The 1153433-nt window shown below is 37.7% G+C and overlaps 6 protein-coding genes across 12 annotated transcripts; 3 read left to right on the top strand and 3 right to left on the bottom strand.

Moving 5' to 3' along the window:
* The first annotated feature begins 50797 nt into the window (after positions 1-50797).
* Positions 50798-54905, top strand: hand2.L (heart and neural crest derivatives expressed 2 L homeolog). Its single transcript, NM_001085639.1, is given in 2 exon segments — positions 50798-51855; positions 54126-54905. Coding segments are annotated over 2 exon segments (633 nt in total). The 5' UTR covers positions 50798-51321; the 3' UTR covers positions 54225-54905.
* Positions 54906-135844: 80939 nt separating this feature from the next.
* On the top strand, positions 135845-153793 carry scrg1.L (stimulator of chondrogenesis 1 L homeolog). Its single transcript, XM_018230786.2, has 4 exons — positions 135845-135932; positions 141776-142040; positions 151394-151503; positions 153536-153793. Exons 2-3 carry the CDS (start codon positions 141808-141810, stop codon positions 151446-151448), a joined length of 288 nt encoding a protein of 95 aa, XP_018086275.1. The 5' UTR covers positions 135845-135932; positions 141776-141807; the 3' UTR covers positions 151449-151503; positions 153536-153793.
* Positions 153794-158852: 5059 nt separating this feature from the next.
* Positions 158853-173893, bottom strand: sap30.L (Sin3A associated protein 30kDa L homeolog). The gene is made up of 4 exons (XM_018230797.2): positions 173414-173893; positions 167689-167814; positions 163694-163792; positions 158853-163191 (listed from the first exon to the last, which is right to left on the bottom strand). Exons 1-4 carry the CDS (start codon positions 173651-173653, stop codon positions 163069-163071), a joined length of 588 nt encoding a protein of 195 aa, XP_018086286.1. The 5' UTR covers positions 173654-173893; the 3' UTR covers positions 158853-163068.
* Positions 173894-212135: 38242 nt separating this feature from the next.
* Positions 212136-215787, top strand: hmgb2.L (high mobility group box 2 L homeolog; the record flags this gene model as incomplete). Its single annotated transcript, NM_001086107.1, is given in 5 exon segments — positions 212136-212199; positions 212838-212992; positions 214319-214467; positions 215014-215188; positions 215290-215787. Coding segments are annotated over 4 exon segments (639 nt in total). The 3' UTR covers positions 215455-215787.
* A 7837-nt stretch (positions 215788-223624) lies between these two features.
* Positions 223625-306118, bottom strand: galnt7.L (polypeptide N-acetylgalactosaminyltransferase 7 L homeolog). Of its 7 annotated transcripts, none has more exons than XM_018244216.2 (13): positions 306096-306118; positions 302416-302539; positions 271800-272254; positions 248988-249154; positions 243771-243901; positions 242419-242498; positions 238274-238456; positions 235929-236046; positions 234750-234872; positions 230281-230499; positions 229922-230020; positions 226711-226839; positions 223625-225006 (listed from the first exon to the last, which is right to left on the bottom strand). In XM_018244216.2, exons 1-13 carry the CDS (start codon positions 306101-306103, stop codon positions 224869-224871), a joined length of 1974 nt encoding a protein of 657 aa, XP_018099705.1. In that variant the 5' UTR covers positions 306104-306118; the 3' UTR covers positions 223625-224868. The 7 variants fall into 7 exon arrangements, with proteins under 7 accessions (XP_018099705.1, XP_041445099.1, XP_041445108.1 ...); XM_041589165.1 differs by having other exon boundaries at positions 306024-306118; XM_041589174.1 differs by lacking the exon at positions 238274-238456 and adding an exon at positions 238624-238806 and having other exon boundaries at positions 306024-306118.
* An 81494-nt stretch (positions 306119-387612) lies between these two features.
* LOC108698938 (polypeptide N-acetylgalactosaminyltransferase-like 6) lies at positions 387613-934892 on the bottom strand. The gene is made up of 12 exons (XM_041589177.1): positions 934352-934892; positions 781046-781154; positions 743651-743789; positions 721880-722046; positions 529097-529282; positions 526011-526194; positions 458595-458712; positions 443659-443766; positions 424504-424725; positions 416672-416788; positions 407308-407457; positions 387613-388497 (listed from the first exon to the last, which is right to left on the bottom strand). The coding sequence occupies exons 1-12, from the start codon at positions 934484-934486 to the stop codon at positions 388330-388332; spliced, it is 1803 nt and encodes a 600-aa protein (XP_041445111.1). The 5' UTR covers positions 934487-934892; the 3' UTR covers positions 387613-388329.
* Between the last annotated feature and the right edge of the window lie 218541 nt (positions 934893-1153433).

The following is a 1153433-nucleotide window of genomic DNA, read 5'->3' on the forward strand; positions in this document are numbered from 1 at the left end:
AGTGATTTTCAGGAAGTTAAACCTGGGTTGAAAGACAGAAAGAAGATACTGTCTCTACTGAGATGAACTAAGACTTCAAGAGACATTGTTTAAGGGGATCCTTACTAAATAACAGGCAACTTAATGTCCAGTCCAGAACTTTTATCGCCTGTAATCAGTTTCAGAATGGAATAAGGCATAATGCAATATCTCAAGACAATTCGGAAGGTCAAGAATGCCATAAAGTGAATCAGCAATGTTTGTTGGTAATAAATCCATACATAATTTATTGTTAAAGTAGAGAAAAGAGATTTATTTCCTGAAACAGTTGACCACTAAAAACATTTTGTTAAAATAAATCAAAAGTTAAAAAAAAACCTAACTTTATGAAGATAGATTAAAGCATGAACCCCAGTAAAGTTGTAGGAGTCGGTAATAGTTCAGTGCACCTTTTTAATCATCACAGTAAAAGTGGTATGTCAGATAACTGGCAAAATATAGCAGCTCATAAAATCCTGCCTAGTGCCCACCTCGGATTTTTATACATTCTGCCAACGGCAACCTTCTGGATTTTAATTTGATGTATCTTTAATTATATTTAAAATGACAAAGTGTAAATCTCTATTAAATTAAAGAAAGTTACATGCAATGTATATACTCTGTTATGTCTTAAAGACAAGCCTATTGAGTCTGCTATGGTATATCTTCCGTTTATAGTAACAAAAATATAGTAAATTTTGTAAGGATAATATACAGTGTACGTCAATGTAAAGCTCCTGCTTAAAGCAATGGAAATATTCATTCTTCTGTTAGAGAACATATGGACTGACCCAAATTTATTATCCTATATTTCTTGTAACTATTTGTTATGATAGAGTAAAGGAGAAGATAAAATCAATTCATAAATAGGACTCTGGAGAACTAAAATTGCTGATTCAGTGATTCATTTATTCAAAAGGTGCACTTTTTGAATAAATGAATCACTGAATCAGCAATTTTGGTTCTCCAGAGTCCTATTTATGAATATTGAAAGTCTGAAGGTTTGGCGGTGCCTAAACTCTGAAGGTGAACCGTATATAATAACGAAAGGATTACATCATCCATAAGAATATATCTTAGAAGATAAAATCACTTGTATTAGTCTGTCAGCTGGTGCACCAAAAACCTCTTCAGTAAACACTGGGTTTTGAAGTCACTCATTAACTAAATCCAGTAGGGTTAAATGTAATTTAGGGATGCACCAAATCCACTATTTGGGATTCGGCTGAATTCCTGAATCCTTTGTGAAAGATTTGACCGAATCAAATCCGAATCCTAATTTGTATATGCAAATTAGGGGAAGGAAAGGAAAAAGTGGAAGATGTTTTTACTTCCTTGTTTTGTGACAAAAAGTTACGTGATTTTCCTTCCCACCCCTAATTTACATATTCAAATTAGGATTCAGTTTGGCGAGGCACAAGGATTCTGAAGCCTGAAGAACTAAAGCCTGGATTCAGTGCATCCCTGGTATAATTAATCAGAAACAATTATATGGGCACAGAAATAATAAATTGAGAGGAAAAAACTAGAATACTGAAAATACTTAATGGATTGTAGGGACCCATACAGTTAATGTGCCCCTATGCTTTTTTTTGGGCACAAGAGGTGCTTTGGCGCATTTGGAGAAAGGTGGGTCCTGATGTTTGTCATCACTGCCATTTTGCGGGAAAGTCTAGTGGAGTTGGACGCATACAATGCTGTGCCTGCTTCAGATGTGCGTGTACCTTCAGTGGTTGCTAAGAAGTGAGTGTAGCACAGTTTTTTTTCATGTGTCACACACTACTGGGTTTCGGCTGTGCCCAGATCAACCTGTGTGGATGGCAGTTTTACCCCGTGGCTGCAGATGCAAGAGACTTTCTTTTCAGTCACGTGGGAGACAATGCCCATTTCCAAGATGAAGGATGTCGGTGGGGTGGATGACCAGATCTGGAGGTCCCGGAGGGGACAGCTCCATGTTAGTGTGCTCCCAGTACTGGATCTGATGAATGAGAGGTACCAGTGGAGCTGGAATACGTGGACACTAGGGCCAAGTTTGGTTCACAGCGGTGAAGCCCCAGGAAGAGGGAACCTAGTGTGCCAGCAAGTGGAATTCAAATCCTGGAGAGTAAAGGACTGGTCAGTTCTGGCTGAAATCTGAACTTGCTCGTGAAGTGTGGAGTGGTCTTGTACAGACACTCAGGAGAGTTGTAATAAAGTTTGAGTAAAATTTGAGTAATTGCAACTGCTTAATTTTGCACTTGAAAATGTTTTTCTGATACAGTATTGTATATGCTGTTTTTCCTTTGCAGTGACCATTGTTCCGTGGTATGCCTCAGGAGAGGGTACCAGAAGAGGATCTGATGGTACTGTGTATATTGCACTATGGTGTTTGATATGGTGTGGGGGGTGTTTTATACCATTGTCGGGAAGTAATGGATTTTTTCCCTGGGTGTATGTAGGGATCCATACAGTTAATGTGCTCCTATGGCTTTAATTCCCTACACTTCCTGATCTCCCTAGTTGCTGGGCAGATTCCCATGTAGCTAGATATAATTTGCATAGTTGTGCCATTGGCCAGAAGGCGCTGTGACCACATCCTGTCACACTTTGGTATAGTGAGAGAGAAGGGGTGGATCCTCCTCTTTGGCTTCTGGTTGCTCACCCAGCTGGATGTTCCAGGGAGCCTGAGTACAACAAGGCCCAGTAAGCCATGTGCCCTAGAGGGACCAGTATCTCTAGAGGGTTAAGTCGGGGAGTAGGGACCCCGTGAATGAGGCCAGCTAGAGACAGGATACTACCTGTAATAGTACTCTCTAGGAGAGAGATAGGCAGGTTGAGTAGAAAGAGCAGCTTGGCTCCAACTAGGAGAGATAGCAAGGAGGTAGCTCTCTCCTCAGGCAATACAAGCCTATAGTATAGGGACACAGCCTAATAGGGAATTAGGGTAGTGACTCCCTGATCCAACGTATGGGATCCAGGTCACGGTACTGAGATCCTGAGGGTGTATCTATCCTGGTGTGAAGCCATGTCATGATTATCTGCTGGGGCCTCTCTGGCTTTGTAAGTATAATTACATTTTTTTATTCCTCTAAAATTTGAGATTTGTTAAGTGTAAAAACCACAAAATAAAACTCTAATACAAAACTTTTCTAAGTAAAAGCAGTCGAGGTCCTATAGAAGTCAATAAGAGCTGCGCTGATTCTATTTTTTTAACCATTCAGATTTTTTCGCTAGTAATTGTCTAAGAAAATTTTTTCGAGGGTTTAGTGATATTCGTATTTTTTAAATCCATTGTTCAGTGTTTTTTCTGTTCATACTTTTTATTTTCAAATCATTGAATAGCCTTCATAGCATTCATAGTTTTAGAGTTTAATCATGCTTTCAAAAAGCTCTAGTACCACTAAAGTTTGACCTTTAATAAATCGGCATCTATAAGAGCTAAGTTTATAGCCTGCATCCTACACTGTCATTTTCCTGCCAGCTGAATTTTGCCCCTAGACGTAAATGGATTGTGCCATGCCTACGGTAGTGTAAAATAATAATGACTATTGTAAAATGAGGCAAGAGAAAGGGAAATGCATATCTTAATCAATACCATGATCAATTCTTTTTAATAGATGATTGGCGGGATTGTAATGTGACACAGCTTTATGAATTGATTTTATACCACTTATTACAGAGGTTTTCTACATCTTCATAAGCAGACCCCATAGCGTGCAATAAAAACTCAAATTCTGGAAAAATAAATCCTTGCACCCTACATTGTATTAAATCAAAGCCTTGGGTCCATTAGAAGCGAAGACTAAAAACTAAAACCTGGTCCTTTTTGGTCTGGATCGTTTTTCAGTCAAGAGAAGCAATTCTAGCCGTAGCTGAATGCAAATTGGTTACAATTATAATCAATGAATTTAAATTATAGGCTCTGCTGGGACCCGGTTTATTTTATACCAATCTCTATTGATTAATATATGTGTGTAGCAGTATATAATATACAACATAAGTCATGCTGTTGGCCCTGTTACCAATTTTAACTTGAAATTTTAGTAAAATATCTACTTCAAGCTTTCTCACTTTCACACTGAATAAATTCTCCTAAAAGCCCCGTTATTATTATTTCCTGTGCTATTATTAACTGTTGGAATGTTTCCTGCCAAGTCTAAACGTAGTATTTTAAATAAAGGATTAACAAGATGTATTTTTAAAACCTACCCAGGATTTTTGTTGGTAGGGAACATTTTTAGTTTAGTCTAAACCTTTTGCTAATTACATAAAGTACTGAATGTGGTATGTGTCCATAACTGTAGGGTAAAATGCAAGTAAAGTAAATTTGGACAGCCAGAGCGTACTGGAGTTCTTACAATTGTTAGCACCAGTGTTAATATGGGGTTGTTTTATTGAAGCTTAAGGAAAGAAAATAACTGATTGCATCTTTCAAGTGCACTCTCAAGTGAAGTATTGTGGCTGGAAAAGTCATGCAGAAAGGCAATTGCATTCGGTGAGATAAACGTGGTCAGCAAGGTATCAGGAATAGTTTCATATGCACAGTATCTCTCTTTGCCTTCATTCTTGACAGATATGTACATGTCAGATATCTAGAATTACAAAAGCCAAAGTTGGGAAAATGTTCAAGATTTGGAAATATGTGTTTGCTTCATATATTCTTTTAACTATTTGACTAATTTTCCCCTGTTTGTAAAGAACTTCACCACTCTCTTCAACCAAAATGGCCCAACTAATAAGCTTTGGGAAATCCTATTGTTTGCTTTTATGTGTTTTTTTTGTTATTATTATAAAGAGATAATTATAATGAGAAAGATCACTGTTATTTCCAATATATGTATTGAAACACTAAGGGGCCCATTTACTTAGTTCGAGTGAAGGAATAGAGGAAAAAAGAAATCCTATTGTTTGCTTTTATGTGTTTTTTTTGTTATTATTATAAAGAGATAATTATAATGAGAAAGATCACTGTTATTTCCAATATATGTATTGAAACACTAAGGGGCCCATTTACTTAGTTCGAGTGAAGGAATAGAGGAAAAAAAGTTCGAATTTCGAATGGTCGAATATGGCTACTTCGACCATCGATTGGGCTACTTCGACCTTTGACTACGACCTTCGACTTAGAATCGAACGAATCAAACTAAAAATCGTTCAACTATTTGACCATTCGATAGTCGAAGTACTGTCTCTTTAAAAAATTATTCGACCCCCTAGTTCGCCACCTAAAACCTACCGAGGCCAATGTTAGCCTATGGGGAAGGTCCCCATAGGCTTGCTAACAATTTCCTGATCAAAGGAATATCCTTCGATCGATGTATTAAAATCCTTCGAATCATTCGATCGAACGTTTATTCCTTCGATCGGTTGATCGTATGAATAGCGGTAAATCCGATATTCGAAGTCAAAGGATTTTACTTCGACGGTCGAATATCGAGGGTTAACCCTCGATATTCGAACCCTAGGTAAATGTGCCCCTAATAAAATAATGTGAGTACAGGTATGGGACCTGTAATCCAGAATGCTCAGGATAACGGATATTTACGTACTTTGGATCTTCATACCTTAAGTCTACTAAGGTAGACCTCAAGACTTAGGGGCCGATTCACAAAGGGTCGAATTGCGCTCTCTGCACTAGAAGAGCTGGATTTCCGGGTTGAAAACTGGAAATTCGGCTCTTAGTTATAAGGAGTTGCATTTTTGCCACCCCTGGCAACCAGGGCGGCACTGCCACCTGAGGCGAGTAGCTCAAATTGCCTCGTTGGTGGAGCACCCCTGAGTCTATGGGAGACAGCCATCCCTTAATTCTGAGCTTTCTGGATAACGGGTTTCCTGAAGACATTTTTATGATCTTGATGTGAAGGGCCTGTATGTTGGAGTTGTTTTATCTGGACAAAAGGCACTTGAGAAGGCACATGTTTACTTTTTACAAGTATATTTGAGGACATTATAGATATAGACTAGAGGAACAGAATTTTCAATTAAAGCAGTGCAGGTAGTTCTTCACAGTGAGGGCAGTGAGGTTGTACAATGCACTGCCGGCTGAGGTTGTGATGACTGATTATATTAATACCTTTATCAAAGGCTATTGTGATTGTAAGACGTATAGTTTATAATAGGTATGTGAGTGCATAGATGGGTCTGTATAGGTACAGTATGTGTATATATGTGCACTGAGGGGTTGAACTTGATGGACATTTGTCTTTTATTAAAATCACATTAACTATGTAACTATGTTGTTGTACCAGTGTTGGACCATTGTATACTGTATATCCATATTAAAAATAACCAAGCACATCTGTACTGATTTCTGCTAAGCGTTATGATTGCTTCTTGTAATTTTTCAAAACGGTCCTCTCTTATTGAGCTTTCATTCCATCACTTTTCTGAACATAGGGTTCTTCAATAAACTGTATAAATTTTCATTTTTGGGAAGAGCCGAAATCATTTACTGACTTGCCTGTGATGATTATAAAGGGTTCTGTCATATAAGAATAATCTCCATGTTAGCAATAGTTTACTTTAGTCAAGATCCATCGTTTGTTTCCCTTTGCTGGGCTATGAGCTTTGTTTAACCACTGAATTCCTGGGTAGATACAATCTTACAGTTAAACGAGTCCCACAGTCTTTTTATAAATATAAAGATGGTTTCTCCCATGCTTCTCCAGCTTTGGACTATCCCTCCTAAAAAGGCTAGAAACATATTAAGGAATTGCTCAGATATTGTAACCCCCCACCCCCACACACACACACACATTGTATTTAGCAATACATACTTATTCATTTGTGATTGATCAAGAGTATATTGTTTGCTTCTAAGATTTCCACAATATGCAAGCATGCCTGTACCATCATTGTAATACCATTGTAGAGTCACACAGGCTGACTTTTTCCATTGCATTTATAAAGATGGAAGCAATGGTTAAGAGATCAAAACTAATTTCAAACATCATAATATTTCATTTATAGAGAATTCGGAATGTATCTGGAATTAGTGGGTAGTCGTATTTGGTTTTAATGCAACAATTGGCAGGATCTTGGTTGATGTGACCTTTAGTATGAACACATTTTTTGGTATTTTATTTTGATATATAAAAGGTCATTTACAACCCACAAGTGCAGTGTGGAAAGTACAATTTTGGGGGCAATCTCCTTGTTTTTATCAATAATCCAGTACATTTCCCATAGTTCCAGAATGATTGCAGTTGTCAGTGAGCATTGTCCTAACCAATAACTGCCTTAAAGCAGGTTGATGCAACAAAATTCACACAGTTTTGCTTGATTTTGAATTGGAAAATGTTCCTGTTGACATCATGTTCGTTGCTCAACGCCAAAATGATGTATGCGCTACAAGTGCATTGTAATGATTAGCACAGACCACTGCGAGAACCATAGAACTAACCTCGCCTTCAGAAGTGGATGTAGCTAGGTCTCCTTTATCAGTTGGCGAAATGCGATCAGTTTGGAATTGGGAGCAGGACAGACAGAGCAACACCAAGCGCAACTCTACGGAAGTGCAAACGAGCACCTTTTGACACAAATACAAGTAATGAATAAGTTTTGTTTATGTAACATTTACTGGGAAATGTGGTGCAACACAGCATACTTTTTAGTTTTAGATTACACAGTATTGAACCATGTATCTATCTATATATCTATCCTCTATCTATTTATTTATTTATCTATCTATCTATCATATATCTACCTATCTTGTAACTATTGAGTATCTATCTACCTATCTATCTATCTATCTATCTATCTTGTATCTATCAATTATCTATCTACCTTCTATCTATCTATCTATCTATCTATCTATCTCTATCCATCTATCTATCTATCTATCTATCTATCTATCTTGTATCTATCTATATATCTATCTATCTTGTATTTATTGATTATCTATCTATCTATCTATCTATCTATCTATCTATCTATCTATCTATCTATCTGGAATATATTGATTATTTATCTATCTATCTATCTATCCATCTATCTATCTATCTATCTATCTCTCTCTATCCATCTATCTATTATCTATCTATCTATCTATCTATCTATCTATCTATCTATCTATCTATCTATCTATCTTGTATCTATCAATTATCTATCTACCTTCTATCTATCTATCTATCTATCTCTATCCATCTATCTATCTATCTATCTATCTATCTATCTATCTATCTATCTATCTATCTATCTATCTATCTTGTATCTATCAATTATCTATCTACCTTCTATCTATCTATCTATCTATCTATCTATCTATCTATCTATCTCTATCCATCTATCTATCTATCTATCTTGTATCTATCTATATATCTATCTATCTTGTATTTATTGATTATCTATCTATCAATTATCTATCTACCTTCTATCTATCTATCTATCTATCTATCTATCTCTATCCATCTATCTATCTATCTATCTATCTATCTATCTTGTATCTATCTATATATCTATCTATCTTGTATTTATTGATTATCTATCTATCTATCTATCTATCTATCTATCTATCTATCTATCTGGAATATATTGATTATTTATCTATCTATCTATCTATCCATCTATCTATCTATCTATCTATCTCTCTCTATCCATCTATCTATTATCTATCTATCTATCTATCTATCTATCTATCTATCTATCTATCTTGTATCTATCAATTATCTATCTACCTTCTATCTATCTATCTATCTATCTCTATCCATCTATCTATCTATCTATCTATCTATCTATCTATCTATCTATCTATCTATCTATCTATCTATCTTGTATCTATCAATTATCTATCTACCTTCTATCTATCTATCTATCTATCTATCTATCTATCTATCTATCTATCTCTATCCATCTATCTATCTATCTATCTTGTATCTATCTATATATCTATCTATCTTGTATTTATTGATTATCTATCTATCTATCTATCTATCTATCTATCTATCTATCTATCTGGAATATATTGATTATCTATCTATCTATCTATCTATCTATCAATCTATCTATCTATCTATCTATCTCTCTCTATCCATCTATCTATTATCTATCTATCTATCTCTATCCATCTATCTATTATCTATCTATCTATCTATCTATCTATCTATCTATCTATCTATCTATCTATCTTGTATCTATCAATTATCTATCTACCTTCTATCTATCTATCTATCTATCTATCTATCTTGTATCTATCTATATATCTATCTATCTTGTATTTATTGATTATTTATCTATCTATCTGGAATATATTGATTATTTATCTATCTATCTATCTATCTATCTATCTATCAATTATCTATCTACCATCTATCTATCTATCTATCTTGTATCTATCTATCTATCTATCTATCTATCTATCTATCTATCTATCTATCTATCTATCTATCTATCTTGTATCTATCAATTATCTATCTACCATCTATCTATCTATCTTGTATCTATCTATATATCTATCTATCTTGTATTTATCGATTATCTATCTATCTATCTATCTATCTATCTATCTTGTATCTATCTATATATCTATCTATCTTGTATTTATTGATTATCTATCTATCTATCTATCTAACTATCTATCTATCTATCTATCTATCTGGAATATATTGATTATTTATCTATCTATCTATCTATCAATTATCTATCTACCATCTATCTATCTATCTATCTTGTATCTATCTATCTATCTATCTATCTATCTATCTATCTATCTATCTATCTATCTATCTATCTATCTTGTATATATCTATCTATCTATCTATCTTGTATCTATCAATTATCTATCTACCATCTATCTATCTAGTATCTATCTATATGTCTATCTATCTTGTATTTATCGATTATCTATCTATCTATTTATCTATCTATCTATCTATCTATCTATCTATCTATCTATCTATCTATCTATCTTGTATCTATTGATTATCTATCTATCTATCTATCTATCTATCTATCTATCTATCTATCTATCTATCTATCTATCTATCTGGAATATATTGATTATCTATCTATCTATCAATTATCTATCTATCTATCTATCTATCTATCTATCTATCTATCTATCTATCAATTATCTATCTACCATCTATCTATCTATCTTGTATCTATCTATCTATCTATCTATCTATATTGTATCTATTGATTATCTATCAATCTATGTATCTATCTATCTTGTATCTATCGATTATCTATGTATCTATCTATCTATCTGTAATCTATCAATTATCTATCTATCTATCTATCTATCTATCTATCTATCATCTTGTATCTATCTATTATCTAGCCATCATATTTAAAATGTTTTTCTTCTTATGGGACATTTTAAAAGAACAAGAAAAACATTTTAAGAAAAAGAGAGTAGCAGGACTGAAAGCCTGTATATATTTGCAGGAGACTTCTGTTTTTCTTCTTGCTGACCTGTATTCATATTTACAAACTAATACATGTTTCACAGATGTACCTACATTATTGACTGCTCACTTTCACTTGCCTTATATAGTGGAGGTCCGTTCCCTTGGATAAAATCAGACCTTCTCATAAAATTTGCCAGATTTAAGTTTGAAACACTGTCATCGTGGTTGATATGATCACCTCATTATGGAGTTTTAGACACGTATAGCTTCTCATTGTTATTGCCACAAAATAACTCTCATGACAGCTTCAGGGTTTCCGACAGTAAAACAACCCCACTGAAGCCTTTCTCAGGCGCTGTGTGCAACATATACAAATAGGAACACTGAAACACCTGCATGATAAATATGATGCTTTTAGCAGATGTTAATCCTGGAACATCTGACAATGGGGTTCATTGCAACAAAGCCATAAAGATTCCTTTGGAAAATGCCCAGTCATCTGATTACATTTGGTTTAATACACAACATTTTGGAGATTTATGCGATGTGCTTATAATGAGGTTTCCCATTTGCTACAAAAAAAAATAATAAAGTCATTTTGGCCATCTCTCCAGCTGAACAACAGCACATCACTCAGGGAATGTTTATGGAAAAAGGGAATTACTGTAAATAGACATGAAACAATGGGTAGATTTTATTAGGCTCATAATTAACTAGTTTTATACTCTGCTACAAATTCTATATTTCAGCATTTTATATTGCCACACTATGGCACATATCCATCATACACACATATACATTAATCATACTAGAGGAAAGGCCAGGGTGCCCGGGGAGTTGTGGAGCCCCCCTAATTGGCCCTGGGAAAGGCAATATAGTAGGAATACTACTGACATTTAGGGAGCCACTATAACTATTTAGCCATGGGCAAACAAAACAAACAGATATTCCCCATTACAAACTTGTGGGCAAAAACATTTCCTGTTTTTAATTTTGTATTTTTTAGATGGTAGGGGGTCAACAAATTATTTCTAGGCTTTGGCAGCTCAAGATTTATACAAAAACAGTATATGATTACAGTTTCTTGGATATGATTGAATGATAAAGTATAACAAATTATTGTTGTCACAAAACAACATATTTTGTCATTACTTACAATGAGGGAAAATTAAACTATGAAAATAATTGATGTTTACAGTTTAACTCTTTAAAGGGGAACTATTGCAAATATGAAAGTTTAATGCAATCTTTACATTGCCACAATGTGTGTTATTAGCCTCTCTTTGAGTTGACTGGCAGCTGAAACATAGAAACAGTTATTTCTAATATAGCCTTGGGGGGCTCATTTTTAGTGATGGGCGAATTTGCGCCGTTTCGCTTTGCCGAAAAATTTGCGAAATCGCGCCGGCATCTCGTTTTTGACGCCGGTGCCCGTTTTTGACGCCAGCGCCCATTTTTTCGAAAAAAAAATTTTTGACGCCGGCGAATTTTCGCGGGCATTTCGCGAATTTATTCGCTGGCGGCGAATCGCCCAAATTCACCGCGAATTCGCGCCTGGCGAATAAATTCACCCATCACTACTCATTTTGCCTAGAAGGTATATTAGAGCTCACTCTTTTAAAATCACCAGACATCCTGTCTCTCTACATGCAGGATTTGTGCCAAAGTCCGTTATTTTATTTTTGCTGGAATCAGTTATTTTAGTTTGTTCTAATACAACTTGATTGTTTCAAAAATTGTACAGAATTTTAAGCTGATTGTATTTAGAAAATGTCTTATTTCATTATAATGAAGCTTAAGTTAAAGCTTCTGTGACACTTAAGGGGTTATTTTCTAAACTCCGAATGACAAAAAATTGTGGTTTTTTTTGTATAAAATCAGAATTTTTAGTGGAAAAAAAACATGAACTTTATACCCTGAGGATGGAAAAAGTCTGAATCCAAAAATCTGGCATCTCAGACCTGCCAAGGTTGCAAATAAGTCAATAGGGAGAAGTCCCAAAGATTTTTTGATCTGCACTGGGTTTCGTGCAATAACTCGAAGATTTTGGGGTTTTTGGGCAAAAATCCTAGTTTTCGAAGGGGAAAAGCCAAAAAATGCATAGGATTGATTTTTTTTCATGTTTTTTTCCCGCAAAAAAATTCCCATAAAAGTGTATTAATAAATAAGGTGAAAAAAACCCATGCAGATTTGATCCGAGTTTTTTTCTGAAAAACTTGAGATAAATTCGGACTTTGATAAATAACCACCTTAAAACATTCAACAATCGGGAGTCTACATCGGAATTCTGTAAATCCCCAATTAAGCCGAAGGACACCTATGAGACACCTATGATTAAGCACCGGAGGGTGTGAAACGCGTAAGGTGGGCCATGTGGGATTATTATGTATCTGATTTTTAAAGTGAATATAAATAAAAAAAAATTTTACTAAAAGAAAAAGGCCTTGGGACAGAAATCTTTTTGATATAAAAAATTTTTTTGTAAATAACCACCTTAGCCTTCGAGCTGAATCCTGCCAAGCAATATAAAACTGCTAATATCTCAGAAACTATAAAACTGCAAAATTTATGTAAATTGCAAATGTGCTCAATAAGCTAATTATTAATTTTTTTTAATTTAGATCCCCTTTAAAAGTGTGTTATACACAATTAAAATCTGCAATGTAAAAAATACACATTTCCCCATAGTGTTCCCCTGCAGGTGCTTTTCAAGCTGCAGCAAAACACTGGTAACCCCCTCCTGTGCCCAATTTCATTGACATGAGTAGAAACCTTAAGTTAATGTGTATTTTAGGCCTGCAATTTTGAGCATTTTTCTGCAAAAAGATGCCAGCAGAGAAACGCTACAGGTTCCATAATTAGTAAATTAAAGCAGATATAACGAGGCATAAAAGATAAATTAGCTAGAGGTCTAGTGATAATAGCAACCAATCAGACGGTAAAAACTATCAGAATATGGGGAAAAGCTCTTGGAAAGGGGAAATATAAACTTTTACCAGGAGAAAGAAACCAGCCTTATATAAATGTGCCCCTATACTGTATGTCTTGGCGTAACAAGATATTACAGGGCACAACAGCAAATTATTTTTTAGACACCCAAAATGTCTAGCAATTGACCTGTTTTACCAATATTTATTTAAATCATATAGGAATTAGGGCCTCGTGGGGCCCCTGTACCTTCAGGGCTCCCCGGCAGTCGCAGGGTCTGCTTCCTCTGTAGTTACGCCCCTGCTTGAATACATTTATGACCAGACAGTGTTGTAAAACTTACTGGAATAAAATACAAATTGTTGTATTGATTGGTACACAAAGTTTAAATATAGCGGCTTACATCGCGTACAGACACCATCCTTCTGTGCAACTGTGGTGTAAGCTTCCAGTGGATTAGTAAACAGCCTGAAATAACATATTTGCCAGACTCACATAAATCATGCAATAAAATGTTTGTTGCTGAAACTGTCCAGATTGATGAAGTGACCAATCCTCTGTAAGTAAATCATTTCTGCAGAAGGCAGCACTTCAGAGTATGTGTAGCTCTCTCGCCATGATACAAGAAGACTTGTTCTTTATCACAGGCTGTTTACCCTTTACTGTCCTGGCAAAACAAACTTTCAAGATTCATTGGCTTTCAAGACACACTGAGAATCAGAAAGGAATGTAGCTTGCAATAATTTACGTTCATCCCCTCCCTGGTGTGTGTATGTTTAGTTCATTAAATAATATTTATAATCCTTCTTAGTAAGGTCAGTAAGTGTCCATGGAAAGCAAAAAGCATTTAAGAAATCTTGCTGTACACCTGTGCTAGGCGGAATTTACAGGAGTAGCTACCTATCTTCACATGGAAACACATACTTATGTAACTCTATCTTGCCTAAAACAGGCTATATTTGGCTACGGAGGTTGCATTGGACCATCTTTCCACAGGATGGGCCTTCGCAAAGTGGACGGGTGAAGGTAAGGGTTTTGTTTTACTACAACTCTCTTGTGCTGTGTGTAAAATAAAGGTATAGGATGCCAGATGGTTCTTGCAAAAGAGGTAACAAAAGACTTTATTGTGTAAAGTGCCACAGGGCTAAAACAACACTTGAGATAGTATTGTAAAGTGTCAGTACAAAAGTAGAGCCAGATTCTGCAACACCACTGTGGAGACAGCTTTGGGATTCTAATGTTCAACCTTTTAGGGTTTCTAGTGATTTCCTTGCAGTAGAAATGGATCAGGAAGAAGGATATAGTCTGAATTCCTTGTACGTATTTGGTCCATTCACTGGGTTAGCAGAGTCTAGGGGAAAGCTACTACTTCTATTTTCCTGTTTGGAGCAAAGGCTGATCTTTCTAGATAAATCTGTCTGTCTCACATATCTTAGAACATGCTATAACAGTAGCTAGTCCTGTAAATTGGTCCCTGTTCCCTGACTTTCAGTTCAGGAGTTGTCCCTCTAGGGCAGCTGTACTGGGCCTTTTTGATCCCAGGCTCCCTGGAAAATCCACTCAGATCAACAGATGACAACCGAAGAGAAAAACCAACCCTTTCTAAACACTATGGGGGTTATTTATCAAAATCAGAATTGATCTGATTATTTAAAATAAAAATGTCTGACCAAACTAGAATCCACAATTTGACCTTATTTATTAATAAATATTATTTGATAAAATAGAGTGAAACCCTGTATCGTACGAGTTTTTTTTCCCCAAATTGTTTGATTTTTTTTTTGCCTCTTCCTGAAAATCCAGAATTTTTATGATTTTTGCCCGAAAAAAACTGAAATGGTCGGATTTTCAGACTAATTCCAGCGCAGACTACAGAAACCTCCTAATTGAATAGCGACCTCTCCTATTGACTTATTTTTCGAGTTTTTGGCATTTGGACTTTAATAAATAACCCCTATATGTCTGATGGGAAGTGGTCATCAACCTATGGTCTATCAAGATATGCTAATAAACATGCTAATATGCCCAGTAACTAAGAATATAGGAAGCACAGGAATTTAGAGCTAAAGGGGCTACCAACACTTAACTGCTAAGATTTAATTGATGTAAATTACAAGCAAAACCAGTGCACAAAGGGAGCCTTGTATTTTACCCCTGATAAGTGATTGGCTAAGGGCTAGTCCACACGGGGAGATAGCGACGCGTTTGCGGTCGCGGCGACAAAGCGCCGCGACAGTCGCCGTGACCGGCGCAGGCGACAGTTTTGTATGGGCGCCTATGTAAAAACGCCTGTGCTAACCACACGAGGCGATGCGCTTTTCAACAGTCGCCTGAAAAAGCCTGGCGAGGCATTTTCAGGCGACTGTTGAAAAGCGCATCGCCTCGTGTGGTTAGCACAGGCGTTTTTACATAGGCGCCCATACAAAACTGTCGCCTGCGCCGGTCGCGGCGACTGTCGCGGCGCTTTGTCGCCGCGACCGCAAACGCGTCGCTATCTCCCCGTGTGGAATAGCCCTTAATATAAAGGGCTCCCTTGAACCATGCAACAAATTAATAGATGCCACATGGATATTGGCACAGGCACAAACCTATACATAACCAATCAATGTTGCCATTTTAGCAGTCATCTTTCTGGTATCATTCCTGATTTACCCCTTTTCTGATTATGTCCAAATTCCTTTATCTTTAAAGGGATACTGTCATGGGGAAAAAAAAAATTTCAAAATGAATCAGTTAATAGTGCTGCTCCAGCAGAATTCTGCACTGAAATCCATTTTTTAAAAGAGCAAACAGATTGTTTTTATATTCAATTTTGAAATCTGACATGGGGCTAGACCCAGCTGCCCCAAGTCATGTGACTTGTGCTCTGGTAAACTTCAATCACTCTTCACTGCTGTACTGCAAGTTGGAGTGATATCACCCCCCTCCCTTCCCCCCCAACAGCCAAACAAAAGAACAATGGGAAGATAACCAGATAGCAGCTCCCTAACACAAGATAACAGCTGCCTGGTAGATCTAAGAACAACACTCAGTAGTAAAAACCCATGTCCCACTGAGACACATTCAGTTACATTGAGAAGGAAAAACAGCAGCCTGCCAGAAAGCATTTCTCTCCTAAAGTGCAGGCACAAGTCACATGACCAGGGGAAGCTGGGAAATTGACAAAATGTCTAGCCCCATGTCAGATTTCAAAATTGAATATTAAAAAAATCTGTTTGCTCTTTTGAGAAATGGATTTCAGTGCAGAATTCTGGTGGAGTAGCACTATTAAATGATGCGTTTTGAAAAAAACATGTTTTCCGATGACAGGATCACTAAATCACATGTTTGGTTTTTTTTTGTTTTTTTTTTCACAAATGTTTTTATTGGTTTTCAATATGTATGAAGAATTTTTACAGTAAACAAAAGAAAGAAAAGGAAATTAAAATAAGGCAAACAAACAATGTCAAGTACAGATTCAAATACAATAAAGCAGGGTTGACAAAGATAGGCTAGAATAGCGTCAAGTGATCGCAGAAAAAGAAATCAGGTAAGCATACCCCTAACTGTAGAAATTGAAAATTACTCACGATAGTACTGTTTGTAGACAATGGGTTAGCACGTGGGAGGATTATAATCGTGATACAGTGGAAGTAAACAGCTGGTTAAGATGATGACTCCTGGGGGTTCCCGTCGTGGCTGATTGTTGCGAATTACCCACGGATCGCAACAGGTGATCCGCCTCACAGACAGGATCGGCCCCCAACAGCAGCTCCCTTTCGTACCACGTGGTGTTTTGAAAAATTTGAAGAGTGAGTGATCTTGTAAGTGGTGTGAAGGTGTTTATGTAAGACATCCAGGTGTCAAAAAATTGTTCAGTGTTTTTTTCTTTGTTTGTTAGGGTCTCTATCCAGTCTAAGTGGAAGAGGTATTGCAGTTTCTGTCGCACCAAAGAGATTGGCGGAGGAAGTCGGGACAGCCAGGTATGTAAAATAGTCTTTCTAGCTGCCGCCGCAAGTCGTTCCGCCAGGGCCCTCTCCGGCTTGGAGATATGTGGGGTAGAGTGAAATTTGCTAAATATAGCCCAAGTGGCGTTAATGGTTATAGATTTCCCAGATAGGGTTTCCCAATAGCTGGCGACCTCCTTCCAAAACTGTTGTATGAGTGGGCAGGACCATAGACAATGTATCATATCAGCTCTAGGAGTTTCGCATTTCAGACAGCTGTCTGAGTGTGTTGTACCTATATGAAATCCTTTCAAAGGCGTCAGGTAAGTGTGGTGCAATAATTGCAGGGACATTTCCTGGTAAGTGCTAGCAGGCAAAATTTGCATCAGGCGCGTGTGGTATCGGAGAACATCCACATTCTTGGCTTGTGGGATGATTGATTTCCATTTTGTAAAGGCCATAGTAGTGGTATCAGGATCGATATTAGTCCTAATCTGTTTGTAGATGTGTGCGGTGGATTTAATAGTATCACGTTTCGGCCAAATTGAATCAATTGGATTGTTTTTATCTCTGTCCGTGAGTTTGGCCAGTTGTTGTGTAGCAAAATGTAAGAGTTGGATCAGGGAAAACTGATGGAGCTGCGAAAAAGGGTTTTTTTGGAGCAAGGCCGAAATGGGTTAGATTATGGTAGTAGGGGTGACCACGTCTTTAATGTTTTGTAAGCCTTTGGTATGCCAATCTTTGAAAATCAGGCTATTCAAGCCCGGAGAAAAGGCTTTGTTATTGAACCAGGTAAGGTTGATCGAATTAAAAGGAGATACGGCCGTTTTTTTCCGAATGGAGTGCCAGGTTTTATAGGCGTGGATAAATAGGGGATTTTCCTGCATGTTCTTGGGGATTTCCTGTAATGGCGTATGTAGTAGTGAGTTAAGTGACATCCCTTCCGACAGGGAGGCATCTAAAGATATTGTAGTGTAAATATTCCTATGATGGAGCCAATCACCTACATATCTAAGAAGGGCAGCATCATTATATTCCATTACATTTGGGAGATTGAGTCCACCGTCTTGTTTTTGGTGTTGAAGCGTGGCAAGTTTTATTCGCGGACGTTTCTTATGCCATATAAAGGTCCTAAAAATGTGTTGAAGTCTTTTGTTATCAGTGGTAGAGATGCGGTAAGGAAGCATCTGCATTTTATAAAGTAGTTTAGGGAATAACGTCATTTTAATCAAATGGATTCTTCCTGAGAACGTTAGGTTCATGTTCATCCATTTCTGAGTGTCTTGCTCAATTTGATCTATGACACGTCTGATGTTCGATTTATATATGTCCTTGTGGTGTTGCGTCAGATGGATTCCCAGGAATTTTATGTGAGTTTTGGCTTTTTTAAACGGGAATGGATTGGTCCAGTCTGACGGGGTGGTATGTTGTAGGCGTAAGGCTTCGGATTTCCCCATATTGATTTTAAATCCAGCTATAGTGCCAAATGCGGCAATCTTTTGCAGGATTACAGGCAGCTCCATACTAGGCTTGTCTAAGAAAAGGAGAATATCGTCTGCATATGCTATCAGTTTAATCTGTTGTGAGGCTACTTTAATACCTTGAAAGGTGGTGTCATTAAGTAAATGTCGCAGTAAAGGGTCCAAAGCTAAGTTAAAGAGTAATGGCGAGAGGGGACAGCCCTGCCTGGTACCTCTCCGTATTAGAAATCTGGGCGAGTTCTGTCCATTCGCCGTGATGTGAGTATATGAGTGGGAATATAATGTCCGAAATAAGTTGAGCATATGGATACCAAAGTGTTGGAATTTAAGCAATCGTTTAATGTGGGTGTGCGTGATTCTATCGAAGGCTTTATCAGCGTCTAAATTAATTAATATGCCGTGTGCTCTCTTTTCTAGGTTACACTGATAAATAGCAGCCAGTGCTGTCCGCAGGTCTTGGACTGGGTATTGCCCCTTAAGGAATCCTACTTGATGATTGGTAAGTATGTGTGGAAGGATGAGTTGCAACCTATCCGCCATGATTTTAGTCAGGATTTTTAAGTCCTGATTCAACAGAGAGATGGGTCTATAGGAGGATGGGAGGGTAGGGTCCTTGCCTTCTTTTGGGATTAATATGATCCGTGCCTCATTAGCTTCATTCCATAGGGGACAGCCTTGTAGAATATCATTAAAAAGCGTGGTAAGCAGCGGGGTAAGTTCTAGAAGGAGGATTTTATAGTATTCTGCACTAAGACCATCAGGGCCTGGGGATTTTCCATTTTTTAGAAGTTTTATTGTTGACATAATTTCTTGTTCTGTGATAGGTGCATCAAGAATTTCCCTATCCTGCACTGAGAGCTTGGAAAGTTGAGCATCCCGTAGGAAGGAAAGACCCTCCTCCGGATGATCCTGGTTCTCTTCGTAAAATTGTTTAAAGTAAGATTCGAGTTCCGCCATAATGGCTTCAGTGTCTCTAGCCCAGGGATCCCCAACCTTTTGAACCCATGAGCAACATTCATAAGTAAAAGGAGTTGGGGAGCAACACTAGCATGAAAAATGTTCTTGTGGTGCCAAATAAGTGCTGTGATTGGCCATTTGGCAGCCCCTATGTGGATTGTCAGCCTACATTGAGGCTCTATTTGGCAGTACACTGGTTTTTTTTACAACCAATACTTGCCTCCAAGCCTAGAATTTAAAAATAAGCACCTGCTTTGAGGCCACTCGGAGCAACATCAAAGGGGTTGGAAAGCAACATGTTGCTCACGAGCTACTGGTTGGGGATCACTGCTCTAGCCCAACCCTCCTTTGTTTTAAGTTTCTTAATAAAGTGGGAAGTATTGTTGAGTTTAGTTAATCGAGCTAAGAGCCTACCCGGTTTATTTCCCCATCTAAAAAACCTGTTTTTTGTGTGAGAGATTTTGTAGTGTGCACTGTCATGTAATAAAGTGTTAAATAAAGCTTTTGTGTCCATGTATTTTTTCCTGTCCACTTCAGAGAGTGTACGCTTGAAGGTTTTGTAATGTGTCGTGAGTTCCTTTTGTAAAAGCGTGTACCTGTCTTTGAAGCTTTTTCTCTGTTTTATTAAGTACGCCGTAATATGGCCTCTCAGAACAGGTTTGGAGGCAGCCCACAGTAGGTTGTGATCGTCCCAGTGTTGTATATTATCGTCCAGGTAATTCGCCCAGTGTTGTTTAAGGTGAGTTTGAAAATCGGTATTTTCAGTCAGATAGGAAGGAAATCGCCAGTTAAATGATGATGCTTTGGAAACAATATGTTTCAAAGTTAAAGTAACTGGGGCATGATCAGTTAAAGCTATGTTGCCAATTGTGGAGGCTAAGATGTTGGAAATTTGGGATTCAGCTAGAAAAAAGTAATCAAGCCTGGAATGCGTACCATGAGCTCCAGAGTAAAATGTGTAATCCTTAGTGTCCGGATAAGTAAGTCTATATGTATCATGTATTTGTAAAAACTCACACATTGTGCGTAGAGGTGCGATCCTTCTAATTGGGTAGCTGGAGGTGGCATCCGACCTGTCCATGAAGCGGTCCCATACTGTATTCATATCGCCACCTATTAGGTGGTATTATCAGGTTAGTGGGTCCCCAGGAGTCAACTCTTTGCATCAATTCTGAAAAGAAAAAATTGTTTTCAACATTCGGAGCATAAACATTGACTATAGTGTATGTCGTTGCTGGTGTTTCAATATCCACAATCAGATAGCGCCATTTTTATCTTTGTACGTTTTAGTCACTGAACCATTTAATGATTTACTTAGTAAAATTACCACACCCCTGGATTTAGTAGTAAATGATGCCGCTACTTGCTCCTGTATCCAGGAGTCCCTCAAGATTGTTTTGTCTGTGTTTTTCCAATGCGTCTCTTGTAAAAGGGTAATATGGGCTTTTTCCCGTTTTAGGAAGTCTAAGACTTTCCGTCGTTTTATCGGGGTGTTTAAGCCGTCTACCTTCCACGAGAGTAACTTAAGGTGCCTAAGAGGGTCAGCCTGAGGTAAATAAGGCGTAGGTTCACCCATTGTAGCGATATTAACCAATACCCCTTTTAGGGGTCAGTTGGGCGATTCGTCTTAATTTGGGGGTAGGCATTCTGTCCCAGCGAGCAGAAGCCATCCCAGGATAACCATTGTGATAGAGGTAAGAGGGGTGCATACGTAAATCTGTACTAATCACTTGACAAAATAAAAACAAAATAACTATGTACAATGGAAAAAGAGAATATTCTGATTTGGTCATAATAACCGGTAAGTTACCAATACAACCTCACTGGTAAAAGAAAACAGATTAGATATGTCAGTATTGACTGAAGAGTTCAATTAAGAAATTTGGCAGTATTGCAATAAGCAAAATACGAAGTAAGAGAGAAGAAAAGAAGGCAGTGAGATATGCAAAAGGACAATGAAAAACAGTATCTTCTACTTAATATGTAAAAACATGCAAGAACGTCATTGAATAACAAAGAACGAGTACTGTGAAAGGTTCATCATGGCACAATATCCAGTCCAACCGTGGTAAATCACATGATAAATAAGAGGAGGAGTTGGCCTGAGAGTTTGATGCGGGATCTCATGTTAGAGACCCTGGTTCAATTTCATGTGGCAACTCCTTTGACCCTGGACAATTCACTTAATCTTCTGGTGTCCCAATATACTTGGTGCACCCAAAATGGCTGCCTTGCTTACTTTAAAAAAATGGCTTTGAGTTCCATGGGAGAAAAGCGCTATATAAATAATTCTTTCCTTTAAATAATATTGTGTAATATTGTGCTGGAAGCTGTGGGGAGACCTCCTGAGACTATTTTGCTTTAACAAAATTCGCAGACCAGTCAAAGCTTTGCTTAGATCCTTGTCTTCATCACCATAGAATGTTCCTAAATAAAAAGGTAGCCACTTTTACTTGTTAAGGAATTTCCCCTTACAACATATACATACGTTTGAGGCTGGAGAAAAACGGCCAAGATAAACATGGGATCATTCAAGAGGAGCTTGCCAAGTTTATCAAGAAATTTCAAAAGTTATCTGAATGTTATCTTTCCCCCATGCTTCATAAAGAGACATTCATACAAATTGCTTAACCGGCGGTCGTTCAGACGTTCGCACACAATTTCCTTGCACAGAAAAGGGGCCACAGCGCTTTGTCCATTTGCAGATAATTGTATTATCCTGACTATGCAGAGCAGAATTTGTTTAACTGTAAAAGTGTAAACACTGTATTACACTAAATGAACACTGAAATCATAAAAGCTGCTTAAGTCGTCTTCATTTTCACATCTTGTTATAATCTCGTCTATTCAAGTTCTTGAATTAAAATAAAAGGAAGAATGTTAACGGTACAAAAGATTTACTATTTGCTGTGTTTGAAATAAATTCCCTTAACACCTCCGGGCCCTAGTTTTACAACAGTATACACATAAGGATATAAATCTAGTTGGAAGAGAACTGCAAAGATAACTCTGTGCTTCCACATTTCCTACAAGGAAAGGAGTAGGTGGGGCATAGTAACAATGATTTACTCGGCTTCTTCTTTAAATTTAAATGATAATACATCTTGTTGGTTATTACACACAGTGGAAAATTGTATTGATAACTGGGCTAATGTCTTTTACTTTGTGGTTAAATTTATGCTGCGTCAGGAAAGAAATAGGAGCAGTAACCGAGTTCATCTCCAGCCATTTGCACGAAGGTCATTATCTAGTCTTTAAAAATTCTTCACATTTAATTTTATTATGATTCATCGAAGGAACAGGCGATGCTAAAACCTTGTATGGTATAAATGATCTGTGTTTACAGTTTCTCTTCTTTTGCTAAATTGGCCGTAGCAAATTGTCCTTAAAAATAGTTTAGTACTTGTTTTTTTTTTTTTATTATTCACTCACACGCTTTCGGCTGGTAGTATTCAATTTCAATTATTGTTAGAATTTAGAAGATTGCTGAGATTAAACAGTTTATAAACAAAAACTTATATAACTGGATACAACCCCCTATGGCGCCCAAAAATACTGCATTATACATGAAGTATGCTAAAGTTTATGTTCTTAAAGGGATCCTGTCATCTGAAAACATGTTTTTTTCAAAACGCATCAGTTAATAGTGCTACTCTAGCAGACTTCTGCACTGAAATCCATTTCTCAAAAGAGAAAACAGATTTTTGTATATTCAATTTTGAAAATCTGACATGGGGCTAGACATTTTGTCAATTTCCCAGCTGCCCCGGTCATGTGACTTGTGCCTGCACTTTAGGAGAGAAATGCTTTCTGGCAGGCTGCTGTTTTTCCTTTTCAATGTAACTGAATGTGTCTCAGTGGGACATGGGTTTTTACTATTGAGTGTTGTTCTTAGATCTACCAGGCAGCTGTTATCTTGTGTTAGGGAGCTGTTATCTGGTTACCTTACCATTGTTCTTTTGTTTGGCTGCTGGGGGGGGGAAAGGGAGGGGGTGATATCACTCCAACTTGCAGTAAAGAGTGATTGAAGTTTATCAGAGCACAAGTCATATGACTTGGGGCAGCTGGGAAATTGACAATATGTCTAGCCCCATGTTAGATTTCAAAATTGAATATAAAAAAATCTGTTTGCTCTTTTGAGAAATGGATTTCAGTGCAGAATTCTGCTGGAGCAGCACTATTAACTGATTCATTTTGGAAAAAAACATTTTCTCATGACAGTATCCCTTTAAAAAGTCATTGGTTAGTTGTATTGCAGCATGTTTTGGCATCGGTCGGTAGAAAGTATCAACTAATTATAAGTGCTCCTTAAAGGGCAACAGTCACTCTAGGTTACACTCACCATTGGAGCTCCCGGTGTGGGCTGCCATCTTACATAGCACGCATGTGCTGTGTCACACGCTCATTAAGCACACGCATGTGCCTCAACATGGCCCACACAAGAGCTCCCTCCTGGTGCAGGCAGCCTGGTGCCAGCGGGGACAATTTTTTAAAAAAAGACTATTGAATCCCTGAACCGGAGTGTGGGCTCTTTTAGCCTGCACCTCTGTCAAGGTAAAACAAAAAGGTGACCAGTGCCCTTTAAATATTATAACTAACAATAAAGTTTGGTAGGTACGAAACCTGTTAGCCAAAAAGCTCAAAATTACACTTCTATAAACTCCATTTTAATTAAATCAAATTTTTAAAAATGGATTTTTCTCTGTAATAATAAAACAGTGCCTTTTGCCTTTTACATCTCATGTGTATATGTGTATTGCCACCAAGCCCTGGTCCTTGGACACGTTAAATCAAATTTTTAAAAATTATTTTTATTATTTTTCTCTGTAATAATAAAACAGTGCCTTTTACCTGACCCCAACTAAGATTGTTTACTGGAGGCAAAACAATCCAATTGGGTTTAATTAATGTTTATATGTTTTTTTTTAGTAGACTATGAGAGATCCAAAGAACGGAAAGACCCCTTATATGAAACGTTCCGGATCCCAAGCATTCTGGAAGATAGATTGCATACCAGTATAATCTATGAGAGGTTAATGTAGCCAACATACCAGCCTGGAGAAAAGAAGAACTAAAGCCTAACAAATATAATTAAAAAAAAAAGAGCAAAGCAGAAAAAGAAACTACATAAATCTAATACCATGAGATGAATACATGGATTATAGTTGTTTTTTGATTCTATTAGACGGTTTCAAAAAGTTTCATTGATTTATTGAATGTGCATATTCATTAGTTTTTTTGCTGGATACAAACCACTGAGATGGTAATAAACACATCTCTAGTTACAGGGCTATGTGTTGCTTATTCCACCCATCTGCTGCTAATCTACCTGGCAATGGCAATTGGCAGTTAGGTGTACGCCAAGCAACAGCAAGTTTCTTACAGCCTACAGAATTCACCAGCAAGTTTCTCAGACAGTTCTCCCCAGCATGACTACAAACAAACTGCAATAACAGTGGGCCCTGATAAGCATTGTGGCAAACTTCATTCAGTATTTTCAGCCCATGATGAGTACCTCTTTTGTCTGGTCCCATCCTTGGAAACTTCTAATAATAGCCTTATTCTAATGTAAGTTCTGTTTTTAGATAGGCAGGGCTTCCAACTTCACTTAGTTTATCTCTGCAGGATGTTGCGTGCTGCTATACAAATAAGTTAAATCTACTGGAAAATGTAGTGACAGTAAATCATCACCTTTTTTGGTGAAACATTTTAATTTTTTAGCTTAAACTAATGCACAGCCAATCTGTCCCCTGAAAAAAAAAAATCTAAACGACTAAAGGGCAGATTCACTAAGCTCGAGTGAATAGTGAATGCAAAAGTATTCGAATTTCAAAGTATTTTTTGGGCACTTCGACCATCGAATAGGTAAAATTCGATCAAATTCGATCGAAACGAATGATTCGAAGTAAAAATCGTTCGACCATTCGACCATTCGATAATTGAAGTACTGTCTCTTTAAAAAAACCTTCGACTCAATACTTCGCCAAATAAAAGCTACCGAGTTAAATGTTAGCCTATGGGGACACTTTTTATGATCAAATAAAAATCATTCGATCGATGGTTTAAAATCGTTAAAATCAATTGCTTAAAATCGCTTAAAAACGATTTTTATTCGAACCTTTTGGGCTAAAATCCTTCAAATTCGATATGCAAATTCAAAGCATTTTACTTTTTAACCCTCAAAATTTGACTCTTGGGGGCAGATGTATTAAGGGTCGAATATCGAGGGTTAATTAACCCTCGATATTCGACTGGGGAATGAAAATCCTTTGACTTCGAATATCGAAGGATTTTGCGCAAATACTTTGATCGAACGATCGAAGGAATAATCGTTCGATTGAACGATTAAATCCTTCGAATCGAAATATTCGAAGAATTTTAATCCAACGATCGAAGGATTATCCTTCGACCAAAAAAACTTAGCCAAGCCTATGGGGACCTTCCCCATAGGCTAACATTGACTTCAGTAGCTTTTAGGTGGCGAACTAGGGGGTCAAAATTTTTTCTTAAAGAGACTTCGACTATCGAATGGTCAAATAGTCGAACGATTTTTAGTTCGAATCGTTCGATTCGAAGGTCGAAGTAGCCCATTCGATGGTCAAAGTAGCCAAAAAAACACTTCGAAATTCGAAGTATTTTTTCTTCTATTCCTTCACTCGAACTTAATGAATGGGCCCCTTGATAAATCTGCCCCTGTCTGTTCCAGTTGGTCCCTGTAGCTTGAAATTCGAAATTCAACCCTTGATAACTGTGCCTCCCTGTTCACAGCTAATGATAAACCTGCCCAAGTTGATTACATCTCATGTGTGTATGTGTATTGCCACCAAGCCCTGGTCCTTGGACAAGTTATTATCTTAAAGGATCATGGTAGCTAAACATTACTTCTTTAATAGTATCTTGTCACACTGTTGCTCTGGCAAAAAAATCCAGGTTGGAGAAATATGAACAAAATAGCAACTTAAATGTTACTTTGGTTGTTCCAAAGAAAGAGTGGGAGGGTTCAGTACCCGTACCGTATCCATGGTACCCAGGCAGGATACATGTGACCTGCCGGCACAGCCAGGAAATTGGGAACTTTTTGCCTGAAACCCGAACATTTTGCGTGAATAGGGAGAAAAAGATTTGTCGCACTGAAATAAATTGACCATGCCTGTTTTATGGCCACACCCCCCTAAATACCACATTCATTTTACAAAATTTGGCAGGTTATGGAAAGTTTAAACACATTTCTGGGGGTTTTAGGGTCATGGTTTATATGTAATTACAGTTTTGCCAATTAAGGTGAATTGCCCTCTAAGCTGTCACAGTTTCCCCAAGAGACTTGGTTTTCTTAAATAGTTACAATTTTATCTTTGCTTATCTTAAATTGTTACAAATGTATTTAAGTGCAGCTGCTGAGTATTCTGAGCTCTCTGCCAAAAGCCTCTTATTTAATTACATTTTAGAAACTTTGTATCTTTTTCTGGCTGTTCAGTGCAGGAGATCAAAGAGAAACTACAGTAACAATCTGGGACTGCAGACTAAGTTGTCAAAATCATGACTGTCCTGCAAAAAACGTGACAGTTGGGTTGTATGGTTATTCCACCTGTACCCACAGGGACCCGGTGCAGCACTATAGTGTGAGACTGCCCCTCCAAAACATTTTTTCACTCTGGCAAAAACTAGCTGATCAAGTTCAATGGATAAACCATTATAAGCAGCTATTGATGAGTGCTTGTGCCTCATTCCAGTATTTTACACACTGTGGGGGTTATTTATCAAGCTCCGACTTTATCTGAGTATTTCTAATATCCAACTCCGAGCAACTCCGAATTCCCAAATGGACCTTATTTATATAAAAAAAAAAGGGCCAAAAAAAAATAGGGTCTGGCAAACTCCGGAGTTTTCTGCACGATTTCGTCTGAGTTTTCGGAATTTTTTTGTGCCGAAACACCAAAATCATCGGATATCAGTACGGACATCAGCACAGACACTGAGACCTTCCCCATTGACTTATACAGAACCTCCAGAGCTTTTAGATCCCGGGGTTTTGGATTCAGAGTTTTAAGACCATCGAACTTCGAAATCTTAGGTTTTTTTTGCTCTGAAAACTATGAATTATTCGAGGTTCAGATAAGCTGAAGCTTGATATGTAACCCCCTGTATGTGATGCAGCACTTGAGAATCTACGGTACATTAAAGTGCAAGGTGTGCCCCCAATGTACAGTTTACCCAGTGAATATCTCTACTGGCAGTCACAGCAATACCCAGGCATTTACCATACAGCAATATGTTCTCTCCATGAAAAGTGGGGCTCGTTCTTTGCTTCTTTGTATGACGATATTGCTTTTCTTTTTTTTTTCTTTGCTACTGAAATGTATGATTGCAACCACTTCTTGGAAAAGGAGGCAATCCATTCTCTGAAGACATTCACACACTGATAAATAATATTCTGTCAGCCATTATGACTGTACAGGGCAGCTGAGAGTATACATGTAAAATTATATGATTTGACGTTTTGGCAATACAAGATACAAGTAATTTTAGATCTAGATTCCTTGTGCATTAGAGGCTTCAGAAATCCCACTGTTGAGTAACTATGTGGTTAGTCTGTGTGCAAGCAAACATAGTTTATGGTACGTGGCAAAATATCTTTGTCAGCTTTCTTAAAGAGTCATCAACTATTTTCTTCTGGTACTCTCAAAAAAATTCACCAAAATAGTAAAGAAAATAATACACCATATAAAAAAATAAAATAAAATGCTTCTCTGAATAATGCAAATTTACTTGTAAATTATATTGTATTATTATTATCACATGTTTATAGTGCCAATATTTTTCGCAGTGCAATACAATAATGGGCACATACATTGAACATGTAGGGGGTTATTTATCAAAGTCCGAATTTATCTCAGTATTTCTAATATCAAACTTTGAGCAACTCCGAATTTCCAAATGGACCTTATTTATGAAGAAAAAAGACAGAAAAAATATGGTCGGGCAACTTTGGAGCTTTCCCCGAAAACCAGGGCCGGGCCAAGGTAGTTTGGCACCCTAGGCAAGGGCTTCAAATCAATGCCCCCCCCCCCGGATTACCTTTTCCCACCTTACAATTATGTTCTTTTTAATAAAGAAGGCGTACAACACATTCATGATTGAAACTTGCCCTTTATATAAATATGTAATGTTAACAAACAAAAATAAGTTACACTAAACAAGTGGACATAGGTCCCAAATTTGTACCTGTGCCCCGCAAATCTGTGCCAACAACAGCCAAAATATTGCCCCCAAATCTGTACTTGTGCCAGCCCGCAGCCAAAATATTGGCCAACAAATTAGTCTCTGTGCCAGCCAACAGCCAAAATATTGCCCCTAAAGCTGTGCCAACAGCAGCCAAAATATTGCCCCCAAATCTATGCCTGTGCCAGCAGTAGTCAAAATATTGCCCCCAAATCTGTATCTGTGCCAACTAGCAGTCAAAATATTGCCCCCAAATCTATGTGCCAGTGCAGCAGCCAAAACATTGCCCCCAATCTGTACCTGTGCCAGCAGCAGTCATAATATTGCCCCCCAAATCTGTACCTGTGCCAACAGCAACCAAAATATTGCCACCCCAGTCTGTACCTGTGCCAACAGCAGCAGCCAAAATATTGCCATCCAAGTCTGTACCTGTGCCAGCCAACAGCTAAATATTGACCCAAATTAGTATCTGTGCCAGCCAGCAAAAAATTTGCCCCTCAAATATGTGCCAGGCCAGAAGCCAGCAGCAGATTATTGCCCCAGACGATCTGTACCTGTGCCAGGAGTCAGCAGAAAATAAGCCCCGCTGTCATCTAGACCTAGCTCTCTTTAACCCGGGCCAGGCGACACACAGCGCACCGCATCAGCCCAACTTTCTGCCTCTTTCTGGGGCCCAATGTGGTGTGACGCGGATGTTTGCGTGCCGCTTCCTACAGCGTTGGCAACACAGCGCATTAGGAAGAAGAAGCGCAGCAGCCAGCAGGAGACGCCGTTGTCAGGAAGTAGGGAGGGAGGTGGGGACTCGGGATCGCTGCCACTACCGCTTTACTAGAGGGATCGCATACCGCCAGGGGGTGTAATAAATACTAACAATTAGATAAAAAATTAAGTTGTAAAAGTTGTAAAAAAAAAAAATGTTCCCCTTAAAAGTGCGCCCCCTATGATTGCGCCCTAGGCAGGCGCCTACTCTGCCTACCCCTAGTTCTGGCCCTGCCGAAAATCCTGAATTGTTCAGGAGTTTTTTCCCCCGAAACCCCGTAATCATCGGATAACGGTACGGACATCAGCGCAGACACTGGGACCTTCCCCACTGACTTATACAGGACCTCGAGAGCTTTTAGATGACGTGGTTTCGGATTCGTAGTTTTTAGACAATAAGACTTTAATATATATCGAAAAATTCAGGGTTTTTTTGCCCCGAAAACTACGAATTATTCGATGTTCAGCTATTCGGACCTTGATAAATAACCCCTGTAAACTACATATTAATCTGAACAATAGAGCTTTGTGTAGCAGAGTTAGATGACAATTATTTAATGATTAATTGCCTACAATGTAATTTAATTTTATTTAGGTAATTTGCAAATTTAATTTTGTTACGTAAGGGAGAATTTAATTTAAACAAGTGCAGAGGCAGGTGGTAAGTACAGAGCTTCCTTCTTTGTGCATCATGTAAAAAAGTAGAAAAAACCGTCACTAGTATAAATGAGTGCAATTAAGCACTTTTCCACAAATGGAATAAAAGGCACTATGTTTGCCCAGGAGCAGTAACCCATAGCTACCAATAAGATGTTTGCTTTTAAACAGGTGACCGCTAACTTCTACCTGCTGATTGGTTGCTATGGGTTTTTTGTTCCTGGGCAAACTTAATAATGTAACCCCCTTTGGTATAGCTTTGAATTTGCAGAATTCTGTGATGATTTTTTGCTCCTAACTCTGCTGCATTTGTAAATTGGTCTCAAATGTCTCTTACCAATATCACTAGTAGTGATGGGCGAATAAATTCGCCTGGCACAAATTTGCGGCAAATTTCTGCGTTTCGCCGGCGGCGAATAAATTTGTGAATTTCCCGCAAAAATTTCCACCGGCGTCAATTTCCGATTTTCCAGTTTTTTCGTGAAAATGTCAGATTTTCACAATTTTTAGTGAAAACCTTCAAATTTCACGATTTTTGTTGTGAAACCGTTCGAATTTCACTATTTTTTGTGAAAACTTTACAATTTCGAGATGCGAAACGGGAGAAATTTGCCCATCACTAATCACTAGTGTGTCATATCTAGTTTCCTCTCATCTTTGCGAACATGTAGCAGGAATATACCCCAATGAAATGAATATTAACAAGGAACAGACAAGGTTAATTAAATCCGAAAAATGGCCAAAACGAGACCAAATATGACCAATGGTAATTGGATAAATTATTTAAAAAAAAAAAACATATGTATAATGTAGCTATTTCATGAGCAACATCTAACAATATGTGGATGAGTATCTTTCAACCCAGCTACTAAAACTGAGTAAAAGGAACATACCAAACTAAAGGTATTTCTGGGGTTGGAATTTATTTGAGATACAGATAAATATTACTTATGGATATACAGCTATATACAGTATGTTACTTATAAGGAGTCAATTGAGACAGCAAGTGCAGTGAGCAAAGTGCAATGCAGAGTGAAGTTCTTTCTTCAAAAACTGCAGTCACCATTGCAGTCAACAGCATTTCAATGTGAAATGGATGCAGTTGTGCAGCTTGTGCTGAAATATTTCTGTCTGGTTGGTGTCATTTCTGCCATTTAGCGTGCAATTGACATGTTTGCTCTATTGTTTAGCTGCAACTGCGCTTGGCGATTGATGTAGGGCATTATGGGAACCCTGCATCTTGGAGGTGACAGTATTAGGAGGAATAAAAGCAACTGCTCTCAATTCAGAACAGGAGGTAAGAAGGACTGAGCAGTGTTTAGTGCAACTATATGGAAGAACGTTTGATGAATGGGATTTTTCGTGAAATTGACTGTGGGGAAATTTGTGTGACCACAACTGCATTGGGACTTGTAAATAGCCCCTAAAATATTTACTAAACTCAGTTGTTAATCTTGCATTCTGCCACTCTTGACCCCAAAATGTGTTTGCAGATTATACTGTATGTTTAGTAGCCTAATTATGTGCCATGGGGGGTGCTGATCTGCAACGTAACAATGAATTGTACAGGTAACATATCTTTGTGCCCAACTTTCCCTTGCACAAAGCCTGGAGGTTCTACACAAAGCATATCCTAACCTGTACAAAATGTGACATAAGCTATTTTCTCCCTTAACTCGCATGGCTAAAGATGATATCATTCCATGGGAATGTCCAGCCACATATCATTTTTATGAAATCATGTTTTTTCCTTAACTTCCACTATCAATTATTTATCCACATAAGTGTCATCGTAGCCCCAAGGTTGAAGTCCGTGCAATAAAAAATGTTTAGATTTTGCCCGTGTTTCATTTTCATTTAAACATCTTTACTGCTATTTACATAGTTGACTGGAATGGTATTTGCATCACGGAACGTAGTGCTATTCATATATAAATATTTATGCTAGTGAACTTCAAGTTCAATTTACTTGTCAAAGAGCAGCTCGGGATAAAATATGTTGTGATTTAAAGTTAATAAAAAAACAGATAATGTTCTACTTACTGTAGTAGCATACTAGTGTTGTGAACAGATCCTGAGCTATATAAGACCATTTCTAACCCAATAAAAGGTGTGTCATTTATTTGCCTTTTCTAGTAAATGGCCCCCATCTTTAATTTGGTAGGGCTGTGTAGAAACCTGTAATCAGTAAGGGGGTTATTTATCAAAGTCCGGTTTTATCTCAATATTTTCTGCTGCAAACTCTGATCAAATCCGTTTGGGTTTTTTACGCTTATTTATTATTACATTTTCCCTAAAATTTGCTTTGCTGGAAAAAAATAGATTTTTAAGTTTTTTTCTGATTTTTTCATCCGAAAACTCAGATGTCTTCTGGTTTTTTTCGGGAAAACTTTGGGGTATTGCACAAAACCCAGTGCACATCAAAAAATCATTAGGATTTCTCCCATTGACTTATATGCAACCTCGACAGGTCTGAGATGCCAGATTTTCTGATTCGGAATTTTCCATCTTTGGGGTTTAATAAATTCCGAAAAAATTCGTGATTTTTTAAAAGTCCAATTTTAGAAAAAAAAATCACAAATTTTTCAGACTTTATTAAAGTTTCAAGTGTAGGATTATGTGCGTGTGAAGGGGTAAGTGTTTTCCAGTAAGATAAGTGAATACGGGTGCATCTGAGTATGGCGAGTGAGTGTGCGTGAATGTAGGACCGACAATGCATGATCGACAATTACCTCATTGCAGTGTGAGAGCATATGAGTGTGGCTGTGATTGTAGATATGTGGGTGAGTGAGTGGGTGAGTGACTGAGGGTGTGTTATTGTATTGTCAAGATGTATGAGTGTGATAGTGAGCTCTGTACGTGAATAGAATATACAAGTAAGCATGGGTGAGTGCAACTGTTACAAAATGAAGGAATGGGTATTATTGAGTGTAAGTCAGTGTATGCTGTGAGTACATGTAATTTGGCTGTGAATTTGTGGATATGTTAATATGTTAGTGTAATTATATCATTGTGAGTATAAGTAGTGTTCAAATGAGTGCATGTTATAGTGTGAGCATTTGGGAGGCTTTTAGTGTAAGTCAGTGGATTGTGCGTCAGTCCCTAAGCTCAGTAAGTGACAGCAGCACAGAGCATGTGCAGTGAATCAGCAGAAAAGAAGATGGGGAGCTACTGGGGCATCTTTGGAGATACAGATCTTTACTGCTAAAGGGCTGTGGTTGCCTTGGGCTGGTACAGAAGCACAAAACATAATGTACAACATTTCTACCTGCTTCTTTAGTTAAGCTTTAGTTCTAGTGATGGGCAAATCTGTCTCGCTTTTCGTCTCGCCGGAAAATTAGTGAAAATGAGAAAAAAAATAACAAAATGGCAAAAAATTTGTGAAACGTATTGAAGTCTATGGGCTTTTCTACACTTGTAAATTTTTATGCACACAACTATTTTTCTCGCTCCAAATTGATTAAAGTCAATAAGCGTTTTTTCTTATGATGACTTTTTTGTTCTAATGCAAAGTCAATGGGTGTTTTTTCCTATGGAGGACTTTTGTCATAATGCATTAAAGCCAATGGACATTTTTTCTTATAAAATGCATTAAAGTCAATGGGCGTTTGTTCTTATGGGCGTTTTTTTCTCAGTGAATTTTTCTGCAACAAATTTGTGGCGCTGTCTGCGAAAAAGTTTGCATGTGAAGGAACTTCGTCTTGAATCCATGGCTGGCGAATAAATTCGCTTATCACTATTTAGTTCTTCTTTAATCCATTTAGATGAACTTTCAGGAAAAACCTGGAGAGGAAAACATTTAAGTTGTATGTAAAAGGCATATAGCAAATACAATGTGCTGTGCTTATATGTCAATAGCAGGTGATTATCCCATCAAATCCCAGTGGAAATGCAAAACTCAAAAAACCAAAAAGTGCCATTAACCACCAAAGGAGCAGACTCTTCAGACTAAAAGTTTGTTTGCCTTCTGTTACCAATATTTAATAGTGCAGAAAGGCATTCATTCCAGGTTCTTTTGAAGTCCAATATCTTGCTCAGATCGGTAGATACATAAGTCCAAGTAATATGTTATCCTATTATCCTATGATTAATGTTTTGAAAACATAATTTATAACATAATATTGCTGTACAGTATAATTAAAATTCACATTATCACAAATTGTAATCTCTGTTTAAGGTCACTGATTTCCCTTTACTGCTAGAGAATTAAAAGTTAGGAGAATTGCAAGCATTCAAGTTCTGAGCACAGTACTATTCTCATCTTTATCTAATAGTTACAACTCAGTATTAGATAAAGGCCACGGATTTGCTCAAAGGCTGCATTCCATTTCTCAGAGGCTGGCATGCCTCTAAGCACATTTCCTAAAAAAAACACAATAATCGCTCAAAACCTCCAGAAAATAGAATATTAAGATATATTTATATATTTATCTTGTACAAAATATTTTAAGGAAGTTTTATAAATGCATAATTATAATAGCACAGGAATATGTTCCTTCCCTGCCCCTCGTGAATACTGTGCTGCTGAATGCAGGCAGTGCTGTGTTCTTTGGGGAAGCCAATTCTGGGGTACAAATACCTGCAGGCATAGTGCAAGGTGGTGCAAAAATGTGCATATACCTTCTTGTTAAAGGAGAAGGAAAGACTTGATGCACTTGGAGGTGCCAAATGTTAGGTACCCCCAAGTTATTGTATTGACTTACCTGAAACTTACCTGAAACTTACCTGAAACTCCGGGCCGGTGCTCCTATCAGCAGAAATCTGCACCGGCCCGGGGTTATATCAGTGAGCACCAGGAAGCAATCCTCTTCCGGCTTCCGGCTTCTTTTTTCTTCAAATTTCCCAGGGCAAACGCATGCACAGTTGAAAGAAATAGCCGACTTTTTAATTATATCTAATGCCCATGCAGAGCCGCACAAAGGAAAGAGGAAGAAGGAAGAGGATTGATCCATGGTGCTCGCTGGAATAACCCCAGTTTTCTGCTGATAGGAGCACCGGCCCGGGGTTTCAGGTAAGTCAATACAATCACTTGGGGGTGCCTAACATTTGGCACCCACATGTGCACAAAGTCTTTCCTTCTCCTTTAAGTCACCTTGGATTTGTTTAATTCTGGCTCCAGTATTGCATGACATTGAATTAAGCTTAATAATTGTATCAATAATTATGTAATAACTATGGTACCACAAACATTTTAAATTATTTTGTTTCTGTGTTTGCATGCTAGATCATATGCTCTTATATATTCTCTATTAGCAGCATTCATCTAGAGCAGTGATCCCCAATCAGTAGCTCCTGAGCAACATGTTGCTCTCCTACCCCTTGGATGTTTCTCCCAGAGGCCTCAAAGCAGGTGATTATTTTTGAATTCTTGGCTTGGAGGCAAGTTTTGGTTTCATAAAAACCAGACGTACTGCCAAACAGAGCCTCCTGTAGTCTGTTAATCCATATCAGACTACCAAATGACCAATCACAGTCCTTATTTAGCACCCCCCTGGAACTATTTTCATGTTTGTGTTGCTCGTTGATTTAATTTTGCATATGATTCATTGGTAAAAAAAAAAGTTTGGGGGTCCCCGATCTAGACAATACAATAATCTAGGGCTCACTTCCTATGTCGGGCAAGGTTTGCCCATATTTGCACCTCACTCTGTATGCAGCACTGTCTGCACTTGGGAACACTAATATGTCTGGGGCAAGATGTGGACAGAATGTGGTTGCACGTCGGAATTTAGATGTGTGAGCTAGATAGCACTGGGCAATGCAAAGCAATAGGAAGACCTGTATTTGGCATTGTTGTACCCTATGCAATATCTAAGAAATCTTCCAACTAAGAAACTAATCTCCCAAGCTTCAAATGATCACTTTAAACTGACTATATAGTTTAATCCTGCTTCATGCCTAAAAAATATTGTAAAATTTATATATGGTTTGTCAAATTATTTCAAAATGATCCTAAATCCACTGTATTATTTTACCAACTTGTGCTAGATCTTTAATATGGTGCATGGTGCAGATAACAGATTGTACCAACCAATTCTACCTCAGCAAGTGCTCCTTGTATTGTTCCAAATGGTTAATGACACCCTATCAAATAATTTTCTTGTATCCTGTGTGATCAAGCAGTTCTTTTTCATTGATGGTATTAGGAATAATAGACAAATCCATCTCCCACATTTTGCTTTCTTATTATTCTCTTCTTATAGGGGAACTATTGCAAAAATTTTAATTTAATAGAAGATTCAGCATACTGAAATAAGAAACTTTCTTTTTATCTTCACTGTTTCTCTTCATTCTGTCTTCATGCAGGGGTTGAGTGTCAGATAATCATTGACAGTTAGATTCAATATATCTTATAAGGGGGCTCCTTTTGCCTAGAAGATGTATTAGAGCTCACTCTAGTAAAATCAACCAGAAATCCTGTCTCTCTAGATGCAGAATTTGCGCAAAAGGCAGTTATTTTGTTAGATTGTCTTTGTACTGGAATCCATTATTTGAGTGAGCTCTAATACATCTGCTAGGAAAGGAAGCCCCCTATAAGATATATTAAATCTAAAGGTGGCCATACACGGAGTGATCCGCTCGTTTGGCGATGTCGAATAACGAGCGGATCTCTCTCCGATATGCCCACCTTGAGGGCCCTATGATCGGATCCTAACGAACGGGAATGGGCGGTCGGATCGCGGGACCGCATCAACGAACAGATGCGGCCGCGATCCGACAGGATTTTTAGTCCCATTGGATCGAGATCTGGCCGACTTTCGGCCAGATCTCGATCGGGGAAGCCCATCGGGGGGCCCCATACACGGGCCAATAAGCTGCCGTCTCGGTCTGTCTGCAGCTTTTATCGGCCCGTGTATGGCCACCTTAACCGTCAATGACTATCGGACACCCAACTGTTGCATGAAGACAGAATGAAGAGAAACAGATGCTACAGAGAGGGATAGTGAAGATAAACTGGATTATTTCAGAAACAATGCAGAATATTTAACTGATGAATTGATGTTACATTTTAGCGATAGTTCCCCTTTAAAAAACACTGGTAGTTTTTTTTTTCAAGAAATATAAAGTCTACTAAAAAAAATATGCATTGAATATAACAACAATCAATATTGCGTTTATTTCAACATGACTAGACATAGAAAGAGCTTTCCATTTTGTTATACAGAGGGGCTTTCTTCTTAATCTAAAACATCCCTAACCTTCTTAAATATAAGTAGCTTCTTTTGAAAAGCAAAGATCTGGTATGCACCAAGGCTGGACAATTTAGCAGGATAGAAAGTAATTCCATTGGATATCCTGGTATTGATAGGAACAGTCACCTCTAAATTCACTAATTCACTACATGTGAAGAATACTGAATGTTACTGAGGGGTATTAGGAAAGAGCTCACAGCTGAAAGCATTTATCCAATCCTAATTATTATTCGGTAAGGTAAGCATTAATAGCTGGGTTATTTTTTTAGCTGCTACTGTTTCCAATAATGGCCAAACGTCGGAGAGAAAATGCATTGAAAGAGAAGTAAAGTTATTTATAAGAGTAACAATTACGTGTTTCTCATTATTAGTAGAAACGTCTAAGGAATAAATACAGAATATGTGGTTTCTGGGAATTTCATAAAAGATATAAATATCTAATGCCAAAGTTTGAATATTCATGGAAAACAGTGTCTAGTACATGTAGTTTTTCTTTTTTGGTTCATTTTGTAAATCAATTTGTTTTATAAGGGAGATTTTTTGGAAATAATATATCCATATGCCTTTTGTCTGGATTTTATGAAGCATGGAAAATGATACAATAGCTTTGAAAATGTTTCTCAAGGTTTCACCATTGGGGTCAATGGAATTTTAATGAGAAAAACATGAGAATGTGCCCATTATTCTGTAAATATTATATAATATCATTCTATTCAACATACATCATTAGAAAATGGGTATATCAGTAATAAAGTTACAGGGAGGGAATAGTCCAGATTATGCAGTATGTGTATATAGTATGTACTCTGCTGCGGAGGTGGTGGGCTTCCATGGCTGGAGTGGTGGACCCTTGGGTGATGGAGATCGTTGGAGTTGTTATTTATAAACAGAGATGCTTTTGTTGAAAAAGTTATATCATGTCAACTTCAGCTATCTGCAGGGAAACCAAGACTCTTTCTATTACAGCCCTATGGGAAAAAATGTCCTTTGACTGAATGTGGCAACCAAGGCTTACATTCTTTTAACCTATTGTGCATAGGGTTGCCACCTTTTCTGGAAAAAAAATACCGGCCTTACTATATTCTTGCCATTTTTTCCTATTAACAACATTGGCATCAAGCATCATTTTTACCAGGCCGGTAAAATACCGGCTAGGTGGCAACCCTTATTGTGCACTAAAGTCTGTTTGCAATAACACCCACAGATGGCCTGATTATAAAGACAGAGCAGCCACCTTTGGATGTCATTACCTACATCATATCCTCCATGCCAGGGTCAGATGGGCCAGCGGGACACTAGGAAAAAACCCGGAGGGCCTAGACCCAAACCCGCTGGCACTACCCCAGGCCACTGATCTCTCTCTTAAAGGACCAGTAACATCAATTTTTTTTTTCAAATTTGTTAGTATACACAAAATGAAGCTTTGAAATAACTAACTCTTTATTAACAAATAACTTACCAAAACTCCGCTTCCTCTCCTCTTCAGAAAAGGCGATCCGGCGATCCATAGTGCGGCGCTCAATTTCTCCTCCCTGGCTATCTCCTATAATGAAGGCAGGGAGGAGAAATCGAGGTCCACACGATGGATTGCCTTTTATGAAGAGGAGCGCCAGCGGAGTTTTGGTGAGTTATTTCTTAATAGTTATTTAAGTTATTAAGAGTTATTTCTTAAGACTTAGCGATTTCAAAGTTTCATTTGTCTTTGTGGTTTTTTTTTTTGTATACTAGTGAATTAAAAAAAACAGGGATGTTATTAAAGGAAAAGTCCCAATGTAGAAACCTAAAAAGGTTATGTCACCAGTAATATGTGGGGCCTGGGTGCTCAATTTGTTTCCAGAAAAGTTGGCAACCCTAGCCCCAGACCTACAGCTCAAGGTGGAGGTATCCAACCAAAGGAGAAAACGGCAGGCCCCCACAGATCCCACAAACAGGCTTGTAAAAGAACTGAGAACTTTATTTAGGTCATATAAATGCATAGCTTTACGTGTTTCGTGCCAATAGGCACTTAATCATAGTTTGTACAAAAGAAAACACACAGGTATACCAGATATATACCCCAATCTCCCCAATCTCTCTCCCCCGATGTGTGTTAGGGAAGGGCGCCTGTGGGGGGTATGGGGGCATTGTGGGGGTGCGGGGGCCCCTAGGGTGGTAGCCACAGTGGGCCCTGCACTCACCAGTCCGACCCTGCTCCATGCTTAAATCTCTTTATGGTATAAAGTCTCCAGCATTGTATGGGGAAAATACAGAATATTTATGATTGCTAAATTTCCGTACACCTTGTGTGATATCCTTACTTTCCGCTGATTGTTCTCCTGTTAATAAATATTGCAGGTGTTACAAAATATGAATAGATGTGAGGTACAGTTGCACTGGATATATTCCACTAAATGTGACATACAAGGGTATTTATTTAAAGGGATGCTTCACTATGTCCTCATGTGATTAACTGATACTAACAATAACACCCTTACCAAACATCCAACCATCTGAATGAGCTAGTAAGTGAATCTGAGCAGCCGTCACACGTTTTTCTGAGTTGCTGAATTTATTTTTCTTCCTTTAACAGCTTTAAAGTGGCTTTAAGTAAGAGTGAGTGAGAAAAATGCAGCTGTGGAAAATCTAACAAATCATAGTGGTACTTACAGAGCCCTAGAAACCTGTTGCTGTAGTTGGACCTAATCACGGATGCAGTTAAGCTAATGATGAAGCCTGGGTTCACTGTGCTGCAGGAAAGCCTTTGGCCGAAGCTGTTTGCTTGGATCAGGTAAATTAGAAACACTAATGATGTGGAAACCCTCAGAAATGCCTTCATAATACATATTGCAATCTCAAGCCTGAATATTTCCCCCAGAATAAACCATCGATTGACCGGAGAGCGAATGAGCTTAGACAGTGAATAAGGTAAGGTCTGCCCCATGGCTCTCCAGCCACAAGCCAACGGGTAATTACAAAGCAAACAAGGATGAAATATTGGATTGGTTTCACTAGTGACAAGATCTACGCTTTTTTGCCGCCAATGTGTTTGTGCAGCTATATTTAAGAGCACTTGATTGAGGAAATGTTGAAAATAGCAGTTAGGGTTTCCCTAATGAGACCTCTAGAGGAAAGTAAGAAACATTCAGGGAAGGACAAAGAGGCAGAGGAGGAGGTATTAACCCTTTCCTGCCCTCCTGGAGCTAAGGAAGAGGAACTGCTGTTAGTAATTTTTGACCCTTTTGGCAGTAATGTACTAATATTTTCTCAATTACAACAGAAGTGGAAATGCTCAGCACAGGGTATTAAAATAATAATGTCCTAATGCAAAACAGGCTGTAAGTGAGTGCAATGTACTAATTGTACCCCATTTGTGCACTGCTGCAGTTTCCTGTACTTGTGACATATTTTTTGCAAAGTATATGTGTAAATAAAGATAAAAAGAATAAACCACTGGGTCGAGCATTGTTTGTTACCTATTATTACTTAGGTGCAGATCAGAACAGAAACTGGTACAAAATGGGCCAACTCTTGCATAATGTGCCCACATTTTGTGACTTTTCCATATAAATGATCGGGGGAAAGTGAGTATATAAAGGGGTTGCTGGTCTGATATTATATATTCTTAATGCTTTTAACATTTTCAAAAAGGGACCCATGCAATGCTGGGGGTCCACTATAAATGCACACTCTGATCTACCTTATATACAGCCCTGAAGAAATCATACTGAGAATTAAACTGATCCAACAGGTCATTATTTCGCCTTCAATTTTTACCCTTCCCATCAAAACTAAACTTCCATCAGTATAATATGCGGAGGAGTGTCCCCCATTTGGTGTTTGTATATGTGATGATCAGCCAATATCCCATTCAGAAACAACACACATACACCTAATAGCATCTGTTCTATCAGAATAAACAACCAATGTGGCCAGTGTTAGACATCAGTGGCATCAACAGAGGTTTGGTGCCCTGCAGCAAAATATTCTCACACAAACCTTGTCCTGATACATTGTACAAGCTGGACTGGATCTGCTGCTGCTCTTTTTCCCACTCACTTTGTGCGAGGCCATTCTGCTCTTTTAACCTTTCCCACTGCTAGAGCAAGGCTTGGGACCAAACTTCAACCATCATAACTCACTATAGGGCTAGACCCTTGCTCCTCCAATCATTCTTCTAATCTAAATCTCATTCGTGAGCGATGGGTGGTGGGCCTTTCATTGGCTGGATAGTGGGCCCTTGAGTCAGGTACCCAGTGGGCCCCGGATACAGGCCTGGACTGGCAATCTGTGGGTTGGTTGGGCATCTGTGTACTTGGAATGCCAGGGCTTATTTTGTGTCTCAGTCCAGGCCTGCCTGGGTACCCCAGTCTGACTCTGAACTTCTGAATAGGCCCTGAGCTTTTCTCAGTTCGGTCCTGTACCCTCATTGGGGGAATCTCAACCCCCTTGTGCACTTCATCCAGTTGCCCTGTAGGCAAGACAACATGTGAGTGCTCTAATGGGATTTCCCAGGCTTATAATGTATTCTACAATGAAACCAGACCAAGCCTAGTATACTTGTATATAGTATAAATGTCTACATGATTGCCCACTAGATATTATGAAAACCTCTCAGTGACATCCAAGATGATGATGTCATTTTAACTTAGAGGAGATATAATTGTGATGGTTCTGCTCTGCAGGCCTAACTGTCTCCTTCTCCTTCGTGTCTTGTATCTGAGCCAGGACAGCACCCAACCCCTGTAGGCTGCCATCTGAACCAAAAAGGCAAATCCTAGCCCATGTTGATCAACACTGATGCCATCATTAGACCAAAAAATCTAAAGTCCAGACCCAATGCATCATGTGTGGCTCTCTGCCTTTTCCTACTGAGCGGCCCTCCAAAAGTTGGTGCTGTGAGGCAGCAATGCCAGTAATATCTTTAAAATAGCAGCAATAGTACCCAATAACACCCAAAACAGGAGTGGTTGACTGTGCAATGACTTGTGCAATGCTCTACCACTTTCTCACCAAGCAAGCCAACTGTGACTGAGCCAGGCAGCACTTGGTGGTTTCATTAATGTCCAAGGGCACTATACAATAAAATAAACAGAATTAAAAATGTGGGTGGGTATGAGAAATAAGTTGTCTATAGTCCACACAAATTCATAATGACCCATCTTTCATTGTACGCTAGAACTATAGAGGCAGCCCATGGACTTTGACTCTCCCTGATAACATCACCATCGATCATATTTCTCAAAAATTCTCTTACAGTGCTGGGGGCAGGTTTCAATCAACACTAGGTTTGATGTGTGTTACTGCCATTGCCAGAGTGTTCCCTGTATACAGTATCTATAGAAGACAGTGGCAGGCATATAGGGTTATTGTAACCTCTGTTAATTCTACTAGAACAGAGAGGTTGTGAAAACGCCCTGTGTACCATTCGATTTATATCTGATCAACATATGCAAAGCAGTATATTGGACTACAAAGAAAAGGATACATTTCTCCTGCCCAGTATCATAAAGGGCTGTCTTGGAAAGAGAGGGGAAGGAAACAAGAGAGAGAGAAATTATTTGCAAATTGCACTGGATATTGGATATTGCTCAATGGATATCGCAAACAGTTTGTTTTATATTTTCTGTATTTAAAATATAGACATATATATCCTCTTCACTCATCCATGTCATAGAAAATTAAGTTGAAAAAGATACATGCCCATCTAAATAATATGAATTTATTAAAGGACATTTTGTGCACTTTAAATCAAATAGGGGAGTTGTTATGCATATATTGCAATATATTTCAACAGGACAACTCCATCAAAGTCAACCCTGATCTGGCCAGTCCTAAATTCACTTTCATTTGTTTATCTAAAAATCAGAAAATTAATATGTTGATATATTTAAATATACAGGTATTGGATTTGTTATTCTGAAATCCATCCATAAAGTTCTCCCATAGACCCCATTTTATCAAAATGATTAAATTTTTTAAAAAGTATTGCCTTTTTCTCTGTAATAATCAAATGGAGATGTAGATTTAGATTTGAATATATAATTAATCCTTATTTGAGAGAAAACAAGCCTATTTGGGTTTATTTAATGTTTAAATGATTTTATTGTAGATTTAAGGTATGGTGATCCAAATGACAGAAAGATCCGTTATGTGGAAAACTCCAGGTCCTGAGCATTCTGGATAACAGGTCCCATGCCTGATATATACTGTATATATATGAAAAAGGTCCCCAGGTGGGACCGAAACGTCGGATAAAAATGTGTTTTGTATTAAATAAACACTATTGCTTCACCAAATAACAGTGTGTGCTGATCCATCGTGTTATATACATGCCTGCCTTTGATCGTGCACTACTGGCAACATCGGTTTGAGTGCTGGTACTGTGGGACTCCATATATATATATATATATATATATTCGGTAAGGACCAGCACTCCAGTTTTTCTTCAAATAATGTGATTTATTTCAACATGCTGTATGCAACGTTTCGGTCCCCATCGGTACCTTTATCAAGGATAAAGTGCATATTCTGTGAACAGTATTTATACCTTCACATTACTCTGTGAAAGTTAACCAATCAGTGCAGTTTAACCATTACATCATTAATCAATTATGCAAAACAGTAGTGAATAAGAAAACATATAGGGTGCATTCTGTAGTGTAACTTGCTCACCACTGCTGTCAATAAAGTACATCCCCAGTGCAAGTGCTGATGACATGTAGTTCCATTCAGTTCAAAAACCATTTTGTATACTTTGTCTCTGAAGCGATCGATACACTAAACAATCCATCTTGTTAGGTAAAAAATGTTTAAAAAAAATGTAGCTTGTTACAACTTTGTCCACATCCCCTGATGTGTCAATATGTTAATATAAACATCATCAATTGGATAGATCTGGGAGAATTCTTTTTAGCCTAGGAAACAATTTAACACAAGTTGTCCATTCAGGCCCCTGAAATTGTTTCCTAGGCTAAAAAGAATTCTCCCAGTCCAACACTTGGACTAAATATACCCCAAATCCCTCTTAGGGAATTTAATCTTAAGTATTGAAATTTAATAAAGGTTAAGGCAGAACAAAGTTCCTCTAACGAGCTGAAAATCTGTACTGAAAATATAAAATGTCAATCTTTACAGAAACTCACAAGTAACTACAGTAAAAAAAAAAAAACAGTACCTGGAATTAGATAATCTGGCAGTTCTTGAAAAGAGACTTTGCCTAATTTTGGATTTCTTTTTCCTTTTTATTTGATATAATTCAATGGAGACGTATGTTTCTGCTTTATGTAACATGAGATGAAAATGTTCTCTGAGTTCCTAATGTTCCCAGTGTGAAACGTGCAGGCTAATGCTTCCTATGGGTAGTTCTGTGTACTGCAGGGATGCCTTCCTCCTCCTGGTACTGTGTACTACAGACTGCTGCACAAACAGTCCCCTCTGTAAGTCTGTCCCATGAAAATGAATACAATGCCACAAGTAAGTAATGATCCACTTCTAAAAGGAAGGTACTGGGAATGATTATGCATGAACTCTCTTTCATGAACAATTCTTTCATTATTTATTATTGTTATTTATAATACTAGCACTTATTATTATAGTATCATTAATTCATTAAAAAAAACACATATTTGAAAGCTCTGGACAATAGGCAATTTTTTTTTGTAGAGCTTGCAATCTTTTCTGCTTGTAGAACAAAGAGTTACACTCATCTACCTTAACATCAGAAGTCTTAAATATTAGTTATTTCTCTAATTTTCCAAAATAATCACTGTGTGGAGAAATTCAAGACAAGAATTTGTGATCTGCCTATATTAATAGCAGGCAAAATAAATGAATGTACAAATGCTGCAGAATATGACTAGTACATGCCCAGTTGATGTGCTGCTATATTCTGACAAACCAATTTTTAGAATTCAATTAAAAATGACTTGGAATAAAAATGATTTAGTAAATACACAGCCAGATCAAATCCGATCCCTTGTTGGTTTAATCTGCTGCAAGAAAGTGAATTTGCTTCTCCAGTAAGTGATATGTGAGCTGTGTTTATTTTATAATAGTTCTGGTTCCAGTTGTTTTGTTGCAATTTGTGGCATTTAACACAGCCCAGATATTCCTTGTTTAGTACACAGGGCCTTCCTCCTGATAAGATGCATGTTTCAAAGAACTTTGGTCATTTATAACATTCTGAGTTGTGAGTGGAGCTGCCCCATTACTTTTCTCAGCGAGGAACTTAGCCCTGTGTTACTTTATGTATGTGGCTGAAATTCAGCTTGAAGGGAGATCAGAGAGTGCAGGAGGGCCATGTAACAAGAGAGTGACCAAATGACCTGTTGGCTGATTAGATGTCATTAACTGGAGACTCTACCTATCTAAATTACCGAAGGGACCTCACTCAGCCAGGTCAATTATCCTTACATACATTTAGCACAGTTACTACTGCTAAAAATACTGTGCATTGCCGGTTCTACCGTGTGCCACAAATAGCCTTTCTCTCAATTGTTTGTTTATGGGAATTAAAATAAAGCTCACACATTCAAGGGTCTGTTGTTGACTCCAGGCACCAACTCGCTGTCATTAGTAGGACAAAGCTTTGCTTGCTCACAATTAGGTGGCACATTCAGCAGATCTGCAGCAAAATAATGTTGTAATGTTGGGGTGTTAGTGTGACAGAGCGATGCAATGTTGTATTATTTTATATTACGTTATTTACATAATTAACACCTTCATCAGTCTCTCTCTCTTCTCTCTTCTTCCTCTCTCACTTTAATTGTTTCTTTACCCCCTAACAACTTTCTTGCTATTTCTCCTGCTCTCCGTCGTTCTTTCTCTGATTCTAAATTTGCTGACTTCTCTTTAAATCACTGCTCCTTCAATTGCTCTGTGTGACTTTTGTGTTGCTCTGTATTTCTGTGATATTTGATTTACCCCTCTACCCCATTCCCCCGACCATCTTTTATATCTGGGATTTTTTTTTAATCTGCCCCCTCCCCATTCTTTCGCTGTCCCTTTCATCTGAATCTTTGTGATATTCTTTCTTTCCTATTTCTCCCTTTTATCTGTCCCCTTCCTCCATGATTTTGTGATATTCTCTCTGCCCCTCTTTCCCCTGTCCAGCCAGCCTGGCATTTATCACAGCGCTTGTGGTTCAATGAAAGCCGTTTATTGATGCAAATGTACTGCATTTTACTATTTACAGTTTAGTAATTCCTTTGACAAACAAATCAGTGTGTATGTGGCAGCGCAAAACTCTGTTGAGATGGATCATGTATTTGTAGGCTTTTGTGACGTATCATATGTGCAATATATCATGTATTCGTCATATATTCATAACAAGCGCTTCTTCTATTGCTGCTTTGGAAGAGCTAAGATCTAATAGTATCTGATTAAAAGAATACATTATAACTTCAGGTTGATTGACAGAAAATATGTTATAAATTTGGGTAGAAATGTATAATGCAGATACATTTTATTACTGTCTCTATAGAAATAAGTCAAATTAACTGGACTTGCAGTGTTTTTCTTAAAAACACAGCAAGTCCAGTTGATTTGACTTAATCCTATAGATATACCATGACCTGGATGAATAAGAACTTTCACAAACATTTTATTACTGTATTGCTGCTCATATATATTTATAGATGATAGATGATGAAAGATAGATAGATAGATAGATAGATAGATAGATAGATAGATAGATAGATAGATAGATAGATAGATAGATAGATAGATAGATAATAGATAGATAGATAGATAGATAGATAGATAGATAGATAGATAGATAGATAGATAGATAGATAGATAGATAAAGAAAGAAAGAAATAGATGATAGAAAGAAAGAAAGAAATATAAAGAGAGAGAGAGAGAGAGAGAGAGAGAGAGAGAGAGAGAGAGAGAGAGAGAGAGAGAGAATGGATAGATGATAGATGATAGATAGATAGATAGATAGATAGATAGATAGATAGATAGATAGATAGATAGATAGATAGATAGATAGATAGATTGATAGATGAACAGATGGATAGATGAGAGAGAGAAATTTTATATGTATGTATAAATATTGAACATCAGACACCAGTTAAATCTGGGTAATGCTGCTGACTCATGAACTGAAGCAGGGAGTACCTGATATTACTTATAAAGACCTAGGTAAGTAATGGCTTTAGATCGATTTTGGGAGATTTAGTTTAGAGTAAGAGTCCGGGTAAAAATGCTAAGAAGGTTCGTTATTATAGAATGACTGCATTAGAACATTATAAAAGCCTGAACAGATAAGTGGTGATAGGATCAGTTCATATATAAATGAATGAGGTGAGTTAGTAAATAACTGCAATATAAATATAAATATATAAAACTGCAATATAAATATATAAAAGCCTGGACAGATAAGTGGGGTCATATGATTAGTTCATATATAAATTAATGGGGTAAGTTAGTAAATAACTGAAATATAAATATATAAAACCTTGGGCCGATAAGTGTGGTGTTAAGATTAGTTCATATATAAATGAATGAGGTGAGTTAGTAAATAACTGCAATATAAATATATAAAAGCCTGGGTAAATTAGCAAAGTGTGCTGGGTATTTGGTATATTAAGGTCTGGACAAATAAACTATTTAAGCTTTGTAAGCCTGTGTATACATGTGCGTGGATTAGGACGGTGTATAAAAGACAAGGGAATGTACCCAGGTGATGGGTTTCGTTTCTTAATATAACCCTGTGTATGACAGCCAATACATTGGATTTAGATACATATGCAGCCTATACAAATGAATCAAGGGCTGGGAAATAGTGATTTATAAAAGTCAAAGGGTAAACTGGCAACATATGTGTTTTAGTTCACTTATAAAGGATCAGGATAGCTAACCACTTGATGGGTATTGTTTCATATATATATATATATATATATATATATATATATATATATATATATATATAGGTACATTAGCCATGTTACATGACAAATTCGTGAATCAAAGCTCGATTACTTTACCACGATTATTTTAGCCGAGATAAAGTGTGACTGTAAATATACAGTGTGCGTCTTAAAACGTTATAGGGAAGAATTAAAGTGCTGATGAGTTTATTTATCTAAACCTCTCGAAGTTAGCCAGATTAGTAGGACTGGTTAATTTAGCCAATTTGAGAAGATTTGGAATAACCTTGTCTATAAAGTCTAGGACCAGGGACAGGGACAGCGCCATCAATAGCAACTAATAATAATCCAAAATATCAGGGAAGCGCCACTGAGAAAAAAAAAAGGTATCGTTTCTCTGAAATAAATGACCAGTGTTTATTGGCCTCACTGTGTGTATACCAGTCTGTAATGTTCCCAGTATAAGAGGTAGTTACATTCAATGCCCTGCTAATTGCTATATATGAATCGCACTCATCCACTGTAATAACAGCCATTCATTACACTTACTTTTGTGAGTCTACACAACATTTTTCACATTTATGCACAGTGCTGCAGACCAGATTAGTGATTTGATGCTGTCCTCTAGAAGTCACATTGTCGCACTAAAGACCGACCTGTCGCATTATACTATTACTAATAGAAGTCTGATTACTTCCTACCGTGCAATCTCTACCCTGGCACTGCTGTGGTGATACCCATGCCCCAAAGGATGACACTCTGTCTGACCTGCCTTCGAGAAAAGCGACAAAGAAAGAGAAAATGACAGTCCCAAATATTAAAAAAAGCAAAATCTCTTCTGCACACCACTTACTTCATTCACTAGGGCGCATTCACTTTCTTGGCTGCTCCAAAGCCAAATCCTACCCAGCGACTTTGTATAGAAGAAGTACCTATACACGGGCAGTTGCCTTTTTAGTCCATTTATTGCAGCAAAAAAATAGCACAAGCTTTTGGGGAGTGAACCCTTCCTCGGGCGCAATCCTAAAGGGGGCACTTTCTTTTGCTGTAATAAATGGACTAAAAAGGCAACTGCCGGTGTATGGGTGTACGTCTTCTATACAAAGCCCCCAAATATTAAATACATTCGGGTATAAGAGAGCCCAACTACCCAATGAACTTTCCTTTAGTCGATCTGGCAGGGAATCATAGATGGAATATCCCTCTGCAGGGAATATGTTTACTATTTTGTCTATATTGGCATTCCCATATAATTGATATTTCCTTAGTAGCCATCCTAATAGATAACCAGCGCTGCGCAATATGTTAGCGCTCTAAAAAAAAAATACTATAAATAATAATAAACTGCATGAATACTCCTGAATGCCACACATGGCATATACTGTATAAGTAATACAGTGAGTTATTTGTGCTTATACAATGGCCAGGACATTAATCTGTATAACTAGTGTATTTAATACATATATAGAGGTCCATGATGTGACCTTGTAACTATGTATCAAGCCCATATCCCTATATCAATATATTTATTCATATGGACAAGCTTTTGGGCGTTATTTTGAAAGAGGGAACAAACACTCTCAATATAGTTCTAAGTAAATCGCGCACAACCCCTACAGAAGTCCTTGGGGAGATTTCAGTAAAGAATGTTCCCTTCTACCTATTTACACACATATATATATATATATATATATATATATATATATATATATATATATATATATATATATATATATATATATATATATATATATTCATTCATTAGACGTATCGGTCACATGTATCTTATGTGATGCAGCAGGCTCGGCTCGTTCCAACAAGGCGCAATGTAACAATGTAAAACATAAAAAGGTACCTATAAAAGTGGAGGTTTATTGGTGGTAAATACCCTTAGCTTTTTTAGCTATAATAATAATATAATATATCTATATATCTATATATATATATATATATATATATATATATATATATATATATATATCTATATCTATATCTATATCTATATCTATATCTATATCTATATCTATATCTATATCTATATCTATATATATATATATATATATATATATATATTAGAAAAAGAAAGATTTAGCAATAGTCCCAATGTATCTCCCGGTGGATTACTGCGGTATATATTTATTCCAATGGGGTGCGTAGAATACAGTACCTGAGCTGAGGGCATCCACCTTATTTGCTTTGGTGCACACAGATGATCTATAACAAGCAATACGGTAATCTGTTCCACACTCTCATACGCGTTTCCCCCCCCCCCAGATTCTAATGTTATTATGGTTGCGCGGAGGCAGCCAATCTCCGCAGAGCAACGCTGCAATTAGCAATGTGAACATCAAACGGGTTTATGGCCCCTCCCCTTTCTTTCGTTGATTGGCTGAAACGCGCTCTGACGACATATATTAACCCAAGCGTTCCTAAAGATGTAGCTGTACATAGAGATTGTGCCAGTGCAGAGCGTTGCGTGCAGGTCTATGGGGTACGTGGAGGACACTGGGAGGCATCACTAATGTCCATGCCGACAAAGAGAGCCGACAAGACACCCCAGCAGCAGGCACTCCCACCTTTTGTGTCTGTGGGTGAATTGGGAGCGTGTGAGGTGCAGGGAATGGGAACCAGTTCGCACTGAAACCTGATCACAAAGCCTTTACTGCAGGGACATCCCATTGAGGACTATGGAGCTGGTGTAAGTAACAGATCGCTCCTCCATGCAGCTGTTCTATGGGCACAATCGCACTGGAGCCGACTGCACCCATGAAAGCTTGCCTCAGTTTACTTGAAATCGCAACGTTTTGCTGCTTCTCACACGCGGGCGTTTTTGCTCTGTCCAGAAAACTTTCGGTAATAAGAGTGAGAGACTGACTGTGGATTTATTTATGGAGAGCCAGTGATAACCTATTGAACACACGACACCAGCACTGTCTGTTTATACATAGATTGTCAGCAGGAGGACAAGAAGCGCCCAGACAAGACTATAGACAAGTGTAGCTGAGATGAGTCTGGTTGGGGGGTTTCCACACCACCCAGTGGTTCACCATGACGGTTATCCCTTTGCAGCTGCGGCAGCTGCAGCCGCCAGTCGCTGCCATGAAGAGAACCCTTATTTTCACGGCTGGCTAATTAGCCACCCCGAAATGTCTCCCCCCGATTACAGCATGGCACCGTCCTACAGCCCGGAGTATGCCAATGGCGCGGCCGGACTGGACCACTCCCATTACGGGGGTGTCCCGGGAAGCGGGGCAGGAGGCTTGATGCAACGGCCTGTAAAGCGAAGGGGAACCGCTAACCGCAAGGAAAGGCGCAGGACTATAAGCATCAACAGCGCCTTCGCAGAGCTGAGGGAGTGTATCCCCAATGTGCCCGCGGATACCAAGCTCTCAAAGATCAAAACTCTGCGGCTGGCCACCAGCTATATAGCCTACCTCATGGACCTGCTGGCCAAAGACGACCAGAATGGCGAGACAGAGGCCTTTAAGGCAGAGATCAAAAAGACAGATGTGAAGGAGGAGAAGAGGAAGAAAGAACTGGTTAGTACTGCGCATTGTGAAATTGGAGCCGCTGCATATGCGACAATGCATTTAATATTCTACATGTGTGTCTATGTACATAGAATAGAAATATATATATATATATATTACATAGGGGTCAGTTTGCACAGTTGACATATACTATGAGCAATGTCCCTTCTTATCATGCATTATCTATCTGCATATCAGTATCACCTTCAGGCTTGGAAATCCTGGACTTCTTTCCAGGCCACATGCTACAACCAGTATTAGGGCATTATTATTATATATCTGCACTATATCCATATTTCATTTTTTACAGAATATATTTTAGGCCTCAGAAACAATTATTCTCCATCTTTACATTAGCACTGCCTGTATTGGATTCCCACCCCAATGCCTTTTTATGCGCAACGAAAGAGAATATAATTCCAAACAACATTCTCGGTGCTTTGAAAGTGTTTTTGTAAATATAAAATAGCATTTCCCCCCCCCCCTTTCTGTGGGACTTTTAAAACAATGATGTCAGTTTTCCTACAGGTCAGTTAATCAGCTGACTTCTGCTGCATTGTTTCCGGAGTCAGAACCAGCATTGCAGAAAACATAAACTGTCAGAGAGAGATTCTGCTGTCAACGACAGATGCATTTACAGATGATTATAAAATTATTGAGCATTTTAGTTTACGCATGTGGGGAGGTTGCTTAGAGTTAAATCATTTATTATGATTGGGTGGACATCACATTTAATAATTGTAAAACGAGTAAACACAATCAAGTATATAGAGACATAGAGAGATGGAAGTGCCTGTCCCACAGAGCTTGCACTCTAAGTAAAATGCCTATTTATATTGTGCAGCTATGCATAGTGGTTGGGCCGTAAACGCCAAGGTTCCCTACCATTCGAATATTTTACTATTTATAACCAGTTTCGGTGCTTCATAGTAAATATACGGCTTAGAGCAACAGAGAAACCTGGTTTAATAAATTAGAAATATAAATTGTACTGGAAATGAGCAGGAATGTTAATGTTTGCAGCAAGGCCATCCATAACTCCTTCCCCCCTCCCAGCAGTGTTTATGTGGCTTGGCGAGATAATTCAGCCACATTTTCAGCAGAGAGATTCCAGCAAAGTGCCCCGGCCGAGGAGCACAGACAAAATTTCCCACTGCAAACCCGATATATCCCCACACGGTCCCATCGATCGCTTGTGAATATAGTCTTGTGTTTATCGTGCAGCGCCAATCAATCTTCCCCTGAAATGTTTTCAGTTCATCTGTTGCCAGTGCAGATCACTCCAAAATATTCCCTCTCCGCCTTCCCAGTGAAACCCAGGCTGTATATGGCCATGAAGTCAACTTTAGCATTTATCTTGTATGAATCACTAATTCGTGGGGAAATCGAAAGACCTGAACGGAATTCTATAATAAATATTTGTATTTAGCCAATTGCAGAACAATATCTTTCGTAATGTCATGGGACACTTTTCCATATTTATTCATAACACAAACATATAAAATATTTCAAGATTCTGTGCTTTTTTTTTGTGAAGTTCACCTAAAAATATTATGCACAAAAATACACACATATATATATATATATATATATATATATATATATATATATATATATATATATATATATATATATATATATATATATATATCTCTGAATCAAGAAAATAAATATCAGTGTTCTCAGGATGGCAAATATTTTAATCAGAGCCTTGGCCTTTTAATTTCACTTTTATTTATATTATTGTCAGAATTATAGCAATTATCACAATTCTCATTAGTGTATCTAGTCTACTGTTTGCTTTGATTCTTATGGTAAGAAAGATTAGCTATCGCTTGATATCAATAAATGCAGGCATTTTTTTTAATACATAAGAGACATTTTAGGGAAATAAGACCCTAATAGATGCGCCGTTGATATAGTTTTTTTGATAATCATATTTTATTTTCTTAATTGATTCCAACTAACAATGTTTATCAAAGGAATTTGTTAGTATGATTTATTCACAATCAGGGCTTTATAGTTACAGGATTTTTTTTTGTTAACAAAAAAAAAAAAAGAATATTTGGTTTATAGGGAAGATTTGACTTGGAGTATAAATCCCCAGACTGGGCCTATATACTCAGCAGATATCACAAAGCCAGGACTTGTTCCCATTAGCAGATTTTACTGAGATCATTCATGTCTCCTGCTGCTGATTGTGTCAAGGAATCAGCCACTCCACTAACTAATATTTCCTCCTGTTTTCTTTTCTCTCTCCTTTTATCATTTCCTACCAGAATGAACTATTGAAAAGCACAGTTTGCAGTAACGATAAGAAAACCAAAGGCAGGACTGGTTGGCCGCAACATGTCTGGGCTCTGGAGCTAAAACAGTGACCCTGGGGGACTGGAGTCGAGAAGACCCTTTATGTATCTGTGTCCTAAAATAATAACTCTGTATTTGGAATGGTCCATTTTTATTTATGTGCAATTTCCCCAATGACCCCCCCTACCCAACCCCCAATGTGGATCTCCGAAGAGAAACATTCCAGAAAGTGTAGAGGAGTCTGCAGGTTGGTACAGGGGCTGTGTGTCTGTTTGTCGCAGTTTGTGATTGTTACAGTATTTCTGTCGCAAAACAAAGACTCCCTGGCATTACTGTGTATGTGAAGTGTATCTCTCTTTCTCTCTCTCTTTCTCTTACAAAAAAAAAATAATAAACAAAGTGGCCTCTTTTGGTTAGAAAAAAAAAATCTTCCTCGGATGTGACAAAGTCAATTCCTACAGAAACAGCTGCGACTTTGTGTCGGTTTGCGGTGTTAACCCTTTCCGTTCCACGGGCAGAAATGCGCACTTTTTCCCCTTTGTTTTTATTTTATTTTTGCGTCGTCCCCCCGTGACAAGAGGAAGGGTTTCATGTTGTCAGATCATTTGGTGACACTAAAAACATTTTGAAGGTGTTTTCATCGCATTGTTTTGTGCTCTTATCTGTCCAGATATGTGGAGTTTAAATATTTGAAGGTGTAAAAAAATGTTGTAAGTGATCAATAAACCACTGAGTGTTTTTTTTTTAAAAAAAATGTTTGTTTATTTAAATGTGTACTGCTGACTATGTGTGTGTGTGTGGTTTAAATACCATGTGTGTGTGCCATAAATACTAGATTCAAATAAACCAGCATTAAACTCTGCAAGAAAAATATATATTTTTATTGAAGGTTATGCCTGGGTTACAGGATAAGTGGCAATCGAAACTGATCAGTAGAGTAATATGTATAGTATTTAGCCCTGCTAAATGTATAGAATTATATTAAAAAAAAATAAGAAAATTAATTCTATATTTTATATACAGTTTTTATCTTGATTCTGGTTAGCAGAAGGCAGGGCAAAAAATGATAAACACTGATTATTATGGCATTAATAGGCTGCATGCGAGGGAACATGAATTAATAATAATGTCTAAGGTAAGATAAGAGCTGTCTCTCTCTCCAGGACTCATGTGTAGGGTTAGGGGTTAAACTAACTGGAGCAAAGCGATGGGCCCTTCCCTGCCAGGGGTCAGAGATCTATAGCTGTGGACTTGTGCCCTGACACTTGTTTTTGTTTACAAATGTTCCCAATCCCTGCTGCATTCCTTTTGTGGGTCTATTTGGTAAGTGACCAGGGATTGCTAAACCTCACAATGTGCCAATATATTTGCCTTGGAACCATTGTACCTGCCTTTTTATACAAACTAAATAAATCCTCACACTTTATACTCCTGCATTTATACAAAGGCGCACGCACACATTACACATTATTAATTCATTAGCAGAATAAGTGTTTATTGTGCTTCCATTACAGACACATATTTTTATGGTGCTCGATCTGCAATTGTTAGGGGTTGAATAAAGCACATATTGTACATAAATATATATATATAGAACAGAGTTTGGGGTTTATATTGGGCACATGTAATGGCAAAGAGGACCCCTGCTGAAAATCCAAATTAAAAGCTCACCTTTAAACATTTCTGGGTTTTTGTTTTTTTTGTTTAGGAGCTGCAATGTTGTTGCCAGCTAAGGAAATCTCTTTAATTACTCAGTAATGTGGATGTTGCCGTTTTCTAGAGAGTAATCACTCTCCCGGCAAAAAAAAAAAATCTCAAGAGCCCAGACAGGCCGGAGCCAACAAAAATGTAGCTTTTGACGTTAAAAGCTGAATGGTGTAGCAGGGCTGTAGGGAAATGGATTGGTAGAGTGGGATGTCAAGATGTTGGTCTGTGCTCTGTTATAGCAGAACTTGCCCATAGGAAGATAACGCTGGCAAGGCCTCAATGCTAATCCCATCTGCCTGAGCTCCATAGGAATGTGCACCCTGCAAAATTATATTTATATATGTGTATAATAAGTATTATCTACCCATTTTTATTTCTAATGCACCAATATATTACATAAAAATATGGATCTTTCTATTTAGATTGGACCTTTCTGTGGGATATATTTTGATACTTTTTAAAGCTCCCAATATAACAATAGTAAACCTAAATGTACTAAATTGTGGTTTGTAAAGGGAAGCCCTCCATATGTGGAAACTACCACTCCCAGCATCCCTCCCAAGTGATGTAGATAAACCCAGAGAACAGTGGTCTTTGTTAAAAAAAACAAAATCCTATGTTAACTCTTTTAGTGCTGGTCATCTCCCCAAGTTCAACAGCAAAGGGGATGCAGGAAAGTGCCTCCTAGGTTGCATGCATTTGCTGCTGTTTAATGTCCTGTTTTATACAAGGAACTGATTCCACTCATCTAAATAAATCTAAATATCTCCCACTCCTAGTGTGCGCCTTAGCGCAAATGTACACGCAGATGTGCTGAATATACAGTTAGGAAAAGGTGCTGCATGGTGTGTACCCTTATAGCATCATGAGCTGTTTTTCTATTTTAAGACATAGAACAGGGAGTAGTGCTAATGGGGACCCATGAAATGAGGCGGTATCTATTTGCAAGAGACTGTCAAGAATTGGAAATTCGGCAAAAAAAAGAGGAAAATAAAAGAAAGCAGTGTGTTTTTTTTTTTAAATATATGAATTTGTTTAATACATTGGAAGTAAAGAGAGTACCCAGGGGGGCATAGCCTATTCACAAAAGTAACTGTTGTGTTGCTGTTAGCCCCAATATAAAGGAATGGACTGATTCATTCTCTTTTGAGATTTGAGATTAAACGCAGGCTTAAGAGCTAGCAATTTATTTACCATGTGATATACACACAAACTCTGTCTCTGCTACCTTAAAAAAAAAGAAGTACAGCATATGCACTTATAGGGGTTGGATTTAAAAGAGGACGCAGATGGGTCCAGCCTTTATTACCCCAGGAAATAACAAATACAGCTAAACTAGGACACGTTTCCATAATGTCCCTAATGAGTGCATGAGTTCATTGGTTTATTCTGAGCTCATAAACAGCCCCGGGGGCTCTGTGGGCCCCAGTAAGTGTGTGAGGTGCCATTAGTAAGGTCCTGCCAGAGAAGCATCAGGGGCTTTCCAGTAGTAGGCAGGTTGTTTCTTCTGCCCCCAGCCTGGCTTCTGCATCTGGTATACACAGGGTTAAACAGAAGTATTTGTCCCTTTCTCTAGAGTCGAGAGTGAAGGGAACCGGTTTGTACATCGTGTTACTTGTGCAAAATGCCCCCTCGAGTGGCTAATTAGGCGGATGATTTGTTTTCTGTGTCAAGAGATCCAACCAGAGATAGTGTAGGAGGTGCAGTCCCAGACAAGTGAAAAGTCTATAGAAATGATTAGGAATTCTCTATGCATCAGGTATTTGCTTTGATATTAACAGTAGAGCGCGTTACAAACAGATGTGGCCGCGCAGGGGGGACACGTGCACTTTGGTGACTGAGGAGCTGACAGTTTCCAAGAGCAGCAGTTACCCGCAATGCACTGCGAGCAATAGGAGCCACACGTTTAACCCCTTTGCTTCCATCCAATCAGAGGACTTGGCTCTCCTCCCAATTGTGCATCAGATGTTTTTCTTTACTATGAAATAAGTTTCCTTCCATATTTCCAAGAGCTTACTTGGCTTTGATGAGTGCGCCGTGTTGCTGTGCCTTCATTCCTGGGCAATCTACAAGTCGTTCCATGTGCGATTGTTGGGACATCTGGGAGTGATTAGGGGCCAAATCCCTCCCCCAGTGCTGCTGCTGCCGCTGCCCGTGTCTTTGCTCAGAGCCCATAGACAAGCTGACGTCAGATCAGACGGCGAGGAGCCATCCTGCTCTTGGCTTGGGTGTAATCAGCTCCCTGCACTCCAGCTCCAGCCTCAGCTCCAGTCTATTCCCGCAGCTGGAATGCGGATGCTACAGGCCAGAGATCCTGGCAGGGGCTGATAGCAGTGAGCTCTCCAGGCCAGAGATACAGAGGGTCCCTATCACAGTCTCCATCCCATGAGAATCAATAATGGAAATGTGTGGAGCAGGGTCAGCCTCTCTCTCTCTCTCTCTCTGTCCATAGCCGAGCGGGTGGCTCTCTCCCAAAGTACACAAGCAGCTTTATAATGGCCAAGAGCAAACTATTAAACAAACTGTGAACGTTTTATGATAATTCCTGTTTGGGGAAGATGTGTTTCCAATCATCACAAACTGGTCTCATCTGCTTATTATTCTCCATACTGTGCGCCCTGCGCTCTGCACCTGCTGCTCAACTCCAACAATTCCTTGAAATTAATCAGGGGTCTGTTTGCGTGGCAAATACATGTCACAATCAGGCAGAGGCATAACTACAGATAAAGCAGACCCTGAGGCTGCAGGGGGGCCAGGAGGTATAGGGGCCTCAGGAAGCCCTAATTCAGTGATCCCCGACCAGTAGCTCCTGAGCAACATGTTGCTCTCCAACCCTTTGCTCTCAGTGTCTTCAAAGCAGGTGTTTCTTTTTGAATTCCAGGCTTGGAAGCACGTTTTAATTGCATAAAAACGAAGTATAGTGTCAAGTAGGCTGCCAGTCCACATAGAGGCTACCAAATAACCAATTGCAGCCCTTATTTGGCACCCAAGGGACATTTTTCATGCTTGTGTTGCTCCCCAACTCTTTTTACATTTGTGGCTCACGGGTAGAAAAGGTTAGGGACCCCTGCCCTAATTCATATACGGTTTCAATCAATATTGGTAAAAAAAAAGGTCAACTTCTAGACATTAGCCATTATTTTTATTTTTTTTGGGAGCCTGAAAAATTATTTGCTGTGGGGCCATTAATTTGTAGTAACACCACTGCAACCAGGCTATGGCTCTATCATCATAGTAAAATTGTAAGTTCGGTTGAAAAAAAGACACACATCTATCAAGTTCAACCTTTTAACTCTATTTTAACCCGCCTAACTGCTAGTTTATCCAGAGGGAGGGGGAAAAACTCCATTTGAAGCCTTACCAATCTGCCTCAGAGGGGGATAAAGATTCCTTCCTGACTCCAAAATCAGAAGAGGTAAGTGTTAACCAGGTAGATGCTTCCAAAGGGTGAAACACAACAAATGCAGCCCCAATGCTGGGGTTAAAGTTCCTCCTTGAAACCCAACTTATATCTAAGAACCCAAGTACTCAGTTTTTATCCCATTCTTACGATCCAAGGACATACAGGAAGGTTCAGTGGCTCCTGGGAAATGTGTCCCCAGTGTGTGTGTGAATCTGATAGGGACCCAGAAGCCTGTGAAACCCATTGATTTGAATAATATATCATCTCTGTAAAATTTTGAGTAATATGTTTAGGGATGTATAAAGAATAATTAAGTTTAAAATAAATGACAATAGTTCCCATATACAGGGCAGCAAGTAAGTGCCCAGTACCCTTGATAAAGAGGTGCAGTTCACCCAATTAAGTTTTAGTATAATGTAGATATCACTACACAGGACAATTTGCAAATGGTCTTCCTGAATGTTTTTTTTTTTTCATTTAATATTTACAATTTTGTTCTGCGGCTCTCAGGCTTGGAATTTCAACTGCTATCTTAATTACTGTTGCATCCAGGCAGCAAATTTGGAATTCAGAAGGTTAGATAAATAGATGAGAGTGTTAAACAATTACAAATAAGAAAAATACAATTGAATCATCACAATCTGTTTTTTTTGTTTTTGGTTAGTGGATATCAGTGACTCTTGACACCCACATAGAATTTTTAGCTGCAGGCTGAAATAGGCAGAGTAGAAACTCCAGTAATTAAAAAATAGAAAATAAATTATGAAGGCCAGTTGAAAAAAAAATGTTCAAAATGTGCCCACCTCTAGCATACTAACAAGGTGAAGTCCCCAAATGATACAAAGATTTGCCTTCAAGCTAGGCCCCTACCCACCAGGTTCAGAACTTGATACTCTGGTATCTGCATCTGTGGAGACAGTTCAATTAGAAGAATCATTGAAGGGAAGTTCATGGTTCACTTACAGCTAAATATTGTTTTCCAGGCCATAATTCATTGCCAGAATCCCAATAAAATAAATAAATATTGCCTTACTTTAGAAGACTTGAAGCTTTGAATAACATATAGGATATTTGCCCCATCCTGTAACCCATGGCAACTCATTATATTCCTGTTTTTATAATTCTGGCTGCAGAAACTCAATAAAAGCTAACTACTAATTGGTTGCTCTTGGTTTTGGGAATAGATTAAACAGCCTCTGTTATTTCTTGGGCACTGGGACATTCTCCCAATGACAAGAATGTGTTTGGATTTGGGTTACAATTCTGCTTGGGAGATAAACACAAAGCTATAAACAGTTAGCAGTTATATTGGTATCAGGAGCAATCTCACATAACAAAAAAAAAAAAAAAAAAGCAATGAGTCTTGTTAGCTAAAAGGCAGTTCCTACTGTTTGTTTTAATATGCCATTGTTACAGGCCAGTGCATTGAATTGAAATCTGTTACTCAGTAAACATATCCTCTCCTCTTTGTGCAGCAATAACCCAGATTCAGAAGTGCTGTGCTGGGGATTCCATTTGCCATAAAGTCTCCCCCATTGCAGGGCGAGTCACTCAGAGACTGTATATTACTTTCACTATCCACAGATTTATTGAGTGCATAAGAAATCCTAATCTGAGAAGAGTTCTCTTATTAGAGCCCCCTTTGCCAAAGCAAGATTTTCCCCATCAGATTTATATCTCGTAAAACGAGATTTGCCAGTATTAAACCTACCGAGCCCAGGCGAATTAAATGATCAGTTGCAGTTCTGTGATCTTTGCAGTTCTGGCTCTTTAAAAAGACATTCATAAGAAATGTAAGTAAAGCAGGATATATATATATATATATATATATATATATATATATATATATATATATATATATATATATATATATATATATATATACACACATATCACAAGCTTTTACCCCCCCTCCCGTTTATTTACCCCGACCCCCTGAGAGGAATATACACTCCTGGCTTATTATGGCTGTGAGGGGGTGTAAGTGCGATTGTGCAGGCCACAGTCTGTGCGATTAAACAGGGCAGAGTTGCTGGAGCTGTGCTTGGTGTTGTGCTGAAGATCTGGAGCTGTGCTTGGTGTTGTGCTGAAGATCTGTCTGTGCCCTTTGGTGCTGTCAGAAGTGACAGATACCAGATGGAGCAGCTACTGTATGTGAGATTGAGTTTCTCAGCAGAAAACCCTTTGCCTCCACTCTAAGCGTCTCCAAAAAGCTTCGCTAGACACTGCTGATCACTACTGTGTGCCACTCTCTCCCTCCTCCAAGCCTGGCGACTTCTTGCTCTGCCCGACCCACTGGTACCGCGCACTCAACGTCTCCTCTCGGGATAATGGGCTCATCAGCAGCAGCAGGTTCCTGTGAAAGAGCAGTCAGGTCTGATACACTGGAGCCCTGAGCACTGGTAAGTGAGCTGCGACTGTGTGCCAGGGGTTACATTGGATCTTATAGTATAGAGCGGGTGTTGGCTAGCTATAGAGGCACTAAATGTGCTCATATATATATATATATATGTTATTGACTGGTTACATCAGTGCATGTATATATATATATATATATATATATATATATATATATATATATATATATATATATATATATATATATATATATATATATATACACTGATGTAACCAGTCAATAACATGGCACAATCAGTGTGTTTTAAGGTCGACACTAGATCATTTATTTGTATTTGCTCCCCACCTCCATGTCCAAAAATACATAGACGAACTATAACTTTCTAGAATGAACGAGAGAATATACAAAGCTGTAACTGACACCAGGGAAATAACTGTCTTAGGTCAGTGCAGCCCTAGCAAAGCTCCCATGGATATAAGTTGTACTTTAATTTGCTTCTTGCAATAGTTTAGCTGGGGGCACTGAAGCTAATAATCACTAATCAATCAGCAACTAAGAATAATGTGTGTGTACATCTATATAAGTGTGTGTTAGTGTGTGTATGTGTACACACAAGTGTATGTATGTATATATATATATATATATGTATATATATATATATATATATATATATATATATATATATAAAATAGATATATATAATAGTAAAGAAGATAAGCACTCCAATATTTCTTATTAGTGAAGATTTATTCCACTGTGCATATCATCAACGTTTCGGTCTTTTGGACCTTTATCAAGGACTATATATATATATATATATATATATATATATATATATATATATATATATATATATATATATATATATATATGAGAGAGAGAGAGAGAGAGAGAGAGAGAGAGAGAGAGAGAGAGAAGAATAAACCCTTTATTCTTTTTTGTTTATATTGTCATATAACCATCACCCAGGCAGTTGATTATTTGATTCACCAAGGATATATATATATATATATATATATATATATATATATATATATATATATATATATATATATATATATATATATATATATATATATATATATATATAATATGTAACTTTATTTGTGTAGGCAGCACTATACATCTAATTCATTCGTGTCAGTCCCTGTCCTTATGAAGCTCACAGTCTAATTTCCTAATATATGTGTGTTAGTTTATGCATGGTGTGTGGGTGTGTACTAGAAATATAGAGACATACACTTTATAGATTATGTACACGTGCTAATAATAATAATAATAATAATAATATATTAGTATGGACCTGGAATGATACAGTAAGTAACATGTAAGTACTAAATAAATAAAATAAAATATATGTATATCTGTAAGCGTGCACAGCTAGGCTTGGGGTCTCCCAATCGATCAATATGATCGAATTGTTCATCACCGGTCAGTTTTATAAGTGGTCAAGTGGAAATATACAGAACTATCTCCTTACACAAACACAGGCACACAGGGCCGGCCTTAGGCCAATTGGACCAATTGGGCCCAATTGGGCCCCGCACCTCTGGGGGCCCCGCAACTGCCCCTTTCCTTTCTATTTTGTGCCTGTATGCCCTTATTTTCCTAAATACTTGCTGTGTCAGTAGCCAGCAACACTTTGTCTAGGGGCCCCGCCAACATGGTCCCAATTGGGCCCCACATTTGATAGGACCAGCCCTGCAGGCACACACTCATATATATATATATATATATATATATATATATATATATATATATATATATATATATATATATATATATATATATATATATATATATATATATATACAGATATATATATATATACATGTAATTCTATGATCTGGAGATTTGGGGATTTGCTAGAGCTGTCTTCAGCTGGAAGGTGATGTTTTGCAGCTTTATAAATAGCATAAATTCACATTTCCTTTTTAAATCAAAATGTTGTTTTCAAAAGAAACCACCTTAAAATCCGTGTGTATTAGTAGCACAGACAGAGGCAGGGATCTGAGCAGATGTAGAAATGCTTTGCTCATTAATAACAATGAATTTTGGCAGCCCCCAGACCCCAGTGTAGGAGACGGCGTTATAGTGCCAGCTGTCCCAGGGCATACTGGACAGAGGGGCTAAAGTAGTGCCCATGCTTGAGTCGTGCCATAGGGATAAATAGATGATTTTTTTGCTGTCATTAGCTTTCTGCACTCAGCTGCATCTCACACACATGCTTGTTCCTAACCCCAGCGCACACAAAGAACCACTTGCCCTGCATCAAATTAAATCACAGCCTGTGCTAGAGGCATAATTATGAGGCCGTGCGCTCCACAAAGCCTCCTGCAGGGAAGTGCGAGCTGCGGGTACACTGGGGGGAAGGACCTCCCAAGTGGCAATGGCCTGACACAAACAAGCAGCGACTCTGCTCTGTGTCGACTCCATGTGCTGCTGCTTCTCCCTGGGATCCTCTATGGGCACATGCTGTGCCAACCTTACATCCCAAGGTGCCCTTGCTCTATATGCACACATCATCTATATTTCTTATTATAATCCATATACCACACAGACCCTCTGCATTCTATATACTTGATTTACAGCTTAAATAAACACTTCATTGTTACCTACAGCTAAAATAGAAGCATTCTTCCAAACCTATCCAATATAAAGACTGAAATAACCTAGTGTCCATTAGTTCACTGTAGCCAACATAGTACTTTCTATTCATATATTATTTGACACCCCCCAAACACACACACATAAATAAATAATGAGAATCAGAACCTGCATTAACGACTGATGTTAGTTTCTTGTTTTTAGAAGTTTGATACACCCCTCCCCTTTCGCTATACAAAGGGAATAAACTCTATGATCAGCTCAAGCATAAAGAAAAAAAAAAGAAATCAGACACAAAAACAAAACGAATTTTCAGCAATGGAGAACATAGAATTCGTAACCGGTTTATTTTGTTACTAATTAACTTATATTAATTCATCCGATTAGTAATACCCTTCTAATAATGGCTGATGACCCTGGGATATTGGTACTAGAATCTAGCGCCTCCCCAAGGTCAACTCTTGATTGTAGAATATTCTTTGTCTTGTTTATCTTTATGTAAGCATAAAGCAGTCCCTTTAATAATGATATTAAAACACTGGATTTTTGATAATATTCAGCGAATAGTTTGATTGAGTGAGATAAAAACAGCATGGGAATATTACCCCAGTAAGTATATACCTAAGTAAGAAAGAAAAAAAAGTAAGAATTTCCCCCCAAACCTAGGAATTTTGCTTAATAAATTTGTTATTGATATTATTTATCCTTTATAAATATACACTGGATAAAGAACATGAACGAAGTGCTGTGGCCTGTCAAAGACATCCGTGCTGCTAATATATTTTCGATAGAATTAACCTTAATACAAGTTATTATCAAGGCACACAATCCAATCCGATATGAAAGATTTAGAAGAGGGCACACTGGCTCCAGGTAATAGCTATAATGGGCTGTTATTTCTACAAACCGTTTAGAAGTGACATTGAGTGACCTCTGACTCAATTAAAATCATTTCTGTGCCATCCGTGGGATAGAGGATAAATGAGCCCGTGTGGAGCTGGCTGAGCCGGCGTCACTGCGAGTCTGAGCAACTTTAACTAGACAGGCCAGTCTGCTGCAAACAGGCGACTCTCGGAGGAGGCAGAGAGAAATCAGGCAGCGACTAAATGATTTTATTTGCATGCACGAGGTTCATCTTATCTGCGGCTGACTATAGACAACTGGTACCGTTATTTCAATTATGTCATTACAGTTGCTGGCGCAGCGCTGATTAACCCAAGGCAACATTTCAAGTGGTTTCTCATGTAACTGCTGTTCATTTCTTCTCTTCTCCATATCATAAATATCCTTTAATCCCGGTACCTCTCAGCGAACATAATGAGCCGTCTCCCATCTAACACAGGCACAGAAATAAATACAGGAACAATTCTGTACCCCCTCCCAACATCTGCCCAATTCCTCTGGATCAATGGTTCTTCAACAGAGACCCTAAAATCACTGTAGAGACTGCCAACCCATTGACTTATTCGCTGATGCCCTCACAAAGGAATAAATGTAACTTTAATGTTTTTAAAAGCATTACAATCATTTTATTATTGATACGACCAAATCGCATAGGAACATAGAAATAAATCCAAGGAATAGGCAACGTGCGTAAATCAAGAAATAAATCCAAGGAATAGGCACCATGCGTAAATCAATCCCTGGCACTGCACATCTTATTCCAAATATTGTTTTAGGGGTTTAATATAGTTATCAATATTATTATCAGCTTAATGTTATAATTACTACTCAGAATATCAAATATATGATTATTTACAGCTTGGAGTTTTTAATATATTATCAGTATAGTTTAACTGTTATCATTCCTGCTTGGAGTATCAGTATTATTATTGGCATCATGTTAAAATGATTATTGCGGCTTGGAATAAAAATGTTTTTAGCAGTATATTGTTACTGTGTGTATATATATATATATATATATATATATATATATATATATATATATATATATATATATATATACACACAAATACAAGAGGTCCTCTGCACTCAACCCATTATCAATATATTTAAGACAGAGACATTTTGTGCATACTGCTACTGAAAACAACTTTCCCTTGTTTGTTTTATGTATATATATATATATATATATATATATATATATATATATATATATATATATATATATATATATATATAGTGTAAAAATGATGGCACTCGCAGGATTTGAACAACAACAAGACAAAAAGTGTAAAAAATAAAGATGTATATATATATATTCAGCCTACCAAGTCCCTATGCAAATAATAATAAAAAATAAAGAAGCAGTCAGGGTAGTGACTTTGGTGGTTTCTATAGGATTGTAGGAATGGCTATGGGCAGACAATATTCCATATATAGGCCTATGTCTTTTTGAGGGAAAGCCTTTACTGGCGATAACCTTGGTCGTTGCTGCACAATTTAATACTCAATATACAGGTTACATGTTTTAAATACAGAAATGGAGAACTATGTTTTTGCAGTGCTTTGCTACCGATGGTAACCAAAATTTGGAGCGGTCAGACAGAGGGCTCTGCAAAATAAATCTCTGTTAATTCATTAAATATAACAGATTGGTGTAAACGTTAAATTGGGTAACACCAACACCCCTGTCCCACAGACAGCATGAGGCGATTCTCTCTGATAAGTAAATATATTGGAGATATTGGATTTCAGGGCCATTGATTATTCGCGCAAAAAGCTTTCTTCTCCGACTTTCTTAGAATGGGCAGTGGCGCAAAGTCACCGCAGCAAATGATTTATATGGAGACAATCCTTGTGTATTAGGCATCAGGCAGTCTTGGGGGTATTGATCAAAGGGAGAAACAGTTTTCACTGATCTCCGAAAAAATACTCTTATATTTATATCCTACTGTTTGAATGAGATTTTGACAAATGTACCCCATTGGGAGTTAAATTCCATTATATATATATATATATAGTGTGCCCCACATTAATTGTGTTCAATGGCAATATCAATATATTATAAAATATCAATATCATTCAATGATAGCTCGGCTTTCTGAGTCATTAGACCAGACACCCCAAGAGGTTCTTCAGCTGCCCGGGGTACAGAGTAGTGTCAGATACAGGTCAGTCCTTAGAAATGCCAGAGGTCTAATTTGACTCGTAATGTAAAGAGCTGACATTTCTCATCTCTCTGCACTGTTTTAGTTTTCAGCATTATTATTTTAACTTATAAATACATTGAAAATTTTTTTATAAAAATGTGCAAGCTTGGGCCACAGAAGTATCGTTTAATCGTGTGTTCGTTCATAAAGTTCTAACAACTATATGAAACCTATGATTATGTTAAGCCTTTAGGACAAAGCGAATTTAGTGCTACTTTCTGTTCTCTGTTCACTTGGCTGCACTGTCGCGCTGTACTTTAGCATTTTCTCTCCAACTTTGTAGGCTTTGATAGATTTATTCTTAACACCCAATGCTGGGATTTGGTCTGCGAGAAGGGACCATTCCACCCATTTATACCAGTAAGAAGACACACCAGAAGTCTGTATTGGTCATTACAGTTTGTATTGGTCATACCATTATTTACTCCATAATTCTGATCTTCTCCCAAATGCACAGGCTGATTATATTGGGGTTCCAGGGTGGGGATACCTATTTTACAGAGCTGGGTCAAAGGAAGTAGAAGTCATAATCTGTCTCCATTGTGGTCTGTTTTGTACAATATGCTAAATATTTTCTGAAAGTCTGACACCTGCAGAAAGTTGGAGCTGCCCTGCTCAGGGAAAGCAACATAGGGGCACCCTGTCATTGGGACTTCAGACCTGAGTTTGGAATAAACATGACCAACTGCCCTTCTATAAGTCATAATGTGCAAGAGGTGACAACTGGAGGATTCATCAGTTTACCCTGATTTCACTGCAAGATACTGAAATTGATTAAGGGAAAGAATCATTGGGGTGGGGGGAGTTACTTTGTCACCCTGACAGAACTAAATACACCCGCTAAATGTGCAGCTTTGTAGTTGCCCCAATATGTGTTCTATTCTTCCAGTAGAACAGGAGCACTGAGGTCAAACTGCATCACAAGATCTGTGGGCAAATGAAGTGCACTCTGGCGCCACCTACCGTCGGTTTTGAAAGCAGCGCCGCCAGCCAGTCATTGGTTACAGTGTTCGACAATTATTCTTTATGAAAGACACAAATAAACTCTAAAATATTTAACTTGTAATCGGTTGCTAGTGATACTACCTATAGTGTTAGTTCAATTAGATGGTATTAAATCTTAGCAGCTATTAAAAAATAATGTAGCTCCTATTGCAAAATAGTAACAGTAATAGTAGTAATACTATGCTTTGCTCAGCATCAACTTATTTAAGGAACACTCTAGGAACATGTGTATCATTCGGCCCCCTGTACCAATGGAGCTAACAATCTAGGATTCCTATCACACTCACTATATTAGAGTATATTTTATCGATTTTCATTTTTTTTATTAGCATTTTATTATTGGTTGCCAATTAGCTTGTTTATATGTGTTGGAAGTCTTGAAAGAAGAAACCCACCCAAGGCAGGGAAAAAAATACTCCTTGATTATAGTGCCCAGGTCCCAATGGGATTTAGAATTCCAAAAATTGAGGATATTAAAATTGACTTTAGAGTTCCATGATCTATACTTATTATATTTTGTATTAGGTGGCATATTAGTATAATTATTAATACCCCATAGCCTGGCTGCTCTCTGGAACTCATGTGATTGCTGCTCCCTGATCATTACATTATATAGATTTATTAGCAGGCGCTATATTTTTCCTGATTTAGTTGGCAGATGTTTGGACAAAACTGTATTCTTTAAAACTAAATATTCCAAACAAATATGCTCGATTGGCACATGTTTTACACGTTGAGTAGATTTATACTGACTACCCTGCTGCTATTTAGTATATTTTTCTGTGATATTGCTGATTTTTTCTATGATGTTGCTGACTTCTATATTAAATTATAATGAGCGACCAGTTTCCCTTGATTCCCTGTGGATCTAAGCAGAAGCAGTGACTGGTAGGAAAGGGAGTGTATATACCTGACAACCCCTGGCACCTTTTTAAAATTCAATGGGCACCCCCTGCCCCCCTTGATCAATTGCACAACAGGAGCCTTCAGTTTGATTTGTAACAGGGATGCGCTTGTCTAGGTACAATAATTAGGTCAACAGTAGCTTTATTTGTGGGCTACCATTATCATTATGTTCCTTACTAGTAATTATTTTCTGCTACTCTTTACCTGTCGCTGAATCCCCACCCCATTTTTGGTAATATAAAGTATATAATGCAGCTGACAATGTAACAGCGAAGTACAAGTTTGGCATCCAACAGAACACAATTGCGACAAATGTTTATAAACAACTACATCTAAAGAACAACAATATTCACTTGTTTTTAAGCAAAGAGAGTGCTCCATTTTTTTTTTTGCTCAGCCCTTAATGAGGCTTTTTCGTGTTATCTATCAATAATATTATTCTAGAGATAATTCTCAGGGCTTTTCAGACTCCCATCGTCGAGGAATTCTGTTTTATTCAAATATACATTCCATGCCATCACTGCACTTTCCCCTTTTCACAATGAACCTGATATGAATGTAACTAATTCTAGTCCTGATACCTGATGTACAAGGAGTATTATCCGTAGTGTTTCCATATCTGTTGCTTTTTCTTGTTTTGCAAGTTTATTAATTCATTCTTCTTTGTTATGTGGCTGAAAGTCCTTCAATAAGATTTTGGCTTCAATAATCTGGCTGCTCCAGTTTAGCCCCCCTCAACAAGACTGTCTGTTGTTGATCTATAAGAATGTGCCTTAAAATAAACCCCAATCCGTGCCTGCCAATTAGCAGTTATGCGCCTGGGTTTATTATAATTAGAAACAAGCGCACAAATAGCGTCTGATGCTTCTAGAAACCGCTGTGCGTCGGGACTGCGAAAATCTGTTCAAATTCGTTTCGAGACTTTCTGCTGTGTATAAATATAATTTAATTATGGAGGAAGCTGCCTAATAATGACAAGGTGGTGGGACAAATCTTTGTACAGTTGTTTTATTGTATCGGTCCAAGTAATTCCCCCCCCCCCCCATAATGATTTTTTCGAAATCTAAGGATTTATCATTGCCATATTTCAGCAATATAAAAATTCCGGTAACAATCACAAAAAGTTTCGATTAACGAAAGATTCTTTTAATAATCTGTGTAAGCTTGGCATTGATACTTTCAAATTATCCTCCCAATATTATATATTTTATATTCCTGAATGAAATGAATATAAATGGAATTATTACTGATGCAATGGCCACTCGCAAGAGCAAATGTTTTAATCACAAACACATAGAATCCGTTTCTTTCTGCTCACTCCTTTTTTTGGTTTTGGAGAGACTGAGGGTGAATTCGATTTACTGTAGATTTTATTGAAATGTCCTGTTATTCTGATTAAATACTGTGAAAGACAAAGCCTGCGCTAACTGCAGGGATACTGGGCGCTAATTCTGCTAAATAATCCACTGACCGGCTAAACTGGGAGATCAAATGTACTTTTGATGCAGCCCAAATATACACAAATTCTAATATTAATAGTAGCTATATAGGAAGTTTGCTGATGTCAGTGGCAGTAACATACAGTGCACTGAATTAAGTGCCAGCTATTCAATAGTAGAAACTTATTCTAATTCAAGTCCCTACAATGCTGCTTCCTTCCTACAATTACTCTGCCCATGAGTCTTATTTTGACCCCAGGAAGGGTTCCCCTGTTTCACCCCTGCAGAATCCCAGCTCCACTTAATGCAGACACTCTCTGACAAGCACATCCATGTCTGTGTCAACAGGGCGAGACACTTGTTCTTGTGTCAGGATGGGGTTTATTAGCTGAAAAGGTAAAGAGTAGAGGGTCCCATTCATAATTAGGGGCTGAAGAAGAGCCCTTAAGGTACTGCAAACAATGCACTCACATTCCCACAAGCACCACTTATGTCTGGCTGCACACAGTAACCCAATTAGTTCCACCTTGTGATCATAGATGGGAGTCAACCTGCTGCTTTTTCTCAAGGAGATTACAAAACAGACATAAGCACTTTAATACCAGGTAGAAAGGGAGGCAATTGGCTACTGCTTCCTCCCTAATACCCAGGCACAAACCCAACAACTGAGAGCAGTACTTCATCATGCAGAGAGGCCAGTCAACTCCTATACATGACTGCCCAACTCACTGGGGTATATTGGAATGTAAGCCATGTAGACAAGGCATCTACATAGAAAGGGTATATTTACATTTGAACAGTGACAGATCTATGCATGCAGTTGTTTTTCCTGCTCCCTCAAACATTTCTTACAGTTACCTGCCATCTGACCTACTCCCATGTTCTGCCTCAGAGAAGGCTGCAGTGTTCTACACATTATAGGGAGAAAAACAAGTGTCAGTTGAATTTCTTCAGCAAGTAACAAAGCCAGTGACCGTTGCCTACTTCCTAACAAATATAAATAGCTCTTGTTTGAAAGGACTACTTGTAACAGGCATGTCCTACAGCAGCCTCCTCTGCCAATAGTGGAGTAGGGAGTGCTGTCTCTGGGGTGATATTGTTTCCTGCAAATTGGCAATGTCACTTATTACTGGAAATGCTGGCAAGTGCAGAGGCTACAGTCCTTCTTTTAGAGCAGTATCTAAATCGTACCATTGTGTGAGTCATAAGGAGAAAAGCATAATGTGTCTCTTGGTCTCTATATGTATGGAGCCTGCAGGAATGCAGCAAAAGCTCTGAATAATTATATTATTATTAGTACCTGTAACAGTATTAGTACTCTTTCTCATCTTTGTTCAGCTATTGCCATACTGCACATATCTGTACAAAAGAAAAGCCATCCAAACACTGATAGAATTTCATTGGTACATACTATATGGAGAGTCTGCTTCCATGAGTTCACAGTATAAAAGGAAAATAGAGAGGTATAGAGCAGTGAAAATAAAAATATTCAAAAGTAAAACCCATTATATCTATCAGTTAATTCGATTAACTATATTTAATGAAATAATGGTATGTGTTAAAAACATTATAATAAAAAATATATATATACTGTGTGTGTGTGTATATATCTATATATATATCTATATCTATCTATATATATATATATATATATATATATATATATATATATATATATATATATCTATATATATATATATATATCGTTTGAAGAGGACCAGCACTCCGTTTTTCAAAAATCACAAAATTTATTATTACATCACAGTGGCCTTTCCATAATATACTAATGTAGTTAAATAAATAAATATATATATATTTATTTAACTACATTTGTATATTACAGGAAGGCCATCTCCCATAGACTCTATTTTATCCAAATAATCAAATTTTAAAAAAATTATTTCATTTTTCTCTGTAATAATAAAACCTTGTACTTTTCCAAACTAAGATATATTTAATCCTTGCTGGAGGCAAAATCAGCCAATTTGGATTATTTAATGTTTACATGATTTTCTAGTAGATGAAAGTATGAAGATCCAAATCACGGAAAGACCCCTTGTCTGGAAAACCCCAGGTCCCGAGCATTCTGCATAACTGGTCCCATACCTGTAGTACATTATTGCCTTCAATAAATTCCGCCAATAAATTTGGATTATTTGGATAAAATGGAGTCTATGGGAAACGACCTTTCCATAATTTGGAGCTTTCTGGATAACGGGTTTCCGGATAACGGCTCCAATACCTTTATATTAATATATTATAGACCATTCACTGACAATGGCTCAGCAATAAGTCGCTTGGGGCTGCCAGAAGTATTAAAAATGTGAAAAATAGTGGAAGCAAAATCCAGAAAGCTCAGAATTATGGGAGAGCCTTCTCTATTTTAATTAAAAAAATAATCAAATTTTTAAAAATGATTTCCTTTTTCTCTGTAATACTAAAACAGTACCTTGTACATGATCCCAACTAAGATAACATTTATCCTTATTAGAGGCAAAAAGTCCTTTTTGAGCTTAATTAATGTTTAAATTGTATTTTAATAGACTTAAGGTATAAAGATCCAAATTACAGAAAGACCTTTTATCTGGAAAGACCCAGGTCCCAAGTATTCTGTTTAACAGGTCCTATACCTGTATAACAAATGTTGGGAAAAGCTTTATAAACACAGACTTACCGAGCTAGGACCACAAATAATGGCGTGTTGGGGGAGGGATTGCATATGCAGATATACTGTAAATGTAAATCTATTCCCCTACTGTACATGGCTTGAATATAACAAAGCAGGAGTACAGGAAGATACAGTGATTTACACAGTGACACAATGGTGTAATTGCCTGTCTGGTTTACTGTAACTCACTGGTCATTAGAGAACCAGTAGGATCTGCAACTGATTTTATGGTGTTCAAATAGTTAATATTTGTCATTGTCCTGAGACCAAAGTTTTCACCTCAAGAAAAAAAAACACCTCCCTAATCCAAATGGTTCCCTTTGTGTAACTCCCCCTACACACACACACGCACAGACACCTTTTTTCTGTCTGCAGAATGTTGCAGGTGCCTGGAGTTGGGTGATAATAATTTAAGAAACATTTATTTATTCTGCAAAACTAAAGCTGTTATTTTATGGTTCTATAAGGACATGGTGTATGCGAATGCTCCGCAGAAACTGGCTGGAGTCGATCAGCGCATTGCTTGTGTTTCCCAGCAGTTATATGGATCAGGTTTCCTATAATCCCTTTTGGTTCTGCTAGCTGGGGTGGGGTGGGGGGTGGAGGGGGTGTTAGTGTGCCAGTCCATTCTGATTATACCTGAGAGGCAGGGAGACGGGGGCTGGCAAGGCCGCAAATGATTTCATTGTATGAACAGTCTGTACAGCTACTCATCCATATTTCATTAGTTTTAGTTTGTACAAGTATGGGACCTGTTATCTTTCCGTAATTTGGATCTTCATACCTAGAAAATCCTTTAAACATTAAATAAACCCAGTAGGCTGGTTTTACTTTCAATAAGGATCTTAGTTTTTATTATTCCACATGAAAAGGAATTCATTTTTCAAAATTTGGATAATTCGATTATCATCGAGTCTATAGAAGACGCCCTTCCCATAATTGGCGCTTTCTGGATAACGGGTTTCTGGATAACGGATCCCATACCTGTAGTAATGTAATGGCTGTTGCACCTTATGAACAGCAGCCCTGTGTAGATTTAACTTCATCCCATGTACCTTCTGACTTCCCCTGGTGTGGATTGAGTCCAGGAGGTGACGGTACAACATCCTTAATTAATGCAACAAAATGATGGACAATTGTTAGGCCATTAGTTAGTATTCATAGTAGGAATGGTGCAAAGGGTAGAAGGAGGCTAAGAGACTGGAAATAAGTGATTACTAACTCAACACTATCTTGGAGAAACTTTTTATACGATATAGTTGTGCCATCTTTATGTATATCCACTGGTATTGCAGTGTTTGTTACTAGCATGTGTAAATCATGTGTACATTGTATAGATATAACACAATATATAACACAATATATGTTGATTGGCAATGCTGATTTCTAGCAGTCACACACAGAGGCACAATTTTAATAAATCAAAACTCACCCTAATTCTATTCATTCCTATAGGATTTTTAGAAGGATATTTATCAATGGGTGAAAATGAGAACTCGCCATTTGATAAACATGTCAAAAATCCCATAGGAATGAATAGAACGTGGGTAAGTTTTTATTTATTAAAATCTCATTTTGATAAATCTGCCCGTTAATGTGTAACACAGGTCATTTTGCCCCGTGTATTTATCAGTGGGCGAAAGTTGTAACTGTAAAAATGGTTCTAAAAATCTCATAGGAATGAATAGAACATGGGTGAGTTTTTATTTATTAAGCTCTAAACTCACAGTTTGATAAATTTGCCCCCTACAGTTCTATAACTGTCGGGGGCATAAGCACATATTTCTTACTCTTTTACCATCACGCATTCACACTCATATATTCTCCCTCTCATAGGCACATACACTTTTATAGCCATTTTACCTTCATGATAGTGTCACACACAAAAAAAAACAGTAATCCATTATCTTCTGTCCCATCATCAATATCTGCCTCTCGGTGCATGCACAGGTTGGATTTCAGTAGAAGAATGAAAACATATGCAGAGGGCAGCAGATTGGCATTCTGTCTGTTTTTCATTTTTATGCTGGTGGAGAAAATGTCTCAGGACAGTCACCAGAAGCCCGCTTGACCCTAAGACATAGGTTGTCAAAATTTTGGATTGAAAACATGAAAACAGGCAGTCTGAAGGAGTGAATGAAGGTTCTCAGACTGAAGGTCATTTAGGGTAAATGTTTGTTTTCTATTCTATCAAAAACCCAGACAATTTCAAGTGAAAACTTCTAGGAATTCCTGAAACTATAACTTTATGACCAAAATAACCGTGTGACACATATCTGTTTTTTTTAGCTAAGGGGGAGTGTGACCAAATGTATGACCACATATTGGAGCCAAAACTCAAAAATGCTTATTTACAGCACAAGCTCAAGAGGAAAGTTCAAAGTTAAACTTTGTTTATAAAGGTAGTTGCATTTATACGTTTCATTCAGTCTGTGCTTAGTGCCAACTAGTGAGCGGAGTCTGCTTTGATGCATTGAGCCCAGTTGAGCATAAGGAGCAAATTCCAGGGCCCATGGAAGCCATTGACGCCGCGAGGAGGTGTCATTTACATGTTCCCTTATTGAAAACCCTGTGCTGGAAATACTGTATGTGTACAATTTACTAATTAAATAATTATGCTGGAATACATTTTTGTACCTAGTGCTTTGCACTTCCATTTTTCTATGGACCCTAAAATGTCTCAAAAGGGTTTCTCATTGGGCAGCCTCTAAGTGAGCAGCTCCAAATAAACTGAAGAGCCACTGGAATGATGGGAATAGGTACAATTCAATACTCTGTACAATCATCTGTCCTGGTCCTGGCTCTCTCTTTATCTCTCTCTCACACTTACACACACACACACACACACACACACACACACACACACACACACACACACATCCAGCAGTACACACAGTAGCACACACACACACACACTTCCAGCAGTACACACAAAATAGTACATACACAGCAGCAAACACACTCTTCCAGCAATACACACACAGCAGCACACACACACATTTCCAGCAGTGCATACACAGCACTTTTAGCAGTACACACACAGCAGTACACACACACACACTTCCAGCAGTACACACACAGCAGTACACACTGTTCCAGCAGTACACATGCAGCAGTATACACACACAGACAGCCTTACATCAATATATATTAAAATTACCCATAGTAATGGATGTGATAAAACTGTAGATAGTAAACACTTTTCTTTCTCATACATACTAGCACTTATACGCTTTCTTTTGCACTCATAAACACACACAGGCACAGTGCAGATATATTGTTATTCTTTGCTTCATATACACACAAATTCACCCTCATTATATATTTCGCTATCTCTCTTTCTTGCTTTATCTTTCACAAATACACACACAGCCACATATTCTTACTCTCTCTCTCTCTATTGCACCCACAACACACACAAATATTCCCTCTCCGTCCCTCTCCCACTTACATGCAGCAAACACACATAATAACATTCCTGCAGGGTGGGTGAATATTTGTCTTGCACATTAGCATTGCTCTTTAAATAATGTGCAAATATCTAGAGAAAATTTATTCTGCTTCCTGTAACACGTCCAGGTAATATGGTATGTTCATTTTATGTGGCCAGAGTGTTGATGAAACATTAAACGCAGTGTAGTATGGAAGTAAAATTGCTCAATCCGTGTAAAAGTGCAGTTTATTTGGCTATATAATCTCCTTTTTGGCAGCCATACATCTCAGCCCAGGCTTTAGATCACATACATTAAAGAACATCAAAACCTGAAATGGTCCCAAAAACTACAGCTGTGAAAATTATACCCCTAAAACTGTTCACATAGGCAGTCAGCAGCCAAGGCCCTTAATGCTGCGTGGGACAAATGACCATTTAGTAATTAACAGACCTGATCTGTTCTGGGCAATATAATCCTTAGTGATCCATTAATAACGGCACTCCCAGCACACCCTGTGGATGCCAGCTTCACACCATGCTTTTATTAAATAGAAGACTCCCTTCCGTACATTATTCATCATACACACAGTTTACTTTCATTTATTTTTCTATGGGTTTTACTAGTTTGCTTAATTTGTCAAGTCGAGGCTGTTATGTTTTCTGGGTCTGTAAAAGAGAAATTCAGAGGAAATTCGCGAAAAATCAATAAAAATTTCTACCTAGTGATATATTTTCTACTGTGTTCGAAGTACATAAAGTCCTACGGCTAGCCAATGAAACAGCAGATAGACGGTAAATTTGGCTTTGTATCTTCAAGCAGTTCCCCTTGTACTAAGCCACATGTTTTTATGGTGAGTAGTAATATGGCAGCTCTTTTTCATATTCAGAAATGCAATGGCCTGCACATACAGTAGAGATTACAAGTTTACTATATGGAAGACGTTAAAGAAGGTGCTAAATGAAAACATGTTTATAAGTCAGAAAATCACAATGGGATCCAACACAAGTCCTATTAATATACTTTGGTCATATTTGGCATATACTCTGTCTTGTAAGTAGATAACTTCTGCTACCTCTACTGAATGTTTCTAGGCTTATGTAAGAAAGGTGCAAAAACATTACAAAAATAAATATATATATACTGTATTTATTATTTGTACCCATGCTCAGTTCAGCAGATTGAAAGTAAACCATGATACTCTGATGACCCATTTCCCAACATCCCCTAGGCTCACAAACCCTCTCTCCCTTATTCCATTGTGAAGAAATGGATTCTGGGACTTGAAGTCCTTCTAGAACTAGTACTAGCAGTAAAATATAATGCAACTGGAGTAATGCATTTAGCACAATGTTGACACAATACTTAGTTTTGATATTCTATTCAGAAATGCCATTTTTCTTTCTGCACCAAATTGGAGACATCAGATCAGCTAGAAACTAAGTAGGACTCATTGATTCAAGTCATGTGTTTTTGTAATTTTTTCTATAGTTTCCTTCCTTCCTTCCACCTTCCTTCTTCCAGTCTCTGCTCTATTAATGGCACTTTTTTTCATTGCTGTTTTAGGTACAAATGAACACTGGATGTAAATTCTGACGAAGACGTCTTGAGGACTGCAAGCCTTGAGGACCTTGTTGTTTAGTTCTTTAAACTGTATAAAGTAACAGTATTCTTTGCACTCACGCCAATAACTTGTTTAGTAGGACATTTGGATTATTGTTGATAAATTAAATATAAATCCAGAGGCGTAAGCACACTGCTACAGTATAAGACACTCTATATCCACCTGCTGAACATTATCCAAAACTGAGAGCAAATAGGCAAAACGATTTAATGCTTGGCCAAAGTCTAAATAGAAAATCTGGCATTTTATACTATGGGCTGATCTGAAATAACGATTAAACAGTATAACAGGCTTGACTACTTAACTAAAATATTAAAAAAATCTGAGAACTAAAAATAAAAATGTTCAGACAGTTATGCAGTTATTCATGTTTGAAGTAGACTTTCCGAGCTCTACTAAGGACAGTAATCTGAGAGTTTACTGCTAGAATTAATTATTTCCAAATATATCATTTGTTTAGCTCACTACAGGCATGACTGGTTTCATTGTATCTCTGTTTTAGAGTGTAATGCAAAAACATACAGGCAGGTTAATTTACCCCTTATTAATTAATCAATCCCTAATCTGTGTGAATGTGAGACTTTAGAATGTAAGCTCCACTGGGGCAGGGACTGATGTTTATATGTGTTGGTGCTATATAAATAAAAATAATGCGATGGGCTTGAATAAAAAAAATATCAGTTTTGTATTTTGTACTCTTTATAATATATCAGATTGCTCATGGCAGTGTTTGTGGATAGAGAGTAACTAAATATTAATCTATAAATTTGTAACACCTCACTAACAATGCAATGGTGGTGATAGCTGATCCTGCTATATATCACAGATAATTATTTAACATGGGGGTCAGTGGACCCTGCCACTGCTAAGTAAGAAAATAGGGATCAGTGGGGACTGATTGATAAACAGTTTCAATATATTGTAACTATAATATATATAGTGAATAAAGTACCTCCTCTTGTAAAATATAAGGATATTATAAGTTACCGAGGAGTTTCATGACCATATAAAAACACGAGGCCGAAGGCCGAGTGTTTTTATACAGGTCATGGAACTCCGAGTTAACTTCTAATATCCTCATATTTTGCAACTGGGGGTACTTTATTTATTATAATACACATGTTTTGGGTAGTCATGTGACAGAAATGACACCAGAACTCACCGTTTATAACTGATGACATCAGAACTCACCGTTTATAAGGATATAATTTACAAGATATTAATGGCTTTTGTGTATTATATCTATATTTAAATATTATATTCCCAAGTGGACCCTAAACGTAGCTTCTAGTTACACCACTTATTATTGGGCACCATCAGAACTACAACAGAAACAAATCTATAAAAATACTAGGCTTACGCCAAGTTTTTTTTTTATTACATCAAATGTGTATGTTACAAATCCTACAGGCCCATCAGGATCTAATCCCATCACTATAGTATGGAATCCATTATCCAGAAGCCCGCTATCTAGAAAGCTCAGAATTACGGAAAGGCATCTCCCACAGACTCCATTTTATCCAAAATAATCCAAATTTCCTTTTTCTCTGTAATAATAAAACAGTACCTTGTACTTGATCCAAACTAAGATATCATTTTTAGTTTGGAAACAAACCCAGGCTATTGGGGTTATAATTAATGTTTACATGATTTTCTAGTAGACTTAAGGTATGAAGATCCAAATTACGGAAAGATCCGTCATCTGGATAACAGGTCCCATACCTATATGTGACTTTTTATGGACACATTGCTACAATTGTCAGAGTAGGGAAAATATGAACCTAACTGTGTGAAAATAATAGAGACCTCAAGTCTTACAACAATAATCAAAAACAGATATATCATTATTATATTGTGTTGATCTGGGGAAGGATTGTCCATCAGGAAGATTGGGGCAGATGCAAAAAAGAACAAAAATGTTTATTGGCCTCAGCTTACTAATTAGTACAAATTATTTTCATCTATGATTTTATTGAAACATTTCCCATTACCATGTGTATAACAGATCTGGGCTGTCCCAAAACGAAACTGGATTTAGCCCTGGAAATGTTTGTTATTTGTGGCCTACAGCCTGAATAAGAGCTCTACAGATTTGTTTGAATTACATCATCATCTTTAAAAAATTGGACTTGCAAATATGTGAATTATCATAGAAAATGTGTATACCTCAACAAAAATGTCTCCAGATGGGCCAGGATGCGGGGTATGTGACCAGTCACTCCCAGGGACAATTGACCTGATAGTTCTGGTCATAAATGCTAGTGATCCCCCATTGATCAGATCAGTTAGTGGGCATGAGGGAAATTGTTCATCTGTGTTTTAGGGTTAGTCCAGCTTTCTAAGTTGACCAATTAACATTGGAGCATCATTGGGTAATCAGTCAAATAAATGATATATGATCAGACATTGATTTCAGTCATAAATGGAATGTATGAACGTTCTGTTCAAAGCCTCCCTTCTATCTGCAGCCTGTGTGACCATTCCCAAACCTGCAGGACAGGAGGGGGCTCAACAGCAGTGCTGAGGGGGGACATCAAAAAACTGTTTTGTAAACTGTATTTTGCAGGAGGACTAGAAAAGGCACGTTACTCCAATGAACCATAAGCTCAAGTAACTGACAGCAGCCCAGAACATGTGATGTCAACCAAAAGAAAGAAGATGTGGATCCAAATGATTTTTACTAGTGGAAGCAATGGATATTCAATATAAAGACTTTCACCATTAGGCCTCTGGAATGCTCTCAGACAGATAACAGCAAAAGACCAAACATCTCCCACCACCAGTTGCTGCTCCTTACTGCTTGTCATACTAAAGCAGAGACAGGCGGTCCTTGGCACCACAATGCTAGCTATGTTTCTTCTTTAAATCTTTCTTTACCACTCTCATAAAGTTATGGTCATTAAAGCATAAGAAAAAGGATTGGGTAGAATTGGAACAAACATTTCTAGATATGCCTATGATAAATTATCTTTGGACAAAACCAATGTTTCTACCAAATGCTGCATGGGAACATCCTTTAATAGGTCATACATAGACAAGATGAATCTGACAAAGGTTCCTTATATATTAAACCTCTTGTGGCTAATCCCTTGTTTAACCCAAGTCTAGAACCGGGTACCTTTAATAAATGGCAATATCTAAATGGAAGACTGACAAGAATTAGGAACTTTATCACTTATACTAGAATAATATCTCTAGTAGACATACAAGAGAAATGGGGATGTCATCCCAGGGATATGTGGAAGTATCACCAGTTACACCACTATATTCACAGAAATAGGATAATAGATTGGAATAGACCATCTACAACATGGGAAAATGTACTGGAAAGAGAAGAGAACATAAACATAAAGCATATCGATATTTTACAAACGATTACTGTCCAATATTTCTCTCCCCAAATACGTAGCACACAAAGAATGGCAAAGAGATCTGAATATCACAATTCCACTTTTAACATGGGATAAGATTTTAGCTACAACACATAAATCATCTAGGGCAGCAAGAGTAAGAGAGATGAATTATAAAGTAGCTACTAGATGGCATCATACCCCAGCTAAACTCAAGAAAAAACATTCCCAAAGAGTTTAGATAGATGTTGGAGATGCAATCAAGACACAGGTACATATGCCCATATTTGGTAAAAATGTGTCATTCTGAATGATTATTGGGGTAAAATATTACATGGTATAGCAGAAATCACCCATGTAGTAATTAAGGAGAATGATATACCACTAATTCTGTTGAATATACGAACAGGAAAAAACAGTGTACTCGCTGATACACTTACTTTGCACCTGCTAAATGCAGCAAGATCTCTAATCCTGAGACACCGGAAGACAGTAACTCCCCCATCAAACAAGGAGCGGCAACATTTAGTAGAAGAAACTTGGAAAATGTAGGAGATAACACACATACTACATAACTCAAGTAAATGTATTGGAAAATTTGGGAGTCTTGGCTACCTTTTCTTAAGAAATAACTATACTGAGACAAGAATATTACACTATGAGGAGTACTTTAGATGGGGCAACCAAAGAGACATTTGAAACAAGATAGAAAGAGTATTAAAGGAACAGTTCAGTGTGAAAATAAAAACAGTGTAAATAGATAGGCTGTGCAAAATAAAAAATGTTTCTAATATAGTTAGTATATGTAACTAGTATAGTTAGTAATATGTAATATATAAAGGCTGGAGTGAACAGATGTCTAATAAAACAGCCAGAATCCAACTTCCTGCTTTTCAGCTCTATAACTCTGAGTTAGTCAGCGACTTGAAGGGGGGCCACATGGGACATTTCTCTTCAGTGAGTTTGTAATTGATCCTCAGCATTCAGCTCAGATTCAAAAGCAACAGATATGACCCATGTGGCCCCCCTCAAGTCTCTGATTGGTTACTGCCTGGTAGCCAGGGTAACCAGTCAGTGTAAACCAAGAGAGCTGAAAAGCAGGAAGTAGTGATCTGTCTGACATCAAATCACTCCAGCCTTTATAAATTACATTTTTGGCTAACTAACTACATTAGAAACATTTTTTATTTTGCACAGCCTATCTATTTACCCAGTTTTTATTTTTACACTGAACAATTCCTTTAATGTTTAATGGTTTATGATTAAAATGTGATGTCATATATGGATAGTTACTGCCTATTATTCATCAGGAAATGTAATTTTTAAAAAATATTTTCATCTTTCCCTTCTCTTCCCTTTTTTTTCTTTTTTGTACCCCTTCCTCTAAAAATGTTTTGAAAAAAATAAAAAGAATAAAAAAATCTTTACCACTCTCATCGAAGAAATTTCTCTTAAATACAAGAAATTCTCCTAAAACTGTAATTTGTCATGAGGATAGAAACACATGTCAACATAATATTATTTTTGTTCAGCAGAATACCAAAGTTTGATAAAAACATAACAGAATGAGAATGCCAATAAAATTTTGTTAAGAGGAACTGTCAAAAAAGTAAATATGGTATTAGTAAAATATAAGCTTTTTTCAGCAAAAATCTTTGTTTTTATGTGATCAATCGAGTCAGGTCATGGTAGTAGGCTGAACTGAATATAGAAATTAATCCCTTGGATTTAGTAAAATTCCACATCACCCTCTCTCAAGCAAGATCTCAAGAAGCCATGTTGTTTGTCGGTTCTTTTGAAGTCTATGCAATACTGTAAATGAACTGTTTTGTCATAATTATATTTTTTGCTAATCAGTTTCTTGACATGATGTTAGGTTTATGCTTACAGAATTATTCAGTCTGAAACCCAGAACTCATATTTGCAAATTGATATGACATCTGCTTCCCGATAATTTTACTTAAACAGAAAATAAGGTCTATAATGGTTTATGGATGAATGCCTATTAGCCCAGGCACTTTGCTCACATTTATCTGGTTTAAATATTCTGTTTTTAGCGAGTTCAAAGACTCATTTGGAATTATTCTGCACAATTACTATGCAAAGACTTCTTGGCGGCTCTGCTGTATATACAAAGGAAAATAAACCATTTAGAACAGTTACCTTCCAGGTTCTCAGCACGCAAGTCCCATAGAATCATTACTAAGGAGAATGCCCTACAGATTATTAATTTTCATTATTTTGTAGAAATGTAGAGAAGTTGCAAATTCAGTTTGTAATTATGTACAGGGAAAGGAAAGTCAGATAATTTAGTGCAAATGAAATAAAATACAAATTACATTGTCATGGATTTTCTCTTTCAAGGACAACTACTGTAGGTGTGTGGATTTTAAACAGCTTTCCAGATATTTTTTTAATGGTTCCCTGTCTGTATAAGAGCTCCACAGAATTTGAATGAAGTCACAGAATGGATGCTTAGGCATTTGTAAACTCACTCTTTTAATACTACTGTTTGTTTCTATTTGGAATCAGATGTTAGATGATCTAACAAAAAATTAAAATATATGTTCAAAGTTTCACGATCTGGGCATTTATGGTTTCCCACCAATCTCAAATGATATCCATGTTCAATACATATACGTTAGTTCAAGGATCAGGCAGGCATGAAAATGTCATCTGACAATGCACCATTTTGGCCAGTTCATGGCTGCAGCTCCTCATCCTCACTTCCTGCTGTTCATACCATGTCTGGCCCATCATACGCTCTCCATATTTTCAGTCCATGGGGTGATTGGTTGGAAAGCGTTCCAGATCCAGTGTTGGACTGGCTTACCAGACTACCAGGAAACGTGTTTCTTTATGTGAACAAAGAGGTGTAATTGAGGATGGGATAGATGAAAATACATAAAGTAAAGAGAAATTACAATTAATTGGTGAGTACTCCTGTGGGCTATGGTTTTCTAGTGGACCCCTGGCACCTCTGTCCTACACAAACAACATCATCCCATGTATGGCCACCTTTAATTTGGGGGTCACAAGATAATCCTGCTTTCATGTACTACAGGTATGGGGTCCATTATCCAGAACTTGTTATTCAGAAAGCTCCAAATTACAGGAAGGCAAAATCGTTCTAATGTGTTTAATGATTGTTTAAGTAATTTTTTGTTAGACTTACAGCCAAATTACAGAAAGATCCCTTATCCGGAAAATCCTAGGTCCAAAGCATTCTGGATAACAGGTCCTATATCTGTATTTGGAGTAAGCTCTTATCATAGGGAGTATTAAAGGGTTCCTAAATCGAAAAATAAATAAATAATGCCATCTAAATAGTTCCTAACATAAAGAGATTCTATCACAAGAAAACATGTTTTTTTTCAAAACACCTCAGTTAATAATGCATCTCCAGCAGAATTCTGCACTGAAATATGTTTGTCAAAAGAGTTATATTTAATTTTGAAATCTGACATGGGGCTAGACATGTCAGTTTCCCAGGTGCCCCCAGTCATGTGACTTGTGCTCTGATAAACTTCAGTCACTCTTTACTGCTGCACTGCATGTTGGGAGTGATATCACCCCTTCCCATTCCCCCCCAGCAGCCCGTCAGCAGAATAATGGGAAGGTAAGCAGATAACAGCTCCCTGGTACATATAAGAAAAGCACTCAATAGCAAAAATCCAAGTCCCACTGTGACTCCTTCAGTTACATTGAATAGAAGAAACAATAGCTTAACGGAAATCAGTTCCATCATGAAGTGCTGGCTCTTTCTGAAAGCACAGAATCAGGCAAATGCACTGATATGGCTGCCTACAAACCAATATTACAACTAAAAAGATATACTTGTTTCAAGAATAACATTTTATATGGTAAAGTGAATTATTTGCAGTGTAAACAATGTAATTAAGAAATAAAAAGTACACCATAAATATCATATAAGAATCCCTTTGGGGACACCAAACCATATAAATAAAGGGTAATGACATTATTCAGTCTTTGAAGGAAACAAAACTACAAGAATCTATATCCCACGCAAAACCCTTAGCCCTGTGTACATAAACCAAGCTGTGGTATACAGAAGAAAAACTGGTGGCCAGTGTGAAATATAAATATGTTATCATTTAAAAAATGACTTGTTTTAAGCATATTAAACATTGCTTTATTGTGGTGCAACACGATTACTGCTTTGATGGCTGAGCCCAATGCATTGTATACATTAAGAAGATCAATGCATTCCATTGTTTCTACAAGATCAGAAACTCATATGTGACGCATTTTCATTTCTTCAACTCCAAGGAGCGTTAACCAAGGAACGATCGTTAATTTCTAAATCCAACTGCATAACATGTGCTGTGATGGACAGGCCAAATCTGTTCTCATATTTAAAGAGGATGTTCACAGACTAACAGTTTTTTTGAAAATGTTTTTAATGAAATGTAAGGCTAAGCATCTTTCTAATTAACATTCACAAAAAAATCGAAGGGATTTAAAGTCATTTGTAAATGTAATTGCTGTTGAAAGCAATATGTATCTAGGTACAGATATGGGATCTATTATCCAGAATGCTCGGGACCTGGGGGTTTCTGGATAACAGATCTTTCCATAATTTGGATCTTCGCAGCTTAAGTCTACTAGAAAATCATGTAAACATTAAATAAACCCAATAGGCTGGTTTTGCTTCCAATAAGGATTAATTATAACTTAGTTGGGATCAAGTACAAACTACTGTTTTATTATTACAGATAAAAAGGATAAAGGATAAAAAGCTGCTCAGAGCCCAATGAGCATGTGCGTGTCAATGACACTCCTAGTAAAATCCAAGATGGGAAACTCCCGTTACCAGGGCCGGAACTAGGGGTAAGCAGGGTTGAGGCAAATTGAGGCTGTCGCCTCAGGCTGCAGCGCCCCACTATGTACCAAGGGCGGCAAAAATGCTGCTCCTAGTACTTTAAGAGTGGAATTTCTGGTTTTCAAACTGGAAATTCGGCTCTTCTAGCACAAAGAGCGCAGTTAGGCTCTCTGCGCTATCGTCCTGGCCCTCTCTGCTGTCCTCGTGGACCCCCTCAGGCGCAAAAAGGTAAGCGCACGGGGGGGGGGGGCGGCAGCAACTGCTGCTGCCTCAGGCGGCAGAGGGTCCAGGATCGCCCCTGGGGGTAGGCAGAAGAGGCATGTGCATAGGGCGCAAAGGCAGAGGGGCGCCAGGTACGTACCTCTTACGCCTTCCCCTAGTTCGGACCATTTTGTGCTGAACTTGCGCAATCCCTTCACTCGGCATCAGCGCACTCTTTGGCACATGCACACTCTGGCTTCATTGTCTCTTGCGCGGGCTCGCCGCTCTTCTGCGCATGCGCACTCACGCTTCCTCCTTCTGCGCTCTAACGCTCCCTCTTTCTGCGCAGGCGCGAGGGGGGCAACGTAATCGGCTGGGTTACCTAGGGCACCCAGTCAACTTGGCCCGGCACTGCCTGTTACAACTCTGAAGACCGATAGAGATGCTGATTATATTAGGCTTATATTATCAGTGCACACTGGACAAAAACACTGGAGCACTGGTGATTGTAAAATGGACTACACAGACCTCCTGCTAGATTAGTTGGCCTGCTGTATGTCCCGCTAGTGTGAAATAATGTCTTTATGAGTCTTTCGGGGGATTGTAATAAAAGTCGCAAAGAGAAAAACTATTTGCACCAATAAAAATAAAAATTCACATCTCACATAATATTAGTAATATTCTTCCTTAAACTGTTATTGCATTGCAAATGTTAATTGCACATTGCAAATTTTAATTGCGTACTTTTAAGAAAAGCTTGAAACAACTTTTCCAGTAAGAAGTTTTATTACATTCCCTGTGCATTGGCGCAAACTATAACATTTGCAAACGGTCTTCCACTGTCGGAAGTGGTCGTTAAACAGTTTCCGGGTTCGCAAAAGCTATACTAAATTTGCGCAAAGCAAAATTTGTTCACCCAAAGGCATAACTTTTCGAATTCAAATAGGTTTTCCATTACCGACTTTTATTACATTTGCCCATTTATGAGTTTACTATGGCCCTGTATGCAAGTACTAGAGCAATAAAAGCATGCCCCATAGTGCTCATATAGAAAGCACTGTAGTACGAGGTCAGGCTGTGCTCTGCACCCAGCACCAGATTGGAAATCCAGCACTAGTTGCAGAGTACAATGACGGTGGGCCCAAGGCAACCTCCTTAGAGTCCATCATAGTGCTTTGTTGCAGCCTGTGTCCATTGGAGCTCCCTAATGTACAAATCTTGAAGACCCCACCTGCCCCTCATAAATATTGTGTTACTGCTTACCTTCCAACATTTTGGAAATAAAAAGAGGGATAAAAAAAAGTTGGCATGCGTTTCATGGCAATTTTTTGACCACGCCCATTTGTGTGGCCACACACCCCTAATTACCATGTTCATTTTACAAAATTTGGCAGGTTAAGAAAGTTTAACATATTTCTTAGATTCTTTTCAGTTATTACAGTTTTGCTAATGAAGGTGAATTGCCCTTTAAGCTGTGAGTCTAACTTTTCCCAAAGGACCTGTTATATCTTATATTGTTACGATTACTTATTTGCTTATCTTGAATTGTTACAAACAGCTGTGGCTTTTCTGGCCTCTCTGCCAAAAGCCAATTAAGTTAGAAACGTTGTTTCTTTTTCTGGCTGTTCAGTGCAGAGAAAAACGGGACTTTCCAGTACAAACGAGGGACTGCGGGTTAAACTGTCAAAAGAGGGACTGTCCCTCTAAAAACAGGACAATTGGGAGGTATGCTACTGAATGCAGGAAGCTCTGTATTCATGGGATATGTGCAGGACTTTGGGACAATTAAGAAAATTGCAGGGCAGGGCGCAAGTTTACAAAGAACACTTTGTGCCCATTTTTTGCACTTTGTCCACTGACATTCACTTTGTAAATGACCCCCATTTGTTTCCAAATATGTGGACAGCAAAATAATGAGGAGGTGATAGAATATCATGATGGAATATGGAGCAATACAGAGAAGTACCAACTTAAGGAGACACAAGCAGCGCATGAAATTACAAAGGCCATTAGTGAAAGTGACAGAAGAACCAGACGCAACGAGTTCCCCAAAGGACATTGCCCAATGCACGAGAACTTGATAAAGAGCAGCACTGCCTTTCCCTTGAAAGTACAGATATACATGTAAATAAACCCAAATGAGGAACACATTTTCCTTCATGAAAAGAATTAAGTTAAACAGCCAAACGAAGAAAAAAAAATATGTGGTTTAAAAATGAATAATTGTATATTCCTCCAACAACTATGCCTTTTTTCTGTAAAAAAAAACCCACTCATTTTTCATTGTTACCCTGTCACAGATTTACATTATATTATAAGATTTATTACATTAGATGTAAAAGTTTGAAAACATTAGGAAACAACAGTTTATGTATGTTCAAAAGCTGTTTAGAAAAGAATATATTATTGGATAAGAGATTAGAAAGTACTAAGAGGGAATGCTTTTTTAACCAGAAATTTGGGGAGGGGGAATGAAGAAATGAAATATAAATAGTTGGAGACTCATGCTTTACATAAATATTTAGCAGTTTTCTAAATAGTTCTCCAGCAAAGTTGAGCATAAAAGTTATTACATAAAAAATAAAGGACAGGATATAACCTAATTTGTTCTTCATCGGATCACCATTTTTAAAATAGTTATTACCATGTGGGATAAAAACTGTGTACAAAAGCCAAAAATGACTTGTTTCTTTTTCTGAAATAGAAACATAATAAACTGGTGACTGCTAGAAAATCTGGCAAAGAGAGCAAAGCAGATACATGAAATTACAATTCTAAATTTAACAGCATAGTCATGCAGTGGTTAGCTTTGCAGCCTTGCAGAGCTGGAGACTTAGGTTCGACTCCTGCCAGGACACTAGAAAATTCTAAGTTGCCAGTCTGTTTTTAAAAGGACTGATCAAGAAAAAAGTCATCATACACTAATTTAAAGAGACAATTTTCCTTTCATAAACTGAAATTGGACAGTTGGGTCAGGGATTTTATTTAACATAAATGCCTCTTAGTACACCTATATTAAATGCATTTTAAATCTATCAGTGTGAAGTTCCTAGTGGTCCCTAGAAACCACTGCCCCAACCCCCAACTGCACACTAACCCACTGTGTGCACACCTCACCCACTCGCACCCTCCCTGACACACTCTCAAGCACCCTGTCCTGTTTGCACCCTCCTACACACACCATGACCTGTTCGAACCAAACTACCTCCCTACCCACTCACACCTTCCCGTGCACACCCTCCTGCAAACACCATGACCCGCTTGCACCCTCCTGCACACACCATGACCCGCCTGCACCCAACGATCCTGCTCGTACGCACACCCAGACCCACTCGCACACATGTCTCCTGTCCTCGCACAGCCCCATGTGTTTGCACTTCTAGTACCTTGTTCCCTGCTGCTGCTCCAAAGTCCCCAATTAAAATGCAGTTAGTGGATGGCATGGTCCCCAGATCCTTGTTGCCATAGGCCTGGGCCTTTGTGGCCTGCCCAAAAATTCAGGCCTGGTAACAGGAGTCAGTTCTCCTCCAGATCTGTTGGCTTGCAATATTGTTTCAGGAGTCACAGCAAGGCATGCAGAGAATGTAAACAATGAGACAGACACTGCTTTCAGTAGCAATTGCATTTGCAAATAGCTTTAAAACCAATTAAATAGTTTTTTAATATACTTAATTAGAAGTAAATTTTTGTTTAATAAACAAAATAAACATACAAACTACAGAGCTAAGCGTCACTTTTGGTGTAAAACAGACGATGTTTCTGTCACCATCACAAGGGGGTGATCCTGCAATTGTTGTGTTATCTTTCCTGCCTGGCTCCAGCCCTGAGCTGCTAAGTTCTAGCAGAAAATGTGTTGAGAATGTGGGCTGCCTATTGATCTTGACTTACTTGTAGCTCTATCCCATCTGGCACTTGTCAGAGACATGTTCACATTTCAATAAAAAGAATACATAAAAGATAAAATAGAAGCAAATTAAGTAATTCCTAACCATTTTCCTTCCTTTCTCCATATGACCCCTGGAAAGGTGGGTGACAGGAGATACAGTCACAGAACAAAATTTAACAGAATAATTACATTCCTCATGCAAAGTAAATATTCCCATTATTATCAGCTAAGGTTGCTTAATCACTAGATGCATGGTGACTTGTAGCCATTTGAACAGCATAATTAACGGAACTTTTGCATATAAATATATATGGTAGGAGAATCTTCTGCTAACTCTTTGAGTGTTATAGCTTTGATGCTCAAAACAGACATTCATTAATAAGGATATGTTTTTAAGATCTTATACACTGCGAAGGACACCTATAGAAGGACACTAAGGTTTATTATCTGAATAGAATAAGAAATCATGAAATTTCTTATTTCAATTAAAGTTCCTTATCCTTGGCAACCACCTACAAAAATTGTTTTTACAAACGGTCTTCAGCTTTGCAGGACCCTGAGGAAAATTACCTACTTGCCCAACTAGTATCATTATTATGACCTTCAGGTCTTGTAACACCCTGTCATACTGTAGATGTGACCATTGCTTTGCAAAAAAAGGGGGACGGGTGGAGAATAGGTACACACATTGTAGATCCAGTCCATGGAATCTGTACAGGAGCCCTGTGATCTGTGGAGATAGGTGCTGTAGTAGTTGTAGTTTTGTAAGGATGGGATGTTTAATCCAACTCTGAGAGGGAATGTCCGAAGCTTGTGAGTACTGGACAGAATCTTTTCTAAAGTTGTCTTTTCCCTTGTGCTAAACTATAATCAGTGGCAGTCAAACTAACTGCAGCTGGTGTAAAACAGACTCACTTACAAATGTTCTTCCTTGTGCCAAACATCTAACCCAGCCCGAAGAGATCTTCATTCATAAATGTTGCTACAGTTGGTAAATAAATGTATGTGATATCAGTCTGGTGTCATGTCAAGAGCTAAAGTGCTATATTTTGTATATTCTTCCCTTTTTTACATTTACTCATTGCCTTTGTGAAAAATGCCTAAATCCTTTAATAAGTAACGTGATGATGGGGCTTTTCCAATGACCTTGCATTAACAAATCAGCATCTGAAAATATCTGAATGCCAACACTGATAGATGTATATTTCTGTGAAGAGTGACACCATCATATAATCATATCTTTCCATAGTTTGGATCTTCATACGTTAAGTCTACAAAAAAATTTAAACATTGACTAAACTCAATAGATTGTTTCTCCTACAATAAGGATTAATTATATCTTAGTTGGGATCAAGTACAAAGTACAGGTATGCGATCTGTTATCCGGGAACCCGTTATCCAGAAAGCTCCGAAATATGGCATGGCTGTCTCACATAGACTCCATTTTATCCAGATAATCCAAATCTTTAAAAATGATTTCCTTTTGCTCTGTAATAATAAAACAGTACCTTGTACTGGATGCAAACTAATATATAATTAATCCTTATAGGAAGCAAAACCAGCCTATTGGGTTTAATTAATGTTAAAATGATTTCTAGTAGACTTAAGGTATGAAGACCCAAATTACAGAAAGATCCGTTATCCAGAATACCCCAGGTCCCAAGCATTCTGGATAACAAGTCCCTTACCTGTCCAGTTTTATGATTACAGAGAAAAGAAAGGGTTTTTATTTTAAAAAATTTAAAAAATTTAAAAGTTTGATTAAAATGGGGTCTATGGGAGATGACCTTTCTGTAATTAGAAGCTTTCTGGATAACAGGTTTCCAGATAATGGATACCATACCTGTATATATCATTCATACACAACATATTCATATACAACAATACAAAAATACATACATCTTGATTAAGCAGGATAAGTGAAAGGGTTTATTCAACAGTTAGTCCAGAATGCATAATAAATCAAGAACAGTCATCAAATCTCAGTGTGATATAGGGAGTTGTAGGCCACAAAAGTTTGAAATACACAGAGAAAATACCTTTCCGCAAGTCAATCAACTGAACTGCACCAGCAGAAAAGAGCCTTCCTTCTCCATCATTCCTAGCTTCTTTTCTATTTGTATGTGTGTGTGTCTTGGGGTTTGTTGGAGATGCTCAGTGGAGAAACCAGAGAAGTAGGTTCTCTTTAGGATGCACTAATGGTGGACAATGGACAAAGGTCAACCTTTAAATCCCAGTCTACTTTTCAGTCAATTATAATAGGAGCATTAAAGGAAAAGACAAAGGCTACAATCACTAGGGGTGCCAAAAGTTAGGCACAATACATTATTTCTCTTAGAGTGCATTTTTAGTTGGTTTTATGTTGTTTCCTTACAGAAAGGCAATAGAAGACAATATCAATACAATTGGACTACTCATTGCTGTCTTAGGGTCATGGCACACAGGCAGATTCAGGGAAATTAGTCAGCCAGCTACAAATCTCCTCTTCCATGGGGTGACTCCCACCGGCGATTTACATTTTAGCCGGCGGGAAGGCAGGGGAGATTAGTCGCCCCGAAGAAAAGGAGATTTGTCGCTGCGCGACTAATATCCCCAAATCTGCCTGTGTGCCCTGACCCTAATTGGATACTTTGGTACACAACCACAATCAAGGCTTTAATTTTAATCTCTTGTCTGGTTTTATGTGCCCAGTTTGCATGTACTCTGACAACCTTTTGGATGGAACTCTATATGAATGGGGTGAGTGTGTGTATGATGGTGGGGGTTGACGAGAAGGATGGTAGATTGAACTAGACATTCTATTCTACACAACAGTGCAGGAAATCAAACAACTAGCCTATGCATTCAATGCCAAGCAGTTTTTAGGCTATAGTGACCCTTAATTTTGTTATAAGGCTCCCATTGGTTGAACCGTACCATCCCATCAGATTGCAGCAGAGAAAAAAACAAACTCTACAATGTAATGTAAGCAGTTTAGTAATGAACACCTTTATCTGAACAATTTCCCAAATTATTTTAACTGAATTGTTTTAATACCAACAAAACCAAACACAGTCTTTAAATACATACTTTTACCTTTGAATATCAATGAACTTGTGAAACAGTACTTGTGCAAAATCAAGCAGGAGAGCAAATGTCAGGTTCCCTGAAGAAGAAGATGAATGCTACGGTTCTAAAAGTCTTTCTGGAGTCGTTTAGTGAGGGAAACTTTGTAAAATATTTACTTGATCCGATTCTTCAAGAAGTCATACAAAATAAAAAAAATCAATCTTGAGGGTTTCCATGAAGGAAACTATAAAGGCCTGCAGACAGAAGCTGTCATATCATCTAAGGTAATCAAGGGATTTATTTCCTTCAAGCCTGACATACGGTGTGACTCCAGTCCTTAACAAAGAGATATTTTCTGAGCATCGCAAATGGATAGGATCATGGCAATGCATTCCGACAGGATATATATTAACTCCACATTCTTTAACCATTTCAGAAAATTATACTTGTATAAGAAAGCACATATTCATACACCGCAAGTGGAAATTCAACGGAACACTGGCCAGTAGATCATTTCCATATACAGAACATCAAAAATGGAACCTCGCACAGTGGTAATGAAAGGAAAGCATCATTGCTCAAGATGAAAATATGAATCTAGTTGAGCTGATATTCGTGCACTTATATAATCTATTCACAGTGCATTTGTGTAAAGGCCTGTGGTTCCTTTTGGTCCTCTAATGGGAATGACCATGGATGTTATGCTTCATAGCCATAAGTGGTAAGGACAGGCAGCACAAATTAGGCCTCTTAGTAAACTCATGGATTCCCAAGCAGTGGCTATATTTTTAAACCTCTACACAATTTTAGATCGGTACAGAGAAAAGAAGAGGGCTGGCATTAAATATATTGGACCTCACACACCAAAGTTCATGCCCAGGGAATATCATCATCAATGATTTTGGTATTATCAGAAACCACTTGTTGAATAAAATAATACTCCCAAATCTGTTGCACAGGGATCAGCATGATAGTCACTTTGTATTTCCTGCTGGTTATGATCACATGTAGCAATAATCAGGTCCTCTCCAGTCAAGACTCCATTTTCCAAAACTGACATATAAAGCAGAGAAGTCACAGGGCCTAGACTAAAGAAGAGACAATGACAACAACATTGCTATACGTCCATTCCAATTCTGCCCTGAACACTCTTTCAGTTAGATCCATGGTTTTCAAAATTCACGGTTTAAATATGTTTTTTTTTCAAGTCCCCCTTTCTAACTGGCCTTAATTCCCCCCCTCTTCCAGCCAAATATCAAAAGGCCCTTTGGGGTCCAGCATCCCCGTATAAAAACCAATGACAGCTAATTGTCTCCATTTACTCAACTAAAACAAGGCAAAACGTAGAGAACAAGTATAATTAAAAATAGGCCCAGCAATGATCTCTTTAGGAACTCTGTATTTCTTAGGGCAGCACAAATTGTTTATGCCAGAAAATTGATGGCTAATTTTGTTTTTAAGTTGGTGAATCATTTTATTCCTTACGCATCTTTCATCCGAGCTAGAACAGCACCACTGACACATTCCGAGAATTAGTTGTCAGAGAAATTTATGGTTGAAGCACATTGTTTTTCCTAGGTTATTTACATTTGCTTTTTAAAAGGCAATGTGAAAATGTAATGACAGACTCTCATACCACAGTGTTTTATATTGTTACATTCATTCTTACAAAAAGCCATGATTCATTTGAGAACATTGTGCTTGATCTTACGTTGTCTGCTTGCAATGTGCAACCTGCCTAAAAGGAGACATCTGGCGATACGGCATGGTTAAAGCCTCAAATAATTCAGAAGTCAACTTGTGAAGTGTGCCATCGTGGGTTTAGTTGCGCCTGTTCTGCCAGTTTACTGAAGTTTGACAATTTTTTTAATCCACAACTGTTTTTTTTTTTTTAAATAAAAATCTTTCAACTTCAAACCTATCTACAGATCATTCTGTGGTATAATTTATGGCAGGTTTAGGGTAATTCAGATTCAGATAAAATGCAGTGGCGGATACACAGTTTTTGCCTGAAAAATATCCCATCCCTTAAAGGTACTTGCGTCTTAAAGGAACTAAACCCTAAAAATGAATGTATGTAAAGCCTGAATTATAGCCATGCGCTAAAGAAATAACCATAGCTGGCACTGGTGAGGGTGTAGAAGGTGTAGAATCCCTCTGGGTAGAGATTTTGACTGGGCAAAAGGTTACAAAGAGAATTATCATTGGCGTATGCTATAAACCACCTCGTATAAGTGTCGAGTATGAAGCCCAGCTACTCTTGCAGATACAAGCTGCTTTGCAGCTGGGTCAAGTTGTTGCTATGGGTGACTTCAATTATCCAGACAATGACTGGGGTAATGGGGTTGCTAAGACAGAAAAAGCTAGTAGGTTTGTAAAAATGCTGAATGACAACTTTTTATTCCAGCTCGTTCAAGAACCTATTAGGAATAACTCTCTTTTGGACCTTGTAATAACTAATAATACTGAACTCATCTCTATCATTTGTGTGGGTGAGCATTTAGGGAATAGTGATCATAACATGGTCTCCTTTGAGATTCTGTTGCAGAAGCAATTCTATAAGGGAGTAACTAAAACACTAAATTTCAGACATGCAAACTTTGACAGTATAAGGGCATCTCTGCAACATATTAAGTGGGAAATGCTTTTCACAGGGTTAAACACAGAACAAAAATGGTAAGTCTTTAAAATGCTGCTTAATAAATATACATGTCAGTATATTCCCCTTGTAAGCAAGGAACGTCGTTGCAAAGCAAAACCTTTTTGGTTCAATAGAAGCGTTGGTGTTGAATTGGGTAAAAGACGTGCTTTTAAGGCTTTCAAGTTAGCTGGGACAGCCAAATTATTTATAAGGTACAAGGAGGCCAATAAATCATGCAAAGAATCTATAAGGCAAGCTAAAATTAATGTAGAAAAGGATATTGCGCAAAGCAGTAAGAAAAATCCAAAATTATTTTTTAAATATGTTAATAGTAAAAAAATGAGGGGGGTCAGTTGGTTGATGAAAACAAAATAAAAGCTCAGATTCTGAACTCATATTTTTCATCTATCTACACAAATGAGGAACCAGTGAAGGTTTCCTTCTTAATAGTCCCAATTCTAGTAATACAACTAATGATGCATGGTTCACACATGAGGAAATTCAAAAGTGACTAGAACATGTTAAGATTAACAAAGGTCCAGGGCCAGATGGTATTCATCCCAGGGTGTTTAGCGCTGTGATTGCCAAACCTCTTTACTTAATTTTTCAGGATTCATTGAGATCTGGCATAGTGTCGAGAGACTGGAGAATTGCTAATATGGTGCCTCTATTCAAAAAAGGATCTCGTTCTTATCCTCAAAACTATATAGGCCAGTTAGTCTGACGTCAGTGCTAGAAAAACTTTTCAAAGGGTTAATAAAGGAAAAGATACTGGACTTTATAGCAAATCATAATACTATGAGTTTGTGCCAGAATGGTTTTATGCATAATAGATCTTGCCAGACTAACTTAATTTCTTTTTATGAGAAGGTAAGTAGTATGAATGCACCGAATCCACTTTTTTGTGGCCCAACCCCCAAATCCTTCGCGAAAGATTCGGTCGAATACCGAACCGAATCCGAACCATAATTTGCATATGCAAATTAGGATTCGGATTCGGTTCGGCCGGGCAGAAGGATTCGGCCTAATCCGAATCCTGCTGAAAAAGGCCGAATCCTGGCCGAATCCCGAAGCGAATCCTGATTCGATGCATCCCTAGTAAGTAGAGACCTCGATTCTGGGATGGCAGTGGATGTGATTTACTTAGCTTTGCTAAAGCCTTTGATACAGTGCCACACAAAAGGTTACTGGTTATATTAAGGGATGTTGGCCTCGAACATAGTATTTGTACCTGGATAGAGAACTGGCTAAAAGATAGACTACAAAGAGTGGTGGTAAATGGAACATTTTCTAATTGGACCAGTGTTGTTAGTGAAGTACCGCAGGGCTCTGTACTAGGTCCCTTGCTTTTCAACTTGTTTATTAATGACCTGGAGGTGGGCATTGAAAGTACTGTTTCTATTTTAGCAGATGATACTAAATTGTGCAGAACTATAGGTTCCCTGCAGGATGCTGCCACTTTGCAGAGTGATTTGTCTAAACTGGAAAACTGGGCAGCAAACTGGAAAATGAGGTTCAATGTTGATAAATGCAAGGTTATGCACTTTGGCAAAAATAATATAAATGCAAGTTATACACTAAATGGCAGTGTGTTGGGAGTTTCCTTAAATGAGAAGGATCTAGGGGTCTTTGTAGATAACAAGTTGTCTAATTCTGGGCAGTGTCATTCTGTGGCTACTAAAGCAAATAAAGTCCTGTCTTGCATAAAAAAGGGCATTAACTCAAGGGATGAAAACATAATTATGCCTCTCTATAGGTCCCTGGTAAGGCCTCATCTGGAGTATGCAGTGCAGTTTTGGACTCAAGTCCTTAAGAGGGGTCCTTAAGAGGGATATAAATGAGCTGGAGAGAGTGCAGAGACGTGCAACTAAACTGGTTAGAGGGACGGAAGACTTAAATTATGAGGGTAGACTGTCAAGGTTGGGGTTGTTTTCTCTGGAAAAAAGGCTCTTGCGAGGGGACATGATTACACTTTACAAGTACATTAGAGGACATTATAGACAAATGGCAGGGGACCTTTTAACCCATAAAGTGGATCACCGTACCAGAGGCCACCCCTTTAGACTAGAAGAAAAGAACTTTCATTTGAAGAAAGGTAGGGGGTTCTTCACAGTCAGGACAGTGAGGTTGTGGAATGCACTGCCGGGTGATGTTGTGATGGCTGATTCAGTTAATGCCTTTAAGAATGGCTTGGATGATTTTTTGGACAGACATAATATCAAAGGCTATTGTGATACTAAGCTCTATAGTTAGTATAGGTATGGGTATATAGATGTGTATGGATGCTGGGTTTTCATTTGGAGGGGTTGAACTTGATGAACTTGATGAACTTGATGGACTTTGTCTTTTTTCAACCCAATTTAACTATGTAACTATGTAAAAACGCCATGTTTTATATACAGAACTTATTGCATCAGCCTAAAGTTTCAGCATCTCAATAGCAGCAATGATCCAGGACTTCAAACTTGTCACAGGGGGTCACCATACAAAAATCAAGGGGGGTTGGTGGATGCACTCTTAAGGCTAAAACAAAATATATCCAACACTCACATGCTCAGTGGGCTCTGAGCAGTTGTTGAAAAGCTACGCTTAGGGGTCATCGCAAATTATCAAGCAGAAAATGAGGTTTGTCTGTAATATAAGCTGATGATACAGGGCTGATTATTACATTCTGATGCTAATTGCACTGGTTTCTGTGCTGCCATGTAGTAATTATCAATATTAATTACTAATCAGCCTAATACTGTGACACAAGTGTACGGTATATTGTGAGTGGGTCCCTAAGCTCAGTAGCTGACAGCAGCACCGAGCATGTGCAGTGAATCAGCAGAAAAAAAGATGGGGAGCTATTGGGGCATCTTTGGAGACACAGTTCTTTACTGCTAAAGGGCTGTGGTTGCCTTGGACTGGTACAGAAGCCCAAAACATAATGTACAACATTTCTAGCTACTTCTTTAGTTTAACTTTCCTTGTCCTTTAATGTGCTCTTGGTATTCCACTTAGTTACACTTGGTAATGCTTGGTCTGTGCCGCTCCATCTTGAAAATTGTGCACAGAGCATCTACTGACTCTTTGAATGTGGCGGTAGCTCCAGGGTTCCCATAGTGCGTTAATAAACATAATGTACTAGCATCTACATCATAAAGAATATGGCACAAAAAAAATAAAATGCTCAATCGTGTGAGCGGGTTAGGCCTGAATGTGTAGTTAATTAACCACAAGGACTTGCCTATGTTGACCCAGTACAGAGCACTTTAATTTCTGTTGTGTAAGTATTGTTGGGTTTAAGTGGTCACCAGGGGGTGCTGTTAGGTAAGAGGAAATCCCCAGGCAGAAGTTATATAAAGGAGAGATTAGAAGATAATGTCCTCTTTGGCTGTGAAGGAGAAAAAAAATCATGATTCTGAGGAGGCTGAAACCTGACAACTCAGCCAGGTACCAAATAGGAGTAGTAGATAGGGTAGTGAGAGACAGGTTAGGGTAGTGGAGCTCACTGTACTCGTGAAAGTTAGTGGTAGGTTAGTGAGAGGAGCAGCTGAGGACGGGACCAGTGTCCTGAAGATATGTCGCACAGATATGGACCCAGTGGAAGAGGGACAAGGCTATGTAGGCCTTGAACACAAGCCTGACCTCTGTGCTGAAAGTATAAGTGCTGATTACATTGTTCATTGGGGAATTTGAGTGGCAAAGGTTATTTGAGATATATTGCGTAATGAAGAGTGTAAATAAAGTTTTCTTGAGCTCATTCCCAACATTGTGTGGACCTCTGTTTATTCAATACTAAGGTATTACAAGTTCCCCAGTGTGTGATTGTGGTATAAGTACTAATTGGTCAACAGGGTCCATGAGGCAAGGTGAGAACCGTACAATTCTTTTTTTTTTTCTCGATTTTTTTTTTCTTTTTTTCTCGCGAACAAAATTTTCGGGAGAGTGAATTAATAAATAAGAAGAAAAAACCTGTGCGAATTTGATTAGAGTTGTTTTCAGAAAAAAATTGGGACTTTGATAAATGGGCCTCCTTGTGTCTTTTGCATTGACTTTTTTAAGTTCCATGGGCAGAGGATAAAATGCATGAAATTGCTCCTATTCATTTGCCAATGGGTACACTGGTGCTTTCAGGCAATTGCTGCTAAAAGGGAATGGTGGGAGATTTTTGGGTTTTTGTCTATTTGTGATGTGATGTCTCATAGTCACATGTCTTTAGAAGTGAGCATAGGAAAAGCACACTCGATATTCATTTTTGCCAGTTAGTCAATTCAGTCCCAACATGCTCGAGCTCTAATTCAGGCAAGGCTCCACCACACCAGAGCTCATTTACTGTATAAAGAACAACATCTTCTTTCCTTTTTGTGGTGACTGGATCATTGTGGTTCATTAAGACAATCCCCAACCAGTGTTACAGAAATAGGATAAATAATTACTTTGCTTTGTTTCAAAGTCACTTATGTTCTAGAACAGAACCAAATCATTAATCTAAACATTTCCAAGAAGCAACCATCTCTGTGTGATGCACCAGCTGTTGCTACAACAACAGGAGGCAAAGAAGCATATCGTTTGCACAGGGGTCCCAGAAGCAAAATACATTTACACCGAAACAAAACTAGATTTACATACGGAAATTAATTTAGTACAGTTGACCTTGATGTCCTTTATATAACAGGCTCTAGGACAGAAAGTCTCAGCCTATGGCTGAACAGCTCTCTTGAACTTTCATGATTCTGAAGGTAATTTACTAAAATGGCTATTTAGGGATTTGCTTGCAGGGTAGCAACCTGAGCTTTATTGTCACCCCTGTATGTTTTATTAGCTCATTAGCAGCACAAACCTAGTGTGTGTAGAAATGTGAGGGTTATAGATACCTGTATATCTCAGTTGTGCCTGGCAATGTATGATATTTGACATCGGCTCGTTGGCATTAGTCATTCTTTACATCAGTGCATTCACATGGGTTACACCAGTAAAAATGCTCCTGGAAGCAGAAAGGCAATAACCTGTCTAGGGCTGATTCATATTCCCCTGTAAAACAAGACAGTGAGAACGTGTTGACTCAAAAGCATTTGAGTTTTTTATGTTGTGTCAAGAGAAAAAACAAATCCAGTACCTCGGTAAAAAGTCTAGGATGTTTTTGATTTAGCAGCAGAGCTGGAGACAGGAGAGGAGAAATGAAACTTCCTCATGACATTAAGTTATAAGAAATAACAGCCCAAGCAAGAGGAAATGTCGTTAGTAAAATAATAATAAAATGTAAACATTTTAAGCAGCAATATAATTTATGTCCAACATAAGGTTGAGTTATAGCCACTAAGTGTTTTTCCTCCTTCATTATATCCATTAAAGAGGCAACTGTTTTCCCTGGGAAAGATGGAAATCTTTGATGCCATGTACCTCAAGCACATAACCTTAATGACCATGATAAATTATTCCCAAGGGGACCATTTCCTTGCCCGCCCAAGCAGAGGTATGGTATAACGTTAATTCTGCAGAATGGAACCAGCAAAGGTATATCAAGCTGCACTGGTTGGGCTTCATGACAATATGTCTAAATTGCATCTGCTGAAAGATATCTTCATCCATTATTAATGCCAGAACGTAACATAGTGCCCTGCACTGCAGTCATTTTATGAAATATGAGCAAAATGCTAAATAATAGGCTTTATAAAAAAGTATGGTTCTGCTACTTATATGCCTGCTACAAGTTCATGGGCACTAAGTTGGGTGAAATGCATCCAACTTAGTTCACAGACAATGGCTTTGGAAGTATTCCTGGACCCATGCACTGATTCCCACCACAGAATTGTGTCTGTTTTTGATGCTGTTCCGTCCAAGGGCCCAAAGGTCACAGTGACCAAATACAGAGATTTTTCTTTTAATGATAATATGTACTGTAGGTGATGAAATCACCAAATTCTTTGCAATTTCTATGTTATGGAACTTAAATCATTGCAATATTTGCTGCTCAATGTTTCACAGATTTATGTATCCCTTCCCATCTTTACTTCTGAGAGACCCTGCCTCTCTAGATCCACTCTTTGTTTACCCAATCAGGCTACTAACCTATTGCCAATTGGTGAGATGTTCCACCAGGTTTGTTTTGTAGCGTTACGCAACTTTTCCACTCTTTTGTCATCCTTTTTGTGGTTTGTTGCTGGCATCAAATTAAGCTAAACAAACATTTTTTTAAAAAAACAATACAATCTCTCAGTGTCAAAATGTGATATGTTGCCTTTGTACTATTTGCAAATCAATGTAATAAAATCATTGCATTCTCTTTTCATTTCTTTTTTACACAGTGTCCCAACTTCTTTGAAAATGGGCTTGTGTAATAAATATATATATATATACAGTATATATATATATATATATATATATATATATATATATATATATATATATATATATATATATATTTAAACAGGGGGGTTGTGGGAGCACTCTAAAGGCTTTAAAGTATATATATAAGTATAATAAATGCTATTGCATATGTACCCAAAACAGGGGTTATTTTGTTACAAAGTTATGATCATAAAATTGATAAGCCACCATACCACGTCAAGGTAAACCCCGAATGGCGGTCCCTAACTTGTTTTATATTTTATGTGCATTTTAGCATTACCTGTAATCAATGTCCATTGAACGCTGTTTTTTCACTGAGGGCTAGTGGTGATCCTATGCTTTTAAAATTGGGCGTTTGTTTTGGGAATATCTCTCCTTTAAAAGCCTGATTGCTGGCTGGGGAGGATTTAGCCCTTAGTGAAAAAACAGCGTTCAACGGACATTGATTACAGGTAATGCTAAAATGCACATAAAATATAAAACAAGTTAGGGACCGCCATTCGGGGTTTACCTTGACGTGGTATGGTGGCTTATCAATTTTATGATCATAACTTTGTAACAAAATAACCCCTGTTTTGGGTACATATGCAATAGCATTTATTATACTTATATATACTTTAAAGCCTTTAGAGTGCTCCCACAACCCCCCTGTTTTGATATTATATATATATTTATATATATACACATAATGTAGATGTGTGAGTGTGTCATTGTGTACGTACAGTATATGAATGTTAGAAGGAATGCATAGGATAATTATGCTAATACAGGTATGGGATCCGTTATCCAGAAACCCGTTATCCAGTAAATTTCGAATTACGGAAAGGATGTCCTAATTTTTAAAAATTATTTTCTTTTTAGTAACCAAGTACATTTAGTGCACGAGATATAATTATTCCTTATTGGATGCAAAACCAGCCTGTTGGGTTTATGATTTTGAGGTGTGATGATCCAAATTATGGAAAGATCCATTATCTGGAAAACCCCAGGTTCCAAGCATTCTGGATAGTAGGTACCATACCTGTATAGTGTCGCTAGGAAATCTATGGCATGTAATTCTTTGTCAGGGCTCAAGCCCCATATCATTCTCAGCTCTCATAATGCCTCTCGGACAACTTCCCAGATAACTCAACCTAAATCCCAGTTTAAATTCCTGAGCACTATAAGTTATTATGTCCGTTTCCTTTTCATTACTGTAGGTGAATATCAGCTTTTATCATGAGTTCAGAGGGGTTTCCTGTAGATTGCTTTGTGTACAGTAGCAATTATACATTCCGACGTCTCTTTGGACTGCTTCCATATTGATCAGGCTCTTTAGATGAGAACTTTTGATTTATAACTCTGAGATTCCTACAGTGTATACAGAATATAAACTCAGTTTTAAAGTCAGTGCAAAGAGGGAGCCCCATTGGCCATTCCTTATAGTTGAGTCATTCAGTATTGCCAGGTCTTAGTTGTTTTAATAAGCTGCAGTGTTACTAAGGGTGCAGTTAGCTGGATCCCTTCTATGGATCGCATAGTTTCTTTATTTACCTTTCTAATGCTACATTCTACTCTCTGGGGTAAAAATACCAGATCAATACTTTACTGGCTGCTATTCAACCCCCCCCCCCCCTCTGATCTGCTGTTATGCAGCTGGGTTGTATTGCATTTGTTAAAGGGTAAGTCAACCCAAAAATAAAAATTTGTCTTTAAAAAGAAAACATAATTCTAAGCAACTTTGCAATATACATTTATTACACATGTATGTGGGTATTAAGTTATTTGTATGTGTTCTGCTACTGAAAGCAGTGATTGTCTGCCCCTGTCTATTCTCTGCCCTGGTGGCTCAGACTGTTGATACAATGTATGACAAGGCAGATGATTAACAGACCTGACTTTGGGGAATTAAGACTTTTGCAACAGTGTTTAAAAAGTAACAACCAAGAGTTAAGCAAATGCTGCTTTTAATAGCAATTGTTTTTACAAATAACTTTAAAAGAAATGAAAATGTTTAATAAATGTATTTCGGAAAGTTGCTTAGAATTACGTTTTCTTTTATTAGGCATGATTTTATCTTGGGGTTGACTTGCCCTTGAAAGATAACTAAATAGTGATCACACACACAGTATTACTCTATACCTCATACACAACCTAACAGTCTAGTTTTATAAACCCCAGAAAACGTTCTAGTTTTATAAACCCCAGTAGACAGCAGAGAGATATAGTTGCAACTGTGAAGTGTGGTGGTAGTGGCATAGTACACCCTTCAAGGAAAACTATACCCCCAAAATGAATATTTAAGCAACAGATAGTTAATATAAAAAAGTGACATATTAAAGAATCGTATCAAACTGGAATATATATTTAAGTAAATATTGCCCCTTTACATCTCTTGCCTTGAACCACCATTTTGTGATGGTCTGTGTGCTGCCTCAGGGATCACCTGACCAGAAATACTACAACTCTAACTGTAACAGGAAGAAGTGTGGAAGCAAAAGACACAACTCTGTCTGTTAATTGGCTCATGTGACCTAACATGTATAGTTTTTTTGGTTTGTTTGTGAGCACAGTGAATCACACGATCCCAGGGGGCGGCCCTTATTTTTTAAAATGGCAATTTTCTATTTATAATTACCCAATGGCACATGCTAGTAAAAAAGGATATTATTATGAAAATGGTTTATTTACATTAAGTAGGAGTTTACACATGAGTTGTTTTATGCAATATCTTTTTATAAAGACCTACATTGTTCGGTTGGTGTGTTTTTCCTTTAAGCGAGTTTCAAGGGTGCCTTAGCTGTGTCTATGTGACCATCTGTATGACTGATTAATACATGTTTAATACATTTTTATATATAGAGTTTTTTGGACCTGTTATCCAGAATGCTTGGGACCTGGGGTTTTCCTGATAGTAGATCTTTCCGTTATTTGGATCTTCATACCTTAAATCTTCTAGGAAATCATTAAAATATTAAATGAACCCAATATGCTGGTTTTACTTCCAATAAGGATTAATTATATCTTAGATTGGACTGAATCTTGGATTCGGTGCATCCCTGATATATATATATATATATAACCCAATCGGATTTCCAATTGGGTTAAAATGAGTTTTAACCTTCAAGCTGGGCTTTCAGGTGTACCTAGGAGGACAGCAACTACACATTCACCCCAAATACCACCCTAACTGTCCTTCAAACCAAGCCCTCCCTGCCACTACTTCAAGACCTTCAGGGGGGAGAAGCCCTTTGTTTGGGAACCACTGCCATATAATGTCATAGCCCCATCCTGATTGCAACCCATACTTTGATTAGTGTAGCTGAATAGTACAAAGTACAAAACAACCATGTCAAGAAACACTGGTACTGCTGTTAAACCTTTCTTGATCAAAATAGAGGATTTCCCATCAGGGTGCCGAGTAAGAAAAATTTCAGTATTATGTAGCATCATAAAAGCTGCTCAATTAAAATTAAATTTACTCTTACCATGTAGTAGAATCATATTCATTGTTTTCATTATCATAGAGCAGCTAATACTATATTCCAATGTTCATTTGGCTTTAACAGACGGAAGAAACGAATAAGGTCAGAGAGTTGAAAACAGTCCAGAACCAGTGTAAGTATGAATAGAACTTTATACCCCCCCATTAGTGATAGCATTCCAGTACAGGTATAGGACCTGATAACAAAAATAGGGTTCAGGGTTTTTCAGGATAAAAGATCTTTTCATTGTTTGGATTACAATACTTTAAGGGGCATATTTATTATGCTGCTTAAAACAAAAAGCTGTATAAAATAAATGGAAGGTGTGTGGAATTTTACATCATCTGAACGCCAGATTTGCCGCCTTTATTTTACATTGCATCCGAGGAAAAACCCGTAAAAATTTTCGCCATTTTTTATACAGGCGAAAGACTGGCACTGTGTGGTGTATTATCCTGCTATTTTTTATGGCCCATAGTCTACAAAAAATAATTAAACATTAAGGGGTTATTTATTAAAGGTCAAGTTATGTTTTTATGTTTTTGTTCGAGGGTAGTTTCACTAAAAACCTCAAATTTTTCTAGATAAAATAAAACTCAAATACAAAAACTCTAAAAGCCCAAATCTACCGGTCAGGTAGATATTTTTTGACGTCATGGCGTCAGCTTTTTTAAGGTGGTTTGCGCTTGAAAACTTGATAAATTCGAGGTATTTCAGTTTCCCCCCAATAGCATTCAATCAAGTTTTTTACATTTGGGTTGTTTCATAAATAAACAAACATTTGAGTTGTGAGTCTATTCCAGGTAGAAACCTGACCTTTCATAAATAACCCCCTAAATAAACCCAACAGAATTGTTTGCCACTAATAAGGATTTATTTATCTTAGTTGGGATCATGAACAATATACTTTTTTAAAATTATTATTATTATTAGGAAAAGGGAAATTATATATTTTTTTAATTATTTAGCTAAAAAGCTATGGGATATTGTCTTCCTGTAATTCAGAGCTTTCCGGATAACAGGTTCTGGATAAGGGATCCCATACTTGTATAAAAAAGGAAACTGTACTTTATCAACCTGCATTTGCCTATAGACATTCAACCTGAGGCCCACCAGCTGTTGTTGAAATAGTCAAGTATCAATGAGTCAAACACTAGGAAACACTGCAGAAACCACACATCTGTGTATTCCACAAATCAAAGTTACATAGTTACATAGTTACATAGTTAAATCGGGTTGAAAAAAGACAAAGTCCATCAAGTTGAACCACTCCAAGTGAAAACCCAGCATCCATACACACCCCTCCCTACTTTCACATAAATTCTATATACCCATACCTATACTAACTATAGAGCTTAGTATCACAATAGCCTTTGATATTATGTCTGTCCAAGAAATCATCCAAGCCACTCTTAAAGGCATTAACTGAATCAGCCATCACAACATCACCCGGCAGTGCATTCCACAACCTCACTGTCCTGACTGTGAAGAACCCCCTACGTTGATTCAAATGAAAGTTCTTTTCTTCTAGTCTAAAGGTGCAGTGATCCACTTTATGGGTAAAAAGGTCCCCTGCCATTTGTCTATAATGTCCTCTAATGTACTTGTAAAGTGTAATCATGTCCCCTCGCAAGCGCCTTTTTTCCAGAGAAAACAACCCCAACCTTGACAGTCTACCCTCATAATTTAAGTCTTCCGTCCCTCTAACCAATTTAGTTGCACGTCTCTGCACTCTCTCCAGCTCATTTATATCCCTCTTTAGGGCTGGAGTCCAAAACTGCACTGCATACTCCAGACGAGGCCTTACCAGGGACCTATAAAGGTTCAGTTCAGATTAAATATCAGACTGCATATTCACATGGGGGTCCATAGCTATATCAGACCTGGGGGATTTTAATTGTAATTAAATAGAACAGTGGGGTGTAGGCAATGGCTGTTTCAACATATTAAGACTTCTATTTATTACTCAGGGTTCCGCAGCCAAATCTTCATGTTTAATTTTTTTTCATGTTAAGGAAGTTGCCTATACAATACAATAAAAGAAAAAAAGCTGATGAAAACAAAACTACAAACTCGTTAGACCTTACAGGATTATTATCTTGTCTGTTGGCAAGGACTACCCATTCTCAGGCATAAACCAGTAAAGCAATTGCTTAGAGCTCACCAAATAGTAATTGTGCCAACAGGGTATTTTTTCACCTGGAAATAATGAAAAAAGATCAAATAAATTGAAACCGCATTTGAAATTGCAGAATACAATAAATAAATCAAAATGAACCCAAAAAATACCAACTTAATACATTTTTATTAGAGTGTGCTACATGAGTTTCAGTGCCCATCCTGCCCTGTTTTGCATCAAATAACATACTTATTAGAGCAGAAATATTTTAACTTTCAAATGGAACCTCCCAGTTTCACAGTGACATAGTTAAGTTGGGTTGAAAAAAGTTCAAAAGTTCAACCCCTAGAATCAGTACAAGTTACTGTGTTGATATTACAGAGAAACAGGGAAATCAATTTTAAAAATTGGAATTATTTGATTAAAATATGGTCTATGGGAGATGGCCTTCCCATAGTTTGGAGCTTTCCCATACACATACCATAAATGATTTAATGTGGACCACAAATATCCATATTAAGGTGTCATACAAGAAGGTTGTTTGGTGCTAAACTGTTGATAGGATTTTGCATTTTAAAAGGGGAATGAAAATTTAATATAAGTTTCTTTCATACTGAAAGAAACTTTCTAAATACAATCAATTAAAAATTCTGTAGCGTTTCTAAAATAATCAAGTTTATGTTCACTATTCCTCTCTCAGTATCTGTTTCTCTTCATTCTCTCTTCATTCAGGAGTTGGGTGTCAGATATTCATTGACAGTTAGATCCAATGTATCTTATAGGGGGGCTCCCTTTGCCTACATGATGTATTATAGCTCATTCTATTAAAGCAAAAGGCAGTTATTTTGTAAGATTTCGTTTGTACTGGAATAAGTTATTTGAGTGAGCTTTAATTCATCTGCTAGGAAAGGAAACTCCCTTATTAGACATATTGGATCTAACTGTCAATGAATATCTGACACCCAACCCCTGCATGAAGACAGAACGAAGAGAAACAGATGCTGAGAGCAGAATGAAATTGATTGTATTACTTCAGTATGAACAAGCTTATATTAAATTTTCATTTTCGCGCTTGTTCCCTTCAACGGCTCCAAATGTTAATGTTAAATGCTGCCAAGCAACCGATGGCTAGCAACTAAAGATATGAAAACCATGCGAAAAAATGTGCAAACATGTTCTCACTGTCTTCAGTTATCATTGCCATATTAGTGGCTGTCCACCCCTGAAATATGAATTTCATTCCTTCCAAGCCTTGAACTGATTCCTTGCAAGTTGCACACTGTTTATTTCTTTTTCATAGGTCAGAAAATTCTCTGCACCCTGCACGAATGACTGGGCTTAAAGCAAGTTAAATAATAAACATATCATATATAATATATAATATAAGCCCTATTCATTTGTTATGTATGTCATTTGTGTCGCCCTAGGCCCAAGCCTTTGTGGCCTTTCCACAAATCTGGGCCTGATCTTTGTACAAAGGATCATCACAACTTTGTAAATAACATTGTTAGAAATGCTCCAGCTGGGAAATGAATCCAAAATTCAGTTCTAGGTTTGGCTATATCCTAACACTTTAGCTGGATTTGGTTGAATCTTAAATTGTATTGTGGATTCAGTGCATCACAAGACGTTTCCATGCCAGGGTCTTGCTTTTTACTGTAGTGGAACAATTCTGGATGCTCTTGTGTCTTCTTTCTTTTAATTCATTACCATTTTAGAAGGCATAGATTAATAATATAATAAAATAAATCCATATGATTAACTACTCAGACTATTTATTATTGGTTTTTTTTCCATAAACACAGCCTCATACAATCTATCACTGGTACAGCTGTATCATAGAACTGATAGAAAGAAGTGCCTCCAAGCTGTAGTAAGGTCCTACAGACATCACCTGTGCTTTCACGTAATGTATGTAATAATCTCCTCTACCAAACCCAGGTTTATGTTTGAGATTCAACCAGATCACAGCAGGTTTTGTAGGAATTCGGTTTGGTACTTTTATAGGATCTCTTAACATGTAGAATCTAGTCAAATGTATCGGTTTGGCACATCTTTTTTCATTTCAAGGATGCTTGACTACCATGATCCTATGGCTTATTTAGCTTGCAGAAATCTGGCAAGAGATTAAAAGGCCTTAAACATTTCAGATGTTCTTATTTAGGAGGGTCTCAATGGGATTTCCCCCAATGGAGTATAAATCTGACACAATCATGCCACATACCAAAGGGAAAAAATGAACATCCCAAGAAAAGACCCACCACAAGCAGAACAAGGAAGCAGTCGCTGGTGGGAGCACAGAGGGCTGCAAACATGAAGGTTAAATCCATAATAAAATGAGAAATAATATTATGATACATTCCCTTTAATTAGAAGGCAAAACATTAAATAAATACATGTAAATAACACACGGCAAAATAAATATTAAATGTTAAAAGAGTGAATGAAATAAAAACTTTAAACAGTTGCCAAAATCCATATTAAAAAGTAACCTACAAAGTTCTGTAAACCATATAACAACATTAAGAAGTCCAAATATATTGGAGCTTAAAGCTGAGCAAAAGCCAAAGGGAAAAAGCCCAGTGAATATAAAAAATGCTGCCTAACTAATCACTGCCCATATAAACACTACAAATCTTATTTGGCACAAATGGAAACAAATTTTATATTTGAATAGGTGAAATGGCCGTACATTTCAAAATCAAAAAGGGGTATATTAAAGCAGGGTAAAAGTGTGTGTTTACAAATGACATCAGCGCACTAAACCATGACACAGAATAAAATCAAGTGTATTTATCAAGCTGGGTAATGATTTTATCCAGAGTAGCCCAAGGATATTCTGGTGTAAAAAAGCCACATAAATCCCATGTGCCCACTGCATTTTACACCAAATTTCACACCCAAAATTCATAGAATTTGTCCCGTTGGTTTCAATAATTTACAACAGGTCTACAATGGTGTAAAATGACATTATTTATAAATACTCACTGAAACAGATTATTTATATGATGGAGATGCATGGTGCTAATTTGTAACGGGGCCACACCATGGCAGGTAAACTCCCATCACTAGACAGGTCTAGACTGTAAGAAGCAGACACTTGTGCAAACAGGGATATATTTATATACAGGCACCCAAGGCCCTGTGCCTAGGGCAGCAGTCTAGGGCGCAGGACTTCCCTTGCTGACCAACCTAACTACCTTTCACCTCTGAGGTTGAGCTAGTACCAAATATCTCCTTACTCATCCTAACAAGACACAGCCTCCCACCTGCTCTGGCTCTGAAGTCTGTCCTGCCTTAGATGTTATCAGGCCAAAGAGGAAGTTCCTGGCCCCTGCACCTCCTTATATAGGCTCCTGCAAGGGAATTCCTCTAAGGGCCAACCTTAAAGGAGAACTAAACCCCCAAGATTTAACAACCCCTCAACTTCCCTCGATCCCCCTTTACCTCTCCCTCCCCGCACAGTGTATTACCTATATTAGTTCTCCTATTTGGAATCCTGAGCACAAGAAGCAGAGCAGAAGAGTGGAGTCTCTCAACTCTATCTTCTGTCCATTCATATCCTCTTCGGGTTTGTTCGCTAAGAAGGAGCCTGCACTATCCCCAACTGTGCATGCACCTGCAGGCTCCATGTTGGAGAACAGACCCAAAGAAGATACGAATTGACAGAAGATAGCACAAAGGGACTCCACCGTGCTGCTCTGCTTCTTGCACTCAGGATTCTAAATAGGAGCCCTATATAGATAATACACTGAGGTAAAGGGGTCAGAATGAGGGCAGTTGAGGGGCTGTTATATCTTGGGGGGGTTAGTTCTCCTTTAAAGTGATTCTGTCATGGAAAAACTTTTTTTTTTGTTACCAAAAGTGTCAGTTAATATCGCTCCTTCAGCAGAATCTTGCATTGCAAATGAGCAAAGAGATTTTTTTTATATTTAATGTTGAAATGGTGTTAGACATGTTGGTTTCCCAGGTGTCCTCAGCCATGTGACCCCCCCTCCATTTTCCTCCAGCAGCCTATCAACGGAACAATGGGAAGGTAACAAGATAACAGCTCCATGACACCTAAATTGCTAAAAATGCTCCCATGCCCCACCTAGCGGTAAATATGAGAACAGCACTCAACAATAAAAATCCAAGTCTGGCTAACCCGAGTCACGACTTCCTCAGTTACATTAAGTTAAAAAACAAGTGCTTATCCGGAAGCAGTTCCATCATGAAGTGCTGACTTTTTTTGAAAGCATAGGATCAGGTACAGTGACCTGAGCTGACTGCCTACATACCAATATTTCACCTAAAAAATATGTTTTTGGTGCCACCTGCTGGCCAAACTATATACTGCCTAATGATTCACAGTTAAAAATACTATAGTTATATTTCACTACCTTACAAATTCACACTTCAGGACAACAACTGAGCTTTAAAAATACACAATTTTTGACACCAATTAGTACTAATGCTACTTTAAAGTTATAAACAATAACATGGGTAAACTCAGGACTGTATTTAGGTCCGATACTGTCATAGGCACTGGACCTAAACATGCCCCCTACATGACGTGCGTGATGTCAGCGCGTCATGCCTGTGACATCACATGCACAGACTTCACTTCCGCCAACCAGTCCGGCCCCATACCCCTCACCCCCCCCCAGCTAGGCACAGGACCTTGGGTGCCTTAATATAAATACGCCCCGGGATAACTATGTCTATTTGTATGCGGGCATCTTTTCTGGATATAGTAAGAGTAATCTCGTATCAGTTATCAGTTGGATTTTTTAATGTAAATTTGTATGTTCAATGTATACACCCATTTATTGTACAAGATTTACTTGAACACAGGCAATATTCTGAAATCATTAGGCTTTTATCACTTCTGCCTAAATAATGGCTGTGTAGTGTATTTATTTCTGAATCGAGCAGAGGACGAGGCCAAGCTTACTGGTGAGGCCTGGGTAAACTGCTAGCTCCCCAATATACTGCATGGCTTCTGAGCATCCAAGTGGTATTCCCTTTACTAAATGCAACTAGTGTGCAACTATAGCATAAGCAAAGATGTAGATAATATTTCAGGTAAAAGAAATTTTAGTTGTAACATTTCAAATGAATATAAGTTTGAGAGACTTAAGTTTAGTTTAAAGGTTTAAGAAAACTTGGTTGAACATGTTTCTACCCAACCTTTGCCTATATCTCTCTGCTACCTTTCATCTCTAAACTACTTGAGTGCCTAGTCTACAATCGACTAACCTCATTCCTCTCTGACAATAACCTGCTGGACCCCCTATAATCTGGTTTCAGGGCCGGACTGGGAGTAAAAAGCAGCCCTGGCAAAAAAAATAAAAGCAGCCCACACGTAAATGCGTGATAGTCTTTTATTTATACACATGAATATTTTATATATATATATATATATATATATATATATATATATATATATATATATATCTCCCCACACATACATTGGGTTAAAACTGCAATAAATTATATGGTCAAAAAACAACCCCTCAGTGACTAATATCATTATAATTTATAGTAGGGGGTACATTATTCCTTATAATACATGAGTGATACTCAGAGTTCCCTGTATAACTCAGCCTGCAGCCTTGTGTCTTTATATGGTCACAGAACAACCCCTCAGTGACTTCTAATATCCTTATCATTTACAGTAGGGGGTACATTATCCCTTATAATACATGAGTGATACTCAGAGTTCCCTGTATAACTCAGCCTGCAGCCTTGTGCCTTTATATGGTCACAGAACAACCCCTCAGTGACTTCTAATATCCTTATCATTTACAGTAGGGGGTACATTATCCCTTATAATACATGAGGGATACTCAGAGTTCCCTGTATAACTCAGCCTGCAGCCTTGTGCCTTTATATGGTCACAGAACAACCCCTCAGTGACTTCTAATATCCTTATCATTTACAGTAGGGGGTACATTATCCCTTATAATACATGAGGGATACTCAGAGTTCCCTGTATAACTCAGCCTGCAGCCTTGTGCCTTTATATGGTCACAGAACAACCCCTCAGTGACTTCTAATATCCTTATCATGTAGGGGTACATTATCCCTTATAATACAAGAGTTCCATGTTCCAGGCCAACATCCTTAACTTAATTAGTAACCTTCTGTGTGGCACTGTATCAAATGCTTTGGCAAAGTCTAAGTAGATCACATTCACTGCTATCCCAGAATTGAGGTCCCTGCTCTGTGCTGCACTTAACTACACTATCCCCCTGTACCCTGATATATACCTCCCATCCCCCCATATACACTCTGTGCAGAACTTACCTACACTATCCCTCCTTTCCTTAGTGCTGCAAATCCATTTTCCCCAAGATGCATTGCTTTTACACCCCAATAAACTGAGCACTGTGTTACCCTGGTGTATCCTGCTTACATGCTCCCTCCTTAATAGAAAGCAGTGAGAAAGGTGGAAGCTGCATGAGCTTAATTCCAGAGAGTGGGGGAGGATTCAAACACAGAGGGATGACAAGACTATGTGGAAAACGAGCATTTTAAGACAGCATCAGGAGTAGTATGCAGGCAGGCTCTCAGCATGTGATACTCACATATCGGAAGAGGCTGCATTCAGATCTCCGTGATACATGCAAAACTTCTTTCAGTCTCAGCCCTCGTCGCTCAGTCCCCACCCCCGGTCTGCCTCTTCAGCCCTCCCTCCTCCCACTGTCCTTACATACTTGCCGTATACATAAAGCAGACGGCATGTCACGGATTCTGAAACATAAGCTAATTAGGTGGCATAGCAGACAAGAGTAGTGCCGCATCTAATAAGGCAGCGGGCGGCCCACTTGAACACAGAATAGAGCGGCCCCTCGGGCATTTGCCCGAAAGGGTTAATTACCAGTCCGGGCCTGTCTGGTTTTAAGCAACAGCACTCCACTGAAACTGCCCTAACCCAACTAACTAATGACCTTTTTTTTCTCATCAATATTTTTATTGTTTTACAAACAAATGCAATATATACGTATCAAGAGTTTGACAGGTTATCATAGGCAGTGCAGACGGATGAAAGTAAACATAAGTAAGTTACCAGTTCACATCAATACAACTTATAATGTCAACATTGAATAGGCAAAATAAAATCGTTACAAATTATCATGAGACAGTGTGAGTCTGTTGAATTGCAGTAAGTATCAAACTTTTATCTTTTTGCAACTATTAAACAGTGAAATCAAAGAGCCACCTATACAGTCGGGATTCCCGTTTTTATCAGAATGCGAGTGAAGGACTGATGAATTGCGGAATAAGTCACAGGAATTTAATATACCTCAAAAGTAAGATTTAACTAATGACCTTTTAACAGCTAAAGCCAACAATCACTTCTCACTATGAATACTGCTTGGTCTCTCCATTGCATTTAGTAATGCTTTGAGTAAACATATCACAAAAATACTTAGATGTCATTGGTCACTGATAAAGGATAAACTACCTCATATTAGGACTTTTTATAGACCCCCAGTGATTGCATACAAAAAAGGAAAGACCCTAGGTTAAACTTTGGTGAAAACGGATATAGGGACAAAAAGTGTGGAAGTGAGGGATAGGGATAAAAATGCTGTTCTAATGTCCAGAAAGGAGAATTTAAATTTCCTCCCAGGAAGGGAACTCCGATACGAATTTCCGGGTTGGTTCTCTTGTAATTCCACATATGCAGTGTATGTCATCAAGTGTCCTTGTGGGCTAGCATATGTGGGACAAACTACAAGGACCGTCCGGGAACTATCCGGGAACATTTTATTAAAAAAGGCCGTAATGTTAAACAACTAAGATTTCAGGTCATTGATATAATTCAGCCAAAACGTCGAGTAAGAAATAAATTAAATGCTTTACTATATAGGGAGGCTCACTGGATAAGGAGATTGGAGACACTTACTCCATTTGGCATGAATAAAGAATATGACCTTAAACCGATTATACTGTTTTTATTCTGGATCTTTTACAGATCTGTTTTTTATGAATATGATTCACCTGCACTGTTGGAATCACTTTGGATGGATATCTGTTGAAAATTGTAACACTGTTTAAATATATGAAATGACATGTATCACATGATTGTAATTTGTTACTAATTATCCACTAGATGGCACACAAGGGTTTAAAAGGCTGTGTTTGGATTGTCAGTTTAGCTTGATAATAGGCCATTTAAGGCCTGAAATGTTGCTGTGATTCGCAGAAGTCTGCAATAAAGGCAATTTTAATAAAAAAAAGATTGAGTAGTGCTGTTCAATCACAATCGCCTCTCCACTTTATTTGACACTGTGGACCATCCTCTTCTTCTCCAGTCCCTCCATTCACTTGGCCTTTGTGACATGCCCTGTTCTGGTTCCCTTCTTACCTCACTAATCGTTCCTTCAGTGTCTCCTACAATGGAGTAGCATCTTCTCCCCTTCCTCTTTCTGTTGGGGTTCCTCAATGCTCTGTGATGGGCCCCATATTATCCTCCCTCTATACTTCCTCCCTTGGCAAACTAATCAACTCGTATGGTTTCCACTACCACCTCTATGCTGATGACACTCAGATCTATCTCTCCTCTCCTGATCTCAACCCAGAACTCCTACCTCGGGTCTCCTCCTGCCTGTCCGCTATCTCTACCTGGATGTCACAACGCTACCTTAAATTAAACCTCTCTAAAACAGAAATGGTTCTCTTCCCTCCAACTAACACCATTAACATCCCGGAAGTATCCATCATAGTTAACAATTCCACTATCACCCCATCTCCCCAGGCCCGGTGACTTGGGGTTATCCTAGATTTTGCCCTGCCCTTCACTCCTCATATCCAGTCACTTATTAAATCATGTCACTTCCACCTAAGGAACATATCCAAAATACGATAATTTATTACCCAAGATGCTGTGAAAATTCTTATTCACTCTCTCGTCATATCATGTCTAGACTACTTTAACCCTCTTTTAACTGGTCTTCCCCTCCAGAGACTGTCACCTCTTCAGTCCATAATGAACACTGCCGCGAGGCTTGTAAACCTCAACAACCGCTCATCCTCTGCCATGCCACTTTGCCAATCCCTGCACTGGCTTCCACTACCTTTCAGAATAAAATTCAAATTAATGACCCTGACATTCAAAGCACTCTGCCCCACCCGACATCTCTAATCTCATCTCAATATACTCACCCAACTGCTTGCTACGCTCCTCTACTGACCTGCTACTCAACTCCTCTCTCATTACTTTCTCACACGCTCGCATTCAAAACTTTGCAAGGGCTGCACCCCTCCTCTGGGATTCTCTCCCACGGTCTGTCGGACTTTCTCCCAACCTTTCTAGTTTCAAAAGATCTTTTAAAACGCACTTCTTTAGAGAAGCCTACTCTCACTCTGCTTAACTACCAAATGCAATACCACATACAATACCACATCTCTCAACCATTCAATTCTGATCTTGCCCACTCCGACACCTTGTGTCTTATTCCCTTCCCTTTAGATTGTAAGCCCTTTTGCACAGGGCCTTGTCACCTTTGTACTGGTATTGGTTGTGATGTATGAACTCCAAATGTTCTATGTATGTAATTAATGTGATTTAGTTGTATAAACACATTTACTTTACAGCGCTGCAAAATATGCTGGCGCTATATAAATAAATGTTAATAAATAATATTAAGTATACTGTTAGTTGGACTTCTGGCGCTGCTATCATTTGAAGGTACCCTGAGGAGGTGAGTGTAAGCTGATCTGATGATCGGTGGTAAAACTAGATATTACTGGGCACCACAGCAAATTATTTTTCAGGCCCATAACATGTTTTGAGGTTGACTAGTTTTACCAATGTTTATTGAAATCGAATATGAATTAGGGCCTCATGGGGCCCCATATACCTCCTGGGCCTCCCAGAGTCTCAGTGTTTTCTTCATCTATAGTTACGCCCTGCTGATGATATGCCCTCTAGCTGTTCTATAGGCTATATGTTCTTTAATTTTGTTCATCTTGAAGAGTTACTTATCTTCATGTGTCTATTATAAGTTGGTGCAGGGCAGCCTATTCCTAAGTAATAGCCTAAGAAGGAAGAGGAAGGACAGAGAATGTGCAATACAAGCAATTCGGGAACCCAGGTAAAGGGGTCTGGAGGAGTTTTGGCTTTAAAGTGAGCCTGGTAGCTCCCAGCAATGAATCGTATGATGGGTTTCCCACAGTACTTCAATAAATGCTTTCTGCTGGTTTGCTGCTATCTAACAATCATCAATTTGATGCAGAAGTTTAGAAAATGAAATAAATAGTTGCTTCCCAAATTTCAGGCTAACTGCAAACTTTTTTTTATCAATCAAGGAGCAGTCACACGGAACAGTCACAAGTGACAGCTCACTGACAGGGATAGACCCACGCTTACCATTGAAAAATTGGGCTCAAATATTTCCTGAAAGCTAAATCAACATCTATGTGGCTGGAATGTGGGGAGAGGTGAAGCTGCCTTTAAGAAACTGTATCCAAGGTCAACTTGGAGTAAGAAGTAAAAAAAAAACCTCGGTGTTATGAGCTATCTTTAAAGGGCATCCAAGTCCAAACCACTTATGTCATTCTAAGCAAAGTTACAATAGATATTTATTAACAATGTTCAATGGGTTTAAAGTTATTTGCTGTTGAAAGCAGTGTTTGTCCCTTCACTCTATTGAACTATCGTATTGATGGGCCATCCAAAAATAATTGTGCAATATTGCTTTTGTACACCAGGTGGAGACAAACTTCATGTTACCGGCTTGAACACAGTGAAACTGTAACAATTTGGCATCAGTTCAAATACATTTGACAGTCTTTTCAAGGCATTTTCTGGAAATAGGTATTCCTGTAGGATTTAATGGGGGGGATTTAGGGATGAGTCCTTTATTTATTAGTCTAGTGCAGGTAGCACATATTCCTTAGCAGTAAAGGGGGTCAAACCCATCTGGAACATCCGCTTATAATAAATATTATTATTAGTATTATACACACTTTGTGCAGTGAACTATACATGTAACCTTTATTGCAACATTTCTTCATAGTCCTGGAGCACTGGCACAGGAATACAGCTGTAATGAATAAAATATATTTCCCTTACCTGTGCCCAGCTCATACTGGCACCACCCAGCTCTAGGTTCCCAGGATTAACTTGCCCTGTAACTCTATCTGGTGCTGCCCCCATTACTCTCCACACTGGGGTCACAGCTGTCCCTGTTTTCTAATTCACCAGCTTTCAGCTATAGCAGAACTGGCCTGCCCCACTAGCCTTACTAGTCTGCACCAACCAGACCTTTCCAGGGAAAGCTCTTTGCTTACAGGCTCTTGGTTTTCCATCCAGGTCTTGTCAATCCAAAGAGACCTTTGCTCTGTACCTATTCCTTTGTTAAAGACTCTTAAGCTGGTCATAGACACAAAGAGATAGCTGTCTGAAAAGAAGATTTTGACTATTTTCATACCATGTGGACATTTTTTCGTACCATGGTGATTGGATAGGTTAGGTTAGAAGATTTCAGTCGGCTAACAATATCTCTGCCTACTATGTATTGCCTATTATCTGATGATATCAATGGGTGACTGTCACTACTGTTTGTCAGATATAACTTTCACACATTTGGTTGGGGGAGTGGTAGCCTGAAGGCAATATAAAATTAGGTTTAGGGAGGTCTGTCTATTTTTTCTCCTTGATACTTCTGAAAGCCCAGCCTGTATGTCAGTTATAGTGAGAATAGTGGTGAATACTCATTTCTTGCCCTGGACATTGCACTGGGGGGTCCGAGCACCCAGATCTGCCGCATCAGGGGCCTGGGCCCCCCTCTCCTACTTGCCTTACCACCACGGGCCCCCCACCCCAGCCTCATCCCCCCCCCTCCATCTGCACTTTCCCCAGGCCAGCACGTACCTTCCTATCTCTTTATGTGCGTAATCTTTATGAGCACATGTTGTTTTGAGCGAAGCGGCCCAGACCAATTGTTGAATATCAAAGGGGGTCTTATTGGAAAAAGTCAGAAAATCAATGATCTGCATTATGTCTCCATTTGCTTCCCATAAGCTTATCTCCAGCCACTGTTCTGCAATAGCTGGCTACCTGCTTTTGTCAGTACCATTCATGGGCTCCTAGGTTTTGAGAAATGGGCTCCTAGGTTTGAGAAATATCACACATATCCATAGTTTTAGTTGTATCTAGCTTTGATTTCTACTGTGCTCAGCCATTTGGGGTGATTTTAACAGGAAAAATATGATAACCCAGAGTCCGAGCCACAATTTATATTCATTTTATTTTGATAAGCTCATGGAACTTTTATACCAACGGTATGTTTGTGAATGTCCCTAGCGGCTCTTCAGTTTTTGGCAATTTGTTTTTTTTTTTAAATTTTAGTGTTCCCTTAAGAGAATTCCCCAATAAAAGATGATTTCTGTTGGCTGCAGAACAATTATGAGCAACATAACTCTTCTTGAAGAAAGTTCTTGTAAAGGGGATGCATTGCGAGCTCTTTTCCCTTCCTATGAATTGTTAACTCAGTGGAACCTCGTAATCTCTTTTAATGGTCTGTGAAATCCATTGGCCTGAGCTTTTGTAATGTAAAGAAACAATAATGTCTGTGTGCCATTTAGATCATAACTTTTTAAACTCCATGGATAAACTAGCTGCCAGTTCTGCAAAGAATAGTAATCTCTTTTGTAAGGAAACTAAATTGAGTGTAAATTCTCATCAGAGCAGTATGTGGTCAGTAGAAAGCTGCCTTTGGCATCATTGGGAAGCTCGGCAGCTGGAATGTAGAATAGGAGTGTGCTTAGTGCAACTGGGTTTCAGGTTCTCTCTCTTTGCATTCAAGGGCAAATCTACTGAGTGTTCTTCATAGAACTAGTGGGACTTATAAGTGTTTCAATCCTGTTCCAAGACTTGGGATCACTCGGGGCTGCCATATAACAGAATCAGGTAGCTAGAAGGGTCAGTTTCATAAGTTTCATAAACACGCCAATTGGGATTGTAAATTAGAACATTTTTAGACAATCGCAAGCTCTGTTGCCCACTCTCAACCAGTTTCTTGGCATTTGAATCGGGAAATGAAAATCTGTTGAACAAAGGAAAATTTAGCATGTGCAATGCGCAACACTCCAGCTACTGTTAGAATAGCATCAACAGGGTCTTAGTGGTTACTTCGAGTTCTTGTTTAATTGCTGATGGGTGACATGTTGGATATCCCTGTATATATATATATATATATATACATACATACATATATATCCATCCAAAGAAGATCAGCACTCTCAGGGCTTAAAAATATGAAAAAGGTTTTATTGAAAATAACACAGCATAGGACTAACGTTTTGGCCCAGTCCAGGGCCTTTCACAAAGTGCTGAATCTATCAATGTACATGCCTTATAACTACTAACTGGTGGGTAAAACAACAGCTGTAGTGGTATCACTTGATTAGCATCTGAGCCAAGTCTGTTGCTGAACTACTCAAATTACATTCTACTTTACAAATTACACTAAGATCTTTATGCTATACTAAAATCCTTTTCATGTTCTACACAATATAAGTACAACAGTGTTAACTTCAACAAAATAGATAATGAAAACAGCTTGCATTGTTGATATAGCAAGTAAACTTTGTATCAAATTATACACAAATTAGTTAAAAGAAACACTTGGTTCATGCGGTTACTAATGTGTCAATCTCTGAATGGTGTTGAGGGACTAACATATGATCTATCTCCTCTATTACTGAATCAATTAATAAGTACTATATAATGTACTCATGGCCCCTAGCTCACATTTAATACTGCAGAAAAAATACATAGAAAACCACAACCTCCATGTTCAAATCCCATAGGTTTTGTTAATGGTTACTGATTACTCCCCTATCCAGGTAAGTGGAACATGCATATGCCATCCAATCATGTGTCAAACCCCATCCTAGCCCAGGAGTACATGTACAGAGAAATATGTGAGATAATGTTGAAATGTATACATATACAAAATTTATTGTGGTGATATAATTAAAAACAATAACATGTGTAACACCTAGGACCGCCATCAGAAATGGCAGGGCCCCATACGACAAAATTTCCTGGGCCCCCTGGGCTGCACCCACCGCAAGCCCCACCAACAGGTCTGCCCTCGCCACCCCCACAGGTCCACCCCCCACCACACAGTAAAAAAACAAAAAAAAAATATTGGTGGCTAGGGTTCCCACATGTTATTAAAAAATAAAAAGATATTGGTGGTCAGGGCCCCCCATAAAAAAGCATTTGTGGCCAGGGCCCCCCATTAAAAAATATTGGTGGCTAGGACCCCACATGAGAAAAAAATAATTGGTGGCCAAAATTGGTAGACAGCCCCCCCCCCACATTATGAGAAAATTGGTGTCCAGGGCCCCTTAAACGTCCATGCCTTCCCGAAGTCAGCAGCTCTCAGAAAGATGGGGGGTCCGGCTAATCAAGTAAGTGTGGCGTGGCCGAGCCCCCCCTTACCCTCGGGGCCCCCTACAACTCTCCCCCCTGTCCCCCCCTGATGGCTGCCCTGGTAACACCAATATTAGTGTACATGATATCTTATATGTACCATGTGAACCCTCCCTCAGTTCATCAATATATCAAAATATGAAGTGTACCACCCCTAAAGCTGGCCATAGACGCAAAGATCTGATCGTACGAATCGAGGATTTGTATGATTTTCGAACCGTGTGTGGAGAGTCCCGACATTTTTCGTCCGGCAGAGATCGGTCGTTTGGTCGATCGGACAGGTTAGAAAATTTCTGTCGGCTGCCGATAATATCTCTGCGTGTATTGCCGATCGTACGATTTTCAGTGGGAGACTGTCACTAGCTTTGGTTGGACATAGATATCGTACGATTGCTGTCAGGGGCAGAACATTGCTGATCTGTTCTTTAACTAATCTGACTGGTAAGACTTTGATCTGAATGGTTAGTGGCAGGTCGGGAGATGGGAAAGTCTGATCGTACGATGATTCGTACGATCGGATCTTTGCATCTATGGCCAGTTTAAGGCATATATCAACCCCCTTGTTTTAATGCAATACTGAAATAGACAATCAAATAATATAGAGAAAAAAAACGGAAAAAAGACAATATAAAATAGACAATAAAAGTACATCATGTAAAAAATAAAGTAAAGAGTCTCTATCCACGTTGTGTAGCCTTAGTACAATGTATCATTGTGTATAGTGTGTCCCACATTTGTGCCCATTGCCATGCCCTTAGGGCACACCGACACTGCTCACTTCATCTTCACAAGCTCCTGTGTACGGAAACTGTACGGTGGTTTACATCTGGTTGGATTCACCTACCCGTCCGCGGTATAGCAAGTGCTGCACTCGATCCCGTACATCTACAGCCAAGTTGTAAGCCGACCAAGTCACCCGGCCCGGCCCAGCCACCGCCAGGAGCAGAAATTCCTCACCTGCGGACAGCAGCTAGCCCGGAGCCAAACCATACACCGGTGCACATGTAGCCACTCCTCCCCTCTCTATGGGTACACATCCAAAGTTCAGCTTACCCCTGAAGCGTGGATTTGAGGCTGGCGGGCGGTGATCAGCATTGCCCCACCCTAAAGCCAGCCCTGCAATTTATAAAATTAGCAAAAGAGCCATATTTTAAGGTAAAGGAAAAGGAGCAAAAACAGAAGACATTAACTGGGAGAGATAGGACATATGGACTTTGTGATGAGCATTCAGAGTTTTGTATTATATGCACTTATCAGGGTGTGTTAAATGATTATAGATATACTACACTATATGTTTATTAATTGTTGTCTCTCCAGTTGCCCTTTATACTCTGCTAGCTGGGGGGGGACTACTGAAGGTAAATGCACTATAGATGTGCAGTGTGGTACTAACAGCATATTTTTGTATCAGCATGTACTCACAAGGAATAAATGTGTGTGTTGGCAATCATTTTATATCACTTCGGGCATATATGCCTAGAACCCCTACAGTTTATGGCTATACTGTAGCACTGCTGAACACAGTCAGCATTGTATTCAAGGTCTAGATTTAATAATAGCAATGTTTAAAGTTCAAAAGGGTGCACAACTTTTCAGCAATATCAGACATTAAACATACTTTCCATATATAACTACACAAATGGCCCAAGGATTCGACCTTTTCCTTAGGACAAGTTTCACAGAATGCTTTTCTTCATGGCTGGCAATGTCATATCACTCATATGGAATACTAGTATAGATCAGTAACTGTGGGGCCATCAACCCTAGCAGGCCTTGGGAGTATCTGTATGCCTGAATGTGAAGCATCGTCTTAACCACACCATAACAGAATCAATCCAGTATGAATTAATCATAAGGCAATGCTAAAATTAGAATTGTACTTCTTGTGGGAAAATGATATATCTATATCTTGTACCTTCTATTAACCACTAAGTTGGCTCGTCATCACCTGCAAAGTTAAAACTAACTTATATGTAAGTTTGTTTGCCTGTTTCCTGGTATACAGAGGCCTGACTACTTTATCCCAACAATGTGATTCTCACCAGGGCAACAAATCATCCATAACAGCTGCACCCCCTATACCCCCTGACTCCCATAGTTTTTCTGCAAATGAGAAAACCACAAGTACAACATAAAATATGCTTTTTGCTGATGTTAAAGGAGCCTTTTCTTATTGTCTGTTGCTGTTCGACCTTCATTTCACTCTCCTGTAGAAATAGATAGACCACTGCAATATGTCTTACAGTAATGAGTACATAAAGATTTTCTTCAATTCTTCAGTTATAAATCCTACTGTATTGTTCTAATATGTTCATTGTGACATCTTGTCTTGGACAAAAACGCTTGAATTCCCTTTGTGTCAATAAATCTGTACTCACCTCTTTGCGTTCTCCATTGACTTAATCCCACTTCCCGGTACTTGATTGAAAGAAAGCTCAGGTATATGGGTCCCTTATTTAATCCAGTGACCACCCAAGAGGTTTCCTAATGTTTCTCCTGCTATAAATTTCTAATTTCATGCAAGTGCTCATTGACAGTACCATTACAGGGGCACATTGGGGTTCCCTCATTGAAGGTCCTAAATATCAGGAGTTTCCCAAATTACCTTTATAACTAAAGACCTTTACACTTCTTCTTCATCTCTTATAAGAGATCTTATATGCAACAAGATATTTTTTAAAGTTCTTCGGACGTTATCAGTTCATGGAACACCTTAATGCTCTATTGTTCACAAATGAATTATGAGCTGAAGGCTTTTCCACCCCAGGCAGAAAACCTTTCCCTGGGACTAGTAATGTCAGAGAACTAACAACACACCTAAGAGATGAAAGCCAAATGGCAAGCTTGCTTTGGAAATGACAGGGATGACCTACTGAGCTCCACTCATTAAAACAGGAGGCACATAGCAATAAAATTCATATTTTTTTGTGGACTACTGTGTTCTTCACTATCCGTGAAATAGCCAGTACTCAAAAACTCACAAAGCATTCAAGGTCAGCAATATAATCAGAGATATTGCTGGATCAGTGTACAAGGCAGCCTAACAAAATTGTGTTGATGGCACAGCATGAAGTAGTAACCTACTGAGCTCTGTTATTGCAATTTGGAATATCATTGTATTTATTGCAGAAATATATTCCTTGAAGCTTTAGGACCTGAATGAACCAGGGACAAAGGGTTTTTATATTGAATCGTGTTAGATCAAGGTGATTTCACATGTGACTTCAGTACGGGTGTGTGACCCTATATCCGGAAACCCGTTATACAGAAATTTCCGAATTACAGAAAGGCCATCTCCCATAGACTCCATTTTATCCAAATAATCAAAATTTTTAAAAATGATTTCCTTTTTCTCTGTAATAATAAAACAGTACCTTGTACTTGATCCAAACTAAGAATATTGAGTTTATTTAATGTTTACATGATTTTCTAATAGACTTAAGGTATAAAGATGCAAATTACAGAAACATCTGTTATCCTGAAAACACCAGGTCCCGAGCATTCTGGATAACAGGTCCCATATCTATATTTAGTAGAAATGCTTTCTGTCTCTATAAAACAAAAGGCCTGTGCACCATAGCCCTGGTTTGCAATCCCTGAAAGCTAATAAGGCGAATTAAAAAATGAAAGCTTGTAACTGTAAAAAAATTTTTTTTATGTAAAGTAATGTAGTTAATGAAATAATTTGCAACATATATTGGCTGGAGAAAGAGAACTGCAAACTCCAATTTCTATTGTAAGAGAACGCCTGGGCAGATAGTTGATGGTGTATATATATCATCAAGGTTGACTGGTTACATGCACTAGCTCCAGGGAAAATGTGTGACATTGTGACATTGAAGCAAGTAAATGCTACATACTTTTTTTCCAGCTTAAGAAAGCTGGATAATGGAACCAAGGAGTGAATGGAGGGAGAGTAGGATGGGTCCTCCATTCCAAATCCCATCCAGAGTTTAAAGCAGATCAGCCCAGTAGCTACTTGGCTAGTATGCAACTGTGCAGGAGAGGCCTGAGCCTTGGTAAATAGGGCTTCAATAATCTGCCTGTGCCTGGGGAGGCAGGAGCTGCAAGCAAGTGAGAGAACCTGCTCAACTGCTAAATTCTGTGAGTTTTTCCTAAAAACTGTGTTTGCAGGGGCTGGGCACTAGGCCTCACCCTTCACAGAGAGGGCTGTTTCTCCCTGTATTAGGTTTTGTTATTTTGTGGGTTTTTCTTTGTAATAAAACTGACTGTGGGCCAATTGTACCCTCTTTTGGGACTCATGAGTGTCATTTTGTGGGTGTCTGTGCCTGGTCTGCCCAAGGAGACCAACATCCCACTATGTGTAATACACTGTTATTCCAATTCTGTTTTGTTTACATCTTACCACTATGCTTGATATGCTACATATATATTTATTGTTCATCATTTTTGTGGATAGGCAAGTGTCCATCATAAATGCCCTCTATACAACAGATGCTCTCGGGTTAGGTATACACAAAGGTGAGCACATTATTTTACTTGATAGGGCTCATTCACATCCAATTCTGCAGTTAAATTTGCACAAATTTTCCCCGAAGTCAGTTGCGTGTAAAACCCCATTCCTAAAAGGTACTTACATCAAAGGGCCCTATTAGCACTTCCATATAGTTGCACTCGGTGTCACTCAGTCCTTCCTACCTTCCATTCTGAATCAAGTGCAGTAACACCTATTGACACAGGGGAGCAATGGAACTACCACCACCTATGGGCCAGGCAGTAGCTCCAGGGTGCCCTCAGGCCCTGCATCAATAGGTGCAGCACAGTTGCATAGAAAGAATCAGGCCCATGTGTGAACACTAAAAATAACACCAAACGGATCTGGAAAGCTTTCAGCATAATTGTATCTGATTTACAGCAATGTGCAAGCGCAAAGGTTTCAATTTTGATGCATTGATGTCACAACTGTTTCAGGTGTAGTGACCACAACAATACTGGAAACCTGGGAAACTGCAAACTCAGTCACTCCCTGAACTTATGGTCACAAATGAGCATTATGGCATCGGCCCATACAAATAAATTTCCACTGGTAGTAATGTAATTATTTAGCCAAATCTCTTTCTGATTTCTTGTAAGCATTTGTTATGGTGTTGGTAAGGGTTTGGGACAAACATACTAATGCAGAAGATTTTATCCAGCTCAGTTTCACTTTTTTTTTTAAATGTTGAATTGTTTCACACACAAAAATACATTTGTTCATGTTTTTGAGTTTAGAATTTTCACCCTATTTGCTAAAGCAGATATCCAAAGTTGCTGTTCTTTAAAGTGACAACATTTTTGAGCAGTTCTGAGAAGGAAAGGATGGCTACGACTTATGGGCAAAACCATTCAAAGTTTCAAATAAATTCTCTCATTTTCTGGCACTGATTTGTTTTTTTTTTGCCAGTAATAGTAAATGGTGAAAGAATGAATAAATGTTCGGATCATGAGTAAATCTGGCCTTCTATAACAAAGACACCTGAAGTCAATCTCCAACCAGACCTGGACTGGGAATTGAAATAGGCCCTGACCTTTCAAGTACACAGAGGCCCAAACAGCCCCAGCAGCCCAACAAATATTGACTATCTATGGCAGCTTTCAGTAGCCCCTCCTGTATTTGCCAGAACCCACAGATTTCCAGTACTGGCCTGCCTCCAACTTTCAAAGTGCATAACTGGCATCCATTATAATAAAACAATAGTGGTAAAGACAATGGGGGTCATTTATCAACACTGGGCAAATTTGCCCATGGCAACCAATTAAATTATTGCATTCATTTTTCAACTTGCAGCTGACTTTAAAAGCTAATCAGTGATTGGTTGCTAAGGGTAACTGCCCATGGGCAAATTTGCCCAGTATTGATAAATAAGGCCCAATGGCTCAAATTTCCGGGACTATTTACAATAAAGGTGATAAACAAAATGGGAATAAAATAAAAATTAATATGTAATATGATCAATTCTGGCTTCACAAGGTTGTCAATCAAGGGTGCGCGTGGTCCTAATCCTAAATGTATACCTCTACTGGGCTCCGACAGGAAACAGCAGAACCGCACTTTCAACAACAGTTTCAGGTTATGTTATATGCAAAAACCATCACAAGGAAGAGGGGTTATCCAAACCCATAAGAGTATGATTTATTTAGGGTTACCCAGAGAGCCCCAGGGACCATCCAATGCCAGGGGGAAGCAGGTGGAACAAGTGCAGGGGTCATTCCTTGAAAAAGTTTTGCCTGCTGCATATTGTTTTCTGTTGAAACAGGTATTTAGGCAACAGAAGATAACCTCCATCTGGGTTTGCCGTTTTTAACAGGCCTATATATTGTAACTGGGAGATTTAGACTTTATAGCCTTTCTCCTGCTATCTGGCAGAACATCTTACTGCATATGTTTTTAATCAGCCAGCAACTATATTTTTGGCAGGCACCTCGTTTAAATCAAACAATAGGTAAGAAATAGCATGTGCGCTCAATAGACTTGCAAGGCCCAGATAAAAAGTTTGACAAATGCTCTGGCTTTCTGCCAGCCTCAGATAGACTTGTTGCGCAGAATGGATGGAAGTTATTTGCATTCCTGCCAAGATTGTAATAGGAGTAAACCTGTAATTTAAACATCAGCAGTCCCTTTAATTTATGGCTTAGTGAGTAAAGAACCAGCGGCCCATAATCACATCAGACATGTTTCACACTTCCTAATAATTACTGTGATCCTCAAGAATTACCAGCACAAGCGTATGTAAATTTAAATTTAAAAATGAAGTTAATTGCCTTACTATATATATTCACTAGGTATATGAAATCTGAGGTGCTATGTTGATAAACTTTAAGTCCCTATATCTGCTAAGCATTTATGTTTTAAAAAGTCTAATATGTCATGCTAATTTTTCTCATGTTTGGAGAGTTTTGTATGACTAGTGAAGAGTAGTGATGCCTCAGGGAAATGTAACTTCTTTTGAAGTTATAAGTCAGTGCAGGTACACACTGTGATTTAAAATAGCATGTAAAGTACACAGAGGTACAGACAACCCTTTCCACAAGCCCAATAAATAGTGAATGTCTATGGCATCTTACAGCAGCCCCTCTGGAATTTGTCCGACTCTATAAATTGGCAATCCGGGCATGGACAAAGGGTAAAATCAGATAGTTGAGAATAAAGAAATACAGCAAGGTTTTTGAGCAATGAATTAGGAGACGGGGCAGAGCTGGTGGCAAAAACAGAGGACTTCTGCTATAGCCCAAGTCTCAGGAACAGACTGGTACCTTGCAATACAATATTCAATTGACTTAATGCCATTGAGAATTAGTACTAGTGAGCACACAACTCTCTGTAACTGAAAGTAAAAACACAAAATAAGAGACCGCTCAAGCTCACCGCTCGTTCCTCCCCCTGCAAGGTGCTCAGTCTCCAGCGTCCCCACTGTATCCAATGACAAAAAACTCAAAATAGACGGCACTTCTGGACAGTTTAATAAAGCAGGTTGCTGGAAAAACCTAACGCATTTCAGGATCAAATCCCTTAATCATAGTTTACCATATGATTATGATTAGGGGTTTGATCCCGAAACGTGTTAGGTTTTTCCAGCAACCTGCTTTATTAAACTGTCCAGAAGTGCCGTCTATTTTGAGTTTTTTGTCACTGTAACTGAACACAAAGCAAATGAAGACACACTATACACAATCTTTGAGAGCTCTGTATTTTCCACCCCAGAATGAATTGTATGAAAAATCCTAAATAAACTCTTCTGCCTTCAGTCCAGCCTTGGCCAATACTTTCACCCTTTCCCTTAAAGGGATGTTGTCATGGGGTAACATTTTTTTTTTTCAAAACAGTTAACATTGCTGCTCCAACAGAATTCTGCACTGAAATCTGTTTTTCAAAAGAGCAAACAGATTTTTTTATATTTAATTTTGAAATCTGACATGGGGCTAGCAGGGCTGGAACTAGGGGTAGGCAGAAGAGGCATCTGCATAGGGCGCAAAGATATGGGGCGCTGGGCAGGAACGCATTCAAAAGTTTTTTGCCTATCCCTAGTCCGGGTGGCTCGCTTCCCAAGTGGCTCACTCCCCTGTTGCTCTCCTCCCCTGTAGCACTCTTTCCTCCCTCTATCACTCCCCCCTACCTCCTTCCCTCCCTCCCCTGCCCTTCCCCTTCATTACTCTCCCTTGTATTCTTATAGCATGCAGTCGTGAGCACGCGTGAGTGTGCACACTCGGGGGGAGGGGCAGGGACAGCCCACCGGGTGCCTAGGGCACCCTGTCGGCTTGGCCTGGCCCTGGGGGCTAGACATATTGTCAGTTTCCCAGCTGCCCCCAGTCATGTAACTTGAGCTCACATAAACCTCAGTCACTCTTTACTGCTGTACTGCAAGTTGGGGTGATTTCACCCCACTCCCCTTCCCCCCAGCAGAACAATGGGAAGGTAACCAGATAGTAGCTACCTGACACAAGATAAAAGCTCCCTGGTAGATCTACAGAACAGCACTCAATAGTAAAAATCCAAGTCCCACTGAGACACATTCAGTTACACTGAGTTGGAGAAACAAAAGCCTGCCAGAAAGCAGTTCCATCCTAAAGTGCTGGCTCTTTCTGAAAGCACCCTGCCTTCCACTCTGTTTGAATTGCCACAGGCCTCTTTTTCAGAGCTCTGAGACCTGCAGCAACCCCATGAATACATTGTTGGCTGTGTTCTGCAGCACTGTATTCATGAGGGGTGGGACATAAGTCAGGGAGTGGTGAAGGACACAATGAGGTTAAGTAATAGTCGTCAGGCGACGAGAACAGGGCTGGACTGAGCCCACCTAGTTTGTCGGGAAGCACTCTTGCCCCCTTAGTGTTGTTGCACTCCTGCTCAGGGTCATAGTAAATGATCCCTAATTTCTTTTTCTATATAACATAAATATATTTAGTTTCCTTGCTGTTTAACTGATATATTTATTGGATACATTTAGTACTATAGTCATGTTTATTTTTTACTCTTGACTATCACACATTTCACTGCCTTTGTTCTTTGTACACATCAGGGTTTTTTAAGACTATGCCGCGGGGTCTTTCCAAAACATTTTGTGCACAAAACTGGTAACAAAATCTCTAAAAATACCTCTGCATGTCTAGCATTTGCATTACTGAAAGAGCAAAATGAAGTATTTCCTGCCATGTAAGGAATCATACTAGCACAGATCCAGTGATTCAAATGTCAGTCTATATAAATGTATTTTTAGGGGGGTTGTCATCCACGGGGAGCATAATTTCACATGGATGACAAAACACATTCTAGATTCTACAGTTTGGTACAAAAGCTTCATCGGTTTGGGTAATTAAAGGTAACCCGGCACATTCTTGCAAACAGCTAAACAGAAAGTGCTTTCTGCCGATAGTCCTAGTAATCAAGGATTACTTGAACAGTTACCCAAGAGCAGCATAAAGGAGTATGGAGCAGTCAATGGCCTTCTCCAGGGCCCCAGTGCTATCACATGCTGTTAGTGCAAATGGAATCAAACCATGTGAGTTTTATTACAATACCCCCAAAGTGTACAAAAAAATCTGTATCTGAGATTTGTGTTGCCCTGCAGTGCACTGGAAAATATCTACAACGTTGCCCACTGTGTGCCATTGCAGCCTAATGTACAGTAACAGTGGAGCACTGTCTTTTTATGTAACGTTCAATTCATAGCACTTTTTAGACCTGCTAGGACCTCAACTTGTGGCTTTATATCTCTCTTCCTATCCCAACATCTGCTCTATAATACAGTGCACAGCACTTGCTTTCTCCATACAATTCTTCCTTTTTTTTTTTTCATTCCAACAATCCAAAAGAAACACCAACCTAAAGCAAATCGTTAATAAGCACCAGGAGCATACAGCACTATGCAAATAATGTGACTCAAAACCAAACATGAAGACTGCTTTCTGTCTGATGAAAGATGTGCGCAATTATGTGGGTTCCCACTTTTTAATATTTTCCCTCTGATTTTAGTTTTGTTCCTGTATATTTCAGATGGTGCTTTTTAGTAATGTACATGAGCTGTTAATGTAACACTCCATTTCCTGAAATACTGTATAAAAGCATTTGAAATGTCTTGTCCAAACATATCATACTGCATATACATAGGTACTTATACCCTGATAGCTCAGTGGCAGCACGCTTATTCGTTTTTCCATTCCGTTTTTAAAAATATGTTTAGGTATTTGCTTTATGCCCCTCATAATTATTTTTTTCAATTTCTGTTCTGACCTGATTATCTTGAAGTTGATCGAATTGTATGTACGGTAGATACTCAGTGATGCTTCTTTTGTCTTTTCTAATTTGAATAATGGATATGCTTGCTTTCCTCTGTTGATTTCTTCTTGTGCTGCCTTTTGAGAAACTTTGGTTTCAATGAACTTGTATTTTTGTTACTGAGAGAAATATAAGCATATTAGTGTCTATTTAACGTCCTTTCAACACTGCCTGCTTTGCCTCTGTATTTATGTATTAGAACATGCTGTCCTAGCATTAATTTTTTAAATCTTTCATGCGCCACATTAGACTTGAAAGACTTGAAATTAGACTTGAAATTCATTCTTATAAATCCCATACAAACAGGATATTTTTACGTTTTCAAGACACAACCCCAAACCCTACAACCTTTGGGGCTACTGTACTGATAGGGTTGCCACCTTTTCTGGAAAAAAATACCGGCCTTTCTATATTCTTGCAGTTTTTTCCTATTAATAACATGGCATCAAGCATCATTTTACCGGCCGGTAAAATATTGGCCAGGTGGCAACCCTATGTACTAACCTTCTTCCCCTTTAATATGCAATCAAACTGTTTAGCCTATAAGCTAACTATAAATGTTCAGGCTTGCCTTCCATATATGTGGCCAACTCAACATCATTTGTATGGTCTACAGCTCAAGTAATAGTATTTCACAGGAATAATCCTGTTTGCCGCCAGCTTTAGATGCACAGGGTGGTAGGCCATAGTGTGTGGCATTAAACCCTCAAAAATTCCAGTTTCAAGGGGAGATGTAACAGAGTAAGGCTATTCCCTCCTTATATATTTTTCTATTATCCACTTAGGACAACATGGGATGACATATCACAACTATTTCTCACAATATGAATTTGGGGCCTCTTTATAGGTCCCTGGTGAGGCCTTATCTGGAGTATGCAGTGCAGTTTTGGGCTCCAGTCCTTAAGAAGGATATAAATGAGCTGGAGATAATGCAGAGATGTGCAACTAAACTGGTAAACCCCATGAAAGAATTTAACTATGAGGGCAGATTGTCATGGTTGGGGTTGTTTTCTCTGGAGAAAGGGAACTTGCAAGGGCCCATGATTACTCTTTACAAGTACATTCGAGGACATTATAGATAAATTGTGGGGGATCTTTTTACAGATAAAACGGATCAAGACACCAGAGGCCACCCCTTTAGACTAGAAGAAAAGAACTTTAATTTGAAGCAGTGGGGTTGTGGAATGCACTGCCGGGTGACGTGATGGCTGATTCAGTTAATGCTTTTAAGAGCGGCTTGGATGATTTTTTGGAACAAACATAATATCCAAGGCTATACTACAGCTTAGTATAGGTAGTGGTAGGTTTACTGTTTCTATACTGTATGTGCGTGTATAGATAGGTCTATATATGTACAGTATGTGAAATGTGCACTGGGGATCATTTAGAAGGGTTTAACATAAAGGAGAACTAAACCCCCCTTGCTAATAAAAACCCCTGCTCCCTACCCTCCGTAGTCCTCCCTCCCTGCTCCTCCCTGCACAGGTGTTAACACCAGTAAATGCCCCTAAGCCTGTAATTACCCCTCGTTGCAGAGTCAGCGCAGCGGAGCACACAGGCGACATCTTCCGGCGCTTCGTTAATCTTCTCTTCTTCTTTCAGAGCTTCGGTAATTTTTGTCACTTTCGGCACATGCACAGTTATCCTGAAGTGGAAGACTGCTCCAACTGCGCATGAGCCGTCACTTAACGAAGCTTACCAAAGCACTGAAGATGGCCCCCGTGAGCTCCGCTGTGCTGACTCTGCAACGAGGGGTAATTACAGGCTTAGGGGCTTTTACTGCTGTTAACACCTGTGCGGGGGGAGGGGAGCAGGGAGGGGGGACTATGGAGGGTAGGAGTTTTTATTAGCAGGGGGTTTAGTTCTCATTTAATGGACGTTTGCCTTTTTTCAACCCAAATTTACTATATAAGCTGTAAAAGGTTCCAACTTTTCCCTTCTACTCCACCCCATTTTTCATACCTCTTTTGGAGTATCCATTCTATTATAATTCAGATTTTTAAAGGTTAATAATAGTAAGAAAGTCATGTATCATACCCAAGCTTTGTAGTTAGTGAGCCCCAAAGAAAAGGTCAAGAATGATCATTTCAACTGTGGGCAGATGACTTGTTCATCCATGACTATTGGTTTAAGTACAGGTATAGGATCTGTTATCCAGAATGCTTCAGATCTGGGTTTTTCCTGATAACAGACCTATAGATAATTTGGATCTTCATACCTTAAGTCTACAAGAAAATCATTAGCCGATAGGCAGGTTTTGCTTCCAAAATGAATTAATTATATCTTCGTTTGGATCAGGTACAAGGCACTATTTTATTATTAAAAAAATAGGAATTAATTGTTAAACATTTTGAGCTTTCTGGATAATAAGTTTCCTGATAACCGATCCCGTACTCGTACTTTTTAAATGTTTGCTTTTTTCATTTGTATAAAAAAATCTATTTTAAAAGATACTATGCATTAACCAAAAGTGCCTTTTCATATCTGTAGTTTCTCATTATATTAAGCACATGAATTCCCAATGATACTTTCTTAACCTCCATAAATTAAAAAAAAGTAGTGTGACATAATGTTTGCCTGAGGCTCATATACCTTCACTACAGACTAAGAACTATCTGTTTTGCTCCTGGAAATGAAATGATCATAGATGTCCTGGGATTTGCGCATGGTTGAAGCAGCCAGTTATTCTCAGACACCTCTGGCCCATGCTGGCTGCGAGGGAGAAGTTGGCCTTGCTAAGGAAACAAAGCTTCATTTATGCCGTACTCCTTCTGCCAAACCAGACCACTCCCCCCTAATCCAATCCATCTATCTGCCCCTTCACTAGTACTGTACTTTATTCTATGCTCATTACAAGAAACAACACCCAGATAGTCCAAGAGCTCTCGTACACTTTCAGAGACATTTGTGCATCTGATACAGGTAGGATTTGAACTATACTTGCTCTAAAGATTGTGTCTTCTTCTTAGGTATAAAGAGGAATTGCTGGGCTGTACATTGCAATATACTGTATTGATAAGAGAGAGAGAGAGTTGGGGTTTGGAATACATTATCAGAGGTTCCTATTCTACCAATTTAAATGCACTTCATATCAATGGCCCACTAAATCAGCTGACATATTTAAGGTAAGTGAAAAACCTAAATATCAGTGCCGTTATCCAGAAACCACAATGCTCCGAATTACGGAATGCCCATCTCCCATAGACTCCATTTTATCCAAACAATCCAAATTTTTAAAAATGATTTCCTTTTTCTCTGTAATAATAAAACAGTAGCTTGTCCTTGATCCAAACTAAGATATAATTAATCCTTATTGGAAGCAAAACCGGCCTGTTGGGTTTATTTAATGTTTACATGATTTTCTAGTAGACGTAAGATATGATGATCCTAATTATGGAAAGATCTGTTATCCGGAAACCCCCAGGTCCCAAGCATTGTGGATAACAGGTCCCATACCTGTACCGTGGTGCTAGCCACCCAGAGATAAGCTGGAGAAGAACTGGAAGTGAGGTTCTTGTTCCTCTATCAAGAAGTTGCATTTTTCTTTGCTTGCCAATTTTGTTTATCCTTATATAAATATTCTCTCTGGAATAGTGCAGCCTAAAATCATAGACGTTTTCCTAAAGTGTTTCTTCCAAGAATAGTACAAATGAGAATTGTTCCAATACCTGGCAATGAGTCTTATATAGCAGTCAAACCAAATACCGTACATAGTGGCTATCTCTTGACTGTCCAAGGCGTTATGCCTATACAAAGAGAAAATATGATTCTATGGTTAATATCAGCTATATTCCTGGAAGAAATATATGTATGAATTAAGCGTTATTGCTGGAAGAGAAATGTTCCATTGATGGGCTCCACAAAGCTGTAATTCAGCAACAGTTTTCCTTTGGGCTCGGCCATATGGAGTTTCACACACGCACATGGCATGCACATTGGGAACCAAGCGCTTTCTTGAAGTGCACTCAAATTTCTATTTAAGGTTAAATAAAAATTTACTGTATAATATATGACAGGTAAAAGAGAGGCTTGTGTAAACCAAGCACTGATATAATCTATGCAGGTCTAAAACATACTGTAGCTTTAAATTCGTTGCTTGTTGTGGCAGGGCTTGTATGCTTGACCCAACCTAACACCTAGGGGGAATTTTTTTATAAAAATGCTTTGTTTACATAAAAAGAGGGGGAAATGTGTGTCATTTAAACTGCATCTTTATAAAGTTATGTATTTAAAATGAAACCCGCCCCCTCAGTCTGCACCAGCATAAATGAGTTATTTGCAACAGGAAAAAAATGTTAGGCCTAAGAATTCAATGTTGCTGTTGGTCTTTTTTTTCAGACTCAGTGACTACAACATTATGTATGTCACATAGAAAATATTCAATATCTGCAAAACCTTTAGAGGTTTACTTTTACCTTTACTTAGCTCTCTGCTTGGTGTACAAAGTGTAGTACAGCAGGCAGCAATTTATAACATGGTCCTCAATGTCAGTCAGATTACTGATCTAAATGCCACCTGTCACTGTTTTACAGATTAAAGAGAAACTTTACCGCTGAAAATTGAAGGTCTCTATAAAAACACCTCACATAAAACAGGCGATATGTAAAATGCTGCTTCACCTAAATAAACCATTTTTATAACAACATACTTTACTAGTAGCCATTGGATAATCCACCTCCTGGCCCATACAAGTCACTGCTCTCACACACAAGTCAAGGGCACACTTACATGCTAGGTTACATCAACCAATGAATGTCCAGAGATCTGTCTTTTACTGTGCGGTATTTTTAATGCAAATATGGTGGGATTCTTTACTAGGTCACTTGTTATACTGTAAATTATCTGTTGGTTAAGCATTCATTCTAAAGGTGTAGATTAGATTCATGGGGGATCCAGAAGGATCAGTTTTATGATTTATCAAAACTTTTGTGACTGTCAGTAAAGTTTTTCATTAACTGGCACATTAAGGGCAGAGACACATGCTCAGATTGGGGGAGATTTAGTCACTTCTTTTTCGGGGGCGACGAATCTCCCCGAACTGCCTCCCGCTGGCTAGAATGTAAATCGTTGGCAGGATGGCACTCGGAGCGCTTCGTTTTCTAAGGTCGCCCAAAGTTTCCTCGTGAGACAACTCACCTCCAGTATGGGGGCGCACCACAACTAAGGATGAGGTGCACCCCCATCCTGCCCCAGCCCAACTTCAGTCCTGCCTCCCACTGACAATTGGCCTGATAGCACATATCATAATCTTAATCTGCATGTAGTCAGGCCCGGATTTGCGGCAAGGCCGCATAGGCCCGGGCCTAGGGCGGCAAAAAAATAGGGGCGGCATGCCGCCCAGCCGCCGTTCACCTACACCAGCTGCGCCGGCGTTTTTTCGCCAGCGCGCTGGGAAGGCGGGTGCTAGGACCGCGCGGCCGCCTGGTCGGACCGTGCGGCCTAGGGGCGCCCAGAAATGAAATCTGGCGCTGCATGTAGTTATCTAACTACATGCAGAGTAAGATAATTAAATGCAGAGACCCTGATTCAAATTCCAGGGCTGTTTTTATAGAGACATGCAATGTTCTGAGATATAGTTTCCCTTTATTAAAGTGCATCCTCTAAAGGCCATGGATAAATAAAGCCCCTCTATATATTTCATGCATTTCCAAACTTCATTTATAACAACTAGCATCTTTTATATATTTAATCATGCATTCACATTGCACAGGAAAGCCATAGTTATGCTCTGTCAATGTTTAAATGAAAGTGCAGTTCAGACTGACATCGTTATAAGTTACAACTGCAATTATCTATGTTTAGTTGACATTGGCCCAGTATAGCAGTGCTTCTCTGCAGTAATCGCTCAGTGGTTACATCTTACAGTGCAAGAAAAAACAACATGGCGCCAAGTTTTTTGGCATTTTGTTGCAAAGCCAAAAGAGTATCAAGCCTCCTGTTTTCCCCAGGGCTTAGCAGAAACAAGGGAAGCTGTATTACAACGAGAGAAGCCAAAAGTCTTATTTGTAGTCCGTGTAGACCTTAATGTTAGTTTTTGGGGTTTTAAGCAAATCTATAATTGAATGAATAATTTTAACTGGCTCCTTGAAAGTCTGAACATGTGGAGAAGGAATAGATATACTTTTTGTGCTGAACCTCAAAAAAGGTACATAAATGTGGCCAAACTGTGTTTGAAAAGCGATGTGGTCAAATGTCAGGATTTCTGTGTTCAATATTCTAACAATTAAATGGGGCAACACATGGCACAGTTCTGGTTCAACAGATATAAAGTTAATATTGTTAAAATACAGATTCTATAAATTTCTTATAATAAATAAATATAATATGTTGCACAAAAAAAACAGTGGCCTTTATAATGTTTAGGTTCTATGCTCCCCTGGCAAAGAATGAAACAACGGCTTAAACCAATAAAAACAGTAGGGGGCTACTTTGTTTGGCCATTTTAGTACAGAGAAAATGTTGACAAGTATGGAGAGATATGATTTCCTTCAATGTCTTCCATTAATAATCGTGGGGCCCCAAGTAAGCAGGCCCCTCCCCACAGGAGCACCCAGTTATTAGCTCATCTGTCACCTTGGCCCCCTTGGTAGAATGAAGCCCCAATGAAAAAAAAATATTTCTGTGCAGGCAAATGTTATAGTTCACACCAGCCTCAGTGTATGTAATAAAACTTCCTATTGAAATTTTTTTATTTGTGTTAAAAGGATACAGCAAAAGCAGGCCTTTAAAAAATGCTGTATTCAATTCACAATGCTATAGCTCTTTAATGAAAAATATTGCAATTCAAAATTGTAATTTCTTTGCTTTAAATTTTTTTTCTCTGTTAATGACTTTTATTACATTTCACCCCATGACAAGATTGCAAGATATGAGGCTGGGGCCTTCTTTGTGTACACGTAATACCCACTTGTGTCTAATTTTAACACCTCCGTTCATCCATATCAGTCAACCAATGCACCAGCAATAAGCAGGTAGGGTTTGTTTTTACTTTTTGGGAAGAATTATTTGGACTGTAGGATTTAATCCAATCCCAGGGCAGTTAGCGTTGCAACTTCTGCACCCCTATAGATAGAAACATGAATACGATTATGTTTTTAGGAGATGTTACTTCCAGTTGACATATGATTTCACTCGCGGAAAATGTTCAGGTGGTGTCACATACAATCAGACAGTGGCTCCTGAGATCTGTCAGTTATGAACTGATTGAGATTGAGTAAGACTATATCCACCTATCTATAACAAATCAGTTTTTGAAAGTGCTTATTAAAAATCCTTCTCCAAGGCCTAAAAGCTGTATCCCCTGGTCAAAATTATGCAATTCACAAGATTTCACAATACAATCATGAACAGAACTACAATGGTACAAAATTGGCTGATTGATATTCAAGTCTTGAAAAGTAAATTCTCTGCACACTGTTTCTGAAAAAATTGGGAACAATGTCATTATTTTTTGCCACTCAGACTCCAAATCCAAAAAATACAATATCCTTTTTGCCAAACTCAATAGTGAAATGCAAAATAAATTCATTCACATTTAGTCAACAAATGTAATAAAATCACTTTGGTTGCCTTGCTACTAAACTTTTATAGAGTTTGATAGCCTTTGTCCCATATATCTCTCCTCCAAAGATGTCTGTCTCCCCCCGCCATGTCATGTAAAAGCCACTTATCCGGAGTAGATGGGCACCAACCTCTCACTTGACCCTTGGCCATGAAGCTTTGCTGCCTGTCTTGACCCTTTGGTTTGTTGCACAGACGCTGACATTTGCTGCCTGACCTCAATCTGGGACAGTTTCTACTCTTCTTGCCTGCTCAAAATATTATTAGACTTATATGGTATCCCCAGTGGGGTTCTATGATTGCAGATGTTATTGCACAAAGCCTGGAGCCCCAATTGGGTTTTAGCAAACACAATAACCTGTTGCGCTCCCTTAGAACCAGACAGACCACTATTGGCCTCTTCGCTGGTTCCACACAAAATCAAATCAAAACATTTTAAAGAACATTTTATCAAGATGCACCAGTTGAAGCACTTTGCCTAAGCAGTCATTATTTTTCCATCGCCCACTCTGGTTTTAGATTTTTGTTTCAAGGAAATATGGTATTCCTTTCCCTCAGCTTTTATACCTCCTGCTGATTCCACATGGACTTGTGATACTACCCATGGGCGTGCATATGCAGCTGTGCTTCCTAGAGTAATGATCATTCCAGCTAATTAACTGTATGCTCACATAATACTTTTACTGCAAAAAAATGTAAATACATTTCTTTAAATACAGTTTTTATATCACACACCATACAGGACACATCTGTATCTCGCCTAATTAAGCTGTACTATTTATGGCCATGATTCACAATTGTGTTCATGATCGTAAGTTAGCATTTAAACCCCCAATATGTAATAAAAAGTACAAGGTTTGCCCAGGTACAGTATCCAATAGCCAGAGCAACTATAACTATAGCGCTAGCAAGCAGGCCGTGTGGCTGCAGGAAGGCCATTGGGCATTGAAGTGCAAGATTGTGCTATGTGAGTAGCTTACTGAGGCCATAGTAGGTTAGGTGATCAAACTCAGAAACAGGCCAGTAGCTGGTGTATGAAATAACATTCCCATGTAATAATAATACATATGGGGACCCACCTGGGAATATGGGACACTTAGTTTGTGTAACATGTCTAGGTGGTTTGTGCTAACCATACAATTGCCATGAAACCTTTTTATCAAAGTTTACTGAAGAACAGATGTCCTCATATGTTTCATCCACAGGTTTTTAAAAATTGCAAAGAGAGAGGTTAAATATGAAGGTTCAACTGCTTGTTTTGCTGATCACCCTCGCTGGAATCAGTGCCACTCCAACCAGCAGACTCTCATGCTACAAGAAGATTTTAAGGGACCGAAACTGCCATAATATCCCCGAGGGGGTGGACGGTCTTACACCCCTACATGGAGATCTTCAGGACCACTTCTGGGAGGGAAATGGATGTGAGATGGTCTGTTACTGCAACTTTAATGAGCTTTTCTGTTGTCCAAAGTAAGATTAGACTCTTTCATTATGTAGATAATAAATAATAATAATGCTTATCATGATATTATAAATATTGCAAAGATTTTCATATACTTATTTGTATATGTAGTACGCATTTGTTTTCTGACAAGCTTGCCCCCCAATGAATGCTTTTATTGATGCATTATTCCAGAGTTGAAAGATGCTATACACACATACAAACATATACAGTACATATATAAGGTATTATATATATATATATATAAAGACCAGTATTATACAGCATATGAATATTAGCAGCCACACAGGCAAGAAACTGCAGGTTTTTTTAACAGGTCAAAGAATCCAAGATGGCTTCAAACATCATCCTATATTAACAGAGTAAAATCAAGTGCAATACACAAGTTCTAGTGAGCCATGTGACACACTAAGGGGGTTGTTTACTAAACTCCAAATGCAAAAACCCCAAAAAATGTGTTTATAAATTTGGACTTTTAAAAAATCACAAATTTTTCAGAATTTATTAAACCCAGAGGATGGAAAAGTCAGAATCAGAAAATACGGCATCTCAGACCTGTCAAGTCAACGGCAGGAGTCCCAATGATTTTTTGATGTGCGCTGGGTTTCGGGCACAAAGCATAAGAAATCTGAGTTTTCAGGTGAAAAAATTGGGAAAATCTGATTTTTCCCGCAAAGCAAATTTTTGGGAAAATGTACTAATAAATAAGCTTAAAAAACCCGAGTGGATTTGATTGGAGTTTGCAGCAGAAAATGTTGAGATAAAATCGGAATTTGATAAATAACCCCCTAAATATCGATAATTTAATAATAATAATAACAATATCAAACACTAAATATCAATGCTTATATCTGATGGTATTAACAGATTAATAAAAAGGCAGATAGATTGCAAGCATTTCCATTTTCCTGCTAATGTGACCACTAGAGGGTACTATTTCTTTACATGTGGTGAACTTGTGTGATCACCATTGGTTTCTGCCACTTTATTTGCATGGATAGCAGCAACAATTTACCCATCTTTTTAAAATATTATTATAACAAATAAAGCACCATTTCCTCCTCCATAGTCCATCCCTCCCCAGGGCATAATCAGGGATGCGGGCAGCATAGCATTTAAAGGGATAAGAATCAGAAGAAACAGATACTGTAACTAAGTTATGAAGAGGAGGCTTTTGTTGATTATGTAATGCAATAAATAACTTGAGACAGTATCTAAAACATAAGTGCACTTTATGAGTATAAACAGTATATATGGGCTTATTTTTGGAGTTTGCATCTGATCCACAGTAGGGCTGAATGATTACATAGTCACTGATTTCGCTATCCACATGAGGTGGCATAAACGCTTCCATGAAGGACATTGCAGGCCACATTTTCTGTCCAAGGACTCAAGGAAATTTTGTTGAAGCTTTCACCTTGGGCCCTGTACATGCTGCCCAAACTGCACACCTTGGTTACCTTAAAGGGATTCTGACATGATTTTTATGATATAGTTTTTATTAGGGATGCACCAAATCCACTATTTTGGATTCAGCCGAACCCCAGAATCATTTGTGAAAGATTTGGGCGAATACTGAACTGAATCAGAACCCTAATTAGCATATGCAAATTAGGGGTGGGAAGGGGAAAAACATTTTACTTCCTTGTTTTGTGACAAAAAGTCACGTGATTTCTCTCCACACCCCTATGCAAATTAGCATTCGGATTCGGTTCGGCCGGACAGAAGGATTCGGCCGAATCCAGAATCCTGACCCGAATCCTAGATTCGGTGCATCCCTAGTTTTTATTTCTAAATTACACTGTTTACATTGCAAATAATTCACTCTACAAAATGAAATTTCATTCCTAAACCAGCAAGTGTATTTTTTGTTTTAGTTGTAATATTGGTCTGTAGTCAGTAGGGATGCACCGAATCCACTTTTTTGGATTCGGAAAACATTTTTTACTTCCTAGTTTTGTGACAAAAAGTCATGTGATTTCCCTCCCCGTCCCTAATTTACATATGCAAATTAGGATTTGGATTCGGGTCGGCCAGGCAGAAAGATTCGGATGAATCCAAATTCTGCTTAAAAAGGCCAAATCCTGGCCGAATCCCGAACCGAATCCTGGATTTGGTGCATCCCTAGTAGGCAGCCATCTCAGGTCATTTTGGCTGGTCATGTGCTTTCAGAAAGAGCCGGCACTTTAGGATGGAACTGCTTTCTGGCAGGCTGTTGTTTCTCCTACTCAATGTAACTGACTGTGTTGCAGAGGGGCCTGGATTTTACTATTGAGTGCTGTTCTTAGATCTACCAGGCAGCTGTTATCTTGCATTAGGGAACTGTTCATTTGTTAATCTGCTGGGGGGGGGGGTGGTATGACTCCAACTTGCAGTACAGCAGTACAGAGTGGCTGACGTTTATCAGAGCACAAGTCACATGACTAGCCCTATGTCAGATTTCAAAATTAAATATAAAAAAAATCTGTTTACTCTTTTGAGAAAAGGATTCAGTGCAAAATTCTGCTGGATCAGCATTACTAACTAAAAAAAAAAAAACATTATATCCCATGACAGTATCCCTTTAAGACATGGTTCCAGAGAGAAATGGCACTTTTCTAAAGAGGAATCTTAAGAGGATTGTCTCACCATGGAGTAACTAATAGAAAGTTCATTCAAAATACATCAGTCAACTACAGACTATTAGCAAGTACTTGAGTTACAATACAAATATTTTCCTTCACCCTTCCTTATCTGTTTATCCTTCATCTGTTCCATGTAATTGTATCATATTGACCTATTATTCCTTTCCCATTATTTAGTTATATTTATCTTTATCCACCAAAGTCATCTCTCTTATTTTACGCACAGTTGCTACTGTCTGCTTCACAGTTCCTGTCTGTCTCTGCTCTTGCTGAAAGGCAGCAGAAACAGTGGGATTTCAGTAGCATATGCTGCTTATTACACAAACAATATCTTTGGGGAGCGGACCTGTAGCAGGACTCTAAAGTTCAGTTACAATGATTTTAGCACCCTCACTAGCCTGTGCAGTTCTGTGTTGGTTGCATATGGGCCAGGAACATTATGTGATCCAACAGAGAACTTTGTTTTTTAAGCAGCAGCCCAGGAGCTACAGAAAATGCTAAAAATTCAAAAACAATAAAAAAATATGAAGACCGAATTCGAATTGTCTTCGAATACTACTCTGTATAGTAATAGTTGATTTTAAGATGGCAGGCCCTATGTACCAATGTGGTAGGTTATTCCATTTCTGTTAGGCACATATTTTATTTCTAACAAACCTCTGCTGCTATAAACTGAACTAGTAAGTGGAATATATAAATTTCCCTGAATTCTAAGGGCTTATAGCACATGGGGCATTTTGTCCACCACTGCCATCTGGTGGAAAACATTGGCAGATAAAGTATCTTTCTGAATCCAACATTGCTCTTAATACATAAAAAGCTCCAGATTGGATACACACGGAGCAACAACAGAAGGCCAACTACACCTAAAATGCTCAAGCGCCCAATAACATTAGGACCCATAACCACAGCCCTTAAACATATTCTACTACTATTTACAAATGTGTTATCTTGAGTTTGAGTGAAGACTAATGTTTTAAGCAAGTTAAACAATTCAACAACTTAAAAAATCAGTGAACTTGAAAACAACCTTTTTGAATGGTGATAGTAGGATTCAAAGACAAAATGCATTATTTCTGTATTGCAAAAAATAGGAAGAAAAAGAGGAAGCCTAGAAACTAAAAAAATGAAGACCAAATTAAAAAAGTTGTTTATAATATGCCTGTTTAACCTAAAAACTGAAATTCTGACTAGAGCAAAGCCATATACTTTTTTTGTAACAGAGGTGGCAGTTGCCTTTGGTCCTGCATATAGCAAGGCCACATGGAACAATATTTGGAAGTAAGGGCAGTAGTGCCTTTTATATTGCCCTATTTACTCACATGGTAACGGTGATAACTGGGGGGGTTGCCATAAGAAAAAACACCCATTGACTTTAATGCAGTAGGACAAAAAAGTCGCCATAAGAAAAAACGCTCATTGACATTAATGCATTAGAGGAGAAGGAAACCTAGTTGGCGCAAAAACCCTCCCCCCCTCCCATGTGTTGCCCACCCTCCCTCCTCCCCCCTGGCCTACCTGTCCCACTGGGCAAATGCCCCTAACTTGTTACTTAACCTTCTGCGCAGGCCCAGTCCACGGAGTTCACAGGCACCATCTTCTTCCATGCGATCTTCTTCCAAATGGTTCCGACTCGAAAATTCGAATCATATTAGATTCGTATTTGATTCGTACTAATCAGATTTTTCTCCCAAAAACAAAAAACTCGAATGTCAGGAAGGCTATTAACATCTCCAAATGGCGCAACAGACCTCTGCTCGGCAGGTTTTGGGTGGAGAATATTCGAATTAGAACTGTTTCCATGGACGAGGTATAATAAAATTCAAATTTACGTTCGAATAGTGGGATTAAAATTCGAATGTGGGAATTTTGAAACTCGAAAATTCGTACTTGAATTTACTATTCAACCCTTGATAATATCTCCCAATGCTTTTATATACCAGTTTCACAGTTTTTTCTTTCTTCTATAAGTCTGCCTTTGACTGTTTGCAGACTCTGCTGTACTTACAAGAGACATTACTCTTTCTTCATCCTTATCCCGTTCTGATACCTCTGCTGACTGAGTGGGCTTCTCTGTACATTGGGGAATGTACAGAGAAGAAAGACAAATCTACTTGAGTTTGCGCATAATTTGAATGACAATGTCTTCAAATAACACACAAGCCTATCTCTGTACTAGGCACGATTTAATAAAACAAAAAAATTGAGGTTAGACTGCCTTTCATTTAACACTGGCAGTAAGCAATGCACTTAAAGGATCAGTAAAATTCCCTTTAGATGTACGTTGTGAGGCCCTGGCTTCCCCGATGCCAATAGCCTGTGCCAAGCAGTTTGGCAGAGAGAGCAGTTCTGGAGGGCCATTATGCTCTTACAATAACACTCTTGTTCTGACTTCATCCACTGTTGCCTTTTGAACATGTTAAGAAGTAGGCAAGCTGTAATAGCATGTTTTCTCTTGTATAATGCAAAAACAATGCATGCATTTAGTCTAACCTTATGCTTTGTTGCAGCTACCTTATGGGGACACTGCCCCCATTTTTGCTCTTTATTAAAGCATTGTCTTTTTTTTTCACTGTATAAGTGCTGTTTTATAAAAAAAAAAATGCCCTTAACAAAATCTAGTTTGGGAAAGATCACTCTTTTAGGCTGAAACACTGAAAACTGTTTGTTAGGGCCAGTCTGCAGGCAAAGGCATGAGTAATATTGGAGACACTTACTAGTATATGCTCTAAGTATAATTCCTCCAGTAAAACTCATTTGTCATGGGGTGGCATTGCTGGACATAAATTAGACATAGGCCCATGTCATATGGGCCTATGTTGGTTACCGTGGTGCTCTAAGCAAAAACCACAACAATCTCAGGTCGTTGCTGCTTCTAAATTCTCTTACATGAGAAAGAGAAAACACATTTATAGTTATTATAAATTCATCTCCTACTATCTGTCTCACATAACCATAATACTCAGAGAGGTAGAATAGATGAAGGTGGATTAGGACAAGGAAGCTTCTAGGACCCTACAATGATGTCCTTACACCTAGAAATCAAGCCTGTAGTGTCGAAGGAAAGTATGAAGCTGTGCCTGAATATTCCCAAATTGAAGTTTAAGTGAGGAAAATAGACTGAGACAGAAAAATCCATCTTGAAAATATTGGCTTGAAAAATCTTGTGGATCCCGAGAAGAAAACTTTGATTTTGACTTTCCAAAGGACACGACTGATGAGAGCAGAATGCAAATAAGCATCTCTTGTTATCTAAAGCTTGAAGATCTTTTTATTTTGGGAAGAAAGGATTTTTACACAGGGTAGTGTCGACTTTCAGCATGATAAAGGGTGGCAAATAGCAGAATAGCTTAATTGTCCAGTAATTTCCAATTTGGCTCTCCAATATGGCAGAAAGGGTCTGTAGTGCCTTCACTTGCTGGACAGTTGTAATGGGGACCAGAAAACAGCCTTAGTAGTTAGGAGCTCCATCTTTCCTCCAGAAGGCCAGAGGTGCTACTTGACCTCAAAGGAAAACTATACCCCCAAAATGAATACTTAAGCAACAGATAGTTTATATCAAATTGAATGACATATTAAAGAATCTTACCAAACTGGAATATATATTTACATAAATATTGCCCTTTTACATCTCTTGCCATGAACCACCATTTCGTGACTCTATCTGTGCTGCCTCAGAGATCACCTGACCAGAAATACTACAACACTAACTGTAACAGGAAGAAGTGAGGAAGCAAAAGGCAGAACTCTGTCTGTTAATTGGCTCATGTGACCTTACATGTGGTTTGTATGTGTGCACAGTGAATCTTACGATCTCAGGGGGCGGCCCTTATTTTTTAAAATGGCAATTTTCTATTTATGATTACCCAATGGCACATACTACTAAAAAAGTATATTATTATGATAATGGTTCATTTACATGAAGCAGGGTTTTACACATGAGCTGTTTTACTCAGTATCTTTTAATAGAGACCTACATTGTTTGGGGGTATAGTTTTCCTTTAAGAGAAGCACAAGTTAGCCTCTTCAGAAAATGGTCAGCATAAAGAAAAAACATAAACAAGACTGAATTTCCGAGAAAGCCATCACATGTATTTCCAGATCACCTTTCTTGAAAGAGGAAGACTGAAGCTGGAAATTTAGACTTGGGGCCATTAGACCTACTTCATGGTATAAAAGATTGAATACTTATGAGATTAAGCCCGAAACATTGCCTGATTTTCTGACTTAATAAACACATTTTTTGACTTTTGCAGCAATATTTCTGCTAGTGTATGATTTTGCCCCTGGCAAGGGCTTCTGGACTGCATTGCACCCTGTCCGTAAGGGTTCTGAGAGGTGGTTGAAGCACACACAGTTTACATTACTTGAAGAACCTTCCTCTGACTTGGCATCATAGTTAGAACAAAGTAATTCCCGTTTTATGCTCTTAGTATTTTCCTGCTCTTTGTCACCATCTCTTGACACATATTGTTGGTTAGACATAATACAGAAGGAAGGAAGGAAACAAAAAAATACAGAGGGAAGGAACATTTACTTGGTACTGGAAAGTATCTCCAAATCAGACTATAAAGGGACACTCCTATCATATAAATTCACAGTTGGAGAAAGCAGTCTTCCCCAAGGGCCAGCCCCACTCTAGACCTAGTAACATTAAGGTGAGCTCAGTAGAGACATCCACTGCTGACCAAATCCCATCCCCAGACAAACCTACTATTGTGCTAGAAATGCTTGCTAAATGAGCTGGAAGTGACAGCCCCCACTGACCAAAAACCTTTCAGAGACCAGACAGCAGTCCACACCTCCCAGCTCAGGAAACTGCATGAAATAGGACATACCCAGCAAATAGCTCCTCAAGTTAATAGGGGAAGATGTATTCCTAATTGAGCTAATCAAAGGCGGAGTCACCCAATCACCATTGCAAGGACACACCAGTTCCCCTTGATACACTTTAGCATAATTGTAGAATAATAGACTTAAAGAGTCTCCTCTGTAACTTATACTATACTTACAATACACAAGAACCATAATTATCCTGTAAATGATATCCTTATAAACAATGCTTAGTCATGTCGTCGGTTATAATCAGAGCTTAGTGATGTCATTTCTGTCACATGACTCACTGAAACTTGTGTATTAGAATAAATAAAGTACTCCCTGTTGCAAAATATGAGGATATTAGACATCACATCGGAGTTCCATGACCTGTATAAAAATAGTCGGCCTTCAGCCTTGTGCTTTTATATGGTCATGCACTCCTCTGTAACTTATAATTCTCTTATATTTTACAAGAGGGGGTACTTTATTCACTATATATTTTACAATAAGGGGTACAGTATTCATTATATAATTCTCAAGGGGAAAGCCTTCTATTAGAAGCCAACCCAAACTAAACTTTCTCCCTCCACCCCTGGTCCCTACTGGTCCCTTGCAAATAGAGGTCTGGTAAGAGGCATTTTACACTGTAGTTTTTTGGATGGGTGGGACATCTCTGAGTACTTTGCTTATGTGAGACAGACAAAGGAGTGTGTCTTAATTATTTAGTTCTTCCTGACAGAGCAGGTAGTTCTGATCAAAAATGTCTGTGTGCCATTGAAGTAAAACTGGGCTCTCTCTGCCCTTATTATACGGCTGTTCATCAAAGTTCTCTATATTGCATGGGAAATCATAAATATATTTTATTTTACATAATTGAGCTTTGTTATCTACTTGTGAGTTTTACGCTACAGTGGCTAGTCCAGCCCATTGCTGAATGGCTAATTACCAATTAGCTACATGGAAACCAGTTATACTCTGAAGCATGCATTTAAAAGGAATACCAATTAGCCATATATTTGTACTTTATGTACAGGGTTTTAAAGGGGACAGGAAGTATTACTGGGTGGACATTAATTGCTTTAAAGGACCAGTAACATCAAAAAATGAAATTGTTTTAAAGTAATAAAAATATAATGCAGTGTTGCCCTGCACTAGTAAAAGTGTTGTGTTTGTTTAAGAAACACTACAATTGATTATACAAATATGCTGTTGTGTAGCAATGGGGGCAGCCATTCGAAGGAGAAAAGTAACACAGCAGATAACAGATAAGTTCTGTAAAGCATAATGTTATCTGTTATCCACTATTTATCCTGTGCCATATAGCCTTTTTTCAATGTCCACCAGTGCTACACAGCAACTTGTTTATATGAACTATAGTAGTGTTTCTGAAGCAAACAGATCAGTTTTACCAGTGCAGGGAAACACTACATGATATTTTCATTTTTTTTTAAAAAAACACTTTCTTTTTTTGGTGTTACTGTTCCTTTAAGCTTGAGTCTTTGTCTTTCTGTGATCTCATGCCAGTGACATGGGCAAGATAAACTGAAATTCGACAAGTGTAGAAGTAGATGGATCAGGAGTAGATTCTAAAAAAAAAAAAAAACTATTTTAAATGAGATGTATAAAATGTTAATACTATATATTTAACAAATGCATATCTTCTATACTAGTCTGTTCCATTTATTTTTAGAATATACTAAGAAATACACTTCTATAAACTAGCAGAAAAATACATTTCTTATCCAAAAGCTAACCCTTTTTTATAACAATATCCTACTTTGTCAATAAAACAGATTATTTTCAAGTGCAAGTAAAAAAAAATGTATGTGCTAGTGATCCTCGAAAAATAACAAAATTCCAAAATCAGCTGATACATTCAAATACATTCAAATCTTTTATTTTGTGTGTGTTCTTTTTAGGGATATATTCTTTGGACCAAAAATATCCTTTGTGATTCCCTGCAACAAGCCGTGAAATATCAGGCCACCATCTGAAGAAAAAACTGTTAGCAAAGGTTATGTGATGCTCTGTAAGATACCTCTTCATTCATTGCTATTTTTCAGTGTAACAGTGGATTTGTGCCATGCCCTTGTTTGCGTACAAATCCTTCTGATGTATCACACTAAACATCTTGCACGCAGTTCCATATGTTCTATCATACCGCTAATGTAGAGATTTTATGTATGTATATATTTATAGACACACACACAGTAGGGTCATTTCCATATCCTTATAAGCAGCACATTTTAAATCAGAATGTGCCATTTATTTATTAAAGGAACAGGCACTAAGCCCTTCTTTGGGTCCTCATGTTGCAAATAATATAGGTGCAATTTCTGACTAACAGCCATAGCAACACTGAGAAATGCCAAGTGAAGCACCAAATCCTGTTATCCTGCCAGTCAGAGATGCTGTGGGAACTAACATAGATACACTGTGAGACCGGCATCCATGGTAATGGCCAATAGCAGCACTGCCAGTCACTTTCATGGACTTGCAGCAAATTATGCAGGATATTACACTTCCTTATTTTGGAGTTAATTACAAAAGTGGGTACATCTATCATCTATCTATCTATATGTCTATTTATTTATCCACCCACCTCTCTCTCTCTCTCTCTCTCTCTCTCTCTCTCTCTCTCTCTCTCTCTCTCATTTATCTGTCTATCCATCCATTCATCCATCCATCCATCATCTTTCTATCATCTATCTATCATCTAATCTATCCTAATCTATACTTATTTTGGAGTTAATTACAGAAGTGGGTACATCTATCATCTATCTATCTATCTATCTATCTATCTATCTATCTATCTATCTATCTATCTATCTATCTATCTATCTATCTATCTATCCATCTAATCTAATCTATCTGTCTACTTATTTATCCACCCACCTCTCTCTCTCTCTCTCTCTCTCTCTCTCTCTCTCTCTCTCTATCCATCCATGATCCATCCATGATCCATCCATGATCCATCCATGATCCATCCATGATCCATCCATCCATCATCTATCTATCATCTAATCTATCCATCTATCTATCTATCTATCTATCTATCTATCTATCTACAAACCAAATCATTATAGAAGTGCCTTACTACAGCTACCAATATCCAAAAACCTCTTTATAGCAAGACGATGGATATCAATTCATATTGCATATCCTATATTCTTAGATATTATTCTAAATGTAAAAATACATGTATTTCTATGAATATTGCAACATGGAGGTATAATATGTATTTTAGTATTGTTTAAATACTGGGGGGCCGATTCATGAAGCTCGAGTGAAGGATTCAAATTAAAAAAACTTCGAATTTCGAAGTGTTTTTTGGGCTACTTCGACCATCGAATGGGCTACTTCGACCTTCGACTACGAATCGAACGATTCGAACTAAAAATCGTTCGACTATTCGACCATTCGATAGTCGAAGTACCGTCTCTTTAAAAAAAACTTCGACCCCCTACTTCGGCAGCTAAAAGCTACCGAAGTCAATGTTAGCCTATGGGGAAGGTCCCCATAGGCTTGCCTGAGTTTTTTTGATCGAAGGATATTCCTTGTATTAAAATCCTTCGAATCGTTCGATTCGAAGGATTTAATCGTTCGATCGAAGGAATAATCCTTCGATCATTCGATCGTAGGATTTGCGCTAAATCCTTCGACTTCGATATTCGAAGTCGAAGGATTTTAGTTCCTAGTCGAATATCGAGGGTTAATTAACCCTCGATATTCGACCCTTCATACATCTGCCCCTTAATATCAGCTTATAATAATCAGCTTATAATTATCACCTTTATTGGCACATGAATTAATTCCTCTTGAGAAGGAGCAGTATTAAAATCAACCATGTTTCATATATATATATATATCTATCCCTGCATATTTTGTTTTGCTAAGCCGTAGCTCATTTTCATAATAGTGTCGACCTCTGCATCAATAAACAACTGTGAACTAATTAGGGTCCCCACCTTTTCTGGAAAAAAAATCATGCTCATCTCCCTTGTGATTCTTTCCTGTTAATTAAATTGCCATTGTGAATTCTTTTTTTTTATAAATTACAGAAGGGGAAGTGTAGAGAAGACTTGATGCTGACCTGGTTGCAGCTTTCCTCTCTAAAAGAACCCCCTGTTGGTGACCTGTAATTACCAATGGGATTCCATGCTGCCTGTGTTGTTTGCTGTTAGCATAACATTTTCTTTGTGTGAATAATTTGCTCCTGATATCTGAATCCCTCTGTATAATATAGTTTTATTCATCTTAAGCAACTGTTACTATAAAGGATTACCATTTTAATGTATCCAATAAAGTCTTGATGTGTATCTGTTCTATTTGTTATACACCTCACTATAGATGTTATGATCCAGCGAGCTAAGAAGAATGCCTGTCTCTAAAAGAACAGCCACATAAATGAGGGCTCATTGACAGGCTAAGGGCAAAAACTGTGATAAGCCATTTGTTTACCATCTTGCACCTGTCGTTTCTACAGAATGTTTCATGACTTGTAGAAAACCCCTCTTCCCCAGAATTACCCCAACACTGCACAATAACATTCTCTTAATATATGGTGGAGAGGTAGTTCTATGGGATCCAAGAAGAATCCCACACAAGAAGGGCCAAAGAGATACATGGGATTAATTTATACCTATCTCATTTACTCTTACTTTTTACCCTTTTTTTTTAAAGAAGTGGTGCACTGGCATGGGGTGAAGTGTTCAGGGTTTTTAGTGACTGAGGGGTACTGACCAACTGGGACCCCCCAAATGTTTTCAGTTTTGTTCTCCTTTAATATAAGCGTAGGAAATATATATACTGTTACCTGCCTTGTAGGTTAAAGATCATGTTGGGGCGATCCAGGGACTAGTTCCCTAGACTCGATTTTGGAGTCGGGAAGGATTTTTTCCCCCTCTGAGGCAAATTGGAGAGACTTCAAATGGGGTTTATTGCCTTCCTCTGGATCAACTAGCAGTTAGGCAGGTTAAAAGGTTAAACTTGATGGGCCTGTGTCTTTTTCCGACCTAACTTACAATGTAGCTATGTGGGCTGTCACTTATAAAACAAAAAATTACTAATTTTTCAGGTTCATACCAGGTCACTAAATGACTAAAAGCCATATCACTTAAAATATTTGGAATTTACATGACAATCCTCTTGGCCTAGCCCAGTGAAATTCTCAACAAGGCTACTTCTTGCCCTCAAAATTCCCTATAGAATTGCCTTAGTACTTAATCTGAAATTATTGTCATCACTGAAAAGCTTAGTTGAACCCCATTTAACTGGCCACACCCAGAGCATTTGCTAGCCCCCTCACATTTGAGCTCTTGTTGGGACAGGACAGCTATGGAAAATAACTTTACTTTAGCATGCATTCCAAAACAGAGCATTGCATGTCTCCAAGTGACATGTAGCAAGTGGTTCGGGCTTACCATGTCCTTGATGGGGCTGATATGCTTAAATACTCTATACTGTATGGTAAATGGATGCTTCAGCTCATAGGAAAAACATACTGATATGTGATCCCTGTACATCTAGGGTTTAACAGTCAGTCAGTGTATTATTTATAGGGACAGCAATATTTCTAAATACCTTCTGTAGTATTCAAATTCACTTAAAGTATAGATTATACATGGATAACTTTTATTTGACTCCCCTGAACAAGATTTATATGCAGAACTGTGTGAAGATACAGAAACACCACGTCCTTCATGTCTGTGCACCTTCCCATAAACCAAATATGTTCAAATATAGAAACCTGAAATACTTTTAAGGTCATGTCAATAATAAAAGACAACCTCATGCTAAACAACTTTGCAATATAGATTCATTACAATTTGGAATGTGTTTTAAGTTATTAGTACAGGTATGAGATCTGTTATCCGGAAACCCATTTTCCAGGAAGATCCGAATTATGGAAAGTCCGACTCCATTTTATCCAAATAATCCACATTTTTAAAAATGATTTTCTTTTTCTTTGTAATAATAAAACAGTAGCTTGTACTTGTTTCAAGCTAAGATAGAATTAATCCTTATTGGAAGCAAAACCAGCCTATTGGGTTTATTAAATGTTTAAATGATTTTCTAGTAGACTTAAGTATGAAGATCCAAATTACGACAGATCTGTTATCCGGAAAACCCGATATACCAGGCATTCTGCATAATAGGTCCAATACCTGTATATAATACACAAAAGCCATGAATATCTTGTAAATTATATCCTTATAAACGGTGAGTTCTGATGTCATCAGTTATAAACGGTGAGTTCTGATGTCATTTCTGTCACATGACTCACTGAAATTAGTGTATTATAATAAATAAAGTACCCCCAGTTGTAAAATATGAGGATATTAGAAGTTACCTCGGAGTTCCATGACCTGTATAAAAACACTCGGCCTTCGGCCTCTTGTTTTTATATGGTCATGAAACTCCACGGTAACTTATAATATCCTTATATTTTACAAGAGGGGGTACTTTATTCACTATATACGGTATATTATTCTAATTAAAAGCAGTGTCTGTCTGTCCTTTTCTAGTCTCTGTCCTGGTGGCTCTAACTTTTGAAACAATGTAACAAAAGCCAATAGGCTCGCCTTGATGGAGGAGACTGGCTTAAACATTGTCTAAAAAGGAGTTAAGCAAATGCTGCTTTCAATAGCAATTACATTTACAAATCACTTTTAAAACATTTTTGAATCAACTCATATTGGAAAGTTGCTTAGAACTGTGCTTTCTATTATTAGGCAAAAAAATATTTTTTGGGTTGGCATGTCCATACATGCAGTGCAGTAAAAAAGGCAGCCAAGCAATAGGACAACTATAACCAGCAGCAGCAAATCAAATTGTTGCTTTATATCAATTGCATGAACGTTATTGGAATGTATATATATTACATATATGCAAATATTTTTGTTTTGCAGAAGGCTTTTACTATACTCATGATAAAGGCGACCCCACACCCTAGTTGTTACAACTGAATGCTAAAATCGTTTTATGAGTCACCAGTTGACAAATTTAACTCAACTGAAAAAATGGTTATTCTCACAAATAATGACATGTTACCAAAAACCCCTTATCATGGTCTTTGTTTAAGTAATGAGATGATTAGAGATTCAATGTTTTGTATTGGTCAACTTGTATTATACAGTATGCTCTCCTCCCAGTACCAACCACTGCACTATATCCTGAAGAAGATCTGTATTGAACTAATTTTCCAGTTTTTCATGCTGCACCCCAAACATCCACCTCATTTCCCCATTCTCTACTGGTGTCCTTCAAGTCTCTGTCTTAGGCCCCTTGCTCTTTATACTACTGTACATCTGTAGGAAAACAAAGTGTTGGAAGGGATACTGTCATGGGAAAACATGTTTTTTTCAAAAGGCATCAGTTAATAGTGCTCCTCCAGCAGACTTCTGCAGTGAAATCCAATTCTCAAAAGCGCAAACAGATTTTTTTATATTTAATTTTGAAACCTGACATGGGGCTAAACATACTGTATTGTCAGTTTCCCAGCTGCCCCAGCTTTAGGAGAGAAATGCTTTCTGGTAGGCTGTTATTTCTCCTACTTAAAGGGATACTGTCATGGGAAAAAAAAAAAATTCAAAATGAATCAGTTAATAGTGCTGCTCCAGCAGAATTCTGCACTGTAATCCATTTCTCAAAAGAGCAAACAGATTTTTTTATATTCAATTTTGAAATCTGACATGGGGCTAGACATTTTGTCAATTTCCCAGCTGCCCCTGGTCATGTGACTTGTGCCTGCACGTTAGGAGAGAAATGCTTTCTGGCAGGCTGCTGTTTTTCCTTCTCAATGTAACTGAATGTGTCTCAGTGGGACATGGGTTTTTACTATTGAGTGTTGTTCTTAGATCTACCAGGCAGCTGTTATCTTGTGTTAGGGAGCTGCTATCTGGTTACCTTCCCATTGTTCTTTTGTTTGGCTGCTGGGGGACAAAAGGGAGGGGGGTGATATCACTCCAACTTGCAGTACAGCAGTAAAGAGTGATTGAAGTTTATCAGAGCACAAGTCACATGACTTGGGGCAGCTGGGAAATTGACAATATGTCTAGCCCCATGTCAGATTTCAAAATTGAATATAAAAAAATCTGTTTGCTCTTTTGAGAAATGGATTTCAGTGCAGAATTCTGCTGGAGCAACACTATTAACTGATTCATTTTGAAAAAAAATTTTTGTCCCATGACAGTATCCCTTTAATGTAACTGCATCAGTCTCAGTGGGACTTGGCTTTTACTATTGAGTGTTGTTTTTAGATCTACCAGGCAGTTGTTATCTATTTCAGTGCAGAATTCTGCTGGAGCAGCACTATTAACCGATGTGTTTTGAAAAAAACATGTTTTCCCATGACAGTATTCCTTTAAGCAGTACAAAAATGGAAATATTTTTTTTAAATGGCTAATGATGCAACATTATATTAAATGATATTAAAATGAAAATGTTTAATTTTTAGTTTTCATCTATTGATCCCCTTCGAAAAGAAATAAAGGTTAGTTTGTGCTAACTGTTCAGATGGGCAGAATTCTTGCTTATAAATGATGCTGCAATTAAATAGGCCAAACTGCAATGCACTATGGGAAATCAGCTGGGCACTAGCAAGTTTTCCATGACAGAAAGTGATGATTGGGCCTCTGCATAGATAATTCCATTGGGGTGATAAAGATGAAGAAAGAAAACATGTCGGCAACAGCAGAACAATCCCTGTGGGTGTAGTGATTTCATCAAATACCCAGCGGAGGTTAAAGGTGTATCCTGTTGTGTTTTTTTACTAAATGTGCCATCTCTGAGAGTCTGGAAAACAGCTTCTATGATTATGCTTATTAAAGGAGAAGGAAAGGCTAAAATTAAGTAAGCTTTATCAGAAAGGTCCATATTTAATAAACCAGTGCTGCTCTAAATCCTCTGTCAAAAGAAACACAGTATTTATTTCCTTGTATTGTGTACACATGGACTTCTGTATCAGACTTCCTGTTTTCAGCTTAAACCTCCAGGGCTAGGGCTTGAGCATGCTCAGTTTGCGCTCCTCCTCCCTGCTGTAATCTGAGCCCAGAGCTATGAGTGTGCAGGGAGAGACTCAGGCTGGAAGTGATATCACAACAAGCTAATATGGCAGCTGCTATCCTAAACAAACAGAGAACTTCTTGAGCTGTTTACTCAGGTATGGTAAAGTATTCTGCAGAATAAATATAGTGTTATAGTTTGCACTGTTGTGGCCAGTCTATTGGCAATAAACTGTTCGGTAGCTTTCCTTCTCCTTTAAGAGCTAAACAGGATTAATAAATAGCTTGTTACTTCTGACCTTGATTTGTTCTGCTCTTCTTTACAAAATTTACAACCTTTTCTACATTAACAGATACAAAACAATGCACACAATCAGTGTCGGATCATTTTTAATTAAAGCCATCACATTAATTTACACGTAGGCGAGACCAGAGATTCCATTGTGTAATGTATACATGCCAACAAATAGTTACAATGTGGGAATTCAGAAAATAAAAAAAATCAGTAAGTGCAACTTGTGGAGGATAGAATACATCATGTGGGCCAGTGTGGCAATGCTATACCAGTGATCTATATATATATTGCTATACCAGGCTTAGCCCTGGGATCTCATTAAAATCAAACACTTAAGCATTTCACAGAGGTTTAGCATAGCGTAGTGACCCTGTAGGCTTTTCATCCACACAGGGAACAGCAGGTTTAAAGGGAAGCTACAGCTACACGGTGCTCCTGTCAGAATGAGACGTTTTCAATATCTCAAATTCTCAAAGAAAATTATCTGTCCCCTGTGCAATTTAAAGAACTGGAAATATCAAAGAATGATAGTGCTCCATTTAAATGAATACAGATTATACACAAAGAATGTGGGCTATTGAAAGTATAATAGTTTTCTTGAGAGGGGTTGTTCACCTTCCAAACACTTTTTTCAGTTCTGTTGTTTTCAGATTGTTCTCCAGAAATAAAGACTTTTTTCAATTACTTTCCATTATTTATTTTTTATTTCTTCCAAAATCTAAGTTTAAAGTTGAATGTCTCTGGTATTTGAGTCTGGCAGCTCAGTAATTCCAGCACAGACGCTAAACTGTTCCAATTTTGCAACATTTAGTTGATACATTTCTAAACAGCATCTCTGGAGTATTAGCAAATATTCTAACAGCTGCCTTTGAAATGAAACTCAGGGATTCTGCTCAGCAGGGACAAAAATAAGAAATGTATCAACTAAATGTATCAGTTTAGAACAGTTTACAGGGTCGGCGACCCCCCCTCCCAGAGCTGCTTTAGAAGGTGAAAAATGACACTTTACACTTCAATATTAGAAAAACGGTGACACATAGAAAATAGAAAGTAACAACTAGTTGTTTGAAGGTGAACAATACCCTTTAAGTACACGGTTGTGAAATTGTGCTGTGGGAGCTTATTATGTTGGAATGTAGAATGTAAGCAGTTAATGAGGGAAATTGTTCCATGTGGGCCTCAGCTGTGACAATGACTCCTAAATTTGACTACTAGTCCTGCTGGAGAATATCAGCATCACCCATAGCAGGCCTGAGCTAGAAAACTGTGCTGAGGACAGAGAAATGGCATAACGTGAAACACAGTAGTACTAAATAATGCTGACCATACACTGACCAACCCTATACAGATTCTGACTGATTAATAGATACTGTACAGTTGGCTATATATATGTAAGGCCACAATTCATTCAGACCAACAGCCCAAATGATCCTAACTGCAAGATGTGATAATGAATCATGTGCCTATCCAGAGGGGTAACAAGGGAACTCAGGCCCTGCATTGGGGGGCGAGCCCGGTATGGCCCTCACCAAAAACATGAACACTTCAGGATAACAGAAAAAAAGTTGTCTGCAGAGCCAGTAACCCACAGAAATCAATTGGGGGATTCCTTTAAACAGAAGGTCCAAAAAAAATAAAATAAAAAAAGACCACTAGAATTGGGCCACGTTTGTCACTTGTTTTTACAATGATTCCACTGTGACGGAGGAGGAATGGAAAAGGAATTACTTTAAGGATGAATCTAGGTTACCCCATTCATTTTAATGAAAAAGTGCATGATTGTGAGAGAGAGAGAGAGAGAGAGAGAGAGAGAGAGAGAGAGAGAGAGAGAGAGAGAGAGAGAGAGAGAGAGAGAGAGAGAGAGAGAGAGAGAGAGAGAGAGAGAGAGAGAGAGAGAGAGAGAGACACAAAACACTAAAATACAGGAGATGAAATTGTGCCTATAGCTTCCCTTTAAAATTATCTTTATTGACTATACCTTTTATAATGGTTTGCTTATTAAGCTTTAAAAAGAAAAAACTAAAACCCCTTCTAATTTATCCTACAAAGTAATGGTCAAGATATGTAGTAGCCGGGTTAGACCAAATCTGGTGCAAATTGATTGTCCCATATGTATATAGGAAATAGAATTAGTGGAATGGGTAAATATTAGAATGACTTAACACCACTATTACTCTTTCCCCACTTTACAGTCCTGCCAAGTGAAGCCAATAGTTGAACTTGCCTTCAGGGATTCAGACATTTCAGAATAAAGCTACGCACACCTTTATCTAAAAAATTAAAGGGATACTCTGATGGTTAATAAGATAGTGCCCTCCTATAAAGGAAGGTCCCAACATGAAGAAATCAGGGATATGGAGCCCATGTTGTTAGATCCTGGCAGTTATAATTCAGCAAAGGCTGGATGGCTGACAACTGGATATCCCTGATGTATATATTATAAATGTATATATATATATATATATATTAAAAATATCTAATATCTACATTCTGCAATGCAGGCATGGGATCTGTTATACAGAATGCTCCCTGAACTGACGGCAAGTGGTATAGGGTCTAGACAATTCTGTATTCTGCTGTTCCTCTGTAAAAAGGCAATGCCTTGTTGTTCAGGTTTATTTACGTGCAGATGACACTGAAATCTTTTTTTAGACAAACTAGCACAAACCCCTAAGCCAGAATTCTGGATTACTGATCACATACCAGTAATATGTGACTTGCACTGGTACTGGCAATATACAGGGAGTAAGGTTAATTGTCAGAATGGTAGGCTTTTTCTCCATCAGTGGGAAAACACCAAACACCTCCTGTGACCATTGAATTCAGTAGCATGAAGCACAAGTTGGTATTTGGCATTTTTCTACAGAATACAGTATATGAGCCTGAGGATACAGAGCAAATGCCTCTCTGCCCTAATTATTATCTCTATTTTTAATAAATCCACATTAAAGTGTAACTGGCTAATGTATGGTTTTAGGAAAGGCCACAAGTATGCCCTTTAACATCAGTGGGATATCTTACCCAGAGAACCCTATGGGCAAATCACTTTGGGGTATATTTATCAAAAGTGAAGTTAGAGATCGCCACAGTCCTCAAATTCCGCCACTCTCCATTCATTTCTATTGTATCTTTAAAGTATTTTCACTCTAGATGTGGCGATCTCTAAATTCACTCTTTGATAAATATTGCCCTTTGTGTTCCAGAAGTTTCTATAGCTCAGGAGGAGTGTCCAACATGTCTTCAAAATTATATATGTGCACAAGTATCATACTGTGAAACAAGCCAAATCACTAAAAGAACTGCTTTCTCTGTACAGTGCAAGTGCAATCTAGGGAACCTATTTCTTTGGTGCACTGCATTGGGACCATAGCCTATACCATGCTTATAAACATGCTCTACTTTTAGCAAGTGCTATAGAAAATGATGCTAAATTCCATTTATCTTTCCCTATAAACTAGCCTTCCAAGGCCCAAGGATAATAAAGGTAGTGACAGGTTATAAAGATTCCCACACATATACCTTTTTACAACAGCAGCCAAAATCTGAAAGTCATTCTATTTGGACAAATAACACCCTTTATGATAAAGTAATCTAGCTAGGACAATTGCCTGGCAATGCATCAGGATGCTCCCTACAAACCTTGCCTAAATGTATAAGTCTCTTCATCTCTTTTGTGGATCAGAAATTGATTGGTTCATCACAATTCACATCATAGCAGCCAATCATTATAATCCTTCATGGACTATTTTATGTCCTAGCAGCATGTTTCTTGCTGCCATCTCCTCACCTTTTCTGAAACCTTTTCTGAAACCTGCTGCAAATTTTAAACATTACCTTCACTATTTTTTTTACCCCAAAAACAATTTATGGTCACCCTCTGGCAGATGTAATTTAATGTGTGACTAACCCTAATCCTTTCTGCCATTGCAGATTTGTGGCTATGCCGGTTTACCTTAGTAAATTGGGTCCTACATTAAATGCAACTTTCAGCATGTTGAAGAGTAGTGGCACAACATATAGTACTGCATGGCAAAGAGTTAATTGTGAGTGAAATTATTGCACTAGATACAGACACATCATCCACTTTGTACTTCTATTGTCCTTTAACAGTCACATGCACACTTTAGATATCCTTCCATTCTTTTTTTAAGAAATACATTTCAATCTTTGAGATTGCAACATATACAGCTTCCACAATAAGCCCTAGAATAAACTATTTTATTTACAGACGTTATTCCGTAGCAGAGCTTGTGTCTCCAGCAGGTCTAAGTGTCCATAAAACCTTTTGTGTGTTCTAATGGAGACCACCGTCAGACTTGTGGTCCAATTTGTTCTTTTCATTCTTCACTGAGCAGATAAAATATGTTAATGTGTCCTTTTCATTTACAGGGAGTGTCCTGAAATGGCATCCAATTATCTAAAGGAGAAAACAACACGCAAAATGACTTCCATAGAACAGTAACGTTTATTGTGCCATCACTAGGTCAACTTCTACTAGGGTCCATAGCACAGGGGCACCAAATTACACTACAGTCCCTGCACTGGTAAGAGGTTTATGTGTTTCCCAATTTAAATTGTGATTTAATTTGACAGTTTGAAATTTCAGTGTCCCCAAACCATTGGAATATGATTTTGTTGTTTTACAGACACCTATTGAAATTATACATCAGAACATTACCTATTTTTGTGGATCAGTTCTGTATTATCCACTTTCAATTTGCTATGGTAACCATCCCTGCATGCTCACTAAAGTTAATGACCCTACAAAGCAGTAAACATGCTTAAAATACAAGTAAATCATTACTAAAGTGCAATAAATAAAAATGAAGAAATAACTGATGAGTTGATAACAATACCCATAGAGTTACTGTGATGTTGTTAATATTGGATATTATTAATCTTTAACCTTTTGCACTTACTTCCACCAACTGAGCTTTATTTAGCCCTGGTCTTGCTTGAAGTTTGAAATGTCGCTTATATCTTCTCAGTGTGTTTACTTGCAACTGAAACAAATCCACCTGCAATGAACAAAATCTTGTTTGAGTTTTTTTTTTATGGCCACTTGTACAATGAATGCAACTGCAAGTAGACTGCTTTTTATTTCCCTCTCAATACCATTAAAAGCTCCTAAATGTAAAAGTCACCTTCAAAGCAGTATTTTGCAAAGCAGTAACATGTAATGGCCTTTTTCTTTAGCACAGCCACTTTAGTGACATTATCATAAATTGCAAATTATTTTGGCTGAGTTTTATAGTTTAGTCTGGATTAAAGATTAGGATAATGTAAAATGGTTTTAGCTATATATGGATATTAATTGAAAATGTTATGCATTGCTAGCTGCTTATTGCACATGTGACATTTTCTCTGCTGGGAGGGCACACACACACACACACACACACACAAACACACACACACTGATTGAGGTCCCCCACATGCCCACGACACAACTCTCCCTGAACATAGCTTGATTTTTTCTGTTTGTGGCCACATTTGGGGGAGGCCAGGAGGGAGCACCTTTAGTCACAGATGAGGAGCGGGTGTGGGTTGAGGGGCCCACTGGGTTTTTTTCCCGGTGTCCCGGGTCCCAGTCCAACCATGCACTTACCCTGTCAATTGTTTTAACTGCAAGCACCAGCCAAGTGTGTATTTTTTTTTTGGGGTGGTTACAAATAAAGCAAATAACTAGCTGCTGTGTTTTAGGTTCCTCTCCCACATGTACTATAAGTCTTAAAGAGATACTGTCATGGGAAAACATGTTGTTTTTCAAAATGCATCAGTTAATGGTGCTACTCCAGTTTCTCAAAAGAGCAAACTGATTTAATTAATTTTGAAATCTGACATGGGGCTAGACATATTGTCAGTTTCCCAGCTGCCTCCAGTCATGCGACACATTTAGTTACACTGAGTAGAAGAAACAACAGAAAGCAGTTTCATCCTAAAGTGCTGGCTCTTTCTGAAAGCACATGACCAGGCAAAATGATCTGAGATGACTGCCTACACACCAATATTACAACTAAAAACAAATACACTTGCTGGTTCAGGAATGAAATTTTATATTGTAGAGTAACAGTTCCAATGATCATAACAGAGCCCTATGCAGGCCCATCGGGAGTGGACCACATCAACGCACCAATGTGGTTCGTTTCGGGATTTTTAAACTAGTCAGAAATCTATGTGGAATGCCATTGGAAAGAGCTCACATATGGGCAGAGAAGTTGCTGACTTAGTCTAATGGGGCCAAATCAGCAGCTTAAATCTGCCTATGTATGGCGAGTTTAAGAGCTAAACTACACAGGAGATTTTGAGGGTCAGATTTTATCTGATGTTGCCACAGCACAAGATTTTGTTGCAACCTACAAAATCTGATCCGAATAGCTGTAATGTAAACTCGCATCAGACAAAGGGCCAGATTCAATTCAGTGAAAAATCGCTTGGTTTATCATGTGATAACTCACGGACAAGATTCAATTTGAGGAGAAACATTTCTCCTAATTCAGTTCCAGTTTTTTCCCATAGACTTTGATAGAATTTTAACATGATAAACTGAGAGATATGTATTTCTGAATTGAATTGCATCTCGTCCATGACTTTTCACGTGATAAATCTTTTACTCACTGAATTGAATGTGGGCCAAAGTTTAATGGTGTGTTTTGTTTATGTATCTACATCCGACAGCCAGTGTATTTCAATAAGAAAAAATATAGAAAAGATATTCCCCGACTGCATTAATCTGTGTGTGTGCGGATCCGTTTATTTTACATTGTTTGGTTGAAGACACAGCATGCAAGTCAGATGGCAAGTCTTCCATGTAGTTTACATCCAATTTTATTTTGACCCATGTAACTTGTAGGATGAATTCTGTCTGGAGGGGAGCAGGAATCCGGGGGATTACCATTCAAGACAACGGAGGGCAATTCTGGGTGCCATTGCTCTTAGAGGCAGAATGAGGCCAACAGGGTGTTTTAAAGAAGCAGACACACCAGCAAGATATCACTACTGTTCTCTAGATAGATCCAGCTGCAGTTCAACATATTACAAGCAGTTTAACACTTTGTCTAACTGGGTGACTTTCACTATTATTATAAGTCTTTATTTATAAAGAGACAACACAATACAAAATCCCTAAAGAGATGATACATTATTCACATTAGTTTACAGTCTAAGGTCTATATCACAATTAGACACACACTAGGGTCAATTTTATCAGAAGTCGATTAACCTGCATGTATGTAACTGGAGAATGGTAGGAAAACGGAATACACAGAGAAAACCCATGCAAGCATGGGGCAGATATAAATTTCTTGCACTATCGGGCATTGAACCTAGGTCAAATTGGGGTTTGTAGTTTGAATACAAAATATTCTACCAGCACCAGACCACAGTGCATTTCACAATGAAACATTTGCCATTAAATTAAGCATCATGTTTTTTAATACCTGTTTAAAAGTGGCAGATACTTTTGGTTCACTAAAATCTATTCTAAAAATACATGCAAAAAGTGTTTTTTTATATAGAAAAAGTTCACACTGTGCCTATCACTTCTATTATTATATTTCCCCCATAACGTGCTTCGAGTTCAGTAAACAGAGATCTTTTATCTTAAATGAAAACTAAACCCTGTTTACTAAACCCTTGTACCAGCCTAAAGTTTCAGCTTCTTATCCACTTATCCACTGAGGATGGGAGCGCAAGGCTCCTGAAACGTTTGGTTATATTCCACACATTAAAGCCTTGGAGGTACTTTAAGTACACCACCCCGCATTGGCATTACGTCTTCATTATTTTTGTTCTACTATTAAAGTTTCAGCTTCTCAATAGCAGCAATGATCCAGGACTTCAAACTTGTCACAGGGGCTCACCATCTTGAAAAGTGTCTGTGACACTCACATGCTCAGTGGGCTCTGAGCAGCTGTTGAGAAGCTAAGACTAGGGGTTGTTGCAAATTATCAAGCAGAAAATTAGGTTTATCTGTAATATAAACTGATGCTACAGGGCTGATTATTAAATTCTGATGTTACTTGCACTGGTTTCTGTGCTGTCATGTAGTGATTATCTGTATTAATTACTAATCAGGCTTATATCAGGACATGTATATTCTATGTGTGTTGTACATTGTGAGTGGGTCCCTAAGCTCAGTAAGTGACAGCAGCACAGAGCATGCCAGGGAATCAGCAGAAAAGAAGATGGGGAGCTACTGGGACATCTTTGGACAGATTTTTTCTGCTAAAGGCTTGTGGTTACTTTGGGCTGGTACAGAAGCCCAAAACATCATGTACAATATTTCTATCCTATTTCTTTAGTTAAGCTTTAGTTCTCCTTTAAAGAGGAAGTAAAGTCCATACTTATATATAATAATTATTAGAGGACTGTATATTTTATATGAGAACAGGGACGTAAGGGAAAGGTGGTTTCCCCATTAAACCTCTCAATGCCTTGGATATTTGATAAAGGTTGGATGCAGCCCTACAAGATATTCTTACTACCCACTACCTGTCAACGTGTTCTATAAACACCATAATTTTGATATAATACAGTGCTCATATAAGTAGTACGTCGGCTAATAAGCTAATATGGGAAGAGTTGGGCAAAGATCAAGGAATATCTGATACAAAAACATCTACATAAAACTATCACAGCCTCAGAGTTACCCCTGAACAAACCCTAAGCATACTAGAGCATGTGTTCCTCAAATAATTCAATAAATGAATAAAGCTATTACATATTTATTGTACTGTAATATACAGTGAGCTTTGTTTACAATAGCAATGCATTGTTTCTTTTTCGCAAACTGCTGCAAGACAACAATGTTACAATGAAGTTGCTTCTATAGCTTTCTTAGAAACTAAACAATATTAGGGCTGAAAGTTACATTAGGTCGATGTACAATGTATACAGTGTAGGAAAACATAAATACCTCAGGAGTATCCGTGTCATGAACAGGGGAATCACCTTCGTCATCATCGCTGCCTTTCCTTTTCCTTCTATTTCTGACACTCTGAATTAAGCTCTTGTGAAAGTCGCAAATATAGAGGTGTCTTGCCTAAATAAAGATCACAGACAAATGTTTTCAAATATATCCCCGAGAGAAAATAATCAGAAACAGGACATGCATAGGCAACTCTTACTACCTGGAAGAGCTTACTAAATACCGGAAACTGGCAAAATGATAGTAAAAGCCAAGTAGATCAGCTGCTACTGGCACCAGAAATTAAACATTTTTTTTCATCTATCTTCATAACATGATTGTGGCATGCTAATTATAATTTTGCCATAAACGTATTTGCCCAATGCTTTCACATTGCCCATCTGATCGCCCATGGCCCCTTATCTGAGGGCTGCCCTATTTGTGCAGCAGTAGCCCTTCAGGGTTAGTTCACACGAGGAGATTCGGGGAGATTTAGTCGCCTGGCAACTGATTGCCTCTTCTTCTGTGCGACAATCTCCCAAAACTGCCTTTGCGTGTCTTCCCATCCGCTATTATGAAAAGTCGCCTGCACTAAAGCACATGCGGCGCTTCGTTTTCCGAAGTCGCCCGAAGTTTCCTCGTGAGAAACTCTTAACTGACAGGTTGAGACGGGACAGTCAGCTTGATAAAAGTCATGTGGGGTATTAGCAACTATTCTGTCTCTCCTAGGAGACCGCTCAGCCTCCCCCTCCTATGGCAGCTCCAACCCCTCTTCAGGGGTGCTCTGTCCGCAGCGTCCCCACCGCTTTACTCGATCTGTGCCAAAGGAATGGACGGCACTCCACTTGAAGAGGGAAAAAAAGTCTTTATTGCAAGCACATGCAGGGATCAAATGGCCCTACGCGTTTCGGGATACAATCCTTTATGATTAAGGGATTGTATCCAGAAACGCGTAGGGCCGTTTGATCCCTGCATGTGCTTGCAATAAAGACTTTTTTTCCCTCTTCAAGTGGAGTGCCGTCCATTCCTTTGGCACAGTATTAGCAACTATTGTATCAATTGCAACAACTTTAATGAAACTCAAGTATTCTGCTCAGCAGGGGCAAAGATAAGAAATGTATCAAGTAATTGAAAAGGTCTTTATTTCTGGTGAACTATCTGGAAACAACTGAACTTAAAAAAAGTGTTAGAAGGTGAACAACCCCTTTAATGTTTGTTGTTCTTTTCTCTAGAGTGTCCGTCTGGCTGTTCAGTTTTGCCAGGTGTAACAAAAATGTTTATACAAACTTTAATCATATCGTAAGTAAGTAATCGTAAGATGAACATTACTGAAAACTGACTGGAACTGTGCAAATACATAGCCCATAAGGACTGCTGTAAGCTGCCATTGACTGTTGCTTTATATCGGGCCTGTGTGTGGCAGTTTTGGAATTTTTGCACCTGAAATACTGGAGCCTACTTTAAAATGTAGCATGTGCCATTTGCCTTAAAGGCGAACTGCTATGGCCATATACATGCAACCAAAGTCTAATTCGTGTTTACATATTTCCAAATATGCTGTATTTGATATAGCAAATGATTTCAAAAAGTGCATATGCATAACCAGCATGTCACTGATTTTACTCCAGACTAATTGCAGTATATTTCACCACCTCAGAGCTAGAGTAACCCAATAAAGTCAATGGGACAAATCACATGGCAAAGAAAGGGTGGAAAACGCTGTGCAAAAAGTGGTGACAATTGGCCCATCTGTCAAAACAGCTTTTTTTGAATATTCGTGTATTTATGCATACCCACTGCTCTGCTTCCGAAAGGACTTTTTTTTTTTTTTTAAAAGGGTGGTTCACCTTTAAATTAACTTTTAGTATTGGTATTTTGTATTGGTATTAGTATTAGTATTTTAGTATTAGTATTTTCAATTGGTCTTTGTTAGTGATTTTTTTATATAGTTTTTGAATTATTTGCCTTCTTCTGACTCTTTCCAGCTTTCAAATGAGGGTCACTGACCCTGTCTAAAAAGCAAATGGCCTGTAAAGCTACACTGCCACTTTTTATGTATTGTTATTGCTACTTTTTATTACTCATCTTTCTATTCAGGCCTCTCATGTTCATATTCCAGTCTCATATTCAAATCAGTGATTGGTTGTTATGGTCATTCGGACCTACCCTAGCAACCAGATTGCTGAAATTACAAACTTGAGAGCAGCTGAAAATAAAGCCATATAACTAAAGAACACAAATAATAAAAACTGAAAAGCAATTGCAAATTGTCTCAGAATATCATCCTCTATCATACTAAAAGTTAATTTAAAGGTGACCAACCCCTTTAAGAATGCGGCATACAATTAGAAGGATTGTCGCTAATGTAACATATATTATAAAGTGGAAACATATTCAGCATCACTGTATAATAGATGGGCGCACACATGGAGCATACAGATTACATACACAAATACAAGATGTAAAGAGGTCCAAATATTCCTGAAATATGATTCATTTACACTAAGAGCCCTCTCATGCAGTTTCTGGACATGAAAAATCAGCTACGAAAAGTGATGTGAGAATTTGAAAACAAACAAAAAAAAATAAAATAATGGTGTTATGCAACTTTTCAATTGGTCTTCATTATTTATTTTTTATAGTTTTTTTTAATTATTTGCCTTTTTTCTTCTGACTCTTTCCAGCTTTCAAATGGGGGTCACCGACCCCTTCCAAAAAAAACAAATACTCTCTAAGGCTACAAATATATGGTTACTGATTCTTTTATTACTCCTCTTTCTATTCATGATTCTCCTATCCATATTCCAGTCTCTTGCTTAAATCGATGCATGGTTGCTATGGTAATTTGGACCCTAGCAACCAAATTGCTGAAACCTCAAAGTGGAGTGCTGCTGAATAAAAAGACAAATTACTCAAAAACCACAAATAATGAAAAATGAAACCCAATAGTAAATTATTTCAGAATATCACTCTATAGATCATACTAAAAGTTAGCTCAAAGGTGAACAACCCCTTTAAAGGGATGCTGTCATGGGAAAACATGTTTTTTTCAAAACACATCAGTTAATAGTGCTGCTCCAGCAGACTTCTGCACTGAAATCCAATTCTCAAAAGAGCAAACAGATTTTTTTTTTTATTCACATGGGGCTAGACATTTTGTCAGTTTCCCAGCTGCCCCCAGTCATGTGACTTGTGCTTTTGGATGGAATTACTTTCTGGCAGGCTATTTATCCTACTTAATGTAACTGGATCAGTCTCAGTGGGATTTGGCTTTTACTATTGAGTACTGTTCTTAGATCTACCAGGGAGCTGTTATCTTGTGTTAAGGTGGCCATAGACTGAGAGCGGATCTCTCCCCGATATGCCCACCTTGAGGTGGGCAATATCGGGCTGATCCAATTGTGGGCCCTAGGGCCCAACGATCGGATCCTAACGATGGGTAACTGGCAGTCGGGTTGCTGGACTGCATCAAGAAACAGATGCGGCCGCGATCCAATGGGATTTTTAGTCCCGTCCGATCGACATCTGCCCGACTTTCGGCCAGATATTGATTGGGGAAGCCCGTCAGAGGACCCCATACACGGGCCAATAAGCTGCCGACTTGGTCTGTCAGCAGCTTTTATCGGCCGGTGTATGGCCACCTTTAGGCTAAGGGCACACTAGGCGATAGCGCCGCGATTTGACTCGCGGCGACTTTTCGCCGCGACTTTTAATCCGCAATCGCTGTGGAAACTTTTGCGCTGGCGTCTATGGGGAATCGCGAGCGTAAAAACACACGCGGCGATCTTTTTTCTATTGTCGCTCGAAATCGCCTCGCTAGGCGATTTCGAGCGACAATAGAAAAAAGATCGCCGCGTGTGTTTTTACGCTGGCGATTTGACGCGATTCCCCATAGACGCCAGCGCAAAAGTTTCCACAGCGATTGCGGATTAAAAGTCGCGGCGAAAAGTCGCCGCGAGTCAAATCGCGGCGCTATCGCCTAGTGTGCCATTAGCCTTAGGGAGCTGTTATCTGGTTACCTTCCCATTGTTCTGTTGTTAGGCAGCTGGGAGAGGGGGTGGGTGGGTGATATCTTGCAACCTGCAGTACAGCAGTAAAGAGTGACTGAAGTTAATCAGAGCACAAGTCACATGACTGGGGCAGCTGGAAAACTGACAATATGTCTAGCCCCCATGCCAGAGTTCAAAATTAAATATAAAAAGATCTGTTTTAATCTTTTGAAAAATGGATTTCAATGCAAAATTCTGCTGAAGCAGCACTTTTAACTGATGCGTTTAGAAAAAAAAAAAAAAAAAACATGTTTTCCCATGACAGTATCCCTTTAAGGACTGCTGCAGCTGTCAGATAACAAAGGACTACAAATCCCTTGATGCTTTGCGGAAGAGAAATACAACAGATCAGGTACTCTGCAGAGAAGCCAGTAGTACTATATACGGTTTTTTTACAGGCTATATGGCAGCATCAAGTGTCAGCTTACAAAGCAGTCGACATGAAAGGTGGAGAGAGCCTGGCTGGGAGGGAGACAAGTATTTACAGAGGCTACAAATGAGACTTGAGTAGCAGCCGCCGCCAAGCAACTAATCCCTCACTAGCTGAGCCGTGTGCACTCGAATTCTGGGGGCGGGGCTAGATACGGGCGAGAGGAGAAAACAGTCCTTTCCATGTGACATGGGGCTGTTTGTAAGAGCCTGGAAACGCGACCATATTGTCTGCTCTTCAACTAGGCTTCCTCGTTCAGCCAAGGCTGGGGAGGTGCAGTTTAGTTTCTGCTGCAAATCCCTGTCACAGAGGAGGCGCAATGTAAACAGCAGTGTGGGAAGGAGCGATTGAGACACAGCAGCGCTTCCGCCCGAACTCCCCACAGTGAAACTTGCCAGCAGCAGCAGGCTGAGAGAGAATCGAGTGATACACTGAATAAGCACAGTGAGCCCGGCAGCTGTCTGACACAAGTACATAGTTTAATAAGGGTCTCTAGTGAATAAAACACACTTTGCTTCATGGCTTTGGTGGCAGCTGCGTTACTTGTTGCCACACGGTATAGAGACCATGCTCCCCCAGAGATAAAACACAAAAGCAGCAGCAGCGCACGCGGAGTATTTGTTTCACTGCAGAAAGTGCACTGCGGCTGCAGCTCATTCCGATTCTGCCGCACCGGCGCTTGTTATTCTGGGTTTATGTGCCGAGCCCTGGGGGATTAGAGTAAAGGCTGGATATGCGCGCGCAGCTCCTGTGTCAGTGAAATCTCCAAAACCACAACAAAGGGGAGAATAGCAACAGACAGCGGCTAAGTAGCGAACGCTCCTCTGCATGACAACCACGGGGCAGTCCATATTCTCATTTTCTATGGAACAGTTGCAGTGCTTTCCCGCCTGCGGCTCTGCAACCTGTGTTGGACTACAATTCCCAGCATTCCCGGGCAGACTGGGAGCTGATAGCACACAACAGCTGCGGAGACGCAGACGGCGGACAGTTTTATAAACAGGAAAAGTTGTTTTCATCCCTGGCAGCGATTCTATGAACTTTCTACCAGTGAATGTAGTTTCTCCACTGCAGTGAGCAGCAGCCGCACAATGACAAGCCCTCACAGCAGAAGGCAACATGGTGCAGCTGCTATGAGAGAAAACAATGCACTTGCCGTACTGCAGTGAACACGCTCCTCTCAATCACTCACGGACTCTTTGGACTCACTCACTGAGCTTGCACTGGAGGGGGGGACACACTCAAAGCTACTCACTGTTTTGTCCAAGTCAATCTTGACTTTCTTCTGAGAAATGCTCTTCTGGATGCGCTTGCTGAAGCTGGCGTTCCCCGCAGGCCGGTTGCAGCGCTCCCCCTCTTCCCGCAGGCAACACACCTGCCCATTGAAGGGACCCACAGCCGCGGCCCCTATTGTTGGGGAGATGGAAGCGGCCGGGGAGCTGATCTCTGCGGGGGTCTCACGGCGGATCTCCTCGGGCGGGTAGCCGTTCATCATTGTGTTAGAAATGAAATAAAACAAACAAGTCCTTGTCTTTTGTGTGTTTGGTGAGTAGCGCCCTGGTCTAGTGCAGGAATACAGGGAGTTGCTGCATTCGAGATGTCAGCTGGGCTAAAGAACAACAACAAGTCCCCAGCAGCAAACATACGCTGAGCCTCCCAGGCATGTGCTTAAAGTGTCTGGCTTTCAAAGCAACACATTCCCAGCAAGGTTAGTCTGAGCCCGCCCATGCTCCGCCCCCTATGACGTGCCTCTATAAATGTGCAATAGAGCCGGCACTTCTTCCAAACAAACTTCCTGCACTCTGTGCCTGAGTCCCGCTACAAAACGCGCCCTCTCTTTCTCCTGACACACTTTCCGTAGGACTTTCTGCTCTCTGCGAATACTTCCCTGCGCTTCACAGTCTCTTGAAAAATCTTCCTAAACCCGCCAGGCTCCACTTAGGGTTTCACTGCCATATTTCCTGACTTGTGTAGCTTTCATTTTCTCTCTCACTTCTCTGTATAGAAAAAGGTTCTGCACGGCAAAGGCAGAAACTGACAGTTTAAAGGGGAACTATTGCCTAACTTTAAAGGGATACTGTCATTGGAAAATATGTTTTTTTCCCAAAACGCATCAGTTAATAGTGCTGCTCCAGCAGAATTCTGCACTGAAATCCATTTCTCAAAAGAGCAAACAGATTTTGTTCAGTTTTGAAATCTGACATGGGGCTAGGCATTTTGTCAATTTCCCAGCTGCCCCAGGTCATGTGACTTGTGTTCTGATAAACTTCAGTCACTCTTTACTGCTGTACTGCAAGTTGGAGTGATATCACCCCCCCAGCAGCCTAACAACAGAACAATGGGAAGGTAACCAGATAGCAGCTCCCTAACACAAGACTCCTTGGTAGATCTAACAACAGCACTTAAAGGAACAGTAACATCAAATAAAATTTTTAAAAAATTTGTTAGAATAACAACAACAAAAAAAACCAAGACAAATTAAAATTTAAAATTGCAAAGCCTTTATTAAGAAATAACTTACCGAAACTCGACTTCCGCTCCTCCTCAGAAAAGGCGACATGGTGACCATCCATAGTGCGGCGCTGGATTTCTCCTCCCTGGCTATCTCTCCTATTGTACTGACAGCAGGAAAATGTCGGACGGACCAGCTGGATGAAGAGATGAAGTGCCCAGTGTGTGGCTCCTTCTACAGGGAGCCCATTATCCTCCCCTGCTCCCACAGCCTGGAAGTCGGTGAAGCAATGAACTGGCCAAAGTAATTCCATCCTAAAGAGCTGGCACAAGTCACATGACTGGGGGCAGCTGGGAAACTGACAATATGTCTAGCCCCATGTCAGATTTCAAAATTGAATATAAAAAAATCTGTTTGCTCTTTTGAGAAATTGATTTCAGTGCAGAATTCTGCTGGAGTAGCACTATTAACTGATGCGTTTTGAAAAAAAATATGTTTTTCCATGACAGTATCCCTTTAATATAAGCTTCCTCATACTAAATTAAGAAATGGTCAGTTAAATATTCTGCATCGTTTCTGAAATAATCAAGTTTATATTCACGATTCTTCTCTCTTCATTCTGTCTTCATGCAGCAGTTGGGTGTCAAATGAATGATCCAATATACCTTATAGGGGGGGGGGTTGCTTCCTTTCCTATGAGATGTATTAGAGCTCACTCAAATAACTGATTCCAGTACAAACAAAATCTAACAAAATAACTGCCTTTTGCACAAATCCTGCATGTAGAGAGACAGGATTTCTGGTGAGCTCTAATTCATCTTCTAGGCAAAAGGAGCCCCCTTATAAGGTATATTGGATCAATCATCTGACAACTAACTCAGCAGTTGGGCCCCCTCCTGGATTCCCTCTGCACTCCGCCGCGTACGGTGGTGCGCCAGGATAAACGTCGGCACGCACTAGCAGCATGACTGGAACTAGGGGTAGGCAGAAGAGGGATAGGCACAACGAAGAGGGGGTGCCAAGCTTATACCTCTTCTTTAGCCTATCCCTGAGCTGGAACCTTGATCCCCCCTGGCATCTCTGGTCACTCTCCTAACCCCCCCCCCCAGTGCATCATCACATCACGGTCAAGCGTGCGACATCGCACACACACCGTGAAGGGGGCGAAGCAGCTGGCTGGGTTGCCTAGAGCCCCCGGCAGACTTGGCCCTGGCCTGAAAAGCAGCAATAGAAATAAATGGGTAGCCTTACAGAGCATTTGTTTTTTAGATGGGATCAGCGACCCCCCATTTAAAAGCTGGAAAGAGTCAGAATGTATAGGCAGATAATTAAAAAAAATATATAAAATAGAAAAAATGAAGGCAGATGAAAAGTTGCTTAGAATTAGTCATTCTACAAAATACTAAACGTTATCATAAAAGTGAACCAGCCCTATAATAAGAGCATAAGGGCAGGACGATTCCGCTGAAATCCAACGATCTGCGCAAAAACGCAGGCGTCGCAACGGAAATAAGGTAAGTAATGCTATTGTCAGATCGTGTCGCATTGCTGACACAACACGACTGTCGGATGGAGATGCAGCGTGCACCGTCTGCATCCGACAGTCGTGTCGCGCCGCATCAACGCTGCGACACAATCAGACAACAGAATTTCTTAAATTATTACGGATCGTGGCAGAATCGTCTGTGGAGTCCTGCCCTTAGTGTCCAAGTCAGAGACTAAAAGATTAAAGCAGCGTGTAGGGGGCGGAATTACTGTTATGAACAGCAGCAATGTGAGATGAGTTTACATCCATTTGAACTTAGTTCTTGTGCTTGTAAATGAGGCTTAAAGGGGTAGTTCACCTTCAATGTACAAATCTTATGAAACCACTAACAATGCTCTAAATGTGTTAGAAACCCCATTTTCCATAACAAAAAGTAAAAATGCCATTGTAAAAGCTATTTTTTATACCTATTAACCTTCTGTCTCTCTGACCAGTTTTCTGAAGTGATGGGAGTGGCCTATTCTGAACCTGACACACCTAGAACTTCCTATATGACGACATAATCATGCCCAGGCTTTGCCCTTACTTGTTTCCTATTGGATGTTGATACTGCCCTCCTAGTAATTCATTGGTTCCTTGTGAACTGTAACCAGTCACATAATTTGAATGGTCATTGGTTGACAGTAGTGCTGCCACCTCACCCCTTTAAACCCAAACATACATGGAATCCACAGTTTGCATGGCTAATTAACAACTCAGTTAGATGCATGCTGCAGACTGAACTGATTTATGTGCAGCCATGTATCATGCATCTAAATGAATTGCTAATTAGCCATGCAGGCTGTGGATTTCATATTTGTTTGGTTTTAAAGGGGTGAGGTGGCAGCCCTAAGTGACAGGCAGAGCAGGGTGATAAGGGCAGGTACGTTTTTTTGATCATTTTGTTCTCTCTCCAGGGGGGAGGTAATTTACCTAGGAAAACAAAACTTTTTTTTTAGGAGAACCTGAGTGTTTAAGTGTTCCACTTCTGGAACAAGATTTAGAGCTCTAAATACCAAAAAAAGTTAAAAAAAATATTTTTCATGAAATAGGGATTTATACCAGAAAAATATTTTACTTTATGCACAAAAATTCAACTCATTTGGAAAGCCTCAAGCTCATACAAATAGTCCCGGAAGTCACGTCAGCTGCCGAATAATGATTTTTTTATGGGGTAAATACACAAAATAATAAATTGACCCCCCCCCCAAATAATATATTTCTGGAACGTACAAGTGCCATCTCCCATAGTATCCATTATAATCCAATTATTCAAATTTTTAAAAATGATTTCCTTTTTTTCTCTATAATAATAAAACAGTGGATCAGTATTTTGGCTCATGCGCAGTTGGAGCAGTTTGCTGGTTTGCAAAAATTGCACATGTGCGGAGTTACACGGAAATCGCTGATCTTCCAGTCGGTTTACCGAGGAGCCGGAAGATGGATGCGTGGAACTCCGATCAGAATCTGTACCGAGGGGTAAGTATAAAGTATGGGGCATTTCCCGGGGGGGGGGCAGTTGCCTGGGGGAAGGAGGCATGGAGGGAGGTCTACCTGAGGTGGGGTACTCGGTTTTTTACAAATTGGTTGATTTCTCCTTTAAAAGGATTAACTGCCTACTTCTCCCCTTAGAAGTCCTGAGAATTTCCTGTGAGAAGCTGATGACAACGAGGATGGAGGATTAGCCTTGTCCAACTTTCATCTGTATTATCAGCTCAAATGTACTACCTACACTGGTGGTACCATCCTGACCCATACAACCCTAATATGGTACTGCAAGCCACCATGTGGGTAACCTCCCATCCACAATTTCCACACCTCATAGAACCTGGACTCAAATGCTGAAGATTCTCTAACAAAGGCACCATCCGTCTTACTCCTATTTTACCATTGTAGGGTAATTGCAATCTCCCACATATTTTCGTAACCTGAGAACTTTATTTTGGCCGAAACAGGGAATTAAATACCTAGGGGACCTCCTGCAGAGCAATATGTTCCTCACATACGAGGAACTTCAATCCAAATGTTCTTCGCAGAATTTACCACTATTTAGGTGTTTCCAGATCCGTCACATATTTAAGTCTTAATTCAGGACACTCTCCTGCCCTAACTACATTGACAGTGGAAGAAACTCTAGGCTTAGGTTCCGTACTTTACTGTTTAATGCTAAATAATCTATTATAATGTGCTGGATGGGACCCACATGGGATTCCTGGGATTATCTAGTAAATTCAGTAATACCCAAGATTAAACCCACATATAAAACTAGAGGTAACATCAATAACTTTGACAAAGTATGGAGTGGTGGGAATCAAGCCCAGGAGCGCACCCTAGTGATGACAATGTTACTGAATGATGTATCTTCTACTCTATAACACCTATTGTAATCTGTTAAACTATGAATGTTACTGAGATTCTATGGAGTAAACCCAAACAAAACCAGTGACAAGTGTTGACGCAACAGATATGCACCATCAGAGAGCAGAAGATAAAGGGATGGTTTAACGTTACATTCACTTTTAGCAACATTGCAATTGGTCTTTATTATTTATTTTTTGTAGTTTTTGAGTTATTTGCCTTTTTCTTAGACCTCTCTCCAGCTCTCAAATTGGGGTCACTCACCACAATAGGCAAAAAACTATTGTTCTTTGACTCTACAATGTTATTGTTACTTTTTAACATATCCTCCAATTCAGTGTCCTCCTATGCTTATTCCAGTCTCTCATTCAAACCATTGCTTGGTTGCTAGGAGAAATAAGACCCTTTCCAGCAAACTGGAAAGCTGCAAGCAGCATAATGGAAAAAAATACAAAAAATAACGACTAATTGCAATGTGTCTCAGAATGTCACTGTCTACATCATGCTAAAAGGTGAATTGCCCCTATAAGGAGGGCAGATTAGAACCATATATCTGTTCTATTATGGCCCATCCTAAACACCACCCAATATAAGATTCAGGTTAGATGCTAATGTGCTATTAATATGTTACCTTGGTAATCTTGGGGGCCTAGGAAAATGTCGAACTGCAGGAAGACACTTAGGGACAGATTTATCAAGGGTCAAAGTAAAAATTTGAAGTATAAAAAAATGTGAATTTCGAGCTATTTTAGTGTACGACTATTCAAATATCGAAATGTATTGTGTACTGTCTCTTTAAAACTTCGACTTCAACCATTCGCCATCTAAAACCTGCTGAATTGCTGTTTTAGCCTATGGGGGACCCCCTAGAATCTATTTGGAGTCAATTGGTGGTCAAATCGAAGTCTCTTTTTGAAAATACTTCAAATGGAATTAGACCGAATATGATCTTACTTCGATTCGAAATATTCGAATACAGCCTATTCACCCGCAGAAAAAAAACTTTGATTTTTTTAATAAATTTTGGTTGGTCTTTTTTTTTTTCTTTGAATTTGAAGTTATGGAATTTAAAAAAAACTCCCATTACTTTGAAATTCAACCCTTGATAAATCTGCTCCTTAGGTGCAGATTTATCAAGGGTCAAAGTAACAATTCGGAGTAACAAAAATTTTATGGAATTTAAAAGAAAACTCCCATAACTTTGAAATTCGACCCTTACTTTGATTCGAACAATTCGAATACAGCCTATTCATCCCCAGAAAAATGTAGATTAGTTTACACAGTTTCCAGGAGCACAGGAATAGACGCATTCAGTTTTTTTCAATGAGATTGTATTCACACAGGCGCATGTAGGCGCCGAACGCAGGTTGAGACGCAACATGCTGCATTTTTCCTGCGTTCTGCGCCTACATGCGCCTGTGTGAGTACAGCCCCATTGAAAAAAACTGAATGCGTCTACTCCTGCGCTCCCCTGCGGCTGAACGCATAAAAACGGAACGCAGGGGAGCGCAGCTTCAAACGCTCGTCTGTAAGAGCCCTTATGGTGTGAAAGCAATAGTCAACCAGTTAAATCACAGATTCTTCAAAGATCAATCTACTTGACATACAAACACATTGCAAAGTCAGTAGAAACTTCACATTATCATTTTTAAAACCCAGGGGTAACCTCCACTGCAATCACTATCGACTAGGTTTGCTATAGACCTGTATTGCTGATAAATATGCTTATGAATAGTCAACAAAGTGATTATCTATCAAACTTGTTATATGATTATTGACTGAGATTCATGCGTTTTCATTGCTTTATTATGTATTCTCTTGTCAGCATTTTGTATGTTGCTGTTCATTAGTTCCTATGAGCCTTGCTAACCGAGTAATATTTATTTTGCTTAGCTATCCCATAAGAAAGACTGTTGGAATCTTTAGGGTTCAGATTTGGGCAGAATTTTTAGGGGTATATTTACTAAACTTTGAAATCACTTTTTTTCCTTTAATCGAGAATCAAATTATCAAGATGCACCACTCTATATACTCTTGAAAATTCAAATAAAACCATTCGGCAGATAAAGCCTGTTGAATTTCTATAGAAGTCAAAGAGAGGTGAATTTTCACCATTCGAGTTATTTTATTTCTCAAGAGTTTTCAAAATGCTGTTTTATTTTGCAACCTTTTTTTGTAACTTATTGCAATTGAGGTTTTCTGATTATAGTTTTTCCATAAAAATGCTAGCGACCCAGAAAAAAGAGTAAGGGGCATATTTATCAAGGGTCGAATTTCGAATTGAAAAAACTTGGAAATTGTAATTTAAAAAAAAACAACTGAAATTAGGTCAAAGTTTTTTTTTGGTTGAATTGGTCCATTTTCAATCGAATTGGGCCATATTCGGCTGAATTAGAATTGTACGAATCGAAGGTAACCTTGATTTTTCAAAGTCCACCATTGACTCCAAATGGGTTCTAGGGGGTCCCCCATAGGCTAAAACAGCAATTCGGCAGGTTTTAGATGGCGAATGGTCGAAGTCAAATTTTTAAAGAGAATTTTTCAAATTCGAATCGAATTCGGACTATTCCCTAGTCGAAGAACACAAAAAATAGCTTGAAATCCACCTCGATTTTTGGTAAATCTGCCCCTTAGGGGCAAATTTACTTATGGTTGAATATCGAGGGTTAATTAATCCTCGATATTCGACTGTCGAAGTTAAATCCTTCGACTTCGAATATCGAAGTCGAAGGATTTACCGCAATTCGTTCGATCGAATGATCGAAAGAAAAATCTTTTTTAATCCATCGATCGAACGATTTTTCTTCAACCAAAAAAAGATTGCAAAGCCTATGGGGTCCTTCCCCATAGGCTAACATTGACTCCGGTAGGTTTTTAGGTGGCGAACTAGGGGGTCGAAGTTTTTTTTAAAGTGACAGTACTTCGACTATCGAATGGTCGAATAGTCAAACGATTTTTAGTTTGATTTGTTCGTTTTGAAGTCAAAGTTGTAGTCAATGGTCGAAGTAGCCAAAAAAAACATTCGAAATTCGAAGTTTTTTTTATTCTATTCCTTCACTCGAGCTAAGTAAATGGGCCCCTTAGTATCATTAGTCACAAGTGACTTTTTAAAACATTTGGATTACGATGTACAGTGTATAAGCAATAATGCAACCTCAAATGTAAAATCTAAGGATATTAGAAGTCAGTTAGGCTTTCCATGACCATATAAAATCACAGATCCTCAATCTAAGTGCTTTTATAGAAGTCATAGGACTTAAAGAGCTTGCTCACCTTTAAATTTACTTTTAGTGATATGTAGAGAGTGCTTTTCTGAGACAATTTGCAATTGGTTTTCATTTATTATTATTTTTTTTAGTTATTTAGCTTTTTATTCAGCAGCTCTCCAGTTTGCATTTTCACAATCTGGTTACTAGGGTCCATGTTTTATATATTGATATGTTTTTTTTACCCTTTCCTCCCCTCTGAATGGTAGTTTCCCTTTCTGGAAGCCCCTGATTTCCAGTAGAGATTAGACCCTATAAGTGGAAGCAGGAAGTACAAGAATAGCAAATGAGTCTGTGGTTGGTAGCAGCACTAATCCAGGGTCTGTATTTATTACAGACAGAAAATTAATTTGTCATGGTCTCCAGGGCAGAAACTTAACTGGTACGTTTTATAAAAGGCCTAGCATTGCTCATCTGTCCCATGTGTGCAGCATTTTAACACATTCACAATGCATTTTTTCATAGGTGTTCCAAGTAACAGCATTAAAGGGGCTTAGTATGATTTAGAGAATGCTATTCTGAGACATTTTGCAATTGGTTTTCATTTTTTTTTATTTGTATTTTTTTTTTAGTTATTTAGCTTTTTATTCAGCAGCTTTGCATTTCACAGTGTGGTGACTAGGGTCCAAATGACCCAAGTAATCATGCATTGATTTGAAAAGAAGACTGGAATATGAACAGTAGAGGGCCTGAATAGAAAGACGAGTAATAAAAAGGTGCAATAACAATAACTTTGTAGCCTTACAGAGCATATGTTTTTTAGATGGGGTCAGTGAACCCCATTTGAAAGAAGGCTAATAATACATAAACTAAGAAAAAATAAAAAATCAAGGCCAACTGAAAAGTTGCTTAGAATTAGCCGTTCTATAACATAGGGGTACATTATTCCCTATTTAGGACTGTCACCAGTATGACTATGTGCAGTTTAATTGGGATCAAGTACAAGGTACTGTTTTATTACTACAAAGATAAAGAAAGTTGTTATTAAAAAAATAGAATTATTTGCTTATAATGGATTGTGTAAGTGATGATCTTTTTGTAATTCGAAGCCTTCTGTATAATGGATTTCCAGATAATCATGTATAAGGAATTTAGATTTCACCATGGATTTTCAATACAGGTTTGCTCTTGTCCTGTGGCCTTACGGTAGAAATCCACAGGTGATTTTAAGTGTGATACCGTCCGTTCTGACGTGCTGAGATAAATTGCAGGGGTCATGAATCTAAGATTAGTAAAAGGAATGTCGGACAGTGTCGCTGCATGCATCCGCCATGACACGACTGTAAGATGAACACGCAACATGGAGCGTTCGCATCCTACAGTTGTGTCATGTCGGATACACGCAGCGACAACTCTCAACATTCCTATTAGTTACTTTAGCTTTGGCACATCCGATGCGACACCTGCGATTCATCTCATTGCTTCGGAACAGACGGTATTGCACTTAAAATCGCCCGTGGAGTTCTACCCTTATGTCGTAATATGAGCATAGCGCCCACCACTACGGTTGCACCCTCCCCCCATCAGCTAAAGGCTCGCCCAGGCCCGGACTGGCAATCTGTGGGTTCTGGCAAGTGCTGTGAGTTGCCAAAACTTTCCATAGACAGTCGCTATTTATTGGGCTGGTGTTTATTGGGCTGGAGGGGGGCTATTTTGATTCTCAATCCAGACCTGGGCTCGCAGCTCCATCACCCTGACCCCAATGATTTCTGCTGCCACCAGCACAGATAATTGCACAGATAATTGCCTCAGTAGATAGTTAAAAAAAGTACTGTATGTCGTGGGCTTTGGTGCAGTTGTGACCCAAGCACTCCATCCATGTAGATATACTGTACAGACTTGCAGGGAAGGGCAGCATGATGACTATGCTTTGCAGCACTGGGCTTCTGAGTTTGATTCTGACTTGGGTGCTATCTCCAAGAAGTTTGTATTTTCTCCATGTGTTTCCTCCCACAGGTCTGCATTCTAGTCTCTTGAATATGAATTTACATCAACTTATTACAGGCACATCGTTTTCCTATATGTTCTGATCATATATGATCTCTTAATTACCATCAGTGTTTTTGTTCCCCTGTGTGACCTATAGCCACCTATGGTCTGGGGCATGTGCTTGGGGTAGTTAATGCTCTTTGTAAAGCTTCAACATTGCTGTGCTCTCCTACAAACTTCATCAGCTTCTAATGAAACATAACTAGAATACAAACAACTATATTTACTACTGCACTTAGGCTAATGCCACACATGGGGGCAAATTTAATACAGGGCGAAGTGACTACCGCCGGCAAAAATTCACCAGCGGGACGTCATTTCGGTACTTCGCCGGTTTACTAACGGTAACTGGCGTAACTTCGCTAGAGAAGGAGATAGACTCTATCAGTACTTCGCTCCCTAATGCCAGGCAAATTTGCACTCTGGCGAATGGATGTAACTACGCAAATTCAAGATGTGGATTTTACTGAACGTTACCTCTTGCGCCAGACTTGCCTTCACCACCTCAGACCAGACGAAGTGCAATAGAGTAGATAGGACTTCCTTAAAATTTAGTTAAAATTTTTTCCCAAAGTCCCAAAAAACGCCATTGTATATTTTTGAGCAGATTTAAGCTGATTTCAGTAGGCTTTCCCATATTCGATTGCAATTATCACTAACTGCTCATGCCCCACGATACCATGATTTTGTCAGTGTGTTGTGTACTGTAAATACATAAACATATTAACACAGTGCACCACTAATGACAAGGTACCATGCTCTGCACAGTGACACAGGGGCAGATTCACTAAGCGACGAATTTGCGCTCACATCGCAACACTTCGCCAGGCGTACATTTGCCAGGACATCGCTAATTCACTAAAATCTGAAGTTGTGCCCAGGGCGCCGAACACTGTCGAATTTGCGCTAGCGTTACAGCGGCAAGCAAAATGTATGTATTTGTTGCAGTCAATACATTACATTACACAAGCCCGTGAAACCTTAATCAAATAAAATAGAGTTGTTATATTGCCCTACACATGAGCCCAGTGTATAGTTTAGGTGCCATATGTTAGGAAATGTAAGAGGAAAATGGGTGCCCCAGAAAAAAATGTATGATCTTTTGCAGCCTATCACCCTGATAAATGAAAATTCGCTAGCGTTTTTTGGGACTTAGAAAAATGTTCAACTATTTTTTGAGGAAATCCTTTATATTCTATTGCACTTTGCCTGGTCTGAGGTGGCGAAGGCAAGTCTGGTGCAAGAGGTAACGTTCAGTAAAATCCACATTTTAGTGAATTTGCGTAGTTACGTCCCTTCGTCACAGCGCAACTTCACCAGGCGTAAGGGAGCGAATTACCGGTAGAGTCTGTCTCCTTCGCTAACGAAGTTCTCTAACGTCACTTCGCCCTTTAGTAAATCTGCCCCCACAGTCTCTTCAAAATTGCTGATGCTGTCTTAAACCACAGCCATGCTTTGGAACCACAGCCATGCATTGCAATCAATAGCCATGGAAAGTTAATAGCATTTCTCAGCCAACACCAAAAGATGCATGTTTTTGCCTTTTTATGTCCATCAGAAATGCATGTGTTTGCCAATTCTCGGTGTAATTGCATTATTGCCATGATTATGTAGCCACTGGAATTTTTTAAAATGTATAAAGAACACATGTGGCATCAGCTATAATGCACAGGTGACAATTATATGATTTCTGCTTATCAGATAGGAACTCATATTTCCCTTTGGGTCTTAGGAAGTGCAAGCCAGATATGCAATACACAAAGAACATTGTCTCACAAGCACTTAGCATGCTAAATAAACTGCCTGGCATGCTGCTGATGGATGGAGCATTTAGCATTCCATTTGTGATTTTCAGCCTCTGCACTTAACTTAAGATGGATAATTCCCAATCAGAATGGGCTTGTATGTTTAAGTCACCCCTTATCTGCCTTGTGGTATATGAATGTGCAAGGCAGATGGGAACATTTTTGAACTGATATCTGTGAGATCATTTAAAAACAATCAAGCACTGTTCTACCATTTTTATGATAAGGTGGCCTAACTAAAACCTCTCCATGAGATGTATGTGCCCCCCATCACAGCAACCAATACATCATTATAAATAAAATTATTCACATATATAGAGCTTTCTGTGCAGAATGTTGTACGGCCATATGTACTGAACATTTATAAATAATATAGAGAATACCATATAGATTTTTAATTTATAGAATCATATAGAGAACATCAAATAAGAAAACCAATGAACAAGAAAATGAATGAAAGTATGCCTGCCACTAAGAAACAATTTAGCGTACAGTCTAATGTGACTTGTTAAAAAAATCTGGGCCGATATGAAAAGTACTAAAACCCTGTCTAAAGTAATACAAAAACCCTAGCTAATGTTGCATACATAGTTGCATAGTTAATTTGAGTTGGAAATATACAGCTGTCCATCAGGTTTGGCCCTTCAGTGTATCCTCCAGCATTAAAGATCTGCAGGTTTGGTAGGTAGAGGTTAGAATGTATGTAGCAAAATACAACGAAATCCTAGAAAATTACCCGATGCAGTCTGCAAGAAACCTGAGCCTTGGTAGAAGATCTGTCTTTCATCAAGACAATTACCCCAAGCATAAATCCAAAACTACATAAGAATGCCTTTATGTCCTGGAATGACCAAGTCCACACTTCACTCCAATAGAGAATTTGTGGATGGATTTTAAAAAAAGGCTGTCCCCTCATTATATCATCCCTGATACCGCGTATACTTATAACTTATTGAATTGGATCTATTAAAAAGGAAGCGTTCATTAGATCAAAATTAAATCTCTGCTTTCTCCCTGTCTCCATCAACCAATTTACCTGCCTCCAATACAACATTTTTTTTTACAGCTACCTGCTTTTTTGCTATTTATATATTAAAACATAATTTTGAATTTGTTTTTCTGTTTCCAGCAATTACCTTTTCATTTTTGCTTGCCTGGTTGCTTTTTTGTATGCTTGAATGGCTTCATTGTACTTGATCCAAATTTCAGATGATCCAGCTAACTTGAATGACTTAAATGCATGTTTTTTCTTGTCAGTCACAACACTAACCTTTGTATTGAACTGTAGGTTATTAAAGCTTTTTCTTTGTTTCATTTTGTTTCTAATTAGTATAGAGAGATATTTGTTAAGAATTTTAAAAAGCATTTGTGGTCTTTGTTAAACACCTTGAAAAGCCCACCAGTTGAAATGCTGCAGAGGTGACCTTATACTGCTTAATTGAAACGTCTGACAGTTTCCCAGCTGCCCCCAGTCATGTGACTTGTGTTCTGATAAACTTCAGTCACTCTTTAATGCTGTACTGCAAGTTCGAATGATGTCACTCTTCTTTTCCACCCAGTGTCGGACTGGGATGCTTGGGGCCCACCAGAAAATCTTAGACAGTGGGCCCACCAGAAAACCTTAGACCAAGGGCCCACCGGAAAACCTTAGACAGTGAGTCCACTTTCCAAACTATTATTCCTCCTTTCCTTTCTCAGCCTCTTTATTCTTCTACTTTTTATATCTATTTTTCCATTATTAAGCATTGCTCCCCATAAAGGAATAGGTAAGGATCATGAAATATGCTAAATGGTTAGAAGCAAGAGGCCCACTGACACCTGGGCCCACTGGGAGTTTTCCTGGTATCCCGGTGGGCCAGTCCAACACTGTTTCCACCACCAGCAGCCTAACAAAAGAACTGGGGCAGCTGGGAAATTGACAAAATGTCTAGCCCCATGTCTGATTTCAAAATTGAATATAAAACAATCTGTTTGCTCTTTTGAGAAATGGATTTCAGTGCAGAATTCTGCTGGAGCAGTGTTATTAAATGATGCATTTTGAATAACATGTATTCCCATGACAGCATCCCTTTAAGCATAGTTGAGGGTACAGCAATTGTCCATGTTAGACAAGAAGAAACAAATTGTATTAATCATAGAGGGAAAATAATGTTGCTCAGTGTTAAAAAGTGTTATAAAGCTGAGATGTTTCTACTTATGCTGAGCTTTCCTTTTTGCTATAAATATCTATGTAAACTGGGTGTACTATGTATATAAGGGCATGTGCCAGAGTTACTCCAAAAGTATACACTTAAATGAGCTTGGCAAAGTCTATCAAAGTTTATGGGAACAAACTGTCACATCTGGTAAAGCTGCATAGAAACCTGCATATTTACATTTATTAATGGAGAACAAATCCACCCTCCAAGCCCACGCCCCCCCTGCAGTGGCCTCCCTTCAATTCAAAGGAAAAGTAACACCAAAACGTGAAAGCATTTTAAAACAATGATAATATAATGTACTGTTGCCCTGCTCTGGTAAAACTGGTGTGTTTGTGTTAGAAACTCTACTATAGTTTATATACATAAGCTGCTGTGTAGCTATGGGTCAGCCATTCAATGCTGGAAAAGGAGAAAAGGCACAGGATACACAGAAGATAGATAAGTTCTGAAGAATCTTGTAGTATGCTACAGAGCTTATCTGTTATCTGCTGTGTAACCGGAGCCTTTTCTCCTTTGAATGACTGCCCCCATGGCTACACAGCAGCTTGTTTATAATAATTATAGTAGAGTTTCCAAAGCAAACACACTAGTTTTACCAATGCAGATCAACTGTACAGTAGATACTCATTACTTTAAAACACTTTCATTTTTTGCTGTCATTGTTCCTTTAAGGGAAATGCTAAAGAAGGCTGTCTATAAAAGGGTGTGTCTGCTAGAACATCCACATATGATATATATGCTATCACAGCCCACCTATAAGGGACATCAAAATGTGGCAACAGTTGTAAGAGAGAGTAGTGGTCATTTACTGATGGTCATTTTCACACTTAGCACCCTGCCCTACCTTTTATTTTATTAAAGAGGAACTCCACAAAAACATAACTTAAGCAACTTTGCAATATACATCAGTAAAAAATATGCAGACTTTTCATGATTTTTAATGGTTTCTGACAGTTCCCTAAGCCTAGCCCCCTGCTCTCCTGCTGATCTGTCTGACTACTTTGCTGAGCTGACTGACTACTGTTACTTTGTATCAACAGCCATCTGTTCTCAGGCTGCATCCTCCAGATCCCACAATTCCCTTCCCATGTGATTTCAATAAGGAAAGGAACATCACAGTGCAATGCATTGTGGGTTATGTAGTTCCTGCATGCTGTCTGTAAGCTGTGGAGAAGTTGTTACAATTTGTAACATCAGTGTTTAGTCCCTCCTTCCCTGCCAGGATTTCAAATGATGCAGAAAGAGAAGAACTGTTAAAGCATAGATAATAAATGACATTTATTCATACTTCTCGAATAAACAGGTAACTATGATGGGGATATTAGGGGTTTCTGTATTATGTGGGCCTCTTTATCAAATTCAAAGGAGAGTTCCCCTTTAAGCAAAAGCATGACCTAATTAAGTGGTGTAGCTTATTTACCGTAATGGAACACAGGGCATACTATTCATTTTACTTCACATTAAGATTTTTATTGCATTAAGGGTAGGGACACACTGGGCGATTTGGGGAGATTTAGTCGCCTGGCGACTAATCGCCGCGACTTTCCACGACCAATCTTCCCCGAATGCCTCCCCTCACTCTGCGCCTGGATAAAATGAAAAATCGCCTGCGCTAATCACACGCGGCGATTTGTTTTCCGAAGTCGCCCGAAGTTTCCTCGTGAGGCAACTTCGGGCGATTTCGGAAAACGAATCGCCGTGTGTGATTAGCGCCGGCGACTTTTCATTTTATCCAGGCGCAGAGTGAGGGGAGGCATTCGGGGAGAAAAGTCGCTGCAATTAGTCGCCAGGCGACTAAATCTCCCCAAATCGCCCAGTGTGTCCCTACCCTAAATCTTCATTCAAAAACTTCATAAAGACTTCCGAAGTTGGACAGAAGAAACACACTGGTAGAATAAGTCCAACTTGGCTTATGTTACATGTACGGTTCGGTAGTAAAAAAAAACAATAGCGATGAGCGGTTCCCATCACAGATTTTTGTTTATGAACCTTTATTTATATAGAGTGGACACATTTAAGCAGTGATTTACATGGATTGCTCATCGTTCTCATCAATTTCATCCTCAGTGGAATTTACCATTTATCTTCTTACCACACTAGGGCCAGTTTCATTAGAAGCCAATTAAGCTGCCTGTACCTTTTGGAGTCTAGAAGGCCAATACAGATGGAACATATATCTACTTGCATATGGTGCCAATTTTAGAACCGAACTCAGGAGCCCTGCTCTGCAATGCCTCAATAATAATCACTGGGCTACTAGCTACATACCCTGTGGTATGGTTCTGGGGAAATAGGCATGAAGCCATCGCTAGACGCATATCAAAGAGCATTTCAATTTAATGAACAATGTCCAAAAGGTGCAGAAGTAGAAAACTTGCCTAGAAGCTGTTTTATGACTAAACCCCCCCCTTTCATGAAGGTGGTTTATTTTATTTTGGTATTTGCATTGATATATGAAAATTCACTAAGCAGCGAAAATGCGCTAGCGATGCCTTCGCCTCACTTCGCCAGGCGAATTTTCGCCAGGGCGCCGCTAATTCACTAAAATCCGAAGTTGCGCTCAGGGAATTTGCGCAAGTGTTAATTCGTCAAGCAAAGCGAAGTTACGCTAGCGAGGTCTAATTTGCATACGGTGCCAAGTTAAAGTTGAATGGATGGATATGTAGCAGCAAATACATTACATTACACAAGCCTTGGAAACCTTCATAAAATAAAATAGAGTTGTTATATTGCCCTACACATGAGCCCAGTGTATAGTTTATGTGCCATATGTTAGGAAATGTAGGGGGGAAGGAGGGTACCCCCAAAAAAATTTACGATCTTTTTCAGCCTATCACCCTTAAAAAAGGAAAAAAACGCCTATCTACTCTATTGCACTTCGCCTGGTCTGAGGTGGCAAAGGCAAGTCTGGCGCAAGAGGTAATGTTCGGTAAAATGCGCGAGTTAGTGAATTAGCGTAGTTACATCCCATTCGACATAGCGCCTGGCGTAAAGGTGCGAAGTAGCGCTAGAGTAGGTCTACTTCGCTAGCGAATTTACGCCAGCGCCCGTTAGTGAATTGGCGAGGTTACGAAATTACGTCACGCTGGCGAATTTGCGCCAGCGTTAGTCACTTCACCCTTTAGTGAATCTGCCCCATAGACCCTTATTGAGGGCTGCTATGATTGTATCTAGAGTGTTATGGAAATTTTGACCTTATGTAGTACCTGAAGCACTGTAAAGGCATTTAAAGGTGGCCATAGATGTAACAATTACGATCTTTCTTGGAAAAGATCTTTCCAAGAAAGCTTGTTCATTTCAATACACACATGTAGACCTGAATCATCTGATATACAGGAAGAAACAATAGAATTATACCTGTATCTGAAGATTCAGCATTAACAATGGCCGATGTTTGGGTGCCTTCAAAATTTTCCATCCAGCACCAATCGATGACCCGACCGATATCCAAGTCTTCTGCCGATTTCGCCCGGCTCTTTTCCCACCATACACGCACCAAATTATCTGTACATCTATGGCCACCTTAACTCTGTGAAATAATTGTGTTCTTACATGAGCCTTTACATGAAATTGTGCTGAGAGTTGTAGTTTAGCTACAGCAGTCCGATCAGCAAAGGAGCAGTCACTTCAATGAAAATGTCAACCCACAAACCACTCAAAAACCATGTTGTGCCAGTACCATATTACACCATTAAACCTGGAGGAGAAATGACTTCTGCTACAATTTTGTCAGCCTGACAAGCTGTGGGTTCTGCCAAATGCCAGAGGGGCTGCTGTAAGATGCCATATAAAGTCACTATTTAGTGGGCTGGTGGGGGCTGTTTGGGCCTCTATTAACTTGGAATGCCAGGGCCTGCTTTGAATCCCAGCCCAGACCTGGTCAGAAGCAAAGACAAGAAAAGGATAAACAAATACTTCTGTCAACTGCAATTACATTTACAAATAACTGCTGAAAAGGTTGAATGTATATTGGAAAGATTAGCATTACATTCTCTTTTATTGTGCAAAAATGTTTTTTTGGGCGGAGGTTCCCTTCAGTTACAGTTCCAAAAGACCAATTTGTGGAATACTAAACAGTTACGTTTCAGTGTGGTGACTAGACATAGGGGTATATTTATCAAAAAGTGAAGTTAAAAATCGCCACAGTCCTCTAGAGTGAAATCCCGCCACTCTCCATTCATTTCTATGGGATTTTTAAAAGAGTATTTATCAACTGAAAATTCACCCTTTGATAAATATGCCTTTCAAAATCCCATAGAAATGAAAGGAGAGTGGTGGAATTTCACTCTAGAGGACTGTGGCGATTTTTAACTTCACTTTTTGATAAATATACCCCATAGGGGGAAATTTACTAAAGGGCGAATTGGCTAACGCTGGCGAAAATTCGCTAGCGTGTCGTCATTTCGGCACTTTGCCAATTAACTAAAGGTAGCTGGCGTAATAGACTCTGGCAACTTCACACTCTAACGCCAGGCGAATTTTCGGTCTGGCGAAAGAGCGTTACTATGCAAATTCACAAAGTTTTTGATTTTACTGAACGTTAGCTCTATTGCCAGACTTGCCTTCACCACCTCAGACCAGGCAAAGTGCAATAGAGTAGATAGGACTTCCTCAAAAAAAAGTAGAACATTTTTCTAAGTCCCAAAAAACACTGGTGTTTTTTCCTATTTAAAGGGTGATAGACTGAAAAAAATGTAAATCGTAAATGTTTTTTTGGGGTACCCTCCTTCCCCCCTACATTTGCTAACATATGGCACCTAAACTATACTGTGGGCTCATGTGTAGGGCATTATAACAACTTTATATAATTTTATTAAGGTTCCCTGGTCTTGTGTAGTGTAATATATTTGCTGAAGCATATACGGCCATTGTACTTTAACTATACGCCGTATGCTAATTAGCCAACGCTAGCGTAACTTCGAACTGCTGAGAGTAATCTCGCTGGTTTAATTTTGCCAGCGTTCGGTACCCTGTGCACAACTTCGGATTTTCGAGAATTAGCGTTGTCCAGGCAAATTTACGCCTGGCGAAGTGTTGCGATGTGCGCGAAGCCAGCGCTGGCAAATTTTCGCCGGTTAGTGAATTTGCCCCAAAGAGTCATCTGCCTGTAAGGAGAGTAGGGTTGCCAACAGAAATTTTTTTTCTATTAGGACCCCACAGAACTGCAACATTTTGGATTCCCTGTGTCCAGCATCCCATTACTGTCTAAGGTCCGTACCCTTTTCAAACACAAACGCATGCTCACACACACAAATTAATCTCACTGGGGTACATGTATTGAGAGCAATTCACATTTTTGTGGCAAAAATATCATATTCTACTTATCTAGAACTTCTATTTTTTAACAACAATTTTGGAGATTTATTAGAAATAAAGTACTTGAAAAATGTAATATACAAATTTGGTATCTAGAAGCCAATAGGAGTTTAGTGAAATGCAAGCTGTTATTCAGAGCAAATGATGAGTAGAATGTGATCTGTGCTTTTTTTCACGTTTTTGGACAATAAAGTTTTTGAGATTTTCATGTCTTTGGAATTAGAACAACTCAAAAATTTCGATTTTTTTTTTTTTAAATATAAATGTGGCACTAGGGGGCCTATTTATATGAATTCAAATTTGTTAACTTTTTATTTTTTTGTAAATTAAAAAAAAGCTTGAAAAACTCACCCAACTCGATTGTGCGTTTATGTAATTAAAAACTTGTATTTCAAAAACTTGAAAAACGTGAAAAGAAACTTGAACACAGCACAAACGCATTCTACTCATACTGTATCTTTCAATGAATCTTCGAATTGAAAAAATGGCTTACATTTTTCCAGGATTCCTTTTAATGACTTCTCCAGTTTGCAATTTCAGTAATTTCGTTGTCCAATTTACCCTAGCAACCATTCATTGATTTGAATAAGAGACTGAAATGTAAATAGGGGAAGGTCTGAAAAGAAAGATGAGTAATAAAAATAAGCAATAACAATACATTTTGCAACCTTACCGAACATATGTTCTTTAGATGGATCAGTGACCCCCATTTGAAAGCTAGAAAGAGTCAGAAGAAGGCAATTCAAAAACTATAAAAAAGTATAAAATGAAGACCAGTTGAAAAGTTGCTTAGAATTAGGCATTCTAGCTGATTTCTAGGGTCCAAATTACCCTAGCAACCATGCATTGATCTGAATAAGAGACTGGAATATGAATAGGAGAGGCCTGAATAGAAAGATGAGTAATAAAAAGTGGCAATGGCAACACATTTGTAGCGTAATAGATGATTTGCTTTTTAGATGGGTGACCCCATTTGAAAGCTGAAAAGAGTCAGAAGAAAAAGCTATAAAAAATAAATAATGAAGACCAATTGAAAAGTTGCTTAGAATTGCTTTCAGAAAGAGCCAGCACTTTAGCATGTAACTGCTTTCTGGCAGGTCTCCTACTCAATGTAACTGAATGTGTCCCAGTGGGACCTGGATTTTTACTATTGAAGGTTGTTCTTAGATCTGTTAGGGAGCTGTTATTTTGTCTTAGGGAGCTACTATACGTTTACCTTCCAATTGTTCTGTTGTTAGGCTGCTGGGGGGGGGGTGATATCACTTCAACTTGCAGTACAGCAGTAAAGAGTGGCTGAAGTTTATCAAAGCACAAGTCACATGACTGGGGCCTCCTGGGAAACTGACAATATGTCTAGCACCACAACAGCTTTCAAAATAAAATATAAAAAAATCAGTTTGCTCTCTTGTAAAATGGATTTCAGTGCAGAATTCTGCTGGAGCAGCACTATTAACTGATGCGTTTGGAAAAATATGACAGTATCCCTTTAAAGGTGAACCACCCCTTTACATAAATCAAAAGACATCTCTTTACATCTAAAAATGCAATTCTCTTTCCTCGTTTGTCCCTTTTGACAAAAGGAGGCTGAAGACAATTCAGTGTCCCTGTGAAAATCTGCGTTCACTTTTGGTGAAAAAGACGGATTTGGTCTCAGAGTGATTTCATTCGGCAGAATTTAGAAATAAGGTTCTTTGCAGGATAAGACCTATAGTTCTCCAATATGCCTGGCTACAGTTATTAAAGTTATTATTAGAGTATATTACAGTTATTAAAAAAAGTTGTTTTTATTGATAGATAAGAGAGGTAGTGTTCAATGGTTCAAAGGGTGGAAGGGCTAGGGCCTTTAGGGATGGTATCAAATTCAATCTAGGAGCACAGATATGGGGGCAGATTTACCTAGGATCGAATATTGAGGGTTACTTAACCCTCGATATTCGACTGCCGAATTGAAATCCTTCGACTTTAAATATCGAAGTCGAAGTATTTAGCGCTATTCCTACGATTGAACGATAGATTTTAGGAGCTGATGTCTGTGTGGTCTTTTAACTGTGATGTGGAGTGGGCGGGATATGGGGGGCGCTTGGGCGTGAGGGTGGGCGGGGCCCAGGGGCCCCCAAAAAATGTTGTTGTACGGGGCCCCGTGATTTCTACTGGCGGCCCTGCCCAGGATCTTGTTTTCTGATACATGTTTTTTTTCCCCCAAGACTCCTTGCCAAGCTGGTCCTAGAAATGTAGGAATAAGTACTGCTGAATATAAGGTGTTTCATTGAAAAAAAATGCCATCACAAGGAAATTGTATATATAGCTGTCCTATGGCATTTTATTGCAGCAGAAGTCACTTTAAGAGTTTAACGACCTAGTACATAATCCTTGTATGCCTTCTACTATGCCATTCTATATGGTAAGAAAATTCCTCAGTAATGCACAAATCCTTGTATTTTACATCGAATATGTATGGAGGTTCTTCAGTGGAAACCTAACAGAAATTTTCTGGACAGAAACTCAGAGTGGATATTGGCTTCGTGTCTTATCTTCACAAACAGAAATGATATCTGGGATGTACCGAATCCAGGATTCAGTTTGGGATTCGCCCATGATTCAGCTTTTTCAGCAGGATTCGGCCGAATCCAAGTGCCTGGCCGAATCCGTGATTTTTTGTCACACAAACAAGGAAGTAAAGTTTTTTAACCCATGCACTCTTTCCCTCTTTTTTCCCTAATTTATAAATGCAAATTAGGCAGGGCCGGAACTAGGGGTAGGCAGAGTAGGCATGTGCCTAGGGCGCAAAGCTGGGGGGGGGGCTCCAGGCACATAACTGCTCTGACGCCTACCCCATTGTCCAGTCCCGTCTCTCCCCAACTGGCACGGATATTTTTTTGTAATTGCACTTCTGTGCATGTGCGCACGCAGTTCCGCACATGCGCGCTCGAGCGCACTTTCGTGCATGCGCACCAGAGCACGCACTTATCCGGCGCCGTGCCCGGTCAGGTTGCCTAGGGCGCCTGGCTGGGTTGGCCCGGCTCTGAAATTAGGGTTCGCATTCGGTTTGGTATTCGGCCGAATCTTTCCAAAAGGATTTGGGCAAATCTGACTACAGTCTAGTAAGAACATGTTATCTTTATTGCAGGCTCACAGTTACCACACTTTACACATTTGTATTTCACCAGCCCGGTATCAGAGCACATTAGGGTTTCATCACTGCACTTAAAGGGGTGGTTCACCTTCAAACAACTAGTTGTTTTCAGATAGATCACCAGAAATAACGACTTTTTCCAATGATTTTCTATTTTCTATTTGTGACTGTTTTTCTAATATTGAAGTGTAAAGTGTCATTTTTCACCTTCTGAAGCAGCCCTGGGAGGGGGGGTCGCCGACCCTGTAAACTGTTCTAAATGGATACATTTAGTTGATACATTTCTTATCTTTGTCCCTGCTGAGCAGAATCTCTGGGTTTCATTACAGGCAGCTGTTAGAATTGATACAATAGTTGCTAATACTCCAGAGATGTTGTTGAGAAATGTATCAACTAAATGTTGCAAAACTGTAACAGTTTAGAGTCTGCGCCTGAATTACTGAGCTGCCAGACTCAAACACCTGAGACAGGGGCCCTTACAATTTAAACTTAGATTTTGGAAAAACAGTAAAAAAAAAATAATGCAAATTAATTGAAAAAAGTATTTATTTCTGGGGAACAATCTAAAAACAACTGAATTGTTATGTTATGGCTTACAGTGACCAAAATATATCATATGCCCTTAGAATCTCACAAAATGTAATCTTGAAGCATTTCAAGGATAGGGCTCCATTCAGTGTCATTTACACGGATAATTTTGAAACCTATAAAAAAGAAGAAGCTAAGATTATATTATGACCAGTGCTTATTCCTATCACTGCTCACAATGTCCATGAACCAAATGCATGCAAACTGAATTTACCATTTTATTATCACTGGAAAAATGTCAATGACATTGGAATAGGCCTGTCACAGCTAAATGTATATAATGTACCCAACAAAAGAACAATTGTGCTTTATAACGACGAGTCAAAATAATAAATATAGCGGAAAGGTAGAAGTAATCCGTCATCTGCTACTATACAAGTTAATCTACTGATGGAAAATGCTGGAATATGAGCTGCACTCATTTCAGTTCATGCATTATGCAACCGTGTTTCATTCAGTGTCTCCCCGAATAAGTTAATTTTGAAAAATAAATGTAAAAGCCATGTGCCGGTCTTGCTGCTAGGATACTATGCTGTATACGAAAGGTTTCATTACCCTGCACTCGACCTCAGAAAGAGATACCACTCACAGCCTTGTGCTTTCAACTGAGCATACAACAGGAATACTTTGCTAAACCATTACATTACTAGGGACCTTATTTATAGAAACTGCTGAACTACACCTTTCAGTATTGGAAATACCTATTTATACTTTTCAGAAGGTCTCCTCAAAGTCTCTCTTGATTTAGTTATGAACATTGTTACTGATATTCCATTCTTTAAACAGCATTTCAACTAATTTACCAAAATGATTGACAGTTAGTAATATATAAATGGTTTCTTCTCTCATTTTGCCCAAACCAACCAGTCACATGAAGTTTTAGTATTTATACAAAAATAGCCAATAACTGTGTTTTAATACTTTTATAGAAGCTAGACTTCAATCACCTTTGCAGCTGCTCTGGTGCTTGTTCTCAAGCTTAAAGGAGAACTAAACCCTAAAAATGAGGCTAATAATTTCATATTTTATATTTTGAATTTACTGCACCAGCTTCTCAATAGCAGCAATGATCCAGGACTGCACACTTGTCACAGGGGGTCACCATCTTGGAAAGTCTCTGCGACACGTAGGGGCAGATTTACTAAGGGTCGAATATCGAGGGTTAATTAACCCTCGATATTCGACTAGGAACTAAAATCGTTCGACTTCGAATATCGAAGTCGAACGATTTAGCGCTAATCATACGATCGAACGATCGAAGTATTATTCGTTCGAACGAACGATTCGAAGGATTTTAATACAATGATCGAAGGAATATCCTTCGATCAAAAAAACGCTGGCAAGCCTATGGGGACCTTCCCCATAGGCTAACATTGACTTCGGTAGCTTTTAGCTGCCGAAGTAGGGGGTCGAAGTTTTTCTTAAAGAGACAGTACTTTGATTATCGAATGGTCGAATAGTCGAACGATTTTTAGTTTGAATCGTTCGATTCGAAGTCGAAGTAGTAGTCGAAGGTCGAAGTAGCCCATTCGATGGTCGAAGTAGCCAAAAAAACACTTCGAAATTCGAAGTTTTTTTAATTAGAATCCTTCACTCGAGCTTTGTAAATGGGCCCCGTAGTGTGCTTTGAACAGCTGTTGAGAAGCTAAGCTTAGGGGTCGTCGCAAATTATCAAGCAGAAAATGAGGTTGACCTGTAATGTCAGCTAATGCTACAGGGCTGATTATTAAATTATAATGCTAATTGCACTGGTTTCTGTGCTGCCATGTAGTAATTTGTATTACTAATCAGCCTTATATTGTGACATTTCTATTCTATGTGTACTGTATATTGTGAGTCTGTCCCTAAGCTCAGTAAATGACAGCAGCACAGAGCATGTGCAGTGAATCAGCAGGAAAGAAGATGGGGAGCTACTGGGGCATCTTTGTAGACACAGATCTTTACTGCTAAAGAGCTGTGGTTGCCTTGGGCTGGTACAGAAGCCAAAAAACATAATGTACAACATTTCTAGTCTACTTCTTTAGTTAAGCTTTTGTTCTCCTTCACCTACAAGGTAACTTTTATTATGTTATAGAATGGCCAAATCTAAGCAACTTTTCAATTCGTCTTCATTATTTATTTTATATATATATACAGTATATATATAATTTGTATTGCCTTCTTCTTCTGACTCTTTCCAGCTTTCAAATGGGGGTCACTAACCCCATCTAAAGAACAAATGATCTGTTAGGCTACACATTTATTATTAATGCTACTTTTTATTACTCATCTTTCTTTTCAGACCCTCTCCTATTTACATTCCAGTTACTTGTTCAAATCAATGCATGGTTGCTAGGGTAATTTAATTTTAGGAATGCACCGAATCCAGGATTCGATTCGGCCTTTTTCAGCAGGATTCGGCCGAATCCTTCTGCCTGGCCGAACCCTAATTTGCATATGCAAATTAAGGCCAAGTGGGAGATTGCGTGACTTTTTGTCACAAAACAAGGAAGTAAAAAAAACGTTTTCCCCTTCACATCCCTGATTTACATATGCAAATTAGGATTCAGATTCGGTTCGGTATTCGGCCGAATCTTTCATGAAGGATTCGGGGGTTTGGCCGAATCCAAAATAGTGGATTCGGTGCATCCCTATTTAATTTAAACCCTAGCAACCAGATAGCTGAAATTGCAAACTAAAGAGCTGCTGAATAAACCACTAAATAACTCCAAAGCCACAAATAATAAAAAATGAAAATCAATTGCAAATTGTTTCAGAATATCAATCCCTAGATTATACTAAAAGTTAATTTAAAGATGAACAGCCCCTTTAATGCTGTTACTTGGAACCCCTATGAAAATACATAGTGCATGTGTTAAAATGTGGGACAGATGAGCAACGCTAGGCCCTTTATAAAACCTTCCAGACAAGTTTCTGCCCTGGAGACCATGACAATTTTTTTTTCTGTCCTTAATTAATACAGACCCTGGATTAGTGCTGCTACCAACCACAGACTCATTTGCTATGTTTGTACTTCCTGCTTCCACTTATAGGGTCTAATCTCTATTGGAAATCAGGGGCTTCCAGAAAGGGAAACTACCATTCAGAGGGCAGGAAGGGGTAAAAATAAAAAAAAAAAACATGAAATTTGGAGCTTTTCAACCTTGAAAGGATTACTCAATAATCCAATAAATAGAATGTTTGGATTTTGTTTTGTTTGACCGTTGAAGGGGCTCTTTACCCAAAAACGCCTTTTTGCACAGTGAAAGAATTTTAGATTGTAATCTCTTGTGAGTAGGGACCTCTGATCCCAATTTTATTCTGTAACCCTTATTTTTTAAATTGTTCTAGATTAATATAAAGCTCTGCTTAACTTACTAGTGCTATACAGAAAAAATAATGATGATTATGAAAGTAAATGTTACTGTAAGGGGCTGGTTTACTAATCCGTGATTTTTTTGGGTCCAGTTTTTTGTCGTCAAAAATATGAAAAAGTTGCTGAAAAAAAAAAGTGTGCCTTTTCAGGGATTCATTAAGCAACAATTCCAAATCCGAAAATACTTCATCTAAAACCTGTTGAAATTATGTAGAATTCAATGGTACATGTCCCTTCTAAAACTAGACAATCTTTCTTTGCTTAGTGCTTTTTGATGCTGCTTTTGTGCGACAATTCTGAAAAGTTGTAGCTATTGAAAAAGTTGCGTTTTCATGACTTCCCGTTCACGCTTTTTTAGTTGTTTTTTTTATAAATGACTAAGATTCGTGGAAATGAGTTTATTCTTGGTTTCGAAAAGGTCTAATACCACTAAAATTCAACATTTAATAAATAGACCTCAACACAACTTTCCAATATACATTCATTAAAGGAGAAGGACAGTCACAATCACTTAGGGTGCCAAAAGGTAGGCACCCCCAAGTTATTGTAATGACTTACCGGATACTGGGTTCCAACGGAGCGATCCACTTCCTTTTTCTTCAACATTCGGGGGGGGGGAGGTGCTGTATGAGCAGTAGTGTGAAAAAGTGGGTTTTTCGGGTTTTTTTTGGTTAAAATTCAGGTTTTAACTCTTCTACAAACATGTGTGAAGAAAGAATACGTTGGAAGACGATAATTCCACGGTGCTGGCTGGAAGAATGTTTGACCAGGGCAGTTCAGGTAAGTGAATGCATTCACTGGGTGGGGTGCCCAACTTTTGGCACCCCCCGTGATTGTTGTCTGTCCTTCTCCTTTAAACATTATGATGATATTAAAGTACTGTTTAAATTCTCTGCACTAGTTAAGGGTCAGGGCACACGCTCAGACTCGGGGAGATTAGTCGCCCGGCGATAAATTACCTCTTCTTCTGGGCGACTAATCTCCCCAAACTGCCTTCCGCCAGCTATAATGTAAATCGCCGGCAGGATGGCACCTAGAGCCCTTCGTTTTCCGAAGTCGCCGAAGTTTCCTCGCGAGGCAGTTCGGGGAGATTAGTCACCCCGAGGAAGAGGAGATTTGTCGCCAGGCGACTAAACTCCCTGAATCTGAGCGTGTGCCCTGACCCCAAAGGGATTGTTCATCTTTAAGTTAATACTTTTTATATTATGTACAGATTGATAGTCTGAGACAATTTGCAATTGGCTTTCATTTTCTATTATTTGTGGCTTTTGAGTTATTTAGTTTTTTATTCAGCATCTCTCCAGTATGGAATATGAATATGAGAGGACCTGACTAGAAAGGCGAGTAATAAAAAGTAGCAATAATAATACATGTGTAGCCTTACAGAGCATTTTGTTTTTAGATGGGGTCAGTGACCCTCATTTGAAAGCTGGAAAGAGTCAGAAGAAAAAGGCAAATACTTAAAAACACTATAAAAAAATAATGAAGACCAATTGAAAAGTTGCTTAGAATAATCCATTCTATAAATTAATAAAAATTAACTTAAAGGGCATGTAAAGGCAAAAAAATGAAATCTCATTTTTACTTTCTTTAATGAAAAATAAACCTATCTACAATATACTTTAATTAAAAAATGTGTACCGTTTTTATAAGAAACCTGACTGTATGCAGTGAAATTCTCCCTTCATTTACTGCTGTGGATAGGAATTGTCAGATGGTCCCTAACTGCTGAGCAGGGAAACAATCATACTTATGAACAGCAGGGGGAGCCCCCGCCTTACTTCCCAGCCATGCAGAACTCAAGCAGCTTTGTTTATGATAATCCCTAAGCAGCCCAGACCACACTGAGCATGTGCACAGTCTTAGTCTTGCAAAGATGTTTAACAAAGTTACAAGATGGTGACCCCCTGTAGCCAACTTTGAAAGCATAAATTATTTGTTTGATTAGGTTTGTGGTGCAGTAAGTTCATGTTTATATTTAGTATACAAAATAAAGCATTTCTAGCCTTATTCTATTTTAGATTTTACATGCCTTTTAAAGGTGAACCACATCATTAAAAGACCTAGAGGCAAACTGAATCTGTTTTGAGTCAGACCGAGAGAACAGTTAGGGATAAACAAATACTGCTCTTTTGGGCAGGGCCCTCTTTACCTCTTGCAACAGTTATAGGTTGTTTTTGTATGTGCATCTGTATAAATTGATTTATACAGCACTGTGGAATATGTTGGGGGTTTATAAACATGTTATAATCATAATAATTGCAGTTACAATTACAAATAATTTTCAAACCTTTTAAAATCTTTGATAAATGTATATTGGAAATTTGCTGGAAGACCCCTTTTAAGGTTCATGTGAGGAACGAATGTTCAGGTTTGAATGAATTTGATTCTAAGAGAATATAAAGTGGCAGAAATGCTTTTGCTTCACATTGCCTGTGGCCATACGCATGAGAGGAAATCAGCAAGGTTTCAGTTTACATAATTGCGAGGGAATAAAGAACAGGGAACACAGGCATGTGGGAGGAGTAAGGAAACAAAGAAACAGGAAAAGCAGCTGTGAGCTTCAACAGTACAAGAGCTTCCTAGAAGTTTGTTCAAAGTGGCTGTGGAGTCATAGCAAAAAGCTGTAAATGCACGAAAAGGGGAATTTCTATTGCTAAACTGTCATTTCAATGTGCTTATTATGCCAACTACCAGAGCACACTGGCAGTGAAAGAAAGTTCTATATTCAAGAGTATAAAATATCAGCAAACTATCAGAAAAATGTGAAAATAGAAATGATTTCTCCCACTGGACGGTCATTTTCTCAACTCTAGACACAACCCCATGTACCAGTGTAAATATGTCGCTCAGGCTGGATTCATTTCCTAGTGTCGGATGCAGTTGTCTTGCAAAGATTTGGATTTGGCAGTGCTTTTCTAGATTTACAGCATCTGCAGGCAACATAGTCTAGGCAAGCAGTCCTTATTTTTCTGGTAGTAATTGTAATCAACACAGTTCCATTCATTCAACAGGAAAAAAGGAGATGAATGGTGTGTCTCTGCCCCTTAGGGCTAAAATGTCATTAATCTTGCCTTCCTTCTTTTCTCTGTGCAGCAGCTGTAGCCTAGAGTGAAAACTATACTATAAAGCACATTATTAGGATTAATAAAGAATAGCCTTAAACGGATTGTTCACCTTCCAACACTTTTATAGTTCACCAGTAATACTTTTTCCAATGACTTTCTATTTTCTGTGTGTGACAGTTTTTTCTAATATTGAATTGTAAAGTCTCATTTTTCTCCTTTCTAGAGCAGCTCGGGGGGGGGGGCAAAATCTAAATTTTCAGTGCGCAAAATCTAAATTTTCATTTTGCAGCGACCCCTGACAAAGAGGGGTCGCGCGCCACTGGGAAGCGGATCACCTTTAAGCGTCTGCATCCAACATTCGTGTCGCGTCGGATCTTCGCTGCAACTTCATCCAACATTTCTATCTCTTACCTTATTTCCATAGCATGCGCTTTGTCAGAGCGCATCGCGCTGAAAAGGACAGGAACAGGGTCAGACTGGGGGCTTGGGGCCCACCGGGGCAACTGGCCCCCCTGCAGCACCCCCTGGCGCTCCAGTGCCAAGTAACGATAGTGCGCACACGTGAAATTTTAATTTTGCCGCGACCCCCGTCAAAGAGGGGTCGCGTGCCACTGGGAAGCAGATCTGGGCTGGCGGGGCCCACCGGGTTTTTTCCCGGTGTCCCGGCGGCCCAGTCCGACACTGGATAGGAACATTAAACTTAGATTTTGGAAAAACAGTAAAGAATAAAAAATGGAAAGCAATTGGAAAAAAAAGTATTTCTGGAGAACAATCTGAAAAGACGGGAAAAAGTGTGTGGAAGGTGGACAACCCGTTTAAGATGGTGGCAATACCCTGGCCTATACCAAATACAACTGGCATGCAATCTCACCATATTTCATGAACTGCTAAACTGCAGTGATATGATTGGCTCACAAGAAATGAACTGGATCCCACTAGATCCTTGTTCCGGACAGACAATTAGACTATTTTCTTTAACAATCAAGGCAAATGGTCAGCCAAATGTTTTAACAGTTACAACAAGACAATTCGATCCAAGATGATCCATGTATAGAGCTAGAACAGAGCTAACCGTAATATTAAATAGGCTCTCAATGGCATCAGAGATGAAAAAAAGACCTAATGTCCCATGATGCATTGTGAGATCTCTGAATAAATAAGGGCAGCCATTTTATGTAAAACTTGCAGTAAGTTCTTGCAGTGATCAGTCAGGCTGCTCAGTTTTGGATTCAGTATTGAAAAAGCGACTTGGAGAAACACTACAACCCCTGCTGGACTGATTGGTCTTTGCCAAGCTTGAGACTTAGCTCTTGCTGATAACTCAAATTGCAGTGTTTTATTATGTATTTTAGACTGTAAGCTCTTTTGAACAGGTTTCTCTTTACCTCTTGTATCAATTATTGGTTGTGTTTGTCATTAATTACAATGTAATATTGTATGCTCAGTGTATACACTCATTTATTGTACAGTGAAGCGGAATATGTTGGCACGTTACAAATACACGATTATAATACGTTTTTTAGAATGGGACATTTGCAAAGACTACGAAGGTCTACTGTGATATCTAGTCTCACGAGTGCAGCCCTTTAATAGGCATATAAATATTTATGCTGTAGCAATGATATCCTTGCCAGATAAAGGGATGGTTCACCTTTAAGTCAACTCTAAGCGTGTTGCGTCGGATCATCGCTTCAACTTCATCCGACATCTCTTACCTTATTCCCGTCGCATGCGATTTGTCGCAGCGCATCACTCCGAAAACGTCCATGTAGTAAGACTACAAACTTATTGTTATTGCTAATTTGCATTTCTCATCTTTTAAATAAGGTCCTCTCCTACTCATAGTCCAGTCTCTTATTCAAATCATGGTTGCTAGAGTTAATATGGATCCTACCAGCCAGATGGCTGACATTGCAAACTGGAGAGCGACTGAATAAAAAGCTAAATAACTCAAAAACCACAAATAGTGAAAAATGAAAATCAACTGCAAATTGTCTCTGAATATCATTCTCTACATCATACTTAAAGTTAACTCAAAGGTGAACAACCCCTTTAAGTACTCTATAGGGCTATGGTTCAAGGTTCTATCCATCAAGGCTTACTTCCTATTGAAATTAATGAGAAGCACAAGGAGTCACTCCACATGGTGGTCACAGAAAATGCAGTGGAAACCTGTATCCAGCTTGTGTCAGTATGAGGATGAAGTCAGTTTGCAGTTGGACACATCCTTTTAATTGCAGCTCCAAATTTCACGTGGAAGCACGAAGTATGTAGAACTTGGTTTTTATGTAAAAAAGGGGGGGGGGGGCAAAAGTACATTGAAGTACATTGAATTCAGTCTGATTGCAAAAAAAAAAAAAAGTGTTGTTGCCTTCCCCAGGGATCACTTGTGGCTGCTCTGTGCACAGCAAAGTAAAAACAGCACCTGGGCCTTGCTGAGGATAGGAAACAAGATGGTACATTTGCACTCAGTAGAATGCTACCCGGGTCTAGTGCATTCTTCAGCAAAGAGGAGGGAGTGAGTTTAGAAATTATAATCACTAAGAAGTGTCTAACAAATTAACACGCCCTGGTGATTTATCACTCCTTGCCTTTTAATGCATGTGGCTCCAAATTGCAGTAAGATCCCTTATCTGCTAAACCCCAGCAATGTTCACGAATTTAGAGACCAGGGCACAAATCTTGCACCAGGCCAGACTATGGAGAATGTGAGCAGCACTGTGGCAACACACTGCAAAGTTATAAGTGAAAACACCAAGGGGCAGATTTATTAAGTGTTGAATTGAAAATTCTTGTTTTAGCACACATAGCTTTCAAACAATCCTTACAGACAAAAAAATTAGAGCATACAATGAACCTCAGGCACCTAAAACCCTAGAAAATACATCTTACAGGCAAACTGCGTAGAAAAGTAATAATCCCACAGACTCTATCTTTTGGTTAAACCATGTATAACCAAGGAATATAGAATGTTGCTCTGTACATACAGTACTTAAACATTTACTCCTTAGAAAAACAGGAAAGGCAGGTGTTTCCCTTTGGTGCATGAACAACTTGCAGCCGTTAGCCGGTTTCTACTTTGTAGCTGCAGCCATAAAAAGCCAGAATATGATGATCGATGGATGGTTTACTGCCTTTAGCCATACATAGGGCATTAAAACTGGCAACTCAACCTCTCCTGACTAAGGCGGGTCAATGTTTGGTCCACTATATACAGAGCAGGAGAGGAAATCCATTCAGATGAAAACCACATTGGTGTATTGATGGGGAGGCAAATATTTCAGGAGAGGACCCCATCATCTAAGTGTAGGCCTGGGGGGGGGGGCAAATGATTGAATTATATCAACTTGGCATAGTCCACAGTTGGCCAAATATTTCATTTGGTGTCCTTCCCAAGCAAGTGGATCTTATATTAGAGTCCTGTGTGGAACCAAATTCTAAGACCCGGACCGACCCTGTGACGCAAATCTCCACTCGCATATTTACCCACTAATATCCGCTACCCAACCCGGACCTGCAACTGCCTTATCCGCAACCCGTTGACCACCATCAAACAGGAAGTATGTTGCTGCAAACCGGAAGTGACGTCGTCAAAAGTGAGCTGGACAGAAAAAAAGTTTTGTAAAATTTTAAAAGGACTAAAATATAGACAATGTAAGAGAAAATATTTAGATGAGACCCGCAACCCAGCATCTGAAAATCTTACCCTCATTCCGAAGGGTACCCGCTTTTTTTTTTGCGGGTAACCAACATGCAGCAGGACTCTATATATGCCCAAGATTTCCAGCTTGATACATTAGCATTCACACTGCCCAATAACAGATGCTCTCCAAGCTTTACTACTGTCTTTGACAAAGCAACAGATACATTAGTTGCAGAATTGCCAACAGCTAAAATAGCAATTTTACAGCTTACATACATATTAAAAATATTAAAACAAAACACTAGGCAGCCACTCCAGTTTAATGATTATTTTATTTTTCTACTGCTGCTTAGAAAGCTTGTAGGCCCAGCTCAGTTTATTTATACACTACTCCAAAGGCTGATGGATGTCCTGTTGGAAGTTGCAAGTCGTCATCAACACAAAAATAGCTGCGTGAACCTCTGACAGTGAAGCAGATGAGTGAATGCATTTATATTATAGGGATGCTTTCATTTCAAGACAATATGATATTCAATCGAACACTGCTTTGTGAATTATATATACACATCAAACACCACGAACTTTCCAAAACTATCATGAAAAAGAAAAAATGACCTCCATTTCTTTTGTCACGGCCCATGGAAACCTTATGCAGTATAATCGCATATCATTACCAAGAAGTGCATGGTAAATACATCTGCTTCAGCTATTAAAAATCACATTTTATAGTTAGCCCATTCCTGTACAAGTATATTTGCACACAGTTGCATTGTTATAATGAAGAAATGATGCAGTCTTAGGAACACATTGCTTACAGCTAGAACATGCCGCTTCACTATAAGTTTGACATGTTTTATTGTTAAACCAATCAGGTCTGAAAGTCTCGTTCAGTGGTGGACTTGCAAAACTGCACTTGTGCATGAGGTTAGAAAGACTCACATTTCTAGAAAACCGCAAAGTCTGTGAAGAAATGTTCAATTTCTAGGAGGGGATAAGGAATGGCAAATGGATACAAATAGGATTTCCTGTTAAAGGGAAATTCTTCACACAACTTAGAGCAGGGGTGTCCAAACTTTTTGCGAGTGTCAGATGAGGTGAGGTGAAAATGTGTGGGGGCCGACCATTCATTAAACTCATTTAAACAAGGAATTGCGTAGCCATAGCAATAATATTTGGGCACATTAGTGAAATGATCAGCCACATCGGTCTATACTGCTGCCTTTGTTGCTGAAGGTGTTAGTAATAGACACGTACTGGCACGTAGTGAAGGACTGCTCTCGCATACTTCTTTACTTTACTGTACTGTCACGTCAGTACGTCTATTGCACCTTTAGCCCTGAAGAAGTATGTGAGAGTGGTGTGTCACTATGCATTATTATTCATTTCATGATGGAGGCCGAGGGCCGGAGTAAATTTGAAAATGGGCCGCATTTGGCGCTGGTTCATCTTTAAGGTAACTTTTAGTATGTTATAGAATGGCCAATGCAAAGCAACTTTTCAATTGGTCTTCATTATTTATTTTTTTATAGTTTTTGAATAATTTGCCTTTTTCTTCTGACTCTTTACAGCTTTTCATATGGGCATCGCTGACCCCATCTAATGAATGCTCAGTAAGGCTACAAATGTATTGTTATTGCTACTTTTTATTACTCATCTTTCTATTCAGGCCTCTCCTATTCATATTCCAAAATCTTATTCAAATCAATGCATGGTTGCTAGGGTAATTAGGACCGTAGCTACCAGATTGCTTAAAGGGGTGGTTCACCTTTGAGATAACTTTTAGTATGATGTAGAGAGTGATTGTAGAGATCTGCAATTGGTTTTCACTTTTTATTTGTGGTTTTTGATAGGGATGTGCCGAACCCCTGAATCATTTGCTAAAGATTTGGCCGAATACCAAACTTGGTGGGAAGGGGAAAACATGTTTTACTTGTTTTGTGACAAAAAAAGTCATGAAATTTCCCTCCCATTCCCTAATTTGCAATTGCAAATTAGGATTCGATTCAGTCGAATCCCGAACCAAATCCTGGATTTGGTGCATCCCTAGTTTTTTAATTATTTAGCTTTTTATTCAGCAGCTCTTCAGTTTGCAGTGTCAGCAATCTGGTTGCTAGGGTCCAAAATACTCTAGCAACCATGCACTGATTTGAATAAGAGACTGGAATATTTATAGAAGAGGCGCTGAATAGAAAGATCAGGAATATCCAGTAGCAATAGATTTGTAGCCTTACAGAGCATTTGCTTTGTGAGAAGGGAGTCAGCGATGCCCATTTGAAAGCTGCAAAGAGTCAGAAGAAAGAGACAAATAACTATAAGGGCTCTTACACACGGGCGTTTTTTCCTGCGTTACGCTTTCGTCCGTTCAGCTGCAGGGGAGCGCAAGAGTAGACAAACGTAATTATTGTGAAGGGCGCTGTACTCACACAGACGCATGTATGCTCTGAACGCAGGTGATATGCAACATGCTGCGTCCCACCTGCATTTGCCACTTACATGTGTCGGTGTGAGTACAGCCCCCTTCACAATAATCAAGTGTGTCTACTCTTGCGCTCCCCTGCACCTGGCCGGAAGAAAGCACAGCGCAGGGGAGCGGAGAAAGAAATGGCCGTGTGTAAGAGCCCGAAAATTATAAAAAAATAAATAATGAAAACCAATTGAAAAGTTGCTTAGCATTGGCCATTCTATAACATACTAAAAGTTGCCTTAAAGGTGAACCACCCCTTTAAAATGCAAATGAAGTGCTGCTGAATAAAAAGCTAAAAACTCAAAAACTTTAAATAATAAAAACTTAAAACGAATTGCAAATTGTTGCAGAATATCACCCTATCTACATCATACTAAAAGTTCTCTCAATGGTGAACAACCCCTTTAAGCAGACTGGGGATATCAGTGTGAGGTTTATAGTAGCAAAGAACCAAAGTAGAATAAATAGATCATGCTCTTATGCTTAGAGGTTACAAATCCGAAATGCAAAGAGGTGTAAAGAAAGCAAAAGATCCCCATTGTTTCCCAGGGGAGGGAGAGGTCAGGGACTTGTGGCTATTCTGAATAAGGTGTCCCATAACAACATAGGGGGATGGAGAGGGTTCCTAGACAAGCATGGCTTATTGTAACCCTGCAAGCAAGCAAAATATGTACAAAACAGGAACGTATCGGCATTCCATTTTTCAACAACTGCTGATGGTTCTTGCACAGAACGGTCATATTTCCATTATTGCTGATGAATAAATATACCTTATAGCTATATTCAAGAATATTGCTGTTCCTTTAATGGGGGGTAGTAGCCAAATAGGAACAGTATACGAATCTGAATTTTATCTATCTATCTATATATCTCTCTCAAGGGACGACTTTGTACAAAAATATGCTTGAACAAAGTGATGGTTTATTTGAACCCTCACTTTATTCAAGCATATTTTTGTACAAAGTCATCCTTGGTGTGCTGTTGACTTCCCTCGATATCTAGCATTTTTAGACTGGCACCCAGGCTGTCATTTTTGGCAAATGGTACAACGTTGAAAACTGGCATACTCATAAAAATCTTCACTTAAAACATCATATTTGAATCCAACGTTTCGGTCCTTATTAGGACCTTTTTCCACGGTTATATGGCATCTCAACAAACTTTAAATACAAGTGGATTCATAGCAAATATAACCGTGCACCCTAATTATACATTAATTGTGCATTGGAGTGCAGATACTTATTGGACTGATAGATAGATAGATAGATAGATAGATAGATAGATAGATAGAGCAAAGAAACTCATAGGTCTTTTGTAGAGAAAAAAATAGGTTTATTCAACGTTTCGGCTCTTAGACTCGAGCCATCATCTATCTATCTAGATAGAGATATATAGATATATGGGACTATATAGCTTAAAAACAGAGATGCCCGCCAAAAGCCTGCTGACAAAAACAATATAAAAGGCGCAGTAGGCGGTGTCCAATCCTTAATTATAGGAGAAACTGCCCAAACACAAGTTGAGGCTGCTGAACGCATTCAACTGGAGACTATTAATGTATATTATTAATGTGCCCTGGCTTTCAATTCGAAAGGGAAAAGTAAGGACGTTTCGGGTCCGGCTCCATCTCGCGTTGTTGTGCAACTACAACCCTCCAAGCGACAGCGATATCGGCGCAAACGCCTTCTCCTCCGTCTACACTGAAACTGGCCCTGAAGGCAGAGAAAATAAAGCTTCTCTGTCTTGTCTGCCAGGCGGAAAGTGAAGCTGATTTCCTGCTCCGCAAACATGAAAATAGGCGGGAAATGCGCCGAGCTGAGGAAACCGATTCCTTTCTCTCAGTAAAAAATAATAACAATGAGCTTTCCTAAACAGACAACGTCTCTGGCCGCACTGCCCCCGCCTCGCGCAGATCACAGGCCGTGCTTTACGGCACTAATGGCAGGAAGGCGCCGCGCTAGGAATATTGTGTGAGATTGTGGGAAATGCGTGTGAAAGCGCCGCACATTACTATTGAGGCTGCGTCAAACAGTCAGCGAGCCCGAGCGGCCTTTATTTAATGCACAGAGGAACATCTGCGGGAATGAGATGAACTCCTCGCAGTTGTAAAGCGGAATGGAGCAATGGCGTCACTGTGTGCATTGCAAACAAAACACGATTTCAATCCGCAGCGAGTTCATGTACCTCTCGCTACCCCTAGAATAAACTGGGGCTGTAATTGTAACACATATGATTGCATTAATATTCCCCAGACTCTACTGTTACTATGATAATCCTAAACCAGTATAAATAAAACGTGAGCGGTCATTCCAGAACGCCTCAAAGGCATGATCTATTATTACCCTCCCGCTTTTGTTTTCAACTTCTTATTACTTTGTCGTTTTTCAAATAGCGCGGGTTATTCCGCTTCCACCCAATCCGCGATCACCTCTTCACAGCGGCCCAATCATTACGCCCCCCGCGAATTTTTTAAATCGCCGAAGGTAGCCAATTGGGGTGAAGCACCCGCCCCTGCTCCCTTTAACCGGTTCGAACTAGAGGAGTCAGTGACCGTTTTCACTCCTCCCTCGTTTTCACTGTGCTTAGGGGCGGGGAAGGCCTAACTAACTTGCTAGCCGTCTAGATTCCGCCCATTTGCTGGCGTAAGCTTGGTCACAGTAACCAATAAAAGGCAAGGGGCGGCGCTTTAGATCCCGAAGTGCTTAGCCGGGCCAATAAGGGTAGAGGGGAGTGCTACTTGTAACTTGGTATCAAGCTACTGTGAGCGGCTTTACTGTGGAAAACAAGAGGCTGTATTGCGTCTGCAATAAACCATTTCGCTGCGGGAGAACATACAGAACGGTCAGCAGTTAGCGTTGAATTGTATCCTTTCATTAAGGTGAGTTAATGCGCTTTTTTCTCTCTTGATCCTTATCGGTACCCTTACAACTAGCTGATTTTGTATGCTATTTTGCTGCTTTTATTTTCACCTTTTCTTAATATACTTATTGCCGCAAATAATCGTGTGTTATTTTCCTTGTACTTCTGTTCGTAGCTGGGTTAGTAAGTTGCTTTTGTGTGTGGGCGCACAGGGTGGTGTCTGGGCCTTACTATTAGAATGTCCTTGTCGGGTTACGGTCACTGGGCGGGAAGCTGCTGGGCACGTACTCTGGGATGATTTTCTAGGGAATGTGCGGTTATATAAGACTGACTTGCTTTACTACAATATAGTACTATATAGGGGCGATTAAGGGTCCGGGGATCACATGGTGGGGGAGGCGCTTCAGCTGTCTGTAACCCTGCTAGTGCCGGAGGAGCGAGGCTGCGGCCTGATTTCCCCGCGCCTGTCTCGAGTGAAGAGGCTGCTATCGCTTTATTTTGGGCGGGAAGCCAGGCATCGTGGGCGGAGCTTCTGGGAAAGACTAGTAGCGGGGGAGGGGGATGACTTGCGCGTTCACTTCCGCATGTTCCACCCTGGCCCCGCCTCTCGCACTCAACCCTCTGTGTGACCGAGTTGTTGCGTGTTTATCTTGGCAGACATAATGGGCAAGGGAGATCCTAACAAGCCTCGGGGGAAGATGTCCTCCTACGCCTATTTCGTGCAGACCTGCAGGGAGGAGCACAAGAAGAAGCACCCGGACACCTCCGTCAACTTCTCCGAGTTCTCCAAGAAATGCTCCGAGAGATGGAAGGTGAGTGCGAGGCTGCGGCCTCCGTTAAAGGAACAGTAACGCTATAAATGTATTTCACAATCATCATTGAACAGCTTATGTCCCATCTGGCACCCTTTAAAGTCACTCCGTTAAGGGAGCTGAAAAGCAGGAAGTAGTGTTCAGGCTATTGTATTAGACATCCAGTCACTCCAGCCATTATACATTACATTTTTGTCTACCTATATTATATATTTTTTTATTTTGCACAGTTTATCTATTTAGTTTTATTTTTATACTGAACTGTTCTTTTAAAGTAATGAAAATATAATGCAGTGTTGCCCTGCACTGGTAAAACTGATGCGTTTGCTTCAGAAACACTACTATTGTTTATATAAATAAGCTGCTGTGTAGCAATGGGGGATATTGAAAAAAGCCTATGGTTAAAGATAAATAGTGGATAACACCATTATATTCTACAGAGCTTATCTGCTGTGTAACCTGAGCCTTTTCTCCTTTGAATGGCTGCCCCCATTCCTACACAGCAGATTATTTATATAAACAATAGTAGTGTTTCTGAAGCAAACACAGCAGTTTTACCAGTACAGGGCAGCACTGCATTATATTTTTATTACTTTAAAACATGTATTTTTGATGTTACTGTTCCATTAATACAAGCAGGCTTCTGCTGGATGAAGTATACAAACACTAAACTTTACCTATGATAGACAGTGGCAGAGAAATCCAATCATACGTTTCAATGCCTGTTCACTGGTTTGAATGTTAGTAAATGAAATTGCTGCTAAAAGCTTTTTTTTTTTTTTATCCCTTTCTTTGGCTTTGACTCTTCGAAGTCTTCTCTACTGGGGTCTTATTCGGCTGGTTTCTGCTTTCAGATTATTAATGGCTAGGCAAAATGCATTGTTTGTGCAAAACCCTGGTTTTTGAGCGTTTACATTAAAGGGCAAAGTTACCAGTTATCGTTCAAATTGCAATAGCTTCAAGTGTTCCACTAAACTAAAGATTATTTGCACAGTTTGCATTAATTTGCTGTGGCTTTTTTTGAAAAAAAAATGTCCTGAATAAAAACTTAGTTTGCATCTAAACTTTCTGACTTAAAGTCTGGCAGCATTGATTTAACTGGTTAACATAAAACTTTACTCCCTTTAACAAATGCATGAGGGGAAACCAAGCCCCAAGTGGAATAGTCTCTCCTAAAGGGTCATAGTAAAGTAACCAGAGCCGAAACATTGACTTCTGACCTAGAAATTGACGCCATGCACAAAATCTTCTTTAAGGGGCTAAATGTCTTTATCCATGGCTTGTAGCGATGACAATTTAATTTTGAATCTTCTCTTCCCACCCAAGAGCATGTCTGCAAAGGAAAAGGGAAAGTTCGAGGATTTGGCAAAGGGTGATAAAGCACGGTATGAACGTGAGATGAAGACCTATATACCACCAAAAGGAGAGACAAAGGGAAAGAGAAAGAAGGATCCAAATGCACCAAAGAGGCCACCGTAAGTAGCTGAAACAATTTGTGTTTTTTTTTATGTGCAATATCAAATATTGTCTGCTCCCCTTTATGCCTTAGGCATAGAGGCAGGGCAGATAATTACAATAACTTTCCATTCAGCACTTCCTAGATGTCATTGCTCTCCCCACATTCCCCAGTTCTCTTTACCATTTAATTGTGTAGCCAGGTCGTGGGGATGGATATCAGGTCCCCCATTCTGGTGCACAAACAAGATTCTGAGATGATACAAGGCTTGTCTTAATGACAAAGTCTACAAAATGGCTCCTGCCTGCTTGCTATAATTATGAATTCCCAGACTGAAGGAAACTAGATTCCAATTTATACAGTAAAGTTCATTTTGCTTGACTTAATGTGATAAAATAGGATTTTGAATAATTGTTTTGGGCGACTAGTCCCTTTAACTGGTTATGTTGTTGCAATTTTAAGCGTAAGGCCTGTTCACACTGATTTCTGGGTTGTTTGGTGTGCTTGCAACTTGTTCTGTATTTCAGTAATTCTTTATACTAACTTTATTCCTTTCTGTACACAGATCTGCCTTTTTCATCTTCTGTTCTGAACACCGTCCCCAGATAAAGAGTGAGACTCCTGGTCTTTCCATTGGTGACACCGCTAAGAAACTAGGGGAGTTGTGGGCAGAACAAACTCCCAAGGATAAACTGCCACATGAGCAAAAAGCTGCCAAGCTAAAGGAGAAATATGAGAAAGTAGGTACCAGAAACACGTGGCAAAGTGAAATAGAAACTTGGCTAGTGCAAGCTTTTCTCACGTGTTTATATTGGCCACTAATTCTGACTTGTGTTTGTAGGATGTTGCTGCATACCGGGCTAAGGGCAAGAGTGATGTTGGCAAAAAAGTTCCAGGGAGGGCGACAGGTTCTAAAAAGAAGGTTGAACCAGAGGAGGATGATGATGAAGAAGACGAGGACGAAGAGGATGAGGAGGATGAAGATGATGACGACGATGATGAATAAATGCTTTGTCTGCTGTATAAATTGTGCTGAAGCCCATTGTTTTTTGCTAAGAATGTGAACTCGAGTGCAGCTCATTTTGTTAGCTTGGCTATAAAAACTGTACAGAATTGTGTATAGGTAATGTGATTTGTTAGGGGGAAAACCTATATTTTTAATAGTGTACGGGCTGTTAGTGTAAGAGCTTCTGATGTGGGATTATTCTGCATATTTAATTCAAAAGTAGCAAAGTGTTAGTAACAAGACCCATTTATTCTTTAGACCTATAGACCTGGTGCATTGTACTTTTTCTAACTTTTTTTTAGCTGTTTTTGTAATAAAATCTATATATATCAAGCCTTTTTTTTTTTTTTTTGTTTTTACTAAATGGTGTCCAACAACTGAAGGTTGTAATTTGTTCTCTGATCCTAAAGACTTGACTGAGCACTAAACACTGCTAAGCAGCCTGCAACATTGTTCTGATCAGATGGTGGTTCAGTTGGAATGTTGCATAATTCTATTCTTTACTAAGGGGAAATGGCAGTATGATGCAGCAATGAATCTGGTGTTTTAAGTCTATGTATATTCAAGTAAAAAGGCAAGGCAAACTTTCCATTGTCTTAACTTTTTTTTTTTTTTTTAAGTTACGTTTAAGATTGCTATTAAAAGCAAGATCCGCCTATACTTTGCCATTTTCTTCAGTCTGCCTAACTTGCTAAATTCTTAATTAACCCTTGATATTCGACTAGGAACTAAAATCCTTCGAATATCTAAATTGAAGGATTTAGCGCAAATCCTATGATCGAAGGATTATTCGATCTAACGATTAAATCCTTCGAATCGAAGGATTTTAATCCAACGATCGAAGGAATATCCTTCGATCAAAAAAAACTTAGGCAAGCCTATGGGGACCTTCCCCATAGGCTAACATTGAGTTCGGTAGCTTTTAGCTGCCGAACTAGGGGGTCGAAATTTTTTTTTAAAGAGACAGTACTTCGACTATCGAATAGTCGAACGATTTTTAGTTCAAGTCGAAGTAGCCCAAAAAACACTTCGAAATTCGAAGTTTTTTTTAATTCGAATCCTTCACTCGAGCTTCATGAATCGGCCCCCTAGTCTGTTCAGGTGTTACATAAGAAATAGATGGTTATAGCAATAGACATTTTCCCATTAATCATTTAAGTAAAATTTATCGGACAGAATGATTTAGGGATGTAGCTAAGAATGGGACATCACTAAAAGTAGACATCACATTAGTAAAGTATGGGCACTCCTGTTCTACAGCCTCTACTTCAGGGGTGCCCAAAAGTTAGATTGGGATCTACCAGTAGACTTTTAGCCGGTGATCAGTAGATCTCGACACTGACTGACTTTGTAAATCAGGGGTCTCCAATCTTTGCTGCCCGTGAGCCACATTCAAAAATGAGAGCTGGGGTGCAACACAGGCATGCAAAAACTTCCTGGTGAGCCAAATGCAACCAAAACTTGCCTCCAAGCAAGGAATTCAAAAAGAGGCCACTGGGATCAACATCCAAGGGGTGTGTGAGTAAAATGTTTCATGCTTTCCATTCAGATATCTGGTTACATAAGAAATAGTTGATTAAATATAGCAATATATATTTTATCATAAATTAATATTTGAGTAATAAAGTACTATTTTCCACAAAAGTGCTAAAATGCTTTGATGGGTGTAGATCATCATGGGACACAGTAGACCCCACATTAGTAAAGTATGGGCACTCTCTATTCTATTTCTCACAATGCCACCTCCTTGGGTATGTTTGAACAGGTCAGGTGTGTTGGGTAGAGACAAGCACAGGACATATCAGTGTACAGGCTTATTTCTACAGCCTTTGCTACATGTTTTAGCACTTTAGCTACTGCTGAACATACAGTTTATGGGGGAAATTTACTAAAGGGTGAAGTGGCTAACGCTGGTGAAAATTTGCCAGCTTGATGTCATTTTGCCAATTTACGAACAGTTCCTGGCGTAAATTCGCTAGCGAAGTAGAACGACTCAAGCGGTACTTCACACCCTTACGCCAGGCGAAGGGACATAACTACACTAATTCACTAAGTTGTGGATTTTACTGTACGTTCCCTCTTGCGCCAGACTTTACTTAGCCAGCTCAGACCAGGCAATAAAGTAGATAGGAGTTTCTCTAAAAATAGTTTTTTACTGGGTGATAGACTGAAAAAGATTGAAAATGTTTTTTGGGGTACCCTCCTTCCCCCTTACATTTGGCACCTAAACTTTACAGTGGGCACATGTGTAGGGCAATATAAGACTTCTAATTTTATTGTTTCCCTGGCCTTGTGTAGTGGTTGATGTTTTTCATATACACTGATTTTCTCAGACAGTTCCTTTTGCCAATATTCCTAGTAACGGGCATGCAGCATTTCATTAGTCCATCACAGTCCTCTCTCGTGATCACTTGTCCGTTTCCAGGATCACACAAATACAAATAAGTGCGTGCAAGAAGAGACAAACGAGCAATTAAAATATTTATTACCGCATCTAGAAAAACAAGCAACCCCCAAATTAACATTGGAATTCCCAAATATATCCCTAATAAAATTTTCTGCATTTGTACAGTTTCTACAGAAACATACAGTGTATCAAAATCTGCATAAATCAAACATAAAAAAAATATGAGTAGAAATGCATAGTGATGTTCTGGATTTACAAAGCAAAAAAAAAACCAAAAAGATGAGATTTGTTCCAGAGAAGAGTTAAGGAAAAACCTTTACATACAGTACCCACTCACAACAGACGATTTGCTGTAGGAATATACACAATGGAATTCACAAGATCGCTTTCATTGCACAAAAATACCCATCTTAACATACATCAACTGCACATTGTGGTTCACCTGACGTGAACGCATAGTGCATGATACAATGGAATAACCTAGGCAAAAATATTATGTTTCCTTCAAACCCATGATTAATATTTTATCTACATACAGTAAAGACAAAGTGGAATAAAGTTTTCCTATGTGCTAGACGGTCTTCGTTGTCCGTCTAGATAGGTTTGTTCTTAACGCCTTTGCTACCAGAGAACAGAAGATGATCCCGTTGTTGTAACATCTCCCAGAACTCCTATATGAACCTCTTTGGTTTTGTCCATTTTATTTATGGTACGGTAAAAGTATTGCTTTCGGTCAGTGCACGTCCCTCCCGTTAAGATGCTTTGTGGTTTCTCCGCCTCTCCTAGCAGCTAAGGAGTTAAGGTTGCAGTCCCATGTAATTAGTCTTTAAATTAGAATTACAAAATAACTTAATCATAAAACAAAAATAAATCCTGACATTCAACATTAAATCCCTATTTCCGAAATCTAAAAGAAAAAGGATGAACGGATCGGAGCAAAGGTTTCCGAGTGAGGAACACATCTGGCAATACTACGCGTGGAGGAAACGGCTTCTTCTCTCCCACATGGTGGGCATCCCTTAATGTGGCATCCCATGCCTTCTTTGCCAGCTGGAGTACATAAAAAAAAGCATGGAGCAGAGGATGGGATTTACCACGGATTCCTCCTACTGCAGTCTATGTAGTCAGTGTTCCATCCATCTACAAGATGTCGAGTCTCACAACTAAGGGCGTTATTTACTAAAGTCTGGATGCAAAAATCTGCGATTATTTTTTATAAAATCAGACTTTTAAAAAAATCATAAGTCTTTCGGAATTTACTAAACACAGAGGATGGAAAAGTCCGAATCTGAAAATCCGGCATCTCAGACCTGTCGAGGTTGCATATAAGTCAATGGGAGAAGTCCCAATGATTTTTTGATGTGCACTGGGTTTCGTGCAATACCCCCGAAGTTTTCAGGTGAAAATTAAAAAAAAAAAAATGGATGGAAAAAATAGTGAAAATCAGATTTTTTCCCACTAAGCAAATTCTCAGGAAAATTGAATAATAAATAAGCGTTTAAAAACCCGAGCGGATTTGATCAGAGTTTGCGGCAGAAAATATTGAGATAAATTTCGGACTTTGACTCAGAACATCCACTAGACCCAAAAAGAACATATTTGGCAACTAAGTTCCCATTTAACATTTCCCTTAAACACTGTTAGAATATTAACCATTAAGAAGCAAAACTATGCTTTGTATCTTAATAGTAGGAGTGGTGTAGAAGGAGTGATATAAACCTAAAAAAAAGATCATTACCAGACAGGGGGTAAATTCCCCAATTCATTGATTATGGCTAATCTGCTTACAAAAGTCACAAATCCCGATGACACTGATATGTGAATTTAAGGAATCTGTACAATTATTGTTTAAAAAATATTTTTACACATTGAGGCCACGTAGATTTTTTGGAAAAGCTGCTACAGAATATCGTGAGTCTGAGCATTCAATGTGCTGCGAGATGTTCAGTCTTTTACGAAAAACTAAATTGTTACTTGTTCCCTTAAATGTGCAACAGACTTGTCCCAAAATATAAAAGTGCAATGTAAAGAGGACGGAAACGGAACTGGCTCAATAAATTGGATTATATCTGCCTGAAGAAGAGCTGCATGGAAAATATTGTAGTACGATTATTAGGCTCAAGCACTTGGGTTGGTTTCAAAAACACATATATTTGTATCCCTTAAGGGGAAATATGCCCAGTGATTTAACAGTGTAAAATTACTCTTCTGACTACTTTTTCACTTTTTTTTTTTAAACCTGATATTAGAACAGCAAACGCTTATTTTACTGAAACAAAGAGAATTTCTTGAAGCTAATCTGCTCAGTTCTACCACCACTCAGTATGGCAGGAGTAATAGAACTAAGCTAGGAAGTATCAGGAGATGCTTTGTGTTTCAGTAAACTAAGCTGTTGCCTTTCTGCCCGGCCCTCAACCTCACTTAGGTTACACTTCATAACATGAACAGTGTAAAAACAACTAAAACCATAAAAAAAATATATATATATAATGTAAATTGGAAAAATAACCAGCAAATTAATTCAATTGCATTTGGCATGTGCCGTGGTTTGGTGCATGATTCCATGGGTGCTTTTGCTAATGCTGGCCATTTATTCTACAAGAAGAAGGTAAATACATTGTTTGTATCAGACCTGAAATTGCCAATATAATGATATATAAGCCTCAACCACGGCCTAGTAGCTGCTTGCTGCTTTGGGTTTAATTACAACTGGACTGTATAACTGACTTTATTTACTGTTGAATTCTTAAAGGGATTCTATCATGATTTGTATGGTGTGGTTTTTACACTGCAAATAATTCACACTACAATATAACATTTTATTCCTGAACCAGCAAGTGTATTTTATTTAGTTGTAATATTGGTGTGTAGGCAGTCATCTCAGGTTATTTTGCCTGAAAGAGCCAGTACTTCATGATGGAACTGCTTTCAGTTAAGCTATTGTTTCTCCTACTCAATGTAACTGAGTCGTAGTGGGACTTGTATTATTACTATTGAGTGCTATTCTCATATCTACTAGTGAGCTGGTTATTCTGTTAGGCTGCTGGGGGAAAAGGGAGATGCAGTACAGCAGTAAAGAGTGACTGAAGTTTATCAGAGCACAAATTACATGACTGAGGGCACCTATGAAACTAACATGTCTAGTCCCATGTCAGATTTCAAAATGAAATATAAAAAAATCTGTTTGCTCTTTTGAAAAACAGAATTCAGTGCAGAATTCTGCTGGAGCAGCACTATTAACTGATTTGTTTTGAAAAAAATTTCCTATGACAGAATCAACGATAAATTCAGCGAGACAACTGCAGTGTAACACTAGCAAGAGAGCAGCAGGCTGACATTTTCTGCCTTAAATACAGAAAATACCGAGACTGACGGTTGTTTCGATTTAGTTACATGGCTATTATAAATGCATCTACTGTGGGAAATACACATTAAAAAAAAGAGTTCAAATTGCATAAAAGAGAAAAGCAAGAGAACGGACATGAGATCATGAGATCACTATTTTACCTACTCATGAAACCATTTGGTCCTTTTACAGAGTGAGAACACATTGATTCTAATAGTAATAAAACTACCTGCAGTATTTTTTATTGTGCATGTGATGGTTGTGTAGGATGCATTGCCTTAGCTTTAATACAATAACCATCATTTGTGGTTTCTCCACCTCTCTTAGCAGCTAGGATAATGTTGGCTTGGTTTGCCTGGGAGAAGCAGATCTCAAGATCCCATTATACATACATTGCAGTTGGCTAGAAATACTCATTCACTGTCCTACATTGGTAGGGATAACAACACTCCTACTCTTTATTGATATGTTCTATTTGTTTTCTGGGTGGAGGGGTATATATATATATGTATATATATATATATATATATATATATATATATATATATATATATATATATATATATATATATATATATATATATATATATATATATATATATCTTTTCTGGTTCATATTTCTTGGTATTTGCCTTTAAAGCTTAGGGGCAGAAAGTAATACAGGTATGGGACCTGGTATCTAGAATGCCTGGGACCTGGGGTTTTCCGGATAAGGGATCTTTCCGTAATTTGGATCTTCATACGTTAAGTCTGCTAAACATCATTTAGCAGCCTTTCTGGATAATGGGTTCCGGATAGTGGATCCTATGCCTGTACAGTCACTTCATCTTCTGGCACGGTAGGGGGTGATGCCACCAGGCCTTTTCACATTTTGCTTATTTCCAAAACTGCAAGTTTAACATTTTGCCCTTTTTTTAAAAAAGCCATTCAACGTCAACTTCAGCCAAAATATTCCTGAATTGTATTTCCCAAATACCATTTAATACCATTAAAGGATTAAGAAGTCCCATTTGGCAAGGCGAGGGGGAAACCTCATTCTCATTTTACCCCCTGAGGATAATCTGGATAAGGTTGTTGGATAATATTAACATAATGGGATTTCAATGCCATGATGGAACTTCACTTTCCTGAAAACAATGGAAACCATAGACGTTTGCAGGGAAATAGTAACGATAAGACTGCCTCATTGGCCCTTACTGATGAACATCTTATAGACAAATCTCAGATCAGTGAGTAATAACTGTATGCAGCAGCAGCAGCATCAGTTTCAGCTAAGGAAGGCAATTATGATATTTCTGTTGCTGTTCATGTGGCATCAGTAGAAACCCTGGTACCCCCTTTTCACTTTCATGAAGCTTTGTGCTCTGTGTTGAGGAGACACATTCCTGCTTCAGGAGTCTATAAGGGTCTGGCCACACGGGCAGATTCGAGGAGATTAGTCGCCAGGCGACATATCTCGTCTTCTTCGCAGCAACTAATCTCCCCGATCTGCCTTCCACCGGCTAAAATGTACATCGCCTGGGTGCAGGCACACAGAACGCTTCATTTTCCGAAGTCGCCCGTAATTGCCTCACAAGGAAACTTTGGGCGACTTTGGAAAACGAAGCGTTCTGTGTGCCTGCACCCAAGCGATGTACATTTTAGCCGGTGGAAGGCAGATCGGGGAGATTAGTTGCTGCGAAGAAGAGGAGGAGATTTGTTGTCTGGTCGACTAATCTTCCCCCGAATCTGCCTGTTTGGCCAGACCCCAAGGGGCATATGTATTGAGGGTCGAATTTCAAACTAACAAAACTTCGAAATTCGAATTCAAAAAGACCAACCGAAATTAAGTATCCGGCCAATTTCGAATCGTACGAATCAAAAGAATAGCTCATTCGATCGAACTCGATTCAAAGTTTTTCCCCAAAAAAACTTTGATTTTTCAAAGTCCTCCAATTGATTCCAAATTGGTTCTAGGAGGTCCCCCATAGGCTAAAACAGCAATTTGGCGAATGGTCAAAGTCAAATTTTTAAAAAGACATTACATGATAAATTTCAATATTTACATTTTTTTCCAATTCAAATCGAATTTGGACTATTCCCTAGTCGAAGTTCACAAAAAATAGCTCGAAATTTGAATTTTTTGCATTCGAGAATTCACCTCGACCTTTGATAAATCTGCCCCTAAATGTAAAGGGACAATAGCAACAAGATAAAATGGTTCTTGTGGTTGAAAATTGGATGCAATGTTGAATAAATACTACCAGGAAAAAAGGTAAATGAAACCTATTATTCCTTTCTGCTTGATGGGAATGTAGTCTGGCCCAAGAGAACTGGATTATTTTCATAAAGGGAAAAGCTAAATGCACAATAATCAAGTCCACGACAAAAAGCAAAATAAGTAACACAACAACCAAATGATCACTGAAACAAATCCATTAGATAAAAATAATTTGCCTTTAAAAACCAGGATTTGTAAGGAGCAGTGAATGAGGGTTGATGGTGTTCCTCCAAGAAAAGAACAAAAAAAAACAAGTTTATCGTTAATGTTTAAGAACGGACACAAACATGCACGGCCAGGCACAATCATTGTACAGCCTGCCATTGTTCAGTGGTCTACATTTAGCACAGAAAACAGGGATCGCTCTCCAGCACGATGCATTTCAATGAACGGAGTGAGTCAAATGTGCACTTTTAAAGCTTAGAATGAATTGTAGTATAACCTACAACACATTCGGAGACGTTGAACTGAGCGGTCACATTTTAGATCGTTGTACGAAAAAAAGTTAAGTGAGCTTTAACAGCGTAGGATGCATGTCTTGAAACGGTTTTGGTTAAAGGCTAGCAATAGGAGATGCCCTTTAGCTAAAGCTTTCCTTTCCAATGCTTTGTTGCCCAGCTCTGTGTTAATAAATGCTCTACAATCAGAAGGAGGAATGCAGGTCTGATTCAGACCTATCAATAGATAGATATTGATAGATAGTTACTCATATATTAGAGCAGATTATTCAGCAGTCGTGCTGCCGGTTTACCTGCCCATTCATTGTTCCCAAATGAAGCGGCAATCTGGATACTTTTCACATATAGGCGACGATGGGCTACAACAGAATAATGGCGTTCCTTTCAGGCTTCACTCTTTTAAACATGGTTACCATAGATATTTAGGGAAACGGTAGAGGCACTAAGATTTTTCCAATTAGCCCATTCAAAAACAAAAACAAAAAAACAGCAGCACAGACAAAAGGCCACCATAGCTCAAAGAAACTGTGGCAGTGCTTTGAATAAAAGAAACAAAATAAGAAAAACCCGAGATCAACGCAACCACCAAAAATAACACGGATGTCCAGCTAACCAAATCATTTTTCAAGTCTGAGATAAAATCTACCTTTCAGCCCCTGAGAAGAATCCCAAAAAATAATTGTCTTCAGCTCTGTTCCTATAAACAAAGCTAAAAGCACTTTGACTATCATTTATCTTGAAACAAGATGATGTAAACATCTAAAAAGATTTAAGGTAAAAGCAGTCTTGTAAACATTAACTGCAGGGTGACACTATCATAATCTTCTAGGTGTCCGAGTTCCTTCATTGAAGTGAGAAGACTGCAAACTGTACATAGTTCTTCATTGCAGCAGGTTTCAGGTCGTGTTCAGATATATCTGATTCTGGCTGACAGTGGCAAGACCTATACGCCAAGGATGTTATTCATTTCCCATTTCTGAGTCGTTTTGTTGGAGTCGCAGTCTGATAGGAACACTTGGTGGAGAACCTCTGAACGGTCTAAGCATTTTCCTGACGGAATGTAGAGGAGTCGGTGCATGTTCTAGAGACAAATTTATATTGAAATGTTAGTGTTTATATGGTAAAAACATTTCAGATGCCACAAACTTAAAGGGATTCGGTCATGATTTTTATGGTGTAGTTTTTATTTCTAAATTACACTGTTTACATTGCAAATGATTCACTCTACAATATACATTTTCATTCCTGAACCAGAAAATGTATTTTTTAGTTGTATTATTGGTGTGTAGGCAGCCATCTCAAGTCATTTTACCTGGTCATGTGCTTTCAGAAAGAGCCAGCACTTTAGGATGGAACTGCTTTCTGGCAGGCTGTTGTTTCTCCTACTCAATGTAACTGAATGTGTCTCAGTGGGACCTGGATTTTACTATTGAGTGCTGTTCTTAGATCTACCAGGCAGCTGTTATCTTGTGTTAGGGAGCGGTTATTGGTTACCATCCCATTGTTCTGTTGTTAGGCTGCTGAGGGGAAAGCGAGGGGGGTGATATCACTCCAACTTGCAGTACAGCAGTAAAGAGTGACTGAAATGTATTAGAGCACAAGTCACATGACTGGGGGCAGCTGGAAAAAATACAATATGTCTAGCCCCATGTCAGATTTCAAAATTAAATATAAAAAAATCAGTTTGCTCTTTTATGAAACAGATTTCAGTGCAGAATTCTGCTGGGGCAGCACTATTAACTGATTCATTTTTTAGCATTTTGCCGCTGGTGCGACTTCTAGGCTGTGGGCAGAAAACAATGGAAGACACCTTTCCATAGACAGGGATGCCCAAGTTATTTTTTACCCATGAGCCACATTCAAATGTAAAAAAGTTAGAGAGCAACACAAGCATACAAGAAGTTCCTGGTGTGCCAATTATGGACTGTGATTGACTATTGGTATACTATTGGACTTGCAGGCTACAGGAGGCTCTGTTTGGCAGTGCACCAGTTTTTTATGCAACCAAAACTTGCCTCCAAGCCTGGAATTCAAAAATAAGCACCTGCTTTGAGGCCACTGGGAGCAACATCCAAGGAGTCGTGAGAAACATGTTCCTCATGAGCCACTGGTTGGGGACCACTACCATAGAGTATCATGGGGATTGTGTTGACCTGATAGGATCAGTGCAATCATCATATTAGTCTGTGGAAGAATATTTCCTAGTGCTTTTGAACAGTGTAGCAAAATGCACCGTGCACCATTACCCTAAAGTAGTGGTTTCCAAATTGAGGAGCTGACTCCCATAGGGAAGCTTGTAGTAGTGACATCGGGGGCTCAGGCTAAAGGCTGGTATGGGTGAAAATGGACATTTGCTCTCATAAATACACCAGAATGACTGAAATTCAGTTAGGATGAGATTTGGGGTAAATATGTGTTTCATGTCCTAGATATTGTTAATATAGTGACCAAAAGACTCAAACATGGATATTTTCCTATATCTGTACACATTTCATAAGTTATAGGTAAGGTTAGAGCTTGAAGGGGTGCCTTGCCCAAAGGTTGGACCTTCAAGTGGGATTTGTAATGAAAATGTTTGTCAAGCACTACCCCAAAGCTTTAAACTGATTTGAATATCAGCTTTAGCTCTGCAGAATCCACTACACAATGTCTCAATGAAATCGACTTAAATTATAATTAAATTCCCTACTAAGAAACCCTCTATTTTAATGTAGGGGCAATAGCGCTTTTGTACAGACATAAGATAATCAGATAATCAGATAATCAGTAAAGACACAGAACCTACCTTAAAGTACTGCCATTCCTTATATTCATTTAAATTACAGTGCGTTAGTATAACCTTTGAGCCATCCGTCCCCTTAGTGAGACACTGATCATACTGCATCAACTGATTTGCTTCATTTATACGGAAAAGCTAAAATAAAAAAAAACATTTAAATTAAAGAAATGAAACAGACCATGCATTGATAGTGAAGGCGTAGAATAGCATGAAAGGGGCTACATACCCCTTTGTTCAACAAGAAAACGGCGTGTACTGAAAATGTCAGCATTTTCCTTTCTTTTCACTTATTTATTATAAAGTACTAATGGATCATTATTTTGATATCACTCTCGGTACCACCCTCCTCCCACTCTTGGAATCAGAAGAGTTAACATTTTCAAGGATCAGCAACACCAAAATATGAAAGGGTTGTCTATGCATTTACGGTTACGGTGTAAAAATGGGTTTGCTTTAGAAGTACTAGTACAGTACATATGGACAATGATTTATGGTGCATGTAGATCAAGCCCAATTCATTAAAATGCAGTGTGTGTTTTAATGTCTATTAATAGGAAAGGTTGATTTTCTGTTTCTCAAACTAAATTTTTTCCTGCTGCAAACAACACACATACAATGGATTGGTCTTGAAAAAAAATGTTATGATGAAGGAGCTTACTAATAGAACATTAAGATCTCTCAAAGGCAAAGTTGGCCACCCCCATGTCTGGCTTTGTAAATGGCAGTCCCTGGTGCTGATCACTGATCTGAAAACTGGAAGCCAGGACCAGACTGCACTCCAATGCCCATACTCCAGTGCAGGGATCCACAACCTTTTGAACCCATTCAGAAGTAAAAGGAGTTTGGGAGCAACACAAGCATGAAAAATGTTCTTGGGCTGCTAAATAAGTGCTGTGATTGGCCATTTTGCAGCCCCTATGTGGATTGTCAACCTACATTGAGGCTCTGTTTGGCAGTACATCTGGTTTTTATGAAACCAAAACTTGTCTCCAAGCCTGGAATTCAAAAATAAGCACCTGCTTTGAGGCCACTGAGAGCAACATCCAAGTGGTTGGAGAGCAACATGTTACTCATGAGCTACTGGTTGGGGATCACTGCTCTAGAGCAACATTCAGACCCATGGACAAGAAGTTACACGGCGAGATATAGCAGCCACAAACCCTGTTGCCCTGCCCTTTCCTCATTGGGTATGGGAAAGCAAGCCATCTTTGAGAATGTGGCTGCAGGAGAGAATTTGTTGTGGCCCTACAATGCATAAATGTTTTAGTTCTCCTTTAAGTGGATGGCTTGCTAGCGGTCTTGCTATGAAGAACCTATAAGCCATTCATTGTTGTACAGTTGTTGTTCTGGGATCCTGACAAATGGTCACAAAAGAAGAGGCTGCTGTAACATTTAGCCCTACAAAATAAATTAGCTGCTTATAAAATTATAGATATCACTTCTCATGTGATGAACACCTGTCCTACAGTGTTTCCATTATTGCCTTAGAACAACTGTTAAACTTGTACTGGCTGGAAGTGACCACTCATACAAACAATGTTTTCGCACTTTACTGAAATGGTCTTAGGGGGAAATAGACAAACCACTGTTCAAACTGCAGTGTCTGACATTGATTATCCATATGGATTTTTATTTATAGGGATATTAGTTTAGGCACAGTTCCCTCTTCTTTAGTTTCTACACAGAGAGAAGAAATAAACGAATACCTTGCAAAGGCATGTCTATTATATACAGTGGATTTAGGCAAATCTATGCTGCTGTAAGTGATCCTTTAGCAGGACTATCCTCATCTATGACAAATATAAATAGTAACAACTGCTTGAGCCCTAAGCTTAGGATTCCCTTCATTAGTTTAATTGAGGGGTTCTTCACCTTTTAGTATGATGTAGTGAGTAATATTCTGAGACAACCTGCAATTGGTTTTAATTTTTTATTATTTGTGATTTTTTTTTTAGTTATTTGGCTTTTTATTTGGCAGCACTCCAGTTTGCAATTTCAGCAATCTGGTTGCTAGGGTACAAATTACCCTAGCAACCATGCATTGATTTGAATAAGAGACTGGAATATGAATGGGAGAGGCCTGAATAGAAATATAAGTAATAAAAAGTAGCAATAACAAAAATGTGTAGTTTTACAGAACATGTTTTAGATGGGTTCAGTGACCCCCATTTGAATGCTGGAAAGAGTCAGAAGAAAAAGGAAAATAGTGAAAAACTATAAAAAACTAGATAATGAAGACCAATTGAAGAGTTGCTTAGAATTTGTCATTCGATAACATACTAAACGTTAACTTAAAGTGGTGGTTCACCTTAAGTTAAACGAACGTTCTCACAGCATCAGCAATGTTCGATTTGAACACAAAAATCACAGTTTTTGCTGCCTCTATATAAAAAAGAGAATTGTATGATCGTACTCTAAGGGGCTGATTTATTAAGTTAATAATTCAAAGTCGAATTTTCACATTTTTTATGGTCCAAAATGTCAAATTCGACTAGGGAATTATCCAAACTCGATTCAAGTTGTTTTAAAAAAAAATTCCAATTAGATTTTCAAGATTTATCATTCTCTGGCCCTTTAAGAATTAGAATTCGACTATTCGCCACCTAAAACCTGCCGAATTACTGTTTAGGTCAATGGGAAAGGTCCAGGGATCAATTTGGAGATGTTTGCTGCCTTCCTGACATTCGAATTTTTTTTCAGAGAAAAAAAAGCATCGAATCGAGTTGGATCGAATTAGAATCAAATTCAATTCGAGTTTTCGGGCCGTTAAAATTAGTTTGAGTTTTAATCATTCGATTTTATTAATAGATTTCGTCAGATTTGAATTTAAAATTCATTCGAATTTAAGGGATTTAAAAAAAAAAAAACTCACATGAATTCTAAAGTCAACCCATGATAAATGTGCCTCCCAAAGTTGTCTGGAGTCTATTTGTAGTAGATCAAAAGACAATACTGGAGTGAGGTGCCCATTTTGCCATAAAAAATATTTATTTTTTTTTGCTTGGAAGAATGTAAGCCTACCTGGTAATAACTGTATATAGGGTCTGATAAGTAATAGTAATAATACAACATAATTATATCTGGGGTTTAAATAATTAATAAGGACAACTGCTCAAGGTTTTATGGATTTATCTTGAAACCCTGTGTATAAATAATATAATGACTCGTTTCAGTAATGGGAGTCATGCAGACAAGAGTCATTAAAGATGTAACTTACTTGATTTCCTCCCATTCTATGGCATCCCCCTAGTTCCGCAAGCCCTCCATTTGTATGTCCCATACTGTCAATGCAGTAGCCACTCTCAAAGCCTCTTATCTGGTGGAAGAATAAGAGAGTTATTAACACAGCAGACAGTCAATAATATTTTCAGCAACTCATATAACAGTAATATCACATTCTATATCATGTGACATGTTACATAAGCATTGCCTTATTACAACAGTCTGGGCTTTATTGTAAGGGCGAAAAAGTGATTTTACAGTAAAAAAAAGAAAGTAGTGTGAAAGAACATCTGACTTTTAAGGAAGAATTCCCTTTTTTTTGCAACATTACCAAAAACTCAAAGCAGAACTCACCTCTCCCCAATCAACATTTCTAGGTGGAAGCGGATAGTAATTTGGGATGTCATACGCAATTTCCTCCATAAACCATTTAAAGCTTTTACAGTTGTGATCCTCGCGGAACTTCTTCAGTGCACTAATGTCCCCGTAGGCGAGAGCTTTGGTCTCTGGGCGACTGGCATAGAAATAATCTCTGTATTCATCCCACCAGACCTCCACCACTCGAACATAATTCTGTAAAATAAACAGATTTCGGTTTAGATGAATCAGTATTTTCAGTCGTCGGATACTTTGAAGGCATGAGATGTATTTCCAGCGGAAACAGGCGACCTTCAGCTCTAAAGAGGGCTGTCCTTATGGTAAGTGTTGTGTTTTTCAACAGGACTATGAAGCAAGTCCTTTTATTAATAAACCATGTCAAAGCTAGATACAATCTACTGTTCTGTACATACTGAGAGGTTGTCATGGATTATTTGTGTTTTGTTTTTTTTAAAAGGATGATGGCAAGTCTAGTGCCCAAAAGCTGGACAAAAAGCCAAAGAAATGACACCACTACAGCTGTTAAACTGGGAAATGCTACAAGTTCAAAGGAAAAAAGGCAATGGCACACCAGGCACGATCAAGCAGGGAAAACCCTTGCAGAAGTTTATTTGCACACGATGCAACGTTGAAACGTTGCATCGTGTGCAAATAAACTTCTGCAAGGGTTTTCCCTGCTTGATCGTGCCTGGTGTGCCATTGCCTTTTTTCCTTTGATTATTGCTCTAGGGGGGTGCCGATCCCCCCAGGTATTTGAGCACCCGGCAGAGTTCCTGAAGGCCAGGGTGTGCGAGGTGAACCCCTCTTTTTTTCTAAATGCTACAAATTGCCTATCAATGACTCTAGCACAAATGCACAGCCCCAGGTTGAGGCAAATTATATATGGAATCGCAGGAATGTTTTTACAGACAGGGAATGTAGTATGCAGTATTCATACTATTAAAAAGCAGCAGGCACTAGATAGCCAGTATGTGTGTCCTTTAGCTTTTATGCCTTATATTTTTTTAGAAATGATTCTATAAAAGACACCAACTCGCCTGCATGAAGAATATTCCATGTATTTTTTGATCAGCCTGCAAATAATGGTCTCTTTATGCTTTTTTTTTCCCCACCAGGCTTCATACAATGTCCTCTGCTTCTCACCTCTACACACACAGACAATCCATCACTCCTTTTCCACTGATATAAAGAAATTTATGTTTAATTCATAGAACCCATATTTAGAACCTACAGCATCTTAAAGCCCATCTGATAATGTATCATGTCTTAGTATTTAAGGTGTATAAGAAGATAAAATGGCTTATTAATGAGATGCTGGACTACAATAACAGCAGGATGCATATGCAAATCATTCAGTGAGCAGATTAAGCCAATAAACACATAGGTAATAACACACATGAGCACTTCTGCTGATTTAGGGGCTTTGCTGAGGCCACAGAGAAGCTCTTTTGCTGTAGCAATGCAGTAGAGCTCCAAGCACATACCAGCTAATAACTGGGAGCATTTCCAACTGGCTGCAGGGGTTATCCCTGGACTGCAATAACTGGGCCCTTCTCATCCTCTTCCTTTAACTCCTTCTACATATTGTGGTGCTGCTCTGTGTCAAAGGAGAGTGGAATATCCTTTCATCAAGCTCTTCCAGTAGGCAGCTGTGCAGGAGGCAATCTATGTTCACAGCTTTTAACCCAATGATGGAGAAATCATAAATATCACTTGATGCTGTACAAACACAGATTTGAATCTTTGGTTCTAAGCAACAAAATCATACGAATCCTCGATTCGTACGATTTTCAGACCGTCTGTGGAGAGTCCCGACATTTTTTGTCCCATGGAGATCGTTTATTTGGTCGATCGGCCAGGTTAAAAGATTTCTTCGGATATTTGCGTATTAGGCCAGCTGAGAACAGGAGTGGTGAAGATTGCCATTTGGTTACACTGGGTGGAATAGTTTTATGGGGTTCCCCTCTCCCCTGACACTGTATATCCTGCATCTGTCTAATACAAATGATTGGATCTTTGTACAGGATCCTGCCTAGTTTCCTGTCAACAGAACTAAAATAGGGAGAGGTTTCCCTTTAAAGCAACATTTACAGTATCATGACAATATCGGTCGTGTTTTCGTAAGAAAAGCTTGTTGTGCAAGATACATCCATGTAACAAGGCTATGGGAATATATTTCAATGAATGACAGGGAAGGATGAAGTGTCACAAACAGGTTGGGTTGCACTCGTGTATATATGTTTTGCACCAGTGTTATAGGCTGAACGCCGACTGCTTTTCTCTCAGTCTGCGGCCAGGGTGCAGGCAGTGTTGGCTTATGGCAGCTAAACTAGAACTAGTGTGTTATACATTTTTTTTGGCAAATGTATTAGTTTACAAAATGCTTAAAATTTAAAATGTTCTTTGTTTATTAGGCCTCTTTAAGGCAATTTAAAACATGTAAAAAGAAATCCAGTAGAATTGTTTTTCCTTAAATTAGAATGCTCAGGTACAAGGCACAGTTATTACAGAGAAAAAAAACCAATAGACAAAAGTAAAGAATTATGTGCTTAAATAGGACTCCTATGACACATGGCAGGATAAAGGGGTTCCAAATAATAATCCCTTTACCATCCATTTAATAAATGTATTTTTCAAGGGAAGTATGTACTTCACTGGGGAATGTGATAAACAACTTAGAAAGAAGAAAAACAGTACAGCTCTAATTCTGCCATTTATTTTCCTTACAGACAAGAAAATGTGTCTATAAACTGGATGTGCCCACAATGTAGATCATGATCTACTAGTAGATCCTAAACTGGAGATCAATTGATCACAACAGCCTGGCACTGACCAAAATCTTGCTATTCAATATTCCTTTTGAATACTTTATTATTCAGATTTGAAATGAAATGTCTCATGGTAACACCACACAATTTTTTTTGTTGAGCAACAGCAATCAAAACATACTTTGAGCCATAACCATTAGCAGAGGTTCCCAAACTGTAGGCTCCAAAGTAGTGGCTGGAGGCCTAGGGGGCAAAATTCGCCAGCGTGACGTCATTTGGGTACTTTGCCAATTTACTAATGGACGCAGGTGTAACTTCGCTTGCGAAAGAGACTGACGCTGGCGCTCAATCGCACTCATTCGCCAGGCAAATTTGCGCTCTGGCGAAGGGACCTTACTGCGTAAATTCACTAAGAAAAGGATTTTACTGAACGTAACTCTTGCGCTAGACTTGCCTTCGCCACCTCAGACCAGGCGAAGTGCAATAGAGTAGATAGGACTTCCAAAAATTTAGTTGAAAATTTTTCTAAGTCCCAAAAAAGGCTGGCGTCTTTTCTTTTTTTAAGGGTGATAGGCTGCAAAATAGCATACATTTTTTTGGGGTAACTGGCTTCCCCCCTACATTTCCTAACATATGGCACATAAACTATACACTGGGCTATCTAGTATAGGTCAATCTAAAAACAACTGGACTTGCTGAGTAATCAATGAAGACGTTTCACTACTCATCCGAGCAGTTTCTTCAGTTCAACTGACTGGTGTGGGAAGTTTTCGGCATATAAACTCTTCCACTAATCCATTTACAATGGCCCATTGTAACTCTTCAAAGAGGTGACATCTGAAGAAATTCACAGAGGTGTTGATTCTGTGTAGTTGTGATAGGATTATCCAATGTGTCATGCAACTCCTAGATACAGGTGTTACTTATGAGAGTTGCATGAATGGACGTGTGAAGTGTTCTGAATCCGCTGGGGTACAGATGTTAGAACAGCATTGTATGTAGCAGACAGGTGGTGTCGAAGGCCCCCGCCTCTGTTCAGAGATGGTCTCTCCACCTTGACATGAATCGCCTCTTTCACGCCTCGTTCAAACCAGTGGTCTTCTTTATCCAAGATTTGGACCTTGCTGTCTTCAAAGGAGTGTCCCTTGTCTTACACTGGGCTCATGTGTAGGGCAATATAACAACTCTGTCTTATTTTATTAAGGTTCCCTGGACTTGTGTAGTGTAATGTATTTGCTGCAACATATGTCAATTCAACTTTAACTTCCTGCCGTATGCAAATTAACCAATGCTAGCGCAACTTTGCCGAATTAACGCTAGCACAGCGTTTGGCGCCCTGGATGCAACTTTGCATTATAGTGAATTAGCGTTGTCTGAGTGAATTTTTGCCTTTTTTGCCAAAGTGTTGCGCTGCCTGCGAACCCGTCGCTGCCGAATTTTCGCAGCTTAGTAAATTTGCCCCCTAGCATGAAGGCCAGCGATAGTGAGATTTAGGGAAAATGATTTCTTCTCTTATATTCTGTAAATATATATGAGACTTGTGTCCCAGCAATAGCAGTACCATGATTTGTATGATAATAGTTTCATATATTTATCATGTATTGAACCACAAAAATTATACCAAAATATTAAAGCCTTAGGGACCTGATGGATCATTAGTATTTCACTGTAACTTACCTTCAGTGTTGGAGAAGATCCAACATGTGCAGGTGTGGGGTTTCCTTGCCATCCATGTAGACGGTAAATGTGTCCTACACGAGAACAGGGAGTAAACAACAATTTTCCTCCACACTGCCATATCTGAAATAGCAACAGTAGAACTTGGTCATTTACTTTAAATAAATGAACATATATTTGCAAAAACTTGATATTTTGAAATAAATGAATAATCAGAAAACAATACAAAAAAAAATCCTTATCCTTGTAATTATGTATATAAAAAATATATTTTTAGAGGGCAGGCAGTATTTACCCCCTTGTTCAACATTACTTTAATAAATAGGGCTTGGGTTGAAAATTACAATGGTTTTTGTTATTTTTTGAGTTAAACATGTTAAATAAAGTTACTCCATGTTTGGTCCTTGTGAGGTATATAATTAGAATCCCAGTGCACAGATAATCCCCCTGCATAATGAAATTCTGTTTATTGGCCAGCCAAATACAACAAAAAATTAGGTGAAGGAGAAGGGTTGTTTATACAGAGCTCAGTATCTCTAGTTAAACGAACTCTGTTAAATAATAGTTAGATAGCAAGTAATAATATAACAATGCTTTATAGCAAAAATAACTAACGAAATGGAAATGAAAAATAAGCACAATGTATATTCAGCATAAGGTTTATTTTAGCTGGAGTTGCAAAAAGGTATCCTTTTTTTTGTATGTTTAATGCGTGCAAGGTGGACCTTGCTTGCAGCAGTTCTGTGTGCCAATGGATTTCTTTTCTACTAGATGTGACCTGAGGTTGCCGAAGCTCTACCACTGTGCACCAGATATTTCTTTTTAAAGGAGGCAAGGGTGTGCGAGAGCCAGTTGTGTTCCATCCTCCTTTTTTGTATACCACCCCTTTAATGGAATGAAGGCTGGAATGCAGTAATGCATTGTTTCACTACCATATTTCAGAGCTGTGTAAGTCAGCTTGATGAACGTACAAGATCCATGATCACAATATATATATGTAATTATATTTATATTTATATATATATATATATATATATATATATATATATATATATATGTGTGTGTGTGTAATTATGCAATATAGAATGTCTAACAATGCATCAACATTAGAATGATTAAATCTGAAGCTAAATGGCCGATCTCATATAGAAGAAGATATAAATCTTTTGCGCGACTTGCCTTGTAGGAAATTTCGAAATTTTCACCGCCCCAGATCTGCAAGCCTGGATCATAAAGACCTAGTTCGAAAAAATACTCTCGCTCAATGGCAAACAGGCCTCCAGCCATTGCAGGGGACCTAAGAGGGGCCAATGTGATAATTTCATGGATTAAACACAGCAAATCAAGCACTGACCTTAAACAAACCATTACAATATTGAAACGCCTAACAAAGCCCATTGTCTCCCCGTGATCTTTTGATTTGATGCCATCCTTGCTGTGATTATCTATTGGGCATCATGTCCTCATCATCGTATTGTAAAATGGTTGCAAATAACATCTGCACTATATGGCCAAAAGTCTGTGGGCAACTGTCTGTCCTACATCTTATTCCAGTGCCAATTGTATTAATCCATCTTCCCTTTGCAGCTAAAACTGCATTTACCCTTTATGCTTCTGGGAAAGCTTTCCAACATTGTTGGTGGGATCTGCTTCCATTCATACGTAACAGGTTAGGCACCTATGTTGATCATTCAGGCCTGGCTCATGGAAGTTCCAATTTGCCCTCAGGTGTTCAGTTTGTTTAAAGTCGGGGCTCTGTGCTGGCCAGTCAAGTTCTTCCATTCACCCAATGCTGTATGGTGCTTACTTTGAGCATGAGGTTATTATCCTTTCCACTAAGAAGGAAGCACAGAGTTGGGAACTGTCACTCTATTATGGCACCTGGGTGGGCAATGATGATGGGTGTGGATAAAATAGCCAGTTCCAATAATTCGATGAGGTGTCCACATACATTTGGCCATATAGTGCATGTTGTAGGTGGGGAGCAGGGAGCTCATGCATTAGCTGTGAAAATCACATTCAGAAATATCCGAAGGAATCTGTCTGATTTATTCAAGTTTATAAATAATGCCGAGAGACCCACACTAAAATGGCGCACCAGTTTACTAGTCATAGGAATATGTCGCCGTAATAATACTTGCCAATGTACCTTTAAATTAGTATTCACCATTAAAGGGGTAGTTCACTGTACAGTTGAATATTAGATGTAGACCACAATCTTCGAAAACCTGTCTACATTTTTTAAACTTTTTAGTTTTGGCTGCTTGGGCTTATCTTCCCTAGCAACCAGGTATAGGTTTGGAAGTCATACTATAAGATGAATAAGAAAGAGACCTACCATAAAGAGAAGAAGCATTACAAAGAAAAACAAGTGGAAGAAACTTATAATAAAAAGACAAATTATTAAGAAAAAAAAGCACATAAAAAGTCATAAAAATGAAGACCAGCTGAAAATGTTATTGATAGGCCAATCTTTGGAAAGTAAAAGTTTGTGTATATGTGAATTCCCCTTTAATATAATTGATGATGATGAAAATGACAAAAACTTGCAAGTTGTAATAAAAAAAGACAGATGAGCATTCTGTAAAATAATTCTGATGGTAACAACAAGCAGAACCACAGCTAAGAACATGTTCTGTTATTATAATGCATTATTATATCATTCATTAGAATGAAATTATTGGCCTCATATAGTTTGGGAATAGTCCTGCACAGATTCTAACTTTAGATACAGCACTTTGGGACTTGAGTAATGTATGCTATGCATGCTACACTGCAGGCTACACAGTAATGTTACACATGGCAGGAGACAAGAGAGGGGTTAGCAAACACTCCAGCCATAACTCTTTACTATACACCCTGCCTATGCTGTTACATTCTCTTGTTATTTGGACAGCTGGGATTACACAATAATATGCATTTGCTTTATGACACACAAATTAAAAATAATTGTTAGGAATATACTAGACTGATAGAAACTGATATATAAAGACAGTAATTTGCAGGTAGAGGTGTAGAAAACAAAAATCACATTTAGCTAACATTATGGAGTTTTGGAAATAACGTTGTTAAACACAAGTGGTTTTATTTTGGTCCCTAAAGTAAACTGCATAAATGTTTATATTATTTTAGTTTGTAATAGAAAAAAAATCAATACTAAAACATTGGGCAGAGTATGTGCCATTTACAAATCCCGCCCTATGGGAGACTGGAAGTGAGTGGGCTCTATAGGATAAGCATCTGCTAAAATTACACTGCACTGCTAATATGGCTCCAGAAACTCTCATCATGGTCAGCCTAATTAATGATCTCTAGAACTGATGCTAAGTGGACTGCACAGATAGTGTAAGGCTAATGTCACACAAGACCTCATTTTTCGTCATTGGAGCCAATGGGAAACGTGCCATGAGCAGGTGGAGAATCCACTTTGTGTGACAATAGCCAAAGAAAGCCGGATGGATGCATGTAAGTTTAGTTTATCAGTAGGCAAATGGTAAAGAACCTGTAAATTGTTTAATGATTACCGATATGGCTCAGTTTTTGTTTTTCTTTGCTCCTTCTCTTTGCTGGTGAGTGGCACCCGCTTCCAAAGCATACTCCAATCCCATGCTCCTCTAGCAAACCCATCTTCATCACCTCCCGCTTGTGGTATTAACTCATAAGTGTTACCTTCTATGACATCTATCAGGGGCACAGTGCATGTGGTTCTGCGCAGTTGTGGTAATACAGGATGAAGCGAGCGATATGGATGAAGTGAGCGATATGGAGGGCAAACACATGACAGGGGGAGAATATGAAAAAGAAAAAGGGGAGGGGAACAAACAAAAAATATATTTAGACAAACATGAAATTTAACGTAAACTACATCCTTTACCAATATGGCTCAGTTTTATGCTTTCTTTTGATCTTTTCTCTCTCGGATAATGGAATACGCTTCCACAACATGCTCCAGTCCCAGGCCCCACGAGCAAAACCATCTTCATCCCCACCTTGCTGCGGCTCAATGGTATAAAGATTGCCATCAATGTAATCTATTAGAGGAACAGTGCAAGCAGTTCTGCCACGGCCCAGGACAGAAAGAGTAGAAAAACATCAAATAAAAAGAAAGAAGAAGAAAGAAAGAAAAATAGATATTAAATAGTGGAAATTGCCCCAAAACCACAAGAAAGGAAAGCTACAGACAGCAGAGACCGAATCGAGAGAACCCTCATCCCTTTTGAAAAAGTAGCCAGAGGGCTACGAAACGCGTCAATGGTTCTCTATACATATGGCGTTCTTTTGTATTGAATTTTAAAATGGATTAAATAAATACTGGATTTTATATAAAATACTCTACGTGGTGCTCCATGCTTTACAGATGCAACTTTAGGCATAAATGGTGTTTTTAGCCATAAGTCCAAGAGTGGACAGCTGTGATATACTGCACAAATTTATTTTTGCCAGTTTCATATTATAACATTGATTAAAAGGAAGCAACTTGATGGAGAGAGAGGTTTCTTGTGCTAGTATAGAGTTAGAAATGGATTGCTTTTGCACATGGGCTAATATATTTGAATGGCCTAAAGACTATATAGCACTCTGTACACAAAGGGACAACCCGACTGATTATCAGTTTCCTTCTTTCTCCCTTCTCTTGAGGGGCTCACATGAAAAACAATAGAAAGGTGAAGGAATACATACAGAAAAAAGGATTAGTGATTGAGAAAAAGTAAAGTAATTAGTGCAATTGCAAGCTCATATACATAAAGGCCAGTGCTCTCCTCAGTATAAAACTAAGCCTGATTTGACCATTACTTCAGATTATAATGAAATTTATTCCCAGTTTTCTCTTCAGAGATACTGGTTAGCCTCTCAAAGAAATAAAGAAAGAACTAACATACATTTATTTAGTGTCTGAAGTCAAGCAGCTGCTTCTTAAAGGAGAAGGAAAGTCGTCTTCCACTTGGGGGTGCCAAATGTTAGGCAACCCCAAGTGATTGTATTGACTTACCTGAAACACCGGGCCGGTGCTCCTATCAGCAGAAAACTGCACCAGGCCGGGGTTATACCAGTGAGCACCACAGAGCGATCCTCTTCCGGATTCTTTTTCTTCAAATTTCCCGGGCAGACACATGCGCAGTAGTACAAAATAGTCGACTTTCTAGTTAAAGTTCGGCTTTTCGCTCTACTGCTCAAGTGCTGCTGTGAAAAGTAAGAAGACTCCAGAAGAGGATTGCTCTGTGGTGCTCACTGGTATAACCACAATTTTCTGCTGATAGGAGCACCGCCCCGGGGTTTCAAGTAAGTCAATACAATCACTTGGGGGTGCCTAACATTTGGCATCCCCAAGTGGATGAAGACTTTCCTTCTCCTGTAAAGGTTTAGCCCAATATTCTTTTTATGTATAATTAACAGTCGCAGTATTCTGTGGAATAGGAACTCATTACATAAAATGCATTAACCCTTTTTTCTGGGATATACACACATACATTATGTATCATATACTCTATAGTAAAAAAAGAAGACTTTTTGCCCAAAAAACATTTATTAGGTTTATGTTCTACATAAGTGTATATTGCCATTTAAAGGGAAATAATACTGCAGAACACTGTAGTTCCCTATAACAATAGATTGCATATAAAAGTCCTTCTTTAACACACATTCATATAAATAAAGCCTTTTCATGAAAGAATGTTATTAGTAGTTGTGCCACTGCCATTGTGGGCATGTGGCTTATTTGGGGCACTGTGCTTAGACACAAACTAAGGGCACACGTACATGCTAGGTTACATCAGCCAATGAATGGATAGAGCTGTGTCTTTTACTTCTTCCTGTTTCAGTTAGAACCTGTATCACTTCCTGTCAGGTGTTCATCACACAAACCATCACAATGAGGTGGTTCAATGTAAAAGACATACAAGGATGGGATTTGTGATGCCCACATACGGATTCCTCTTGGCTGCAGTGCTCAAACAGTAATAGCACCAGCGTCCCCAAATTGTGCCACCTTTTATAATTTTTTTTACCGGCTTGAGGGGGCGGGGCCTCAAAAGGGGCGGGTGTGACGTCAAAGGGTTGGGGCGTGACGTCAAAAGGGGCGGGCGGGGCTACGCGACGTAGACCCGCGGACGCTAGAAGAGGCAATGAAAAAGGTAAATTGCAGGGGATTGGGGGCAGGCCGAGGGCTCCTTTTGATCGTATTACAAATTTACCGGCAGCTACATTGCCGGTAAATTTGTAATCCCGGCCTTGGCAGGTATTTTACCGGCTAGGCCGGTAAAATACCGGCCGGGTGGCAACCCTATCTCACAGCAGCAATATGCAGGGTATGAAGCCCTCAGATACTTCACTTTGGCAACATACAATGTTGGCTCAAATACAAAGAGACAGAAATATCTTAACTACAGCTCTTATGTGTGACTGTTACTAGTGCCATACTGAGACAGACAGAGCACTTGTACTACCACAAGGGTTAAGAGGACTGATTTCTGCTTAGTACAGGAATGGTTAATAAGAAGGTCCGGTTTCTAGTGGAGTGACCACAAGCCACTGAGTTGTGGGGTTGGTGCTTGTAACCGAGACAAAAGGAATCATGGCAGAAAGGTATATGCCCACTGACATGCTCCAGTCTAAACTTTATTAGCTCGTATACTTCTTGAGGCACAAGTGGGTCTTTTGTGCATAGGGTTGCCAACTGTCCGGTTTTGACCCGGTCAAAACTTCCTGCCCGGTTAAAGAAGAAAGAAAATTGGGCAGGATTCCCTATGACTGATACGGCCCACATCACGGTCTCGCCCCTCCGTGCCGTGGCCCCGCCCCCTGTCCAGTCTCCACCGGGTGTAAAGGTGGCAACCCTATATTGTGCATGAAAAACAAAACAGGACTCACTGCAAAAGTTATTTTGCAGGTAAAGTACATAGAAGTACATAGTGAGATGCATATAGAACACCCTTAACACATGCACTTGTCCCATAAGCAACAATGGAGGATAACCCCAGCATTTCAAGTTCACTGAGGCCCATTAAAGTGCCAATCTAAAATCCTATATCAACCCCTCCGGCATTTGCCAGGCTATCTTGTCCAGGTCTGTGTTTAAGGATTAGTAAATTAAAATGTAGCTACAAGTTAACTTGGTAGAATTTGTGATTTACTCTATGAACACTATCTTTAAAGTATGGGTCGGATACTCATTATTCAGAAAGCTCTGAAATATTGGAAGGTCATACAGCCCATTTTAAGCAAACTATTGTTTTTAAATGATTTACCTTTTATCTGTACTAAGAGAACAACACTTTATATTTGATGGAAACAAACCTGCATAAATACATGTTGGTGACAAAAGATTCCTATTGTGTTTTTATATGCTTATGGTTTGGTGAAAGAACCCTTATCTTGAAAATACCAGGTGCCAAGCACTCTGCATCATAGGCAGAACCAGGGAGTCCATGGGCCCCCAGAATCTTTATCTCCAGTTCCAAATTTTTATGGTGGGACGCAGGAAACATTTTAATTCCCCTCCCCCGTGGAACAACATGTGGAAGTGACAAATGCACCATCTGTTCTCAGCAATCCTTAAGAGATGACTATGCTGTAATGAAGAGATTTGCTAAACCTTTAAATAGCAATATACACCATACATCTGATAAAGCATATTTAAACATGACTTAATGACTGCAATGTTATACTTTACCTGTCTTTGGCTATGGGGGCAATTAATGGTGCATACCAGTTAATTCCCACCTCGCAATGCGCATCTAGATAAATCAAAACCTAAAAGATAAGCGTGAAATATAATCAAAGAAAGTTCAGGAGCTGCAGAAGGACGACGTATGTTATTACTGCATTATTACTTCATTGTTGGATTACTGCATGCTGTCATATGTGTATGGATTGCTGGTGAATTGCTGAAGAAGTTCAAAATCTGTGATATTTATATTTTAAATGGGCAAAAACAAAAAAAGGACAATTAATGTAATCATTTAACATTTTTATAGCAAAACAGTAGGACCCTTTTTATTTCAGTCACCTAAGGGCAGAGACACACGGTCAGATTCGAGGAGATTAGTTGCCTGGCGACAAATCTCCTCTTCTTTGGGGCGACTAATCTCCCCAAACTGCCCTCCCCTGCCTTCCCACCAGAATGTAAATCGCTGGTGGGATGGCACTCGGAGCGTTTCGTTTTCCGAAGTCGCCCCAAAGTTGCCTCGTGAGGTGATTGCCAGAATATTTCCACTTTCATGATTTCCAGCTTGGTGGGCAGCAGAACTGAAGCAACTGCCCCACTGATATCATTCACGGTAGAATTATACATTTGGAACTAGAGGACAAACACAGGTATACTGCTGAAAGGGAAATTTTACTGCAATCCACACAACATTTCAGGCATCACAGGCCATTTCTCAAGTATCAAAAGTATTACCAGCAGCACTCTGTGTGAGTTGTATTCAGCCCAAAAACATACAAAGCAAGGCAAAGTTTCGGGCCTACAAGACCCTTTATCAAGGCTGCTGGTAATTCCTTTGATACAAAGTATGGATATGGTCCTGTGGCAGGCATGGGTCAACCTATACAGCACCTGACACCAAAATATGTGTTTTTGGAGGTTCTGAGCTCTCCACAACAGTGGATTTCTAGGCCCTTTTTCAAGTGTCACAAACGTAAAAAAAGGACCTGTGATGCCTGAAGCCTGATGTGTGAATTGCAATAAAATTGCACTTTCAGCAATAAGCCTTTATTTGTTCTCTAGTTGCTTATTATCTGCCCCTTCATTGACCTAAGATGTGCACTTGTAGGCCAGACGATTATTGTTCAGCTATACTTCAGTAAGCATTTCTGAGTGATAATCACCTGATCTGTGACTGCACTTGCAGGATAAGTGGAGGGAAATTTTATTGTGCAACGAACATGAAATGAAGTTGTGTGGGTGGTAACATCTTGGAAATTGTCCTGAGGCTGAATCCACCCCATTCACACGGAGACTGCAGTCATTCCTGTCCCACAGGAAAGGGGGTATGTATGCGAGACGGTTTCTTTTCTCCTTACCTGTCCAAGTTTTGCTTTCTCGGCTCCGATGCTTCTGGCCTGGATCAACCCTTCTCTCCGCTCATTTCTGAAAACCTTTACAAGGCCATTCCATTGCTTAATGTATTCATCCAACCTCTCTTTTAGATGTTCTGCAAACAGATACAATCACATGCTATTATAGCAAAAGCTCTAGCTCACACTGCAGTGCTCATATGGAACAAGCTGGCTGCAAAAACAAGCGCTTCCAAAGGCATTTGCAAATGTATGGCACAGTGAGCACTCATTTCTGATTCAATTCTGCTTCATGAAAGATCACAGCAGTGCCATTTGCACTAAAAGAGGACAAGGAAGAAGTGCAGCTGATGGTCTATTCACAGTTGCTTTGCTGATTTCCATAAGCCTGGCATGCTTTAATAGCAAGAGACAAGTCCATTGATGGTGTAAGTGATATGCAAAGTGGAGTCTGACCGGGAATTTAAAAACAAGTCATCTACTGGCTCCGTTTCCAGAAAAAGAAATGCTAGCGGGGGTTGATTAGAATATGATTACGCTACTTAATTAAATCAACTTCAGACTACTTAAGAGTAACGACACACTGGGAATTTCGGGGGGTTTTGTCTCCCAGTCAATTCTCAGCTCAGAGGGCAATGAAATACTCATAATCAAACCCCCACCCCCTCAATTGCAATGATAATCTCTTGGACCCATGGGTGCAATCATAGCTCTAAAATACAGTCATCAGCTTTTCAGAGTGACAAGTTTATCTCTGGGTCTAGGCTACTGCCATTGAAAATAATGAGGGGAGATTCGGAGAAATTACAAATTGCTTGGTAGCCTCCCCGAACAAGATTTTACACTCTTCCCCTGGATTTGGCTATCAAAGAAACACGATCAAGACTGTAAATACAAGCCTCAGTGCAGTAGTCAGATGTATTACAATGTAGTAGACCAAAAGAGAGGCAACAGTATGGCAGACTGAAAGGCAGAGAGGGGGGGAAATGGGGAGTGAGAACAAAGGGGGTAAAAGGAGTATGATTGAGAGAAAAGGGAACCCCAGGAAGGAAGGAAAAGGGGAAAAGTGGAGAGAAGGGGAAAAAGTAGAAGAGGAATGGATTGTACAGCATTGTGGAATATGTTGGGGATTCATAAATATGTGCTAATAATAATTATTATTATTTGTTAGGCACCCCCTAGTGTCTTTAATCACTTACCTAATACTCCACTTTTTGTCCTTTAATTCCCTAGGATGGAGGCTTTTATAATAAAATTGCATGTTTTTTAACCACAATGGAGTTTCTAATCTCCCTTCTTGTTGTGCTTTACACGCTTACTCTATTTAGATCTAAAAAGCACATTCAGTCCTTTAGTTTCCAATCAGATATATTCTCTTTTGATGTATTTATACATCACTGTCATATACAGATGAACTGCTAATTCACAAGTTGAATGAGTAGAAGAAGAGGCCAATGGTACCTTACAAAATATTACACATTATTTTTATTGTCCTTCTAATAGTCCAGTATTCTATGTAATATTTTGTGTTACATCTCCCATAGTTAAGCATAGTTGAAGATAGAAAAGAGGCATGAAGACAAAGCCCCTTAATTGAGTGGATAATATACTGAAATAGGAGATACCTATCCATCAACTCTCCAGCTGAACTCTATGTATGATTTGTACTTTAGCCAGTAAGTTATGCTGGAGCGTTAAACCTGAACTGTTTCAGCTAAAATATATTATTATTATAATATAAAATTATAATTATATAAAGGAGCCATCTTCTGTGTGTAGGGTCATTACGCATTAAATAGCATTATGCACAAACATAGGCAAAGCTTGTGCTAAGCCTGTAATTGTAACAGGTTTTACAGGTGTGTTACCTTGCCTGTTTGTGTATAGCAATATAAGTACCTTGTCAGTGAGTTGTCTCTGTGGACAAAACACCTGAGAAATGGTGTGTGCACCATAGACCTAAAAGGAGAACTTAAGCTTAACTAAAGAAGTAGCTAGAAATGTTATACATTATGTTTTGGGCTTCTGTACCAGCCCAAGGCAACCACAGCCCTTTAGCAGTACAGATCTGTGTCTCCAAAGATGCCCCAGTAGCTCCCCATCTTCTTTTCTACTGATTCACTGCACATACTCTGTGCTGCTGTCACTTACTGAGCTTAGAGACCCACTCACAATATACAGTACACATAGAATATACAGTAAATGTCACAGAACAGTGCTGATTAGTAATTAATTACTACATGGCAGCATAGCAACCAGTGCAACTAGCATCATAATTTAATAATCAGCCCTGTAGCATAATCTTATATTACAGGCCAACCTAATTTTATGCTTGATAATTTGCAACGACCCCTAAGCTTAGCTTCTCAACAGCTGCTCAGAGCCCACTGAGCAGGTCTGGACTGGGAGTCAAAATAGGCCCTAGCATTTCAAGTTCAAAGAGGCCCAAACAGCCCCTGACCAGCCCAATAAATAGTAACTGTCTATGGTATCATTCAGCTGCCCCTCTAGCATTTGCCAGAACCTACTTATTGCCAGTCTGAGCCTGCCACTGAGCATGTGAGTGTCACAGACACTTTCCAAGATGGTGACCCCCTGTGACAAGTTTGAAGTCCTGGATCATTGCTGCTATTGACAAGCTGAAAATTTAGACTGTTGCTGTAAGTTCAGTATATAAAACATGGCATTTTTAGCCACATTATTTTTAGGGTTTAGTTCTCCTTTAAACATGCTGATAATTACCTTTAGTCTGTGAATAGAAGGGGAAACCTGTTTTTCTACTTGCTCACTGTTCAGGCTTGTTCATGCAAATATACCTGTAACTCATTGAAACAGTAAGCAGGTAACAATATAGTAAAACAGCTACACCCACAGGATCTTCTCAGTAGAGAGAAGTTCAGAGCCCTCATGGCCGAGGAACAGTTTTAACCTTTTTCTTACCAACTGGCGACAAACTGCCAATACATATCTTCTGTGTTTAAGGGAACACACATTTTCTACAGAGCTGCTAACCCACCCACAATTTTCACATAAAAAGGGTTAGTTCACCTTCCAACCCTTTTTTTCAGTTCAGTTGGTTTCAGATAGTTCACCAGAAATGAAGACTTTTTCCAATTACTTTCTATTTTGCATTTGTGACCATTTTTTTAACATTGAAGTGTAAAATTTTCACCTTATGTCTTTCTAAAGCAGCTCTGGGAGGGGCGTCGCTGACCCTGTAAACGGTTCTAAATTGATACATTTAGTTGATACATTTCTTATCTTTGTCCCTGCTGAGCAGAATCCCAGAGTTTCATTACAGGCAACTGTTAGAATTGATATAATAGTTGCTAATATCCCACAGATGCTGCTGAGAAATGTATCAACTAAATGTAGCAAATTGTAACAGCGCAGAATCTGCATCTGGATCACTGGACTGAATCACCGAAGACAGGAACATTAAACGTTAAACTTCAATTTTAGAAAAACTATAAAAATATAAAAGATGGAAAGCAATTGTAAAAGGCTTTATTTCTGGTGAACACAATCTGAAAATAATCAAACTGAAAAAAAGTGTTTGGAATGTGAACAACTCCTTTAAATAAATACAGGCATGGGGAACTGTTATCAAGAATGCTAAGGACCTGGAAGTTTCCAGCTAAGGGGTCCATAAATCCATAATCTAGATCACCATGCTGTAAGTCTACTTAAAATCATTCAAACATTAAATAAACCCAACAGGATTTGCCTTCAGTAAAGATTAATTATATCTTAGTTGGGGTCAAGTACAAGGTGCTGTTTTATTATTACAGAGAAAAAGGAAATCATTTTTAAAAATGTGAGTTATTTGATTAAAATGGACTTATTTCAGAGCATTCTGGATAGTGGGTTTCTGGATAACTGATCCCATACCTGTATTAATATCTGACAGGGTTAAAAGAGAAGGAAAGGCATAATTGGTTGTAATTGCTTGCTGATATTCTGGGCCATTGCTCCTGTTTGCTGAAAATCGAACTGGCCTGGGTTACTACTGTAAGAGCACCATGTCTCAGTCTCAATCCACAGAATTCTTGGATCCTCTCTGTGGCCCCAGGCCAAATGTACAGGCACAATAGAATGAAAAACATTGCTTTGAAGTGTTTATTCTTCTGTGCATGTGCTCTCGGACCAGGTTGTAGAGTCGATCCAGGAAGAAGAAAATGGCAACAGCGATCTGGAGTATTACCAAGGCTGGTTCAGCTTTCAGCAGCCAAGAGCACCGGCCCAGGGTCTCATAAAAAGATTTTAATTACTGGGGGTTGAATAACATTTTTGCACCCCAGCGTTTCCTTCTGTTTTAAATACTCCCTTATTCAGGAGCAATTTTTAAAGGGGGAGATGACCTTTAATGTCTACATCGAGGGGTCTATTTATTATGCTGTATAAAAACTGGAGTGAATCATTATCGGTGATGTTGCTCATAGCAACCAAACAGATCTATGCTTCGGTTTTCTAACTGTTGAAATCTAATTGCTGATTGGTTGCTATGGGCCAACATCACTGGTAATGCTTCACTTCACTTTTTAGCATGATAAATAGGCCCCTTAGTAGGAATGTCCTGTTCTTACCAACTTTTCATTCGGTCCTCATTTTTTATAGCTGTGAAATTATTTGTGCCTTCCTTCTCTTCACAGTTTTCAAACGGGGTCACTGACCCCAGCAGTCAAAAAAACTACTGTTCTGTGAGGTTTCAGTATTGGTTATTGTTAAGGTCCTCTCCTATTCATCCTCTACACTCAAACCAATGCCTGGTGGTAGGAGTAAATTGGATCCTAGCAATCATTATTTATTTGATTATTTAAAAAATTTCAGCTTGTGAACAAAAAGCTGAATAGTTCAAAAAAAAAAAAAAAAATCATCATTAGTGATGGGCGAATCTGTCCTGTTTCACTTCGCCGAAAAAATTTGCCAATGGGTGTCAAAATAATTTATACGCGCGACTATTTTGTCCAAATGCATTAAAATCAATGGGCGTCCGAATAATTTTGACGCAAATCGGTTTCACAAATCGATTGGTGGTGGCGAAACTCATAAATTCGCCACAAATCCATGCCTGGCGAATTAATTCGCCCCTCACTAATCATCATACTAACGCAGCAAATTACCCCTTTTAGTGAAACCTCCAGTTGTAATCAGTTGTGTTATAGCTGCCAAGTAAGGATATATATAATAGTATCAATAATAAATATAGAAGAAAGGACTTACCCTTGTTACTGAAATCATCAATCATGACAATCTCCGCCAGGTATTTTCTGGGTGTTCGTTTGATGACACTGTGAACAGTTCTCATTAGCGTAGACCAACCCTCATTGTGGAAGACAATTATAACGCTGGAGGTGAGCAGGTTCTCATCATAATTCCAGAACTTGCATCTGTAAATGAGAAGATATACTGGTTACATTTGCTGTGTGGGTTCATATATTAAAGGTGACATATAGGATAAGAGAAAACCCCTAATCTTGTAGGAAATAATGAATAACGTCTGGTGCTACTTTGGGCTAAAAGTTAATAGTACAGGTATGGGATCCGTTAAGCGGGAAACCCGTTATACAGAAAGCTCTGAATTACGGAAAGGTCTCCTATAGACTTCATTATATAAAAAATAATCAGAATTTTTAAAAATGATTTCCTTTTTCTCTGAAATAATAAAACAGTACCTTGTATTTGATCCAAACCAAGATATACAGTATTAATCCTTACTGGAGGCAAAACCAGCCTATTGGGTTTATTTAATGTTTATATGATTTTCTTGTAGACTTAAGGCATGAAGAACCAAATTACGGAAATATCCGTTATCTGGAAAACCCCAGGTCCAGAGCACTTTGGATAACAGTTCCTATACTTGTATCTTTATAAATGGCCCTTTTATTGAAGCTCCCTATAGATCTGTTACAGTCCTGGTTTCTAATGAGGGGTGAGTGTGTCCTAACAGTCCCTGCCAGAAGCACAATAGGAGGGGGGATAGCCCTGTAGTCACACAAGCACAGACAGGCTTCAGTTCCCTATCAGGTCCACATAGCTGCTGACCGGTCCCTATCCTACAGTGCAGTGCCACTGGCTTCTCTGATCCGTCTGGGAAAAAGGCAGCAGGATGGGGGGATTTTGCCGAAATTTTCAATAAATCAACCGTGAAACACTAATTTATGCCCCTTTCTTCTACACTTAAAAAGAGTATAATGCACTTGGCACATTCTGTTTTTCACACAATATGTTTGCTTTAAAAGAAATCATTTAAAAATAGTGTATATAACAGGGCACTAGTAATACCCTTATAAGGCATACTGTCATACCTATTGTAAAATATAAAGAGACGAGAAGTCATATTAAGGTACAGGAATAAAACACACTTGCAGGCTCCTCATTGGATGTATAAAAAGGTATTGGTATAAAGTATGGAAATAAAACAAATGAACCCAAGTACATACAGTACAATTCTATTAAGTCAACTTTTATTATATCACTCTCAACATCATACTAAAAGTTAAATTAAAAGTGAACAACCCTTTAAAGGGGAACTCCACAAAAACATAACATAAGCTTTTTGAAATGTAAACATAATTTCAAGCAACTTTGCAATATACATCAATTAAAAATATGCAGACTTTTCATGATTTTTAATGGTTTGGAACATTTCCTTAAGCCTAGCCTCCTGTTCTCCTGCTGATCTGTCTTGACTACTTTGCTAAACTGGCTGACTACTGTTACTTTGTATCAATAGCCGTCTGTCCTCAGCCTGCATCCTCCAAACCCCACAATTCCCTGCACACGTGATTTCAATAAGGAAAGGAACATCACAGTGCAATGCATTGTGGGTTATGTAGTTCCTGCATGCTGTCTGTAAGCTGTGGAGAAGTTGTTACAATTTGTAACATCAGTGTTTAGTCCCTCCTTCCCTGCCAGGATTTCAAATGATGCAGAAAGAGAAGAACTGTTTAAGGAAAACTATACCCCCAAAATGAATACTTGAGCAACAGATAGTTTACATCATATTAAGTAGCATATTAAAGAACCTTATCAAACTGGTATATATATTTAAGTAAATATTGCCCCTTTACATCTCTTGCTTTGAGCCACCATTTCGTGATGGTCTGTGTGCTGCCTCAGAGATCACCTGACCAGAAATACTACAACTCTAACTGTAACAGGAAGAAGTGTGGAAGCAAAAGACAGAACTCTGCCTGTTAATTGGCTCATGTGACCGAACATGTATGGTTTGTTTGTGTGCACCGTGAATCGTACAATCCGAGGGGACTGCCCTTATTTTTTAAAATGGCAATTTTCTATTTATGTTACCCAATGGCACATACTACTGAAAAAGTAAATTATTATGAAAAGTGTTTACTTACATGAAGCAGAGTTTTACAAATGAGCTGTTTTATGCAATATCTTTTTATAGACACCTACATAGTTTCTGGGGTATAGTTTTCCTTTAGACAGCTGGATTCCAGCATAGAAAATGACATTTATTTATACTTTTTGAAGAAACAGGTAATTGTGATGGGAATATTAGAGTTTCTGTGTTATGTGGGCCTCTTTATCAAATGTTGGTTTCGAAGCCGGAATTCCCCTTTAAATGTAAGGAATCACTATTTCATATACAAGAACTGTATGATTGTAAGGATGCCTTCAAGACATATTTTTTTATTCCCGTAAAACTCAGATCATTTTCTTTACATTATTTGTGTTTATTATTACAGTTGGGATTGTAGATCTTGATGGACCAATAAACTACAAGAGCAGCTGAATGTAAGCTCCTAAGTCAAATCGATTAACAAACATATATTCCTGGTGCACAAAGAGCTGCAGTTCAGCAGACAGGGTTGATGGATCATTGAGGCAATGTTTCCCACAGAAAAGAGCAAATGTTAACCGTGCCAGCAAGCAATATTGTAGAGCCAAGTCAGTGTGAGCTGACAATACAACAGACAAGAGAAAGAAGATATAGACATGCACAAATGTGTGATTCTTACAACAACTATAAAAGCCTGCTCTTGAGAATCAGTCTAGCAGAAAAGTCTGGCATTTGGAAGCATCTGCAAGCAATTTATTAGGCCCTTTTCCCGCTCGATGACTGTTGAGCCGGCCATTACTTGCTATATAATCTTAATGGGAGCTGTAAGTCAATCATACAATAAACCAAAAATACGTGTTACCATAAATTAGGTGCTTTACATGTTCTGAGGCCAGTTACGGGGACATAACGTTTATTCGGCTTTTAAAAGCTATAGTTTTTTTCTAACACAGTGAAATCCAACCTATTAGAAGGGAAAGTATAGACAAAATCAGCAAAGGTTCCTTTAAAAAAAAAAGTGAACATCCTAAATGCAACTGTTTCATGCAAACTATTATAACAAGTACATGACTTCTTGTCCCCCCAAGTTCCATCTCCTAGGGCTAGTCCACACGAGGAGATTCAGCGAGGCAACTTCGGGCGACTATAGAAAATTCATCACGCATGTGCATTAGCGCAGGCGACTTTTCATTCTAGCCTATGGGGAAAAACGCTGAGGCAGTTCGGGAAGATAGTCGCTCAAAAGACGAGGCGATTTGTCGCCAGGCGACAAAATCTTCCCGAATCTCCTCGTGGCCTTACCTTTACATAAATAAATAACCCCATGACTGTATAAAAATATTTTCTATGAAACCAGTTATCCAGAAACCAGCTAACCAGGAAGCATTTTGAATAACCAGTCCCATACCTGTATTTTATATTTAAAAACAAGGTGTTATTGAGTCAGTTAAAACCACTGACACAGTACAAAGTTTGATTTACTCCCTATACACTTGCAATATCAAAACAATGGGTATATTAAGAGCTATGAATATGTGTGGAATATGTGTGGAATATGTGCAGTATGGGTTAGACTGAGTGAGTTACCCAGCAATGAATGAAGCAGGACTTGATTGGATTCTAGCATGTGCTTCCACCTACTGGCAGTAATGGAGGAATGTAAAGGGCTGCGAAAGTCAGAGTGCAGCATAGATTATCATGGGCCAAGACAGGGGAAAATATAGTGTGGGAAAAGTCAAACATCAAGCCCCAACTAGGCTTTTACTAGAAGCGCAAGAATCTCATTGTACTATATAAATAAAGTACAATACTGATTCTGATAATAGTGAAGGAATGTAGCGTCTACATCCTCAAATGTCAAATGCACTCACAATCACTACAATAAAAAAAAAACCTCACAAATAATAAGAACCTAAAAGAAATGGAGAAAGTAGACGAAATGCTATAATATGACAGCATGCCTCAACCTGTAATAAAAATGCAAGTACTATTCCATGTAAATATATACAGTGCTTGTATTAATGGTCTTTGCCTCGTAATGCTCCTCACAAGGGGGAATTAATTAGTATTTAACATCTAAAATACCTTCACTGTAAATATTTAAACATGTAATGAGAGATGGGTAACCATTTTGCTGGGGTTGTTAATGAAAGAAATTCAGCACATCCCATAAGGAGTCAGGCTGCGATTTATCCACAAAGCTGGGGATAGATTTGCATTTAGTAAAAATATTATTAGTTTATCCTATTTTAGGCCCTTATTCCATATCTTGTTGTTGAGGCATTTTATAACCCAGTAATTAAGTTATACATTACTCCCTGGATCAGTTAGGCGTGAGTAACAAACCAGAATTACAGACAATAAATTATTTTTTGTGTTTCATCTGTACCCGAGAGGTTAAAAATCTCCTTCGTACATTAACTGAAATTCCTGGTTCCAGCATTAAGCCGATGCCATAAATCCGCACACCATGAATATTAAGTGTCATGTTATTTTATTGTGTAATGAAAGTGGATGAAGTAGTAAACTCGCAATATTCTTAACACATTTCAAATTAATGTCTGCAACCTTTCCTGCAGCCACAGTGAGTTAGTGTGTGGATACCAAAGGCAGCTACTCCATATATCTTTTTCTACTACTAGATTTGAGACAGCGATTGTCAGCTTCTGCTGCCCCATTCCAATCATTCTGCCTTGTTGCTGCCAGGGTCCCTCACCCTAGCAACCAGAGATAAAGGTGACCTTTCAATGGCTACTAAATACAGGTGCAAGACATAGACATTTATTAGAATACATAAAACACACTTATAAACAGCCAGCACAGGATTTCTTTGGAGAAAGATATAATTAAAAATACAGGTATGGGATCAGTTATCCGGAAACCCGTTATCCATAAATGGAATTAACTTGTCAGGTTTTAGGTGGTGAATATTCGAATTATGTCTGTTTTCATGGTCAGGGTGTGATAAATCTCACATTCAAATGTATATTCAAATTGGGGGATTAAAATTCGAATGTGTGAATTTTGACACAAATTCGAATTTACTATTCGACCCTTAATAAATTTGCCTCGTAAAGGAAAACTATACCCCTCAAGCAATGTAGGTCTCTATAAAAAAAAATTGCATAAAACAGCTCATATGTAAAACCCTGCTTCATGTAAATAAACCATTTTCATAATAATATACTTTTTTTAGTAGTATGTGCCATTGGGTAATCAGAAATAGAAAACTGCCATTTTAAAAAATAAGGACAGCCTCCTGGGATCATATGCTTCACGGTGCACACAAACATACCAAACAAACTATACGTGTTAGGTCACATGAGCCAATTAACAGACAGATTCTGTATTTTGCTTCCACACTTCTTCCTGTTACAGTTAGAGTTGCAGCATTTCTGGTCAGGTGATCTCTGAGGCAGCACACAGACCATCAAAAAGTGATGTAAAACGGCAATATTTACTTAAATATACAGTTTGGTAAGATTATTTAATATGCTACTTCATTTAATATAAACTATCTGTTGCTTAACTACTCATTTTGGGGGTATAGTTTTCCTTTAATGTTTACATGATTTTCTAGTAGACTTAAGGCATGAAGATCCAAATTATGGAAAGATCCACTATCCGGAAAGCCTCAAGTCCTGAGGATTCTGCATAACAGGTCCCATACCTGTATTAAAAATATAAATTTGCTTTGATAGCTTTAATCTGCAATACACTGAAAGGTGAACTTGCCCTTTAACTCGGCTTCTGCAGTTGCACCAAAGTTCTGTGTCTGTGAGTGGTAATATAGAGACACAGTAAATGTGACAGAAATGAACCCACCACAGGAAAATATCAGTATTTGGGTGCTTTAATATGGAGATCAATTTGTAACTGGGGTAACAGTTAGTGACAATATGGAAGCTGCACTTTAGTTTCTGTACGTGGGTGTCTGTGATTATTTCAGAATATCTCCCTCCTAATGACATTATCCCATCCCCTGCTGTCATATAACTGCTTCTTTAATTGGAGCTTCTATTTTGCAAGTAACACAATAATCTTCCTCATCCACAGGTTTAATGCTTCAGGATCAGGTACTTTATAGGACAGCTGTGTTTGTTTTATTACATTTAAAGCGCACAATAAGCCAACATTAAATGTTCTCTGCAGATAAAAAGCAATTTGATAGTTAGTCCAAAACACCTTAATAAGTACAGAACATTACAGCGAGAAGAACGGCAGTAAGGCATTGTTACATGGGCGGACTTCCCAGAATAAATGGCACATTATGGCAAGTCAGGCCAAAATCTCAGCAATGGAAACACAGCATTTGTCCCAGAAGCTAGCTGCAACATGCCGGAAATTTAGGAAATGCAGACATGGAGAGAATATACATACTCCTTGCAGATGGTGCCCTGGCTGGAATCAAACCAAGGACCCCAGCACTGCAAGGTAGCTGCCCTTATGGTAGTAAGCAGAGGACAGCATTTTACACTTGACCATGTGACATTAAAGGAGAACGAAAGCTACCGAAGCAGTTTATTGTCAGTAGATTAGCCACAATAGTGCAAACTATAACACTATTTATTCTGCAGAATGCTTTACCATACCTGAGTAAACAGCTCTAGAACCTCTCTGTTTGTTTAGGATAGCAGCTGCCATATTCACTTGGTGTGACATCACATCCGGCCTGAGTTTCCTTGCTCATTCATAGCTCTGGGCTCAGATTACAGCAGGGAGGGGAGGAGGGAGGGGGAGAGGAGCAAACTGAGCATGCTCAAGCCCTAGCCCTGGAGGTTTAAGATGAAAACAGGAAGTCTGATACAGAAGTCCATGTGTACACAATAGAAGGAAAGAAATGTTGTGTTTCTTTTGACAGAGGACTCAGGGAAGCATTACTTAAATGTAAATGTACTATTCTTACTGCCTCGTCAGCTCCCGCTGACTACAATGGAAAGTGACCGGCCAAGCTGGTAATGTCTTTTCATGCAGAGAACCAGCTCATCTAGCAGTGTCATTCATTTCCAAGTCAATAGGAGGTGGCAATGTTTAAACTGTTCACTGTTGGCTGAAATCCACGTGAAGAAAACACTCCTTTTGTCGTAGTCCTAGTCTCATTTCAGGACAGACATTACATTCATATCAACTGAATGAGACATGGTTTACAGTCTAGTAGCTACACCCTGTTGTACCCTAGATATTTCGCTACTATACAATAAATGACCAAGGTTTAGTTTAATCATCAAGTAAATGCTGAACTTCTTAAAGTAAAATGTGGACTTGTGTTTCTCCCCTGTGTCTGATAATATTGTACTAATACATCCTTCCCTGTAATGTCAGCTGCAGTTTTGAGACATCTCAGCAGAAATACTTTATTGCTATATTCTACCATCTAGTGGTCATATCTGTAATAGCAGCTATTACGATGAATCTTCATATCCCCAAATCTGCATGGATACCATGGGCTCTTCTTTGCCCAACTGCACTGCAGATACTAGAGAGGAAATTGTGAGACAGGCTTTGGGAATTTACTCTATGCTCAGTGGCACAGTCTGTCCATTTCTCTACCAACATCTCACCGATTAAATAAACCTGCTTGTTTGGGGAAAGTCCTCGGCGAGTAAAGACTAAAGAATTTGGGGGCATTATACATACAGACACAAAATCCATTTAAACCAGGAAAGAAACGAATGGATGCCACATTCACTTTTCTGCAATGTGAAGGTTCCTACAGAGAACCCTATAGGGGTGTGTGTGTGTATGTATGTATGTATGTATGTATGTATGTATGTATGTATATATATATATATATATATATATATATATATATATATATATATATATATATATATATATATATATATATATATATATATATTGACAAAAAATACCACACTAAAGAGTTAGAGTCTAACTGTAACTGAGCCTGTTGAGTGCGGTATTTATTTTTATTTTTAACACATTTTACCTGTACCCAGGCATGCTGTGTTTTTGTTTGGGAAGTGCTCCTCCATGTTTCATAAATATATATATATATATATATATATATATATATATATATATATATATATATATATATATATATATATATATATATATACGTAGAGACAATCGGCACTCACCATTCACTTAGTCAGTTGCTGGGTGCTAACCAATCAATACTTATTATTCACAGTCCATGAAAGCACTCACAGCAAACGCCATCCATCGTGTATCAAAACATTATTTATTGGTGCATGGTGTATCATCGCGTTTCGGCTCACCTGGAGCCGTCGTCAGGATAATGACAGGAAGTGTGGTACATCATTATATCATCTCCTCAACCAATCAAAATCAATCCCTCATTAAGAATTCACATATGTGTGAACCATTCATATATCCAAAAGTGCATCTTAAAGTGACAGTGCTTATCTCAAATATATACTATGATAATAATTTCTAGGCCTCTATCCAAAATCTGTGTGTTCAGCCATCAAGTGGGAATCTATAAATACATATAATAATACATATAAAAGATGTGTAAAAAATTTTTAAAAAAGATTTGATCTAGTGAACTTTTCTTAAAAACACACACATTGACATCCACAATGTCTCATAGAAATGTATCAAAAACTTATCTATTAAGCAATCAACATTGCCAGCAAAATCTTAGAGAATGTAACAAAATGCAACTCTTAATGTTACCATGTAAGTTAATATATCTAGACACACTGTAGAAAAGGAAGGGAAATAGGGGGAAAAAGGCCGCAAAGCTAAAAACCCTGGCAGGATTAAGAGAATCTCCATATAAACTGTGATAATCAATATATACCCATTAATAGCATTTACTACCACCCCATCAGAGGTATTGCCAATCCTACAGGGCTGAAAGGGCATTACAGCTTAACCATCCAATAGACCAGTAATTTACTGTAAATTACCGATTAAATAAAGCTTGCCAGAGAGTACATTTCATTCAGAACTCTTAGGGCCACTGTATCCAGAGTTCGCATCCACTTAGCTTCCTTCTGTAATAAAAGTTTGGACCTATCACCACCTCTCCGTAGTGGCGGAATATGGTCAATAAGTATCGCACGTAAGGAAGGCAGAGAATGTTTGCATGTCATAAAATGTCTAGCCAAGGGGGTATCAGCCTTCCCAGTGACCAGGGCTGCGCGTATGACAGAGCGATGGTTATTCATGCGCATACGAAATGTGGTTATACATTTTCCCTACATAATATATATATACATATATTTATAGTGGTTCCCCAAGATTGACACACTCCAGGGCTTCATAATGCAGTTAAGAAAAGAAAATTTATTGTCAACATTTCCGTCCCGTTCTGGGCCTTTCTCAAGACATTAAAGGCCCAGAACGGGGCCGAAACGTTGACAATAAATTTTTTTTTTCTAAACTGCATTATGAAGCCCTGGAGTGTGTCAATCTTGGGGAACTACTACAATACATTTGACAGCACCCAGGCATGAAGAGAACGCTTGACTGGAGTGCACCACAGCTGGAACTACATATATATATATATATATATGTATCTATATATATATATGGGCCGAAACGTTGGACACGAGAGTGATGTTTAAATAAACACGTTTGATTTGAAAATCTACTGGAGTGCTGGTCTATTGTGAAGGATACATACAATTATTGACCATAGCACCCACTCTGAACACAATATTATGTGTATTTCACCAGTGTTAGTAGTGTTAGTGAAATGACTGGTGAAATGAGAACTCCAGGGAAAGTCTGTGTTGCTGCAGCTAGTAAAGCTTTTTAATTGTGTACCGGCTTAGGAAAAGCTGGATAATGGGTCCCTAGAGTGAATGGAGGAGAGCAGGGTGGGCCAAGCTATAGGCAGTTGTGTAATTAGGCTGCAGATGGACTGCAGATGAGCTGCAGATAAAAGGAGGTGTGAGCTACACCTCAGAGCTTCCCCTTAGAGACCTCCTTTAGTGAAGGAGGGTGAGGGGCCACGTGAGAACCTCCTTGCGTGGAGGAAGGAGTTTGTGAGCAGCTAGGAAGAGTGTTATTCCCCCTTAGTTGGAGAGAGCTCCAAAAGGACTGCAGAGGAAAAGAGAAATCCCTCACAGGAGAGAAGAGTGTCTTGAGTGTGCCCCAGATAGGATTCTGGGAGTTGTTTCCAGTGAAAGCTGTAAGAGCTGAAAAATGTGAGTTATGTGAACACCAGTGCAGGTGTTGAATTGGGACTGGGATTTCCTTTGGGAATCAAGTGTGCTGAAGATTATTGTTCCAAATAAAAGCCAGCAAAGCTACATTTAAACGTAAAGGTGGTGTCAGTCTCCCTTTTCTGTGCTGATAACTGTGCCGTGGCTATGGGTTTTGCTGCCGGAAGCTCACTATATATATATATGAGATATGGGAATGGGAGTCACATTCTTTCCAATGCAGCCTATCAAAGGATACCTGGAATTAGACAGGATTAGTAGCAGCTACCATTAGTTCACTAGCAGCCAATTAAACTACCTGTATGCATTTGGAGGATTGGAGGAAACTGGAGTACCCAAAGGAAACCCAGGCAGACACATGGTGAACATACAAATGCTCAAGTAATGTCCTGGCTAGAATTGAACCTAAAACCTCAGTGCTACAAGGCCGCAATGCAACCCATCATGGGTAGCTGGTTTTGGAAAGTCAACTGTGTGACATTTGTATGATTCTCTATCTAGATAAGACTTCAACTGTTTACATAGGGGTAGCACAAAGAGAACAAGAGAGGGTGGGCAGATAGGGTACAGGACATCAGAATGATAAATGGGGAAAATATTGATCTACTGAGGAACCCTTTAATATTTTGTCACTTCAATATGTGATAAGGCAGGCCCAGGTGTGCGCATCAAGTCAAACCCTGAACTAATGAACACACACATTATATATATTTATAGACACGTAGCAGTGTTGTCAATGCCATGCAATTACTATAAGTGATCTTATTTAAGATCTTCATTAATAAAAGGTTCATTAGCTGTAGTCAAATGTAGGGATGGGGTGAGCATGTTGCGTCACTGTTAAGCTATTTTGGGCTCCAGAGAAATGGATATATGCAGAAAAACTTGTTAGACAAACTCTTCAGTGACAGAATGAATGTTTCTAATCATATAAGTACAGGGAGAGGCAGCCAAAATATTTATGTTTGACCTATAATACTTTTGCCTTCCTTGGTGGCACGCCTTAATACATTAAAATAATATTCTGCTTTCTAAAAATAAAAGACGATTATTATATGATCTAGGGCAAGGGAGATTATTCAGCACAAAACCCAGGCTGTGTTATCATGGTTTGGGTATACTCCTATCTAGAATTTAAAATAAAGGGTCATGTATTCATCTGATAAAGCCTTTATACCTTTATTTTGAAATATGGAACACAGCTATGTTGGCCCAGTGAGTTTTGAATCTATTGAGAATCTACAGGGTACCTAAGTTGGCACAACACGTTAATGGTTAGGTTGTTGTTAGTGATGTGTGGGCTGTCCCAAAACATGATGGACCCAAGGGGTTACCCGTGGGTCGGGCAGGTATGGGTTGACAGTGTTACTGCCACTATTTATAGGCGTGCGCCTATCCCACTCTCTCCCTTCCGTGACATCAGAGATAGGCGGGTCTATAAATAGAAGTGCCAGTTGGGTTCATGTTGGGTGTGGGTTGGGAGAGGGCACATCGCTAGTAGTTGTGATAAGGAGGTAGCATAAAGTTACCATTGTGACAACACAGAAATTTTAGTGTTCTGAATTTCTTGCTGATCTATGTTGTGCATTTGTTTATTGGCAACACAATGGGAAAAGATCAGAGAGAAGCAGCAAAGGTTAGTTACTATAGACAACTATTTATAAGTAACCAACATGTTCCAGAGCATTATTGGAAATGGCTAGGTTACACATCAAAACAAACAGAAAGGAAATGAATGCAAACAGAATGAAAAATGAAAATACACTAATTGCCAATGCAAGAGTTCAAAGTGGAAGTCATAAGCAGTGGAAGTCTAGAGAATGAGACACGCTATGTGGGTTTGTATTTAAAGTCAGTGGGAGATCATTGTCTCGTTTACAATGGCACTATGTGTGTGCTGGGTCCTCTTTCCAATTGCCCCAGATATGTATTTAAAGGATCATTATAAAATGGCAAAATCTACTTCATGGGGTGAATCTTACTATTTGAAATGGCTGTGGTTTTCGTAGCAGGTCCCCCATGCAAGGTTAAAACATCAGAGAGATGTAATGGGTGGGTTGAAATCTTCCCATAATATGTCTAAATATATATCCCCACACTCAGGAATCCATGACCCATTAGTGTATTTCTCTGTATCAGCCTAAGGTTCTGAATGGCAGAACCAGCAGACTCATTTCTCAGACCTCCCTACTGTGTATTCTTATTTATTCTAGTCAGTTAGTACCCAAAATTCCATTTCCCTTGTTTGGATTATACTGTTATGATTGCTGACACTATTCCACTTGTCATATGAAAATTGTCTTGGCATTTCTGTGACAGCCGTACCTGCAGATCTGATAGATCCTTCTCCCCTCGCTGCCAGAAAACTCACATACTGAAGTCGGATGTCTTACGGCAGCGAGATATTGACAACTGCCACGGAAATAAAAATAAAGCACATAGGCATCCCATTTTACTGAACTCAGATGCTGAGAATGATATCTTCAAAAGATGTATCCACCTATCTGATCTGTGTGTGTATATATATATATATATATATATATATATATATATATATATATATATATATATATATATATAGCCAGTTGCCTGTGATTCCGAGCATGTGCAACTGCAGGGAACAGATGAGGGAGAAGTATGGTTATACATCTTCAGTGGTTACAGGTCTCCTGTTTAACCTGCACTATAATGTACCGCAAAATAATGAGAGTGCCCCAGGAGAAGAGACAAAGGATGTGAATATTTATATCTGGCCATGTACTGCTCCCCAAAACCTCTCTGTATTTCTGTACAAAGGTAAGGAATCGATACACACCATTATCCATTGTTAAATAGGAAATCCCTGCAGGAATATGGATGGTTATGCTGGTAGGCAATAACAGGAGATCTGGGGAATTGAACAGGGACTGACCCGTAACAATTTCCCCCATTCTGACACAACAACTTTACGCAATAAAACCCAGAGCAACACCAGGGGTTAAATTTAATGTAAGCTTCAGCATACTGAAATATGATCAATTAAATATTCTGTACTGTTTCTGAAATAATCAAGTTTATTTTCACTATCCCTCTCTCAGCATCTGTTTCTCTTCATTCTCTTATCATGCAGCATTTGAGTGTCATATATTTATTGACAGTTAGATCCAATATATCTTATAGGGGGGCTCCTTTTGCCTAGAAGATGTATTAGAGCTCACTCTATTAAAATCACCAGACATCATGTCTCTCTACATGCAGGATTTGTGCAAAAGGCAGTGATTTTGTTTGTACTGTATCAGTTATTTGAGTGAGTTCTAAAACATCTGCTAGGAAAGGAGCCCCCCTATGAGATATATTGGATCTAACTGTCAATTGTATTTAGAAAGTTTCTTATTTCAGTATGATGAAGCTCATATTAAATTTTCATTTTCACGATAGTTCCCCTTTAAGGTTCCCTAATTATGTGAAATAGGGCTGGAGGGGGGAAGGGGGGAAGGGTTTTGCGCATTGCTTTCAATTTAAATGTAATCAATTTGCAATCTATAAGTGCCCCTGATATTGCAAATAATCTTGTGACCTCAACCAAAGTCCCATGTGCACCAGGAGCACAGAATGCTAGTGTGGAACACAGACATGGGAAATAAACTGCTTTCATTATCTTTGTAAAAACTGGTATTCTGTACTTCTGCTTCATGTGCCTGCAGCAACCTCACTGAACCCAACAACATAGATTAACCTTCTTCTAGGTTTGGCTCATTCATTTTACAATATAAAGAGCCCATGTGTGACACAAGAAAAGAGAAATGCTGCTTGGGAACCAAATTAGGACTCATTGACCAGAAGAAGAAATGCAAGAACACTAACGGGTGCAGGAGCGCACCCCTTAGATCTCATTTATAAAAAAAAATATGGGCCAAGGTGCAGAGTACAGTATGGGGGGGGGGTATAAATGGGAATAAGCCCCTTTATGGCCGCATCTTCTGGCACTCACTAACTTGCTCATTTGAATGATGTGATCTGAATGATATGCAAATTAGGGGACAATGGGGGGGGTGCTCTGCCCACAGCTCATGAATACACTCAAAATGCAGGCATCTCTGTATTCATGGGGGGGGTAGCCACAGGTCTCTGCACTCCGAAACGGAGAGCAAAGACCTATGGCAAATCTTTAATCAAGGAAGCATACAGGTATGGGACCAGTCATCCAGAATGCTTGGGACCTGGGGTTTTCCGGATAACGGATCTTTTTATAATTTGGATCTTCATACCTTACGTCCTACTAGAAACTACTACCAACTAAAAAACATATTAACATTAAATAAACCCAATAGGCTGGTTTTGTTTCAAAAAGGATTAATTATATCTTAGTCCGGATCAAGTACAAGGTAGAGTCCTGCACAGAACCAATTTGTTAAACCCGACCCGTGACCCGCATACATATGCGCTGCTAGACTCTCTCAACCCGACCCGCTGTAGGACTCTAGTACAAGGTATTGTTTTATTATTACAGAGAAAAAAAACAAAATAATTTTTAAAGGGGAATTATCGCGAAAATTTTAGTTTAATATAAGCTTCAGCATACTGAAATAAGAAACTTTCCAGATGCAATCAATTAAAAATTCTGTGCTGTTTCTGAAATAATCAAGTTTATCTTCACTATCCCTCTCTCAGAATCTGTTTCTCTTCATTCTGTCTTCATGCAGTAGTTGGGTGTCAGTTATTCATTGACGGTTAGATCCAATATTTCTTATAGGGGGGCTCCTTTTGCCTATAAGATGTATTAGAGCTCACTCTATAAAAATCACCAGACATCATGTCTCTCTACATGCAGAATTCATGCAAAAGGCAGTTATTTTGTTAGATTTTGTTTGTACTGTAATCAGTCATTTGAGGGAGCTCTAATACATCTGCTAGGAAAGGAAGGCCCCCTATAAGATATATTGGATCTAGGGATAGTGAATATAAACTTGATTACAGAAAGTATGCAGAATTTTTTTAATTGATTGTATTTAGAAAGTTTCTTATTTCAGTATCAGAAAGCTCATATAAATTTCCATTTTTGTGATAGTTCCACTTTTAACATTCTGATTAATTGAATAAAATGGAGACTATGGGAGATGGTCATTCCATAATTTGGAGCTTTCTAACCCTGTAAAAACATAGCCTGGCATGACACAGTTTGTAGTATCTATTAGAACTCATGCCAAAGGTCAAAACTTGTTACATTTATTAGTCTTTATTTATTTACACAGTACAGAGATTGCTCATCATTGACAACCGGTCTAGTGATTTGTGGGCCATCCCGAAAACTGCAGGGTCAGGTGGGTTTGGGTGCTTCAGTAGAAGACATCTGAGAATGGTGGGTCTGTTGTGGGTAGACTTTCTGTTGGCCAGCACATTATTAAACTAGTCCCTGCCCCAGACTAAAGTGCCTATCATGTTCACACCACACTCTAGGGTCCATTTATTGGGAAGCAATAAAACTGTCTGTATTAGAGGAACTAATAAAAAAGCCATAACAGCACAGTATAAAGGCAAATTGTAAGAGGCTACATAAATGATGGGGCAATAAGTTCACAAATATAAGTTTATTTTAAGACAACTATCCTAAAATATTTGTTCATACAGAATGAACTGTTTTAGCTTAGTCTGTAATACAATTGGCTGCACTTTACTAGAAGAGAACAGCAAACGCCAGACAAAGATCTTTTTGTAAAGATCCTAATCTAAGGTTTCAGATTAGATCCATCCGGCAGTAAACAGATACAAGGCAGCCCCTGCTCTGCGCTCTGTAGCTAATTTGACCGCACAGGGAATAAATAGAGAAAAACACATAATTCACAGGAAGGTCAAACAGGTCACTTTTCTTGCTGTAGCCATGTCACCATTAAGTTAGCCATACATGTGCTGACACTTACCCACAATATCAGAAAGAATTAGCATCTTACTGGCATGAGTATGAGACCAGAATGATATACATGCCAACACATATATGGTCAGGATGAGGAAAATTGATGAGGTCCTCTACTAGTATATATACCTCCAGTCATTGGTTCTGAGTTCAAATTATCTAAATCTGCCCAATCTGGCTACCCAGCTGGGTGGGGAAATCAGCCAAAGCTTAAAGATTTGCTCTATGGCCTGCATAAGTTTACCGTCTTTGGGGCCAGCATGATCAGTCATGTATCTTAGCCCCCTTAGGTAGCCAAGGCCTAATCCAGTAGCTAGATACGGTCACATATACAGAAGTGTAGCCTTTGAGAGAAAGCTCTTCTAATTTGCAACTCCCAGGATCTTTTTCAGCTGCTATGTGGATGCTGAGTCTAGGTTGTTGATATCACGGTTACAATAGGTTAAGTATATTTAAACACATCTAGTTGGCTTGATAAGAGTTGGCACAACTCAAGGCTTGTCAGCTCCAGATCCTTGACAAATGTTCAAATCCAGCTCAAGGCTCCTCCAGGAACCCTTGCACCAGTACCTTTTTCCTTTCAAGTAAAGGGAATGACTCTTGTCTACTAACGCAAATAGCAAATTCAGTGTTAGTAGACAAGCGAGCAAATGGAAATTAGCCATTTGAAATTATATACATAACCCCAGATCCCAGCTCTGTTCCATTCTGATATCCGTTCCACTCTGGTCTTGGACTGTCACCTAGATTCCAGTTCTAGAGCACAAATGAATTAACGCAGCACACTTGGTTCTATTTACGGAGTATGTTTCTTGTTCATGCTTCCTCTAGTTACCCTCCCTGAGGATACACCATAAACATGATTCAGTAAATACCCGAGTGTAGTGCTGACACGTCACTACAGTGAGTTGTACAAGTGTGAGCCACAGAACAATGCCCGTCTTTCAGCTCTTTCATCTCCTTGAACAAAGTGTTTCCTGGCAGAGTGTGTGTGTGTGGGGGGAGAGGCTGTTGGTGACACAAAGGAAGCTATAAATATGTGAGACGGCACACTACATTAAGTGCACTGCTGCCTCACATCAGCGACATGCAATCACAGCAGCCGGTGACAGAATGGAGGCTTGAAGGGCAGAGGATTCATGTAATGAACATCACATATTCTCAGCATTAAAGGGAAAGGCAACATGAGCTCCACTAGGAAACCAGAACTAAAAATCAATGAACGCTAACGTTTCAGAACTGCATTTGCACACAGTTCAACGTGTAGCCTTGCAAACCGATTGTGTACAGTGTCCTCTACCAAACCAGAAGGATGACACGAGTCGCCCATTTTCTGTTTGACCTAAAGGGGTTGGTCACCTTCCAAACACTTTTTTCAGTTCAGTTGTTTTCAGATTGTTCCCCAGAAATAAAGACCCTTTTCAATTACTTTCCATCATCTATTTTTTACTGTTTTTCCAAAATCTAAGTTTAAAGTTGAATGTATAAGCAATCTCGATTCGTACGATCAGATCTTTGCATCTATGGCCAGCTAAAGGCTACGAATTTATTGTTATTGTTCTCCTATTCATATTCCAGTCTCTTATTCAAATCAATTTATGGTTGCTATGGTAATTTGGACTGCTGAAGTTACAAACTATAGAGCATCTGAATAAAAAGCAAAATAACTCAAACTACAAATAATTAAAAAGAAAAACAATTGCAAATGGTGTCAGAATATCATTCTGTACATCAAACTAAACGTTAATTTAAAGATGAACAACTCCTTTAAAGGCATACGTGTTCTTTTTAGAACATACTTTTCTGTAGCTCAGTCTGTTTGGGCAGACAGCCGTGGAAGGATAAGATCAGCAGAAACCGAAGCTCCTCTTCGCTTCCTCACCTGCTAACGCACCACACACTAGCAGAGATTGCATTGGCAGATTACATTTTCCGACATGTCCGATGAACAAACCCACCAATATCCACAGATGTGAGATGAAGCCATTGGGCCATCATACAAATACTGAAACTTGTACAAAGCAATTTAATTGGGATGGCCATCAACTTTATTCACATAGAACACAACAGGAGAGCACAAGAAGGGCTGTAGTCCTCCATCAAAAGGCTTTTGGTAAAGTCCAAACTAACTGTACTAGGCAAGTAATGGGTTTCTGACATTCAATCCAACTGGGATTGATGCAGTCCTACATTGAAACTGCCCGTCTGTACAATTGTAACTCATCTTAAAAGCATATGGGAAGGCAATTATAAACATAATGTGAAGACTTTATTGTGAAGTTCCAAACACAATGAATCGCGGGCAGCATTGAAGTTTATCATCCTTCCCTGCACATTAAAAATCAACTCAAAACTCCCATTAGTCTGCAAGCCTATGAAAGAAGGGAAGACCCAAATGCTTAGTTGCCAAGAGCTCTAATACCAAGAGTAATTACTGGCAGCTTATTTCATTAAGGGCTATCAGACATGCAATTATTATAGTGATGTAATTAAACAACTCATCATATTCCTGCTGAAAGAACAAACTCTACGGCCGAGCTGTTCTGGGCAATCTTCTAAGCCAAAACATGATTGACTGGAATATTAAATATCTATTTAGAAGATAATCAATTCAATTCATGAGCTTTGTGAAACAAGTACCCGGTTCTGCTCGAACGGCTAAAGAAAAACTCAAATAATACAACCCATTCAAATAGTTCTTCCGCTTACCAAGCTTTCCACCCTATCCAATCAGATGTCCAGCATGGCCACTTCTCCTGCCACAGGTATGGAATCCATTATCCAGAAAGCTCCCTAGCATCTCCCATAGACTCAATTTTATCCAAATAATCCACATTTTTTAAGATTATTTCCCTTTTCTCTATAAATAATAAAACAGTACCTTGTACATGATTCCAGATAAGATACAATTAATCCTTAATGGAAGCAAAACCAGTCTATTGGCATTATTTAATGTTTCAGTGTTTTTGTAGTAGACTTAAGATATGAAGATCTAAATAATGGAAAGATCCATTATCTGGAAACCCCCAGGTCCCGAGCATTCTGGATAACAGGTCTCATACTTGTATATTGCTTTCACTCATTAAACTGCACTTTATCATTCATACATTTTTGAAACTCGGGTGAATAGGATCGACCCAAAAACTCTTATCGAATTTGAATATGAAAAACTTGATTCAAGTTTTTTCTCCGAAAAAAACTTGAATGTTGGGAAGGCTGTAAACAACTCCAAACTGATCCCTGGACGTCTACCATTGACTTAAACAGCAATTCAGCAGGTTTTAGTTTGCGAATAGTCGAATTTGAGTTTTTAAAGGGCCAGTGTATGATAAATCTTGAAAATCTAATTAGAATTGTTTGAAACACTCAAATCGAATTTGAATAACTCCCTAGTCGAAATTGACAGTTTTGACCATAAAAAAAAAAAACTCGAAAAAATTTGAATTTCAAATTCAAATTTTCAATTCGACCCTTGATAAATCTGCCCCTTAGTGTCACTACTGCACTATTATTATTATTATTATTATTATTAATAATGAATATTGCTAAAGCACCAACATGCAGAACTGTAGAATAGCTGTGTGACCACATCAGACATAATTATAACATAATTATGCTGGCCAATACAGGCAAGTAAAGAGGACTCTCCTCATTAGAGTTTACAATCTAAAATGATCCTAGCAGCCCTAGTTACACCACTGTGGCAATTGTAGTTCAGAAAGTGCTGGTGAGCCACAGTTTGAAGTAGGGATGAACTGAATCCACTATTTTTGATTCACCCGAATCCTTTGCATATGCAAATTAGGGATGGGAAGGGGAAAACATTTTTTACTTCCTTGTTTTGTGACAAAAATTCACGAGTTTTTCCTCCACGCCCCTAATTTGCATATGCAAATTAGGATTCGGATTAGGTTCAGCCGGACAGAAGGATCCGCCCGAATTCGAATCCTGCTGAAAAAGGCCGAATCCTGGTCGAATCCCGAACCGAATCCAGGATTCGGTGTATCCCTAGTTTGAAGTCTTTATCAAGCACTGAGGGAAAGTGCAGAGTTCAGTCAAAGCGAGAATTAGCAATACTTCTAGTCCCCAGTAACATTTAGGGGAAACAAGGAGAAGCCTTTGCTTTGGAGGAAAGCAGTCTGGTGGCATTCCTAGGCTTTCCCTTAGGACCTGGATGAGAAGAGAAAAAGGATCCGCTGTGTCAGTGTACATGAAAGAGGAGAGTCTGTCCTTGCACTCTGCCTCTGAACTCACCACACTCACAATAGAAACACACAAAACACAAATTTGGTGCAGAAAAGGAAAAAAGCCTTTCAAAAGAAGTTTTATCTGCTCGGCAGGTGGTGCTGGCTCAGGGTCAAGCAGCAGGGGCCAGAGCTTGAAAAATACCCAAAAGGCCACTTATCTGGGTGAAACCTGTGCTAGTCACTTTAATGCTATTCTGGGATTTTCCAACAAGCATTTAATATTTGAAGAGCGTAAAGGAGCAATCCATCCCTACTGCTAGGCGTAGCTGCAGCCAGATAACGTATTGATATAAAATGTCAGTAATGTGTAAGGCTGCGACATTTATTTGCTCATACATACAGATCAGAAGACACCCTATGAATTAAAGGCCTTTTAGTGGCTGCTGCTCTCACCAGGAGCTTAGATGTATCAGAGCACTGCCATGCCTACATTCATTATGTAAAGCATCAGGGGGCTAAGCACTGACTGCTGTTGTTCTCTAATGCAACTTACTGCACACCATATACATACAAGTGGCCAGTGTGTATTCTATTTAAACTGCACAGTGCTGTGTTTATACACTGTACTTTTATTTACCCCAGGTTATAAGTTATTGCATGCAAATGATGAGCTTTCTTTTGCTGTATTTGCATTTTTACTATAAGAGAGATAGATATGGCATACGACTTGCCTTTGTTGTGGCATTCTCTCCATCTTGTGCAGGCAAAATAATAATCATTTAATAGCACTGTGATGCTATGCTGCAGCTCTGACTCCCATTTATAAAGGCAAGTTTGCAAAAACACACACTTCATACAGGTATAGGATCCATTATCCGGAAACACATTATCCAAAGAGCTCCAAACTATGGGAGCCACCATTAACCAATGAGACTTCACCAATGGATTGATGGACTATGGGTCAGAGAGGCGGGGTTTGTGGCTTTAAAGGCGATTGTACACTTCATTCTGTATCTTGACGAAGGGAGGGTGTATACTCCCTAAAACGTTGATAAATTGGTGATCAACAAATGCATAATTAATAAGTGTGTGAGGCTCCATATATATTGCACAGTAATTAGGGGATCAAGCCAGGTCAACATACACAGTGCAGTAAAAGCAGGTGTGAGGTGGATCAATTACATCTAAACTACAGAAATGCCATCTCCCATAGACTCCATTTTAAACAAATAATTCAGATTTTTTTTAATATGATCATTATCTTTTACTCTGTAATAATGTACTTGTTCCTAACTAAGAGATAATTAATAATTATTAGAGTGCAAAACAATCTTATCAGGTTTATTTATTGCTTAAATTATTTCTTAGCAGATTTAAGGTATGGAGATCCAAATTACAGAAAGATCCCATATCCAGAAAACAGGTCCCATACCTGTGCATTACAATGCAGGTATGGGATAAGTTATCTGGAAACCCATTATCCAGAAAGCTCTGAATTACAGAAAGGCCATTTCCCATCTATTTTATCCAAATAATCCAAAATGATCCCCTTTTTCTCTGTAATAATAAAACAGTACAGGTATGGGATCTGTTATCCAGAAAGCCCGGGACCTGGGGTTTTCCGGATAACATATCTTTCCCTAATTTGGATCTTCATGGGAGACGGCCTTTCTGTAATTGGGAGCTTTCTGGATAACAGGTTTCCAGATAACAGATTCCATACCTGTACCTTGTACTTGATCCAAACTAAGATAGGATTAATCTCTTTTTAAAGCAAAATCAGCCTGGTGGGTTTAATGTTTACATGATTAACCTTCAGTCATGAAGATTCAAGTTACGATCTGTTATCTGGAAAACCCCAGATCCCCAGCATTCTGGATAACAGGCCCCATAGCTGTACCACAATAACAAACTGTAAAGTGTAAAGGACATTGATCACATGCTATTATGATTTATGGGACCTGCACACAGCTTCATGATATTCTACAACATTCAACCTACCCCAGTAGGCCTTGGGCCATTAGCCTGTATCACCTCCAAAAGAACTAATAGGAGATGGTCTCCCAAAGTGCCAAATAGTACATAAACAAATAAAGAAATAATCCTAGGAATGCCAATACCTGCATGCAACATGCAATCGGCAATAATTGTCTCATCACAAATTCAATAATGACACATCACTAGTATGACATGTGTTGTTAGAAATATATAAATGATATGACTATGGAACACTGCAATTAGAGGCATAACAAATTATGTCAAATTTTAAAAATAAATAAATAAACAACACTGGCTATTTTAAAATAATAAACATGAAATTTACCTCAAAATATAGTTATGCAATAATGATACCCTGAGTCTTCTACTGTTTCCTATGATACTAAACATCGTGGATCATAAAATATAGGTGTTTTGCAACTCTTTTTAAAGTGTCGCATGCTACTGTTAGTATTGTACATGAAAAGCAAAAAAAAGGTTCCTTACTCTTCATGACGCAGGTCGTTTATTGTCCGATCCAACGAGATCATATCACTCGCCACCATGTTGAATCCAAACTCTTTAATGGTGGCTTTGATCGCATCCTTGTAATCTGGTCCCAACATAAAATGCTTTCCTCCCTCTCCTGGGCCATCCACAACACCTTGGGGCTCTGGTTCTTTAGGTTCCATATTCCCCAGGATTCCAGGACGAAGCACCGGATCAGAATAAACATGTTTCTGAGGTTTGAACGTAAGATACTGTTTCTCCATGACATGCTCTTGGTTATTAACCTTTGCCTCCAAATGTTCTTGCTCCAATTTCTCTTTGTTTTTCTTACGGATAGAATCAAGGTTCACCTCTATTCCCTCCACGTGAGGCCATGGCACCACTGGGTGGAAATCATCTTTAGGTGCATTTACGTCCGGCTTGGCAGGCTGGGGAAGGTTGGGGTTTTCATCCTGTGGAAAAAAAAGATTTTTTTCAGTAAAGGAGATAATACAATTCAGGTCCCATCACATATGAATGTATATTTAAGCCAACATTAAGTGAAAACTTGGCTTTGAACAAAAACTATGTTAAATAAAACATTGGAAATAAATAAAGTCCTATATAGCGTGACATTGGCCACTATCGAAGGAAAGAGAAGCAGAGACTGGAAGGTCCAACTTGCAGGTTGTAAAGGAGCGGGGCCTGTGCATGGTATTTAGGTGCACTTTTTGTTATTAGGGCCCTATTCTGCTAGTTGGCAGGGTAATGACAGATGTAATAGATAAAGGTGTTTTAAGCAGGATCGCCACATGTAAAATGGCAAAATAAAAATAGCCTCACAATAAGTGCTGCGTTTCTGGCAGATTCACCCTCAAAAGACTTTCAGCTCCACCCTAACCATATTTAATCAAATGTAACATGGACTTATTAGTGAACATATGCCGAGAAAAGCATGCAGACCCACCTATGTCCCTGAAAACTTATTGTGAAATAAAATGAAAGCTGTGCCTATTAAAATAGGGTATAATTCCCCTTAACAGATCCACAAAGTGGAGGGTTCATTGCCGGTGAACAGCATAACACAGAGGAAGCAGAGCTCACTATAATGAATGAATTGAATAGAGAACATATGTCTAGGACTGGCACTTCACATCCCAAATGCTTTATTCATAGGTCATTCATGCATCCCGTGAGCAAAACAGATCCATTTAATACGGTGCCTGACTCAGAATGCTCTTTGCAAAATCGTTTCCTCTGGGAAATCCATGTCTGCTAAAGCTGGCCACAGACGCAAAGATCCGATTGTACGAATCAATGTACGATCGGACTTTCCCATCTCCCGACCTGCCACTAACCATTCAGATCAAAGTCTTACCATTCCGACCAAATAAAATAGTTAAAGAACAGATCAGCTGATGTTCTGCCCTGACAGCAATCGTAGGATAGACAAAGCTAGTGACAGTCTCCCACTGAAAATCGTACGATCGGCAATACACGCAGAGATATTATCGGCAGCCGACAGAAATTTTCTAACCTGTCCTAGCGACCAAACGACCGATCTCCGCTGGACGAAAACATTTCGGGACTCTCCACACACGGTCCGAAAATCGTACGAATCCTCGATTCGTACGATGAGATCATTGTGTCTATGACCAGCTTTAGACCTATTCCAGAAAAGGCAGTTTAGTTTAGGCCATCAACACTTGAAGCTATGAATGTTGCATGGCCCTCATTCCCCCGGCAAATAAAACACATTCACAGGATGATGTTGGTTTACATATGCCAGGGAATTGTGCCTTATATTAGTGCCCTTGTTATCAATTCAAGTGAGTCTATTGCTTTGTGCACTGCGCTCCTCTGATATCCACTTCAGCAGAGCAAAACGCCAAGAAACTTTGCTTGGGGATAGATAGGGATTCCCTTGCTGCTGTTTGATGGCTTTTTGATGACTACATAAGGTAGGTGCCCCTTGGACTTCACTGCAATCCGGATTTGAAATGAAGTTGCTTGGACAGGGTAGCACATGGCTTAAGAAAGCTGTCTGTACTACACAAGATATAACCAGTGAGTATGGTCATAATTATTATTAACGTGTATTTAAAAAGTGCCAACATATTCTGCAGCACTGTACAATAAATAGGTGTACAAAAACAACTACTAACCAGTACAATACGTTAAGAGAGTCCTGCTTAAAAGAGTTTACAATCTAAAAGATTATTGCTGTTTACCTCAAAAGGGGAAGTATACCCCTATATAGTTTTTAAATCAGTTGCCTTCTTCTTTCAATTCTTTCCAGCTTTCAAATGAGGGGTCACTAACCCCATTAAAAAGAAACAAAGGCTACACATTTATTGTTATTGGTACTTTTTATTACCCATCTTTCTATTCAAGCCCTCTCCTATTCGTAGTCCAAGTCTGTTATCTAAATAAGTCCATGGTTGCTAGGGTAATTTGGACCCTAGCAAACAGATTTCTGAAATTGCAAACTGGAGAGCTGCTGAATAAAAAGCTCAAAATTCATAAATCACAAATAAAAAAATGAAACCAATTGCAAATTGTCTCAGAATATGATTTTCTACATCATACTAAAAGTTAACTCGATTGTGAACAACCCCCTTATTACATAGTATGGTTAATTTCACTTCTGCAAAGAATATTTATACAACTTTGTGGGGTGTGCTAGATAGAAATGCAACAATATTACAATTGTATTGCAGCAATTATTATCAAATGTATAAAAAAAAGCTAATGTTTAGTTTTCTTTAGGACTTCCAAATATATTTTAATTACACATTTCAATGGTTTTAAAGTTATTTCTAAATGGACCTGCAACAGAAAGCAGGATCTGCCCTTTTTATTTTCGACTGATGGACAAGATCTGCCCTTTTTATTCTCGACCGATGGACAAAAGTGTTGGCTATTGGTTGTCTTGCCAATCGGAAAGGATGGAAAATTTTTACAGGTCGCCATTGAAGGCCCTTAATAGCGGCAAAACAATGCTGAATGGCCAGTCAATTATTTTGTTTCTACCTGCATATCTAATGGTTCAGCCGAGAAAGCAAACTATCTTTGGTCGCAGGAAAGATCATAATTGTAATTTGTATGGCCACCATTACATATATATGAAGTTCCATAAGCTATGACCCCAAAAACATATTCTAGCTTGTTTTCAGGGGATGTTCATGGGCTGGGGGCTATTTGTGGCACTTGCACTGTGGCTGTTAGTGGGGAATTTGCACACAACATTCCCAGTTCCTTTGAGGATCTACGTGTCACTTTGTGGAGTGGCTAGATTTTTGGCTTGGTCAGTAAGTAAGTATGCCGGCACACCCAGCTCGGCAATCACACAGCAATGTTTGAACAGCTCGAGTGGAGTTAAGCAGCAAGCAATTGATCAGAGTACCTTGTGAAAAGAGGAGAACAAAGTGCAATTATTCCCAGATAGTAGCAGCTCTCTGAAGTATACTCTCATCATACTGAAACACTGTTAAAAGCATGACAGCCAGCCTTGTTAATGCCATGTACCAGCTCCTTGGCACTTCTGAGATTTACCTACTCATACAATGTATTGCAATAGATAATGATGGCAGCACAGCGTTTACTAATCACTCCAAATCTAGGAGTCAAAGTAGAATAAAGTCTGAGCTTTTGTCTTTACCCCTGCACTAGAATTTTAATTGTGTCCTCTTAGAACAGGATTCCACATAAGAAGTTACACCCTAGATTGATTATTACTTCATTATTAAGGCGGCAATCATGCTGTGCAGCCGAAGGGTAGAACTCCACGGGCGATTTTAAGCTTCCGTTCCAATGCGATGAATCGCAGGCTTCACGTCAGATGCGTTGAATCCAAGGTAAGTAAAATTGGCCGCGGAGTTCTATCCTAAGTTAAGTAATAGGAATGTAGGACGTTGTCACTGTGTGCATCTGTCACAGCACGACTGTCGGATGCAAACACTGCATGTTGCCCCCTCATCCGTCATATCGGATGCACGCAGCGACATATCCGATATTCCTTTTACTTAACTTAGATTTGTGCACATCTGACTTGATGACTGCTATTCATCTCAGTGCATAGGAATGGAAGCTATCCTACTTAAAATCTCCCATTGAGTTGTAACCGAAGGTAAGTAATAAGAATGTCGGACGTCGTCACTTTGAGCATCGGACACCTTAGATTCGTCGCATTTGATGTGGCGCCTGCGATTCATCTCAGGGTTTTGGAACGGAAGGGTCTTGCCACACAAGCAGATTCTGGGAGATTGGTCGCCCCAGCGACAAATCTCTTCTTCGGGGGGACAACCTCCCCGAACTGCCTTCCCCCTGCCCACCACCGGCTAAAATGATAATCACTTGGGGGAAGGCATGCTTGGCGCTTCGTTTTCTGAAGCCGTCCGATGTTTCCTCATGTGGCAACTTCGGAAAATGAAGCACCGCGTGTGCCTTCCCCGAGTTGCTGGGGCGACTAATCTCCCCGAATCTGCTCGTGTGGCCAGACCCTTAAAATTGCCTGTGAAGTTCTACCCTAACACACAATTCTTATCCCTTGGTTCCCTACAATTGAAGAGGTTTTCAAGTCCCTGCCTAATGTGGTTTAATGCAGTAAATGTGAAAGCAGTGGGCAATAAAATGTATTTAAATGTATTTAAAATTCCCATTTATAAATTTCAAAGCTATTGTCTCAAGTAAATCTGAGTATGAAGCATAACAATAGCATACTAATTGATCAGATACTATTTGTAGCCAAAACACTTAATTCTTTATAAAATGAGGCGCACCCTGTTTAGCATTTTTTGTAAGACGCCCAGTTCTGCTCCCACCTATCTGTTGTGTCAATCTCCCACCCAAGCAGCCATAGGGGGTCCGAGCTGCCTCAATACACTGCGCTTTCCCATTAAAGAAACAGTAACACCAAAAAATTCTAATGTTTTAAAGTAATGAAAATAAAATTTACTGTTGCCCTGCACCATCGGAAATTGAAAAAAGGCTATATGGCACAGGTAAATAGTGGATAACAGATAACACAATTATGTTCTACAGAGCTTATCTGCTGTCTGCTGTGTAAACTGAGCATTTACTCCTTTGAATAGCTGCCCCATTGCTACACAGCAGCTTATTTGTATAAGGCACAGATCCTCAACCTTTTGAACCTGTGAGCAACATTCAGAAGTAAAAGGAGTTAGGGAGCAACACAAGCATGAAAAATGTTCTCGGGGTGCCATATAAGCGATGTGATCGGCCAATTTGTTGCCCCTATGTGGATTGTCAACCTACATTGAGACTCTGTTTTGGCAATACACCTGGTTTTTATGCAGCCAAAACTTGCCTCCAAGCCTGGAATTGAAAAATAAGCTCCTGCTTTGAGGCCACTAGGAGCAACATCCAAGGGGTTGGGGAGCAACATGTTGCTCACGAGCTACTGGTTGGGGATCACTGGTATAAGGTATAGTAGTGTTTCTGAAGCAAACACATCAATTTTACCAGTTCAGGGCAACATTGCATTATTTTTATTACTTTAAAACAATTTCATTTTTTGATGTTACTGTTCTTTTAAAGACACAGCACCACGCTGTAACCTTCCAACAGCATCGGGATCTTGTGTGATTAGCCATACATATACTCCAGCCCCACACACACACCCAGCTGAACAGTACCGGAACACTGAGTAAATAATTTTTAAGTGTATACATTTCCAAAAAACTAAGAATTTTAGTCTGATTTGATCTTAGGTCTTTGGGTAACTGCTATGCAGGCCATTGGTACAATGAGGGCCTCAATTCATGAGCAAAATCTAAATTTACTAGTCGAGTAGGTGCATTGGTAGGCCCCATACTCTGGTAGATAAACTGCCAACTCAGTAGCTTAAATCTGCCAGTGTATGCCATCTTAAAGGAGAAGCAAGCCCTAAAGTTAAAAAACCCTACCCCCCTACCCTACATAGACCCCCCTCCCCCCAACCTAAGTGTTATCCCAGGCAAATGCCATAAGTCTTTACTTACCCCTCCGTGCAGATTCTGTCTTGCAGAGTTCACGGGCGTCATCTTCTTCTCTTCGGTAATCTTCGGAACGAGACAGGCCTGGCTGCGCATGCGCAGTTGCACCAATTGTCTGTTTTCCGACAACTGCACAGAAACTGACAAAAATTGCAGAAGCGCCGGTCTCATTCCGAAGATTACCGAAGCGGCTGAAGATGACGCCCGTGAACTCCAATGCCTGAATCTGCGCCGATGGGTAAGTAAAACGTTAGGGGCATTTGCCCGGGGTAACAGACTGTGGGGAGAAGGGAGGGGGATCTATGTACGGTAGGGGATGTAGGTGTTTTTTAACTTTAGGGTTTGCTTTTCCTTTAAGTCACACCCCTCTATCTGTCTTTCCAATTAGGAGTCCAGAATGCAGGACTGTCATGTATTAATGGGGACCATTCTAAAGTACAGGTATGGGACCTAATATCCAGAACAGGCCTGGACTGGGAGTCAAAATAGACCCTGTCATTCCAAGTACACAGAGGCCCAAACAGCCTCCTACCAGCCCACTATATGGTAACTTTCTATGGTGCAGTACAGCAGCCCCTCTGGCATTTGCCAGAACCCACAGATTGCCAGTCTCAGGTTTTGCAGATAATGGCTCTTTCTTTAATTTGGATCGTCATACCTTAAGCTTTCTAAAAAAGAATTTAAACATTAATTAAAGACAATAGGCTTGTTTTGTTTCTAATAAGGATTAATGACATATCAATTGGGAAAGTATAAGGCACCTTTTTTATTATAACAGAGACAAGGAAAAATCATTTTTAAAAATGTAAATTATTTGGATAAAATGAAGACAGCCTTCCTGTATTTCAGAGCTTTCAGGATAACGTGTTTCCAGATAAAAGATCCCATACCTGTATATCAAAGTTTTGATCTTAAAAATTGTGCAGCTGCCATAGCACATCAAGACCAACCCAAAAAGACATTGCAAATCACCTCTGGTCCTACAGTATGTATCATAGGCTGACACCTCTATGACTGGCTGCATTCGTTTAGAAATGTCTCCTAAGCCTTGCATTGTTCAACCCTCAATATTGCAGGTTTGCTCTCAAGAAGCAAAATCTACATAGTGATTAAATCAGGGGGTTCTATATTTTATACTAATGAGGGTCACACCCAGAAATGTATTTTAAGACAGCAGACAGTAGAGATCCCCTTGAATTTATGGAGGGGGCACAATAACCCAAAATATTGGGTTTCTTTCTATGTATTGTTTTTAAGAACATTGTAAAATATAGGAGAAGGAAACTATAAAACTAAAAAGTACACTACGTACAAAATAGCTGGTCAAAAAATGTTTTAACTGTGCAGCAATTTGCAGTTAAGCTTTAAGAGAGCCGCCCAGAACAATTTTATGAGCACCCATGTGCACAAAAAGCCTCCATATATTTTCTATCTGCACTGCTCCATTTATAGATTGAACTGAAAGCATTTCATTGCACAGAATAATCAAGAGCAAGTGCGCTGAGCAGGAGGTCGCTATGATTCAGAGCACGGTACAGGTTATAGAACTCCTCTGAGGAATATTGCAAGGAAAAATTAAAACGAAGAAATGGATATTACAAAATAGCCTCAGATCTTCACTATGTTTACAAAAGGGATGTTGCAGGTTTAGCAGTAATTTACCCTAATTACACTTTATACTCCATATATATCTGTATGCCTTGCACAGCACATACTGTAAATGGTATGTCAAAAAAGCAGCCCTTCGTGTGTACTATACCTGTCAGCATCCTCTATGAGTAGGGTTGCCACCTGGCTGGTATTTTACTGGCCTGGCCACTAAAAATTATGGTTGATCCCTAAATTATTAATAGGGAAAAAAGATAAATATATAGGAAGGCCGTTTTTTTTTTTTTCAAGAAAAGGTGGCAACCCTATCTATGGGTTACCGAAACCACTACATTACATTTAATTGGACCTGTCCTGGAGTTTCTAGAAGAGCGAATAAGACATTGTCCAAATATCTCAAAGTGGCCTTCAGGATGAGTCCTCTTAAGGTTGCCCAAGCAAAGATCTGCATGTTTGGCAAAGTTGCAAAATGAGTTGCTCTCCCCAAAACATGCCCACCTTATCTGGCTGATCAGATCGTGGACCCTAGGGCCCAATGTCGGGAATACAGGTGTACCAAATTCAGTATAACGCTGGCCATAGATGCAAACTTCCCCATCTCCCGACCTGCCGCTAACCATTCAGATCAAATAAAGTAGTAAACAAACAGATCAGCCAATGTTCTGCCCCTGACAGCAATCGTACAAAAGTTATGTCCGACAAAGCTGGTGACAGTCTCCCACTGAAAATCGTCCGATTGGCAATACATGCAGAGATCGGCAGCTGACAGAAATCTTTTAACCTGTCCAATCGAACAAACGACCGATCTCTGTGGGACGAAAAACGTCCACACACAGTCTGAAAATTGTACAATCGGATCTTTGCGTCTATGGCCATCTTAAGGGGTTTTGTCTCACAACACACTTGACACTTCCTTGAATTTTTCCAGTTGACCAGTTAACTGGGGTAGGCTTGTTGAAGCCCCCAACCACTGTGAAAGAACAGTTCAGCTGTACCCACTGGGGGCAGGTAGTTAAACCCTATATGCTTGATTATTTATAGAAATGCAGTCCTCCTGATACTGTCTAAATTATTATTAACATGTACAGTATTTATAGCCAACATCCCAATATGCCTTTGCCAATCTCAGACAGAAGCACTTTGCGCTGCCATAATCCCTGCACCTAAAACACATTAAACACTTCCCAAAGGGATGAATATATATAATTAAAAAAATTCCATAGTGACTGAATTTTTTCACAGCTCCAGCAAAACCAGTACATTCGCTGCTAAATTTCAATGGTTTTGATTAAACGAGGTTCCACTCACTCGTCCAGAATCCAATAAGGGCTGTTTAGAAATGCATATAAAAGGCTGGAAATGCCAACACATGGTATGACATTGAAGCTAGGCCACGTCTTGAGCAGAAGCCAACTTATTCTTGCTAGTATTACAGCTTGCAATAAGATGAATCAGCACAGAGAAATAAAAGGAGATGTGGGAGGAACCTACTGACTTTCATTAGCAGTAAACTTGATCTTTGACTACATGCTAATTAGATGTTTATATTTTTATGTGACATAAATGTTGAAAGCACATATTTAATGGAAAGTGTTACCATTAAATATACTTATGTTAGCTTAATAAATATCTTTAAAGGCCACAGTAAGTTCTTTATTTCTGCATTTTGTCTTTTTTAACTTCAATTCAGGAAAACTATATGCATTTAACACTTCATTTTGTCTAATTAGCACCAAAGAGCAATACACAATATATTTTCTTGTTAATGGCCCCTGCTGGTTTCTTGTAGGTGAAGAATAATTCTACAGAATTATGGAATAAAGAAGGCTGTGATCAGCAGTATACAATGGAGGCTTGCAGGAAGCTGCCATTTAATATATATTTCCACGATCTAGGGAAAGAATGTGTGAATAACAATAAATTCAGTTCCTACAATTACTCCAGCATTCGAGATATAGTTGCACACAAGATTTTGGTGTACACTGAAATATGCATTTTGTGCCAAAATCTGCCTTGCACGTATACTCACAGGCAAACCGCTCGACTGGATTGGCTTTTCTCTATTGCCATATCTAGGCTGTGAAAACGACCCATGTGCCATTGGAAATAGATTTGTTTGTATTGATACCAATACCATCCTTTACGTGGATGACATCCGGATCTTTCCCTTCTGGAAGTCACAGTGCTAACCAAAACTCACAAAAATCATTTTTGATCATCTAGTTCACTAGATTACACTGACAGTTAACAATGTTACTTTTCATTTAAAGGGGAACTATCGCGAAAATGAAAATTACTAGCTTCATCATACTGGAATAAGAAACTTTCTAAATACAATCAATTAACAATTCTGTACCATTTCTGATATAATCAAGTTTATCTTCACTATCCCTCTCTCATCATCTGTTTCTCCTCATTCTGTTTTCGTTCAGGAGTTGGGTGTCAGATATTTATTGACAGTTAGATCCAATATATCTTATAGGGGGGCTCCTTTTGCCTAGAAGATGTATTAGAGCTCACTCTATTAAAATCACCAGACATCATGTCTCTCTACATGCAGGATTTGTGCAAAAGGCAGTTATTTTGTTAGAGTTTGTTTTTACTGGAATCAGTTATTTGAGTGAGCTCTAATACATCTGCTAGGAAAGGAAGCCCCCCAGAACATATATTGGATCATTCATCTGACACCCAACTGCTGCAAGAAGAATGAAGAGAAACAGATGCTGAGAGAGGAATAGTGAAGATAAACTTGATTATTTCAGAAACAATGCAGGATTTTTATTTGATTGTATTTAGAAAGTTTCTTACTTCAGTGTGAGGAAGCTTATATTAAATTTTCATTTTAGCAATAATTCCCCTTTAACCACACATGGCAGCTGCCTCGGAGTAGTTTTTGATCTTAATCTCTCTGTTACATCCCGCATCAAAACCTGTGCAAAATCATGTTGAGTTTGTGCAATATTTTGCATTTGTTTTCTCCTTTCCCTAGCATGAAAACTGCAGAAAGCTATCTTGTAATTTTGCAGGCTGAGAGAAGCAGATCTGCTCAGTGCCCCTGCTCCACTGATTTGAATCTGATCAGCCGGTGTGCAGTCACATACAGGCTGAGGTCAGAACTAATACACATCCCTCCACTGTCATTTTTCTGCTTGCAGAGAGGTGCCCGAATGTGCCACTGCAATATTTGAATGGGAAACAAAAGAATGGAAATTGCGCTTTTAGTCCCAGACAACTCACATGGACAACTGACCAGGACATATCTCTCAAAAACACATTTTACACCAATTAAAGATTGTATAAATACACCCTGCGTCATTTACGCACATGTTATACTGGGAATCACTGTGCTGGGGTCTGCATTTGCTTTATGTGGGTCAACATTAAGTTGTTTAAGTAGAACGACTATTTGTTCCCTTACATACTCCAGCCATGCTTAGGGTTATATCTAGTATCAACAAACTGGCTTTAGTAAAATGGATGACATTTTTACAAGCTTAGTTTGGGTCTGTGTTCCTAGGGTACCTGCTCATCTGAAAGACTGCTAAGGTTATGTTGGCATGAAAGACTGTGGAAAGGAAATTAACAGAAGGTAACTATGGGCAGATAAACTTATTCCACAGCCAAGACAATCTTGTATTAATTCAGGGGTTCTGAGTTTCATTGCAACCTTGGAACTCTATGCAAGAACATTGTATGATCTGGTTTTTACAGAGGTTTCCTCCAAGTAAAGGTATGGGACCTGTTCTCCAGAATGCTCGGAACCGGAGGTTTTCTGGATAAATGATGTTTCCGTAATTTAGATCTTAATTCCTTAAGTCTGCTAAAAAAATGTAAATAAACCCAATAGGCTGATTTTGCTTCCAATAAGGATTCATTGTATCTTAGTTGGGATCAAGTACATGGTATTTTTAAATGTTTGAATTATTTGGATAAAATGGAGTCTACGGGAAATGGTCTTTCCATAATTCAGAGATTCAAGATAACGGGTTTCCGGATAACAGATCCCATACCTGTACTATTAAGTCTATTGCACAATAGGGCATTACTATCCAGGACAGGTGGTGGCCTACTAATAGCCATGCAGTCAAACTGTCAGAACTTGTTTCCTATGCTGAAGGTGGCTTTGTTATAGTGTTAGGGTTAATCTTTCTGTTATTCCCACCAAATTACATAGAGGAACATAGCGGAACATAGCGGACAAACTCAAACTCTATTCTTCATCATGAATTGTGATTTACATTTAGAATTGAGGTAACTGATACTAACTTTAAGTTAATCAACATATTTTTTTTTTTAGAATTATACTAAAGTGCTATGGCAGCAACACAGAAACTGCAAAACATGAACAATAACCATGTATCGGCAACACTTTTGGATGACACTACGGGGCAAGGCACTGAGTGCCTCTCTGTCTCCCAGGATTATATAACATGAAACAATCAATTACTTTTTCCAATAAGGCTGTATTTGCAAGGAAAGCTTTAATGGAGCAGGGGAAAGCCCTGCAGAGGGAATATCACTTAACATTTCTCACTATTAAAACAAATGATTTAAACAAAGGGAGTTGATATAGCGTGCCTTCATATTAAAAGGATAACTTAAATGCAGGATTTACATTTATACTATATTATTCTGTAACATAAATTTGACTTATCTAGTTGTTTTTTTTTCTCTCTCTCTCTCTATCGGGCATTTTGGTTCTTCAAAATAATAAAGAATAGTCATGCAGCATTGCACCATGCAAAGCATTTATTGCTTGCATAATTGTTCAGTGTGATAATGTGCCATAAAGGACACATTTAAAGGGGAACTATTGTGAAAATGTAATATAAGCTTCATCATACTGAAATAATAAACTTTCTAAATACAACTAATTAAAAATTCTGCATAGATTCTGAAATAATCAAGTTTATCTTCACTATCTCTCTCTCAGCATCTGTTTCTCCTCATTCTGTCTTCATGCAGCAGTTGGGTGTCAGATGAATGATCGAATATATCTTATAGGGGGGCTCCTTTTGCCTAGAAGAGCTCACTCTATTTAAATCACCAGAAATCCTGTCTCTCTACATGCAGAATTTGTGCAAAAGGCAGTTTTTTTCTTAGATTTTGTTTGTACTGGAATCAGCTATTTGAGTGAGCTTGGATACATTTGCTAGGAAGGGGAGCCCCCTATAAGATATATTGGATCATTCACCTGACACCCAACTGCTGAATGAAGACAGAATGAAGATAAACAGATGCCGAGAGAGGGATAGTGAATATAAACTTTATTATTTCAGAAACAATGCAGAATTTTTAATTGATTGTATTTAGAAAATTTCTAAAGTCAGAATGAGGAGGCTTATATTAAATTTTCATTTTCGCAATAGTTCCCTTTTAAGAATGTTATAAAATACTGTGTCATAACAAGGTTATGGGGACCAGAGACTGCATTGCTTTACAATCAGCTAGAGAAGTTCTTGGAGAATTTACTGCCCACTGAGGATACAGAGGACTTTCCATCAGCAAATATAAGCTGCAAATTGCTGTTGTCAATGTCGCTATAAGAATATAAAAACTGAAGTGTAATTGCACTTCCCTAACTCAAACACTGTTGGTTTCCAGCCAGCCAGCTCAGATAATGGAAATTCTAGAATGCTTGATTAATAGATAGTAAGCAAAGAGTCCACTCTGACATGTGATCAGCTTGTAATAGCGGGAGCCCCATCATAAATCTAATTCAAACCCTACAACGTATGAGCAGATGAAGGGCAAACGAGGTTAAGAGCCTGATTTTCAATCTTCATGAAGTTCCATTATCACAGTTTCCGTGCTCAGACTTTCCCAAGATGCGAGAAACAGAATAGATAAAAACATTTAAAAAGAAAAAAAAGCAAATCCTGTTGTGCAAGACACATTTTTCATTCCCCAAAGAGAAGCAGCTTGCACAGTTCTGAGTTAAGATGCTTGCAGAGATGAAAGGATTAATATGACATTCATGAGGATTTCCTTGATTATCCTATATGGCACAGGCTCGAATGAAAGAGATCCACTAAATTCAGTTTAACAGCATGCTACTTCTAAAGAGCAACTCTAGTAAATATGTAGTAAGAGCAAAGGTGTCAATTTATTGGCTGTTTTCATTTCTTGATTTTCTTGCCAAATAAGGAGAGTATCTTCATAAAGCACTTGTTACCATCTACTGATGTCATATAGCATAGTGCAACAATTGTCTTTTCCTGCAGGGAAAAATGCCCTTTCTACCTTAAATTCCATGGGGGAAAAACTCTTCCTTTGACACAAATGGCTTTTGGAAGGCCTGAAAAAAAATCAGGCTTTCAGATGCTCCCCAAGAGAGACAAAATGATTCTTGAAGCAGACATGCCAAGCTTAGTGACAGCTCTCTCAGTCACTCACTAAGACAAATGTTAATCACCCATAGAAATACAAGCAGCTAAGTGTTGCCCTTATAACAAACACATTAAGTGCCATGACATGTCTTTCAGTTGACTCCTAGTAAAGTTGCATTCAACTCCCACTTTAATGTGAAAAAGCTGCCACTTTGCTTTATGGCATGCACAAAATTCAAAACGGTGACAGGGCAGAGTGGAGAAAAGTCCTATATATATATATATATATATATATATATATATATATATATATATATATATATATATATATATATATATATATATATATATATATATATATATATATATATATATATATATATCAATAAATAAAAGTGAAATTAAGCCCAAAGGCAGATGTGTACATTAGTCAAATACAAGAGTCCTCTGCACTCAACCCATTATCAATATATTTAAGACAGCGACATTTTGTGCATACTGCTACTAAAAAATGCCTTACCCTTTAAACAAAACAGGGATTGTTTGTCCATATATTGCAATATATTTAAGCTGGCCAACTACGTCAAAGTCATCCCATATCTGGCCAGTCCTATGCTCAATTTTATCTGATTCATTAAGAATTCTATTGCTTCATTATACATTTTACAAAGGGACTAGGTATTACCTGCAACTTAACTTGCTGCTTTCAAAGTAAACCTCCATACTTGGCTGCCCTTTTATTAGACACCAGTGGGATCACCTGACTATAGCTGGGAAGGGTGGGAGCTACAACATAGAGCTGGTCACTGCTCCTGTATAAACTATAACAAACAAGGGAAAGTTGTGCTCACCACTATTTTTTAAAACCATTAGGCGGGGGTGCAATGAGGCTGTGACCACAAAATACATATAGTCAAATACAAGAGTCCTCTGCACTCAACCCATTATCAATATATTTAAGACAGCGACATTTTGTGCATACTGCTACTAAAAAATGCCTTACCCTTTAAACAAAACAGGGATTGTTTGTCCATATATTGCAATATATTTAAGCTGGCCAACTACGTCAAAGTCATCCCATATCTGGCCAGTCCTATGCTCAATTTTATCTGATTCATTAAGAATTCTATTGCTTCATTATACATTTTACAAAGGGACTAGGTATTACCTGCAACTTAACTTGCTGCTTTCAAAGTAAACCTCCATACTTGGCTGCCCTTTTATTAGACACCAGTGGGATCACCTGACTATAGCTGGGAAGGGTGGGAGCTACAACATAGAGCTGGTCACTGCTCCTGTATAAACTATAACAAACAAGGGAAAGTTGTGCTCACCACTATTTTTTAAAACCATTAGGCGGGGGTGCAATGAGGCTGTGACCACAAAATACATATAGTCAAATACAAGAGTCCTCTGCACTCAACCCATTATCAATATATTTAAGACAGCGACATTTTGTGCATACTGCTACTAAAAAATGCCTTACCCTTTAAACAAAACAGGGATTGTTTGTTAAGTTAAGTTGCAGGTAATACCTAGTCCCTTTGTAAAATGTATAATGAAGCAATAGAATTCTTAATGAATCAGATAAAATTGAGCATAGGACTGGCCAGATATGGGATGACTTTGACGTAGTTGGCCAGCTTAAATATATTGCAATATATGGACAAACAATCCCTGTTTTGTTTAAAGGGTAAGGCATTTTTTAGTAGCAGTATGCACAAAATGTCGCTGTCTTAAATATATTGATAATGGGTTGAGTGCAGAGGACTCTTGTATTTGACTATATGTATTTTGTGGTCACAGCCTCATTGCACCCCCGCCTAATGGTTTTAAAAAATAGTGGTGAGCACAACTTTCCCTTGTTTGTTATAGTTTATACAGGAGCAGTGACCAGCTCTATGTTGTAGCTCCCACCCTTCCCAGCTATAGTCAGGTGATCCCACTGGTGTCTAATAAAAGGGCAGCCAAGTATGGAGGTTTACTTTGAAAGCAGCAAGTTAAGTTGCAGGTAATACCTAGTCCCTTTGTAAAATGTATAATGAAGCAATAGAATTCTTAATGAATCAGATAAAATTGAGCATAGGACTGGCCAGATATGGGATGACTTTGACGTAGTTGGCCAGCTTAAATATATTGCAATATATGGACAAACAATCCCTGTTTTGTTTAAAGGGTAAGGCATTTTTTAGTAGCAGTATGCACAAAATGTCGCTGTCTTAAATATATTGATAATGGGTTGAGTGCAGAGGACTCTTGTATTTGACTATATGTATTTTGTGGTCACAGCCTCATTGCACCCCCGCCTAATGGTTTTAAAAAATAGTGGTGAGCACAACTTTCCCTTGTTTGTTATAGATGTGTACATTATACATTCATATGTCATTGCCAATAGCTTGTCAAGAAACATAAGCCCTTGTTTAGATTTACACATCTGAATCAGACTGCCTAAGGTACAGCATCCCTAATCATTCCATCTGCCATTCCATCTATTACTCAGCATATTTATCTCTTGTAACATTCATGCAGCATAATGCCATAATAACTGACCTACATACCTTAATACCCTGTCATGAAAAAGCAATGACTTACTATGCGTCTCAAAGTTATTTAAAATTTTATGGATGGGATATCCCATGAGCCAAACAATGGCTCCTAATAGGTACAACTGTGTCTTGCTTCAAACTTTTTCCATTTTCTTTATGTAACATTAAACGCACAAACTTTTCTCCACCCTGAAATGGTGTGCGTTGCTTTACAGTAAACCTAGGCAACGAGCATCTTTCCCAACACAGTTGCCCTATGACTTTTCTTTGTATTTAACTTGAATACGTTGAAGCAAGACCTGTGCCTTTCAGAGTAAGGGCACACGCTAAGAATCAGGGAGATTTAGACACCCGGCGACAAATCACCTCTTCTTCGGACGACTATCTATTGCATTCACTTCCATCTCTGCTGTGGCCCTCTTCTCTGCACTTTTATTGGTAAATCTGCGATTGCATTCACTTCCATCTCTGCTGTGGCCCTGTTGTCTGCATTTTTGCACTTTTAAATCTGCTGTTGCATTGACATTTGCATTACACCCACCACTGTTTAAAATGTGCTATATTTTTGCATTGTTAATTGCCACTTCTAAACTAGTCACAAACAATTGATTTTAAGTTCTCCCTGTAGTCTTGTAACTTGTACATTGTATGACCCCCCTATAAACTCCTCTCCAAACAAACTTTGTAAGTCAGGATATCTCTGTATTCATCTTCAGTCTTGCTCTGCTCTCACTCTCTGTCACAGCTGGGTGATCAGTTTGTGTTTGATCAATTAGAATCAGTTGTGATTCCCCAGATTTGTGTGCAGCAGTTCCCAGCTTGAACTCTCCCTGTTTATTAAGACCTCTTTAAGGGAGAGCATTTGCTGGGGTGAGCATTTGCAAGGGTGATTCGTTACAAAGTGATTCATTTACAAGTGATCTGGAAGAGTTTAACAAGGAGTTAAACAAGGAGGACTACAAGGAGAGACAACACAGAGGGCTCTATTACATAGACTGAAGACTGTAAAGACATTGATTGTGAGCAACTACCTGCTGCAGTCGTACTCCATTGAGGACATAACTCTACAAGCTACAAGTTACCTGCTAAAAACTGCAATGGCAAAGCTAATCATATTTGCTCTGTTTGCATGCACTGTGCTCCCTAATGTACTTACTGCATCCAGGGCCGCTCCGGCCATGAGGCAAGGTGAGAATCTTGCCTCAGGCGGCACGGAGCGGCCAGTTACCAGGGGCGGCAAAAAGCCGCCTCTGGTAACTTTAAGAGCCGAATTTCCGTTTTTTAAAACGGAAATTCGGCTCTTCTAGCGCAGCGAGCGCAATAGCGCTCACTGCACTAGCGATGCGGCCCCTCCTCCACCCGCTCCGACGCTGGTAGTTAGAAGAGCGGAGCAGGAGGAGGGGCGGCATTGGGGCTGCTGCCTCAGGCGGCAGCAGCCCCTGAAACGTGCCTGACTGCATCCTATTGTATGTCAGTATTCTATTTACATATCTTCTTCCCTGCTCCCATCCACTCCAGCTCTTATACACTTTATAACTACTTGCAACACCATTGTCCTCCAGTTACTAACAAGACACGGATGTGTTGTCACTTCAAATCCTCTTTCCACATCTTCTCCGTCTTTTACCTACTTTTGCTGGCTGCAGGGGATATCTTTCCAAACCCTGGACATTGCTCCATAACTTATATTCGTCTTCGTTTTCCTGCCAACTTGCGCAAATCTTTTCGTTCCTCTACTTTCTCTAACCTTATTCCTTCTTGCTGTCTTCCCTTTTCTTGTGCCCTTCTTAACACCCACTCTTTACCTAACAAATCCACTTTAATCCATGAATTCACTTAGTCTTCTTGCTCTAACAGAAACCTTGCTCTCACAGGATGATACCGCCATGGAAGATGCATTTTCACATGGTGGTCTCTCTTTCTCTCACGCGCCTCAAACCATTGGACGTGGTGGGGGAGATGGAATTCTCCTCTCCTCTCGTGGGCAGTTCAAACCTATTCATATTCCTCCAGCCTTCACATTTAACTCTTTTGCCCTTCAGATTTTCTGTACGTGTAGCTGTCATTTACAGACCCCCTTCAGCCTCCTCCTCTGCTGCCTTCCTTTCTGACTTTGATACCTGGCTTTCTTTCTTCCTCTGCACAGGCAGCCCTGCAATCATCCTTGGGGATTTTAACTTCCACATCGATGATGCTTCACAACCCTGGCCCTCTAATTTTCGCTGCCTAATCTCCTCCTTTTAACTACAGCAGGGGACAAACACCCATACTCAAAACTCAGTGAAAACAGTGAACCCGTCCCCCTTTCAGATCACCATTTGGTTACATTTTCCATCTCTCACTCTCCGTGTCCACCTGGTTTTTCCATTACTGTCTTAGTTCGGGATATCGGTGATATTAACCTTAGCCTTAATATTAGCCTTAGCTCAGTCTTGATATTAGCCTTAGCTCAGTCTTTCAGGTCCAGTCTTACTTCATTTAAGGAGATATCTGATCCTTATACCCTGGTAAGTGAGTATAATCACATACTATCCTCAACCATTGGCTCATTTGCCCCTTTACAGGCTAAGCATACACGTGCTCAGAATCCACGCCCCTGGCTGAATTCACAAACAAGATGTTATGCTCCTGTACAAGATCAGCTGAACTTTTGTGGAAAAAATCCCATACGCAAGCAGACTTTATTCACTATAAATTTCTACTATCGTGCCCTAATTCTGCCTTGTTGAAGGCCAAGCAAGTACTACAGTACCCTTATAAACAATCACAAATCCAACCCACTAAGCCTGTTTTCTTTATTCAATACTCTTCTCCATCCCTCTTCAACAGTATCGGTCAACCAGACACACTCTCCACAGGACTTTACTGATTTCTTTAAAGACAAAGTAGAGTCCATCTACAATCAGATCCCTGTCTCTATTATTACAAACCAGCTCCTCCTTCCTATGCCCCTTGTGCATGTCTTAATTCCTTCCCTCCAGTAACAATGTCTGAAGTCTCCAAGCTTCTCTTATCCTCCCCACTCAGAACTTGCCCCCCTTGACCCTATGCCACCATTTACTCACATCTTCAATTCTTCTCTAGCTTCTGGAACCTTCCCTTCTCCTTTCAAATAGGCCTGTGTAAAAAGGCCACACTTGAACCATCCTATCTGTCAAATTACCGTCCTGTCTCACTTCTACCGCTTGCCTCTAAACTCCTAGAACGTATTGTGTTCTCCCATATTATGAACTGTCTACACACCCATGATCTGTCGCTTGGCATCCGTAACCAGGCTGCATCTTGGCTTTCTTCTTACCTTTCTAACCGAACATTCACTGTCTCTCTAACAAAACTTCATCTCCAGTTCCACTTAAAGTAGGGGTGCCACAAGGCTTTGTACTTTGTCCGTTGTTGTTGTGCCTGTACACTTTGGGAGATCTCATTCGATCATTTGGCTTTAATTATCATCTGTATGCTGATGATACCCAAATATATTTATCTACACCTTCAATAACAGCTGAAACAGAGGCTCAAATCTCTAACTGCCTCCTAGCTATCTCAAATTGGATGAACCAGCGCCACCTCAAACTCAACCTAACAAAAACTGAACTAATCATCTTCAGGGGTGATCCTGTACATTTTGCTGCCTCAGACGACCTTCATTTTGCAGCCCCCACCCCTCCACACAGCACTCACCTTTCAGCGCCAGTGGGCAATTGTGCTCTCTGCACTAGAAGAGCCGAATTTCCGGGTTGAAAAAAGGAAATTTGGCTCTTAGTTACCAGGAGCGGCATTTTTTGGCGCCACTGGCAACCAGGGGGGGAAATGCAGCCTGAGGCGAGTATCTCAACTCGCCTCATTGGTGGAGCGCCCCTGGTCATCTTTCCACCTAAGTCTGGTCCTACTCCCCTATTTACTATCTATATTGATGGCATGCTCATTAACCCTGTCAACTCGGAATCTTTGACTCCTCTCTCTCCTTCTCTGATCATATTAACACCACTATAAAACAAAGAATAATTTATAAACTCTTCCTCATAAGCTTCAAAGCCCTTCATTCCTCTGCAACTAAATACATTTCATCTCTTGTTTCTCTATATGTTCCTGGCAGAAACCTCTGCTCCAGAAACCGCTTGGTTGCACCCCCCACTACTTTTCACTACTGTTTCCCCTGTCAAACCCTTCTCTCTTGCAAATCCTTATATTTGGAATGCCATTCCTGAATGCCATTCCTGAATCTCTCCGGAGAGAGTCCTCCTTCAATGTTTTTAAATCGAAACGCAAAGACTAGCTCTGGGAGCACCTGGATAACACCTGAACTGGGAACTGGCACTTATATGACAGTGTCACCCACTGTAACCTGCAGCACTTTAATAACCATCCTAGTTGTGTCTGTAAGTTACCCTCCAATTTAGACTGTAAGCCCCATGGGGTAGGGTCTTCAATCCTTTTGTCTCCTTGACGTGAGCACTTAATCTGTATTTTAATTACATTTTATATTTATGTGACTTGTATTTCTAATAATGCACTTATTGATACTTATTAATGCAGTGAACCCTTGTTTGTTGCTACTAATTAATTGTTTTGCTATACAGTGCTTTGCCCTCAAGGAGCGCTATGCAAAAAAAAATATACATACATTTACAACCTTGGCATTTATATAAATAAACATGCATAAACATGCATACATACATTTTTGTGGCAAAACCAATTCCTAGAAATTCAGGCAGTGTGCCACTTGGCTAAGCACTGCGTATGAAGAACAATTAATCTGACAGCTCTGTGCACATAGTTGTGGGTGCAAAAGATATTTTGTGTGCACACAGCCTGCAATTAATTGGAGAGAACATTGCCCATAACCATAGGAGAGAATGAGTGTTGGCTAGAGGCAGTGCTTCTGATTTGTAAGATGAAGATAGGTACATAAAGTAATCATCAGCAAAATGCTATTCAGCAATGGGGCCAAGAAATGATGTGGCTGTAAACAAACTCTGTTTGTGTTACACGTGTACTACACTGACACAGCAGCTCAGACAGGTGCTGCATCCAGGTACAACTTTTTTTTTTTAACTCTTTCTATTTGAAGCACAGTAAGGAACAAGCTATTAAAGGAAAACTATACCCCTCAAACAATGTAGGTCTACATAAAAATATATTGCATAAAACAGCTTACATGTAAAACCCTGCTTCATGTAAATAAACCATTTTAATAATAATATATTTTTTTTGTAGTATACGCCATTAGGTAATCATAAATAGAAAACTGCCATTTTAAAAAAATAAGTGCAGTCCCCTTTTACCCATTCCATTAGGAACAAAATAAATATTTTTTTCTGGAAAAGAATAAATGGAGGTGGGCTGGTATGTATCCATGTTGTTTTTTGGCTATTACTAGCAAATGTTGAGTGGCATTGGGAGTATGAGTTAAATATTGCCCATTCAGGGGCCAGCGGCACATAGTTCACCAGGACAGATGTAGCCCAATCTCTAATTTGTATCCAGAGGCTTTTTATATGTGGGCAGTCCCATAGGCAATGAAACTTGTGGTGTCACACATTTTGGGCAGGCGGAGTCAATATAAGGATTTATGAGATGTCTATGGTGTGGGGATAGATAGGTCTCTATGAATTCTTTTCAGCATCATTTCAGTGTACCATGTACAACATTTAACAACCACATCACACATTAAGAAAGCAAAACACTTCTGATTTTGTAACAAAGCGCACAAAGCACCACAGAATAATACCTAAATGAGGGAGCTTCAGAGCTATACAGGTATGAGTTCCATAATTCCATATCTCCCAACTGTCCCGATTTTGACAGCTCAACCTGTTTTATTTGTGGGACAGTCCCGATTTTGACAGCTCAACCCACAGTCCTGGATTGTTTCGGAAATGTCTGGACTTTCTCTTTGATCTCCTGCACCGAACATCCAGAAAAATATACAAAGTTTCTAAAACTGAGTCTTTTGGCAGAAAGCCCAGAATGGCAGGTGCACATAAGATACATTTGTAACAATTTAAGACAAGCAAAGAAACAATTGTAACTATTTAAGAAAAGCAGGTCTCTGGGGAAAACTGTGACTTGCAGCTTAAAGGGCAATTCAAACTGTAATAACACACAAAAACCACAGAAATGTGTTCAAACTTTCATAAACTGGCCAATTTTGTAAAATGGTAATTAGGGGCGGTGGCCATAAAAAGAGCTAGGCCCAAAAATTACGCGGCCAAATGCTTTTGTCCCTCTATCTATTTTCCAAATGTTGGGAGGTATGATAATCTGGTATGCTCAAAGAGTTTTATTGGATAAGTGATCATTTAGTAACGTGGATCAGCATACCTGAAGGCTATTAAAATAAGATAATGATCGGACTGTTTATGATAGGTTAGTTATCATCATCAGGTACAAGGTACATTCTTATTATTTCAGGGATAGGTGAAGAATTCGTTGCTTATATAGGACACTATGGCAATGGCATCCCCTAATTTGGAAGCTTTCTGGAGAGCAGTTTTCCAGATAATGGATCCCATATCTGTACCTATAAATACAATTCACTTTTACTTTGATCTTGTGAATGTCATTTATATAAATTGCTTCTAATGTACCAGTAGAGGCTGTCAAGTAGAGCTGTAAGGGTCAAACTGCACAGCAAATAACAGCTGAACTATTACGTTGTAATACAAACACACGTCAGTCACGGCTCTCTACACCTCTTACACTAAGTACGACTGTCAAGTAATATAAAGCATAATGTATATTAACCCTTTGTGTGCTGTTCATTCAGGCATTAACTTCATGCAACCTGGAAACAGAATCTGCAGCATCGGCAGTCAGCACAGTGCTACTTGTGGCAGCTCTGTAGATTCTATGATCTATGATCTGTGATATTAAAGGGGTGGTTCCCATTTAAAGCAACTTTTATTAGTATGTGATAGAACTTTTCAATTGGTCTTAATTATTCATTTTCTATAATTTCTTCTATAATCTTCTTCTGCCCCTATCCAGCTTTGAAATGGGGGTCACTGACCCCGATCTAAAAAAATAAATGCACAGCAAGGCTACAAATGTACTGATATGGCTATATTCGATTATTCACTTTCCAGGTTCTCTGCTCTTCATATCCAGTCTCTTATTAGAATCAATGCATGTTGGCTAGGGTAATTTTGGTTAAATAACTCAAAAACCACTAATAATAAAAAATTTAAACCAATTGCAGATTGTCTCAGAATATCAATCTCTACGTCATACCAAAAGTTAACTCAAAGGCGGACAACCCTGTTAAATTTATTTTTTAAAAATTGTCACTTTAGATATATTTTATGCATGCTATGCTCAGTATACTGTTTTTCCACGTGGCTAAAAATCCACGTGTCACGAACAGCAAATACTCAAAACAAATGGGATCAAATGCTAATCAAATGCTAATCAAATGGAGCTGTTTGTTTAATGCTGGGCTGATAATATCTACTGGATACTATCTACTGACCACCAACTAAAGCCAACATTCTTGCAACTGAATCCAATTTCCCATGTCATGAGCACACATATATGTTGTATGGGTATGGGACCTGTTATTCAGACTGCTCTGGACCTGGCTTTTTCCGTATAATGGATCTTTCCATAATCTGGACCTTCGTACCTTAAGTCTACTAAAAAATCTTATAAATATTAAATAAACCCAATAGGCTGGTATTGCTTCCAATAAGGATTAATTATATCTTAGTTTGGATCAAATACAAGTTACTGTTTTATTATTACAGAGAAAAAGGAAATCATGTTTAAAACTTTGGATTATTTAGATAAAATGGAGTCTATGGGGCAAATTTACTAAGATGGCGCATAAGCCAGGCGCAACTTCGCTGCACTTCGCCAGGCGTAGTAACGCCAGCGCTTTGCAAATTCACTAAAATCCGAAGTTGCGCACAGGGGTAGCGTAAGGTTGCGGAGTTGCGCTAGCGTTGTTTCGCTATATAAAGCGAAGTTGCGCTAGTGAAGGCTAATTTGCATACGGCGCGAAATTCAAATTTCAATGGAGGAACACATATCTGCACTACAAATGCCTAGAAAACCTTCAAATCTGCAAATAAAAATTTTATTTTGCCCTACACATGTGCCCACTGTCTAGGTAAGTTGCCATGAGTCAGGAAATGTAGGGGGGAGGAAGGGGAGCCCCAAAAATTTTTCGATCTTTTTCAGCCTATCAGCCATCATGTAGAAAACACGCCGGCGTTTTTTGGGACTTAGAAAAAATTTTGACTTTTTTTGAAACAATCCCTATCTACTCTATTGCGCTTCGCCAGGTCTGAGGTGGCGAAGGAAGTCTAGCGTAAAAGGTAGCGTTCGCTACACTGCGCAAGTTAGTGAATTTGCGTAGTTTCGTCGCTAGCGAAGATTCGCCTGGCGTAAGGTTGCGAAGTAACACTAGCGAAACTACGCCAGTGTTCGTTAGTGAATTTGTGCAGCAGCGAAAATGCCAAACGCTAGCGAATTAACGCTAGCGTTCGGCGCTTGGCGCGTTAGTGAATTTGCCCGTATGAGAGAAGGCTATTCCGTAATTTGGAGCTTTCTGGATAACAGGTTTCCGGATAAAGGATCCCATACCTGTAATAATAACAGTACCTTGTACTTGATCCCAACTAATCTAACATGAATCTGTATTGGTGGAAAAATAATCCTATTGAGTTTATTTCAGGTTTCAATTCAATCATGTTTAACAGACTTATTATCCGGTGATCCAAATTACGGAAAGATCCCTTATCTGAAAAATCCCAGGCCCCAAGCATTGCAAAGTTTGCGTCTTTAAAAAGCCTAAAGATTTTTCAGTCATGATAACTTAACACTGTAGCTATACCATTCATTATGTACACAACTGGAACACACCAGAAAGCTTTCAACAGCACAGTAAACTAGAGATATTTATTCAGTCACAGCCAGTTAAGAACCATTTTTGCAAACAAAATCCAGAAAAACAGGATTTCAACCTTCAGTCAAGGTTAGAGGGAAGTTACTTCACAGTGGGAAGTGAAAAGAAATGTGAGCATTGAAGACTCAACTTTTTGTATAAGATACAGAACTTGGGATCTGTGGCTAGGGTTGCCACTTTTTCTGGAAAAAATACCGGCCTTCCTATATATTTATCTTTTTTCCCTATTAATAAAATTGGGATCAACAATCATTTTTACCGGCCAGGCGGGCAAAATACCGGCCAGGTGGCAACCCTATCTGTGACCCACAGATCTGTAGGCTACATTGCCTGCAATAGTGCTTAAAGGGGTTGTTTACCTTTGAATTTACCCTTAGTATGATGTGGAGAGTGATATTTGGAGACAATTTGCAATTGGTTTTCATTTTTTTTTTTATGATTTGTGGTTTTGAGTTATTTAGCTTTTTATTCAGCAGCTCTCCAGTTTGCAATTTCAGTAATCTGGTTGCAAGGGTCCAAATTACCAATTTGAATATGAAACTGGAGTATAAATAGGAGAGGCCCGAATAAGAAAGATGAGTAATATAAAGTAGCAATAACAATACATCTGTAGCCATATAGAGCATTTGATTTTTAGATGGGGCCAGTGACCCACATTTTGAAAGCTAAAAGTTAATGTAAAGATGCTTCTCAATGTCAATGCTTCCATCTATTTTCCTTGGGCCAAATGAAAACATTTATGAAATGTATGTTTATAATGGCCAATAACATTATTACGCATAGTGCATCAAGTCTTTACTAAGTCTGAGGTCTGATTAGAACAGGGTGCCCAAAAGGTAGATGTGATCTACCAGTACACCTAAAACTCCTCTTGTGCCATGTGTTGAAAGAAGTGTCCGAACACATCCACGTAGCATCTCGTTTATTTTAACCTATCAGGTTGCATGGTCATACTTGGGCACTTCTCTACAAAATTACCCATGTACCTTCAGCCTTAGCTGCATCAAAACCCTTCTGAGTACTTATTCAGAATTGTAAAACAATGGCGTTACAAAGGGGTGTTTACTTAAATACACAATTATTTGTTGTCTCTAAATGCAATGAATTTACATCTCTCATGACAGTGTCACGCTTGAGATGACAGACCTTCATACGATAACAAATATCGTAAGACTGCACATAAGTAAAGTCCGGGTGCACCTCGATTAAATTGTCACCACTGAATGCAGTGCTGTTAATATCATACCATGCCCTTTAAATGAATATGATTATTCCCTGGCTAAGGAATTCATCCAAGCATCTGAACTGATTTATGAACGTGCTGCAAGAGTTGTCACAGGCAAAGAAGGAGATTAGTGCAGGCAGCTATATTGACTTAGGTACTTGATCCTTTCATTTTAAAACAATTTAAACCAGGCCTACCATTTTTAGACTGATAGCACACAGGGGGCTCATTTATACTACGGTATGGGGTCTGTTATCCAGAATGCTCGGGACCTGCGTTTTTCCAGATAATGGATCTTTCAGTAGTTTGGATCTTCATGCCTTAAGTCTACCAGAAAATCATGAAATCATTAAATAAACCCAATAAGATGGTTTTGCCTCCAATAAGGATTCATTATATCTTAGTTGGGATCAAGTACAAGATGCTGTTTTTTTTATTACAGAAATAATTTTTAAATATTAGGATTATTTGGATAAAACAAAGTCTATGAGAGATGGCCTTTCCATAATTCGGAACTTTCTGGATACCGGCTTTCCAGACAACGAATCCCATACCTGTACTGGCCAGTACCCCATGGCAACCAATCCATTTTTAACTCTCAGTACTCTACCTGCAGCTGTTAAGTGTTTTTTGGTTGCTATAAATTACTAGTCAGGTGCAGATTTGCCTAGTGCTTAAAAATTAGCCCCACAAAGTTTTATCCACCGTATCAGTTCCAAACTACTGATTTGCTCTTTTATTTTCACAATGCTTGTGAGCTGCTCACGTTAGACACTTACCACTGATCGCTCGCACAGTTAACGTAATTAAACAAAAAACTTTTTCACAATCTTTTCATACCTGTTTGTAAAAAATAAATTGCTGTTTATGTTGCAGGCTTCCTTTTATAGTACATTATCAAAGCAGTTGTTGGATTCAGATGTAATGAGCACACAAGCAGCATGAAGAAAAATATTTTGCAGACAGCCAATCATAGTTTCTGGTCTATGGGGTGCCGCTCCAATTAGGAATTGATATGAGGTAGACTTTGAAGTGACGGTTACAATAGGGTTATTAAAGTGACTGTTACAGTAGTTGTGTAGTTATAACAATGACAGCACAGAAATGAGGATTCTTGCTGTGGAATTTAGCAATGATGAACCGAGTCTAATTCTATGCACAATTGTACGTGTCTATAATTGAAGATGAAGTATTCTTCATATATCGTACAGTACAGGTATGGGATCAGTTATCCGGAAACCAGAAAGCTCCAAATTATGTTTTAAATGTTTTAAAACAATTTCCTTTTTCTCTGTTATAATAAAACAGTAACTTATACGTGTTCCCAACTAAGATATAATCAGTCCTTATTGGAAGCAAAGCCAGCTATTGGGTTTATTTAATGCTTACATGATTATTTTTAGTAGATATAGAAAGATCCTTTATCCGGAAAACCTCAGGTTCAGGGCAAAGGTTTGTGAAACTGTCTCAAAGAACAAAGGAGATTTTTGAGAGTCTCTGAAAAAACATTACTGATGCTCACCAACACTGGTAAAGTCTATAAAATTACTTTTAAAGAGTTTGGACTCCACTCAGGGGCTCTGCTGCCATGAGTTGAGAAACTCATCTCAGGCAGCAGCCCTCAAGTTACCAGGAGCAACAAAAAGCAGTTCCTGGTAACTTTAAGACCCGAATTTCCAGTTACTAAACCGGAGGGAGGAGCACAACGGAGCATCACGGGAGCGCCAGGGACAGAGAATCGCAATACTTACTGTGTTAATGCCAAGGTTTAAGCATTGCAGCATCAATTTACACTATGGGGGCATATGCAAGGCCTCTCTGTCAGTCACATACACAACCTTAGTTGCCTCATGAGGCAACTTCGAGCTATTTCGGAAAACGAAGCGCCACGTGTGCTTTAGCGCAGGCGACTTTTTATAATAGCGGATGGGAAGACACGAGAAGGCAGTTCGGGGAGATTGTCGCCCAGAAGAAGAGGCAATTAGTCGCCAGGCGACTAAATCTCCCCGAATCTGCCTGTGTGTCACAAGCTTAAAGCAATAAGTGATTGCAGGACTGTATAAGGGGCAGACTAATTAGAACTGACCATTTACAGGCAAAACCATGGCAAAATATACATCTGGTTAGTATTTTAAACCTCTTTTTTTCACTAATAATCGCATTCATAGAGAAGAAAAAAAACTGTTTTTGCGTACATCAGGACAAAGTTTTGATGTAAAATCCGGGAAAACATTACTTAAAATCAGGGAAATGCACTATAAATTGGTGGGACCAATAAAATAAAAATGTAAATTGTTGGAAAACTTAAAATCAGGGTACGTAAAATCGAGGTTTCACTGTATAATTTATAGTTCAAAAGGGTTCACGAACCTTCATGCACCTTTGTACATACATATACAACATATGAAACCTTATCTGTGGACAAAAGGATGTGATTAAACGTTGGACAGCTAGGCAGCCTTAGCTCACAGAACTCTCACTGGGGCAAATTCATGAAAGGGCGAATTTTCTCCAGCGAACGATCCGCCACACTTCGCACCACTTTGACCAGATGAAAATTCACTACCACTACAATAATTAACTTAAATGCGATGTTGCGAAGTTGCGTCTGGGCAACTGAATGCTGGCGAAGTTTCGCTAGTGTTAATTCGTCGGAGCGAGCATTTCATAGCGATCTTTCGCTAGCGTTCATTTCTGCCGAGTGAAACTTTGTTAGTACTGTTATGCTTGGCTCAATTTGAATAGGGTGGGTACATATAGGTAAAATATATGTCTTTATTAGAGATGGTGCAAATGCTTAAAATGTCCAAAGAAGCTAAATAAAGACAAAAGAGATCCTCTAATGACCTAGACATAATCCCACCTTAAAACAAATGTGGCCTTCCCCTCAAATGGTTGGGAAAGAAATGTTAACACCAAATTCTTTAATAGTCAGGACATTTGAAAGCAATCCTGCTTTAAAATTTTTAAAAAAACTCTAGCATTTTTTACAACTTTTATGACTTTCCGGCATACAGGATATGATGTCACTGAAATAAGCTTGAGGAGGATGTAGCTTCATCTTATCAGTTTGCCAGGTCTAAGGTGGCGAAGGAAATTCTGGCAAAAGCGGTAACGTTCTATTAAATTCACACTTTAGTGAATTTGCAGAGTAACGATTGTCGATCAGGTACAAAACTGCACTAGCGATGGTCCCTTTTTCGCTAGTGACGGTCACTTTGCCCTTTAGTAAATCTGTCCCACTGTCTTTTAATTCAACGCTGTACAGCACCCTTAAGGGAAAAAACAGATTTAATTTCCTAAAAAGAGGGGAACTGAAAGAATGTGGCAATCCAACTCTAACAAATTCCTGTGCACCCTTGCAGTTATAGCGGCTATGTAGAAACATAAATATCCTTTATGTCATGCATAATGTATCATTTATTAATACAGATTGTTATATATAATTAAATTTTATATCATTATGTAACCAATTCTATTTCCAAGCGTTCTCCCTCAAACCATACCGGTAAAGCCTCAAATTCAACAGGAACCACAAATAGATACAATGCTAGTGCAAATCTATTGGGGGGATTATTTACCCAGAACCCCCCATGGGGCAGCCAATTATATAAGTGACTTGTTGTCAGAGGATTCATGTTTCAGGTACACATTATTGCCACCTTTGATTTAGGATTAAATATTGCACTGCAAAGGTGATTAATAATAAACCGTGATTAGCACAAGTACTCCCTTATACTTATAATAACTGGAGGGGCTACTGACATGCTTTAGGCCCTACTAGAAAAGATTAATGGGTGGGTATTTATTTTTAAGTAACATAATATCAGGCATAAGCATGAATAATAGAAACAAATCCATCAAAGGTTATCCCAGGCGAGTCTGTCCAATGTGCGGCTTTTCAGCTATTAGTGAACCACAGGTCCCATGACATTCTGCCAGAGCACACTGGTAGCGGCACAGCTGAAAGGCTGCAGGTTTGGCATCTCGCACAAAGGCAGGTTGTTGTGAAAGGGGGTACTCACCCGCTCTATCCGTGACTCTGTCCTCCCGGTGCTTGTAAAAGAGGTCCAGATGATGAGAAACATGAGGAAAGTAGCCAGCAGGAGCAGGCTGCGCAGGAGAAAGCCAGCCTTCAGCCTCATAATGCTGTGGAGAGAGGAAGAGGAGGGAGAGAAGCTGAGCAGAGTAGTTCACCGTCTTCTTTTTAGAACAGACCTGAATCCAGCACAGTGTAAGTAGCATATAGCACATTTACAGTACAGTCACCTCAGCAGATCTGCACTGCTCAGTGTAAGCAACCTATGCACAGCACAGATGAGAGGCAGGAACACATCCTATATGTACACAATATACACCCAGCTTTGACACACACGGTCATTCACTGACACCCTTCAATCCAGACTGCAGTGCCATACACACACCTTTAGTCACTGCCACACGCAGCAATAAAGTTCAGCTCACGCAATCCCTCTCCCTGCTGGCTCCCTAGCCCTGCACCCGGCACCTCCTATATATATATATGACACAGGTGTAAACTGCCTCTCCTTCTTCAAACTCCTCCCCTCTGCTGCCCCCTGCTTCACCCTGCCGCTCAGTCTCACGTATACCTTTTTTTTCTGTTGTCTATATGAGGTGTGACCGGCTGCAGTGATTTCTGGCACCTCTGTCACCGTCCCCACAAGTAGCAACAAACAGTGCCAGCAAGTCTGTTATTCGTCACCCAGCCTGTGCAGCTCAGTATGGATAGCTGGCTCTAGATCAGTGGCCAAAGTAGGGGTATTTACACCTCCAATAAGTTACTATGTAAATGTGCATATGATTTACATAAGATTAGTGACCTCCATTATGTGCCATTTGCTATTGCCATCAGACACCAGATCTGGAGCAGCTGCTATGAGCATTTGGATGTGTGCCAGACCTTGTTACTGGGGGTCGCGCACCCCAAAACAGCAGCCACTTGCATCAATAGGCCACTGGAGCCCCATGCACAATTTTATATGGTTACTGGACCTCAGATGATTGCCCCTATCCAGTCTATGCCCAATATATTGGCGCGCTATAAATACATGTAAATAATAATATAAGAGCACTGTTGCAGTAGCTACCCGCAGCTGGATATGTCTAGAGCACCCAGACTAGCAACCAGCACTGTATGTGAATCCAGAGCTCAGCTCAATGTCCCTTAACCACCCCCCAAAACCAACACACACTATTCACCAATTGATATGGCGATCAGATTCCAGAGCAGTGACACCTGCTATGTGCAACTGACCCTCCCACCACTAATCTCCTCTATAGGTAAATCCCAATGTATCAGAGCTCAGATCAATGCCCCCTAACCACCCGCTACCAACCAACACACAATATTCACAAAATGATATAGCAATAATATCCCAGATCAGTGACAGTGGCTATGTGCAACTGACTCCCCCACCACTGATCTCCTCTATAGGTAAATCCCAATGTAACAGAGCTCAGATCAGTGGCCCCGTGCCATTGGAACAGAGAAATGGCTATAAGAACCCCATATCCCAGGCACCCCAAATATGAGACCTCAGATGGTGAAAGTGATGGGATCAGTGCCAGACGGGGAGAAGGAGAGAAACAGCGGTGGCCACCAAACAAAAGTGCTGCACACAGACAAGCATAGACCCTGCTTGTTTGAAAGCTGCCAGCTAACTGAGTAAGGGAAGCAGCCAGTTCCTATCCTTTGGTAGGACCTTCATGACATCACGATCATGTGATCCAGCACAGTATAACTGGCATATATCACATATACAGTACAGTCACATCCGCAGCTCTGCACTGCTCAGCAACCTATGCACACTCCAGGTGAGAGGTGCACCTAGGCACTGCACACAGCCTAAACTGTATGTACACAATATACACACACTGTCATTCACTGACACCATTCAATCTAGACTGCCATACACACACCTTCAGTGACTGCCACATGCATTAAAGTTCAGCTCACGCACTCCCTCTCCCTGCTGGCTAACACCTCCAAAGCGCTGCACCCAGTACCTCCTATATATTATATATATATATATATATATATATATATATATATATATATATATATATATATATATATATATGACACAGGTGTAAGCTGCCTCTCCTCACAAGTCTCAGTTCCTTCTTCTTCCTCCTCCCTTCTGCTTTCCTCTCTGCCTCTGCTGCCCCACTGCTGCCCCCTGCTTTATCCCGCCTCTACGTCTCACAAAAAACTTTTTTTTCTGTTGTCGTTATGAGGTGTGACTGGCTGCAGTCATTTCTGGCACCTCTGTCACCGTCCCCACAACGTAGCAACAAAGTGCCAGCAAGTCTGATATCCGTCACCCAGTCTGTGCAGCTCAGTAGGGGTATTAAGCTAGCAGACCCCAAATATGGCAATCACACCTCCAATAAGTTACTATGGAAATGTGCATATAATTTACATAAGATTAGTGACCTCCATTATGGGCCATTTGCTATTGCCATCAGACACCAGATCTGGAGCAGATGCTATGAGCATTTGGATATGTGTGCCAGACCTTGTTTCTGGGGGTCCCGCATGCCAAAACAGCAGCCACTTGCATCAATAGGCCACTGGAGCCCCATGCACAATTTTATATGGTTACTGGACCTCAGATGATTGCCCCCATTATAAATAAGTGATATTAGAGCACAGATCTGTGGCAGTAGCTACCTGCAGCTGGATATATCTAGAGCACCCAGACTAGCAGCCAGCACTGTGTGTGAATTCAGAGCTCAGATCAATTCCCCCTAACAACCCCCAGCACACACTATTCACAATTTCATATAGCTATAATATCCCAGATCAGTGACAGCAGGTACTGTATGTGCAACTGACTCTCCCACCTCTGATCTCCTCTATAGGTAAATCTCAATGTATCAGAGCTCAGATCAATGTCCCCTAACCACCCCCACCAACCAACACACACACTATTCACAATTTGATATTGCTATAATATCCCAGATCAGTGACAGCAGCTATGTGCAACTGACTCTCCCACCTCTGAATTCCTCTATAGGTAAATCTTAATGTATCAGAGCTCAGATCAGTGGCCCCGTGCCATCGGAACAGAGAAATGACTATAAGAACCCCATATCCCAGGCACCCCAAATATCAGACTGCTATAATATCCCAGATCAGTGACAGCAGCTATGTGCAACTGACTCTCCCACCTCTGATTTCCTCTATAGGTAAATCTCAATGTATCAGAGCTCAGATCAGTGGCCCCGTGCCATCGGAACAGAGAAATGACTATAAGAATCCCATATCCCAGGCACCCCAAATATCAGACCTCAGATCAGCGAGGAACACGAGGTGAAAGTGATGGGATCAGCAACAGCCGAGGAGAAGGAGAGGAACAGCGGCGGCCACCAAACAAAAGTGCTGCACACAGACAAGCATAGACCCTGCTTCTTTGAAAGCTGCCAGCTAACTGAGTAAGGGAAGCGGCCAGTTCCTATCCTCCTGTAGGACCTTGATGACATCACGATCATGTGATCCAGCACAGTATAACATACAGCACATACACAGTACAATCACATTAGCAGCTCTGCACTGCTCAGTGTAAGCAACAAACAGCGGCAGTAATAAATGCTTGCAGGAATCTATGACCTGCAAACAACATTTGTTCTAGGGAAATGATTGCCGCCTAGCAACAGCTTGTGGGGGATGGTGGCAGCTAACCACAGCATCCAGTTTGGGGTCCTCCTCGCCTTCACTTCCTGGTATGGGCGGGAGCACACTAATGCTGCCTCCTGATTGGTAGATGCCTGCTATGACCATAATTAGGTCACATAAGGCAGGAAGGCGGGGAATCCGAACTGGATGTTAGATTTTTTTTTTTACCGGGAGCTTGTGCATGACAATCCTTTAGACAGTAAATAAATCAAGGTAAGAATATACTGTGCCCCCGAATATGAACAAGAAACTCCTTTATTGGAAAACTGTGTCCAGAAATGAGAACTAAGAAGGTGCTGAGTGTAATTCTTGTAACCAAAGGGTTATGTGTTTGCTGATAACTAAACTGTCCGAAAGAGAGAAAGCATTAATTCTCGTAGAGGTTCTGCGATGATGTATGGAATGCACTCGAAGCATCTGTTTCTTAAAGCGAAACTGAAAGCAAATAACTTTTTTTTTAACCTGGCAATGTGTTTTCATTGGTATTTGCTTTTATTTTAACGCATGTTTAATTATAAAGGCAATACCTTTATCATGGCATCCACCCTATACCCACAAGGCAGCAATGTTTGGCATTCTCTTCCTGGCTCTGTTATACCACCTCTGCTGGCCAACTTTTGGCCAGATATCAATCGGGGGAGCCCGTGGGAGGGTCCCATATAATGCACAATAAGCTGCCGACTTAATCTGTCTGAGAGGGGGAGGGGGGAGCTGGGAGAGCTCTTTGAAGCATGCAGAGGCAGGAGCAGAGAAATAACAAAAAAAAGGATCAGTTAAAAGACTGAAAAGAAAGATTGCAGCAATAAAAACTCAGAGCAGTCAGTGAGGCAGGGAAGCTCCTAAGGCAGAGGTCCCCATTCTTTTTTTACCCGTGAGCCACATTCAATTAATGTTAAAATAGTTGGAGAGCAACATACGCATAAAAAAAGTTCCTGAGAGTGCCAAATATGGGCTGAAATTGGCTATTGGTAGCCCCTATATGGTCTGGCAGCCTATAGAAGGCTAGGTTTGACAGTACACCTGGTTTATTATGCAACTAAAGCTTGCCAAGCTAGGAATTTAAAATGAAGCACCTACTCTGAGGCCACTGGGAGCAACATCCAAGGGGTCAGAGAGAAACATGTTGCTCACGAGCCACTGGTTGGGGATCACTGTCCTAAGGTAAAAAGCTGGAGTAAGGGAAAATTAAACTGGTGAAGTTAGCTTTTGAAAGACAGTTGCAGAATCTACAGTCAGGGTGCCAGACAGTCTGCATAAAGGTGGCCACAGACGCATTGATAATATCGTACTAAACTAATTTTAGTATGATATTCGGTGCGTGTATGGTGGGATATGAGACAAACGATATCGACAGAAGACTGTAATATCGGTCGGCTCATCGATCGTGCTGGCCAGAAAATTTTGATCGGGTGTCTTTGAAGGCACCCGAAAATTGCCTATTGTTAATGCATTGTCTCTTACTGTATATCTGATGATTCAGCTCTACACGTGTGTAATGAAACGAACGATCTTTCCTGTGAAGATCGTAATTGTTACATCTATGGCCACCTTTAGGATATTCAAAAGGATTTACTTAGAGACACCAGCCTTTCAGGAAAAAATGCCCAACATGACCTATAGGTAATTTTTCATGTACATTCATATTTTGAGTAGTATTTTGGGTGTCTGTATCACTTAATAATTGTTTTTTAGGCTGGTGAGTTGTCTTCTTCCTTGTGCGTTGATTGGAGCCTAAGAAGAAGCAAAATAATCACACATATAATAGCAACTAATAATAGGACTCCTCGCAGGAGTGAATACATGGGAGGGAAAGGAGGGTCGTTGTTGCTAGGTGGCAATCCACCTGTCACTGTTGGCTTCATTTGCGGGGTCCCTGCCCCCCGACTTATCACTAGAGGTACTGTTCCCTCTAGGGCAGATTGACTTTACTGTTCCTTGGTGTACCCATGCTCCCTGGAGCACATCCAGATGGGTCAGCAACCAGAAGCCAAAGAGGAAGATCCAACCCCTAACCACATACTATGTTAAAGTGTGGCAGGAAGTGGTCATAGGCCTGTAGGCCAATAGTACAATTAGGCAAATGATAAACTAGGCAAATTAGGCAAAATGACAATATGTCTAGCCCCATGTCAGATTTCAAAATTGAATATAAAAAAATCTGTTTGTTCTTTTGAGAAATGTATTTCAGTGCAGAATTCTGCTGGAGCAGCACTATTAACTGATTCATTTTGAAAAAAATGTTTTTTCTCATGACAGTATCCCTTTAAGTCCTACTCAATTGAGTAGATAGAGGTAGAAGGTTTGTGGTGGGGGCTCAGTAGTCTCTGTCTTACGAACCCAACTATATAAAAAGTTCCAGACAATATAAACAGCTCATGTTACTCTGTTTATTTAAATAGTCTAGTTAATGTGCTAACAAGTCAGTCAGTTCATTGGGGGACAGTAAAATTTACTTTAATTTTTTTAAATTCATTATGGAGTTTAACCCCTACACACCTGAATGTTACTCTGCCTTATCATTGCTTTTAGTCAAGTTACAAGTAAACAGTACGATAGTTACATACATTGCGTACGTTTTAACATCAGTTTATAAGTAAATTATGTAATTGACATAACATTGTGATATGCAGCCGGACTGTTTAGGAACAGAATTTCATAATAGTCTCCACTATCCTAATTGCTTGCAAAAGGCATGCCGAAAACTTAAGACAAACTGAACATCACAATCAGAGACAATGTAGGAGGGAATACAATGAAGGCAGAAAATCTTTTTTGACAAAAATATTTGCTAGAACAGGAGAAATGAAAGTCACTTTAGATCTACTGTATATGCAGCAACAAAAATTATAGTGATTTCCAAGAATTCAGCTAAATCCACAGTACAATCGATATCAATATCAGTCCAAGGTATTGAGAATGGGTAAAGGCTAAAGAAGACCACAAGGTAAGGGTCAAGGAATCTTCCTTTGATCACGTATCTTGCATGAAGAAACAAACTAGGAGACGTTATGAGCCAGAATAAGCTAACCATAATATCTTATAACAATGTCAATGGCCCTCCCAATAACAGAATAAGCAGCCAAACTGGATGAGTGAGCCCACTGCAAAATTTGAAAAACCATGTAGGAAGGAAAAATAATCTGCTCAACAGGACAATCCATAGAGGGTAGAGTGGACAAAGGTGGGTGTGTGTGGACATACAGACAAAAGTGCTACAATACATTTAAGAGATATAGTAGGGGTGGCAGGGTGCAGGTCTCTTCTGTGCAAAAGGATCTAGACAGACAATTAGCCTTGGTGTTCGTGGAACCCAAGTGATACAAGATGCAAAGAAATGTACTCTAAATTATGATGATCAGTAAGAACAGCAACATATTTTATTGATCACTCCAAAGATAATGCCACTCCCCCAAAGAGTTTATGTCTATGTCGTAATTTCTCTCTGCTGGAAAAAACTACCAAGATAAAAGAATGGGTAATATCAGGTTATCACTAGAGCCTCAGAGAGTGGGGGAAGATCTCTGAAAACTTGTCTTTAAGGGGTTCTTTAAAGCTTTGCCAGAATACTGCCACCAGGGGCTCACTGCTCCAAGAATCCTTAGCTTTCCCAGGAAACCTACTAGACATACTAATAGAGAATTGTGCTATGTGTAGGTCTGTAAATCTATGTCATAGCAATTGCCCCATTATAGGGCTAATTAATCTGGCCTCTCCATTTACCAAATGCAGGTTCATAAGCATCTTGCAAACCACTGAGGTGCATTGACAGGTAAAGTCTGAGAAAAATGCATCTGTTGATGTCCTGATTCTGAAGACGCTTGAGGAAGGCTTTAAGAATCACCAGTGGCAAGGTAGAAGAAGCAGCAGACTGAGAGGATTTTTTAAAATTACTTTTTGCAATATTAATTGTGGAAAAGTATAAATGGCCTCATTTCTTTGTATGAATTGTGGGGTCACACCATCCTTTCTGCAGTAGAGGAAGAAATACACTTGTGTGAACCCCAAGTCTAAATTTACTCTGATTCAGATTTAACTAAGCTGATCATTAGAATATTGTCATCAGACAAATGTTCATATGGCCAATCATTCTGTATATAGAAAAGTGACTTCTATCCTTCAAATATGGTCAGTTGTCAGACAGGCAGTGTTGCGGTGTGTCGTGTATAAATAATAAATTGGAGCCTCTAGATACCTGCAGGAAGTCAGATCCTATTGTTCATATTGAATGCCCAGTACAACTGAATGTAAGTAGGTATGTACAGCATTATAGCTTAACATTTTTGAAAGAAAAATATCCAAAGGTTGATCCCATTTCTTTGGAGACTTCCTAATTCTCTTAGCATATTCTAAATTATCTGTCACACCCTAGATCTGAGCCGTAGCATAATCAGGATGTAAACCAGGAAACGGCTAGTTACACGTGGCTACTACAGATCATTCTATATTTTCCACCTGTTTCTGCTCCACCCATTTATCTAAAAGGACAAATGCTTTAGATCACAATGTCTCTTTGTATTGCATTCCTGTGGTCTAACCTGGTTTACTCTTTTCCACTGATTAAGCATTCACTTTCATGTTCATAATGGCATCCAAGCAAACTTGTGTTTATTTACAAAGCTTCAAGCTTGATGTTTCATTGTGCATTCTTATGTTGTGAGCATGATCTGTAACCATTTCCAAAATAAAACTTGGGCAGTTGATAACTGGTATCAAATAAAATATAGTTATTTTTATTATGAAAGTAGTTAATAACACAGACAGGGCATGTTATTCTGGAAAGCTGCACTTTTGTGCACAGAACAATGTATTTCCTGTTAGTCATGTCAAAACCACAACATCTATATCATGCTTTTAAATCTGGAATGAAAGTAAGATTATCATCTCCTGACTCCCGATGGTTGTCATTGTTAACAATTTTAATGCTGTAATGTGAACATTAGGAGAGATAGGAAACCTTACTATGTGCAGAGCTAACGAGTCATTTAAGGGTAAGGCCGGCAACTTCGGGCGACCATAGAAAACGCATCGCCGCGTGCACTTTAGCGCAGGCGACTTTTCATTGTAGCCTATGGGAAAACACGCTGAGGCAGTTTGGGGAGATTGTCGCTCAGAAGACGAGGCGATTAGTCACCAGGCGACAAAATCTCCCCGAATCTCCTCGTGTGGACTAACCCTAAGAATATCACTGTTATGAAAAACATGTTATAGATAGGGATGTAGCGAACTGACGATTTGGTGTTCGCGAACGCCGTTCGCGAACACCGGCAAAAAATGCGAAGTTCGCGAACAGTTCGCGAACTTCGAACACCGCTAAAATCGTTCGATTCGAACGATCGAAGGATTTTAATCGTTCGATCGAAGGATTTTCATTCGAATCGAACGATCGAAGCCATTCGATCGAATGCTTTTCATTGAATCGAATGCTTACAATCGTTCGAACGAATGGAAATCGTTTGATTTTTAGCGGTCGAAGGAATTCGAATGGTCGAACGATCGAACGCGAACTCAAAATGCGAACGTTCCCAAACGTTCGCGAACATTCGGCGGACGCGAACGGTCGAAGTTCGCGCGAACTAGTTCGCGGGCGAACAGTTCGCTACATCCCTAGTTATAGAACAGTACCTGTGTAAAATTGAGTGGGGGTGGATGGGATAAAGAAGAATTTGATTGTCCTTTTTCATATTTTGTTTGCAACATTTTATTAACATGAGAATCGAATGCATTTGTAATGGCTATCCTTTACAGTGCATGTTGGCACCAGTTTTCCCCCCTCTTTAAATCAGACAGATCAGGTTAAACTGGACTGGTTGCATTCCTATATGACGAAGCTTTTTTGTAGTTTGTAAATGGCTTGGACATTCTAATGAGACATCTTTTGTTATATTTGAAATTGTAAATACACCCTTTTAATTATATGCAAACAAGACAGTATCCCTTATCAGCCAGAACCTATGGAAGATAATAAGGCTCAACAGCACTGTAAGCCTTTTAAACCAGGTTATCACATACTCCCTTCTAAAATCTATAATGCAACTCTTAAGCTGGCCATAGATACAAAGATCCGATCGTTCGAATCCTCAAACGATCAGACTTCCCCATCTCCCGACCTGCCACTAGCCATTCCGATCAAATAAAGTAGAAAAGAACAGATCAGCTGATGTTCTGCCCCTGACAGCAATCATATGAAAGTTATGTCGGCAAAAGTTAGTGACAGTCTCCCACTGAAAATCGTACGATCTGAAATACATGCAATGAAATTATCGGCAGCCACAGAAATCTTTTAACCTGTTCGATCGACCAAACAAACGATGTCCGCCCGACGAAAAATGTCGGGACTCTCCACACATGGTCCGAAAATCATACGAATCCTTGATTCGTACGATCGGATCTTTGCAGTATGGCCAGCTTTAATTACAGGTGTTGGATACATTTTCCAGAATGCTTGGAACCTAGGGTTTTCTAGATAAGGGGTCTTAATATAAGGGCAATGACACATTTAGTGACCCAATTCATCTCCTCCAGTAGAGGCAACCAAAAACTTTAAAAAATTACCTTTTCATTGAAGTTACTGTGAATTTCCAGCTGTAAAACATTTGAATTGCGTGACCACTAAATAATGCAGGAGAAGGAAAGAAGTTTCCATTGGTTTTATCAGTTTCATTAGAAATCACACTGACACTAATGAAAAGGTATCTTGGGATGTTTTGTTTCCCATGCCGGAGGAGATTAAACATGAATTAAGATGAAGTCCTAAACAAAAATGATCTTGCTCTCTTTGCATGCATGGCCTGACAGATATTTTATATTAATGATTATATCAGCTAGTAGTAGACTTTATTGTTAATGATTCATTGTTTTATGTATATAACGATTGATCTTATGACCATTCATCTGATATACGACAATATCTTGGCGTGTATGACCAGCTTAACATTTTTTCCTATGGCGAATGACTCAGCCATGCTGGTTGTTATTAGTGAATTGCAGATTGCAAACTCGGCCAGTTAGAGCAGGTGAAATCTGTCAGCAACTCTCAGCATGAACGTGTTGTTTGCAGCCAGGAAAAAATTCTATAATGTGAAAGCTGCAAATAAATTATTACATATATGTAAAACTGTATGAAAGAAATGTATAGACTGTTTATTAAGCATCCAGTCGGTTGTGGTTCACCTTTAATTAGCTTTTAGTATGTTACAGAATTGGCAATTCTAAGCAACTTTATAATTGGTCTTTATTATTTATTTTTTATATTTCTTTTATAATTTGCCTTTTTCTTCTGTCTCTTTTCCAAATGGGAGTCACTAACCCTATCTTAAAAAATAAACTATCTTTAAAGCTACAAATATATTGTTATTGCTACTTTTTATTAATCATATTTCTATTCAGATCCTCTCCTTTTCATATTCCAGTTTCTTAATCATATCAGTGCATGGTTGCTAGTGTAATTTGAACCCTTAGCAACCATATTGCTGAAATAGTCTGAAGGGTCGCTGAATAAAATGCTAAATAACTCTAAAACCACAAAAAATAAAAACTGAAAACCAATTTCAATTGGTTTTTTCAAAACGCATCAGTTAAAAGTGCTGCTCCAGCAGAATTCTGCACTGAAATCCTTTTCTCAAAAAAGCAAACAGATTTTTTTAAATTTAATTTTGAAATCTGACATGGGGCTAGACATAATTTTGAAATCTGACATGGGGCTAGACCTATTGTCAGTTTCCCAGCTGCCCTCAGTCATGTGACTTGTGCTCTGATAAACTTTCACTTTCCTGTTGTACTGCAATTTGGAGTGTATCACCCCCTCACTTTCCCCCCAGCAGCCTAACAACAGAACAATGTGAAGGTAACCAGACAGCAGCTCCCTAATACAAGATAACAGCTGCCTGGTATATCTAAGAACAGCAGTCAGTAGTAAAATCAATGTCCCACTGTGACCCCATTCAGTTACATTGAATAGAAGAAACAACAGCCTGCCAGAAAGCAGTTCCATTGGGCAGCACTGGCTGTTTGTGCACATGACCAGGAAAAATTATATCAGTATGCACGGGCACAACCCTATTAAAGGTGCGCGTGGCCTGCCACCTGCAGGCAGAAGATTGAAGACACGTCGAAGGAGGTGCTGCTGCTTCCTAGAGACAACGTTGCTGGGACCGGAACATGCTGCAAGAGAATTAGCCGCCACTGGAGGAGAAATTGCCACCAATGTAACCCCTGGCCACAAATGAAACCCCTGGCCACCAATGTAACCCCTGGACACCAATGTTACCCCTGGCTACCAATGAAACCCCTGGCCACAAATGTAACCCCTGGACACCAATGTTACCCCTGGCCACCAATGTAACCCCTGACCACAAATGAAACCATTGGCCACCAATGTAACCCCTGGACACCAATTTTACCCCTGGCTACCAATGAAACCCCTGGCCACAAATGAAACCCCTGGCCACCAATGAAACCCCTTGCCACTAATGAAACCCCTGGCCACCAAATAAACCCCTTTCCACAAATGAAACCCCTGGCCACCAACGAAATCCCTGGTCACCAAAGTAACCTCTGGCCACCAATGTAACCCCTGGTCGCAAATGTGTTTTTATAATTTAAGTAGGAGTTCCCTGGCCACCAATTATTTTTTATAAGTGGGACCATTTTTTTGTAAATTTAAAGGGGGCCATGGTCACTAGTATTTGAAGAACTTGTAGGGGGCCCTGGCCGCTCAGGTTTTTATGTTTTTCTTATTGATGGCCTATATGTTTCTTTACAAACAACCAAAAACTGCCAATGTACTTTATAATTCTCCAATGCTTAGTTTTCAGTCTTTTAATGTATAAATAAAATGCATTGTACAATGAATTTGTGTATACATTAGAAATGCAAGTTAGATGGGGAAGTTCTTTTTAGGTGCAGTGGTGCAGATTTCCAGCATTTTCAATATCCCATTGTCCTTATTAGGACTGTTTATTTTTTGACCAAGGGGTTTAACCAAATAGCTTTTATTTGTATATTATAAATGCAAAACAATTGTAAAACAAAGTGCAATTTAGGTTGGAGAAGGTACCTGGTTAAAGAGTCTTCACGTGATATGAGACAATTAACTGTTTAAATGCATGTGTGAAAAAATATATAATTTTAGTTGTACAGTACTTTGCCCTAAAAAAGTGTACCAGTTTCTGTAATTTAAAAAAAAAAATTCAGTCCTATGACAGTAGGTCAATAATTGCTGTTCCCTGCCCACGACACGCGTGTGGGGGGTCCAGTTGCTAATTTCCACACCGGGGCTCCTGGGTGTCTAGTTACCCCACTGAGTGTTATTTAAACTACAATCCTAGTTTCTTAATGGAAACGAGGCAGCACTAAGGCCTCAATTAGTTCATGCATCAAGATTAAAATCTCATTTACAAAGGTAACATGACACTAAAGAGACAAATCCCCATCTGGCTGGACTAACATGGTTTCACAGACCTGATCAAGCATATTTAGCAAAGTTGGCAGCGTATCTCCAAATGTAGGGAGCTGCTATGACTGCATACCTTGAAGAGGGCCCCTTTTGGAAGGTGGCAGTCAAAGGTGTGGTGGCATATCGTAAATTTGCAATAATTTAATCTATAATCCAATCAGTGGATTGAATTCCTGGGCAAGGTCTTTGATACAAAAAGCTTATAAAAAAGAAAGACTTATATATCCGTCACTACATAAAATACAATTATCTTCTTTGGAATGTATTCCTTTCTGGAATAAACACATTTGAGGGGCAGCCCCCTGATGCAGAATCATTAGAACACCAGATGATTTAGTAAAATCACATAAAAAATGTAGCCAACAATGGATAACTGCAAGTAAACTTCAGGGACCATACACAATCTACATAATTGTCCTCTTTGGTGATCCGCTTTACTGTAGTTTAAAAGACTTCTCCAATAACCAAAATTGTCAGCCACTCACCCTTTCTCAGCACTGGATATAACCTGCCACCTCCGTACCATCTTGTATATAGGTATCCAACACTTTGGGGCACATTTACTTAGTTCGAGTGAAGGAATAGAATAAAAAAATCTTCGAATTTCGAATGATCTTTTTGGCTACTTCGACCATCTATTGGCTACTTCGACCTTCGTCTACGACTTTGAATCGAACGATTCGAACTAAAAATCATTCGACTATCCGACCATTCGATAGTCGAAGTACTGTCTCTTTAAAAAAAACTTCGACCCCCTACTTCGGCAAGTAAAACCTACCGAGGTGCAATGTTAGCCTATGGGGAAGATCCCCATAGGCTTTCTAACAATTTTCTGGTAAAATCGTTCGATCGATGGATTAAAATCCTTCAAATCGTTCAATTTGAAGGATTTAAATGTTGCGGTAAATCCTTCGACTTCGATATTCGAAGTCGAAGGATTTAACTTCGACAGTCGAATATCGAGGGTTAATTAACCCTCGATATTCGACCCTAAGTAAATGTGCCCCTTTGTATTCAGATAGTTCATCACGTAAGGTGGTTTGGTTCACATCTCTATTTGTACTTGATAATGAATTTGGTTAAATAAGATCTCGTTAGAATGGATTGGATTCAGATTGATCTCCTATGAAAACCAGTTTGAATAAATGACTATGGGAAAAAAAGCAAAGATCAAATAAACTAAGAATCCTGCACACATACACTTTTAATTTTTAGATTTTTTTAAATATATTTCATATCTCTTATAACCCACTTGATGAGGGAAACAAAAAGACTGTAGACCTAATGCCTTGGCCTTGTATGAATTCAGTTATTTGTGTATGCCCCTTTTTATTGTTGGCAATAAAAGAAAGAAAACCCTGCTGTTAACTGAATTAATTAACCTTGTAACAACTGAGACATTTGCATAAAAATACATACAGTTTACCAAAACACTTGCAACTGTAAATTTCCATGGCATTTATTAATGGAAATCTGCATAACCCAAAATGAACGCTGCTTGATTTTAACTGATGCACCCATTCTTTTAAACACACCAGCCGTAATAAACCCAGTTTAAAGGAATGTCTCAGGAACATTTTTCATATAACTCTGTAGTAGTCCAGTGGTCAAATGACCAGACATTCATCAGTTTGTGTGCTGACAGGTGAGTGTTAAGGAGCATTAGAAAATGAGCTGTCAAATAATTTTGCTGATCTCACAGGCTTTTGAAAACAGGCAGAGAATTATTAAAGTGAAAACCGGTTAACCATCTCTTTGCAGGTTACTGTTGCCTGGAAAAAACAAGTGCTTGTCTGTTGATTTTTTGTTTACTTCTGTTAAGGTGCATTCTGGGCACTGGTTAAAGCAGTGATTCCCATCCCAACCAGTGGCTTTTGAGCAACATGTTGCTCATCGAGTCCTTGGATGTTGCTCTTAATGGTCTCAAAGCAGGTTCTTATTTTTGAATTCCAGACTTGGAGTCAAGTCTTGGTGTGTAAAAACCAGGTGTACTACCAAAAAGATCCTCCTGTAGGCTGCCAGTCCACATAGGGCTAGCAAATAGCCAATTACAGTCCTTATTTGCCATCACCAGGGACTTTTTTCATGTTTGTTTTGCTCCCCAACTCTGTTAACATTTGAATGTGGCTCATGGGTAATCAAGGTTGGGGACCCATGGATTAAAGTGTCCATGGTATCCCTGTGTGCTGTTACCAAACAAATAGGAATGAATAAGTGCTGCTGAACAATATGAGACAATTACATTATAAATGAATAAACAATAAATATATAACTAGATGTTATCAGTCCCCTTGTACAGAGTTTTGAATGTGAATATACTCAATGTGACTGGATAGGTTAATATCAAAATTTAAACTGTTACTAAAGTGGGGCATTCATTCTAAAATACTCCAGGTGGGATTTTGGGCTGTCCAGAATAGGTAACACTATCAGCAATATAAGCAGCGAATTGTCCCAAGCACCATAAATAAATAATGTAATAAATGTGATTGTCTTAGACTAAAGCCACACATGGTTCAGCCTCGGCTTCACTTTGTCTGTGTTTTCAAAGCATTTCGTCATATTTCTGGGGTGATATCAGACCGACACTGTGACTGTCAGTGCAGACACAAGGTATTGGATGGCAATGCTGAGAAACCACAGACTGACAGAATCCTCTTATCCTTAGTGTGTACTGAAATTTCGCAAAGTGATGTAGCAGGCCATACTCTTTGCATAAATCAGCAAAACAGCCTCAAACATCACAGGGAAGTCCCCATATGGTGAAAAGACTGATTTCTGGAAGAACAGCAGAGATTTTACTTTTTAAAAAACACTGAGTGAGTATGATTGATGTCCATGGGACATGCTGTTCAACAGAAAATTTGACCATATATATATCTTCAGAAAAACAAAAATACTGTATATTTAATTTATATAAACACTTATTTTTGTTGCTGTCCTTTCATTGGTAGTCAGCCCTTGACAATGACAGATGAAACATCACTTTCTGACATTGTTTTGATGATTTCTCATGACCATCAATAATAGAACACTTTGCAGACACAGCACTACTTGCATGTCAAAGATACGGCAATAAGATCATAGCAAAGGGAGCTGTTGTAGGCAACTTTCACCATTCAGTGTGAAGCAGGACTATCAGGCACATGTTTGCAGAGCTGTGTAGACTTCAATTATTTTGACCTTAGAATGTGTGTGAATTTAATAGGGACTTTAGAATGTAAGCCTCTCTGGTGCAGTGACTGAATGATGAATGGTGTATAATCTCCACAAAGGGCTGTAGCATGTGCATGAATGAGCAGAAGAGAAGATGAGGAACTACTAGTGGAGAATCATAAGGCACATATCTTCACCACAAAGGGCTGTGTTGGCCCTAGCTGCTAAATAGTTCAAGACATAGCATGTCTAGAATATTGTTTTCTATGTTGAGTTTTTTTTGTTTTTTTTTAAGGTAATGAGCTACAAGTGAAAATACAACGAATAGGACCTATTTTCTCTTTCAAAAATGTGAAATGCTTAATCAGCAAAGGATTCCAACATGGTAACAATAATCAGCAAGACTACATTATTAGACATTATTACATTATTAGTTCCTATAAAAGGATTACTAGACTTAATTCTCTCCCAGTCAAGCTGATTACTGCAAATCCAGCCCTGCCCATGCCATTGGCAACTAAAGACTTTATAAGATTGTTCTGTGGCTCCTCTCAAGAACTAGGAAAGTATTTATGTCACTACCAGTTATGCTTTAATATAGATGTTTAAGGGAACGTAACACTACAGAATAGCATTCACACTGCTAATTATACTTAAAGGGGAACTCAGGCTTCCAAACTAAAATTTGATAAAGACGCCCACATAACTCAGAAACCCCTAACCCCTAATATACCTATCACCGTTATTGGTTTCTTCAAAACGGATGAATAAATGCCATTTTCTATGCTGAAATTCAGCTGTTTAACAGTTCTTTTCTTTCTGAATCATTTGAAATCCTGGCAGGGAAGGAGGGACTAAAATTCAATTGATGTATATTGCAAAGTTGCTTGAAATTGTGTTTACTTTTCAAAAAGCTTAAGTTATGTTTTTGTGGAGTTCCCTTTTAAGAATTATACTTAGGGGCATATTTATCAAGGGTCGAAGTGAATTCGAGGGAATTTTCAAAGTAAAAAAATTCGAAATTCTAAGTAATTTTTTGGATACTTTGACTATCGAATAGTATACTACGATTCCGAATTTACTTCAACTTCGATTCGAAGTAAAAATCGTTCGCCTATTCGACCACTCGATAATCGAAGTACTGTCTCTTTAAAAAAAACTTCAACTTCAATACTTCGCCAACTTAAACCTGCCGAAGTGCTATGTTAGCCTATGGGGACCTGCCAGAGCATATTTCTAAGTTTTTGGGTTTCGAAGGAAAATCGTACGATCATATGATAAAATCGTTCGAATTGTACGATTGAAAGTACGATCGGAGTAGGATCGTACGATGAATAAAATCCTCCGACTTCGAATTCGAATGTCGGAGGATTTTATTCGATGGTCGAATTTCAAAGTATTTTCCACTTCGAAATTCGACCCTTGATCAATCTGCCCCTTAGTGATGTCCATTTAAATATAACCTAATAACATATTTCATTAGAGGTTTTTTAGGGAGTTTTAAAATTTATACATAGGCATTGTCTACCATTACCAAATCATGGCAGCATAGCTGATGTACATAGAACTACAATAATGTATTACACAACTGTATCGGTGCTTATTTATAATCCAAATAATTTCCCTGCCCATTTCAACTGATCTAACAAGCACATTCAAGAGCCTACTCTATACAGCACACCATCACCCTTGAAAAAGTCGGGACACGACAAAATGTGTTGGGAAACAGATTTAACAGACTTTCTTGATGAACAATCATTTTCTGCCGAAATTTTAAGTGCAATATATCTTTCTTTGATTAAAGGTGCTGATACAATTTTGCAGGATGGGAGTGCACCCCTTCTTTTATGTTTATTTATAATCCAAGTTAGTTGTTTATTTTGAAAATGTTTTATAATAGGGGTTCCTTCTCTCTGCACCCTGAGGCAAGTTGTTTTACCTGGCACAAGATGCAAAACACTGCACCAACCAAGGGCATGGGAGCAATTTTGCACATCTTAGTTCTTCTTTAATTTATTATATGTGATCATTGGTTTTTACTCCACTCACATATATAAAAAATGAGACGTGCTTGATCTTATACAGTAGGTTTGCTTAGACTAAGAGGGTTATTTGTTAACATTGGAGACATAAATCACCTGTGATATTGTCCATACCAGTCAATCGGCAATTAGATTTCAACAGTCCCCTACAAGTTAGAGTGCAAAATCAAAGATCTGATTGGTTGCTATGGGCAGCATCACCGGTGATGTCTGTCTCTAATGTTAATAAATATTAATGTAGACAGCCAGCATTTGAGCATCTGGTACAGAGTGATGCCAATTTCACAGCACTAACTTGGCTCATAAAAAGAAGGGTTTTCCTTAGAACTGGTTGTCAACTTGTGCTGTCACATAAATATATAGCCAACTATATTTACTCCTTTACAGGGAACTCACATTCAATAACACAGCTGTGACACCCTTAGATCAGGGCAATCTAACAATAATGAATCTAAAAGTGAATCTAAAAATATTTTTTGTAGAGGAGACTGGGAAAGGGAACACCTGCACTCAATGCCACATTATCACAGTTATTTTTTTAACTACTTATTGAGATTAGGAAGTCAGTATTAAAATCAGATACAAGGATGTTGGTGCAGTGACAAGGCTGCAATGCTGCACATGAATCTAAATGGACTATTGATCAATGTGGCTTAATCTCCTAAATACATATGCTTGTCGTGACTCACAGAATTACTTTAATGTGTGCTAGTAATATGGGGTACTGTGCGTATGCCCTTGAAACATAGTTAGCACATCAACTAGAAAGAGAATGTGTTTTGGCACATCCGTCCATGCTAACACCGTTAATTATCTCAAAAGATCACATGAAAATAAATCGTGGCCATTGTCCTTGCTACAGACATCATTAATCCGATTTAGAATTAATTGATAACTAATGTATTTTGCTTCCACTTTTTCCACCAAAAATGCATTACAAGCTTTAACTAGCTTCTCAAGTACACTGGATGCTATTTATGAAGTAGAAGATAAGGAAGCAGAGCTGTCCGGCACTCAAGCGGATCCACAGGACCAGAGATATTCAGTTAAAAGATATTTTTATTAGTAGAAAAACTAAAAATATATTTGCATCTCCATCCACCCTACACGTTTCACACCTTTTGGGGTGCTTAGTCATGGGCTTAGTCATGGGCATTTCAGCTGTTCAGGACTTTCGGCTTTGGCGCTGACAAGGGAGGTCTGGCTCTTTGGAAAGTGCAGCACTGCCGGGCCCCCCTTCAGGCCCGGGCCAGGGACACTTGTACCCCCTGTCCCCCCCTGATGGTGGCCCTGCTTCTGTTAATCCCCAAATATTTTTACATATAATTGTGGCTCACAGGTAGAAACGGTTGTGGACCCCTGTCTAGCATGTCCCATTTCGTGACAAATATTGGGTAAAGCTAGCACAGTCCAATTTCCTGTTTGTATAATTTATACATGTCCCATATATTTCTTCTATATTAAATACAACCATAGTCTATACAGTTTCTGTGTAGCTGGAGGGGTATACCTTATTTTCTTATCCAGCAGAGTTGTTAGGTAAACCAAGCATGGGGCAAAACAGCAGATTCTGTCTTTCTTGTTAAAGGACTGAAGGTTAGAACAAACTGGGAAGGAGGACCTCCTAATAATTTTTTTCATTAAGACAGCATTCTTTGGACCTCATTGGACCTCATTGAGCACTTAGTTCTTATTTACTTTACAGCCAACAGGGGGATTGTACAATATACTCTATACAACATCATACTCATATTGGCATATTGCACAAACTTGTGCATGACCTCTGTAGTGTGTATGAACCTTAAAGGAGAACTAAACCCCAAACAAATGAAAACCCCTACCCTCCACAGTCCCCCCTCCCTGTTCCCCCCCACACAGGTGTTAATACCTGTAAATGCCCCTAAGTCTTTAATTACACCTCTTCGGGAGTCTTCGGAAAGTAATCAGCGTATCCGAACAACTGTGCATGTGCCGCCAGCCACGGAAATTGCTGAAGGGACCCGGAGATTCCCAAAGCAGTGAAGATGGTGTTGTGAGCTCCCCTGCACTGACTCTGCATTGAGGGGTAATTAAAGACTTAGGGGCATTTACAGGTATTAACACCTGTGTGAGGGGGACTACGGAGTGTAGGGGTTTTCATTAGTTCTCCTTTAAATGTGGATCATGCTGGGAGAATGACACTGGAGAATGGAGGCATCTTCTCCTAAGCAATGGGTATGTTCAGCCCCAACTATGTACTTTACCTGCCTATTGTAGGTGATAAACAAACTCAGTACATGTATAACTATATGGGGAAAAACAGAAACACTTTTACAGGATAGTTTTTTTTTTTCTAAGAAAGGAAACGAATCCCATACCGTATCTTGCTTAAAAGGAAGTGTTGCAGAAATATAAAAACTACACCAATATTTCATGGATACATACATATTTGCTTTGGTGAAACTTAACAAGTGCAATGTGCTTGTTGTTGTGTGCCACCACTTGAAATACACCAGCAGGGACCATGAACTGCTCTCAGACTGACATCTTTATACCCTGCAACAGTTGATAGGCCTATCAGTAGATAGGTCAGCCGGAGAGAAAAAGCCTGCAGCAAAAGCCAATAAAACAGTGTAGGTAAGCCTGCATAGAGCTTCCTGTATCGCCTCTCTCAGAAAACAAACCAAGGTAGTAGTATAATATATTAAATATAGCCTTAAATCTGTATCAATTGGGGCATGAGTGCTGTTGAAGCTGTATTGCTGGATGACTAGCATTATCTTTCCAAACCAAGATTTGATAAAGAGGCCTCACGGTTACCTGTTTCTTCAAAAGTATGAATAAATGCCATTTTCTATGCTGAAATCATTTGAAATCCTGGCAAGGAAGGTGGGACTAAACATTGATGTTACAAATTGTAACAACTTCTCCACAGCTTACAGACAGCGTGCAGGAACTACATAACCCACAATGCATTGCACTGTGATGTTCCTTTCCTTATTGAAATCACATGTGCAGAGAATTGTGGGGGTTGAAGGATGCAGGCTTAGGACAGATGGCTGTTGCAAAGTAACAGTAGTCAGCCAGCTCAGCAAAGTAGTCAGAGAAATCAGCAGAAGAACAGGGGGCTAGGCTTAGGGAACTGTCAGAAACCATTGAAAATCATGAAAAGTCTGCATATTTTTTAATTGATGTATATTGTAAAGTTGCTTGAAATTATGTTTACTTTTCAAAAAAAAAAAAAAGCTCAAGTTATGGTTTTGTGGAGTTCCTCTTCAAATAATCACTAAAACAAAACCTTGTAAAACTTTCTGAATCAAGCCCTTTTCCTGTCCAGCATTACTCAATGGAACTGGTACTGTCCAATAGGGATTCACTGAATCCAAAAATGTATCCAAACTGAAACAAGTGGAAAAGAGAACTGTGCACATAGTTTTTTTTTTACTTCCTTGTTTGTGTGATGAAAAGTCAAGCGATTTTTTGCTTTCAGATTCAGTTCGGCCAGGCACTTGGATTCAGCCAAAACGGAATCCTTCTGAAAAAGGCTGAATCTTGGTCAAATCCTGAATCTAATTCTACTTTCACGGTTTTATTGGTTTTTGCTGCAAGTGTCTTCTCTTTGGCCTACAACCCATCAACTGCTGAAGGGTCTGTAGCATGGATGCAGTCTGAGCTGTCTGCTGGTTTATATCAAGTGGTGGCACACTACCCCTACGCCTTGAACTTTTGGGGTACTTCAGCAAGAATAAGTGCCTCCCTTTTGGGTCAAGGACTTGAATTGTGGCTGGATGGATTTGTGCTCTCTACAAAGGTCAGGAAAACATTAAAATGAGATTACCCTTTACAACTGTATCAAATATTGAGCACAAAGGCTGAGTTTCAATCAGTACAGAGTGGTCGGCTGATAAGCAAATATACTGTGTTTGCCAAATGCCTTTACATATACTTGTGTAGGGATAATAATGCTCTGGTAATAATGACAAATACATTCATACATATTTATGACAGCATGCAGTAAACAAAAAGAGAAGACTTAATGAAACAGTTTCATAAAGCCAATGGCAAGTACTTCCGAGTGATGCAGTGTTCTAGTCAATCTGGTCTGGGAGTAAGTGCAAGTTTTCCGATAGCCACTAACACTGATAAAGTACAACATTAACTTTACTTTTGTTCACATGAAATGGCTTGTTGCTTAGAAACCACATTCAGTTTTAAAGGGATGCTGACTCTATGTCTACTTTTTTTTAGGCTTCAAATCCTCTGCAATTTCCTTGAGTTTTATAAAAAAAAAAAATTAAAGTTAGAAACACTTTATGGCAGTCGGCTATTTGAGATAATTGTTTACAGCCTGTTGCTGGGAGAAGCCTGTTGATAGCCCTAAATATGTTTGTTCAGTAGATTCAGGCTGTAAAATGGTACAAAGTGCTAATCAGAGCTCGGCAGGTCTTCCATTATTTCCTACTTATTTATACACCTCATAGCCTTGTACCTCAGTTGTGTTCTGCTTCCTCATCATTTCTCTTCTTACTGTCTATTCAGATTATTACAACTTTTTTTTTATTCATCTTTAAATAAAATACTCCACAGTATTTTGTCTGTTTTGTATATTGTTGTATTAGACGGAAGTGAAAAGAGGGCAGCTGCTTTTGATCTTTGAAGATTGTGAATGTTGAACAATGTGATGGTTGGTGATTAAGCAATCCTACCACCACTGCATGAAAAACAAAAGTTCTAAAAGGGAAGCTGTTTCAACTGAAACACTTTTTGAAGCACACTGGCTACTTTGTAAAACAGAGGTGAACTAATCAAGACCTATTGCTATATATTTTTTTATATGCACTCCCCACAATTTGTTTTTATTGTAACACATCTTGATAAAAATGCCAATCATACAAGTATTAAGTTTATGTTGCTGTTATCCAAAGAGCTCCGAAATTTAAAGCAAATAATTCCAATTTTAAAAAATGATTTTCCCTGTAATAATAAAACAGTACATTACACTTTATCTAAACTAAGAAACAATCCTTATTGAAGACAAAACAATCCTATTGTTAGTTGACTTAAGGCACGGAGATCCAAATTACTGAAACTTCATGAAACAATGAAAATTTGTGAAACACACTGAAGTCAGCTGGAGTTTTTTTGCGGTAATTGTTTTTTTGTGCAAAATACATTGTCAACGGGCATTGCATTTTGTCCACCCAAACTACAAGTTTAAGGATATTAGAAGAGACAGAGGGGTTCCATGCTCATATAAAGCTAAACTACTACTTCTAATATCCTTATTTTTTGTTTTTTAAAAAGGTGGATATTTTATCTTAAAATATATGTTTCAGTAATACATGTGACCACTGCATTGCATATTTGTGTTTATATATAGGAAACATACTTGCTGTTGCATAATACAGGCATGCTAAAAGTCACCATGGAGTTCTATGATCATATTAAAGCTTAAGGACACAGCGTTCTTCATATCTTAAAGGGGTTACATTATTTGTATAACACAGAAATATTATATTAAGCACCATCTGTAAGTTTATATTTGATAGGTTATTCACATCTCCTGTGCATTATATTCTTTTAATACTCAAGGGGCCATGAATAACCTGTAAAATAAATCCCTATTAATGATGGCATCAATTATAATGTGGGTTTTGTGATGTCCCTTGTGTTACATGACTCACTGAAAGAAATAATGTACCCCCCTCCCCCGTTGGAATATATTCAAAATATTAGAAGTCACTGAGTTTTACAGCCCCACTACTTTGTACTTTTAAGTCTTTGTACTTTTAAATTCATATCATAGAGATGGGGCTACATATTTTGAGTATTGAATATTAATCAAATGAAATGGCCCAACATACAGTAGCTAAATTGTTCGAAATTGTGCACCCAAAAATATAACAGCACCCTTCCCTTTTGGTGTAGTTTGGTTGTGAATCTTGCGAAATACAGATAAAGTCATTCATTTATGCATTTAGATTATTCCACCTATTACCTATTAATTCCACATTATTCCACCCATTACCTCATGTTAATCTGAACTATTAATAAATCAAAGTATATTTACTAAGCAGTGCTTTTTGCTTCATAATGGGGAAAAAGTTTGTTCTAAGGCCTCTACAGACTATCCTCAGAAAACCTTATTTATTCAGAAATCTTTCATCTGACAATTTTTTTTTTTTGCCTTTGAAACAATTGTCATGCCCTAGTACTTATCTTCCCCTCTATAAATAGTGTAAAGATCCTTTTCTAGTGAGTCTTTCTGTGGATATAAAGTAGCTTGCAGCACAGTTACTAGGTCATGCTAAATAAGCTATGTACAATAATATCAAACAGATCAGAACTGAACAAAACCATGTTTGCTTTGCTTCTGCAGAAGAAATCTCTTGGCACATGGAATGTGAGATATCTTTTGACAGAAACATTTGCCTGACCTTAACTTTCCATTAGATTTTTATTCAAGCTGGAATCACCTCTATTAGCACGTAGCACAGAGAATGGTGACCATATAGCATTATTTTATATTGTTTTTTTTCCTTTAACAGTGATATTAATATGAATTAAACCCTTCTAAAACCCTTCATTGTCTTTTATGAAGGTATTTGTATCTGTGGTTTTATCATACCTTCATCTAGGTTTAAAGGTATAAAGAATAAATAAGTGGAGTTTTCACAGCCAACTGCAGTTACAACCCCTATAGCTTTATCCCTGTGTCCTTACTTTGTTCTTCCTCTCCATTCCTACTTCTCCCTTTACTTTCTCTAATAGGCAAATTCCTAATTATAGTTTTCCAGAGATCTGAAGCCATCTAATATTTTACTCAGTGTAGAGGCACATGTAAAAAAATCTGCGGCATGTCGCAGTAGATATGTTTGGATATAAAATGAAAAATGGGGAACCTACTACTTTATGGCTCCAATTTAAAAATTAAATTTTACTATTGTAGGGACCCATACAGTTAAATGTGCCCCTATGACTTTAATTCCTTTCACTTTCTCATTTCCCTAGTTGCTGGGCAGATTCCTATGTAGCTAGAGATATTTGCATAGTTATATTATTGGCCAGGAGGCGCTGTGACCACGTCCTATCACACTCTGGTTTAGTGAGTGAGAACGGGTGGATCTTCCTCTTTGGCTGCTGGATGCTGATCCAGTTGGGTTTGCCCATGGGAGCCTGGGTACAGCAAGGCCCAGAAAGCCATGTGCCTAGAGGGACCGGGTCCTCTAGTGTCTAAGTCGCGAAGCAGGGACCCCGTGAATGAGGCTAGTAAGTGGTAGGGATATATCTGTAATTGACACTTTAGGAGAGTGAGATAGAGAGTACAGATAGAAAGAGCAGCTTGGCTCCAACTAGGAGAGATAGCAAGGAGGTAGCTCTCCTATGAAGCAAGACTGGCCTGTAGTATAGAGACATAGCCAGGGGCGCTCCACCAATGAGGCAAGTTGAGGCACTTGCCTCAGACGGCAGTGCTCCCCTGGTTGCCAGGGGCAGCAAAAATGGTAACTAAAAGCTGAATTTCCGCTTTTCAACTCGGAAATTCGCTGTTCTAGTGCAGAGAGTGCAAATGCGCCCCCGACCCCTCCAGCATGACGTGGACCGACCCCCTCCGGTGCTGAAGAGGTGAGTGCCGTGGGGAGGGGTGGGGGCGGCTAAAGGAAGGTTACCTCAGGTGGCAAAATGGCCAGGATAGCCCCTGGACACAGCCTAATAGGGATTAGGTCTAGTGATTTCCCTGATCCCCTGTGTGAGGATCCAGGTCACTGTGCTGTCTCTGGAGGAAAGTCCCTGGCATCTACCTTGGACGCTCTGTGAGAGCAGGTGTGCCTGTATATTCTGCATCTACCTCTGTCAGCTCTATGTGAGTGAGGAATGCCTATAAACTGCCAAAGCCTCTGTACCACTGTAAGTAAACCTGTGGATCATTTGTCTTGGACAAATAAAAGTTATTTTGTTATATTGCAAGAACCTCCTGGTGCCCATTTTTCTTGTTTTGTTGCACAATAACATGGGAGTTGTAGTTGCACTACACCATTCCTGAAATCTTCCATTTAGCGAAGGCCCTAGCCTGCAGTTTTTGAGTCACATGTAACCCATGCTTAAGGAGGATGGAAGGAGGAAACTAGCCAGTCATCCAGTAGATGTTTTCAAGTTTCTTGTGGCATGAATCTATACATTTTTAATGTATATCTGCATGCATAGTTTCTTTGTTTGCCTACAGTTGTTATAGGGCATAGGAGTGTTGTCCTGTTTCCCATAGCCATTTATGTCAGTTTAGAGCCACCTGCCTTTTACATACCTTACATATCCTCTGCCCTAGCCTTCTGTCATGAAGTCTTCCAAGCCACTCTGTATGTCACTATGCCATGTTGCCGGTATGTTGTACTGACACAGCTGCTTAGGAACTAGAACATAAGCTCTGTAACCTAAAATCATAATTAGGTAATATTTATCCAACGCCCACTTCCTTTATTCTGTTATGAAATAACTTTCTCAATGCCACATGTAGAATAGCTTCACAGTAGTTTACATGGGTATAAAGTTAGTGGACTGTCGTCCATCTATTTATTTATTCATTTACATATTTCTTTTATTGGCCTATAGGGTTATGAGCACTTTCTGCCACACTTTAATATAGTGCTGTTGGTTAGGAGTAGATCTTTGTCTTTTGCCTTCAGTTGCTGACCCAGATGGATATGTTCCAGGGAGCCAGGGATCAAAAAGGCCCCAGTAAAGCTGTTCTGCCCTAAAGGGACAACATATTTAGTTAAATTGGGGAGCAGGGATCCTGTAAACACAAATTTATTCAGTGATAGTTTATTTCATGTAATAGCATTTTCAAGGAAAGTGCGATACATAGATCTAGATAGAAAGTGCAGCCGATGCTCCAGCAATAATTGTGAGCAGGAGTAGCTCTCCCCTAGTTTGTGCTTAAGTGAAGGGATTGCAGTACTGAATAGGGAATCAGGCTTACCGGTACATTATTCTTCCTGATAATTTCTGTTGTATGGAATCTGGACCACATGATGCATTGACATCCTAAAAGGAGAACCTTAATCTACCCTGTCTCCACATATGTCTGTTTGGGACTGTCCTGGCATTTACCATCTATTTCTTCATTTGACTCTTTGGATCTTTTGAGTATTACCTCTGTGGAATTTTCTTGGGCAATACATCCGTTCAACTGTTTGTTGCTAAGAACCTCCTGGCATCCTAATTTTCATTTTAAACACAGTAGCCGTGAGTTGTAGTTTCAGTACACCACCCTTCATTCCTTCCACACCATCCTTGTGTGTTAACAGTGTAACCCATGCTCTACGATGCCTTAGCTGGACATAACCTGACAGATAAATTAGGGTTACAGGTCTTTTCCAGACAAAAAAAAAGGCATTGGATGGGCAAACCTTCTAGCACAGCTAGAGATTTGGTATTTATGTATAGACATATTTAATAAATAATAACATAGTTGCAATCAATGCACATCAAATCCATATTGTAGGAATTACAAGATTAACAAAATGAATATAAATATTTGGATTGGAGGTAGAAAGTCAAATTTATTGACACAAGCTGCATAACATCTCCAGACCCCAGTACCAATGGTACAGCAATAAAGGGGTAATCTTCATTGCTTCACTTTGTCCTTGTTGGCAAAACAGTATTGACCAATAAACAGGGCCGGGACAAGGTATTTTGGCACCCTAGGCAAGGACTTCAATCAGTGCCCCCACCTGGTCCTAGATTACCATTTCCCACCTTACCATTCATATTGCACCCTGTACCAGTGCCAGCAGCCATTATGTCGCCCCATGTAGCTGTGCCAGCACCTATCATATTGCCCCATATGTACCTGTGCCAACGACAGTCAATCTCTCAGATTGCTCCCAAGCCCCCAATCTGTACCTGTGCCAGCATAAGACAAAACATCCATGATAGTGTTACCCCCAGTCTGTAATTATGCCAGCGGCAGCCAAAATAATCCATCATATTTCCCCTAATTTGTACCTGTGCCAGCAGGAGCCAAAAATCCATCATAATGCCCCAAACATCTGTGTACCTGTTGCAGCACCTATCATATTACCCCCATTTGTACCTGTGCCAGCAACAGCCAGAAAATCCACAATATTGCCCACAAATATGTACTTGTGCCAGCAGGAGCCAAAAATCCATCATATTGGCCACAAATATGTACTTGTGCCAGCAGGAGCCAAAAATCCATTATATTGCCCACAAACATGTAGTTGTGCCAGAAGGAGCCAAAAATCCATCATATTGCCCACAAATGTGTACCTGTGCCAGCAGCTGCCAAGAGGGAGGTGGGGAGTGCCAGCAATGCAAATCACAGGCAAGAGGCGTTGGAATAGGCGGTTTAAAAAATTGAAAAACTATTTAAGGCCAAGCAAACCAGGGTTTAAAAAAAAGAAAAGAAAACAAGAGCCCCTTAAAAGTGCGCCCCCCATCATGATTGTGCCCTAGGCAGGCGCCTACTCTGCCTACCACCAGTTCCGGCCCTGCCAATAAAGGAAAGCCTGAATCTGCAGGTGGACTCAGGCCTGCTGTACAAATGTAATAATTACGAAAATGATTATATATAGGTTTTTGTTACAAAGTATAAAGAGGAAATCCTCAAAACAAGGTATACTAGTTATCTTTACTAAGATTCAGGGATCCCCATCATTTCAGGATAAATGCTTTGTCAATTGGTCTTTTTCCAGCTGATTTTAAGGATGGGCTAACTGAAATTTGGGAACTAATATTCCACATCCCCTTTGTACAGTATACATTAGTAGTACGAATGATATCCAACTAATTTGTGCCATTGGAAAACAAACAGTGGACGGGGCTTTCTGCAATTTATGTATTGAGACATAAATACATTAGACTCAATTAGACTCTTTTCCAGGTGCACATGAGTGCCTATTAGTATACTATTTAATCCAAATCAGACCCATAATATCCTTTTGTAGAGTAAACTTTATTAGAAAATGTTAGTTCATAAAAATCACGGGGGGCAGTACAACAACATTTTTAGGGCCCCCTGGGCCCCACCAACCTGGCCCCCAAGCCCCACCCAAGATCCCATCCACATTACAGTTAAAAGACAACACAGACATCACAGCACTAAAAACAGTAAACCCCCCAATCACAAGTTATAAAAATCGATTGATGGTCAGGGACCCCTAAAAACTGTGGTCAAGGCCCCCCTACAAGTTAAAAAAAAACAATTGGTGACCAGGACCCCCTATAAGTTACAAAAAAAAACATTGGCACCAGGGCCCCCATAATTTTTTTTTAAAAATCATTGGTGGTCAGGGCCCACCATAAATTAAAAAAAAATGTCAAGGGGGGCCCCCCTTTAGGCCTGTTACAGGTGTACCCCCTGTTCCCCTGGATGGAGGCCCCGTACAGGCAAATTATAGTGGTTTGTATTTGAAAAAAAAAGGTAATTATGGCCCTAGTTCAGCTGTTTTACAAATTGCAAATACAAAAGTATTAATTTGATGGCATAAAGTGCACCATATATCTGCTAATATAGTTTATACAGTTGGCAGAACGTGCATTATTACACCTTATTCAATGCTGTATGCACACATAAAAGGTTACATTTATACATATACATTTTGGAAATATCCAGACTAGTCATAAAAGCAATTTCAACCTCAGCAAAAACACTGAATGTTGAAGGAAAGAAAAAAACCCTCTGCAAAATAGACAAATTGTACTCTGTTTTGTTCCATGGGGATTTGCAATGATTCACACAGTAATAGACAGAGATTTCCAAAGTTTAGCAGTCTGCAGGCAAACATCACATCGTTACTCACTAGAGAGCTGCTGCCAGTGACCTGCCTAGCAAAAAGCTAATGGGTGTGTATATTATTGTAACCATAAGCAAAGAAAAAAGGAGTTATTTACACCTCAAATAGCTCAATAAGAGAATGTTTCAACAGCCTATGATATACATAATATGCAAAATATCACAATAAACACAGGAAGACTGCATTATTTTTCTTAGAATTGTTTATTAAAGGCTACAATTCTGTATTTTATGAACACAAAAGGACTCATTTATGAGAGATGACGCATTGTGCAAAGTGCTAATTTCAGATGCAATCTCAATTGTTTTACCCACAATGCAGTATTTTTTCCCTCATTATTCCAGTGTAATTGTGGTCATGGGGAAGTAGTGCGCAATGCATGTTTACAGTTGCACTTGGATTTTGACACAAGTACTCTGTGTCTATTAATATAGCCCCCTCTGGGAACCCTGGAACTGCCACTACATTCGTAGTAGCAATAGTTCTAGGTCTCCTGCATAAATAGGTGCACTGCTCGCAATTTACAAGAGGAGGCAAGACGAGTCAAGTCACACCAAACTGCAAAGATTTGCTTTTTACATGAATAACTTTAATGAATGTGCTTTTTTTGGAAACTGAAATATGGCACACATGCATGACCGCAGCTGCATTCAGTATAAAGTATTGTAACAATGACTTCCTCATTCATCAGTTATATATGTTCTCTCGTTACATTGTAGACCCTCTATGCAAAGTTCATTTAGATCTCTACATGTATTTCTTGTGCCTATCGTGTCTATTTTTCTTAGACTGGTAATTTAAAAAGAAAATACCTTCTAAGGTGGCTGTTACATAGGGTTTATAGTATACACAACCTGTTAAAACTGTGACCTTGGTGCTCAAGCCCCTCTCTTTTAAGTTAGACAATTCCCATCAAACAATTGCTTCTTCAAGTCTGTTAAACAGGTCAAAAATCACCAAAGAATGTTGGTGGCCCATGGGCAGCAGCCCTGAATCCTTAAAGGGGATCCGTATTCAAAATCCATTAGTCAAGCAAAAGGAATGTTAATTACACTATACAAATTGTTTGAATCTTGTTTCCTTCAGTTTGGGAATTCATAATTATAGCAAACAGGCAGGAGCCATTTTGTGGACACTGTTATTAAGGCAAGTCTTGTATCATCTCAGAATCTCTTGTTTGTGCACCAGAATGGGGGACCTGATGTTCACCCCCATGCACTGGTTACACAATTAAATAGTTAAAAGAACTGGGGGAATGTGGGAAGAGCAATGACATCTAGGATGTGCTGAATGGAAAGTGAAAGTAATTGTCTGCCCCACCTCTGTGCCTAAGGCATACAGGAAGGGCAGGCAATATTTGATTAACAGCTGAGATTTTAAATGAGCTTATGATAGCTATGAATGCTTTAATAAAAAATAGAAATTGGACTTCATGTTTAATTTGAAAATACCTTTTATTATACAGCTTTTTGTGTCTGGGTGACATATAATCACTACATGGCTACACAGAAACTGGTGCAACTAGCATCAGAATTTAATAGTTAGCCCTGTAGCATCAGCTTATATTACAGACATACCTCACTTTCTGCTTGATAATTGCGACAACCCCTAAACTTAGCTTCTCAGCAGCTGCTCAGAGCCCACTGAGCATGTGAGTGTCGCAGACACTTTCCAAGATGGTGACCCCCTGTGACAAGTTTGAAGTCCTGGATCATTGCTGCTATTGACAAGCTGAAACTTTAGGCTGGTGCAATAAGTTCAGTATATAAAATATGGCATTTTTAGCACACATTCATTTTTAGGGTTTAGATCTCCTTTAAATGCATAAGCATTTGTATACTTTTAAAATAATGTTCCAATAATGAGCAGAGAGCAAACCTGCAAATCTTTGGTGTCCTAATTTAAAAAGGATCCAGAGATCATGAACAGGGGATATACAGCCTATGTTATATAGACTTTAGATTTCAGTAGGTGTTCTTGATTAAAAAAGCAAGATGGAGCAAATTGTCTCTACACATTTGATGCAGATGGGTTTCTACCCTTTGTTCACTGCTTTGTTTTCGAGTAATAATTACCTGATCCATACTGTAGGTCAGGGATCCCCAACCTTTTTCAACCGTGAGCAAGGTGATCTGACAGGTTCAGGGGGAGTACAGGTAATAAAGAAAATGTGTCCCATTGTATCCTCTAATTCTGGATGTGTTGTTGTGTCATGCTGTTTGCTGGTGGGTCAATATACCCAGGGGAGATAGCGGTTTATGCAATGATGTATACTTGTATGCATCTGCACTTGAATGTAGTCCAGTGTGGTATTTTGGTTAGGTAAAATGGGTTTATGGCTTTGTTTTGCCAAAATATCTTTATGATTAGTAGCTACAGCAACACGCCAAACTTGTAAACACGCCACTCTAATACAGTGCATGTTTTCTATAATACCCAGGTACTACTTTTTTTGCTAATGATATATTTATGTGGTTTTATACCGCTGGTGTTTGAACTTTGCCAGTTTTTAGAAATATTATTTCATATTGCAATTAACCATGTAAGTCTCAATAAGTCATGGCCACATGCATCATTTTCCAAGGAATTTATAAATCAACACTAAAAAATGGACTAATTGTGAATTTTGTAAATGTTCTCATTTTATAAAGAATTAATTTATACAAATAAACAACGGCGACAGGTGTTACTCTGCCTAATTCTTAAGAACTCTGTCATCCACTTCTACCAAAAGAGCACCGGAATAACACTGCCAGCTCAGACCTGGTGAAATCACATCATTTCCTGTGAGTGGAGGAGAAGCTTCTATTTGGCAAAGTAAAAGAAGATGTCATTGATATTCTACTGCACAATGATATCAACGTTTCCATAACTTCACTTTCCTCCGACTTTGCTGGAAACTTTGAAGCTTTATAAACCACCAACGTACAATGATGTAACAATTATATGTTGCTTTATGAAGAGGCTCCAACTTGCTTGCTCACATGATCAAACATATTGCACATTTAATAGACAATAGAGTGACCATCTGTAAAAAGCAATATTTGTGGATATATGTTTTTAGGCTGCAAAGGGATTAAAAAGTGAAAACGTTTAAAAATCAACAGAAACATGATTATTACAATGGAACACATTTTTTCAGGGGTGGTTTCTGGAAAGATTTTGTCCCTTTATTTGATATTGGCCCTTAGACCATCTGCACAAAGCACCGTGTTTTCAGTCTTGTTCTGTTCCCATCATGCAGCAGAGGATGAAAGTGCTATTTAATTACCTTTCTTTGGTAATTAAATTGATATATCCTGCTGTTCTTCCCTGTGTAAAACCTGTAAGATCTAGTACAGTAGTTTTTAGTACATCTAATAGTTTTTTTGTACCTCTAAAAACGGTAATTAACTTGCTTTTAACGCAAAATGGGTTTTTCTTCTCAAAATGCTATCATTAAGAAATTATTAGCATTATTCTGAATGTCTTTGCTGTACAAATAATAAGGGATCCTGGGAATGTCGTGAAGCAATTTGTCAGTATTTATTACTGTGTAGGTAACAAAGGTAGTTGTCTGAATGTGTAATGTATCCTAATGGTAGACATGCATAAAAGCAACTAATTACATTCTCATTTAAATTCAGAGATTAGGGGTTCTGCTGTAGACACACACATTTTTTAATTGCGAGTTGAAATAAACCAGCATGGGATCTCCATAAATCATTAGGAGTTAGTGCCAGACATAATGGCAAAAGTGAATTAACAATGCAGTTTTCATGCCATGCGAGCCACATATCAGAAAATCAGTGGGTTGAAGGTGCTACACTGAAATAAACATGTTATGTTGGTAACACTGATAATAGAGCTCTTCCTACAACTGCACTAAGAATCTGGATGAAGTTGTTGCTGCACTTCACTTTAGTTGTGGTCAGTGCTGGTGTGCACTAGTGATGTGCACGTCGACAAATATTGGTCCCTCACCCGACCTTAACCCAATTCTTTACTACCCGCACCCGACCTGGCCACCTGCTGTCCTTATACATCCACATTGCCTTGTCTCTGATGTCATGGATACGGTGGGGCCTGAATGAAAACAGATAAACAGATGCGGAAATAGGGCACAGTTAGCTCAAGGGTGGGAAGGCTGGCAAGGAAGTGCTGGGCCCAAACCTGCCCGCGACCTGAATTATTTGTGTGAGTGTCGGGCTGAACCTGCCAGACCTGCAGGCTTTGTGCTGGCCCACTCACTAGTGCGCATGTCCTGACACTTATTGACACAGGGAAACACAACTGTGCCAATTGGTCAAAAGCATCATGCACAGCCATCATTTTGATGCCAAGTGCTGAAACTGACACAATCCTGAAAACAAAAATGTACTGCATTTTGACACATCAATGACATTATGCTTGAATTCTAGGGTAAAAAATGCTGCCTTCTGGGTTAAAACACAGCAAATTGCGTATGACCCTCCATGTTGCGCACAGCACTTGCATTCATAATTTAGCCCTTGTGTGTGTGTGCATACCTCCCAACATTTTGGAAATAAAAAGAGGGACAATAAAGTTGCCTTGCATAGCGTGGTGAACATTTTTGACCACACCCATTTTTGTGGCCACACACCCCAATTACCATGTTCATTTTACAAAATTTGGCAGGTTATGAAAGTTTGAACATATTTCTGTGTTTTTTTTCAGTTATTACAGTTTTGCTAATGAAGGTGAATTACCCTTTAAGCTTTGAGTCTAACTTCTCCCAAGGGACCTGTTATCTTATATTATCTTATATTATTATCTGCTGATGTGGCTGTTCTGGGCTCTCTGCCAAAAGCCAATTAAGTTAGAAACTTTGTTTCTTTTTCTGGCTATTCAATGCAGAGAAAAACTGTACAAATGGGGGACTGCAGGTTGAGCTGGCAAAAGAGGGACTGTCCCTCTAAAAACAGGGCTGTTGGATGGCAATGGCACTTCGCCAATTAGGTGAGTTGAGGTTGTTGCCTCAGGCGGCAGTGCCCCACTAGGTACCAGGGGCAGCAAAAATGCTGCTCCTGGTACTTTAAGAGCGGAATTTCCAGTTTTCAAACCGGAAATGTGGCTCTTCTGCGCAAGCGCACTGGCCCTCTCTGCAGCCCTCTTGGATCCCCCTGGACCCCCTCAGGCGCAAAAAGGTAAACGCACGGGGGAGGGAAGGCGGCAGCAACTGCTGCTGCATCAGACGGCGGAGGGGCCAGGATCATCCCTGTTGGGAGCTATGTGTGTGCACAGTGGATATAACATGCGAGTATAAGTAGAAAAAAGGATTGAAATACAAAAGACATTTAAAGCAAAAAAGAGTGCTACAGTGTAACCAAATTTGGTTTTAGAGCAGCAGCAGCAACTAGTTTCAGGGTAAGTATTATTGAGTATGTTGGTGCCACTCAATGAGGCAAATTTACTAAAGGATTTTTATCTCGGAAGGCTTCCCCACACTTTGTGCAACTTCAGTCGTTAATTCGCAGATTACAGTATATGCTTATTTATCAAAATACGAAGTTACGAACATTTTCATCAGTATGAGCATTTCTAAGTGAACTTTCACTAATGTTACTTTTTTCCTAGAGAAACTTTGTTAATATACGCTTACATCAATTTAAATAGGGCGGGTACATATAGGTCATATATGTGTCTTTATTAGTTATGCTGGTGAAATTGCTTGAAGTGGCCACTTATTATTAAAAATATCCAAAGGAATCAAAATAAATACATAAGAGATTCTCTATTGTCCTAGACATGAGCCCACCCTAAAACAAACGTGGAATGAGCCACATTAAAATATCGATGAAGCGCAACTTCCCGCTGGAGCGTGTGCATGCATACGTGCACTCGCCCATACGTTTTCACATGATAAACCATACAATAACGTTTTCTCATGGAATTAATCCAACCCATTGTTGTGTATCTCATATATTATTAGGAGTGGGCCATGGCCTCTAAAATATTTAATTGTACTCTATATGACAAACCTCTTCCTGTTTCTTCAACCTCAATAGAAAATATCTCTTAGAAAACATACTCCTCCTTGTGTTCTAAAATTGCTCACTGAATAGACATAAACTATATCTGCTCTATTGGGACAGCTATTTGCTATTTACTCCCCTGACTATGGCTACATTCTGTGCCTGAGTCATTGGAGCCCTTTTATGTTCCATCCTCTTTCCAGGAGAACTCACTGTGCATTTTGTTTGATAATTCTGTTCATTTTATGTAGGAAAGTGCAATTGCTTGCACCATACAGGTATGGGATCTGTTATCCAAAAACCTGTTATCCAGAAAGCTCCGAATTACAGAATGACCAACTCCCATAGACTCCATTTAAATCAATTAATTCAGATGAATTTTTCTCTGTAATAATAAAACAAAACTCTGAACTTGATCCCAACTAAGATACATATAATTATTCCTTATCGAAGGGAAACAATTCTATTGGGTTTATTTAATGTTTAAAATATTTTTTAGTAGGCTAACCCCCATATGTAATAAAAGGAATTAAGTTTGCCCAGGAGCAGTAACCCATAGCAACCAATAAGTGATTTGCATTTAAAGAGGTGACTGGTAAATTCTACCTGCTAATTGGTTGCTATGGGTTACTGCTCCTGGGCAGTGCCTTTTATTACATAACCCCCTTAATGTATGAAGATCCAAATTATGGAAAGACCCCTTATCCAGAGAACCCCAAGTCCCCAAGCATTCTGGATAACCGGTCCAATACCTGTACTAGTATTTCTGCCCTGTCTTAGGGGCAAATTTACTAAAGGGCGAAGTGGCTAACGCTGGTGAAAATTTGCCACGTGACTCTGGTGCAACTTCACACTCTAACGCCAGGTGAATTTTCGCTCTGGCGAAAGAGCATTACTACACAAATTCACTAAGTTTTTATTTTACTGACCGTTACCTCTATCGCCAGACTTGCCTTCACCACCTCAGACCAGGCGAAGTGCAATAGAGTAGATAGGACTTACTTGAAATTTAGTTGAAAATTTTTCTAAGTCCCAAAAAACGCTGGCGTCTTTTCCTTTTTACAGGGTGGTAGGCTGAAAAAGATTTTTTCCCAAGTCACCCATGGCAGACAATTCACCAACATGGGTTAATCCCGCCTATCAGGTCACTGGACAGGAAAGAGTTAACGATCGGTATAAATACCTTGCTCCTCCCAGCAATCCTCTTCTTTTTTCCTGTCCAGGTCACGACAGGCTGCTACAGACTGCTACAGGCTGCTACAGATGGCTAAAAGGCTGCTAAGCTTACCATACCAGAGTGGGTCTCTCTCTCTCTCTCTCCCCTCTGATGCCTCCAAGTGCACCCTATACGGGTTGTGGTGAGAAGAACCCGTTGGGCAGGGTTGTGTGCTGGAGCTGCTGTAAGAATTCCCTCCTAAAGGTAGAGAGGAGGATGAAGCAGTCCAGAGGATCAGCCGTTTCAGATGGATTCGAGGCTGGGTAAAGTGTTTTGTTCCATGGAAGAGCACACGCGCCAATACTGACGCGGACGCGCGTCGAGTACGGACGCGGAAGCGCGTGTAAGACGCGCGCCTGAGTTGACGCGAACGGAGTGACGCGTGCCGGAAGTGACGCACGCGGAAGACGCGCGCTCAAAGAAGACGCGCGCCCGGAAATGGACGCGCGCGCCCGGAAGTGATGCGCGACCGGACTGACGCGCGGGAAAACGGCGTCAGGAAGTGACGCAATAAGAAGACGCTGGCAGTGTGTGCAAGGCTGGCGTTTTGGCTGGATGTGATAGTACACTTCGCCGGAAGTTGGAGAGCGTTGGTTCACTCGGCTACAGACTGTGAGTGCCTTTCCAGTGGAATCTTGCTTTTGTAATTGAATTTATGCTTATGGAATAATGTGTTACAGGTTACTATGGATCAGCCTGGCTCTGGAAAAGGATCTCAGCCCAAAGGTCCTAGGTAAGCTGGCTGTGGATATATGGATGTAATGAGAGAGAACGATAATTAGTGGCTGATGGTTGTCTTTTCCATTTTCAGCCTACATATGTCAACTGAATTGCAGAAAGGGGAGCCTACTCTCTCAAAGAAAGCGGCTTCAGCTACGGACCCAGTAGCGTCTGCAGACCCTCAGCCTTCAGGAGCCCCACAATTGGATGCTCTGGTCTCCATCATCAAGCAAGCTGTAGTACAAGGCATGCAAGAGGCTACTGCTTCTACCTCTGGGGTACAGAGGAAAGCTAAGAGGGTCAGAGATTTGCCATATGAGTCTCTATCGGATGTGTCAGATGAAGAATTGTATTCTCCAGGGGACGCACATTCAGAACTCTCAAAGGAGGGAGAAGTGTTTTCTGAGGAAGAGATTGCATTTGATCCTACAGCGATAGAGAATCTGGTAAAGGCAGTAAGGAAGACGCTATGTCTTTCGGAAGAGCTACCTAAGTCTAGTTCAGCAGATAATTCTTCCCATCGGTCAGGAAAAGACAGGTGACTTTCCCGGTGCATGATTCAATTAAGGAAATCATCAGCTCTGAATGGAAGAGAACAGAGAAAAAGTTTGTTATCCAGGGGAAGTTTGCAAAAAGTATCCGGTGGAGGAGTCTTTCTCTAAATTGTGGGACAATCCGCCTAAAGTCGACGCTGCGGTGGTAAGGTTGGCAAGAAAGACGACGCTGCCAGTGGATGATGCAGCAGCTTTCCGTGATCCAATGGAGAAACGGATCGAAACCAACCTCAAGAAGACGTTTATAGCAGCAGGAGCAACTTGTAGACCGGCAGTAGCTATGACCTCCACATCAAGAGCTATGAAGGTGTGGTTGAATAACCTGGAAGATGCCATTTCTTCTAATGTCAAAAGGTCTGGGTTACGTGAAATGTTGTCTGAATTGAAACTAGCGGTGGATTTCATGACAGATACCTCTCTAGATCTGGTACATCTAGCTTCAAGAACTATGGCACTTTCGGTGTCCTCAAGAAGGGCTTTGTGGTTGAAGCCATGGCTGGCGGATTCAGCCTCTAAGGGGAATTTATGTCAGTTGCCGTTTGAGGGAGAGATGCTCTTCGGTGAGAAACTCGATTCCATCATTAAGAAAGCTTCCGGGGGCAAGAGTGTATTTTTGCCGCAGGAGAAGAGATTCAGGCGTCAAGGGGGGAGGCCTAGTTCCCCCATTAACAGGTCCTTTCGGGGTTCAAGACAGCCTAGATATGGAAGGACTGCCGGAAGACAGACGAATTGGAAGCCCACAAGGGGGGAAAGTAGGCCTCCCAATAGGAGAAGTTCTACTTTCAGCTCAAGCCATACGGAGAAGAAGCAATGAGATCAGGCCGGCTCAGACCAGCAGAGTGGGGGCACGTCTAACATCCTTTTATGCGGTCTGGGCCTCAAAAATCAGAGACCAATGGGTCCTGAGGGTGATTCAGGAAGGATATCAGTTGGAGTTCCACAGGGTGCCGTCTCGCAATGTGTTCAAGATGTCTTCAGTCCCGCAGGTACCAGGTTCGGACCAAGTGTTACAGGAGTATGTAGATCAACTCCTGAACTCGGGGGCAGTGGAATGGGTTCCGAAGTCCCAACAGGGCTTAGGTTTCTATTCGAAGCTCTTTCTAGTCCGGAAGGCCTCGGGGGCATTCAGACCGGTACTGGATTTACGCCCTCTGAATCAGTTTGTCAACTGCAGGCGCTTCAAAATGGAATCACTGACGTCCATCCTACAAGCAGTTCCTCCACAATCATGGCTAATAAATCTGGACTTGAAGGACGCATATTTCCATGTACCAGTGCACAAGACACACCGGAAGTATCTTCGATTTGCTTTCAGAGGTCAACATGTCCAGTTTACCTGCCTTCCCTTTGGCCTCTCAACGTCCCCAAGAACGTTTACGAAAGTCCTGGTCACGGTCGTGGCTTTTCTAAGAGTAGAAGGTGTGCCTATATTTCATTACCTGGACGACATTCTGTTGGTGGCTTCATCAAGAGAGGAAGCTCTGAAATTCAGGGACAGAACAATCCTGGTACTCCAACAGTTCGGTTGGGTAATAAACTGGGAGAAGAGCAGCTTACTTCCGTCACAAAGGATGGTCTTCTTGGGTGCACACCTGGATACGCAGGAAGGAATAGTTTCACTTCCTCAAGAAAAGATACAGCATATATTGAGACAAATAAGACAGTTCAAAGAACAACAAAGAGTCTCAGTAAGATCATGCATGTCGGTCCTAGGTCTCATGGCATCTACGATCCAGATGGTGAAGTGGGCCAGGTGGCACATGAGGCCTCTCCAACAATTCTTCCTGAGGGAGAATGCTTCAAGACAGTTGAAACTAAATTCACGAATTGTAGTTTCAGAGGACGCCAAAGACAGTTTAAGTTGGTGGCTGGTTGTAGGAAATTTGACTCAGGGGATGGTCCTCGCAAACCCCCCGTATGTGGTGATCACGACAGACGCTTCAGAGAGAGGCTGGGGTGCAGTACTGGAAGGCCGCAGTGTTCAAGGTCATTGGAACCTGCAGGGTGTCTCCTCAAACATTCTGGAACTACGGGCCGTGAAAGAGGCATTGCTGGCCTTTTCAGAAAAGATTCTACATGCCTGGGTAAAGATTCAGTCAGACAATGTTACAACTGTGTCTTATGTGCAGAAGCAAGGTGGCACCAGAAGCGCCCGACTGCTAAAAGAACTGGCCCCAATAATGACGTGGGCAGAGGAAAATCTAGAAGGGCTGACAGCCTTACATATTCCAGGCAGTCAGAATACGGAGGCAGACTTTCTCAGTCGCAACACCTTGCAACCAGGAGAATGGAGTTTATGTCTGCTAACCTTTCAAGGCGTAGTACAGAGGTTCGGAAGGCCAGAAATCGATCTTATGGCCACGGACAAAAACCACAAGTGCAGCAGGTTCTTCTCCAGGGCACCATGTCCTCTGGCAGAAGCAGTGGATGCACTCCTCCAGGATTGGAGCAGGATATTTGGTTATGTTTTTCCGCCCTTTCCAATGATTTGGAGGGTGTTGAAAAAGGTGGATGTCGAAAAAGCCTTGGTCATAGCCATAATTCCGTATTGGCCGAGACGCCCTTGGTTTCCGCTCCTGCAGAGTTTGGCAGTGGAGCCACCTCTGAGACTGCCTCTTCAGCCGGATTTGTTATCCCAGGGCCCAGTGGTCTACGAGGGAGTGGATTCCCTGTCACTGACGGCATGGAAATTGAAAGGCAGAGGCTAGCAGAATATGGTTTCCAGGAAGATCTGGTGAATTTCTTATTGAAGGCTCGGAGGGCTTCTACCTCGGCTCAATATTACAGGGTCTGGAAGTGTTTCGCAGAATTTGCAGTACAACACAAGTTTGACCCAAAAGATCCTACTGTCCAACAGGTGATTCAGTTCCTGTTTGTGGGTTTCCAGAGAAAACTTAGCACAAGCACCCTGCGAGGTCAAGTCTCCGCATTATCTGCATTGTGTGGTCATTCCTGGGCGGAGGAGCCTCTGGTTAACCGGTTCTTCAACGCAATGAGAAGGGTGTGTCCTTTAAAGAAATCCAGAGTTCCACCTTGGGACCTTACGATTGTCTTACGAGCCTTAATGTCTTCACCTTTTGAGCCTTTGCGGAAAGCCTCGGACTGGCATGCGACGTTGAAAGTCCTGTTTCTGGTCGCTATTACCTCAGCTTGCAGGGTTGGTGAGATTTCTGCTTTGTCAGCAAAAGAGCCAGACACAGTTGTCTATCCGGACAAAGTGATTATGAGACCATCTTTTGAGTTTCTTCCAAAAGTAATCTCCCAATTTCATGCCGATTTGGAAATTACACTACCTTCTTTCTGCCCGTCTCCAAAGTCTAACAAGGAGCGAGAATGGCATACTTTGGACTTGGTGAGGGCCGTTTCGCATTATCTGACGCGAACGAAGGATTGGCGAAAATCTGACAAGTTATTCCTGATTCCGAGGGGCCCTAGAAAGGGTATGGCACCAGCTAAATCTACGATTGGCCGCTGGATTGTCTCCTGCATTGCTCTAGCTTATCGGTTGACAGGCAATGAGATTCCTAAGGACCTGAGGGCTCACTCTACAAGAGCCATGGCTACTTCCTGGGCGGTGGAAGCCAAGGCCCCGCCAGACCTCATCTGCAAGGCTGCGAGGTGGACATCTTCTTGTACCTTCATTCGTCATTACAGACTGAATGTGATGTTGTCTCAAGATGCAAAGTTTGGAAGAAAGATTTTGCAATCTGTTGTTCATGCTAAATAAAGTTTTTTGGTTGATCGATAATGGTCCCTCCCTTCTTTAAGCTTGGGGAAATCCCATGTTGGTGAATTGTCTGCCATGGGTGACTTGGGAAATATAGAAATTTTTTCATACTCACCGTAATTTCTATTTCCAAGTCACTTCCATGGCAGCATTCACCAACTTCCCTCCCTTCTTCTGGAGCTTGTTACTAGACGAGAATTGCTGGGAGGAGCAAGGTATTTATACCGATCGTTAACTCTTTCCTGTCCAGTGACCTGATAGGCGGGATTAACCCATGTTGGTGAATGCTGCCATGGAAGTGACTTGGAAATAGAAATTACGGTGAGTATGAAAAAATTTCTATATTTTTGGGGTACTCTCCTTCCCCCTACATTTGATAACATATGGCACCTAAACTATACTGTGGGCACATGTGTAGGGCATTATAACAACTCTATATAATTTTATTAAGGTTCCCTGGCCTTGTGTAGTGTAATGTATTTGCTGCAGCATATACGGCCATTGTACTTTAACTGCACGCCATATGCAAATTAGCCAAAGCTAGCATCACTTTGAACTGCTTATCTTATTTTCGCCAGCTAAACTTCCTATGTGTTCGGTACTCTGTGCGCAACTTCGATCTTTGTGAATTAGAGTTGTCCAGGCGAAATTACGACTGGCGAAGTGTTGCGATGTGCGTCACTTCGGATCTTCGTGGATTAGCATTGTCCAGGCGAATTTACGCCTGGCGAAGTGTTGCGATGTGCGCCATCGCTGCCAATTTTCACAGGTAAGTAAATTTGCCCCTTAGTGAGGAGAGATAAGTGCTGGGGTAGCATGGTATCATTTGGGTGCCAAAAAAAAACCAAGAAGCACCTGTCACTTGCCACAAACATATCAAGTCCAACCCAGGGAAAAATGTACAAAAATTGACCTAGAGATTTGTTCCTTTCTGATACTTGATCATCTAAAATGTATCTAAAATTTAAATACAACTCCTTTTGAGTAATATGTAACAGCCAAATGTTTCTCAGCTAAGTTTGTCCACATGGGGTGAGAAAGGACAGGACATCTGAAGGACCATTGCACAGTTAATTTCAGTCAATTACACTGTATTTGTTATAAAGAAAAGTAGAGATTTTGAGCTTTCTGCATTTTATTTTCTATTATGTTTGGTTACGGTGGGGAAAAATAACTTGTGAGAATGGAAATGTCAGATGGTCAATATTGTACATATTGATTTGTAAACAATATGAAAATGGTGCCGCTTACAGTATAGCAACTGTTCCTGATGCTTTGAAGGTCAGAAGAAAATTAATGCTTATATCTGAGAGAAAGTTAACCCATCCCTTACCTTTGGTAAATGTAATTTCTTACAACTTGAGAGTATTGTTATGTAGGGGACCACTGGGGATTGGGGTACTCAGGGTACAGTTTGAGGGCTTTGAAAGCCTGGTAGTTTAAAACATTTGTGTTTATAAAGTGTATTTTCCACTCTGCTATGGGGTGCTGCAGTGTAACCATTCACAATGGACCTACACATCTTGCTCAGAACGATCACAGGTAGGCTCTGAGGAAGAGAAGTTATAATTAATTATAATACCAGTACATGAAAAGATCGGCTGATATATTACAGGACGGCTGGGCTGCTGGGTGGTGGGGTTTGTACTAATTAATTACAAGGTTGCTGGGGGAGATATGATCCATTACTGGGGTTACAAAAACATGTATTGATAAATTAGCTACTTACAGTGATTGATGACTGGGAATTTAGGAGGCAAGGTTGTTCTGACCCAATAGTGTTTGGTGCTAGGAGCAGAACCCTTGCCTCTAGTGGTAAGAAGCAGTACTCATAGATTAAAATGGTTGGTGGGGAAGGGAGAAAGAACTGTAACAGAGGACCATTATATAAACTAAGTATTAGGGACAATTACTAGGCTGAAACAATACAAAAGAATGGAGAAGGAGATTTATTGATCCATTTCTTGAAGGATGGGATGCTTGAAGAAAGGATAACACTGTTATATACTGTATGTGTGTGGGTGTGACGACACAGTACAGGCAAAGTATGTCAGTTGCACTTTATCATATATTTGCTGTATTTTGCACATATTTGAATGAACATTATTAGGCTATCCAGTATGGTTTGTTTTGGCTCAATTACTATATGGGGTTCTAAGTTTTGCACAGTCGCTATTTGCTATCCTTGATAAAGGTCTTAATGAAGGCCAAACTGTTGGACACTAGTGGTATGTAATTGAATACAACGTAGGTTATTTATTCCCTTTACAAGTGTGCTGGCCACATTGATAAATATTTACATTATGCAGACACATATATATATATATATATATATATATATATATATATATATATATATATTTATATATATATATATATATCCTTTTCTTTGAGGCTGAAGGGCAGTGGGGTAACTACACGGGGGCTTGGGGTGAAGGGGTCCTAACAAAATGTGAAAGGGGTTGTTAACTTTTAGTATGTTATAGAATGCTCTATTATTATCAACTTTGCAATTGGTCTTCATTATTTATTGCTTATAGTTTTTTTTTTAATTATTTGCTTTCCTCTTCTGTTTCTTTTCAGCTTTCAAATGGGGCCACTGACCCCAGCAGCCTTTTATAGTTATTGTTGCCTTTCATTGCTTATCCATCTATCAGTCCTTCTACTGTCCATCTTCCAGTCTCTTGTTTAAACCACTGCCAGTTGCTAGAGTGTATAAGACCCTAACAAACAGCTGCAGAATTAACCAACTGAAGAGTTGCTGAACAGAAAGCTAAAAAACTGGAAAAAAAAATACAAAATGAAGACCAATTTTAAATTGTTCATTGTTCATTTAAAGTGTTTAAATCCTTTGTTCATTTAAAGTTGAACAGGCTCAGTCTGCATATTAGTCCCAAAAATTTATTTTTTGAGCTTTACTTTTTTAATCATATTTAATTTTGGACCAATAGGATTCTTATTTATCATATGGAGTTCTGTAATTTCATTGGATCCATGCACGCCAGATCTCATATACAGCAGATGTTTAAATCCTTTGTGTTTAAACACAAAGGATTTAAACATCTGCTGTATATGAGATCTGGCGTGCATGGATCCAATGAAATTACAGAACTCCATATGATAAATAAGAATCCTATTGGTCCAAAATTAAATATGATTAAAAAAGTAAAGCTCAAAAAATAAATTTTTGGGACTAATATGCAGACTGAGCCTGTTGCTGTAGAGGAGGATGATGTGACGTCATTTTTTCTTCATCTGATCACAAATATGTAAATATATTTAGTAATAATTGTAATAATTCCTGGAACACCGTCTGTAACACCTTGCATATGGTATTCCAGTAATTATGAAACTATGCCTGTCTGTGTTGTGAGAATTATTTTTACTTGCTTGTACAGAATCAGGTCGTGATTGGAATGAAATTGAACAGACTTGCACTGAGACACAGCAAAGGTTGTGCCGGGCTTGTCACTGCAGCAGACATGACTTGCATGCAAGTATGGCAGATTAAAATTCTCTCAATTAATATTTCTGGGCATGTGCACTGTGTCTTTACAAAACAGAACTGATTTTGGAAGATTAATGGATAAAACAGCTTATATGTTGCAAAAAGGTTTGGAATCAGAAGGTATTAACTAGACTCTGAGTAATTGCTTGGCTAGGTAATTATGCTTTGTTTACTCGCTTATGAATTCTACATTATCCAGGTATTTAATTGAGAAAAGTTAATGGGTAACAATTAAGGGAAAGTAAAACAAATAATGTTCAATTGCTCAGAGTACTGAGAACTTTTGCAATTCATATGAATGTTTTAGGTTTATTAATTTTTGTGATATTTCTGATTTCATGTGCTGTCAAACAGAATAATACCTTCCTGTTCCAAACCTTAGTCTTTTTTGAAGTACATACTTCCCATTTAAGGGCACACATAGCATATGTTTGTTTTATACCAAGAGGCAGATTTATCAAAACATTTGAAAAGGTTGTTTCTTACTTGACCTTGCAGACGAGAAATGCTGAATATGTTTTTTTTTTCAGTCTTGTGCATTTATTATTTCTCAGGTCAGTTTTCTTTGGCAAAGATTTTCTTCAAATTATATTTAATTATATGTAAAGCATTTACTAGGCTATTGGATGGAATGGTTCACATCACCTCTGAGCTCCCTTGATGTTTAGGTGAGAAATTAATTTACTGCAAATTCTTCCCTCTATTCATTTCTGTTTTGTATATGTATATTTATCAAATGGTGAACTCTCACTTTCACCCATTCAAAAGTAGGCACCAAAAAATCGAATTGAAATAAATAAATAAATAACAATTAATGAAATGAAAGTGGTGGAATTTCCCTGTGGAGAACTGTGGTGAGAGCCAAAGCAAGTAAGTTGCAGATAAACATTTAGTCCCTGTATAAAATGTGTAATAAACAATATAATTCGTAATGAATCAGATGACAGTAAGGGGGTTATTTACTAAAATCCGAGTTTATGTTATAATTTATTAAAAAAAAACACAACCAAACTCCCATGCCAGATTTTAGCATATTTATTACTAAACCCAGAATTGCTTCAATATTTCGGTTTTTATCCCAAAAGCTCTAATTTTTCGGACTTAACTCCTGAATCACTCCAGAAACCCTCCTAAACCCACGCAGACCACAAAAACTTCAGATTGATATAGGTGCCTCTCCCATTGACTTATACAGGACATTAACAGGTCTGAAATGGGCGATTTCTGGATTCTGGATTTTTGCAGCATCTGGGTATTATAAGTCTTAAAATTTTTTAGTTTTTTTTCTCTAAATATTTGCGTTTTCTAGTAAAAGGAACTAAAATTTTTCGAAAATGTAACATTTGGATTTTAATTAAAAAAAACCCTAACTGTGGGACTGGCCAGACCAGGGTTGACTTTGACGTAGTTGACCAGCTTGAATATATTGCATTATATGGACACACAATCCCTGTATTGTTTAAAGGGGAAGGCATTTTTAGTAGCTTAAGGCACAAAAAGTCTGAGTGTCCTTAATATATTGATAATGGGTTGAGTGCAGAGGACCTTTTACCTTTGTCTGTACTTCCATTCATCTCCTTGCACATTCGTTATGCCCTGCACATACAGTATCCTCTAACCATAGGAAGCAATAAAAATATAACCCTGTTTTAATGCTTAATGTCTGTCTGTATTGTAATTGGTTTGTCTTCCTACTCTAAATATACCATGTAACTGTTCCTACACTCTATGGGGCAAATTCAATATGCACCGAAAATTTACGATCTTTTTCAGCCTATCACCCAGTAAAAAGTAAAAAAACGCCAACTTTTTTTTGACAAAGTCCTATCTAGTCTATTGCACTTCGCCTGGTCTGAGCTGGTGAAGTAATGTCTGGCGCAAGAGGTAACGTTCAGTAAAATCTGAAAGTTATTGAATTAGCGTAGTTAGTCCCTTCGCCAGAGCGCAACTTCGCCTGGTGTAAGGGTGCGAAGTAGCGCTAGAGTAAGTCAACTTTGCTAGCGAATTTACACCAGCACCTGTTAGTGAATCGGCGAAGTGGCAAAATGACGTCACGCTGGCGAAGTTTTGCTTTGCCCTTTAGTAAATTTGCCCCAATATGCTCCATCACTGTGCCACTACAGTCACTACAGTTTCGCAACCTTTAGATATAATAACAAACATCACTTATAGCGAACTTCAAACTCTGAATGCAGTGGCAAGAAAGGCACAGGAGGATTGATGTCCTTAAAATACAGAATCAGCCTTGACCTATTCTTTGCCTATTTGTGTCCCAATAAAAGTTAATTTTAAGGTAAACATCAAAATTGAAGTCTCTTGATGAAAAGGAAATGCTGTATTTGTTATAAATTTTCTAGGCACAATTTACTTTTTCAAGTGATTATGTCGTTTTCTCTTAATGCTAAAAAGAATGGCACAGAATGTTGCTTTCCATAGTTCTTCTAGACTAAGATCTGTCCTTAAATTATGAAAATATTTTCTAAATGTCAAGTTATATAAACAGGTATAATGATAAGAATTCTACCTGAAATTCCAGTAAATTCTTGTTACATTTAGATAACCTTTGGAAAGGGCAACTATCAAACCTCTGGAACAAACACACACACATTTGCTATTTCCACTAGATATCAAATCAAGGGGACCTGAAAAATGTATATATTTATCTGTATGTCAGAAAAATGTGTCTTTGTTACTATGTATAACAGGACTGCCTAACTAATGGGTTTGGGGGTATATACAGTATGATACGGTATGTAATGCTGCATAAAGAATGGTTAAACTCTCAATATACAGTAAATCAGTTACACCAAATCATCATTTCTCCAGGGGTTCCTCTCTCATCCTCACACACACAGTGTTCCCTCTTCAGATTGATGCCACTGTCTTGTTGAAATGCACTTGCAAAGTGCCATTAGCTTTTTGAGGGGCCTCTTTCCCCTACTTCTCTGTTGATTCATGTTCACCATACAGTGTATGATTTTCTCCTGAGCTGTTTCACTACAGCTCCCATAGGTTCCCACTAACCTGCTCCCGTATGCCCCAATCCCTAACTGGTGTACAATTGCCCCAAACACTAATTCCTCAGCAGGGCTACAGGGTGCACTTACTGTAGTGTTTAGCAAATGTGACTCGTTTTGCTTCACCAAAAACTTGTGAAACAGCAAAAAAGTTGACAATACTGTGCAACATATCCATTATAGTTTATGGGTGTTTTTTCTTAGCAAAATATTTTACTCATCCCTACAACTAGTAGAGATAACTCTCACCTCTGAGGTGAGCCTGGTATTGACCTCCTAATTTGTCTAGGCCTAGCAGGGTGCAGCCTCCCACCTGGGAGTGGGAGTTTGTCTTTCCTTTGATGTTATCAGGCCAAAGAGGAAGTCCCTGACTTCTGCACTTCATTATATTAGGTTTTCCCCTACTTGCCAACCTTAAAGGGATCCTGTCATGGGAAAACATGTTTTTTTCAAAACACACCAGTTAATAATGCTACTACAGCAGAATTTTGCACTGAAATCAATTTCTCAAAAGAGCAAACATATTTTTTTATATTCAATTTTGAAATCTGACATGGGGCTAGACATTTTGTCAGATTTCGAAATTGAATATAAAAAAATCTGTTTGCTCTTTTGAGAAATGGATTTCAGTGCAGAGTTCTGCTGGAGTATCACTATTAACTGATTCATTTTGAAAATTTTTTTTTTTCCCATGACAGTATCCCTTTAAGGATCACTTACAGACGACCATATGGGGTCTACTTTGCCATGGTATGGTGTCTCAGCAATTTTAGGGAGCAACACCTTGTAACTAAAAAGCACAGTGCAACACGCACATGCAATACATTTTAAAAAAGTTGGGACAGTGGCATGTTTCCCACTGTGTTGCATCACCTCTTCTTTTAACAATAGTAACATAGTTAAATTGGGTTGAAAAAAGACAAAGTCCATCAAGTTCAGCCCCTCCAAATAAAAACCCAGCATCCATACACACACCCCTCCATACCTTCACCTAAATTCTATATACCCATATCTATACTAACTATAGAGTTTAGTATCACAATAGCTTTTGATATTATATCTGTCCAAGAAATCATCTGAGCCACCCATAAAGTCATTAACTGAATCAGCCATCACCCGGCAGTGCATTCCACAACCTCACTGTCCTGACTGTGAAGAACCCCCTACGTTGCTTGAAATGAAAGTTCTTTTCTTCTAGTCTAAAGGGGTGGCCTCTGGTAAGGTGATCCTCTTTATGGGTAAAAAGGTCCCCTGCTATTTGTCTATTATGTCCTCTAATGTACTTGTAAAGTGTAATCATGTCCCATCGCAAGCGCCTTTTTTCCAGAGAAAACAACCCCAACCTTGACAGTCTACCCTTATAATTTAAGTCTTCCATCCCTCTAACCAGTTTAGTTGCACGTCTCTGCACTCTCTCCAGCTCATTTATATCCCTCTTAAGGACTGGAGTCCAAAACTGCACTGCATACTCCAGATGAGGCCTTACCAGGGACCTATAAAGAGGCATAATTATGTTTTCATCCCTTGAGTTAATGCCCTTTTTTATGCAAGACAGAACTTTATTTGCTTTAGTAGCCACAGAATGACACTGCCCAGAATTAGACAACTTGTTATCTACAAAAACCCCTAGATTCTTCTCAGTTAAGGAAACTCCAAACACACTGCCATTTAGTGTATAACTTGCATTTATTTATTTTTTTGGTGCATAGCTTGCATTTATCAACATTGAACATCATTTTCTGCCCAGTTTTACAACTTAGTCAACTCACTCTGCAAAGTGGTATGGAACTTATAGTTCTGCACAATTTAGTATCATCTGCAAAAATAGAAACAGTACTTTCAATGCCCACCTCCAGGTCATTAATACAAGTTGAAAAGCAAAGGACCTAGTACAAAGCCCTGCGGTACTCCACTAACAACACTGGTCCAATTAGAAAATGTTCCATTTACCACCACTCTTTATAATCTATCTTTTAGCCAGTTCTCTATCCAGGTACAAATACTATGTTCCAGGCCAACATTCCTTAATTTAACCAGTAACCTTCTGTGTAGCACTGTATCAAATGCTTTAGCAAACTCTAAGTAAATCACATCCACTGCCATCCCAGAATCAAGATCCCTGCTTACCTTCTCATAAAAAGAAATTAAGTTAGTCTGGCAAGATCTATTACACATAAAACCATACTGGCACAAACTCATAGTGTTATTATTTGCTATGAAGTCCAGTATCTTATCCTTTATGAACCCTTCGAAAAGCTTTCCTACCACTGATGTCAGACTAACTGGCCTATAGTTGTGAGGCTGAGAACGGGATCCCTTTTTGAATAGCTGCACCACATTGGCAATGCGGCAGTCTCAGCAGTATGCCAGACCTCAATGAATCCTGAAAAATTAAGTAAAGAGGTTTGGCAATCCTGGGATGAATACCATCTGGCCCGTACCTTTGTTTATTTTAAATATTTGGGAACTGAGGAGACCAGTTGTTGTAGTTTTGAAAGTGAAATGTTGTCGCATTCTTGCCTGATTTCAGGATTTTCAGGTTTAGTGCCCCTTTAGTGCTGTTGTGTCATGTTGGAGCTTTCATTTAAAGGAGAAGGAAAAGTCTTTTAACTTGGGGTTGCCAAAAGTTAGGCACCCCCGCATGCGCAGTAGCGAGAAAAGCTGAAAAACAAAAAAGTCGGCTATTTTGTTCTACTGCGCATGTGTCTGCCCCGGAAAATTTGAAAATAGAAGAAGGCGGAAGACGATCGTTCCATGGTGCTTGCTGGAAGAATCCCGGGCTGGTGCAGTTTTCTCTTAATAGGTGCACCGGCCCGGGGTTTCAGGTCAGTACATGCGATCACTTGGGTGTGCCTAACTTTTGGCACCCCCAAGTTAAAAGACCTTTCATTCTCCTTTAAAAATGATTCTGTTGTTGTTGTTAACTTGCCAATACTGGGGCACACCATACACGTCTCTGTCTTTTATTTTGTGTGCCCAGTATAGTGGTATGATTATGTAAAGAGAGGTTTTTTTTGCCACTGCATCTGTTTTCTGCATACTGTATGCCAAATATGAGTACAGGTATGGCACCTGTTATCCAGAATGCTAATTACCTGGGGCTTTCCGGATAACAGATCTTTCCATAGTGTGGTCTACTAGAAAATCATGTAAACATTAAATAAACCCAATAGGCTGGTTCTGCTTTCAATAAGGATTATTACATTCCCCCATTAGGTAAGGATGCCACATCCTGGATGGAATTAATTAGGCTGGATAGGTTTGCACTTCGAAAGAGAACAAATGGTGGGGGGCTAATGAATAAGACTGGTACCTTCCTTCCAGTTTCCAATGAACAAAATACAAAAAGCTTTCATCCACTTGCCAAAAAAGTGAGCATTTATTTAATGTGATCAAAGTTTGACACCAATTCACACCACATACCAACGTTTTGGGGAGATTCCTTCATCAGGTGTAAATGACCTCAAGTATCCCTACATATTTATACAAAAGGTTATATGTGCCACCTAGTGTCCATCCAGAGGTAGTCCATATACTTAAGTCCAAGTGAATTAGTCCATAGATAGTCCATTAAGTTATATTTCATCTGTAGGCTAACAAAATCAGACCATGCACAATTCATATACCAAATAGCACACTGTAAATAGAAAAAAATGAATTACCTTAAGTCTTTCTCTATCTTGCTTAGCTATAGTAATGTTCTTCCTACCTTCTCTTTTTTTTCCTTTATGTGTGTTCTTTCCTGTATAAGGCTAAAAAACATCTTCTGTTTGGCTGAAAATGTAGCTCTCATTTTGGGAGAGGTAACGACCACATCAAAATACTATAGGTTAGAATGCTATAGGTTAGAAGTATAGTATACTACAGGTATGGGACCTGTTATCCAGAATGCTCGGGATCCGGGGTTTCCCGGATAACAGATCTTTGGATCTTCATACCTTAAGTCTACTAGAAAATCATGTAAACGCTAAATAAATAAACCCAATAGACTAGTTTTGCTTCCAATAACGATTAATTATATCTTAGTTTGAATCAAGTACAAGGTACTGTTTTATTATTACAAAGAAAAATACATTTTTAAAAATTTGGATTATTTGGATAAAATGGAGTCTTTGGGAGACCTTGCCTTTCCGTAATTCAGAGCTTTCATAAAAATAGTGCAAATAATGCCATTTTCCAATCTTGAATATGAAAAACCTTCAGATACCTTTTCCCACTATAGACGCCAAAGTGACAAGTCAGGACGCAAACTCTTTTTATGTAATGAATCAGGTTTCCATTTAGCCATCAGTACAATACCAAACAAGAAATTATGTTCTGGTAAACAAAGTTCTTTAATTATATGTAGGTGTATTGGATCAGACTCCAGGGCCTTGTTTTATTGTTTAAGTGCCATATCCTGTGTCAGCTTCTGACAAATTGCTTGGGCTAAGCCTTGTGAACTGCTACACTGTGAGTCCTGAAACTCTGACTCCTCTATATTGTGGTAAAGAAACCATTAAATGCTCTCCCCTATAAACAAAACACCTTTTTAATGGGTCTGCATTTTCTCTTTTTCTGTTCTCGATTGCAGTACTAATGTATATATAGGTCCAAATTGATATGTACAACTTAAATGAATTCTATTAACTTCCTTACATGTATGATATCAAGGTGACACTTCTTCCAGCTACATTACTAGTTGACTTATTAGAGTCTGTATCCTGCTTTTTATTTTTCTTGTTGCTCATAATTATAGCTTTCTGTGTTTTATAGCTCTTTTTATTTAAATCATTCGTTTAAGCTGGTACATATTATTATACTTTGTGGCATATTTCTGTTTGAGAAACCTTTGATTTCTATATTCAGTAACCATATGCTTTGAGTGAAAGCCATACAATTTGCCACTGTACAATGGTATCATTTTTAATTTTTCTCAGTAAAATGACATTTTTACAGTTATTCAAAGTCTGTAAAATGAGAGAGGAAGAATAGGTGATCATACAGATAAGTGCAGGAAATCTGTGGATTTTGAATGATAACTGGAGACTTTAACTATAAACCTGACAGTTTTAGAAGCCAGATGAAATTGATCAATATTTCTTATGAAGTTTTTGCAAAAGTCCAGCTTATTCATGCCTTGTGCACTCAGTTTGACAGTATAAATCTGATTAGCTGAAAGAACATTTCATTAGAATGTGAGCCTTGAAGCAGTTTAAATTAGATCTCCTTAGCAGTATGACAGTTACATATAACAAATTTTCTTGAGTCCCTAGCAAATTGTTTCTGCCTAGCTGTCATAAAGTAGTATGTTAAAAGGGCAGTTCTTAAAATTAACTTCTGTAGAACAAATGGCCTTCTTTTTTATTTTTTTTAAATTTTTGTTATTATGTTTTTTTTTTCGTTACAAAGAATACAAAGGCAAAACAGGGTTGGTACTAAAAGTATGTTATTTTTGAATTATTAAAACTTTTTTGGGCACTTCTCAGGCTTTAAATTTTAATTGATGTCTTGGGGGCAAATTTACTAAGCGCCGAAAATTTGCCAGAGACGGCTTCGCAGGCAGCGACACTTCGCCAGGCGAAAATTTGCTCAGACAACGCTAATTCACTAACATGCGAAGTTGCGTATAGGTCACCAAACGCTGGTGAAGTTGCTTAGAAAAATTTTCAAATCAATTTTGAGGAAGTCCTATCTACTGTATTGCACTACGCCTGGTCTGAGGTGGCGAAGGCAAGTCTGGCGCAAGAGGTAATGTTCAGTAAAATCTGCATCATAGAGAATTTGCGCAGTTATGTCCCTTCGCCAGAGCACAACTTCGCCTGGTGATTGAGTGCAACTGAGCGCAGGCATCAGTCTCTTTCGCTAGCGAAGTTATGCCTGCGCCCAATAGTAAATCGGCAAAGTACCGAAATGACGTCACGCTGGCGAATTTTCACCAGCGTTAGTCACTTCGCCCTTTAGTAAATTTGCCCCTTGGTGTTTGGATGCGATGAATTATTATAGCAACCAGGTAGCGTTTAGAAGTTGAAATGGAAGATGTATAGTTAAGAGTCTGAAGATAAACACAAGACTACAGATAAAATGAAAGACTCTGTATTTTGGTTGCTGTAGTCAGTGGCCTGAATAACCAGCTAGCAACTTCTGGTGCAGGCCAGATAGATGCAGTATGTAAAATGAAAAGTTTTCCTTACTGAGCATGTGCAGGGAATAGCTAAGATGAAATGGTGGCCCACCATGCTCAAAACTAACCTGGGCAAGTGTGTAGAAGAGGAGCAAAGGCCAGGGATAAGCAGTTGTTTTGATGTTTTTACCTTTACTCCCTAGGTATATCTCCCCTGCAATAAGAATAGTTTAAATGGAGGTAATGAGCATTGTATAAACAAACCCTTACCTACCCCAGATGCAGCAATTGCCAGAATCTAAGATAAAGATGAGCTCATTGTACTAAGGACATATCAGTGGACTGGTACTTTGAAACGTGTCCCATAGCTGCACACAAGAACCTAAGGAAATTGAAAAGAGAAAGAGGTCTCAGTTTCAATCTTTGGCCTATACAAAAAACATTTGGCAAATAGTATGTTCAGGGCAAGTACTATCCACTGAAGGTAAGTTCAGTCCACCAACAAGCACAAAAAAAAAATAGCAATCACTTTTAGGTCAATTTAGCACTGGATTTATAGCTAGTATTTGCTATTTTTAAGTCTTTTAAGTCAATTCAAGAGGGCTACCCCCCTCCGCAGGGCCAGATTTACATAGCACGGGCCCCTTGACCCGCTAACGTTTATCTCCCCTGTCCCTTCCCTTTGATTCACTCAAATTTTCATCATCAGGACCAGAGCAATGGGGGTTGGTGCACAGGAAATTTAAAAAACTATCATATCTTCTCCACATCCCCAGTGTTTCTGAACCTATATTGGTGTGGTTCGGCAGCATGCTACCCCCTAAAATCCTTCCACCCTAGGCCTGGGCTTTTGGGGCCTCTCCACAAATCCGGGCCTGCTTCTCCCATTTATTCAGCTCCACTATTGGAATTTGCAGCATATATCAGTTGGTGGACTGAGCTGAAAATTTTCAGAAATACTATTTTTTTCTATATAGGGAGCGTTAGGTTGGCCAGTGGCCACCCGAAGCTGCTGCCCTAGACAAAGGCCCTTGGATGCCTGCATTGAAAATACGACCCTGTGGTAACAGCACATGGGGTGTTTCATTGCATCAAAACATCCAAAAACTACTGCAAATATATTAGTAAAAGCATGTACACACATAAAAATGCAATGTTGAGTATTTTCACATTATAACGTGATTGTACCAATTACTATGCTTAACTATGGAATGTTTTTTTCAGCCATTTTCAATTCTGCTTTGTTTTGTATCAAGGTATCCTTTCGCTGCTCACATGTCTATGACTATATAGCATTTATTATCTGGAACCTGTTTTTTTTCTTAATAAGGGATCTTTCCATAATTTAGGTCTCCATGCCTAAAGTCTGCCAAAAATTATTTAAACATGAAATAAACCTTATGGGATTGTTTTATCACCAATATGGATTCATGCAGTTTAGTTAAAATCAAATACAAGGCACTGTTTTATTATTATAGAGAAAAATAAATCCTTTTAAAAGATATAATTATTTGCTAAAAATGCAACTCTTTTGAACAGCTGCAAATAAAGCCAGAATGAATGCAATCCATATTTCTCTGAAATTAAATATTTTGTATGGATGCTTGCAGATACGCATGCTTTTCCACTATTATCGTTTTTCATGCTGACTAGCTCATCTGTTTATCTTTAATGGCAACTCCGTATGCTGCAAATCCCTTTGCTGAGACAGCAGGAAACTCTGTTGGGGAATTTGTTAACAAAAGTGTTATCATATTTAGATTTAAGGAACCAAATCATTATAGAATACTTATACTATAAACCTTTAGATGGGAGTTTTTTGGTTATCTTACATTGATGGGTGTTCATGTGTGTAATGGAATTGACTTATATATAAGGACCTGCTTCCCATATTAAATAGTCATTTCTAAGCCATTATGAATGTAATAAAATATAAAATATGGTGGACAATATAATCAGGTGTTTAAATACAAGTAACTGGCACTGCAAGATTTTTCTCATGAAGTTCTACCAGCCTTACACGTATTCAGCAGTGAGCAAATGTACACATACCTTATTTAATAAAATGCACTAAGTTTGCCCAGAGGCAGTAACCCGTTGCAACCAGCAGGTAGCATTTACTGGTCATCTGTTTAAATGCAAACAACTTAATGGGTTTTGTGGGTTACTGCTCCTGGGCAAGCTTAGCACCTTATATTAAATATTTGGGTTTTGATAATTCTTCTCATTAGTGTTTGTTTCAGAAAATGTATGAAAGGAGTAGAAAAGGTAAAACCATTGAGAGCGGTTAAGTAGCTAATCATCCTCAGTGATTCTAATTGCTTACTTCCTACCCTTGTGTCTCAATCCCTTCCCCATTTAGATTGTAAGCTCTTTTACACAGGACCTTCCTCACTTTTTGTACCGGTACTTGTAACTCTGTATGTTCTATGTATGTAAATGTATGTGATTTCTTTGTATAAACACATTTATTTTACAGCGCTGCGCAATATGTTGGTGGTCTTAAAAGACATGATAATAATATCATTGTCTATGTTGATTTTTTTAGCAAACAAATTTATGAATAAAAAATATTTTAAGGGGCCCCTAATCCGAAAAATCTCAAAATTTGATTGTGCATTAATGTTAAATTGCCAATAAGAAATACCAGTAAGAAATACCCTGCCACAGACAATACAGAGAATTGCCTCTGCTAAAACACATGGATTGTCACTATTTGTAGCCATGAGAAGAAGCTGTTACTAGTAGCTCTGTGTTTCTTCACCTTTAAGGGCAGAGACACGCTTAGATACTGGGAGATTAGTCTCCCTGTGACAAATCTTCTCTTCTTCGGGGCAACTAATCTCCCCTAATTGCCTTCCCCTGCCTTCCCACTGTCTAGAATGTAAATCGCCGGCGGGATGGCACTCAGAGCACTTCGTTTTCTGAAGTCGCAGAATTTTCCTTGTGAGGCAACTGCAGGCGACTTTGGAAAACAAAGCGCTCTGAGTGCCATCCCGTCAGCGATTTCCATTCTAGCCAACGGGAAGGCAGTTTTGGGGAGATTAGTCACCGGACGACTAATCTCCCCGAATCTGACCACGTGCATCTGCCCTAACAGTGATTATCTGATTGTGCCATCCACTGAGCATCATTTCATGACAAAAAATGTTTTAACCTGCTTGATGGACTGTTGGGACGATGTTGACAAAATAAGCATTAATTTTGTGATTTTTTGCATCCCATAGTAAGGTTTATCCATCGTGCTAAAATCTGTTGTTTCACGTGACAAAATCTGCCTGTTTGAACACCTTTAGTTTATCTATGTTAATACAATGCTGATTTCACAGGGAGCTTGTTTATAAAAAAAGATGCAGAATGACAATTTACAGCAGGTTTCCTGTAAAAACTTATGTGCATGTACAGTAAATTACTGAAAAGACTGTAAAAATGGCACATACAGAATTTAATATTTCGATACAGAACATGCATTGTAGTTGCTGATTTATACACAGCAATTTTTAACAGTTTTCTGTAATGTCATTTCCATTGATTTCAAAAGACTTTGCAAGGCTTTACAAGTCCAAAGTGGCTTTAAATAAGGGTATAAGTACATGCCTAATTTTGGTGTACATATATAAAGTATATATGTCTTATAGGAATAGGAGTTTTATGTACAGAATTTATGTGCACAGGAAGCTCAGCAATTCTTGTTTTGTCAAGCTTTGTAGAAAGTGCTTCTTTATAAGTATTTTCATTTCTTAGCTGTTTTTTATGTATTTTTCTGCAGTTTTTCAGGTGTAAAATCATCACACTTTTATATATTAGGCTAATCAATGTCGTTTTTATTTTCTAGCTTGTAGTAGACTGTTCAAAACTACATGCTGATTGGCTACTATGGCTAACTGCATGTGTCATTTCGCACATCAGCTCTGTGTGTCACTAGTTCATGGAAATTAATCTTTCATACAATGAATCTTACATTTTAGCAATGCAGGGTGAATATATTTATAATAATCCCTGATACTCACATGATCGGGTGTATATATTATTACTGGTAGTAAATTATTAGAGTTAGACAATTTGTTAGGTGACAAATAAACTGCTTTTGTGTCTGTATTTTCCAATGATTTATTACAGCTCAATTATATTAAATACAAGTATCTCTGTGCTATCATAAATCCATTTATTACGATGTATATCAAAATAAAATAAATTACAAAGGATTGTACTGACCACAGTCTAAGTAGTAGTTACAAAAATAAAAATGGCGACTAAAAATAACAACAAATAGGAAAAACAGTTATTCAAACTGTCAGGCTAATGACTGCAGAAGCCAATTACCAGAGACGGATGTTCTAGAGATATTCATAGTCGCAAGCATGCTGGGAATGATGAATATCTGTATTTGGAAAACACTGCATAAACATTCAGCTATTATTTTGCAGCAAAGCAACCCAGGGATCAGGTACTCATTAACCAAAAGCAATTCGGGCATATGTCAAGCCTTGTGAACATTCAGCATATCAGAATCCTATCAAGTCCAAGCACTTTATAATTTATCTCTGGTGCCTGAGGCTGTAGGAGATTGTGAATTGTCCAAAGACATCAAGAGAAGCTGATAAAGGAATTTCAAGAGAGATAACCTGCTCCAAATGCAGTAATGTTATCTGTATTGTCTGTGGACTGTGTAAGAATTCAGCAGAACAGCACTTGAATATGTAGTGGGATGAAAAAGCACACTGATCTCTAGGCATATGATATGAAGGTTTTGCTATGTACAGAATCTGTACAGAAGGGAGGCAATGCATACATTTCGGGTTTGTTTATATTTTCTGTATGCTTAGTGTGTCTGGATTCATGGCCCTGCAATGGATCTGCATTGTCCATGTGTTCTCATAAGCATCCATCCCCATGCAAGTTGACATGCGCTGGGGGAATGGGGTACAAGAAACTGGGAAGCATACGACAGGTGTTAAATACGGGGCTCCCTTGTGCCAATTTTTTTGCAGAGTGCAGCTTTCATCTGCTAGTGTTATGGTCTTGTGCTCCCTTTAAGTGGTAAAATTATTCACCCACTTGAACTCTGCCACTTGATTTCATACTACTGGTTAATGAGTGCAAAGGTCTCTTAACTGCTGCTGTCTTCTCAGAAGAAACCAGTGCAGAAAATGACTGGCCACAAAGTGAATGGGGATACCATATGGCTAGGTACAACAGCTTTTGTATTACAAAAGGGTGCAAATGTTAGCATTCTGTCACCAAGTTTCAGAAAAAAGAAATCAGAAACTATGTTAATTTTTTGGCGCATGCGCAGTAGCTCCGTACCAGCAAATGTCTCCAACTAGGCATGCGCCCGAATATCACAAAGTTTTTGATTTCTTTTTTCGGAAAAGTCATGACTTTCAGCACATGCGCAGTAGATCTTTGCCGGTAAATGCCTCCTACTGTGCATGTGCCACCAAACGCCGCTGTATACAGGAAGAAGAGCGCTCGGAAGAAGATGGCTGCTGTTAACTCCGCTGGAGAGGACCTAGAAGGCGGGGTAAGTGGGGAGGTAGAAAGGTGGGGAGGAGGGAGAGGGGCCTACACAGGGGAGGGGGGAGGGATTTTTGCACCTAGGGGGTTGAATTCTCCTTTAAAGCCCAGTTAGCCCATAAAACAATGCCTGAGTGCAATTTCTGAAGTGGCTCTTTTTTCGTCTTCTTATTGGTTGCTGCCATTGGAATGTAAACCATTCAAATGTATTTGAAATCTGTAATATTTTTTTCTAGATCATTCATACAGTATATGTAATTGCTACATCTATTGCTTTAATATTTCATCACACACTGGTTCTCCTGAGTAAATCCAAAATCTTGTAATAGTTATTGCCATGCATTATACATATGGCATATAGAATGTCAGGCTCTGTGAATATGCTGGTTAATGTTTAATGACATTTAACACACAATATTCATTTTGTAGGCTTTAGTTCTTCTCTAATTCAGTACCATTGTAGTATTAGTTGTTAAAAGCTTCTTGTGAGCAAGATTCCCACTCTTTATTAGGAGCACAAGTGAAAATTTACTGTAGGTATAATGAAGATATTCAGATACATATGGGATACAGCTTCAAGGAGCTGAAACATTTAATTTCTGTCATTTCCTAGTAACAACTGTGTATAACATTGTGTAAATAAATAAATATATAAATACAGGCACAGTCATATACACTGAATAAATATTGCATGTTTCCATTATTGTATCATGCCTAAAAACTGTAACTATTATTAAAGGGATACTGTCATGGGAATTTTTTTTTCAAAATGCATCAGTTAATAGTGCTGCTCCAGCAGAATTCTGCACTGAAATTCATTTCTCAAAAGAGATTTTTTATATTTAATTTTAAAAACTGACCTGGGGCTAGACATATTGTCAGTTTCCCAGCTGCCCCCAGTCATGTGACTTGTGCTCAGATAAACTTCAGTCACTCCCCTCCCTTTCCTTCGCTGCAGCCGAACAACAGAACAATGGGAAGGTAACCAGATAGCAGCTCCCTAACACAAGATCACAACTGTCTGGTAGAGCTAAGAACAGCACTCAATAATAAAATCCAGGTCCCACTGTGACACATTCAGTTACATTGAGTATGAGAAAGAATAGCCTGCCAGAAAGCAGTTCCATCCTAAAGAGCTTGCTCTTTCTGAAATCACCTGACCAGGCAAAATTACCTGAGATGGCTGCCTACACACCAATATTACAACTAAAAAAAATACACTTGCTGGTTGAAAATTGAATTTTATATGGTAGAGTGACTTATTTGCAGTCTAAACAGTGTAATTTAGAAAATAAAAACTACATCATAAAAATCATGACAGAATCCCTTTAAAGACACTAAATTGTGGTCTCTAGACCAATCCTTGTTCTATTTAGAAGCATGTAAATTGTGTATTTTTTCCAGATACATAATTGGTCAGAATGCTGTCCCCTTAAATAGGTGACGGTGGTTTATAACATTCAGTGGTTGTAGCTATTTTGAAGTATCCAGCTTGGTGTAACCATATCAGTGTAACACTTGATATAAAGTGGAAAGCTGTGTCTCTGCAAAGGAAATGCGCTTCTAGTTGTGTAATTAGTACTTGACAAGCTGGAAATGAGAGTGTCCATCTGAGTGTCTATGAAATTAATTTACAAAAGTGACTTTGTATATCAAAGTACTCTGTAGCAATATGATAACATAATAAGCAGAATGGCAAAATGTAAGTCACTGAAGTTCATTATAAATTCAATATTTTCATTGTGTAGTGAATTTTCCAGCAATTATATATTTATTTGATTAAGTATTTCTACTGTTTAAACTACAAGAACATGATTCTGTGCTATGTTTTGTTCTGCTAGTCCTTCACAGCAGCTGAAGTATCAAGAGTAACTTCATTTTTTTTCTCACTGTGACTCTGCATCTGATGGTCATGTTCTTGAAAAGGGACAGTTTAATTCAGCACTCTATTTCTGCTGCCATGGCACAGGCTTTCCAAAATCAATGCAGAACAGTGTTCAGAATCAAATACATATTTCATCAGATTTTCCAGGATTTATTTCACTAGCTTATTCTCTCATGGAGCAAAGTCTACTTCGACATTTGGCTAAAATTACTTATCCTATGTATTGTTATTATTACCTCCTGCTAGTGATGGGCGAATTTCTCATGTTTTGCTTCACCGGAAAATGTGCGAATTTCCTGTGAAATTCACGTAATGCAAAAAATTTGTGAAACGCATTGAAGTCAATGGGCGTCAAAATTATTTTGATGTGCGTCAATTTCGACACCCACAACAATTTTTAAGCACACAACTATTCTGATGCGCGCCAAATTTTTTGTAATGCAACAGATTCTTCACTGGCGAATCTTTGCCGCAGTTTTGCAAATGTATCCACCGGTGGCAAAACGTGGAATTCACGCTTGCCGAATTTATTTGCCCATCACTGCCTGCTGCCACTAGATGCAGCTGTCCCTGTCACTAGGTCCCTTGTTGATAGAAAGGGAGGGAGAAGCTGCTACACCTCAATTCCAGTCTGTATTGGATGTGTGGTTGTTTTAAAGGCAACGGGGCAAATTTGCTAAAGGTCGAAGTGACTAACGGCGTAACTTCGCTAGCGAAGGCGATAGACTCTAGCGGTACTTCGCTCCCTAACGCTAGGCAAATTTGCGTTCTGGTGAATGGACGTAACTATGCAAATTCACTAAGATGTAGATTTTACTGAACGTTACCTCTTGCGCTAGACTTGCCTTCGCCACCTCAGACCAGGCGAAGTGCAATAGAGTTGATAGGAGTTCCTAAAAAAATAGTTGAAAAATTTCCAAAAAACGCTAGCGTCTTTTCCTTTTTCAGGGTGATAAGCTGAAAAAGAGCATACATTTTTTTTGGGGGTAACCGGCTTCCCCTCTACATTAACTATATATTGGGCTCATGTGTAGGGCAATATAACAACTTTATTTTCTTTTATTAAGGTTTACTGGGCTTGTGTAGTGTAATGTATTTGCTGCAACATATACATCCATTCAACAAATTACAATACAAATTAGCCAATGCTAGCGCAACTTCGCTTCGCTTGGCGCAGTAACGCTAGCGCAACTTCGCCAGCATTCGGCGCCCTGGATGCAACTTCGGATTTTAGTGAATTAGCGTTGTCCTGGCGAATCTACGCCTGGTGAAGTGTTGTGCTGTGAGCGAAGCCGTCGCTGGCGAATTTTCGGAGGTAAGTAAATTTGCCCCATAGAGTTTTTCTGTGTCCATGCTGTCTGGGCCCATTATGGCAGCATTGGATAGGGTCATCCTAGCTGGGGTGGGAAATGTTGTCTAAATGCTACAGCAGGTGCAGGTTTATCTCCCTCCAGGAGATAAAAAGATAGATGATAATACTAGACCAAGATCAGCAACAGATCCAGAGCAACAATTAAAGAAGATGCCGAATTCAGGAGGCTGATCAGCAGATTAAATTGGCAGATTAAAGCTGCTTGTGTATGACCACCTTTATAGGAGAAGAACATCTGGTAGAATGGCATATAATATCAATAATGCGGGGGATGGTCCAAAAATGGGTAACTCCTGAGAGATCTAGGTGAGTTGACAGGTCTGTATATCACTAATGATCCATAGATTTATTTGTTGATGTCTTTTATACAAGGTTATCTATCCAATTCCTTTATTCGGTAAATCTCTGGACTGTTTTATAAATAGATGGTAGTGTATGAGCGAAACACATATACTCCTCATAGCACACATGACATACCATATATTCAGAAGCTTCAAATAATGCGAGGACGAAGGAGTAAAACATATGGAAATGGTTAGCTTCCTAAACCATCTTTCAAATATTCATCTTACAAAGTCAATGACCACTGGGCATACTGTATGCTGTATTTTTGTTATTCCCAGTATCTTCGTACCATCTGTTTACCTGTTTATTTATATATTAATCTACAATTCTGCTTCTGTCCACTTTTTCTTGTTTCTCTTCATTTTAATTAGAGTATGTAGTGCATAGTCCAGGTCTCAGTGAGGATGTCTGAGGTAAAGGGTTGCCTGTGTTTTTTTTTAATCAGCCTTAAGCAATCTTGTAATTAGCCGTTCAATACTCCGCTCTGGAAAGATGGAAATATTGCCAATTTAACAGCCGGCCATATTAGCACCATAGCTGAAGAATTAATTATTTCTGAAATGAGGAGAAAGCTTGTCTAGCATCTGCTTCCAGTGTACACAGATCTAAAGAAGGATTGACTCATTAAGAGGGCTGCAGATAATTTGGTCATGTTTAATTTTAAGATGATAATATTGAATAGTAGGCAAAAATAAATTCTAAAGTGAGAGTCTAATGCAATATAAATGGCAATTCTAAATACTGTAAAGAGGAACTTGTTTTGCTGCCAGATGTGAATATGCCCATGAGTTTGTTTGTTAGTCCATAGTTGCTGCATTTTGGGGCTCATTTAAGAAAGCCAGCGCAAATACAGGTATGGGACCTGTTAACCAGAATACAGAATAAACCCAATAGGCTTGTTTTGACTCTTATAGGATTAATTAAATCTTAGTTTGGATCAAACAAAATGTACTGTTTTATTATTACATCTATTAGGGGCCTAAAATGGAGGCAAAATTATGCACACATCTTGGAATTATCTGGTGGTAAATTAAGGGTTTTGCTTAATTAGTGGCATCTACAGATGCAACTAACTCACCAAGGGGGTTAGTTATCAAAGGTCAAGCTTCAGAGGTTTGTGAGGTTTTTTATTATATTTTGAATGAACTCACAACTCTAATTTAAGAAAAAAACTCCATTGGAAAAAACTTGAATCAGCGAAACTTAATTGAGTTTTCCGCTGTAAAAAACTTGAATTGCTCGAATTCATTGAGTATTTGAGCAAAACCTACCGAAAAAAGACTGAGCATCATGAAGGCCATTAACATCTTCAAATGGTTCAAGGGACCTCTGCCATTGACTTCTACATGACCTTTCTTATCCTGTTGCATTGCCAGCTGTGTAGAGCTCACTCTCTCTGACTGATCCAACAACAACCCTCTCCCTTAATCTCCAACACCTGCCTGACTCCATGTCCATGCCTTTAAGAGGCAACGGACATATGGACTGCCCAAAGGAAGTCGTAAAGTGACGAAAGGCGAAGGCAGCTGACGTCATCCTCAAACGTTCCAGAAGTGTTACATGGTGTGTGGAGGCAATGCAGGTTGGAGCCAAGCCGCAATACCGTTTTTTAAATTGGAGATAACGCAGACATCCAAGGAAGGGAGGGGATTTGATGTGCCTGTTTTAAACTACACAAATGTGAGTATAATCGTAATGAGATTTTATATATATATATATAGATATATATAGATATATATATATATATATATATATATATATAGATATATATATATAGATATATATAGATATATATATAAAATAAAGGTTTTACACTATGGGGCACATTTACTTAGCTCGAGTGAAGGATTAGAATAAAAAATACTTCGAATTTCGAACTTTTTTTTGGCTACTTCGACCCTCGACTACAACTTTGAATCGAACGGTTCGAACTAAGAATTGTTAGACTATTCGACCATTCGATAGTCGAAGTACTACTCTTTAAAAAAAACTTCAACCCCCTTCTACGCCAACTAAAACCTACCGAGGTACAATATTAGCCTATGGGGAAGGTCCCGATAAGCTTTCTAACAATTTTCTGAAAATCCTTCGATCGATGGACTACATCTCTACTAGCACAAAGCAACAGTCCCATCTTGGTCTGGTTGATGAGTGCGTTTTTAAGATAAACGTTTGTAAGTACCCTTCTCGAATGCACACTCGTGGTAATTTGTAAAGAGTAATTTAACACCTTATGGTAAAACTGGGAAGGTGTGGAACTGTAACAATTGAAAATCTACTATACTTAGACTATGAAGATTTTCATTCATCCAGGTCATGGTATATCTAGTATAGGTAAATCTAAAAACAACTGGACTTGCTGAGTAATCATTGAAGACGTTTCATACACTTAGATTTCCCTTTTATGCTGCATTCTTATCCCTTGAGCTTTCTCTAGCGCTGACACCTACAGATTCTTGATACTTTCTACATGACAGGTTTTAGCTGGACTATTTTCGGATTCAAGCTAATTCCAGTTTCGGGGTATACTAAGGGGGGTTATTTACTAAAATCTGAATTTATCTCATTATTTAAATAAAAAAACACAACCAAACTCCCATACTCTATTTTAGCTTATTTATTTATAAAAAAAAAAAGCTTGATTTAATCGGTTTGGGTAAAAATCCGATAAAATCGATTAAGAATCTGAATTGTACGTCTTTTTAGGGTCTTTACCCGAATCGTCAAAGCCCAGAATTTTTGACCGAAAAGGCCAAAATGCTTGCATTTTTAGGCTAATTCCAGCGCAGACCACAGAACTTTCAGATAGGATAGGGACCTCTGCCATTGACTTATACACAACCTCAGCAGGTCTGAGATGTTGGATTTTCAGATTCGGGCATTTTGCAATATCGGGCTTTAATAAATTTAAAAACTCAAGTTTTGCTCCAAAATGCCCGACCAGATAAATTCGGAAGTTTAGTAAATAACCCAAAAATTTCAGTTTTAATAAAACCCCGAAAAATGTGAGTTTTTTTTAAACTGAAAATTTGATTTCTTGACTGAAAACTACCCTAAAAAACTCTAAAAATACAACTTGGCCTTTTTGATAAATAACCCCGCAAGTGAATTGGACATTAATGCTGTTGACACCATCCCTATTATGAAAACCTGCATCATATCTTGTGAATAATTCTTGAAATTGAGCCCTAAGATGTGCTCCAGAGTGCAATGGACACTACTGGCAGCAGCAACTGAATAAAATGCATTGTGGGGACAAAACATTGCATTCTGTGTCCGATTAGTGCCTTTTGTAGATGCTTTGTAATAGGGATGCACCAAATCCACTATTTTGAATTCGGCCGAACCCCCGAATCCTTTGTGAAAGATTCGGCCGAATACCGAATCCTAACCCTAATTTGCATATGCAAATTATCGGTGGGAAGGGGAAAAACATTTTACTTCCTTGTTTTGTGTCCAAAAGTAATGCAATTTCCCTCCCCACCCCTAATTTGCATATGCAAATTAGGATTCAGATTCGGTTCGGCCAGGCAGAAGGATTCGGCCGAATCCAAATCCTGCTGAAAAAGGCAGAATCTTGGCCGAATCCCAAACCGAATCATGTATTCAGTACTTTGTAAATACACACTATATCTGCAAATCTTAAAATAGCAAGGAGAGCAGCTGACCACCAAGGATTAGCCTATATCCGCATGTGTTCTGAGAGAATCTCAATGGCAATATTGATTTTGAAGCTTCTTTTGGAAACTCAAACCCAAACTAAAGAGATATTTTAATGAATATATTTTGTCTCTGTCAGAATGTTATGAGTACTGAGGGGTGGTTGGCAAGTAGTGGTTTGGCCTGTGGTCCTTTCTTTTCTTATTGATGGAACTAACTCTCATGCTTGACAAGAGGAAGATGCAAAGCTTGAAAGTCTTTAGCCTAATTCATGAAGCCTTTCTTTAAATTCAATTATGAGAACAGAAAGCATTAATCAGCGAGTTTTCGGTTTTAGTAAAATGTCTCATCCACAAATAGGTACATAAAGTCCTGTTCTAGGAACTATTTCACTCAGTATCTGAATCATAAAAATGGTAATATGCGAAAGATTACAACCTAGCCAGATGTCAGTAGCACAATTTATGCTGGCAGCATGTATTTACTGTAGAAAGCAGAATCATTTCTAAATGTCTCATCTGTCTATTCTTCCTGTATGAAAACCTTTTTTTTCTACTGTGGATGAAATAACATATTTCAAAAGCTGTGAAATAAAGGTAATACAAGTAATATATATGAATTTAGTGTCTCTGTGGAACAGGGGAAGTATTTTTGGATTCATTGTTACTTGGTTATTAGGATATACATGTGATTAGAGCGATGGGTCTAAGTCCCAGAGTACTGTAGATATACAACATAGCAGAAAATCACATGTTCCTCCATGGGCATCTTCATAGAATGGAAAAACCTGTGTGGTAAACTCCACATTTGTACGGGGGTCACTGAGCAAATCGAAACTGCATGAGCCAGATAGATGAGACAAGATGGCAACAGCCAGCTTTGCAGGAAAGTAGCATGGGCTAGTGTACATTTTAAAGAAGAACAGCGTCAGACAAGGTTCAATTAGTGTCACTGGGGTGCTTTACCAATTGAAACCCCTTTAATGATAGCTGTCTATGCAGAATTCTGAGTTTGATGCTGTTTCTGCATTGCAAGCTTTTTGTTTTTGCTTCACCATGGAACAGGGCAGGTCACCAGACACAAGTTATTTTTTTTACATTTACATATACATTTGTTTTATTCATATGAACTTTGAGATAGAAATTGTTTATTGTTGTTTCTTTATTTCCTTAGACCAGGGATCCCCAACTTTTTGAACCCCTGAGCAACATTCAGAAGTAAAAGGAGTTGGGGAGCAACACTAGCATGAGCAATGTTCTTGAGGTGCCAAATAAGTGCTGTGATTGGCCATTTGGTAGCCACTATGTGGATTGTCAACCTACATTGAGGCTCTGTTTAGCAGTACATCTGGTTTTTATGAAACCAAAACTTGCCTCCAAGCCTGGAACTCAGAAATAAGCACCTGCTTTGAGGCCACTGGGAGCAAAATCCATGGGGTTGAAGAGCAACATGTTGCTCACAAGCACCTGGTTCGGGATCACTGCCTTAGACTGATATTTTTCCTACTCTAAACATACTGTTTATCACTAATCCATTCCAAATCCATACATGGATCTGGGCCACCAAAGTAAAAAAAGAAGGTACCCAGGATTGTGGGGTGGAACTGCCAGATCAGAATTTGGGAAGGTGAATATTCTGTATAGGTTGGACTTTTAGATTAATAATCAAATCAAAAGGCATTCTTAAAAATTCCAGGTGTCCTCAGAGCATTGTAAAATATGTTGCAGGTTTTTTTTTTTTAGCAAATGTTGAATTCTAATATTTAAGACAAGATGAGCTGTTCCTTGTGTGGTTTGTGTAAAGATGGGTGTTACTTATGTTACAGCTGGAAAGCTGTAATTTGTGTCCTTCTTCTCTTTTATGTACCTTACATGCCCATCACAAACTGATGAGGGTCAGGTGTCTCTGGAGAGCAAATTAAGATGTATGTTACCTATGGTACAAATGATTAATGGTAACCCTGTATTAAGGTTTAATATTTAATAAAGATGTGCCTGACCCTTACCACTAAAATGAGAAATAGTGTTTTATCTCTTCTTCCATCATGTTGAATTCCAAGATCTATCAGCTGCTCACAGCAGGGATATCTCAGCTGCAGCCAGTAAAACATTGTTATCTTGGGAAACTCAAGCAAAGAAATGCTTGTATATTTAGACAGAAGGGAAAGGAACATCTGAGAAAATGTTATTTTATGGTATATCACATGAAAACTTATGGGTGAGATTTAATTTGAGGAGAACAACTATTCTCCTAATTATTTTCCAGTTTTTCCTATAGACATTCCTATCGTTTGTATGCAAGTGAGAAGTTTTTCTCATTGAATTGCATCTTGCTCTATGGGAAAATTTGGAATTGAATTAGCAAATGACAAGTTTTCCTCATCAAATTGAATCTGGATGTGTACCTTTAAATTCACTTTTGTATGATGTAGAGAGTGATATTCTGAGACAATCTCCAATTGGTTTTAATTTTTTAGTATTTGTGGTTTTTGAGTGCTTTAACTTTTTAACAGTTCTCCAGTCTGCAATTTCAGTAATCTGGTTGCTAGGGTCTAAATGGAGTAGGAGATGACCTGAATAGAAAGATGAGTAATGAAAAGTAGCAATAACAATAAATGTGTAGCTTTACAAAGCATTTGTTTTTAGATAGTGTTTAAAAGCTGGAAAGAGTCATAAGTAAAAGGAAAAGAATTCAAAGATTATAAAAAATAACCACCCTTTAAAAATTCTGTAAAAATCAAAGCATGCCCACCCCTATCCCCAACTGTTTGTCAGAAAGCCAAACCCCTTCCCCAGTCTCAACAGAACTCAACTGCCACCGATTGTGATTGTGTATCGACTATAATATGTATAACACTTATTTGGTTACTGTCTCTTTAAATAGCAATTTACCCTTGGCAATCCAGGGGCCCTGAGTCCCTTTTGCATATGAAAATTCCTGGGAACTGGGAATTACAGCACAGTGCCTCCACCTAGTGAACACTGAGGAACACACCTCAGGGGGGTTCCACTAGGAATAATAAAACACACAGTTTGCAATTGAACAAATATAAACTTTATATAAACAGTTTAACACTGGGGCAACTAATACACACTTCACTCCTACACTGGGGACGTGGGACACTACCTAAACCACTATTAGGTGCTTATGACAGTTCCAATCCTCCGGAAGGGGTTAATAACCACACAGTTCAAATGATTGTCCCTTCCCCAAAGCTCTTATTCCCCAGGTAGCGCTACCTTATTCCCCAAAAGTACCTCTCCCTTTTGAAGTTGACAGTAGCTCTCTCATAGCAGGTAAATGGTTAAAAGCTGTCTTCAGTATGGGGTCACACACTTGTATCCGTGCCAGTATCCTCCCTTGGGTGGCTCACTCACCGGGGTGCTCTCAGAGGAATTCACACTGGAGATCACACACAGCTCTGCAGCAGAATCAGTCTCACTAGTGGCACCTTTCTCCTTCTGAGTTTGCAGCAACTTGGCAGGCTGGGCTCAATCTCCCCAGATTCAGCAGCTTCTTCTCTGTACCTTATACTCACGCTGGCTCTCTCAGCTTTCTCTCTGGGAGACCCCGTGCATTTGGCTCCAAAGTCAGGCACACCCTTTCTCCCAAGGATGCACTGGGGTTCCCAGCCAATCGGGTCGCTATCCAGGATGCAACTGGGCTGGATGATGTCACAGGCAGCCAAACAGGGGAAGGATTTCTCATGTCCCCTACATATGCTTTACAATTGTTAAAACATTGTGTTAGAGTGCTGGATGCTCTAACACATACATATACAGTAAATTCAATGATGCATCCAGTACACAAAGCACACCATTAGTTTCAACAGGGAAAGGGTGTGGCTAGGTGTGCCCGGTGCCTTCATTGGCACAGTACATATAGGAATAGATAGAGGGGCTATAATACAGAATATAATGCTCCTAGAAACAGATGCATATTTAAGTAACTTCTTCTGAGAAACTTTGTCAAAAATAATGTTTCTCTATGAAAAGTAACATCAGTATTATCTAAAAGCAGATACGTCTAAGTCTTACCATCCTGATATTTCTCATTATACTTTACAGATCTTGAGAGACAACTATTAGTGTAACAATAGAAAATAGTCTCAGTGGCCATGTAAGACTACAATATACAAACGATTTCCTTTAACGCTGTGTATAAAACAAGGGCAGTAAATTAAGAAGCCTGTTCAAAAGCAACTCCCCATTATGGAATTGATTCATAAACAGAGGAAAGTTGAAAGGATAACAGAGCTTTCACTGGCTTTTCTAATATCTGTGCAGCTATTCCCAGGGCAAATGAGTTTTAAATTCAGCTTTAGCCGTGCCTGACACCTTATAATATATGCTTTGGAAACACATCCCGCAATGATTCCTGCCAGCCCTGTTGAATATTTTGAAAGTAAAAATCAATATGTGGAAGAACAACATGGGCAGCTGAATTGTTTTATTATAGGAATACAGCTATGGACTTGGGCTGTGGGTCAGACAGAGTTATAGAATAAAACTGGGCCAGCAAAGCCCTGGCAAACTCAATCACATTTTATCATGATCATCCCCTTACTGGCTACTAAACTGACCAACACAGACTATAAAACAGTGGAACAGAACTGGCATTTACAGTCTCTACCTTCACATTGGCAGAACGGCAAAAGGAGCTGCTCTTTCTCCACCTCCTGATATTCTCTTCTACAAGGAACTTAGAACATAAGCAATAAAGCAACACTTTTCTAAATTAGCTATTAATCTGCTCCATTACAGGAGCTCCCTGCAAATACTCGCAAGAGCACTGCACATTGTGGGGGCAATAATGAACTTTTTATAAATGGTGTTATTCCATAAGACTTAAGCAATAAACTAGACTCTAAACATTTGCAGATTTAAAGTGAACCAAGTGCCACACTGGACATCCCCATGATAGCAATGGCTTATGCAATGGTTTAATTACCCTACCATCCCTACAGCAACCTAGAAGCCAGAATATTATACAACATATGAATAATGAAGTGCCTGGATAGAAAGATTAATGATAAATAAGAACAATAAAACTGGGGTACCAGATGGTATTTTAAGTGAAAATAAACAGGGATGAAAAATAACCAACACACAAAACATTAAGTGGCAGATTTACCAAGGTTTTTAGAGTAGATTCTAAATTTTTAGTCGTTTTTTGGTCAAAACTCACAATTTAGAGTAAACCACCAACTCGAATTCTAATTAGAATCTGGGATTTATCATCCCCTACCCTGGAAGTAACTCAAATTCAATAAGTTGCCACCTAAAACCTGCCGAGTTCATGTAGAAGTCAGTGGCAGAGGTCCTCTGACCTATTTAAAGAAGTTAATAGCCTTCCTGACATTCAGTTTTTTTCAGATACAAACTTGATTCGAATTGAGTCGAGTTTTCGGGTCGGTAACATTCGTTCAAATATTAGACGTTCCAGTTTTTTCTGAAATAAGATACCATCGAATTTCGAGGTCATTCGACATAAAAAGTTTCTCGGAATTGGGCTATAATCCTCTAAAAGTTCATTAAAAAGTTCAACTTGTTCTGGTAATGGGAAACCAGAGAACCCTTTACTGTCACATCTGCCATTGACCAGACATTTAACTCAGGGATTTCTTTCTATGTTGCACCTTGTGTGCTTTCTGTGCACCTTCAAAGTGTAAGCAACAATGTCTATGCCTGCCTGTATGATGCCCATAATGATATTGGTGCACATTTACTGCCCATCTGCATACCTCCCAACTGTCCCGTTTTCAGAGGGACTTTTAACAGCTCAACTAGCAGTCCCTCGTTTGTACTGGAAAGTGCCGTTTTTCTCTGCACTGAACAGCTAGAAAAAGAAACAAAGTTTCTAACTTAATTGGCTTTTGGCAGAGAGCCCAGAACAGCCACAGCTGCATATAATATACTTTTGTAACAATTTCAAGATAATTAATTGTAAGAATATAAGATAACAGGTCCCTTGGGAGAAGTTAGACTCACAGCTTAAAGGGCAATTTATCTTCAGTAGCAAAACTGTAATAACTGAAAATAAAACATAGAAATATGTTCAAACATTCATAACCTGCCAAATTTGCAAATGGGCATGGTCAACTTTTTTGTCCCTTTTTTTATTTTCAAAATGTTGGGAGGTATGCATCTGTCTCCAACCCTGGTCTGCAGCATTAAAGGAAAACTATACCCCTTAAGCAATGTAGGCCTCTATAAAAAGATATTGCTTAAAACAGCTCATATGTAAAACCCTGCTTCATGTAAATAAACCATTTTCATAATTATATACTTTTCTAGTAGTATGTGCGATTGGGAAATCATAGATAGAAAATTGCCATTTTAAAAAATAAGTGCCGCCTCCTGGGATCGTATGATTCACTGTGCACACAAACAAACCAAACAAACTATACTTCTTAGGTCACATGAGCCAATTAACAGACAGAGTTCTGTCATTTGCTTCCACACTTCTTCCTGTTACAGTTAGAGTTGTAGTATTTCTGGTCAGGTGATCTCTGAGGCAGCACACAGACCATCACGAAATGGTGGTTCAAGGCAAGAAATGTAAAAGTTCAAAAGGTCAATATTTACTTAAATATTTATTCCAGTTTGGTAAGATTCTTTAATCTCTTGCCTTGAACCTAAATGGTGGTTCAAGGCAAGAGATGTAAGAGGTCAAAAGGTCAATATTTACTTAAATATTTATTCCAGTTTGGTAAGATTCTTTAATATGCCAGATAGTTTCTGATATAAACTATCTGTTGCTTAATTATTTATTTTGGGGGTATAGTTTTCCTTTAACATGGAGGGATGTACCAGTGACCGGAACTACTGGGGTGTGGGAGGAGAACTGCTCGTTCCATTATTAGGATGTGCAAAGGGTTATTTATAATTTTGTGTTGTTGTCTTATGATGCCATTGGCTATTTCACACCACTTCAGACCTTACATAACCCACTGAAGTCAATGTTGCACAACTATTTGCTTTTTGGCAAAGACATTCTGCCTTAAAAAGAGATTTTAATAGTAGTTAAAACTGTTTATACACGCACACACACACACACACACATACATATAAACACACTCGCATACATGCACACATACACATGTATGGGATCTGTTATCTGGAAACCTGTTTTACAGAAAACACGACTTATGGCAAAATAATAATAATAATGAAAATTAATTCATATTAAAATAAATGTCTTGGACTTGATCCTAACAAAAAAGTTTGTGTAGGGACCTAAAGGGTTAATTTCCCCTTCGGTCGGAACCTCATGGCTGAGAGTGGGGTTTCCTAGATTTTCATGGGGCAGAGCTCTTGGGTTGGTGCAGCATGGCTGATCCCAAAGTAATCCACAAGGTGTCTTCTGTGCACCAATATAAAAGGAGATTGCCATGTGCTCACACATACAACTTGATTTGGATCTTGATTTGGATGCAGGATGGAGTGATGGTCGGCTGGGGGTGCTGCAGTGGCAGACCTCAGGCTATGAAGACACACCATATGGCTGCTATGCCCTTTGTGGGCTCAGGGATAACTGGACCCTGATGTTCCGAAAGATTGATGCCAGACACTGGACATTAAAGGCTCATGCTATTGACAGTACTGGGAGCTACAGTTCAGCAAATGGATCAAGCAAGTGATGTGCTCAACTGGGAGAGTCTGGAGCCTATAAAGATTTCATCGATGTGGATGCCTGTCAGCTCTGCGTGAGATTACCCGTCTGTGTGGCTCCTTTGGGGTGAGTTACCTGAGAGAAGGGGTAGGAAAGGATGAGGATCCAGCGATCTCCGGTTTGGAGAAACAGGCTGTTTGTGTGCCTGCCATGTGGGAGCAAGTACTTTCCAGCGGGAAAGGTGTTTGGGCAGGTAGCGCTACCTAGGACTGGTGCTCTTTTGGGGACAAGGGATTGAGACTCTTGGGCTGCTGAAATGGAGTAGTGCAGGACTTTTCCTGGCAGGGAATTACCAGGACTGGACTGCTACAGGTTCCTAGGGTACTTCCCTTTTAACTTTGCATAAAAGTTATATTTGTTATATAATAAAGTGTGTGATTGATTTGTTGTCCTAATGGGGCCACCGCAGGTGTATTCCCCGATTCCATTAGGTGGAGGCACTGCCAGAGAAGCATTCCCAGTACCCTTTCACCTTGCAAAGGGGACTCCGGACTCGAGTTGGTAAGCAGGTACGACCTTGGCACCAGGGTGGTTAGCCAAGTGGGTGTTACATATGCTTATTACACATAAAATTATAGTATTGGGGTCATATAATGTTTATATGATTTTTTTATTTCTTTAAGGTGATCCAGATTACAGAAAGATCCCTTATCCAAAATAATCCCCAAATCGTGAGCATTCCAGATAACATGTCCCATACCTGTAAATATAGAGGATCACAACTGATGGGTTAGGATCAGACTTCTATTGCTTTAACGATGACATGTTGCGAAGTAATAAAGGTTGTTGTAAGGTAATAGGTACACTGTGGTTAATTAGGACTGCTGAGATAGAACTGTATTGTAATGACATTCAATGATATGATAAGGATCCGAAGAATCTCACAGACACCATGTTATTGCTTTTGTTGTTTATTTTTATTTTTAAAACTAAAATGCTTACATGATACAAATAGTATTGAACAAAAATTGTATCTATGACAGATGTGTTAACTGACTGTATATTTTGTTTCAATAAAAAGAATTGTTAAAAAAAAAAAAAATATAGAGGATCACATTCATCAGGTCTTAAGAAAGTGTAAACAATTTAAATCTCTACATTGATTATTCCCCAGCATCCAGACACTTGATAAATTTATATACAGGGCTGCCATCCGGGGGGCACAGGGAGTACTCTTGTATATATATATATATATATATATATATATATATATATATATATATATATATATATATATATCTCTATATATATATCTCTATATATATATATATATATATATATATATATATATATATATATATATATATATATATATATATATATATATATATATATATATATATATATAGCCAATGAGTCCACACATCTTACACATCTTCAGTTAGTAATATTGTTCATTTATAATGTGTAGGCTGACACCCATGTTCCATTAATCAAGATAAGACAAAGCCCCTATTGGAAAGGCTAGCGATTTCTGCTCTCCCCTGCATTAGCAAGTGACTGCCTTGAGAGGTGAACACATTCTAAAAAGCTGCCTGTGAAAATAAAGGAGTCTTTCCCAAACAAGTATGAACTATTGCTGTTCAAAGGGCAGGTGTTGTTGGAAGCCATAAATTTTAATGTATTTACAAAGCATAACAAATTATTACCTTCAGAGGCAGATTATGTTTTATTCCCTTCCAGTAAAACAGCCTGAATTAAGAAAATGCTGGAAGTAATAAAACTGGGGTCAACCAGCAGAGAAAAGAAATAACACAGCATTTATGATACAGTAAATGTATTGGCAAGCATAAGATGCAGGTGATACATCTGTAATTCCTACTTTAACAACATTCTTGTAATTACGAGGCTGCATCATTTTTTGTGGAAGTGTCCCATAAAACCTGTTCTCATATACACCTCTGAAATCAAACAATAGGTATGGGGCCTGTTATTCAGAATGCTCAGGACCAGGGGCTTTCTCGATAACAGATTTGGATCTTCACACCATAATTCTACTAGAAAATCATGTAAACATTAAATAAACCCAATGGGCTGGTTTTGCTCCCAATAAGGATTAAGTATATCTTAGTTTGAATCATGTGTTGTATAAGGTACTGTTTTAAACTTTAGAAAAAGGAAATCATTTAAAAAAAATTGGATTATTTGGATAAAATGGAGTCTATAGGAGACAGCCCTTCTTAATTCGGTACTTTTTGGATAAGGTGTTTCCGGATAACGGATCCCATACCTGTACTATATACAAACAGTAGTTTCATAATTACATGACACATACATACACAGTGGAAAGATATCACTCCATCTAGGCAGAGCACCTAAGAGAAGGAGGTTGGAATCTTTTTCCAGGTCTTAGGGGGGGTAAAATTTTTCCAGGAAAAAACCCTGATTTTTTCGAGATTTGTTATGCCCTGAAGCTGCAAAAAGTCAGAATCCAAAAATACTACAGCTAAAACCTGTCAAATTCATGTAAAAGTCAATGGCAGAGGCACCTGTTTTTTGCCTTTACAATTTTTGGGTATTTTATGGTGGTTTGTGCTCGAAAACTTGATAAATTCGAGGTATTTGAGGTTTTTCATCATATAAACTCAATAAATTTGAGTTTTTTTCCTCTAATGCATTCATTCAAGTTTGTTTAAATCTTCCCGACCCGCCCGCAACCTGACCTCCCACCACCCGCACCCACCCGAGCCCGACTTCTGTGTCTCTTTTACAGACCCTCGCTGACCCACCCTGCGATGACGTCACAAAAGGGACGGGGCGAGAGTTGCGTATCTATAAAAACTCACCCAGAAGTCGTAAGCCAGCATTTGGAAGGTTGCAGGAGGGGAGAGCAGTAAGAAGAGCTCAACCTGCACCCGCCCGCGACCCGGAAAAGAGCACGTGAGGTCGAACCCGACTGAACTTTGAGTAATCCAGTGGGTCCTGCAGGTATCGGGTCGGCCCAAACATCTCTAATAGGCAGGGTTAACAAAGTAGGTAACAAGACAGGCTACATTTAACTACTGGCACAAGCAGGGTTAACAGACATGTAAGGCAGAGAAAGTTAATCACACAAAGGGGTTAACAAGTCCCATGTCCAGGCAATAGTGAAGGCAGGTAGTGTCAGGACAGGCCACAGTCAATGTCAATACCAAGATAAGATAATTAATAACTCAGAAATAGCAGCAACTGGTGGCAGTTTTTTTTTCATTACCTGTTATTTACACAGTGCTTTACAGAGATTGTTCATCATTCAAATAAGTCTCTTACAATCTGAGGTCCCATTCATACACCATACTGCCCTTGTCAAGATTTTGTACCACTGGCCCAATGACATTTTATGTATGTAATATGGGATTAACCAGTGCATTGCCCTGGACAGCACATAGCAGAGTAACCCTACATTAATGGGGTTATTTACTAAACCTCATAGATTTTTATTGGACAAGGCTTTTTGGCCAAACACTTGAATTGTTAGAGGAAAAAAAACTCCTAAAATTTGTCAAGATTTATTATACCCCGATGTTGCAAAAAGCCAGAGTCTGAAAATCGGCCATCTCAGACCTGTCGAGGTCCTGTATAAGTCAATGGGAGAGGCCCCTATCCCTAAGTTATCATGGTCTGCACTGGGTTTAACCTGAAAATCCGACTGTTTTGGGGGTCTCTGGAAAAAAACAGTCGATTTGGGAAAAAGCCTGAACGATTTGAGTTTTTGCTTGATTCTATCGAGTCTTTTCCTCGACCTGACTGTTTCGAGTTACAGTATTTTGTTGTTAAATAAGATAAAAATCGTGGATGGGAGAAGGGCCGGAATTAGTAGTAGGCAGAAGAGGATATTTTCAGCCTACCCCTAGTTCGGGCTCTCTTGCCGTCTCCAAGTTTTCCCTCTCCCACCCCCCATCGGCAAGACAAGCTGGAGCTTCGCACATTCGTGGGTGCGACCTTCAGTTGGCTCGCGCAAGTGCACGCGGGTTGGCAGAGATTTGGCCGGCTGGGTTGCATAGGGTGCCTGGTCGGCTTGGCCCGGAGCTGGATGGGAGTTTGGTTTAATAGAGGTGAGATAAATTTGAGGTAAATTTGAGTTTTAGTAAGTAACCCCCTAAGTCTCCTCTGTATACTTTGTAGTGCGATTGGACCAGGCAACTTTCTTTGCCCAATTATACAGTGATTTTAATGTCAATCACATTCCCTAAAGTGACGTCAAGCATTCAAGCATTTTATCTGCAGAAAGTGTTTTTATTTTCATATTTTTTTTTCTTGTCATGGAACTTTTATTTTAAATCTATTATTTCGAAACCCCAGCAACTCTTAAACTTCCCCCAGTGAGCAAAAGCTGGTAAAACAAATCAGGCACCCAAGATAAACAATTCAGAAAAAGACAGAGAATTACAAAAGCTGAACTGCTTTACAATACACACTTCATGGCATTTTTTTGTGATTAGCATTTAAATGCGCATGAAAGCATCAATTTTAAGCACACATTGTCTTCATTGCATGAAAATTAGATGAAATGTTAATTGTTTTGTCATCTGCAATGAATGGCATATTGAGGCAGACAAGGTAAAATCTTATTTTCCAGATTTGTTCAGAAAATATTCCTTTGTCTTTGGTTTAAAGCTAAAAGTCCTTTACTTCTCCATATAAACCTTGCTTAAAACTTCATATCCCAATGACCCCAGGTTATCATAATTCAGTTTACTTTTTATGCAATATATTTTTATTTTAGGTCTTATTGGAGGTTTATATTTTATAAATTAATAATGTTCAGGACATTTATTTACTCTACTGCACCCATGCATTTTTTCTTATTTCAAGTGTTTACTGTAGGAGTGTAGTAAATGTTACAGGGCCTTTCAGATAAAGGGTATGAATTGAGGGATAGAGGCCTTCACACACGAGGTTACTGGTTAAATTAAGGAATGTTGGCCTGGAACACAGTATTTGTAGCTGGATAAAGAACTGGCTGAAAGATAGACTACAAAGAGTGGTGGTAAATGGAAAATTTTCTAATTGGACCAGTGTTGTTAGTGGAATACCGCAGGGCTCTGTACTAGGTCCCTTGTTTTTCAACTTGTTTATTAATGACCTGGAGGTGGGCATTGAATGTACTGTTTCTATTTTTGCAGATGATACTAAATTGTGCAGAACTATAGGTTCCATGCAGGATGCTGCCACTTTGCAGAGTGATTTGTCTAAACTGGAAAACTGGGCAGCAAACTGGAAAATGAGGTTCAATGTTGATAAATGCAAGGTTATGCACTTTGGTAAAAATAAATGCAAGTTATACACTAAATGGAAGTGTGTTGGGAGTTTCCTTTTTTAGATAACAAGTTGTCTAATTCTGGGCAGTGTCATTCTGTGGCTACTAAAGCAAATAAAGTTCTGTCTTGAATAACAAAGGGCATTAACTCAAGGGATGAAAACATAATTATGCCTCTTTATAGGTCCCTGGTGAGGCCTCATCTGGAGTATGCAGACTGTCAAAGTTGGGGTTGTTTTCTCTGGAAAAAAGGCGCTTGCGAGGGGACATGATTACACTTTACAAGTACATTAGAGGACATTATAGACAAATAGCAGGGGACCTTTTTAACCCATAAAGTGGATCACTGCACCAGAGGCCAATCCTTCAGACTAGAAGAAAAGAAAAGAAGCAATGTAGGTGGTTCTTCACAGTCAGGACAGTGCGGTTGTGGAATGCACTGCCGGGTGATGTTGTGATGGCTGATTCTGTTAATGCCTTTAAGAATGACTTGGATGATTTCTTGGACAGACATAATATCAAAGGCTATTGTGCTTCTAAATTCTATAGAATTTATTTGAGAGTATTTTATCTGAGAGTAGGGAGGGGTGTGTGTATGGATGCTGGGTTTTCACTTGGAGGGGTTGGACTTGATGGACTTGTAACTATAAAACCTACATTTCAAAGGGATCTCATTGCAACCCCTTACCATTCAAATGCTATCCATTAACAGGGACCACCTACAAAAGATTTATTTATTTATTTATTTTATGCATGATGTTTAGTCCCAGTCCTAGACCATCTAAAGAGGTGTTTTTACCATAACACAAGTACAGTAGCATTGCGGCCGAAGACATATTAACATAGTAACATAGTAAGTTATGTTGAAAAAATACACACGTCCATCAAGTTCAACCTTTTAACTTTTTTTTTAACCTGCCTAACTGCTAGTTGATCCAGAGGAAGGCAAAAAAACCCCATCTGAAGCCTCTTCAATTTGCCTCAGAGGGGGAAAAATTCCTTCCTGACTCCAAAATGGCAATCGCACTAGTCCCTGGATCAACTTGTACTATGAGCTATCTTCCATAACCCTGTATTGCCTCACTTACTAAAAAGCCATCCAACCCCTTCCTAACTATCCCTAAACTATCTAATGTATCAGCCAGTACAACTGATTCAGGGAGAGAATTCTACATCTTCACAGCTCTCACTGTAAAAAAACCCTTCCGAATATTTAGGCGGAACCTCTTTTTTTCTAATCGGAACCAGTGACCTTGTGTCAGCTGGAAATACCCACTGGTAAATATTTCTACATAGTTATCATATCACCCCTTAAAGGGCATGTAAAGTCTAAAATAGAATAAGGCTAGAAATGCTGTATTTTGTATACTAAATATAAACATGAACTTACTGCACCACAAGTCTAATCAAACAAATAATTTATGCTTTCCAAGTTGGCTACAGGGGGTCACCATCTTGTAACTTTGTTAAACATCTTTGCAAGACTAAGACTGTGCACATGCTCAGTGTGGTCTGGGCTGCTTAGGGATCGTCATAAACAAAGCTGCTTGAGTTCTGCATGGCTGGTAAGTAAGGCGGGGGCTCCCCCTGCTGTTCATAAGTCTGATTGTTTCCCTGCTCAGCAGTTAGGGACCGTCTGACAATTCCTATCCACAGCAGTAAATGAAGGGAGAATTTCACTGCATACAGTCAGGTTTCTTATAAAAATGGTGCACATTTTTTAATTAAAGTATATTGAAGATAGGTTTCTTTTTCATTAAAGAAAGTAAAAATGGGATTTTATTTTTTTGCCTTTACATGCCCTTTAAGCGCCTCTTCTCCAGCGTGATCATCCCCAATTTGGCTAGTCTTTCCTCATAGCTAAGATTTACCAACTTATTTGCCCTTCTCTGTACCCTCTCTAATACAAAAATGTCCTGTTTGAGCACTAGAGACTAAAACTGTACAAAATATGACATGAAAATGAAAATTATTTGTTTCAATTTCAGAGGTCTACATTATTGGTTGTATCTAGCAGCATCAATAACATTGTCAGCAGTGTTTGCATTGGTTTAGCACATAGACAATACAGCATAGTGGAGTCTTCGTTCAGCTGGTTTTACTCCTGCCACTGCACAGCTGTCCCAGCACGCTAATGATGAGCAGAGCTTGTCACTTCTGTCTAGGACATGATGGAACCTTAGCGCTGGAGGGGAGAAAAAATGATGAGTGAATCTTGACACATCATCCCATTACACTAGGGAAAGAGTAGCAGGGACTTAATCAAAGTTTCTTTACTGTGGCAGAGTTTGAAGCCAACATTAGAAATGCTGCGCAGTCAGTAGAAAAATGACTTGATGAGAACATTTAAGGCATTGTAAGAACTGCAGTGTTTGCTGGAGAAGAGCTGGCTTCTTCTACTCTGTTTCATGGGTCATAACCAGCAGTGCAGATAATGAACAGACAGGTAATGTTTTCAGTAGCATAGTAGTATTACATTTTCCTGTCGAACCTGTCGAACATTTGTAATGAATGCTTATTAAAAATTGCTTTAGGATTACATGGAGAGGCAGATTTATCAAGGGTCGAATTTCGAATTCATGTTTTCAAGTTTTTTTAAACTCTGAAAAAATTTAGATTTACCTCAAAATTCAATTGGGGGGTTATTTTATATATATATATATATATATATATATATATATATATATATATATATATATATATATATATATATATATATATATATATATAAAAAAAGAATATGTAAAACTCAAATTTTACTGACCCTAAAAATCGAAACGAATTCTATTAGAATTGGACCAAACTCGAATCGAGTTTTTTCTCCGAAAAAAACTTGAATGTCAGGAAGGCTATTAAAATCTTTAAATTGGTCACTGGACCTCTCCCATTGACTTATACATAAATTTGGCAGGTTTTAGGTGGCGAATAGTCGAATTCGAATTCTAAAGTGCCTAGAATTTGATAAATCTCAAACATCAAATTCAAATTTTTTTTAAATTTTGAATCGAGTTTTGATAATTCACTAGTCGAATATGACAGTTTAGACCATAAAAAAAACCTTGAGAATTCAAATTTGAATTTTCAATTCGACCCTTAATAAATCTGCCCCTAAAATTCTGTACCAGATATTGCTGGAACGACGATTTGGGTAGGTAGGTAAGTAAAGTGCCTGCAAAGTGGTGCAGCTTGCACCAGCAAGGGTAAGACAAACATAAAATTAGGGGCCAATTAAATCTCATTCTTTATTTTTTTTACTGATCAAGGATTTATTTGGTAAATAAATATAGAATACCAATTTAACAATTTAATGTCCAAATGGTCAATCTGTGTTTGTAATTTGCTTTGGGAATCATCTGGCAAAGGGGACTGCCCCTGAAATGTTACATCTTTTTGAAAATAAATATTTAATCGAGGATTGGTTGTAATCTCAACATTTGCTCTTTTTACAACATTTTGCGTAATCCATTTAAGTGGATTATGAATCAGGTTGGCACCTGGCCACTATTTCACTGGCCTAGTCAGTCAGAAATACAAAATAACAAGCAATGTACCTGCCTCACTCTATTCCCTCCACCTGTCTATCCTCCTATCCACCAGATCTATCCCTTTATGTCACCACTTTGCCCCTCATGGCCCCACAACACCAGGCCAGAATATTGTTATAATAACGATGGCAACCCTGATTATGAGGGGAAGGATTGAGTGGGTGGAGAGGGCTGGTGAGAGGTGAAGAAGCAGGTGGGGAGGCAGGTAGGGGTTGTGTTGTGCGCCAGGCCCCTCCAACATTCTTTTGCTCACTGTAGTTACACCACTTGTTATGGCAGGGTCTTGCATTTTAAAGGAGAAGGAAAGGCTAAAATGAAGTACGCTTTATCAGAAAGGTCTATATAAATATACCAGTAAACCCTTAAAGTAATGCTGCTCTGAGTCCTCTGTCAAAAGAAACATCACATTTCTTTCCTTTTTGTGTACACATGGACTTCTGTAGCAGACTTCCTGTTTTCAGCTTAAACCTCCAGGGCTAGGGCTTGAGCATGCTCAGTTTGCTCCTATCCCCCTCCCTGCTGTAATCTGAGTCCAGAGCTATGAGCGAGCAGGGAGAGACATCACACCAAGCCAATATGGCAGTTGTTATCCTAAACAAACAGAGAACACTTCAAGAGCTGTTAACTCAAGTATAATAAAGCATTCCGCAGAATAAATATACTGTTATAGCTTGCACTATTGTGGCTAATCTATTGGCAATAAACTGCTTCAGTAGCTTTCCTTCTCCTTTAAGGCTTATGTTCAGAAGATGAACTTTACCAAACGTTCATATTATGAGTAGCATTTAATTGCATGGACACACTTATTTCGTTTGAGCGATGCCTACTTGAATCTTACCTTCATCTTCCAGGGATACAGATTCCTTGTACTGGACAATCATTAAGCAGCCAGCTTATATAAGCACCCATATGCTGGATCCAAAAATATCCATGGGTATAATTCATGATAGGCGGTAAATTATTTCTTGTTTTCACAATTCAATTTGCAATGAAGAACAATACAGACTCCTTTAATCATAGAAGTTTTTATTCTATTTATTTCAATTAAAAAATGTTTCAAATATATAAGGAAGAAATGAAAATTCATGTCCATTCCATGTGCACCAAATATATCCTCCTTCCAGTGTGTAGATCAGAAATAAGTAACCATTGGCTTTCCAGCTATCGCTCCATTATATCTCTCAGCCTGAGAATTATATTTGAACAACAGTCGGAGTGTCACGGTTTATCTTGTACTTGGTGACTGATATAGTAGTTAAACCTGCTAACCTTATATGCTTCGGAATGGAAAATCAGCCCCATGTTTCATATTTGTCCTATCTCCCTAAGCTGTGCTAGTGTCTGCAGAGTATAAATGCAGCAGGATTTGACTCATGGTATTCATGCAGTCCATACCCAACCCCCACCCGGAAAAAAAAGGAAGAACATAATCCACTAGTTGCCATCCACAGCTACACACTACAGCAGGATATGTCCTGAGTAAGGTTTAAAATGCATTTTACCGTGGTAGCATAGAACATTGTTCCAAAAGTTTCATATCACCCTTGACCAGCAAGGAAATAGAGTTCTCAGCAGCTGCAATGATTCACATTTTTCCTCCAAGCTTGTTGGATATGACATCTTGTAACGCTCGCCTCTTCCACAGGCGTCTCTGCTAATCCTCAGGATGGGAGTCCCGGATCTCGGAAATCAAAATCGTGATCGTGGCACACTAAGCAACAGCCAAGTTGGGTTTCCTAGGAGTTATTATAGATGTTGAATTTCTGTAATATTGTCATGTTCACGTGCTCAAAAATCCACTGCTGGGTTTCAGAGAGAGGGTCGCATTTGTTCATGAAGAGTTTTTTTTCAGCAGGGTTGCAGTCAATGCAGCTGTTGGTGACAGGGTGAAATAAAGTTTTATCCTAGAGGAGAGAGAGAGAGAGATATTAAATCTGCATTAGATACACAAATGCCAACATGAAACTTTCATAGATATTTTGCCCATTAAGAGCAGAGACACACGTGGAGATTCAGGGAGATTAGTCGCCGGCTACAATCTTAATTGCTGGAGAGAAACGATTCTCTTTCCGAAAGTCGCCCGAAGTTTCCTCATGAGACAACTTCGGGCGACTTCGGAAAATGAAGCGCTCTGAGTGCTATCCTGCCGACTAAATCTCCCCGAACCTCTAATTCTAAGCAACTTTTCAATTAGCCTTCATTTATTAGATTTTTTCGTTTTTTTTTATTATATATATCTGCCTTTTCCTTCCAGCTTCCAAATGGGGGTCACTGACCCCATCTAAAAGCAAATTCTTTGTAAGGCTACAAATTTATTTTTATTGCTGCTTTTTATTATTCATCTTTCTATTTAGGCCCTCTCCTAAACATATTACAGTCTCTGAGTTAATTCGATGCATGGTTAGTAGGGTAATTTGCACCCTAGCTACCACATTGCTGAAATTGCAAACTGAAATGCTGTTGAATAAAACGCTAAATAACACAAAAACCCCAAGTAATAAAAAATGAAGACCAATTTCAAATTGTCTTAGAATATCACTCTCTTCATCATACTAAAAGGTAATTTAAAGGTGAACAACCCCAATTAACTTGGGCAGCTGTTCACGGAAGTGGGCCTGGGCCGCGCCCACCAGGTTTTTCCAGACTAGTTTCCATCCTGTATTCAACCATTCAACCTGTATTTTATTTAAGAAACGAACCTTCTTTTATAGAATTAATAATCAAATTCGATTTTGTGAATTGTGAGAAATAACAAAGGAGAGGATAACAAAGGCATTTTGTCAGTGGCTTAACTAGATATTACTGGGCCCCACAGCAAATTATTTTTCAGGCCCCCAAAATGTTTAGAGGTTGACTTGTTTCTCCAATATTTATTGAAATTGTATATGAATTAGGGCCTCAGGGGGCCCCTATACCTCCTGGGCCCCCCTGCAGCCGCAGGGTCTGCTTCCTCTATAGTTACGCCCCTGTATTTTGTTTAAATTTGACAATAAATAAAACTACCTGTTATATTTCTGACTCTTTAATAGAACTTTTGTAGGTTGCTGTCTGTACATATAAGTGGTTGTTGGTTTCAAGCACAGAACAGATTTTACATTCTATATACATAAACATCATGGCTAGGTTTTCCACTCGTCGTCTATAAGAACTTGTAATGTGCAGGTCACATTCAGCTGCATTTTCTAGCCCTGTAACCTCAGAGCTGCTTGGAGCAATATCAAATAGGAGAGTGGAAAATGATGGATGTATCTCTTTCAGGTGTTCTCTTTTGCTCTTCCGTTGAGCAAGGATCTTACTACTTAGCTAGTCCCTCGCTACTTCTCATCTTAATCTTTCAGTATAAATGAACATAATGACTAAAATCACCGGACTGAAAGCAGTAACTGCAAGTGAAGGTATTATTTGATTTTTATGCAAAATCTATTACATAATGCTGCCGCATATATTTTATGTTCATATTATGTGTATTTTTATGGTGAGACACAATGTGCTCTGCATCGTAACAAAATAAACATGTACTTAAGCATCAGAAATTGTATTCTAAGTGCCATAAACTGGAATAAAAAAAAGTGAAGTTTTGCTTGTTTTGCCAAGGAGCCTAAACTTCCACTTGTACAAATGTATCATTTATCAATGACTTCACTATTTAGCAATGATGATAATAATGCTTCCATAGCAAATAATACGTGCGATTTATAAATCCCGGGTACATCACGATGCTCAACTTTATAAACAGCAAAAGTTCATAATGAGTTGGAAACAGTTTCAGGCTTGCATGCCTATAAACAAGCCCTAACGGTTTATTTACTATTAGTGGGACAAGGTACAAAATGGAAAAACTGCCATAAATATTTTTTACCCCTTGCACTTTGCATCATGTATTGAGCCCTGAAGTGCAACTCTTTATGCTCCTAGAAACAAAAGTTGCACCTCCCTCTGTATGCAGTTATATGTATAAAAACAAGGTAGTAGGTGGGCACCATGTAAGTTATATGCACAATCTAGGGAGCACTAAGGATTGATGGCACTGGGGAAGCCCTGGACATACATTTGTATGGCAGGCAATGACATTAGGAACAGGGCACCAAGGGTGTATAGGGTTAAATGTAGTTCTTACATTAGCCAGAAGGTGTCATCATCTCAGGAATTTGTCTTGGTTAGGTCTTTCCCCTAGAAAACATCTAGAAATGTGGAGGATCCAAGGCTTAGAGCAGGGGCCCCTAACATTTTACGTGAGTCATATTCAAATGTATAAAGAGTTGGGGAGCAACACAAACATGAAAATAGTTCCTGGAGGTGCCAAATAGGGGCTGTGATTGGCTGTTTGGTTGCTGCTATGCGGACTGAAAGTCTGCAAGAGGCTCAATTTGGCAGAATACCTTTTTTTTATGCAACAGGACCCCACCAACCTTTTACTTGAGTCAGATTCCAATGTAAAAAGATTTGGGGAGCAAATAAGGGCTGTGATTGGCTATTTGGACTGAAAGTATACTGCTTCATTTGGCAGTATACCTGTTTTTTTATGCAATCAAAACTTGCCTCCAAGCCAATATCCAAGGAGTTGGTGAGCAACATGTTGCCCAAGAACCACTGGTTGGGGATTACAGGCTTAGAGTATATATAAGGGGCAGAGAAAGAGACTCGTTTGTCTATGTACCACTCCATGGTAAGTTCTACCATGTCAGGATAGAAGGAAGTGTATCTCACTATAGGAGTGAGAGTAAGCCAGTCTAGTGATTAGAGAAGTGAGTAGTTTTGAAGGGTTAGAGACCCTGTAGTGAAGCCACAGTTAGGAATAAAGTGAGTAGTAGCCAGGCTAGTGTGGAGAATCTGAGTTACTGAATGCAGTGTAGTCACCACCAGAAACGTTATGTGCTCCTCTCCCGCCCCCTAGTGGCTGCACATAAGAGGAACACGCATGTGCAGGAGGGAGCACAGGTGTGGCTTGGGTGGGGGCCCCTGAGGTGACAACCCAGTGGGCCCTGGCCACTCCAGTCTGACATTGAGTGTAGTGGTCCAGATGGGTGGCACACAATAGAGAGGAAGGTAGGGATTTTGTAATAGCAGAAAGGCACAACTTCTTGTTTTGTTACAATCTGCTTTGCTGTGACTCTGGATAGATTGGGCCACATCTGGTGGGACACTGCAGCTATATCAATATACCATGTGAAACATTGCTTCACTAAAAATAGTTTGATCTACTGCAAAATGCCTTTAGCTTATTCTGCAGAACATAAAGCTCTTATACATCAACAACATTCCTCACCAGCCATGGGTAACCCCTTTAATAAAGCATTGACTTAAGGATGAAAATCTATTCCCCTTAGCTCTCCCCAGAGCACGTGTACCTGCTGGGCATAAATGAGACCTTGTGTATCTCAGATCTCGTTGATAGAAACAAGAACTTTCAATATAAATTATATATTTAATGGTTAAAAAAAAACAAAATGAAGAAAGAGCAACAGATTTTCCTGTTCTTTTAACTCTTCTGTAGAAACAGAAAATGATTAAAGGCAAGAGAAGAAGAGAGAGAATACATGCAGAGTTTCAGCAACTACTAAATATATCATTCCTTTGAAGAAGGTAATAGAAGGTAATAGTACAACCTTTAATGTTTTGTTGTCTCTTTAAAAAAAACATTGAAATATACAATGTATAATGTAACCCAGACTAATTAATGTACTTCCAGCAACCATTCCAGACTATGTTCATATTATCTGCAGTTCTCAGAAATCCCTATGGGCTACCTGAAAAGAAAACATAGACATTTGTATTTAGACTTTCTTGTGCTTTCAGATAATTGCTGCTCCTGTACTTGCTCTGTCTATAGGCTGTAATAATTTATCCCAGAAATAACTATAGAAGCTCTCAGTCTGCAATTAGATACGATTATGCAGCTGTTAAACGTATGACAGTCTGATTGTGTGAATAAATGGCAGGGGCAAATCCATTCTTTCTGGCAGTCATGGCTTCTCTCTTGCAATGAGAGTATACAATATCAGAATGTAAATGCAGTGGCTTAGAATCAAGAACCAACAACATTTTTAAATGTTTCCTTTTTTCAATTTACAAAATAACTGCAAAAATGCTTTTTTAAATGTAATGTAAGTCGAGACTTGCAAATATTAATGATGTGCGGGTCAAGAAAAACTCGCACCCGTCACGGCCCACACATTTGTGCGGAAGTCGCCCGAACCCGCCTGACCCTTGGGTCGGCCCGCACAACTATATATTTATATATACGTGTATGGGATCTGATATTCAGATATATATCTATAAAGTCCCAAATTATGAAAAGACCATATCCCATAGGCTTCATTTTAATCAAATACAGGTATGTGATACGTTATCTGGAAACCCATTATAGTTCGAATATTCGAATATCTGATAATTGAAGTACTTTCTCTTTAAAAAAACTTCAATACTTCGCCAAATTAAACCTGCCGAAGTGCTATGTTAGCCTACCTTCTAGAGCAGTTTTCTAAGTTTTGGGAAGTCGAAGTAAAATCGTTTGACCGATCGCTGAAATTGAATGATTTTACTTTGACCACAGGATACCCAAATTCGCTGAAAAAACATTTGAATTCGATATTCGAATTCGAAGTATTTTAATTAGATGGTTGAATTTCGAAGTATTTTTATGTTCGAAATTCGACCCTTGATAAATCTGCCCCTTAAGGTATGAAGATCCAAATTACAGAAAGAGCCGTTATCTGGAAAACCCCAGGTCCTGAGCATTCTGGATAACAGGTCCCATACTGTAATTCAAATTAATTTCCCATAGTCTCCAATTTTAATCAAATAGTTACAATTTTTAAACATGGTTTCCATTTTCTCTGTAGTAATGAAACAGTACCTTGTACTTGATCCAAACTAAGATATAATTATTCCTTATTGTAGGCATAATAATCCTATTTGGTTTCATTAGTATTAACATGATTTTGTAATAGACTTAAGGTATAGAGATCCAAATTACTGAATGACCCCTTATCCAGAAACCCCCGGCCAGGTCCTGGGCATTGGGGATAACAGGTCCTGTCCCTTTGTGTATATTTAGAATGACCATATCTAAGCAAATAATGCATATTTAAAAAAATATATATTCTTTTACTCTGTAATAATAAAACAGTCATTTGAACTTGATTCCAGACCATTAATACTTGTTGGGGGCAACACTCCTATTCGGTTTATTTATGTCTAAAAGAGTTTGCTCACCTTCCAATGACTTTACTTTAAACAATTTACTAACAGTCGTAGAGGACAATTCGCTAGCAAACGAAACTGTTTCTATCGTATATTCACACCCTATCGCCAGGCAACTTTTTGCTCTGGTGAACGGTCGTTACTCCAAAAATTCACTAAGATGCAAATTTTACTAAACGTTACCTTTTTCGCCAGAGTTTCCTTCGCCACCTCAGACCAGACAAACTGATAAAATGATGCTACATCTTCCTCAATCTTATGTCAGTGACATCATATCCTGTATGTCGGAAATTCATTAAAGTTTTGAAAAATGCTGGTGACTTTTTTAAAGCAGAATTGCCTTCAAAAGTCCGTTCTGTGTTAACATTTTTTTCCAGACATTTGAGGATCATGGCACATTTTTTTTAGGGTGGGCTTATGTGTGGGGCATTAGATGATATCTTAAGGTTCCTCGGAAATTTTTAATAAAAAGTGGCCACTTCAAGCATTTGCACCATCTCAAATCAAGACGTCCATACGACCCGTCCTATTCATATTAACCTAAGGAGCACATTTACTTAGCTCGAGTGAAGGAATATAATAAAAAATACTTTGAATTTCGAAGTATTTTTTTGGCTACTTCGACCATCGAATTGGCTACTTCGACCTTCGACTACGACTTTGAATCGAATGAATTGAACTAAAAATATTTTGACTATTCGACCATTCTATAGTCTAAGTACTGTCTCTTTAAAAAAAACTTCAACCTCCTACTTCGCCACCTAAAACCTACTGAGCATCAATGTTAGCCTATGGGGAAGGTCCCCATAGGCTTTCTAGCCAATTTGTGATCGAAGGAAAATAGTTCGATCGATGGATTAAAATCCTTCGAAACGTTCGATTCGAAGGATTTAATCGTTCTATCGAATGATTATTCCTTCGATCATTCGATCAAACTAATAGAGCTAAATCCTTCTACTTCGATATTTGAAGTCGAAGGATTTAACTTTAAGGGTCGAATATCGAGGGTTAATTAACCCTCGATATTCGATCATTAGTAAATGTGCCCCTTTGTTTCGCTAGGCAGAAATGAACGCTATAAAAAAAGCGCAATGAAATTCTCAGACTGCCAAAGTAACGCTAGTGAAAATTGGCCAGCGTTTGGCTGCTGAGATGCAACTTCACATTTTAGTGAATTAGTATAATGGTAACAAATTTACTCTTCGTGAAGTAGCGCAAAGTAAGGCGAATCAGTGGCTATCGAAAATTTAGTGATTTACCCCATAGGACACAGAGAGTAGATTTGTCTGTTATATTTACTTAATAACGTATATTTTCTTCAATTTCCATCCTTACCATTTTTAATTCTGCACAATTCATGTGTCTCTTGCAGACTTTCAGTCCGCATAGGAGCAACCAAATAGCCAATCACAGCCCTTATTTGACATCTCCAGGAACTTATTTCATGTTTGTGTTGCTCCCCAAATCTTTTTACATTGGAATGTGACTCACGTAAAAGGTTGGTGGGGTCCTGTTGCATAAAAAAAAAAGGTATTCTGCCAAATTGAGCCTCTTGCAGACATTCAGTCCGCATAGCAGCAACCAAACAGCCAATCACAGCCCTTATTTGTCACCTCCAGGAACTATTTTCATGTTTGTGTTGCTCCCCAAATCTTTATACATTTGAATATGACTCATGTAAAAAGGTTAGGGGCCTGTACTCTAAGCCTTGGATCCTTCATGGCATTCATGGTTTTAGTGAAAGAGATTTTAGTTGTGGTTTCAAAAATCACTAAAATCAGTCTGTTTATAAATAAGCCTCTTAAAATCAGACTTTTAAAAAATCACGAATTTTTCGGAATTTATTAAACTCTGAGGATGGAAAAGTCTGAATCTGAAAACCCAGCATTTCAGACCTGTCGAGGTTGCATATAAGTCAAAGGGAGAAGTCCCAATGATTTTGTGATGTGCGCTGGGTTTCGTGCAAATTCCAAAAAAATCATGAAAATCAGATTTTTTACCGCAAAGCAAATTTTCGGGAAAAGTAATAATAAATAATTGTAAAAATCTAGAGTGGATTTAATCAGAGTTTGTAGCAGATATTGAGATAAATTCGGACTTTGATAAATAACCCTCTAAAACTATGAATAAAAAAGTATGAATGGAAAATGACATTGAACATTGCGCTAAAAAATATGAATACCTTGAAAGCCTCTAAAAATTTGAGACAATTTCTAGTAGAAAAAATCTAAAAACCTCTAAAAGTCCGAATTGATTTAGAGTGGTCCAGTAGGAGCAGCACAGCTCCCATTGACTTCTATAGGACCTTCTTAACTTTTACCTGGCAAAGTTTTGTATCAGAGGGTTTTTTTTCAATTTTTTTTTTAAAATGCTAAAACCATTCAATTGTTAGTAAATGACCCCTTATAAGTCAGAGATAATTGGGTTTGTAGCACTGGGTAGGGAGGAGAGATAGGAGGGTATTGTATTTTAAAACGATTTGTTTACTAATAGGGATAAGCCAGTATCACTTTAATGTAATCAAATTACTTCATCGCGATGTTGCAGTTTTACGCCGTCTTTAACATATTATTCATGTGGTTCTTCTCTAAAACGCATCATGCTGGTAGTTCATTGGCACTTTTGAAAGCAAAATATTATAAATTAAAAAGTTTATAAATGTGTAAAAATAAATATTGGACATTCTTTTTTTTTTAAGAAAACTGTATTTACTATATATATTATATATCATTTGATGTGTATAATATTAGTAATTTGAATATAATAAAAAAGCACAAAACAAAGCTAAAAAATCATTACCATTCCAGCAGGCAGTGTGACCTTTTCAGGCGCAGTCAGATGCTAACCACATGGCAAGCTGCCAAAATCATTTTCATTTAATTTATTTTCTGAGCAATGATTTTCTTCAGTAGTGAGTGTGTGTGTGTGTGTGAGTGTATGTGCATATCTGTCTCTATATACTAGAAGAAAATGCTTTAATGTTAGCAAAGACTCCAGAAATGAATTTCAAGCAGTCAGGCAAAATAACTACAGGAGAAAGACACAAAAAAGCTTTTTTACTGAATTATGGGAAACCTCTTTGACATGAATCATACAGAGGAAGGTTCAAAGCAGTGTAGGACCTCGCACACCCCGAAGAACGAAAGAGACGCCTGGTGCACAAGGGTAGAGGCTTGGCCACCTCAAGTGAAAAAACATGAAAAACATGAAAAAATCCGATGGCACACAGGACTGAAGGAATTCTTCCAAATTTTATTTCAACACGGAGTACAAATGCAACGTTTCGGGGGAATAAAACCCCTTTGTCAGGTTGAATTTGCGGTGAATTTCCACATTTCGCAAGCCGAAATTCACGAATCTCTCACGAAATTCGCCGGCGTCAAAGTTGCTTGGGTCAAAATTGGCGTGTGGCAACACTATTCGGATGCCCATTGACTTTAACGCCAGTGTCAGCTTGGATGTGGGCGTCAGTTTCCGATTTTCAAGATTTTTCGTGAAAATGTCCGAATTTCAATTTTTTTTCGTGAAACATTCCGGTTTCACAATTTTTCCGTGAATTTTTTGCCGTTTCGCGAATTTCGCAAATTTTCAGTGAAACAAAACGGGATAAATTCGTCCATCACTATTGGAATGTTCAGGTTCCTTCTGTTGGTATGGTACCCCATGAGTTCCTGCAATTCTACTTGATATTTTTCTTGCTAAACATTACTTTATATTCACAGGATATCTAAGGGGTATTTATATTCAAATTGGCATTGGAGAGTCCCAGCACGTGGCACATTACTAGATTTAACAGACTTTTGCGCTTTTATAAATTTAAAAGTTTGCAGCAGCGAAATCTAGTTCTTTTTAATGCAGTTGATTCCCTACTGATTCTGTCAAGCCTTGATAAAGGGCCCTGTGTGGCCCGAAACGTTGCCATGTTATGAAGTCTGCAATGAGCCAATACAAATCACTTTTTGCATCACCAAAACTGATTTGTGTGCTACAGCAACTTTGGACTTTCTTGTATTATTAAAGGAGAACGAAAGGCAAAAGTTATACACTAAGGGGCAGATTTACATAGGGTCGAATATCGAGGGTTAATTAACCCTTGATATTCGACTGTCGAAGTTAAATCCTTCGACTTCGAATATCGAAGTCAAAGGATTTAACGCAAATAGTTTGATCGAACGAAAAATTGATCGAACGATTCAAACCTTCGAATCATTCGATTCAAAGGATTTTAATTCATCGATCAAACGTTTTTTCTTCGACCAAAAAATACTTAGAAAGCCTTCCCCATAGGCTAACATTGACTTCGGTAGCTTTTAGGTGGCGAACTAGGGGGTCAAAGTTTTTTCTTAAAGAGACAGTACTTCGACTATAGAATGGTCGAACGGTTTATAGTTCGAATCGTTCGATTCGAAGGTTGAAGTAGCCCATTCGATGGTAGAAGTAGCCAAAAAAAACATTCGAAAATCAAAGTTTTTTTCCTCTATTCCTTCACTCGAGCTAAGTAAATAGGCCTTAAATCGCTATAAGTTTAGCTCACCAATGTGCATATTAAATTAGAGAACTGTCTTTAATGTTCCTAGGTCATTTGGAAGAATGCAGCCGCCATTTTAGGAAAGGAATATAGGCTTCTGCTTTCACTATTGCACATGAGCGAAAAATCACTCCCCTTGACCCAGGCGCGCATCATAGATATTCATGGCCAGAAAACATTAAAAACACTTTGTCACCTTTGCTGCGCACTTCTAGCGTTTGGCGCTGCCTAGAAGCTCCTGCCTGCATAAATGAGTTGAGTGTCTCCATGGAGATCTGCGTCATGCAAACTACAGGAGCGTGTTTACAGGGGGTGGGATTAGCTTAATTTGCATGCGCGTCATCGTAGATGTGAAAAAAACATGCGCAGTGGTATCTGTTTTTTCGGGCAGCCTGTAGGAAGCTTGCTGCGAAAACAGTGACGTCACTGGACTCCTTCACACTCATTCTCAACAGAGCGCATTTCCCGCTGCTAGACACCAGGGACAGCGGATTAACTCAGCCCTGTAAGTGCTTCTTCTAACAGCCTTATCAAACAGCTTTAGTTATTTTTTAGCTTTCGTTCTCCTTTAAGTCATGTTTATACGAACACATGTTGTTTAAACACTTGGGGGCCTATTTACTAATATTTGGATCTCCTTTTTTTCTCAAATCATATTTTATCTCCAAAAAATCATGTTTTCTTATTTCTCTAAAAGTCTCAAAATTAGAGATTTATTAAGGGGCATATACTGTATATCGAGGGTTGAATTTAGAGTTTAACTCGAAATTAGAAAAAAACCTACCTATCTTTTAAATTCAGGTGACTAGGATCGACCTGCATTCTCGAATAAATTTGAATCAAATTCAATTTGAGTTTTTTTCACCAAAAACAAAATAAAAAAAAATTGAATTTTTTTTTCAAAAGTCCACTAAAACTATTTGAAATTGATTGTAAAAGGTCCCCTATAGGCTAAAACGCCAATTCAGCAGTACATGATAAATTATTCCCAAGTCGAGTTACACAAAAATAAACTCAAAATTCAAATTTAAAAATTCTAATTTTCCCTAAGGGGCAGATTTATCAAAGGTTGAGGTGAATTTTCGAAGGAAAAAAATTCGAATTTCGAACTGTTTTTTGTGTAATTCGACTAGAGAAAAAAATTCGAAAATTAGAATATCAAAATTGTCTCTTTAAAAATTCGACTTTGACCATTCACCATCAAAAACCTGCCGAATTGCTGTTTTAGCCTATGGGGGACCTCCTTGAACCTATTTGGAGTCAATTGATGGACTGAAAAATCTAAGTTTTTTTGGGAAAAACTACGAAATCGGATTAGATCGACTGTGCTATTCCTTTGATTCGTACGATTCAAATTCGGCCGAATGTGGACCTATTAGATAGAAAACGGACCTATTCGACCAAAAAAAAAAAAACAGAGTTTTTTCAATTCAAAATTTTACCCATGATAAATATGCTCCCAAATGTAGACCTTTTATCCAAATCGCTCACAATTTACATATATGTATAAGTGTTCCACCTGCACCGGGAGCCTTTGTCCAATTGCCCTTATGGTCAGGGCTGTGGTGATGGCAAAGACGTGACAATGGTGTGCTCTGCTCAAATATACTGCCTAAACAATGGAACATTTTGTGCTTAGTTGGAGTTATGGTGACGATAAAGACAAGGTTAGAAAAAAAATCTAATTTATAATATTTTATATAACAATGTCTTTTTTATACTTGAAGGACACAAAACCTAATGTAAGCCTATCGAAGTATGCAGAAAATGGAATTTCTTGAAATTATTTAAATAGTGTCCTTCTGAGTACAAAAGGTGTCAATGTACCACCTTTAGTTTAAAATTCAAAGAAACTCATTTTGTTCATGAATAAGGAAGCCAGAACACATAAATGAAGCAAATATTAATGTAGTCCTAACCAAGATCCTGTAAGGTGTGTCTTTTGGTCCCCACTTGTCTAATATAATATACCGCTACATATAAAATCTAGTCATTTCCCTGCTTTGACTATTCTACTGCTCAAGAATTCAGCTATGGGTTACTGCAGTGGGTAAAATATTCACCTATGTTTATATACTATATCAAGGTAGTCATTTTTTTCTGTTAGCTTTTCTTTTCTGTGCCCTCCAGTGCTGCGTCTTGAATAAGCCTACAAACAACATATTGTGCTATGCATGAGTTAAAGGCTATTTGTGTAACTTTTACATACACTATGGTCAGTATTTTATTTGGACTTATGCAAATGCACTTGCCATTGTTTTATGGAAAATTTTTATTTGCAATTATTCAGTCTAAAATGTGGATTTAATGTTCGTGGCAGATTGAAGTCATCTGTGTGATAATCAATTGGAAAACTGGAACAGGCTATTTGTCGCCCAGCATCAGATCCAACAGAAACGCAGCCAAGTCGGCCGAGTGTAAGGGAATTAACTCACCGACGCCATTCCTCGATCCAGACTATGATCCAAGATCCAAGATGGTGGCGCCCTGTCCTCTCACATGGTTCTTCCTGGTCGCAGCACTGTGATGCCAGCTCCTTTTCGCCAGCCAATTGGACGTCAGCGCCGGTATTGACGCTAGCGTTTGAACGCCAGCATAAACACGCCAGCGTACACACGCCAGCGTCAAAGACATGACGTCATCATGTCCAATTTTGGCGCCAAAGCAGGCCTATTTAAAGGAGCCTGAAGACTGCAACATTGCCCAAATATAGGTTTTGCTTTGTGCATTCCTGGGTGTGATTCTAGTATTGTTATATTGATTCCTGTGTACCGACCTTTGCCTGTTTAACCGTTTTGACCCTATTCTGCCTGGATTGGCCTCTTTGCCTGGACTCTGACCATTCTATTGCCAAACCCTTTTGTACCTTGAACTTTGTTTGTTGAACTGCCTCCTCCTTGGTCCGCACTCCATACTGAGCCTTCGGGCCCAATACCCGAAATGTATTAATTATTAACAACTTGTATATAACATCCAGTTAATTTGGTAACACCTGGGGGTTGATTGTGGACTCTGCTCCTGTGGTCAGGAAGATTTTGGATATATCGGTCTGTTTCTTGTACAGGTATAGGATCCCTTATCTGGAAACCCGATATCCAGAAAGCTCCGAATTACGGAATGGCTGTCTCCCACAGACTTCATTTTATCCAGCTACGCAATATGTTGGCGCTATATAAATACATGTTAATAATAATAATAATAAAATCCAATTAATCCAAATTTTTAAAAATGATTTCCTTTTTCTCTGTAATAATAAAACAGTAGCTTGTACTTGATCCCAGCTAAGATATAATTAATACTCATTGGAAGCAAAACCAGCCTATTGTGTTTATTTAATGTTTTTAATGAATTTCTAGTAGATTTAAGGCATGAAGATCCAAATTACGGAAAGATCCGTGATCCGGAAAACCCCAGGTCCCGAGCATTCTGGATAACAGGTCCCATACCTGTATTATGATATTGTTGGATAATAATTCCGTGTATTACCACGTAGTGTGTCTGAATGCATAAATTGTGAGATGTCTTGATACATATAGGAAGTGAGAATATGTAACTCATCCATGTTAAGAATAACTTTTCTGTGTATTTTTCTTTGTGTGTACTGGATTCCAATAAATCCATGTGGAAAATGTGATGAAGTTTTTGTGTAACTAATGAGAGTGGGGGTGAAGATGAAGAAATCCAGTGGTGAAGAATGGTTTTCCTGGTCGCTGCCATTAATCTTTCTGCTAGATATTCGGAACGTTTTAGTTGTGGAGGAGGTATCCCAAAAATTGCCCACGTTAAAGTAAAAGCATTTGTCTGTTGTGTTAGAGACTTCCAGTATTCCTGAACTTCTCCCCAAAATTGTTGGATACAAAAAAAAAAAAACAGCATTACCATTTTGTTATATTTAATGTGATCCTAAGGTTAGTATTTTCACTTGCTCTTTGTTCATTGAAAAATTTGTGATTCCAAAAGGAATTCTAAAATGCCCTGTGGGTTCAACTTTAGATTGAAGTCTTCAGTGTGATAACAGAAAAATCAAAGGAGAATTTCGGTACCATTTCCTTTGAAGCAGGCGTTTGCCTTGGGACTACTTAATAGGCCAGCAGGAAACAGCTGTAGTAAATACAGAAAATATACTGATTTATCATAGCTATCCTGCAGTTGGGGCAGGGGGGATGGTAAGTTTTCAGAACAAAGACTTTTATGATATGCAAGAATATTACCACACATATGGAAATGACATTTTATACAAAATATTTATTAATATTAATGTTCTATTTCACTATTGGAGAGCATCTGACTTATAGCTGGTATAGCTGGTGGGATTGCACACATAGGGGCTCATTTTTTAGTTTAGTTTTAGTGGGAAAACTCAAATTATTTAGTTGAAAAACAAAAAACATAGTTTTCCGAGCGTCAATCATACAATACGAATTGATGCTCGATTCAGTCATAAAGTTTTGTCATTAAGATTTTTTTGAGAAAAATTATTGATAAATGAGGTTCAATTCTTCGAAGGGCGTTTGGTCAACTTTGTTTTCTTAAAAAACTGAGATTAATTCGAGTTTTAGTAAATCAGTCCCCTAAAGTAGAGTCAAAAGGCAGTGCTTAAGGAAAATTCTATAATGAATGTCTGTGAGTACACACCTTCACTCTATGAGATGCCTATAAATCATGTATGTAAGTTTTAAGGGATATCCCAGGTATGGGATCCATTATCCAGAAACCTGTTATCACAGAATAAATGAGAGGCCATCTCCCATAGACTCCATTTTATCCAATTAACCCAGATTTTTAAAAATGATTTCTTTTTTCTCTCTAATAATAAAATAGTATTTTGTACTTGATCCAAACTAAGATATTCTGGTCCCAAGCATTCTGGATTACAGGTCCCATACCTTTACTGGATTAAAGGTATTATACTTGGTGAAAGTAGAGAACATAGGGGTGCTGTGGAACATACATTTTGTCTCTAAACATGTGCCACTTAGGGACATATTTATCAAGGGTCGAATTTTGAATTGAAAAAAATTCGAAATTCGAATTCAAAAAGACCAACAGCAATTAAGTCGACGTTTTTTTGGTTGAATAGGTCCGTTTTCGATTGAATATGTCCGTATTCGGCTGAATTCGAATCGTATGAATTGAAGGAATAGCGCATTTGATTGAAAGATACACACACAAACATAACCAATTGCTAAAATGCCTGCAGTAGAACTGATTGAAAAATCAGTCGAATTGGAGAAAGTATAGCCAATAACTAGAAGTTGCCCAACATCCAAAGCATTTCATTTCCACTTAGAATACTCTTGGTTCTTTGGAAGTATTTTTTCTGGAAGTAGTCATAATGAATTCTATAACACTCAAACTTTAGGGGGCTGATTCACTAAGGGTCGAATATCGAGGGTTAATTAACCCTCGATATTTGACTGGGAATTGAAATCCTTCGACTTCGAATATCGAAGTCGAAGGATTTAGCACAAATAGTGCGATCGTACGATCGAAGGATTATTCCTTCGATCGAACGATTAAATCCGTCGAATTGAACGATTCGAAGGATTTAAATCCAACGAGCGAAGGAATATCCTTCGATCAAAAAAAGTTAGCCAAGCCTATGGGGACCTTCCCCATAGGCTAACATTGCGTTCGGTAGCTTTTAGATGGCGAACTAGTGGGTCAAAGTTTTTTTAAAGAGACAGTACTTCGACTATCGAATGGTCGAATAGTCGAACGATTTTTAGTTCGAATCCTTCGATTCGAAGTCGTAGTCGTAGTCGAAGGTCGAAGTAGCCCATTCGATGGTCGAAGTAGCCCAAAAAAACTTCGAAATTCGAAGTTTTTTTACTTCGAATCCTTCACTCGAAGTTAGTGAATCGGCCCCTAGGAGTATGTTAAAGTCTTCTGTGTATCAACGGATAATCAAAAAACGTTTTTTGCATCTTTTCCTTTGAAGCAGGTGTCTGCCTTGGGACTACGTGTTAGGCTGACAGTAAACAACAGCAAATAATTTCATTTGTAATAGCTATCCTGCATTAGGGAGAAGCACATCCCCAGAATATTGTAACAAATATAAGAAAACCATGCTAGCATAACATTATGGAGATTAGCAGAGTAGAACCACATATTTATAAAGTGAATATAAATTGTCTTTATACAAGTAACAAAATGAAACTTGTGCAAACTGTATTTATTTAATGCCTTACACTTTATTACAAATCCAACAGACCTCCTCTGTTATAAAGCTAAGCTATATACAATCGGACAACGCACACTTTAATTCTAAATGGCTCAATATGTCTGTCTATTTGATACTATCTACAGCATCTTATTTCCCACATAGGTAAAAAAAAAATCCCAATTTTTATGAAGGAGCATCTTGTCTGTATACTTATTTATACTGGTCAGTCTCTTGTTGGGGAGACTAAGGGGCAGATTTCTCAAGGGTCGAATTTCGAATTACAAAAAACTTTGAAATTTGACCATCGAATCGAAAAACTTCGAATATCGAATTCGAAGCTTTTTCACCGAATTTGGCAATCCTACAATTGAATAGAAATCGTTCGTATCGAACGATTCAAACGATTTTAGCGTACGATCCAAGGATTTTTATTCGATGTGTAAAGACTTAGAAAAAGTTTGCAGAAGGTCCCCATAGGCTAACATAGCAATTCAGCAGGTTTCATTTGGCGAAGTGTTGAAGTCAAAGTTTTTTTAAAGAGACAGTACCTCGATTATCGAATGGTCCAATGGTCGAATATTCGAACTATTTTTACTTCGAATCTAAGTAAATTCAAATCTTAGTATTCCTATTCGATGGTCGAAGTATCCAAAAAAATACTTTGAAATTTGAACTTTTTGTACTTCAAAAATTCACTCGAACCTCAGTAAATCTGCCCCTAAGGGGCGAATACACTTCGTGCCACGTCGTCAGATGCAAATTCACTATCACTGCGCACTGTGCTACAATGAGAAGTTGTGTCTCTGCAGCCGAAGGCTGGGGAAGTTTTGCTAGTGTTAATCTGTTAGTGTGAGCATTCCATAGCAAACTTTCGCTAGCGTTCATTTCTACCTAGTTTAGTACTCCTAGACTTAGGTCAATTTGAATAGGGCAGGTACATATAGGTCGTACAGACAAATGTCTAAGGAAGCAAAATAAAGACAAAAGAGATCCTCTAATGCCCTAGACATGAGCCCACCCTAAAACAAATGTGGCATGCACCTCAAATGGTTTAAAAGATGTTAAAACAAAAAAATTCAATAGTTAGAACTTTTGAAGGCAAAATATGAAAAACACCAAGGTTTTTTAGAACTTTATCGCATTTTAGTGAATTTGCAGAGTAACGAACATTCGCCTGGCGATTTGGCGTGGAACTACACTAGCAATGATCTCTTTCACTAGCGAATTGACCTCTACGCCTGTTAGTAATTTTGGAATGTTCCTGCGGATGGGATTTCTGGCAAATTTTCGCTAGTGACGACTGCTTTGCCCTTTATTTAATCTGCCCCATGACTCACTAAGCCATAATTCATTATTCTTTGCCCATGGCCAGGGTCTCCTGAGCAGTCTCCAAGATACATAGGATTCCAAACTATGCAGCATGATGAGACGGCTGACTAACAATGGCCCATTTTATTTTTCATGGCTGACACCTTGTATTTTGCAATTCGTTGTTTTTCAATATCTATTTCCCACAATAGAAGGGTGTTTAGATCTCTACAGCCATGACTTAATACTCTTAAAGAACCATTCAGTGTAAAAATGAAAACTGGGTAAATAGGCTGTGCGAAATAAAAAATATTTCTAATATAGTTAGTTAGCCAAAAATGTAATGTATAAAGGCTGGAGTGACTGGATATAGCCAGAGCACTATTTCCTGCTTTGCAGTTCTCTAACTCTGAGTTAGTCAGCGACTTTAAGGGAGGTCACATGGGAACATATCAGCTCAGATTCAAAAGCAAACAGTTATAACCCATGTGGCCCCCCCTAAAGTCACTGATTGACTACTGCCTGGTAACCAGTGGAAATCAAGAGAGCTGAAAAGTAGTGTTCTGGCTATTATGTGAGACATCCAGTCACTCCAGCCTTTATACATTACATTTTTGGCTAACTAATTATATTATTAACATTTTTTATTTTGCGCAGCCTATCTATGCCTTTATTTTGAACAATTCCTTTGATCAATTCTTCATAATTAATATCAGAAACATTTCCTTGAATTAATTAATTTTTAAAAACAGTTTGTGTTGCTTTGTGGCAGTCTTTACTACAACTAATAGTGCATTAGCATTTAAGCCAAAGTTTTGCTGAAAAAAAAATCTGATTGTGTTAAAACCACTGCAGTTTGTTCCGTTCTCGCTCTCAGCAGTACATCTGGGCTCTGTACCAACATTAATACGTGTGCTTTAAATAATTTATATTAATTTGCTTCAATTTAACAGTCATTAGGTATCTAGCTCTAAGTAATTCACATATAGAATGGGAATAACAGTTCAGTCATTTGTTTTGGTTAAATACACCATTTGGAGTGATGTTTCATTTGGAACTCTTCTATTTATATTGCAGGAAACCACAACAACGTAATTGGATGTATTTTTTTAAAAGGGCATGCGCATAGCCCACTGATAAATGGCAGACTCCTTATAACGCACCCTGCATCACAATTAGGTACAAAGCATTTGATCGGATACAGGAGATAACAGATACGGCACAAACTGCGGAACATCCGTAACCCAGGGATGATGCACTGAAATCAAAACTGTAATTCTACATCTCAACCACCTCACAAAAACTGGACTGGAAGAGAAGGTCTACCGTTCCTAGTAAATTAAAAGCACTGCCTTATCATGCCCTTTTTATGTTTTATAAAATATAAACATTTTTAAAACAACATTGTACTATGAATGAATCACAGTCTGCTACAGAGGCACAGGGATATCAGTATATCATTATTGTAGGATAGACAACCGCATTCCTTGCATTCCTAGCAAGCCCTACCTTTCTGTAGCTCCACTGCTGATTACCCTTCATGCCATGGCAATCATATAGTGTAATGGGGCTGCTGTGGGATATTGAATCAAAGCAGAATTTTCTTGTGTGAAGAGGTTCTCCAGGGCGTATGTCCTCTCTCCATCCAAAGGTAAAAAGCTAAACAACAGAAGGCACAATATGGAAAGCAAGGTTAATATGTCAAAGCAATGTGCATAGACTTCAAGGTCGGCATAAAGAATAACAACAACCCAAGAAAATGGTTTTACTACATCAACTTTTTTTCTTTCAAACCAATAATGATACTTTTGGAGTAATCCTGTTTGAGGTTTGTGGAACACAGTTGTTTTGGGTTAGGTAGTGTGGCTTCAGCTTTCCAGTTTGCATATTTTGTATGAAATAAATTCACTGAAACTCCACAATGCTGTCAGATCAGGAGCTGTGGTATCATTACATCCATTAAAACCTTCCATTCCTTCACACCTAGTAAGCCTTCTTCATCACTCACCTGACTGACACTTTTAACTACTACTTTCCATCTGGAAATAACCCCTGGAATTAACCATCTGGAATTAACCATGCACACAGGAGCTGAGTCTGGAGCGGCCAAAACCCCTCTTTTCTACTTTCCTTTAAATACTACCTGCTGATTGGTTACTATGGGTTACCAGACCCAGTGACTTTTAATACCTAACCTTTTATGTTTGTGTCCTATCAAAGAATATTTATATGAATCAAGGCAATTCAGAAGTCTTGAGGAATATGGACATGTCTGTGTGTTAATATGTTGCTGTTTTTTTCGCAAATTATTTTTAAGAATTATGTCTGTGAAGGTTCTCATTCATCCAGGTCCTGGTATATCTATAGCAGGGGTCCCCAACCTTTTTTTACTTGTGAGCCACATTCAAGTGTAAAATAATGTTGGAGAACAACAAAAGCATGAAAAAAGTTGACGGGGCTTACAAATAAGGGCTGTGATTGGGTACTGGTAGCTCCTATGTGGACTTAAAGCCAACATGAGTCTCTGTTTGGCAGTACATATGTTTTTATGCAATTAATGCTTGTCTTTAAGTCAGGAATTCAAAAAGTAGCACCTGCTTGGAGGCCACTGGGAGCATCATCCAAGGGGTCGGAGAGCAACATGTTGCAGGGATCACTGATCTATAGTAATAAGTCAAATCCACTGGACTTGCTGTTTATTTTTCCTCTTTTTCTCAATTCAGAATACAATCAACATCTTGCCTCCATGAGGTCTCTGACCCCATGCTAGTTACACTAAACAAATTATGCTGAACTAGAGCAAGATTCCAGGGTAGTAAAAAGTCTTCAAGAGAAAAAATACAATAAGTCCAGTTGAATTGACTTTTTAAGACATATTTCCCGAGATTTCTCATGCAGGGCCTTCACTGTTTGTCTCAACTAATGTTCCTGTACCGTAATTTATATATGCTTGTTTAATTCTCATCAGTAAAGAATAGAACATTATGATATTTATTATAAAGCACATACCTACTGACAAAATGCCTTCTCAAATATGCTTAATCAATGCAAAATGTATCCAGGTCCACATAGTTTTTATAATGTATTTTTCCTGTTGGCTTTATGTAGGAAGTATTGATTAATGAAACTGTTCAGTTATTTTAATACACCAATTCTAAACTGCATATAAGGGCATTACAAATATATGTGTTAAATAAGCCATTACCTAGCAAGTTATTGTACATGGCACTTGAACATTTCAAATTAAGCACTGGGTGTTAAATCACTGAGTGGTTTTATATACACTTCTAAGTAGGACTGAATTTATGTCATTTGAAAGCTATTTACACTCCTGCCCTCTAGCAGTGTGCATTGCTGTTTAATAACCGTGGTGAAATCCAGCTATGAATGTCCCTTTGAGGATAAAGGGGTTATTAGTATACTGTCACCTGCTAGCATGTTAATTGTACTTCTTAGATTCTCCTACGGTTATCCATTAATCACAATGGACTGTAGCATGCATTAGAGGTATTGGTTTTTCCGTTCAAACTGCGCGACCAATGGATCATAACATGCCTTAGATTTGTTTTAAAAATAGGAATAACTTTTCAGAAATACCACTTTGGGGTTTTACATTTCAACTCCAAAATGACAGAGACATTTCTACTATAAAATGACAGGGATTTATCGTGTGCTTATTAAGTAAATTATATCTAAACAATATTGAAAAAAAATGCCCTAGTAAAACTTTCTAGGAGAAGTTAAGGTCGAACTACCCCAATGAGATAATAAAAAGAGATACTGAGAGATACTGGAGCAAATCCCGCTAAATTCCATCTGCTCTCCAAATAAAACAGTGCTACATGTTGCTGACTCCCTCAGCTGGGCCCTAAAATTCCCTGACCCACACAACACTACTTTAGATAGTAAGGGAGGTTAATGTTTTCACAGAATCAAAAATACAGAATGGAATGACTTACAAAAAAGAAACTTTGAGCAAGAAATTCATGAAAACACATATCCAGAATGTAAAGGAACTCTGTATATATATCTGCTGTATACTATAAGCAGATCAAAAGCAAAGGATGTGCACCATGGAGTAATAGCATAGTACAGGTATGGGATCAGTTATCCAGGAACCCTGTTATGCAGAAAGCTCCAAATTACAGAAAGGCTGCTTCCCATAGACTCAATTTTATCCAAATACTTCAAATATATAAAAATTATCTTCTTTACCTTTGTACAGGGACCTGTTATCCAGAATGCTTGGGACCTGGGGTTTTGCGGATAACGGATCTCTCCGTAATTTGGGTCTTCATGCCTTAAGTCAACTAGAAATTAATTTAAACATTAAATAAACCCAATAGGCTCGTTTTGCTTCCAATAAGGATTAATTATATCTTAGTTGGGATCAAGTACAAGCTACTGTTTTATTATTAAAGAGAAAAAGGAAATCATTTTTAAAAATTTGGATTATTTAGATAACATGGAGTCTATGGCCATAATTCGGAGCTTTCTGGATATCGGATTTCCGGATAAGGGAGCATTAGTCATGTAATAAGAGTATCTATGTGATCCAAACTAAGATAAAATTAATCCTTATTGGAAGCAAAACCAGTCTATTGGATTTATTTAATGTTTACAAGATTTTCTTTTAGACAAAATATGAAGATCTAAACTACAGAAAGATTCATTATCCAGAAAACCCCAGGTCCCAAAAATTCTGGATAACAAGTCCCATACCAGTACTTACCAGATTATTTTGAAGATTGCCTGTAGACCTTATGACTAATGCTTCTAAGCTTGTATGTGTTGCAGATTCCAAAAAATAATGATGCATTTTAAGACTATTAGGGTTCTGCACATTTGTGTTTCTTCCTGCGTTCCCCTGTGGTGGATCAATCATGTGTCCCTGTATTTCTTTGTACTTTGTACTCAATGCACAGGCCAGAGCCAAACCCAGGTTTGTGTACCAGTGATGTCCAGGTTGCAGTAACTCCTGAGCTCCCATGCAGTGGAATGCTTGAAAGATCTAGCGCAGGGGATGTGAGCCCTTAAAGGGGACCCTTCACACTAAATTTTTTTTCTGAATCCTATTTAATCACGTAAATAAAAAAATATATATATAATTACATTATAATTTTTTTTTTAATTTTGTTCTCTTTGGTCTGGGAACTCATAATTATAGCAATCACACAGGAGCCATTTTATGGACACTGTTTTAAGGCAAGCCTTGCATCATCTCAAAATCTTGTTTGTGCACCAGAATGGGGGACCTGATGTCCATCCCCATGTACTGGTTACACAATGAAATGGTAAAGAGTGAGGGGGAATGTGGGGAGAGCAGTGACATCTAGGAAGTGCTGAATGGAAAATGAAACTAATTGCTTGCCCTGCCTCTATGCCTAGAGGCATAGAGGAGGGACAGGCAATATTTGATTGACAGCTGTTTATAACAGCTATGAACGCTTTAAAAAAAAAAAAAAGAATTTGGATTTCATGTTTAATTTAAAAAGGACTTTTATTATACAGCTTTTTATGTCTGGGTGACAGGTCCGCTTTAAGGCCTTGCATACCATTATAAAGCTGCATGTAAATTTCCAAAAATTGGTGGAAAACATCCTGTTGTTTGCACTTCGCACTCTGCCCCATAAGAAAAGAAGAAAAAAAATTCAAAGCAGGTTTCTTTCTTTCTCCTGAAAACTTCCTTGACTACTTGGTGGTCAGAATGGTGGGAAAATGACCAGCAGGTAGTGCTGTAGTAACACAATTAATTCATGTTTACAGTACATGTGGAAAATTTGAGGTGATTTTTGGAAATGTCACCAAAATTGCCAAATTTAGGAACGTTTTGCAGCTTGGTGCTTTGGAGTACAAAGACATGCATACCCAATTTAGATTTGTGGGAATGTGTACTTTCCGAAAATATATGGTTTTCTGGGGTGAACTTATTTTTCTACCTTTGCCCCCCCCTCAAAACGATGTAAATGTGTTGATTTTGCAGTATCTGAAATATCCTTTTGGGGCCCCTATATGCCACGTGCTTGGGTACACCTATACATATTGGGCATCAAACTGTTCAGAGGACCCTAGGCTTTCATATTTGGGGTGATTTCTCTTGATACCTAAAAGTATGTGGGAAATACGATGCTGCAGTGTGGAAAATTTACTCAAAAACTAACAAATAATAAAACCAATTGCAAATTGTCTCAGAATATCACTTACTGGGGCAAATTCACTAAGATTCGAAGTTGTGCCAGGCGCAACTTCGCCGCACTTCGCCGCACTTCGCCAGGCGTAGTTTCGCCAGCGCTCCGCAAATTCACTAAAATCCGAAGTTGCGCACAGGGGTAGCATAAGTTTGCGAAGTTGCGCTAGTGTTGCTTCGCCAAGCGAAGCGAAGTTTCGCTAGCGATGGTTCATTTGCATACGGCGCCAAATTCAAATTTCAATGGAGGAATACGTATCAGCACTAGAAATGCCTAGAAAACCTTCAAAACATCAAATAAAAATTTTATTTTGCCCTACACATGTGCCCACTGTATAGTTAAGTTGCCATGAGTCAGGAAATGTAGGGGGGAAGGAGGGGAGCCCCAAAAAATTTTTAGATCTTTTTCAGCCTATCACCCATAATGTAGAAAACGCGCCAGCGTTTTTTGGGACTTAGAAAAAGTTTTGACTTTTTTTGAAGCAATCCCTATCTACTCTATTGCGCTTCGCCTGGTCTGAGGTGGCAAAGGAAGTCTAGCGTAAAAGGTAGCGTTCAGTACACTGCGCGCGATAGTGAATTTGCATAGTTACGTCCGTAGCAAAAATTCGCCAGGCGTAAGGGTGCGAAGTAACACTAGCGAATCTACGCCAGCGTTCGTTAGTGAATTTGCGAAGTAAGGAAATTGCCCAACGCTAGCGAATTGACGCTAGCATTCGGCGCTTCGGCACTTAGTGAATTTGCCCCACTATGTCATTCTAAAAGTTGGTGTACAACCCCTTATAAGATATGTAAACCTTTAATATAAGTGATGAGGGTGCTATTCTGAGCACTACTGAAATGTATATTTATTATTTATTTTAATTCCAAGATATTAACCCTTACCCTGCCAGCCGTTTTGTCCTAGATGGGAACATCTACTGCCAAGCAGTTTTTAGACATTTTGTACTCTTTCACTTTAAGGGCCTTTCCTGGGTCGTTCTTTTAGTTTATCCAGTAAAACAATATATTGTTATTTAGTTTTTAATTCAACAGTTCTCCAGTTTGTGATTCAAGCAATTTGATTTCTAGGGTCCAAATTACTCTATTGATTTGAATAAGGGACTAGAATATGAATAGAAGAGGGCTGAATAGAAATATGAGTAATAAAAAGTAGCATTAACAATAAATGTGTAGCCTTACAGAGCAACTGGTTTTAGATGGGGTCAGTGACCCCTATTTGAAAGCTGGAAAGAGTCCGAAGAAAAAGTCAAACAATCAAAAAAACTATAAAAACCAAATAATGAAGACCAATTGAAAAGTTGCTTAGAATTGGCCATTCTATAACATATTACAATTTAATCCCTTTAAGCAATGTGTGTATTGCCGTTTCTAACAAATTGCTGCCAAGAATAACATGGCGGTGTAACTTCAGAAATAATCCTCAGCGTGTCAGTGTCAAGAAAGGACTGTGTTTAGGGCCTACCAGGCACATTCTTTTCTATGGACAAAGTTGTTAATTAGATATTCCCAGCAGTAGCAGATAGAAATTGAATCTGTTGTACTCGTCTAACTGTGAGGGTGTTAAGCTCCACTCTACATGATAACATCATTCCACCACTTCTGGCTTCCTTGGCTGGGAAGGACTTTTTCACCGGCTCGGTGCAGCTTTATTAGAGAAGAGGTTAATCATCTCTCTGCAGGTAACCACAGATGTATGAGTAAGGGCAAAGACACCAGCAGCAAATGTGATAATTACTGCTCAGTTTAAGTGTTTATCCATGTACTTCTCACCTTCTCTAACAAGGCTGGCATGCAGATATACTGCAAAACCTTCCCAGAAAGCAAGTTGCCAGTCATTAGTGGGACGCTTCAGAACGAGCACCGGTAATTGGCAGCCCCATTTACAGAGATGTGCGACAGCTTCCACAAAGGATACCGAATCCCTGGTTTTCAAGTACTGTATACAGGGCTTTGTTCTCATCTCTTCTATTCCACCTCTGCTGTTGATAAAGCTTGCCTATTTATTCATAAAGCTTTCTTGTGGGAATGTTGGAGTATAGACTTTGCTGCGGATTAAAGGATCTCACAATAATTGCAACATTCTAGAGCTATAAAGCCAGAGTATTCTCCATTGAGAATCCAACATACAGTGATACATCAGCTTTCTTTGTGATAAGTAACATAGGGAGATTACTGAGCAGTTTATTTTTGCTGATTTTACTCTGTAAAAAAGGAGCTACAAACCATATACCATATAACAAGGAACGGGGTGTTCAAATAACAGCTAGTAGTCTCATTGAAGACACCGGACTATAACATTTTATTAAGCAGTGTTGCTTTAAAAATCCAGCCCATTCAATGAATTCTACATTTAAATAATATTTTCATATTTCATCTATGGATATAAGTGTTTTAAGGTCTAATAATGCTATTATCTATATGTGAATTAAAGGGTTCCTATGGGTTCACTTTTAGTATGATGTAGAGAGTGATAGTCTGAGACAATTTGCCATTGGTTTTCATTTTTTATTATTTGTGGTTTTTGAGTTATTTAGCATTTTATTCAGCAGCTCTCTGGTTGCAATCTGGTTGCTAGGGTCCAAATTACCTTAGTAACCATGCATTGATTTGAATGAGAGACTGGAACATGAATAGGAGAGGCCTGAATAGAAAGATGAGAAATAAAAACTAGCAATAACAACAAATTTGTTGCCTTACAGAGCATTTGTTTTTAGATGGGCTCCGTGACCCCGATTTAAAAGCTAGAAAGTCAGAAGAAGAAGTCAAATAATTAAAAAACTATTAAAAATAAATAAGGAAGACCAACTGAAAACTTTCCTAGAATGAGCCATTCTATAACCCCTTTTACATCGATAGCAATTGTACTTTATCAGGAAACTAAATATGTTTTATTCCCACAAACCTTCCAGATTGATGGTTCACTTTTCAATCGCACAGCAACGTATAATTTACATTTAAGAAAGAGACTGTGAAATGTTTTGTAATTAAAATGTTACATTGTGTAAATGTCACTAAATATTGCGGTTTCAAAGCAAATTTTAGCTTCAGTGGAATAAAAGCTTTGTACGTAATTACGATTATAGGGTGAAATGTGCTGTTATCATTAAACACTTGGAATAAATATTAATCTTGAAAGAAGCATGTGCCATGGCTTACTACAGATTTCGGTCTTTTCTCTGTCTTTTGCTGCCCTCTAGTGAAAATATGATGAAATACAGTTCCATGTCTCTGTAAGCACCAAATTCGTTTATTTTCATAAGGGTCTACTTGATAAGCTTCAGTTATCCCTGACTAAGTAGCCGTAAATAAACCTATAAATTGTACATAAGCTAATCATGAATTAAAGCAGTGTTCATTTAACTCTGAGCTCAATAAATGACATTATTAAATGTTATGTGTTTAATGGCTAACTATACATATTAGAAAGCAGGCTGTTGGAACTCTGAAGTTACTCCTTCGTCTGATATTTTAAAATGTTATTTTTATAATATTGTTACTCATTTTTTTTATTTTTTTTTTGAAAAATCCTTATGCTTGATCATCCCCAGCCATCCTGTATAAATTGCTGCCAGACTCCCTTTTGCTTCCCCTTTGGCTCCTGCACTGTGTGAGTGGGCATCTTGCTAAACTGGGGGCAGTACAAGGATATAATGGGCTGGAGTGTGGATGTAACCAGTTTATAAAACCTGTGCTACCCTTGCACCTTTCCCAGCCAAAAACTCAGCATCTTCCAACTACCAAATTATGTTACTGGACAATTCAATTAAATAATGCATTCTGGATTCTTGCCTATATATGTACTTATACTACTGCATCCCTATTCTGCAATTGCAGGAAATCTAGCAATGATTTTCTTCTTTGTGGGGCTACAGGAGTCCTGTGTCTCCACTACAGGGGAGAGCAAGTACACTATGATTTGGCGTGCCTCCACCCAGGGTCAGAACGGACTGGGCTGTAATTCCTCTCCCTGGGAATTTCCCTAATCCACAACCACACACACACACACACACACACAATACATACAGCCTGCCAATACATACAGCCTGTTCTCCATAATATTTCAATTATTATCTTTGAGCTGCTGGGGGAATCCCCACTTATGTGGCAGATTCTTCAGAATCCTGAGAAGGACTCCCTTTGGCCTTATGTGACCTGAGAAGAGCACACTTTGATCCTGAGCTTGAGTTTGTGAGGTTTGTGAGGTTTTTTTATACCTCGAATAAACTCATACAAGGTAAAAAAAAAACTGGAATCAGTGTAATCAGGGGGGAAAAACCTCGAATACTCGAATTGATCGAGATTTCAGCAAGAAAAAAAAAACACCAATCGCTCAAATTGTATTTGAGCAAAAAACACCGAAAACTGAAACATCACAAAGGCTACAAACATGTTCAAATGGTTCCTGGGACCTCTGCCATTGACTTTTACATGACATTGACAGGTTTTAGGTGGAAAACGCAAAGTGGAAACACAATTTTTTCAGGGGAAAAACAACTCAACCTTTAAGAAATAACCCCCTCGATGTAATGATGAAAATAAGTCAAAAGACAAAGCAGTGAAATATGGAAGCAAATACATTTTTGGCATGCTTTGTATATGTACCAACATTCACAATATACACCTTTCAGAGTGTAACACATAACCTGTAATCCGACACAGATGGCTATAAAAATAAAGGGTTACCTGTTCATGTGACCAGGTCCTCTCCGATCCATCCTTCACACATGTGTCCACTCTAAGTTCTGTTCCCGTTGCACCATGTTTGCTGTCAATGCAGAGATTGGATCCCACGTTACGAATCTGGAAAAAAAACACGTCTATGGGAATGAGGTTACATGATTGCATGTTACCCGTTGTATTCATCTGTATTACTGAGAATTATCAAGATCTTCAGAATTTACTCTTACTACAGGCACCCAAGGTTTGTGAAAGAGTGTATCAGAAAAGTAGCAATAACAATATATTTATAACCTTACAGAGCATTTGTTTTTAGATGGGGTTAGCCCCTAGCCACACAGCCCCACAGCCCCACAGCCCCACAGCATGATGGAACCTCCACCAAATTTGACACTAGGTAGAAGGTATTTTTCTTGGAATGTGGTGTTCTTCTTCCGCAATGCAAATCGCTTTTGTTATGACCAAATAACTAATAAATTTTTGTCTCATCAATCCAAAGCACTTTGTTCCAAAATGACTTTGGCTTGTCTAAATGAGCTTTTGCATACAACAAGCGATGTCTTGGTTTTGACCCTAGCCTGGATTAGGACTTTGCTTTTATTTTTGCTGTTCCAACCATTGCCCAAATTGTTACATTTGACTCCCTCACTGGGATCTGCCATAACTGCTGCTGGATTTTCCACCAATTGAGGATTAGCAGCTCATAAGTGGCTAAAGGTCAAATCTTAGTAGTACAAGACGAAACAGCACCACCTTCTTTTTAAAAATTAAAATGCCTTTATTGGAACCCTTTAGGGCATTACAGCAACATTTCGGGTCACACCTGACCCTTTGTCAAGCTTACAAAGGGTCAGGTGTGACCCGAAAGGTTGCTGTAATGCCCTAAAGGGTTCCAATAAAGGCATTTTAATTTTTAAAAAGAAGGTGGTGCTGTTTCGTCTTGTACTACAAAGTGTATACCCGTGGAAAAGTGGCCACTGGATAACTTGCACCACAAGAAAGAAAAAGCCAGGAGGCTGTGCTGACTACCTTGTATATACCAAAGGTCAAATCTTAGCCCAGTGGAATCTCACTGTTTATTGCACAAGAACTCTAGTGATGTCTATGGAACTGAATTAAGAGAAACGTTTTTTGGCCTTGAGTTGAATCCAGCCTATAAGTTTTTACATGATAAACCATAAAAAAAAATGTTGTTATCGATCTGAATCTGGCCCAATATGAGATTGGACTAATTAAACATGTCCAACAGAGTTATGGACATTATTCATTGTCGTATCATTGTACTGTGTTGTGAGGAATACCACCCAGCTGGTATTTTGCCAGCCTAGCTAAAACACACACACAACTTTTCCGGGAATGTAGCTGCCGCTAAATGTTTAATACCCTAAGATAAGCCCTTGACCTGCCCCCAATCCACCCCAATGTTACCTTATTTGTTTGGGGGTTTGCTCCTAAACCCTCCCTCTGGCAGTCACTATTGTAACTCTGCCCCTTTAATCATAATCCCAACCCCCTTACATCCCACCCCTTTTGTGCACTTCCCTCATCTGCCAGTAAAGTATTTTCAGAGAGGTGGCAACCCTATGACAAACTATGATATGTCTTAAAGTGGAACCGTCACCCAGACACAAAAATCTGTATAATAAAAGTCCTTTTCAAATTAAACATGAAATCCATTTTCTATTTTTTATTAAAGCATTCATAGCTGTTGTAAACTCATTTAAAAATCTCAGCTGTCAATCAAATATGGTCTGCCCCGCCTCTATGCCTAGGCATAGAGGCGGGGCAGACAATTACTTTCACTTTCCATTCAGTACTTCCTAGATGTCACTGCTCTCCCCACATTCCCCCAGTTCTCTTCACCATTTAATTGTGTAGCCAGGGCATGGGAATGGACATCAGGTCCCCCATTCTGGTGCACAAACAAGATTCTGAGATGATACAAGGCTTGTCTTAATAACAGTGTCCACAAAATGGCTCCTGCCTGCTTGCTATAATTATGAATTCCCAGACTGATGGAAACAAGATTCAAATAAATTATATAGTGTAATTAAAGTTCATTTTGCTTGACTAATGTGATAAAATAAGATTTTGAATATTTGAAGATTTTTTCGGTGACGGGTCCACTTTAATTATAAACGGGAAAAATGTAGCAGGGGTAGGGAAATCCTGGGCCAAATGGTAAGGGAAAAGTTGCAAAGCCTGGGACCAAGAATATTCATGGTCCCAGGCCTCAGGGTGTAGCCTATTGTGATTGTAGAATAAAAGAGTTTGCATATTAGATTAAAAAATAAAAACTTATGAAGGAAATCAACTCGTAACTAACAACTAATGGTGCCTCCTTTAACGTCCCAAATGTCTTTGTCTTTATAATTAGCATTATTATATGAAGCACCTTTACGGTTATACAAGACTCTACAGTGCTTTGAATATTCCATTTCTTCTATAATACTGCCCTGCACAGCTAAGGTGTTTCTATTTTCTTGCACAGCTCAAGTGAGTCTGTTTTATTGCACATTATAAAGATTTACATTTTAATTGTAACAACCCTTGACTACAGGAACAAAATTTTGGTGCCAATTCTTAAAGAATATACATATATTTTATTTCCCAAAGATTTATATTTCCAGCATCAAAAACAGTTCCAAGTGCCAACTTATAGCTTTTAATTATTGCTATATGCTCTTACAGAGTAACTCATATTTTAGCATTAGCGTCCCTTTAAGCAAACGTTAGACTAATGGGCAATATAATTAATATAGAATAATTTACATTGCTCAGCATCCCAGCAGCTGCCAAGGGCATTATTTCTAATGAAGATAAAATCTGATTTCTATCCTAGGATAACAAAAGGTTTGTTCTAATTGAGGTTTAGGATATTAGTTTCTGCTCCACGTTTTGCCAGTGGTTGATTAGCAGAGTTTGCAAAGAGTTGGTGATGATAAATGGTAAAAGTCTGTAATTGCTAGGTACAATTATATGGATGTGAAAACTATAATCACCGCGTATTCCCAAGTTTTCAGATACTTTGCTGCTTTTGTTGTTCTAACGACGTGATTGTGATGTAGGCTACTATGTCTCTGTGAAGGACTGTAATTAATCACACCCAGTTGGTCCGTATAAAACATATTACACTTCTATTAAAAAGTAACGAGTCTAGGCGGAAAGCCAGAACCTAGAATTAAATAAACCATCTCCAGAATTGCTCAACCTCAGCATTTTGGGCAGTACAATAGTTTGTTCAAACCTGACCTTTCATTCAGTCACTTGGTAATAACTAGGAACTATGTATGGTGCAACTTCAGATTTTACTGGATTCCCAGCTAGGCACTTAAGTCTTTTTTATTGAATTTTTGGGGTTGATGGGTTAACAGCTGCCAAGGGTATACATCGAGCATTTTTCATCAAATTGCTACACTATTGATGAGCTAAGTTAATTTTCCTATTTTGCATTCCATGGGACTATGAGCTTGTCATTTCTGCTCATGAAAGACATATTTAAGAGATTCTATCATGGGAAAATCCATCAATATTTGTCTACATAACGACTGTTTAGTCAATATCTTTAAATCTTTTTAAACACGCTGTATAATATTATGACATGACATTAGGACTGTTTATCAGGTTTTCACATACATTTCCTGTTAGCTGCTTCTTGATATGTGTAGGAAAGACATGTCAGTTCTAAGTCATAGGGGTTAACCCTGTAGGTTAGAAGATGCATGCTCATAGGAACCACAAAAAGGTGGCTATATATATATATAAAATTGGGTGTTTGTTTTGGGAATATCTCTCCTTTAAAAGCCTGATTGCTGGCTGGGGAGGATTTAGCCCTTAGTGAAAAAACAGCGTTCAACGGACATTGATTACAGGTAATGCTAAAATGCACATAAAATATAAAACAAGTTAGGGACCGCCATTCGGGGTTTACCTTGACGTGGTATGGTGGCTTATCAATTTTATGATCATAACTTTGTAACAAAATAACCCCTGTTTTGGGTACATATGCAATAGCATTTATTATACTTATATATACTTTAAAGCCTTTAGAGTGCTCCCACAACCCCCCTGTTTTGATATTATATATATACCTGTATATATATATATATATATATATGTGTGGATATATATGTATATATATATATATATATATATATACTGTATATATATATATATATATACTGTATATATATATATATATATATATATATATATACTGTATATATATATATATATATATATATATATATATATATATATATATATATATATATATATATATATATATATATATATATATATATATATATATATATACACAAATACACTGTACAGTTTTGGGACCTATTATCCAGAATGTTTTGGACCTGTGGTTTTCTGGATAATGGGTTTCCATGTAACGGGTCCCATACCTGTTCTAATCCACACATTTATATACAATGTGTATTTGCTTTGGGAGGTCTAAAATTGTTTATACAAATGAGGTGCTTTAAAGGAGAACTATACCCCTGAACAATGGGAGTCTCTATAAATAATATGTAAATATGTAAAACCCTGCTTCATCTGAATAAACTATTTTCAAAAAAATATACTTTTTTAATAGTATGTGCTATTGGGTTATCCTTAAAAGAAAATTGCCATTTTAAATACTAAGGGCTGCCCCTGGGATCGGTGTAAACAAACAAAAGCAAGGGAACACATACATGTTAGGTCACATGAGCCAATTAATGGACAAAGTTTAATCTTTTACTCCCACACTTCTTCCTTTTACAGATAGAGCTGCAGTATTTCTAGTCAGGTGATACTTCTCCCTCTGCATAAATGCCTTTGTAGATTTCGAAGTGTGTTTAGGGTCATTGTCTTGTTGGAATATCCAACTCATGCGTAACTTCAACTTTGCGACTTATGCTTGAACATTATCCTGAAGAATTTGTTGATATTGGGTTGAATTCATCCGACCCTCGACTTTAACAAGGGCCCAGTCCCTGAACTAGCCACACAGCCCCACAGCATGATGGGACCTCCACCAAATTTGGCAGTAGGTAGCAGGTGTTTTTCTTGGAATGCGGTGTTCTTCTTCCACCATGCAAATCGCTTTTTGTTATGACCAAATAACAAAAATTTTGTCTCATCAGTCCAAAGCACTTTGTTCAAAAATGACTTGTGGCTTGTCTAAATGAGCTTTTGCATACAACAAGCGACTCTGTTTGTGGTGTGAGTGCAGAAGGGGCTTCTTTCTCATCATCCTGCCATACAGATGTTCTTTGTGCAATTTGCTGTGAATTGTAGAACAATGTACAGATACATCATCTGCAGCAAGATGTTCTTGCAGGTCAGGTTACCTTTGGGTTGTCTGTAACCATTCTCACAATCCTCCGCATACGCCGCTCCTGTATTTTTCTTGGCCTGCCAGACCTGGGTTTTACAGCAACTGTGCCTGTGGCCTTCCATTTCCTGATTCCATTCCTTACAGTTGAAACTGACAGTTTATACCTCTGAAATAGCTTTTTGTAACCTTCCCCTAAACCATTATACTGAACAATCTTTGTTTTCAGATCTTTTGAGAGTTGCTTTGAGGATCCCATGCTGTCACTCTTCAGAGGAGAGTCAAACAGAAGCACAACTTGCAATTGGCCATTTTAAATACCTTTTCTCATGATTGGACACACCTGCCTATGAAGTTCAAGGATTAACGAGCTAATCCAACTAATTTGGTATTGCCAGTAATCAGTGCTGAGCAGTTACATGCATTCAAATTAGCAAAATTATTTTTGCACAGCCAGTTTTTCAGATTTGATTTAATTTCATAAAACCGAATACTGCTTCACTAAAAATCTTTGTTCAGAAAACACCCCAGTACTCAGATGTTCCTGGGAAATGAAAGACATACCACCGTTATCTTTTTTGTTGAAACAGGAGTAAATTATTATGTAGGCTGCGAGGGGTTCTTAACCTTTTTATATGACTGTATATTTCAGTTTGGTAAGATTTTTTACTAGGCCTTTACTATGATATATATATATATATGTAAGTATTTATTCTGGGGTGTAGTTTTCCTTTAGGTAAATGGTAGATAATCGTTAAAGGGGCATTATACCCCCTTGTTTATTTTTTTATAAAGTATTAATAATTGACACATTTCACCTAGACCCCACTCTTAAAGCCATGAAGGAGAATTTGTTGGTGTGGGCTAACCTTCCCTTATTTATCTGGGGAAGAATTAAACATGCTAAACATGATATTTCTACCCAAATCTCTGTTTATCTTCTACAACTCACCAATCTTTATTTCACAGATATTCTTTACCTCCCTAGATAAAGCACCATCAGCCTTCCTGTGGGCCAATATACCCCCAGATTTGCTAGAGCCAAGCTTAGAGCATTGTTTAAAGAAGGTGGCCTAGGTCTCCCACACTGGCAATAATAGACGCATTTCTGTAAGATCCGTATGTATATTTACATTTTTGATCAAAGGCCATTACTAAGAACTTAGTTTTCCATGGTAAAAGGACATCATCTGGGCAGGCAGAGTACCAACATGCATACGATTTATCAATAAAGCTTAATGACCACAAGTTGAATGATGATCCATTTTTGTCTAAAGGTGGGGTTTAGAATTGAACTTGATGGCCTTCCCCTGCTTCCAAGTAAACAAGGCTTTGGTTATTCCAGCTTCTCAGTTGTATGCCATATTAAGGCCTGCTATTGACATACTTGGTATTATGAGCACTATTTTGTAGTCTGTGCTCAGTTTTTAGTGTTCAAGAAAAAAAATCAAATATGGAAACAGATGCTGGAATGTTTCGACCTCTCACTATTTAATCATAGGCTAAATTCCTATGGTATCCTACAGATAAGTGCCTGGCACCACAAAACACATATAGCTTTTTAAAGGCATGTAAATGATAATACAGATGCCTTGTGGGACATTCACTAAGAATCGTAGTTGCGCTGGCGTCCATTGCGCCGCACTTCGCCAGGCGTATTTTCGCCAGCGCAAATTCACTAAAATCCGAAGTTGCGCTCAGGGGTAGCGTAAGGTTTCGAAGTTGCGCTAGCGTTAATTCACCAAGCAAAGCGAAGTTACGGTAGTGATGATTAATTTGCATACGGCGCCAAAGTTACAATGGAGGTATTTGTAGCATCACTACACAAGCCTGGGAAACCTTCAAATCAGCAAATAAAATTTTTATTTTGCCCTACACATGTGCCCACTGTATAGTTAAATTGCCATGAGTTAGGAAATGTAGGGGGGAAGGAGGGGAGCCCCAACAAAAATTTTCGATCTTTTTCAGCCTATCACCCATAATAAAGTAAAAACACCAGCGTTTTTTGGGACTTTCTACTCTATTCTACTCTATTGCGTTTCGCCTGGTCTGAGGTGGCGATGGAAGTCTAGCATAAAAGGTAGAGTTCAGAACAATGCACGCGTTAGTGAATTTGTGTAGTTACGTCCGTTGCGCAAATTCGCCAGGCGTAAGGGTGCAAAGTAACACTAGCGAAGTTACGCCAGCATCCGTTAGTGAATTTGCGAAGTAACGAAAATGCCCAACGCTAGCGAATTCACGCGTTAGGCACTTCGGCGCTTAGTGAATAGGCCCCCTTGTTTTTTACTCTAATGGCTTGCTATGCTGGGATTTCATTGAAGTGCATGCTCACTGTCATACAATTTGGGATTTCTGCCCAGTGCTGATAAATAAGCCACAGTTTTTGTAGATGGTTCCATTTTCTTGTAGGTTTCTGCAGCAACAAAGTCACTTTTTACCATAAATAACTGTACATGTTGATTTTTCTAATAATACAAGTTATCAGATATGTATGAGGACAGTTTAGTTTTACCTCTCCCCAAGAAGCAGGTGGTGGCTCCACTGGTGGGTAGAACTTTGGTACATCCCATGCTACTTCAGACATGTACCATTTGAAATCCTTGCACTTGAGATGTTTACGGAGCTCCTTTTGGGATGATATGTCTCCAGTAGAAAGATGTCGGTACTCTGGTCTTCTCTGATAGATGTACTCTGCATACTCATCCATCCATGTCTCAGCCACTCGCTTCAAGTTCTAAGGATTAAGTAAAGAAACTGTAGCTGTAACTTAAGATATTGTAATATTTTATCAATATACAGAGAGTACATGGAAAACAAACAATTGCCTTGCAAATAGCTAATACAGCATTTTACACCAAATAATTATGACCTTTATGTTATAGAGTCAGATTAATGGCTCAATTAGTTTATTAAATGAAAAAGTACTGAAATGTAACTGCGCTGTTGGAATTAATGAAACCCAAATGAATCAAGAGCAGACAATAAGATTGCTTTTCTGTTAACCTTTTATTGTTTTCAGCGACAGCTAGGCTTTTCATAAAGTGGTTAATAAGCTGAAGGTTATGTTCTGTTTGGAGTTCGGTGTAATTAGAAATGAACTCTACAGAGAAACGTATCACTTTATATATTTGTAAATAAGGCAGTTTCTTCATAGAAGAATATTTAGAATATTTTGAGCAGTAATTTTGCAGTTTGAAGACTTGGGCAAAATAGTTGGTTCAAATGCAGACAAAGTAGAAGTGCCTCTGTTGTCAGAAAATCCTCTTTAAAAATGTGTCCTGGTTTTGCTGGAGATCCCTTTAGCAGCCCCTTAAGAAATGCTATGGGAAAAACTTTGTTCATCTATTCTGTTTATCCAGATTGACTTCAGACGGAACTTACTTGATGGTTGAATATTTCCCTTTAACTTTAGCAGATTACGTGAGATCTGAAGTGATGTCGTCAACGGCTGCATTCAAGCAGCATAAAATAAAACACGTCCCCTTTATTTTACACCGCTTTTACGCAGCTCTAAATTAGCTGTGAAGTAGTTCAATTATAGATGCTATGCAAACAGTTGTTGTGCAGTGTGTTATTACTGGTATAATATACCACAAGTACAGTAACAGAGCATATAAACCATCACACACAGAACCTGCTTCTCTTTAAACAAACACCAGGGATCATATGGAGGGTGGCAGCCTAGTTCTACTATTTCGTTTTGGGTTAAAACGTTCCCTGTGGTCGAACACGTGCTGTGCACTACACAAAGATATATATATATATATATATATATGTAATCAGTCTCACTCAAGCCTTTGAATGCTACAAGGAAGGAGCAAGTCGGATCACACATTATTTATGCACCGGTTCTCTTCACCGTTGTGGTTTTTCGTGTTCCACTTAGGAAAGGTTTTTTTTCCCCAAGAAAGAGGTTCACTGCTTACTCAAACACTTGGATATATTATTAACTCTACTTACAGAATAAAATCATATAACACACTAAAGTGATATCCTTCTCGCGATTCCAGTACACTTTTCCCCTTCTCTTTTTCAAATTTCAGCATAGATTCATCATGGGACATGGGTTGGTATGTTCAGTTTTGCAGAGTACTCTTCAAGTTTAACTCTCTGCCCTCCACTGGCTTGTAGAGGATGTTGGGAGCTGTAGTAACACTAGTTTGAGGGCTGTGTGTGGATTCTCATCCTAGGTGTATGACTTTAAGACTTAAACTGTGAAAGGAATTCTCAACTCAGGTAATAATTGCATGGGTATTATATTCAAATTCCAGTACCCAATTTAATGACAAAGAAATGCTAATTCATTGAGGGGGATGCCAAAATATAGGCACCTTCAAGTGAATTGCTTAGTTTTTTCCCAGGTCAGTGTTCCTTTTTGGAACAAAATTAACAGCCTAATTAATGAAGTACTGGGCCCCAAGCATAGCACTTTGTCTATTCCTGCTGTGCGTGACGCCATTTCCACCCAGAGACGCTACTAAGTGCAGCTATCTTTCACCCTCCCAGCTCCATTGCTGTATTGAAACAGTAAGTCTCTGGCAGTGACTGGGGAAATTTTTTTTTTTACACAAAAAGATTTAATTTATGATATAGGCACCAGAAGAGTGTGTGCCCTCCCCAAAGCTGCTGCCCTAGACACATCATTGGCTAGGCTTATTCTGGACATTGCCCTGAACAGAGTTACTATAATGTTTCTTGCAACACACTTACCTCGTCCTGTCTCATTAATAACATGGTTTGTCAATCAAGCAATCAAGGCCCTTTATAAGCCTGTGCCATCAAACTTCCTGTTGCTTGATCATCTGAGCCCGATCTAGTCTCCGACCTGCGTCTGCGTTATTCCTGATTCCTGTATCCCCTGCCTGGCTCCATGTCCGCTAGCTGTTTTCCTTGCTCCTACCTTCCTGTTCCCACCTGCTACCCGACTCCTGCTGTTGTAGATTTCCTTGGTTCTGACCTCTGGCCTGTTTCTCCACCTTGCTCTTCTGCTGCCTGCCATTGGTCCTAAGCCTGCGTTTGGGACTTTGCCTGCCTGCTGCCAGCCCGGGCCATTTTGCAGGTTTCTGGACTTGCCTCTCTCCACTACCAGCTTAATCACAGGCCTGTATTTTGTACTTCTGTATGTTATATTATTTTCTCATTTTGCTATTAAATCTCTTATTTTTGCTTTACCATGGCTTCTGCTAATTTTACATCCATTCAGGGGTATTTCTGGGATTACTTTGCAAAAAGGCTCCAGCACGGTGGTCACCCACCTGTGGCAAGACATGACACTCATAGCTAAGTCGGAACATCTGAGTTACAAACAAACCCTTAGGCTAACAACTGCAAGTTCAAATCCAAAACCTGTGATTATATATATATATATATATATATATATATATATATTTTTTTTTTTTTTTTTTTATCTTCTTTTCCTTTCAGCATTTTCCCTTCTTCACACCTTTCCTCTCCCTTCCTTGTTTGCCTCTGCAACTCTCTTTTTACATTCTGCTTCCTCTTCTTTTTACATTCCCTTCTCTTGTGCCTCAATTTCCTATCTTTTACAGTCAAACACAGAGGAATGTTTGTTGATGTTTTTGGGTTGCTTTGCTTCCCCTTCAACTGGCTGCCTGACGTCTGTGCATGGCATGAATGAATTCAGGAGATTATCAAGCCATTATGGAGCTAAAAAGTGAACCCAGTGGCAGAAAACTGGGCCTCTGTTGCAGATTATGGGGCTTTCAGCAGGATAATTATTAGAAATGCACATAGTAATGGTTAGACCAAAAAAATGGATCATTCTGTTCTGTGGCCAGCAATAACGTCCGCTCTAAGTCTCATCCAGTGTTGGACTGAGCTGGTTGGACACAGGGAAAAAACCCTGTGGTCCCCAGTCTTCATGTGTGGTGCTGACCCAGAACTGCTCCCCTGCTGCTCTCCTCTCTCATGGCCAGTCCCAATCACAGGGGAGGAGGGAAGTACACACCACCATCGGCCCTTTAGTTCACATGTAGAGCCCTGATAGTCGCAATCCTGATGGGCCCCAGATGCACTAGTCCGACCCTGGTCTACGCTAGCACTTGTGGAGAAATGTGAAAACTTAATTCGTTATAGGCTTTAATAGCGCATTTTAAAACACGAGCCATGAATATCCTGTAAATGATATCGTTAAAAAATGATGATTAGTGATTTCATTGGTTATATTTGAAGCTTAGTGATGTCATTTCTGTCACATGACTCACTGAAACTTGTGTATTATAATAAATAAAGTACTCCCTGTTGCAAAATATGAGAAGTCACCTTGGAGTTCCATGGCCTTTGGCCTCGTGCTTTTATATGGTCACGAAACTCCTCGGTAACTTATAATATACTTATATTTTACAAGAGGGGGTACTTTATTCACTATATAATCTACTTTTGCCTTTCTTTTCAGGTCTCCTCTTTCTTCATTGTTATATTTCCTTACCTTCTCTCTACTCCTTTCTACATATTAACTCCTTTCTCATTACTTTTTCTTCTTATCTCTCTGTCCTATATGGTCCCAAGTTATTTTCTATTATCACTTTTTATATCATGCTACTCTGATGGTCACATGCAGTTCTAACATCCTCATTTAATCTGCCTGTGTGGCTGCCCGGTCACAATAAATATTGTGTGAGTTAGTCAAACTAGGGCTGGATAGATTTTATTGTTTCATTTTTCAGATTTGACTCCCTGCTCTGGGGAAATTTTGATTAATATATGATTAATATAATAAAGAAGACCTTTGATGAGTAGACACACATGCACATATCACCAACCGCACCCCAGAAGGAAGGTCAATGGACCTCCTGACTGAGTGCTGTTCTTTCATCTTCTATGCCAACTTTGCCAGCCAATGCTGTAGTTTGTTAGCATGGATGTCCACAGCTGTCTTTGGCTAAGGGCAGCAGGTTTACCAACACAAGCACGACCATTCGCTGCCCTTCCAATGACTGAAATGATTTCAATCTCCATAAATCAGGGCTAAATAATTAATTCAGAGAGATTTTGGGGAATCTTACAGTACGTCCAAAACAATCTGAGCATCTCATCTCCATAATTAAATGATGATGATAATAAACAATATATTAGGATTCACACTGACTGATTTCTTTTGAAGTGGATAAGAACCCTTCCTATAAATGAGCTGAAATTCTTCAACATTGAATTGGTAGTTCACATAAAACTAGGTGTCGTGGCAGTCCTTTCTCATATCTTATTACAACAGAATTGAGAGGGTTTAAATTTATGTTTAGTTGTATTACTCAAGACCAGGGTAGCCTAACCCAGTTTTCAAGGTATCTAAATTAGGAGAATTCGAGGAATCACCTTTATGACCCTAAATTTGTCTATTCGGTTATGCCCTTCATTTTAATGACTATTTCTTATTGTCGGGTACATTTTCCCTTTGAAAAGGAATCATGGATATCCAATCCTAAATAGCACAGTGACCACTTTTTGAATCCTGATCCACATTTTGAAAATCCCTGCTCTAGACTGTATGTCTAGTATGTTTCCTACACTACCAGGAGGACATTGTGTATCTGTGATAATAGTTTTCTTTATGTCTATGCACAAACACAGGAGCAGATTGAGCAGATACAGACAACAGACGTTGCAGTTGCCTGAGAACAGGATATTGATTTACATGATGTGGCATTTTTCAAGTGTAAGAAGCCCAGGGAAGGGAATTCCCATATGGTTGTCTGTTCAGTACAGAACCCTATCAAATATACATAGCAATCTACTATTACTGGAGAAGACTCAAAGTATAATTTAATGAACCATGCCATCTGTGCTCAGGATAAAAGTGCTGCTTATTTATACAAACATTTCTGGTGCCAGCATCTCTTTTGTTCTGCATTTATTGGATATCAAGTACAATACAGCTTACATGCAACAGAAGGAAATATCAGAGTCATGGATCAGCTGAAAACAAGAAGCTACAGCAGATACAACTAAATTGGACCTGCCACCAGCCCATAATGTATTTCAAGTCAATATTGATAATAAATCAATAATGCATGGATCTCACATCAAAATCAGCAGCACAACTCTTTGTCTAAAAAAATTTGTTTGTGGGCTTGTTCACATTCAATATCATATTTGCATATTGTATAGTCTTCCAAAACAACGGTGGCAATAGTGTATGCAATGTATATAAGCCCTCCAGACAATTTTATAGTAAAGTGATATTGTGGTTTTTAGAGGGATGTGTCAGTATCACTTTATAAGCTGGTGCTCTTCCTGCTTTTTAAAACAAAACCAAACCCTTGTCTTGTCCTGGGCACCATTACATATCATCAGTTTTAGACACCAGCAAAGAGGTGATCTTTGGTTGAACCCCAAAGCAGGTGCCATGGGAAAAGAAATGCTGGAACAGGATATTAATAAGTAATGGGAGTGTGAAAGGCTTCCGGACTAGAGCAACCCTTGAGCTATGGAATAGTTTGAGGACCAATGGTTGGATATTTTTCAGAGAGGGCCATCTCCCTCCTAAACTGTATACCTAGATCCCTAAATGGTGATTATGTGATTTTGTTCCAATTACACTAAAATATCAGCCAGAGAAAAGAAACTGAGAGGAGCAGAATATTTACTGAATGGCTAATAACATGGGTCTGTGGATACAGCATATACCTAACAGCGTGACATTAACATTTTCTTTCTCTCTATAAATACGTATCATAGTGATCCCGTCTCTATAAAGCTGCGGCTTTTATTTGCCACCATGTGTTATGTTCTCATGTTAAGAACTTTTATTAGTCCTGCTGAGTTATTATTAAAATGCTTCATATCCCTAAGCAGCATGCTGGCTGGAAGAATTGCACTCTTATTATTTAATTTAAAACACCCAAGCATTGGGGATGGCAGTGTGGGATTCCTTCTAATTCAGTCTTAAACACATTCTTTGGAGCTCTCAGAGATCCAATGTAAATGTTAAAAAAATAAAGCAACCATATGGTTTAGCAGGCGCCTGACAGATCTGCATCTCCCTGGGAGTTTTTTGTATTTGCAGGGGAATTTCCAAAGAAATTACAGTTCTTAAATAGAGTTACCAACTTTTACTTACATTCAAGTCATTATTTTAAAAGATATTAAAACAGCAAAATAAAGCTTTAATTTAAAATAGAAGTGGTACTTTAGTGTTTTTTTTTCCTGTGGACACAAATCACTGCTGGTTGCACAGTCAACATTTCTAGGCTAATTATGTTGCTAATTCTAGTCTAATTCTAATTCTAGGCTAATTCTCTCCAGAATTAGTAATTACCAGCAGGTTCAGCCTTTGTTATAGCATTTCTGTATAGGAGTGAAGGTTCAACAACAATCATATTAAGTTAAAGAAGTCATCCCCTGAACTGCTCTTCATATCTATGCTATGTGATAAATGATGTCTGTGTTTGGCCAGCTCTCCCCTTAGTGGCTACATGGACCCAACCTACATAGTATGTTGTCTAGGCCCCAGTACACACAAGCTTACCTGGTTCTGTGATCCATACTTGTCCATACTGGCCAAACTAGCTCAGTTTGGTTTGACACCTTGAAGATTTGATAATGCCATATGGACTTCTAGTTATCTACAACTGTGGCCTTTTCCAAAAAAAAATCCAAATTATTTAAAAATTAACTGATCTACTTCAAAATAAGTTTGAAGCTGACAACACCAGGTTTCCACAATTCTTCGTTTCACTGTTAATATTACTGAAATGATGATGAAAACCCTATTTAGTACACAGCATTGAACCGTCAACATAATGGAGTGGAGTGCCAGTGGGCAGTAATCCTTGGCAACCAAAAACCCTTGGCATCAAATTCTTGCATGCATTGTTCTACCTGCAGCTGGCTGTTAAAAGCCAATCATCGATATGTGAGGGTGAACGCCATTACAGCACATTGCAGAGAGGTTGTATGGCCTGATAACCGGATGATCCCTCCACCTCCGTTCTGGCCGCGGACATACAAATTCAGAACAAACTTGATAGTGTGGATGACATCTCTGTATCAGGAATAGGGGAAAATAAACTTGAATAAAATGAATAAATCTTTATTGCTCCATGTTAAAACACAAAAGTATAAGCTCTGAATTTGTTAAAAGCCAATCACTGATTGGTTGCTATGGGTTACTGCTCACAGGCATATTTGCCCACAGTTCAAAAATGACCCCCTTGAGGCTCTTGCCATGGGTGCAGAGTGACCATTATATAGGGCTCGCTATTGGCAAGTTACCCCTGTAATAGTCGGCCTCAGCATGAAAGACAGTTAGAGCTAGTTAGCATGGGCAGCTGTCTACCCACCTAAAAAGGTTAGTGGGGGTACTGTCACTAGCAAATATGTTGTCAGTTTCTGAGAATTGTGAAGGCCTGAACTTTTGATAGACATGTGTCCTTTCAGTTCCAGGCTGCTTACAGTCCGCACCCCTTAATGCCCACTGGCCTGCTTCATTATCATCAGTGACTATACTATCATTTCAGTCCCTTGGCATTGTTTACTAAATATTAAGGTGAACGAAAACTCCTTTATTTCAACAGAATTGAAACTATTTCAACTACAGTGCTGCTAATTAGGGAATGGGATTACTTATGAATTCACTGTGGTTCTAATCAGGATGTCTAGCCAAAGGGATAGCCACTGCTATGTACAACAGTTAAAAGGATTTCGTAATGCCTCAGACATTATTAATGGAGAGACTAGACTTTTTTTGACTCTATCAAATTATAATTAATTAAAGTACAGTGGAAGATGTATTGAACACCATTATATTAAGACTTGCTGAGAAGTGAATATTTGATCAGCATTAGCATGCAGCAAATCATTGGATCTAATGAGCCTGATTAGTGGTAAAATAAATTGGCTGTATAACTGCTACTAGAAACCAGGCACACGTTTATTGGCGCTGCATATTCTTGTTGTCTGTGTTATCGCAGACACGTCAAGTCATCTGCATTTTTTGTACTCTGTAAATATTATGCACCCAAATGCATTTAAGTGGCAACCAAATCTACCGAAGCAGTTGAATCATGGAGGCTTGGCCTTGGCAAAACAGAGCATGGCTGGGGGCGGGTCATCATGACCAAAACTAACCTGGATCTGAAAGGATCCAGGTTGGTTTCACATACTTTATATGCCTAATCATTTTTGCCTTTTTTTCCCTCCATAACCTCCAATACAATACTTTTGCCGCATTCTGCTCTTGTTCTTTATATTTAAGCCTTCCCACAAATCTAAGCGGCTTTCATTAAGTCAACATTTTCAATGGTTTTAAATAACAATGCAACAAATCCACTATTTTGTGATTTGCCCAAATCCTGCGTATGCAAATTGAGGTACAGAAGGGACAAAAAGAACTGTGTGTGCAGCATGGCTGATAAAACACAATTTCCTTATTTGTGTGATAAAAAGTCACGCAATTTTATGGATTTGGATTCTGTTTGGCCAGGCTCTAGGATTCAACTAAATCCTGCTGAATAAGGCTGAATACTGGCCAAATCCTAGATTCAATGCATCCCTACTTTTAAACTTATTTGTAAATGTATTCATTATTGAAAGCAGCATTTTTCTGACTGTATATATTCTGTGTTGGTTCTGACTGCTAAAACAAAAAAGTAGAGGCTAGCTGATTAAAGGAACTGAAAGAGAACTAACCTCTGCCAAATTGTTTCAAGAGTCAGAACCACAGAACTTTCCTAGAGCATAACTATGGGGGCAGGGATATGCACACGTATACAGTTTACATACAAACTGTACCACCAACAGCTGTTTCACACCAAATGCTTCAGTTACACGCCAAATTCAGGCATGGGATCCATTATCTGGAAACCCGTTATCCGGAAAGCTATGAATTATGTAAAGGTTGTCTCCCATAAACTCGATTTTATCCAAATAATAGAGATTTTTAAAAATGATTCCCCTTTTCTCCATAGTAATTAAACAGTACCTTGTACTTGATCCAAACTAAGATATAAGTAATTAAGTGATGAGCAAATTTTTTTGGATTCACGTTGAAATGACGCACTTTGTCATCTGCAAATGTTTCGCGAAACGGCGGCAGAAATCCGCAGCAAAAAATTTTGCTGCAACAAAAACCACAGGTCCCTGGCATTCTGGATAACAGGTCCCCATGCCTGTATCACATTTACTGCAATGTAGACACTGTTTTTTTGTATGATTTATAGACTATAGAGCCAATGTTTGTTCTGCTGCTGTTGCTAAATTTGCTTCTATGCACTATCACTCTCTTCTTTGGACTGCTATTATATAACTAAGCTATATTTTCTTCATGGCACAATAGATGATATAATGTCATTTAACAGTGGATCGCTGCATATCCCGCTGGTGCTATATGAGTAAATGAATATGAACTATACAATGCTGACAACATTTTAATTGATAAATATAAACAGATTTATAAACCAATTTGCATTGTAGATGTAATGAACATACATTTCACTTACATGGTGAATGGGTTATTACATTGGTTTATATTGGTGAATGCTTAGTTTATTTAATATTTATTTTATGGTTTAATTAAAACAGATATTGCTCAATCATGCACCTTATTCAGAGTGAGTGTATATTGCCTTTATTTTAATAATAAAGTCAAGGCATTCAAGGCCATGTGAGAGTGTTTAGGGTTTGTTTCTACTTCCTTTTTGCATGTAAACAGTAATAATTCCCTGGGGGAGAAGTTGATACATAACACATCACAGGGGAGAAAGGAAACAGAGGGCTTGACTAATAGAAAATTAATATTCCAAATAGAAGCAATAATACAGCATCAATGATATACGTTGCTATGCATATGACTACTGATTTTCAGTTCAAAAAAAGCTTTATCTCTATTCTGTCATTTCAATCGAATGATCTTTATGTGATGCCTTGTCACATCCCTCACTAAGCAGATAAATTTACTGCTCCGAATTATGGGTCAACCGTCTCCGACAGACTCCATTTTAATCAAATAGTTACGCATTTTTAAAAATGATTTCCTTTTCTCTGTAATAATAAAATAGTACCTTGAACTTGATTCCAACTAAGATGAATCATTCTTGGAGGCAAAAGCTCATTGGATTTATTTAATGTTTGTTTTCTTAGTAGACTTAAGGTAAGGAGATCCAAATTACACAAAGACCCCTTATCTGGAAAACCCCAGGTCCCAAGCATTCTGGATAACAGGTCCCATACCTGTATATCAGATAATGTACATTAGTTAAAGATGAAGTAATCTCCTATTTATAGCAGATACAAGATGTAGGGTTGATGTATAGTTTCTTAAGACCAGCCTCTAAGGTCTCTATATTTAAGATTGCTTGGTCTGGACATTACTTTTCTTTTAATGCTGTATTATATTGCAACTGTATTATTTCATGACTTAATACACATTTATGGCAAATGATAGATTATTAAAGGAACAAGGTTCTCTTTACCTCCTGTATTAGTTAGTATTTATGTGGAATTGATGTATTAGATATATACACCCTTCTTTTGTACAGTGCTGTAGAATGCATATTACTAATACAGTAATAACACTCATTTTACAGGCATATCAAGTCAAATGTTGTTTTTTCATTCTGTGGCCGGTAAAGGAATGGACTACTGTGCACAAAACAGACTAAGGCAACCAACCATATAATGAACAGTTGTGCAGTGATCAGCATTTTATTCCAGCAAGGGCAGTATCTACAAGCAATGTGTATGTTCTGTGTCTTTGTTGGTTACATATATGCTTCAAATACATATAGGAAGGTTATCTGGCTCCTGCTTTAAAGGAACAGTAACACCAAAAAGTGAAAGTGTTTTAAAGTATTGAAAATATAATGTACTATTGTTCTGCACTGGTACAACTTAATTGTTTGCTTCAGAAACCCTAAAATAGCTAATATAAATAAGCTGCTGTGTAGCCATGGGGGCAGCCATTCAAAGCTGAAGAAGGAGAAAAGGCTCAGGATACACAGCAGAGAACAGATAAGCTTTGTAACCTACAATGGAATTCTTCAGAACATTTTTGTTATTTACTGTTTATCCTGTGCTTGAATGTCTGCCCCCATGGTTACAGAGCAGCTTGATATATAAACTATCGTTGTATTTCTATAACAAACACACCAGTTTTACTAATAGAGGGCAACAGTACACTTTATTGTTATTCCTGTAAAAACTTTTTTTTGTTACTGTTCCTTTAACTGATGATGGTGTGTGTGAATGTGATAAAGGCATTGGGGGCAGATTTACTCAAGGACGAAGTGGCTAATGCTAGCATCAATTCACTAGCGTTACCGACTGCAGGGACATGGGCACAGGCGTCACTTCAATAGCGAAAGAGACAGACGCTAGCGGTCATTTGTACTCTAGTGCCAAGCGAATTTTCACTCTGGTGAATGGACATAACTGCGCAAATTCACTAATATGTGGATTTTACTGAACGTTACCTCTTTCGCCAGACTTGCTTTCACCAGCTCAGGCAAGGTGAAGCCTGCTGGAGTGCATAGATCTTCCTCAATCTTCTGTGTGACAGCCTGCAAAAGTCCTGAAAATATTTTTGGGTAACCTGCTTCCCCCATACATTTTCTAGCATATAACTATACAGTGGGCTCATGTGTAGGGCATTATAACAACTCTATTTTCTCTATTAGGGTTCCCTGGACTTGTGTATTGTAATGTATTTGCTGCAACAAATACGTCCATTCAACTTTAAATTTTCTGCCGTATGCAAAGTAACCTGAGCGCAAGACCTCTAGCAAATTTGCGATAGGCAGGAATGAACACTAGCGCAACTTCACTTTCAATTGCTCGCATTGCCGAAGTAATGCTAGTAAAACGCCGCCATCGTTCGTCGCCCACAACAAAACTCTGCATTCCAGTGAATTAGCGTTGTCTAAATCTGCCCCTTATATTGTAAGCTCCACTGGAGCAGAAACTGATGTTTAATCTCTTTAAAGTTCCATATGATTTATTGGTGATATATATATATATAGAAAGTAACTCGATGACATGCAGCGTAGCATAGGGAAGTAGGGGCATGACAGAGCCGTAGGTAGCCAAGCACCTCCTAGTTGCAGGTGCGGGATTAAGTAGTTCAAAGAGAGGGTCCTGGTAAGTGACGTAGGCGGTCTTAAAAGAAGGGGTCTAGTAGGTTCCTGCTTTCCACTCCATTTAGCAGCACACTAAAACACCCACTCACCCTCCCCTTTAGGCCTATTGCATTTAGCGGAGTGGGGTGGTTGAGTACAGGAACCAATAGGTGTGTTAGTACGGGAGTTGCAGGGTTAATTGGGTCCATGGAAGGCCTGGCACCTCAGGGGTAACAAAACACCCCAGGAAGTGAATTTGGTTGGGTAGTAGGTGAGTTCCAGGCTAGTATGGCAGCTGGCAGTACTGTTGCGTTGTGCAGTTATAGGGTTGTTACAGGTTATTGTTGTTCAGGAGCAGGACCTGACTGGCAATCTGTTGGTTCTGGCAAATGCCAGAGGGGCTGCTATAAGGTCCCATTGAAAGTCACTATTTAGTGGACTGGTGGGGGCTGTTTGGGCCTCTATTTGGGCTGATTGGGCCTCTGTGTACCTGAAATGCCAGGGCCTATTTTAATTCTCAGTCTGGACCTGTTCAGGAGATAATTGTTTGTTATACAAAATTACTTGTTAAGATTTGCTATGTTTATGACATGATATTATTGTTCATAGTGTGTGAACACTAAAATGTCACTTGTTATAATAAAATGTTCTGTGGCCTTTTCATCCAAAGGCACAAGTGTTGTGTAGGTTATTAAGGGGTTTTGGAGGAGGGGCGGGGGTAGTTAATTAGCTAGGGCTGGGCAAATACCAAAGTTGTCTCTGTCATGATTACAACATGCATGTTTAAAAATGTGATCCAGAAATGCACATGATACCACCAACAATAAAGGGAAATATGAATTGTATTCCCAATCAGGGTCGGACTGGGCCGGTGGGACACCGGGAAAAAACCCGGTGGGCCCGTCTCTTGTGGGCCCTGCCAACCCAGAATCGCACCCCCATCCATAATACGAAGGCTTCTTAATGCCAGAAAAGCATTGCGTGGCAGCGCATGCGCACACACTCGAAGCGCCAGCGCATGCATACACACGAGCTGCGCTGGAGCAGCACGGGGGTCGGAGGGGGCCATGGGGCAGCAGCCCCGGTGGGCCCCGGGCCCCCCAGTCCGACCCTGTTCACAATAAAGTATACTTAAATTCAGGGTTACTTCTGAACCTGTGACTGTACTCGTATAGGCAAGATACATGGACATCAACCGTATAAAGGAAAACTGTCAATGGTCATACATACAGTTAAGAGGATTCCATCACTGTATGAAGCTTTCATGATACATAAAGCTGCAGCAGGTATAAGAATGCTTGAAAGACAAATACTGCTTTAGAGACAGATGGATTATCAGCATACAGAATGCTGAGGAGACAATCTAGTCAAGGAACAGATGGACTCCCTATGTTAGCTTCTAATCAGGACAATTCCATACATATCTTCTTATGTTCTTCTTCTGTTCTAGCATGAAGGTCGCAATGTTGGAAAGTCAGTATAGCTTGCAATGTTCATTCTTATTCTGTACATGATCTGAATAAAGTACATTGAAATACAGAATGTTTACTATTTGTAAAGCCAATAAGCAAAGGATGTAAGTAACAATGGATGGTCTGACATTTTACAATAGACAGCCATTCCCAAAGGTCATTATGGGGGCTAGTGCCAGAATATGGGTTCATGTTAGGAAAGGGAATGATCATAAGCAAAAATAGTCATTGGATTCTAGTACTAAATATACGTATTAAAGTGCTAAAATATATATACAGGTATGTGACCTGTTATCCAGAATTCTCGGGACCTGGGGTTTTCTGGATAATGGATCTTTCTGCAATTTGGAACTTCATGCCTTACTTATGCTAGAAAATCACATAAACATTAAATAAACTCAACAGATTGATTTTGCCTCCAATAAGGAATAGTTATATCTTAGTTTGGATCAAGCACATGGTATTGTTTTATTATTACAGAGAAAAAGAGAATCATTTTTAAAACTGTTGATTATTCAGATAAAATGGAGTCTATGGCAGACGGCCTTTCCGTAATACAGAGCTTTCTGGATAAAAGGTTTCCAAAGAACGGATCCCATATCTGTATATGTAAAAGTTTATCTGTATATATTGTTGAAGTGTTGGAGATACCCTCATACCATAGCATATCCCAAACTGTTTGCAAAACTTCAATAATATACACAGATAAAAGATATATTTTATGCACTTTAATACATATCCCAGATATCAAGATAGCCTCATATCAGCACCAGAAAGCAAGTGTACTACTGCTCTAGCTGATAAGAGTAATGTTTGCATACAGTATGTAAAATATATAATGCAAAGTTTTCTAAGTACAGTTGTTAGCAAGAGAAAATTTTCTTGTATACCTACTGTATATGAAATATCATTATATAGCATGTCATATGGCGAATGAAAATCAGGATATGTTAGGCTGAGCCTCCAGTCTATCTGATTCTGCCCAGCTTTATTGCAACATACAGATATCTGCCATTATGGACCATGGCTGGAAAAAGGGCTAGGCATCAGAGAAACCAGTATAGGATGGGCAACTTAAGAATCTGGTTATTATGGTTTATTGCCTGTTTATTGTCCAAATTCAGTGCTCACAATAAAAGCTCTGTGTCTTTTGTCTCCCTTCCACTGTAAACTGGTCAGTATCCTACACTAATTCTGTGCCTCCATCATGATACTGCAATGCCGTTATCACCCTTTAATTGGATGCTAAAGTCTTTGTTGATTTTGGTCGGTCCCCATTAAATGAAAAAAAAATGGACTGTATGTCATAAAAGTATAAAATATAGTTCATTTAATAATAAACATACATTTGAATAACTGGGTTTTAAAGGGATTGTGCACCATTGACTCAACTTTTATCATGATGTAGAGAGTGATATTCTGAGACAATTTGCAATTGGCTTTCACTTTTTATTATTTGTAGTTTTCGAGTTATTTTGCTTTTTATTGAGCAGCTCTCCAGTTTGCAATTTCAGCCATCTGGTTGCTAGGGTCCAAACTACTCCTAGCAACCATGTATTGATTTGAATAAGGGACTGGAATATGAATAGGAGAGGGCCTGAATGGAAAGGTGAGTAATAAAAAGTAGCAATAACAATAAAAGTGTAGCCTTATAGAGCCTTTGTTTTTAGATGGGGGTCAGTGACCCCATTTGAAAGCTGGAATGAGTCAGAATAAAAAGACAAAAAATAAAAAAAAACCTTTAAAAACCAAATAATGAAGACCAATTGAAAAGTTGCTTAGATTTGACCAATCTTTAACATACTTAAAGTTAATGTAAAGGTGAACCACCATTTAACAGCAACATTAAGGGGAAATGGCACACAGGTAGAATTTTGCATCTGTGTTGGTGCTTGCCAGGCAATTCTATTTTCAAATCCTTGTATGCAAATAGGGTTGAAACCTGGCCGGTATTTTACCGGCCTGGCCGGTACAAATGATGGTTGATCCTGATGTTATTAATAGGGAAAAAAGATAAATATATAGGGAGGCTGGTATTCTTTTCCAGAAAAGGTGGCAACCCTATATCCAAACAGTTATGTGCACTGTTTTTCCTATTAGCTTGACCCCTGCCACCCTTTAGAGAGTGATGTGCAGCCATTGCAGCTCCAGGTACCCAGCAAACCACGCAAGCATAATAGTGGGAATTATAGGACCAAGCCTGTCCATTTCCCTTAGGAGTATGGCCCATAATTGTTAATACATTCTACCCCCTCCCTGTTCCAAGCAGGATTCACATTCAATCATTTCTTGTCAAAAATTCTTTCTTCTTCTTTCCTCTTGTCTTGTTTGAAAACACAACATGTCAGTCAGCAATTAACTCAGGAAACATTCTGCCTCTCAGTTGTGCAAGGGAATTTGATTATCCTGCCGATCAATTTACTGTAATCTAGATAGAAGCTGAATGCTTCCCTGCCAGCTCTTCTGTCTTGGTGGGACACACAATGGAACTGTCCTTTTCCCAACACGTTTTCCTTTGTGGTTTCTTTAGTTCCTTCCCCGGTGGGTTTTAATGTTTGGCTGTGTATACTATAAAGCCCTGACATCATGAATTAAGTTTACAATCATGGTAATTGTAGTGGAGGTTTCTGCAGCTTCAGCAGCCCACAACACAATATGTTTCCCTGCGCAATTCAAAAAAGAAGTCACAAAACATTTCTATATTGCCGCTTATCATCCTGTTTATTCATGCAGACAATGTTTTCAATTTATGGGGATGATAATGAAAGACAGCATAGACAATTAAGCAGAAAACGCCAACACTAAATGACAAAGGCACATTCCAGATATAGCACGGGGGAAATTCAAATGCACTTTCTAAGAAGTTACATAAATTGAAATGATAAAAATGTTGAACTGCAATAATTCAAGTCTTGACAGAAACATGTTTCTTCAGCCAAACTGGATTGTTACATTTTATCTGAAACAAAAACTCAGCATGTGCCATGGATAGGGATGCTGAGTAATCAATGAGTTCCACCTGATACAGCAAACCTCATGGGTTATCGGCTACAATTTCCACTTTGAAAGGTGCTCTCAGGGGCCTCTCTGAAAGTATTGAATCATGCGTTCCCATAAATAAATATATAAAACACGCTGCGCTGTGCGAGTGAAGATATAATGTAGAGTCCAGAAAAAGACAATCATGATGGTAGGTATGGCAGAACTATTTAATGTGATCTTTAGAACTGTATTTTAATGGCGCTATTCTGCACTGTATGAAGTCCACATTATCTTAAATTATTATTTCATGTAGTTCCTTCCATGCAATCAACCCCATACATTTGCTTGCCGCATCTTCCAGCACATTTCAAGTTTATATCCAACCAATAGACAGAGTACGGTGCTGCCATTATATTAAAATAAAAATAAAATAATTCTACTATAAAAAATAATCCTATCCTATTTCAAGAAAGAGTTGATAAAAAGACTACCAAGGAAGGAGAGACATTTTGCAATCTAAGTGGGTAAGACAAATTAGTTAATAAGTGATCAGTCATTTAAAATAATTACAGCACTGTCTATAAGTGGCAAGTTAAACAAAATCTTCCTTTGACATGAGTGGGCAAGTACTGTACAGAGACGTATATTTTGTGCCACATATTTAAGAATAACTACTAACAAAGCCTTAGGTAACAGAAAAGATCATAGTTGTCAGGGAAATGACTGAGATGGTTTGCTCTACATGTCTAGCTTGCTTTTACTGGGACAGCAATCTATCCGCTGCTGACTGTGTTCTCTATATTTTCAGTCTACTGCTTTCACTGGTATCTCCTGTTTTCAAATCTTAGTTCCTACTAAGGGGTATACTGCCCCTTTAAAACTGTTGTAGGTGGTACAGTAAGTGGGCAGTTTTAGCAGGGTAACTTAAAGTATGACAATTGTATCAGTTGGTGCTGGTCCCCTGTAAAAAAAAAATCTTCAGGGCCTCAATAGCATTTGGGGGGCAAAAGTGTCTTAGAAGGGCCCATTTAAGATTGAATGTGCTTTTTTATTTAATGATACCCATGTGAGTTTACTAATCATGCAAATCTTGGTAATCTTTGTATGCAGGCGCGTAACTATAGAGGAAGCAGACCTGCAGCACTAAAACCCTCCCTCCAACACTCTCTTAAAAGAAAACTTTGCGTGCGTGCTGCATCAAGCGGACGCGCACGCTCAAGCAACAGGCAGGGGAGGACAGGGGGGCCAATATTTTCAACTGCTCACTATTCCCCTCCACCCCTTAACCACACAACAGACTCTACCTGAGCCTCCCTCTCCCCCAGGTCCTCTGCTGTATGAAATACAAGTTATACTACTGATGACACTTGTAATGCTGTGGCTCCCTGTTTCTTCAAGAACAACTATCATAATGGGAATCCTTTTCTTTGTAGCTCGCAGGCACATAAGAGAGGTAGAATCAAAGTGGTGACAAGTTAGTGACAACTCAAGGAGTCATGGTTGTGGTTCTCTTCTGAAAAACACACTGACATGACAGTATGTACAGATTTATCCACCAACAGCTGCTTCACCCAGTGCACCATTCTCATAGTAAGTATAATTAAAGGAAACACAATGTACTATAAAGGAGACACATTCTATGTGCATAACATTGCCTTAAACAAGGGGCTTTAACCCTCAGTCATAGAATTATGGGCAGAGCCATGCAAATTACCCATTTAACACAGAAAGTCACATTTTGCAGACTATTTAAGCATAAAAACGACATACTAACAGGCCTGAATTTGTGGAAAGGCCACCAAGGCCCAGGCCTTGGGCGGCAGGATTTTAGGGGGCGGCATGCTGCCCAACCACACCCTCATTGGTCCAGAAATACTGGGATGCGCAAGAGATACAATCGTTTTTTCCTGTGCGCCAATCCCCATTGCTCCAGTCCCAATGATGAAAATTAGTGCGAATAAAAGGGAGGGGATGGGGGCCTAGGGGTGCCCGCTATGTAGATCCGGGCCTGCATACTATAGGGTATACTTTCCCTTTAATTTCCTTGTCTGGTAATGCTTAAAGGCAAACTGTAACTTTTCTTGCAGTTTGACATGTTTCTATTATTCCAGTACAATGTCCTAAAAGTATTGTAATGATACTTACTCTTGCAAGACTTGTTCCTGTTGGCACTTTGTAAGGCACGTACTTCCGGTATATGTGACCTACTCTGGAACAAGGGACGTCATACATTTCTCCACCACACATCCATACCTATAGGCATAAAAAAAACAACTCATTAGCATATTCATAAAATAATCCATCTCTTTGCTTCTATCACTAGTTTATTTTTGTGTATCTCCACACTATGACCTTGTTTATATGTTTATATCATACCAGCATATTGTTAGAACTATATAGTTTTTAAATTAAAAAAAACGCTTTGAAAGAAAAGCAACTTCAACAATGATAAGGTTGCTCCTTATGTAAATGTATTAGTGTAGTGCAGATGGCCTTAGCTGTATTTTCATATGCTTGATTAGAGAAGCAAGTACTTTTGAACCCTTATTGGCTACATGAATAATGGTTTATTCTTCTGGTCACCATCCTGTAAACACAAAATATAAAACAAGAATTTACTTAATATTTTTTGAAAGCTTAAAAGGGTTAGTTATATTTGGGATACATTGATACTTAAATTTATTGAATGGTTCTTTACAGGCATACAAATCAAGCCTTGCTATTTACCTGTATTTTCTGTTTCTGCCACTATTTTTGATAAAATAAATCCAGTTGTTTTATAAAATGGCGGGAGTTGGAGTTTTAGAGCATATTTTGGAGTCAAAAATCTATTTACTAATTTTTAGTGATTTATTATACCCCGACCCTGGAAATAGCACAAATCCGAAAATACACCATCTAAAACCTGTCGAGGTAATGTAGAAGTCAATGGCAGAGGTCCTTTGAACCATTTGAAGATGTTAATAGCTTTCATGATGTTCGAGTTTTTTTCCGAGGGTTGCACTCTATCAATTTGAGCGATTCAAGTTTTTTCCTGCGGAAAACTCAATTGATTCGAGTTTTCAGGTTGTTAACCCTGAACTCGCTTATTCAAGTTTTTTCTTAAAGAGGAACTTTCTTGAAAATTAAATATAAGCTTCATCATACTGAAATAAGAAACGTTTTAAATACATTCAATTAAAAATTTTGCATTGTTTCTGAAATAATCAAGTTTATATTCACTATTCCTCTCTTTTCATTATGTCTTCTTGCAACAGTTGGGTGTCAGATATTCATCGACAGTTAGATCCAATATATCTTATAGGGGGTCTCCTTTTGCCTAGAAGATGTATTAGAGCTTACTCTATTAAAATGACCTAACATCATGTCTCTCTACATGCAGAATTTGTGCAAAAGTTATTTTATTAGATTTTGTTTGTACTGGAATTAGTTATTTGAGTGAGCTCTAATATATCTGCTAGGAATGGAAGCCCCTGTATAAGATATATTGGATCTAACTGTCAATGATTATCTGACACACAGAAACAGTACAGAATTTTTAATTGATTAAAAAATACTTAATTGAATAAAGTTTCTTATTTCAGTACGATGAAGCTTATATTAAATTTTCATTGTCATGATGGTTCCCCTTTAAATTAGAAACCATTCAAGTTGTGAGTTCATTTAAGTTCTTTTGAGGTCTAGTCTAAAAAAGCTCACATAACTAAAATTCAACCTTTGATTAATAACGTCCTTATTGTATTTTTGTACTGTTACAGGGTCTGGGGCAGCTTGATGTGAGCAACACTGGTCGAGGCACTAGAGAATTTACAATTTGTAACTATTTATGAATTTAAAAAAATAATACCTGTATCTTGTCGTAACCCTGCACTTTCACTCAGATCATCACGTTAGATCCCTAAGGAAGATGTTTTATATATTCATGGTGTATGCCATTCATTGGGACCAGTCAGATTGTATTTTTTCCCCATTTACCTTGTGTGCTATTCAGTGTTGTTCCATAAGCTTCTCAGAAGTCGGAATATATTGCGGTTGTTGTTTAATCAAATCTGTAGTTTGCATTATAAATGTGGTATTTGCGGAAATCTCTTCCATTTATATACTCTTCCCTGTGCTGTTGTCTGAAAGATATTGCCTGACCCTATGATTTAAATTATATCTATAAGGCTTTTTTTCTTGAAAACTGAAAAATGGATTTAATATAAGCCAACGGACATCATGATGTTTGTATTTGTAATCCTATTTTGATATTTATTCTGTTTATTCCGCAATATTTTTTGCAATAACTTTTATATTACTCTGTGTTTATAAGGTTTAATAATATCCTTTGCATCTTATTACTTTTTATTACTGTTTAAAGGTTGCTTGACTGCCTTCTAGGAATTCAATCTTGTTGGCAAAGTATCATCAAATCACTACCATCTTTCATGAAAAAGATTCATCATCTTACCGAAAACACTAAAGCCATATCCTCAGAAAACTATACTCTGTCATCCCTTAATACTATATTATGTGATAGATAATGTGAAATTTAGTTTGGGACTCAACCCCTTTGTTCTTTCTTGTTTTCTACCACTGAATCTTTGCAAAAATATGTATACTTTATTACAGGAATCCCCAAACATTTTGACCTGTGAGTCACATTCAAATGTAAATATAAGATGGAGAGCAACACAAGCTTGCAAAAAGTTCCTGGGGTGCCATTGTGATTGACTATTGGTAGCCCCTATCTGGACTGGCAGCCTACAAGAGGCTCTGCTATCGCCTGTTCAGGAAGTGCAGGTAGCTCCAGGGTTCCCCTGCGTCCATAGGAGCAGCAGCAGCCAATTCATAATGGAAAACAGAAAGGACTGAGCAGTGCCAAGCACAACTATAAGGAAGTACAAAGAGCACATTTGGATACTAGTATCTTTAGTGATTTTAGGTGCAACTCACTGTGGGGAAAAGCACTCATTGCTCACTATACTTGCATGTTGTTTTGCAACTTTTTCTATTGTACACAATATACCAAGAAATTTGGAACCTTCAACATTGGACAAACAATTGGAAAAGGTCAACCTATATCCTAGTACTAAAAGGGAAACATTAACGAGTGCCGTAATTACTGCACTCATCTTACATGCCAACAAGATACTGATTCAGAAATCTACTTATACTGATCCATCAGTATATGGACCAAGATGTACTGGGTGGTTTTAAAAGAGCTTAACTGACTATTTTAGACCATAAAAAACTTTTAGACCATAACAAACGTTGGTACAGGGACATCCTTTTTGAATCCTCAGGAATCTAATGCAGACCAAGAAGCAACAGTGATAATTCTATGTCAACTAGCCTTTTCAACACTAGTAAATAGTGTGGGAAAGAGGTAGAGGCAGTGAGAGATGTCATTTTATTTGGCTCAAAATCTCTGGAGATGATGATATGGCATGAAAATAAAATGCAATTGCTTCTTGGGAGGAAAGCTATGGTAAAACATGACAAAATATTTAAAAACAGAGATACCTTATTTACAGTGAAGGTTGATATTGTCAGAGAAATTGTCTTCCCACCAGTAATACAAGGCAGCAAGAGTTGGACTATCAGAAAGGTTATGCACAGGAAAGGGAACGTTTTGAACTGTGAAAAATGTTTGAGAAATATGTTGAGAGCTCCTTTGACTGTAAGAACTCAAGGAAATAAGATTCCTCACTGGAAGAACTGATCGTTTAACTAAAGCTCAGTTACTCTGGGCACATAATGTGAGGGGAGGACACATGGGATATGACTGATTCTGGGAAAGATCAAAGGCAAAAAGAGCACAGAAAAGGCTAAAATGGATAGACAGTATTACTGAAGTAATAATCTTGAACTTCCAGAAACGCAGTTGCTGACAGACAGACCTGCATGCTAAAATCCATGAGGTCACAAAGAGTTAGATTCGACTAAACAGACTGCAACATGGGACATTTCCATTTATACATTGTATTCCTGAGAGCTTGCAATATCTTTAAAATTTGGAAATGTCTTAAAATGGGAAGTGCACTAATATATCTAGACACCATCATGCTTTCATCAAGCAAAATAACTACAGTCTGCAGAAAACCATAATCCACTAGGGCATGTTTTATTTCTTCCAATCAATATGCCACACTTGATACTGTATTTGAAGTTACTGCTCTAATTACTAGCTCAGTTAAACAGCAGCTGTGGCCTACATAATATATCACACAGCAGTGTATAACAGGTCTGGCTGGCCACAAAGGGAGTAGCACAAACCAATTTAATTAAAACAGGAAAAACTTCAGAAGAAAGATATTAAATTAAAGCAGATCCAGATCTGCTTTAAACTGAAATACTAGCCTGCTAAAAACAAACTTACATGCAAATGATCACTACTCGGTAATGCATAGATTTAATGACAACATTTAACTCAATTTTTAAATAACTGTATTTAAATTGTTTTTTTTTTCTATAAAACAAGGCTTAGTTTGCACAAAAATATCAGCAGATGTTGGCAAACCAGTCATATGGCTGATTTCTTCATAGACACAGTATCATACTACAGGACATCTGAAGCCCCACAAGAACCTAGGCAATTAATTATGTACCTAATGAACAAGGCTGCTGTACCTCTAGGTCAGTAGAGTATGTGTAAATACTACAAAGTACAGTACACTATTGGGACATATTTATAAAGCTATGTAAAATTTGAGATCACATTTTTCTGTAATTTGAAAAAACACAGAGCAAAAAATTTTTCAAACTTGAATTTAGAATATGTATATATATATGTATATATGTATATATATATATATATATATATATATATATATATACAAAGTAGACAAGGAAAAAGGCAGCACTCGTTGTATAAAAAAGTGAAAAAAGTGTATTAAAGATCAGAGTTCATTACATAACCTGTTGGTGGCAGAACATCTCTCTGCCTGCGACGTTTCGGGCCTGCAGCGTGCCCTTTCTCAAGCATAACAGGATAATATCAGTAACACATGCCAAACATTTAAACATCTCAACAGGAAATGACATCAGGCTCATTAGCTGTCAGCATTTTTAACCCATTCTCTGCCATCCCTGTTGTTAAAGGAAAACTATACCCCTCAAACAATGTAGGTCTCTATTAAAAGATACTGAGTAAAACAGCTCATGTGTAAAACCCTGCTTCATGTAAATGAACCATTATCATAATAATATACTTTTTTAGTAGTATGTGCCATTGGGTAATCATAAATAGAAAATTGCCATTTTAAAAAATAAGGGCCGCCCCCTGAGATCGTAAGATTCACTGTGTACACATACAAACCACATGTAAGGTCACATGAGCCAATTAACAGACAGAGTTCTGCCTTTTGCTTCCTCACTTCTTCCTGTTACAGTTAGAGTTGTAGTATTTCTGGTCAGGTGATCTCTGAGGCAGCACACAGACCATCACTAAATGGTGGCTCAAGGAAAGAGATGTAAAAAGGCAATATTTATGTAAATATATATTCCAGTTTGGTAAGATTCTTTAATATGTCATTTAATTTGATATAAACAATCTGTTGCTTAAGTATTCATTTTGGGGGTATAGTTTTCCTTTAAGTAAAGTCATAAGCAATTCACCTTTGGGAATTCAAAAATCAAATCTAGCACACCTACTTTATGTCATGCTGTTACATTGTATCACAGAAATAAGTACAGATTATAGTCCCTATTTAACCCGGATGGTGCCAGTGTCTTCAACCTGTGAATCCACCACACCTCCCTTTATTTAATTTTATTATTATACTGTTTTTATATTATCCTGTTATGCTTGAGAAAGGGCACGCTGCAGGCCCAAAACGTCGCAGGCGGAGAGATGTTCTGCCACCAACAGGTTATGTAATGAACTCTGATCTTTAATACACTTTTTTCACTTTTTTATACAACGAGTGCTGCCTTTTTCCTTGTCTACTTTGTATATGTATGGGAAGCCCACGGAAGTTTCCCTAAAGGCGCTGCACCAACCACACCTGTTAAGCTGAGGATACAGTGAGTGCTGCTAAATACTTGTCTTTTATATATATATATATATATATATATATATATATATATATATATATATATATATATATATATATATATATATATATATATATATATATATATATATATATATATATATATATATATATATATATATATAATACACAAGAGCCATGAACATCCTATAAATGATATCCTTATAAATTGTTTAATGATGTCATCACTAGTTATAATCAGTGCTTACTGATGTCATTTCTGCCGCATCACTCACTCAAACTTGTGTATTATAATAATAATGGACCTCCTGTTTTAAAATATGAGGATATCAGAAGTCACTTCAGGGACCTTAAAAATACATTTTATATGGTCATGGAACTTCTCTGTGACTTATAATATCCTTATATTTTACAATAGGGAATATATATATATATATATATATATATATATATATATATATATATATATATATATATATATATATATATATATATATATATATATATATATATATATATATATAGCGTTTGACACATTTTTCACTTTGAGAAAGGCTGTCGTATCAGCCGAAACGTCAGCGATTGTCCACAATAAAAAGCTAATTACTACACTTAAGTCCTGCGAGTGCGATCTCCATTACTTCTATTGATTTTCCTGTACGACGACTGCACCCAGGCACGGATTACTTCAATATCGTGAGTGCCGGTTCCCTACTCTATATATATATATATATATATATATATATATATATATATATATATATATATATATATATATATATATATATACAGTATACTTACCAAATTTGAGTGCTACCACCTGTTTAGAGCTCTTGTTTACACCAGAAAATCTTGAATTTGACTAAAATATGCAAGGTGGTCTAATATAATGGTACAATTTCCAGTGTTAGTCTGGTTTAAAATAAATGATATGCTTTACACACACTGATCAGTTTTTTGTAATGGAACATGCCTTAAATTCTCATAATCCCTTGATTAAGGCTAGTGATTGGCGAATTTGCAGCGAATTCCCGCGTCTCGCCGCCGGCAAATAAATTCTCAAAACCACTAGCAAAAACAAGACGCCGTCGCCATTTCGCGAATTTCGCTGGAAATTGTGAATTTTTCGGGGAAGCGAAACGCCCCAAATTCGCCCATCACTAATTAAGGCAAAAAGATGTAAAATCACTGGAGGTGCCAACTAATACAGAAAAAGGAAGCTGCATGATGGGCTATAATTGGGATACTGGGAAGAAATACGTGTATAACAGGGACCGCTTTATTGGGTCTGCTAAGGCGGCAATGCTTTCATAATAACTGACATATGTTATTTCCATCAGGCATGTATACATTCAAATATATCATTTGCTTTTTCCTGTTTAAGATTCTGTACATGTTCCTGCCAAATTGCTTGAAATTATTGGGGAGTATGATTTGTTTAGCCAAGCTTTAGTTGTAACTACATTTCCTGTTTTGCTGTTTCCTATTGGATTTAGATAGGGGCTTTAAATATAAACTATCACAGGATGTACCTTGGCCAACAGACTGCAGTCACATTTGTTATATGCAGCAAACTGTAATTGAGATTATGCTCAATTATTTATGAGTTAACATATCATCTAAAACTATAGCTGGTACACCGACACAATCAACATAGTAAAAAAAACATAGTAACTCTCCTCTGGGTCTTATAAAATGCTGCTTGTTATTTGCACCAGAAATAGGAATTGATTTATCTGTCATTGCCCAAGAAGAAGAAGAAGAAAAAACGTTTCTTGTTTAAGAAGCCACTAAAGGTACACTTTGCTCATACAATTTCAGATCATTCAGTACAAATATATGTATAAAATTGAATGTATCATAATTATTTTGAGACATGTGGAATACAAATAGTGGAGCACTTCTGCTACAGAATACATCAGCAGAGAGACATTCAAATTTGCCAGATTCTAACTGTAGAATGGAGTATTTGTTTCTCCGTGAGCATATTGACTGATATCAGTCACCAGACAGTTCTATGTGCATATTTTAATGGTCTCTATATCAATATCATGGATGTTGCTCACCCACTATCACTACATTTGTACCACAAATAGCTGCAATATATGTATATATACCTTCCCCAATGCACAATCCTGCAGCTTTAAAATTGGATTGCAGGTCAGAACAAGACACCAGTTCCATGATTTAAGTTCAGCCTTAGTCCTACATTATACTGTATATTAAGTACCCATAATGTAGCTTTGAGCTTTGTCTCTAAAGCTTTCATTTTACCTCAGTAAAGACCACTGCTTATCAGGGATCTTCATCTCCTGTCCCTGCTAGAGAACTACAAATCCAACCATGTAAATATAAAAAGCATAACTGAGAAACATAGGCATTCAGTTATGAAACTCTAAAAAGAATGCATTGGAACCTATGCCTAACAAGAATGAGCTATATTTTCTAAAGGTTTCTATAAAACCTTTTAATTAATTTTAATTAATAATTCATTTTCAATTAAAATCATCAGATTTTACACCTATATTTTGTACCTGTCAAAAGAATTGCTTGTTAGGATCTATAATGTTATTTTAGGGACATAAAATAGATTAAAACACATAAGAGTTAACATGTAGATATGTGTCATAGTGTACATACTACTGCCTAAACCTTTTCATTAATACACAGAGGTATTGTACAGAATGTCAGAGTAAAATGGATTCCTTTGCTTCCTTATTTCCTTTGAGTACATGAAGTTAGATTGTAAGCTCCACTGGGCAAGGTCTTGTCTCTTTAACACCCAGAACTTAAACTTAAATGGAACTATATTTTGTATTTTTTTTGTATTGTATTTGTATCGACCCCTGTTTGTTCTATTAATGTATTGCTCTGTTGTACAGTGCTGTGTGAATAGGTAGCACTATATAAATACATTTATAAAAATAAATACGTAAAATATGTAAAATAAATATTTACATAAAAAACATTTTTAATTTTATATTAAGTAAATATAAAATGGTTGTTCTATTGCATGTAATTTATCTGACACCAGTCTTCACCCTGGCTTTTTGGAGAAAAATATTTTACAAACCTCTACACATATAAATGTATAACGTACAGTCGTTTTGGGGAAAGAGTTTGAAGCTCCATACTCGTGTCACTTCATCATTCTGAGCAAAATGAATTAGCAAAGAGAAGGATATAAGAAAGATACAGAGAGCAACAGGAAATAGATATTTAAAAATAAAAGGGGGATTTTGTAGGTTAATGTAACTCACATTCTACTGCATGCAAAATTGCAGTCCTCAGATCTCAATGTACTAATGGTCTTTCCTTTTAAGCACCACTACTGAATTGGGCCTGAGTGCAGCACTAGCAGGTGTAAGGACACTCTGTACTTAACATAGCCTAAGCACAGGGCCCAAAAAAATGGGACAGGGCAGTCACGTGTGAGGGGTGCAATGTCAGTTGCAAGGTGCTAGAGTTTGTCATGATGATGTCACATGAGTTGCAGCACCCGCTCATTATATGCATGTGTGTGCCTCAACATGGCCACCCACACTGAGAGCTCCCACCTGGTGCAGGCAGCCTAGCTGAAATGAGGGCAATTTTTTTGAAAAAGAACTACTGTATCCCCAACCGGAGTGCATCTCTGTGGGGTAAAAAAAACCAAGGGTTACAGGTGCCCTTTACGTAAAGAAAAGTAAAGGATATCAATGTAATATAAAACATGCTATTGCTTACTATAATATAGTAAAAATACTATTTTCAATAGTATAGGTATGGGACCGGTTATCCAGAATGTTTGGGGCCGGGGGTCTTCCAGATAATAGATCTTTCTAAAAACTCGGATCTTCATACCTTACGTCTACTACAAAATCATATAAATATTAAATAAATCCAGTAGGCTGATTTTGCTTCCAATAAGGATAATTTTTTTTATCTTAGTTGGGATCGAGTACAAGGTATTGTTTTATTATTACAGAGAAAAAAGAAATAATTTTTAAACATTTGGATTATTTTGATAAAATGGAGTCCATGGGAGTCTTCTGGATAATAGATTATTGGGTAAAAGATCCCATAATAGTAAAAGAGAATAATACGATTAATAATAAGAGAAAAATACTATTCTCCTGACTTTAGCAAATAACAGCTCTTCTCCAGACAGAACTCCAGTTCCCACAATGCCTCACATCCTTCCTCACAGATCTGTTAATTAGAGCACATTCAAGTCATTCTTCTTTAAGAATTTGTAACACCAATGATGCATCATGGGAAAGAGCTTTTCTGAATCATTACGCTCGTATTGACTCGTATTGTGGTTAACTGGGGCGTAATAATTTGTTTCATATTATAATAATATAATACAAGTTTACATAATCCCGTATATAATAAAAGTGTACAAAATCCTATATATAATAAAAGTTTACATAATCTCATATATAATAAAAGTGTACCTAATCCCATATATAATAAAAGTGTTAATTTGTTAAATATGCTTGGATCTGCTACACAGCCCCTTATACTGTATATATTTTGTCATTTGTTATCTCACTATCTATTTTGAAAACTAGAATATTAACACTCTGTTAATAGACAGACTGTTAAGCTCATGCAGCCTTGCAAATTTGTTGGTACAATAAATAAAGACATAAAAATGTTACAGCTTCAATTTGCAGACTGTGCTATGCTGAGCTTCAGTTTAAAAATCTTAATTTTTTTTTACAGTGTATACATTTTCTACTAAAATTGACTTTATATCACTTTTACAGTTGTTTTCAAAAATCATTGTTCGGTGCAAAAAAAGAGAAAACAGCTCTCCGAATACAGCCTGATAACCGCTATAAAATAGTCAGGATGTGAGTAGCTTTGCGGATAAATTCTCAGCTTAGAAAAGATGCATGCTTTGACTTAAAAATGGCTTGCGTTGAAAAAAAATATATATCCAAATTCCCAAATGCTTCATAAAGGATGCTCCACATTTTTCTGCATTTGGAAATTGTTGCCTTTTATCATTTGTTTCCAAGAGTTCTGTAGAGCAAAGCATTTAGCTTAAAATGGCGCTTTTTACACTTATATGCAGCTATTCATTCACAGAATTTTAATGTATGTGAAGTTACTGGGAAAAGTTGAAACTCAGCTGAAAAGTACTTCCAATTGTGAGTGTAAAAAAGAAGAAACTTTCTTTTGTGCTTCTGGGTGATCAGATACAAGGGAATCTGTGCTTCTTGCTGGAGGAGGTAATTACACTAACTGGGAGCAAAAACGGAGGCTTTTCAATAGAAGAATCTGTAGGTACAATGGGTTTTCCTGAATACTGTGCATTAAATAGTATTTCTTTGCTATGGATCTGCATGTTTTCAATTGTGTTTTACACAGAGTATATGGTAATGTAAACTTAATAAGGAACTGGTTGTCCAGGAAACTTAGATTTTAGGGGTTACTTATCAAAAATTGAGTTTTTTATATCTCAATGAATTCGAAACTGGAATGGTATCTTATTTAAGAAACAACTCGATTCTGAGAGTTTGAATCCCGAAACTGAAAACTCAAATTGAGTTTTCATGAAGTAAACTCGAATCATTCGAGTTTTCGGGCAAACCCTCCTGTAGGCTGTTAAAATCTTCATATGGAATCTAGGTTTATATGTTTTCGAAGACTGACAGAGATAAGTAAAAAAATGTGTATTATTATTATTTTTATCTTGGGATGAAGTGGCATCTGGTATTTGCTAGGAGTGATGAAGCAAACTTTGCCATGAAGCCAAACAGCTCATATTGTGCACATTGTACATCATGGGGTAAAAACTTGATATTTCATAGTAACATAAAGCCCATTCAGGCACAAATGCATAAGTCTTTGTTGAGATGCTTTAAAAACAAAAAAAACAAACAATCTTAACTTCCCCTAAACTGAAGGTCAGGGGCATGTGCTCCTGGACACCCATTGAGTGCTATTGGATTTTGTTTATGTTTAACATCATGGGGCACCTTGGTAGTACAGAGAGGTGAGCAAAACAGTTGTTGTGATGAAGTAAAGCATTATATTTGTTTCTATTAGACTGTTGCTGTGAGTGCCTTTTTTCTACAATAAATATGATTTCTGGTGAGCAGCCGGCTGATGCTTTTGAGGAGAGATGAGTGCCAGTATCAGGCATTTGTGTGTGTATATATATATATATATATATATATATATATATATATATATATATATATATATATATATATATATATATATATATATATATATATATATATATATACATATATATATAGACAAATACAAGAGTCCACTGCACTCAACCCATTATCAATATTTTAAGACATTGTGCATACTGCTACTGAAAAATGCCTTACCCTTTAATCAAAACAGGGATTGGCCAGTCCAGATTTTTCAGACAAACGTCTCTGTCTTAAATATATTGATAATGGGTTGAGTGCAGAGGACTCTTGTATTTGTCTATATGTATTTTGTGGTCACAGCCTCATTGCACCCCCCGCCTAATGGTTTTAAAAATTAGTGGTGAGCACAACTTTCCCTTGTTTGTTATTTATTTTTATATATATATATATATATATATATATATATATACACACACACACACACACACACACACACACACACACACACACACACACACACACATATATATATATATATATATATATATATATATATATATATATATATATTTGGTACATCTACTATAATGAAATTATACCATTCTGACTTGTCTCCATAGGCATTTTTAGTGTGGCAGAGAAGGTCCAGTGCAGTCTGCAACTAGTTGAATATAGTGACAGAATATTCACCACGTTTCCCTGCAAAATACGCCCATAGACACCAATATATTGTGAGCTGTAAGAGTGTGCTAGAAAAAGCTGCTGCAAAAAAAGTCTATTGCTTTCAATGTCTGTTGCATTTTTTTTTACAAAGTGAAATGATACAGATTGACCCTAAATTAGTTAAATAGAAGAGAAAAAGGGGGACCAGAAATGCCTTAAATATGTGTCTTCCAAGTAAATGACAGGCTGCACAGGCACACTAAGGGTATTAAGGTTCAAGTTGTGTTTTCCATATTAATTCAAGTTTTCCAAGTTTTTTTTTGTCAAAAATCGAATTATCCGATATTTATTATCCAAAATATCCCACCGCCCACCTATGCCACCCGCCCACCGTCCACCTATGCGGGTGGCATAGGTGGAAGGTGGGCGGATAGCTCCCACTTGCTCCCCACGTAGATAGGTAGGAACAATCTTTGGGGAATGGCTGGAAAGGAGGGTTCTGGAAATGCTATTAAGCACGACTTATGTTAAGAGACTATGGTGGTCAGGTTGTAAATGACAACGCCTATTATACTGACAGCCCACTAATCTATCCTATGCCTGGTTTTTAATGTGTGTTTTTAGGGACATGGTCCCGGACTTCATCACACTTATAATGAAGTCTTATTTGCCATTGTTCATGTGGGTGTGGGTGTGTGTTTTTAATCAACCTAGATTAAAAGTTATGTTTTATTTTATATATTACAATCAGAATCATATCTGAACTGGTTAGCTTGGAGTTAACAGGGTCTAAAAGTCTCTTACTTTCCCTGCTTTTCTTCGGTTGTTGTTTTGATTTTGTTGGTTCTTGAATGAACTCTAACCTGCAGATAATTAATGTTTGAAACAAGGTCACACTCATATTTGTTTAATTACAACAGTAAGCAACTCTAACACCACAAGCTGTATAGAAAGTATGCACAGTATAAGTCTTGAGCATAGTGACATCTATAGGCCATTTGTATAAACACCACACACATAAACAAACAAACCATACATGTTAGGTCACATGAGTTCTGTCTTTTTCTTCCACATGAAATGGTGGTTCAAAGCAAGAGATGTAAAAGGGCAATATTTACTTAAATATATACACCAGTTTGGTAAGATTCTTTAATATGAGTTAATTTGAAATGAACGTGATCTGTTGCTTAAGTATTCATTTTGGGGGTACAGTTTTCCTTTAATTATATTAGTTTGCATCAGACACAAAGTACATTACAAAGAAAAAGGAAATCATTTTTAAAAATTTGGATTATTTGGATAAAATGGGGTCCATGTGTTAAGGATTAGGTGGGGCACTGTGGAGGTTGATGAGGAAAGGGTGAGTCCTTGAGACTGGAGCTGTATGTGCCTAAGGTGTCACTGCAAGGAAAAGGCAGGAACAGGGTGATGAGGGCATAGAACAGGAGAAAGGAGCAGGCTAGACAGGAACAAAGACGGTGCAAGGAGTATATTGGAAGCTGGACTGAAAGGAGATGACAGGAGGACTGGATAGCAGAAAGACTGGATAGGGGTCATGCTAGGCAGACAATATACTGACAGGAGAAGGAAAGATAGGGCAAGGTGCAAGGTAAGGTTGAGGAAAGGTCAGGATTGGAGCGAGATTCAGGAAAGCAAGGAAGTCAAGGCAGGGCAAGGTCAAGGCAAGGTCAAAGCAAGGCAAGATAAAGATCAAAGCAGGACTGGAACCGAAGTAGGAACAGGCAAGGCAAGATTTAAAGCAGGACTGGAGTAGAACCGGGATGGGAAGACAAGACAGATCAAGGTAAGAACAAGGTAAGGGAAGCAAGGCAAGGTTCAGGCAGGACAAGGCAGATCAAGGCAAAACAAGGATGGGAGGCTAGAGCAGGAACCTTTAGCTAGGGGCAATGTCACAGTGCTAGTATAGGAACCAATGCTCAGGCAAGGAGTGTGAGGAGGGCTGGCCTTAATTGCCTGATTGGCTAACTCCAAACCACCAATCAGACTGGGCCACAATGAGAAACTGCACCATCAGGTCTTGGTGAAAAAAGTAAGGAGCCGAAACGTTAAATACATTTTTCCCTTTTTTCACCAAAACCTTATGGTGCGGTTTCTTATTGTGATAAATATGATTGTTTTTTAACCAGCACACAGGCATTGCAGTTAACGCCTACTGTGTGCACCATACTGGACTTTTGTGAGAATAGATAGATAGATAGATAGATAGATACCATTGATGGGATTAAATCTTGCAAGTAAAAACAAGTTTAAGTGTTTGTTATTTTAAATATGTATAACAATGTGTTCTTTTGCTTACCTTAAATGATAATTCATATTGTTCTCCTCCCCAGATTTCCAATCCAGGATCATAGCCACCAAGCTCCCAAAACCATTTCTGCTCAACGGCAAATAAACCTCCAGCCATTACAGGAGACCTAGAGAATGAGTTCATGTTAAGCCATTAAAGCAAGCAATCCATAAAAGTATGTACAGATACTGTATATATTAGATAATATTAGTGGTAAAGGACAAATAAAAATAAATATATAATATATAAATTGTGTGAAAGTGCCATTTACTCTAAACATACTCTACTACTCTTTGCAGTGGTCTACAGTGTATAGTAATAACCTTTCTGATAATGACAGAATGAATGCCATTAGATATTAACCATTACCTAGAATTGTCAGGCTTTGCATTTGCTCAACTACAAGATAATTTTCTCCCTTAAAAAAAAAATATGCTGTACGATGCTGTAATGGGAATTGCAACTAAGATAATCTTGTTTTCAACAGTACTTTTCAATTTCTGTGATGTGCAATTTAGCTAGAAAAGTGGCTTTTCCAGCATTTATCAAACATACAATGATGTGTTTCAAGCTGATACACATCGACAAAATAATTTCCCTCAAGGTTTGAGTGACCTATTAGAAAACCATTTAATTGTAGCACTTATGCCCTCCTCCAGTCTTTGTCTCTGTATGGCTTGCGGCTTTACTCTAGGGCCATAACGTGACTAAGAAGAATGCAGCATTTTTTTTTATGTGTCAAAATGACATATAAGTTAAAGGACAGTAGTGGGACATCAACATACCTCCCCCTGCCTGCCCCTCATGAATACAACACTGCTAAAAACAGACAGCATTGTATTCATTGGGCAAACCCAGGTCTGTACAGCTGTTGAGAAGCATAAGACTACAAGATTGGATTGGCAAGAGTACAAAAATGGATTTAACAACTAGGGGAATAAATAGTCTAATGGATTTACATCCATAGGGGCTGATAACCCTATAGGCTCCTAGATATCATACTGTTAAGACTGTCATTTTCTGGTTTATCTGATCATTTTATTAATAAAGCTTTGGCCTTTCACATCCAGAGGTAAGGTTAGGAGGAGCAGGTTTGGGTATGAACGACTGGCTTCTGTGACACTGCCTTGGTCAATATAATTTCAACTAAAACTGCCCTGAATGACTTATTGTAAGATGCAGTAAGTGTAATAGCTTCAGCCCTACCATTCAGCCCATATTCTTTGTTCTTTTCTTATAGCTGTTAATTTTACAGCTGTACCAGTTCTTGCAACAGCCAAGCACATGATCAATAAACTAGTAGGGCAGAAAATAATATATTCCGTTCCAGTGGCTTAGCGTTAGCTGCTCACCGGAACAGAGACTGCTGTGCACTCCTGTGCTACCTTGGCTCAGCTTTAAATGACAAAGGCACAGACATGGCAATCAGATTTTGATTACGCACTGATCTCACTGACACTCACTGTCAATTTTGCAATATTATTTGGAATAAAATTGACAGAGGAGAGTACAGAAATGACAAGAAAGGACAACAAGTCTGGCAGCCTTACAGAACGTCAAAAGGCTTTAAGCCATTTCTCTGACTCATTTTCTTTTGTCAGCATGTAGCAATTTTAATGTGCAATGGCACTATAGACCTCTAAAGCTGGACAGATGGCAAATTTAAGCACCTTGCTGGTATGTAGATCTGCACCATGTTTCCAGTCGGTAAAGTGGCAGAAAGGAAATATCTGTTTCTTGCTGTAAAATATACATTTTATTGTGGAAGGGCAGATGTTTCTTGCAATGATAAATTATCTGGAAAAGCCATAATTTGCAGGATAACATTTTTAAGCTTGTTCGGTTTTTATAATCTATATTAAAGAAAAGTAAATAATGATTTGCATAAATCGATTTGGGAACAGCCATGTGTGGAGTCCTTTCTATTAGATGTGCCCACCCACCTCTGCTACTTGGCATTTTAAACTAATATAAGAAATGAACGCTGATGCTTGACTATAAATACCTTATTTTTTTTTACATGTTTTAATTTTGGTATACATTTACATTTTTTCTTATCTTTTAGATTATAATTATACAGTTTATATCTAGAACATACTGTCTAGTTTGCCAACATAAATGTTATGTAACCTTTAAATTAGCTATTTTTGTGGGAGTTTTCTATTATTTCTGAGGGAGTTTGCAATTTGTTTCTCTTTTGTGTTTTTTTTTTTTTTAAATGATTTAGTTTGTTTGTTCAGCAGCTCTCCAGTTTAGACTTTCAATAGTTATCTAATTATTAGGGTGCAAATTACATAGTAACTAAAATACTGGAGGATGAATAGGAGAGGGCCTGAACAGAAAGATAAAAAAAGATAAGAATTTACTGTATTGTGTTTTGTATCTGGTGTAGGCTTGATTTCTTCTACGTCCCTCCATGTCAATATGCATGGACATTGCCCCTCCCAGACCTGGAGGTAGGACCTATAACATAGCCAATCAAAATTAATCATGAACTATAAGACCACATGACTTCCTCCTCACCACAGTTATTTTTTGTCCTACTGGACAGGGAGGTAGGATCTCCCTCCTCACTCTTTTTTATTTTTTGGTGAATTTTGAGAGAAATCAAACACAGTTTTTGTTTATTTTTTACATCTGTGTGGACACAGAGGGATGATTCCCAGGTAATGGAGAAGAATTTATCTGATGCCTCAAGACGCATTATCTGTAAATTATTGCATATTGGGAAGAAGTGCAGGTGTGGGCATACCCATGGTCCTAGCTCTGTGCTAAAATAGCCCCCTGCTATATTCCCAGCGAGGCACAAGATTCAATCTAGTGCTTTTTGGGAACAGACACAGGTGTGGGCTTCCCACATTGTTACCTGTGAGCCATGGGTATGCATATGGGCTAGTTAAAACAGCCTGGTGAGTATGATTCTTCAGTATCCACTGTGTTTTTTAAAATGCCCAGTGCACTGGGAAGTCTGCATGCTAATTAACTAATTATGTCCCTCAGCTAAGAGCTATCAGGGCTTTGGCTGGAGTTTCCATCCAGCTAATTAGTCACTATCTGATAAGGTGCAGGTGTGCTTTTCGGCCCCGTTGCTATTGCTGTTTAATATTTTAAGCTTTGTATGGGTAAACCTGCCATCTTCTGTGCAGACACAGAAGTTATATTGGCTCATGTTACTAAGGCACCTCCAGAAATGGCTAGAGGTTGCACTGCTCAAGCAGTATGGCACCTCCTTCCTTTCTTATGAGTCTGCTCTTAAAGAGGACCTGTCACCTTGAGACATAAGTAATATATATCTTTTCCCTCCTTAGTTTAACCCTTTAGTCAGCTGTTTTTGTCTATATCTGAAACGGATTAGAAAATCTCCTACATGTAAAAAGTGCTTCATAGGCGCTGCCATGTTGAAACAGGACCCCTTTGTTTTCTGTGTGTGGATTGTGCCAAACTGCCAAATCTCATGGATGCTTAGTGATAGAGTATACTCTGTGATAGACTGGCTCTGTACCACTCATGTCACACCAGGACTTGATATTCTATTAGGATTGTTTGAAACACATTGTTCTATTTAGATTGTGTGGGCTTTTACTAAAAAATCTCATAAACGCTAAAACCTGCTAAAACTGTGCAGTTCTTAGGGCTCATTCATAAACACTGGGAAAATCTGCACCTGGACAATAGCCAATTAAATGTTTGCTTTCAAAGTTCAACCTGCAGCTGCCTGTAAAAAGCCAGTCACCGATTGGTTGCTATGGGCTACTGCCCAGGTGCACATTTGCCCAGTGTTTATTAATGAGCCCCCATTAGCTTAGTCAACCCCAAAATAAAAATGTGCCTAATAAAATAAATAAATAAATACATAATAAAATAAATAAATAATAAATAAAGACACTGCTGGGATTTAGGGTTAAATATAAAAATCAGGAAAGTGTGTGTGAAGGGTAGAGTAACTCAATACTTTTGCTTGTCAAGAGTAGACTAATTGTTTACATGAAGAGCAGAAAGCAGCAGCATTATGGTTAAACTTTAGCGCTACTTCTGCTAATACCGGCAAACGGAGCTCCTTACTTGACATATGACACCCCCTCCCTTCTTCCTCCTCCGTGCTGATAAACTTTACCGATGTTGTGCTTCCCAGTACTATCTGTGCTTAGAGCAGAAAGCAGCAGGACTATAGTTAAACTTTAGCTGCTACTTCTGCTCTGTAATGCCGGCAAACGGAGCTCCTTATCTGACACCCCCTCCCTTCTCCCTCCTCCGTGCTGATAAACTTTACCGATGTGCTTCCCCATTCTGTCTGTGCTTTTGAACTCCTATACAAATTCACGAGCTGTAGTCCTCCAGCCCCTGACAACTGCAGAAACTGGAGATATCACGAGAGGAGTGTGCAGGGCTGATTCTACCCATGATGCCTTGCTCTCCTGACTTTCAGAAAGTCAGGGCTTCAGTCAGTATCTTGTGGACATTTTCAAAAGTAGTTATAAATTGAGATTTAGTGAGATTTGAGTTGAATAAATTGAGGCATGTGGTTTGTTTTAACAGTTTTATTGCCTTCCTAGTGTTAACTCAATCGTGACAGGTTTCCTTTAAGCAGTGTTCCACCTGTCTGGAGATTCCTGCTGACAAGCCTAAGCTATCTGGTAAGGTGCCTATGTTCCTCTGACTTCTTGTATTATCTGAAGGCTTATGTTGTGAGCTGGCGTCCTCTGTGCAAAATGCAGTATTGGCTCTTGTTACACAAGGTACTTTAAGTACTGGCTGGTTAATCCTTCTGCTAAAGCAGTGTGGTACCTGAATCCGGTGAGTTTGATTTCTCAGTATCCACTGTGTGTTTGAAACATTAATTTCACTGGGAAGTCTGCATGTTAATAAGCTTAATATGTGCCTCAGCTGAAAGCTATCAGGGCTTTGGCTGGAGTTCCCATCCAGCTAATTAGTCACTATCTGTTAATCGAATTGACTACTTTGACCTTCGACTACGACTTCGAACAACAGATAGGCAATGTCAGTTGCTATTCTAACTGGTAGTGGTGCTGCTGCCATGAGGTGCTGTCACCGCAGTTGGCAGCAGTTGCAAGTTACCAAGGATAACAAAAAGCTGCTTCTGGTAACTTTAAAGGGATACTGTCATGGTTCAAAACACATCAGTTAATAGTGCTGCTCCAGCAGACTTCTGCACTGAAATCAGTTTCTCAAAAGAGCAAACAGATTTTTTTATATTTAATTTTGAAATCTGACATGGGGCTAGACATATTGTCAGTTTCCCAACTGCCCCCATTCATAAGCTCTGATAAACTTCAGTCACTCTTTACTGCAAGTTTGAGTGATATCACCCCCTCCCGCCCCCCTGGCAGCCAAACAAAAGAACAATGGGAAGGTAACCATATAGCAGCTCCCTAACACAAGATAACAACTGCCTGGTAGATGTAAGAACAGCACTCAATGGTAAAATTCATGTCCCACTGTGACACATTCAGTTACATTGAGTAGGAGAAACAACAGCCTACCAGAAAGCAGTTCCATCCTAAAGAGCTGGCTCTTTCTGAAAGCACATGACCAGGCATGACCTGAGATGGCGCCTACACACCAATATTACAACTAAAAGAAATACACTTGCTGGTTCAGGAATGACATTTTATATTGTTGTGAGTGAATAGAATAGAGTGTATAGATACATATATAGAGTGAATAGAATTATTTGCAGTGTAAACAGTGTAATTTAGAAATAAAAACTTCATCATAAAAATCGTGACAGAGCTGAAAATCCAATTCAGTTCAATTCAATTTTTTAATTCACAATTTTGGCTCTACTAGTGCAGAGAGTGAAGTTGAGCTCTCTGCACTAGCAATCGTAGCAGTTTAGCAATAAAAGTAACTATCTTCTGAGCAGAGCGACATACAGTATTTCAACATTTGCCTGTTGCTGGAATATGAACAAAACAAAACAGTTCAGCAATGTAGAAGAATTGAAAAAGGGGCAAAAACATTTCAATTCAGCTATTTTTGAGGAAATAAAATAATAAAATAAAAGAAATAATAAAATAAAAGAAATAACATAGTTCAGCAAATCATGGCATATTTATGATGAAAACACAGCTGTTCAGTTATGCTAGGAACTATTTTATGAGGAAAACTAAGCAAACATTTAATGATGGTTAGCTTATGAGAGAAATAACACCATTCAGCAATGTAGAGGTATATACACTGTATAGAAAAAACACAGCATTTCAAAAATTGCAACTAGTTGGCTAGCCTATATATGAAGTGTCATAGCAGTTCAGGATATTACTGCCAGTAACAACTTATGAGCTCAACTACAAACTAATTAAGCTTTAATTTTTGAGCAGATAATGCTAATCATCGAGGAAGATTAGCATTATGGAATCTCCCATATATATATATATATATATATATATATATATATATATATATATATATATATATATATATATATATATATATGCCCAAAGGTAGATTGACATATTTGTCAAGGTTTTTAACTGGTGTAAAAAGTTGAATATTTGGCAGCACCCCATCACTGCAGTCATTTAAGCAGATGCCAGCGCAGACATGATGTTGAGAGCATTCATCCAGGGAAATTCGTCACAGTATTTATCTCTGGCCGCCAGCCAGAGTTAGAAATTGATCAATGAAGAGAACGTTTTCACAATGCAATCTATTGCTTTAAGCTTAGCCAGAATTTCACCTGTGATGACCACACTGATCCCCTGCAGACACATTTTCAGAGGCCCAGATTTTAAGGAGCAATATCCTCCATAACTGGTAAAAACTGGTTGGCGCAACTTTAAAATTCTTACACTGTAAAAAAAATTCCCATTAATGTATTTCAAAAACCTAAATTGAAAGTGCATTTTTTAACATATGCTTTAAGCATTGTGATTATAGTGATTAAAGTAGGTGAGGCCATTATTTACTAGAGTAGCACAAGGCAAATTGAAAGGTTCAGTCTCTTTCAATTATTGAAATCATGTGGGTCATCTAATAAATATTTATCTGGAGTACAACACTGTGTAAACAGACATTGACAGCTTCTGCCTGAAAACAAAACCATTTTCACATTAAAAATTAATTAAAGCGATGCCCTGTAGCCCAGCAGTCCTGTTTGTCAGTCTGGCAATGGTGAGAGCATATGAGAGCAATTGTGTGAACACTCATACACTATACAAAACAATTTTACTTTTCAACTTACACAAAGGATGATTTTGTATTCTCAGAGGCAACAAACTGATTGGTTATAATACAATATAAAGATATTAGGGGTTATTTAAGGGGTCATGCACTGAGCCCCAGATGTACAGCACAGCCCTGTCCTTACCAATTGCCATTGGACAGGCAGTAAGGCCCAAATGTGATCCTGCTGTTCCCTATGAAAATTTTGCACTTTGCATGCTGCAATCAGATTCACAAATTAAGCCTATTGTCATGCTGGATGAGCAAAACCAGGCTTGGATTAGTGGCATGCCACTAAACTGCATCCAAATTAGTTACAAGCACGTGGGAATCCTAAAAATTACTGAGCTGCCAGATTGACAACAGAGACAGGAACATTCAGCTTTAAACTTTCAATGTTTAAACTGTAAAAATTATAAAAGAACAATTGAAAAAAGTCTTTATTTTTGAAAACAACTGAACTGAAAAAAGTATTTGGAAGGTGAGACCTCACACTGTCCTTCCTAGTTTGTGTGCTATGATGTTGTTCCTTCTTTCTGAGATGACTCTATAATGACTGTTTCACACATACAGTTCCTCTCTGTTCCATTAAAATAATTTAAAAGTTCTTCTATTGCTGCGTCTCTTCTGTGAACTTATCACTGATCATATAGGGGCAGATTTATCAAGGGTCGAAGTGAATTCAAGGGAATTTCGAAGAAAAAAAATTCGAAATTCAAAGTAATTTTTTGGATACTTCGACCATCGAATAGGATACTACGAGGCAGATTTATCAAGGGTCGAAGTGAATTTGAGGGAATTTTCGAAGTAAAAAAATTCGAATTTCAAAGTAATTTTTTGGATACTTCGACCATCAAATAGGATACTATGACTTTGAATTTACTTCGACTTCGATTCAAAGTAAAAATTGTTTGACTATTCGACCATTTGATAATCGAAGTACTGTCTCTTTAAAAAAAACTTCTACTTCAATACTTTGCCAACTTAAACCTGCCGAATTGCTGTTTAGCCTATGGGGGACCTCCTGTGTGTTTTGCTAAGTTTTTTTTGGGAAAATCGTACAATAAAATCTTTAGAATCGTTATATTAGAAGTACGTTCGGAGTACGATCGAACGATCATACTACGATTGGAATACGATCGTACGATGTATAAAATCCTCCGACTTCAAATTCAAATGTCGGAGGATTCTATTCAATGGTCGAATTTCGAAGTTTTTTCTACTTTTAAATTTGACCCTTGATAAATCTGCCCTACGACTTCGAATTTTCTTCGAATTCGATTCGAAGTAAGAATAGTTTGAATATTGGACCATTCGATAATCGAAGTACTGTCTCTTTAAAAAAACTTTGACTTCAATACTTCGCCAAATTAAACCTGCCGAATTGCTATGTTAGCCTATGGGGGACCTTCTACAAACTTTTTCCAAGTCTTTACACATCGAATCAAAATCCTTCGATCGATTGCTGAAATCCTTCGAATCGTTCGAACAATTTTAATTTGATCGATCGCCAAATTTGCTGAAAAAACATCGAATTTGATATTCGAATTCGAAGTATTTAAATTTGATGGTCGAATTTCGAAGTATTTTCAACTTCGAAATTCGACCCTTGATAAATCTGCCCCATAATGAACACTTGACCATGCAGCAACCTGGCCTAAAGACTTGATGCAGGGACTAAGGATAAAGCAGGTATTAGGGGAACAGGCAAGACTGTAGAAAATGCACAAGGACTACAGAATATTGATCATCCTAAACGACCTTCTGTTCTCGATATTGCTACTGGTTGTTATAAAGAGATTAAATCTGTCAATTAGTGATTGCTCCATTGCTAGCTGAGTTGGATAACTACCAACAAGGGCATGTGAAATTATGATTAAATTAAGGGTGACTCAGGGTGCTTTCAAAGGTCCACTTTGTGGTCAAGAATAATTTTCTTAATTAGCTTGTAGAGATTTTCAGAACAGTCATACCTGATGAACTTAGGGGTTATTCATAGAATGTATTGAGCTGAGACTTCTGCATCTACAGTCACGCATGAATCACCAAATTTCATGCAATTTACCAAAATGATATTCCCTATGATTATGAACTTGATTTGGATAATTAACGCCAACCTTTGTTATCTTGAACTACATCTACTTGGATATCTTAGTTTAACCCAGCAAATGCTAAATGGCACAAGAACTTGTCCTTTTATATTTTTGCTATTATTTGCATATAACACCGAATTAAATCCAGATGCTCTGCTGTTTCTCTTCTTCAGCTGAAGAAGCAGCAGATGAAGTGAGTAGAATAACATAAAGCTGATTTATTCTCCACTGGTTACATTGTGCTTAGCTTTGTATTTCAAAATGAATTAAAATAATTCAGATGTAAAGTTAATCCATGTTTAATTCTGGTACACTCCCATCCTGTCTTTCCAATTAAGAGATTTTTTCAGATGTTCAGATCAGTGAAGTCTGCCGGTATGGAAGATTAGACAGAACAGTAGCAGTTTTAAGTTTGTAAGCATTTGAAATGTCTCAGATATCTAACACATTATAATTTCTAATGCCATTTAGAATTAAAGCATCGGTACAGGAATTACAGGTTTGGAAAAAAGCTTACATTTTCAAATTATAGACTCAATAATATAACATTTTATTTAAAAAGAAGGGGGTGGGGTTACCACTGACTTGGCTAAGAAATGGGTTGTTCATTATTTATAGACTTTATGAACTAAGGACAAACATGATGGGTCTCCTTCAGTTTAAAGGGCCAGTTCACAAGTTGCACATTGGCACAAAATGGTTGTCCTAAGTTTCCATATCTACTGTATCTGTATACAGTATGTTCATGGGTTATTGAAATGGTTCATAATAAGCAAAGAATATAGAGGAATATTGAGGCCAAGAGCAGAGCAGAGAAAAAGAGCAGTGAAAAAAGGAACAATGTAATTTTCACTAGTGTGTGACATTTTCTTAAATGAGTTAGCACTCAAGAATAAATAAAAATATGTCAAACTAAGTCACGTGTTTTGTCATGGTTTTTCTTACAAGATGTCGTTTTTTTTTTGCCCTTTTTATATAACCCAGAAGTTGTAAGTTATATACCCCAGATTTTGAAACATTATCTGCAATTTTAACGTTGGGAGGGCTGAAAAATTGATTTGCTGGAAGTGATCCCAGAACCCAAATTGATGTCCCTGCTCCTTCCTCATGCCCAGCCACCTTTTCTCTTAATTCAAATACATTTATCCAGTCACTACCATCTGTTTAATAGATGTAAATCTGTATTGTTCAATGCCATCATTAAAGTATCTCTGTGTCCATTTTATTTTTATGTTTTTTTCCTAAAAGGTACTGTAGGAAAGAGGTCCTTACCTCGTACAGCTTACATTATGGGGCAAATTTACTTATGGTCGAATATCGAGGGTTAATTAACCCTCGATATTCGACTGCCGAATTGAAATCCTTCGACTTCGAATATCGCATTTTAATTCATCGATCAAACGATTTTTCTTCGACCAAAAAATACTTACAAAACTTATGGGGACCTTCCCCATAGGCTAACATTGACTTCGGTAGGTTTTATGTGGCGAACTAGGGGGTCAAAGTTTTTTTTTAAAGAGACAGTACTTCGACTATTGAATGGTAGAATAGTTGAACGATTTTTAGTTTGAATCGTTCGATTCAAAGTCGTAGTCGAAGGTCGAAGTAGCCAAAAAAATCATTCGAAATTCGAAGTTTTTTTTATTCTATTCCTTCACTCGAGCTAAGTAAATGGGCCCCTATCTGTAGACTAAATCATGGAAGATGTCCTAATTTGCTATACTGGGCACAAACAGGTCGAGCTAGGTGCAGGGAATCACTGAGAAATCAAGGTGGAGGCACATTGTTTAGATAGAAAAATCATTCTAGCCTTTGCAAGTTTGAAATTTCTGATTACCTGCTTTACTTCTGATTTACTGGGTCTGGGCTTTGCCCTTTTATCATAACTTTACTATTTACAAGGATTTTTTGTATCACATGGACCTCCTATTCGCAAACCACAGGGTTATTAGTGTAAGTGAGTTCTTCTATTTATTAGTGATGGGCGAATTTATTCTCCAGGTGCGAATTTGCAGCAAATCTGCACGATTTGTCGCAGGCGAATAAATTAGCGAAACGGCCGAGAAAATTAGATGGCGAAAATTCGCCAGCATCCAAAAAAACAGATGCCGGCATCAAAAACGAGATGCCGGCGGCATTTCACGATTTTTTTGCCGTTTTGCAAATTTTGTGAATTCACAACTTTTTCGGCGAACCGAAACGGCGCAAATTCGCCCATCACTACTATTTCTGTCATATACAAGCTGAGCAGTCTTTAATGGTGCAGTTTTGTCCACAGATATATCCTGACACACTGGATAATTTCATTCTAGTGAATGGTGTTATAGTGCAAAATGTGCCCTGTGTTGAACCATAATGCACTATTAAAGTATGTTCTGTGTGTTTAATATTGTATTTATTGAGTGGTTTTCTGTTTTTTTTTCTAATCTTCTTCATTCCCTGACTGGCACTTTTTAAGCATTGTATACTTTTCTGGTAAAAAGGGCATGCATAATAAAAATGAGTTAAACAATCTGCATCTGGATCTTTTTGTATAGTGTTTTAGGAACGGTTTAGGTTCAAGGGCTAGTACTCAAGTGTTGTAACAATACTGATATGAAAATAATGTGATGTAATAATGTAAATGTAAATTAAACAGAAGGAAAATGCATCAATATTTTGTTCCTGAAGCTCAAATGGCTCTTTATCTTTATCATGTTATTTAAAATCTTGTTAGATAGTGTTAGTAATTAATTATTAAGATCAAAAAAAATTTCTCTGGGTATTTATCTATAGTGTGTGCGTACTAACCTCTTATTTTATGTTTACCGATCTTTGAGATTATGTGGCATAGCTCTCATTGTGAGGGTTGTGTGTTCAGTCACATAACATAAATAAATGCATTGGCATCATATTGTTTTGTGTTTACTGAGGTTATCATTTCCCAGCTTGTTCTTCTTCTGATTTACCATGAACTTAGCATGTCAGGGACAGAACGGAAGGTAAACAGATGTGTTTGGAATCAAAATTAGCATATTTAGCGATAGTTATATTTATGTGTTCTTCTCTAGCTTTTTTATGCTTCTTGCTTGGGTTTAGTGGGGGTGTGATGAGTGTTTTGCAGCATTAAAAATTGTTGGGTAAAGTAAAAGTTTCAGGATATAACAAACTAATTGGGAAACATATGAAAAGTGAAAATACTACTTATTTACTGTTCGGAGGTATCTACCATGTGCAATATTTTTTCCCCTAATTTCCTCTTCTTCTTCCCCTAATTTTCCCCTATTATCTGTACAGCAAGTGCCTATGCTAAGGCATACCCTGTAGGCAACCATTTGAAAAGCTATTCTATGTATCTTTCTCTTGGAGTCTATGGAGAATAGACAGCTAAAAGTGAGTATAGCTCTTTTCTACTCACTTGTATAATTAAACATGCAGAAATAAACGTGTTGCACAGAATCCAATACATGCACTCATACAATATTGTGGGGCGTTTCGATTTGCCGAAAAATTTGCGAATTTCCAGAGAGAATTCGCAAAACTGCTAAAAATTTGCCCATCACTAAATATTGTCTATTAATGTAGTATTAATGAAGGCTTTATGATGATATGCATTTAAATAATCTAAATGAGCAATTGCTGACTACTAAATTATCCCAACAAGATCTTTACACTTTTATGTTATTATTGCTCAAGCATGAATGCAATAACAAAAAATTTGACAAAATAATCCAAGGTCAAATTCAGCTTGCCTGCCTTTTATATTTTCAATGCATTCAAAAACATTTCCCCAAACCCAAGAGGCACTGTCATATTTTTATGAGTGAATCTAATTATTAACAAAAAATAGATACAAAAGTCGGACTAGTGGAATGAAGCTGGACATGGTAAAGTTGCCAATCTCTAATCTACTCACAAGGGTAAGGTAAGTTATGAAGCTGGCGTGTCAAATTCTGCAAATGTAATAACATTCAATATACATCTAATTTCATAATATGAAAAACTACCCTCGCTAACATGCCTTTGGGTATTTTACAAAGATGTTTGAAATTGAAATGCTATTTGAATACAAGATTCTATTTTCAAACAAATAGGCAGATCTGGAACATTGCCTGGCTCCTGGGATACCTGCAGGAAATCTGTCCAGAAAATTAACATACATAGAGGAGATGTCACAATTTTTAAAGTAGTAACTGAATCTTTGTAAACAGCTGAAAGACAAACCATAGCATTCAACGTTTAATTGAAAAAAAAAAAATGTATAGTTGTTTTATAAAAATAATTCATTGGGGCAAATTTACTAAAGGGCGAAGTGACTAACGCTGGCTAAAATTCGCACTCATTCACTAACGAAAGACATTGATGCTGGCGCTCATTCGCCAGGCGAAGTTGCACTCTGGCAAAAGGATGTAGCTGCGCAAATTCACTAAGATGCGGATTTTACTGAACGTTACCTCTTGTGCCAGACTTGACTTCGCCACCTCAGACCAGACGAAGTCCCAAAAAACGCTGCCATCTTTTCCTTTTTTCAGGGTGATAGGCTGCAAAAGAGCATACATTTTGTACCCGCTTCCCCCCTACATTTCCTAACATAAACTATACACTGGGCTCATGTGTAGGGCATTATAACAACTCTATTTTATTTTATTAGGCTTCCCTGGGCTTGTGTAGTCTAATGTATTTGCTTCAACATATATATCCATTCAACGTTAACTTCCCACCGTATGCAAATTAGCCAACGCTAGCGCAACTTGGCTCTGCTTGCCGAATTAATGCTAGAGAAACTTCGCCAGCATTCAGCGCCCTTGACGCAACTTCGCATGTTAGTGAATTAGCGTTGTCTGATCGAATTTCCGCCTGGCGAAGGGGTTGCGCTGCCTGCGATGCCGTCGCTGGCGAATTTTTGCCGCATAGTAAATTTGCCCCATTATCTTTGATTGAAGTTAGGCTTGAGATTCAGCAACTTTTATTTTAGATACCTCTTTGTAACCACATGCAAGGGCTTTTTATATATAATTGTTTCCACTGCCCTATGACACAGCTTGCTAAGATTCAGTTAAAGAGCTTACTAATTACCCATCATGCAGCCTCCAGGATGTATCACACAGCTTCCTTGTGCCTTATTTCCCTGTTACAATTACTTCATCGCACAGCTTAAGTGGCCCAGATCCAGCTGCCCTATACTAGAGTTGACAATAGTTCATGAGACGGTTCCAGTTTCTCAGTTAGTTCAGTTACTCAGTCATCTATCAAAGACCAAGTTTCAGATAATTAACCATCCTCCAAATGTATACCATTTGTCCGATATTTACTGTTGACCCATGTTCCTAATACCTTATCCCACCCAATCAATTGACATTCACTTTGCAGCTTAAGTCTTCGTAGCACCCACATGTTGGAATTACATTCTATGCTACTAGCATATAAGGCATCCTCCAAAACAATTGTAAGCTCATTTTAAAAAATACTTACAAGTATGGGACCAGTTCTCCAGAATGCATGGGGCCTGGCATTTTCTGGATAAGGGATCTTTCCGTAATTTGGATCCTCATACCTTAAGTTTAAGAAATCTTTTTAAACATGAATTGAATCCAGTAGGATTGTTCTGCTTCCAATAAGGATTAATTATATATTAGCTGCTGTCAAGTACAATGTACTGGTTTATTACTAACAGAGAAATGGGAAATCATTTTTAAAAAAATTAAATTATTTGATTAAGATGGATAGTGATGGGCGAATTTGTGCCGTTTCGCTTCGCTGAAAAATTCGCGAATTTCGTGCGAAATTTGCGAAACGGCGAAAAATTCGCGAAACGGCGCCGGCAGCGAATTTTCGCGGGCGTTTCGAGAATTTATTCGCTGGCAGCGAAACGCGCAAATTCGCCGTGAATTTGCGCCTGGCGAATAAATTCGCCCATCACTAAAGATGGAGTCTCATAATTTAGAGCTTTTTAGATAACTGGTATCTGGATAAAATATCCTATACTTATATCCTATACAATATGTTCGGACAGTTTTAGTTTGGTTACTCCTCAGTTACTCTTGTGCCGCCTGATAACTGTAATCTCTACCTCCCAGAATAATTTCCTTATTGTCCTTGTTCCCAGCTGATCATGGCCAGCACCAGAATACTCCATACATAATATAAGCAGGAGCAACTGTCTATTTTTGGTCTCTGTGTGTATGGTAACATTGCTTGGCTTCACTGTTCTGGTCTACCCGTGCTGTTCAGGACCAGTTTATTATCCAAACATCTGCTGAACTGGCCTGTCAATCTGGATTTGTATTCTACCTTTTGGGTGGGAAATGCTGCACAATATCAGCTTGTGTAATCAAGGCTGGGAAACTTTCTGCGCACTGCAATTAGGATTAAACTTTCAGAAAAACACATTTGCAGAACATTGCAAAAGCAAGTATGCAAATTCCAAGCTATGAAGATGTTAACAGAGAGATTTCACTGTGTAAATCAGGCAACCTGTGGTTTTCCTGAAGGATTTCACTTTTGGCTGAATATTTCTGGTCATGGATTTGATTTGATGAATTGCCAAATGCATTCGCAGCAACATCCTCAAGAAATGGTCAGTGATGTGCAACAAGCAATTACTAGTTACAAGCAAAGGTGTGAATATTTCTTATTTCAGTATGAAATGAGAAAATTTAGGATGTCGCTGTACAATGTAAGGGGGGAAAAGCAATTTCACTTGGTGGCTGAGGTGAATGGCTTTGATCTTACAATATAATATACAGTCTCCATCTATTTTTCTCCTCAGATAAACAATGAATTTCTTTGTTTTGCTAATGAGAGGGAGAAAGTATTCAGTACAATAGCAACAATTACAGAAATGCATTAGCCTGTGCAGTACTTTCAAACCTAGCACTACTTTTGCTTCCTTGCTTAACACTTTTAAAATGTAATTCTAACCTTTTGTAATACAGTGACAATTTAACAGCTCCAATTTCTTTTTAATTGTCTGGGTACAATTGGTACTAAATCCGTGGACTTCAAAATCCACCAGGTCCTTTGACAATTAATATTCATACAACTATTCATGATGGGCGAATAAATCCGGCAGAAACAAATTCACTGTGAAGTTCCTCGTTTAGCGGCAAGTGACTTAATTTGCTAAACTGCGACGACATTTCGGCGGTGAAATATCCACCGCATCAAAAAAAAAATTAGATGCGTGTCAAAATTGTCTCGTGCATAAAAATTTAAGAACATTAAATTTACTCAGACACCCATTGACTTTAATGCATTTGGACCAAATAGGCGCGTCTATAAAAATTCTCGCTCGTGTCAAAATTATTTTGCCGCCCATTGACTTCAATGCATTTTGCTAATTTTTTCGCCATTTTGTGAATTTCGTGGTAAATTCACAAAATTTTTGGAGAATCTAAACTGTACACTCATTCACCCATCACTACATACAACCAACTTAATTATGATTATGGTATATGATGCCAATCAATGACAATGAAATACACTTTAAATGGATTGTTTACCTTTGAGTTTATTTTAGTATGATGCAGAAATTGATACTCTGAGGCAATTTGCAATCGGGTATCATTTTTTATTATTTGTGATTGTTGAGCTTTTTATTCAGCAGCTCTCCAGTTTGCACTTTCAGCAATCTGGTTGCTAGGGTCCAAATTACCCTAGCAATCATGCACGGATTTGAATAAGAGACTGGAATATGAATAGGAGTGGGCCTGAATATACATATGAGTAATAAAAAGAAGCAATAACAATTCATGTTTAGCCTTACAGCGCATTTGTTTTTAGATGGGGTCAGTGACCCCTTTGTAAAAGCTGAGAAGAGTCAGAAGAAGAAGGCAAATCATTATACAAACTATATAGAATAAATAATGAAGACCAGTTGAAAAGTTACTTGCTTAGAAGTGACCTTTCTATAACATACTAAAATTTATCTTAAAGGTGAACCACAAGAAAAAAACAGAAGAGAAGAAGAAAAACAGAATGCAAATCTTAACGTTTGTGTTTTTGCACAGTGTATATATTCCAACTGGTTAAAGGAAAAGTAACTTTAAAAAAATCAAAGTGTTTTAAAGTAATAAAACTATAATGCAGCGTTGTCCTGCACTGGTAAAACTGGTGTATTTGCTTCAGAAACACTACTTTTGTTTATACTACACAGCAGCTTGTTTATATGAACTATAGTAGTGTTTCTGAAGCAAACACAGCAGTTTTACCAGTGCAGAGCAACACTACATGATATTTTTATTACTTTAAACATTTTTTGGTGTTGCTCTTGCTTTAATGCAAAGTATGTAGTTTGGGGACAAAATTACACATTATAAGCAAGTCACAATAAGACCCGAGTCTAATAAACAATTTTACCTTTTACTATATACTTTTCTCAACTTTAAAATGAATTCCTGCACCAGCAAGTATATTTTTTTTAGTTGTAATATTGTTGTGTAGGCAGCCATCTCAGGTCATTTTGCCTGGTCATGTGATTTCAGAAAGAGCCAACACTTTAGGATGGAACTGCTTTCTGGAAGGTTGTTGTTTCTCCTACTTAATGTAACTGAATATGGCTCAATGGGACCTGGATTTTACAATTGAGTGCTGTTCTTAGATCTACCAGGCAGCTGTTATCTTGTATTAGGGAGCTGCTATCTGGTTACCTTCCCATTGTTCTGCTAGGCTGCTGGGGGAAAGGGAAGGGTGATATCACTCCAACCTGCAGTACAGCAGTAAAGAGTGACTGAAGTTTATCAGAGCACATGACTGGGGGCAGCTGGGAAACTGACCATATGTCTAGCCCCATGTCAGATTTTAAAATTAAATTTAAAAAAATGGGTTGCTCTTTTGCAAAATGGATTTCAGTACAGAAGTCTGCTGGAGCAGCACTAATAACTGAAAAAAACATGTTTTCTCATGACAGTTTCCCTTTAAGCAAGAACTGAGTCATATTAAATATTTTCTAAGGGTGCAGAGAGACTTCCATAAGGAGATAATGTAGTGCAAACAAGAAGCAACTTAACTTAACTATGTTAACTGGTAGATTAATTGTCTAAATAGAAGCTTAAAGAGCCTTCATAAAAGCTTTATAACTTATATAAAACTTAGCTATACTTCAGTCATATTGTTGTGTATTGCTGGCAGTATGCAGAGTCACAGTTGGTTTCCAAAAATAAGTTGTTTATAACTTAAAAGTACAAAGTATTAATCAGCCCAAATTAAATATCAGTTACCAACATATCTCTTATCTAACTAATCTAACATTGGCATCTCATCACAGTTTGGGACAGCCTAGAAAATGTTAAACATCAAAACCATAAGGATCCAACTGCAAAGAATATAAATTGGTATAAACAAGAATCATGGATACAGATTAGACAAAATATGAGAAAAACAAAAACACTGGACAATAATTGGTTATTATATTGGCCTGGGAGGGCAATATTGGACTGAGGTGGGGGGGCAATTGGCTATAAAGGTAAGATTGGAAATCACCAGGTTTTTGCAATACTTGTACATTATTATTGTACATGCATTTATCCTGATCGATGAAATAAAGCTTGGCTTCTTGCCAGTTTCTGCTAATTTGGAGTCCGGGTGATATTTTAAAGGAGAAGCTCTCTCCCCCACAAATATACCACACAAACTGAAAGCTAAATCAAAGCTGGTAATATTTCCTGATATTTGGGGGCACATTTACTAAGGTCGAGTGAAGGATTGGAAGTAAAAAAACATAGAATTTCGAAGTTTTTTTTTTTGGGTACTTTGACCATCGAATAGGCTACTTCGACCTTCGTTTCAAACGATTCGAAGTAAAAATCGTTCAACCATTTGATAGTCGAAGTACTGTCTCTTTAAAAAAAACTTTGACTACCTACTTCGGCACTTTAAACCTACCAAGCTACAATGTTAGCCTATGGGGACCTTCCCCATAAGCTTTCTAAGCTTTTTTTGATCGAAGGATAATCGTTTGCTCGATCAATTAAAATCCTTCGAATCGTTCGATTCAAAGGATTTAATCATTTCCTTCTATCGTTCGATCGAAGTATTTGCGGTAAATCCTTTGACTTCTATATTCGAAGTCGAAGGATTTTACTTCGAGGGTTAATTAACCCTCGATATTCGACCCTTAGTAAATGTGCCCCTAAGTATGGTATTTAGTCAAGTAACAATAAGGGACAGATCAATTTATAAATTTTTGAGATTGCAAGTTTATTTGAGTGAAGTGAAGGATTTGTTAACACAGAAAAGTAATTTTAAGGTGTTTGCACATGCCACAATTACTATTTTAAAATTGGAGTTTTCTTTTAAAACAGAAATTTTGCAAACTCATTGAAAATGAATAGTAGAACATAATTTTATTGAGATGGAGTTTATTTTATTTTAGGTTTTTTTTGTAAATATTGTAAAACAATGCATTACATTTGACTGATTTTAGCCTTTACTCAACTAGCACCAGTAATAGCTGCACCCTTCTTCATATAGTTTTGGTAGGTAAAGCATTAGGCAAAGTAATTTAAAATACTAAAAAGTATAGATAAATGGATAAATAGGGCATGCTATACCCAAGTGTTAAGTTTCACCCAACTGAGCAAGTGCTATGGTATACATTAAAAAATATTTAGCTAATAATGTCTGTTTCTAGAAAGCACTGTGTATCTTGTTGGCACTATATAAATAAATGATGATGATGTATGAAAAATAACTTTGAAAATACCTAAAATTAGTCTGCAAAATTGTGACTAGGAAATAAACTGGATGGATGAAAAAATAACCTTTAGAAATTCCAAGTAGAAAGATTCTTTTTAAACATTATTTAACAATATAACAATCTATAATTTATGCAGCTCTGCGTGACATAAATGTCTGAATGAAGTCAATTTACCCTGTTTGATAAATGACATTTTGAACAGGGTTGAGAGAAAGGTTCAAACTTTTGCATAAACTGCCAAGTTGGAGGGTAAATTCAGGAGAACATTTATACAGGTCACAGAAATGGAATGACAGAATAAATAACTAGGCTGTTAAATGGTACATGACATTTAATGTAGCCGCTGCTATCTGATGCACTTTAGTACAAAAACCTTCAAATAGAACATAACTGGAAAGATATAACAAATTAAATACAGAAGCATTAAAGGCAAAGGTCAGCAGAGTTTTCAGGGTTAAAAAAGGTGCCCTAGTTCTGTATGCAAAAGATTGTTAATAATTAATACCATGCATATTTCCTTTTGTCAAGTAGCAGCCGAGAAAGAACAGTATTCCCATGGCTTACTAGGGAATTTAACTGAAATGAAAAGTAAAATACTGCAAAGGTCAGCATTATGTGCAGAAAGTACACTCAAATCTTTTGGACTGGTAGCGTTGGCCAAACTTTCATATAATTTGTAGCATGAAATAAAAAAAAAAATAAAAAAACGTAAAGAACCAATTCCTGTTAACAAGCAAACTCTTATTTTCTAGAAACAGGTGTAAGCAATACAAATCTAAAAGAAATAAGAAATCCACTGTATTGATAATAGAGCCTAGCATTTTGGTGCTGCATTTTTCAAGGCAGGAAACCAAAATGCATGATTAAAGGGGATCTATACCCAAAAAATGAATTGATGCAAACTTATTCAGGGTGCTTCTCTATGCAATTTTGCAGTTTACATACAGCGAGAGGCCAATTTATCAAAATTCGAGTAAGAGTATAAAACCACAAGTGTAAAAAAGGTGTAAAAAAGTAAAAAAACGTGAGCGACTAGCCTAGTGATGAAAAATCTTGAACGGAATAGTCACGTTTGTTGATAATTCCTTTGTTTCATCAATTTTCAATGAAGCTGTGCTTAATAAGCTGATACTAACAAGTTAATTAATGTTAGTTGTTAGAGATGGTTCTAGTTGACACTCCCCAGCTTTTACTTTCCAAATTTTTGAGTTGATGTTTTTACTTGAATTGACAAAAAAACCAAGCTTGATTTTTTTTAATAAATTACCCCCTTAGTGTCACTGACACTCTAGATCTTAAAAAGCGGTGGGGCTCAACCCTTCCTAGCAGTATAAAATTCTGCTAATATCTCAAAAAACACTTAAAATAGAATGAATGTAAATTGCCAAAGTGCTCAGAGGATCACTCAGAACATCCATTAATGGATCCAATTACACTAACCAAACAACAACAACAACTTACTGTGAACTTTTGCACCCATGTTGCTCAGTACAGGAGATACTAGCAAGAAGTCTGAGCAGTTTAACAGCTTTTAGCCTGCAAGTTGGGCATGTCTGTATCCAAACAGCTGTAAAAAGGATATAATATGTGCTTTTATACTTTTAGCTACATTTCTTCTTCTATAAGGAGTTCCTATGATGATCGTTACCCAGGGCAAGCGGCCACTAGTTATAAAATAAAGTCATTTTTAATTAAACAAAACTTTGAGTTTAGGAGCTAAAGAGGTGAAAGGATAGCTCCTTCATTATTATTGTACTCCCCACATTTTATGAAAGTAGTAACATTTTGGCGAAAAGGAAACATATTGTGGGGATTCAGAATGGACCAGTGAATGGAACTGAATATATATCAGCTGGACTTTTGACATAATCCTACATGAATGACATTTTATCAGTTTCTCTGGAAAATAAGATGGGACAGCAAATGTCAGTCATAAAAAAAATATGTGACATTTTGCAGAAATGTTGTCTTTTCAATATTTTCAATCTAAGAGAATAAAGTTTAGCTTTTGGTAAGTATGAATAAGCATGGAAAAACCTTTTCAAGCTTCAATATATTTATTTACAGTTAATTGTTTTCTTTAATTCACATTTATTTTTACAATAATACTTTTTTGATGCTATCTGCTTTTGGACGAGGTGCTTACCAAATAAACTTCTTTTGTCATTTATATACCACTATTTGCACAAATGCCTGTCAGCACCCCTACTTACAGTATATGATTTGAATGCAACCACCTATATGAGAGTCATTGAAGTCACTAAGGGGCATTTACACTTACGTGTCATTTACAGGTGCAAATTGCCAACTATGCAGCATTTTTTCCCCCAGAATCTTTGTGTAATTGCAGCCACACAGGGCCCAATAACACCCAATGAATCAAAATGAAAGCATTTGAGTGAGCTTTTTATGCAAATTGGGTGCCAGTTGTTTCGAACATTTTCAGTGGGGATTGCATTATTTCTGGCTCTTGGCATTAAAATTAGTTATTGGCATGCAATTCTTTTGGCATCTCTTGTATGACTATTGATGCAACCTGTTGTGGAAACCATGGAACTGCTGCCATGTTCAGGGTGGCAGTAGCTCAAGGGTTCCCCAGTGTCAATAGGTGCATTTGCACACTAATCAGCAGACTAGAATGGGCACTTGCAGTGGAGTTTAGCACATTACCATTACTTTTGAACCCCACATACACTCTTTGTATGTGGGGTACCATACACGCTTTGCCACTAGATGAAGCAAATACTACGTGATGGGTTCCAGGCACACTATGCAGTTATGTTACTAAGGGTTAATCATTTGAATATATAACTGTAACCCTCAAGTTTACAGTAATTTGTTCCAGAGTAGTGGCTGTGGAGGTGCCAGCAGGAGACTGGACATTACAAATGGTTTAAATGCCCAAACTTTAAAGAGGACCTGTCACCTTGAGATATGAGTAATATATATCTTTCCCTCCTTAGTTAAACCCTATAGTCAACTGTTTTTGTTTATATCTAAAATGGATTAGAAAATATCCTACATGTAAAAAGTGTTTCATAGGTGCTGCCATCTTGAAACAGGACCCCTCTGTTTAGTGTGTGTGGGCTGTGCCAAACTGCCAAATCTCATGCATGCTTAACCCTTTCCCTGCCAGCTGTTTTGCCCTAGATGCGAATATCTACTGCCAAGCAGTTTTTACCAAGGGCCTTTCCTGGGGGGGGGTCTTTTAGTTTACCAAGGAAAGCAATATATTGTTTTTTTCAGGACAACCTGAACTTTCAAAATATGCAAGAATTTTGGTGTAATTCTACTTCTGTAAAAAAATATAGGCTTCTAAGTGTCTAATAAGATGGAAATAATCATGTTTATCTAGTTTTGTGGGGAGCAAAAATAGAAAAAAGTAAGTTCACCCCAGAAAAGCATATATTTTTTTGGAAACTACACATTACACATTACTGCGTTAATATCAAGGGGTTAATCAGTGCAGCATTAACAGCATTATATGACCTTTAATATGGTGCAGAGAGGGATTTTCTGAGAAACTTTGCAATTGTTTTTTTCATTTTTTTATTTGCAGTTTGAGTTTAGCTTTTTATTCAGCAGCTCTCCAGTTTGCAATTTTAGCAGTCTGGTTGCTAGTGTCCAAATTACCCTAGCAACTATGAATTGATTTGAATGAAAGATTATAATCTGAATCGCAAAGAGTCTGATTAAAAAAAAAAGTACCAATAACATGTTTATCCTTACAAGGCAATGCTCTTTATATGGGTGCAGTGACCCCACATTTAAAAGCTGGAACTGGGGACTGTTCCTGCTGAATTGTGCTTAGTACAGGGAATACCTATATACCATAGTTTTATGGGATCTCTCTGTACAGACTATGAGCAAACTTAGGGACTGTTCCTGCTGAATTGTGCTTAGTACAGGGAATACCTATGCTGCCATAGTTTTATGGGATCTCTCTGTACAGGCTATGAGCAAACTTAGGGGACTGTTCCTGCTGAATTGTGCTTAGTACAGGGAATGGCCCAGTGTCCTGCTCTGATGTCTGCTATGTGCCACCAGGTTATACTGATAAACAGGAGAATTGTTTTTAACAGATCTTTGGTATATGAAAATCATGAATGACACAATGAATTTTACTAGAGCTCTTACATGCATTTGCCTATTTATAGAATCAATTCAGAATGAAATGCAATTAATTGGTTGAAATAATTTATTGTATATGAATGTATATTGATTAAATTGATAGTTATGTGATTTATACATGAAATCCAGACCCCTCTTTTGCTCAAATTTTTGTGCAAAAAAAGCAGCCACAGTGTCATCTCAGTTCTGAGCTCAGCCACAGCTCCTTCATTCTATTAACAGCACTACTCTGCAGCAGAACAGCTTCAATCCCCTCTCTCTCCTACACCCCTCTGGAGCGCACTCTGACAGACAGAGAGAAAAGACAAGTTTTGGAGAATTGGAGCACAGACTGACTAGGTTTACCTAGTTATTAGGTTTACCATGTGGTCGTAGTGGGCGGCGGCACACTGCAGGCTGCAGCAGGCATTCTCTCCCTCTCTGTGTCTCCCCAGCCCCCACACAGTCCGACTCCAGCCAGCAAAGCCACGGGGGAGGAGGCGTACATGACATCCACACTCTGTCTCTCCCCACACACCCAGTCACTTAACTTTATTTGCACTTGATCCTTACAACAAGCAGCACAAAATGCTGTGACAAGCAGCACAAAAAAATGAGGATGGAAATCTGACGGAGTGCGGAGAGCTTGGCTGTTATTGTGAGAGGCAGATAATGTGAGGCAATAGGTGAACTTCCACTCACAACCCCCTGCCTCCTCCTGATCTCCGTCCCTCCCGGTCAGTGCCCCTAACCTCTTATGTGTGTGAATGGGCTCCCGATCGGACACAGTGCACAAGCAGAAAGAGTGAAGGGTCATGATGCCACACCCCCACACCACTGAGACGTTTGTGTTAAATATTCCTGCGTCCCCTCAATAACAGCAGGCAGCAGTGTCAGGGCGCCACAACCGATTGCCTTTTGGGAAGCAGCTGTCCGAGGTAAATCATTTGAAGCTGTGCTGGCGTTTTAATGTGTGCGGTGCAGCTGTGAGACGGAAGTCAGTGCTGCTTCTGAACGGAGTGGGGGGGGGGCTCACAGACACACGGAGAGAGGGAGAGAGAGAGACAGACATAAGGACGGACGCACCGGCATCTTCCTCTGTGTTTCACTTCCGGAACACACACCCCCCTGCTCCGGCGTGCACAGTCCAACCTTCACCAAATCTCACGAGATCTACATATTTTCCCGTGAGGCTATGCGCACCGACTTTCACAAAGTCGGATCTTGTGAAGTCGCGTGCGCATTGTTAAAAACCCTGCATTCATTTCATTATTACAAAAAAGAATCAATGTATGTAATACCATTAACTCTTTCCTTACAAAACCACTACAACTGAAAAACTGACAGGTTTCCTTTAAATGTGCGCTAGAAACTTAAACCTAAAAGTGTTGCTCAATTATAAATTTAGGAAACAGTGAGGTGACACTTTACTAAGGTTTGTAAAATTCACCCCTAGAAAATGCATTTGAAGCTATGCCATTTTTGGCAAATATGTATTACTATACTGCTCTCCATTGTTTCGTAAAGAAACAATGGAGATTATTATTATTATTTGTGCAATGGTAATATAAGTATCTACCACACAAGGGCCAAACATTGGGTATCTTTATTTTCCCTCTTTGCTATGTTTAGCTCAAGCAATGACATAAACCACCAATTTTCTGTGAATAAAACCTCAGGTACAATGCCTGTTCAGCACAAGCTCTATACATGATGTTCATGTTAAACAAGAGGGCTATGCCTTTCCCTACTGGGAAACCCAACTGGGGTGGTTGCTTGACTCTGACAAATATGGCTACACTATACACTCGTATAGGATACACATCGCCTCTGGTGGTACTCTAAGCCAGACATATTGGGTTCATTAATCTGCATATATTTTGTGATTTTATGGGCAACAAATAACAAGAAAATGGACAGTATAACGTTCCAAACTGTTTTTCTTCATTTTTTTTATTTGATGTCCATATCATATAATGCAATTTATTACATTTTCCCATAATAATCAAACCTTAAGTTGTTAGTATGAATATAAAATATGCAACAGGTTCAGTCACTGGTCTAATGATTATAAGCTTATATCACTAGACCAGAAGCAAAGAGTCTCTTGATATAATGCCATACAAATGTTTACAATATAGCCATTTTATAATAATGTATTCAGAATAAAAATTATTACATGTTACTATATTAAACATATCATTTTAGGCTTTTAAACTTTGTAAATATAAGATCATTTAAAATATTTTGTGAGAGCCTTCAGCTTGTGAACATGGAGAACATTTTCTCCATAATATCAGGACTCATGAAAGATAATGAAGACAAGAACAGTAACCCTTTTTCCAGATAATTATTTAACAGCGACAAAAGAAAAATAACAAGTAAAATCCTTTTTTTTTTTTTATTGGGATGACAGAACTTAATTTCTCTAAGGAGAAGGAAAAGCAATACTGAGCAGACAGTGGTATCCTTTGGGATCAAGTGAACAAGTGACACCAAAAAGCCTTTCAATCATGAACAGCTTCAGTTCTCTCTGACATAAAATAAATTAACTGGATGGATGGTACCATCACTCATTATTAAGGGATTACAAACAAAACAACACAAAAAAATTCATTCACAGCTGTATGAATATACACATTAGCGAATAACATGAGCCATATTGGCTTTTTAGTATTAAGTGATAATGCGCTAAAAATACTAATGAACAATAAAGAAAGTAAAATACTTGTTCATAAAAAAAAATTGTAGAATAACAGATCTTCCATAATTTGGATCTTAATACCTTAAATGCACTAGAAAATCATGTAACATTAAATAAACCTAATAGGCTGGTTTTGCTTTCATGATTTAAGAAAAAAAATCAAATGTGAATATACTCAGGAATATTCTTCAGAACTTCAAATACTAAAGAAAAAAAACCAAGAAAAGTAGCTAGAAAAATCTTGACAAGTAAAAGCTAGCAAGGTTCAATGGAAATCAATGACATTTGTGTACTTTGCACCATTGAAAATAAAAGGCACAATGTGATTATCGCTTGCGTGCAAGTTATTTACTGCAAAAAAAAAAGTGTGTGCGAATATTGTTTTTTTCCACAAAAGAGACACTTTTTTTGGAATGCACATTTTTTTCAGGACCTCAAAAATGACTAAATAGGCCTATGTGTATTTTTTTGTGGCAGTAATGGGGTTGTTTATCAAAGGTCGAATTTTAGAGATTTGTGAGGTTTTTTATCCCCTCGAATGAACTCACAACTTGATTATTTTCTGATTTAAGAAAAAACTAGAATGGAAAATACTTGAATCAGTAAACCTGGGATGAACTACCCAAAATTTTAAATTAATTGAGTTTCCCCCTGGAAAAACTTGAATCGCTCGAATTGATCGAGTTTTTGAGAAAAACCCCCTGAAAAAAACTCGAATATCATGAAGGCTATTAAACATCTTCAAATGGTTCAAGGGACCTCTGCCATTGATGACTGGTTTTAGCTGGAGTATTTTCGGATTTAAGCTATTTCTAGCTTTGGTGTATAATAAATTCAAGGTTTTTTTTTTACAAAACTCCCCAAAAATGCACCTTTTAAACCCCAAAAAGTGTGTTTTTAACCCAAAAATTCAAGTTTTGTACTGAAAACTACCCTAGAAAAACTTGAATTTTTCAGGAAAACACAACTTGACTTTTGATAAATCTGTCCCTGAGACCTTTCATTAGTTTGTCAGATGAATTTTAAATTGTATTCATTAAATTATCCTGCCTCTACTAGTATAGCAATTCTGGAATGATTAGAATGATAAATATTGATATTTATTGAGTTGATAAAATTGGCCTAGTGTTTTTCTATTGTTTTTTTAAATATGTTTTTTCTATTGTTTTTTAAATATTCCAACAAAGTTCTAATGTCAACTCTGATAAATCAGATTCTTTAATTACACCTCAACATATATAACCAGAGATCATTCATAAAATCTGTTTCAGAAATTTTCTGTAAATAAACGCTTTTGTGTTGAAATTGTACGCGCATATGTCTAAAAATGTTTCGTTTATACAAGACTGTTTGGGTATTCAGGGCCAATGTATAGATCTAATAATGCCATAATTAGCCTTGACTAAAATACCCATTAAAAAGTCAAATATTTCTAAGAGCATTTGGTCTTGAGATGTGCACTTTCACCTCAAAGAAGTCCGAAGGGGCATTGTTTCAGAATTTGCAAATAACTAGATGCTGCTTTGCATGTAGCTGAAGCAAAGTAATGATGATCAGTCTAGAGAACACTCTACAGAGGTCAATGAATGCATTAACTTAACACTTCTCCTGAAACTCTGTGTCAGTATGAAAGTGGCACAAGCTTGAATGCTTAGTAAAGACTTCGTACAGCCTGCCATGAATGTGCTGAAAAAGAGCAATTGGTATCTGATTTAGAGTGAGCCTCTTCAACAGTGTTTCAGTGGTTGTGTAAGATGTACTTATAAAGTAGCGGTACAAAAGTAAATGGATTTCTCTTAGGAGAAATGAAATAATTAGTACAGAGCTTTGGCACCATAGCTTCTCTTTCATTCTAGAGCAACTGTCTCTATACAAGTTCATAAGGTTGCTAAACCACTTTTCATGCTCAAGGAAAAAATCGGCTTCCTATTACATTGTAACATGCTTGAAGAATGGTTATTGATTATATAACATTCACTTACATCACTTCAAAGTTGCTCTCACATTAATGCTTTGGGGTCTCAATAATATAATGAACACAGGTGTTTCAAGCACTATAGTATCAGTTTTACGTGTCTCCTTATTCCTACTTTATGATGGTTTACATTAGGGGGCAGATGCATCAAGGGTCGAATATCAGGGGTAAATTAACCCTCGATATTCGACTGGGGAATGAAAATCCTTCGACTTCGAATATCGAAGTTGAAGGATTTTGCACAAATAAAATCGAAGGAATAATCGTTCGATCGAACGATTAAACCCTTCGAATCGAACGATTCGAAGGATTTTAATCCAACGATCTAAGGATTATCCTTCGACCAAAAAAAGTTAGGCAAGCCTATGGGGACCTTCCCCATAGGCTAACATTGAGTTCGGTAGCTTTTGGGTGGGGAACTACGGGGTCAAAGTTTTTTCTTAAAGAGACAGTACTTAGACTATTGAATGGTCGAATAGTCGAACGATTTTTAGTTCGAATCGTTCAATTTGAAGTCGAAGGTCGAAGTAGCCCATTCGATGGTCGAAGTAGCCAAAAAAAACAGTTCGAAATTTGAAGTTTTTTTTCTTCTATTCCTTCACTCGAACTTAATGAATGGGCCCCTAGGTCTTTGCAATGAATAAAACTAGAAAGAAAGTGTAATGTTACACAAGAACAATTCTGAGGAATTGATGTAAGGCAGGAATTATGTTGAATCCATTGCTGTTTTTACTTTTAGGAAAGTTTTATAATAGATTCCAAAATTCACACCTTTTGCTTAATATAAGTTGCCTGAAATAATAAATATCTTGCAGGAGGACATTCACATGTTGTAACTAGACAACTGAACAATGGAATTGTCAAATGACATACGGCCTTTTAAAACTGCAGTTTTTGGAGTGGTATTTAAACTGTTGAGATGAATGGCAATAGCTAAAGGTCAGATTATGACAATATGCACAGGATTAGTGAGTCTCTTGATATACCATCTTCCTCGCATCTGTTTATCATATTGTCTATAATATTAGCTCTACAATGTTTAATTTTTATGTTGCTATGATTGCTTATGAACTTAAAAGTTAGCATTCCCTCCTTTCCCCCCACCCAATGCACACCAGGTTGCATCCCCAAGTCTGCCCCATTTTCATTAAAAAAGAACTTTAAAATTCACAAATTTAAATTTTGATAAATAAGCCTCTATTTTTCATATTTATTTTTACTGTTCATCAGACATGTAAGGCATTGTAAGGTATAAACGTATTTAAATACTGTAGCTATTTTATGGGTTCAGTTCTCATGGCCAATACCCAAGGTCTGTAATGATTGGAGAGACACAAAACAATATACAGGGGATATTTATTAAGGTTGGATTTGTGCTTTCAATGTTAATTCCAGTTGATTTTTTTGATCAAAACATTTTTTGGTTAAAAAAAGTTTTTTAAAAAAACTAGATTTTGAGATTTATTATACCCCGACTCTGGAAATAGCTCAAAACTGAAAATCCACCATCTAAAACTTGTTGAGGCCTCCTAGCAGTCAATGGCAGAGGTCCCTTGAACCATTTGAAGATGTTAGCCTGCATGATGTTCAAGTTTTTTTTGGAGGGTTTTGCCAGAAAATTCAAATAAATTGAGCAATTCTATTTCTTTGCTGCAGAAAAATCGATTAATTCAAGTTTTCGGGTTTCGCAACTCAAAACTCGCAGAATCAAGTTTTTTCAACTCAAGATTTTTCGTAAACATAAGATACCATTCGAATTGTGAGTTCATTAGCGTTCATCCGAGGGATAAAAAAAACTCTAACATTCTATCCTTGATAAATAACGCTCACAATATCAGTCACAGCTAAATCTACAGAACTATTGGCCACAAATAAATAGCTGGGTTTAGTTAAAGTGGGTACATAAAACTTAAAAATCAACCCCTCTGCCCAGTTGATGAACAGGAAGATCATAGAGCATTATGACTACACCCATGGCAATCCAAACCTACAAATACAGGCATAGATCTGGTCTTATTGGCATACTGGATTAAACTATGGTGGCCAGAATCTACATTAGCTTCTGTTTATTTACCACTATTACTTATTCTGCCCCTAAAGAAGACCTATACTTTGTGTTCCTGCTTTGGACAGTATTTCAGTATGTTTGACAGGAAGAAAAAATAAACAGTTGGTAAACCAGATTTGTGAGCATTATTTTATGAGCTCCCATAGAGCTAGCTGGGGACATCTCAATAGCCATAAACAGCTGTTGTCTGAACAAAGAGAAAGCAGCGCACACCACCACTGCACCTGACAGTTATTCACTTTCATGATAAAATGGCATCAGGGACATGTCTCTCAATGTGCACAGTGAAAGCCTGGAGTCAACTCTTTATTAAAAACACTAAAAAAAAGTCTCTTGCTCTTTTTAAATTCAAATCAGCATGTCCATTAGCATGATTCTCAATTCTTTTGTGGACTAAATGTAACAATTCTATAACTGCTATTTCCAGCATTTTATTCAATATTGTAAATAGTTTCTGCTGTTGTTTTGAGCGAATAACTCTGCCAGTTACAAAACAGATTATAAATTAAGGCGACTGTAAATTTGGCCTGTACCTTCTTGGACAGATTTTTATTGGAAATTTCTTGCTCAAACTATAAGTGCATTTTTATAGACATTATATTCACAAATGTCAAACCCAATGTGATATTCCCAGTTCGATGTTCATTTCTTTTTGAGATGAGTCATATAAAGTGTGATTAATCTTTGTCCCACTGACAAAAAATGTTTAATATGTTGCCTGTAGAACATTGTGCATCTGCTTCACAAGTAAGGAGAAAGATTTCCTATGCCCTGAATGAGTGAACTCTGATCCATCTTTGACAGGCGACAGCTGAATAATATTTCCTAATTCTGCTGAAGATGATGGTGTGAATTACCTAGAGACATGATAACATGATGCTTTTACTTGTGCCATAATCTATTGCATTAGGATATACCTGCTGAACCATAAATAGATGCTATTTATCAGCCAGTTCTTGCTAATGCACAACAATATTAAGGGAGAACTAAACATCCAGTCCCCTGTATTCGCCATGATTATTTGCAGCAGTTAAGGATTTATGTTTTAGCTGCTGTGAATGATAAATCAGCAGGTTGCTACATGCTGTAAATATATTGTTTTGCCGTTGACTGTACTGGGAGACTTTAAAACTCTAATGACTTTTTTCATGTTTTATGCTGCATATAATTGTACTTGATGTAATAAGAGTAGAATACATTTCAATAATTATTATTTTAAAAATGCACGAAGGGTCAGGGATTATTTTTCCATATTAGCAAGACTCAAATTGTTTTCATTCAATGTAATTGATCAAAAAGTAAACCTTGAACATGCATACAGTTAGGGGCACTTTTACTAAGCTCGAGTGAAGGATTAGAATAAAAGATACTTCAAATTTCGAAGTATTTTTTTGGCTACTTCGACCATCGAATTGGCTACTTGGAAATTCGAGTTCAACTTCGGATAGAACGATTCAAACCAAAAATCGTTCAACTATTCGACATTCGATAGTCGAAGTACTGCCTCTTTTAAAAAAACTTCGACCACCTACTCCGCCACCTAAAACCTACCAAGCACCAATGTTAGCCTATGGGGAAGGTCTCCATAGGCTTTCTTAGCAATTTCTGATGGAAGGAAAATCGTTAGATCGAATCGTTAATTAACCCTCGATATTGGACCCATAGTAAATGTGCCCCTTAATGTAATGGACTGCAGTAAGGGCACAATTTATTCAAGTCAAGTTAGACCATATTTAACATCATGTGCACTTGTACTGACACCAACGTGTGCAACAATGCTGTACAAGTCTATTGCATAGAAATTGCCCTTAAGGTTATCAACTTAAAGTGGGTATGCATAGAATGTGTAGGGAACATGGGTTATAAACCTTAACAGATAATTTATTGCAATTTTGCTATGTAGGGCTTTCAAGACCAGGACTGTAGAAAAAATTTATAAAACGTGCAAGATCGATTTGCTCAAATTTTTTAGGCCTTTCCGAATGTTGCTTGAATTTTTCAGGCTTTTTCCCCGAATTGCTCAAATTTTTCGGGCTCTTTTCCAGAATTGCTAAATTTACGGATTTTGGACTAAACACAGTGCAGACCACAAAAACTTCAAATTGAGATATGTGCCTCTCCCATTGACTTATATGGGACCTCAACAGGTCTGAGATGATGGATTTTCAGATTCAGGCTTTTTGTAGCATCGGGGTATAATAAATCTATTTTTTTCCTCTAAATATTCTAGTTTTCGAATTTTTCACAATTGGACCTTTAATAAATAACCCCCTAAAATATTACGCAATCTGAGTGCAATTAGAGCTACTGTATACCAAAAAAACAACGTTTATAAGCCAAATGTATAGCATCCTCAGAAAGCTTTAAATTAGCTAAACATGGACTATATGCCCAGATTATGGATAGGGTTTATGACCCAGTGGCATTGTCAAACATTTAGAAGGTTGTATCTATATCAAGAAAACATTCAAGAAAACTACAACTAAAACTGTAGTAAGTGGCGATGAGCAACATTTTTTTCGTCAGACTTGAAAAAAAAAAAAAAAGAGAAAAATACGACGAGAAAAAAAAGAGCGAAAAAACACTATTGATGCTGTGAATATATTGTTTTGCTATTGACTATACTGGGGGTTTTGCAAATATAGTGGCTTTTTTGGATGTTTATGCTGTATATAATTATAATTGTATTTTTAACAGCTGACTGCATTTTATAATCATTATTTAAGATATACACAATGACAAGCTCAAATACTCAGGGGTTATTTTGACATGACCTAAATTGTTGTCATTCAATACAACTGAACAAAACCTTGAGCCTTGAACACACATATAATAAATGTTAATGACTTCACTAAGAGCACAATACATTGAATTCACATTCTTAAAGCAGAATCAAGTGCTACTATATTTAACATACTGACACCATCTTGTAAAGTACCATTGTGCACAACAATACTGTACAAGTGCATTGCATAGAAATTGTCCTCAAATTTATTATCAATTGATATTCAAGTGGCATGCAAACGATGTGTTGGGACAGCTTACTGTTCTAAACATTAACATATAATCTATAACAATGTTGCTATGAAGGGCATTCAAGCCTTGGTTCTATGAAGCAATGAGCATAGATGAAGTTGTTACATTGTTCAACATCTATACATACTCATTAAAATGTCCTTGCATTAAATCCATTTGCACATTTATATTTGAGTATAAAAGTTTTAGTTTGGAAGTGATGCACTTTGATTATATATTTAATAAGGTAATGTTTTAACATTAAGGCTACAGTGTCTTTGAAAAAGCTTTCATCTATACTAAACCTTGAGTATTACCTCCCTAATTTCCATTACGACGTCTCAGGCTAGCCTGGGTTAGCAGAAAATAAAATTAAAGTCAAATTAAAAATACAGAGTAGGAGTTTGGATAGGGAAAGTAGTGCTATATCATGAACCTTAGTAGGATTGCTTCCATGATCTCATTTTCATTCTCATACAGTATTTTTATATTTTCAGTTAAGATCACATTTCATATTATTATTATTTTTAACATGTCTTTTTAGAGCGCCAACATAATTCGCTGTTAGGATAGGTAATCCAAACCCAGAAAATCCCCAAGGTCCTGGTCGAGGCTCAGTCGTCTGCCTATAACAACCACCTTTCAATTCGGGGGGAGCCCTCTGCTACTCGGCTGCCACCAGTTCTTATCACGAGAGGACCAGGGAGAGATTTCTGGGAAGGCAAGTTAACCAAATGTAGTACACAGTAGGCGCGGGAATCAAGGAGTGTGGTCAAGGGACAGGCCGGGTCAATACCAAACTAACAATACGGACCAAATCAGGAGCAGAAGCGTAGTCGAAGTCACAGGCCGGGGTAAAACCAAAAAGGAACATAGTTCACAATCAGAATCCGAAGAGTAGTCAAATAACCGGCAAGGGTCAAGAACAAAGATCAGACAATATATAAGCACACCTAGGAACCACGAAGGTACACCTATATTGGGCAGAGCAGGGGTCTTTATAGGCACCCTAATGGCTTACATTGATCACCTGGGGCCAGACTGATAAAAGGTGAACAAAGCCATGCCTTACATGCTATTACAAGTATAGCAATGTGAGTGAACTTGAAACTTCACAGCCTGCTCACGTAGAGCAGTGGTAACACACACAGCCTAGAAACACCAGGTCCCTGGTTCAACTCCAGACAGGATATTTCAGCAGTGCTGTAAAATAAATGCGTTTATACAAAGAAATCACATGAGTATGGCTGAATTGCAACCCAACAGTAAATGCGATTCTCCTTTGATAAAACTCAATGTGGACTTTTTTTCAAGGGAGCTAAAATAATTTTCTAACATTTATTTAATTTATTCAAACTTCAAAGGGCAAAGGTAAGATTTTCCAGGACAGCATGGCTTATTTGGGCTAGTTAAAATATTTAACTATATGACAAACAATCCTATTTTGTCTATTTTGACTGCAGAAAGCTATGCTCTTTATCACAAGTGGTCTTACATTCTTAGCGTATAAAGATTGCCCAGTAAAAGTCATGACAGGGCCTTACCACAGTAAGAAATGGGGAACTGGAGTGTTTAAGGAGAGAATTGAATTTTTGGGGCTTGTAGTTTTAGAGGGTTTAGCGTAACATAAAAATAGCAAGATTTTGGCGATAGGATGGAGAAGGCAAGAAAGCCCATGGAAACTGATTCCTAAGCTTATGTTATATTAAAGATTGGTAAAGGCATATCTGATAACACTTAATCTGTATTGTAATTATATTTTATATTTACGTGAATTGTATTTCTACTAATGCACTTATTGTTACTTTTTATTCCAATGACCCCTTGTTTGTTACTACTAATTTATTGTTTTGCTGTACAGTGCTTTGCCCTCAAGGAGCGCTTTACAAATAAAAATATATATACATACATACATACATACATACATAGGTGCATTGCCATCCTAAAAGGAGGTCCATGCTTAAAATATATATATATTTATGTACTGAATATGCCTAGAAATAATGATAAACGTATGCTCTAACTTTCAGACATCTAACTAATGAAATCACTGATTACAATTAGACGCTGCATTCACATAATAAATAGTGACAGCAGGAATTACAGTACTGTATAAAATGGTAATAAATATTATACCTGTCACAAAGTCACTATACTGCACATGCTTCACTTAACACAGTTTAAATATATCTTTAAACCACATATCTTCAGTTATCTGCTTATACATATTCATTCATTAACCAGTTTCATTTAACAAAACACACTTTTTCAAAGAAATGATTCACACATGAAACACACATGGCTGCCTGATCCAAGGTCAAATATTCATTCGACTTCAGGTACAGTATAAACACCATTTATTCCTCTCCTCCGCTCAGAATTTGAACACTGTTTATCCTTTGTTCTGGATACAGAGAACAAACGCCAACCCACTTAATGATAGGAAATTCTGCTAAGAGTTTAGTATATTTCTTTGTGCACATTCACATTCACAACTCACATGTGCCATTTATAAAGCTTAGACTTAGTCCTCAACCACTGTACAAATGCTGCAAAATGAACAAACCACGTGTTACAGATGATATATGAATCATCAGAAAATTGTGACTTTCTGATGTTACTGTCTAGAAGCTAGTTGAACCACTGCATTTTTGAAATGATAAATGAATAAATGCCATACTTATGATCCATATTTACATTGTTTAAAGAGATTTGTAAAGTTTTGAAAAGGTTGGCTACCAACCCCCTCCCGTGTGTACTCACAACTGCACCCATGCGCGAGTACGCATGCGCAATAAAAAGACGAGACAGAGTAATGAAGGGGAAGGTAGGGTGGGGGGCAGTGATGGAGGGAGGGAGTAGGCAAAAAACTTTTGAATAGGTAACTGCCCGGCTCCCCCACATCTTTGTGCCCTAGGCAGGTGCCTCTTCTGCCTACCCCTAGTTCCGGCCCTGGGGCCAATTCATGGTCAAGGTGCTCAGGGTTGTTAATGGTTATGATACATGGCCACTGTGGTTCTTGAAATGCACCAAGATATTCAGGGTAGCAAACTTTCAGAGGCAGCAATAGAAGGTCTTAATTGTATTGGTAGTAATATACAATATTCAGTACATCTCAGTGTGGGAATAGTTTATAAATTGATGTACTGTACTGCACAGGTATTGGATCTGTTTTCCAAAAACACAAAAAATATGGCTACCATTTCCAATAGTGTCCTATTATAAAACAGCCTAAACTGTTTTTATTTAAGGGTCTCTACATGGCACATGCCTATGATTAAGGGAGTCTATCCCGAAACGCGTTAGGTATTATCAGCTTACTGCTACTGCTATAATAAAGCCCTTCCAGAAGTGCCGTCCAACTCTTCAAGTTCATTACATCTACATGGCACATATTTGGTAATCCAATGCATACTGTAATGACGTGTAGCAAATAAGATGGAAGCTTTGCAATGATTTTCAGAAATTTCATACAAATTGCTAACTTTTGTAAAGCTTTATGGTATGATAGTTTGGAGTAGAAACAGATATTCACTCTTATAGTAAAATGCGTAGTTTCCAAAATGCTTATTTTTTGTGGTTTTTACCCAACATAAATGGCAGGTATTACAATTCATATGCCCTAGTGGTTTTCTGGGATCTTTTTCTGGGGTCTTATGATGAGTTTTTGGGTCATGGTATATTTAACAAAGCTTGGGTAGTTAATAGAGAGACATATTTATAAAATTTGAGTTCGGTAAAATGTGTACTTTCCAAAAATACATAGCCTGTTGGTTATTTTTTTTACCTTCATACTTGATACATGATTGGCATAAGATGTTGAAAAGTAGATGGTTTGAAAAGGTTTTAAAACATATCATACACAATTACACAATTTCTGGGGTCTTCTTACTTATAGGGGATCTTGTGACATGTAAAACTCATGCAAGATGCTTATTTTGTAGCAGCCATAGTCATCCATAATCATATGCACAATTTTGATTCTTGGTTCTCTGTATGGCAAATAATTTGGTAATCCTATGGATATTGGACATGAAAGTGTTCAGAAGATTCCTGGCATATATATATATATATATATATATATATATATATATATATATATATATATATATATATATATATATATATATATATATATATATATATATTAGAATGTAACAATATGTATGGAGGGGGGTAAGACTGTTACTGTACTGCACTGCTGTGCTTTTTTTATATTTTTACATTTTTATACTAATCCTCTTGTACTTAGTTGTAGTATTTAATTTTGCACAGTTTTAAAATGTGGATCAGGATGCATTTCACTACATGTTGTAACTGTATAACTATGCATGTGACAAATAAAGAATCTTATCTATAGTTGTGAGTTGGTGCCCTGGCCCAGGGGCACACAGAATTTAAAACCTGAAAGGATTAAATAAGAAATTTGTTCCAAAGAGTCAAAAACAGGTAACAATTCAACCGTAGCCTGTATTATGAAAAATGGACTCCTCCGGAAATGATATCTAGATTTATACCCAGCCATAATCTGTAGAAAAACTATTGATTATAATGACCACTGCACTAGCTACTTTCACCTACACAGAGGTCTTATCATCGAATACTGTATTATGAATTTAGGTCATCTTTAATTCAGACATATAGATCAAACTACAGACATTAATAAAAGACGACAATATAATTAAATATCCCACTTCCCATAAGCAGTAGCTGACAGTCCAGTATATGAAGAGAGAGTTGAGGCTCCCTATGGTGGTTATTCAAATAATGCATGATGAAAGTGTTGCTGCAAAAATAATTTTCTTGCTTATGCTTTATGCTACTGACTCTAACCTTTATCCCAACTAATTTTTTATAGTTTTTGAATTATTTGCCTTCTTCTTCTAACAAACAGAAGTCACTGGCCCGATCTGTTAAAAAGAAATGCTCTGTAAGGCTACAAATCTATTGTTATTGCTACATTTTATGCAGGTCATTTTTTATTCATATTCTAGTCTCTTATTCAAATCAATGGATGGTTTCTAAGGTACTTTGGACTCTAGCAACCAGATTGCTGAAATTGCAAACTGGAGAGCTGCTGAATAAAAAGCTAAATTACTCAAAAAACACAAATAATAAAAAATGAAAGACAATTGCAAATTGTCTCAGAATATCACTCTCTACATCATACTGAAAGTTAACTCAAAGGTGAACAACCCCTTTAAGCAAACCATATAAAAAATAATTGATGCAAAAGGGGCAGTAACCCAAAGCAACCAATCAGTGCTACTTTTTCCAATTTGATGCTCGAATCATAGAAATTTTTCTATTTGACACCGGATTGTTGAACAAAACCAGCCTCAAACATTGGAAGATCATGCAGGCAAGAAACATCTTCAAATTATAAAAGGGGGCTTGTATTTATATAGCTGGCCAATGAAACAATATTGGGTCCCAAATGTCAGTGTCACAATTATTGTATTACAGAATTTAAATTTTAAGTTTGCCAAAAATTAAACGCACATGTTATTTTTATTGGCTTGGTTATTACTAGGATTATATAAGGCATGAATGCATGTGTATATATGTATCTTTATAGTACTACTATGTACACAGTGCTATACAATAGTACAAACAGGGTGAAAAACACAATAAATATTCACAATACAAAATAGACACAGTAAAATATATTAAGAAGGAAGTATCTTAAAATGCACATTAGATTTATTTCTGTGATTAGAGAATATCAGTTAAAAAAAGTTCTCATATTTTTTTTAACTTAAACATTGAAGATTTAGCGAAAAAATCATTTAGTAGTTAGAAAATATTGTTTTTTTTTTTTTTTCAACCATATTTTTTATTGGTTTTAAATCACAATACATGACAGCATAAAACAAAACATACCTCAATAAGATAATGCGAAGGATACAAAAATGAACCCCAATGCTACAATCTGTGACAAATAACAAAAGGTACACTGTGCATCTGTTACATCTCCATAAATAGATGCCACTAGAGAAGGGGAGCATCATATTCCCACACACATCCAGTACAATCCTAGATATGCAAGACAGTCAAGAATAATAAATACATGTAAACTGCTCCTTTACACAGTAATCAAGTATGTAAAAGAAAAGAAAAGAACCTCACACCATAGTTGCAGAGTGACACCACACCCCCCTCATGAGAATCCATGGTTTACCGTGGAATTAGGTCATGATATGAATCCCAAAGATACCAGTCCTCCATAAAGGACATTGAGTTATCGTGTAACAGGGCGGTTACATATTCCATTCTCCTGATTTGCTGTATTTTGTTCACTAGAGCTAACGTAGTTGGAGCCGTTTGCACCTTCCAATGGGCCGCAATCAAGCACCGTGTACCCATCAATATATTCTGGTGTTATAATTGGGCAAGTCCAATAAATATGAAATAGCGTCGCTGGGCTTTGATGACAATGCCAACAATTAGCTGAAGTGTCTGGGAAAAGTTTATGCAACAAAGCAGGAGTATGGTACCACTCAAATAAAAATATATATATTCTCCTTCATGGTGGTACATATTGATGATTTAGTTGCATTCTCCCAGATTTTCCCCCATTGTTCTATGGAGATGGGAGTGCCTATTTCTGATTCCCAATGGATCATGTAGGGGTGTGGTGTCTCCTCCACTTGCCGCTCATTAAGAATATTATATAAAGTCGAAATCAACTTTTTTCTCGTTACCATATGCATACAGAGATTTTCAAAGTACAATGGGTTCTTGTAGCCTTACAGACCAAGGAATATTGGTTTTTAAGAAAATTTAAAAAATCTATAAATCATCCACCCCATGGCACATGTTAAAGGGATAGTAAAAACAATATAATTCTAAGTACCAGTATGGTAAATGTAAATGTAAACAGATATAAATTGCTTTCAATAGCAATTACGTTTTCAAATAACTTTAAAACTTTAATGCCAATTGGGAGGTTGCTTAGAATCTTCAGCTCTTCATTCAGGAAAGCTACTAGTCTATATCAAACTATCATTTTCTAGGTTACAGCATTAAATAAGCTAACTTTTTTTTAAAGCTAAGACAAAAAACATCTGTTTATCTTGGTGAGAATCTTAAAGTGATACTGACACTAAAAAACTACTTTCAAAAATATGAGTGTACATTAAAAGTTACCTATAGGTCATGTTGATTGTTTTTTGCTGAGAGGTTTGTTTTTGTAAGTTATTGTTAGTTGAAGTTCCTAAACCTGACTGTTTTGCCAACCTGACTGTCCCATCTCATGGGGCATCAGACAAGTAACGTAATAGCATTGTTCAAATACTTTATGGCTAAGTTATATGTAGCTTTCAAAGGCAACATTATGACAAATGTAAAAAAGAGTTTCATTTCTGGTGTCAGTATCTTTTTAACGCCACATCTGACCTGAACATTCAACTATTTGAACTAGACCTGGATCACATAGGGGTTTGAATCAGAAGCAGAAATGATTCTGTTACAGGCATGGTCAGGGCCAGACTGGGAATAGAAAGCTGACTCGACAAAAACAAAGCAGCCCACACACATATTTTATTAGGGATGCACCGGATCCAGGATTCGGTTCGGGATTCAGCCTTTTTCAGCAGGATTTGGATTTGGCCAAATCCTTCTGCCTGGCTGAACCGAATCCTAATTTGCATATGCAAATTAGGGGCATGGACGGAAATCACGTGACTTTTTGTCAGAAAACACGGAAGTAAAAAAGGTTTTCCCCTTCCCACCCCTATTTGCATATGCAAATTAGGATTCGGATTCAATCCGGTATTCGGCCAAATCTTTCGAGAAGGATTCGGGGTTTCGGCCGAATCCAAAATAGTGGATTCCGTGCATCCCTATATTTTATACATATTTTATCTTTTACACACATATATTATACACAATGCTCGGGCCCTGGGGTTTTCTGTAATTTGGATCTTCATACCTAAAGTCTACTAGAAAATCATGTAAAAATTAAATAAACCCAACAGGCTGGTTTTGCTTCCAATAAGGATTAATTATATCTTAGTTTGGATCAAGTACAATGTACTGTTTTATTATTACAGAGAATAAGGAAATAATTTTTTAAAATTTGGATTATTTGGATAAAATGGAGTCTATGGAAGACAGCCTTTCCGTAATTTGGAGCTTTCTGGATAATGTGTTTCTGGGTAATGGATCCTATACCTGTATAGTTTTGAATTTTGCCAGACAACACAGCATAGCCAATAAGCCAGTGGTCTTACACTAAAACTGGGTACAGAAAAGCTCTTTTTTCTCTCCTTCTATTCCACTCTTCTTTCTGTCCCATCTCCTTATTCTCCAAGAATCTCCATATCTCCCCCCCACACACACACACACACTTGTGTGTCTTGTTTCTCTCTTCCCCCTGGGTGTGCAGCCTTACACTAATCTCTTCCTTCTCCTGGGTCAGACGTGTGCTGTGTGACTGTTTGCATGTGCCTCTCTCACAGAATGCCAGAGACAGATGTGCACAACACAAGCCTGAGCCAGGAAAAGTAAGCGATCGCTGAGAGAAAGAGTTTAAAGCCGCCCACTGAACCACCAATGGTGTGATCCCCTGTCATGGCCCTCTGGTTCCGGCACCTACAGGTTCATGTGAAGCAGACAGCGGGTCACACTGTGCTAATTCAGGTACGTTGGTGTCAGTGTTTCCAGACAAGTGCAGCGAGCACAGCATCTAATTAGGCAGTGGGCGGCCCACTTAAACACAGAGTACTTCGGCCCCTCTGGCATTTGCCCGAACAGACAGATTACCAGTCCGGTCCTGGGCATGGTTACCTTAACCAGAAGAAACCTTGTTTTACCACTGAATTATAAGATTAACCTTATATACTGTACAATCCTATCATGACATGAGTGAATGACAAGAGTTAATCCTCTATCACTGATCATGAATGACAGGAGATGCGCCTACCTTTGCACTAACCTTGAAGCACAGAAAGCAGAATTATTAAGCAGGCAGACAAGCTTGACAAGGAGACAGATGGGAATAACTGGTTCATTGTGCACATCTGCTGCAGAGGAAAACCACTGGGAACTAGGAAGTTCTAATATGAGTAAAGGATGTTTGAGGAACAGTAATTCCTTCTAATCTATTAAAAAATTAAGCAATTATGGTTAAAACTAGAAGCATGCCAAAACAATTACAATCATGCTACACATTTTTATTGAAATGTAAATATATTTAGGGCTTCTACTAGGCCATTTCATTTACTTTTTATTAACCTATTTGCCTTTGTTCTTGTGTCAAGGCTTGTCATGATGATCATATCTGCAGGCAGTGACTCTGAGCCAAAACATTTTAGCCTTCAACATGAATATTATTTAATAGATTAAATATCCCTAAAACACACACCCCTTAGGCACCTTGCTTAACATTGGCTTTCTTTTTTAAATATCATGAAAAAATCCATTAGCCATTTAGTGACACCTTCAGTATAGGGAATTCATTACGAAGATAAGATCTAAACTCTATTTGTTAATTTGTAATGAGTGCCTAACAATAATGACAGATGGCAGAATGTAATTCTTCTGCTATAAGGGAACCATGGCTTTCAACAAAATCTGACCTTTCAGTCCAATAAAATTTTATTATCCCATAACTCTGTGAAAGCTCTTACCTAATTCATAACTGTTCATTTGCAACTACTCACCTAAAGCACAATATAACCAAGGAGTATTTGAATATACTCATTGTACAACTGTCTGCTCTGTTTTTTCTTGTTCATACTTCTACTTTTATTTCTGTACCGATAACTGAAAAAAATAAATATATTTGCTTGCTTTAAGCTCTCTCAATCTGATCAATATGAATATGTAACCCACTCTTAGGACTATATTAATATTTCCATCTATAAAGGTAAAAAGTGATGCAAAATAAATGGCTTATTTATAAAGCCCTTATGCATGCATGAAACCCATGCATTGGGATCAAATATCTCTCTGAGTGACCAGTTGCAAGGGGCGGCAAAAAGCCGCCTCTTGTAACTTTAAGAGCCGAATTTCCAGGGTTTAACCTGGGAATTTGGCTCCGCTAGTGCAAAGAGAGCAATTGTGCTCAATGCACTAGCGATGCTGCCGGCTTTTTACCCGCTCCGACGCTGATTTTTAAGCGCGGAGCGGGGAGACAAAGGGGCGGCATCTGGGCTACTGTCTCAGGCGGCAGCAGCCCCAGAATCGGCGCTGTGTATACTTACCTAAAACCCCAAGCCGGTGCTCCTGAATGAAAAAGCCGACTTTTTAATTAAAGTTCAGCTTTTCACTCTTATGTGCATGCGCGAAGAAAGAAAAAGCCGGAAGAGAAGCGATCCGTGGGTCAATGCAGTTTTCTGCTGATAGGGGCACCGGCCCAGGGTTTCAGGTAAGTAAATACATTCACTTGTGGGTGCCTAACATTTGACACCCCCGAGTACTAAACAACTTTCCCTCTCCTTTAAAAAAAATAATGTTCCTTCTATGCTTCCTATGTCTCTTTATTTCTTCAAATCTGTCCAATTAATCATATATTCTGAATGTTTTACATGATTACAATCATGGGTTCTGCTTTATGTTCCTCAATTAACTAAGCTTTTTATATGATTTTAATGCTTCAGACATGTATCATTCAAGCACATTAAGCACACAGTTGTTCTCCGAAGATGTCATACACATCAGATTTTAACTGCAATGTGTGAATTTGTGTGAAACCTTTTCTATACATAGGATTACACCTCATTCCACTACTTAAAGGTTGAAGCATACTGCTTGGATTTGTTGGTAGCACTCTATTTTATATATGAGTTGAGAATGAGGGGATAAATGTACACTATATAATTTGTATAATCAGGAACCAGGTAAGTATATACATATATTTTACTATAAATATATTAGCATTTTTTTATAAAAAAAATGTATTAGCTTGCTTCACAAACAAACAAACCAGTTAACATTTATAACGCTGATAGGTGTTTTAAGTACATTGCTTCCATGTTTTCGTTTTATGTGTAGCCATCTTGTTTTCTGAAGAATCTGGATTGTACTGCAAAAGAGTAATATACTGCATATTGCCTTGTGATTTGATCTTACAAGTCTTATTGAAGAACAAGAATTTTAAAAATGATATCAAGTGTCTGATCGGCCTGAAAAGCATGACATTTCTTATTAGTTTGGCTGCCTTATCTACACTGATATTGCTTTTGAGCAAGACCTTCATATAAATTCATCTTTTAACATTTCAATAACTTTCCACATATATATTTAAGCACTATTATTTTCTTTTCATTATATTGAAAAGTTAATAAAAAATTGACTATTTTTAATGTTCTCCTCATAATAATATAGTTGGTTCTATTCATATTACTAGATATAAGAAAGTCCAAAAACAGGATAATGGAAGAAACACTCTACACTCCAATGCATTTATTATGACTAATATTGAAAATGCATTTATTATGACTAATATTGAGTAAAATTGGTTGTAATAGCTTTTCAGTCTAACATTTCTAGACAGGAGTCTCTTGTTAAAGTATTATATTATACAAATAAAATCTTTGAAGTAAATTAATCTACAGCTGATTCAGTATTAGAATTTTTGGTGACCTATTATTCTGTATGCGTGAATATAAATTACCCATAATAGTTGTCTTTATAGTAGGGGTGCACCGAATCCAGGATTCGGTTCGGGAATCAGCCAGGATTCGGCCTTTTTCAGCAGGATTCGGGCGAATCCTTCAGCCCGGCCGAACTGAATCAGAATCTTAGTTTGCATATGCATATTAGGGCGTAAGAGAAAGCGCGTGACTTTTTGTCAAGCAAATTAGGATTCGGTTCGGTATTCGCTTGAATCTTTCGAGAAGGATTCGGGGGTTAGGCCAAATCCCTACTTTATACTAGTGCTATATGACAATAATGGGCCTATTTATTAAACCTCAATTTTATCTGGTCGAGTTTTTAAAGGGGAAAACTCAAATATTTAGAGGAAAAAAAAATAAAATTTTTAGAGATTTATTATACCCCAAAGCTGCGAAAATCTGAATCCAAAAACACTCAAGCTAAAACCTGTCGAGGTCCTTTAGTAGTAAATGGCAGATGTCCCTGAAGATGTTTCTTGATCTGCGTTTGTTTTCGTATGATAATCTGAAAAACTCTGGGTTTTCTGGTGACAATCTTACAAAAAAGATCCGAATTGTAGCATAATTTTGGATGGGAGTGAGGTTGATTTTGTTTTTATAAAAAAATTAAATCAATTTGAGTTTTAGTAAATGCCCCCTTAAGAGTAGAGAGATGGTTGTTGTCAACATAACATGGGTAAATATAACATGGGAAAGGCAGTTGAAATGTAGAGGCGGAAGGCTAGCGGTAGGTGTCAAACAACTGTAGTCAGAACAAGCAAAACCCCCCAGTTATAAATCAGGATCAAGCAACCAAGGAAACCTATCAAATGCCTGAGAAGAAAAGCAGTCTAGCTATCAAGGTTATCTTTGTAAACAAACATTGATGCAACCTGATAAAAACCTGTAAATGATGTGAGGCATTGTGGGTATGATGATTTCATTTATTATTCTGTATTTTTGTAGCTCCAATATGTTTAGTGCTTTTACAGAGACTGTTCCTTATTCATATGAGGTCCTAACCCAATGGTGCTTATAAAGTAAGTGCCATATTTCTACACACACAGAAAGAAAATGGATTACTTGGATACACTGGGGAAAATTGCAGGTGTTAGAATGTTATTTCCAGCAAACTGCATCAAAAGGACGTCTGCACCCAGTTATTTAGGTGCAGGTTCATTGCTGTAATTGATGCAGGAAGCTGTGGGAAACCTGTAATACTTTTAAGGGGGCACAGTAGCTGGTTGTGTAAAGTATGGTGTTTAAATGTGTCAGTTTGATGGGATTGTATGTGAAAATGTAATAATTGGGTAATACAAAGTTTGCGTTTAACGTGTAGTTGCAGAATTAATGCAAAGTGCAATTTATACCACTAGCCACAAGGGGACATAGAGAGAGAAAGGTATAAAAGGGGCAACAGTGGGAGGAAGGGGAGGAGTCCAGGAAGGATGTGGCAGAGATAACACCAGTCTGTAGAAGACAGGAGTCACCCTGTTAGTTGCAGGCAGAAGATTTAGTCAGAGTAGAGTAGTTTTATGTAAAGTGGGCAATAGGTGCATGAGATAGAGCTGGAAGCTAGCATGGGCTGCTAATTGCTCCAACTAGGAGAATAAAGGAAGTAGTCTTCCAACAGTGAAGGACCTGAGCAACATTTCATTAATAGGAATGGATGAGTTAAGAAGCCTTGTGTAGAAATCCATCCGGAGTCAAAGTCCTGTTTGGAATAGCAAGGGGATGCTATTGGAACGTGTCAGGTTGCTGAAAACAGGTGGGAATTGTGATCCCATGGTGGGTGGAAAGGAAGAAGTGTTTGGTCTGACGGCAGAGAAGCTACTATTTTTTGTGAAATTCTACTGCATATTGGAGTCTCTTTCAAGGTCTCAAATTTTGTATGACTGGTTGTTTACATGCCCTAATGTTCTGTGGAGCAATGACAGATGGAATTAAAGAAAGGGTTCTCTGCATGGTGAATTTTTGGGTAATACCTTCCTGCCCATCCTGCACTATACTGACACTATTGAGCTACTGCTATCCCTTCATCAATAGACACACCTGCACACAGTTTTTGTAACAAATAAATGAGCGCTTAACACAAATATGTGGAGGTGCAAATGGTGACTTTATATACAAGCAGTGCTTCTGGGCACTTGGGGATCACGTTGAAAGCCTTCACCTGATGTGTATCATCATTACCTGACTTCCTCAGAGGCTCTCTGTTATATTCTGTTATATGCTGAGTATATTCTTAATGTTTGTGAGTTGGATTAAAAGGGGAACTTTTGAGTTGAGTATTCAGTACTGTAAGAGAATCTTACCCTGGTGGTCTAGTGGGCGGACGGCAGAGACGCCTGCCGCCCCGGCGGGGACGCCCGCCACATCGTCCTTCTTCTTCCTTGCAAGTGCCGGTTATATTCTGTTATATGCTGAGTATATTCTTAATGTTTGTGAGTTGGATTAAAAGGGGAACTTTTGAGTTGAGTATTCAGTACTGTAAGAGAATCTTACCCTGGTGGTCTAGTGGGGGGACGGCAGAGACGCCTGCCGCCCCGGCGGGGACGCCCGCCACATCGTCCTTCTTCTTCCTTGCAAGTGCCGGTTAGTTAAGGCGCGCGCGCGCGCCTCTTCCTGGATTTTATGCGCATGCGCGCTGACGTGATGACATCAGCGCGCAGTGGCGCGAAATTCAAACGGTATTTAAAGGGATTCTTAGTTTTATACTGTGCCCGTGATAGGATTTATTCCTGGTGCTTCTGAGCTTTGTGCTTTTGCCTGATTCTGTCTGATTATCCGTTTTTGACCCTTGCCTGCCTGTTTGACTATTCTGATCTCTGGAACCTGACCCTTGCCTGCCTTCGACAACTCTTCCTGCCAATTCCCTTGATTGACAACCCGGTTTGACCCTTGCCTGCCTGACTATTCTCGATATCTGCCTGCCTCGACCCTGCCTGTCTGACGATTCTCTTTACCTGCTCCATTTGTATCGTGACCTTCGGCCAAACTGACTTTTACAACAGTCGTGCCCCTTTGCTTGCCAGAACTCGGCGGTCACATTACTGGTGAAGCCGAGCCGAGACCAGGGAGCTTGGCATTAGTTCTGGTTTAGGGTGCCGACCGTGGAGGGCCCTGGAGGACGAAAGTCTAGACGTTGCTTCTGCTGCTGTTTCCGTTACGCCTCCTCCAACTACCACTGAAGTGCTCCTTACTGCCCTGCTACAGCGTATGGAGGACCATGAGCGGAAACAAAACTACCTGCTTCAGGGGTTTCACAATCTGACCCGCAGGCTGGAAACTCCGCAGCAGCCAACCACTCCAGTTGCCTCTTCCCCTGTGGGTTCCCCTGCTATGTGGGGTGATTCTGCTAGACCCCAGGAACCCAAGATTGCTTTTCCTGAAAAGTTCAGTGGGGATAGAGCAAAATTCTTTGTCTTTAAAGAGGCATGTAAATTGTACCTTGGTTTCTTCCCTCACTCATTTCCTACGGGTGAGGAGAAAGTAAGGTTTGTCATGACCCTATTACAGGGTGATCCCCAAATTTAGGCTCTAAGACTGCCCGCCTCAGATCCAGCCCGTTTCTCCTTAGATAATTTCTTTGAGACCATGGCCATACTTTACGATGACCCGGATCGTGCCTCTTCAGCCGATACCGCGATTCGTAGGTTACGTCAGGGGAAACGCCGGTGGGCAGTAGAGACCGGGTGGAACGATTTGGCTCTTCGTAGTCAGTTCCGTATTGGGCTGTCTGATCATGTCAAAGACAGTCTGGTTAATTGCCCCCTGCCCTCTAACCTGGACGATCTCATGTCCTTTGCCATCCAGGTGGATAGGAGACAGAGGGAGAGAAGGGGTGAAAAGGGTTCTTCAAATTTCCCTGGAGCTTGCAGTGACAAATCTGCCTTAAATTCTTCTGATAAGTTCTCTAAGGCTACTGCGCCCTCTCCTCAGTAGGAACCTATGCAAATAGGTACTTCTCATCTGACACCTGAGGAGAAGGCTCGTAGGCGTTCCATGGGTCTCTGCTTATATTGTGGAGAGAAGGGTCATTTTCTAAACTTGTGTCCTAAGAGGCCGGGAAACTCCCAAGCCTAAATGGAGAAGGGGAGCTCCATTTGGGTACAGGAGTTTCCTCTCCCCAATCTGCCTCAAGGATTCTGTTACCAGTCAAGTTAACCTGGCCTACGGGCTCTGTGTTGGTGTCCGCTTTTGTGGACTCTGGGGCGGAGGGTAATTTCTTAGATGCTGCTTTTGCAGCCAGACATAATATTCCTTCCGTTTCTTTAAGTGTTCCCATGAAAATATTAGCGGTGGACAAGAGACCCTTAGGGTCAGGGAAAATTTCTAGTAAAACTGTGTTTTTATCCATGTGTGTTAATAATCTCCACCATGAAGAGATAGCCTTTTTCCTCTTGGAATGTGCCTCCTCCCCCCTTATTTTAGGGTTACCTTGGCTCCAGGTCCATAACCCCCTTATTGATTGGGCGGCTGGGGAGGTTATTCAGTGGGGGTCCCAGTGTGGGGGTGTTTGTATTCCTCCGGTAGTGGCCACTACCATTCTAGAAGGGTTACCATCTGCCTACTCTGGGTTTTCTGATGTGTTTTCTAAAAAGGCAGCCGAGACTCTACCCCCACATCGGCAGTATGACTGCCCAATTGATCTGATTCCCGGGTCAACTCCTCCCTGGGGTAGAACATATTCTCTTTCATTGCCCGAAGCCCAGGCAATGAGGGAGTATATTAAAGAGAACCTGGAGAGGGGTTTCATTAGGCCTTCCTATTCCCCTGCGGGGGCGGGCTTCTTTTTCGTAGGGAAGAAGGATGGCGGTCTTCGTCCCTGTATTGATTACAGGGGACTCAACAAGATCACTATTAAGAACCGCTATCCTCTACCCTTAATATCTGAACTCTTCGACCAAGTCAAATTTGCTAAAATTTTTACTAAGCTTGATCTTAGGGGGGCTTATAATCTAATTCGAATCAAAGAAGGGGACGAGTGGAAGACTGCATTTAACACCAGGGACGGCCACTACGAATATCTTGTAATGCCTTTTGGTCTCTGTAACGCTCCTGCTGTGTTTCAGGAATTTGTTAACAACATTTTTCGGGACTTGTTAGGAGTATTCGTAGTGGTCTACCTTGACAATATTCTAATTTTATCTTCCAATTTATCTGAACATCGTAAACATGTTTGTGAGGTCTTACGTAGACTAAGAGAGAATAATCTATATGCAAAACTGGAAAAATGTACTTTTGAGGTTGCTTCTGTTCAGTTTTTGGGGTTCATAATTTCCAGCATGGGTCTAGAAATGGATCCAGGCAAGGTGAGAGCAGTCCTGGACTGGACCCAACCCCTTTCGTTACGTGCGACTCAAAGGTTTCTCGGTTTTGCGAATTACTATCGTCAATTTATTAAAGATTTTTCCATTCTCGTTGCTCCCATTACCAATTTAACCAAAAAGGGAGCTGATCCCAGCTTATGGCCTCCAGAGGCTGTGCAAGCCTTTGAAATTCTCAAGAAAGAGTTCAGTTCGGCCCCTATCCTCCGATATCCTGATTCTTCTCTTCCATTTATTGTAGAAGTAGATGCTTCGGAAGTAGGAGCTGGGGCAGTCCTTTCTCAAAGGCACCCAACGACCAACAAAATGCATCCCTGTGCCTTTTTCTCTAAAAAATTTTCACCGGCAGAGGTGAATTATGATATTGGGAACAGGGAATTGTTGGCCGTTAAGTGGGCCTTTGAGGAATGGCGGCACCTTCTGGAAGGTGCAAAACATCCTGTAACGGTTTATACAGACCATAAGAACCTTTTATATATAGAGTCTGCCAAACGCCTCAATCCTAGGCAAGCCAGATGGTCTCTATTCTTTTCAAGGTTTAACTTTTCTTTAACTTATTGTCCTGGATCTAAAAATGTCAAGGCGGATGCACTCTCTAGGAGTTTCAAAGCAGTTTCTCCTGACTCCAGTGAGTGTACTCCCATCATTCCAAGGGAGATAATTGTCGCAGCCTTAGAGTCTGACCTCTCTATATTGTTGTCCTCTGTACAGTCTTCCGCCCCTGCTGAAACTCCGTCTGGTAAATGGTTCATACCTGAGGAGCTTAGAGGACAAGTGTTGAGGGAGGTTCATGATTCTAAGGCGGCAGGTCATCCAGGTATTGCTAAAACAATTTCTCTGCTTTCCCATCATGTTTGGTGGCCATCTTTTAAGTTGGATGCTAAAACTTTTGTTAATTCTTGTCCAATTTGTCAAAGATCTAAATCCTCCCATAGTTTATCCCAGGGTTTGCTAATTCCTTTACCCATTCCTGTAAAACCGTGGTCCCACATTTCCATGGATTTTATTGTAGATTTACCTTCTTCTCAGGGGAAAACTGTGATTTGGGTGGTGGTAGACAGGTTCAGTAAGATGGCTCATTTTATTCCCCTTCCCCAGCTTCCTTCTGCTAAAAACCTGGCTGACCTGTTTATTACTCATATCTTTAAGTTACACGGTTTTCCTGAAAATATTGTTTCAGACAGAGGGGTTCAGTTTGTTTCCAAATTTTGGCGTGCTTTCTGTTCTTTGGTTGGTACCAAATTATCCTTTTCTTCTGCCTATCATCCCCAAACTAATGGCCAAACTGAAAGGGTCAACCAGTCTCTCAAACAATATCTTCGATGTTATGTGTCCCATAACCAATCTACCTGGTCTGAACTGTTGCCTTGGGCTGAATTTGCATATAACAATGCTTCCCATTCTTCCTCTGGGGAATCTCCTTTTTTCATAGTCAATGGATTGCATCCCAAAGCTTTTTCTGGCTCTACTTCTTCTGTACCCTCTGCCAATGTTACCGTAGAACAATTTGCTAAGATTTGGTCCCAGGTCCACAACTCTCTGTCCGCAGCTTCCTCAGCTCAGAAAAAAGCTGCTGACAAATCCCGTAGAGAGGCACCTCAGTACAAGGTGGGGGACTTGGTATGGCTATCTACTAAGAATATTAAACTGAAGGTTCCATCCCCCAAACTTGGTCCCAGGTTCATTGGTCCATTTCCCATCACTGCCATAATCAATCCTTCCTCTGTTCGTCTAAAATTACCTTCTAATTTCAAAATTTCTAACTCCTTTCATGTTTCTCTTTTAAAGCCTGCCACTAATGTTCGTCATTTGTCTGTTCCTCCCCCAGTGTTGGTTGAAGGTCAGCCTGAATATGAGATCCAGGAGTTCCTCGATTCCCGCCTTGTGCGTGGTAAGCTTCAATATCTTACTAGGTGGAAGGGCTTCGTTCCTGAGGAGAACTCTTGGGTCTCAGTTGATGACATCAAGGCTGACCGTCTCAGGAAGAAATTCCATGCTAAGTTTCCCAGGAAGCCTGGGGGTCCAGTGGCCCCCCCTAGAGAGGGGGGTAATGTAAGAGAATCTTACCCTGGTGGTCTAGTGGGGGGGACGGCAGGGACGCCCGCCACCCCGGCGGGGACGCCCGCCACATCGTCCTTCTTCTTCCTTGCAAGTGCCGGTTAGTTAAGGCGCGCGCGCGCCTCTTCCTGGATTTTATGCGCATGCCCACTGACGTGATGACGTCAGCGCGCAGTGGTGCGAAATTCAAACGGTATTTAAAGGGATTCTTAGTTTTATACTGTGCCCGTGATAGGATTTATTCCTGGTGCTTCTGATCTTTTGCCTGATTCTGTCTGATTATCCGTTTTTGACCCTTGCCTGCCTGTTTGACTATTCTGACCTCTGGAACCTGACCCTTGCCTGCCTTCGACAACTCTTCCTGCCAATTCCCTTGATTGACAACCCGGTTTGACCCTTGCCTGCCTGACTATTCTCGATATCTGCCTGCCTCGACCCTGCCTGTCTGACGATTCTCTTTACCTGCTCCATTTGTACCGTGACCTTCGGCCAAACTGACTTTTACAACAGTCGTGCCCCTTTGCTTGCCAGAACTCCTCGCTTTGCTCCTCTCGAAAAATCCAGGTGGCATCTGAGTACGCTGAGGGCTCCTCCCGAAGCCAAAGGCGGTCACATTACTGGTGAAGCCGAGCCGAGACCAGGGAGCTTGGCATTAGTTCTGGTTTAGGGTGCCGACCGTGACAAGTAAATTTTGCTGCCTAAAGTTGTCAGATTGCAATTGCACTTGTGGGGTGAAAATGACCATCGTAATATTTTATGCACTCAATATTAAGACATGAAAAAAATTATAAATGAAATAAATTGTGTAGAAAAAAGGATGCTTTCGAGTGATATAAAAAGCTCAAAATCATTTTATTTCTTTGGCATTTTAAATACAATCACCCTCAAAGTGACTTTTTAGAGGTTAGGAGAAAAGCTTATACTGGGATATTACTTTGGCTGACTCATGAGAAGTTGGCAGAGTCCTGTGAGATCCTCAGTTGGCATCTCTCCAAAGCCATAGAAGGCTCCTAAATTGACACTTTAAATTATTACATCAGAATAATATTAGATGAAAGCCATTTTGTAATGGAGTGATTTTTCATCGTTTCTCTTGTGTTCTGAGCTAGACCAGCTATAGTCGCTGAAACCAACATGTAGCCTGAACTCTATACTGTGCATTTCACCAACAATGACAAAATTGTTTTATTTCAAATGCTAGAAATATACCAGTGAGCTATATGGTAAAAATAACCACTGATTTGACTCAACATTTTACAACAGACTCAATACAAAATATACAAAAAAAATACAAAAAGTATGGGCATTGTTCAGGTTTCAAAAATTAAACCTGCACTTTTCTACTACTGCCTGTGTTTTGTTTGCTCAGAATCTTTATGTGAGAGGATTTGATAGCACCCAAGGGTAAATATATTTTGGATAACTGGATAAATTACAAATACCCCAGGGATGCAATGTTTAACAAATGTGCCAAGTGTAGTTCCTAAATTGTTTGTTACTCGTTCAGATACTTCTTTCTCAGCTGAACAGACATTCAGTCATGTTTCTAAAACTAGAGGTTTCCAATGGTCACTAGGTGGAAGAATCATTGAAGATTGCTTCTTGCAAGTTCAAACACTAGGATGTATTCTAATCCTAGAATAGACATGCAATAATTTTTAGGCAAACTCTTCTGGACTATATCTAAGACATAAACAAATCTTATTGTATTCCTTACATAGGATTTTTAGAAATAAGCTGAACCAAAAACATATTTTGTATAAGTATGTGGCCACAAAATGAAATCTGTGCATATGCCTTTTCTTGACTGCCAGTTCAGCTTCTACAAATACATCACCGTTCCTGTGCATTGTGTGTTGTAACACAGCACAGCCCCAGCATATTCTATATAACCCCAAATTATTTCATATATATTATTCTCTTACAATTCTTCAGTCTGTTATAGTTCTCTGCCTTTATTTTCTTTTTGTTTCCCCTGTTTTCTTCTTCCCTCCTGTACTATAGTACACGGAGCCTTCATCTGTATATCACTTCTCCGTTCTCTTCTCTACCCTGCAATCTTTTCTCTCCTTTTATCTTTTATATGCCCTTTTAACTTCTACTTTTTAACCGCTCCATTTTATTTGTATGCAGAAGTGGGCAGGGCAGTAGCAAGCTCCAGTTTTAATGTATAACTTTCCAGGATTTAAAAGGCATGGGTTGGAGGGATGGCATCCCTGTAAATCTCTTCCCAATTCCAGCACTGTATAAACTATTATTAATTCTGAATGTATAGTTTAATCGAAAAAAGTGTATGATCCTGTATTTGTACGTGTTTAAAACATAAAGGATGCCCCTTTTTCATTATTCTCAACTGAGTTACATAAAAAAACTTATGTAGGAGCAGGAAAGGAAAAAGTGGGGATAAAAATGTTTTACTACCTTGACGAAAAGTGATTTCCCTTCCCACCCCTAATTTAAAGATGCAAATTAGGATTCCGAATTGGTTCAACCAGGCACAAGGATTCGGGCGAATTCAGAATTCAGCTGAAAAATTCTGAATCCTGGCCTAATCCTTGATTCGGTGAATCCCCTCTTAGATGTACAATCTCAGTAGTTGCTTTGTTTTTACGTCCAAAATCTTTATGTACTGGACATCAAAATGTTCATTAGAAAGAAATAGCAAAATTATTTTAAAGTGGGTAAACCCCACTGCAAAATATTTACTTAAGCTTCACTTTTTCAAATCTACATGTGTTTTAATAAATACTGAATCCTTCACATTTATGCCATATTCATAACTATCCATAATGTATATACTGCACTGCTGACATGTTCTGCAGCACTTCAGAGAGATTATACATTATTCACATGTCTTTGCCCCAGTGGAGCTTGCAATCTAAGGTCCCTACCACATTCATACATAGTATGGTCAGGTTTATTACCAATTAACTTGCCTGTACATATTTGGAGTGTGGGAGGAATCTGGAGTACCTGGGTAAAACACATCAATTCCTTGTGTGAAGATGGAGCCCTGAATTCAACCAAGTACATTGGAAATCTAGCATATCTAGTATATTGGAAATCTAGCATATCTAGTTCATTGGAAATCTAGCATACTGTATCTAGTATATTAGAAATCTAGCATATCTAGTTCATTGGAAATCTAGCATATCTAGTTCATTGGAAATCTAGCATATCTAGTTCATTGGATTGCTCACTGTCTGTACAATGATAATAAAGAACCAAAGGCTGCTTAAATGAGCAATACATTGTAGGAAGCTACTAAAATAAAATTGCCATCCCTCTTATGAGTTTCAGCATCATTTCTAGCTCTGATCTGTGTGGTACAAAAAGTGAAAAGCCAAGCTGAAATATATGTCATACAAATAAATCTGAAAGCACATCCTAAGTATTAGTGCTCATTAATCACGTCTGTGGCCACCACAAAGATTTCAAAAGTCTTGCTGCCCTATAATTAAAGTGCTTGGGAGCAGTTCATTTGATTACATTCATGCAAAAACAATTATATACTAATATGTAATGTATATATAAATGAACTCCTCTCAAACACTCTAATTATGTGTCCTTCATACTCCGCTACCTAAAATGTGTTAATGGCTACCCATGTGATTAACGAATAACGAGCACTGACTGAAAGCATGTTTTAGTGCTATCTACTTAAATTTTAATGGAAATGAATATGCCCAAGACACTACATAGCAATTTGCATTTACACCACCTGGCAATTTGCATTAGGCATTTACTTGCTATGTGCATGTGTATGGCCCAGCAGGATCACGTGTACTAGGAGCTCCCTCTCAGTGCGAGGGACAGAGCGAGGGACAGGTGCTTTTTCTAAAAAAATACTAGTTTTCCCAATCTGTAGTGTGGGCTCTGTTAACTGCATCTCTTTTATGTGATAAGTGCCCTTTTTAACTCTTTTAAACTCAGATTTAAAGAAAACCTTGGGGTCATTTATAAAGTTCACACAGCGCATATTTACAAATGTTGTATTGCCCATGTTTTTTCATGAACGCTAAAATATTGTACTGCTGTGCCCGTCTTTCCAGTTTTTGCGAATTTTCATTGAGAATAAATTTTCGCAAACGGCTCGCAAAATGAGACGGTGGGTTTGCGTGAGTGCGCCCACTGTGTGAGGTTGTTTTGCACGAAAATAGCGTTGACAGTAACTTAAATTCGCAATTTGTAAAACTGTTTTGCAAATATTTTCTCTGCCACCAAAGTTGTCAAATGCAGAGTGTGCGCATATTATTCGCAATTTGCAATTTTTGCCATATTTAAAAAGCTCTTATAGACATTCGCAGTGTGAAAAAAAAAATCGCAATTCTGTTTGCACTACACTTATTCAGCTTTATAAATGTAACCATGTGCCGGGCAAATACATTCACTGTGCCAACCAATCTGCTCTGTGTGAAGTTTATAAATGAGCCCCCTTGTGTTACAACATAACATTTCTTAGTTATTTAGGGTTAAAACACTGACATATTCTTCAAAAGAGGATACTTCCAGGAAATGGTTGATGAAGCCAAAACTTAAGGAAGAGATCTGAATCAACATGCTTAGGTGGAATAGCCTTTTTGTTTCAAAGTATACAAAAGAGAGTACATTTGTCAAACATAATATCAATCGGCAGTGACATTTTCTGCTACTTTGGCCACAATCTGCCAGCAAATACTAATGTCTGCATAAAAGGAAGGGAATAAACAGAAAGAGACTGTATGTTGGTATGGGATGATAATAGCAGACACTGTGGAAAATAAGGAGCAGATTTATCAAGGGTCGAATTTCGAGGGGTTAAAAACCCTCGAAATTCGACCATCGAATTGAAATCCTTCGAATTAGAATATCGAATTCGAAGGATTTAGTGCTAAAATAGCATTCGATCGATCCTTCGAATCAAACGATTCGAATGATTTTTACCGATCGATAGAAGGATTTTTATTCGATGCCAAAAACTTTAAAAAATGCACTGGAAGGTCCCCATAGGCCATATAGCAATTCGGTAGCTTTAATTTGGCGAAGTATTGAAATTGAAGGATTTTTAGAGACAGTACTTCGACTATACAATGGTTGAATATTCGAACGAGTTTTACTTCAAATCGAAGTCTACGTAAATTATGAAGTCGTAGTATCCTATTAGATGGTCAAAGTATCCAAAAAATTACTTAGAAATTCGAACTATTTGGACTTCGAAAATTCACTTGAGCTTAGTAAATCTGCCCCTTAGTGGTTGCCAATTAATTTATTTCAATTAATAATTAATTCATTAATTGTATTCAATAAGTGAATTATGCTATATACTGTAGGTAAAACAAATCAGAAATTAAAAAAAAAACATCTTTCAAAGCATATGTACTAAACATGAATTGGTTTTAAAATAAAATATTACATGGTAGAATGAATTATTAGCAAGACAAACAGTGTAATGTAGTATTAAACAACACCATCCAAACCATGACAGTGTCTCTTTAAAACTTCACAGAATGAATCTGAGCTTGGCATGCTCTGTTGATTTGTTCTTTGTGCTGTTGCTGACATGAACAGACGTAAATGATTGGTAAATTGATCTGGAGTACTGATGTATTTCTGTATTTTTCTCCTTAGATCAACTTATTTGCTTACACCTACAATTAACTTTTGTTATGCCTTCCATAAGTCAATATTGAGACACATTGCCCAAAATCATACCTCTAGTGATGGGGGAATTTATTTGCCAGGGGTAGGGATGGGCGAATTTATTCGCCAGGCGCGAATTCGGGCGAAACGCCCGCGAAAATTCGCGGCAAAAATTCGCGGCAAAAATTCGCCGGCGTCAAAAAAAAATTCCGAAAAAACGGAAAAAAGCGTGATTTCGCGAATTTTTCACCATTTCGTGAATTTCGCACGAAATTCGTGAATTTTTCGGCGAAACGACGCAAATTCGCCCATCACTAGCCAGGGGCAAATTTGCGCGATTCGCTGTCGGTGAATTAATTCGCAAACCAGCCGCGAAAATTCAGCAGAGTCAAAAAAATGGCACCGGCATCAAAAAATAAATGAACGCCGGCGTCAAAAATGGACGCCAGCGTCAAAAACAGCACCGCATACCTCGTCTTGTTGTCAGCCACCAGTTTTTATTAACATAAACATAATGACAACTTATTTAAATTTATTTAGTAGGGGCAGCTTGCCGTCTCCATATTCTTCCATCCCAGGTCTGGGTCTTAGTAGCATTCCCACAAATCAAGGACAGGTGAAAGGAAAGTTTTACTGTAGGAGTTTTACCAAATGTGAACAGTTCCATCATCAGGAAAAAAAACCATAAACTGAGAACTTTTATTTAAAACTTCATACAGTAATAACCATATCCTCTCATTGGTATCTGAATGTTACTCCACTTGACGTGTAATTGTAACCTCTATGGGCTGTTACCAACTTCCTCTCTGGCCCAAGGCCCCAGCGACTTGCCCCCTGCCTGTCTCCATCCACAACTCCCACCATTACCTCCACCACAATTGCCCCTCCCGCATTACTGACACTTTTCCTAACTTTCCCTTTTACCTTTCCCTTTTTTAGGCTACAACTACACTCTGAATTGAGCCCTGCCCCATCTAGGCCCTAGGCACATGCCCTGCCTACCCCTAAATCCAGGCCAGCTTTTGTAATAATTTAAAATCTATAATTTTTCCCCTTCTGTTATTAATACATTATACTATTATTGTAATTTAGAGCACTACATATAGAAGTACTGTAGCACTATCTATACATATTCATATATACTGTACATACATATCCATTACTTTTGGTTAGCAACTAAAACTACACAAAAGCTATGTATTTTGTAAAAAAAAATTAAATGCAATATTAGCAGGAATCTCAAGAGACGATATTTATAGCATACAAAAAACATGAAAACAGAATGCCCTACAGATACTGAAGCTTTCTCAAGCCTTGTCATTTCCCATGCTTGATTGACAGAGTACGATTTTCTTGTTTATTGCTAAAGCTGAGCAAAAGTATTCTGCCAAGTGTTGAAATTCAGCTGAGTTTGTACATTTTGGATTTTTAGCTAATTTTTAAATGCATATTGATAATTATTCAATTTCCATGCTGAGAACTGCAGGCAGCCATAGCTAGATATATTTATTTATTTATTTGTTCGACTTTTTCTACTTTTTACTTTTTTGACAAAACTACATCCCCCCCCCCCCTGAATTCCAATATAATTGGGGTATTGGAAGTGTTGAAAATGGGGTAATCATATAATATAAGGATCATTTGTTTGTGCAAACTGGAATATATAAAGGGTTGGGTTAGGGTTACTCTAGTTATGAAAGGCATCATATGGATGAAAAACACTGGTGCCAATACATACCTGGTGTATTCTGACCCCAAGGCAATTCAGTTTATATGATGAAAGGCTACATAGTGACCTTAAACACAGAGGAAGGAGTGAGCATGTGAACCAGGGGCGTAACTATAGAGGAAGCAGACCCTGCGGCTGCAGGGGGGCCCAGGAGGTATAGGGGCCCCATGGGCCCTAATTCATATAAAATTTCAATAAATATTGGAGAAACAAGTCAACCCCAAAACATTTTGGGGGCCTGAAAAATAATTTGCTGTGGGGCCCAGTAATATCTAGTTACGCCACTGATGTGAACTTCCCCTTATGACACAAGAAAGGACTGGAGGAAACATTGTTTGGTAGAAGCGACACCAGTATATCAAGCAACTGAGTTTATTGCAAGCATAGTATTGTCTTAAATAGGGGAAATTGCTGCAGACATAGATATTATTGGCTGCATAAAAAGCAGATCTTCCAATATCCCAATTTAGGTGGGAAAGTCATGAGTTGTGGATCCCAAAAGAGGTGCATCCTAGTGAGAAATGGATGGGTTTTAGGCAGATCAGTGGGAAATATGGATTATAGCACCTGGTATTGAAATCTAGAGAAACCTAGAGAGTCTGTGCCATTATGTGGATTGGCATATGAGCTGAAGAGGGGTGTATAGAAAAACATGCAAACTAAACCATTAATAATAATTTATGGCATATTAAATTGAGGTTGGATATTAATTGACATTTACTGGAAAAATCGGGGCTTCATTGTTATAATAGTGATGGGCGATTCTGACCTGCTTTGCCGAAAATTGGCAAAATGCATTAAAATCTATGGGCAACAAAATTTGACACGTGAGGGAGTGTGACAAAGCTTTTTTGTGGTGCAACATTATTTTCACCCATTGGAGTCAATGGGCCTCATTTTCGCAGCAAAACTCAGCAAAAAATTTCTTTTCGCTTATCACCAGGGGCGCTCCACCAATGAGGCGAGTTGAGGCACTCGCCTCAGGTGCCAGCACCCCCAGGTTGCCAGGGGCGGAAATAATGCCGCTCCTGGTAACTTTGAGAGCCGAATGTCTGGTTTTTAAACCAGAAATTCAGCTTTTCTAGTGCAGAGAGTTCAATTTAATTCGGCTTTTCTAGAGCAGAGAGCACATTTTTTGCTCTCTGCCTAACGATGCGCCCCCCAGACCCCCGTCGGCAATTTCAAGGTAAGCGCAACGGGCAAGGGGCAGCATTTCGAGCGCTGCCTCAGGCACACACATAACAGGCTGGAGCGCGCCTGCTTATCACTATTATAGAATAATTTACCTACCTGAATAGATATTTGAATGGGTAAGTGGAACCAAGAACTTTAAAAGTAATATACAGTTGCACTGTTTTTTTAACAATGAGGGACACCTTTGAGAGCACTGAAAGCCTATAATTCTGGATTTTTTTGTGATGATGATTAAGGGGCCCATTTACGTAGTTCAAGTGAAGGAATAGAAGAAAAAATACTTTGAATTTCGAATGGTCAAATATGGCTACTTCGACCATCGAATTGGCTACTTCGACCTTCGACTACTACTACGACTTTGAATTGAACAATTCAAACTAAAAATTGTTTGACTATTCGACCATTCGATAGTCAAAGTACTCTCTTTAAAAAATTCTTCGACCCCCTAGTTCGCCACCTAAAACCTACCGAGGCCAATGTTAGCCTATGGGGAAGGTCCCCATAGGCTTCCTAACAATTTTCTGATCGAAGGAATATCCTTCGATTGATGGATTAAAATCCTTCGAATAGTTCGAATCGACGGATTTAATCGTTCGATCCAACGATTATTCCTTTGATCGTTCGATCGTTGGAATAGCGCTAAATCCTTCAACTTCGATATTCGAAGTCGAAGGATTTTACTTTGATGGTCGAATATCGAGGGTTAATTAACCCTCGATATTTGACCGTAGGTAAATGTGCCCCTAAGTGTTTCATACCTCTGACGCATTTGTCTGAAACCCTGCTTCATCTAAATACTACTTTTCATAAAAATATACTTTTCTAACAGTATGTGCCATTGGGTAGGCCTAAATAGAAAATAGCAATTTAAAGTGCTACGGGCTGCTCCCTTGGATCATACTATTCACAGACAAACCAAGGACACACATACATGTTAGATCACATGAGCCACTTACTGGACAACGTTTTGTCTTTTGTTCCCATGCAGTTAGAGCTGCATTATTTCTGGTCAGGTGATCTCTAAGGCAGCACACAGACCATCACAAAATGGTGGCTCAAGGTAAAGTGATGTAAAAGGGCAATATTTACTTATATATTCCAGTTTGGTAAGTTTTTTTAATAGGCCACCCAATATGGTATAATATGGCAGCTGGTTAAGTATTCATGCTGGGGTATAGTTTTCCTTTAAAACTCCAACTTTAATATGAACTGTACCAACTGAATATAATACAGCATATTGTCTAACCCTCTAAATGATGAGCAATGAATTATATCTTGTTGACATTTAACATATTTAACAATCAAAGTTTAAGCAAAGTAATGATTGAGATCAAATGTATAGCTTGAACTGCATGTTTAAATAAGCCTAGATTTTATAGAGCAGAACACTCCTGGGGCAGAAGAGATTTTGCCTAATGCAAAAATCTGGTGAGTGTTAATAATGCTTAAATAAGCAAGGCTTGACTTCAAGCTTCTTAAGCACATTCTTTTTTCTAACAAACAATATCAAATAGCTGCCTACAGAATTCACAACATGTGCATTAAATTAATAATAACAATGATATTTCTTTCTATTTGAAGCCTCATTCTTCTTTTGTTGCCTGCTTTTATTTAAGCTCTTCAATTAATGCACAGAAAGTCTACATTCTTTCAAAGCTTGTTTTACCATCAGCTAAAAGACTGCAAATCAATATTTTATTGACATATTTTAGTGCCATATTGTAGGAAGCAGGTAACCCGTGTTCTTCATTTATAAGACTACACAAGAGTTGGAGTATTAAAATATATTATTTGCTTATTTAACACTTGGGTTTCTGAGTTGGCACTGGCAATTTTTGTAGCAGGGGAGTACAAAATAAAAAAAATGGGTTTTTGTAACCCTAAGGGTGGCCTGGTGACCAATTTCACTTTCAACACTAAAAAAAGTAATGGAAAAATTGTAATGAGTGTTAAAATTATAAGATATATTATCAGGAAAGCTTGGGAGCTGAGATTTTCTGGATAAGGGTTTTGTTCTGTAACTTTTTTTACTATTTCAGAGAAAAATTAAAACATTTATAAAAACTAGAATTATTTGCATAAAATGGACTATTGGAGTATGGCCTTTCCATAATTTGGAACTTTGTGGATAATGGGTTTCCTAATAAGGGATCCTATACCTTTATTAAAAATATATACTGTACATCTTGCAGCCTCAGTGCTGTAACCACTATATCAATCTATATCTCCTGAGTAAAATCAAGTATATATACTGTAGGACTATACAAATGAATTCTTAGCATATAAAGAAGAAACTAAAAAAAAAATATACATAAATATATACATAGATATATATATATATATATATATATATATATATATATATATATACCTTCTCCGTCCACACTTCCGAGTGCTGTGTCAAGGTTGATGAGAATAGAAGATCTGTGTTTCCAAGCGCTCCATTTTCATTATTCAAAAAAAAAATGATTTAGCACATTAGCAAACCTTTTGCATCAATGTTTCGGTTTATGGTCTAAAAACTTTGTCAACCTTTGTCAAATTGTTTTGCTAATGTGCTAAATAAATATTTTTTGACTAATAAAAATGGAGTGTGTGGAAACACCGTTATTCTACACACATATATTTATATATACAGTGTCGGACAGGGCCGACGGGACACTGGGAAAAAAACGGGTGGGCCGGGCTCTTGTGTGCCCTGCCGGCCCAGATCCGCCTCTTAGTATCGTGACCCCTTTTTGATGGGGGTTGCGGTGAAATAAAAATTTTGCGCGTGCCTACTGACGGTGAGACACACGTTGGCACTGAGGTCACGCTGCACGCACACACGACTGATGGATTCGAAGGATTTAATCATTCGATCGAACGATTTTTCCTTCGATAGTTCGATCGTAGGAATAGCACTAAATCCTTCGACTTCGATATTCCAAGTCGAAGGATTTTACTTCGACCGTAGGTAAATGTGCCCCTATGTTTACCTAATGCATTTTCAATTTAAATACACACTGCACACTGAATAAAATCAACAGCAATGCAGTTGCCATCAGCCAGGTAAATGATTTAAGAAACAAATATAAATATGACACTCCTAAAATTGTGAAAGTTTGGCTAAATATGTGATAAGAAATGAATATAGAGAAAAACAGAACAAGCCCTTTTGCTAAGGATTATTTATACATAATTTGAGCATAAATGATTTGCAGAAGCTGTGAGAACAGAAAGATAATTTTCACAATAAAAATAGGCACTCTAGATAGGTAGTACAGCGTATGGGCTGGTGACAGGGCAAGGAGGAGTGTGGGAGGTGATGTCAGATCATGGGGTAGGCGGGGGCAAAAGGAAGCCATCAGGTTAGGTAGTCAGTTGAGGGAAGCTCACCACAATTTTTGGAGGATTCGGAGCAGCCCTTGTATTCATATAGATACAGTAATTAGGTAAGGGCTTGCATATAGATGCATGGTCATCACAGAGGGTGGTGAAATGCTTGACTTGTGTGGTCCATGGGCAGTGAATGTTACAACTAAGTTGACTGGTAGTATTCAGACTCTTGGTGGGCAGGGGTCCCGCAAGAGTGATGATGAGTGACTGCCTGGTTTCACTTGCTCTCCTGACCCCTAGAAGTTAGATGGCTGCCATGTCAGGTAGCCCAGGCGGTATGGTGGTTTAAGGTGGGAAGCATTCCTTGATTAGGAAATATTTTTCTCCAAGTTTGAAGTTGAAAACTTCTGGTTTTGTGAGTTAATATGTTGTTACTGTATCAGTATTATTGACTTGCAATAAAAGCTGTGGCCTTTTCCCTCCCAAGATCTGGATGTCATCATTGTGTCATCATTGTGGGGAAGGGGAGAGAAAAGTAAGAGAGTAATAAGGAAGGTTAATTAGTGATGGGCGAATTTATTCACCAGTTGTGAATTCGCAGCGAATTCCTGCCTCTGGCGAATAAATTCGCGAAACTGCAGTGAAAAATCGGCCAACGTAAAAAAAAAAAATGGCATCAAAAATGCCGCCATTTCGAAAATTTTTAACCGTTTTGCAAATTTTGAGGGAAATTCGCGAATTTTTCAGCGAAGCAAACCGCCTCAAATTTGCCCATTACTAAGGGTAATGTTTCAGGTATTTTATTCCACAGAGCTTGACACTGCTCTTGTCATACAGTATGTCTCAAGGGTCATTTGAATGGAAGTGGTGAGTTGTTTGTTTCAGACTCAATAGATAAAGAAGAATTTAGGTTGGATTTAAGAGAGGTCAAATTGTTTTTTCAGGTAAAATTCTGTATTTTTCCTGACATACTAAAACATTTAGTTACTTCCAGTGTAAAAGTTTTACAATCATACTCTCTTACCAACACAAATGCTCACTCTCCCTATTGGTTTTCTTCTGCAGAGCCAAAGACTTTTGCTCCAAGGTCTGCTCGAAATTCAACTAAAGTTGCCCATATCGAGCTAATCATTTGACAAGGTTGCCAAACGTGAGTAGTCTATCTTTGTCTAATTTGGCCACCCATGGTAAACCAATTTGAAAGGATCTGAAAGTTTGGCACTAGTTCCCAGCACTAATGGGATATTTACAGCTGATATCTTTTTGACAAAGATAAGGCCTGTGAGTGGGTATTTCTTCAATATACAAGAATCTGTTATTAGGTACCTGTGGGCAATTCATAGCTAGATATTGGTCTGGCAAGTCTTTGGTTTTCCATTAAGTTATTGGCTTAGTCAATTGTATATCCAGTTTATGGTGAAATCCAAGAACACGTTTTCCACACTGTTAGCACAATGTAAGTCTATGGGAAACTATCTATACATATTATGTCCTTCACATTTTTTTTACTTTAGAAAAAAGTACTAGGTAACAATGAAAAATGCAATAACCTTTCTTTTTCACTGGTGATTGGAAGGAATTGTTACCCTGAACTGAAAAATCTGTCATTTTTACTTCTAGATAAACCTAATTTAGATTTTATATAATTTTGAAGGATTCCTGAAAAATGATTTGGCTGTACACTGAAACCACATAGCACTGAAGAAGAAATGTGGTTATTGAACCTTATTATAACCATAAAATGGAATCATACAAAGTTACTAAAACACCTTCATAATCTCAAGGCACAAACGATATTGATAAGGTACTGGCTATTATACACAGAGGGAGTTACAAAGGCAGACTTCTCACATAATAAAACCATATGTCATACAGAAAACTTGCATGTACTATTATGCATACTGCATTGTTTACAGGGCAGAACAGAAACATGCAAACATGGCAGATAAGGAGCAAGGAATTATGGTGTGCAGGAGCAGAGCTTAGCAATGCATTGCTTTAGGGCAAATTTTAAATCCTGCATATCTCACCCATAATGTACCTCTCCTCCTTAAAGGAGAAGGAAAGGTAGGCACCCCAAGTGATTGAATTGACTCACCTGAAACCTCAGGCTGGTGCTCCTATTTGCAGAAAACTGAACCAGTTATACCAGTGAGCACCACGGAGCGATCCTCTTCCGTCTTCCTCATTCTTTGCGCGTCTGCACATGTGCAGTAGAAGGAAAAGCTGAACTTTAACTAAAAAGTCGACTATTTTGTTCAACTGTGCATGCGTTTCCCCCTGGGAAATTTGAAGAAAGAAGACGCCGGAAGAGGATTGCTCTGTAGTGCTCATTGGTATAACCCCGGGCCGGTGCAGTTTTCTGCTGATAGGAGCACCGGCCTGGGGTTTCAGGTAAGTATATACAATCACTTGGGGTGACTAACATTTGGCACCCCCAAGTACAAGATGACTTTCCTTCTCCTTTAAAGATGTCTCTCTTGTAAGTACTTAAGTATGACTGCCTTTCAAAAGACTAATTTATATAATAGGCAAAGCAGTCATAATAATAGTAGTCAAAGCTTTAAGGAAGGAACTGAAAACCAATAAAATAAACAAGAGGAATTACGTAGAGCAGCAAAAGCAGAGAGAAGACAATTGCACTGGCTAAATTAATTCTCAAGGATACGCATTATAGCTGGTAAAGTTTGAAAGATAATTTCTATGTATTTCAGTCACGCACTTTAGCTTTCTTTTCTTTTATTCTACTTACTCAAAAGGCTCGCTGGGATCAGTTCTTTGAAGCTCTGGAGGTATCGGGATACGTTTGTAGTACATTTCCCAGTCAAAAGCTCCTCTCATGGCATCCCCTGCCTGTGCTTCATACCCAAAGTGATTGTGGTCAATGACATCTATCATGGGACACACAATTGTTTTGTGGTTCAGAGCAATCTGATCTGAAAAATGGAAGCACAAAATATAGGAAGACATGTTTAGTCAAGTCATCCATCATATTACAGCAATGTGACGCCAACATATCTCTTAGGGATCAAGAAAATTGTCTTTTTTTACTAGTTGCATCTCTCTCGACACATTTCACAACCCTCCACCTTTTTTTTTAAATCAGCATCAGACTGTTCACTAATACTGGTTTTCATTCAGCTGGACAGTGATTAGAAACAATTATAGTTTTTAGGGAAACTGCATTCCAGTGAGAGCTACAAAAGCCCAGTCATCTATATCTCTGTCATTCAGCTGCCACAAGCTGTCCTCAATCTGTCACCTGAAAAGAAAAGCAAAAATGTCTGAAGACTCTAGGAAACAGTACTTGAAGAATACGGCATAACGCAATTATCTTCCTAGGTATGTGTCTGAATGTTCAGTCGGAGGAGAAAAACAGAAAACGCTTAAAGGAAAACCAAGTAAAATCAGTTTGCTAGTGTAAAGATGGGTATTTTGTTAGAGTTGCCAAATATATTTGTTAAAGTATTGATACCTTACACACACTGACTGTATAATACCATGTGTGTTTTTGAGCAGAGGGGGGGGAGCAAGCATTTTGTTTATATTTAAACTTCCAAAGCAAGAAAAAATTTGTATGAGTAATTGAGTAATTCTGAGAGAATGAAATGTGTAAAGTAACAGCTATAAGAAAAATGTGATACTAGAGGGAACTTAGACATCTAAACTCTTTTAACTACCGTAGTGTTTTAACTAGAATGAAGGACGTTGTATTTTAATGATTTTTAATATCATCGCAACAAAACAAATTTGCAGTCCACCGAGAAGGCCTTCGTATAAACAAACCCCCTTCTTTCCCACAACTACAACCTGTTCGTCTAGCCTCAAATTACATTTTATGTGGGGAGAAAAATAAACCCTACATTGTTGTTAATGTTTTACCAAGTGGTGAGTTTTCTTCAAGGAAGAGAATCTATTTTCTCCACTCAATGGAGAGTTGCTAGTAGTAAGGACAGGTCATTTGGTTTCTGCTTTGTAACTTCATATGTCTGTATCGAGTGCAAAGTAGGGGACATGTTTTGGGTGGGAAAACAAATACCTACATGACTCCCACCCCTTATGAATACAATATTTGAACAGTATTTGTCTTTGTGCTCTAAAATGTCAATTTTTTTATCAGAGGAAAGCTCATCCAACACCCATCTCCCAGTGGATGGGGGTGGTACATGGCTGCTGGGAACAACCGGGGGAATTTGTCAGACAGCCTGTCCCAATCCCATTTGTCATCTGGGGGGCGGGTACAGTGCGATTCCCACACAGCAAAGCCCGCCAAATTATTTGGGAATGGCAAGCTTAGAGAAAGCAGCTTCCCTCCCACCCACCCCTGTTAACATGTTGTTTACTGATGTTTGTAACCATGGTATTAAAATTAGTGCTAAAATGTCTTCTCTTCACTTTTGTGTCACAGCTCTAGGGTTGTTTGCATCACCAGTTGGTAATGGACACAATCTGGTTAGTTAAGCTGTGGGGGGGGGGGTAGCCTATGGCTTGCCCCCCCTTTGCGGCAGGAGACTCCTGTTTTCCGGGTTCCAACTTCATGCCTTGACTTGCTCAGCAGCTGTCATAATGTGAAAAGTTTTGGTTACAAGGTTATAATAAAGCTGTGGCCTTTATGTACTGCAACACGTTGTCATGTGCCTTAATCGTATAGCTTGGCCACAGCATGCCAGTTCGGGTTTGGCCCTTTAGCAGCCAAGCAGTGTGCAAAATACAAAAAATGACCAATTCTGGCCATTACTTGCACTTTGCACACTGCCATCCAAAAGGATATGACCACTTATGTTTCTGAGATGTGCAAATCTGCATCAGTTTGATTAGTGCCAACTTATGCCACTGCATATGTATTAAAACACTCATTTATTCATTAGTTAAATGTGAAATAAGGCTTAAATTTTAAGATTGCATCTGCTTGTAGATTAGTCATGTAGTAAAAAAAATGTGGATCACAAATGTCCAAGCTGTCCATAAATCAAGATTCTAAAAGGGTAATATAATAAAGAGTCCTAAGTCTTACCCATAGCAACCAGATAAGCATATCTGTTTTTATTAACAGCTGACTTGTAAATGCTACAAAGTAATTGGTTGCTATTGGTTACTAGACACGTCACAAACTTAAGACCATTTATTACATAGCACCCTATGATCCTGTTTTTAAAATATGTAAGATGCAGGAAAGAGCCAAATAAATATTGCCCAGTATAAAGCTTTTATTATAGCAACATACCGTATATACTCAAGTATAAGCCGACCCGAGTATGAGCCGAGGTACCTAATTTTACCTAAACTGACTTATTGACTAGAGTATAAGCCTAGACACAACTACAGCCCTGTCTACCAGCAGCACACATTCTGCCAAATCGACCCCCCCCCAGCGATCAACGGGACTTCTTTGCAAAGTTGATGACTAACAGAGGGTGCTGTGTGATATTGCAGTCACTGTTATTCTTTCATATAACCAACAGATGGCGCTGTGTGATATTGCAGTCACTGTTATTCTTTCATATAACCAACAGAGGGCGCACTGTTATTCTTTCATATAACCAACAGAGGGCGCTGTGTGATATTGCAGTCTCTCCCCAAGCGAACTGTTGGTATAGGAATGATTAAAAGTGACTGCAATCTCAGCTACTGCCCACTGACTCAAGTATTAGCCCGAGGTAGACTTTTCCAGCACATTTTGGATGCTGAAAAACTCGGCTTATACTCGAGTATATACGGTAATCGAAAATATATGGGTGAATTATTTAATCCATTAAATAGGAAAATTAAAGTAATAAACAGTTTATTCACATTTATAAAAATATTTGTCTCACGTGTTAACATATTTTGATTACTTACTAAGTAAGGGAGGAAGCCAATTCACATTCACTTCGCAGTGGGAGTCTAAAAAGGTTAACACCTCTCCTTTTGCCATAGATGCTCCCAGAAGACGTGTCCGGATCAATCCCTCACGTTTTTTGGTCCGCACAATTCTAATCTTGGGATAATAGGCCATATATTCTTCTAATTTTTCCTTTAAGTGGTCTATAAAGACAGAAAAAAATTCAAATGAAATATTGCAAATCTGCTGTAAAAGTGTTCATGTTGGCAACTACAGTTGCTTAATGTACAGTGTTGTTAGAGCCAAAACAACAGAAATAGGTTCATCAGCTTTTTGTGATGCCCACAGCCAAACACACAGCAGAATCTTTGGCGTACTGCCCTGGAAGCAAGATCCAATCCAAATGGTTTCTTTGACTTTTGTACAGTCAGATTAATCACCCTGGGATATGTCAATAATGAATTAAAATCAAATGTAAAATCAACATGATTAAATTGTTTCTAAGTTAAAAATAACAATGCCACACATCAGATGTGATGGCTTTCAGGGTAAATGGAAGAAATGCTTAATTAAAACCAATAAAAATATAACTTTTCAAATTAGCAAACTGCCATCTAAATTAAGACAAATGTCAAGAGAGAGAGAAATGTTTCATCTCTGAGTTTATATCCTAATCTCAAATGTTGTTATTTAAAAGAGACTTTAAAATGTTTTAAAGTCTTAATTTATCTCTCATTTAAGGCCGAGTGCTTCCTTTTAATAATTTACAGGCATGTATAATATTTACTTGATGGCAGAGTCCTAAGATTATTAACTATTGAGTAAGAGCACATAGCAGCCCGTAAAAAATAAGTAGAAATGTCTTGTAAAGATTAAAATTGTTTTCTTGATGCATTTTAAAAAGATTAGAAAAAGAATACCAGACTCAGCAACCATATGGTGAGCATAGGTATATGTGTTTTGTGTCCCTCCTTAATCAATAAACAACATAAACCCTAATTTGATTTCTCAAGTAAGAGACCGTCAATAGATCAATAATTTTTGTTGACTATAACACCACATACAGTATATTTGGCTTGTCTTGGCCCTCTAGAGACCAATAAGATAATAGTTCTGTATAAACTGCCTGAGAAAGGCAATAAAAAGAAATCTGAACAGGAAAGCTTAGCAATAACATGAGCCCTGATACATACACTAATTGAAATTAATCAGACATTCCATCACCAACGTCAATTTTTATTTAATGATATTTCTTTTTATAGAGTTTTTGTTGACTGTGGATAGAAAAGGGTTTCTAGAATGATATACTTCTTAAAAACACAAAGATAGAAATGGACACTCGATAGATGGATAGATAGAATTATTTTGCTGACTTCACAGCTTTATTTCACTGGACATAATTGTCGATTTTTACCAAAATATATCTACATCTGTTTTTTTCTTACAAGATAAATTACAGCAAAATTAAATAACAATGAATTTAGGTTCTTATTGCAATCGTGTATATTATTGCTGTCTGATAGGGAGACTAGGGACATCCACCTGTAATATTAATAGTCTCCCAAATGTCTAATATTCACATAGACTATTATTCATCAGTTCTAGTTATGGTACATATTCAAACAGTCTGCAGGGTGCATATCTTCTCAAACTGTCGTGCCTCTTAAGTTGTAAAATGAAGTATTGTCCCTTGCTATAATTTTAAAAGAAATTCTCCAAAGGAAATTATAATGTGACATGCAAAATTTCTAGTGAAATGGTAGCAATGGCCTTTAAATCTCTGGGAGACAACACTTTGGAGCCATTTATTACAAATGAATTTCACTCAGGCCAGCTCTATGTGACTATAAAACACTGTAGTATGATGGCTACATTTATAATCCATAATATTACATAAATTTTACTTTTGGCAGGGCAGGCCTTAGGGAGTCTTCAGTATTTAAATTTTATGCTAAGCAATAAACAGAGCACCTTAGATATAAAGAAGTCAGCATTATTGTCAGTAAAAAATAAGAGACAGCCCAATTTGTGATTCAAAGAGCAAATATATTATTGGTTCCCTCACACCATAGATTATATAAAGCAATGAATCAAGAATCTCATATCTACCATGGATATAACTGGTCAGCAGTTGGCTCAGGATTTTCACAAACAGTCATTATGAATATACAAGGTTATATAACATCATTACTTATTTGCGCCTCTTCTTTTCAGATAATGAAATCTTTACCTTTCTTCAAATAAGGATATTTCCTTGTGATAATAATGATGACAATGATAATTAAAATAATTATACCACGGCAGCCCTGTAGATCCAAAAAATCCACAAATTGATAGAAAGCTGGGAAGGAATTAATAAATATTCCTACAATAGTTATCTACCAAGCAATTAGCAGTTAGCATTTACTAATTGGAGGTTTGAAAATAAATGTTGTGTTGTTATGATTAGTAAATCTGGGTAAACTATATAAGTTATATCACAATAACCAAATGGAATATTGGGTATAATGAATGTCATAAGTAGGCATGTCTGTATAGTTAGGGGTCCACATAGCATCCCCTTCATGGTTAGCTGCAAAGCTCAGACTTCAAGCACAAATAATAGACATTGTCACAATAGGTATGTTTAATAAAAATGAAGACGAGTGAATGTCATTTGATTGCATTTTAAGATAAAAACATTGATAGATACATTGACGTTTATTGTATCTTCAAAACTCTGCCTACAGTAGCACAATGCCATAAGTACATATGCCTTTTAATTTCCATGACCATATGACTGTCGTTGATTTGAATGGTTACATTGCGAAAATGTCCAAAATGGAAATAAATGTGCATGTGTAGCACTTAATGCCTATGCTTCCCTTGCCTACATGTGACATCATTTTGGTAGCAGCATTGGGGTGGGAGGCCCACTTACAAAGGCAAATGGCTAGGACCTAAAGATAAAATATTTAGATACTGTATTTTTTTAAAAAAAAAAATGTCAATTACACTTGGCGATATCATTTGAATGACAAGATCTATACCTTTGCATCCATTTGTCCAAAGATGAATATCCCATTTAAGGTAACCGAGGTTTGGTGTATTTCAGGGACATTTCATACACACCTCATATGTGCCCATAAATAGCCTCTTATTCTTTTTGTGATTGCCTTTATAATAGCATCTGATTTTCATTCTATAATAATTACTACTTGTGTGTAGTTTTCTCTCTTATACAGCATTTTTGTTAAAATGCAGCTTTTTTCAAAATGCAAAACCTTGCCAGTTTTTAAGTTTTACTTATGTGTTTATGGACTATGATAATTGATATCTTACCTGTTTTCATAATACAATAGAGACCATAAATCTTCTCTAGACAGATGTGAAATTATGTCTAAAACTGAATTTATCACTTTTAGGTTGCTCAGATACATCTGTTTTAGAGACGATTTCTGTGTGATTTATTAGGTCCATTAATATCTATATGCTTTATAGGTGCTTTATAGTGCCCTCAATCTTTGTCTACTTACGCCCTTTTATTAATAGGTTCTCATTTTCAAAATTTATAGGCAAGAATATAAAAATATGAGCATCAGATTCAGATATAGCATAGGTGCCATTGTTTCATGTGCCAATTTGTAGTAAATACACTTGCAAAATGGTTTTAGGGTTCCCTAAAAAAGACATTGCACTCGTTATAGCAAATTCAGCACATAATGACTTTTTCTAACCTTTTACCTATTATATTTGAGGGAATGTAATAAAAGTTGTTTGGAAATATGGGCAATGCAATACATTTACTTATAAGATTTGCCTTCATGGATATTTACTGACTGTCTGGAATATTTTTTTGGTGGGTAAAAACTTGTAAAAAGTGGCATATTTGGCTTTTAAATCTGTAATTTAATAATTATCTGTGGAACAATATAAAAATATTACATCTTAAAATATTTATTTTGGAAATGTTCAAATTTTTTTGTTTCATACCTTTTAATGCATCCCGCCCAAATGAGTTAATTCACATCTAATTTATTTTCCTCTAAGCGATGTTCAACTGTTTTTCCGTAAGCAATGTTCAACTGTTTATTTTCAAGCACTTGAATTTTCATGGTGGAAAATGCTTGGAAAAGCCAAAGAGCAGCAGACATAACAGCATATACCATGAATTGAATTTCTAACCTATAAGAAGTACTGCATACTTTTCTGTCAAACTAATGGTGTAACATTCATATCCATATGGCCCTGAATCTGTAAAAAATGACTAAAGAGCATTCCAAAGACATTATGGATAAAGAAACAAAAATTCATGAATTAGGAAAGGGGAATCTACATGAAGCTATCTGTTTTCTGCCAAATAATGGTCTTGTATGAAAAACAAATGAGAGCACAACAATCACTAAGAATAAGTCCAGAGTTCAGTAGTTGTAATTGAAATAAATGTGCACTGTGTATAACTGTGGCATCGAAAAATCCATTACTCAAAAAGAACTATGGGAAAGAGTTTGCTAAAAAGCCCGAGCCTAATTCAGTTATGGTGTGGAAAGGATATTGTGGTCAGATGTTATCAAGAATAATATTTCCAAATGTATCACTGCAGATAGTGTTAAAACAAAATAGCTACAGTGAATTATGCTAGTGGTAAGAGCATGGCATGGGACTGCTTTCACTGGCAGGAATTGTTAACATATCAGAAAGAATGAATGGTGCATAATGCAGCTAAATAGTGCAAGAGATCGTGCAACAGCCTGATAAAATCTAATGCTAGGATAAAAGTTCATCTTCCAGTAGAAAATTCCAAAACAAGGCCAAGTCTCAAAGCTCAAGTATCACTTGCATTGATCTGGAACAAAATGGTGAATGGTCCTTTAAAAATCTGAAAAAATGACCGCTTAATAAATCAGCCCCTTAGGGGCAGATTGATCAAGAGTTGAACTGAAAATTCGAATTTTCTAGTTTTTTATGATAAAAATTTGTCAAATTCGACTAGGGACTTCTTCAAATTTGATTAGAGTTTTTATAAAAAATTCAAATTTGATTTTCGAGATTTATCATAATCTGGCCCTTTAATAACTCAAATCTGACTATCTGCTACCTAAAACCTGCTAAATTGCTGTTTAAGTCAATGGGAGAGGTCCAGGGATCAATTTTGAGTTGTTTGCAGCCTTCCTGACATCAAGTTTTTTAAATTTTTTAAATTTGCATCAAATTCGATTCAAGTTTTCAGCTTGATTCTATTCAACCGAGTTTTAAAAATTCGACTTTTTCAATAAATTTCAATTGGGCGAATTTGAGTTCATGGGAGTTTTAAAAAACTCACATGAATTCGAAATTCGACCATTGATAAATGTGCCTTCCAGTGTAAGATTTATTTGTCAGAAGTGGTCAATATTTTTGCAAGGCTCTTTTTAAATTATAATGATTATATTTATCTGCCCGTTTCTATGCTCATGGCAGGTTATCAGGCATGGCTTCATCTGAAATCCCTACCATAAAGTGCAATAAGGTTGCTGCTGAACCAAATAATGGATTTCACCCTGTAGGCATAAAAATTAACATTTTTAAAAGTAAGGTAAATATACTACAGTATAACATGGTTTTCAGTAAAATGTTTTATAAATGTATTCTGTAACTATTTTTGTAAATGTATTCTGAAAACATTATCCCTTTAACTCCTGGTTGGCTTGTCTTACTCCCGACACGTGACCATGGAAATGTAACGCTATTTTCTACAGCAGAACATGAACCAATCTATGTATATGAAGAATAACATGCCATTTGGCACATTTCACTTTGTACCACGCTAGCAAGTTTTATGTAAGCTTCGAAAGATAATTATTTGCTGACTTGGATGGATTACCACAGAGATGTTAAATGAAGTGTGCCTTTTGTAAAATATGCTTCTAAATTTGGGCCCTTATGAAACAAATTCCAAGGGTCATTAGTGCGCAAGATGACAGTAAGTAAAGCCACTCATTGTAAACACTGGTAACGCCACTGTCATTTTATGACAGATAATTCGCCTCCATTGCATTTTATTGCTACACATGAACTTTTAAATCAACCTCTTTTTAATACTCCCTTTGACAAAAAGGAGCTTTTTCTGAATATACAGTATGTGCAGTTTGCATGCTAATTCCTCATGATGCTGCTTTACAACACAAGGCAAACCGTGATGCATAATTAAGCATCTTTTAATGGCAGATCATCAAACAGTGCCTCGCTGATCAGTCAGATGGCCAGATTTACTTATTGTAATCCATCCAGCCACTATTCCTCTGGGTATATCCATCTCCTTTTCCTTTTTTTTCCCTTTGTCTTCTGGACATCGGTAAATATTATAGTCTGATCCAACTAAACCTTTCCTAATCCCTTTTTCTGTGAAAAGAAGATTTACGCATTATTAAACTCAAGCGTTATTTCTAAGAACTTATAGGCGCAGTTGAGAAGAAATAAATGGAAGTATTGCCTTTCAAGTGTTGCCATTTAAAATCTTAAAGCTTAGAGGCAAACTCTAATTAAACACTTTTTGTATTTTAATACCTGTTAGCAGATATTGTTCTGCATAATCCCATTTTCTGTAATGCTACTTTGCACTGGGTCTGAAATTTCACCACCAATTAGAAGAAGTTATTAGGAATAGTGAAAAGGGAGGATAAGGTTCTTTTTAAGGAATTTGGGAATAGCAGGATTGTAACATTTGCTTTTTATTATGTAAAATTTCTAGTGTATTAGTTTTAAAATGTATATCTTTTAAATCTTTTGAAAAAAATCTTTTGAAAAATGCAGATTTTTGCTTTTATATTGTAGTGCAAAAGTACTCAATCAAACAGTGCTGGAAAACACGAACAAATATCTGAACGATATTTGATTTTTTTTTTCATAAGATCTAAAGCCTTAAAGATTAAATTCTGTTTAGAATGACAATAGAAATACAACTTTTAAAGTATAAAACATCTGTATTGGTGTCAGTGTAACTCAGTTCCAGACTTGAGAACTGTGCAACAAAATAAATAAGTAGGAAAAAAACCATTAAAACGACAATCATTTTAAAACACCATTAAAAGCTGATATGAAAATTATAGAAATTTTAATTCAAGAAAAGAAAATTGTAACCAGAAAAATCTGTATTTGAGCTCGAGTTTTTTAAATTTTTAGGTTAAAAATCTCATAAAGTCACATAAAACACTCGGTCAATTACATCCTGCTGAGATTCTATAGAAGTCAAGGTGAAGACAGCGTTCAAACAAATGTATTTGCAATCAATTTTTTTTTATTTGCAAAAACTGATAAATATGGCCTAGACTAAAATAACTATATATCAATTGCTATAATCAGTGCTACGCAATATGTTGGCGCTATATAAATACATGTTAATAATAATTGAAAAGTTTGATTTCTTTAAAGGGCACACTCCAGTTGGTTTAAACAATACTATTTTGACCAAAAAAAATTACCTTAGTGAGTGCTATGCCACCTGTAGCATATAGGAGTTTTCCGGTTTGTGTGGCTGTGTTGTGATTCTATGTATCTGCATAATAAGAATTACCCTAGCTAGCTCATAATGTGCATGCATGTAACCTAGGATTGGCCTACTTCACCCCTGATCTTATGTCACACGCATGTGTATAATAAGCAAGACTTACTTATGCATTTGGCAAAACATTGCACTCCTGGAGAAGGCAGCATAGTGTGCACTAATGTCTAGCCAAAGTAATTGTTTCTCCTACCCCACCCCAAACAGAATGCTAGCTATATTAGCGGTGAGGGAAACAATTTTGCTATACTACAACATAGATGCCCTTTAATGACTGGTTTGCAGTGTTACTTGGACATGATGTCACCAAATTATTCAAAATCACCTGCTTATTCTTCATTCCTAAATTCAACATGTCGCATATGTCTAGTGATGGGCTAATAAATCCGCCTGGTGTAAATTTACAATGAATTTCCTCAAAATTCGCCTGCGTCAAAAATTTGTCGATCGCATCAAAACACTATTTGAACTCCCATTGACTTTAACGCTTGGGTCAAAATTGATGTGGGAGAAATACGCCCATCACTAGTTATGTCAAATAGAACACAATGAAATAATTTTTTTTAGAAATGCTTCAGCTCATTGTATTATGTCAAACTGCCCATTGCCTTCAAGTGAACTTAAATGATGTAACCATGTCAAATTCTCAAGTACTGCAAAATCCAATTTCTAATTGCAAGCAGAAGAATAAATGGCACACTGTGACAAATCTATCACTTGCCAATTAAAAGTATTGTTAATTTAAAGTATTAATTTAAACTAGTGCAGGCTACAGGCAGTGTTTTTCTTTTTCATCTGTGCACCTCTTTTATCATGAAAGGCACACATCATCCCTTTTTTCCCTTTTTAAATAATCCTTGTTAGGTTTAAACACATAGTTAAATTATGTTGTGTAGCTTTAGGCTTCATGATTTTGCCAGTTTGCATAAATTATATTATCACTATAGTACTGCTTATTTTATCTCTTTCACTGTATTGCAGTAAAGCTGTCAATGCACTGGCAGATCTTGTTGGTCACTTTAGTTTTTTTTCTTGAACTGATGTTACTCAGAGTTTGGGCCGAAAAAGTATTCGTTTGCCACTAGTTTAATCAAATTGACTAGCTGCGGATCAGTATCAAGCTGTGAAATAACAATAATGACTAGAGGCTCCTATGTAATATATATGGGCCCGTAGCAAAAACTAAAAGGATTGTTGTGCATAGACATGTTTGTGTATGACCCAATTAATGCCGGTCATGCAAGAACTGGTCAATTTGTAACTGAATTGCATGATAGTTATTGTTCACTTAATTATTTTGCCAAGCAGCCTCTAGGGAAGGCACACCTAAAACAATCATCAAAAAAGACTGCACTCCAACTGCACAAGTGACAACCAGACACAAAAAGTGTCATCAGGGAAAACATAGCGGTCTTGGAAAACATGTTACCAATGGGATTAATACGGACTACCAAATTCCTGACTTCTACTGACCAAATTATTTCTAGTGTCATAATTCAACTAAAACAAATACCACAATATGGGACTGATGACACAAGCTTTAAATGAAACACAAGTGGGCTGATGATAACAGAGATGGAGAGCTGCCACAGGTCCAGGCTGTGGAAAGATAAATTGTTAGCAAGCTAATCTCATGTTTATATCAGAAGAGGAAAATAGCTGACCCGTGTAGCTGCACCACCCCATCCATTACATCCAAAAACTCATGTGTAATCATTAAATAAAACAAAATGTCCAGTGTAAATTGGTTAAAATATAGATTAGTAGCAGGAGAGCAGATCAACAAGAGGCAATTGGTTGGTTGGATATACAGGTTTTCTATAGTTAGATTAACAATCTGCTTGTCAGAATTACTGTATTGCATACTCAGTATGCCCTAGTAGTAAATTGTAAAAACCGACCCATTCAGTTTACCTTCAAATGCCAACCCCTTCACAGACTTAGAGATCCCTCCCATAATGTGGTTAGGTAGATGCACCCATATGACGTATACCGGCACACTGCCCTTAATAGACCTGCCTAACAAATAAACTATACTGTGCTTCTGGCATAACTTGGCAGATACATGTACAGCTAACACTGACCCTCTGATCCGATAGAATCTCCAACCCTTTCACCCACAGTGAGTTCCCTCCCAAACCGTAAGGAAATCTCTGCCCCTTGTTCTCAGTTCTCATTCCATATCTGAAGTCTTGCCTAACCATCCACTTAGGGGGTTATTTGTCAAAGTCCGAATCTAACTCAATAATTTCTGCTACAAACTCAGATCAAATCCGCTCATATTTTTTTGCGCTTATTTATTATTACATTTTCCCAAAAATTTGCTTTGCAGATAAAAATCAGATTTTCATGATTTTTTCAGATTTTTCATCCGATTCTCACAATTCTTTCGGTTTTTTCATCCAAAACTCAGATTTTTGTCCGAAAACTGGGGTATTGCATGAAACCCAGCGCACATCAAAAAAATCATTTGGGACTTTTCCCACTTACTTATATGAAACCTCGACAGGTCTGAGATGCCAGATTTTCTGATTCTGACTTTTCCATCGTCGGGGTTTAATAAATTCCAAAAAATTTGTTGTTTTTTTTAAATTCTGATCTTATAAAAAAAATCTAAAATTTTTCGTGATTTTTTCATATGGAGTTTAGTAAATAACCCCCTAAAAGTGCGCCTAACATGCGTTTCACTTGCCAGTTGCAGGCTTTGTCAAAGGCTTTGTTCAACCAACCAATTGCCTCTTGTCGATCCACTCTCCTGCTACTAACCTATATTTTGGACATTTTGTTTTAATAATTTATTAAAAGTTACGTTTTATTTAATGATTACACCTGAGTTTTTGTGATGCAATGGATGGGAGGATGCAGCTTCATGGGTCGGTCCTTTACTCTTCTGATGTGTACTCAATTAACTTGGTCCTGCACACTATTCTCTATGATTGATGGTTGGTGCTCCCCAATCTCTGATCTAATCTCATGTTTAACATTGCAATTGACTGGTTTCTGCATTCAAACTCAAGTTACTTTTTTTTTATAGCTATCTGATTTGCTAGTCAATTTAACCTTTAACAGAGATTGAGCTGATGAAGATGAAACAGCAAATAAGGGATAAATATTGACAACAAGTTTCCTTTCTTCTTACATGCCATTAATCTTTAATGTAATGTGACCATATACTGGCAGATACAGTACAAGATGGAGATTTGGATCTTCTGAACATTTAGACTTTCACTTTTTACAACTGAACTGATCAGAAAGCTTTTTTGATATCTGCCTTAGCAGCATATCCTGCCATTGACTCTGGTCCATGACAGTTCTTTGACCCATAATCCAATTCTTGTCTAGTAGGCTGACAAGTGAAGCAGATTTACTAAAGGGCAAAGTGGCTAATGCTAGCGTCAGTTTACTAGCGTTACTGCCCCCAGGGACATCACCAATTTACTAACAGCCGCAAGAGCCAATTGACTAGCGAAAGAGACAGGCGATACTGATCATTTGCACTATATTGCCAGGCGACAATTCACTCTGGCGAATGGACGTTACTCCGCAAATTCACTAAAATGCGGATTTTACTGAATGTTACCTCTTTCGACCAGACGAAGTGCAATGGACTACATAGATCTTCCTCAATCTTCTGTCACTTACATCATATTCTGTGAGTGGAAAATACATCAAAGTTGAAAAAATGCTGGCGACTTTTCCTTATTTCAGAGTGATAGGCTGCAAAAGTCCTTAAATTTTTTTTCTGAAACATTAACTTTACAGTGGGCTCATGAGTAGGACATAATAACAACGCTATTGTCTTTATTAAGGTTTCTTGGACATGTGTAATAAACAGTGTAAATGTAAAATATTTGCTGCAACATTTAACATGAAGTCAAAACAACTTTAAATTTCCCACCATATGCAAATTAACCAGAGCAAATTTTCGATAGGCAGAAATGAATGCTAGTGTATCTTTGCTTTGAAATGCTCGCATTACCGAAGTACCACTAGCAAAAAGGCGCCTATTACGAAACTCCACATGTTAGTGAATTGCAATTGTGTGAGTGAATTTTCGCATGGCAAAGTGTTGCACTGGGTTAGTAAAATCTGCCCCAAAAGGTAGCAGTTGAATCTGCTAACCTTATTGTAGGACCTCATGCAGCAGATACTTTCTGGTTTAGAACCAGGGCCCTTCTGGTAAATAGCGCTGCTCCTCCTTGCTGTGCCACAGGAGGCCTCCTATTGGTGCTGCAACTCCAGAATGCATGTTGGTGGCAAAGCAATTCTATTACATTTTCGTTTTAGAAATGCTTTTTATTATCCTTAAGGAATGATACTCCAAATAAGGAAATGATCCCTTACCCCAAGGCCCCAAACATTATAGATATTAGAACCCATACCACCCATCCCTACCAGGGCTGTTATGCATTTGTAGCATTTTGCTCATACTGCTTGCTAAAATAGGGGGTTCATTTATGCTTAAATGTGTGATGTCCATTGTGATTTGACAATCTGTAAAAAAAATATAGTTTGGCTTTGTATATACTTGTCTCACTGACAATACACAGAGATTGTAAGATTTAGTCCTATGGACATGTAAAAAAATACAATTTATTCAATAAAATGAAACCTACCTACAATAGTTTTGATTAGGGGAAAAATGCAGAATATTAATACATACAATACATGCTTTTATTTTATTCTAAATCTCCCTAGAATGAATGGGCTATGCTGTATTTGTTCTTTTCATTTCATTGGCTTTAAGCTGGGCTATTGTTCTGTAAGTTAGTCACATTCTTCCATTCTCTAGTGACACAGAGAGCTGAACAAAGTGAGATAGCATAGAAACCAAGCTTTTTAAAATTACGGCATTTGATCATTTTAACTCGAGCTAAATAAAATCCCTTTCTACTTTACCCTTATAAATCTATGGTCATAGGTAGAGGAGAAAAATATCTACTTGTAAGCCAGTATGCTGTGTAGTTGCTGGCACGCCATATAAAGCATATGCTTTACTAGATAAAAGAGAATACAATACCAGCAGATGAGACATATCTTTGGAGTTTAGAAATGCTGTTTGCTTCCAGCAGTTATCCTTGAACTTTTTTCTGCACTGTCTTTCTGCTATTCCAAAACAGTGGAAGGGAACTATGTTGGATAATGTCTATAAAATTGTGTTGTTCGTTCCTTTGTTTTTTTTTTTCTTTAAAAAAGTGTTTTACTCTCTTTCTTTAATTTCTCTCTTACTTTATAAATTATTTTGATCTATTTAAAAGTTTCCATCATATCCCCTCCTTTATAGAAATATATGAGGGAAACATAACCATAGGATTTTGAGCAGCATCACTATTTTGTGAAAAGACGATTTTGACTGTATCATATAAGACTATTCTTAAAAGCCTCTTGTTATCTGATAAAAGAGAAATGTGAAAACCCAATCTACTCTCTGTTTCATAATCTTCCATAAAGATTTTAAGGCTGTTTTATGCTCCTTTGAGTATCATCTTGGGCTTTAGGTGGCCTTGGACTGGTAAAGAAGCCCAGAACATAAGGTGTAGCATTTTATCCTATTCTATATTCTTTGTTGATCTGTATGTCTCCTAGTTGACACAAGCAGGGATTAGAAGTATTTCAAGGCTCTCTACACACACCTATGGGAAGGAAAGCTTTTTCAAATGAGAGGGTTTTAGCTTTCAAGAAATATTGCATTTGCAGGTACTGGACAAGTAGATATAATTCTTAAATATAAATAGAGCATGTTCACTTTGTGGTGTTACCAGCCTGTTAAGGGCTGTTTATATAGATACTCCAGCTTAGTCCAAAATGTCTTGTCTTGGACTATTGCAAACTTGTGATCCAATCACATGGATGAGGCATGCAGCCAGGCCATTTATATTCTCTATTCAGTATGTGTAAGTGTAAGTATGTTTGTGTTATTGGTGTTATTATTACTTGCATGAAGCGGATACAGCCACCGACTATGTACAATGTGCTTGAATTTGTACTAAGGCTGATTGTGTTAAGGATGATCATAAGCATTGACAGCTTTTGTAATTCTATGAATTCAAATATTTAAAAAACAAAAAATCAAAAAGCATTTCAGAAACCCCTCTGGGTACATGGAAGTTTCGTCCCACATTATAAACCATGCAGGCAAATGAATTGTCTTCTAATAAATTTGACCCTAGTGTGTGCGGATGTGATTAGATTGTAAGCTCCAGTGAGGCAGGGACTGATGCATAATATTTGTAAAACACTAAGCAATATGTTTTCCGAATAAAGAATAACAATAGGAACTGTTGGGATGGGAAGGGTTGTCTGCTTTTATTTAATTTAGCAAATAAATAAATAAATATATACAATTAGCTCCATAAATATTTGGACAGAGACAACTTTTTTTTTCTAATTTTGGTTCTGTACATTACCACAATGAATTTTAAATAAAACAACTCAGATGTACTGAAGTTGAACTGTAGACTTATAGCTTTAATTCAGTGGTTTTAACAAAAAGATTGCATAAAAATGTGAGGAACTAAAGCCTTTTTTAACACAATCACTTCATTTTAGGGGCTCAAAAGTAAGTGAAATTCCTCCCAATCAATTTGATTGTATTTAGCTGGATTTAAGCAGTGTCTCTGAACATCTCAGAATTAATTTAGCTGTTTCTGTCCTGTGTCACATCATGGATAAACACGTGTCCCAGTGCCACTGGCAGCCATGCTCGCCCAAGCCATCACACTGCCTCCGCCATGTTTTACAGATGATGTGGTATGCTTTGGATCATGAGCTGTTCCACACCTTCTCCATACTTTTTTCTTGCCATCATTCTAGTAGAGGTTGATTTTGGTTGGTTTGTTTCATCTGTCCAAAGAATGTTTTTCCACAACTGTGCTGGCTTTTTTAGATTTTTTTTTTATAGCAAAGTCTTTCGATTCTTGATGCTTATAAGTGGCTTGCACCTTGCAGTGCACCCTCTGTATTTACTTTCATGCAGTCTTCTCTTTATGGTAGACTTGGATATCGATACACCTACCCCATGGAGAGTGTTGTTCACTTGTTTGGCTGTTGTGAAGGAGTTTCTCTTCACCATGGAAATGATTCTGTGGTCATCCACCTCTGTTGTCTTCCATGAATGTCCAGGTCTTTTTGCAGGTCACCAGTGCTTTCTTTCTTTCTTTCTCAGGATGTACCAAAATCCTAATATTGTAGCAATTTCTCTGATGTTTTTTATCTGTTTTTACAGTTTAAGGATGACTTGTTTCGCCTGCATGGAGAGCTCCTTTGACCGCATGTTGTCTGTTCACAGCAAAATCTTCCACATACAAGCACCAGATTTTTATTTTTGGATACTTCACTTTCAGTCAAGTAGATTTCATCCCAAAAATTCTCAGATAGCCAGAACCCACCTGTCAATTCTGTTGAGATGCAATGCTTCCATGAGAGACAGCCCAAATTTTGATTTCTCCAATGGCTGATTCTGATTCTGGTGCCCAACCTAAATTTATGTTAGTTATTAAAAATAAGTTTATAGTAAGTAAGAAAATTTGAGCCGTCATTAACTAATAATAATTTATACTACAAGATCAAAGCAGAGGTTTGACTAAGGTCAGTACAATTACGAATATGAAAAATAAGGAGGGAAAAGTACCCCACTTGACCTATTATATTTGAGTCACTCCACAACTATTATATCTCTATTCATCCGTAGTAGCTTAAAAATAGGAAAATCAATTATTTTAAATATTACTATTTGATCCACATAATTGGTGTATAAAGTGCAGGTGCTTATAGTTGATTTTAGTAATTGAATTGCAGTGCAAGGATATCAATTAATTCTTAAAGTGATAAACAATTCTAATTAAAAAACAATCACTTAATTCAACTGAAGCACCAATTCATTAACGAATTCATCAGTAAACTAATTCATTAATACAAAAGGATCTAAAGTGCTGTACAGTAATTAATAAATAGATTTGATTCCCAAATTAATTCTTATAAATAAATAGAGTCGATAATTACAAATCAATGGAATAAATTTTAAGGTCACTTGCTCAGGTCCGTGAAAGAGGAGAAAATTATATAAAGAGTGGTGGAGCACCTGCACTTTATATACCAATTAGGTGGATCAATTAGTGTTATTTTTTAGCCACTATGAATGGATAGAGAAGTAATAGTTGTGGAGTGACTCTTATATGTCATAATAGGTCAAGTGGGGTACTTTTTCCTTTCCTTATTTTTCATAAAAATACGTTTAAAAACAATTATTATATTGAGATGTAGTACACAGTTGTGAAAATGTAAATGTCCTCATAAACATCATCATCATTACCATCAACATCATAACGTTTGGTATTCTAGATGGGAGATCCAAACAGCAATATTTCATTGTTGGGCCAAACTACAACTTCAATTTTTTAAGGCCATATATCAGAAAACACAAATATATCATATTATCTGTCATTTTTAACATAATTCAATGTAATAACTATTATGTTAGAGCCATTTTTTGTCTGGTAGAATGGTTTACGTTATTACCGTGTTTGCAATCCAGTGAAACAGTTCCATTAAAGTTGAAAGGTCATATAGTCCTTTAAACTTTAAAAGGAAATGTTTCACTCCATTACAACACTGACACAACTTCAATTGTTCTTTCTCACTTTTCCCTACTTATACAAAACATTGATATTCACTTTGAACACTAAAATTACTCCTCCGACTCATATCTGGCAAAATACCATAATTTCCTATTGAAAGTTGAAGAACTTTTAGTTGGAAGAGTAAAAGAAAATGCCATCAATATTTCAATATGTTTCAATAATTTGGTAAGTTTTCAAAATGCCATTAAAATTACATAATCACAATTACATTTTACAATTTTAAGGGCATTTTTATTGCTGCTTAAAAATTGTTTCAGCACCTGACATTGCAAGAAACTTTTTTAAGCTTTATTCACTTCTTAGCAATGTCTGATTTTGAATTAATTAAACAAATAATTGTCCATATCCTTCTGTAGATGATCTATATTATTAGCAACTTCCTTAAAATGAACCAAATCTGTTAAATTTCTGTTTTTAAGAAGCTGCAATATACTAAAACCTTGTAATTATACAAATGATACGCAACTTCAAGGGGTAGCTTTATCAAGGGTCGAATTTCAAATTTGAAAAACGTTGAAATTCAAAATGACCAATAAAAATGAGGTCGAGTTTTTTTTGCCCGTATAGGTCCGTTTTTGATAAAATAGGCTAAATTTGAATCATACAAATCGAAGTAATAGTGCATTTGATCGAATTCAAATCTAAGTTTTCCCCCAAAAAAACTTTGATTTTTCAAAGTCCACCAATTGACTTCAAATAGGTTCTAGAAGGTCCCCCGTAGGCTAAAACAACAATTCGGCAGGTTTTAGATGGCGAATGGTCAAAGTCGAATTTTTAAAGAGACAGTACATGATAAATATCGATATTCAAATTTCCTCATTTTTTTCAAATTCAAATCGAATTTGGACTATTCCCTAGTCAAAGTACACAAAAAATAGCGTGAAATTCAAATTTTTTGAATTCAAAAATTCTCCTCGCCTTTTGATACCCCCAACTGTTCTTCCTCCCATGGTCATGTACATTAAACACAAATGTGCACACATGGTGACTAACCCTTATTTTTTTTAAAAGCATATTTGTTACTCATGCTATATGTTATAGTAGGGGAGAATGTATTTTATAATAAAGTATTAAATTGGTAGGATTTAATAATGAAGCATTTACACTTCCATAAACTATTTGTTTATTTTTCTTTGTCTTATTATTATTATTGCCTTTCATAATTTATTTACATCCTATTGTTCTTTTGTGACCTTTGTTTTGTGTTTCTTTTTATAGTACTTATTTTTACTTAATCTGTTTTTACTTAATGTCAGACAATCCCTGTGGATTTTTAACCCAAGAAAAACAAGCTGCATGTAAAACTAAGTATCATATTTATTAATATACATTTTTTTGGCTGTGATTAGTTGAAATTTATCATTTTAAAAGGCCACCAAAAACCTGTTGAGGTACATTAGAAGTCAATAATTACAGGTCTATTATCAACATCAATATTTGTGGTTTTAGTTGTTTTTGAAACCCCGACTAAACTCACAACTATGAATGGCATGAGATTTATTACAAAATCTGAATAAAAAAGTATGAATGAAAAATGACCCTGAATGATGCGCTACAAAATATGAATACCTCAAAAGCATCTAAAACTTCAAGTTTATCAGACAATTCCTAACACAAACATACAAGAACCTCTAAAAGTCCAAATTTATTTAGAGTGGTCCTAGACGATCAGTGCAGCTCCCAATAACTTCTAGGACCTTGGTAACTTTTACATGACAAAATTTTGTATTAGTGGTTTTGGTGGATTTTACACTGAACAAATGCTGAATTTTTTAAATTGTTTTTAATTTTTTTTAATTAAAACCCAAAGTTTTGGAGATTTGTGAAAACATTATATTTTTAGTAAATTACCTCCTTATTGTATATTCAAAAAAGTTTTCACAATTCTTGTGCTTTGTACAGTACATTCTTAAGCATATTCTTTCAGCTTGTTTGAAAATGAATGGGATATTATGATCGTATTGTATTTTTGGCTACACTTTTATTAAATCACAATTACTTTTTTTGAGATGTTTCATTTACATGAATATAAACATGGAAGGAAATCATTTTTAGTTGCAATTTTTTCATAATTTTTTCAATGACCATGCTATTTTATTTTGGACAAACCAGGTCAGACCAGGCTTAATAAGTCTGATTAAATATATTGCAACATATATTGAAACAAATCTGGCAATGTGGCAGAGGATTTAATCAGATACAGGACTCATTTTGACAGGACGTAAGATAGTAAGGCAAGCTAGAAAGAGCAGATTTGTGCTCCACAAAGGATAGTATCTTGAGCAGATTTGTGCTCCACAAAGGTTGTACCTGGAGGTAGCTTTCCTTAGGCAGTACTGGCCTAAAGTGCAGGGACCAAAGTACTGAATAGGAATTCAGGCTTAGAATATAGCTCCCTGAACCACTTCTACTACAGGGATCTTGGCCACTAGCTGACAGCCTTAAAGGGGTTCCTCAACTTAGCGAGGAGCCCATCTAGGTAAAGGAGTGCAGCATGACCCATGTCCTTCCATCACTAGCCAGACAAGGCACTTTTAGACCAAGATAGAATATAAGCAAACAAACATATCAAAGGTTAATCAGTATCTATCTACAGGGATAGCAAGGAATATAATATGTTAGGTTCACCTTAAGAAATGTTTTGTGATCTGTTTGAAAAAAACACACAACTCTGTTTTATTAAAAAGCACAGCATTTTCCATTCTCTTCTTATGTGAAAATTTGTTTGTGAAAGGCTAATGGATACTAAGGAATAAGATTTCAATTAGTTAGGGCTACCTGCACCTGAGACTATGAGGGAGAACCAGCACTGATAGATTGGTTTGCCAGAATCCACCTGAGGCCTTCTCTCACACAAACATAATACACTGGAAATATAATACCACTGATAAATAACAGACTGCATCCAAACAAATATACTGCACACACATCTCTAGTACATTACTAAAAATAAGCATACACTTTCATATTTACAATAATAGTTACATTTCAATGGATACCGTCATCACTCGTTTTATGATTTTGACAGTTGAAATAGGCAGAGGTAAGCTGTGATACTATTGCTTTAATCCTGCTATAATACATAGTTAGATAGCAGTTTAGGTTTTAAAAAAAAACAAACAAACAAAAATAATATATATATATATATATATATATATATATATATATATATATATATTATATATATATATATACATACATATATATTCATCAGGTTGCCATTTTGATCAAGTGAATTCTATAAAAACCCTATGCTTACGACATGATACATTCATTTTTTAAAGTTTTTTTTAATTTATACTTGGCCTATACATTAGAGTTCTTGACAGTGCAAGCCCAGCATTGTTTTTACAGTGTGCTGCTCCTCTTAACTGAAGGTTTGGGGTTTGGCACCCAAACCAAACATTTATACAGAGGATCCTTTATCAATTTGTAGATTTGGCAATCTCTATTTTGGATGCAAGTAAATTCTGCCAAGCCTCTAGCTGATTGTGAGTATATTTCCCTACTAGCATAAAAGATTCAAATGCTTCCTTCCTACTGGCATAAGTATGTATGTTCCAGTACAACTACTTCAGGCAGAGAATTCCACATCTTACATTTATTTTGGGATAAAATGCACTCATGTCTCCTGTAAACATGTACTGACAAACAATGTATGAAGAAATAAGTTATTAAATGAACTTGAATGCTAAAGAAATACAGGCTGCAAATAATAACAAATACAATGTTGTGTTATTTCCTTTCTGTCTTAAAAAATGTATATTCCAGAAATGGATATTGTTTATAGATATTTTAGATTATAGTAAATATAATTTATCTTGGTATAAAATATGGACATTTTTATGAAACAGTGATTTAAGTATATTTACTGTAGGCTGTCCTACCATCGTCATCTTACCAATATATATATATATATATATATATATATATATATATATATATATATATATATATATATATATATATATATATATATATATATATGGTCAGATGGTACCTGCACTCAAACTCCAACGTCTGTTCGTGGGTGCTGGGTCAAATTGTATAATTGTTATAGAAGGGCTCACACTCCAAATTCCAGTGAAATTCCATCCTAATGAATAAATGAAACTTTTTATATCACTGGAATTTGGAGTGCGGGTCCTTCTATAAGAATTATATATATATATATATATATATATATATATATATATATATATTTTTTTTTTTTTTATTATTGCAAATACTATATCTAGCCATTAGTCTTGGGTGTCAGTACAATTCAGTAATCTTGCTCTATTTTCAATGCAGTGAAATTCCATCCTAATGAATAAATGAAACTTTTTATATCACTGGAATTTGGAGTGCGGGTCCTTCTATAAGAATTATATATATATATATATATATATATATATATATATATATATATATATATATATATATATATATATATATATATTTTATTATTATTGCAAATACTATATCTAGCCATTAGTCTTGGGTGTCAGTACAATTCAGTAATCTTGCTCTATTTGACAAATGTTGTGAGGAACTGAGTTGTGATCTATAAGAGAGAAAGTAATTATCCAGGGATAGTTTATATTAACCTACCAGATTTAATCTATTTCTATTTCCTAACCTGTCTCCCTGCATGAACCCTACACTGCATCATTTTATCAGACATCATTATTATAGCAAATGTCTTTGGCCAAAATACCTTATTATCATTCTATTTCATCAGCACATTCATTTCCTGTAAATGATTCTACATGATCTTATAGATTAGGTTTAATCGACCAACTGCCAATAAAAGGTAAAAAACTTCCCCTCACCTGGCAGCTATTCATGTGAATGTGGTAATAGGTCTATCACTATGTCACAATGAGAGCTTCACAATAAATATGCACTAACAAATTGTGACTAGGGTAGGCAGTATAGTACAGAAGCCTTTTCTTTGGCTCAAAACAATGCTGTGCAATGACTCAGTCCATACATAACAGACATTGGGCAAACTTGATGTAATTGCTCTGCATTGAACCACATCCTATTTGTGATACATTTGTTGGGGCTGTAGCACAAATTACATAGACATTATTAAGAATCATCAGATTTTGGTTCAGATTGAAACAAAAGAACTAGAACAAAGAACCAGCCCAATCATTAATTCCAGTACCGAGCATATAACAGGATGGTTAATGGTCATATTGCTTTTTCAGAATGTATGCTAATTATTTTTTTTATTAATTTAAACAATGTATAGAATCCATTATCCAGAATTTTGTTATCCAGAAAGCTCTGACTTATGAAAAGGCCATCTCCCATAGACTCCATTATACGTTTCCAGCATTAAAAGGGATCTGTCATTCTAATAAATAATTCTAAATCCTATTGTATTGTGTTTGCTGAGCAAAATAAACTTCACTAACACTATATAAATCATTCAAATTGTGTTTCCTTCATTCTTTCTTAATCCACAATTAGTTATTTGAGGAAACTGTTATTAAGGCTAACTTTGTACCATTCCAAAAATCGATGCACCGTACACGCTACACAGTTATAGACAGTGAAGAGGTGAGGCCATGGAAGAAGGTCAGTGACTTCAAGAAAGTGCAGAAAGGAAAGTGAAAGTAATTCCTATGCCTGAGGCAAAATATGACATTGATGTTTAATTAAAAAACATTATTTGGGTGTATGTTTAAAGTAGAACTAACCCCCCCCCTATGAGAAAAGCCCCATCCACTAGCCTCAACAGTCCTCCCTTCCTGATTCCTCCCTACATAGTGCATTAGTGCAAAAAGTGTCCCTGAATGTCACTCACTTCTCCATGCAGAGTAGTGCAGCAGAGCTGAAGGGTGCTATCTTCTGCATCTTTGGTTTTCTTCAGAAAGGGGTAACGACACTGAGCTATTTGGCAAATGTAACATTCATAAGGATTAACTATTTTAAAACATTTTCTAATTTTGGCATTGTTGAGTTTTGTAGACCATAAGCATTAATAAATGAAACAGATGACTATATGGCATTGTGCATTTTCCCTTATTTCTTTTAATTAACTCAATGTAGTCCCAGGTAAGGGATTGTGTTTTAAAACCGACATACTGTAAAACCGCAGTATCTCATACTGTCCTTTACTGCTCAGATAACTTTCAAGCAATTGGCTGTTTACAGGGAAATCTTGGCTAGTTTAAATTGCATTCATTAGAAGTTCTTTCCAGGCTCCTCCAGAATCCATTTACAAAACGTAATGAACAAATATCAAAGCCCAGCTGATAGCTTACATTTTATTCCATTAACTCACAGGAAATTTGATTCTTGACTAGAGTATCCAAAAACATACTTGCCAACAATACAAAACACATAATGTAAATGTAAAATAATGTTTATTATTAAGAAAACACAAAAGGGTTTTTGTAAACATCCTTACTTGGCATTCTGCTGCTTCAGGCAAACTTTTCAGACTTTTACAGAGTATTAGAGCCAACATAATTGTCTGCAATGTGCCACATGCATTGAAAATGGCAATAGTATCTTTAGCACTTATTGCCAATGACCAGTGTGGCTGTAGCTCCAGGGTTCCCCAGTGTCAATACACTAAATGCACAATAGCCATCTTGGCACACTAAATCCTGTTGTCAAAATAGGTCAGGTACATACACTTCACTTTTAGGGGCTGATTTATCAAAGGTCGAATGTTCACACAATCTGAAAACTCGAATTGATCGATTTTTCAGCAAAAAAAACTTGATTCGCTTGATTCGCGAGTTTTTGGGCAACACCCCCTGAAAAAAGTCGCACATAAAGCAGGCTGTTAACCTCTTCAAATGGTTCCAGGGACCTCTACCATTGACTTCTACAGAACCTCGTCAAATTTTAGGCGGTGTATTTTCGGATTCAAACTATTTCCATGGTCAAGGTATTTTTGCACTTTTCATTGTGCACAAGACATATTGCTAAGGGATGTGCTTTGGATCACTTAGGGGCAGATTTACTAAAGGGCGGAGTGGTCGTCACTAGTAAAAATTCACCAGAAATCCCATCCACAGGGACATCGCCAATTTACTATCTACTGTATTTACCATTTACAATCCGCTGGAGAAAGAGTATGTCTCTAATGAAATTTCTCACCCTATCGCCAGGCGAATTTTCGCTCAGGCGTACAATTGTTACTCCACCTTAGACCTGGCAGACTGATAAGATGAAGCTACCTCCTCTTCAATCTTATATCAATGAAATCATATCCTAAAAAAAGTGTTAACTATTTTTTTTTTTTTTTTATCATTTTATTTTACCATTTGAGAGGCATGTCACTTTTTTTTAGGGTAGGCTCATGTCTAGGGCAGTAGAGGAGTCAGTCTTTGTGACAGCGCACTCTGGAACTCACAGGAAAAAGCCACAAAGTCAGGAATCCAGGTTAAAAATATATAAGTTTTATAGTTTTATATGTTTTTATTGCTTTTTGGTGCTGGTGATTCTTGAATTATTAAGCTATTTTTGAATAGTACTCCCCATTTTCTGTCTGCGTTGGATATAGTGCTGGATGAAATTAGGGCAGTAGAGGATCTCTTTTGTCTTTATATTGCTTACTTGAACACTGATAATAAGTGGCCACTTCAAGCATTTGCACCAGCATCTCTAATAAAGACATATATATCACCTATATGTACCCACCCTATTCAAATTGAACTAAGCGCAAGTGTACTTACTTAAAGGGATCCTGTCATCGGAAAACATGTTTTTTTCCAAAACGCATCAGTTAATAGTGGTACTCCAGCAGAATTCTGCACTGTAATCCATTTCTCAAAAAAGCAAACAGATTTTTTTATATTCAATTTTGAAATCTGACATGGGGCTAGACATATTGTCAATTTCCCAGGTGCCCCTGGTCATGTCACTTGTGCCTGCTTTTTAGGAGAGAAATGCTTTCTGGCAGGCTTCTGTTTTTCCTTCTCAATGTAACTGAATGTGTCTCAGTGAGACATGAGTTTTTACTATTGAGTGTTGTTATTAGATCTACCAGGCACCTGTTATCTTGTGTTAGGGAGCCGTTATCTGGTTACCTTCCCATTGTTCTTTTGTTTGGCTGCTGGGGGGGAAAGGGAGGGGGTGATATCACTCCAACTTGCAGTACAGCAGTAAAGAGTGATTGAAGTTTATCAGAGCACAAGTCACATGACTTGGGGCAGCTGGGAAATTGACAATATGTCTAGCCCCATGTCAGATTTCAAAATTGAATATAAATAAATATGTTTGCTCTTTTGAGGAATGGATTTCAGTGCAGAATTCTGCTGGAGCAGCACTATTAACTGATTCATTTTGAAAAAAATATTTTTCCCATGACAGTATCCCTTTAAGTTTCGCTAGGCAGAAATGAAAGTTAGCGAAAGTTCACTGTGAAATTCTCGCTCTGATGAATTTACACTAGAGAAACTTGGGCAACGTTCGGCTGCAGAGACACAACTTTGTATTTTATTGAATTAGCACAGTGGTAGCGAATTTGCGCCTGATGAAGTAGTGGGAAGTGTAGCAGAGCCTTCAAGAGGCAAAAATTCACCCTTAGTGGATTTGCCCCTTAGTGCTCTTAAACTTGCATCTGGGCTGTTTGTAAAGATGTCTTTTCAAATTAAAATGAGTTCATTCTATTCACAGAAAATATTTACACTATGCAAGTTGTATTTTTGAATTGCTAATAATGAATATTCTATAAAAAGGCTTTTTTTCCCTTTTTCGTAAAAGACGAACATACTGGAAAGTTCTGCATAAGTACAGTACATACCAAATGAATCTCTGCCTTAGAAAATTACAAGAGTTGCTGAGCAAGGAGAAACTGGGAATGTTATTCTAAAAATGATTTTGACAGCTCAAATGTATTCACCTTTATTGGAATATGTTATTTTGCTTATCTCTTAGGAACACACTGTTTAAATCTGGATTACTCCCACAGAAATTGACAGTAAGCAGAATTGCACTTGTGGTAGCACGTGAAACTGCTTTCCTCTATTTTTCACATTTGATATATATAATTGATTGCTTCAATTCTATAGGATTAAAAGTAGGACATAGTCACCAAAATGCGGAATAAGTCAATTAATAATGAAATCTAACACGTTTATCTGAAGAAAATAGGCTAGATGCACATTTTATTATCTGCAAAAATATTGTATTGTTCCTGCTTATAAATCACACTGAAAGGAGACTTTGCCTGTGCACAAACTTGCAAAATTATGTTCTCTTTCCAGTACATTCTCTTTGGTTTTAAAGTCTGTAATCATGGCTCATTTAGAGTAAATAGGAACAATTAATTCTAGTCTTTGAAAATTACATGGTGACCTCAAATGGAACAGTAAATGAAATTAATTATGAAACCAATATAAATAAGGCATCCCTTCTGTGCCAGCTATCAGGTTTTGTTTTACTTTACATAAATGAGTTTAAGTACATTGTAATTAACATTTTTGACTTAAAGGGACCCTTATACTAAAACAGAAGTTGATTTAAAATAAATCTGTTAGTTTTCCCCAGGAGGGTAATTAGGTAGCTAAGTTAGGTCCTTAGGGAGGGGGAGCAAGTCCAATAAAGTATAATTTTTCCAGGTGGTTATAAAAAGGGAAGCGCACATGTGCTCACCCTTTTTTGGTTTTCCCACTTGCTGGAGGAGGCGAGGTCTGCTCCAGAAGGCCTGGGGAAGGCTTGCCCAGTTTAGCATAAGTTAGTGCAAATTTAAATTCTTATAGTTCATTAAAGGCAGGATCATGGTAACAAAAGTGTTCCATCTCTTTTAACAGAACCACTAGCGCCCAAGTTTATATAAAAGATCATGCTTTGTGTGTGGAATCAGTTTGGTTAATCCTACTTCCACCAGTACAGTGAGGTACTACCTGAGTGAGAAGAGCCACATTTAATTCATGCCCTACCAGGTGTCGCCAGGTACTGTAGTGAACCTAACCGGGCCTGAGGTACATAAAAGGGGTAACCATGATTTTATCCCACCCCATCTCCCTTATATGGCAATCCCCTGTGATTATAACTTTCCTTCTCTTTTAACACACAGAAAAACACACTAGGCAAGGGTACTTCTATAGGAGCATGACGTCACAATCTTCTTACACTTCTTCGATCTTATCTGCTTACCCAAACTGGGTGCTCATGCACAGTAGAGTGGAAAGACAGCCTTTGGCTATGAAGTTTGGCTTTTAACTCTCCTGCGCTTGTGCACCAGGAACTTAGAGAATAAGAAGAGATAAGAAGATGATAATGGCATAGCATAGTACCCCATGGTCTCAGGTAGGAGATTATAATGTCTATTTATTTACTGCACATATTTAAGGTTTGTATGCTACAAAAACTTGAGTTTCTCACCTAGTGAAAATGCAAGTATCATAAAAACAAGTGTACTCCATACAATGACATTTTGTATAGTGATAGCAGAGGCCACCCTGGAGTTATGTGACCTCAATATTAGCACACAGCCTTGGGCATCATATTTTTATGTGTTAACAGAACACCTCATACTTTATATTTCCCAATGGAATGAACATTACTGCATTTATATTGTAATGTTTATTGCTTTAAGTTTTACTATCCATAGTATTGTAATCCTTAGGCCAGATATAATGAGTAATAAATTGTGATGGGCGAATCTGTCCGAAAAACTTGCGAAAGGCATTGAAGTCAATGGGTGTCAAAATTATTTTTTACATGCAACAATTATGACTCGACTGTTTGGTCCAAATTTCTGTGGGGAAAACACTGAAATAAAAAACTTTTATTTGAAAAGTCTCTCTGGAAGATTGGTCTTTGGAAGTGCCTATACGGTTTTCTATATGGTTATCGGCTCCCTCAGCTGAAGGTTCAGGGCGGTGCACCCGAACCTCTTCTCCTAACTGGTGAGTTTTTCCTTTGAGACCTAAGAACTTCATTGTAAACAGTTACCAACCAGTGTTCATCATTCAATTATATTTGGTCCAAATTCATTAAAGTCAATGGGCGTTCAAATAATTTTGTTGCACGACAATTTTTATGCTTGTGACAATTTTGACGCACGCCAATTTTTTTTGTAGTGACGGATTTTTCACCTGCGAATTTTCATCGCAGTTTAGCAAATTTATTTGCGAGCAGCAAAACATGGAAATTTGTCGTGAATCCATGCCTGGCGAATTTAATCGCCTATCACTAGTAATAAAGGAATACTGTATTTTATTAATATAAAAACCTGATATCATAGTGAAACCTTTGGGAGAGAACACTTTTTTAATTGATAAAACAGCAGGTCTATAATAACCATATGGGCTGTAATTTTGATAAAGTCAAGGGAAACATTGTCAGCATTGTAAAACTAATAAGGTAGGTGGATCAATTTATGTCGTCCTTGACTTTCTGCTTCTGTTAGAATTCTGAAAGATCATTAGCTGCCTCAAGAGACATGCTTGATTAATGGGTTTTGTTAAACAAAAGAAGTGAGGTTAAGCGTGATCTGAAATTATGAAGAACTGCATGTTCCATAGAGAATTCCACATTGGAAATTATGAATGAGCATGAGCCCTGTCTCTGTTTTAATCAGTTCAATTGTGTTTGCTCCCCCTGGAGACATAGTAGAAGATAAAGTTGGTGGCGGAAGTATGCTGCTGTAATGCAGATTTGTGAAATTGTACCTGGGCTGCCTACAATAAGAAAATAAGAACGTTTTGTAAAGGTTTTATATCTGTACGACAATGACAAACTGATAGGAATGCTTCTATGAATCAAACAAACACAATAGTAAATACATATAGAGTTTACTGTGGATTGTTTTTGTAGCTGATTGAATATTACTTGAGTATCCAAAATAAAAACACCAATAAACATTCATTGTGGACATGAACAGAAAAATATGCTAGGTGGTAGATATTGCTTTTTCCAGTTGAAAAAAAAAACATTTTCTATTACTTAACATGCATCTTGCAATATGTCCTCAAATATGTACACCATTTGTCCTGGACATCTTTAAAGCTAGCTACACATTAAAAAAAGTTAAAATATACAGGGATGGGATTTGTAATCCATCTTTCTTTAATTTGGATCTTCTTACCTTAAGTCTACTTAAAAAATAATTGAAATATTAAATAAACTCAACAGAATTGCTTTGCATCCTGTAAGGATGAATTGCACCTTAGTTGGGATAAAGTACAAGGTACTATTTTTTTATTACAGGGAAAAAGGAAATTATTTGTCAAAATTTGAGTTATTTAATTTGATTGGCGTCTATGGGAGATGTCCTTCATGAATTCTAAACTTGGATAATAGATTTCCAAATAATGAGTCCCATACCTATACTAGCACATTCTCCAAATCTGCCAAAATATATCAAGCAATCATAGCCTTTCTTTCTACTTTAATACACTAGCACCCCACTAGTCCCATTTCTTTTACTTTTCTCCATTTATCCATTGGCATTAAATACAAATAGAACATTGAGATTGAAGATCTGAATACAAATTTAATGCATTGAAAATCATGAGTAGAATATGAATTTGAGTTTTTCTTCATGGTTTTATTCTATCAAGGTTTTTTAGGCTATTCAATTTTTTTTTTGAAAACGCTAAATAATTTTTTCATCTTTTATCCACAATTTTTGATAAATAGGCCATTCAGTGCATGAGGGTGAAGCATGCTTTGGTGAGCCCTTATTTTGTTCGTAGGAATAACTTTTAATATTCTACAAATGTTATTTCACTAAAAGATCCAAACAGGTATCATGTTAAAATCGAACAACTTACATTAAAGTATATTTTAAAATTCAGTGGCTGCTATTTTATAGCTTGCTCTCTAGTTTTGAGATCATCAGTAAACAATACATTGTCCTTCTTTAGTAGGGATGTAGCGAACGTCGGAAAAAAAGTTCGCGAACATATTCGCGAACTTGCGCAAAAATGCGAGCGGTTCGCGAACGGTTCGCGAACCCCATAGACTTCAATGGGAAGGCGAACTTTAACATCTAAAAAAAAAATTTCTGGCCAGAAAAATGATTTTAAAGTTGTTTAAAGGGTGCAACGACCTGGACAGTGGCATGCCAGAGGGGGATCAAGGGCAAAAATGTATCTGAAAAATCTGCCTGTGTGTGCTTGGAAGAGATAGTGTAGGGGGAGAGCTGTTAGTGATTTCAGGGACAGATGATAGTAAGTTTGCTGGCTAGTAATCTGCTTGATACTGCTCTGTATTGGAGGGACAGAAGTCTGCAGGGATTTGAGGGACATTTTAGCTTAGGTAGCTTTGCTGGCTAGTAATCTACTGTTCTCTTTAAACAACTGCCATACGTTGACCTTGTAGGCATTGTTTGCCCAGTTTTTTTGGACGCAGCCACTGAAGCACAGTTGCCAGAAAAAATATGCCATATAAATGCTGAAAATAGTAATTTTTCGCCATACGTTGACCTTGTAGACATTGTTTGCCCAGTTTTTTTGGTTGCAGCCACTGAAGCACAGTTGCCAGAAAAAATATGCCATATAAATGCTGAAAATAGTCATTTTTTGCCATACGTTGACCTTGTAGGCATTGTTTGCCCAGTTTTTTTGGTCGCAGCCACTGAAGCACAGTTGCCAGAAAAAATATGCCATATAAATGCTGAAAATAGTCATTTTTTGCCATATACGTTGAGTCAACGTATGGCAAAAAATGACTATTTTCAGCATTTATATGGCATATTTTTTCTGGCCTCTGTGCTTCAGTGGCTGCGGCCAAAAAAACTGGGCAAACAATGCCTACAAGGTCAACGTCGTTGACCTTGTAGGCATTGTTTGCCCAGTTTTTTTGGCCGCAGCCACTGAAGCACAGAGGCCAGAAAAAATATGCCATATAAATGCTGAAAATAGTCATTTTTTTGGTCGCAGCCACTGAAGCACAGTTGCCAGAAAAATTATGCCATATAAATGCTGAAAATATGCATTTTTTTGGTCGCAGCCACTGAAGCACAGTTGCCAGAAAAAATATGCCATATAAATGCTGAAAATAGTCATTTTTTGCCATACGTTGACCTTGTAGACATTGTTTGCCCAGTTTTTTTGGTTGCAGCCACTGAAGCACAGAGGCCAGAAAAAATTAAACCAGTAGGGTTTGCACCCTAGTTTGTAACGGTGGCGGAGGGAGGAGGACGCTAAAGGACAGCTGTGTGTGGAGTCATGAGGCTTGAAGAGAAGGACAGCTGCATAGAAGTCAGAACAAGTCTTCCGGCGTGCAGTAACCCTCCGAGATCCACCCCTCATTCATTTTAATAAAGGTCAGGTAATCGACACTTTTGTGACCTAGGCGAGTTCTCTTCTCAGTTACAATCCCTCCTGCTGCACTGAAGGTCCTTTCTGAGAGCACACTTGAGGCTGGGCAAGACAAGAGGTTCATGGCAAATTGTGACAGCTCTGGCCACAGATCAAGCCTGCACACCCAGTAGTCCAGGGGTTCATCGCTCCTCAGAGTGTCGATATCTGCAGTTAATGCCAGGTAGTCCGCTACCTGCCGGTCGAGGCGTTCTTTGAGGGTGGATCCAGAAGGGTTGTGGCGCTGCCTTGGACAGAAAAACATTTGCATGTCTGACGTTACAGACTGGCCAAAGGGCTTTGCCCTTGCAGGTGCGCTCGTGGCAGGATTACTGTTGATGTTGATGAGTTCCTGAAGTGACATCACCCTTAAAAGCATTGTACAACATGTTTTGCAGGCTGGTTTGTAAATGCCGCATCTTTTCGGACTTGTGGTATGTTGGTAACATTTCTGACACTTTATGCTTGTACCGAGGGTCTAGTAGCGTTGCGACCCAGTACAGGTCCTTCTCCTTAAGCCTCTTGATACGGGGGTCCTTCAACAGGCATGACAGCATGAAAGACCCCATTCTCACAAGGTTGGATGCAGAGCTATCCATCTCCGCTTCCTCATTATCAAGGACTGCATCATCCACGGTCTCCTCCCCCCAGCCACGTACAAGACCAGGGGTCCCCAAAAGGTCACCACTAGCCCCCTGGGAAGCCTGCTCCTGTTGGTCCTCCTCCTCCACAAAGCCACCTTCCTCCTCTGACTCCACTTCTGGCACCTCTCCCTGCGTTGCAGCAGGTGCCTGGGTTCGTTCTGGTGATTCCGACCAGAAATCGCGCGCTTCCAGCTCCTCGTCACGCTGGTCTACAGCCTCATCTGTCACTCGTCGCACGGCACGCTCCAGGAAGAAAGCGAAGGGTATTAGGTCGCTGATGGTGCCTTCGGTGCGACTGACCATATTTGTCACCTCTTCAAAAGGTCGCATGAGCCTGCAGGCATCGCGCATAAGCACCCAGTAACGGGGGAAAAAAATCCCCAGCTCTGCAGACCCAGTCCTACCACCCAGTTCAAAAAGGTACTCGTTGACGGCCCTTTGTTGTTGCAGCAGACGTTCCAACATAAGGAGCGTTGAATTCCAGCGAGTCTGGCTGTCAGAAATCAAACGCCTGACTGGCATGTTGTAGCGCTGCTGAATGTCAGCAAGGCGTGCCATGGCTGTGTAGGAACGTCTGAAATGGGCCGACACCTTTCTGGACTGGGTGAGAACGTCCTGGAATCCTGGGTACTTGGAGACAAAACGTTGGACTATTAAATTTAACACATGTGCCATGCAGGGCACATGTGTTAAATTGCCCAGTCTCAACGCTGCCAACAGATTGCTTCCATTGTCACACACCACTTTTCCGATCTGCAGTTGGTGTGGGGTCAGCCACCGATCGGCCTGTGACTGCAGAGATGACAGGAGTACAGATCCGGTATGGTTTTTGCTTTCCAGGCACGTCATCCCCAAGACAGCGTGACAACGGCGTACCTGGCACGTCGAATAGCCTAGGTGGAGCTGGGGGTGCACAGGTGTGGAGGAGGAGAAGGAGGACCCAGCAGCAGAGTAAGAAGAAGAAGAGGAAGAAGACGAGGTAGAGAGCGATGGAGGAGTAGAGGTGGTGGCAGAACCGCGTGCAATCCGTGGCGGTGACACCAACTCCACTGTTGTTGTTGAGCTACCCATTCCCTGCTTCCCAGCCATTACCAAGTTCACCCAGTGGGCAGTGTAGGTGACATACCTGCCCTGACCATGCTTGGAGGACCATGCGTCAGTAGTCATATGGATCTTTGGCCCAACACTAAGTGACAGAGATGCGGTAACTTGGCTCTGCACATGTTGGTACAGGTGTGGTATTCCCTTTTTAGAAAAAAAATTGCGGCTGGGTACCTTCCACTGCGGTGTCCCAATTGCTACAAATTTGCGGAAGGCCTCAGAGTCCACCAGCTGGTATGGTAAAAGCTGGCGGGCTAAGAGTGCAGACAAGCCAGCTGTCAGACGCCGGGCAAGGGGGTGACAGTCAGACATTGGCTTCTTACGCTCAAACATGGCCTTCACAGAAACTTGGCTGGTGGCAGATGACTGGGAATGGGAACAGGTGGTCAAGGTGGAAGGCGGAGTGGAGGGTGGTTCAGACGGGTCAAGGAGAGCAGAGGTAGAGCAGTAAGATGCTGGACCAGAAGGAGTGTGGCTTTTAGTTTGCCTGTTGCCTTTGAGGTGTTGCTCCCAAAGTGCTTTGTGCTTGCCGCTCATGTGCCTTCGCATAGAAGTTGTACCTATGTGGCTGTTGGGCTTACCAAGGCTCAGTTTCTGACTGCACTCATTGCAAATTACAATGCTTTTGTCAGAGGCACACACATTAAAAAAATCCCACACTGCTGACTTTTTGGAAGTGTGCGATCTGGCGGTAACAGTAGAAGTTGGCGGCATTGGCGGCAATGGCGGGTGCGTTGGCCGGCTGAACACAGGTGCCGATACATGTTGTTGCCCTACTGATCCCTGCGGGCTGTCCTCCCTGCTTCTTCTAAGTCTTATTCTCCTACTGCCTCTCTGACTCTCCGTCTCTCCATCTGAACTACCCTCCTCTTGCTCTCTTCTACTAGGCACCCACAAAACATCAATCTCCTCATCATCATTCTCCTCAGATGCATCAATTTCTTCTGACACATCACAGAAGGAAGCAGCAGCGGGGACCTCCTCCTCATCACTCATTATGTCCATCTCTATCGTGTTCTCTGCCAGAATTAAATCTGGTGTAAGGTCCTCATCTCCTTCATCTTCTTCTGGCAATAATGGTTGCGCATTACTCAGTTCAAGAAACTCATGGGAAAATAACTCCTCTGACTCCAGTGAAGAAGGGGCACCGGTGGTGGAGGAAGTGTTACGTGGGGTGGCCATAGCAGTGGAGGATGAGGAGGATGTTGTGGTAAAGTTAGAAACGGTAGAGGATGGGGTGTGCTGTGTAAGCCAGTCAACTACCTCTTCAGCATTTTGGGAGTTCAGGGTCATTGGCTTTTTAAAACTGGGCAATTTGCTAGGGCCACAGGATTGCATAGCAGCACGGCCCCTAGCACGGCCTCTGCGTGGCGGCCTGCCTTTGCCTGGCATTATTTTTAAAAAAACAACAACAACAACAACAAAAACTCAGTTGGTTTTTCTGGAAACGATAATACACACAGCTAGATGGCAGTTTGAAGAAAACAGTGTGCAAATAATGCCTACAAGGTCAACGTATACACTACTACAGTGGTGGATACGGATTACGTAAAATATATGAATGCTGCTTGAAAAAAAGTAACTCAAGTGGTTTTTCTAGAGACGATAATATTATCAATATTTAGACAAAATGTGAACAAGCTCACACAGCTAGATGGCGGGTTGAAGAAAACAGTGTGCAAATAATGCCTACAAGGTCAACGTATACACTACTACAGCGGTGGATACGGATTACGTAAAATATATGAATGCTGCTTGAAAAAAAGTAACTCAAGTGGTTTTTCTAGAGACGATAATATTATCAATATTTAGACAAAATGTGAACAAGCTCACACAGCTAGATGGCGGGTTGAAGAAAACAGTGTGCAAATAATGCCTACAAGGACAACGTATACACTACTACAGCGGTGGATACGGATTACGTAAAATATATGAATGCTGCTTGAAAAAAAGTAACTCAAGTGGTTTTTCTAGAGACGATAATATTATCAATATTTAGACAAAATGTGAACAAGCTCACACAGCTAGATGGCGGGTTGAAGAAAACACTGTGCAAATAATGCCTACAAGGTCAACGTATACACTACTACAGCGGTGGATACGGATTACGTAAAATATATTATGGCTGCTTGAAAAAAGTCACTCCGGTGTTTTTTCTGGAGACGGTAATATTATGGATATTTAGACAGAATGTGAACAAGGTCACACAGCTAGATGGCGGGTTGAAGAAAACAGTGTGCAAATAATGCCTACAAGGTCAACGTATACACTACTACAGCGGTGGATACGGATTACGTAAAATATATGAATGCTGCTTGAAAAAAAGTAACTCAAGTGGTTTTTCTAGAGACGATAATATTATCAATATTTAGACAAAATGTGAACAAGCTCACACAGCTAGATGGCGGGTTGAAGAAAACACTGTGCAAATAATGCCTACAAGGTCAACGTATACACTACTACAGCGGTGGATACGGATTACGTAAAATATATTATGGCTGCTTGAAAAAAGTCACTCCGGTGTTTTTTCTGGAGACGGTAATATTATGGATATTTAGACAGAATGTGAACAAGGTCACACAGCTAGATGGCGGGTTGAAGAAAACAGTGTGCAAATAATGCCTACAAGGTCAACGTATACACTACTACAGCGGTGGATACGGATTACGTAAAATATATGAATGCTGCTTGAAAAAAAGTAACTCAAGTGGTTTTTCTAGAGACGATAATATTATCAATATTTAGACAAAATGTGAACAAGCTCACACAGCTAGATGGCGGGTTGAAGAAAACACTGTGCAAATAATGCCTACAAGGTCAACGTATACACTACTACAGCGGTGGATACGGATTACGTAAAATATATTATGGCTGCTTGAAAAAAGTCACTCCGGTGTTTTTTCTGGAGACGGTAATATTATGGATATTTAGACAGAATGTGAACAAGGTCACACAGCTAGATGGCGGGTTGAAGAAAACAGTGTGCAAATAATGCCTACAAGGTCAACGTATACACTACTACAGCGGTGGATACGGATTACGTAAAATATATGAATGCTGCTTGAAAAAAAGTAACTCAAGTGGTTTTTCTAGAGACGATAATATTATCAATATTTAGACAAAATGTGAACAAGCTCACACAGCTAGATGGCGGGTTGAAGAAAACACTGTGCAAATAATGCCTACAAGGTCAACGTATACACTACTACAGCGGTGGATACGGATTACGTAAAATATATTATGGCTGCTTGAAAAAAGTCACTCCGGTGTTTTTTCTGGAGACGGTAATATTATGGATATTTAGACAGAATGTGAACAAGGTCACACAGCTAGATGGCAGTTGGTTGAATAACACACTGGGCAAAAAATGCCTACAGGGCAAATAATGCCTAAAAGGTCAACTTATACACTACTACAGCGGTAGTAAAATAAAAAAAAGTAAAATAAAAAAAAATGAATATTAAAAAAAAAAAATTAAAGTTGGTGCTGCTGAACTACTAGGAGCAGCAGATTAGCACACCAGTCCCACTCCCCAACACTGCTAGACTAATAGCACTGGGCTCTTATAGTAGTAGTAGTAGTAGTAGTAAAACAACAAAAAAATAAATAAAAGCAGTCCTTACAAGGACTACTGTTATTGCAGCAGTCAGCAGATGAGATCAGAAGCAGGACAGCTGCCCACAGCAGCTACATACAGAGCACTGCAGTAGAAGGTAGATTACTAGCCAGCAAAGCTACCTAAGCTTAAATGTCCCTCAAACCCCTGCAGACTTCTGTCCCTCCAATAACAGAGCAGTATCAAAACGATTACTAGCCAGCAAACTTTCAACTGTCCCTGAAATCACTAACAGGCAGCAGCTCTCTCCCTACACTATCTCTTCAGCACACACAGGCAGAGTGAAAAAACGCTGCAGGGCTTCGGTTTTTATAGGGAAGGGGAGTGGTCCAGGGGAGAGCTTCCTGATTGGCTGCCATGTACCTGCTGGTCTGGGGTGAGAGGGCAAAAAAAGCGCCAACAATGGCGAACCCAAAATGGCGAACGTCGCGCGACGTTCGCGAACTTCCGGCGAGCGCGAACACCCGATGTTCGCGCGAACAAGTTCGCCGGCGAACAGTTCGCGACATCTCTATTCTTTAGAATTGAACTGATGAAGTCTGTGTTAATTATTAAATCTGGTATTTTTTCTGTTTTTTCATTAACCAAAATCAAACTTATTGCTAAAAATCATGTCATAGTATAAATGCTCTAAACCCAAAAAAGTTTGATATTTATTAAGTGTAACAAACACAAAAAACTCTGATAAAAACTTCACTATCTGGCGAGGTCATGTGGAATTCAACGAGAGGTGTCCTTATCAAATTGTAAAATCTTTATGTACCTCAAGGTTTAGAGGTTTTGGGGTATTTACTGGTGTTTTTTAGCCATGACAAGTAGCTGGCTACAAGTAGCACTGCGAGTCATAGAGAATTTATTTCAATTTTATTAGGCCCTTAATGTTTGGAGAAAATGATAGATTAGGGAGGATTTATTTAAATTTGATAAGGCCCTTAATGTTTGGAGAAAAATGAGCAGTTTCTTGTAACTAACTAGACACGGATAGGGACAACACATTATTTTTGCAATTTTTCTGGTAAATGCTGATAATATACAGTTACATTATACAACTAGTGGCTCAATGTGTGTATACTTCTGCAAGGTGATATCTTAAGGAAGCTCAGAGCAAGTACCTATAGTCTGGCAGTGATTTGCACTTACCTGTCCCTGTTGAATAAATACAATTCTATTTTATATACAGTATATTAATATTATGAACATAAGCTCCATTAATTCTTGTGAAACACTTCTTTATGTCATGTAATGTACAGTGCGTCGATACAAAGGGCTTTTTTAAGTGCATCAGACAAAAGTTTAATTAAGACTAGGCAATAAAAGTACATATTGCAAATATAAATGGATATTGTTATTTACTGTATGTGATTTTCATTTTTTACACCTACTTCAAGGGCTTTGACACAATCAATATTTTGACCACAACATAATATTGTGGAAAGCAAAATGCTGCTACTCATCTCATAGCACATTTCCATTCATGAAATGCAGTTAAATTAATCTCAGGTACAAGAAGAGCTGAAGGAGTGTGCATTTATATAAAACATGGGACAAATCACTACATGTTCTATGGCTCTAATAGTGCTGTGCTATTTCCTGTCATATTAGATGGACATATTTTAAATATTTATATATTTAAAATCTTACTGACTGACTGACTATTTCTTCCATCTCCGTAGGAGCCTGTATCTCTTTGATATTCTCAAAGCTCAATTATAGGCAACAAATTCTACAAAGCAACAGTGTAGTAAATGAGGCTTTTAGGAATGGAGTAATTGATTGCTATTTTTCTTCTGAAAAAGCAGCTCTCATGCTGGGTATATTTCTAGTTCTTGGTATGTACTGTATATTCTGCATACATCAATATAAGGCTGCCTTTTTCCAGAAAGGACATAGTTAAATGAGCACCAGCAAAAACACTTTATAAGTGTGAAGTTTTCAGTAGTAAAGGGTTCTTGTTTTCATTTATATCATTTTTATTCTCATGGAGGTTTCCCATTACATTTAGTATGATGGCACATTCTCACTTACCACATTCGACAAGCAGTGTTGTGAATGAAAGGCCAGAAGGTGAATTTTTGAAGGACCAAGCTGAAAGATACGTAATCAGAAATAACACAAATGATAGAGAATGCATTGGATATCTGGTTGCCAAGCATCACTGAGCCAAGCAACCAGAAGCCATAGTTTCAAGGTTGGAATGGTCTGAGCAGAAAGGCAAAAAACTGGACAAGTTCAACTTGTCAAAAAATATTAAATGTTATTAAAACTTAGAGGATGATTTATGAAAGCTTGTAGAATGTCGCAAAGGTAAAATGGTTGCAATGAGGATGTTTTTTTGCATTGTGAACACATTGCAAACTATTTTTCCGCTAGCGACCATTATTATGTTCCCCCTATATAGTTTAATCTCTGAAAACCATTAAAATTCAAGCTTTAATAAATAGGCCTCTACAACTGAGGTTCCCATTTAACACGATAAATAGTTTTTACTCAAAAATAATGTGAATTGGCATCTGTTAACAATGTTCAGGGCTGACACAAGATATTACTGAATCTTTTTCCCTCTCATATGTGCCTGAATTGTTGATTTCCTAAAATTTGGAACTTAATTTCTTTGTGAGAATGATGTAGAATCGTACATGCTAGGTGTGACATTTGTAATGATGCCTTCTTTATGGCCAATTAAACAGTGCATCTCCTGGGACAACCATGTCAGCAACAGATTAGTTTATCTCACCTATTTATTCTCCCTGGGATTGTTGCATTGAATTCAGATAACCAGAACATTTAGTTCTCTTCACTAACAATAACAAGGGAAGTGTCACCAACGAGTTCTATTGAAATCTTTCCTGCATTGAACATTTTTTTTTTAGAAATACCTTAACAATGAAGTGAGAGTATAATAAACCCTAGCTTATTTTGTGGAAGGCCATCAATCAAGCTTCCAAGACAAAATGAATCAGGTAAATAATATAGTGATGGTTCACATACTAGAAGCCATAAGAAATATAGGACTTCAGAAATATAAAAATAATTTGTATATATTAATTGTAAATTTACTGTTGTTTTCATTACCTTATTAATAAGCTATGATGCATAAATTAGAAATGTAATGAAGAATAACATATGAGCTTCTTGACCAGATATTACAGTTGGTTTTAGAACAACACCTGGACTCCTGCCATATTTCATTTCTTCATTTTCTGTTTTCATGCAACCACCATGATGATCATTATTGTACTATATTCATTGTTTTCTGTAAAATAATTGAACTAGCAGTGCCACTCATCGATCACTTTATACTGTAAATTGTTGCTTTGTATTTTGAAATGCAAAATAAAAAAAGACATTGTGATTGCGTTTTGTTAGTTATTGTTAGCTATTGTACTAAAGTCAAATTGTTCTCAGTTGCACTTATTCCCAATGAATAGTGCAAAGGGCCTTATTTATCTAAATGTATTTTAATCAAAAAATTCTGACCAATCGAGTATCCACAATTGGACCTTATTTATTATTTAAAAAGCACAATTTAATTGGATTGAGGACAAACATAAAAAAATCAAGTGAAAATCGAAAACGTGTGTTTTTTTGTTTTCGTTGAGTTTTTCCCAAATTGCACGATTTTTTTGGATTTTTGCCCTGAAAAGTGGTTTGTTAAATGATATTCTGGTAACAATGTATATTCAAAAATCTTTTGATCTTAAACCCCCTTTGTTATCTTTGTCATATACTGTAGATTTACAGGTATGAGATTTGTCACCCAGAAACTCGTTATCCAGAATGCTCTGAAGTAAGGAACGGTGCTTCCCATTTTATCCAAATAATCCAAATTTTTTCTCTGTAATTAAAAAGCAGTACCTTGTACTTGATCCAAACTAAGATTTAAACCCAAATTATTGGGTTTATTTAATGTTGACATGTGTAACATACTAGTAGACTGGAACCTGAAGCTAGGTTGCTGGTATCTGTCTGACTCTTCCATAAGGTAGGAGAGTCCAACTAGTCCTGTTTTTCACCGACGCCCTTTAGGGGCCCCGAAACTTTCTGCTGCGGCACTAGCGGGGATTCTACCAACTTCAGAGGTACAGATAAGGCTCAAACAAATAGAATTAAGAAGAACAGGCAGCGATATTCGTCAAACTGCAGGCCAAAAGTCAAAAACCAGGATCAGAAGTAAACTAAAGGTGTGAGCAGGATCTGACGGGGCCAGAAGCCAGATCGGGCAATGAATAACTGGCTAATCAGGTTGAAATAGAAATAGAATATAAACAAAGATGGCATCCACGGCTTCAAACATGCAACCATGCATACTGTGATGTCATTGCGCATATGTCAGTGAAAAAACTAGGATTCGCGCATGAGCGTTTGCGCAGAACTGGACGGCCCACCGCCCGGAGCGGATAGGGGTAAGCAAGCGCCCCAGTTCGGCGGGGTGCCTTACAATATGATTCTCTAGTAGACCTAAGGTTTGAAGATCTAAATTACAGAAAGATCCATTATCAAGAAAAACCCGTTCCTAAGCATTCTGGATAACAGGTCCCATACCTGTATATGGTTTTTTTCTATGTGTTTATATGTGTGAGCATAAGATCTGTAACTCTAGTAACTCAAACTTTAGGGAGGCCGGTGGCCCGACTCAGATTTTTTTTTTTTAAGGTTTCATTATTCAGCTAAAAATTAGATATTATTTTTCAGGTAGTATATAAGAATTTGCTCCCTGTCAGGAATACATGAACTCTGGCATCAGCTGGTGACAGATATTGCCTGGGGCTGGTCAATGTGATATGCAGCCATAGAAAGCATTATGGAAGCCAAGAATATTGTCTTCTTTTGCATCTTCTTAATTTAAAATACTCCTGCAGGCTTCCTAGCTGCGGTCATACCCATCATAAAACTCTAAATTTAGATTGATTCAGTAATATGACATGACAAGCCGCACATCAATTTGAACTAACTGGGTAAAATATGTTTCTAATTCAAAATCTCCAGCTATACTGTAAGTAACATCATGTTTCAACAGCCTTATATATGGTATATTATGTATGTACTATGCTGTTGTACCGTAGTTACAGGAAACAAATGTAAATGTTAACATCCACAATACCGAAACATCATCAGTACCAGATGGCTGAGACTTTCTTTCAGTGCATTTCTATGTCCTAATTACATTCAATTTGTGTCATATAAAATAACGGCAAATAATACAAGCATTTTTTTTTCAGCAGTCCTTGATGGTGTAATTACTCCACTGTATGTATACAGAAAAATACTGAAATGGTTTAAGGAGTCATATACCTTGTTTTTAATTTTACCTATGTATCTATTATAAATGTAAATGTATCATTATTTACATCTTGCACTGTTTTGCTTCTGCCTCAAGCATATTTTTACAAAGGATGCAGAAAGATATGTTAGGCACTAACTATATATATTACATTGCTGTGTGCAACCTGAATAGAAACTGCCATAGTTAGCTACACTGTGCAAACCCTTTTTATATTTATCCATATTTTATCCAGGGAATCCCAGGTCCCAAGCATTCAAGATAATAGATTCCATACCTGTATGTTCAGTTTTATTGTGGGCACATCATTTACTGCTTTTCAGCTATAGAGTAAAAAAGAAAAATGCAGCTTTATGCCAATAGCATCTGTCTCAGCATGAAAGCTTTCATATTTCATCAGTTTGATGGCTCAACCTATGATTGGAGGATACAGACCCAATGGCCTAGCTAACACAGTGCAGGTAGAGTAAAAATAGAAAAGCCATCATTTTAACATTTCTCTCATCATTTCTAACTGCATTGAACTCTAGGCACAAGGCTATAATTTTGTGTTAATGTTTTCATTTCTGGAATAACAGAAAATGGCCCTTTGAAATGCCCAAAGAAAATTGCAGCAACCTTTGCTGTATTTACTGTGGATTGTTGTCAGCTATAAGTGGAGCCAAACAGTTAAGGGTCTGGGCAGAGCAAATCCATAGTGCATTTCTGCAATATCTAATTGCTTATCCGCTGTCTTCTCTATGAAGCATTTGTTAGTGGAGATCTTGATGACCACTTAAAATGCTTTAACAAGACATGCCATAATTATTCTTACACAGCAGATTCCTGTTTCAGTTCACCATGATAGTTTGACTACATCGGTGTAAAAAAAAAGTATTGGCAGTATATTTAAAAAACTGTGACATAGATTTTATATTTTCTTAAATGTATTTTGCCTGTGACATTTTTATTTGTGTTGAATTATTTGCCAGTGTGTTAATTTCAAGTTTCTGGAACATAAAATGGAAGAAATGATTATAGGCATTTCAAACCCCTGAAGCAATGAACACTGGATTAACATAACTGAAAAGGGCAATGCTGCTGTTACAAGCAAAGATATAAGCTACATTGTCCTGACGAATTTGTAATATAAATGATAAGGCAGCACGGCTGATGGAAAATAAGGGGAAGTTACTTAATAATTGCTTGGGGACTGCGATAAATACTTATGGCACTTTATCATGTTATCCATCATTTTGTCTCTAAATGGTTCATATTCTTCTTTAACAGCAGAGTTGTGATTTGTTTAATCTGGTACGGCTCACAATTATTTTTAGCATGATGGGTAAATTATTTTATTAAAAACCTTTAAAAGTAGAATAGATGAAAACTGTCAAATGTGCCATTAATGCTTGCAAATGAACAAAGCACTATTCCATATTCTCCATCAGCTTTTGCTATTAGCTATCCAGGGAACTATGAATAATTAGAATTTTGCCAAACACCACATTACATATGTCCAACTGGCAAACCATCATGTTTTTTTTCCGTCTCCATTCTTCTATACTGGGTTTCATGTTGTGTAAAAGCTTTATTAGCATAGTATGAAACTCCCACTTTTTATTAGAATCTAGCTCACAAGCACATCACAGTAATAGATAATCTGTCCACTGCATGGAACAGAGAGTTCAGTATGAGGCTCTAATTCTCATTCTTCATCAAATAAGGACACCTTCCCAACTCTATGGCTACTTTTTGTTTCACAAATAACAATTATGTACATTTTTACTTAGCGTGATGGGTAATTTTGTTTTTCAGTTTAGCCCACTTAAACTATTAAACCTCAAATCTGCAACTAAGATCAATATAGTTTGGGGCTCCCAGTCAATAATCATGCAAGTGTCTGGTGTAGCTATGCTGTGCTCACTTAGGCATAACAATTAGATATCGAAATGTATCGATGTACAGTTTCTTTAGAAGCACACTATAGTAAGGATGAATTCCTTTGAGTACGGTAACTGATTGTGCAGCAGCAGGCTATAATATTATCTAGCCTCGTGACTCACTTTAAAGGGGAACTATCACAGAAATAAAAACTTATTATAAGCATATTGAAGTAAGGAACTTTCTACAATCAATTAAACAAAATCTAACAAAATAACTGGTGATTTTAATAGATTGAGCTACACTTTCTAGGCAAAAGGAGCCCCCCCCCCCAAGGATATATTGGATTTAACTGTCAAGAGAGAATGAAAAGATGCAGATGATGAGAGGGGGGTAGTGAAGAGTAACTTGATTATTTCAGATACAGTTCAGAATTTTTTAATTAATTATATACAGAAAACTCTTTATTTCTTTATGATCAAGCTTATGTTAAATTATATTTTTCGTGGTAGTTCCCTTTTAAGTGCGTGGGACATTAACCTATGGCACAGTAATAATGATATGCTTGCACCAGATGCAGTGTGCACTACTTTTCAGAGTCTGCTGTAGGTATGCCATTCTTGGCACACCAGCGGTTCATTTGTAAAGCATATATTGACCTCTGTACAAAAACGCAATATGCGTTTTTAAATATGCAATTTTTAATTGCTTTGTAAAGTCATATGGGGCAAGACTTAGGGGAAATGTATGTGCATATGTCATATCTGTTTAGCAACAGGAAAAATATTGCACGCTTAATGCTTTGTCATTCGTGCCAGTGTGTAGTGTATTTCTGTTCTTTTTATGTTGTTTATAATATATTGTCCTATATGATAGATAGATAGATAGATAGATAGATAGATAGATAGATAGATAGATAGATAGATAGATAGATAGATAGATAGATAGAACTGTTTTCAAATGAAGTTTATAACATGCCAAGACCAAGAAACAATTTGCAGTCAATATGCTGGGATCATTTTTTGAGGGTGCTGATATTCTACCTCTCTGTATCTTGCATTTATATTGTCACATAGAAAGTGTATTAAATATGTGGCTAGATTATTATATTCCTTTCCAAGATGTTCAGTTTCTAATTAAAACTACTGCCTGCTTGCTAGGGTCAGTAATTCTAAATAGAAGTTCAAATGCTAAAGTAGGATTGTGCTTAGTGATGGGCGAATTTATTTGCCTGGCGCGAATTTGCGGCGAATTTGTGCGATTCGCCGCCAGCGAATACATTCGGGAAACGCCCGCGAAAATTCGCCCCAAAAAATTCGCCGGCGTCCAAAAAAAATTTTTGTCGGCGCCGTTTCGCGAATTTTCCGCCGTATCGTGAATTTCGTGCGAAATTCACAAATTTTACAACGAAGTGAAACTGCGCAAATTAGCCGATCACTAATTGTGCTAAAGACCCCCTCTTATAAAACCAATGTCTACACAGTCTATGCTTGAGATCAAGAGATTTTGATAAGGTATACATACAAATAAAATCAATATTCTGATAAATATAAAACATTCAATGATCTAACAATAATATACAGCATGTACAAATGTTTTATTTTTATAATTTGTCAGTAAGGGTTTTATTATCAAATGACCATTGTGGCAAATCGATAAATCTAAAAATCCAGATCAATATACAATAAACTGCTTATGCATTTGCTACGGAATAAGTATATGGTAGGATTTTGTTTGCAAATTATACTTTTATGGCTTAACGGCAGGTTAACATCTTTTATTTACACATCTAAAGAGTACACAAATAATTAAGGGAAAGCATTTTTAAAAAGTCAGTATCATGTATCATTAAATGCATGAAAAAACAGCAAATGCTGCCAGAATCAAAGTATTTTTGAAATGTATATTTTGAAATATGTTTTAGAATATGCTTTAGACCACAACATGTTTATGAAAATTAAACACCTGTCTGCTGCAAACCTTTCTTATCTCTGCTTCCCACACATTTTTTTTCTATATTACATATTTATTTACCATATTCCATCAAAGCAAAATGTTACATTGAATATATATATATGTAGATGTTTGTTAGTTGAATACAATTCAATCCTTAAAAATGTTTGTGTCTACTCTCCCAGAATTACCTATAAATTATCCACACAAATTGGAATCGACTCTTTATACATATATAATACACAAAAGCCATGAATATCTTGTAAATGATATCCTTATAAACGGTGAGTTCTGATGTCATCAGTTATAAACGGTGAGTTCTGATGTAATTTCTATCACATGATTCACTGAAATTTGTGTATTATAATAAATAAAGTACCCCCAGTTGCAAAATATGAGGATATTAGAAGTTACCTCGGAGTTCCATGACCTGTATAAAAACACTCGGCCTTCGTCCTCGTGTTTTTATATGGTCATGAAACTCCTCGGTAACTTATAATATCCTTATATTTTACAAGAGGGGGTACTTTATTCACTATATATGACAATTTCGTTACAGATGAAAAAGTAATCGACTAATTAACTACTTTTCATTTTGTAGATTCAGTATCTTATTCATGCTTCTAAGAACTAAGCCAAATGAGCAGCCAGTGGTTGACCACTTTTATTAGTAGTTGATTTATATTAGCTTTGCCAGTCAGACTGCAAACAATGGCATCACCCCTGGTTATTTTATTTCAGTCACATCAAATCAAGGAAACACCATCACAGTTAACAATGCCTTAAAGACATTTGATAGGTGAACACCTTCTGAGAAATCAGTTCAGACTGGTGTGGTTTGTAAAGTGGGCAGTTATCCATTCAAAGGACACCTGTTGGGTAAAAATGTTATCCCCAACCAAAGGTGCTAATAGAGCCTGTATTCTGGTTGGGGATAACAGTAGCCATGTCCATAATGAAAATGTGTATAATGAAAACGTGCCCCAAATTGCTCATTATGCACATGCGCGGGATGTCACATGCACGTTATGTGCATGCGAGTGACACAACATGGCTGTTTGCACTGAGAGCTCCCTAACGGTGGGGGTAGAGTAGTGCTGGCGGGGAGCATTTTTTTTAAAGAGACTTCTGTTATCCCCAACTGGAATGCGGGCTCTATTAGCTTGCACCTTTGGTTGGGGATACCGTTTTTACCCAACAGGTGCTGTACTCTGAGCAAGAAAACATTTAAAGGGAAAATTGTCAGTAGATGTTGTTCACTCCACTCGAGTTGGAGTTTTTTCTTTTAAAAAATGCAGCGAAAATATGTAAATATACATGGAAATATTTTCTGAAACCTCTAGTTGGAATTTATGAAAGACGCCAGAAAAAAGTGCAGGCAAATTTCTTTAGAAGTCAATGGGAATTGTTCAAGCTACTTTATTTATTTTCCCAATTTCATGAATGAAACAATGTGATTCCTACTTGTGTGCAAATTTTCTTCCATGGCAAAACACTATTTTTTGGTTCGAGTTTTTTCTTCAATAAGCTAGTGCTTGAGGAAAAGGATACTAGAACATTGGACTTCAACATTTTGTCATTAGAAATACAAGACTTGTGTGGGTTTAATGGGGCTTCTGTATTGGATAGGTTAACATAAAAGCATATTGCTCTGTTTATTCCACAAATAACATCTTTATGCTGCAGTGAAACATAGCACAGAAAGATATCAATATGTATGTACGTATTTTATCAGATATTATCAGAATGGAAATTAGGGGTGTGAGATTGAGATTGAGTTGTAGGTGTCAAGCTTTTAATTTTTGTCAAAGACCTGCTTGTGGAAAAATATATTCAAGAAAACCATACTTACACAAAGCTTTCTGAAAGTACTGCTATGGCTATAAACAGTACTATCTGATGCTGAACTTAAGGATATTTGGAAACAGAATTTGCATTGGGTGTTGGGAAGTGGAATTCTAGTGGTAAGATTTTAGAGATTTAAGGTATAAGAGAGTGGTAGTGGATAGTGCAGAATAATGACTTCTAGATAAGAAAATGAAGTTACTGCTGCTGATACATAAATCTCAAATTTTGTGTTTTATTTTTGGTTTGTATATATCTGGCCCATCGCAATATAAAAGTATCAGATTCCCCCTCTGTTCAGTGTATTGTTTATTCACAGAGAAATAATCATATTCTATTTATTACCTGTAACACATTACATTTGCCCACCAGTTAATATAATCTCACAATTTGAAGTTAATGAAGAGACATTTCTCTTCACCTACTATAAGTACTCACACAGCTGTATTCAAATGTAATGTCTCATAAATAATACACTATTTATACTCCCCTTTTTCTGTTTTTTTTTCTTGATGCTTAAATGAAACATGAGTAGAGCAGTTATCTTACAACTAATGTTAAGTATGTTTCTTCTGCTTCTGTTAGCAGCACATCCTCATAGTTTTCTTTTTTCAGCCCTATTGCACATTGCTACATGCCTTTTCAGTTATCCAATTTAGCAAAGCATTGCACATTCATGCACATTTATAAAAGTTTTATTTGGTAGACCATTAGGTGTAAAATGTTTAAACTAGTCAAAAATTATATTTTCTATTTAGATACAGGGACAGATTTACTTTAGACTATTAGGTTACATACAGTACCTTTTTTTGCAATGTGCTATATCTGCAGTCAGCCAATATATGTTGTATACTACAGTATTCTGCAACATATTTAGATGCAGAATTGGCATCACTGACTTTGGCCATGTTAACATATGTATAGAGAGAGCATATACAGAAAATAAATGAAAGCAAATAAATAACAGCATTAGCATTATAAGAAGAAAAGAGAAGGTATAACATAGTCCAAGAATGAAAACCTCAATAAATAAATAACAACACCCTACATTTGTATGCATGTCGTATAAACTGGTGATAACGCGAGAAACATTCAAAGAGATAAAAAAGTCAATTGAATGACTGGAGACAGTATGATTCCAGTTGGAAGGCATATTGTAGGAAGGCATCAAAAATGCTGCTACCTCCATGTCTATACTTCCCTCCGAGAAACCCTGCCAAGAATGCCTATAGGTCTGGCAAGGCTTTATGAAAGGTTAATAAAAGGAAAATTCCTGCTCCTTTTGAGCTTTGCTGCCTTTTACATTCACAAAATTGTTTTGAACTGAAGGCACTGTTGAAAACCTTGGAGACATCAAATTGGTTCAGGGAAATGTTGGAAGATTTTTATAACTACAACTAAAAACAGATATTTTATTTGTTGTTTTATTATTTCTTCCATACCTCTATAAGTAGCTTACAAGAGAAGGTAGATAGGTATAGCTTTTAGCCTCAATCCACGTTTTTAGGTAATGGCTTGCATTTTTATGCTAAGTAAAGTAGGGGTTTATTTATCAACATTTTGCAAAACTTTTCACTGATTTACATGCAGCTGGCTGAAAAAAAAAAATGAAATCACTGATTGGTTGGTATTGCTTACTGCCCAAATACAAAGTAACCAATTGTTGGTAAATAATCCTGAGTAGATTTCTACTGCCACTCAGAAAAACTAATCCCAGATGCAATTTGCAATCCGGTATTACAATTCAGAATTGTTTTTTCCACACTGGAAATGAAATGTATATTTTACATATAAATCAGTATGTCTAGTTTTGTTTGTTTATTTGGATGTTTTCACATGTTCAGAAAGGTGCAATAGCCTAGCATAGTCACTTGTTATTTCATGTTACTACATTGTAACTACTTAATTTGGATATGGACATGCAACATAACTGTTACATGTCATGGTCTGGGAGGATTGTGGTACAGGTTTGGGATTCGTTATCAGGAAACCTATTATCTAGAAAATTTGAATTATGGAAATGCCATCTCCAATAGACTCCATTTTATACTAAAAAATATAAATTTTTTGGAGTATTCTGGATAAGAGGTCCCGTAACTGTATAGGAAAACATTTATATACATATTTTTAAAGGTGCTCAGCTTCAATCTGCCATGCATTAATTACCCTTAACTGATGATGCTGTTACCATATACTTTCATACCAGCATAATTTTAATCATTGCTTATTGTGAAACACTTGCATTTTGAACGTTCTGCCATTGTAGCTGTTGTTAAGCATGTTCCAGAAGTCTTTTCCACATTTTATGGTAACAAAAAAAATTATATACTGTTATATATACTAATTCTGCCTAGTGTTTCTATACATTACAATTTGCATTATGGGTTGCTTATTTCTTATCTCACTAATGAGCCAAACCTGTGTATAATCATCAACATATACAGTACTTTGTATCTCTCATTTACTCATTTGTTTGCTTCACTTTGCAATTTAACCATAATGGTTTAAAGAAAATAACACCCCACACATTTTAGGAAAATATTTTTCTTTTGGGGAGCAAGTTTACTGTATATTCTACTCTGAATGTCTTGTATGAAATATTCTGCATGCAGAAATATTTAGCTTGTTTTACAATGTTATTTCTAGTAACACTTATTTAAAGCTAAAAAGTCAAGGATGGCTGCCTTGATTTAAATCATCTCCATATTCCTGTGCAGTGAATTGTAATACACAAGCAGCTGTCCACAGCTGTCCACTGGAGAATATAATAAAATTCAGATGTTTTGCTAAGTTGGTCACAGCCTACCTAACTTCTTAAAATGAAAATATAAAGAGCCTGAACATGAACTGAAGAGATGTATAAAATGTAACTATTTTTGTCTATTTTACTTGTGCAACTATACATATTTAGGGGAAGATTTATGGAAAATTCAACTTTTGATAAATAACTCCCTGATAAAAAATGTAATATAAAAATAGGCTTACTGAATTCCCTGGCAAAACTGGAGTCTTCAAGGCATCTACTTACAAAGGACTTAATATAAGCAGTGAGGTCAGTTATGGGTATCAATAAATCACAAATGTAAAACATTTTCAGATCCACTCATTTGAATGTTCTGATGGTGATATTTTTTATTTCAATTTTATATTCCCTGATGTTTATCGACATTTATGTGGTCCCACCAATTTACAGTGTAATGCATTTCCGTGGGTGGTTTTCTCTTTTCTTACATCATGTCTCCCAGATTTAACACCAAAATATTGTCCTGATTTTCCGAAAAAAAATCGTTTTTCCTCTGTGGATGTTATAAGTGAAATTAAAATAACAGAAAAAATAACAAGATGTAAATAGTCAAGCCCAATTTGTCTGCTCCTTATATAGTCAGGCACAAATCACTTATTGCTTTAGGTTATGCATGTGTCTATCAGAGAGGCCTTGCACATATAAACCCCCCCCCCCCTATTATAGTGTACAGGGTCGGACTGGGCCGACAGGACAGGGCTCTATTGGACCCAGACCTGCACTGCAGAATACCGCACACGATTGCTCACTCGTGAGTGGGGTGGGGAGTGAAGGAGGTTGTGGCTGGTGGCCCATGGTTTTGTGTTGGGGTTTGAGGAGGTTACATTTTCAAACTGAGATTTCCAGACTTGGAGATTCAAATTTCGGTATTTATAGTAGTCCTATAATAATCCCAATTCCCCCATCCATTACTATGTTGTTGCAACATATTTATTCGAGCAGTCATTTCATCTAATTTTTAATTTTTTTCAAGTCTAGAGATCACCTCTTGAATAGTAGGGATTGTTGGAGATTTCCATTTGGATGTTATAGCCAACCGAGCTACAGTCGCTACCTGGTTAATCCATTTTTGGGCTGCATTAGTACATTTTGGGATTGGGAGGGCTAGTAGTAGATAAGGCATTTCTATTGTGATAGGTGTCTTCATCACCGATGTTATTAAATTAGTTATCTCTGACCAAAAATGTATCAATTCCGGACATGTCCATAAAGTGTGATGAAGTGTACCTTTGAGTTGAAACTCTCTCCAGCACATATGACAGCTTTGTGGGTACATTTTGGAGAGTCTATCTGGTGTGAGATACCACTTCATCATAGTTTTATATACACACTCTCTTATTGTTTAGTACACACTACTATTTTGAGGGCATTCTCCCAAATTTTGCCCCATTGGTTCAAAGTCAATTCTTTTTCCCACTCTGATTCCCACTCTGATTCCCAATATTGTATATAAGAATGTTTAGGGAATGGGTGCATTTATTAACTGAATCTAGTGTTATAATATAATAATAAAATTATATAATAATTTTTTTATCTGACCCCCATTTACACTTTGTGCAAAGTTCCTCATATGTCTATAATTTCCACCCCAGAGGATTAACAAAATCTTTGATTTTGGTAAGAGAATGGGTGTTCCAATCCCTTTGGAACACTTTACTTTGGCCTGGTTTAAATTCTGGATTTGCTGAGAGTATAGTCAGTGCTGAAGGATATTTACAGATCTGGTATTTCAATGTTTTCATATAGTTTGAGTGAATTTTATAGGGTTCCAGTGCCAAAGCTGGTAATTGTACCTTGGGTTTGTTACTTAGAATCAAATTGCTGATGTGAAAGGGGCTTAACCATGCAGATTCTAATTTGACCCACTGTGTAGGTGGTTGTGGTTGTAACCAAGCTAACGTTAGGCGTAAATGTGATGCTTCATAGTATTTTCGTATGTCTGGTACAGCGAGGCCCCCTTAGTTCATTCCTGCTAAAAGCATTGAGCGGGGTAATCTAGCTTTTGTTGTGCCCCAAATATACTTGAATATCAATTTTTGTAACTGGTCCAGGGTTGAGGTGGGGATTTGAACTGGAATGGTTTCTAGTGATGGGCGAATTTGCGCCGTTTCGCTTCGCCGAAAAATTCGCGAATTTCTGCCGAAATTCGCGAAACGGCGAAAAATTCGCGAAATTGCGCCGGCGCCCGTTTTTGACGCCGGCGCCCGTTTTTTCGACGCCGGCGCCCGTTTTTGGCGCCGGCGTCCGTTTTTTCGGAAAAAATTTTTTTGACGCCAGCGAATTTTTGACGCGAATTTTCGCAGGCGTTTCGCGAATTTATTCGCTGGCGGCGAATCGCGCAAATTCGCCGCGAATTCGCGCCTGGCGAATAAATTCGCCCATCACTAATGGTTTCAAATAAATATAATAGCTTAGGAAGAATAGACATCTTCACTTCGGCAATACGGCCTAGCCGTGATATGTTTCATTACTTCCATTCTAACATGGAAACATTGTTTCACCATAGGTGTAAAGTTTGCTCGGTATATTTGGTGGTAGTGTGGTGTTAGCTTAACAGGTAATTTATAAAGGAAAATTTATAAGGTGAAGAACGTAGATTACTATATGCATCAAAAATCCTAGAAATCTTGTGAGTATATACCCGAAAGGGGGGAATCTTGAAGAATATCACACTGGTGGATCTTCTACAATATAGCTCTCCAGGCACCATTTTCAAACACTCTGTGGCTCTAGGGGCTTAATTGCTTATCTTAATTGAGACAATACTACTCTATGTGTGCGCTTCCTTTTGCATTCTATTTCAGATTTCCTGTTTCGTTTTAACCTGGTGTGAACGGTGATATTCAAGGAAGCAGCCCCCCCCCTTTTTTTTGTCAATAGTGCATTGGCGCGGTATTGGTATAAATTAATTATACCTCTTTCTATCTAAAAATTTATAAAGGACGTTTGCCACTTATAGTGAAAATCAGCTTGGAGGGCTATCTTTGAGGGTCCTTCTAAATGAAATGTGAGCTACGGAGCTATAAAGTTGCAGGCGATGGTGTAGGTTAGGAAGGGAAATAAAGGGATTGCTAAGTGTTAGCATAACATCATCAGCAAAAAGTGATATTTTATATTCCTTACTGCCTACTGTTATACCTGTGATGTCTGGGTGTGCTCTTATTTTAGCTGCTAAAGGTTCTATACTATAGTGCATATAGAAGGGGGGAGAATGGGCAGCCCTGCCTCGTACCATTTCTAATGTGGATTGGAATTCCTTCATCTCCATTCATTTTCAGGTAGGCTCACGGTTTTGTGTACAATAGTTTGATGGCTTGTAGAAAAGGGCCTTGGAATCCCATATGTCAAGGTAATTGAGTCATATAGGTCCAATCTAACCGATCAAAGGCTTTCTCTGGTTTTTTTTTTTCTATCTAAGCTCAATACTACAGAGGGGGTACTTTGCGATAGAATGATGTTGATAAGATCTATTGCCCTACGTGTGTTGTCTCCTGCTTGCCTTCCTGTTACAAAGCCTACCTGGATGAATCAATCTGGGCAATAGAGGGGTTAATCGTTGTGCCAACAATTTAGTAAAGATTTTTAAATCACTATTAAGAAGTGCTATGGGCCTATAATTACCACACAGTGATGGGTCTTTGCCTTCTTTTGGAAGAACAGTGATGTAGGAGGCTAGCATGGCGTCCGAGATGTTTTCCTTCCTCTGAAGGAATATGTTAAATAGTTTAAATAGTTTAAAAATAATTTCTGTCCGCTGAGCAGGCATGATAATTTGACTACTGAAAAGTAGACCTTGAATGACAACGTGAGTTGAAATAGAGAGGGGTTACCCTCTATGTTGCGGGATCCTTCAAGTAGGCGAGTTGGATCTGTTTGATGGTGTGAATGATGGTCGGGATCGACATGGACTTGTTGTTTCCCATTCTGGTGCCATTCTTGGTGACTGCTTTAGAGATTTCTTTAGGTGGTAGTAGACTCGGCACACCGAGATTACTCAAGAATTTGTCACTCATCTGAGGATCTGAGAGGGTATACTGTTGTCCCTTCATAGTAGTGATTAATTTGAAGGGAAATCCCCATCTATAGGGGATATTCTGTGCTTGTAGGCATTGCGTCACCAGTTTATGTTCTCGTCTTTTCGCCAGTGTGATAGGAGATATGTCATTATATATTTATAGGTTTGCCCCTTGGTATTCAATGTGTGTGTTGAGTTTCTTGTTTCTTTAAGTACTTTCTCTTTGCTTTCAAAATAATGGCAACACACTATAATATCCCTGGGGTTTCATTGGCCCAATTTTTTAGGGCCCAAAGCTCTATGAGCCCTGTCAAATCTCCATGCCTCTGCTGGCAGATCCAGGTAAAGTTTAGAGAATAGAGCCCTCAAGTATTGTCTAATGTCCTTCGGTATGATGCTTTCTGGAACACCCCTGATTCTGAGGTTTTGTCTACGATTTCTGTTTTCCAGATCTTCGCAGTATGATTTAAGATTGACCAGTTCCTCTTGTATAGTGAGTTGTTCATCTTCCAGAGTATTATGTCTCAGAATTAAGTTGTCCGATATAGTCTCTAGCTTATCTACTCTCTGGCCTACAGAGTGTAGTTCATTCTCGAATTCCTGCATTGCATCCTTAACTGCCCCTGCCATTGCTGCTGACAAAGAGTTTTGTAGAGCTAAGCGCTGCTGTGCTAATATTTCAGCGGTTACCGGGGTGGATGCTTGAATTTCATCCCCTTTGTAGGAAGCTGGGTCAGACTGCAGTCATGTGACACAGTCATGTGCATTGCAAGGCCTGGCGCAATATAGACAACAAGACAAAATGTGATTTTTTTTTTTTGCAACATGATACGACCTGCAAAAAAATTAAAAGGAGAAGATTCGAAGCACCTTCATTGCTAGAAGGTGCCCTCCCTTGACTGTGCACTCCATCTAGACTGATCTAACTTTGACTTGATGAAAGCTAGACATTTCTTTAAAGCAATGAATTTATGTTTTCATTGCCCATTGAGTGCTTTTCCGTCGAAATTCAATTGAACACTGATAGATATGCACAATTTCATTATTATTGCATTTCTTTTTTCAATGCCCACAGTCATTGTTGTATTTCTTTTCTATTGTGCTTTCAGGATTGTTTTGCAATGCATAACAGTACAGCCTTTAATGAAGCTTTTTTTTCTGAGCCGTTTCCAATTTCTTCTGGTGCCTGAAGCAGAAGGACATAAAATGATCTTTTACCTGAACATTGCCTTGAATCCAGATCTCGTTCCATATAGAGATATAAATATTTAATCAGGCAAAATACAAAATCTGGACAGACTTTCAGACATCTGCCTACACTGATCATTAAAAATATTTGGTAGATTGCACCATAGCTGCAAACTGTAATCTGCTATGACTTCTATGTGCATTTAGACTATTATATTGCATCAATTAATGATCCCTGTATTAAAAGCTTGGAAATTTGGATTAAACACTGCAACATATGTATGTATACAACTTTTCAGTTTTAACTAAGCTTTATTATAATCTACACATCTGGTTCCTTTTCCCTCTCAATTCCTCTAAATCAGAAAACACACATAAATGAACTTTGTAGTTATATTAAATATAAAATGCATAGAAAGCATGTTAAATATGAGATGTAGTTTCTTCAACTACCGCCTGCAGGGAAGCAAGCAAGCTTCGGGCTATGGACACAACAGGATTATATCTATATATACTTCATAAAAAACACATTCATAATGCCTAATTGTGTGTAGATTTGGTGAAGGATTATGTTGTGGTTAATAGAATTATGTTGTGCTTAATAGAAAAATAGATAACCAAGTAGTAATTACTAAGAACTATAGGAGGCAGACATATCTATAATATTGGATAGAATAAGTGACAACCTACACCAATGACCATTTCACCTCTCAGAACAGAACCTTTACTAATCGCATCCCTTTTGATGATCTATTAGCAGAGTATTAGTCACATTACTAAATTGGCTTAATATATTATTTGCCTGAACACTCTGACTACTGCTTCATGCACAGTGCAGCTGTTTGTTAGAGCTATTTTAATATCATTATTTTTCTTTTTGTGTAATATTCATAAGCGCTGCATATAATGTATTACTACAAGCAGATCATCAGTAATTTGAACAGGGTCCAAGACATGTTTAGCATCACATTCCTTATCAGCCAAAATAGTTTTTAGTGGGTTTTGCATATGAAATGACTGTCAATGGCATCATCACCATCAATACTTTATTTGTTCTTCATGATGTGATTGCACTATTGAATCATTCACTTTAATTTTAATTATCCCTAATCTGCAGTTGCAAGTACTTGGATACTAAAGTTATATTAAGCATTATTATAACATTGCTTTGCCAGACGTATTAGGGTTTTCTAAAAATGAGAATTTTGTTGCTTAGTAACAAAAGAGTGCAGGAAGGATGTTGGTAATAAAGCAGCAACTAGAGCAACAGTATTACCCTTCTGTAATTACTTTCCCTGTGCTATATATTCCCATGTTTAAAATATGCACAATGCTATCATTTTCTGTCCTTTAACACCTAGGGGCAGATTCACTAAGGGTCGAATTTCGAAGTTAAAAATACTTCGAAATTCGACCCTCGAATTGAAATCCTTTGACTTCGAATATCGAAGTCGAAGGATTTAGCGCTAAACGTTCGTTCGAAGAATTTTTCATTCGATCGAACGATTAAATCCTTCGAATCGAACGATTCGAAGGATTTTAATCCAACGATCGAAGGAAAATCCTTCGATCAAAAAAAGGTGGACCTTCCCCATAGGCTAACATTGACTTCGGTAGGTTTTACCTGCCGAAGTAGGGGGTCGAAGTTTTTTTTAAAGGGAAAGTACTTCGACTATCGAATGGTCGAATAGTCGAACGATTTTTCGTTCGATTTCGTTCGTATTCGAACGAATTTAACCAATTCGATGGTCGAAGTACCAAAAAAATACTTCGAAATTCGAATTTTTTTCATTCGAATCCTTCACTCGAGCTTAGTGAATCGGCCCCCTACTGACACACTCATCTAATGCACTGTAGGGGACCCAGCAATAAAAAGTGAATTTTCATTGGTATTCATACAAAAGGACTTCATTGGGGTTATATAATAAAAGGCACTAAGTTTGCCCAGGTGCAGTAACCTATGGCAACCAATCAGCAGGTAGCATTTACTAGTCACCTTTTAAAATACAAGAATCTTATTGATTATCATGGGATACTGCTCCTGGGCAAACTTATAGGGGTGGTTCACTTTCCAAACACTTTTTTCAGCTCAGTTCTTTTCAGATTGTTCCCCAGAAATAAAGACTTTTTTCAATTACTTTCCATTATTTATTTTTTACTGTTTTTCCAAAATATAAGTTTTCCTGCCTCTGGTGTTTGAGTCTGGCAGCTCAGCAATTCAGGTGCAGACTCTAAACTGTTACAATTTTGCAACATTTAGTTGATCCATTTCTCAGCAGCATCTAAGGAGTATTAGCAACTATTGTATCAATTCTAAGAGCTGCCTGTAATGAAACCCAGAGATTCTGCTCAGCAGGGACAAACACAAGAAACGTACTGTATCAACCAAATGTATCAATTTAGAACAGTTTACAGGGTTGACGACCCCCCTTCCCAAAGCTGCTTTAGAAGGTGAAAAATTACACTTTACACTTCAATATTATAAAATCAGTGATACATAGAAAATAGAAAGTAATTGGAAAAAGTTGTTATTTCTGGTGATCTATCGGAAAACAACTAGTTGTTTGAAGGTGAACCTTTAAATTACATATGGGGGTATGTGAAGTTTTAGCCCATACTGAACCACAAGACCCATATAGTGGCACAATTTTTATTGCTACTAGTAAAGTATAGTCCCACTGAAGCTTATAGACCTCTGGTGATGTTATTCCACACACAAAACAGCCCTTTAATATGTTTTAGTTTAAAAGCCAAATACACACCGGGGCAGATTTATCAAGGGTCGAATTTCGAATTTCAAAAACTTCGAAATTCAAAAAGACCAACCAAAATTAAATCTAAGTTGTTTTTTTTGGCAGAATATTTCCATTTTCGATCAAATAGGTCACAATTTGAATTGTACGAATCAAAGTTTTCCCCCCAATTGTCTTCGAATAGGTTCTAGGAGGTCCCCCATAGGCTAAAACAGCAATTTGGCAGGTTTTAGATGGAAAATGGTCGAAGTCAAATTTTTAAAGAGACAGTATATGATAAATTATGAAATTCTAATTTTCCTTTTTTTTTTTTTTACAAATTCGAATCAAATTTGGACTATTCCCTAGCCGAAGTACACACAAATTAGCTCGAAGTTTGAATTTTTTTAATTCAAATTTTGACTTCGACCTTTGATAAATCTGCCCCACCATGTGCCCATTGGGATAAAGTAGCAGACATGCATTTGACTTGATCCCAGATAGCCATTGGAAACAGAGTCTAATTGAAATGCAATAACTGATATATATATATATATATATATATATATATATATATATATATATATATATATGTTACAAGTATATGTTCAAGCTTATTGATTATTCATCTCAATAAGATCTTATCCCATTGAGTTTACATTCATTTTGATGCATGAAGCACAAGGAAATGTAGCCATGTACAAGTGAATTACAGATACAGTAAATACAAGAGGGACAGAGAGAGAGAGACTAAATGACTTTGACAAGTTATAAAGCCATAGTGGTGGACTGGCATATTAATACATTAATGTTCCAATATATTGTTTTACCATATGATGTTATATACTATATCCTCGAAAATGCTAAATTGTTTCCAAAAGGTTTGTTCACATAATATAAATATAATGATGTATATTAAATTAAGCATGGAGATAACTCAGATTCCAATTACAAGCAGAATCATATCAAAAGCCATTATAGAGTAATTTTATATTATGCAATTTCTGAAAGGTAATCAAGTTACCAAACAGACAAGGGAATATGCATTTTGAAAGCAAACTGTCATTCCTTATTAAAATCCTACTTAAATGTCCGCTTTCATTTCCGTAAAAGAGCCCCCAACTAAACCTGAGAACAACATCCACAGGAGAATCCAAAATTCTGAAGGAATATTTGTATACTTTAATCAGTCATTAATCTTACTTAATGGAGATAAAGCTTAAGAGACAGTTTAAAAATTAATGCATGAATATCAGTTAAAACCGTAACTAATGTAACATGTTTTTATAAAACTAACAACACTAAAGTGTTTGGATACAACAAAAAGGATATATACACATATATATATATATATATATATATATATATATATATATATATATATATATATATATATATATATATATATATATATATACATACATACACTAGGGGGCAGATGTAAGAAGGGTCGAATATCGAGGGTTAATTAACCCTCGATATTCGACTAGGAACTAAAATCGTTCGACTTTATCGAAGTCGAACGATTTAGCGCAAATCCTGCGATCGAAGGATTATTCGTTCGATCGAACGATTAAATCCTTCGAATCGAACGATTCGAAGGATTTTAATACAACGATCGAAGGAATGTCCTTCGATCAAAAAATCACAGGCAAGCCTATGGGGACCTTCCCCATAGGCTAACATTGACTTCGGTAGCTTTTAGCTGCCGAAGTAGGGGGTCGAAGTTTTTCTTAAAGAGACAGTACTTTGACTATCGAATGGTCGAATAGTCGAACGATTTTTAGTTCGAATCGTTCGATTCGAAGTCGAAGTAGTAGTCGAAGGTCGAAGTAGCCCATTCGATGGTCGAAGTAGCCCAAAAAACACTTCGAAATTCGAAGTTTTTTTAATTCGAATCCTTCACTCGAGCTTTGTAAATGTGCCCCTAAGTAACAGAATAAATGGCCACTTCAGTACGGAAGTAATTATATTTACAAAAGTATGCAATTTGCCTAAAAAGCTCAAACGAATGTGTAAAGATAGCAGTTATATTTACAAAGGTATGCAAAGTGCCCGAAAAGCGCAACCGAATGTGTAAAGGGGTGCGTAGCAAGAACATAGCATCTAACCTAACGTTTCTCAATATTGCATTTAAGAGAATGTCACATATAAGATATACCTGTAAGTCCCAGATCGCATCGCTCGGCTTACTCTCTAGTGTATGTGCTCTTCACGCCGAGCAGCACAGATTTCCGCGGGTCACAGGTTCTGAAGGCAAAAGTCAGAGGCCAGAATACATCGAATAGGAGTCGTAGCCTATGATTAAGTGTTTGGAACACGAAACGCGTCAGGCCGTTCGACACAATAAATTCTTCACTTGAACATTTGCCTGGTGGAAGTCTTGCCTTTTTGAGTGCCTGCTCCATTGTTCGTCGGTTTGTCCGCTCCCCTGTGCTGAGGGCTCAGGGCGGTGCCTGTTATACATACAAGGTGAGTGACTATTATAAATACAAGAGACTCGAAAATCATAGAAGCTTTTTCTATCCTATACGATGGTCAAAGTTTCCAAAAAATTACTTTGAATTTCGAATTTTCTTTACTTTGAAAATTCCCTTGAATTCACTTCAACCCTTGATAAATCTGCCCCTTAATGTTACATTTGTTAATTACATTTATAACCTGTGATTAGGAACAAACATGTATCTTTTCTCATCCTACTGATAAAAAATGGAAACATTGTATTTGTATAGACCCTGTGTAACGGTTTCTTTCCACATTAATCATGTTTTGAGGACTCTTTGTTGTCCTATTGTATTTCTCCCTTTTTCTTTTTTGTTTTAAATGTTTTTCTCATGATGTAACTTTATCAACAACTACACTGACACACTATGACGTCATGACCTTCCCCTTCCCGCCATTTTGTGTTTAAATGTTTGATTGTTAGTTGTATTATGCACTTTGAAAAAAGGCTAGAGTGCTAGCTGAAACATTAGCAGTTTTTTTGCTGAATAAACACCGTTTTTTCTCTACATAAGACCTGCGAGTGCTTGCCTATTTTCGTATATATATATATATATATATATATATATATATATATATATATATATATATATATATATATATATATATATATATATATATATATATATAAAAAGCTTAGACATGGTGCACACGGACAAACATAAAACAATGCCTGTGTGCTGGTTAAAGACAACAACAGTAATAATCAAAAAGAAAACCGCACCAAACAGGTCTTTATATGAAAAAAACAAAAGGTTTTATTAGATCAACGTTTCGGCTCAACAGCTGGAGCCGTCTTCAGGAACTAAAAAAGTTTATATATATATATATATATATATATATATATATATATATATATATATATATATATATATATATATATATATATATATATATATTTTTTTTTTTTATTCTGTTCCTATAAGTAGACACATTAAAATACAGGTACAGTATGGGAACTGTTATGCAGAATGCTTGGGACCTGGGGTTTTTCAGATAATGGATCTTTTCGTAATTTGTATCTTCATACCTTAAGTCAACTAGAAAATAATGTAAACAATAAATAAACCCAATGAGCTGGGGTTAGGTTAGTGGGGATCAAGTCCAAGGTACTGTTTTATTATTACAGAGAAAAATGAAATCATTTTTAAAATTTTGGATTATTTGGATAAAATGGAGAGCCAGCCTTTCCATAAATTGGAGCTTTCTGGATAATGGGTTTCAGGATAACGGATTCCATACCTGTTTTATGAATGTGGTACAAAATAAAAAGCACCCCAAACTAAAACACCACGTGGAAAAAGAACAGTGTTCATGGATAAACCATTTTTTATATCATAAAAAGAAAAAAATACAAATGAGTTCCGAATAAGTGAGCTAGATCATCTATAGCATTGTGGAACATCAGCAATATATATAATTTTATCTCCGCACAGGCAAATATAGCTGTTGTCCATGGCTGTGAAGTTATCTAATAAGATAACTGTGAGAAGAGGAGGCACAAGGCTGGAAGGTGCCCCTATAAATATCACCAGCAACATCTTTATGCATATGTATATATGAATGTGATGGGAGAAATAGATCCAGAGAAGTAGCTAGCAGCCTCTAATATGAGTGACTATCTTGCTCCCCAGTGTGTGCACAATTGCAGAGAAGATTTTAGCAATCTAATAAAAGTACAATTACTACATGAGATGATGTGTGTAAAAGTTGTTGCTGGGTTGGGGTTATTAATTGCATACACTTCACTAAGTTTAACAGGTCACAACTACATCAGTGGTGCTCTGCTTAAATAGGTTTGCTATGGGAGAAGAGAGGCTTTGCTAAAGGGAGAAGATAGCTCTCTGAAGAAATATCAAAGGGATACTGTCATGGGAAAACATGTGTTTGCAAAACGCATCAGTTAATAGTGCTGCTTCAGCAGAATTCTGCCCTGAAATCCGTTTTCCAAAAGAGCAAACTGATTTTTTTATATTTAATTTAGAAATCTGACATGGGGCTAGACATACAGTATTGACAGATTTCCAGGTGCGCCCAGTCATGTGCTCTGATAAACTTCATTCACTCTTTACTGCTACACTGCAAGTTGTAGTGATATCCCCCCCCCCCCAAAAGCTCATCAGCAGAACAATGGGAAGGCAACCAGATAGCAGCTCCCTAACACAAGATAACAGCTCCCTGGTAGATCTAAGAATAGCACTTAATAGTAAAAATCCAGGTCCCACACCTTCAGTTACATTTAGTAGGAGAAAAAATAGCCTGGCAGAAAGCAGTTCCATAGTGTGGCACTGGGTCTTTCTGAAAGCACATGACCGGTTAAAATGAACTGAGATGGCTGCCTACATCCAATATTACAACTAAAATAAAATACACTTGTTGGGTTATGAATGAAATTTTACATGGCATAGTGAATGACAGAATCTCTTTAAAGAAAATTTGCACAAAGAGAGGTGACTGATTTAAACAGTGACACAGGAACTTTTTTGGTTTTACATAGCCTTGCAAGGTCACATTCTTCAGTCACATTTCAAGCAACTCTGGCACTTTAGGGGTACCACATATTTATTTAGCCAACAAAAGCTCTTGTGTTTGTATACAAGAGTTGCAGTCTTGAATCTGACTATGTTTTATCAGGAGTGTTAAATAGTTAAAAGCTAGAAGAACCATAAAACTAGAACCTATTCCTTCTCTATCTGTACAAGCAACTATTTGTAAGAATTTATTCCTTTTACCTTATGACCCTTAGCCTTTCTTCAAATTTATAATTAAATGTATCCCTTAGCCCTTTTATTTGTTCTATATAACCTGCTTTAGGGGGATTTTATATTGTTGAGCAGTCAAGTTATCGGTTCTGACTTTTTATTACCATATTGAAAATGCAGCATTTGCACACATCTCATTTTCAAATACATCTTTGGTGTATTCAAGCAAAAAGGAGGTTAGTTAATTCTTTATATGCACCTTAGGAACAATTCAATAAGGTATAAAGATACATTTAACATTCTTCAGATGCTTTGCAGTTAGTAAAATTACACACAAGCAAAACTTGCATCCAAACAGCTATTCAGTTGCTGGCAGTGCAGAGTATTATGTGCATTTTCTGGCAAACGTTGGTCCACATTGTGACTAAAAACCCTGGATTATTATTTAATAAACTGTAGTGGTAAATACTTTAAAAACATCAACTTTCAAGAACAAAAGACTTGCAGGAAAAAAGAGAATTAGAATAAAATTTCATATTTATCTTGGCATTTCATAAATAGAAGTATCCGCATCAGCAGAAGCATACACTTTGTATGCAGACTTCTTCTAAACCCCAACTATGCCCCATAGTTATTGTGTAAATTAATATTCAGTAGCTGTTTGCTTTCTATCCAGATACAGTGCAGGGAATTGCACTGTATTTCTTATTCCTTATTATCTTTTATATCTGGCACTGAAACATCATCATTCTTCTTGATGGGCATGGATGAAATCAGCATAACAAGTGACCATGGCCATTCAGGTTGGGTTCTCCCAGCAGTAGACTGTGCAGTGATGCAGACGGAATACGGTTCTTCTCATCTCCAAACTTTATACTCATCAATCAATTTAACAAGCTAATTTAGATTATTTTTAAAAGGAAAGATCGTATTTTTATTCAGCAGGAATAGGAATAGTCAGAAACAGATCTACGGATAGCCCATAAATATCATTAATTCAGTGCGAATATTTTGAGATAATATGAAAGAATTAGGAAATAAGGGGATATCTTTCATAAATGTTAGCATGACTTTCTTATGAAAAATGTATATACTTGCAACTTGTGAGGGCTTTGATGGACATAGAAAGCATGTAGGACTAAAGTCAAAGTGGGATAGATTTGTGTGAATGGAGATATGCTGAGGCATAGGTAGGGAGGCATTGGAGGCATGATATAAATACAATATCCTCATATTCCGGTCAGTAATGTCAAGAGTATATTGCAGATACATAGGATATTAATGAAAGGTATGCAAAATGGTCAATTTTAGCCTCTCCTAGTTATTGCGTATCATGTAATTTCTTGAGCAAGCAGACAGGCCAATAAGTCTGTAGTTCATTGGTAGATCAGCGTAATATATATTTTTATTGCCTTACATGTTTGTATTTTGTTTCCTGGCCCTATATATGGTTTCAATTGGTGCAAAGGGACAGTATTTTATGCAAATCATAGCTAGGGAGCTGATGTTTAGAAGTTTATCACAAATATTGTACACACCTAACTGTGGAACAGACAACTCAGGGGTCAAAGAAGTAAAAAAAAATAAATAAATTGGAAGTTAGATTTTCATGGTTTGTATCCTTTTTGACTGATTTCAGACCTCATCGACTTCCTCACAAACTTTGCGAACAAATGGCTTTTGTGAACATGCACAGTTTGTGTAATAAAATGTCGCAATCGTAAAGCGTTTTTTCGAACCAAAATATTTAATGGAACTCCAGAGCAGGTGTAATATTCGCCAGTGAATGATTTTACATTATGAGCAGATCTAAACATTTGCAAAAATTTGATTTTAAACATCACTTGTGATTTTATTACATTCTCCCTTATGTGCTTAATTCCATAGTCTAGCAGGATCATTAAAATAATAGTTCTAGCTTTGTCTGCTGGCTTGGTAATGATTTCCATTTTCTTTTTAGAAAATAGGAAGTTTATATATATTTTAGAAGATTATAATGGAGTTTCCTCTGTTTGTCAAGCATGTTAGACATATCACATACTGTAATTGCGTTATCAACAAAAAAATCTTTTAATCACAGCTTTCTGTGAGGAAAGATTAAAAACATCCTTTAATTCAGATATCGGTTTGGTTGTGTCATCACTGGTATACAGGTTTGCTTTTTGTCTATTAAGTTTCTTTCTTGTGTTTTGCACCAGGCATGTCTGCTGCTGCCTGAAATATATTTAATTTGTAAATAGAAAAGACAGTTACTAACATATCTACAGTTCAGGTCTTTTAGTAGTAATGGGCGAATTTATTCACCAGGTGCAAATTCAGTGAATTTGCACGATTCACCGCCAGCGAATAAATTCGTGAAACGGCCGCAAAAATTCGCTGGTGAAAGTTCACCGGTGTCAAAAAAAATGTCCTGCAACTTACTAGCTGCTTTCAAGGTAAAACTCCCAAACTTGGCTGCCCTTTTATTAGACACCAGTGGGATCACCTGACTATAGCTGGGAAGGGTGGGAGCTACAACATGGAGCTGGTCACTGCTCCTGTATAAACTATAACAAACAAGGGAAAGTTGTGCTCACCACTATTTTTTAAAACCATTAGGCGGGGGTGCAATGAGGCTGTGACCACAAAATACATATAGACAAATGCAAGAGTCCTCTATATGTATTTTTTGGTCACAGCCTCATTGCAGTAAGTTGCAGGTAAAACTTAGTCCCTTTGTAAAATGTATAATGAAGCAATAGAATTCCTAATGAATCAGATGCAAATTAAGCATATGACTGGCCAGATATGGGATGACTTTGACGTAGTTGGCCAGCTTAAATATATTGCAATATATGGACAAACAATCCCTGTTTTGTTTAAAGGGTAAGGCATTTTTCAGTAGCAGTATGCACAAAATGTCTCTGTCTTAAATATATTGATAATGGGCTGAGTGCAGAGGACTCTTGTATTTGTCTATATATATATATATATATATATATATATATATATATATATATATATATATATATATATATATATATATATATATATATATATATATATATATATATATTTATCACTAGCAAAGGGGAAAATCAGTTATATACAAGCATTTATTTTGTAAAATATGTATATATGTTACAAAATAAATGCTCGTATATAACTGATTTTCCCCTTTGCTAGTGATATTTCAAAACAATAATACAAGTTTTAAAAGTATATATATATATATATATATATATATATATATATATATATATATATATATATATATATATATATATATATATACACACACACACATACATATACATATATTACAAAACAAATGCTCGTATATAACTGATTTCCCCCTTTCCTAGTGATATTTCAAAACAATAATACAAGTTTTAAAAGTTTTGAATTTTATGCCATTCAATTTTCCTGCCTGGAGCTTCTGACCTTTAGCAAATATATATCTAAAATAATAATATTAATTTGCGATCTTGGTTGTTCATATAAAAAAAGACTCCAGCAGCACCTTGCTGTTTCTTCTAAAGCTGTCAACAGTTTCATTAATAAGTTGATAAATGTGCATTCATGCAATATAAAGAAAAGGCCACATTTGCATTGAAATTCAATTTTTAATTATTTCTGCTTCCCTCCATTCCTATCAAATGGAAAATATAAAAGTACATTTTTATAAAGTTTAAAACAAAACTATAAAGTTAAAGTGTGCCTCCATTATAAAGGGCGATAGTATTGATCATCCAACGCAGGGTACTAAGATTCGACTACATGATTATGCGACCTGTGATTCTAAAGGTGTCATTTATATGCTCAAATGCCCATGTGGGTTAGTTTATGTGGGACAGACAACGAGGAGCATTAAAACAAGGATCAAGGAACACAAGGGTGATATCCGTAACTTTAAATATGACACTTATACAGACACAGCAGTTGCTCGACATTTTTTTACAGCAAAACATACACATGGGCAACTAAAATGGGCTGTATTGGAGGTAGTCCAACCACTGAGCAGAGGAGGTAACTTTAAACAAAAGATGTTACAAAGAGAGGTGAAATGGATCTTAAAACTAAATTCGCTGGCTCCGAAAGGCTTAAACGAAGCTTGAAGCATTAAATGTTTTTTGTAAATTGTGTCTAATGCTAAAACTTTTCATTTTTCAGAATTCTTTGATACTGGCCCTTTTTACCTTACAAAGTCAATTGAATTAAAAGTTGGGGTAAGGTGTGTTTTTTGTACTAACCCTAAACCTTAGTATATACAATATGCTTAAAATTATTTAAAAAAAAAAAAAAAAAAAAAAAAAAAAGAATGTTGTAGTGTACAGTGTTTCCACAATGGATTTGGGTATAATCCCTACTGAATTAGGTATAATCCCTAGGTTTAAATAAACATGTTTCTGGACAACATTGGTAGGTAGACTTTAATATGAGTAGTACCTATGTGTATGTGTGTTTTAGCAATGCAACTTTTGTTGCTGTTTATTAATTAAAAAATGTTTTAGACTATTTTAATGTGCAACATTTTATGGTATAGGGTGTTAAGTTGCTTCTCACTAAAAAATGGTTACATTTTATTTTTTCTGGACAGCTATGAACATTCACAGTGGTTTGGACATTCTCAAGGGGTGTTTTCTTTGTTTGGATGCGTGTCTTGGAAAACCCAATGAGGGGAAGAAGGAAGCACTTGGCAGCACTTACAAACTAATTATACTAATTTACAGGGGTGGAGCTGTAAATGGGGGTTGGTTTTATAAGGTGTGTTTCTAATTTTGTATTTCACTTGATAAAGGATCCTTGGGGTCCGAAACATGTTGTGATGCAATAAAGAATGTTTTGCGGCAGAGACTGCGTTTGATGTGCTCCATCCATACCCTTGTTTATTAAACCCACCCAAACTGGGGGTTATTTAGCAATGCTTTTATTTTCTCCGTGATTCAAATTTTTTTGCACTAAAATCATGAATTTGATTAAAGGTTTTAAAAACACAACTTTATGATATTTAATAAGCGAAAAAAGCATGAAAACTCCAATGTAAAACTTCCGCATTTGAAAGCTTGCTAGATAACGTACATAGATGTCAACAGTAGCTGTCTGAGGCAAAATGTAAACTATTTATTTATTTAATTAATTTAATTTCAAAAGATTTTCAAAGATTTTTTAGCTTTTCAATCCATTAAAAATTATGAATACAATAACAATTTTCATTTATTCCTATATTTCAGTTTTTCAGTCTTTTATATTGAATTTTTTCATAAATTACCATTTTTTTCATTAAATTGTGCATTTAGTCAAAGTAGAAAAACCTCTAAAATTACACAAATATGAATTCTGATAAATAGGCTTCTTACAGTAAACATCATGGTAGACACGGTATCATGCTATTTTAGACTTACACTTTTCAGCAGTTTACAGAACACAATAGCTTTTTAATTGAAGAGCTCTGGACCAGATGTGGCCCTTTAAAGGAGAAGAAAACCCCCTGGGTCGCAAAACCCTTCCCCCTTCCCTGTGTTGCCCCCTCCCTCCTCCCCCCTGGCCTACCTGTCCCCCTGGGCAAATGCCCCTAACTTGTTACTTACCCCTCTGCGCAGGTCCTGTCCACGGAGTTCACAGTCGCCATCTTCTCCCACGTGCGTCTTCTTCCTGCTTTGACCGGTGTCTTCTGGCGCATGCGCAGTAGGAACATTTACCGGTACGGCTCTACTGCGCATGCGCCGAATTTCACAGTTTTCCGTTGTGACATTCGACGCATGCGCAGTAGAGCCGTACCGGTAAATATTCCAACTCCGTCGACAGGACCTGCGCAGAGGGGTGAGTAACAAGTTAGGGGCATTTGCCCAGGGGGACAGGTAGGCCAGGGGGGCAACACAGGGGAGGGGGGAGAGGTTTTGCGCCCAGGGGGTTTCCTTCTCCTTTAAAGGATCCCAGTCTGTTTACTATCTCTATCATTGTCATCATCATTTCAATATAATCTGGCCCTCAGATATGTGGTATGTTAAATATTTGGCCCAATGTATAGAAATAAATATATTGTCTGTAGCACTACTGACTGAAATATACAGTTAAATCCATAAGTGTTTGGACAGAGACAACTTTTTTCTAATTTTGGTTCTGTACATCACCACAATGAATTTTAAATGAAACAACTCAGATGCAGTTGAACTGCAGACTTTCATCTTTAATTCAGTGGGTTGAACAAAAAGATTATATAAAAATGTGAGGAACTAAAGCCTTTTTTTAACACAATCACTTCATTTCAGGGGCTTAAAGTAATTGACTCACAAATGACAATTGACTCAAAGGCTATTTCATGGGCAGTTGTGGGCAATTCCTTTGTTATCTCATTATCAATGAAGCAGATAAAAGCCCTGGAGTTGATTTGAGGGGGGGGGGCGGTGTTTGCATGTGGAAGATTTTGCAACATGCGGATTAAAGGACCTCTCCATGCAGGTGAAACAAGCCATCCTTAAGCTGCAAAAACAGAAAAAACCCATCCGAGAAATGACTACAATATTAGTGTGGCAAAAACTACAGTTTGGTACATCCTGAGAAAGAAAGAAAGCACTGGTGAACTCAGCAACGCAAAAAGACCGTGGGTTAAACAGTAAGCATATAGACTGTGTGTTGTAGCTCCAAACCTTTATCCAAGGGATATATTGAAATATGCACAATTCAAGCAAAATTAGTAATTTATTAATTATTACTTTCTATATCACATGAATTGCTGCTGATGTTATTTTGTATTATTGCCAAAAACTCAAATAATTTAGTTTTTTTTTTACTATAAAATCCGAATTTTTAGCGGGGAAGGTCCCTATCCTATTTGACAGTTTCTGAGGTCTGTGCTAGAATTAACCCAAAAATCAGACTATTTCTGACTTTCTGAATTGTACGATTCAGGAAAAAACTCAGCAAAAAGGCTAGATTCGGCTTTTCGATTTTGTTGAGTTTGCCCCACATCTGATTAAATTGTGCTTTTTTATCAATAAATAAGGTCACATCATGGATTCTAGTTTGGTCGGACTTTTTATATTTAAAAAAAATCAAAAAAATCGGATTTTGATAAATACGTTTTTTAATATTCACATAGTTCTCTGTTTTGGCACACCGGCTCTAATTTTTTTTTTTACCTTTTTTTGTTTAACATCTTACTTACAGCAGTAAGGCTCACTTCTGATAAGTGGACTTGTAGTAAGCAAATTTCTATATGACAAAAACTCTATTTAGTACAGCAAAGCAGATATTGCTTTAAAAAATTCTAAATAATTTAAGTCAACATAAATGGAATGACAAATATACCCTAATGCAAACTGCTGCCTTTATTTATATCAGTTATCTTGAATGGTGAGTGGTCACATTTCTCTAGGCAAGTCGCTGCAATTGTACATACAGTATTGATATGAGAGAATGCAGGGGAAAATAAAGAACTTAAACAATACTCAGAAAATATTTTCACGGTATTAATATAAAGTAGCCTTGGACAAATGTTTCAGATATTTGTCACTATATGAAAACCACCAGAATTAAGAATGAAGGGACCTGGAAAAAAACAAAATAATACTTTTCTGTAATTCAATTTGTAGTGCTTACAAAATGGATAACAAAAATGTACCAGGTTTTTGTTCAAAGGGAATGTACTACAAAGCAAGAAAAGATGGAAATAATTTTGACTTCCTGTTTCTTTTACTGGAAAAAAGGTGCATTTATCTGTAAATGGGTTTTATAGAATTAAAGTTCCACTTGGAAACCCTTCTTATCCTTTTGGCATACAAATGCTCACATTAGTGTGCATTTATATATATATAAAATATAAATACAATAATAAATAAGGAATATTATATAAAGGCAAGTTTTCGGGTCCTATCTGCTCTACACCATAGGTTATCAGACTTGGGGTTCAGGTCTCCCTTACAGTCCAACTATTTAAATGTGAAGATTTAATTGACATGCAGGATCCACCACCACCCAAAAAACTTTTATAAAATATAATATCAAGGAAGTGCTACAAATTCAGATGTAGATTATTGATGTTAAATTTTTGCATTCACAAAGAGAGGGCACATACAGTGAAGGAAAAATACTTATACAATACTCAGTAAAACAAGATTTGTTATTGTATTACTTTTGTCAATAACCACTGCAAAACATTTCTACCTATTCTTCTCTCCTTGCTAAATTCCAATATTTTATATAATAAAACAAAAATTGGAGGATATATCTTCTTGGCACTGAATGCCGCCCACCACCAAGTTAGTATTCCTCCATCTATTAGGCAATGTCCAACTGCCTTTCATCTTTTCCACTTTAATTACAGATGGTGGATACATTTTTGGAAACAAATACAAGTGGATATGATTGTTATTTTTTTAGGAAGTGGCATCAGAATTAAAAATGTTACCTGGATATTCAAGCAAACCAGTGATAACAGAAACTATTGTGCCTTCAAAGTAAGCACACATTTGTATTTACAAATTATTGGGCAATAAAGTAATGGTTGTCTTTTTAGAAATATCTGCAGAAAAATTGTTACATTTACCACTGCTGTAAGGTTGTATTGTTTTGCAGTTAAGCACATGCATCTACTGCACATATAGAGGCACATTTATCAAGGGTTGAATTTCCAATTCATGTGAGTTTTTTTAAACTCCCCTAAACTCCCATAAATTCGAAATTCGACCAATTGAAATTCATTATTAAAATTGGATTTTTTAAAGTAGGACAAATTGAATTCGAATTTAAAAAACTTTATTCGAGTTTTTTTCTCGTAAAAAAACTTGAATGTCAGGCAGGCTGAAAACATCAAATTAATCCCTGGACCTCTCCCATTGATTTATACAGTAATTAGGCAGGTTTTAGGTGGTGAATAGTCAAATTTGCATTCTTAAAGGCCAGAGTATGATAAATCTCAATATTCTAATTAATACTCAAATCGAGTTTGGATAATTCACAATTTGAATTTGAGAGTTTTGACCCCAAAAAAAAACATCTTCCCCATACTGTCAGCTACAAAGAATTAAGCCCAGATTAAGTAAAATTATCTAACTGCAATGTTATCAATTTAACTAGGAAGTTCTCATTGTGGAGGTGTATTTTGCAGCACAATAGGTTATGCTCCCCTATTTCTGTCACTTAAAGGGGTGGTTCACGTTTATGATAACTTTTAGTATGATGTAGAGAGTGATATTCTGAGAGCATTTGCATTGGTTTTCATTTTTTATTATTTGTGGTTTTTGAGCTATTTAGCTTTTTATGTCGCAGCTCTTTAATTTGCATTTTAAGCAATCTGGTTGCTGGGTGCAAATTCCCCTAGCAACCATGCACTGATTTGAATAAGAGACTGGAATTATGAATATGAGAGGATGGTTATCAAGATACTATTTAGTATCATAACAAACATACTCAAATACATTTCATACACAGTGACACAGTAAGAATAAATCACATAATCAGAACGTAATATATAAAATCACCTTGGAAACTGTGCAGCTAAAACCTCTGCCAAATAATAATTCGCTTGCACTCATTAAAATCACATTGTGAAATTCGGCATTTAAAACCAGTTAGAAAACTATTCAGTGTGCAGCATAAAACCTGATAAGTATTCAGGGTCAAGCCAGTTAAAAAAAGATATTTAGGGGCATATTTATCAAAGGTCGAGGTGAATTTTTGAATGAAAAAAAAATTCAAATTTTGAGCACTTTTTTGTGTACTTCGACTAGGGAATAGTCCGAATTCGACTTGAATTTGAAAAAAAATCGAAGATTCGAATATCGAAATTTAAATTTTAAATGCAGATCCCTGAACCGCCTATGGTTTGTTATAAACGTGGCACAAATCTACATGACCTTTAGTTAAGAGCGACCCAGTTAATTGCTATTCAAAGAAACCCGAGTTTGGTTGCAGGGACTGAAACAGGGGTGTTTCCATTACCCAAATTGTACATCGTGCAGATACATGACTTCAGGTGAGTCTTTTTTCATCCACATACAGGTAAACGTTTGTGATAAGAAACCATATTACTTGTATTACCCCATTTGTGGTCTATCTAATAACCTTCCCGTGTGGGTTATCCTACATTTGTAAAACAGACCAGACGATGTGTCTATGGATGGCTGGTCATCGGTCCACAATTAGTACAGCATTTAAGGATGGTAACATTAATAAACTTGTTGCCAAAATTTCCTTGAGATGGGACACAGGTTGCCCACTTTTGGATATATAGCAATCGACCATATTGACAGGTCCAAATTGCTTTTCCAGAGAGAGGCATTTTGGATAAAGAAATAAATACCCCTTTGGGCTTGAATGAACACTGTTCCCTCTTATGCTTTCTTAATCAGCGTTGACCATTATTTCTATATGTTAAAGGGGAATTCCACACAAACATAACTTTTTGAAAAGTAAACATAATTTCAAGCAACTTTGCAATATACATAAATTAAAAAAATATGCAGACTTTTCATGTTTTTTAATGGTTTGGAACAGTTCCCTAAGCCTAACCCCTTGCTCTCCTGCTGATCTGACTACTTTGCTGAGCTGGCTGACTACTGTTACTTTGTATCAACAGCCATCTGTCCTCAGCCTGCATTCTCCAACCCCCACAATTCCCTTCACACGATTTCAATAAGGAACAGAACATCATAGTGCAATGCATTGTGGGTTATGTAGTACCTGCATGCTGTCTGTAAGCTGTGGAGAAGTTGTTACAATTTGTACAGTTGTTACAATTTGCAGAAAGAGAAGAACTATTAAACAGATGGATTTCAGCATAGAAAATAGCATTAAATCATACTTTTTGAAGAACAGGTAACTGTGATGGGTATATGAGGGGTTTCTTTGTTATGTGGGACTCTTTATCAAATTTTGGTTTGATGCCAGAGTTCCCCTTTAAATAGAGTTATATTTAGATTGATACAATATCCATGTGGATTTGCTTTTATGCAATGTTTCCTTTATATATCACATGTATGTTACAATTGTGGTTATCATATTTTCTTGGTGCAGGGTTCCTTTCCTGTCACATGATTAGTGGGAGGCTGCACGATTGGGTTTGAGTGTCATGTGTTTTATCTATTGAAATCTGATGTTTTTACTGTGAACTAGGTCTTGATAAGGGCTCTTACACATGAGCGTTCTGACCTGCGCTCCCCTGCGTTCCGTTTTTTGGCGTTCAGCCGCAGGGGAGCGCAGGAATAGACGCAAGTCATTATTTGAAATGGGGCTGTACTCACTCAGGCGCGTGTAGGCGCCGAACGCAGGAAAAATGCAGCATGTTGCGTCTGAACCTGCGTTCTGAACCTCCAATACAAATATTCACCAACTGAATGCAGTCAAGGTCCTATAGAAGTCAATGGGAGCTGTGCTGTTCCTTCTGGACATTTTTTTGGGCATCCAGACTTTTGGAGGGGTTTTTTTCCCGCTAGTAATTCTCTGAAAAAAACTATTAGGGGCCGATTCACTAACTTTGAGTGAAGTATTCGAAGGTAAAAAACTTCGAATTTCAAAGGTTTTTTTGGGCTACTTCAACCATCGACTACGACTTTGAATCGAACTATTCGAAGTAAAAATCGTTCGACTATTCGTCCATTTTGATCGAAGTACTGTCTCTTTAAAAAAAACTTCGACCCCCAAGCCTAAGATCCCCATAGGCTTGGCTAACTTTTTTTGATCGAAGGATATTCCTTCGATCGTTGGATTAAAATCCTTCGAATCGTTTGATTCGAAGGATTTTATCGTTCGATCGAAGGAATTATCGATCGAACTATCTGCGCTAAATCCTTCGACTTCGATATTCAAAGTCGAAGGATTTTAATTCTTAGTCGAATATCGAGGGTTAATTAACCCTCGATATTCGACCCTTAGTGAATCGGCCCCTTAGTGTTAAAGGTTTTAGAGGGACGATTAGCATTTTTTTCCTTTCATACTTTTTATATTCTGAACTTTTAATACATTTCTTAGTATTCACAATTTAAAAAAAGCTCTAATACCACTAAAATGTGACCATTAATAAAAGGGCCTCCCTGTTGCCACTCAAATAAAAAAAGTTACACTTGAATCAAATTACAAAATAACAGTTACACACAAAAAATCGGGAGCATCATGCCTCCTATTAGACGCTCCTACCCATGCTGCATGTGTAGCCTGTCCCCCACAGGAAATCAATAGCGAAAAGTTTTATGAAACACGGAGCATCAGGAACTGGCGATAACATAAGACTTTTAATAGTCCATTTAAAAAGATTCCAAAATGTACATCAACACAAAGGGGATCTACGTTTTACGCATTTTGTGGCATGTCACCTCTTCCTCAGAAGCGATCACCTCTTTGTAGATCCCCTTTGTGTTGATGTACGTTTTGGAATCTTTTTAAATGGACTATTAAAAAATAACAGTATTAGTGATGGGTGAATTTATTTGCCAGGTGTGAATTCGCGGCGAATTCCCGTGTTTTGTCGCCAATATATCAATTTGCGAAACTGCCGCGAAAATGAGCCGGTGTTCAAACAAAATGGTCCATTTTCTTGGATGCTGGTGCATTTTCTCCTGGCGAATGTGCGCCGGCATCCAAAAACAGACACCGGCGTCAAAAACAAGACACCAGTGTCGTTTCGCAAATTTTTCGGAACAAATGCGACCCATCACTAAAGAGTATCTGTTCTGCGATTCTAATTATATGAAATTATAAATGCAGGTTTTTTGGGGTAAAAAAATTGATTTGTTTCCACCTATATTTGGTTTACATAAATTTCTCTAAAGGCTTGTTAGCCAAAGTTAAACTCTTTCTTTTGAGATTTCAATCATCATGATAAAATCCTGAGCATCAGTCAAACAGCAGTATATGCAGTTGTGTGCAAAGCAATGCATTACAGAAGTAATTTAAAAAAAGAAAGGTTGGCCCAATGTTATTCAAGTGTTGTTTTATCTCAATATTTTCTGCTACAAACGCCGATCTGCTCGGGTTTTTTACGCTTATTTTTTTCCCGAAAATTTGCATTGAGGGAAAAAATCTGATTTTCACAAATTTTTTCGAAATTTTCACCTGAAAACTTTGGGGTATTACACGAAACCCAGCAAATATCAAAAAAGGACTTTTTCATCCTCAGGGTTTAATGAATTCTGAAAAATGTCTTGATTTTTTAAAAGTTTAGTAAATATCCTCCTTAGCATCTTTCCCTCCTTCAAGGAGCTGTTTCTTGTAGAAAAGTTCATAGGAGTTGCATGTACAATAAATACCATATTGCACATGTCACACATACTATTGATTGTCTGAACTGTCCATGAAATGAATGTTTTTGCACATGCACCGCACAGCATTTAAGATATATATGTGTTTGCATAGCTTCATATATATCCCTGACGAAAGCCCACAAGTGGGGCCGAAATGTTGGTTCTTATGCATTAATTCTATTATTATTTTTCTCCAAGTCCTGTGCCATAAATTCGCGAAACGCCGGCGAAAATTCGCGTCAAAAACGGGCGCCGGCGTCAAAAACGGGACGCAAATTCGCCCATCACTATTCACTCCCACTCTTTTTGCTTTTTCTCCTCTGCTTTCCTGGCTGCACCAGCGTGTCCTCGCTTCCTAGAAATAAAACATAATATCAGCCCCACCCCATTATTGATGACTAATTCCAACACTTGACATGAATTTTTAGCTATAGTGAACACAGCCCCTATTACTGTTCTGTGGTACTTTAGTTGTTCAGAAATTCTTACTGCTTCTCTGGAACATTGATTTGATTTATAATGCAGTTCCTAACTAAAACAATCACTTTATTTGTGTATTGGATCTGGCTGCGGGCTTCTGTGGATTAATCATATGCTTGCCCTCAACAACAAATGTGGTATGTTAATTTATATGACCAGTGTTAATTTAAAATTCTGCAGAGGTTACTTTACTTTTTGAATGTGTGTATTTTAGTAAAATTTAACAAATAGGTCCAAGCAAACAACCCTTATTTAATTCTGGTCATATGGAAATAAAGTGGGGGTATAAACATTACAAGGGGTAAATGACTCCATGTAATGTTTTATAGTTTGCACCTACACACAGTGGCAGATTTATCAAGGGTAGTGATGGGCAAATTTGGGGCATTTCGCTTCGCCGGAAAACATTTAAAATTTAGCAAAACGGCATCGGCGTCTCGTTTTTGATGCCGGTGTTCATTTTTTTTGACGCCTGCAGATTTTCGCAGCAGTTTTGGAAATTTATTCGCCGGCATCGAATGGTGGGAATTCACTGTGAATTCGCGCCTGGCGAATAAATTCGCCCATCACTAATCAAGGGTCAAAGTGAAAATTTTGAATTAAAATTTTTGAGTTTTTAATGACCAATCTGTGAAATGCGACTAGGGAATTGTTACGTTTCGATTCAAGTTTTTTAAAAAAATTCTAATTTGATTTTCCAGATTTATCATACACTGGCCCTTTACAAACTCAGATTTGACTATTTGCCACCTTAAACCTGCCAAATTGCTATTTTAGCAGATGGAAGACGTCCTGGGATCAATTTGGAGTTGTTTGTAGCCTTCCTGACATTCAAGTTTTTTTTGGAGAAAAAACTCAAATCAAATTCGATTCAAATCTGATTTTGAATGTCGATCATATTCACCCGAGTTTCAAAAATTTGATTTGGTTTTAAATAATTCCCATGAACTCGAAATTTGACCCTTGATAAATCTGCCCTACATTGTATGTAATAAAAAATCTATTGTTGCTAAAACCGACATGTAACATTCAAGCAGGTCTTCAGAAATATCTTATGACCATTCAGAATTTGCCATTTAATAAACTATATACTAAATAATATTACCTTGGGAAATGTGATAAATAAAATTCGAGAAACTGTGGTGAAAATTTGCTGGTGAAAAATCCACTGCGACAAAATGGTTGCGTGTCAGAATAGGTGCACCCATAAAAATTGTTGTGCATCAAAATTATTCAGAAGCCCATTGACTTATTAATTGGGATGCACCGAATCCACTATTTTGGATTCGGCCGAACTCCCGAATCTTTCTCGAAAGATTCGGCCGAATACCGAACTGAATCCGAATCCTAATTTGCATATGTAAATTAGGGGTGGGAAGGGGAAAACATTTTTTACTTCCTTGTTTTGTGACAAAAAGTCACATGATTTCCCTCCCCGTCCCTAATTTGCATATGCAAATTAGGATTCGGGTTCGGCCGGGCAGAAGGATTCGTCCGAATCCTGCTGAAAAAGGCCGAATCCTGTCCGAATCCCAAACCGAATCCTGGATTCTGTGCATCCCTACTTATTAATGTTAATATTGTTAAGCGAATTTTTCTGTAAATTCGCAAATTTTTCAGCAAAGCAAAATGCCACAGATTCGCCCATCAATACTGCTGACTGCTTGTTATAAGTTAGCTGCAGATGGCTAATGACTTAGGTGAACACTAAAATCAATGTAGGAACTGTTGTTCTTTGGAAATACTTTATATAGCCTGAAAATTAAAGCTTATTTCAGGCTAAGTATAGTGTTTTACACTTTCCCATGTGAGGGTTAGGGATGTAGCGAACCGCCGCCGATGTGTTCGCGAACGCCGTTCGCGAACACCGGCAAAATTTGCGAACTGTTCGCGAACTGTTCGCGAACTTCGATCATCCGAAAATCGTTCGATTCGAACGATCGAAGGATTTTAATCGTTCGATCGAACGATTTTCGTTCGAATCGAACGAAAATCGTTCGATTTTAGCGATCGAATGGTCGAATGGGCGACCGATTTTGACGCGAACGCCTATTGGCGAACGTCGCGCGACGTTCGCGAACTTGCGGCGGACGCGAACAGTCGAAGTTCGCGCGAACTAGTTCGCCGGCGAACAGTTCGCTACATCCCTAGTGAGGGTCTATATTATAGATCTCAAATTGTGACTTATTACAAAAACTCAAATTTATCTATTTACCAAACTACTATCCACAATTGTATCTTATATATAACCTTGACAGGTTTGAGATGGCAGATTTTTAGATTCTGACTTTTTGCAGCTTCAGGGTATAATTAATCTTGAAAAATTTGAAATAAAATATCAAGTTTAGTAAATAACCCCCTTAATGTAACTCTATATGCCCATTTTTGCTTGTTGTAAATCTGCCCAAACTAACAATTTCACTTAACAATCCTCCTCATCACATTTATGGGGCATCAGCAGATACAGAAATAAGTATATTCAGCAAAAAGGTTTGAGTTGTTATTTCCACACAAATTTGTGTTTTCTAGTTGATTTTTTTCTAGTTGATTTTTAGGTTAAAAAAACCTAGAATTTTTCGATTTTTTTTTATATCCTGACCCTGGAAATAGCTTGAATCGGAAAATACACCATCTAAATCCTTTCACGGTTGTGTAGGAGTCAGAGGTCCCTTGAACCATTTGAAGATGTAAATAGTCTGCATGTTGTTCAAGTTTTTTTTAAGAGGATTTTGCCCAAAAATTTAAGTGATTTAATTGTTTTCCCACCGAAAACTGGATTAATTTGAGTTTTTGGGTTTCACAACTCGAACTCAAGTTTTTCCCATTCAAGTTTTTTCTTAAATAAGATTTGAGTTGTAAGTTCATTCGAGCTATAAAAAAACTGTAACATTCAACCTCTGGTAAATAACCCCCTAAATGCCAGACAACTTTACACTATGAAACAGTCAAAATCACTTTTTTGTCTGTGGACAGGCAACTCATTTCTCCTTCTTTCTGCAAAAACAGCTGTTCTGTTTTGCTCTGTAGAAAGCATTCTTGAATAAAAACAAAATATTTAGCTTGGTAAACATATTCCATACCGCCAGTTGCACAGGGGCAGATTTATCAAGTGTTGAGTTTTGAAGTAAAAAATACTTTGAAATTCGACCATCGAATTAAAATACTTCGAAGTCGAAGGATTTTTCACCGAATTTGGCAATGGAAAGATCAAAGATTTTAGCATACGATCGAAAGATTTTACTTCGATCGAGACAGTAATTTGATTTTCGAATATTTGAATATTCGAATGATTTTACTTCGAATCGAAGTTGAAGTAAATTAGAAGTCGTAGTATCCTATTCGATGGTCAAAGTATCCAAAAAATTACTTCGAATTTAAAAAATATTTACTTAGAAAATTCCCTCGAATTGACTTCGACCCTTGATAAATCTACCCCGGTATTTCGTTAAAATGTCCACCAAATATATTGACATTTAATTTCTGTAAATAAAATGGCAGTTTCTTATATTGTGCCTGTAGTTTTAATTTAGACTCTTGGATATAGTATAGGCTACAAAAAAATAGCACATTGGCAGAGTTATAAATGGCCTCTTAGAAGCTTATGTCTAAGAACTGAACTGCTTTTCCTGATATACCGAATGCTTTTTTAACCCTGGAATTTTTCATGCTTTCAATCCTGATGCTTTCCACTCAGCTTTTCATAGAATTATTAATAGATGCATGCACAGTACTGTTTAACCCTTTCCTCACCAGTGTTCAGCTCTTTCATATTTCTTCACGTGTGCTATAAATTATACATTCTGTGTCATTAAAGGGTTACATTGATGGCCCTTCCTCTACAAATGATTGCAACCACCCCAGTACAGTATATGGGCATGTGTTCATAAAAAACAAATGGTCTGTGTAATGTGATTAAATGACTAGCTGATTTTGAAATGAAAACGTTCGACTGAAGTAAAAAGGAATCAAAAAGCAATTTACTCTTCACAGCATGTCATACCATGACAGGCCTCTAGCAGAACATGCTATCTGCATAACAAATGATATGCTTGCAGCTGTTTCAAAACAGTTGATTAAAAGGATGGATAATTAAAAAAGGTCTATAGCATGTTAGAAAAAACACCTGTCTAGTTCAGGGAAGCTTTTGAAAGCCACATTGTCACTCTGCAAAATTTAAGACAAAAACTCTGTACATGGCATCACTTTGCCATATGAATACAGTGGTTAGTAGTGATGGGCTAATTTGGGCCGCTTCGCTTCGTCGTAAAATTCGTGAATTTCGCGCGAAATTCGCGAAACGGCGAAAAATTCACGAAACGGCGCCGGCGTCTCGTTTTTGATGCCGGCGCCCGTTTTTGACACCGGCGCCCGTTTTTCGACGCCGGCGCCCGTTTTTCGACGCCGGCGCCCGTTTTTTCGGAAAAAACATTTTTGCCGCGAATTTTCGCGGGCGTTTCGCGAATTTATTCGCTGGCGGCGAATTCACGCCTGGCGAATAAATTCGCCCATCACTAGTGGTTAGCTGATTTTATGAAATACATTTCAGTATATCATTTTAATGAAAGAACGCACTTCATTCTATTCAAATATCCATCTTTAATAACAGGAAAACGTATGTGCTGATCAACTTGTTATCTTGCAGGTACAGAGAATGGAAAACCATAATTAATTATACATGTAAACTTAATGAATTGCTTTGGCATTAAATGTTTAGTTGAATATCTGTTTATCTGTCAACTCAGCAGTACTCCTTCTCTTAAAAGCAGCTCTCTGTCAGCACAAAAGAGATAAACTGACCTTTATGCCAAGGCTACAAGGCAGTTTTATGACTGTACTTGATTCCAGTTTTTTTTTAGATATTTGTAAAGCACTGGTAGTTCTAGACAACTAGGGGCAGATTTAAATTTGGTTGAATATTGAGGGTTAATTAACCCTCGATATTCGACTGCCGAATGTAAATCCTTCGACTTCGAATATCGAAGTCAAATGGATTTACCGCAAATAGTTTGATCAAACGAAAAATCATTCGATCGAATGATTAAATCCTTCGACTTCGAAGGATTTTAATCCATCGATCGAACGATTTTTCTTCGACCCAAAAATTGTTAGAAAGCCTATGGGGACCTTCCTTTGGCTAACATTGCACCTCAGTAGGTTTTAGGTGGCGAAGTAGGGGGTCGAAGTTTTTTTTTAAAGAGACAGTACTTCGACTATCGAATGGTCAAATAGTCAAACAATTTTTAGTTTGAATCGTTCGAAATTCAAAGTTTTTTTTATTCTATTCCTTCACTCGAGCAAAGTAAATGGGTCCCCTAGACTTAGTTTTCTGCCATACTTATCAGTTATGACTTAATCATAACTAGAGCAATCGAATACTAAACATTGTATTTTATTAGCTGTTTCGACAATGATCATGAAGGACATAATGAGAAGCTCTAAAGCAAGTTTTACCGTCTACAGAACAAACTGTATTGCAATCAGTTTTGCAATAGAAAATGATAAAAAGTGAAGGTTATATATGATAATAATTTTGTATGACAGTACTAAAATTGTTGTTTAGTAATCAAAATGATGAATATGTCTGTTTTACAAGATTGGGCAACACCTGTACCTTTTTATTTAGCTAGTGTACACTTACAGAAAGCACAGAGTGCGTGTTTCTTCAATTTATCAACCAATCTTTTGAGGACCTTGTCTAGCTGATCTTGCTTCTTCCATCTCTCCAGTCTAGTGATGGGCGAATTTATTCGCCAGGCATGAATTTCCGGCAAGTTTTCGCGTATTGCCGCTACGAATGTTTTTGCAAAACTGAGGTGAAAAATCACCTGTGAAAAATTTGCTGCAACTAAAAAATTTGTTCAGCGTCAAAATTGTTGTGCGCATAAGAATTATTGCACGCATAAAAATTATTCGGACGCCCTTTGACTTAAATGCACTAGTATAAATCAGTCATGTGTATAAAAATGACTTCAATGCGTTTTGCAAATTTTTCACCGCTTCGTGAATTTTTTCGAGAATTTTCGGCAAAAGGGACAGATTCGCCCATCACTACTGCAGTCCCTCATTTTTTCTATTACATACATTGCACAATAGTGCAGACTATAGGTGGATGAGTTGGTAATAACTTTATGAGTTGATAAACATAAACATGTAATTATTGTAGCCTCCCCTCCTATTCTCCCTACCATGATGTGTCTCTTAGCAGAACCACCACTGCACTAATGATCTCCCAGCAAGCCCTGGTTCAGTCAAACCCTGTCTTCTTTCACTACATTTATATGTAAACAATGGAATTTGTTCAATGGAAAAAAAATATTTGAATTAACACTTGTTGGCAGAGTATAAAAATATAAATATAATAAGGCCAAGATTGGACAGCTACCTCAAAAGGTAGGATGTGAGATTAGTTTTAAGGAGGTTGAAGGGGAGCTTCTGTGTGTGATGGTGGATTCACTGGTATGTTTTAAGCAAATAATACTGCTGTTAATTTTTTTTTTTTATTATTCCTAAGCTTCTAAGTCTCCAGTTAGTGCTATTTCCTTTTATGTCCTGGCACTAAGGATAAAAATGTATTGTTTTGTTGTTGTTGGATTATACTTGTTTCAAGCTTGTATATAGGATTATTTTGTTGTGTAGGACTGAGAACTGCTCCTGCCTTGAATGTCCATGCCCATGCAGTACATCTGAGGTTGTGTACTTAGATTCCATCAAGTCTGACAAGATAATTCCGCATTTTCCTGTTTCTTATAAATTGAGGGACACTGGAATATGTGAAGCAAAATACAGGTTTTTGATAATATGGCCAAATAAGAAATGGTAGTGAGGAAAGATTTAGAGTAGAATGTAAAAAAGCCACTTTGATGTCTCAGGGGTTTAAATAATTTTGGTAAATTTTTGATCACAATTTACTAGATATGACAATGCCAAGTGATTTTAACAAAGCCAGAGTGATTTGATAACTGTAAGGCTACTTACCTCCCTGTCGGTTTGGCGTACAGCTCAACACACTCCTGTGGGCAAACAGTTGGTTGTGGGCATCTGCGGTTGCGAGTGTATGTTTGTGTGTCGCATGCGAATAGATGCTGGGACTATAACTGGATGCCACAACCCAGTTGCTAGGTTATCTTAGTTTGTTCCAAGAGACCCCAGCGCTGTTGTGCTTGATCTCCTGTTGTTGACCCGTACGGAACGCATTTTAGGACGAACAGGCTATTTTGTGACTTTGCTTTAACTCTGCCTGCATCTGACCTCTGCCTGACCCACACTACACACCTGAGCTGCCTGCCCTCGACCCAGTTTTGTCTGACCTCGGCCTGCCTTTCCTTTCGGTACTTCGTTTAGACTCTCCGGCCTCTTTTTACTGCGCATTCTACCTTAAAGTTAGTCTGTCTTTTGTGGAAGTTGCTTGTGAGCCCTTCATCCATGCTTGATCCATACAAACGCCTAACAATAACATTTTCTAATTAGTGTTGTTAGTGGAGTGCTGCAGGGGTCTGTCTTTGCCCCAAGGCTTTTTTAACTGGTTTATTAATTTATATTTTTATTAAAGTATTTTTGCTGATGATACTAAATGGTGCAAAACTATACAGTAAGTTCCATGCATAATGTAGCTACTTTGCAGAGTGGTTTGACTATATTGTAAAACTGGGCAATAAACTAGAAAATTAGCTTTAATATTGATAAATGAAAGGTTTTGCACTTTGGTAGAAATAATATAAATGTAAGTTATAAACAAAACTGTGTTGTGGTATTCTTATCTGAGAAGGAATTGTTTTTTTGTGTGGCTAATTAGCTGTGTAACTTTAGGCTACTATAGCAAATAGTGTTGTCTTGTTGCATAAAAAATGGCATTAATTAAGGGATGAAAACATATATTTGCTTCTTTATAGATCCACCTTGAGTATGCAGTTCAGTTATGGGCCCCAGTCCTTAAGGAGCATATTAAGGAGTTGGAGAGAGTGCAGAGTCTAAGAAAGACTGTCAAGGTTGGGATTGTTTTTTATGGAGAAAAGGCATTTGTGAGGGACATGCTTACATTGAGCACATTATAATACATTATATGTACTGTATGATACATTATATACAGTAGATAGTACAGATCTTTTCCCCATAGATCAGTAAACCACAGACTTTACACTTGAAGAACTGAATTTTTATTTGAAGCAGTGAAGTTGTTTCTTCACAGTTAGGGCAGTAAGGTTGTGGAATGTCCTGTCAGATGATGTCGTGATGGCAGATTCTAATAATACAAAAAGGAAAAATTGCATTGATCAATTTTTTTCTTTTTTTCAGATTCTAATAATGCCTTTAATCGAGGCTTGTCATAATATATAATGCTATGGCGATCTAAAGTTCGAAAGTTAGTTTAGTCTAGGTACTGTGTGTGGGAATATATTGCTTATATAAAACCCAATTAACTATGTAACTATGTCATACATACAGTAAGTACACTATTATCACACCACATATGGGCAGAGGATCTACTAATCTGCTTATTTTCCATACAAGTGGTTCTCAGTTGCTGGAACTAGATGTGAACTAGAAGCTTCTAAAATTTCTGCATCACTATGCCACTAGGTACTAATAAGGCATAGCAAATAAGAAATATTGCAACAGTGGGGTTTGCTATCCAGTAGATCACCTCCATGGGCCAGTAAATTAATCAACAGCCATCCAATATTACCCAAAGTACCAAATATATTGTTAAATGCACACTGAGGCAAGCCATGCCATAAAGATCTATTTCTTTTTTGCTCCTTCTTCTGTTCTTGTTCTAATTGCTTACAGCACATAGAAACGAGCACACTTTTAATTAAAAGACAAACAACAATACTAAACAGAGAGCTAGAAAAATTTGGTGCTCTTCTGGAACTGTCAGCCGACAATAGACGTTTGGCAGGAAATGAATCTCCATTGTTTGATTACATCATTTCTACTGACAGTACATATAAAGCTTTTTCTTACAATTCTATTGAACAGGAAAGGACAAGAATGGAGAGTGGGGAGAATGCAATGCTTTAAGGTTGGAGACTTCATCTTATTACAGAATGTTGTTGCAGAGAAAGACTTATAACAATTCAATTTGGGGGAAAGCTTTTCAGACCACCAGTTCTGAAGAATCATATATACAACTTGTAAGAGAAAGAGAGTGTACAGCATGTATTTGGTATCTTAGACAGCAAAGACTAAATAACAGAGTTTCAATGTGAGACCCTTATAGATCATTATTTTTTCTCTTTTTTAAAAAATATAAAAACTCTTTTTCCCTTGGATCTCGGCTTTCACAAACTACCAAACAAGAGTTATTCTGGGCTTTAAATGTAGGTAAGTCTCTCATTTACTAGGCCAGCATACAAATAGCTAAGGAAACGATCCATGTGCATTCACTAAAATCAATCGCATTGTTTAGTAGGCACCTAAGAGAGTCATTAGACAGGCAGTCAGTTCTGAGGCAGAGCTGGAAACCAAGTGTGATATTTACATTGTGCTCTAAGTTCATCTGTCCGGTCAGACCCCATTAGCATTTAAAGGACTAAAAGTCCCTGTGTGGATTTAGTGATTACCTCTAAAACCTTTTACTGATGCAGACCTGGCAATGCATTTCTAACAGTAGTGAAAGAACTTGGCAAGCTCTCTTATCAAACATAAGCCTGATTTTTATGTGTTTTATGCTTGACATAAACCCGTTGAGTGCCTCCAGCTTCTTCAAGGCCGTGATTTCAAAAAGTTAATTGCACATTCCTGAAAAACATTGTACTTGAAGGAAATGTATGCTGAACCAGCTGAATACAAGACACCTGTAATTTCCTACAATGCTTCTTTCAAACATTATGCTATTCCAGATATCAGTTATCGTGTCTCTAGGATAAAGCTGCACCTATCATAAATACTTGATACCTGACAAAACTGGTGAGAAGTGGTACTGCAAGTGACACATTTACCAATGCAATCGTGCTATCTCAATAATTTGTTACTCAAAAAGCAGACACTTGAATTTAATCATTTGAGTTGTAAAGGTTTTATAAGATATTTGTTTCAGAAAAGGGCATATTTTATCACACTATCAAAAAAACTGATAGTTAAACAAGGATTTTATTTCTCATCCCGGTTAAATTTTTACCAGTTAATTACACTGCTGTATATTAACACATATTTCATTATACATTCTATAAAAAAAACTTTGTTAAACGGTAGAGTATAACGAGAATTCCTTCAAACACGATACGAGGATCAGAAAATGTTAAAATATTGTGTTCTATAAAATATACGATGGCACAATACAGAAAAAACACCACCCCTGCCACCACCCCCAAGCCACAAGCACTTTCTGCCCCCCCCCAAGCCACAACCCCCCTCTGGGCCCCATCCCACCTGCTACCCCTCTGCCCCCCCCACGCTTACCTATTCCTACGGCTGCGACCAGGGCCAGGTAGGGAGGTTGGGACAGCAACAGAGCCAGGGAGGGAGGTAAGGAGAGCCGTGGTGTAGGGAGAGGGTCTGGGCCCAGTCCGACCCTGTTTTCAGCTATTAGAATTGCAATACTTTACTAACCATTTTTTGACAATAAAAGTGGTGAAAATACGCTCATTGACTTCAATGCAGTTCTCAAGTTTTTGCCATTTCACATTTTTTTCAGTAAAGTGAAATGGGACAAATTTGCTCATCACTACCCTTCACTACTTCAAAGGGATGCATTGTATATTTTACGTTGCCACTTTACCCATTTAAAACTGGATGCATATAAAATGAACATACTGCATGTGATTTAGATGCCTGCAGATGATTCCACTGGTTTCTCAGAGTAATGCATACTCGGTAAGCCCTCGCACATCCTTTAATTCAGATAGCCAGCTTACCCCCGGTGTCCAGTGTTTGGAGGATATGGCAACCTCCGAAATCCAGCGAGAAAAAACACACCAGCACACGAGGAATGTAATTGCAGGGAAGCCCCTTGCCAATACTTTTTACTGCGAAGAGTGCAAATGCAACGTGTCAGGGCTCCGCCTTGAGAAAGGTAAAGGCAATAAAAAGTTTTGGCAAGGGGCTTCCCTTCAATTACATTCCTCGTGTGCCAGTGTGTTTTTTCTCAGAGTAATGCACCATGTGCCTAAATTACTACATAATTAGCCATTCATTCATCATGTTAGTTTTATACGTGTTTTCTTTTAAGGGATGGTAATATGTCAATCATAATTTACATTTTTTGTATACAGACTAGTGATGTGTGGGCCTGCCCAAAACACACAGACCCACGGCTTTACCTGTTGGTGGGTCGGGTTCGGACCGGCTTCCATACAATCTGGGCTGCAGGTGGATTCAGGCTAAACTGTGTGTGCCCAACCCGATTGCGACCTTACAATGCCCCTCTTTCGCCTCCGTTTGGCACTTTAAAAAGGCTTTCATCTGCATGCCCTGCCCCTTTCATGAATGTTTATTTATTATAGAATAAGTGGGTAAGTAGAATCTTTTACCTGGTCTGTGAAATCCTCAGGAGCCTACCAAAGGTAGAGTTCTCTAGGTGCAAGTATTTATACCCCCTCCCAATCTCCTCACTTACAACACCTGTTCCTAGACTGCTACCCAATCACTTATTTTCTAACCTAATTAATCCCACTAATATCTATCCAGTTAAGCCTAGCCGTTCACTTCTTCATGTTTCCTCAGCATTAAACTTGTCGAGCCATTCCTTCTCTTTATATATTCTGCAAGTTATACAGAAAGTACAACAATATATATTATACTTAAGAACGGTGCATTTCCATAAAAATGAGTAATGTTAGGACTGATCATTTATAACCAGATTTCATATCTTGCTTCTCCTGTTCACCTTTGTAAATAAAGACCAAACACCATCCACAAGGAAAAAGAGACTGGTACTTGAGTTAAAATAGTTTTTGTTTGCCTTCAGAGCAATACATTTGCCACTAAAGCAACATCCTGAGCTTAGCAGGATAATGGTTCAAAGAAAGAAACAGGAGAAAGAGAAATACATTTCTGACGGGGAAAAAAGCTTTCTTGCTGTACAATGAAATTGCTCAGATGATGTCACTGCAAAGTTGTATTATCAAGCAGGAGATTACTGTCAATGTGATAAATACTACAGTCAGTTCCTTGCTGGCATCACCTTTTCTTCTAGAACATTATACCTAGCCCATTAATATTTCTGTCATACTAACTCCTCTTTTGCCATTTGTCTCTGGCATTCATGGATGTCTTCATTACAAACAAAAAGACTCACAAAGATTAATAAAATATACCAATGAAAGCTTATGCAGCAGTTCTAAACTTGTTTGTTTTTGTTAAAGCATTGCAATAATATCACTGGAGATTTGCAGCACATTCAGGGCAATGCTTTAACTTTAATTTGAATCAGTAAAAAAAGTCTGCCTTTTATATATAAACAAAGTTGGAAACCGTATATACTTACACATATATTAGGTAAAATAGAAGTCATTTTGTTTATATTGTATAAATAGGACTCATTTTACATATTTGAAGACACACAACAGGAACACAAATTAATCACTAGTTATTTATTTTTCTCTTGACAACCTAACCTGAATACTTCTGGACCACATGTCACCCATGAGTGTGTCTCTGAAGGTCACTAGACAAGATAAACATATTGTGCTGTTAAGATGCACAAATTAAAATTGGCAGCAAATAAATGGGCATCAACTCAAAGTATGAAAATATAATGTTGACTCTTTATAGTTACAGTATATATGAGAGTGTATAAATAGGTCTTCATAAATATGTCTACATTCGGAGGGCTTGTACCCTTAGGGGCAGATTTACTAAAGGGACGAAGTGACTAACGCTGGCGACAAGTTGCCAGCATTACCGCTTTCTGGAACTTTGCGCAATTTACTAACGGACGCAGGCGTGACTTCACTAACGTTACCTCTTTCGTCAGACTTGCCTTTGCAAGCTCAAACCAGGCGAAGTGCATTGGACTGCATAGATCTTCCTCATCTTCTGTTACTTACATCATATTTTTAGTATAAAAAGTTTCTATTTCCCAAAAAACGCTGGTGTCTTTTCCTTTTTTCAGAGTAATAGCCTGCAAAAGTCCTTAAAAATTTACATTTTCTAACATATGGAACATAAACTATACAGTGGGCTCATGTGTAGGGCATTATAACAACTCTATTTTATTTATTAAGGTTCCCTGGACTTGTGTAATGTAATGTATTTGCTGCAACATATACATCTATTCAACTTTATAATTTCTCGCCATATGCAAATTAGCGTGAGCGGAGACCTCTAACGAAGTTGCTAGGCATAATTGAATGCTAGCGCATCTTTATTTTGATTGACAAAGTAACACTAGCAAAAATACACCAGCGTTCAGTGCCCTGGCCGCAAATTCACATTTAGTAAATGAGCGTTGTCTGAGCGAATTTTCACCTGGCGAAGTGCTGCGATGGCTTCAAAGCTGTCGCTGGCGAATTTTTGCCACTTAGCAAATTTACACCTTAGTCTTTTTTAAACCAAACTTAATTACGTAACTATGTAACCATTCCACCAGCTAGCTGGATCTGTCACCATGATACATACTCTTGGGGGCACATTTACAAAGCTCGAGTGAAGGATTCGAATTAAAAAAACTTCGAATTTCAAAGTGTTTTTTGGGCTACTTCGACCATCGAATGGGCTACTTCGACCTTCGACTGCGACTTCGACTACGAATCGAACGATTCGAACTAAAAATCGTTCGACTATTCGACCATTCGATAATCGAAGTACTGTCTCTTTAAGAAAAACTTCGACCCCCTACTTCGGCAGCTAAAAGCTACCGAAGTCAATGTTAGCCTATGGGGAAGGTCCCCATAGGCTTGCCTGTGATTTTTTGATCGAAGGATATTCCTTCGATCGTTGTATTAAAATCCTTCGAATCGTTCGATTCGAAGGATTTAATCGTTCGATTGAACGAATAATCCTTCGATCGTTCAATCGCAGGATTTGCGCTAAATCGTTCGACTTCGATATTCGAAGTCGAAGGATTTTAGTTCCTAGTCGAATATCGAGGGTTAATTAACCCTCGATATTCGACCCTTCATACATCTGCCCCATAATATGAACTTTCAAATAAGACATAGGGGCTTATTTAAAAAAACATGATTTTTTTCTGGTTGGGTTTTTTTCATGAAAAAACTAAAATTTTTTGAGATTTATTATACCCCAAAACGGCAAATAGTCAGAAACTGAGCATCTCAAACCTACCATGGTCGTAGAAGTCAATGGAAGATGTCCCTTTGGTATTGTGGGTTTTGCCTGATAATCTGAAAAAATTGCTGTTTTCAGGCAAAAACCTGAAAAAAATCTAGCGATTCAGGTGTCAAATCTGAATATGATTCAGGTTTTCGCTTGTTTTTATCAATGTTTTTCCACACCAGACGGGTACTCCTTTTTTCTTTAAGAATCAAGACCTCAAAAGAGGTGCCTACTGAGCATGTTCACTGCCTCTGCTCCAATAGAAATTAATCAGGCATGTACAGTAGGCACCTCTTTGAGGTCTTCATAATAGGAGAGAGAAGCAGAGGTCAGAAAGCAAAAGGGGCAGAGATTCACACTAGACAAAGAAGTAACTAAAAGAGCTGCAGTTGAACTAAATAAATCTGAATACAGGGAGAAAGTTATGTAATTCTTGGGCTGTCTTAGAGGGAGAAAAATGTTTACCTATTCTTTAAGGCAAGCTTGTAGAATAAAAAAGGCCCTTTCATTGTATGGGATCCTATTAGTGGACTATCATGTATGTGTATCTTTCCTGAGCCAATTGCATTAGAAATTAGTAAAACAGTATAAAGCAGAGTTTTCCTCTTACTCCTACGTAGCACCCAGAGTTGCATACAGATTCTACATTTTGGGCATTCACAAATTATGCTACCACACTGTAAACATATACATCTAACCACTCTTGTTTAGCTGGAAAATTAACATTATTTAATTTCTTGTCCTATCCATTTACAAGTATCAGTTACCTGTTACCTCTCTGTGTGGTATAAGCCCTAAAGAAGCACAGACAAACTAGATATGGCTATCTATGTGCTATGACTCAATGAATATGCACAATATATGACTGCATACTTCTGAATACTTAATTGCAAGACAGTATGATATTGAACAGTAAGCTACCACACAACAACAAAACATGTAAAAAATGGTGTTTTGGGACAACTTAAAATGCATGAATTGTTAATAAAGCTGTCATAAAGCTGTTTTTAGGGCTCATACAGTAATTTCATTTGTACAGGTATGGGATCCATTATTTGAACAGTATAAGGTACAGCAGATTTTGTGATGTTAGTGTCAGACAAAACTTTGGGAAGTAAGAAAAATCCACAATAAAATCATATAGACTTTTCATTTTATATTCACTTTATAATAAAATGTGTTTTTTTTTCTTCATTTAAGCAAATATCTATTATCTGACTGTTTTGTCAATAAGGGAATACTTTTGGGACTTAAAAGGTCTTGACCTTTGTCATCAACCTGTCATGAGGTTATACACAAAAAGCCTGTGTATCCACATGTCCTTTCATTTTCAGATTCACCTGCTGACCTAGAAAGCGCATCATCCTGTCTGTTACCTGTCTGTTACCTGTCTCTTACCATCAGTGTTATCTTTGACCCCTGCTAGTTGTCTTTCTTTCCATGGCATGCAGCTATGGTACTAGCAATGCATCAGTCTGACTGTCTGTCTAAAACATACTTATACTATATATATATATATATATATATATATATATATATATATATATATATATATATATATATATATATATATATATATATATAGTGATGGGCGAATTTATTCGCCAGGCGCAAATTCGCGGCGAATTTGCACGATTCGCCGCCAGTGAATAAATCTGCGAAACGCCCGCGAAAATTTGCGGCAAAAATTCGCCGGCGTAAAAAAAATTTGTTTCCGAAAAAATGGACGCCGGCGTAAAAAAAAAACGGGCACCGGCGTCAAAAACGGCACAGTTTCGCAAATTTTTTCGGCGTAGCGAAACAGCACAAATTCGCCCATCACTATATATATATATATGAGTTGTTTTCAATGTTTTCAACAGCTTACAGATGTATTCAGTTACAGTAAAATCATAATATTATCCATTTCAAAACTTGTTTTAGTGTAGCCAAAGGTTTAAGATTCTAACTTATAGTTTAGTAACTGTCCTCAATATTGCCTGTTTATTAACTGTCAATTTTGTCACTGCACAAAGCCCAGTTATTTGCATTTAAAAACAGGCTTATATTTTCAGCTGTTACTGTGATTTCAGGATGGGTATGCAAGTACTGTATGTGCTAAAAGAAATGTAATCACTTAAATAAGGAACATGATCAGGAACATGATGCTGGCAGCTTTGCACATCTATTGAGGTTGGTAGATGCATCTGCATTCATAAAATATAACCATTTATACATATTTATTCTTGTTAGGGTGAATCAAAAGTGCAACTTTATGGTTCATTCTTTCTCCTTTTTGATTTGATTTTGATTTACTGTACCTTGACCCTGTACCTTGACCCTGCACACCACTTCTTTGTTTTTTGGTTACCATATCCAGTGGAAGGTGTTACCTTTGCTTGTATTATATATGTTCTTGTTAGGGTGCACTGAAAGTAATATAACTATTGTATATACAGGTATGGGACCTGTTATACAGAATGCTCGGGACCTGGGGTTTTCTGGGTAGCGGATCTTTCCATAATTTGGATCTTCATACCTTAAGTTTGCTAGAAAAAAATGTAAATATTAAATAGGCTGGTTTTGCTTCCAATAAGAATTATTTATATCTTAGTTTGGATCAAGTACAAGCTACTGTTTTATTATTACAGAGAAAAAGGATTGTATTATTTGTATAAAATGGAATCCATGGGTGATGACCATCCCATAATTCTGCGCTTTCTGGATAATGGCTTTCTGATGGGCGAATTTGTTCTGTTTCACTTTGCAATGAAATTTGTGAATTTCCTGCAAAACGGGCGGCAATTTGGCGAATTTAATTTCCGGCAGCGAAACAAGGAAATTCGCCGCAAATTCGCACCTGCCAAATAAATTTGCCCATCACAAATATCTATATATACTGTACATATATATATATTGTCTATATGTATTTTGTGGTCACACCCTCATTGCACCCCCGCCTAATGATTTTAAAAACTAGTGGTGAGCACAACTTTCCCTTGTTTTTATATATATATATATATATATATATATATATATATATATATATATATATATATATATATATATATATATATATATTTATTTATACCGGTATGGGACCTGTTATCCAGAATGCTCGGGACCTGGGGATTTCCGGATAATGGATCTTTCCATAATTTGGGTCTTCATGCCTTAAGTTTACTAGAAATGAATTTAAACATTAATTAAACCCAATAGGCTGGTTTTGCTTCCAATAAGGATTAACTACATTTTAGTTGGGATCAAGTACAAACTACTGTTTTATTATTACAGAGAAAAGGGAAAAAAATTGGATTATTTGGATAAAATGGAATCTATGGGAGACAGCCATTCCATAATTCGGAGCTTTCTGGATATCGGTTTCCGGATAAGGGATCCTATACCTGTATGTGTGTGTGTGTATATATATATATATATATATATATATATATATATATATATATATATATATATATATATATATATATATATGCACGGGGGTCACTTTAAGAGGTAGTACTTAATAAAGCGTTTTTAATGAACTGACACGTATGAAACTTGATAACTGTGTTCGAACATTGTCAAAACATTCTATACTGCTTTACCGCTTGATAAAAATTAACAAGGTTTAATAAACCAGCCCATTAGTAAAAAAGCTTTCTCACTGATTATACAACACTCCTGTTTCCCAGATAATTTGTGTTAACAATGCATAAAACAAATTTGTTTAGCCATATTATTACCCATGTTAATAAAACATTTAACCCCCAGTTTACTATAAATTCTACGAAATTAATTTTGGGTTAGTAAAAGTCACAAGTCACCTTAATTCTGTAATTATTTACCTATATGATTTGAAATTTTGATGACCCACATAATGATGTTTCTTCTAATTCACCATTAAGAAAAATCGATATTTTACCCAAATGATTTTGCATTCTGCATGGGAAAGGTTGAGAGATTGGTCCCTAGCTACTTGATTTCACTAATTAATCCGTAAAAAGGAAGATTCCAAAATTATGTGCCGTGAATCTTTAATTGGTTTTAGTCTAGCTGCTGCTCAGTTTATGAATATTTTATTGCACCAAGTAATTGGGAATGTTCTACAAATCTCTACTCAACTTCTTTTCACAATTCTCTGTAATTACTGCCAAATGCATTTAGCCTATTCACGTAGGAAAGTTTGCAGAAACTTACAATATCAGCACCAGGATAATACCACTGTGCTACAGCCAACTTCCCTTTTACATGGCACAATCTTGCACTACAATATATAACATATCTAAATCTCATTGTGCTGTGTCCGTTTGTCCTCCTAATCAACTGATAGTGAGATACATAAAAAATATTGTGATTACAATGAACTTTTTTTTAAGATACAGGAAAGACGCCATGGTCATATGTGAACAAAATAGCAATGTGCCATTCCTCTACTACACCTTCCACATTTATACTGTATCTAGGTCTACCACTAAGCAACAATTGACTGAGATAGTAGCCCATTGGCATTTATATAGGGTTAGAAAGGGGGTCTCCCTGACTCCCTTATTTAGAAAGTAATAGGGAAAGCAATTGGGAGAGCAAAGATCTTGTTGGGTGTTAAAGCACTGTTGGGAAAACCACTTTTGGTGAAAGTTTATTCAACATGAGCTACATGGATTCTGAGCTCACAAAGAGTCAGAATCCTGAACAAGGATATTACAGGGTTTTTTTTTATAGACTTACATGAGGAGTTACCAGTGGGAGAGCATAGAGATATCTCTTCACAGCACAGAAAATAAAAGCACTGCTCTTTCAGCCATACAGGTGGCTTTGCCCTCAAGGCCAGGGTACTAGTGACCAGGGCTAGATTTAGAACAGAATCCATACAAGTCAGGCTCTACAATGGAAAATTGCATACACAGAATTTTGTTTCTCTCTCGGTAGCCCTAACTGAACAAGTTTGCATTGGCCTTGGCCAGGGGGCCAAATGTGTGAAATAGTAATAGTTTTGCCCATTGGTTGCAAGATTTGCTCCTTTGGCACCCTGACCAAACATCACCAAATAGCCTCTTCTGTATAGACAATTTAAGTTTAACAAAACAAGATGATAACTACTCTAGATAGTCTGAATGTTTCTACTGGAAAAACAAATGCCAGCTCCATCAGCACAGTTGTGTCAATGATATTGCGCTGGACTGGACATAGGGGCAGATGTCACCACTCTGTGAGCAGTACAAATGTTGAAAAGCCCACTCATATTAATGCCCTTGGTCTGATTGTAGCTTCTGGATGACATATTTTTCTGCTGGATTCTTATGTAAAATCTTTTTCCAGACTTTGCTTCTGAGCTCAGAATCTGGAGCTGGACCTGCCTTCTGACCACAAACTAAGCATAATAATTTGTAACTTGTCTTAGGCTTTTCCTTTTTTCAAAAATCAGCAGTACCAACTTTACCAAGTCTTGCCAACCTTGCCTACCATGTTTTGGATTATCTGCCCTACCTTGCCTGTCTTGTTTTTGCCTTAAAAAAGACTGAAGTCTGCTTTGCCTGCAACAGTTTGCTTGTCCTGCCTGTTCAACAATGTCAGCTTCCTTCTCAGTCCCTTTATACAATTGTTAAGTAAGTGGCCACACACAGGGTTTTCACTTTTTGCCTGTGGGAAAACATATGTGGAGCTTCTTTCATTCAAAGTAGTCCAAAGTTGCCTTGTGAGGAAACGTTGGCTACTTCACAAAACCAAAGCAATGTGTTTATTTTCCCACTAGCAATTTACATTATTGCCAATGGGAAAGCATTAGCAGGAATTTAGTTGCCCGTGGTAGTGCAGATTTCTTGTGGGTGACTAACCTCCTTGTATGCCATCAGCTTTAACATAAGAATCACTCACTACTAAAGTTTATTTTATCAATGCCTTTTGAAGAAAGCAAATATAAAGCTTGATGACTAGAGTTAAGGAATACAAATTATACCTCATACAGCATTTTTTTAATAGAAATCAAAGGAATCAATACGGCTTGGTGACTTAACAGATGTTTTAATTTGCCAAGTTATTTATGTCACCTCGTAAAGAATGAATGTAGAGTGCATCTTCACTGCTGCATTTCCTGCCTAGGTCTAAAAATTATGGAGAGTGAATATGAAAGAAGTGTATCATCCTAAGCAACCAATTCTGAAAACTATTCATTTTCTTTTTTTATACTCCTTCTTAATTCCAGCTTTGTAATAGACAGGAAATAAGACATATCTTGTCACTTCAGGGTAATATCATATAATCTCAGGGTAATAAAGAATTCATTTCTGGAGAAAGCAGTGATATAGAAAAAAAGGTTCATTTTCATCCTTTATAAAGAAGATTTTTATCAGTTCTGATATGACCTTGTATAATTAAATACAGTTCCAATATCACGCCAAATAGAAAGCTAGAAGACAATGGAATTTTTCATTTTATTTTGAAATGAAATAAAATCACGTTATATGAAGCAGTCCGTGTAATGTGGGTTATAATAAGAAGAAACTATTCATAGCTTCCTCTGGAATTCTCTCAGGTTGAGGTCACTCATTTAGATTTTATTCAGGGACAATTTCAGAGAACATCATGCACCTGGAATTTAGTAATACAGCAAAAAGAGAAACCATAAAAAAACATCTATCGTTCGGTTCTGTATGTGCATATTCCTACACATGCAATGTACACAGGAATATAACAAAAAAATATTAATAATATATTGTATACACTTTTATTGATCAAGGGACTGTACTGAAAACAACTGAGTAGGGTCAGAATTAGATTTTACTAATGTTAGTAGAAAGGAACAGTGGTCTAGAGCGCTGCAAATTATAACTAGGTGCTCTTGACTCAACAGTCAAGCAGCTGTGGTTAAAATATATTTAGTAGTACACTTAAAGGGGTGGTTCACCTTTGAGATAACTTTTAGTATGATATAGAGAGTGATATTCTGAGACAATTTGCTATTGGTTTTCAATTTTTATTATTTGAGGTTTCTGAGTTATTTAACTTTTTATTCCGCAACTCTTCAATTTTCAAGTTGCTTAGAATTGGCTATTCTATAGCATACTAAAAGTTACCGTAAAGGTGAACTACCCCTTTAAGACAGGAGCTCCAGCAGAAATGCTAAAACAGGACTTTCCTTCATTCACTTTGAGGTAACCAGTATGTACAAAGTTGTGCCTGCTGGTTATCTTAAAATAAAGCAAAACCAGGCTGCAAAAGTGCTTATGTAAAAAAGCGATCCAAAGACACTCACGTGCACTTGAGCATCGCTGGCGCAAATCCCGCTTAGAATCAGACTTTTGGAGCTACAAATCTGCCCTGCGCTCCTATAACACCAGCCTCTTCCAAGCCAAACAAACATACTTTACTTCGCTCATTAACTCCCTTTCTAAAAAATCAGCACAACTTTTCTCCACCTTTAACACTCTCCTTTCCCCTTCTCCACCCCCTCCATGGACATCTGTCTCTGCTCAAGATATTGCTGAGCACTTTAAAAACAAAATTGACACTAGAAGGGACATTACACTACTCAACCCCCTAGACTTCCACCACCCTCCCTCCACGCTCCCCAGTCTCTCCTGTGCTCCTTCACCCCTGTCACTGATGAGGAAGTCTCAAAGCTTTTGGCCTCTTCTCACCTTACCACCTGCCTGCTTGATCCAATTCCCTCAAAACTTCTCAGCAATACCAATCCTTGTCTAATCAAAGCCTTAACTAACCTATTTAATCTCTCACTCTCAACTGGACTGTTTCCTTCTCAACTAAAACATGCTCTTGTCACCCCCATTCTGAAAAAACCTTCTCTTGATCTCACAACTAATACTGCTTGATCTCTCAGCTGCATTTGACACTGTAGATCACCCTCTCCTCCTCCAGTCCCTCCATTCGCTTGGCCTTTGTGACACAGCCCTGTCCTGGTTCTCTTCTTACATCACTAATCATTCCTGCAGTGTTTCCTACAATGGAGTAGCATCTTCTCTACCTCTTTCTGTTGGGGTTCCTCAAGGCTCTGTCCTCGGACCCTTACTATTCTCCCTCTATACTTCTCCCTCGGCAAATTAATCAACTCATATGGTTTCCACTACCACCTCTATGCTGACGATACTCAGATCTATCTCTCATCTCAACCCAGAACTCCTAACTCGTGTCTTCTCCTACCTGTCCGCTATCTCTACCTGGATGTCGCAACGCTACCTTAAATTAAACCTCTCTAAAACTGAAATGGTTCTCTTTCCTCCAACTAACACCAGTAACATCCCGGAAGTATACATCATAGTTAACAATTCCACTATCACCCCCTCTCCCCAGGCCCGGTGCCTTGGGGTTATCCTAGATTCTGCCCTGTCATTCTCTCCTCATATCCAGTTACTTATTAAATCATGTCACTTCCACCTAAGGAACATATCCAAAATACGATCATTTATCACCCAAGATGCTGCCAAAATTCTTATTCACTCTGTCGTCATATCACGTCTAGACTACTGTAACTCTCTTTTAATTGGTCTTCCCCTCCAGAGACTGTCAACTCTCCAGTCCATAATGAACACTGCTGCAAGGCTCATACACCTCAGCAACCGCTCCTCCTCTGCCAAGCCATTCTGTCAATCCCAGCACTGGCTTCTGCTAACTTTCAGAATCAAATTCAAATTAATGACCCTGACAAAGCACTTCATAACTCTGCCCCACCCTACATCTCTGAACTCACCTCTATATACTCACCCAACCGCTTACTACGCTCCTCTACTGACCTGCTACTCAACTCTTCTCTCATTACCTCCTCACATGCTTGCATTCAAGACTTTCCAAGGGCTGCACCCCTCCTCTGGAACTCTCTCCCACAGTCTGTCCGACTTTCTCCCAACCTTTCTGCTTTCAAGAAATCCCTTAAAATGCACTTCTTTTAAGAAGCCTACCCTCACTCTGCTTAACTACCAAATACAACACCACATACAGTAGTACATTTCTCACCCACATAATTTGATCTTGCCCACTCCCACACCTTGTGTATTACTCCCTTCCCTTTAGAGTGTAAGCTCTTTCTGCATAGGGCCTTCCTCACCTTATGTACCGGTATTGATTGTGATGTATGTACCTCCATATGTTCTATGTATATAATGTGATTTAGTTGTATAATCACATTTACTTTACAGTGCTACGCAATATATTGGCGCTATATAAATACATGTTAATAATAATAATAATAATAATAATAATAATAATAATGTACTTATGCCTGGGTAGTGGATGTAGTGGAATTATACCACTTTCACTTCATATGGAAATGGAGAGCCCAAGATTATTTCATATGGAGTTAAGGAAGTATTCATTGGTTTGCCCAATTTTGAAATTATGAGGTGCTTAACCTGGAGGTACTCCATTGACTTGTCCATTTGTATTTGATATCACTTTCACTTTTAAGTGAGCTTTAGGCTGCTTATGCTCCCAACCCTCTCTGTGAGCCCTGATGGCATCTCTTACATTTTCATTGGCTGTCATATTGGATTAAGCTAGTTTATTATATGAATCTTTGAAAGTAAATATGTAGCTGTTGCTACAGGGTTACAGTTATAGTAAAACATAGTTTTAAATGTTTCCTGCCTATAGTTCCATGAATTTTTAAGTCAATAAAATAGTATAATACATGCTGGCTTTCAAGCCCCGATGGGACCCCCATCCAATCCTTTGAGCTACTTTAGGTAAGCCAGCCCCATTATTTATGAAATGCTGCCTTAGAGGCTTTATTACTTCAGCATTAGTCCCATCTAAAGTCACCAACTTTTTTTTTCATCTCCCAGAATGTGACTGGTGCAGGGGATATATTCAGCACAGTTGATGTTAACTGGGCAGAGTGATGGAGGTGGGTACAGGTCTGCATAAGGTGGAGCAAAGTCGTTATGGCAACGACTAATTACTCTGTCAAACATAAATCATTTTGGGCAAACGAGAAAGTAGTTAATTGTAAACCTTGACAGTGTATTGACATTCTGTTTGTTAAGCCACAAGGTTTTTTTATTATAACAGAGGGCTAGTAGAATCATTGCTAGTAAATCATGGGTGTAAACCAGGAAAATGAAGATGAATGACCCCTTATCATAGATTACAGCTTGAATGTCTTCTAAAGGACAATAGGGAACTGGCAGAGTGATGGTATTATTTGTAGTTGGTTGGTCCTCTCTGAAATACCATGCACTAATTGTCGGCTGAGTCAGTGACACTGACAAACGATGGTTTGCCATGGGTTAAACCATTAAAGCACTTAGGCAAATGTATAACCGTAAATGCTTATGTCTGTTGTACAAATTAAACTTATCAAATCATTGAAAATTCTAGATACAAATGGGCCAAAAAAAGGATTGGACTAACACCACCCAGGACTATGGGAAATTTGATCCTTCATTATTTGTTTTTTGTTGAAGAGTTGCTGGTTCGTTCTCTATGGTATTTGAAACAGGTTCATCACACTTTATCTCAATAGCCTTAAGAGCCTTGTCCATAGTTGTTTTACATCATGTGTTGCCTTGCCATACATTGCCTGAAAATACAATAGCCTTTCCTCAGAGTGAAGAAACTGGGCAATCAACTAGCTTAAAGGTTTTCAGCAGCAATTTCCATCAAAACATTTATCGGTATTTGGAGAATTCTGCAGTGCCCCTGCCAACAATATCAATAGATACCAGTGTGGTGCTGAAAAAATTGAAACATAGAACCAATTAGTGATGGCTGCAAAACATACCCTAGCCTCACTTATTGGGATGAAAATACCTAGTGGACATACAGTCAGCTAGAAACTATATAAAATATAAAAAAAACATAAAAAAATAAAATAAAAACATACTGTATCAAGCCTTCATTTATCTCAGCAATAAATGTTGTTTTACTATTGTACAATGATAGACCAGGTCTTCTGCATTCTCATTTGGTTACATAAATAAATGTACAGTCTTTCTTCCCCAGAGCTTTTATTAAAAAATGTGTATTTTTTTGTAGCAACCATTCCCAGCAAACATACATGCTTCTTGAAACAGAACCATTTTACAGCATGTGCACAGCTTTTTTTAAGCCTTTTTTTTGGTATTTTCATGTTTGCAGAAATGAAGCACAGATACTGTATGGGAATGTAACATCAAGGTACATTCACAATAGGACCTCTTATCTGGAAACATCTCTACTAGAGTCCATATTAAGCAAATAATACTTTTTTTTTTTTAAATAAGTGTTCTTAATCTGGAAGTCTGGTTTCTGGAATACACACACACAACACACACGTAAATTAATTTAAAGTGCATTTTTCTAAAGTTCAAAAATTTGGAACACATGGATTATTTATGAATCATGGGTAAGATATAAGATATGCACTTTTATTATGATGCATTATTACATTGTTGCAATTTCAGACTTTTAGGGGCAGATTTATCAAGGTCGAGGTGAATTTTCAAATTAAAAAAATTCGAATTTCGAGCTATTTCTTTTTTACTTCGACTAGGCAATAGTCGAAATTCGATTTGAATTTGAAAAAAATTCGAAAATCTAAATTTATCATGTAATGTCTCCTTAAAAATTCGACTTCCACCATTTGCCATCTAAAACCTGCCAAATTGCTGTTTTAGCCTATGGGGGACCTCCTAAAACCTATTTGGAGTCAATTGGTAAACTTTGAAAAATCAAAGTTTTTTTGGGGAAAAACTTCAAATTTAATTAGATCGAACTTGCTATTCCTTCGATTCGTACGATTTGAATTTGACCAAATTCCGACCTATTAAATTGAAAATGGACCTATTCGACCAAAAAAAAACTTTGACTTAATTTCGGTTGGTCTTTTTAAATTTGAATTTCAGTTTTTTCAAATTGAAATTCGACCCTTGATAAATATGCCACTTAGGGTCAAATTTACTAAGGTTCAAACGGTATATTTGAATTCAAATTTGAATTTTCGATTTGTTTTATCAAAATTCACTCAAAAATTTAAATTTAAAACCAACACTTCCAATTTTTATTTAAATGTGAGATTTATCATACCTCGACCCTGCAAACAGTTCTAATTTGACTATTCACCACCTAAAACCTTCCGAGATAATGTGCTAAGTTTTGCTTTGAAAATGATGCCCCATAAACTCATAAACTCCAATGGGAGAAAAAAATGTCCAAAAACTGTCGCGTGTCAAAAAAATGTTGCGTTTCAAATTTTTTGGAGGAAAACTTGATCTGAATTTGATTCAAGTTTTCAGGTTGGGACTATTTGATCGAATTTAAGGCGTTTGATTTTTTTCATAAATAATATACCATTCGAATTGTGAATAAAATTGAATTTATTAGAGTTTAAAAAAAATCCCCATTACTCTTAAACTCGACCTTTGATAAAGTTGATTCTGACATTATTTTCACATGGAATTATTGGTGCACCTCAAAAAACAAGTTTTAAAAGAGTGCAGACACTTTATTTTATATATACATACATATATATACATTTATACAGTTTTCATTAAAAATGTCTGAAACATATTCAAATTTTCAAATTATATAAATAACTAGTTACAGTGTGTAGATGCATGAAATGGGGAATAGAGAAAACCCACTGTGAACCAAAGGCAAAACGATTCATTAAAATGCATTGGATTTCATCAGCACTAGGAGATGGCACAACGTTTGATATCTTACAAACCACTGGTCATTATTTAATGGACTCTTGCAGAGAAGAAATCTACAGGAAGAAGGGCAGGCTGTAATTGGAAAATTGCATAGCTAATTCTCATGAAAAGGTGTCCTGCTTTAACTATCACATCACATATTATTATATATTTCATTTTCCTCTATTCTGAATTCTCTAAATTGCTGTTCAGAATATATGTCAGCAATAACAGAGTAAGCAAATCAAAGGGAAAATATGCTATTTGTGATTTATATACTAATCATTTTCTAGCAAATAATGCTAACCAGTCAATAACTACATTCCATCTATTTAACTTACTAAAAGCATGGGGTGATCACCGCACAGGACTTATTTTGCTGAAAATACAAATCACATGGTGGTAATGTTGCATGTAGTGGTCTGTAAGTCCTTTAGCACTGATAGTCTCCATGTGGATTAATGTGGAAGGAGAGGATAACAATTGAAAAGAGCACCTACTATGCAGACAGCTGAGCTCAGTTTACTTCTGGGGACTGGTCCTTATGTATAGATGTATTGTCCATCTACAGGGATAATTAACCACTCTATAAAAACATTTTCAATGGGAGCTGTCCTCTGCAAATTGCAAAATCTTTCTTTGCTTTAATTTGTGATTGCACGAACATTTTTATGAAAACAAGGATTTTGAGATTTTCGTATTGTTATTGGTATTTTTATTTGTTCATACTTTTTATTCAAATATTTTAATAAATACGTAGACATTTGTGCTTTTTTAAAATGTGGGTTTAGTCCCTGCACAAAATTTGAATTCTGATAAATAGACTCCAGCAAAATAATCCCTTACATCTAGGCTCAATTCAGTCTATGGAATTTGGGAATCTGTGTTTGCAGTTGCATGTTTTATTTTCAGCTCATAATACCAATTTCTAGCCAATTAAAATTCCCTTCCGCATTCGCATAGGAAATCTTTTAATGAAAACTGTGTGACATTAAAAAAATACATATGGGGACAGAAAGTATAAAACAGAACAAATAACAAAATTAAAGCACTTATAGCTGGGAGAGCTAAATCTAAATAAAATCAGCTTAGAGGGAAAATATTCAAGATACCACCACAATTCATTATTACAAAAACATTTACTTGTGAACAAATAATTAATGGCATTATATGGTATTACCTTTATTTATTTATTTTACATTTATTGTATATGTATTATTTATTTTTCATGTATTTATATTTATTATTTTACGATTTATCTTACATTACTTTTCATACCATTTATTCTGGTGTAAATAATTTTACAAAGAATGATAAATAAGACCCCTACTGTGACACTCTTTACAGAATTCATCATCTAACACTGATTTCTAGATGGCAGTTACTATCTCTTAGAAATCTCAGAGGAAGTGCAAATTGAAGTTTACAAAATTACATCATTATTATTCCTCTTGTATTGCTACAATTTTCTTTTTTCATGTCAAGGACAGATGCCAACTCCTTCTCTGATGAATGACAGTGAATTATTTTGTTGGTTCAAAGATCAATGTTAGAGGTTGTATCTTTCCATGAGCAGAACAGTAAATGTGTTAACAGAGGTCATATTACTTATGAGGGATGTGTGACTATTTTCCTTCAAACTGTAGTGTGGTTTTGGGAAAGCATGAACTGTGTGAAGAATTGCTGGACTGCACACTGGATTCCTATTCCATCCAGCACATGTATGCGGACCTCAGTATATTTTGTCTTAGAAATGGGACACATTTCAGGTAATGTTTATCTACTGTTATATAGGTAAAACAGTCACCAACAGGAAGCACCTACAGTACATTTCCATAACAATCATGAGCTCGGCCAAGGTGAAAGGACGGTGTGGGACAAGTGGAGCCAAGATTCAACCAGATCTTGGCTCCACTTCAGGCTGGCATATCTGGGGTAGTCAATATTGCAGTGAATAACATAGGATCAATGTAATGAACATATGCAGTATAAACATCAATACAGAAGGATTTTAATGATAATTGTATAGGCAATGAATGTCACTTATACATTTAAGACTGCAATTTAATTGAATTTAAATTTGTGCAAGCTATTACAGGTGCAACTTTCCTTTTTCTTAGTTTCAACTACTTACCTCCACAGACATATACGTATATGCCCTTTTTTATACAGTATGTCAGTTTCAGCTTTTATTTTTTAAAACTATCCTTAACAGTAAGGTATTATAATAACTGTAATATGTATGTCAGAGTGTAATTTTAATATCTATGTGAGAGTGTTTGTCTAAACCTCTTAATCTCATTTTATTCTAAGTGTAGAAGACATATCCTCTGCTACATCTGCACTTTACTAAGGCAGGGATCCCAAACTTTTAAACCCGTGAGTAGGGATGGGCTAATTTTTTTGCCTTGTTTCGCCGCGAAATGATGCCCATAGACTTATATGGCATTGTGTGATGCCTATAGACTTTAATGGGCGTTGGCGACACTTTGCCGGCGGCAAATTTTTGGCTAAACGAAACTGGTCAAATTCGCCCATCCCTACCTGTGAGCAACATTCAGAAGAAAAATGAGTTGGGGAGCAACACAAGCATGAAAAATGTTCTTGGGGTGCCAAATAAGTGCTGTGATTGGCCATTTGGTAGCCCTTATGTGGATTGTCAACCTACATTGAGACTCTGTTTGGCAGTACAACTGTTTTTAATACAACCAAAAAGGATTCAAAAATAAGCGCCTGCTTTGAGGCCACTGGAAGCAACATCCAAGGGGTTGGAGAGCAACATGTTGCTCACGAGCTACTGGTTGGGGATTACTGTTACTAAGGGGAACTTAATAAGGTTTCTTTTATCCAATTTTGCATAATTTTTCAGACTTTTGTCATTATACACCAAAGAGGGACAAAAACTAATTTAAAGAAATGGGATGAAACAAGAAGTGTGAATTTGGAATGGTGATGGCCATCTACTTCAGTTTTTGCTCAAATGCATTTTTACCTTGCATCGTCGAATGGTCAGGAATAAAGTAATGATACCAGAAAGTTTAAGATCTATTTCTGTAATATAGCCAGAAAGCTTGTATACAAAAAAAACTTTAAGGCTGTTAGTACAGCCAAATTATATGGTAAATGTGTGTCATGGGAGGCAATGGAAGTGTATAGTTATTTGCTGTGTTTTAAGAGTATAAAAACTCTGCCTAAAAGCATACTTAGGGAGTATTCGTTCTCCATTTTTTCTCAGAGATGCACTTTGCTTGTTGAAAATATTTTTTCCCTTGGCACATTTTATAATGTACATTACATCTAGGTTTTTAATTAGCCAGAATCCCACATTGTTTCTGTAAAACAATATTCCCTAGTAAATGGCTCCTAAATGTTTTCAGAAAAAGTTAAATTCATTAAACATTGTTTTATATTTTTTTCTTTTCATTTGGAGCTAGAAGACTGTTCAGAAGAATACCGGCTGTAGCATATTTAGCTTTCAATTCACTATTATTAACATTTCATGGTTTTTGAAATCACCACTCTGCCTTTGCTGCCAGACAAAATGTTCCTGAGCCTTTTGGTACCACTAAACTGTTTGTAAAATTGTTTTTCAGAAATAAAAATAATTACATTTCAGGGTTTCTTTACTAAAGAAAAAGCAATATTCGAAGCATGAAAACAGACTTAAATTGCCATGTCTATTGCCCATGAGAATATTTTTTTTTCTAGAAATTTAGCATAATAGCAAGTATAAGTAACAAGGTCAATGTGCATTGCTGTTCAGTGGAGTTGTGAAATATGGTGAAATATAGGTATGCCAAAGTTATCAGCATTTCCTCCGAACATTTTCATTTTGGGAGAGAAATTGGCCTAAAAATTTATGATATGTCGCGGGTAAAATATTAATATATATATATAATAAAAAAATATTGTTTAATATGTAGTTAGTATGACTAATTCTCAAAAAACATGTACATTAGTGATGGGCGAATTTCTCCCGTTTCGTTTTGCCGAACAATTCGCGAAACGACAAAAAATTAACAAAAAAACGTGAAATTGGAAAGTTCACGTAAAAATAGTGAAATTCGAAAGTTTTCACAACAAAATTGTGAAAGTCGGACGTTTTCACTAAAAAATCATGAAAATTAGAAATTTTCATGAAAAAATCTTGAAAATCGGAAATTGGCGCAGGCAAAGTTTCTCCGGCAAATTTTCAAGGGAGAATCGAGAATTTATTCGCCGCAAATTCGTACCAGGCGAATTTATTCGCCCATCACTAATGTACATTTGACACCAAAAATAACCAAACTCACTTTTAACAACATTTTTTGCAAGAAATATTGTTACAGTAGAGGCATAAAAATAACAGAAAATTGGCCATTGCTCAGTGCTATTACAACATTTTATACTACATTTTTACCTCATTATCATCACCAACATTTTGGTAATCTCCTTATATGTTATTTTGTAAAAGAGAAAAAATAAATCAGTGAAATCCTAAGGAATCCTAAAACTCTTATTCCTTAACAACCCATCCACATTCCACTTTGCTTTCTCTGGTTTTTGTTTCTCTGGACTTGTTTTTTAGTTTTTTTCAATGGTAATTTTTCATTAAAAGCATATTTAATATTGTATTGTTATCATTTGCATGCTGTGTCCTTGTGCTTCCATATTACCTTTATTTATTTTTTCATGCTACAATGGAGATAGCCAGAAAACATATATCTGAATCCCCTCCAGCTCTGTAGCTGCAGTTTCATACCAAGAGAATAGTTTCAACAAGCTATAAGAATAGATTTTATTTATGCTTGAGGGATTTATGGCAACAATGATCCAGTGTCAAGACAGAAGCTGCAAAGTTAGACTCTGAATTATAGTTTTGCTCCCATTTCTATTTGAATTGTTGTAATGCTCTGATACCTTTGTCAGTGAAAAGGATTCTTTATGGAAAATGAACCAACTTTAACTACAGCATTTGTAACACAGAGCAATCTTTAAAGGGCTGTTAGGTGCAGTTTTAGTGGTGGACAGTTTTAAATTAATATAAACAAATCTACTAGAACTTCTTATGGTGTCTGGTCTTTATGTATATTCTATATTGTACCTTTCACTGTGCAATTTCATTACATAACTAACCTTTCATGATTATATAGATGAGAAAAAAGGTAATTTTTTCTATGTATTCTATTAATTTTTCACAGAATACTTTCTTCTTTTGTAATATTGGGGACATAATATATGTGCCTAAATCTGATTATTATTTGTGCCACATTTATTCTGTTTAATATTAAGGAATTGGTTTATTAAAGCCTATATAGAGAGATCAAAATGTGTTTACAGGCAACAATTGCAGATGCCAAAATACTCAATGGTAAATCTTCTGAAGTTTCTCTAATTATGAAAAGAACATTCTACAAGTGTGATGTGTTCTCTGTAAATTTACAGCACACTAATGTTTGGAAGAAACAATTTCCCTGTTACTGAAAATCAGTAGTCACTTGAAAAATAATATATAAATCAGAATGGGTTGGTAGTTTTATTTTTACAAGCAACAACATTGTTATTGCTAGAGGGGGGAAGCATTTGTAAAAAATAATATGTAGTAATGTAAATTATATGTACTGAATTGTGGGTTCCAATATCAGTTTAAAGAATTGTCATATAATCTCAGTAAGAAGACAGCTCAGCATTTGATAAATCAAGCTGTGGTACATATCCATGCAATAAGTCAACAGCTCTTGTAAAGATAATGAAAAAACAAAACCTAAAGACAAAGTGTGCCATTGTCTGAAAATTTAAAAAATATTACCACAAAAATATTCCCATTACATTTAATGGAAAATTATGTGTAGATTTTTTACCTTTTTTTTAATCCTTTTCATCCATTAATAAATATGCATCTCAACTTAAGATCTTTTTATATTTTAAATTAACTGTCTCAATTTAACCTACATATTAAATAGGAATGAAGAGAGTAGGGATACACAATATAACTATGCAGCCATCATTTTATACATCGGGTTGCCAAATTCTTGTCCAGGGCCAGAACTAGGGGTAGGCAGAGTAGGCAGAGTAGTACATTCTCTGCCTTCTAACCCTAGTCCGATCCCCTCTCTCCTCTTTACCCGACTTGTGTGTGTGAGTGCATCTATTAAACTTGGAAAAAAAAAACTCAAAAAGTTTTTATGAATATGTCAAATTTTCGAGTTGATAGGCTTAAAAACTCAAATTTGGCTTAAAAACTCAAATTTGGCTTAAAAACTCAAATTTATTGCTTTTTTGTGTGAAAACCAACATCAACCACCCCAAAACACCCAAAAGAAGGCAAAAAAAAAGTCTTTAAATGGTTAAAGGGAACTGTGCCATTGACTTTTACATACATTTGACAGGTTTTAGCAAGAGTTTGTTTAGATTCACATTTTTTGCTGCTTTGAGGCATAATGAATCTCTAAGGGGGTTATTTATCAAAGGTCGAGTTGTGTTTTTCCTGGAAAATTTTAATTTTTTGAGAGTAGTTTCAGTAAAAATCTTTGATAAAAATGTGAGGGTTTTTTTCTCTATATTTTTAGAGAAATCTACATTTTTAGAGAAATCAAAAACCAACCTTTAATAAATAGACCCCTAGTTGGAGTTGGAGTTGGAGTGATTAAGTAAACTCAACTTTAGTTTTAGTTTCCACAGCATGATGACCACACTGTGTAGTGTCATGGCAGCCAGGAGGAAGCAGATACCAGTACTGAAGGAAAGGACTGAAGGCGGAAGCAGGTTTAAAAATGAAATGTAAAAATTTAAGTCAGAGGTTTAATTCCTGATAACACAATCTGGAATTCCAATATAACAAAGACTTTTGTTAATTTCAACAGTAATACATTCATTTTTTTTTAATTTGACTTATGCCTATGCTTTACAGTGCATTTATCTTTAACATGTAGTACTATTTACCAGTTTTAGACCATAATATTTGAAGAAAAGGATGCAAAAGATAGACTAGATAACATTTTCTAAGAAGTGAGTGGGCTCCCCTCTTTTTTAGACAACAGGTTTGCTTCTAATCTCAAAATATAAATTGTACCAATATACCTCAGTAAAAGAATAATTAAAGAGAGAGTTAAACAGCACTCCTTTCAAACCCTTTCAATGCTTCATACATATGTAAAAGTTATTTGTTAGATATTAAAAGTTACCAAAGTTGTCTTGTCATTTATGATTGCGTGAGATATCCAATATGTTGGAGTCTCTTTCAGATAAACACCAAGGGGCATATTTAGCAAGGGTCGAATTTCGAGTTTATGGGAGTTTATAAAAAACTCCCATAAACTTCAAATTCAAAAAAACCAACCAATTGAAACTTATTAAAACATTAGAATTTTTTAAATTCAGGTGAATAGGATTGACCTGCAAACTTGAATCAAATTTGATTCCAGTTTTTTTACCAAAAAAATAAATATTATATTTAAAATTTGATTTTTAAAAGTCCACCAAACAACTCCAAATTGATTGTAGGAGATCCCCCATAGGCTAAAACACCAATTGGGGCCTAATTTAGTAAAACTCAAATTAATGTAATTTTTTTATGAAAACAAAGCAGACCAAACTCCCTCCCACAAATTGGAACTCATTTATCAATAATTTTTCTCAACAAAACGACACAATAAAATTGAGTGTCAATTCATATCATAAACTGTTATGTTACTACGAAACTCAACTTTTCCAGATTATTGGATGAAAATCCAGACTTTTTCTGATTATCTAGCTCAGGTCATGATGTCAAGAAACAACTGCAGGGACATCTGCTATTGACTTCTACATGAACTCAACAGGTATGAGATGGCGTATTTTCAGATTCTGATTTTTAGCAGCTTTGGGGTATGATAAATCTCTAAAAATACAAGTTTTTTTTCCACGAAAAAATAAGTGTATTTAACTATTGTAAGTTTAATATGAACCATTTAGGTTAAAAATATTACGTAGTTATTGAAAAAGGTAACTTTAAAAACATTGAAGTATGACTCTTACAGAGCTTTATATATGGCTCACAAAGCTTTCAATGTCTACTTCATAAAAAAAATCATAAAACCTTTTTTGCAAAATACTTAAGAGGGAAAATAGAAAGGTACATAGTTATTATATTTCTATATCTGAAGTGTGAACAACAAAAAAATACTAAAAAAACAACAACCTTGTAACAATACTTTGTATAATAAATATTACTTTGATTTAAAAGATAAGTAAACCTTAACATACATTCATGTAAATTCATATAAAATTAATCACAGTGCTTTTTTTCCAAGTGCTTTTTGCAATTTAGAATATTTTTAAATTAGTTTGAGTGGTTATATAACAGAAACATATATACCTCAATAGAACTCGACCAACTTTTGACAGGAGGCTTATCTCTAAATTTTCTCCTCCACTCCCCATTAAAAGATATTCCTCGGGACATGTATGACCATCCTTTGTTTATAGATACTTATAAAACATGGAGCTCAGTGTGACGCCGTTTTAAATTAACACCTTGCTATTCCATAATCTAACCTGGTTAGACAATTCAACATTCCCTACGGGGAAAAATAATAAGATTTTATCGGAATGGCATAACCAAAATCTGAGAATAGTTAAAAGATATTATCAGCAATACATTCACTATATTAACTAAAGAAAAGCTAATTCAGAAATTCCCATTTGTGACTAATGATTATATGCTGCTGAATCAAATTATCCACTATGCTACAAAAGTGCGACGACTGCTTTCACAGACAGATAAGGATAACCTGGTAAATACATTATGGCCTAAACACAACACAGTTAAAACAATTTCACAAATCTTTCGCACAATCAGGACCACATTATCAACTAAAACTAGATTCATTTCTTTCTACCTGGACTTCTGTAATCCCACAAACTGATGCCTCTCAAATACTTCAATATCATACCAAAGCAATGCAATCCATCTCCACCAGCAAATACCAAGAAATGACTACATAACTCTTATCTCACCCCGCTTAGGAGACATCACATAGGTACTTTAAATTCGGATAACTGTTTGAGATGTCATCAGGCTAGAGCTGACCTCGTAAATTGCCTTTGGCTATGCCCTCGTATGCAACAATAATGGGGAGAAGTTCAAGAATACTGGAAATCTCTAACACAACAAACAAATACATTTACGATAGCATGGGCAATTTTTGGCACACCTCCCCCACAACTAAAACTTACTCGCTCTGAAAGACATTTAGCAGAAAGATTGATGGCAGCAACCAGAAAAACAATTCTACATCACTGGTTATCTTCGTCTGTACCCCCACTATCCTGGGGGTAGAATCCACTACAAGTTTTTCTCAACATGGATGAGCTACATTGGCTCCCTTCGAACACATATCAGACATCTTACAATATATGCATTTAGACACACCACGTGGTATGATACGGAATTGTTACCGAATAACACTATGGTTCAAGAAACAGAACAATATATACAAAATTTACAATGATCTCAAGAGCAGGGTCCACGATCGCCCCCCAGGAGTCATCATATAAACCAATTTCTAAGTACAAGGTGCAACTAATCAATAACTCTTAAATATGCATATGGGAATCAATCATATGCAGAATTTTGTTTGACAATTAACAGTTAGATGATGCTGGTAATTCTGCTATTACTACTGTATGTTAATCTATACCGAGAATGGATCTTATCTATTTTCTTGTCAGGTATTTCCAAATTCCTTTGTTTGTTTATTTTTTTTATTTGTTATGAAAAACTAAATAAAAACATATTTATTTATTTTTTTTAAAAAAAAAATTAGTTTCAGAGCTATTTCAGAGTTATCAAGTTTCCATTTTATGTCAGTTCTTTCAACTGTATAGTCAAGGAAATATATTCAAAAAAGGGAAATGGATAACTGTTCTGTTCTGGTCTTCTGTTGCATTTGATCTCTTTCCTAAGCATAGCAACATCAGAACAGTTCTTCATTTTTCTTCTGAACATATTCTCCTTCACTGTACAGCGAGAAGAAGAAACTGATCAGCAGGTGGTCATATGCTGTATATGTGCTTCCTTTTGGCCTTTTGTTCATATTTTGAGCCTAGTCAGTGGGGTGGAATTGAAGGGAGCTTCAAGCAACACACCTGTTCAAGTACACAAGTGATTAAGTAACTTCATACACAAAAGGACCTCATAGAAAAGGAGGGAATACTGCATGTGTCTGCTAGCTGTTTTTATTGTACATATAGAATATTTAGAATTGGAATGCAAATAAGGGTTGGAAAATGTATTGTTATTTACTATCAAGTATTATTAAAATACTTGTGGCTCTTTCATTTCTGTTTCTTATTAAAATAATGAAAACATGCCACATGCTAGTTTTGTTAAGCTATGATTGATTGCTAGTGTTGCTACAATTTTTCATGGGGGAAATAACTACGATCAAAATTTTTTTGTAAATACATTATGATATTGAACTTAATTAGGACATTAGTCCATTGTGCTATTTAGCACATATGTTAATTTTCTATGGCTTGCAGATTGCCAACCAATTCCAACTAATGAAATCTAAGGGGCCTGACCATATAAAAATGACTACTTCATGATGGGAGCATGGCATCTCTTATTATTTCCAAATCTAGATTTACATTTTTTTCTGCATTACATTTTTACATTTTCCAAAAAAAGATTCTGTTATGTCTGACACACTAAAATTGTCATGAAGAGTTGCATCTATACTGACTTTTAGAATTACATTTAAAAGAAATACTTTCTTAGAACAGTTGAGGTTCCATTTGCTTTGTACAAAGTAAGAGGTAAATTATCTACATTATCTACATTCTATAAATTTATAATACATTTAATAATACATTGGACCACCAAAATATTACTTTGGCTATGTATTCTTTAGAAATATATTGCTGATTTATATGCATATTATCATAACTGGCACTTTGCTCTATTGATTTATTACTAAAATCTTTAATCATATCACTGAAATGTGTAGTGCAATTTATATGTGGAAATAATGAATACTCCTTAAATTTATTGCCTTTAGCCTCATTCTGTTAACCAATTTCATTTAGGGACATCATCTTAACATCACTTTTCATGCTGTTTGAATTATCCACTTGTCCATTGTTTATATCTTTTGCTCTCTTAATAAATATACAGTATATGACTGTGAGCTCTAAAATGAGAATATTGAAGACTGAATATTTTAAAACATTTTGCTACTGTATTATTCTGAAGTCATGGTTCTATCGCTGCTAAGGGTTTTATTATTACTCTATAATATTAAGAGCACGGTTAAGTAGATTTAGGGGCAAATTTACCTAGGGTCGAATATCGAGGGTTAATTAACCCTCGATATTCGACTGCCAAATTGAAATCCTTCGACTTCAAATATCGAAGTCGAAGGATTTCGTTCGATCTACTACATTTTAGTGCCATGGTTTTACCCAGCTAGGAGCAACTATTAGATCAACAAACAAAGGGAATCCGAGAAGTGCCACCTGCTCAAGGCAAGTACTGTATGCTGCACCTTTTGCCTAATTCTTCTAAGCAATCTCAATTACCAGTTTGGAGTACCTTGACATATAGTGCAAGTAGAAACATTTGGAGAAATTGTTATTAAATCTAAATATATGTATTTGTGTGTGTATGATGATATGTCATGAAGGAAAAGTATCTATTTTTATGCACGAGAATTGATATGATGTGTGGCATACTTTTTACATGTGCATGTTCTTAGGTCTCATAAGCAGCATAAGCTCTGACACCTTACATTTTATTGCTATAATTTCATAAAAGGCAGATAATCAGTGGAAAATTGCCCTTTCACAAGAAAATTATTAGAAATCTACTAGAGATGGAAATCTGAAAGCAAAGTCAACCATCAGGAAAAAAAGCATAAGTATATCTACACACACACACACGGTTCTATTCTAATTATCATTGTATATTCTGAGGCACCAATAAGGTACAGCTACAAGTATAAAATACGTATTTTATACGTTTTTTTGCAAAGCTCTCTGAATGTGTGAGATTGAAGGGATTACTTTTTAATGGAACTTACTGGGTAACCTTGATCAATGACCAGAATTAAATAAACTGCTGTGATATGAAAAATGAGCTTATGAGATCTTCTCCCTCTCTCTCTTAGGACACACTCGACTCTTTGGGTTTAGGAGAAAAAAAATGCAATTTGCCCAGCGTGACTGACATTTCTAAATCAAATATGAGACACTTTTATTGGAAGTGATGTGGGAGAGCTATGATTATAGACTTATCTATGACACCAAAATCATTTTTTTTGTCTGTGTTTTTGTGATAAGCATTCTCAGATACTTTAAATTATAACCATTTTAAAATGACACATTGATTTTTTTCTTTATGAGCTATTCACTTGTTGGAGAAATGACCCATGTGATATAAACTTTAATGTTAACATAAAAAAATAAAATTCAGTGGCGTACTAAGCCCCACCTGGTCCCCCCCCAAAAAATTCAGAGCCTTGCACACACTGAACCCCCATCACCCTTGGCCCGGTCATCTGACCGCCATTAACTTATTTGCTGTAGGCAGCAGTTGGATTTTAGTTCACAGGTTAAGAGGACTACCATACAGAAAATCCTGTGGTCTGGGGCTCCCTGCCCCCCCCCCCCTGTGGCCCAGGGTCTATTGTATTGTGGTTACAGCACTGGTAAAATTGATCTAAATCATATTATTGCTTCAAATTCAAACAAGGGTTAACACTCCTCTTATCGTAGAAGCTGGTGGGGATAAGCAGTCATTGATGAGGAACTCGGAAGTAAGTCTATTCGTAACGTCATCTGACAGAAATAAGAGGCTATAAAATGCAATATTCCCACTGCCAAACAGTACAGTGAGATTCCTAAATTTATATGCATAGGTTTAGAGGCCCATTTATCAAAGGTCGAATTTCGAATTCATATACATTTTTATAAATTCGAATATACTCACAATTTGACTGGGAGATTATTTGAGGAAAACATTTGAATGGCTAATATTCGATTGAATTGTTCTGATCTGAAAATTCTAATCTTATTTGTATTCGATTACAAACGAATCAAGTTTTTCTCCCGAAAAAAAAACTTGAATGTCAGGAGGGCTATTAACATCTTCAATTGGCTCAATGGACCTCTGCCATTGACTTGTACATGAAGTTAGCAGGTTTTAGGTAGCAAATATTTGTATTAGGACTGAACATGGTTGAGGTGTGATAAATCTCACTTTTAAATTTACATTCGAATAGGGGGATTAAAATTAGAACGTGTGAATTTTGAAAATCGAATTCACTATTCGACCCTTGATAAATCTGCCCCTGAATGAGCATTTCTAAATTCATGTGTTCTATAAAAGTCCCTTGCTGTGTGTGTTTATCTATTCAGATCACATTTTTCAACTGCTTTTTCCTAGCCTGAGGCTGCACAGCATTGTAGCCTAAATAGATGCAGGCAAGCCTTCAAGGCTGAGTGTATAAGCCAAATGGGATTTGAATTTAAAGGATTATCAAGATTTTAACATGACACATTTATAAGGTTTTAGGTTAATTAGGTGATTCATAGGGGTGAGGGGTACATTTTAACTGTGCTTACATGAATATTAAAAACAGCTAATAAATCCCTATGTTAATCTCTCTGATTAAAGGTTTCTGCTTATGTTTTCACTACTTGACAAAGAAAATAGGATAAAGAATAGCATAGTCCGTGCATTTTGCATAACATTCCTGTTGTTGTATATCTAAATACTTTATAAGCAATATGTATACATTAGAATGGCACACTTTTTAAAAATGAAAAAGATAAATATCTGCAAAATCTTCAAAAGTCTCATACTGTGTAACTGACAAGGGGCTGGTGGAAAAATCCAAAAACGAGTACATGATAACTTTTTAACCATTAATAATTAATAATTAATAATTTGTGTTTAAAAATCATGAAACTTGGCTTGTTTAAAATGGCATTTTATACAAGGTGCTGCCTTTGTAAATTAGGCCTTTTGCCTTTGGCAGTCTTTGGAATATACATTTCATTGCATATAAATAAATCCTGTTGTATTTTGCATACCATTGCCAAGATAACAAGAGTATGTCTATCCCGAATGATCTCCATTCCAACCCGAAACGCGTTAGGTATTCTCAGCTTACTGCTTTAATAAAACCCTTCCAGAAGTGCCGTCCAATTCTTCAAGTTTATTACCCCTACATACCTTTAGTCTACTAAAATTATTAGAACATTAATTAAACTCAACAGGATTGTTTAGTCTACAATTAGGATTAATTATATCTTAGCTGAGATAAAGTGGGAGCTACTGTTTATTATAACAGAGAAAAAGGAAATTGTTTTTAAAAATTAGGATGATTTTCTTAAAATTAAGTCTATGGGCTTTCCCATAATTTGGAGCTTTCTGGAAAATGGGTTTCCAGATAACAGATCCCATACCTGTACAACTTAAATTCTCCATGCTAGGCAAATGGCCGGACATCCTTGCTGTACTAAGGAATGTTTACAACTTTGTGTCTGTGGGGATGGCCAACCAAGAGGGCATGGGATGAAGGCCAGTTTTGCAAAAATATGAAGAAAATGCGATTTTGCCCTTCAAAATATTTTTGCAATTGCAGCTTAGTGGATATTTAGGTAAATACTTATTTTCTCTCCAAGACATACAGTATTTGGAACAACACCTGAAATCTCTGAACTAGCGTGATATGGTTAACATTCCATGTTATTTTGCCTTACATCAAATAACAGGTTTTTTTAATCAGAACATGCATTTTGAAAATCTGCATTTCTTTTATAATACATTGTAAACATGTATTTATTCATATTATACAGTCACAACTGGCTGATCTCGCTCTGGAAATAAATGCTGTATATTATGTTTGTTAATAAGGAGAGCAGGATTACAATAATTTTGCTGCCTAGAGATTATTGCACATAGAATATATTGTTAAAAGCTTCAGTGCCATTGCTTTTTAGCCAGCATAAATTATTTTTGCTTTTTTAATGTGAATATAAAGAAAACATGTTTAATAAAGCTGCACATTCCAGTCATTTTACAGAATGTTAGGAAATAACTGTATGTCATGGCTCACATCTGTGTTTTTGAGCAAGTACAAGAACCCAGCCTTTCAGCTAGTCATTTGTTTTAATGGAAACAACCAGAAAGTCCGTGGGTAATGATGAGCAAATTTATTCGCCAGCCATGGATTTGCGGTGAAATTAAGAATTTCACCATGTGCAAATTTTTTCACGAAACTGCAGCGAAAATTCGCTGTGGGAAAATTCACAGAGAAAAAAACATGCATAAGAAAAAAACGCCCATTGAATTTAATGCATTTTGAAAAATTGTTGAGCATAAAAACGCGACTTTCAATGCGTTTTGAGAAATGTCTCAGTTTCACAAATTTTTTCGCAGTTTTTTGGCAAAGCAAAACACCACAGGACAGATTCGCTCATCACTACACATGGGTACAACAGAGCCATGAAAGGCCTAGGACAATGATCATACATGAATTCCCATAGGGAGGAAGCACACCACACACATGGCTTTGCCTTTTAGAACATTTATTCCAGCAGAGTTGGAATATCTTTTGTGAAAAGGATGCAGCTTGTTCCTCAGGTGCAAGGGGTTGACCCCGTTATCTTTTGCCAACTCTGCTGGAATAAATGTTCTAAAAGGCAAAGCCAAGTGTCTGGTGTGCTTCCTCCCTATGGGAATTCATGTATGAGAAATTAGCTTGGAAGTAGCCTGAGGAGTTGAATGCACCTTATGGAAAGAAAGTAAGTGGTGTGCTGAAGAAAAATGTGTTCTAGGACAATTATCCCCAACAAGTAGCTCGTGAGCAACATCTTGCTCTCCAACCCCTTGGATGTTGCTGCCAGTGGCCTCAAAGCAGGTGCCTATTTTTGAATTCCAGGCTTGGAGGCAAGTTTTGGTTGTATAAAAACAGCACTTATTTTGCACCCCAAAAACATTTTTCATGCTGGTATTGCTCTCCAACACCTTTTTCTTCTAATTGTTGCTCATGGTTTCAAAAGGTGGGGGATCCCTGGGCTAGGAAGTAGGGAATCAGAAGAGGGTGTTAGGGATTATGGGTGCTCTATTGTCTTGTGTTGCTGTGGGAATGGGTGGAGACACAAGTTTTTAAAAGAGGAAGCAAGTGACCTTGAACAGCTCCCACCCATCTTCTCCAGAGGAAAGGGGGTAGCAGTGTAGGCAGGAGGTATTAGTGTATCGTCACAGCGGTAGGGGCTCCCCTGGGGGTAAGCCGTGACAGTGGTATCAAGTATAGAGCGCAACAGGGGTTAGGCCTGGGGCCCGGTGGAAGGGGTGTGAGATATGGAGGAAACGGTGCCTATGAGGAAAAACAGACGTCTCATAAAAATAAATAAATTCCCCATTTGCCGCAAAAATTCACCAGAGACTTTTCAACAGCGTCAAAAAAAAAATTGTTGAAGCCAGCGACAATTCCGATGCCAGCGACAATTAATAGGCACCCATTTACTTTAATACTCGAATTTCGCTGGAAATTCGCGAATTTTCTGGTGAAGCAAAATGGGAGAAATTCCCCCATCACTGCAGGTGACCCCTCACTCTTAGGTACAATTGTTTGCAGCCTTCAGCACCTTTCAGATGTTATAGAAGTTAATGATTAAATACATGTGATTGTTTACATTGCCCTACACTTAACTGTTGTTGATTCATGTTGGTCAATATTTTTGCGATTTCACAAACAAGCTGCAGCCTTTTCACAAAAGATATTCCATGTGGTTTGGTTTGTTATTTTAAGGAAGGGGGGGGAGCTTGGTGTTGTTGTGAGAGGCCTGTAGGATTGACATTTAGGGGCAGATTTATCAAGGGTCGAATTTCGAAGTTTAAAATACTTCGAAATTCAACCATCAAATTAAAATACTTTGAATTCCAATATCGAATTAGAATTTTTTTTTCATCGAATTTGGCTATTCTGTGGTCGAAGTAAAATCGAATGATCGAGCGATTAAATCCTTCGAATTGAGCGGTTTGAACGATTTTATTGTACGATCGAACAATTTTTACTTCGACTTCAAAAACCTAGAAAAATGTTGCAGAAGGTCCCCATTGGCTAACATAGCACTTCAGCAGGTTTAATTTGGTTCAATTGGTGATCTTCTGTTTGACACTGTGCTGAATCCATATCATGATGTATCTACGCATCAGTATTTAGAAATCTAAGCTGTCAGCTGTCAATTTCCAGTTTATTATTCACGTAGATGCTTAGTCACACCATTAGAATAATAAACATATTGTTAGTAATATGAATACTAATTATAATCATATATTTATAATGTGCAAACTTTGAGCATTAATGGATTATGGGATATTGTATATATTCACTGATACAGGCTGTAAAAAGGGGCCCTGCTCATTAGATCTTGTACTAAAAAAGGAGAAGAGGGGCTGAGAGACAAATGGGCTGGATTATTGCACAACTGAGGTCGGAAACCAAGAAATGTAATTGAGAATTATATTCAAGTAGGTGCTAGTACCTTATAGTATCATGAAGTTACTGATTTAATACTATTCTGTGAATAAAATCTAAAATTATATTAGCTAAAAAAAATCACTATGATTCAAATCTTGGGTGATTCACATATCTATAAATCACATCTATAAAATGCATCTTAATAACCTTTTAGTATCGATTTTGTAGAAGGCAAATGTGTAATTCAGCAGTGGGCAAACATTTGCCAGGTGCCAACAGTGCATGCTGTTATTCCTTAGTGAGCTCCAATGCTGCCTCTGTACTAGATCTAATCTTGCATTGGCATTCTACATTGAACAGTATTAAAATAAGAAAGAAGGCAACAGAATTCATCCTGGGTATGAACTACAGGTATGGACCTGTTATTTAGAATGCTCAGGACCTGGGGTTTTCCAGATAATAGATATTTCCATCATTTAGAACTGTATACCTTAAAGTCTAAAATAGAATAAGGCTAGAAATTAGTGATGGGCGAATTTGCGTCGTTTTGCTTCGCCGGAAAATTAGCGAATTTCGCGAAATTCGCAAAACTGCGAAAAATTCGCGAAACGGCGCTGGCGTCTCGTTTTTGATGGCGGCGCCCATTTTTTGACACCGGCGCCTGTTTTTTTGACGCCGGCGCCAGTTATTGATGCCGGCGCCCGTTTTTGACGCCGGTGTCCGTTTTTTCGGCAAAATTTTTTTTGATGCCGGCGAATTTTTACGGGCATTTCGCAAATTTATTAGCTGGTGGCGAATCGCGCAAATTCACCGCGAATTTGCACCTGGCGAATAAATTCGCCCATCACTACTAGAAATGCTGTATTTTGTATACTAAATATAAACATGAACTTACTGCACCACAAGCCTAATCAAACAAATAATTTATGCTTTCAAAGTTGGCTACAGGGGGTCACCATCTTGTAACTTTGTTAAACATCTTTGCAAGACTAAGACTGTGCACATGCTCAGTGTGGTCTGGGCTGCTTAGGGATCGTCATAAACAAAGCTGCTTGAGTTCTGCATGGCTGCGAAGTAAGGCGTGGGCTCCCCCTGCTGTTCATAAGTATGATTGTTTCCCTGCTCAGCAGTTAGGGACCATCTGACAATTCCTATCCACAGCAGTAAATGAAGGGAGAATTTCACTGCATACAGTCAGGTTTCTTATAAAAACGGTACACATATAGTATAGTATATTGTAGATATGTTTCTTTTTCATTAAATGACCTGTATAAAAAACACTCGAGCTTTGGCCTTGTGTTTTTATATGGTCATGAAACTCCCAATTAACTTATAATATCCATATCTTTTACAAGATGGTGGTTCTTTATTCACTATATATTTAGTTCTTATTGTATCCTACAATAGGACTCTCTGGCATTTGAAGACAAGGAGTTTACTAGTTAGAAAGGGGACTTCTAGTAGTGGGAGGTTCCTTATGTCTAGTCCAAAGAGAAGTTATTTCCCAAGGGATATATATCGGAGGTCTTTTTGTATGATGCAATGTAAATCTCTTGAGGACAGCTGAAAAGGCCAGACATCTAGGGAAAGACAGCAGGACCCAAGTGGATGTAGGGAAGAGAGAGCCAATGGTGTTGCACCAGGCATGTAGGCCAATAGCAGGAAAAGGAAAAGAGTTTTTAATGCTCAAGCCTCAAACATTCTGTCCTTAAAACCATGGGGCAAATTCACTAACCTCTGAAAATTCACCAGTGACGGCTTTGCTCACAGCGCAACACTTGCCAGGCGTAGATTCGCCAGAACAACGCTAATTCACTAAAATCCAAAGTTGCATCCAGGGCACCAAATGCTGGCAAATCTACGCTAGCTTTACTGCGTCAAGTGAAGCGAAGTTGCACTAGCGTTGCCTAATTTGCATACGGCAGGAAGTTAAAATTCAATGGACGTATCTGTTGCAGCAAATACATTACACTACACAAGCCTGGGAAACCTTAATGATATAAAATAAAGTTGTAATATTGCCCTGCACATGAGCCCAGTGTATAGTTTATGTGCCATATGTTAGGAAATGTACGGGGGTAGCCGGATACCCCCCAAAAAAATGTACGCTCTTTTTCAGCCTATCACCCTGAAAAAAGAAAAGATGGCAGCGTTTTATGGGAAAAAATTATTTTTGAGGAACTCCTTTCTACTAGCCAAGTCTGGCGCAAGAGGTAACGTTCAGTAAAATCTGCACCTTAGTGAATTTGCATAGTTACCTGTACGTCCATTCGCCAGAGCGCAAATTCGCCTGGCGTTAGGGAGTGAAGTACCGCCAGAGTCTATCTCCTTCGCTAGCGAAGTTACGCCAGCGACCATTAGTAAATCAGCGAAGTTCCGAAATGACGTCACACTGACGAATTTTCGCCACCTGTCTGCTGCATACAATGCTGTTCTAACATCTGTACCCCGGCGGTTTCAGAACACTTCACATATCCATTCATACAACTCTCACAAGTAACAGCTGTTTCTAGGAGTTGCATGACACATTGGACCTTATTTATCTTTTTGAAAGCTTTAATAAAAAATAGAAATTGGATTTAATTTGAAAAGGACTTTTATTATAAAGATTTTTGTGTCTGGGTAACAGGTCCACTTTGATACAGAGTTCCTTCATGTTGGAGTGTGCTACGCCTTGAACCTCATGCACCAAGCTACGTGAAGTCAGCAAACTGGCACATGGGGCTAAAGTAGACGAGTAGATGAGTACGAGTAAAACAACCAGACGCGAGTTTTGCACATTGCTTTCTATTTTTTCACCTAGAGATTATACGTAAATTGGATTTAAAGTTCTTTTATTTTGATCTTTTGTAGCTGAATTTATCCAAGAAATCAGCTTTAAAACAAAAACATATTGAGCTGTTCCTAATCAATTTTTATATAACTGATGCAATGTGAAAAATTATTTGGATCTATTCAGAAAATACATATACAAGAGTAATTTATATTACCCATAATTTATCCCCTGTTGTAGAATATGAATGTGAAATAAATCATCTTAGAGTTCCATAACCTGCATGGTCCATGACATTATATAGACCTTTATACAGTCATTGGCCTTTGTGATTTTCAGGGGCAGATTTATTAAGATTTGAGTTGTGTTTTCCATGCAAAACCGTATTTTTCAGGTTAAAAAAGCTCACATTTTTAGAGATTTATTATACCCCAACCCTGGAAATAGCTCAAATTCGAAAATACACCATCTAAAATCTGTCAAGGTCATGTAGGAGTCAATGGCAGAGGACCCTTGAACTAATTGAAGATGTTAATGGCCTTCATCATGTTCAAGTTTTTTTCAGAGGGTTTTGGTAGAAAACTCGATCAATTTGAGAGATTCAAGTTTTTTCCAGCCAAAAACTCAGTTAATTTGAGTTTTTGTGTTGTTAATCCCGAATTCGCTGATTTGAGTTTTTACAATTCAAGTTGTGAGTTAATTTGAGGTATAAAAAAACTCTAAAATTTGACCTTTGATAAAAAAAAACCCTTAATATCCTCAAATTTAAAATAAGGGATACGTTATACTAACCTTCTATATATATTTTGTTTTCAGTGATACATAGGCCTTTTCCTTTATAAAGATACAAGCACCTTTTTTTTATAACTTGTAGTGAAATGTTTGCTTTTTAATATTCAATACAGAGGAGAAATCTCTTACTGACTTGTTCTTTGATTAATTAATTATAGCCGAAAATCATAATAAACAAGAAGATGAATTAACTTGCCCTTATGGAATTACGTCTTGGTGAAAATTCAAGAATGTCAAGTGCAGAAAAGACACTACAATAAATCCTCACTCATGCACTTGTATAACTTATGATACAGAGAAAAAAATATCTCAATAGGACCTTTATTTCATTTTACAAACAGTAACAAACAGCAGTGATTTTGGATGATTATACTGCAATCTAGATCATAATAAGTGACGGACGAATCTGTGGTGTTTCGCTTCGCAAAAATTTGCGAATTTATAGAAAAATTTCAAAACGCTGAAATATTTGTGGAACACATTGAAGTCAATGTGCGTCAAAATAATTTTGCCACTCGAGCGACAATTTTTATAACCGCAACTATTTTGTCCAAATGCATTAAAGTCTATTTGAGGGTAGAGAAATCTGGAAATTCACTGTGAATCCATGCATGGCGAATTTATTCGCCATCACTTATCGTAATGTTTTTAGGAGGCAACTGAAGATTGTTGCATAAAACACCACCTCACTGCAATGCAGTTCAACACTTTCACTTGGCTTATCCTGAGTTATATTGTTTTGTTGATTCCAAAATTGCCTTGGTGTGCCTCAGAGCTTTGCCTTAGTCCAGATAAGGCTATTCAATCTATGTAAACGAAGTAGAGCCAGGCACTCGCAGATCAACTGCAAAAAGTTTTATTAGTACGACATGATTTGGGCAAGGCCCTTTATCAAGTAATGAGGATAAGTACTTGATAAAGGGCCTTGCCCGAAACATGTCGTACTAATAAAACTTTTTTGCAGTTGATCTGCGAGTGCCTGGCTCTACTTCGTTTACATATATACGGTATGTTATGTTTTGTAACAATTCAAAGCCAATATACAGATGGAGTTATTACCCATTTTATATCTGACACCCTGACACTTGACCCGGCTAAAAATTAATCCCTCTGTGTCTTGTGTACCAAATACCCTACCAAATTGCATTTTTATAGATAATTGTTTCTGTACATGCTTACTAGACTTTCTCTGTGGATGTTTATACTATCTTTTACTTGCAGCGTCACCGCCCTTCTCAGCAGTATAAATAAGCCTCTACTTATATGGTGATTAGCAGTGTATTGTATTTAAGCCATTTTTTACACTGCACCATATTAAAGATTTTAGGGATAATTTCATGATAAAAAAATTGCTTCCCATGCTATTTTTGTATATATTTGTAGAAGTAGTTACTGTCAGTTCTTGCCTGTAAGAAAACCCACTTTGGTTTTTTGGGTCCAATGAACTGTACTAGAAGGGCCCTATAAGTTGTATTAAGCTTTACTTTACCAGACACCCAAACTGACAGTGATCAGGATACAAGCAACTGTTTTCCCCCAAAATATCTTCCCTGCATCCATGAATGGAAGTCATTACTATCTGGTAATTTTCAACGACTGACAAGGTTCTCATAACCTTTTAATCATTTTCTTTGTAGTTAACCTGTTTTGAAATACCATTGAGGAATAACTATTAGCTCTGCATTATGTTGCAAATCTTCACTTACATTTCTGCACTGTTCTTTGGCTACTCTGATCTGAAAAAGGTATAATTGTTAGAAGAATTCTATGTTATCCAAGTAACATCCTTGGTAACATTATCTAGTCATACTAAGATGAAATTCACCGCATTTAAAAGTCATTTTGCAGAAAGACTAATCAAAATGTTGGTTTCTTTAATATTCTAGTTACATTGAACTGTACAGATACATTTTTTTCTGAAATATTATGTTTTATGTTGTAGGCAGCAATACACTATTAAAGTATTGTATGTCCTATAATAGGTCTAAACACTCATGTATGACAATCTATTGAAAATAGTTCCCCTCCAAATAGCTATAAATTGTATCACGGATATTTTAGAAGATCATATATAGATCAGTACCATTATAAATATTACATTTTGAAGCAGCAAACAGAGACTGACTGCATCATCAAACAAGACAATAAAAAGGGTCACAAATAAATTAAAGGTAATAAACCAATAAAAGATAAAGAAAATATGCTTCGCCCAGATAAATATTAAATGTGACAATAAATAAACTGGTACAATAAGCTGACAAAGTTAAACTATCTATGAAATGCACACGTATTTGGGGGCAAAATTTCCTGTGCAGGAAAAAACTCTAAAAAAATTGTGGAAAAAATTGTGGAAAAATTAGAATCGAACCAATAGTTTGGATTTTCCTTCCAAAATTCAGATTTTGCCCAAAAAACACGAAATCTTTGGTTTATTGTACAAAACCCAGTGCAGATCAGGATATCGTCAGGACTTTTCCATTGACTTATATAAAACCTTGGCAGGTGTGAGATTTTCAGACTTTTTTCCATCCTTGGGGTATCATAAATTCCGAAAAATTTTAGTTTTTTTTCAAATTTTTTCAGGTTTTTGGCATTCAGACTTAAATAAATAACCTCCAAGTGTCTCACAAGATATGTAATGGGATTAATGGCCCTTTATAAGAAAGACTCACTTTTATAGTTACTATAGTACCACTTGGTGAAGCCTGCCTCTGATTTACCTGTAGTGATAATGATTCATAAACCTTGGTAGCAGCAGATCAAATCTCCTTAATTAATTTCATAATATGACTTATACAAATACAATTATCATCACAAATAACAATACTACATAATACATAAGCTGCTGCACATCTCAGAAAGAAGAGCAAATCAGTTGTAATGAGCCAGTATCACCTACAAACACTTAGGGGGTTACTTATCAAAGGTTGAGTTGTATTTTCCCCAAAAATTCATGTTTTCGAGGGTATTTTTCAGTCAAAACTTGAATTTTCAGGTTTTTTTTTTTTTTTAAAAACTAAATTTTTTTGAGATTCATTATACCCCGAAGCTGGAAATAGCTCAAATCCAAAAATACTCTAGCTAAAACCTGTTGAGGTCATTTAGCAGTCAATGGTCACTTGAACCATTTGAAGATGTTTGTAGCCTTCATGATGTTTTGGATTTTTTTTGGTGGGTTTAGCTCAAAAACTCAATAAATTTGAGCATTTTGGGGGGAGGGGATTTGCCAAAAACATGATAATTTTGAGTTTTTGGGTTTTTCCACCCCAAATTCACTGATTCTAGTTTTTAAATTACAGTTTTTTCATAAATCTGAAAACATTCCAGTTGTTGGTTTATTCAAGATGTAAAAAATCTCACAAACTCAACTTTTTATAATGATAAATAAACCCCCTTAATATAGATATTGATTGTTTCTTTCTGTCCAACATAGAAATAGTAGCCAGAATATCATTATCAATGTTACAATTCTTTGCACTGACTAGCAAGCAACACTGGGAGGCCTATTTATGAAAAGTAGCATTTGTAAATGTTTTTCTTTTGAAAAAACTTGATAACTCATTAAACTCAAATGTGCTTTTATTTATTAAACATTTTGAATCTTGAATTTTGAAAACTCCAGTTTTATAAAAACTTGAAAAAAAAGCCCCTCAAACGCAGCACAATAACATTCTACCTATCATTTTCAATGAGTCTTCCAACCTTCAAAAAACTTTAATTGAAACAATTCCCATTGACTTTTACATAAATTCATGGGTTTTAAGAATCAAATTTTAAATTTTTTTAAAAAGTCTTTGCACTTAATCTTTAACATTTGAGTTTCGGAAACACTCATTTGAATTCTTAAATTTTAGTGCAAAACGCCAGTGCAAAACGCCAAGAATAGCGATAAGAACTTGAATTCAAATGTTAATAAATTGGCCCCAAAGTATAGGGAGACCTTACTATTATTTGATGAAATATAATTTCATGTATTTGGTAAAAAAGAAAACTGCAGAACAACTGGAGCCTGTGCTGTTCTCCAAAACATGGAAATCTTATCAACAGAATCTCAAAATGTTGTTGTACACTTTCCATTTGCCAGACAGAGGCATTTTTATTAATGTCTGTCCACTATCTTCCCAACTGTTTATTTGGCCAACAGACATTTCACTATAGTAAAATGGACCCTACAAGACTCTTGCATTGCAGCATCCAGTAATATATACTTGGGCTATCCAAGTATCCCATGTCTTTGGTATAATTTAAAAGGGATTCTGTCACTGGAAAACATGTTTTTTTTTTCCGTCTTCAAAACGCATCAGTTAAGAGAGTTGCACCAGCAGACTTCTGCACTGTTTTCAAAAAAGATTTTTTTTATATTTAATTTTGAAATATGACACTGGGCTAGATATGTTGTTTCCCAGGTGTCCCCAGTCATGTGAAATGTCATAAAATAAATGGTCACTTCTCCATAAACTGTAGGTGCACTTTTTTCTCCAGGTTAAACTGTGTCTTAAATATTATTAAGTATAATCCTAGTATTATACCTATTCTGATTTGCTGACTGATCTGTTGTTCAATTACAATCTTGTAAATTCCTTGGATCAGTAAACATTAACTAACTAGCCGTGCTGGGTGTGCTGGGACTCTCACACAATAAGTCTTGATAGTCTGTTCTACAATGATTTGTTCAACGTTACAAAAGGTTAGTTGAAAAACGATAGGGTAGTAAGAAAAGAGATGACTAAGGCCAGATTCTGAGACCATCCTTTGGATTTCTGAACCATATCTTTTATGCTGAAATGATGTTAAAGTCTTCTAACGTTAGTCCCCATTTAAACAAATGGAGTGTACAAATACATTTTAATTACAAGTATAGGAAGCCATTTTGTCTGAGTTATTGGTCAGTTCACCCATTTAGCAGGTCCCAGTGTTACTTTATTTGTAGCTAAGGCCAGATTCTGAGGCCCTTCTTTGGGGTTTTGAGCCATATATGACAGTATATGCTGAAATTGTATTTAAGTATTTTAAAGGAGAAGGAAAGCTCCAAGACAGTTAATTGCCAACAGATTAGCCACAATAGTGCAAGCTAGAATGCTATATTTATTCTGCAAAATGCATTACCATACCTAAGTTAACCTCTCTAGATACTTTCTCTGTTTGTTTAGGATAGAAGCGGCCATATAAGCTTGGTGTGACATCACTTCCTGCCTGAGTGTCTCCCTGCTCACTTACAGCTCTGAGCTCAGATTACAGCAGGGATGGGAGGAGGGAGGGGGAGAGGAGCAAACTGAGCATGCTCAAGCCCTGCCCTGGAGATTTATGCTGAAAACAGGAAGTCTGATACAGAAGCCCATGTGTACACAATAAAAGGAAAGAAATGAAGTGTTTCTTTCTGAGGACTCAGAGCAGCATTACTATGAGGGTTTACTTGTGTATTTATATAGACCTTTCTGATAAAGCTTAATTCATTTTAGCCTTTCCTTCTCCTTTAACAATAGCCCACCATTTTAACAAGTAGAGTGTAAAAACACATTATAATTACATGTATAGGAAGCTATTTTTGTCTGGGTTACTGGTCAGATCATGTATTTTACAGCAACCACTATTACTTTATGTGTGCCCTTACTGAAATCCCAGATGTAGAACCTTATTGAATGTTAAGAGAGCCATACAAGGACATTATGCTAAAATATATTCACAAATAGTACTGTGGATTGTATTGAAAAGCTAAAAAATCTCTTTTTACTTTGTAGAGTGCTAATTATCTAAAGAAGCATCTAGGGTGTACAATTATCTCTTCCATGTATGCTAGTAATTGTCTTGATTATTGGGAAGTATGAGGTTTTTTAAAATAGGTCACAGTTCAAGGCTCCACACAAACAAAACAATATTTTGTATAACGAACACATTTTCTGAAAATATGGGCGCAGTCACACCACAATGCATTCGGCAGTAATTTCAGAAATCCACTAGAACTTTTTTTCCTCTCATTTAAGGTCCATTAATACCATTTTTCTTAACAACAAAAGCTAAATGCCAGTGTAATATGCTAGAGAGAAGTGGGTCAATGGATTTTTGTAATAAGCTCTGATTCACTGAATAAAAATGATGGAATAAAGCAAATGCTCAATATATCTAATCTGTTTAGCTATTATTCTGAATCTGCTTTCAGGTTTTGTACACATGCTGCTAGGCAAACACATTCAATATTTTCCATTAAGCCACCGTTTTCTTGTCTTTTGTTTTTAATATTTAATATTGTGTTAGGTCTTTGATGTGCTATGCAAAATACCACCAAAGGAAACAGGCTACGAGCTCAGTTAAAGCTGAAATATACCTGGCTCCTATTCTTGTCTCCTGTTGTCTAACGAGACAGTTAAACTACTGAGGAGAACTGCATATGCATGAGGCCATTTGTTACTGTGGTGAGGGAAATTGTGCTCTGACAAGATGATAATTCCCAACAGAGGTGCAATTTTGTCCATGTTGATTTCCCAGTTTACACATTTATCTTCATTTGCACAGTGAACATTTTTTTATATTGTTTCCCATAGTGAAATGATATGAATTAGCTATAAAAAGAATGTCTAATAAATACACAGCAAGAGCAACTTCACTACATGGCTGTACACCATAATTTTATACATAATATTGCCATTGGGTTGCAATAGAAAACCATACCGCTATTAAGGCCATTTGAATAATATGTTCAGCTTTAATAGTATTTTTTTTTTAGTTTTCATAGTTTCAACAAACAGCATCTGAAATAAACCTAAACATTTCAGGATCATTTCTTTTTGAGTTCTACGTTGGTCGTAAATTTATTTTACATCGTATAGACAGGGTTAGCTTATTGTGTGCACAGAGCATTCCTTCAATGCATATTTAATTTTTTATATATGTGGGTGGAAGCTGACAGGCTTCTCTTGCAGCTAAAGTAATTCTATAAATTGTCTGTACCCATGGTGATTATAACCGATTTGGTACTTCTGAAGAATTAAGGCGAGTAACAGGGCATAATATGTAGATGAGGATTGTGATTGTGAACCAAAATTAAGTTGGGACTTATTATTTTTATTGCCATCTGTAAAAGATTAAACATCTTGGAACTAATCTTTGCTCACAAAAAGCCAGATTCCAATGGATAACCTTCTTTTAAAGGTTTTAAATATGTTGAGATTGTATTATTAAGGGCTGAATGTAGAATCTATACATCTTTAAACCGCTAGTGTAAAAATTGATGCGCGTTAAAATAATTTTCACCACCCTTTAACTATAATGCATTTGGACAAAAGAGTTGCGTGTGTAAAAATTGTCATGCACAAAAAAATTGTTGCGATTCAAAATTATTTTGACGCCCATTGACTTTAATGTATTTGGACAAAAAATTAGAGCGTGTAAAAATTGTTGCGCAATTAAAAATGGTTGCGTGTCAAAATTACAGTATTTTGACACCCATTGACTTCAATGCATTTCAGGACTTTTTTCGGAGTTTCGCAAATTTTTTTAGAGTTTCGCCAATATTCTGGCGATCAAAATGAAACAGATTCGCCCATCACTATTTATCAATATTTCACGGATAAAAATGTTGCCAGTGGCTAATAGCAGTATACGGGGAGCCTCATAATGTGTATATTGGGATTAAATGCTAAGGCAGGAAAAGCATATCCAGAACATTAATTTGGATTGTGTTTTCAATCTTTGTGGCAAGATGGTTGATGCATTCCAAGAATGTGGATTTCTGGTGGGCCCAGGTGCCAGTAGGCTCTCCCACTTCTGACTATTTGGTCTTTTTCAGGGTCAGTTCCTGTTTCTGTATGGGAACGAAGAGGCTGAACAGATAGAATAACAGATTATAGTATGTAAAGGAAAGAAACAAGGGGAACAGAGATTGTGTGATGGAAAGAGGAAAATAGCTTGGACAGAGTTGGTATTTTTTCTAAGGTTCTGATGGGCCCCTGGCATCCCAGTTTGACAATGGTGATTGGTAGCTGTACAGCTAACAAGAAATGCCACTCCAGATCCACCCAGCATCACTGCTCCACAGCTCCTACCACACTGCAGCCTCCTCTGGTGCTCAGCCACTGGCGTCTCGGCCATCTCCACACTTATCTCAATCACAGAAAAGGAGGCACTCCAGACTAATACATAGTGATTTATTGCCACAGGCTGCTGGACAGTGAGGGCTGACAAGTTTTAGGCCATTAATCATAGATTCTATGGTTCAGGGTGCCATGCCCGAAATGCGTCCAGGCTCACTGTCCAGCAACCTCAATTAGTTATTGAGTATATTATTCATTTGATTATGCATTGCCCCCAAAGAGGGTAGTTTAATCTCTGTGGACAATTCCCAAGATAATATTATATAAAATTTCCATTCCTTGCTAAGAAGAGTAGAGGAAAAACTGAAAAAATATTCATCAATTTGCTTGCAAACAAAATTTTTGCTGCTGAAAGAACTGAAAATTACACCCTTACATTTTTATACAAAAATATTAATTAAAGTTGAAATTAACCCAGCACACTGTAATTGCAATTCTTGGTGCATTATGAGTGCATTAGGAGTTATGGAAATAATTATTTTGTACAAGGATCCTCTAGAGAAAGCGACACACTGAGAAAAGTATTAACTGCTTACTGCTTATCTGAACAATCACCCAGTGGGATGGTTATCCCAGAGGGGAATCCAGATATTCAAAGTTAAATTGGTTGAAAGTTAAGTGCAAGTCTTAAATAACGATATCTACATCTTATTCCTATGACCAACTCTCTGTTCTGGCATAAATACTGGTGTGTTTTGGCCTATAAATTATATTTGTGTTCAGGCAGACTCCATTCATACTGCAAAATATGTACAGAAATTATATCCTTTGTGCAGAAAAAAATATTTCTCCATATTTTACTGAATCTATAATAAATGAATAAAAGTGAAGAATAACAGCTCATTTACAAATGAGGGAAAAGAAGCAAAGTTAAAAAAAAAGTTACAAAATATGTCATCCCCAGGATTTTGGAACCACCAGATTAGAAACTTTGCTGTAGTAGTACAGACTCAATACTTGCTAATATAAATAAGGAACATATCTTGTATGTGTGTTGGGCTTGAAGGGTTGCTTGCCTGTTCATGCTTCACTTAAAGTATATGGGTTACCTTTTCCTATAAAGACTGTAGTAAGTTATTAAACTATGAATAAAAAAACGTATTACACTTGTACTTGAGCAATAACTGCAGGTATGGATTTTACAGCCATGGCTTTTTATTTACTTACAGACACAATTGTGCCACTTCAACAAGCAGAGGATAGGTTATATCAGTGAAATATTCTATGAGCAAACAGTCACAGTCTTTGTTATGCTTATTAATTTCTGCTGTACTCATAGGCAGTGAATTCTATGGATCATTGGCACCAAGGAGGTGTAGTGGCAGTTTCACTTTGTGAGGAAGTCTCAGTCCATGAAGGCTAAATTACTCATAAGCCAGTCCTGGGGTGATTTATTGATTTTTTTCATCATGTTTTATATATTAATAAAAGCATAGCCAATCCTCTGTCTTGTTTTCAGTTTGAACAGTTTCATAGCTTAGGTCTGCATTGTGAGAAGAATGGCTACATTATAGCTTGGTGCTTAAGAAGAAATCATTTCAAACAACTGAAGATTTAATTCAGAGTTGCTCTCTACAGAAATGTTGGTATAATGTTTGGAATACTTTGTTGTCCTTTGGTAATGGCTCTCTGTTTTCAGAGATACGGTTCAGTTCAAGTGGTCCTGGCAAATGAAAATAAAGGTTTAAAATTGTTATTGTGTTATTGGCTTTATTTAACCACCTTGTGTAGCTAAATGAGAGCTACTGTATATCCAAAGAATTTATCACAACAAAGTTACTAATAGAGGCAGAGCGTAGATGAATGCCAAAAACGGCAAAAGCCGTAATTTCAAACACAGGGCAAAAATAACACTGGAGAAGCTCAAAAACTAAAATTGCCCTACAATCAAATGATTGAACTCAGTCCAGTTCTGTCTAAAGTACTAACTATAAATTAAAGGGGAACTATCACGAAACTGAAAATTTAACATAAGCTGCATCATACTGATATAAGTAACTTTGTAAATATAATCAATTAAATACTCTGCATCATTTCTGAAAAAAAATCTAAATTATCTTCACTATCCCTCTCTCAGCATCTGTTTATCTTCATTCTATCTTCTTGCATCAGTTGGGTGTCAGATAGCCATTGACAGTTATATCCAATATATCTTATATGGAGGGGGCTTCCTTTCCAAGCAGATGTATTAGAACTCACTCAAAAAACTGATTCCAGTACAAACAAAATCTAACAAATAACTGCCTTTTGCACGAATCCTGCATGTAGAGAGACATTATGTCTGGTGATTTTAATAGAGTGAGCTCTAATACATCTTAGGCAAAATGCACCGACTATAAGATATACTGGATCTAACTGTTAATGAATATCTGTCTCCTATCCAACTCCTGCATGAAGACAGAATGAAGAGAAACAGATTCTGAGAGAGAGATAGTGAAGCTAAACTTGATTATTTCAGAAATGGTACAGAAATTTTAATTGATTATAGTTAGAAAACTTCTTATTTCAGTATGCTGAAGCTTATATTACATTTACATTTTTGTGATAGTTCCGGCACACAAGTGTCATCTGACTAACTTAAACAACCTAAAGCAAATCTACCTATATGAATGGGCCCACATCACTCCCCAAAAGTGTGCAAAGCTGGTTATTGCTGCAAAAGTACACAAAACTCTAGGAGCATCGAATTGAACAAATTTAACTTTTGATGAATTTAAAATGAAATAAATATCCTATAAAAAGCACACACAAATAAAAATGTCCTTTCTATACACAAATGGTGATGGCCATATAGCAGGTGCCAAACAACGTAATTTAAAGTAATTTTTGTGCTACGTTTAAAAAAAATCTATAAAAATATAGACATTTCAGTTCAAGCCAAGTATAGTCTACTGACAGGAAAACAGGAAAATAAGGATGTAAAAGAAACAAAAGGTGAATTGCTAACTCAGCTTCCTATGAATGAAACCATTTGCCAACACTTTGGGAGACCACTAGCTTCAGTCTTCATTAGGGATGGGTGAATTTGACCTGTTTCGTTTCGCCAAAAATTTGCCGCCTGCGAAATGGCGCCGCCACCCATTAAAGTCTATGGGCATCATTTTTGCAGCCGAAACAAGGCGAAAAAATTTGCCCATCCCTATTCTTCAGGCAAACATATAGCAAAATAGATAAGGACCAGGGTCATGCATACCTACACAGTAGTAACAACATCAATAACACCCATTTGAAAAGAAAAAGATGTACAGTATCTTGTAGAATCAGTCTATGGGGTATATTAATCAAAGAGTGAAGTTAGAGATCACCACAGTCTTCTAGAGTGAAATTCCACCACTCTCCATTCATTTCTATAGCATTTTTAAAGCCATATTTATCAAAGGTTGAACTTTCACCCATTGATAAATACTCTTTTTAAAATCCCATAGAAAGTAATTGAGAGTGGCAGAATTTCACTCTAGTGGACTGTGGTACTGTGCACCATGACCTGGATGAATAAACAGCTTTGTAGACAAACATATAAGCTGCATATTAATACACACAATAAATCTTTACTGCAATTCTTTTATTCTAAGAAATAAGTTTATATCATATATAAAAAGGGCCCAACTACAGTTTAAACTATCAAGTGTATATTAGTGTATTGACTTGCAACCATAGTAGTCCTTCCATGAATCCAAACACATTTGTAGGTACCCTTTAGCAAAGATTAATGTTATTATGATATAATTAAAACCATCTAACATTATCTTCTAGTGCATCACAAAGCAAAACTACACTGTTTAATAAACAGATGTTCAGCAAGTAAGATCTTTCATTAATTAAAGAACATTGAACATTTTTTTACACTCCTTTGTGTAAGATAAATCTATTGTTGTCCTAATATCCTGTTTTAGACATGGGTTTATAGCAGCCAGGGGAGTAAATTACAGATGAAGACCTCCTTACACAAGACTATCAGTCATGTCTGTGTTACTCTGCGCACTTATTATGAAAACACTGATGAATTCACAATCTGCAACCAAACCATTAGTTTAAGCATGTTAATTAATTTCCTGTAAGTTATGCTTTCAGTTGATACCCATAGCAAGTAAATATCAAATTAATTATAAATAAACTTTTGTATTAAAAAACCATATGATTCATTTAGCAATAGAATAGAATGTCTTATATACTTGCATTTGTTTTGAAATGTTTTCATATATTTTAATTACAATATTCACATATATTTGATTGATATTTTTAGTGGAAAAATACAGTTTTCAAAACAACTTTAAAATGTCAAAAAAATGTATTTACTGGTGCATATTTATGCCATTAATTTAAAGGGATAAGGAACTACAAGAAATGTATTTTCAAGGTTTTATATATGTCTTGATAATTTTATATCCTCAGAACCTACATTAATATTCAACAAAACTTTAAATTAAAACAACTGTATTGTTTTTTTTATATTAGCAATTCTGACTCCTTTCTGCATGTGCATGATAATGGTTGTATATAAGTATAAGTATAAGTATATAAGCACAGTTGTTTGCCTCTTTTTTCCTGTTGGAATACGTTTTCCTCAGTCTGGATGGTAACACAAACAGGTTTCACTAATCATTACACCTTCAATTGTCCCTTTTGAAAGGTGTGCATTTGCAGTTAAAGGGCAACTAAAATAGGCGGAGTCTGCATTTCAGAAGGGTGAAACAATAGTATTTTTTTATACTGCAAGAGTCCTGACCTTCGTGCCCCAGTTCACTCATTATATTAAATTAAAAAATACTATTGTTTTCCCTATATAAATGCAGATTTTGTAAGCTGACACCACTGGCGGGGGAAGTGATTTTGAAGTAATATGTAGAACTTAATGTTGTTTTTATGCGCAGAAAAAAATCATACCGTTTGTGTATATAGTGGCCCACCAAGTCTATCAATGTTTTTTGGATATTGTTCAGTTTGGGGAATGGGCAGGTTTAAAAATGTGATCTGCTGGTGCACTGTGTTGACCAGATGCGGAAGTGAAGAAAAGCTGCAGCTGGAGCGACAGTGCCAAGTAAATATATAAACAATAAAAAATACAATATTTTCATATGTATCTACGATTTACAGTATGATTCGTGAACTGCATGAGTGAAATAGCAAATTATACTTAACTAAGCTGCAAATAGCTCACTTATCAGAAGCAGTGACCTCCTCCTAGTTGTGTTATTAAATCTGAATACATATAATTTACAACATATTTGTATTCCTGCTGTATATTTTATGCTGTCTTTCTCTCTGTGTATCAATAGTGAAACAATGGAAATCAAACAATCAATCCATACATATTTACATATATTAACCCTCTGCCCATGATCTTTCTGAATACTTGCCTAATAACTAGGTTGAATAAACAGTTGTATGATATTCAATAAAAAGGTAGAGTTTAAGAACTGCATGGTCACTAAATTGACAATGTAAAGAGCAAAAAATGCACCACAACAGCCAGTATAATTATTTTTAAGACCCAAATAATTTTTAAATTCTCTTAGGGGGTTATTTATCAAAGGTCTAATTTTAGAGTCATATGAGCTTTTTTAGACCTCGAAAGAACTCAAATGAACTCACAACTTGAATTGTAAGTATACTTACCGGCGTCCAGTGTGATCCTGTCCCTTATCTGTAATGTCCCATCAGAGCACAGATTCCAGTATGCACACAGATTTTGCCGCGAGCACGCTTACATGCATGATGCCATGCCATGTATGTTCTGAAGCACAGCGTTTGAATGAGTGTGTCTGCGAATTGGTGGCAAATCTGACGCTATTTATGGAAATGCCAGATGCAGATCTGTGCCTTGTTATTAAGGTGTATTCCTAAAAGCCTAGCCTTGTTAATACTGCTGTTATCTCCTGCTGTGATCTTGCCTGTTTCCTGACCATGAACATCTGCTGACCATCTTGACCTTCTGCTCGTGACCTGACTTTGAATTTATGCTGCCTGCCCCCGACCTGGATCTGTTGACCAAGCCTTCCTTCTCTGCCCTGATACTTCACTTTGATTCTATTTATTAGCCTCACAGGCTTATTTCCACCTGCAGTCCTCTTGTTCAACTCTCAGGTAGAATGTGTGTTGTATGAGCCGCTTGTGGGTCGATATCAGCTTGACTGAATTCTTTCTTCACTGGAACCTCCAGCAGCCCGACATGAATGGTTTCTAAAAAAAAAAAACTTGAATGGAAAAAACTAGAATCAGCAAGTTCAGAGCCAACAACCCGAAAACTCGAATTAAATTGAGTCTTTGGAAATTGATCAAGTTTTCTAGCGAACCCCCTCCAGAAAATACTCGAACATCATGAAGGCTATTAGCATCTTCAAATGGTTGATGGGACCTCTGCTATTGACTTCTACATGACCTTGACATGTTTTCGATCAGTTATCCTCAACCTTTTTTACCCATGAGCCACATTCAAAAGTAAAAAAAAGTTGGAGAGCAAAAAGCATGCGAAAAGTTCCTGGAGGTGACAAAAATTGGCTGTTTGGTAGCCCCTATGCGGTCTGGCACCCTACAGGAGGATGTACTTGACATCTGTTTTTTATTAAACCAAAACTTGCCTCCAAGACTGGAATTCTATAATATGCACCTGCTTTGGGGCCACTGGGAACAACATCCAAGGGGTTGAAGAGCAACATGTTGCTCATGAGCTACTTATTGGGGCTATTGTTTTAGATGGTGTACTTTTGAATTTGAGATATTTTTCAGGGTCGGGGTATAATAAATCTCCAAATATTCTAGTTTTTGTTAACCAAAAATTTTTATTTTTGATTTTTAGACAAATTGAGTCTTAATAAATATGCTCCCTAATGTAACCATTACTGTTGGATTTGGCAAAAAGTTTATCTGGAGTCCATATTCTTTATTTTACATTTAAAAGATACTTGATGAAACTAATGAATTTCTGACTCAATAAATGATTTGCAGTACCAAACAGAATGCAAAGAATTCTAGACAAAGTAAGCATATAATATTATATTTTAATTACATAATAATTATTTTTTCAGTATATTCTAATGAAGAAGTGTGTGATGTATATGTAAGGGCAGGTCAGCCTTGTTACTTTTTATGCTCTTGGACTTGTGTCTGTGGCACATTCACACATAAAATGGTATTGCTCATTAGATTGAAAATGCCTTTGCATTCCAAGCATGCTTAGAAACGGTTCTGACTATTGGGTTCACTCTGAAATGTTATAGTTATGTCTTTATTCTGCTTTATTTTGCCTTTCACAATGTAGATTTTGCTAATGGCATTGCACTTATGGGTACACAAAAATATAACTAAAATTATTATGTGTCATAGGAGAAAAAAACATTAAATATATATGAATTTTAGATTGTAAGTCTAGAGGTCCATTTTGCCTAGCATAATGTATTCATATTACTGATGATCTTAACATATGGAGCACCAGGCATTTTCAGAACACTTTAAACTTGTGAACAAAATTAAAATAATTATTATAGCTGGGAAAGTCAGGAGAACATTCAACGGAGCTACCAAAGTTACTGTTTCAAATAGGGTCAAGCATAAACATTGTTTTTAGGTCTGTCTGTGAGTGCAAGTCCCAGCAATGTACGTTTGAGCCTACAGCTTTTGAATAGATACTGTTAACATTTGTGATCAGATCCAACCGGTGAGATGAAATTGTTACATGGCTACTTTGCTTTGCAAGACATTTGAGTTGAACCAGAATGGAAATAAAGTGAAAAAGGTTAATCAGGCCACTAATTTCTGTGAATTGGTGCCATGTCTACATGCTGTACATAAAAGAGGACATATTTATACAGTAATATCAGGTTCAGTTTATTTAGTTTCCTTCAATGTGAATATAATGTAAGTATCAGTATATAACTAGAGGGAACAATTCCTTGTTTGCATAAAAACAAGGAGAAGGGTCACTTGAACAGCTAATGGCACAATTTTAGTTTTCATCCACAATACACTGTGACTGGAGACTTCTTAGATGATCACTGTGAGACTATGGGGGTTATTTACTAAACTCCAAATGCAAAAATCACGAAAAATTTGTGATTTTTTTTTATACCGGAATTTACTATGGAAAAGTCTGAATCTGAAAATCCCGCATCTCAGACCTGTCGAGGTTGCATATACAGTAAGTCAATGGGAGAAGTCCCAATGATTTTTTGATGTGCGCTGGGTTTCGTGCAATACCCCAAAGTATTCTGAGTTTTCGGGTGAAAATTACAGAAAAATCGTATGAAAAAAAACTAATCGTATTTTTTCGCCGAAAACCAAATTTTCGAAAAAATGTAATGATAAATAAGCGTTAAAAACCCGAGCGGATTTGATCAGAGTTTGTAGCAGAAAATATTGAGATAAATTCGCACTTTGATAAATAACCCCCTATGTGTTGGTGACTGGTAACTGAAGATATACCAAAGTCAGATCAGTTGTGCTATTATATTGATATATTTGTATTTTGCCATCCCCTGTGTTGGAGCTACTGAATAATAGTCCACCTGGTTCATCACATTGAAGTGTGAGATGTCCATATTATACTGTAAAGGCCTTCCTTGTACCCTTTCCCTATGCGAGGAGCTAACAGCCACGGGTAGCCACTTTACAGGCAGTGAAAATTAGAAGGGGCTAGGAGAAGAAACTACTCCACTGGATCACTGGTTTACTGACTAAACATATGAGCATAGGTAATAAACCTTGGAGTTGCTGTTCTAAAATTGTAGCTTTTGGTATACCTGGCCATTGCTGAAAACCATGTAGCAAACCTACCTATTAGGTAAATACATAGTGCAAACTCCTTTCCAGTCAGTGTAGGCTAATATCCCAGGAAAGTAAACATCTGAACCCCACCTGTCTGCAGCTGCTAATTTAGGGGCTTACTGTAAGTATGTTAGAGAGCCCTAATTTCAACTCAATTTTTTTGTGGAAAAAAAAACCTTAAATGCATTATTATTATTATTATTATTATTATTATACCCTGATGCTTCAAAAAGTCAGAAACTGAAAATCCGCTATCTCAGACCTGTCAAGGTCTTGTATAAGTCAGTGGGAGAGGCACCTATCCCAAATTGAAGTCATCATGGTCTTCGGTGGGTTTAGCATGAAAATCTCACCACTGGGTTTTTCGCCAAAAACTCAAAAAAATTGTGTGAGTGATTCTGGAAAAATCCCAAAAAAATTTGTACAGTTCGGATTTCCCCATGACTTTATGGAGTTTTTTTCACGATCCAATTACATTTCTTTATTAATAAATAAGCTAAATCGGGCATGGGAGTTTTGTCATGCTTTTTTTTCTATTATGAGATAAATTCGTATTTTAGTAAATAACCCCGTAAATGTTAAAATATATACATATCTGCATGATAGTGCAGGCAAAAGCTTAAACTTTGTCTTATGTTTTATTTTTATAACCTTTGTTATAGTCTACAGAAGATTTAAATTTAGATATTTTAAAAATGCAAAGAGCAATAGCACCTAATGCAATAAATTTGAAAAATGAATAAAAGGTTAGCACTAAATGGAATAGTATACTCTGCCATTCTCATTGTATTTGCAGCTTATGCTAAATCATTCCAAGGTAATGTGCTTGAATTCTCTTGGGGAAAATCTTGCTCATTACTGCATATCATGTACAATAAGTGTATTCAACTATGATTCATTAAACTTTGTATTTTTATATTTCATTCTGGAAGCTTCTGCCAACTGAAATACTTTTAACTGAGTATTGCTGTACTTTTGAACCAATAGCAAAAAAGCAAATCTTTCTGAAACTGGTCTTATGGTGAAATTTTATTCTAATTAAAATTGTAAAATACAGATTATTGGCTAGGATTAGAGTGAGTAAGAATATTGAAATAGAAGTTACGACAAGAAGGAAAAATTCTAAATTTTCCATCATTGCAGCAAATCACCAACATCGGATATACCAAAGCTTAAAGAAGGGAGGGAAAAATATGCTGTGTAAAGGTTTTTATTTAACTCTTGCAAATATCATTTCTTGGGAATGCAGCCAATTTAATTCCTGATGCAGAATGAAAGTAGTAGCCAATATCTATCTAGCTGCTTTACACATTGCCTCTGGACCCAAGAAAACAATTTATGACAATATTGTATGCAATTAATGTATGAAAGATAGCAGAAACTAGATCCAGAGCACAGTTTATCTTATTCAGATTTAAAATTAGGACACGAGGATGGCAGAAATATTTATACTGTAGATGCTTAATTTTGTTAGGAATTCAAACTCTGGTATTATGGCTACTTTGTCCTAAAATATTGCCATATCTGATTCTTTCACAGAAAGGGAGTGAATCTTCTTCAGTTCTACATGAATTGATTGCCATTAAGAACAGTACTTTCACTTTGGCTTACTTGGTCATGGTGGTGATGACATAAGAAGTTTAAGGACTAAGGACAATACCATTAAGGGATCCGGTGTCTTAAGTATGTATAACCTCTCTTTAAAGCACTGAATCATATAATAGATAGATGTCTCAATGAAAGCTAATAGGGCTGATGTCTGACCCTGTAATGTACAGTTACTGTATATTTTTTGTTACCCTGTAAGCATGAACTGCACAACAGATTTGACTCTATCTAAATTATTTTTCAGAGACAATTTTATAATACAGTCCCAAACTCTGTATTATTGTGCTTATGTAGAGGTTTTTCTGGATTCTAGCAAAAGAGCTAATAAATTCCACAGAAGTGCAACCTCTGCCTTTCAACTGCCAGGCCATGAAAGGAAGTACACTTCCTGTAAAAGAAGAACCTGGCAAATCGGAAGCCTTCAAGACATTTCTGCTGACAGTGAGTACCTTGGATATCTGGGCCAATGGGGGATCACAGCTATCGCTGAAGCACCTACATGATCTATCTTCTTTAGTACCCAGAGCATTGGAAAGACAGAAAAGACACAGGAAAAGTAAAACATCCCGGTCCTGTCCTAGAGTATCCACCACATTTGCAAAAGGGCAAAGATTCTTTGGGAAAAACTGATATTTTTGGTTCACAAGTGTTTCCTTTCAAAATTACATATGGGGCAGATTTACTAAGGTGCGAAGTGGTAAAAAAATCGCTAGCTTGCCACTCGCAGGGACATCACCGATTTACTAACAGGCTCCGGTGTCAATTTGCTAGCAAAAGAGGCCATCTATATTGGTCATTTGCAGTCTATTGCCAGGTGACTTTTCGCTCTGGCGCATTCACTAAAATGCTGATTTTACAGAACATTACCTCTTTCGCCAGAGTTGTCTTTGCCACCTCGGACCAGGCAAAGTGCTAAAAAGTAGCTAGAACTTCCTCAATCTTCTGTCCTGTGAGCCGAAAATGCATCTAAGTTGAAAAAACCATGGCCATTTTTCCTTTTTTGAAGCAGGATTGCATGCAAAAGTCCTAACTTGAACTTTTTTTGGGTAACTGGTAGGGATGTAGCGAACTGTTCGCTGGCGAACTAGTTCGCGCGAACTTCGACTGTTCGCGTCCGCCGAATGTTCGCGAACGTCGCGCGACGTTCGCCAATAGGCGTTCGCGTTCGATTCGAACAAAAATCGTTCGACCATTCGACCATTCGATTCCTTCGACCGCTAAAATTGAAGGATTTTCGTTCGAATCGAACGATCGAAGCCATTGGATTGAATGAAATCATTCGATCGAATGGCTTCGATCGTTCGATTCGAACGAAAATCCTTCGATCGAACGATTAAAATCCTTCGATCGTTCGAATCGAACGATTTGCGGATGTTCGAAGTTCGCGAACTGTTCGTGAACTGTTCGCATTTTTTGCCGGTGTTCGCGAACGGCGTTCGCGAACACATAAACGGCAGTTCGCTACATCCCTAGTAACTGGTTTTCCCCACACATTTTCAAACATATGGAACATAGATTTTACAGTGGGAACATGTAGGGCATTATAATAACTGTGTTGTCTTTATTAAGGTTCCCTGGACGTGTTTTTAAAAATGGAATTTGTAAGTATTTGCACCAACATTCAACATAAAGACGTCCATACAACTTTAAACTTCCCGCCGTATGCAAATTGACCTAAGTGCAAGATCGCTAGAGAATTTTCACTAGGCACAAATGAGCGCTAGCGCATTTTAGCTTTGAAATTCTTGCACTGTCGAAGTACCGCTACCGAAAAGTCGCCAGCGTTCGGCACCCAGGACGGAACTCTGTATATTAGTGAATTGGCATAGTCTGCAAAGTTTTGCATTTGGTGCAAAACGGACGCTGGCAAAAATCAAAATGGACGCTGGCTTAGTAAATCTAAATTATTGAAATAGTTGGAAATCTAATGGAGAGAGTCTCCAAGAGAATGTTTGAGAAAAATCTACTTCCTAGTTTTGTTCCCCTGGAAAGTGAAAGGCAACTATTCTTGTTTTCCTCTGCACAGGACATTATGGGAAATAATTCTCTCATTAGGTTAATTCTTTTGGTACTGTTCTGTTGTAGTTGTGCATGTAGCTACAGTTATCGCATACTGCTAAGCAAGAAAACAAAAACGGTACTATATAATTAACAGCGTTAATGGAATGATTTGCAAAAACAGGAAAAAAAAAAGCATTTTCTAATGTAATTGTGCTCATTAGACAGTTTATTACCAGCTTGTATATCCTTTCATCTCCAAGCTACTAAAACAAAAAGGAAATGTGAAAGACATGATAGATTCAATGTAACATTCTGCCCAGAACTGTATATAATTTGTATTGCTAGAAAATATAAAGATGAAGCAAAGTAAATAAGCTACTTTTCATCTGAGGATCATTAAAAACTGAAGAAGCAGCTTATTTTGAGCTGCAGCAGATAAATATGGTGCCAGATGGCATTACAGGGGTTATTATAATCACAAAATGAAATTTCTAGAGTCAGCAGACAGCTGACTTTATCTAAGTCTCAATGCACTGAAAAGTGAATCGGCAATGCTGCTTTGCCTTGTTTATCATTGTATATTATGTATGTATCATGGGATATTGTCTTCTACAGACATTTGTACAAATGGTAAAGAAAAGCTTTTAAAAACAATTTCTTTATTCATTTGGCCTGTTATATTGTGCAGTCTTTAAATCTATTTTCCTTTTTGAGATGGAAATATAGGTGGCAAACACTAATGTGTAGAGCAATCCATTCACTATATTAGTCAACAGCATCAACTCCCACCCTTCATTAATGTATTTTATTTGCTCAATTTAATAAAAAATCCAATTTGTTTAATGTTAGAGTTTTTTTCAACTGAATAAACTTAATTAAAAAAAGTTTATCTTAATCATTAAAATATCTGAATATAAAAACATGGTCAAATAAAAATACGAATACCCCAAACTCGTAGTATATTCATCATTTTTAATGTATCGGTAAGCTGAAAAGAATCTAAAAAACTCAAAAAAAGGGGCAGATTTATCAAGGGTCGAATTTCGAGGGTTAATAAACCCTTGAATTCGACCCTCCAAGTAAAATCCTTCGAATTCGAATATCGAATTCGAAGGATTTTAGCGCAAATACTTTGATCAAACGATTTAAGCGATTGATCGAAGGATTTTTATTCGATCAAAAAAAACTTAGAAAAGTGTTGGGGAAGGTCCCAATAGCCTAACATTGCAGCTCTGTAGGTTTAAAGTGGCGAAATATGAAGTCGAAGTATTTTTTAAAGAGACAGTACTTTGACTATCGAATGGTCGTATAGTCGAACGATTTTTACTTTGAATTGTTCGAATCATTCGATTCGATTGAATTTGACCCATTCGATGGTCGAAGTACCCAAAAAAATACTTCGAAATTTGAATTTTTTTTATTCAAATTTTTCACTCGAGCTTAGTAAATCTGCCCCTAATTGAATAAATAGTTTACATTTTGCCTAGGACAGCTCCTATTGACTTCTACAAAACCTCACAAGCTTTTAGATACCAAAGTTTTACATTGGAGTTTTTTCATAAGTATCATAATTATCAAAAAAAAAGATTTTTTTAACCATTATTCAAAATCATGATTTTTAGTGCAAAATTCTTTTAATCATGTAAAAAAATACAAGTGATAAATAACCCCCATATTACATATTATCAGGCAGAGTGCAAGGAGGGCTACATATTGTGATGCAAAAATTGTTATTTGTAAAAGTCTTAGAACAACTGCCAGCATCACATGGGTCAGACTTGGTATGCAAAAGTCCATAGCACAAAGAGCAAGCAGCTCCAAACCGTATAGTCTGTGTTCTTTTATTGTCATACAATAGAAACAAGATGAGGCCAATGAGCTAGGGACAATGACTATCATTTTCTGTTGTCTGTGCTCTTTGTTTTCTTTGGCTGGTTGAATTTGTGCAAAAAAGAAAAAACACAAAGAAGAATACAAATCAATTTACTGCAATATTGGCATCTTCTTGACAAGTAGAATACACATAAAATAGACAATTTAACCTTGACAAAGTCATATCCTACATAACACAAAGCTATTTATGTGCAATTTATTTGACTTTTATGAAAGACATATTGCTATGGGTCTTTTTGAGTTTTAAAAAAACTTAAGTATCACAATGACCAGAAAATGTCTGTTAATCATCTTAATTAGTGAAGGGCGAATTTGCGAAACGGCGGCGCCCGTTTTTTACGCCGGCGCCCGTTTTTTTTCAAAAATTTTTTTTTTGACACCGGCGAATTTTTGCAGAAAATTTTCGCAGGCGTTTTGCGAATTTATTCGCTGGCGGCGAATCGCGCAAATTTGCAGCGAATTCGCGCCTGGCGAATAAATTCGCCCATCACTAATCTTAATATATAATATTAAACAATGCTATGTTTCATCCAGAGACAATATTTGTCAAATCATATTGGTTCTTTGGAAAACCCTACAGAATGATACATTGCAAAATAATTGCAATCGTTTAACTTAGCATGTCATTGAATTTTTGAAGTGGTGATGTTTGGTGTATTTGAATGGTTTTTTTTTTTCAATGCCATTATAAATTTGTCCCACTGTGTCATTCCCATAGGGAGGATTACTCACATTCTGCTAAACGTAGCACTGGATAGTTTGTTAAAATAAATTTGTGCTGAAATTCAGACCAGGAGATGCAAATAATGGAACACAAATAATTCAGTGGATTATCACAAAATTCATGTCACACAAATGTCTTGTAATTTGAATTTCCTTTTTTTTTTAAATAAATAAATAAAAAATTGGCCTAAAGGCTAGCAAGTAAATCTTGTATCTGTCAAGATAAAGTATCTTGCATTAGTTTAAAGTATCTAACATATTCTCTTCATTGGATACAATGGAGTGACCTTTGACTTACTGTAAATCCGGGTTCACGGCCAATAACTCTCAGAGTATATGCAAGGTGTAAGGACTAGCATTCCATAATTGGAAAATTAATACAGTTTCTCTATTTCACCATGTTACTGTGATTCCAGCGTTAAAAAAGTTTCTCTATTCCACCATGTTATTTGATTCCATAGTTTCAGTCCTACATTAGGACCTTTATCAAGGATAACACACATGTGAACAAACTGTGTTTAAAAAATTACATAACATAGCTCAATATTATTATAAATTAGCATAGATATCATATTTATTTTATATTATTACACTTTACACTTATTTCAGGTAATGCTGTTATGCCGGGAGGTTTTAGCATTTGAGTATTATGACCAGAGGTAAATAGTTAGGGACCGCCATATGGGTTTTTACCTTCACGTGGTATGGTGGCTTATCAATCTTATGATCATAATTTTGTAACTAAAAAATCCCTGTCTTTGTAAATACATGCATCTGCATCCCTGACAGGGGACCAGGGAATGTGCATTGATCAAACTCTCTTCTTATTCTCTATAATTTTGAGTAGGGATGACTGAAACATTTTGCTGTGTTTCACCTGAAAAAATGCTCATAGACTGTAATATATGGTAAAAAATGTTGCATGATAAAACACCCATCAACTAATGCATTTAGCGAGTTTTTTTCACTTTCACAAATTTTCATTGAAGCAAAACAGGTCAGATTGATCCATCACTAATTTTTAAGGCTTTACTGGGTGATGAAAATAACTTTTTCCCATTGAAAGAAATGGTGCGCTCTGCACTGCATGTGGCAGGTTTATGGTTAAAAAGACATCTCTATACTCAAGGAGCAGAGATAAACACCATCCATGGAATTTACTTTGGAATATGTCCTATTTATATTCTTAAAGAAATTGTTTGAAAATTCAAGGGAGCTTGCATTTTTATGCTTAACTATTTATATGTTAATTTAAAACATTATGGGGCAAATTCATCAAGGGTCGAGTATTGAGGGTTAATTCGACTGGGAATGAAAATCCTTCGACTTCGAATATCGAAGTCGAAAGATTTTGCGCAAATACTTCGATCGAACGATCGAAGGAATAATCGTTCGATCGTACGTTTAAATCTTTCGAATTGAACGATTCGAAGGATTTTAATCCAACGATCGAAGGATTATCCTTCGACCAAAAAAACGTAGCCAAGCCTATGGGGACCTTCCCCATAGGCTAACATTGGGTTCGGTAGCTTTTAGCTGGCGAACTTTAAGTTTTTTCTTAAAGAGACAGTACTTCGTCTGTCGAACGATTTTTAGTTCGAATTCTTCGATTCGAAGTCGAAGTCGTAGTTGAAGGTCGAAGTAGCCCAATCGATGGTCGAAGTAGCCAAAAAAACACTTCGAAATTCGAAAGTATTTTTTCTTCTATTCCTTCACTCGAAGTTAATGAATTGGCCCCTATATGTCGAAGGATCTGTCATAAGCATATGTATAGCTCTTGGTTGTATGGTATAGTGTTATCAACATCACCCAAAAGAAACCAAACCTTTAAATATTCCTGGAAACCCGAACATTCCAATTTAACAATTGGAATGAATGTTTATATTTGCTGGACTTTTTTTGTCTTTCTTTTAAAACTCTACATTTTAGAGTCTAAATCATCTATTGTTTAGAGCTTTGTAAACCATTGCCCTTAATTTAGGGGCAAACTTACAATTAAAGTTTGATCTGAGCACCTTGAAGAATTTTACATAATAATAAAGCCATACATCAAATCTAATTTTTTTTCAATGAAAAGTCATAGCATAACCTTTATGTGCCAATTTATTAAAGTCTGATCTAGGAAATTCATGAGAATTTTGAGTAGTTCAGACTTTTTTCGAATTTATCAATGTAAATAAATGAATTCAGAAGATATATGTGCCAACATGTTTGACTGTTTTGTGTATGCTCCATTCTGTCCTTTGAAGCAGTCCAAGTTGTTGTTGCCTCATGTAAATGAGGAGAGAAAGGATTCAGAATCATTTTTCAGTGCTGGAATTGATTCAGTGGAGAAAAGAAAATGTTACATCTCAAATGCCGAATATTGTTTTCTCAAGCGGTAACAATTGTGTCCCTTTTGATAAAAGGATTATTCCTGAAACATTGGGAAGGGGGTTATTTTCCAAACATTTTCAAGAATAATTCTCAAAAAAGATGTAGTTAAATACAATAATATCGGTTATGAATACAGTATATGGTAGTTGAGTTAACATCCGGAAAAACAAAGCATTACTATATATCCGCTAACAGGGTTCCAGTTAAAAACAATCCCATATATGTAATATAATTAAAGCCTATTCAGAGGTTGGCTCAGAGCGTTCAAAGATGCTACAAACAATGAATAACTTCAAACATTGTTCCTTATTCTGCCTTTCGGCCTTTTCCACAAGTGACCTGGCATATAATTCTATCTTGAAGCTTATGTAGAGTTAGTCATTTCCTTCCCCATTAGGAGATTAATTCATACATTAGGCATTTCAAGAAGATGAAACAAAAACAACATCAAAGAATGAATTCAACTGGTACTGTTTCATTGCTATTTAAAGAAGGTGAAATTTTTAATGTAATGAAACATATTTCTTTGAATTGGCTACTTAGAATTCAGTATGTTGAAGAGTTTAAAATTACAAAGGAAAGTGACGTTAAATACACCTCTTTTTATATTAAATATGACAGCGACACTTCCCACATCAGATGATGCTTTTTCACTGTGTTAATGAACATTGCCGTTAACTCTGAAGTATAATGAAAAGTTTTGCCAATCTCAGTCCTCCAGCTTCTGCATTATTCATTTCCAAACACAAGTAAGTACCCATGTGAAGAAAATGCCAGGGAATAAAAATCAACTATTACAACTATTACACTTCTATTCATTTTTAGAAGGCAATTTTAGACACAACACAATGTACAGAACACAAATTAAGATCCTATACAGTAAATCACAAATCTGTTGATGTGCATAACTCAAAAGGGTTTTTGATTAGTTTTTAGTTACAATTTAGTTTAAGGTAAGAAGATTTTACAACAGAAATCCGGCAACACAAAAAATAGGACTTCAGGCAAAATATTAGGCTGCACCCAGACAAGTTGGAGAAACATTTGGGGTGTCTGCCACTTACATATGTCACATCCCCATGAAGCCAAAAAAGTCTTCAGGAATATGCTATATAATTTAGTATACCATGACAGAGCCAATAAAAAAGAGAATGGCTTAAAATAGAAGATATTATGACAGTCTCAATGTAGCAGGTTTTTGAAATTATGGTACAGAAGAAGTAACACAACATTGAGAAATACAAATCAAGCAATCATGATATACCAGTGTGACATTCTTAGATGTATTAAGTTGCAAGCAGTAGTACCAAAAGCCAGACCTGCAGGGTACCTAAAGTACAATTATATGGCATAAGATGTACACATCTCCACATACCACCCCTATTCTGTTGACCTTTCATGCACTTTTCTGCCTTATCATATGTTGTCATCTTCCACCTATCCTCTGCTACTCTTTATTCTGCTTGTGATTTTTTCTTCTTCTGTACCTTTCTTGCCTGCTACAGTATACCACTACTCTTCTGCCCCTTTCTTCCCCACACTTTCTTTCTGAGCTTCTATTGTCTCCTCTTGTAAAATGATTTTCCTTTTTTTGCTCACATTGTTCTCTTCACCCCATTTTTTGCTTCAGTCCAATTCCTTCTTAAACTGCTTATCAATAACTTAATATGTCCTCATTATTTCGATCTAGTCCTTAAAGTTTCTGTTCTGGTCTTCGAAAAGCTGCTGCTACCACAGACAAATTGTAACAGTTGGCACCCAGAATCTAGAACCAATGCCAAGCACCCTGGTCTCGGCTCGTGCTTCTGCCTGTAGCAGCCGCCTTTGGCTTTGGGAGGAGCCCTCAGCTACTCAGATGCTGCCAGGTCTTAAAATGAGAGGTTCAAGGTGAAAGGTTCTAAACAAGGGGCACAACTGTGAACAAAGTCTCTGGGCAGAAGGTCGTGGTGCAAGGTGTTTAGACAGATTCGTAGTCGAAACAGGCCGCGTCGAGGCAGGCAGAAGGTGAGTGTAAACAAATCAGGCCAGGTCTGGGCAGGCAGAGTTCAAAACGTGGTCAGGCAAGCAAGGGTCAAAACCAGGAGATCAATAGATGGATAAGGCAGAAGAGATAGTCGGATTTCAGGCAAGGATCAGGATACAGAGGTCAGAATCATCAGGAACAGGCAGGGGTCACAACAGGTAGTCAAAATCAGGAACAAGAACAGAATAGCAAAAGCTAACAGCACCAGGAACAAATCCTTTAACGGGTAAGGTCAGAACGCCCAAACTAATTATACATATAAACTTCGTGCCCTTGCGTTCTGACATCATCGCGCGAGCGTGCTTGTGACTTTAAGGGAGCGTCAGCGCGCACCCTAGAAACAGAGGCCTGCGGCTTACCAGAGGAAGCGTCACGGTGCGGCGGGCATCCGCGTCGAGGGGGCGGCTGGCGTCCCTGCCCTCCCAGCACTAGACCACCAGTTACGATCGCTACACAAATGTTGGCACTTTGATGTACTATATGCATAGCTATGCACTTCATTTTTACCAAGACTATAACACACTATGGGATATTTACTTACACAAGTGCAGTGTGCAATTTCAGATGCAAATCACCATGTTTTTTTACACAGAATGCAGCATCTTTCTCCCAGAGGTCCACTAATAGAGACAGCTTGAAACAGAACATGGCAATATCAGAGTGTAGGGATTTCTCCAAGGACCAAGGTCCTGAAACTTGGCCTGTGCTTGGGAAACAATGACAAATGTGAACCATAATTTAATAAAAAAAAATTAAATGCTAAGTTCTAACGATTTGCATGTAAATAATTCATAATTTCCTAATTCCTAGTTCAACTTTTGTGAACCCACATTTCAGTGTAAAAATACATTACAATAAGGGGCCCATTTACTAAGGGTCGAAGTGAATTCAAAGTGAATTTTCGAATTCAAAAACTTTGAATTTCGAAGTAATTTTTGGATACTTTGACCATCGGATAGGCCAAATTGGACTTTGATTCGAATTGAAAAAACTTTGAATATTCGACCATTTGGAAAATCTAAGTACTGTCTCTTTAAAAAACGTTGACTTCGACACTTATGGGGACCTCCTAGAAGCTATAGCCAACATTTGGCTATGTTTTTAGAAGTCGAAGTTTTTTTTTAAATCGTTCGATCGATTGATTAAATCGTTCGAATCGAAAGATTTAATTGATCGATCGAATGATTTTACTTCGAAATGGCCATATTCGATCAAAAAAAACCTTGACTTCGAATATCGAACTACTGCAATTCGATGGTTGAATTTCGAAGTTTTTTTCACTTCGAAATTTGACCCTTAGTAAATGTGTCCCTTACTATGTTTATGGCTAAGAATTAATTTCTGTAACCATTTTGCCCTGCTGATAGCAACCGTAAAATGATGTTGTTTATAAAAACAACCCCCGTTAAGATACAATTTCTACCAATCTATCATATCTTTGTTAGCAATATATTTAATTAGGAATTCATGCATCATAAAATCACAAATTTTCCCAATAAATTAGAATACAATATTTTATGAGACCACGCTTAATAACTTAGTAAGAAGTATTTTAAAAATGCATTTTAAAAATACAATTATCTTGTACAAAAGATGGGGGATTAAGTTGTATACAGCTCCAGAATTCACTTTCACACTTGCACTAGAAGGACAGCAATGGCAGTAGGGCACATCTCACCTGAGGCAGTTATTTTAAATTAGTTCCCACCAATTTCTCTGGACAAAAGAAACATTGTATTACATGCATGTATGACAGTTCAAGTTCTTCATATATAGTTTTTAAACGACATTTATAGTTTACTCTGCATTCAATATAAAAAGTGTATGTAACTAACATAAAGAGAGGACATAAACAGCAATGTGTAAGCAGTTTGTCCCACAGTAGGGATTTTCGAATGGCTCTGTATATGGTCAAATTACTACATGCTGATAAATTGAAGAGTTTTAACAAATCTTACAATCTGATTTCCTTAATAACAACAATTATTGGCACCTTTTAAAGGACAATGTACCCTTTAAGCCCTTCCTTTCCAAACCTCCTTTTTAATGCCTGCTCTATTGTTTTAATATGCTTATCCAAATATTTTGATGTTTCCCAGCTCCTTTCTCCCCTACATTCACATGCCTCCTCTTCTTCTTTGCACATTAGCAGTAGCACTAGTGAAAGCACTATGTATCTGTAAAATCAATCTCTCTTCTGCCTGAGCACTGGATATGCAAAAGGCAGTAGTGGTTCAGTTTACAGTTTATGGGCATACAATATTTATTACCATTTGACATTCACAATCATGTAATCATGCAATTGCCAGAAAACATTAGAATTCTCTCTATTTCTGCAGTTGGTCACTTCAGTTGCGAACATTGAGTCATAATAAATATACCACTTGTGTTGTTACAGCATATCAATACAGGATTTCTGATTTTATATGCCCAGACCTATGTTACTATCTGGTTACAATCAGTGGAAGCCAAGAGAGCTGCAAAGCAGGAATTAGTGTTCTGGCTATTATGTTAGACATCCAGTCACTCCAGCCTTTATACATTACATTTTTGCCTAACTAACTATATTGAAAATAATTTTATTTTGCACAGCCTATCTATTTACCAGGTTTTTATTTTTACACTGAACAATTCTGTTAAACAGATATATACAGTACTTAGGTGGTTATTTACTAAACTCCGAATGCAAAAATCAAGAAAAATTTGTTATTTTGTTTTATAAAATCTGACTTTTAAAAAATCAGGAATTTTTTCGGAATTTATTAAACTCCGAGGATGGAAAAGTCAGAATCTGAAAATCCGGCATCTCAGACCTGTCGAGGTCTGAGTTTCGGGTGAAAATTCCGAAAAAAAATGGATGAAAAAAATGGATGAAAAAAAATTGTGAAAATCGGATTTTTTCCCACAAAGCAAATTTTCGGGGAAATGTAATAATAAATAAGTGTAAAAAATCCAAGTGGATTTGATCAGAGTTTGTACAAGAAAATATTGAGATAAATTCGGATTTTGATAAATAACCCACTTAGGGGCCGATTCATCAAGAGTCGAATATCGAGGGTTAATTAACCCTCGATATTCGACTAGGAACTAAAATCGTTCGACTTAGAATATCGAAGTCGAACGATTTAGCGCAAATCCTGCGATCGAACGATCGAAGGATTATTCCTTCGATCGAACGATTAAATCCTTCGAATCAAACAATTCGAAGGATTTTAATCCAACGATCGAAGGAATATCCTTCGATCAAAAAATCTCAGGCAAGCCTATGGGGACCTTCCCCATAGGCTAACATTGAGTTCGGTAGCTTTTAGCTGCCGAAGTAGGGTGTCGAAGTTTTTCTTAAAGAGACAGTACTTCGATTATCGAATGGTCGAATAGTCGAACGATTTTTAGTTCGAATTGTTCGATTCATAGTCGTAGTCGTAGTCGAAGGTCGAAGTAGCGCATTCGATGGTCGAAGTAGCCCAAAAAACACTTCGAAATTCGAAGTTTTTTTAATTCGAATCCTTCACTCGAGCTTTGTAAATGTGCCCCTAAATGTAGATGCCCCAGCCTGTCACAGCAATATTTCATTGGGTTAATTAAGCTTCTGTGCAAATGTTAATATTTATATATTCTGATAGATCTAATTAATATTATCACTCTTCATCATTTAGACTATTAATGATGTGTCAGGGTTTCCTTTGTATATACAATTGTAGTCTTAAGGTGGCCATACACGGGCCGATAAAAGCTGCCGACAGACCAAGTCGGCAGCTTATTGGCCCGTGTATGGGGGCCCCCGACGGGCTTCCCCGATCGAGATCTGGCCGAAAGTCGGCCAGATCTCGATCGGATGGGGTTAAAAATCTCGTCGGATCGCGGCCGCATCTGTTCGTTGATGCGGTCCCGCGATCCGACCGCCCGTTTGGCGAACGCTAGGATCCGATCGTTGGGCCCTAGGGCCCACGATCGGATCAGCCCGATATTGCCCACCTCAAGGTGGGCATATCGGAGGGAGATCCGCTCGTTTGGCGACATCGCCAAACGAGCGGATCTATCCGTGTATGGCCACCTTTACTCTACTGCAGATATTTGCCTATAAAAACAAATGTTCTGCTTCAAAAACCTACTTTATGGTCAAAGCCCAGCTATTAGTGAAATGAAAATCCTGTAAATATGTTTGATGATCAGCCAGGTAATAGTTCTGCACTAAATTGCACTGTAGGCAATTGTGTAATAGTCTCTGCATTTTAGTGACAAATATGCCAAATGTGAGGCATTGGTAAGTCTAGTTTTCTGTTTTGTCTAGTTTGCTATAAAAAGTTTGGGCACTTAAGAAAGAAAAGCTGGAGTGAAAAAGTAACAGCAAATATCTGCACTAGAGATATGTGACCTTTTTTACATTATAAATTATACTGTTTCTCTATTTATTGGTGATAATATGAATGAAGTCGTTTATCATCCTGCCAAAAATACAAAACCTGCACTAAGATGGATTAGCATGTTTAGCCAAAATATTGACCTTTAATATTGAAATCACCGTGTTGCTACTTATCAGTGTGTGACATTGATGACAGATGGCAACCATAATAAATACCGGCATGAAATTAACATTCTTTTTTGAAAGCTAATTCATACCTTCTCAATATAAATTTGTATTGTCATTCACCTAATCCTACTAATCACAGGGGTAAATATAATGAATAGTAAAGGAGCCAGAAACAAAATTCCAACATAATTAAATTAAGTTAGATGGACACTATAAAAGATTAAATACATTTGTAGTTTGCACTTGAAAAAAATGTGAAAAGTTTAGCAAAGTTGAGTAAGTTGGAGAATAACGACTCACTTGTAGTTTGAAAACCTTATAGTCAGTTTTTGTGGTTATATTGAGTGAGTTATTTATTGAAGCTCAAGTTTTTCTGGTCGGTTTTTAAAGGGGAAAGCTCAAATTTTCAGAGGAAAAAAATTACTTTTTTTAGAGATTTGTTATACCTGTCGAGTCAATAGCAGATGTCCCTTTCCAATTTGAAGATATCGTGGTCTGCGCTGGGTTTCGTATGTTAATCCAAAAAATTTAGGGTTTTTCGGACGATAACAAAAAATTTGAGCAATTTGGGAGTCAAATCTAAAAAATTCATATGATTCGTGTTTTCGCTCAATTTAATCGAGACTTTTCCCAAACCAAATTTTTCGAGTTATTTTATTAATAAATAATTTTCCGAGTTATTTTATTAATAAATAATTTTAAATCATGGATGGGAGTTTGGTCAAGTTAGTTTTATTGAAATTATGAGAAAAAGGTGAGTTTTAGTAAATAACCTCCAGACTGTTGATAATATTGAAGCTACTTTTAGAATAAGCTTTCATGCTACAGGGATTTAACATGCAATCTGAAACCCATTGTTTATATTGATTTGAATTATGAACACAAGTGCAGTGTGCAAAGTACAAGTTCTGATGCAAGTTTTTTTTTACCCACACTGCAGTATTTTCTCCACAATTGGGAGTTGTATATGATTCTGAATGGCTTCGTTTCTGGAGCATGACATCAAAACAACATCTGTATATGATTCTTTAGGCATGAGTCTGCTGAGCAAATTCATACAGCCTGTAGTTACTTTAGGTCAAAGTTAATTTCTTTCCTTCTTCTGTATTCTAGTTTGCACATGCAAATTTGGGTTAGGATTCGGTTTGGCAATCCCTCTGGGAAGATTTTGGGTCTGACCAAATACTTAAAATAGAGATTTGATGTATCCCTACTATATAACTACAGGGAGCATAGCATTGCATGGCCCAGCATAGATTGACCAGGCCTACCCAGTGCAAGATATGCCACACTGGATAGATAATATCCATTTTGGAAAGCTTTTGTTTCTACTTGTTTCTCTATGTACAGTATTTCCGACTGCAAATTGCTTTGCCGGACATGTATCATGTGATATGGCAACTAATATTTTTAGGCACTAACCTAGTGATTCCAGTTTTAAGATTTAAACAAATTTTAATGCAAATTGGGAACTGTGTTCCTTTGAGTAAATTAAACAGATTGAATAGAAATTATAAAACAAAGGTTTATCAATCAATTACTTCATTTCCCATGTGACATATTGCCCAGACTCTTGATAATTATTATATGAATGTTGAAGAGATCGTTAATTGAAATTCCACAAAACTACGTAAAAGGTGCTTATTTATTAAAGTGGAATTTCCAACATCTGCCTTGTTTTTTCCCAGTTCTAATTTTATCACAGTTATTATTTTCTTGATATAACACGTTACAGAGAGATTGTTCGTTATGTTCACCAGACCCTGCCCCAGGGAAGCTTACAATATGGTCCCAATCACATTCACATCTGGTCGATATTTAACCGGCATAGCTGGTAAATCCCTAGCTAGATAAACTCACCAACAATGCACATATAAATCATTTTCTTTAGATAGGATTCACACTGTAGGGTCAGTTACATCATGAGCCAGTTAATATGCCTGTATGTTGTTGGTATGTTGAGGAAACAGAAGTAAACCCACAACTATAGCATACAAACTCCTTGGAGATAGTGTGCTAGTCGAGACCAGACTCAGGACTTTAGCTCTATAGGGTAACCTTTTCCTGACAATTTAGTAGCAAAATTCCCATCTCCTAAGCCTTGTAGTAGAAAATGTATATGTTAGACATGTTTTTTTTCACAACAATAACTGCAGCGATTAGTGATGGGTGAATTTGGGGTGTTTCACTTCACCGGAAAATTTGCGAACTAGCGAAATGGTGCTGGCGTCTGTTTTTTTTACACCGGCGTCAGTTTTTTGACGCCGGCGTCCGTTTTTTGGATCGCAGGAATTTGCCGCAAATTTGCGCATGGCGAATAAATTCGCCCATCACTAGCGATACAGAAAACAGAAAGAATGCCTTTGTTCCATAATGCAGAGCTTTCTCTATACTGTATTTCGGGATAGGAGATATCATACCTGTATACTGTAACGTTTTCATTTACTTATAAAGTTTTGTCCCTCTTTTCAGGACAATACTATATTTTTCAAGGAAACTGAAGCTAAATATTGAAAGATAAAAAAGAGCCCAGAGAACTTTAAAATTACTAAATTTTGGTTCAGAAGTGAGCCTAAGCCCCTGGGAATTCCTATCAAGCAATGACAGTGAGTTGAGTTTCATTTAATTCTCTTGACTGCAGGGGTGTAAATGACTTTTTCCTCTGACTTTCAAAAAGCAGTCCTGATTAAAACATTACTATTTCATATTTTTGGGCATCTTTCATTTTAAAATAGTTTGTATTTTTTTTTTAACCATAAATGTATTTAGATGACTAAAAGGCAATAAAAAATAGTTTGTGCGCTATAAATATAAGGCTTGTATAATTGTATAAATGGAGCTGGAATACATTTTCTGATCATTTGAATGGTTAACTGGATTAAGGAATTGCCACATTTCACATTGCTTCTGTACATGTATATCTAGTACAGGTATGATACCTGTTAATGCTCGGGACCTGTGGTTTTCTGGATAATGGATCTTTCTGTAATTTGGATCTTCATACCTTAAGTCTACTAGAAAATCATGTAAACATGAAATAAACCCAATAGGCTGGTTTTGTCTCCATTAAGGATTATATCTTAATTTGGATCATGTACAAGGTAAAGTTTTATTACTAAAAATAAAAATTTGGATTAGTTTATTTTTATGGAGTCAGTGGGAGATAGCCTTTCCGTAATTCGGAACTTTCTGGATAATGGGTTTCTGGACAATGGGTCCCATACCTGTACATACATAGGTATTTTACAGTAAAGCTCAAAGTAGCAATACCTAAAATCTATTCTATAGTGATGAGCAAAAATCTTTGGCAGGCAAAAATTCTGAGAATGTTTTTTGTGAAATATTGACTCTGACGACAATGTATTTTGTGAGAAGAAAGTAGCCATCCCAGGATTTCAATGCATTTTGTATGAAAAAAATGCAGAGGAAAAACATCAAGTGACTTCATTGCATTTCCCTTGGTTTCAAAAATTTTCCACTGAAACAGGACTTGTATTCTGTTGTTTTTACATTTAAAGTTACAGTTTCATAAAGAATAATTAAACCTTAAAAAATCCATTACTTGTGCAATTCAAAAATAACTGTCCTATAGCATAATGTCTCAGCCGTACTACAGGTACTATGCTCAGAAATGCAAGCAGAAAATCTACTGAAAAAATATAATTTTTATTTAAGTTTTTTTCATTTTCAGAGCAATTTAATTAACTGCTACCACCTTCAGGTCAGTTCCTGCAACTGTACAGTCAAAGACAGAACAACATGAGAACATTTCTGAAGGTATCTCTGTGACTGTGTTTACTGTTGTGTGAATTTGAGCAGTAGAACAGTATTCTGCTCAATGGTGTGTTAGACCTCAGCAGAATCACTGGTCTCTAACACTTCTATGAATCAACATCCACTGCAGATTGCATGTGGATATTAAATACCACTTGTAATGAAAGGCACTGAGTTTGCTTTTAAACAGGTGATCAGTAAATTCTACCTGCTACTGTACCTGTGCAAACTTAGTGACTTTTATTACATAACCCCATTTCAATTTAAAACAATCTTTATAGGTGTAAGAAGCTTTTTGAATAACATCAAAGTTCTTTCAAAATTGCATACATATAGTACTTTGTAAATGAGTCAGATAGACGTTAACAATGGTGGGAGTGGTGCTAGCAGTTTATAGAAGAAGATAAAAAATAAATTTACAGTTACACATACTACTTGTAACTGTATCCTTCATGACTTACACAATTGCACCTTCATTTTCAAATGCTGTAGTTTTGGTTTGACTATAATGGTTTCTTTCCCCCAGTTGGCATTACTTATTATGTAGATTAGTATTGTTTGACAAGTCAGGCAATGGGAAGCTTGTGAGTAAATTATGTCTAATTGTATCACTACACAGAAGCACTATCACACATTACTGATATTCATTTGACTGCATAAAACAAACTTGGCCACTCTCTTCTTATTAACTGACTTATCACTGACTCCGCAACAGTATTGGTTGAACGGTGGTTAAGTGAGAAAGTGAAACAACACCAGATAAAATTAGCTCTAAACAGATTTAAGATGACATTTGTTTCATGGGATATTTATTATTATTATAAAGTATTTTACTTTAATAAAGAATAAAAAATAATTTTGTTTAGTTAGCTAATTTTAGATGCTCTTTAATAATACTTTGGACAATGTTCCTGCAACACTTTGAGAAAAAGTTGCTCATCTGACCTTTATGTAAATACAGTAGGTGGCAGAACTCTTTTTATAGTTTGCCATTACTCCCGGGAAGCTAAAGCTCGATAACAATCAAACACATTAGCAAAAAACTATTTAAATCATCACCCCTAATAAAAAAGGTGTTGTCCAGTAAAAGTTACCTGCAACATTCTATTTAGTATTTTTGAATTTAGGAAATTAGAGAACATTTAAAGAACGTCTCATCAAGCAATAATGCCTTTATTTACTTTACTTTTAAAAGTAAAAGATGAGTTCAGAAACCATCGACAACCACAGACAAATAAACAAAAGCAAGACAAAGGTCCTATTCAAACAAGTTGTAAAGATTGAAATCTTAGATCTTAGAGTAAATCCAATCTTGAGTATGAATAGGGAAATCAATGGCGAGAGAGCGAGGGACAACTTCAACTGGCCTGAGATCAAGAGCTGATCAGATCTTAAGCAATTAACCTCAAAACATATTTTTAAGAAGAAAATGCCTAAATATAGTTGATCCTTTCACTGGATATTTGTTTCCTCAAAAACAAAATGCTACTAGAACAAAATATTAGTATTAAGCAAAGTATGGTGCATTTTTTTGTATTGTTTTGTATAGCTGTTTGCTACATACCCCAATAGTTTCATGTTGTTGTTTTTCTCCACAGAATCCTTTTTGTCATGCATGGTGACCATGAACTGGAGGAAAAGGGAACATGAACTTTACTTGTTATAAGAAAGATATTTGAAGGCTTTTTGAAAAAAATATATTGATTTATTTATTATTGACCTACTGGTTTCATAAGAGACCCTCTCCTTAAGCCCATTTAGTTGTTTTAATGAACAAGTCAGTCTGCTGGGGCTTCGAAAGTTGTATTTCAGTAGATGTAATGTATTTACATTTGGCGTAAAAGTAAATCTGCTGGTCATGAGAAGATAGGAAACTATAAAGTATCCTGCCTATGGTGACGTCACTGATGGTTTACTCTCGATTTGGACCGAAGCAGATGAGCAAAACAACTGAAAATTGAAGAGCAAATAGGATCTGGAGATTAGTTGTACTAAAATGCTCCATCCGGGGAATATAATTAATACTCCACTATTGGGTATACTTGCTTGCAGCTTCATAGCAACAAACTACATAATTCCTTTCATATGATAAAAATATTTGAAATAAATAACCAATTGGCTTTGATGATATTAATAGAGCAATGAGTAGTAGTATTTTTCAGTACATTTTACTCCATCATTTTGTATCCTCCCTTTAATCTCTGTATATTTTATTTTACCCCACCCCCCTGGATTGAGGCATTACTATTACTCTTCTCTTTATATTCTCTTTATATTCATCATATTAAGGTATATGTACCTACATACAGTACATTGTTTAAATATATTTAATTTAAACCTTTTTTATAGCTAACTGTACAAGACATAATTATAATAATATTTGGAAATAATCAAAATGGTTATTGAAATAATACGATACAGTATTTAAAATGTATTTTGTAACACATCTATTTTACAAAATACAAATTATATTCATATTAAAAAACACTCATTAGCATTTGTGTTCCTGAATTACATTCAGGAAGGAGGAAAGGGCAGCAATTAAAACTATGCAATGAGCTAAAAGGCTGTGATTTCAAAGTAAATCAAAAATGTTAAGATGTTTCTTAAAAACTGGCACTGTACTACTTCCATCTTGTCTTATGGTGCTCAGCAGAATTGTATAATTTGTGGGAATAGGTAAAAAGAGACACACTCTTGGCATAGCCTAAGGAAATCTGTTGGCACAACTGTGGTGGGCACAACAGGAAATAATAACCCCCTGGTCTGCATTTAATGTGCAATGCTTTTTTGGACTCTTCACACAGGTGAAGCAAATTGCAGTTCCCTGTAATGCCCAGAGCATCTGTTACACTGAATTCCTTCAGGCAGACTTGCGTTGATAGAAGGGAATGGAGGAAGCATTTTCCATATTGACTTCACGTACCCTGAACATTTTTAAATACCATGGTTGGCAGTATTTTTTAAAACACAGGAAACTATTTATTTGCTGGAACTCGCAACGGTCTCTCAGATGTTACTTCAAGGTGGCATAAATGCAGTGATTTGACAGCATTTCAATAGTTACTTTACTTGATGATATTAGGTATAGGCGGGGGGGAGTACTCAACTGAAAGTGTCCAGTCCCCAGAACAAGTCCCTCACAATGGTGCTCCAGTTGGAGCTTCAGGCTGTTCTGCTGACTACCCTTTGCCTGACTCTTAGAATGAACAATAACTGTATTTAACCTCATATTAGCTAGTTCTATCTACTTTTACAATTGAGGCCTCCTACCTTAGGTACTGTAGCACAATCCACCCTCATGGGGCCGCTCATTTTAAAGGCTAGGAAAACACCTAGCTGCCTTGGCCAGTAATAAACTCCCAATTCATTCCAAGGAAATAACTCCTCCCTCTTAATTCTAAACAGACCAACATTTGATCGGGAAAATTATTTGATGGCTTGCTTATAATTCATGCTGTGAGCTCCAGCTAAAAGATGACGTTGTATAACAGTCTATTTAGCAGCCAGTTGAAAGCTATATATTTGCATAAACAAAAAGAGAACTGTGTTGTAATGGGACATGGTTTATGGTTGTAAGCGCTCAGTAAATTATATTATATTAAGATTATATTAAGCACACACCTGACTACAACTGTTTGTTTTCAAGATATTTTAAATCATGACTTTCCACAGAATTGAATAAAGGTTAAATTAGAGGGACATATGTATCGGCACAACGGGCATTTTGACCATAATTACCCTTAAGCTGAGAATGTATTTTTATACATATTCTTGTGAATTTCAATGTGGATAGATAAAATAAAATTGCACAAGAAATGTTTGTGTCTTTATTTACTTCACTGGTTTCTGTACAAGTTTATTAAATCTATAGAACGTGGCTTTGTATCTTTACTCATGACTTCACTGCTACTTTTCAGCATTGCCAGTATACCACTTCTCTCTCACAAACACACACACTCACAGATTAGAAAGCACAGAAGAAAAGAGTTTTACAGTTCAAACTGAAATGGTGTTTTTATTATTTTATTGTTACTAGTCATTACAACCATTCAGAATATAGTCTACAGAGTTTATATCCTGCTAATTTTAACCTAGGAATGGTCTGTGTCCATACCTGAGATTTACATTCTTTCTATTAATCTAGACAAATTCTGCAGGTGTGCATATTCTGTATATGTGTTTAAATTGTTATTAATATATGTTGCATTTAAAGATTTCTGTAGAGTAAATAAAAAATGGTTGTTTCTTTGTAATTACAAGTTAAAAATGCAATCATTGTGACAAATGACGCTGATCATTTGGAGGCATGTTTTTCAGCACAGCTCCTCTGCTAGCTTTGTTAATGTACTAATGAACCATTGTAACACTGTATCCAACCTGGTATTAGCAGTTACAGTAAATTTGCTGCAAGAACACTGCTGTTTGTAATTAGCTCTTTATTACACAATCAGGCTGATTTAGAGAATCACGGCTATGATTTGCTCAGCAAATGAAGCAATATAATTATACCTTACTTGAAATCAAGAAATTAAACTGCTGTTAGCAATTGGCTAACTAAGTACTCAAGCAATACCACAGCATGGCCTTTCTGCACCAAAGGGAAATTCAATCATATGGACATATGCCTTCATTAAAAACAAGGAGATTTTTTTTTCATTATGTTTAGCTTAACAAATACGGCCACAGGCTAGTTTATTTAATGTTTATTATAATGATAAAAGGGCTCCATGGAAACAGCAGTTAGATACTGTATAATCAGATGCAAAGAGTATACTTGGGATTATAATTATAAATTCCTTACATCAAATTGTAGGCGTGAACTACTCTCTTCATACCCATGTTTATTTTGCCCTCTTAAATTTGGGTCAGATGCGGGTGTTATTTCCACATGAGAAGATTGTTAGAAATAAAATTAAGTACAGATAAGACTAGACACAACTACAGTAACTACTACTGATGCTGTCAATTCTAATTAATGTCAGATTAATACTTGTCTAAAGCCCACAAAATATGATTAACAGAGTGACATCAGATAACAAGTCAACTTTTTTGGACACAAGTCTTATTGTTCATTAGTGTAGTTTAAAAAAAAAGACAGCTGAATGAGTGTGATAGGGAACAGTAGTCTAATAAACTGCAGGGAGTTCTTGGGAGTAGACTTTTTCTCTTTTTGGCATTTTCAGTGATATAATTGTAAACTTTATTTTCAAACCAGGACTAGCATCCACTCAAATAGTATAGAGCATGGGTTACATCAGGCCCTCAATCTCAGCTGGACCCTCACAGATATGAATGGAGGAACGGTGAGGTGTTGCAGAACTGCAATCAAACATGTATGCATCATATAAACCCAAGAGAATCATATGAACAAGAAATCATACCAGTCAATCTCTTTGCTTCATAGAAATGCACAGTTTAATGTAGCTAATCACAATGAAACCAAAAAAGTGTAGAGGCTGATGAATCCTTGGACTGTGATACCGCTGCCAATAATATGCCTCTGAGCTGAAACTGCTGCTGTTGCACCAGATAGAAGCAGAAGCCAAAACATCCTGTCAGCAATAGCTTCAGATCTGTCTCCTGTCAGCAAAGAATGATGGGTAAAAAAAAAAGCATTATGGGATATTTCCTGCCCCTTGATAATTTTCTGGCGAAAAAATACTTTTACGCCAATGCATAGGTGGCGGTAAAATGAGTTGAATATTCTTGCGTAAATTTAGTCTTTTGCACATTTCGCTGTTTAGTAAACCAGGCGTTAATGTGTGCATAGTGTTATTTTCAGCGAATGCGATAACTGGTGAAAACATATTTTTGCACAAGAAAATTTGCAAATTTATATTTACCGCAGGTTAGTAAACTGGCGAAAACATATTTGGCGACATATTTTTCTATATTTTGTGAGCATATTTTTACTGCGCTTAAGTAAACGGACCCCTCCGCTCCAGTGGAACCTCCAGGAAATCCTCTAACCTGATTCCCTATCCACTGTGATCCACTTATATGATACACTACATCTAATCAATGTGCCTACATAAGAGCGTAGAACTGCTATTTCAAGCTCAACTAGTTGGTTGTTAGTCATTTTAGTAATTAACAGTCACTGTAACAGGCGTTCCGGACCCATAGGACATAATATGGTAGATGCAACAGGCAAGATAACTTAGAAGATGGGCATAAAAAAAAATCTGATAACTCCAACTGGCAGGACACTTTTAAGAAGCGTGTCCCATAGATACTGCAGTCATCTATCTTATTGCTCCTCCATGTTACATAAAACAGTTCATACTGTATGTCATTTATGGAAAGAATACTTGGGTCTCCCTCCAGTAGAAAAAGGTTTTCCTATTGCTATGACAGGTCCCATGACCCATAGTCCAACTTTCTCCCAGGCTTTTGTCTGCATACACTCCTCAGAACCTTGCATACCCTTTCCTTCCAAAATTAGATCCTATTAATTCCCACAGTTGTAAGCACTGCTGAGGGATGAACGTGTTAAGGCATGGACAAGGCATCACGATTTAGCAAATAAAATAATGCCAATGCTTAAAAGAGCTGTAACAAGTTTTCTGAAATATATAATCACTGACTAGTTTAACTCCTTAGATCCTATGAGACAAGGTATAGCCAGCCAAGTTATAAATATAGGCTATACATCAATAATATATAAGACAGTGGTGATCACATAGGTTGAAGTAAGCAATAAAGTTGAAGCTTACCTAAGTATAATATATTCGGTTACATTTTGAACTGGGCTTTGCCTAGTTATTTATTTGATTACAATTTTAGATTTTTCTTTTTGGCCTTTCTTAAATCTGATATTTAAAATAGTGTCTGAAAAGCAGATTCACAGTGAGGCTACATTTTAGAATTTTATGACCTGTTCAGATCCACCCCCAGTCATTTTCATTCAAAATGCTGTCTAATTATAAGGGTCAGAGAATGGGATAAAAATATAAATTGTTAAAAACATAAATAATAGTAAACTGTTCAACAATACCTTTATATAGGTAAATACTGTATTAGGAAACATGCTTTAAACATCATATATACCATGTTTCACTTTGCTGAAAAAAAATTGTGAAACTGTATAGCCAATGGGTTTTATGTTTCTTGTGCCAAATGCAAAGCTGTCAATGGCTGAGAACCTTGTCACTTTTATAATACTGATAAGTGTTACTGTGCTGTTTTGGTTTGCTAACAAAATGTTGGCAAGTGCAACCCATTGCGTGTTTTTTTGTATTTTCTTGTTCTTGCACCTAATGCATTAGAGTCAACGGGCATTTTTTTCTCAGAGTTTTGCTGTGCAAAATGCAATGGAGTTGATGGATGAGAACCTTGTTTTTATAATAGTGAAGAGCAAAACTGCTGTTTTGCTTCACTGGGTGTTTCCAGTCACATTTTTTTCTTACATCTAATGTTTTAGGGGCCCATTTACCTAGCTAGAGTGAAGGAATAGAGGAAAAAAACTTCGAATTTCGAATGTTTTTTTTGGCTACTTCGACCATCGAATGGGCTACTTTGACCTTCGACTACGACTAACTAAAAACTAAAAATCGTTCCACTATTCGACCATTCGCTAGTCGAAGTACTGTCTATTTAAGAAAAAACTTCGACCCCCTAGTTCGCCTACCGAGGTCAATGTTAGCCTATGGGGAAGGTCCCCATAGGCTTCCTAAGTATTTTTTGGTCGAAAAAAATCGTTTAATCGATGGATTAAAGGACATGTCAACCCCCACAACAAGAATTTAATCATTAACATGCCTCACTACATTCTTCACATACCTATTACTCCCATCCATGAAAAGCAAAGAGCTAAACTGCTAGGTTGATTGCAGCTTCTTGCTACTTCTCTGCACGATCAGCCTCTCTCCCCCCTCCCTTCGGAAAGAGCCTTGGAACTTGGCGATATGAACATGCGCACTAGAGAGGATTTGGGCTTCGGCTAAACTCAGCCGCATCATTGTGAACTCTCTAAACACGCCTCCTCAGTCGATCCGCCAATCAGCAGGTGGCATTGGCGATTGCTATAGAGACATGTTGATCCTAATTATAAACGCTCCGCTCTCCCCCCCCTCCTCCTAGCACTTATTCTTTCTACTGACTGCTGGGAGTGAGGAAGAGAGACGGAGACTAACTATTCAACTGCCTTATCCAACCAGGATTTTTTTCTCGGCATGGGGGACTATCGGCTCATGCGCAATGCAACCAGGAAGATCGCAACCTGAACAAAATGGCTGCCGGGTAAATGTTTGAATAGTGAGAGAAAGAATGCAGCGGTGCAGGGAGCAGGAGGCGATTTTCTAAGTAAAACTGATGCGGTTTGGGTTGGAATAAGGCAAGCTATACAGGCATTCCAAAACTGAAAAAAGGCTTTACATGTCCTTTAAAATCCTTCGAATTGAACGATTCGAAAGATTTAATCGTTCGATCGATTGAATTAGAATTTTTAAATTCAAATTTCAAGTTTATTTTATTGTAATTCGACTAGGGAATAGTCCAAATTCGATTTGAGTTTGAAAAAAAAATCTAAATTTGAATTTCGAAATGTATCATTTACTGTCCCTTTAAGAATTCAAATTAGACTATTCGCCATCTAAAACCTGTCAAATTGGTGTTTTAGCCTATGGGGGACTTCCTACAATCAATTTGGAGTCGTTGGTGGACTTTTGAAAAAAAAATGAAAAAAAAAATTGTTGGTAAAAAATGTAAAAAAATGAAATTCAGGTTGAATAGGATTGACCTGCAAACTCAAATCCAATTCAAATCACCAAAGAAAAAAAAAATAGACGGCTATTAGTCAAATTCAAATTCTTAAAGAGACATTATATGATAAATTTCACAATTCAAATTTTTTTTAAACTTGAATCTAATTTGAACTATTCCCTGGTCGAATTACATTAAAATAAACTCGAAATTCGAATTTAAAAATTCAAATTTTCAATTCGCTACTTGATAAATCTGCAGACAATCCACACCACTCCAGAAGGATCCTCACTCACAGGTCTTTAAAAAAGTATAAAAAATATTTATTACTAATACATAACTGATGTTTCGGCCTACACCAAGGCCTTCCTCAAAGTGCTCAATTCAGAGAAAATGTGCCCTAAATACCCTTACTGGCGGGAAACAGAAACAACTGTGACGTGTACTGATCGCCAAAAATATGCGACTAGCATTTACCCCATATATATATTATATTTACATATAAAAAACCCATGTGCTTAGCTATTCAGTTTCTCTCTAACGTAAAAGTGGTGGCATAGAATTTATGTAGGCTGCTATCATAGCTCTGAAACAAATCTAATATTTTTTAAAGTAATAGCTAAATTACAGGTCTGCAAACAGAGAAGCCGTAGGTGGTAAACATTTCAAGAGACTGTGTTCTATAGATTGAATATCTTTGCACAATGCTCTGACAACCCCAGAGCTCAATTATCATGGCCCAGAAGAATACTTGAAAAATGTGCAGATAGGAGATAAGTGAATGGAATGAATACAAAATGACAAAACAATGCAAATATACAGTGAAAGTACATTGTCTAAAACAATAGTATTTACAAATGGAAAGAAGTAAAGATTCATGTCATTTAATAGACATGGGAAAGCACTTTAATACTATTCATAGGTACAAATTAATGTATAGCATATACAGTAGCAATGAAAACAAAATTACAATTATTTAATAAAAAACTTGGATAGGCATACATACAGTATATTTTGTTAAAGGGATGCAGAACATTATATTGAATAGAGTATATATATTATGACACGGTTATGAATGGAGCACATTTGGTTTTGGACCAATGTTTCTTTTCTGTTGTTTTGTACTAACAATTAAGTCTACTCCTGATCATAGCCAGCTACCTAAAACATGTGCCAGCCATGTATTCAGTTCTAAGACAGAGAGGTCCAATATGCTTCTAGTGTACCAAAGATACAATTATTCAGAGACATCACAATGGCCAAGTATCTCAGGAGAACAATGTACAAAGATAGCTCATTTGCCAAATGTAGAAAAAATAAAAATAGTTAGTCCTTTAGGTTTGTTTTCTCTTGCCTATTAAAAATAAAACAGTATTATGCAATGGGATTTTTGAATCCTTCTGTTGGAGCCTATAGGTGTTCTGTGGAGTAACTGAGATTATAATTTAATACTACACGCAATTATTACTCTATTATAAGTAGACATTTTGGCCAAAACTGGTGAAGGTTTCCGAAATAAGCATTTATGCACTGTTTGGAGGAGTGAAAGGTTTCTTTAAAGGGGAACATGCACAAGAGAGTTTTTTCTTCCCAACACAGGGTGCTATTTGAGGAACCTGAATGTACTACACTATGTTTTGTTTTGTTTTCTGGTTTCTCTATTGTCCTAGGCACTCATCCACTTTTTGTGTCATTTGCTAAATGGCCCAGCATTGTAGAGAGAGGGACAGGTGATCCTATATAATACAGCAAAGAAAATTCCAGAATTTACAGGTGTTCAAGATGCACACAGGTGAGTTATCTATGAATGAGTCAGACAAGCACAGCATTTTGATAAGAATATTAACTACCGTATATACTCGAGTAGAAGCCGACCCGAGTATAAGCCGAGGTACCTAATTTTACCTACGAAAACTGGGAAAACTTATTGACTCTAGTATAAGCCTAGACACAACTACAGCCCTGTCTCCCAGCAGCACACATTCTGCCAAAGCGACCCCCCCAGCGATCAACCGGACTTCTTTGCAAAGTTGATGGTGGCAGAGAATTGCCAAACGGATTACTGTGTGCATTGTCCCACTGTCCCACTACCATATGCAGAGGGTGCTGTGTGATATTGCCATCACTGTTAATCTTTCGTATAACCAACAGAGGGTGCTGTGTGATATTGCCATCACTGTTAATCCTTCATATAACCAACAGAGGGTGCTGTGTGATATTGCAGTCACTGTTATTCTTTCATATAACCAACAGAGGGTGCTGTGTGATATTGCAGTCACTGTTATTCTTTCATATAACCAACAGAGGGTGCTGTGTGATATTGCAGTCACTGTTATTCTTTCATATAACCAACAGAGGGTGCACTGTTATTCTTTCATATAACCAACAGATGGCACTGTGTGATATTACAGTCACTGTTATTATTTCATATAAACAACAGATGGCGCTGTGTGATTTTGCAGTCACTGTTATTCTTTCATATAACCAACAGATGGCGCTGTGTGATTTTGCAGTCACTGTTATTCTTTCATATAACCAACAGAGGGCGCACTGTTATTCTTTCATTTAACCAACAGAGGGTGCTGTGTGATATTGCAGTCACTGTTATTCTTTCATATAACCAACAGAGGGCGCTATGTGATATTGCAGTCACTGTTATTCTTTCATATAACCAACAGAGGGCGCACTGTTATTCTTTCATATAACCAACAGAGGGCATTGTGGGATATTGCTGTCTCCCCCCAAGTGAACTGTGAACGGTATAGGAATGATTAAAAGTGACTGCAATCTCAGCTACTCGGGTCGGGTACTGCTGACCCAAGTATAAGCCGAGGTAGACTTTTTCAGCACATTTTGGATGCTGAAAAACTCAGCTTATACTCGAGTATATACAGTAAATAAACAATGACCTTGAGAAAAATAAATCAATACGCAAGTTTAATAAGTCAAGGTTAAATAGGTGAAGAGCCGCGCTTAGTTATACAGCTGCACCAAGAAAAAATGTGGGTCCACTGGTCTACGTGTACAGTTGAATCAAGCAAAGGGAAGGTGCGCTAATTGGAGTTCGAGTGCCGTATGTCCTGCTGTTGAATTAAGTAGCGTGTAGAGGCAGTGTCTTGGCGATCCAGTAGGGAGATGTGTGCTTTTGCTCTGATGAACAGGACTCAGGAACACGACAAGAATTTAGAATAACAGGATTCAGGAATTCACTGGTCACAAGGCTTGGAGTCAGTTCGAACTAATATTATTATATATTACTAATATTATATATATAACTAATATTATAGTATATTATTATATTATTATTAATATTATTAGTTCGAACTGACTCCAAGCCTTGTGACCCGTGAATTCCTGTCTTGTTCCTGAATCCCGTTATTCTGAATTCTTGTCATGTTCCTGAGTCCTGTTACCCTGCTTTCCTGCTCCTGAAAATTCCCCCGGGAACGGGACCTTGGCCCCACAACATTATTACCCTATCTTGCGAATAGATCTCCCCACAAGACCGCTAGAGCACTGCTTCTACACGCCGTTTTTAAGTGAATGCTTAACTTTATGAATTGAACAAAGTAACGAATCACTGGAGTTTGCTCAATTTATTGTGTGAAACTGAATGAATTAAAAGGGAAAAAAGTTCTTCTAACATAACCCTAATAAGGCACCAGAAAATACAGTGAAGATTTGGTCTATAATTTTCAACAGCGCCATTACTAAAACAAAATGATACCATGTATTAAACTAATAAAGGATATAATAGATCTCAGTTATAAAGAAAGGCTGACAAAGCTAGGATTGTTTACAATGGAGAAATGGCGAAGAGGAGAATATGATCATTATTTATAAATATATTAGAGGTCCATAAAATAAACTCTCTGTTGTCTTATTCAGCTGTACATATTTTCTGAAGACACGAGGACATCTTTTGTGATTTGACGAAGGGAGTAGTGATGAGCAAAAAATGTCCCCATGTTCACATTTGCTGCGAATTTCCGCATTTCCCTGGCGGTGAAAAATTCACCACACGGGTTGTTTCACTTACAGCAACAACAAAAAAAAGAAATGCGACGCATACGTCATTTTTTCCTTTCCTTCCACATCAACCAAAGGGATCTGAGCTGTCTATATAAGGACATACACATGCATATATGGTTTATTCATTCTAATGTGGGATAAAAGTACCGATACCTGTTGGTGGTCAGATTTATTATTAGTTGTGCCTGTGTTCGTAAGCTAGTATTAATATATAAACTATAGATGGTATTTTTTGCTTCAACATAGTGTAGTGGTAGATACCATTACTAGTGATGAGCAAATCTGTCAAATTGACTCACTGAGGCAACTTTGGGCGACTATTGAAAACGCATTACCGTGTGTGCATTAGCGCAGGTGACTTTTCATTGTAGCCTATGGGAAAACACGCTGAGGCAGTTCGGGGAGATAGTCGCTCCAAAGAAGAAGCGATTAGTCGCCAGGCGACAAAATCTCCCAGAATCTCCTCGTGTGGCCTTACCCTGAAGCAGCTGTACTTGCAGATGCACCCAGAATGTGACTGATAAAAATCTACTGATGAATTTACCCCGTAAAAAAAAAAATTCCACGTAAATTTTATTGATGAGCTGATTTAAATATAAATCTGATACAAATTATGCTGCTTCATGAATTAGTTTGTATTCACTTTATAGGACTTTAAGTAATTTTGGCTAGATCAGTCTCACTTCATTGTGCTTAGATTTTATACTTAGCCTTGGAGTTTTTTTTAAAGTACTTTGTACTTCTAAGTAATGGCAGTTGTTTTACACACACACATATACATCACTTGGGCCTGAAGACGGCCCAAGTGATGGTGCTGAAACGTTGAATTAAATTTTGTGTGTTTTTCACTTGAGAAGTCCTTGGAGTGCGGTTATTTTTGGTAATGTATGCATTATGGTGTTGACCTAGCACCCAGGCAGTTGTTGTGGTTGGTTAAGAGTGCACCTTACAAGACTGACTTGTAATCATCTCTATATGAATTTTTTGACCCTGCACCCACAAAGATTAAGCAAAGTCCGGTCTTCAGAATGAGGTCGCTTGTCACAGATATGTATATATATATAAATATCATGGATAACAAATAGTGACTTGTACAAATCTTAAATAACCATAACCGTTGTGTAAAAGGAGCCAAAATGAGATCAAAAAATGAATTAATTTATGCCTTAATTAAGTTAATTTGAATATGCAAAATACAAAACTTTTCACTAGTCTATCCACAAGGTGTCACTCATAGGGTAGGACTTCACAACGTGAGAGGAGCCAACACGTCGCAATGCGACGAAACACATGCGACATGTCGGATGTTCTAAAGAAAACGGAAGTTAAGGAGAAATGTAGTTCTTACCTGCGATTTCTCCTTCACTTCCATTTTCTTTAGAACATCCGACACATCACATGCGTTTTGACACATAGCGACGTGTCGGCTCCTCTCGCATCATGAAGTCCTACCCATAGAGGTAAGGAGTGCAAGAAAGGTGACCCTTAGTGATTACTTAACAAGTACCAGGTGTCTTCCCTCTCCTAAAAGGAGCCCAGGAAACCTGCGGTGATACAAATAAGACAAACACAGCATGTAATGTGCAATAAAAATGGCCAACTGTGCCTTTTTTTACCCATTGCACACTGCATTCTGCATGGTAAATAATACAAGTTTGCATTCTGCAAATACAATTCAAATCAACAATTAAAATTCTCCCATATGTGAAACATATTAAAATTATATAGATGAGGGAATATTTTATTAACTGGTTTACGGCAAGACAATAAAAACAAGACTGGACTGTTGAAAATGCCTTTATCTTTACAGGACTGTTACTGACCATGGCTGACAGACTTTGCCAACCTAATTAAGACTTTGTAATCATTTGTTAAGAAAAGTTTTATTGCAATAAGATATAGCCAGAATAAACATAGTTCTACTGAATAAGCAGTTTCTGCATAAAAAAATCACACCAATATTCCTACAAAGTGCAGCTAAACCTAAAAATATAAAATTGTACAAAGCATACAATTACAGTATCTCAATTATGTCTTATAAGAGGTGTTACATTGACAGTGTCATTCTAATAATAAAAATATTCCTTGTGCAAGGTTATAAAGCGCAGGCTAGTTCCTGTCATTATTTGTATTATTTAAAAGAAGAAACTTCCATGCAGGGAAAGGTAAGGGATATTTCACCTCATATACTTTTATTTGCTCAAGATCTGAGTGATATGGAGGTGAGGGACTAGATAAAAGGGCACAGTGTGAAATGTGGGAATACCACTGTGCCCTTTACCAAATGCAAAGCTACAGCAATTACAATTCAAAGTGTCTAACAAAGAATGAGGCTACAGAAGCACTCGCAGAAAATTTCTTTCTTTACACGGTAAACTTTTTGTTGTGGTTTGACTTTATGATTTTCTAAAACTTTATTTAACATAACTAATAAAACAACAATACCTGATTATTTCACACTGTAAAATATACATCTTGCTTGCAATGATTCATTTAGGAATACCAAATGATTTTCAACAGAGTTTAATTGGTGTCATTGATGAATACATAGCTAGCTTTTTTTTATTAGACTTTCTAAAAATTAGAATTTGTAGTATAGTAGTGTTTCTGAAGCAAACAGATCAGTTTTACCAGTGCAGGGCAGCAGTACATTATATTTTAATTACTTTATGACATATTTGTTGATGCTACTATTCCTTTAACTAATGGCTTTTACTCCAAAGCCACTCTCTTCTTCCCAATGAAACAAGTGGTGTATTATCCCAGTATGAACTAGATGTACCAACATTGTACCTAGTCATTCTTCAGTGAGAAAAAAACACCCATTGACCATTGTATTTTATCAATGTTGTATCTGTTGTGCACATTTTCCCAGTGAGTGAAGCAGGACAGATCTGATCATCACTTATATCCATTAAAATTGTATTAATAAATTTGTGTATCTGAGCTAGTTATTAAAAAAAAAGTATGCAATGAACCAACCTGCCTGGATAGTTTTCCTATGGTAAAAAAGTAATAGTTTCTGGATGGCCCCTAAATGTATAGAAAAAAGATAGGAGACTATTGTTCTTCTGGAACTTCTTGGTAAAGGTAGACAATGCTAAAGAGTGGACCCAGTAGCATGAAACTTCAGAAAAAGCTCAAGTTAAGGTCAAAGGACCTATAGCTGGCACAGTGATAGATTCCTTTCAGTGCCCTAGGCTAAGGTTACCATCACTGCATCAATTGCAAACTGAATATGTTTAAACCAAACATTTCTTGCTGAATTGTCTAGAGGTGCTTGAATTATTTAAAACGATCCAGTAACTTACTCTAGGAGCACAAATTAATGAGGGCTTGGTAAATAATCAGCCTTTAGAACCATCACCAGTGTGAGTTGGGTTTGTTTTCCTGCGTGAGTAATCCACAATCTCAGAAATCAAATTGGATAGACTGGAGATACAGTAAATGTGTTTTCTTATATTTTTCTGTAGAGGTACATAAGAAGAGCAGTTACAGCCTGGGTGTGATCAATGTACCCCTAAACCAAATAGGACGCACCAGAAACTCATTCTTGATGCTACTGTAGCACCTGAATTTGCACTGAATCCTGTTCATAAATATTTAAGAATGATTTTGTACCCCTAAATATAATACACACTATCTTCCAGTTAATGGTCATCCTTAAGTCTGTGGAATCAAAAGTGTAAGCAATTAAAGGATAATTTAAATACAAAAGCAGTGTTAAAGAGATAGACAAATAGATCAAATAGATCCATAGATCTGTATTCTTTGGTAGCCTGCATTTCCTTCATTATTACTTTGCTTTTAATGACTTTTTATTTTAATTTGAAATCAATGTTGTACTATATGATGCCATCTGCTCTTAACTTCACAAAGTGTTCTTTTTTCCAAGTAATATGTTGTAATAAAGAACGCTGAAACATTATCACTGAAATTGCCGTATGTCAATTTAAAACACATACTTGGTTGACTTTGTTTCAGAAATAATGATTTCTGGCAGGTCTTTAATGCAGTACATGGATCTCAGTAAGGACTGTACCATGTACTTGCAGATGGTACATTCCAATTGGTAACCAAAGCAGTCAAGGGAGCACGAAACCTGCTCAAATTAAATACCTCACATAGAAAAAATGTTGCTAGGTCTTAAAGTAGTCTTGAATAGAATTCCAAGTTTGTATATTGCAGAACAACAGATAGTACAAATACAGTAAGGGGCCCATTTACTTAGCTCGAGTGAAGGAAAAGAGGAAAAAAAACTTTGAATTTCGAATGTTTTTTTTGGCTACTTCGACCATCGAATGGGCTACTTCGACCTTCGTCTATGACTACGACTTCAAATTGAACAATTCAAACTAAAAATCATTCGACTATTTGACCATTCGATAGTCGAAGTACTGTAAAAACTGAAAAAACTTAGTAATCAAAGGATTAAATCGTTCGATCGAACGAATAACGCTAAATCCTTCGACTTCGATATTCGAAGTAGAATGATTTCACTTCGACAGTCGAATATCGAGGGTTAATTAACCCTCGATATTCGACCTTAAGTAAATTTGCCCCTATGTTATGCTTTTTAAAAAAATATTGCTTTCATTCATTTAGTTCAACAAATGGCCCATATTCGTTACTAAGGCTAATCTCTAATATCTAAAATCCAGGTTTTTGAAACTCAAATCTTGGTAAAAATTCAAATTTGAACATTGATAAATCAGTCCCTTAAATGTAAATCTATTTCAACACTAGAAAAAATTTTTTTAGTAAAAATTATACATTGTTAGTTAGCAAACAGCTTGACTAGTAAAGATACAATTTTTAACATCAATTTCTTCAAAGCAAATGAAAACCCTAAAATGATTACAAAAAATAATGCTCTGGGGATTAAAATAAATTGCCAATAAATTAGGTTAGCTGCTTCACAGTCAGTGTCTTGGCCAACTTATCTGTTTCCTTTCCTGTCTCTGTTTTTTGAGAATTGATCTGCCAGTGCGAGATGAACATATTGTCCTTACCCTTAATTAAAATCTGATACAATGTCTTGTCTGGTGCCAAATTCCTTCAACTTGTTTTTTTTATTTTTACAAGTACCTAATGTATGTAAATAACAAAGGACATTCATTAAGTTTTACTTAACTTAATAAGCAGAGTTTCCCTGGTTTGACAAAAATAAAGCATGCTGTGAAAAAAAAACATTGTCAAAAAGTAAAAAATAATATTAAGTAAAATTAAATTCTTGCCATTCAAAGGTGCTTGTTTTAGGAGAGTTCATAATATACTCTACACATTTTTTGTAGTGTTATTTAAACATGCTGAGATTGATTTTACTTCAAGTCTACTTGCCAGGGCTAAATCCAGTGTGTGTGTAAAATTAATTAGATGGCTTACATGAGATACAAGCCATTTTATTATAGATTTTTCAGTCAATATAATTGTTTTATTTCTAAGACAAGCATATCCCTAAATGGGTTTTCCATTAATTCAGCAGCTGCACAAATGGATGACAAGGATAGGGAACGTACAAAACTATGACATTTGTCGCTTTGAAGGAAATTAGTGTTGTCGATCACAATCACAGCATAGTTAAAGAAAAACAAAAAAACAAGAAAAAAAATGATGACAATATCTTCCTGCAATATCTCTCTTTTCTTAAAATAAATTACAAGTGCAATTTAAAATAACTGATGCTCCAAAAAACAGCAGTATTTCTAGAAATGTAAATATATAATACAATGCCCTGTGAGTAAATAATATATCTGGGAGAACAGATGGAGCCACTTTTAATAAACCCTCGAATTCGACCCTCGAAGTAAAATATACGAATTCGAAGGATTTAACGCAAATGCTTTGATTCGAACGATTTTAAGTGATCGATCGAAGGATTTTTATTGTTCAAAAAAAGGTTAGAAAAGTGCTGGGGAAGGTCTCCATAGGCTAACATTGCAGCTCGGTAGGTTTTAAGTGGCGAAGTATGAAGTCAAAGTATTTTTTAAAGAGACAGTACTTCGACCATCGAATGGTCCAATAGTCAAACGATTTTTACTTTGAATCGTTGAAAATCATTGGATTCGATCGAATTTGACCCATTCGATGGTCGAAGTACCCAAAAAAATACTTCGAAATTCAAATTTTTTTTCATTGTAATTCTTCACTCGAGCTTAGTAAATCTGCCCCTTAAATTTTTTTAGCATTTTGCATTCTGTTAGTATAGGCCAATTACTTGACTGATTAACAACATAGCCACTTCTGCCATGAGGCAAGGTCTTGTAACTTTAAGTGCAGGATTTCTGGGTTTTAACCTGGAAAATCGCTCCTCTAGTGCAGAAAGCGCTATAACACTCATTTGCACTAGGAATGTGGCCCACCTTTGACCTCCTCCAACGCTAAAGTTTTAAGTGCAGAGCAGGACAGAGCCAACAATTTATGGCATATGATTCTACACCTCTCTATACCTAGCATTCTAGTGTTTTTACTGCCTTATCAATGTATGTTTCTAAAAATGGACCTTATCAGATAACGTAATCAAAATGTTGGCAATTTCCTTTCCTCTGTTTATTTAAATATTCACTGATAACAGCAGAGTTTGATTACTTATTGCTGTATTTATTTTTTATGATTATTCAGGTGCTTGAGGTGTTACGATAAAGTGTTGCATGTTTCTTTGGGCTATACTAACTTGCTGTATTTGTATTCATGTTGTTTCCCTCTACTCTGAGAAAAAGTGATGAGAAAGAGAAACAGCACTTTCTTATAGCAGCCCAAAGGGGTACGTTATTCTCACAGATCACTATAAAAAGGAATAGCAAAGTGTTCTGGTCCTAATCCCTGCTGCAGTGGTCTGAATTATCTACAAGTTTCTTTAAAGAGGTAGCTAAAACTTTGGTCTTCTCAGTGATTTGTAAATGTATATGGCCTTGGGGGGTTAAAGGCATTTATAAAAAGGTATTTGCAGAATTATATGTCCTATAGCTGAACTGATTTTAAATTTAAGTACCTGAGGCTTTGTTCTGTACCATTAACATTTCAGTGGGTCTTTCTTTACTACCAAAGAATGTTAAGCAAGAGCTTAATTACATGCAATCTTACATCCTTGGCATAACATGATTTACCTTTACAGTACTCAGAGTTACTGTAGATAGTCATTATGTTTTAGCAATCACAGAAAGAACAGCAAGACAAGGTGAATAGCTTCATAAATTTTTCATAGCTTTTCTGGGATGCTCTAACAGAGTAGGTTTTGCTAAAAATCACACAGCCCAAAGGTCCGTGTCGATACAGCACATTGCCATTCTTGGCAAAGGTGATTAGATCTTCAGTAATTTTAAAACATTTAAGGTTCTTAAAAGATATGCTGTCACCTTATCTTGTAACACATGTATTTGCACTGACCCAAAATATTAAACTTGAATAACTGTAAATTCCATTGATTATTTTATGGTGTAAGTACTGGTATGGGACCTGTTATCCAGAATGCTCAGGGCCTGGGGTTTTCCGCATAATGGGTCTTTTTGTGTAATTTGGATCTTCATACCTTAGGTCTACTGGAAAATCATGTAAACATTAAATAAACCCAATTGGCTGGTTTTGATCCCAATAAGGATACATTATATCTTAGTTTGGATTAAGTACACAGTACTGTTTTAATATTACAGAGAAAAGGAAATATTTAAAAAAAAATTGGATTATTTGATTACAATGGAGTCTATAGAAGACGGTATTTCCGTAATTTGGAGCTTTCTGGATAATGGGTTTCAGGATAAATGATACCATACGTGTAATAAAAGGTTAATTTAAACAAAGCCATATCAGTTGCCCAGGTCTAGTTATAGCAATCAATCAGATGTTTGTTTCAAACAGGTATCCAGCTAATGCTACCATATGAATGGTTGCTAGACCTAAACTGACTGGTTTGGAAAGTTCTCGGCATATAAACTCTTCCACTAATCCAATCACAATGGCACATTGTAACTCTTTAAAGAGGTGACATCTGAAAATTCACAGAACTGAAGAAGCTGAACTGAACTCAGCAAGTCCAGTTGTTTTTAGATTTACCTATACTAGATATACCATGACCTGGATGAATGAAAATCTTCATAGTCATATTCCTAAGTATTTTGTTCCTGCTATTGCTGGTCCTTTGATTCTTGTTACCTGTTACTGACCTTTAGTTTGCCTCATGATTCTGCTCCTGTTATCTGGTTCTGACCCAGCTTGTCTGACTAAATCCAGCTGCATCCTTATTAGCTCCTTCCCCAGAGAATATATTTGGCACCCTTGCCTGCCCCTATAAGAATTACTGCCTTCTAGTGTGGTAAGTCCTGGTGGCACCCAAGTAGCTGAGGGCCAGCAACAAAAGTCAAAGGTGCCTGTTAAAGGCAGAAGAGCATACCTAGGCAGGAATCCAGTCACTCCCCTGGGGGCTGGGTTTGCCATACGTGACACTTACTATGACAAACAGTAGTTGCAGGTCACAAAACTGCTACATCATTGATCCATTGGGCACCAGTAACTAAAAGGAGAACTAAATTTCAAAAAATGTTGCACCTTATGGTTTGGGATTTTAAACCAGCCCATGGCCACCACAGCCTTCAGAAGTCTAACCTCCAATGTAATAAAAGGCATAACATTTGCCCAGGAGCACTAACCCATATCTACCAATAAGATGTTAGATTTTAAATACAGTAGGTGACTAGTAAATGTTAGCTGCCTGGTTACTGTTCCTGTTCTCCAAATGTGCTCCCACTATGCATGAACGCTTATCTTTTGGGATGGGCAAATTTCGTTTCGCCAAACATTCGCCGCCGCCGAAATGTCACCCATGCCCATTGAAGTCTATGGGCGTCAAAAAATTTTGTCGAGCGCCGAATTTTTTTTGACACGTGTCTTTTTATTTTTACGCACGGCGCCATACAAGTCTATGGGCGTCATTTTTTTGTCGAAACAATGCGAAAAATTTGCCCATCCTTACTTATCTGTAGTGATAGAATAACTTCTGGAATTTAGGGATTCTGTCATGATCTTTCTGCTATAGTTATTACTAAATTACACTGTATAGATTGCACATAATTCATTCTACCATTTAAAATGTTATGCTTGAACCAATAAATGTATTTGTTGTGCTAATATTGGTGTGTAGGCAGCCATTTCAATGCATTTTGCCTGGTCATGTGCTTTAAGAAAGAGCCAGCACTTCACAATGAAACTACAGTACTTTCAGATAAGCTACTGTTTCTCCTACTTAATGTATCTAAAGGACTTGGATTAGCCGGACTTGGATTCTTACTGTTGTTCTCATATCTAGGTGGAAAGGACATTAAATAGAGCAGGGCGGGGGACATTAAATAGAGCAGGGTGGGGGGCATGTCCTGTTACGAATGGATTATGGTGCAGAACTGCAGAGCTCTAGGTAGCTATCCTAAAACAGCCCTGAATCCTCTTTCCATGGCTCCCTCTGGTCTTCTGCTGACACCCCAAACCTCTGCCAATCCTCAGGTGCCAGTGAATAGCAGGAATAAGCACACCACCCTTTGTTGAGCTGTTTGTAGAAAATTGGTTCACTCGAACATTTGGAAGAAAACATTTTCACTGTACATAATTGAATGGGCTCATAGAGTCTCCAGCAAAGCACCTCCATTGGGCTCCCCACCATGGCTAATCATAGCTCACCTACTTAATTACAATGATGGTGATGCATTACTGACGGAAGCCAAGACCCTATGTTCTATACAATTTGAAAACCATGAAGTATCCATCTTCCATGACTTCTCAATGGACGTTCACAACTAGAGACTTAAATTTGCTCAAGTGAAAGAAAAGATGCGGAAATTGCAATTGCCATACTCCATGTCCGTTTCGACCCACCTACGAGTGGTGTAAATTGACAGAGCCTACCTACTTGAGGAGACTCTGTGATGGCTGGAAGTAAACCTCACACCACTTTGCCCTTCCCTATCACCCAGAGAAGCAGTTTCTCCCAGCTCACTGTAAAGGGACAATTAAAGGACACATACTCTGCTTTCCTCATATATAATGTGAGGCAGATAATTAGAGATCAATCCAGAGTTGCTGAAGCAACCGCATAAACGAAGCTGACTACACCACCCACAGCCTTGGAACCAGAAAACTAAGCTTAATTTGTTATGTTTGTTGGTTATGGGAATGAAACCCATTCAAGTTGGGGCAGAGCGGGTGAGGAGGGTCTGTTCTATGTTCAACTGAAACTAGATTATTACTTGACTGCCGTTGACTTTCCTTTATTTCTCACCCTCAAATAATCTCACCTGGTACAACGAAATTGCTGAATCCTCACATTCCAGACTGAATAGGTCCTACACTGTGTGGACATTTTTATGGAAACACTTTTGACTTTACCTCCTGCCACCACCATACTAATTGGAGACTTAAATGCTGTGATGTCTGTACCAATGGATAGGCTATACCCTAACACTAGATCTTCTACTGCCCTAGCTAACTGGGCCTCCACCTTTCATTTTTGGAAAAGAATCTTTGGAGAGAAAAACAACCAGAAGAAAGGAGATTCACATGTTTCTCCGCCTCACATAATACAATGTCACATATTGATCTGGCCTTCGGTTCCCCCAATATCCTGACACAAACTGTCGATATGCCTGGCGTATCAGACCACTCCTCCCTCATGCTACATATAGAAACAAGCCCTCATCCCTATGATAGGATATATAAACTTAATAAATTATGGCTGCAACAAGGTTGATCAAGATATAAAGATATCCCCTTGATTAATTCTATTATGTTAATAATTGATTAAACTAATTAATTACCAATGCTTTAGGAACTAATAAAGATATTAAATAGTAATTCAAACAAAGTATTATGTGAAACTAAGGAATTAACATTCCATAAGATGCTTGATTATTTAACCCTTAAGTTTGTAAACTGTTAGTATAAAAAATTATTCTGATAATCAAACTTACTCTTGTAAGGTGCAACAAGGTGCCATAATCACTCAGGTAAAGGTGGAGATTGCAACCCACATAGCACTTAATAAAGAATCAAGTCAAGAAGAAGTCAACCCACAGGTAATGTGGGGCTCCCTGAAAGCTTACACCCAAGAGCTTTATATTCAACAAATTAAAATATTCAATAGAAATACTCAATGTGAAATCACTAGAATAGAAGAGCAAATCCTTCAAGCTGAATAGGTTTTTAATCGGAATCCCTCTATACAAATTAGACATAATTGGCTCACACTTCAAGTGTCAAAAACCAAACAAGTCAAGAAATTGTAGCTATATAAGAAATCTTATGTTTTTGCAACACTACAAAATGGTAAACTCCTAGCCCTCCTTTCCAGGAATATAATGTCACTGAAAAATATGTACCTGAAATCAGTGACAGCAATGGATCTATAGTAACTAATCTGCTAGAAATCAACAAGGTATTTACATATATATTTATTTATATACATATCTTTACTCCTCCCGGACATCATGTACTGTACACTGCGACTCCTTTAATGAAAACTATGGTGCAAATTTGTAAGATGGCCCTACATTATTTCCCTAGGACAATAATTATTACAGAAGAGTAAGAGAAATAATTAAAAAAAAACTATACAAAAAAGCATGTTTCACAAACATCAAACATTTAGGGGCAGATTTATCAAGGATCGAATTTCAAAGTGTAAAATACTTCAAAATTCGACCATCAAATTAAAATACTTCGAAATTCGACCATTGAATTAAAATACTTCGAATTCGAATATCGAAGTCAAAATAATTTTTACCGAATTTGGCCATTGAACAATTGAAGTAAAATTGTTCGATCGAGCGATTTTTAGTGTACGATTGAACGATTTTACTTCGATGTGTAAAGACTTAGAAAATGGTTGTTGAAGGTCCCCATAGGCTAACATAGCACTTCGGCAGGTTTAATTTGGCGAAGTCGAAGTTTTTTAAAGAGACAGTACTTCGATTATTGAATGGTCGAATATTCAAACTATTTTTACTTTGAATCTAATTCTAAGGAAATTCGAGGTCGTAGTATCTTATTCGATGGTCGGAGTATCCAAAAAATTACTTTGAATTTCGAATTTTTTTACTTCGAAAATTCCCTCTAATTCACTTCGACCCTTGATAAATCAGCCCCTTAGTGAGTTTTCTACATATGGAAAATTGTTTGAATGTGTGTAATGAATAAAAGCTTGTTGGTAGTTTTTTCCTGCAATAGATGTTAAACTGACTTCCCTATTGAAAGCATCTTTTTATTCCTTCTAAAATGTGTGTTCCTGCAATCTCTAGTCTCATTTTTTCTGTGACCTTGATGAAGCAGCAGAGTTTCAGACATGTTTATAGCCATATAAAACAAAGCACTATGTTTAATCTTTTTGCTAATTGCAGAAAAACTGTCTATACAAAAATGGAACTCTATTAAATCCTTTCAAGATGTTAGATGTTAATGACATTTGGTTTTTTTCTTTATTTAATACAATGTGGAACACAAAAAGTGGTTATATTTAGATTGTTCTGACTTTAGAAATCAGATTATTTGGAGACTTTCTTTCCTCATTGGCTCATTTGATTAAAATCTCTCATTTATATTCATAGTTGTTATAACTCAATAATACCTGAAAACATCAGGATGCAGCATGTAGTCTTTTACTGCCTGTTTTAATTTGGTAGTTATGTAGAATGGCAACTTACTCCCAGTCTGGCAAATATGGTAGATAATTAAATCAATACATATTAGAGTCCATTTACAATGCATAAAGCAGTATACAAAAAGGGCACAAGGTTAATTGCATGTGAAGAAAAGTATGATAAAACTGATATTACAGAGACCTGGTGGGAATTTTTATGGTTACACCCTTTTAAGAGAGCAAGAGGGATTAAAAAAGGGAGGGGAGTTTGTCTTTATGTAAAGCCAGAAGTAAAGCCAAACTAGGGATAGCACTGTGGGGTGGGAGTGTGTGGAGGACCTATGGATAAAGATTTCAGCTGGACATAAAAAATTATTATTGGAGTTCGCAACAAACCATTCAGTATAAGTGAGGAGAATTAAGTCAGTCAATTATGGACTATGATTGACTATTTAGTAGCCCCTATGTGGACTGGTAGCCTACAGAGGGCTCTGTTTGGCAGTACACCTGGTTGTAATGCAATTAAAACTTGTCTCCAAGTAAGGAATTCAAAAATATGCACCAGCTTTGAGGCCACTGGGAGCAACATCCCAGGGGTTGGTGATCAACATTTTGCTCACAAGCCAATAATTGAGGACCATGGTTGATCTAGAGTAATAACTGGAGTAATGGGAAAGGCAATTCAAAAAAAACTTACAGATTTTTAAATATGCTAAATGGCAACTTTTAGTTTTAGGTGTTTCAGGAACATTCTAGAAACAATACTATTTTTGATCTGGTAATCTGTACTATACTATAAACTAGTAATACAGAATTCATCTCTAGCATTTGCCTGTAAGTATGTTCCCCTAGTAAGCAAGTAAAGAAATTGCAAAACTAAACCTAAAAAAACCTATATTTAATCAAGTTCGATGAGACAATTAAACGTGTATTAGGTACAAAGATGTCAATAAAGCATACAATTTAGTATATTATATCCAAAATGATTAAATATGTTAAGCAAAAATAGAAATAAGAAGGGACGGCCATTAGTATGAAAGAGATGTAAATTGGTTGATAAGAAAAGGGAAAAAGAACATATTTTGATCGGCAATATTTCCTCTCCACAACCGAGAAACCAGCAAATTTAGGTTTCTCTGTTTACAAACCCAATTCCAATAATTTAACCATTGATTGCTGGCTGACTCAGGAGAAAACTAGAGAGAGAGGCTAGAACATGTGAATGTAAACTAAGGTCCAGGCTTTGTAGACAGGGGTAAGCATGGATTTAAAAGTAGGAGTGAAAAGGGGCTTGGTCTAACAAAAAGTAAACCAAAACCTAGAATATTTTACATCATCTCAAGACTGCAATTTATTTTAAAAATGGGTGGCTTTACGATTGAGTTTAGCTAAAATGTAACTCTGTGTTTGAGCCTCTTAAACCATTGATGTCATTGGTAAAAACCGAGGATAAGGCTATAAGAAAGGCAATTAGTTGAAATGATGAAACTGCAGTAAATGATTGCCAAGACCTGCCAACTCAATTTATCACATTTCACATGGTTTAAAACCCCATTCAATCAAGATAAAAACTACTGTAAAACCATGGCAAAAATATTTATTTTATTAAAAATTAGATTACGCTGTGCAAGTAAATTCAAAGCTTACCATTGTATTGTCACCATCCATGTACTGAAGGAGCAATGAATCACATGCCATTAATTGACATATTCCAGCACAAATTAACACAGCAGCTTTTTTGAATGTAAATGGTCACGGAAGACCTTTAAGACATAATTTATTTAAGTGTTTCATTGTTTAGTAAATTGATAATGGGCACATCAAAGGTTCTCTAGCTCTTTAAACTTCAGTTTTCAAGCTTAGAAGCTACACAGTCATGTCACACAAGCCATGAGCTGGAAAAGGATAATAGGCATTCTAGCTGAACATTATTTGTACACTGCTCTATGAGCATCACCAAGTCATGGTTTGTGCTTCTCAAAATGAAAACGATCTTGCAGTCAACATTCTTGTATTGACTGAAAAACAGTTTTTACAATATTTATATTCAATGTTAGACATATGTATCTTTTCATATTTAATAATAGGTTTCAAAATACTCTATGTAATATACAATAAGTGTATGTGCACATAAGTGACTTGTTTGTGCTGATGATATAGTATTAAATGATACCTGACAGCGTTTTTTCATTATGTCTAATTAAAATCTCCCTAAGAAGACTTACTGCAAATAAAATATATTGCAATGCTGCAATCGTAAATCTGCTAAGCATTGTCATCTGCCTCATACAGTGTAAAGTAGCATAGAAATCATAACTTGTTTATTTTGAGCACTTTTAAACAGTGGTGTAGATATATTTCACCAATGTACAATAAAACACACCTTTAGAACACACTGTTGTCCAAATGTATTACCATTTAAAACCTCTTTACCCCCTTGAGATAATATACTTCAGGTTTTTGGATTAAAAGGCCACAGCTTAAATAGCATTACAAAATTGTAATTAAATATATTACAAGATGATTTCATACTGAAAACATAGAACAAAATACTTTAATTAAGCCCCATTGGAATGCTTACCACATATTAAACACCATACTCAAACTGTACTGGCTACTTTAATGCCAGAAACTAGGGATTCACCAAATCCAGGATTCAGTTCGGGATTCAACCGTGATTCGGCCTTTTTTAGAAGGATTCAGATTCGGCCAAATCCTTTTGCCTGGCCGAACCGAAACTGAATTCTAATTTGCATATGCAAATTAAAGTCGGAGAGGGAAATTGCATGACTTATTGTCACAAAAGAAGGAAGTAAAAAATGTTTCCCCTTCCCACCCCTAATTTGTATATGAAAATTAGGATTCAGATTCGGTTCGGTATTCGGCCGAATTATTCGTGAAGGATTCAGGGGTTCGGCCGATTCCAAAATAGTGTATTTGGTGCGTCCTTACCAGAAACACTATCCAAAGGGGTCAGGTGATCACAAATGCGAATCTTCAGCCTGGGGTTCAGAGTACAGGAAATTTTAAAAAATTTAAAACTATTTTATCTCCTGCGAATCCCCAGTGCTTCCAAACCATTGTGGGGGGTGGTTCGGTGGAATGTCGCCCCCATAAAATTCTGCCGCCCTAGGCCGGGGCCTTTGTGGCCTTTCTACAAATCCAGGCCTGGTCATCACTTCACTGGACCTACAAATGCAAAGAGCATACCTTCTATCTCATCTGCCTTAGATAAACCCAGGGCCTAAGTACCCAACTAACAAGCATTTCCCCTAGCTGGAGTAATATAGTATACAGTGGCAGCAGCCCCGATGCTGCCCCCCCGCTCCGCAATTGCAACTTTTAGCATTTTAGCACTAGCAGAGCCGAACAGGTCCGGACTGGCATTTCAGGTACACAGAGGCCCAATCAGCCCACACAAAGGCCCAAACAGCCCCCACCAGTCCACTAAATACTGACTTTGTATGGCACATTATAGCAGCCCCTCTGGCATTTGCCAGAACTCACAGATTGCCAGTTCGGGCCTGGAGCCGAATTTCCGTGTTAAAAAACAGCTTTTTGCTGCCCCTGGTAACTGGCCAGTCCATGCTGCCTGACTCAAGGTTCTCATCTTGCTTCATGGCGTTAACGGCCCTGAAAGTATACCACCTTGAAATCCTCAAAGCGCCAGTATGCTGTAACCCTTCGCTATTCTAGAGACTGGTGGGAGTGGCTTTCCAATGTTTCTGGCAAAAATGCCACTAGCAAACATCACTTCCAGCACCATATTATTATTATTATTGACACATATTTATAAATAACCAGTGCTGTACAATAAATGGTTGTTTGCACTGAACATACAGCTCATATACAATAAAACTACAACTGATACCTGATACAAGGAGGTAAAGAAAGCCCTACATAGCACAGCTTGTATCACTTTCAGTCCTCTTCCCCACCTCCCGAAGCTTTGCCACTGCCTTTCCTAAGCACATTTTATACACTTTCCTGCATTTTCTACCAGCTGTGGCTTATTTTATACTTTGTAATCATATGCCATTTTTATGTTATTGTTGAATACACATTTCTCGGGAAATGTAAGTCAGCAAAGTCTGCCCCTATTCTCCCAGTATCAGATTATGGGCATGTTATTGCATTTGATACAAAGGGGCAGATTTATCAAGGGTCGAATTTCGAAGATAAAAATACTTCGAAATTCGACCATCGAATTAAAATACTTTGAATATTGAAGTCAAAGTTTTTTTCATCGAATTTGGGTATCCTGCGGTCGAAGAGACAGTACTTCGATTATCGAATGGTCGAATATTCGAACTATTTTACTTCGAATCGAAGTCGTAGTATCCTATTCGATGGTCGAAGTATCCAAAAAATTACTTCGAATTTCGAATTTTTTAACTTCGAAAATTCCCTCGAATTCACTTCGACCCTTGATAAATCTGCCCCAAATTCTATAGCATTCATAGGAAATGACTGATGCCCAGGAATGTGCTACATATTCTGTATCTTGGAATAGGAATGACTTACTAATGATATAGGAAGGCTGCACCATTCCATTTGCAGGCATTTGATCAAAATTCCTACCATCAGCTACAATAACAAAGCAGGTGTAAGGCACTTGTGAGACAGACAGGTTTTATGTCGAAGCAATTCAAATAGTCTTTTATTACAGCATATTTCATTCTGTGAAGCTGATCTGCATCGTTTGCTCGGAGCATAGAACTAGATGTGACCTGTGTTTTATCTCCTCGCAACCGTGGGTGCATATGAGAAAAACCTACATTAATTGTTAAATCAGTTTGTCAACAAGGTTTATATAAGAACACAATTTGATTTAGTAAACCAACTAAATGCTTCCTTAGCAAGATATATAAGGAACTGCTTCAAAGCAGGCAAGGTCCTTGAAAGATCACAAAGATATGTGTAGTCTGTAATGCACTGCAGCAACAGGGCATTTCAATTAACCCCTGGATCAGAAAGGGAATTTGCTTCAGTACAAAAGACAATATACGATCATATTACAGCCCTGTCATTCTCCTGTACTAGTGTCCAATTAGATCCGACTGCTGTGTGTAATAAAGAACGTTAAGGACAAACCCAATAGGTCAGTACTATTGAAAAACCTGCAGGTAGATATATATTTAATAATGTGGAGAGAGAAAAGTCAATATATATCATTTAATAAAAACTGTAATGTAACATGTATAATATTTTGTGGAGTTGAGTTTTTAAGGTCCCTATATCATATACTTTTGCTGATTTTGCAGATTTAAGTATTGATCCTTCAGTTGCTATAAATAGTTACAAAACCATTTTCCATTTTCTGATGCATTCTCAGTCTGGCTGACTTAGCTCTAGATGCCTTATTCTGGAGAAAGGTAGCCATACCTGAGTCAGTTTTAGGACATTATACAGTATGTGGATGACTAAAATGCAGCAATAATACAGACCTCTCTGCAGGGTTAGCTTATTCATTCTCTACAGCCAGACACTGCTTATCCAGAGAGGTGCTTTGTCACCCAAGCAATTAACACCCCCAGCAAGCAACAAAATATATCTCCTTTCATTGCAATTGTAGATGCATTTGGCCGTCAGTATGTCAAGTCACAATAATGTGACATTTGGCACATCAGTACACCAACTGAGACTGAGCTAAATCACATCGCTGACAAAGAAGGGAGCTTTTTGAAGCAAGTAGAAAGGAAGATACAAGTTTTCATAATCAACTTAACTTATGGTATATTTCTTAGCAACTTTTCAACTGGTCTTGGTTTTTTTACAAAAAGGTTTTCAATTATTTGCCATTTTCATGTGCCTCTTTCAAATGGGGGTCATTGAGCCCTGCAGTCAACAACCATTGCCCCATGAGGCTAAACTTTTTTTTTTTTGTATTTCAGAAAGCTTTTATTGATCAATGAAGATAATCAAGTATACAAGTGATACCAGTAATCTTTCAGTTAACATGAACTAAAACGCAAATGATTCAGAGGTCTGTCAAGAGAGACAAGAAGAACGAAAAGGAAAGAAAAAGAGAAAGGAGAGGTACAAAGAGGTAAGTAAATGTTGAAGCATGAGGTATCATTCTTTCTTACATTTATACATTTGGTAATGGAGCAATGTATATTGAGTGGAGGTTTAATATATCAGTCTATCCTAGTCACACTTATAGCCTGTTATGAACATTTAGGTAGGAGACCCAGGGTTGCCAGATGCCTATGAATTTATCCGTTTTCCCCCGAGAGGGATGAGGTGAGTTCTTCCATAATGTAAATATCATTAACACTAGATATCCATTCTTCGAAAGTAGGGGGAGAAATGTCTCCCCAATGTCTAGGTATTAGAATTTTAGCTGCTAATAACAATTGTACCAATAGACTTTGATTAAGTACGAGGCTAAACTTTGATCACAATTTTTATTATTTCTTTTCTGTTCAGCCCCCCTACTATTCATCTTCCAGTCTCTCATTCACACCACTGTCTAGTTGCTGGGGATACTGGACATTAGCTACCAGATAGCTATTGAAATTCCAAACTGGAGAGCTGCTGAACAAAAGTCAAATCAAAAACCATAAACATGAAGACCAATTGCAAACAGTCTCTGAATATCACTATCTACAGAATACAAAAATTTAATTTACAGATGAACTGCCTCTTTAAAGTCAACCATAATTTTCGAGTATTAAACCCATTCAAATTGTTTTCAAGCAGAAACAAAATGGTCACTTATTTAGCAGAGGGCAGTGTGCAAAGTATAAAAAAAAGGCCACCATTTTTTGCATTTTGCATTGTGCTCTTTCTGCAAGGCTGTACATAAGAGTGTCTAGAACTGCCACAACCTCCCACAAATACAACACTAATAATTATTATGCCTTATTAATAAAGCACCAACATATAAAGAGGTTTACAAACATTGATAATATTAATCAGTCAGTACCCCAGTGGAGCTTACAATCTATGGTCCTTATCACACCATGTGGTCAATTTTACCAGAAGCCATTTTAAATGTTTTTGGAGTGTTGAAGGAACCAAGAGTACCCTTAAAAATGCAGGTGGTAGAATAGATAAAAAATACTTGCAAGCTGAAAATCCTAAGACTTTCTTCTCTAATAGGACTTTTTTTCCGTCAGGAGGGAAGTCCACCTTTCATCTGAGAATGGGATAATGATGCTTTCCACATCAAATATTTGTTTAAATCACTGTCTGCTGCAAGTTTATTTATAAAGTATTTGTTGTCTTTCTTTCCACCAACTACAGGGAAATGCTGAATTTTACACAGCACAAATATATCTTTAATTTTGAAATGTGTCAGCAGATAAATGAGCTTCATGAAAATTCAAGATCCCAATCTTAGTATAAAATATCAAATACATCCTTATCATGAAACAAACATGTTTACCAGCACTGCAGTATATTAAATGTAATTTATAAAAGGAGATTATCTCTACGAGCAAACAGTTGCGTGACCGCAAAAGATTCACCTCTGTCACTGAAGTCATCTACCAGGATCATTTCTTCTATGAGACTGTCTGGAGTTCTGTTGATGACACTGTGTATGGTTCTCAGGAGGGAAGTCCACCCTTCATTGTGGAATGGGATAATGATGCTGGTGTTGGGTAGTCTTTCCAAATACATTTTGTGCTTACAGCTGTAAAGGAGAATATACATAATATATAAGCAAGTATTTTAGTCTGTCCATTCCATTAAGAAAAAAGAATACTGTTACACTCAGCAATATGTAATTATTGTATAACTTTACATCAAAATATGAACATAATTTACACTAACATCACAATAGCACTGTATTACAGACAAGGGGTTCACAGCAGCTTTTAGTAAAAAAGGCTTTGCTTAACAAATAACACGGTTAAACTGGCAGCAAAGTTGAGAGGAAGAAAGGATAGACAGATATTAGAGAGCAATTTTCAATAGAACAGGATGACACATAGCTTGTAACATTGCCATTTAGTGATCTCACAGTATAGACAATAAATAATAAAAGGTATAATAAGTTTAATCACTAAGGGGCACATTTACTAAGGGTCGAATTTCGAAGTTAAAAAACTTCGAAATTCGACCATCGAATTTGATACTTCGATAGTCAAAGTATTTTTTCGATTGAAAGCGGCCGATCGATTAAATTGTTTGAATCGAACGTTTCAAACGTTTTTACAAAAAAATACTTTGACTACTCAGAACTTAGCCAAACACTCAGAAAGGTTATAGGAGGTCCCCCATAGGCTAAACAGCAATTCGGCAGGTTTAAGGTGGCGAAGTGTCGAAGTTTTTTAAAGAGACAGTACTTTGATTTTCGAATGGTCGAATTTGTGAAGTATTTTCAATTCAAATATAATTTTGACCTATTCGATGGTCGAAGTACCCAAAAATTACTTCGAAATTTGAAGTTTTGAATTCAAAAATTCACTTTGACCCTTAGTAAATGGGTCCCTAATTGTTGGCTACAAAAATACAATGTAGAGCCTATTTATCAAAATACAAAATGCATTTTTTTATTCGAATAATGCTTTTTTTTGTATATCTGAGCACTTTTCCCATAAAAGATTGTCCGCTCAAAAAAGCTTGTTTCCATAATGTAATTTAATAATTCTAATAATATAATGTAATATAATTCTATGAAGCTTTCCAATATACATTCATTTCAATGTATTTGTAAATGTAATTGTTTGTTTATCATTTTCTGTTCTCTATGTCTGACTGATGACAATGTAACAGGAGTTTGTTCTCCTTTTAATCAAACTTTAATCAGCTGCCCTATTGTTTCAGGAGTCAGAGCCAAAAGCACAGAACATGTAAACAGTGCCAATTACATTTACAAATCACTTTAAAATGATATAAATTGCTTAATATATATTGGAAAGTAACTGAAATGATATTTTATTTTACTGCAAGAAAAGCAGTTTTTGGGTGGCAGAACCCTTTAAAAAATATAAGGCAAAAAAATTCCAACTTCAGGGGGCTGATTCACTAACTTCGAGTGAAGGATTCGAAGTAAAAAAACTTCAAATTTCGAAGTTTTTTTTGGGCTAATTCGACCATCCAATGGGCTACTTCGACCTTCGACTACGACTACGACTTCGAATCGAAGGATTCAAAGTAAAAATCGTTCGACTATTCGACCATTCGATAGTCTAAGTACTGTCTCTTTAAAAAAAACTTTGAGCCCCTAGTTCGGCATCTAAAAGCTACCGAAGTCAATGTTAGCCTATGGGGAAGGAATAATCCTTCGATCGTTCGATCGTACTATCTGCGCTAAATCCTTCAACTTCGATATTCGAAGTCGAAGGATTTTAGTTCCTAGTCGAATATCGAGGGTTAATTAACCCTCGATATTCGACCCATAGTGAATCGGCCCCTAGTTGTATTGTTGGAACAACTCAGCTTTAAAAAAGGACAAAGATGTCTGACTTGGGTATTGTACATAGACGATAGCACAAATGTGGCTTTGTTCAGTGTGAATCATTTTGAATTCTCTACAAATTGTATTTTCCACAGGAAAAAATTAGAAATACTGAAATTAATCAAGTTTTTTAGCAAAACACACCAAAACATCATGAAGGCTATAAATATGTTGAAATGGTATAAGGGACCTCTGCCATTGACTTCTACATGACCTTGGCAGGTTTTATCTGAAGTATTTTCAAATTTGAGCTATTTCCAGCTTTGGGGCATAATAAATCTAGAAAAATTTGAGGTTTTTTTTCCAAAAACCTGAAAAATTTGTTTGTTTGTTTTTTAAAAAAGTTTTTTTTAACCTGGAAATTCGAGTTTTTGACTCTACCCTTGAAAAACTTTTCAGGAAAACACAACTCAACTTTTGATAAATCTGCCCCAAAGTCTACTAAAAATTAATGTAAACATTACATGAACCCAATAGGATTGTTAATTATATCTTAGTTGGGATCAAGTACATGATACTGTTTTATTTTTACAGAGAAAAAAATCTGAATTATTTATTTAAAAAGGAGTCTATGGGAGACGGCCTTCCCGTAATTCAGACCTTTCCGAATTACATGGTTTTCGGATAACAGATCCCATACCTGTTATAATATATTATGGCTATATGAATATATCCTTGTGCTTTACAACAGGAAGCATGTACCGTATATACTCGAGTATAAGCCGAGTTTTTCAGCACCCAAAATGTGCTGAAAAAGTCTACCTCGGCTTATACTGGAGTCATTACCAAAACCGCATCAATTTGTGCCCATGAAAGTTCCTCCTGTGGCCCACACAGCTGCCTAGTTCCTGGCTGTATGCATTAGCTCAGCCGGAAGCTATTTTCGAAGCATTACCGTAATTATTGTTATTGCAGGGGCGTCCAGCACCTGCTGTATATTGGCATGCGATCCAGGGGGCTTTAGGACCTGGGGCGGCAGAGCCTTCATGGAAGAAAAGATCACATGGCCCCTTCCGCATATTCCGGTGCAGACGCAGGTTGATTGTGCCGGTTTTCAGATGCTGTAAATTAACATGCGATCCAGTCTCTCTCGCTGTCTCCCTCCCCCCTGGCTGCTCTTAAGCAAATGGAGAATACGACACTACTTTCTGTGAGTAGAGGCAGCTCCCACACAAGTCAATCTCAGCTCATTTCACTGCTCTCTCCCCTACACATAACGGGCACAACTTCATGTGGCCCCTATACTGAAGAGAGACATCAATGCTACATATACGGTATATATACATATATAATAAAGCAATAGAAGGATCAGTTGGGATGTTTTTCATTTATTTGAATGGTCACGAATAAACAGCATTTCCCTTTAAAGGTAATGGCCTATTGGGAGATTTGTAGCCCCAATCACACATTGATGAGAGGGAGTTGGAAAAAATGCTGTTTATCTGTCACCATTCAAGTAAATGAAAAACATCCCAACTGATCCTTCTATTGCTTTATTATATATATATATATATATATATATATATATATATATATATATATATATATATATATATATATATATATATATATATATATATATATATATATATATATATACTATATATGTGTTAGTGTGGATTCAATCTTGCCCTAATTTAGCAACCATAATATAAATCTCTCTCTCTCTCTCTCTCTCTCGTCCTAGCAGTGACGCTAAGCACTACTGGTTCAGAAACTACCCATTAACACTCAGGGGTTGCTATTTATTATTAAGGAAAATTTTGCACACCTCTCTTACCAGCACCCTAGGCTTATACTCGAGTCAACAAGGTTTCCCAGTTTATGTAGGTAAAATTAGGTACCTCGGCTTATACTTGTCAGGACTGCCAGACGTACCCGACCCAGAAGTATCCGACGGCGCTGTTTACATTCCCGGCGGTCACAGTGAAGATCCAAGATGGCGGGGCCCATGCTGAACACATGGCTGCAGCGTCGCTGTATGATGATGTCATCTCTGGTGCCGGGATCTCATCATAAAAGGGCGTCCAAAACACTGTGACGGCGCCCAAGAATAGGATTTGCTGCCATTAATCCTGGGTTCCTGTTTGTATTTCCTGATTCCTGATTCCAGCTTATTCCAGCCTGTTTCCAGCCTGTTTCCAGCTCCCAGCCTGAATCCTGCTCCCAGTCTGTTTCTAGCTCCTACCTTGGTTCTGACCCCCTGCCTGAACTCTTGATATTTGCATCTGATCTGCCTGCCCTCGTTAACTCCTGCCTGTGACCACTACTACTGATTCTGCTTAACCCTTTGGATACCGCGACCTTGCTCCCTCAAGAGGGCTTCCTCCTTGATCCAGACTACCTCCCTGGAGGGAGCTCCTGGCTCCCTGACATTATTCTTGGGCCATGGATCCCACTGAGGAAGCTCAGCCAGATTTCGGCAGGGCCTTTCGAGATCTGCATACTCGCATGGAGGCGTACGAAGCTCGGCAAAATTATGTCGGACGCACGCTGGAGGCGATTTTGGAAAAGTTATCTATGCTGACGCCGACTACTCCAACGCCGACAACCCCACGCTAGTTGCTGCCGACATGGCTACACAGTCCTCCACTTCTGGATTCCTGCACCGCCTCTCTACAGTGGCGACCCTCAAGCCTGTCGTGGTTTTGTGAATCAGTGCCAGATTCGGTTCGCCCTGCAACCTGCAGAATTTAACTCTGAGCGAGCAAAGGTTGGTTTCGTGATCACTCGTCTGGCAGGGAAAGCGCTCGAATGGGCATCTCCGCACTGGGAGAAGGAGTCTCCTTTAATTGATGATTCCAAAGCCTTCCTTCAAGAATTCCGGACTGTGTTCGATGCTCCCGGTCGGGTGGCGACCGCTGCTTCACGTCTGTTTCAGATCCGCCAAGGAAATCGCAGTGTTGCAGAATATGCCATTGAATTCCGTACTCTCGCTGCAGAGACTTGTTGGAACAATGATGCCTATCATGCTGCCTTCTACAATGGTCTCTCTATCCGCCTCAAAGATGACCTGGTCTCTCGTGAATTACCCACGCAGGTTGAAGACCTCATTGCTTTGTCTGTCAAGGTGGACACCCGTCAGAGAGAACATCAAGCTGATAGGGACCGAGTCAAGAAATTTCAACCCATGTTGGCTCCTCGCTTTCAAAGACCTCTATTACCTCCTACCCCCCAGCAGCCTTCTGTTATTCCTCCGGAGGAACCTATGCAAGTCGGAAGAGCTCGTCTCTCTGAACAGGAGAAACTCCGGAGACGTACGGCTGGACTTTGTCTCTACTGTGGGGGTCAATCAGGTCCGGACTGAGAATTAAAATAGGCCCTGGCATTTCAGGTCCACAGAGGCCCAAACAGCCCCCACCAGCCCACTAAATACTGACTTTCTATGGCACCTTATAGCAGCCCCTCTGGCATTTGCCAGAACCCACAGATTGCCAGTCCGGGCCTGGGGTCAATCTCACTTTGCCAACTCCTGTCCTGTGAAGCCTCAGAGTTCCTCTCTTCAAGGTAACCTTGGAAAGACTCATGTAGGGGGCGTTACTCCCAAGTCACAAGAGAACTCTCACAGGTTTTTTCTGCCTTTACAGATCCGTCTGTCCACTAAGACCATTGTTGGCTCAGCTTTTATTGACTCTGGAGCTGCCGGAAATTTCATGGACGCTCTCTTTGCCAAGCATATGAATGTTCCCCTGTTTCCATTGACTCCTCCACTTCGAGTAACCGCCATTGATGACCGACCCCTTGAATCCGAGTTTATCTCTATGACGACTGGGGAATTGCCTGTGCAGGTTGGGACTTTACACAAAGAAAAGTTATCGTTCCTGATTATTTCCTTTCCTTCTGTTCCAGTCGTCTTGGGGCTTCCCTGGTTACGCCTGCATAACCCTATCATTGATTGGTCCTCGGGGCAGGTTTCCCGTTGGAGTCCATACTGCCAACAGCATTGCCTTCCTGCTGAACCCATCCAGAGGGTGAATATTTCTACGTCAGATTTGAAGACGCTTCCCTCCTTCTACAAGGAATTCTCTGATGTCTTCTGTAAAAAGTCTGCAGAATTTCTCCCTCCTCATCGTCACTACGATTGTCCAGTTGAACTCCTGCCTGGAACCATGCCTCCTAGAGGTCGCACTTATCCTCTCTCCCCAGCAGAGACCGCTTCCATGAAGGAATATATCCAAGAAAATCTCCAGCGGGGGTTTATTCGCCCATCTACTTCTCCTGCAGGGGCTGGATTCTTCTTCGTGGAGAAGAAGGATGGAGGCCTACGTCCTTGTATTGACTACCGGGGTCTTAATAAAATCACCGTTAAGAACCGGTATCCCTTGCCTCTGATCGCAGAACTTTTTGACCAACTGAAGGGGGCTAAAATCTTCACTAAGTTGGATCTCCGTGGGGCGTATAACCTCATCCGCATCCGTGAAGGTGACGAATGGAAGACAGCATTCAACACTCGTGATGGGCACTATGAGTACCTCGTAATGCCCTTTGGTCTCTGCAATGCCCCCGCTGTCTTTCAAGAATTCGTGAACGACATTTTCCGGGATCTCTTGGGAAAGTTTGTGGTCGTGTACCTAGATGACATCCTGATTTTCTCCAAGGACCTTGCAAGCCATCGCTCCCAGGTGAAGGAAGTACTCTCTCGTTTGAGGAAGAACTCTCTCTTTGCCAAACTGGAGAAATGTGTGTTTGAAGTGTCCAAGATTCCTTTTCTGGGCTATATCATCTCCCCAGAGGGTTTCGAGATGGATCCTGTGAAAGTGTCTGCAATCCAAGAGTGGCCCCTACCGCTGAGCACTAAGGCAATCCAGAGATTCATTGGTTTTGCCAATTACTACCGGCAATTCATTAAGGGGTTCTCTTCTCGCATTGCTCCTATCCTGGCCCTCATCCGAAAAGGGGGTAAACCCAGCTTGTGGCCCCCGTCTGCTATTGAAGCCTTTCAATCCCTGAAGGATGCCTTCACTTCCGCTTTGGTTCTCCACCATCCTGATCCGGAGTTACCTTTCTTCATCGAGGTGGATGCTTCTGAATTTGGAGCTGGAGCTATCTTGTCCCAAAGACATCCCTCTGATGGAAAGTTGCACCCATGTGCATATTTCTCTAAGAAGTTCTCTCCTGCCGAACATAATTATGATGTAGGAAATCGAGAACTCCTGTCTGTCAAGCTTGCCTTAGAAGAGTGGCGTCACCTCCTTGAAGGTTCCTTGATCCCAGTCACGATCTACACAGATCATAAGAATCTTGAGTTCATTCAATCTCTCAAGAGGCTGAATCCCAGACAAGCAAGGTGGGCTCTCTTCTTCTCTCGATTTAACTTTGTCTTGACTTATCGCCCTGGCTCCAAGAATCGGAAAGCCGATGCTCTGTCTCGAAGTTTCACTCCGGTGGATCGTACTCCTGAAAGACAAGAGCCAATTATTCCTCCTGTCAAGATCATCGCTTCTTTATACCCTCAATTTGCTGATCAAATTCTGGCTGGTCAATCTTCTGCTCCTCTTGATACTCCCATCGGAATGGCATTCGTACCTCCTGAACTTCGTCTGCCTATCCTGCAACAGACTTATAGCTCCAAGCAAGCGGGACACCCTGGTCCTGCTAAGACTCTAGAACTTTTACGGCGTCTAGTCTGGTGGCTGACTATTCGTAAAGATGTCAAAGACTTTGTTGCTGCTTGTACCGTTTGTGCCACTTCCAAGCCTAGCCATTCTCGCCCTAGCGGGTTACTACAGCCTTTGCCTGTCCCCTCTCGTCCTTGGACGCATTTGGCAATGGACTTCATAGTCGAACTTCCTCCCTCCAGTGGGAACACCGTGATCTGGGTCGTCATAGATCGTTTTAGCAAGATGGCCCACTTCATCCCTTTACGGAAGCTTCCATCTGCAGTGGAGTTGTCACAGTTGTTTATTCAATTCATTTTCCACCTGCATGGCTTCCCGGCGGAGATTGTCTCTGACAGAGGTTCCCAGTTCACGGCGAAGTTTTGGCGTTCCTTATGCAAGGTCTTGGGTATTGCTCTCCAATTCTCCTCTGCCTATCATCCCCAAACGAATGGGGCAGCGGAGCGAGTGAATCAAGCCTTAGAACAATTCCTGAGAAATCATGTCTCCCTCTGCCAAGATGATTGGTCTGACCTTCTCCCGTGGGCGGAATTTGCTCATAACAACGCCTGTCATTCATCCACTGGAAGATCTCCATTCATGTCTGTGTATGGCCAACATCCTCAAGCCTTTCCGCAAGACTTTGTTTTGACTGATGTCCCAGCCGCTGATGACCATGCGGCCCATATGTCCGCTATTTGGGCTGCAACCAAGTCTAATTTGGAGAAGAGTGCTCTTGTGCACAAGACCTTCGCGGATCGGAGACGTAGGTCCTCTCCTCTCTTCAAGGTTGGTGATAAAGTTTGGCTTTCTTCCCGAAACATTCGTCTGAAGGTGCCATCTCCCAAGTTGGGTCCGAAGTTTGTGGGTCCATTTCCCATCTTGGAGATTATCAATCCTGTGGCTGTCAGACTTCAGCTTCCCCCTGAGATGCGAATCCCCAACGTGTTTCATGTCTCCTTGGTGAAACCCGCTACCTCCAACCGCTTTTCTATTGACCAGTCTCCCTCTCCTACTATCTCTGTGGATGGTCAACAAGAATATGAGGTGGAAAAGATCCTTGACTCCAGAATCTCCAGGGGTTCTCTTCAGTACCTCATCAAGTGGAAGGGCTTTGGCCCTGAAGAATGCTCCTGGGAAGGACACTCTGATGTTCATGCTCCTCGTCTTGTGAGGGATTTCCACGCCAGGTTTCCCCAAAAGCCTTGTCCTGGTGGTCCAGAGGCCCCCCGTGGGGGAGGGGGTACTGTCAGGACTGCCAGACGTACCCGACCCAGAAGTATCCGACGGCGCTGTTTACATTCCCGGCGGTCACAGTGAAGATCCAAGATGGCGGGGCCCATGCTGAACACATGGCTGCAGCGTCGCTGTATGATGATGTCATCTCTGGTGCCGGGATCTCATCATAAAAGGGCGCCCAAAACACTGTGACGGCGCCCAAGAATAGGATTTGCTGCCATTAATCCTGGGTTCCTGTTTGTATTTCCTGATTCCTGATTCCAGCTTATTCCAGCCTGTTTCCAGCCTGTTTCCAGCTCCCAGCCTGAATCCTGCTCCCAGTCTGTTTCTAGCTCCTACCTTGGTTCTGACCCCCTGCCTGAACTCTTGATATTTGCATCTGATCTGCCTGCCCTCGTTAACTCCTGCCTGTGACCACTACTACTGATTCTGCTTAACCCTTTGGATACCGCGACCTTGCTCCCTCAAGAGGGCTTCCTCCTTGATCCAGACTACCTCCCTGGAGGGAGCTCCTGGCTCCCTGACAATACTCGGGTCGGCTTATACTCGAGTATATACGGTATTTAAATTTTAGTAGTAAAAATCATGATGATGTCAATTTGTTGGGAGCATGAGTATGTAATGCATGATGCAGGCATTGGTGTCGAAGTGTTGAAAATTTGAAATGTAAGAAAAGTGCTAATATTAAAAAATATAATTGAGTTTGAGTGATCAGCTGGAATATATTAATTAGGATTGTTTGTGCTGTACAAATCAGATGTGATGGGTTGGATAGAGAGTTGAAATGACTTTGCACTTTGGGACACCACACACAAGTGCAAATGAAGGAATTATTTTGCACTTAGCTGGTATAACAATGGAATGATTGTGATGTGTCCCTTTGCCTTTACAAATACAGCATAATACTATGTACTGAAACAGAAATTTTAACTGAGCACGTTTCTCATTGTCTCTATCATCCCCGCTGCTTGAAAAATAGTTATTGGTCAGAACAATTCAAACTCGCAAATTCCTTGTAAAATTACATTTACTTCAAGCCTTAAGGCTACACTTTGCTTTACAGAATGAAAACATACAATGTAATAGTCCTAAATACATGGATGGGGTATATATGCCTCTTATTTACAGCTACTGAAATTGCTCTGATTTTCGTTTTTTTTATTTTTTTTTTCACCGAGATCATCAAGATAAAATACAGAAGAATATCGTTATAGTTTATTAGAATTTTGTAAAGAAACAGACACATTCTTGGAACTCGGCTGAGATTTGAAATGGTCACACAATTCTTGGCTACCAAACACACATTTCTGAATATTCATTGTATTATCTTACATAATTAATCAGACCGAATCTTTCAAATACATTAAAAAAAAAGCAATTTAACAGGCAACCAATCTGTGTGGGTATGAAAGATATTTTTACATTAAAGGGTGACTGCACTTTTTAGAATGTTATTTTATTTGTATTTGTACAGTGGAAATATTAAATCCACCATTTTATATTGTGAGCCTCATTTAGCTTATACAAAAAGTGTAAATAGACATTTAAAACCCTTGTGGAGGCCTATTTAAAGACACATTTTAGTCATATTAGAGCTTTTTTAAATCACTGCAATATGTTCAAGTTAATGAGGAGTTGTATTGAAGGTGTTGGAAGGATAATTCTCCTTGTGTGCTGCAGCCCATATTCTAATTAAACATATAGATTTTTCATACTTAAGGGGTTGGGTTTTGCCTAGTACACACATACATAGTACATATTCCTGCCATGGAGAACTTTAAGTCTGATTCAAGAGTTGATAGAGATCATCTGCTCCATTAAATTGTAGATTATCTTGATGGAATGATGAGGTCAGTTCATATGTTTGGGCTTGGCTACAGACAAGGGAGGTGGAGCTTGGGTTTATACAGTATATGCTTAGGGACCGTTTCAACACCATTTTATGTTGGGGGCGTTAATAGGATGGGGAGGTATGTTTTTGTTTTAGTTTATTCTTTTGCTAGTTGTCACTTATGTGGCCTTAGAGGGAATGTGCTCATCACAGCAGAAGGTGGGGCCCTTATCAATCTGCCAAGGAGATTTGTTATGGTATAGGACTCTATGTCTCACCACCATTTTAGGTTGGGAAATGATGGTCTCCACACACCCACCCTAGAATGGGGTGAGTGTGGCCTTAGAGGGAAGGGGTACACTAGTTTTTAGGATAGCTTTAGGAGTGTGCACAGCATAGCTGAATGTGGAGCCTTTATCAATCTGCCAGGAAGATCTGTTATGGTACTTAATGTTGTGAGTAATGGTTAAACTCATATGGTGGGTAACCAGTATGGATAAAGGAAATGAAAGAGGTTATGTCTCGGTGGCCCAAAATCTTATGACTATGTTAGATGATAGCTCTGAAATATCTAACAGTGGAAATGTTGGAACTATTTATGTATGTATCTTTTTATTTGTATAGCACCCCTTGAGAGCAAATCACTGTAGGTGAGATGCGCGAGGAGGTTGCCGAGGTCCCTTACCTCCCGGCGTGTCTCTCCTTGCCTGTTGGTGCGCAGGCACGCACTTCCTGGTTCGCGTCTGGTGTGACGCGAGCATTTGCTTCCGAGCGTCATGACGTCATACAGAGGCACCGGTTTTGAATTTTGGCACCAAAAATCTTTTAAAAGACGAGTCCACCATTTTTTCTGTGCCCAAGCTGGTTCCAGTTTACTGATCCTATCTAAGCATTGTTTGATATTGAATTCCTGGTTTTTTACTTTTTGCCTGACTCCCGACTTCGATTTCTGCCGCCTGCCTTGAACCTTTTTGGCCGACATCAACTATGTCTCTTCTTCAACCCTGCGGGTACCTCTCTTATGAATTTGTCCATGCACTTCCTTGTTTGATTCCGCAGCAGAAAGCCCGGGGCTTCAAAAGGGCGTCTGTGTACTATCGCTAAACAAGGTTCCTGATAACATGGTTGTTACACTGTACAGTAGAACAATAAATTAGGATAACAAACGGGGGGTCCTCTGATAAAGGTGTGTATAAAGAATTTTGCCGTTCTGTAACGGAAGGGCAGACAGACAGGGGCTCAGACATAATGTGCACTTATGTTTTGCATTGCAATGTTTCCATTACAATATTTATGTTATCTATTGTCACCTGTACTTGATGGTTAAATATGAATAATTATATTGATTTGTATTTGATGTTGATGTTCTTGAACTATTGTGATATCAATAAAGCAGTGGACAGTATTATTTCCAAATAATAATTTGTCATTTAAATTGGTAGTAAATTTAGCAGATTGAATTTTGGTACAAGCAAAGGTAATTGAGTGATATATTTTTATAAAGATGTTTCTGACCTTATTGTAAAATCAGTACCTTGTGCTAATCCCAATTTAACCCACAACACTCTTCATGATGATAATACCCTAACAAGAAACCAGCAAATTATTCTTCTAGCTATCCAAGAGGACAGAACGGCAACACACCATAAAACTTGTTCTTACAACGGATATTAACAAGTTCTGTATTTAAATCAGCACACAGTAAACTTCCATTGTGAAACTATTTTATAAATATAATATTTCAAGAAGCAATTAACTAACAGATTGGCTAAAAGTAACAATTCAGCCAAAATTCAGAATATAAAATAAGTGAGAGCCTGTTTTATTCAAATGGATAATGTAAGATCTTACTCATATGTAGAACTGGAAACAATATGCTATTCGATTGCAATTATTTTGTAAACACAGTTATTTTTTTCCATTTGTGTTACACAAATGGCATTTATGAATGAATTGTGCTGCCAAAATGGCATCCGCAGAAGTGTTACCATCTGGTGTGTTCTGCTGATACACCAATACAATCCTGACATTCACCTTCAGCAGCAAATAGGAAAACTCCCTCTATGTTAGAATTCCAATAGTTTTTGCCTTTTGTACACAAAACATTTTCATATAGCAAAGTGCACCTTAAAATTTAATTTCCTCAGCCCTGGATACTTCTCTTAAAATCAGTATGCATAAACATATTCATAAGATGATAATCACAATGAAAGGGCAAAAAATGACATCTATTGCCAAATAAAAGGAAATGTAGTTATATTGCTGATTTGCATCTCTGTTGGCAAAGTCTTAATAGCTATTAAAGCTGTAATGCTGGATCTTATACGGTTGGATATTGTATCAACCATGCATCTGCCTAGTTTAAGAAGCAAACCACTCTACTTTTCATTGTTGAATACAACAGCTGTAACATGGCCACTTTTAGCTGTCAAAAATAAATTTATAACAACGAGGAATTTGCATTAACAATACTAGTACCGCTGACAGTTGCTAAATGATTTCATAGGCATTTATAATAAATTTCACATTTGTTAAAGAGCTCTGGCCCTCAGAATAGTGTTACATTTAAGAGAACAACACCAGAATACTACTGAAGCATTACATAAGCAACATATTAAATCACTGAAGTTCTGTTGCTTGAACACAGTAACCAAGCTCTCCTTGGTGTCAGATTGATTACTTGTCTTCACGGATTATTTGCTGCTACAAAGTCACCCAGAAATGTGATCAGTATTCCAATATGGGGCCAGGCACACAAACAAGGTTAGCAGAGACACTTGCTTGAGCACAAAAATTCCAGTAACAAGATAGCTGTCACATAAGCTAATGCCTTCACTGTTTTTAGTCAGTTTTAATTAACCTATCTGTGTTTACAGCAGTAATGTCTAACGGCTCATATATAGGTCCAACCCCAACACAGGAGAACACAGGAGCGGGCATATATGAAATGCCTGCCCAGGTATTAGAAACAAGGCTCCATAAAACCTGTACAGGGACAAGTGACTTGACAATTAATTGGACTTGCGCTTCATTAACAGGGTTGGTTCACCTTTTAAGCTAACACAATAGTTTCTCGAGTTAATTGGACCCTTGCAAGCTGATTACTGAAATTTCAAAACTGGAGAACTGCTGAATAAAAAGCTAAATCACTTAAAAACCACAGATAAGAAACAACAACTGCAAATTATGTCAGAACACTACTCTCCATATCATACTAAAATTTAACTCACAGGTGAACAACCCCTTTAACTGTTGGCCTAGCAAACACCTCTAGAACATAGATTAGGAGAGGGAATCTTATGCACACTAGGGCACAGGTTTAAACCTAGTCATGGTCAAAACTATAAATGTGCTAGACAGTCATCCTGCCTGCAAGCAACAAAAATGGAACCCTCAAAACTGCTTGATTGAATCTGCTTGTCCTGTCTTGAAAGATTTGGATAGTCTGTTTTGATCTTCATAGTGTTTGCTTGATGTCATACGTTGCATATGGCACACAATGAAAATGCTGGAATTGGAAAAACATTGTCATATCATTTTATAAATCATTATTTTATTCTATATTATATAATGACATTATGGGGCCAAAAAGTTGAGTTTTCTGAGCATCAATTGTACGATACGAACCGACGATCGATTTTGGTGCGACGTCTTTTCACTCCAAATTTTTCAAGAAAAAATGATTGATAAATGAGTTCAATTCGTGGGTGGGAGTTTGGTCAACTTTGTGTTAATAAGAAAATTTGATTAATTTGAGTTTTTGTAAATAGCCCCCTATGAGTGTTTTTTAACGTACAAACCTTTTTATAGTGTAAGGAAGAAATAACATTTCTCAGAGAGGAAAAAGCTAGAACATGTCCTTAATAAAAGCAAGAATGCTGTATTTATATACCAAGTAATATTTGGATTTTGTAAGTATTTATATCAGTTATGTCCAGTACTCAACTCACAACATAATCACAAACCCCTTCATTCTATAATTCTGACCCCGGTAGTATAATTTCATCTGACTGAGCTTTGACTGTTTATTGTTATATTATCAAACTGTCATTTTTTTCTTCTCCACCTCAGTCAGAGGTCTCAGGGACTGCTTTTTTCAAGCAAATCTAGCATTGACTGCAAAATACCTTATAATTGGCACGCAACTGCATCACATTGCTTTTGGAGGGTGTTCGGCATTGTCTACTTTTTTTCCCACAGTCTTCCAGATATTAAACTAGCTGTAAATACTAGTTGTTAGTTAAGCAGTTATTCAGTATAAATTTCTCACACCCCAACATGCAATAAAAATTACCCTTGTTTCTTACTTTGGACCCCACTATCTTCTGAACAGAAAACACACGGATCACTGACTAAGGACAGAATGTGATAAAATCATAACTGCAATAATTAGCCCTACAAATAATAATGAAAACTCACATTTCAGAATCTAATATTGTTCATTAGTCAGTTTATTACATTGCAAATCTTAAACGCCCAAAGCACATTTTTCAGCTTCCTTTTCAGTTTTATTAGATACACTGGGCACTGGCTCAGACTGCAAAAGTACACTGGGACGAGATGCCATGCTTTGCAAGATGCATAGTTTGGGGGGGGGGAGAAAGGGTGGGTGGGGGGTTTAATTGATTGGGCTGAGCTACCGTATGGTTTTACATTTTTAGTCCTTTCGCAGAGTGTAACATGCCCTGTCTGTAGAGTCAGATATTTCAGACTTTCTTAAATTTGTTATTGTACAATTCTGTGAATTTTTCCATTTCTAAGATCTACCAGAGTCTATTTTTAACCTCTTTATGTCTGCTAGGCTGGTGACATACCGCTGGGTGACAACCCTTGTAACAACTGATCTCTAACTGCTGGTAAATTCTGTTAACTGTCAGATATAATTTCAGAAGGAAACAGAGAACTATTCTTACGTTGCTCTACACAGCAAAGAGAACAGAAGCCTCAGCTGCCCTTTCCCATCTCCTTCCTGAGCAACATCAGAAAGCTACTCTGTTTTGCTGCGCCGAAAAAATTCACGAATTTCCTGCGTAATTCTAGAAATGGCAAAAAATTCAGGAATTCTGACGATCGCGTAAATTTTGATGACGGCTTTAAAGTCAATGGACATCCAAATAATGTTGACTTTTCCAACACCCGTCCAGTTTGTCGCCAAATTTGCGCAGTGGTGGCAAAACGTGGAAATTCGGCGCAAAATCATGCCTACTGAATTTATTCGCCCGTCACTTATTATCACAGTTCTTCCTATAATTATTAATGGGGTAAGAATAGCTTGTTATTGCAATGCATATGTTTAACATAATATAAGGGGTTGTTCACTTTTAGATTAAAAACTTTTCAGTATGATGTAGAGAGTGATATTCTCAGTCAATTTGCGATTGGTTTTCTTTTTATTATTCATGGTTTTTGATATTTTTGATATTGTTATTTAGCTTTTTATTCAATAGCTCATGGGTTTGCAATTTCAACATTCTGGTTTCTAGGGTTCAAAGTACCCTAGAAACCATGCATTGATTTGAACAAGTGACTGGAATATGAATAGGAGAGGGACCGAAAAGAAAGATAAGTAATAAAAAATAGTAATAACAAAACATGTGTAGCCTTACAGATTATTTGTTTTACAGATGGGGTCAGTGACCCCAGTGAAAAGAGCTGGAAGAAGAAGGCATATAATTAAAAAACTATAAAAAAATTAAGTACAGTTAAAAAGTTGCTTAGAATTAGCCATTCTATAACTAACTTAAAGGTGAACAGTTTTTAGAATTATGCCCATGGCTCTCTAGTTGTGTATACCTCTATCATTGGACAGAGCTATAGTATATCCATATCAGCTATAAAAGGTTACTTATAATGCATTCCCCAGTGTGTGGTATCCATTTAAAGGTCCATTTATGAACACAGGCACAAATGTGCTTGTGCTAAATGGGTGCATATTGACACCATTTATTAAAAGGAAGGTCATTTATCATAGAGTTCATTTTTAGCAAAAATAAAAAATGATTTCTCTGATCTTCTTTGTAGTACCCTTTCAGCCAAACATCTAAATGTTTTAGTCTTCTTTAGCCTTACAGAGTAAAAAAGCTACAGGTATATGTACAGTCCTGTACTTATTAAGTGTAATTGGAGGCTAATTAACAACTAGAAGACATATTATGGGCTGCAGTCTTTAGAGATGAATGCCCTACATCTGCTTTCTTCATTCAGAATCCTGAGTTTAAAGAAATCAATCACATTTTTCTTCCCACACTACGATTTATTTCTATTGATCATACCGCCTGCTGATTCATTTTATGTGAAGTGCATGTGAGAGTTGAACTGCTAAAATTGTCATAGCAGGGAGCAAAAAAACCTTTTTAAGAGTAGTCATCGTTTTAAGGTCTAAAGCATTGAAGATATTACCAAGGCAGATACCATGAATTTCTGTGTGATCGGAATAACTATTCTTTATATTAAAAATCAAAAACCGATGATTAAACTCTGTGACTGGAACACTGAGCAGTTAATTACTTCTACAGGACTTGCATAAAAGATGAGTTGTCAATATATTTAATCAATTCTAACCAAGGACTAAAGAGACAATTATTGATAACGCCTTTGGACGTTCGGTAGTTTGCTCACGATGAATTGGTAAAACGTAAATAGGAATAAAAAATAGAATTATTGAATGTGACTGCCTTAGTCGGTCCATTTAAGCCGGAACACGCATTATTTTATCTTTTTTTTCAGCTGTCACATAAATAGAGAAAATTGGATAATCTATTGGATAATATACCAATGACTGTCATTTATAGGAATATTAGAAGCCACAGAGGAGTTCAATGAAAGTATAAAACCAAGATTCTGAAGTCCATTATTTTATAGAGGTCAAGAAACATCTTTTGTCTATGCATGTTAGATACAAAAGGAAATGGTTCTATGCGGCTCTATCCGAAAAAAAGTGAAGCAATGCTGACTACTGTATATAAAATTGTTGATTCGGATAAGTAAAACTCTGTCCTCTGTTTAATTAATTAAATCAAATCAGCGAACAAGTTTAGCCATGGCTCACCCGATAAGCAGCTTGACCTGGGTGCTTAAACCCAGGTTTACACGGCAGATAGAAACATGTGTGATTCACACTCACTGGTATCAAATGGTGGCTTGGATGCAGCGCCCCAAACCCGTAGCTTGGGGTGAAGGAGCAGACAACTGAAGAAATGAACACACACTCCAGATGCACAACGATGTAAATAAAACTCGATTTTATTCCATAATTTAAAGGACAAGGAAAGTTAAACTAAAGAAGTAGGTCAGAAATGCTGTATATTATGTTTTGGTTATCTGTACCAGTTTAAGGCAACCACAGCCCTTTAGCAGTAAAGATCTGTGTCTCCAAAGATGCCCCAGTAGCTCCACATCTTTCTTTTCTGCTGATTCACTGCACATGAACCTGTGCTGTTGTCACTTACTGAGCTTAGGGACCAACTCAAAATATACAGTACACATAGAAAATAAATGTCATAGTATGAGGCTGATTAGCAATTAATACGGATAATTATTACATGGCAGCAGCACAGAAATTTCCGATTTTAACGTTTTTCCATGCAAAATGTCCAAATATCACGATTTTTTTGTAAAAATGTTCTAATTTCACGATTTTTTCGTGAAACTTTCTAATTTCATGATTTTTCGCGAATTTTGCAAATTTAGCGTGATATTGGCAAATATTTAATCAAAACAAAATGCGAGAAATTTGCCCATCACTAGGCTTTACCTTATGCAATATAATAAGCCATGGACACATTATGAAAGACCTGTTATCTTGACCTGAAGTTCTGAATAAAGTGCTTCATTTCTGGACAAGAACCAAGGTTGTCTGAATTTACAGTGGTACAGTGGCAGTGGTAAATGGTTGCATGCATGCTTCATATACAACACACAATATGATAGTAAACACACAGGTGGCCATCCAATGGTTTAACTTAGAGATGCTGTACCATCGAGCCAGATATTTGTGGAAGACATATATAGTCAGTCAATGATGCTGGTAATATGCTGCAGGGTTAGTCTGTAATTTTCAGCTTTGGCACCCCTGCTATAAAAATTACCCTCAAATCATTTCTGTTCATATTTCATTTCATGGTGTGCTGCTAAAGGTTCTTTTCACTAGTAAGCAAAGTGAAGCTCTCTTTGACATGATCTTTCATTTTCCATATTGAATACACCTTTGTTGGATGTATGAATAGCACAGTATTCATTCATTTTCCAAATATTTCTCCTTCCAAATATAGTAGGAACTTCAGCTACATTTTAAAGCAAGAGCTATTATAGCAGCCATGCTAACGCTCTGTGTTATGTCTGATCCAGCTCCTTTGACACTGACAGTATTTCCACACAATAGGAGCCAGAGTTTTCAGAGCTTTGACTAGTTATCTGAATATAAAAATGCTGCCAGCGTATAGCTTTCTGAACAATATTGTCTGATGGATTACTACGCTAAGAAAATGTTCATTCAAAGATGATTGACTGTGAATCATTTCTGGTGCTAGGGAGTTCAGCTGGGAAGTCAAGTTCACATAAAAACAGACCACCTCCAATTTTCTTATCTCCTCCTTATAAAATCACACATCTGCTCACAGTGAGCAAACAATAACTCTGAGGGTTTTATCCACATTTACTCTAAGAAATTGTTTTTATGTTTGATGACAGTTTGAAAGCTGACCTTTCCTAGTTTGTTATATGATATTAACTGCAGTACCAACTCATCACCCAGCAGGCGACATGGGCATGATATTAAATCATCAGCTACCCAAACAAAACACCAGAAATGCAAATAACAATTGGATCAGAATAATCTTCATGTACCTCATTCCTTGACATAGTCTTCTATTTTTTTTAAAGAAACCATTGAGCGCTTTTTCCTTTTAAGAAACAACAAAACACTTAAGAATAAGAAAATGAATTTCTTTTATTAAAATCAAATTTTACAGCATAAAACCAGCTCAACATACGAATATAAAATGTTTTTAACCTTTCTAAAAGAATAAAATGAAGGCTATAAATAGAATACCATGGAGCGCCATGCTCTACAGGGAGTATACTAAAGGATATTACTTGACCTGCTGCTAGAGCAAGTGCTTTAAAACTAGTGGATTCAAGTAAAAAGTGTTTCTTGACAAAAGCACATTCAAATCTTTTTGAAAAAAGTAAAAGGTCAAGTCTATTAAATAAATGTACGTTCCTTTCATCTTTTTATAAATTATTGAAGCTCAGTATTGGGATTAGACAGAGGTCTTTCAAAACAAGGGGACAATGCATAACTCTTCTTTTTTTTAAATTTTTTAACATTAATGCTTGGTGCCAAAGAAACAATGTATATTTCTCAATTAACAATTAAGAACAGTGACATCAATTAAAAAGTTGCACAAGTCAAATACCACTCATCAGTAAATATCAACAGCACCACTCTTGATGTCCTCTATAGTTTAGTTCCAGAAATGCTTTAATCATGTTCTTATTTTATCAGCTGGAAATGTGTATATTTAACCTCTTTTGTGCTATGAAACATAGATTCAACCAATTACCAAATATTTATGCTGCAAAGATCTTTACATAGCAAAAAGCCATTTGCTGTATATACTGTAATAGTTGTAACAGAGCTAATAAAACAACTAGAGATTCTAGACTGACGTTTTATTCCACAGTTATTTCTGCTATTTTTTTTTTAAAAGACAATCATATAAAATACACATTTTGCCTCCTAAAACCTGCCATGAAGCAGTTTTTACAAATTGCAGAATAAATTATGGAAAAAAATTAATTGAAAAAACTATTTGCCATTGAGAAAAAGAAAAGTGCCTAATACGTGACTTTCTTGGTATATGTTATTGGAAGAATAGTTTTTTAATGGAACAGTTCAGTGTAAAAATAAAAACTGGGTAAATAGATAGCATGTGCAAAATAAAAATGTTTCTAATAAAGTTAATTACCCAGAAATGTTATCTATAAAGCCTGGAGTGACTGGATGTCTAATATAACAGAACATAACACAACTTCCTGCTTTTCAGATCTCTAACTCTGAGTTAGTCAGCGACTTTAAGGGGGGCCACATGGGACATTACTGTTCAGTGAGTTTGCACTTGATCCTCAGCATTCAGTTCAGAATCGAAAGCAAACAGTTATGACCCATGTGGCCCCCCCTCAAGTTACTGATTGGTTACTACCTGGTAACCAAGAGAGCTTAAAAGCAGGAGGTTGGGTTTTGTTATGTTAGACATCTGCTCACTTCACCCTTTATACATTACATTTTTGGCTAACTAACTACATGAAAACATTTTTTATTTTGCGCAGCCTATCTATTTACCCAGTTTTCATTTTTACACCAGACAATTCCTTTAAATAACCCTCCTAACCCTGATCTATGCTGTATGTATTCAACCATTTATGCATCATAGATTTAAAATCTATGGTAGTGACACAACTTTTTGTAAACAGGAACCATAGATTCTTTGTTGTAGTGATTATATATGAAAATCATGACAAAACATCTGAGAATCTTGAAAATGAATATTAATAATAATAATAATAATAATAATTACAGAAACCATGGTCTGTTTGTCCTTTGGAAAAGGGACTTATACAGGATGAACATACCAACATTGATAATTGGGGATTGGAGATTCTATTAAAAATATGACGCTTTATATAAATTTTAAACTGTGCCATAATAGAGGTAATAAGGGACACTGTGGACAGTTGGTCAAAAGTTATTTTATATTCCTCATTGTAGAACACATAAAGCCTGTTATTCATGAGATCGTAAATCATGTTTGCAGGTAAAATGCAATCCATGAGTGATTTGACTTCAATTCATCAATTATATAGGTTTGTAGAATTCGTATAATGCATTCTTTAATCAAGCTTCAAAATATACTTTAAACAATAAAGCTGTATGAGAACCCTTAAAATTTAAATTGCTAGTTGGCTTAGATTTAGTGTAATAATTTTGGAATGTGCCCAACTGCCAGCTAATACATCACTGATATTAAAGAGCAATAACCACCACTTTATTGGAAAAGTTTTTTTTTTTTCGTGTTCTTATCCAACTTCCACTTTTATTTTACCTGCATACCAGACAAGGTTTTAAATTTAATACAATTGAGATTAGCACTACAGCTCATCAACTTACTTGGGATGCCGAATGTCAGGTAATGAGCGCTCCAGTGCAATCTTGTTGCTAACAAAGATATTAAAACCATTTTCTCTATAAACAGTATCATCTTGTTCTTCTTCAGTAAGGGGGTATGGCTTTCCATGTTCTCCTTTCCCTGAAAAAATGAAAAAAATATATATATTTTAGCATTTTGAGAATAAGGTGCAGTTCAGATCTGATCTGCTCAAAAATGTTCATTTTATAATGTATAACAATTCTTTCAAATAATATTATACATGTATAGGATATATTATCCACAATACTTTGGACCTGAGGTTTTCAGTATAAGGGATCTTTCTGTAATTTAGATCACCATACCTTAAGTCTGCTGAAAAACATTTAAACATGGGGAGGGTTAGTTACTAAAATCGGAATGATCTCATTTTTTAGATTAAAAAAATCATGACCAAACTCCTTTACCCAATTTTACCTTATTTATTATTAATAAAGGTCAATTTAATCAGTTTTGGTAAAAACACTGGACTTTGTCCATATGGGAGGAATGCAGAGTGAATCACCCTATTCACCCTAATCATATAAAGCTAGCCACGCAAGGAATATTTTTTTTATACAATTTAGTAATTTGTGATTGAACTGCTTAGTCATACTGTAGGTCATACTGTAGGTCTGTGGGTGGCCATTCAAAACAAGCCTTTTTTCCAAATCACATTCGATTATTATCACTGTTCCCTATATACTTTATATGACCTCCACCTACTTGGGCTAGGGGGCAACTTGTATGAACAAGTATGCCGTAGACATATGCCATATATATGATCCATGCTAGTAATTTGCATTTTCTGGACCCGCACCCATACTAACACACCATCTCAATCTAGGCTGCATCTGGCCCAGGGATTTAAAGATTTACCAGCATCATAGGTGAGAGGGATGGGCTCTGTACAATACTATATAGCACCAGTGATCACTGTCAGGCACAGAGATATACTACTGTAAGGTACTGTATACTGCAGTGGCACAATCTGACCCTCACCCAACCTGAAATGAACATATATGAACAGAATTCAGCTTAAACTCTGATGAGCCACTAATACGTAACCACTTAATTCAGATAGATGGGGTCAAAACTGTTCCCAGTCCAGTGATTCTTTAAACCTATTTGACATAGACTGAGGAGTATAAGGCAAGCACCTTACCCCTAAATGTTAGCAGAGAGTCCTGTAATACATTAGATTTACTGTAGATACTTTTTCATTTTTGTTGTTTTGGATTATATTCAGTCACTAAAGACAGCCTGTCTTTGTGGTTATACACAATGAACAGTAAAGTACAGTACATTATATAATTCTTTCTTTATGGGCTCTCTAAAACTGAATTTGATTGCTATACTGAACTACTTTTTTATACATTTTTAACTGCATTTCCTACTATTAAGTCTACACCAAATAGGGACCCCGGACCAGAGTGCAGTGTGAGGGAAGGAGGATAGTGAGAAGTCTAGAAAGGGAAACAAAGACAGATAGGGAGACAGGAAGATGATCCCAGCACCATTTTCACAGCTATGTAGTCTACTGATGGACTTGCCCACCCTGGCATGTCAGGAAGCTCAGGAAAGGGTAAATCTGTTGGTTTGTAAATCTGATCTGATAATATTAATGTATCTGTATCTGTAATGTATCTATAATGAAAGCTGTGGCCTTTTGTTATCTTAAAATGGATGTCGTTATTGTGTCCTGGGGAGAAGGAATCATTAAAGTCAGGTAAAAAGAGTGAATTACTGTGGTAACATCTAGTCGGGTATCTTTTTCCCCGAGCTTGACACTACCCTTGTCATTTACTTTGAGTTATAGTGTAACAACAGTTGCACAGTTTGCTACAAGCCTATAAAGTTGGATGGTTTAGTCTCTGGAAACGGCAGACCAGTACATGCTTCTTGTTGATGGGTTACTCTGGGTTACTAAAACTGATCTTTGCTTTAGCTATTCAAAGCTATATAAAAGTATAATGGTGCCTTTATCCCTAGCAGTCTGTTGAAAATGTAAAACAGATGCTTTGTTTTTTGTTTTCTGTATTTCATCTAGACAGACACAGGTGGTGATACACTGGCTGACCCTCCATGATATCCAACAGATATGTTAGCCAACTAAAATACAAATATTGTGCAACAGGACATAAACATGGATGGACACAGCTGTACACAATACTAATATGCAACAAAACAAGTAAAATCTGCCATAGGTTTCTGTGTGTACATGTTTGTGTGGGATGGGTTATTTGCAGTTTATTATTATTATTATTGCTTGATTGGTAATTTTTTTGGTTTTCAACAACTTTCTTTCGTTCCCAATATGTTGACTCTTGCCTTTATTGGAATACTACCTTGGCCTTCTTTAGGATTCATTTAATTTCGCTGGATAGGAGAAGGAGTTAAAATTGAGTAGGTACGATGGACATCTGATGTGTCAGTATCAGAGCACCACCTGGTCTTTCAGTAATTTGCTTATCAGTTATGGTGTTCCAAAACCCAGAACAGATGCCATGGTTCCGGTCATGGCTCATGCTTCTGCCTATAACAGACTCCTTTTGCTTTAGGAGGAGCCCTCCAGTACTCGGATGCCTCCAGATCTTAAAGTAAGGGAACCAAGGCCAGAGTTCTGGGCTGACAAAGGGAACCATAACAAGTGACAGGAGGAACGGGGTTACAGCAAGCGTAAGTGAAGAAACAGGCCGGGTCAATAACCAGTACAGAAGTACAGAATCAGGATCTGGAAGAATAGTCAGAAAACAGGCTAGGGTTGGGTCAGGCAACGAATTAGGTCAGGGACAGGCATGGGTCAAGAACAGGAAAACCAGACAATAAGCACACCCAGGAACTATCTGACAATAGACCTATGTTGGACAGTGAATAAAAGGACAAGATGCCTTTAAAGAGATACTGACACCAGAATTATGCCTTTTTTACATCTATCATAATATTGGCTTGGAATGCATCTTATAATTTTGCCATAAAGTGTTTGCCCAATGCTTTTACATTACCTATCCGACTCCCTGTGCTTGTCTATGAGGGGGATGCCATATTTGTGCAGCAGGAGTATGTTAGTTTTAGGAACTTTAACTGACAGGCTGAGTTGGGACAGTCAGGTTGGCAAAACAGTCAGGTTTAGGAATTTCAGCTAACAATAACTTACAAAAACAAACCTCTCAGCAAAGAACAGCATGACCTATAGGTAACTTTAAATGTACATTTTAAAAGTAGTTTTTTAGTGTCAGTGTCACTTTAAATATTTGAATTTCTTGTCAAGCGAGGTGATGTCAAATGTGGCACACCAAATAAAAACACGTATAGATACACGTGCCAGATCCAGAAGAATGGGCATGTGTGAGCAACTCAAGTAGAAGGCTGTGGGCATCCCCATAAGGTGTCTCTGCCACCCCACTAGACCATAGGTATTGTAACATTGCTGTTCCCACTCTATGTTGCTTTTCCCATGTTTTTTATGACTCAGCCTGCTCTGAAGACCAGGTAACCAGAGAAAGATATTGTTCCGGTTCAGTTTTTTTTAAGGTCTTGTTGTAAGCAGTTGCTATGGCGGTAATATAATTTGTTTTTTCCAGTGATAGCATGCTTGTTAGGAGTATTAACGTTTACTATGTTTATTGGAAACAATAAGCTTGCTAACTGTCTAGTGAATCAAGCTAAAATCACTCAGTATTGTAATTGCTTGCCTAAATTTCTTTTGATAGAATAGTTATCATCATCATCATCATTTATTTATATAGCGCTGTCAAGATACGCAGTGCTTTACTGCAGTTATAGCAAACAGGGAATAAATGGTGGATAACAGACAAGGATTACAGAGTACAATAGGGTTTACAAACTAAAAGGTTAGGGTACAATTGAGACATTAGGATTATATAAACTTTGTCATTTTTGATACAGCAATGATTAATTAAGGTACATCGAATAGGCCTCTTTAAACAGATGGGTCTTTAAGGAGCGCTTGAAAGTTTGGAAGGAAGGAGAAAGTCTGACAGCTTGTGGCAGAGAGTTCCAGAGAAAAGCAGAAGCCCGAGAGAAGTCTTGTAGACGAGAATGGGCAGAAGTGACCAGAGGAGAAGTGAGGCGAAGATCAGAAGCAGAGCGTAGGTTTCGTGAAGGAGTGTATTTGGAGATTAGAGATGAAATGTAGGGAGGGGTTTCATTATTAAGGACCTTGAATGTGAGTGTAAGTAATTTGAATTTGATTCTAGAAGAGATTGGGAGCCAGTGAAGGGACATACATATGGGAGCAGCTGATGTTGAGCGGCGAGCTAGATGAATGAGTCTAGCGGCCGTGTTTAGAACAGATTGGAGTTGTGAAAGGTGACTTGTTGGAATACCTGTGAGGAGTAAGTTGCAGTAATCAAGGCGGGAGATGATGAGAGACTGAATCAGTGTTTTAGTTGATTCTGAACTGAGATAGGGTCGTATTCGAGCAATGTTGCGCAGTTGAATACGGCAAGATTTTGCAAGTGTTTGAATGTGTGGTGAAAAAGACAGATGAGAGTCTAAGATAACTCCTAGGCAGCGTGCCTGTGTGGTGGAATGAAAGGTGGTGTTGTTTACGGTGAGTGATATCTGAGGGACAGGGGAAGATCTTGGAGGAAATATAATGAGTTCTGTTTTAGAAAGGTTCAGTTTCAGGTGGCGCTGTGACATCCAGGAGGAGACAGCAGAGAGACAGTCTGTGACTTGGGAAAGGACAGAATTAGAAAGATCAGGAGTAGACAAGTAGAGTTGGGTGTCATCAGCATAAAGGTGATACTGAAGTCCAAATGACTGAATGAGTTTTCCTAGTGAAGTTGTATAGAGTGAGAACAGCAGGGGGCCAAGAACAGAGCCTTGAGGAACTCCAACAGAGAGTGGGAAAGTAGTAGAAGTAGAGTTAGAGAAGGAAACTTTAAAGGAACGGTCAGACAGATAAGATGTAAACCATGAAAGAGCAGTGTCCCGAATGCCAGATGAGTGTAGAATGTCAAGGAGGAGTGTGTGGTCAACTGTGTCAAAGGCTGCAGAGAGATCTAGAAGGATTAGAATGGAATAATGACCTTTAGACTTTGCCAATAGAAGATCATTGGTTACTTTGGTGAGGGCAGTTTCAGTCGAGTGTGATGGGCGGAAGCCAGATTGCAAGGGGTCGAGGAGGGAGTTGTGAGTGAGATGCTGGATCAGGCGTTTATAAACAAGCCTTTATAGTAATTTGGAGGCGAATGGAAGAAGGGAGACCGGTCGATAGTTAGTGGGAGAGCTGGGATCAAGGGAAGGTTTTTTGAGGATAGGAGTGATTAGTGCTTGTTTGTATAATGATGGAAAGGTACCAGTAGAGAGTGAAAGATTGAATAGGTGGGTAAGTGCAGGAGGGAGTGTATCAGAGATTGGGTGGAGAAGGCGAGAGGGTATGGGGTCAAGGGAGCAGGTGGTGGGTTTTGAGCTGGCTAGAAGTTTGCTGACTTCATCTAGAGTTGCAGGGGTGAAGGAGTGCAAAGTAGATGTGAGTGGACTGCACGTTGGTCTGAGATTGTTGTCGGACGGTATGCTCAGCCTAATGAGATCGATTTTTTCATTAAAGAAATGAGCGAGGTCTTGGGCAGTAACATTAATAGGTGGAGGAGGTGGAGGGGGCATAGGAGTGAGTTAAATGTGGCAAACAGCTGCTGTGGTTTGGAGGACATAGTAGATATTAGATAAGAGAAGTATTGTTCTTTGGCTAATGATAGAGCTCGGTTATAGCAGGAGAGCATGAATTTGAAGTGGATGAAATCAGGATCAGTTCGTGACTTTCTCCACCGTCGCTCAGCTGATCTACTACATCTTCTGAGGTACCGTGTTACACTAGTGTGCCAGGGTTGGGGTTTAGCTGGCCGGCTGTGACGGGTGGTAGAAGGTGCAAGGGAGTCAAGTGCTGTTGAAAGGGCATCGTTGTAGAGAGAAGCTGCCATATTGGGACAGGAGAGAGTATTAATATGAGATATGGATTGTGCTGATACTGTTGATAATTGTTGTGGTTCAAAGGCATTAAGGTTTCTGTACGTATGGGTAGAGAGAGATGGTTGTGAAGGTGCAGGTGAAAGCAGTATCTGAAAGGAGAGTAGATGATGGTCAGACAGAGGGTAGGGAGAGTTTATTAAGTTGGATGGGCAGCATGAGTGGCAGAATATAAGGTCAAGAGCATGACCCTCGATGTGGGTAGGTGAGTCGGTCCACTGAGAGAGACCAAATGAAGCTGTTAGAGAGAGAAGTTTAGAGGTGGCAGCAGAAGCAGAGTTGTCAATGGGGATGTTGAAGTCCCCTAAAATGAGAGCAGGTGTTTCACTGGAGAGAAAGTATGGAAGCCATAGTGAAGCAAAGTGATCCAAGAAGGTGGAGTAGGGACCTGGGGGGCGATATATGACAGCAACACGCAGAGAGATTGGAGAAAACAAACATATGCTGTGGACTTCAAAAGAAGTGAAGGAGAGAGAAGACGGTGTAGTTAGATTTTGAAACCTGCATTTGGGAGAGAGAAGAAATCCCACCCCACCGCCATGACGGCCATCCGGTCTAGGAGTGTGAGTAAGTGAGAAGCCTCCATAGCAGAGGGCAGCAGGTGAAGCAGTGTCTGAGGGTGAGAGCCATGTTTCAGTGATTGCAAGAAGGTGAAGGGATTTAGCTATAAAGAGGTCATGGACTGCTGTTAGTTTATTGCAGATTGACCGTGCATTCCAGAGGGCACATGAGAAAGGCAGGGAGGGTGTTGGCTTTATGTGAATTAGGTTTGCAATATTAGAAGTACGTAAAGTCTGAGAGACTGGAAAAGACCTTGTTGAATGCCTGAGAGTAGGAATAAGTGAGGGTACAAATGAGTGAGTTGGACCAGGGTTTGGGGAGACGTCCCCAGCTGCAAGTAACAGTAATAATGAGAGTGAGACAAGGTGTGACCTAGATTTGACAGTGCGAGCAGTGTATTGTCTGATGGGATGAGAGGGGATAATAGATTTAACAATACAAGATAGTGTGCTTATATTGAGAGAGGGTGATGGGAGCAGTGAAGAGGAGATTTCAATTTCAGGATAGTTATAGTTATTACCCACCATGGCAGTTATCTCAGTTCTGTATCACTCAGAATTCCCACAGACCTCAAGTACTACCTCTAATGGCATAATATTGTTGCATCATCTTTTCACCAACATATGAGTCCTAATCATCTACAATTCTACATCATTAAGACAGTGTCTGCCATTACTATATATTGTTATGCAGACCATAGAAACATACAGTAGATCAATTAGCATGGGCAAATATTTGTTGTAAAGTTGGCTGTTTTCTAGTCTGCTTTTTGCACTATGAGCAATCTCAAACAATAAAATAGCTTCCTCAAAACATGGAGTATGCAGTGCAGTTTTAAGAACCAGTCCTTAAGAGGGATATAAATGAGCTGGAGAGAGTGCAGAGACATTCAACTGAACTGGTTATAGGGATGGAAGACTTAAATTAGGAAGGTAGACTGTCAAGGTTGGGGTTGTTTTCTCTGGAAAAAAGATGCTTGCGAGGGGACATGATTACACTTTACAAGTACATTAGAGGACATTATAGACAAATAGCAGGGGACCTTTTTCCCATTTAATGGATCACTGCACCAGAGGCCACCCATTTAGACTGAAGAAACAGAACTTTCATTTGAAGCAACGTGAGGACAGTGAGGTTGTGGAATGCACTGCTAATGATGTTGTGATGCTGATTCAGTTAATGCCTTTAAGAATAGCTTGGATGATTTCTTGAACAGACATAATATCCAAGGTTATTGTGATACTAAACTTTATAGTTAGTATAGATATATGTATATATATAATTTGTGTGAAAGAAGGGAGGGGTATGTGTATGGATGCTGTGTTTTCATTTGGAGGGGTTGAACTTGATGGACTTTGTCTTTTTGTTTCAACTTTGTAACTATAGTGCAGATACTGAGAATAAAATAAAGGTTTTACACAAAGTCGGTCATGGCAATGTCTTTTAGAGTATTATAAATAAATCACATCTGAAAAACATGGAATGCTATTATGTGTGCTAGTGCCAACACAACACATGTAGCCAAAGCCTGGATTGATACAATCAGCGCCCATTGTTTTGTGCATACATGACTCAGTTGTTACCTTCTCATCTAATTAAATTATATTTTTCAGTGATACAGTGATAACCAAACCCTAGATACAATTCTATAAGAAAAATACCCAAGATCTACTCTACCAAACTAGGGATAATGAACAATTTTATAGCGCCAGACATCAGAGGCTGATAAAGATTAGAACAAAAAGATGTAATCAATGTGTGCCAAATATCTGCAACAGCAGATCTGAGCTTGAATAGAAGCTAATGATCCTTTCAAGTCCAATTGCACATCTGCATGATGAATATCCTCCTATGTGAAAGAGGAATACAGCACAAGCTACACTCAAGGATAAACCAATTGTAAGGCATGCGGGGGTTAAGGACCAAGCTAAAAGCTAGCAGTCAGCTTTATAGCTCTCTATGCAGCCACCCCCTCATGCACTGTATATCACAATGTCAATTAATAAGCCCTGATGGTATCTGATAAACATTTACAGTATACTATTGTGTTTTGTGTTTAGTTTTAGCCAGTGTTACACCTGGCTTTAACCTCTACAGCAAATGGTGAATACAGTTTAATTGTTTCTCACAAATCAGAAGACACCTTGAAACCAAGGATTTTTATCTAAGAGCATCATTTAATTTTATAACGTATTTAACTACATCATTGCAATGAAATGTTGTATGGCTTAGAAAATTATGGATTTTAAGAATGAGCAAACCTTTTCACCTGGCACAGCTTTGTGGTGAAATTCGCCATTTCGCCAGCAGTGAAAGTTTGTGTAAATCTGAGCTAGGATTTCAACATACAGTCTGCCCCACCAGAAAAAAAATGGAACTGTCTGTACTCAGTGTGTAGAAGAAACTGGCAGCAGGTGAGCCTTTCTGTTTCTATAAAGAACAGTTGTAGTATAGTGCAAAGGAACTTCTTTAACAAGGTAAGGCAATGCATAGCCTTTGGAGAGCTGAAAATGCCTACAATACAATTTAATTTTGCCTTCTCATTGATTACAATGCATTATCAGGGCCGGATTTAAGGAAGCGGCGTCCCAAGGCCGCACGATCCATACCCTTGCTGCTTCCGGTCTCGCCGCCCTGTGTCCGCAGGGTCCTAGCGCTGGCTGTGGTGTTCTCTGAGGCAGAAGCGATGGGGAGCGCTTCAAAGCGCTTCAAAGATGCGGCTGGGCGGCGTGCCGCCCCAAAAATTTCGTCGCCCTAGGCCCGGGCCTATGTGCATTATGACAAAAATGTTTGATTTTGTTCACTTTTACGCAAATCAAAACATGCATTATTCTTCTTCCTGAAAGTAAAGCAGGCATCCTGACATATTGGAAAGATGGACATCAAGAACACATTGAGCCATGCTCACAGAAGACGTTCGGGGCAAAGTGGCAGTCGCTAGCGAAAATTCCATTCGCAGGGACATCACCAATTTACTTGCAAGCATAGAGGACAATTCGCGAAAGAGTTCATTCTTAAGAAGTTTCGTGCCCTATTACCAGGCAAATTTTTGCTCAGGTGAACTATTGTTACACTGCAAATTCACTAATGCACCAACATCTCTAATAAAGACATATAAATTACCTTATGTACCCGCCCTATTTAAATTGACCTAAGCATAAGTGTTCTAACAAAGTTTCGCTAGGCAGAAACGAATGTTAGAGAAAGTTTGCTATGAAATGCTTGTGCTGATAAATTAACACTAGTGCAACTTCGCACTTTAGTAAATTAGCGTATGCGCTGCAAATTTTCGTCTGACGAAGTGACGTGACTGTAACAATCACAGTTTTATTTTGACAACTGCTTGTCAAATTCTCATGTTAGGTTATTGATACTGAAGTATAAACTGGATTAGATGTCTCTTCAGAATCAACTTTGGAATATCCTAGAAGTCTTGTATCAAGTTAAACATGGCTGCATCTGAAAATGAATTTAGCTAGCAGAGGCATAGACTATATACTTTTTTTTTATACTATTTTATTGCTTTTTTCTTTTAAGATAAGGTTACTAATTTAAGACAGTCTGTTACAGTCAGTACAACACATTTCCACTGCTCATATTCATATTACTGTAATTTGGGTTTCTATTAAACAACAACAATTTAACGTTTATGAGTAGGAAACCAAGAAACAGAAAAAAAGAAAGGAAAATAAGCCTGAGATTGGTGGCTGGATTTAAGATGAAAAAAACAGCAAAGGGCATGATAGGGTCAAAGGACTTTAAAAACTAAGAGCCACAGTAGTAAGTCTATCAGTGTAAAATACATTATATTACTGTGGTTGAAAAGATTTTCCTGATGCCTTTAAATACTATATTGGCTTCTGGTCTTTTCTAATAGGCTACTGCACTGAATCTAATAGCAATGAGAATGTATTTGACCAATGACTGACCATGTCTGTGAGTTTTAGAAAGGGGTATGCCCAGCAGAAAAACGGACTGATCAAAAAATACAATTATCTTAGTCCAATAAATGAACTGCCAAATTGGTGAAGAGAGACTGGTTCCAAATCCTGTGCAAAGGAACCTTAGTTTAGTTCTTTTAAAACCTGTATAATGTAAGCTTTTGAGCCGACTAATGCCATTTTCATTATCCAATAAAGCAGTATCTTATCTTTACATGTTCATCCACTCATGGCTTGTTGGGTGACCTCTGGGGTGCATATAGCATTGTAGCTGCTATGCTGTATGCCGTATCGGATCTGCTGTATAAAATAATCCTCCCGGCTGAGTAAAATATTTGACAGTTTTATAGCAGAAGTTTTCGACACCGTCCCTGATGTTTTTACTTAATGCTGATCATATAGTATGGTACTAAACTTTTCACTGTTCTTTTCTCATCCTCCATTTCCCTACTATGTCCTACATAATTTATTTCCCTCTGCAGTACATTTGAAATAAAACTATTAATAATTCTTTTTTTTCTAGAAGGCTTTATGGTTTTAGTATACATTGGAGGAAAAGGATGATATTGACTTTGAAGATTATCAAGAAAGTGAATTTTCAGCAGTCTTGTTTCTGATTGACTGTCAACTAGCACTTTAGGATTAGATCAAGCCTGTGTTTTCACCCACCATTTTTCTTTCCAAACGGTGTCCATTGCTACAACCTGCACTCTAATGCCCACTGTATTTAGCCTGAAGAAGGAATATACAGTACTTTCTCTTGAAACTGAAATTACAATGTTCTCTTCTCCTACTTGCTGTTCTTTTAGAAACCATATTCTTTAGGCAAATTGCTGGAGGTGCTACAGATATCGAGTGTAGAGAATATTTTTAAATTGCCCAAGATAATAAGTATAATACTCTTTTTAAAGAGAATCATCCATGTGCTTGAAAACACATTTGGGGGAAGGTAATATTGGTCGCTAATGCAAAAATTAGCAATGTGAACAAATGTTCTTAAGTGAGTAATTTTACATATCTGAACACTTTGCCCCTCATGTGACAGTAGGTTAGCGATTACAAATGTTACAGTTTGTGATAGTGTGCAGTGTATGTAGTTAAACTTCTTAATGAAAAAGTTGTTACTTTTCTCCAAAAGTTTAGACCACCTTTACGCAGGTGTTAAAGGTTCTCAATGAGCAATTTAGATTCACAGTTCAATACAAGCCTAATGAGGAATATTACATTGCGACATACACATTTTTATTTCTAAATGTGTTCTCTTTGCAAGCTTTATTACATTTCCCCCCCCATAATGTTTAATGATGTAGAATAGTTTGGGGACAAATAGAAAAAGTTACGATGGGGACATACTCTATGGCTGTCTTTATAATAAAATGCTAAAACCTTTGTGGCCACACAATGTTTACATCACTGTAGGAGTCTGACTTCTTAACAAAATTAAATTGCAAATGTCTGAGCTAATAAATAGTGATGGACGAATTTGCGCCGTTTCGAAAAATTCGCGGAACGGCGCCGTCGTCTCGTTTTTGATGCCGGCGCCCGTTTTTGACGCCGGTGTCTGTTTTTTTCCGACGCCGGCAAATAAATAAAGCTACTAATAAAGCTTAGCAAAGCAGAGTAAATAATGTTGTAGTTTAAATACAGGTATGGGACCTGTTATTCATAATGCTTTGCCCTGGGGTTTTCTGGATAAAGAATATTTCTGTAATTTGGATCTTCATACCTTAAGTCAACGAGGGAATCATTTCCACATTGAATAAACCCAATAGGCTGGTTTAGCCTCCCATAAGAATTAATACTATCGAAGGTTGGATCAAGTACAAGGTACTGATTTATTTTTCTAGAAGAGAAAATCAGTTTTAAAAATTCAGATTATTTGTCTAAAATTTCTATGGGAGATGGCCTTTCTGGATAAAGGGTTTCTGGATAACAGATGCCATTCATGTACATGTAATTGTATGAAAAGTAGATATAAGGTCTTACATAGATGCTAAACTGCACAACTGCAGTTGCCAATCAATATCATGAATATGGTGTAAGCCAGGCCCGGACTGACAATCTGTGGGTTCTGGCAAATACCAGAGGGGCTGCTATAAGTTCCCATAGAAATTCAGTATTTAGTGGGCTGGTGGAGGCTGTTTGGGCCTCTGTGTGGGCTGATTGGGCCTCTGTGTACCTGAAATGCCAGGGCCTATTTTAATTCTCAGTCCGGACCTGGTGTAAGCTAAGGCAGAGTCTCAGGAGATAGCCACAAGCCACCCCCAGCCTGCCCCTCAGCACATGGCACCCTGTTCCACCAAAGGTAAATTACTATAACTCTTTTATTTCTGATCTTCACTGAATATAACACACAACACTGCTAATGCGAAATTTTCCCTTTTGCACCATATTTTTGATCCACCAAGTCAATGCCACAACCTGCACAGTAATGCCCCTGTTATTGTAGTTCCTAATATTGGTATTCTGGGAGATATGTTTTAATAAACTACAAATGATACATATTTATCTCCCTTCTAAATAATGAAAGCAAGAAATCTTCTAGAGTAGAACAGTTTATCCTCCTCTGCATCTACGAAAACTATTGTTCCTGAAGGTTCTAGCCAACAGGACATCTATAAAGGCCAATCCAGATTCAGTGACATGAGATAAACATTTTGGTACGTAAGTAAACAAGAGCACATTCTGTGAGTATATTTTACTATGTGACATGACTTTATTCTATTGTTTGCCAAAGGAGAATTAGAATTAATGGGGCAGAGTAATAAAATGAGTGTAATAACATTTGATCTATGTCTAGTGACTTTTAGCTACTAATCAGATGATAAGTAAATGCTCCAGTACCTGATATCCTCTGTTAGAGCTGAGTAAAATTGCACCAAACTCTGCCAATGATGCTTTATTTCAACCATATAAAAAGGTTTTGGTTTTCCTTTAAATACAGTGAATAAAACAGCAATAAGAAGTTGCAAGAGAGCAATCTGAAGCCCAATGAAACCTTTTGCTAGCATGACCTTTATTTTATTATCTGTTCTTGTATTGAATATATCTTCCCTGAAGACACTACAAGACCTTTGAAGTAATATCATCTTGCAGTTTCACAGCTGTATATTAAATATAAGTAATATCAGACTAATTAGGTGAGCTACTATATTTTGTCATATATTGTGAAGGCATTTAAACATGTTTAGATTCAGAATCAAAATATAATCACTTTTATTTTGCTCTGTTTGTAAAACAACATATTTTCTTTCAGCTTAAAGGATTTTTTTAATACATGGCTTTGGGACTATGTGCTGTTTGTGAGCTGAACCGTGCAATCGAGTGCTTTTTACGTGTTTAACCTTTTACTCATTGTTTCGGGTTTGGTTTAGAAAATCAATGTCTACCATTCAAGGCTTTGCTATGACAGGCAAGATTCCAAAGTTAATCAATCCCACAGGGAACGCACAAACTCCTCATTAAATCCATGCAAAGTGACCTAGTTTTCCCATTGTTTGTATTCAATGCACACAGTTTTATGAAAACTGGTTCTGCTGATAAATTCTATAACCATGGGGAAGCATATTACAACATTTAGATTTAGTTTTGTGCTAATAATGTGCAGCAGCAGTTAACTAGCAGCAAGACGGTAAATTAATTTTATACTGTCCCAGCTGGCCAAGGAAATAGTAACCCTGGCTTTATACTGAAGTATTAAAAGGCCCAGGAATGTCTTGTCTTAAAGGAACAGTTATAGGTTGTTAACATACAGTCCCTAGGTAATTATCGCATATGACATTTGATGTGATTCTGGGGGCTATTTATTTGTAGGAGTACAAAAAAATGTAAGGTTGTTATTAACACAAGTGCAGTTGCTGTAGCGCAAATTTCCAATTTAAGATACTTGCTTCAAAAGCTGCCTCTGCCATTGTGCTCTGCACCCCTCGGGTCATCTCGCCTCCTAATCCAAATTGAGTGTAGTGCATCTATTGACAGGAGGGAAACCTCCGAAGGAAACTCCAGGGTTCCTTCATTGGCCTGCTTAAATTGGCACAGTGCATATTTGTAGGAGAAGTAAAGGCAAAAATGAAATCCAATGCAAATCTCTACACAGTCTCGGACTGCTCTACAAGGAAACAAACAAAGCTGCTTGAGTTCTGCATGGCTGGGAAGTAGTGATGTGTGGGCCGGCACAATACCTGCGGGACCTGCGAGCTCGGGTGGAGGGAGGGCGGGTGCAGATCGGGTGCGGTTTGGGAAACCCAACATCACTACTGGGAAGTAGGACGGGGGCTCCTCCTGCTGTTCATTAGTATGATTGTTTCCCTGCAGAGCAGTTAGGGACCATCTGACTATTCCTATCCCCAACAGTAAATGAAGGGAGAATTTCACTGCACACAGTCAGGTTTCTTATAAAAACGGTGCACATTTTTTTAATTAAAGCATATTGGAGATAGGTGTCAGGACTCTTGGGGAACTCTAGCATGTGTGTTCCTGGGACAATGCACCTTCCAGTTGAGCCACTGGAGGCTCTCATGGCTACTTTGGGCCACTCCTCCTACCTATATTGTATTACCTTCTTTGTATTTTCTGTCTCCTCCCATCTCATTACCCTCACGTGTTTCCCATTTCCAACTATGTACCCTTTATAAACCTCTTCCTGACCAGTGATCCTTTCTTGATCATCTGAGCTCCTGAGCCCGATCCAGCCTTTTACTTCTGTGCTTCCTGAGCCTTGATTCCTGGTTCTTGTGTTCCCTGACTGGTTCTGTGTCCATTGCCTGTGTTCCTTGCTCCTGTTCCCACCTGGTTCCCATTACCCGTCTTCTCTGGATTCCCTGGTTTGACCTTCGGCCTGTTACTCAACTCTGCTGGACTGCTGCCTGCGACTGATCTTGCCTGTCATTCTGACATTGCTAAGTCTTCCGTCAGCCCTGACCTTCTCAGCCTGTTACTGGATATGCTCAGTCTTCTGTCTCTACTGAGGCTTGTATCTGGTTTTTCAGTTTGCACTTCTGTTTATTGTTGTTTTCAGTCTAACCATTAAACTTCCTTGACTTTACCATGGCTTCCACTGTTATTCCTGCAGTAAATGTGTGTCATCAGGGTTATCCAGCATATAGGCTTCAAACTGCTGAACATTCACCAGCATTTCAACTTGACAATATGTTTCTTTTTCATTAAAGAAAGTAAAAATGGGATTTTATTTTTTTACCTATACTTGCCCTTTAAGAGTGGCTTGAATAACAGACATAATATCAAAGTCTATTGTGATACTCAACTTTATAGTTAGTATAGATATGAGTTTATATAATTTATGTGAAAATATGGAGGGTTATGTGTATGGATGCTGGGTTTTCATTTGGAGGGGTTGAACTTGATGGACTATTTAACTCTATTTAACTATGTAACTATGTAAATGACCACTTATTTGTTTAGTGCAGTGCTTGAACAATATGCACTATTTTGGACATCTCAGCAAAATATTCTAAGATTTTCAATGAGTGTGGGCTACTTTGCTTTACCACTGCCACCGTTACACAATCCACACAATTGGTCTAAGCAGGATTAGTATAGCCGTAGCCAGAGGTCTGTAACACAATCATCAGGATTAGTGTAGCCACAGTAAGAAAAGCAATGGTCTGTTTGACTGTTGCTGGTTACTAGAAGGTTGCTTCAATGTGGCAGATTAGTATATATGTAATACATAAATCTTCAAGTCATTTCATGCCTGTCCTGTGCAATGCTATTTGTGACTCATAGGGTAGATTTATCAAAGAGTGAAGTTAGAGAACTCCACAGTCCGCCGAGTGAAATACCACCTCTCTCCATTCACTTCTATGGGATTTTTAAAGGCGTATTTATCAAATGGTGAATTTTCACTTTCACCCTTTGATAACTACGCCTTAAAAAATCCCATAGAAATGAATGGAGAGAGGCGCTATTTCACTCGGTGGACTGTAGAGATCTCTAACTTCACTCTTTGATAAATATACCCCTTAGGGTCAGATATATCAAAGGTAGAAATCCGAATTGATGTGAATTTTTTTACTCCAATAAATTTGAACAACCTAAAAATTAAAATTTATTCAAATCGAACATGAACTAAACTCAAATCAAATTTTCCTCTAAAAAAACTTGAACGTTAGGAAGGCAATTAACATCTTCAAATGGGTCAACGGACATCTGCCTTTGACTTGCAAATTCGGCAGGTTTTAGGTGGTGAAGATTTGAAATAGAACTGTTTCCATCATTGAGGTGCGATAAATGGCATATTCAAATTTACATTCGAGTTGGTGCTTTTAAAGTCGAAGTTTGTGAGTTTTGACAATTTTTTTTTACTATGCAAACCTTAATAAATCTGCCCCTTAAACTATAAGATCTTATGTTAAAGAGATTTAATAGACTATCCATGAGTCTTTTAATTATGGAGGTTCCAAATCTTCAATGGAGTAGCATGGGAAGCATCAGAACACCAGCAATATCCAAAACCGAGGGGTTATGTAATAATAGACGCTAAGGCTGGCCATGAACTGTAGCCCATAGCAACCAGCAGGTAAAATTTACTGATCACCTGTTTAAAAGCAAACATCTTATTGGTTGCTATGGGATACTGCTACTGGGCAAATTTAACTTTTTATTACATATGGGGGCAAGAGTTTAGACAGTCTATCCCTGGTAAATCAATCAAGAGATGCCATGTAAACACTGTATCAGTAAATAACTTTACACATTAAACTGATTGTGTTTCACCTGTTTAAAAAACAGAGGTGCCCATTGTGAGAGATATGCACCCCAGTGAATAGTGCACACATATCCATACAGTGGTACAGTGGATATGTAAAATATATCCAAGGACTCAATTTGATTGTCACCTGACTGAAATGTAGGTCATGTACTGCTGGAATAATGCACAATGAGGCAATTAAATGATATATAGTATACATTATTACAGTATTATTGTATATCTGTATGATTTTTTAGAAATTGCTGTATGTAAATATGTATGGAGAAAAGGAAAGAAAGAGAAAAAATGAATCATGTGGCTACTCCCCAGATACCCTTTTTTGAAAAGAGATTATGAAGCAGAATTTATCCTTATTTCTTGTACATCGGCTTTCATTCCACACAAAACTCAATAGTTCAATACACCTGGAGCTCATTTCAGGAATATTGCAACTATTTGATTATTCCTTAGGAAGTCTTCAACAACTCACTGATTGCTTTCACTAATTAAACATTCCCATGTGCATCATTCTTTTCCAATCAAGGTCTAATAGATGCACCGAATGCCGGTGATCTCTGAGCAATGCCAGTTAGCCATCATGTTTTGGTCCTAAAGATTAACAATTTACTCTGAGTCAAGAATCAAGAGTGAGTTTATTGTCATTTCATCCATATACGTTTGTACAGTACACAGTGAAACAAAACAACATTCCTCTAGGACCATGGTGCTACACACAACATAGATGTACCGGACAACAGACAAAAAGTGCAAGTGCAAAAATATGCAACTCCTGCAAGACAGGACAGCATAGTGCAGGGACAGGACAAGACAGTGTACACTCAGCAGACGTAATATGTTAGGTAAATAATGCTAAACGTCAGACATGATGGGTGTATCATTGTGATATGACAATAGTAAGAACATGATAAAGAACATGATAAAGTGCAGATGTGCTCATAAAGAACAATTGTATCCAATGGCTATTTATTTATACAATGGCGTACAGTGGCTTTTATACTGCTATTATATTTAACCACTCTTCCTATGTCACTGCAACCCCATCTTAATGCATCTTGGAATAAAACATATAGAATATATTATTGGACTTCAGCTATGGCTTGCTAAAAGAAGCATTATACTCAAAATGCACAGACATAGCAGGAGGTACTGTAAAATAACTCCCCATCGAAACATTTTGTCAGCCCTTTTTCCTTTGTTCAAAATGGTTTGCAATAAGAAATATGCAATGCTCAGAGGAACTTGTTCAGCTGCTGCTCTCAGCAAAAGCCGCCTGTCACATGATCACTGACAACTAATCCTGAAGACAAATAAGGGTTCTAATAAATATTACATATTTCCATTTACAACTTTCTAAACTGAATTTGCTCAAATACATTCAAATTCATTCAAAAGAGAATACAAATACTGTGTTACTTTTGTTTGTAATCCTTTATACACAATTAATATTAAATACATTGTAACATTGAAAAAATCACTGATACATAGGATACAGAGTCAGACTGGGCCGGTGGGACACCGGGAAAAAAACTTGGGGGCCCCACCGACCCAGACTCACTACCTGCCTGAGATGAGACCTGCCTGCCTACTGACCTACCACCCTTGGTCCCAAGGGCAACTTCAAAGAGAGAAGGTACGGGGTGGTGTGTCTTAGGGGGGTTGCGGCTGGGGCAGGGGACTCCTGATGCAGAAGCCTGGTGGACAGTGGACCCCCCAGTCCGATAATGTTTTTTTTGTCTTCCAATACACCTTGGCCTTGGATCTCCAATACCTAGGTGCAAGCAGCTTTGCAGAGTTTAGAAGAGTGATTAATAATGACGTTCTATGACAATGTGGGGTTCTGTTATATATGGTGCTACAATAGAACATATTGGGGCTCATTTATCAACATTGGGCAAATTTGCCCATGGGCAGTAACCTATAGCAACCAATCAGTGCTTAGTTTTTTGAAGCCAGCTGCAAGTAGAACAATTATTCAGCAATCTGATTGGTTGTCATGGGTAACTGCCCATGGGCAAATTTGCCCAGTGTTGATAAATGACCCCCATTGATTTTTATTTCCTAATCTGCGAGGATCTTAATTTTGTTTTAAGTGGGGCATGACACAAAGGTATGTAAGAGAGTGTCCTGGGCATATTAGGGAAGAACACTTTATTGTACAAAAGGGGGTTCTGTATGTGTTGCCAATAGCATCTTATATGTACAATTACATTGTGTGACTGATACATTTCCGAGCACATACTGTATCGCTAATTTGTGATGATTTGATTTGGTTTCTAGTTCCTTAATGCAGTCAGGAGGTTGTTCATTTTAAGATGTTTTTCTTGATTTTCCTTTGGGACACTAATGAAATTAACCATCTTTTGATCATGTACTTATGTGCCTCCCATCATCTTCCCAGATAATTTTATGTCTTTTCCAAGTAATTTGTGATGCATGCTCATATTCCATTGCGGATTTCCTTTTCTTTAAGCAGCCTTTCATTTCGTTTCCAAAACCAGGCTTTAAGCTTGTTACAGGGAAGTTGTATGGTGCATGATTTGTGGACAAAAGGTCCTTATCTTCCACAGCAATGTCTATCTACAAGCTGGCCCCTATAAGTAGCATGCATAGTGTTGACTATAAAAAATACACCAAGTAGAACTTGCCGTAATGGACAACCATACTAAAAAATGACATACACGGCAACATAACACTTCGAGGCTGATTCATTAAGGGTCGAATATCGAGGGTTAATTAAGCCTCGATATTCGACTAGGAATTGAAATCCTTCGACTTCGAATATCGAAGTCGAAGGATTTAGCGCAAATACTGCGATCGTACGATCGAAGGATTATTCCTTCGATCGAACGATTAAATCCTTCGAATCGAACGATTCAAAGGATTTTAATCCAACGATCGAAGGAATATCCTTCGATCAAAAAAACTTAGGAAAGCCTATGGGGACCTTCCCCATAGGCTAACATTGACTTCGGTAGCTTTTAGCTGCCGAACTAGGGGGTCGAAGTTTTTTTTAAAGAGACAGTACTTCGACTATCGAATGGTCGAATAGTCGAACGATTTTTAGTTCGAATCCTTCGATTCGAAGTCGTAGTCGAAGGTCGAAGTAGCCCATTCGATGGTCTAAGTAGCCCAAAAAATACTTTGAAATTCGAAGTTTCTTCACTCAAATTTAGTGAATCGGCCCCTTCATCACTGGAACACTGCTTTATGACACACACTTGTGTATATGTTGCTTAACAAAATACTCATGCATAAAATTTGTAAAGATAAAAAATATATTGTCCTGGATTTTTATTGCTTGTCACAATTTGAAAGTGTTGCAGTGGTGTTACTGTTCTTTTAATTGAGAAGGAATTTAGGTTAATGTACATAACAGATTTTGCACTCTCTTATATTAACTATGTAACTATGGCAGCAATGTTGTACTTTGCTTTTTTCCATTTAGTCCATCTTAACATCATTCACAACAGTACTACTAACATAATCCAAACCACAGTTACAATTACTTTATCCACAAACATGCAATAAACAAATCATATGATATCCATTGTAATGCAAGGTCAGTGTCATAGTCACTAGAGACAGTATTTCAGCCCAGGTATAGAACCTGTTATTTAGAATGTTCGGGACCTGGGATATTCTGGATAAGGGATCTTTCCATAATTTTGGTCTCCATACTTTGTCTGCTATAAATCATTTAAACATTAACTAAAATGTGTTTCGCTACACATGTGGATGCTTGCAGCTTAGTTTGGATCAAGGACAAGGCACTGTTTCATTTTTACAGAGAAAAATGAAATCACTTTTAAAATTTAAAATTATTTTCTTAAAATTGAAGATGGCCTTACTGTAATTTAGAGCTGTCTGGATAACAGGTTTCTGAATAATGGATTCTCTATCTGTATTACTTGGGTTAAAAAAAGCCGTTACTGTGTATGTATGTTTTTAAGACTGAAACAAAGGGGCAGATTTATAAAATCAAACTAGAAAATTCAAGGGATTCCCAAAATTTCACCAGTGCACTTTTAAATCTGCACTATACCGTAGCTTAACTAAATAATCTGCAGCACAAATAAGGTATGCATTTAATTAAAACATAAATAAAACCCTGTTTATTTAGGATTATGTACACAAAGGGTTAAAATAATTTGTGAAAACTTTCCTTGCTGTGATTTCAATGTAAATTACAACTGTGCCATCGATTTGTCACTTTCTTTTCTTAGGCTATGCCATCTTGTTTTCTGACAAATTGTGTGTTCTTCAGCAGTATTTAATGATATCATCTACAAAATCTGTCTCTAAACATATATCTTCCACAAGTACTGTTATTAGAGAGTATTCAAAAAGAGCATTCAACCATGCTCAGTCTATAATTAAAAATACAGTATGTTTCTCATTGTTTAGATTTCTGCTGGGAACATAGTCTCCAGACATTGGTAGTTAGCACAAAAGTGTCAGCAGCAGCAGCAAAGGGCTAGAAGTGCCAGCAAGACAAACAGAGCCGCCATCAGGAGGGCACCGGGCCCGAGCCTGAAGGGGAGCCCTGCTGTGCTGCACTTTAAAAATAGATGGGCCCCCCTTGACAGTGCCGAAGCCATGCTGCCTCTCCTGAATTCCCGCACAGCCTTAATGCAGAAGTGCTGAACAGCCGAAGTCCCGAAGACGCAAAAAGACTCTAAGTCACAAAAATAGACAAAGTTGAAGTCCTGAAGTGGCGAAAAGACCCGAAGTCACGAAAACAGCCGAAATTGAAGTCCTTAATTTCTGAAGTTCAATTCTCCTGAACACAAATGCCTGTTTTTATATTTTTTTAATCCCCTGACCACCAATGTATTTTAATAATCTATAGGCCCCTGCCACCAATGTTTTTCTCTGGGGCCCCAATTTTTTTTAACTTGTAAGGGGGGCTATGACACCAATGTTTTTTTGTTTTTTTTTAACTTCTAGGGGGGTCCTGTCACCAATTAAAAAAAAAACTTATGTAGGGCCCAGGCGCCACAGTTTTTGTTTTGTTTTTTTTTTGATGGCCCTGACCATCATTAACTTTTTATAACTTGTGTGGGGGTAACCAAAAATTTTGTTGTCCGATTTCTAATGGTGGCCCTGAAGAGAATCATCCAGGCTGCAGTCAGCATTCAGGGTCAGATTAGCCTGCTGGCAGGAGCCATAGTCATTGCTAAAGTCTGCCGGCCTCCTCATGTCGGTTCACCTTTTTTCATATAACTGTAATATAACCATTGGAAAAGTAGAGTTGGAGTTACTAAACCATAATAAGCAAGTGAGTAACAACCAGTTTGGCCATATACATGCATCGTCTTTTATAATTAACTAAGTAAGCTGTAATTAAAGTAATTCTGAGTAAGCTGTTTTCCCAGCCATCTTCTCAATGTCTTTGACATGTTAGTCACTATTATTTGCCTGGGCCACTGATTATCCCATGAACCCCAGACATTGTGGGGTACATTTATCAAAGAGTGAAGTTAGAGATCGTCACAGTCCACTAGAAGTATATTCCACCACTCTCTATTTGTTTCTATAACATTTTAAAGGCATATTTATCAATGGGTGAACTTTCACTTTTACTTATTGATAAATTCTCTTTTGAAAATCCCGCAGAAATGAATGGAGAGTGGCAGAATTTCACTCTAGTGGACTGTGGTGATCTCTAACTTCACTCTTTGATAAATATACCCCTATGCTTCAAGGTAGAATAGAAGCTTTCTAGACAGATTCAACCACACTTCGTGCTAATGTTTTTATGATGTCTGATAATCCCTAAGCTTGGCTTCTGTACTGCAGCCCAGAGCACACTGATTACATGAAGTGGGTTATATATTAATATCTGAATACTATGATTAGTGATGGGCGAATTTGCGCCATTTAGCTTCGCCGAAAAATTGAAACATTTGCGACGCAAATTTTTACCAGCAAATTTTCGCGCCCGTTTCGCGAATTTATGGCGAATCGTGCAAATTTGCCGCGAATTTGCGCCTGGCGAATAAATCCGCCCATCACTAACTATGATGCTACAAAAAAGCCTGAATCCGAGAATCCATCATCTCTGTCAAGGTATGAAATATGAGATAAATTCAGATTTTAGTAAATAACCCCCGAAGTGTCACAATGCCAGAAAGAAGGCCTATCAAAATCAGAAAGATTGGGAACTGATGTAGGAAACTTTGAAGGCATGAGTTGTTTTATAGAACTGCTGAACCTCTTGGCTAAAATAGTGAATACAGTATATAAGACACAACATTTCTAGTCTTATTCTCTTCAGGCTTTATTTCTCCTTTAATGTACTCATATTTCTTGATTCCAGTGCTTGATAACTTCTTCCAACATTTCAAGGCATTTACTCTACGTCTCATGTACTTATTACAATCCTCCTATTCTTTTTTTTCCTCTTATTGATTTTTCAATTTCCCTGTACTGCATGCGTCTTTTTTAATGCCATATCCATTATCCTCAATCTTCTCAAAATAACACTGCTTGTTCTTTTTAAACCACTCTCAACAAAATATAGTGTATCCTTTTTTTTCTATATCATTTATTTTTCCTTTTGCTAGCATGCTTTGTGGAGTTTCCAACTGGTGTACAAACTAGGGTAGAGTCCTTCTTGTAAACTTTCCTAACATTTAGGGGCACATTTACCTAGGGTCGAATATCGAGGGTTAATTAACCCTCGATATTCGACCGTTGAAGTAACATCCTTTGACTTAGAATATTGAAGTTGAAGGATTTACCGCTATTCCTACGATCGAACGATCAAAGGAATAATCGTTCAATCGAATGATTAAATCCTTCGAATCGAACAATTAAATCCTTTGAATCGAACGATTCTAAGGATTTTAATCCATCGATCGAAGGACCTTTCCCATTGGCTAACATTGGCCTCGGTAGGTTTTAGGTGACGAACTAGGGGGTCGAAGAATTTTTTAAAGAGACAGTACTTCGACTATCGAATGGTCGAATGATTTTTAGTTCGAATCGTTCCATTTGAAGTCGAATGTCGTAGTCGAAGGTCAAAGTAGCCCATTCGATGGTCGAAGTAGCCAATTATTTTTCCTCTATTCCTTCACTTGAGCTAAGTAAATGGGCCCCTTAACATTCTTTTCCTTTTCCCTAAAAGAGTGGGTAAGCACATTCTTCTCGGTAAAATTACATTATTAAATATAATTTTAAGTTTCTTTCTTGAGAATATCCAATAAAAAAATGTCTAGCATGCTGCATTTAAGATTTTATGAATAAGTTATTTCAGAAATGCATTTGTATTCATTCTTTTAAATGCACATGCTTCAGCAGAAGTCAGGCAAACTTTTCAGTTTTAATTCAGAAAACAAAATGCTTCTGCAAAATTACAGATTGGAGTAATCATATTGAAGAGTAGTAAATCCGAATCAGCTGGTAAGGTAAATCAACTGCAATGAGACTGATGAAAACAAAATTATGATTGGTTGCTGTGGGTTAAAATTAGGGATTCACTGAATCTAGGATTCCGTTTGAGATTTGGCCTTTTTCAGTAGGATAGTGCCTTTCATAAAGCAAATTAACACTTTTAACACGTGTCGCTTTAATATAATTCCCTTTTACGTGCATATTACATTTTTGTTGACTTCCACATTGGACAGTATATACAGAATACGATATAAATTGCCTATGAGCATCCAATATACAGCCCTGCTATACAAACAACAATCACATACTGGACAGAAACAAAATAGTTTACAATGGACATTGTTCAAAAATAAACCTCACTATCATCTATAAAGTGTGATTATACTGGGCTCACTTAACAAATCCGCTACTGATGATATAAAATATGTGCCACGTCAGATAAGCTGTCATGATACCGGCAGCTGTGTTAGAAATTGTTACAGATAATAGAGACTATTTTGTAAGCTGAGGAGAATTGTATGTATTAGATTGATTTCTGCTTAAATGAGAATTCTATATCTGCTAGGTGCATACTTTCTTTTATATCCAGTTACTTATCACCAAATAGCAGTGTACACTAGAATTCTCTCATTTAATGATAAAAGAGACAAGTAATAGACTTTACAGCTGATAAAAGGGAAGAATCCGCACACCACACAGAGCATAGATTTCTCTGTTACAGTTCCACAGACATTTACTGATCTGGGATGATTAGAAGAATTTCTATAGACCAACATAAATATTATATATAAATATATAAAATCACCCCTGAATGTTACTAGAAAAAATAGTTTTTCACACTGTATACATTTAAACAATACCAGTATAAATGGGAAGAGAGTAGCTATATTTTCTCTGAATTACTTCTATGAATGTCTGTCCAAAGACTGTTGTGAGAGTGGTCCCCACTAAAGATGTTTGTTGTGTTGCCAAAGACCGAGATGGGGGACTCCATGAACAAAGATTAGTCAGACAAGGAGGTGAATTGAGAGACCAGCATGTTCCCCTAATGGCAAATGTCTCAGTCCCCATGTATAGGATCCATTATCCAGAAACCCTTATCCAGAAAGTTCCAATTTATGGGATGACCATTTCCCATTGACTCCATTTTAATCAAATAATTTTCATTTTTAAAAATGATTTCCTTTTTCTCTATAATAATAATAATAAAACAGTACCTTATACTTGACCCACCTAAGATATAAATAATCCCTATTGCTGGTAAAACAATCCTAGGACTTATTTATTGTTTAACTGATTTTTTTGTAGAAGTAAGATATGGACATAAAATTACAGAAAGATCCTTTATCTGGAAAACCCCAGGTACCGATCATTCTGTATAACAAGTCCCACACCTGTACCGGAATTGTGTTGCCTGCGGACCAGGATGAATGAAAGTTAAACATGTAATTATTATTATAACTTGTCTTCCGACAAGTTACAAATCAAATAAATTGATGCCAATTCCAATGCATCTTTTTTATTAAGTAGACGTTATAAAATCATTAACCGATTTGCTGTGACTAGCATACATTTAAGATAGATCTGCTAATAAGTAATTTGCAGCATCTAACTTTGATAGTGAGCTATTCTGTCTTCATTTGCATAAACAAAGCATATAGACCAAACATTTACAGGAAATAGAATATGCATTATACTCCACCCCTGCCCCTATACAAAATATGAACAGTAAGCTAATGGCTTCCAATTTGTTTGACCAAATACGCTTACTATAATTCATCTTAATACATTTCCTTAACTAATGACTTAAACGCTATTATGTATGATCCTTGGCTTTTTAAAAGGCTTCCATTAGAAATACTAATGATCATTTCAATATGAATGAATCAATTGCTTTTTAATATAGTGCTAGGTCATGGGTAAAATGTTCTCTCTACTGTGAGACTGTTCCAGCATACAGTGTATTGAAAAAATATATTTAATGTTGGCCACAATAGTATTCTAAAGAAATTTATTAAGATTTCTCTTTTAATACTAATATTATTGCAGGTATGGGATCCGTTATCTGGAAACCCTTATCCAGAAAGCTCTGAATTACTGATCCATTTTATCTAATAATCCAAATTTTTAAAACGTATTTCCTTTTCACTGTAGTGATAAAACAGTACCTTGAACTTGATCCCAACTAAAATAAAATGAATCCTTATTGGAAGCAAACCAGCCCTATTGGGTTTATTTCTTATTTACATGAGTTTCGAGTAGACTTAAGGTATGAGGATCCAAACATGATTTCAAGCTCTTCTCCACTGAAATTAAATGCGAGGTGAGAGACCTCGCAGAGCGTAGTGAACCATCTGGAATGCAAGATGAGTGAGTTCACATCAGCTCATAATGAGGTAGCCGATACACAGCAAGGTATGGAGAAAGAGATAGCACGACTTACTGATAAAGTGGCGGACCTGGAAGATAGGTCCCGCAGATGTAATATCAGAGTATGGGGCATTCCTGAGGGGGTTAAGCCAGAAGACCTTGAGGCCTACTTCACAGACCTTCTCCAAACTCTATTACCAGATGCGTAACAATAGATTGCATCTATTGGGTCCCTAAGCCCAGAACGCACAGAGACGTACTCACCAAACTACACTTCTTTAAAACTAAGGAAAAAGTACTGATGCTGGCGAGGAAAAAGAGAAGGCTGGCCAGATAAATACAAAACTCTTGAACTGTTTACAGACCTTTCTATGGCTCCCTTGGCTAAGCGGAGAGCCTTTCTCGAAACCACGAAAGCCCTACGTGAACATATAATCCCCCCACGAAGCTAATTGTGATGAGAAATGGGGCTTCATACACTTGCTACGCCAGAAGAGGCCAAGAAAACAACTCAAAAATGGCTACACAAGGAAACGGATATGGAGGATACCCAAGGCACTTTCAAACAAGCTAGATCCTCACCTCCTCCAACATGCCTAGACGCGGAATGGGAAACAGCATATGCCCTAAGGAACACTCATCTCCTACAAAAGAGCCCTCCAGGATCCCACTAGAGGCCGAAATTCTTAGGGGAAACAATCATTCCTAAGACTATTTACGGTGTGAAATTCCTTCTTAGACCCTATTGCCGAATCCTGTTGCACTAGCTCTGCTTTTTACCCATATGCCAGATATGCTACTGCTAGGGGGTGATATGTATTCATAATGTATACATAACTTCCATGCGTGTGCAGCTACTAAATCCGAGGGGGTTTCTTTGTTAATTTCCAGACATGTTACCTTTGAATTGCACAAGACCATAGCAGACAAGGGAGGCAGATATCAGGTGGTGATCTGTTGCTCAATGGACAACTACTGTATATACCATAGCAAATTTATATGTGCCTAATGATCATCAAGACAAATTTGTACATAAAATGCTGAATATGATTCATGAGATGAGGAGGGGATGCCTTGTGGTGGCGGGAGATTTTAATATGGCAGTAAACCAGTCACTAGATACCCAGAGACCCCTAGGCAAAACCTCCCCCCAAATACAATATGAATAGCAAACAAAGTGTCAGAAAACATTTTTGATAATGCGATAGACACTTGGAGGGCTCACAATCATAATGCTAGGGAATTTACATACTAACTTTGGACAGTTCCCTTCAACCCTGACCCCACTGAAGGCACTCTACCTACTGATCCTGAACATTAATCTAGGCGAGCTAATTAATAAGGGCATAAATTCATTAGGAGACCTCTACTTTGCCAACTCATGGACACACTTTGATGATCTCCAAAGGAAATACCAAATATCGGACAATGCAAGATACCCTTTATTACACATAACTCATTTGCTACAAAAGCCTCTTCAGAACTATAAAAACATCAGGAGATATACACACATGGAATTCTTATGTATGGAAAGCAAATATGGGACGGGGGTGCTATCAGACTGCTATAAATTACTTATGCAGAAGGACCCAGAGCTTAAGCTTCTTTACCAAATGACTTGGGAGCAGGATTTCAATACTCAGCTTACATCTAAACAATGGGACAGAGTATTCACAGCATCTAAAGGAGCCAAGAGATGCACGATTCAAAAAAAGTGCAGTTTCGGTGGCACCTCACGCCCACTAAAATACATAGTATTAATCCAAATTATGCCAACGATTGCTGGAGAGGACGTACTACCCCAGGCACACTGTATCATATGGGGTGAGACTGCCCTCAAGCATCTGTTTTTTGGAAAACTGTATTTACATTTTTGAAAACTGAGTTAGACTGGACTGAACCCTTTGAACCACAAGTAGCTCTACTCAATGTTCTTCCACCTTCTGTAAAACCACCACAATGGAAATTGCTGTTCCAAATATTTACAGCAGCAGTCACAATCATATCAGGAAAATGGAAGCTAAACACTACCTATTCTCTACAGAAGCTACTCGCATTAATCTTCACCACACATGAAGAAATGGAAGAGATGGCAGCCACTAGAGAAAACAAAAGAGAAGCTCATGAACTTGTATGGATGCCATGGCAGCACTATATGGCTAGATCTAGAGGCATACAGCAACCGTCAACTCATGCCCCTCCCACGTCCCCATCCCAGCCTAGCGCAACAGGTATACCACTGTAAGTAGACAATGTTCATAAGTCCAAGTAGACTACTAGTCACACCTTTGGAGAGCATAAGTTTGTTATAAGTTTTTATTTTTATTTTTTCTTTTCTTCTCCTTTGAAAGTGTTAATCTAACCAAAATCAAGGACATATACCTTAGCGGAATTGTACTCTAGTGAACCTGCATAAATTGTCTTTCACTTGCTGTACTGTTTTTTTTTTTGATATATGTGGTGAATTCAATAAAGCACATTGGGATAAATACTTTCACATAAATTATGGAATTATATTAACTATAGAGTTTAGTATCACAATAGTCTTTGCTATTATGTCTGTCCAAGTAATCATTCAGGTCATTTCTAAAAGGGGCAGATTTAAGTCAGTCTTGAAAGGGGCAGATTTTTTCAAGGATCAAAGTGAAAATTCAAATTAAAAAAATTTGAATTTCGAGCTATTTTTTGGGAATAGTCCAAATTTGATTTGAATTGGAAAAAAATTTGAAAATTCGAATATTGAAATTTTTCATGTACTGTCTCTTTAAAAATTTGACTTTGACCATTCGCCATCTAAAACCTGCCGAATTGCTGTTTTAGCCTATGGAGACCTCCTAGAACCTACTTGGAGTCAATTGGTGGACTTTAAAAAATCTAAGGTATTTTTTTTAGAAAAAACTTGATCGAATTTGATCGAATATGGTGTTACTTAAATTCTTATGATTCAAATTCTAACGAAAATGGCCTATTCACATAAAAAACCTTTTTTTAAATAAATTTCAGTTGATTTTTATTTTTTATTCAAATTTTGAAGTATTTTTTTTTATTATTCGAAATTCAACCCTTGATAAATCTTCTCTACAAGGTACTAAAAGAATCAGCCATCACAACATCACCCGGCAGTGCATTCCACAACCTCACTGACCTCACTGCCCTCAATGCCCACCTCCAGGTAATTAATAAACAAGTTGAAAAGCAAGGGACCAAGTACAGAGCCCTGCGGTACTCCACTATCAACACTAGTCCAATTAGAATAGGACCAGTGTTGTTCACAACATAAAATAAGGATAAATAAGGATTTTGACTTGAAAGTAGTAGCAATAACAAGTATTTTTCTGTTTTTCCCACAATTTGAAGCACAATAGATAAAATGCACTAAAACAAGCCTTATCCTAACTTTATCCTATTGATAAAGTTGCCAGAAGTTGGTCAGCAGGCTGATGTTTTAGAGCCATACAAAGTCAACTGGAGACCTGGAGAAGCCAAATTCCCAACTAATGTCAGCTTTTGTATTGCCAGTGTAAACATGGTGGTCACTTTGTTGCCTGCGAGGCCATAATTTCCTGTGAAAAACAAAGTGCCAGAAAAACCCAATTCATTGTGATGAAAGGCCACAACTGGTAAAACAACTGAATTTCATTGTGATGAAAGGCAACAACAGGTAAAACAACTGAATCACATAAATTTGTGAAAATGCACACAATAATTTCAAACAATTACTCAATTTAAATTTTTACAATTTACTGTAATTAGATTTGATTAAACAAATTAATTTTAGTATGAATAAAAATAAAGCTCTAATGAATTGTTACCAGTTTCTGGTGAAGTGCTCTGATTTAACAACCAGTCTCTGCAGACTTTAGAATAGGAGGATGCCCCTGTTTTTTTGTTTCATATGTAATGTTATTAATATTATTTGTATAGGTTTTCTACATATTTATAGTAGCTTTTGACGTTTTTCACTCTAAGGTTTACTCTGATTGAAGATGAACTAAATAAATAAGAAACTATTTTGTGACGTTCATGGTATAAGAATACATGAGTACTTCAAAGTTTTTTCTACTTTATAATACTATGGGTCTATGCAATTAGCTGTGAACCAGTGTTGAACTCCCACCCCCCTCTCAGTTGATTTTAATGCTTGCACTTGTTTTGACTATGAAGATTTTCATTCATTTCAATGCATTTTTTAGATTTACCTATACTAAATGCACTTTTTTTGTGCTCAACTTTGTTAATCTAAACTTGTATGCAGGGCATGTATTTCGTACATTTTGTGCTCATTCCCGGAGTTTAATGACTAGAATTTTAGCATTCGTTATTAAATGGAAGGTATAAAAGAGAACTTGGTTTCCTTTGATGTTCAGATTCTCACAGCTATATATATATATATATTGTACACCAAGAAAAAATCAGCCCAGTTCTCAAGCAACCCAAGCCCTTCTTTCTTACTTACTTTATCCGTGCATTTAGCCGATGTTGTCTTCCTATAGTTGCATGTAGCAGCAGCAAAATTTTAGTAAGGTGATTCAGGGATCTAGATGTTGCATCGACCATTATATATACAAGTATTTTTCTCGACAGAGTAATTAATAACTATGGTAACGTGAACCACAGAATGATCAACCACTTCCCAATTATAGAAAAAAGAAAGTATCCCTTTTACATATATGTGTGCCATGGCTTTGAAAGTTATATATTGCAGTAAGATCTTCATACAATATAATTGCCTTTCATACATAAATGCATTTTGATTACTTGAGTGGGTATATAAAAAACCCAATTTTCTTCTCAAAATTAGGGCTTAACCTGAATTAAGGTGTTGTAATGCTGTGATAAATATATCTCCTTGAGTGGCAAGACATTAACTAGGAGTTCTCTTGTTTTATGTACTTTTTTGTTAATAAGTTATAATTATTTGGAGCATAAAAATAGTCCAGGACTTTCAGGGTTGTCAATATGTCAGCTAACAAAGAGAAACTGATTCATGAGCTCCATTACGTATTGTTATCACTCTGGGAAATCTATTCATAAGTCATAAAATCCCATTCATATTACTGTTCATGTACTCATGCTATTTTGACCTGTTCAGTGGGTCTTGTGTTAGATTTATTAGTTCTGTGCTCTTTTGTAATATTGCTTGAAAATGTATATATTGCAAATATTTCTAGAGGGTTATCTTTTGGAAGAGTAATTAAACAGTGTAAACATATGTAATGAGTAGAAGGGGGATCAAATAGAATCCCTTCTTTATTGCAGCTACTGAATAGCAGAACAATGCTACACTGTAAAAATAAAAACTGGGTAAATAAATAGGCTGTGCAAAATAAAAAATGTTTCTAATATAGTTAGTTAGGCAAAAACGTAATGTATAAAGACTGGAGTGACTGGATGTCTAACAGAATATGATTAATTGGTAGTTTCACCAACATAGTCAAATGGAACCCCTGCAGAGAAAGCTTTGCAAGGATAAATAATTGTCAAAAAAAACCTGTTTAATATTAAGTGTAGCCTGTCCACATTCCAGTCCTCCCAAGGTAATTGACCCCACTGTGAGGGCAAACAAAGCCAGAACCCTCTGTGTGATAAGTAATACAATACACATAGTTGGCTCCAAGTAATTTGTAAGAGCTGTGCACTGTTTGGAACCTATACATTGACTAAACTAAGCATGCTCACCAAACAGCACGTCATTGGCCTAGCAGTATTAGCTGTGAATGGCCCTATTACAATTCAAGGCTAGTTTGGTATCCATAATGGCCAACTCAGAATGTCATGCGATTGGCCCTCTCTGGAAGCTGCCTTTGTGGTTGGCAGAAAGAAATCAATCCCTGTTCTGTATTTACAACAAGGGCTGTTTCCTGCCAAGAATTCCACATTTTTAGTCTTTTTATATACATGGAAGATCACAGCCATCACATTTGTACCCACATGTTCCAGTGACCAGCAGAAGCAGTGCCCAACCCTGACATCATTCCTAGGCAGAACTGTTAAGTGCAGGCTGGCTAGCATCTAAACTCTGAGGAAGTTGTCATTCTGCAATAAAGAACCTTATTAATTTAAGGAGTGGTGTGTCTGTCCTCTTACGCTTTGCCCATGTCCTCGCACAGCCTTTACACTAGTCTGCTAGTTGTACTTTCAAATCCATGTTCACTAGGTCCCTGCACCTGAGCTTCACTAGGGTTGTTACCTTTGGGTTGGATATTGGACTTTTGTACTGAACCCTACTTCCACCTTAGTGTTATGATCAGTGGCCTAATCATACAACAACCAACGACAGGAGTTCATAAAAGAAATTAGCTTTTATTTAGAAGAATAAACATAAAAGTGGGCACAAAAAGGGCTAACTGAATGTAGGCACTGGCAAATCAAGGCAAGGTGAAGATAAAGTCCAAGGCACACCACAGTAAGGCTTGATGCAGAACAAAGTCCACTATTCAGTAAACTGAGCATGCAAACAAGGGTCAATATGCAGAGGAAACGCCTATTATAGGCAAAATGACCAGCAGGGAAAGGGACCAATAAACTGGCAATGAACATTGGTGTTAGTGGGATGATTTCAATTTCACACCAACTTGACTCACTGAAAAGAAATTTCCTAGAACATCATACCAAGCCTGCTCTGTTAATGAGCATCTGACCAGCACATGCCCTCTTACTTATCCACCTCCTGCTATGGTGGAATCCATAAAGACACTGGGTGCATGTTCACTGCCTCTTTATACAGGAACAGAACCAGAAATGGATGTAAACCCCTAGGAAAAATGAAGAATAATCCCCTCCCAGAGGGCATCGGTGACTGACCAAGACTTACTGCAGTAGATGAAAGTTAACCCTATTAGTCCCCTACAAACATATCTGTAATCAATGGCTCTCCCATTGGTGATGAACCACAAGTCCACAATGTTAGTTAAAATATGATGATAAACATCCATTTGCTACACATATAGAATACAAATTGTACATTATGTTGTACTTTTTTCCATTTCAAATACATTACCGAAAGGGAAAAAATCATGGGGAGGGTCAGGCTTCTCTTACATAACCCACAATGGCACAATTTAAACTTGACAATTACTGCAATTTACTCCATCCCCTGCTGTACTCCTAATGGTATGCACAATAAGCAATAATAATAGGTCACAGGCTAAACTAATTTTTAGCATTTCTTGTTGCTCTGTCTATGCTTAAGTACAAACCTTTCACCTTGCTATAAACAAGGCTGTCAAAAAACATGCTTCATCTTCATCTGTAGAGCCACCTAAATATTTGTTTTATTCATTGTTTATAAATTCTCTTACTGGTCCATTCAAACAAATAGCAGTTTCCAGCAATATTGCTTGCCATGTTTTTACTTAAATGAATTGTATATCCTGTCATATCATTTGCCTCTTAGTACATCAGGATTATGAAAACTAAATAATTCTAAATACAGGTGTGGGGCCTATTATCCAGCTCAGGACCTGGGGTTTTCCAGATAAGGGGACTTTCTATAATTTGAATCTTTGAATTTCATTGTTTTGCCTCCAATAAGGATTAATTATATCTTAGGTTGAAGTACAAGCTACTGTCTTCTTATTACAAGGATAAAGAAAACACTTTTTAAAAATTTGAAGTATTTGAGTAAAATGTAGTCTATGGGAGATGGTCTTCTCATAATTTTGAGTTTTCTGGATAACGGGTTTCCAGATAATGGATACCATACCTGTGGCAATGACATTGTATCTGAGTATATCAAGGAGCAAGGCAAACAGAAAGCAAAAACCTGTTCTGAACAATAATCTACTAGTGAATTTATTCGCCAGGTGCGAATTTGCATGGGAATTCCCGCAATTCGCCGGCGGCGAATAAATTCACGAATCTGCTGCGAAAATTCACCGGCATCAAAAAAATGGCCCACGTCAAAAACTAGACGCCGGCGCCGTTTCGCTAGTTTTTCGCTGTTTCGCGAATTTCGCGGGAAATATAATATATTCTAATATTAATACTAGGTATGCAGGGAGAAGGTCAAGGTAATGGCTGCTACCAGGTTTTGAAAGAAAACCTGCCATTGTCAAAAGTGTGACCCCTGGGACCCAAGGGCCCTTTAATATTTAAATCCAACTAACTGAGAAGGTTTAGAAAAAATGGCAAATATAAATATTGACCAAAGGAACTTGGTTTAAAAATGATGACACAATCATCCACATATTATAAGAATAATGATGTTATTAATTTGTATTCATTCTTTATTTACAGTCAGAAGTGGGAAATTACTGCTGACCAGATTCATTAACTTCATTTCAAGAATTAATTAGATGTACCCAATCTGTTTTCCAAGATGAACTATAGCAGAATTAATTAAGACTGCATGAACCACATAGGATATGTTGCCCTTTTAATTGGGAAGAATATTGTCCCTAAGCAAACATAATATAACACATTAAGGATTACTGCTCATACTGTGTGCTTTTTTTCTATCAGCCTTTTTCCTAGTGGAATACAGTTAGGGTGAAACGCTCTCTTTTTTGAAGAAGAAGATTTGCATGATGAAAATTGATTTAAATATTACATTTACTTAATTTATTATTTCTTAAAATATTCTGACATTAATTGACATTTTTATTTCCATAAATTAATCTTTTTATTAGAAAATTATCATAAAGTAGGTCTAAGTTGATATAAAAGGCCTTGAGTAGCAATATTTAGTTGACTTCTCCTTTACATTATACATTTCTTTCCCAGAGTATGCACTGCAGGACATGTGCATACTGGTGCCAGTGTAATTAGTGGTAACTTTTCCAGTCCTGTCAAAATATCTGGGATGCTTCCTTTGGGGAAAGATAAAGGCAGATTATAACAACCCTGTTCTTTGAATGATATTTGACCTTCAATAAAATTGCAGAAAACCTGTTGAACTTGAGTCTCAAGAGATGGTTTTAAATATTTAAATAAACAAATTAATGCATATGTCCAGGCATTAAAAAAAATCAATGTAGTCTTTAGTAATGAACATGTGAGGAGTTTAAGGAGCTAATATAGCCTTATTATTAGTGATATCTTTTTTTGTAACTTACATTTTTATTAAGTTTTTCACAGTTACATTTAGCATGTCATTTTAAGCATCACAATGAGAAAGCAACCTTGTTGTAGCCAAAAATGCAACTAAATATGTATATAATTAGGGGCCGATTCACTAACTTCGAGTGAAGGATTCAAAGTAAAAAAACTTTGAATTTCGAAGTTTTTTTTGGGCTACTTCGACCATCGAATGGGCTACTTCGACCTTCGACTACGACTTCGAATCGAAGGATTCGAAGTAAAAATCGTTAGACTATTCGACCATTCGATAGTCGAAGTACTGTCTCTTTAAAAAAACCTTTGACCCCCTAGTTCGCCATCTAAAAGCTACCGAAGTCAATGTTAGCCTATGGGGAAGGTCCCCATAGGCTTGCCTAACTCTTTTTGATCGAAGGATATTCCTTCGATCGTTGGATTTAAATCCTTCGAATCGTTTGATTCGAAGGATTTAATCGTTCGATCGAAGGAATAATCCTTCGATCGTACTATCTGCGCTAAATCCTTCGACTTCGATATTCGAAGTAGAAGGATTTCAATTCCCAGTCGAATATCGAGGGTTAATTAACCCTCGATATTCGACCCTTAGTGTAGTATGCAGTGTGTTAACCGTAGGTACACAAAAAAGTTTAGTAATTCTAAAACAATTAAAAAAAAAGGAACAATAAAGGAAAAAAAGGAACAAAAAAAACTAAAGCTATGTTTCTTCCATTAGGTACAGTTACACAGCTCACTTAATAACTAGCCTTTTTTAATAAAAGGTAGCAGGTGGTGGTGTGCTCCCTAAAAGCAATAAATTACTTTCATATAAATGAAGACAGTTACCCTTCTGGGTTACCCCAAGCTCATATAGTTGATATTTCAGAAACACTTTAAATTGGGAGGTTTTGCCAATAATTTGTATGGAGCCCAAATGGCAAGAAATGTAGTGGTCGTATTTTGAATATTTGCAATAGTGCTTTCATACAGTATTTGTAAAAAGCTTTCTTTGAACCTCCATTATAGAAGGTATTGCCGCTGACTTCCATTTTGTAGTTATTGTGATACAAGCCATAGTTAAAATGTGATTGACCAGTTTTTGAGTTTAATGGGGCAGATTTATCAAGGGTCGAAGTGGATTCGAGTGAATTTTCGAAGTGCAAAAAGTTCGAATTTCGAAATAAATTATTGGGTACTTCGACCATCGAATAGGCTACTACGACTTTGACTTTGATGCAAAGTAAAAACGTTCTTTAAAAAAGAAAAAAAATACTATACTGTATATACCTATTGTCAGAAACTGATACTTGATAAAAGGAAAGCCGAAATGTTCATTTAGCAGCCATTGTTACCTGAGCGCAATGCTTCCTTCTGGATACTCTCATAGTCATGCCAGTCTTTTCTTCTAAGGCCATCTGTCCATGTGTAGAGCTGAGCCTCACTCACTCCCAGTGAAAATGGCTATGTGAAATAAAGAATAAAAAGAAGATACATAAATATTTATTTTGTTACTGATAAAGAATTGTGATATCTAAAATGATATAAATATTTACATTTTAAAAATTTTGGGTTTTAAAAGTAATGATACCCTCTCAAATTCCATTCATAAGGAGTCATCCAGCTCAAAAATGTGCTAGACTGGACAAAAGGTTATAGTTACAAGAAACACATTATATACAATTTATTTATATATTCCACTTGGGCACAGGGAGCTAAATCAGGCAAGGCATATGCCTTATGTTAGTGCCATTACTGACAACAACCAGACATCTAAAGGTGGTAAAATTACTGGAAATTATTAAGCCGAACTGCTGAAAGAAAATTTCATTTCAATTAATGTTAGGGAAGGGCAATACATTTTCAGGAAGATTTGTCACCCGTGGTATCAAGATTTTAATGCGGGTAACAAATAAATGGATGGGTGTATACATTGAACCAAAAAGATTATATACTAAAACAATCAACAAATCAATCAAAATAAGAGGCATACAGTTTTCTGTGAAGCACAAAAGTTACTTTTTAAATACATACTGTTATTTATTAAACATTACAAATTGTTGTAGGGCAGAGACACAAACATGTTTTTGTTAACATTAAGGGGCAGATTTATCAAGGGTCGAATTTTGAAGTAAAAAATACTTCGAAACTCGACCATCGAATTCAAATACTTCAAATTCGAATATCGAATTCAAACTTTTTTCCTCAAAACTTTTTCTGCACAAACTACATTAAAATCAATGGATTTTTTGTGTGCGACTTTTTTGAACACAAAATACATCAGGTCAATGGACGTTTTGTTGACACATTTTTTGTGCACTGAAAACTTTCGTGGCTACATTTTGCCATGGTTTTATAAAAATAATTGTTTATGACAATATGCAAAATTTTGCCACAAATCCATGCCTGACAAAAATATTTTCTAATCACTGCCAATTGTGTTCTTGTTTTTGCTTTTTGTTAAATTAAACTTTCATAGTTTATATTTAACTTTCCACGAATTTACATGCATTGACTTAAAAGAATTATAATAGCATATTAAGCAAAGAAAGCAGCTTTTGGCTGTACCAATTTTAGCAGGCTTTCCCCAGAGTTCCATTTGCGACACCTGGCATGTAACTTCAGGCTATGTGTTTAACTTGGGATAGTCCTGAAGGGGCTGCCTACGTACACAGCTACATACAGCATCTGCCTCACTGTTTGATTCCAACATTAACCTGAAAACCCTGTGGGATGCCAAACTGGTAAAGCACATCCTGGACTCCATGGATCTAGCTCCTCTAGAAAAGATTTAACATCTGGTTCAATTATTAAAAAGCATAAGGTGAGAAACTCTAATCCAACTATACCCAAAAGATTGCTGCATTGCTGTTTTGCACCTGTCTTACAGTGAGCCAAATGTACCTGAAATAAGTCACAGTACTGATCTTGATAATTTTCTTAACACATAGCACTGTAGTTTTACATACAGGAAAATAAAGTGTAAAAAAAGAATGCAGCTGCAAGAATGGTTACATGGGGAGGCTGATTTATCATTTTTCTACTTGATAAACTGACAATTTAAAAAAACATAAAATGTTACCTTATTGGTTTAAAAATTACAGAAGAGCAGTGGGGCCAGCAAAAAAAAAAAATTCTGATTTATGACTTTTAAAATTCATAATTATGACTTTGAAAAGTCAAAATTATGACTTTTATTCTCATAATTATGACTTTTTAACTCATAATTATGACTTCAAAAAGTCAAAATTTTAATATCATAATTATGATTTTTTTAAAAAATCTAAATTATGACTTTTATGACCGAATAATTTTTCAACCCATATATAAAAAACCTTTTCTTCTGGACATTTTTTACTAAAATCCTTTTTAACCATTTAATCATTTACCAAGCCTCATTTTTTAGCCTATTTATTGCACTGCACTTTATTGGTGTAATTTATTGCAATATCATTTTGCCAAATCTATTTTGATTAACCACACTTTATATAATAATTAATGAATGAACTTATTTATTAAGGGGTGTTATTGGAATCTATTGGTGGGTTAATACACCCTTTGGATTCAGGAATAATCCAATTTTTTTTTTTTTTTTATCAGTCCTTGGACTGATTGTTCTCACCTTATTTAATTGCACTAGCACTTTACCTAATTTATTAGTCAGCACCTTTATGAATGAATTATTATCATCATTAATTATTTTGGTTTTGTAATTTATGGTTTGAGTCTACTTGGTATAGATATAGTAACCCTCTATTTGGTGGGGTTTCTTTTTTCTTAAACAATAGTAATAGAAAGAATGTCTTCAGTTCAGTGCAACTGTGCAAGGCTGAGAGCAGCGAGAGCCACACCAAGCAGGCCGCCAGCTCTCTGCCTCTCTCAGTCATCACATCAGTGACATCATTGACGCGTATACGCACATCGCGGTGCACCGCACAGTAGAGATGTCGCGAACTGTTCGCCGGCGAACTTGTTCGCGCGAACATCGGGTGTTCGCGCTCGCCGGAAGTTCGCGAACGTCGCGCGACGTTCGCCATTTTGGGTTCGCCATTGTTGGCGCTTTTTTTTGCCCTCTCACCCCAGACCAGCAGGTACATGGCAGCCAATCAGGAAGCTCTCCCCTGGACCACTCCCCTTCCCTATAAAAACCGAAGCCCTGCAGCGTTTTTTCACTCTGCCTGTGTGTGCTGAAGAGATAGTGTAGGGAGAGAGCTGCTGCTTGTTAGTGATTTCAGGGACAGTTGAAAGTTTGCTGGCTAGTAATCGTTTTGATACTGCTCTGTTATTGGAGGGACAGAAGTCTGCAGGGGTTTGAGGGACATTTAAGCTTAGGTAGCTTTGCTGGCTAGTAATCTACCTTCTACTGCAGTGCTCTGTATGTAGCTGCAGTGGGCAGCTGTCCTGCTTCTGATCTCATCTGCTGACTGCTGCAATAACAGTAGTCCTTGTAAGGACTGCTTTTATTTATTTTTTTGTTGTTTTACTACTACTACTACTACTACTACTATAAGAGCCCAGTGCTATTAGTCTAGCAGTGTTGGGGAGTGGGACTGGTGTGCTAATCTGCTGCTCCTAGTAGTTCAGCAGCACCAACTTTAATTTTTTTTTTTTAATATTCATTTTTTTTTATTTTACTTTTTTTTATTTTACTACCGCTGTAGTAGTGTATAAGTTGACCTTTTAGGCATTATTTGCCCTGTAGGCATTATTTGCACACTGTTTTCTTCAACCCGCCATCTAGCTGTGTGACCTTGTTCACATTCTGTCTAAATATCCATAATATTACCATCTCCAGAAAAAACACCGGAGTGACTTTTTTCAAGCAGCCATAATATATTTTACGTAATCCGTATCCACCGCTGTAGTAGTGTATACGTTGACCTTGTAGGCATTATTTGCACACTGTTTTCTTCAACCCGCCATCTAGCTGTGTGACCTTGTTCACATTCTGTCTAAATATCCATAATATTACCGTCTCCAGAAAAAACACCGGAGTGACTTTTTTCAAGCAGCATTCATATATTTTACGTAATCCGTATCCACCGCTGTAGTAGTGTATACGTTGACCTTGTAGGCATTATTTGCACACTGTTTTCTTCAACCCGCCATCTAGCTGTGTGAGCTTGTTCACATTTTGTCTAAATATTGATAATATTATCGTCTCTAGAAAAACCACTTGAGTTACTTTTTTTCAAGCAGCATTCATATATTTTACGTAATCCGTATCCACCGCTGTAGTAGTGTATACGTTGACCTTGTAGGCATTATTTGCACACTGTTTTCTTCAACCCGCCATCTAGCTGTGTGACCTTGTTCACATTCTGTCTAAATATCCATAATATTACCGTCTCCAGAAAAAACACCGGAGTGACTTTTTTCAAGCAGCCATAATATATTTTACGTAATCCGTATCCACCGCTGTAGTAGTGTATACGTTGACCTTGTAGGCATTATTTGCACACTGTTTTCTTCAACCCGCCATCTAGCTGTGTGACCTTGTTCACATTTTGTCTAAATATTGATAATATTATCGTCTCTAGAAAAACCACTTGAGTTACTTTTTTTCAAGCAGCATTCATATATTTTACGTAATCCGTATCCACCGCTGTAGTAGTGTATACGTTGACCTTGTAGGCATTATTTGCACACTGTTTTCTTCAACCCGCCATCTAGCTGTGTGTATTATCGTTTCCAGAAAAACCAACTGAGTTTTTGTTGTTGTTGTTGTTTTTTAAAAAATAATGCCAGGCAAAGGCAGGCCGCCACGCAGAGGCCGTGCTAGGGGCCGTGCTGCTATGCAATCCTGTGGCCCTAGCAAATTGCCCAGTTTTAAAAAGCCAATGACCCTGAACTCCCAAAATGCTGAAGAGGTAGTTGACTGGCTTACACAGCACACCCCATCCTCTACCGTTTCTAACTTTACCACAACATCCTCCTCATCCTCCACTGCTATGGCCACCCCACGTAACACTTCCTCCACCACCGGTGCCCCTTCTTCACTGGGGTCAGAGGAGTTATTTTCCCATGAGTTTCTTGAACTGAGTAATGCGCAACCATTATTGCCAGAAGAAGATGAAGGAGATGAGGACCTTACACCAGATTTAATTCTGGCAGAGAACACGACAGAGATGGACATAATGAGTGATGAGGAGGAGGTCCCCGCTGCTGCTTCCTTCTGTGATGTGTCAGAAGAAATTGATGCATCTGAGGAGAATGATGATGAGGAGATTGATGTTTTGTGGGTGCCTAGTAGAAGAGAGCAAGAGGAGGGTAGTTCAGATGGAGAGACGGAGAGTCAGAGAGGCAGTAGGAGAATAAGAAGCAGGGAGGACAGCCCGCAGGGATCAGTAGGGCAACAACATGTATCGGCACCTGTGTTCAGCCGGCCAACGCACCCGCCATTGCCGCCAATGCCGCCAACTTCTACTGTTACCGCCAGATCGCACACTTCCAAAAAGTCAGCAGTGTGGGATTTTTTTAATGTGTGTGCCTCTGACAAAAGCATTGTAATTTGCAATGAGTGCAGTCAGAAACTGAGCCTTGGTAAGCCCAACAGCCACATAGGTACAACTTCTATGCGAAGGCACATGAGCGGCAAGCACAAAGCACTTTGGGAGCAACACCTCAAAGGCAACAGGCAAACTAAAAGCCACACTCCTTCTGGTCCAGCATCTTACTGCTCTACCTCTGCTCTCCTTGACCCGTCTGAACCACCCTCCACTCCGCCTTCCACCTTGACCACCTGTTCCCATTCCCAGTCATCTGCCACCAGCCAAGTTTCTGTGAAGGCCATGTTTGAGCGTAAGAAGCCAATGTCTGACTGTCACCCCCTTGCCCGGCGTCTGACAGCTGGCTTGTCTGCACTCTTAGCCCGCCAGCTTTTACCATACCAGCTGGTGGACTCTGAGGCCTTCCGCAAATTTGTAGCAATTGGGACACCGCAGTGGAAGGTACCCAGCCGCAATTTTTTTTCTAAAAAGGGAATACCACACCTGTACCAACATGTGCAGAGCCAAGTTACCGCATCTCTGTCACTTAGTGTTGGGCCAAAGGTCCATATGACTACTGACGCATGGTCCTCCAAGCATGGTCAGGGCAGGTATGTCACCTACACTGCCCACTGGGTGAACTTGGTAATGGCTGGGAAGCAGGGAATGGGTAGCTCAACAACAACAGTGGAGTTGGTGTCACCGCCACGGATTGCACGCGGTTCTGCCACCACCTCTACTCCTCCATCGCTCTCTACCTCGTCTTCTTCTTCTTCTTACTCTGCTGCTGGGTCCTCCTTCTCCTCCTCCACACCTGTGCACCCCCAGCTCCCCCTAGGCTATTCGACGTGCCAGGTACGCCGTTGTCACGCTGTCTTGGGGATGACGTGCCTGGAAAGCAAAAACCATACCGGATCTGTACTCCTGTCATCTCTGCAGTCACAGGCCGATCGGTGGCTGACCCCACACCAACTGCAGATCGGAAAAGTGGTGTGTGACAATGGAAGCAATCTGTTGGCAGCGTTGAGACTAGGCAATTTAACACATGTGCCCTGCATGGCACATGTGTTAAATTTAATAGTCCAACGTTTTGTCTCCAAGTACCCAGGATTCCAGGACGTTCTCACCCAGTCCAGAAAGGTGTCGGCCCATTTCAGACGTTCCTACACAGCCATGGCACGCCTTGCTGACATTCAGCAGCGCTACAACATGCCAGTCAGGCGTTTGATTTCTGACAGCCAGACTCGCTGGAATTCAACGCTCCTTATGTTGGAACGTCTGCTGCAACAACAAAGGGCCGTCAACGAGTACCTTTTTGAACTGGGTGGTAGGACTGGATCTGCACAGCTGGGGATTTTTTCCCCCGTTACTGGGTGCTTATGCGCGATGCCTGCAGGCTCATGCGACCTTTTGAAGAGGTGACAAATATGGTCAGTCGCACCGAAGGCACCATCAGCGACCTAATACCCTTCGCTTTATTCCTGGAGCGTGCCGTGCGACGAGTGACAGATGAGGCTGTAGACCAGCGTGACGAGGAGCTGGAAGCGCACGATTTCTGGTCGGAATCACCAGAACGAACCCAGGCACCTGCTGCAACGCAGGGAGAGGTGCCAGAAGTGGAGTCAGAGGAGGAAGGTGGCTTTGTGGAGGAGGAGGAGGAGGACCAACAGGAGCAGGCTTCCCAGGGGGCTAGTGGTGACCTTTTGGGGACCCCTGGTCTTGTACGTGGCTGGGGGGAGGAGACCGTGGATGATGCAGTCCTTGATAATGAGGAAGCGGAGATGGATAGCTCTGCATCCAACCTTGTGAGAATGGGGTCTTTCATGCTGTCATGCCTGTTGAAGGACCCCCGTATCAAGAGGCTTAAGGAGAAGGACCTGTACTGGGTCGCAACGCTACTAGACCCTCGGTACAAGCATAAAGTGTCAGAAATGTTACCAACATACCACAAGTCCGAAAAGATGCGGCATTTACAAACCAGCCTGCAAAACATGTTGTACAATGCTTTTAAGGGTGATGTCACTTCAGGAACTCATCAACATTCCAGGGGCAGAGGTGCCAGTAATCCTGCCACGAGCACACCTGCAAGGACAAAGCCCTTTGGCCAGTCTGTAACGTCAGACATGCAAATGTTTTTCTGTCCAAGGCAGCGCCACAACCCTTCTGGATCCACCCTCAAAGAACGCCTCGACCGGCAGGTAGCGGACTACCTGGCATTAACTGCAGATATCGACACTCTGAGGAGCGATGAACCCCTGGACTACTGGGTGCGCAGGCTTGATCTGTGGCCAGAGCTGTCACAATTTGCCATGAACCTCTTGTCTTGCCCAGCCTCAAGTGTGCTCTCAGAAAGGACCTTCAGTGCAGCAGGAGGGATTGTAACTGAGAAGAGAACTCGCCTAGGTCACAAAAGTGTCGATTACCTGACCTTTATTAAAATGAATGAGGGGTGGATCTCGGAGGGTTACTGCACGCCGGAAGACTTGTTCTGACTTCTATGCAGCTGTCCTTCTCTTCAAGCCTCATGACTCCACACACAGCTGTCCTTTAGCGTCCTCCTCCTCCCTCCGCCACCGTTACAAACTAGGGTGCAAACCCTACTGGTTTAATTTTTTCTGGCCTCTGTGCTTCAGTGGCTGCAACCAAAAAAACTGGGCAAACAATGTCTACAAGGTCAACGTATGGCAAAAAATGACTATTTTCAGCATTTATATGGCATATTTTTTCTGGCAACTGTGCTTCAGTGGCTGCGTCCAAAAAAATGCATATTTTCTGCATTTATATGGCATAATTTTTCTGGCCTCTGTGCTTCAGTGGCTGCAACCAAAAAAATGCATATTTTCAGCATTTATATGGCATAATTTTTCTGGCCTCTGTGCTTCAGTGGCCGCAACCAAAAAAATTTATATTTTCAGCATTTATATGGCATAATTTTTCTGGCAACTGTGCTTCAGTGGCTGCGACCAAAAAAATGCATATTTTCAGCATTTATATGGCATAATTTTTCTGGCCTCTGTGCTTCAGTGGCTGCAACCAAAAAAATTTATATTTTCAGCATTTATATGGCATAATTTTTCTGGCAACTGTGCTTCAGTGGCTGCGACCAAAAAAATGCATATTTTCTGCATTTATATGGCATAATTTTTCTGGCCTCTGTGCTTCAGTGGCTGCAACCAAAAAAATTTATATTTTCAGCATTTATATGGCATAATTTTTCTGGCCTCTGTGCTTCAGTGGCTGCAACCAAAAAAATGCATATTTTCAGCATTTATATGGCATAATTTTTCTGGCAACTGTGCTTCAGTGGCTGCGACCAAAAAAATGACTATTTTCAGCATTTATATGGCATATTTTTTCTGGCCTCTGTGCTTCAGTGGCTGCGGCCAAAAAAACTGGGCAAACAATGCCTACAAGGTCAACGACGTTGACCTTGTAGGCATTGTTTGCCCAGTTTTTTTGGCCGCAGCCACTGAAGCACAGAGGCCAGAAAAAATATGCCATATAAATGCTGAAAATAGTCATTTTTTGCCATACGTTGACTCAACGTATATGGCAAAAAATTACTATTTTCAGCATTTATATGGCATATTTTTTCTGGCAACTGTGCTTCAGTGGCTGCGACCAAAAAAACTGGGCAAACAATGCCTACAAGGTCAACGTATGGCAAAAAATTACTATTTTCAGCATTTATATGGCATATTTTTTCTGGCAACTGTGCTTCAGTGGCTGCAACCAAAAAAACTGGGCAAACAATGTCTACAAGGTCAACGTATGGCGAAAAATTACTATTTTCAGCATTTATATGGCATATTTTTTCTGGCAACTGTGCTTCAGTGGCTGCGTCCAAAAAAACTGGGCAAACAATGCCTACAAGGTCAACGTATGGCAGTTGTTTAAAGAGAACAGTAGATTACTAGCCAGCAAAGCTACCTAAGCTAAAATGTCCCTCAAATCCCTGCAGACTTCTGTCCCTCCAATACAGAGCAGTATCAAGCAGATTACTAGCCAGCAAACTTACTATCATCTGTCCCTGAAATCACTAACAGCTCTCCCCCTACACTATCTCTTCCAAGCACACACAGGCAGATTTTTCAGATACATTTTTGCCCTTGATCCCCCTCTGGCATGCCACTGTCCAGGTCGTTGCACCCTTTAAACAACTTTAAAATCATTTTTCTGGCCAGAAATGTCTTTTCTAGATGTTAAAGTTCGCCTTCCCATTGAAGTCTATGGGGTTCGCGAACCGTTCGCGAACCGCTCGCATTTTTGCGCAAGTTCGAGAATATGTTCGCGAACTTTTTTTCCGACGTTCGCTACATCCCTACCGCACAGAAGGAGCTATTGCTTGCCGGCTAGAGGGAGAAGGGGAAGGAGATGGATTTCACCCAACTGGGTGACCATGATTACTGAAAAAAATTATTAAATAAACGCTTGAAAAAAGTAAGCACCAACCATTTGGTTTTTTGGTGTGCAATTAATGTGGACATAGTCTTGCGGTAACATAGGTGTGGTTTAAAGTGGGTGTGATCTGAAAACAGGGAGTGGCTAACACTGGCTTCCGTTATCGGCCCTCCACCATGTAGATTGGAAAAATTGCAGCCCTCGGTACCATAGAAGTTGGACAGCACTAATTTAAAAGGTTGTATCTGTTTATCAAGGACCTACAAACAATTTTTAGATTTTATAGTCCTGTAGAGAACCATGAATGGCATTTGACCCCTATATACCTTCTTGTGTAAATAATAAACTATTGTATTCTACAGAGCCTATTTGATTATTTGATTGAGTGGCTATAGTAATATATGCCCTGGTCTGTTCATAGATATACAACATGTTTTTAAACCCCAGCAGTGCTTCAGAAGCACATATACATACCAGTACATTAATGTAGATGCATGCGATTTTTTTATTTTTTGGTGCTTCCTGTCCTTTAAAATCATAAAAGTAAATACATTATTTATTTAAGACAGGTTCAAGCTATTAAAGACACTAAGGTTAACATATAAAAAAAAAAAATAAAGCTGCAAAGCAGATGGTTGGCAAAGAGAAAATCACACATGTTGAGAGAGAACTGAGGAATTATATCACCTCTATTAAAAAAAGGTGTAACATATACATAAATCTGTAGGATGTTTCATGCAAGTTATAGATTTCTAGCACAGGAAAAAAATCTGATACCAATGTTTTTTTATTAAATCAATTCTGTCCGTACAGGTTGGATAAATGGCTAATGGATAAATCCACAGTAATAAACAACTTTGACTGGTATTTGTTTGGTATAAACTGGATAATGAACTTCCTATAAATTAAAATATTATGGTGCTTGAAAACTACTACTGTGGTAATTAGCCAATCAAAACAAGATGCACGAAAACCTACGTTAGCTAATGTATAAGTTTCCTGATATTCAGAAGCAAAGCCCATGTGTTTGTGTTTACCTCAGCCTACTCGAAAATCATTAGTGAATTCTGTATAATGCACAATTTAAATCTGACTAAGATATTCAAAGGCAGTGAGAGCGTCCGTCTCAAAAGTCTAGTGCATTAAATAAATCTTAATGCATTTAAGAAAGCATTGAGTAAAAGACATGCTCAGTGGTGAATTAGCTATAATATTTAGTGGATTAGCGTAAATGTAAATTTTACAATTAATTTGAGCCTTGCATACTGTGTTTGCCTTGAAATAATATATTAAATATGAAGCATTGTAGACTGTAAATGAATTAACTTGGCATGAAATAAAAAGGGTTTTAGACATCTTTGCATAAAAGGATTATACAGGTAGGAAACCAAATGAATACACATTATATAGAGTAAGTGATATGTGAGCAATAAATAACATTGCATATAGAATTACATTGGTTATGTCTCAAAGTGATTTCATTTTAGAGGATTTAGAAGATAGTAATTACTTTAATGTTTAGTTTATAGTAATGAGTCAGAAATGTTAAAGCTATTACAAAGAGTTGGAACATGTAGGGGGTTATTTGGCTTGGATGATTTTTTGGACAGACATAATATCAAAGGCTATTGTGATACTAAGCTCTATAGTTAGTATAGGTATGGGTATATAGAATTTAATTAAAAGTAGGGAGGGGTGTGTGTATGGATGCTGGGTTTTCATTTGGAGGGGTTGAACTTGATGGACTTTGTCTTTTTTCAACCCAATTTAACTATGTAACTATGTAACTATTTATCAAGGTCCGAATGTATCTCAATATCGGCTGCTACAAACTCCGATCTAACCCTCTCGTGTTTTTAACGCTTATTTATTATTAAATTTTCCCGAAAATTTGCTTTGCGGGAAAACCTCAGATTTTCCCTATTTTTTAGTGAATTTTCCCTGAAATCTCCGAATTTTTCGGAGTTTTCACCCAAAAGCTCAGAAAACGTGAAATTGCCCGAAACCCCCGACACAACCAAAAATCAATGGGACTGTTCCCATTGACTTTTATGCAACCTCGACAGGTTTGAGATGCCATGGTTTTATAATCAGGCTTTTTAGCCCTCGGGTTTAATAAATTCCAAAAAATTTGTGATTTTTTTTAAAAGTCTGATTTTATGAAAAAAAAAATCACAAAATTTTTTCGAATTTCGGGGAATTTTGGGTATTCGGAGCTTAGTAAATAACCCCCTAAATCAGACAAATATTTTTGTCATAAAGGTCATAAGGGACCTTTCTGTTTTGTAAACTGTTGGGAAAATGGTACAGTATGGGGCAGATTTATCAAAAGTCAAATTCAAAAATTGAAATTTTAAATTTGAATTTTGAGTTATTTTTTGTGTAATTCGACTAGGGAATAGTCCAAATTCGATTTGAATTTGAAAAAAAAAGCAAAAATTAGAATATCAAAATTTATCATGTACTGTCTCTTTAAAACTTCGACTACAACCATTCACCGTCTAAAACCTGCCAAATTGCCGTTTTAGCCTATGGGGACCTCCTAGAACCTAGGAATCAATTGGTGGACTTTAAAAATCGAAGTTTTTTTTTAAAAGACTTCTAATCAAATTCGATCGAATACGATGTTCCTTCGATTTGAATGATTCAAATTCAAACAAATGTGGCCTATTCACTCTTAGAAAAAAACTTCAAATTTTTTAATACATTTAGGTTGGTCTTTTTTTATTTGAATTTCGAAGTTATGGGAGTTCTACAAACTCCCATTACTTCGAAATTCAACCCTTGATATATCTACCCCTTAGTTACCGTTGCTGTTTAACCAAAAGTACCATCTATTCTATAGATTATATATTACTAGTTTACGAATACAGGCATAACTTATAAATCCAACCAGCATCAGCTAATATCTGGGTACTCAAATCTAAATGCAAAAATCCCATTGGTTAATCTGCAAGGAAAGGGGAGGATAATATAAGGTGTTTTTCATGCATTGACACAAATAAGCTTTTCACCAGTGGCGAACATGAAAATTTGCAGTGAAACTGTACATGCTGAAATTTCGCTCATCACAAACTCCAATGCAAAAATACATCAACTAAATACACCAGCTAGGTTTCCAGGGGCGGCAAAAAAAATTTTTTGCAAACACATTAACGTTAATTGCCATTTTTTTTCTTATGGCGGACTTTTGTCCTAATGCATTAGTCAATGGGCATTTTTTCTTATGGTGAGTTTTTTTTATCCAAATGCATTAAAGTCAATGGGCATTTTTTTGTTATGGGCGTTTTTTCTTATGGGCATTTTTTTCTCCGATTTTTTCCTGCTTCAAATTTCTGCCGGTTTTGCAGAAAAATTAGCACATGGTGTAATTCGGACTTTGCCGCAAATTCATGGTTGGCGAATAAATTCGATCATTACTATTAGTAATGCCTATCCTTGCATAAAATGCCTTTATGGTGTTCTTAATGCAAAATATTGAATATTTTAAAAGTATATTTACCTGCTGTGTGGCATACTTATGTTGCAATATGTCTTTGCACATTCCCATTAAACTTAGATGGCCACCATGTCTTTCTCCTGCTTATCCCAGCCTTTGATAATTTTACTCATAATTTTAATGCAGACTTGCCCACACAGTACGCATGCAAAACGCACATGCCTGCATTAAAATTATCAGCAGCTGGAAAAAGCAGAAGAAAGACATGGCTGATGGCCATCTAAGTTTACTGGGGATTTGCATAGACTGGAAGTAAAGTGACTTTTAAGTAGGGTAATTTATGAAAGTTTCATATAGGTACAAAATCTGTTATTCAGAAACCCATTATCCTGAAAGCTACAAAATATTTGTCTCCCATAGACTCCATTATAATCAAATAATTCAAAATGTTTAAAATAATTTCATTTTTCAGAAAAGGTACCTTGTACTTGATCACAGCTAAGATATAATAAATCAGAATTAATGCAAAACAATCCTATTGGACTTAATACATTTTTTATTGATTCTTTATCAGTCCTAGGGTATGGAGATGCAAATTATGGAATGATCCCTTATCAGGAAAACCTCAGGTCCTGAGCATTCTGGAAAACAGGTCCCATATCTGTACGAAAAAGCAATTAAAATTTTTTTAATAGATGTTTTTTGAAACACAGAACCCACCAAAAACATTTAGCAACAGGTCTCCAGCACTTTTCCAGCCAGTGCATTTTATTCCTTACTCGTATGTAAAGCACTCAACTGGAGTGGCGCACAAATGAATTTTAATGCATTTTTCCTGACACTTTGCAAATATGTTTGTGGATCTCAAGAATCAGAAAGAGATGTTTTTAACAATATGGGTAATTCTTTGACTTGTCTCTGAAAAGTAAACATGCAGCTTTTTGTAAACAAACACTGAGACTCAAAGTAACATATCTATATATTTAACACTCTAAGGAGAAATGTCGAGTACCAAAACAAATGAAAGACTCTTAAAGAATAAGATGCCTCTAAAACAGACCTTTTTCCATTTGTTTCAATAAAATGTTTTGCACAAAATAAAATCTACTCGGCAGACATGTATAAAACAGAAAGTAAGGCTCAAATTTAGAAAATTATGTTATACATTTTTATATTGTCAGAAAAAAAATATATAGAAGTAAAACAACTATTTAAAATATCTGATGGTTTTGTTCTCCTTTAATGGAAATCTATATGACATGTATAATATCCACTAGTAGTGATGGGCGAATTTATTCGCCAGGCACGAATTCGCGGCGAATTTGCGCGATTTGCCGCCAGCGAATAAATTCACGAAACGCCTGCGAAAATTTGCGGCAAAAATGGGCGCCGGCGTCAAAAACGAGACGCCGGCGCCGTTTCGCTAATTTTTCGCAAATTCGCCCATCACTAATATCCAGGTTCAAACTATGCAAGAGAATTAAAGTGGTACATATTAGCACCATATTAAACCTGGACATCAGGTTTCTAAAGAGTTTCTAAAGATATCTGGAAATGAAATGGCATTTGCTAACTTTACAGATGAAATCTCAGTTTTTACAGAGCAATGCTCAACAGAATCAACTCGGATCCCATCTATGTAGAAAAAAATTACCATGAATGGCCCCTACAGTGTAGAGTATTACTCTGTTCCGCTTGATAACGAAACAGAGTAATAGTAGACACCAGCACCAAAATTAGTTCTTGATTAGCAGGAAAAAAAAATTGGTTGGGAAAAGACACTAATGGGCCCATTTACTAACAATCCAATTGAGATTTTTTTTCCACAAATCTCTAAAAAATTATGGTTTTCATATTTTTGAACAGCTCTAAAAACCAAAATACAAAAGTTACCAGGTAAAAGTTGTCGAGGTCCTATACAAGTCAATGAGAATTAAATATACACAAATAATATAGGGATACAGTAACTGAGACATACAGTATGTATATATATATATATATTAGTCCTCTAATTTGTCATCTTCTGTATCAAAGCAAGGGTTAATGTGCGCAGACAGGAAAGAATGAACAAGAGACCTTAAAAGCAATGGCTTATAAGGCTATGAGGTGCAGCAGGTGTTCAGTAACAACCCAATAATCTGATCCATTTTGGCCTAATGAGGCATAAGGTACAGTTGTACGCATTGCTGCCACTTGAGGTTGGATTAACAGATGGCAGTGAGTACGTGCAGTAACCTTTAGATATTGTTATAATTTCAGGACCTTACATTTTTAATTCTTATTTTGTTCTCAGAAAATTATTTTAGAAAAAATGTATATTTATATACAAAAAAATGAAATGTAAAAGTAATGCACCTCTAGTAAGCTGAAACCAAACTAAAAACAAGAATAATATGGAGAAACCACTAATGAAGGTTGCCCATATTTGACAGATGCCATACAAAGATTGAGTCATAAAGTACAATATGATTTCATTGAAAATGATCAAGCAATCTATGGTCAAATTTAATAAATATGTCTTCAGAAGTATTTGTTTTTTTTTTTTAAATTGAGAGGAAAGATAAGCAATATCTTGCAACACAATATAAAACATACAAAAATATTCCACCCAAATTCTTTGTATTTCCTTTTGATATGCCTTTTAAGGCGTTAGAATTAGATTAACGAAGTGACAGGAAAGAGCAACTTCAGGCACAAAGCAACCTCTTTTATTACAAAAGATAGACAGTGGAGTCTGCTGATGATACTCTTCAAGCAAGCCACAGGCTTGGTTCAATGTTACAGATGAGTGCTCAAATGTACCAAAATAACAGTCACATGTATTTTGCCCACTAAAAAGTGTGATAGAGTAGCATTTAACATGAAGTGTGTTCTCCTTATATAAGAAGAACTGTATTGGTGGGACACCAGAACCAGTAGCCTGAGCTGCACATTATTCCATTTGAAAGGCCATAGGTGTGTTTACTTGCTCCGATAGCTCAAAGCCCAGCCCAGATTGAGGAACATGCAAAGCCAAGATATCAATAGACTGGGGAGAAAGGAGGGCCACATGTTTGCAAATACATTTATACATAACTCTAAAGCCACAGAAAATAATTACATTTTTTCATTATGCCAAAAAAAATCAACAATGTGGGTCCTTACCAATCTATGGGAACTAAAGGTACCAATTTAGCAAAAGCCATTATATTGTTTTACATTATTTCCTAATGAAAACAGGGTATCTGGAGAATATCAAAAATAAATATAATTTGATACATAGCTGACCAAAATGTTTGCAGATTCCAAAACAAAATATATGTTATTAGAAAGAAGCTCAGCATGTCAAGGTTGAATTTAGTACCTCATCATCTAGCTTTGACAGCAAACAATAAGCAAATCTAAATTGTAATCATGCTGCCAGGTCCACATCTCTGTCTTGCTGAGCTTTGAATTCCATAGCAGGCACAAAAGCATGTGAGCATAGATGGCCATCCATCAAAGAGTTTGGTAAGAATGACAAACATACATAATGACAGCACTAATGATGCTGGTGGCAGCATTTCTACAGACAGTTACTTGGCAGGTTGGATAAATATTGCTCTTTGTAGTTATATTTTACTGTTTTGTGACAGTTACGTTGCATAACTCATTCGATCCTTAGCTCCACTGTGATGTTTCCTTGATGTATATTTGCAGCTACTAACAAATAACATGCTTCAGTGTTTTCAAAGCAGATTTTTTTTAAAAAACTACTCAAGCACATACAGACAAAATATTGAGCTTTACATTTGCAGATTACCACTGTTTAGACAAACAGGGTAAATGAAGGGGTTAAGTGCATTTCTACAAGCTGTTTTTTCTGTTTTACCCCAATAAACCTCCTCACATTTTCAAAATGTACAATGCATTGTACATTAGAAAAGAAAAAAGGCAATACCAGAAAATAATTAAGCCTGAAAGGGCCCTATGTGTCACATTCGGTACTAGTGATGGGCGAATTTGAGTCATTTTGCTTCGCTGCGAAATGGCGAAAAATTCGCAAAGCGGTGCCGGCATCTCGTTTTTGCCGCCGGCGATTTTTTTCGGGCGAATTTTCGCGGGCGCTCTGCGAATTTATTCACGGGTATTTCACAAATTTATTCGCTGGCGGCGAATCGCGCAAATTCGCAGCTAATTCACGCCTGCCGAATAAATTCACCCATCACTATTCGGCACCCTATATCCAGAACCCAAGCTAAGCTTCTTGGTCACGGCTCTCACTTCTGCCTATAACTGCCACCTTTCACCTCGGGAGTAGCCCTCAGCTAGTTGGATGCTGCCAGGTCTTATTTGAGAGAGGAGCAGAGCTAATGGTTCTGGACGAGCAAAGGGGTATGATTGTCTCACCAGGATACTGGAAGGAAGAACACCACCAGGAACAGGCAGGCTGGGCCAGCGCAAGCAGAGAATAGTCAGACAGGCCAGAATCAGGATTGGAGAGCGTAGAATAGACAGTGGACAGGCAATCATCTGTCTACACAAATAAGGAACCAGTAAGTGAAGGTTTCCTTCTTAATAGTCCCAATTCTAGTAATACAACTAATGATGCATGGTTCACACATGAGGAAATTCAGTAGAGACTAGAACATGTTAAGATTAACAAAGGTCCGGGGCCAGATGTTATTCATCTCAGGGTACTTAGCGAGCTTAGCTCTGTGATTGCTAAACCTCTTTATTTAATTTTTCAGGATTCATTGAGATCTGGCCGAGAGACTGGCGAATTGCTAATGTGGTGCCTCTATTCAAAAAAGGATCCCGTTCTAAACCTCAAAACTATAGGCCAGTTAGTCTGACGTCAGTGGTAGGAAAGCTTTTCGAAAGGGTTAATAAAGGATAAGATACTGGACTTCATAGCAAATCATAATACTATGAGTTTGTGCCAGCATGGTTTTAAAGGGGAAGGAAACCTAGTCGGCGCAAACCCCCCACCCCCCCTCCAGTTTGTTGCCCACCCTCCCTCCCCCCCCCTGGCCTACCCGTCCCGCTGGGCAAATGCCCCTAACTTGTTACTTACCCTTCTGTGCAGGTCCAGTCCAGGGAGTTCACAGACGACATCTTCTTCCACGCGATCTTCTTCCTGCTTTGAACGGCGCATGCGCAGTAGGATCATTTCGCCGGTATGATCTACTGCGCATGCGCGTGACTTTTGGCGCATGCGCAGTAGAGCTGTACCGGCGAAATGATCCTACTGCGCAAGCGCCAAAACGCTGTTCATAGCAGGAAGAAGATCGCGTGGAAGAAGATGTCGTCTGTGAACTCCCTGGACTGGACCTGCGCAGAAGGGTAAGTAACAAGTTAGGGGCATTTGCCCAGCGGAACGGGTAGGCCAGGGGGGAGGAGGGAGATTGGGCAACAAACTGGAGGGGGGTGGGGGGTTTGCGCCAACTAGGTTTCCTTCCCCTTTAAGCATAATAGATCTTGCCAGACTAACTTAATTTCTTTTTATGAGAAGGTAAGCAGGGACCTCGATTCTGGGATGGCAGTGGATGTGATTTACTTAGACTTTGCTAAAGCATTTGATACAGTGCCACACAAAAGGTGTTAAATTAAGGAATGTTGGCCTGGAACACAGTATTTGTACCTGGATAGAGAACTGGCTAAAAGATAGACTACAAAGAGTGGTGGTAAATGGAACATTTTCTAATTGGACCAGTGTTGTTAGTGGAGTACCGCAGGGCTCTGTACTAGGTCCCTTGCTTTTCAACTTGTTTATTAATGGACCTGGAGGTGGGCATTGAAAGTACTGTTTCTATTTTTGCAGATGATACTAAATTGTGCAGAGCTATAGGTTCCATGCAGGATGCTGCCACTTTGCAGAGAGATTTGTCTAAACTGGAAAACTGGGCAGCAAACTGGAAAATGAGGTTGATAAATGCAAGGTTATGCACTTTGGCAAAAATAATATAAACGCAAGTTATACACTAAATGGCAGTGTGTTGGGAGTTTCCTTAAATGAGAAGGATCTAGGGGTTTTTGTAGATAACAAGTTGTCTAATTCTGGGCAGTGTCATTCTGTGGCTACTAAAGCAAATAAAGTTCTGTCTTGAATAAAAAAAGGGCATTAACTCAAGGGATGAAAACATAACTATGCCTCTTCATAGGTCCCTGGTAAGGCCTCATCTGGAGTATGCAGTTCAGTTTTGGAACTCAGTTCTTAAGAGGGATATAAATGAGCTGGAGAGAGTGCAGAGGCTAAGTGCAACTAAATTGGTTAAAGGGATGGAAGACTTAAATTATGAGGGTAGACTGTCAAGGTTGGGGTTGTTTTCTCTGGAAAAAAGGTGCTTGCGAAGGGACATGATTACACTTTACAAGTACATTAGAGGACATTATAGACAAATAGCAGGGGACCTTTTTACCCATAAAGAGGATCACCGTACCAGAGGCCACCCCTTTAGACTAGAAGAAAAGAACTTTCATTTGAAGCAACGTAGGGGGTTCTTCACAGTCAGGACAGTGAGGTTGTGGAATGCACTGCCGGGTGATGTTGTGATGGCTGATTCAGTTAATGCCTTTAAGAATGGCTTGGATGATTTTTTGGACAGACATAATATCAAAGGTAATTGTGATACTAAGCTCTATAGTAAGTATAGGTATGGGTATATAGAATTTATGTAAAAGTAGGGAGGGTGTGTGCATGGATGCTGGGTTTTCATTTGGAGGGGTTGAACTCGATGGATTTTGTCTTTTTTCAACTCAATTTAACTATGTAATGGCGGGATTGGAGAGGTCAGAGTAGTCGCAGGCAGGCAAGGGTCAGGATTGGAGAGGCCAGAGTAGTCAAGCAGGCAGGCAAGGGTCAATACACAGAGGATCAGTGTGAGTTTGTGCCAGCACTAGGAACAACCTAATTGAACCTAACAACGGGCAATGTCTATTACACTGAAGCGCACCGGTGTGCGCGCCATAGGGGAACCAGACATGGAAGGGAACAAACGCATGCGGCGGGCGTCCCCGCCGGAGGCATGACGGGCACCCCCGCATGCCTAGAAGGATGCCACTGGACCACCCGGGTAAGTGGAGTTGTTCCTTACACTATGCTAACTGCAGAATATGAAAAAGACAGTTCTAGCCTTATAAATGTTCCAACCCTAAACCTACTAGTTCTAATTAAAAATAATCCTCTTAAATATATTTTAAACCCTGAAGCTTTTGCTGTGCCTCATATTGTCAGTAAACACCCAGCGCAGCATAGAGCAAGCCACAAAAGGAATGTACAATGTATGGCTCTGGCACAATGGTGCTATCATATCAGCATTATAGATGCCCCATTTCCAGGTACAGGTATGAGATCTGTTATCCAAAAGGCTCCGAATTACGGAAACACCATCTCTCATATATGTATCCAAATCATCCAAAATTGTAAAAGTGATTTCCTTTTTCACAGTAATAATAAAACCGTACCTTGTACTTGGTCCAAACTAAGATATAATTAATCCTTGCTGAAAAAAAAAGTCAATTGTGTTTATTTATAGTTTACATGGTTTTCTAGTAGACTTAAGCACTGAAGATCCAAATTACAGAAAGATCCATTATCCAGAAAACCCCTGGTCCCAAGCATTCAGAATAACAGGTCCCATACTTGTGTTTCCTTTTTATATGAATAAAACAGTATGAACCTTCCACTTGGTGGTTATTAAGCTGCATCAATCTATATTGGAGGCAAAACAATCCTATTGGGGTCCCAAGCATTCTGGATAACAGGTCAAGCTCAACAGCAAGATTAAAAGGTAACATATCTGAAACAGTTAACCTGAATCATTTCACAGGAAAAGTTATTCTCCATCTTAGACTACTCATTCTTGGAGTGAATGTCAGGCCATCCAATCAAAAAGAAAAGTTGAACAGCAAAGTTATTGTGCATCATGACAAAGTTCCTAAATGTCTATGTATATCTATTATAGAATGGCTGCAAAGGAATTCATGCTTTGGATTTAAATCAAAGTGGCAACCTAAACTCTACAGGGAGATTGCATGGACTGAAGCAAATTGTTTATACAAGGAAGCTGCCATATATCATGGAGATGAATCAGTCCAGTTCACATCACGTTTACAGGGTCTAAAGACATTGGTTCCCTAACTTGTTTATTATACTGGAGACTGTACAAAGCACTTTCATAGTGTAAAAAATATTTTGTGCCAAATTTATATTTCTTAAATAGGGTAGCAGAGCAGACGATGTGAGCCCTCTTAGCAAAAGGGAATCTATAATAAGCATAACATGACAGTTAACAAATTATGCAGTACATACAGAATAGAATATTACATTTCACAATTTCAGACTAAATCAAAGGAAACAACATTGTACAAGCATAAGGAGAGATTTAATAATTTACTGTGAAATCTGTATTACCCTACCACCCAATGAGAGGGAAATGTTTGCATTGTGTCCACAAATGTTTATTTTATTGGCCAAGCTTTTATTGTTCAGATATCTCTGCTAATGATGAATAATTTTCACTGTGTCAGTCTAAAGTCGTGTTTTACAGTGTGTGTTCATAAGCATTCAATTCGATTCAATTCCCATGCAAACTGCTAATTCATAGACTGAGAAGCAATTAAAAGACTGTGTATGGTCATATGCAGAGATTAGTATGAGCAAATATATTTCAAATATAATCCGAAATCACACAGCTACGAAAATACACTTATATTCCTAAGTGAGTCTTATCCAGATTATCATCTCTCTCTTTTTTTCACTTGCATTCCATTTCCATAAATACTTTTTTTTTTTTTTGTGGCGCACAGCTCACTGCTGCTTTCCGCATCTCACTGCTGCTTACCGCAATCTCATCCTTCTGCATTGCTCAGTTTGTGGGATTTCTAGTACTAATTGCAATGTCAGGTTACCAACAGTACTTCCCATTTAAGTGAATAAGTACACACATTATAAATTAACTTTTAGTAGGATGTAGACATTGATAGTGTGAGATTATTGGACTTGATTTTTAAATTTTTTGTGTTTTTTTTGTTATTTTGCTCTCCAGATGGTATTTTAGCAGCTATCTGGTTGTTTGTGTCTTATTTACCCTAGCAACCAGGTCGTGATTTAAATGAGAGTTTGGGATATGAATAGGGTTGCCACCTTTTCTGGAAAAAAATACCGGCCGTCCTATATATTTATCTTTTTTCCCTATAAATAACATTAGGATCAACCATCATTTTTACTGGCCAGGCCGTCCTATATATTTATCTTTTTTCCCTATAAATAACATTGGGATCAACCATCATTTTTACTTGCCAGGCTGGTGAAATACCGACCAGGTGGCAACCCTAGATATGAATAGGGGAAGTAATGAATAGGCAGGTAAGAAGTAAGTAATAAAAAGTAAGTAAAGAACAAAAACTGTAGCCTCAGTGACCCCCATATGAAAACTAGAAAGAAGCAGAAAAGCAATAAAATTAATTAATACTACAGGTATGAGATTTGTTATCTTGAAACCCATTATTCAGAAAGCTCTGAGTTAATATTTAAATGATTTTCTAGCAGACTTAAGATCCATAATATGGAAAGATCTGTTATCTGGAAACCCACAGACCCTGAGCATTCTGGATAACAGATCATTTAAATGATGGACCAATTACAAAGTTGCTAGGAATAGGACATTCTACAAGATAAACCCCCCCTCTAAGTAGTGGCATTATGTTAGCCATTTGTGGTGCATCAGAATGATGCATTGCAGTAGCCATGATGACATATACAGCAAAAGACAATATATATATATATATATATATATATATATATATAGTCGGTAGGGTGGCACACCGCTTCTTGATTCTATACCTGGGTGCCCGGTAAAGGATTTTATGTAGACCAAAAAATGACCAGCAACACCAGGATTTCAGTGAAAAAAAATATATTCATATGTGCATATTCAGCCAACGTGACGTTTCGGTCCTCTCAGGGACCTTTCTTGAGAAAGGTCCCTGAGAGGACCGAAACGTCACGTTGGCTGAATATGCACATATGAATATATTTTTTTTCACTGAAATCCTGGTGTTGCTGGTCATTTTTTGGTCTATATATATATATATATATATATATATATATATAGAGAACAAAAGATGAGCCGCACTCACAGGACTTAAAAAATAAAAAATAGATTTATTTAAAAATATATATATATATATATATATATAATTATTTTTTTATATAATATAAATTTCCCACAAGTAATATGTGCAATTACCTGTTCACCAAACACTGGTAAAAAGAAAACATTGGGATAAAGAATATGGGATACGTATAAAACCTTATTTCGAGGCCTGTAGCATCAGAGAATACCCCTTTCATCAATCAATGTTTTATCATATGTTTGATAGAAAAGTTGTTTTTTTTCCCTAGAGATACATTATTATTTCTTTTTATTCTTTGCTTTTCCATGAACATCAAAGATGTTTTTATTGCTTACTTGACATTTATTGCCAGAAAGAATTGTGAGGTCACATCAAAGTGGCTATTTCAAAAGAAATGAGCAGATAAATATTTTAATGATCAAGTAAAATGTTGAATCACGTGGGCAAATCTATTCAATGCAGCCAGGGGAGAAGGACATTATTCAAGGAAAGTCAACAATGGAGAAAAAAATACATGCAAGTTCATTTTGCTTTTAAGTGTTACAGTATGTTCATTGAAGTCATTTATTGCCGCAAACCATTAATTCTGTTTTGCAGCTTTGGTTTCTGGGCAGCTAAACCTTGAGTTAAATGTTTCCATTACAGGTAAAGGATCGTTCGTTTTCTGAAAAACCGTTATCCAGAAAGCTAAGAACTCTTTCCATAATGTTGATCTCCATACCTTCTGTCTACTAAAAAAAATCACTTAAACATTAATTAATCCAAATAGGATTGTTTTGCCTCCACAAGTACAATGTTCTCTTTTATTTTTACAAATAAAGGTTAATCAGTTTTAAAAATTTGAATTATTTGATTGAAATTGAGTTTATGGTAGATGGCCTTTCCATAAATCAGAGTTTTCAACAAGTTTCCAGGTCCTATAACTGTACTAGGCACAATTATAGGCACCAGAATGCAGAAATATCTATACTATACCAGTAATAATCTGTCTTTACAAATATACACACAGTCTGTGGGTTATATTCTCAATGATCTAATGAATACATTGCAGATAAATTGCAGAATACTTGGATTCAATTTGGTCAAACTGTCTATGTATGGATACAAAAAAACCCTTTTTAACAGGGTTTCGGCATCGTTCAGTTTGATCTACTCCTTCCATGCCATCTGGTCTCACCACATGTTAAAGAAGTTCCTACTGTGCTAGAGCATGTCTTACATCATGGGGGCTTGACAGGCCTACTTGAATTTGTACACGTTTTATGCCACATTCCTAATCATTATAATTAAAATGAACATCAGAGACCCTTCAGAACTTGTTCTTTAATAAAATTTCAGTCAACAGTTGATTGATTGAGGCACTTCTCTCTAATATGCAGTTCTTTTCTCCGTTATATTGCCTACATACTGTACCAACTAGAACCTTTACCAGAGTATAGAGAAAGTTACTCCACATAGTGTGATGTTGCTAATCTGGAACTCCCATAGTGAACATAGTTCCCTATAGCAGCTATTTATCGAATAGTAAGACATGTAGCAGCTCAAGAATTTGAGTTCTTAGAATCATTCGATCCTTTGGATCGATAAGGAAATTATGTGAGAAAATGCAAGTGTGATCTTAACTTCATTCAGGTTATCTGGCATTAAGAGATTAAGAGCTCTTGCTGACATTGTTTACTACTACCTGAGGATCAAATGATAACATATATACCCCTTTCTGTAATTATAAGTCATATTAACATTACTCGTCAACAGGAATGCACCAAATCTACTTTTTTCAGAATTGGCCAAGTACTGAATTTTCTGAATCCCAACCCTAAACCAAATCCTAATTCGAATTTGTGAATTCCCAGAAAGAGAGTACATTAAAAATAATGGGCACCTACCATTGGTATACAATCAAGTGATGTTAAGGGTTTGTGGAACTTGGATGTGGCCAAATCTGAATCCTGCTAGGAAATTCTCAGTTTTGGCCGAATCACAAACTGAATCCAGGATCTGGTGAACCCCTTCTCCCCCAAATTGTTGTGAAAACGTAATAATTCTTGTTCCTGCTGCATACATCTAAACCATGTTGTTGGTAAAAAGTTCAAATTCCATTGCAATTGAGTCCTGCTTAAAACAGCCACTTAGAGCAGATGACATCTGTCAGTGATTCAAGCATGAGTTGTTGGTTACTGCTTGAAAAAGTCAGATTGAGGAACACCCAAATAACATATATATAGTACACAACTGTATGAAAAAATAATAGAAACTTGTTGTTAAACAGGTTAATTAAACTTTCACTAGGTTTATTTAATTTTCTTATAATAGTCTTTTTATGAGGTTCTGGAACTCATTTCAACCCTGAAAAGATGATCTTACCAACAGTGATGGTTGGCCCTGACTAAATCGTATATGGTACCAAGCCATGTCCAGTTATGCCAGAATAATATGCAGACTCCATGAAGCCCATTATTTATATAATGACATCTATTGCAAGAGTTGTAATTTGCAGATCATGTGACATCAAAAAAGGTGCTGTTGCCATTTTCTCCTATACCCACTAATTCTCCTCCTTTCATCAATAATGATACAGGATCATTCCCTTCTGAAGTACTTACCATGGTTTTACTTAAAACAAAGAATAACTTACAAACTCCTTCTCATAGCCTTTAAAGCCCTTTATTCCTCTGCACCTTACTGCATCCCATCTTTTACCACTCTACAGTATATGTCCCCGGGGAATCCTCCTCTCCTCCTCTCCTCTCAGAGCAAACCCTTCTCTCTTGCTGTTCCTTATATTTGGAATGCCATTCCTGAATTTCTCAGGAGAGAATCCTCACTAAATGGGGCAAATTCACTAAGCGCCGGAGTGGCGAACGCTAGCGTCAATTCGCTAGCGTTGGGCATTTTCGTTACTTCGCAAATTCACTAACGAACGCTGGCGTAGATTCGCTAGTGTTACTTCGCACCCTTATGCCTGGCGAATTTTCGCTACGGACGTAACTACGCAAATTCACTAACGCGCGCAGTGTACTGAACGCTACCTTTTACGCTAGACTTCCTTCGCCACCTCAGACCAGGCGAAGCGCAATAGAGTAGATAGGGATTGCTTCAAAAAAAGTCAAAATTTTTTCTAAGTCCCAAAAAACGCTGGCGTGTTTTCTACATTATGGGTGATAGGCTGAAAAAGATCGAAAATTTTTTTAGGGCTCCCCTCCTTCCCCCCTACATTTCCTGACTCATGGCAACTTACCTACAGTGGGCACATGTGTAGAGCAAAATCAAAATTTTGTTTGATGTTTTGAAGGTTTTCTAGGCATTTGTAGTGCTGATACGTATTCCTCCATTGAAATTTGAATTTGGCGCCGTATGCAAATTAACCTTCGCTAGCGAAACTTCGCTTCACTTAGCGAATCAACGCTAGCGCAACTTCGCAACCTTACGCTACCCCTGTGCGCAACTTTGGATTTTAGTGAATTTGCGGAGCGCTGGTGAAACTACGCCTGGCGAAGAGCGGCGAAGTGCGGCGAAGCGCGGCGAAGTTGCGCCTGGCGCAACTACGAATCTTAGTGAATTTGCCCCAATGTCTTTAGAACTAAACTCAAAGACTACCTCTGGGAGCACCTGCATAAAACCTGAACTGGGAACTGGCACTTGTATGGCAGTGTCACCCACTGTAAAATACATCACTTAATATCCACCATCTGTGTCTGTAAATTACCCTCCCATTGAGACTGTAAGCTCTAAGGGGCATGGACCTCCATCCTTTTATCTCCTTGAAACTAATCACTTAATCTGTATTGTAATTGGACTTTATATTTACAGTATGTGTATTTTTTTTTGTATTTATTTGTAATTACTTATGCAATGACCCCCTGTTTGTTCTACTTATTTATTGTTCTGCTGTACAATGCTTTGCCCTAAAGGAGCGCTATACAAATAAATACATAAATACATACAATTCCCCGCACTTCCTACTTGCTGTTTTGTAGGGCCCCACTATATGGTAGAAACCTAAATACTTAGCCACATTTAGATGCTATTGATAGTATACAGTAATTAGGGATGCACCTAATCCACTACTTTGGGATTTGGCTGAACTCCGAATCCATCATAAAGATTTTGGCTAGATACTGAACTGAACCCTAAAATGCGGGGTAGGAAAGATGAAAGATAACTGTACATGCAGCATGCAGTTACATTTTTTTACTTTCTTGTTAGTCTGACAAAAAGTTTTGAGTATTCACCCAAATACTGATTTGGTGCAAATATAGTATTGGTAAAATGTGTATTAAGGTGAATGTGGCACTTTGGATAAGTTCAATACAGAAAAACTGCAGTGAAATATTACTTGAAGGACAAAAAAATGTTCATGATAGTTTCGCTTGAACATCGTGTTCTTTTTTAGAACAAGGAAAAATTAGTACATGAAAGTCTACAATTTTTCGCATTGAAGAAAGGTGATTCTTAGGCTCTTGTTCACCGTGCTAGCTCCTCATGCCTGTGCTGATCTTTTATTCATTCACAATAAGTACACATTATTTGGAGTTAATCCAATGGGCCAAATTCAGTTTTTCTGTGTATATACAGTAAAAAAAGAAGAAATCTCAAAAGTGCAAACATTCAAAACAGAGAGCAAAAAACAAATATTTTAATACAGTTACCAAAAATGTTTGTACCAGAGAACACAATGAATGTGCATTAGTGCAAGGGCACAAAGGCCATTATTAACACCAATCACCAGAAGCCAGTGAAGCATAAATGCAGGGAAAGACCATGTGCCAAAACTTGCAGACAATTAAACAAAATTAAAGCTAATATGTGTCCATATTAGTGCATCTTGTGCAAGGTCTGGTGGATGAAAGTTACTCTGGAATTGTAACAAAATATTGCATTATTGGTGGAAATTTGCCAAGAATTGTACACTCCACCCTTTGTACATAATCCTTTAGTCAGCGTTAAAAATACCAACAAACCTTATCTTAGCAAGTGTTTATCCAACACACTTTCAAAAGCTTTGGCAAAATCCAAGTAGATCACATATTCTGCAAACCTAAATGTCTTTCAGATATGTTAATGTAACCTGTTCTCATAGAGCAAAAATGCTTTTTAAAGTGTTTACAGTTTAAATTATTTGACTTTTAAAATAACATTCGATTTCCTTACTACGGAAAAGTTCCATATATTTTGGTCTATTATTTTCATGCTTTTCTTCTTAGCTTTTCATTTAATTTAAGCCTTCCAGAAATAGGCAGAATTTCCTTTTACACGTTTAATACAAGTAGTTCTACGAGTTTCCAACTCAATACACTGTGTTTTACCCATCAAGACAATATCTAAATTTAGTGAAAATATTGACATTCCAAATAATGAAGACAGTCCTTCTTTGTTCACGTGTTATCTCATCTCTGGAACTCAACAATCTAAAATTAACTTTAGAGTATCCAGTCAAAGGCATTTTTTAATTTTCTGTCTCACAAGACATCTCTTTTCATAGCACACATCTATGCAATTCGCAAACAGAATGACTTCTGCATATAGCAAATCAGGAGAGGAGAGATAGTGTATACTTGCATTCATTTCATGTGTCAACTCTTATAACACTGAGGTGATAATAATATTCTTTCAATTTGATAATAGTAATAGGTACATTGAATTCCCTTTACAGCCGAGATTCAATTGAAACAATAGCATCCATGAATGTATTAAGTCAAGAGATGGCTCCCGTTTAATTTAAATGTCATGCATAAATTAGGAGCACTTTTTATATATCATACCCTCACAATGGGTCGTTCAGCCTGTCTTCAGGAATTAAATCAAGCGTAAAACATAAAAGCTCGAGAACAATCTCAGAAGGTTCCTTTTACATTCATTCCTCTGTTATCTTAGATAAATTAGATATAAATAGTGTCAGGGTAGTGGGGGGTCCCCCACACCCCCGGTCCCCCCACCACAGCTACAAAGTCCTCCTCTGGGCCCACTGCCTGAGGCGCAAGCCCTCTCTGCCCCCTCGCATGTAATTTTTTCGTCTTGTACCCACGCCAGGGCCAGGTAGGGATATCCAGTCTGAAGCAGTGGTATGCAGAGATCTTGTCCAGTCCGACCCTGGATATAAAAGCAAAACTCTAGTTGAAACACCCTCCCTTTAAAGAACTAAACCCCAACTAACTGCAGAGTGACAATTTTTTAGGTGCCCCCAGGGACTAGGGTTGCCACCTGGCCGGTATTTTACCGGCCTGGCCAGTAAAAATGTTGCTTGATTCCAATGTTATTAATAGGGAAAAACCACGAAAATTTAGGAAGGCCGGTATTTTTTTCCCGAAAAGGTGGCAACCCTACCAGGGACTCTAACTAATAACATGGAACTTTCTAGTAGAGAACTACGATAACCTTGTACATGTCAACATGCATGCAGATTTTAACTTATATATAAATATATACAATCACACTTGAATTGACTGCTACTACTTCCAGTATATGAAGAGAAAGCTGGATGCATTTTTGCTTGTTTGAGTAGATGCAAAAAACACTACTAACACTACTGTTGCTCAAGTTAGGAATTTAATCCATTATGCGGGTTACTAGAGTTTTATAGGAAAATGTAAATTCAAAATAAATATAAATATAGAATCAGTAAAAGTCCACAAGATCCGATTGTTCAGAATAAAGAAATTGTGGGTGAAAACTTTAATGTGGGTCAAAGAAAGGTGAATTGCTCCAAGAATCAGTAGAAGAAAGGACAGGTCACAAGTCAGCAGTTTTGAATTCATCCTTTAGGGCTCATATAAGGATCTCAATCACAGTAACAGCCAAGGTAGAAGAGACACCATCATTGACTCCATTTACTATAGGTTCTTGTTTACAAAACTGTTCCTTCCCCTTCCATTTAGTTAGAATAAAATAGTAATAGTTTGCCTATTGAAATAGAGCTACTGCCACCTCAAAGGTTTCCAACCAAAGGCATTTGCAACTGTGTGTATTTTGCCACATTTGCCGCAGTCACATTCAATGCAGCTCCCCCTCTTGGCCACAATTATAGAAAAAATGCTGTGTTATGGGAAAAAGCAGGTCAAATTCCATGTGATTTGTACTCTGCACACTGTTCTTCCAGTCATAAATGACCCCCTTGCTAATCTCTCCTGCTAAGCTAGATTGGTGCTGAGCAATTCATAAATATGTATGTTCCAAAAGCTACAATGTAATATTCTACATTACATATGCATTGCTAATTTTAATTGCACATATCTCAAGCATTTGAGCCAATAACAGCCCCTTTGGCCTTTGGACTGATCACTTCACTGTGGAAGGCAGTCTGGGTAAGTGAGGTAAATAAAGGTGTCACATTTACAATACAGATACAAATGGGTGTGCTTTTTCCCTTTTTTTTTGTTGCTGGCAAGCAGATCTCTCTTTCTGTCCACTTTTTCCTTCTGCAGAAAAAACAACAAACTATACTCTCCACATTTTACCCAGCATTACAAAAATCACAAAAAAATTGACTTACCAAGTATCTGTTCATTATAATGTGAGGAAAACCTTAGCACTTGGCATGTGCGGGTATATGCACTGAGCTTAATTAGCAATTGGTAAAATCTGCAGCAGATCACATTTAAACAAAATGTGTTTTTTTCTTATTTGCTAATAATGTGTTTTGCCCATGAGTAATAAGCTTGTAAGATGTTCAAATGTATATTTGTGCAAATATATTTTTTGTTAATAGTTTCAACTGGCCATGGGCTGCTGGGAAAGGCAGACACATATTTAGGTAACATTTAAAATGCTGTTCATTAGAACTCTTGATCTCAGCACAAGCAGTCTGAGTGTAGGTTGCTGCTCTAAACTCTTTATAACTCACTTATCCCATTTAATTGAGAAAATTGCATCACAGCTTCCCATCTAATTAAGGACTTTTTTTACTGAGGCTTCATGAAAACAATGGTAGTATTGTATTGTTCTTGGAAAGGTTAAATGCATTAAATGAGTTTACAGGACTTCAGTTTATCTCAAGTCATGACACATTTAAGGGCAGGGGCACACCGGCAGATTCGGGGAGATTTAGTCACCTGGTGACTAATCGCTTCTTCTGTGGCGCTTCTTCCTCCTGCTATAATGTGAAAACGACTCACGAGGAAACTTCGGGAGACTTCGGAAATTGAATCACCGTGAGTGCATTGGCACAGGCGATTTTTCATTTTAGCAGAGGGAAGGCAATTTGGGGAGAATGTAGCCCCGAAGACTAAATCTCCACAAATCTGCCTGTGTGCCCCTGCCCTAACACACAGATCCAAGTGGCTTTATCTGTACCCTGTTTTCTTCCGTATGGACTTGGGACATTGCTTTCTGTGAAAAATATTTTTTTGCACTGCAAATAAATTTCCCTTCCAAATACTGCCAACTCTTGATCTTTAAAGAGTGCAGGAAGAACTCATATCCCAACAGATATGGAATGACTAAAAGTATGTTCAGATCTACAGGTTCAGCAAACGCGTGGCTACTAAAGTACCAAATCATAAGTAAAAACTAAAGTCAATCAGAGAATCAGACAGGCAAAGAAGCAAAATAAAGTGACCTGTTATTAGTACAGTATATGAGCAAAAAAGTGACCTGTGCTTAGTATATGAGAAAAAACCAATGAAATATTCAGCATTTTTTCAATTTATACATTCCGGGGGTTATTTATCAAAATCCAAATTTTTCTGATGATTTAATTAAAAAAAAGTCAGACCAAACTAGAATTTGTGATTTGACCATATTTATTATTTACAAAGCGAGATTTAATTGGATTGGGGAAAAACTCGATAAAATCGCAAAAACCTACGTTTTTTTCTGAATATTTGTATGACTGTGGTCAAAATACCCTAATTGGCATATTCATTTAGATCTCCTGCTAAATATCCTCTATTGCAATAGAACATAGTTAATCTATTAATTGCAATACTATTTAAATTATACATTTTTATTGGTTTTTTTTATATGTTGAAATTCTATTGACAGCTGTATAATAGAATGTATAAGTATGATGTATAAATGCTTTCTGCTATGCTTGAATAATTACTTGAGGCGAAGCAATAAAAAGAACCTTACAGTTTTCTACAAATATATCATTAATGGTTTTTATTTTTTGTGGGGTGGGGGTAGAGATCATATTTCACAAATAAATGTAATGGAGAGGTCCACCTTTTATTTTATTACTGCACTTTCCGCTGACCTACTAAGAAGAAGCTGAGTTACGAGACACCCAGTCAAAATAAATTATATATCCGTTTAGGCTGAATTGCTTTCTGTTGATTTATGGCTGTGGCTGGGGTTATGACCTGTTCTTCAAATTTATATATAATATATATATGTGAACCTTTCAGATAACCATTTATTTATTTTTTTTGCTGCAATAAAGGCAGCCAAATTATTATGACAGTGATTTTTATACTTTCAGATATAGAAAGTATAAAGTTCTTTTTGGGGGTTTTATAGCTTTCTGAATAAGGTACAGGCATAAAAGTGACTTTAAATACCACTAAGTGAGAAAATTAATTTTCTTAACACAATGGCATAATGCATCACGTCATTTCCAACACGAGCAATTTCTGGTCAGATCTAGATAAAGCAATGATCCCCTAACCAATGGCTCATGAGCAACATGTTTCTCGCCAACCCCTTGGATGTTGTTCTCAGTGGCCTCAAAGCAGGTGTTTATTTTTGAATTCCTGGCTTAGAGGCAAGTTATCGTTGCGTAACAACCAAGGGTACTGCCAAACAGATCCTCCTGTAGGCATCCAGTCTACATAGTGGCTACCAAATAGCCAATCACAGCCCTTATTTGGCACCCCCATGGACTTTTTTCATGCATGTGTTGTTCCCTACCCCTTTTTAATTTTGATTGTAGCTCAAGGGTAAAAATGTTTGGGGACCCCTGAAATAGTTTGTAGATCTGTATCCGAGACTACTGTCCTGGGACTCTGGTACCTGAAAAATTCCCCCTCCCCCATCCAAACAATGAAACCATATACTGATTGGTAGTGATGGGCGAATCTCTCCCGTTTCACTTCACCAAAAAATTTGGCGTAAGATTCTCGAAAAATCGTGAAATCGGAAAGTTCACGAAAAAATCGTGAAATTTGGCCGTTTTCACGAAAAATTCATGAAATTCAAACGTTTTCACAAAAAAATAGAGCAATTCAAACGTTTTCACTAAAAAATAGAGCAATTCAAACGTTTTCACGAAAAAATTGAACAATGCGAACCTTTTCACGAAAAAATTTAGCTTTTCGAACGTTTTCACAAAAAAATCGTGAAAATCGAAAATTGAGGCTGGCAAATTTTTGCTGGAGATTCGCAAATGTATTCGCCAGCGGGCGAATAAATTCGTCTGGTACAATTTCACCGCAAATTTGTGCCAGACTAATTTATTCGCCCCTCACTATTTCATATTAAATCAGTATTCAATAACATCTCTGGAGTATCAAGCTTAGTACCACAACTTCTTGTAGGATATCTTTTTTCTGGGCTGAGTGCACCCTCTTAAAACCTGCTAAAATGGTGCACAGAGACCTCCTAAATACATTTGTGTTGCTGTTCATAAATGAGACCTTTGTATTTTCCATCTACACTATATATAACTGTAATTCAGTGGTAGCATTTAAGACTGATGTTTGTTTTTAGCTGAAAACTACTGAGAGTACTCTGTACAAACACCAGGATGAAAGCCATATAACAGAAGGCAGGATTCTGTAACTGGAAATACTGGCATGTGTTACTTTAATAATTTTGGCATCTGTTTTCATTTCTATAAGATTAGCCTAAAGGCCATCTCCCATATTATCCTCTGAAGTACAAAACCCAGGACACTTGCTGCGTGTGTGCTTTAAGAGAAATTTTGTGACATATGTTGAAAATAACAATAATATAATAATATAATTATACCAAAAAACTCTAAGCTCACTGTACTATTCCTTAGCGTTGTGCTTCCAAACAACTGATTATGATACAAACACAAATCACTAGCTCCAACTCGAATTTTTCTTAACAAATTAGAAAGAAAATAAAGGAAAAGCAGCCATGCATGCACTGAATTTGTAAAGCAAGTAATTGCAAAGCCAGAAGCAAGGCTTAAAAACAAAGAAACATAACACTATACATTTCAATGAAAAAAAATAATTCATTTTATTGAAGTGCTGTATTTTACTTCTGAGATTATATGTATATAATATCAGTCCCAAACAGTAATATGGAACATGATTCTATTCACTGACTATTGATATTAGATTATATATTATGCAATATAAGAGTATGCAAAAATAACAGATAATACAGGTATCAGTAATAATCCAGATTCCCTGTTTCCTTGATAACCCATAACTATATCCCTTGCCTATGATAATATGACAAAGGAATAAAAAAAAGTTTTTTCTGTTATACCTATATTCAGTCTACGTACTATTATGGGGGTTGTTTACTAAAATCCAATTGTATCTCATTGTTTAAATAAAAAAGCTAGACCAACACCCTTATATTAACTAATAACTGCTTTATTTCTCATAAAATAACTCAAATAAATCGGATCTGGAAAAAAACTCGATAAAATCGGGTGAAACCGCAAATAGTATGATTTTTTCTGACTTTACTCTTGAACCTCTCAATTTAATTCAGGTTTTTTCCACGAACTAAATGACAAGATTAATAACCTGGGAGCACTACGTTGTGTAACTCTTCCTCTGTGTGCATCACGTTAGGGAAAGTAACCCCGGGAAAACTTCATAGTCCAAACTGCATGTAGATCAGGGCAAAACTGCATGTAGATACACGGAGCACCACAGGATGAAGTAGAGTATTATAATAAAATTTCCAAATTTATTGATCCATTAAAATCGGCAAATCATTATTGAAGCATTAAAGAACCACAGGCTTAACGCGTTTCGTGGCTGTCCAGCCACTTTTCCAAAAGCTTTGTCAAAAGCACTTTTCCTGCTCTCCCAGCCCACGACTGGCTTCCGGACCCTACATTTATAGACTTGCATCTGCACCTTTTGTGATATCACTGCTTTCTATTAGTGATGGGCGAATTTATTCGCCAGGCGCGAATTCGCGGCGAATTTGCGCGATTCGCCGCCAGCGAATAAATTCGCGAAACTCCCGCGAAAATTCGCTTAAAAAATTCGCCGGCGTCAAAAATTTTTTTTCGAAAAACGGACGCCGGCGTAAAAAACGGGCGCCGTTTCACGAACGGCGCAAATTCGCCCATCACTACTTTCTATAACAATTTTTCTCATAACATAACTTCCTTGCTATCAAAACTTCGTAATGCGGGACATTTGACAGGTTATCCGGACTGCGGGCAGCCAGGTGAAAATCAGGACTGTCATGCGCAATGCGGGACACTTGAGAGGTATGAGAACCTGGCAAAATAGATTTTGGTGTAAAAGGTAATAAATGTAAATTTTCACACTTTGATAAGTAAGTGGATTTATGGTTGTTTGCCTGGCAAAACGCAGAGGAAGTTCTCCAGTGACAGTTGTGTTGCTTGTATTTTAGTAAAAAAAATTTTTTTGTACTGAAACTTCAAAAAACAAAATTGAACGAAACACAGTGCAGATCAAAAAATCTTTGTGACTTCTCCCATTGACTTATATGCAACCTCGACAGGTCTGAGATGCCAGATTTTCAGATTTAGACTTTTTCCATCCTCAGGGTATAATAAATCCAAAAAAATTGTGTTTTTTTCCACTTAAATTTGGATTTCATACTAAAGAAACTGAAAAGAAATAAATTTTTCGTGTTTTTGCCATTCAGAGTTTAGTAAATAACCCCCTAGATTAAAAAAAAATCTCTCCTTGATAAATAAAACTACATTTACTACATTTACACAGTTTACATAATTAAAGTTTTATGTTTTCACATTGTTAGCAGGATTTAAATACAATCTTAATATACTCCACTAACCTGTTGATCAAGTCGTACTAGATAATTAAAGGAACATTTCCAAGATAAGATTTAAGGACTAATTCATTATTATTAAATTTCCATAACAATCTAATTAAAATGCTAGATGGCTTATACTATTAGCATTTTTATACAGATTATATCAAAACTATTTTTATGCTAAAGGTGATAAGTATTTTACTTTGAAAGGATGAAAACCTGTGAAGTACCTTTCTAAACAGTTAATTAGTGAAGGAATATTGTCAGTCTTGTACAAAATAAAATGCGCTTAATACATTTTTATAAACTGAAAACAATGTTTGATAAGTGACATTTCGTTTGCTCATTAGGCAAGTTAAAAAAAAACTTATCTTCTCACTAACTCTAGTCTGGTTTATTAAAAAGTTCAGGTTCACTAAAAAAAAAGAAAATTAAAAAATAATCCACCATAGGAAATATATGACTGACTTGAGCATTTTTTACATTTATGAAAACCTATCTTAAAGAAATCACATCATATTTATTGTGTATACTTAATTTGCATATGTCATATGCAAATTGCATAGTTGGCACAGAGGAAACGACCCTAGTCTAGGGCTGTTAAGTGCCCCAGTAACCTATTGTATGAAAATAGCATGAGCAGAGATGAGTGAAACTGCGGTATCTGACAACTTTTAAAACTTTGGATTTTTCACTGCTAAAGAATTTTTATGAAATGTAAAATTCTTGCTGGTGTTATGCAAATCATACTGAAAAGTTCTAAAATCTAGGGCATCATCAGATAGTCTCTGATTTAATAAATACTCATGAATATGTACCATCATAAAGAATAAATATATCCACTAATCCACCTTGCGGTGCTAACATATTAGTAAAGGCCTTATTTTCTGGTTGTTCCTTAACTGCTGAATTGTGATAGAGAGCATTTTTTTTGCGATAGGGAGAATTCAGCATCAAAAAAATTTTCTCTTAAAAGAGAAGGCTAAAACGAAGTAAGCGTTATCAGAAAGGTCTATATAAATACACCAGTAAACCCTCAAAGTAATGCTGCTCAGAGTCCTCTGTCAAAAGAAACACAGCATTTCTCTCCTTCTATTGTGTATACATGGGCTTCTGTATCAGACTTCCTGTTTTCAGATTAAACCTAAAGGGCTAGGGCTTGAGCATGCTCAGTTTGCTTCTCTCTCCATTCCCTCTCTCCTCCCCTCCCTGCTGTTATCTGAGCACAGAGCTATGAGTGAGCAGGGAGAGACTCAGACAGGAAGGTTTTTAATGATGTTAAAGAAATACTGAATCAGAAATTAAACCTTTTATATGTCTATCATAACATTGTCTTTTCATGCTATTTATAATTTTGCCATAAAAGTATTTGCCTGTCTGTTGCCCCATGTTTCTGTATGAGGGAGCTGCCATATTTGTGCAGCAGGAGTCTGTTGGCATTAGAAACTCTAACTGACAGACTGAGAAGGGACAGTCAGAATGACAAAACAGTCAGATTTAGGAACTTCAAGTAACAATTACTTACAAAAGCAGCCCTATCAGTGAAAAACAATCAACACAACCTAAAGGTTACTTTATGGGGCTTATTTACTATGCTGTGTAAAACAAAATTTGCCAAAAAACAGTTTAAAAGCTGTGTAAAATAAATGGTAAGTTTATCACAGTGTGTGTAATTTTACGCCATGCAAATGCCAGATTTGCCACAGTTATTTTACACTGCTGCAGACCTTTGTAAGTAAGTTACCATGGAAGTTGCTCGAAGAAAAAGCAAGTAAAATTACGCCATTTTTACCTCAATTTTTTACACAGTGATGCCTGGCGATGTGTGGTGAATTATTCCACTGTTTTTATACCACATAATAAATCTGCCCCATAGTATACATTAAGAGGCTTGTTTATTAAGGTTCGAGTTTTTTTGGTCAAAACAGACATTTTTGGATTAAAAAAACTTACATTTTTAAAGGTTTTTTGAAAAAAAATTGAAATTTTTTATACCCCAACCCTGGAAATACCTCAAATCTAAAACCTGTCAAGGTCATGAAGAACTTGAATGAAGGCCCCTTTATTCATTTGAAGACGTAAAAAGCCTGCATGATGTTCAAGGGTTTAGCCCGAATACTCCATAAATTCGAGCGATTCAGTTTGTGTTTTCGGGTTTCGCAACTTGAACTCTTTGAATCGATTTTTTTCCATTAAAGTTTTTTCTTAAATAAGTAATTATTCGAGTTGTTAGTTAATTCAAGTTCATTCGAGGTATAAACAAATCTAAAATTCAACCTTTGATAAATAACCCCTTAATTTTTTGAAGAGTCTTATTTTAGTGTCAGTATCACTTTAATAGTGTAATGGAAAAAGAAGAACTTACCCGGGACGTCCAAGATGGCGACCTCCTGCCCCACCATGCGGCTCTTCCTGGTCGCAGTATGATGACGTCAGACACGCGTCGCCCTAGGATTGGTCGCCGGCGACGGAATGGACGCCAGCGTCAGAACGTGCGTTAACGTCTGGACGCCAACGTGAGGACGCCAGCGTCGGCGTCATGACATCAGTGCGTCAAAGTTTTGGCGCCAAACATTGGACTATTTAAAGCTAATTGCCCATCTTTTCATTGCCCAATTATAGGTCTATCTTGTATAGTTCCTGGGTGTGATTTACTGCTTTTTGGATATTCCGTGTACCGATTCATTGCCTGTCTTACGATTCTGTTTCCTTGCTGCCTGTACCGACCATTTGCCTGCTTTTGACCATTCTTCTGATAAACCCTCTTGTACTGCGAACTTGGTGTTGTTTCCTCTTTGGTCCACATTACGCCGGAGCCTTCGGGCCCTGACAGTATAATTGGGCCATGGACCCTTCGGAGGAGCCTCAAGTTCCTACTGATGTCGGCCGAGCTGTTCGTGGATTGGCTTCTCGTATGCAGACCTACGAAGCCCAACAATCCCACTTCGGCCAGGCACTAGAAGCTATCCTGGAGAAGTTGTCTGCCTTGTCTCCAGCAGTTCCAGTTCCTCTGCCAGTTCCTGCTACTCCGCTCCAGGTTTCCGAGCCTCGCATCCCTGCACCTCCTCTTTACAGCGGTGATCCGGAATCATGCCGTGGTTTCATCAACCAGTGTGAGATCCAATTCACCCTGCTTCCAGGTCAGTTTGTATCGGAGCGAGCGAAGGTGGGCTATATTATCACCCGCCTGCAAGGGAAAGCGCTGGAGTGGGCTTCTCCTCTCTGTGAGAAGGAGGATCCGGTTATTAACGATGCCAAGGCCTTCATCCACGACCTTCGCACAGTATTCGATGCTCCTGGTCGGGCTACCTCTGCCTCGGCTCGTTTATTTCAGCTGCAGCAAGGGACTCGTTCTGTTCCAGAATACGCCATTGAATTCCGCACTCTTGTGGCTGAAACGTCTTGGAATAACGATGGTTATCATGCAGCCTTCTACAACGGCCTGGCAATGCGAATCAAGAATGATCTTGTATCACGGGAGATCCCGCCTCGCTGGGAAGATCTTGTTGCATTGGCCGTGAAAGTAGACACCAGACAAAGGGAGTTCCAAGTCGAACTTGACAGAGAACGCACGAGGAAGTTTTCCAGGTTCCAACCCACCCTGGCTCCACGCTTCCAAAGACCCTTACTCCCCAGCTCGGCTTCTAATCTTCTTCCTCCGCCTCCTGCGGCATCTGCTACTTCTTCCTTACCTCCCGAGGAACCAATGCAGATTGGACGGGCACGGCTTTCCGAACAAGAGAAACTCCGGAGAAGAACCGCTGGGTTATGTCTCTACTGTGGGGGAAAAGCTCACTTCGCCCACGAATGCCCAGTGAAGCCGGGAAACTCCAGAACCTAGGTAAGTTTGGGGAGACTTACCTGGGTGGAATTTTCATTCTCCCCACTCCTCTGCTCAACGTTTCCTCCTTCCCATACAAATCCAGTTCGGCTCCAAGAAGATCCTTTCCCAAGCCTTCCTCGATTCTGGCGCTGCAGGCAACTTCATGGATCGAGCCTTTGCCGGTAAACATGCTATCCCGCTCCGATCCTTGGCAGTCCCTCTTCGAGTCCTGGCAATCGATGATCGTCCTCTTTCCTCTGCCATCATCTCACAGTCTACTCAGGAACTCTCTTTCAAGGTGGGCACTATGCATTTGGAAAGACTGTCTTTTCTTCTTATTGATTGCCCTTCCACTCCTGTTGTCCTGGGACTACCGTGGTTGCACGTCCATAATCCAGTCATCGACTGGTCCACCACACAAGTATCCCGTTGGAGCTCATTTTGTCTTCATAACTGTTTGCCTGCTGTTCCTGTTAAAGTTTCTTCAGTATCTTCAAATTCTTCTCTTCCTACGGTGTATCAAGCCTTCTCCGATGTCTTTGACAAGAAATCCGCTGAGATTCTTCCTCCTCATCGCCCCTACGATTGTCCTATTGAACTCTTACCCGGCTCAATTCCCCCCCGTGGCCGCACCTATCCGCTTTCTCCCTCCGAAACTTCTGCTATGAAGTCATATATTCAGGAAAATCTTCAAAGAGGTTTCATTCGTCCTTCTACCTCCCCTGCTGGAGCAGGGTTCTTCTTTGTTGAAAAGAAAGACGGTAGTTTGCGGCCTTGCATTGACTACAGGGGGTTAAATAAGATCACTATAAAGAACAGATATCCTCTTCCTCTCATCTCCGAACTTTTTGATCAGCTTAAGGGTGCTAATTTCTTTACTAAGCTGGATTTACGTGGGGCCTACAATCTCATTCGGATCCATGAGGGTGATGAATGGAAGACCGCTTTTAATACTCGCGATGGACATTACGAGTACCTTGTCATGCCTTTTGGTCTTTGCAATGCTCCTGTGGTCTTCCAAGAATTAGTCAATTACATTTTTCGTGATCTTTTGGGACAGAGTGTGGTCGTGTATTTAGACGACATTCTTATTTTTTCCAAGAATCTTCCGGACCATCGTTCCCAAGTACGTGAGGTCCTTTCCAGGTTGAGGAAAAACAATCTCTTCAACAAATTGGAGAAATGTATCTTTGAGGCTACTTCCATTCCCTTTCTTGGCTACATCATTTCTCCACAAGGCTTCAAAATGGATCCCGCCAAGGTCTCCGCGATCCTGAATTGGCCCCTTCCTACCAGCGTCAAGGCAGTTCAGAGATTCATTCATTCGCTAATTATTATAGACAGTTTATCAAAAACTTTTCTTCCAAAATCTTTCCCATTCTTGCCTTGATTCGTAAGGGGAGTAAACCTCAACACTGGCCCCCTCTAGCTCTCGAAGCCTTCAAAACCCTCAAAGAAGCCTTTTCGTCTGCTCCTATTCTTCGGCACCCTGAACCTCTACTACCCTTCTTCATGGAAGTTGATGCCTCTGATGTTGGAGCTGGAGCAGTCCTGTCTCAAAGATCTTCGTCTGATGGTAAACTGCATCCTTGTGCTTTTTTCTCTAAAAAATTTTCTTCCCCAGAACAAAATTACGATGTTGGGAATCGCGAGCTACTTGCCGTTAAGCTGGCCCTGGAAGAGTGGAGACATTTACTTGAAGGTTCTTCAGTTCCTGTGACCATCTTTACCGACCACAAAAATCTTGAATTTATACAATCCCTCAAGCGCCTCAATCCCCGGCAAGCCAGGTGGGCACTTTTCTTTTCTCGTTTTAATTTTATTATCACCTTTCGTCCTGGCTCCAGAAACAGGAAGGCTGATGCTTTGTCCAGAAGTTTTGTTCCTGAAGATTCCTGCCCTGAAGATCCTGAACCCATCGTGCCTTCTACCAAGATTATTGCCGCCCTGTTCCCTTCCTGTGCCTCCCAGTTAATTTCTGCTCAGTCTTCGGCTCCGGTAGAGACTCCTCTTGGTGTTGCTTTTGTTCCCCCGGAATTCCGTCATGCCATTTTATCCCAATCCCACAGTTCCAAACAGGCTGGTCATCCCGGGATTAAGAAGACAATCGAGCTCCTGTCTCGTTTGCTTTGGTGGCCGACCTTAAGGAAAGACATCAAAGACTTTGACTTTTGTCCATTTGTGCTGTTTCCAAATCCGGACATTCCCCCCCCCAAGGGGTTACTCTTGCCACTTCCCATTCCATCTCGACCTTGGACTCACCTGGCAATGGACTTTATTGTTGATCTCCCTGTTTCTTCTGGCCATACTGTAATCTGGGTGGTAATCGATAGATTCAGCAAGATGGCTCACTTCACACCGCTTCGGAAATTGCCCTCCGCCCCTGAACTCTCTGAACTTTTTATCAAACACATTTTTCGTCTTCATGGTTTTCCTGCCGAGATTGTGTCCGACCGGGGCTCCCAGTTTGTTTCCAAGTTCTGGAGATCTCTTTGTAAGGCTCTTAACATCACCCTTCAATTTTCTTCCGCTTACCATCCACAGTCTAATGGAGCCGCAGAACGGGTCAATCAGGCTTTGGAACAATTTCTGCATTGTCATGTGTCGCTGTGCCAGGATGATTGGTCGGATCTTCTTCCCTGGGCTGAGTTTGCTCACAACAATGCCCTGCATTCTTCTTCCCGGAGATCTCCTTTTTTCTGTGTGTATGGTTTGAATCCCGTGGCTTTTTCCCAGGATCTTCTCCTTACCAAAGTTCCAGCGGCCAATGACCAAGCTGCCCATATGTTGGCTATTTGGCATGCTACTGCGGCAAACCTGGAGAAGAGTTCCCTGGTACAGAAGAGGTTTGCCGATAAAAGAAGGATTTCATCCCCTCCATATGTTCCTGGTGATAAAGTTTTTCTTTCCACACGCAACATTCGTCTCAAGATTCCTACACCCAAGCTTGGTCCTAAATTCATCGGCCCCTTCCCGATCATCGAAATCATCAACCCTGTGGCTGTTCGTCTTCAACTTCCTCCAGAGATGAAAATACCCAATGTTTTTCATGTTTCCCTGCTTAAACCTGCTGTGTCTTGCCCTTCCTCTTCTTCTTCTTCCTCTCCAGCTCCCGTCTTGGTTGACGATCATAAGGAATTTGAGGTCAAGAGAATCCTGGACTCTCGTATTTCTAGGGGCATTCTTCAATACCTCATCGAATGGAAGGGGTTCGGTCCAGAAGAGTGTTCCTGGGTAAAAAGTTCGGACGTCCATGCTCCCGTCTTGGTCCGTAAGTTCCACAAACTTTTTCCTTCTTCCCCTAGCCTCGGTGGTCCTGAGGCCCCCCCTAAGGAGGGGGGTACTGTAATGGAAAAAGAAGAACTTACCCGGGACGTCCAAGATGGCGACCTCCTGCCCCACCATGCGGCTCTTCCTGGTCGCAGTATGATGACGTCAGACACGCGTCGCCCTAGGATTGGTCGCCGGCGACGGAATGGACGCCAGCGTCAGAACGTGCGTCAACGTCTGGACGCCAACGTGAGGACGCCGGCGTCGGCGTCATGACGTCAGTGCGTCAAAGTTTTGGTGCCAAACATTGGACTATTTAAAGCTAATTGCCCATCTTTTCATTGCCCAATTATAGGTTGTATAGTTCCTGGGTGTGATTTACTGCTTTTTGGATATTCCGTGTACCGATTCATTGCCTGTCTTACGATTCTGTTTCCTTGCTGCCTGTACCGACCATTTGCCTGCTTTTGACCATTCTTCTGATAAACCCTCTTGTACTGCGAACTTGGTGTTGTTTCCTCTTTGGTCCACATTACGCCGGAGCCTTCGGGCCCTGACAAATAGATATCCTCTGTTTCTGCATGGAATTCTGTGCACTTAAATGTTTTTATGCCGTGGTTTTACCCTCCTACTGCCAATACATTTTAAACTAGAAGACTATGTAAGGTCAGACTAAGAAAATGTGGGTAGGAGTTTGATTATGGTTACAGGTATCTCATTTGGGGAAAGGTTTTCCCACATATACATAACAAATAAGAATCAATCAGGAGCAATCTACCCTAATGCAGTTACCTCCATGTCGTATAACAGGCACACATTGCCCAGATGCAATAACTTATAGCAACCAATAACATGTTTTCTGGGTTAGAGCTCGCTGTTCAGTCGGGGTATTCTTATTGTGGATGTTTGTGCTGGCTGAGAAAATTATATACCCGTTTACTGCAAATCATTTTGAACTGCTGTACAATATGTGTAACAAATGAGACTTACTATGAATACCAATGCATTACAGGGTGATCTAAGTCATACAAATACTGGTTAGCCTTGGCCTATTTTTTAAAATCAGCAGAGATCTGCCAGCATAAAATATCATGTAACATCTTATCATGCTTGTTTATTGGTAATATACAACAGCAAATCTCTATGTCATACAACATGGTATCTACATACCATAAATACAATATTCATTTCACTGGCAGGTTTTTTTCACATGCCCTCTGTGTATTAATACTACATATTACAGTCAATTGGAATGTGTAATGTATAAAAACACCCAGGATTCATTACTCTGATTTGAATGGACAGAAGAGTGTCTCCATGAATGTTAAACAAGCAGAATCCTTTTTGCTGAATGTATTATGCATATCCAATATTTTCTACCCATCAGGAACTGGTTAGTAAATCAATTTTAATTACCCTAATCTTCAGGCCTGGATTTGTGGAAAGGCCACCTAGGCCCGGGCCTAGGGCGGCAGGATTTTAGGGGTGGCAGGATTTTAGGGGCGGCGTGCTGCCCAACCACACCCACATTGGTTCAAAAACACTGGGGATGCGCTGGTATTATAATAATTTTTTTAATTTCCCGTGCGACAATCCCCATTGCTCCTGCCCCACTGGAGGGGACAGGGGCGATGACCGGCAGTGGGCCTAGGGGCACCCACTATGTAAATCCGACCCTGCTAATCTTGTGGATAAGCTTGGACCTGAATCCTGTTGGCCTATGTTTGCAGGTAGAGTGAAAGGCTAGTCAATGTGAGTCATCAAATGCTGCGTCCTGTTGTAAAAGAGTCTCTTAGAAAGATCTAGCCGGTTATTTTCTTTGTCAGGTCTAAGTTGTGGGAAGCAAACCATTCATTATTTTTCAAACCTTGGTAAAAGGGGCAGTACAACCCTTGCCCAACGTGAGTGCGATGAATAAGGCTCATGCTGAAACTACTGTTTTAATCAAAAAAATAATCTATGGTTTTTGTTATTTATTGAGCTAATCAGGGCAAACAGTATTGAAGCTATTCCATGTTTGGTCATTGCAAGTCAGATTATTAGATTCTAAGTAAATATCCTCCTGATCGTTTATGTGGAGAGATTATTTGTGTAATGGCAATCTCATTATCTACTTTGCAAGGAGCAAATATGGAGCACAATCAGTGTTCTATGGCTACCTTTAGATTGCATTCCTCATATTTTATTGGATTACTATAATAGAGAAAAGTTTACCCAATCAGAATCAAATAGATCATCAATGCCTGCACAAGGGCAGTTGGCTCTTTATAGATTAGTTAATAATTAGCAGACAGATTTCCACTTTGATTAATTTTCAATTACAATAAACTGTATTCCCCAAAATAACATTCATCATCTCATCTAAAATAGGTTTTCTCCAGTTCTGCTATATGAACCAGAATTGATCAATTTAGCTGAGATGTAACAACAGGATATTCTCAGTGGAGTATGATGCCCCTTATCAGATGAATTTGAAAAAAAAAAATATATAATTTCCATGTGCAAAAAAGCAGGGATATAACCGAATCCACTATTTTGGGAGTTATTTGTGAAAGATTCAGCTGAATACCAAATCCGAACCCTAATTTACATATGCAAATTAGGGCCAAAAAGGGTGAAAGAGAATCATGCATGCTTAAAATGTATTTACTTGTATGTGTGCAAGTCAGATGATTTTTAAGATTTGGGCCAGGCACTTGGGGGTATGTATATTTAACAGAATGAAGTTAGAGATCACCACATTCCTCTTAAGTCAAATACCACCTCTCTCCATTCATTTCTATGGGATTTTTAAAGGTGTAATTATCACCATTTGATATATACACCTTTAAAAATCCCATAGAAATTAATGGAGAAAGGTGGCATTTCACGCTAGCAGACTGTGGCGATCTCTAACTTCACTCTTTGAATAATATACCTCTTGGATTCAGCCAAATCCTGCTGAAAAAGGTTGAATCTTGGATTTGGTGAGTCGCTTAAAAAAGACTGCACCACTCCATAATATTTACAAGACTGTTAGACTAAATAATACAATGAAGAGCTTTTATTAGAGATAACTTAAACTTGAGTGTGGGATTTCTATATTTTAGATGTAGTATGGGAATAATTGATCTTATATTAATCAAAATAATTGCTGCCATTCAATTCCAATGTTGCTTCTAGTTGATACATAAGAAAGCCAAACAATACTACAATTACACCTAGAAATATTCTCTAAGTGGTCAACAACTATTTGCCATAGCTCGCTTTCTCTAAGATTATAGATACTATGCCCAATTTAACTGCAGATGTGGCAGAATACTAAAAACCAAGACAACATGGAACACGGCCATGTATTTTGCATAAACATAAGACATACTTCTGGCAATAGGCCACATTTTCATAGTCTGAGGTATTATAGTTATTCTGTATCTCAGTGGAATGAACTAATTATCCAAATGGTTAAAGTAACACAATCTCATTTACGAAAAGACTGAATATATCCAAAGTGCCACCATCCAATCCCCTTAAGTATCCATAGAAAGTTTTTATCTTTGTCTTGGTTCTTTTGACCTCTATTTCAGGATAAAATAAGCAGTTTTGGTATGCAAATATATTACATTTGTGCACTGTCAGGACTACTAATGCATATCCGGAGGACTTGGAGCTGAAATTTTCATGATTATGTAAACATTATTAAAATTATATACAGAAATATACCTAAGTTAGAACTCAATTTGATGATTTGAGTCCTGTACAATATAATGAAAAGCTTATGACAAAAACAAGAGGAAAGGGCGGATTCCAGGTCAGTCTTAAAAGGGACTTTTCACTGGGCAGTTAAAGCTTTAGTAACCTGAAATACAGTTATAATGAGATACAAAATTTCCCTTGTTTAATAGGGTAGCAGTTTGAAAACTTTTCTCTTGGCAGACAAAACGACAAGCAAATAAGAATTATTTTCATTTAAGGATCAGTACAAGAGGTATTAGTGTTTTACTTAAAGACCATAGGGCTCATTTACATCACTAGAGTCATTGGGCAACTTGTTCTTTTCCTCACAGTGAGTTGCATCACTAGGCACTTTCATTAAAGGTACTTGTGGTCAAGTATCTATTTCTAAAATGCTTAGTTTGGCATTAGAACAGCCTGGGAAGAATATCTAAGAGAGATAAGACTAAAGCCACTGGCCTTCACAAGTTCATCAAATGCAGATGTTTAGTTTTTATCTAGAGGAATACTTTTATACATTTTAGTTGGATTTATAAAGAAAGGCTGCAAACACTCTATCTATACTTAAGTTTCTCGATTCTGGGACTTGAAGTTTCTGCTTTACAGACAATCTGTGCAACATCCACTGTGGAAAACAGAATTGCAATGGAACAATGTGAGAGAGGGTTTTGCATACAACTGTGAACCTAGGAGATGCTCGGAAATGGATTATCATAGTTTTCTTTCAATCTGTGGAATCAGGTATGTTTGTGTAAAAAAATAAATATATTTTATATCTGGAAGTTCAGGTAGTGTTTATGCACATTTTCTACATAAGCCCAACTGAATGAGCTCATGTCAAAAAGGGAGTATAATTTACTTTTAAAGTAAATATGCAGATAACTAACACTGGTAAAGTTCTCTTTACCTATTAAAGATAATTAGGTATTATTGTTAAGGCACTAACATCTTACCAGACTAGACTATTGCAACAAATACCAGCTGGTCTCCTGGATTCCCTTCCTATCTGTACTGTGCTAGAATTATTTGCAGTTCATGAGGCAACCTTCTTTCTATCAATGGAACCCCAATAGTACCTGTAGCCACTTGTATCCATGTATCAATGTTTATTAGCACATACAATTATTTTAAAATGAAAAGTATTATGCGCTGAATATTTCATCTTAACATCCAGAACTAAAACTATAAGACCACCCACATTATGCCTTCAAGAATTAAAATAAACCTTTTCAAATAAGATTGTAAAGAACTGTGCATGAATAGCGTTAAGGCAGAAATCATGTCAGATTTTTTTTCCAGGTGAAACCATTACTCTCTTTGACAAGTGTCAAAGGCATCTAAGAGAACTATGAATATTAAAGCAGTATTCAGAGGCACATTTGGAATTGGAACCTGGGTAAATAGAACTCATGAAATATGAATGGATAATTCATCCTTCAAATTAAAAATTAGCCGTTAAAATGATGTATGTGCAAATGCCCACCTACACATAATGAGGTTGCTTTGCTGATTGTTATTCATCAGTCCCCCTTTTGTTACAACTTTAAGCAAAATGATCATAAAGCCTTTTGGCCTCATTTAAATTGCAGAAAGTCTTAAACGCTAGCACTCTTTTTTTTTCTTCAGTATTTATAGGTCTGAAAAATCTGTAGTCACAGAAAATAAACTCCTATAAATTTATAATGGGAACATTTTATTTGTTTTATACTCATTTCAGTGTGATCATTCCCCATATCATTCCCTATTTTTCAGCAACAGATGTCCCGTCATCCTTTTTTTTAATTTAATTTTTAAACTTTGGTTTGCATTTCAGTCACTTTTTGAACATCACACAAATTCAAAAGTAAAGGTACTAAGAAACTATATTTGTTGAAGAAAAAAGTTAAAATAATGTTGTTTCAGAAACAGTTTCCATATATCCCCCTTTTCAAGTTCTTAAATGGTTTCAGAAGGTATTTGGTTCCACATCTCATCCAAATGATTTAAGCATGTCTCTGCCCATGATGCCTTATGGGAGAATTAAAAAACTACTTCTTTGTTTTTTAGGCAGTGCTATGTGTATGGCATGAGACAAATAAATACCTTCTGATATCAGAAGGTGTCACTTTGCATGTAAATGCGTGTGAAGGGCTTTTTGGCTCCTTTGAGCTCATCTCACCTTAACCAGGTTCAGTTTTCTATTTTATACTCTCCAAGTCGTACCCCTCAGAAGCCATGTTCCAATATCTTTCACTGATGAGATCTAACAAGATTGAAACAGGCTGTCTGCAAGTTTGGATATATGGCTCTGAACCACTAGGCTGTATCTGTGCTATAAACCAGCAGTTTTGGATGCATAGTTGGCCAAAGAACATAAATGAGTGATTTACATGTCTCTGCCCATGATGCCTTATGGGAAAATTTAAAAAAAAACTCCCATTTTTGGCTTTTAGGTAGAGCTATGTGTATGGCATGAGACAAGTAAATAAATTCTGATTTCAGAAGGCTTCACTTTGCATTTGGTGGGGCATTTTCATGGAAAAAAATACACTGCATTATTTTCTCGTCATATGTGCAGAGTGCTTGGGATCTTTGCTTTCCAAAATAAAAAAACTGTAGATTTTTATCAATGGTGTTATGTTTTGTTTCTTTCCAAAATACATTTGTATACTTATATTGTCTATATTGCCAATTGTTTCTAATGTGCCATATTAATTAGCTGGCTTGCAGCCACATGCCTCCACCAGTGGTCTCAAAAGGTAGAAACACTCTGACAGTCTGTTTTTATTTTTATAGGGGCTGTGCACTTCAAAACTGTCCAAACTATAGCCCCACCCCTAACATCACAACTTTATCCTCTAAGAAAGACTGTTTATAGCCAGCCTGAAATAATGGAGACTGAAAGAGAAACTGTGCTGCATGATAAATAGGCCCAGGGATGTTGCATCAATGAGGAGAGTTGAAAAACTCGCCTTAGGTGTAAGCGCCAAGTAGGTTACCAGGGGTGATAAAAAAACTGCCCCTGGAACCTTTAAGAGCTGAATTTCCAGTTATTAAATTAGAAATGCTGCTTTTCTAGTATGAGAGAGTTATCTTCGCACATCCCCCCATGCAGGAAAGGTAAGCACTTGGAGGAGGGGGGGGTGGCAGCCTGAGTCACTGAAGCACCCATGAATAAGTGTAGAAGAAGAAAAATAAATCTGCTTTATAAATGAAAATGAAAAAGGGGGCTTTGTAACATTTAAAATATAATCTCCAGATTCCTAAATCATTTGTTGCAGCTGTAGTCTTTTTTTTTAACCACTATGTAATTTCTATGATCGGAAAATTAATCTTATTATGTATTTTTTTTTTAAGCGCAGTGCCCTAAATATAGGCCTTGTAGCATGGAAAGTCATCAAAGAGTGAACAGATTTTATAAGACCATACTGGGCTTTCTCTTTACTAACTTTCTTCTGTAATAGGCTTACCTTGCTTTGTCCTTGAAACCACACAGTAAATTTCCATTATGTTTGCTCATGCAATATTAGCTACAGATATATGACTTTGAAAGAACATTTCTGGCCTGTTCCTCTACTCCCAAATCATAGATCACTTGCGTTTGATATACTGTGCACTTGACCACTTTGAACATCTTTAAAAAAAAAATAAAAGACCCTTCTCATAAAGTTCACACTGTACTTGTAGCTACATATTTACTAAACAAAGCTATATTTTGTTTTCAAGATGTGGTTGTGCTGTTCCATTTTATACAGTTTTATGCACAAATCATTAGATATTCTTTATTTTAAAAAATTAACCTCAAAGGGACATTTATTACAGTTCAGACTGGGATTATTAGCATTTCCCTAGCAGTTCACATCTTAGCACATTTACTAACCTTTTCCTGACATTCTGGAATTTTGTTAACTATTTTGCTCATTTATCAAATCAATTCCCCCACTGGCTTTTTCATCAGAAAGTGTTCTCTAGCTTTGAGCAGTCAAACACCTTTATTTCCTATGGCAGAAATCTTGAAAGACTGTGCAGAATTCCACCAGGGAACTGTTTCATAAAGTCACTGAAAAAGAATGAGCATTTTGTTAATTTAAAAAAGTGCAATTCTAAAGGGTAACTTTACGAATCAGTGAACTCTTTTCTGCATTATCTCACATTATCTCACACTAATTAACCCTGAAAAAGATTCGAAGATGAGAAAATGGGTTCTCTTTTTTCTTATGGGGAAAATACTCAAATAAAAAAACAATATTTTGTAAATTGATTCTAGAAGTTTTATACATTCAAGTAAAACGCTGTTTCTTTCAGTCTAAACGATATGTTCTAATCTAATTTTAAATAACTATAAAACATTCAGTAAGCACGGTCGTTATGATTTTATCACTGGCGATTATCAGGGTGTTAATAGCTTTTCAAATGTTATTATAAATATTAATGCATACAGTACAGTTTGTTTATGCAAACAATACATTTTATGTGCACTAAGGGAATAAATGCATGCTACTGACATCTCCCCCCCCCCGTCTGAGCAGAGGTACTGTATATTGGTAAAGAAAACTAGCTTTGGCTCAAAACTCTTTTAAAAATAGGATTTCCACGACTTTGATTTCTTTTTAACACTGGGAAACTAACTAGGGCTATAGGTATATATTTATAGGACCAGCATCAGAAATTATGCAGCTCAATCCTACTTAGTAAAGCTTTCCATATTTTCAAAGCTTTTGACCTTTACTGAGCAAACTCTGTCTGAATAAGTCAGATCAGGACATCTGCTTTCGCCAGAGAAACTTGGATAAATTAGGGACGCTTGCTAGTACTGGTAGAGGAGACTCAACAAAATGCAAGGTTATATGTCTGGACAACAAAAATAAATATGATTTCAGGTCAGAAAAATGAGCTAGCGAGAGAGAAATAATAGAAATTGCACACATTACTATTTTTTTAATATGGAGAAGTCAAGCTATTGTAAGTGCTGATTTTTTTTTAAATTTCTTAGGGCACCCCTCCATAACTTCTGCAAAATGTAATTGTGCAAAGCATACTACAAAGCCAACCTTTCCCTCTTTACTGAGTAACAAAGCCGCCATTTAGTTTTGTATGGAGATTTCTGCCTCGTATAGATCAAGAGCCCACAGCAGTATAACACCATATTTTCAAAGGACACTGGACCAAAAACTACCCCTAATAGTAAGTTGGCCCTAGAAAACCATATATTTTCTGTGTTTCTCTGCTTCAAATAGCAAAGTTGTGGTAAGGATAGTGATTTGTTTTAAAAAAATTTGATAATCCCCTGAAAGCTTGCACTTTTCAATCTTTATCTCCACATGTCCAAAAGTACAAAGCTTTGATTTCCGGTAGAAAAATATCTTAGGAATACTAAAGCATGTGGAATGCAAAGAAAAGAAGTGCATACAACTTTTCCTGCACGACACTTCAGCTACAGCAAAACAAACCTCTGCTTGGGTTGTTATAATCCTCTAAAGTAAGCTGATCCCAGAAAACCATTTTTTAAAGAAGTACAAATTCTGCAAAATTGAAAATCCTTTAATTTTTCTTTATACTCAAAACTACCAAACTCAAATCTATGGTTTGCATTATGCTTAGAAATGCCTTAAAGCATGCACTTGATAGCATATTATTACCCACATAGGTACAAAGATAAACCGTTATAGATATGAATTTCAGAGTTTTTGTTAACAGTTTGATACCTAGTATGCATAGGATATTAAAATTATGTAGTGTGGAGAAGCCCTAGACAGAAGATTGTAAGTAATTTTTTTATGAGCAAAAAAAAGTAACCAAGAACTCAGAATAAAATAAATCAATAGAATCCAGAACATGTATAGGATCTATTATACAAAATAGATAAGGGATTTCATCAAAAAAAACAGTGACAGTGAGACCAGTGACCATAATTCTAGTTACACTAGTTGACAAGGATGCGGCATCCTTACAAAAGGATCTTGACAAACTGGAAGTATGGACAGTTAAGTGGCAAATTCAATGTTGATAAATGTAAAGTCATGCACCTGGGATGTAAAAATATACAAGCAACTTATACCCAAATCCATATTGGAAAAGGACCTTGGAGTCCTTGTATTTAAAGGGGCATAGAGTCACAGGAGGAGGGAGTCATTCTTTCACTGTATAGAGCACTGGTAAAGCCCCATCTAGAATATGTCGTACAGTTTTGGTCTCCAGTGCTCAAACTGGACATTATTGTATTAGAGAGGGTACAGGGAAGGGCAACTAAGCTGGTGAAAGGTATGGAAAATCTTAGCTATGAGGAAAGACTGGCCAAATTGGGGATGTTCACGCTGGAGAAGAGGCGCTTAAGGGGTGATGTGATAACTATGTATAAATATATAAGGGGATCATATAATCTTTCTAATGCTTTATTTACCAGTAGATCTTTCCAGCTGATGCAAGGTCACCCATTCCAATTAGAAGAAAGGAAGTTCTGCCTAAATATTCGGAAGGGAAATTTTTTTTTACAGTTAGAGCTGTAAAGATGTGGAATTCTCTCCCTGAATCAATTGTACAGGTTGATACATTATATAGCTTTAAGGAGGGATTGATGGCTTTTTAGCAAGTGAGAGAATACAGGGTTATGGAAGATAGTTCATAGTACAAGTTGATCCAGGGACCATCCAATTGCCATTTTGGAGTCTGGAAAGAATTTTTTCCTCCTCTGAGGCAAATTGGAGAGGCTTCAAATGAGTTTTTTTTGCCTTCCTCCGGATCAACTAGCTGTTAGGCAGGCTAACATAGAGTTAAAAGGTTGAACTTGATGGACATGTGTCTTTTTTTAACCTAACTTGCTATGTTACTATGTAATAGTAACAAACACTACAAACAGTATTGTGGAACTGAAAATGCAATAAAATCAGAAACAATGCAATAATATGAATAATATCAGGTCCAGATTATCAACTAAATGCCTTAGGCACTAGCAAACAAGCCGAGTTGAGAATGAAGATATAATTTGGGTACTCTGCTTGGATGAGGTAATGCCTTCAATTTATCCATTTATGCAGTGATCTTACAGGCAAGTCTGGAGTTAATGGAGGGCTCATTGGCCATTTCTGCAGTGATCATATTGTCATGAAATGCAGGTGCAACAGTATGTGATGAAATATGATATATCATGAAATGGTGGTGGCAACTGTGTCTTCTGATAATGGTTATGCTTCTAATGCTGCCATTCCAAAAATAGGTAAATGTTCATCATTATTTCTCTTTCTGTTATCTTTGAACTGGGGTCCTAAAAGCACTAGCTTACCTGGGCCCCTATTTACTATGTACTTTTTTTTATGCCATAGGGGCCATGCGCCATCTATCACTCAACCATCGGCCAGGAGGTGGGGGAACAAAACTAAAGTGGCTATGAAAACCAGTGATCTGCCTCGCCATGTTTCAGAACCTGGAATCTATTTTTCGTGGATTTATGGCACTGAAAAGTCTAAAGACTATCATCTACGGGATTGGTTTTTGGATGTTATAGCCACATAGTGGTTTTCACATTCCTGAAATGTAAAAATGGCTGCAAATATTGCAATTAATTTGTATTGTTTGTCTGTGAGACACCTTAATTGTTTTGGGTATAAAACCGGCTGCCTTTTTGTGCTACCCTACATAAATAGTAACAGTTCCAGCACATGCTGGAACAAGGTGAAATCTTTCTATTTAAATTTTTCGTTTTAAACATCTTACTTTTCTTGTTTGTTTGAGCTGGAAATCAATACATTGCTTTAGGAATAATGATTTAATTAAGATAAACACTCCGCTAAATATTTGTCTCCATGGCTAGTCAAAGACAATAACATGTTGGGGATTTTCAGTATAATCCGGTTCTTTGTCATGAATAACAAAATAAAAGCTTCAAAATGACATTTCAATTTCTTCTAGTGTACAGCTCTTCTGCAATGTACTTTTTTTTATCTTTTTAACTATTATAAAATGTATTATATGGTTTAATTAATTTTAGCAGTATAAATGCTGTTATTATTACTTCATTTCAATAATAAAGCATTCATTTATTCTATTTTTTTACATTTAATTAGTTAAAAATAGTCATTTGGTAAAAAGTTGCCTTTCTGTTGACTTGAAAGGCAAGTTTTGGTCTTCATAAACTTAAGAAACTTACAAAACAATTGCAGGTTCCTGAATTTGGCAGAGGGGGTGGGTAGGTATGTTGAATCCTAATTAGTCTGAGGTCTCTGAGGCCTATATAACCTCTGAACTTTGGTTCATTTCGATGTCATTTTCTATTTCTAAAGCAGATAAGGCAGGTCAAGCTGAAAATTTTTTTTTTTACCTTTTTGCTTGCAGTTTGGTTATGTATGCAGAAAAAAAAATGATTGCACAGGCACATAATGAGTCTCAAGGCTAGCTGTTAGATAAGGTGGAAGATGGTTTTATAAACAATATGTTATGTTACGGTAAAGCCTTGTGCTTTGAGGTTACTTAGAATAAGAGCTAAAATAAGACCTTGCATTTTGTGCCCTCTTGTGCATTAATACCATAGACATTACCTTGTACTGGAAAAAAGTTTAACGTATAAAACTTTTTGCGTTTTAAAAATTGCTTACCTAGATATTGTAATGTATTGAAATGCTCAAGTGCAATGGACTGTAAACAAAAGCAACAGGTGTTTTGCCTAAAAGCAGTAATGTGTTATTCTCTCTGCTCAGTGTACCAATTGAATATTAATCTGTTTCCCTTCTTAACAGCAGGCAGCTCCGGATCCCAGGCTTGTGTGTGTATATATAAGAAGCCGTCCATGGTAGTTTATATTGATGTTATATTAATATAGGATTGTTTAATATTTTAACCTAAAATTTATTTTGTTTACATTTGCAGAGGAATATAGAGGCAGTCATATTTGCCTGCTGTACTGAAAGGACATTTTTCATTAATTCTGCACAAGCGCTCAACCGATCCCTTTACTCTTTTATGAAACTCAATTGTGTGTCTGTGACCTTTTGTGCTTTTTCCCATTTTAAACTTATTAAAGGCAACCCTTCTATTTTCCATGTGCTATTTCCCACAACACATACGGGTATGGGAAATATTATCCAATGCTGATTGGGTGTTTTCTGGATAAGGGGTCTTTCTGCAATTTGAATCTCCATACCTTAATTATTAAACATTACATAAACCCAATAGGATTGTTTTTCCACCAGATTATGTTGATTGGAGCAACATTCCAGAGGATATATCTAGTCTCGAAGGAAGATTTACAAGTTATTATTTATCAAATGCTGATAATTTCACACTTTGATAAATATGCCCTTAAAAATTCCCATAGTAGTGAATGGAGTGAGGTATTTCACTCTACGGACTGTGGAGATCTCTAACTTCACTCTTTGATAAATCTACCCCTTGGTGTCCATTGCAAGAAAATACTGTAAAGCTGGCCATAGATGTTGAGATTTTTAAAAGATCAGATCCTGATCGTGAGACCAATATCTTCTCAGAACGATCGTACGATCGTACGAATTTACCATCAACTAAAAAGACCAATTTGGCAGGAAAACAAAGGGGAGCTGCCTGCTTGGCCCTGCAAACATAGAGAGATTGCACTGGGGCCGACAAAGATTTTTTGACCTGGCCGATCAATTTCCCGACAGATGTCGGCCGAAAAATCGTAAGATGTACGATTGTTCGAATACCACTAACCGCACGATAATTTCAAAGGATTGGTCGGACTTCCCTAAAATCGGTCGTTCGGCAAGAAGAATCGTCGCGTCTATGGGGACCTTAAGTCTATGTTTGTGAAGATTCTCATTCATCCCGGTCATGGTATATCTATAGAAATAAGTCAAATCAACTGGACTTGCTTTTTTTTTTTTTTTTCCTTGAAGACGGTTCACCAGTCATCCAACTGGCTTTCTCAATTCAGAATAACTTGGAAATATTCCTTCGAGAATATATATATTCTGGAATGTTGATCCATGTGGTTTTATAGGTCATGACAAATTTTGATTGGCTTTGATATGTAGGTACTACCTCCTTGTCTGGGTGGGGCAATACTACCCATTTGTACTGACATGTTGGGACTAGAAGAAAAGGAATTTAGGGTAAGTAGGTAAGTGAAATTCTCATCTTGGCCTTCAGTCCCTTATTACTGGTTTCCTAAAAGTTATTCACTACATAGCAGTTTAAGAGTATTAGGTATACAGATGAAGCCACTTGGATTTGTGAGATAAATGCGTCATGACTCAGGGTTAATTGAAGAAACTGCGTTATCTAAAGTCATCTTAACTCATTTAATGCATTTAACCTTTCCATTAGCATACCAAAGCACCATTGTGAACAATGGTGAATGCTTTAATTAGATGGGATGTTGTGACGCAGTTTTCTGTGTTAAATGAGATAAATGGGATATCTGTGTTTAGTTATTCTGTGTCAAACAGACAAACCAAAGTGGCTGCATCTGTATGCGATTTGCTTATCTTGTGAGTGAATTCTACGGACTGTATACAGCATCATCAGATAAAAAGATGGCAGAATACAAAATGTTACAAACCAGTAAAACGTCATTCACCTCTTAAAACTAGCAATGCAAAAAACATGTTTGTCTATATTTTTATGCCTTAAACTATACAGATCAATTGCAATAAAAGACATTTGTAATAGTTGGTATTAGTAGCTGTATCTTAGAATAAAATACTGTAGATATAAATCAAAAACTGAAGAGAAAAAAAAATAACAAACAAGCCAGCTTGAGAGTGGATAGACGGCAGGAGCAAAATGATCCTGTTATTTTCCCTACAGGATAGAAAATGAAATCTGTTTCATACAAGCCTTGTACTTGCCATCATTTACAAGCATGGGGTAGTGGTCCTGTGGTGCAATTCTTGGCACGCTAAGCATGATCTTTATATTCTTTACCCAAGAACAGCTTCAATGAAAATAAAATAACTTTATTTTAAAGTGACCCTGATGGCTGACAAATATAAGAACTAATAGCCATTATTTAAAGAGACATAAAAAACTGCCTGTATGCTAAACCATTTTCAAGGTTTTTGCTCCAAGGACAAGTTATCAGGCATATAACACAGACATGTTATATATGTAACAGAGAAAAGATTTCCACCTACCTTAAGGTACCAGATTGCAGGGATATGTGTAATGAATATATAAGAATGAAGTTATGGGGATTGATCAATGCACGTGGTCCCATGTTGTTCCTAAATATTTACCTGCGGTCATATGTTTCCTTACTGCTCGGTCTCCTGACCAAAGCACTGGTCTTCTCTGCTGTAGTTTTTATAGGGGAGATATCTCCAAGACCAGCATAAGTCCACCATAGAAATGATAGATATGTGGCTGCAACACCTCTCGCCTCATTTAGCTGGAAGTTGATGTTTAAAAGAAAGAAAAATATCTGCCTTTACCATGCCACTCTAACCATAACTCACTGGCCACCCTATACAGAACATCAACCAGGTAAGTTAACCATTACCCCTTGGCATAGAATTAGGAATACAGAATGTTGTGCTGTATTAAGCCCTTAATCTTTATTGGTATCAGATAAATATAAAATTAACCAGTCACGTAACTATGATTGGCCCAGGCCCCCTGCAAAAAATCTTCAGTGGGGCCTGGGATCTGCCCATCTTCACCCTACCGCCTCTTCCTATTCAGCACTCATACGTCCACTGCTTGCTTACTAGGGGCTGGCGGCACATCTTTTGCAAGTGGGGGCTAACATACAGCAGATCCCACTGCCCAGTCCACCTGCAGCTGTGGGGCCTACTGTATGGTAGGTACTACTTTTGCTTTCATACCCCTATGCCAAAGACAAGGACTTGGAAGTAGGGAAGACACATTTATTATAATATTTTCAAGAAACAAAGTAACTTCTTGTTATAAAGTAGAGTTATAGCTTGATTACCCTACTCTACATCAAATAGGTGCCTATGATAACCGTGTATAAGCCATCCTGAGTATAAGCCGAGGTACCTAATTTTACCTCCAAAAACTGGGAAAGCTTATTGACTCGAGTATAAGCCTAGGGTGAGAAATGCAGCAGCTTCTGGTAAGTTTCAATCAAAAAATTGAGGGTTTCTGCTCCCATTGGAGGTGCCGGCGTCTCGTTTCTGGATGCGACCATTCTTAGACGCCGGCGAATATTCTTGGAGACTATTCTTGGACGCCGGTGACTATTCTGGGACGCCGGCGAACGCTTTTGCAATTGACCCGAGTATAAGCCAAGGTAGAGTTTTTCAGCATATTTTGAGGGCTGAAAAACTCGGCTTATACACGAGTATATACGGTAAGTACGCATGCACATGAAAATCGTCACGCCTAATTGATTTAAATGGATAAATAAAATTGTGTTTTTAACTGAGATCCATCTTGTGGAAGGTGTGTGAAAAGTCATTTTAGCTCCATCAAGCTACGAGTTTGGGGCTTTTCTCACCCGCATCACCCTTCAACTATGGTGAGCTTTTCTTAGATTATATGACCATATTACCTGGTCTGTCTGGATATTTTACACAACAGGCCCGGGGTTTCTATACCAGAACTGTTACTACCATTGGGTAAGTGTTTGCACTAACAATTTATATGCTTTGATTGGTAGACCTTAGTTACAGTGTATTACTTTATATTATTTTCCTTTATACTTTGGATGTATTTGGTTTTCTTTTTAACCCTACTCTACAGCCCAATATTGTCCAGTTTTTGTGTGAGAAAGAAAGTATACATGTGTCCATTTGGTCAGTGTGCATGCGGAGGCTGGATCCTTCTATTTACTTTCTCACAGTAAATTTTAGGTTGGTTTATCAGTTCACCTTTCAGTGACCTGCATGCCTATTACCGAAGTCTAATTATGGAACACAAGTCCCTCATATCGATTATAATACTGATGCTCAGTAATATACACACACACAGAAGCTATAACTATACAATAGAATTATGCAGTGCAGCACTGTCTAATTATTAATGTGCATTTTATTACAAATTCTTGATTAAAGCAAGTCTTATTGTCATTAGGTCAATACGCAATGCAACTATGCCACAATATATAAATATGCATGAGATCAAGAACCTCATACAAACAAAATTCAAAACGATCTGTATTCATTTCATATGAAATCTATGCATAATCGTGATTAAACTTCCTAATGCTAACACTATGGAATATTTGATATTAATATATAACCCCAGTAATATTTCTTGACAGCAGACAAGTCAAGGTATTCTGTTATGCCCAGCATAAAATAAAATAAAAATTTTATTATCAATGGAAATAATTATGTAAATATGTATATTTATATATATAATATATAAACTATACATACAGCACCTATGCTTTATCAATAGACAATAGATCCTTTAATCACTGAGATACATTTATTTGTAAAACAGAGCCTTCATTTATACATTTACAATCTTTACACAAAGTGGTACAATTTACAAATTATAATCCTAAATGCTACTGCTTATGTCTCCTGTGTATGGAACCAGCGTTTGACCCCCTAATGGAATTATCATCAAAATAAAAATGCAAGCTACATCATATGGAAATAAGAAACTTACTAAACATAATAAATCTTGAATCATCAGCAGAAGGTTTCATTTTCTTGGCTGCCACTGAGGATGAATGGGAATGTGGGAGCCAAAACCAGGAGATAAAAACCAGGAGATAAATGTTCCAAAAGTTCTGGGAGTATTTGCTTGTGTGGTATAATACACTTGTTCTTCTCAAGAGAATATGAAGCAACGATAATGTCACAATATTAAACATAGCATTTATTTACCTAGACATTAAAATAACAACAAAAAACATTCATTGGTAGGAGCAATTTTTTGCTCTATTTTGCGAATTGACATTAACTTTTGCAGACTGTTCAACAATGAAGGTTTTCTCTGTGTGTTATCATTATTTCTTTAGTATTTTGGTCTGCAGGAATAACTTCCCTAAAATAAGATTACCCTTCAGACTCTACAGACTATATTTAAACTACATATGCAGAACTCATAAGCTCAAAAAAAATTTCTACAAGACAAGTAAGTCAATCAAAACACAGTGTGACAAGTTAAGTATCACAAACAGACCTGCATAAAAAACACACACATAGAACAAAACCTGCCCTACCTTGAGGTCTGAATCATTAAAATGACAACATAATATTGCATTTCACATACTGTCACAAATATTGTCACAAATATAAAAAGCTAAGAACACATTTTCATTCTCTCTCTACAAATATACTAATTTGTGCTTAAAGGAACAATAACATGAAAAAATGGAAGTGTTTCAAAGTAATAAAAATATAATGCAGTGTTGCTCTGCACTGGTAAAACTGCTGTGTTTTCTTCAGAAACACTACTATAGTTTATATAAATAAGCTGCTGTGTACTAAGTAGTGTTTCTGAAGCAAACAGATACGTTTTACCAGTGCAGGGCAACAGTATATGATATTTTCATTACTTTAACTCACTTTCATTTTTTGGTGTCACTGTTCCTTTAATGAATTGTCATGATTTAGAATACAACATTTGAAATTATGGGTTCTCTGAGGATCTGCTATTTCCATTTTTTTTTGCTTCCAATAAGGATTAATTATATTTTTGTTTGGTCCAAGTACAAGGTAAAGTTTTATTATTACTGAAAAAAAGGAAATACTTTTAAAATTTCTTAATTTATTTTGGATTATTTGGATAAAATGGAGTCTATGGTAGATGGCCTTTCTGGAAATCGCGTTTCCGGATAATGGCTCCCATACCTATACTATGCCTGATGAAGTATAAAGTCTGAATACTCGTTTCAATAGCCTACAGTTAGGGGCAGTTTTATCTAAACAATTTCGAACTAAATATTTTTAGAATTTTTGAGTTTATTTCAGTGTAATTCGATTAGGGAATAGTCCAAATTAAAATTGAAATTCGAATTTCGAAATGTATCATGTACTGTCCCTTTAAGAATTCAAATTTGACTATTTGCCATCTAAAACATGCTGAATTGCTGTTTTAGCTTATGGGGAACGTCCTGCAATCAATTTAGAGTAGTTTGGTGGACTCCTGAAAACCACATTTTTTTTGGAGAATTTGATTAGAATTTGATTTGAATTTGATTCGAGTTTGCGGGTTGATCCCATTCACCTGAATTTGAAAAATTCATTTTTTTTTCTTTTACGATTTTCAAGTTCATGGGAGTTTTTACATGCCCCCATTTTCATTTCAGATAATTAGTGATGAAAATAAGAAGGTTTTCTTTCAACTCTATTCTTATATGTGAAATTAATTTTGTTATAAGAAAACAGTAAGAATATAATAATAATATTAGATAGGAGCAACCTGTCAGCACTATTTTAACAAATTCTGATTTTTATTCATGTAAACTGTAGGTACATTATATAATAATCAATACTCGGCTGGATCTAGAGTCTTCTCCTACTGTGCAACCTCTGACAAACATGGTGCATTTTATAGAGCAGTAACCTCAGCAAGGATGTGATAAAAGCTTGAAAAGCTGCAGGTGGGTTCAGTCAGAAGTACATCATAATGAAAAATATAATATGCTATGAAAGGGAATATAAAAGAAACATACATGTAACATATCCCAGTGCTCTGAACCTCTATTAGATCAATATACTTGATTCAGGATTAAGAAGATCAAAGATATCCAAGCTCTGCAAGACTTTGTTGAGTTACATTGCCTATTACCTTCTACAACGTACTTGATAAATTAGTATATTCAACATTTGAGCACCAAGATTCATATGGTGTGGGCTAATGAATATTTTATTTATAATTGGGAAAGTTACTAAATTGCTGTTTCTCAGACTGAGGAGCCGATTCATCAAGCTCGAGTGAAGGATTCGAAGTAAAAAAACTTCGAATTTCGAAGTATTTTTTGGGCTACTTCGACCATCGAATGGGCTACTTTGACCTTCGACTACGACTACGACTTCGAATCGAAGGATTCGAACTAAAAATCGTTCGACTATTCAACCATTCGATAGTCGAAGTACTGCCTCTTTAAAAAAAACTTTGACCCCCTACTTCGGCAGCTAAAAGCTACCGAACTCAATGTTAGCCTATGGGGAAGGTCCCCATAGGCTTGCCTAAGTTTTTTTGATCGAAGGATATTCCTTCGATCGTTGGATTTATATCTTTCGAATCGTTCGATTCGAAGGATTTAATCGTTCGATCGAAGGAATAATCCGAGAGTTGCACTTGCAAATATTCCCATAACCTTTGGTTGCTTGCAAAAAGTTGCACCATAACTTTACTATTTTCACTCTATAAACATTTACTCATTTTAAATGCATTTGAATCTCTTTGATATGTCCCAGCAACAAATTTAATAAGTGTAGGACTTGAGCAGATACTTTACAAATGCTATTTACTAATGTTTTCTTCAGTTTTTTTCAGTTTTTTCGCATTTCCCTGAATCGTATTTTGTAGTGCTAAAATCATAGATTATACGAATTACTTAAACCGTGAACAATTTGTTATTTATTAAGTATAAAAAACACAAAAAACACTAATGCAAAACTTCACCATCTAAAAGGTCATGCAGAAGTCAACGGGAGCTGTCCTTTTTCAATTGTTTTCAAATTGTTTGATTTGAGATTTTTGTATTTTAACATTTGTAAATGCACAAAAATTCTTATGAAAACAAGGATTTTGAGGTTTTCATATTTGTATTGAGATTTATTTTTCTTTTTTTTTTTTAAATTTCTAGTTTTTTATTAGAATCTTATAATAAATGACTTAACATAAGTGGTTTTAGTGAAAGAGTTCAAAATACGCACAAATACAAATTTTTTTTTTTTAATTAATTGGTACTGGAGAGACAAGTATTATCTATGAATGTGTATCAAGTAGTTTGTGTTTTTAGTATCACTGGTACTTTATGTATAAATGGCTAATTTTATCTGTAAACAAGGAAGACTACTCTTTGTCTCCATAAGGTGCAATTAATAGCCAGAAAAAGAATAGCAAAGCTCTAAGAAAGACCCTTACTCCAGACCTTACTCCTTTTCTCTATAAGGTACAATTCATTGCCAGAAAAAGAACAGCAAGGAGGAAATTTACTAACCTGCGAAAATTCGCCAGCGACGGCTTCGCACACATCGCTGCACTTTGGCAGGTGAAAATTTGCTCAGACAATGCTTTACTAAAATGCGAAGTTGCGTCCAGGGCACCGAACGCTGGCAAATGTTGGTAGCTTTACTTCGGCAATCAAAGCGAATATGCGCTAGCGTTCAATTATGCCTAGTGAAACTTTGTCAGTGGTCTTCGCTCAGGCTAATTTTCATACAGTGGGAAATTATAAAGTTGAATCGACGTTTATGCAGCAAATACATTTCATTAGTCCAGGGAAGCTTAATAAAGAAAATAGAGTTGTTATAATGCCCTTCACATGAGCCCACAGTATAGTTACTGTTCCATATGTTAGAAAATGTATGGGGAAACCCGGTTACCCCCAAAAAAATGTAAGGACTTTTGCAGGCTATCACTCTCAAAAAAGGAAAAGACGCCAGCATTTTTTGGGACTTAGAAACTAGTGATGGGCGAATCTCTCCTGTTTCGCTTCCTGCAAAATTCATGAAACGGCAAAAAATTCACAAAAAAACGTGAAATCGGAAAGTTCGCAAAAAAATCATGAAATTTGGACGTTTCACAAAAAACTTTTTTCGCGGGAGATTTGCAAATTTATTCGCCGGCAGCGAAATGTGGGAATTACCCACGAATTCGTGCCAGGTGGATTTATTCGCCCATCACTTTTTCCACTAAAAATATGATGTTGATGTAAGTTACAGAAGAATGAGGAAGATCTATGCACTCCAATGCACTTCGCCTAGTCTGAGCTGGCGAAGGCAAGTACTGGTGATAGAGTGCAAATGAGTGCTAGCTTCTGTCTCTTTCGTTAGCGAAGTTACGCCTGCGCCTGTTAGTAAATTGGCAAAGTGCCTGAAAGTGGTAATGCTGGCGAATTGTCACCGGCGTTAGTCACTTCGCCCTTTAGTAAATTTGCCCCTTAAACTCCCAATAGCACAATAAGCTAGGGATATATTTATCAAAAAGTGAAGTTAGAGATCACCACAGTTCGCTAAAGTGAAATACTGCCTCTATCCATTCATTTCTATGGGATTTTTAAAGGTGTATTTATCAATGGGTGAACTTTCACTTTCAACCTTTGATAAATACGCCATTAAAAATCCCATAGAAATGAATGGAGAGAGGCGGTATTTCACTCTAGTGGACTGTGGTGATCTCTAACTTCACTGTTTGATAAATATACCCCTTTTAAGTCCCTTGATATTTGTAAAAAACAGGTAATTTTTTTATCACTGCAGATCATTAATGCCAACTTATATATATGCTAAATCTTATTTTGTGTACCAAGTAATATATTACTTTCCTTTTTTTTGTTTTCTGGCACTTGAATTCAATGCACCTGTAAATTTGTATGAAATCTGTATTCAATATTCAATCAATAAGCTTATATGTAGTAATATGAACGAGGAAATTTCCGATATGCAAGTCAGTGGACAGATATGTCATGAGCCTATAAAAATTTCAAGTGATGTTTTAGTTTGCAGAAATAGGAAATGAAGAACTGATTGCTAACCAAAGAGCAAATTTAAGGCTTTAGCTCACCTATAAGTTAAATTTTAGTATAGCTATTCTTAGCAACTTTATAGTGGGTCTTCGCTTTTTGCCGTTTTTGTTTATAATTGTTAACTTTTTTGCCTTAAAATACTTCAAAGGGGAGGTAGACACTAAAAAATCTGCTAAAAGAATGATTTCTTTTGGTGTGTGTATATATATATATATATATATATATATATATATATATATATATATATATATATATATATATGTATATATATATATGGGTCAGTGTATAAGTGCACTACAGAATCAAGTGTGGTCCCTCTGTAACACCCTTCTTAAAGGAATACTGTCATGGGAAAAAACATTTGTTCAAAATGAATCAGTTAATAGAGCTGCTCCAGCAGAATTCTGCACTGAAATCTATTTCTCAAAAGAGCAAACAGATTTGTTTATATTCCATTTTGAAGACATATTGTCAATTTCCCAGCTGCCCCAAGTGACTTGTGCTCTGATAAACTTCAACCACTCTTTACTGCTGTACTGCAAGTTGGCGTGATATCACCCCACTCCCTTTCCTTCCCAGCAGCCAAACAAAAGAACAATGGGAAGGTAACCAGATAACATCTCCCTAACACAAGATAACAGCTGCCTGGTAGATCTAAGAACAGCACTCAATAGTAAAAACCCATGTCCCACTGAGACACATTCAGTTACATTGAGAAGGAAAATCAGCAGCCTGCCAGAAAGCATTTCTCTCCTAAAGTGCAGGCACAAGTCACATGACAGGGACATCTGGGAAATCGACAAAATGTCTAGCCCCATGTCAGATTTCAAAATTGAATATAAAAAAATCAGTTTGCTCTTTTGAGAAATGGATTTCAGTGAAGAAGTCTGCTGGAGTAGCACTATTAACTGGTGCGTTTTGAAAAAAAACATGTTTTCCGATGACAGGATCCCTTTAACAAGGTTTTACATGTTCAGTCTATTAGTAATAGAAATGTATTAACTATTTTTCTTAAAGTTCTACTTTTTATGAAAAAGTATTTTGGTCAAAAGCCCTTAATTTCTGAATTAAAGTCAACCTCTGTGTTTCACCATATATCTAGTAAAAAATGCTTCACTAAAGAGTTACCTTTATCTTACCTGTGTTTTAACTTAACTTGACTTTTGACAACCCTTTTGATGTATTTTTATAACATTATCAATAGCTACCCCTCTGTGTAGCTACTGTGCTAAACTCAAACTATGAAAGCTTTTCTTTCTATGTACTAATATGTCCCAGGTTCTCTTCAAAATTATTCTCAGAACCCAGCTGTCGGTTAGTCATCAACTAATGGAACTCAGTTTCTAAAGTGAAGTTATAATAGGGACCCTTATACATTCACAAGGTCGCGGCCACACATTGAGCTTAAGTGGTAGCTTTCTCTTGCAAGACAATTTTTCTCCACAATGCATACAAATGTACCTTGTTATTATATTAGGCTTTTGTCAACAGTACAGTTGTTAAAATGAAATATCAATGAAATGCATCAGGCTGCTGAAGGCCAAACTAAAAGAATTTAGACTGAATAAAGGAGAACATGTAAAAGACATATAAAAGAGAATGAACTTCAAAAAGTAGCACTGAATATACAGTTTACAGTAACCTTTATTCTGTTTTTAACTCTGAGATTTTATCTCTTCAAAAACCTTTTTTATTCCACTAGTATTTCTATCTGTAATTAAAATCCTGTTAATGAGATTTAATGAATAAAGTATAGATAAAGCTGACACATTAAGTTTAAGGTTGTGATATCCTAATTCATAACAAAAATTCAATTTGTTGAAGATTATCTTAGTATTTTAAAATCAAGAACAGCATTAAAATGCACTTCTGTAGGTTGGACAATCGTTATTTTATAGCAAATTGAGCAGGGGCAGTTTAACATATATTCTAGAGTTCATGTACATTAATGACAATGGACAAATATTGATTTTATCAGATGCCACAGGACGGACTTATTGTTTGTGAAGGTTTGCTACATTTTTGTAGTTCTAACATAGTTAAAATCTGACATAGTTTTGAAAGCTGACAAAGGGCTAGGCATATTGTCAGTTTCCCAGGTGACCCAAGTCATGTGATTTGTGTTTTGATAAACTTCTTTCACTCTTTACTGCTGAGCTGTAAATTGGAGTGATATCACCCCCTCCCTCCTTCCCAGCAGCTCATCGACAAAACAATGGGTAACTAAACAGATAAAAGCTCCCTGGTAGATTTAAGAACAACACTCAATAGTACCAATCCATGTCCCACTGCGACTCCTTTAGCTACATTGAGTAGAAGAAACAACAGCGTGCCAGAGAACAGTTCTATACTGCAGCACTGGCTCTTTCTGAAAGCACATGACCAGGCAAAATGACCTGAGATGGCTGCCTACACACCAATATTACAACTAAGAAAATACACTTGCTGGGTTAGGAATTACATTTTATGTTGTAGAGTGAATTATTTGCTGTGTAAACAATGTAATTTAGAAATAAAAACTACATCATAAAAATCATGACAAAACCCCTTTAAGGTAGGAGACTGAAATTTGACTCTGGAGAGGCTTTGGGGAATAGAGGGTAATCAACATGTAAATATGTTCAACGTAGGGTTGAGGAAGTGATTCAAAATTGTTAAATTCAGAGGGTTTTTTCAAGTTTAAATAAACTCAAAATTGTACCAAATGTCTGCTTATTTATTTAAAAATTTGAATGTAAAAAACATAATCAAAGAAAATAATTTAATAAATTGAATTTGTATTCTACTCATCATTTTCAAAGGCTGAACTGTACAAACTTCCAAAAATCTTGAAGTGAAAATAATAATTACATTTTTGCTTAGGACAACTCCCATTGACTTCTAACATGCACCCTGCAGCTTTTAGATGCCGTATTTTTACATTTAATTTTTTTTGCATTTTTGGTGCTCAATTTTTTCACTTCTTAATTGTTCTAAGATTCAAGTTTTTGAAACTTGAAAAAACCTGAAAAAAATAACATTTGAATGTAGATAAATCAGCCAAGGTTCTTGAATATTTCTATTTTCAATTAGCTAGTTCATATAATACAGTAAATTAAATACATCCTTGCTTATAATAAAAACATAATGTGTGACATTTGAAATCTGTTGTTTTTTTCATTGTCTAGTGAACAATAATTTGCAAGCTGTTAATAAATGAAAAGTAAGTATTTAAAAAAAAATGTTTTGTTAGATTAAGGTATATGCTTGAAAGCATGGCTTCTGTAGATATTTACAACAGAGCTACAGCAGAGATCCAAGATACATTTTAGACAATCTTTAAAGAAGAACTAACCACTAAAAATTAATGGCTAAAAATTGTATATTTTATATAATGACCTTATTGCATCAGCCTAAAGTTTCAGCTTCTCAATAGCAGCAATGATCCAGGACTTCAAACTTGTCACAGGGGGTCACCATCATGGAAAATGTCTGCGAAATTCACAGCCCGGTGTTAGGACTGTGCAGGCTAGGTTGATCAGATTGGCAAAAATATATCAATCTTAGTGAACCTTTTCCCAATCTTTTGAGTTTAGATAGATAGATAGATAGATGAGAGAGAGAGAGAGAGGGAGGGAGGGAGGGGGAGAGAGAGAGAGAGAGAGAGAGAGAGAGAGAGAGAGAGAGAGAGAGAGAGAGAGAGAGAGAGGTAGCTCTGCCGAAAATATTGTATACTTATGCAAATTATTTTTTGTTACTTATGTATTTAAAAAATATACTAAGCCATTCATGTATCAGTTACCATGGGAATTGCAATCAATGCCTCATTAACACATATGTACAAAAGCTAGTAGTAGATTATAACAAACAGCTGTGAGTCACATCCACTATTGTGCTGCCAAATTTTAATTTGACTACTGTGGAATCTAGCAGCAAGAACAGCAACAAGCCAAAAAATTTTATGGGAATCACACAGCTTTTGCCAATTACCCTATATTTATGATTAAAACAAGTTAACATGGAATACCTTGTTCAACATAGTTTACATAGATACTGTAGCATTTAAGTTGTTTTGATTTACAAAGAAAAATCTAACAGGATGCAGTGCCATTTGTCTATATTGATTGTATAATATAATATAATATAAATGATATGAATAGATACATAATCTATGTCTATTTATACATATAAAAAGATCCTTGAAAAACAGAAGCACCCAGGGATTTTTTAACTATTAAAAGATAAATACTTTATTTGTTACATTTTAAAAGGTAGTTCAGGCCAACGTTTCAGTCTTCATTTAAGACCTTTGTCAAGACCCAAATGTTCACTAAAATACACCCGCCCACATGCAGTCTCCCCAATCATGGGAAAGGCCAAGGAACCCTGCTCCAAGGGGAAAATATACTCACTCAACTAAAGTTATACACCTGCAGGCGCAGCTTGGAAAGGAACGTAAAGACATAAAAACAAACACATTCTACTGAATTGGGCAGAGAAAAGTACAAGCATACTGTACCTTGGTAACATATGTATCAAAATAGTATCACCTTGCTGGATATAATCCAAAATAGTAGCAACAATTCATAAACAATATATCAATATCTTAGACTGACTATATCAGCGATGATTCAAGAAGCATAAAAACGAGCAATGTTCATTTAACCCTTAAGGTGCCAAAGTGTTCAATTTCTTTATCCAAAACACTTCTCTTTGGAGCAAAACTTTGGATCTATCACCACCCCTTTTCAAGGGTGGTATGTGATCAATGGCAATATACTTAAAAGTAGGCAATCTGTGGCCATACTCGTGAAAAACTTGTGAAAAATGATGGTGTTATCCCATCTCTGAAAAGCAGTGCTAATTGCGGAGCTAATAGTTATATATCAGGACCTGTTAAGGATTTATCTACCGAACAGCGTAATTTTATATACTGGCAAATTTTAGCAATGCATATATATATTTATTTGTTTTTATAATGGATTTTTTAAAATTGAGTAGGATTGCCAGCCACAACTTATTACTGATGAATAAAAGCATATGATTTACTGATAAAGTCAGTTCATTGCCATTACAATCACTTGTGGATGTAAACTGATTATAGATTCTATTGAGACACATTGTTTTGTTATTTTTGTCTCATACACAACACATTTGTTTCTAAATCATTATACTGATTTTGCCTGTATGTTACTCCTGCTGTTATACATACTGTGTCATAAATCAAAACTGGATGCATTTTATAAACAGCACAAAACTTGGTATTCCCGATCTTTTTTGTGATAGATTTGAGTGAGCTTAGTTACCCTATAATTTGGGGGGAAACTAACACACTGTAGAAAAGAAAACCTTGGTGGATTGCAGCCGTTACAGGCACTTTCTATTTGCGATATATTTGCTCTTTGAAAGTGAATATGTTTCAACATCACTCGCTATCAAGGTCCTGGCTCCAGGGGTGCTTCGCCAATGAGGCGAGTTGAAGCTGTCGCCTCAGGCGGCAGCACCCCACTAGTTAACAGGGGCAGCAAAAATGCTGCTCCTGGTACTTTAAGAGCGAATTTCCGGGGGAGGGGGGGCAGCAGCAACTGCTGCTGCCTCAGGCAGCGGAGGGGCCAGGATCTCCCCTGCCTGGCTCCTAGTACTGTCGATTTTACTTTATCTGATTGCCCTATCATCTATAAGCTTAAACTCCCCAGGAGTTTAAATTATGTAAATTTTAAATGATTACAAAACAGTATACAGTAACTCTAAGGGTAAGGCCAGACGAGGAGATTCGGGGAGGCCTCACTGAGACAACTTTGGGCGACTATTGAAAATGCATCGCCGTGATTTTGCGCTGTAGCCGATGGGGAAAAAAAAGGCTGAGGCAGTTCTGGGAGATAGTCGCGCAAAAGACGTGGCGATTAGTTGCCAGGCGACAAAACCTCCCCGAATCTCCGCGTCTGGCCTTACCCTAACCTAAAGGGTACTAGACTGAACATATGCTTTGTTGTAATTAGTTAGGGTTGGTTTACTTTTTTACTGGGGCTGCACTTGGTTTCTACTAGGGATGCACCGAATCCACTATTTTGGATTTGGCCGAACCCCCGAATCCTTCACGAAGGATTCGGCAGAATACCGAACCAAATCCAAATTTGCATATGCAAATTAGGGATGGGAAGGGGAAAACATTTTTTACTTCCTTGTTTTGTGACAAAAAGTCATGCGATTTCCCTCTCCGCCCCTAATTTGCATATGCAAATTAGGATTCGGATCCAGTTCGGCCGGACAGAAGGATTCAGGTGAATCCAAATCCTGCTGAATATATGACGAATCCTGGCCAAATCCCAAACCGAATCCTGGATTCGGTGCATCCCTAGTTTCTACCTCTAATCCAGTCTTTTATTTTCAATTATTTGATTTATTATTATAGCTATATCAGTTGCTTGATTACTATCACTACAACTTTGGTTTCTTTAACGTAGTTATAATGTTGAAAGCAAAGGTTTGTTTTGTTGTTGTGGGTTACTGAAGTGTGGGATTCTTTTCTCCATGGTATCACACAAGCTCCATTTGGGCTAATTTCATATGGTCATGCAGTATTCTTTCCATTTGTATATGCTAATAACTACCACTGATGATGCAGTATCCAGCTGCACTATTTTATATTCAGGTCTCGCACAACTTCAAATGCCAGGGAAAATGTGTGATTATATATTTAAAATGTCACTGCACTTGAAATATCATCTTCTCTAACGGTTAATGTAACCATTAATTTCATGACTCCAGTTTTCTATTATATTTGCTTTCTCTACAATTGGATTAGCCAAAACACAAGAAAACAAAAAGTATTGTTGCAAACATAGTGATTCTTTCAGCAGTCTGAAAAATGACATATACTACAGATGGAGAAACATTGTTTCAGTATCAAATGTTCAATAGAAAAAAAAAGTATGATAATAATCAATTTGGAGTGACTTCGGAACTGGTAAGCTAAATGTGTTTTCCAACTAATAACTACTGATATGTAGTGGGAATGCTACAGAAACTTGAAAGTTTAAATTTACTGTATACCTCCCCCCCAACACACACAAATACATGAAAGGTGTAAATTAAAAGGATACTGTCATGGGAAAACATGTTTTTTTCAAAACGCATCAGTTAATAGTGCTGCTCCAGCCTAATTCTGCACTGAAATTAATTTTTCAAAAGAGATTTTTTATATTCAATTTTGAAATCTGACATGGGGCTAGACATATTGTCAGTTTCCCAGCTACCCCCAGTCATGTGACTTGTGCTCTGATAAACATCAGTCATTCTTTTCTGCTGTACTGCAAGTTGGAGTGATATAACCACCCTCCCTTTCCCTCCAGCAGCCAAACAAAAGAACAATGGGAAGGTAACCAGATAGCAGCTCCCTAACACAAGATAACATCTCCCTGGTAGATCTAAGAACAACACTCAATAGTAAAAGCCATGTCCCACTGAGACTGATTCGGTTACATTAAGTAGGAGAAATAACAGCCTGTCAGAAAGTAGTTCTGCTGGAGTAGCACTATTAACTGATGCGTTTTGAAAAAAACATGTTTTCCCATGGCAGTATCCCTTTAAATGTACACCTTATCCATAAACATCCTTAGAAAATAGCATTACCATCATAAATGTATTTTGGCTTACAATTGCTATGTAGCATAATTCAATATACCATGTTCCACTGCTCTCCTGACACTTAAAACTTTGATTATCCACGCAACCCGAAACACGCTAGGCGTCCACTCCACAGCAGACACCTGTGTTTTTGAATGTAGTAATAAATAGTGGGTTTTTTTTAAAGTATTTATTTTTTTGTCCTCCATACCTTAAGTCTACTAAAAAATAAAAACATTAATTACTGTATATCCAATAGGTTTGTTTTGCCTCCAATAAGGATTTATTATATCATAGTTAGGTTATATTAGTTATATCATAGTCAAGTGCAAGCTACTGTTTTATTATTAAATGTTATAACGGGGCTATGGGAGATAACCTTCCTGTAATTCAGAGCTTTCTGGATAAGAGTTTCCAGATAATGGATCCCATACCTGTAATATTATAATAAATGTTACACTTTGGGGCCCATTTACTTATAGGAATAGAAGGAAAAAAACTTCGAATTTTCTGATAGAAGGAAAATCCTTTGATCGATGGATTAAAATCCTTCGAATCGTTCGATTTGAAGGATTTAATCGTTAATTAACCCTCGATATTCAACCCTATGTAAATTTGCCCCTTTGTATTATGTTTTCTTATTCTGTAGCTGTTTTTACATGTTCTCTATGGTGTTAAAGTCTTGACTAACTTATTTTTTATCGAGTGAGTGTCAGTTCCTGGTGTATCTTTGTACAAGACACTTGTTTATTATAAGGCCATTTCTTATCACAAGGTTATACTTGACTGACCTCTGTTACGGAACAGAGTGCTATGTATTAAGTTAAAATGGTATTCTAAACTTCCACTTTTATCTGAGCTATAAATCAGTTTTTAACCTATTATACGGGTATCGATTGCCAAACTGGAGAAAATAGCTGGCGATATCTGTAATGGACCAACATAATATTTATTGATGAATAATTAAATACAAAATCAATAAAGTTTTGAAAGCTTTGCACACCACCCATAAATAAATGACATGACGGTCCAGTAGAAAGTGTTACCATCTAGAACCAACTTGTGGGGGGAAAATAATAAAGCTAATCATTACATGTCATAATTACAAATATTTGTGAAAAGTAATATGAATGCAGTATATAGCGATCAAGTCTACATTTCGGGGATAGATGATATCTTCATATGTACAATATTGACCTTGAAGTGAAGTTTTGAAGTGATTGACCTTGAAGTGAAGTTTCTTTCCACAACATGTTATCCATTAATTAATAATGCCACAGGCTTAATATAGTGTGAGCTCAGAGGAAAAGTTCCACAGCTGCCAAGGATCACTTATAACATTAATAGTGTAATGCAATAAAAGGTGTAAAGTTGCTACAGGTCAGCCAGTAGCACTTAATAGTCAAACATATAACGCAAACAAACTATGCGGTCGATTTAGTAAACAGCGACTTTTTGGGGTCAGCCTTTTTAATGGTCCCAATGAACCGTAAACCACAGATTATTTACTAATCAGGAATCCACGTGTCTGATTTCTGTAAATCACTATCCAAGCCAGAGGGACACACCCCAGTTCTAAAGGCAGTCACAATGCATAAATTATATCAAAAAGATATGTCCCAAGGCTTTTATTGTAGTAAAAATAAGTTATTTATTAATATTCACATTAAAAAAGTTTTTGGTACATATTGACCCCACATGGCCCACCTTAAGCATTTCGTACCCTCCGGCACTTAGTCTTAGGTGTCTCTGTCAATAACACAATGAACACAGAATTTAAATCCAGGCAATCCCATCCCTTTTCTATTAAAATCAGAAGTCACAGGCAATTAACCCTTCTTCCTTTATATCTTAACCCATAGTGCCTATGTAGGGTATTTGTACCGTTTCTTTTAAGTTATACATTGTAATCTCAAGTTCCAGTTTAGTATCATAGCCTCTAAAATTCGTTATTATACAACATAGTATATTAGAAATGTATAAATATCATAGTCTTGAAAAATACAGTTAATCCACTTACAAAACGTTGCACAAACTTCATTATTGTAAATGTGTTCTAAGTTACAAAAGCCATCATAAATTTATTCTATTTGGAGTGCTGTAGGATAAACATAATTTCATAACATGGGGCAGGTCTCTACCCTTATGTATTTAGGTATAACGTGTGACATCAAATTCGTGGTTAAACCCTAATGGCAAACGTGTTCCCAGATGAAAAATCCAATATACCTCTCAGAAACTTTTAGAAAGGAGAGAGATATATTGGTATAAAGGTATAAAGTCGCAAAGAGAAAAACAATTTGCGCCAATAAGAATAAAAATCCACATCTCGCAATGTAATATTGTTCCTTAAACTGTTATTGCATTGCGTATTTTAATTGCGCACTCTTAAGAAGTGCTTGAAGGTGTCGTAATCTTTTGGAGCAAACATTCCGAATTTTTCAGTAAGAAGTTTTATTACATTTACTGCGCATTAGCGCAAACTATAAAATTTGAAACCGATCTTCCACTGTCGGAAGTGGTCGCTAAACAGTTTCCGGGTTCACCAAAAGCTATATTAAATTCGCGCAAAGCAAAATGTTTTTTCACAACGGCATAACTTTTCGCATTGCGAATAGTTTTTCCGACTTTTATTACATTCCCCTGTAAGTGACTTGTCCAGGGTCACAAGGAGATGTCACACGTAATCAAACCAGGGCCTTGAGCAGGAGATCCCACATAAAAGGCTCATCAATTAACTTTTAGGCCCTGCCTTCATCAGAAAAATTGTTAAGTGGAGAGGGGTGCCTCCACTTTTCCATCCATCTCTACGTAAGGGCTCTCCAGTCTATAAAAGTCTAAAGTAAACAAGTATAAAACTGAGCCTTCAGACAGAGGATCTATGATTATCACTACTTATTTTGGTTTTCCTACAAACCATCAGCACTGGTGCAAACAAATCATCTTAAATCTATTTGGTAGTGATTATGTTTCCAAATAGCTTTATGGAAAGGGAAATAGGCACTGAAATGCGCAAAGGAAAAACTGTCTGCAATGATCATATTTTTTTGTATAAGTGACTTTTATCACAGAACACATAAATATAAAATCCCGGTCATAAAAACGTGGCAAGAAAGAAGATTGTGGCATAAATACAAGAAAATATAGTTCTTTGTGTAACAAGAACAAAGCACTTTCTCAGAAGTATATAAATCACATATTTCCAGCAGTACTTCATTTAAACCACTCACTCACAGACATAACTTTATAATGCTGATATGCCTTTAACATTGAAACTAAATATAGCAATTACTGTATAAAGAATACTGTTTCATTCATATGCAAAAACATACAGCATTTTTCACAGAGTGAGTAATTCATGCAGCAAAAGTCATGTTATGTTAACTCCTATTAATATGGTATATAAATAATAATATTCATTTTAAAATAAAGATATACAGGGGTACAAAACTTGAAAAACTATGGTACATAAACAGAAGTATATCCAGTCGTTGAAGGATGGTTGCTACTGGTTACCATTTACATTTTATTCATTTTTGTTAAATTAGATTAAAAGCCATTAAGAACAATTAAGATGGACTCTTTTGTTGTGCTCCTTTGTGCACTGGAGTGAATTAATGATGTCCTGGAATGACAGGCAGGGCTAATCATCTTTATTCATGCAGTATATTATTTTCCAAGGGCATAAAGACTCTGTATTTGGACTCCCTATGCTCTCACAAAAATCGACATATCTTGATTACCCAATGCAATACAACATGGACTATCTGAACGCAAGTCAAAAATTTAAGTAAACCCTGTTGCCAACAGAGTTTATTAATTTAACAGGGTTACTAACCTTGACTGAACCCTTGTTTTTCACACATAGGTCAGCTTTTGTAAGGAATTGTTACTTGAATTCCTAAACCGGACTGTTAGAGTTTTTAATGCTAATGGACTACTGCTGCACAAATATGGCAGCCCCCTCATAGAGGAACATGGAGGATCAGATGGGTAATGTAAAATCCTCATGCAAATCATTTTATGGCAAAATTATAAATAGCAGGCAAAGACACATTATCCCATTATCCAGAATGTTCCAAATTAGGGAAAGCCCTGACTGGCGCAGCACCATGACTACAACTCTTCCCCTACCTTACTTACCCCACAATCACTAAACCAATTAAAATTCCCCAATGAAGACCGAAGATAAAATTTTATTAACCATAACATTTAACATGTACTGTATAACATCATAGACTTGTAACAGAACTGTTTTTATAACAAACATATAAATAACAATTAATCCTTACTCACCTCTAAAGGGGGCATATCATAATTCCCATATAACACCTGTGTCCTGCCTTCCTCCCCCCCAACCAAGACTGACTACCTTCCCGTCAGTATCCCAGAACTAGCAAACTACTCCTGCTACCTGTCAACTACCCCATTTTCCTTCCCCCTGGAGTTCAGACAAATGCTACCCTCTGCCAACTGCAACAACAAACACAGACCCTGCCTTACCTCAAAGAGAGGGAGGGTGGGACATTACAAGCTGTTGCTCCTACTCCCACCTAGAACCAACTGCTGAGGTAAGACCATGTCCCTCTGCATGACTCCCTCGCCTCCTCCTGAGACCCTTCAAACTGGCTAATCCCAGCCAAGCCACAAGAAAAGGAGGGGCACAGGCTGGCCTCCTAAACCCCCCATCATTACCTGCACTCCTACACTTTGGTTCTCCGGTTCCCATCTTCCATAGCCTACATTTTTATCAAATAATTCAAATTTTAAAAATGTTAAAAATGTAGGCTATGGGGGATGGGAACCCAATGAGCCAAAGTGTAGGAAAGCAGGTCATGATGGTGGGTTAGGAGACCAGCCATGCCCCTCCTTTTGTTGTAATCACAACGTTTGTCAACTTTTAAAGAATATGTATAAATGCAACATGTGATTAATATATTGTAGTTATAAATAAAAACAAGTTATAAAAAAATGATTCCCTTTTTATCTATAATAATAAAACAGTACCTTTTACTGGATTCCAGCTGAATTATAAATAATTTTTAGAGGCAAAACAAGATTATTTAGCAGACTTTTGAATACCCCAGCTCCTGAGCTTTCTGGAAAAAAAATGTTGCATACCAGTACATAGAGTCAATGTTCCCTTTATTTTTTCTTAGCTGTGCACTTTCAAAAAACAGTGTGCAGAAGTCAAAAATGATGTGTTCTCACAAAATTCTGTGTGCACAACAATTAATTGTGCTTTCTAGCCTCAAAGGTTCTGTATCTGCACTAAAGGGCTAAGGTTGTAAAAGAAGACAGGATTGAGATAAAAAATGAGCAAATTTTTCCCATGAAGATTTTTGGTGAAATTTTTGTGAATGCTTTTTCACAATTGCTTTTTCGATGCATCCAGCACAAGAAAAAAAACATTGACTCCAATGCATTTAGTGCACGAGAAAAATGTCCACTGACTCCAATACATTTGATGTGAGAAAAGAAAGCAACACATGTCCATTAATTCCAATACATTTGGTGACATTTTCAAATTCTTCTGCGTTTTTTGTTAATTTTTTTTGGCAAAGTGTAAAGGGGCAGTTTTGCTCATCATTAGTGGGGATAGACAAGATCAAGCGACAGCAAGTTGAGCGATGTGGAACAGACCATTGTATTTAGCAGCATATAGTGCAAACGGAATCTATTTTAAGCTAGATGAGGGCAAGCTTCTCCAAAAAGATGCATTTTGAGATATGTATCTTTTAAGGAGAATTTCAGATAGTGGGGTGCAGCCCATCAATGGTACATTTCTTTTATTTGTTTAAATGAAAGAGTCAATAAGCACCGCCAGTCCTAAAATTATATGACATTTTATATTGTCTTTACATCAAGAAAATAATGCTACCATTAAGTAATGTCCCTTTAAAAAACATTTATAACAATAAAGATACAACACACATACATTCCTACAATTTTAAAAGACAGGGGAAAAAAAGATGACCATTTTCCCGAATTTGCTTTTTTAATGGATTTATTCATTGATGGCTCTTGAAGACATTCTTTTGAAATGTAAGGAACTTGAAATCTTGAAGTACCCATATGGTGCTCTTTTACAAAACATATAAATATCAGTTTGCCAAGTAATGGTGTATATACATACTGTTCTGCAAACAGCATGTCTTTCAAGTCATTTTATTTTTCATGGCTTTCAATCAATGTAACAAAGAAAGTTGTCAAAAGTAGAATTTGTTCGACAAACCTGCAATAATAAATTATGCAAGTCTGTTTTAATACAATTGTATTTTCTTTAATGTCTAATAGAGAAAATATGTGGTAAAAAAAACATTTATGTTATTTATAAGGAAAGTATGATATTAGAAAATGAGATTGAGGTATAATAACCCATGATTAGAAAAAAACCTTTTAGTCTGCTGCACATAGAATTATTTTCATATTAGGATCATCATCATAATTTATTTATATAGTGCCGACAAGTTACGCAATGATTTACCTTAGTTACAGTCATATGAAAAAGTTTGGGAACCCCTCTCAGCCTTCATATTTATATGTTATTTACTCCACTTTCAACAAAAAAGATTACAGTGGTATGTCTTTAATTTTTCAGGAGTACTGGGGTGTTTTCTGAACAAAGATTTTTTTTTTAGCAGTATTCAGTTGTATGAAATTATATGAAATGTGAAAAAAGTGGCTGTGCAAAAATTTGCATACCATTATAATTTTGCTAATTTGAATGCATGTACCTGCTCAATACTGATTACTGGCAACACCAAATTGGTTGGATAATTTTATTAAGCCTTGAACTTGATAAGCAAGTTGTGCTCTTGTCTGTAGAGTGACAGCATGGGATCCTCAAAGCAACTCTCAAAAGATCTGAAAACAAAGATTGTTCAGTATCATGGTTTAGGGGAAGGCTGCAAAAAGATATCTCAGAGGTTTAAACTGTCAGTTATAACTGTAAGGAATGGAATCTGGAAATGGAAGGCCACAGGCACAGTTGCTGTAAAACCCAGGTCTGGCAGGCCAAGAAAAATACAGGAGCGGCATATGCGGAGGGTTGTGAGAATGGTTACAGACAACCCAAAGATCACCGCCAAAGACCTGCAAGAACAACTTGCTGTAGATGGTGTATCTGTACATTGTTCTACAATTCAGTGCAATTTGCACAAAGAACATCTGTATGGCAGGGTGATGAGAAAGAAGCCCTTTCTGCACTCACACCACAAACAGAGTCGCTTGTTGTATGCAAAAGCTCATTTAGACAAGCCACAGTCATTTTGGATTAAAGTGCTTTGGACGGATGAGACAGAAATTGAGTTATTTAGTCATAACAAAAAGCGTTTGCATGGCGAAAGAAGAACACTGCATTCCAAGAAAAACACCTGCTACCTACTGTTAATTTTGGTGGAGGTTCCATCATGCTGTGGGGCACATTGAAGAAGCTTCTTTAAACAGATGGGTCTTTTCATATTAGGATGTTGTGATTTATTAGTCTTGCTTGCATGTGTCACTCACTCCTGAGGCTTCCTTAAAAACTTTTGAAGGCATATTTTAAAGTAGGCATCAGTAGTACGTACTACCGCTTGTGTGCCTTGTTTTTGCGCTTGGTTCATTAATGAGATAACTTTGAATGTGTTTTCTTTCCCTTCTCTCTTAGGTACAAATCCCGTTTGGTCTGTATGTACTAATTCCGGTAAGTATTTCTTAATCCTGTTACTTATTATTTTTGCATAGATTTTCATATCTATATTTATTAGGGAGATTGGTCTGTAACTCGGACATAACTGGGGATCTTTATTTGGTTTGGAGATAATAGTGATGTGGGCTTCCTGAGTTTGGGGATGAAATTTCCTCTTGTTAGTTATACTATTGAAATACTTATGAAGGAGCGGAATCGTTTCTTTTTTAAATCCAGGCCTGGGCTTTTTCCTATGGATAAGGATTTTATACATTCTTCAATTTCTTTCTCCTCAAATGGGGCATCTAGAGTTTGACTTGCATCTTGAGATAGCTTCTTAATACCTGCTTCCTCTATAAAATTGTTCATTTTCATTGTATCATCTTCCGTAGGGGTAGAAGTTTTTAATCTGTACAATGTTTGATAATACTCTTGGAAAGCGTCTGCTATGCCTTTAGTATCATACCTTTTATTATCTTTGTCCTTTATGGATATAATGTTTTTTTTGGGGTTGGATTTTTTTAATTTTCCTCGCAAAATATTTATTGCACTTATCTCCCATCTCATAATATTCATGTTTAGATCTTAAGTAAGCACACTCTGATGTGCTTAGGTTACTTCTTTTCTGCCTGGGAAGACAAGTCCAGTTTCCATGGAAAAGGTTCCATGCCATTTGTCCATATCTTTATTCAGATTAAATCCTGTAAAGTGTCAGTTAGGATATGATCCTTATGAGTTAGTCTATTCCACTTGGTAATATCAGAATTGTGGTGTTCTCATCAGTTCTCTCAGTGCCCGTGTGGTTCTCGGGTCCTCTTTGTGTTAGGGGTATTCATCCATTCTCCTTGTAGCTCGAATGTCATCTCTGGGATCTTGCTTGTAAGTGTGTTCCATCCACGAAGTTCAATTGCAGGAAGATGTAGTCATTTTAGAAAGTTTTCTGTATCTGCAGGTGTTCTGATGGTTGCCAGGGTCCCTTCTTTATTAGCAGCAAGAGAGAAGGGGTATCCCCATCTGTATCAGATATTTTGATCTCTCAAAATGTCTGTTAACGGTTTCAGTAATTTCCTTTTAAAGAGAGTTGTCCTTGACAGGTCTTGGAAGAGTTTAATGCGACTTTCCTCGTATGTCAGTTGGTTGGCCTCCTTGACTTTGAAAAGAATTTCCTTGTTCAGCCAGAAACTGTGTAGGCAACACAAAATGTCTTGTGATGCGTTTAAAGGGGCCGCCTTGGGTTTTTGAACTCTGTGGGCCCTATCAATTTTTATGCCCATAGTAGGGTCTCTCTTTAGTATGGAGTTAAAGATTTGTATCAATACTGACCACATTTCCTCATTTTGTTTAGATTCTGGGATCCCGCTCACTCTTATATTGTTCCGCCTACTCCTATTCTCCTGATCCTCTATGTGTCTTTGTAGGTCTTGTATAATATTATCCTGTTGTTGTATGTGGTTGTGCATGGCTTTTTGTCTGTCTGTGCACTTACTTATGTTAGTTTCCAAGTCCTCTGTGCGTGCAGCCAGTGAAACCATATGGTTTTTAAGATCCCGTATCTCATCTCTGATCACTGTTGTGACTTCTTGCAGCATGCCTTTGATATCGTTTTTAGAAGGTAACTTGGCAAGATAGGAGTGTATATCAATCTCCTCTTCTGCCTCGCTTAACAGTTCTGACTGCTCTCTAAAGGAATCTGCGTCCTCCTCGCCAGCGTCTCGAGTTGGCGCCATTTTGGATTCCCCGCGGTGCTGTTTTTTTACTTAGAAATAGCAGCGCTATTTCATTTGCGCATGTGTACGTTTTTTTCTTTGGGATCTTCTCCTTCTCCGGTTTACCTTTACTAGGTTTCCCCATTGTATTGCTGCTTGTGGGATACTGGTGCGGGTCAGCTTTCTCGGAGCTCGGGATCATGCTGCCATTGCGCTCCGTGTCAGGCCACTCCCAGAGTAAGACAGTTTATTTAGCCAACATAAACTAAATGAGTTCCATTGTACTGAAATAGGCCGGGTAACAAAATTAACAACTTACTGCTTTAGAAGTTTAAAGTTAACAAATGTCCAGGGACAGGCATACACTAGCCAGTAAGGGAAACAAGAACATGGAGCTTTGGAAAATAGGAACACAAACTGGGTAATACCAGCACAGGAGAGAGTCCAGAAACAGGATCAGACTGTAACTTGGACATCAAGACCATAGACCGGGGAAGGTATGGAGAACTATGAACTAGCAAGGAGGGAAGCCAGTTAGGGGTTTAAATAAGGGTCCTCTGTTGGGAGCTAATTATGAATGGGTTGCATCTGCCAGTTAATATAGAGCTGCTGAGTATAATTAACAGTGCTAGGGCTAGCCATAGGAACCTTTGAACAGGGTAAGCCTCTACCTCTAATCTGCCTAAATAGTGAAGAGGAAAGGCTGCAATTCTTAAGGTCTCTGGTTCAAACCCAGCAGAGGGATGATACCTTACACAAGTAATGCTTTTTTTTTGTAAATTCTGAGTTTTTTCCAGGCTGTTCAAAAGATGAAGCCATCAGTAGAATTACATGTTTCACTTAGTCTTGCTGCCTGCATTATTAACTTGAAAATGAATTCACATTTCAGGTGGAGCAGGTCTAGAGAATCTACATTATGGAAAAACAATGACATGTTGTTTGTTTTTGCTTCCCACCCCCTACTTTCTTCCTTTTGACCCATAGTATAATCATTTTGAAGGTCAGAAGTCTAGGGATATAATTTTTAAAATGAAATGTTTGCATTTAGAAATTAATGAAGAATGTCCATATAATGTACTAGTAATTTAAGTAATATTTTTTTGTAAATTCTATTTTTCACAGGCTGTTTAAAAAAAGAAGCCATCACTAGAATTACATGTTTCACTTAGTCTTGCTGCCTGTATTATTAACGTGAAAATGTATTCTCATAGAAAGGTCATATGTTGGCTGGAAAATTTTCTTAAAGCTTTATTTTCCCTTTTTCCTTGCATATTTAATATTCTTTTCCCATCCGGGACTGTGCTCATATCATTGATTAATTATACATTCTGTATATCTCATATTGTGCAAATTTAACTTCATCAGTCAAAGCACTTTTTAATATTCAATAAAGGAAGGCGCTGCTCAACTACCGAAGGACCCTGCATTAGCTGTCTCAAGAAACTTGTACTTGTGCTACACTTTAAGCATTAAAGTCACATTATGGTCATCTCCACACTTCAGTTCCTTTAATGTCCCTTGGTATCCATATTTATGATGTTTAGCAACTAGCAAATGATCATAAAGTTACTGTCAGGCTACATCCATCCATACTTTTATTGCATACCATTAAAGTTTTAAAATCTCCATTATTATTTTTAAGGTTGGTGCTTTAACACAACACATGCTATTCCAAAGGCAATTATGTTGGAAGGTTACTATATAAGTTGTCAAGTTTTGAATTTATTGCAGGAGCATTTCCTAGGTAAATATTAGAGAGGAGAAAGATGTTAACCAAAATATATAAAACAACAAAATGTTCCAAAAATCTGCAGAACTACAAATGCAACTTCAAACCTTCTTAAGATAAAAAAGCAAGCACATCAAAAGGGAGAAAAAAATCTGAAATCTGCATTTTCTTGAATGAAAAAGTCTGAAAAATATGGTTTGGTGATACCTTTTATTGGCTAAATGAATAAGTAACAATTGCAAGCTTTCGGAGCACACCAGCCCCTTCGTCCAGCAAAATACAAATGAAAGCTGGAAAGGCAAATTAAATATACTGTTTAAAATAAATTAGAAAGTAACAGAAAGACACACTCTAATTTATTGCCCATAAACCCTTTTTCAGGAATCTTACAGTATATATAATGTACCTTTCCAGCTTTTATTTGTATTTTGCCTGACGAAGGGGCCTGTGTGCTCTGAAAGCTTGCAATTGTTACTTATTCAGTTAGCCAATAAAAGGTATCACCAAACTTTACATTTTCTGCATTTTTTAAATGGCTAACACGGTACAACATCTGAAAACTGTGAAAAAGTCTGAGAATTCTATATACCTAAATATAATACAATTATATGTGAGTTTCAACTGTCATCTCTCAACTGTCAATCAAATATTGTCTGCCCCTCCTCTATGCCATGGGCATAGAGGCGGGGCAGACAATTACTTTCACTTTCCATTCAGCACTTTCTTGATGTCACTGCTTTCCACATAGTCCCCCGTTCTCTTTACCATTTAATTGTGTAGCCAGGGCATGGGGATGGACATCAGGTCCCCCATTCTGGTGCACAAACAAAGATTCTGAGATGATGCAAAGCTTTCCTTAAAAACAGTGTCCACAAAATGGCTGCTGCCTGCTTGTTATAATTATGAGTTCCCAGACAAGATTCAAATAATGTATACTGTGTAATTAAATTTTATTTTCCTTGACTTATGTGATAAAATATTATTTGGAATCATTTTTTTGGGTGACAGGTCCCCTTTAATTCATTTTGCCATCAAACATATTGCTGATAATGTCTGATTCACACTTTTTTTCTTAATTTCACAATAATGTTGCAGCCAATTCACTGCTCTGATCAGGATCTTATTAGTAAATTGCTTAATTTAGACTTAAATATGGGTCAATTCCCCACAGAGGCAATCATCAGCTTCAAGCATACTAACAGCAGGAAGCAACATTAAGCAAAACATTTCTGTAAAAAATACCAAAATACAGTATTTCATTAAATATTAGTTTGCTTAAAATGTAAATTTTTAGAGTACATAAAACTTGAAAAATAACTGCAGTTCAAAAATGTACCAGTACCCTCGTTGAGATGAATTAACAAAAGTTAAATTAAAAAAGTATGGTAGCACGTACAGCAGCCATGTAAAGATAGTTACCAGATTAGCTCGCTCCCTGTAAACAAATAAATATGGACTGCAATTTATCTTTAGACCCCTTTTTTATGGGTATTATAGTACTGTAGGAATCTGCACGACTAATCATATTATAGAACCTCACTCTTTGACACCTGTCAGTTGAGGAGCACATACTAGAGAATGTGGATGTCACAACTATTCATCATCAACCAACTTCTGCTTACTGCTTCTAAAAGGATGGTTGGTTCCACTCCACCTCAAGTATGGATTAGGTTTCTGCTAACCACAGCAAATTTTCAAGTTTAAAAAATATTTTTATTTCATAAGTCAACCTCCTGGGAGTTTTTTTGGGCATACCCACAACATGCCTATTAAAACACCCAATTACACAGTGGCGGAACAACCGGGGGAGCAGGGGGTGCGAGCGGGCCAGGGCCCGCACCCCCTCAGGGCCCCCCGGCAGTCCGTTCACCATTGAAAACTCGGCCAAATGCGGCCGTACGGAGGGGGCGGGGCCCGGCTGCGCGTCACGCACCAGGGCCCGCCCCCTCAACGAACGCTACAATTACAATGCGGCCAATCACCGTGTTCTACCATAGCCAGGTATATAAATACTGGATGGTTATTTAGTCTGAATCAAACAACTACTTAATACAACTACTTATTAATCAAAATGTGTTAAGTTTTATCAGCAGCCTGCAGGAAAATATAATAATAGTTGTTATTTCTTGTTCTCAAGACTGAGTAATACCATTGTCTAACTTCCCCAATTACCTTTTACATTTCTGGCCCAATTAAGCTCAGATAGGACCATATTCTAATCAATACAGTACAGAGCCAAACCAATTATTCATGTTTAATGCTAAAATATTTACCATGCATGGAAATGCCCAAAGTATTTAAGTGTCATTTCCATGCCAAATTTATGAAAATCTGACATTTTCATTAGCTTTTGAGACTAGTGCTTATTAAATGTCCGTTATGAATAATTTATAGAGTATGCAATTGTATTATCATGTGCAAAGAGAATTTTTTCTCTCTCCAAAATACAGCAAGCTGTCAAATACTGATGAAAATTATGACTTTTATGCATCTATTTCCAATATTTACATTTGAATCTGTAAGTTGTTAGGCCTATCAGTTCTCAGCAAGGCTACATGTTTCTCATTAAACAAAAATGTAGGGATGGGCGACTTTGACCCGTTTCAATTCCAAAAAATTGCCAAAATGCATTAAAGTCTATAGATGACAATTTTTTTTGACGCGCAGCAAATTTTTTCTCTCCCATTGGAGTCTATGGGTGTCATTTCCACGGTGAAACTTGGCAAAAAAATTCGCTCACCCCCTACAACAATGTAGCTAAACATGAAATTGTAAGAATAATTATCACAGGGATCTATTACCTGGAATGCATCAGGGTTTTTGTATGAGGATCTTTACAAAGTAAGTGGAGCATCAAGCATCAAGGTTACTACAAACAGTACAAAATCCAATATAATTATTTTGTCATCAATATAGAATTATATAGCTTAGTTAAGAGGTTACGGTTTGATTACTTGAGAGAAAACCCAATTCAGCAATTAACAGAGCTTTCGGAATATCTGGTTTGAGATTTCTAGATAATGGGTTTCCAAATAAAGGATCCAAAACCCTTTTTCATGTCATAAAATAAGAACTGACTATAGTTTGCATGCATGTTGCAAACACTGTATAAAATCAAAATAAAATCATTTTATTGCATTTCCGATAATGGTGCTGAAACCCCTACAATAACTCAACAATAAAGGATCTTCCGTTGCATTTGGTAATTTTGTGACTGAAGGCCAACTTCATATAGCAATTCGATAACAATCTTGAAAGCACTAAAGCTACATTTAATACACATTTTCATACCTCATACCAGACATAGCTTTAATTCTCAGCACTCTTGTATATGTTATGCTTTCCCTCAGCAAAGTGCTGATGATGCTATACAAATAAAAAGTGGCAAAATATTAAAGAGTAGAAAAGTATAAATTGGTAAAACAATATGTAAGAAAGGCAAATTAAAATTCCATAAAAGAACGAGAACATGCACACTACTTCTCCTTCCAGCTGTAGTGTGTGATTACAGTGCTTCACCTGTCTCTGATGGCTAACCAACATCTCTAGGCTAAAGTTACTGCAATAAGATGATTTTATTTTACCAAATCAATTCTTACTGGTGTTTCTGTGTTTTATGCAGTGCTGGTGTTAATCTAATACAATGGATTTCCTGCACCGTAAAAAAGTAATGTCAGTGGTTAATGCAACACAGACATTTTGTAAAATAAACAAAAAAAGGTTACTTTAAAGGGGAACTATCGCGAAAATGAAAATTTAATATTGGCTTCAGCATACTGAAATAAGAAACTGTCTTAATAAAATCAATTAAAAATTCTGTACCTTTTCTGAAATTATCAAGTTTATCTTTACTTTTTCTCTCTCAGCATCTGTTTCTCTTCATTCTGTCTTCATTGAGGAGTTGCGTGACAGATAGATGATCCAATACATCTTATAGGGTGGCTCCTTTTGAAGATGTATTCAAAATCTCTATTAAAAATCACAAGAAATCCTGTCTCTCTACATGCAGAATTTGTGCAAAAGGCAGTTATTTTGTTTGAATTTGTTTGTACTGGAATCAGTTATTTGAGTGAGCTCTAATACATCTGCTAGGAAAGGGAGCCCCTACTACAAGATATTGGATCATTCATCTGACACCCAACTGCTGCATGAAGACAGAATGAAGAGAAACAAATGCTGAGAGAGGGATAGTGAATATAAACTTGATTATTTCATAAACAATGCATTTTAATTGATTTTATTTAGAAAAGTTTTTTACTTCAGTATAATGAAGCTTATATTAAATTGTTATTTTCGTGATAGTTCCCCTTTTACTGTATCTTCTCGAGAGATAGAGGAAAAATAATATTAGGGATAAATTAATGTGAATATTTAAAAATCCTTGAACAGAGCTGTTGCTGTCTCTGGAAGAGTCTGCAATCAATCTTAAGCTTGCCCAGCCATCTGGGAGACTGTGTCCACACACTGGTAAACAGCTAGGCAGAATAACTGTACAAGATTGTACAGCAGCTATCATAAAAGACACACGCAAGTGAAATATATCCCTTGCACAGACTGATCTAGACATGAATCGTATTATTCCACATGTCTGTAATTCTCACCCTGTTTTCATTACACTGGTTCACATTCATTAGATTCCTATCTTATTTGTATTCTTGTTGACATTTTATTATTTCTATACATATGATGGCACATTTCTTTGAAAAATAAACACATTTTTTTCAGACTTGTTCAATTAATCTGGCCATGAAGAAATTCACAGCCACGTTGCTCTTGATGGACAAGCATGGCTGCTTTTACAAAAGTAATCCATAATATACAGTAAGTACATTATCATAATTTACATGCAGTTAGTGAAGCCTATACATTAATACAGCCAAACACACATAGTGAAAACTGTTTAATAATGTTTTCCTATTAACACAGAAGTACTTTAATTTACTCTATTGAGCCCCATAATTGTGAATTATTAAGGATGCAGTCCTTTGTAAGAAAGACTGTACACAAGAAAGCAGAATAATCAAAAAATCCTGATCTCTACAGTTTGTTTCATGGTTGTCATAATAACTTCTATATTGAGATTAATATGTATTAAAATAAAAGAAATACAAAGACAAATGAAATATTTTATATTCATTAAGGAAACCAAAGCAGAGAAGAAAAAGGAAATGGGAGAGCAGCATGAATACAATTAAAAGAGACAATGAAATGCATTTGAATAAACATACTTTAGCAGTTACTTCTTTGGGGTACATGTAAAAATGTTTTCTTTGAAACAGAAGCACTGCTGTATCTATTGCATGTGTTTTATCACCTCTGGTGTCTCAAGACATTTAATCTTCTGCCTGAACAAGCTCCCACCTGGTTCACTGTGTTCTGTGTGCTTTTAAAAGAACATATTCAAGGCCTGAGTCAGATACAGACATTTTTAATGAAAAAAATATGCTTTCTAGACATGGCAGAACTTTCAAAATGGGTGACTAAGTAAACAATAAAGTAAATGTCTAATCTTATTCCAATATAGCGTCTGTAAGCTAAAAATATTGAGCACTCAACATAATGTATATCTTACAGTTTCCCTTGCTTCTCTTAAGGGTCAATGGGTTCTGTTTTAGGCTTATAGCACATGGACCCCCATATGTAATTTGGCACCCCTGGACCGATGTGCTGGGAGGGAGATACTGTTTGACTTGTTAGGACGTGTAATGATTATGTAAAGAATGGGTTGTTCAAAAGAAAAGGGGAGCTCAGGGCCAAAATACTTACCAACATCCCATTCAATGTCAGGAGACAAATGTAGAATAATGGTGAAAGTCCACAGTCAATTAGACAAAATGTCTTGATATTATAAAATATTCTGGTTAGTCATATTGTAGCATCAGTTACAGAGTGCAGCCTCCTCACGAAGTTGGTCAGACTTGCAGAGCTATATAAGTGAACATAAAAAGAGGGGCATGCTCTCATAGTGTAAGATCAATGAGGAACTGTATTTATATATATATATATATATATATATATATATATATATATATATATATATATATATATATATATATATGTAATACACTTACCATAAATCAAAATATGTCCAACATATAAGCATAAAAACTAGGTACAGTAGCTCAACTTGTTATGTCAAGGAACCATCTTCAGCAGCGGAATAATAAAAAAACATATGAGCATGTCCATCCAAGGGGTCTAAATACATGCTCATATATTAATTACATAATTTCCCTGATGAAGTAGATTCCTTGACAAAACGTGTTGGGCTGCTGTATCGGATTTTTATGCTTATATGCTGGACATCTTTCGACTTATTGTTCATCACTTTTTTACAAATGAAGTTCCTTGTTATCTCATGCTATGGGAGCACACTCCTCTTTTTATGTTCACTTATGTAAAGAAGGAGGCAACAGGGGTTTGGATTTGCACAGTGGTGTAGTGGCCTAGAAATTACATAGCAGCACAAGTGCCATGTGTCAGGGCCATTTTGCTCTGATGTTGTGGAGCCTGGGGTTTATTTATGCCAGCATTGACAGGAAGTCATAGCTCAGAAACTCTGAGTACTGTCCATCTTTTATCAATTTTGGGCATTTTAGGCTGCACTGTTTTCTACCTGACCACAGCAGTGCTGAAAATATCCCGTGTGCCTTAAACCTTATTATATATAAATGTAGTGGTCATTAAAGCACAACGGATTTTAGGAAATTTAAAAAATCTTTAGAATAACAGACTTGAATTTAACAAATTGCTTATAATTTATGTGGTTACATTTGAAAAAGTGCTCATTTAAAAAAAAAATAAAAAAAGTAATGAAAGTTAGGCAAAAGTAAGGCAAGTCGGAAGAATAGACTTCCTAAACTGTGGTTTAATGGAACATATTTTAGTTGAGCAGCTAGGGGCTTGGCCTTCATATTTACACTATATAAAAATCAAGGGTACTGTTGAGAATTTGTCCTTCCTTTGTTGCTATAACAAACTATCCTCTTCTGTAGCGGCTTGCGTCCGTTCAGTCACAATAGAATTAGTGTAGATGGAAGGAGTCTTCCTTTTTATGGGCTGATATGAGGCTCTGTGCAGCCAGTCAATTATACTTTGTCATAATGTGTGTGGCTTAAATACTGTAGCCCTCTCCACTAATTCAAATGTCATTATATTTTTGCAATAAGCTGTATGTCCCATCCAAAGCAAGAGAAAAAATAGCATTTGACCCCATATTTGTAAAATAACTGAAAATCCAAGGAATAGGAAACTTACATCTTCATCTATCTATATATCCACAATCGACTAGTTTGTTGATCATATTGAGTTTAAAGTGAATGCATTGCTTTTTTTCCCCCAAGTCCAACTGTCGTTTACAGCAATTGTAATTATCCATAGCTGATTCAGCTTATTTCAAAACACAATAAAGGAATAAACATTACCATTAAACTTATATACTTATAACTTGTATAGTCAATGCAACTGCTTCAAAATAAAATGAATACCTCAATAAAATAATTTTCATTATATAGTTATAATTTCTAACCAAACAAAAATAAGATGCATATTTGATTCTCTACACTGTTGGATGTGCTAAGATGCTATGATGCAGAACAAATATTAATTGATAAAAGTAATTGTACCCTGTTCTTGTTTGGAAAGTTATAAAATGTCTCACATAAGCAAAAAAACTAGGTACAGTAGCGTAACGTGTTATGTCAAGGAATCATTTTCAGCAGGGGAATAATACAAAAAAACATATGAGCATGTCCATCCAAGGAGTCTAAATACATGCTCATATATTAATTACATAATTCCCTGATGAAGTTGATTCCTTGACAAAACGTGTTGGGCTGCTGTATCGGGTTTTTATGCTTATATGCTGGACATCTTTCGACTTATTGTTCATTACTTTTATACAAATTAAGTTCCTTGTTGATCTCATATTTGATTCTCTACACTGTTGGATGTGCTAAGATGCTATGATGCAGAACAAATATTAATTGATAAATGTAATTGTACCCTGATCTTGTTTGAAAAGTTATAAAATGTCTCCTTTAAATCAGAACAAACGTTAACCATGCTCATTTTCAGGGGTTATTCCGGCAATAAATATTTAGAATTATAGTCTAGGATAAAATCAAAACAACTCTATTAGATGGGCCATTAAGTGCTCAATATATAGCATGCTACAATTCTGTCAGTTGCAATGTTTATCCAGCCAGACATAAATCAGAAACCTGAATTAGTTCAGTTCATAAAATAGTGAAAATTGAAAAAGCTGATAAAGTACTTATTAATTTTAAGTAACCGGCATAACAACGCAACTTTACAACTTAGCTAATGGATAGTATGCTTCAAACTGTTTATTGAGCTAAACCAATCTCTAAATGCCAAAGTTAAGTTTTAAAAATGCTTTTTTTCCAAGAACAGAATTATTCTTTTAGTTTAAAGAAGTTTTATTTTTTTAGCTTTACAGAAATTTGTTTTTATGAACCTTAACTTTGTTCAAGCTGCCTTTGTTTTTTGTTTCCAAATACTGTAGACAGATAAGTATGGGGCATCACTTACTGTTTGTGTGATACATTCTATAGTTACAATATTGTTATTAATATAATAATAATAATTGTTGTTATTATTATTATTAACATGTTTTTTTTAGATTCAATACCAAACAGATGGACGGCACTTCGTTCAGGGAAATAGCAAATTTATTGCAGGCTCCTACAAGGATCCAAAGCCCTACGCATTTCGGGATACGATCCCTTAATCATAGGCAATTGCAATTGCAATTGCTGAGACACAAGGTGTGGGAGCGGGCAAGATCCAAAATAAGCAGGTGAGAGATGTATCATATGGTATTATATTGGGTAGCGTCTCTAAATAAGTGTGTTTTAAGAACATTTTTGAAAGCAGAAAGGTTGGGAGAAAGTCAGACAGATTGCGGGAGAGTAGTTCAGAGGAGGAGTGCAGCCCTAACAAAGTCTTGAATGCAAACCGAGTGGTCACGTAATATGTTACAAATGGCAACCTACACATCCAAAAGAAATAAATAATCTTGACCTGATTTTCTGCTTTCATTTTAGCCTTTATTGGCTAACTAATATAATCATAGCAAGCTTTCAGAACATTTTAGTTCCTTTTTCAAGCTGAAATGAAGCTGTGGTGTTCTCTGGTATATATATACACAAAATTCAGCATATAGGTCAATTGACCAACAAAAGGAATATCAATCAATGTGTAAGGTCACTAAAGTCACTAATAACAAGAAGTGCCTTATTGCACCCACCAAAAATGGAACATATCCATGAGGCAAAAAACAATGCAAAACCTGCCCACACATCCTGACTTCAGACAAAATACCAATTCCAGACACATTAGAGGAATACAGCATCCATGGCCACTACACCTGTTCTTCTTCCAATGCACTTAATACAATGCACTAAATGCATAACAGGGGGACTATATATAGGAGAGACTGGGCAAAGCCAGAGAAAGAGAAAAACACACCGCCAATTCACTATAACCAATAAAAAACTGGACACACCAATTGGAAATCATTTCAATGGCCCTCAACACTCCATAAAGGATTTAAGAAATTGTGGTTCTTAAGGGCAATTTTAAAACAAATAATGAAAGAAAAGTGTGGGAATACAACTTAATGGAAACTTTCAATTCTCTGAAGAATGGTCTAAACCTGGGCCTTGGATTTAGGGCTAATTATGTGGACTAAGAAGGACTGCACCAGGTCAGAAATACAAACATGTCTGGATATGGACTAATAGATCATATGGAATTCCTTTGATTCTACACTCCAATAATTCAGGTCTAATTTATACTCAGCCTCTTTGACCCACATTATCTTGTACCTTATCTGCAGATCCCCTCATATAGACTTTGACACCTTACACATAGATTGATATTCCTATTTGTTGGTCATTTGACCTATGAGCTGAATGTTGTGTATATATACCAGAGAACACCACAGCTTCATTATAATCAGCTTGAAAAAGGAACTAAAATGTTCTGAAAGCTTTCTATGATTATATTAGTTAGCCAATAAAGGTATCACCTTTATACCACTTTTGTTATTTTTTTATTTCAAAAGGGTTGCCCGGTAACAATGTATGTTTAAGAAACATTTCCAATTTCCAAAGCTAATGGGAGCTCTTTCATGTTTTTGCTGTGGAGCTTAGTAACTTCTATGTACATCACTGTATATACCAACTATTTTACACCACCCTTTACACGTTTTTAGGCATAAAATACATATTTTAAAATATGTCCCTTCTGTGTATATGTGTGATTAATTATGAACCCAAAATGTTTTCACTCTACAAAGCACTCACATAGAACTATGGAGGATATGTAATAATTTCAGTCAATATATTAGTCCTTTGTTTAAAATCATTATTTCTACGTCTAACCAAAAGCTACCAACAAAATGCATAAAGTACAGGCAGAGACTTTCAAGGGAGCATAATAAACACTATTAATGGGCTATATTTATGTAGATATAATACCATGTGCTTAGCAGATATAGGAAGAGCATAAATGTGCCCTTAGTATATACTACTTTTTATATAGTTACAACAGAAAACTGTAAACCATTTATTTTATACGGCAAATTACTTTATTACAGTTCATTTCGGAAGACAAGTTTCCTACACTTTTCACTTAGTACCACTGTTCAATGCAGCAGTAATTTACCTGCATAATAAATGCCTTTAATAAACGTGATGGCCTGATAAAAACATAAAAATATTTCAAGAGGATCAATCAAAGTTCCCTGTGACTACAGGATAGTTGTAACTAGTAACAGGTTTTAGTGTACTAATATAACATTCATTCCAGGAATAGGTAAAGAGCTTTTGCAATTTAATGTAGCTCTGCTTCAGAAATTTCACCATGCTAACAAACTCGGCAGAGGGAAAAAGAGACTTGCAGGCAAATATGCCTTAAATTTACAAAAAATAAAATCCCATTATATTTATATTAATATCAGTGGATTGTGTATTTTTGCTATCCACAGAATTAAAACTGATAAAATTATTTGCTATAGCTGCAATATCCAAATCACTGAAATTGGTTCTTTTAAATGAAACAATCTGATCTCCGAAGGGAACCTTACACATGTCCTACACTTATGTTTAAAGTGTAAATGAAAATCTGTTTGACCATGACATATGTATGAAGGAGGGTTTACTGGTCAGCTGTGACCTCATTAATCGATTATTCCTAGTGTGATCAAAATGGACAGCATTTAACCTAGCATCTGGGTGAAAGTATTCTATGTTCTGCAATTTTTTCCTAACGAAATACTATTCGTAAGCAGGACTAAAGACTTTTCTGAGAACCTTTATTCTTTATGGACACTCTGTAAATGATCTAGTAAACTATAAACATACCATTGACTTCTCTCTCAATGGCACTGATACATACCAGTCAGTGTTTTTCCTGGCACTTTTATAATGACAATAACGGATTTACAGGGGGCCAAATATAATTTAAAGGGGACCAAAATATTTCCGAATTAATTTATATTGTGTTTGTTGTGCAAAGTAAACTTTACTTACACTAATATAAATTGTTTAAAATGTGTTTCCTTCAGTCTTGGAATTACATGATCACAACAAGCAGGCAGCCACCATTTTAGAAACACTGTTATTAAAGGAACAGTAAAAAAATGAAAGTGTTTTAATGTAATGAAACGTATGTATCATGTAGTGTTGCCCTGCACTGGTAAAACTCACCTGTTTACTTCAGAAACACTACTATAGTTCATATAAACAAGCTGCTGAGTAGCAATGGCAGAAATTGAAAAAAAGCTATATGGCACAGGATAAATAATGGATAATAGATAAACATTATTTTCTACAGAGCTTATCTGCTATCTGTTGTGTAACTTGAGCCTTTTCTCATTTGAATGGCTGTGCCCATGGCTACACAGAAGCTTATTTATATAAACAATCGTAGTGTTTCTGAAGCAAACACACCAGTTTGACTAGTGCACGGCAACACTGCATTATATTTTTATTACTTTAAAACAATTGTATTTTTGGACGATTCTGGTCCTTTAAGGCAAGCTTTGCATCATCCCAATATCTTGTTTATGTGCGAAAATAGGGGACTTGATTAACATGCCCATGCACTGGCTGCAAATTTAGATGGTGAGAAGTGAGGAGGAGGAATAAGAGGAGCGCGGTGGCATCTAGGTAATGCAGAATGGAAAGTGAAGTGAAAGTGATAGCCTGTTCCGCCCCTATGTCTGAGGCATAGAAGTGGGGGCAGGCAATATATGATTGACAGCTGATAATTTTAAGTACCTTTTATAACAGGAATGGATGTTTTTAATAATAAGAATTGGTATGACATTCTTAATTTGAAAAGGGCTTTTATAATACAGCTTTTTATGTCTGGGTGTCCGGTCCCCGTTAATTTTGACTATTGAGTATAATGTCTAATTATGCCGCACCATGTCATTTATTTATAAAGATCATCATCACAACCTTTTTCATTGAAATGAGTGTTTAGCCATACTGCACCATATGTGACATAAAAATAAGATTGCTGTACTGCCTACAGTAAGTCTATAGCAGAATTCTGAGTAAGTCTGAGGTTCCGAATGCCACATCTATATGTGAAACTCTGAGCATATTTTCTAATTATAACATAAGAGATGTAAGACAAAAACAACTAAGGGGGACATTTAAGCAGGGAACCAACATTTAAAAAAAAAATCTGAAGCCCTCTCTTCCAGTGTCTAAATACAACAGAATTTTACCCCATACTAGTTTTATTATAAATTGTTGCTCCCTTGATAGCTTTACTTTAACGTTTAATTGGCATTTTGTTTAACTATGCAATTCTGTAGTAAACAGAGCTATGTTTGCAGAAAAATAACTAAGTATGCAGCCAGTCTGCCAATGATATGTCTACAGAGGATTCTTTATTTGATTAATTTGCCAGTCACTTGCGTTGCCTCTATCACAGAAGTTAGTAAGCAAGCGTTACAGTTTTTGAAAAGAAAATGACAGCAAGAATAATGCTTATAAAGTGTGATGTTTTATTTTACAATGTAGTCTGCTAAATTCTAATGTGCTTTCTTTTTGTTTCTTTTCCAACAAAGAACAAAGTCATTTTCTTTCCTTTGTTTCACTTACAATAAGTACACCCGTCCACTGCCTCAGTATGTTGCTTTTTATATTAACACTGCTTGCAGTTTTCCATTTTTTTTCAAAATTTGTAAACCTTTTTAAACCCGTTAAAATGATTCTCTTTGCTTTTTAAGAATAGCATTTAACATTTGCATTAGCAGATAGACAAGTATAGACAAGATAATTCACCTACAAAGTAGACGGATTGCAAATGCATGCAAAAACAACAAAAAATGAGCTCGGGATTTGGGGAATGTTTCATGATAAAGCACTGTGCCAAAGTATTCAGAAACGATCTGTTTTGCTGAAAATTACTATATTCAGATGAGATGGAAAAATCAAGTTGTAAATGCATCCCAAGGCAATTGTATGAGCGTGAAACAAGAACTGTTTTCATACATTGTATTTAATTGGGTCCCTCTTCCTCTGTCTCTATTTCCAGTCTTTATAGCAATGCTCAGAAAATGATGCTATATTGGTCCTTGAGATTACCTTTAATGGACAGTATTAATCGGATATTTTATCTATTAGGTCTGCTTAGCGTATAATTCATAGCCAGTCTTCCCTAATGTATACTCTGCCATATGTACTACTTTATCCTGCAATTGACCTCATTATTTACTTGACTGGCCATTAATATGGAGTAACTTAGCTAACCTTGAGCTAAAGGTTCAAATCGAGATTAGAATTATTGGCAATGTTCAAAGCAGATGTATTTACAATAACTGCTCTTATCTTATTTAGCATGACAATAAACCATATAAAATGTAGTGTACTTTTCTTTTTTATATAAAAGTAAGCCAGTTAAGGTTTCTGTACTGCAATGATGAAATAAGGCATATATCCAAGATTAAAGTGGATAAAATGTTACAGCTGGTAAAGAATAACATGGATTTTATCAAACCTTTCACTCTGTAAGACTGATTGCAATTTGAAGTTTTCCACACAAAGGTTGTAACTTTTTCCTCTCTCCCATTCCCTTAACTGTCATTTGGGACCATAAGCACAGTAATGTGGTCACAATTTTCCCAAAAGTCAGTTGCGCATAATATCCCATTCACTAAAAGTACTTGTGCTTCTTGCACATTCATATAGACAAACTCTTTAATTTAAAAATATCAGTTAGTTTATTTATGAGCATGTAACTTAGTAGTGATAAATGATTGAATGAGTATTTATTGTTACCGGTTGATTAGCAATAATAGAGCATCCCTTTCCAAAGCCCTCAGTAGAGCTTCACTGTATCCATGGACTTTTGTGACTCCCTAAAGGATATAGTCAGACTTAGTGGTACTGATAAACTCAGGGTCAAACTGACCCACTGGGATACTGGAAAAAAAACCCAGTGGTCCCTGGTCCTCCTTTGCCCACTTACTGCCTTCTGCCCATCCAGTTTGCCTCCCCTACCATTACCCTCCTTTTTTCTGATCATGGCCAACTGTGTGCCTCCCTTCACGGTCTCTGGGGGCCCCACTAACTGTGCCCTGCCATACTAGCTTAAACTTTATTCATACTGAGTTGAATACTGTTAAAGATGTCCTGCTTTGTACTGTGAATCACACAGTCATCTTTTGTTTTTATGTGGGACCTACCTCCGTTCCATCCTCCTTAACTTACCTTTCCTTCCATCTGGCCTTCCCAACATTTCTGCTCCTCCTTGCTGGACCACAGGCCCTATCAAATGTGCACTGTCAAACTGCCCTCGATTCTTTGGAATGAGATGGATAAATTTAAAGATGACCATGCATTCCACTGTGGAATGCACAGTCATCTTTAATTTTGATACAGGAGGCAGATGGGGTTAAGCAGCATGGGAGCAGAAAGAATCCCAAGGCACACAGGATAATTGCAAGCAAGCTGCCTTGCGTGTTTATTGCGAAGTGCAACGTTTCGGGGTCACGCCCCTTTCTCAAGCATGGGAGCACTGAAAGAAATAATACTGCATACTACTTGAGCAGGAGTAGGTGAGGTAATGCTTTTTAGTCTATCTGCAGTGAACATATTGTCATGGCTGGAGTTAATGTGTTTATTAGCCATTTTCTGCAGTGATCTTACTGGTATGTCTGGAGTTAATATTTTTAGAATTCATTTCAGCTGAAATCTTTCATGTCTGTGGTAAATATTTAATTGTCCATTTCTGTAGCATTCTTACTGGCATGACTGGAGTTAATATGCGAGTTATTCATTTTCTGCAATGATCTTAATGGCGTATCTAAGATTAATGTGCTCATAATCCATTGCTACAGTGATATTACTGGTGTGTCTGGGGTTAATATGCTCATAATCTATTCCTGAAGTGATCTTACTGTCTAGGGTTAATATGCTTATACTTAATTTTATGCAGGGAATTTACTGGTATGTCTGATTAATTATAGCTAAAGTGTGTGACAAAGCCTAAACAGGTAACAGTTAAGCAGGGGGTGGGTGTCTTAAGTTTGGAGGGCTCCTTGGGTAAGAGTTTCTGGTGGGCCCATAAAGTACAGCATAAAATAAAGTATATACAGTATATCAATATGCTGTAGTTTATGTAACTAGGACCAGATCAGTTTGTAAATCAGCAACTTATAACCAGTATAGTGTAGTGTTTAATAACTACAGGAGGTACCAACAGGGCTGCATCATGTTAAAATATTCAGTTCTATTTCCTGAATGTAGGTTCTTGCAGAGAATGTTGCAGTATTTATTAAGATCTATAATAATTTTTGATTCTAGACTGGAGCTTTGCACAACACTCTCCAAACATGTGTTACAAAATTAATCAATTACATCAATCAATACCTCATTCTACTACATATAGATAGGGACCAAGAAAATCTTTGTATTACTAGAAAAAATAAAATCTCCTGAAGACATATTCTCAACAGATTTTTCTGGATTATAAAAAAAAATACAACTTCCCCAGAGCACTATTGAAGTGAACATAAAGATAGCTACCTTAATAAATAATAAAGTTCAGGAATAATTCTATGGAATTTAAAAGCTTTGCCAAAAAAATGTACAACTAAGCACTAAAGAAGGAAAATTATAAGAGGGTGGTCTAAAAACTTTATACAAATATGGGTCTCCTGATAGCTTGTTAGGAAGATAAAGAATCCTCTTTTCATTGAGTTGATGCTATTTATTTTAACAAGCAACACAAGATAAAATATGTATTTTATTGGTATAAAATGCATAATTAGTTGTTATAGCATCCTCCTTTAGAAACAATATAAAAAACATTATAAACAAGCAGATCAATTTACCAAATAAATTGAAGTAGAAAAAACTGAGCAAGAGGAACAATGTTTACTATGCTACACTCTGATGGTTTAATACTAAAGTCAAACAAACCAATTTGCTTTGCCTATTGAACTGTCTCTAAGCTAAGGGTGGGGGTAAAAATATCAGGCAGAGCAGAAAGTAGACTTTTAATTGATGATTTGTCTCAATGCCTTGTTATAGAGACAAATAAATCAAAAAAAATTGTATTTCAGCTTTTGGCAGAAAATGTTACACTGTAAACGGAGCATTCCATGATTTGGGGGCACATTTAATAAGCTCAAGTGAAGGATTAGAATGAAAAATACTCCAAATTTCGATGTTAGCCTATGGGGACCTTCCCCATAATCTTTCTAAGCTTTTTTTGATCGAAGGAAAATCCTTCGATTGATGGATTAAAATCCTTCGAATCATTCGATTCAAAGGATTTAATCGTTCGATCAAACGATTTTTCCTTCGATCGTTCGATCAAAGCATTTGCGGTAAGTCCTTTGACTTTGATATTCGAAGTCGAAGGATTTTTACTTTGAGGGTCGAATATCGAGGGTTAATTAACCCTCAATATTCAACCAATAGTAAATGTGCCCCTTGGTGTTCTGCCATATTGGGCTGATCCACTGGTTCCCAGGCGATTGAAAGGTTAAAATAGAGGCCTGTGAAAGTCTTCTGTAGGGGACCATATCAACTGCCTGATGATGTAATTCGGTCAACAGAATTTTCTGTTGGCCAAGTCAATTGTGTATGTATTACCAAATAACAAACAGTTAACATTAAATACCACTTATAATAACATAAAGCAGTGGACTCTAAGCTTAAACTGCAATAGCCAAATAAAATGTAACTTTTTTATACCAAACATTCGAAACATGTTAAGACGAAACCCAAGAAAACTAGTAATAATGGGAACTCAATTTAAGAGGTTGTTCTCATGTTGTTCAATTTAGATGTCCTGTAGAATTTCTCTTGCTCGCTCAAATTATTTATTTGATATTGGAAGGTGCTTTTCTCTCTCCTGCCCTTCCAGGTTGATACTTTTATTTTATTAAATAAACATTTGTAATATATATATATAGTTCTGTAAAATAAACTACCAATCATGTATGTCTACATTTTAACTTAAAGGGGAACTCCAGCTTCCAAACCAAAATTTGATTATGAGTGCCACATAACACAGAAACCCCTAATATACCCATCACAGTTACTGCTTCTTCAAAGGATATGCATAAATGCCATTTTCTATGCTGAAATCCAGCTGTTTAACAGTTCTTCTCTTTCTGCATAATTTGAAATCCTGGCAGGGAAGGAGGGACTAAACTCTGATGTTACAAATTGTAACAACTTCTCCACAGCTTACAGACAGCATGCAGGAACTACATAACCCACAATGCATTGCACTGTGATGTTCTGTTCCTTAGTGAAATCACATTTGCAGGGAGGATGTAGGCTGAGAGCTCAGCAAAGTAGTCAGAAAGACCAGCAGGAGAGCAGGGGGCTGGGCTTAGGAAACTGTCAGAAACCATTAAAAATCATGAAAAGTCTGCATATTTTTTAATTGATGTATATTGCAAAGTTGCTTGAAATTATGTTTACATTTCAAAAAGCTTAAGTTATTTTTTGTGTTTTTCCCCTTTAATGTTCCCTTTCTCAGATATACTGCCCATAGCTAATGTCTTATGGAATAATTCCAATTCAACATGGCAGAGAGAGACAAATATATCACATTATAAACATGGCTGGTATATTGGTACACAGCTGTAAAACTGTGTATCCTGTCTCTTTCATTCTTACTTGCTCATTCTGTCAAATGGCTGAATTTGTCAACACTATATTTAGACAAAAATTCATTTGCAACATGAACAGTGTCTTTTGATTCAATAGAGTGGAAAAACAAACCAGCGTGTTTAAAAAGACGCCTGAAAATTAAATGGGATGTTGGGCTCTGCATTTAGAAATTTTCCCCTAAATATGCTATGTTGGTTAGGCTAATCTAATCAGTACAGAGCTAATCAACTAGAGGAGGTTGTCTAGGACGTCCAAAGAAACCTTTGTATGACACCATCACTTAATAAGGTGGGTTACAAATGTAATATATTGGATAATTAGCCCTAGACATATAGAAACATTGGACAGATAGATTCCTCGGTAGGATGATATGACACAACAGGATGAATAGAGGCAAAATTGCTGCTCCACTCATTGCACTCCACTTTGACTTCAAGATTTTATTAGCATAACAACTTACACTAGAACCACATCAAACAACAACAAAACTGCCAATTATACAACAGCTGGAATTTTAAATCTTGTGTAAACTTATGGCTGTGAAGAAACACTGCAACAAAGGAACAGCTAATAATGTCTCCTAGTACTGCTTTGGTTTTAAAAGCTGGTCTATAAATTGGATATACAGAAGAGAGCAAAAGTTAATAGTCCCCTTTATAGATTATTTTAGAATGTGCTAAACCTTTTAATGGATATTATGTGATAAGCTTAAATGTGCTATTAAAATAAAGTCTTATGGATTCGTTACTAGATATAGGTGGCCCTGGATTTCTACAAGAGCTGGGCTGTAAATTAAACTAATATACTGTATATTTGTACCTAAAATAATATATTGCCTAATTGAAAAAAAAAACATACACTTCATTTAAAATGTTATACTGTGCTTCATATATTGCTATTAAAAGGAACGTCAACCCAAAAAATAAAATGTTGCAGAATAAAAGAAAACATAATTCTAAGCCACTTTGCAATATTCATTCATTACAAATTTTCTACTGTTTTTAAGTAATTAGTATATGTATTGCTATTGAAAGCAGTGTTTGTCTGTCCCTTTCTATTCACTGTCCTAGTGTCTTACAATGTAAGACAAGGCCATTGATTTAAAGACCTGTCTTTGCTGGGGGCTTTTGCAACATTGTTTAAAAAATAACAACCAGGAGTTAAGCAAATACTGCTTTCAATAGTAATCATTTTCACAAATAACTAAATAAGCACTGAACATTTTTAAATAATGCATATTGGAAAGTTGCTTAGAATTATGTAGTATTTTATCAGACAAATTTTTATTTTGTGTTGACTTGCCCTTTAAGTTTGTTATTTTTAAAGTACTGCTCATTACATTTCTTCAGACTTAGATATTTAACTACTGTATGTGGAAAGCGGATAACACTTGACTTCAGAATTTTCAAAAAAGATACTTGTCTTCTCATAATTCACTAAACCTAAAAAGTTCTATGTGATAATCAATAGTGTGCTTAGATCGAGAACACATCATTATGTCTCCAAATATACTTGACAAATGAATTATTATATCCACATTGATTTTGTGTGGAGAATAAGGAGTTGCTTATGAGAGTGAGCAAAAATAAAGTGAAGAAAAAACTATAAAAAAAACAACTAATTACTATAAAGAAAAACTGTAAAATTAACAATTATCCAGTCTTGCAGGAAGAAAATAAAGCAAGCAGAAAGCATATTTTATATTTTATGGAGCATTTTTATTACACTAAAATATGTTGGTTTGTTGGAAAAAATGAAATTCTTGCATTCAAAGTATGTACATTTTTAGCTGTTATTCACTTTTGCAAAACTCTTGCTGCAGTCTTTTTCTGTATGAAGGCAATAAACAATTACAATATCATTGGAAGTGGAAATGGAAATCCAAGGCTCCTTGCCAGACATATCATGATTTATTTTAGAAAAACGTATTGATCTTCATGGAAGAGAATAAGGGGCAATGGGAAACTGAGTACAATACTGTTGGTATAATGCCACCTTCACTATATTTCCATAGAAGGCCATGGGTGTTAATACACCATGTAATTAGTAACTAGGGATGTAGCGAACGTCGGAAAAAAAGTTCGCGAACATATTCGCGAACTTGCGCAAAAATGCGAGCGGTTCGCGAACGGTTCGCGAACCCCATAGACTTCAATGGGAAGGCGAACTTTAACATCTAGAAAAGACATTTCTGGCCAGAAAAATGATTTTAAAGTTGTTTAAAGGGTGCAACGACCTGGACAGTGGCATGCCAGAGGGGGATCAAGGGCAAAAATGTATCTGAAAAATCTGCCTGTGTGTGCTTGGAAGAGATAGTGTAGGGGGAGAGCTGTTAGTGATTTCAGGGACAGATGATAGTAAGTTTGCTGGCTAGTAATCTGCTTGATACTGCTCTGTATTGGAGGGACAGAAGTCTGCAGGGATTTGAGGGACATTTTAGCTTAGGTAGCTTTGCTGGCTAGTAATCTACTGTTCTCTTTAAACAACTGCCATACGTTGACCTTGTAGGCATTGTTTGCCCAGTTTTTTTGGACGCAGCCACTGAAGCACAGTTGCCATAAAAAATATGCCATATAAATGCTGAAAATAGTAATTTTTCGCCATACGTTGACCTTGTAGACATTGTTTGCCCAGTTTTTTTGGTTGCAGCCACTGAAGCACAGTTGCCAGAAAAAATATGCCATATAAATGCTGAAAATAGTCATTTTTTGCCATACGTTGACCTTGTAGGCATTGTTTGCCCAGTTTTTTTGGTCGCAGCCACTGAAGCACAGTTGCCAGAAAAAATATGCCATATAAATGCTGAAAATAGTAATTTTTTGCCATATACGTTGAGTCAACGTATGGCAAAAAATGACTATTTTCAGCATTTATATGGCATATTTTTTCTGGCCTCTGTGCTTCAGTGGCTGCGGCCAAAAAAACTGGGCAAACAATGCCTACAAGGTCAACGTATACACTACTACAGCGGTGGATACGGATTACGTAAAATATATTATGGCTGCTTGAAAAAAGTCACTCCGGTGTTTTTTCTGGAGACGGTAATATTATGGATATTTAGACAGAATGTGAACAAGGTCACACAGCTAGATGGCGGGTTGAAGAAAACAGTGTGCAAATAATGCCTACAAGGTCAACGTATACACTACTACAGCGGTGGATACGGATTACGTAAAATATATGAATGCTGCTTGAAAAAAGTCACTCCGGTGTTTTTTCTGGAGACGGTAATATTATGGATATTTAGACAGAATGTGAACAAGGTCACACAGCTAGATGGCGGGTTGAAGAAAACAGTGTGCAAATAATGCCTACAGGGCAAATAATGCCTAAAAGGTCAACTTATACACTACTACAGCGGTAGTAAAATAAAAAAAAGTAAAATAAAAAAAAAATGAATATTAAAAAAAAAAATTAAAGTTGGTGCTGCTGAACTACTAGGAGCAGCAGATTAGCACACCAGTCCCACTCCCCAACACTGCTAGACTAATAGCACTGGGCTCTTATAGTAGTAGTAGTAGTAGTAGTAAAACAACAAAAAAATAAATAAAAGCAGTCCTTACAAGGACTACTGTTATTGCAGCAGTCAGCAGATGAGATCAGAAGCAGGACAGCTGCCCACTGCAGCTACATACAGAGCACTGCAGTAGAAGGTAGATTACTAGCCAGCAAAGCTACCTAAGCTTAAATGTCCCTCAAACCCCTGCAGACTTCTGTCCCTCCAATAACAGAGCAGTATCAAAACGATTACTAGCCAGCAAACTTTCAACTGTCCCTGAAATCACTAACAGGCAGCAGCTCTCTCCCTACACTATCTCTTCAGCACACACAGGCAGAGTGAAAAAACGCTGCAGGGCTTCGGTTTTTATAGGGAAGGGGAGTGGTCCAGGGGAGAGCTTCCTGATTGGCTGCCATGTACCTGCTGGTCTGGGGTGAGAGGGCAAAAAAAAGCGCCAACAATGGCGAACCCAAAATGGCGAACGTCGCGCGACGTTCGCGAACTTCCGGCGAGCGCGAACACCCGATGTTCGCGCGAACAAGTTCGCCGGCGAACAGTTCGCGACATCTCTACTAGTAACTTTTGGGATGTTTACTAAGCAAACTAGGAAGCAAAATCTTACATAGCTAGTTAGATAAGCCAAATGGTTTCTCTCACAATTAACCCTCTTCCCTCCCTTACGGGAGGTTAAAGTCAAATATTTAACAAAAATAGTTAGTTGCAACTTCATGCTGTATACTTAGGGGCAGATTTATTAAGGGTCGAATTGAAAATTCAAATTCAATTTTTTTTTATGATCAAAACTGGTCAAAAAATTCCTCAGCTAGGGAATTATCCAAATTTGATTTGTTTTTTGTTTTTTTAAAAAAAATCTAATTTGATTTTAGAGATTTATCATGCTCTGGCCCTTTAAAAATTTGAATTCAACTATTCACCACCTAAAACCTGCAAAAGTACTTAATAAATTGATGGGAGAGGTCCAGTGAGCAATTTGGAGATGTTTGGAGAGTTTTCAACTTGGTAAGAGTTTAAGATATTCAAATTTTAATTAAATTTTTTTTTACTGGACAATGGTAACACATTTGCAATGGCTGTATTGTGTCAAGCAAGTCTGTCTGCTTTAGAAAAACATATTTTCATTCAAATGGATTACTTTGCTAAAACAAGGTTTTACAGTTTTGGGAATGCCATGTGTAGGAGTTCATTCTCTATTAACATGTGTTTTTATGGATGCCTAAAATTTATAGAATATCCTCTACAAAGGCCAGATCTATTCCTCCAAGAGTTTCATAGCTCCTAGTAGGACAAAGGTTAATAAAGCCAGCATTGTGGGACTTTTTAAATCTGGCTCATGAATGTGTAACATATTGGATAATCAGCCTGCTACAAGTTGGACTTCACTGTTATAAAAAAACACCTTATTATTTTCTCAATCTCTTTCTAAAAAGCACTCTCTTCCTCCATATAAACATCTTAAAATGTTACACCTGACCATTCATAAAGATACTTCAGCAAACATTAGTTTAAAACATAATAGTCTCTCACCTGAAGAATCAGGACAACAGGAGGGACAGAAAAGGGAAAAAAATAAAGGGAGGGAAAGCAGAAGTGGAAAGTAAAATATAATCATATAGTAAAAGTTAAACGGGCAAAAGTAACAGAGGATTAAACCAGAACAAGCACATTACAAAATACTAACGCAAGAGGAAGAAAGAAAAACAAGAAAAGATAAGAACTGAGATTGTGTTCTAAAGAAAAAGTAGAAGGAGAAAAGGAAGTGTGGGAGAACATAACAATTGCAACAAAGTGCATACCAGAAAATTAGCAAAGGCTAATTTTCACAAGGAACACTTGTCTGCAAGACATCTTATAACAGTATCTAAAGCAGTGTCGGACTGAGCCACCAGGATACCAGGAAAACTCCCGGTTGTCCCAGGTGTCTGTGGGCCCTGGTGTCCCAGTCCAACACTGATCTAAAGTATCCATATTGTATGCAGGTTCATGATACCTACCAATAAATTTAATCTTGAGCCCAAAGAACCATTTAAAGGCACAATTCAGTGTAAAAATAAAAAAAATTGGGTAAATAGATAGGCTATGCAAAGTAAAAAATGTTCCTAATATAGTTAGTTATTTCGCAATTTGTGAAACTGTTTTGCGAATATTTTCTCCACCACCAAAGTTGTGGCGCAGACTGTGCCCATAATATTCGCAATTTGCAATTTTTAACATATTTAAAAAGCTGTTGTAGACATTTGCATGATAAAAAAAAATTTGCAATTCTGTTTGCACACTCTTATTCAGCTTTATAAATGTAACCATGTGCAGGGCAAATATATTCACTGTGTGAACCAATCTGCCTTGCGTAACGTTTACAAATGAGTCTCATTGACTTTAATGCATTTGGACAAAATAGGCACACGTATAAAAATTAATTTTATCCTTGTCCTACTTCTCCTTTATATGAATATCTATAAACAAAAAATGGTTAAAAGAAAACAATAATGTTGTCTTTGTAGGTTTGCCAGATTAGTTTAAAACACACAAAATAATTATTATATAAACATTAATTTACTTAAATGTAAGGAAAAAATAAAAAAAAAATTGAATTGATTTAGTGCTGAATCTTAATTTTTTTACATATTCATTTTTTAATTTTGTGAAACAAATGACTAGTTCTGCACACAGATAATACATTCTTAATTAATCTTACAGTAGTAATGTCTAACATAATCTGCTCTGAAATGAACATGTTTAATATTTTATATCTGATCTACCTGAGCGGATATAAATTTTAAATATAATACATAATATATGCTTTTTTTAAATGTGTTCATTTTAAAAAAATTCATCAGCATTTTAAGTAAAAGCACATTTAAATAATAAAATCATTTAAAGTTTAAAGATTGTTAAATAATGAATTGTCGTTAATGTTTCTTATCTGAAACTGCTCTCAATGCTAATGTTTCACTATTAATACAGATTGGATGTTGTGGTCTACCTAGCTCTTTGCATTTTCAAGTAATGGGAATCCCTTAATGCCTCCAGGACCATATTGCCTAAATGTATCTTGAAAAATCCAGCTCTAAGCAATATTATTTTAATAAAGATGTCAAAATAAGCTTTACAGGAGTAAGGATTAAACTGCTTTCTTGTATAGTAAAAAATGTATTGCAAACCAATATTTTGGTACATCTCCTGACCCATTTTCATTTGCAACATGGGTATTTTTAATAAATAAAGGGCTAAATGCAGCTGCATTACAAAAACTTCCAATTTATTTCCAAATTTCCCTTATGTCTTTAACTTAATTTTCATAATTAAGTTCCTCTGAAAAAAAACTTGGATGTCAGGAAGGCAACTAACATGTCCAAATTGACCTTGGACCTTTGACTTATACATGAACTTTGCAGGTTTTAGGTGGCGAATAATCAAATTCTGGGGGCAGATTTGCTAAAGGGTGAAGTGACTAACACGGGTGACGATTCACCAGCATTACCGTTTTCAGCCACTTCGCTGATTTACTAGCGCTCATTCGCACTCTATTGTTAGGCAAATTTTCGCTTTGGCGAATGGACGTTACTCCGCAAATTCACTAAGATGCGAATTTTACTGAACGTTACCTTTTTTGCCAGACTTGCCATCGCTATCTCAGACCAGGCGAAGTGCAATGGAGTACATAGATCTTCCTCATATTTACATCATACATCATTACATCATATTTTTTAGTGGAAAAAGTATTTTACTTTTTTTCAGAGTGCTAGCCTGCAAAAGTCCTTAATTTTTTTTTGGGGTAACCGGGTTCCCCAATACATTTTCCAACATATGGAACATTAACTATACAGTGGACTCATGTGTAGGGCATTATAACAACTCTATTTTCTTTATTGAGGTTCCATGGACTTGTAATGTATTTTTCTGCAACATATACGTCCAGTCAACTTTATATTTCCTGCCATATGCAAATTAGCCTGAGCCAGCACCTCTAACGAAGTTGCGCTAGGATTTGCTTGTATTGCTGAAGTAACGCTAGAGAAAATTCGCCAGCGTTCAGTGCCCTGGATGCAACCACATTTTAGTAAATTAGCGCTGTATGATCTAATTTTCGCCTGGCAAAGTGTTGCGATGGCTGTGAAGTTTTTTTAAATTATGGGTATTCGCTGTCGAATTTTCGCCTCTTAATAAATTTACCCCCAAGTTCTCAAATGCCCAGATTGTGAAAAATCTTGAAATCTGAATTCAAATTAAAACTCGAATCGAGTTTGGATCATTTACAATTCGAATTTGAGAGTTTCGACCATAAAAAAATAAAAATATTAAAATTAGAATTCTCAATTTGACCCTTAATAAATCTGGCCATAAGTGTAAAAACCACAAAAAACTCTAATACAAAACTTCACCATCTAAAAGCTGGTGAGGTCATAACGAAGTCAATGGGAGCTGTACTTTTCGAAATGTAAGAAATCTTTTCTTCAAGCTTTTAGAGGTTTTCAGGGGGTTCATTGGTAAGCACATCAAATTTGAATAAAAAAATAGTATTATGAGTTTTCCATGTTCTTATTTGGATTTGTTAGGTATTTTAATTTGTGCACATATATATATATATATATATATATATATATATATATATATATATTATATAGATATATATATACATCTTTCAATAAATATATAGACATTCGTGGGGAGTTTTCTTAAATGTGAGTTAATTCATAATTTAAAAAAACTTTAAAGCCTCACCAATTAAAATGTTGGCAAAAAGGGCTGTTCTGCTACAAACTCCGATCAAATCCGCTCGGGTTTTTTATGCTTATTTATTATTACATTTTCCTAAAAATGTGCTTTGCATGAAAAAATCTGATTTTCAAAAATTTTTCGGATTTTGCCATCTGATTTTCACGATTTTCGGGGTATTCCACAAAACCCAGTGCACATCAAAAAATCATTGGGACATCTCCCATTGACTGAAATGCAACCTCGACAGGTCTGAGATGCTGGATTTTCAGATTCAGATTTTTAAATCCTCTGGGTTTAATAAATTCTGAAAAATTTGTGATTTTTATAAAAGTCTGATTTTATAAAGAAATTCATGAATTTTTCATGATTTTTGCATTCAGTGTTTAGTAAATAACCCCCTAAGTGTTCCTTTAGTGGTATTCCTTCCCCCTTAATATAAATGAAGCAAACATAACACAGGCATGGGATCTGTTATTCTGAAACCTGTTTTCAAAAAAGCTCCAAATTACAAATAATCCACAATTTTTAAATTATTTCCTTTTTCTCTGTAATAATAAAGCAGTACCTTGTACTTAAGCCAAACTAAGATATAATTAATCCTTAGGGGAAGCAAAACCAGCCTATTGGGTTTATTAAGGAGAAGATTTATTTAGGTTCGAGTTGTGTTTTCCACAAAAAAAAAATCTATTTTTGGGGGGTTTAAAAAACCTAAAACTTTTGGAGATTCATTATACCCTGATCCTGGAATCTGAAAATACTCAATGGCAGAGGTCCCTTGAAGAACCATTTGAAGATGTCAATAGCCTTTTTTTTTTTGGAGGGCTTTTCTCAAAAACTCCATCAATTACAGCAATTCAAGTCAATTCAATCAACTCAAGTTTTAGGATTGTTAACCCTGAATTTATTGATTCAAGTTTTTTCCATTCAAGTTTTTTCTTAAATTAGAAACCATTCGAGTTGTGAGTTCATTTGAGTTCATTCGAGGTCTAGAAAAGCTCACATAACTTTAAAATTCAACCTTTGATAAATAACCCCCTTAATGATTTTCTATTAGACTAAAGGTATGAAGATCCAAATTATGGAAATATACATTATCCAGAAACCCCCAGGTTCCAAGCGTTCAGATAACAAATCCCCTACCTGTATAAGCATTTGGCTGGGAAGGCTTGTTTCTTAAAGTAACATGGACGTACTGTAAATTAGTTAAATATTGGCATTCAAAATTTTGGAGTTTTGTCTTTTTTTTAATTATGTAACAATGTAGCCACAATTAAATAGTTATTCTCGTTTTATTAGTAGCCAAAGTTGTGACACGATTCAACATTTACCCACCCTTTGAACGTACAGATATAGGATCCGTTATCCAGAAACCCGATAACCAGGAACTTCCGAATTATGGAATGGACATCTCCCATTGACTCCATTTTATGCAAATAATCCACATTTTTAAAAAGTATTTCCTTTTACTGTGTAATAACAAAACAGTACCTTGTATATGACCCAAACTAAGATATAATAAATCTTTATTGGAAGCAGAACCAGCCTGTTTTGGTTTATTTAAAGGTTACAATATGTTCCATTAGAAAATGTATGAAGATCCAAATTATGGATCCGTTAGCCCCAGGTCCTGAGCATTTTGGGTAACAGGTCCTATGCCTGAACCTAGAGAGGCACAAATTGCTATGCTTGCCTTGGATGCCAAAGCTTTGTGTCCTGGCTCTGGTACATATACATACAGATTTGTGTACAAATAAAACAGATTGATATATAGATGCATTTAGCCTAATTGCCAGTAGTAATATCAGCCATCTGGGTGTAAGTACATAGATAAACATCTTTATCATTATTGGTTTATTCATTAGACATCAAGCAATGCCATAATACCAATCATTTTACTTCTTGGAAGCTTTTAACTATTCTGAATAATGTTAGATCTGTGAAAATAAACTTGTCTGTGCATTGTCAAACATTAAGCAGCATCAGAGGTGTCACTAAATAATGCTCCTCTATTCTGCGAAGTAAATCACAATCTAATTTAGTTGTCACTATGTTATGACACTTGGTTAAAAATGCTTTTTAATTATATCCATAAATTATACATTAACAACGCTTTCTGGCAATCCTTAAACTGTATCTCATATTTTCACCCATGGAGGGAAATTGAGAAAAACAACAAAAGGCTCTTTACTTAGGCCAAAGCAGTCAATCAAACTCATTAAAGTGGAGTATATATTAACATTTTCTCTGCATCAATTTGCGATCATGGGGAGTTGTACTTTTTTTTGTTACCCATCTCTAGAATCATCATTCAAGTCTGGAATCCTTAAACATAAATTGTTTTTGTATTTCATAATGGAAAAGCTATTTCATTTGAAAAGAGAATTCACAGATAATATAATGTATGTTAGTTTTGAAAAGCATTTTGCTGACATCATAGTGTGGCAATATCCTATGAGCTTTAGCTCACTGATATGATAAATACAACTGGGGCATGTTAGTGAATTACCACCTTTCAGCTCATCATGAGCACCTATTCGGGATGCAGTTTCATTTAAGATATATGCTATTATCTTCATATTTCTCGTCAAAATGTGGAATCAGATGCCTAACCTTGGTCTGGGTTTTTTGGGCTTATTTATTAATACACCTTCCCGAAAATTTTGTTTGCAGGAAAAAATCCGGAAAAATCATGAAAAAAAATCAGATTTTCACGATTTTTTTTGATTTCTCATCCAAATTTCACGATTTTTCCGGATTATTCACACGGAAACTCAGAATTTTGAGGTATTGCCAAAAACCCAGCGCACATCAAATCAAATCATTGGGACTTCTCCCATTCACTTATATGTAACCTCGACAGGTCTGAGATGCTGGATTTTCAGATTCAAACTTTTGCATCCTTGGGGTTTAATAAATTCCAAAAAAATTAGTGATTATTTAAAAGACCGATTTTATAAAAAAAAATCACAAACATTCGGAGTTTAGTAAATAACCCCCTAAATTTAAAACGCAAAGCATGTTTGTACTTTTAGTCCCAATTAATTTTTCCTGCCAGTCAAAGTTAAAAAGGCAGGCAAAGTAGGTTTAGAGGGTAAAAATGCAAGTAAATATCCCTAAGGTCTTTTATATTGACGTTAAATTGCATTTAAACAAAATGTAATTTCAGTGTTACAGTGCCCTTTAAACAAATGTGCTGATCAATCTTGCTGGACTTTAATAGCTGAATTAAAGTTTTAAATTAATTAAATTACATCTGTTAACAGAGCATGTCAAACTGAAAAATCCGATATTTCACATATTAAGCTCATTCACATCAAAACAAAGGCATCAGATAAAGTTTAGTTATTCTTGCTAATTAAGTACTACAAATGTCTGATTAGACATATATAGAGAGAGACAGACAGACAGAGTATGATTGCAGATAAGCAACTGTTGAAGCACAAAAAGTTGGTGCAAGGCACACTGGTAAACTCACGTATTGATCAGACCAAAAATAGTATGTAAAAATATGAAAACTTTATTTATATATTCATCTCTCGCCTGACGCATTTCGTATCCATAGGACACTTAATCATAGATAAGCAACTGTTAACATTTTTGTTTTGGTTGCGTTACTTTACCTTTTATAACCAACTCCAGATAGAAGACTCAAAATATCCAGTGTCTCCCTACTTTCTACAGTCAGATATTAAAAGGTTTATTGATCAAGCTGAGTTGCGGCTATATGAAAAATACTGTAAAAAAAAATCTCAGCTTCTTATGCCATAATTTTCTTGCTGCCTGAATTGACTTGAATGGTTTAACCATGTCTGGAGTACTGCAAATAATGGTGTAAACAAAAGCAGAAAAGAAAATACACTCCTTAATAAATAACACAGTTAGGGGCCGATTCATCAAGGGTCGAATATCGAGGGTTAATTAACCCTCGATATTCGACAAGGAATTGAAATCCTTCGACTTCGAATATCGAAGTCGAAGGATTTAGTGCAAATTCTGCAATCGTACGATCGAAGGATTATTCCTTCGATCGAACGATTAAATCCTTCGAATCGAACGATTCGAAGGATTTGAATCCAACGATCGAAGGAATATCCTTTGATCAAAAAAACTTAGGCAAGCCTATGGGGACCTTCCCCATAGGCTAACATTGACTTCGGTAGCTTTTACCTGCCGAACTAGGGGGTCGAAGTTTTTTTTAAAGAGACAGTACTTCGACTATCGAATTGTCGAATAGTCGAACGATTTATACTTCGAATCCTTCGATTCGAAGTCGTAGTCGTAGTCGAAGGTCGAACTAGCCCATTCAATGGTCGAAGTAGCCCAAAAAACACTTCGAAATTCGAAGTTTTTTTACTTCGAATCCTTCACTCGAGCTTGATGAATCGGGCCCTTAGTATTATTAGATTCATAATATCTCCATGTAAGGACATATAATCCCATGTAAAAATTTATTTTTCTACTGGTTTTCTGGTGAAAATTATTTTACAAAGATTAATAATCAGTCTCCTTCTAGGGATACTGCAGAATGTGGCCACCCATTAACCCTCATGCTTCAGCACAGAGCTGCCTTTCTCCTTGGCCAGAACTAGACCTGGCAGTCATAGGTGACAGTTCAAGAGCCATCTATTGAAAAGATCCTAAATAGAAGACTGCCTGTGGTTTTAAGGAGTATGTGGCATGTTTACTAACATTGGAGATAATTATCTGGAGAGATTTCTGAAAATTTTGCACATAGCAACCAATAAGATCTTTGCTTTTGTTTTCTAACTTATGGATGGCTGTTAAAATCTAACTGCTGATTGGTTGCCATGGGCAATATCTCCAGAAATCTCTCCAGATATTTATCTCCAATGCTGATGACGTCTGCTTGCCAGAATGAGCTGCATCAAAACAGGCCAGGATGCACAATTCTGTGGTTTGTGTGACCTATGTCTAGAGGGCACCATTGATTAGACAGTAAAACATGATACAGGTATGGGATCTGTTCTCTGGAAACCCGTTATCCAGAAAGCTCTGAATTACGGGAAGGACGTCTCCCATAATAGAGTTTATTTTAAGCAAATTAATATACTGTTAGAAAATGTGCTTGATGGTATTTAAGCTGCATGAATCCGCATTGTTGGCAAAATAATACTATTGGGTTTATTTAATGTTTCAATAAATTTAAGCAGATATTTTGTTTTGTTTTTTAAAAAGGCAATTGAAAATATTTTTAAAGAATAAGTTGGAACAGTCTAAGACTAAGTAATTGCACAAATGCTGCAATTTAACTATTTACTTTTATAAAATATTATCCATTTTGTTGTTGTAAGAGGATGCCTTTGGAAGTGATTATAAGCTTAAAGGGGAACTCCAGCTTCCAAACCAAAATTTGATAAAGAGGCCATATAACACAGAAACCCTGAATATACCCATCACAGTGACCTGTTTCTTCAAAAAGTATGAATAAATGCCATTTGCTATGCTGAAATCCAGCTGTTTAACATTTATTCTCTTTCTGCATAATTTGAAATCCTGGCAGGGAAGGAAGGACTAAGCACTGATGTTACAAATTGTAACAACTTCTCCACAATTTACAGACATCATGCAGGAACTACATAACCCACAATGCATTGCACTGTGATGTTCCTTTCCTTATTGAAATCATCTATGCAGGGAATTGTGGGGGCTGGAGGATGCAGGCTGAGGACAGATGGCTGTTGATACAAAGTAACAGTAGTCAGCCAGCTCAGCAAAGTAGTCAGACAGATGAGCAGTAGTGATGGGCGAATTTGCGCCGTTTCGCTTCGCCGAAAAATGAGTGAAATTCGCGAAACAGCGAAAAATTTGCGAAACGGCGAAAAATTCGCGAAACGGCGTCCGTTTTTTCGGAAAAAAAATTTGACGCCGGCGAATTTTTTCCACTAATTTTCGCGGGCGTTTCGCGAATTTATTCGCTGGCGGCGAATCGCGCAAATTCGCCGCGAATTCGCGCCTGGCGAATAAATTCGCCCATCACTAATCAGCAGGAGAGCAAGGGCTAGGCTTAGGGAACTGTCAGAAACCATTAAAAAATCATGAAAAGTCTGCATATTTTTTAATTGATGTATATTGCAAAGTTGCTTGAAATTGTTTACTTTTCAAAAAGCTTAAGTTATGTTTTTGTGGAGTTCCCCTTTAATTATTTTGAGTTTTGGTTTGTTACTTTAAGAAACAGTATGAAACTGTTGTGGAACTGCAAGAACGGGAGACTACTTGAGGTGAAAAGATAGTTTATTTGACACAAGATCCATGGATTCTGAACTCCCAAAGCATTAGAACCCTGAACAAAGAAATCACAGAGTTTTTATAAACTTTGGAACCTATGACATAAGAACGTATGGGTATAAAAGGGCGTTACCATTGCAAGAGCATAGAGAAATCTCTTCACAACTAAATAAACAATGAAATGGTTCTTCCTCAAGGTCAAGGGAGTATTACTAAGGCTAGTTTGAGAACAGAATCCATCCAAGTCGGGGGCGGGGGGCTCCTGCGGTAATTTGCAAATTCAGAATTTTATTCTTTATTAAAACTATATGGCTTCCAATTGAAATGCTGAAGCATAACAATTCAAATGGCATAGACTTTGAAGCATAGGAGCAAAACTATAAAATGGAAGTAACCTGAAGTCTGGATTAAATTTGCTGGAATGATTCTATATTGGAAAATGACTAAAATGACCAATTGCTGCTAATAATCAGACGCAGTGCTGCATAATAAACTACCTTTATTTAGACAGTGACTGCAAACTTGGCAGCTTATTATCGTGCGTATGGGGCCAAAATGACAGCCTGTCTGACTGATATCTGTCTGAGATTCAGTCAATCAGAAGAGAGGCCAGACTCATGTCAATGGATGAAGCACCTGCCATATCATACCAGGGTAACCTACTATGCAAATATTCCCTTGTTTAGCTGATCTTTTATTGCATGAGTCAAAAGTAAGAGACATTTAAAAAAAACTTGGTACCTATAGTAGATTATTGTATAAAAGAAACAAAAATAGCTATCACTTCCCCTGTAATAATACGTTTAGGCACAATCATGAACTAAAAATAGATTCTATAACAGCCTCTCCGGCAACGTCAAATCCAATGGAGGGAGACTGATGACTGCTCTTGAACATTAGTTTTAATGAGTCTTCCTCTTTCCTGATTCAGTGCAAGTATCATTTATTTTTTTTTTAAACAATTGGTCACAGCTTTCTGCTAAAATAATGGCCCCTTGACTGATTCTGCCAAAGTACAAAACAATAAGGAATAACATTATTCCCAAGTAGCAAGCTGCTAATGAACAAAGCTCCTAGTCAGCTAAAACCATGGTTTCAGATAAAATATACGCATATCTCTGTAATGGAGACTGTGTCTTCACCAGCCTAATCTGAAATTACAAATCTTGTTCTGGGGAAAGATAACTGTGTCAGCAATGCATGCATGTACAGTATGTGTGTGTGTGTATAATATATTATAGGTGGCTTCATACCTTTTCACATTCCCCTGTGTCTTCTAATACTAATATATCTAATAATAAGTGATGCTTTACATTTTGCAACAGGGCTGTCATAATTATCATAAAACTAACATGTACGTGGAACATACACTGATACACTGTTTAAATTTGCTGATTTTCCTGGCTGATCATTTTGATGTGTTTGTGGCCAAAGCATGAAAATCCTGCAGTGTTAACCCAATTTCCTTATTTCATTATCTCAGTTTTTTATTGATGCAGGTGGCTTCCTTGACCTTCTGTGCTGTAGTATTATCGAAGAAAAATATCAAAAGATGTTTTTGATACTGGAGATATAAATATGAATGAATGCCCTGTGTTCAGCTGTTTTCATTGTGTAGTAATGCCCCAGTTCCCAAGATAAAGAGTGTTTTTCCAAGTACAGTACATGTATATGACTCACCTGCTAAACAATAACTGTAGGCTCTCCTATTAAAGGTGAAGTATACAAATTAACATTTTTCATCGACAAATTACCAAAAAAAGAAAGGAACTGCTAAAGAGAGTTAATATGTTACATAATCTATAACCGATTGAGTGTAAAGTTAATTGTGTCTTGCTGGAAAGTGTGAACAAGAAAATCACATTTTAGGGGCAGATTTATCAAGGGTCGAATTTCGAAGTAAAAAATACTTTGAAATTCGACCATCTTATTAAAATACTTAGAATTGCGAATATCAAATTTGAACTTTTTTCATCGAATTTGTGTATTCTGCGGTCGAAGTAAAATCGTTGGAACGATTCGAACGATTTTAACATACAATTAAACAATTTTACTTGGACTTCAAAAAACTTGCTGTAGAAGGTCCCCATAGGCTAACATAGCACTTCGGCAGGTTTAATTTGGCGAAGTATTGAAGTCAAAGTTTTTTTTAAAGAAACAGTACTTCGATTATCCAATTGTCGAATATTCAAACTATTTTACTTCAAATCGAATTCGAAGTAAATTTGAAGCCGTAGTATCCTATTCGATGGTCGAAGTATCCAAAAAATTACTTTGAATTTTGAATTTTTTTACTTCGAAAATTCACTCTAATTCACTTCGACCCTTGATAAATCTGCCCCTTAGTGTGGTTAATTCATTATTGCTTAGGTCGATGTAAGATCTAGGTGGGACCAGTATATTCATTTACTACAGATGCTGTAATCCCTACAATCTCCACAAAGAAATGTTGCCAAAGGGGCTCTTTGTCATACTGTATATGAAACATTATTATCCACCAAATAATTGAATGAATGTGGATCTAAGCTTTTCAAACAAAGATTCTCAGATTAGTGATGAGCACATTTTTTTCGCTATTTTTCGCACATTTTTTCGATATTTGAATCGAATTTGAACAACTCTCTAGTTGAACTTGACCGTTTTAACTATTAAAAAAATGAAAATGAAAATTAGAATTTTCAATTTGACCCTTAACAAATCTGCCCCTTGGAGTGAGAAATAAAGCCCATTCAGTAAATTTAGAGTGAGAAAAAAAACTAGAGACTAAAACGCCCATTGACTTTAATAGAAATTGGAGTAAGAAGTTGCCCATTGACTCTAAAATATTTTGCTACAAGTAAAGTAACTGCGACATAAAAGTCACCGTCAAAACAATCGCCCATAGACTCAAGTATTTTGCTACAAAAAAAGGCGGTGCAACAAAAAAGGCACCCAAGGACTTTAATGAATTTCACAAATTTGTCAAAAAAGTATAACTTGTATACAGTGTTCCACATTAAATTGGCAAGGGTTTGAAGACACTTTGGGGCAGATTTATCAAAGGTCGAGGTGGATTTTTGAATTCCAAAAATTCAAATTTCAAGCTATTTTTTGTGTAGTTCGACTAGGGAATAGTCCAAATTCAATTTGAATTTGAAAAAAATGTGAATATCGAAATTTATCATGTACTGTTTCTTTAAAAATTCGACTTCAACCATTCGACTTTAACCATCTAAAACCTGCTGAATTGCTGTTTTAGCCTATGGGGGACCTCCTAGAATCTATTTGGAGTCAATTGGTGGACTTTGAAAAATCAAAGGTTTTTTTGGGGAAAAAATTTGATTCTAATTCGAATGCGATTTTACTTCGATTCGCCGAATACGGACCTATTCGATCAAAAACAGACCTCTTCGGCCAAAAAACCCCTTCGAATTAGTTTCGGTTGGTCTTTTTGAATTAGAATTTCGAAGTTTTTCAAATTAGAAATTTCACCCCTGATAAATCTTCTCCTCTGTGTGGCAGTGACATTTTTGTATGATGCACGTTTATCTTAGCATGGGCAAGCAAGGGTGTGTGGACACTTTCTATTCCTGGTTGGGTGAATAGCTATACATAGAGAACTGTACACTCACACATTTATAAGTACAGTGATGATGAATGGTATAATTTGTATATGTGCTACAATGTAACACTCGACTTCAGTGTATAATGACTATGCCCCTCTACATAGTGCATAATGAAATCATTAGTGTGGCTACAAATGAGCCAGTGCTTACCTCAACCAGTCTACGAGGATCATTATTCTTCATTATTCTACATATTCATGTGCTATTTAATCTATGCATGCTCACCACTGTACCCTGCCACTTCATTTCAGTTTACAATAGACTGAAGCTGTTTGATTTAGAAATGTTGTTAGATAAGCCCCACAGGAGCTCTCCTTTGAGCATCCTTCAATATCAATATGTGGATGTTTCACATGGCATTGACACATGTGAGATCGTTGGTAGAAGCTTACCGAGTTTGATATGTGTAAATGCTTTTAATACACTAGTAAAAGCTATTTGATGATTTGCTGATCTCAGTCAATACAGGTACCAGTAATACCTGTTGCAGACTGTCAAAGGACTAAGCCAAACTTTGCACCAGTTTTTGCATAGCAGTAATATTTTATAATACACAAAAGCCATGAATATCTTATAAATTATATCCTTATAAACGGTGAGTTCTGATGTCATCAGTTATAAACGGTGAGTTCTGATGTAATTTCTATCACATGATTCACTGAAATTTGTGTATTATAATAAATAAAGTACCCCCAGTTGCAAAATATGAGGATATTAGAAGTTACCTCGGAGTTCCATGACCTGTATAAAAACACTCGGCCTTTGGCCTCGTGTTTTTATATGGTCATGAAACTCCTCGGTAACTTATAATATCCTTATATTTTACAAGAGGGGGTACTTTATTCACTATATTATAGTAAAACAATAATATTTTAACATTTTACTACCTTTTTAGAAGGTAGAATTTACTTAGGAGGCATTGGCGGAACTACCGGGGGAGCAGGGGGTGCAGTCAAATCAAATGCGGCCAAATGCGGCTGTACGGAGGGGGGCGGGGCCCGGCTGCGCGTCACGCACCAGGGCCCGCCCCCCTCTAGGATCGCTACTGTTAGGAGGTAGAATAGATTTTGAAAACAGTTAAAGGTGTGATGGTGTAGAGAGTGATATACTGAGACAATTTGCATTCGGTTTTCATTTTGTATTTGTGTTTTTGAGTTATTAATCATTTTATTCAGCAGCTCACTGGTTTGCAATTTCAGCAATCTGATTGCTAGGATCCAAATTACCCTAGCAACCATGCATTGATTTGAGTAAGAGACTGGAATATGAATAGGAGAGGGGCTGAATATAAATATGAGTAATAAAAAGTAGCAATTAAAAATTGTAGCAGTGCAAAACATTTGGTTTTACATGGAGTCAGTGAAAAAAGCTCGAAAGGGACAGAAGAAGGTGGAAAATATTTAAAAATAAAATTAAAAATTAATATTGAAGATCAGTTTGTTAGAACTGGCCATTCTATAACATACTAAGGGAAAGATTTATTAAGGGTCCAATTTTTTGTTGGTCAAAAGTCTCAAATTTGATGAATTATCCAAACTCGATTCAAATTTTAGTTCGAATTCAAATTTCACGATTTATCATATTCTGGCCCTTTAACTTGCCAGAATTAGTGCAGAGAATAAGAAATTTTCCTATTTTTTGCAAAATAAAACAAGACACAACTACTTTTTTTTTTAAGAGAACATTCTGACATGCATGAATTAAGCAATTCATGCATAATTTTGTTAATTTATTCATTTCACATGTTTGGATTGCTTTAATTAGTGATGTTAAAAATTATGTTTAATTTGATGTAAATCCAGTATCTTTTCAGGCTGATTCAGGTAACACTCTCCAGTGATTGGTGTCTCTTTACTGATTTTATTAGATCATTTATCACACTACAAGCCAGTTTTAGACATTAGAATTTTACGAACAAAACTGCATGAGATCCGAAATGAAAAACTGTTAAACTGCCAGACATGATGAATTATACGGAAAAAGCACAGGTATTTTAGGAACCGCCATAAAGGCTTTATTTCTGATAAGTGAAAAAGACAGCTGTGTCTTCTAGAAATAAGTGATTGCCTTTACAGAAGGAAATGTTAATTGGTTGTGTTGATGCTGTTTGTAAAATATTAAATTGACATCTAGTTACCAAATACACAATTACGATTTAATCTGTGCAGGTATTGTACAGTTTGCTGTGAGCATATTCTTCAGTTTGAAGATATATTAAAAAAGGATTTTTTGAAATGGGGTTTTAGGAACCAGATATTTTATTTTAACTAGATTATGAGGGTTATTTATTAAGGATCAAGTTGTGTTTTCAATGAAAATTTGAGTTTTCGAGCAGATTTTTTAAAAAAACTTACATATTTTGAGGATCATTATACACTGACCCTGGAAATAGCTTGAATCCAAAAATATACAGTACCATCTAAAACCTCTAGAGGTCATGTAGGAGTCAATGGTTCTTTGAACCATCGGAAGATGTTAATAGCCTGCATGATGTTGGTGCATTTTGCCCAAAAACGAGAGTAATTAGAGCGATTCAAGTTTTTTCCCGTAGAAAACTCAATTCGGTTTTCGGGTTTTGCAACGCAAACTTGCAGAATTTAGTTTTTTACCATTCTAGTTTTTTCATAAATAATATACCATTTGAGTTATGGGTTAATTTAAGTTCATTTAAGGTATTAAAAAACTCTAATGTTCGACCTTTGATAAATTTTGATCATTGTGTGGTACATGCATAGAAAGACCCTTCTCTACATTTAAAAGGTATGTTTGCATTCAGACAATTGTTTGAATTTGAACAGTCCATGTCAGTAAAAACATTTTTGCACTTCTTCTACATTTTTAAAAATAATCCTCTATAAAAATAAACACCAGTGCAGCACCAGATCTTATCTCTTATCCAAAACCTTTTTCTTTTCTCCTCTCAGGAAGGCAGACAGGAGGTTGCCGAAGTTTGGAACTGAAGTGCTACCCTTCCTCTCCAGCTTCTTCTGCACGTTATGAGACTGGCTTAACTGTCAAGTCAATCAAATACAAAACAACATGTACAGTTGTGTGTCAGTCCAAAACAACTTTCTTTTTTTGGGGGTCATTTGGTTATTTGTAAATGTAATTGCTGTTGTTTATCCATGTCTGCTCTGCCGTTCTGACTCCTACAACAATGGAGCAGAAGTCAGTTCCCCCTCAGGTCTGTTAATAAGATGGTGTTTGCAATGTTTTATCAGAAGTCAGACAGATACTTCTTTAGATATCAATTGACACTTAAAAGTAATTTTACTAGACAAGGGCACCTTTTGCTTTCTCACCCAGAAATGGCCAGACTTTGTTGCCACGTGGCATCCCTATTTACTTTACACTTGCACTGATTCAGGTGACTTAAGGGTTGCCACATTCTGCCCCTACACAGAGTGGGCAGGGGACGAGCCTTGTGACATCAGAAGCGGGCATATGATGTCAGGAAGCAGGGCAGGTGATGGTCCAGGTGTGTGTCCATGGCATGACCCAAGAGCATAGATTTCAACAGTGACACTGTCATAATGCATTAAGGGGCAGATTTATCAAAGGTCGAAGTGAAAATTATAATTAAAAAAATTTAGAATTTTTGTGTACTTCGATTCGAATTTGAAAAAAATGTGAATATCGAAATGTACTGTCTCTTAAAAAAATCTACTTCAACCACTCGCCATCTAAAACCTGGCGAATTGCTGTCTTAGCCTATGGGGACCTCCTAGAACCCATTTGAAGTCAATTGGTTTTTTTAAAACAAACTTTGATTTGAATTCCATCGAATGCGCTATTACTTTGATTCATATGATTCTAATTCGATCCAATACGGACTATTCACCCAAAGAAAAGAAAACATTTTAAATAAGTTTCGGTTGGCCTTTTTTTATTCGAATTTCGAAGTTATGGGAGTTAAAAAAAAACTCTGATTACTTCGAAATTCGACCCTTGATAAATCTGCTCCTATTGAAAATCTATTCTATTAACACATAGGGGCCGATTCATCAAGGGTCGAATATCGAGGGTTAATTAACCCTCGATATTCGACTAGGAACTAAAATCCTTCGAATATCGAAGTCGAAGGATTTAGCGCAGAAAATTCGATCGAACCTTCCCCATAGGCTAACATTGACTTCGGTAGCTTTTAGCTGCCGAACTAGGGGGTCGAAGTTTTTTTTTAAGAGACAGTACTTCGACTATCGAATGGTCGAATGGTCGAATAGTCGAACGATTTTTAGTTCGAATCCTTCGATTCGTAGTCGTAGTCGAAGGTCGAAGTAGCCCATTCGATGGTCGAAGTAGCCCAAAAAATGCTTCGAAATTCGAAGTTTTTACTTCGAATCCTTCACTCGAATTTAGTGAATCGGCCCCATAATATGTATTGTTATATATGACTAAGACTAATTTATATAACTAATTTTATAAACAACTTTACTTACAGGTAGAACTCAGCTTAGGCATCACACAGCCACTTATATAAATTTTAAGAGCCCAATAATATAGAAATCAGAACTGGTCACTTTCTACTCAATGTTCTTTTAGTTCTCAAAAGTCACACAGTACTGCTGACCAGTGCAATATTCATCACATTATCTACCTTCAAAAAATCACCAGCCGTAAAGATATTTAGTATTTTACTGGAGCTCACAAGATGAAACATTTGCTGTCAAATCCAAAACAAGGTCAACCTTTTGCTTTTGAATTTAACAGTCCCTGGAACAATTAAAAAACAACAAAAGAACTTGATTTGCTCTCCTCTGAAAACTCAAAACAAGTGATACACATGATATAGTATACTGTATACTGTATACCGTATACTATATACTATTCACTGGATAATTACATAGACATATTTCTATGTTGGAAACACAAGCAAGTAGAGCCTTAACAACCCATGGGACACCAAGATACCTTTGGAAGAGAGATACCTTTGGAAGAATTGTTCCAATCAAAGTAAAAACAATCACATGAAAAAACCCAATAATTAAAGTGCTATTTTGTAGGGCTTGTTTATGTGAATACAATAATTTGTTGCCATTTCTGGGCAGTGCAGCATTAAAAAAATATACTATATAATAGGTATGCTGTTGGACACCATTTTCATGTTGTGACTTGGGTAAATGTCCATTTACCCCCATATGTAATTAAATGCACAAAGTTTGCCCAGGGGCAGTAACCCATAGCAACCAATAAGATGTTTGCTTTTAAACATGTGACAAGGAAATTCTACTTGCTGATTGGTAGCTTAAGGTTACTGCTCCTGGACAAACTTAGTGCCTTTAATTACATGTCTATTAATTAAAATGGCCCAAGTCTAGACCACCATCAGTGTAGACTAAAAAGTGTGTACAGCAGCAGGTCTGTTCTCTATCATGGCCCTGCTAAAGCTACAGTAATTCAGATTCCAGACCTCCTCTGATGAAGTGTCCACTGGTGCAAAACGTGTTAGGAGGGAGGGGCCATGGGTTAATGGAGCACTTCCTGTTTGGTGTAATGTTTTATTAGTAACTTGTACCTGTTTTATGTGTGGAACTGCACTGTTTGTTACTAAATCCCCAAGACCCTGCTGAAGCAAATTCAAGCAAAAATAGCTACAGACCTTTCACAATTATTATCTGAACAAAATTATAGAACACCTACTTTATCAGACACTTGGAACTAGTTTCAATGTATGACATGAGCCTTAGATTGTTTTTTGCAATGTATAGACAACAACGCCAATATTCTGTTTGTGTATTTATACATATTTATAACTTGCAAAAATATTCAGACTCTTGACCACCTTCAGTGACATTTTGTTCTTTGTAATATCTTTATTTCAAAGCACCCAAACAAAAATTCGTTTTAGTCATATGACATTGTTTTATGGAAATTGGAAAAAAAAAACATCACAGAGTACAAAATTCCAGGGAGGGATTTGTCATCCAGTAAAATAACCTGGTCATGGTTCTGAATACTTATGCAAGACCCTGTATATGTCAGCAAGGGTATAAAACTGATTCACAGAAATGTGTGTTCTGCAGGAATTCTAACAAGTTCAGATACATTAATAATTCAGAAATCAAAAAAAAAAAGAACGAAATAAACTTTATATTCTTTTAAAGGATTGAAAGTTCACATTATTCTGAATAAAATGTTTCCCCAATGTTCCTGTAGTGTATTGGTGCTGTCACTTTGAAAAATGCACCGGAGCAACTATTTGGTGAAATTATTCATATTCAGTGACAAGACTGTGCATGAATAATTGTGTCTGGTAAAAAGGAATCTATCCCATAGGAACACTGGTTTATTTAAGTGAATATTATAGCAACTCCTAATCAAGTTTACAAAGGATCTCTGTTCAGGAACTGAAAGCAGCTCAATCCATAATCCCTAGATTAATATTTTACAACAAAGTAACAGCTCTTCAAACAATTAACATTAAAAACACAGGTCTTTTCCTCGTTTCAGGCTTTTTCTTTGACATGCTTTGTCTTAGTTTGACGCTCAGTTGTGCAATTAGTTGGATCAAAGGAGAAGAAATCTGTACAAAAATACTTGTTCTTATGTTCAGAATCACATTTTTCTCATTCTTTAGATTGCAAGGTGCCTTTTTTAATTGTAAGGAAGTACAATTGGCATCTTCACAATATTAAAGTGACAAAAGAATTAGCAAAATTTTTTCATGCCTTTAACATTCACCAGCAAAATAAAAAAATAACTGTCTCAAAATGTTCTATATTACATTGCAATTTACTTTGCTTTGGTCTTTCCTCACCTGGTGCCGCTACTGACAAGTGGAAATGATCAAAGCTGTCTAATGCACACACTTGGCTACTGATCAGACTCTGATTCACTGATGACAGCATCAAATGAATATCGAAGAAAAATGACAATCTCCCTTTGAACCCAGTGTCTTTTCTTCAATATCACTGTAATAGAGGTCCTTTCGTAAAGGTATACATTCTAAATAGAAATAAATGATTACATTTTATCAGGTTCAAAGCATGCCTAGCCAAGTCAAAACACAGCAGTTTACTTCAATACTTGGTGCTATTTATGGAAAACTATGAACAAACTCCAGGGGCAGATTTTTCAAAATGTGAGTTTAGAGCTTTATAAATAAAACTCATCCACATTACATTCAGTTCTACGGGATTTTTAGACCAGTATTTATCAAATGGTGAGTTCTAACTTTCACCCACTGACAAATACAAACAAAAAATTTCATAGGAATGAATAGAATGTGAGTTTTTATTTATTAAGCTCTAAACTCACATTTTGATAAATTTGTGTCTTAACCAACTTCTTAAAATGAATCCTACATTTCGGGGCAAATTTACTTATGGTCGAATATCGAGGGTTAATTAACCCTCGATATTCGACTGTTGAATGTAAATCCTTCGACTTCGATATTCGAAGTCGAAGGATTTACCACAAATAGATTTTAATCCATCTATCGAACGATTTTTCTTCGACCAAAAAAACATTAGAAAGCCTATGGGGACCTTCCCCATAGGCTAATATTGCACTTCGGTAGGTTTTAGGTGGCGAAGAAGGGGGTCGAAGTTTTTTTTAAAGAGACAGTACTTCGACTATTGAATGGTCGAATAGTCAAACGATTTTTAGTTTGAATCGTTCGATTCAAAGTCGAAGTTGAAGGTCGAAGTAGCCAAAAAAAACATTCAAAATTTTGAAGTTTTTTTTTTATTCTATTCCTTTACTCAAACTAAGTAAATGGGCCCCTTCAAGTTGTGTTGGCTATAATAGTTGAGCATTGAGCTAAGAAAATGTTTATTACTGGCTATGTTGCTTCCTCAGGGGAATAAGTTGAAATTACATGAAATTGTCACAGCCCCCTATGCCCAAATCATTGGTTGTGTGTATGCAGTTAGTAAATAAGACCATATAAGTTATCAAGAAAAGCCAATATAGAGGTTAAATATGGTGCCTTGGAAAATAGTTTTCCATGCTGTAATATTTATGGAGCTTTCTTTGAAGCTTTGCAACGATAACAACATTTAAGGTTTAACTGTGTGCCAGCTCTTCACATTATTCAGGAGTAATTTGGGATTGTTCAAGTTAATAGGATGAACCTCAATTCTCAAATTGCGTCAAAGATCCTTAGCATCTTCATTAGAGTAATTTTTTTCGCAGTGTTTCACAGTGGAAATGACACCCATAGACTTCAATAAAAAAAAAAAATGTTGAGCATCAAAAAAAAATGTCGCCTGTCAAAAAAAAAATGTGTCGCCCATGTTTCTGAATTATCATAACGTGTTAAATACGCCCATCCCTAATTTCTTCCTGTATTTTTATATCAAAATTATTTTATTGTACAACTGTATCCAATGAAAAGCAGCCCACAACATGATGCTACCACTGTCATGTATGGTTGAGCTATATCAAGAGCTCTATATAATAATAGCATGTTGGGAGGCCGGCACAATATAAGTCATTGCTCAAAATAGAACAACGTAAAAGTGTATTAGATTTTGCCAAATCACACATACTTTTTAAAATGTCTGCAATAATTAAAGTAAAAAATACAGTGCCTATAGTTATAACAAAAATCAGTTTATAGACTCTCAATGGACTGAACAGACAAGTATAAAGGATGAGTATAGAGGATGCTTTAGTGGGGGTTTTGCTTTGTATTTTTTCTTTTAGCTAATAAAATAAATAATAGGAATACAGTAAGAAGAACGACTAGCAGCCAAAACCTAAAACCTTCTGTAGCTAATAGTTGGGCACCAGGGACTGATTTTAACTAAAGCTGCAACTACCAGTCCCACTGGGAAATGTCTGTACTGGATGTATTATTGTTGGCATGTTATGATGCAGCATTTGTTTTAACGTTGGCAACAGGATAGAATAGGAAATAGCATTTACGTATTTTCAATACCACCATAGCCAAATATAAACATATGCATGGATTAATTTACATAAATAGTTATATATACAGTAAATAAGCCATCTACAGGGCCATTTTAATAAATGGGCAAATGTGGCATTTGCCCAAGGCTCACCATGATAGGGGGGCCCACTATCAGAACTTCTCTAATGAGATCTTCACCCTGGCAAAATCTTAAAGCAGCCCTGACAATCTAGATTTACTATGAATGGGACATCTATAAATACCCTGTATGTCTGAATGCCTTAAGTAATTTATTAGATTAAGATACTGCTGATATACGCTGATAAAAGAGAAACCAATTTTCTCATTTCTTATGCTAGCCTTAAGCTGGCCATAGATGCAAAGATCTGATCGTACGAATCGAGGATTCGTACGATTTTCGAACCGTGTGTGGAGAGTCCCGACATTTTTCGTCCGGCGGAGATCGTCGTTTGGTCGATCGGACAGGTTAGAAAATTTCTGTCGGCTGCCGATAATATCTCAGCGTGTATTGCCGATCGTACGATTTTCAGTGGGAGACTGTCACTAGCTTTGGTTGGACATAGATATCGTACGATTGCTGTCAGGGGCAGAACATTGCTGATCTGTTCTTTAACTAATCTGACTGGTAAGACTTTCATCTGAATGGTTAGTGGCGGGTCGGGAGATGGGAAAGTCCGATCGTACGATGATTCGTACGATCGGATCTTTGCATCTATGGCCAGCTTAAGGGGCAGATTAATAAAGGATGAAGTGACCAACGCTGGCGAAAATTTGCCAGTGTTACCGCTTTCAGGGATATCGCCAATTTACTAATGGGCGCAGGCGTCACTTCTCTAGTGAAGGAGATAGACGCTAGAGTTGATTTGCACTCTATCGCCAGGTGAATTTTCGCTCTGGTAAATGGAAATTACTCCTATGTTCAAAAAAAGCTGGCGTCTTTTCCTTTTTTCAGGGTGATTGGCTGCAAAAGTCGTAACCATTTTTTTTTTTGTGTAACCGGTTTCCCCCATATATTTTCTTGCATATGGAACATTAACTATACAGTGGGCTCATGTGTAGGGCATTATAACAACTCTATTGACTTTATTAAGGTTCCCTTGGCAAGACCTCTAACAAAGTTGCGCTAGGCAGAATTGAACACTAGGACATTACGTTGCCTGAGAGAATTTTCACCTGGCGAAATGTTGCGATCGTTGCGAAGCCTTTGCTGGTGAATTTTAGCCGCTTAGTAAATTTACCTATAAACGCAAAGATACTGTGATACAAAATGAAGATTTGTACAACCGTGTGTGGGTGGTCCCAACATTTTTCATGCAATGAGGATCAGTCGTTCAGTCGATGGGACAGGGTAAAAGATTTGTATTGGCTAAAGATAATGGGGATCATTTATAAACTTTGCGCAGCGCAGATTGGTTCGCAAAGTGAATATATTTTCCCTGTGCATCGTTATATTTATAAAGCAGAATACGAGGGTGCAAACAGAATTGCGGATTTTTTTTCACAATGTGAATGTCTATAGGAGCTTTTTAAATATGTCACAATTCGCAAATTGCGAATATTTATGAGCACACTCTGCGACTCAATTACGCCACAACTTTGGTAGCGGATAAAATATTTGCAAAACTGTTTCGCAAACTGCGAATTTAAGTTACTGTTAATGCTATTTCCATGCACAACAACCTCGCACATTGGGTGGGCTCGCGCAAACTCCCGTCTCATTTTCGTGCCATTTGCGTAAAATTTTTCACAATGGGAATTCACAAAAAACGGAAAGAGGGGCAGAGCAGTGCAATATATTTGCTTTCAGGAAAAAACATGCGCAATACAACCATTTGCGAAAAATATGCGCTGCGCAAACTTTATAATTGACCCCCAATATCTTTGCATGTATTGCCTATCTGACGATTAGGGATGTAGCGAACTGTTCGCCGGCGAACTAGTTCGCGCGAACTTCGACTGTTCGCGTCCGCCGCAAGTTCGCGAACGTCGCGCGACGTTCGCCAATAGGCGTTCGCGTCAAAATCGGTCGCCCATTCGACCATTCGATCGCTAAAATCGAACGATTTTCGTTCGATTCGAACGAAAATCGTTCGATCGAACGATTAAAATCCTTCGATCGTTCGAATCGAACGATTTTCGGATGATCGAAGTTCGCGAACAGTTCGCGAACAGTTCGCAAATTATGCCGGTGTTCGCGAACGGCGTTCGCGAACACATCGGCGGCGGTTCGCTACATCCCTACTGACGATATCAATGGGAGACATACAATTGCTGCCTGTCAAAAAATTACCCAAGCATTGTGTGATTTGTTCTCTTTACTACTTTATATTGATCTCACTGGTTAGTTGCCGGTCGGAAGATTGGAACAGACATTGGTTTGTCCGATATACAGTAGTTTAATAATCTGCACATCTATGGCCAGCTTTAGTCACTGTATTTCTCTGTTATATTCTGTATTGAGTTGGTTCTCCTTTTCTAGTTTACAATTTTATTTTTCTTAATTGATTAATATTTTGGGACTAAAGGACTATAACATCAATAGAAGCGTGTGATTGCCTAGTGATTTTATGGTTTATTATGTATGTATTTATAGCAATGAATGGACATATGAAAGCTAGTTTACTGTTGCAATCAGAACTATAGTCTCATGAACATGGTTCTGGGGTCTACGGTTCAACTAGCTGAGCCAGTCTAAAAGCAATGTGTAATACAAATGAGCAATTCTATTTATAATGGAAAAATAGACAAAGTAGACACCATACCACTGCTTTAAAAATTTAGAAAAACCAAGATATGAAACACCCGCAGTCTGTAATGGGACATGCATTTTTTAAACTATATTTTTACTAATAATATGTTTAGAAGATGTATTTCAAGCAATTTTTACATTACTTCTGATTTGATTTTCAAGAAATAAAAGAGAAAGCATGCCATGGCTATCCAATGCTTCAACTGCATAGTCTTCCACCTTGCCTTCATACACTCTAGAGGTTTGGCACTGTGTGAAACGTCCATGCATTGCCTGAAGCATGCTGCCTTCAAGCATGCTCTAAGGGAATTATTTTCTGTATCTCCCTCTGACAAACTCATTTACATGTTTCCAACAATATGCCCGCAATATGCATTAAAAAGGAAATACAGAACTGCAGAATCCACAGAGAAAATTCTTATTACCAATACAAATTCTATTAACATACAATACATAACATATTAACTTACATAACATTTAAGAGTAAAGCACCCAAGAATACTTACTGTATATGCCAAGATTGTGAGACTCAATTGTTAGCAAGATTTACATATTGATATTATTAAAGATATGTAGAAAAAAGTACTAGAACTATAATTTTCCACACAAATGTTGTACAGGTTGAAGGAAAAAATGTATGAAAGCCATGTCTTTGCTACCCCATAGAGGCTGAACATTACTCTAATAACAAAATGTACTTTAATCTGCTTATCCAAATGCCTCTCAAGCTGTCTCATTTCAATATAATTATAAGGAAACAGTGGATGATCTCAAAGCTGCAGATTTAAAAACGATGGCACATTATAAGCAAAGAAACAAACCATGTCATGAATCTCACTGCATAACTGTGGCTATATAGGACTGACATGTTATACAGTAGATGTGATTATTTATTTTACAGGAAAATAAATGTGCAAGGGCTTTCATGCAACTGACAAAGCAGGCAACAAGGACAAGGACAAGTCCCTGTTGTTCCCAGTGGAGGTTACTAAGAACTGTGGAATCCAAAATACCCGTCTGTGTCATTGCCCTTAACTAACTGTAAATATCTCCTGGCCCTGAGTTATTACGATATAGATTTTTTTCCCCTCTGAGTTTCTTCTGAATTAACATATTAATGGGGATTTGTAATTAAAGGTGTAAAGTTTGTTAAAGATTCGCAAATAGCATTTACTAGTTACCTGTTTATAAGCAAACCCATTAGTGGTTGCTATGGCGGGGAGGCCAATTTAACTTTTTTGAAACCATAATTTAACTCTATTGGGGTAAGGGAATAAAAGTCGGTTTATTCTTATTGGTACTAATTTTTTTCTTTGCTACTTTTTTTCTCTAAAACGAATACCCTGAAAGTTAATAAAAGATAAAGGAAAAAAGTACAAATGGGAAAAAAACTTGAAAGATCTAAAAAAAAATACATAATATTTCTAATAATGTTACGTTTTTCAGACAATTTTCAGATGACTACTTTTACTTGGAGCAGTTTTGTAATAGAGTTTTTCCTGGTTTTTACAGGTTTATAAAAATGTGAGTTTAGAGCTTAATGAATAAAAACTCACCCATGTTCTATTCCTTCCTATGGAAGAACTTAGATTTTCATGTTTTTTTCAAATTTATTCATCCAATTTTCACGAAAAACTCGGAAAACTTTGGGGCATTGCATGAAACCCAGCGCACATCAAAAAAATCATTGGGACTTCTCCCAATGACTTATATGCAACCTCGAAAGGTCCGAGATGCCGGAATTTTCAGATTCAGACTTTTCCATCCTCAGGGTTTAAAAAATTCCAAAAAATTTATGATTTTTTAAAAGTCAGATTTTATTTAAAAAAAAAATCACAAATTTAGTAAATAAGCCCCTTAAAGTATCATAGGAATGAAACGAATAAAACTCACATTTTCACAAATCTACCCCTTAACAGAGAATAATACGATTCATGAATCTGAATTCTAGTAAATCGGCCCCTCACTGAACCTGGGCATGCAGGTAGGTCTATTTATAAAATTTGACTATAGAGTTTTTTTTCTACTTTGAATTTTTCAAGATATATATTAGTATATTTGTTGCCCACATGCTTTATTATCTGTAAAATACATAGGGGCATACTTATAAAGCTGTACAAAAATATGGAACTGAAATAAACCACCCTCACGTTAAAGGGATACTGTCGTGGAAAAACATGTTTTTTTACAAAATGTATCAGTTAATAGTGCTACTACTGCAGAATCCTGCATTGAAATCCGTTTTTCAAAACTTCAGTCACACTTTACTGCTGCACTGCAAGTTGGAGTGATGTCATTACCCCTCCCTCCTACAAGCTGCTGTAATGTAAATAGAGCCTTGTCTGCTGAGCCTGTCAATTGAACAATAGGCAGGAATCAAGATAAGCTCCCACTGACACCACTTCAGAAGGACTGAAATAAGATAGTCTTGTGATCACTGCCCCCACTTACGTTTAAAAAAATAAATAAATATATATATACACACACAATTCATTTTGGGTACTGGATAAATATTTTATATAGATAGTTTATTATATTTGTTTACACAAAAATGAATGGCAGAAACACAGGAGTACATTCCCAGGACTGATGACAGGGAATAGAAAAAAAGGATAAAATAAGGAGGACATACTTGAAAACCAGGAAAACTTAGGAGGAAGTCTAGGAAGGGTTAAAATAGCTCATGAGAAAGGAGGCAGTAAGTAGTTAATGAAAAAATAAGTATTGCAGGCAGGAAAGGAGCAAGGTGTGTGTGAGGTGGATAGCAGAGGGAACTCACAGCTCCTTTACCTCATCTAGTAACCAGTAAAGCTAACTAGGAAGGCAGCAAGGAGAGAAAGTTCCCCCCTCCAAAGGAAAGCAGAGAACAAACTTACAGAACGGCAGGAGCTTTGATAGTGTCTGTGGGAGGAGGGGCTGCTAGTGCAGCTGTAGAGCAGGACATAGGAAAGTGAAAGTAATTGCTTCCCTGCAAACCATGTGACCTCTCTCCTCCAAACATCACACGCATGGGCAGAGAGGGGAGGGGGAGTGTACAGCTAGATTCTCATGTCGTAGTGCGACTTGGCTTTTCATTACAGAGTGGCTGCCTCCAAGCACACAGGTAATGCTGTGCCTGCTGTTAGAGCAGCACAGGATGAATGTGTAATGAGCAGAAATGGAAGCCCCCATGACAAAATACAAACTAAAATAACTTATGCATGGATTTGTGGATTAACATTTTATTTGCCAGACAGTGTTTATGCATGTGTGTTTTTTATAAAAATGCAAAAAAAAAAAAATTTTTAAAATGACGACAGATTCCCTTTAATGTCATGGTGTGCTGTCTAAACTCACACGTAGGGGGTTAATTATTAAAATTTGAATTCATCTAATTTTTTTTATTAAAACAGAATTGAATAAACTCTCTTCCACAATCAATAGTTTTCCTTGAAAAGTAGGAGCGAAAAAAAGTCACAACGATATTGAGTGTCAATATGTATAGTACGAAAACTCGACTTTACCGAATTGTTGTTGCGAAAACCCAACTTTATCTGTCGAAAACCCTGACTTTAACAGATTATCCAGCACAGATCACGATGGCAAGAAATAATTTCAGGGACATCTGTCATTGACTTCTACATGACCTTGACAGTTCAAGTTTTCTCAAACCTCAACCAGATAAATTTGAGTTTTAATGAAACGGCCCTATAGTAGTAAAGCTGTGAATTGAATTCAGCCATGTGTGCAGTAGGGTATATAATTCTGCTGTAAAAACAAGTGTAAATTAGTACATTTGGCCCTTAGACTATGGGGCCAATTCACCAAGCTATAGTGAAGGATTCGAAGTAAAAAAACTTCGAATTTCGTGTAGTTTTTTGTGCTCCTCGACTATCGAATTGGCGTAAATTCGCCTTAGTAGAATGATTCGAATAGATCAAGCGCAAAAACGCTGCGACTATTCGCCCATTCAATAGTCGAAGTACTGTCTCTTAAAAATACTTCGACTGCCTACTTCGCCACCTAAAACCTACCGAATTGCTTTAAAAGCCTATGGGAAAGTCCCATAGGATTGTTTTCCAAGTTTTTGATAGAATAAAAAGGCATTCGATCGAATGAAAATCCTTCGAGCGAATATTCGATCGAGCGCCTATTGCCTGGCGAATATTCGCCAATTCGACTATTCGCCAGCACGTAAATTCGCCCGAATTGCCTATTCGATTCTATTCCCCAGTCGAATTTCGAGGGATTTAACCCCTCGAAATTCGACCCTTGATGAATTTGCCCCTAATTGTCCACCGTATATTGCACAAATGCTGGTACTTTTAATCAGGCTAAATATGCAACAATTCCTTGTTTTTATTTAACAGCTGAAACAAAACACATTACAAACACGTGCCAGATTGTCGGATTATATTGAGTATGTATATAAAGCACCTGTTTAAAGAACCATTCTTATTTTTCTATGTAAGCTATTTTATCTTTAATGAAAGGTATTTGCAATATGTATGCATATATTTTTAAATATATTATATATTATTTTTGATATTTTCTTTTATTTCCATAGTCCTAGAAACATACAGTATATCATTGACTTTGCTTGAAACATATGTAGTATATAATAGTAGTATTTTCCAAACCTGCACAATTCTTTTGCATAGTAAGTGCCAGTGATGTATAGCACCCCTATTATCTTCTCTGAAACAGCAGATTTCCATAATAACTTGCTCACAATAATTTTATAGTGGCCATAAATTGGCTTACTTTCACTGCATACATTCAAACTTCACAAAAACACATTTCTATTGCAAGCAGGTTACATCATTTAAAGAGGACGTCCACCCAATTTTTTTTCCTATTATTAAATAAAATTTAGTTCTATATCACTCAAATTTATATTTATTAAAAATTTACGATTTTGAATAATTACAGGATAAAGTTATTTGTAAATGTAATTTCTATTGTGCACTTTGCATGTAAATGTTGCTGAAATTAGCTCTTCTCTAGTCAAGACTTCATTTTTCCCAATCAACATTCACGCTTCTGTTGCTCTTTCTTCCCTGGTCTTTTAATCACAAAATGGGGGGATTAAAGTCTTGAATGGAGAAAAGATGACTACCAACACAAGAGGGGTCTTTTGAGAAGCAGATTTCAATATGCAATATGTACTGAACCTATTAATGCAACCCACTGTGGGAAATCTCAAATTACCACCATGTTCTCGGTGGGGGTATCTCCAGGGCTCTACATTAGTGGTAGGGTGGGCACATGGAAATGGAAGTAGTGTGTGAACAATAAGTGCAAACTTTGAGTCCTATTATATCACAACCACACTCACAGCTGCATTTGTAATGACCCCTTATATTTGTAGAGAATGCAAAATTTCTATGACATACTGTATCTTTTTTGGGTGGTCTTTTCTAGTGTGTGACATTATGTTGTGTTTTGTGCATAACTCCTAAGATATACTGTACGTGTGTATGTGTATAATTTTATAATTATGTACATTATTGCTAAATTACATACAATTTACTAACAATACAAGTGCCAATGTAAAGAACTGTGATTAAATTAAGGGTTACACGGTGGTACAATAGGAGACAAAAGCAGACCCACCTCCTCTGAATATAAATGCAGTGTGTGCTATATTTCATGCTTATTTGTGCTGTGCAAAAGAAATACACTCATAGCAGTTATTATTAAAACTTGAATCTCCGAGAAGTATCACTTTATCCACATTTTAAAAGGTCCTTCCCAAAAATGTGATACAAGATGAAACTAAATGAACGTTCCCAAACCTATCCCAGCATAATCATTATAAAGTGGGCAACATAACCAATTGTTTGGTGTGATAAGGAGGACAGATGGGGCCCTTTTTTTCTGTAATGATAAAACAGTACCTTGTACGTGATCCCAATTAAGATATAATTAATACTTACTAGAGTCAAAATAATCCTATTGATTTTATTTTTGGGCCGATTCACTAAGGGTCGAATATCGAGGGTTAATTAACCCTCGATATTCGACTAGGAATTAAAATCCTTCGACTTTGAATAGCGAAGTCGAAGGATTTAGCGCAGATTGTTCGATCGAACGATCGAAGGATAATTCCTTCGATCGAACGATAAAATCCTTTCAATCGAACGATTCAAAGGATTTAAATCCAACGATCGAAGGAATATCCTTCGATCAAAAAAAGTTAGCCAAGCCTATGGGGACCTTCCCCATAGGCTAACATTGATTTCGGTAGCTTTTAGATGGCGAACTAGGGGGTCGAAGTTTTTTTTAAAGAGACAGTACTTCGACTATCAAATGGTCGAATAGTCGAACGATTTTTAGTTCGAATCCTTCGATTCGAAGTCGTAGTCGTAATCGAAGGTCGAAGTAGCCCATTCGATGGTCAAAGTAGCCCAAAAAATACTTCGAAATGTGAAGTTTTTTTACTTCGAATCCTTCACTCGAAGTTAGTGAATCGGCCCCTAAGGGTCGAATATCGAGGGTTTATTAACCCTCGATATTCGACTAGGAATTAAAATCCTTCGACTTTGAATATCGAAGTCAAAGGATTTAGCGCAGATAGTTCAATCGAAGGATAAATCCTTCGATCGAACGACAAAATCCTTCAAATCGAACGATTCAAAGGATTTTAATCCAACGATCGAAGGAATATCCTTCGATCAAAAAAAGTTAGCCAAGACTATGGGGACCTTCCCCATAGGCTAACATTGACTTCGGTAGCTTTTAGATGGCGAACTAGGGGGTCGAAGTTTTTTTAAAGAGACAGTACTTAGACTATCGAATGGTCGAATAGTCGAACGATTTTTAGTTCTAATCCTTCAATTCGAAGTCGTAGTCGAAGGTCGAAGTAGCCCATTCGATGGTCGAAGTAGCCCAAAAAAAAACTTCGAAATTCGAAGTTTTTTACCTTCGAATCCTTCACTCGAAGTTAGTGAATCAGCCCTTTAATGTTTTAATCATCCTTAAGTAGACATAAAATATGGCAATCCAAATTACAGAAAGACCCCTTATCCGGAAAACAGGTCCCGTACCTGTACTCCCCCTGGTTCTTTAAAGGTTGCTCCACTCTTTGTCATGATGTTTTGAAAGCAGCTAATGTTCCTCAGTATAATAGTCATGTGATCTATATCTGTTAACTGATTCTCTGCCATAGATGTAGCAATTGTGGCAACATTTTTCTTATCAGAGGGCATTATCAAAATTTGAGCCTAAATGAAAACCATCTGTTCCTTCAAATTGTGTTGGTTCATCAGACATTCGTTTGAATCGTTACCTAAATAATTCTTCTGTGTAATATCCAGGAGCATTCAGGCTGTGAGCCACAATGCTGCACCACTTTGCTAAATGTGTCACATGGATATTTCGGATAGGATATACTACTCTAATAATGTCGCTTGTGCAGAGTATTTTTCTAATGTTAAGTTATTCATGTACCTGGAACATCATCATTGTTGAGTGTTAATTAGCGAATATCAGAAGAGGCTAATTAGAATTTTAAAACAATTTTTGGTAGAGATTAAAAACCTTGCGCATGACAAACATAATTAAACAGTTCTTACTTTTTCACATTACATAGAGGGTAATGCACCCATTACTATGGCTTATTAGGATGTTAGAAACTACCGAAATGTTCTTTCTTTAAAAACAATTTATACAGAAGGGGTAATATCCACGCAATTCAATATGCATGGGTGCTCAAGTAGATTTGCCACCCTTAAAATCAAAAACACATAAATGCCAAGTGTATTCAAAAGTCATTTCAGAATTGGGTAAAGAACAGCAAGATTCTCATTTAAAGTAATTCCGGCACCAATACTGTTTAGTTTTGATTCTAGCAGTTGAAATACTGATTTGTAGGCTCCTTCCCTGAAGTTTATTCTGTAAGTGAGCCCGGTAATGACATACAGTAAGAACAATAATGAAAAAGAACTGTGCAATTTTTTTCTGTCCTAATAATCCAAACCAAATGATCGGTATCTATTTCCTTCCTGTTAGGCACTCTATAAAAGGAACACAATAATTGAAGAAATAGCATTTCACTTGTGCCTGGGAAGCAATGTGCACAAATTTAGAAAAGTGTTGCAAGAGAATTTTCTATTACTGCTTTTCTGTTAAAAAGAAAAGGAACTTTTTAGTCCCTGGTACTTACTTTCAATGTGTTAAGTCCCATCATACTTTAGCTGAGATTGTCACCTTTTATATAACAGCATTGAATCAGAAATATCATCTTTATCTTACAGACGCTGCACTATTTTATATAATTAAGTAGCTCAAACTCAACAAAGGGTGTAGAATGAATGAATGAATGAATGAATTTTTATAAGAAACAAAAAGCTGGACATGTAGAACAATAAAAATAAAATGGGATGCTGAAGTATGGTTACCAGATCATGTGCAAAATTGGGACACCTAAAAAACCCAGCTGGTAGGGCAGTTTAATAGGGCACTATCATCCATCAGAAGTATCCCTGAGTGATTTCTAAAACAATGCTAGCAGAATTGAGGCACTTCCTGGAAGTGTCATTTCCATAACAGTGGTTCCTTGGGTGCTTTCATCTTGGTGCTCCCTGTCCAGGGGAAGGTAGTGGATGGGGCTCAGCATGAACAATAATTACATTGACATCTGGGGTTAATTATAATTGAATTTCTATATCTGTAATTGTGCTGTGATGTTTGTGGGGCCCTGACCAAATTTCAGTTCACAAATGGGGGCTTGAGCCGAAAAATATAAGCCCCTGTACCTAATTAAGTAAAACATGATAAAAGCAAACTTTCTCTACTGTATGTTCACAGCTTCCCCTTGATGATTTCTTTTAGTTAGACCTTAGTATGTACATCATGTATGAACTGTTCCTTGATAATTCTTAGCAAGCAATGAGCAGTATTTGTCGCTGCTATTTCTAGCAAATGTGCCCAAAGCCCAGAGCTTTCTTCACCTAGCCATAGTAGGCTAAATATGTGATCACTGGCTCTGATTAGCATTTTCTTTTACTAGACGCTCAATACAACATGAGTGCTTAACTAAAAAAACTTGTTGAATAACCTGTTTTAAATGAATATACTCCATATACAGAATTATTTCCTTAATATGGCTGTAATTTATGTTTCTAATGCAAGAGTCTTCACTAGAAGAGCACAACTAAATATGGGTAGATGATAAAAGTTGGTTTTTTTAGACAGAAGATGAAAATCCCTTATGTAGAATTTCAGTTGCCTAAAGCTGTTACCTGCTGATCATATTTCTGAGTTACAATGGTTCATTGGTTTAGTTGCTTTACTCTGACAGACCTGGGGTTGATTCTATTGCCAGCTCATGAAGGCCTTGAGCAATCCATCCCTCTGTGTTTCATGCATCAAAATTTATAGCTAAAGGGCTCAAATCTGCTGTAGTTCTGTGTATAATAAACAGTCTATTTTAAAAAAAAGATAACAAGTAATAAAGAATATTAGAGAGCACAATCCAGTACCTACACCGAGACCTTTAAACTGCATTTGTTAGTTTGCAGCAATTGTGAAAGGGTGTGTTGGTGTAGAGCTGAAAGAAGCAGTCTCCAGTAAAGAGAAAAACATGAAGTCCTAATTACCAACATGGTGGTAAACCCCATTATATTGTCCTGCAAATGCCATTCAAATATCTAAGGGGTGAGGAACAGGAATGCTTAAAATATGTAGGAAGGAAAAAACAGTTTTATTATAATAAAAAGTTTGCACCAGGTCTAGTAACCCATACCCAATCAGCAGGCACAACCGTGTTTACTAGTGATATATTTAAAGTCAAACATATAACTCAGTTGTCCCCAACCAGTTGCTCACGAGCAACATGTTGCTCACCAACCCCTTGGATGTTGCTTCCAGTGCCTCCAAGCAGGTTTTTATTTTTCAATTCTGCATGTGGAAGCAAGTTTTGGTTGCATAAAAACAGGTTTACTGTCCAGCAGAGTCTCCTGCAGGCTGTCAGTTCACATAGGGCTACCAAATAGCCAATCATAGCCCTTTTTTGGAACCTCTTTAGATGCTTTTTCCATGATTGTGTTGTTCCCCAACTCTTTTTACATTTGAATGTGGCTCATGGGTAAAAAAGGTTAGACAGTTGGTATGTGTTGAAAGATTGGTACAAGTTTACAACTTTTACAACTTTTGCCCCTACCTGGAGGGACAAGCATGTGGAGATACTTACTGACTTTCTTTTGACTTTCAGACACAATTCTGACTTGGCAAGCTTTCACCCTCTGATTGAATTGAATAATTGTGATAATCAAAATAAATTCTTCTCTATGATGCAAATAAATGTATTTGCTTTTGTTGCGCCTGCTTTTCTGCCATTACCTGTTACTTTGGTTCTTGCCACGTACATCAAACCATGCTGACAAAACAATGTGCTCAGTCACCTGACTTACTACTTATTACAGGGACTACTCATTAGGCAGCTGTGGAAGTAGGTATGGAGGACTATCCCTTCTTGGATTTTGGCTTAGATCAAGTGTAGATAAGGAGGACTATGAAACAGACAATGCCTTCAACAATGTAAGGCCAGTAACATCTTTATATAAACAATGGGACAAATTGGTGTAGTGGTTAAGTATGTATGACTTCAACACACACACTGTACATAATACATAATCCAGAGCTATTTTCTGATTGGCAGGTTTAATGGTTACCAACAGCAGATAATATTTCTATTTAAAATTATTGATACATCACAGTAACTTAGCGAATTCGCGCCGGCGTCTCGTTTTTGACGCCGGCGCCCGTTTTTGGCACCGGCGACCGTTTTTTCGAAAAAAAAAATAAATTAATAATAAATAAATAAATTCGCCCATCACTAGTTGACAACTCTGTAAAGACTAGATGAAAAGGTGCTTATAGTTGATGCACCTGTAACATATACGTTTAGGTAAAGGTGCCATTTAAAAAAGGGAATTTTTATTTAATAAAACAATTTATTAACCAATCATTGTGAATTTTAAAGGAAACAATATTCCATTTTTATGTGGTTTTAGGTGCTGAGATGTGCATTACTATACTTAATATGTTGTTGATTGTAATTTGTGTTGCTATAACCTTATTCCATCAATTGCCAAAATCCTTTTATTCCACCTGAAAAGTTATATGAGAAAAACAAATCCCAGCACTTAAGAAATGTTTTAACTGTCTCCCACTAAACAGGTGGCCTATTAAACTTAGCTAAATGCACATTAATCTAGACTAAAATACCAGCAGAGAAATAAGATGAAGGAAACAGCCAAGTGTACTAATCCGATCTATTTGAACAAAATGTTTTTTTTTTTTAATCTAAGTACGCTATTTGTATAATAGAAGGCCTGTTGTTGAAAACTTTTAGTAGTGAAACTTAGTGCAATACAAGGGAAATAACAATATTAGTTATGTTATAGAAAGAGACAAATACCCAGTGACAGCTGAGATGTAAACAAAGCAGCAGATAAAGCAATAAATGCAATGTCTGAGAGCTAGACAGGGACAATGAAGGCAACAGTGCCATCTACTGAGAAAAATAATCAGTCAAGGGACCTCTTTAAGTGAACATATAATGTACAAAAACACTGTAAATCTTACATTCATACGAGAAGATTTACTGCACCTGAATAAAAAAAAGCCACTCACTGCATTTAAATCACCATTATTTTTCTTTTTTGTTTTCTTTTACCATGAAATGAATATTGATCTTTTGAATAAATCCTTTCAACCAGAAAATGCTTTCAGTCATACACATAGACACATATGCACACACAAATGAAGACTGTGGCAAACTCTGAGACATAGATCATCTCTCTGAATGTAGAAAAATAAGACTGGCACATGTATATGTTATTGCTACATAAATCAAAATTCACACACAGCTATAACATGTACACGAAACACACTGAATTAAGGGTATTTTTTGCTAAAAGAAAATTACTCCACTTAATAAACAAACTAAATTAGTGTGATAATGAATCAGTCTTAAATTGTTACATAGTAAAACCAGACCAATAACCCCGCAATAGGTGGAACTATTAAACATTATCTGTTCTGCTATTGTAACATTATGTTTAATGGATCACACAAGCACTGAGTTGTATCCTGCAGTTTTAATGCAATATAATTGGTCCTGGCTTAATGGGAGAAAATATTTCCTGAGATTAAAATGGTCTCCTAGAAATTCAGGTGCATGGGATTAACATGTAAAGATGGATGCATAGAGATGGATGAGGATGTCATTCCTGGTCACGATTTTTGACCCTAAGTTGCAACTTCAGTACCTGGCCTGCTATAAACTTTAGTGCAAGCCAAAGTACTAGTCCACTACTCGGGTCAAAATGAATCCCGGGCTTGTCTATATAATGGGGGCCTGGAGAGTGGGACTGCAGCAACACTTGTAGGATAGCTTGTGCTAGTAAAATAATTCCAGTAATAATTCCAGTAACTATGGAATTTACATCTACTTAGGTCATCTATAGGTCCATACTAGTGATGGGCGAATTTGTCCCGTTTTGCTTTGCAAAACGCGAAAAATTTGCTAAACGCATTGAAGTCAATGGGCGTCAAAATTATTTTGACGCGCTTCAATTTAGACACTCGCAACATTTTTATACGCGCACCTATTTTGTCCAAATGCATTAAAGTCAATGGGTGTCCGAATAATTTTGACGTGTGACAATTTTTATGAGTGCGACTATTCTGGCGCTTGCCCGAATTTTTTTGACACACCGGATCGGTGAATTTTCGTTGCAGTATAGTGAGTTTATTCGCTGGGTGCAGACGTGGAAATTTCCTGCAGATTCGCACCTGCCGAATTAATTCACCCATCACTAGTCTATACATAAACACATTGTATGACCATGAATCAAGGTGATGGACGCCACAGTACTCAACACACGTACAGTCAAATTAGCCTGGGAGTGGGAAGGTATATTACTCAACATAGGGGTTTTATTTGTTCCAGCCTCTTTTACAGTTCATATGGGAAAACAGCTGAACATTAAAAGGGAACCCTGTGACATTTTCTGATATTTGCTACAGGCTAATGAACACAACAGAAAAGGAATTGAATACAATACCATATCAGGCTATATATCAATATCACTCAAATGAATCTCCAATCAATCTCCAATCAATAGGTCACCTGGTCAGCAGTAAACTTATATTCCAAAAATATTTTACTATGTTTAACCCTGTTTTGTCACTTTCTGAGATACAATTACTATGCCTGACAAATGAGTGGCTTATCTACTTATTGTGGCTTTCAGAACGTTGGTATGTTTAATGCAACACTGAAAAGTCTGTCAATCCTTTGAATGTTTCTCATATAAAAAAGCTTTGCATACCTACTTTAGGAAATTACAATTATGACCTATGGATTGCATTTCTATAATACAGTAGGAATTGGCTCAAGACAACCCTGCAATTACAGTGCGTGCCTATAGGGACAAAGACAAATGCTGAATGGACAAAAATAGGCTTTGTTCTAATTTTTTTTGTATTCAGGGCTTATTTAAATCCCTGGGGTGCAGAGCCACATATATGGCTTAGACAAACAACTACAAGCAAGTGATATAAATGGCAACTAAATCATAAAAAGCTTGTACAATCCTATAAGGGTCACACACAGAAGGATGTTTGATTTAAAAGTTTTAACAGAATCCCTCCTAATCAATATGGATAACAAATATCATTGGATTTCATGTACATATTCAGCTAAATACCCAACATAAATAGAAGTAATCATGTGTCTAGCAGTTTTGTATAAAATCGGAATTCTAGTACAAGCTGAACAGAACCAGTGCACTTTGTTACAGAAGTGTAACAGCCAGGGATAGTAACGAGGAAATCAGGAGCATGGCAAGATGTTTAATGGGCCGTGGCCAAGACAAACTCATATTAAAAACCTGCTGGATTGGCATCTCTGTTACTTTAAAGGAGAACTAAAGCCTAAAAATGAATATGGCTAGAAATGCCATATTTTATATACTGAAATTATTGAACCAGCCTAAAAGTTCAGCATCTCTGTAATAGAAATTATTCAGGCCTTTAGTTGTCACCGGAATCCCCCATCTTGGATTTTGTTAGGAGTGTCTGTGACTCACACATGCTCAATGGGTTTTGAGCAGCTATTGAGAAGCTAAGCTTAGGGTTTGTCACAATTCATCAAGCAGAAAATGAGATTCACCTGTCATACAAGCTGATTACAGGGCTGAGTATTAAATTCTGATGCTAATTGTGCTGCTTTCTGAACCTCAATGTACCAATAACCTGAATTATTTTCTAAGCAGCCTTATATTGTGATTTTATATTATATATTTATAATGTTTGTAAGCTCAGTAACTGACCGCAGCACAAAGCATATGCAATGAATAAGCAGAAAAGAAGATGGGGAGCTACTAAGACATCTTCAGAGGCACAGTTCTTTACTGCTAATGGTCTGTGGTTGCCTTGGTCTTGTCCTGCTTCTTTAGTTAAGCTTTAGTTCTCCTTTAATACCTTTATAATACAGTAATAACAAAAACTCCATGTTGCATAGGTCAGTAATAACGTAGATTCTGTTGTGCAACATTAAGCTACTGTAAATGCAAACTGTTTAATTCACAACACTAGGCATGATATTCTGAGGAAACATTTCCCAATATCGTAAATTGTTTAATGCAACTCCTCCCTTACTCTATTCTGAAGTGATGGATTTGGGGGCCTGAATTCCCTCTGCTTTCCATAGTGGTGCACAGATTCTTTGGAAAGCAGAGAGACTTCAAATACCAGAATCCAGAATCCATCATTTCCCAATGGAATAAGGTAGCAAACTAAGCAAATTATTTGGCTTCGGCAGAAGATTTGATTATCAGCCGGCTCGTCGATTGGGCTGGATGGAAAATTTTGATTGGGTGCCTTTGAAGGCACCCAAACATTGGCCATTGTTAGTGCAGAATCATCAGATACAGGTTGAATTCTATTGTTTCTACCTGTATATCTGACGATTCAGCTCTACACGTGTGTATTGAAATGAACGATCTTTCCTGGAAAGATCTTTTCCAAGAAAGATCGTAATTGTTAAGTCTATGGCCACCTTTACTCTGTAATCTAAGGGGATCCCATTGAATATCATAGTTTCCTTTCAATCTGTGGAATGATGTGTGTCTGTGTAATAAACAACCAAACACATATATTTTTGAAATATAATATGGTGGTAAGTACTGTGACGTCCATCACCTTTATTTATGGTCATACAATGTGTTCATGTACCCTTTCTACTTAAGCTTATGTCAAAATGTGCATATTTCCCTTTAAAAGAGTTAAATTTAAGAATTTCACTGGGCGTATATACATAATAAGATTTCATTTAGTGAGTGGAATTTCTGAACAATGCATAGTGTTGGCATTTTTTTTCTACAAAAAAGAGCTGGGGGGGCTGATGAAGAAATTAGTTGGAACTTGTCACTCAAGCCACTTACTAGTTCCTAAAAAAAAATCACTATTGCCTGTACCATACTGGAGGTGTGTTATGATGATAGTTTGCCTTGGAAAAGTATAAGAAATGCACATATCACCAGTTGGGGGGGGGAGGAAAAATACTCTTCTGAAAGTCAATAAAGGTAAATGTGTTTCCAGCGATGTCATGCCTTTAAAAAGCAGGTGATTGGACGCTACAGTGTGAAATATCTGAATCTCTTTATCGAATAGCCGTGTGCATGTGCAAACTGTCAGAATATGATTTCAATCCCTTTCAGTCCATTCAATTTCTAATTTTATGGTTTCATTTTTATTATTTTTTCCATCTGGTTTCCCAAGCCTGCAAACATTAAATCTTCAGTTTTCTGTGGAATCGATTTCGGTCTGACAGTATTATTTAAGAGTCTGAATATTTCTCACAGTATGGGCCAGATTTTAATAGCCCCTTTTTTATTCCCATTATTATAGTTCTAATAAATATTCTGTTTTATAAACTTCTAATTTTAAATAAAGAATTCTAGTTTTTAATTGTGACCGTAATTCATCAGGGTGTAATTACTAAACCGTGCCTCCCAAGTGACGTAGTATAACTTCTGGCCACAGGAGGATAAAAAAAAAAAAAAAGTAATACGCAGAAAGCTTTCCTAATTTCAGCTGGGACTACTGTCAGGTGGGAAATGTACACAACTGGTATAATTGTACTGCAGAGGAATAATCCATAGCAACCAATCAACTCTGATCAGTCAGCTGTAGAAAGATCACTGGGTTCTAATTGGTGGCTAGGGATTACTAGTACACATTCAAAATTATATCTGCGAGAATTCTCTAAAGTGGAGTTAAGGTGGCTATGTAGGGATTGATCTTGCCTGACACAACAAATGAGGGATCGTACACTCTTTCATACATTCAGACCAAAAGCCCAAACTATTGGAACTGCAAGAAGTGAAGAAGAACTTTGGCTCCTCATCTGTCAGTGCCCTATGCAGTGGATCAATCACATGGTGGGGCAGATTTATCAAGGGTCGAATTTTGAAGTGATACATACTTCGAAATTCGACCCTCAAATTGAAATACTTCGACTTCGAATATCAAAGTCGAAGTATTTTTCACCGAATTTGGCCATCGTAAGATCGAAGTAAAATCGTTGGAAACTAACGATTCGAACGACCTTAGCGTATGATCGAACGAATTTAACTACAATGTGTAAAAACTTAGAAAAGGTCCCCATAGGCTAACATAGCACTTCGGCAGGTTTAATTTGGCGAAGTATTGAAGTCGAAGTTTTTTTAAAGAGACAGTACTTCGATTATCGAATGGTCGAATATTTGAACGATTTTACTTCAAATCAAATTCGAAGTCAAAGTCGTAGAAGCCTATTTAATGGTCGAAGTATCCAAAAAATTACTTCGAAATTCGAACTTTTTTAACTTCGAAAATTCACTCGAACCTTAGTAAATCTGCCCCGGTGTGTCTGCAGAGGAAATGTTCAATTCTCCCAGTTCTCCCAAAACTGACATATCTATATCTGGGCAGCATACACCTACCCGACATCACTGCTTTGTACAATTTTAACAGGATATATGTGGCCAGCTTTGCCACATTATCAGGAATAATGCAGCGTAAAATGTTTACACAATATAATTATCTAACACCAAATTTACAAACGTCGTAACTTCAATTTCACATTTTTTGTACCAACTTAAAGGAACAATAACACCAAAATAATGAAAGTGTCTTAAAAGAAAGACAATATAATGTACTGCTTCCCTGCACTGGGAAAACGGGTTTGTCTGCTTCAGAAACACAACTATAGTTTATATAGACAAGCTGCTGTGTAGCTATAGAGGCAGCCATCCAAGCACAGACTATAAAATAGATAACAAGAATCCTATTGTATACTACAGAGCTTATCTGTTAACTGCAATGTAGGTATCTGTGCCTTTTCTCATTTTTCAGCTTTTCAGCATAGCTACTCAGCAGCTTGTTTCTGAATCAAGCACAACAGTTTTCCCAGTGCAACACAACAGTACATGATATTGTCATTTCTTTAAGACACTTTAATTTTTTGGTGTTACTGTTCCTTTAAGCCAAAATGTTTTTCTTTTATTTCAGCTGGAGTTGCCAAGGTTCCAACAATTAACTCCACCTTTCTGAATCAACATGGTATGGTACAAAAAAAACATACACCGGGTTCAAACCGTTTGTTGATCTTCAATTCAAGGTATTGAGTCAAAACAAAAGAAAAAGTCTAAAATCTAAATTTTAGTCTGGTATAACAGCCCACAGCAACCAATCAGAATTTTGGTTGCAGTGGTCATAATGAACCCTTGCATTGGCTAGTGTTGAAAAAAAAAAAGCTAAATGCAAGTAAACCACACCAGTGGCTACATACCCTTAGTAACCAATGATATGGAAACATAATGGATTTTTAATGACATACATTTGCCTCCAATGCTGACATGCCATAAACATTCCAGCAGGAACCGTGAGGGTTACACAGTGTATCATATGAATCAGTTCAAATCAATGCAAATCACAGTAGAAAGTGTCTTACATCAATTTGATCCAGGGCAAACTATACTGCGAGTCTTTCCAAAATCATTTCGTAATTGATGTGAATGTAACAAATGTCTGGTTCTATTTGAATATATTCTCTCGCTTCAGATCCCATTTATGTGGTTCCTTTAAACTGAAAAGGTGCATTTTATATGTACAATGTGTTTGATGGATTGAAGATATTCCTAGGCAGAATTAAAGAATGTTTTTCTTACCCAGCCTGCATTACCTGTGTGGTCTGCTCACTTTACCTCTGACCCAAGCACCAGCTGCTGATATTTTATTGTGTTTGCACATCCCACCATACAGCAAAGGTCTATACCAATTGGCAGTGGATATAAATGTTGGAAAAAAGATTGTTTTCCAGCATTAACATTAATTTCAAAATTGTAAAACTGTCAAAACAAAACATAACTGAACACTTTAATTAGGTATTTTTTCAAGCACTCCCATTGAACACCTTAAATTCCAGAATGTCTGGGCTACACACACCTACTATAAGTAAGAATTAGGGGCAGATTCACTAATTTCCGCAGTGAAACAAATCGAAAAAATTTGCCCATCCCTAGTCGCCAGCGTTATTTGAACTTTTATACATTTTCGGCTCACAGGATATGATGTAAGTGACAGAAGATTGAGGAAGATCTAGCTGTTTTATAACACTTCGCCTGGTCTGAGGTGGCAAAGGCAACTCTGGCGAAAGACGTAACGTTCAGAGTAAAGTCCGTTCGCCAGGGCGAAAAATCGCCTGGCGATAGAGTGCCGTTTGCACCTGTAAGTAAACCGACGATGTTCCTGCGGGTGGCAACACTGGCGAAAAGTCGGTATCGTTAGCTACTTCGTTCTTTAGTAAATCTGCCCCATAGACATCTCCAGTTAACACTTCCAGCATGCCTTGTCAGCAGAACTTGGATAAATGGGTGGTATGAACTGAAGTACTTGTCTGATCTAAGTGTTCTACTTGGAGAGAGATCCCAATCACAGTCTTTATATGGGAGCAGGTTCACAACATAAATTTAGTTGTACTTCTGAGCGATACCCACAATCCCATTGGCTGATAAAAGAACCAGACTGGAAGAACTGCTTCATAATGCCAGTTCCTGATACGTATCAGCATGACTTAGCACAAGGAATACAAATGATAAAAGTTTTAGAACTGTGCTATGGAACACACAAAGATGACAGGCATTTCCCGAGAAGGACATAACCCAGTCTTTATATAGCAACTCTGAATGACAGAGACTGATACATATTTTAAGATATGCAAGCAGCCATATCACTCACTTGTTTTATGAACACAATGAATGGTATCTGAAAATGGGAAAGAAATCAGAACAGCAAGAAGAGCTGATAAGTAAAACAGTTTTAGAACTTCCCATGTGCAACCAAGGAAAATTTGAAATTATTATTCAGTTCAATTAAATGAACTGTGGAGATAAAAGCTGTTTGTACAAATCGTGCTCTGCAAAGGCAGGTTTATTGTCTGGAAACATGAGGCTAGGCGATATTTGAATCTAAACTACAACTCCCACAATCCCTGCATAACAAAATAAAAGTGGGGGATTCTGGGAGTTTTAGTTATGCAGCACATGTGCTTAGTGTTGCCCTACTATAGAAGCACAACTTCTCATCAAGTATAGCTAAAATGGAAGTTTTTTGCTCAAGGCAGTAACTGAAATTAATATTCGTGATTGGATCTATGAAAGAGTGGCTTAACGCAGCAGTGCTTTTCTCAACACAATGCATTAACCCGGGGATCAGATTCTATTTACTTCTAATGTACTCTACTTTACTACTGGAACAATAATCTCTATTTGCGTTTAGCAATGCTTTCAACAGGAGACATCCAACCTGTGGCCCCCAGTTAATGTACAAAATTGAAGTCTTTCAGGAGAGTTCTGGGAGTGACACTTCAGTAATTGCTGGACAGTAGTGATGGGTGAATTTCTCCCATTTTGGAGCGCCACAAAATCCGCGAAATTTGTGAAATGGCAAAAAAACTCGAAAATTGGCTAACGTGTCAATTTTGACGCCTACGTTACAGTCAATGGGCATCTGAATAGTGTTGACGCATGACGGTTTTGACGTGAGCGACTGTTCCAACGCACATCCAAAATGTTTTGACTTCGGTGAATTTTTGCGGAAATTTGCAGCAAGTTTGTGTCTGTCCAATTTATTGGCCATCACTGATGGACAGTCCCAGGTTGGACATCTTTGCTAAATAGACTGATGACTGTTCTGGATAGATTATGTAAATATTTTTATTAAAGATATACACGTCGATCAGGGATAGAACAGCTGCTTCTGATCATGGGAGACTTTATAGGAGCTGTAGTTTCACAAGAGCATTAGAGGTTACATATCCCTGACACAGTACTGAAATAATATACTTATCAAGTGGATTCTGTACTGTCACACAAAAAGGCAAAGAAAAGTGTAACACAAATTCAGACGCTTTATAAAAGTTCGTGAATGGTTTGACTGAATGCTATTAGGCAGATCTATAATTCACCAACCACGATTTTTATTTTCATTAATCAAAGGTCATATCAAGCTTATAGCATTTAACTATCCTGAACATTATCAACATATCATTTAGATACATAAATGTAGTTCAGTACATAATCTGTATAATGTTCCCAGCTAGCTGTTACCCTACATGACCCCATGCCTAGTACATCAGACAACTACACTTTACACCTGCTGCACGGCTGATCCCTAATAAGTCCAGTCACCGTGCAGCGTATAGCTGATTGCTAATCAGCCACATAGCATGAGTATGTTATCTACCCCAATATATATATATACATATATAAGAATGCTGAAGCACACCAGGATTTTTTCAAATAGAAGCTTGTTTATTAGATTGAAGTTTTGGTCCACGCAGGGACCTTTATCATAGATATATAGGCACACAGTGTCTGCTGCTTATATGAGGTGCAGCTACCCTTTATTTAAAGAGCTACTTGGAATAGACAAATTAAAAAAATACCCTGTTTTGTATGACAAGAAAAAGTGCTACAATGTATCAGTTACAAGTAAAATTGTGCAGAGAAGGTCCACCTATCACTCCCAGGACATCAAGCTTATATTTACTACAGGTATGGGATCCAGAAAGCTATCCAGGGAAAGGCTGTCTGCTATAGACTCCATTTTACCCAAATAATCCAATTTTTAAAAAATATTTTCCTTTATCTCTGTTTAAATAAAACAATACCTTGTACTTGAGTCAAACTAGGATATAATTATTCCTAAGTGAAACAAAAACCAACCTATTGGGTTTATTTAATGATTATCAGCAGGTCACAACTAAGTTTGTGTAGCACAGCATATCCTCAGTTTGATGCCAGATAAAAGTAGGGGTCCTTACCTGATCCCCTGCATCTGCAGCTTTCATGAGTTGCCGGTCCTTGTATATGGACCAAAGCCCTATATTGGGCAGGAGGATTAAAGCCACCATAAAAAGCACTGTAGCTTGGATGAACCTCTTCTGCTTCCTCTTCATGGCAACACAGGGTGGAGATAAATACTGTAATCCACAACAAGAGAAGAGTCTTGGGCTGTGTTAAAAATGTTCTTCCACGTTGTGTTAGAACCTGAACTCTTCTTCAGCACTGACAGGGAAATTGCAGCAATGAACTCAGTTGGGGTACATTATAGGCTAGATCTCCAGTATAGAGCCCAAGCCCCTCCAGTTTGTACCTACAGTATATCCCATATAGTGGATAAGTTCTACACCGCACGCTGGTAGGTTTGGTTCCTGCAGAGAAAGGCTTTAGGGCATCCAGAAAGTTTGAGGGCAGATACGTTTGAGCACATGGGCAGATAGGATGAAGGCTTTGCATCTGGATTAAATCATTTTGATTTTTTGAGTCCAATTTGGACAAGTGATGATCGAATTAGACAAAGAACAAAGTGAATGGAGCCTAATGAATAATCGCCATGAGAAGTAGCCCAGCTCTGGACTGACACATTTCACCTCTATTTCCAACAGCAGGAAAGGAAAATACGATGGCAGTGCCCTCAGTTGACACTGGCAGGAACAAAGCTGAAGACTCTGATGCTTAGTAGCCCTCTCCTTGGCTTGGCACGTGGAGGAGATGGAAGCTACAGCGTCCGATCGCTGCTCTAGGAAACAAGTGCCCGATAGCTGCTGAATACTGAGCTGTCAAATCGCACAGTCTTCAGGAGCTGCACCTGCTAGTCCGGACATTTGGAAATTTGGGAGGAGGAGATCCTATAAGCATCGGCATGTGCACATTGTACCTCCCCAGCCCAACTTTAATAATCCATCTGACCCCCCTCCTCTAGTTGGTTAGCCCCGGAGATGACAGCTGGGGAAGAGCTGTTTAGAGCTGCTGCTGCTTCTCACTTCTCCCTCGCTAAGCTCTGAGCTTTGTACAGGCAGCACATTCTCTCCAGTTCTCCCGGTGCTGATGCTGCTGCTGACAGGGAGGCTGAGGCTGATGTGGGAGTGGAGGAGGAGGAGGAGGAGGGGGGAACGAACAGAAGCTTTTAACACTGCGACTCCAGACTGAGCTGTGAAGAAGAGGCAGCTACTGTAGCATTGGCACTTGGATCCTCTCTTTCCAGCCTGTATTTGTCTAATTATCTTAGCACCAGTCTGGTGTCGCTGTCATTCAGTTGTAGCAGGTCTGTTGGTGCGTGCTTTTTTTGGCAAAGGCAAAATGTTTCTAGTGATCACGTTGCCTGCTGCTGATTCTATCCTTTAAAAAAAGTTTACACAATTAAAACTTTCATTTTGTGATATCACCATAAGCAGGCTAACTAAAGAAGTAATAATAATAATAAAAAAACAAAAACCTGTATTTAGAATTGTATCTGGTCTTTCACTTTAGTATTGGGAAACCACAGTGTCCAACAGACACCTGCCTGTCCAATATCAAGGATATTAATATGAAGTTGGACCTCTCTTTGTTTCTATATCAGACTCTTTTTTCCTTCTGCAAAGAGTTTTGACTTGGAACATTGTTAGTAGTATTTCTTAAGCACAAGAGAATTAGTGATGAACAATGTCAGAAATCTAAACCTGCCCTAAATTCCAGTCGGACTGGAGGGGGGGTTCGGGCCCATTGGAGCTGCTGCATCAGGGACCCATTCACTCCACCTGGGTCTCCCATCCCACCGCACCCCCCCTCCGCCACCCCACAGGCCCTGCTACAGTCAGCTTTCCATTTCATCTCACAGGTGTTCAGTTGGGTTGAGGTCAGGGCTCTATCGGTCAGTCAAGTTCTTACACTTGGAGCTTTCTTAGTGCACTGTGGAATTATCATGCTGAAATAGGAAATTGCCTTCCCCCAAGAACTGAATTCTCATGTGATAAGATTTGAATTTACTAGTCATGCCATGAAAACTCAGAAGTGAGTGCCCTAACACATAAAGTGAACACAAAATTATGTCCTCACTAAAGTGTCCCCTGTAGAACTGGCCATAGTCATGATGAGCTTGGAGCAAATGACTTTGTGTGTAGTGCTATTAAAGGAGAACTAAAGCTTAACTAAAGAAGTGGCTACAAATGTTATACATTATGTTTTGGGCTTCCGTACCAGCCCAAGGCAACCACAGCCCTTTAGCAGTAAAGATCTGCGTCTCCAAAGATACCCCAATAGCTCCCGACCTTCTTTTCTGCTGATTCACTGCACATACTCTGTGCTGCTGTCACTTACTGAGCTTAGGGACCGACTCACAATATACAGTACACATAGAATAGAAATGTCACAATAAAAGGCTGATTAGTAATTAATACAGATAATTACTAAATGGCAGCACAGAAACCAGTGCAATTAGCATCAGAATTTAATAATCAGCCCTGTAGCATCAGCTTATATTACAGGCCAACTTCATTTTCTGATGGATAATTTGTGATGACCCCTAACCTTAGCTTCTCAAACGCTGCTCAGAGCCCATTGAGCATGTGAGTGTCTCAGACACTTTCCAAGATGGTGACCCCCTGTGACAAGTTTGAAGTCCTGGATCATTGCTGCTATTAAAAAGCTGAAACTTTAGGCTGGTGCAATAAGTTCAGTATATAAAATATGGCATTTTTAGCCAGATTCACGTTTAGGTTGTAGTTCTCCTCCAATTCCCTTCAGCACATCAATTGATATTAAATTGTAACTTTAAGTAGCCATATTGGGAATTGTACTTCAGAGGAAGGCTGCCTGTGATATACGGTGCTACTGTTGTAGTTTTTTCTCCAGAAACAAAAAAATCTACAGGACACAATGCAGATTGTCTATTTAGATCATGCATACAATTGCATCTCTATTTTGTCTCATCACCCCCTCCTTGTATCTTCAAAAGTCCTGTTTCTATTTGGCAGGGAATGCAATTACAATAAGGTACCCAAACATCACATCAAATGTCAAAAAATCTATACATTACATTAACTTTACTATATTATATAGCATGCATTTTTCATTTACAATGATAATCACCTACTGGATACTTATGATCCAATATTTGTAAGACATGCTTAAGAAATCTTAATAAAAACAAGTTAAAAAAAAAAAATCTATACATTCAAGTTTCTGTAAGATTTTGTGGTGGGCATGTTTTTGATACTATTTTACATAAGTGCTATTGAACCCTGTCTGAGGATTAGGGTTTGAACAAGCTTTCAATGTGCTTGGCCTGTTCAATATATGTTGACTGTTATAACAGTATATAGCACCAATACTGATAAACGGAATCTGATTTTAGAAATGAAATTTCTGTATGCTTAGACCATTAGTCCAGTGGTTCCTAAATTGTTCCCTGGGGAACTTGAAGTAGTGGTAGGGGGATTAGCCTGAAGACCAGTTAAGGTGAGATTTGGGGAGAATGCATTTAAAAGTCTAGTTTGAAGGTGACTTAAGGTAAGATATGGGGTAAATATGTATTTGCTGCCCTAGATAACTGATACTCTGATATAATGAGGAACTGATACTCATTTCATGAGCTAACATGTATTATAATCAAATCTGGACCTTCCTGGGGGGGGGGTGCTGTCTAAAGGATGGACCTTAAAGGAACAGTTCAGTGTAAAAATAAAAACTGGGTAAATAGATGGGCTGTACATACAAAATAAAAATGTTTCTAATATAGTTAGTTAGGCAAAATTGTAATGTATAAAGGCTGGAGTGACTGGATGTCTCACATAACATAACAGAACACAACTTCCTGCTTTTTACTCTCTAACTCTGAGTTAGTCAGCAACTATAAGGGGGGGCTCATGGGACATAACTGTTCAGTGAGTTTGTAATTGATCCTTATCCTTAGCATGCAGGTCAGATTCAAAAGCAAACAGTTATGATCCAAGTGTCCCTCCCCTCAAGTCACTAATTGATTACTGCCTGGTAACCAATCAGGTAACTTCTTGAAAAGCAGTAAGTAGTGATGGGCGAAATTGCGTTTTTGACGCCGGCGTCCGTTTTTTTCGACGAGGGCGAATTTTCAGCGTGAATTCGCGCCTGGCAAATAAATTCGCCCATCACTAGCAGGAAGTAGTGTTCTGGCTATTATATTAGACATCCAATCACTCCAGCCTTTATACATTACATTTTTGTCTGACTAACTATATTAAAAACATTTTTTATTTTGCACAGCCTATTTACCCAGTTTTTATTTTTATACTGAACGATTCATTTTGACTATTGCATTTGTCTATCGAAATCCATGTAAAACCAACCATCTCATTTACTTGCTCTATATAGGCCTTTATATAAAAAATAACATATTAAAGGAACATCACAAAAGATATCATATTCACTACGCAATTGCATGGAGGTGACACCCGTTTTGCTTGACAACGTTCAAAGCCGGACACATTAAAATATGTAGGGATTCAAGTTAGAAGTAGAGCAGTAGTTTCAGCACCAGGGTATTAACTATACTACACAGCAGAAGAAATAGGAGCCACACACATGTTAAGTCAATGGTGCTTAACCCAGTCTACGTTCATTGCTAATTTCTACCCCTGTGGGTACAGACCCATATGGCAGATGAATGAACATCTTTGTTGTCATGCGCTGGAATGTAAACTGAAATAAAACGCAGTGTTAAAACATTTGTGTGCATGCAGAGATACTATTACGAGACTGTTTTCATGATTTGCTAGTTGTGCACAGAGGGGTAGTTTAATGCTTATCAGTTACTTGAATCATTTAAAGTTGCCTGATGACTAATGTGAAACTAGCACTTGCTTGCAACTGTGATTTGCATCTCATGTCTCTCACTTCCAATCAGGATATTAATCATTTGTTTCATATAACACATTTCTCCTAGAATATCACTTTATAATGTCTTCTTCTGCTTCATTGGCTCACCTAAAGCAATGTATCATGCACTGATGTAGCAGAATCAAACTCGCTCCAGTGACACAATCTGAAATTTGCCAGCTCTTCTTTTCCTTTCCACTGACTCCATGCTCCCTTGACCCAGTGTTCTGCATTCAGTTCTTCCCTAGCTTCGGAAATATTCCCTTTTTATTTAAGCATACCTTTATTTGTAAATATGTTGAAAAGTTTTGCTGGTGTTTTTGAAAAGCAAATTCATCCCTTTGCCCTTAGATTTCCTTTTGTAATTAATACAGAATTGACTGGCACATAACCAAGCTATTAGAGGGATATACTACTAGTATTATAGTAATACTGTAATACTATACTATAACTATAGTAATACTATAATAACACTAGTATTATAGTATTTCAATAATAAAACTATTATTATAGTACAGGTATGGGATCAATTATCTGGAAACCCGTTATCCAGAAAGCTACAAATTACGGAAAGGCCATCTCCAACAGACTCCATTTTATCCAAATAATCCAATTTTTTTTTAATTATTTCCTTTTTCTCTGTAGTAATAAAACAGTACCTTGTACTTAATCCAAACTAAGATATAATTAATCCTTATTGGAAGCAAGATCAGCCTGAGTTCATTACGATCCAAAGATCCGTCTGAAAAACGCTAGCTCCCAAGCATTCTGAATAGCAGGTCCCATACCTGTAATAGTTAGTATTTAATATAACTTGCCTAATGAATAGGATTATACTACATAATACAAATTTGCATACACATCTTTAACACCCCCCCCCCCCATTATTTCTGTTATTTGCCATTATTTGCTTTTCCACATCTGTGTGCATGTATCAGACATGGAGCATGGCAGAAGTTAACATCCTTTTTTACACATATATTTTTTACCAGTGTCAGAAAAGATCTCTGGGGTTGCTAAATAAGGACTGTGATTGGTTGTTTCCAAGCCCCATGCTAACTGTAAAACTGCAACAGCCTGTGTTTTGATATTAACCTTGTGTTTTTGTGCCACAAGACTTGCCTTTATGCCAGAAATTAAAGATAATGTTGTAAAATGGAAATTAACCAATACGCATCTGCTTTGAGGTCATTGCATTTAGTCATCTTCTGGTTTGATTACTGTAGTGTTGCATTTTTACCTTGATGGTATTGTAGGAGCAGTTTGGCTCACCAAGCTGACTACTGAAGTCTGGATAAAAGCAGCATTTCTCTTTGGTAGAGGGGAACTATCATAAAATGAAAATGTAATTAAATTATAGCTCAGAGCTGTATTCATGAGGGGAAGGCTGTAGGTGGCACAAATGTATCTTCCATTACTGCCCCTACTGTCATCATTCAGTTGTAGGGATGTAGCGAACTGCCGTTTATGTGTTCGCGAACGCCGTTCGCGAACACCGGCAAAAAATGCGAACAGTTTGCGAACTGTTCGCGAACTTCGAACATCCGAAAATCGTTCGATTCGAACGATCGAAGGATTTTAATCGTTCGATCGAACGATTTTCGTTCGAATCGAACGATCGAAGCTATTCGATCGAATGATTTCATTCAATCCAATGGCTTCGATCGTTCGATTCGAACGAAAATCCTTCGATTTAGCGATCGAATGGTCGAATGGTCGAACGATTTTTGACGCGAACGCCTATTGGCGAACGTCGCGCGACGTTCGCGAACATTCGGCGGACGCGAACAGTCGAAGTTCGCGCGAACTATTTCGCCGGCGAACAGTTCGCTACATCCCTATTCAGTTGCACAAGTTAGGGAGCGATGGGCATTGGCAATCTGTGGGTTCTGGCTAGTGATGGGCGAATTTATTCGCCAGGCACGAATCCGCGGCGAATTTGCGCGTTTCGCCGCCAGCAAATAAATTCGCGAAACGGCCGTGAAAATTTGCGGCATAGAATTTTTTTCGAAAAACGGACGTCGGCGTCGAAAAAACAGGCGCCGGCGTCAAAAACGAGACGCCGGCGCCGTTTTGAGAATTTTTCGCAATTTCGCGTGAAATTCGAGAATATTTCAGCCAAGCAAAACGGCGCAAATTCGCCCATCACTAGTTCTGGCTAATGCCAGAGGGGCTGCTATAAGGTGCCATAAAATGTCAGTATTTTTTTTCCTCTAAAAAATATGATGTAAGTGACAGAAGATTGAGGAAGATCTATGCACTCCATTGCACTTTATAATACCTAAAAAAGAAGCCAGCGCCACAGGCACCGGGCAAAACAAACAAATATAGGGCAGTAACGTTTTGCAAATGACCCCCTTATTTCTGTGCACAGGTTTTATTGTAGCTTCACCGTGCTATGCACTTTGCCTGGTCTGAGCTGACGAAGGCAAGTCTGGCGAAAGAGTAAAATTTTCATTTCATTGAGTTTTTCGGGAGTAATGTCCATTCGCCAAAGTGAATTGTCGCCTGGCGATAGAGTGCAAATGACCACTAGCGCCTGTCTCTTTCGCTAGCGAAGGGACTCCTGCGCCCGTTAGTAATTGTAAATTGTAGTAAGATGTCCCCCCGGGCAGTAATGCTAGCGAATTGACAATAGCGTTAGCCAATTCGCCCTTGAGTAAATCTGCCCCTGAAAATCATGCCTAAATTAGCATGCTATACATGGATACAAAAAGATTCCAGCTATTTCAGGATATACCTTATGTATCTGTGCACAGTAAATGGCAAAGCATACGTGTATGGAGTGTACAAGAAGACATCAACATTTTGGACAAAGCCCCTTATTTGAAGCTGCATTTCTTTAACTGCTGAAGGGGCCATTTAAGGCAACACTGATATGAAATGTTCGTCTTGCTCTGCCCAAATGTCTTAATTCCAAAAACATGTGTTGGGTCCAGGATATTCACTTGTATTTGCACTTGCCAGAAGACACCTCTGCTTTCCTGCAAATGGGCTGTAACTGAGTATCTATTCAGCGCTTAATATTCAAAATCAGCCTCACAAAATAGCTGCTCCCAAAGTTATAAATGAATCATTTGCTGTCAGAGAAAATGTTCAGTTGCGGAGGTCAACAGTTTTACTCGCAGCTGATTTGTACTGCTATGATTCAACTTCGAGTAATTAAAGGCACATGACACTTTACCTGACAGTGGGGCTTTATATAAAGAGGTGCAGAATACTGTATTTTAGGACTGTTTATTTTACACAAACACTTTATAAATATGCCCCTTGGATACTACTGCTTAGTGATTCCTATTCTGTTGTGGCTGTCTGTTTTTTCTCTCTAATAAAATGCTTAAATAAGAGACCCAAACGGCCAGGAGCCTTACTTTTTGCTATACAGGTATTATATACAGGTATGGGACCTGTTTTTCAGAATGCTTGGGCTTGGGGGTTTTCTGGAAAATTAAGCTTTGCATATTTTAGATCTCCATACCTTAAGAAATAATTTAATAATAAAATAAACCCAATATGTTTTACCTTTAATAAGGATTAATTATATCTTATTTGGGATCAAGTACGAAGTACTGTTTTATTAATACAGAGAAAAAGGAAATCATTTTCAAGAATTTGAATGATTTGATTAAAATAGTGTCTATGGTTCAGATTTACTATAGGGTTGACTTCACCACCTCAGACCAGGTGAACTGCTAAAATAAAGCTACCGTACTTCTTCCTCAATCTTATGGCACTTACATCATATCCTGTCTGCCAAAAATGCATTAAAAAACGCTGGCGACTTTTCCTTTTTTTTAAGCGGGATTGCCTGCAAAAGTCCTGCCTTGAACTTTTTTGGGGTTAAAATTTCCCCCAGACATTTGAGGGCCATGGAACATTCATTTTACAGTGGGCTTGTGTCTAGGGCATTATATGATCTCTATTGTCTTTATTAAGGTTCCTTGGACATTTGTAATAAGAAGTGGCCACTTCAAGCATTTACACCAACAAGTATTGCTAACGTCACCAGCGTTTGCCGACCAGGACGCAACTTCGCATTTTAGTGAATTAGCATAGTGGTAACAAATTTGCGCCTGGCAAAGTGGTGCGAAGTGTGCGATGTGTGCAAAGCGGTTGCTGGCGACAATTCACCCTTTAGTAAATCTGTCCCTATGGGAGAAAGCTTTCCTGTAACTGTATATTTCTGTATAGTGTCCCTTACATCACCTTTCTTAAGCCTTTGGGTGTCACGGTCAGCTCTTTTTATCTATGTCACACATTTGCCGTGTAAAATAGTTCATGACATAGATTAAAGAGCCGGTGCTGGTGATATGGTCTTTGTTATTGTCCAATGCATTACTATAGCAGCAGAACCCCATACAATTTGATGGTTCATCAGGTATTACGACATGCTGCAGTTTCAGTCCAAGACCAAGAACTGCAGCTTTAGACTGAAATCAAATGTGTCAGGATTCCTGTGCAACCTGTCCAATTAGCTCTTACCATGGAAACTGCGCTTTCCTGGTTAAAAAAAAAAATGATACCACTTGCATTGTATAGTAATCATATTCAGTTGTATGATGAAATAAAAAAAAATAAAAAAACAAATGTTTGAATGTGTCTGCTTGTTACATATGTGTATCAATTTGTATTCGTATACAGTATATAAATGGCCCTGTGATCTGATCTTGACCTTATACATTCTTCTATTTATAAAAGGGTGCGATCACAGACAGGATTTTATGGTTGTATTTATTAAACTGGAAACATGATTCTTCTTTGAGACAGAAGTACAAAGCACTGCTAAGATATGGGAAATCAGCGAGTGGACTTTTGGACACATATGTTAATGTCACTTGCTTAATGTACTGGCAAAGTGTGCTTGTCAGGAATCCATTAATACTGTATGTCAATGAGAGGGAGCAAGATGCCTTAGCTAAGCAAGCTTCATTTTTTGTCATCTTGCTTCCAGAGAGGCATTCAGAGCCCTGGCTGCTCACAGAGGTGTGTAAAAACTCTAATCGACCACTCTCCACTCAGCATAAGCACAGCGGCATCAACCAACCAAATGGATATAACGTATGTTCTGTCAGAAGCACTGTCCTTCTTCAGATACCAGGCATCAGTGATTCTGCTCATAACTCAGCTAAGTACAGAACTTTCCTTATGCTAATCACATCCAGGCCTGTGGTCCATCTAGGATGTTATGGCATATACTGCAGGTTAAACTGAAGAGTTAGGGAAGTGCAGATACATAGTATGACTTTGGATTTCCTTGAAATGTAGTATATTTCAGAGAAAAGTAATTTAAACAACTTTGCAACTGGTCTTTGTATTGTATGAGTTTCCAAATAATTAGCATGTCAATGCTGCCCTCAGACACACTTTTACATACATTTCCAGCTTGTCATTCAACCCACAGTCTGGTCAATAGAGTCAATAAGGGATACTTTTTAAAGGAGAACTAAAGCTTAAGAAAGAAGTAGGGTAGAAACGTTATACATTATATTTTGGTCTTCTTTACCAGCCCAAGCAAATCCCAGCCCTTTATCAGTAAAGATCTGTGTCTCCAAAGATGCCCCATTAGCTCCCCATATTCTTTTCTACTGATTTCACTGCACATGCTCTGTGCTGCTGTCACTTACTGAGCTTAGGGACCCAATCACAATATACTGTGTATATATAATATAAATGTCACAATACAAGGTTGATTATTAATTAATTCAGACTCTCATTACATGGCAGCTCAGAAACCAGTGCAATTTACATCAGATTTTAAAAATCATCCCTGTAGCATCAGTTTATAAGCTCATTTTCTGGTTCATGGTTTATGACAGCCCCTAAGTGTAGCTTCTCCATAGCTGCCCAGACCACACTGTTCATGAGTTACTGACACTCCTAACAAAATCCAAGATGGTGACCCCCCGTGCCCAATTTTGAAGGCCTGGATCATTAATGGTATAGAGATTCTGAAACTTAAGGCTGGTGCCGCAAGTTCAGTATATAAAATATAGCATTTCTACCAATATTTGTATTTAGGGTTTAGTTCTCATTTACATTTCAGATGGGATATTTGCAAATGTAGTTAATCATTATTATTATTATTCATAAAACGTTACTTTTAAGAGCAGGTTACCTGCTTGTATTCCTATATGGTACATATTAATCTAAGAGTGGGCTAGTTAGTTTAACAAATTATATATTAATATAATCTAAGGATACCTAAGTAAATGGCATAATAACATTGTTAGCGTTGAGTAACCTGTGATTGAAACCTTAGTTTATAAGCTCCACTGGGGAGGGAAGTGATGTGAATGATGTGTATATGTGTCCATGCTATATAAATAAAGGGTAATAGTCATTCTGTAAGGGGTCAAAACCCTTAATTTCTGGAAAGGCATACAATTCAGGCCAACAGAATTGTCCTTTGCTTTTGTATCAATCATCATTGGACCGGAGGTTCTGGGCCACCATGGCTGCCACTTCATGGAACCCACACCCCCACAGGCCCCTACCCCATCCGCAACACTCTCAGCCCCACCCCAACTTCAACTTCCCTCCACTCCCTTTGGCATGTACTTTACTCTTCTGAGGGTTCTCCGGGTTCTCTGGGTTTTCTTCTCAGAGTCCGACCCTGGTATCAATAACACATCATTTAAAGTTTTCTAGGTGTTAGAATTTAGGCTCAATGCTGAGCTCTAACATCCCACAGAATTATTATTCCCTAAACATGAATGACATTTGTGTTAAAGTTAAGGCAATCCAAGTTATTTGGAGACTTAGGGGCAGATTTACTAAGCTCGAGTTTGAATCAAAAAATATTCGTATTTCAAAGTAATTTTTTGGGTACTTCGACCATCGGATTGGCCAAATTCGATCGAATCATTCAAACGATTCAAAGTAAAAATCGCTCGACCATTCGACCATTCGATAATTAAAATACTGTCTCTTTAAAAAAACTTCGACTTCATACTTCGCCAAATTAAAGCTACCGAAGTCCAATGTTAGCCTATGGGGACCTTCCACAGCACTTTTCTAAGTTTTTTTTGGTCGAATAAAAATCCTTTTGTTCGATCACTTAAAATCGTTCGATCGAACGATAAAATCTTTATATATATATTCGATCATTCGTTCAAACCTTTTGTGCTAAAATCCTTCTAATTTGATATTCGAATTCAAAGGATTTTACTTCAAGGGTTGAATTTGAGGGTTTTTTAACCCTCGAAATTCGACCCTTGATAAATCTGCCCCTTAATGATTCAGAAATGCTGTTTCCACTCTGGACTGAATTTGTCCACAGCAGAAAAGAGTTAAATCTGCAGGATTGGATCAGTATTTTTAGTGGTAACCATCTTTAACCAATCAGCCCATATGAGTTATTAATGCTCTGTAACTGCAAGCTTTTAACATTTGCTGTGATCTCATTTGTGCTTATAAGGTGATGTTTATTTCAGTTGAAATGAAATTTAGTCCTTGTTATTTTCCGTTGTCTCATAGCTGTACAGTGATTGTCTCAGGTGCATTATTGGTTGAATTGTAATGTGACATTTTCATAAAGTGTGCGTGCAGCTGTTGAGCGTGCAGCAGGCATGATATGCTCCAGCTACTGAAAATACTATACGTGGCAAACTCGATAAGGAAAAATAAACCTTCTGTAAAAAGATGTGAGAATAATTAAGCATATGTTCTATTAATCAAATAATTTGCTAAAACTGTTTTTGAATGTTTATTAATGATTAAATACAGGATATAGTCTGTTCAAGTGTTGCTATTGCTAGCTGTTATTCACAATACAGAAGGTATGCACTAAATAACTGATTCTGCACAATATTTCTGTGTTCAGCAATGGTCTCCATCCCTTTGGGTGCAGACTAGGCAAGGCAAGAAGTGAAGCAATTAAGAGGTGTTGCTGCCTGGCGGAATAATTATATTACCCCCCCAAAATATTATGCTTCAGTTGCACAGGAGAGAGTTGCTGTGAGGTGCTTCATACCATTAGCTGGGGAAATAATTTTCTGTCCAGTGAGAGGAAAGGAAAAAATCCCCTGGAACCTTGAGCCTAGTAAAGAGGCTGAGGAGAAGCACCCAGCATGGAGCACGTACAACATGATGCATCATCAGCCCACTGCAGTCACACCAGGAGGCACAACATAATTCATGTCAGTGGAGTTATGATAGAACATGAAATTATCACACCTCAAATATGCATACGGTACTATCTGCGTGATTTACACAAGACATTGGAGAGCTCAAAGCCATAATTCTCCCTTCACTATTCATGTAGTTTCGTTTACAACATGCCATGTAGCAGTCATACCATGCGTTTTCCAATGTAATACTTCAAAATGAATACATACATGATATAGTTTGATTCTCCCTGTGCAATATGTACATCTTATATGTTTGCTAAAATGTTGTCTAATGGCTTACTTATATAACGGATTTGAAAAATTCATGGGCATGTCTAATGTATATACAGGTTGTTAGGCTGCAATGATTGCATTTAAAGAGATGAACCCAATAGGCTGGTTTTGCTTCCAATAAGGATTAATTATATCTTAGTTTTGATCAAGTAAAAGCTACTGTTATACTATTACAGAAAAAAAGGAAATAATTTAAAAATATTGGATTATTTGATTATAATGGAGACAGCCTTTTCATAATTTGGAGCTTTCTGGATAACGGACCCCATACCTGTATTTATTTTTAATAGAATGTATCAAACATATTTTACAGTTCATTCCCTAAAAATGTAATCTCACAACAATGCACCCTTAATATTCTCTTATTCACTCCAACCCCAAATCAATGTATGACCTCATGAAAAATAAATAAAAAGATATAAAAAAAAAAAGATCATATAAAAAACACAAACAGGAATCATTAAAAATGAATCCAAGCCTCCATATCTGAAATCAATTCAGCCCCCTTTGAACTAGTGATCTGGCCACCTAGCAGTGGGGTGGCTGCATCGGGGATTCATGTGATGCATAATCACCCCTGGTGTTTATTAATATTTCTGCTGTTTGGGTTTGCAGAATTGGCCCCTTAGAGTGCAGACATCCTGTAGCAAAGGGTGGGACTGAGGGGGTTAGGAGGAGACAGGGCAGCTCCATCATCACAGGAAGGGGAGGGGGAGCAGGCCCGGACTGGCAATCTGTGGGTTCTGGCAAATTCCAGAGAGGCAGCTATAAGGTGTCATATAAAGTCAGTGTTTAGTGGGTTGTGGGGGCTGTTTGGGCCTCTGTGTACCTGAAATGCCAGGGCCTATTATAATTCTCAGTCCGGACATGAGGGGGAGGCAGAGCACACTCACAGCCAGAAGTGTGGAGAGGTAATCACTCTCTGCGGACAGTGTCCCACTCTCCCTAATTGTAGGTTAACCAAATGATATTGATTTAACTGACACAGCTAATGTGGGAATGCTTGCCGTTTGGGGGCTTATGCCCACATGTATATGGCTATTGGAGAATTGGTTGCCTATTTTAACTTGCCCATTGGCATGACAGGTAGCCCCAAGATGGGTGTTGATAGTGATTGTAGCAAGAATTCCCGGTGAATGGTGTTAAAATTGCTCCAAAAGCGATTTGGTTAAAAAGAAACTGTTATGGGTTTGTATTCATTTTTGATACTGTACAATTGTTACCAAGCTGTGACCTTCATCAATCCCAAAAAGCCTGTCTCACTCTTATTTGTTAATTAGTGGTTCAAAATGGAAAGTGAGTATTAACGTCATGCCTAGTTGACGCTGCTCTAGTCATTGCAGGTTCCAACACCTCCCAGGGGACAACAGCCCATATGAACTGTGCCTTGTGAAAATTTCATAGCTCAGCTGCTCATCTGATTATAAATGTGCCTCTTCGTTGCAAATTTGCAATGCATTTAGCTTAGTAGCTATGTCAAGCTTTGTCAAGTTAAAACAACACAAACAGAGTTTGCTGACATGCTAGTGCTGAGACCGCATATTAATTTTTTTTAAGTGCTATCTGCTTAGTGCACAAAATCCATTGGCCAGATTGGAACTGTAATCTGCTATAAAAATAGGTAGAAGAAAGCCATAAAATATGACAGAACTTCTGCTTTGGAAGAGAAAGGAAGGAGAAATAACAATTCATTTACAGTTACCGACACTATACAAGCACAAAGCACAAATTCATTTTTGGAGGCTCCCTGTTTTAAAAAAAAAAAAAAAAAAATCTCCTACTCTATGGAAGGTAAAGTGGAACCATCAGAAAACATCTTCTGAAGGTTAATCCCCTTGTAGCTATTGGGTTGTCACTTGAAGTCCTTCAATGAATGATATCTTCTTCTGTCCACATACTGTATCTGCCCATTCCCACTGCTGACACATTATGCACACCCTCCTGCAGAGAGCAGGCTACAAGACAAATGAATGCCTCACCACAAAGATGAATGGGGAACTGGGCAGCACTTTGAAAAATACATACTTTTGTAAATAAACCAACTGCATTTAAATATTATGCATGATTAAAATAATATGCATATCATCTGCGCTTCTCTAAAAATAGACTTAAATATATTGAGAAAACTGGAAAAAAAGGGAACGAGAGCTCATCTTTCTTTTGAATAGCAAAAATGAGCCGAGTTGAAGAGACCACCTTAGCATTATGGCTTCACTGCATTAATTATATAAGCAAGTAGCTGAGTAAGATCATTTAACTCACACGCCCTCCCACGAATCAACCTACAGTACTAAATGCAGGCTAATTACTACAGTTCTGGGATTATGATTATTCATCTTTTAACATTATAAATGAATACATATTTATTCCAACATACGAGTGTAATAATAGTTATTCTCGTAATAAAACAGATGAACTATCTCAGAAGAGTCATTAAATAAGTAATTATGTACACTATGTGTTTAAATACAGTGTATTTATGTTCTGTCTTAACTTTAGCCAATGATCTGCAGGGTCTGGATGATTACAAAGGCTGAAAATCCCACAGTGAATGTCTGTTTGCCTTTTTAGCTTGTAGCTACTCATTAGCATATTTATTGTATTTATATAGTGCCAAAATATTTGTGCCTCAAAGGGACTGTTTATTTTCTTATCATTCCTACTCCATTGGAGCATACAGGTTATTTTCCCAAAGGTAGTCACTTAGCACATATCAGGGCCACTAACTAAGAGGTGTATGGACTCTGAGAGGTAGTGTTGCCACCTGTCTGGTTTTGAACCTGACAGCCCAGTTTTTGGAAGGGTCGTCTAGCTCAAAACTGCCTTCCCAGTTTTCCAAATTCGGAAAACTGTAGCTCCACCCTGTGTTGGACTGGGCAGATGGGACAAAAAAAACCCGATGGGCCACGACCCTCATGGGCCCCCGCCAGCCCAGACCTACTCACCCAGCTTCACAATAAACAAATAAACCGGCACAATGAGACGCATGGGCTTGGGAATTGAAGGTTGGGAGAAGGCTCCCGGGAACTGCCAAGTGGGCCCTTTGTTTGCAGCCCCAGTGGGTCCCCAAGGCTCTGAACACACTTCCCTGATAGAGAATATGGGACAGCTGCTACTTTCACTACTCACTAGTCAGCTAAAAGAACAGTGACACTGAGCAATAGTTTGTTTATTATAGAATACTAGCATATGTAATATAGGCTTCATCAAACAAGCACAAAATAGTACACAATACCTATTTAGGTACAATGATTTACATTGATTTTCCAGAGAGATTAGAACAGTGTTTTTGGGGTTTTGGGGAAAAAAACATACATTTATAAATAATAATAGTGTTCTGTTAGGCACAACTGCAGTTGATGTATGCTGTTTCCTTTTATTTTAACCTCTTCCTCTCCTCATAGCTCCAGGAAACTACTGTGACCTTTAACCCCTCCCCATCAGTTTTGTAGTGTATAGTCAGCAGCTATTTTACATGCTCTTCAACTGTTTATCCAACCATGGTTATAAGACTATTCTTTGACCAACTGGATCGATTAACTGGATGGAAGAGTTTCACAGTCTTGGAATAAACTTCTTCAATATCTGCATATGCCATTCCATTGGAGTTCAGCTGTTTGTGGAGATCTACTCATACAGAATGGGATCTGTTATCCAGAATGCTCGAGACCTGGGTTTTCTGGATAACAGACATTTCTGTCATTTGGATTGTCATACCTTAAGTCTACTAAATTACAGAAAACAGAAATATCCAGCTATATCTCTGCATATTACACTGTCATTGTATCAGCACCCAGTGAGAATAATTGCATATACAGATGTAAGGAAGAGCTTCACTACATTTCATTGTTCACACAATACTGCTTCCTATATTCTGCATAGAGACACAAGTGAGATATATTCTGCATTGGACTTTCTGTATTCAGCCTGTCTGCTCAGCACCTGCTCTTAACTGCATGCCACACAGACATTACACTTTATACTTTGCAAGCAGCACAAAGTCTACCATGTCTCAGTCTGTCTCTATGGCTTCTGTTAAAAATATTTTAAAAAATGTTTGTCAAGAACAACAGCTCACTCATGGGCAACATAGCACACTTCACCTGGGCCAAGTGTCAGAGCCCAAAAGAAAGATCAAACCTACAATGAAATTAAAAGGATATTGTACAGTGTACAGCGTACAGCGTTTAAAGTAAGTTTCAGATAATCTCAGTCAGCTATGGAACATAACAGTACATTGCATGCTTGTTAGTGAATCTGTCCAGGTAGTACTGCACCTAGAGAGCGATGTCAAACATCTCAGTACTGCCTTTGAATGCTATCAGACTGAGTATTAATTATTCATCCTTCTTAAAGAGTAGTGATGAGTGAATCTGTCCCATCTTGCTTTGCAGAAATATTTGATAAATTAAAAACCAATATGAAAGAGCACAAACACAGAACACTCTCTACAAGAATCAAGCAGATTTCATTGCCTGAATCAGTATTCAGGCAATCAAATTCACGAAAATTTTGCGAATTTCACAGGAAATTTGCGAATTTTCCGTCGAATTGAAAGGACTCAAATTCTCCCATCACTACTAGAGACTGTGAAAATAGAGGCTGGCTTTGCTATAAAGGAAACTTAGCTTAAGGCAGAAGCTGCTCGTCAGAGGGCAGATATGCTGAAGCTGAAACAGCATGTAACAGGACGGAAATGGAAGCTGAAACAGCTAGTAAGTGAGGGCAGAGATGCAAGTTAAAATGAAGATCTTGCAAAAAGAACATGACCAGGCAACAGCAATTGAGAGGCTGAGAGTTTTAAAACAAGGTGCTAGAGGATATAAAAAAGACAGTGTCTGACAGGCAAATGACTGCTTCAAGTGCACCAAGACTATTTCTTGAGCCAAAATAGCTGCTTCTGATTTATCAAGCTAGAATTTGAGATGCTGACAAACATACTACCTGACCAAGTATCATACAAAGTCAGTCATCTACCTCCTGACAGCAACTCTGTAGCAGATTCAAATGCCACTACAGTAGTAGTCGCTAAATCAATTCCTGGCCTGAATGGCTCACCTTACTTCCTGAACTCATTTAACACTGCTCCTCTCTCATATAAGAGGGTACAGGCCCCTCTCCTGTTGAAATCCCTAATATGGCTGCTCATAAAACAAAGAATAACTTACAATCTCCTCATAACCTTGAAAGCCCTTCATTCATCTGCACCTTACCACATGTCTTCTCTTGTGTCTCCATTTGCAGGGGCACAGTGCCAATGAGGAGAGTTGGCAAAAAGCTGCTCCTGGTTTTTTAACCGAAAATTCAACTCTTTTAGTGCGAGAGAGCACAATAGAGCTCTCTGCACTAGCAATGTGGCCCTCCTCAGACTCCCCCCCAGGGCGGGAAAGGTAAAGCGCTATGGGCGAGGGGGGTGGCATTGAAGGAGCTGCCTCAGTCCCTGTCTATATGTTCCTGGCTGACTACTCCCCTCTCAGAGGAACCACTTGGTTGCACTGCTCACTATTACTGCTGTTTCCCACCCAAAATCTTTCTGTCTTGCTGCTCCGTTCATTTGGAATTCCATTGCTTAATTCCGGTGAAAATATTCCCTCAGTCTGTTCAGAACTAAATTCAAAGACTACCTCTTGGAGCACTCACATAACACCTGAACTGGCATTTATATTACGTTATCAACCACTGTAACCTGCAGCACTTAATACCCTCCTATATGTTTCTGTAAGTTACTCTTCCATTCAGATTGTAAGGTCTATGTGGCAGGGACCTCCATCCTCGTGTATTTGACACTTGAATATTTAATCCAGCTATACTTTGTATTTATTATTAGTGATGAGCAAAATTACAAAACAGTGAAAAATTCACACAGCACATTATAGTAAAAAGGCAACAGAGTTGTTTGAATCTCAACAATTTTTTATGCGTGCAAAAAAAATTTTCTCACTCCAAATTAAAGTCTATGGGCATTTTTAATTGAGCTGACTTTTTCATTGCGGGGAATTTTTCAAAGCAGTTTTGTAACTGTGAAATGAAGAATTTCACTGCAAATCCATGCCCGCCTCTGTTTATTATACTTATATATCAGAAGTTTCAAGACCTGAGTGACATGCCCCTTTACGGCATTCCCTTTCCGAAGGCTAAAGCCCCAAAAATAGCGCCCGTGAGCTCCACTGTGTTGAGGATTAGGATTAGGGTAATTTACATGTGTTATTACCTGTATTGGGGGCAGGGAGGGGGGACTATGTAGGGTAGGGGAGGGGATAGGGGTTTTTATTAGTGGGGGGGTTGAATTCTCCTTTAAATGTCTAAAGTGTCAGCCCTTCATGCACAATCATCTTCAGTGCTCCCTTCAAATACTTTCCCGAAGGAAATCAATGTGAGGAAAGAAACTATCTGCCATTCTGGATGACCAGAAAAATAGGCCATGAAGATGCCCTACCGTATATATTCAACGCCTGTGCGGATATTTCTGAAGTGGCTGGAAGACAAACTGGTAGCTTTATGAGAGCATCTCTAGATAACAACATAGAGGAATGAACCTTTACTCTCCATTGGTAGCGATATCCTGCGAGTACATAAGGTACATCAGCAATTTAAAGGGCCTCATGATGCTCCTAATGCCTTGACATTTGATGGGTCATCATAGGAAATGGCTATGTAGATGGGAAAAACCCCACTGATATTTCTTCTTACAAAACTCATGTATTCCCAAATGGACGATATACTTACATTGAACAATGTCCGCATTATTATTGTTTGAAGGAAAGACTTACTAGCACCTCATCAAAACTCTTCAAAACTATGGACAAAGAATTATTTCAAGATAACTCTAACATCTGGGTGGCACCGTTACCATTCCAAAACACAAGGCAACATTTGCAACAGCAAACAGCAAGCAATCTCAATATTTACTTCACTGAAACACACCATAGAATGGAGATGAATGCTGGTACCTAACATCCTTTGGAGTCTAGCAGCCTGGGTCACTTTAGAGAAGTATTTGAGTCTCTTTTAATGCTCAATATGAAGGTCTTTCTTGTACAACTTCTCCTCACTTTACCCAAGTTGAATAATAACCTTTTAGGGGTTCTGGGTGAGGTGAGTCTAGCAGCCTGGGTCACTTTAGAGAAGTATTTGACTCTCTTTTAATGCTCAATATGAAGGTCTTTCTTGTACAACTTCTCCTCACTTTACCCAAGTTGAATAATAACCTTTTAGGGGTTCTGGGTGAGGTGAGGACAGCAGGAACTACCAACAGTTCCAACAATGATGAGGTGACATTACTGCATGAGAGTACATATCGTCAGAAATAGCCCTTCTCCTGCCGTAGTAATATATGGTTTGAGAAAGACGGCCCAAGAGGCTGACAGAGAATATGGCACTGATGCCTGTCAGTTTGTTGAGAGGAACGTCTATGTAGATGATGGACTGAAATCCTTACCTACTGAAGAAGCAATTGATCTCTCAAGACACAAGAAATGTTTTCAATAGCTATCATCATATTAGAGGCAAAATGCACTGGTATTGACTTGAAGAGGAACCTGTTGAATTTGACAGGTTTGTCAGGATTTAAAAAAAAAAATAGATTTTCTCTGTAATAAAAAAACAGCTGTCTAGTACTTGATACTAACTAAGCAGCATTAATCCATATTGGCGGAAAAACAATCCTATTGGGTTTATTTAAAGGGATCCTGTCATTGGAAAACGTGTTTTTTTCAAAACGCATCAGTTAATAGTGCTACTCCAGCAGAATTCTGCACTGAAATCCATTTCTCAAAAGAGCAAACAGATTTTTTTATATTCAATTTTGAAATCTGACATGGGGCTAGACATTTTGTCAATTTCCCAGCTGCCCCTGGACATGTGACTTGTGCCTGCACTTTAGGAGAGAAATGCTTTCTGGCAGGCTGCTGTTTTTCCTTCTCAATGTAACTGAAGGAGTCTCAGTGGGACATAGGTTTTTACTATTGAGTGTTGTTCTTAGATCTACCAGGCAGCTGTTATCTTGTGTTAGGGAGCTGTTATCTGGTTACCTTCCTATTGTTCTTTTGTTTGGCTACTGGGGGGGGAGGGAGGGGGGTGATATCACTCCAACTTACTTAAGACATTTTCAAAGCTATTCTTGTATTGCTAATATTGCGCTTATGGTAACATTTCCATGTAATGCATAATTTACATGGAAATATCGATTGCTCTTTGAAGGATATACATGTGACTAATAAGACAGCCAATTATGTGCATTTGAATACTTATTTGTACCTAAAGAAGGAACCACCCTAAAAGTACTAGCATATGCTGATGACTTATTAATTAAGAATCCTAATGAAACACTTCAGGCTGTTTTTGGTCTTCTCAAGGATTTTCAGTCTCTCTCTGGATATAAGATTAATGTGGATAAAATCAAGATAATGAATTTATATGGGTCTATATCCATCTCCATTTTAAAGAAAATACAATGTAATAATCCAAAGTCTCAACTCAAATATTTGGGTTTAACCCTTCAGGCTTAAATAATCTATATTTGCTAAATATCATACCAGCATGTGATGCTTTTTGCATACCTCCCAACATTTTGGAAATATAAAAATGGACAAAAAGCTATGAAAGTTTGAACATATTTCTGTGTTTTTTTTTCAGTTATTACAGTTTTGCTAATGAAGTTGAATTGCCCTTTAAGCTTTGAATCTAACATTTCCCAAGGGACCTGTTACCTTATATTGTTACAATTACTTATTTCCTTATCTTGAAATTGTTACAAAAGTATCTTAGAAGCAGCTATGGCTGTTCTGGGCTCTCTGCTAAAAGCCAATTAAGTTAGAAACTTTGTTTCTTTTTCTGACTGTTCAGTGCAGAGAAAAACTGGACTTTCCAGTACAAATGAGGTACTGCAGGTTGAACTGTCAAAAGAGGGACTGTCCCTTTAAAAACGGGACAGTTGGGAGGTATGTTTCTGTGTCAAATGGGCTCATTTTCCATTAAATTTGAAAGAAAGGGTGATCCTCTTTAAAAGGAGAACTAAAGCTTAATTAAAGATAGGCTAGAAACGTTGTGCATTATGTCTTGGGCTTGTGTACCAGCCCAAGGCAACCACAGCCTTTAAACTGGCAATATATGTGTCGCAAAAGAAGGCCCAGTAGCTCCCCATCTTCTTTTCTGCTGATTCACTGCACATTCTCTCTGCTGCTGTCACTTACTGAGCTTAAGGGCCGACACACAATATACAGTACACATAGAATATAAATGTCACAATATAAGACTGATTAGTAAACAATACATATAATTACTACATGGCAGCACAGAAACCAGTGCAATTAGCATCAGAATTTAATAATCAGCCCTGCAGCATCAGCTTATATTACAGTCAAACTTAATTTTCTGCTTTATAATTTGCAACAACCCCTAAGCTTAGCTTCTCAACAGCTGCTCAGAGCCCACTGAGCATGTGAATTTCGCAGACACTTTCCAAGATGGTGACCCCCTGTGACAAGTTTGAAGTCCTGGATCATTGCTTATATTGAGAATCTGAAATTTTAGGCTAGTTCAATAAGTTCAGTATATAAAATATGGCATTTCTAGGGTTTAGTTCTCCTTTAAAAATTTGATCTGACTTATATACCCATTAATTAACTTACCTCTGCTTATCAGACATACAGATGTTAAAAAGCTTGATTCAGTCTTCTGTAACACGATTTTGGATTGTTTAGGCCAACGGGGTTAAAGGACCAGTAACATCAAAAAAAATTTTAAAAAAAATTTAAAAAAATTTGTTAGTATACATTGAAAAAAAACCACCAAGACAAATTAAACTTTAAAATCGCATAGTCTTTATTAAGAAATAACTTACCAAAACTTTGCTTGCGCTGCTCTTAAGGGAGGGCCTTTGCTTTGGAAGAAATTGAAGTGTGGTGTATTGCAACTACAACTCCCACAGGCTACTGTGTATAAAATGATAAAAGAAGAGGGCATCTAGGAGCTTCTTGCAAATCAAACAGAACAAATAGTTTATTTGTAAGAGGCACATGATCCACAGGGTTACTTACAGTGCAAACAAGTATTTGCAGAATATATTCTCAAGACTAGGACAGTACATCAGAGCCAACTGTAGATGGTCTGGATCTCACCCAGTGGAGAGGTCAGGGAGGAAAACCTAAAGCCTGACACCCTATCAACTGTGTACCTTCACTATAGGCAAATCGTACTGCCCGGGATACTACTCCCTGCTACAGATTGGATCTGAATGGATCGTTCAAGGTAATACATTTACAAATGTATTTATTGATGGCTCTGTTCTAAGATAGCTCATTTCTGGAACTGTGTGGAAAGTTTTTAGAATTTTGAGCTAAAAAACAGTGTCAAGCTACAGTATCTTCAAGTTTATTTTATTGCATATAAACAATGGTGAATTATTTTCTAACCTTCTGTCAGTTTCTTTAGCAAAACAAATTAGAAAATTGTTGTTTTTATTTATGGCTGCCTTGAAAAAAGCTTTATTATTATTTTTTTTCTAATCCAACCAAGCTAGTGTTCCTCAGGAAATAATGGTTCATTATTTTAATTTTCTCTTCATTCACTGCTCTGTTTAATTTAGTTTACTTTGTTAACCTACCTGTTTGATTATTTGTTACATTTATGTAAAATCTTCTTTTACTCTGTCCTCACTTTGTGAGGGCAAGGTTGCTATTTTTGACATTTGTTTTTACTCCTGCATCTGAAAAAGAAACAAACAAAAATGAAGGAACCACCCGATTTCATAAACTTATAGGGGAAAGGTATGGGTCCTGTTATCCAGAATGCTTGGGACCTGGGGTTTTCTGGATAAGGGGTCTTTCCGTAATTTGGATCTCCATTCCTTAAAGGGATTCTGTCATGTTTTATGGGTTACTTTTTATTTCAAAATTACACTGTTTACATTTCGAAAAATTCACTCAACCATTTCAAATATTATTCTTGAACCAACAAATGTATTTTTTAGCTGTGTGGAGGCAGTCATCTCAGAGCATTGTGCCTGATTCTGAACTTTGAGAAGGAGCCAGCACGTCAGGATGGAAACAGAAACTGTTTCTCCCCTTCTAATTGTACTTCAGTACAACCCATATGCTGTCCCTAGTGGGAGACATGAGAATAGCATCCAAGCAGGGTAAAGCAGGGTTTTATTTGATTATAATTGAGTCTTTGGGAGATGGCCTTCCTGTAAATTCTGAGCTTTCTGAATAATGGTTTCTGGGTAACGGATCCCTGATACGTGTATTTAAGTATACATACGTTACAGTTCAGAATCAAGTGAAACTTCATGTCTAGAGTCACAATTTCAATTCCGCACAGTATATATGAAAGGCTTCTTCAGGTTTATCAGCAGATGAGCTTAATATTCATGAGATTAACTTTGGCAGCACAGAAGGATTTTTTATTATAGTAATTTCAATGATATAATAGAGGGCAAAGAACTACAAACAAAGACTATAGCTATATATGGCATGGCATACAAAAATCAAATCCTACCACGCCACTTCTTGTGTGACATATTTCATCCTTATATGCATGCTTTTATATGCATTTTGGTACCTACTCAATTGGCACATGATGCTAGTTTATTGCTTGTGGAGTTTAATGTCAAGTAAATATTTATGTGCCATTTTTATAATCACTTTTATTGATTATATGTGTGAAGGTATAATATATTGTAAAAATGGCATCTTTAAAATTACATTGTTTCATGTTGTACTAATGGAGTTTTTTATTTGCTATCTATATGGTCTCTTTGAGATGCTTCATTTTCTGGTCTCTAACTCCTGAGGTCATGGGCTAGGTTTCTGAGTTTTGAGTTAACAGGGACAGTCTGTGCATAGTTGTATATTACCAAGTAAAGCATTGAGTAAAAAGTACATGCAAGCATTTCAAAAGAAACAAAATCAAGGTTGGCCATGACCTAAACCAGTCTAGTCTCCATTTATAGCCAGACACACTCCAATTCCATTTTTTACAAAGTTATTGACACTTGGAGGTCTATTTATTAAAATACAAATTTAGATAAAACTTGAAATTTTAGCAAATTTGAATGTTTACTTATTTATTAAAAAATGTGAATCCAAACAACCTGATTGGATAAAACCGTGAAAAAAAAACTTGAATGCATTGAATTCAATCCTACTCATCGTTTTTGTTGGGACTACAAACTCTCAATAAAAACATTGCATGCATTTTGCCATTGGCTTCTACATGACCTTGCTGAAGTTTTTCATTTGAATCTTTTTAGTTTCATAAATACTGAACATTTGAGTTTTTAAAACCATAATTAGAATTCCTAAAATTTAAAAAAATTTAATTTGAATGTTGAAAAATTTGCACCATAATATGTACAGTGATATTTGGGTTTGGAACTTTTATTTTTTAAATATACAATTTGCTTTTGAATAAGTACTTATAAATGATATATTTGTTTTTAAAGCTATCAAGTATGGAGACATTTTATATCTGTGCATTTCTAAGGACAAATTGAATTCCACACCAGTTACTGATTTCAATGTGTGCATCATAAATAAGATAACACTAGACAATCAATGTTAATATATTTAAGATCTATCTTTTAACAGCACTCACAGGGATTAAAGATTACTTTTGGAACAGGTGCATTATACATTCATGGGGTGTAGTATTACATACAATTTAGTGTACTGTATTACTACCATTCCATTTCCACAAGGGGCTTTAATGCAATTTAAAATTGCAAATTGCACATGACCTGCATGTTCATTCTGACAGGATTGACATTCAGATGTGCATGTTTCATCTGAAATTAATTTTAAAGGACATATAAACAGGATCAACATGTATTTTTTTTATTGGAACTGAGTCTTTGGAAAACATTTGCTTTGCTTTGGAAAATGTATGTATCAGCATACATAGCATGTAATAAGTCATAATAATTATAGCAGCCAACACTTTAAATTATACAACTAAATATTTCTCAAGACCCGGTGATAAACTAGTGTTGCATGGACTTGAGTAGCATGTAAACCAAACCTCAAATTAAATCTGCAACACTGAGTCTTTACCATATATATAAAATCACAATGGCTGATTAGGCCATTTCCTTACAGCTATGATTTTGCACAATGTACAAGCAATCTGTGGTGTGTTCTAGAAATGTCCAATAATATCATCACTGCCCAACAAGCTTCCCTGCAGCTGATGTTGAATTACAACCATTAACTAATAGTCAGAGCCTCAGAGGTAGATTGGGTAACTGAGGCTTGCTGGTCAAGGACCATCAAAGGCTAAGACTGTCCAATAATAGAGCCAAACAAATTCTGATTTGCACTAGGATGCATCATTACCAAAACAGAGCCATGCCTCAGAGTGATGCCAGAGTATCAGAGTATGCAGCAGTATCTATAGTCGCCCAACAAGCTGTATAGCATTAATACACTCATACATTTAGGGCAGAGACACAAGCTGTTATTTCAGGAGATTAGTCGCCCATGGACAAAAATCTCCCTGAAATGCCTTTCCGCCAGCTAGAATGTAAAACGCTGATGGGATGGCACTTGGAATACTTTGTTTTCCGAAGTCGCACAAAGTTGCCTCAGGAGGAAACTTCGGACGACTTCGGAAAGCCAAAGCCATCCAGGTGCCATTTGGCCGGTGATTTACATTCTAGCCGCTGGGAAGGCAGTTAGGGTAGATTAGTCGCCCGAAGAAGAAGCTATTTGTCGATGGGCCACCAATCTCCCGAAATAGCAGCTTGTGTCTCTGCCCTAAATGTTTGAGTGTCCTTATAATAAATAATATACAGCTTGTTTATAGAATGAGAGCAAAGTACAATAAAATAAATCTCAATATTGAGATATTTAGTACCTAAATATCGGGTGGGATGACACTAGGAACTCTTCATTTTCCCAAGTTGCCTCACAAGGAAACTTCTGGGCGACTTCGCAAAGTCAAAGCGATCTGAGTGCCATCCCGCCAGCGATTTACATTCTAGCCGGGGAGAAGGCAGTTCGGGGAGATTAGTCGCGCATGAAGAAGCGATTTGTCGCTGGGCGACTAATCTCCCGAAATAGCAGTGTGTGTCTCTGCCCTAAATGTTTGAGTGTCCTTTATAATAAATTCTATACGGCTTGTTTACAGAACGAGAGCAAAGTACAACAAAAGTAATCTCAATATTGAGATATTTAGTACCAAGTTAATACAGGTGTGCTCCTTTAAACTAAAGTTTACCTCAGGCACCAAAGTAGCTGAATAATAGAAAGGCACAACTAGGCACAAGCTTTTTGTGTATGACATTTTAATGAATCCATTTTTCACCTATTTATTGGAAACCAGTCCTTATAGGTATTACAGAGCAGTAAACACCAGTGGAAAGTATACAGAATGTTTCAGGTCTCATACTGGGTATTGCACAAAAGTATACTATAATACCCCTTGATATACACCACTCTGCATTAATTACTATCATTATCTCCTGCTTTCTGATAAATACACTATGGAATCTAATCATAGCCGGCATCATGCTGAGTATAGAAAATATAAAGCAGGGGTGCCCAAAAGGGAGATCGGGATCTACCAGTAGACCTTTAGCTGGTGATCAGTAGATCTCAAGACACTGACTAGTCTAGTCTTGAGATCTACAGCTTGTCTAAATCACCCTTCAGATATTTATTTTGTTAAGGTTTCATAAGAAATAGTTAATAATAATAATTAATAATAATAATAATAATACAATAATATCATAATAATATTATAATAACACATAGTAAATAATACAATTCTTAAATATAGCAATATAACTTTACCCATAAATCAATATAATATTTAAAGGAAAACTATACCCCCTAAACAATGTAGATCTCTATAAAAAAATATTGTATAAAACAGCTCATACGTAAAACCCTGCTTCATGTAAATAAACCATTTTCATAATAATATACTTTTTTAGTAGTATGTGCCATTGGGTAATCATAAATAGAAAACTGCCATTACAAAAAATAAGGGCAGCCCCCTGGGGCTTCGCTGTGCACACAAACATACCAACAAACCATACATGTTAGGTCACATGAGCCAATTAACAGACAGAGTTCCGTCTTTTGCTTCAACACTTCTTCCTGTTACAGTTAGAGCTGTAGTATTTCTGGTCAGGTGATCTCTGAGGCAACACACAGACCATCACAAAATGGTGGCTCAATGCAAGAGATGTAAAAGGGCAAGATTTACTTAAATATATATTCCAGTTTGGTAAGATTATTTAATATGCCACTTAATATGATGTAAACTATCAGTTTTTAAAGTGTTCATTTTGGGGGTATAGTTTTCCTTTAAGCAATACAAAATGCTAACAGTGCTATTATAGATGTAGATCATAATGGAACTTCTCTCTATATTGTTGTGCTTTTCTGGTACAGATAATGTGAGTGGGTGATGCCATTATGATTAATACTGGGATCAGCAAAGCTCTGAATGTTTTTGTTGAGGTCCAGAAATTAATTGAAGCCTTTTTTTTTTTTGCAGTATCTCTGGAAATCATTAGAATTATGGCGTTAATACGAAACTAAAGAAATATAAAGCTATGCGCCTATTGGTAAGATCATTTACTTGCATAGAAATGCCATTTTTGGAAAATTTTTCATTTGAGAATAAAATAGTATATAGGAGTTTTGACTTAGATCCATTTATTTTTTTTACATGCATTTAATAACCTTGATGTTAGCGCTGAGAGCAGAATACTGTATCAATGTTTACTGAATAAATTATGCAATTTCATACAGGATTTTATTTTTGTCAGGCTAGGATGAGATGTAGCACTGGGTAGTAATATTTTAAATATGTAGACAGAGGCAAAGTTATTCATTTTGGATCTAAAATAAGCATGCAGATCATACACTGTTGTTCATGCAGTAACTATGTAAGGTGAATCAATAATGGAAAAGAACTGTGGAGCAATACACAAAAGACTTGGCAGCTCTGCGTGTTGACAGGCAGGGGCTAAGGGAAAAAAAAACTACCAATATATTATGAGGTATAAAATTAGATCAAGTAAACCTTTCTCAGCTGTTATGGTGAGAATTATTCTTGGGTCTGCCATCACAGAACACCCCATGTCTTATTATATTTAGTATTATTAGTATTTTTAGTTATTTATTATTATTAATGTTATATATACATGTCAAATGGAAAATGTTGTTCCTTGGCATACATAAGTATATATATATCCTAGTAAAATATATCATGGAAAGGCAGCTGACAAAATGTATTTGAATACTGTTATTCTGGAAACCCACAGACCAATGTTGTTAGAAATTAAGCACATTTCACTTTTCTATACAGGCCTTCTTCCCATCTGCACCAGACACCCCAGAATGGTTCTATGTCCCCATATCTGATATGACACAGAGCTTTACAGTCGGGTATACTACAAGCATGATATCAAGGAACAGATATGGCTCCAGTGGTCATGCTTCTGTTCACCAATCATGTTTGTATGTATATTTTTATTTATATAGCACTATTTATGTACGCTGGGCTGTAATGCAGAACAATAAATTAATAGAACAAACAGGGGGTCATTAAAATAGTAAATACAAATATATACAAAGTTCAGTTATAACAAAGACAATAAATACATTTTGAAGAGACAAGAAGAAGCAGGTCACTGCCCTGTAGAGCTTAACTTGAGGGAAACATTAAAATGACAAAAATGGAGAAGAAAAATGAAATTTTTAATGAGATTTTCTCCACTCTGCATTGTTTCACCCTAGGGGCGCTCCGCCATTGAGGTGAGCTGAGCCCGGGCGGCAAAAAGCCTCTCCTGGCTGTACTGTTGCGAGAGAGCGCAATTGTGCTCTCTGTAATAGTGTTCCTGCCACCCCTCCTGACAGGTAAGTCAGCCAGGGGGGGCGGCATTGCAGGAGCCGCCTCAGGCGGCTCCTTCGTCAGAAACGGAGCTGATTCGCCCCACTTTTAGGTGAAGTATGGGGTGACTCATTAGCATATATTTATGAGGATAAGCAGTTTATGGACATGGTACAAGCCCTGTTTTCGGAATAATCAGAAATTAATAAACCCGTTTTATAAACAGGGCCAGAAACGGAACTAGAGGGGGCGGGCCCTGGCGCAGGACGCGCAGCCGGGCCCCCCGCCCCCCTCCGTACACCTGGAACTGGCCGGGAATATGTGGCGTGCGGACTGCCAGGGGGCCCTGAGGGGGTTCGGGCCCTGGCCCGCTCGCACCCCCTGCTCCCCTCGCACCCCCTGCTCCCCCGGTAGTTCCGCCCCTGAACAGGGCTACCCAGCAGTGTTGCAAAAAAAAGGGGGAAAGATGGTGCTTCAAAATTGTATAAGCACTACCAAAGTCAATATAATTATTAGGAATCAAATGAAAAAATAGGAGGACATACTCACAGTTCGCCCCAGTCCAAGGGTGCATATACACAAGACCAAAACCAGAAATTGTGAGTTCCTTCAAAAAAGTAGGCAACAAGTAAAAACATTCAAAAATGTATTAGGACATGTTTAAGATAAAACCGTTTTGTGCCTGTTGGGGCACTTACTCATAGGTTGCCTTTGAGTAAGTGCCCCCAACAGGCACGAAACACTTTAGGTTTTATCTTAAACATGTCCTAGTAAATGTTTGTATTTTTTTACTTATTGCCTACTTTTTTGGAGTCACTCACAATTTCTGTTTTTACTAAGCAGTGTTGGCCTCACATTTAGCTTATGTCTTCCAAGCATCTGTCTTGCTGATCAGTGAGCAGGCCCATACACACTGTACGCTAAACTGGGATCTTGGACTATCTTGGTTCCTAGGTGACATATATGAAGGGAAAGGAAAGCCCTGGAGCTATAAACGCAGGGGCTGCATGACAAGGGATCCGAATGACCAGCAGCCAGATTACACTGGTTTATATTTAAAGATTGGCAGAATCAGATGTAGCTTTGAGTGGATGAGAAGGAATGAGTTAAGGCAGGGGAAAGCTGGGCTGGGGTGGAGAAAGAGAGGGATGTGATGTCAGGGGAAGAAGCTGTTCACTTCCTTATCTTCTGAGCAGGTAGAAACATCCCACCCACCCCCCCTTTTTTTGCATATTTTGTGAAATGTCAGGAGTTTCTCTTTATGTTCCCATATTATCTATTAATAAGAAAATGTGGAGGTATAACTGCATATACTGTTGTATTGTGGTTTCTACAGTATAAAGATGAGAGTGTTTGCATGTTATTATTTATGTTAAATAATTGTCAAGTGCTTGATCCAGGGAATGTTTCCGATCACCATTGGGGTCAGGAAGGATTTTTTCCCTCTCGAGGCATAATTGGCATTGGCTTCAGGCTGGGTTTTTTGCCTTCCTCTGGATCAAAACAGTGGATATATGATAATGTATTTAAGTTTTTATGTGTCACAGCAATGGTAGGACCTTGCCAGAGAAATTTAGAAGAGGGAGAAAGGAGGTTCTCTCCTGTGACTGCACAGTGGGTTGATTGATACAGACGCTACTACTGCTTGTGCTACATGACAGCCTGCTTGGATTTCCTATCATAGACACACTGCAGATTCCGGACCGACAGCAGGTCTGCTGAACTTCTCTCATGGTGGGAGATGCAGCTCCTGCTCATAGCAGAGTTTGGGGTCATTCTCTCTGTAGGTAGAGGCAGCCTAATACTCAGTGGTGGATATAATGACATAGTGCTGATCTCAAGTGAGGAGCGACAGAGCATAGTAGAGATCCCTTATGGCATTCTGGCATTGAATATTGCCTTGGGGTGAGGCTGGCAAGGTCCTATTTATTTGATAAAATGTTAATAAATGCTGTGGCCATTTTCACCATTTCTGGCTCCTTGTGTTTCATAATGGGATAGCTGAAGGCGAAGGGTCAATTGAGGAGTCCCATTGTCATGGATATGTGTTAGTATGAGGCAAATGTACAGCTGAGAGTCACCTGATGATAGTCTGGTTTAGGAAGGGCTAAAGACAAATTAATAAAAAATGCAGGTAAAATGTTGTTTGATATGTCATATGAAAGACAAAATCTGCAAACTGTTCTGTTTAAAAAACAAATTCACAGAAGAGGATATAGAGGTTTGTAAATATGGAGGGACAATTGTATCTCCACTTTTATTTTATCTCAATATCACCACTTTTGCGAATTCTCCCTTTTGAGTTTAGTTCTGAGGGAGACCAAGGAAAGTTCTCTCTGGAGTAATTCAGGGATGGCATTCCAAAAGTAGAGGAGCAGGAGGGAGTCAAACAGGTATAGGTGTTCTTAAAAAAAAGAATGCTTATGACTCTAGTGCCGGTCTTTGAATGCTGAATAGAAAATATGCCAAAAGTATTTTGATGGTAAGGGGAGTTACTTGAGATTGTCAACGCTTGTGAACAGGGTGCTATAATCCTCCTGTTTTATTCTGTAACCCATTTGTTCATTTAAATCCCGTTTTGCTAGTCATTTATAAATAAATGATGACGAGGATAGATATGGGCAGAATAAAGTTGTACCTTTCATTGTTTACCGTTGCTTTTAAATCCCTTGCTTTAACATCAGAACGTATTTTTAAAAATAAAACATAACAGCAAACTATAAATTCTCCGATTATGTATGGTTTGGTTTAAAGTGTGGCTGAAGTACTCTAAAAATGAGTTATTGCTGAGAACTCTGAAAAGGCTATAGATAATGAAGCATTATAGTAGATGCAGGCTGTAAGTTTATATGTGTTGAACAACTAATGACACAATTTATAAGAGTGAATCACAGCACAATTAGGAGTTTGGATCAAATGGTATTTTAATTATAGCTGAAGTGCCTCATCACTTAATCTGCAAATGTAAAATCAGTTGTTTGGGAAAAACCATCCGTTCATTCTACAATGACTTTAATGGTCTAAGCTCCTTTTAAAAGTGATAATAATGGCATAACGGTCAAATCAAAACACATTATTATTGAACAACAACTGACATACAGATAAACCTAGTCATGACTTATGCAGGTTCTACCCATAACATATTGGTCTCTAATTGGTGAAAAGGCAGACACAAGGTAAAAATGACTTAACTTTATGGGAAGAGATGGGAATAACTGAGATGCTGATGTGTTATTAGTAGTTAACAGAGGGGATATGATTCATATTGCTGGCACATAGCTAGGATCAAAAAGATGTAGTAAGAGAAGACTGGTGTGTTCCTTTTGAATGATATTGGCTTCTGCAAAGGAGATGGTAGAAAATAAAGGGTTAGCATGTACACTTGACAAAAGGGAAAGAATGTAGTTGTAATGGATGCTTTATTTTGTGTGTCTCTGATATACAGTATAGTTGTCATTTATGAATGTACCACAAAGGTAATGTAGAGTGCATATTATCAAATTTATTAAGTTCTTTCATCCATAAACACTCCTGCACTTTCACATAGTCCATCCTACCTCTTCTAATGAATCATGAGCAGCTGCTCCTAATTTACTTTAAGCATAAACTTAATTTCTGTTAAAATCTTGAGAACTTGCTATAAACATAGATTTATATTGTTCATATTCATATATATATATATATATACAATGGAATATTTTATATAAATATACATCATAAATACATTTATTTATTGGCCATCCTTGGCATGCAGTAGAGATCACTAGTCTAGAACATTGTAGATTGCTATCCTTCATACACTAAACAAGCCAAACTTGCATTAACAAATGTCAAATGCCACCTAAATTGTGGCTGTCACCTTACCACAAGGCACACGTATCCCTGTATGCATACCTAAATCTTTAATACATTTATTAATATAAATTGAAAATAATAACATTTCTTAAATACATTTATTCAGTGTGCAAATGAAAGGTGCCTTGAAAGGTACCAATGACCCTGAAAATTCATTTGGTCCAGATACAGACAGGTGTTGCCCTCCCCAACACAATCTGTGCAGATCACAGGAGTAATTCACAAGGTTACTCATCTGTGTAGGATACAACTGGGAAATCTTTAGCCATAGGTCACAGGAAGGTATAAAGAAGACGATAATACACTAATCTAAGGCTGGCAGAACACACAGTCTTGCCCTCCTTTTCTGCTGGTTCATTGCCCTTGCTTATGGGGTTTTCTCTGTTCTTCTTCATATCGACCGCAGACACAGATCTTTTATAAAATAATACAAGATTTGATGGAATTTCTTATACAGAGCTTATATAGAAAAAAAATCAGATTTTATGTTTCAAGAGTAAATAACAAGAACAAAATCAGACATGCAACCTTTATCTCCCACCCCCATACCGAGTAAAGAAAGGGCATTTGTTATTAAGGACAGCCGAACAAAAACAGAAAATGCATTAACCTTCAGCTTCTAAATTCCGTTATTCTGTATGCATTCTCAATTTAATGTTTCAGGATTTTACATTGTAATATGGTCCACTTGCTCATTGTATATTAGAATGTGTAAAATCTTAGAGCTGCACTTTTTCTTGTTTATCATGTCTAAGCAGCCAGAAGTGTAACTAAATATCTAGGGGGGAAACTGTACTGCTCTATGTAAGATTAAAAAAAAGAATAATTACAGCAATTTCCAGTAATTGGAAAATTTACTGTAGCTTTTCTGTGTATAAGTAAAAAAAAGGCTGGTCTGGGTCATTGACATTCTATATGTCATTAATACCTTGAGGACAATGGTCTGTAAAGAACAATGAAAAGATTTACAAAGATTGTGAATTCTGTCGAATTGAACCGCAGAGTTGATCTTTGCATAGGATGCAAGGGCATTGCTAAACATTAGAAGAAAGGAGGTGCCATATTAAGGTAGGGATCGTGAAATTTGGCATAACAATTTTCACAGTGTCATTTTTTTAAATGACCTTCAGGCGCTAGTGGCGATTGTATAATAGCTTTTATAATCGTGTGTCACTACTACTTCATCTGAAATATGGCTCATTTCCATTGCAAAATATGGTTGGGAAAGCAAGGTACAAAAAAGTACTATTCAACAATTATATTGTTATATCATGATATGTTTCAAGTCACACAGACTCTGTGTTGTGATTAAAAAGGATAATTACAGCATAGTAATTTTAACATCTTTCTCTTCCCGGATACATATTTTGAAGTTCATTATAGCCTGCTTCAGGTGGCACTCAGGGGCTAATTTCGTCAGCGCCAGCTTTGCACCTCTCGCACCACTTCGCCAACCGCAAATGTGCTACAAATATGCTAATTCACTATAATGGCGACTTTTCGCTAGCATTACTTTGGCTGTGCGAGCATTTCATAGCGAAGATGGTCTAGCGTTCATTTGCTAGTGATCAATTTGGATTGGGTGGGAAATTTAAAGTTGTATACAGGTCTTTGTCTAATGTTGGTGCAAATGCTTGACATTACCACTTTTTATTACACATGTCCAGGTAACCTTAATAAAGACAAGAGAGTTAATATAATGCCCTACACATGACCCCACTGTAAAATGAATGTTCCATATGTTATAAAATGTGTGGAGAAAACGGTTACTCAAAAAAAAGGCTAAAGGTGCCCATACACTGAGAGATCCGCTCGTTTGGCGATGTTGTCAAACGAGCGGATCTCTCCCCGATATGCCCACCTTGAGGTGGGCAATATCGGGCTAATCCGATCGTGGGCCCTAGGGCCCAACGATCGGATCCTAACGAATACCAATCGGCGGTCAGATCGCGGGACCGCATCAACGAATAGATGCGGCCGCGATCCGACGGGATTTTTTGTCCCATCCGATCGAGATCTGGCCGACTTTTGGCCAGATCTCGATCGGTAAAGCCCGTCAGGGGGCCCCATACACAGGCCAATAAGCTGCCGACACGGTCTGTCGGCAGCTTTAATCGGCCCGTGTATGGCCACCTTAAATTAGGACTTTTGCAGCTAATCCCGCTAAAAAAAGGAAAAGTTGGCAGCGTTTTTTGAACTTTAATGCATTTTCAGCTCACATCATATGATGTAAGTGACAGAACATTGAGGGAGATCTAGCTGCATTATAGCACTTCGCCTGGGCTGTAGTGGGAAAGTCAACTCTGGCGAAAAAAGGTAACGTTCAGTAAAATCCGCGCTTTACTGAATTTGCAGAGTAATGATCGTTCGCCAGAGTGAAAATTTGCCTGGCGATAGAGTGCAAATTAACGCTAGCGACGGTCCCATTCGGTAGCGAATTGGTGCCTGCACCTGTTAGTGAATTAGCGATGTCCCTGCGGGTGGCAACGCTGGCGAAAAGTCACGCCTTTTAGTGAATCTGCCCCTTTGTATAGGAATGGTGACAGGCAAGTTCTAAAATCATAGTTGGATTAAGAGACCAATTACAATATATTCATATGAAATAATACATTCATCAAGTGTTCCATTTGGTAATCCTCTAAATAATATTTCAGCCCCTTTTTTCTGAAACTCTAACTTTACTCAAACCACAGTGATATTCAATGTTGTGTCAGGTACATCCAAGTACAACCTACATACGTTTTAATGATCATTCTTATCTTGAGGCTGTCAGCTTAACATGTCCTACATAAGAACCTCATAGAGAGGCTTTTGCCTTTTAATTGGCTGAGATACCGCGAAGTATATCCTTTTTAGCTCTAGTCTTCATGGTTTACCCAACATATTGCATGTAGCAATATTTTCCTATGAAGAAGTGGTTTGTACATTATGTAGAATTAGTAATATATCACAAATCATATTTGGGTCAGTTACATCTGTTTATCAGTGATGAGCAAAACTGGCCTGTTCTGCTTTGCAGACAAATTAGCAAAACCAATGAAAAATTTGTGAAATGGCAAAATTTAACTGAAATTTAGTCAGATGCATTAGAGTAACTAGAATATTAATAGAAGCATGTGTTATTTTTCCAGCAAAATAAAATGCATGGAAGAATTCTAATGTGGATTCATGAAAATATTCACCTCTTGCAATAATGTGAATTTCAAATAAAAAAGTACCAGGTAAAAAAAAGTTTGCTCATCCCAACTGTTCTTGATTTTTTCATATTCTGATTAACTACTTAATTATAATGTCACATGTAACAGAGAATTCTCCTGTGGTACAGTATTTACTAGTCAACATTTAGGGGGTTATTTATCAAGGTTAACACTTATTTATTATTACATTTTCCCAAAAATTAGCTTTGCGGTAAAAACGAGACCCAGCGCACATCAATAAAATCCTGCAACCTCAACAGGTCTGAGATGCTGGGATTTCAGATGCTGAGTTTTCCAGCCTCGGGGTTTAATAAATTCTGAAAAATTCATGAATTTTTAAAAGTCCAATTTTATAAAAAAAATCACAAATTTTTCGATTTCGGGTAATCAGAGTTTAGTAAATAACCCCCTAAATTCTTGATTTATCGAAAATCTGTCAATCTTACTGAGCAGTTAGTGCAAAAAATGATGAATCATTTTAAGATTTAAAACCATATTTTGACGCTAGCACATTCCAGCACAGAAAATAATTGTTTACATCTTTAATCCTTACAAGCAATTTGCATCAGGGATTAATGATTTGGAGGGGTGTTAGTGACTAGTGCTGCTGTAGACCTGCACTGGGCACTAACAATCTAATTACAATGAATTATCAAATGCTTTGGAATTAATTGCCATCATCATCAGCTTTTATTAAGGTGTCCCCAAAAACATTGTCTTTAAATAATCATGGATACATTGTACAGAAAAAAACAAATAACTCACCTGTGCATATACAGTATATAAAGCAAAAGTTAAAGCAGTAACTGATGGGGGAAAGATACAAAATGAAAAATTGAAATAACAAATGTTAATAAAAATAGAATAAAAATTGTGTAATACAGTAAGAAAGGAAAACATATTGAAGGCGATAAACCAAAAAGGCTGATGAATATTATAAAGAGCCAAAGATCAGAAGCAGAGTGCAGAGAGTGTGAAGGAATGTATGTTAAGATTAGAGTTAGTTGAGACACTGGGAGGGGTATAATAATTAAGAGTCTTACACACACGTCTGTACATATAAGGAGTTAAAGTCATTGTGAATAGTGATGGGCGAACTTCTCCCGTTTCGGTGAAAAATTTGCAAATTTTCCGCTAACTTTGCGACGGTTTTGACGCTAGCGAATTTTCACAAATTCATTCGCTCTGCCAAATTTATTCACACATCACTAATTGTGAACACACAACTGTCTTTCTTTTAACTCAGGTGATGCTTTCAGACAATGCCCCTTCATTAATGTCCCTTCTGATAATATCAAAAACCCCTCAAAGATGCCTGAGCATCCTAGAGAAGGTCAAATGTCTCATCTTTTCTTCACATGTTCTTCACACTCTACCGCTTTTATATTTGTTTAACAGCAATGCTGTAAATTATATTCAAGCAGTTAGGTAAACGTCCTGTGTCCTGATTGAGGAGCCTTCCACTTTTTTCCCTACTACAGATGCAATATAAATCCAGACCATCAGGACCATGTGTATAATAACACATTCCAATTTACCTCTTGTTCTTTATAGCTTTATAAAGAAACAGCTTCACAAACATTTCTCAGGAGAATAACAGTTTTCTCAATATATATTGCATTGTGGCCTTGTTAGATTGCTTTTACCTTACTGGATTATACCAGTTAGTAAAAGAGGATTAATTAATTAGTTTCGCTACCAAAAACACTGATTATTTCAGCATTACAATTACGTGTGCAGTGATGATTAGAGCCACAAGGATCATTAACATGAGCCTTGGAAAGAAATTGTCATTTGTGGTCTGTTAAATACAGATCATCTTTAAACCAGAGCTCATACTGCAAATCTATACACATACAGTATATATATCATGCACATAACAATAATAAGAACTTGGAAAAAGTGTGATTTTAATGTTATATAACCTTCACTAATTACAGTCATTTTATTAAGAATATTTGTGATGTATACATAAGGTTACCAGTGAATGGAAAGTAAAAAAAAGTACATAGAAAATGTACTGCAGAGCTAGCAATTTATACATGAATTCCATGGATGATGAGAGTGTCCTCCAATGTCAGATTGGCCCACCAGGATACCAGTAAAACTCTTGGTGGGCCCGGGTGTAATTGGATTTACAAAATGGGGGCTGTCTGCTTGCTGTGAATGTGAATTGAAGACTAAAAAAACAAGTTTGACATAATTTTTATAGGTAGTGAAGTTTATTTTGCACAACATAGGATTTCAAATTATTTCTTAAGGTAGCATTTGTTTGTTACCATAAATTGCATCAGAGATACCATAAGGCTGATGTTTAAGTAGGAAATAGAAACAACTTGAAACTGTTGTATGTGGTTATCAAGGGTGTAAAACAACTTGCTGTTCCACAAAGTGGATAAATGAAAGTAAAAACATACCTTCATTCTTCTCAAGGTTTACTGTACTTACTATACAATAAATCACGCTACAGTATACACTAACCAAGTGTTTAATGCAGCAGAGAATCCATATCATTGTGTGAAGGACGGTGTAAATAATTTCTCAGATACTTAACTGGTAAATATAGTAATCACACTTTCCTTGCTACCCTAAATGTTTCCTGATCAGAGAGTCTGAACTTTATACTGGGGCATTCTCATATTGAAAGGGAACAAGGGGCAGCAAAGATATTTTTTAATGAGACAGCAACTGCATACGTCCACTTTATACTAACGCAAAATCACAGAAAACATTAAAGCACAATCAATAATAGATCTTGAAAAAAAAAATGTTCTAAAATCGAACATAACTTGACCTTTAATAAACAACCCCCATATGTTAAACCCCATACAAGTTGCTTTACCTGTATGATCTACGTACTTGCATGATAATGAAAAGTACAGTATCCAGTATATGTAAGAAATTTCAGAACAACAAAGTCTTTAGTGAAAAGAGTTAAAAGCCACTTAGAGCTAAGGTTGGCGGGCTGAACAAAGAAGCAATCATCTTGCTATCAAAGAAAGATTAAATATAGACTTACTGTATTAAAATCAGTATTTTATAAAAACACTTTTCAATTTTCCCTCTCTATATGGCTATTTTTACTATCTCGCATTTTGGCCTGAATGTTGCAAATCTTTCATGGTCCCTCGCTTCTCAGACCCTATGTACAGTATATATTGTTATTGTCTCCTAGTTTCTTCTTCTTGCTACTTGTTAGTGATGGGAGAATCTGACTCGTTTCGCTTCGACAAAAACTCCCGAACGGCGAAATTACCCAAAATGCATTGAAGTCTAAGGGCATCAAATTTTTTTTTGTCGTGCGATGTGTCGCGTCAATTTTTTTTCACCCGTTGGGGTCTATGGGCATTATTTTTGACATGAAACGCGGCATAACATTTTTCTCATCACTGCTGCTTGTCAATTGATCATTCATTTCATGCTGCTCCCTTCCTGTTATTGATTCTCGTTTTCCACTGTCACTGAAATTTGCCCAGTCCTTTTGCAATTCACTAAATGGATGAGAATAATTTATTGTTCTGCTTTTAACCCAGAACATACATTTAGACAAATTATTTTTATTTATAAGATAATAGTTAGTGAAGGGCCAATTTATTCGGCGCAAATTCGCCCCGAATTCCTGCGATTCGCGCCGTCGAATAAATTAGCGAAACCGCCGCAAAAATTTGCTGGCGTCAAAAGAAATGGACGCTGGTGTCCTTTTTTTTGGACGCCATCGCATTTTCATAAAAATGAGATGCCAGCACTGTTTCGCGAATTTTCCGCCGTTTCTTGAATTCTCTGGCAAAACGCCCCAAATTCCCCCATCACTAATAATAGTGTCTCAGTTAAGTTTAGTGTTTTTCTTTCCTCTACCACTATATACTTTCCCTGTTTGGAATAATGTATTTTTACTGTGCACTTTAAAAAAAAACATTCTCCACCCCAGTTATATTAAACTTGTTTTTTCGTATTTGCAATTTGATTTATAGCTATTCTACTGTACAGCTGTAGCTATACTGTACATTTTCTTTTAAAACACTGATTACACCTCATTTAATTTAAATATAAAAGTATAGTTTTCCACAGCAGCAATCTATTATTTACATTGACAACTCTCCATACGATGTATACACTTGAGACTACACAGTGTAATGAGTTTCTTGTTAGGCTTAGCTAAGGTATAAAAAATAATAGATTTCTCATTGCTACAGAGATGTTTCTAGGCATTTTGAGATATAAGAATAAATAAGGTTCAATTGCAAGTACATTTCACAATTTATTTGTATAATTTTATCATTTTCCAGTTGCCTTCATTTGCTATAGACTATTGAGGCATGTTAACCCTGGGCATTTATTTTTATTTCTATATGTTATATATGTCCTATTAGTTCATTATGTATGACGTGCCAGTTTTCAAAACAATTAAATTCATGCTTAGCTTGCTGTATTATGAAAACATTTGCATCTAATAGAAATTTAGCCAGGAGCCTACAGCACTTGAATAAATGTTATTGTTTGGAGCAGACTTGCAGTTGCACAGTATGGATTCATGGTGGAGCCAGAGGCACAATCTTCATTCCATACTGGCAGCTATTCACATGCTGCAAAATAAAAGCCAACTACTACTACAGGAATGAATTAACAGGCATTCGTAAACAATATACAATGTGGAGTTGGGGAGACAATTCAATTGCCATTTCTAACTAGCAAGCAAACATTTTGAGGTACACAGATATCCACTGCTGCTAAAACAATTAAAGGGAATGTCAACCCAAAAAACAATATTTTGCCTATTAAAAGAAAACATAATTCTAGGCAACTTTGCAATATACATTCGTTATTATTTGTTGACAGTTTATTTGTATATGTATTGCAATTGAAAGCATTGTGTGTCCCTTTCTTTTCTCTTCCCTGATGGCTCAGACTGTTGAAATAATCTAAGACAAGGCAGCTGTTTAACAGACCTGTCTTTGCTGGGGAACTAAGACTTTTGCAACTTTGTATTAAAAGTAACAACCAGACATAATTCAAAAGTTGCTTTCAATAGCAATTGTATTTACAAATAACTTTAAAAGCACTGAAAATGTTTTGCAAAGTTGCTTATAATTGTGTTATATATATATATATATATATATATATATATAATATATATATATATATATATATATATATATATATATATATATATATATATATATATATATATAGAATGCCCACACTCGTGTATCACAAAAGTTAAACATGCCTGGGTGCAGAGGCCAAGAGCAGGATTATAGCCAAGAGTAAAGGTCGGCACACACAGGACTTACAAATCAATTAAAGTGTTTATTTAAAGGAACAGTAACGTCAAAAAATAAGTGTTTTAAAGTAAGGAAAATATAATACAGTGTTGCCCTGCACTGGTAAAACTGTTGTGTTTGCTTAAGAAACTCTACTATTTTTTATATAAATAAGCTGCTGTGTAACCATGGGGGCAGCCATTCAAAGGAGAAAAAGCTCAAGTTACACAGTAGATAGCAGATAAGCTCTGTCTGTCTAATGGTGTTATCTGTTATCCATTCGTTAACCTGTGCCATATAGCCGTTTTTCAATTTCCACCATTGCTCTACAGCAGCATGTTTATATAAACAATAGTAGTGTTTCTGAAGCAAACAGATCAGTTTTACCAGTGCAGGGCAACAGTACATGATATTTTCATTACTTTTAAACACTTACATTTTTTGGTGCTACTGTTCCTTTAAGAAAGGGGAGACCTGACGTTTCGGTCAGCAATCTGACCTTTTGCCTAGAACATATATTAGAGCTCACTATATTACAATCACCAGAAATCCTGTCTCTCTACATGCAGGATTTGTGCAAAAGGCAGTTATTTTGTTAGATTTTGTTTGTATTGGAATCAGTTATTGGAGTGAGCTCTAATACATCTGCTAGGAAAGGAAGCCCCCCCCCTATAAGATATATTGGATCTAACTGTCAATGAATAACTGACACCCAACTGCTGCATGAAGACAGAATGAAGAGAAACAGATGCTGAGAGAGGAATAGTGAATATAACCTTGATTATTTCAGAAGCAATGCAGAATTTCTAATTGACTGTATTTAGAAAGTTTCTTACTTCAGTATGAGGAAGCTCATATAAAATTTTCATTTTCGCGATAGTTCCCCTTAAATATAGTGATGTAAAAGGGGTGGTTCTTCATCTTTGACTTCCATCTTCTGATCCAGGTGGATCAGTCTGGCAGTGTGGTGAAACAAGGCCCATTAAAGAGTTCTGCACTAGAGAGACAAACCTTTTTGTGAAAGTTGGGGAACAGGGACCCCAATAATGAGGTTTAGACAATAAAGGACTATCATTTCAGGAGTATGATCTAGAAATGTAAGATAGTAGGGCAAAGCTATAAATGGCAGCTTTGTGCTGTACCAAAGGATTGTAGCTGGAGGTAGCTCTCCTTAGAGATCACTACCCTAAAGTGAAGGGACCATAGTGCTGAAGGGATTTAGCTTATACTCTAGCTCCATGAACAGGTTCCACTGGAAGGGATCCGGACCACTAGCTGGTTGCCTTATAAGTGGGTTATCACAGATGTTCCTGGACTCCCTTGAGGACAGGTCCAAGTCAGCAGTTACCTACCAAGTGTCTCTACAGTGGTGTCACTTTTCTCTGCCCTTCCTGTTGCTGTATCTTCTCACATATATATTACCGCATTGATCTGTGAGTACTAACCCCTTTGTGGTTTCAATAAAAGCCCTTTTATTTTGTTTTGAAAAATTCCGCTGGCGTTCTTTGTTTGTTTCTAAACAGCTGCAGAAAGGTGTATTTTTGTTTTTACACAGCAGCAGAAAATTGTAGATTCATAACACACTCTCTCTTCTCCACTAAGCGAGGGCCCATCTGGGTAAAGCAATCCATTGTGCTCCATGTTCTAACATTTATTAGCTGGAAAGGTACTTTTATTCCAAGATAGGGTTACATTAGCTTAAGAAAGATCCTGTTGAGTAGTAATACCAACATAAAGAGAAGATGGACACTAATTATGTATTGATTACATGACAGCTTAATTAAATATGGATTATTTGTATTATTATAGTATACACAGTAACGAATGTACAGTATATATTGTAATTAAGCCTATTCCAAAGACACTGCAATAATTGTATTTGTGGATTATTTTTGTATTGTTCTGGGCTTGCTATGAAGTAAATTCATTTCTTAAATCCTGGATGTCATTAGAAATGACTGCGAGACAGAAAAAGTCAACTAAGCAGTAGGATACTGGTTAACTGGTCACTGACCCATCATCATATGGCTCAGTTCATCAATATAATTTTAAAAGTCAATACTAATTAATATTGTATTGAATGACATCTTACTGCTACTGCTACTTTCTGTCCTTGCTCTGCTATGACCTTAGGGATCCTCTCTTAGTTTGTGATTATTCCCTGGGTAGCTGTAAGCTTCCCTAGGTGAATCCAGGGCATGGTGCTTCTCCTTCCTCCCCTTCTTGCTAAGTCTGGGATTGGGGCAGACAAGGGGTTAAGCCTTGGGTGGCTTTGACTATCTTCCTCCCCTTCTTGCTAAGTCTGGGATTGGGGCAGACAAGGGGTTAAGCCTTGGGTGGCTTTGACTATCTCCTCCATGTTGTCTCCCTGAGTGCGGCATGGAAGTGACTTGGAAGTTGCTTGTGCTGCAAAGGAATCCATGGTAGATGTTATCTACATTTTCTCTCATGTCTGCCTTCCTGCTCAGAATAGGATTCAGCTGCTACCCCTTTTTTCCCTGTGAGTCGCGTGGTTCCTCCGATCGCAGGGGGCATCTTGGATCTTGCGCAATTATGCCTCGGCAAGCCGCGGCGGCCATCTTAGATGGGCGCGCATGCGCATTTCCTTCTCTTGTGTCAGGAAAGGTAGGTGATTGAGGGGGGATGTGCTGTTTTTTCAGTATGTAGAAAAATATTTTTTGTTGCTAACTTTTCTAAACCTACTTCTCTATTCAGGTTGTTGGTATGGATTCCTTAGCCTCAGGAATCCTCTCGCTTCCTCTCCTGAAGGTCGGGCCCCTTGTCAACTTAGCTTCAAGTTTCCAATTAAAGGATTGGGCCACAGGCAGAGACTTGATGTCCCTGCAGGGCCGGAACTAGGGGTAGGCAGAAGAGGCAGCTGCCTAGGGTGCAACAATTGGAGGTTGCTAGGCAGCTACCTCTTCTGCCTACCCCCTATACTGGACCTGGCACTAGACCTGTGAGCGATCGCCGGTACTGCGCCACTACGCGCATGCGTGCGCAAATGCCTCGATGTGCAAGGGCCACGTGAACACCTCTACGTGCATGCGCACGTGAACGTCTCTACTGCGCATGTGTGCGCAAACGGCACTACCAAGCAATGCCACTACTTCACATGCGCGCAAACGCAGCTACCAGCGAGACAGGAATGGGGGGCGATCTGGCTAGCTGGTCTGCCTAGGGTGGCCAGCCATCCTGGCCTGCCTCTGTGTCCCTGCTGGGCTCCATGGCAGCGACCATTCCAGTAACAAAGTGGGCGAGGTGGCACATGAGGCCAGCCCAATATCTGTTCTTGGACCAATGGAACAGGCAATAGAAGAATTTGGATCAGAGGATCCATCTCTCTCAGTCTTTGAAGAATTCTCTCCTATGGTGGATATCAGAGAAGAACCTTATGAGAGGATATTGCCTCTCTCAACCACATTGTAAGGTCCTAGTTTCGGATGTCTCTACTCTGGGCTGGGGAGTCAGAATTTATTAAACCCTGAGGATGGAAAAATTCGAATATGAAAATCCAGAATCTCAGACCTGTTGAGGTTGCATATAAGTCAATGGGAGAATTCCCAATGATTTTTTGATGTGCACTGTGTTTCGTGCAATACCCCGAATTTTACAGATTTTTTGGGTGAAAATTCCGAAAAAATCGTGAAAATCGGATGAAAAAATCAGAAAAAATCATGAAAATCTGTTTTTTTGCTGCAAACAAAATTTTCCGGAATATGTAATAATAAATAAGTGTAAAAAAACCCGATCAGATTTGATCGGAGTGTGTATCAGAAAATATTGAGATAAATTCGGACTTTGTTAAATAACCCCCTTAGTGTAGTATAAGCAGGGCAAGAATTTAATCACTTAATCAAATAATTCTATAAATAAAAAGGGAACAGTGGATGGCAGAATATAATGTACACTGTGTGTGCAGGTGTTCATATCAGTGTGTTATAGCGTAATTAGAGTAATTAGGCTGCAAAAAGACATAAGTCAATCTAGCTCAAACTTTTGGCATAAATAAAACCAGATTAACTGTTAACTAGTCCAGATGATGTTAAAAAAATTATAAGAAGCCTTTCTAATTTGCATCAGAAGAGGAAAAAAATTCTTCCTGACTTTGTGTTAATTTCGGTAATCTTCTACATTTTCTGGCCACAGTGGCACTGCCATAATGGGTATATGTTTGCAAACTGCCTTTTCATTCAATGCTTTCACTCTGCTTATTTCTACTTACTTCTGATTTTGCTAAAAGCATAGTGAGCAAGAAAAAAAGGAAAAAATATTATTAGGAATAGAACCAACTCCATTGTCAAGGAGATCTTTCCCAGAGCTGCATCGTTAGGAGGGCGAAGTAATTTCATATTGGTATTTATGAGTGATGAGAAAAGGCAATAAGGCACAAGCAATTATGCTATGTTTTTAAATAAAATAATTGTGTGCATAATTCTGCTAATATTCAATTTCGAAATGGAAAATATTTTCTCTTCTCCCAGTTTCTCAAGACTGTGCGGCATTCAGCCTGTCCCTGAAGCCCATTAATTTGTCTTTGAACTCATATGCATTAGTCACATCCTCATGTATCCTGCAATGAGCCTCATAATTTAATATCATTCATTTATCCTAAAAGTTGAAATTTATAAAAGGAAAAAAAAGACCCGGTAATTTTAAGAATAAAACCAACCAGACTGTCATTGTCAAAATGTTATACTGACATATTTTATCCTCTACTTTTTACTCTGCTTGTTCCAAAACCTTCACTTTTAGACTTTAAATTTTATGCTAGCAAACTATTTAAAAGGCACCATTATGACAAGCATAATAATGCATAATGACGCATAATATGTGTAGGTGACATACCTTGAAGTATATAATTACACAAGCTCATGATGATGTTGTAATTCATGGAAAAGTTGTTTTAAGAATATTCAAGAACTCTTTTTAATAGTACAGATGATTAGGGAAAAAATGTCATTTCAAAAATATAATTTTGTTAGATTTAAACAGTAAACACAAACTCTGAATATGACAAGAAAATGACTATTAGCAGATGCTGAAGGTTGATAAGCTCTCTGCCTTCTATAGAACCAGAGAGAGAGTTTGTGTAATAAAAATAATATAACAAGTCTCTATGAATTTAGTGTTACACTTCTTTTTTAAAGTACAGGTATGGGATCTATTATCCGGAAACCAATTATCCAGAAAGCTCAGAAAGGAAAAGAAAGGGAAAGGCCATCTCCTATAGATTAAATTTTGTCCAAATAATCCAAATTTTTCTCTGTAATAATAAAACAGCACATTGTACTTGATCCAGACTAGAAGTAGACTTAAGGTATGAAGATCCAAATTACGGAAAGATCATCTGGAAAAACCCAGGTCCTGAGCATTCTGGATAACAGATCGCATTCCTGTACTTCAAAGCCATGAAAATCCCCTGATGAATCCCCTGTGCACCACTTACATGGTTTGTTGTGTCTCTTTGGAAATTGTGCATATTGATTCAAATTTCGGCACAAACTGAATCTTTGCACAACTACACTAAGGGGCACATTTATCAAGGGTCGAATTTCGACCATCGAATTAAAATACTTCGAAGTCAAAGTATTTTTCACCGAATTTGACAATCGAACTATCGAAGTAAAATCGTTCGATCGTACGATTAAATTGTTTTCCATCGATCGATCGAAGGATTTTCCTTCGACCTCTAAAGACTTAGAAAAATGTTGTAGAAGGTCCCCATAGGCTAACATAGAACTTCGGCAGGTTTAATTTGGCGAAGTATTGAAGTCGAAGTTTTTTTTAAAGAGACAGTACTTTGATTATCGAATGGTCGAATATTTGAACGATTTTTACTTTGAATCGAAGTCTAAGAGAGAGAGAGAGAGAGAGAGAGAGAGAGAGAGAGAGAGAGAGAGATACATACACAGTTAGGTACATAAATATTTGGACAGAAAACTTTTTTTATAATTTTGTACATTACCACAATGAATTTTAAATAAAACAACTCAGATTCAGTTGAACTGCAGACTTTCAGCTTTAATCCGTTGGGTAACACAATCACTTCATTTCAAGGGTTTAAAAGTATTTAGACAAATTACAAAACTGAAAATAAAATGTTAATTTCTAATACTTGGTTGAAACCCCTTTGCTGGCAATGACAGCCTGAAGTTTTGAACTCATGGACATCACCAGATTCTGGGTCTCCTCCTTTTTAATGCTCTGCCAGGCCTTTACTACAGCAGCTTTCAGTTGCTGTTTGTTTGTGGGCCTTTCTGTCTGAAGGTTAGTCTTCAACAAGTGAAATGCTCAATTGGGTTCAGATCAGGTGACTGACTTGGCTGACTTTGGCTGTATGTTTTGGGTCATTGTCCATCTGTATTATGAAACACCTCCCAATAAATTTGACTGCATTTAGCTGGATTTTAGCAGACCATATGTCTCTGAAAACCTCAGAATTCATTCGGCTGCTTCTGTCCTGTGTCACATCATAGATAAACACTAGTGTCCCAGTGCCACTGGCACCCATGCACGCCCAAGCCATCACACTGCCTCCGCCATGTTTTATAGATGATGTGGTATGCTTTGGATCATGAGCTGTTCCACACCTTCTTCATACTTTTTTCTTGCCATCATTCTGGTAGAGGTTGATCTTGGTTTCATCAGTCCAAGGAACTTTTTTCCAGAACTGTGCTGGCTTTTTTAGATGTTTTTTTTTAGCAAAGTCCAATCTGCCTTTCTATTCTTGATGCATATGAGTGGCTTGCACCTTGCAGCGCACCCTCTGTATTTACTTTCATGCAGTCTTCTCTTTATGGTAGACTTGGATATCGATACACCTACCTACTGCAGAGTGTTGTTCACTTGTTTGGCTGTTGTGAAGCGGTTTCTCTTCACCATGGAAATGATTCTGCGATCAGCCACCACTGTTGTCTTCCGTGGATGACCAGGTCTTTTAGCTTTGCTGAGTTCAAACTGTAGATTTTGCCACTCCGTATATTGTAGCAATTTCTCTGATGGGTTTTTTCTGTTTTTACAGCTTAAGAATGGCTTGTTTCACCTATATGGAGAGCTCATTTGACCACATGTTGTCTGTTCACAACAAAATTTTCCACATACAAGCACCCCCCCTCAAATCAACTCCAGGGCTTTTATCTGCTTCAATGATTGACATAACAAAGGAATTGCCCACTCCTGCCCATAAAAAAGCCTTTGAGTCAATTGTCCAATTACTTTTGAACCCCTGAAATGAAGTGTTTGTTTTTTTAAAAAAAAGGCTTTAGTTCCTCACATTTTTATGCAATCTTTTTGTTCAGCCCACTGAATTAAAGCTGAAAGTCTGCAGTTCAAATGCATCTGAGTTGTTTCATTTAAAATTCATTGTGGTAATGTACAGAACCAAAATTAGAAAAAAACGTTGTCTGTCCAAATATTTATGGACCTAACTGAATATATATTAGTCATTTTTCATAATAACATAAATGTAAAGTTTGCCTATAGGCATTTTAAATGTAGAAGCATTTACTAGAGTCAGATGCATATGGTATTCTTTTTTAACCAAAGTTGCATTGTAATATGCCAATTAGAAAAGCTCAATATCAAAAAATGTAAATTAATAATAAATGCTTTATATGCATGTCAAATAATGTATAATTTGTATAATTTAATTTTGTAATAATTTAATACAAAAATACTTTTTTTTTCTTGTTCTCACTTTTTATAGTGATGAATGATACATTTGTATTTGTTATAAGTAATGAAAGCGAGCTTTTTACATTTTCTTATATAAAGGTGTTGTTTTTTGTATTACAAAAATGAATGCATTACAAAAAAGAAATTAATTAAACATCCAACAAATGTCTTTTTTTCTACTTGTCTAGATGACAATGTCTAGACAGTTGTCTAAACAATGTCTAGAAGTTGAGATAGGCAGTACTAAAAATTACGTTTCTGAGGTTTGGGAAAAGGCATCAGAAATAATTGGATAAGACATACAGTAAGGGCTCATGTACGTCCCCAAGTGCAGTTGTGGTCCCTGAACCCTGGAACTCCCACCACCTCCTGACCAGGCAGCAGCTCCAGGTTTCAGTTAGTGCCCAGCGTTAATATGCGCAGCTCACTTAACCCTAAATAATTGGGTGAAGAAATCACTTGCACGCTGAATACTGGAAATAATGCCAGCTGTACTTTCTCACAATTGTGGTAGGCAATGTGCAACTACGCCAAGCATTTATGCTGGAATTCTGAAAGAAAAATACTGCATTTTTGGAAAAAAACATGCCAATTGTGCTTGATTTGTACTTTTCCCACTGCACTTGTTGATGTAGAGGTTCCTTGCAGTCTGGTCTGAATTGAAGAGACATAATTATTTTTTAAAACAAACTAAAAATTCATACATGCATGGGTAATATAATGGTAAAACTGATTGGAGAGAGACAGAGATTCCCTGAGCTTCCTAAAAAACTTACTTTTTCCTTTATACCAAAAGTCAAATAAATGATGCCAATGTTTTCTTCTGACTAGAATCTCAACAGTATACTCAATAAACCCTCTTAGTATGTGAGCCAAAGGCTAGAAGGGGTTTTTCTAGCATTCTCTTCTAAACATCATCTAGACATATGAGAATGCTTTTTTTAAGTTGGGTTCATATATTGAACCCGAATGAAAATCCATACAGTCAGGAATGCAGTGATGATTGAAGAATGAAAAGGTAGCAGGATAGACTGGGATCTGAGCCAGGAGGAAACCAGGTTTGATCTGTGGGAGTGAGATCGAATGAATTATTCAATCCCTTGGCTATCCATTTGGTTATAGCAATAGATTAAAACATGTAATGATTAATTGTACATACTGTAAAAACAATTTTGTTTATAAAATCGTTAGGACTTTTATGTGTGTATGTTTCGGTGTGGTCAGGTCTTCATGGAGATTTCAGAAGCATTAACAGACATAAAGAGCATTGTAGATATTTCTTTGTAGGGAGTATAGCCTTCATTAATATTGTGTACACTTTTTTGGACCATGTCTTATGTCAGCCTAGGGAGTCAGCTATTCAATCACTCAGCAGTTAATTGTTTTCAGTATGTGAGCAAAGGACATGTCTAGCTTCCTCCATTTGAACAACCCTAACATTTGATTAAATAGTTGTTTAAGGTGAGTTGTTCAAGGGTAGATTGACTCACTCAAATAAAGGTTAGCATACAGGCAGGAGTACATGCTATGGCTAATCTGTGATGACTGAAGAATTAAAAGGGACAAGAAGAGACTGGGATTTGAGCCAGACGATGGGTCAGCAGAAGAGAGACCAAATGGATTTGAAATGTTTGTTTCACTTGGTTATTTGTTTGGTGGCAACTGTATATTAAAATGTATAATAATTAGATGAGGGCAAACAACTTATTTTGGGGTATTACAAGAAAGTGAAAATGTATTTTAATTGCTCATAACTTTGGAGACAGGTTGCTTCGTGGTGGTTTTAGAATCATACAACATAGTTCATCTTCCTTTACAGCAGTTTTCATTAGAAATGTGTCAACTTTTTTGGATCATGTCCATTATGTGAGTGACGGAAGTCAACCGTACCACCATTTAGCAGTAAATTGAATTCACTAAGTTAAGAAAAAAGGCTATAGATCATATTTCACTTTTTAGCATCCTCACTAATCAACTGATTGGATTTTCTAACAAACCAATAGTGATGGCTCTCATCGTTTCACTGTTGTCATATTTAAAGAAGATTTTTTTTTATATTTTCATTTGCTCATCAATCTATTTCTCATTTTCTATGTTAACATTCTTTGTTGTTTTGAAATGAACGTTCTTGTCCCTCCTGACTTATAAATCTTGAATGCTTATTTCTTTCTTTCAATTTTTTTTTTATTACCTATGAGTTAAAGAATATACCATAGGTTGTGACTTTATTTATTTATTGGATTTGTTTCCTGAAGGAATAAACAGAGAACTCTAATGACTTACTATTTCACTGTTCACTGTTTTGTGGAAATTAGTTTTCTGTAAATGTAATGGGTTTGAGATATGGTATATATTATATATAAATTAAAGTCTCCATTGATTATGTTAAATCCCAGCTGTGAAACCTTTTATGCTTACTAACACTATTAATATTCATATGAAAAGGTTTCAGATGAATGAAAAAGAAAATATTTCCTCCTACATTCTTTCCAAAGTTTACCCAAATTACCTTGTTGTTAGTCCCTTCGGTAAGGTCATACATTATTATTATTATTATTAACATGTATTTATATAGCGCCAACATAGCATGCGTAGCACTGTAAAGTAACTGTGATTATACAACTACATCACATGAATTACATACATAGAATATATGGAGTAACAAACATCACAATCAATACAGGTACAAAGAGGTGAGGAAGGCCCTATGCATAGGCATACAGTCTAAAGGGAAGGGAGTAATACACAAGGTGTGGGAGTGGGCAAGATCGAAGTAAGTGGGTGAGAAATGTGGTGTTGTATGTGGTGTTGCGTTTGGTAGTTAAGCAGAGTGAGGGTAGGCTTCTCGAAAGAAGTGCGTTTTCAGAGATTTTTTGAAAGCAGAAAGGTTGGGAGAAAGTCGGACAGATTGTGGGAGAGCGTTCCAGAGGAGGGGTGCAGCCCTTCCAAAGTCTTGAATGCGAGCATGTGAGGAGGTAATGAGAGAAGAGTTGAGTAGCAGGTCAGTAGAGGAGCGAAGTAAGCGAGTGGGTGAGTATATAGAGATGAGTTCAGAGATGTAGGGTGGAGCAGAGTTGTGAAGTGCTTTGAAAGTCAGTGTCATTAATTTGAATTTGATTCTGAAAGGTAACGGAAGCCAGTGCAGGGATTGACAGAATGGCGAGGCAGAGGATGAGCGGTTGCTGAGGTGTATGAGCCTCGCAGCAGTGTTCATTATGGACTGGAGAGGTGACAGTCTCTGGAGGGGGAGGCCAATTAAAAGAGAGTTACAGTAGTCTAGACGCGATATGATGAGAGAGTGAATAAGAATTTTGTCAGCGTCTTGGGTGATAAATGTTCGTATTTTGGATATGTTCCTTAGGTGGAAGTGACATGATTTAATAAGTGACTGGATATGAGGAGTGAATGACAGGGCAGAATCTAGGATAACCCCAAGGCACCGGGCCTGGGGAGAGGGGGTGATAGTGGAATTGTTAACTATGATGGATACTTCGGGGATGCTACTGGTGTTTCTTGGAGGAAAGAGAACCATTTCAGTTTTAGAGAGGTTTAATTTAAGGTAGCGTTGCGACATCCAGGTAGAGATAGCGGACAGGCAGGAGGAGACGCGAGTTAGGAGTTCTGGGTTGAGATCAGGAGATGAGAGATAGATTTGAGTATCGTCAGCATAGAGGTGGTAGTGGAAACCATACGAATTTATTAATTTGCCAAGGGAGGAAGTATAGAGGGAGAATAGTAATGGTCCCAGGACAGAGCCTTGAGGAACTCCAACAGAAAGAGGTAGGGGAGAAGATGATACTCCATTGTAGGAGACACTGAAGGAATGATTGGTGATGTAACAAGAGAACCAGGACAGGGCTGTGTCACGAAGGCCAAGCGACTGGAGGGACTGGAGGAGGAGAGGGTGATCTACAGTGTCAAATGCGGCTGAGAGGTCAAGCAGTATTAGTAGTGAGAAATGATTGTTGGCTTTAGCGGTTAAAAGGTCATTAGTTAGTCGAGTCAGGGCAGTTTCCGTGGAGTGTTGTGGCTTAAAACCAGATTGTAGGGGGTCCAGCAGGTTATTGTCAGAGAGGAATGAGGTAAGTCGGTTGTAGACTAGGCGCTCAAGTAGTTTAGAGATGAAAGGTAGCAGAGAGATAGGTCGGAGGTTGTCAAGATTGGAGGGATCAAGAGAGGGTTTTTTCAGAATGGGGGTGACAAGAGCATGTTTTAGTTGAGAAGGAAACAGTCCAGTTGAGAGCGAAAGATTAAATAGGTGAGTTAAGGCTTTGATTAGACAAGGATTGGTATTGCGGAGAAGTTTCGAGGGAATTGGATCAAGCGGGCAGGTGGTAAGGTGAGAAGAGGCCAGAAGCTTTGAGACTTCCTCATCAGTGACAGGGGTGAAGGAGCACAGGAGAGACTGGGCAGTGTGCAGGGAGGGTGGTGGAAGTCTAGGGGGGTTGAGTAGTGTAATGTCCCTTCTGATAGTGTCAATTTTGTTTTTGAAGTGCTCAGCAATATCTTGAGCAGAGACAGATGTGCATGGAGGGGGTGGAGAAGGGGAAAGGAGAGTGTTAAAGGTGAAGAAAAGTTGTGCTGGTTTTTTAGAAAGGGAGTTAATGAGTGAAGTAAAGTATGTGTGTTTGGCTTGGAAGAGGCTGGTGTTAAAGGAGCGCAGGGCGGATTTGTAGCTCCAAAAGTCTGATTCTGAACGGGATTTGCGCCAGCGACGCTCAAGTGCACGTGAGTGTCTTTGGAGCGCTTTTGTATGAGCAGGATGCCAAGGTTGAAGTGGTTTGGGTCGAGAACGTTTAGTTTTTATAGGAGCAAGCTCATTTAGGGCAGTGGTGAGAGTACTATAGTAGACAGAGGTAGCCACATTAGGACATGAGATGGCTGAGATATTAGAGTGAAGAGAGTCAAAGGAAGAAGAGAGATGTGACACGTCTACAGCTTGCAAGTCACGGTAAGTACGTGTTTGGGGAATAGCAGGGGGTGAGGAGGGAGTTAGTGAGAGTTGGAATGTGAGCATATTGTGATCAGAGAGGGGAAATGGGGAGTTAGTAAAATTGGAGGTTGAACAGAGTCTGGTAAATATGAGATCCAGAGCATTACCATTGGAGTGAGAGGGGGAGTCTGAGCACAAAGATAAGCCTAGGGAGGAGGTTAGTGAAAGAAGTTTAGAGACAGAAGAGTTGTTAATGTTGTTAACGGGCATATTAAAGTCACCTAATATGATGGATGGGATGTTAGATGAAAGAAAGTAAGGAAGCCAGGCTGCAAAGATGTCCAGAAATTGTGCAGTTGGTCCTGGTGGTCGATATATAACAGCAATGCAGAGTGAAACAGGAGAAAAGAGCCTAATGCAGTGAGCCTCAAATGAGGAGAATGATAAAGAGGGAACAGGTGGAAGAACTTTAAAAGTACAGCGGGGAGAGAGAAGCAAACCTACCCCACCTCCAGGTCTGTTACCAGGTCTAGGAGTAAGGTGTAGGCCCCCATAGGACAGGGCAGCAGGTGATGCAGTGTCAGTAGGAGAGAGCCAGGTTTCAGTAAGCGCAAGTAGGTTAAAGGAATTTGCAATGAAATGGTCGTGTATAGCGGTGAGTTTGTTGCAAACAGATCTGGCATTCCAGAGAGCACATGAAAGATTAACTGGGTTTTTGGGTATAGGAGTAAGTGTTCTGTACTGATTGAATTTGCACCGAAGAGAAGGATCTCGTGGCCGTGATATAACTGGGATGGGGTAAGGGCCAGGGTTTGGGGAAATGTCCCCAGCTGCCAGCAATAGAAAGGAAAGATAGACTAAGTGAGAGTGGGATTTATAAGTCCTTGGTTTGTATGAAAAGGAGGAGTTTTGTGGAATAGCTAAACAGAGTACTTTATAAACTTCATGTGTGGAGAGGGAAGGAGAGGAGAGTAGAGAGGCTGAGATTTGTATAGAACTGGGATTTGATGGAGGAGGTAGTGAAAAATGTTTTGTGAAGCATGAGAGTGAAAGGAGGAGAAATGCAGGATAAAGCATGTTTGGAGTAAGAAGTAACAAATTAGCAGGTACAAGCAAATCTGTTTTCTTCTCATCCCAGATGGTTCGCTGTTGATTGCAGGGGAATCCGGTTCCTTTTGCCTTGTCAATGCCTTGTCCAACTGTCTTGTTTAACTGTCATTTCTAAGCACTTGTGAAATTTTAGCACTCGTGCCATGCCCCAGACACGAGTGCCATCCCCAATACTGGGTCTGAATTTATATGTAGCTGATTGGGAAAACCAGAGCCTAATTAATCAATTAATCAATTAAATAGCTAGCAAAGGGCAGAGTTTTACAGACACTAGAACCAGGTTTGGGGCTATAAAAATATCTCTTGTTCACGGAGGAGGGGACACAGATGTGTGCTTTAGATATTTATCAAAGAACTAAAGTAGAATAGGCCTGACAGACAAAAGTTATTGGGGTTAACAAATACAAGTAGGGATATAGCAGAATTACCAGAATAAACAGTTGCAGTATATGGATATGGCAGTGTATGGATATAGCAGAATTACCAGAATAAACAGTTGCAGTATATGGATATGGCAGTGTATGGATATAGCAGAATTACCAGAATAAACAGTTGCAGTATATGGATATGGCAGTGTATGGATATAGCAGAATTACCAGAATAAACAGTTGCAGTATATGGATATGGCAGTGTATGGATATAGCAGAATTACCAGAATAAACAGTTGCAGTATATGGATATGGCAGTGTATGGATATAGCAGAATTACCAGAATAAACAGTTGCAGTATATGGATATGGCAGTGTATGGATATAGCAGAATTACCAGAATAAACAGTTGCAGTATATGGATATGGCAGTGTATGGATATAGCAGAATTACCAGAATAAACAGTTGCAGTATATGGATATGGCAGTGTATGGATATAGCAGAATTACCAGAATAAACAGTCGCAGTATATGGATATGGCAGTGTATGGATATAGCAGAATTACCAGAATAAACAGTTGCAGTATATGGATATGGCAGTGTATGGATATAGCAGAATTACCTGTAGGAATGAGAAGAGATAGGAGTTAGTTCCATGGAACTGTCTTGTTTAACTGTCATTTCTAAGCACTTGTGAAATTTTAGCACTTAGGAAAGGTTAGCACTCGTGCCATGCCCCAGACATAATGCTTAAATGCAAATCAAAAACCCCTTCAACACTTATATTTATCCTTCTAAACAAGATCTAAGCATCATCATTACCAGTCCAGTAATATGAATTATGAACTCATGATTCAGTAACACCAATAACATCATACTGCTCACCAAATGCCAATAGTTGGGTATTTTTTTTCAGCTAGAAGGCTTCAGACAGCTTACTCTAGTAATGAGAGAAACCATTTCAGGGCAGGGAACAAATAGTAAAATGAAGTTGCAAAAACTGGAAGTACCACAGTTCTACTTGCCATTTCCATAAACACAACAGTGGGATAATTTTATTTTATTATTGTAGTAAAAACCAAAATTCTGTTCAGCTAGAACGAACATTTTAAAAGACAAGGAAGGTGGGTGTCATTAGCGTGGTCATAAATGTGGATTCAATTGGTTGTTCTCAGCTCTTGCTAATCTAGGAAGATTTTTGGGTAATAAAATGTGTACAGTATGCAAGATGGTGGAGCATACTAAGGGGCAGATTTTCTAAGGTTCAAATGGTAAATTGGAATGGTAAATTTTAACTCAAACTCGAATTCGATAGGTCTCAACCTAAAACCTGCCAAGTTCATGTAGAAGTCAATGGCAGAGGTCCGCTGATCTATTTGAAGCAGTTAATATTATTAATTTAAAATAATAATTATTTTAAAGGTGACCAAACCCTTTCCATTTAACATTCCTGACGTTCAAGTTTTTTGCAGAGGAAAACTCGATTCAAATGCATTTTGAATTTGATACGAATTCGATTCAGGTTTTCAGGTCTATATTATTTGTTCAAATTTTAGACGTTCAAGTTTTTTCTTAAATAAGATACCATTCGAGTTTCGAGGTCATTCAAGTTCATGTGAGGTAAAAAAAATTCTTAACACTCGACCTTTGATAAATAAACATCTTGATGCAATGGAGCTGGGCTCCAAAAAAATGTACAAGATGCAAACAAACTGCACAATGAAGAAGGTAAAGGTAAGAATATTAAAGGGTTTGTAAACTAAAAGAGGTTAGACTTAAGATAGCAAAACTGAGAGTTGGTAGTGTACCCTTTGGTTTAACATGTGATCATAGGGTAAAAATAAATAGTTGAACATACTTTTTGCATTTTTTTTTCAATCCGAAATAATCTATGGGTTTTATTTCTTTAGTTAAATAGGGCAAACAGAGAAAGCTATTTCATGTCTGGTTCTTGCAAAGTAGATAATTAGATTCCCAGTACACTGATTATTCACCCCCCACACACATAATGGACTTCTTCTAACAAATCAGTTAAAACTAGTGATGAGTGAATCTGTCCCATTTTGCTTTGCCCAAAAAATTGCAAAACATTTGCGAAATTCATTTAAGTCAATGGGCGTTTTTTTTACTTGCAACAATTTTTCTAACTCCAAATGCACTAAAGTCAATAGGCGTTTTTCCTTGTGGCAAATTCTGTGTCCAAATTTATTAAGGTCTTTGGAAGTTTTATTGTGACTTTTTCGTCTCTGGGACGTTTTTGTCTTAGCGACTGACAAATAACAAATTTGTTCCGCGTTTTTGCTGCAGTTTTGTGAAAAAATTGCAGAAGGCAAAATGCGTAATTTTGCCATAAATCCATGGCATGGAAAAATTCTCTCATCACTAGTTACAACAAAGGGTGAAGGATAAAACATTGTACACTGGTAGTCTAATTGTCTACCTTGCAAGGACCAAATAATAGGCAAAATGTATGTTTAGCGCAAACCTTAGTCATTGAACCTATGTTAAACATGGGGGTACATTGTCCCTTTAAATGAGGCCCAAAGGAATATCTGTATTGTCATTTTACCTTAGTCCCAGGGATGCCTCATTTGGGTTTCTGTATGTGCAGTAGATTTTACTCTACAGTGCATGATGAGTATCAGTCTTTAATGGGGAAGCCTTGGAAAGGGAAGTAAAATAGTGGAATTGTGCTCTGTTCTTTTTTTCTGGGCCAGGAAAAGGAGAACTGTCCAGGGGAAAAAAAACTTCCTAATACATTAGTAACTCCCAGTGAATCCACCTTTCCTTGTCCTTTATTAGGAAAAATGCAAGAGAGGTAATCATCTTTCCCATTTATCCCTCATTTTTGGGGGATGGGGTTGCTTGTCTTTAGTTTTACATCCCTGCCTAGTTTACAACCCCATCAATATTCTTGCCTTCACCTTCTACTGTATACACCTACAGTACAATTGTCCCTTTTAACTTAAGTTTTGAGACTAACTGTTTAAAAATAACTTTTAGAATGCTTAACCATTGATACACATTATATAACTCAAAACCCTTCCTCTAATTTAGAAAAACTGTTAGTTTGAAAAAAAAATGAGATCCATCAATCCATCCTTCCTTCCTTCTCCCTTGTTACTTATCTCTTTCTTTGTTACTTATCTCTTGTCATTGTTCAAAGCTTCTGCCTTACACTATACATCACACATTCCCAAATGACAGCCCATCTGCTGCTTTCAAAACAACATCCACCATTCTAATGGTATTTCCCAGGTGACTTACATTAGGCAAGATACATTTTATCATCATCATCATCCAAACTGTTAATGGAAGACTACTACTACTGTATGTCTATTAAATTGAGTCTTAGAGCACAATCACAATACATCTGTAGCATAGATTTATCATCCCATGTATAGTATATTACATTTATATCAATTTTACTCTGTTCTTTGTTCCATTTTATGAGATAATTTATACAAATAGATTTCAACAACTTTAACATTTGCAATGTTATAACTGTCTAATGAAGAATATTACATTGCAAAACACATTTTATTTCTAATTCATGCAATTTAGCTATAAATGTGTATTTAATAATTTATACCAAAGAAGGTTGGTGTAAACGAAATGTATATTTCATATACAGTATATATATACAGTATATATATATATAGTATTCAAAAAATAGATGCACACTGGGATTTTTTGAAAAAGTAAAAAATCTATCATTTCATTTATCTCATTAAAAAAATGATATATTTCTACCAGAGTAACATGTAAATGACATCATTATATCATATATTATATAGAGTGATATAACTTGATATCATTATATCAAGTTATATCACTCTAGACTTGTCACCACTGCTTTAAAGTCAATGGGACAAGTTCAAGCAGCAAACAATTTTTGGACTGAAACGTAGCATATAATTCTGTTTAGAAAAAATATTTAAAAAGGGATTACGATCTCAGCCTGGCAATTATAGGCCAGTAAGCTTGACATCTGTTGTGGGCAAATTATTTGAAGGCTTGTTAAGGGATCACATTCAAAATTTTGTCCTAATGAATGGCATTATGAGCAACAATCAGCATGGCTTTATGAAGGATAGGTCATGTCAGACGAATTTGATTGCATTTTATGATGTGGTAAGTAAGATTCTGGATAGTGGGAGGGCAGTAGATGTGATCTATTTGGATTTTGCCAAAGCGTTTGATACTGTGCCCCACAAACGACTGCTTTCTAAACTAAGGTCTGTTGGGCTTAATGAAGTCGTTTGCACGTGGATAGGAAACTGGCTACAGGATCGGGTACAGAGGGTGGTTGTTAATGGGACATTCTCTACTTGGAGTAAGGTTCTTAGTGGGGTCCCCCAGGGCTCAGTATTTGGTCCACTTTTATTTAACTTGTTCATTAATGACTTAGGGGAGGGTGTTGTAAGTAATGTATCAGTGTTTGCAGATTACACAAAATTATCCAGCCCAATTAATTCCATCCAGGATGTGGCATCCTTGCAACAGGATCTTGACAAACTGGCAATCTGGGCAGCTAAGTGGCAAATGAGATTCAATGTTGATAAATGTAAAGTCATGCACCTGGGATGTAAAAATATCCAAGCCACTTATACCCTTAATGGGACTGCACTAGGCAAATCCATTATGGAAAAGGACCTTGGAGTCCTTGTAGATGATAAACTTGGCTGTAGCAAGCAATGCCAGTCAGCAGCATCAAGGGCAAATAAGGTCTTGAGCTGTATTAAAAGGGGCATAGAGTCAAGGGAGGAGGGGGTCATTCTTCCACTGTATAGAGCACTTGTAAGGCCCCATCTAGAATATGCCGTACAGTTTTGGTCTCCATCACTCAAACAGGACATTATTGTATTAGAGAGGGTACAGAGAAGGGCAACTAAGCTGGTAAAAGGTATTGAAAATCTTAGCTATGAGGAAAGACTGGCCAAATTGGAGATGTTCACGCCGCTGGAGAAGAGGCGCTTAAGGGGTGATATGATGACTATGTATAAATATATAAGGGGATCATATAACAATCTCTCTAATGCTTTATTTACCAGTAGGTCTTTCCAGCTGACACGAGGTCACCCATTCCGATTAGAAGAAAAGAGGTTCCGCCTAAATATTCAGAAGGGGTTTTTTACAGTGAGAGCTGTGAAGATGTGGAATTCTCTCCCTGAATCAGTTGTACAGGCTGATACATTAGATAGCTTTAAGAAGGGGTTGGATGGCTTTTTAGCAAGTAAGGGAATACAGGGTTATGGGAAATAGCTCATAGTCCAAGTTGATCCAGGGACTAGTCCGATTGCCATTTTGGAGTCAGGAAGGAATTTTTCCCCCTCTAAGGCAAATTGGAGAGGCTTCAGATGGGTTTTTTTTTGCCTTCCTCTGGATCAACTGGCAGATAGGTAGTTAATAAAAAAAAAAAAAAAAAGGTTGAACTCGATGGACATGTGTCTTTTTTCAACCTTACTTACTATGTTACTATGTTACTATGTTACACTTGCGATCAACACTTGTTTTATGAGGTTATTTTCAAATTAAAACACTTGGACGCACACTTTCAAACAATCAATAAATAGCCTTATAAATACAGACATATTTTACATTGCATACCATGTTGTTAAAGTGGCAATACATATTATGCTAATACAAAACTTTATAAAGATGTCCCATATATACAGAATCCAAGGGTTGACCTGGCTCATTCCTAAAGATTAGATTTGCTTTCCTTAGTTTTAGCTTGCTCTCCAGTCTTCAGAAGATGGCACTGGAACATTCCTTCACTCTATGCCTAGAACTTGAAATAGCAAGGCATGCAGGTAGTGATAAATAAATTCGGCAGGCGCAAATTCATTTCGAATTTCCGCGTTTTGCCGCCAGCGAATAAATTTGCAAAATGGCCGCAAAACTTTACCGTTTTCACTGTTTTGGAAATATTTTCTCTGCCACCAAAGTTGTGACGTAATTCAAATGCAAAGTGTGCACATAATTTTCGCAATTTGTGATTTTTGCCATATTTAAAAAGCATTCGCATTGTGAAAAAAAATTGCAATTCTGTTTGCATACCCTTATTCAGCTTTATAAATATAACCATGTGCAGGGCAAATACAGTATATTTCCTGCACAAACCATTCTGCTCTGCGCAAAGTTTATAAATGAGCCCCACTGTTCTTCTATAACAGCAAAAGCACCAAATAGAGCAACACTTCCATATTTGTTCATCTAAACATCGACATGTAGTATGTGGACTTATTTGTTGTTCTCACTGAGCAGGAGTTACAGTTAGAGCTTGTGGGAAGAGAACAGCAGCAGGATGAAATACGGGTACAGTATGTGGCCAGTCCCAAAACCCAATGCTTTAGAGAGTAATTGTACCAACAGCCAATGTTTACCTTATCAGAAAGTAAGTTTTTTTAAAAAATTACAGACTGTTTTTCAGTGATAAGTGGTGAATGACACTTTCATTTTACTTGATAGTAAGTTGTAAATAACCTTGTAAAATTCTAATTTAGCAATTATTCGTTATATACATTCACAGTGCCGCCAGTGCTTTTTGTTTAGGCAGTTCATTTAAGCTTTTCACTTGGCTCACACAATGAATCTTATTGCGGATGCTACAAATCATATGCTTGCAGCAATTAATACAGAAATATCAAACACATATTCTTTGCATTTGTATGAGTACTATTAAAGGGAAACTGTTAACACTTTAGTGAAAGAAACAAATGCATTTTTTAGACTGTATGTATTTAAAGTGAAAATTGTTGACCAGAATATTTATGGAGTTGCATTTGCAGCCTGTACTGACAGCAGCCAAACATCTGCATGGTTGTCTGCCAGCCAGGACTTAACTACACCCCTATGTTGGTAGCAAAACTAGTGGCTTTCCAGAATTCTGGTGTAGTACTTGTAGAGTCCTGTTGGGTACCCACATAATACCCGCAAATAGGTTGGGAATTGGCCAGATCAGGTCTGGACTGGCAGTCAAAATAAGCCCTGGCATTCCAAGTACAGAGAGGCAGAATAACCCCCCCCCCCCACACCAGCCCACTAAATAGTGACTTTCTATGTCCTCTTATGGAAGCCCTCCTGGCATTTGCCAGAACCCACAGTCCAGGCCTGGGCCAAATTATATTTTATGTCCCCTCTGTGCGGGTGGCTTATGGGTACCATTTAGCTGTGTATGTGGGGAGGGGGAATGGTATCATAGAGCATTCTGGGAGAGATGTAACTTCATTCTTAGCTTTATTGGTCACTATACAACAATAATCTATTTTCCATCATTGAGTGGCCCATTGAGTGGTGACTCAGAGGCTTTAATATATGGTAAAGCTGGCCAAAGACGTGCAGATATATCCTTATTGATCGACAAATGATTGTTCATTGCAATCCAATCTCCCGACCAACCACAAACCATTCAGATTAAATAAAATAGTAAAAAAAAAAAATCAGACATTTTTCTGGCCATAAATTCCAACAGCAATCGAATGAAAGTCATGTCCAACAAATTGTAGTTACAGTCACCCATTGATATCATCAGATAGGCAATACATGCAGAGATATCATCATTAGCCAACAGAAATCTTCTAACCTGTCCAATTGACTAATTGGCCGATTGCCATGGCATGAAAAATGTCAGGATGATCCATACACGTCTCGTTTTTGACGGCGGCGTCCATTTTTTAACGGTGGCATCTGTTTTTTTGGCGAAAATGCGCCGGTGTCCATTTTTTTTTTGACGCCGGCGAATTTTCCCCAGCAAATTTTCAGGGCCATTTCCCAAATTTATTCGCCGATGGCGAATCACACAAATTTGCCGCAAATTCACGCCTGGCGAATAAATTCACCCAACTTTTGAGAGCATGTGCTTCAAAAACTGCAAGGTTGGATAATTTACTAATAATTAAAAGTAAACTAAAATTCAAGGTTTTATGAATACCTCAAATATTTCAAGTTTATAGGCTTATAAGGCTTTTCGAGTGACAACCAGAGTCAAATACCCCAAAACACCTGAAAATCGTGAAAGCAAAAAACATCTTCAAATGGTTAAAGGACCTCTACCATTGACTTTTACATGAATTCGACATGTTTTAGTTGGAGTATTTTCAGATTCAGATTTTTTTGCTGCTTTGGGGCATAATAAATCTGTAAAAAATCAAGGCTTTTTTCACTCTAAAAATTCAAGGTCTTTTTAGTGAAAAAACTTGAACTTTAAGAGAAAACAAGATTTGTCCTTTAATAAATAGGGTTAACAGATCATTCACATCTCTATAATAAAATCCTACAGATATAATATGCCTGAGAAGAATGGCAGCATAAAAAGGGGCTTGTGGATTATTAAAGGGATCCTGTCACCAGAAAACATGTTTTTTTCAAAACGCATCAGTTAATAGTGCTACTCCAGCAGACTTCTGCACTGAAATCCATTTCTCAAAAGAGCAAACAGATTTTTTTTATATTCAATTTTGAAATCTGACATGGGGCTAGACATTTTGTCAATTTCCCAGCTGCCCCTGGTCATGTGACTTGTGCCTGCACTTTAGGAGAGAAATGCTTTCTGGCAGGCTGCTGTTTTTCCTTCTCAATGTAACTGAATGTGTCTCAGTGGGACATGGGTTTTTACTATTAAGTGTTGTTCTTAGATCTACCAGGCAGCTGTTATCTTGTGTTAGGGAGCTGTTATCTGGTTACCTTCCCATTGTTCTTTTGTTTGGCTGCTGGGGGGGAAAGGGAGGGAGGTGATATCACTCCAACTTGCAGTAGAGCAGTAAAGAGTGATTGAAGTTTATCAGAGCACAAGTCACATAACTTGGGGCAGCTGGGAAATTGACAATATGTCTAGCTCCATGTCAGATTTCAAAATTGAATATAAAAAAATCTGTTTGCTCTTTTGAGAAATGGATTTCAGTGCATAATTTTGCTGGAGCAGCACTATTAACTGATTCATTTTGGAAATTTTTTTTTCCCCATGACAGTATCCCTTTAAGTTGATTACAGTGAAGTTACAAAATTTCCTTGATCCCACCTTTTTCTTAAAGTATACAGTATATGTCTTGCAGCATCTATGATTTGCTAGTGACAGGAGAGAAATATAATATGCTACAAGGACATATTTGAGGCACCAAAACATTATAATTAAGGCTGATGAATATTTAGAGCACAATAAAGTGAGCAGGTAAGATGCTCCAAATGGTACAGACAAATTATGTTATAAATCTTATTTTACTGGTAGGGCATAGGGTTAATCTATTTTGTTCACTGTACACGGGTAAGAGAAATTCATTACACCTTTTCCTTGTAAACAGTGCATTTCTTTAGCCTTGAGGAAATAAATGCTGAAGAGGGAATGGTCCTATGAATTTTAAACAAAACTATTGATTTTTTTTCTCAGACTTTTTGTTGTTGTCTGTTTTAAAGTACTAATTGATGTGGGAAAATATCGATCCAACAGGTAAGGTCAAGTGCATTCTGAATTGATATGGCATATCAGTTGAAATAATATTATTGAGTTATCGCACATTATCTAGACATTTTGCTAATCTTCATTGAATCTATATTTACAGTATGGTCCAGGAAGGGAGCTTACCCAACAGGAAGGGATCTGCTGATTTCCAGGGGGTATAGTGATTTGAGGTAGGCAAGATCATGGTCTTCATGGGGTAGAACATAGCACTCACTTCTAGGCAACCAAATCGAATCAATGAATTAGCTGCCCCTAAGCAAGTGTTTTTTAGGCTTTTCCATACACAATAAAAAAAATAAAGAAAATAAGAATCCAGTTTGACATAAAACAGTACTTTTTCCACTTATTGATTGCTAAGATTTGCTTACAGGTTTCAGCTCATGCTTTCCCCATGATGGCACTTTCTCACATCGACAACTAAATTCTCACTCTGCAGCTTCAGCCTAATGATTTGTCAGCTTCCAATCTTCTTTCAGTGTCCCCTGTTTGAAGCCCTTTTCTAAACCTTAGGTACTACATTTTTATGCCAAATGGAACAGCTATTCCATCTTGTACAAAGTCTTGAATGGACAGTATTTTTTTATATGAATTAAATGACTAGGGCTTGTGATTAACATACTTTCTGTCTATTGTTCACAGAAACCTATGTTTATGTTATTTTTAGAACTACTCCATGATTGCCAAACCTCTTTACTTTTTTTTCTGGATTCATTGAGGTCTGGCCTGGTCTGACAGGAGAATTGCTAATGTGGTACAGCTATTCAAAAGGGATCTCATACTCAGCCTCAAAACTATAGGTCAGTTAGTCTGATGTCAGTGGTAGGAAAGCTTTTCAAATGGTTAATAAAGGATAAGATACCGGACTTCATAGCAAATCATAATAATATTAGTTTGTGCCAGCATGATTTCATGCCTAATAGATTTTGCCAGACTAACTTAATTTCTTTTATAAGAAGGCGAGCAGGGACCTGGATTCTGAGATAGCAGTGGATGTGATTTACTTAGACTTTGCTAAAGCATTTGGTGCAGTGCCACACAAAAGGTTAATGGTCAAATTTAGGAATGTTGGCCTGGAATTTGTACCTGGATTGAGAACTGACTAAAAGATAGATTAGAGAGTGGTGATAAACTGAACATTTTCTAATTGGACCAGTGTTGTTAGTGGAGTATTGCAGGGCTCCACTAGGTTAATTAATCACCTGGAGGTGGGCATTGAAAGTTCTGTTTCTATTTTTGCTGATGATAAAAAATTGTACAGAACTATAGGTTCCATGCAGGATGCTGCCACTTTACAGAGTGATTTGACGAAGTTGGGAAACTGGAAAATTGACTTATACACTTATTGGCAGTGTGTTGGGAGTTTCCTTAAATGAGAAGGATCTAGGGTTTTTTTTGTAAATAACAAGTTGTCTAATTCTGTGGACACTAAAGAAAATAAAGTTCTGTCTTGCATAAAAAAGGGCATAAACTCAAGGGATGAAAATATAATTTTGCCTCTTTATAGGTCACTGGTAAGGCCTCATCTGGAGTATGCAGTGCAATTTTGAACTCTAGTCCTTAAAAGGAATATAAATGAGCTGGAGAGAGTGCAGGGACTAAGTGCAACTAAACTGGTTAGAGGGATGGAAGACTTAAATTATGAGGGTAGACTGTCAAAGTTTTCTCTGGAAAAAAAAGTTGCTTGCGAGGGGACATTACACTTTACAAGTACATATTAGAGGACATTATAGACAAATAGCAGGGGACCTTTTTACCCATAAAGAGGATCACCGCACCAGAGGCCACCCCTTCAGACTGGAACAAAGTAACTTTCATTTGAAGCAGTGTAGGCGGTTCTTCACAGTGAGGACAATGGAATGCACTGCCGGGTGATGTTGTGATGGCTGATTCAGTTAATGACTTTAAGAGTGGCTTGGATGATTTCTTGGACAGACATCAAAGGCTATTGTGATACTAAACTCTATACCGGTAGTTAGTATAGGTATGGGTATATAGAATTTATGTAATGGTATGAAGGGGTGTGTGTATGGATGCTGGGTTTCATTTGGAGGGGTTGAACTTGATGGAACTATGTTTGGTAATTGTGAGGTAGATCATTAGATAACCAGAGCACGGATACTCCCCTTGCATAATGGACTCCTGCTTAGTAACAAGGGGTTAAGGAAGGGGTTGTATATTAGTAATATAATTATTTACTTTGCAAGGGTCCAACATGCAGTATCTTTAGTTTTCATGTTGGCCCTTCATGTTTTCCATGTATAGCTTCGGAAAACATGTTTTTCAAAACGCACCAGTTAAAGTGGACCTGTCACCCAGTCACAAAAATCTGCATAATAAAAGTCCTTTTCAAATTAAACATGAAATCCAATTTCTATTTTTTATTAAAGCATTCATAGCTGCTGTAAGCTCATTTAAAAATCTCAGCTGTCAATCAAATATTGTCTGCCCCTCCTCTATGCCAATGGCATAGAGGCGGGGCAGACAATTACTTTCACTTTCGATTCAGCACTTCCTAGATGTCACAGCACTCCCCACATTCCCCCGTTCTCTTAACCATTTAATTGTGTATCCAGGGCATGGAAATGGACATTGGGTCCCCCATTCTGGTGCACAAACAAGATTCTGAGATGATACAAGACTTGCCTTAATAACAGTGTGCACAAAATGGCTCCTGCCTGCTTGCTATAATTTTGAAATCCCAGACTGAAGGAAACAAGATTCAAATAATTTATATAGTGTAATTAAAGTTCATTTTGCTTGACTAATGTGATAAAATAGGATTTTGAATAATTTCTTTGGGTGACGGGTCCCCTTTAATAGTGCTACTCCAGCAGAATTCTGCACTGAAATCCATTTCTCTAAAGAGCAAACAGATTTTTTTATATTCAATTTTGAAATCGGACATGGGGCTAGACATTTTGTCAATTTCCCAGCTGCCCCTGGTCATTGCTCTTTTGAGAAATGGATTTCAGTGTAGAATTCTGCTGGAGCAGCACTGTTAACTGATTCTGGACTGGACTTCTGCAAAAGGGGTGTCTATTGGAAACCCCTCCAACTCGCACAAAACTTGCCTTTAATTATGTAGGCCCCTTCACTCTTTTCAAAGTGAACTTTTTGCTCACGTCAACTACCAGATGGAAAAAAGACTAGATAGGTATAAATTGGTTTAGAAAAGTTAATTTCTGTAAGCCAAGTAGTAAAGTATACTCAGAGCATTTAAACATTAGGGCACATGTACTTTCAAAGTGTGGTGATCAAAGTTCCGTTTATGTTTTCGCCCACAATGCAGCAAAAAAAAAAAATTACCTACCTCAGTTGCATCTGATCTGAGTCCTATCTTCTGTAGGGCACATGTACGCAATCCCCCCTCCACAATCTACTTTCATTATGGTTACTTGCAGGGCCGCCATCAGGGGGCACAGGGGGTACTGTGCTCCACTTTTTGAAATAGCGGTGCCCCCCTTGACAGCGCCGAAGTCGCGGCGAGCTCTCAGTCCAGGATCCAAGAACGGAGCTGAAGCTGCGAAAAGACCCGAAGTTGAAATCCTGAAGCCACGAAAAGTCCAGAAGCCACAGAAGGAGCTGAAGCTGAAGTCATGAAACTGCAAAAAGTCCCGAAAGCCACAACAGGAGCTGAAGTTGAAGTCCTGTAGCTGTGAAAAGACATGAAGCCACAAAAGGAGCCAAAGTTGAAGCCGCAAAAAGACATGAAGCCACAAAAGGAACCGGAATTGAAATCCCAAAGCCATGAAAGGAACCAAAGCTAAAGACCTGAAGCCACAAGTTCAGTTCTACGTAACACCATTTTTTTTTTTATTAAACCCCTGGCCACCAATGTATTATTTTAATATGCTATAGGCCCACGCAAATTCTTTTAAAAAAAATATTCTCTTTTTATCTATTTTCTTTTCAACTTGCAATCTTTCTTTTAAAACTTTTATGGCATTGGCACCAATGGGTTTTTTTTTAAACTTTTTGGGGTGCCCTGGCACCAATTATGATTTTTACTTGCAGGGGGGACACTGGCGCCAATTTTTTTTTAACTTATAAGGGGGCCCTGACCATCAATGGCTTTTTATAATTTGTGTGTGGGGGGTTTACTACTTTTAGTGCGATGTCTGTGTGTCCTTTTTACTGTGGTGTGGGGTGGGCAGGATCTGGAGTGGGGCCTGGAGGCTGGGGTGGGCGGGGTCCAGGGGGCCCATACATTTTTGTTGTACTTATAGCTGCACTCAGCCCTGCACAGTCTTTCCTGCCTTCTGTTTAAAATCAAGCGGTTCTGCTTCTATTAAAGCAGGGGAACTTTGGGGCTACCAGTGCCTCCTGACCAGGCGGTAGCTCCCTGGTTCTTTTTCACCCCCTTGCCACTGCAATGGCTCTGGAATTCTAGGGGGGAAATGTTGCATTGTGGCAAACAAAATGACAGTTGTACACAAAATTGCACTTTGCTCACTGCACTTGTGTACATACATGAGCCCTTTTTCCCCCTTATGTTAGGATCCTAAAGAAAACATTTAAAACCTCCTGCATTCACATTTCAGAGTGACCCTCAAACTCACTTCTACATGCAAATAGCACATTTGCTTTTAAGTCTTTATCTTTTCATTCTTTACCACCAGAGATTTCTGTAAGAGTTTTCTAAAGCAATTTCCCATTTGTATGCTCATCATTGCACTCTGAACACTTAGTACAACAGGCTTTTCCAATGAACATTTTAATTGCCCTCTGTCTGAATGTGTTGACAGTCTTTTCTCTTCGAAACTTACATACACATTTAAGCATATTCAAAGAACTTTATTATTAACTTGTTTGCTGCAGTCATCCATTGTCACAATTTAATATCACAATCTTAATGTGTAGAGCCTGGATTGCCTGAAATAGTCTCACATGTACTTTAATATAATACAAGAACAGTTTAAAATGTACTTTTCCTCTTTCTCAGGGTAATGGCACATGTGGTTACAGGAGGCACTTTATGTTTTTGTTTTAGCTGTGCGTAAATGCAGCACCAAAGTGTCCCCAAGCAAACTCCATAATCTTAAATGTAAAGTGCCTCACAATTGCCCTTGTCAGCACTTGTCGGGTAGAGTAGCCTAAAAATTGGGGATGCACCAAATCCACTGTTTTGGATTTGGCCGAACCCCCGAATATTTTTCGAATGATTCTGTTGAATACTGAACCGAATCAGAATCCTGATGTGCATATGCAAATTAGGGGTGGGAAGGGGAAACATTTTTTCTTTCTTCTTTTGAAAGAAAAAGTCACACAATCCCTCCCCCCGTCGCCCCTAATTTGCATATACAAATTAGGATTCGGTTCGGCTGGGCAGAAGGATTTGGCCAAATCTGAATGCTGCTGAAAAAGGCCAAATCCTGGCCGAAACCCAAACCGAATCCTGGATTCTGTGCATCTAAATGGGTCAGTACACTTTTCCAGGGCACTATCACCTGAAAAACACTTGTTAGGAAATTTACAATCAAGGCTATGGGGCCTCCATGGTCATTTTGGTGCTGCATTTTAAGGCTACTGACTAAAATGCCTGTGGTAAAGTTGAACATTTTTGTGAAATTCAGTAAAAGTGAATAGGGAAAGTCAATAAAAAAATTTTGCAACAGGCAAGGTTGCCACTGTCTTAACTGAATTCAGGACAGACATGTATTTGTGGTACTGGAAACAGGCATAATGACACCATAGCAAGTTAACAAAGGGGTTAAGAAATCAAGCCTAGGCCAAGCAGAGCATGCAAAGTTTGGAAACAGACAAAAGTCAATTGCAGAAATCCAGCAGTATATCACACAGGAACTGTAAATTGTTCTACAATCAGACAAAGATCATTGGCATTAGGGGAGTATTAAATAAGGACGGCATGCCAAACACAGGGCAGGATGAAACACCCCTGTAAAGTCTGACTTGTGCCAACCTTCCAGTGCATGAATGATGATTGGCTTTGATATCAAAACCAGGGGGCAGGAGGAGGCAGCAAATTTGGCACCACCTTACAGTACACCAAAATGTTTATTTGGACAAACTAAAATGTAATTTCTGTATTATATTGTTCCTTAAGATGGCTTCTCTAGAGTCCATGACTGGTCTACCTCTGTTGACTTCCCAACCATAAAATACTTACTAGGGCTCTCATTAGTAGATATGAACATTTTTGTACTATTTATTTTTCAAAAATATGACTTTGCCTGTACCCCTTAAGATGAATTCGCATTTCCAGTGCCCTGTAGTAAAAACATGGCATACCGCACTAGCTTTTTGATGTTCCCCTTAGTAATTGAGACTAGTTTTCCTAAAATAGTTAAATTCATTATCCACTAACTTACAGAATATAATATTAAATATATGTGTTTTTCAAGATTCAATGTTAGCAAATTTTTCTCAACCTAATTTTTAAGACTTTTTTTTTTTTCAAAAAGGAATAATAATAATAACATTGTTAACCACCACTGTAGGTTAAAAAGAACTAATTGTTTTAATGGTCAATGAACCATGATTGCATGATGTGAGAGCAAAAATAGATCTTCTAGTGTGTTATTTGACTTTCCTGATTTTCCTTCTATCATTACCAGCATTTATTATAGGTATATTTTATATAAAATGTGTAATCGTGTAAAGCTTCCACCGTAAGCACTGAGGCAGGGACATACAACAGGCTATAAAAATGAAGATTAATAATGATAAAACTTAGATCCTCTGTGTGTGTTTAGACCTAGCCTAACGTGTTCCAAATACCCTAATTCATTTGATCTACTGTTAAAGGAAAACTATACCCCCCAAACAATGTAGGTCTCTATAAAAAGATATTGCATAAAACAGCTCATATGTAAAACCCTGCTTCATGTAAATAAACCATTTTCATAATAATATACTTTTCTAGTAGTATGTGCCATTGGGTAATCCTAAATAGAAAATTGCCATTTTAAAAAATAAGGGCCGCCCCCTGGGATCGTAGGATTCACTGTACTCACAAACATACCAACAAACCATACATGTTAGGTCACATGAGCCAATTAACAGACAGAGTTGTGTCTTTTGCTTCAACACTTCTTCCTGTTACAGTTAGAGTTGAAGTATTTCTGGTCAGGTGATCTCTGAGGCAGCACACAGACCATCACGAAATGGTGGCTCAAGGCAAGAGATGTAAAAGGGCAAAATTTACTTAAATATATATTCCAGTTGGTAAGATTCTTTACTATGCCACTTAATATGATATGAACTATCTGTTGCTTAAGTGTTCATTTTGGGGGTATAGTTTTCCTTTAATGACCTGGCTATATCTGACTCTTCTCTGCCAGTCATTATTCACATGCTTGGCATTGCCCAGTCCACTCACACTACTCCACCTTGTTGTACCCTAAAATATACATATTTCAAATGTTGTGTAAAGCAGCCTTGAACACCATCCTCAGATTACACAGAGAACAACCTGACACAATATCAGGCTTGAAAGGACTATTTCAGAAGTATATTTGAAAGCATTGCTTTAAAAGGCTATTTTTGTTTTTAGATTGAAGAAACCTAAAAGAAGTGGATCAAATGTTGGCTCAGCAGAGTTGCACTTCTATAATATTTTTTGGCACTTATGATTGCATTGACCCTTAAGAATGTACCCAGAAGACACTATAGCCTTGGTCTCCTTGTAATGGATGCACATAGTAAATTGCCAGTTGAACTATGGAATCACCTTTTGGGATACTACATACAGTATGGACAGTGCAACTGAGATGTGGAAAACGCATTTCTTTCGGATGCAATTAGAGGTTTGATCTGTCACCTCCTAACACAGCACAAAAATTCCAAAGCTTTTTTGTAACATCCTCATTCTGATGGCACCTATCCTATCACAGAATTAAAATCAACAAATTGGAAATTTGGTAATAAAAAATGTCTGATACTGTTCTATATCCTGTACTGTACTGTAAATGCAACATATTTTTCATTGTGGCCTTTTTCTGGTCTTTGTTAAACAATAACAACATTTGAATTCTGTAAAATATGTTGTGATAGCAGTATTTTATGTCTGTGTGTGTATTAGAAATTTCCTTTTATTGCTTGATGTTTCTCCAAGTGCTTTTAAATACTTTACTTGCTTGTGCTATTTTGTACCTATTTTATCTGTATTACCATGTATGAAATAGTTTGAAGCAAAAATAAAGTGTTAGATATTCAAATGCAGTTGTCTCCAGTTCCAGACATTTGAATCCATTCATTTCACAGAGCAAACTATTGATGTAGGAAAACAAACTACAAATGATGTATTCAGTGTTTAGTAATCACATAAGCTCTGTAAAACAGGTGGAAAAAAGATTGGAAACAATGCACATGTCCCCATAATTCCAAACCACCCTCAGCAGAGATAATTAACCTTTTAATTGGGGGACCCTAGACAGGTGGGCATTTTGATTAGCAGGAGGAAAGCAAAGCCAATATATGCTGTCTAGGAATATTTGTAGTCATCATTAGGAAAATGGCCTCCTTCAAACTTACTGATGTAAAAAGTCCACCTTGTAATGCAATTCATTTGGACTGGCCATAGATTGGAGTGGTTGGAGCCAGTACTACAGTAGGTGCAATTATAGGTCACTAGTGATGGGCGAATCTCTCCCGTTTTCTTCGCCGAAAAATTCTTTAATTTCCAGCAAAATTCACGAAACGGCGAAAAAATTCACAAAAAAACGTGAAATTCGAACATTTTCACAAAAAAATAGAGCAATTCAAAAGTTTTCACAAAAACGTTTTCACTATAAAATCAAGCAATTCGAACGTTTTCACTATAAAATCAAGCAATTCGAACCTTTTCACAAACAAATCGGAAATTGATGGTGGCGAATTTTCACCAACGAATTTTCGCTGGAGATTCACAAATTTATTCGTGCCAGTCGAATTTATTCGCCCATCACTATAGGTCACATGTACATCTGCTCACTGTGCAATTAATAATTGCACTTTATGAATGAAATTGCCATGTTTTTTTTCCTTGAGTTCTAGTCATTGAGATCACAAGGGGTAAAGTTCTGCTCCTACTGCAACTGTGTCTGATTCATCCAAAATTGATAAAACTGCACGTGTGTGTTGTTGGAAACCAGATGCAATTGTGCAGATGTCCATCTGGTGTTTGAAGTGGGAGTGACCCCCATTCTGTAGGCACAAAGGGAACCCTGGAGCCACTGCTGGGTGAACAGGTTGCAGTAACTGCGTAAAATTGGCACAGCTGCACTTGACTCAGAATGGAAGGCAATGAGGACTGAGTGGATCTGAGAGAAACTAGACAAAAGTACAAGGTGCACATTTTGATTCAAGTGTCTGATGAAGGTGGTTTTACATGTAAATGACTGTGTTAAAATTGTGGGGACTGCAACTGCACTTGCTGACAAATGACCCCTTGTGTATAAAAATGCACATGTTAAAATGCCTTACATTAGTGGTTTCACCTATGTTTTACTTTACCTTATGCCATGACATTATTGTGTCTATTAATGTGAATGAAGCACAAATTACAGATCTCAGAGACACAGAAAAATTCTGACTGGAGGATATTGTGCCCATCTATGGGAGGTACATATAGAGATATTATTCCCTTCTAGGGGAGGTACAAGTAAGTACCTATATTACCCACATTATCTAAATTATACATAGTCTAGAAGTTACATAGCTGCATAGTTAAGTTGAGTTGAAAAAAGACAACAGTCCATCAGGTTCAACACCTCCAAATGAAATCCAGCACCCACACACACACACACACACTCACACCAACCCCTCCACACACTCACATAAATTATATTTAACAATATCTATACTAATTGTAGATTTCAGTATCATAAAAGCAAAAGCATTGACAGTATCAGCCATCACAACATCATCTGCCAGGGCATTTCACAACCTCACTGCCCTCACTGTGAAGAACCACCTATGCCGTTTCAGATGAAAGTACTTTTCCTCTAGTCTAAAGGAGTAGCCTCTGGTGCGGTGATCCTCTTCATAGGAAAAAAGGTTCCATGCTATTTGTCATCTTATGTACTTGTAAAGTGCAATTATGTACCCTCGCAAAACAACCCCAACCTTGACCTCATAATTTAAGTCTTCCATCCCTCCAGTTTAGTTGTACATCTCTGCACATATCCCTCTTAAAGGAGAACTAAACCCTTAATGCAAAAAAACCCTACCCTACATAGACCCCCCTCCCTGCTCCCCTTCAGCCTAGCTGCTACCCCTGGTAAATGCCCCAAACTCTTTCCTTACCCCTCGGTGCAGATTCAGGGCATCAGAGTTCACAGGCGCCATCTTCCAGCACTTCGGTAATCTTCGGGTCTTCTTCCTTCAATTAAGCAATTTCCGTGGCTTTAGGAGCATGCGCAGTTGTCGCGAAACGGAAGATTGCTCCAACTGTACATGTGCTGATACACCACTCTCATTCCGAAGATTACCAAAGAGAAGAAGATCTTGACTGTGAACTCCGCTGCCCTGAACTGGCATTTACCAGGGGTAACAGCTTGGCTGGGGGGGAGCAGGGAGGTGGTCTGTGAAGGGTTGGGGAGTAGAGTTTTTTTAATTAAGGGTTGAATTCTCCTTTAAGGACTAGAGCCAATAACTGCACTGTATACTCCAGGTGAGGCCTTACCAGGGACCTATAAAGAGGCAAATTATGTTGTTATGCCGTTTTTTTTCTGCAAGACAGTATTGTATTTGCTTTACTGGCCACTGAATGACATGGCCTAGAATTAGACAACTTGTAATCTACAAAAAAACTCTAGAACCTTCTCAATTAAGAAAACTACCAACACACTGCCAGTGTATAACTTGTATTTATATTATTTCTGCCAAAGTACATAACCTTGCATTTATCAACATTGAACCTCATTTTCCAGTTTGCTGCCCAGTTTTCTAATTTAGTCAAATCACTCTGCAAAGTGGCAGCACCCTGCATGGAACCTATAGTTCTGCACAATTTAGTATCATCTGCAAAAATAGAAACAGTACTTTCAATGCCCACCTCCAGGTCATTAATAAACAAGTTGAAAAGCAAGGGACCTAGTACAGAGCCCTGCGGTATTCCACTAACAACACTGGTCCAATAAAATGCTCAATTTAGGCATAAAACCAAGCTGGCACAAACTCATAGTATTATTATTTGCAATGAAGTCAAGTATCTTATCCCTTAATAACCTTAAGTCACTAAGATAGATACATTGATAGACAGATGAAGGATAGATAGATGACAGATGGATAGATATGATAGTCACATTCACAAACAAATAACAATACCTCATAAATATACAGAGGACTCAGAATCATTAAAATGAAGACATGCTGAGCTATTCCTGTGTCTTATTAATCTTAAAAAATGTACCTGCTCTACCTGCATCAATCTGTGCACTTTTACAAATGGTAATATATTTTGCTCAGTATACGTACATTTTAGTCTTTTCTTCTGCCAGTTATATTAAATTATTCCATAATTTAAAAAAATGTTCAGACAAGGCAGTAAAATGAAACGGTGTCAACCTTCAGGTGTGAAGAAAAAGCTTTAAAAGGATTCAAGATCCAGTATCTAAAGAACAAATCAACAGCATAAAGCATGAATATCATCTATAGTAATTATGGTTCGTAAATGTCCTTCAGATTACACGTTGTACATTCAAAAATGTTATTTGGCCCTAAACTTCAATGTAAGAATAAGTTTTGATTTCTAGATTTTGAGAGAAGTGCAAACCTTAGATAAGATTACAACCATATGAAGCACAGTTGGATGTAAAATATATTTTGTTGAGTGCAAACAGAAACTGATGAAAAACACTGTAGGGCCTATTTATGAAGTAAACGTAATGTGCAAAATGCAAAGTTTGCATTCACAATAGTAGATTATTTCCAAAGTTCTAACATAATTATGGGTGCCATCAAAAAGGGTGTTTTCATTAATAAATCAAAAACCATGCCTCAGTTTCGATTGTGATAACGTGGGTGCATTTTGTGTTATTTGCATAACTTTTCACTAATTTAAAAATGATCCCTGATATCAGTTACAAATGCCACTTTCTAATATTAGGCAAAACTCTTTTATCTGACAACATAAAGCAAAGCTCTTATAGACGTTTAATATGAAGCAAATACATTTGAGTTATATATCAGAGGAGGCACAAATGTGAGTGAATGTACTGAAAATTATACAATTATTCATGTCTAGCAATAGCATTTATTATGTGTATAACTGGGAACAGCTTTTATGAAATATAAGTTTGTAACAAGTGCAAGATGAACCCAGTACAACTGTGAAGGGTATATTTGCTCATAAGGGGACTAGATGTGGACTCATGTGTTTCAGTTGCATGGGAAGGTCTTCTCTCAAAAAGGAGGAAAGTGCAAACTCAGCACAATCCAAAATGTTCTTTCTAAAAATGCAACATTTTCCCCACAATTTCAATGCCATTGTCCCAACTGCAAGTAACACCAATTTCCTGCCTCCCTCTAGTAACAAGTTTGCAATACTTGTCATTATGGGCATGATCTGAGCAGGCACTGGCATTCTCTTGCATGGCTTCCATTTGTATATGCTTTAGATGCCATTTAAAAAAAAAAAAAAAATTCCTAGTCAATGGGAGGTATGAAATAAAATTCCCTTCCATCTTATATATGCACTGTGTTTTGCACAAGATTTTAACAGTCGTTTTAACCTCCCAAACACAAAGTTCTAGTGCCGATGGAGTGAAATAGTTTAACACATCACTCAAGAGCGAAACGGGGTTAGGGCCCATGGGCTGACCTAATTGCATCATATTAGAATTGCCGAAAATTAGCAAAACACATTAAAGTCAGTGGGCATTTTTTTCCGCACAAAATATATTGGAGTCACTGCCCATTTTTTGCTGCCTTTTTACACAAAATATATTAAAGTCAATGGGTGTTTTTTTTGCTCGCTGGGTTTTTCTTGCAATGACAGATGTACATCAAAATTATGCTGGAGTTTCACATAAAAATTTTATTCAAAGCAAAATGCAGAATTTTTAGGCAAATCCATGTCTGGCAAAAAATTTCACTCATTTTCACTACAGATCAGTTTTCCCTTATTATGGCTCTTCAGTATAATGCAGGGCTTTCTGATCTGCATACAATATGTCAAGCCAGGAGAATGATTCCTTGTGCAGCGCCTACTTTTTGTATTTTTCGGTTTCTTTTCATATTAACCTTAAACAAACAGTAGTAGCAATTTAAAATGTATACATGTGTCGCAAATCCAATCACAATATATTGTTGACTTGAGTAGGATTTAGGTTTCTAGATAATGTACTTTCAATTTTCAAGTGATTGTTCTGCAAACACGTTGTATTGTTTTCACCTTGGGAGTAATTGTTTGTCATGAATTATTTATACTTTTTGAAATCCCTCTGTGCTCTTATAACAATTCAAAATTCTTCCAGGATCAATAGAATTTTGCAAAAAAAAAAATAAAAAAAAAAGAAACTTGGTAGTATGGCCAAGTTTCAGTAGAGCTTAAATAACACAAGAAGCATCTCAGCATTAAATAGAGCAGCAGCACGCAATGTTGTTTACTGATGGCAAAGACGAACACGTTTGAGTTCCTAATGTATTCAGCTACAGAAAGGTAGTACTCATCTATCAGAGAAAGAAGAGAAGCTGTTAAAGGAAACTACAGATGTCAATGAATACAAATTCATGCTTCCTGCTGTCAGGTTGTATGCTTTGCAAGACTTAAGCCTGTTTCATCAGTATCTATATTCTTGTGCCCTTGACTTGTTCTTCTTGTACTAACAAATAAAGAAGACACCTTTATAATGAGATACTTGGTAAAAACAGAAGGAATGTAATAAAAAAATTGCTGGTTAAACAGATGATTAAAGGTACAGTAACACCAAAAAATGAAAGTGTTTTAAAGGATTGACAGTATGATGTACTGTAACTGTTCACTGGTAAAACTGTAATGTGTTTGTATCAGAAACACACTTATACTTCATATAAACAAACTGCTGTGTAGACATAGGGGCAGCCTTTCAAGTGCAGGATACATAGTAGATATCAGGTCTGAAGAATCCCATTGTATACTACAGAACATATCTGTTATCTGCTGTGTGTCGTGTGCCTTTTCTCCTTTTTCAGCTTTGAATGGCAGCCCCACCTGACGAAGGGGCGTGCCCTCGAAACGTTGTGCATCATTTGACGCAATAAACACTTAGGGGTTAACCCACATTGCAATTGTTCCTGTGTGCCGATTCCTCCTTTTACTTTGCCTCATTCGAAATTAGGGGAGTGCCGTCTCCCTAGAGGATTGTGCACTAGGCAATCAAGTAAGGAAGGCTAGTGTGTGCGCTCACACTGTTTCTACGAATAGTGCCCCCATGGCTACACAGCAGCTTGTTTATATAAATATAGTTGTCTTTTTGAAGCAAACACATAAGTTGTACCAGTGCAACACAACAGTACATTAGATTTTCATTACTTTAAAACACTTTCAGTTTTTGGTATTGCTGATCCTTTAAATAAATCACAAGCACAGGGATAATATGCAGAAATGTAATGATCTTACACTGGGCACATGATGCCATTCATCTGAATGTAATAGTGTGTAAGTAGTGACAAACAAACAAATTTGCGCTCATCCATACTAAAATAAGTTTATACAGTACAAGAAACATGAATCTGATCTATCATAAGCAATAACCAGATTTTATGATTCTGCATAATGCAATGGTGAACGTTTTGAAAGACAGGATATATTAGTATAACAGAACCCTACCTCAGGATTTCTTTTCTTTCTATCAATTGAGTTTTGGGTTTGTAGGTTGAAAATAAAGTTAAAGGAGTGGTATGCGGTAAAATGACCTATTCTTAGCAAGTTTTGAATTAAAGCTTTTATTGTTTTTAAATAATTTATCCTCCTCTTGTGCCTCGTTCCAGCCATCACTGACCCTGAACTGCTGATCTGTGAGATTACAATTTTATTGTTAGTTATTTTTTATTACTTCTCTTTCTACTCAGACACTTTCCTTTTCATTTCCAGATTTTGTTTCAATCTACTACCTGGCTTTAAGGGTATACTGAAACCCCAAACTGTAGAGCTGCTGAACAAAAAGTTAATTAATATTAAAATCACAAAAACAAAAGATGAAGAGTATCAGTGTCTGAATCATAGTAATGATAATTTTAAAGTGAAATTACCTTTGAAGGTGGGAAAGATAGGGTTAGAAATGGTGGAGTTTTGAGTAAATGATTGATGAATGATGGAAAAGTAAAAGGTCTAAGAGTAGAGCCTGAAGCTCACATAGAACCTTCCACAGGAAATGCACATGAGACGCGCCGGGTGATCCTCTCGCTCTCTACCTCCCGGTGCCTATTCACGTCAGGCGTGCACATCCTGGTTTGCGCACCAGGGCTTACGGAACGCATTTTAGAACATCCTGCGGCTAAATACCCGTCCTTTCTGCGATGTCCTATGTCTTCTGAATGGCATATTGAGTGCTTTTACCGGCACTCATCGGCCAAATCTGCAGTCACACCTCCGTCTTGTATCCTCCCTTCTCAGCTGTCAGTCATGCTAACTCCGCCCTCAGCCTTCTGCCTTCAGTCTTCTGCCCTCAGTCTTCAGTCTTCAGCCTTCAGCCCTCAGTCTTCAGCCTTCAGCCCTCAGTCTTCAGCCTTCAGCCCTCAGTCTTCAGCCTTCAGCCCTCAGCCTTCAGTCTTCAGCCTTCAGCCCTCAGGCTTCCACCGACTGTCGGCTGAAAAGAGAGATCTGAAGCCTGAAGGAGGAAGCCTGAGGGCTGAAGGCTCAAGACTGAAGGCTGAGGGCGGAAGATGGAAGACTGAGGGCAGAAGACTAAGGGCGGAAGGCTGAGGGCGGAGTTAGCATGGCTGACAGCTGAGAAGGGAGTGTAGAGGATGGAGGTGTGAGTGCAGATTTGGATGATGAGTGACGGTAAAAGCACTCAGAAGGCATAGGACATCGCAGAAAGGACGGGCATTTAGCCGCAGGATGTCCTAAAATGCCCAGTGTAGTGACACCCACGTTTTGACGCTGGGCGTCATGATGTCATTTTTCAGAGCTGGATTCGAATCTTGGGCGCCAAACTCACCTTAAAGGGCCAGTCCTCCATTTTGAAAGTGCCCAAGCTGGTTCTCGACCACGTCTCCTCTTTATCCTTGCCAGTACCTTGTTTACGGACTTGTTGTTGTCACGCATTTTTCCTTGTGTTTTCCGCAGCAGAAAACCCGGGACTACAAAAAGGCATCGGTGAGCACTGGGAGAAGATAGCGCAAGTAAAAAAAAAAGTAGAAGTTAAAAAAGCAGGTGCCCTCTGAAAGCTACAGGGGCAGAGAAAGAGTCAAAGAATGCCAGTGGTAAATAGTAAGAAATAAAACAAGGTTTCAGAAGATTGATTAGGAGGGATTTTAACATGTGATAAATGCCACCCCATCAAGCCATGCTAGTCCTCCCCATCCGTGCCTAATGCTTGCTTCTTAACATCTACCTAGCACCTCCTTAACCCAACCCAAGGGCATCTGGGTTCAAGCCAAGCCAGTCTCTAAGCATATGTTTTAGCCCCTCCTTGCAGCCATACCTCCATCTGGCATCTGGACAAGCCCAGGCTCTTCTTTCCATTATATTCCACCCACCAATGGACTCCTCCAACCATCTATCCTGGCCCCTCATACCCCACCATGTACCTGTTAACTTTTTCCCCACTGAGTGCACAACAATCCAACTCCCCCTCTCCCTGCCTGACCCTCTGTGGCTGGGGGGCTTCTAGCAGCTATAGTATTAGGTTAGACCAAGTGCTGGTGATTTCTTTTTGTGATTCTTATACAAACACATTTGTGTGTATGCCTGTGTATTTAGAAGAAGTCTTATGTATTCTTGCTCTACTATGTCCCAGATCTGCATAGTATGTCACACATGGGCATGTTTGTGCTTAACATAACTTTAAATAGCAAATACATTATAAAAGGGTATGTTGACATTGTATATGGTATTTATTCCAGCAGTAATTAAGCAATCACAACATTAAAACATCTTAGGCAAGTAACATGTCTGACATAGTCTATATATGTGAAGCTGTTATTAATAATTTATTTTAGTAAAATGTCAGTTTGTGTCCATGTCGACCTTATTTTATGCTACAGTTCATTAAAAAATAGTGTGTGATAAATACAACTGAAAATGTGATCATGCATAGTTCCTTAATAGCGAAAACTGCATTTTCCATTCTATGGTTTATCACTTTGATTTTAATTGCAATAGTTTTTTTCTTTACCAGCTGCATTGACATTTTGATGTAGAGTAAGAAATTGTGTTAATGGCTACAAAGCAATTCAACTTGTCTAAATAGGTTATGTAAAATAAACATTTTCTGGCACCAATAACAAACCAATATCCTAAGTTCAAACTGCAGTTCTCCTGTCTCACCAGTCTCATGTTACTCTTTCTACTATAGCATATTCTCTCTATCAACCCCCACATTATGGGGCACACTTAAAAGCACAATGGAATGACCACATACAAGGAAGCACACATTAGATAAAAATGATATAGTGTAGTAATCCACTTAAAGTGACTAGTACACTTGTGTAATCTCTCCTTTTCCACACACTTAGGGGCACATTTACCTAGGGTCGAATATCGAGGGTTAATTAACCCTCGATATTTGACTGCCGAATTGAAATCCTTAGACTTCGAAGTCGAAGGATTTAGCGATATTCCAACGATCGAACGATCAAAAGAATAATCGTTTGATCGAACGATTAAATCCTTCGAATGGAACGATTCTAAGGATTTTAATTCATCGATCGAAGGATATTCCTAATTGTTAGGAAGCCTATGGGGACCTTCCTCATAGGCTAACATTGGCCTCGGTAGGTTTTAGGTGGTGAACTAGGCGGTCGAAGAATTTTTTAAAGAGACAGTACTTCGACTATCGAATGGTCGAATAGTCGAACGATTTTTAGTTTGAATCGTTCGATTTGAAGGTCGTAGTCAGAGTTCGAATAAGCCCATTCGATGGTCGAAGTAGCCATATATTAGTAGCCATATTTTTCCTCTATTCCTTCACTCGAACTAAGTAAATGGGCCCCATAGTGAGTCAGCCTACTCACCAGATATAGACCATTTATTTAGCTGAATGGAAAGGAATAAAGGTGCATATGGTCCTGCAGCAGATCTTTAAATGCCAAAGCAGTAAAAAATGTTGTTCAAATGCTCCACAGGTTGATCAATTTAGTCCAGCAGGTCAATACGATAAGGCAGGAGCTACAGAATACAGGACACATTCTCTAGTCTCTCCAGAGGGGCAACCCTCTTCTACCTCCTGTGTTTTAAATTTAAAGTTGATTATATAACACAACTATGACAATTATCAATCTCAGTCATGTAACATCACTTTACATTGTATTTCATTACATTTACACATAAATATATGGTTCTTTCACATGAATTATTCATTTTAATGTGAGATACAAAGTATCCAGATTTTATCTGTTGGTGGTCAGATTAATTATTAGTTGTGGTTGTGTTTGTAAGCTAGCAGTAATATATAAACTATAGATGGTACATTTTGATTAAACAGCAACATAGTACAGTAGTAGATACCAATACCAGTTGACCAAAGGTAATGTCAAAAATCACAGACATGTTGATAAGGAATTTGCAACATGGGAGACTTTTGTTTTCTTTTAAAAATGCAGTTGTAACCTAGTGGATAGGAGGTTCTCTAATAATGTAGGGCATGTGTGTAGCAGTATACTGAGCGAAACATGCATGTGAATTGGTCTTCCCATTGACTCCAATGCAATTCAGCAAATTTTTGGTTTGCAAATTTTGGCACAAAGTGAAACATGGCAGATTCGTGTAACCCTATTTTAATCCTTTCCTTTAATATAGGATATACAGCACCCGTCTTACTCTCTACAGATCCTAAGTTCCCTTTGCTAAGTGAAAGGGTACTGGGAATTTACCTCTCATGGCAGTGCCTCCACCAAATGGGATCCGGGAATACACCTGCTGGTGGCTTCATTAGAAAAAACAATAATAAAATACTCCAAGTGCTGTAAAACACATAACTTTCTATAAGAGCAGAAAAGTGCAAAGTAAAAATGCAATTACATATTATTGACCCACTACCCTGGGGATATTTGCAGTTCCATCCTGGCATCTCCTAGCCCACTCCTGGTGGACAAAGAGAGTCCCTTTTCTCCAAAGAGCTCTTAAAGGAACAGTAACACCAAAAAATATAATTGTTTTAAAGGAATGACCATATATGTACTGTTGTGCTGCACTGCTAAACTACTGAAATACCACTATAGTTTATATAAACAAGCTGCTGTGTAGCTATAGGGGCAGCCATTCAAGCACAGGATACACATTTGATTACTTATAAGTTCTGAAGAATCCCATTGTATACCAAAGAGCTTATCTGTTATCTGCTGTGTATCCTCTCTCCTTTTTCAGCTTTGAATGGCTGCCCCCATGGTTACACAGCAGCTTGTTTATGTAAACTAAAGTAGTCTTTCTGAAGCAAATATACCAGTGCAGCACAATAGTACATTATGGTTTCAATAATTTAAAAGACTTTCATTATTAGGTATTACTGTTCCTTTAAACATTCCCCAGGTAGCACTACCTGTCAAAATACTTCTTCTGATGGATACGTAGCAGCTATACAAACAATGCCTGTAATGCCAGGCAACTTACCCGCGGATGCACACAATGCTATCATCCACAGCGATGAGATCCTTAGGCTGACTTCAACAGCCCTCCTAGGTGTGAGTACTCACAAGTCTCTCTCCTTTGAAATCCACTTACAGGCATCTCTGATTGCTGGGTGATCCCTCTCATGAAAAATCTTGATTACAGGGGTTCCCTTAATCCCCTGATCCCACACAGGGCATCGCCAACCATGTGGTGTCTCCCCATAGTCCCAGAGCCTGGTAAGGAAAAAAATCACAGCTCCATACTCCCGGAGGGTACAAAACGCGTAAGGTGAACCATGTGGGGTCAGTATGTATCTATTTTTGAACATGTGAATACTAATAAACAAATTGTTATACTGGATTCAAGCCTCAGGATATATATCTTTTGATATAAATATTTTGTGCTGATTGCCTTTTGAACCGGGGCATGTCCCTTTGGCTGGGCTAGAAGATATATGCAGCTGGATGGACTCCCAACTACATAATGATTTATGATAATATATATATATAATAGCAATGACTTAAGGAAGTGGAATATTATATACACAGTATAATAAGCATGTTACATGTACATGCATGTATTACATTTTCAATACATTAGTAACAGCTGATTTGAGGAATATGATTTTTTTCTATAATTGTAGGGCTATATTTCCTATGTACCAACAAAGGGATATCCCTTGTGGATTTTTGGAGAGACATAGGGTGTACATGCCACTTGATCATCGATTCCCCCACAGTATGGCAGCAGAATAAAGTACGAATATGTCACAAACCGTTGTGTGTACACATGTGCAAAATTTATGAAAAGAGTCTGCCTTTATTTATCCTTTGAGTAAAAATATAAATGAGTAAATGTGCTATGCTAAAGACAATGTACAACAATAATTTATCACCATCATTATTTCAGAATTTCATTTTTTCCTGAACTTTACCAATGAGCTGCAATTTTCCATAAATTTAAATTAGTGGATGTTTTTGCAGTCAGTACACGAGGAATGCACTTCTAGTACCCGGGACTTCATGACTTTCTAAAAAGAAGAAATATTGTTATAAGGAGCACAGCAGACAGATTAATTTGATGCCAAATAAAAACAGATGTCTGGAGAAATAAAGTATGGCTGCTAGTAGAAATGCTTGAATGGCGTTGAAGTTTCACAATAAATAATAATAATACAATAATAATAACAAAACAAATAATGACACTTCTGCTGCTAATAATAATACCACTGAGCATAATATATGTAGACTCTGTCGCAACACATCATGAATAATACAGTGAATAATTCGGTGGGCTTGTGTACATTGCAAATTATTTTTTGATTTATTTGTAGACATATTTCATTTAATTGTTTTTCTACTGTGTGCAAGTGCAGTTGTCCATAGCAACCATTAAGCAATTTGTGTTGATCAGTGAAATCAGAACATGAAAGCTTTGCTGGGTTGTAATGGGCCATTACATTTGTGCAGTTTAGCACCTTTATTTGTTTATGGTCCCCCTTATGTGGAATCTAGTAAGATGTTTTAGAGGAGTAATGGTCTAAAATTTTCCACCAAGCAGGCTGCATTAAGTGGTCAGCTGTTTGAAATCCCGCATCTGATTGGTTGCTATGGGTTACTAGGTGTTGCTATGGGTTACTAGGTGTATGCAAAATTTAGTACAATGCATTTTGTTCACTATATATATGGCTGTAGTTTCAGTGCACACTATGGGGGTTATTTACTAAACTCTGAATGCAAAAATCATGAAAAATTCGCGATTTTTTTCTATAAAATCAGACTTTTAAAAAAAATCACAAATTTTTCAAAAAAAATCACAAATTTTTCAAAATGTATTAAACCCAGAGAATGGGAAAAGTCAGAATCTTAAAATCCGGCATCTCAGACCTGTCAAGGTTGCATATAAATCAATGGCAGAAGTCCCAATGATTTTTTGATGTGCGTTGGGTTTTTGGCAATTCCCCCGAAGTTTTTGGAGTTTTCGGTAAAAATTCGGAATTTTCGGGTGAAAAATCCGGAAAAAAAACTTGAAAATCAGGAAATTGTCGGGAAAGTGTATTAATAAATAAGCCCAAAAACCTGTGCAGATTTAGTCTGAGTTTTTTCAGAAATTATTGAGATAAATTCGGACTTTGATAAATAACCCTATGGCTCTGCTTTATTTCTCTATATAAAAAAGCATCAAATTTATAGCTGACAAGTAAATGCTACTTTCTGAATGGTTACGATGGGCCACTAGACAAGTAGCAAACTTAAGAAAATGTATTACATTTCTGCAAAAGTGTTGCCAAAATTCATAAATAGTTTTGGTTATGGGATTACAACATATAGGGGGCTATTTACTAAAATCCGAATTTATCTCATTGTCCCAGTAAAAAAAGCTCAACCAAACCATGCCGATTTTTGCCTTATTTAGTAAATTAATTCAATTTAATCGGATCTGTAAAAAAAGCTTGAGTTTTTGAGTTTTTTCCCAGAAACATTTGCAGGCTAAAGCCACCAAAGACCATGATAACTTCAATTTGGGATAGTTGTCTCACCCATTGACTTATACAGGACCTCGCATTTGTTCGAATTTGAATCGTTCTAATCGAAGTAACATCGTATTCAATTGTAGTTCGAAATTTGATTTTTTTTTTTTTTACACCGAATTTGTCACTTCGACCCTGTCAGGTATTGCTGGGAGTCGAGCCGGGGACCTTTGGGTTTCTGGCTCGATACCCTAACCATTTGGCCAGGTGAGCAGCCTGTAGGGTTACTCACTGTGTGTAACCTGGCCTCTGCAGTCCCAGCCCAGCTGCCGCCTGATTGGCCTCTCCAGCCCCAGCTCAGCTGCTGCCTATCTTAATCAACCAATCAGGGCTGCCTCTTCCCTATTTAAGGGCAGCTCTCAGACCACTCCTTGCCAGAGCATTGCATGGTTTTCTAGTACTGCGGCATCGCCCCTAACTAGGTTTCTAGCTCTTGCCCCTTCTCCCTTGTTAGTCTGCCTTGTCTTGTCCTGCTTACCTTTCCTATCTTGTACCTTTCTAGCCTCGACCTTGTTCCAACCCTACCTTGTACTCCTCTCTTGCTATCCAGCTTCCAGCTCTCTAGCTATCCTGCTCCAGTCTCCCTCTCTTGCTATCCTGCTCCAGTCTCCCTCTCTTGCTATCCTGCTCCAGTCTCCCTCTCTTGCTATCCTGCTCCAGTCTCCCTCTCTTGCTATCCTGCTCCAGTCTCCCTCTCTTGCTATCCTGCTCCAGTCTCCCTCTCTTGCTATCCTGCTCCAGTCTCCCTCTCTTGCTATCCTGCTCCAGTCTCCCTCTCTTGCTATCCTGCTCCAGTCTCCCTCTCTTGCTATCCTGCTCCAGTCTCCCTCTCTTGCTATCCTGCTCCAGTCTCCCTCTCTTGCTATCCTGCTCCAGTCTCCCTCTCTTGCTATCCTGCTCCAGTCTCCCTCTCTTGCTATCCTGCTCCAGTCTCCCTCTCTTGCTATCCTGCTCCAGTCTCCCTCTCTTGCTATCCTGCTCCAGTCTCCCTCTCTTGCTATCCTGCTCCAGTCTCCCTCTCTTGCTATCCTGCTCCAGTCTCCCTCTCTTGCTATCCTGCTCCAGTCTCCCTCTCTTGCTATCCTGCTCCAGTCTCCCTCTCTTGCTCCAGTCCTCTCTTGCTATCTTGCTCCAGTCTCCCTCTCTTGCTATCTTGCTCCAGTCCTCTCTTGCTATCTTGCTCCAGTCCTCTCTTGCTATCTTGCTCCAGTCCTGTCTTGCTATCCGCTCCTGTCTCCCTCTGCACTCTATCCCCCAGTTTGATCTACGCCCGCACCGTCCTGTCCCATCCAAGCCGTTCCACTCCTGCCACGTCCAGTCCTTTCCTGTTGAGTCGTCGCCCTCTTCTTCCTGTCTTGTCCAGTCCTGATCGTCGTCCTATCCGTCCTGTTCCAGTCTGACTCTTCGCCCTCATCTACCTGTTCCTGCTTCCCTTCAAGTTTCCCCTTGGCACATACAGCCCCTGCCTCAAGGACTCGCCCTTTCCCTTCTGACTCTACAGCGCCCCCTACCTAATCCTTGACAGAATGCTCTGGCCAAAAGAGTCTGCAAGGGCTGTTCCTGTGCCTTCTGACCGGATTCCCAAAAAGACTGAATATTCTATTTTGACCCGCAGATACTGTGATGGCTCCCCAAGTAAAATTCCTATATTTCTAGAGGAAGTCCTGCTCCTTTCAGAGAAAAAACACTTTCTAAGTGCTCCTCCAGTCGAGCAAGTTTCGGAAATCATTTTCTTCCTGCTAGAAGGTGAAGCTCGTTACTGGGCCGAGAACTTACTGTGCAGTAAATCCCCTATAATCTACGATACTGCTCAGTTTCTGTTGGCATTCCTAGATAAATTTGCCTCAGTTCCAGGGCCGGCTATCCCTCCGCAGTCTGCTCCAGTTCCAGGGCCGGCTATCCCTCCGCAGTCTGCTCCAGTTCCAGGGCCGGCTATCCCTCCGCAGTCTGCTCCAGTTCCAGGGCCGGCTATCCCTCCGCAGTCTGCTCCAGTTCCGGGGCCGGCTATCCCTCCGCAGTCTGCTCCAGTTCCGGGGCCGGCTATCCCTCCGCAGTCTGCTCCAGTTCCAGGGCCGGCTATCCCTCTGCAGTCTGCTTCGGTTCCCGGGCCTGCCACCCCTCAGCAACTGCTTCCCCTGCAGCCTCGGCTGCCCACAGCTCCAGAGGGGCCTACCCAGCAGCATCGGCTGCCCACAGCTCCAGAGGGGCCTACCCAGCAGCATCGGCTGCCCACAGCTCCAGAGGGGCCTACCCAGCAGCATCGGCTGCCCACAGCTCCAGAGGGGCCTACCCAGCAGCATCGGCTGCCCACAGCTCCAGAGGGGCCTACCCAGCAGCATCGGCTGCCCACAGCTCCAGAGGGGCCTACCCAGCAGCATCGGCTGGCCACAGCTCCAGAGGGGCCTACCCAGCAGCATCGGCTGGCCACAGCTCCAAAGGGGTCTACCCAGCAGCATCGGCTGCCTACAGTTCCAGTGGGGCCTTCCCTGCAACCGCCATTGCCTTCAGCTCCAGAGCCGGTTCCCCAGCAGCCTCCGCTGCCCATGGCTTCAGCTAGGCTTCCCCAGCGACTGGCTCCCCACTGGCTGCCTCCTGCACTTGTGCCGGCTCAACAGCAGCTGCCTCCTGTACCCATTCCTGATCCTGTGCCCCCAGAAGTGGGGCTTCTGCCTGATCCTGTGCCCCCAGAAGTGGGGCTTCTGCCTGATCCTGTGCCCCCAGAAGTGGGGCTTCTGCCTGATCCTGTGCTCCCAGAAGTGGGGCTTCTGCCTGATCCTGTGCTCCCAGAAGTGGGGCTTCTGCCTGATCCTGTGCTCCCAGAAGTGGGGCTTCTGCCTGATCCTGTGCTCCCAGAAGTGGGGCTTCTGCCTGATCCTGTGCTCCCAGAAGTGGGGCTTCTGCCTGATCCTGTGCTCCCAGAAGTGGGGCTTCTGCCTGATCCTGTGCCCCGAGATGGGGGGCTTCTGCCTTGTCCTGTGCCCTCAGAGGTGGGGCTTCTGCAGTGTCTTAACACAGTGACTGTACCAACCCTTAAAATAACATTCAAAACCCAGGCACTCATGTGGAGGGCACCCGCGAGGGTGGAGTTGCCTATACTGTTGCCAAGTCCCAGGGCACCCGCATGGGTGGCTCTGCCAAACACCTGGGCACCCGCCAGGGTGGCTCTTCTGAGTCCCAGAGCACCCGCCAGGGTGGCTCTTCTGAGTCCCAGAGCACCCGCCAGGGTGGCTCTTCTGAGTCCCAGAGCACCCGCCAGGGTGGCTCTACCGAGTATCAGAGCACCCGCCAGGGTGGCTCTACCGAGTATCAGAGCACCCGCCAGGGTGGCTCTTCCGAGTCCCAGAGCACCCACCAGGGTGGCTCTACCAAGTATCAGAGCACCCGTGAGGGTGGCTCCTCCAGGTCCCAGAGCACCCGCCAGGGTGGCTCTACCTAGTATCAGAGCACCCGTGAGGGTGGTTCTACCAAGTATCAGAGCACCCGTGAGGGTGGCTCTTCCAGGTCCCAGAGCACCCGCCAGGGTGGCTCTTCCGAGTCCCAGAGCACCCGCCAGGGTGGCTCTTCCGAGTCCCAGAGCACCCGCCAGGGTGGCTCTTCCGAGTCCCAGAGCACCCGCCAGGGTGGCTCTTCCGAGTCCCAGGGCACCCGCCAGGGTGGCTCTTCCGAGTCCCAGGGCACCCGCCAGGGTGGCTCTTCCGAGTCCCAGGGCACCCGCCAGGGTGGCTCTTCCGAGTCCCAGGGCACCCACCAGGGTGGCTCTGCCGAGCATCAGGGCACCCGCCAGGGTGGCTCTGCCAAGTTCCAGGGTGGCTAATACAATAGCATTACCTTCTAGTTGGGCACCCATGTGGTTAGTTCTGCCCATAGCATTGCCAGTTCCCCAGGTGCACGAAAATGTTGGTCACTGTGGCGCCTGGGAGTCGCCTTGTGAGGGGGGGGATACTGTCAGGTATTGCTGGGAGTCGAGCCGGGGACCTTTGGGTTTCTGGCTCGATACCCTAACCATTTGGCCAGGTGAGCAGCCTGTAGGGTTACTCACTGTGTGTAACCTGGCCTCTGCAGTCCCAGCCCAGCTGCCGCCTGATTGGCCTCTCCAGCCCCAGCTCAGCTGCTGCCTATCTTAATCAACCAATCAGGGCTGCCTCTTCCCTATTTAAGGGCAGCTCTCAGACCACTCCTTGCCAGAGCATTGCATGGTTTTCTAGTACTGCGGCATCGCCCCTAACTAGGTTTCTAGCTCTTGCCCCTTCTCCCTTGTTAGTCTGCCTTGTCTTGTCCTGCTTACCTTTCCTATCTTGTACCTTTCTAGCCTCGACCTTGTTCCAACCCTACCTTGTACTCCTCTCTTGCTATCCTGCTCCAGTCTCCCTCTCTTGCTATCCTGCTCCAGTCTCCCTCTCTTGCTATCCTGCTCCAGTCTCCCTCTCTTGCTATCCTGCTCCAGTCTCCCTCTCTTGCTATCCTGCTCCAGTCTCCCTCTCTTGCTATCCTGCTCCAGTCTCCCTCTCTTGCTATCCTGCTCCAGTCTCCCTCTCTTGCTATCCTGCTCCAGTCTCCCTCTCTTGCTATCCTGCTCCAGTCTCCCTCTCTTGCTATCCTGCTCCAGTCTCCCTCTCTTGCTATCCTGCTCCAGTCTCCCTCTCTTGCTATCCTGCTCCAGTCTCCCTCTCTTGCTATCCTGCTCCAGTCTCCCTCTCTTGCTCCAGTCCTCTCTTGCTATCTTGCTCCAGTCTCCCTCTCTTGCTATCTTGCTCCAGCCCTCTCTTGCTCCAGTCCTCTCTTGCTATCTTGCTCCAGTCCTCTCTTGCTATCCGCTCCTGTCTCCCTCTGCACTCTATCCCCCAGTTTGATCTACGCCCGCACCGTCCTGTCCCATCCAAGCCGTTCCACTCCTGCCACGTCCAGTCCTTTCCTGTTGAGTCGTCGCCCTCTTCTTCCTGTCTTGTCCAGTCCTGATCGTCGTCCTATCCGTCCTGTTCCAGTCTGACTCTTCGCCCTCATCTACCTGTTCCTGCTTCCCTTCAAGTTTCCCCTTGGCACATACAGCCCCTGCCTCAAGGACTTGCCCTTTCCCTTCTGACTCTACAGCGCCCCCTACCTAATCCTTGACAGACCCTTGATAAATCTGCCCCTAAATTTATTTTTAACATTGTGTATCTTTTAAAGGAAAAATGATGGTCCTAAAATAGTGCTAAGTTGCACCAGTGCCTGTAAATTGTAACCAATCAGCAAATAGTTTTTAACTGTCTGCTACCAGTTCTGTTCTGATTGGTTGCTTTTGGTAATTGCACTGATGCAATTTGCTAATAAATCAGCCTCTGTAAGGCAGTTTTTCAATTTCTTATGATAGCGCAGCTTAGGAAAAAGTTTCATACACCAATAAAACCAGGCCAAAATAAATAACATTAAGCAGACAAAGCACATCCTAGTGATTCGTAGTATATATGAAAGCAGAGCAATAAATCACATTTTATTGCAAAGAAGCAAACAGAGGTGTTGAAAAATTATTTTTATTATACACACAATAGATGAGAAGGAGCCTAGACTAGTGCTTAAATCTAACTCCCATCATTCTCTTTGACACTTTTCAGCAATGAACATAACGTGTTTTTTTATTTTTAAAGCTATAGTATATACAAACACAGTGCTTTCTAAATATCTCAATACTCAATAGTGACTATATCACCATTATTGTTTGCAAAATCCCACTTTAGATGATATTGAAGAGGAAGGTCAAGATATGTATTGGATGTTAATGGTAATTAAAAAATATAGTATTTTTGTAGGTAGTGAGTAGGTAATAACTTTACGTGCGATACAGTGAAAAAAATAGGAAAATCAAAACTTTGTTTAAAAAAATCTATTATAAGGCAAGAAATATGTAAACATTCAAAACAAAATGACAAAATATGTGTGTAACATGTTAAAATGATTATAAAACATTAAATAGATTTGTTTGATATTGGCTACTTGTGGAAAGGATCCAGGAATGTATATGCGCCTTGTAGTAATGGACGAATTTGTCCCATTTAGTTCGCTGTGAATTTACCACCAAATTCGCGAAATGCATTGTCAATGGGCGTCAAAATAATTTTGATGTGCGTTAATTTTGACACCTGCAACCATTTTTATATGAGCGCCTATTTTGTCCAAATGCATTAAAGTCAATGGGAGTCCGAATAATTTTAAAGTGCACCCAAATTTTTTTTATGTGGCGGTTTTTTTGGCACCGAATTTTCACTGCAGTTTCGGAAATGTATTCGCTGCCAGCGAAATGCGGAAATTCACCCTAAATTTGAGCCTGCCAAATTTATTCACCCATCACTAGTGCCTTGTTTTTGGTAACATGAGTTATAATTTTACTGTAATATTTTTTTCTGTAATATTAATACAGGTATAGGACCTGTTATCCAGAATGGTCGGGACCTGGGGCTTTCCAGATACCAGATCTTTCCGTAATTTGGATATTCATAGATCTAGAAAATCATGTAAGGATCAATTATATCTTAGTTGGGATCAAGTACAAGCTACTGTTTTATTAATACAGAGAAAAAGGAAATCAATTTAAAATTTTGATTATTTCATTATGATGGAGTCTGTGGGAGACAGCTTTTCCGTAATTTGGAGCTTTCTGGATAATGGTTTTCCGGATAATGAATCCCATGCCTGTATGTATTTTAAATTATTAGAGGCAATGTGTGCTTTAAAAAGCCTATAACAGCATAAGTTTCCATAATACTGGTGACAGATTGAAAGCTAAATATTCCTCTTATCTGCACAGTTATTTTCATGATTCAGGAAATGTAACATTCAGTACTTGACTAGACATCTCATCAGGTAGAAACATCTCTCTTAGGTTCAGTGAGTGCCGCTAAATCTATCAAGCATGCACAAGTCTTGCTTGATGTGTGCTTCACAGAAGTAACATTTGAAAACATTTCTACTTTTAGGTACTGTTGATTTCTTTTCCACACAAACTGTGTTCCAACCACCCAATTGTGATTTGTGAGTTGAGACTGCTGAGATACAGTTAATATTGGCCAGTGTACAATTCATATGTACAACCTACAGTACCTTTCTCCTTTGCATTTAGCTGAACACATTGAATACTGAGGTTATCTTCTGTGCCTGCAGTATTCTGCTCAGCATTACTCAATGATTCTGCAAAACTAGAGGTGTTAAGATTTATGTACAAGCTGTTCTCAACTTTCCTGCACCATTATGACGATATCATCAGTTCATCTTCCAAGTTTAGATTTATCATTAGACATTTAAAATCTCTTTTACAATTGGATAACGTTGTTGCTTTCCAAGAAATACATTACAAATATAATTTTCCTAATTTGGGATTTTCTCCAATTTAAGGATTTTCTACAGTAACATTATTCAAATCTCTATTCTGCAACTTTCCGGGCAATCTCAATGGTAATAGGTAGATTTAAAAGACAAGAAATTATTTCAGCAGCACTCAAGCTAAGTGACGTTTCGAGCTTTTCCAGCCCTTTATCAAGCTCGATAAAGGGCTGGATAAAGCTTGAAACGTCTCCTAGTTTGAGGAACGAATAAATCTACAATTTTTTCACCATAATCGGAGTGCTGCTGAAATAATTTACAAAAAGCGGTGAGAGAGTTTGTGTAGCACTACTTTGTGTTTGTTAGGTAAATTTAAAAGGTTACTAACAAGCCAAGACTTCAAAATGTTTCACCACTCATACAAGTGGATTTTTCAGTTCTCCTGAGTTCTAGGGAATTTCCTAGTGTTTTAACTGTTAAACATATGAACAACTTAAGAGGAATGCTACTAGCAGCAACAAGAAAAAAGTTTATAGACTGCTCGCAACAGATTGAGAAAGGTAAATTCATCAGTTCAACTTTGTATCATTGCCTCTATGCAGCAAAAGTCACTCCATGCCTAAACGGACTCCCTATGATTAGTGATGGCAAAATAAATCCGCCAGACACTAATTGGTGGCGAATCTCCGCATTTCGATGCAAGCGAATTCATTCGCGAAACTACAGTGACAATTTGCATAAAAGTTGACGCCCGTCAAAATTATTCACACGCCCATTGACTAATGCATTTGGACCAAATAGTCCTGTGTATAAAAATTGTCGCTCGCATCAAAATATTTTTGCCGCCCATTGATTTCAATGCATTTCGTGACAGATTCGCCCATCACTACCTATGATACACAAGGAAGAAGCCCCTCTGAGACCAAAACAATGGAAACCAATGACATGGCTAAAGACAATGAATACAAGTATCTCAAGGGAACTTTGAAAACTTGTGGATACCTAGACTGGACTGTCATCAAAACAAAAACAAGGCCAAGCAAATCCAACAAACTGAGAGGAGGAGTATAGCCGGCAAAGCAACTTGGTCACAATGTATGTGTCTGGAACACCAGAAAAACATATGAGAATTTTCAAGAAACATCAAATTCTTGTGTTTTGTCAATCCAAGCCACACCCTGAGACAGAAGTTGGTACACCCAAAAGACCCAACACCAAAGCAATTGCAAAGAAATATAGTCTATGCAGTCTAATGTAGTGAACAGTACATGGATCTGTACATTGGGGAGACTAAACAACAGCTCAGTTAGCTCAGACAGCAATGTGCATAATTTGGACCAAGAAGACAGATTGTTTGAAATAGGTGTTGAGGGGGCCACCCCCCAGCAGAGGAGCGGCCTGTGACACCACTTGTCAGCAACATATAATGCTACGTTGACATCCTTACCCCAGTGGTTTCACAACAATTCACACTTTTAGTCATGTACATTGACAAAATAACAATAATGATAATAATATCATACCTCCCAACATTTTGGAAATAAAAAGAGGGACAAAAACATTTGCCAAGCATTCTTTTGACCACGGCCATTATTGTGGCCACTCCCCCTGATTACCATTTTACTAAATTTGGCAGGTTATGAAAGTTTGAACATATTTCTGCATTTTATTACTACTATTACTGTTAGTTTTGCTAATGAAGGTGAATTGCCCTTTAAACTGTGAGTCTAACTTTTCCCAAGGGACCTCCTTATCTAAATTGTTACAATTACTTATTTGCTTATCTCAAAATTGTGACAAAGTATCTTAATTGCACCTGGTGGCTGTTCTGGGCTCCCTGACAAAAGCCAATTAAGTTAGAAACATTGTTTCTTTTTCTGGCTGTTAAGTGCAGAGAAAGTCGGGACTTTTCAGTACAAACGCAGGACAGGGAGGGAGGTATGCCTTAACGTGAATCATGGTACCATTGTGACTGGATTACACTTTCAAACCTCTGTGAGTTTCAGCTAACACCTAACTGATTGAGTTTAATTGAACCATTGTGAGTAAATGTCTGTGACTGTACAGCCCTTAAGAGAATAAATTCCAGGAAATTCCCTACTGTTCAGCTCAACCAAAGAAGCTGCTTGAATAAGTGGTGAAACATTTTCAAGAAAACTCAGTTGCTTTAGACTTATGTCTACTAGATACTGGACAGACAGTATAGCTCTGCATACTATTTAAAGCAGAATGGTAGTAGGTAGTGATGGGCGAATTTATTCGCCAGGCGCAAATTCACTGCGAATTTGACAGTTTCGCCGCTGGCAAATAAATTCACGAATTTGTGGCAAAAATTCGCCGGCTTCGTGCAAGCAATAAACAATAAACAGACTCCCATTGACTTTAATGGGTGCCGGCGTCAACTTTGACGCTGGCATCAAAATCGCTAATTTTTCGCCAGTTTTGAGAATTTCTCAGGAAACGTGACAAATTCGCCCATCAATACCAGTAGGTCTTAATTCATGGTCATTGCTAAAATAAGTGTAGAAAACTACGGTAGCTACCCTTATTTCACAGACCACAGCAATGCTTGGTGGCACTTTTCCCCATCCTAGACAGATTTAGATATAGTTGATGTATAGTTGGCGTATGAATTTAAATTGAATAAAACTGTCTTCTTTTGAGATAAGGAAGTCCTTATTGATTATTAACCATCATTCATTCCAATCATTATACTATAATTTATTAGTTCCCTCATCAGTCACCATCAATCATATTATCTCCTACAGTCTGTACTGGGGTAACAATTTTTTTTCAATAGATTCAGTACATGATTTGGAAAATTAATCAATTCTGCTTGAATCTTCCATTTTGTATTTTAGTTCAGGGAAATTGTAGAATGGTATATGATGTGATCTGTGAAGCTTCATGCCATAAAACAAACCAGAGTCAGCAACAGGCTTCATAGTGCCCGATCTATTGTGTTAATGATCATAGGGTATTTAATATTGAATTAATTAAAAAAAAATCATTACTACCTGAAGGTTAAGCAGCCTTCATTTTACTTTTGGGGGAATAACAATTAAGGATATACCAAATTCAGGATTTGGTTGGGAATTTGCTAGAATTCATCTATATTAAGGTGGTTATTTCAATAAAAATAGCTCCACCAAACTCCCATCCACAATTTTGACTAATTTATTAATAAACTAACTTGATTTTATTGGATCTCTAAAAAAAACTTGATAAAACAAGCAAAAACCCAACTTGTGTGATTTTTTTTCAGACTTTTTTGAATCGCTTGATTTTTGGGAGTTCTTCAATTTATCTGATTAGCGGGCTTAATCCAGTGCAGACCACTATATCTTCCAATTGGGATAGGGACAACTCCACTTGACTTATACATGACCTCAACAGGTCTGAGATGGCAGATTTTTGGATTATGGCTTTTTGCAGCATCGGGGTATAATAAATCTCGAAAAATTTATGTTGTTTTAAACTAAACATTTTTGCCCCAAAAAGCCCGACCAGATAAATTAAAGGTTTAGTAAATAACCCCCTTAAAGTCATAGATTAGGCATATTACAATAGACATGGTAGAGCATGTAGTTGCTGGAAGGCCTAGAAGAGACCGTGGTCCTGACTCAATTCCAATATATGTTTACAACACAGATCATCTATATTAAGGATTTGTGAATGGGGGACCATAAACTCATTTTGCTGTGGAGTTACAAAGTTACATTGTTAAATTGGGTTGAAACACACACCCCTCCCTACTTTCACATAAATTCTATATACCCATACTAACTATAGAGTTTAGTATTACAATAGCCTTTGATATTATGTCTGTCCAAGAAATCATCCAAGCCATTCTTAAAGGCATTAACTGAATCAGCCATCACATCATCACCCGGCAGTGCATTCCACAACCTCACTGTCCTGACCTGCTATTTGTCCTCTAATGTACTTGTAAAGTGTAATCATGTCCCCTCGCAAGTGCTTTTTTCCAGAGAAAACAACCCCAACCTTGACAGTCTACCCTCATAATTTAAGTCTTCCGTCCCTCTTACCAATTTAGTTGCACGTCTCTACACTCTCTCCAGCTCATTTATATCCCTCTTAAGGACTGGAGTCCACAACTGCACTGCATACTCCAGATGAGGCCTCCAGATGAGGGACCTATAAAGAGTCATAATTATGTTTTCATCCCTTGAGTTATGCAAGACAGAACTTTATTTGATTTAGTAGCCACAGAATGACACTGCCCAGAATTAGACAACTTCTTATCTGCAAAAACCCCAAGAACCTTCTCATTTAAGGAAACTCCCAACACACTATAGCTAATATAAGTAATTAAAAAAAAAAAAAAACAACTGGACTTTCTGGGTAATTATTGAAGATGTTTCACCACTCATCCAAGCAGCTTCTTTAGTAACACAACTGCCATTTAGTGTATAACTTGCATTTATATTATTTTTGCCAAAGTGGATAACCTTGCATTTATCAACATTGAACCTCATTTTCCAGTTTGCTGCCCAGTTTTCCAACTTAGACAAATCACTCTGCAAAGTGGCAGCATCCTGCATGGAACCTATAGTTCTGCACAATTTAGTATCATCTGCAAAAATAGAATTAAGGAGCATCTTGTTACACAACACTTAGGGGCAGATTAATCAAGGGTCGAAGTGAAAATTTGAATTTTTAAATTTGAATTTGGAGGTCATTTTAGTGTTCTTCAACTTGGGAATAGTCCAAATTCGAATCGCATTTGATAAAAATGTGAAAATTCGAATATCGGAATTTATCATGTACTGTCTCTTTAAAAATTAGACTTCAACTATTCGCCATCTAAAACCTGCCAAATTGCTGTTTTAGCCTATGGGGGACCTCCTAGAACCTATTTGGAGTCATATGGTGGACTTTGAAAAGTCTTTTGGAAAATACTTTGATTCAAATTTGATTGAATACAATTCTAATTTAAAATCAAACGTTAGAATGCAGCCTATTCACCCAAAGTTTTTAATACATTTCGGTTGGTCTTTTTAATTCGAATTTCAAGGTGATGGGAGTTTAAAAAAACTCCCATCACCTCCAAATGCGACCCTTGATAAATCTGCCCCTTAATTTACTTTGTCTCCCCTATATCTTTTATGATTGTATATCTATAATAAAACTGCTTAATTAGCATTTTGAGTTTTATTTATATAGAATTCTGTTTGTTCTTATCAGGAGCACAAAATATATTTGTTGCATGATTACATTAGAATGCATGAAAACTACTTTGATTATATAGCAACGACTTTACTTTGTCCCCCATAAGAGATGAAATATAAATGACGTGCTACAAATACATTCTGTTTAACACCATCTTTGAAGGATGGCATCTAATCAGTGTAGCAGGTAAGCTTCATAAAAAGACACATTAAGTACATTACATCCCCCAGGCTGTGAAACTTTAACATTGGCATAAAAGAATAATGATGATAAATTTCTCTGAAGTTGATATGAATTTAATATGAATGACAAGCATATTGGATTCGCCCTTAGGAACTAATTCAACATTTAGTTATAAATAGTATTTGACTTCACCTTAATAATAATGGAGTTGAATACATATATATGCAACATTTCTATTTCATACGTTTGCAATGATGTGATACAGTTATAATACAGTGTAATGGGTTTAATAGCTGGGTTTTTAGGTTTTCAAAAGAATCATCTCAAGCCTTTTTTCAACCAAAAAGTAACTGCTGATAGCAATAGAGATAATGTAGCTGGTAAGAAAATGGTTTCTTTTTATTTAGAGCTATGAAACAGATTTTAAACAAGTCCCAGTCATAGGGCAATCCATAAGAAAACATTTTATTCACAGGCATATTTATCAAGGGTCAAATTTCGAATTTAAAAAACATTGAAATTTGAATTGAAAAAGACCAACTGAAATGAAGCCGGTTTTTTTTGGTCTAATAGGTCAGTTTTCGATCGAATAGGTCCGTATTGGACGAATTCGAATAGTTCGAATCGAATTAATAGCGCATTTGATCGAATTTGATTCTCAGTTTTTCCCCAAAAAATCTTTGATTTTTCAAAGTCCACCAATTGACTCCAAATAGGTTCTAGGAGGTCCCCCATAGGATAAAACAGCAATTCGGCAGGTTTTAGATGGCGATTGGTCGAAGTCGAATTTTTTAAAAGACAGATAAATTTCAATATTCAAATTTTTCTCAAATTCAAATCGCATTTGGACTATTCCCTAGTCGAAGTACAAGAAAAATAGCTCGAAATTCGATTTTTTTTTCATTTGAAAATTCACCTAGATAAATCTGCCCCATATAGTCGTATTATTAGGGGGGAAGGTTGCAAATGGTGCTATTGCCCAAACAAGGAAAAGTAGGATGCTAAATAAGTGCAATAATGTCTGAGACATTTGGTCCATTTTTGTTAGCATTTGCCCCCCTTATTTTATTTTCGATTCAGGAATGCAGTTGAATACCTTGCCCCAAAGTTCTAACTCTAATTATTTATTTATATATTCACCTGTCACCACTTAGCATCCATCACACAATTGTGCTGGCGGGAGCCCATGAGGGATGTGGCCCACCAGGTTTTTTCCTGGTGTCCCGCCAGCCCAATCCGACTCTGACCCCGGCTAACATTAATATAAGAGAATTAGCTACCCTATGAGGCTGATTTATCAAGGGTCGAATTTTGAAGTAATGGGAGTTTTTTTGAGTTCCCATAACTTTGAAATTCAAATAAAAAAAGACCAACCGAAATGTATTAAAAAAATTTTTTTCCTGCGAGTGAATTAAACACCAATTTGGCAGGTTTTAGATGGTGAATAGTCAAATTCAAATTCTTAAAGGGACAGTACATGATACATTTCAAAATTCGATTTTTTTTTTCATCTTAAATCGAATTTGGACTATTCGCTAGTCGAATTGCACTAAAATAAACTCAAAATTAGACATTTCAATTCGACCCTTGATAAATCTCCCCCAAATATTGGTTTGACTTCTTTTATGTCTAAATTATGTAAGGCAATCACAGGGTTTGGTTTATTTTCTTTCCTAGGGAAATCATATTGAATACTTTACACCAATATATTTTAAATCTTGAGCACAATCACCAAATATGCCATATATTGGCTTTGATGCCACATTCTCTGCAACATTTGTCCGGCTCATTGCGAAACATTTACTCAGAAAACTCTAACTTTTGATGTCTTTGTGCGCCTCAAATCATTTTAAATATGGATGGAAAGCTGCAATTCCTGAAAATAGCCAAAATGAATTTCTGCAAACAAATGAGGTTGGGATTAAGCTACAGTACATGTATATTGTGCCCCCTAGCTAGGCTATATACATATTTATCAGTGAGAAAAGTATAGAGACTATTTTACCAAACCTTTTCAAATAAAACACTTTAAAATTATTCCTAGTGAATTAGGTTTTGGAACATACTTGCATTCCCCAGATCACCTTGCATAGCCACCAAACAACCAAATATATTAAAACAGCACAAAGAATCATAAAAATGAAAAAACGTGCATGACATTATCTATAACATGTTTTTCAACTTCACTTCTGGATGCTGTAATGATATTGCACACAAAAAGCAATCTACAAAAAACAGAAATATCTCCTAGAGCAGGCCAATAATCAAAGTTGGTTCACTAAGCACAAAAATGAACAACCTAGAGTTCTGGAGCACTGTTCTGATTTATTCAACCATAAATACAAACTAGTGATAGATATAGTCAGCCAATGTATTAAATGGATATTCCCATGATAAAGTTGTTATTGTCATTAACAGAGATGTTTTAGAAATGTACATCGTTTCTATGACATGCACTGTGCACCTACATTGATTATTTAATTGTTGTGCCTTTATAATTATCATCAACTGCTGCATTTATTTTTTTTACTATGCCCTCCCCAAAGTAATTAGCATTCAAGTGTCATTAGTAGGTTTGCTGTGTTTATCCAAATGCCTCTGTTGGTTAATTACCTCATATACCCAACCATCTTATTAGAATTACAAGGGCATGTCTCAGTGATTGTTAGCATTTACCTTTTCGCAAACTACAGTTCCATGTTTTCTTGATATCTGGCAGTTTTACCATTCCTGAAATAAATGAAACATTCAGGAACTCTGCAGCCTTTTTGACTAGTGTCTCAGTTCCCAATTGTATCAGAAGTCAACATATATCCTATGAGCTTTAGTAAGTCACACTGTATAAATGCTGAAAATTCCCCTCACTATCTGAGGCTGAAATTTTTTTTTTAGTGATTACAGGATTAACTTAATCCCTGTTTTCTACTCAGGATCAGATACAACTCTATTGTTAAATTGGTTGATTTCAAAGATGTGACTTAAAGGAAGGGTTGTTATTATTCATACCTGGGGTTTGGGCATATGATATCATTTTACTCATGTTTACTTGCATCAATTACCTTTTTTCCATGATCATTCTTATATTAAACTGTTTATTTTTAAGAAAAATAAATATCTTGCCAGGTTTTTTTTTAAAAAAATGACCATTCCACAAAAAATGATTGTGTTAAAAAGAGGCATTGATGCAAGAAAATGCAAAATTTTGATGCCCATTGATTTTAATGCACTTGGACAAAAAAGTCGCATGTGTAAATATTGTTGCACGCAAAAAATTATTTTGACATCCATTGACTTTAATGCATTTGGACAAAAAAGTTGTAAAAATTGTCGCGTGTGTAAAAATTGTTGCGCATCAAAATAATTTGTCTCGTTGACTTCGTTGACTGTTTTGTGAATTTTTTCAGAGTTTCGCTAATTTTTCAGCGATGCAAAATGGGACAGATTCGCTCATCACTAATTCTTACAACAATGGGCCTTATTCAATTCAGTGAGAAAAAGGGTTATCACTTGAAAACGGGACACGATTCAATTTGAGATGCAATTCAATTCAGAAAAATTTCTCACTGTTTATCATGTGAAAACTCTAACTGATTTAGGTGAAAAGTCTTTTCTCCATGAATGAAATCTCATCCATGAGTTTTCACGTGATAAACCATGAGATAACTTTTTCTCACTGAATTGAATCTGGCCCAATATGTCCAGACCCTACGTAACATTTCTTTGATTATTTGCCTTTTTCCAAATTTTTTTCTGAATCCACAATCAAGTTTTTTTTTAGAATATAATAGATCTACCAGGATTTAGGTGACAAATTCGAATTTAGAAATTTATCATGTACTGTCCCTTTCAGAATTAGAATTTGACCATCTAAAACCTGCCAAACTGGTGTTTTAGCCTATGGGGGACCTCCCACAATCAATTTGGAGTCGTTTGATGGACTTTTGGAAAAAAAATGTAGAAAATGTATTTTTTTAAATTTTTTTGTTGAAAAGAAAACTCGAATCAAATTCAATTGAATTAAATTCTAATTCAATTCAAGTTTGCAGCTCGATGCTATTCACCCTCGATGCTGTTCAAAAATTTCGAGTTTATGGGAGTTGAGGGGAGTTGTTAGAAACTCCCACAAACTTGAAATTCGACCCTTGATAAACCTGCCCCTAGGCATTTTGATTGATGGTGTGTTCAGGCAGAAACCACTGCCAGTCAAAACACCAATTAGCTTGCACTGCTTCACTCAGAGTGCCATGAGCATTAAGGCAGCCATGCACAGGTTGATCACTTACACTTGCCAACCAATCAGCCCATGGACCAAATGGACATAGAGCATACAAGGGTATACCACCATTCTGTTGTTCAGTATTGTCCATGATGAGTGCACAAAGGATCTGAACAACAGAAAGTGAATGGGAGTTGCAGCTCACCTTTACTTCCTGCAGATGATATTTCCAAACCTGCCCAATGCCCAGACCGACCAATATTCATAGTACATATATCAGTCAGTATCAGCAGGCCAGCTTACATGTATCTGTGCTTGTATGGTCAGCTTCAGAGACCTAAGTCTGGGAGAGCAGATATAGTGGTCCAGCAGCTACTTACAAGCATTACTTGTCATTACTAGAAAGTGTAATTCTTCCTTAGTAATTTCTGTTTGTAAGAAATATGGAGTATGTGAAAGTTTCAACTACAAAATAGAATCAAAAAGACATTTCTAAAACTTTGAGCTTAGGGGCATATTTATCAAGGGTTGAATTAAGGGGCAGATTTATTAAAGGGTTGAATTTGAAATCAAAGGTTTTTTTGGCTGAATAGGTCCATTTTCGAATGAATAGGTTCGTTTTACATACGAATTAAATTATTAGCGCATTTTCCCAAAAAAAAACTTTAATTTTTCAAAGTCCACCAATTGACTCCAAATAGGTTCTAGGAGGTCCTCCATAGGCTAAAACAGCAATTTGGCAGGTTTTAGATGGAGAATGGTCGAAGTCGAATTTTTAAAGAGACAGTACATGATAAATTTCGAAATTTGAATCGAATTTGGACTATTCCTAGTCGAAGTACATAAAAATTAGCTCAAAATTTGATTTTCTTTTTCACTTAGTCCTTTAATAAATCTGTCCCTAAGGGGTAGATTTATCAAGGGTCGAATTTTGAATTTGAAAAATTTTGAAATTCGAATTCAAAAAGTCCAACTGAAATTAAATCAGAGGGTTTTTTTGGCCGAATAGGTCAGTTTTCGATCAAATTTGAATAGAAGTAAAAGCGCATTCGAATCATATGATTCAAAGGTTTTCCCCAAAATAAACCTTACATTTTTCAAAGTCCACCAATTGACTCCAAATATGTTCTAGGTGGTCTCCCATAGGCTAAAACAGCAATTTGGCAGGTTTTAGATGGTGAATGGTTGAAGTTGAATTTTTAAAGAGACAGTACATGATAAATTTCAAAATTTGAATTTGGACTATTCCCTAGTCGAAGTACACAAAAATTAGCTCAAAATTATAATTTTTTGATTTATAATTTTTACTTCGACCTTTGATAAATCTGCCCTTAGAGTTAATGGAGTTTATAAAAAAAAACCATAAACTCGAGAAAAACACCAATCGAAATTTATTAAAAGTTTTTAAAAATTTAAATTCGGGTGAATGGGATCGACCTGCAAACTCGAATCAAATTTGATTTGAGTTTTTTTCATCAAAAACTATTTTTTTTTTCAAAAGTCCACCAAACTACTCCAAATTGATTGTAGGAGGTCCCCCAATTCGGCAGGTTTTAGATGGTGAATGGTCAAAGTCCAATTTTTAAAGAGTCAGTACATGATAAATTTCAAAATTCAAATCAAATTTGGACTATTCCCTAGTCAAATTACAATAAAATAAACTCAAAATTCAAATTTTCAATTCGACCCTTGATAAATCTGCTCCATAATGTTAAAGTATTTTGTTGGCCAAAGAAATTGCAAAGTGATATACAGTATCTGCCTCCCCAAGTGGCCCCTGAGATTTATCACTAAAATATTTTAAACACCTGAAAAAAAAAAATTATTTCTTTACATCCATAGATGTTTGTGATTGTATGCATTTTTATGGATATGAAAGTTCCATTGCCTTTCAATGTTAAAAGTATGAGCTGGCAATACATTTTTTAAAAATAGGTCATCTTATAAGACTGTAAGAATATTTACAAAATAAGTACAAAAACGATGACAAAATTCATATTTCAGTACATTTTTTGAGTTATGAAATTTTTAACAAGATCCAGAGTACACTTTTGAGAACTTTGGAGTTTAGAATATAAATATTTATTACTTCATTTCAAAACAGTATGTATCAAAAACAATATATATGTTAAAAACTGTGGTAGGGTACTCTAAAAAAGCAAATTGATGAAAAATGCTAAACATGGAAATACAAAGATAGTGGCTGGTTGTTTAAAGAAAGCAGTTAAGCAGTATATACAGTAAATCTACATTTGAAAGAGAACAAAAAAAGTATCATGAACTTTTCAGTTTCTAATAAATCATATGTGATATTTTTTTAATAATGATTGGGGGGCACTGGCCATGGTATAAAAAATATTTGTGACTTAGTGAACCTCACAATGACAGAACATGTATCTTTGTCAACAATTCATCCTGCTTTAAAGACATATTTACTTGGTCAAATGTAGTTGTCTGGATGAATTATGTACCCAAAATGTTATCAAAAGCAAGACATTTAACAGATTGACTATACTTTTCCCAGGGTGAAGTAAGGATAATTTTTTCTTTAACATAACCTCAAACTTTATTCAGTATCAACTGTAAAATATAAAAAATACATGTTGTACCAACAATCAACAATTAGTTATATAGTCTCATACAAATTAGCAAATGAAAGAAAAATATCTGATTTATTACTCTGTATACTAATGAACGTTTACCCCTGAAGCGGTAATAGCTTAAAGGCAAAGTGTAAAAACAGTACATAATCAATAAAAAATGTATATTGTTAAGAAGCGCATGTATTCATGTATTTGTTGCCACAACATTATAAAGGTATAGGATCCCTTATCCGGAAACCCGTTATCCAGAAAGCTCCGAATTACGGAAAGGCCTTCTCCCATAGACTCCAATTTATATAAATAATCAAAATTGTTAAAAATGATTTCCTTTTTCTTTGTAATAATAAAATCATACCTTGTACTTGATCCAAGCTAAGATATAATTAATTCTTATTGGAAGCACTACCAGATATTGGGTTTATTTAATGTTTACATGATTTTCTAGTAGATTTAAGGCATGTAGATCCAAACTACGGAAAGATCCCCAAGCTTTCTGGGTAACAGGTCCCATACCTGTAGTATAATAACATTGGCTGCTTACAGAGCTCTCATTTGCTGATGTCACCTAAATTCACATGTACATGGACACTGACATATCCATGTTTTTAGGGGAAGTTATGATGCGTACAACGAGATCCTCTGCATACAGATACCCCGAAGTGGATTCTGATGTGACTCGCACTGGTCACGAAACGCGTAAACCGTGCTCTATCCCTGTCCGATTTTTTTTTTGTGATTTTAACAATTGTTGTACAAAGCTTTGAAGATTTTAAACATCGAGTTCAATTGACCCACTTGGGAGTCTGTATGTAGAGGATCTTGTTGTACTCTTTAGATTCATACCGGATTTTTCCCGGGAGCTAAAAGGGGAGTGTTTTGTCTGTTGTGTGAGCCATTTTCCTCTACTTTCTGCTATGGCAGTGTTTACTTCTTTTGTGATTGAAATTAATTTACGATGCACCTGTGTTTGGTAAAATCATGCACTATTTACTTGTCTCTGTGTCACCCACACTATGGAGCTGTAAAAGTTCTGGTGAGCAGAGAAAATGTGCTGAATAGCAGACTGGAATTTCTGTTTCTCAGTAAGAACAGTAAATGGTTATGGCTCTGGCTGCCAATTTGACATTCTGTTGGCACCAAAGACTATTTGATCACAGACATAACAAGAACTAAAGCAAGTGGCACTTGTTGTAGGCTATAAAAGTAATATATGATATCATACCATATACTGCTTATGTTTGGCAGGTATTGGGGTTTTAATTAGAGATGAGTCAGTTAATAATATGGCAAAAATTGTGGTTTTGCCAGCTGTGAAGATTTCTGCTAATCCATACTATAATTTCTCCATACAATTTATTTTGGCAAAAAGATGCCAGAAACACCAACATCATTATTATGCACCCTCACATTTCACATTAACCAAATGGATCAGAGACTTCCCCAGCTCCAATCCTGTCTTTAAGTTGTCAGGGTACTGTGTTTGGAAGAAATTGGCAACAAACTTTTTTTTTAATAAGGAATAAAGCATAGTGGAATGAAGCTTCTCTAAGAAGACAAGAAAATGTATTTGCTATTGCAGAGCTAAAAACCCCTTAACTGCAATGTAATTTTACTTTTCCACTGACTCCAATGTCATTTTGAGACATTTCGCCATCTCATTTTCCTTCAGTTTTGAAAATGTTTTCAGCAAAGCAAACTGGCCAGGTGTACTCATCACTAATTATAATTCTAAAACATATCTTTGCACGTTAATTGTCCTTTAATATCATTCCCAAACATGGTTGTTATACAGTGTGATAAAGCTACCAGCTGAGAAGGAGATTACCTCTCCAAAATAAACATATTACAGAATTAATATAAATAATAATTAAATGATCCCCTGTGCATAAATTGTTCCCTGTAATGCTAAATCCTTACAAAAAACATTAGTAAATAAATATTGCTGCTTCTTTATGGTGGTTCTCATTATTAGAATGTATTACTAGGTTCTCAAAAACCTTACATGTGTACTATACATGAATATTTTTAGACATAAATTTTTCAAGGGTCGAAGTAAAAATTCAAAATCTAAATTTTGAAATTCGAATTTATGAGTTTATTTAAGGGTAATTTGACTAGGGAATAGTTAAAATTCAATTCAAATTTATTATGTACTGTCACTTTAAGAATTCTACTTGCCACCTTAACCTGACAAATTGCTGTTTAAGCTAATGGGGGATCCTGGGATCAATTTGGAGTTGTTTGCAGCCTTCCTGAAAATCGAGTTTGTTTCAGAGAAAAAGCTCAAATCAAATTCGATTCGTATTCAATTAGAATTCGATCTGAGTTTGTGAGTTTTTACAAACTCCCACGAACTCTAAATTCAACCCTTAATAAATCTGCCCCATAATACTGTTGTTGTTGGGGCAGATGTATTAAGGGTCGAATATCGAGGGTTAATTAACCCTCGATATTCGACTGGCGAATGGAATAATTAATTTTAATCAATCGATTAAAGGATTATCCGTAGATCAGAAAAAACTTGGAAAGCCTATGGGGACCTTCCCCTTAGGCTAACATTGACTTCAGTAGCTTTTAGGTGGCGAACTAGGGGGTCAAAGTATTTTCTTAAAGAGACAGTACTTTGACTATCGAATGGTCGAATAGTCGAACGATTTTTAGTTTGAATCGTTCGATTCAAAGTCGTAGTCGAAGGTCGAAGTAGCCCATTAGATGGTCGAAGTAGCCAAAAAAACACTTCGAAATTCAAAGTTTTTTTTCCCTCTATTCCTTCACTCGAACTTAGTGAATGGGCCCCGTTGTGTTGCTCAAATAAAGTGAAACATATTTACAACTACTTGTAAGCTGAGTATTTTCAAATGATGCTATCAGAACCCTAAGGTAAAGGTAAAGTTAGCCAAAAAGACTTAGCAAGAACCCTAATATAGACAAATAGACATAAAAATGTCATATAATGGGGTTCCACTGAGGAGAGTGTAAAATAAAGAAGAATGCTGACTAAATAAGTGTATACAGTAAAGTATTAAAGTTAATATAAATACATAGAATATCATTTTCAGCTACTTTTTTTGTACTTTGTACAATTACAATGCAAATGTAATAAACTGTTCCTTTCTATTATCATTCTGTACAAATAAACACATTCATTTTATTTAAATCCTTGGCAGTTATCTGAGTTGAATATTAGTTATTGGAACAAAACAAATTGCTTTTCTACAGAGCTGTGTGTCCTTGATAGACATAAGGAAGATGGAAATGAAAGTCACGTTACTTTTATTCTGCACTGTTCTAGATATTGTGCCTGATGCAGCTCTCTGGGGATCCTTTGCAAATGAGAAATCAGGCTAAAGGATGAAAAAGCCGCAACTGTCTGAAACTTTGTTACCTTGGGAAACATGAGAGTTACTTACAGTATAAAATACTAAGGAATTCAAGGAGAAAACGGCAGAAGTGACAACAAATGTAGAATAAAGATAATGAAAAAGACACATCTTATCCATCTTATCAGCATCATGTAAAACCATATGGCACCAAAGAAGAGATATCAAAGCTGGCTCAGAATTAATTAACTTTTTGAGAAATGAAAACAAGAAATTTCACTTTTAACATTGGAACAATGTCAATATCCCTTTATGTCACATCAAAAAGATTCAAATCTTCAAAACTTTCATTTATGTAATTTTGGGCCTTATTTAGTCTCAGATGGATAAAAAGAATCCCACCATGACTCCTAAATGGCAATTGTACCAATTCCTGTAATCCTGCATTGTGCGTTGTTTTTATTCATATGGCACAAACATTTGGGGGCATATTTATTAAGGGTCGAACTTCGAATTGAAAAAACATTGAAATTTGAATTGAAAAAGACCAACTGAAATTAAGCCGTTTTTTTTTTTTGGTCGAATCGGTCCGTATTCGATCTAATAGGTATTCAGCCGAAGTTGAATAATACGAATTGCAGGAATAGGGTATTCGATCTAATTCAATTAGAAGTGGTTTCCCAAAAAAAACTTTGATTTTTCAAAGTCCACCAATTGACTCCAAATAGGATAGGAGGTCCCCCATAGGCTAAAACAGCAATTCGGCAGGTTTTAGATGGCGAATGGTCAAAGTCAAAAGAGACAGTACATTATAAATAGTGATGGGCGAATTTGCGCCGTTTCACTTCGCCGAAAAATTAGCGAATTTCGCTCGAAATTTGCAAAAACTGAGAAAAATTCACGAAACTGCGCCGGCGTCTCGTTTTTGACGCCGGCGCCCGTTTTTGCCGCCGGCGCCCATTTTTCAACGCCGGCACCCATTTTTGACGCCGGCGTCCGTTTTTTCGAAAAAAAAATTTTGACGCTGCCGAATTTTTGCCGCGAATTTTCGTGGACGTTTCGCGAATTTATTCGCTGGCGACGAATTGCGCAAATTCCCCGCAAATTAGCGCCTGGCGAATAAATTCGCCCATCACTAATGATAAATTTGAATTCAAAAAGACCAACTGAAATTAGGTCGAAGTTTTTTTTGGTCGAATAAGTCCGTATTTGGCCGAATTAGAATCGTACGAATCAAAGGAATAGCGCAATTGATTGAATTAGATTCTACGTTTTTCCTGAAAAAAACGTTGTTTTTTCAAAGTCCACCAATTGACTCCAAATAGGTTCTAGGAGGTCCCCCATAGGCTAAAACAGCAATTCGCCAGGTTTTAGATGGAAAATGGTCGAAGTCACATTTTTAAAGAGACAGTACATGTTAAATTTCGATTTTCTAATTTTTACATTTTTTTCAAATTGGAATCGGACTATTCCCTAGTCGAAGTACACAAAAAATAGCTTGAAATTTAATTTTTTTTCATTCGAAAATTCACCTCGACCTTTGATACATCTGCTCCTTGCTGTCGTTTTTTCTCAATATGACAGGACATGCTATTGCTCCTTGAACCTCTTTTTGAGTGGGCATTGATTATAAGAATGTAAAGTATGTTACAATCCCCCCAAAATTTCCTGTCAGGAACCAAACCTGACAAAACAAAAATAGTAGAGATAGTAGCTATAATTTGAGATGCATCATTATTTGGACATTGTTTATTATATAACCTCATTGGTGCAAATGGACCAGTAAACAGGGTATTTATCTATTGTGTTTGGTTGGGAGAAATAGTTGAATAAATTGGGGAGGAATACAGAGTTTATCATATCCTGAATTCCTTTTATTTCCTAAAACAGGATGTTTGTAGCCACATTTTGTGCTGTATGTTGTTATATTCGTTTTGCGTCTCCTAGGGCCAGCATTAAATGCTGTGATACCAACCTAATACTGTACATTCTCCATGCATTTGAAATTAAAACATCTTTGAACAAATTTTCAGTCCAAGGGGTATATTTATCAAAGAGGGAAGTTAGAGATCACCACAGTCCGCTAGAGTGAAATACCGGCTCTCTCCATTCATTGCTATGGGATTTTTAAAGGCATATTTATTAAATGGTAAACTTTCACCCATTTGATAAATAAGCCTTTAAAAATCCCATAGAAATGAATGGAGAGAGCCGGTATTTCACTATAGCGGACTGTGGTGATCTCTAACTTCCCTCTTTGATAAATACATCCTATATGTTAGTCCTGCAAGGTGGACACGTTTGGTGGAAGCTGCAATCAAACACTATGGGGCAGTGTCGGACTGGCCCACAGGGATACCAGGAAAACTCCCGGTGGGCCCAGGTGTCAGTGGACCCTCATGCTGCTAAACTTTTGGCCTATTTCATGGCCATTCCCTATTTCTATGAGAACAAAGAGGCTAAATAGATGGAAAAATAGATTATAGTATGTTAAGAAAAGAGACTAGAAGAATAGAGGTTGAGTGAGGAGAGGAAGAAAAATAGTAGTGAGAGTGGGCCCTTGGTCTAAGATTAATTGGTGGGCCCCTGGTCAAAGGTTTTTGGGTGGGCCCCTGGTGTCCCAGTCCAACACTGCTATGGGGTATATTCACTAACGGGCACATTTTCGCAGTTGTCAGCTTTGCACAGCACCAATTCACTAATATGCAGAGTTTCGTCCTGGGCACCGAATGCTGGTGACTTTTCGCTAGCGCTACTTTGGCAGAGCAGGCATTTCATAGTGAAGATGCGCTAGCGTTCGTTTGTGCCTAGTGAAACTTTGATCTTGCTCTTAGCTCAATTTTCATAGGGCGGGTAATTTAAAGTTGTATGGAGGTCTTTATTATAAATGTTGATACAAATGCTTGAAGTTACCACTTTTTATTATAAATGTCCAGGGAACCTTAATAAAGACAAGAGAGTTAATATAATGCCCTACACATGAGGCCTCTGTAAAATTAATGTTCCATATGTTAGGAAATTTCTGAGAAAACCGGGTTACCCAAGTTAGGACTTTTGCAGGCAATCAAAAAAAAGGAAAAGTCGCCAGCGTTTTTAGAACTTTAATGCAGTTTCAGCTCACAGGATATGATGTAAGCGACAGAAGATTGAGGGAGATCTAGCTGCTTTTAACACTTAGTCTGGTCTGAGGTGGCAAAGTCAAATCTGGTGAAAGAGGTAACGTTCAGTAAAATACGAAGTGAATTTGCAGAGTAACGGCCTTTCGTCAGAGCAAAAACTGGTGATAGAGTGAGAACAAACAATAGCTATGGTCTCTTTCGCTAGCGAGTTGATGCCTGCGCCTGTTAGTAAATAGGCAATGTCCCTGTGGATGGTAACGCTGGCGAATTGTCGCTTATGTTAGCCACTCCGTCCTTTAGTGGATCTACCCCAATGGGGCATATTTATCAAGGGTCGAATTTAGAGTTTATGGGCGTTTATTAACCTCCCATTAACTCCCATAAACTCGAAATTCAAAAAAAATGAAATTTTTTTTTAAATTCAGGTGAATAAAAAAGAATTTTGATTTTCAAAAGTCCACCAAAAGGCTTCTAATTGATTGTAGGAGGTCCCCCATAGGATAAAATTACAATTTTCAATTTGACCCTTGATAAATCTGCCCTAAGGGGAATTTCAAATTCATGGGACTTTGTATAAACTCCCATAAACGCCAATGAACTCGAAATTTAAAAAAAAAATGAAATCAAATTTTTTTAAAAAATAAATATTGTTAAACTCGGGTGAATGGGATCAACCCATTTTGGTGAAAAAATCCAAATCACATTTCATTCTAAATCAATTCAGTTTTTTCACCAAAGGATGTCTCCAAACAACTCTAAATTGATTCCAGGATGTCCCCCATAGGCTAAAACAGCAATTCAGCAGGTTTAAGGTGGCGAATTGTCAAATTTAAATCTTACAAATCGAAGGAATAGTGCATTCGATCAAATTCAATTCTAAGTTTTCCCCAAAAAACCTTTGATTTTTTCAAAGTCTACCAATTGATTCCAAATGGGTTCTAGGAGGTCCCCCATAGGCTAAAACAGCAATTCGGCAGATTTTAGATGGCGAGTGGTCGAAGTCGAATTTTTAAGGAGACAGTACATGATAAATTTCGATATTTGAATTTTTTTTAAATTCAAATCGAATTTGGACTATTCCCTAGTCGTAGTACACAAAAAATAGCCCAAAATTCAAATTATTTTCATTCGAAAATTCACCTTAACCTTTGATGAATCTGCCCCTAGAATACCTTGGAAAATTCGATTTTTTAAATTCGAAATTCCAATTTTCACTTCGATCCTTGATAAATCTGCCCCTTATACCTCAAATACAGCACTGGTTGTTTGCTATGGGTTACGCTTCCTGGGTAAACTTAGTGCCTTTTTATGATAGAACCCCCTAATTTGATGGACAAATTAAATATGAAAAAGCCTTCAATCATTTCGGAACACCACTTTGTAGGGCAGGACCAAGGTTCTGAGAAATTGACCCATCGATTTGAAGAATTGAAACCTTTTGTATGTGCTACATGCAGACTATGACAAAAAGATAATCTGCAGGGCTGTTTCCATCTCTACAATATCATCAGAGTTTTTCATTACAGATTTCCATTAAGACATGTCAAAACTATTGATTCATTCTCTTACTGACTAGACTGCAGGAACTTCATTCTTACTGAGATTCTCCTCTGCCAACTTTTAAAACTCAAGTCTATCTAACATAGTGTTGTTATTGACGCTTCTCTCTTCTCCCCATCTGCTACACTTACACATAATAACACTGACTCAATGAACTTATTGATCCCATTGGGTGATAAGAAGGAAAGTGGAGATATTGTAATTTGGTTAGAAAGATGTTGCGTCATATGCACAACAGTTTCCCTAGAAATCAATGGTCTCCTCATACATACAGACTGATTCGCCTTCACTTTCATACATTTTTACATTTCCTCTAGAAGCAAACTTCAAAATTCTAACAGTGATAATGACACATTCCTATTCATGATAGAACAGGGACTGTTTTTTCTATTTACTCCTTTTTTAACTCTCCCCACAAAATAGTGGCATATGGATAGCATTTTAAACATTTATATTTTTAGTAATTATGGTATAATTTAATCATTGATAGATATGTATCATTTTCACAAGATTTCTAGAAACAACAAGCAAAATAAGGAAGCTCCTTCACTAACCATAGGCACATTTTCATTTACCCAGAGCAACCAATCAGAAATGTCCTTTCTTTACATCTCCTGCAGTATATTAATAAAAGCCAGTTACTATGAGTTACTCTATAGGGGTAAATACAATTGTAAACGACATTGCAATATGTTTGCTACTTGCATGACTTTATATTTATTTATCTTTCTATTCAGGCTCTCCCCTATTCATATTCCAGCCTCTTATTCAAATCAATGCATGGTTGCTAGGGTAATGTGGACCCTAGCAACCAGATTGCTGAAATTGCAAACTGGAGAGCTGCTGAATAAAAAGCAAAAACACTCACAAAAAGACCACAAATAATAAAAAATGTAAGTCAATTGCAAATTGTCTCAGAATATCACTCTACATCATACTAAAAGTTAATTTAAAGGTAAACAACCCCATTTAAGATAGTGGGTTATTGTATCTATTCTTATAGTATTGCCATCATAGAACTGAGTCTGAGTGAGATTCCCTATTGGTAATGATGGGCGAATTTGGGGCATTTTGCTTCACCGGAAAATTTGTGAATTTCCCGTGAAATTCGGTGAAAAACAGTGAAAAATTCACGAAACGGACACCGTCGTCCATTTTTTTGTGACGCAGGTGAATTTGCACGGCAGTTTCGTGAATTTATTCGCCAGCGAATCGCGGGAATTTAGCACGAATTTGCACCTGGCGAATAAATTCGCCCATCACTTCCTAAAGGCCCAGGTGCCCCTTGTTTACAGTGATTGTGGTGACCCCAGTGGAGAAACAACTAAATCCAGGGTCCAATAAGACTGTCCTTACCCTCAGACCAGTGAATCATACTCATACACCCAACAGCTAGCCCTGTTGGAAGCTGGATGGAGACTATTGGCTCAGCATGGCATAATCTAACGGACATTCTTATGCAAAGATGCCAGAAAGAAATTAAAGATCTACAAAAGAAGTTGTTTTTTTATTGATGTGCCACCCTATCTCTAGATCTGACAACAGCTTAAACACTTTAAAATGTAACATTTTTCACAAAGGCCTCATGCTGGCAACTCTTCTGCACTTATGCAATGATTTACAGCTGATGCTATCAGAGTAAGAGATCTCTTTCGCTAGTGAATTGGCGCCTGTGCCCGTTAGTAAATCGGCAATGTCCCTGCGGGCGGTAACGCTGGTGAATTGTTGCCAGCGTTTGACACTTCGCCCTTTAGTAAATCTGCCACTATGCAGGGTGGTACAGAGAGTATGCCACAACTGTACGAGACCACCTTATTTCTAAAATCAATTTCACATTAATTTTTTTTATATTAATATAACTTTTCCTGAAGGATAATTATTGTATATTCATTGACATCTGAGCAGGCAGATCATTAGAGATATTGCTTTATCAATATTAAACTAAATAGACATTAATTTTAATGAAGGACTCTTACTGGGCCAGTAAATTTCCCTGATCTCCTGCAAAGACTCATAAATTCTCCGGTATAATGAAGTGCACAACTTTGCTTGACATTGCAAGCTTTATAGCTTTAGGCACATTGTGAATATCCTGTACGGTGTCACAGAACATTAAAAGGAAATTACATGTTATTCCTTAATCAGAGCAAAGGGCAGTTTAAAAATATAAAGAAATGTATAAAGCACTGTAATGGGTGGCATAAAAGACCGGGGATTTTTTTGCTGCAAAGAAGCCTGAAACTTAAAACAAAAGATTTTGTTAAGAGAGCTATTGAATGCACATAGATAATATAATTAAAAGACTTAATATAATTAAAAGACATTTGCACACATAAAAGTATACATGTGTAATTCAAATAGTCCCACCCAAACAGTAGTAATAAAAGAACATTTAAGTGAATATTCTATTCAGTCCCAGTCCTAGACTTTTGTTGGACCTGTTGACAATAGGGTCAGATATATCAAAGGTCGAGGTGAATTTTCGAATTCAAAAATTTTTTAATTTTGGGCTATTTTTTGTTTACTTCGACTAGGGAATAGTCCAAATTTGATTCAAATTTGTAAAAAATGTGAAAATTTGAAGATCGAAATTTAACATGTAGGGGCAGATTTATCAAAGGTCGAGGTGAATTTTCTAATGAAAAAAATTCAAATTTCGAAAAAAATCAGAGCAACAAAATGTCATGACAAAACCAAGCGTCAATTCGAATCGTACAATTGACACTCTGACTTGATTTTATCGTGATTTCTCTGCAAAAACTTGTCTTTTTCAAATTATCGGACGAAAACTTCCAATGTTTTTAGAGTATCCAGTGTAGATCACGATGTCAAGAAACAACTTCAGGGACATCTGCAATTGACTTCTACATGACATTGATGGGGTTTTTTCTATTTGGATTTTTAGCAGCATTGGGGTATGATAAATCTCTAAAAATTTTGCGTTTTTTTGCCCAAGAGAAATTCAAGGTTTAATAAATGGGGCCCCTTAAAGTGACAGTGCCACTAAAAAACTGATCTTCAAAGTATAAATGTACATTATGGGCCCCATTTATGTTGTCTCTGAAGTGCATGTGATTCTGCACTGCATAATCTGAAAAATTCTGGGTTTTCCAGCGAAAAAGTTGAGTTTTTGACGATACTAATTGACGATCAATTTTTAGGTGAAGTTTTGTCACTCCGTTTTTTTCTAGAAATATTATTGATAATTGAGTTAAAATTGTGGAAAGGAGTTTGGCCAGTTTTCTTAATTAAAAATTTATTTTCAAGTTTTAGTAAATGAGCTCCAAAAAGTTGCCTAAAAGTCATGTTGACCGTTTTTCACTGCAAGTTCTGCTATGTAAGTAATTGTTACTTGAAGTTCCTAAAGCTTAGGGGCACATTTACAAAGCACGAGTAAAGGATTCGAAATAAAAAAACTTCGAGTTTTGAAGTTTTTTTTTGGGTACTTAGACCATCGAATAGGCTACTTTGACCTTCGACTACGACTTCGACTTCGAATCGAATGATTCAAGTTAAAAATCGTTCGGCTATTCAACCATTCGATAGTCGAAGTACTGTCTCTTTAAAAAAAACTTTGACTACCTACTTCGCCACTTAAAACCTACCGAGCACCAATGTTAGCCTATGGGGACCTTCCCCATAAGGTTTCTAAGCTTTTTTGATCGAAGGAAAATCGTTGAATCGATGGATTAAAACGGATCAAAGTATTTGCGGTAAATCCTTCCGATATTCGAAGTCGAAGGATTTTACTTCAACCCTTAGTAAATGTGCCTCTTAGTGTTTTACCAAGCTAACTGTCCCTACTCAGGAGCAGGAGGATCAGATAGGTAATGTAAAGCTATCAGACAAATACTTTTATGGCAAAATAAATAGCTTGCCAAACAGAAAGGAATATATACATTTTGCTTTCAATTGCAACTGTTATTGAAAATTTGTAATCAATTTACAGTAGAAGCCCCAATTTTACTTACCTGGATTTTAAGTTTTCCCTGAATGTATGCTGTTTTTGAGGTTTAATACAGATAAGCAGGGTTTTTTCCCCAGGATTTTACATACTCAGCCTGCCCTATGTGTCCTACTCTGCCTGCTCTATGCTCGCTGTTTGTCTCATACTCTGCCTGCTCTATGCTCCCTGTTTGTGCCATACGCTGCCTGCCCAATGCTACATGTGGGACTTGAGCCTGGTAGGGCTTCTTAGCATTTTGAAATTGTTGTTAGGGGTCCCCAAGATGTTAAAACCATGTGCTGGGGGGTGGTGTGTTATCCACATGGGAGGAGGAGGCATATGGATTAAAGGGTATGTTCTATATAACTTACATTTTTCACATGAGTGATGAGTGATATCCCTGCAGTCAGCATCAACCATTTGGTTTTTTGGTGTGCTACCACCATTAATATTGACATGATCTTGTGGTAACATGGGTGTTGTTTAAAAACATGGAGTGGTCAATATTGGCTTCCATTTTTGGCCCTCAACCACATAAGTGAGAACAACTATGGCCCTCAGTACTACAGAAGTTTGACAGCAATGCTTTAGATGAAACTCAATGGACATGTGTTTTTTTTTCTCAATCTAAATTACTATGTTTACCCAGCAAAGTGCAGATATATACTTTATTTAAACAATATATATATATATATATATATATATATATATATATATATATATATATATATATATATATATATATATATATATATTTTTTTTTTTTTTTTTTTTTTTTTTTTATTTAACTATGTAATATAGAAAATATAACCCTTTTTGCACCTTCCCTTAAAATAGGATCACACTTTTACCTGCTGGCAATCTGACAACCTGGGAAAACTCAAGGAAATTTGTGAGAAACGGGGGGAAACTGGATTTTGCAACGTTGTTCCTCCACCTCAAATCAAATCAGGCATCAAATACAATGGAACACTCCTCAGTGGGGACATGTGGGGTTTTGTCTGATTCCCTAACAGACATACTCTCTGACTGTCTAACTTTCACAGTGTTTGGAAGTAACAGTCACACAATTTACTTCTCAAGACCTCTTTTAATCAAGGAAGCTCTACCTACCCCTAGGTACCTTTCATTGGGAAATCTAGTTGTTCCGATGTAGTAATAGAATACAGTAAAATATAATGTTACCTCTAATATAATTCCATGAAAACACAAAGATAAGGGATTTATTCTTCACAAGGAGAACTGCCAAAATGCATATTTGTGGCATAATTGTGAGAATTATCATCATGTGTAAACATGCACCAACCCCCATTCTTGTGAATTAAAAGTTTTTAGGGGTGCTTTGTCTGGTAAATTACTTGTCATTGCCCTCAATGTAGTAAAATGTTTTATCAGTGAATTTGAATAGTAATGGCTGTTTTTCAAATTAGTATTGTTATTATATTCAGTAGTATTCACAGGTATGTTTTGTTCACCAATGCTTGTATTAACAAATGAAGGGAGTCGTACTGTTCCTTTAATTCAGTTTCTTTCTAATATAAATTACATCTTTATAGGCTTGCAAAAAAATGTTTAAATCACATGGGAAGCAGAAGGCTAGTTAGCACATGAACATGTTGTGAATATGCATGTGGGATTTACTTTGATAAAGATGTTGCGATGATAACATACATATTAATATAGAGTGCCTTGCTAGGCTCTCTGAAGAATTCACACAAATGTCATTAATATTTACATGCAAAATTGAGATCTTGTTTTATTATTTAAGATGTAATAGGAAAACTGTGCCTGTGTGTATATACTAAAATCTATTTTTTTCTGATTATTTACTGTAAATAAAAAAAAGTCTGACCAAACTACAATCCACGATTTGACCTTATTTATTAAAAAAGCTAAAAAAATTCTGGCTTTTTCCCAAAAAGCCTGAATTTTTCAGATTTTTTCCCGAAAATCCTGAAAAGGTTGGATTTTTGAGCTAATTCGAGAGCAGACCACAGAAACTTCAAAATGGGATAGTGGCCTCTGGCTGCATCAGGCTTTAATAAATCTCGAAAACTTGGAGTCTAAAAAAAAAAAAAAAAAGATTCGAGTTTTGCCCCAAAAATCCAGACCGGAGTTTAGGTAATAACCCCCATAAACTTTTTTTTTATATTGCTATAAGCAAATACTGTATAATTTTGCCATTTGTTTGATTCCTCCCCTGGCATCTGTCTATACACAGCTTTGGCTACCACCTGTCTTGACCTTAAAGGGGAAGGAGACCTAGTTGGCGCAAAAACCCTCCCCCCTCCCGTGTGTTGCCCACCCTCCCTCCTCCCCCCTGGCCTACCCGTCCCGCTGGGCTAATGCCCCTAACTTGTTACTTACCCTTCTGCGCAGGTCCAGTCCAGGGAGTTCACAGACGACATCTTCTTCCACTAGATCTTCTTCCTGCTTTGAACGGCGTTTTGGCACATGCACAGTAGGAGCATTTCGCCGGTACGGATCTACTGCACATGCGCCAAAAGTCACAAAGTACTTTTGGTGCATGCGCCGTTGATCGTACCGGCGAAATCCTCCTACTGCGCATGCGCCGGTCAAAGCAGGAAGAAGATCACGTGGAAGAAGATGTCGTCTGTGAACTCCCTGGACTGGACCTGCGCAGAAGGGTAAGTAACAAGTTAGGGGCATTTGCCCAGCGGGACGGGTAGGCCAGGGGGGGAGGAGGGTGGGAAACACACGGGAGGGGGGAGGGTTTTTGCGCCAACTAGGTTTCCTTCCCCTTTAAGCTTTATTTGACTTTGCCTTCTGTTCTGGAACTGCACTAGGTATAGGTCCTTGTTCTTTTCCTTGGCATTTTAATCCTTCATTCCCCCTCTTCACTTCTGTCTTTGCTTTCTTTTTACTTCATTCTGTCACCCCTTCTAACTCACGTTTACCTTTCTCCATTATTTATTCTCTTTCCACAGCTATTTCTCTGTTTTCCCTACTGATTATTATGTCTTTAATTTTTTCCCCTTGCACTTCTCTTTCATCTCTTGATCTCACTTACTTCTCTACTATTCTGCTTTCCCTTCCCACGTTGAAGCTAATATTATTGGTGTCCATCAACCAAATTGGAGCAGGAGTGATTTAAAAAGTTATTGTGTATTTAAAGTTTGAGCAAGAGTTATGAAATAAATCCCAGATGCCAGTGTTAACTGATGCAGAAATCAGGAGTGATCCAATATAATGAAGCCACTGGGGAAACACCAGGAAGAGGTTGAAGTAAAACACAGATATGGTGCAATAAGTCTTCTCCTAAGCAAAAAAATGTTCAAGTGGAATCAAAAGCCAAGCATAAAAGAGATGGCCAATGTTAAGAGAGGGGAGTGGTTTTACTAATATCATGGTGTCCAGGAAGCCCATTCTATTATTAGAAATCTTTGATTTACTGGTGTGATAATGAATTCTTAGGAATCATCATGGGGTGGGTAAAAGTAGCCTGCTTAAAAGTGAAGGACCTGGACAGAGCATAATCATATTCTTGCCGCCAGAATAGAAAAAGAAATTAATGAAGAAAAGTGTTCAATGAGCTCGATGGGTGTGATTGGCTCAAATAAATCCTCTAAGTCCTACAAAATGTTACACTTTTCCTCAAGGGCAACTTTGATAGCTACCGGCTCTCTATTACCCAATATCAATATTTATCTCTGCAGGAGAAACATCCCTTTGAAATATTGTAAGCACAAGAGTGAATACAGCTCTGAAATTGGAAGTGCTGAGAAAAGATAGCACTCATTTCAGCATCAGATGCTTCATCTTGTGTATGTCTGGAGGTTTGAGCGAAAGAGCAGAGACAAAGGGCATCACAATACAGTCGTATACAGAACAAGTACTGATAGACCAAGACAAGATTTTAGGCTCAGCAAAGATCCTGCAGAATCAAAGTGCTCTATAAAAAAGGGTACAGGTACTTTATGGTACTTTCATTCAAATATTTGTAATCTACACATGGCCTTAAATGTCCCTATTTCATCTAAACCAGTTAATTATTCCAAATTCCAGTATTGACAACATTTTTTTATTTCCAACATGATTATGATGAATTCTAAAATTAACATCATAGCCTTCTATTTTTAACAACTTCTGTGTCCTCCACAGCAAAATAAAGTATTTTATATACATTTACTACAGTCAATAATTTTGTCATGTCATTGAAATACTACAAAACTAATAGGATTTCACTAACATTTTATTGTTTTGATGACATTTTCATTCTATTTTAAAGACCTATTTTACTTTCCCTTTGAGTCTCACAAAAAAACCTTTTCATGTTTTATAAACAGCAATTCCTACTTTATTATTAACTGTCACAGTGTTTAGAAGTAGGAAAAATTAGTGAAGGGTGAGAGCTGTCATTTTTCAGCTGAAATGAACTGTAAGAATTTATAACAATTAGATAGGACAACTAGAGGTATTGCTTGTAGAGACAACATTCTACTAATTTTCATGGCAACTTGATCACTAGAAGGTGTTTTTCAAGAGAGTTTTTTATTGGACCTATTTCAAACCCTAAAAACATGGGTTTGCATTGACAGCATCTCAGATTCTTATCAAAACCTATTTCTCATACTATATGCGTCACTCGCTTTTACTTAATGTATGTAAAAAAAATTAATTTGTTCATGTTAGTACCAGAACTGTAGAAGACTAATTTATGAATGCAAAAGTGGAGGTACTAGTGGGAATAAAAGCTCCTAGCAACCTGTGGTGTCCTTTTAGCCTGTTGTCATAAATTGTGTATTAAACTAGTGTCCCCAAGTGGTTTTGTCTTTGGAAGCAACTGCTAAATGAATCGGACACTAATGTTATTGAAACAACACACATACCAACTCAGAAATATGGCCTTTTTCAGCAAAATTAGAGCAAACCGCCTGGTCTGGCTTTTTAAGTTTAATTGCTGTTCCCAAATTCTTTCCTTGATCATTCTAGTGGTCTGTCCCACATACTGTATAGCTGCCCACAGGGGCATTTAATAATGTACACCACAAAAATGAATGTACAAGTATAGTACCCCCTGATTTTAATCGAAGTACCTTTTCATGGATGGTACACAGTGTCTCCTTTTAAACAATTTGAGCAACAACTGCAGGACAGACATGGGTAGGATCCATTGTTCCCCAGGCATAATAAACACTGTTTTATATTTATCAATACATTTTCCCAAAAAACTCCAGTGCAGGAAAGAGATCATGAAAATCATACAAAAATTTGAATTGTATGAATTTTAGATTTTCCGTGGATTTTCCTCAGATTTTTGCCAGAAAACCACAAAATCTTTGGCTTTTTGCACAAAACCCAGTGCTGATCAGGATACAGTATCTTCAGGACCTCTACCATTGACTTATATACAACCTCGGCAGGTCTGAGCCGGATTTTTGGATTCTGATTTTTTCCATCCTCAGGGTATAATAAATCACAAAATATTCAAGGTTTTTTTTTCACTAAAAATTCAGTTTTTTAGTTTTTTGAGTTTTTGGCATTGGGACTTTAATAAATAACCCCCTTAGTGTCTTTTATTATAAAACCCCTAAAGGTTACAAAACAAACATAACATTTTATATACATTATACAGACAAACATTTTTTTTGTAACTCTTTCTTTATTGCAGTTTTATAGTTAGCTTATTTAGATAACAATCTAATGAGTATTTCCATTTCTATGGCTTATTGGACAGGAAGTTATTCCATATTGACCAAATTGTTGTATGAAGGTTGAGTTTGTCATCAAGAAGGGCAGAAAGTGCATTGACTGGATAAAGTTAAGCCTATTTATGACTAAAAGAATGGATAGAAAGGGGAAAGCCAATGTAAGGCTATAACCCAATGGGTAGCTGCAAGTATTTGGGAAACCAGTTTACACAAATTTGGCACTATTTTAGGATAAGGTAGAGACAATAAAGATGATTTGATAGTGGGCTCAATTGTCACCCCTGTAATCTGAGAGGTGATTTGATAAATATCAGTCCCAAGGGTTGAAACAATGGGACAGTGCCACCAGGAACAAATATTTTAACAGAATAGATGCACAGTCACTACTATCTAAGAGATCTAAGAGAATCAGCTAAAATATTAAGTAATAGGCATGTTTGTGTGGGCTTTGAAATGCTGCAATGCATGTGCATTTTCTTTTTTTTAAAATATTTTTATTTGTGTAGTTCCTTGCAGAAATATACCATCACATTACATTCTGTTAATATCAAAATGCATACTCCCGATACATTCACAAAACGGTACGTACCGGCCATGATACAGAACTACATTTTATGTATAAATGCGAACCACTGTCTTCGTTTCAACAATAGTGTCAACAATTTAACATCATAGCACAAATCGAAATACAAAACAAACAGAGAAAAACAAAAAAAAACGGTCATCATAACCTAACTGGTGGAGACCCAGTTACCATGGAGTGAGAATGGAAATCAAGAACATATAGAGTGCCTGACTGCCCCGCTATCGCAACCCGTCAAATGGTGCCCGAAACTGTACCATTAAACCTATACCGAATCCAGGGTTGCCAAATTTTGTTAATCGTCTGTAACCTGTCCGTGGCCAACCCCGAGAGCCTTTCATTCACATATATCCAATCGACCTTATTTTTAAACATAGTGTAATTGACAGTGGGGCACTTCAAGCATTTCGCTATCGTTTGTCTGGCCGCCAAGAATATGTGATGCATGTGCATTTTCTTATATATTCTGCAAAATTACTGATCAGCATTTGGGCTATATGGCGTGTTTGTTTACTTTCAGTTTTAAGCTACCTTTTGGATTATTCTAAATCTGCCACTGACATTTCTGCATTTGGATAACAGGTATCAATTGCACAGATTGCTAAAACCATGCTATTCCTTATTCATACTGATCAAAGTTTGCTGTGTCTTATCTGTCTCATTGTTTTGAGGGGTTGTAATTAGTTTAAGCATCATTTATAGCTGCAGTGAAACCTGTCAGAGCTCAGCAGCAATACATTAAACAATGTCACCCAATGTCATGAATACATCATAGAAGGTTTGACAGAAGCAGCAAATTAGAATGCAAGCCTGCCTATGACATGATGAAAATAAGTGTCTGGATTCACTGTGATTACAATATTTCTAGTGAAACTAAGTACCAGGTATCCAAATATATGAGCATTTTTCTGCACGTTTAAAACATTGAAACTGAGTAGCTATTTGCTTGTGGAGCATACAGATGGCATCATTTAGTATTCGTTCCAGTAGGATGGAACTACATTTTGGGAAAACAACAGAAAAAAAAACTGAAAGAGTGAAAGATGGACAAGAGTTTGACACAGAATATCGCAAAGCAAAGTGTTATAAAGATAGAGACACTGACATATTAAAACAGTATTTTTTTTTTTTTTTATATATATTCTTTATGTTTCAGTACAAAAAGCATTTCACATACATACTACCAGCATGAAGTGGGTGGATGAGTCCACAAAGATAAAATGTCATATACAACTATCACAATTTTCAAACATCAACTTTGCGAAGATCACAATAGATATAAAATCATTCAGATAAATATGTAGCAAAATAGGGATTTTCCATACATCAAATATTAAACACTTCAGTAGTCAAATGTGCAGAAGTAATGAGAATAGTATCTAGCCATGTAAATGCTCTTTGCCATTATATTATCAATAGTTAAAAAGGGGAAGAGTTATGCAGAAGAGAGTATAAGGAAGGAAAGAAAAGAAGAGAAACATCCAGCAGGGGAGTATTTTTTATTTTAATAGAATTATAACTCTTTCCTAGATAAAGCCCATGGAACACCCTTACCCCTTACCCACAGATGAATGATGTTTTTAGTGCAGGTGTAATTAGGTTAAGTTAGTAGTGATGGGCGAATTTATTCGGCAGGCACAAATTTGCGGCAAATTCCCGCGATTCGCTGCCAAAACAAGATGCCAGTGCCGTTTCTGGAATTTTTCCCAAATGCCCAAATTTGCCCATCACTACAAGTTAGATAAATCAATTTAGATACATAAACTAAATTCACATTACAATGGAAGGCCTAATTCTTTAGTAATTTGTAGGTACAGTACAATATCATGTAATGCATTGCACTTACCCACTCTTAGACAGGCTCCATTGGAGCAGGGACTGTAATGATGATCAGTTTCTGAAAAGCATTGTGCAAATGTGACTGCACATATAAATAGAGGATAATAAAAAGAGTATTATTGCATATGAAAAAAGACACCCATTAAGTAACCCTTTCTGCAAGTGAAACCTGCTTAACTTCTGGTTGATACAGAGGAAGGCAAAAAAAAAAGCCTCTCCGATCCTTCCTAAATCGAAAAGGGTAATTAGATTAGTCCTAGGATCTTAAACTTTATGGGGGTTATTTATCAATGGTTTTAGAGGTTTGAACTCACAACTCAGATGTTTTCTAATTTATGAATAAACTTGAATGTAAAAAACTTGAATCAGTGTTGTCGGGATGAAAAAATCAAATGCTCTAATTGATCGATATTTTGGCAAAAAAAAAACCTCAAACTGTTCAAATGAATCATAGAAAAAAACGTGAACATCATGAAGGCTACGAACATCTTCAAATGGTTCAAGGGACCTCTGCTATTGACTTCGACCTGGACATGACCTTGACAGGTTTTAGCTGGAGTATTTTCTGATTCAAGCTATTTCCATCTTTGCGGTTTTGAGTTTTGACTGAGAAATATTCTTGAAAACTCAAAATTTTGGGGTAAAAATCAGCTCGACCTTTGATAAATACCCCCTTATATGTTGAATCTATGGTATGATCTGTTAGCAATGATAGTTAAAATATTCCATCTTTATTTTCATCCATTAAAAGACCATTACATTATGGCAAGGGAATATTTTAACTATAACTGCGGCTGATCCATGGCTGTGAGTATATTGTACGTATTGAAGCGCTGTTGCCGAGTGGGAGCATCCAGGAACCCAAAAGTGGAAGGGTTGCTAGGTGTGCTTATACTCCTCTATCACATACTAGTGAGGAATGATAGTTAATTATCAGCATTGCAGCAACTAGGAAAGGTATGAAGACTGTAGGCCTAGTAGAGCCATCATCTTATTCTTATTTGTCAGCTGATGGTTAGGCCAAACAGGTTTCAGTGGTAACTATAAAGCATATGCCTATCCACTTCTAAAAATGGCATGGACACCTGTGAACATTTAAAACCAACATGTATCTTTCCTATATGTTGGTTTATACAGTATGGTTCCTCTGTTAGTGGGGTAAGCAATTCAGGGAAGGCAATGTATTTTGCCTCTATCTAAATGCACTTCATCCGGAGGAAAGGCTGTCAGATTAATAATCAAAACTATTTTACAATTTAACTCATGTCATCCACTTGGCACAATTCAATTGCTCCAATGTATCCTTTGCACTGTGCCTAACAAACAATTAGATTGCAATTATTTGGCAATATGGAGAAGCAGCAATAGTTAGTCCCACTGTATGTAAGTGTATCAAGGAATCCACTTACACTGCATCAGATTTGCTAATGAGCCTGATCGTTGAGATTGGCTTCACAGTTTAGGAAACACTTGCTTAGATATTAACAAAGGTTCATATCATGTGCAATACCATTATTAGTGATGTTCAGATATTTGCCACTGGTGAGAAACTGCAATCTGAGGTAACAGGTTTCCAGGGGGATCTGGGGACTATCAGTGCAGAATAAAAAATATTAGCATTGTAGGACACTCAGCTAAAAGTAACAATCTGTAACAGACCCTGGTGGACTAGTGGGCAGGCTGGGAAGCCCGCTGCCCCTCCGGTGGGGACGCCTGCCTCGTGGTGCTTCTCCTCGTAAGTGCCGGTGGTTCCTAGGGTGCGCTACAAGCACTTCCATGAGCGGCTTTTCATCTATTCCTTGAACTGTTGCCTTCCGTCCAAAACTATGGAAACGCACGTGCTCCTTTCCTCATTCAGAACACTTGCTTTGCTCCTATTAAGACATGGTGGTATCTGAGTAGCTGAGGGCTCCTCCCGAGGCAAAAGGCGGCTGCTAAAGGCAGAAGATTTAGCACTTGTTCTGAATTTAGGGAGCCATACATGATATAATCCTTTTCAATTCTAATGTTCCATTTATTCACAGTAACATGAATCTGTGGCTTGGTTAATTTTTCTGATTGATTGTTAAGTACAAATTCTTAAATACGTATGATATGCTTCAATGAGTAATTGAAAATTTAGATTGTTAACTTGATTGATATTATTGAATTGGGAAAGTGGGCCATCATAGTCTAATTACCAAAATAATATATTATTTTAAAAATTCCTTTAAGGTTAAAATATCAAAAGTTACCTCCAAGAAGTTCAGAAGTTCTGTTTTAACTTTTTCTTAACAGTGAAAGGGTTGAATCACTAGGTGATGGCTAAATAAATTAAGTTATTTCATAACGCCACTTTTAGTCAACAGTCTCTGTAGAAAAAAAGGGATAAACCTTTTTCCAATCATGAAAAGCTGTAAGCGAGTAAGACAAATGATTAATTACTTTGAGAGATTGCTCATTAGTAGCATTACATTCCACTTTGCTGATGTTAATTACTTCTGGTGCAAGAGATTCTGGTAGAGACTAAGTTAACAACTTTTCTCTTTCATAAACACCTTTTCAAGTTTGTTGCAATACATGTCCCGGATCCCTTATTCAGAAACCCAGTATACAGAAAGATTTGAATTATGGGAAGCTTTCTCCCATAGAGTAAATTTTAAGCAAATAATTTAAATGTTTTTAAACTATTTTCTTTTTTTTTGTAATAATATAACAGTACCTCATACTTGATTATAACCAAACTGCACACATCTATATTGGTGGCAAAGCAATACTGTTGGATTTATGTATAAATGTTTTTTAGTAGACTTAGGGTATGAAGATCCAAATTACCAAAATACCCCCCTTATCCAGAAAACCAGAGGTCCTAAACATTCTGGATAATATTTTTTTTTTAATTTGAGATGTGTTCACCTTCCTCGTTTTATAAGCCACTGGTTTATAGCCCACTAGTTTATAGCCCACTGTTACTAATGTACTAATGTAAATACAACACTAATCTCCCTGATGGCCAAAGACTGCTTTACTCCAAGATTTCACATTATCAAATGGACTTAGCTTCGTCTAAAGGGAAAGCTTCATTTTCTCCACCATTGTTTTATAATGCTATATTATTATGATTTATTACTATTTTTTGTATTCTCCCTCATTGGAAACTTGAGGAAATACGTTTAGCATTCTGGGAGTCCAGTAATTACCTAAAGTGATGTCTTTGTCAGGAAAGTCAACTAGTGATGGGCAAATCTGTGCAGTTTCGCTTCCGTGAAAAATGTGTGCATTTACCACCAAAAGGTGAAAAATAATTTTGACGTAAGTCAATTGTGACGCGAGCAACAATTTTTATACCTGTGACTATTTGGTCCAACTACATTAAAGTCAATGGGAGTCCAAATATTTTTGATGCCAAAATTTTTATGCGCGCTTCAATTTTGATGCACGTCAATTCTTTTTATGAGACGGATTTTTCACAGGCAAATTGGCACCGTTTCGCAAATTAATTAGTTTGTGGCAAAATGCAGAAATTTGCTGCAAATTCATGTCTGGTGAATTTATTCGCCCATCACTAAAGTTGACCTTTGCCATGTGAATGATGATATTGCTTAAAAAATAATTGCGAATTTACAGCAAAATTGACAAAACAGGGAAAATAATTTTGACGCGTGTCAATTGTGATGAGAGCGAAATTTTTTATACGTGCGACTTTTTGGTCCAACTGTATTAAAGTCAAAGTGAGTCCGAATAATTTTGATGTGCAGCAATTTTTTTGCACGCGTCAATTTTGATGCGCGTCAATTTTTTTTACACCGGCGAATTGCCACTGAAGTTTCGCAAAATAATTTGCTTGCGGTGAAACGCGGAAATTTGCTGCAAATTCATGTCTGGTGAATTTATTCACCATCACTAAAGTTGACCTTTGCCATGTGAATGGGACATTGCTAAAAAAAATACATTCCTTGTACCTTTGTTTTAAAAGTGACCTGGCAAAATCTGACGTCCCCAAGACAGCTCTGAATATATTTTATTTCATGCAACAATTTCACTAAAAATGAGTGACTATCCCTACCTACAAGCAACAAAGATAAAACATTTTAATGTACCCAGACTTGTATTTTCTAGCTTTCCTTTCCTTAGGGCAGAACAGGTGTTCTTTCATGTGTTCCACCATAGGGAATGCAGGAAACTCAGCCCTGTATTTCCTTTTTTGTTTATACTCACTGGGGCGCAGGCAAGTGCTGAACACTGTATCTAGAAAAAGCGAGCCAGCTCCATAGGCACAGGACCAACAAACAAAATATAGGGTAATATTGTTTCAAATAACACCACTTTTGTGCTCAGGAGTATGGCTTAGCTATATCATCGCTAAGTGTGAACCCTTGTAAGTCTTGCTCCGTCCTGGTAGGAACCATCCCCTTATGGAGTCCGCACAGTCTTTGGTATCATTAAGGTGTAAAAACCAGTCTGCAGCGTTTTTTCTCGTGTCCTCCAATCACGTCACCAGGGGATCAACAAGGATGTTTCCAAGCAGGCCTATCCAAGGATCGTTGATCCCCTGGTGACGTCACTGGAGCTCTCCCTAATCGGAGGACCAAGGAAAACGCTGCAGACTGGTTTTTACACTTTACAGATACCAAAGACTGGGACGGTTCCTACCAGGACAGAGCATAGTTATACTTTTTATATGAGATGCCATGTGAGTGCATTTTTTTAATAATAATAAAAAAGGTTTTACACTATTTGCTGCCACATATCTTTTAACAGCTGCATAAGAAGCAAAGTCGAGATAGACACTGGAAAGTCTGCTGTGCCAGATGTAATTCTGAAATAAAGGCGGTTTTATTCTATTATGGGAGTGCTGCTACCTCTTTTCCAAAGTCTCTTTATATGCCAAGTAATAAACTTACGTTTGTGAGTACCCACCTTGAAATCCGCTAAGGAAAGTTTATAAAGCCTTTCTCTGTTTTCAGTATTTAAGGTGGTGGCAAGACTTACAAGGGTTCACACTTAGCGATAATACAGCTAAGCCATACTCCTGAGCACAAAAGTGGTGTTATTTGAAACAATACTACCCTGTATTTTGTTTGTTGGTCCTGTGCCTATGGCGCTGGCTCTTTTTTTCTAGATACTCTGTTTCGGACTTGAGGGGATACAAGTGCGAGCCTGACAAGGATTGTGAACACAATTGATATTCTGGGACTCAAAATAGTTTTGAAGTGCTGACCACTACTTGATTTCACCTTCACTCAGTGCTTGTCTGCACCCCCGTGAGTACAAGCTAATAGTAAATTCAGGGCTGCATTTCTTGCTGCATTCCTCTTTGGTGGCACACAAGATCCACCAGATAATCAGTCCGATATAGTAAATTTGGACCACAAATGTGATTATACATATTGTTATGAATAGACCAAGTACAGACACATTCTGTTCAGGCTGGCCAATTATACAATAAACATGATTGAAATCCCGCAAGCAGAGCATAAATAAAGCCAGAGAGTGGCAGACAGGAATTTGTAAAGAAAATCAGAACTCATTACTGTACATCCCCTAAACTTAAAATTGCACAATTAAAGTGTTTCTAGTAAGGCAAACATTGTCATTTGTTTTGTCCAGCAAAACAAAGAAAATAAATTGACCAGCTGCTAAAAACAAAACACAGCCATTATTTGTAAACACAAAAGAGAAACATATTTGCTACGCTGTTCCTTTTAATTCTGTTCCTGAGATACATCTCTACATACAAATACAGTGAATTGTGAGTGCTGTGTGTCTTGTGGGTACTTGCCATACTTGTGGCGTATGTGTGCGTCCTTCATGCGTATGTTGTATATGTTATTTTAATCCTCTAGCAGATAACACATCCAGATTACTGATGATGCAAATACTATTTTTAAATGAGAGCCAATTAGGCTTAACCTTGTTTAAGTTCCATTTTTTTTATGGACCATATTCTGCTGCCTAGCACTGCTCATATCATAGTTAGAAAAAAACTAATCAAATTGGAGCATCAGAGCTTTAGTAGGTGCACTTATTCAGCTCAGGTGGGCAAGCAATCCAGCACAAATCTAATTTGTACTTTCAATAAGGAAATGGAAGAGATTCATTACTTCATGCATTAGTTTTTGGATGCAAGTCTCATCACACCACACAGACAAGTAAGCAGGTCACATTTATCTTAATTAAAGTTCATCTTAATCAAGATGCTGCTTGCTATTAACATTGCTTCTTATAACAGAACTTCTTAGTACTGTCATACAGCGCCCAAAAGAGTAAATGCCACTGGAGAATACACTTGTAAATGTACATTAACAGAGAATAAAAAATGAAAAAATTGTCTATGTTTTAAGCATTTAATGCTGCAATCAGAGATAGAGATTAGCAACGTGTCTGAAATTGTGTTGATTTTGGTTTCATTTTCGTCCAGGTTTTTTGGATTGGGATGGGAAGAGAATTTTAAGGGACATATTTATCAATGGGTAAAAGTGAGAAATAAAGTGATAATGCCCTTTAAGAACCTATGCAGGTAAATAGAGAGTGGCAGAATTTCTCTAGGGGACTGTGGTGAGCACTAGTTTCACTCTATGATTAGTGATGGGCGAATTTATTCGCCAGGCGCGAATTCGCGGCGAATTTGCGCGTTTCGCCGCCAGCGAATAAATTCGCGAAACGCCAGCGAAAATTCGCGGCAAAAATTCGCCGGCGTCAAAATTTTTTTTTTCGAAAAAACGGACGCCGGCGCCAAGAACGGGCGCCGGCGTCGAAAAAACGGGCGCCGGCGTCAAAAACGAGACGCCGGCGCCGTTTCGCGAATTTTTCGCCGTTTCGCGAAATTCGCGAATTTTTCGGCGAAGCGAAACGGCGCAAATTCGCCCATCACTGTCTATGATAAATAAGCCTTATCAAAGACCACCTAACAGGTCAGCCCTCTCTAATCTACCTCCTGTACTGGTTACAATTTGTATGATTGATAAATCAATCAGTCGAGCAGCATCATTGTTTCTGGTGGATTATTTTTCCCATGAAGAGAACTACACAGCTCAAACTGACTTTTGAAGTTTTTTCTGGTAAACCTTCAAAAGTCAAAATAAAAAGCTCAACGAAACTCTTCGATATCTTCATGGAAACCTACCAGTTACCCCATTTCTCCTTTTATTACCGTTAGAAGCAAAGCACAAACACAAATCAATTTACAATACAGATTGTATATTTAACCAGTTTTTTCCATTCTGCTTTGTTAAATGTGTCAATGTGTTAAATGCTTCAGTTTAATCGCTATGTTCATATTAATACTGTTGAGAATCCCTTAGGACAGTGATCCCCAACCAGTAGCTCGTGAGCAACATGTTGCTCTCCAACCCCTTGGATGTTGCTCCCAGTGGCCTCAAAGCAGGAGCTTATTTTTGAATTCCAGGCTTGGAGGTGAGTTTTGGTTGTATAAAAATCAGGTGTACTGCCAAACAGCCTCAATGTAGGTTGACAATCCACATAGGGGCTAGTGATGGGCGAATTTATTCACCAGGCGTGAATTCGCGGCGAATTTGCGCGATTCGCCGCCAGCGAATAAATTCGCGAAAATTCGCGGCAAAAATTCGCCGGCGTCAAAAAAAAATTTCTCCGAAAAAACGGGCGCCGGCGTCAAAAACGGGCGCCGGCGCAAAAAACGGGCGCCAGCATCGAAAAAAACGGGCGCCGGCGTCAAAAACGGGCGCCAGCGTCAAAAACGAGACGCCGGCGCCGTTTCGCGAATTTTGCGCCGTTTCGCGAATTCCGCGAATTTTTCGGCGAAGCGAAACGGCGCAAATTCTCCCATCACTAATAGGGGCTACTACATGGCCAATAACAGCCCTTATTTGGCACCCCAGGAACATTTTTCATGCTATTGTTGCTCCTTGGCTCCTTTTACTTCTGAATGTTGCTCACGGATTCTAAAGGTTGGGGACCCCTGCCTTAGGATCTTCTAATTTGAATGTTAGTGAATTGGGATGAGCAAACTTTCTTGGCCGGTACAATTTTAGCAGCAGTGAAAATTTTTGTGAATCGAAGTAGAATTTAGCCATGCACTTTCACCAGAAGTCTTCATTATGCACCCGCATCAGTCAATGGGATTGAAGCCCTCCTCAGTCTTCCCCCTGTCTATCTAAGGAGCTGTCCTTCGTAAGATGGGATATTTTTTTCTATAAAGAACAGTTGAGCAATATCCCGTATAGGCAATCTGTGCCACATTCTCAACTTCATACATTGTTCCTCCCTTTTTTTTGCCGTTAAACTCTCCTGCTACATAGCTCAGGGGTTTCCTCTGCTCATTAACATAGTTAAAGGTCTATAGTAATTCTTTTTCATATTCTGTTTCATTTTCAATGTCATATTCATTTAGCTTCCAGCATATTAGAATATTTTCCATTTGCATTATATACTTCAGCTATATCCAGAAATATATCTAAATATACAATGTAATTAACATTCTGTCAGTACAAGTACAGGTTTTTTTACAACAAATACTCTTTAATACATTTCACTTATTTATATTTTTGTTAGCGGTCACAGTGCTAAAAAACTTGTGTATGTTGCATATTTTGGGTGTGTGGAGGGAGGTTTAAAAGGATGAAATGGGCAAATGTTTTGTAGCATTTACTTTTTAGGTGATCACATCTCTGTCAGGTGTCATTAGCCGATGGCAGAACTATGTCATCTTCTTTGCAATTTTTTCTTCTAGATCTCAGTGCAAAGTTGTCAGAAAGTCTGTTGACTGCATAGCAGTAGTGATGGGAGAATTTCTCGCTTAGTTGGAAATTTCACGAATTTCCAGCAAAATTTGCGAAACGGTGAAAAATTAGCAAAACTCGAAAATTGACACCAGCATCAATTTTGATGCCAGCGTTACAGTCAATGGGCATCCGAATATTGTTGATGCGCTGCGGTTTTTGAGGGAGTTTCGCTAATTTTTTCACCGGCGGAGAAACGAGGAAATTTGCTGCAAATCCGCGCCAGGCAAATTTATTCGCCCATCACTACATAGCAGTTAATGTGTTGCCTATCTCTTAAATTATTCTTTTTAATCACTTTCGCTTCACATATGTACTAAAAATATCACAGAATCTTAACTTTCTTGCCTCTCCTGCCTGTTTACCTGTCCCATAGTACCTTCTTCCTCTCAGCCCTTTCTGCTCTTTCTGATTTCTTTGACCCTGTCGGAGGAACAAGTTAGTAATTGCAAAAAAAGTTCAGCAGAAGGGTGAAACTGAAATTAAATGCTCAGCATAGGGGCAAAAAAAAAAAAAAAAATTTGTAGTGGTTTGTTGTGCACAGAAAATGTAGGCGGAATTATAAGTAATCATACTGTGAGTCAAAATGCATTAAGACTTAAGAGTTTAACATTTAGAAAATGTATGTAAAATACAGGTATGGGACCTGTTATCCAGAATGCTCGGAACCTGGGTTTTTTTTCCAGATATCAGATCTTTCTATAATTTGGATCTTCATCCCTTAAATCAACCAGAAAATCATGTAAACATTAAATAAACCCAAAAGGCTGGTTCTGCTTCCAATAAGGATTCATTATATATTAGTGTGGATCAAGAACAAGGTATTGTTTTATTGTTGCAGAGAAAAAGGAAATAATTAAGATACAACCTGGATTATTTGATTATAATAGAGTCTATGGGGCAAATTCACTAAGATTCGTAGTTGCGCCAGGCGTAACTTCGCCATACTTCGCCGCACTTCGCCAGACGTAGTTTCGCCAGCGCTTCGCAAATTCACTAAAATCCGAAGTTGCGCTCAGGGGTAGCGTAAGGTTGCGAAGTTGCGCTAGCGTTGATTCGCTAAGCGAAGCGAAGTTACGCTAGCGATGGTTAATTTGCATACGGTGCCAAATTCAAATTTCAATGGAGGAATACGTACAATCACTACAAATGCCTGGGAAACCTTCAAAACATCAAATAAAATTTTTATTTTGCCCTACACATGTGCCCACTGTATAGTTAAGTTGCCATGAGTTAGGAAATGTAGGGGGGAAGGAGGGGAGCCCCAAAAATTTTTTCGATCTTTTTCAGCCTATCACCCATGATATAGAAAAAACGCCAGTGTTTTTTGGGACTTAGAAAAAATTTGAACTTTTTTTGAAGCAATCCCTATCTACTCTATTGCGCTTCGCCTGGTCTGAGGTGGCGAAGGAAGTCTAGCGTAAAAGGTAGCGTTCAGTACACTGTGCGCGTTAGTGAATTTGCGCAGTTATGTCCGTAGCGAAAATTCACAAGGCGTAAGGGTGCGAAGTAACACTAGCGAATTTACGCCAGAGTTCGTTAGTGAATTTGCGAAGTAACGAAAATGCCCAACGCTAGCGAATTGACGCTAGCGTTCAGCGCTTCGGCGCTTAGTGAATTTGCCCCTATGGGAGGCAGCCTTTCCATAATTTGGAGCTTTCTGGGTAACGAGTTTCCAGTTAACGGATCCCATACTTGTATAAACAAAACATGTTTTGAGAGGCCACTCAAAATAAGGTGGCAGAAAAAAATGACAATAAATTATACAGATTGTGAAAAAAGATGTGTTACACTTTTACAGATGAGAAATAGTGCGGAAAGAATTGGTACAGGCATTAGGCAGTGCGGGAAAAACTATTTTATTGGGTGAATGAGTTTGGGAGAAAAAAGCCTGTGGATGAGGCTGTGGGAGAAATGCTTACACTATTATACAGAAGAAAGTAGGTACTGTCTGAATATCTGAGGGGCACATTTACTAAGCTCGAGTGAAGGATTAGAAAAATACTTAGAATTTTAAAGTATTTTTTTGGCTACTTCGACCATAGAATTGGCTACTTCGACCTTCAACTACGACTTCGATTTCGAATCGAATGAATCAAATTAAAAATCGTTCGACTATTCGACCATTCGATAGTACTGTCTCTTTAAAAAAAACTTTGTCACCTAAAACCTACCACGCACCAATGTTAGCCTATGGGGAAAGTCCCCATAGGCTTTCCTAGCAATTTCTGATCAAAGGAAAATTGTTTGATCGATGGCTTAAAACCCTTCGAATAGTTTGATTCGAAGGATCTAATCGTTCGATCGAGCGACTTTTCCTTCGATCGTTCGATCGAACGAATTGTGGTAAATCTTTTGACTTCGATATTCGAAGTCGAAGGATTTAACTTCGATGGTCGAATATCGAGGGTTAATTAACCTTCGATATTCGACCCATAGTAAATGTGCCCCCTAGTGTCTTATCCAGGGGCCTCTAGCCCTTTTTTTACCCATGAGCAACAATTAATTCTAAAAAGAGTTGGGGAGCAACACAAGCATGAAAAAAGTTCATAGGGTGACAAATAAGGGCTGTGGTTGACAATTTAGTAGCCACTATTTGGACTGGCAGCCTACAGGAGGCTCTGTTTGACAGTACTTTTGGTTTTTATTCAACCAAAACTTGCCTCCAAGTCAGAATTCAAAAATAAGCACCTGCTTTGAGGCCACTGAAAGCAACATCCATGATGAAAAGCGTCAGGAGGGAGTGGAAAACATGAGGTAGGCAGACTTGGGGGGCGACACTGCATTGTGGTGAGTCATGCTAAAAGCTTTGCTTGGATGTATTAATATGAATTTACACTGTGGATGAAATGCACAAATAAATGTTGTACGTAAGAAACTGCGCAAGTTTCTAATTTATAAATAACACGTGGCAGTGGACCAGTTATTGCTGTTAAGATAGCATATACCCCAAAACTAATTTTTTGTATTCAAAAATAATCACCTGTTTTGAGGCCACAGAAAGCAACATCCAAAGGGTTGGTGAACCCTTTGTGAAGTTTGTGTTACAGTAAACATTTGTTATGAAAAATAAAATATAATAACAAATAAACAAAAAAATCTATATCTAAAAGAAAAAATATCTATTCCTGAAGGTTAATTTGAGCTTTGTAAAACACATCACTTAATCACAAATCAATCATTTCTCTTGGTAGCACTTAGTAAACTAAGGAGAACCAAGGGCAACAACTATAAAAAAAAGTTAAATGATATTCTTTTAGCAAAACCATTCAGCATTTTTTCAGAAAAAGGAATGAGTTAATCTATTAATTTATATTGCCAGAGTAATCCCTCTGGTAATTGTAAAGGGTAGGAAGTCAAATGAAACCTCTCATTCATAAGATGAAAAGTTTATATGGATTACATTAAAATTAATTAAAGTAAATATATTATGAGGAGTCAGCGAAATAACTACATTTCAACGGAGCACTCTGTGACATGGAGAATGTTCACTGCCTAACTAGGAAATTACATCAAACCTTTGAAATTTCTTTATAATGCTCCACTAGTTTTCAATTTATAAAACAAATGTGTCGATTTTTTTAATTCTTGTCTATTAAAAATCCTTACATTTATGCTATGACATTTCAGAATGGTGATGATACTTGTGGTTTAGATTTTTTTCTCCAGTTGCTTTTTTTAAGGTACATACAAACAAAGAAGATTGAGCTTCAATGTACTTTACTTGACTGAACAAGATAAAAAAAGATAAGGAGCTGGAGAGGGTAGTTTTTGAGGTATGTACTGTATATTCACAATGATACTACTGTATATTGCATCCTGATGAAGGAAGGCTGAACCCCCCTGAAATGTTGATCTTACTGGTGGTATAATTAAAAGAGGGGCCGTGTCCCCGACTGCAGATAATAGTGTGTGTGCGGATCCGTGAATTCTCTACTGTTGCTAAGGCACCCTGCCAGATCAACAGAGTACCAGCACCACCATTGCAGTGAAAGAGGAGTTGCGGGAGAGCAGTAGATATAACACATTACCTTGAATTGTTTTCAGATACCCCATTCTGCAGCCACCATCAATTTTTGTATTACCAAGTAAAGGCAAGGCCACCACACCTGGATTCAAATCATGGTTATTTTTAAGCAATGTGGATAGCAGGACATGATTACTTTGTCACCAGTAAAATTAGAATTCATAGTTTCAAACATTTTTAATGTAAACAAAACCTGTTCTGTGCTGTTCTAAATAAAATAAGTATAAACATGACTAATGCTCATTCACTTTTTTTCTCTGCTTGGTGAAGTTATGGCCTTTAAGCTGGCCATAGACACACAGATCCTATCGTATGAATCGAGGATTCGTACGAGTTTCGTATCATGTGTGGAGAGTGCTGACAGCTTTCGTCTGGCGGAGATCGGTCGTTTGGTCAGGTTTGATTTTGACCCGACCGATCCCGCCGGAGCCCTTTGCACATCGTAAATGGATCGTTCATACGGCCGAACAATCAGATTACCCCCGATATAGCCATGCTTGTTAATGGGATATCGGGGAAAGATCCGCTCGTTTGGCGATGTCGCCAAACGAGCGGATCTTTGCGTCTATGGCCACCTTTAGGTAGTACTTAGGATTAAAGTGAGTACATTTACTCATCTGCACCCCAGGCCAAGGAGTAAAATCTCAAAATACCAAACATAACAGTGTTCACCAACAAGAGCATAACGAATATATCCAGGAAAGAGAAACAGAAATTGACCAGGAAAGAAGAGAACCTTAATGTAATACATGCTCTAGACCATTTGGTTTCTGTAGGGATCGTTTTAGCTCTTAAATTTGGTTGTTGTAGAACCGATTCTATGAAGAGAGGAAAAGGGAAAAATAACTACACTGGCTATTTTGAGCTATGACAGAGTTGCAAATGTACCCTTAATAAAATAGTATGGTCTGATTTAGATGCAACAGACCATGTGTTCAGCTGCCACAGCAAAATCAGTTTTTTTTTATTATATAAGTTCAAGAAAATGACTTTGGCTACATACTGTTAGCTTACAAAAAGTCTTTGTTATTGCACATTATACACTAGAAAGTAGTCTGTGGTTGAGAGACATATCTTGAAAGCTGTAATTACCATCTTTGCAGATCACCCGCTGACACAGGCATAACATAGGAGGAGAAGAAAGACAGGGAAGAAAGCTACCTTTTAACAATAAATGAGGCATCTGCTGTTCTGTGGCATGTATAACAAGCTACGTTGAATTAGTTCTCAGTACACATTTTTCTGTTTATTCAGTTTACATAAATGTAATACTTTCTTTAGTTTGCAACAGCCAGACTTGAATTGAAGTCACTTCCTCCTTCGCTTCTATAACTGTCTGTAGGTTAATATACAAGTAGGGTTGCCACTTATTCTCGAAAAAAAATACCGGCCTTCCTATATTTTAATGCATTTCCTCTATTAATAATATTGGAATCAAGCTTAATTTGTACCGGCCGGGCCAATAAAATACCGGGCAGATGGCAACCCTATGTACAAGGTTGATATTTCCAAAATATAAAGGAAAAAAAGGGGGATCAGAATATGATGACTGATGTTAAACAAATATTACATGTGTGAATAATCTCTCTTGAAATGTCCTTCTGATCTCATTATGTCATTAAAGGAGAACTAAATCTTAACTAAAGAAGTAGGCTAGAAATGTTGTACATAATGTACAACATTTCTAGCCTGTTTTTGGCATCTATATCAGCCTGAGGCAGCAACATGCCTTTGGCAGGAAAGATCTATGCCAGTGAAGATGCCCCTGTAGCTTAATAGTCAATGGGCATCCCAATAATTTTGACATATTGCGTGCCAATTTTTTTTTGAGGCGGCAGAATTTTCACTGCAAATTAATTTGCTTGTATCGAAAGGTGGAAATTTGAAGCTAATTTGTGTTGGTCAAATGTATTCACCCATCAGTACTGATTAGTAATTTATAAAGATAATTACTACATGGCAGCACAGAAACCAGTGCAACTAGCATCAGAATTTAATAATCAGTCCTGTAGCATCAGCTTATCTTACAGGCAAACCTCATTTTCTGCTTGATCATTTATGATTACCCCTAAGCTTAGCTTCTCAACAGCTGCTCAGAGCCCACTGAGCATGTGAGTGTTGCAGACACTTTCCAAGATGGTGACCCCCTGTGACAAGTTTGAAGTCCTGGATCATTGCTGCTATTAAGAAACTGAAATTTTAGGCTTATGTAATAAGTTCAGTATATAAAACATTCTATTTTTAGCCATATTAATTTTTAGGGTTAAGTTCTCCTTTAAATATCTGAGTAAAAAGAAGATAGCGTTAATTTGGCAAGCAGAGCGAAGTTGCGCTAGCGTTGGCCAATTTGCATACGGCGGGAAGTTAAAGTTGAATGGACGTATATGTTGCAGCAAATACATTACATTATACAAGCCCAGGGAAGCTTAATAAAAGAAAATAGTGTTATTATATTTCCCTACACATGAGCCCAGTGTATAGTTTATGTGCCATATGTTAGGAAATGTAGGGGGGAAGCCGGTTACAAAAAAATTGCGCTCTTTTGCAGTCTATCACCCTGAAAAAAAGAAAAGACGCCAGCATTTTTTTTGGTACTTAGAAAGTTTTTCAACTACATTTTGAGGAAGTCCTATCTACTCTATTGCACTTCGCCTGGTCTAAGGTGGTGAAGGCAAGTCTGGCGCAAGAGGGAACGTGCAGTAAAATCCGCATCTTAGTGAATTTGCGCAGTTACGTCCCTTCGCCAGAGTGCAACTTCTCCTGGCGATTGAGTGCAAATGAGCGCCAGCGTCAGTCTCTTTCGCTAGCGAAGTTATACCTGCGCCTGTTCATAAATCAGCAAAGTACCGAAATGGCGTCACACTGGTGAATGTTCGCCAGCGTTAATCACTTCGCCCTTTAGTAAATTTGCCCCAGTATCTGCTATGCTTGAAACTGTCATCTAAATAGTAGTTCTGCAAATACCTCTCATTTTTCCATGCCTGTAGAGTGTGCTTTGGTCATCAGAGCCCTAAAAAAAGGAAGATTATTTCATACTTACCGAGATCTTCCTTTCCTAGACGTACTCCATGTCAGTACGTTACGGGATAGCCCCTCCTCCCTGCTCCAATTAGAAGGAACCTCCCCAAGCCTTTAAAAGGCCAACCACACCCACCTACCGGCATCTTTGTAACAAGCTCTTAAATTACCGGAAAAGAAAGGGCGGGTGTACTGACATGGAGTACGTCTAGGAAAGGAAGATCTCGGTAAGTATGAAATAATCTTCCTTTTTCCCTAGACGTACTCCATGTCAGTACGTTACGGGACATAGCAAGTTAACGTTATCCCATGGGAGGGAATATGCTTTAAGAAGAAACTGTAATAAGGAAAGGAGTATCTCTGACTAGATAGTCCACCATCATGCAAACTCCTTACCTTAATATAGAGAGTCCAGGTGAAAACCCCAGAATAAGTTCACCAGGCTAAGAATAGAGCTATAGTATAGCATATACTATAGAGAAAGAGAGAGAGAGCGCGAGAGAGAGATGTTAGCCCACTGAGAGTGAGGAACAAGTTAGCTCACTAACCACCACTTCACCCTCCAGAAGAGAGAGAGAGAGAGAGAGAGAGAGAGAGAGAGAGAGAGGAAGACAGTCCTGTAAAAGGCGAATTCAGCAAGCTGAAATACTTACTCTCCTACTCACCAAATAGCATTCATCACATGTATGCCTAAATTCAGTGCAAATTGCAAGGTACCTGTAAGAAACACTTGGTAGGAGTAAGAACCCAAAACAGACAATATAGAAATGATCTTCTTAGGATATATCCATAAATGTAGGATATCCAATGAACCCTGAGGTACCCAAGGCGAGTACCATAAATATCTTCATATCAGAATGCATGTTAGTCAGGACTGTTCTAACCGAAAGCAGATCCTAAAGATCGGAGACAAGGGCACCTGAGAAAATAATTGGGATTCGAATTCCTTACCCTGTGTAAGGTCCTGTGATGAGGCAGACTCAATTAACTGTAAAGAGTTGAGCAACTCCAGTACCTAAGAAAGAGCCCCTGTTGGTTGACCCAACCTAGTACTCTGAGAGGTATAACTGAATACCCCTAAGGTTACAGCTCCCAATAACCACAGTGCAACTAAAGGACTAATTCCAAGATTTATGGAGGCAGATTATATGCCCTGGATAAATGTTTCTAGTCACCCACAAACCTGTGTTCTCTCTACCCATAAGGGACCCACTTATATGTGGAATCAACTATACTACATATGTAATCGTTGAGGCTGACCTTGGAACTGGAGGGACGCTATGGATGTTCCAGTAAGTGTCAGAAGGGCCTCTGATCTACTAGAGTCATGCTGGGTCATATGTATCAGGAGTGGTGCAGGAATGTGAATCCGAGAACAAACCAGGATAATAGGAGTGTTGTATCTGGAAGTTACCTGGACATTGAGCTCTGTGCGAATGTTTCAGACACAATTTTCAGCAGGTGTAAATGTAATCCCCCTAGCATAGGGAATAATGTGACAGACATGGTCAAAACAGACAAAAAAAAAAAAATACTTCCAAGCATCCCATTTGAAGCTAGACAAACCTGTATGACAGATACATAAAATATCCTTAATTCATTCTCAATGAAATTAATGACTAGAAGTGGTAAGAGATTACACTCTACTGTAATGACTGCAACCGTCCCACTTAAGGGAAGACTATGATCCTGCTCAGAAGAGACAAGTACATTTTCGGCCGAAACAATAGGACAAGTAGCAACTGCAGTATGTAACTGTAAGGAGGAAAGATCCAAAACTGCTGGTGTTCCAAGAGGGCACAGACATAGAGAGGGAAAATAATTAACGCTCCTAGGACGCCTCCATCTGCTGTCCAATCAGTTACCTATCTGGTGTGGAAGAACAGCCAGCCCTGTATTCTAAAAAACCACTAACTAGGGGATTGAGAAATTGAAGAAAAAAATAAATAAATGGGCCCAAAATAAGTGCCTTCTGGACACAGAGCCTTAAATCACAAATCCGTTTTGATGATAGTATAAGGTAGTATAAGCAGAATATCCCTATCCTGGGCCAGACTTGAACAGAGGTCATCTCTATGGACTAACAAGACACTTTGAGGACTCCTATAGCCTGAAAACCCTTGGTTTGAAATATATACCTTATGCAAATTCCCAGTGGCCTGATATGTATGTGTACCCTGTCTCTATAGACACCCTGTATTGGCAGATAAAATGTCCCATCTATCCTGACATTAAGAATATCAGTAGAAATAGTATAGGAATAACACTGGGTAGTGGCTCCCCTCTCTAATTTGTAGGAGGCACTAAGGAGTCACCCTAGAAAATGGTAGAAATACATCTGGGGATCCTTCAGCCAAGCATAGAGAACTGTATACCTTGTTCTTCCTTAAACCTATGAATATGGAATTTCCACAGGTTGCACCCCTAGAAACTAGCCAGATGTCCTGGCTGCTATAGTGAAATTTATGGATGAAGAGTTCAAGTACTGATTGTTCCAGGAATCTTCAAAAATACTATATGTTGCATAAAAATATAGGTTTATTGAGCCAACGTTTCTGGTTCCAAAAAAGAACCCATCCCAAGGACACAAATCATATATAGATATCTGTGCAAACATATATACACACTCATATACATGCCTTAGTATTAAAATATATGCACCTGCCTATGGCCCTCTTATAGATGCAAACATATATGTTGCTTGGTAGACCAGTTGTATTATGGAGTTTATCCATTAATTGAGCATTTGTTCTGAAGGCAGTAGAATCCCCCTGCAGGATGTGGGCCATGGTGCAAGCATATATTAAAATATGTGATAATAATATGTACCTCGGTCAGAGTCCTAAGCTCCTGGTAGAGCACAGTACCCGACCCCAGAGCTCGAGCTGCGTGGGTAGTAATAAACTGCACAATTGACTGGGCAAAGCAATTATCTGGTCCTCCATTCGTTCAGGCAGTGATCGGTGATACAAGGCTGCTGAATCTGGAAAAATGTACATTCAATGGTCCCAAAAGTAGTACATACCTGTGGTTATTGTTAACCCAGCAATCCTTATGACAGACAGGCTTCAGAACTCCTGTAGTGTTTATCAAGACAAAGTTAAGCTTACCTGCCATCGGGAAAAAATATTGCATAGTGTCTAATTTATTAAGCCATATCTTATCCCAGGAGCAATGCCATGGAATGAAAAGACATTCATATGTAGGTATTCCTATCAGTAGTCATCTGGATTAAACCTGAATGTACCCCAGAAACAATTACAACCCCATGTAATGCATAGTTTAGGTTAGCTGCAGTCAGAGCAAACCTATATCCGACCTTCATAGCCACCCAGTCCAGTGATCTACATCTATTAGAGCTACTGGTTCAAGGTGAGCAATAATTAGAGCATATCATACTGCAGAGAATAGGAGCATACCGATATGATCACAGCAACATGTAATACATAAAATATTAGCTACTGCTTAGGGCAAGCGTAAATCTGGTCCTAGCCGTTCCCAGGCCTGTGCTTTACATACCTTAGGGCTACCTATTCCAGGTGAGCCATAGCCAGGGTATATACTGCAGAAGAAAATATAAGCACAGATTCAATCACAGTAACATGAAATACATAGTTTATATTAGCTGCTGCTTAGGGCAAGCATATCTCAGGGCCTAGCAACTCAAAAGGCCTGTGCTCTACATCCATTAGGGCTACTTGTTCCATGAGAGAAATAGCCAACTCATAAACTGCAGAAAACCTGTAGTACATAGTTAGGTTAGCTGCTGCTTATAGCAAGCATGTATCAGGACCTAGCAGCAAGACAGATCTGTGCTCTACATCTCACAGGGCTACGTGTTCTTTGTGAGCAATAGCCAGAGCATAAGCTGTATAACAAAATAGTAGCACAGGTACAATCACAGCAATATTAAATACATAGTTAGATTAGCTGCTTCGAGCAAGCATGTCTCAGGGCCTAGCTGCCAGCCAGACCTGTGCTCTACATCCTGTAGGGCCACGTTTTACCTGTGAGCAATAGCCAGAGCTTAAGCTGTAGAACAAAATAGGAGCACAGGTACAATCACGGAAACATGAGGTCCATAGTTTAGATTAGCTGCTGCATAGAGCAAGCTTATATCAGGCCCTAGCATTCAGCCAGACCTTTGCTCGACCTCTATTATGGCTACCTGTTCTATGTGAGCAATAGCCAAAACATAGAATGCAGAACAAAAATAGTGCAATACATATTATGGATTATCTGATGTTTATAGCAAGTATATATCAGAGCCTAGCAGCCCCCCCAGCCCAGTGATCCATATTCAATAGGGCTACTGGTGTCCTATTTGTAAATGGCTTGTGCTTTCAGGCAGGAAACAATCATAACCAGGCACAGTGCAGATAAGCATATGAATATATAGCATGCAAGCAGTTAGTTAGACTTTAGTACACTGCAGAACAGCATATGGACACACTCCTTACCTGCTGCTCATTATGCAAGGCTGGAAGCAGACCCTTTAATGTCACAAATTCCAGGACACTCTATTGTTAACGGGAAAACAGGCCTCACAAGTTTACTGACAACAGCAGGACTTACCTGAGGCTGCAGCTTCCTCGCTTGCTGAGTTAGAGAGTGGGCGGGGCCATCTCCACTTGCTTTAGCTGGACCTGATTATACTCAGCTGGTGTCTGCACTCAGTGGGGGGTTGATTATACTCAGCTGGTGTCTGCATAGGCAGGGAACCCAAAGCAACTGCGTAGGTTATACTGAGGCGAATTGGATAATTAGTGTTGGTGCTTCCTGCACAGGCCCAAGTTTGCTATAATATGAAGCCTATAGCGAAACTTTTTTTTTTTTTATATTTTTTATTTTTTATTATTATTTTAACTACCTCCACCTTAGGAAAGTCTGTTGAGGGAGGCAGTTGGCCATGACCTGCCCCCATTAAAACAAAAATAAAACAAAGGTAACAGGGGGCAGTAAGGTTCAGGCCCCTAACTAAATAGCCTAAGTTAACTGCCACCTCCCTCGCCCATTCGTAAAAATGGGGTGTAGGGGCCACATACACCAGTGCCGCCTGAGGCCCTCTGGGCAGGTCGGGAGGGCACACGAATGGGGGGACAAGCACCTGCCACCCAATGCTCTTGATAGCAATACAGGAAGGCAACTGAAATACAGGCAGACAAGGAGTAGCAAACATTGCACCTCAGTGCCTTACCTGATTCAAAAGCTGAAGTTCAGAAGACTCCAGGTCTGAGGTAGTGTGCTGGGGGGAAAAAAGGTCCCATGGACCAAAACCCCTGTCCCTAGGACGCCTTCCGGGCAGGCCTAATGCTTTCCTAGGCGTAAAAGAGAAAAACAAAAATTTGCTTCTAATGATTGAGGCCTTTGTTCAGAGAACAAAGCCAAGAGCATAAGAGAAGGAAAAAAAAGACGCCGGTAGGTGGGTGTGGTTGGCCTTTTAAAGGCTTGGGGAGGTTCCTTCTAATTGGAGCAGGGAGGAGGGGCTATCCCGTAACGTACTGACATGGAGTACGTCTAGGGAAAGGGCCCCTTTCCTTCTGCAGTCTACAAAGAGTTTGTTTTGCTGCCACAGAGGCTCATATTCACTTGCAGCATCTATTTGAAATTACAGAACGGGTAACACAGAAACTAGGAGAAGGTATCTACAGCCTCCCCAGACCTACAGTATATAGATCAGAATTCCAAGGAGTTGCTATAGGATGTTAGATGGTTTTCATATGTGTTCAGCCGGGCATATCATCCATTTTGAAAAGCTATTAAATAATTTAGCATTAGTTTTTATTTTGTTGTCACTGATGAAAATATTTTGCTGAAAAGGAAATCTATTATTAATTTGCTTTTTTCTAATGTGAAAGCAGGCCGTGTGCTCTGTGGTTATGTTTTATTTACCTTTTCACTTTGTTTTATGCTGCTGATATTCCTCATATGTTTACAACAGTATTTAAGGTAGAATTGATTTTGCCCAAATTCTTGTAAATCCTGGCAAAATACACAATCACGTTTTTCATATTTTATTGTGTTATTCTAAAAAAAAATTTAAATAAACCATACAAAATTAAAAATAAAAATCTCAGCACTTAAAACCTGCAAAGATGTCGTTTTTGTTAGTTTCACCTTTAAGTGATATGCTGGACTCTTTTTATCTTGTCACACCACACATATCAAGTAAACATAATGCACGACGGAGATCAAAAGGAAACTCTGAAACATAGTATTTATTACACTGGAATTGGTATTTTTTTTGTATATGCATAGTAATTTTTACAACTGGTGGGACTTACAGGGCTAAAGGATATATTAAATGGGACAAACGCTACTAATCTTTTTTTCCATTTTTTTCTTTTTCCAATGAAAATGCTGTCCACTATGTTCAACCCATTCCTTACAAGTTTTTTTTAAAGTGAAACAGAAAAACAGATTAAATATATTGCTGTGGACACCCAAGGCAAGCCCCTGCTCCACCCCCCCCCCCCTCCCACACAGCTCTTCAGTCTTCCCACCCCATGCAGGTGCGTGTGAGATAGGGTTGCCCCTGTCTGTTTTTGACCCAGACAGCTGAGTTTAAGAAGGGCTGTCCAGGGCAAAACTGCCTGCCAGTTGTTCAAATTAGAAAAACCAGGAAGAACACTCCAAGATTTATGTGGCCAATCGCCAATTGTCCTATCATAGACCCACCTCCATAATGTAACCGCCACACCTATGTGACATTATTGTCCCACCCAGTGATATCAGTGCCAGCAAACTTGCTAAGAGTTAGCAGCAGGGAAAGATGGAAACCCTAGCACAGGATTTAAGCACCCCAAGACTTAAAGGAGAAACAAACCCTTAATAAAAAACCCTACCCCCACCCTACATAGACCCCTCCTCGCACCCCCCAGCCTAGCTGCCCCCGGACAAATGCCTCTAACTCTAAACTTACTCCTCCATGCAGATTCTGTTCAGCGGAATTCACAGGCACCATCTTCAGCCGCTTCAGTAAGCTTTGGAATGAGACCGGCATATCGGCGCATGCGCAGTTTGAGCAATTTTCTTTTTTGCAACAACTGCTAGCAGCTAGGATGGGGGAGAAGGGTCTATGTAGGGTGGGGGTGGGGTTTTTTTTATCAAGGGTTTGTTTCACCTTTAAAGTTGGCTGAAACTATGAAAGGGCAAAAAAAAGAGGTGCATGCCCAGTGCCCCATCACAACCAAACACCCTAGGCATGTGTCTTTTCTACCTATTCCTAATTCTGGCCCTGAGTTTACTGTAACCCATTTTTGCACTACATTATATTATAAATATAAACAAATTTATAATATAAGCAAAACGTATGTAAAATCTAAATTAAGGAGTTTCTGGAAAACATAATACATTTTATGGTCTATGTAGATATAGGTCTACGTAGGTCTTTTTTTATGTCAAACAAAAGTTATGTAGGTTTTCATTTTGAATAATTCATGTCAGTTTGTGTTTACTGTAAAAGTGAGTGATTGTCGCAGACAATATGCAAAAAGGGAATAATACATTTTATAGCATTTGTGCCTATAATACATATCATTTTTAATATTTTAATATTTTTTTAAATATGGATAGAGAGTAAAATCAGCAGCACTCTCTCTCATTCTCTGTTCCCTGCCACCAAGCCTGACCATGCATGCATGTAACCTAGCAACCTCAATTAACAGTTCTCAGTGAGAAAAATGTGTTAAAACATAACCTTTATTTCAAATAAATCAATATCCATTCATCTTTATTAAGGCCAAGCTCAAAACAAATACTGCGCATGGGGACGCCTTTGTTCTTTTGTGTTTGACTTGTAAGCATAAAACGTGTAAAACACAATAATGTCTTTCCTATATAGATGATATAGATTATAGATAGACAGTCATGTGAAAAAATTAGGACACCCCATTAAATATTCAGTTCTTTATTAAGAAATGTTCAAATATTGATGTATAATCTTGTTTTTATTTATCTCTGGAAAAGAAAGCGATTTAATTGCAGGTAAACAACAAAAATTAACCTTGATTTACTCATTAAACAAAAGATATCAACAAAAATGTGTATTCTAAAGGTTAGGACACCCTACACCTTGATAGCTAGTGTTACCCCTTTGGCTAAAATAACTGCAGCCATTTACCAGTCTCTGACATCAGTCTGATGAAAGTTTGCCCCACTCTTCAATGCAGAATTCTTTCAGCTTTGAGATCTTTGAGGTTTTTCTTGCATGTACAGCCCATCACCCCACACCATCTCAATGGGATTAAGATCTGGGATTTGACTCGGTCACTTCAGGACTCAATTTCTTAGTTTTCAGCCAATCCTTGGTGGATTTACTGGTAAATTTACCAATTTATCACCAAGAAAAACCTTACCATGATTAGCTGCTTCAATCTTCTTTCTGAAGCCCTCAGACAGCTCTTTTGATCTCAACATGGTGTTCACTCTCACCTCAACTGTCTGGAGAACGTCAAACAAAATGTCTGATGTTTAGATTGGCCAAACTTCCTTCAAAATGCTGAGTAGCAATGTTCTAATCATATGCGCCTGATGTGATACACCTCTGTGTGAGATTTGAGCCATTTTAAGGTAGAATAAATAAGTAAGTAGAACTAAATAAGTAGAACTACATTTTTAAAAGATGTTGAAGTCTTTTCTTCCGTTTTTATTGTTTAGTTATATTTCTTGAATCATCAAATAATGTTAAAATTTAGATTAAATACATAAATATGTCCAAGAATGTTACAAAAACACACAGGCTTTCATAGGGACTCCTATTTTTACACATGACTGTAGTTTATGGAAAGCCCTGCCTACTCAATGGCCAGCCAACACAGTTGTCTTTCAGTATATATAAGAACCCATTGACAATGCCAAATGCACTGTGCAAAGTGCAAATAAAATGTTGTAGTCAGGCTTTTTTTTTGCACTTTGCCCAATCTGTGGGGCTTTGTGCTCATATAGCCACAGATAGGAGGATTAACTTTGAATAGAATGATGCCTGCATTAGGTAGTGCTCTATTCAAGAGAGTTGGTGGGGCCACATAGGTGTCCCCTCTCCTGCCCCTATCTTGTCTGTCATTCAGAGGTACAAAGTAGGAGTGGCAAGATGCACAAACCACACCAGGGCCCTGTCCTTACACCTGCATCCATTACACTCCTTAAAGGGGTTGTTCGCCTTTAACTTTTATCAAATCATGAGATGAGATGATTTGCAACAGGTTTTCATGGTTTTTAGTTATTTCGATTTTTATTCAGCAGTTTGCAATTTCATCAACCTGGTTGCTAGGGTCCAAATTAATCTAGCAACCATGCACTGATTTGAATATGAGACTGCAATATGACTATGAGAGGACCGGAATAGAAAAATTAGTAATAAAAAGTAGCAATTACAATAAATTTGTAGCTTTACAGAACATTTGTTTTTTAGATGGGATCAGTAATCCCCATTTGAAAAATTGGAAAGAATAAGATGAAGAATCTAAATAATTAAAAATCTATACAAAATAAATAATGAAGACCATTTGAAAAATGTTCACTTAAAGGTGAACTTAAAGGTGAACCACCCCTTTACATACTTTTTGCTTACTGTTTGAAATTGAGCAATAGCCACAGTATTTTAGGATTTCTTGCACAAAACCGTGTAAAATCTAAAAACAAAAATCATATACTACTTCCTGTTCATATAAGCAAAGCAAAGATAAATCAGCAATCCACTGAATAGCCTCCATTTAGTGAACTGCTCGTTATCTCTTGCCTTTCAGGCTACAGCTGGGGGAATAAACATTCACATTTCAAATGTAATGTTTCAAATAGTTTATTATTTGTATTGCAAATCCTAATCGTGCACTGCATACTTTTAAGGCATGTTTGTATGGAAGAGCACTGGGGCCAGCAAAAAATAAAAAAAAAAATTCTGATGAATTATGACTTTTAAAACTCAAAATGATGATGTTTAATCTCATAATTATGCCTTTAAAAAATCGAAATTATGTCTTTAATCTCATAATTGTGACTTTAAAAAGTCAAAATTATGATTTTTAATCTCATACTTATGACTTTAAAAAGTCGAAATTTTGACTTTTAATCTCATAATTAGGGATGGGCGAATGTTTTCGCCTTGTTTCGCCGGGGAAATGACGATCATAGACTTGTATGACGTCGTGTGTCCAAAAAATAAAACGTGAATCAAAAAAATTTCGTCGTGCATCAAAAAAATTTTGACGCCCATAGACTTTTTTTGCCGAAACGAAACATGTCAAATTTGTCCGTCCCTACTCATAATTATGACTTTAAAAAGTCTAAATTATGACTTTAAAACTCATAATTATGACTTTTAAACTCATATTTATGACTTTAAAAAGTCTAAATTATGACTTTTAACATTATGAGTTTAAAAGTCATAATTATGAGATTAAAAATCATAATTTCAAATGATTCAAAATGGGAAATCTCCCCTCAGACAGGTGTACTCGATGCACAGCCCCCAAAGCTGATCTCTTACATATGCTCTGGTAGTGCCCTAAATTACAACATTTTTGGCTGGAAGTAACCTCCTATTGGATGCACCACTTCAACCAACTATAGATTGGGCTCTATTTATCACTGTTCAGCAATGCCCAAATTTAAATAAAGGGGAAAAACCTTTAGCGGCTAGAACGGCAGCAGCGTCTCGAAAGGCAATTCTCCATCAATGGCTCTCAACAGAAACCCCATCAATCACACTTACGAAACCAAAACTACACTACATCTTGGCTGGAAGCTATGACTAAAAAAGAGCAACAAGCTAAAAAAAATTTCCTCATTTGGACCACATACATTAACAATCTCCCCCCACCACTTAGATACCTAACTACTCACACTTTCATAAACACAACTTGGTATGACACAGACCACATCTTAAGAGATAACCTACTACTAAAAGAAACGAACCAATATATTCAAAATACACTCCAAAGGACTGGAATAACCTCAAAATCACCCCCCAGGAGTCATCGCACCAACAGGCTTTTGATCTCCTACTTATGCTAAACAACTTAGCCTGTTACGATTGTAATTATACTCGGAATTTGTTTTTGTTTTTGCTTAAGTATTAGTTTAAATTAGATTTAAAATTAACTCCATAGAAATATACTACTTTGATAACTATGTCTACATTTAAATATCTTGTTCATCTACTTCAATCCTTTCCTTAATTTACTACATGTACTATACCATCAATGACCAATATGTTCGAATAATTAGGCCAAGAATTGTATAACATGCTATGGAAAATTAATAAAAACAATTTTCAAAAAAAAAAAAAACAACATAATTTTGACTTTTTAAAGTCATAATTATGAGATTAAGTCATAATTATGACTTTTTAAAGTCATAATTATGAGATTAAAAGTCATAATTTCGACTTTTTAAAGTCATAATTATGAGATTAACGGGGGAATGTAATATCACACGCAATCGCATAAACTGTTCGCAAAGCGAATTGCGAGTATTCGCGAATTGCGAGTAGTTTTGCGCGAGAGTGGGTATGTAATAATTCGCTTTGCGACTGTTCTGCTACATTTGCGACTGTTTCCGCCGTTTCCCTTCACTTTGCGAACTTTTGTTATTGCGCTCTATTGCGCTGTTGGGCTGTAATAAAACTTGTTATCGCAAATTGCTTACATTGCGCTTGGTTTTTTAACGAGTCATGTCTGTAGTTGCTGTTCAGTGCAAATGTTATTCGCAATCTAATCGCAATGTAATTGTGTTCACGTGACTTTGCTATCAGTGTTGTGAGAAGAAGGTGTATGTACAACTTTTGCAGAAAGATATTCGTGGAGCAATTCCACCGTCCGCATTGCGTACGTTTTTTCGCTATTCTTCATGTAATTTAAAAATGTAGTCAAGTTATATGTAGTAAAGATATATGTCAGCATTTTTTTTTATATGTGGTAAAGGTATATGGTTATTAGTTTATTTCCAGTGAAAACATCTTTCATTGCGACTCATCTTATTTTTGCGTTTGCTACTGTTTTGTGCTTATGTAATATATCTGTGCGAAAAATATTGCATTCCGCTTAGCGCAAATATACTCGCAAAAGTGCAAATGCATGCTGCGATAACGCCAAATATTACATTTGGGGGTTAAAGTCATAATTTCGACTTTTTAAAGTCATAATTATGAGAATAAAAAGTCATAATTATGAGATTAAAAGTCATAATTTTGACTTATTAAGTCATAATTATGAGTAGGGACAGCCAAATTTGACCTGTTTCGTTTCGGCAAAAATTTGCTGCTGGCGAAATGTCGCCAACGCTCATTAAAGTCTATGGGCGTCAAAAAAATTTTGAAGCGCGGCGAATTTTTTTTTGATTCATGTTTTTTTTTTGGACGCACAATGCCATACAAGTCTATGGGGCGTCATTTCCCGGCGAAACAAGGCGAAAAGTTCTTTTTAAAGTCATAATTATGAGATTAAAAGTCATAATTTCGAATGTTAAAAGTCATAATTATGAGATTAAAAGTCATAATTTTGAGTTTTAAAAGTCATAATTTATCAGAATTTTTTTTTTTTGCTGGCCCCAGTGCTCTTCCGTATGTCCGTCTGTTTGAATGTCGCATAATCTTTTGGAGCAAAAACTTTTTGTTGTTACATTTAATGCACACTGGTACAAACTATAAAATTTGCAATCCTTCTTTCAGTGTTGGAAAGTGACCCTTAACACTTTCCAGGTTCACAAAAGCTATACTGCATTTGTCAAAGGAAAATATTTTCCAACAAAGGAATACAACTTTGCATTGCACATTTTTTTCCCAACTTTTATTAATTACCGCATAAGTATGTTGATTATAGACCTTATTCATTGAGATAATGTTAAAAGAGGGGTTATACTGCATATTTAAGGTATATTTGTAGTGTTCTAATATTATGTGCACCCAGCATGAAAATACCAATACTGATAGTATTTGTGATTGTGGATGATAAAGCATAGATCTGGTGGCTGCATGTGTTTAGAGGGATTATTGCTTTATTCCCACACCTTTTAAGGAACACAAAGCACAATGATAAAAATATATGTAATATGTGACAGTATTCTATTTTGCACTAGAAAACAGTTGTAATACCTAGAAAATAGGTTGAATATGAAATATTTATTATTATATAGTATGAAATCACTTTAATATCTCTATTATAAAAAAACGTATCTTGCAGCTCTTAACAACACATCTAAATGTGCATAGCATAGCAATTACTGTCCATGTTAGTTCTGACACCATACTGAAGTACACTAGACCATCAAAACAATGAAGTGAAAATAATATCTTCAGAAAGTTTACTGTGCCAAATTAAAGCATTTAATATGGCACAGTAAATTTTAATATTAAATGTAACGTGGCAATATCTAGGGTTCATTTATTTGGTGCAAAGTTCAAATTAAATTTACTAATTGCCATGTTTTTGCCCACTATGCACCATTCTTGTTTCATTCAAGCTTTCTGTTGTCATTCTGCTACTCTATACTTCTCTACTAAGAAGACATATTGAGTCATTTGGATTTCATTACCACCTGCTGATAATACCCAAATCTGCTTGAGCCTACTCCATTGCCTTTCTGCTATATCATCCTAGATGTCACAGCACTACCACTACCCATTCCTAAGTTTAGAAACAACCAAGACTTTTATTTTGTCTTCTTATTTCTACTACTGCAACTTAAGGTGGCCAGACATGGGCAGATTTTAGCAGGCCCTCCAGACCAATTCAGCAGCTCATCTGCCCCTGTATGGGGCCCTCTGACATTGGGCAGATGTCAAATTTGACAGGTTTGATTTTCCTGTTGGGTAGAAGACAAATCCCTCTGCTGGCTCATCATTTCCTCACAAATTACATTCAAAATAGTAATACTTTCATTCAAGGCCCTTAGTAACAACCTGCCATACATATAAAAGCTCTGATGTCAAAAATACACTTTTTCATAATTCCTAGATTCTGCTTCCCTTCCTCACCTCTCCTCTCATGACTCCATCCCATTCCCTGCTGCAATGGAGTAGGCTCAAGCAGATTTGGGTATTATCAGCAGGTGGTAATGAAATGTCTCTGTCTTAAATATATTGATAATGGGTTGAGTGCAGAGGAATCTTGTATTTGTCTATATGTTTTTTGTGGTCACAGCCTCATTGCACCCCTACCTAATGGTTTTAAAAATTAGTGGGTGAGCACAACTTTCCCTTGTTTGTTATAGTTATACAGGAGCAGTGACCAGCTCCATGTTGTAGCTCCCGCCCTTCCCAGCTATAGTCAGGTGATCCCACTGGTGTCTAATAAAAGGGCAGCCAAGTTTGGGAGTTTTACTTTGAAAGCAGCTAGTAAGTTGCAGGTAAAACTTAGTCCTTTTGTAAAATGTATAATGAAGCAATAGAATTCTTAATGAATCAGATGAAAATTGAGCATAGGACTGGCCAGATATGGGATGACTTTGACGTAGTTGGCCAGCTTAAATATATTGCAATATATGGACAAACAATCCATGTTTTGTTTAAAGGGTAAGGCATTTTTCAGTAGCAGTATGCACAAAACGTCTCTGTCTTAAATATATTGATAATGGGTTGAGTGCAGAGGAATCTTGTATTTGTCTACAGGGCATATGGTATGTCAGTTTACTATAAAGAATCACCCATTGTGTCCTTATGTGTCAACTGTTCCAGACTGTTAGACTGTTAGCTCCATCCTATTTTTATTCTGTAAGACTGTTTGTTATAAATGATAGCAAATTTTTGTGTAGATTGCTTGCTCTATAAAAATAAAGCCAAATTATATAAGTGATTCACAAACGTTTGCCCTGTGCATATGTAGCATAGGTTCCCACTGTCATGGGAAATTGACATCAGTTAATAGTGCTGCTCCAGGAGACTCCTGCACTGAAAACCGGTTCTCAAAAGAGCAAACAGATTTTTTTTATTTTTAATTTTGAAATCTGACATGAGGCTAGGCATACTGCCAGTTTCCCAGCTGCCCCCCAGTCATGTGAATTGTGCTCTGATAAACTTCAGTCACTCTTTAATTCTGTACCGCAAGTTGGAGTGATATCCCCCCCTCCCCCCAGCAGCCTAACAGCAGAACAATAGGAAGGTAACCAGATAACAGCTCCCTAACACAAGATAACAGCTGCCTGGTAGATATAAGAACAATACTCAATAGTAAAATCCAGGTCCCAGTTACATTGAGTAGGAGAAACAGCAGCCTGCCAGAAAGCAGTTCCATCCTAAAGTGCTGGCTCTTTCTGAAAGCACATGACCAGCAAAATGACCTGAGATGGCTGCCTACACACCAATATTACAACTAAAAATAAAAATACACTTGCAGGTTCAGGGATGAAATTTTTTATTGTAAAGTGATTTATTTTCAGTGTAAACAGTGTCATTTAGAAATAAAAACAACATCATAAAAATCATGACAAAATCCCTTTAAGACATAATGGAACCTACATAGTAGGCCAACTGTTCAGGCCCTCATAAACAACTTAAAAGAATCACATTGTTTTTATCTCCCAGACAGGTAGCCACTGGTCCAAATGTGCATTCCAGAGGACTGTTAAACATGAATAAAGTCCTGTCTCTTTTATTCTTTTCAGTATAGACACTGTAACCTTTAGCATTTTCCACTGTCAAATCACATATGTTTCCTTATGTTTCACTAAATCTTAGATGCATATACAAACTGACGAAATGCATGATCTTCCAGACATCTGGCTGAAGCAGTATAATATGGATAGCGCTTTGCCATAACCTAGCAGGCTTTCATACACTGCAAGTTGATTCCTTTTATTTTATTTTTTTTAACTTGCCTAAAGCGGGTTATAAAATGAAGTGGCATGACAACAGATCACTAGTTATTAAGATTGTTGTTAACATAACTATCATTCTGCCTTTAAGCAGAATATGCTAATAAAAAAGAAAGATTAACAATGTCTACAAAGTGTTCTGGTATTTGTTTAACACATTGTAAGGGCACATTTATTTCACCTCGAATGCACTTTGACATCATTTAACATAATAAATATTACAGAAATGTGAGTGTTACCAAACAAAGTCCAGATGTTCTGATTTACCACATAGTTAAGGGGTACATTGGAAGCACACAAAAGATTATATACTGTATGCATTGGAGTGCATTGCCTCAGTAATAAAATCTCTTATTTCAATATACTAAATTAATGACATATCCACAAGTGTGTAGCTACTATACGCCTGGGCTCATTTGGTAATACTTATGCATAAGTTGCATGATTGTGTAATATTTTGTTTTACTTTAATTACCCTTTAAATTGTTATCTGTTTACGGATGATAAGTAAATGTGAACAGTAGGATTCATGAGAAACCATAGCCCAAGTTATTTTCAAATTTTTAAAGTCCAGTTAGATGCTGCTAAAACAAACAATTAAACAATGTCCATCTTCCATCTTCAATGTCCATCTTCTTAACAACTGTCAGGTAATCTTTGGGGCAGCCATTTCTGTTATCCAGAATGCTCAGGACCTGGGGTTTTCTGGATTATGGTTCAGTAATTTGGATCTTCATACCTGAAGGCTACTAGAAAATGTTTTAAACATTAAATAAACCCAATGCCTCCAATAAGGATATATTATATCTTAGTTTGGATCAAGTACAATACTATTTTATTATTACAAAGGAAAAGGACAAAAGGATAAAATGGAGTCTATGAGAGATGGCCTTCCCGTAATTCTGAGCTTTCTGGATAACAGCAATAAAATTGGTTTCGTGAGTTCTGCACTGTTTATTATAAAAGAGCTGCACCGAGGAAATGTGGATCCACACGTCCACTTTAGTTAATTGGTTTAGACAGGGTTCAGTGCGCTGTTATCTGCTTAATCGATATATTTCACAAAACCTAAAAAAAAGGAAGCAATATATAGTGTAGTCGGTCTTAACAAGATGTTATATAAATAATTAGAACCACTCACATTTTAGTCCCAGAATTGTAAGCATACAGCAATTCTCTTTACGATCGATGTCAAAATGGATCTTTGACGAGCAGTGTGTGTCAGAGCACGTTATGCAGGCATCTACAATGCAGGTTTGAGTGCGGTTCTACAAAGAAAATGCTTCCAATACTGAAGTATCGGCGGAACTGCAGGGAAAGGCCCTGGGGCCGTTTGCACTTACTGAGCATGCCATGTTAATTTTTAGGGTTTAGTTTAGTTCTCCTTCAACTACACAGTGGAAAGCAATTTACAGTACAGTAGTAAAATAATGGAGAAACATATTTGAAAGTTGTCTGTCAGTCTCAGAGCAAATAAGAATGGGTTTGGAGGCCTTAAGGCTGTTAAAACAATGAGCATGGACAGCAATAGTAATAGGCGAATTTATTTGGCAGGCGCAAATTCACGGCGTGAAAATTCGCCAGCGAAAATTTTAAAAAATGAGACGCCGTCGCCATTTTGCTAATTTTTTGCTGTTTCACGAATTTTGCGGGAATTTTGCGAATTTTTCAGCAAAGCGAAACGCCCCAAATTCGACCATCACTAGACAGCAGACAAGGAAAGAGAAGAATCCAGAGTAAGCAGCAGAAATTATAATAGTAAGCTTATAACACACAGGAATGATGCTGAAATTAGTCGTTTCTGGACAGAGAAGCACAGCAAGGAAAGCTGCCGTTGCCACAGGGGCTTTGCAGTTTGTTGTAGTGCAGACTGTTAGATAATCAAGTACCACCATCTTTGCCCTTATTTTGCAAAAAAAAGAACCATCTTTAAACTGGTTAACCCTGTGAAGGAATATGGAGCTGTAATAAAAGGTGAGTCTGATTGTTCCAATATAGACTGGAATGCAAGAAATAACTGTAGGTAACAGGAACAAAGGCAATATGAATGTATTCTGGATCAGAGAGCATTTTATTAAGGGTATTCTGGATCATAGACCCCTAAAGCAGCACAGAGGGGGCAAACAAAAAAAGGATTCAAAAGCCGGAACTAGGGTAAGGAACACAATCAAGAAACTCAGGATGCCAGGTCACAGAAGCTGAGACTGACAAAATCACTCAATCAAAAAAAAAAGCCAAGAACCTAAGCTGGCACCAATCTATTATTAGAGGACAGGAAGTATTCTCTGGACTTGCTAAAGCTGTACAGGTAAGTAAATACAATGGTGAGGCCAGAGGACCTATTGTATGGTTGATTAAAAATGTGATCTCTCGACCTATTCTCTATATGGTCATGTTTGTAGTTGTGAACATAGCTACCCATTTTGTTAATAATATATTTAAGTTAAGTTTTAACAATGTATATTAGCCCCAGTCTCATACAAAGCAATCATGTTTGACTGTGCCTCAGATGTTAATTTACACTATAATCTGTTCAATTCACACACGCTAATGTAAAAAAGCAGAGAGCAACCCCTAATTAGACCATACAAAAATATAATATAGGTTTAATCAACAAATGCTTATCATCACATAAAATGGCTTACATCCATACAAATAATAATTACAGCTAATATTACTGGTGCCAATACAGTTACATTTATGGTAATGAACATACCCACCACACTCGAAAAATAAGTTTACTAGTATAGGAGCTGTTATCTGGAATACTTGGGACCTGTAGTTTTCCAGATAAGGGATTTTTCTGTACTTTGGATCACTATACTTTAGGGGGGCCCATTCACTAAGTTCGAGTGAAGGAATAGAGGGAAAAATACTCGAATTTCGAGTAGTTTTTTGTGCTCCTCGACTATCGAATTGGTGTAAATTCGCCTGAGTAGAATGATTCGAATAGATCGGGCGCAAAAACGCTGCGACTATTCGCCCATTCGATAGTCGAAGTACTGTCTCTTTTAAAAATACTTCGACTGCCTACTTCGCCACCTAAAACCTACTGAATTGCTTTAAAAACCTATGGGAAAGTCCCATAGGCTTGTTTCCTACGTTTTTGATCGAATAAAAAGGCATTCGATCGAATGAAAATCCTTCGATCGAATATTCGATCGTGCGACTATTCGCCGGACGAATATTCGCCCATTCGACTATTCGCCAGTGCGTAAATTTGCCCGAATTGCCTATTCGATTCTATTCCCCAGTTGAATTTCGAGGGGTTTAACCCCTCGAAATTCCACCCTTGATACATCTGCCCCCTAGGTCTGCTAAAATTAAATTATAAATTAAATAAACCTAACAGTAAATCATTTTTAAACATTAGAATTATTTGTTAAAATGTCTTGTGAAATTTCCAATAAAATGGTTCATTCTGCATTTTTACACAATTACACCCTAGGTGCTATTGCCCCAATATACCAAAGGAGAATTGTTAATGGAGTAGGACTAACTATTATTTAGACTTAGATCTATAGAAAGCTATACCAATCTGTGAGGGCCAGCAAGATACAATAATGGGAAGCCCTTTATACAGAAGTCTCTGCAATACAGGACACAGAAAATTTTACATGAAGTCCTAAAATATATTTAACAGCTCAGTCACTATTTTAATGTATTTACACAGAATGCGATACAGGTATGGGACCTGTTATACAGAGAGATCGGGACCTGGGGTTTTCCAGATACGGGAACTTCCATAATTTGGACCTCCATACCTTAAAGGGCATGTAAAATCGAAAATAGAATAAGGCTAGAAATGCTGTATTTTGTATACTAAATATAAACATGAACTTACTGCACCACAAGCCTAATCAAACAAATAATTTATGCTTTCAAAGTTGGCTACAGGGGGTCACCATCTTGTAACTTTGTTACACATTTTTGCAAGACTAAGACTGTGCACATGCTCAGTATGGTTTGCGCTGCTTAGGGATCATCATAAACAAAGCTGCTTGAGTTCTGCATGGCTGGGAAGTAAGGCGGGGGCTCGCCCTGCTGTTCATAATTATGATTGTTTCCCTGCTCAGCAGTTAGGGACTGTCTAACAATTCCTATCCACAGCAGTAAATGAAGGGAGGATTTCACTGCTTACAGTCAGGTTTCTTATAAAAATGGTACACATTTTTTATTAAAGTATATTGAAGATAGGTTTCTTTTTCATTAAAGAAAGTAAAAATGGGATTTTATTTTTTTGCCTTTACCTGCCCTTTAAGTCTGCAAAAAAAAAAAAATTCAAACATTAAATAGGTATGCATTATATCTTAGTTGGGATCAACTACAGGGTACTGTTTTATTTTGACAGAGAAAAAGACAATTGAATTATTTTATTACAATGGAGTCTATGGAAGATGGCCTTCCTGTAATTCAGAGCTTTCTGGATAACAGATCCCATACCTGTTATGGAGTTTTATAAGCCATTGTTTCCAAACAGATTTACAAAAAGAGGAGGATTGATGCACTCTATTGGCAATGCTAGTTTGCAATGGAACAAACATTAACTCTTTACATATTTGGATAAAAGTCTAGATTGACTTCAAAAAATGACTTGTGCCTTAGTGCGGCAAGAGGGGAATGTGAGGACAACTTCTTACTTTTGGGTTGATACAGTAAGCCTTATTCATATACAGCATGTTTTAACTCTAGTCTAACACTCTATTTAGGGTAACTGAACAAATATAATGTTTTTTAAACCACGCCAAAGACTTAAAAGACGCTCTTCTGAAATACTAAATCTTGTGAATTTTGATGTGAAAGTTTGAAATGCAAAGTAAAAAAAAATGCTGTGTGCAATATAAAAAAAAATTCAAAATCAGTTCCCTTGTAAAATATAATGCAGACAGTTATCATAGTGCTCCTATTCAGGCTAATATGCAAGTCAATTTTATGCTCATTCTTGTCGTTCTGTCAGTTTCTGTGCCATTTTGAATAAATGCCTTTGATGTTTTCTGAAGCAGAAATCTGTGTCTGTGTTACCGCAAAGTTTTCTTTTTAACTTTAAAAGCAAAATTTTAAAAATGTATATTTTGCCTTACAAGTCAGCACTTTCTTCCTAACCATAATAAATAATGTATCCGTGCCTTTCATAACTATAGAAGAGTATGTGATTGTTTGAAAACTCTCCACCTCATAGCGCAACACAGTCTTTTATTTACAGTGTATCATAAAAATAACTTGTGGTATAACAAACATAACTGTGCAGAGTAAACAGTACCTTTATGTGAACAGAAATGAGGTATGTCATTCCCTGGGACCCCGGTTTAATTGATATTTATTTAAAGGATTTTAATTCACAGACAGAGAATAATAAAGACCAGTTTGCACATAACGTGCATGTCCGCATTAAGCACAAGGGGTTACCTACATGGATTAGAGGGGGTACCTGCATGCCTACCTTCCACACCTCATGAAGACAGCACTGCACAATGCCAGCAGCACTGCATTCACGCCATGGCGTTCCTTACAAGGACATTCTAAGGCTCATTGACCATGGATACTTGGGAAAGTGTTGTAGAGTACAAAATTGCACTACTTGGAATTAAAGGAATTGTTCCCCTCAGAGGAAGTAAGTAGGCACAAAATGCATCAGACCTCGGATTCTTATCTGTTATCAAATGTGTTCATGAAATGGATATTGAAGCTAGCGATTTCTATGAAGACTGGGAGTGCACTACTACAGCTGGTGATTTTCGGTGATATCATTCTTCTTAGCGACGGACTCGGGGTGGCAGTACCCGGGTCACAGTGCCGATTTGGTAAGCTGTGCGTTTGTTACCTATACAGTAAGTGGAAGGGGACTGCTTTAAATCTTAAACGCAGGGTTCAGGGCAAATTGCACCCGAACTACTAGGAGTAAACGGTGAGCGGCCCAGAAAGTTCAACGTCCAAATTTTACCAGTCATGCTTTTAAATATATGGTTGATAAAGGAACCCCTATCTTGAGAGCTGAGGATATTAATTTGTGAAAAGTTTTCAAGAAAAACTCTAATGGGGTTATGTATTAAAAGACACTAAGTTTGCACAGAGGCAGTAACCTATAGCAACCAATCAGCAAATTCAATATACTAGTCGCCTGTTTGAATGCAGAAATCTATTGGCTGCCATGGGTTACTGCTCCTGGGCAAACTTAGTGCCTTATACAGTACCGGGCCAAGTCGACCAGGCACCCTAGGCAATCTGGCCAACTACGGCACTCCCAATCGTTCTCACATGCGGAGAAGAGGACGAGTGACTGCGCATGCGCGGAAGTGCTGAGCCTGTGTGAGTGCGCATGTGCGAAAGCGCTGGTGCCACGCATGCACGAAAGAGCGCACGATCGCCATTCAGCAGGAACTGCAGCCACAGATGGGTCCGAACTAGGGGAAAGCGTCAAAAGAGGTAAGTGCCTGGCCCCCCTCTGCCTTTGCGCCATAGGCACGTGCCTCTTCTGCCTACCCCTAGTTCCGGCCCTGGCCTTATATTGTATATGGGGACAGATGCCTTTGACTTAATTCTACTAGATGCTGTATATCATTAACCTGGATAAATGAGAATCTTCATAGACATCTTGCTCTGCATTTGTTAATTAGTTCTACTGTCTTCCTTAAAGTATAGTCAGTTGTGGTTGAGGGTGAATAGGGTTGGATAGAGTTGGATAGGAGATCATGGTAACAAGTAGAAATATGTAATGACAGTGACATCATATGGCTAGTAAACAAATAATTAAACACTGCCATAATTATAAGTAAGCCTTAATCTTATAGAGTAATATTATACTGTTTTGCATTAGATATTCTCTCCTTAATAAATAATTACTCTTTTCCATAGGTTTTGATATTGGAGATAGTTATCTTACAAATAAATAACTTTAAATCTGCTGAGATTGCCCTGTCTTCTGAACCCTAAGCATAATCACAAAATGTGTTTGTGTAGTTTGTAATTTACGAGTAATCTGACTTTATAGCATTTTTATATTCTGATACCATTTCCTCATAAATGTTTAATGAATTTATTTCCCATAAAACCATAAATATGCTTAGTAGATCTTTGGGGGAGGTTTAATGGCTCATCTTGATATTTTTGGTGATTAAATATTGAAATCCAGTTTAAGTGCATTATTGTATTATGGCCCAGAATTTAAGCACTGAAGTCATGTTTTGTGCAGCACCATTTGGAAATATGTACTCTAGAGAATTCAGCAAGAAGATAAAAATACACATTGTTTATTCTGTATCAGCAAGCCACCGCCAAGCCATCGCACGATGCAAAAAAAATGTGCGATTCATTAATTTCAGCTGCAAAACAGATCTTCCCTGCAGTCTCAAAAGGCTGAAAGTGCTATGTGATTGTGATGTGGCTAGGGAAAAATATACTCACAAGAAGCTTTCAGTAGTATATATGTTTTACTATATTTTAGAGTAATCTGCATCCGTTCTGAATAACATCTGTAGTTTGTTTTATTGTCTGATATGTTCAAAAATATTAAGAATTACATTTGTGGGGGCGTACCATCCATACTAATCTGCCCAGAAATCTCTCCAGAAGCAAAAATGCTGTACTTTATACAGTACTGGAACTATTATGTATTAAATATACCATAGTTACCATCATACAAGGTACTGTTTTATTATTACAGAAAAAAAAGTCAATCATTTTTCAAAATGTGAATGATTTGCTTAAAACGGAGTCTATGGGAGATGGCCTTTCTATAATTTGGAGATTTCTGGATAACTGATTTCCGGATAACAGATCCTATACTACTGTTGTGGAACATGCTACATGGGCTTTTTGGTTTTAGATCACAACATAAATTTAAGGCTAACATTTAAAAACAGATATGATTGTTTTGTCATCAACATGGATTTATGCTAGTTACCCTCAAATTTAAGGTACAGGTATGGGATTCATTATCCAGAAACCTCTGCATTACAGGAAGTTCATCTCCCATAGACTCCTTAATCAAATTATTCAAAATATTCATATTTGCTTTTTCTTTGTAATAGTAAAACAGTACCTTGGACTTGATCCCAACTAGGATATAATGAATCCTTATTAAGGGAGTTATTTACTAAAATCCGGTCTGGCTTTTTGGGGCAAAACTCAAATTTTTTCAGGGTTTCTTTTAAAACTTGAATTTTTCGAGATTTATTACAGTCCAGTGCAGCAATAAGACGGAATCCAGAAATACTGTGTATGTAAGTCAATGGCAGAGGACCCCATCCTAATTGGAAGTTATTAGTCTGGGCTGGGTTTAGCCTGAAAATCCACTCATTCCTGGCTTTTCGGGCAAAAATCCCAAAAGAAATTTGGGGAAAGAGCCTGAAAAAATCATACAATCCGATTTGTTTTGGGTTTTTCCCCGAACCAGTTTGGTTGTGGTTTTCTTATTAAAATAATGAGATAACTCCCATGAACTCTAAATTCGACCCTTGATAATTCTGCCCCTACATGTTTTTATAATAAAGTTTGCCCCTCTTTGGCTACACCTGTTCATGGCATCTGTGAGTTCCTGTGTTTTTTGGCTATGTGTTATCTCCTTAAGCTGAAGATTTGTTGCATGCCTACCCAGACCGCACAATAAACCAGTGAGCTTTGGTTTTTTTATACTGTACATTTTTGTTTTTTATACTCATACTTATGGCCACCATTAGAAATCACGGGGCCCTGTACAACAAAATTAAATTTTCTGGGCCCGCCCACCCCAGCCCCCAAGCCTCACCCCAGATCCCAGATTGGTGTTAAGTAGCACTGAACTCGTGGCTTCAGGACTTCAACTTCAGCTCCTTTTGTGACTTTGGATCTTTTGTGGATTCAGGACTCCAACTTCTGCTCGTTTCATAACTTTGGGTCTTTTTGCGAGTTTGGGACTTCAAGTTCGGCTCTTTTCGTGACTTCTGGTCTTTTTGCAGCTATGGGACTTTAACTTCGACTCCTTTCATGGCTTCGGGTCTTTTCACGGCTTCAGGACTTCAACTTCGGCTCAATTCGTGGCTTCAGGTCTTTTTTTACGGCTTCGGGACTTCGGTAGTTCTAGACTTTGGCTTTTCAGCTCTTCGGGACTTCAGCGGTTAAGAACTTCGGAAGAGGCTTCAGCGCTGTCAAGGGGGGCACGGATATTTTGAAAAGTGCAGCACAGCCGGGCCCAGTACAGGAGTACCCCCTGTGCCCCCCTGATGGCGGCTCTGCTCATACTGTACCATTACTGTATATGGTAACATCACTATGGCACTGCTTCATTTATTTTAAATGGTAGCTTAAAAACAGCTAGAATGACAGTAGCAATATCAGAATTTTAATAGAGTTGTTTTGCTCAGTGGTCTTTTATTTAGCTAAATACGATATTCCAACCCTGGTGACTGTCCGAATCCACCCTCCCAGTATGCAACATGCATCAGGAAGCAAGGATCCGCATAGGTGATTTTGCTTAGCACTGCTTCTAAGCTGCCCACAGAGCAGAATTGCCTCCAGCAGTCAACACACATGCTGGTGAATTGGCACAGATACCGAGTTTCATAAATGTGTCAATTCAGTGAAACTTTCCAGACACAAAACAGATCTAACTGCCCTCAATTCTTCTGTATTCCCCAGTGGGTCTTTAATAAATTAGCGCCGTGATCCTGAAAGTATAAGTAACATTTCAAATTTAAGCCACTGCAGAGCTTTAGCAAATTGCATCAGTTCTTTCATTAAAAATCTCAATCAATTTTCTATATGGCATTTAATTCTGCAGTAGTCGCTTGTTTACATTTTCTTTTTTAGTTTTTGTTACAGCATGACCACATCGTATCTAAAAGAACAACCAAGGAATTCAAGTAAAGCAATTTACTGTCAGTCCTCTGCTGGTTCTTTTAACGTTACATTTAAACAAGGAATCTTTCTAATGCGATTTCAAGTAAAGAGGTGTTAAGCTAAGATTCCCGGAACGAGAACATAATTACCATCAAGCAAATTTTCAGGAAATCTCAGAAGGGATGCATTTGACTGCACTTATCCCTCATTTTCATGCTGCGTTTACAGTATTATAAAACCACCTTGTGTCTAGCCTATAATTGAAAGTATCTTCCATGATATACTTGGGAAAATTGTAAAGGTACCTTAATTGTTTTCAACCGAAGCATCAGTTCTGAATTCTGGAATGCAGGTCTGTTTCATTTTAATTAGGAAGGAATAAAAAGTGTAATTAAAACACAATGCTTATTCCAAGTTTATCCTATAAAATGAACAACAGTTATAATTAAATGAATCACTCAGGACATTGATTATTAGTATTCAAAACAGGGGTTGCCAGCATGAGCAGAAACTTATCAAGTGGTGGTTCTTAAAAATCCCATATGTGGCCTTATTGAGTAAATATTGTATTGTTTCTAATAAAGTTTGGGGTCTGCTGTGCAATGATAATAGTCACATAGAACACAACTAAGATGCATCTAAAACAAGTTTCTTTTACATGAAAAAATAAACAACTTGCTGGGTTTCAGCTGTAACAAAATTACAGGACCCCGGCTCTATCAGCCTGCTATGCTGTCATGTTAGTGTGCAAGTTTTAATAATACAGATGCTGAAGAATGTCTATGCTGTGCTAACATTATGGAATGCCAAGCAGATTTTTGTTACTTTGCAATCAACATGTGCCAAGAGAGATTTCTGGATAAGTATGTGGTAACAGATCTCTGGACTAGGAGGAATGTTAGTCTTATAAAATGGTATTTGAACTTGAACTGACTTTTAGGGGCAGAGTCAAAGTGAAAATTCTAATTTTGAATTTCAAGTTTATTTTAGTGTAATTCAACTAGGGAATAGTTAACACTCGATTCAAGTTTTTAAAAAAATTCTAATTTCAAAATTTATCATGTACTGGCTCTTCGAATTCAAATTAGGCTATTCACCACCTTAAAGGAGAAGGAAATCCTTTCGGTGCAAAACCCCTCCCCCCCGGGCAAATGCCCTTAAGTTGCTACTTACCCCTCGGCGCAGGTCCTTTCCCATAGAGTTTGCAGGCGCTCTCTTCTCCCGTGCGGTCTTCTTCCTGGATTCCCCGGCGTTTGGCGGGGCATTCGCAGTAGGAGCATTTGTCGGTTCAGCTCTACTGCATGCGTCCAAAGTCACAAAGTTTTCCGGTTTCTTTTTTCGCGACTTTCGGCGCATGCGCAGTAGATTCCAACCGGCAAATGCTCCTACTTCACATGTACCACCAAACGCTGGGAAATCCAGGAAGAAGACCGCACGGGAGAAGATGGCGTCTGCGACCTCCATGGGAGATGACCTGCGCCGAGGGGTAAGTAGCAACTTAGGGGCATTTGCCTGGGGGGGGGGGGGTAGGCCAGGGGGGAGCAGGGAGGGGCCTATGGGGGAGGGGTTTTGCTCCGAAACGGGTTTCCTTCTCCTTTAAACCTGCCGAATTGCTGTTTTAGCCTATGGTGGATGTTTTGGAATAGATTAGGAGTTGTTTGGAGATATCCTAAAAATCAAGGTTTTTTTTCGAATTAGATTCAAGTTTGCGGGTCGATCCATTCACCTGAATTTGAAAAATTAGATTTTTTTGGAAAAATTCAGGTTGGTCGGTTTTTTTTTCAAATTCAAAGTTCATGGGAGTTTATGGGAGTTTGTCGAACATGAAATTCGACCCTTGATAAATCTGTCCCTAAATGTATAAAAACTGCATCAGTTAGTAAATTGTGATTGCATAGCCCTGTATTAATGTCAGTAAAGTCTGTTGTCATTTTAATGTTTCAGGTTGATCAGTACTTGGTTTTTATAAAACAAAATACATTTTATCCAAAAATTCTATGTTTTTACTCCCCTACCACCCCCTGCTCACCAAAATGTTTTTGACTTTTGAAGAAAATCTATCACCTAAAAATTGTTTCCCCAACATGATCACCCACAGTAGGATCTCTGAGACAAAGAGCTGAAGTAGGGGGTTTTCTTAGAAACAAAACTATTGTTCCCCCAATCTGGAGTGCAGGAAATAGTTAGCGAAAATATATTTAGGTGTTTCCATTCACCAGAATAAATTCAGGAAAATGTAAAAAAAACTGTCCTTCACTTAACATGCAAGTTCCAGTTCAGGCTTCCTTGGCCACCTAACATCAGCAGACAAGCTAGATTTTGGATTTTCATTTCCTCCACACTAGTCAGAGCTCTCCCAATATTTCTTATGGACTCACCAAGTAAGTAAATGTTTGACATTGCATTTGGGTGAGAGCCTTACAACTTTTCAGCTGCCAGATGTATGAATCATTTAACTATAAGATGTCCCATCTGTGTATTAAATTTCTCCACTGTCCTGCATTTAAGTGCTGCCCAGCCTGAACCACCATCTGCATTATAAATTTGCTGCATTTAGCTAACATACTTTTTAGCTATATCTGCAATTTCTTGGATATATTTAACAGTCGTTGAGTCTGAACTATAATCTCTGCTAGTGTCATGCTCTTTCTGCTGTGTAAGAACTACTCTCTGCATTACTGCTCTTCTTCAATTAATTCCTATGGAGCTTGAACTAAAAACTTGTGTAACTATTTTGCTGATCCTGCTGGGTTTGGACTTCTTTTGGTACTAAAGTTACAGTATTTGCCTTTATGTCCAGCTAAACCAGATCTCAAGAATTACGTATCATTTACATTGATGTGCTTTATTTTATTCCAAGAATATGAATAACATTCAAATCATCAATACTATTCAACTGCAGATAACTGTAGACCTAATTCTGGCAAAGTTGTAATGTAGTTGTGGGTACTATTTAAATATGGCTGCATGAGCCCTGTAACTGGGCAATAGACATAAAAAGTATCTGTTCCATTTCTGTTCCAGTTATCCGGAAACCCATTATTCAGATAACTTTGAATTATGAAAAGACAATCTAATATAGACTCCTTTTAGTCAAAGAATTCATATTTAAAACAAATATTTCTCTATAATAATAATAAAAGGGTACTTTGTACCTTGATTCCAGCTAAGATATAATTAGTCCTTACTGAGGGCAAAGCAATCTTATTAATCTTTAAATGTTTTTAGCAGAGTTACAATCTAGTGTTTTATTTATTTATGCGCCCCTTATCTGAAAACCCCCAGGTCTCCAGCATTCTGGATTAAACTTCAATTGAAGATATAGCTGTTATCATTGGACCCTTTAGGTTAATCACAAGCATTTCTGGTTGACTCAAGTAAACTGCAAGTTTCAACCCACTTCCCTCATGGTAATATCATTTGTAAGAAGTTGGTTGAGGACACTAGAATTCTAGTGACACCTGCATATGCAAGAATTCTGGGCTAACCAGGAAATATCACTCAGCTGACACATAATCAAGAATATCTTTCACTTTTATTTTATTATCATTCTGTAAAAAAACAATCTTTTTTATTGGAAATGCACAGAATATGAACAGCAAAACTGTCTCTATCATTATGTCCGATCTTGTGGTAGTTCCATCAGAGTCAAAATTAATCATCCACTTCAACTGCAGATTCAGCAGTAAGATGGTGTTCTAATTCTACATACTTGACTTGAGAAGGCTGGTCAAGTTGCAATAATCTCAGGAGACTGGATCATAAAGAAGAGACAGGAAGAAAAACACAATTTAGCTGCACCTGGATAGTTGTTCCAACTACTTGTTACCCTGAGGTAGTGTGAAGTTTGACATGCAGATAAGCCTCCCCACACTAGAATAGTAAAGACACTGAGGGTAGATGTCTGTAGAGTTTACTGAAGTATTAGAATGAGTTAAAACTGACATCAAATAAAAGGACATGCTATAAGTACAACGAATGTTTTTCCAAGAAGCACAGTGGAGCAAATTTACTAAAGAGAGAAGAGTTTTTTAGTAAAAATTTGCCCAAATTACAATTCGCAGGGACATTGCCAATTTACTAAAAGGCTTATAAGTCAATTCACTAGTGAAAAAGCTCAGCTCTAGACGGGTTTTGTGCCATTTTGCCAGACAAATTTCCGCTCAGGCAAATAATCGTTAATTCGCAAATTTATAAAAGTGGGAACTTTTCAATACGTTATCATTTTCTATTTGATTAAATTAAGCTTCATCCTCAGCATTATTAAGTGACATCATATCCTGTACTCCAAAAAAGTCATAAAAAAAGGTGTTTTTCATATATTAACGTGGGATTATGTTTACAAAGTGTAACTGTTAAATATTTGTAATTTAACCATTTGAAGCTCATGCCACATTTGTTTTAGGGTGTGCTCGTGTCTAGGACAATAGAGAAGCTCAATTGTTTTTTATTTTGCTTCCTTGGACATTTTTAATAAGAAGTTGCCACTTCTAGTGATGGGTGAATCTGTCCTGTTTCGCTTCACCGAATAATTCGCAAACTGGCGAAAAAATTTGCGAAACTACAAAAATTTGAGAAAAAAATAGTTTTGATGCGTGACAATTTCTTGATGCGAGCAACAATTTTTATTTTGTCCAAATGCATTAAAGTCAATGGTTGTCCGAATAATTTTAACGTGAAAATAAGTCAGGGCTTACGAGAAGTGATGTCAAAAAAAACACACGAAACGTGTCCTCATCATTTAAATAACTGATCTCAGTGGGCATGGTCACGACATGGCCACTGGTGATTGGTTAATCACCACACCATTCACTTTAAAGCCCTGTCTGGCTTTCTGAATATGGAAATTCAGACAGACACCTTGACAGTCCTTCAGAAAACCGGGCTGCCCGGGTAAAAATCATTCAGGTGGTACAACTAGGTAAATGGGCATAGTTTTATGTCCCCGAATTAACAGGTATGTACAGGTGCTGTATATGCTCTGTGTCTCTCAATCTATCCCATGTAAAAAGCATTATCCTAAAAATTGTAGTGCAATCTCTAACATACCAAGTTATGTTGGCATCTAAGAGGCATCTTGGAAAAGCAGTCAGATTATCTCTACTTTAGAGAATTGGTGCACGTTCCTCAGTGGCCACTTTCCACTGATATCACGACAACCTTTGTTTGAAGAACAGCACCAGACTGTAAATGTTTTTATTTAAAAAGCCTTTATTTCAGCTTAGAGCATCACAGCAACGTATCAGGCCATGCGGCCTAGCTTGATAAAACAAAGATTTCATTATTACTTGCGGATTAAAACGAGTTAGTTGTTCCCAGCTATCACAGTACTGTGCTAACTGAATCATGGTTATTGCGGTAATAATGGAGAGTGAATTTATTTCTCTGATTGTATTGTATTTATCACTTCTCCTCACTTCCCATTTTTTGAAAACGATTCAAAACCATCAGTGCTTCGTTCGTCGTACTTGAACAGATCTCAGAACTTTATTAACGGTTTCAAATATTGGACAAAAGCCTGAGACAAGTGTTTGTCATACATGACATAGTAATGGCTTTTTCGCCACTTCAGTTTAATCAATCTATAGTTTAGTCATCTGAAATGACAGTCTCCATATTTATTTTAAATATATCCTTTACTTTCTCAGTTAGTATTAGATATTTCAGACATCAATTATCTATGACTGGTCAGGATAGCTGATTTAGTTAACCTAGAGAGACCTCAATTTTGGAAGAATGGAGATAATGTGTTTTAGCTCTGACTCAAGCTGAATCATTTTTATGCCACCACTGAAAGAAAAAAAAAAGGAAAAGTTTCCTCATTACAAGGAAAAGTGCAGTGCGCATTGTGCAATTTTGGACACAAGTCATCATGTTTTTTACCCACAACGCAGCATTGTTTCCCATAATTCCGATGAAATTGATGCAATTTGATTCATTGTTGAAATGCATGCAAAAACACTTGCGGCTTTTTATGCTGGCCACTGTCGGAGCCCTGGAGCCCTCGGTTTGGTGGTAGCTTTAGTTTTCCTAGTGTCAATAGAAGCACTTGAGCACTATTCATGGGGACAGATCTGGGGACAGAAGGGCGAATTGTCACCAGCGACCACTTCTCACACATTGCTTCACTTCACCAGGCGCAAAAGCACTAAAAATATGCTAATTCACTAAAATGCAACGTTTCTTCCTAGGTGCCGAACGCTGGCGACTTTTTGCTAGCGTTACTTTGGCAGTGCGAGCATTTCATAGCGAAGATGCGCTATCGTTCATTTGTGCCTAATGAAAATTTGCTAGTCATCTTGTGCTTTGGTCAATTTGCATCTGGTGGGTCATTTCAAGTTGTACGGAGGTCTTTATTGTAAATGTTTGAAGTTACCACTTTTTCTTATACATGTCCAGGGAACCTTAATAAAGACAAGAGAGTAAATATAATGCCCTACACACGCGCCCACTGTAAAATGAATGTTCCATATGTTATGAAATGTGTGGAGAAAACCAGTTACCCAAAAAACGTTTGTCAGCCAAAAAAGTTCAAGTCAGGACTTTTGCAGGCAATTCCACTTCAAAAGAAGGAAAAGTCACCAGTGTTTTTTTGAACTTTGATTCATTTTCGGCTCACAGGATATGATGTAAGTGACAGAAGATTGAGGAAGTTCTGGCTGCATTATAGCACTTCGTCTGGCCTGAGGTGGTGAAGCAACTTTGGTGAAAGAGGTATCGTTCAGTAAAATCTGCAGTTTAGTGAATTTGTGGAGTAATGTCTGTTTGAAAAGTAGCCTGGTGACTGGCCGATAGCAACGGTCCCGTTGCGCCTGTTAGTAAATTGGCAATGTTCCTGCGGGTGATACCACTGTCAAAAAGTCTCTAACGTTAGCCACTTTGCTCTTTAGTAAATCTACCCCTTGGCTGGAAGTGGGCAGAGGTAGCAGTGAACACAACTATGTAGAAGTTCAGGGAGTTACTTTGGATGCAAGCACTTTTAATGAATGGAGTTGATTCACACAACTGTGTCAGTGTTTGTGTCAACTACAATTGTCGCCACAAAAAAAGCCCTATAAACGGAAAATTAAACAATACCTTTATTTTGGATATTTAGTGTATGTGCACACCGATCAATTCATGCCTGTTATGTTAGGTTGAGTAGCCATGTTTATGAAGGGAGGTGAAATCCCCAAATAATTTGTTTTTCCTTTATTCTCATTGACTATGATGAAAGGCAGCCAAGCTCTTAGTAATCAGGGCCACATGAAAACATGGCTGCTAGAAGATAATGGTGTCTCAAAGGTATTTAGCAGGGACATGTTGATCATAGTAAGTATTTATATAACATAGGTATTCATTTTTTACACCACCTTGTTCCTTTTACATAATCTATGTCTATCAACTCTTTTCCAAAAACACTTGTGTGGGTCTCTCTGTTTGGTTGGATGTTTAACGATGCTAAGCAGCTGTCAAGCCTTGGCAAATATACATGTATTTATTGCTAAGTAAATCCATTTAAAGCTTTGCCAGTGATTTTTTAGAACATTTCATTTGATTTATAGCTCTGAGGGGTTTGACTTCTTCAAGTTCTTTCCATTGCAGATGACTAGTGATGGGCGAATTGGCGCCGGCGCCCGTTTTTGCCGCGAATTTTCGCGGGCGTTTCACGAATTTATTCGCTGGCGGCGAATCGCGCAAATTCACCCATCACTACAGATGACTTACATTGTTTTAGCCTCAACAAAAGGTCTGGACATTAGGGTGCCTGAATCTGTATTAGTCACAAGGTTTTCTAAAGAACTCTTGTAATTTTAAATCATTATTTGTGTACCTTTTTGAAATTGTGGCCTTTTTTATGGATGTAGAGCAGTTACAGTTATAACATGGAGAAGTGACCTTTTTTTGGATAATATTAAGATAGTGACACAATTCTAGTCATTTCTGTTGTGCAGAGTAAATCCTTCGGGTGTCCCTCTCCGATAGACAAACCGTGGGGGATAAGACAGTTTACCATAGTCTTTAATCCATTTGGAGCAAGAGGCAATTTTGCCTGTTTATTTGGTTTCTATGGTCATCAAAATTGCTCACAAAAGTAAGTCTGTTAGTTCTGTAGCCATCTGCAGGTTTAAGCAAATTGGTGGTATTTTTATTTCTACCTTAGCAATGTTGTCAAACTTGTTCTTTGAATAACCCTGGACTTTTGGGAATGGCTTTTACCACATGTAGATGATGAAAACTTTGTACATGCAATAACTTATTGTGGTTCACAGATTTACATAGCAATGATTCACCATTCAATAATTTAAAATCGTATCTCTTGAAATTTCAGTGGTAAATGTAACTGTGGCATGTGCTGTATTTGCCAGCTTTACCATTTACTCAAAGACATGAATAGGTCAACCCCCACACAACAACAGTACTTTTTACATTTTTATTTTAGTTTAATACCTCTGGATAGTCCTGGAATAAAACATCATGAGCAGGACCATGAATTCCTTCAATTCCTTCAAAATTAGCTGCAATCGCAGTCACTGCATCTTACATTTTAGGATAAAGGATCATTAGGATGACTACAAGCCCACACAAAATGTACATGCTTCTTAGACCTTCCCTGTTAACTTTTTTTATTTTTCATTTTCCCAGTATCTAAAACTAAAATGAAAGACTAAAAGTATATTTTATGCTTTATATCCAAACAATGTCAGCTGGATTTTTTTCTGTTAAATAGAGTGCTATACCAGCTATTTGTTGGCGCTGACTGCCGCTGGATGCTAATGAGCGGGAGAGTCATTTTTCCTGATTTGTTTTCCAAGAAACTATATTCAGCGTCATTAGTAAAGCTGTTTTCCAATTTTGATTTTAAATAATATAAAAGCAGGCAGATTTACTAAGACCTTAAGTGTTTTATAATATAGCACAAAAAGAAATAATTAAACTGAGCCAGCAATAAATTCTCAAGCTACAGTGCCTACACCTCCTGCCAAGCAAATCCTGCAAATTGCTGTATACTTAATGGTAAATGTTATTTTAACACTTGTTTCTGGACTCCAACCTAGAATTATATTGCTGATTTTATTTGCTCATTAACCACCTACCAAGCTATATTATTAGATAGTTCATTCTATGTGAAAATTTTATAATTAGCATAAGTATCGTATCAGTTCTTAATTATGAAAATGTAATTTTTCTGTGATTGACAGTTACAGGGTGTGCAGGCATATTTGTTCACTATTTTATGTTATTGTTAGAGAGATCGTATTGGTTTTAGGAAGATCTCAGCACATGTCATAATAACTTAAATTTTAACTACAATGCAATTTATTCAGTTTCTTATTGAGTGATGGTTATTTCTAAATTTAATTATTAATAGCTTGGTTTTGCTTTAAAAGATGCAGTTAAATTGCACAAAGAAGCTTCATCACATAAAGGGTAGTATATTGGTAGGAGGTACAGGAGTTTATATTTTTAAATGTTATTTTGGAGCAGCCAAATATTTTTGTCTGTATAAGTATGATAACCATCCTGAAATCAAATGGAAACTTCTTGCAAATCCACTACAGGATTTTAAAAAATAATTAATGCATTAAAGGAACAGCAACATCAAAAAATCACTTTAATTTTTTGGTGTTACTGTTCCTTTAAGTAACTACTGCCAAATATGATATGGTATTTTAAGCACAACAGGAGTCATCCATGGCAGTAAACCCTTTGGCAAAGATAAAATGTTTTCAAAGGAGCTCATTGGAGCTGATGCACAAATCTTTTGCTTCTTCGAAAAATTTGTGCAACTGCTGAAAAATTTGTGCAACGCATTAAAGTCTATGGGCAAGTTGGACACTGTGACTGTTTCGTAGCAAATTATATTAGAGTCTATGGGCGACTTTTTTTCTCACTCCATAGTATTAAAGTCAATAGGCTTTTTTTCTCAAGTTTTGTTTCAAAATGCATTGAAGTGAATGGACTATGTTTCTTGCATTTTTTTTCTCTGAGAGATGTGGAACTTTGCCTGAATCCATGCTTGGTGAGAAAATTTGATCATCACTACTCATTATATTTTAAAAATTGAGGATGCACTTATATCGATATTTGTTATTCATAATATTTTACCATTGGAAAACAATATATAAGAAAGCATACTTTATTCCTAAACAGTAAAAGAAAAAGATACATTTGGACTTATAAAGGTTGAAAAAAACCCTAACATTAGTATCTTACTCAGGGGCCAATTTTAGGGATGCACCGAATCCAGGATTCGGTTCGAGATTCGGCCAGGATTCGCCCTTTTTCAGCAGGATTCGTATTCAGACGAATCCTTCTGCCCGGCCGAACCGAATCCGAATCCTAATTTGCATATTCAAATTAGGGGTGGGGAGGGAAATCACGTGACTTTTCTTCACAAAACTATTTTTTTCCCCTTCCCGGATTCGGTTCGGTATTCAGCTGAATCTTTCACAAAGGATTCAGGGGTTCGGCTGAATCCAAAATAGTGGATTCAGTGCATCCCTAGCCGATTTATGACTGCTCAAGCCTTTTGACAGACAAGTAAGATAATATACATTAGTAATGCTGAGAGGAAAGACACATGAAGTCCCTGATGGCCAACACAAGGGGTCCAAGGTTGCTCATCTGTGCCCTAGAGAATGCTAGTCAATTTTTTTAATTTTTTTTTTTCAATTAATCATCATGTTGATACAGATTTTCAGTTAGGGAAGTGGACAAGAAGGCAAGCCATGACTTTGAAATGGTCTGCTTGGCAGCTGTGAATATAAAGTTATAAAATATAAAGGTTATTAGTCTTCAGAATTATAATTTATATTTAGCAGTCTCATATTTAAAGGGCCATAAGGTGTCCTTTTTTCAGATGAAGATGTGTTTCTGATTGGTAAAAATCCTTGAAGAAATTTTACAATACAAGACATTGTCCCTATATACAACTCATTGCACCTTCCCCTCCATAGTTTCTTAAGCAACTGGACTTTTTATCTGAAAACATTTTATACATGGAAAAGAGATACCAATAAAATAACAAGATATTTGAACTTGACTAAGATTGAGTATGTTATAGTAGCATCCCAAAAGTTCTGCCAGGTTTTAGGTTAAGTATTTGTCCTAGTTCTTGTTCCTAATGTGATATATATGACAGTACAGTCATCTGCTTCAGTTAACATTTGATACAATAGAGATACAAAGCCTTTAGAAAAAGGGTACGTAACACATATGGGGTAGTTTATCAAAAATCACATTTGTGAGGTTTTAGAGGATTTTTCAATAACAATTTTATAAAAAGTGTATGTTTGCTTATTTATTAAAATATGAAAATATAAAATACTTGAGTAACTGAAATTTGTGAGTTTACAAGCTTAAAAATACCCAAAGAACTCAAAAATCTTGAATTATAAAAATGGCTTCAATTTTGCCTAAGACACCTCCCACTGACTTTCGCATGATTTTGCAAGCTTTTAGATGCTGAAGTTTTACATTCGAGGTTTTTTTGTGCTTAGTAAAATTAAACATTGGAGTTTTTGAAAATATAATTTGAATTTGTGAGTTTTTGTGCAAAATAATTCATATTGTGGCAAAAATTTGAATTAGAACATTTATAAATCACACCCATAATGTATGGAGTAGATAGGAGTGATATTTGCACACTGTGTTCTGCTCTTCTTGCATTGTTAGCAGGTAGTGACCTGCAATGAGGGCCCTTGCTGCTGTCTGCCAGAATTTTTAATCAGATGCTCGATGCAGAGAGTAGCATTCCCTGGGCCCCAACTGATGTTAAGGGAGCACTTAAGGTGCTGTAGGATAGGGATTTGTTTTATTAATATGTTCTAAATGCTTCTATATTAATTGAATTATTTTCTGAGTTTTTTCCTTATTTATGAAGCAAATTGCATGGGGTGCATCTCATAAACGTCTTATGTTTCAAGAGAAAAAGTGATGATGAAATGTGTTATCTCGAAAATAATTGGTCAATGCTTGGTTAATTTACAGATACCATGGAAATTTACAGAGACTTTTTCAATAACAGTTCTACTTGAGTACATAAATCTGTATGAAATCCAACAATTTACAAAAAAGTAACAACAAAACTGTGCTGACGTATTCCGTTGTAACATTCTACAAAGAATAGAACACCTGATGCATATAATTTTGCCCATTGCTTTAATCACAAAAAAATCTATAGTTTGTTATTTCTTGAGCTAAACAGGGCAAAAAGGGAAAATTAATTTACTCCATGTTTCGTCCTTGTAAGGTAGATAATTAGATTCACGGGAATCTAATTATCAAGAAATATTTTGCCACAAGCAAAATCACACATTTCTATTACCTTTCAGGTGACCTACAGCATTCCAAAAATTAAATTATATATACCTACTAAAATTAAACCAAATCTTTAAACCTCTAGTAATGGCCAGAAACATGCATGCTTGCATACTTTTTTTTTTAGAATAATGTTTCTTAAATTAAGGAATTAATGAATTGAAGATGATCAATTAGTTATTTGCTTTGTTAGAATATATTTTCTAAGAGCAGAATCAATTTTCCCTGTCTAAACAGATCCCTTTATTGTGAATTTTTGTAATTTTTGAGTTGTAGTTGTACTATTAAACACATTCTTTTTTTACTATGTACAGTACCTATGAGCGTTGTAACTTTCACGTTTTCGGTGAAAATTATAAAAATGTTACAATAGTTATACGCTATACTGCTAATAATTTTGGTAATCTTTGGGTTTTTTTGCCTTTATATTGTAGAAACTAAATTAATAAATGTAAATTTTACGCTTGTACTTTACAAAATGTTTATAATCTGCCAGCGACTTTTTACTGAAATGTAAGTTTTTAGCTCCAAAAATCAAATTCAAGTCAAATCAAAATCAAGTTAAGATTAAATAAAATTTGAATTTAACAGCATATGAGGTTTTTTTAGTAAATAACCATACATTGGAATAAGAAAAAACTCAAAAATAATATTTTTGATAAATCCTCGATAAATATTCCTTCCCACATTGTATGATTTAATTTACCTTGAAAAGCACATTGAAACAGATACATCAATTTTTATTAATTTAATTTCTATATAATAAAGGCAAGAAAACACAAAAAAAACCTCATTCTAAATTTGTAATTGCAAACAAAACTTTTTTTGGAATCACAACAGGTTTTTGGAGGTGTAATATATATAATACTTAGGGGCAGATTTACTAAGGGTCGAATATCGAGAGTTAATTAACCCTCGATATTCGACTAGGAACTAAAATCGTAATATCGAAGTCGAACGATTTAGCGCTAATCCTACGATCGAAGGATTATTCGTTCGATCGAACGATTAAATCCTTCGAATCGAACGATTCGAAGGATTTTAATCCAACGATCGAAGGAATATCCTTCGATCAAAAAAACGCTGGCAAGCCTATGGGGACCTTCCCCATAGGCTAACATTGACTTCGGTAGCTTTTAGCTGCCAAAGTAGGGGGTCGAAGTTTTTCTTAAAGAGACAGTACTTCGATTATCGAATGGTCGAACGATTTTTAGTTCGAATCGTTCGATTCGAAGTCGAAGTTGTAGTCGAAGGTCGAAGTAGCCCATTCGATGGTCGAAGTAGCCAAAAAAACACTTCGAAATTCGAAGTTTTTTTAATTCGAATCCTTCACTCGAGCTTTGTAAATGTGCCCCTTAATGTGATTTCATATTTTTACATGTAGAAAAAATACAGAAATCATGTAAGTTACTATTGGGGGGGAAAATCATTCGAAATGCAAATAAATGATCTTGTGGACAATTTTGCCTTTGTAAACATTTTGCAAACCCTTTGCCCTTCGCACAACAGTAAAATTGTGATAGTAAATGTTATCGCTTGCTATAGTGTACAGGGTAAGTAATAAAAGTTCTTATTGAAAAAGTTATTACATTTGCTCCAAAAGTTTACACCACCTTCAAGCAAGTCTTAAAATTTTGCAATGTGCAATTAAGATGCGCAATTTAATAAAAACCTAATGAAGAATATTACATTGCGACATGTGGATTTTTATTCTTATTTGTGCACAAATTTGTTCTGTTTTGGGAATATTACATTTACTCAATATCAATAAATCAAATCGATGAATTAATTTGTTGATTGTAAAAAACAAATTGCTTACAAACCCAAAAATATGTGGGGGCGGCTTATTTTTTAATAAAATTAATAAATATGTTTGCAATACTGTTAAGGAAAATGCCTATGTGTCTTTACCCATAAAGTTGAACTTTGTCCCACTTTTTAGATGCACAGTTGAAACTGAGTCAACAAAAGTAGCACATCTTATCAAATTATTCTGCTGCCGTAGACTGTTCAATATCCTAACAATTAAATTAGTGTCACATCTAAATGCTGAGTGTAAATTTACTGGCAGAGATAGATTAATTTTCATTTAGCCTAGAACATGTTGAACATTCCACACAATATAAAATAGAGATAAAATCCTAATGCTTGATTTCCTCCTACTTTTATTTGCTTATCTACATGCATATAAAATATTGCTTATCATTGGGCTATTTTTTTCCTGAAAAGCTGGGACTGCACATTTGTGAGTAGCTGTAAATAACAGTAAAAGACACCACTATTGTAAAGCTCTTACTAGAAGCACATAAAACTGTTCATTTTCAAATCCTTCAAGCAGACATTTATACAGTATGAGATGGCCCAAAAACATGTCTCTGAGTGCAAATTAGTTCTGTTTTTATTTATTTTTGTAACTGGCGTATATTTTTATAAAGCACCAACATAATACTTTATTTGTAACTTAATTGAGGAAACATCTTCCATTGTCTTGACAGAATGCAAATTATAAAAATAAAACATATAAAATGATTTACCTACACAATCAAAGAGCCACATTATAAAAGTTTTAAGTAAGCTTGACTAATCCTAGCAGCCTTTGCATGCCTTTTTATGGCACCTTAATCTGCTTTTGGGGTACCAATAAAAAATGTCCTTACTCTCAAGTCTTGTTGATTAGTTGAGCAAATCTGCCATCTTGCTTTGTGTCAAAATTTGAAAGTCAATGGGAAGGCTAAATCCCACAAAATTTTCACTCAGTATACTGCTACAGACATTCCTACATTGTTAACGGGCCTCCTATTTACTAGACTACAACTGCTTTTTCAATAGAAATTTCCAATTTCTTAAAAACATTTTTGTTATTTTTGACATTACCTCTGATGGACTGGTTATGGTATCTACTACTTCACTAGTAAGTCTGCTGCTGTTTAACCAAAAAGTACTATCTATAGTTTATATAATACTGACTTACTAACACAGGTGTAAGGGGGTGTGAAGTGATGAGAGTCAAATGGTATTTTTTTGTGAGACAAAAATGTCCATGTATGTGAAATGTATGTGTTTAAAATGTGTTGGGTATGGAAATCACCAATAGAGGGCAGCAGAGTTCTTATTTAGCTTAAGTGTAATTTAAACCCCAGACAACAGAGGGTGCAGTAGGACACAAAGGGCTATAAAAGGATGGGCACCGCCCAGGTGAGCTGTCTTAATGGTAGGGCATGGCCGAAGCAACCTCTCCCGGCTGGATAAGTGGAGAACCACAACGGTAGATAGGAGGAGATAGAACAAGGAAGATCTTAAGTAAGCGAGCATTAGGTGCACGAGATAGTGAGGATATTTAGTAAGGTCAGTTGTGGCCCCATTAAGGAGGAAAGTGGAGTTAGTTTCCTATGGGCACTCTGTAAGTGAGGGAACCACAAACCAGTGACAGTTTAGGACTAGGTAGGAAGGACACCAAGGCTACAGGGCAGGACTTGGATAAAAAGGGCCTAACCTGGAAGAGCGGAGGGGTATCACCCTGAAGGTATTGGGCCACTATTGGAGAGTGGGGGATACGGGTGGAGCATATACTGGACCACTATGTGGTTAGGTGGGATCCAAGGTTCTTAAGAAGGTGTGCCTACTGAAGAGAAACTGGAACAAAGGAAAGTTGTGTAACTAATGTGTCGCAAGGAGAAACTGCTGATGTATGTACGTGTGCCTGAAGGAAGACCTCTGGTGTGTCTGAGAATAAAAATCCTCTGTTTTAATTTTATCCTTTGTGTTTCGTGTGGTGAGTACCACTTGGGTTTACTCTCCCTTTAAAATCTGGAAGCCCCTCCCACACAGGCACAACTAATAAATCCAACAGATAATATCTGGGTGCTAAAATTCCAATTGTTCAAATCCCATTGCTTAATGTGGAAGCAGAGGGGAGGATAATATGATGCACAACTAATTTGTCTACAGCAAGACTATTTTGTCTACTACAGAGCTTTTTTTGTGTACTGTGCGACAACTGACAGCATGGAGAATTTCTGGCACTGTGTCACAAAACTTTTCGCTGGTGGCGAAACTTTGTGTATTGTATATGTATATATATATATATATATATATATATATATATATATATATATATATATATATATATATATATATATATATACAATATCAAAACAGGGGGGTTGTGGGAGCACTCTAAAGGCTTTAAAGTATATATATATATATATATATAAGTATAATAAATGCTATTGCATATGTACCCAAAACAGGGGTTATTTTGTTACAAAGTTATGATCATAAAATTGATAAGCCACCATACCACGTCAAGGTAAACCCCGAATGGCGGTCCCTAACTTGTTTTATTTCTTATGTGCATTTTAGCATTACCTGTAATCAATATCCATTGAACGCTGTTTTTTCACTGAGGGCTAAATCCTCCCCAGCCAGCAATCAGGCTTTTAAAGGAGAGATATTCCCAAAACAAACGCCCAATTTTAAAAGCATAGGATCACCACTAATTTAAAGGGGGGGTATGGGGTGCTACAACCACTGAAGCTATGCCACAGCTTCCGGCTAAATATACAATATCAAAACAGGGGGGTTGTGGGAGCACTCTAAAGGCTTTAAAGTATATATATATATATATAAGTATAATAAATGCTATTGCATATGTACCCAAAACAGGGGTTATTTTGTTACAAAGTTATGATCATAAAATTGATAAGCCACCATACCACGTCAAGGTATGGCGGTCCATAACTTGTTTTATATATATATATATATATATATGTACATAAAGTACTACTTGCAATTTTTAAAAACAATTTCCTTTTTTTCTGAAAATAATAAACACTACCTTGTACTTGTTCCAAACCAAGATATAATTAATCATTCTTGGTGGCAAATTTGTCCTATTGGGTTATTTTATTTAAATGTTTTTTTCGTAGACTTTGAGATCCAAGGCACTGAGATCCGAATTATGGAAATACCCCATATCTGGAAATCCCAAGCATTCTGAATAACAGGTCACATCCTGTACTAAAGTAAATGTTGCTTAGTTTATTTAAACGATGTTCCCTTCAAACAAGTAGAGTATGGTACAACAGGCTTAAGGTGTTGGCTTGAGAATGGTGAAAGACGCTCCAAAATATTGCCATTTTTTAGCAATTATTGTACTGATTAAAAATCTGTATATAAAAAAATATAAATATGTATACTGTGCCTATCAATAACGTATATGGTCTCTCTATTTAATAGGGGTCAGTGCAAAGGCAATCAAGCAGCAAAAAAAAACCAGGTAACTAAGCAACAGTTTTAACTGACAGAAGATTACACCACACAAATTACGTTACAGCTAAATTATATTAAGTGTTAGCCTTTGGCACATGCATAAACCAGTCCTGTTACTTAGATTACACACCCTTTTATGCAATTTATTGAATATCCGCAAATTAAATTACCATCCTTATGAGTTCATCCAGTGTTAGTCTTTTAGGTCCACAATAAGCTCATATATATATATATATATATATATATATATATATATATATATATATATATATATATATATATATATGTAAATGTTTAGGCAAAAACGAAATTGGACAAAGTCGCCCATCACTAGTGACAACTTTTACTTAGCTCTGTGTGTTCTGTATGTTATTAACAGTGGTCAGAATATATGATATATGAAAGGATGAAAAGATCAGGCCCTATGGCAGGCAATAAGAACAGGGCTGGGCTGTTCCCACTGATGTTATTTTTTTGCACATAATGTGACATTTATTTCAGTCTGGTTCAAGGTGTAGAATGAAATCAGTCTCTGGGCAGAAGTGCTCTGTGCATGCCCAGGGATATAATGTAAATTAGGGCCTCTTCTCCAGTGGAAAGAAATAGTACAATAGCCTTTAATTGCTCCATTCCCTTCACTTATTTAGTTACAAGCCTCTACACACGTTGAGCACACTAATATCCTTAATAAAGACCATAACTGCACTGCAAATTTTAAATGATGTCATAGCAGTCATTTATAAAAGCTCAATATTATGCTCATCCTTTCTCAAGTCAATGCCTTTTTTATACAATTTTGGACATTGTTTAAATACTAGAGCTCATTTACAACGGCAAGTGCAGTATGCAAAGTCCAGCAAGGCAGCATTTTGTCCAACATTTCCAATTGTGAATCTATGCTTGTCAGGGGGCCTATCGGCTACCAGTGGGAGGAGTGCGGACCAAGGAGGAAGCTTCAGGCAAAAGTCCAAGTTCGCAGTACAATTGGGGATCAGGAGTAGTCGTAGTCGATATTCAGACAATAGTTCTATAGGCAGGCAGATAAGTAGCAAAGTCAAGGTTCAGGCAAGGTCAAATTCCAGGAATCAATACAAGATGAATTATAGAAAACCCAGGAATGCAGCAAACAAATCCTATAATCGGGCATTGAACCCATGACCTTGGCGTCCTTTTACTTAGAATTTTGGCGCCAGTTGCGGTGCGATGACATCACGCGTCTGTGCACCGGCGTCGCTGCGCTGGCATTACTGTCCACGTGGCTGCTATGGGTGCCGCCATCTTGGACATGGCACCGAAGAAGAAGAGCGGAGGGCCATCAGGCGCTCCTGACAATACTTACTGCGCTTGGGGATTGCTGCATTTCCACTGCTCGCTAATAAAAAGACATATGAATCCTTAGGTGCAAGTCTGCCAGGCACTATGTCACAAATATTTGCAAGTTGAGGGAATGTGTTTAGGTGCACACCAGCAAAAGACAACTTGCATTGAAAGACATCCTTGCTCTTCCCTATAGTTACATTTGGCACCAGTGCATCCATTCCCAAAAGGCATACCCTCAAGGCTGTACTTGCTTGCAATGATGCTTGCAGTGAATTGGTAACAGCTAAACCATCTGCTCAGGAGGAGCACAGATTGTGCAAGGTAACTGGTGACTCAAATAACTTTTCGGATGCTGTAAGAGCTCGATCTACAAAATGGACTTTGAAACCTCCACCCCCCAAAATGAATGAAAAGCATTAAAGCAGTGACTCAGGGTCTGGAAATATTTATAGACCATTTTGAAAGTCATTGTGAAAAGAATTTTTAGTAACTCACTGTAATTAAAATTTTTAAAAAAGTGCAATTACAAGTGGAATGAATTAAATATTATTTGTTGATACTGGCAATTTTCTATTGATTTTTCAATGAATTGAAATAAAAGGTTATATTTGGAAAGAGGGACAAGAGTATAAAGCTTTGAATATATAAGTGAATGTGGGCTTTAAATTACAAGGCTAAAGCGCTATTTACAGCTTGTCTTCCCTGCTTCTTTACCAGGAGAATATTGAATAGATTTACGCATTAAAATTTTGTAGGCATGACTATTTCTATATAATAATATACTCTCCTCTATGGCTCAATTCCCATTTGGTTTTACTATCTCTATGGATGGAATCAGGTTATTGGAAAATGAATAATTTTAAATATGTAGGAGATCTGTCCTGGCAAGGGAATTGTCCTTTATATAGTCAACTTCTAGAAAAATTTCCCTCAGGAGAAAAAGCTAAATTTGGATTTATTTAATTAAGATACCAAGATGCCAAGCCCAATTCTGAATAAAGCTCCCTCTTCAAGTTTACATGGTATGGATAGGAGTAAGCTGGCTCAGGGCTGGATTTACATACCAAGTGCTCCTAGGCCCACTGTTGTTTGTCACCCCCATCTCCTCCCCTTTATTAGTGCAAATTTTCATCATTAGGACAGGAGCAATGGGGATTGGCGCATGGGAAATTTAAAAAATTATTGTATCTCCTGCTATCCCCAGTGTTTCCGAACAAATGCCGCCCCCTAAAACCCTACCACCCTACACCCGGGCCTTGGTGGCCTTTCCACAGTCCGGGCCTGAGCTAGCTTCTAAGCTGCATTCATTTATACTTGACTTGGCCCACTGGTATGAAAAATGGCAGATTATTCTGCCTGACACCAGCTGGTGAACCTGGATAGTTACAATGTTTATGTATAAGGAATGAATGCCTTTTAAATTTTATTTGACTTTATTATCAATATTATATCCTCAAAAGGCTGGTTAATTGTTTTCAATACTTTCAGGACTCGCTAATCTGGCCTATTTCTGTAGATGGTTTGCGGCTTGCTGGTAGGTTTGGGTTGAGCTCTTCCTTCTGCTCTCCCTGCCAGCAACCATCCCATGATGGCTTCTTCTACAGGCAGTATCTATGTATAAGGTACCATGCCCCACCCCAACTCTTTTAGTGAAATCAGAGATGGGTGGGTTGGGTGAGGGCCTAGAAATAGAAGTGCTGTGCGGGTTAGGGTTGGGTGCGGGTAGAATTTTTGTCAACCCATACATCACTACTGCACATTAACTTCACCTGCACCTCATGATTACAGAGCAGCATTCATTGGTGCCATTGGAGTTATGAGAACAGAGGCCTGCAGCGATGCATCCAACATGGGAGGTTGGGTATAAAGTAGAGGTTGCAAATGATATTTTTACTTAAAGTTAATTTCAAATATATTATCACTCCTTCAACAGATGTCAAACTTACTGGTCTAAAATTATCAAGCAACTAATGACACCACATCAGCAAATCAGCACCATGCCAGATCTCAGACTATCCTGAGAGTTTAAATCAAGTGATTTGGCGAACACAAAACTATGCGCAAATAGCACAGACCAGCACACGGAAGAACTTGCCGGAGTATGTTCTCCTGGTTTATTAGCCAAGAGTGGAAACACAAGACTGGTGGCGTGTCCCTTTATCCTGAAATGAATCCCATCATTTGCTGGGCCTTTGTTTAATTTCATATGTTCTCGTTTGACGTTCCACAATCTGAACCAGTCAATCAGCGCATGTTGCATGAATAGAATCAAGTACAGGACCTTTGCTAATAGAATTTCAATACTATCACAGTTCACTGACAGCTGGAGAAAGAAATGTTGAGTACGCCTGCTATAAAGGATTTTTTTTGTTATAGAATAATACATTTATATGCACACACACATATGGGTATATATTTGTACTATCTAATGACAAGAAATACTTTTAACACCTGATAAAAGCATTTTAAAAAAAATTACTTTTGTCCAAAATAATGATTTGCTGATTAAGCATGCTGGGCAGAAAGAAGTGAATTCAGGATGTAATACCTGTCCACTGCACATTGACAATTGAGAGATGTCTTTATTTCCATTTCTCAGTGGGGTTACCTTGACTCTGTACTCTGTACTGTTTGTCTTGCTTTTTGAATTAGACAAAGAAATACCTAAAAGAAACTCAGAGGAATCATTGACGTGACTAAAATCCTTTAAAAAAATGACACCTGCTGCGATTAAGAATGAGATGTTAGCAAATGAATACCAGGCTAGCTGTGTCTCACAGAAAATCATTAGTTGTGACACTAATAGGACATATGCAAAAACTCACTTTATATACAGTTCTGAGTTTTCTGTAGAACAAAATGCCTTGTAGAAGCAAGAAACGGTATGTAACAGCAATATACCTTACAGGAAGGATGTATAGATGGACAGCAAAATGTATTTGGATACATATAGAAAAGGTGGCCAGTAGTGGTGGGCAAATTTGTCCTGTTTTGCTTGCTGAAAAATTTGCGAATTAACATTTCATGAAACAGCAAAAAATTCACAAAAATGCTGACGCCCATGTCAATTCGCATCAAGTTTGATGCCTGCATAATAGTCAATGGGTGTCCGAATAATGTTGATTCATCACAGTTTTGACACAAGCGAATATTCCGTCCAAATTTTATTTTGACGCTGGTGAGTTTTTTGATGCAGTTTCGCTAAATGTATTCGCCGACTGCGTAACGCAGAAATTTACTGAGGATTTGTGCCTGCCGAATTTATTCACCCATCACTAGGCAAGAGAGAGAGAGTTTGGTGTTAACTTACAGATAAGTAAACTCACTAGGGGCCCAGGTTCACATCCTGCACCTGGATCCAGCCTCTCAGCTAGTTAAGCCTGTGTTAGATTTGCAGATGCCCATAAACATGTTAACAGTACAATTAAGCCTGTATCAATCAGGGGAAACATTTGGTTGCCAATAAATTGCAACCAAATGGGCTTACACTTACATGTCCTTCAAGTGCAATAAGCACAAAAAGCAAAGGGACCCCTGTGTTGATCTTCTCATCAAGCCAGGTGTTTCAGTTTAGGCTGCATGTGCTAGTTTCAAAGAATGGAAGTAAACACAAGCATGTTTAGTTGCAACTAGTACCTAGTAATAGAAAAGAAGTGTATGCCTTGGGTCTAGAATGCAAGGTAACTTTGATTCTTTTCACGCTAAGAAACTTCAATACCCCTTTTCATCTTCATCAAAAAGACGACTTTCAAAAGTGATTCAGAATACTCTCAGTACAACTGTATTTTAAAAGTTATTAATTCTGAATACAGTCACCAGAGAAGTAATCTATGTATTCTGAGAGCATTTTGTACACATTTTGCTGATCGGGTGTTTGCCTGTTCTTCTAGAGGACACCTCAGGCTCAGTTTTTGGCAGGCAGAAACTGCCGCAAAATCCAAAATTTGCTCCTTACAATTTGTAGAGCCTTGTTCAGGAAAGCTATTCTCTCAGATTTAAACGTTTGCCCACCTCACTTGCAATCTTTGATTTTTGTTTTTCCTGGGTTCATAGTTTTGAATGAGTCCAGGATTTGATCACTGGAAGCAACCTTGATGGTCCATTCCCATAATTACCCTGACCTCCCCCTAAATAATGAGACACGGGCAGTTTCGGACTGGGACACCAGGGGCCCACCCAAAAACCTTTGACCAGGGGCCCACCAATTAATCTTAGACCAGGGGTCCACTCTCTACTATTACTATTACTATTATTTCCTCTCCTCACTCAACCTCTATTCTCCTAGTCTCTTTCTTTTACATACTATAATCTATTATTCCATATATTTAGCCTCTTTGTTCGCATAGAATTTGGGAATAGCTATGAAATATGCCAAATGTTTAGCAGCATGAGGGCCCACTGACACCTTGGCCCACAGGGAGTTTTCCTGGTATCTCGGTGGGCCAGTCCGACACTGGACTCGGGACACTAATTGTCAGAAGTAATGTAAGCTTTATTGATGCTCTCATGCATAATTGTGTAAAACGACATTTTACTATCTATCTTTGCTTTATAAACTGTTATATTTAACAAAAACATTAAAAAAAAAACACACACACACACAAGGCCTTATTTTTTTACTAAGCCTTTAAAACTTTTTATAAAGAATTTAACTGAAGTGCTGGTATTGTTTCCAGAAACTTACTCATTTTTCTTGTTACAAAATATTTGGGAGACTATCAAGACAAGACAAGGCAATTTGTCAATCATTTTCTCTGACTTTGCTTCATTTTCTTGTGTTTTGAAATTGCTTGTGTCTGTGTATGTCTATAAGTCATGTACTGACATTTTTATTTGACAGGAATAGAACACATGGTTCTGAATACAATAAACAAAGCATTTACAACAGAGCCCATACATAAATGCAATAAATACGATGCAAAGTGTACTTTACACTTTTTCCTGACTTTATTTTTTTTTTTTATTAAGATAAAATTAAGTGTGTGTTCTCCTCTTTTATGTAGATATATATATATTAACAAGTCAAGGGTGGTGCACTGCTATAACCACAAAGCAACTTGTCTGGGTACATGTAGACCACTGGTTTTTATGTATTTATTGTTTTTGTGTTTACATAAATACAGTTATCCAGAATTCTCGGGAGCTAGGGTTTTACAAATAATGGATCTTCATACCTTAAATCTACTAGAAAATTATGTAAACATTAAATAAACCCAATAGGCTGGTTTTGTTTCCAATAAGGATTAATTATATCTTAGTTTGGATCAAATACAATGTACTGGGTTTTTTTTATCACAGAGAAGGAGGAAATCATTTTTAAAAATTTGGATTATTTGGATAAAATAGAGTCTGGTTTCCAGATACCTGATCCCATACGTGTGTATATATATATATATATATATATATATATATATATATATATATATATATATATATATATATATATATATATATATATATATATATATATCCTTCTTTTCACTATATTGTTATTCATAATCTTAGATCTCTCCTCCTATAAGTTTTGTAACTCCAATTATAAATCATTCAGAAATTATGTTGTATGCTGTTGCTACATTCAGGGCCAATTTAAATCTTTTTCTGTTGGTGGTATAGCCACCTATGGTTATTATGTATTTCATATTGTCTTATAACTCGTCATCTTTTTTCTGAAACAACAAGACTGGGTTCTCTATTATACACTATGTTTACTTTATATATTACAGTGCATAAGTGTGTAGATATACACTAGTTTGTATAGTTTTATTTGTCTCCGCATTTGGGGACACATGAGCTTGGATGCAGGGTCAGTTAGGCATGTGAGTGAGGAGGTGATCCTCCATTCCGGTTTAAGGCTATAGTAAATTGAGTGGTACTATATTTCCTCCGGATGAGACCTATTATTCTCAGGGGGTGAGTCCTCATAACGGTGTGGAGGCTGTGTGCACGATACTATATTTAGTATAACTTTCAAAGAATCGGCACCAGTGGTTCTTTGAAGATTAACCAGAACTGATTTATCAGAATTGATCCACAACAGAGTGAATGACAGAGCACAGTCATGTAGTACTCAGTATATACTCACAATGAAGCAGAGACCATTAGCAGAGAAGTCCCTTCAATAGAGTTTGATAGAGGGGTATCAAACAGTCACCCAGAGCTTCCATTGCTTCCTCAGGGGACACCTCTGAAATGGAGCCCAGGTAGGAATCTAGCTAATCCCTATAAACTGTCACTGGTTACCTGACTAGGCAACGATTCCCTTGGGATTGTATTCCCTTCTACTACTCCTTGGTGGAGCCAAGAGCTGCTCATTTAGGTAGCCCTAAAACTGGCTCTCTCTCTGGCAAAAAGCCCTGGGACCACATGGCTCATTCCATATATATTATTACACAACGTTGGGAATGCTAGGGGTCAGGCTTTGACACTGGAAGGTAATAATTACTCTCTCTCTAACAAATAAGGGCCTCTTTAGTGGCCAACCCCTAGGGGAGTTCACAGTAAATGAGGACACATTTATCAGCCCCCTGGCAAGTTAAATACAGAAGGTGAGAGGTCCCTGTAGGCACCACTCAAGTTGTAGTATAAAGGGAGGGTATAATTTTTCATTAACCTTAGTGAAGGGAAAGCATTGTGCAAGGAACCTGAAGAAGAGTTGGAAGTGCCATACCCAAGTACTACTGGGAGAGTGACCCTGCCACTGAGTGAAAATTAGCACTAGGCTAGCCCTGTTTTAGCTCAGACTAGAGATGATTCAGGTGTAGCCTTACTAACAAGCAGTCATGGGAACCAATGAGTAGTTACTTGGGGTTAGGGAAAAACAGAAATGTTTCCATTAAAGGCTTTGTATGGGAAGTGTTACAGAAATACTGTATGTACAAAGCATAACAACGTTTATGTAATTATAGTTGTGCTGTGTACTGAAAAGCTGTCCAGTAAATGTAGACTGAAGTAAATCTATGAAAGTATAGTGACAACACTAAAAGTGTTTATTATATTCAGAATTTATTATGATGCAAGATCACTTTTACAACAAACTTTTAAATAAGATGCAAGTATTAACTCCCCACAAATATCTGCCATTCTTTTCCTTTAAATTAGAAGTGATAAAACATCAAATACCATCCTCATTGTGCTGCTTTTTGTATTTATTACCTTTCCTGCTGGGTACGGTTTCTTATAATCCACAACACATTTTGTTCCATTCTGTTACATCAGCTGGAAATCAGCAGCCACTGAGAATGTTAAAAGACACCCCCTCCACTACTGTATCATTCTGATACTGCGTGCACTATATGTATTTGATCATTTAGTCGGCAATGATAAGAATAATACACAATACTCAATTCATCATCAGAATCTGGGATATGAATTTACCATCTGTTTTAAAGAACTATAATGTGTTTTTTTAAGGCCTATGTCATTGGGCATTTTCAATTGATTAATGTACAGGTTCTGCATTGTTTGCCAAACATTGATCAAAAGTTTTGGGAGTTGAAAGATTTTCAACAAATGGTATAAAGCATCTGGCAACTGGACAGTTTGTTCTATAAGATTTCATCAGAACTGCTCCAAAGGCTAATTTAATATGCTCATGAAGTATTTTGAAATTGCATGTTTCAATGGAGCCTCCAATGGCAGAACTCTTTGTATATTCCTTCTTACATTATTATACACACATTATGAACATGATGGGTCCCAGACAGGCTGTTTACTTCATCATTGGCCTCACCAACACATTTCCCCCTCACACACACAATACACAAACACACACACTCCTATGCACCACAACCTACAGACAAATACAAAACACACAACCACTGGTTGTTGTATTAATTATCCAACTTCTCTTGCCATGCCAATCCTTAAACAGATAGTTCTGTGCAATACTGTAAGGTTTCTACAGAACTCGATGGTGGATGGGGAAAAGTGTAACCAAAGCCACCCTAGTGAAGGCAGTGGCGTAACTGCCGTTGGAGTAATTGCACCCGGGCCTGCACCCCCTTGGGGCCCGCCAAAGCCTTGATAAGTTTTATCATGGGCAGCAAGGCAGGGGGAGATTTTTACTGTCCGTTCCAGCAGTGGGGGGCAAATCCTGCAAACAGTTGTGTAGTTTCCCTAGTGAGTAACGGTCCTGTAAGAGCACTTAAGATAGGGTTAATGGCAAATACTTTCTAATGGTTACATTCAGTTTACCCTATTTTTGGTCATTAGAGGGCAGAGTGGTTCTGGTAATCCCCACAGTGAAGAAGGTTCTAGAAGAAGGAGTTTCCAAAATTTCTGCAAAAGGAGGAGATTCATTGCCTTGAGAAGAAAAAAATAAGGCAGTTCAGGAATTGATACAAATGACCTTTTTGGTTGATGTGATAAAGTAGGGAGGTGGTGATGCTAGGGGACCAAAGTGAACAAACCTCAGTAGTGATGCTCAGAAACACATTTGAACAATTTTATAGTTAGGCCAGCTATTTAAAGGTTTACAAATAGTAAATTATTAGGCAAGTTCATAAAGGTAAATGTTCAATATTTTCTAACATTTCTTTTCTATTTTAATAATGTTAATATATTAAAGGAACAGTTCAGGGTAAAAATAAAAACTGATTAAATAGTTAAAAAAAAATTCTAATATGGTTAGTTTTCCAAACAATGTAATGTATAAAGGCTGAAGTGACTGGATGTCTAATATAATAGCCAGAATCCAACTTCCTGCTTTTCAGTTAGTCAGCGACTCAAAGGGGGACCACATGGGACATAACTGTTCCGTGAGTCTGCAATTGATCCTCAGGGTTCAGCTCATATTCAAAAGCAACTGTTATGGCCCATGCGCCCCCCCCCCTCAAGTCACAGATTGGTTACTGCCTGGTCAACAGGGTAACCAGTCAGTGGAAACCAAGAGAGCTGAAAAGCAGGAAGTGGTGTTCTGTTCTGTTCTGTTAGACATCCAGTCACTCCAGCCTTTACACATAACATTTTTAGCAAACTAACTATATTAGAAATATTTTTTATTTTGCACAGCCTATCCATTTAACCGGTTTTTATTTTTATACTGAACAATTCCTTTAAAGGGGTGCTAAAAGCATTCATAGCTCATAATACTTGAAAGTTCTTTTCAAGCATTGTCTACACAAGTATTCATTTCAAGCATTGTCCCTTTCAGGTATTGGCCACTTAGTATGCCTGGTAGACATACATTCCTGCTTTAAAATTATCAGGAGAATTTTCAGAGGCGGGACAACCAGGACAAAGGTTCGACTGGGACTAAAAGATGAGATAACACAGCCAGTGGCAGTCTAAGTTTACTGGGGATGGGCACAGACAGGAAGTAAAGGGTCTTTCAAGTATTGTGAACTACAGGCACTCCATAAAAAAAAGGTGTGCATTTTCAATATATTATTTTTGTATAGATTGCCTTTAGAATCCCTTTAATACTATAGGAATAGATGGGCAAATTGTCGTAGTTGCCAAACCTCTGCAACCTTTACCTGCATTATCTTCTGATAAGGAATATTTGGACCTTCGGTCTATGAAATGTAATATATTTACTTGCAACATTTCTTAAAATTTGACATATTTTATAAATATGATTTTTGAGTTATTTCTTTTGATTTTCTTTCTTATTTATTTTAAGCTATGATTGTAGTTGATTAATAAATATAATGCCAGACCTCCTCAACCCTTAACTAAATGGTCTCCTGCTATTATTCCCAAACTTTTTCAGACAGAGATTGTGTCTATCCTATAAGATGTAAGCAGATAAAGTACAAGGCTTAATCTTATGATAAATGGTCGTCTCCCATTTTATTTACTATTTTTTATACTTTTGAGGTCTTCAAGTACAGCTATTTGTTTTAGAGGTCTACATGTTTTACCTACAAGATATTTATCACATTGGCATGATTGTAGAATAGACAACCCACTCTTGCAATGGACAAAATGTTCCATGAGTTTTGCTAAATCTGATTACCAAAATTAATCAACCGATTCTTTTGATGCCCTTTGATAACCATTGATCAAGTCATGTTTAGGGGTTCCTATGATATCCTTTACTAACCTGTTTCCTGGAATATCCTTAGAATGTTTAGTCATTTCAAGTCCCCCGTTATGCCTCCTACCACTCCATAAATAAATTGACGTACATGAGAGCAAATGCAGCACCATTGTTACTCTTTATGTTTCTAAATACAATTTATTTTGAGTTAAGCAGTTAAACTTTTGTTTACACATATCACAATGTGACCAGGCAAGTGATTTCTATATTAAGGGGCCCTTTTTACTAACATTCTAATTTCTTCTTTTTTTTTCCAAAGCTTATTTTTTCTCTAAAAAAGATTTTTTTAAAAAAACATTCTCTAAAATTCCAATCTTCATCAAGTTAAAACAGTTTAGGTCCCTTCAGACTTTTAGGGGTTTTCTGATTTTTTTTATCCAAAAACCTCAAGCTTTTAGAGGTTTTCATGTTTGTCAGCGCATCATTCATCATTTTTTTTTTGTTCATGCTTTTTATATTAAAATCTTTTAATAAATTACATGGCATTGTAGTTTTAGAAAAAATTAGTTTATTTGTGGTTTCAAAACCTCCAAAACCACTAAAATGAGAATGTTTAAAAATTAACCTCCTCTATCTCTCTTTATCTCTCTCTCTCTCTCTCTCAAATTCACCCATCACCATTCGCTACCTGAAGTATGACAGTTTTCATTTTTATTTGAAACAAAATACATGGATATAGGTGGTTTATAGTTTTCTCTGTTATCGTAAAGTAAATCAAACATAGTAGAAAGCATCATTATTATTTATTTATTATTATTATTTATGGAGCATTCCTTGTTGTTCCTAATTTGAAATTTTGTCTAGTCCTTTTTTCTCGCTGGGAAACTGGACAGTCTACATTTTTGTCACCTGAAATTTCTTTTGCAATTGTATAAATTCTGTTAACCTTTGTCTGTGGCATTGGTGTTATTCTGTTATTTTTATTTAGCCCTCTTACATTATTGCCCCTTTGGCTTTGCCTTCAAAAATTGATTTCAGTTTGTTTTAGTGACTTTCCCATAAATGATTGTCATGGCGTCCAGCAGTGTGCATATTATTATTCAGAAAGTACTTTGAATGGGGTCAGGAAGTACTTTTCCTGTATTGTCTAGTACAGATATGGGATCCCTTACCTGGACACCGGTTATCCAGAAAGCTCCGAATTAAGGAAAGGCCATCTACCATAGACTATCCCATTTTATGCAATTAAGCCACATTTTTAAAAATGATTTCCATTTTTTCTGTAATAATAAAACAGTAGCTTGTACTTGATCCAAACTAAGATATGATTAATCCTTATTTGGGGAAACGAAATGGGTCAAATTCGCCCATCCCTATTAATTGCATCTTAGTTGGAAGAAAAACCAGCCTATTGGGTTTAATTAATGGTTACATGATTTTTCATTAGACATACAGTATGAAGATCCAAATTATGGAAAGATCCATTATCTGGAAAATCCCAGGTCCCGAGCAGAGTCCCATACCTGTATAAGTGCAATTGTGCACCTGCACTCAAATGGACATTCATAGGTGATTCTACTGCAAAACTCTTTACATGTCAATAACTTGAAGTATTTAATGAATACATATACAGTATGAATACACTCATGTGAATATCATTGGAGCTGCCTATACACACTGACCTTTGCCAATATATTTTACTAGACAGTTAATTAAAAATAGTTAAGGAAATCCATACTCCCTGTCACACTGTATCCAATGTAATACTGCTTTTATAAATAATTTGTAAATGGATGATAACTAAATGAGAGAGGTGAGAATATATACATACATACATATATATGTATAGAAAAAGAGAGAGTAAGGATCTCCAAAGTTGTAATTAACTAAGAACCCCCACACTGAGTGCTCCCCCTATTTCTTATGCAGAGAGTGCTTCAGCCCTTTGTCTGGCTCTGTTCTGCATCTTGCACTGGATAAAAAAAAATCCAGCATTAGGTACATAACTGCAGTGAGTATTTCAAGTGATACCTCAATTGCCCTAGTAGGGTCAGTATGATTACCATTATAACCTAAGCAAGAGTATTTTCCTGCCATTTGTTACCCATCCATGAGCAAAAAATGGTATAGACAACAAATAATCTCTGGGGCCCATTTACTTAGTTCGAGTGAAGGAATAAAGGAAAAATAGTTAGAATTTCGAATGTTTTTTTTGGCTACTTCGACCATCGAATGGGCTACTTCGACCTTCGACTTCAACCCTAGGTAAATCTGCCCCTTTATGTGCCATTGTCCATAGGGCAGGTATTTTAAATATCCATTAAGATTTAGACCCACTGACCAACAAGACAAGTGCAGGATTAATTAAACTTCATTTTAAATTCTCATTAGCATTGATTGCACTTCTCTTTGGAGAGTTCAAGAAATAAGGAAGGTTTAGCTTAGCCAAATTAAACAGATATATTGAGTTGATTAACTTGAGTAATGTATGAAATCTGAACCTTTAATGTGATAATGGTATTATAATTAAGGGGGGTAATTATTGTACCCTTTTAAGATATTCAGCAGAAAACAACCTGTTTATAAATTTCCACAGAAAAAAAGGAAAGGAAATCAAAAGGAGATTCTACACTATACAGTAGTTTTCAAGGTCCTTAGTTGTAGACATTAAGCCAATCTCTCTCCGTTGATTGCTTGATGACATTCCCCCTTTCTGATTTCTTTTTATGAGATTATGATGCAAAGGAGGTCTATTTCAGGTAATAAACCTGCTATCATATTAATAGATACAACAAAATAGACGTTTAACTTTTGATATTTTTGTCGAAAAACTAATTTAAAAAAAAAAGGCTGACATAAAATGACTGTTTAAAATTGGTACCAAGATGCCATTTAAGCAATAGATTCCTACTGCATCGAAGCCAATCAAAACAAAACAAAAAGGGTTTTCTGAACAATGGATCTTTCTGTAATTTGGATCTTGATACCTTAAGTCAACTAGAAAATCATGTAAACATTAAATACACCCAATAGACCGGTTTTGCTTCCAATACGGATTAATTGTATCTTAGTTTGGATCAAGTACAAGGTACTGTTTTATTATTACAGAGAAAAATGTTTTTGGATTATTTGGATAAAATGTCCTTTCCATAATTTGGAGCTTTCTGGATAACAGGTTTCCTGATAACGAATCCCATACCTGTACCACCATTGCTTATTATTAGTCTCTGACATGTGTTCCGTTACTATTTCTTTCAGCAATGTGCAAAGTAGGCAAAATGTTTTTGGTTCATAAAATATTGATATATTTTTAATGATTTTTCCCACATCTGCATAAGGGGGTAAAAGTGTTGATAGTTGTTAGTGCTCTGCACAATTGCTGCACTACCACCCCATTAAAACACAATGGTAATTAACTGATTAAAAGCATTTAATGCTGTATAAAATGTTGCTTACTAAAGGGAATATTTATTATATCTTGAACTAACTCATAGTAAGGGTTTGCCAACAGTTCAATATTTTCCTCATTTATCAACACTTTCCTGAAAGGGTATTAATGAATCAACACATTTATCAAAGAGGATACATATGTCAATGTGTCAGCATGTGTTCAGCTACTTGGAGCAGCCATACACCATTCTGCTCTGTGGAGTGTTGGAGCATAACAATGCATTGTTAATTGTTAAAAGTGGGAATTAAAAATACTAATAATGTTATTCTGTACTAAAACAGATCATTCTATGGTAGAAATTAAGGGGGTTATTTACTAAAACTCAAATTTATCTCACATTTTATTAAACCAAGCTCGACCAAACTCCCATACATGATTTTATCTTATTTATCAATAAAATAACTCTAAAAAATGTCAGGTTGGGAAAAAACTCCATAAAATCAAGCGAAAATCCAAATCGTACACATTTTTTAAATAAAGGGGCACACTTACTAAGCTCGAGTGAAGGATTCGAATGAAAAAAACTTCGAATTTCGAAGTATTTTTTTGGGTACTTGGACCATCGAATAGGCTACAACGACCTTCGGCTTTGAGTAATTTGGGATCGAAGGAAAATCGTTCGATCGATGGATTAAAATCCTTTGAATCATTCGATTCGAAGGATTTAATCGTTCATTCGAACGATTTTTCCTTTGATCATTCGATAGAACGAATTTTACTAAATCCTTCGACCATCGAATGGGCTACTGCGACCTTCGACTACGACTACGACTTCGAATCGAATGATTCGAATTAAAAATCGTTCGACTATTGGACCATTCGATAGTCGAAGTACTGTCTCTTTAAGAAAAAACTTCGACCCCCTAGTTCGCCACCTAAAAGCTACCAAACACAATGTTAGCCTATGGGGAAGGTCCCAATAGGCTTGCCTAACTTTTTTTGGTAGAAGGATAATCCTTCGATCGTTGGATTAAAATCCTTCGAATCGTTCGATTTGAAGGAGTTAATCGTTCGATCGAACGATTATTCCTTCGATCGTTGGTTCGAAGTATTTGCGCAAAATCCTTCGACTTCGATATTCGAAGTCGAAGGATTTAACTTTGAGGGTCGAATATCGAGGCTTGATTAACTCTCGATATTCGACCAATAGTAAATGTGCCCCTAGTTGTCTGCAACCCCCAAATTTTTCGGATAACCGGACAAAACCCAGTGCAGATCACGATATCTTCAAATTGTAAAAGGGACATCTCCCATTGACTTTTTTTATATTTTATATTTAATATATTTAATTTATATTTTTGTCGTCCTTCAGTAACAAATATCACAGCATGATAAAGCTGCCCCAGTTGCCTAATATTTTACAGTTGATACATTTACATGATCATTTATTGTATTTTCTCTAACACCTACTGTATATACACTAACTTATCTCTCAGGTGCCAACATTCACTTATAAAGTAGTGATATAGCTACAGCAAGTCTCAAGCTATTGCTGTAAAAAAGCTCAAAGTCTCTCATTTAAGATCCTGGAAAGTGTAATGTAGCAACACCTGGGGACATATTAAGAAGAGCATAAAATAATTTGTGCTAACGAAAGAAAAACATAATAATTTGTTCCTGTTAAATGAGAAGGAAAGGTATTATCATTGGGGAGATACCAAAATAGTAACCGCCCCCCAGTGACCTTCTTCTTCTTTCTTGATCATCTCTCCCTTCTACTTCAGGGGCATAAGCTTTTTACTCTACTGCACATGAGTAAGGTAAGAGATTATAATGACTACAGGGATCACTAACATTTTACCAAGTCAGCAAAGTATTGATCTGTGTATGAGGTCCCCCAACAGGCCTACTCAACAGATATCGACCAGGCAGGTTTAGAAATCCAGTCCATACTGCGCTTGATTATTAAAAATAATCCTCAAATGTATGTTGTGTAATAAAATGCGGTACTGTACCTCCTATTTGGTTTGTGTCGGGACATTATACAGAACAAATTAATGGTGACTTAACTTTGTTTACACAAGAGAATTCCCCTTTGCCCAAAATGTTTTCCCATTTAATGGTTTATAGGTTTGTACTTGAGATTGGAGAGTCCTCTTTACTAGAATCAATAGAAAACTTGGAGGATTTAAAGACACACACAAGTCTGGGTTATAAACTATAAATATTCATTATGCACCATACTCCACACCAATATGGAGCTGTCAAATTTCACTTCCAAAGGTTTGCTATATTTCTGGACTAATTTAGTAAGGTTTAAACTGCTTTTTTTTAGACAGAGAATTAAAATTATAGAATTAATTTACATTCCTTTTTTTTAAGTAGTTTAGTGGTCAGATCTGCTAATTGGTTTATTATATTTAATTTTAATAAATGTTATCCCTCGCCTTTATTTAATTTCCTTTTATTTAAAGCCAAGTCAAAACAAAAAGGGAAGAAGGCTTTCACTGATCCGTACATTTTTCTAAATATAGGCTTCCTCAACAAATAACCTTTTTCGTTTTTCTAACGCTGAAATTATTATTGTCTAAGGTCATGATACTATGGCAGCAGATGCTTTCCTCAATTTAATTTATTCTGTATATCTGGATGACCTCAAATCTGAATCACCAAAGGAGAATCAAGAATTGGACTTCTAATGGATTACGTCCTCCCTGATGTTTATTCAAACATAAGTAAGGTCAGTAGTGTAAATGTGATTTGTTTTTTAATTAGACAAGTCAGCAATTCTCTCTGATGTCATGAACCACGTTAGTCCACACATAATTGCTGAAATAAGATTCTCTATATTGAAAATGTGCTCACATGTGTCATTTTATTACTCACAGGCGGTTTTAGAAGTTGTAAACACAGCTTCATACGCCCTAAATTACTTGAAATAACTTTGTAAAATATATAAATGTATTTAAATATCAAAAGTTTCTCTCTGCATAGCACAGCACATGTAGGACAGAAAACATTGACAATGTTTGCATTTATATAAAAATAAAATAATAAAACTCGATGACATGTACAGGAAAACCGTTATCCAGAAAGCTCCGAATTGCAGATTTACTAAAGGGCGAAGTGACTAATGCTGGTGAAAATTTGCCAGTGTGACGTCATTTCGGAACTGCGCCTATTTACTAACGGTCGCAGGCATAACTTTGCTAGCGAAGGAGATAGACTCTATCGGTACTTCGCTCCCTAACGCCTGACGAATTTGCGCTCTGGCGAATGGACGTAACTGCGCAAATTCACTAATATGCGGATTTTACTGAATGTTACCTCTTGCGCCAGACTTGCCTTTGCCACCTCAGACCAGGCGAAGTGCAATGAAAAGTTTTCTAAGTTCAAAAAAACGCTAGCGTCTTTTCCTTTTTTCAGGGTGATAGGCTGCATAAGAGCGTCAATTTTTTTGGGGGGTAACCGGCTTCCCCCCTACATTTCCTAACATGTATAATGTATTTGCTGCAACATATACATCCATTGAACTTTAACTTCCCACCATATGCAAATTGGCCAACACTAGCGCAACCTCGCTTTGTTTGGGCAGTAACGCTAGCGCAACTTCGCCAGTGTTCGGCGCCCTTGACGCATCTTTGGATTTTAGTAAATTAGCGTTGTCCTGGCAAATCTACGCCTGGAAAGAAAGTGTTGCGCTTTGAGCGAAGCCATTGCAGGCAAATTTTCGGAGGTTAGTAAATTTGCCCCATAGACTCCATTTTAATCAAATAATTTAAATGTTTAAAATTTATTTTTTTTCTCAGTAATTATAAAACAGTACAGGTATGGGATCTGTTATCTGGAAACCAGTTATCCAGAAAGTTCCAAAATTTGGGATGGCTGTCCCACCATAGACTCCAGTTTATTCTTGTAATCCAAATGTTTAAAAATGATTTCCTTTTTCTCTGTAAAAATAAAACAGTACCTTGTATTTGGGCCCAACTAAGATATAATTAATCCTTATTGAAATTGAAACTAGTTTATTGGTTTATTTAATGTTTAAATTATTTTCTAGTAGACAAGGTATGAAGATCCAAATTACGGAAGATCCATTATCTGGAAAACATCAGGTCCCGAGCATTCTGGATAACATGTCCCATGTACTTGATCCAAACTAAGATAAAATTATCCTTACTGGACGAAAAACAAACCTATTGGGTTTATTTAATGTTTAAATTACTTTTTAGTACATTTAAGGAATGGAGATCCCAATTACAAAAAGATCCCTTATCCGAAAACCCCCAGGTCTTGAGCATTCTGGATAACAGGTCCCATTCCTGTAGATGATATTGTGGTGTTCAAAGAGTATATAAAGTATCAAAGAATGAAAAAGGGTGTCAACCGTTGCAGTGGAGTGAAGGTTCATGCGAGTTTCATTAAATATTGCAAGTTCTTTATCTTGGTTAAGCATAATTATTGCTAATAAATGCATAATGAGGATTTGTTAGTTTAGAGGAGATGTGACATTAGAGAGCATTTTATAGAAAGGTGTACATCCCCTTTAACACCCCAAAGTAAAATGTTATAGTGGTTTCATGATTTCAGTACAGTGGGTTCAATTCAGTGAGAAAAGGTTTATCAAGTGAAAACTCATGGATGAGGATCAATTTGAGATGCAATTAAATTCAGAAAAACTTATCTAAGTGTTTCAGGTGAAAACTCTATTGAAGTCTATTGGAAAAAAATAGGAAGTGGATTAGGATACAAGTTTTTTCTCCTCGAATTGAATCTTGTCCATGAGTTTTCTTGTGCTAAACCATGAGATTACTTTTTCTCAGTGAATTGAATCTGGCCCATTATCTGTTACTGAATCCTGCAGTGGTCATTGTGTGGGCGTTTTTTTCTCATGCTAAACGCATTGAATCAATTTCTTTTACATGAATGTTCAAGGTAAGCTGGCAGCTGGCCTCTCTGGCCTTTCCCACAGTGAAGTTTGAATGCATCAAATTATGTAAATGAACATACAGTATGAGAAATGCTTTATATGACTGCCTGCATTCGTTTTACTGTAGGCATTACCTCCTGTTTTTGTGCGCCACTCAACTGTCAACATTTCAAAATGTGTGCCTACCTTTTCTTTTAAGTTATGAATTTTAATAACAGTCTATGTAAAATCAAACTTACAAATGTATCTTAGCTACAGCTGGAAATATCCTGCCTTACTTATCATTCAGTGGTGTTCTGGTTCACTTTATTAAAAGTATAAATCAAACATTTTATTCCCCTTTGGCACATTCAGCTATGCTTGCACAGCAGTACAGTAAGTCTACTCCTTTTGTAATTTACAGAAAGGTTTGAATAATAATAACGTAATAAGAAAAAGAAAGGTGGACCTAATCTTTGTTAGGTCATTTCTATTTCTGAAGAGATTTTTACTGGGATCTAAACTACTGTGTAATCAGAGCCATTATAATTGACCAGCTTTTAAATTTCCTATTGTCTAGCATATAAGAAAAGAGAAATGTACTACTGGACATAATCCAAACCAATTGCTTATTCTTTAGATCAGTCTTAGGGGAATATAAGAGAACAATCTGGGACACGAAAAAGATTGATGTAATTAAATCTGTTTTAATGCAATTTACCAGTAGTGCACAGCTATATGCAAATCTCTTCTTTTACTGGCAGCCAAACTGACACCTGGGAACAAATTGTAGTCATATATGTCTGACATAATTTATTTTCTTTCTATTAAGTAGAAACCAAAAAAATATTTATTAAATTCAGTGCTGACACATGTTTTGCATTCTCATCCAGACTGGCAGAACCATGAAGTTCTATATTTTAGTAAAAATACTAATCCTATACCATAATGCTCAGAAATTGTCGGGCAGGTTGTGGCCATCTTTTGTTTCATCTGTCCTTTAAAGTATTTCTCCAAGAATGACAGATTTCAGTGTGCTGAAGTGGGTATTTAATAGTGTTTCGTAGTCATAATATTCTACAGAATAACTCAAAAAAACACAGTAATTGTACAATCAGGTTCCCATATCCAGAGTTCTACAATACAAACAAGAAAAACCCGCAGCTCTATCCGAGTGTTAAATACTCAGCAATTTCTAATAAAAAAAACGAAGCTCACCCAGTATAAAAATTGACCTGGTTGCAAAGCCCCAGGTCTGTCTCTAGGGGGGTCAGCCAGTGTCGGGCCACATTGGGCAGGCGCCCTAGGCAAGCCCGGCACTTGCGGCGCCTGTATAGTGTGCGTGTGGGCGCATTTGTGCTCGCGTGCGCATGCGCGAATTTGAGATTGTGTGTGAATTTGCGCATGCGCAGAAGCACACAAAGTGTGAAAAGTCGGCAAGAGAAGGGAACCGGACTTGGGGTAGGCGACAGAGGAGGTACGTGCCTGGCGCTATCCCAGCTTTGCGCCCTAGACACGTGCCTACTCTGCCTAACCCTAGTTCCGGCCCTGGGGTCAGCCTTCTCGGCACATTTAATCAAACAATATATAAATAGTTCGCACTTATCGGTGAGGATAGGTGGCCCGGGTGCAGCACCCCTAACCCATAGCATAGGGTGAGATGCAAGGAAATCCTAGAATGAGCACACACTCCTGCTACACACCAATTTGTATAAAATTTGATCTTTATTACATGAGTTAAAAACAGATGTCCTCTGTTTTTGACATCTGTTTTTAACTCATGGAATAAAGATCAAATTTTTTCCGAATTGGTGTGTCGCAGGAGTGCGTGCTTATTCCAGGATTTCCTCTATAATACAAGTCAAATTCTTAGCAAGTGTAAGTTTAAAAGGCCAGTACCAACTAGAAATGAAAATGCACAAAATGTCTTTTCACATTAGGGTTCATTTACTAATGGGTACAAAAAATGGACTTGGTTTTTCCTTTAATTCAGAGTTTTTCTCATGTAACCATGCCCACTGAAAATTATCAAAAAACAGCACAATTTATGCAGCAACTAGGCAGTAAAACATGTCCTTTTTGAACAAACAAACAACTTGAAAAGAAGAAAATATATCAGGGTGTTTTGATCTGAATCTGGATAACACACTTTGGGGCCTATTTATCATACTGCATAAAAATGTGGCGGCAAAATACACCAGACATCACCATCTGATCAACAGGCTTGGTAGCCAATATTTAAATTTGTCAAGTCCAAATTCAACTCCATAAACTGACCTAACAAAAAGTTCTATACATTTGTGCTGTTCATAGATAACCAAGCCAAGCAATTAGACTCAAATATTGCCAACCCTGCCGCAATATGCAAATATTAATAGAGAGATAAATAGAGGGGAAAAAAATAAGGGTAAAAACAAGGCATAGCTTTCTATTCTACTTCCTGTGCCTTTGTTATATTTATCAATATATATTTGTGTATTGTCAATCCAAAACAATTTTTCCCCTTATCTAGTAGGTACGGGACAACAAAGCTTAGCATATTGTTAATTTCCTCTATGTTTATACCAAATCCTTTGGATGCATATATTAGTTTGGCATTTTACAATTAGAATCTCTTTTTATTCTTAAACAAAGGAAGGATTATTTCTCTTCTTCTCTAGGAATTCATCATATATTAATCTTTGTTGACTTGTCAAATAATGACAGCGAGGAAAAATTAAATTGATCACAGATAAGTAATCTGGAAGCAAAAATGGCAAATTTACTCATGCAGACTTCTGTTTCATAGCTTGATAGAAAATGCGATTTGATGAAAAGTAAATGTTAATGTGATTCAGCCAAATGACAAATGTCTTCTTAGAATATAGCATAAGAAGTGTTATATTATCATTCATGAAAATATTCACCTTTTCTGTGAATCGTCATAAAAATGACATGTACAGTATACTTTTTGCCACTAAGAAGTTTCAAGATTTGATCTTTTTTTAGTTTAGCAGTGTATATGTTGCCTTTGGAGATTCAGGGTCTATTCCTGCATTTATCGATATTGGGGTTTATATATTAACATAGGTCAAATTTGTTTTATCACAGTAATACATATTAACCAAGCAGAACTAAAAGGTGATATCTAGTGATTGGTGAATTTGTCCCGTTCCGCTTCACCAAAAAAATTGCGAAATTCACAAAACGGCAAAAAATTTGCAAAACGCATTGAAGTCAATGGACGTCAAAATTATTTTGACACATGTCAGTTTTGACACCTGTGACAATTTTTATATGAGATCCTATTTTTTGTCCAAATGCACTAAAGTCAATGGGCGTCCGAATAATTTAGACGCGTAACAATTTTTATGCGCACATTTCGGGTTTTCGCTCTGTTTTATCAGGTTTTTACCCAATCTGATTTTTTCAAGTTAATTTATTTATAAATAAAAACAAAACAAAAACAAAACAAGCTTTTTTTATTTTCAATCATGAGATATATTCGGGTTTTAGTAAATAACCCCTATATTTTTCCTTTAAAATTAAAAAAACTGCTATTTCTTGCTAAAAAGAATATACAAAAAAAATAACAAGGTCATTGTGAAAATACATAGGTTGTCAGATCATCTTTCTAAAGGGGATTAAAACACCTTACATAAATGGATTTCTTTTGAAAACATATTAAACTGTTTCGGGAAGCATATACAAAAGGATAAAGCCATGATTTGAAATGCAAGGTAAGGAAAAGCAGCAGGAACAATGAGATGTGCGCTTCCATTTTATGAGTAAAGGAGACAGACAATTGATTTAGAAAATATAAAAAATTTAACAAATGCTATAAAACTGTAATCAATTAAACTAAACAAAAAATAAGATGCTGACCTAAAGCTTCCAAACTGTTATTGGTAGTCCAAATAGATTAAGCCTGACATTTTTGCAATAACATAAAAAAATGTGTGGAAGGAAATGTGAATGGTGGGCTTCTGTTTGTACTAAATGTACCTTTCATTTGTGTCAATAACTGTACAGATATCCCAAAATGCATGTCCCCTGTACCACATTTTTACTACTTTATACAATTGCTATAGGAAGTAACAAACACAGAAGTTACATAGTTACACAGTTGAGAATTTTACCGAGGCCTCAGTGAGAGGTGGTATCACAAAAAATCTTTTACCTGCTTAAAAGAATCAATTAGACAATTACAACAATGTTTACAGAAAAGTCCAATATATATATATATATATATATATATATATATATATATATATATATATATATATATATATATAGATATATATATATATATATATATAGATATATATATAACAGTGTTATACATACCACCCAATGATGTATACAAGGCAAAAGGAGAGCAACAAAGAGCAGATACACCCGGCAAAAATGAGAATGACCCCAATGTTTCCGCACAGCGGCCTTTGTCAAGGGGATTCTGATGTTCAAGGAGATCTCCAAAAATATAAATACCCTATTCAATTATGCGTCAATTCTTTCTTTTCGCGCACTACCCCAACTTCCAGGTCTGTGACGTCACATACGGCCATCACTTCCTTGGAGGACTCATCCGGCGTGGTGACGCGGCTTTCTATGCGCATAAGGTCTCGGATAATGATGGGCGTCCGTTTTTTACGCCGGCGTCAGTTTTTTTATGACGCCAGCAAATTTTCACGGGCATTTCGCGAATGTATCCCCATAATGTTTAACGCACCTCCCACACGTAGGGGCATATTTATCAAGGGTCAAATTTTGAATTGAAAAAACGTTGAGATTCGAATTCAAAAAGACCAACCGAAATTAAGTTAATTTTTTTTTTGGTCGAATAGGTCCGCTTTCGATCAAAAAGGTCCGTATTAGGCCGAATTCAAATCGTACGAATTGAAGGAATATCGCATTCGATCGAATTTGATTCAAATTTTTTTCCCAAATTTTCCAGAGTCCACCTTTTTACTCCAAATAGGTTCTAGGGAGTCCCCTATAGGCTAAAACAGCAATTTGGCAGGTTTGAGATGGCGAATGGTCGGAGTCTAATTTTTAAAGAGACATGATAAATTTCGATATTTGAGTTATTGAATTTTTTTCAAATTCGAATCGAATTTGGACTATTCCCTAGTCGAATTACACACAAAAATAGTTCGAAATTCTATTTTTTTTATTTATTCGAAAATTCACCTCGACCTTTGATAAATCTGCCCCCGTAAACATCCCGCTCAACCAAGTAGCAGTGTAAAATAGTGTCCTAGCATTCTCATGGTGTAAAAATATAACAAACCTTTTTTTTACACTGCTTTTTATACAGTTTTTCCAGCGAATTTCGTTTTACACAAAATAATAAATAGCCCCCTTAGTCAACTGATGTTGTATTTGACTGTTTTTTCAGGGATCCCAGTGGTATCATCAATCAGAGTTCTCTCCTCCCCACCTGACTGCCTTTCCTTATTGATTATATCTCCTGCTAAACTAAGGGAATGTAAATAATTGGGAGGAAAAATTGCATTATAGTAAGAAAAAAGTGCATTCTATTTTTTTAGACTTTTTTTTTGGTGCCAAGTTAAAGAAATTAATTTTATTTAGAAAATTACACCATGGAAAATATCTACATACGGACAAAGCATATAAACAAATTGTTTATCCAGGAACTTGCTCTTAAGTGTCGAAAGAAGAGTAAACCTCCCAATAGTGTTGGAGATGCCGGGGTCCATAACCAGATATTATTCAAGCTGTTTTAGTTTATATGTGGAGTCATCTATCTTAGAAAGGCAGCTGAGCAATTGATTTGGGACATCGTAGATCTTAAGCCAGCAGTAAAAACCTTTCTTGAACTCACTGTTTAGTGTAGCTTGCTTACAGCTGATCCCTATGGAGAATTTTTCATTTGAATCGCTCAATATTTTTAAACTGGGGAAACACTGTAAACATTAAACTTACCACCTGGGACTAAAGGCTTTATGCTCTTCCAGGCAGCTTAGAAAAACAGAGCAACCCCAGAGCAACAGAGCATTCTGATATATGAATTTTTACAAGCTTAAATTAGATCTAAAGCTTAACAAAGAATTAGGCTAAAAATGTAGAACACTATATATATTTTTATTTTCTGTACCAGCCCAAGAACACCACAGCTCATTAACAGTGAAGATTGTGCCTCTGAAGATGCCCCCTTTGCTCATTTGCAGCACATATATACTTTATATATATATATATATATATATATATATATATATATATATATATATATATATATATATATATATATATATATACAGGCTTACTATATTCTTACTACTATACTCACTATATTCAATATTCAATATGATAATTCGTAGCCATAATTGTTTTATATATATATATATATATATATACAGGCTTACTATATTCTTACTACTATACTCACTATATTCAATATTCAATATGATAATTCGTAGCCATAATTGTTTTTAGGGTTTAGGGCATTTGCACTTTCTGCACTAGCAGATCCGAAATAAGAATTTCATCTCTTGAAGTTACCAGGAGCTGTTTTTTGTCGCCACTCATAACTCGTGGGCTGCTGCTGCCTGAGGTGAGTTTCTCAAATGGCCTCATGGCAGCAGTGCCCCTGGCAGTTCCCTTTGTTGCAGAATCCTACTCTAATATATAAAGCAGTGATTGAAGTTTTGGATTCAATGTGCAGCCCATGGGATACAAACAATTATCCAGGTGCCTGTCACTACGCTAGATAGACACTTTTTTACCATTGTGTAATTATGTTTTTTCAAGGAAAGGCACATCAGGTGCCACTTGTTTCTGCAAGGCATTGTTGGGTTTTATTATTCTCTTTTGTATTTAAAAGTAAAAATATGGAGAACATTGTGTCTTAATGTTCTGGAGTTTACATATCTGAGCAAGCCAGTTTGATGCTGCATGTATTTGCAAGTGTACCAACATATTCAATGGCTCTAGTTTTATCAGAATGCAACAACAGATGTTCTTTTTATAAACAACTAGATTTTGCATAATATGCAGAACACATTCCTTGGCAGCAAAGCTATTGCATTCAGAATCATTTTGTGAAAATAAGGCTGCCAAGATTAGAGTTTAAGATAATAAATATGGCCTTACAATCTGTTTTTTGTAGTGATAAACGCAGAAAATTTCACAAAGTAATATGTTATTGTTTTCAGAGTTTTGCAACCAACTTGCTGTTCAACTTCTGTGCATATTTTTTTGAAATGCTGTTTCTGCATTGATATGTGCTGCTTTTGCAAGGAATTTGGCCCAATGCAAATGAAAAGTTTTTGTTAATGGTATTGTTGACATGTCTAAAATGTAAAATGCAGGAACTCTAAAATTTAAAGTACTTGTTTAATTCAGAAGTAAAAAATGGTACCTACTTGGGGGCAGATTCATCAAGTGTCGAATTTGCACTAGCGTCTGCTTGGCTCACATCGCAACACTTTGCCAGGCATAAATTCGCCAGGACAATGCTAATTCACTAAAATCCGAAGTTGCATCCAGGGTGCTGAACACTGGCGAAGTAGCACTAGTGTTACTGCGGCAAGCGAAGTTGCGCTCGCGTTGGCTAATTTGCATACGGTGGGTAGTTATTGAGTTGAATGGACGTATATGTTGCAGCCAATACATTACACTACACAAGCCCGGGAAACCTTAATAAAATAAAATAGAGTTTTTAAATTGCCCTACACATGTGCCCAGTGTATAGTTTAGGTGCCATATGTTAGGAAATGTACGGGGGGAAGCCGGGTACCACAGGAAAAAAAATTTTTTTCAGTCTATCACCCTGAAAAATGAATAGTCACCATCGTTTTTTGGGACATAGAAAAATTTTCAACTATTTTTTGAGGAAGTCCTATCTACTCTATTGCACTTCGCCTGGTCTGAGGTGGCGAAGGCAAGTCTGGCACAAGAGGTAACGTTCAGTAAAATCCGCATCTTAATTTACGTAGTTATGTTCATTCGCCAGAGCGAAACTTCGCCAGGTGTAAGGGAGCGAATTACCACTAAAGTCTATCTCCTTCGCTAGCGAAGTTACATCTGCGCCCGTTAGTAAATCGACGAAGTGACGAAATTACGTCACGCTGGCGAATTTTCGCTAACGTTAGTCACTTTGCTCTTTAGTAAATTTGGCCCTTGTCGAGAAAGAATGCATCCAGTTCAATTCCAAAATGGCTATGGGACCTGTAATACTAATCAAAATTGTATCTGCTTTGGGTTGTTGAAAAACATAGTTAATGGTGTTTTGGTTGCAAAAACATAGTTATAAAACCTGGTGAGTCATGCAAATTGGTTAGATTTTAGTCCTGTAAAATACATGTCCCCTAGCCTATAGGGAAGTGGGATCACTTCTACATTGCAGCAGATTATGTGTAACCCTTCTAGTTCCAGTTCCTATTGCCAGTGGAGATAAAGTGGTAAATGTTATCAATGACATAAAACTCCTTCCACATACGCTACTTCTTGTCAGTATGTTGGGAGTCAGAAATAGAATGATCAACCCAAAATTATTTACCATTAAAAAAATAACAGGTTTTATAATGTATCAAAAAATGACCAAAATGGACATTTAAGGGCCTCTTTACTAACAATGGAATCTCTATTTTTTCAACAAATCTCTAATGGATCGTCGCCATGATGCCTTTTCTGAAGAGGAGCGCAAGTGGAGTTTTGGTAAGTTATTTCTTAATAAAGGCTGTGCGATTTTAAAGTTTAATTTGTCTTGGTGTTTTTTTTTCATAGTATACTAATCTATGAACACCTCTAATACAAAAAAATTTCCACATAAAAATTGCCTACGTCCTATAGAAGTCAAAGGGAGCTGCATTGATCTTATTGGACCATTTTAAATCATTTTGGGCTTTTAGAGGTTGTCCCAATTTTTTTTTTGACTAGGAATTTTCTGAAAAACTTGAGGTTTTAGAGGATACATAAAATTTATGATGTTCGTGGTTTTAGAGAAAGTGTGTTTAGTTGTGTTTTCAATTGCCTCTAAAATCACTAAAATTAGACTGTTGAAAATTTGGAATAGCAGAGACTGTTTTCTTGTATTGCAAGATATTCAATCTGACCAATTAGTCAAATTCCAATTTAACCAGATGAACGTGAGTATAGGACCGGTTAGACTAGGGATGACTTTAATGTAGTTGGTCAGCTTGAATATTTTGCAATATATGGAAAACAATCCCTACTTTGCTTCAGGGGAGGGAATTTTCAAGTAGTTTAATGTGCAAAATTTCTTAATGTCATTAATATATTGATATGGGTGAATGCATTGGGCTTCTTCTTGTTGTCTATATGAAGTTTGTGGTCACAGCCTCATTGCACCCCTGCCTCATTGCACCCCTGCCTATAAATTGTTTAGTGGTGAGCACAACTTTCTCTTTTTTTCTCATGATGGGTCCAGCATCAATTGGTGAACTTGCTCACAATCCATTAGAAGGCAGGACAGGCACAATGGAACTCAGAGCAAATATGAGTGTGTTTGGGCCAAGTATTTTTAAGGAATTGCACCAATTAGCAAAGAATGTAAGTGTGACTGCACTTGCACTTTAAGATATTAATTACCCTTCCAGTGTTTTATAGATCAAAAAAAAACATTTACAACTGCATGTCTTCAGTGAGGTTATCTGCATGTATTTATTCTCTTAATATTTCATTTTTGGGAGCCCGTTAAGCCAGATACAAATTCAGTATACCAAGATTTAACTTAATTTCCTTAAAGGGATACTGTCATGGGAAAATTTTTTTTTTTCAAAATGAATCAGTTAATAGTGCTGCTCCAGCAGAATTCTGCACTGAAATCCATTTCTCAAAAGAGCAAACAGATTTTTTTATATTCAATTTTGAAATCTGACACGGGGCTAGACATTTTGTCAATTTCCCAGCTGCCCCATGTCATGTGACTTGTGCCTGCACTTCAGGAGAGTAATGCTTTTTGGCAGGCTGCTGTTTCTCCTTCTCAATGTAACTGAAGGAGTCTCAGTGGGACATGGGTTTTTACTATTGAGTGTTGTTCTTAGATCTACCAGGCAGCTGTTATCTTGTGTTAGGGAGCTGCTATCTGGTTACCTTCCCATTGTTCTTTTGTTTGGCTGCTGGGGGGAAAAGGGAGGGGGTGATAATCACTCCAACTTGCAGTACAGCAGTAAAGAGTAATTGAAGTTTATCAGAGCACAAGTCACATGACATGGGGCAGCTGGGAAATTGACAAAATGTCTAGCCCCATGTCAGATTTCAAAATTGAATATAAAAAAATCTGTTTGCTCTTTTGAGAAATGGATTTCAGTGCAGAATTCTGCTGGAGCAGCACTATTAACTGATTCATTTTGAAAAATTTTTTTTTCCCATGACAGTATCCCTTTAAGAAAAGCTCTGTAATATATAATCCAAGAGAACCAATTCCATGATAAAGAACAATGCCACTGTGTATTTTCTTCAGAGCATCAGTGGCGTAACTAACGGGGGTGCAATTGGGCCAGGGTCCGCACCCCCTCAGGGCGTTCGCGCGCCACTGGAATCCGGCCAGGAAATTGAGTACGGAGGGGGCCCTGCTGCGCGGCCCGCACCAGGGCCCGTCCCCCTCTAGTTACGTTTCTGCCGAGCATATGATGGGCATAGTGACTGGAGAACATGCCTGTTTCGTTTGAGCAGACAAATAGCAAAATTCATGGGAAAGATAGAAAAATGTGCATTTGTCTGTCTATAGCTATCTATCTACAATATTTATTAGAATGGGGTGTATGGTCCCATCTGAAATACGTATAAATCTCCTAATATCTGAATTTTGTTCTCCTTTTGTTCTATTCATACAGTAATTCAAACATAACAAACCTCTCCAGGGTATATTTTACTGGGTCATTTAAATAGCTTGAATGGCTAAAGTCACTCAGCATTCTCCACTATGCTTTAACGCACACCTGAAGCATGCATTAATGATCCAATAAAACACAACCTGTCATATCTTATGACTATGTTACATTGCATTTTGTCTTTTGAATGAGACTATATAGCAAACTTTATTGAGTTACACATCCCAACTGTATTTTAAAATAGGATTAATAACTAGCTTTGCCTAAAATCCAAGTGCTGCATTGTGCTAAGCTAGAAATGGACTTACAGGACAGTTTTCTGATCCTTGAAATATTGCCACATACAAGAATTATACCTTTAGATACCTAGAATGTATACCTAGATCTAGTAACAATCAGATATATGTTTTGCTTTATGTGTACTTTGGTTTCTATGGGTTACAACCTATAACTTACTATGCAAAAAAATCAATAAAAATCCATTTTTATTCAATTCACATATTAAAAGATGTTTTACATGACAGTCTACCTTTTGCATTTTGTACCTTCACTCCAATTTGCAGTACAGCAGTAAAGAGTAATTGAAGTTTATCAGAGCACAATTGATGCATTTTGAAAAAACATGTTTTTCCCATCACAGCATCTCTTTAATCATAGGTGATATTTTTTGTGAAGTATAGGTGATTAGTGCCTTGGGGACTGGTGCAATATCCCAGTATTGTATTGCCCAATGTAGACTGGCAACTAGACCCAATGGGGCTCGAGTGAAGGATTAGAATAAAAAATACTTATATATTTTTTTGGCTACTTCGACCATCGAATTGTCTACTTCGACCTTCGATTATGACTTCGAATCGAACGATTCGAACTAAAAAACGTTTGGCTATTCGACCATTCGATAGTCAAAGTACTGTCTCTTTAAAAAAAATTCGACCACCTGCTTCGCCACCTAAAACCTACCGAACATCAATGTTAGCCTATGGGAAAGGTCCCCATAGGCTTTCTAGCCAATTTGGGATTGAAGGAAAATCGTTCGATCGATGGATTAAAATCCTTCGATTTAATCGTTCGAACGATTTTTCCTTTGATCATTCGATCGCAGGAAATGCGGTAAAACCTTCTACTTCGATATTCAGCCATCACAATATCACCCGGCAGTGCATTCCACAACCTCACTGTCCTCACTGTGAAGAACACCTAAACTGCTTCAAATGAAAATTATTTTCTTCTTGTCTAAAGGGGTGACCTCTAGTGCAGTTTTTGTTTTTATGGGAAAAAAGATCACCCTCTATCTGTCTATAATGCCTTCTAATGCACTTTCTTGTTTTAAGGGGCACTATCATGAAAATGAAAATGTAATATAAGCTTCATCATGCTGAAATAAGAAACTTTGTAATTACAATCAAATAAAATTCTGCATCTGAAATAATCAAGTTTATCTTCACTATCCCTCTCTCAGCATTTGTTTCTCTTTTTTCTGTCTTGTTGCAGGAGTTGGGTGTCAGATATTCATTGACAGTTAGATCCAATATGTCTATAGGGAGGCTCCTTTTCTAGCAGATGTATTAGAGCTCACTCAAATAACTGATTCCAGTACAAACAAAATAACTGCCTTTTGCACAAATCCTGCATGTAGAGAGACAGGATTTCTGGTGTTCTGGAGTGGTGCCTGCCTGTTACTGAATTGTTGTAAATTACTCCCCTATGTTGAAGGTCTGGGACATGAGCACCCGGACCCAACTGGGAAAGCGGTAAGCTTATCCTAATGATTTGATAGATTTATGCTTTTCATGATTATTTGGTTTACCTAAAATGTCTACCAAAACTGAAGGAAGGGAGGTTGACATTTGCCTCTCACTTTATTGACTCCTAGCATTATACCATCTACTATTATTGTTATTGATGATTTCATATTATTGTCTTTAGTCATTAAGTAATCCATGGAGCTAACATTGATTTCTTTGATTATACATAGCAGTAGAATATTCTGGTAAAA

Source organism: Xenopus laevis, chromosome 1L (genome assembly GCF_017654675.1).
Source record: "Xenopus laevis strain J_2021 chromosome 1L, Xenopus_laevis_v10.1, whole genome shotgun sequence".
NCBI classification, from domain to species: domain Eukaryota; kingdom Metazoa; phylum Chordata; class Amphibia; order Anura; family Pipidae; genus Xenopus; species Xenopus laevis.

Bases quoted from the DNA above. Each gene is read 5' to 3' on its own strand.
- scrg1.L (XM_018230786.2), top strand. From the start codon at position 141,808: ATGAAGGTTCAACTGCTTGTTTTGCTGATCACCCTCGCTGGAATCAGT. The intron at 142,041-151,393 runs GTAAGATTAGAC...TGTTCTTTTTAG, and splicing joins GAGCTTTTCTGTTGTCCAAA to GGATATATTCTTTGGACCAA.
- sap30.L (XM_018230797.2), bottom strand. From the start codon at position 173,653: ATGATGAACGGCTACCCGCCCGAGGAGATCCGCCGTGAGACCCCCGCA. The intron at 167,815-173,413 runs GTGAGTAGCTTT...ATCTTTATTTAG, and splicing joins AGATTGACTTGGACAAAACA to GCAAGACACCTCTATATTTG. The intron at 163,793-167,688 runs GTATTTATGTTT...TGTTCATTGCAG, and splicing joins ATGACACGGATACTCCTGAG to GTGGATTTGTTTCAGTTGCA.
- galnt7.L (XM_041589165.1), bottom strand. From the start codon at position 306,103: ATGCTGTGGTTAGCTGCCACCATCCCCCACAAGCTGTTGCTAGGCGGC. The intron at 230,500-234,749 runs GTAAGTTACAGT...TTTATTTTACAG, and splicing joins GATCTTCTCCAACACTGAAG to AATTATGTTCGAGTGGTGGA. The intron at 230,021-230,280 runs GTGAGTTCTGCT...TTCTTCCACCAG, and splicing joins GAAATGTTGATTGGGGAGAG to ATAAGAGGCTTTGAGAGTGG.
- LOC108698938 (XM_041589177.1), bottom strand. From the start codon at position 934,486: ATGAAGAGGAAGCAGAAGAGGTTCATCCAAGCTACAGTGCTTTTTATG. The intron at 781,155-934,351 runs GTAAGGACCCCT...TATTTCACATAG, and splicing joins CTGCAGATGCAGGGGATCAG to CCATTTTCACTGGGAGTGAG. The intron at 407,458-416,671 runs GTAACCCTTTAT...TCTGTTGTTTAG, and splicing joins GGACCTGGTCACATGAACAG to CTTTTTACCTTTGGATGGAG.